The following is a 1,153,433-nucleotide window of genomic DNA, read 5'->3' as shown; positions in this document are numbered from 1 at the left end:
ACAAATAGGACTTTTCTTGATAAAATTTTTACAAATATTTGTACTACTTAAATTTGCTTCTCTTTTCTTAAGCTTTCAGCAGTCTGTAAAAAGAGACCTCTGATTTCTTGGTAAATCTATTTGTACAGTCAATCACACAACACCGCTTTCCCATTTTAAATCAGTTTTTTGTGTGTCTTTTTGCAGCATCAAAGCTGTGTTGTTTAATCAAGGGTGAAGTCACGTGCATTCTCACTATTGTACATTATTGCACCCCCTGCCGTCTAAACAACACAAATACAGCTAGGAATAATAATAATAATAATAATAATAATAATAATAATAATAATAATAATAATAATACATTTTTTAAATTTCATTAATTTGAATCCTTCATAAATTTGTGATTTATCATGGCAAGATATAGCATTATAATATACAGTATAATCAAACTTATTCAAATGACATAGTGGTAGATCTGGGCTGAATTACATTACATGACAGGTATTTAGTAGACACTCTTATCCAGAGTGATGTACAACATACCCAGAGCAGCCTGGGGAGCAGTAGGGGATTAGGTGCCTTGCTCAAGGGCACTTCAGCCATTCCTGCTGGTCCAGGGAATTGAACCAGCAACCGTTTGGTCCCAAAGTTGCTTCTCTAACCTTTAGGGCATGGCTCCCCATGGCTTGAATTATAAATATGTTTGTGAAGAATGTGACAGAGTGTTTGAGTGTAAGTTTGATACGCTGCTTTGTAACATATGTTTGTGCCACAATGTTGATATTTAGCATAGAATTTGCTACCGATAAGTTAAGGTTGTATAAAAAATTTTCACATACACAGATGGGCACACTCACTGAAAGACAAATAGGAGCATTTGTGGTACTGTTGCTCTGGCTTCCACAAAAGTAAAAACAAATCTACTTTAAACCATTTGTTAACATCAAATAAGTTGTGCTCTGAATGAAATAAGTGATGATTTAAGGAGTGCTGAAATATATAATAATACAAGTATTTTATCATTATAGGGAAGAAAAAAATGTTACAGGTGGAAAAAGTCTTCGAGAGCATGTGGTTGCTGGTTAGCAAAAATCACAAGACTAAGAAATAGATTTGCTCTTATTTGGTTACAGATTTTACTGACCAAAAACAGTCAGGCTTGTATTATCCTTGTATTGCCAAAGGTTCACCTAAGAGATTAATTTATTCAAAACACCATTAATTCCATATACTTTAGAGACACATTCCTGATAAGGGTGGCAAGCAGAAACAATCCACATGCTGAATCTAGTATATAACATATTTGTAGATGTTGATTATAATTTATTCTGTAGTCGTCCCTTTCAGGAGTGACAAACATCCTTATAGTGTATATCCTTCCTTAAACAAGGATGAAACTGTAACCAGTACTACAGCCAATAAAATGTCAGTGTGAGAAATGACAGAAAGTAAAAGTCATTCCTCGAGGGTGGGATGACTGCAGGAGCACACAAGCTTGAGGTTGGGACAGTGGGGAGTAGAGGCTACAAGGGGAGATATTAAAATTTACTGTCACATCACAAGCTCGATTCACTCTCAATTTGGCCACCCAGTTTCTGGAGAAAAAAAAAATAACATTACTATGGAGAGAAATTGTCCCTTACCATGATGGCACACATCCATTAAAAAGACACATAGATTTGTCATTCAAATATAGCCAAATGTATCAAATAATTTTTTTGTACACAAATGTATTTTTTTGCAGAATGCACAGTTATCAAATATGACATGATAATTAAACAATATCTCACTAGCAAGAGTACAGTTGTACTGAATATTGCAAAGCTGTGATTAGGCTGTAGACAGGAAGCCACAGGCAGTTACAGACAGGCCAATATTCAGCATAACCATATAACTGACATTTTGGGCACAATGTGGGCAAAAAATTGTTTACTTTTGCTCTGCAAATGGAAATAGAGCCTGAAGAAGCCATACTTACCAATAGACTATTGGATAGCTGGATAGCTAGCTCAAATTGATTCATACATTCCTGTTAAAGTTGCATCCAGTGAAATTGGCATCCTACTGCTTTTTCATCTTGATCTAATAAGCTTTCATATTTTAACTCAGAAATTATATTCATGAAACATGTCTGCTGATGATATTCGTGGCAGCTACAGTATGTTTGTAAGCTGCAATGCATTCTGGAAAGTGGAGTTTCTGGTGAATTCCAGCGTTAGTTATGATGTCTCTAATTTAGCTAAGTTTTACTTAAGAATATAGCCATAGAAAATAAAATATGCGGTCACTTTGTGAAAGCTTGAGCTTCATTCATGTTACTATGATATACTCTCTCTCTCTCTCTCACACACACACACACACACACACACACACACACACACACACACACACACACACAAAACCAGTATTAGAGAAACATTAAAAGAGGTGTATTCTCATGAATGTACCTGGGGATTGTAGTCCATGGCCACGTTTGTTGGCCACAAGGTGTTCTGGGAAGTGGTATTTTGGGTGGATTCCTGTGCTGGTGTGACAAAACTCCGGTCATCCAATTAAATCAGTAACCTGAAACTGTTTGTTTGTTTGTTTGTTTGTTTGTTTGTTTTGTGTGTGTGTGTCCTTAATAGAACCATTTCTTTGGGACATATTGTACATGCTTTACCATTACATCTCTATATCTAGTATCTTCAGATACTAATCCTACTAGTGTCTGCTAGTGTAGAAACTGCATGACAGATTGCCCCCCCCCCACAGACTTACTCAGTCTCACACACACACACACACACACACACACACACACACACACACACACACACACACACACACACAAATTTACATGCACATTTTTTTTGCAGAGCAATAATTATACATTCACTGCAGCCAGTTGAGATGCAGCTAATCACATTAGCAAATCCTAGGTCTACAGGGTTTCAAAAGAAATGTAGCAACTTTACTCCAGGAACACAGGGGAAAGTGGACGTGCAACGATCCACTACTCTGCCTCATCTATTCTCTCTCTCTCTCTCTCTCTCTCTCTCTTTCACAGTGTTGACTCTGATTGTTCTTCATTAAATCTGTGCAATGCTGGCTTGCCTTAGTATTGGTGATGCCTAGTAACACATGTCATCTTTAAAATCATTGTTTCATTTTGATTAATTACAGGAATAAGTCAAACAGCAACTCAGTTGATGACCCATACTAAGACCCAGCAGGCTTCACTCTATGGTGGCGAGCCACGGGGGTCCCAGCCCACCCAATCATGAGAGCCCAACACACTAACCCAGGCCCACCCCACTTTTCGGAGAAAAAAAGTATAACATCATCATATCCAGTGTACCATTGAACTGAGTTTCAAAAATATTTTAAACTATGACTTTTTTTTTCACATCGCAAGTTGGCCTAGTGGTTAGCATGTCCACTTCTCAATTGGGAGATCGCAAGTTCTACTCATGGTCGGGTCATACCAAAGACCATCATAAAAATGGTACCTACTGCCATCTGGCAGGGCACACTGCAATACAGATGTGAGTGGGGAGTCAAACTCTCGTGGTTATGAGAGGACCAGCCCCCCACTGTAACCCTAGCATATGTAAGAGGCCGAGGGCTACAGAAACGGAGATCGGCACCACCTAATGCGCCATATACCGGTAGTGTGGGAAGGACTTTAGACTATGACATTTTTCCATTAAATAATTTTCCCCCACCACCAGCTTAAACAGGAAAGTGGTCACAGATGTTTTCACACTCCATTGTTCTTGCACGTGTGAATGTTCAGCAAAACCTGTTCTACTTTTTCTTGTCTAAACTCATTACAAATCAAATGCCGCTTTTCCACTACAAACGCGGCTGAGTCGGGCTGAGCCGTGCCGTGCTGAGTCGAGCTGAGCGGGGCTGTTGGAGTTGCATTTCGACTACAACCCCGCTGAACCGTGCTGGCTGGAAGTGGGTGGACACATTGGGTGGAGTTAGCGAAAGTGGGTGGACGTCAGGTGATGTCGTTAAGCAGCGCAAACAGTGACATCAGTGAGCTTTTAAGCGGCAGTCTCACGACCCGAATAGTAAACAATAAACATGGAGGACATGGAGTCGTTAGTGTTGCTGGTCTTGGTGCTGTGGCTTGTTGTCACCGACAACGCGGACAGATACTGGCAAGAGCGTATAGATGAGGCGAGGCGCATAAGGCTTCAGAAATTCTCGTAATTCGTAATTCTTCTCCTTCCGGGTTTGCGGTGTTTAAAGATCCCAGCGCGCTCGCGGGGCGTGTGTGGGCATGTGAGGACACTCCTCCTCACCAATCAGTGCACAGGGGAGTGTCTGCTCACGCCCCCAGCCTCACTCGGCTCGCTTTGGCTCGCTTCAGCCCCACTCCAAAACCGTGCGAGTTTTAGGGGCTAAGCAGGGCTGAAGCGAGCTGAGTCGTGCTGGTTTTTGGTAGTCGAAACGCGAGCCGTGTCGGGCTGAAGTGAGCTGAAGCGAGCTGAAGTGAGCTGAAAAAGGGTAGTGGAAAAGGGCCAAAAGACTCTTTTAAGAACCACACATTGAAGAAAAACCCCAGAAAGTTAACGTTGCAAATACAAGGAGTGAGCTATGTTAGAAAAGTCTAACACTGTTAACCCCTGCCTTGAAAAATACACACACACACACACACACACACATACATACATACATACATACATACATACATACATACATACATACACCACCAAAACATTCTGTGGCTCATTCCCAGCCAATCCATGCATCTTAAATCACAGGATTATATATTTGAATAGCTGTAAATGTGTTCATGATGTGTCTAAAATAACTTTAAAGAAGATCACTCAAATTACTCCAGGAGGTCTGAGATGGATTTTCAGCAGATGTTATATGAGTGTAAGTATATTAATCTTCTCAAGCCACATTTAATCAAGACTTTCATACAGTAATTGTGGAACACACACACACAGCTGGTGTATTTTTAAAAAATGCAGTATATGGTCAAAAGTATGTGGGCACCTGGCCATCACACCTAAAGCCTCGGTCACAACCGACCATACGTGCTCCTATGGCCAGTCTATGTGCAAAAAACGCAAGAAACGCATGGAGGGCGCGCGTGTGACGTGCTGATTTTCGAGCCTTAGACTGGCCGCAGACCGGCCGCAGAGGTTCTTTGTCATGTCAAACAAACTCTACGGGTGCTTACATTTTTTTCAGGTTGCAAGACAAACTTACGGCCAACGTGCGTCTTTCTCCACGAACAAAAAAAACGCAGCAATTTGGGAAACGCCAAAAATCGCACGGCCAAAAAATCGTACGTCCGGTTGTGACCTAGGCTTATATGTGGTTCTGCCCCAAACTGTTCCCACAAAGTTGGGAACTCACAATTCTACAGAATGCCTTTATATGCTATAGCACTACAATTTCCCTTCACTGGAACTAAGATGCCCAAAGCCATTCTAGCATGAGAATATATTGAGTGGAAGAACTCAAGTGGTCCTTTGAACACCCCAACATCAGTGCCTCACCTCAATAATACCTTGCAGTTGAATAAACACAAATCCCCACAGCCATACTCCAAAATGTGGTAGAAAGTCTTCCCAGAAGAGTGGAGTTTATTTTAACAGTAAAGAGGGACTAAATTTGGAATGGGATGTTCAACAAGTACGTGTTATGGTCAGTTGTCCACAATCTTTTGGCCCTATAGTGTAAATGGCATATTACTAATTTGGACAAATACAGTACCATTTGCTGCAGTGTTATTGATGTGGTAAACAGTATAAACAAATTGTGTTCTTCTAAAGATTGTTTGCCTTCCTATGAGTTTAAGAAAATTAAAAATGATATGCAAAATTGCTGTTTTTGATGCAACATCTTTTGCCCAGAACAAACAGGAACAAGAAACTACACAGGGGGTTGGCAGTAGAAGCACCAAGCTCACTACAGAAAATGTCAAGTGAAAGCAAGTGAAAACAATCAGAAAGAAAGGAAACGTTATCTAATTATTATTATTATTATTATTATTATTATTATTATGAAACAAGTATAAGACAATTAAGGTTATTTCTAGAACTACTGACTAATTTCAAGCTCATTTTATAATATTGGCAGATTATTTTGCTTCTTTCTAGAAAGAAACACTTAAAATAAGCAAAATTTACAATTAACAGAATTCAAAGCTTGAAATGAGGAAAAAAGATCTAGAAATAGGTTTTAAATCTTATTTGTATAAAAACATTAAAAAGAGACATATTAGTTGAATTTTCTTTTAAAGAGGACATATTAGGGCGGCACGGTGGTGTAGTGGTTAGCGCTGTCGCCTCACAGCAAGAAGGTCCTGGGTTCGAGTCCCGGGGCCGACGAGGGCCTTTCTGTGTGGAGTTTGCATGTTCTCCCCGTGTCCGCGTGGGTTTCCTCCGGGTGCTCCGGTTTCCCCCACAGTCCAAAGACATGCAGGTTAGGTTAACTGGTGACTCTAAATTGACCGTAGGCGTGAATGTGAGTGTGAATGGTTGTCTGTGTCTATGTGTCAGCCCTGTGATGACCTGGCGACTTGTCCAGGGTGTACCCCGCCTTTCACCCGTAGTCAGCTGGGATAGGCTCCAGCTTGCCTGCGACCCTGTAGAAGGATAAAGTGGCTAGAGATAATGAGATGAGATGAGAGGACATATTATTAAAAAAAAACCCTCCCTTTTTCAGTGCTTGTGCACATAAATGTTAGTATCTGGAGTGCCTGCCAACCCACAAACTCTAAAATAAGACAACCCAGTCAGTTTATTTTGGGCTGTTTATATATATATATATATATATATATATATATATATATATATATATATATATATATAATCTCATCTCATTATCTCTAGCCGCTTTATCCTGTTCTACAGGATCACAGGCAAGCTGGAGCCTATCCCAGCTGACTACGGGCGAAAGGCGGGGTACACCCTGGACAAGTCGCCAGGTCAACACAGGGCTGACACATAGACACAGACAACCATTCACACCTACGGTCAATTTAGAGTCACCAGTTAACCTAACCTGCATGTCTTTGGAGGGAAACCGGAGCACCCGGAGGAAACCCACGCGGACACGGGGAGAACATGTAAACTTCACACAGAAAGGCCCTCGCCGGCCACGGGGCTCGAACCCGGACCATATATATATATATATATATATATATATATATATATATATATGTGTGTGTGTGTGTGTGTAAGCTATTCAGATTTGGCTCCCCTTTCTATGTCACTCTTTAGAATTATACCGCCCCTTCATCTGAGTATCTCCACTCATGGCTTGAGAACTGCCTTTGCAAATGAATATGGGAATAGGAAAGTGCTGCCTGATTGGCCAGCAGATGAGGAGGGTGGAGTGAGCAATGGCTCATTATCATTTAAAGGATCAGGCACTCATATCAGTTATTTTGAACAGGGTTGTTTAGACAGGGTGAGAAGGGAGCTGTGGTGCTTTATCCTTGTGCCATTTTGACTAAAGCATGTCACAGACATTACATTAAGACCTCAGGGAACTGTGCCAACTTGTGGAAAATGGGTATAATAGGTCACCTTTAATTAAGGTATTTGCTTGCTAAAATATTTTTTGCAGTGCTGCTCGTTTGGGAGCTTGTTCGAAATTCATATATTTTTTCACCAGCCAGCTGGACTAGTTACCTTCCAAAGTAACTAGCCAAATAGAAAATCAACTCGCCAAAATTTGTTCATGTATGAATTTTACTTTTGTCAAAAATAACACTAAAGAGAGTAGTTACCTACGGAGCCGTAGAGGGGACATGGTGAATAAAAAAATAACAAAGCGTGGGAACGACTTATAAGGCGTGTGCACGAGATATTAATGCGCGCGCACGAGTTATAACCCGTGCGCACGCTTTGCGTTAAGGCGTGCGCGCGGGTAGTTAAAAGTGAGGGGACGAGTTACAAATCGTTCCCTCGCTTTCATTAAGGCGTGTGCACGAGATATTAAATCGTTCCCTCGCTTTCATTAAGGCGTGTGCACGAGATATTAAATCGTTCCCTCGCTTTCATTAAGGCGTGAGCACGAGATATTAATACGTGCGCTCGAGTTATAAAGGCGTGCGCACGGGTTATTAAAAAGTGAGGGAACGTCTTAAAACGCGTTCCCTCGGTTTATATCCAAGGCGTGGGAATGATATCCTATGTCGTTCCCTCGACTTATTAAAATATTCCCACAATGTCCCTGTTTTCGTTGATCTCGTTGCCTACACACACACACACACGTACACACAGGCTGTAGGTCACCATGGTAGCTCCGGAAATACTAGACGCTATTTTATTATATTTTAATACTGGACTCAGATACACAGAAATCCTCGATGCACTTGCATCCCAATATGGCTTTATTATAAGTCTGAGACACCTCAAGAGAGTTCTGAGAGAGAATGGGCTTCGCCGTCGTAGTTTTTCTGACCTAGGAACGACTATAGATAGCCCAGGTCGCCTCCACGGGTACCGCTGGATGCACGCAAAGTGCCTGGAACATGGCATTCAGGAAAAAACAGAGGATGTACGGATTATCCTTCAACTACTGGACCCAGAGAGTGTTGCGCTACGCCGTCGTCGTACACTTCAGCGCAGACAGTACTTTTCCAAAGGACCCAATTTCATTTGGCATGTCGATTCTTATGACAAACTAAAACCGTTCGGAATCTGCATAAACGGATGCATAGACGGGTTTTCCCGTAGGATCGTCTGGCTGAAAGCCGCACACACAAGTAGTAACCCGCGAGTGATTGGCAGTTACTATGTGGATGCAGTGGAGAGGTTAGGTGGATGCCCGAGAATCGTACGAACTGATTTTGGAACTGAGAATGTGACTGTGCGAGACATCCAGAAGTTCTTCAGCTCTCCGAAGAACTCGATCCAGTATTCAGCCCCTTGTCTACGCAACTGGCCCCACCAAGATTCAATACGCTGATTTGCAGTGCTGGCCCCGGAGATGTAGCTTCGGTCCCCTGCCCTGTCGTCTTCTCCGTCACGCCTGAAGAACTTCTGGATGTCTCGCACAGTCACATTCTCAGTTCCAAAATCAGTTCGTACGATTCTCGGGCATCCACCTAACCTCTCCACTGCATCCACATAGTAACTGCCAATCACTCGCGGGTTACTACTTGTGTGTGCGGCTTTCAGCCAGACGATCCTACGGGAAAACCCGTCTATGCATCCGTTTATGCAGATTCCGAACGGTTTTAGTTTGTCATAAGAATCGACATGCCAAATGAAATTGGGTCCTTTGGAAAAGTACTGTCTGCGCTGAAGTGTACGACGACGGCGTAGCGCAACACTCTCTGGGTCCAGTAGTTGAAGGATAATCCGTACATCCTCTGTTTTTTCCTGAATGCCATGTTCCAGGCACTTTGCGTGCATCCAGCGGTACCCGTGGAGGCGACCTGGGCTATCTATAGTCGTTCCTAGGTCAGAAAAACTACGACGGCGAAGCCCATTCTCTCTCAGAACTCTCTTGAGGTGTCTCAGACTTATAATAAAGCCATATTGGGATGCAAGTGCATCGAGGATTTCTGTGTATCTGAGTCCAGTATTAAAATATAATAAAATAGCGTCTAGTATTTCCGGAGCTACCATGGTGACCTACAGCCTGTGTGTACGTGTGTGTGTGTGTGTAGGCAACGAGATCAACGAAAACAGGGACATTGTGGGAATATTTTAATAAGTCGAGGGAACGACATAGGATATCATTCCCACGCCTTGGATATAAACCGAGGGAACGCGTTTTAAGACGTTCCCTCACTTTTTAATAACCCGTGCGCACGCCTTTATAACTCGAGCGCACGTATTAATATCTCGTGCTCACGCCTTAATGAAAGCGAGGGAACGATTTAATATCTCGTGCACACGCCTTAATGAAAGCGAGGGAACGATTTAATATCTCGTGCACACGCCTTAATGAAAGCGAGGGAACGATTTAATATCTCGTGCACACGCCTTAATGAAAGCGAGGGAACGATTTGTAACTCGTCCCCTCACTTTTAACTACCCGCGCGCACGCCTTAACGCAAAGCGTGCGCACGGGTTATAACTCGTGCGCGCGCATTAATATCTCGTGCACACGCCTTATAAGTCGTTCCCACGCTTTGTTATTTTTTTATTCACCATGTCCCCTCTACGGCTCCGTAGTTACCATTGTTCATGACTAATGTACATTTATTTCAAGACCGAAGTATTTTGATACTGTTTTTTTTTTGCACACTTTACAAATTGGCATTTGCTGTTCCACGTCCTCCTCGCGATATCCAAAAAAATGCCAGATGACTGACTCCTTACTAGTTCTTTTAGGAACCAATTCATCCGCTTCCATTTTTAATTTGTCGCTGAAATTGACAGAGCTTACACAGTAGCCTATGCAACACCAGTGATTGCACGAACTAAGTCAGCGCTTAAACCGAAACTAGGAAATCTTCCCGCAAGTTCCTTTCAGCACCTAGATGTCGCCCAGGATTGGTTGGCGAGTGTGTGATGTTATTGTTTTTTTTACCCTTAGGCAGCCTCTCATGTTACTGTCTGAGGGACAGGGAGAAAACCACCGGAAAATGTTTTAAACAAACGCAACAAACACGAAACAAACGCAAGTCGGCAGATGACCATAAAATACTCGATAGTTACGATATAATAATTATATGTATCTCACACAGAATTTTCGGAGATATATGGAGTATATTCGATATATCGCACTGCCCTAGTCTGAATCTTCGCTTCATATATATTTTTTATTTTCAACTAGCCAGCCGGGCTGCCTAGTGACAGGAATTACCCGCCAAATGACAAATTAAGTCGCCTCGGGCGACCAGACCACCGCGAATTTCGAGCCCTGATATATATAAAACACGTTTTGGGGTAATTTAATTAAGGTAGCTGGGTGGTTTATGACTTAATGATCTAGGAATACAACATCTGTCACATTTCCATTGTTTTTTATGTTTTTATGTTTAGCAGGTAGAGTTCCAAGACACATATACATGCACATACATATAATGTATTTATTTGTTTATTTGTTTGGTTGTTGTTATTATTTTTTACTTCAGATTGGTACATATGAAGGGATGAAGATTATCTTGTGTTGGGATAGGCTCCAGCTTGCCTGCGACCCTGTAGAACAGGATAAAGTGGCTAGAGATAATGAGATGAGATGAGAATGGTTTGGAAACATCTATAGAATAGTTTATTGCAACCCAGTCTCACAGGAAAAAATATACAGGGGGCAGCAAAAGTAGGTATACAGTAAGGATTATTCCAGTATTACCAGTATTATAATAGTGGTGCTGGCGGCACGGTGGTGTAGTGGTTAGCGCTGTCGCCTCACAGCAAGAAGGTCCTGGGTTCGAGCCCCGGGGCCGGCGAGGGCCTTTCTGTGCGGAGTTTGCATGTTCTCCCCGTGTCCGCGTGGGTTTCCTCCGGGTGCTCCGGTTTCCCCCACAGTCCAAAGACATGCAGGTTAGGTTAACTGGTGACTCTAAATTGACCGTAGGTGTGAATGTGAGTGTGAATGGTTGTCTGTGTCTATGTGTCAGCCCTGTGATGACCTGGCGACTTGTCCAGGGTGTACCCCGCCTTTCGCCCGTAGTCAGCTGGGATAGGCTCCAGCTTGCCTGCGACCCTGTAGAAGGATAAAGCGGCTAGAGATAATGTGATGTGATGTGATAATAGTGGTGCTAGGTTTCATTTAATACTCACATTTTGTGTGAACATTTTGTTTTTCATTACTGTATACCTACTTTTGCAGCCCCCTGTATTTGCATGCAGCTTATTTCCTACATTCTATCTGCAAGAGTATGCTGCATTATAATATAATATAATATAATATAATATAATATAATATAATATAATATAATATAATATAATATAATATAATATGGGCGGCACGGTGGTGTAGTGGTTAGTGCTGTCGCCTCACAGCAAGAAGGTCCGGGTTCGAGTCCCGTGGCCGGCGAGGGCCTTTCTGTGCGGAGTTTGCATGTTCTCCCCGTGTCCGCGTGGGTTTCCTCCGGGTGCTCCGGTTTTCCCCACAGTCCAAAGACATGCAAGTTAGGTTAACTGGTGACTCTAAATTGACCATAGGTGTGAATGTGAGTGTGAATGGTTGTCTGTGTCTGTGTGTCAGCCCTGTGATGACCTGGTGACTTGTCCAGGGTGTACCCCGCCTTTCGCCCGTAGTCAGCTGGGATAGGCTCCAGCTTGCCTGCGACCCTGTAGAACAGGATAAAGCGGCTAGAGATAATAATATAATATAATATTTCATCTCTCATTATCTCTAGCCGCTTTATCCTGTTCTACAGGGTCGCAGGCAAGCTGGAGCCTATCCCAGCTGACTACGGGCGAAAGGCGGGGTACACCCTGGACAAGTCGCCAGGTCATCACAGGGCTGACACACAGACACAGACAACCATTCACACTCACACCTACGGTCAGTTTTAGAGTCACCAGTTAACCTAACCTGCATGTCTTTGGACTGTGGGGAAAACTGGAGCACCCGGAGGAAACCCACGCGGACACGGGGAGAACATGCAAACTCCGCACAGAAAGGCCCTCGCCAGCCACGGGGCTCGAACCCGGACCTTCTTGCTATGAGGCGACAGCACTAACCACTACACCACCATGCCACCCATAATATAATATAATATAATATAATATAATATAATATAATATAATATAATATAATATAATATAATATAATATAATATAATATAATATGTATTTGGAGCATATAAACAAAGTCTCTATGCTCTTACAAAAAGAAAAATAGAAGGAAATTAAAACATTACCACACCAATAAAAATCATGAAAAAAGTAAATATATGTATTTAAGTAAATATATATGTGATTAAAAACAGTTGCAGTCAATAACTCAAAGCGCAACAAACCGAAAATGTCACGCCCTAGGTCTCTGAATATAACTGCCTCAGACACCTTAAAACTTTAAACCTATAATATGATATAATATAGCCTATATATATATATATATATATATATATATATATATATATATATATATATATATACTAGTGTATATATATAAAACCTTTTTAAATCTATAATAATGTAATGTAATATAATCTATAAATAATGTACTAATATTAAAAGATAATAAAATAACTATAATAAAAATTTCCCATTGTTAGATATATCACTGCCTTTAAACACATTTTTTTAAATCTTTTTTTTAAACACACTAAGCATAGCCCACTTCATGCATAAGGTTTGTCCTTTCTATGGTATAATGGTGAGACTTACTAGGCTCATGAAACGTCTCCTTATCTCTTTGCAAACACTATCAGGCTTGAAAGTCACGCTGTAACATGGTACGGTAAAGTGTGTGTTTTCAAAATATTTTTAGATTGTAAATTCTTTAGGCTACTGAAAAGAAATCAGAGATTGTCCATGTTTTGAAAATACCATTATTAGCATACTGCATTTCCAGGTGACTTGCAAGGCTGATTTTTTGATACATTTAACAACTTTGTAACATTGTAATGAAATACAGTGGCATGCAAAAGTTTGGGCACCCTTGCTTGAAATGTCTGTTACTGTGAATAGTTAAGTGAGCAGAAGATGAACTGATCACCAAAAGGCATAAGGATAAAGATGACACATTTCTTTAATATTTTCCACAAGATTACATTTTTATTTCCATCATTTACAGGCGTAAAATACTAAAAAATGGAAAGAACCTGAAGCAAAAGTTTGGGCACTTGGCATGGTCAGTACTTAGTAATACCCCCTTTGGCAAGTATCACAGCTTGTAAACACTTTTTGTAGCCAGCTAATAATTTTTCAGTTCTTACCTGGGGGATTTTCGTGCATTCGTCCTTGCAAAAGGCTTCCAGTTCTACAAGTTTCTTGGGCTGTCTTGCATGCACTGCTCTTTTGAGATTTATCCATAGATTTTCAATGATGTTTAGGTCAGGGGACTGTGAGGGCCAGGGCAAAACCTTCAGCTTGTGCCTCTTGAGGTATTCCATTGTAGATTTTGAGGTGTGTTTTGGATCATCGTATTATTGTAGGATCCATCCTCGTTTTAACTTCAACTTTTTTTTACAGATGGTGTGATGTTTGCTTCCAGAGTTTGCTGGTATTTATTCGAATCCATGCTTCCCTCGACCAATGAAATGTGCCCTGTGACACTGACTGCAACACAACCCCAAAGCATGATCGATCCACCCCCATGCATAAGAGTTGAAGTGTCCTTTTCCTAAGAGTTGAAGTGTTCTTTTCCTGGAATTTGGCACCCTTTTTTCTCCAAACATACCTTTGCACATTGTGGCCAGAAAGTTCTATTTTGATTTCATCAGTCCACAGGACTTGTTTCCAAAATGCATCAGGCTTGCTTAGATGTTCATTTGCAAACTTCAGACACTGACTTTTGTGGCTCAGACACAGGAAAGGTTTTCTTCTGATGACTCTGTCATGAAGGTCATACCCGTATTTGTTCAGGTGTCGCTTCATAGTAGAACAGTGCACCACCACTCCAGGGTCTGCTAAATCTTTCTGAAGGTCTTTTGCAGTCAAACAAGGGTTTTTATTTGCCTTTCTAGGAATCCAACGAGCAGTTCTTTCAGAAAATTTTCTTAATCTTCCAGACCTCACCTTGATCTCCACTGTTTCTGTTATATGCCATTTCTCAATAACATTACAATCTGAGGAAACAGCTACCTGAAAACACTTTGCTATGTTCTTGTAGCCTTCTTCTGCTTTGTGAGCATCAATTATTTTATTATTCAGAATGCTAGGGAGTTGCTTAGATGGCCCATGGCTGTTGATTTTAGGGACAAATTTGAAGAGTCAGATAATTTATACAGCTTTGAAATCTGCATCATCTGACCTTTCCTAACGAAGAATTTGAACAAGCCACAGCTCAATAAGCTAATTAAGGTCTGGAACCTTGGTAAAAGTGACCTGAGAACTCAAATGTATTAGGGTGCCCAAACTTTTGCATTGTGTTCCTTTTCTTTTTTCACTCTCCAATTGTACAAAACAAAATAATGCACAAATCTTGCATAAAATGCTGAAAAGAAATGTCTCGTCTTTACCTTTATTCCTTTGGGTAATCAGTTCATCTTCTGCTCACTTAACTATTCACAGTAACAGACAATTTCAGCAAGGGTGCCCAAACATTTGCATGCCACTGTATATGCTTTTGCCAGAAAGTGAAAATGCAACACATTGAAGGTCCTGCAGACAAGTTGCATGCAATTTTTTTTTTTTTTTCCTGAGAGACTGGGTTGTTCAGAGATATCCCTGTCACACTGATGATAGATAGGGTTATCATTTCCCAAATATATCTCCTGCTAAATTATTTTGAAGTCATGTAATCTTTTAATAGTGATCATTATTTGTAAAGTGTTAGATTGAGGCAGCATAATTGCGGTTGTAAAGTGTTACATTGAGGCAGCATAATTACAGTTGTGTTTATGTTGCCTTCACATGCTTGTCAGACTTATGGTAAACTTAGCTTGTAATCACAAGTGGGAACTTCAGAAATAATTTTGATAGCTAATTTCCCAAGTTGGGATAACCTTCAACCTTGGTGGAGAAGAGGACATTTCGCTCCAACAACAAAGCACTTCAACATGACATACTCGTAATTCTGACTTCACAGGTGCGAAGTAGGACCTTACAACTAGCTCATAAAGGCAGCCTATATTCAAATTATGCTATGGACAGTGATGTATGGTGTCAAAGGACATCATAGAATGCAATTAACTGCATAATTTTTTGCCATGTTATTTTTTTCTATAATTAATTAATCAAAATTAATGCGCTATTTTGACAACCTTAATTATAATTATCATTATCCTGACAGATATAATCCTGAGTTTCTACCATTCCTTGTGTTTTTAATGGAGTGAAGCTCCATACTTAAGAAAATATGGTAATGCATCGACCTGATTTTTGATGGTTTTTGCAACTGTACAACATTCGTCCGTATGAACGACAAAAGTATACCACCACAGCATACCGGATTGTAAGTGCAAGGCAATGTATCTCATAAACACTTGACCACTGGACAACAAAATTTGTATCTTTATTTACATAAGGTAGATGGGTTTTTATCCAGTGCTTATTTTTAATTTGCATTTTTAAAAATAATGTGGGATTATTTACTAACACATCTTTCAGAAAACGTTGACAATTTTTTTTTTCAGAGCAGGCAATGTATCTTTGCATTGTATGCTTTTTTTTACCTGAACGTTTTCTTACTCTGCACACTCATGTAAACATAATTATTGTATAGTTCTATAGCAATTATGAGCATCTTTCCTTAGTTTTAGATAATCTAAAACTACCACGGATCAATATTGATTAGTTCTTATGTCTGACAACATTAGATCGTAACTATGTAGTAATGATGTAAAGTGAAAGCGCTGGTTCACTGCTGTCCACCAGGCAACCAGCAGAGTTATACCATAATAAATGCTGTGGTGTTGTTTCTGGCACATGGCATGCAGTGTCAAAGAAAGGAATAAACCTATATTCATAAATGCAGTGCGTATCTCATTATTGGTATCACTGTCACAAGATAGTGCAATTTATTGACGTGATATACACTACACTACACAATTTGACAGTTCATATGCTAGAACATTATTATTATTATTATTATTATTATTATTATTATTATTATTATTATATTCACGTTCATTTTGTGCCCTTGCAAATATTTCGCTCATACACGGAGCGCCGCTTTTAGGCAGTGCCTAAATATATCTATATTAGTATGGGAATAATCATTAAAAATAATCAAGTCTGCCAATAAATCATCAAGACTATCAATATTCACTGAAAACACGCTCCAGTCTAATATTTACACCAACCTCAATCTGAGCCAATTCAAACAGCTGCATTAAACTCAGCCAAGCAGATTCATAGGGACACCTACTGTAGCTGTGATATTATCAGTATATTGAGTGGCAGTGCGGCATGTTTCATTCATATGAGTCCATATTCACTGCAAATTGTTTTGACCTCTATTAAACACATCTTGTAATTCTATGGCAACTGAGCTGAAGCAATTATGTCCTGATGTATGAATGATTGTTCTGTTAATTTCCTTATCCTTCAACAAAATTGTATATCATGTGGCATAGCTCTTGAAAATGTGAAACACACAACTTGACACACATAGAATGGTATAAACTGATGTCCTCCAAACTTTTGTGTTGCACTAAGTATTTAAATAGCTGTTTGTAGATTTAATATAACAATGTGTGTGTGTGTGTGTGTGTGTGTGTGTGTGTGTGTGTGTGTGTGTGTGACTAAAGAAAAAACAGCTCAGCTGACTCATTTAACTTCATTGAAGCTGATTGCATGAGAGTGTAGGAGCAGAAAAGTACTTAAATTAGATGTGCCTTATTCCTGCCGCTCTCCCCTCCCCCTCCCAGCATAATGTAGCTGCTACGGTATAAGCATAATTTAAGTGACAGGCCTGATAAGAGCTTTAAATCATGTTCCGACTAGGGGCAAAACCTAAATCATAACATCAGAACTTCTAGATAATTGCAAATTACATCTAGCCTCTGACATGGCATCTGTTTTCCATTCTCTGTCGCCTCACAGAATGAGGCACAGAGCAAACAGCAGCAGTGCTTTAACAAAAAAAACAGTTCCCTTGCAGAAAAATCAAGGAACACGGCAAATCCAGATGTTTTGAGTCTTGACTCATATTAATTTCACTCTTCACATAGTTTTTGTAGTGTCATGTGTAATTTCACTTTGTTTTAATGATTTCAATTGTTATGACATAGATAAGACTAAAGGTCTTTACACACCAGATCTGACGTGAAATTGCAATGCGAAGAAATTGTGTACGAAATTTTCACACACAGAGAATGCCTACCAGTTCCAGTGTAGTTTTTAAAAATATTTTGCATTCTATTTCATGTTTGTTTTACTCTGTTTGTGCTCACCGGTACAGTTGACGCTTTTTTGCCATCTGTTACCTGCACAACGTGATTGGTTGATGTACTTATTCACAGTGCAAAAGCTCAGAAAAACTGACCTCATTGCAGAGAAGAATGTTGCTTTTTCACTGTGTAATCTTCACATTCTGTGTGAAACTATTCATGACAGAAATGACAGTTTAAAAAAAATATTTCGACATGCAAATTAATCACACAAAAATAATGTGCCCCGTGTGTAAAGGCTTTTTATAGTAGAAACAGCCAAATGAAGCCACTTTGTTTCATAATTCCTGACAATGCAGTCCTGAAAGAATTAGAAATGAAACCTGAGAGAAAAAACGAGTATAGATGAACAGAAATTTGCATATAAATGTACATATACTATTCAAAAAGTAATTCCATTATCTGTTCCATTATCTGTGCTTGTTCTCATGTCAAGTCACTGGAGTGGAAAGATTAATCGTCTTTCTAGCAGTTTCTCGCTGCACCTTTGTTAGCATCTTCTAGGAATATAACTTCTATACCTTTTGCAATTGTACTCCAGCAAGAGGAGTCCGGTTATGGAAGGGAAGGAAGGAATAAAGGAAGAGATAGGGTTTTGAAAAATATGTGTGTGTGTGTGTGTGTGTTCTATTTACAGTGTGATCTCTATTTACAAATGAGATAAGCAAGTGTGATCCATGAGAAATGTTTTTACAAAGCTCCCCATAAAACCATAACTGATGTACAGTATATTCACTGCAGGCTCATGGACCCAAGGTCAGGTGAGGGCTGTGTGGTTCCCTGATGCACTGTTTGCCAGTTGTGAGGTGCCTTTACCTGGTTTCCAAATACAGGCTGGCGTGATGCCCACTTTGAATGCCCTCCATCTCTGTAAGCTAAAGTCCCCAGTGCCTGTTTATCAGCCATTGCACAGCATCATGGAGCACCACAGCAGCGTGACATGGGTCGATTAATCCAGCTCCAACTCCATCACTGCCAGCTCACAGCCATATCCCAAAGCACACTAATATATATGATAATAATCATAATACCACACCACAGCCAGATGCAGAAATGTCATTTCCTCTCTCCTACCAAGCAATATTTCCTCCCTAATTCTGTCAGCCAGTGTTTTCTAAGCACGCACACTGTCCCTGTTTCATGAGCTTTCAGGCTTTTTAATGCTATTTACACATTGCACATGTATTCCTAATATCACTTATGTTGAAAATTAGAGATTAACCTACAGTTCTTCTCACTCTGTTTTTGATCACGCAAAATACCAACTGTAATCTATTTGCCTCAGTGGCCCTCGTGCGTTTTACTGCGTTAGTGGCCCAGTGACCAATTTTTTTTTTCATTCAGCACATTTTTCCTCTCTATTTAATGACTGAACCCAAACAAGCCTGTTCTGAAATATTAATGGCTATCTGATAGGAGCTCTAGTAGCCCTGAGCAAATAGAGCATGCTGGGAAAACAGGCTGTAGTTATGTGGCAATGCAAGAAACAAGCAACAAACACATCTGACTGACTTTCTGTGTAACTTCACAGCAATCCCTAAAGCTGTGTTGAACCCTGTAGCTGAAGAAAACAAGAGGAATTTGGGGTGGAGAGAGACAAATTAAATAATACTCCCGGGCCATTCCATACCAGACTCCTATCTATTTACCATTACTAGTTGGATTGTTTTTCTTTTGGGTTTTTGCTGTTGTTGTTCTTTTTTTTTTAATTGCAGTCTCAAATGAGTTAAAATGTTTAGGTAGATGTCAGTTATCCTGTTTTATGGTCTACGTGTACTAAAAATTAATTGTATGAGTTAACATTTAAGAGTTACATATAAATGATCATCTTATACACCAAGTGTTCCAAAACTTTTGAGCAAATGATCACAAATGAACATTATGAATTTTGTGTGAATGACCCTAATCTTTGATAACTCTATGTTGTTTTAAAATTCCAGATTTATAATATAGCACTACGCGGCACGGTGGTGTAGTGGTTAGCACTGTCGCCTCACAGCAAGAAGGTCCTGGGTTCGAGCCCAGAGGCCGGCGAGGCCCTTTCTGTGTGGAGTTTGCATGCTCTCCCCATGTCCACGTGGGTTTCCTCTGGGTGCTCCGGTCTCCCCCACAGTCCAAAGGCATGCAGGTTAGGCTAATTGGTGGCTCTAAATTGACCGTAGGTGTGAATGGTTGTCTGTGTCTATGTGTTAGCCCTGCGATGAGCTGGCAACTTGTCCAGGGTGTACCCCGCCTCTCGCCCATAGTCAGCTGGAATAGGCTCCAGCTTGCCTGCGACCCTGTAGAACAGGATAAGCAGCTACAGATAATGGATGGCTGTATGGGTAATATAGCACTACTGTAACATTTAAATAATTTTATTATCCTAGTAACATGCATCAGTGTGACGTAAGCAACTAAAAACCAAAGGTATATTGCTTGCACTGACTTACCAGTCTAATGGGAAGTGTTGTATTGTTATAGGAATGGGACTCAGAGGAGCCTGGCTTATACTTGATGCATGAATTTGTATGCATGTGCAGAAACATTGTCGACACCATTGAATGTTCATACACTCACTTGCATATCTTATGTACATCTCAAGGATTAAAAGAGGCATTCACCAGATGGCACGTCAGGGCTGGAACATCCCTGTCCATCAGGTTTCTAAGTCAAACTGTAAAATGTTTAACTATTTTATGCACAGTGATACTAAATACACTTACAAGCTCTGTTTCTCTTTAAACTTTCTGCCGTCATCATGACTGTTGCCATCTCAAATATTAAACTCTGACCTCACATTTACTAAGTGTTTACCAATCTAGAAAATACATAACAGTGGTATGCAATAGTACAGTGGTGTATTAGGGCCATTGTAGGCATAAAAAAATTGGAGCCAAGGCGGGGGTAATATTTTGAGAAAAAAAACCTCAGAATTTCCCACATCAAAGTCATAAATTTCTAAAACTAGGAGATTATAAAGTCATATTTGCAAGAAAATACTCAGAAATTCAAAGCTTAAAGGAGATACGCAGAACCATGGCCTCACATTTTGTTTATAAATGCCTTGAGACCTCAAGAATGGCATAGGAATAGTTTTAAGCATTAACAATAAATCTAATATAGTAATTTTTACGATTAAAATGATTCATACAGGTAGAGGTCTGAGTGAATGACCTTGACATCTGTGACGTCACAGCAGGAAGGCTATTGGTCTCATCGCCATTTTTGCTATACTAAAACGCAGAGCTAACTGCAACTTCGATCCTCCATTTTGAGCTAATTTATCGCCATGCCATGTAGATGTGTTGCTGGCGGGTGCAGCAACATGACAGAAGGTGGATTTATGTTGTATTCATGGCCCAAGAATGTTCAAACTGCAAAGATTTGGACATGTTTTGTGAGAAATTCACGGGCACATTTTACTAATGGCTCGTACAAAACCTCTGATCTGTTGAGGAGCATTGGTTATAAGCCCATATTGAAAGAGGGTGCAGTACCAACAATTAAAGGAAAAGAAAACTACAAGAAAAGGAAAGTACAGTTGCACCAGTTCTCCCAGAGTGTGAGCCAAGCAGTAATGGTGGAGTACTCAGGATGGAGAAAAAGGAGAATGAGTGGACTAGTCATCAGATTTCTCCACTGGATATGCTTCCCTCAGCAGCAATATCTTGCCCTTATGTGGAAGAAGCGAATGAACAAAGAACTGAAAGTCAGATTCTTTCAAAACAATCGGCCACAAGATCGGCCTTCAAGAAGCGAGAACACAGATGGGTAAGATCCGACTCTCATTTGGTTACATAACAATAACAACAACACTCGTTGTTTACCTGCATTTAGATTAATACATGTAACTTGTATTGTGTATTTAAGTTACCAGTATAAGATTATTTAATTTGCTTCAGAATGTGGTTGTCTCAGTTCATCTGATTATTTAATTAGCCTTTTACGTTTTATCAGTGAAAATGCATGCATATACAGTGGGGCAAAAAAGTATTTAGTCAGCCACCAATTGTGCAAGTTCTCCCACTTAAAAAGATGAGAGAGGCCTGTAATTTTCATCATAGGTACACTTCAACTATGAGAGACAGAATGGGGGGAAAGAATCCAGGAAATCACATTGTAGGATTTTTAATGAATTAATTGGTAAATTCCTCGGTAAAATAAGTATTTGGTCACCTACAAACAAGCAAGATTTCTGGCTCTCACAGACCTGTAACAACTTCTTTAAGAGGCTCCTCTGTCCTCCACTCGTTACTTGTATTAATGGCACCTGTTTGAACTCATTATCAGTATAAAAGACACCTGTCCACAACCTCAAACAGTCACACTCCAAACTCCACTATGGCCAAGACCAAAGAGCTATCAAAGGACACCAGAAACAAAATTGTAGATCTGCACCAGGCTGGGAAGACTGAATCTGCAATAGGTAAGCAGCTTGGTGTGAAGAAATCAACTGTGGGAGCAATTATTAGAAAATGGAAGACATACAAGACCACTTATAATCTCCCTCAATCTGGGGCTCCACGCAAGATCTCATCCCGTGGGGTCAAAATGATCACAAGAACGGTGAGCAAAAATCCCAGAACCACACGGGGGGACCTAGTGAATGACCTGCAGAGAGCTGGGACCAAAGTAACCAAGGCTACCATCAGTAACACACTACGCCGCCAGGGACTCAAATCCTGCAGTGCCAGACGTGTCCCCCTGCTTAAGCCAGTACATGTCCAGGCCCGTCTGAAGTTTGCTAGAGAGCATTTGGATGATCCAGAAGAGGATTGGGAGAATGTCATATGGTCAGATGAAACCAAAATAGAACTTTTTGGTAAAAACTCAACTTGTCGTGTTTGGAGGAGAAAGAATGCTGAGTTGCATCCAAAGAACGCCATACCTACTGTGAAGCATGGGGGTGGGGGGTGGGAAGATGAAACGTGGCTGGGTCTTTCAGCATGACAATGATCCCAAACACACCGCCCGGGCAATGAAGGAGTGGCTTCGTAAGAAGCATTTCAAGGTCCTGGAGTGGCCTAGCCAGTCTCCAGATCTCAACCCCATAGAAAATCTTTGGAGGGAGTTGAAAGTCCTTGTTGCCCAGTGACAGCCCCAAAACATCACTGCTCTAGAGATCTGCATGGAGGAATGGGCCAAAATACCAGCAACAGTGTGTGAAAACCTTGTGAAGACTTACAGAAAACGTTTGACCTCTGTCATTGCCAACAAAGGGTATATAACAAAGTATTGAGATGAACTTTTGTTATTGACCAAATACTTATTTTCCACCATAATTTGCAAATAAATTCTTTAAAAATCAGACAATGTGATTTTCTGGATTTTTTTCTCATTTTGTCTCTCATAGTTGAAGTACACCTATGATGAAAATTACAGGCCTCTCTCATCTTTTTAAGTGGGAGAAATTGCACAATTGGTGACTGACTAAATACTTTTTTGCCCCACTGTACATGTATGTTGCATAAGTTATAATGCCTATCCTGTTTTAATGAGAGTCACATGAGACTGTCAGTTCAATTCCATCCAATTCTCTAGACGGCTTTGTTCTCTGGGTTTATTTCGTAAGGTGGGGGCCTCCATGGCTGACGTGTTACTATCAGATTCACTTTCCGATGGTTCGAACTGATACGGTTCTACGTGTATAGCAGTAGCATGTACATAGACTCCAATTTCAGGACTATCACAGTCAGATGTATTACTATCTGAGGAATTTGAAGAATCTCCAATAAATCCGAATGAAGAGGCCATTGCAACCACTCTCGCCTGCCGAGTCTGGCTTTGGTCCATAACTGTCAAAGGCCTCACCCTTAAAACCGGTTACCACAGTGATGTCACTCACTCAGGACTGGCTGGCTCAGCGGGGGCAGCTTGAATGGCAACTATGGTTGATTTTAACTCTCAAAAATATATATTTTTTATTCCCATTTATGCAGCATACAAGAGTCAAGGATGGAAATACTATCCACTCAGAAATCTATTTAAAACTAAAGGTTTTGCATATCTCCTTTAAGAATTCAGAAATTTATGAGAAAAAACTCTCATGCATCTCGCTTCCTGGCTGCAGGGCATTCTGGGAAATGTGCAGTCGTGCTTGAAAGTTTGTGAACCCTTTAGAATTTTTTTATATTTCCACATAAATATGACCTAAAACATCATCAGATTTTCACACAAGTCCTAAAAGTAGATAAAGAGAACCCAGTTAAACAAATTAGGCAAAAATATTATACTTGGTCATTTATTTATTGAGGAAAATGATCCAATATTATATATCTGTGAGTGGCAAAAGTATGTGAACCTTTGCTTTCAGTATCTGGTGTGACCCCCCTGTGCAGCAATAACTGCAACTAAATGTTTCCAGTAACTGTTGATCAGTCCTTCACGCTGGCTTGGAGGAATTTTAGCCCATTCTTCCATACAGAACAGCTTCACCTCTGGGATGTTGGTGGGTTTCCTCACATGAACTGCTCACTTCAGGTCCTTCCACAACATTTCGATTGGATTAAAGTCAGGACTTGGCCATTCCAAAACATTATTCTTCTTTAACCATTCTTTGGTAGAATGACTTGTGTGCTTAGGGTCATTGTCTTGCTGCATGACCCACCTTCTCTTGAGATTCAGTTCATGGACAGATGTCCTGACATTTTCCTTTAGAATTTGCTGGTATAATTCAGAATTCATTGTTCCATCAATGATGGCAAGCTGTCCTGGCCCAGATGCAGCAAAATAGGCCCAAATCATGATATTACCACCACCATGTTTCACAGATGGGATAAGGTTCTTATGCTGGAATGCAGTGTTTTCCTTTCTCCAAACATAACGCTTCTCATTTAAACCAAAAAGTTCTATTTTGGTCTCATCTGTCCACAAAACATTTTTCCAATAGCTTCTGGCAGCCACGTGATCTTTAGCAAACTGCAGATGAGCAGCAATGTTCTTTTTGGAGAGCAGTGGCTTCCTCCTTGCAACCCTGCCATGCACACCATTGTTGTTCAGTGGTCTCCTGATGGTGGACTCATGAACATTAACATTAGCCAATGTGAGAGAGGCCTTCAGTTGCTTAGAAGTTACCCTGGGATCCTTTGTGACCTTGCTGACTATTACACGCCTTGCTCTTGGAGTGACCTTTGTTGGTCGACCACTCCTGGGGAGGGTAACAATGGTTTTGAATTTCCTCCATTTGTACACAATTTGTCTGACTGTGGATTGGTGGAACATCAACGATTCTTTTTCTGAGGTCCTCACATGCAACATGGCGCTGTGGGAGATGGCTGCCTCTCCAGTAGCTCTGTAGTTTTTAGCTTTTTAAACCTATTTTTTTAACGAAGACATAGTGTGTTTTTCTTCATATCCCATGGATATTTTTAACTTTAACACGCAACCAGGAGCCAGTTTTCTCGCTTATTCGAGAGAGGAGTTGCTGGCCCTGAAAACAATGGGACGAGCCGAGATACAACATCCCATCCCGGCGGAGCTGAGGAGGAGACCCAGAGGCTGCAAAGCTGGGGCTAAGTTAAAGGCTAGGCTAGCAGACAACCGGTGGCACTGCAAACCATCCATTCCCTCTGTTATCATGGGGAATGTGAACTCACTGCCAAACAAGGTCGATGAGCTATCCACACTGAATAACCACCGGATTTACCGGGAGAGCAGCTTGTTTATCTTTATGGAGACATGGCTAACCCACCTTGTACCGGATGCTAACGTGGACCTGCGGGGATTCACTGCTGTGAGAGCTGACAGAGACACTAAAGCATGTGGGAAAAGCAAAGGTGGGGGACTCATCATCTATGTGAACAACCGCTGGTGTAAGCCGGGACATATCTCCATAAAGACAGTTTTATGTTGCCCGGACTTGGAGCTGCTAGCCGTTAGCCTGTGGCCATATTATCTGCTGAGGGAGTTCAGTCGCGTGATCACCATTTGTGTTTACATCTCTCTGAGGGCAGATGCAGCCTCTGCATGTGAGCGGATTTCTCCCTGTCACAGCAAGGCTGCAGACACAGCACCCTGAGGCATTTATGATAATTTCTGGAGACTTTAATCATGCTACTTTGGACTCTGGCTGATTTTTACCAGGTTGTGGACTGTCCAACAAGGAACAACAGGACAATTGACTTGCTGTGTGCTAATGTGAGGGATGCATACAGAATCACACCCCTCCCCCCACTAGGGAGGTTTGACCATAACCTGGTTTGTCTACAGCCGAAGTACACCCCTCTGGTCCAAAGGCAGCCTACAACAACTAGCTCTATCAGGAGGTGGTCCCCTGAAATGGAAGATGCCCTCAGAGACTGTTATGACACCATGGACTGGGATGTGCTGCTTAGCCCACACTGTGAGGACATAGAGGGGCTGACACACTGTCTGACGGATTATCTCAACTTCTGTGCAGACATGGACTCCCCCACTAAGACTGTACGATGTTACCCTAATAACAAGCCATGGGTAACACAGGAAGTCAAAGCTGTCCTCAACAGGAAGAAGGCTGCCTTCAGGAGCAAGGACAGGGAGGCAATGAAAGCAGCACAGCAGGAGGTGAAACGTTGCCTGAGGGAAGCTAAGGATAGCTACAGGTTGAAAGGTGGAGCAGAAGCTGAAGGAGAGCAGCATGAGGGAGGTCTGGAAAGGTGTGAAAACCATCACAGGCCACAACACAAAGACCAGAGTTGTAGGGGGGACAGTGGAGAGGGCAAACGAGCTGAATGACTTTTTCAACCGGTTCAACCAGTCCACATCCCCCACACTCCCCCTCACTGCAGCCATCTCTCCTTCTTCCCTCAACACCCCCCCAATCATTGCAGCAGCCCCCTCCTCCTCCTCCCCTACCCCGACACAGACTCCTCCATGCATCACTGCAGACCAGGTCAGAGGTCAACTGAGGAAGCTTCACCCCAGGAAAGCAGCAGGCCTGGACAAGGTGTGTCCCTGACTACTGAAGACCTGCACTGCTGAAATGGGTGAACCACTCCAACGTATCTTCAACCTCAGCCTGCAGCTGGGGAGAGTGCCCACCCTCTGGAAGACATCATGCATTGTTCCAGTTCCTAAAAAGAACCAGCCCAGAGAGCTGAACGACTTCCGACCAGTGGCACTCACTTCACATCTGATGAAGACATTGGAGCAGCTGTTCCTCAGCCTCCTCAGACCCCAGGTGCAACACACCCAGGACTGTCTGCAGTGTGTGTACCGGGCAGGTGTTGGTGTGGAAGACGCCATCCTCTACCTGCTACACCGAGCTCACTTGCATCTGGATAAGGGAAATGGTACAGTGAGGATCCTCTTTTTGGACTTCTTGAGTGACTTCAATACCATCTAGCCCCTTATGCTTCAGGACAAACTGAACAGGATGCGAGTGGACCCCTGCCTGGTCACCTGGATCTCCAGCTACCTCACCAACAGGCCACAGTACATCAGGCTGAAGGACATCACGTCTGACACTGTGATTAGCAGCACCGGAGCACCCCAGGTCATGGTGCTGGCCCCTCTTCTTTTCTCCCTGTACACTGCAGACTTCTGCTACAACTCGGAGCTGTGTTACATTCAGAAGTTCGCCAATGACACAGCCATAGTGGGGTGTATCAGGGATGACAGAGAGGAGGAGTATAGGAGCCTGGTGTGGGACTTTGCCGTTTGGTGCAATAGGAATCATCTGCAGCTCAACACTTCAAAGACCAAGGAGCTGGTCATTGACTTTGGGAGGTCCAGACCAAGGTCACAACCAGTTCTGATCGAAGGAGTCAAGGTGGAGGCTGTGGATTCCTACAAGTACCTCGGGCTGTGGCTGGACAGCAAACTGGACTGGACTTGCAATACCAACCACCTGTACAGGAAGGTACAGAGCAGGCTGTACTTCCTGAGGAGGCTGCGGTCCTTTAACATCTTCAGGAAACTCCTGCGGATGTTCTATCAGTCTATGGTCGCCAGTGTCCTGTTTTACACCATGGTGTGCTGGGTGGGCAGCACATCCAAGAAGGACACATCCAGGCTGGACAAACTGATCAGGCAGGCCGGCTCTGTGGTCGGCATGAAGCTGGACTCTATGGTGACGGTGGCAGAGAAAAGGACTATGGACAAACTACTGAACATCATGGATGATGCTAGTCACCCTCTGCACACCATCATCAACAACCAGAGGAGTCTGTTCAATGACGGAATGCTCCTTCCCAAGTGCAGGACGAACAGACTTAAAAACTCCTCTGTCCCTCACGCCATCTGACTGTACAACTCCTCTCTGGGGGGGAGGAGGGGTAACAGGAGAACAGAGGATGGGAAGGAGCAGTAGCCTAGCCTGACAAAAAGCAATACTGGACAATGTGCAATATAAATGTGCAATACCTCTCCTGCTGGACTTTTTTCCTTTTTTTTTGTATATGTTAATACTTAATTTATCTAGAAGTTTTCTCTATTTTCTACTCTTTGTTTATTCTGTAATGATGCTGCTGGAATTTTAATTTCCCTGAGGGAACCCTCCCAAAGGGATCAATAAAGTTCTATCTATCTATCTATCTATCTATCTATCTATCTATCTATCTATCTATCTATCTATCTATCTATCTATCTATCTCAGAAATCTCCTTTGTCCATGCCATAATACACTTCCACAAACGTGTTGTGAAGATCAGACTTTGATGTATACCTGTTCTTTAAATAAAACAGGGTGCCCACTCACACCTGATTGTCATCCCATTGATCGAAAACACCTGACTCTAATTTCACCTTCAAATTAACTGCTAATCCTAGAGGTTCACATACTTTTGCCACTCACAGACTTGGAATACTGGATCATTTTCCTCAATAAATGACCAAGTCTAATTTTTTTTTGTGTCATTTGTTTAACTGGGTTCTCTTTATCTACTTTTAGGACTTGTGTGAAAATCTGATGACGTTTTAGGTCATATTTATGCAGAAATATAGAAAATTCTAAAGGGTTCACAAACTTTCAAGCACCACTGTAAAACACACACACAACACTATAGTTGTCAAAGTCCTTCCCACGCCATGTGGCGCATAGGGCGGCGCCGATCTCTGTTTCCATAGCCCTTGGCCTCTCACCTATTACATAGCTAGGGTTACAGTGGGGGGCTAGTCCTCTGGTAACCGCGAGAGTTTGACTCCCCACTCGCATCTGTATTGCAGCGTGCCTTGCCAGACGGCAGTAGGTACCATTTTTATGATGGTCTTTGGTATGACCCGACCGTGAGTAGAACTCACAATTGAGAGGCGGACATGCTAACCACTCGGCCAACTCGCGGTCAACACTATAGTTTTTGTCTCATAAAATTGTGACTTCTTAGTCTTGGAATCTCTGAATTTTTTAATCGAGGTTTTTTTTTTTCCTTAGAATATTATCCTCTCCCTCACCTTCATAATTTTTTAACCTACAATGACCCAAATATGCCATCATACAAAACAGACCTTCCTGTAGAGTTTTTTTCCCCTTTCTTTCTTCAAATTGCTCAAACTCAGAGATGCTTCCTTGGTAGGATGGGTTCTTCCAAGTCAGGTTCTTCAGAGGCTAGGCAGGTGTGTGTCTTTGACAAGGTCCCATCTTGTACATGTGCATAAGATTGTGGTGCGCTGGCAATACACACATGCATCCCTGAAAAATTCTCTGAACGAAGGACTCAGTCCTTGGTAGAATTCAAAGAATCCTCGACATCAGTAGAGTCCTTTGGTGGGATCTGATGATGTGGCACCCTTGAAATGTAACCGTTAAGGATCAAAGGATTCTTGACATTGACAAATACCCATCAAATATGATAGGAATGCCATAGTGTTAGTACTCAATTACATTTTAAAGTTGTATACAAGTATGCAAATTGAGACAAAACACTAGTTTGTTTAGTGAAGTGAAATGTTTGAAATTTGTCCTTTTTTATTTTTAAATGAAATTAATTTAAGTGTGGCTTGTTATTAGGTAAGTCTTCAACATTTCAAAATATTAGTGTCAAGTACGCAAGGTAGGCAGATGTAAGTGCAGAAGTGATGTTTATTTACAGTGCAGTGTATATATGCAAGCATGGAAAACACACACAAAGGGAAACAATCCAAAACGGCAGGCTAGATCAAAAACGTGAAACAGGCAAAAGGGTTAGGTGAGGCGCAAACAGGATATCAGAGGCAAAGCGAGAACTAGAACAAGAAATAGGCACAGGAATCAAGAAATAGGAAATCAGAAACACGGGTAGTAAAGCTCGGTAATGCATACTGATGTAACGTAATACTTCGCACTGATTGTGCATCAGCACAGTCCTTAAATAGGTGCGCACATAGTTCCTTAATAGAGTTCTGGTGCACATCGTTAATGACACATGTGCTGGAGTCTGCTCAACACGCGCGCAGCCCAAGGTGTGCCTTCAGGTGCATGTGCCACAGCATGCAGGACTGACAGAATCCCCTCCCAAAGAGCTCCCACTGGGAGCGAAAATCCATCATACTTGGCTCTGGTGGGAGTTCGGGCTCAGGCTCAGGACAAGACTTGGATTCTTGACTAGGAGTGGGCTTGAGCTTGGGACTTGGCTTGGGCTCTGGGCTGGAATGATGCTCAGACTCCGGACTTGACTTGGGTCTTGGACTTGGTTTGGATCCAGGACTGAAAGTGGACTCAAGCTATGGGCTGGATTTGAGCTCTGGAGATGAGTTGAGCTTTGGGCTGGACTCTGGCTGCAGCACAGGAGATGACTCAGGCTTGAGCTCTGGATCTGGCTTGGACTCGGGGCTGGGCTCGAGCTCTGGAGATGACTTGAGCTTTGGGCTGGACTCTGGCTCCAGCTCAGGAGATGACTCAGATTAGATTAGATTAGATTAGATTAGATTAGATTAGATTAGATTAGATTAGATAAAACTTTATTGATCCATTTGGGCGGGTTCCCTCAGGGAAATTAAGATTCCAGCAGCATCATTACAGATAAACAGAGAAAATAAATAGAGAAAACTTCTAGATAAAATAACTTATATTAGATTAAATTATAAATTTAATAAATTATATTAAATTAACTCAGGCTGGAGTTCTGGAGCTGGCTTGGACACAGGGCTGGGCTTGGACTCAGGACTTGGCTTTAGTTTGAACTATGGATGTAGCTTGGACTCAGGACTTGGCTCTAGTTCGAACTCAGGACTTGGCTCTGGAGTAGGCACTGACGCAGGCTCTGACACTGGAGCTGACTCTGACACTGGCACTGGCTCTGACGCTGGCTCTGGAGCTTACTCCAACACTGGTGCTGGCATAGGTTCTGGAGTAGACACTGGCACAGGCTCTGATGCTGGCTCTGGCACTGGAGCTGACTTTGACACTGGTGCTGGAACTGGTTCTGGAATAGACACTGGTGCTGACTGACTCCAACTCTGGCACTGGCACTGATACTGGCACTGGTTCTGGAGTAGACACTGGTGCTGACTGACTCCGACTCTGGCACTGTTTCTGGAGCAGACACTGGCACTGACTCTGAATCTAGCAATGGTTCTGGAGCAGGCATTGGCGCTGGCACTGGAACAGATGCTGGTGCTGGCACTGGCACTGGCTCAGGGTCCGGCATGGGTTCTGATACAGACTATGGTTCAGGCATTGATCCAGGTGCTGGTTCTGGCTGAGAAACCAGCTCTGGAGAAACAGCCTCTAAAAGGGGCTCTGGAGCGACGGCCTCCTCCGCTGCATCAGCCACTGGAGGGAGCTCTGGAGCAATGGCCTCCTTCACTGCGTCAGCCACTGGAGGAGCTCTGGAATGACGGCCTCCTCCGCTGCGTCAGCCACTGGAAGGAGCTCTGGAGTGACGGCCTCTTCTGCTGTGTCAGCCACTGGAGGGATCGCCCTCCCCCCAAAAAAAAAAAAACTTTCATGGGGTTCCTCCTTTACCAAAGATTCAAAAATGAACTTGAGCATGGAAAAAAAGTCTGTGAGCTCCGAAGGCATAGGTGCTCGACTCGGATCAGGTAATCCACCCATCTGCATGCTTGTCCAGCAATAAACGTTAGGATAAAGCTTACCCAGATGGGTTCTGGTGGCTTGGGCTCTTGGAGGTCCTCATAGAAGAAGTCACACTGCATGTTGAATCCCATAGGGTGATATATTCTGTAGTAGGGTGCTGGGGGACTCCAGTCAGACTTCAGCTGGAAATACGAGACGAGGGGCTGAGATACGGAGACCCGGAAGTGGCGTGGAATGGCGTACTGAAAAGCTTCTGTTACATCCATTGTAAGGTGAAGTATTCTGTCAAGTACATGAGGTAGGCAGATGTAAGTGCAGAAGTGATGTTTATTTACGGTGCAATGTATATACACAAGCGTGGAAAACACACACAAAGGCAAACAATCCAAAACAGCAGGCTAGATCAAAAACGTGAAACAGGCAAAAGGGTCGGGCAAGGTGCAAACAGGATATCAGAGGCAAAGCGAGAACTAGAACGAGAAACAGGCACAGGAATCAAGAAACAGGAAATCAGAAACACGGGTAGTAAAGCTTGGTAATAAGTACTGACGTAGCATAATACTTCGCACTGATTGTGTATCAGCACAGTCCTTAAAGGAGATACGCAGAGCCTTTATTTTTAAATAAATTTCTGAGTGGATAATATCTCCATCCTTGACTCTTGTATGCTGCATAAATGGGAATAAAAATATATATATTTTTGAGGGTTAAAAATGACCACAAAGTTGGCATTCGAGCTGCCCTGCTGACCCAGCCAGCCCTGAGTGCGTGATGTCACAGCGGGAATCAGTTTTAAGGCCGAGGCCTTTTACAGCTATAGATCAAAGTCATATAAATAAAAATTTATAGTGAAAATAAGAAATACCATTCCCGACTTGCTCAGCTAAGACTGATTTGACTTCACTGATTGTGGGTTGACTCTCATTAAAACAGGATAGGTGTTATAACTTGTGCAACATACCGTACATGTACATGCATGCATTTTCACTGATAAAACATAAAAGGCAAATTAAATAATCAGATGAACTGAGACAATCACATTCTGAAGCAAATTAAATAATCTTATACCGGTAACTTAAATACACAATACAAGTTACATGTATTAATCTAAATGCAGGTAAACAACATGTTTTTTTTAATCCATATGAGAGTCGGAGCTTACCCGTCTGTGTTCTTGCTTCTTGAAGGTCAATTGTTTTTGAAACAATCTGACTTTCAGTTGTTCATTCAGTTATCTGTTCATTCACTTCTTCCACGTAAGGGAGAGATGGCAGCAATATCCAGTTTAGAAATAAGATGGCTGCTCCACTCATTCACTTTTCTTCATACTGTATAGTCCGCCATTACTGCTGGGCTCAGGCAATTACTAAAACCCGGGATGGAACGCGATGTCACTGGTTTTAGTAACAACTGCAAGGAGGTTACTGCCCGAGTGATATGTCCCGTCCTGTTCTGTCCCGGGTTTTAGCAACAACCCTTGGCTCACTCCGGGACGACTGGTGCAACTGAACTTACTTTCCTCATTCTCATTATCTCTAGCCACTTTATCCTGTTCTACAGGGTCGCAGGCAAGCTGGAGCCTATCCCAGCTGACTACGGGCGAAAGGCGGGGTACACCCTGAACAAGTCGCCAGGTCATCACAGGGCTGACACATAGACACAGACAACCATTCACACTCACATTCACACCTACGGTCAATTTTAGAGTCACCAGTTAACCTAACCTGCATGTCTTTGGACTGTGGGGGAAACCGGAGCACCCGGAGGAAACCCACATGGATACGGGGAGAACATGCAAACTCCACACAGAAAGGCCCTCACCGGCCACGGGGCTTGAACCCGGACCTTCTTGCTGTGAGGTGACAGCACTAACACTACACCACCGTGCCACCCACTTACTTTCCTTTTTTAAATAAATAAATAAAATGAATACTTTCCTTTTCTTGTAGTTTTCTTTTTCTTTAATTGTTGGTACTGCACCCTCTTTCAATACGGGCTTATAGCCAACGCTTCTGAACAGATCAGAGATTTCATACAAGTCTTCAGTAAAATGTGCAGAGCAGAGGAGAGATCACTTCATTAGCGCCCAATGTGCCCGTGAACTTCTCACAAAACGCGTCCAAATCTTTGCAGTTTGAACATTCTTGGGCCATGAATGCAACATAAATCCAGCTTCTGTTGTGTTGCTGCACTGGCCAAAAACACATCTACGTGGCATAGTATAGCGGAAATGGCGATGAGACCGACAGACTTCCTGTTATGATGTTACAGACGTCAACATTCATTCACTCAGACCACTACCTATATAAATCACTTTAATCGTAAAAATTACTAAATTAGATCTATTGTTAACGCTTAAAACTATTCCTGTGCCATTCTTGAGGTCTCAAGGCATTTATAAACGAAAGTGAGGCCATGGCTCTGCATATCTGCTTTAAGCAGCTCTGATGGTTCTACTGTCTTCACAAAGCAAGCCTCAGAGGGAGACAGAGAAAGCATCCCTCATTAAACTACTCAGCAGGAGATGAGGGTGTACACAAACAAACAAATCAAACATACTAACCCCTAACATTGAGAGTGTTTAAACTGCCATTAAAAGCTTATTATGCAGCTTGAATGAAACATTTACAGTGGCCTTGTCTTCTGATGCTGTCTTTTTTCACAAAGTTTAAAACTGCTAGATGTAAGATTTTCAAATGTTGCTAGTTACCGGTAGCTGTATAATCTGTGGTTGTCACATTTTAGGTACTAGTAAATGAGTAAAATCTCTAACTTTCAGTAAAATCTTGCCCTTTAGTTATTGTCAGCCCTTAGCTTTCACTGTGATTGTTTGATCCAGCAGCTATGCCCGTGCATTAGCATATAATAAACAGTACATGACCTACAGCATGAAGTAGTCAACTAATGTTAGCTAGCTAGTTCTAGTCGAAGGAGAACAGGTTGCTTCATTGTCTTATAGCACACTATAGGGGTGAATATACGGTAGAGGTTTTCTCTAAAACTTCATTCATCTCCAAGGCCAGTAACAGTAAGTTAGTCCCTAACTTTAGCTCACTAATGTAATACACAGCACGTAGAACAAAACTATCAGGTCTGGTTGCTAAATGATGATGATATAACCATGTTTGAAGTACAAAAATTGTACTAGTTATCCACTCACTATCTATCATTATCACTTACAATACAAATTTCACAAAAATCGGCTGACTATCTTACACTAGATAAATTAATACATGTCTAGCCTGTTCAACGAGAAAAAAGCCTAAAATCCTTCATGCCTGAATCCATGTCCATCATATTTGATTACATTCTCTTTAACCCCCCATACTGATTGGTTGTTGCTCTTGTCTGTCACAATGTAGTCAGACTTCTTTCTTGCCTAATGTTGGGGGATGATGATATTTGATATTTGAACTGGGATGGGATATGATATAAGCATTTCTCACCAAATCCAACACACTGGATGCAGCATTGATTGTGAATTAATATTATGTTATTAAAGATTTTTTTGGTCCCCTGACTCATTTATGTTTTTTATAAGGACAGGATATTTAGGAAATCATAAATTGCCCCATAACATGAAAGCTGCTTTACTTCAAGTTGTAAATGAGACATACACAATTATTGTATAGTTCAGGATTCAGAGGTGTGTAGGGGCAAAGACATATAAACTAATATCAAATAAGTGTGTGAGGGTGCACATGTCACAATGGACATTCTAGATGAATCTTAAGCCTCACTCAGGAGTACAGGCAAAGTACTTGTCAAGTACAGGTTGCACACCTGACTTCCTCGAGGCGTGAGAATAATTGCACCGTTAGCCCGTGGAAAGCGTATATCTGACGTACATGATCAGTGTGTGTTCAGTGAGTGTGGAGTGTCTAAGACTTGCATTTTACCAGTGTCCTGCGCTATGAGTTCAGGCCGCACTTGTGAAGCATGTGTGATGCATGTGATTAGCACGTGACAATCACTCATAAAGCCTCACTCACAACCCACCGTACATGCTGCTATGGGTGGTCTGCAGTAAAAAATTCGACAAAACCGTGCTTGAGACTTGCGCGACACTTGCGTGTGTTCGGCGCCGTAGAAGGTCACAGACTGCCCGTAGAGACTTTTGGTCCTGCACATGCAAATTCTACGAGTCTTGCAACAAATCAAGAATGCATACACTACTTACGGGACCCGTACTCCTTTTGTACGCCTGAACCAAGTCAGCAGCATGGCTAGTAGGGGCTTTTTGCAATGACAGTAAGACACATGAGTGACGCACGGTCATTGTATGAGTGACGTGCCTCAGAAGTACTACACAAGTATTCCACACTTGCTATTTGTGCAGCCCGCAAGACAGAAGTACATCTCACTTTCTACCCCTATGTCTGGTGTGCACGCAGTGCACGCAACCTGCACGTAGCGCACACGACCTGCACGTGACACAAGGGGCAAGACTCTGGGTATATATATTGGGGAGGAACCAAGGAACCGATCATGTAGCATTGTAGAAGAGAAGAAGACCACCTCATTTGCTGTTTTTATTTGAGTATATGTTAATTTACCATTCAAACATGAAATAATAAAACATGAGTATAAGGGAATAATGCATTTTATTACATTGTAAAAAATCCCAACTACACTGGTGCTTGAACTATATTTCTGCATAAATATGACCTAAAACATCATCAGATTTTCACACAAATCCTAAAAGTAGATAAAGAGAACCCAGTTAAACAAATGAGACAAAAATATTATACTTGGTCATTTATTTATTGAGGAAAATCATCCAATATTACATATCTCATCTCATCTCATTATCTCTAGCCGCTTTATCCTTCTACAGGGTCGCAGGCAAGCTGGAGCCTATCCCAGCTGACTACGGGCGAAAGGCGGGGTACACCCTGGACAAGTCGCCAGGTCATCACAGGGCTGACACATAGACACAGACAACCATTCACACTCACATTCACACCTACGGTCAATTTAGAGTCACCAGTTAACCTAACCTGCATGTCTTTGGACTGTGGGGGAAACCGGAGCACCCGGAGGAAACCCACGCGGACACGGGGAGAACATGCAAACTCCGCACAGAAAGGCCCTCGCCGGCCCCGGGGCTCGAACCCAGGACCTTCTTGCTGTGAGGCGACAGCGCTAACCACTACACCACCGTGCCGCCTATTACATATCTGTGAGTGGCAAAAGTATGTGAACCTTTGCTTTCAGTATCTGGTGTGACCCCCCTGCCGTGCAGCAATAACTGCACCTAAACGTTTCCAGTAATTGTTGATCAGTCCTGCACACTAGCTTGGAGGAATTTTAGCCCATTCCTCCATACAGAACAGCTTCAACTCTGGGATGTTGGTGGGTTTTCTCACATGAACTGCTCGCTTCAGGCCTTCCACAACATTTCGATTGGATTAAGGTCAGGACTTTGACTTGGCCATTCCAAAACATTAACTTTATTCTTCTTTAACCATTCTTTGGTAGAACGACTTGTGTGCTTAGGGTTGTTCTCTTGCTGCATGACCCACCTTCTTGAGATTCAGTTTATGGACAGATTTCCTGACATTTTCCTTTAGAATTCGTTGGTGTAATTCAGAATTCATTGTTCCATCAATGATGGCAAGCCATCCTGGCCCAGATGCAGCAAAACAGGCCCAAACCATGAAACTATCACTACCATGTTTCACATTTGGGATAAGGTTCTTATGCCGGAATGCAGTGTTTTCCTTTCTCCAAACATAATGTAGCATTCACTAGGTGTGGGTGGAGCACAGAGGACGGCAGGACAGAGATCGGGTTCAAAAATAGCATTTATTGCTCGACTTTTCAGTCTAACAATCTTCACTGATATAGACGCGCACACACGACTGGCGTCTTGTTTGGGGATGAGCTCTCCACTGCTCTCAGCTCTCCCTCTTTAAATAGGGCGCGGTCACTGGGAAGACATACACAAACACAGGTTAATTGACATCAGGTGTAGTGATTCTGCCACTTACCTTCCCTGACTCCGCCCTCCTGTCACAGACCGGCGCTTGACCACGCCCCCGCTGCCACATACCCCCACCGCCCGACTCAGGCCGGGCAGCCGTCCGGCCCGCAGCCGACTCTCCCCCCCCCCCCCCCTTGACGGGAGAGGAAGTCCGCCACGACCATCTGCGCCCCCGGCCTGTGGACCACCTTAAAGTTGAAGGGTTGTAGTGCTAGATGTCAACGGGTGATCCGCGTGTTGGCATCCTTCATGTGGTGGAGCCACTGGAGGGGCATGTGGTCCGAACAGAGGGTGAAAGGGCGCCCCAGCAGGTAGTAACGGACGGTGAGGACCGCCCACTTGATCACCAGACACTCCTTTTCAATGGTGCTGTAGCGCCCCTCACGCACTGACAGCTTCCTACTGATGTAGAGGATGGGCCGGTCCTCCCCCTCCACCTCCTGGGACAAAACTGCCCCCAGCCCTCTGTCCGACGCATCTGTCTGCAACACAAAGGAGAGAGAAAAGTCAGGGGAGTGTAGAAGTGGCCCCCCACACAGTGCAGCCTTTACCTCTGAAAAAGCCCACTGGCATTGCTCCGTCCACTGGACCGGATCTGGGGCCCCCTTTTTAGTGAGATCAGTCAGCGGGCTGGTGACGTCCAAATAATTAGGTATAAACCTACGGTAATAGCCAGCCAGCCCCAGGAACTGTCTCACCCCCTTTTTGGTCTTGGGCCTCGGGCAGGCCGCAATCGCTGCCGTCTTATTAATTTGGGGACGCACCTGCCCGTTGCCCAAGTGGAAGCCCAGATACCGTACTTCCACCCGCCCAATCGCACACTTCTTTGGGTTGGCTGTGAGCCCCGCTCGCCTCAGCGACCTAAGGACGGCCCTCAGATGTTCAAGGTGCCTCATCCAGTCATTACTATAGATGATAATATCATCTAGATACGCGGCCGCATACGTGGCGTGGGGGCGGAGGACTCTATCCATCAGCCGCTGAAACGTAGCGGGCGCCCCAAACAGCCCAAACGGAAGGGTGACGAATTGGTGTAAACCAAACGGTGTGGAAAAGGCCATTTTTTCTCGGGATAGGGGAGTCAAGGGGATCTGCCAATATCCCTTCGTCAAATCCAGTGTCGAATAAAAGCGAGCAGTGCCGAGTCGATCGAGCAACTCATCAATACGAGGCATTGGGTACGCATCGAATTTAGACACCGCGTTGACTTTCCTGTAGTCCACACAGAACCGGACCGACCCATCGGCCTTGGGTAACAAGACCACTGGGCTGCTCCAGTCACTGTGGGACTCCTCGACGATGCCCATTTCGAGCATGGTCTCAAGTTCCTCCCGAACCACCTTTTTTTTGTGTTCGGGTAGTCTGTAAGGACAGCTACACACTACTACCCCCGGGGGCATCTCTATGTGGTGCTCTATGAGGTTAGTGCGACCGGGCAGGGGTGAGAACACATCCGAAAACTCGGTCTGCAACTGGGCGACCTCCGTGAGTTGGGTCGGGGAGAGGTGGTCTCCACAGGGGACCGGAGAGGTACGTGATGTCAATGCCCCTTTTTGAACCTCCGGCCCCAGCTCCGCCTTCTCCGGAACCACTGACACCAATGCCACGGGGACCTCCTCATTCCAGAGTTTAAGCAGATTGAGGTGGTAAATCTGTAGCGCCCCACCCCTGTCCGTTTGCCTTACCTCATAGTCGACGTCCCCGACTCGCCGTGTGACCTCAAAGGGTCCTTGCCACTTGGCGATCAATTTGGAGCTCGACGTGGGCAACAGTACGAGTACCTTATCTCCCTGTGTGAACTCCCTAAGGCGCGTACCCTTGTTGTACAGGCGGGCTTGCCGTTCCTGGGCCTGCCACAAATTCTCCTGGGTTAGGTGGGTGAGCATGTGGAGTTTTGCGCGCAGGTCCATAATGTATTGAATTTCGTTCTTGCTTTGTGAAGGTCCCTCCTCCCAATTTTCCCGCAGCACGTCTAGGATGCCGCGCGGCTTACGCCCATATAATAACTCGAATGGGGAGAACCCCGTGGAGGCTTGGGGAACCTCTCGGACTGAGAACAACAAGAGCTCGAGCCACTTATCCCAATTACGTGCGTCCTCACTTATGAATTTTTTAATGATATTTTTGAGGGTGCGGTTGAACCGTTCAACTAAACCGTCCGTTTGTGGGTGATACACACTGGTGCGGATCGGCTTAATCCCCAATAACCCATACAGTTTGTGCAGTGTCCGTGACATAAATGTAGTGCCTTGATCAGTCAGAATCTCTTTCAGGATTCTGACTCGGGAGATGACACGGAAGAGTGCCTCAGCAATACTGCATGCTGAGATATTACGCAGAGGCACTGCTTCCGGGTATCGCGTTGCATAGTCCACCAGAACTAATATAAAGCGGTACCCTCGTGCTGACCGATCTAATGGCCCGACGAGATCCATCCCAATTCTCTCAAACGGGGTCTCGATTAATGGAAGAGGGCGCAAAGGTGCTTTTGGAATGGCCGCTGGATTTACTAACTGGCATTCGCGGCACGCCGTACACCACCTACGAACATCGCCGCGAATCCCCGGCCAATAGAATCGGGCCATTATTCAGGCTAGTGTCTTATTCTGCCCTAAGTGTCCAGCCATAGGATTAAAGTGAGTCACCTGAAATACCAATTCCCGGCGGCTCTTTAGAATTAAAAGCTGCGTGACTCGCTCTTTAGTTTGAGCGTCCTGCGTCACTCGGTATAACCTATCCTTCATAATCGCGAAGTAGGGGAAGGACAGGGTGGCGTTCGGCGGGAGCGTTTGACCATCGATTATTCTCACTTGGTCAAACGCATATCGCAGAGTCTCGTCTCGCGATTGTTCTAATGGGAAATCCGCGAGGGATTCCCCAGTAGAGAGAGGAGGAGCCGGCGGCTCCTCACTCTGGCGCGGAGATGACGTAGACGGCTCTGTGACAGCTGCTCCCGCCAAAGCGACACCGGGACCTCCCCCTGTCAAATGGCAGGACCCACTCTTTACTAAGCGTGTCATTAAATCCCAAAATCCTGGCCAATCAGTCCCCAAAATTATAGAGTGGGTAAGGCGAGGATTAACCGCCACCTTCACTATAAATTTTTCCCCTCGGAAAAAAATGTGGACTGACACCAAAGGGTAGCTGTGAACATCCCCGTGCACACACAACACCTTCACCCCCTGTGCTCCCCCCAATGCCTCATTTTGCACCAGGCTTTGGTGAATTGAGGTCTGGTTACAACCAGAATCCACCAACGCCGGATATGTATCCCCTTGGATACTCACCGGTATGCGATACGCTCCGGCCCGATTGAGGGCGGCCTCTGGCGCATCAGGGATCCGAACCACCGCGCCCACTTCCATCACCGTGCACTGCTGTTGAAGGTGGCCCGGCTCCCCGCAGCGCCAGCAAACCGGCCCGGTGTTCTGGGGCTCACTCACCTGAGGTGGGGGAGAGACAGACACAGAAGGGAGAAACGGGAGGGCACCGCGGGTGCGGCGGGCCAGCTGGGGTGGTGCCGGCCCCCGCCTCCGCGGTGGGGGAATGGGGCGAGGACGGGACACAGGAGGAGGGGGAGAGAGAGAGAGAGGAGAGGAGAGAAGAGAAGATGCTGTCTGCTGTCCTGCCTCCGGGACAGCCACCAAATGGTCCTCCGCCAGCTCGACTGCCTGATCCAGCGACGCCGGCCGGTGGCACTGGACCCACTCTGCGGTTCCTGCTGGCAAGCGAGTGATGAACTGTTCCAGCACCACCTGGTCGATGATTCCCTCAGCGTTGTGGTTATCGGCCCTCAACCACCGCCAGCAGGCGTCCCGGAGCTGCTGGCCAAACGCAAACGGCCGGCCGACTTCCTCCAAGTGCAACGTGCGGAAGCGCTGGCGCTGCTGTTCTGGGGTGCACCCCACATGCTGGAGGACGGCCCGGCGGAGGTCCGCGTAGGCCAGCCGGCCATCGACGGGGAGCTGTAGCGCGGCCAGCTGTGCCTCTCCCATTAGCAGGGGGAGGAGGCGCGCCACGCACTGCTCCATCGGCCACCCTGAGGCTTCGGCGACTTGCTCAAAGAGCGTGATGAACGCCTCGGGGTCGTCCTGCGGGCCCATCTTGGTGACGGTGAGGGAAGACGGGCCCGCGGTAGGAGCGCTGGTGGACCCCGCCGACGCGAGGAGGTGCCGGAACGCTTCGTGATCTTCTTGTTGGGCCAGCACCAGGGCCTCGAAGCGCCGCTCTTGCTCCTTCCGGAGGGTGATGAGCGCCTGGTGCTGGCTTTGCTGGGCCGTGGCGAGGGCGTGGACCAGGTCGGCGAACGGAGAGGACTCCATGGGGCTTCTCGGGTGGTGCTCCACTTTCCCGGGTTTCGGCACCACTGTAGCGTTCACTAGGTGTGGGTGGAGCACAGAGGATGGCAGGACAGAGATCAGGTTCAAAAATAGCGTTTATTGCTCTACTTTTCAGTCTAACAATTTTCATTGATATAGACGCGCACACACGACTGGCGTCTTGTTCGGGGATGAGCTCTCCTCTGCTCTCAGCTCTCCCTCTTTAAATCGGGCGCGGTCACTGGGAAGACACACACAAACAGGTTAATTGATGTCAAGTGTAGTGATTCTGCCACTTACCTTCCCTGACTCCGCCCTCCTGTCACAGACCGGCGCTTGGCCACGCCCCAGCTGCCACACATAACACTTATTTAAACCAAAAAGTTCTATTTTGGTCTCATCCATCCACAAAACATTTTTCCAATAGCCTTCTGGCTTGTCCACGTGATCTTTAGCAGACTGCAGACGAGCAGCAATGTTGTTCTTGGAGAGCAGTGACTTTCATCTTGCAACCCTGCCATGCACACTATTGTTGTTCAGTGTTCTCCTGATGGTGGACTCATGAACATTAACATTAGCCAATGTGAGAGAGGCCTTCAGTTGCTTAGAAGTTACCCTGGGATCCTTTGTGACCTCGCCGACTATTACACGCCTTGCCCTTGGAGTGATCTTTGTTAGTCGACCACTCCTGGGGAGGGTAACAATGGCCTTGAATTTCCTCCATTTGTACATAATCTGTCTGACTGCAGATTGGTGGAGTCCAAACTCTTTAGAGATGGTTTTGTGACCTTTTCCAGCCTGATGAGCATCAACAACGCTTTTGCTGAGGTCCTCAGAAATCTCCTTTGTTCATACCATCATACACTTCCACAAACATGTGTTGTGAAGATCAGACTTTGATTGATCCCTGTTCTTTAAATAAAACAGGGTGCCCACTCACACCTGATTGTCATCCCATTGATTGAAAACACCTGACTCTAATTTCACCTTCAAATTAACTGCTTATCCTAGAGGCTCACATACTTTTGCCACTCACAGATATGTAATATTGGATCATTTTCCTCAATAAATAAATGACCAAGTATAATATTTTTGTCTAATTTGTTTAACTGGGTTTTCTTTATCTACTTTTAGGACTTGTGTGAAAATCTATTGATGTTTTAGGCCATATTTATGCAGAAATATAGAAAATTCTAAAGGGTTCACAAACTTTCAAGCACAGCTGTAAATAGCCCAACAGTTTGAGCACTGAAACACACTTTGACTCTGACTCCGAGCTACTGTCCTGCTCCTACTTCTGCTGAGTGGTGGGACGGAGTGTCGGGATGTCCTTGTCTTTATCACTGAGCATGGCACAATGGCCTGACAGCAATGATGGGATTGCAGTGTCCTTACTTCTGGGCATCATTAGCTGAAACATACATGAAAATCAGCCTATATAATATTAATTACATACAGTGGGGCAAAAAAGTATTTAGTCAGTCACCAATTGTGCAATTTCTCCCACTTAAAAAGATGAGAGAGGCCTGTAATTTTCATCATAGGTATACCTCAACTATGAGAGACAAAATGAGAAAAAAAAATCCAGAAAATCACATTGTCTGATTTTTAAAGAATTTATTTGCAAATTATGGTGGAAAATAAGTATTTGGTCAATAACAAAAGTTCATCTCAATACTTTGTTATATACCCTTTGTTGGCAGTGACAGAGGTCAAACGTTTTCTGTAAGTCTTCACAAGGTTTTCACACACTGTTGCTGGTATTTTGGCCCATTCCTCTATGCAGATCTCCTCTAGAGCAGTGATGTTTTAGGGCTGTCACTAGGCAACACGGACTTTCAACTCCCTCCAAAGATTTTCTATGGGGTTGAGATCTGGAGACTGGCTAGGCCACTCCAGGACCTTGAAATGCTTCTTATGAAGCCACTCCTTCGTTGCCCGGGCGGTGTGTTTGGGATCATTGTCGTGCTGAAAGACTCAGCCACGTTTCATCTTCAATGCCCTTGCTGATGGAAGGAGGTTTTCACTCAAAATCTCACGATACATGGCCCCATTCATTCTTTCCTTTACACGGATCAGTCGTCCTGGTCCCTTTGCAGAAAAACAGCCCCAAAGCATGATGTTTCCACCCTCATGCTTCACAGTAGGTATGGTGTTCTTTGGATGCAACTCAGCATTCTTTCTCTTCCAAACACGACAAGTTGAGTTTTTACCAAAAAGTTCTATTTTGGTTTCATCTGACCATATGACATTCTCCCAATCCTCTTCTGGATCATCCAAATGCTCTCTAGCAAACTTCAGACGGGCCTGGACATGTACTGGCTTCAGCAGGGGGACACGTCTGGCACTGCAGGATTTGAGTCCCTGGCGGCGTAGTGTGTTACTGATGGTAGCCTTTGTTACTTTGGTCCCAGCTCTCTGCAGGTCATTCACTAGGTCCCCCCGTGTGGTTCTGGGATTTTTGCTCACCGTTCTTGTGATCATTTTGACCCCACGGGGTGAGATCTTGTGTGGAGCCCCAGATTGAGGGAGATTATCAGTGGTCTTGTATGTCTTTCATTTTCTAATAATTGCTCCCACAGTTGATTTCTTCACACCAAGCTGCTTACCTATTGCAGATTCAGTCTTCCCAGCCTAGTGCAGGTCTACAATTTTGTTTCTGGTGTCCTTTGACAGCTCTTTGGTCTTGGCCATAGTGGAGTTTGGAGTGTGACTGTTTGAGGTTGTGGACAGGTGTCTTTTATACTGATAACGAGTTCAAACAGGTGCCATTAATACAGGTAACGAGTGGAGGACAGAGGAGCCTCTTAAAGGTCCCATGGCATCGTTTTTTCATTAATTGTGCAGTGGTCTCTAGTATGAATGAATGCCCTGTGAGCCGGTTTTGGTGAAAAAAATGCTGTGGTTCTCCGGTTTCAGGCTGTTCTAGTTTGGTGGAGGAGCGGGTGGCAGGAGAGCGACAGGATTTCAGCTCTTATCATTAATATTCATGACATGTAGACGTGTTACCTCTGATTGGCTAACAGCACTGTGACGCTACCTCCGGTGGGTCAGAACAAGCAGATGTGGGTGTCTTACTATGGCAAGAGAGAAGGAACAAACCGCGAAGGGAAAAATACCGCGCGCTGACGTCATTAAGGTGCGACGCGAGGAAATAAAATAAATTCAATAAATGTTTGGGTTTTTACTGAACAAACAAACAAATCAAATGAACGAGTGACTTAAAAAAAAGAATGTGGGTGTCTTTGTAAAAACTGTTTTGATTGGCTATTATAACAGAGCATGCTGCATGCTTTTTGGTTTTGTAGCGCAGAGTACCTGGCTAACTGCAGGAAGCGGTTAGCTGCACAGCTAATGTAGCCATTGCAAGGCTAACGCACCGATTTTAAAACACGGCAAAACGACTTAACAGTTATACACTTACTTGTTCGCTGTTTGTGGCTGATGCGGCAGGGATGCTTGGTACGGACCCAGGCTTCAGTGACAGTTGATGTGCAAAACCTGCCCTGTACTGTCCCAAGTTGTGGAAACATTCATCAGGAAAATGCTTCTGACAAACATACACCGTCTTAGGTAGACTCGACGGCGTATTATTGGAGTAAATAAAATTAAGCCACTGCGTCTTCAGGGGCTCTCCCGTCGGCAGTAAAAACAGACTCCTTTCTGTGTTGTCATTTCCATGTACAGCACAACTTCCATGTTTGGTGGCAACTTTTGAGCTGGGCGGGCAATCCATACAGTGGGTGGGAATCCAGAGGGGGGGGCGTGGGGATCATCTCCCTTGCTGACGTAGTAAAGGGAAGAGCCTATCAATGCGCCATTTTGACGCGCCATTCTCAAATGTTGACAAAGGGTGGGCATAGTTTGGTTTACACATTATGAAATTTCTAACCACTGGGGTGACTTAAGAAGGTCAGAGGAACTCATTTTAACGTTAAAAAACCTCAGAAAGTGAAAATTTCATGCCATGGGACCTTTAAAGAAGAAGTTACAGGTCTGTGAGAGCCAGAAATCTTGCTTGTTTGTAGGTGACCAAATACTTATTTTACTGAGGAATTTACCAATTAATTCATTAAAAATCCTACAATGTGATTTCCTGGATTCTTTCCCCCCCATTCTGTCTCTCATAGTTGAAGTGTACCTATGATGAAAATTACAGGCCTCTCTCATCTTTTTAAGTGGGAGAACTTGCACAATTGGTGGCTGACTAAATACTTTTTTGCCCCACTGTAAGCATATAGATACTGAAATTAATGTTTAAAGCATGTGCATTTACCTGTGAAAATACCTCTGGCGGGGTGCTGTGCCTTCTGCCGGCTTGAAGGCATACTTCTCCCTGTCCGTGCAGGGCTTGCCGGTGCTGCTACCATCATAATCAAATTCTTGCTCCTCCTCCCCCTCTGCTGTTTCAAGCTGGGTTACTTCCACTTTTGCTCACTTCTTCTTGGATTCCATTTTCTAAACTTTAAACTGAAAATTTTTACATTTTTCCCACAAAATATTCAATGTTCTTCAGTCGAAAGACAGATGCAGAATGCTGCAGACATGCTGGTTTTATACCCACTCCTGGTTTGCATCACACGCAAGTTATGAGTGATTGTAACGTGCTAATCACATGTGTCACGCATGCTTCACAAGTGCGGTCCGTACTCGTAGCACAGGAAACTGGTAAAATGCAAGTCACATGCACTCCACACTCACTGAACATGCACTGATCACGTGCGTCAGACATACACTTTCCACGGGCTAACGGCGCAATTTTTCCCATGCCTCGAGGAAGTCAGGCGTGCCATCTGTATTTGACAAGTACTTTGCCTGTACTACTCCCCCAAACTTTCCTCCGGTTTCACCGCGACCCTGTGGTACGGCTGCAAGCTACCAAACCCTGTGACCTGTGCGTGTCCAAAACACTTACGGTGGGTTATGAGCGAGGCTTCAATTTGGAGAGAGAGTCAAAGGTGAAATACAAACCAACCTCAATTTTATAGTATGGTTTGAAAGGAGGAAGGCACTAGAAAGCTTAAGGTTTCCAACTTTCTCTTTGTTTCTGTCACTCTGTCTTTGTCTCCAGTTAGTATGATTTATCATATCTCTCTCTCTCTCTCTCTCTCTCTCTCTCTCGGTCTGGAAACTATTTTGTAGCTTTAGTTCTCATTAAATTAAAGTGCTGATGACATGTTTTTGACATCTTTGGCGATGTTTTATAACATAAAAAGTAATTCCCGATGATCCATATCTTAATTCATGAAGGCGCCTATTTTACAAGTTATGATAAAAAATGCGGCTATTTGGGCAAATTTGACAGGGCTGCAGCACCCAGGAGACGAAGGAGGAGGAGCAGCTATATGACGTCAGCGAAAGAACCTTCCTCCTAACTTACCAGTTTGTTGTTGATGCGACAGGTGTTCAGTTTGTCATTATTAGTATTATTATTATACATTTTATTTATTATGCCTTTGCATTGTGTTGCCGGCTTTTGCTCCAAAACCTACAAGGATGGGGTAAGTTTATTCAAGTTTCCCAGAGATCCTGAGCTGCATGCGAAGTGGGTGAAGCAAGTCAGGCGCACTCGTGACAAGTGGGAGCCCTCATCAACATCCGTCCTGTGCTCTGAACACTTCGATTTGGATTGTTTTGACACCCTTCCCAGCTTAAAAGAATCTCTTGGGTGTTCAGTTCAGCACAAACGTGTGTTACTACCATCAGGAGTGCCTACACAGTGTTGCCAGATTGGGAGGTTTCCCGCCCAGTTGAGCGGTTTCAAGTGCATTTTGGTGGGTTTTGAACATATTTTGGGCTGGAAAACGTCAGCAGTATCTGTTGCCAGATACTGCTGAAGTTTTCCAGCCCAAAATATGTTCAAAACCCACCAAAATGCACTTGAAACCGCCCAACTGGGCGGGATTCCTCCCAATCTGCCAACACTGCCAGTATTCCGGAGGGGATCTACTAGTAGCTATGCCGGATCCAAAGGCAGTCCTCCTGTCAGAACATGTGTTGTGAAACGACATAAGATAAAGGTACGTAGAGCTATAGATTCTACATGATAATCATAAATGTAATCATAAAGTCGGCGTGATATCAGTCATGTATTTGCTTGTGAAAGCTTGCGGCTTTCATGTAACTGCCGCCTAGCAACGAGAGGCAAAGGGTAAAGAGGGTAGGCTACCATAGATTCTATTCGGAAGAGATCAACACAATTCTAGACTCCCAGAAGAGGAAGAGCTAGCACTAGAGAGTTCACCAGCGTTTTCATGCGCCATTTCCATTGAGTAGAACCAGAGTAGAACAGCCAGTGAACCGCAGCGTGTTCTCCCGCTGACGTCACAACATGGCCGCGAGCCACGGACCCAGTTTTCTTGCGCTGTGCAATTAAAAGTTGGATATTTGCGTAACAACAGCTTCTTTTCACGTAATTATAACAGAAATCTAACATGTTTGCCATGTTGTATAGTTTATTTAAGAAATTGCATAGAGTCATGTTCGTGTCATCAGCCCTTTAAATCAAAAGGATTAACATTCTGGATGTTTTTGGGACTTAAGGATTGTTGAATCCCTAGTAAACACCTGTGGAAGTAACTTTAAAGAATTGAAAACAAAGAAAAGTCAATGTCATAACATTTGAATTTGAATTGAAGTGATTTGAGATCAGCCTGACGTACTAAATATATAGTTAAAAAAAGACAAATGTAAAAGAGTAAAAAGCAGTCACCATAATCAACATAGCTAATTTTCTTGAACTGGTTGCATTCAAGATTCCTTGAACCTTGGTTCCAGCTAGTGATCTAGCCCACGTTTTCACTAGTTTTGAGTGGAATCACTATAAATCAAGGAATCATGAACAGAGGATGTTGCCCAGTGCACAACAGAAGTAAACAGTAGTAGCAAAATGGCAGAGTGTACTGATTATCTGCAAGTTTTTGTTCTGTTATTGCAGACATTTGTTTTCATTCCATTTATTCTGGAAAGGTATCTTTTTCCATTGCCTTCTCCATTGCTGTGCTCTGCTTCTCCTCCAAACTAATGACACACTCACTGTTGTTGTCAGTCTTCACACTGGAAAAAGCAGCTACATTTTGGTTCAATTTGGGAACCAAATTTTCAGGTTCTGAACCAATTTATTTTTGGTTGAAATGCTCTGAACAGTTCAAAAGGTACACAAACCAGAACTGAACCTGTAGGTGGAAAAAGGGTGCAGGTGATACAATTCATATGATACTAATGTTGTTGTTGTTTTTAAGCATCAGCTCTGTTGTTTTCAGTTCCTTCATTTGAATTAGCTCATTTTCATTCCTCTCATGCCAGTACTGTCATAAAAAAATTCATATGGAGTGTGTCACCACAAAATGAGTCCAGTTGGTGATTATGGAGCCTCATTTCAGTACAGCTTCTTATTTATCAAGCCTTGGAATGATGCCAAGCCAAATTAATTGCCAAGTAAAAATAAAGTATTGAATCAAATTCATAACACCCTTTTTGAGCACTATGTGTACCTTCTACAACTTTCTCAAAATGTCATGAATGTACTCTTCGTAAAGAGGAAGTTAATAACTTTTTACAAGATATGGAGCACTTTATTGTAAAGACAAACTTGCATAAATCCTCCATTATCACTTTACATGTTTTGACATAAGCCTTTCATAAATTTATATTAAATTGTTTACATTTATATAAATGTATAAATATTATATAAAAATTTATAAAATATTTGCATATGAACAAAGGCCCTATGTAGTTTCAGTACTCTTCAAATAAAGTGTTACCAAAATGTCTCACATTCTGTATATTTAATTGCATTAAATAGCATATTTATAGTCAGTCTCTCTCTCTCTCTCTCTCTCTCTCTCTCGCTCTCTTTTCCCACTTATCTGTTCAGCTTTGGTCTGTTCCAAAGTACAGGCTTACAATTAAAGTGTCCACTTTACATATAAAGCTTAAACTTAAGAAGGCTAAAAGCTGTTAATTTAATAGGAATGTATTTCCTTTTTAGTAGTTAATAGATATGTCCTGAGCTAACAGACATTTTAAGAGGAAAAAAATGACAGAATTATATATTCACCCATTGCTTTGTGGTTATAGTTGGCAACAAATTCTGCCCTGAGTTCCTGACTTTCAAAATGTGTGACCAGAAACAACAGCATGAGCATATGGCTGGATAGTCTATGCTGAACCCTCACTGCAGTGATTAGTCTCTGTGTCCTTGTCTATTTGTTCTGCTCACAAATGATAAAGTATTAGCAACTGGACAGTGACTGGTGGTTGTATTAGTATTAGTGACTGGACAGCAGCCAATCTCCCCACCCTTACCCAGTCTCTCTCTCTCTCTCTCTCTCTCTCTCTCTTTCTCTCTCAATCTTCATTGGCTCACTGGCAAAAAAAAAAAGATTGACGAGTCAGAGAATGGTTATTCTTCAACACTGATGTTTATATACCATTAACAATCAGGCTTAATCTGTGCTTTGTGAACTAATCCAATGTATAGACCCTTTTCAGTCACGTGACCTTCGTAAACGCGACCACCATTTTGGACATGTAGCGGACTTCGGCTCGAATTGGTTTGAATGCGAGGAAGGCGACAAACGGAGAACATACAAGAAAAAGGAGCGAGATGCAGAAAATACCTTCGCTATCCAGCGACGTAGGGCATTTACAGGGCGAGCAGAGGGAGAAATAACAACAGTAACGACACATTAGCAACGCCGTACAGAAATAACGGTTTATGGCACAGACCCTTTCGGTTCTCGCTCATCTAGCTGCTACAATGACTGCTTAGACTGCAACAATAATACCTAACACACATTTAAGTATCCGTCGTAAAGACGTGAAACTCATCGAGTGACGAGTGTGTTCATTGATCAGCTAACACAATCTAAAAGTAGACATACCATCACACTGCCCTGGCGCTGTGTACAGTTTCCCTTCTATGGTTTGTGCACTCACTATTTGCCATTACTTTCTCCAACCCAGTGTTACAGATTACAGGGAACGGCCTGGATTTAAGAGACAAATACATGTTCCTCTTGCTTTGAACACTTATTTGTAGGCAGTGCTTTAATTTGTAAAGTGGGAGGTCCCGGAGCGCAGAGGATGAGCGGCTCCGGAGCGGAAAAAAAGGGGGCGGGGCGCTGCGCTGCGCTTCTGGGCATGTTTTGTAATAACACTGCAAATTAAGTTCATCTGCAGATATTTTGTGGATGTCGTTTCATGAGAGAAATCACCAACAAGGCAGATATCAAAATCAGACATTAACACTAAATAAACTTGCATTTTTTTATTTAATTATTTGGTTTTTTTTTTTTTTTTGTTACATAGTCAAAAGAGGTGTCGGATCACCGGATCCAGTGTAAATAGCTGCCGGGGCCAACGCCCGAGGTTCCGGAGCGCGCTCCGGCTTGCTCCCCCTCAAATTAAGCGCTGTTTGTAGGACACTGCCTCTGATCTGTCCTACAGTCTACCAACAGCAAAGGAACACAATGCTAGCTAATGTCGTTAGCTAATAGCTACTACAGAAGAACAAAGAGGTTACAATGGGTTATTTTAGCCTATTTGGTTACACACTCGCCGCCACAGAATGTTAACAGCAATGTAATGCCTTTTCTGGCTAATTTTATTCGTCTTACCTCCAACAAAGTGGTCACTACACAAGCGCTGGTATGCCGAGGGCTGCCAATCTGTTAATTTTTTTTAATGGCCGCTATCCATCTTCTCCGTCGGGATCCGATAAAATGATAACCTTTGCCTTGTTTGTTGATGGTTACTACATCCAGGTGCACAACAATATAGTGGCATGATGGAAGTCTTGCTGAAAATAAACACTTTTTTTGCTGCCATTCCTCAATGCTGGCTGTGGTAAACTACTGGTAGTACACGTCCAAAATGGCGGCTGCGTTTGTCGTGACGTCACGTGAAAAGGGTCCATAGGAACAAATTTGTGATTACAGTAAGTGTCCAATCTATATCTGTACTCATTCACATTTACATGCTTAATAAATTTTGCAGAAGATGGTGCAGTGTTACAGGGGGGAACATTATCACCTCAAAACTCCAGGGTCCTCAGTTTAATCCTGACCTCAGGTTACTGTCTGTGTGGAATTTCACTTAGTTGCATGTGGGTGCACTCTTTGTTCACACTCTGGGTTCTTCTCACCTCCCGTAATACATGTCACTCGGTGAAGTAATAACTATAAATTGCTTCTAGATGTAAGTGTGTGTGTCCATGGTGACCTGTAAGGGACTGGTATCCCAGCCAGAGTGTAACACTGTCTTACACCCAGTGTTTCCTGTGTGGAAAAAGCATGTACCGTATGAATAAATTAATAGGCTATAATATTTTCCTGATTGGGGTGGACGCTGAAAGTGGGTTTTTACTTAAATCGATTTTCTTAAATCAAAGATCAATTACTTTTCAGCACTTGGGCATGCATGGGGCACACACGCACACTCTCCAGTTGGAGCTCTGCCTCCCCCTCTCCTCTCAGCCCTTCCCTTTTATCAGCTTGGTCATCACTGGGAACAAACACACACACATCACATTAATTACCCGCAGGTGCGATCGTTTTGCCGATCACCTTTCCTGGCTTCGCTCTCCATTCACAAACCGGCACTCGATCACCCCCTCGCTTCCAATTCATTAATTTATTAATTAGGCAATGCAAGTCCACAATGTTTGATGGCATATTAGGGTCATTGCAAGCAAGCAAGCAATAAAGAAAGAATGAATGAATGAATTACGGAGCTGAGGAAGGGGATAATATTCTGAGAAAAAAAAACTCTGAAATTAAAGTCATAAATTTATGAGAAAAAAATAGGATATACTCAGGAATTATAATGTTTTCTTGTTGTCACACTTTTTGGAAGAATGGATGCAATCGTAGAACAACCAGTTTATTGCAAACAGCAGAATAAGCGCAAACAAAGCCAAATCATCAAGCAGGAACGAGGATCAGATAACAGGTACAGTTTTGGTGATTGACAATCAGAAAATCAGAGGCAGGGGTGATTTAATTTTTTTGTCGTTTTGAGAGGCGCAGTGAATGAGTGAAATATTTTTCAACACAAGAAGACAAAATTCACATCTTCGTTCCACAGTGTAATATTATTTGTATTATATGGACACATCCACAAAAAATGCAAGTTAATCAAAAGAATTTTAATTTTGAAACAATCTACCATTTTCACATCGCACGCCAAGTCAGCAAGAAAATATTAGAAGTGACCTCATCGATATCCTCACAAGTGAAGATATTGAAAGTTATTAAACATACAGGACACTTTTTTGATGGAATAAAAACATGTATTCTATTCCCTTCTAGCGGGTTTCATTCATTTGGTTTGATGGCATGCAATATTGTTAGCATATCGCTTATCCTACGTGTACTACATGACTCTACCCAATGGAGAATGAGCCTTGAATATGGTTTACGATATTGCATGGTTGTCAAGACAACATGACGTCACACATTGGAGATGTAAAGCTTCCACACTAGCGAGTGACTGCGACAATTTGTAAACAAACATCCCGCCAGGTGTGCTTCATTAAATATGGAAGATTTTGAGAGAATTTTGAAAGAGAAAGACATGTTGAACACCCGAAAGGAATGTGTATGTATAATAATCATAATATTGGCTGGCTTTTTTTCATGGTATATCAGATATATTCCATTCAGCTAGTATGATATTGAACAAGTCGAAGACGAGTACAACTTGATACTGTGTTCCCCAGTAGAACATTTGGGTATGTATGGGTCAGTCTCAGAAACTGGTCTCTCATTTGGGACATTATGGTCAAAAAATAAATTTTCTAATTTTACTGTTTTTTTTTTTGCATTTACCTAACACTCAATGTTTCTTTTGTCATGTTTAATAAAGATAGTATCTTGCTTTATCTGGCCTCCACTGTGGAACTTTTTTTTTAATTACAATTCAAATGCGGCGGCACGGTGGTGTAGTGGTTAGCGCTGTCGCCTCACAGCAAGAAGGTCCGGGTTCGAGCCCCGTGGCCGGTGAGGGCCTTTCTGTGCGGAGTTTGAATGTTCTCCCCGTGTCCGCGTGGGTTTCCTCCGGGTGCTCCGGTTTCCCCCACAGTCCAAAGACATGCAGGTTAGGTTAACTGGTGACTCTAAATTGAGCGTAGGTGTGAATGTGAGTGTGAATGGTTGTCTGTGTCTATGTGTCAGCCCTGTGATGACCTGGCGACTTGTCCAGGGTGTACCCCGCCTTTCGCCCGTAGTCAGCTGGGATAGGCTCCAGCTTGCCCGTGACCCTGTAGAACAGGATAAAGTGGCTAGAGATAATGAGATGAGATGAGATGAATTCAAATGCTTTTGTAAAATTGATTTACATATAAAATAACTACGTCATGAAGAATTAAAACCCCTCCTTCACAGACGAGTGAAAATATTGAATAAATTTCCTCTTTTTGATTGCTTAGGTTAAAAATGCCAAGTTATGATGACTGAATTGATTATTCACTTAAATATGAATAATATGATACATTTTGGGTATTTGATATAGCAAAATAGGACACAATGGAAAAATCAAGAACACACTGGAAAGATGAGAATAACAGCGGTGGTAAAAGAACAGCAACTGTACCGGCTGAAGGTCGCGCGGGTCTCTGCTGTGATGCGCGAGCAACGTAACATCACTACCACACCGGACGGAGCGCGAGGCGGGGACGGGGCAAAATGACTGGCCATAGATTCTATCAAAAGTTCGATCTAAATTGACCATAGTTGCAAAATATTGGCCAAAAATACGCAAACACTACGAAATATGAAAGTAAGATGAAAAAGAAACATTCTATTGCCTTATACTGCAAGCCTAAAACAAAATAAAACTGTCAAAACTCACCTTTTCAGTGATAACGTCCAAACAGATCACCCGCGTAACAGAAAGACCGCAAATGGAAGCATGATCAACTTCTAACTGTTGGAGTGGAAAATTCCATTCTACACATACAAATTGTTAATGTGTGTCCTTCCCCGCACACAAATAACATGCTACGGTAAAAAATAGACCACAACTCATTTTATAGCTCAGAAATTCATACAAGACCAGCTACCATTGTAATATATTCTGTAAGAAACATATTCTATACCTAACTTTCAGCTTTCATTTTAAAAAACAAAACTGCAGGTTTATAACTAAATTTTTATATGGTGTAGTGATTTTAAGTTACTACTTTTGGTGAGGTAGTGACCTTGACCCTGAGGCTTTCCGTTTAGATCAAAACACACGATCGTATTGGTTTTGGGTATGCGGAAAATGAAGTTACAATGGTGATCAAATATTTTGCATGATGTTTTATTATGGTTATGATTGTTCTATGAGCACACCAATCCTTAGGTGTATAAAGTTACAACTTAAAATATAATTAGTGATAACTGTAGACTTTTCAGTGGACTACAACCTTTTTAAGGGAATGCGATGTAGTCAATCATTTATCATGTCCCAGATCAAGCTGCCATTTTTCTACAAATTTGCAGAATTTTTGCCAAATTCTGAATATTCACATCAAAGATTTAGTTTTATCTGTATTATTTCTTTCATCATTTTATTTCAAATTAAAACCAACATCACCATTCAAAACCATATAGTTTATTGACTGTGAGTATATTTAGTGGGGTACCCCCACAGTACCCAGTTTCTGAGACAGACCCATCTCATCTCATTATCTCTAGCCGCTTTATCCTGTTCCACAGGGTCGCAGGAAAGCTGGAGCCTATCCCAGCTGACTACGGGCGAAAGGCGGGGTACACCCTGGACAAGTCGCCAGGTCATCACAGGGCTGACACATAGACACAGACAACCATTCACACTCACATTCACACCTACGGTCAATTTAGAGTCACCAGTTAACCTAACCTGCATGTCTTTGGACTGTGGGGGAAACCGGAGCACCCGGAGGAAACCCACGCGGACACGGGGAGAACATGCAAACTCCACACAGAAAGGCCCTCGCCGGCCACGGGGCTCGAACCCAGGACCTTCTTGCTGTGAGGTGACAGCGCTAACCACTACACCACCGTGCCGCCTGAGACAGACCCATATATATATATATATATATATATATATATATATATGAAAACACACACACACACACACACACTGGCCACTTTTTTAATAGGGACTTATTCTTGATTCTAAGATTCCTGTTCTTGGCTGCAGGAGTGGAACCCAATGTGGTCTTCTGCTGTTGCATGCTGAGATGCTTTTCTGCTCACAACGGTTGTAAAGACTTGCTGTGAGTTACTATATCCTTCCTGGCAGCTCGAACCAATCTGGCCATTTTTCTCTGACCTCTCTTATCAACAAGGCATTTCTACCCACAGAACTGTCACTCATTCAATTTTTTTTTTTTTTTTGTGTGTGTGTGTGTGTGTGTGTGTGTGAAAACCCCAGGTGATCAGCAGTTTCTGAAATACTCAAACCAGTACATCTGGCACCATCAACACCCATGCCACAGTGAAAGTCACAGAGATCACAATTTTTCCCATTCTGATGTTTGCAGTGAACAATGCATAAAATCTGCATGATTTTATGCATTGTGCTGCTGTCAAGGGATTAGCTGATTAGAGAACTGCATAAAACAGCAGGTGTATGGGTGCACCTAATAAAGTGACCAGTGAGTGTAAAAGTTCAGCATAGTACAAACACAAAGTTCATGGCATGTTTCAGACAAAAGTCATTTGTCATGTACAGGATACTATATACCTTTAAAATATTTTCAGTGTAATATGGACATTTCTCAGTGACACTAATTTAGTCAAACACTTGGCTTCATCTGTCTGAGCAGCCAAGCCAACACTCAGTCCCGCACTAAAGAAACATCACTGATATCCTCATTCTGATTGGATGGATGATGCTCAGGGATGGGATTGTGAGGTAGGAATTGCCCCAAGCTGATCACCCACTCCATCACAAAGCAGCTTTTTAACAGGATTACTCCTCCTCTCTGTGGTGGGGGTGGGGGGTTATTAACACCATGCATGCTAAAACACATTAGCAGCCCTGAGCCACCTCTCTGTGGGATCATACAGTGTCTTCAGCTGACATGACATGCACATCTTTCTCTTTACCCCCACCCCCACCCACCTTCCATTAATGTACACCATATTTTTTTTTAGAAGATTACCCGGAATTATTTTTACAGCCATTAATTAAATGCAGTAAAACCCAGATCACAAAATATAAATAAAAAAGAGAGACTGGAATTTATGTTCTCATCCATCCTGCCTGCCAAGATGGTGAAGGTCATGTTTATTAATGCGACAATACTTTAACAATGCTAGTGTTGGTCCATAGAGAGAAAGAAACCACAGCAGGCTGTCAATCAACAAAGACATACGTCACTCTCAATGCATTCTCTGGGACCATGGACCGTTTGACAAGTATGTAACATATAGTCTGACAGCTTAATGCTGGAAAACCAAGATACCAATTCAAAGCAAGTCAATTACAACAGCTTAAAATAAGACTGGAAAAAAAAAGAGAGCAATGCAATTCTAAAGAGGTTTAGCTTTCCTCCTGGGCTCCATGCTTGAGAGATGAACTCTAACATCAACGTCTTACTGAACTGCCAGCTTTCAGTTTCTGTGCCAAATTGGATGATAAAAATTATGTAAATTAAAGAATTGTAGGGGAGAAAACTGGTTAGTATATGGTGTGTTTAATTGATGCCAGCAGAAAAAGAGCGAATCTGCTTTTGGGGCTGTATAATAATTGAACATGTGCTTTGGGAATGGCTGAAAGCTCACATCAGATGAAGAAAATGGAAAGAGTTACACTGCTGATTTGTATCCTTTTGGCCTTTTGACACATATTTTGATGTCATGAAAACCCTGAGAGTTAGCATGGTATCATCATTAGGGACGGTAATTGTGATATATGTTGTTGTTTCTCCCAAACCATTTTTATTCAGATTTAGGCTTTAGATATCGGTAACACTTCACAATCTACTAATACTGCAGTATTGCCCAATGATATATACTAGGTATAATTATGATCATTAGTTAATCATTAATAGACTTATTACACAACTATTTAGCCATGCTTATGGCTGTATTAAGTAATGGCATTTAATATATTCTTATTTTAAAGGACTATATAAATATATTACATAACACTATTAGTTGGGGGTGGCATGGTGGTGTAGTGGTTTGCGCTGTCGCCTCACAGCAAGAAGGTCCGAGTTCGAGCCCCATGGCCGGCGAGGGCCTTTCTGTACGGAGTTTGCATGTTGTCCACGTGGGTTTCCTCCGGGTGCTCCAGTTTCCCCCACAGTCCAAAGACATGCAGGTTAGGTTAATTGGTGACTCTAAATTGACCGTAGGTGTGAATGTGAGTGTGAATGGTTGTCTGTGTCTATGGTGGGGTTTACATTAGACTGTATCAGCGGATCATCAGATTAACGTTTTTAAAACGATTAGTGTGCACACAGCAACGCCAATACACGATTCGCGTGCACATAGCAACGCCAATACACAGATACGCTCGGCTCTGCAGGCATCCTGCGCTCCAAATCACTCCGCCCTGAACAGCAAGTGCCCTCTGGAGGGTGCGCACTCCGGCCCTGCGCAGCTCACAGAGCGCGCGAGTGGAGCGCACGAGCAGTGATTTGGGACTAAGCCGCTGTGTGTGTGATCTCAGTGCATGTCGGGCATGCGCGTCACTTACCACTTGCAAGTGGAAGGATGGCAAGCCTAAAGACAATCATAACTACACAATGGGCAGTATTTGCATCAGTATTTGCAGTATTTTCATACTTTTATACTCTTTAATGAAAGGTGATACAAGGCGGAAGTCCGCGCCGTTTTTCAGCTGTCGCGTCACATGACCAATGCCAGCGAATCAGGAAGGTGGATGTCACAGTGACGTTGTCCAATGACGACGCCAGCTAGAGCTCAGCACAGCGTATCCGCGTATTCTCAATGTTTACACAGCATCGGACCAGACACGATCTAGATTGAATACGTGGACCCTGGCGGATTCCCGTTTCCCAGTGTTTCCAGGTGTTTTAATGTAAACGGACAGTGCATCCGTGAAGAAAACGAGACAGATACGGTCTAATGTAAACTTGGCCCATGTGTCAGCCCTGTGATGACCTGGCGACTTGTCCAGGGTGTACCCCGCCTTTCGCCCGTAGTCAGCTGGGATGGGCTCCAGCTTGCCTGCGACCCTGTAGAAGGATAAAGCGGCTAGAGATAATGAGATGAGATGAGACACTATTAGTTGGTTAATAAATACTGAATGAACAAATTGCCTGGTTAAAAAAAATACTAAGTCAAAATTGTCTTATAAAAATGTAAGCAACTGAGACAGGATGCAATCCAAGCACAGAACTGAGCAGTCAATTCTTTTACTGGCTCTCTTGATTTTTTTTTTTGTAATTTTCTAATTAGTAACTGAAATCACAAATCACCAAGGTATTATTACCAGCACATAAAAATTAAAACTACACTTATGATTTATTTTCCATTAAAGACAGAAAAAATCAGCAAGAAATTAAAAAAATTAAAAGGTATCACCAAAAACTATTCAAAGGAGATTTATTCAAGAAAAATGTGCTAATTTTCACACATAAAATCTCAGTACAGTAAATTTAAATATGCATATTTATAAGGAAGGTTTACACAGAACCAAGAATTATCCATCCATCCATCCATCCATCCATTATATGTAGCCGCTTATCCTGTGCAGGGTCAAGTTGAAGTCTAACCAAGAATTATTTTTATTAAAAATTTAAGTCAGTTAAGTACTGATTCTTTTTTATTAGTAAATTTCAACACTGTAAAAAGTACACATAATCAAAATGTTATTTATTATTTCCTTTTGAAAATGTCTGATTTTACAAATCATTATCATTACTGCTTATGGCCACTAACACCTTAAATGGGTCCAACCAGAAGTAGAACTCCAGTGAGTACATACACTACATAAGCCTTCATCAAGGCTAAACTGGCAGAAGCCAGTATGTCTGTTTATCAACTTGCATGCACACAGAACAAGCCATGCACCTGACTGAGAAACACAAAGTGTGAGGGTGAACAAAGAAAACTTTTGAATGAATAAAACCAACAAAACAAGTTGAAACACGTGTTTAAACTGCAAAAACATATGTAACTCATGTTCAGAAGCCAAACCCACGCATTAGTCCGCAGCTGGTTCAAATAAACAATACTTCTTTTTTTCTAGTTTTGTGAGCACTTGAAAAAAAAAAGTAAATTTAACCCAGTAAACTTAGTAAAATATGCACTTTAGCTACAGTATATATTAACATGTATTAATTTAGTACATAACTTAAAGCATTTAAGTAATTCTTATTAATTACATTTTTGTGTCAACATCACAGATTAGATTTGTCATATTTACTGAGCCACTGAATCTTTGTGTGTGTATGTACTGTAAACCTACAATATAAGCCAGTACACATCATCTAAATGATGTGTGAGTTTGTGTGAGTACAGTTAATGTCACCTCATAGTAGGGTTGCAATGCAACACCACAGTCTGTGTTTGCTTAGTGCTCAAAAAAATTCACATCTGATTTTGTATTCTGATTTAAACTGGGAGTGGGCATGGTCAACACCAGAATTTTATTTTTTATTTTGTGTGTGTGTGTGTGTGTGTGTGTGTGTGTGTGTGTGTGTGTTGTAAACCTTTCCACTATTCCCTGGGGAAACATTGAAATGAAAATGGATGCTGGAAAATGAAGTCATTTTTAATTGACAGCTTATGACATCAAATAGTAATTTGCAGCACATAACTTTATTCAGAGTGGCACTGTGGTGTAGTGGTTAACACTGCTGCTTCACAGCAAGAAGGTTCTGCGTTTGAACCTTGTGGCTAACTGGGGCCTTGTGTGGAGTTTGGATGTTCTCCCCGAGCTCGTGTGGGTTTCCTCCAGGTGCTCCAGTTTTCTCCTACAGTCCAAAGACATGCAGATTAGGTCAACTGGCTACTCTAAATTGCCCATAGGTGTGAATATGAGTGCAAATTGTTGTTGGTGTCTGTGTTAGCCCTGCAATAGATTAGCGACCTGCCTAGAGTGTACCCCATCTCTCACCTGACGTCAGCTAGGGCTTCAGCTTCCCTGCAGCCCTGACAGATAAGCGGTATAGATGATGGGTATATGGATGGATAACTCTATTCAGCTCCTGAACCAGACATTCTGTGGACATTTCTGGAAAACTTACTATCTTCTATCTAATATGACTATGTAAACAAACTAACTGTTTCCAAACAACTATGTCTGTCCCAAATCACGAAACTGTTATTTATAGTGGACAACAATAGCAATCTAATAATATTTTATCAGATTTACTGTAGTTTATGGGTTTGTTTAATTCCAGAAAGCTCAGAAAAGTACGCTGAAAACACTATGAGAATCTACTACAAAGCTGGAGGAAACCACTGATAAAAACAAACAAACAAACAAAAACTAATAGTGCATCTCCTATTAATATCCATGTTAATTTCCTTGGTTCGGTGAGCAGAAGTTGCCAGGTTCCAAATATAATAACCATGTATGCAGATATGTACTACAAATCATAAATGCACACTGTTAACCTGAAAAGACTGAGGAAAAAAAACATGGCATGCTAGTTTCAAGTCTTTTTCATTATTTTTGAGCTATAGTTGAAAATTTACTGAATTGCCAGGTTTCTAGCAATCTGTTGTTTACAGATCCACATAAATGTGAAAACCATCCGCTCGCATGACTTTGCAATACTTTTGCCCTGCAGGATCCCGATACACACACCTAGTCTGAGGATTTCTGGCAAGCTTTCTTTAAAAAAAAAAAACTCTGAATAATGGGTTCAGATTCAGTTACTTCTGTACCTCATAGTGGTATACAGTAACATGAAGTGGGAAACACAAAAACCTGCTACTCAAATAGGTTGTTGCTGTATATCCCATTTACTGTGCACTCTATTTCAAATAATTTATCATTAAATTTTTTATGCCATTTCAATTGGCTGAGCGAGCTGCAAATAACTACCTACAAATAATGGTCTACTCGTGTATTACAGTGGAAAGGCATTTTGCTGCAAATAATGGTCTGCTCATGCACAGTTGCTTCACACTTTTGTATTTTGAGTTGCATGAGATATAAATAAAACAGTGATTGCATCTGATTTCTTTATCATTTGACTTGTCACGCAACCTTCATAATCAGTATTTTAAAAAATAATAATTTGAATGATAATTATTGAACATGGTTTTCACAAAATATCATGATTTGTTAGTGTCTCGCAACCAATTATTTGCCTTTGGCATCGGCAAATAATTGCCTGCTCACCACTAACAAATCACAATATTTTGTTCAACCTCGTCCAATAATTGCTTAACACTTTTCGTCCGTTGCATATAACATAACCTACAGTGAAAATGTCTTGACTATAATAGTGTGTCCAAATAGGAAGAAGATAAACTATTATTTATTATGGAACAACTCTGTAATATTTTTCCTCCAGACATAACAATTGGACTTCAACGTTTTGCCAAATGTCTTTGCTTAATTTTTTTCTCAAGCTGAAAATATGCATCACCCAATACTGTGGGAAGAAGTTTTGAAAATGTAATTAAGTCTCTGACTAAGAAGGTAACAAATACAACTGGATCTTCATAAATAATAAAAATAACAACAAAACTCATCTCATCTCATCTCATTATCTCTAGCCGCTTTATCCTTCTACAGGGTCGCAGGCAAACTGGAGCCTATCCCAGCTGACTACGGGCGAAAGGCGGGGTACACCCTGGGCAAGTCGCCAGGTCACAACAAAACTCCCCACAGATTTTTTTTAATGTTTTTGTGTAAGCCAGTAGTTGTGCATATAACTATTGTTTGTCATTCCTAAAAAATCTGTAAACCTTGACAATGAACCTCAGGACATACCCTTTTACTGAGGTCATTCATACAATACTATGATGGGAGCTCAGTTCATTCAGTACATCGTTCATTCAGTACATCCTTCAGATCATTCAGTACATCGCCTCTGCAGCAGATTTAACAGATCTGCAGGATGTGGTTTTAATGAGAACAGATGGCATATGGCTAAAAACTGTCATTCAATTAGTTTACTAGCTTAAAGGAAAGCATAAAATGGCATGCAAGAAAGTGAATTGCTATTTAAAATAGCACCATTTTCACATTCACATCACATTATCTCTAGCCGCTTTATCCTTCTACAGGGTCGCAGGCAAGCTGGAGCCTATCCCAGCTGACTATGGGCGAAAGGCGGGGTACACCCTGGACAAGTCGCCAGGTCATCACAGGGCTGACACATAGACACAGACAACCATTCACACTCACATTCACACCTACGGTCAATTTAGAGTCACCAGTTCACCTAACCTGCATGTCTTTGGACTGTGGGGGAAACCGGAGCACCCGGAGGAAACCCACGCGGACACGGGGAGAACATGCAAACTCCACACAGAAAGGCCCTCGCCGGCCCCGGGGCTCGAACCCAGGACCTTCTTGCTGTGAGGCGACAGCGCTAACCACTACACCACCGTGCCGCCTAGCACCATTTTTTGAAGTATATTATCTCCTATGATTAACCCACTGAGCTATCACTTCTTCTTTCAGCTGTTCCCGTTAGGGGCCACCACAGCAGATACTGTCCTTCCATCTCCTCCTGTCCTCCGTATCTTTTTTCTGTCACACCAACTGTTCTCATGTCCTCCTTCACCACATCCATAAATCTCATCTTTGGTGTCCATCTTTCTCCTCTACCTAGCATCTCCATCTCTGGCATTCTTTTCCCAATATACCCTGGATTTCTCCTCTGTATGTGTCCAAACCATCTCAATCTTGCCTCTCCCACTTTGTCTCTAAGCTGTGCTACATGTATTTGATTCTGATTGGTCAAATCCAGCATTCTATGGTCTGTCATTTCTGTATAACAGACCATTACTATGGCCCACAACACTAGCAGAAGCAATAAAACAAGTTTGTAACTCAATAAAATAATTTTTAAATCAATATTTTGTGTCAAATATTTTGTGTAATAAGTGGGATAATGTACAACAAGCCAGTCATTATTGCAAAACAAACCCCTTAAGGGTAATTAAAAGACTCCTCCACTTTGCATTGGGCTCCTGTCTCACCCTGTCAGAGTTTATTTCGAGATAATGACTGGCTCACTGTACATTGTCCCTTACTTATAATATTATGCTCTGAAAATGATAACTCTAAACATTCATTTATGCCTGCTGTCAGTGTTAATATATTACCTCATATAAGTCAGGTTGTTGTGTTGTTTTGTTTGTTTGAAATATTTTTAATTTGTGGACAAGCGCACAAATCTACTGTGAGCATAGCTGAGCATGGATGAAAAGTTAAACATGCGGTTGTAATATATAGATTTAGGCACTGCCTAAAAGCGGAACTCCCATCTGTTTCTGGGTTGTAGAATTTTCTTATATCATAGCCAGTCTCTTGTTTTATTTCTTTACTGGCTAGCACTAGCCACTAGGCGGTGTGTATGACTGCTAATTACTAACACTGACCACTAGGCGGTGTGTATGACTGGTAATTACTAACAGTGGCCACTAGGCGGTGTGTATGACTGGTAATTACTAACACTGACCACTAGGCGGTGTGTATGAGTGGTGGTACACGTACACGGACAAATCACAAAAAATCGACTCAATGGGTTTACCATTTTTTCTTAGGTATGGTGCTCCGCTCGCGTGGGCCTTTGGCCACGCGGGAGCTCCGCTATGATAGCTTTATTGAGGCCTATGGTGCTGGTTTTTGATTTAAGATCAGGGTTTTTCAAGCGACACTGTTTCTAAGGTGCATCTAAGATTTTCTCCAAACAAAAAAGTTGTATTCGTTTTTCCAGAAGAACAGAATTGATGCCAAACATTTTAAAATAGGACTCAGGTTCTATGTTCTTCATTATATGGGAAAAACTTGTCAAAAAGAGACCCATGCTTCCTAACAATATCCTGAACAATATGCAAAACAAACCAATTGCAAATGAAAGCACACATCTAGATGGGTGTAAAGTTAAATGTCTGTATCTGCTGATTGCAGAAATATACTGCAAATCAGAAATGCACACAACTTTTTTCTTGTTTCTTCTGAAAAGACAGAGAAACAGAAGTCTGAAGAAAAATAGCATATAGCTTTTTCTAAGCCTGAACATTTGGAACTAGTTTTAAATCTTTTTGTGCATTTTTTTGAAGTGTGGTTGAGGTGGAAAATTTAAAACCTGGCTCCCTTCCCCACATTCTTTAGAAAGTTGTTCTTTGTGCTCAAAAGTTGGTCATACAACTTTTTGTTGCTGTTTCCTCTGCCAGGATCCCAATCCCTGAAACTGGCAAGCTTTCTAAAAATAATAAATGTAAAAAAAAAGAATGCTCTGCCAATATTTTGTATCTGTATTCATATTTATTTAAGATGCATTATCTGTTCCCTCTGAATAATTTGTTTGTATACAGTTACACCCTTAATACATGGGCTACTCTATAGGCAGGAATCATGAACCTAATGCTGAGCAACTACAGGGTGAGATGAGGGAATTACAAATTTGAGTTGGGCATACATAGTATATGAATATAGTTAAATTTAGATATAGTAAGCTTTATTTCCTATTTTAAGATTACAATAAACCAAATATAAGTTCATTAAATTTATTTTAGACATTTCTTTACCAATTTCAAGCTTGATATAATCTTGTTCTATCTAGTTTTTTAATTCTAATTTAAATTATTTATTCCTATACTCACCAGCCACTTTATTAGGAACACACACTGCTGTTTTATGCAGTTATCAGCCAATCCCTTAACAGCAGCACAATGCATAAAATCATGTAGATACAAATCAAGAGCTTCAGTGAATGTTCACTTCAAACATCAGAATGGGAAAAAATGTGATCTGTGTGACTTTCACTGTGGCATGGGTGTTGGTGCCAGATGGACTAGTTTGAGTATTTCATAAACTACTGATCTCCTGGGGTTTCACAAAAACAAAAAACACTGAGTGAGCGACAGTTCTGTGGGTGGATACACCTTGTTGATGAGAGAGGTCAGAAGAGAATGGCCAGATTGGTTTGAGCTGCCAGGAAGGATATAGTAACTCATATAATCACTCTTTACAACTGTGGGGAGCAGAAAAGCATCTCAGCATGCAACAGCAGAAGACTATATTGGGTTCCACTCCTGCAGCCAAGAACAGGAATTTTAGAATCAAGAACAAGTTCCTATTAAAACTGGTGAGTGTAGAAAGAAGCAAAATTATCTACCAATAGAATAAGAAATTAGTTTTAAAAATGTCTAGAAATAGGTTTTAATAATATTATACAGTATTCGGTTTCCTGTAATCTTTATAAGTAAGGGATAATGTGCATCAAGCTACTCATTATTGTGGAATTAACTGACAGGGTGATGTTGAATCACCCTGAAGGGGTTTATTTCACAATAATGACCAGCTTGCTGTCCAGTATCATGCTTATTACACAGCTACTTACTAAAAAATTCAACAATTTAACAAAAATATTGATTTAAAAATTATTTTATTGATTTAAAAATTATTTTATTGCTTCCGCTAATAACATAGTCCATAGCAATGGTATGTTATACAGAAATAACAGACTGTAGAATGCTGTAATTGACCAATCAGAATCGAGTATTCAAATGAGCTGTGTAATAATAGGAATTATTTTTTTCGCGGTCCAAATCCTGCGCTCTGATTGGCTGGCGAGCGGGTCCATATCCTACGGTACGGACCCCGGTTACGGACCTCTGGCAACTCTCTCGTTCACAACAACAAACATAGTAGCATTTTTTGTTAACATTTATCTTTTTTTAATAAAATTTATTTATAAGATTATCAAAAATCTTATAAATTTTTGCCAGCATTTCTCAGGAGAATAGCATTAATTTTACAGCATGGATAGCGATAATGACAGTCTTCACAGTGAAAGCGAGTTTTACTACCCTGAGGAAGAAGAAATAAAAGAAAACATTTCAGGAGAAAGCTAAAAACCTGTAATTTGCTAACGCTGAGCAAAAACATGGCTGAATCCTGAATGACTCCTCTTTGTATAAATAGGGGACTACATAGGCGGCAAAATGTAGTTTTTTCCTGCCATGGAAGTGCACTTGTATACCGAGGAGGGAGCAATTTACATTACTGTAGAGGCTTGTTCTTAGTGAGACCTTTAGAAAAGTGCTATAGCTTACACTGACGAAGTCTCTGACCCAAAGTAACTGTTTCCACTCTCAATGTCCACGTGCCTGGTAATAAATCCACTTGAAACGTCTTGAAAGTTGAACTTTAATCCTCGGTTTAACAATTACAAAGGTTCTAAGATGCAGAGAGTCAGTGAGTCAGGTAAGAAAAACTGTTCGTTTCCACGGCTTCTCGAGATCTACCCTGAGAAGCGCACTGTTCTTATATAGCTGAATGAATTCTAATTCTAATTCTTGAGAAGCGTGAGACAGTTCTAATTCTTCACATATGAATTCTAATTCTAATGCTTCTAATTCTAATTCTTCTAACCTTGCCACATGTTATTCATCATTTTAATCATGAAATAAATTACTTATATGAAATTACACACTCAAATGAAATTATTTATACCTTTTTGTAATTCACATCTATATGAATTCTACTTTGGCCGCTACATACCCGGCCCCTAATTGCTTTCTATCCTAGAAACAATTACAACATTTAATGTACTTAACAGTCCTTTTCATTCTGCTTCTTGAAGCAGGCAGAGTTTGGTGATCGGCCGCTCAAGTTCGTTTGTCTTCGTCTTGACTCGAACCTTGCGGACGACTCCATGTTCGTCCTCCACAGTCTTCACGATTCTTCCCATCAGCCATGATCCTCTGGGGGCTGATTCGTCGACGAAGTTTTGCCAAATTCAGGTGGCTTAAAGCATCGAGTTACTCCAAAGCCAGTGAGCTGTTGGGGTTCTTCGGTCCACTTGGTCCATTGTTGTGCGAGGTGTTCTGGCACAGTGTCGCCCCAGGCTGTTCTTAGTCTACACAATTCTTGCAGGATGTTTCTAGCAGGTAGTATGACTGGTGACAACATTCCTAGCGGATTATAGACAGAGCTCATTGTAGACAGGATTCCTCTCCTGGTGAGAGGCTTCTGCTCGATGTTCACCTGAAACTTGAACTGATCTGACCGGATGCACCATTGTACTCCCAAGGCTCTCTTGATGGCGAGTGAGTCCTGGTCGAGATCAAGATCTTTGACTTCTGTTGCTCGGTCCTCAAGCGGAATGGTTAACAACACGTTTCGACTGTTGGTCGTCCATTTTGTCAGTCTAAAGCCTCCTGTTTGACAGATGGCCGTCAATTCGTGGAGTAGCTTGATCGCTTCCTGTTCTGAGTTAACTGATTTTAGACAATCGTCGACGTAAAAATTGTTCAACCCTGTCTCCACAGCTGCTGCATCAAAAGTACTCCTGTTGTCCTCGGCACATCTTCTCAGCGCATAGTTCGCGCAGCTGGGTGAGGAGGTGGCTCCGAACAAGTGTACCTCCATTCTGTACTCCTGCAGCTCCTTTGAGATATCCCCATCAGGCCACCATAAAAATCTGAGAAGGTCTGCGTCTTCAGATGGGACCTTGACCTGGTGGAACATGGCCTCCACATCTGCCATGACTGCGATTGGCTCCTGACGAAATCGTGTTAAGACTCCAACCAGACTGCTTGTCATGTCAGGCCCTTGCAGAAGTTGCTCATTGAGTGTGGTTCCCTGATATGAAGCGCCGCAGTCGAATACCACTCGAAGTTTATGCTTCTTGGGGTGGTAGACGGCATGATGTGGAATAAACCACACCTTTCCATCACTCCTGTTAAGCTCTTTGTCTGGGACTTTGACGGCGTATCCCTTGGTTATGACCTGGTTCATGAAGCTGATGTATTCTTCTTGGAACGTCTAGTTTCTCTGAAGCTTCTTTTTCATGTTGAGCGCTCGTTGCTCCGTCATTGCTCTATTGTTAGGCATTTTCACATCTTTGTTCTTCAATGGCAATCCGATAGAGTAGTGACCGTCGACCAGTTTTGTGGATGTGGTGACTCTGTCCATAAACAGTTGATCTTCCTTTGACATCTCAAGCTGCTCTCCTTGAGCATTCTTGGGAAAATCATACTTCGATTGCTGGGTCCACAATTCTTCAAGTCGAGCCACCGATATCCGATTCATTTGGATCTGTGGGTATTCGTCCTTTGACCAGCTTCTGATGTTCTCACGCAGCAGCCCGTTCACTGTCCATCCCAAGACTGTACGTACTGCATACGGCCCATCTTTCACGCTGCAGATTACTTCTTTTGGCTCTAAAGCCTTTGCGACATCAGTCCCAATTAGAAGATCGATATACGCCTTGATCAATGGAATTCGTACACCTCGTAAGTGTGGCCACCTATCCACGTCCTCTTGGGTTGGGATATTCTCCTGACTAGCAGGTATGGCCCTTTGCGTAAACACACCAGTGAGCCCGACAAAGTCATCCCCCTCCAGACTGATGACTTCTAGGTCTGGCAACACCTTGCACAAGGCGGTCTTTTGGTCTCCCATAGTGGTAAGTAGGATGTTCACATTTTTTCCTTGCAGGTTAAGGTCGTTGGCTAGCTTGTTAGTGCAAAAGGAGGCATTGCTCCCTGGATCCAGGAACGCATAACAAGTCAGCACCTTGTTGCCTTTCTTTGCCTTCACTCTCACCGGAACGATGGCGAGGACGGTTCCTGCACCCCCGGCCCCCATCTGAGAGCAAGTTTTCCCCGCATCCACTGACCACAGTTTGTTCTTCCTGTAAAGACTCCTCTTTTGGTTCCTCCCTTGAAGTGTCTTCTTTTGGTATGTCTTTAGGTTTCTGCTTTATGTGTAACAGTGTAGGGTGTTTAGCTGAACACATCTCACAGCTCTTCTTTTCTTTACAGGTACTGCTCATGTGTCCTCCTATAAGACAGCTGAAGCAGAGTCCTTTACTCTTAAGGAATTCCAATTTTTCTTTGTGCAGCTTTTTTTGAAGTTTCTTGCACTGTTCCATGGTATGATCTCCCTGACAGAAGATGCACGGTTTCACGAAAGCCATGTTCATGTTTGGTTTCTTCTCTTTAGCTTTCTTGTTCTTGGCACCAGTATGAAAACAGCTGCGCACTAAGTCATTAGGCTGACCACTTGTGTGCTGTTCCAAATAATAAAGCCGATCTTTGCTGTTTTCAATCTTGCTTTCTATGCGATGCTCGAAAGCTCTCATGAATAGACGGTATTCCATTGGATCTCCTTTAAAAACTGGAATATTTGGCGATGGCAATGTAGATAGCTTTTGTTGCTTTATTAGACTCTCAGTTATCTCGTTTTGGCGTTGCATGACAGAAACCAGGTCATCTGTGTTTGCAGAATTGCCCTTTGAAGTAACAGGCTCTTGTTGCACAACAGGCGCTGCATTGGCAGCTATTCCACCACTATGGCTATGCTGAGATACATTACTAGCCCCACTGCTCCTATTGTGGCTGACATGTTGTCTCTGAGTAGCCGTCAGTGAATCCACTCTACTGCCTTTAGAGCCGCTTGACACATCTGAGCCTTCATATTTTCTTAACACAGCTAATTTTGCATCTGATGCAGCGAGCTCTGCTTGTAATTCCAACTCTTCCTTTTCAGCTTTGAGCTGTAGCTCCTGCTCCTTCAAAGCCCTTTTCTGTTTTTCCTTTTCGGCTTCGAGCTGTAGCTCCTGCTTCTCCAAAGCCCTTTTCTGTTTCGATGCAGCTGCCTTGGTTAACAAATCAACTTTTTTCATTTCAACTTTTAAGCGCTCAGCACGAACTGATGATACCACAGAGGCAGAAGAGACAGACTTGGCTTTTTTACTCTTTCTGGATGTAACTGAAGCGCTATCTTCAGGATTTACCTCATTGTTCACTCTTTCAGACTCTTCTATGGGAAGCATTGCATCCTGTATCCATGATCTAACCTCTCGCACAAAATTGCATTGCTCATCATATCTTGGCTGAAACCAATTACTTTGATCTGCATTCATATTCTCTGTGTATCCAAGTTGACTGTACAGGTCTTTGACATCAGCATTTATCTTACTGAATTCTCCTATCAGCTCTTCATACTTGGTTAACAATTCCTTTGTTATAATTTCCACGTTTGCATCATCATCCATTAAATCAAGCAATTCGTTTATTTTCTCAGTCAGTTTCCTTAGCTTTGCTCTTCTGGAGTCAATTCTTGTCTGCAGATTATTTTCCAATGACACTTGTGTTGGTTTACCCAAACGTTTTTCCTCCAGAGGGCTTACCGTCTTTTCTTTTTCATCCGTCATGATTGCTTTGAACGTCGGTCCGTTTTTTTTCCGATTCCACTTGCGACAGTCACGTTGCAGCCACGTCCACTTGTTGTCAATCACCAGCCACGAGTGTAGCGCGTGATCGTGCTAGTTCAGAAGTCCCTCGGTAAATCCCTCGATGAATCTTCTTTCCAGTTTCAGCGAACCTCTCCAGCGTTTTGTAATCCAATGTCAAGCGAGTTTTTCTTACTATTGTAGAGGCTTGTTCTTAGTGAGACCTTGAGAAAAGTGCTATAGCTTACACTGACGAAGTCTCTGACCCAAAGTAACTGTTTCCACTCTCAATGTCCATGTGCCTGGTAATAAATCCACTTGAAACGTCTTGAAAGTTGAACTTTAATCCTCGGTTTAACAATTACAAAGGTTCTAAGATGCAGAGAGTCAGTGAGTCAGGTAAGAAAAACTGTTCGCTTCCACGGCTTCTCGAGATCTACCCTGAGAAGCGCACCGTTCTTATATAGCTGAATGAATTCTAATTCTAATTCTTGAGAAGCGTGAGACAGTTCTAATTCTTCACATATGAATTCTAATTCTAATGCTTCTAATTCTAATTCTTCTAACCTTGCCACATGTTATTCATCATTTTAATCATGAAATAAATTACTTATATGAAATTACACACTCAAATGAAATTATTTATACCTTTTTGTAATTCACATCTATATGAATTCTACTTTGGCCGCTACAATTACAGCCGTGAATGAGGATTCAAAATAGCATTAATTTTACAGCATGGATAGCAATAACGACAGTGTTCACAGCGAAAGCGAGTTTTACTACCCTGAAGAAGACAAAATAAAATAAAACATTTCAGGAGAAAGCTAGAAACCTCTAACTTGCTAACAGTTTGATCTCATTAGTTAATGAGGCCCATTTTGGACCATGTTATCCTAATACATAATATTACATTAGGTAAAAACTTTAAACCAGTACAATCTCTTCTTCAAAGTTTCACCAAATGGTTTTATTTATGCGATATAAAGGTCATAATACTGTTTAACTCTGGTCGAGCAAAAACATGGCTGAATCCTGAATGACTCAATTTTGTATAAATAGGGGACTACATAGGCGGCAAAATGTAGTTTTTTTTTTCCCTGCCATGGAAGTGCACTTGTATACTGAGAGGAAAGCCATTTGAATTACAGCCATGAATGAGGATTCAAAATGGCGGCTCGGCTCGGTTTTCCCTTTCGGGTGCTCTCGTTTTCTGTTAGAATTTGGTAAAGAAAAAAAAATATATATATATATATATATATATATATATATATATATATATATATATATATATATATATAATTTACCAGCGGGCGGCACGGTGGTGTAGTGGTTAGCGCTGTCACCTCACAGCAAGAAGGTCCTGGGTTCGAGCCCCGTGGCCGGCGAGGGCCTTTCTGTGTGGAGTTTGCATGTTCTCCCCGTGTCCGCGTGGGTTTCCTCCGGGTGCTCCAGTTTCCCCCACAGTCCAAAGACATGCAGGTTAGGTTAACTGGTGACTCTAAATTGACTGTGTGAGTGTGAATGGTTGTCTGTGTCTATGTGTCAGCCCTGTGATGACCTGGCGACTTGTCCAGGGTGTACCCCGCCTTTCGCCCGTAGTCAGCTGGGATAGGCTTCAGCTTGCCTGCGACCCTGTAGAAGGATAAAGCGGCTAGAGATAATGAGATGAGATGAGATAATTTACCAGCTTAAGGTCGGTCCGTATGGTGAAATACCGTGACCTCGGCCTTAAATACTGATCTCGGCTCAGAGGGCATCGGTCAGTACTTTCAAGACCTCGGTCACGGTATTTCACGATACGGACCTCCCAGCTGATAAATATACTACTGTTCTGCCCGGGCCGGCACGGTGGTGTAGTGGTTAGCGCTGTCGCCTCACAGCAAAAAGGTCCAGGTTCGAGCCCCGTGGCCGGCGAGGGCCTTTCTGTGCGGAGTTTGCATGTTCTCCCCGTGTCCGCGTGGGTTTCCTCCGGGTGCTCTGATTTCCCCCACAGTCCAAAGACATGCAGGTTAGGTTAACTGGTGACTCTAAATTGACTGTGTGAGTGTGAATGGTTCTCTGTGTCTATCACTACGTTCAGACTGCAACCTGAAACGACCCATATCCGATTTGTTGTGAAATCCGAATTTTTTTGTTAGGCCGTTCACATTACCAATTATATGAGACTTGTATGCGATCTCCAATATGAACGGAAAACGACCCAAAAGTGTCCCGCATGCGCAAATTGACACGTAATAAGCACATCTACGTAATACGTAAACAAAAAAAAGCGCACTCTTCAAGTTTAATGATTTTTTTTGTTTGTTTAATTATCTGGTTAGTGTTAAAGTGTGAGGTCTCGTGTGTGTTTTTGTTTCTGAACTGAAATGAAAACGTGTAGCCTGGTAACGAGGGTTGACTCCTAAATGTCTCTCTAATTTCTATATACTGTAAGTGCACTACATGTTACTAGGAAGTAATGGATTTTTAAACTCTATATAGTGCACTCGAGCTTCAGTAGGCAGTCATTTGGGATACGGCCGCTGTATTACCAAACTCTTAATTCAGGCTTAATAATTTGCACATATTTATTTCATCATATTAATAAACTTTTTCTACATTTTTATAAATATTTATTTAGATTGTTTATAGCCAGCTGAATTCTGCAACTTCTCTCAGCGCTGGCTCAAGGTGCATAAACACCAGTGCAGTTTGCTATGGAGATGAGGCGAGACCTGGCGATGTGGTTTTTGTGGCGGCGGCGGAACTCACACAATAATCTGATTAACAGCAGACTAATGAGACCGAAGGTGTCAAATTACTGGAAATTTCCAAAACAATCTTATAATCTTGTAATACAGGATGGTTTAAGTTATAAATCAGTTATAGAAACTGTTTTATTTAATCAGGCTAACAGATAAACATCCAGGTCCCTACCAAATCCACCATTAGCTTGATCAATTCTATAAAAGTCTATTTAAATTCTGAAAACTGTACAAATGTTGTTGTTTTCCACCAGAGAGGCAGGATTAGCCAACGCAGAATAATGACGTTTGTCTCTTGTTGATGACGTGTAGGTCGCATGAATGTGACCTGTCCGGTCAGACTGCAGTCGCATGTGAAAATATCGGATATGCATCGGAATTAGGACCACATATCCAAGCGGCCTGGGTCGCATGTGAAAAAATCGGATGTGTCGTTCAGATTGTCAATAACAAATCGGATACAGGTCGCATATGGGCAAAAAAATTGGATATGGGTCGTTTCAGGGTGCAGTCTGAACGTAGTCTATGTGTCAGCCCTGTGATGACCTGGCGACTTGTCCAGGGTGTACCCCGCCTTTCGCCCGTAGTCAGCTGGGATAGGCTCCAGCTTGCCTGTGACCCTGTAGAACAGGATAAAGCGGCTAGAGATAATGAGATGAGATGAGATGTTCTGCCCTTCAGGCGTTTTAAGTTTGATTTTGCACATTTATTTCATGTTTTCTTTCAGTTTCATGCTGACTCTTATTTTGACACGTAGAACCATTGCTGGAAAGGAAGTGGGGCGTTAGGAAGTTGACCTGTAAAGGAAGTTTAGGAAGTTAATCACATGTTGAACATACGCTACGTTCACACTGCAAGGCTTAATGCTCAATTCCGATTTTTTTGTGAAATCCGATTTTTTTGTGAGGTCGTTCACATTAACAAATATATGCGACTTGTATGTGATCCTCAGTATGAACGAAAAGCGACCTAAAAGTGTTCCGCATGCGCATTGCAGGATACGATGAAGTCACACGCAGTGAGCATGGCCAGTGTTTACGGAAGTAAAACCGCCCGGTTGCGGTATGACTCATCCAATCTAGCTTGAATAGCTGCATCCCCCCAAATGGAAATCAGCTCCCTAACCTCTGCGTCCTTCCATTGAGAAGATTCAGAACCTTCACAGCCCGAAGCGTCCCTCGCATTGATGTCATGCGCAGGGGCGGAGATACATTTTTTGAACTGGGGGGGGGGGACAAAGCTGCCAGCAAACCAACCCCAACCCCGATATGCCTGTCAAACTTGTTGTTAGTAACCATAGCAACCAAGCTCGAGCTCGCAACCTGTGCAGTCTGCGCAGCTCAACCAACCGAATATCAGTCTTTGTTTTGTTTTATGTGAGTTGTTGCAACTATATGTATACACTGCCGTGCACCTCAATAAACCGAATGGTAATTAGTCTTTTGATTTTTCCATGAGGTTTGCCTTATGCAAAGAAAGACGGCATAAACGTTTTTTCCTCCCTATAAGTGGGGGGGACCGAACGAGGTGAATTTAAATATGACTCGTCCCCCCCTCTATCTGCGCCCGTGATTATGCGCCATGTTGTTGTAACTTTTTTTGAGAGACCCACCGCCTACTTCAGCGCAGAATAGTGACGTTTGTGGCTTGTTGATGACGTGTAAGTCGGATGAATGCGACCTGGCGGTTCAGACTGAAGTCGCATATGAAAAGAGCGGATAGGAATCGGAATTAGCACCACATATCCAAACGGCCTGGGTCGGATTTGAAAAAATCAGATCTGTGTCGTTCATATTGTCAATAAAAGATCGGATACAGGTCACATATGGGCGAAAAGATCGGATTTGAGTCACTTCAGCCTGCAGTGTGAACGTAGCCATAGTAGGCTGGTGAATTTTGCTGATTCATCAGAATAGTTAATCGTCCTTTTCTCATGTTTGATACTCCAGCAGAAGCATTGTCTGTATGTATCAGTCTTTATTAGCTTGATGTAAATTCATGAATATTTTTGAGTACATGTTGTTAAAAATGGGGAAATATTGAGTTAATGTGTGATGCTAGTCTGTGTTATTCTTTTGCTATGCTAGGCACTTGCCTGCTGTAATGATAATGCAATAACAGCAACCTGGACCTCTAATGTGATTTTGAAGTATGTTTACACAGTGTAATGTTAATAGGAGGTGGAAACTTAGCTAATTGTATTACTCCTTTGTTTTCTATTCTAGTTTCACTCTCTATATCAGGGGTGTCCAAACTGATCCATAAAGGGCCATGTGGCTGCAGGTTTTCATTCCAGCCATGCAGCAGCGCACCTGATTTGGCTTATTCAATCAACTGACACACCCACCCTTTAATCAAGGGTGGGTGTGGCTGCAAGTATTTGACTGTGTGAAGACAGTTCAGTTGATTGAATGAGCCAAGTCAGGTGTGCTGCTGCATGGCTGGGATGAAAACCTGCAGCCACACGGCCCTTTATGGATCAGTTTGGGCACCCCTGCTCTATATGGTCTCAGTACGGGCTAAGATCTTGTCTCAAGCACTGTCTCATTGTCTGAGAAACAGAATAAAATCCCAATCAAGACTGTATGAGAGTTTAGCTCACTGCCTAGTTAGGGTTGCTACACCTTGGTGAGGGCAGTACAGCTACATTAATTTTACTATAATTGTCTAGATGTGTTTTACTATACTCTTGAGTATAAAGATTGTCATGATCCGCCCCGGATTTCCATTCCGGAGATTTACTATCTCCCAGGTCAGCGCAATCCGGATCCAGGATGGGACTTCCATCTTGCTGGCATTCACTTCCTGGTCTGCTCTGCTGTGTATAAATAGCCCGGTCTCAGAAGGGGACTTTGCCAGAATGTCTTGTCTGTTTCTCATGTTGTCTCTGTGCCATTTTTTGCTTCCTGTATTTTTGCTCTCTGTTTTGCCTAGTCTTAGCCACAGTTTTTTGCACTCACGTTTTGTCAGTTTTTCATGTTTTTTGCACCATGTTTTTTGTCTCCAGGTTTTGTCAGAACTATTTTTCATGGGTTTTTTTTTTTTCATGTTAGCACTTTGTCTACCTCGTTGTTGTCTGGATTATTTTTGCTATTTTTGTTTGTTGACTCTTTTTGGACTTTAAATCACTTTTTATTCATTGTATTTTCTGGTTTGTGTTCTGCTATTGGATCCTAACTCGCCACATCTCGCCACCCTTAACAAAAGATATTTTTACTTTCTAAGATGTAATTTTTGCAGTGAATTTATTCTACATAAAGTACTGATATATGCACAGTATTTCTGATTAGAATTTAATGGTGAATTCAAGTCCATTCACTAAACAGCCAAACTAACACTGAACTAGACTCCATTTTGTATTGTCGGCTTAGCATGAGCACCTAAAACAAGTACAGAAAACATAGTAATAAGATTCAACAAGGACACTGAAGGCTGGGACAGTAACGACTGCATTTGAGAAAGAACAAAAGGAAGGTTGAAAACAATGAGGTGGAACGATTCCAAAAAGCAAACGCTTTATCTTTTCCCTGTTCTCGCCTTTTCATCTGTGCTGTTTTCCTTTTCCCCATTTGCTCTATCTGCCACAATCTTAATGAGCACCCCAGCCCTCCATCTAACAGTAACGCCAGGGCAATACATCACGAGCAAGATAGGGAGAAGGGTTAGAAGAGGGGCAATGTGAACATAATGTAGTTCAGCACATCTTGCTCATCATGTATGCACTGTTATACCATAGAGAGAACTTATTGAATACACTTCCTCTGCAAGGGAAAGAAACAGCACTTCTCTTTCATGCCATCTTTTCTCATTGCTCTTTCCCTAGTATGTACTAGACAAAAGAGGGTGACTATTCAGATGTAAACATTTGCCTGTGAAATGGTTTAGCATGTATATCAAGAAAACGAGACTTTGGAATGCTGGATGCAGTTGTTTGGAAGCAATACAAATAAATAAATGATTTTGCCTTCACATTTAAATTTTTATTTTATTTGCAACACAATTCTCACATTCTGATGCCCTTCACTGCAAGAAATAACATCTTAGCAAATAAAAATCTCTGGAATATAGTAAAAATTTGTATTGAAATAGTATTTCCTATTACAGTGAACATATGCAAGTTCCCTTTAAATTATGCTTTAATCATCATGCTGTTTTAATCATTGTGCTAAATTGATACAGTGCTGTGAAAAAGTGTTTGCCCCTTCCTGATTTGTTCTGGTTTTGTATATTTGTCACACTTAAATGTTTCATGTCATCAGACTAATTTTAATATTAGACAAAGATAGCCCAAGTAAACACAAAATGCAGTTTTCAAATGATGATTTCATTTATTGATGGAAAAAAGTTACCCTACCTGGCCCGATTTGAAAAACTAATTACCCCCTCAACCAATCAACCAATTAACCTCAATCAGTCAAACAGTTAAGCAAATTTAATTGATAATTGGGTTCAATTTAAACTTGATGTTTAATTTGATGCTTAATCCACGTGTAAACACTGCTGAACAAAAAAAAACAAAAAGGCTCATCTCACATTTGCCAAAAAAGGCACCTTGATGACCCCCAAGACTTTTGGGATAATATTCTGTGGACTGATGAGTCAAAAATAGAACTTTTTGGAAGACATGGGTCCCAGCACATCTGGCATAAGGCTAGCACAGCATTCCAAAATAAGAACATCATACCAACAGTCAAACACGATGGTGGTAGTGTGATGGTCTGTGGCTGCTTTTCTGCTTTCGGACCTGGATGACTTGCCATAATTGATAGAACCATGAATTCTGCTCTCAACCAGAAAATCCTGAAGAAGAATGTCTGTCTGCTTATCGGTTTGTGACCTAAAGCTCACATACAGCTGGGTTATGCAGCAGGACAATGATCTGAAGCACACAAGCAAGTCCACCTCTGAGTGGCTCAAAAGAAATAAATTGAAGATTTTGGAGTGGCCTATTCAAAGTCCTGACTTGAATCCAATTGAAATGCTGTGGCAAGACCTTAAATGGGCAGTTCATGCTCAAAAACCCTCCACTGTGGCTGAATTGAAACCATTCTACAAAGAAGAGTGGGCAAAAATACATCAACAGCAATGTAAGGCCCTGTCCACACGGCAACGGATTCAGGTGAATCTGATAAAATTGTTTATCGTTTTGGCCTGGCGTCCACACGGCACCGGTGTTTTGGGTGCCCCAAAATGAAATCTTTTGAGAATGGGTTCCAGAGTGAAAAAAATCTGGCAACGGCGCCGTTGCGAAATCGTCTGGATGAGTAGAACGGATTTGTTTACGATGACGTCACAACCACATGACTGTCAGTGCTTCACGCCAGGTAGAAGTGTAATGAACTCGATGCAAGTTGTCAACAAATCCTATAACTTGGTTCATGAAACGCACTTACAAAATATTTTCACTGTGAATATTTATTGTGTAATGGTGCAAAGTGAGAGAGAGAGTGAGAGAATAGCCCTTAGGGCAGAGTCTTTAGTCCAAACACTGCGGAAGCAGTACCAAACCGCGCACCGCCCATACGCTTTCCAAAAACAATCCCGCCAGCAAACATAGGGAAAAAAAAGGAGCGATCTCACCTCTTCAGATGTTGGTTTAAGTCCGACAATACATTCCTCAAAAAGGGCGTAGAAGAACAAAGTAATCCATCAATGTGTAGCATTCAATTTATTCCGGACCACTAAAGAATTCTGGAGGATATCAGAATGTTGGCGTACCGGCTTCCATCTACCCCCATTCATTCCTCTTTCTGCGTCTTTTGTTTTACACTACTGATTAATAATCAAAACTTTATGTGGCTAATGCTACAGAAGAAGGGGTTTATGCGCATGCGTCTACTTCTTCTATTGTTCTGGTGTCTCCAATGGGACCGTCTTACAGCGCACGTAGTGGTGTGGCATGTGTATTGCATCGTTTTCAGCAAGCATTGCGTTGCCATATGTACCTGAAATTTTACTGATCCGTTGCCCATGTGGACGCGATATTTTAAAAAAAAATCTCGTTGCCGTTGTCGAGTGGATGTAGCCTAAGACTCCTTCTATGTTATTGCAAATGTTTAATTGCAGTTGTTTCCACCAAGGGTGGCCCAACCAGTTATTAGGTTTAAGGGGGCAATTACTCTTTCACATGGGTGATGCAGGTTGTGATTAACCCTTTTACTTTTAATAAATGATCATTTAAAAGGGCGGCACGGTGGTGTAGTGGTTAGCGCTGTCGCCTCACAGCAAGAAGGTCCTGGGTTCGAGCCCCGGGGCCGGCGAGGGCCTTTCTGTGCGGAGTTTGCATGTTCTCCCCGTGTCCGCGTGGGTTTCCTCCGGGTGCTCCGGTTTCCCCCACAGTCCAAAGACATGCAGGTTAGGTTAACTGGTGACTCTAAATTGACCGTAGGTGTGAATGTGAGTGTGAATGGTTGTCTGTGTCTATGTGTCAGCCCTGTGATGACCTGGCGACTTGTCCAGGGTGTACCCCGCCTTTCGCCCGTAGTCAGCTGGGATAGGCTCCAGCTTGCCTGCGACCCTGTAGAAGGATAAAGCGGCTAGAGATAATGTGATGTGATGTGATCATTTAAAAGCTGCATTTTGTATTTACTTGTATCGTCTTTATCTTATGACTTAGTTCGATGACCTAAAACATTTAAATGTGACAAATAAGCAAAAATGGAAGAAATCACCGCTGGGGGAATACTTTTTCACAGCCCTGGATTTCTAAACATAAACTGCAGTATATTCAAGATATTTTCGCTTCCAAGGATGTATTTATCTATTTTATTTTGTTTATAGTGTTAAAGACCTCATTAACAGAATCAGGGTGTTAAATTAAGAATTTGCAAATAAAGAAAATTAATGTAAAAGTTTCACTTTAAATCAGCCAAACATGGTACTTATGTATAAAATTGTTGCTTCTATATTTGTTGCTTTCACTGCAAAAAAAACTATATCTCAGAAAATGAAGATATCTTGAGTAAAGATACCTAATATTTCTCATTATAAGATTATATAACAAATATGCTGTATTACCATTAAGCCTATTTCTAGACATGTATGCTAATTTTAATGTGAAATTATCTTATTCTATTGGCAGCTAATTTTTATCAATTATTTGTAGAAATAAACACTTAATAAGCAAAATTATTTGCCACTAGAACAAAACAATTTCATGCTTGAAATGACTTAAAATCAAACAATATTTGATTAATAATGTAATAAAAAGAATTAACCTATATTCAAGGTAATTTTACTCTGAGTTAGGATACTGTATTACCCAAATGTAACTAACTAAACATCAGTATTTTGCGAAACATTTAAGCTCTACATTTTACAAATTCAGTTCTAGTAGCTATCAGATAACAATTGGAGTTGTACAAAAGACTAAGACCCCGTCCACACGTAGCCGGGTATCTGCTAAATCAAAGATATTTTTCTACGTTTTGGCCTGTCATCCACATGAAAACACATCAAAAACGAATATTTAAAAAAACTCCGGGCAAAGTGAAGATTTTTGAAAACTCCGTGTTAGGGATGTCCCGATCAGGTTTTTTTGCCCTCCGATCCGATACCGATCATTTGATTTTGAGTATCTGCCGATACCGAGTCCCAATCCGATACTTCTTATAATCCATAAAAAATAAAGACGAGGAAAGAAACGGATCCAGGATGTTCCTCATTTTTTATTTAACACCTTATTTTAACATCCAACAACTCCGTTAGCAAACAGAGCACTTACGTGAGGCAGTTTGAACAATAAATAACAAATTAAAAAAATAACCTTAAAATACCTGGCAGGAATGTAAACAAATAAAAAAAAAAATAAAGTGCCACAGTGCTGGTAATTTGCTTTTAAGAATAAATCTCACAGTGGTGTACAGTAATTTCAATTAAGGAAATGAACGTTTTTCTTGATGAAAACAAGCATTTCTACCCTTTCAGGTTTGAGCCCGTTTCTTTTGTCATCCAACGAAAAAAAAAAGATCTCATGCTTTGCTTTCCGCTTCGAACTGCTTCCGTGTTCAACTTTGCCGGCAACAGGCAGCCAATAACCAATAGCGTCTCCGCTACAAAGTGATGTCATGCCGCACGCGTTGATGTTGCTGTGTTGAGACAAGAGGTCTGTTCTCACTCTGTGCCAACGCATAGCTATTGATGTGTTAAAAATGAGAATATATTATATAGATATATATCCGATCCCTGATCGGGAGGCAATGCCCGATTCCGATCGAGTCTGAAACCATGTGATCGGGCCCGATTTCTGATCACGTGATCGGATCGGGACATCCCTACTCCGTGTATGCCTTTTCGTGTAGACAGAGATAACCGGAGTTTTGCGTTTTAGAACGTCACAATCTGCGCCAAAAAAATGACAACAAATCTGCCCTGACGTCAAACGTGCGACCTTTGTTTACTGCAGAAGCCAGATTAAGCATGGACAAAGAGTAATGGATCGGAGTAGTGCCTTGAAAGCGTTAATTATTGTGCAGGTGCTATTTACATGTTTAATTTTAGAAGCCCAACTACTGCTGATGTGATTAGGGGGTAGGATTTGGGGAAATAATGCCATCTACAGGTTTGGAATGCTTATGAATGTGATTGAAAACGCAGATGTTCGGTTATGTGTGGAAGGGATTTTTTTCGAAGACGAGGTGGTGTGGATAAAACATTTTTATAAATGGAGGGGGGGAAAATGTTCGGTTTTAAAAATACCCGGCTACGTATGTACATGGCCTAAGTGAGAATCTCCCAACTGTGTTGGTTGAAGGCTGTGGCTCAGAGGGATATAGATGTAGGATAATGACTCCTGCAGCAAATGTCAAACAGACAAACAGTTCCTCAAAACATGATTCTTATTCAACATTGAACCTGACAAGCTCAATGAAATGTTTTGAATAAACAATAGCACAACTTTCTTCCTGCAGTCTGACCTTTTCAAACGTAGTGAAAGAGAAGCTGTTCTGGTGGAGTGGAATATTTATTCTGCCTTCCTGCCTCCAGGATTACCTGTAAATTAGGGCAACTGCTGCTGCTGGCCAGACTTATATAAAATAGAGCATAGATTACGTTGTATTATAGCTTGTGCTCCAAAGGTGTTTATGAACACACACGTAAGCATCCATTATTTTCCTATTGAATACCAGCTGTTGTACTGCCTACACTTGTTCTGCTGTAACAAAAAAATGTCTAAGCATGTGATCACTCTGGATAACATTTGTGTAAATCTATAAAGCAAACGATCTGTTCATCTTTGATAAAAACCCATGCAATTTGCTCATTATGGCCACCTCTGTAAATTACCAGATGGGTGGGTATGTGTTTGTCTGTGGAGCTGTGTGTTTGACTGTTTTGCAGGAGACAAATTTCCCTAATAACAATCTGTTGTGTTATTATAGTTTTCAAATTTTCATTAGTTTTCATTTTTGTTTAGTCTTTTGACGGGTTTTTTTTTCAGTTTCATTTTAGTTAGTTTTACAAGTGCGCAAGTTTATTTTTGTTTTATTTTGAGAAATAGTCCACTTTTACTTTACTTGTTTTTAGTGGTAGTTGTAGTTTTCCAGGTATTGCACAGCAAACATCTTCTTTGGAGTTTTACAGCAGCTGGTATTATTGCCACCTTCTGGAACTAGTTCATTACTGTCTCAAGGAATTCTATAGTAACTCAAATAAGCACAACCTTACATGCTACTTTAGTTATTAAGGGTTTCAGGAACCTTTGTGAATTAAAGAACATTCTTAAGATGAACGTATGTGTAACCATCTCTGACATGCTGAAGCCTCCCTACACACCCAGGTACTCTGCGTTGTGTTTTATTGTTGTGATGGGGTGATGAGTGGGGAGAGAATGAAGCACCGGAGACAGGGGTTCTGGATTGTGGCTGAGACTTGTCGACACTTTATTGGCTGCTGGCTCCGTCACCCTTTCAGATCCATATACGGTACAAAAACATTTTTCCCTTTAGAAATGATATTCATGTACAAAAATAATTAAATGAATAAATCTACTGTGTCAAAATAATACATTATGGCACATGCACATTAACTAAGGCATTCAAAATATGTGACCTGGTGAGAAAATAACTTAAATGACGTAAAACAATTGATTGAAAGAATATTTCACCCCACACTATTCCCACGGAATATGCATTCTACTTGCGGCACAGCAAGTTCCAACTTTTACTTATCGCCACTCACATTTCATAATTCTTCATCTGGACACCCCCCCCCCCCCCCCCACACACACACACACACGCACACATTTAACTTAAAATATTAGATCACCCAGCGCCGTTTCTATTGCTTCTGTTTCTATTGCTTTGTGAAAGAATCCATTCCACTTGATTGATAAGAGAATACACATACCACTGAAAATCCACTCCGGGTTTTCCTGGCGTTACCTACAACAACTCACCGCGCGCAGGTGAAGTGAATCTCAGTGCAAGCAGAGACGTTTTGGTGCAGCTGCTTGAAAGTGGGGGAGGGAACATCAGCCCCATTGCCACCTCACAATGTCTAGCTTTTGCTAAAACCTTATTCTTTTGTTATATGCCCTCAAAATTAACCCTAGGCCACGTTAAATTAATGTTCAACTAAACAATGAAATAAGCTTAGCCTAATGGGGTATTCTTGGTTGATGATGAATTGTTTGCAGTATTTGCTCCCTCTCCAGACACAATGGGCATAAGGAAATTCTTTACAAAGAAGCGGAAAGTGAGTCAAAATTTCCCCACAGGACAGAGGTGTTTTTTTTTTTGTCCCAATGGAAAGTTAGCTGGCTAGTCAATGTTAGATGTATCAGCTAGCTTAATGTTAGCTATCATTTAATTCAAACCCAGTAGGCCTACCTTATTGTAATGCCAAGAATGAGGTCAAGTCTGCTCTGATGCTATTTATTGATTCCCTTTTGTGATTTGAAGAACTTGTTTTGTCTGGTCTTTGCCAGTTTTCTGGAAAGTAACATGGGAAATCAGTGTATGGGGAAGGAATAGTAGAAAGGAAGGCAATGGAGAGAGATGGATGTTATTCCAGGTGGATTGTGAAGGAAAGGGGGATAAAAGTTATGAAGTGGTAGAAATTATGGTGGCACCAATGTAAGAAGGAGTTCTATCTATAAATCTATTTGTTATACTAATCTGTAAATGTTACTGTAGTACCACCATTGCATGTAGGTTGACAAAACTGACACTTGTTCATTGTGTGAAGTAGGGCTGGGAATCGATCCAGATTTCCTGGATCGATTCAATTCCGATTCATAAGGTCACGATCCGATTCGATATCGATTTACTTGGATATTGCTGGATTGTCACTTTAAAGTAAAAACTGTCCCTATTGACAGGAACAGCCCCATGTGTGTTTGTGCATGTAATTTAACACCAAATGCCTTCTCCAGTGCAGTTTGATTCGCCACAGGTTTAGCTGAAACTGTGTCGGCGTGGTGCCTGGATAAGTGGTTGCGGAGATTGGTTGTATTGCCACTATATTTTACCTCTATGTGGCACAGTTTGCACACTGCTTTTGTTCTGTCGACTTTGTCTCTGTCTTCGTAACGTTTGAATCCAAAGTAATGCCATACATCAGCTTTCAGGCCAGGCGGTAATTTTAGCTGTGCAGCTTCAGCCATCTCGCGTTCTTAAGTTTCGGTTTCGTTTTCCGGCACCCGCTTTTTATAGCGGTCCTTGCGCGGTCGAGAAAATAGTGCCTATAGCCACCTGGAAGAGATCGATCCACACATTTTTTAATCGATCTCGTATTTTTTGAACGTGAATCGATATCGGATTGTGAATCGATCTTTTGAACCCAGCCCTAGTGTGAAGTTATTTTTTATGTGTCATTGCTTGACACAGTGTAATTTTGTGTTATGAAGACTGCATGATGCCATGTCATTTTTGTTATGAGTATCACTAAATCAGAAAAAAGTAAAATGCACCCACTAAAGTCACTGTTGGTGGTTAACAAAATTGCACCTGTTCATTGTGTGAAGTTATTTTTTATGTGTCACCGTTGCTTGACACAGTGTGATTTTGTGTTATGAAGTTTGCATGATGCCATGTCATGCCTGTTCATTGTGTGAAATTATGAATATTCTTATTTTTAAACATACAGTTGAGTGTCACTATTGCTTGGCACAGTGGCATGTTGTGTTACATGTAAATCTAAATAAAAAAGGAAACACAAAATAAAAAGTAAAATGCACCCATAAAGTCATTGTGTCACATTCATCTCATTATCTTAGGCATAGCAGTGGGTTTAAAAACAGGCTGATGAATATATGGACTAGTTGAATGAGGACTTATTGTTGAATCTCTAAAATAGTCAAATTTGGTGCGATTTTTGTCAGGTTCAGATTTGCCCCAAAATCTCCCATTGACAGTAATGGTACGTACATTTTTTTCGAAAATCATGCTCCCAATGCATTTTCTATTAGGTTTTATGTGCTCGCACAAGCAGCGTGCTTACGTCATACGCCTGTTGCGCCGCGCAAGTGTTGCCAGATTGGGCGGTTTTAAGTGCATTTTGGCGGGTTTTGAACATAATTTTGGGCTGGAAAACGCAACTTGCGCGGGAAATGTGTGAACATTCTATGAAGAAGATGGCGAGTGTTGAGTGCAACAATACGATAGCGTCTCTGAAAGAAGTTCCCTTTAGTCGTCGTACCAATGAGGAGAAAACGGCAATCAAACAGCTAGGACCTCCTAGACCGAATTTAAACATCAAGCAAGTGTCTACGAAGGGGGAGAAGACCTACTCAAGAGGTTTTAACAAGAACTGGTACCACCGGAAAACTTGGCTAGCTGGCTGTGATGTAGTCAATGCTCTTTTTTGCTACCCTTGTGTTCTCTTCCACCCTGGAAGTAGCACAGCAGACGGTACAGTGATATCTGATATTTGAATTTACTAGGCAAAAGGTTTTTTTGTGTGTATGTGTGTGTGTTACCAATGGCAGTTGTTTTACCAATGGCAGTTTAACATTGCCATGTTTTTGTTTTACCAATGGCAGTTTAACATTGCCATGCTTGGAATATTTCAGTAGCCTCAAGTTCTCTCTGACTTGGTGTAAATTAAGCATATTTTCAGTTTTTATATATTGTACAGTATGTGTTCATTGGAGCCAGCAGCACCTTATCTTTTTTCCAACTTGTTAAGCCAAGTTGCACTGACTACAAAACCTTGTGTAACCTTGTGTGTATATAGCTAAATAACTAAAGCCTTTTGTGTTCATTGACATGCTTGTAATACTTTAAATTTCCTTTTAAGGCATGGCTTTCTGGAGGAATTCTTGGGAAAAAAACTGCAGAATTTATTTAGAATTATTATTTGTTGTTAAAATGGTGCAATTCCATATAAAAAAAAAACATATAATTAAGCTGCACATGTTTGTTTGATGGTTATGCTTTTCTTCATCTTTTTCAAAACTTAAATAAACACTTGTTTTGGATTTATATCCTGCCACTTTAATTGCATTCTTTAGAATGAAGAAATTAGAATATGTTTATAATTAAGAATTTGTGTCTACTTATTATAGAATACTGGAAAAATATGAGAAAATAAATGAGTAATATAATATTAATTGATTGTGATGCCAAATGTTTTGCTTTGAAGGCTTCACAATGAATCTTCCTTAGTTTTAGCCTGGCAAGCCAGACTAAATGTGAATATTTGCCACTCGTAGGCAAAAATATTTTTGGCCACTAGGCGGGTGGGTCTAGTTTACTAGGCTACCTTAGTTTGCCACCTTTAACTTGTTCAGTAGGACGGCACAGTGGTGTAGTGGTTAGCGCTGTCGCCTCACAGCAAGAAGGTCCGGGTTCGAGCCCCATGGCCGGCGAGGGCCTTTCTGTGTGGAGTTTGCATGTTCTCCCCATGTCCGCGTGGGTTTCCTCTGGGTGCTCCGGTTTCCCCCACAGTCCAAAGACATGCCGGTTAGGTTAACTGGTGACTCTAAATTGACCGTAGGTGTGAATGTGAGTGTGAATGGTTGTCTGTGTCTATGTGTCGGCCCTGTGATGACCTGGCAACTTGTCCAGGGTGTACCCCGCCTTTCGCCCGTAGTCAGCTGGGATAGGCTCCAGCTTGCCTGCGACCCTGTAGAACAGGATAAAGTGGCTAGAGATAATGAGATGAGATGAGAACTTGTTCAGTGTTGCCACCTAGTGGAGAGAAGAGATATTGTCTATATTGATATCTGAATTTACCAGGCAAAAACAAGTTCGGCCAATTGATTTGCTACCTAGGTCAATTTACTTCAGTCCTGTGGACATTTATGGTCCATGTAGACATAACGGGGGAAAATTGCCCCCCCTGAAAAAAAATTCAGGAGCCGCCACTGGGAAATGGCATCTAATTAATTAAAAATTTTTGGGGGGAGGACCCCCAGACCCCACTGCCAGTGTGTCCCCCCCACATTAAAAATGCTTCTGATGTCCCTGGTATGATAATTAAGGCACTAATGGTGATCAGAAGTAATAGGGTGAGTGGATGTTAAAATGTGATAGGGAAAATCACGTGGTTGTGTGTGTGTGTAATGCGAATGGAATGCACGAGCCGTGCCAGGCTGTGGAATAACTCTGAAACGCGCTGGCTAAAGGGGCTCTGGTGAAACTGGCCGGGCCAATCCCCCACTCAGTGGTATAATTTTGATTACTGAAACATCGACTAGAAGAAGAAATCGGATCGAAGATTGGATGGAGGAGCCTTCTTTTGGAAGGGCAAGTATGACACAGGGTAGACAAAGCTGAAAGGAATCTACACTGCCGAGTATTCTATCACCAAAGACGATCACCAGGATAGGAACGTGGAATGTAAGAACAATGTATGAAGGAGGTAAAGCAATTACAATCACTAAGGAGAGGAGATGAGAGAGTATAATTTGCAGGTGCTTGGTCTGAATGAAACGCGATGGACTAAAGCGGGACAAATGAGGCTTGCATCGGGGGAGCTAATTCTTTACTCTGGCCATATGAAGGAGAATGCACACCATACAGAGGGGGTAGGATTTATGTTATCTAGAGAGGCACAGAAAGCCCTTACCAGCTGGGAACCAGTCAGTTCCAGAATCATCACAGCTCTGTTCAAGACTAAACATCGTAGGATTAAGTTAAGGGTTGTGCAGTGCTATGCCCCGACAAACGATGCCGAGGATACAGCAAAGGAAGATTTCTATAATAGATTGCAGGACATTTTAGACCAGAAGAGGGAGAGAGAAGTTACAGTACTCATGGGAGACTTTAACGCCAAAATTGGTTCCAACAACATAGGGTATGAGGAGATAATGGATAAGCATGGGCTTGGACAGATTAACGAGAATGGGGAATTGTTTGCAGACCTTTGCATGGATAACGGAATAGTGATTGGTGGGTCCATTTTTCCCCATAAAGATGTCCACAAGGCTACATGGGTGTCCCCCGACCACAGAACAGAAAACCAGATAGATCATATTGGAATCAACAGTAAATTTTGGAGAACAATGCTGGATGTTAGAGTGAAAAGGGGAGCAGATGCAGGATCAGATCATCACCTAGTGGTGGCAAAATTAAGGCTTAAGCTTAAAAGATGCGAACGGACAGCGAACACCAGGACCAAGTACAACGTCCGACTACTGCAGGAGAAAGACTATGCAGATGCCTTCCGAGTAACTTTGCAAAACAGGTTTCAAGCACTACAGGATTTACAGGATGACAAAGAAGACGACGACAGTAACATCATAGAGAGAGACTGGAAAAACATCAAACAGGTATGGACCAAATCTTGTGAAGAGATTGTTGGAAAGAAGAAACGACATGACAAACCTTGGATAACATCAGAAACATTGAAGAAGATTGAGGATAGAAAGATGAAGAAAGACACACTTAATAGAAGTCGCACAAGAGCAGCGAAGTCCCAGGCCCAACAGCAATATTTGGAGTGACATAAAGAAGTTAAAAGTTGTGTCCGACAGGATAAGAGGAGATACATCAAGGATCTTGCCAAGCATGCACAGGAGGCAGCGACACAAAAAACATGAAGGAGCTCTATGACACCACCAAGAAACTAGCTGGAAAATACAAACAGGATAGTGGGCCAGTGTGAGACAAGAACGGAAATATGCTGACAAATAAGGAGGATCAGCTCAAAAGATGGGCCGAACATTTTGAGGAGTTACTAAATAGACCTGCTCCTGAAGACACTGCAGAGATACTGCCTGCAGAAAGCCCACTCCCGGTAAACTGTGATACACCAACCAGACAGGAAGTGCGAAGGGCCACCTTGGCGCTGAAAAATGGGAAGGCAGCTGGTCCAGATGAAATTCCAGGAGAAGCCCTGAAAGCTGCACCAGATACATCATCGCTAATGCTGGGGCATTTAATAGAAAAGATTTGGGAGGAGGAAGAGGTCCCAGATGATTGGAAGGAAGGCTATCTTGTTAAGGTACCCAAGAAGGGCGATCAAAGTGTATGTGGCAATCATAGAAGTATTATGTTACTATCAGTGCCCGGTAAAGTACTAAACAGGATAATGTTGGAACGTTTGAAAGATGCGGTAGATAAGAAGCTCAGAGATCATCAAGCAGGCTTCAGAAAGGAAAGATCATGTATTGACCAAATAGCAACACTCAGAATTATAATCGAGCAGTCAATGGAGTGGAACTCATCCTTGTATGTAGCGTTTATTGACTTCCAGAAGGCTTTTGACAGCCTTGACAGAGAGACTTTGTGGAACTTTTATTGAGGCATTACGGAATTCCAGAAAAATTAATCAGGCTTATTAGGAACACATACAATGGGATGTCCTGTAGGGTTATACATGAGGGTAAATTAACAGATAAGTTTCAAGTAAATACAGGTGTTCGGTAGGGCTGTGCCGATAGACGATGCCATTGTCCATCGACGATGGTGGTCATCCATCACGATGGAGAGCCACCATCGTGATACCACGCCCCCTCCTGTCATAAACATGCATATATCATCTGGGCCTATTTAGCCTAAAAAGTTAGTTTTTTGTTAGTTTAGTTAGTTAGTTTTGTTTAATATATAAATATATTATATAACATATAATTATATATAAATACATAATTATATAAATCATTATAAAGTAATATCCTATTACCGCTTGTTCACGTAGGCTATGGTGCAGGGACGTGCTAGTGAACATAACGTGGTTACACAAATACAGTATGCTACTAATAATAAATTTTGACTTCATTTTTTAGCCTACGCTATACTTTTAATGTAAAATTTGTCATGTTGTTCAAACAAATAGCCACTATTAACAGTCGGGAAATATTTCACCTTATCAAACGGCAGTGAAGTGCAGACTTCGGCAGAAGTCAAATAACTTTAATCTGGTAAATAGGCCTACTTTCAGACACAAAATGGTCCACTCTAAGCCATGATGTCAAACCAAATGGAAGAATGAAGGTGATTCTGTGAACCGGTATTCGTGAAAAGATACAGTAGGCTGAACAACAGATCAAGTCTAACAGGAACGCACAAGCATGCGCTTCGGTAGCCTACACAATTTAATTTAGGCATTAGGCATTAACCAGGCTTAGGCATTAACTTTTTATTGTAAAAATGCTATAAAATAAATAGTCATGAACATGATTTTGTAAACATATATTTATTTAAAGATGAACGATCAAGACGAAGAGAACCGGAACGTGCGCAGCACGAAATGCGCTCACAAAGTTTAACGTAGCCGGGCATTAACTTTTTACAGTGAAATTAAAGCTACCAAATATTCATGAAGTCGACTCAGTTAGCAAAGAACAGCGATAAAAAAAATGAGAGAGCCTGCGTTAATACAAGAACAAGTAAATAAATTACAATGATAGTAATAATCAAAATCAAGAAAACGCAGGCAGTCCGAAGCAATTTAACCTAATGGGTTAACAGTGCAGGCAATGGTCACCATGTTTAAATGTCGAGGTTTCTGGCCAAAAATACTAGCATGTTTATTTTGTCTGGTTTTAATGAGCTGCGGATTGGGGTAACTATACTACCCGCGGTGCTGAACACTCATTCTGATGGAGTACTGGTGGCGCATATGCACAAATATTTACGTGCTAATCTTGCCATTAATGGAAGTCTTTTCTCGTTCCTTTTCCACCACATCAGTGGGTCCTCCCCCCATCAATGACAATTTCCTGCAGGTACATGGTCATTTCTGCCTCAGACTTTTCTTCATCAGTAAGCATGGAAGCTGCTGTTCTCTTCCCAAGAAGGCTGCCCAAAGACCCTCTCTTTTTCTTAGGCACTGCTGCGGCGCAGTCACCTGGTTCTTCCCCTTGCATGTGACGGACCGGGTGTTGTAGCACCTGACAGCGACGGCACGATCTCTGTCACCATCTCTTCCATCAACTCAGATTTTGTGGCGTGAAGATCAAACATAGAAAATTAGGTAGCCTAAATTTAAAGCGATAGTAGGCTATGAGATATAGTATCACAATTCTCAGCACAATGGAATTTTTTTTTCTTTACGTGCCAAAGCCTCGGATGAGTATCTAATACTTAATAATAATAATAAAATATTGTATTATATGGTATTAAAATCCCCCCCCCCACGATATGATCGTCCATCATGATGTTTGCACTGTAAACATCGTCGATGCCAATTAAGGGGACATCGCACAGCCCTAGTGTTCGGCAGGGTTATTTATTATCCCCCTTCTTATTTTTGCTAGCTGTGGATTGGATAATGAGGGAATGCACTGTAGGAAGGAAAAATGGCATACAGTGGACTCTGTGGAATCAGCTCGACGACCTTGACTGTGCTGATGACATTGCCCTACTGTCACACAGTCGTAGTCAGATGCAAGAGAAGATCAGGTGCTTGGAGGAGACAGCAAAAAGACTGGGGTTATATGTCAGTAAGGATAAGACAAAGTTTATGAGGATTAACAACAGCAACAAGGACCCTCTACTGCTGGAGAAAGGAAATATAGAGGAAGTTCCAACTTTTACTTATCTGGGAAGCATAGTTAGTACAAGCGGAGGCACTGAGGATGATGTCAAAGCCAGAATCGGGAAAGCCAGAACAGCTTTTAACATCTTGCACAAGGTATGGAAAGCCAGAGATATTTCGACAACAACAAAGCTATGTATTTTTAACTCCAGTGTCAAGTCAGTACTGCTTTATGGATCAGAAATGTGGCAGACCACCAAAGCCATGCTTGGAAAAGTTCAAGCATTCATCAATAGATGTCTGAGAAGGATTCTTAGGATATGGTGGCCAGAAAAGATCAGCAATGAGGACCTATGGAGGATGACTGACCAGGAACCAGTGGGGAGGCTAATTAGCAGAAGGAAGTGGACATGGATTGGGCACATGCTTAGGAAGCAGAAAGACCACATTACCAGGCAGGCACTAACATGGAACCTGTCTGGTAAGCGCCGGCGTGGTAGACCCAGGAACACATGGAGGAGGAGTGTAGAGACAGAGATGAGGAATGAAGGTCTAAGTTGGGCGAAATTGGAGAAAGCTGCCCTAAATCGAAAAAGATGGAGGCTTGTGGTCGATGGCCTATGCTCCGCCAGTGAGTAACAAGGCGATAATAATGTTAAAATGTGATAGGGAAAATCATGTGGTTGTGTGTGTGTGTAATGCGAATGGAATGCACGAGCCGTGCCAGACTGCGCCTACAAGGAGAGCGCGTGAAAATTAAGACAAAGGAATCTGGAGTTTGAACTAGCCTCGGTTAAAAAGCGAGAAAGAGAGTGCATGCACAATCTAACTAAACAGATAGTAAACAAAGTAAATCAACAACACACGGTCTAAGACTGATTTTCATGTGAATCAAAATGCGTACATTTAAAATCATAAATGAATTCAAATAAACAACACTGTTCACGTTAACTAGCTACAAGTAAAACTAACAACTTTGCCCAGATGCCAGCCTTACTCATTAGCGATTGGAAGTGTGCCTTCTCTGATTCGGGAAAAAGACTGTTTTGCTCCTTACTCGGGGTGATCGCTCTTATTAGCGATTGGAAGTGCCTTCTGTTATCCGGGATAGCGTGGGACGCAGATCCGGGAAGAAGACGGTTTTGTTCCTTCAGCCCATCAGCTGGAGGTCCTCGGTCATCCGATGATCTGGAAGGAATCTTGTTTATAATTCGTCAGCATTGGAAAAGGGATCCGGTCGCCTTTTCTCTTTGAAACACTGCATGGGCTGCAGTAACTAACCAGTTCAGTTATTATTACAACTCTGCGAAGGTCAAATACATTGAACTTTGGCTAAAGTCCAGTATCAATAGCTGGTTCTTTGTTCTCTGTCCTTCTGTAGCGCCAAATGCATCGGCTTCTCTCTTTCACACGTGGAATCCACCAGAGAGCGGATCCATGGCCAGAGAGGACATCCATGGCCAGAGAGATTGGAATTCGTTTCCCTCGCTGATTTAAAGCAATCATGATGTCACTGTACCTGGTATCTGGTATCCTCTGGATCCAGTACCGTTACAAAGAGTCAGAGGAAGGGGAGGAGATAAAGCATGGCATCAAGTACAGAGATGGGTGTGTTTCAAACTGGTTGTGAAAGGGTTACCATGGTTACAGGCATGGCCGCTGTCCCTACAGTGGGTTCCTCTTTGGAATGCTGGGCCCTTGAAGTGAGTTGGTGTCACTGATTGTTGTGTTATCCTCCCCTCCTTAACTCATTTGTCTTACCTCCATCTTCAATTCCTCCACTCCTGCATGTTCATCCAGTCTGTTTGTGGGCCCAGGTTAGCCTGGGAAATCCCATGCTGCTTTGCACAATCGTTCCGATCTGAAAAGACAGCATGGAAACTATGGTCTAAAGGCTCGCCTGAGTTAGGGAGCCAATCAGAGAGTGGAGAGGGGTGGAAAGACGGTGACGCGTACTACTCGACAAACGGAAGCTTGTAGTTTATTTGGGACTGTTTACGGATCACATTTAACATGGCGGCGAGCGATACAAACCAAACTTTCGATCAAGCTTTAGACACTGCTCTGAATAGTTTAGAGCGAAAGTTTGTTTTAAAAAAAGAACAGCGTTTGGCGTTACAGTCTTTCGTTGACACGAAGACAGATGCCTTTGCCTTGCTCCCGACAGGGTTTGGTAAAAGTCTCATTTACCAACTAGCCCCCTTAGTGGCTAAGCAGATGGGGTTTAGCCAAACCCCGGTCGTTGCGGTAGTCTCGCCACTGACTGCCTTGGTGGAAGACTGGGTAAAGGAGGCAGGCGATCTCGGGATTTCTGCGGCACAGTTTGGTCCAGAGCAGGAAAATGCTATCAAGAGTTGCCGGTACCAGCTTCTGTTCAGCAGTCCCGAGGCCTGGCTAAGCGCTAAGTGAGAGGACATGCTAGCCACCGCTGTTTACAGGACCAACCTGGTTGGCATCGTCGTAGACGAAGTGCATCTGACCTATAAATGGTAAGTATTTGCTAATATTACTGCTATTATGACTATTCCTGTGCCTACTGTGGTTGTAACAGTGCCACTGTGTATTACTGTTTAATATCAATCTACTTCTATCTTCTCTTCTTCGCCTCTTTGTCTTCTTCGTCGCTCTAACTACGTCACCGGGTACAACTGCCATGATTGACCATGGGCTACGTATATGCCAAATGATAGACATTCGCAATGTCCAATAAACGTCCGTTGACAATCGTAAACCACACCTCCCCTATGAGAAATTCAATAGGCGGATTCCAGACCATATTTCACTTGTGATATGGTCTGGTGTTAACCAGACTAGGCCCAGGTAAGTCTCCTTCCACAACTTCTTCTGTGTCATCCACCTCCAAGTCCTCCATGTCTGACTCAACTCCCTCAGCTGTCATTGCATCAGAGTGCTCTACTGGAAGAAACATGCACTGTGTAAGAAGGTTGCGGTGGACCACCCTCTCTGTGTCACCATTCTCCATTCTCACCACATACACAGGTATGCTGGGTTGCTTCTTTACCACAATGTATGAGTGTGACTCCCATCTGTCTCCCAGTTTCTGCTGCCCCTCTACATGACATACTTTGACCAAGACTCTGTCCCCTGGGCTGAACACTTGACGCTTTGCTTTTTGGTCATAGTACTTTTTCTGCTGTCCCTTAGCATGCCAGGAAGCCTGATTAGCCGGCGTGTAGGCTTATGACAGACAGTCATGCAGGATCTGGACATACTCACTGTATCCACATGGCTCATTGGTGGTGGAAAGCCCAAAAATCAGGTCAACAGGGAGCCAGGGATGTCTACCAAACATCAGGTAGTATGGTGTGTACCCAATTGAATTATGTCTGGTGCAGTTATAAGCATGTGTCTTTGCATCCACATACTTATGCCATCGGGGTTTCAAATGAGGTTCTAATGTCCCCAGCATGTCCATGAGGGTCCGGTTGAATCTTTCAGTGGTCCCGATGCCCTGGGGGTGGTAGGGGGTTGTGTGTGTCTTACACAGCGCACTTACACAGCTCCTTCACAACAGCACATTCAAAATTATGCCCCTGGTCTGCATGCAATTTTGCTGGGAATCCAAACCGACAGAAGAAGTTCCTCCACAGTACTTTAGCCACTGTACAGGCTTTTTGGTCTTTAGTGGGATAGGCCTGGGCATAGTGGGAAAAGTGGTCAGTGACAATGAGCACATTTTCTATGCCACCCTTTAATTTCTCTAGAGTCAAAAAGTCCACACACACAAGCTCCATTGGGGCACTGCTGTGGATACTGACCAGGGGAGCCCTGAGGCCTGCAGTTGGAGTCTTTCTTAGGCAGCACTTCTCACACTGCTCACACCAAGCCTTGATTTCCTGAAACATCTTCGACCAGTAAAACCTCTCCCTTATCATCTGCAGCATCCTCTCAAACCCCAAGTGCCCTGAGTAATCATGGAAAGCAGTCTTAACTGCTGTATGAAACCTCTCTGGCAGTACCAGCTGTCCCACTACTCCCCTTTGGCAGTCTTAGACACAGTGGTACATGATGCTATCCTTCATCACTAACCTCCTCCATGCTTTTAGGAGAAGGCAAGCCTGCCCACCACCACTTATCCTCTCACTGTGGCTTGGTTTTTGGTTCAGACTTTTAAAGTGCAAGACAAGGCCAGTTACAGGATCCTCCTTTTGCCCTGCACGAATCTCCTGTTTTGTCATGGCAGGCAGTGATGCCATCCCAATGTCCCTGTAGGACTCACTGAGCATATGCAGCTGAGGTTCTCGAGGCTCTGGTTCCTCCAAGGCAGGAGTGTTGGCACCTAGGGAGCTTTCCAGTTGTTGGGTGGGTTGGTTCTCTTCACTACCCTGTTTACTGGCTCTCATATGCTGAGGGCAGGTTTGTAAGACTTGGGTGACATCCTGGTTGGACATGCGGGAGAGGGCATCAGCATTTGCATTGCTCTGTCCCCTGCGATACTGGATATCAAAATCAAATGCAGACAGTCGAGACACCCACTGCTGGCCTGTAGCATCCAACTTCACAGAGGGCATCACATACTTGAGGGGGTTATTGTCTGTCAGGACAGAGAACCTACACCGATAGAGATGGTCATAGAACTTAGTCACTGCTCACTTCAGAGCGAGGAACTCTAGTGTGTGTGCAGGGTACCTCATCTCAGCTGGACACAAGCCCCATAGCATTCTGCAGGCCAGAGGTCATTCTGTTGGTTTCAAACAGCCCCATAGAAATGCTTAATGCGATCATGCAATGCCACCTCCACTTGCTAATACCCAGATGAAAGTTCAAGTGTTGAGAAATACTTCACTTGCCCCAGAGCCTCCAGGGTCTCCTCTATTCTGGGCAGTGGGAATGCATCTCTTGGTCTGCAGGAGTTAAGTTTTATGTAGTCGATGCATAGACTCAGTTATCCATATTTCTTGGTAACAATCACTACTGGTAAGGCATATGGACACTTACTAGGCCTGATGACGCCTGCTGTTTACAACTCCTCCAACAACCTCCTCACAGCCTGCCACTGTGACAGGGGAATCTTGCAATATGGGAGTCTACAACCCCGATTCCAAAAAAGTTATGACAAAGTACAAATTGTAAATAAAAACGGAATGCAATGATGTGGAAGTTTCAAAATTCCATATTTTATTCAGAATAGAACATAGATGGCATATCAAATGTTTAAACTGAGAAAATGTATAATTTAAAGAGAAAAATTAGGTGATTTTAAATTTCATGACCACAACATATCTCAAAAAAGTTGGGACAAGGCCATGTTTACCACTGTGAGACATCCCCTTTTCTCTTTACAACAGTCTGTAAACGTCTGGGGACTGAGGAGACAAGTTGCTCAAGTTTAAGGATAGGAATGTTAGCCCATTCTTTATGTAGGATTCTAGTTGCTCAACTGTCTTAGGTCTTTTTTTTCCATATCTTTCGTTTTATGATGCGCCAAATGTTTTCTATGGGTGAAAGATCTGGACTGCAGGCTGGCCAGTTCAGTACCCGGACCCTTCTTCTACACAGCCATGATGCTGTAATTGATGCAGTATGTGGTTTGGCATTGTCATGTTGAAAAATGCAAGGTCTTGCCTGAAAGAGACGTCGTCTGGATGGGAGCATATGTTGCTCTAAAACCTGAATATACCTTTCAGCATTGATGGTGTCTTTCCAGATGTGTAAGCTGCCCATGCCACATGCACTAATGCAACCCCATACCATCAGAGATGCAGGCTTCTGAACTGAGCACTGATAATAACTTGGGTCATCCTTCTCCTCTTTAGTCCGAATGACACGGCGTCCCTGATTTCCATAAAGAACTTCAAATTTTGATTCGTCTGACCACAGAACAGTTTTCCACTTGGCCACAGTCCATTTTAAATGAGCCTTGGCCCAGAGAAGACGTCTGCACTTCTGGATCATGTTTAGGTACGGCTTCTTTGAACTATAGAGTTTTAGCTGGCAACGGCGGATGGCACGGTGAATTGTGTTCACAGGTAATGTTCTCTGGAAATATTCCTGAGCCCATTTTGTGATTTCCAATACAGAAGCATGCCTGTATGTGATGCAGTGCCATCTAAGGGCCCAAAGATCACGGGCACCCAGTATGGTTTTCCGGCCTTGACCCTTATGCACAGAGATTCTTCCAGATTCTCTGAATCTTTTGATGATGATATGCACTGTAGATGATATGTTCAAACTCTTTGCAATTTTACACTGTCGAACTCCTTTCTGATATTGCTCCACTATTTGTCGGTGCAGAATTAGGGGGATTGGTGATCCTCTTCCCGTCTTTACTTCTGAGAGCCGCTGCCACTCCAAGATGCTCTTTTTATACCCAGTCATGTTAATGACCTATTGCCAATTGACCTAATGAGTTGCAATTTGGTCCTCCAGCTGTTCCTTTTTTGTACCTTTAACTTTTCCAGCCTCTTATTGCCCCTGTCCCAACTTTTTTGAGATGTATTGCTGTCATGAAATTTCAAATGAGCCAATATTTGGCATGAAATTTCAAAATGTCTCACTTTCAACATTTGATATGTTGTCTATGTTCTATTGTGAATACAATATCAGTTTTTGAGATTTGTAAATTATTGCATTCCGTTTTTATTTACAATTTGTACTTTGTCCCAACTTTTTTGGAATCGGGGTTATACAAGGCTTTGAATCAACCAGGAGTATTTTATGCTGCACTGTTTTTGTGTGACCGTAGTCCATGGGATGCTGAGAGAACATACTCCTATTCTTTTCCACAAATTCTTTAAGGAGGGTGTGCTGGAGCTCATTCTCCACTACTGCTTCACTCAAGTCCACACCACCACTTGCCACCACTTGATTCAGACTCAGGCATGTCTCTTTGCTCCTGTCCATGTGATGGTCTCCCTGCTCTGTGACTGAAAGTTCCACCACATTGTCCACCAGGAAGGCGCTGGCCAGCTGTGTTTGTGGCCTGATCATGACAGAATGCTGGGACAGGTTCATCACTCTGACAGGGGCATAATCTCTCTTTACATCAGCAAGAACTTTGGCAACCATGAGGTCCTGGGGGAGCTGGATGGAGGGGTGGCCTACAATCAGGGCTGTATAAGTCTTTCTTTGAAGGCCAGCTTTGATCTTACACCTTAAATCCATCTCTTTTTCCCCCAGGATGCGTATTTTATGGCCAGTGTACACAGCAGGGCCCACCATATCATCTACTCCTCCATGTTCAGTGCTGCCAATCTCCAGTAGAGCTATGTACCACTCTGGATGGCTTTTCTTGACCTGCTGGAGAAACTGCTGGCCATAGGCTGCTTGGAGGTGACTCCTCGTAGCACAGACAACATTAGTTCCCACAAGCAGAGGGATGGAGGAACAATATTCAGAATCAGGGACAACAAAAGCTGGCACAGTCTTGAACTCTTTTCCCAGCACTTTCAACTCAATGTGCAGGACGCTGTAGTAGCACACACAGTCTGACCTGCTGCTCCCTCTATCAGTATTTTAGAGGACCGTAGTTTTTGGAGGTCAGGATGGTTGCACCAGTACATGTGAGTAATACTGGTAACCTGAGAGCCTGAGTCAATGAGAGCCCTGCACTTTATTCCGTTGACTTCCACTTCCCCCTCATTCCTGGGACCCACTATGGGAGTGTCCTCTCCTTCATCATCAGTTTTGTTCACCTGCAGTGGGGGGGTCTTGCTGCTTGCCCATGGTTGCCCCGGCTACCATGGGTTCTAGGGGTTTAAAGGTTGAGCTGAGTGGGGTGTGCTGCCCTCTGCTGGGGCCACCAGCTGGGGTTGGTGAGTCTAGGGCAGATTGGGATCTGGGAGCACTGCTCTGCAGACTCGTGCTATATGCCCCTGCTTCCTGCACTGGTAACATGTAACACTCGAGCCTTGGGTTGTTGTTCCAGGGGGTGGCTGGACCCTTGGTAGGGAGACAGGGGTTGGTGCAGCTAGTCTCGACTCAAGGTGGGACAACTTGACCATCTGTTCCTCTTGGCTAAGAGCTAATTTCTTGACCATCTCTTTTAGCTCTGACCACTCAAGAATATTTTGTCCTTTCTGACCTCATATTTGTGTCACACTCTGATGTAAAATGCAACTGGGTAAAGGTTTTCTTTGTCTTTTGCTGTGACTAGAACTTTTGAGTCTCTCTTGCAAGGTTTCTGAGCTCAGCTTGCAGTTCTCGGAAATTCACAAACCTGGGCTTCATTGGTGCAATTCTTGCGTACACCCCCTTCATCATTAAGACCTCTTAAAAACTGCCGGGTGAGTTTACTGTCGCAATTGGGGAAGGGCCTGCCCCCTCTCTGAATTTCCTCCATGGCTCTCAATATTGCCTCCAGTGCTATAGCATAAGAGCAGGCAGGCTCTCCGGACCTCTGGCTGCATTTATAGAAGTCAGCTAGTGGATCTAAGGAGCCTTATGTGTCACCATATTCTGCCCTCAGTTCCTCAAATGCCTTCTCAGGGGTTTGGTCATGGGGAGGTAGATTTAGAACCAGCTTCCTGGCCTCACCACTTAGGTGTCACATGACAGTCAAAAAGTGGAGGTGTGTGGGGAGCTCCATTGCCTCTAAGAGATACCGCATATCACGGACCCAGTCCTCCACAAGCATTTTGCTGTCTGCACTGCCAGTGAAGACTTGGACATTCTTTACCTGATGAGTTTGCATGAAGCCACCATAGGCAGCTGGTGGGAGGTTGTATTGGGTATGGCTCTGACAGGAGTCTTTAGTGATGGCCCATACAGATGTGAGTGTATGTGTGGGGTGGGTTGTGGGTGTGCATTGACATACATGCTGGCTTGAGGGTCCAAGGCATGCACTGGAGCAGGGCCATGGGCAGGGGTTGTGTAGTCAGAAGCTGCATACTGCATATTCAGAGGGGTGGGCACCATGATGTTGTGGTCAAATGTACCACTGATCATGTCCTGGGAGTAGTGGACAGCAGCCTGTGCCATGTGTGGGGGGTTGGCCCATATTATGAACTTGGGAAGGTTTGCCTAACAGAAGGAGAGTTGTTCATAATACTCATTGTTTTTGGTGGTTGAAGGCTTGGCATGGGGCCTTGGGCCACTGGGGGGCTATATACATAGTTGGTGTAAACCTGGGGGCTAGACTTGACAGCTGGGGTTTGGTAAGGGGTGGTGGGTGGTTGATTCATGGAGAGCTGCTGTGCAGTTTGCATTTCTGAGAAGGTGGGGTATGGGAGGCTTTGAAAGGGCAGAGTGTGTGTGGGTCTGTTCACACTGGCTGGGAATGGAAGAGCAGAGACCACTGTTGTCTGTACATCTGGAGGGGCTGCACCTCGCAGGCTGTAGTCAGATTTGTTAGTCTGGTGGCTTGGTCTCGCAACTGGGCTGGCATCAAAACAGAGCAAGAGTGCCTGTGTTAGAGCTCTAGAGCCTGGCAAGGTGGATGCATGAGCTGGAGTAGAACAGTGGTCCGTGTGAGGTGGCTGTGTTGGGGCTGGTGGGATGAGCTGTGCTCTTGGTCCTGAGTAGGTGGGCTGCCCACCAGTGTGGTGGTCTTGAGTGAGGCTCTGCAGTTGAGTGCTGGTGGGTCTGGAGAGATATTTAAGCTTTGGCCTCACTGGTTGCTGTTGGTTCACTGGATGGGTGTCAGTTGTTGCCCCCTCTCTGAAAGGGTGGGATTGTGCCATGTTTGGAGAGTCATAGCTGTGGCCTGCTGCAGGTGCAGAGTAGGGCTGGATGCCTGGTGTTGCATCAGAGGCACCTTCTGGCTGTAACTGATAATCTGCATAGTCATTCAACATTCTGATTTTTTTTTTCAAATTACATTAACTGGTATAACTGTTAATGAGTGTCAAAGTGGAAGACAGTGTGTATCAGTGATTTAGTATGAGTATGTATTGATGTAATATGTTAGGCTGTGTGTGTAAAACTGTGTTGGTGGGGTTTTTTTCAATAATGTGCAATCAAAAATAGGGATCAACTTGAAACTCACATTAAACTTAAATTATATTCACATTGTCAAAATACAACTCTTAGCCTAACCCCAAATAACATGACTGTGAATGGTCAGTAATGCTAGCTTAATATCAAACACAGTGTTCCAGAATCTCACACAAAATATATTCAACAATTCAGGTAGCAGTTCAGTTTGACAGGGTCTCATGAAAAGTCTTCAAATGAAAGCACAATACAAGTTTCACGCCAGTCTTCAAAGGATATGCTGAAGAAGGTGAGTACCTTGCCAACACAGATATGCAGGTGATGGTAGCTCAGTCCACTCACTGACAGTAACACAGTTCAATACAGCAGCGTAGTTGGGGATGCTGCCCTCACTCTCTTTATCTCTTTGGTCTCAATGCACCACAATCCGGGTCACGGCACCAAAGATGTAACCCTCTCTGACGTGCTGAAGCCTCCCTACACACCCAGGTACTCTGCATTGTGTTTTATTGTTGTGATGGGGTGATGAGTGGGGAGAGGATGAAGCACCAGAGACAGGGGTTCTGGATTGTGGCTGAGACTTGTCGACACTTTATTGGCTGCTGGCTCCGTCACCCTTTCAGGTCTATGTACAAAAACATTTTTCCCTTTAGAAATGATATTCATGTGCAAAAATAAGTAAATAATTAATTAAATGAATAAACCTACTGTGGGGCGGCACGGTGGTGTAGTGGTTAGCGCTGTCGCCTCACAGCAAGAAGATCCGGGTTCGAGCCCCGTGGCCGATGAGGGCCTTTCTGTGTGGAGTTTGCATGTTCTCCCCGTGTCCGCGTGGGTTTCCTCCGGGTGCTCCGGTTTCCCCCACAGTCCAAAGACATGCAGGTTAGGTTAACTGGTGACTCTAAATTGACCGTAGGTGTGAATGTGAGTGTGAATGGTTGTCTATGTGTTAGCCCTGTGATGACCTGGTGACTTGTCCAGGGTGTACCTCGCCTTTCGCCCATAGTCAGCTGAGATAGGCTCCAGCATGCCTGCGACCCTGTAGAACAGGATGAATCGGCTAGAGATAATGAGATGAAACCTACTGTGTCAAAATAATACTCCAAGACTGAAAATGATACATTATGGCACATGCACATTAACTAAGGCATTCAAAATATATGACCTGGTGAGAAAATAACTTAAATGATGTAAAACAATTGATTGAAAGAATATTTCATCCCGCACTATTCCCACGGAATGTGCACTCTACTCATGGCACAGCAAGCTAGCCAACCTTACCGCCAACATATTTTTCATAAAGATATTAACGTGTTTGCTTCTCAAACCCACGCCAAATTGTAGATAACCAGCTTAATTAGCACTTCCGATGAACAAATAGATTAGAGGGCTGATTTTTAGTTAAATTATTTTAAGATTATGCCAGCCGCCACCAACATTGCTTACATTTCAGATCCATATACAAAAACATTTAACCAAGATGGCATCCTGCACAACAGGAATCCCCAAACTACGGTGTCCTGTAATGGACAAACATCAGGCTTACCAAAGGAATAGATGGCGCAACAGTGCTGCCATGCAGGTTAATTAGGCTACTGCCTTACATATGTATTTAGGGTACAATCCTTTGAGGAAAAATACACCCTGAGTTAGCTGTAAGCTTTAGCTTCCACACAAATGCATACAAATTTTGTGTGGGTGTGTCTGCAGATAGGGTATTCCAGGGGTTCTGCTACTGTCTTTTGAGCCCTGCTGAGCGGAAAGAGCATCTCCATCTGTCAGTACTTACGTTTAGAACACAAAACAAAAGAGAGATCAGAGAACAGTGCTGCTCTGAACAGGGAGCAAGTTCTCCTGAGAATTCTGTACTCCATATTCACACCAGCAAGCAACAAGTCATTCATATTGCATGTAATTTGTCTCTCATGGCTACTGTCCTGTGCACTGTCCAACTTTATTTTGAGTCCTCAAGAGAAATGGTAGCAACCAAAATGCACAGCCTTTAGGCCACTATTCAAATTATAGACACCACATTTCTTTAAAATGTATTTGTGTGATTTACATGCAACCTATTAGGCTTCTACTTACTAGCCACAAACACTGTCCAGAGGCATCGATGATCTCTGCTCCTTTCTTCCAAGCTTTAATTTTCTTCATGATGTCTCTATACACATTTAATGACAGGTCACATATGACAGGATAAGAGGAAACCATGATTATATGATTGTCCTCCATCTTTGCACATCAAGCAATAAATGGAATCAAGTTGAAAGTAGGAACTATTGCAGAGAAAGGGAAGTTATTGTAGGGAAACTTGTGATCAACATTCACAATAGGATTGGTCTAAGGAATCGCAATGGTGAATGCAGATTTGAAAAAAACACACACACACAAATGTGTACATGGAAAACAAGGCAGGTTACATACAACAGAACAGAAATATAGGCTGTACATAACTGCAAAACCCAGTGTATGTGTGCAGAGGAAGACTCAGGAGGCTTAAAAAAATCTGTTATTTGTTAGTTCATATGAACTTTTATTTAACTGACAAAAGTACAAAGAAAAGCTTTTCAATAGTTTTACTGACCAACATAATTGTATTTTGTAAATATAAGCAAAGTTAGAATTTGATGCCTGCAACATACTCAAAAAAGTCGGGACAGAAGCATTATTACCACTGTATTACATCACTGTTCCTTTAACATTTTTTAATCATATGGGAACTGAGGATAAGTTGCAGTTTGCATTTGCAGTTTTACAATTGGAATTTTTGTCCATTCTTACCTGATAGAAGATTCAGCTGCTCAACAGTCTGTGGTCACCATTGTCTGATTCTCCTCTTCATGATGCGCCATACATTCTCAACAGGAGACAGATCTGGATTGGCAGCAGGCCAGTCAAGAACATGCACTCTGTGTCTACAAAGCCATGCTGTTGTAACCCATGCACAATGATGCCTGGCATTGGCCTACTCAAATAAGCATGGACTTCCTGGGAAGAGTTGTTGCCTTAATGAATATGTCTCTCTAAAATCCCACTATATGCTCCAATATATCAATGGTACCTTCACACACATCCTACTCACCCATGCCGTGGGCACTGATGTACCCCCATCCCATCACAGATTCTGGCTTTTGTATGTTTCTCTGATAACAAACTAGATCATGTTCACCTTTGGCACTGAGAACCCGACATCTGGTTTTCCTGAAAACAAGTTGAAATATGGACTCATCTGACCACAGCACATATTTTCACTTATTTTTGGTCCATCTGAGATGAGTTTGGGCCCGGAGAAATCGGCGGTGTTCCTGCATAGAATTGATGAATGACTTCTTCCTTGCATAATACAGGTTCAGGTTATATTTCTGGATACAGCAGTAGACTGTGTTAAGTCACAATGGTTTTCTGAAGTACTCCTGAGCGCATGTGGCTATATTTGTCAGATTTGCATGACAGTTTCTAGTTCAGTTTCTAGTTCGACCTTCACTTTCAAAGCCATGCACATTCAACAGTAGTTTCTGACCTTGCCCTTTACACACTGAGATATCTCCAAATTCCCTCAATCTTATCACAATATTATGTACTATAGATTTTGAAAGATGTAAAATCTTGCATTGAGAAATATTCTTTTTGAATTGACAAACAATTCTCTCATGAATTTTGGCACAAAGGAGCAAGCCATGACCCATCCATGCTTGCAAAGACTGAACCTTTGGTGCATGCTTCTTTTATTTTCAATCATGTTCCCAATTAACCTGCATATTGTAGAATTTTCCAAAATTGAGTTACTTGAATATCCTATAAACTTTTCAATCTTATTTTGCCTTTGCCCCAACTTTTTTTGAGTGTGTTGCAGGGATCAAATTCTAACTTTGTTTATATTTACAAAATACAGTTAAGTTGGTCAGTAAAAGTATTGAACTTTTTTTCTTTGTACTTTTGTCAGTTAAATAAAGGATTTTTGTTTTTATTGCATTTTTGAAAATATCCCAACTTTTCTGGAAATTGGGTTAGTAGATAGCAACAACTCTGCAATGGAGAGCACAGGCTGGGATCAGTCTCAGCAAACACAGTCAAAATCCAGAGCAAGAATCCGAGAATAGCAGGCAAGTCTTAATTCAAAAACAGAGTCAAAGTCATTATAATCCAACGTATAATCCAAAAAAATGCCAGGCAAAACTTGCAATCCTAAAACACACTCAAAGTCGGTATAATCCAACATGTAATCTGAAAAATGGGAGGCAAAACTCATAATCCAAAAAAAAAACAGTCTCCAGAGTAAAAAAGAGAGAGAGAGAGAAGAAAAACAGAACAAAACCACAAGCAAGACTTGACATGACAGCGAGTATATTTCCATGTTATGTCATTCTCCACGCCATGTTTATATAGAATAACTAATGCAAAAATGCATAGCAGGTGTGCTTCTGCAGTGCAGGGAAAACAGGGAAACATGAAGTGGAACACAAGTGTACAGGTCAGGACTTGGAAGTTCCGGGCTGGACTGTGACAGTCCTTGCCACTTCACAAATAATTTAGAGCTCAATGCAGGTAGTAAAATGAGTACCTTCTTTTCTGGTGCAAATTCCTGTAGCTGTAGCCAAGTACCCTTGTTGTATAGTTGGGAATGTCATTCTTGGGCCTGATGCAAATTATCCTGTGTTAGGTGAATTAAAGGTGTGTAGTTTTGCTCTCAAATATAGAATGTACTGATTTTTTTATTTTATTTTTTTAGAAGGTCCCTCATCCCAATTTTCCCTAATGACATCTAAGATGCCATGAGACTTGTGCCTGTACAATAATTTGAATGAAGAAAACCCCATGGAGGCTTGTGGGACCTCTTACACTGCAAATAACAGGGGTTCAAGTCACTTATCCCAATTATGAGTGTCATCATGAACAAACTTAAGAATCATATTTTTCAGCATTTGATTAAACCCTTTGACCAGCCCATCCATTGGTGGATGGTAAACACTGTTGTGAATCAATTTAATCCCTCCTCATACAGTTTGTGAAGGGTGAAGTGCATAGAAGATGTGCCCTAGTTAGGTAGGATCACTTTCAGGATCCCAACTCAGGAGATGGAAGAGCATCTCTGTTTCAAAGAGCCACAGTTTTGGGGTATTGTGTTGTGTAGTTCACTAAAACTAACACAAAGCCATGCCTTCATGTAGTCAATTCTAATGGCCCAATAAAGTTCATGGCAATTCTTTCAAAGAGGACCTTGATAAATGGAAGAGGGTGCAATGCTGCATGTGAGGTAGCTAGCTGATTCACCAACTGGCATTCGCAACATGCCATGCACCACCTGTGAACATTGCTACAAATCCTCAACCAATAGAAACCAGCCATAAGATGCTTTAGTGTTTTATCCTGACATAAATGCCCAGCCACGGGATTATGATGAGTAGCAGTTCCCTATGGCTTTTCAGTCCCAAGAACTGGAGGAAAAGCAGAGTAGAAACCAGGTCCAGGGTGTTGGTTTCAGGGAGCTGGAACCATACAGTAGGAGGAGACAGAGAGAGAGAGAGAGAGAGAGATGCCTGGAGCAGGCACCGCCGCTAGGTGATCTTCCGCCAGTTGAAGAGCTTCATCCAGAGACACAGGCCAGTGGGACTGGATCCACTCCTCTGTTCCTGTTCAGAGTCAAGAGAGGAACTGCTCCATTACCACCAGCTTGATGACTTGTTCTGCATCCTGCTTCTACACCATCAGCCACCAGTGACAGGAGTCCTTTAGTTGCTACATGTAAGCAAAGGCCTCAGTGAGCTGCAGCTACCAGAAGCATTGGCAGTGCTCCTCTGGTGTCTGGCTGACCTGCTGCAGGCTTGCCCTGTTGATGCTCAGATACTCAAGCTGCCCATTCCCACAGAGCTGCCACACATTCAAAAAGCTCAAGGGAAGGACTCAGGATCATCAGTGGCCCATGTTTATTTTTGCCATACTTTTCAGCATACTTTCAAAAGCTCATTCAAGCAAGACAAACCACCAGAAGAGGGGCTGTCATGAGCTTGTGGCTCTTGCCCCATTCAAGTTCAAGGTTCAAGTTCACTCCACACATGTGTATGTATTGCAAGTTTTGCCAACTATGTCTCACTCTGTTTACGGGGTTACTGAAACCACAAAGAAACACACATACAGTAAGTAGATTGGCAGTAAGAAGACACAGATGAGAATAATCATGTTTTACCTGCCAGTTCAAACTGCCTCTTCTCAAGTGCTTGATCATAATAACCAAAGTAATCAAGGTGGAAACTGAAAATAAGTGTGCATAATCAGGAGTCAGATGATTAGAACAAGGTAATGGTGGTTGCTGATAGGAAATTGAGTTCAAAGCGGCCGTATCATAAGGCTGTGATGAACCTCAAAAAGCAAGATTCACAGCCAAAGCCAGCGTTGATATGACAACAAAACACATCTGTAAAGGTTCTCAGTCATCCAGCTCATCGTAAACCATAGGTGCTAAAGAAGGCAACTGTACTTGCTTGAAATTCTTGAAGACGTTTCACCTCTCATCCGAAAGGCTTCTTCAGTTCTGTCTGACTAGTGGGGAGTTCCAGGTATTTATCCTCTAGTGGACCAAAAGCAACCCTAAGGAGACTTGTTGAGGTCACATGGGTCATTTACCCTCTCAGTCATCCTGTAGGTGTTAGGGTCACTGGAGGCCAGGTATGAACGGTGTTAGCAGCCTAGAGGGTCATTAGGGTGATCTGTGGGTCATTGGCTCTCTCTGCCAACATGTGAGTCATTGAAGTCAGCTGAGTCTTGGTGTGGATGTGTATTCAGTTTTCTGGGAAGTGTGCCAAGGCACCTACGATGCAGTCCTTGGCACACTTCCCAGAAAACTGAATACACACCCACATGGCCCTAAATTCTCTGCTATTTTTTTCTGCTTCAGCATGACCCAATTCAAGATTCACGTCATGCAACACGTGGTGGGCTTTCCCCATTCGTGCAAGGTATTGTGGATACAAATTTGAAACAGGAGATAAAAATGGAGGACATGAGTGTGCGAATGAGACGTGGAAGACCGACTACAGTAACAGAACGCGAGAAGAATAGACATTATGTTGTGAAGGAAAGGAAATGCAGGACCAAACTAATAAATATCGGCAGTCAGCAAGCACCTCTGTTTGATCAGCTGTTTGTTTAGTGACAAAATGATGTAACCATGTCAGTGCACAGTCAAAGGTAAACCTGTGCATGCGCACACAGACTTCATCTGTCTGCTTGACTGTGTGAAGCGGGCGATTTCATGCACATTATTTGTTAGGGAATCTCCTCAAATTAAATAACTTCCCAGCCACAGAATGGCCTGATATTTTGTGAGATATTACAGAAATAAACATATATCACAATGACCAAATTTCAGAGGGAACTAAATTTCACTGATTTTATGACATTGAAAGGTAGTCTCGCTTTAAACTATGGTCTGATTTTCACCTCAGTTACAATAATAAACAAACAAACACATTGTTTTAACCAATAACACACAAACAATTATAACCTTTCATGTCTTTATTGAACACACCCATTAAACCTTCACAGAGCTGGTGGAAAAAGTAAGTGAAACCTTGGATTTAATAACTGATTGAAACTCTCTTGCAGCAATATCCTCAAACAAATGTTTCCAGTAGCTGCAGATCAGACCTGCACAATGGTCAAGAGGAATTTTGGACCAGTCTTCCTTACAGAACTGCTTAAAGTGCATATCACGGATAAATTCAGGAGCAAGATCAATGTAAACATTGATTCCGGCAAACATTGATTTTCGTGACGTCGCGTGCGGGACGCCTCCTTCTGAATCCTACGTCAGCGCTGGTTTGTTTATGAGAAAATGACCTGGTGGTTTTCTGCAAATTTCTTCAACGTTATCACGTAATTATTAAAATGGTTAACAGATGTATCGTAGGAGGGTGTAGCAACACCAATCTTGATGGGATTAGTACTCATCATTTCCCAAAAGACCGGACAATGAGAGAGAAATGGGAGCGTTTGGTCTACACAGGCTGTGCACTGAAACTGTGCAAGCTCGCGCAACCTGCTGGCGCTTCTGCAGGTAACGTCACGAATCTGGCTCCAGACTCCCTTGGGATTTTTCCAGATGCATTTTGTTATTTTATTTTTTTCTGCTGTAGACAGATGGCCTTGTGCAAAATTACCCTTCTGGATGAGTGTGTAAAGGGATATATTTTCATATAAAAAAACAAAAACAAAATTGGTCCAAAATATGCACTTTAAGCTCAATCAAATTCTTAGGATGTCTAGTGTGAACAGTTCTCTGTTGGTTTAAGGTCTGGGCTCTGACTAAGCCACTCCAAAAGACACATTTTCTGTTATTTAAGCCATTCTGTCATAAATTTACTTTGAGCTTTAGGGTCATTGTCCTGCTTGCATCACCCAACTACTACTGAGCTTCAGCTGGCAGACAGCCATCCTGGCATTATGCTGTAGGATATTTTGATAATTTGGGAATTCCTTTTCCTTTCGATGATGGCAAGCTGTGCAAGCCCTAAGGCAGCAAAGCAACCCCAAATCATGATGCTCCCTTCCCCATACTTCACCATTGGGGTGAAGCTTTCATGTACTCTTTTTACACAATTCATAGTGCTGTATGGTCTTCCCTAATAATTCAACCTTTGTTTCATCAGTCCACAAAACATTTTCCTAATAGCGCTATGGAGCTTCAACTTGCTCTTTGGCAAACTTCAGGTGTGCAGTGCTGTTTTTTTTTTTTGGAGAGCAGCAGCTTCCTCCATGGTGTCTTGCCTTGGACACTAAGCCAGAGTTTTGCATATGATAGACCTGTGAACAGAGATATTAGCCAGTTCCAATGAGTCCTTCAAGCCTTTAGGTCTTGCTCTAGGATTAGAGTGAACCTTTGGAATAATCTTGGCTGGGCACCCACTTCTAGGGAGACTAGCTGCAGTACTAAAATCATCCCATTTGTCTAACTGTGGACTGATGAATATCTAAACTCATTGAGATTGCTTTGTAGCTCTTTCCAGCTTTATGCAAATCAACAATTCTTGATCATAGATCTTCTGAGATCTCTCTTTTGTGAGACATGGCTGATGCCAATGACAGCTGATGCTTCTTGTGAATGGCAAACTCAAAATGATTGAGTGTTAAATTTTCTGTAATCATGTGATTTTTACTCACAACAAAATACACTGAATCAACAGACTTCACTTTTATGAAGTTTAAATCACACTCGGCTATATAATGGATGTGCAGGACTGACACAGATATTAGTAAACAATTCCGTTGCCATAGCAATGTGATTCATGCCATCTAAAAAGATCACTTTTCTCAATGAACAAAAACAAACAAAAGCATGTCACATAAAATAGTCAATGATCGGGCTGATTTTTACACCCAGACGCTTGACACTTGGGCGGTGTAGTGGTTAGCACGGTCGCCTCACAGCAAGAAGGTTCTGGGTTTGAACCCAGCGGCTGGCAAGGGCCTTTCTGTGTGGAGTTTGCATGTTTTCCCCATGTCTGCGTGGGTTTCCTCCAGGTGCTCCGGTTTCCCCCACAATCCAAAGACACGCAGGTTAGGTTAATATGGGATGGCCTTGAGCGAAGCACCTAACTCCCGGCTGCTGTTAGCACGGCTGCCCACTGCTCTGGGTATATGTGTGTGTTCACTGCTTCAGATGGGTTAAATGCAGAGAGGAAATTTCACAAGTGCGTGATGAATAAAGTTGTGCTTTCTTTCTTTTTTCTTAAGGTTTCTTTACAGCAATTTAGAAGTGATGTATCCATGAGCTCCAGTAGCCTCAGCCAGTCATTTAAGGTGTAGGTGACATCATGATTCATATTCATAGCGTGATATTTGAACCTCAGAGAGAGTGAGATGTCAGCACTCAGGGACATTGTTTTTCTTTTAAAATAAAATCTGTACACAGTATACAGGTATAAATATGAACAAGTGAACACTCAAATATGTCTTGTATGGATATTATCTGTCAGTATAAAGTTTATTTTTGGATTTTGTTCATCTTTAAAGTAGCTCTAACCCAAATCTTGACACTCATTTAATTTATTGGACTCCAGGCTTGCTAACTCCTGACTCCATTTAGCTTTTTGTTGATGTCATTAGCCTAGGTGTTCACATATGTTTTCCAACATGCATTGTCAATATTTAAATTATGTATTCAATATGGACAAGAGCAAAGCAATCATTTGTGTCTTATTTGTTAAAACAGATTGTGTTTGTTCATTATTGTAACTTAGATGATCAGACCATATTCTAAGATAAATTTATGCATAAATACAGGAAATTCCAAAGGGTTCACTTACTTTTTCTTGTCACTGTATTTGAGGGTAAATTAGAGTGTGCTATGTGCATATAGTGTGTGTGTGTGTGTGTGTGTGTGTGTGTGTGTGTGTGTGTGTGTGTTTGCCCTCACACTGGAAACTGACAATAGCAGCTGGGAAGATGTCAAATCCTACTGCTTGCTGTCACACAGAATCAGGCTGCTATGCCACAGTGCGCACGCGCACACACACACACACACACACACACACACACACACTCACTCATATAACTGCTTATATAAACTTGTAACTCTCATCAGCTCCTCATTAACCTTCCAGGACAATGCATCTCTGAAACCTGCCTGCTAACACTGACACACACACACACACACACACACACACTTTAATTTATATTATCGACACAGCTGTACACTACAATTGCCTTGAAGTTTTATCCATCACATAATAGGAGGGACAGATCTATCCAAAATGACTTTGCAAGCAAATCATTATTAAACAGTAGATACTGCAGTATGGGTGTCATCTGACATTAGTTCAGTACAATGAATACCATGACGCAGTTTATAGACATCTTGGATGCACAGAAAATTCAAGCCAATCAATCCAACATGATGGATGCCCAAAAATTTACCAACAGATAAACACTCTGTCAGATATATTGCTGACTCTAGTAATGTTGTTCCAGGCAAAGCTCTATCATAGTCTTGCATATCATGTCACATCATATCATATCATATTGTGTCCTCACAATACTTTTATATTGTCTCATGAAAAGATTTATGCAGCTGAATGCTCTGCTCTAAGGCTCAGTGAGATATGAGAAAGGCTGTCCCCTGAATCAGAAATGAAGGATTCCTGCTCTAGCTATTCTTTGTTTCTTCATCATCATCGTTTCCCTTTTGTGCTCGGCTTTGGGGCGCATCTGCTCTGAAAACCACTGCTCAAGCAGATGCCTAAATTCTGTTTTCTTCATCATTGCTTTCCTAGCCTGCTGCCGATCCACCCCCAATAACTCCTCAACCTTGCAGAGCATGCAAACCAGGTCCTCTCTGGTGTGCTTTTGTCAAACAGGACTTGTTTCTGCAGTGCATTATTTTCCATGCAGCAAACATGGCCTATGTACTTAAGGAACTGCACATGGTAAAATTCCCTTATAGAGCTGGATTTTGTAATCTCGCCTACTCTTTGGCTTGATATCTTGTAAGCCCAGTCTAACTGTTCTTCAACTTGACCTGCTGTGTCCACACCCTTTTTACACTCGTTGCAGGATGGAGCATTCTTTCTGGCATAACCACCTGACACCATCTTCCGCAAAAAAACATTTCAAACAGTTTTGATCTTTTGGAGATCTGCAGCTGACAGATCACACGCCTGGATCCCATATAGTAAGTGGGATCTCACGCACGCTGTTAGGATCTTCATACGCATACTCAGGTAGATTTCCCTGTCAGTCAAACATTGAGTTCGTCCCACTTTTTAAAGGCAGATGCAATTCTCAAGTGGACTGCTGAAGACTTTATTGTGTTGGTTATCACGTATCCCAGGTACCGAAAATCCCTGACATTCTTGATATCTACGTTGTTGACAGAGATTATTGATTTCTGAGCTTTGGTTATTTCATCCACATTAAATGCCATGGTCTTGGTCTTAGTGTAGGACATCCATAGTTCGAATCTAGTAAAGGTGTTGTCATATATGGTTACAATCTGGCTTAGCTCTTCTTTACTATTCTTTGTTTCAACCTACTCCACAGTTACTTTTTCTTTTTTTTAACATATACAAATCATCTTATATCAGAGGCCACGAGTGCTGCTCCCATTTTGGCAACACTTCCACTCCTTCACTACTTCAAATGCATTCTGGATTTATTTTCTAATAACGAAACTATATGCAATGTGCAATAAGGCCTTGGCAGTAACACACTCAGTTCCCAGTTGAAATTATTGATTTAAGGACAAAGTGACAATATAAAGGCTACATGTCAAATGCACATGTCAAATGCAGTGTGTGTTTTTATAGGTACATATTTGTCTGCATAAGCATGTATGCTATATAATAAATCTGTGTCTGTGGGTTTGACATTTGAGCATGCAGAACAAGCTGATCAGGGCCAAAGTGATTTTTTTTTTTTATGTTAGAAAACAGAATAACACACACACACACGTTCATGTACACTAGACTTTATAGTCGCTTTATGAGCATATTAGTAAAACAACTGAACTATTCTAGCTACATACACCCAGCAGAGGCACTCAGCGATCTCTGAAGCTGAAATTATGGCTTATTGTCTGTCTAAGCCATAATTTCATTATTCTACATAAAATCTAAGCCAACATGAGATTCTCACCTAGGCTATATTGTCTCCAGCAAATAAATAATGTCCATGTGGCAGAATTACATTGCTCATGCAGAGAATAAGAAAGAATGATGGACAAAGAAATAGTGTAGCTCGAGGAAGTTCGGTCATTGGTGCTTCCCAGGGGGCAGTTGCAATTTTCAGCTCTAGTGAGCCATCTCGAGGTACAGTTAAAGTCCAAAATGCCAACAAAACTGGCTTCTCTGCTGTAAGTCATCCATCCAATCATTCACCATCAACTGGAGCTACAATTTACACACACAATCAGAGAAACTCATTAACACTGACAAAGAAGAATACAAATACAGTACAGGGTTTCAGAATATCTATGAAACAGATGTGTATGAAAAGAATGAGGGTCATTTTCCTCCAGATGCTTGCATGTAAGTGTTTTGAGCTAGGATATGAGCCTAGGGTGAGATCGTAAGGTGAGAATGGCCTCTGTAACTAATGTTGTTATGCATACTCTGCCTAGGGCTTGTGAAAACTGCAACACAATCACACACCGACAGCAAACAGAGTGCACAGCTGGGTGGCTGCATGGTAAATCCATAAACGATGTCTGCTTGTGATATCATCTCACACCACACAAGCCTTCAGGGGAGAAACTACTGAAGTAGAAACTATTCAAAAGTTCCCTATTGGATTCTGAACAAATTAGATTAAAACCCATCATATATAAAATCTTTATGTAGTCGTGCATTCTTTCTTTGATCAATTTTATTTAATATCATAGTTCTGCATTCATGTAGCTCAAATCACTGCTCAGCTCAAAATAACACCACCTTTGCACCAAGGAAACTTCAAGGAACCCCAACAGGACACAGAACATGTGAAAACTCCACACACACACACACACACACACACACACACACACTGCAAGACAGTGTCTTTGAAATTAACTTGCAGAATAATTTATATTTCCTCTAATATATAAACCTCAGTACTTCCACTTGTCTGAAAACATGAGATGACAGCTGCCAAATTGTGGGTTGGTCCCACCTGTAATTCACAGCTGCGACAGTCACAATTAAATTCGATTTAGCAGTCACTATTCACAATTTAATTTATCAACCACAAGTCTCATTAAAACAGTTGTGACAACATTTATTCTAACCCTTCTAGATTTATCTTAGAGATAAATGTTATAATAAGTGTTACAGCGCAGGCACTTACGGAGATATGCGCAGAGGAAGGGAGAGCGCAGACTGTAAACAAAGCCAAAACACTAATCAGAAATTGGAGTCGAGAAGGCAAGCATAGGTCGGGAGATCGGCGAACAACTTAGACAAGGAAAGGCAAAGAGCAAAAACTGGTAACAGGAAGCGAAAGGTCAGAAACACGAGAAACAATCAGGAAAGATACAAGCCTTAGTATGTCTGGATAAGCAGGATGATACTTTGCAGGGAAGTGAGAGTTTGGGGAGTTTAAGTAGGGAGACCGGTGATTGAGGAAATGGGTGACAGCTGGGATTCAGTAAGCCGGAGATAGAGGACGTTGTGTGTCTTGGGAATTGTAGTCCATGTTTGTAGTCTCCTCAACAGGTTTACTGACAGAATCCCCCCCGAGGAGCTACCTCCGGGAGCTACATTCTTTCTTGGACAACCTCTACCTCTGGGTGCTGGTTTGTCAGGGTGTTGGGCGTGGAATTCCTGCTTTAACAGGGAATCCAGAATGTCTTTGTTCTTGACCCAACTTTGTTCTTCCAATCCATATCCCTCCCAATCAATCAGGTACTCGAGATGTCCTTCTCTTCTCCTCGAGTCGAGGATTTTATTGACCTGATATATGGGTTCTCCCTCATGGTCAAGTGTCGTGTGCTCCTGGACTGGTGTGTTGCTGGCAAGAGGCCCAAAAATAACAGGCTTTAGTTGGGATACGTGGAAGGTTGAAACTATTTGGCTGTGAGGAGGAAATTCCAGGCCATACGATACATCATTGATACGGCGTAGCACTTTGAATGGCCCAATGTAGCGGGGTTGGAGCTTTCTGCATGTGTTGAGTGCTCTCAGGTTTTTTGTGGCCACCTATACTCAGTAGCCAGGGGAAAAATTCGGAGTCTCACCTCTATGCTTGTCCACATATTCTTTGTACTTAACGCACACTGATTCAAGGCGCTGGTGAACCTATTCCCAGATGGTTTGGCTGCATGAAAACCAGTCGTTGACTGCTTGCACTTGACAGGGTGTGTCGTCCCAAGGGACCAGGGGTGGCTGGTAGCCAAGTATGCATTGGAAAGGTGTTAACTGGGTAGCTGAGTGTTTTAGCGAGTTTTGTGCATACTTGGCCCAAGGGAGAAAGCACACCCAGTCCCCCTGGTTACGCATGCAGTATATCCTCAGGAAGCAACCGATGTCCTGATTTGCTCTTTCTACTTGGCCATTAGACTGGGGATGATAGCTGGAGGTGAGACTTACTGATACTCCCAATCTTTCCATGAAGTTGGACCAGAAATGTGAGATGAACTGGGGACCCTGGTCACTTACTATGTCCTCAGGGATGCTATAATACCTAAAGACTTGTTGAAATAGCAATTCTGCGGTTTGTGCAGCCATGGGGATGCCTGGCAAGGGGATGAGCTTGAGAGCCTTGGAGAAACAGTCAATGGTCACCATGATGGTTGTATTGCCTTGAGAGGGAGGTAAGTCAGTGATGAAGTCTATGGCTAAGTGTGACCAGGGCCTTTGAGGAATTGGGAGGGGGCATAACTTGCCGACGGAGGGGTGCCTAGGGACCTTCGCTTGAGCACATTCCGAACATGAAGTGATGAACTGGTTAATCTCAGTGAGCATGTCTTCCCACCAATACTTGGAAGGCCATTTCCCATTCATCGCCTTTACGGATCCGGATCAGGTTGTAGGCACTGCGCAGGTCTAGCTTGGAAAAGATTCATGCAGTTCTGAGTTGCCCTAATGCTGACGGGACCAGGGGAAGAGGATAAGGATATTTCACCGTGACTTGATTAAGACCTCTGTAATCAATACAAGGCCTGACTCCACTCCCTTGTTTCTCCACGAAAATGAAACTGGCCGATGCAGGAGACTTAGAAGGGCAGATATACCCTTGCTTCAGGGCCTCCTGAATGTACTCCTCCATGGTGCTCTGTTCGTTCTGAGACAAGGAGTAGATACGTCCACGTGGAGGAGACATACCTGGCAGCAAGTCAATAGCGCAGTCATATGGCCGGTGTGGGGGTAGCCTGCAGGCCTTCCCCTTACTGAAGACCTCGGATAGGTCCCGATAGCATTCAGGCACATTTTCTATGGAGTCTGGTTGAGGACTTTCTACTGACATGGATGACACTAGGACTTGGGGACGAGAAATGCAGCTCTTGAAACATGTGGGGGACCACTGTAGAATCTCCTTACTCTGCCAAGAGATCAGAGGGTTGTGCAGCTGTAGCCAGGGATTGATTGATTGATTGATTGATTGATTGATTGATTGATTCGGTATAAACATGTAAAAATTGTACATAAATAAATATATAAAATATTGACATAATCATACCAGGATAACACAATAAAGCGCACAGCGCTTATTTCCATTGTGGTTTCCATTGTGGATACCCAAGGACTATGTCATGGTTAACAGTGGTGGTAACATATAGGGAGATGTCCTCTTTGTGTAACACTCCCACTTGTAGCTGGACGGGTCGGATGCGTGTTGTGATGAGTCCATTGCCTATAGGTCCTCCATTGATGGCTTTAATGCTGAGCACGCTGTGCAGAGGAGTGGTTGGGTTGAGCTTCTGTACAACGACCTGGTTAATGAAGTTCCTTTCTGCCCCTGAGTCAATGAAAGCAGAGAGAGTATAGGTGGTGGATGCTACCCTTAGCATTACAGGAATCTCAAAGGACTTAGATTTAACTACTCTCACCAGGAACGTAGATTCTGCTGGTGTCTCTGCTAGAGATTCATGGACAGGGCGGATTGGACAATGTTGAATGTTATGTTCGGCACTCCCACAGTAGAAACACAAGCCGTCCCGACACCGCCTAGCCTGCTCAGCCTGGGTTAGCCTGGTGCAGGATACTTCCATAGGCACGTTGTCCACAGAGGGCTGCAATGACTTGGGGCAGTCGTGGAGAGAGGGTCGGCACTGTAGTAGTTGGTCGATGTGGATGGCTAAATCAATGAGGGCATCCAAGGTGAGATTCTCGTCTCTGCATGCTAGTTCACTGACCACTTCAGGCCACAGATCTTGATGGAACACTGCCTTGAGGGCTGGGTCATTCCACCCACTAGCAGCTGCTAATGTCCAGAAGTCCAGAGCATACTCTGCCACACTTCTTGAGCCTTGGGAACTGGTGAGCAGACTTTTGCCGACCTCAATCCCCTCTGGTTCATGATCAAAGACTCACTTGAACAAGGAGAGGAAGTGCTCATATGAAGTGGTCGGCTCACCACCCTTGTTCCAAACCACAATAGCCCAGCGGAGCGCTTTGCCAGAGAGAAAGGTTAGGAATTTAGTGATTTTATGCTCGTCAGAGAAGGTAGGCATAGTGGCGAAATACATTGAACATTGGAGAAGGAAACCTTTACAGGTGATAGTTTCTCCAGTGAATTTCTCTGGAGCCGGGAGTTGTAGCACTGAGCTGGGAGGAGGCTCGAAGCATGCTTGGAGGGCTTGCAACATCACAGTTGTGAGCTGTGTCATCCTGGTGTTGAGATCAGCGAGCATCTGTTGATGTTCTCCAAGCAAACACCCCTGTGCGTTCAAAGCAGTCTGCTTCATATCCTTCACTACCTCCATGTAGGCGAAGTATCCTGTTAGAGCGCAGGCACATACGGAGATATGCGCAGAGGAAGGGAGAGCGCAGACTGTAAACAAAGCCAAAATGCTAATCAGAAATTGGAGTTGAGAAGGCAAGCATAGGTCGGGCGATCGGCAAACAACTTTGACAAGGAAAGGCAAAGAGCAAAAACTGGTAACAGGAAGTGAAAGGTCAGAACCACGAGAAACTCAGGAAAGATACAAGGCTTAGTATGTCTGGATAAGCAGGATGATACTTCGCAGGGAAGTGAATGTTTGGGGAGTTTAAGTAGGGAGACTGGTGATTGAGGAAATGGGTGACAGCTGGGATTCAGTAAGCCGGAGATAGAGGGCGTTGTGTGTCTTGGGAATTGTAGTCCATGTTTGTAGTCTCCTCAGCGGGTTTACTGACAATAAGGAACACACTGGTAATCAAATGATTTTATGCATATAATTATACTAAATTATTTCTTTAAAAAACTTTTATATTATAAAAAATAAAATAAAGTCGATAATGCTAAAATTCCTAAAGTAATAGCTGTATATATGTGTGTAGAATTTCCAGTAATACAGTACAGCTCCATAGTTAACAGATACCTATGCAAGGATTAATCAGGAATGAAAGAATAGTTCTTCATTAACACACCAGCTATTAGCTAGCCACTAATTCTGATTAATTACTCAATAAGTAGTGATTGGAGTAGTTAAATGTTAACTAAGAAATAATGACTGAATCATCCATTTCTCCTGCAGAACTACTAGTTTATTTTATCTCTTTAATAATAACTAATGGTTAATTAGTGATCAAATCAACTTTAATTCCCAATTGCTGAGTCTTGCATTCTTCTTGAAGATCTACTAAATTATGTACCATGGCCAATTCTGACACCACGGTGGTGAAAATGCAAATGTCTTTAAAATTTATTACTGTCAGTAGAAACAGATCTCTTCATAGGGTTGTTGTGTTGTTTTTGTTTAGCTAGTTGATTGAAGGGAAATATGGGCAACAATAACCTAAATTATAAGACTAATTTAATGAGTAAGAAATACTCTCAATTAACTTCATTTTTAAATTATAATTAAAATTTTAATATAATTTTATTTCATTCAGTCTTTCCTGATTCACATTCCCTGCTGATTAACCTTAGACTAATATTGTAAAGTGTTACCAGACTTCCTCAGGCCAGCTTGTAGATGTATATGTCTCATCACATGTCATATATTCTTCCCAGATAGTAGATGACCTGGGTTAGATATGTATGCACATAATTTAGGAGAGGATAACTCAACTGTTATAGGCTAACTTGAACCCAAGGAACAACTTGGGATATGTGCCAAAATCACAGGCCAAAAATTACCAATCCAAGGTGGCTGCTGGTAGCCATATTGAAAATATCAATTTTTGAACCACTCACCACAGAAGTATGTGCAATACCTCATTTTATGAGTTTTTGGGTATGGGGAATCAACTAGTGACATCATTTTCATGATTGAAGGAAAAGGGAACAAGCTATGGTCAAGGACAAGGTAAAAACACCAAAAATTGGCCAAAATTGCAGTTTCACAGAAAACATGAGAAAAACAGAATAATCCTACCTCAAACATGAACTCATGGAATTGGGAGACCTATGCACAATTTAGGAGAGTATACGAAAGGAAGCATTTTATTAATATAAAGAAATTGTATTTTCAATCATACTATTATGACCAGTGAAATGTTAACTTAAAGTGAAAAATATAAAACAAAACTTATTACTTTAGTAGACAGCAATATCTTGAGAGCCTAAATGTTTAACAGCCAACAATACAACTTTTAACATCACATTATTACTGTTTATGTGTCACATAAACCAGGGTCAGGAACATGAAGAGTAACACCAAATAATACCATAATACCGGTGGCCATCTTGGATTGGTAATTTTCAGGCTGTTCACCCCAGATAGTGATTTTGGCACACATCCCAAGTTATTCCTTGGGGTCAAATTAGCCTATAACAGTTGAGTTATCCTCTCCTAAATTATATGCATACATGTCTAAGCCAGGTCCTAGACTAAGATTACAATATTCTCCAGTTTACCTGCTATGCAAAAAGTATCTCAATTACCAAGTATGACCAATTGGTATTTTCATTACAGCAATATGTGTGTAAAAGACTTGTGTGTAGCAGTACAGTTAATTGCATTACTTGTGATGTAGCAACCAACACACAATTTATGTAAGATATTTTTATTTTTATATATATATGGTAGCACGGTGGTGTAGTGGTTAGCGCTGTCGCCTCACAGCAAGAAGGTCCGGGTTTGAGCCCTGTGGCCGACGAGGGCCTTTCTATGCGGAGTTTGCATGTTCTCCCCGTGTCCGTGTGGGTTCCTCCAGGTGCTCCAGTTTCCCCCACAGTCCAAAGACATTCAGGTTAGGTTAACTGGTGACTCTAAATTGACTGTGAGTGTGAATGGTTGTCTGTGTCTATGTGTCAGCCCTGTGATGACCTGGCGACTTGTCCAGGGTGTACCCCGCCTTTTGCCCGTAGTCAGCTGGGATAGGCTCCAGCTTGCCTGCGACCCTGTAGAAGGATAAAGCGGCTAGAGATAATGAGATGATATATATGTATGTATGTATGTATGTATGTATGTATGTATGTATGTATGAGTATTCTTCTGATGAGTATTCTTCTTGTCCTTTCATCAATTTGGGAGGGACGTCCTGATTCATTTGGAAATTCTTTTGTACCTCTCTCCTGGTCGATACCTTTCAACAATGCTTTCTAAGCTCTTTGTGGACCATGGCTTCAGCAGTTGGATGAAATCAAAATTATGTCAACAGAATCCTACAGATACAGCTAATCTTTATTTAGAGTTATTCAGTATCACTTCATTTACCCCATTCCCACTCACACTGAAAACCGTATATTTTCTGCTATTATGTTGTACTAGTGTCATGTAGGAATGGGAGTAAAACAGCAAAGTCGAAACATTAATCTATCCTCTGGTAACCTAGTAACATTTATGGAAATCTTTTGCCATGGCTCCAGTGAGAATCAAAACCATTGGAATAACGTGTTGTGACTGGCAGTGGCGTTGCTGGTGGTGATGTAAATGATAATATTGTGATGTTGCAATGGAATTACTCATACTGGCACAATGTAAGGCAACTGGCAGTGAACTTAAAACAACAAACAAAGAAAACATTAGCAGATATGGCTGGAAATTGGAACGACACTGAAATCAAAGAACTGTTGACTGTTCGTGCCTAAGATGAAATTGACCGTCAGATATCTGGTACTTTCATGGTGCTGTAATGTTTCTAAATAGCTGATGTTTCAACTTGGGTTTTTCACTGCCTCATGAATTATATGTCATATCTGGTATCAGATGTTTTACATGTTTCATGGATGGTTGCGCTCTGTAGCATTCCACTCAATATATTCTTTGCTGTTTTTACCTCATACAATAGCAGATTTTGTATGAGAAGGGAGTATTGATGACTGGTGTATGATAATTACTTTTGAACATGAGTTTGAATGTGATGAGTTAATTCTGAGCACAGTCACATGCCCCATAAAAGGGTGCACATACGTGTGCAACCATGTTCAGTTTTTTTCTTTTTCTCTTCCTCCCCTACATTTCTATTTATTTTTCACTTGTATTTTGTTGATTACTGTCACACATTAAAGGTGGGAAAAGATCTGACATGATTTATCTTGTTTTAATTTTTGTAACAGGTTGTCACGGTGCAGGCACTTACAGATGTATGTGCAGATGAGAGCAAAGTGCAAACGAGAGCAGAGTGCAAACTGTGTCAAAGTCAAAATGTGAGACAGGAATCGGTGTCAAAGAACTAGCGAGGGTCGGGCGATCGGCAAACAACATAGCAGAGGAATGACAGAGCGTAAATGAGAAAAAGAAGAGCAAGAGTCAGAAAACAAGAGTCAGTCCAAAATAACAAGGCTTGGTACGAAGTGGAGAGAGCAGAATGATACTTCACACTGGAGTAGTGAGAGTGAGTGGCTTAAATAGGAAGAGAGGTAATTGGGAAGATGAGTGTCAGCTGTTAATCAATAGTCTGGAGACAGAGGGCACTATGAGTCTTGGGGAGTGTAGTTCATAGTGTCCATGTTTGTAGTCTGAATGTTCTCAGCAGGTTTACTGACAGAACCCAACCCCTCCCGAGGAGCTTCCTCCGGGAGCTACATTCTTCCTAGGGTGCCCCCTACCTCTGGGTGCTGGGTTTGTCGGGATGTAGAGCATAGAATTCTTGCTTGAGGAGCGGATCTAGAATGCCCTTAGTGGAGACCCAGCTTTGTTCTTCAGGTCCGTAACCTTCCCAATCTACCAGGTATTCGATCTGCCCTCTTCTTCGTTTAGAGTTGAGGATCTTGTTTACCTGGTAGATGGGTTCACCTTCTATGTCGAGAGCCAGGTGCTCCTGGACTGGAGTGGTTTTGGCAAGGGGGCCCTGGATAGCAGGTTTTAGATTAGAAACGTGGAATGTGGGAGATAGCCTGCTGTGAGGAGGGAGCGCCAACCGGTCCGAGACTTCGTTGATGCAATGTAGCACCTTGAATGGTCCGATATATCATGGCTGGAGTTTTCTACAGGAGTTGGGTTCTCTGAGGTTTCTCATGGCTACCCATACTCTGTCGCCTGGGTTATAGTTTGGGTTGTCTGCTCTGTGCTTGTCTGCATATTCCTTTTACTTGGCATTGATCGTTTCTATATGCTGGTGTACCTCCTCCCATATTGTCTGGATGCATGTGAACCAATCATCCATGGCTTGTACCTGGCTTGGCATGTCGTCCCAGGGGAAAAGGGGCGGTTGGTAACTGAATATGCACTGAAATGGTGTTAATTGGGTTGCAGAATGCTTGAGGGAATTTTGTGCATACTCAGCCCATGGAAGGAAGCATGCCCAGTCCTCCTGGTTACACATGTATACGATCCTCAGAAAACAGCCAATTTCTTGGTTGGCTCTTTCTTCTTGGCCATTTGACTGAGGATGGTAACCAGACATGTGGCTCACTGACACCCCTAATCTTTCCATGAAGCAAGTCCAAAAGCATGAAATGAACTGAGAACCCTGGTCGCTGACAATATCTTTGGGGAGACTATAGTATCTAAAGAGCTACTGAAATAACAGTTCTGCCATTTGGCATGCTGTGGGGATGCCAGGTAACAGGATGAGTTTGAGAGCTTTGGAGAGGCGGTCGATGATTACCATTATGGTGGTATTGCCTTGCAAAGGAGGGAGGTCAGTGATGAAATTGATGGCCATGTGGGACCAGGATCTTTGAGGAACAGGGAGGGGGCAAAGTTTGCTGGTGGGCAGTGTTCTGGGAACCTTGGCTTGTGTGCAGACAGAGCATGAGGCGATGAACTGGTTAATTTCTGTGAGCATATTCTCCCATCAGTACTTGTTCCTTAGCATCTGATGGGTGCGTTGACTGCCCGAGTGTCCTGTGGCAGGTGATTAATGAGCCCACGTGATGAGTCTGCCTCGAAGATGCTTAGGCACATATAACAGGCCAGGTGGGAGACTGTTGGGAAGATTTTGGGGTTGTGAGTTTCTGATTTCCTTGTCTAGGTCCCAAGTGATGGACTGTATAAAGCACTGGGACAGGAGGATGGGGTGAGTAACGGAATCTTGGTGAGTAGGAGCAAAGACTTGAGATAGGGCATCGGCTTTAGTATTCTTGGAGCCGGGGTGGAATGAAATGGTGAAATTAAAGCATGTAAAGAAGAGAGCCCACCTGGCCTGGCAAGGGTTTAACCACTTGGCTTTCCTAAGATACTCAAGGTTCTTGTAGTCTGTGAGAATTACAAACAGGTGAGTGGCTCCCTCTAGCCAGTGTCACCATTCCTCAAGGGCCAGTTTTATGGTGAGTAGCTCCCAGTTACCAATGTCATAGTTCCTTTCTCCCGAAGAGAGTTTCGTAGAAAAGAAGGCCACTGGATAGAGCTTCTGTTTTTCCCTGAAACGTTGTGATAGAATTGCCCCTACCCTCGTGTCAGATGCATCTACCTCCAGAGTGAAAGGCTTGGATGGATCTGGATGTTGTAAGATGGGAGCAGAGGTGAAGGCATGCTTAAGACGATTAAATGCTTCTTCGGCCGTGGGGTTCCACTGGAGGCGCTTCAGTCCCTTCTTTAGTAGTGCTGTCAAGGGAGCGGCAATAGTGCTGAAACCTCTAATAAAACGGCAATAGAAGTTAGCAAAGCCTAGGAAATGCTGAAGGTCCTTTATAAGCATGGGCATGGGCCAAGATGTGACTGCAGAGACCTTGGATGAGTCCATACTAACTCCTTCGGCACTGATGATACATCCTAGGAAGGATATACATTTCTGATAAAACTCACATTTCTCCACTTTGACGTAGAGGTGATTCTGAAGCAGGCGTTTGAGGACCGTTGTTATGTGTTCTTGGTGACTTTCTTCATCTGGAGAGTAGATTAGGATGTCATCTATATACGTGATGGCATATCTGCCTCGCATGTCCCATAGCATGTCATTGATCAAGCACTGGAACACACTAAGCACCAAAGAAAGGCCATACAGCATTACCCGGTATTCAAAATGGCCGGCGGTAGTGCTGAATGCGGTTTTCCACTCGTTGCCCCTTTTGATCCGGATGAGATTGTATGCACTGTGTAAATCGAGTTTTGAGAAGATCTTAGCTGATCTGAGTTGTTCCAAGGCTGCAGGAACAAGAGGAAGAGGATATGGGTATTTGACTGATACCTGATTTAATCCCCTGTAATTGATACATGGTCGGGGACCACCACCTCATTTCTCCACAAAGAAGAAGACTGCAGAAGCTGGAGATTTGGAAGGACGGATATAACCCTGCTTGAGGGCTTCTTGAATGTACTTTTCCATAGCTGCTTGCTCTTTCTGGGAGAGAGGGTATATATGCCCGCATGGCAGTGACATGCCTGGCAGTAAGTCAATCGCACAGTCATAGGGTCGATGAGGTGGTAGCCCACAAGCCTTTCCTTTGCTGAAAACGTCCTTCAGGTCCAGATAACATTCAGGAACATTGTCCAGAGAATCTGGCTGAGGGCTGTCCACAGAGGTGGAGGAGAGATTGACTTGAGGACGAGAGATACAGCTTTGGAAGCAAGTGGGTGACCATTATAGAATCTCCTTATTCTGCCATGAGATCAAGGGGTTGTGAAGCTGGAGCCAAGGGTAATATCGTGACTTACGGTTGTGGTGATGTAGAGAGAGATGAGCTCTGAATGCAGCGCACCCACTTGGATGTGAATAGGAGCTGTACGGAAGGTGACAAAACCATCTCCTATTGGTCCTCTGTCAATGGTCCTAATGCTGAGTGCACGTTGAAGAGGGATAGTTGGCAGGTTGAACTTCTGAGTGACTGAACTGCTGATAAAGTTCCTCTCTGCCCCGAATCAATAAAAGCAGAGAGGACATGGGTGGAAGATGACAACTGTAATAATACTGGAACCTTGAATGAGTTCCTTACTGGACTTACAGTGTGTGCTGGACCTTCTGTAGAAGCTGCAAGGGGCGGACAAATAGGGCAGTGATTAAGCAGATGTTCAGAGCTCCCGCAGTAGAAGCACAGACCCTCCCTTCTTCACCTTGAATGTTCAGAGCAAGTTAACCAGGTGTGTGACACTTCCATGGGTGAACTGTCCTCAGAAGTTTGAACCAACTTCCTGCTTTCCTGAATGGAGGGTCGATGAGCCAAGAGATGATCCAGATGGATCGCTAGGTCGATGAGAGAATCCAGCATGAGTTGTTCATCTCGGCAGGTGAGCTCGCTCAGAATCTCAGGACGTAGACCTTGGCGAAAAACAGCCTTCAGAGCAGGATCATTCCATCCACTTGCTGCCACTAGTGTCCTGAAATCTAGGGCATACTCAGACATGCTTCTGGAGCCTTGTGAAATGGTGAGTAAACTTTCACCTACTTTGATTCCCTCAGGTTCATGGTCGAACACTCTCTTGAACTGAGCGAGAAACTGCTCATAAGACTTGGTCAGCTCACCACCCTTGTTCCAAATGGCACTGGCCCATCGAATCGCTTTACCCATGAGGAAGGAAAGAAATTTAGCTATCTTGTGCTCATCAGACATGCTAGGCATAGTAGTGAAGTACATGGAACATTGGACTAAAAAACCCTTACAAGCAAGAGGGTTTCTAATGAACTTCTCCAAAGCAGGAAGTTGCAGTGCTGGGCTTGGAGATGACTCGGAATGTGCTAGGAGGGTCTGTGACATCACAGTTGCTAGTTGAGCCATGTGTGTGTTGAAGTCGGCTAGCATCTGCTGAAGTTCTCCCAATAACCGTCCCTGGGTATTAAGAGCAGTCTGCTTCGCCTCTTCCGCTACATCCATGGTGGCGAAGTATCCTGTCATGGTGCAGGCACTTATGGATGCATGTGCAAATGATAGCGGAGTGCAAACTGTGTCAAAGCCAAAACGTAAGACAGGAATCGATGTTGAAGAACTAGCGAGGGTCGGGTGATTGGCAAACAACGTAGCAGAGGAATGACAGAGCATAAATGAGAAAAGGAAGAGCAAGAATCAGAAAATGAGAGTCAGTCTAAAATAACAAGGCTTGGTATGAACTGTAGAGAGCAGAACGATACTTTGCACTGGAGTAGTGAGAGTGAGTGGCTTAAATAGGGAGAGAGGTAATTGGGAAGATGAATATCAGCTGTTAATCAGTAGTCTGGAGACAGAGGGCGTTGTGAGTCTTGGGGAGTGTAGTTCATAGTGTCCATGTTTGTAGTCTGAATGTTCTCAGCAGGTTTACTGACACAGGTGTGTGTAGACTTTTTTATACCTACTGTGTAAGAATGGGATATTTAGGCTTTTATGCCAACAGTTCATAACATCTGTTGAAAAACATTTCTTCTTCCTTGTGTATAAGTTGTATATTACCTTATACAACCTGGCTTTATTTATTTATTCAAGTATGTAAAAAATTTTTTACTAAAACAATATATGCATTTGCTACCTTCACTTATTACATGGTTTATTCTCATTAGGCAGCCAGTTTTTAGCAAATGGTAAGTAATAATTCTGACACTTATATTTATTTATATGCAAGCTTATCCATCATTTAGTCACCATTACTTCTAAATAAGTACAGGTGGATCATTGCAGGTTAGACTTACATACAGAATTGATCTATTTTATCTGAATATCTTTTAACCAATCATCAGAGAAGTAGAAGAAAAAAGAGTGGTAGAGAAAGAAATTGTATTTATAATAGTGTTCAGGCACCTGACCAATTCCTAAGGAACTTACAGTATTAGTTTATTATATGGGTGCTAAGCTACCCATTGAAATGAGCTATGTCAAGCACAGCTCCATGTCAAGCAGCTAGAACAGCATTAAATAATTCTTACTGTCCCTGAGAGAATCCTACATACCAATATGTAGAGAGACCAACAAAGGAATGAGAAATGATAAGAAGGAGAGAAGAAAAAAGAAGGAGAGAGAGGAGAGGAAGACGGTTCATCTCAGGTGATGGATTGGAAAATAAATGAACCTACAGAACATAGCAGAAGTATTAATGCTTTAAGCAACCATGTGAGTGTGTGTAAAAGTTTGTTTGGATACAGAGATAGGCTAGAAGTGTTACGGTGTGTATGACTAGTGTATATTCAAGGTATTTGAATATGTCTGCTCCTTTTTCAGTCCTGACTACAGGGACAGATATTAAGTCTACTCCTTGTCCTGCCTGCATGAAGTCAGAATTATTGCACTATTATCCTTTTTACAAATTGCTGGATCTTAGTGTGTTTTGAAATTAGTTTTGCATAATTGTACAACCCCGATTCCAAAAAAGTTGGGACAAAGTACAAATTGTAAATAAACACGCAATGCAATAATTTACAAATCTCAAAAACTGATATTGTATTCACAATAGAACGTAGACAACATATCAAATGTCGAAAGTGAGACATTTTGAAATTTCATGCCAAATATTGGCTCATTTGAAATTTCATGACAGCAACACATCTCAAAAAAGTTGGGACGGGGGAAAAAGAGGCTGGAAAAGTTAAAGGTACAAAAAAGGAACAGCTGGAAGACTAAATTGCAACTCATTAGGTCAATTGGCAATAGGTCATTAACATGACTGGGTATAAAAAGAGCATCTTGGAGTGGCAGCGGCTCTCAGAAGTAAAGATGGGAAGAGGATCACCAATCCCCCTAATTCTGCGCCGACAAATAGTGGAGCAATATCAGAAAGGAGTTCGACAGTGTAAAATTGCAAAGAGTTTGAACATATCATCATCTACAGTGCATAATATCATCAAAAGATTCAGAGAATCTGGAAGAATCTCTGTGCGTAAGGGTCAAGGCCGGAAAACCATACTGGGTGCCCGTGATCTTCGGGCCCTTAGACGGCACTGCATCACATACAGGCATGCTTCTGTATTGGAAATCACAAAATGGGCTCAGGAATATTTCCAGAGAACATTATCTGTGAACACAATTCACTGTGCCATCCGCCGTTGCCAGCTAAAACTATATAGTTCAAAGAAGAAGCCGTATCTAAACATGATCCAGAAGTGCAGACGTCTTCTCTGGGCCAAGGCTCATTTAAAATGGACTGTGGCAAAGTGGAAAACTGTTCTGTGATCAGACGAATCAAAATTTGAAGTTCTTTATGGAAATCAGGGACACTGTGTCATTTGGACTAAAGAGGAGAAGGATGACCCAAGTTGTTATCAGCACTCAGTTCAGAAGCCTGCATCTCTGATGGTATGGGGTTGCATTAGTGCGTGTGGCATGGGCAGCTTACACATCTGGAAAGACACCATCAATGCTGAAAGGTATATCCAGATTCTAGAGCAACATGTGCTCCCATCCAGACGACGTCTCTTTCAGGGAAGACCTTGCATTTTCCAACATGACAATGCCAAACCACATACTGCATCAATTACAGCATCATGGCTGCGTAGAAGAAGGGTCCGGGTACTGAACTGGCCAGCCTGCAGTCCAGATCTTTCACCCATAGAAAACATTTGGTGCATCATAAAATGGAAGATACGACAAAAAAGACCTAAGACAGTTGAGCAACTAGAATCCTACATTAGACAAGAATGGGTTAACATTCCTATCCCTAAACTTGAGCAACTTGTCTCCTCAGTCCCCAGACATTTACAGACTGTTGTAAAGAGAACAGGGGATGTCTCACATGGCCTTGTCCCAACTTTTTTGAGATGTGTTGTTGTCATGAAATTTAAAGTCACCTAATTTTTCTCTTTAAATTATACATTTTCTCAGTTTAAACATTTGATATGTCATCTATGTTCTATTCTGAATAAAATATGGAATTTTGAAACTTCCACATCATTGCATTCCGTTTTTATTTACAATTTGTACTTTGTCCCAACTTTTTTGGAATCAGGGTTGTATATGTAATGCTGTGATTGAGGATTTCTGGCACTGGAGATAAGTGAATTCTCTCTAGCTATTCAGAGCATGAAGGAGGTACAGATACAGACATGGACAAATTTGTTGGTACCCTTCCATGAAAAAAAATCCTGGAGGACTGGAGACCAGGGGTTTAAGCTGTGATACGTGAAACGTGGGGTGAACACGTCGCATGGTGAGTGGTAAAGCCAGTCTGACGGAACATGGATTGATTACCTTGCTGATGAGGAAAGGTCCTAGGTACCTGGGAGCCAGCTTGTGGGAGACAGTTCTGAGTGGCAGGTGGCATGTGGAGAGCATGACTCGTTGCCCCACCCAGTAGGTGGGCGCCTTACAGCGGCATTTGTCAGCCTGCCTCTTGGATGCTAGGGCGGAGCGAATGAGTCTTCTCCGGGCCATTGCCCACGTCCTCCTGCAGCGGCGTATGAAGATCTGGGCTGAGGGTATGGCGACCTCCTCCTCCTCCTGGCTGGGGAACAGTGGTGGTTGGTACCCTAGTGAGCACTGGAATGGAGAAAGACCTGTGGCAGATGAAGGAAGAGTGTTAAGAGCGTACTCGACCCAAGGTAAGTACTTACTCCAAGAACTGGCATCCCTAGATGCCATGCACCTGAGTGCCACCTCCAAATCTTGATTCACCTGTTCTGCCTGGACGTTGGTTTGAGGGTGGAACCCTGAGGAGAGACTACAGGAGGCCCCAAGGAGTTTGCAAAAGGCCATCCAGAACTGCACAGTGAACTGAGGACCCCGGTTGGAGACGATGTCAGTGGGGAGTCCGTGTATGTGGAAAATATGGAGGATGAGTAATTCGGCAGTTTCTTTAGCTGTGGGAAGCTTAGGCAGAGGGATGAAATGGACTGTCTTGGAGAAATGGTCGATAACTGTGAGGATGCATGTGTTGCCACCTGAGTTGGGGAGTCCTGTGATGAAGTCCAGGGTGATGTGAGACCAGGGTTGATGAGGAATCGGGAGGGGTCTTAGCGAGCCGGCAGGGAGTCGATTGGCTGTCTTGTTACGGGCACATGTGTCGCAGGCTGCCACGAACTCCTGGACGTCTTCCTTGACGGATGGCCACCAGAAGCGCTGTTGGACGAGCACCAGGGTTCGAGCAGCTCCTGGGTGACAAGCCAACTTGGAGCCATGACCCCCTGCAGCACCTGGGTTCGCACAGAACAGGGAACAAACAGATGGTTAGGTGGTATGTTGCTTGAGTTACCTTCACTAAGGTCCTGCTCTAGGGCCTTCTGCATGAGCATTTCAACCTCTAGAATGGCAGCTCCCACCAGGCAGCATGGAGGAAGGATGGTCTCGGGTGGCTTGGACTCCTCTTGGTGGGAAGAGAACATCCTGGACAGGGTGTCGGGTTTGCCGTTCTTGGAGCCTGGGCAGTAGGAGAGCGTGAAGTTGAACCAGGAGAAGAAGAGAGACCAACGGGCTTGATGGAAATTGAGACGTGTGGCAGACTTGAGGTACTCCAGGTTCTTATGGTCGGTCCAGACTAGGAAGGGGAGATCTGACCCCTCGAGCCAGTGCCTCCACTCCTCCAAGGCTAGCATGATGGCCAACAACTCTCTGTCACTGATGTCGTAATTACGTTCAGCAGGGGACAGCCAGCAAGAGAAGAAGGAGCAGGGGTGGACCTTGTTATCACTAGCCCTCTGGGAGAGAATGGCTCCAACCCCAGACTTGGAAGCGTCGACCTCCACGATGAACTGTTTGGTTGGATCGGGTATGGTGAGAATGGGTGCTGTGGTGAACTTGCGCTTGAGCATGGAGAAGGCTTTCTGTGCTTCCTCCCCCCACTTGAACTTGGTCTTAATCGAGGTCAAGGCAGTGAGAGGTCTGGCTACTGTGCTGAAGTCGCAGATGAAGCGCCTGTAAAAATTAGCGAATCCCAGGAAATGCTGGAGCTCTCGTCGCGAGGATGGGGTAGGCCAGTCTGCCACTGCCTCAAGCTTGAGGGGGTCCATCTGGATCCTAGCCGAGGAGATGATGAACCCCAGAAATGAGACAGAGCTCTGGTGGAATTCACTCTTTTCTGCCTTGACAAACAGCTTGTTTTCTAGCAGGCACTGGAGGACCTGCTGGACGTGGCCCCGATGTTCCTCCAGAGAGCGAGAGAAGATCAGGATGTCATCCAGGTACACGAAAACAAAGATGTTAATTAAGTCCCTTAGGACGTCATTGACGAGTGCCTGGAAGACTGCAGGCGCGTTGGTCAGGCCGAAAGGGACCATGAGGTACTCATAGTGGCCAGTGGTGGTGTTAAAGGCCGTCTTCCACTCGTCCCCCTCCCTGATCCTGACGAGATGGTTGGCATTGCATAAGTCCAACTTGGTGAATATCTTGGCTCCCTGGAGTAGTTCAAAGGCCGTAGACATGAGCGGTATGGGATAACGGTTCGTGATGGTGATGGCGTTGAGACCTTGATAGTCAGTGCAGGGGCAGAGTGACTTGTCCTTTTCCACGAAGAAAAATCCTGCCCCTGCTGGGGAGGAGGAAGAGCGAATGATCCCAGCTGCCAGAAACTCAGAGATATACTTCTCCATGGCTTGCCTTTCAACGGGAGAAAGAGAGTAGAGTCGCCCTTTGGGTGGCACCATCCCGGGTAGGAGGTCGATTCCACAGTCATAGGGTCTGTGAGGAGGGAGGGACACCGCTTGGGTCTTGCTGAAAGCAAGTCTTAAGTCCAGGTATTCCAGAGGCACCTGAGAGAGTTTGGGAAACTCGCTGGCTGAAGGCTGCAGTGGTTTGGCGGGAGGCAGAGCGGAGTTCAGGCAGGAAGCTAGGTAGGAATGGCTCCAGCCTAGGATGGTATTATTGGCCCAGTTTAGGTGGGGGTTGTGCTGCATTAACCCTGGTAATCCTAGGATGATGTAGCCTGGCTAACGCAACTTCAAAGCTCTCCGAGCTATTGGTCTGGCCAAGATATTAAGCCCAACTGTTTCCCAGAGCCCGTGGTTGACCCGCCTCCCTGAAATGCCTCAATTTGCTACTGGTCGAAGCCAGAAAAGGCTGTGACGAAGCTTAAACCAATCACATCACTCTTTCCTCTGACGTATGCGACGCGACAGGGCTAACTGGTAGATTAAACTCTTACCGAAGCCAGTCGGGAGCAAGGCGAAAACGTCCTTCCTTTCAATAAATACCTCCAGGGCTGCTCTTTGCTCCGTTTTCAATGAGAACTTCCCGTTGAATGCTTTCAATACAGCATCTATGCGTAATAGATGCGGAAGCGTGAATGAAGCGCTTCCGGCATAGATTCTGTAAACAATCTATGGCTTCCGGTCGCAGTTCTACTACCTTGAACACGCCTCTACCCAGGGCCGTTGGAGATGCTCAAAGTTGATTGGTTCCCGATTTTTTGGGAGCTTGGAAGAGCTGTAGATAGCTTGCCTGGCCAGACTAAGCTCGCAACAGGCCCTTGTGTTGCATCACGCTTAGGATGGGCGGGCCCAGGCTAAGGATGATGGGTACGTGCGGGTTGTTCATGACTTGGAGGTGGATGGTTTCAGAGTGGTTGCCAGAAATCCTCAGGATGAGCGGGGCGGTAAGATGGGTGATGGTGGTCAAGCCAGTGCCATTGAGTGTCAGGACTGTGAGAGGGATGTCGAGGGCAAGTAGCGGAATTCCCAGACACTTGGCGGTGGCAGAGCAGATCAGGTTCCTGTCTGCCCCTGAGTCAACGAGAGCCTGGAGATGGTGATGCTGGTTGTTGTGGATGATGATGACAGGGAGTAATGGTTGATCAGCGGGGGGGGCTGGTTCCGAGTGTTGCCCACCAGGGCCCCTCGATTCACTGGTGGTCTCGTTCCCTTTAGTGGGCAGGCTTGACAGATGTGTCCTCGCTGACCGCAATAGAAACAGGCCCCTTTGCTCTGCCGGTGCTGTCGTTCTTCCGCTGACACCCGACCCCGGTCTACCTGCATGGGTTCAATGGATGCGGCGGGGGGTGGAGAGGAGGTGAAGCTGGGGCGGTTCTTCCCTCTCCTCCATTGCTGGACCCGGGCATTGATGCGGTTCGCGAGGTCCATGAGGCTGGAAAGGTACGACGGCAGTTCCCGTGATACCAATTCGTCCTTAATGGCGTCAGACAGGCCATGCAGGAACGCGTCGATCTGGGCACTCTCGTTCCAACCGCATGATGTCGCCAACGTCTGGAACTCGATGGCGTAGTCCAAGGTAGACCGGGACCCCTGTCGCAGCTCCATGAGCCCTCTAGCCGCCTCCCGGCCGGACAGAGAGCAGTTGAAAGTTCGCCTCATCTCCTCGGAGAAATCCTTGAAACAGGAACAAAAGAGTGCATCGGCATCCCAGACCGCTGTTCCCCACTCTCTGGCCTTGCCAGTGAGGAGTGTGATTGTATATGCTACCTGGGAGCGTTCTGTGGAGATGGCCAGAGGTTGCAGTTCTAAGCTCAAAGAGCATTGAGACAGAAACAATCTGCAAGTACCTGGTTCTCCATCGTAGGGCTGAGGCGCTGGAAGTCTCGGTTTGCGGAGAAGAGCAGTGGCAGGAGCTGAAGTAGGAGACAGCTGGGCAGGGGTAGGCACGGCTTGATAGCGCTGCATCTGTGTGGTGAGGAGGTTGAGTGAGTTGGACAGGGTGGCAAGGTTCTGGGTGATCTGCTGGAGGTCTTGACTCTTAAGAATAACATTCCTCAATGTAAAATTGCAAAGAATTTGTGGATCACATCATCTATGGTACATAATATCATTAAAACATTCTCAGTATCTAGAGAAATCTCTGTATACAAAAGACAAGGTTGAAAACTGACATGGGATACTGGTGATCTTCAGGCCCTCAGGCGACACTGCATTAAAAGCGGACATGTGTATGTAGTGGAAATCGCTGTATGGGCTCAGGAACACTTCAGAAAACCATAATCTTTGAAAACAGTTCATTACTGCATCCACAAATGCAAATTAAAACCATATCAACAATATCCAGAAACACAGCCACCTTCTCTGGGCCTGAGCTCTTTTACGATGGACTGAGGTGAAGTGAAAAATTGTCCCAAGGTCTGATGAATCAAAAGTAGAAATTCTTTTTAGAAATCATGGACACCACATCCTCCAGGCTAAAGAGGAGAGGGACAATCCAGCTTGTTATCAGTGCACAGTTCAAAAGCCAGCATCTGTGATGGTATGAGGGTGCATTAGTACACATGATATGGGTAGCTTGTACATCTGGGAAGGCATCATTAATGCTGAATGATATGTTCACGTTTCAGAGCAATATGCTGTCGTCCAGGCAAAATCTTTTTCAGGGGAGGCCTTCCTTCTTTCAGCAAGACAATGCCAAACTGCTTTCTGCACATATTTAAAACTGCATAGCTCCATAGTAAAAGAGTCTGGGTGTTAAACTAGCCTGCCTGCAGTCCAGATCTGTCTCCCATTTCAAACATTTGGCACATTATGAAGTGCAAAAGACAACAAAGGAGACCCCAAACTGTTGAACAACTGAAACTGTATATCAGGCAAAAATGTGACAATATTTCTCTTTCAAAACTACAGCAATTGGTCTCCTCAGTTCCAAAATGTTTACAGGTTGTTGTTAAAAGTAGAGGTGATGCAACACAGTGGTAAATGGGCCCCTGTCCCAACTTTTTTGAAATGTGTTGCTGACATCAAATTCAGAATGAGCATCTCATCTCATCTCATTATCTCTAGCCGCTTTATCCTGTTCTACAGGGTTGCAGGCAAGCTGGAGCCTATCCCAGCTGACTACGGGCGAAAGGCGGGGTACACCCTAGACAAGTTGCCAGGTCATCACAGGGCTGACACATAGACACAGACAACCATTCACACTCACACCTACAGTCAATTTAGAGTCACCAGTTAACCTAACCTGCATGTCTTTGGACTGTGGGGGAAACCGGAGCACCCAGAGGAAACCCACGCGGACACGGGGAGAACATGCAAACTCCGCACAGAAAGGCCCTCGCCGGCCACTGGGCTCGAACCCGGACCTTCTTGCTGTGAGGCGACAGCGCTAACCACGCCGCCCAAAATGAGCATATAGTTTTTAAAAAGCAATAATATTTCTCAGTTGTATTTGCAACTGTAGTCACAGGAACATCAGACTGTTTGGAAATGGTCTTATAGCTTTTTCCTTTAACATGCTTGTCTATAATTTTCTTTCTGATTTCTTAAAACATCTCTCTCCTTTGCTTTTCCTGGTCCCTGTTCAGTGTGGTGCATAGGACGATATCAAATGGCAGAGTGATAACTTTTCTCCATTTAAATAGACTGAATGACTGATTACAAGATTGAAGACACATGTGATACTAATTAAAGTTAAACAATTAGTTTGAAATATCACTATAATTCAAGTATTTATAATCTTTCCTAGGGGTACCAACAAATCTGTCCAGGCTATTTTAGAATATCTTTGTAAAATAAACAATGTCGTTTCTTTTCACACTTTTTTTCTGCTTTACTCTATGACATACCAAAGACATGCAAGTATACATGAGAAAATTGCTTTTAATTTCATTACTTTTCTGGAGGAATAAAGCATTGTTTCAGTGAGCTGTAAGGTTACCAACAAATTTGTCCACATGTGTAATCGTTTTCAATGGGGAAAATTAGAGTATGTGCATGGTAGCTGCGTTATTGAAACAACTTTTTCCTGGTTATTTCTGAACTTTGAATTCCTAGTCAGAGACCGTTGAAAACATCCCATTATGGCCTACACGCACTCACGCACACACACACACACACACAAACACACACACCATAAACTTATTTGTAATTTGAATAAAATTAGCTAGCTAAATGGGTGTCACAGTAGTACAGTGGTTAGCACTGCGTTCCTGTTATTATATATTATTACACCCTCTGCTGTCTAAACAACACAAATACAGCTAGGAAAAACTAAGAGATTATGCAGTCTGATAGTAATAGTGATACTTTTTTTATTTCATCAATTTGAATCCTTCATAAATTTGTGATTTATCATGGCATTACATGCGTAATATACAGTATAATCAAACTTATTCAAATGACATAGTGGTAGACCTGGGCTGAATTACATTACATGACAGGTATTTAGTATATGCTCTTATCCAGAGCAAAAATTGCAAGACTAAGAAATAGATTTGCTCTTATTTGGTTACAGATTTTACTGAACAAAAACAGTCAGGCTTGTATTGTCCTTGTATTGCCAAAGATTCACCTTAAAGATTAAGTTATTCAAAACACCATCAAGTCCATATACTTTAGAGACACATTCCTGATAAGGGTGGCAAGCAGAAACAATCCACATGCTGAATCTAGTATACAACATATTTGTGGATGTTGATAATAATTTACTCTGTAGTCTTCCCTTTCGGGAGTGATAAACATCCTTATGGTGTATATACTTCCTTAAACGAGGATGAAACTGTAACCAGTACTACAGCCAATAAAATGTCAGCATGAGAAATGACAGAAAGTAAAAATCATTCCTCTAGGGTGGGATGACTGCGGGAGCACACAAGCTTGAGGTTGGGACAGTGGGGAGTAGAGGCTACAAGGGGAGATATTAAAATTTACTGTCACATCATAAGCCAAGATAGTTTGGTTCACTCTCAATTTGGCCAGCTTTTGGAGAGAAAAAAAACCCCTGAACATTGCTATGGAGAGAAATTGTCCCTTACCATGATGGCACACATTCATTAAAAAGGCACATAGATTTGTCATCCAAATATAGCCAAATGTATCAAATAATTTTTCATGCACAAAATCGTGCACAAATGGTTTTGGGTTTTTTGTTTTGTTTTTTGCAGAATGCACAGTTATCAAATGTGACATGATAATTAAGCAATATCTCACCAGTAAGAGTGCAGTTGTACTGAATATTGCAAAGCTGTGATTAGGCTGTAGACAGGAAGCTGCAGGCCATCACAGACAGGCCAATATTCAGCATAACCATATAACTAACATTTTGGACACAATGTGGGCAAAAAATTGTTCATTTTTGCTCTGCAAATGGAAATAGATCCTGAAGAAGCCACACTCATCAATAGACTATTGGATAGCTGGATAGCTAGCTCACATTGATTTATACATTCCTATTAAAGTTGCATCCAGTGAAACTGGCATCCCTACTTCTTTTTCATCTTCATCATAAGCTGCAATGTGTTCTGGGAAGTGGAGTTTCTGGTGAATTCTAGCACTAGTTATGACGTCTCTAATTTAGCTAAGTTTTGTTCAAGAAAATAACCACAGAAAATGAATGTGCAGTCACTTTGCGAAAGCTTGAGCTTCATTCATGTTACTCTGATAGTCTCTCTCTCTCTCACACACACACACACACACACACACACACACACACACACACACACACACACACACACACAACCAGTATGTAGAGAGACATTAAGAGGTGTATTCTCGTGAATTACTTTCATTACATGTTGGATTTGAAAAGCACTCAGAAGAAAAACGAGTGATGAACGTTGGAACAAGAATCCAGACAAACAATTTTCTGTCCACTCATTATTGCCTCCTACAAATGTCACAAACCCTTCCAAGAAGACAGTAAAGGTTTACATTATGCCTGAGCTCTAGTTAGATTGAAACTTGTAGTTCTGAAAGTTAAGTTGCACAACTTAAAGGCAATGTTATTATTATTATTATTATTATTCATCTCATCTCATCTCATTATCTCTAGCCGCTTTATCCTTCTACAGGGTCGCAGGCAAGCTGGAGCCTATCCCAGCTGACTACGGGCGAAAGGCGGGGCACACCCTGGACAAGTCGCCAGGTCATCACAGGGCTGACACATAGACACAGACAACCATTCACACTCACATTCACACCTACGGTCAATTTAGAGTCACCAGTTAACCTAACCTGCATGTCTTTGGACTGTGGGGGAAACCGGAGCACCCGGAGGAAACCCACGCGGACACGGGGAGACCATGCAAACTCCACACAGAAAGGCCCTCGCCGGCCCCGGGGCTCGAACCCAGGACCTTCTTGCTGTGAGGCGACAGCGCTAACCACTACACCACCGTGCCGCCCTATTATTATTATTATTATTATTATTATTATTATTGATTTGTTTTTGCATTTTGGAAAATGTTTTCTATAAAAAGTTAATGCTGGCTAAAACAGAAAGGTGTCAGCATTAACTTTTTTCAGCAGTTTGTGCTACAGTAACTTTTCTGTTGGACCATATGGGATTGGACCATATGGGCTAGCCTTCGTGCCCCATCTGAATCACTGAGCCTTCGATACCCATGACCCTGTCACCAGTTCACCAGTTGCCCTTCAAATGGTTAGCACCATTTGATTTACACGACATGTCTACCACTTTAAAGGTGAAAATTGCTGTTTTATTATGAAACAAACAATAATTAAGATGAAAAAACAGAAATCTGGAGAGAAATCTGCAATCAAAGTGTCACATGATCACTGTACGTCACATGATGCCTGTATAAATCAACCTGTTCTGGAAGGACCCTGACTCTGCAACAGTACTAAGCAAGCTACATGAGAACCAAGGAGCACTCCAAACAGGTCAGAGACAAAGTTGGAGAGAAGTATAGGTCAGGATTGAGTTATAAAAAATATGCAAAACTTTGAATATCCCAGGGAGCACCATTAAATCCATTATAGCAAAATGGAAAGAATATGGCACCACTACAAACCTGACAAGAGAAGGCCACCCACCAAAACTCTCAGACTGGGCAAGAAGGGCATTAATCAGACATGCAACAAAGACACCAAAGAGAACACTGAAGGAGCTGCAAAGATCCACAGCAGAGATGGGAGTATCTATCCATAGGACCACTTTAAGCCGTACATGTCACAGAGTGGGCCTTTATGGAAGAGTAGCCAGAAAAAAAGCCATTGTTTAAAGAAAAGAATAAGAAAACACATTTGGAGTTTGCCCAATAGCATGTGACAGGCTCCCAAACACATGGAAGAAGATTCTTTGGTCAGATGAGACTAAAATTGAACTTTTTGGCCATCATGGGAAACGCCATGTGTGGCGCAAACCCATCACCCTGAGAACATCATCCCTACAGTGAAGCATGGTGGTGGCAACATCATCCTGTGGGGATGCTTTTCATCTCCAGGGACAGGAAAGCTGGTCAGGACTGAAAGAAAGATGGATGGCACTAAACACAGGGCAGTTCTGGAGGAAAATCTGTTTGAGTCAGCCAGAGGTTTGAGACTGGGACAAAGGTTCACATTGCAGCAGAACAATGGCCCTAAACATACTGCTAAAGCTACACTGGAGTGGTTTAAAGGGAAACATTTAAATGTCTTGGAATGGCCTAGTCAAAGCCCAGACCTCAATCCAATTGAGAATCTTTGGCATAACTTGAAGATTGCTGAACACCAACGCAATCCATCTAACTTAAAGGAGCTGGAGCAGTTTTGCCTTGAGGAATGGGTAAAAATCCCAGTGGCTAAATGTGCTAAGCTAATAGAGACATACAGTGGTGCTTGAAAGTTTGTGAACCCTTTAGAATTTTATACATTTCTGCATAAATATGACCTAAAACATCATCAGATTTTCACACAAGTCCTAAAAGTAGATAAAGAGAACCCAATTAAACAAATGAGACAAAAATATTAGACTTGATCATTTTCATTTATTTATTGAGGAAAATGATCCAATATTACATATCTGGGTGTGGCAAAAGTATGTGAACCTCTAGGATTAGCAGTTAATTTGAAGGTGAAATTAGTCAGGTGTTTTCAATCAATGGGATGACAATCAGGTGTGAGTGGGCACCCTGTTTTATTTAAAGAACAGGGATCTATCAAAGTCTGGTCTTCGTAACACATGTTTGTGGAAGTGTATCATGGCATGAACAAAGGAGATTTCTGAGGACCTCAGAAAAAGCGTTGTTGATGCTCATCAGGCTGGAAAAGGTTACAAAACCATCTCTAAAGAGTTTGGACTCCACCAATCCACAGTCAGACAGACTGTATACAAATGAAGGAAATTCAAGACCATTGTTACCCTCCCCAGGAGTGGTCAACCAACAAAGATCACTCCAAGAGCAAGGCATGTAGTAGTCGGCGAAGTAATAAGGGACCCCAGGGTAACTTCTAAGCAACTGAAGGCCTCTGTCACATTGGCTAATGTTAATGTTCATGAGTCCACCATCAAGAGAGCACTGAACAACAATGGTGTGCATGGCAGGGTTGCAAGGAGAAAGCCACTGCTCTCCAAAAAGAACATTGCTGCTCGTCTGCAGTTTGGTAAAGATCATGTGGACAAGCCAGAAGGCTATTGGAAAAATGTTTTGTGGATGGATGAGACCAAAATATAACTTTTTGGTTTAAATGAGAAGTGTTATGCTTGGAGAAAGGAAAACACTGCATTCCAGCATAAGAACTAGGGCTGAACGATTTTAAGAAAAAATTGAATTGCGATTTTTCTGGCAGATATTGCGATTTCGATTTCAACCATGATTTTTTTCTTTAAATCAAGTTTCAGTGCAAAATAATTAATACAATGAATTCCATAAAGCTAATGCAAGAATGAAAACTGAGGTCAACAGATTTCAAATGTAGGCCTGTTTATTAACATTGAGTGCCTGAGGAACAAGTTATAAAAACTTAAAATAATAAAAAGAGAGCCATCTTTCTTAAGTAAACTTTTTCTTCTTTTACTTTTCCCATCTACAACATATCAGACATAAAATAAGTTGATCAATGGCTCAGCAGCATCAAAATATTGCACTTTTGTAAAAGAATGTACATAAGCATTATAAATTATAACTAGAGCCAACAATTCTCCTGTGGGAAATAAGAGTGATGCAGTGGCTGTAGCAGTCGCTATTGCAGGGCCCCTCCCTCCTGTGTGTGTGAGAGTGAGCGAGCAGCCCCTCCCCCACCCGCGCGCTCAGACACAGAGACAGAGAAAGCGCACTTTTTCCTCACAGTGCTCCCTCCAAACAACGGGGATTTATACGAAAACGGAAGGAGATATTCACAAAATTCTTTCACACTGAGTGCCACAAGGCTTTCCTGAATGTAATTTTTTTGTCTGTAGTGTAAAAAATGAGGACAATTTATTGACGAAACAAAACATGGGTCAGTTTAGGAGCACTGAGAAAAACCGCGGTTTGACGATCCCAAAATCGTGTTGTCTGAGATCACGATTTTCGGTCGAAAACGATAGATCGTTCAGCCCTAATAAGAACCTTATCCCATCCATGAAATATGGTGGTGGTAGTATCATGGTTTGGGCCTGTTTTGCTGCATTTTGGCCAGGACGGCTTGCCATTACTGATGGAACAATGAATTCTGAATTATACCAGTGAATTCTAAAGGAAAATGTCAGGACATCTGTCCATGAACAGAATCTCAAGAGAAGGTGGGTCATGCAGAAAGACGATGACCCTAAGCACACAAGTCGTTCTACCAAAGAATGGTTAAAGAAAAATAAAGTTAATGTTTTGGAATGGCCAAGTCAAAGTCCTGACCTTAATGCAATCCAAATGTTGTGGAAGGACCTGAAGCGAGCAGTTCATGTGAGGAAACCCACCAACATCCCAGAGTTGAAGCTGTTCTGTACGGAGGAATGGGGTAAAGTTCCTCCAAGCCGGTGTGCAGGACTGATCAACAATTACCGGAAACGTTTATTTGCAGTTATTGCTGCACAGGGGGGTCACACTAGATACTGAAAGCAAAGGTTCACATACTTTTGCCACTCACAGATATGTAATATTGGATCATTTTCCTCAATCAATAAATGACCAAGTATAATATTTTTGTCTCATTTGTTTAACTGGGTTCTCTTTATCTACTTTTAGGACTTGTGTGAAAATCTGATGTTGTTTTAGGTCATATTTATGCAGAAATATAGAAAATTCTAAAGGGTTCACAAACTTTCAAGCACTACTGTATCCCAAGAGACTTACAGCTGTAATTGCAGCAAAAGGTGGCTCTACAAAGTATGGACTTGGGAGAGGTGTCGAATACCTATGCACACTCCAGATTTCTGTTTTTTTTTTTCATCTTAATTATTGTTTGTGTCACAATAAAACAACAATTTTCACCTTTAAAGTGCTAGGCATGTTGTGTAAATCAAATGGTGCTAACTCCCCAAAAATCCATTTTAATTCCAGCTTGTAATGCGACAAAACAGGACAAACACCAAGGGAGATGAATAATTTTGCAAGACACTAACACTACGTTCACACTGCAAGGCTTAATGCTCAATTCCGATTTTTTTGTGAAATCCGATTTTTTTGTGAGGTCGTTCACATTAACAAATATATGCGACTTGTATGTGATCATCAGTATGAACGAAAAGCGACCTAAAAGTGTTCCGCATGCGCACTGCAGGATACGACGACGTCACACGCAGTGAGCATGGCCAGTGTTTACGGAAGTAAAACCGCCCGGTTGCGGTATGACTCATCCAGTCTAGCTTGAATAGCTGTATCCCCCCAAATGGAAATCAGCTCCCTAACCTCTGCGTCCTTCCATTGAGAAGATTCAGAACCTTCACAGCCCGAAGCGTCCCTCGCATTGATGTCATGCGCAGGGGCGCAGATACGTTTTTTGAACTGGGGGGGGGGGGGACAAAGCTGCCAGCAAACCAACCCCAACATGCCTGTCAAACTTGTTGTTAGTAACCATAGCAACCAAGCTCGAGCTCGCAACCTGTGCAGTCTGCGCAGCTCAACCAACCGAATATCAGTCTTTTTGTTTTATGTGAGTTGTTGCAACTATATGTATACACTGCTGTGCACCTCAATAAACCGAATGGTAATTAGTCTTTTGATTTTTCCGTGAGGTTTGCCTTATGCAAAGAAAGACAGCATAGACGTTTTTTCCTCCCTATAAGTAGGGGGGACCGAACGAGGTGAATTTAAATATGACTCGTCCCACCCTCTATCTGCGCCCGTGATTATGCGCCATGTTGTTGTAACTTTTTTGAGAGACCCGCTGCCTACTTCAGCGCAGAATAGTGACGTTTGTGGCTTGTTGATGACGTGTAAGTCGGATGAATGCGACCTGGCGGTTCAGACTGAAGTCGCATATGAAAAGAGCGGATAGGAATCGGAATTAGCACCACATATCCAAACGGCCTGGGTCGGATTTGAAAAAATCGGATCTGTGTCGTTCATATTGTCAATAAAAGATCGGATACAGGTCACATATGGGCGAAAAGATCGGATTTGAGTCACTTCAGCCTGCAGTGTGAACGTAGCCTAATATATAGGCTGTGTGTGATTGGGAACAGGTGTGCATGATTAAAATTTAGGTGAGCATTGTAGTCCATGGCCACATTTGTAGGACATGAGGTGTTCTGGGAAGTGGTATTTTGGGTGGATTCCTGTGCTAGTCTGACAGAACTCCACTCATCCAATGAAATCAGTAACCTGAAACTGGTTTTTGTGTGTTTGTCTTTAATAGAACCATTTCTTTGGGACATATTGTAAATGCCTTACCATTACATCTCTATATCTAGTATCTTCAGATACTAATACTATTCTTGTCTGCTAGTGTAAAACCTGCATGACAGATTGCCCCTTCTCGCTCTCTCTTACATACACACACACGCACACCATAAACTTATTTGTAATTTTAATAAAATTAGCTAGCTAAATGGGCGTCACAGTAGTGCAGTAGTTAGCACTGGGTTCAAACGTCGCGGCCGACTGGGGTCTTTCTGTGTGTTCTCCCCATGCCTATGTGGGTTTCCTCTGGGTGCCCTGGTTTCTTCCCACAACATCACCTTACCCATTGTGATGAACCATTTTGATCACTTGAGATGATTCTTTTCAGTCTTAGGACTATATCAAGCACAAAAAGTTAAATCTTCTCCAGTGATTTGGACAATTAACTAGCCATCAAAAAATGTATATACTGTTGTTTTGGGATAAAGGGTTGGCAGTGGGAGGGGTATTCAATGAGAAGACTGAAAACCCCTCCCACTGCCAACTCTTAATCCCATCAGGTCAAGTGATCAAAATGATTCGCCACAATGGGTAAGGTAATGTTTTTCACACATTCCAACACAGTTCTAAAACTGCTTTTTACAACATCTTCATTTATGTGTTTTTTTCTCAAAAGTACAATCATGACATACACACTACATAGATTTGTAGCTGAACTTGTGCTGAATACAAAAAAGCCATATGATTGAAAATACTGCTTAGATTTGTTGAAAATTACATCAGAGCATGCCAAAATCATTAGAGTGTCAGAAAAAGACAAAGAAGAAAAGAAAGCAAACAAGCATCACTGAACATTTTGTTTACTCAAGAAGTATGCAAACATTACACAGGAAATTTGGCCTGAGTAAAATTTACTCAAATTGAAGAAAATTTTACTCTACGCCAGATAACATTTGGTCCCTCTCTAAAAATAGTAAAAGTTACTCTTTTGAGAGAGCTGTTTTTCCAGAGTCAATTCTCCTCAATTCACTGTTAATATTTTACTCTTTGTGGTGGTATTTGACTCTATTCAGTGTGTCTTAAAATTAACTCATCCTATTTTACTCAGTTCAGAACCACAACCAACTCTGTTACACAATTACTCTGTAATTTTGCTCCCACTCCAACTTCAAAATTTTCTCTCTGAACTCAAAATAGAGCAAAATTAACTACTTTTGAGGAAAATACTTTTAACGCTAGAAAAATTGTTTCTGTGTCATTTTTCCTGTGTATGCACTACAGCGCACGCATATCAACAGATATGCTCATCAGAAATAGAAGAAATATTTACACTTACGGCGGCATGGTGGTGTAGTGGTTAGCGCTGTCGCCTCACAGCAAGAAAGTCCAGGTTCGAGCCCCGTGGCCGGCGAGGGCCTTTCTGTGCGGAGTTTGCATGTTCTACCTGTGTCCACGTGGGTTTCCTCCGGGTGCTCCGGTTTCCCCCACAGTCCAAAGGTTAGGTTAACTGGTGACTCTAAATTGACCGTAGGCATGAATGTGAGTGTGAATGGTTGTCTGTGTCTATGTGTCAGCCCTGTGATGACCTGGCGACTTGCCCAGGGTGTACCCCGCCTTTCGCCCATAGTCAGCTGGGATAGGCTCCAGCTTGCCTGTGACCCTGCAGAACAGGATAAAGCGGGTAGAGATGATGAGATTTACACTTACTCGAGTTGGTCTTTGGCTGGATTGAGTTGAAGTTAAAAAAAAAAATGGCCCGCTCATCAATGTTGCAGTTCTCAAGATTGAATTGAATTGAATCACTTTTCTGAATCATGAATTGAATCATGAATTGAATTGCTGTCCTGAATCATCCGAAGTGCCTATGAGCATAAAATCCACGTGCCATCTCGCAACAAGTTTTGCTTCCAAACAGGTAGCCTAAACAAGTGTTTCTCAACCACTAGACCATGGCCCATTTGTGGGCCGTGAAGCGCCATCTAGTGGGCCACGAATTTTTTTTTCAAGTTGAAGTTAATTTTTTACTCATAGTAGGGTACAATTGCTGGGTTACATCCGACATCACATCCTCCTCATTAAGCTACGGTCACACTACAGCTCGCGATGCTTTACAATGGGTTATCGATTAAAATGAGGCACTTTGGTGGTGATATACACGTGAGCTAAAAGATGTGGTCACACAGTAAGTGAACACTTGACAGTCATGCCTTTGCGGGCTTGAGCCTGGTGCAGCTCGAGTGGCAGCATACTCACAGAGCGCATTGTGTGTGCGCTTGGGAGCCAGTCATTATGGGAAACACCTGGTACTGATTTGACCACAATCAGCACATACAGATATGGAAGCTGTTTTCACAGAGGCTTTGCGAAGCATTATCATTATCATGGTCACGTTTGCTTCTAGCCATGTTTATCCCCTTCAGTCACGATACAGACATTATATTACTGTAGAAAGCGATGTACACAATTGTGTATGCAGCGACTGAAGGGGTTATAATGCTGTTTAAATATACTGCTTTCTGTTTTGCTTTTGTAAATATCACACCTCCTAATAAACACTCCTCTTCCTGCACTTAGATCCGTCTACCGCCATCTATCTTGTAGTGTCCTGATCCCCAGATCTTTAACCTAGTCACATATAAAAACTTGTACTACTCCATGCTCTTCCAGGTTTTCAACCGTTTGTCCATGTAGAACAATGTCTGCAGCACCAGGTAGTTTGAGGTGCCAGGGAACTCAACAGATGGATAATTTTCCAACTCATAGGAAAAAATCCTTCTTTGTTCATGTGTAAGGATCTATCCCATTGAGTTTCTATATCAACTTCTTTTGAGTGTACTTCTTGGTTTTAATATCTTGCTTGTTTGCTGTACACAAACAAGTTCTTGTGCTAATCGACCAGACTCCACTTTTAGATCATTTAATCCCTTTTAACTGAGAATGCCCTGTACACATGGTTTTATGTTGGCTTCTGCCACATCCATACAGTTTTAAATACAATACGTACAATTAAAAACAGTTTATTTTTATTGTTTTTATTTAATTCCTGGGCTCGCATCTGTAACAGGAAGTGATGTTGCATCCCTTTAATACAGTTTACAATAGATTATTAGATTCTAATAGAATAGATGAGCCAAAATAATTGGGGATCTTTTTTAATGGGCCCCAACTCATTACAAGTATGAATAGGTGGGCCTCAAAGCAGAAAAGGTTGAGAACCCCTGGCCTAAACTCTGGCTGATATATTTTATCCTGTTTATGGTGGGCACTCCCACCGTGAAAGAGAAACCATTTGAAACTGAGGCCCTGTCCACACGGCAACGGATTCAGGTGAATCTGATAAAATTGTTTATCGTCCACACGGCACCGGCGTTTTGGGTACCCCAAAACGAAATCTTTTGAAAACGGGTTCCAGAGTGAAAAAATTTGGCAACGGAGCCGTTGCGAAGTCATCTGGATGAGTAGAACGGATTTGTTTACGATGACGTCACAACCACATGTGCTTCACGCCGGGCAGAAGTGTAACGAACTCGATGCGAGTTGTCAACAAATCCTATAACATGGTTCATGAAATGCGCTTACAAAATATTTTCACTGTGAATATTTATTGTGTAATGGTGCAAAGTGAGAGAGAGAGAGAGAGAGAGAGAGAGTGAGAGAGAGTGAGAGAATAGCCCTTAGGGCAGAGTCAATCCCGCCAGCAAAAATAGGGAAAAAAAAAAAGGAGCGATCTCACCTCTTCAGATGTTGGTTTAAGTCCGACAATACATTCCTCAAAAAGGGCGTAGAAGAATAAAGTAATCCATGAACGTGTAGCATTCAATTTATTCCGGACCATTAAAGAATTCTGGAGGATATCAGAATGTTGGCGTACCGGCTTCCATCTACCCCCATTCATTCCTCTTTCCGCGTCTCCATTCAAAAAACGAGCACGTGATTTAAAGGGACTATATCCATAGGATAGGGAGTGAGAAAGTGTGTGACAGTGACAGGGATAGTCACTGTGCGCATGTGCAGTTATGCGCATGCGTCTACTTCTATTGTTCTGGTGTCTCCGATGGGACCATCTTACAGCGCACGTAGAGGTGTGGCATGTGTATTGCATCGTTTTCAGCAAGCGTTGCGTTGCCATATGAACCTGATATTTTACTGATCAGTTGCCCATGTGGACGCGATATTTAAAAAAAAAATCTCGTTGCCGTTGTCGTGTGGATGTAGCCTGAAAGAGTGAAAGTGATTATCATTCCATTACCATGTGAATAGTCTTTTATGAATGTGTAAGTGGGCACTCAGCGCTCTGACTCAGGTGTGACTGATGCCCCTTTTCCACCAAAGCAGTTCCAGGGCTGGTTCGGGGCCAGTGCTTAGTTTGGAACCGGGTTTTCTGTTTCCACTGACAAAGAACTGGCTCTGGGGCCAGAAAAACCGGTTCCAGGCTAGCACTAACTCTCTGCTGGGTCAGAGGAAAGAACCACTTCCATCAGCGGGGGGGGGGCGGAGTTGTTAAGACCAACAACAATAACAAGACCGCGAAAGATCGCCATTTTTAAGCGACGGGAAGCAGCAGCTGTACAAACGCGAAGTCATTCATTATTATTATTGTTGTTGTTGCTGCTGCTTCTTCCGTGTTGTTTTTGCTTCGATATTCGCGCCAAGGTTTATGCAAAAGTAGCGACGTAACTGACGTATACAGCGACATAATGACGTATACAACGATGTAACTGACGTATACAGCGACGTAATGACGTGGCTCCGCTTAGCACTGCGAGCTATGGAAAAGCAAACTGGTTCTCAGCTGGCTTGCAAGTTGAATGAGTTGTGAACCAGCACCAGCACTGGCCCCGAACCAGCCCTGGAACTGATTTGGTGGAAAAGGGGTATGAGTAAGGTGACATGTTTCATCTAATTTAGGTAATTTAAAAAATATATTATTATTTGCCAGTGGGCACATAGGAAAGTGTAAAGTATAAAGTTTCTGTCAATATTTTTTATCATGCTTGTATGATAAAAACTTGTGAAGATATTTATCTACATACATGACCTACTAATTCTAAACCTGCTGAGCTTCGCCGGCAAAAGCTCTTGACCCCAGCGGGTTAACAGTAGTCCGACTGTCCAGGACAACTAAATGTCTGGTCTGGGCAAGTCAAGTCTGCATTTGATTGTCTGACAGGATAAGCTGAATTATTCCCACCTCTCCGGGAAATTCCGGGAGTCTTCTACATATTGATAGCAGCTCCCTGAGAGAGAGCATGAGCGCATGATGATTGCTTTATCTTGCTAAGTAGACCAGTCAGTTTTCTGTGTAGGCGGGCTTTGTCTTCTCTCCTGGACAGAGAGAGAGAGAGAGAGAGAGATGGTTGTTGACTTCAGAAAGAATCCTGCTGCTTGCTCCCCACTACACATTAATGGCTCTACTGTTGAAACACTCAGCAGTGTGAAGTTCCTGGGAGTGCACATAGAAGACAACCTCTCCTGAACCCTGAACACCACCGCCATCACCAAGAAAGCTCAACAGAGTCTACAGTTTCTGTGAAAGCTCAAGGAGGCCAGCCTCTCTCTTCCCACCCTCACATCCTTCTACCAAGGGACCATTGAGAGTGTTCTCTGCTGTTACATCACTGTCTGGTTTGGGAACTGAAATCACACACATCACATCACATTATCTCTAGCCGCTTTATCCTTCTACAGGGTCGCAGGCAAGCTGGAGCCTATCCCAGCTGACTATGGGCGAAAGGCGGGGTACACCCTGGACAAGTCGCCAGGTCATCACAGGGCTGACACATAGACACAGACAACCATTCACACTCACATTCACACCTACGGTCAATTTAGAGTCACCAGTTAACCTAACCTGCATGTCTTTGGACTGTGGGGGAAACCGGAGCACCCGGAGGAAACCCACGCGGACACGGGGAGAACATGCAAACTCCGCACAGAAAGGCCCTCGCCGGCCCCGGGGCTCGAACCCAGGACCTTCTTGCTGTGAGGCGACAGCGCTAACCACTACACCACCGTGCCGCCCCGGGAACTGAAATGTTATCAAATAAAAATCCCTGCAGCGAATAGTGAGGACAGCAGAGAGGATCATTGGGGCCTTTCTCCCACTCATCTCCCACCTCTATAAGAAGCACATCGTCCACCATGCAAACAGCATAGTGCAGTATAAGTCCCACCCATCCCATGCATTGCTCTCCCTCCTGCTGTCTGGCAGAAGGTACTGAAGCATCTGAACCATCACTACCAAACAATGCAACAGCTTCTTCCCCCAGGCAGTCAGAGTCCTCAACTCACTGTTACCCCCAAAGAATGGACAGTAGTCAAACAGTTCAAACTGAAACCACAGTTTCTCATCATTTCTCATCCATGTGCATGACACTGCTCATTTGTATATACATGTACAATGCTCACTTTGCACCTGTCTTGTCTTGTTGTAATATCCTACTAAAACTTGAACTCTTCAAACTGAACTGCAGCCTCTTGCATTTTTGTACTAAAATGTGCATTTGCACACAAACGCACAATACCACTTTTCACTTGTCTTTGTCGTCATTTGTTGTTCATTGTACTTAGAGAGCTAGGTGTTTAGATAGCTATATGTTTAGATTGCTAAATGTCTACTTAGATATCTATAGGTAGAGTTATTTATATACCTTGTTTTGTCATCTATTTCTCTATAAATGCACCATGGGCAGCCTGAGGAAAATGGTATTTCAATGCACTTTATACTTGTATATGGATGGATTGACAATAAATCTTGAATCTTGAAATTAATTAAATTTTAGCAGACAAAACATGAAATATTTTGGGTTCATACTGTCTGCAATGAAATACAAGTTAAAGTAAATTTAGAAAATCACTGCTTTCTTTTTATTTGCATTTTCAATACCATCCCAACTTTGTTGTATATTTTGTTTGTTGTATATTTTTCCTAGGAAGCAATTGTAAAATTACTGAAAGCTACATTAGTGCTCCTTGCTTTCCAGTTATGTTAAAGATACACTATATGTACCGTTTCAGGTAACAGATGAATATGACATGGAAAAAAGCTACAGTTTATTATCTTTTTTTTTATTTTACATAAAAACAAACAATGAGGGTGGCACGGTGGTGTAGTGGTTAGCACTGTCGCCTCACAGCAAGAAGGTCCGGGTTCGAGCCCCGTGGCCGACGAGGGCCTTTCTGTGCGGAGTTTGCACGTTCTCCCCGTGTCCGCGTGGGTTTCCTCCGGGTGCTCCAGTTTCCCCCACAGTCCAAAGACATGCAGGTTAGGTTAACTGGTGACTCTAAATTGACTGTAGGTGTGAATGTGAGTGTGAATGGTTGTCTGTGTGTCAGCCCTGTGATGACCTGGCGACTTGTCCAGGGTGTACCCCGCCTTTCGTCCGTAGTCAGCTGGGATAGGCTCCAGCTTGCCTGTGACCCTGTAGAACAGGATAAAGCGGCTAGAGATAATCTCATCTCATCTCATTATCTCTAGCTGCTTTATCCTGTTCTACAGGGTTGCAGGCAAGCTGGAGCCTATCCCAGCTGACTACGGGCGAAAGGCGGGGTACACCCTGGACAAGTCGCCAGGTCATCACAGGGCTGACACATAGATACAGACAACCATTCACACTCACACCTACGGTCAATTTAGAGTCGCCAGTTAACCTAACCTGCATGTCTTTGGACTGTGGGGGAAACTGGAGCACCCGCAGGAAACCCACGCAGACACGGGGAGAACATGCAAACTCCACACAGAAAGGCCCTCGCCGGCCACGGGGCTCGAACCCGGACCTTCTTGCTGTGAGGCGACAGCGCTAACCACTACACCACCGTGCCACCCCGGCTAGAGATAATGAGACGATACAGTATATTAGATAGAGGGCAACATGGTGGTGTAGTGGTTAGCACTGTCGCCTCACATCAAGAAGGTTCTGTGTTCAAGCCCAGTGGCCGGCGAGGGCCTTTCTGTGTGGAGTTTGCATGTTTTCCCCGTGTCTGCTTGGGTTTCCACCAGGTGCTCCGGTTTCCCTCATAGTCCAAAGACATGCAGGTTAGGCTTTAAATTGACTGTAGGTGTGTGTGTGAATGGTTGTTTGTCTCTGTGTTAGCCCTGCGATAACCTGATGACTTGTCCAGGGTGTACCCCGTCTCTTGCCCATAGTCAGCTGAGATAGGGTCCAGCTTGCCTGCAACCCTGGAGGACAGGATAAGCAGCTATAGATAATAGATGAATGGATATTAGATAGATAAACACAAAAAGTATAAAAAGTAAAACAGTAAAAAGTGGTTGTTTATAAACTGTACCATGCGCTGGTATGATTCAAGAACTTTCTCTTTTTTTTTTTATTCAACCAGCTGGGCCAAAATTTATGAATAGTCAGCAGTGCTACATTGCCGTAACTGATAAATATTTTAATTACTGGTGTTGAATAAATTATGGAAATGCTAAAAAGTACTAAATTGTGAAAAGACTATGTGCTGACTAGTTTTACAATGTTGCTGTTGAATTCTGAATTCAGAAAACTTTTATGCATTTTCTATTACAGTGCAGTTAATAACTAACTTGCATGGTCTTGTTTGGGATGCTCAGTTTAAAGCAGTGAAAATTATTGTCAAAATATATTTTTTATTTCATATTTATGGTAAAAGACTGAAGTGTCATGGTTTTCAATGCAAGCGAGTACAAATTAAGGACATTTCCAGGGTTCCAGCAGGTATATGGATGAGTTTTGCAATTTTCTTCCAGGAACTTAATAAAATATGCAGTAATCATAGTGCAAGGACTGTAATGATGGGACTAGTGGGAAAGCCTCAGTTCTTTGTTGGTTATAATAATTAACATCCATACATTAGTTTGAAGTGATGTTTTAGATGCTTGGTTTTATTGTCAGAAAAACAAAACAATTTGATTCTGGGTGACTAAAGCTGCCTTTACCCTATGTGATTTTCCACTTGAAATTGCTGTCACAGACAAAAAGTCATGAAATAATTATTTGACTGTGACTTGAGATCTGTGATCTTTGACTGATGTGCTAGTGCCATTGCAATTAGACAGCCAAGAACAACGTCCTGGCAGTGTCAGGCAGTGTTTCTTAAAAATTATTTTAAATGAGTGTGACTACTGCTAAGATTCTCATCTAAAGGCCTCCAACATGAGGATGACTTAGGAGGATGGACAGAAAAAAAAATCCTCATTACCTGAAGCTCACTTTGAAGAATGTTTCTGTTGAATGTCCAGGCTATTTGAACTATTTTTCCATATTGTGGGATTACGTGATTGTAGAGTTTCATCCTGAAATAAATACAGAATTCACTTTTGAACAGTAATTAAATAATGAGAGCTCATGCAATATGTTTCACAGAATAATTGACTTTTCAAAAATGAACATGACAATTATACTTAACAAAGAAAACGCTTGTTTGCAGTTAAATGATCAAAACCAATAGCTATCTCATCCATAAATATAACAAGTAGAGTAGTAATGATGATTATAAAAAATAACATTTTTAAATAACAATCATAATTGCACAGACAGGAATCTTACTTCAGAAAAGTAGGTAGTGTAGTTTGGTGTCAGGATGTAATTTGTAAATGTAAATCAGAGGCAGATACGTGAATCTTTAACAGTTCATTTAGTGCTTCATTGAATTGGTACATTTACATACAAAAGGCAAAATGTTGCTTTGTATTTTGTGTTATGGGTAGTTAAACCACATGTCAAGTCTGTTTGAATAGGCTTTGATATCAAGTCAGCAATAAAGTACATCAGATGCAGTTGTATTTCTTTTAGAGGTCTGTGCCTGCAAGGGGTTAAAGATGGAAACTAATATAATGCCTTAAGTCTAAAAGATTGAGTTCTAATATGAACAAAACCCTAGCTATAAATATTTCACATAATTACGGGAAGGTGAGGTAGAAGAAAATGAAACAATATTCAATTCAGTTCAGTTTTATTTATATAGTGTTTTTAATAATAGACATTGACACAAATCAGTTTTACAGAAATATATAAATTATTGATATAAATTTTAAACACATAATTTTACAGCCCCAATTCCAAAAAAGTTGGGATGCTGTGTAAACTCTCAATAAAAACAGAATGTGATAATTTGCAAATCTTGGAAACCCTATATTTCATTGAAAATAGTACAAAGACAACATACCAAATGTTGAACCTGAGCAGTGTTATTGTTTTTAGAAAAATATATGCTAATTTTGAAATTGATGTCAGCAACACATTTCAAAAAAGTTGGGACAGGGGCATGTTTACCATTGTGTTGCATCACCTCTACTTTTAACAACACTGTAAATGTTTGGGAACTGAAGATGAAACGTTTGAGGGCCTGAAGATCAATTCTCAGCCTTGTCTCTTGCATAAAGAAATTTCTCTAGATTCTCTGAATCTTTTAATGATATTATGTACCATAGATGATGTGATCCCCAAATTCTTTGCAATTTTACATTGAGGAACGTTATTCTTAAATTGTTGCACTGTTTGCCCACACAGTCTTTCACAGAGCAGTGAACCTCTCCCCATCCTTACTTCTGAGAGATTCAGCCTCTCTGGGATGTTCTTTTTATACCCAATCATGTTACTGACCTGTTGCCAATTAACCAAATTAGGTTTTGGGGTTTTTTTTAGCATTACACAACTTTTTCGGTCTTTTGTTGCCCCTGTCCCAACTTTTCTGAAACGTGTTGCTGACATCAAATTCAAAATGAGCATATATTTTTCAAAAAAAAAAAAACCAACAATAAAATTTCTCAGTTTCAACATTTTATACGTTGATATGTTCACTGCTTTGCTGTCTTTTGCTCACATATTAGCTCATTATAATCCACACAGATCTTCTGATAACTGGTTGCCTCCATATGTAGAACTTTTCCAGCTTTTGATTGTGGAAGAGAATGTGTTTGGGGGGAAAAAACATCATGTCGTTAAAAACCCATCGCCATACACAGGTATTGATCTGAAAGCATATAAGAGTTTGGATGCCTACAAATATTTTGTGTCAGGCTGGGTAACATGCCTACATCAGTGGGTCGTCCCTGGAACCGGTGGTCGCCATCTTATTACAGCTAAGGTTTGTTCACATTTTCATTTACTTCTGGGAGCAAGCCGGAGCGCGCTCCGGCAGCTATTTACACCGGATCCAGTGTAAATAGCTGCCGGATCATAATTACAGTAAACTAGTAAATACAGTAAAGGAAAAACTTGAGACTGAAAGGTTTTAACAGTCATCCAAATGACTGAACGTAAACATTGCTACAGTAACATACCAGCTATGATGTTGTTGACATTAGCTAGTGCTAACAGCTAGCTGCTAGTACACTGCTACAACACAGACACCGACCCTAATAATACAGTTCTTGGTCATTGCCTGGTAACAGCAAATTTATAACGGGCCATGTCTCAACAGACTAAGAAGTTATTTCAATGACATTTAATAACATTTTGTTTATCCTGAGGACCGAAAGTAAATTAAAATGTGAACAAACCTTAGCTGTAATAAGATGGCGACCACCGGTTCCAGGGACGACCCACTGATGTAGGCATGTTACCCAGCCTGACACAAAATATTTGTAGGCATCCAAACTCTTATACGCTTTCAGATCAATACCTGTGTATGGCGATGGGTTTTTAACGACATAGGTATACAGATCATGTGGGCCGAAGTCAGGTAAAGACGAGGGCTTCGTGTACTTCCGTACGTCAGTGAACAATCCTGGTGGAAGCAGGTAAACGTCGTTCTCTAAGCCTGCTAACCTCAATTTTTGCAAATACCTCTCCCTCTGCTCGCCCTGTAAATGCCCTACGTCGCTGGATAGTGAAGGTGTTTTCTGCATCTCGCTCCTTTTTCTTTTATGTTTTTCGTTTGTCGCCTTCCTCGCATTCAAACTGATTCGAGCCGTGACGTCCAAAATGGCAGCCTAACGATGCATCACATGACTTGGTCACGTGGGTGAAAAACCTCAGTTGTATGAGTTGTTAACTCTAAATCCTCTGTATGTAAAAGTATTGACACTTTCTATTTTCCTTTCTCCTTCTTTTATGTGTAGGTGTGAAGGTTTATGAGCAGTGCTCCTCGTACAATAAGGGAGCTTTTCCTGAGGCAGGAACAGATGGACGGAATGAACTTCACATTGGGGAATTCCTCTGAGGGAAATGAAACGGAGCCAGAAGTGGAGACAAGCTCGTATAAAACAGTGGAGGTGGTGTTCATTGTGCTCGTAGCAGGATCACTTAGCCTGGTAACTGTGGTCGGGAACATACTGGTAATGCTCTCTATAAAGGTCAACAGAAGCCTACAGACTGTCAACAACTACTTCCTGTTCAGCTTAGCATGCGCCGACTTCATCATCGGGCTTTGCTCCATGAACCTCTATACTGTTTATATTGTCATTGGTGCCTGGCCACTTGGCCCTGTAGTGTGTGACCTGTGGTTGGCTCTGGACTATGTGGTCAGTAATGCATCTGTCATGAACTTACTCATTATCAGTTTTGACCGCTATTTCTGCGTCACAAAGCCACTGAGTTATCCTGTAAAGAGGACCACTAAGATGGCAGGGATGATGATTGCAGCTGCCTGGGTGCTGTCCTTCATTCTCTGGGCTCCTGCTATCCTCTTTTGGCAGTTCATTGTGGGTGGCCGCACTGTCCCAGATCGAGAGTGTTATATCCAGTTCTTTTCAAATGCGGCTGTTACCTTTGGCACTGCTATTGCTGCATTCTACTTGCCTGTCATCATCATGATGGTGCTATATTGGCAAATCTCACGAGCCAGCAAGAGTCGTGTGAAAAAGGACAACCGCAAGCCTTCAGGCACCAACGCTGGAACTGGATCTCCAACTCAGACCCGCAGCAATGCAACCAACAAGCTGGACAACAACAATGTGATGGCTGAGGACCCTGATAGGTGTCAAACCCAGAACACAGATGAAATGACCAACCAGCATGACAGCAAAATGCAGAATGGCAAAGGGCCATCCACAGCCAGTGGAGAGAGAGAAGGGGAAGAGGCCACCAGGGCCAACTGTGTCCCTGTTGAAGAGAAAGAGAGCTCCAATGACTCCACTTCAGGCAGTGGGGCCACAGCTCACCAGAAACCAGAACCCAACAACACTCAGACACCTGCACGGCACCAAGCCAAGACCGGTGCCTCTAAACTTACCTGCATTAAAATTGTCACCAAGTCACCTAAGGGAGACTGTTATGCTCCCTCCAACACCACAGTAGAGATCGTACCAGCAGCTGAGAAGCAAAAACATGTGGCCCACAAGATTGCAAAGATGACTAAGCAGCCCCCCAAAAAGAAGAAAGCAGCCCCTTCCAGAGAGAAGAAGGTGACACGTACTATTATGGCTATCTTGGTGGCATTTGTAGTCACGTGGACACCCTATAATGTGATGGTTCTCATCAATACTTTCTGCTCCAGCTGCATTCCTAACACAGTGTGGACCATTGGCTACTGGCTCTGCTACATCAACAGCACCATCAACCCTGCGTGCTATGCTCTGTGCAATGCCACATTCAAAAAGACCTTCAAACAGCTCCTGCTTTGTCAGTATAAAAACATACGCTCAAGCAGATGAGCTACAATATAAGTATGCATGTGTGCATGTTTATGTTTTTGTGTGTCTGTCTGTGAAAAGGTGTGTGAAAAGGTTTCAAATGGCAGTGTGAAAACTCTGGCAGCTGGGTGGGGCTTTGTTTCTTTGTGTTTTTTTTCTATTGTTTTGTTATTGACATGTTGTAGCACTTTACACACACACACACACACACACACACACACACACACACACACACACACACACACACAAACAAACAAACAAACAACAACAACACAACTCAGATAGGTCAATAGTTGTTTAGGCTTTGTATACAGACCAGAACAGGTTTTAAAATATTAAATCAAATCAAACACAACCCTGATGTGAAAATATAGGAAACAATTTATATACTTTTTTGTAAAATAGAACTGTATAAATCAATATGTTAAATGTAAATCAAATAGCATGAATATATCGTATATTAGTGAGGCAGTGCAGTGGAGCAGAAATTCCATGTTTGATATAATAATATCTACATAGTAGAGTAGCTAAAAACAGATTTAATTTGAGAGAGCAGTATAATATTGAATCTGCACTCTTCAAGGGACAATAGGGCTGACTGAACACTCAAACCTAGTGTTTGGATTTCAGTGTAAAATAATACGTGTAAATACTTGTATATAACATTGCATAGTACTGTATTTGGCAGTGTGTGTGTGTTGCTGTGCTGGCCTAAAGCTGAATGAGCTATTGGAAAACTACTCTGCCAATTCCACATATAAAAGTGGGAGTGTGGGGCAGTATGAAGAGCTCAGGCCTCCAGAGATGCGAATTAAAGGCTTTTAAAATGATGACTGATGAGCAAGGTGAAGAGACTCTTCTATATAGTGCTGTTACTGTGGGCTTTTTTGTTAATAATTCGTTGCGCACCGTTGTTTTGTTGTAATGTCAAATGAAGACTTTTTTTTTAAAAGAAAAAGGTTAGTGACAATGAAATGTCTGTCGTGCACAGCGATAGCACACCTTTACTTATTTAAAACCCATTGCAGAAACCTCTTCATTGCTTTCTCATGAAATATGCAGAGATGCAAATGTATGCTCATGCCTGCAGCAAGGTGTTCATTCATGCAGTCTGCAGGTGTTTATGCCAAACCGACAAGCCCACAGCAAGTGTTCTGGAAGGATCCTGTGTTTTTTGTCAGTGTCACAGCATGTGTAGAGACTTAGAGTTGATTATGAGAGATGACTAAACATTGGGTAGTGTATGCATAATATGTGAGTAGTGATAGCGCTTCCTCTGAGCCTACCTCTCTATGGCTGTGTGTGTGTGTGTGTGTGTGTGTGTGTGTGTGTGTGTACATGCGCGTGTGCATGTGCGTGTGTGTGACCACCCCAGAATTGGGGTTATTCTAAATCACAGGCTTTGGTCTTGTGAATTAAAAGGGCTAGATATATTTGCACATTTCTTCATGTAGCACCACATCAATGTGGAAAAAAAATGGCAGCAGTAAAAATATCTCGAACAGTCATATTTATTTATTATTTCCTCTTCTATAACAAATATAAGATTAAACCTATTTGTAAACTTTTTTTTACTTATTTCAAACTTTGCTTCATTTTAAAAATAAGTGCTTATGATGAGCAAAATTGTCTGTCAATATATTAAGACTATTTTAAGCTTGAAATGAGTAGAACCTCTAGAAATAGATTTCATGATGTTATATTTGGTTTAGCATAATTTTATAATAGTAAACACCAGGTACATTTTATAAAAGAATATAAAATAATATTCTAAATATTTTCACTTGCTAGGTTTTTTTTTCAGCCTAAACAAATGTTTTGCTTTTTGTGAAGAAGGATGTTGTATTTGGAATGGGCATTTGGGTAGCTCTAATTCCTGAGAAAGTCCCCTTTCCTTCTCTCTCTCATTCATATATATATATATATATATATATATATATATATATATATATATATATATATATATATATATAAATAAAACACACACACACACACACACACACACACATATATATATATATATATATATAAAACAAAAAATTTTTATATAAAAAAATAAACATATCTAGGGAAAAATTTATATATATATATATATATATATATATATATATATATATATATATATATATACACATACTGAATTAATGAATATTGTTCATGCAGGATTCATGATGCCATTTTACCTCTTTCCAGACATCCCATGCTGGATAATGCCCACAGGTGTGTTACACTCATTAACGCCCTATCAGAAACAATAGTGGAACCATTAACAGAACCCACCAAATTAACATATTTTACAATAGAGGGATTTGAGGAAGTTAAAAAAAAAAACCCACTTTATTCATATGAAATTATGACATTGCTACATGTGCTTGGAAGAAGAGTCTGGAGACAGAAATCTTAGTTTCTTGGTCGCTAATCTGTGCTACTTACTCTCGATAGCACTGGCTTGAGTGCTTTATTAGCATTCGCTAACACTACTGATGAACGCTACACCGGCTGGAAGGTGACTTCACTGCTGCGCTGACGGCACCGACTTGCACGTAAGCTAGCGTTGGCCTTCGAGAAGGCCTAGTGCGATACATTTTTGGTCCCTCCCACTATAAATCAATATCTGATTGGTTAATTCATCTGTCACTTCCTACACATACATACACTGCCATAGCCTTCTGTCCAGGCAATGAAGTCCTAACAAATGAGTGAGCCAGCTCTAAACCTTTCTTTGCCTAGAGACAATAAACAAAAAAATCCTCACTGGATAACTCTATTTTAATGTTTTCAGGACAGTAACCCTTTCATTTCTGGAGCAAATTTGATAGAAAATAAGAGAAAATTAAAATTAGAAGAGAATAATTATAATGAAATTATGAAAGAATTAAAGAATGAAAGAAATTAAATATAACATTTGAAATGCTGGGGCGGCACGGTGGTGTAGTGGTTAGCGCTGTCGCCTCACAGCAAGAAGGTCCTGGGTTCGAGCCCCATGGCCGGTGAGGGCCTTTCTGTGCGGAGTTTGCATGTTCTCCCTGTGTCCGCGTGGGTTTCCTCCGGGTGCTCCGGTTTCCCCCACAGTCCAAAGACATGCAGGTTAGGTTAACTGGTGACTCTAAATTGACCGTGAGTGTGAATGGTTGTCTGTGTCTATGTGTCAGCCCTGTGATGACCTGGCAACTTGTCCAGGGTGTACCCCGGCTTTCGCCCATAGTCAGCTGGGATAGGCTCCAGCTTGCCTGCGACCCTGTAGAAGGATAAAGCGGCTAGAGATAATGAGATGAGATGAGATTTGAAATGCTGATATGCTTGGGCCTTCTCTGAATGGTGTTGTTTGAGTTAAGAATTTTGGCTGCAGTATTTGACGCCAAAGCAGTTCCTTGCTATAGGCAGTGTGATACAGAGCAATGTAGATGAAAGTAATAACACAATCTCATGGTAAAATGCATCAAATTAGCTGACGAAGCTGAACGTTGTGCAAGACTGAAGATTCAGCAGGCTCAAGTGCTTCCTGCTCCACTTACTGCCCCATGTTTTATAATCTCTTCATCCACAAATCACACTCACAAAAAATAAATGTTTACAAAGACTATGATATTACTGTTCCTTTTAACTTTCTCTCACACACATGCTCACCAATCAATTTGACAAAATAGCTTTTTTATATAGTTTCCTTCATTAAAATGAGAACACTGCTAAAATAACATCTTAGCAAGTGAAAGTATGTTGAAGCTAGTCAAACTGATCTAGTATTTCATATTATTACATTATATCAAGACTCAAGGTTCAAATATTATTGTCATATGTACAAAGTACAATGAAATTCTTACAATGTACTTCTCCACAGAACAGACAATTAGCATTAGAGCAATGCAACATTACAATGAAATAAATACTAAGTACAAAATACTAACTACTATGAGATATCTAACAATGTTAAACAACATATAATGCAATAATTAAGACAATATTTAACATAAGGTATTTCTGGCTATTTTTTACTCATTTTAAGCTTGTTCCATTGCCATTCAATTTTGGTAATTCTAAGGATTTATTTCTAGAAAAAAGCAAAAGGATTGGCTAAAAGAATAAGAAAATTTTTCCATTTTGCCATTAGTGGTCAAAAATGGGAACTGCCACAATTGCTAATAGAGGTTCATAGGGGCAGGATTTTCTCTTTTCACACTTGCTCTATGAACATTTTTAGTGGAGGAAGAGCAGTGGAGAGGTTAATGACCAGGTTGCCAGATTGATCTCGTTTAATAATAGTCTGCAGCCACCAAGAATTTGTTTTAGAGCAAATAATCAGATATACAGAATCATTTCTATTGTAAGATACGCTTCCCTGCCAAAATAAAAAGTCACACTCTAATATTTGGTTGGACCACCTTTAGCTTTGATTACAGCATGCATTCACCATGGCATTGTTTTGATAAACTTATACAATGTCACAACATTTATTTCAGTCCAGAGTTGTATTAATTTTTCACCAAGATCTGGTGTTGAGGATGGGATAATCGAACCACTGTGTAGTGTTCTCCAGCACATCCCAAAGATTCTCAATGGGGTTAAAGTTGAGACTCTGTGGTGGCCAATTCATGTGTGAAAATGATTCATCATGTGTCCTGAGCCACTCTTTCATAGTCTGAGCCCTAATTTTATGCCCGTGCCATCAGGGAAGAAAAAAATCCATTTATGTGAGAACCTGGTGATTTAGTACATTCAGGTCATCAGCTGACTTCATTTGATTGCCCCATTACAATGCTGAGCCTCGACCTGACCAACTGAAGCAACCCCAGATCATAACACTGCCTCCAGAGGCTTGTACAGTGGCTACTATGCATGATGGATGCATCGCTCCATGCACTTCCCTTCTTACCCTGACAAACCATCACTCAGGAATAGGGTAAATTTGGACTTAAACCACATGACGTTTTCCAATGCTTCAGAGTCCAATCTTTATGCTCCCTAGCATTACACACATGCTCACTGTGACAGTTCGTATGGGTGGGTGGAGCACAGAAGGACGGCAGGCCAGAACTGAGTTCACAAAACTCTTTTTATTGTCACACTTTTCAGCATTACACCACTCTCCCAGACACTCAGACACACGCACACACATCAGTCGTCTGGTTGGGAGAGAGCTCCCTCTGCTCTCGCTCTCTCTCCTTAAATAGGGCGCGGTCACTGGGGAAGACACACAAACACATTAATTGACATCAGGTGCAGTGATTCTGCCACTTACCTTCCCTGACTCCGCCCTCCGGTCACAGACCGATGCTTGACCACGCCCCCGCTGCCACACTCACCAATCAACTTGACCAAATAATAGGTAGATAAATACTCTTTTACTTAAAAGAATATTTTCCTTAATTAATTAAAATGAGAACATTGCTAAAATAACATCTTAGCAAGTGGAAGTACACTGGTGCTTGAAAGTTTGTGAACCCTTTAGAATTTTCTATATTTCTGCATAAATATGACCTAAAACAACATCAGATTTTCACACAAGTCCTAAAAGTAGATAAAGAGAACCCAGTTAAACAAATGAGGCAAAAATATGATACTTGGTAATTTATTTATTGAGGAAAATGATCCAATATTACATATCTGCGAGTGGCAAGAGTAGGTGAACCGTTGCTTTCAGTATCTGGTGTGACCCCCTTGTGCAGCAATAACTGCAACTAAATGTTTCTGGTAACTGTTGATCAGTCCTGCACACCGGCTTGGAGGAATTTTAGCCCATTCCTCCGTACAGAACAGCTTCAACTCTGGGATGTTGGTGGGTTTCCTCACATGAACTGCTCGCTTCAGGTCCTTCCACAACATTTCGATTGGATTAAGGTCAGGACTTTGACTTGGCCATTCCAAAACATTAACTTTATTCTTCTTTAACCTTCTTTAAGGAGGATTAAATTGATACTTTTTTTATCCATTTCCGGTTGAGAGTACGTCGTGCGCATTCTGGCTGCCGCTTCTCACTGGAGCTTTTTTTAATTTTATTTTCTCTCCTTTTTTATTTTATTTTATTACTTTTTTCTGTGTTTGATGTTTGTTTGAGTGTTTTTGTCTGCCGGTTGTGGTGTAGCTCCAGACCCCGTTTTGGGCGTCGGTTCCCTCCAGGCCTTGGTTCACTGTGGGTGATGCCTGTGCTCCCAGCTATAGACTGCAGTGAGCTCATTGCTCATTTTAACATCATGGTTGTCCAGCACTCTCTGCTTTAATGCTTGGCATGATGTTCCAAGCGATGTTGCTCGGTGGCGTCGCGGGACATACCAGGGATCTGCATGGTGGTGCTTCTGTGCTCGCTTTCTGGATCCATGGTGTGGTGTTCGAGCCATGTTGCTGGCGGTATCACGGTGGCTGTGCTGGAGATGTGGGACTTGTTTTTGTGCGCCTTTTGATGGGACTGTGGCCGCTACACCACTGGAATGATATCCTGACCTCTATTTGGTGAACTTTTTTTTTCTGCTTATTATTGTAAAGCAACCTTGGGTTTTTAGAAAGGCACTATATAAATTGAACATATTATTATAAATTGAACATATTATTAACCATTCTTTGGTAGAATGACTTATATGCTTAGGGTCGTTGTCTTGCTGCATGACTCACCTTCTCCTGAGATTCAGTTCATGGACAGATGTCCTGACATTTTCCTTTAGAATTCACTGGTATAATTCAGAATTCATTGTTCCATCAATGATGGCAGCCGTCCTGGCCCAGATGCAGCAAAACAAGCCCAAACCATGATACTGCCACCACCATGTTTCACAGATGAAAGAAGGTTCTTATGCTGGAATGCAGTGTTTTCCTTTCCCCAAACATAACGCTTCTCATTTAAGCCAAAAAGTTCTATTTTGGTCTCATCCATCCACAAAACATTTTTCCAATAGCCTTCTGGCTTGTCCACATGATCTTTAGCAAACTGCAGATGAGCAGCAGTGCTCTTTTTGGAGAGCAGTGGCTTTCTCCTTGCAACCCTGCCATGCACACCATTGTTGTTCAGTGCTCTCCTGATGGTGGACTCATGAACATTAACCAATGTGAGAGAGGCCTTCAGTTGCTTAGAAGTTACTCTGGTGTCCTTTGTGACCTCACTGACTATTACACGCCTTGCTCTTGGAGTGATCTTTGTTGGTTGAGCACTCCTGAGGGTAACAATGGTCTTGAATTCCTCCATTTGTACACAATCTGTCTGACTGTGGATTGGAGGAGTCCAAACTCTTTAGAGATGGTTTTATAACCTTTTCCAGCCTGATGAGCATCAACAACACTTTTTCTGAGGTTCTTAGAAATCTCCTTTGTTCATGCCATGATACATTTCCACAAACATGTGTTGTGAAGCTCAGACTTTGATAGATGCCTGTTCTTTAAATAAAACAGGGTGCCCACTCACACCTGATTGTCATCCCATTGATTGAAAACACCTGACTCTAATTTCACCTTCAAACTGACTGCTAATCCTAGAGGTTCACATACTTTTGCCACTCACAGATATGTAATATTGGATCATTTTCCTCAATAAATAAATGACCAAGTATAATATTTTTTGTCTCATTTGTTTAACTGGGTTCTCTTTATCTACTTTTAGGACTTGTGTGAAAATCTGATGATGTTTTAGGTCATATTTATGCAGAAATATAGACAATTCTAAAGGGTTCACAAACTTTCAAGCACCACTGTATGTGGAAGATAGTCAAACTGATCTGTAACATTGCAATGTTCTTGCACAATGTTTAACTTTGTCAGCTAATCTGATACACTTTACTATGAGATTGTGTTATTAATTTCATCCACATTGCTCTGTATCACACTGCCTATAGCAAGAAGCTGCTTTGGTTTCAAACACTGCAGCCAAAATCCTTAACTCAAACAACACCATTCAGCCTATAAATTTATTCTCCTCAAGAGACAGTCTAAAGATTCACTTTACTTCATAACCCTTTGTTCCTGATTAGTCTCACTAACAAGTGGTTTTTTTTGGCCACACAACTATTTAGTACCAATCCTGTGAGTTCTCATCACACTGTGAGTGTAGAAATGCTTAAACATAGCCATGAGTTCTACTGTCAATTTTTTTTTTTTTAATTCGACTTCACCAAGCATTTAAGTGATCTCTGATCATGGTCAGTCAGGATCTTTTTCCAACCACATTTTTTTCCACGAAGTTGATGGTTCACCACTATTCTTCCAGGTTTTTATAATGCGTTTGACAGTTCTTAACCCAGTTCCAGTCATTTCAGCAATCTCCTTAGTTGTTTTCTTTGCTTGATGCAGGCCAATAATTTGATCCTTCTGAAAGACAGTAGCATCTTTTCCATGAGCACGGGATATTTCTTCCGACATGTTTGTTTAAGAAATGAGAAATTACTCACTGCATCAGTTAGGGAAAAATATTTTTTTTTGCCAGCTGAAACACATTTATCACTCCAGTAATTATCCAATCAAAGGCTCTTATGTATTTACTTATTTAAATTAAAATGGCAACTTTTTTTTTGGCTAGGCAGTGTATATTGCAAGTATTAGGAGAGAAAAAGAGTGATTATGGAGTGGATAATGTACATCAGAAAAGCTAGTTGTTTCACCATGGAAAGACTGCATAAAAAAAGAAAAAAGTCTTCTTTTCCAGTTCTTAAATACAGTATTTAGACAAGTTTCAGGGTTTTAATGTGATTTTTGAGATGTAGTTGGGGTGAAGCCCTGTGATGACCTGGCAACTTGTCCAGGGTGTACCCCGCCTTTCGCCCGTAGTCAGCTGGGATAGGCTGCAGCTTGCCTGTGACCCTGTAGAACAGGATAAAGTGGCTAGAGATAATGAGATGAGATGAGATGGGTTGGGGTGAAAATTTTGCTGAAAATGTTGCCACCAACCCTGGTTAATGATATTGCTGTATGTCAAATACTATTGAACAAATGCACATCTAAAACAGCTCAAATCAAGCTGCTAGTCTGTACGGTGGCTGACTATATACGATGACTAAATTTCATCATTGATGTTGTCCCGCTATACCAAAATCTCTAGTCACAAGAGTTGCTGCTGCCTCTATGTCTGAAGTGTCCAATTTACCACTTGAATCTGTAGTGCTAATAAAGGTCGTGACTATCACCATGGTTCTTGTCCATCCCAGTTATGTGGCCTTGCTACTCTGACAGAGTGACAGTATAAGTGTGAAAGCATGTCAGATAGGCAGGTTAGCTGAGGGAGTAGTTCCCCCTACACACACACACATTTTCTGTGCTACTGATTGAGGGATGGCTATGATAACAACTCCAACAGGGCACAGATAGTGAAAGTGATTGTTGATGGTTCAACAGAGCAAGAATTTTTCCACTAGGAGTTCTCTGTCCAACTCGCATTGTATCTCTTGCACCATGACCTGTGATGTGTGAACACATCCTTACATGGCGTCTATCATATTCATTATGACCATTCTGCCTGAGCTAAACTAGAGAGGAGTGTATGATAATGTGGAGTGGTGTATGAGAGTAGACAGCTGTGTGAGAGTGATGAGACATGCACAGGCAGGTGCTTGGCATTTGGCAGTGATCTGTAGACCCCCTGTCAGGTATGGCTTCACTTTGAGTGTGCTGTGGTTGGTTGATAAGACTTTGTTCTGCTCTCAGAGAGAGAGAGAGAGAGAGAGAGAAAGAAAGAAAGAAAGAAAGAAAGAGTCTATCATTCAGGTTCTCTGTGTGACACTTGATTAAAAGCAAGTGAGATCTCAGGGGCCTTGGCAGGAACACTATCCCATACTCTGTGTGTGTGTACAGAAGAGAGTTTATTAGTCACCCTTCACATCAGCATGATATGATACAAATAATCAAAGGGCTTAGAACACTTAGTTTGAAGCAAAAGAATGAAAATATTTTCAACACGAGAAGATAAACTTAATATTTTCGTGCCACGGCAGCACAGTGGTGTAGTGGTTAGCACTGTCGCCCAGTGGCTGACGGGGGGTTTCTGTGTGGAATTTGCATGTTCTTCCCATGTCTGTGTGGGTCCCCTCTGGGTGCTCTGGTTTCCCCCACAGTCCAAAGACATGCAGGTTAGGCTAATTGGTGGCTGTAAATTGACCGTAGGTGTGAATGGTTGTTTGTCTCTATGTGTCAGCCCTGTGATGGTCTGGTGACTTGTCCAGGGTGTACCCCGCCTCTCGCCCATAGTCAACTTGCCTGTGACCCTGTACAGAATAAGCGGTTACAGATAATGGAGGGATGGATGGGTGGATTTTCGTGCCACCATGTAACATTCTTTATATGATATGGATACATTCACAAAAACAAACCAAAAAAATACAAGTTAATCAAAAGAATTTTAATTTTGAACCGGTTTGCCATTTTGATAATGTGCATCTAGTGAGTGGGAAAACATTGGGAGTAATGTCATCTGAGTGAAATATTGGAAATTATTATACATACAGAACACTTTTTCAATGTTATAAAAACATGTATTCTATTCCCTTCTGGCAGATTTCATTAATTTGGTTTGATAGCATGCAATATTATTAGCATATCAGTTATCCTACATGTATTACATCACTCTACCCGATGGAGAATGAGCATTGAATATGGTTTACAATATTGCATGGTTGTCAAGACAACATAACGTCACATGTCGGAGACATAAAACTTCCGCACTAACGAGTGACTGTGACAATTTGTAAACAAACATGGCTGCCAGGTTTGCTTCATTAAATTCGGAAGATTTTGAGAGAATTTTGAAAGAGAAAGACACCTTGAACACCCAAAAGGAGTGTATCCACCCATCCATCCATCCATCCATCCATTATCTGTAACCACTTATCCTCTACAGGGTCATGGACAAGCTGGAGCCTATCCCAGCTGACTATGGGTGAGAGGCAGGGTACACCCTGGACAAGTTGCCGGGTCATCACAGGGCTGAGGAATGCATGTTTTTATTATTATTATTATTATTATTAATCATAATAATAATAATAATGGTTGGCTTTTTTTCATGGTATATCAGATATATTCCATTCAGCTAGCATGATATTGAACTTGTCTTCGATTTGTTCAATATCATGCTAGCTGAATGGAATATATCTATCACTCAATGCCAGCCAATATTATTTAAACATGTCACTCAGATCTGCAATGTATTTCATATGAAAAATGTTTTTCAACACAAGAAGATAAACTTCATATCTTCAAGCCAATCTGTGATGTACTTTTTATTATATCAACACATTCACAATCAAAAAGTACCCAAATTCATCAAAACAGTTCATCGATTTCCTCACGAGTGACATATCAAGAATTATGTCACAGTTTTGGTTCTCCATGTCCCGGATGTAGCTCATATATAAAACATGAGTGTCGTATTTCCCAGTATATGGACACTCATGTCCATATAATATAGGATATTACATGGTGGCACGAAGATATGAAGTTGAAGTTTGAGTGGTGAAAATATTCATAAGTGAGCAACGCGAACAAGTGAAATATTTTTCAAGGTGCGAAGACACATTATATAAACACATTCGCAAACAAAAATTATGCAAAATTATCAAAACAATCGATATCCTTACTAGTGAGGATATTGAAAAATATGTTAAAGCTATATGGCCTTTTGATTTCATGAAATCAGTGAAATTTAGTTCCCTCTGAAATTTGATCATTGTGATGTATGTTTATTTCTGCAATATCTAAAAAAAAAATGAAAAACAACAACAACAACAAAAAAAAAACAGGCCATTCTGTGGCTGGAAAGTTATTTAATTTGTGGGGATTCCCTAGCAAATAATGTGCATGAAATCGCTCGCTTTGCGCAGTCAAGCAGACTGAGGAAGTCTGTGTGTGCATGCGTAGGTTTACCTGCTTCTTCTTTTCCTTCTTCTTTTGAGTTTTACGCCAGCTGGCATCCAGGGTTGCATTACTGCTATCTACAGGTTTACCTTGACAGTGCACTGACAGTTACATTATTCTGTCGCTAAACGAACAGCTGATTACACCGAGGTGCTCACTGACCGCTGATTTTTATTAGTTTGGTCCTGTGTTTCCGTTCCTTCACAACACAACATCTTTTCTCCTCGTTTTCCATTAGTGTAGTTGGTCTTTCACATTTCATTCATGTCCTCCATTTTCCTCTCCTCTTTCAAATTTGCCTTGCACAAACGGGGAATGCCCACCACATGATGCATGATGCAGAATCTTGCATTGGGTCATGGTGAAGCAGGAAAAAATAGCAGAGAATTTAGGGCCACATGGCCCTAAATTCATTAATTGTTTTATTTTAAAAAAATAATAAAATTGGAGGTCTGTGATTCAAATTCAGTAGCTTATGGCCCACTGAACAAAAATAATTGGGTGTCAGGGAAAATTATTTTTATGACTTAAAATTTAAAAATCTGAATGGCAGTATAGCTTTAATCAATGAATCGGATGTATTGCGTATGAAAAATACAAGTGGCTTATTTCCCAGAAAAACACTCGTCTATATCATTTTAGATGCTTTTACTCATTTCCAAGCTTTCTTATTCTACTGGCAGATAATTTTGCTTCTTTCTCAAAACAAATGCTTGCAATAGTTATTTGCCAAAAGATCAGGGCAATTTCAAGTTGGAATTAGTAAAAAAAAAAAGTCGAGAAATAATTTAAATGTGATTATTCTTGTCTTTGATTTAAGGTAATATAATAGTATGAGATACATACATTTGACTCAATTTAAATTATTTTCATTTACTGAGATAGCATTCTTGCAGTATACAATTAAAAAATGTGAAAATTTTAGACAATTGCTTTTGTTTGTGCTATATGAAATTAATCGGAAACTTTCACTCAAGGTAAACTTATTTTAATTTATTTTCAGCACTATTTTGTGGATATATAGGTTAGCACACGGTGTTCCAGCAGCAGTGTTGGAAACCTAAGGTTCTGATGTCATGGTTATAAATTACATTGTCAATCTTCCTTTAGATTGCCTCAACAGTGTTACTGCTACCAACTGACATCAAGTGCCTTAAAGAATTGTCTGATATTCTAATATTTCTTCTGTTATGAGCTATAAACTATTTTAGCCATGACAGTTAGTACGTTTACATGCACACTGATATTTGATTATTATTCAGAATATAACAATATTCAAAATTTGATACAGGTCATGTAAACAGCATATCCAATTTGGCTATTCTGAATTTGGCATTTTCTGATTAAGACATGTGGAACATGTCAATATTACTTGGGATTTAGGCGCATTCTTTGGACATGTATACAGTACATTCGGAATATGCGTCTCAACTGGACAATTTACAGCAGTTTGCGACACACAGCCTCTTGTCTGTTTATGGTCAGCTCTGTGCGTTGCACACAAACCAACTAGACAATATTTTGCAAGCCTGAGGTAAAGATATGGCTGCATATAAAAAGGAATATTAGTGGAATATTCATTTAATTAACCATGTAAACAGATCAATATGATTTTTTTTCAGAAGTGCAAAAACCAGAATGTTTTGTGCATGTAAACATAAGTGATTGTGATTAGTGTGACTTAGGTTTGTGTGTTTGGAGTTAAGTGAATAAAAAACACAGGATCCTATTTAACCCTCATTAATCTCACTTAATTATTACTTTGGTATGATGCTCATGATAGATTTACATAGCAATGTGAATCAAAATATACTGTAGAGGAGAGTAGGGAGATTTGGGACAAGTTCAGTTTTTGTAGATTGTATGAAATTCTTTGCAGCATCACATTCAGATTGCATTAGAGAGTTTTTACTATACCTTCTTATGACAAGATTAGTTTCTCACCTTGTCACATATACTGTCCTTAAGGCTTTACTTTTTCTGTCATGAGTTTTTGTGGTGAGATATGAGACAGTGAGGGGAGATATGGGACATTATGGTGGGAGACAGGGAACCAAAAAAAAAAAATACAGAGGCCTGCATGTTTAATTCTTATTATAAAAACGTGTACCATATGAATTGTATGAACACACACACACACACACACACACACTACAGAAAACTGTCAGCTTACCCAAACCTGACAAGACAAAACAGTTCCATTCTCAAGAAGGAATGAAATAAGCTTTGTCCTCATGCAGGTACACTCCCACATTTTAAACAATTTTGAAACAAACAATTTTAAAAATTTGTAAACCATGAGGAAAAAAAAAAGCCATAACATGAACTGTCAACTCTTCCCATATGTCTCATCTCATTATCTCTAGCCGCTTTATTCCGTTCTACAGGGTCACAGGCAAGCTGGAGCCTATCCCAGCTGACTACAGGCGAAAGGTGGGGTACACCCTGGACAAGTCACCAGGTCATCACAGGGCTGACACATAGACACAGACAACCATTCACACTCATTCACACCTACAGTCAATTTAGAGTCACCAGTTAACCTAACCTGCATGTCTTTGGACTGTGGGGGAAACCGGAGCACCCGGAGGAAACCCACGCGGACACAGGGAGAACATGCAAACTCCGCACAGAAAGGCCCTCGCCGGCCATGGGGCTCGAACCCGGACCTTCTTGCTGTGAGGCGACAGCGCTAACCACTACACCACCGTGCCGCCCTCCCATATGTTAATTTAAAAACTCACACACACACACACAGTAAATAGATTTTAGGCAGCCAGAGAAGTCAGTTCTTGATGTGTTGGAAGCAGGAAAAATGGGCAAGTATAAGGATCTGAGCAACTTTGTCAAAGACCAAATTGTGATGACTACATGACTGGGTCTGAATACCTCTAAAATGGCACATCTTGTGGAGTATTCCTGGTATGCAGTGGTTAGTACCTACCAGAAGTGGTCCAAAGAAGGACAACTGGTGAACCAGCATCAGGGTCATGGGTGTTGAAGGCTCATTGATTTGTATGGGGCATGAAGGCTAGCACATATGGTCCAATCCCACACAAGAGCTACTGTAGCACAAACTGCTGAAAAAGTTAATGCTGACACCTTTCTGTTTTAGCCAGCATTAACTTTTTCAGCTCAGCTTATTAGCTTTTTTTCAGCTCAGATCTAGTCATTTAGTTATCACAATTTGGCCCTTGTGAAAGTCGTCCAGCTCCTTACATTTGCCCATTTTTCTTACTACCAACACATCAAGACCTGGCTGTTCACTTGCCTAATATATCCCACCCCTTGACAGATGCCATGGCAATGAGATAATCAATGTTATTCACTTCACCTGTCAGTGGTTTTAGTGTTATGGCTGATTGGTGTATGTGGTAACTCTAGGTTACATGCTTTAATTACTAACAAATCCTGAATTCACCAGCATACATTACGCCATAGAATGGAGGTGGATTGTGAAGTAGAAAATACAAGTTTTGGTTGACAAAAATATTTAATTACACAAACCTTGCTGCAGTATCCAGCTTTGTAGCTCCAAAGGAAGTAGGTTGCTCTAAACAGCAACATCTACCTTCTGATGTAATCTAAAACCTAATTGGTTGAAATTAATTTATGGGAATACAAACTGTCCAAAGTCTCCCCCGTCCAAAGTCTCCCCCATCCCAAGTCTCCCTGCTCTTCCCTACCCTCTGGTCTTCAAATGTGCAATAGCAAGAGTGTGTTTAAACATATAAATGTATACACAGCTGATCTCTGGAGGTCTGGGTGCTCTTTCTGCACGAGTATAAAAAAGGTGTGTGTGTGTGTGTGAGAGAGAGAGAGAGAGAGACGTGTATATGAGTGAGACTGTGTTAGTGTACTGCTGTGTGTAAGAAATTATATTAACCCCTTCGGACACAAGGAAAAACGCGATGGAACTTCATGCTATGGAACTTTATGTATACCGGTACAACTGTACACATTATGTCTGAAGGGGTTAAGATAAAACTCAAGTGTATGTGAAAATTTCCAAACTTAAAATAACTTTCAGTGCATCTGACAGTGATTAGGACACAATGTGAATGAATCATACACTGATTAGCACAGAGTGGACATATCACACACAGCGGCAATTTCCAATTTCACAGACAAAAATGAATGCCAAAGATGCACTGCCAAAGGCAAGCCAACTAACAAATGAGATGAGCATGCTCAAACATACTGCAATATTTATATGAGGTTTTATTAATGTCCAGCTATTCTATGTAGATGCATTGTATATAAAGCATGTGTTTTTTGCCAAACTGAAGAACTGACTCTGGAGTATTGATTCTGGAGTAGGAGCATCTGGCAGTGGAAACAAGGAATAATTGGACTGTAAATTGAGAAACTGAACACCCTAAACCCCCACAGACAAGCTGAGGTTTTAATTATTGAGACAGGAATAGAGATCATGATGACAGAAAATCATAACCATTATAACTAATTGTTGTGTACAGCCATAACAAATAGAAACACTTGAACTGGTGTGAGTGTATAGCGACTGCTGTTTTTTTGCATGGGGTTGGATACAAAGGAAAATGGTGAGGCTTTTCTATCGACTATTTTTACAAAGTCATGCCAGCTTTGCCAATTTGCAAGCAAGACAGGAAATTAAAAAAAAGTCAAGCCAACAACAACAACAATAATAATAATAATAATAATAATAATAATACAGTATAAATAAGTACATAGATGTCACTCCTTCCTCACTCAGGGAATGGGGAGGAATGAACCAAGTGTGTGTGTGTGTGTATGAGAGAGAGAGAGAGAGGATATTACACAGTGTTGCGAAGATATGAAGTTTATCAAGTGGTGAACATACAACCCCGATTCCAAAAAAGTTGGGACAAAGTACAAATTGTAAATAAAAATGGAATGCAATGATGTGGAAGTTTCAAAATTCCATATTTTATTCAGAATAGAACATAGATGACATATCAAATGTTTAAACTGAGAAAATGTATAATTTAAAGAGAAAAATTAGGTGATTTTAAATTTCATGACAACAACACATCTCAAAAAAGTTGGGACAAGGCCATGTTTACCACTGTGAGACATCCCCTTTTCTCTTTACAACAATTTGTAAACGTCTGGGGACTAAGGAGACAATTTGCTCAAGTTTAGGGATAGGAATGTTAACCCATTCTTGTAGGATTCTAGTTGCTCAACTGTCCTAGGTCTTTTTTGTCGTATCTTCCGTTTTATGATGCGCCAAATGTTTTCTATGGGTGAAAGATCTGGACTGCAGGCTGGCCAGTTCAGTACCCGGACCCTTCTTCTACGCAGCCATTATGCTGTAATTGATGCAGTATGTAGTTTGGCATTGTCATGTTGGAAAATGCAAGGTCTTCCCTGAAAGAGACGTCGTCTGGATGGGAGCATATGTTGCTCTAGAACCTGGATATACCTTTCAGCATTGATGGTATCTTTCCAGATGTGTAAGCTGCCCATGCCACACGCACTAATGCAACCCCCTTACCATCAGAGATGCAGGCTTCTGAACTGAGCGCTGATAACAACTTGGGTCGTCCTTCTCCTCTTTAGTCCGAATGACACGGCGTCCCTGATTTCCATAAAGAACTTCAAATTTTGATTCGTCTGACCACAGAACAGTTTTCCACTTGGCCACAGTGCATTTTAAATGAGCCTTGGCCCAGAGAAGATGTCTGCGCTTCTGGATCATGTTTAGATACGGCTTCTTTGAACTATAGAGTTTTAGCTGGCAACGGCGGATGGCACGGTGAATTGTGTTCACAGATAATGTTCTCTGGAAATATTCCTGAGCCCATTTTGTGATTTCCAATACAGAAGCATGCCTGTATGTGATGCAGTGCCATCTAAGGGCCCGAAGATCACGGGCACCCAGTATGGTTTTCCGGCCTTGACCCTTACGCACAGAGATTCTTCCAGATTCTCTGAATCTTTTGATGATATTATGCACTGTAGATGATGATATGTTCAAACTCTTTGCAGTTTTACACTGTCGAACTCCTTTCTGATATTGCTCCACTATTTGTCGGCGCAGAATTAGGGGGATTGGCGATCCTCTTCCCAGCTTTACTTCTGAGAGCCGCTGCCACTCCAAGATGCTCTTTTTATACCCAGTCATGTTAATGACCTATTGCCAATTGACCTAATGAGTTGCAATTTGGTCCTCCAGCTGTTCCTTTTTTGTACCTTTAACTTTTCCAGCCTCTTATTGCCCCGTCCCAACTTTTTTGAGATGTGTTGCTGTCATGAAATTTCAAATGAGCCAATATTTGGCATGAAATTTCAAAATGTCTCACTTTCGACATTTGATATGTTGTCTATGTTCTATTGTGAATACAATATCAGTTTTTGAGATTTGTAAATTATTGCATTCCGTTTTTATTTACAATTTGTACTTTGTCCCAACTTTTTTGGAATCGGGGTTGTATTTCATGAGTGAGCGAAGCAAACAAACAAACAAGATAAACTTCATATCTTCGCAAAACCGTGTAACATTCTTTTTATTATATAGACACCATTTTGACATTGTGCATCAAGTTAGCAGGAAAACATTGGGAGTGACATCATCGGAGTGAAATGTCGAGAAATATGTCACTCAGGTCCAGGATGCATTTCATATGAAAAATACGAGTTTTTCAACATGAAAAGATAAGCTTCATGTCTTCAAGCGAACATGTGCTTTTCTTTTTATTATATAGACACATTCACAAACAAAAAGTATGCAAATTTATCAAAACAATTCACTGATACTGGAAAATATGTTACTGAATGTCCTGGTAAAACACTCATATATATATATATATATATATATATATATATATATATATATATATATATATATATAATATGAGAAACTATGTATACTCTAAAGAGCACTAGAAAGTAGCATAAGTGCAGAAAAATATCTGGAAATGCACTTCCTATAGCTGATGTGCATAGTAAACTCTTTATGTTCTCTTGCTGAGGTGTGTAGATCCTCATTTGTGCTTCATATTCACTGTGGGTTGTGAATTTCATCTAATAGAAAAGTTGTTTTTTGACCGTTCCAAGCTTTCCACTGTACATATATATAATGAATATACTATGTATTTTGGCACAGTTGATATGTAAATACAGTACATGTTTATTATTTATGATTGTCTCCTTCTCAGCCCCTCAGTCTTCCCTTCCCTCACTGTCCCTCCTGTTTGTACATTGTGTAATGGTACTAATTTCTTTACGGAAACATAAGTTGAAATTTGGATGTTTAGAAATTATAAATCATACTGTAACATGAGATACATTTACCATGTATATTGTGGTCTACTCTTTTGGAGAATAATTCTATCAAATAAAGATATGAGTCTGCTTATGTTGCTTTGATATATTGCATATATCATAATATGAATAATTTTGAATTGCTTTGTATATGGCAAAACAATGGAGGACAAAAGCAACATAGAAAAATGAAATTCGAATCAGTACACACCTCAGAGGTTTTTATTTTTTTATTTTTTTTTTTAGGTAATGCAGCAGTTGAAAAATCAGAGCACACAGGTGAATGGTAGATGACTTTATTTCATGTGGAGATGTGTAAGAAAGAGCAGTAATACCCTGTTAGATAGATAGATAGATAGATAGATAGATAGATAGATAGATAGATAGATAGATAGATAGATAGATAGATAGATAGATAGATACTATTTTTGGATAATAGTTTTTAGAAGTATTTTAAGTGGATTTCACACTGGAAGCTTACTGTATGTTTGAACACACTGCAAAAAAAATTACATCTTGTCAAGTGAAAATGCAGTTGTGGTGAGAAGTTTACATACATGAACATGAATATCATCATGAATATGAATGTCATGGCAGTATAGGTTTTCAGTCATTTCTTTGAACTGTTCTTTTTCTGTGGCAGAATGATTGTACAACATATTGGTGAACAAGTTTTAATGTATTTTGAGTTCTCTGAAATCAATGCACAGTCAGAATTATACATACATTATACATACAGGGTCAAAAAAATATGCATATAGCATGCCTAATATTTGGTTAAATGTCCCTTAGCAAATTTTACCTGGACCAGACGCTTTTGGTAGCCATCAAAAAGCCTCTGGCAGAATTCGAACTAACTATTTGACCACTCTTCTTGGCAGAATTAGTAGAGTTCAAATTAATTTTTTTCTTAATTTTTCTATAGTTTCCTGGCATGGACCCATCTTTTAAGCACAGTCCACATATTTTCAATAGAATTTAAGTCAAAACTTGTTTTAAGCTTAATGTTAGCCTGCTTTATCCATTCCACAACCAGCTTTGTTGTATATTTGAGGTCATTGTCCTGTTGGAACACCCAATTGTGTCTAAGTTTTTGATAGTTTTAATATTATGTTGAAGAATTCTGAGGTAGTCCTCCCTGTTCATTATTCCATCCACTTTGTGTAATGCACCAGTTCCACTGGCAACAAATCAGCCTCAGAGCATGATGCCATCACCACCAGGCTTAACAGGTGGAATAGTGTTACTCTGTACATCTGGTCATTGTTTCCAAACAACTCAATCCTTTTCTCATCTGACCATAAAACTTTTCTACAGATGTTGTAAATTTTGGAGCAGGAGCTTCTTTCTTGGATGGCAGCCTCTCAGTCCAAGGTGATGTAAAACTGGCTTGAGTGTAGGTGGTGTTCCAGCAAGTACCAGTTCATGGTAAGCCTGTGCCTTGGTGGTTCCTGGGTTGTTCCTGATCATCTGAACCAATTTCCTCTCAGCTGAGGGTGACTGTTTGGGTCTTCTTCCAGTAAAGTGGCTTGGCAAAGTGGCTACACTTTCCAATAACTTACACACAGTTGTTTGAACTGATGATCTTGGGATCTGCAGTTGTCTAGAAATGGCTCCAAGGGCCATTTCTGAGTTGTATAATTCTATGATCATCTTTCTCAGATCGACACTGAGCCCCTTGGACTTTCTCATTGTACTGTGTTTTGGTCAATCCAATGAATGCTGTCAAACAAATCTTTTTGTTGTACACAGAGAAGCTACCAGCTATAGTCAATCATGATCATTAACAGGATGTTAAGAGGCCTTGGCCTTGGGAAATTAAAAGACATTTCCGAACTTTCAGCACCACTGAAATAATGTAAGTGGGTATATGTATATATTTGGCCCTATATGTATAATTTTGACCCTGTGTTGATTTCAGAAAACCCAAAATAAAATAAAAAAAAAAACTTGTCCACAAAATTCTTGTTTTTTTTCTATTAAAGATGTACATTGTACAATCATTCTGCCACAGAAAATAAAATTTCAAAGAAATAATTGAAAGCCCAATATTGCCATGATATTCATGTCCCTCTATATAAAGTTCTGACCACAACAGTATTTTGAATATAGTCAGATTGTCTAGAATTCCTATTATAATTATTATAATAATTAAAATAAACCAGATTACAATAAACCAAATATAAGATTATAAAAATATTTCTAGACATTTTCTTTTACTAATTTCAAGTTTGAAATAGTTTTGTTCTATTGGAAGATAATTAAAAACAGACAGAAGCTAAATTATCTGTCAGTAGAATACGACTATTTCAAGCTTGACTTGAAATGAGTAAAAATGTCTAGAAATAGGTTGAATAAACTTATTTATTGCTATTGACAAGTTTATTAAGATGTGATATTTTGCATTGCAGATTCAGTAGGATGTGTTGCTGATACATGTGTGAATGCCTAAGGACAAACACCACAAAAATAATATCTTAGCAAGGAATAATATTTTGAACATGTGCCAATTAAAGCAATATTTCCCTTCATTAAACAGAAATATTTATTAAGCTTATTTTCAGATATTTACTCATTTCAAGCGTGAAATTATCTTGCTCTATTGACAGATTATTTAGTTCATTTACTTCTATAAAACAAAACAGCCTGCCAGTAGAATGAGTATATGATTTAATGTGTTTTGTTCACTGTTATATATTTATATTCAAACCTCTACAAAAGTTCTTGGGGGAGATAGGGAGGGAAATTCTCTCATTTCCATTTTCTCATGTCCTTCCATCCATGTGTTACCACTGCCACCCCTGTCTCTTCCATCGCATATCAGAGAAATAAAGGGGAAGGGTGACTGTTATTTCTTTTTTCACCTCTAGTTCGACGGGGCTTGCTCTTTCTTCTTCCTGCCACGTTTTGGCTTCAATGAGCCTGTAGAGACATACAACACTGCATCAGTCACCGACAACACAAACACAATAAGACTCTGGCATGTCTAGTGTGGCAGGTCGGAAAAAAGCTGGTTGCTGTACCATGGTTTTCCCAGTGCTGGATTGCTTTAATAAATGTAATTTTTCAATGCCTTGGTTCAACAGATGCAGGAAGAGCTTTGATTCCTTTCACTGACAATGGGGGTTAGCCTACTTGTGCGTGTGATGAAAATAGAAGTGAAAGACACAGAGTGAGGTGTGTAGTGATTAAAAATACTTGAGACATATTGAGTTTGTTGGATATGCAATGCCAAAATGTCAGTTATCTAATCAACACCTATTTTCTTCCTTATTCATGTACCTAATCTTCTACAGGTTTATACTTGCCACTGTTCAAAAACCTTATTTATAGCAGATTTAATTTGACTCTAAAACTTTTTAAAACCCTTTATTTGTGTCTAACAACACTTTATGTTTTCCCCAAAATATATGGTACTAGTGCATCTCAAACAATTAGAACAGGGGTGTCCAAACTGATCCATAAAGGGCCGTGTGGCTGCAGGTTTTCATTCCAGCCATGCAGCAGCACACCTGATTTGGCTCATTCAATCAACTGACACACCCACCCTTTAATCAAGGGTGGGTGTGGCTGCAAGTATTTGACTGTGCGAAGACAGTTCATTTGATTGAATGAGCCAAGTCAGGTGTGCTGCTGCATGGCTGGAATGAAAACCTGCAGCCACACGGCCCTTTATGGATCAGTTTGGACACCCCTGCTTTAGAATTTTCTATATTTCTGCATAAATACGACCTAAAACATCATCAGATTTTCACACAAGTCCTAAAAGTAGATAAAGAGAACCCAATTAAACAAATGAGACAAAAATATTATACTTGGTCATTTATTTATTGAGGAAAATGATCCAATATTACATATCTGTGAGTGGCAAAAGTATGTGAACCTCTAGGATTAGCAGTTAATTTGAAGGTGAAATTAGAGTCAGGTGTTTTCAATCAATGGGATGACAATCAGGTGTGAGTGGGCACCCTGTTTTATTTAAAGAATAGAGATCTATCAAGGTCTGATCTTCACAACACATCTTTGTGGAAGTGTATCATGGCACAAACAAAGGAGATTTCTGAGGACCTCAGAAAAAGCGTTGTTGATGCTCATCAGGCTGGAAAAGGTTACAAAACCATCTCTAAAGAGTTTGGACTCCACCAATCCACAGTCAGACAGATTGTGTATAAATGGAGGAAATTCAAGACCAGTGTTACCCTCCCCAGGAGTGGTCGACCAACAAAGATTGCTCCAAGAGCAAGGCGTGTAATAGTTGGCGAGGTCACAAAGGACCCCAGGGTAACTTCTAAGCAACTGAAGGCCTCTCTCACATTAGCTAATGTTCATGTTCATGAGTCCACCATCAGGAGAACACTGAACAACAACAGTGTGCATGGCAGGGTTGCAAGGAGAAAGCCACTGCTCTCCAAAAAGAACATTGCTGCTCATCTGCAGTTTTCTAAAGATCATGTGGACAAGCCAGAAGGCTATTGGAAAAATGTTTTGTGTGCGGACGAGACCAAAATAGAACTTTTTGGTTTAAATGAGAAGCGTTATGTTTGGAGAAAGGAAGACACTGCATTCCAGCATAAGAACCTTATCTCAACTGTGAAACATGGTGGTGGTAGTATCATGGTTCAGGCCTGTTTTGCTGCATCTGGGCCAGGACGACTTGCCATCATTGATGGAACAATGAATTCTGAATTATACCAGTGAATTCTAAAGGAAAATGTCAGGACATCTGTCCATGAACTGAATCTCAAGAGAAGGTGGGTCATACAGCAAGACAACAACCCTAAGCACACAAGTCGTTCTACCAAAGAATGGTTAAAGAAGAATAAAGTTAATGTTTTGGAATGGCCAAGTTAAAGTCCTGACCTTAATCCAATGGAAATGTTGTGGAAGGACCTGAAGCGAGCAGTTCATGTGAGGAAACCCACGAACATCCCAGAGTTGAAGCTGTTCTGTATGGAGGAATGGGCTAAAAGTCCTCCAAGCCGGTGTTCAGGACTGATCAACAGTTAGCGGAAATGTTTAGTTGCAGTTATTGCTGCACAAGGGGGTCACACCAGATACTGAAAGCAAAGGTTCACATACTTTTGCCACTCACAGATATGTAATATTGGATCATTTTCCTCAATAAATAAATGACCAAGTATAATATTTTTGTTTCATTTGTTTAACTGGGTTCTCTTTATCTACTTTTAGGACTTGTGTGAAAATCTGATGATGTTTTAGGTCATTTATGCAGAAATATAGAACATTCTAAATGGTTCACAAACTTTCAAACACCACTGTATGAGCAATTTAGAGTAGCCAGTTAGAGTACAGTAGCTAGTTGACCTAACCTGCATGTCTTTGAACCATGGGAGGAAACTGGAACATCCAGAGAAAACCCACGCAGGCACAAGGAGAACATGCAAACACCACATCGAAAGGCCCCAGTGAGGCCATGAGGTTCAAACCCAGAACCTTCTTGCTGTGAGGTGACAGTGCTATGATATTTATAATGGATAATATTAATGATATTAATAAATATTATATAGAGCTTTTTGCATATAAACAAACTCTTTGGGTATGGTGTAACTCAGAACAGTAAATTTAATTGTTAATCATAGTGTGATCACAATTTGTGATGATATTTAACATAGTTGAAACAAAGAGTGGAATATAACCACCTTTAGCTCCTGATAAAATAATTAAAGGTGGGGTATGAGATTTTTTTCAGGAGTATTTTTTACCATATTGCATGAAAAGCTCCTCACACCCATGTTGCAAGCAGTACAATAGAAGGTTTGACCCAAAAACAAAATATTTTAATCCAGTCTACAGTGTAAAATAAAGGAAAAACGCCATCCAATCATATCGAGGTACCACCTCAAAATGATTGGATACTGACATGTGAATCAGACTGAAGCCCACGATCAGCCTGTCCCTTCTGTGTGTGTGTGAGAGAGAGCGAGCAGAGTGTCACACAGAGCGCAGGATTTTCTCAGTGCGCTCCCTCCAAACAACGGGGATTTACATGAAAACGGAAGGAGATATTCACAAAATTCTTTCACAATGAGTGCTACAAGGATCTCCTGAACACACTGATGTAATTTTTTGTCTGTAGTTTAAAAAATGAGGTCACTAGAGCGAGTTAAAAACGAGTGACTTTTCTGCCAAGTTTATAATGGCAGTCTATGGGGCTGCGCGCCTGTCCTCTCCTCACTTTCAGGCTTCTCATTCAAAAACTGCAAGTCCTATCGTGTAGGTAGACACATTGTGTGAATCAGGACAAGTGTGGCTACTACTTTTGAGAAAATTATGCGTGTGGAGTGAAAATTGGGGCTGAAAACAGTTTAAATGAGAAAGTTTGAGCTATTCTTCCAAGCTCTCTACACTCTGCTCCACTGGTGTGTAACGCAACAGACACTCATTATAAAGGCTGATTTTCTCAGGCTTTATAAGGGGGAGGAGGGGTGGAGATGCGTGGGGTGGGAGCATGGCGAGGGCGGGCGTGTTTCTTTTCAAAATATGGCTTGCGGGAACCGTTATTCCAAAATCTCATACCCCACCTTTAACTCCACACTCAACACACAACAGATTTATGATATTGCTGTTCTGAGAAACAGCAATATTGTAAATCTGTTGTATTGATTTGTATGTGGTCTGCACATGCAAATCAATACCACAAAATTCACAAATCACGTTACACAATAAGAGTGACCATTCTTTTCCTTTATAAAGTTAATTTTAGTGCTTTTTAAATGTAGTGTACTTTTTCAGTGCCCTCTTATTACAATATGTCATTACATGTAAAGAGTATAAGCATCAGATATCCTCAATCACATGTTCTCCCAGTGTTTATCCTCTTCATAGCTTCAGAATGGCTTAAGTATTAATTGTGATTTATAAATAAAATATTTGTGGATTACAAATTAATCTACAAAACATATGCTTGACATTTAAAGACTAAAAGTGACAAAAAACAACAAAATAAACAACAAATCCCACAATGTGAAATTAACAGGATTTTTCTTTGTAGATCACTCACACTGTACACCTGTTTTCAATAGTGTCTATTTTTTTCTTCACATATTCCTAGGAAATGTGATTGCTGCTGAGGAATTTTATTCAGCATTCTCTCTCTCTCGTTTCTCTTCTCTTCTTATTCTGTCAAGCAGCCAGTCTCTTCAGACACCCATCATGGACTCGACAGCTCACAGCAGTTGCCTTCATTGCAATTTTTTTCACAGAAGCCAAATGACGTTCTGATGGTCTGGAGAGATAGGGACTAATGCTGCTTCTCATAATGTTTAATTTCCATATCTCTTTGCTGTGCTAAGCCCTGTACATTTTATTGAAAGTATTATTTGGCCCTTTAGTTGCTCAGTCATGCATCTCATGCATCAGGACCTTCTTTAATGGAAGCTCCCCAGATGAGAGGTGACTTCAGGCCTTCCCTACTAGTGGGGAAGAGACTGCATTGAATTCTTTATGAGGAATGGCAGAGGAATGAGCAAGGTAAGTTGGCCGTGTGTGTGTGTGTGTGTGTGTGTGTGTGTGTGTGTGTGTGTGTGTGTGTGTGAGAGAGAGAGAGAGAGATAGAGATGTATTTTTTTCACCGAGATTGTGAGTACCCCTTTTACACCTAAGATCAAGGGTTCCCAAAATAATGATATTGATTTAGGGGTTTATTTACAAATGAGCATTGGTCCCAAGTTTCCAACTTCCAAATGCTGGTCCATTTCTGAAATGATCACAGAGGCTTAGGCCATGCAGCAACCGATTGACAGTGGCGAAGCTGCCAAGGGGCATGATGCTGGAGGGGGTATGCCCTTCCCACTGGGGTGTCTGGGGGTCTCCCCCAGAATTTTTTTTTTAATGGCATTGAAATATGCAATTTCCAAGCATTTCAGCTTGTTTTGATGACATTTACATTAGTATCAAAACTTGCAAGTGGATCGTGTATCTGCTGACAGTTCATAACAGCACATGTTTAGCGTCTGACAGCACCAAGCAGTGTTTATTTTGATGGGGCAATGACTTTGACACTTGATAAATTACACATTAATCTTAGATATTTCAGACATTAGGCTAGTATAGGCCTACACTCGAGTCTGTCAGATGTAGATCAAGAGTTTAGATTCATTAAAACACTGGAATATTTCCAACACATGGATCTCTTTACAAACCAATAATATAAAGGGAAATTTAAGCATTAGGTCTTGCTCTTGTAAATAAGGTTTTAAAAATAATATATACTCACGGTGCAGAAAGCTTTGCCAGGCTGATCTTTTACAGGCTGTATACACAGAAATGCAAAAGACCACTCTTTATTGAACTTCGTTTTAGAATGTACATGCTTTCTTTTCTTTGGTGTACTTGTAATTGTTCCTTCAAAATCTGACATGATTACACAAATGAGTGATCGAGCATGCGAGATATAAATTGCATACAGTAGAGATCAATAATTATAAAGATTAATGTACACATGCCCATGCATGCAATGACGGCAGCTGTTTTATAGCTGTGGGTCTGTAACCATGCAGACCCCATCAAAGCAATCGGAAAATCACAGCATGTGAAATGCCAAAAAGCAGCTTCGGAAGTGCTCAAGTAGTCAGACTGGTGTGAATGGAAAGACCAGATTTCATTTGTCACTTGTCAGCATGACCGGCAGAGGTACCCAAATCAACCAAGTCTATACATACCAGAAAATGTACAGGCCCTGAACATGTATGTATACATGTACCTGTTTAATAAGCTGTTAACTGGTCCAAAAATAAAACTGGAGTGTAAAATGTGGTAGTAAATAATGTCATGTTATTTTTTTTAAAAAGCAAGTGAAAAATAAGCGCTGGATTAAAAAAACCCAACATCTATCTTCTGTAAATAAAGATACAAATTTTGTTGTCTGGTGGTCAAGTGTTTGAGAGAGGGCTACGTTGCCTTGCACTTACAATTGGGTTGCCTGTGGTCACAAAAGCCATCAAAAATCAGGTCGAGGTCTTACCATATTCTCAGCTTTGCTCCACGCACTTTATGCACAGAGAGCTCTGCTATAAATCCTGACAGATCATTGACATTATTATTCAGATTTTTCTGATGTAGGTTTTTTTCATGTCCTGGCAGGTCAGCTGGTTTGGATATCATTTTGCACATCTAACCCCCCAGATGCAGGTCACTTCGGAGGTCTGAATGGGGTTACTCACAATCTCCTCTTTTGTTTCATATATCTCATTATCTCTAGCCGCTTTATCCTGTTCTACAGGGTCGCAGGCAAGCTGGAGCCTATCCCAGCTGACTACGGGTGAAAGGCGGGGTACACCCTGGACAAGTCGCCAGGTCATCACAGGGCTGACACATATGCCGCTTTTCCACTACAAACGCGGCTGAGTCGGGCTGAGCCGTGCCGTGCTGAGTTGGGCTGAGTCGAGCTGAGCGGGGCTATTGAAGTTGCATTTCGACTACAACCGCGCTGAACCGTGCTGGCTGGAAGTGGGTGGACACATTGGGTGGAGTTAGCGAAAGTGGGTGGACGTCACGTGATGTCGTTAAGCAGCGCAAACAGTGACATCAGTGATCTTTTAAGCGGTAGTCTCACGACCCGAATAGTAAACAATAAACATGGAGGACATGGAGTCGTTAGTGTTGCTGGTCTTGGTGCTGTGGCTTGTTGTCACCGACAATGCCAACAGATACTGGCAAGAGCGTATACATGAGGCGAGGTACATAAGGCTTCAGAAATTCTCGTAATTCGTAATTATTCTTCTTCCAGGTTTACGGCGTTTACAGATCCCAGCGTGCTCGCGGGGCGTGTGTGGGCATGTGAGGACACTCCTCCTCACCAATCAGTGCACAGGGGAGTGTCTGCTCACGCCCCCAGCCTCACTCGGCTCGCTTTGTCTCACTTCAGCCCCACTCCAAAACGGTGCGAGTTTTAGGGGCTAAGGAGGGCTGAAGCGAGCCGAGTCGTGCTGTTCTTTGGTAGTCAAAACGCGAGCCGTGTCGGGCTGAAGTGAGCTGAAGCGAGCTGAAAAAGGGTAGTGGAAAAGGGCCAATAGACACAGACAACCATTCACACTTACACCTACGGTCAATTTAGAGTCACCAGTTAACCTAACCTGCATGTCTTTGGACTGTGGGGGAAACCGGAGCACCTGGAGGAAACCCACGCGGACACGGGGAGAACATGCAAACTCCACACAGAAAGGCCCTCGCTGGCCACGGGGCTCGAACCCGGACCTTCTTGCTGTGAGGTGACACCGCTAACCACTACACCACCGTGCCACCCTGTTTCATATATTTATTTGACAAATTTATATTAGAAACAAAGAAGACAGATTTTGTGTGCTAATATTTTGAAATGTTACTCGGAGTCACATTCAGACAAAGACCCATTTAAATGAATACAGTACATGCTATTTTGGCCTTTTTCATTATCTTGACTACCTCCACTAAACAAATTAGCATTGTGTCACAAATCACATACTTATGTACTTCTCTAGAATATTATTGAACACTAACCAGTTTTCCTATTACAGATAGTGCTTGAATTTTAAAACATCAGACGTCACCTTCAAACTTACTAAAAGTTCTGTTTCGTGTACCAGTCATTTGGATTTTCTAGATCAGTAAATACTTTTGAATAGAAGGTCAGAGTTTTTGATTTAAGATGCAGCCCATGACAACAAACTCACAAAGACTGGAAAATTTAAAGAGAGGTAGAGCTCATCAGTGTGTTGAACATTGCTGTGCATGAAATCATTAAACATTTTATGGTTCAACTTGGAAACCTGACAGACAGAGATGTTTTGGCTCTGATGTGTCATCTAGTGAATGTCATATTTTTTTCAATACATTGCCACTTACATTGCCGCTGCTTCTGCATACACATGCAAAGTCATGTACCATGTATAAACAAGTTTCCTCTGCTTCACATCAAGCTGTATCACACCACCCTGACATGGATTATTTTCCTATAAGAACATAACACTTCCCACTAGACTGGTGAGTCAGTGCAAGGAATACTCCTTTGTTTTTAGTCACTTTATACATACACATGTTACTGACATACAATGTCCAAGCTGGCTCTAAATAAATATAGATATAACATATTTCCATATAAAGCAAAAGATCTGATCACAGTGCACACAGAACACAAACAATTAGATCACAGAAGCATCTGATGTAATAGCGAAGGTGAGGAAATGTTATTTATCCAGATATTGACATCCAGATATAGATTGCAAGGCATAAATGAAGCCTAAGAGAGAGCCTATTTAAGGCTTATTCATGGTGACACTGCCTTACATACTCCTCTATGTTTCAGAAGAAATATCTCCTCCACCATATATTTCCTGACTTGCTCATATTGAATGCTACATTCCCAAAAGACATAAAGCAGTTGTTTGATTTTATTTTCATATAAAACTCAAATTATGAGAAATTGTTCTCTCTATTTCTCTAAGCTTCTTGTTGATGCTATCTAAGACCAGATGCAGCAATGGCTGTTTCTAAATACATGTTTACACACTTGTCCTAGAAACACAAGCAGGACATACGGTGTTACTGTGTGTTGTTCTGAAGTTGTATGTTTATAGCTATAAGTGTTGATCTTCTGAGATTTCCTAATGTCATGTCTGTGTAACCCCACACCCAACACACTCACACAAAAACCTTACAAAAATGTAGTGACCACCTTAAAAGCAAAGCTGCAGAGCTAGATCTACAATCCCAAATCAGAAAAGTTGGGATGGTATGGAAAATGCAAATAAAAAATGAAAGTGATTTCTAAATTTACTTTGACTTGTATTTCATTGCACACAGTATGAACCCAAGATGGTTTATGTTTTGTCTGGTCAGCTTCATTTCATGTGTTAATATACATCCATTCCTGCATTTCAGGCCTGCAACACACACACAAAAAAAAAAAATTGGGGTGGGGTAATTTTGAGCTAGTAATGAGGTAAAACAGTGATATAATGATGTGATCTGAAACAGGTAATGTCAACAGGCAATTGTAATCATTATTTGGTACAAAATCAGTATCCAGGTAAGCATAGTCTTTGAGCAAAAATGGGCCAAGGATCTCCAGTTTGTCAACAAATAGGGGAGAAAATTATTGAAATGTTTAAAAACAAAGTTCTTCAAATAGGGGTTCTTCAAATAAAGAAAGATACAAAGGGATTTGGCTATTTCACCTTCTACGGTGCATAATATCATTAAATGGTTCAAGGAATCTGGGGGAATTTTGATGCATAAAGGGCAAGGGTGCAAGCCTAAGGCTACGTTTACATTACGTCGAATCAGCGGATCATCAGATTAACGTTCTTAAAACGATTCGCGTTGACACTAAAACCGTTAGCCGTGCACACAGCAACACCAATACGCGGATACGCTCGGCTCCGCAGGCATCCTGCGCTCCAAATCACTCCGCCCTGAACAGCGAGTGCCCTCTGGAGGGTGCGCACTCCGGCCCTGCGCAGCTCACAGAGCGCGCGAGTGAAGTGAACAAGCCACGATTCGGGACTGAGCCGCTGTGTGTGTGATCCCAGCGCATATCACTTATTACTTGCAAGTGGAAGGATGGCAAGCCTAAAGACAATCATAACTACACAATGGGCAGTATTTGCATCAGTATTTGCAGTATTTTCATACTTTTATACTCTTTAATGAAAGGTGATACAAGGCGGAAGTCTGCGCCGTTTTTCAGCAGTCGTGTCACATGACCAACGCCAGCGAATCAGGAAGGTGGATGTCACAGTGACATTGTCCAATGAGACGCCAGCTAGAGCTCAGCACAGCGTATTCGCGTATTCTCAATGTTTACACAGCACCGGAGCTGATACGATCTAGATTGAATACGTGGACGCTGGCGGATTCCCGTTTCCCCGCTTTTTCAGGGGGGTTAATGTAAACGGACAGTGCGTCCGCGAAGAAAACGAGACAGATACGGTCTAGTGTAAACGTAGCCTAAGCTGAACACCCATGATCTCCGATTCCACAGACGGCACTGCATCAAGAACTGTCACTCATCTATAAATGATATAACCACATGGGCTTGTGATTACTTTCGCAATCCTTTGTCAAGTACAGCAATACAGAGTTACATCCACACATCAGTTAAAACTTTACTATGCATAAAGGAAGCCTTATGTTAACTGTGTCCAGAAGTGACATTGACTTCTCTGGGCTCAGAGGCATCTGGGATGGACCATCACATAGTGGAAATGAGAATTGTGGTCAGATGAATCAGTATTCCAGGTCTTTTTGGGAAGAAATGGGTGTCAGTGCCCTTAGCAAAGGTAACTTATACTTCTGTGATGGTAGCATTAATGCAGAAAAGTACATTGAGATTTTGGATTAACATATGCTGCCTTCAAGATGACACATTTACCAGGGATATTTCAACAAGACAATGCAAAACCACATTCTGCTTACATTACAAAAACATGGCTGCAGAAGAAGAGGGTGCCTGTCCCCTCTGTAAAAAAAAAATATATATATATAAATGTTGTTTAGCTTTTGGTATCTGATGTAATTTTGATAAGGTCCAAAATCATGAATCCATAAAATACAGTGCCCCCAGAACTATTGGCACCCTTTACACAAATGAACAAAAATGACAAAATGTCCACTCATCCTTTAGAAAAAACTATTATCTTTTCTAATAATATACCCTTCTTTTTAGAAAAAAACTTTTTAAAATAATAGCAATTTCTATCAAAACTATATGACAAAATTGTTGAAGTCTCGAAGGAACATTTTAAATAAATATCGAAAGTATCTTGAAAAGCGTATATTGTGCTCTTTCCTTGGGTTATAAATATGAGGTTGCCCACATAAAATAAAAAAAAATATTCAACACAAATAAGAGGGTTGTTGACCTACACAAACCAGGTAATGGATATAAAATACACAGGGCTTTTTGTTGTTGTTTCTTTTGGTTTTTCCCCCCAAAAAATGCCATTAAGCATGACCAGGACCATAACATAATTTCACATATCTGAAAGAATTGGAAAACATACCAGGAAATGGACTGACATCTACCTACCCCACATCACCCCCTGCCCTCCCCCAACAAAGTCCCAACCTCCACCACCACCACCACCACCACCAGTCTTCAACTGAGGATGAAGGTGAAGGAGGGAAAAGTGCCAAGAACAAATTTTAAAATCCCATTTAAGTACATTCTTATGGTTGTTCGGTTAGCGATGCAAGAAAACAGCACTTCTTGAGAACTTTTCATAACATCCAACACCTGAACTTCTCCAAGCATCATTAGAACTAAAGTAGGTATCATGCATTGTGGTCAGGTGAGACCAGAATTAAAGCATCCATGCACAGCATCAGTATGTTTTTCAATAAAAGGCAACAGCATACCTTGAAAAGCACCTGATACACATTGTAAAATATGGAAGTGGCTCATTGATACTTTGGGGAAGTTTTGTGGCTAGTGATCCCAGGGCTCTTGTGTCAATTGATGGCATCTTGAATTCTATGAAACACTAGGATATTTCATCCCAAAATCAGGTGTGAACGGTGTTAGCAGCCTAGAGGGTCGTTAGGGTGATCTGTGGGTCGTTGGATCTCTCTCTGCCATCATGTGAGTCATTGAAGTCAGCTGACTCTTGGTGTGGATGTGTATTCAGTTTTCTGGGAAGTATGCCAAGGACTGCATTGTAGTGGGCTCACTGGTGTCCCCTATAGACCCTTTTCAGTCATGTGACATTCGTAAACGCGACCACCATTTTGGACATGTAGCGGACTTCGGCTCGAATTGGTTTGAATGCGAGGAAGGCGACAAACGGAGAACATACAAGAAAAAGGAGCGAGATGCAGAAAACACCTTCGCTATCCAGTGACGTAGGGCATTTACAGGGCGAGCAGAGGGAGAAATAACAACAGTAACGACACATTAGCAACGCCGTACAGAAATAACGGTTTATGGCACAGACCCTTTCGGTTCTCGCTCATCTAGCTGCTACAATGACTGCTTAGACTGCAACAATAATACCTAACACACATTTAAGTATCCGTCGTAAAGACGTGAAACTCGTTGAGTGATGAGTGTGTTCATTGATAAGCTGACACAATTTAAAAGTAGACATACCATCACACTGCCCTGGCGCTGTGTACAGTTTACCTTCTACGGTTTGTGCACTCACTATTTGCCATTACTTTCTCCAACCGTTGTGACAGATTACAGGGAACGGCCTGGATTTAAGAGACAAATACATGTTCCTCTTGTTTTGAACACTTATTTGTAGGCAGTGCTTAATTTGTAAAGTGGGAGGTCCCGGAGCGCAGAGGATGAGCGGCTCCGGTGCGGAAAAAAAGAGGGGGGGAGAAGGGCGCGGCGCTGCGCTTCTGGGCATGTTTTGTAATAAAACTGCAAATTAAGTTCATCTGCAGATATTTTGTGGATGTCGTTTCATGAGAGAAATCACCAACAAGACAGATATCAAAATCAGACATTAACACTAAATAAACTTGCATTTTTTTATTTAATTATTTGGGTTTTTTTTGGTTACATAGTCAAAAGAGGTGTCGGATCACCGGATCCAGTGTAAATAGCTGCCGGAGCCAACGCCCGAGGTTCCAGAGCGCGCTCCGGCTTGCTCCCCCTCAAATTAAGCGCTGTTTGTAGGACACTGCCTCTGATCTGTCCTACAGTCTACCAACAGCAAAGGAACACAACGCTAGCTAATGTCATTAGCTAATAGCTACTACAGAAGAACAAAGAGGTTACAATGGGTTATTTTAGCCTATTTGGTTACACACTCGCCGCCACAGAATGTTAACAGCAATGTAATGCCTTTTCTGGCTAATTTTATTCATCTTACCTCCAACAAAGTGGTCACTACACAAGCGCTGGTATGCTGAGGGCTGCCAATCTTTCCTGTTTATGGCCGCTATCCATCTTCTCCGTCGGGATCCGATAAAATGATAAACCTTGCCTTGTTTGTTGATGGTTACTACATCCAGGTGCACAACAATATAGTGGCATGATAGAAGTCTTGCTGAAAATAAACACTTTCTTTGCTGCCATTCCTCAACGCTGGCTGTGGTAAACTACTGGTAGTACATGTCCAAAATGGCGGCCGCGTTTGTTGTGACGTCACGTGAAAAGGGTCTATAGTGGCCAATCTATACATGGAGGAAGTAGAAGACAAAGCCTTGACCATTTTTTCAGGAGTCACTCCCAGCCACTGGTTCAGGTATGTGGATGACACCTGGGTAAAAATCAAAACCCATGAGGTGGAAGCCTTCACAGAGCACATCAATGCAGTGGATTTCAACATCAAGTTCACTCAGGAGGACGTCAGTGGAAACACCCTAGCCTTTTTGGACTGCAACATGCACATCAAACAACACAGAAGCCTTAGCATCAAGGTCTACCAGAAACTCACACACACAAACCAGTACCTTTGTTTGACTCTTACCACCCACTGGAACACAAATTGGGGGTCATTAGGACCTTACATCATAGGGCTCAGAACATTCCTACAACAGTAGAGGGAAAAGAGAAGGAGCAAAAACACATCAAGGAAACACTTTAGAAGTGTCGGTATCCCAACTGGGCTTTTATCAAGACCAGAAAAAGAAACATAATGGACAGGGAAGAAAACAGCAACAAATGCAAGAACATTGTCATTCCTTACATTTCTGGACTATCTGAGAAACTCAGGAGGATCTTCTACAAACACAGCATCCCTGTACACTTCAGACACAGTAACACTCTGAGGCAGAAATTGGTCCACCCTAAGGACAGAATACCCAGACACAAACAGAGCAATGTAGTGTATGTAATTCAGTGTAGTGAGGAATGCACAGACCTGTACATTGGGGAAATGAAACAACCACTTCACAAGCACATGGCTCAACACAGGAGAGCCCATTCCTCAGGCCCAGGCTCTGCAGTCCATCTTCGTCTCAATAACAAAGGACACTTGTTTCAGGACTGCAATGTACGCATTCTAGCCAGAGATGACTGGTGGTTTGAAAGAGGAGTAAAAGAAGCCATCTTTGTCAACCTGGAATGACCATCACTGAACAGAGGAGGTGGTCTGAGAAACCACTTATCAGCCACCTACAATGCAGTCCTTGGCACACTTCCCAGAAAACTGAATACACATCCACACCAAGGTGGGGTTTACATTAGACCATATCAGCGGATCATCAGATTAACGTTTTTAAAACGATTAGCGTGCACACAGCAATGCCAATACACGATTCGCGTGCACACAGCAACGCCAATACACGGATACGCTCGGCTCCGCAGGCATCCTGCGCTCCAAATCACTCCGCCCTGAACAGTGAGTGCCCTCTGGAGGGTGCGCACTCCGGCCCTGCGCAGCTCACAGAGCGCGCGAGTGAAGCGCACGAGCAGTGATTCGGGACTGAGCCGCTGTGTGTGTGATCCCAGTGCATATCGGGCATGCGCGTCACTTACCACTTGCAAGTGGAAGGATGGCAAGCCTAAAGACAATCATAACTACACAATGGGCAGTATTTGCATCAGTATTTTCATACTTTTATACTCTTTAATGAAAGGTGATACAAGGCGGAAGTCCGAGCCGTTTTTCAGCAGTCGCGTCACATGACCAATGCCAGCGAATCAGGAAGGTGGATGTCACAGTGACGTTGTCCAATGACGATGCCAGCTAGAGCTCAGCACAGCGTATCCGCGTATTCTCAATGTTTACACAGCACCGGACCAGACACGATCTGGATTGAATACGTGGACCCTGGCGGATTCCCGTTTCCCGGCGTTTCCAGGCGTTTTAATGTAAACAGACAGTGCATCCGCGAAGAAAACGAGACAGATACGGTCTAATGTAAACTTGGCCCAAGACTCAGCTGTCTTTAATGACTCATATGATGGCAGAGAGAGCTAATGACCCACAGATCACCCTAATGACCCTCTAGGCTGCTAACACCGTTCACACCCGATCTCCAGTGACCTACAGAATGATTGAGAGGGTCAATGACCCCTGTGACCTCAATGACTCTCCTCAGGGTTGTTTTTGGTCCACTAGAGGACAAGTACCTGGAACTCCCCACTAGTCAGACAGAACTGAAGAAGCATTTCAGATGAGAGGTGAAATGTCAAGAATTTCAAGCAAGTCCAGTTGCCTTCTTTAGCACCTATGGTTTACAATGACCTGGATTGACTGAGAACCTTCAGAGACATACTCTTCAGGCAATGTTAAGACTCCACAGCAATGGAGTCAATTGCAAATATTAATATATAACAAAAAGGCAAGTTAGATATTTTAGAGAACTGTGTTCTGAGAAAAGCGTTAGTGTGGTTTCTGTACAGATGTGTTTAAACCCACCTTGTAGCTTGGTCTTGGTCTTGCCACAGGGTTTTGTGGCAGAGACCGTGGAGGGGCAGTCAGCATCTGGGAGAGCACGTTTCAGTGTACCATTACGGGTCTTCATCCCTGTGATTAAATCACACTCACCCCATAACTGGAAATCATACTTGCACTCACCTGCACAACAAAAATGAACACAGAGAGGCATACAGTCAGATACTGGAATGCTTAGTAAAGATGACTAAAAAGGTTATGAGCAATTGTCTTTGTGGCAGAAAATTAAGCATTATAACAGAAGACTCAGTGCTGTTATGTTGTCAAAGAAATGTTTCTTAGAATAAATTTACTTCAATTCCACTTTTTGACAACAAGAATTGTTACAAAGCAACTTCACATAAAGCAGATGTAGCTTTACATCTCCAATGAATAAGACAGGCAACTCCCTGAGATGACATGAGGAAGAAACCTTGAGAGACACTCAAATGGGAATCTATCATCTTCTGGGAACACCAGACAGTGAGATTATAAAATCACTGCAGCATACAACTTTGGAAATGTAAAGCCAGTTTTGGAAGAATCTAAAATCAGTTGAAAAGATGTTCATAATGTGCATATTTTGCATATACAGTTAGGTCCATATATATTTGGACAATGACACAAATTTTGTTTTTTTACCTGTTTACTGAAACATATTCAAGTTATAGTTATATAATGGACATGGAAATAAAGTCCAGACTTTCAGCTTTCATTTGAGTGTATCCACATTAAAATTGGATGAAGGGTTTAGGAGTTTCAGCTCCTTAACATACAGTATGCCACCCTGTTTTTAAAGGGACCAAAAGTAATTGGACAGTTGACTCAAAGGCTATTTCATGGGCAGGTGTGGGCAATTCCTTCGTTATGTCATTCTCAATTAAGCAGATAAAAGGCCTGGAGTTAATTTGAGGTGTGGTGCTTGCATTTGGAAGATTTTGCTGTAAAGAAAACATGCGGTCAAAGGAGCTCTCCATGCAGGTGAAACAAGCCATCCTTAAGCTGCGAAAACGGAAAAAAACCATCTGAGAAATTGCTACAATATTAAGAGTGGCAAAATCTACAGTTTGATACATCCTGAGAAAGAAAGAAATCACTGGTTAACTCATCAGTGCAAAAAGACCTGGACGCCCACAGAAGACAACAGTGGTGGATGATCGCAGAATAATTTCCATGGTGAAGAGAAACCCCTTCACAACAGCCAACCAAGTGAACAACACTCTCCAGGAGGTAGGCGTATCAATATCCAAATCTACCATAAAGAGAAGACTGTATGAAAGTAAATACAGAGGGTTCACTGCATGGTGCAAGCCACTCATAAGCCTCAAGAATAAAAAGGCTAGATTGGACTTTGCTAAAAAACATCTAAAAAAGCCATTGAATGTGGAAAGCTTCCAGTCTCCTTTTCTGATGCCTGTAGGTGGTCTAAGTCTCTGCGCCATATAGTAAGATGGAGCGGGTAATGGCTTTGTATACCTTGACTTTGGTGGTGGTGGACAGGTCTCTGTTTAAAAACACCCTGCCATTCAGACTGCCAAAACTAGAGAAGGCTAGGCGAATACGGTTCTGGAATTCATCTTCCAAGCTGCAGTCAGATGAAAGTATGCCTCCTAGGTACCTCTCTGAAGGAATGCTTTGTAGTTGCCTATTTGGAATGTTGGAAAGAGGTCTGATCCTCTGAGATGGTGTTTATATGGGGCAAGACCACAGTCTTATGGGTGTTGACCATAAGTCCACCTCTGGAATAAGCGGAGCTGATGGTGTTGAGGTTTAGTTGCATTGCTTGAGGAGTGGTGGTGGGGTAGCCTACATAATCTGCATACTGAAGGTCAAATATTGTGTCTGTGGATGTTAGGGTCTGTGCTTTCAGTCTGGAGAGGTTGAAGACGCTACCATCCAAGGGGTAGTGGTAAGTAATTCCTTGGTCAGGGTTTATGTCACGTCTCACAAGGAGAGTAATGGCAGTCATATAGATGTTAAAAATGACAGGTGCCAAAACACAGCCTTGCTTAACACCCACCGTTACTTCAAAGTTCAAGAGGGTGCCACCTACAGATACTCTCACTGACATTCCCTCATGGAAGGCTCGTAGGATGGTCATGAACCTTGGTGGACACCCAAATCTTGTGAGAATGGTCCATAGAATGTCTCTGTTTACTGTATCAAATGCTTTTGCTAAATCAACAAAAGTGATGTACAGGTTCTTGTATTGTTCTCTGCACTTTTCCTGGATTTGTCTTGCTACAAACATCATGTCAGATGTGCTTCGATCTTTCCAGAAACCACACTGGCTTTCTGATAGGACTGACATTATTGGCAAGCTGATAAGGCATGCAAGCATCACCCTTGCCAAGATCTTGCTGGCAATATCTAGGAAGGAGATACCCCTGTAGTTTTCACAGCTGGATTTGCAGCCTTTCCATTTGTAGATCAAGGTTATTATGGGATCTTTAAAGCTTTGGAGTACGAGTCCGGTGGTCCAAAACAATGAGGTGAATTCATGAATTTTGTTGGTTAGGAGATGTCGTGCACTATGCTGTTGGCAAGACAGATGTACTTCTTAGAGATTTAAGAGATGGGTGGGAGAGAGACCCCAATGATCCTCTCTGCTGTCCTCACTACTCGCTGCAGGGACTTTTGTTCAGTGATGTTGCAGTTCCTGAACCAGACAGTGATGTTAGAGTAGAGAACACCCTTAGAGGTCCCTTGGTAAAAGGATGGGAGGAGGGAGGCTGGCCTTCTTCAGCTTTCACAGAAAGTGAAGACACTGTTGAGCTTTCTTGCTGATGGGGGTGGTGTTTAGGGTCCAGGAGAGGTTGTCTTCTATGTGCATTCCCAGGAACTTCACACTGCTAGCTGTTTCAATAGTGGAGCCATTTATGTGCAGTGGGGAATGAGCAGCAGGATTCTTTCTGAAGTCAACAACCATCTCTTTAGTCTTCTTGACATTGTCAGGCTGTTGTCCTGACACCATTCCATCAGGTGTTTGACCTCTGCTCTGTATGCAGACTCATCATTGTTACTGATGAGACCCACTAACGTTGTGTCATCTGCAAACTTAATGATGTAATTTGAACTGTGCTGGGCAGCAGCAGGCTGAGAAAACATCCCTGGGGGTGCCTGTGCTCAGTCTGAGGACCCTGGAGGTGTTGTGTCCTATGGAGACTGACTGGGGTCTATCTGTTAGGAAGTCGAGGATCAAATTACAGAGGGAGGTATTCATGCCAAGCAGGTCCAACTTCTGTATCAGTGTCTGTGGGATGATTGTGTTGATTGCTGAACTGAAGTCAATAAACAGCATTCTTTGAGTCTTTGAAGTCAGCTGAGTCTTGATGTGGATAGGTATTCAGTTTTCTGGGAAGTGTGCCAAGGACTGCATTGTACAGTGGTGCTTGAAAGTTTGTGAACCCTTTAGAATTTTCTATATTTCTGCATAAATAAGACCTAAAACATCATCAGAGTTTCACACAAGTCCTAAAAGTAGATAAAGATAACCCAGTTAAACAAATGAGACAAAAAATATTAGACTTGGTCATTTATTTATTGAGGAAAATGATCCAATATTACATATGTGAGTGGCAAAAATATGTGAATCTCTAGGATTAGCAGTTAATTTGAGGGTGAAATTAGAGTCAGGTGTTTTCAATCAATGGGATAACAATCAGGTGTGTGTGGGCACCCTGTTTTATTTAAAGAACAGGGATCTATCAAAGTCTGAGCTTCACAACATGTTTGTGGAAGTGTATCATGGCATGAACAAAGGAGATTTCTGAGGACCTCAGAAAAAGTGTTGTTGATGCTCATCAGGCTGAAAAGGGTTACAAAACCATCTCTAAAGAGTTTGAACTCCACCAATCCACAGTCAGACAGATTGTGTACAAATGGAAGAAATTCAAGACCATTGTTACCCTCCCCAGGAGTGGTTGACCAACAAAGATCACTTCAAGAGCACAAAGGACCCCAGGGTAACTTCTAAGCAACTGAAGGCCTCTCTCACATTGGCTAATGTTAATGTTCATGAGTCCATCATCAGGAGAACACTGAATAACAATGGTGTGCATGGCAGGGTTACAAGGAGAAAGCCACTGCTCTCCAAAAAGAACATTGTTGTTCGTCTGCAGTTTGCTAAAGATCATGTGGACAAGCCAGAAGGCTATTGGAAAAATGTTTTGTGGACGGATGAGACCAAATAGAACTTTATGGTTTAAATGAGAAGTGTCATGTTTGGAGAAAGGAAAACACTGCATTCCAGCATAAGAACCTTATACCATCTGTGAAACATGTTGGTGGCAGTATCATGGTTTGGGGCTGTTTTGCTGCATCTGGGCCAGGATGGCTTGCCATCATTGATGGAACAATGAATTCTGTATTATACCAGCAAATTCTAAAGGAAAATGTCAGGACATCTGTCCATGAACTGAATCTCAAGAGAAGGTTGGTCATGCAGCAAGACAACAACCCTAAGCACACGTTGTTCTACCAAAGAATGGTTAAAGAAGAATAAAGTTAATGTTTTGGAATGGCCAAGTCAAAGTCCTGACCTTAATCCAATCAAAATGTTGTGAAAGGACCTGAAGCGAGCAGTTCATGTGAGGAAACCCATGAACATCCCAGAGTTGAAGCTGTTCTGTATGGAGGAATGGGCTAAAAGTCCTCCAAGCCGGTGTTCAGGACTGATCAACAGTTAGCGGAAATGTTTAGTTGCAGTTATTGCTGCACAAGGGGGTCACACCAGATACTGAAAGCAAAGGTTCACATACTTTTGCCACTCACAGATATGTAATATTGGATCATTTTCCTCAATAAATAAATGACCAAGTATAATATTTTTGTCTCATTTAACTGGGTTCTCTTTATCTACTTTTAGGACTTGTATGAAAATCTGATGTTTTAGGCCATATTTATGCAGAAATAAGGAAAATTCTAAAGGGTTCACAAACTTTCAAGCACCAATGTAGGTGGCTGATATGTGGTGTCTCAGACTACCTCTGTTCAGTGATGGTCATTCCAGGTTGATAAAGATGGCTTCTTTTACTCCTCTTTTTTTCATGCTGATGGCGGCGAGCAGCAGTGCAGCGGCTTCTCTAGCTCTCAATGGTAGCGTTAAAGTTAGCACTACTACTGCCAGTAAAATGGCAATTAAGTACAGCTTAGCAAAGCTAAAGGAGCTAAACATTGGTCTCCATGTTCCTTTTTCTCCGGAACTCAAAGCAATGCTCGGTAGGCTTCGGATTTTACGAACAACGGCATGTAACGGCCGGCAGAGCTGGCTCGGAGTCAAGAGGAGGTGGTATGCACAGAAGCAGAAGAGGGGCAAGTGGGCCAGCTATTCCATCTCTCTTTTCATCCAACATCCGGGCTTTGGATAATAAAATGGATCTGCTACGACTGAGACTGTGCCAATGGGAGATGCAGAGCTGCAGTGTCTTTGTTCTGACAGAGATGTGGCTTAATAACATGCCAGACTCCATCTTCAAGCTTAATGGGTGGCTATTATTCTGCTCAGACAGGGACTGGAAGCTGTCCGGAAAAATGAGAGGAGGGGGACTCTGCATCTACGTCAGCAAAGGTTAGTGCATAAACTGTTCGGTGGTGGGCAGACACTGCTCTGAGGCTGTGGAACATTTAATAGTGAAATGCCGTCCTCATTATCTGCCGCGGGAATTCACAGCAATGTTCATAGTGGCTGTTTACATACCTCCGCAAGCTACCACTAAAGATGCTCTGCGGGAGCTGCACGACAGTGTCAGTGTGCTTCAAAACAAACATCCAGAAGCATTATATTTGGTGGCAGGGGATTTCAACCACGTGAATCTGTGGGACATTCTCCCCATGTTCCACCAGAAATGTTAACATCGCCACTCGAGGTGAAAACACTTTGGACAAAGTGTTTACCAATGTACGAGGAGCGTACAGAGCAGTGCCCCACCCCCACATCGGTGCCTTAGACCACATCTCCCTCCTGCTGGCTCCTGCATACTGCCCAGTGTCAAGGAGCAGGAACGCAGTAACAAAGACCATCTCTGTGTGGCCTGAAGGTGCTGTGTCCATGCTCCAGGACTGCTTTGAGATCACAGACTGGCAGATGTTCAGGGAGGCTGCGACATCAGGGAGCAGTGTGGACTTGGAGGAGTACACGTTTTCTGTTCTGCACTACATCAGGAAGTATATGGAGGATGTGACCACCTCCAAGACCATCTTCAACCAGCCGAACCAGAAACCTTGGCTGAATGCAGAGGTGTGATCCTTGCTGAGAACCCGCGATGCTGCATTCAGGGATGGTGATGCAGCAGCACTCAGAGCAGCGAGAAGGAACTTGTCGGTGGGCATAAGGAGAGCAAAATCCACATATGCTCTCAAGATCCAGGGCCATTTCAACTCAAGTGACCCACAGAGTATGTGGAAGGGCATCAGGTGCATCACCGACTACAAGAAGAGTGATGCACAGTGCCCTGAGGACCCAGCGCTCCCTGACACCCTGAATGCCTTCTGTGCTCCCTTCGAGGCCTCCAACACCACCACTCCCTCCCAGCTCACCTCCTCCCCGATGAGCCCCCAGCCTTCAGCATAACAGTGGCAGAGGTGAGGAAAACACTGCAGGGGTCAATCCCCGAAAAGCCCCAGGCCCTAATGGGATCCCAGGCAGGGTTTTGAGGGACTGTACTTACCATCTGTTTGAGGTTCTGATGGACATATAACATTTCGCTGACACAGGCCAGAGTCCCATCATGCCTCAAGACCGCTACGATCGTACATTTGCTGAAGACCTCCTTAGCACCATGCCTCAATGACTACCGCCCCGTTGCACTCACCCCGTCACCATGAAATGCTTTGAGAGGCTGGTGATGAGGCATTTGTAGCAGACCATCAATGTGGCAGAGGACTCACACCAGTATGCTTACAGGCAGAACTGGTCCACAGCTGATGCCATCTCTGCTGTGACCCACCAGGACCTCTCTCACCTGGAGTACAAGGACTCCTACGTGAGGCTGCTGTTTCTGGACTTTAGTTCTGTGTTTATTACCATCATCCTGCAGAAACTGGTGACCAAACTGGCAGTGCTGGGAACCTCCTCATCCCTGTGCAATTGGGTCCTGGATTTCCTGACTTGCAGGCCACAGCATGTCAGGATTAACAACAGCGCTTCCTCCACCATCACCTTCAACACTGGCTCCCCCCAGGGCTGTGTGCTCAGCCCTCTGCTGTACACACTGATGACCTTTGACTGCAGGACTCACTATGAGAACAATCTCATGGTGAAGTTTGCTGACAACACAGTAGTGATTGAACTCATCACCAACGGGGATGAGTCATCACACAGGATGGAGGTGGAGGACCTGATCAGGTGATGCAGGGACAACAACCTCATCCTCAACATTCAGAAGACCAAGGAGATGGTTGTGGATTTCCACAGGACTGGCACCCCCCCCCCCCCCCCCATCCTCTCTACATCAATGGAGAAGCTGTGGAGATGGTTCCCTCCATCAGGTACCTCAGAGTATACCTGACCAACATGCTCACCTGGTGCACTAACACCACGGCTGTCATAAAGAAAGCTCACCAGTGCCTCTACTTCCTGAGGAAACTGAAGAGGGCAGGACTGGGGGCTGACATCCTCATGTCCTTTTACAGCTGTGTGGTGGAGAGCATCCTGACCTCCTGCCTCATGGTGTGGTATGCTGGCTGCACTGTGGCTGAGAAGGAAGCACTGCAGAGGGTGGTCAAGTCTGCACAGAGGACCATTGGATGCAGCTTACCACCCATCAGTGACATCTACACTACCAGATGTAGAGAAAGAGCCACCTGCATCCTCCATGACCCCACCCATCCTGCACATGGACTTTTCACTCCCCTGCCCTCTGGAAGGAGGCTGTGCTTATTTTAGGTAAGTTAGAGAGATACAAAGGTGCTAGGTTATGAAGTGCCTTAAAAGTGAGAAGCAGAATCTTGTAGTCAATATGGTATTTAACAGGAAGCCAGTGAAGCTACTGGAAGACAGGCGTAATATGTTCTATTGAAGGAGTTCACAGTGATATGGGCAACTGAATTCTGAACCAGCTGAAGTTTATGAAGAAGTTTGTGAGGAAGACCAGAGAGGATAGAGTTACAATAATCAATGTAAGATGTAACTAAGGCATATATAAGAATAGTAGTGCTATGAGGTGTAAGAGATAGACAAACAATTGATATTGTGTAGATGAAAATATGCAGACCAAGTGATATTAATAATATGTGCTTCAAAGTGTAGACTACTGTCAAGGATGACGCCCAAACTGTTCCAGGTGGCCTGGGTTCAGTGCCACTGTGTGTGTGTGTGTGTGTGTGTGTGTGTGCGCGCACATGTGCTAAAAGCAAAAAAAAAAGAAATAAAGTGACTGAAAAGTGCTAAAGTAAAAATAAAACACACCTTGATTTGTCAAGCCTATCTCCCAGTTCCTCATTCCCTAATCTATGAGACAGAGTGCACTTACGGTATACAAACTGCTACCCATTTCTATTAAAAATCTTTGGAATATTGAGTTTTAATAGGAAAAAGCTAGCTTAATTGTGTTAGTATAATTACACTAGCATGTATGACCACCATCATTGTGATATTATTTCAGTATTAACAACCTCCAGCCAGCAATCAACATTTGCGGAAAAGACTTTGTTCATCAGTGAACACATACACTACCAATAACATTTGGATGGATTTTATAAATAGGTGTCCCAAATAATAAGTTTTTAACTCACCATGCACTGCGACTGCAGTCTAAACCAGCTGCTCTTCCTAAAATCATGGTTAATATGTCGGTGAATGTCCAGTTCATATCCAAGTGATACATGTCCTCATTAGACGTATCCATGACATACGGTATATCTCAAGCTGAAAGTATTTAAGATCTCTGGATAGATGGAAGTTTGCTTGCCAACATGAACACATTCTGCAACATGCTGGAAGGGGGCGGGTCTACCAAAGGATTGAAAGAGGTGTACCTCACTTTGCATCTCTTCTCTACTACAGAAATTTGAGAAGGAGAAAGTCTGTATGTCACGTCCACATGTGCACTTGAGCTTGGCTCGGTACAAGTGGTGGCTCTCGTCCATGTGCATGGAGTACATCGCATGTGCTGTAAGGACCAATCTAAGATTGGAATCACCTGTTGTTGTTTTGAGCACAATCAGCATGCTCATAAGGACTCTGGCAACACCACAAACTTCATGAAGTATTGTCACCATTATCATCACATTGTCACTACGCTATCAAACCATGTTTATGTTATTGTGGGTTTTGACTTTGTTTTTTGTTTCATTTTGTGACTCTGCCTCTGCCTCATATTTTTGTAATAGAATTGCATGCCTGTAAATAAACTACTTCCTGCCACTACATCCATCTTCTACCCATTTCACTGCAAAAAATTGAAAACTGAATTTGAGGAGAAAGTTACTTAATACTAGTGAAATTATCTTTCTGCATGGACAGATATTTACTTGATAAGACATCTTAAAATAAATTGGCTGCAATCTAGAACTAGGTTTAATAATCTCAGAATTTGTGTCTTGTATTCTTCTAATAGGAAATGCTAGATCGTTTCAACTATTTAAGATATTTTCACTTGCTAAGATATCATTTTTTGCAGTATACTGACAAAATATGTCGCCTAAACATGGATGTAGCTGGCAGGAATAGGCAAGCTGCACAGTCCCACACCAGTGTCATGGTGCCTAAGCCAGGATCGGTGTGGTTTCTTCAGCAGATAGGGAGGGACATTCCAGTGCCATATGATGGGGTGGAGGATCTGCCAAATGATTTCTTGTTGCAGTGCAGTTTCTTTTATGAGGACTTGGTGGAGCCCAAACTTGCAGAGAGCTTATGGGTTGGCTGCATGATTTATTGGCTCAGTGGACCAGCAAGCCAGTGGACTGAAGGGCTAGTCAGAGTGCAGCACCCATGCCTCTGGATCTCCAAGCTGTTCAGTAAGAAGCTCAAGTCCTGGTTCAATCTTCTGGGAAGGAGTACCCACCTACCCCCACCCCCCAAAAAAAATTGCACCATACGGACCAAAAAATTGGGGGTGATACCCAGAAGGCCGACAGGGTGGCCTCCACTCCACTGTCTGCTCCAGAGGCTGACAGGGTGGCCTCCACTCCAGATTTCAGTAAGGATGAGACCATCATGCCACCGCCTGGCTTCAGCAGAGATGAGCTTCAGCAAGGACAAGATCGTTGCTCTGCCACCTGGCTTCAGTGGAGATGAGCCCTTCACCCTGCCACCTGGCTTCAGCAAAGATGTCCTCACTCAAACCAAGCTGAAGCCCATGCCAAGATTAAAACCCAAACTAATGTCCCATGGGGGAAGCCATGGCCTAATGGTTAGAGAAGCAGCTTTGAGACCAAAAGGTCACTGGTTCAGTTTCCTGGACCAGCAGGAATCAGGAGTGGCTGAAGTGCCCTTGAGTAAGGCACCTAACCTCAGGCTGCTCTAGGTATGTTGTATGTCGCTCTGGATAAGAGTGTCTTCTATATGCCATCTAATGTAATGTCCAAGTCTATGCCCATGTTAATGCTGGAGCCCATGCCAAGATCCAAGCCAATGTCCAAGTCCATGCTAATGCCAGTGCCCATGCCAAGATTTAAATCTATGTCCATGCCAAGGTCAGAGTTCATGTCCATGTCCAAGTCTACGTCCAGACCCAAGTCCATGTCCATGCCAAGCCCAAAGTCTAAGCCAGAGTACATGCTTGGGTCCATGCCCATGCTCAAGCTCATGTCCATGCCAGAGTCCATGCCCATGCCATTGCCAGGGTCCATGTCCATGCTCAAGCCCATGTCCATGCCTGAGCCCATGCTGATGCCTAAGTCCATGCCCATGTTTGAATCCATGACCATGCCGACACCAGGGTCCATGCCTATGTTCAAGCTTATGTCTATGCCTGAATCCATATCCAGTCTAGAGCCCAAGCCCATGTCCAGTCCAGAGCCAATATCCATGCCCAAGCCTATGTCTGAGCCCACATCCATGCCCAAGTCTATGCCTGAGCCCATATCTGGGTCTATGCCTGAGCCCATGGCCATGTCTGAATCTATTCCAGAGCCCATGCTCAAGCCCGTGTCTATGCCAGAGTTCATGCCTATGTCTGAGTCTATGCCTAAGCCCTTATCTATGCCTGAGCCCCTGACCATCCTCATATCCATGTTTACTCTCAACCCCAAACCAAAGCTTCCACCTGTGTCCATACTCCTGTTTAAGGCCTGACCGAAACCCAAGCCTCCACCTAAGCCCAGCTTCCAGAGCCAGAGTGAAACTCCAAGGGGACATCTTCTATTGCCAGGTCCTTAGCCCCAGGGCTGACCAAGGAGGTTTTTAGCTCCCGGAGGGAGCTCTTAGAGGGGTTCTGGCATGTCTGCATGCACACTCAAGCTTGGTTCAGCACAAACAATGGCTCTTGTCCATATGCATGGAGTGCATTGTGTGCACCATATGGACCAATCTAGGATTGGAATCACCTATTGCTGTTTTGTGCGCAATCAGCATGCTCATAAGGAGTCTAGCAACACCACAAACTTTGCAAAGTATAATCACCATTATCATCATGTTGTCACTATGCTATCAAGCCATGTTTATGTTACTCTGGGTTTTCACTCTGGTTTTTTTTTTTGTTTCTGTTTCATTTTGCTACTCTGCCTATGTCTCATGTTTTTTAATAGAATTGCACACCTGTAAATAAACTCCTTCCTGTGAATACATCCATCTTCCACCTGTTTTACTGACACCCTACTCTGCAGACTATGGTTGCAAGTTTGACTGTGGTCCAGTTCTCTAAAACCTTGATCAATTGAATAAACAAAGTGTATGACCTGGGGATTTGAAATTAATCAGTTGAAACATAATGAGGTCTGTGGCAGTGCCTGAGGTGTCATTTTAGCCATAAATAGAGTGCCAAAACTGGCAAACATGCCCAAATTCCACTGCCTATTTCTCAGGCACTGTAGATGTAGAGGCAGAGAAAGATAATGTGTTAGTCCTTGTGATCTAGAGCTATCAGGATATTGGTCATTTTAAAAATGAAAACAATTCCCATGTTGGTAATGGAAACAGACTCCCTGGAAACTGAAATGGAAAGTGAAATAAATGTAACTGGGGACATGCCGCTAAACCTACTAAAGAGCTGGCAAGATTGGCTTATTATGCATGACATGTTGCTTTCACCTCCAAACTGCTTCTTCCAATTGCAGGGAATCTTGCAACGCTGAGTTTTGACTGCCTGCTTGCAGCCAGTGCCAGTACGGATTCCCTCTCTAGTGCCCAGGCCACAGTCACCCTCATTTGCCACACACACACTCCATTGCCAGTCTCCACATCCTGACTTACGTTCTTTCTTACCTGGGAGAACGCATACATACACAGACACACAAAGAGAGAGAGAGTGAGAGAGAGAGAGAGAGAGAACACACATGTCAGCACCCACAGTTCAGAGCTGCACTGGCTTGATTAGGATGGAACTCTGCATAAGATTTATAATAGCACATTATTTACCTGATTTTTCTGGCTTCCCAACTTCTGCTAGCACATATGTAACAAGCAAGAGAGCCAGAACAGCCACATGCATCCACTGCTTCTGCTGCATGCTAGGAAAGTGCACAGATTGTTTTAGAAAACCATTAATTAACTGCATTGCCATTCCTAGGTTCAATCAAATTTCCTAACAGTCTGTAAAAATATAGACAATGCAATTTCAAAGCTACATTATACTACGCAAAACTGTATGGTAAGAAAAATCACAAACAATAACACAAATTTGGTAACATACATATTTAGCTCATGCTATCATTTAAATGCTTGTTTTTCTCCTATCAGGCCCACCTAGAATTACTCAGTATGTTTTATAATAAGAGAGTTTAGGAGTTATTTTTCTTCAGCATGTCCATGATCCTAATACAATCCCAGCTACCAGTTCACACATAAGACTTGCAATAGCAATTTCAATATAGGATATCATGCGCACTGAGATAACGTGTGACAGAAGTTTCTCATCATGTCTCACACTGTGGAAATTCATCACAGGACTGAGGTTGAGATATGAAAAAAAGGGAAAAAAGGGAAGCCTAAGTGCAGTCAGTGGAGCCACATGATCATTCATCTTTTACTTGCTGTCTGGTACTGACTGACAGGCCCGCCGACAGGGGGGGACAAACGGGTATGTTGTCCCGGGCCCAGGAATGGGGAGGGCCCAGAACTGGGCTCTCATGAAGTTGCGATTATTTGATTTCATTTCAAAATGTGTTGATTTGGGGGAGAAATGTGCTATATTTGCATTCAATAAATGATTTCTAGATCTTTTGCCTTTATTGTCTTTGAAAAAGGCATCAAGAACCCCCTACCACCCCTAATGCAAAAATGGTTTGGTCTGACTCTTTGATTAAGGGGAAAAAAACGACATCGTTCGATCATAGCGCTTCGACAATCAGCGTGCGTGCCATTTGCCAACATGCACAAGTCAGGAGCACAGAAAAGAAAAGAAAAGAAAAGAGAGGAAGAAACCAAGAGACTCAGGGGCTCACTGCATAAATATTTTAAAAAAGATTCGGATGATGCAGCAGGTACTAGCAAAGGCAGTGGGGCAGCTGAGCCAGGTAAGACCAGTGTTGGGCACGTTACTTTCAAAAAGTAATTAGTTAGATTACTCGTTACTAAAAAAAGTAACGCCGTTAGTAACGCCATTTATTTCTAACGCCGTTATTCCCATCACTGGGTAAGACACAGCCAACTTTTTCCAGCCCCGTAAAGTAACCCCAACCGCGGCACGCAATTCATATTACAAACGAGGGGAGAGCAAGTCACACTGAACACCATATCAAACGCACAGGGCATTGAATCATTTCATAACCACAACGGCTTAATAACATTGTGTTTCATATATCTGATTGAAGCTAAGAATATTCACATTAGCCCGCAATCATATCCCGCCGTTTCTCGAGCGGTGTGTTCTTCTCTGCTTTTCACACTGGACAGTACGCATGCACAGTATACTATGTTCGCCCCCAGCCCTGCCCGAAATCCCCAGTCCATCACTGCTCCTTCAAGAGCACCCCAATCGCGTGATTATAGTAGACTATCCACGAGTTTAGGAAGGCATTGCGGGGGCTGTCGCATGCAGGCTTGGGGCATAATGGAATACATTTAATGGCGTTCGGTTAAAGGATACAAAATAACAGTAACCGCTTATTCCGTTACAGTACAGGGGGGAAAGATTCAGTGAAATGGTTTTTGAATACCTGTCATTTAAGGGTTGGAGTGAGTAGAGACTGGGATAAGAGGTGGGTGTGTGTGTGTGGGTTGGCCCGGGGAGGGGCCCATTCAGAGCATTTTGTCCCGGGCCCAGCCAAAGCTGTCAGCGGCCCTGCTGACTGATACTAAAAACACACACTGCCTTTAATCAAAGTTGCCATGGACTTTAACAATACTCAACTTCTTTTTTTCTCTCTCATTACTTCAAAGGTAATCAATCTCTCTCTCTCTCTCTCTCTCTCTCTCTCTCTCTCTCATCATGTAAAAGTAGCAGAAAAGCACTCAAATTTCTCTCAGGAAAAATGGGCATGAGATGTGAGTAATTATTGAGCATCTGAAGCCCAAGTGCTTCACTATTCTTAAATTGCTGTGAAGATGCAGCCTACTGATGGTGGTATCTGCATTCTTTAGTCTCAAATATTTACAAGTCTGCTTTTTAATTTTAGCTTCTGGTTACTGCCAGCATAATTGTTGCTGTTCTCTCAGTCTGTTCATTAATCAGTGAAGAGCAGACTGTGAATTGGAATATCATCCAGTTATTTCAGTTAAGAATCAAGTTCATCAATACAGAAAATAACTATCAGTAATTGTGTTAATTCATCACCAGTCATGACTTTCTCATGCTATATAATATAGTTAGTGACATAGCTATCTGTGCATTGTCTGGGTGCAGGCACTTATGGATGCAAGTGCAGGGGACAGCAGGCGTGTTTCAAACTGTCAACAAATCCAAATCAGTAAGCTAAAGACATAGTCAGTGACAGGCATGGGTCGGTTGATCAACTAACAGGATGTCAAAGGGCAGGCGAGGAAACGGAGTCGGAAAATAAATGTAAACTGCGTCAAAACACAAGTAGTCAGGCAGGAAGTCAGAAGGCTTGGTATGATCAGGTATGAAGACACAGAATGATACTTCACAATGGATGTTTGTGACTGCTGAGCTTATATAGGGAAGTGATTACTGGCAAATAGGAGACAGGTGCACTTGTTAGTACTCCGGAGATGAGGGGCACTGTGGTGCTTGGGAGACGTAGTCTGGCACAGCCATGTTTGGAGGCTGCTCCAAACTCTGGTTTTCAGCACTGTTACTGACAGGAAACACCCCCACCCCCAACCCGAGGTGCAAACTCTTTTCTCAGACGACCTCTCTTTCTTGGCGCTGGCTTGTCTGGATGCTCATTGTGGAATTCATGGGTGAGGAGTGGATCCAAGATGTCTCTGGAGCTAACCCAGCTGCGGTCCTCCGGGTTGTACCCCTCCCAATCAACCAGGTACTCTAGCTACCCTTGTTGGTGCCGAGAGTTGAGGATTTTATGAACCTGGTATATAGGGTCTCCTTCTAGTTCCAAGGAGGGAGGTTCTTGGGTGGGTGTGTTTGTGGCTAGGGGGCCTTGGATGGCAAGCTTTAAGCATGACACATGGAATGTGGAAGCCCTTCTGCATTGAAGTGGAAGTTCCAACTTATATGAAACCTCATTGACTTTGCGAATCACCTTATAAGGACCAATGTATTGGGTTTGGAGCTTCCAGTAGGTATTTGGCTCTCGTAAGTCCTTCGTGAACACTCACACTCAGTCGCCTGGAGCATATTTTGGGGTCTTCCCTCTATGCTTCTCTGTGTGCTGCTTATACTTATTGTTGACTCATTCTAGTCTTTGGTGAACTTCCTCCCATACTTGCTCACTCCTCTTAAACCAAGAGTCCAGGATTTGAGTTGGGGAATTGTCCCAGGGGAAGAGTGGTGGTTGATAGCCAAGGATACACTGAAACAGAGTTAATAGAGTAGCAGAATGTTTCAAAGAGTTCTGTGCATATTACACCCAGGGAAGGAATCATGCCCAGTCTTTCTGGTTCCTCATACAGAAAATACTGACAATATCTTCAGGGATACCAGAGTATCTGAAGATGTGATTAAATATGAGTTCTGTGGTTTTGAATGCCATGGGTAGAATGGATAGAGGGAGGAGTTTGAGAGCTTTGGAGAATTGATCCATGACCACTAGGATGACTGTATTACCTTGGGATCAGGGTAGGTTAGTGATAAAGTCTATGGCTATATGTGACCAGGGTCATTGAGGCACTGGGAGTGGACAGAGCTTTCCAGCAGGTGGAGCTTGTGGTACCTTTGCTTGGGCATAGGCAGAGCACAATGAGACAACATGGTTAATTTCAGAGATCATGGTCTCCCACCAATACTTATTTTTGAGAAGTTGATCGGTTCAGTAACTACTGGGGTGTCCTGTGGCCAGAGAGGAGTGGGCCCAAGTGATGAGTTTACCTCAGAGTCAGGGCAGCACATACATGAGTCCAGGGGGACAGTTCTCAGGTGGATTGGGAGGTTGAGATTGTGCTATTTCTTTATCTATGTCCCAGGACATGGCTTGCACAAAACATTCAGGTGATAAGCTGGGTGTGGGTTCTGGAGTGTGGTTTAAAGTGGTGTGGATTCTGGAGAGGGTGTCTGCTTTAGTGTTTCTAGAACCAGGGCAGTAGGAGATCGTGAATCAGAATAGGGTGAAGAACAAGGCCCAGCTAGCTTGATATGAGTTCAGACATTTAGCTGTCTTCAAGTATTCTAGATTTTTATGGCCTGTGAGGATAGTGAATGGACGTGTGGTGCCTTCTAGCCAGTGTCTCCATTTGTCTAGTGCCAGTTTAATAGATAAGAGTTCTCGATTGCCAGTGTCATAGTTCTGCTTGGCTGGGGTGAGTTTCTTGGAGTAGAAAGTGATGGGGTGTAATTTTAGTTTATCCACTAAGCACTGAGAAAGGACCCCTCCCACTCCAGTCTTTGAAGTGTCGACCTCAACAACAAAAGGATCTGGATGCTGAAGGATGGGGGCTGTTGTAAAGGTGCTCTTGAGATAGTTGAAAGTTTCCTCGGCTGCTGGGTTCCATTGGAGGCATCACGGTCCCTTCTTGAGCAGGGTCATGAGAGGAATGGCAATTGTGTTGAACCCATGGATGAAGTGGCAATAAAAGTTTGCAAACCCCAGGAAGTGTTGTAGTTCTTTCATGGTAGTGGGAGTTGGCCAAGATGTGACCACCGAGACCTTGCTCTGGTCCATGCTTACACTTTCTGCACTGATTATGTACCCAAGGAAGGATATCTGGTGGATGTGAAACTCACATTTCTCTGCTTTAACATACACGTGGTTCTTCAATAGTTGGGCGAGTACTGATATTACATGTTTGTGATGCAAATTTTCATCGTGGGAGTAGATCAGGATGTCATCTATGTAAGCTATTACAAACCTCCCCAGTATGTCTCTGAGTACATCATTTATGAGACACTGGAAGACACTTGGCACACAAGAAAACCCATAAGGCATGACCAAATATTCTAAGTGCCCAGATGTAGTACTAAATGCAGTCTTCCACTCATCGCCTTCTCGAATCCTGAGTAGGTTGTAGGCACTTCAAAAATCCAGCTTTGAGAAGATCTTAGTTGATCTGAGCTGTTCCAAAGCTGATGGCATCAGGGGAAGTGGATTGGGATATTTGACTGTGATTTGGTTCAAGCCTCGATAGTCTATGCAGGAATAAAGACCTCCTCCTTTCTTCTCCACAAAAAAGAAGTTGGCTGAAGCTGGAGATGTCAATGGCCTAATATACCCCTGTTGCAAAGCCTCCTGTACATACTCTTCCATGGCAGCTTGTTCGGTGATGTGCAGCTTGTGTGGTTGTGAGGAGAAGTAATACTTGGGAGGAGGTCAATGGCACAGTCATAGGTTTGATGAGGAGGTAAGCCACTAGCCTTACCCTTACTAAAAACATCCTTGAGGTCAAGGTAACATGAAGGATCATTGTCTAAGGAGTCAGGCAGTGGACTCTTGACCAAGGTGGACAATATCAAGATTTGTAGGAGTTTCAGGCAGTTCTGGAAGCAAGACAGGGACCATTGAAGAATTTCTCTATGTTTCCGTGAGATGAGAGGGTCATGAAGCTGGAGCCATGGGAACCCCAAGACAAGATCATGATAGGCTGTGTGAGTGACCAACAAGGAAATGTGTTCAGCATGAAGTGCTCCCACCTGGATTTTGAGGGGTGACGTGCATGTGGTCACAAGCCCATCACTGATGGGACCCCCATCAATGGTCTTAAGGTTTACTGGTCATTGGAGTTCTTCCATGGGTAAATTGTATTTCTGGACAATCATACAACTGATGAGGTTCCCCTCTGCCCCTGAGTCTATGAAGGCAGAGAGAACATGGGTCAAGTCTGGCAGCTTTAACACTACAGGCATCTTTAGAGAATGTGATATGTGAACCATTTCATGACTCACTGGGCTGGGTTGATTGGTTTCTTGATGGATACGATTCTCCTTCTTAGGGTTTGGTGGGTGAACTGGGCACTTGGCTGGTAGATGGCCGGACTCACCACAGTAGAAACATAATCCCTCACAGCACCTCCTATCCCTCTCTGAATGTTGTAGGCAAGTATGAGAGACCTCCATGGGAGTCAGGGATGCCAGACTAGTAAGAGGGGCTGGAGAAGACTGTAACGTAGGTCAGTTTCTCAGAAGGTGGTCAAGGCAAATAGCCAGATTAATGAGGGAGTCTAGAGTGAGATGTTCATCACAGCTTGCCAGTTCAATGAGCACTTCAGGGAGTAGACCTTGATGAAAGGTGGCCTTAAAAGTGGGCTCATTCCAGACATTACTGGCAGCTAGTGTGCAAAATTCCAATGCATACTCGGCCACTCTCCTATCTCCCTGTCTGATGGTTAGCAGGCTCTTGCCGACATCCACACCTTCAGGTTGGTGATCAAAAACTCATTTGAACAGTTCAATAAATCTATTTTATGAGGTGGTGTGTTCACCCCCATGCTCCCAAACAGCATTAGCCCACTGTAAAGCTTTGCCTGGTAGAAGATTGAGGAATTGGGTGATTTTCTGTTCCTCTGTGGCTCCCATGAGAGTGGTGAAATAGAGGGAGCACTGTAGAAGAAATCCCTTGCAGTCAGAAACTTCCCCTGAATACTTTTCGGGATGCGGAACCATTTTGGATGCACCAGCGGAGGACAAGGGGCATGTCAGGATGGCCTGCAAAACAACAGCAGTGAATTGTGACATTCTGGTGTTAAGATCACTTATCATTTGCTGATGCTCTCCTAACAGTTGCCCCTGAGCATTGAGCACAGTTCGCTTTGCTTTCTCTGCTGCATCCATCGCTGGTGAAGTATCCTGCCAGGGTGCAGGCACTTATGGATGCAAGTGCAGGGGAAAGTGGATGCATTGCAAACTGTCAACAAATCCAAATCAGTAAGCTGAAGATGTAGCCAGGGATGGGCACGGGTTGGTTAATCAACTCACGGGATGTCAAAGGGCAGGCGAGGAAACGGAGTCAGAAAATAAATGTAAACTGAGTCAAAACACGAGAAGTCAGGCAGGAAGTCAGAAGGCTTGGCATGATCAGGTACAGAGACACAGAATGATACTTAGCAATGGGTGTCTGTGACTGCTGAGCTTATATAGGGAAGTGATTACTGGCAATTTTTTTAATTATTTTTATTTTGTTTTATTTTTATTTATTTATTTTTTTCTTTGTCTATAATTGTAAAGCGTCCTTGGGTTTCTTGAAAGGCGCTATATAAGTTTAACTTATTATTATTATTATTATTATTATTATTATTATTATTATTAAATAGGAGACAGGTGCAGTTGTTATTACGCCAGAGATGAGGGGCACTGTGGTGCTTGGGAGATGTAGTCTGGAGCAGCCATGTTTGGTGGCTGCTCCAAACTCCAGTTTTCAGCACTGTTACTGACATGCATCTGAATATAGATAGTTCACCAGACTGCAGTGTTAAATTTGAGGACTAGTGCAACTGGCCTGACCTCAGTAAAATGTCTTTATATGCTGGAGTAAACAAAGACTTGAATAAAATGAGTCGTGTCTTTACATCCTTAAAAGGCATGAACTCCATCTATTTAAGAAAGAGGTAAGTTTCATTACTTTGTTAACTGGTCTCAGTAAACCTGCTGAAACTGTCCAAACTACAAACATGGACACCATGGACTACATGGACTACATTACCCAGAACTCACAGCACTTTCTGTCTCCCAATTATTGAACCCAGCTCATCATTCCAATTAGTCCCCCTGCCTATATAAACCTCTCTCTCACACCATTCCATTACGAAGTATCGTTCTGCCTATATCAGTTCATACCAAGACTTGTTTTCTGACTGACTCTTGTTCTTCTGACTCTTGCTTCTCTATTTCTCATTTTTGCTCTCTGTCTTTCCCCCTTTACACTGTTTGCCGATCACCTGACCCTCGCTAGTTCTACGACTCTGAGTCTCATCTCTTGTTTTGGCTCTGTTACTGTTTGCTCCTCGTCACTCTTCTATGCATACATCCATAAGTGCCTGCACCGTGACAGGATGCTTCGCCTCCATGGATGTAGCAGAAGAGGTGAAGCGAACTGCTCTCAATGCCCAAGGTCACTTATTAGGAGAGTATCAGCAGATGCTAGCCGACCTCAACACCAGAAAGGCCTAACTAGCAACTGTGATGTCACAGGCTCTCCTAACGCATTCTGAGTCATCTCCTAGCCCAGCGCTACAACTTCTGGCTCCAGAAAAATTAGCTGGAGATCCATTTGCCTGTAAAAGCTTCCTTCTCCAATGTTCCATGTACTTCACTGCTATGCCTAACATGTCTGACGAGCATAAGATTGCCTTCTTCTTCCTTTCCTTCCTTACGGGAAAAGGGCTGCAATGGGCCAGCACAGTTTGGAGTAAAGGCAGTAAGCTGACTAAGTCTTATGAGCAATTTCTCACTCTGTTCAAAAGGGTTTTTGAGCACGAACCCAAGGAGATTGAAGTAGGTGAAAGTTTACTCACCATATCACAGGGCTCCAGAAGCATGGCAGAGTATGCTCTGGAATTCAGAACACTGGTGGCCGCTAGTGGATGGAATGATCCCGCACTGAAAGCTGTATTTCGCCAAGGTTTGCGCCCTGAGATTCTGAGCGAACTCACCTGCCATGATGAACAACTCACGCTCAGTTCTCTCATTGACCTCGTGATTCATCTTGGTAATCTCTTGGCTCATCAACCTTCCCTACAGGAGAGTGGTAAACCGGATTCACTTTTGGAGGACAGTTCTGCCATGGAAGTCTCACGCACCCGCCTAACTCGCTCTGAATGTGCCAGGAGGAGGAAGGAGGGTCTGTGTTTCTACTGCGGTAGCCCTGAACATCAGCTCAATTGCTGTCCCATTCTTCCTTCTCACTTGTCTCCTACAGAGGGTCCTCCATGCAATGTAAGTCTGATAAGAAGGTTCAATTCCAAATCGTACAAGGTTCCAGTACTTTTAAAGTTGGCTACTTCTACCCAGATCTTCTCTGTTTTCATAGATTCAGGGGCAGAGGGGAACTTCATCAGCAGCTTAATCGTTCAGAAGTTCAACTTGCATACAACCCCACTTCACAGTGTGCTCAGCATTCAGACCATCAACAGAGGACCAATAGGAGATGGCTTTGTCACCCTTCGCACAGCTCCTCTCTGCATCCAAGTGGGTGCCATACACTCAGAGCTTATCTCACTCTATATCACCACTACCATAAGTCATGAGCTCATCTTTGGCTACCCTTGGATCCAGCTTCACAACCCCCTAATCTCATGGCAAAACAAGGACATTCTACAGTTGTCACTTGCATGTTGTCAGGGCTGCATTGCTCATCCTCAAGTCGCTCTCGCATTCACCTCTGTGGACAGCCCTCAGCCAGACACTCTGGACAACATTCCCGAATGTTATCCGGATCTCAAGGAGGTTTTCAGCAAGGGAAAAGCCTGTGGTTTGCCACCTCACAGACCATATGACTGTGCGACTGACCTCCTGCCAGGTATGTCACCACCTCGGGGGCATATATACTCTCTGTCTCAGAAAGAACAAGCCGCTATGGATGAGTACATTCAGGAGGCTCTCAAGCAGGGTTACATTCCACCCTTCAAGGTCTCCGGCCTCGGCTGGCTTCCTCTTTGTAGAAAAATGAAGCAGGGGTCTTAGCCCATGTATCGACTACAGGGGATTGAACCAGGTATCAGTGAAATACCCTTATCCACTTCCTCTTGTTCCTGCAGCCCTGGAACAACTTAGATCAGCAAAAATCTTCTTCAAGCTTGATTTACGCAGTGCATACAATCTCATCAGGATCAAAAAGGGAGATGAATGGAAAACCACATTCAGCACTACCACCAGTCATTTCAAATACTGGGTAATGCTGTATGACCTTTCTTTGGTGCCTAGCGTGTTCCAGTGCCTTATCAACGATGTGCTATGGGACATGCTGGGCAAATATGCTATTGATGACATCCTGATATACTCCCCAGATGAAGAAAGTCATCAAAACATGTAAGAACAGTTCTTCAACGCCTGCTCCAGGATCATCTCTATGTTAAAGCAGAAAAATGTGAGTTCCGTCAAATGCGTATCTCCTTCCTTGGATAAGTCATCAGTTCTGAGGGAGTTTGTATGGACTTGTCAAAGGTCTCTGCAGTTACATCTTGGCCCATTCCCACTTCCATCAAAGACCTTCAGCATTTTCTAGGTTTTGCAAACTTCTGTCGTTGGTTTATTAGAGGGTTCAACTCAATCACCACCCCCTTGACAGCACTTTTCAAGAAGGGACCCAAGTGCCTTCAGTGGAACCCTGCAGCAGAAGAAGCCTTCTTTCGTCTCAAGAAAGCCTTCACCTCTGCCCCCATCTTACAGCATCCCGATTCTTCCAAGCCTTTCATCCTGGAAGTTGATGCCTCCAACATGGGGGTAGGGGCGGTTCCCTCCCAACATTTTGGGGAGAAACAGAAACTTCATCCAGTGGCCTTCTTTTCAAGGAAACTCTCATCAGCAGAAAGAAATTATGATGTGGGGAATCGGGAGCTACTCACAATCAAGCTAGTCCTCAAAGAATGGTGCCACTGGTTGGAAGGTGCCAATCACCCGTTCATAATCCTAACAGACCATAAGAACCTAGAATATCTCTGGAAGGCCAAGCGGTTAAACCCTCATCAGGCCAGATGGGCCCTCTTCTTCACAAGATTCAATTTCATCATCTCTTTCCGCCCTAGCTCCAAGAATACTAAAGCTGATGCCCTCTCACAAATCTTTGCACCCTCTCATCAGGACTCTGCTGCCCATCCCATCCTCCCTTCTCAATGTTTCATCCAGTCCATCACTTGGGACCTAGACAGAGAAATCAGAAACTCTCAACCCCAACAACTTCCCTTCCCTATGAGAAGATAACAGAAATAATCCTAGATTCCTATTTAATACTGTAGCAAATTTAACCAGGAATAAGTCCACTATAGACACATGCATACCTGTAGTATGTAGTAGCAATGATTCCATGAATTTTTTTAATGACAAAATTGAGAATATCCGACAAAAAATTCAAACTACTAATTTAAGGTCAGACAATGTAAGTGACCCTGTAGTTAACAATATAACTGTATCAGATCATCAATTAGAATGTTTTACTCCCCTAAAAGAAACTGAATTACTTTCATTAATCTCAGCATCAAAAGCCTCAACTTGTGTACTAGATCCCTTACCTACACGTCTATTCAAACAGATAATACCTGAAGTAATTGAACAGCTTCTAAAAATAATAAATTCTTCTCTTACAATTGGCTATGTACCCAAATCCTTTAAACTAGCAGTTATCAAACCCCTGATTAAAAAACCTGACCTTGATCCCTGTCAGCTGTCCAATTATCAGCCAATATCAAACCTCCCCTTTATCTCCAAGATCCTTGAAAAAGCCGTGGCACAGCAGTTATGCTCATATTTACATAGGAATAACATCCATGAAATGTATCAGTCAGGATTTAGACCTCATCATAGCACAGAGACAGCTTTGGTTAAAGTAGTAAATGACCTACTGCTGGCGTCTGATCAGGGCTGTGTCTCGCTGCTTGTGTTGCTTGACCTTAGTGCAGCATTTGATACCATTGATCATTCCATTCTTCTGGATAGAGTAGAAAATGTTGTGGGAGTTAAGGGAACAGCCCTCTCCTGGCCCAGGTCTTATTTAACTGATCGCTATCAGTATGTTGATATAGATGGTGATTTTTCTAGACGTACTGAGGTAAAGTTTGGTGTTCCACAAGGTTCTGTCTTGGGTCCACTGCTTTTTTCTTTATATATGTTACCTCTGGGTGATATTATTCATAAACATTGTATTAGTTTCCACTGTTATGCTGATGACACACAATTGTATGTTTCTGCAAAACCTGATGAGAGACACCAGCTTAATAGAATTGAGGAATGTATAAAGGACATTAGACACTGGATGCTTATTTACTTCCTTCTGCTTAACTCTGACAAGACTGAAGTACTTGTACTAGGACCACATGCAGCTAGAAGTAAGTTTTCTGATTACACAGTAACTCTGGATGGCCTTTCTGTTTCTTCACATGCAGCAGTAAAAGACCTCAGAGTGATTATTGACCCCAGTCTTTCATTCGAAACTCACATTGATAACATTATCCAGATAGCTTTCTTTCATCGCAGAAATATTGCTAAAATAAGACATTTAATGTTACTACATGATACAGAAAATCTAGTTCATGCTTTTGTTACCTCCAGGTTGGATTATTGTAATGCCTTACTGTCTGGATCAGGGCTATTCAAATGGTGGCCCGCAGGCCACATGCGGCCCAGAGGCAACCTCCGAGTGGCCCAGCCCGTGGTCCCACCAGAAAGGCAGAGTGAGAGCCGCATATTAAAAAAAAAAAAACATTTCGGGAGCCTTTAAAAATTCCCACAGTAGTACAGACCATGAATGCAACACTCCGCGTATCCTAGCAACACTCAGCCCATAAGTCAGTGCATTTTTGTTGACAGAAATGGTAGTAGTCGCCGGTAGAAGCAAATAACATGTCTTTCTCAAAGCAGAAACGTACAATTGAAAATGAAAACCATTGGTTTAAACCCGCCTGGACTGATAAATAACTATTGATATTACCACCAAGTTTAAATGCCAAACTGATGTGTTTAATTTGTAATGAGTGTGTCGCGGTTCTGAAAGATTACAATGTGCGGAGGCACCACGTTGAGAAACACCTGACTTTGCATGCAAACTTTCCCGAGGGATCCCAGGAGAGGGCGGCAAAAGTGCAGAGTTTGGTTGCATCGTACAACCGGAGCTGTACTACCATGGTCCGGTCATGCACAGCCCAAGAGAGAGCTACAGCAGCTTCCCTGGATCTTGGCCAAAAAGAAAAGACCATTTACAGACTCATAAACTGTCAAAGACTGCATGCTGGCCATAGTGGATGAAGTAATAAATGACAAAATTAAAACGAGTGTGACATCAGCTATTAAAAATGTACCCATGTCAGACACCTCAAACATTCGAAGGGTGGAAATTCTTGCCACAGATGTGTTTGAAACACTGTTGGAAGACCTGAGGAAAGCTGAGGTAATGTCTATAGCTGTAGATGAGTCCACAGACAAAACAGATACCGCACAGTTGTGCATATTTGTCCGTTTTTTTGATGGGAATTGCTTCTGAGAGGAACTGCTTGGTCTACTGCCGCTAGAAGGGCGCACAACTGGCGAGATACTGTTTGAGAAAATTTCAGCTTTTTTCAAAGACAATGGTCTGGATATGAAGCGTGTGTGTATGCTTGTGACTGATTGGGCACCATCTATGGCAGGAAAAGTGAATGGTTTGGCAGCACGTTGGTCTGCTGTTACACCAAGGATGATATCCTACACTGCATTGTGCATCAGACAGCATTGTGCGCAAAACTAAACGGGGAGCTTAAAACGACAATGGACAGCGTGATGGCAATAATTAATTTTATCCGCTCCACATCAAGCCTCCAACACCGCTTATTCTGCATGCTGCTGTCAGAAATGTCTGCTGAGCACCACAACCTGCTTCTCCACAATGACATCAGGTGGCTGTCCAAAGGCAGAGCACTGGAGCGTTTCTGCAATCTCAGAGAGGAGATCACAACTTTTTTCCACAGCAGCAAGCAGAAAAAGGCAGAAACACACTTAAATCGCATACTGGACGACAACTTCATGGCCCATGTCTGCTTTCTGAGCGACATATTCAAACACCTCAATGACCTAAATCTGGGACTACAAGGCAGAGACAAAACTGTCACTGAACTTGTGGAACAGACGCGCACATTCCAAGTCAAACTGGACCTTTTCGCGACTGACTTGACCACAGGCCAAATGCTGCATTTTCTGACACTCCGCAACTGCATCTCATCCCCGGCACAGATCGTGGATACAATGAAAGAATTTATTGCGAGGTTGAAAGAGAACTTTGTCGGTCGATTTGATGGACTTCCTCTGCCCACAGAGGTGATGGACTTTGACAGAGACCCATTCACCACTGCAACAGGAGGGGACTTATCCACCAGAGCAAAGTAAGTGGTCCCTTCCATTGATGAGGGGAAATTCATTCTTGAGCTAGTTGACATTCAGTCCTCCATAACCATGGCATGGGAGCTTCGCACTCACGGGCCTGCAAAGTTTTGGACTGATGTCAACGTCCATCAGCTCCCTAATGTTAGGAGAGTAGCAGTTATCATGCTCAGTATGTTTGGATCAACATACACCTGTGAATCAAGTTTTTCACACATGAACTCAATAAAAAGCAGCTCTCGCTGCTCTCTGACTGACAGCACTCTTCACCAATGCCTTCGGATTGCATTAACATCATATGAGCCAAAAGTCAATGCTCTTGTTCAGAACAAAAAATGTCACTTCTCCCACTAAGAAGGTAATCAGATAATAGATATAGATTACATATAGAGACAATAGTAATCACCAAATTAATTTAATTTAATTTGGTCATAATGTTATGGCTGATCGGTGTATGTGGGATGTGTAACAAAGCCATGCCTAATCACACGTGTTCCCTCAGTGTGCAGTAGTAGATGTTGTATTCATGTGTTATTTACTGTTAGTTACTGTTATCACTTGTTGTGGTTTATGCACTGATAGCTTTGATAGAATTGATGGTTCCTTTTAATTCTGTTACATGCACTTTGTGATGTGCCTGGGTCATATATGACCAAAATATTTATTTTGTTTAAAAATGGATACTGGTGTTATTTGTAATACTTTGCACTATTTAATTATATGTACCTTGACATGTTCCTGGGTAAAATGTGAGCACATTTTTTATTTTATTCCAAAAGGGAAAGAAACATTACTGTTAATGTGCACTAGTTTGCTTTTATGCACTTTGAGATGTTCCTCGGTCAGGTATGAACAAAATGTTTATTTTTTTTATTTCAAAAGTGGAAAAAAGGGTTGCTACTGCCAAAGATTTGCTTAGTTATAGTTTTTTTTATTTTTGTATGTACTTTTGATGTGCCTGTGTTAGATGTGACCACATTTAAGAAGGAAACAATGAATAAATATTCCTTGGTTTTCAATACATTCATTTGTGTTATTACCTGCTGCTTACTGGCTGCCGAGAATATCTGGCCCAGCTCAATATCTTGGTTTGAAAATTTGGCCCAACTAAATTTGTAATTGAATAGCCCTGGTCTGGATGTTCCAATAAGTGCATAAACAAGCTCCAGTTAGTTCAAAATGCAGCAGCAAGAGTCCTTACTAGAACTAGAAAATATGACCACATCACCCCTGTCTTATCCACATTGCATTGGCTCCCAATCAAACTTCGTATTGATTATAAAGTACTACTATTGACCTTTAAAGCACTGAATGGTCTCACACCACAGTACCTGAGTGAACTTCTGCTCCTCTATGACCCACCATGCCTACTTAGATCAAAAGGTGCAGGCTATCTGCTGGTACCTCGTATAGTGAAGGCTACATCAGGGGGCAGAGCCTTTTCTTACAAAGCCCCACAGTTATGGAACAGCCTTCCAAGTAGTGTTCAGGAATCAGACACAGTCTCAGTGTTTAAGTCTAGGCTGAAAACATATCTGTTTAGTCAAGCCTTTTGTTAATGGTGTTTATGAGGTAAAGGTATAGATCTGGAGCGTCCTCAGACATAGAGTGTTTTGGTAAACTGGGATGTATGGATGCTGTCAGTCCCCACTCGCTTGCTCACTCGAGTTTGTTGACGGTGTAGTGGCTGGCTGCTTTATGTCCCGGGGCTCCCTCATGCCTGTGTTACCTTCTGGCTCTCCCCTTTTAGTTATGCTGTCATAGTTAGTTGCCGGAGACCCTGCTTGTACTCAGTGCAATATGTATACTGTTCCTACTTATTCAGGTGACATTGAGCATACCTAACAACCTGTGTTTTCTCTCTCTTCCCCCCAAATCTGTCCCTCTGAGTTACATGTTGGTCCTGGGATCGAGATGCTGACCTCTTCTGTTCCTCAGACCTGCCTGATCCATCCTGGTGCCCTGTGTCTGGTTGGAGTGTCATCACGTCGCTCCTGTGGAGGGCGGCCCCATATGGACATTTGGGGGTTGGGCCTGGAGGATGCTCTGGACTCTTGCAGTGGTGCTTTTGTGGCTGGGGACTGCAGTTGACTTGCTGACTTTAGGACTGCAGTTGACTTGCTGACTTTAGGACTGCAGTTGACTTGCTGACTTTGGGACTATGGTTGTGAATGGTTTTGCGCTTGGGTTTTCATCAGTGGGGGGTTTATAGCATCAATGAAGCTGACTTTGTTAGGACTGTTAATGTTATAGTCATGTTGTCTGTTGTTGCCTGGATGGGGATAAGTTCCCTTTCAAGTCTGGTTCCTCTTGAGGTTTCTTCCTCGTGTCGTCTGAGGGAGTTTTTCCTTGCCACCATCGCCACAGGTGTGCTCATTGGGGATAGATTAGGGATGAAATTAGCTCATGTTTTAAGTCGTTCAAATTCTGTAAAGCTGCTTTGCGACAATGTTTACTGTTAAAAGCGCTATACAAATAAACTTGATTTGGCTTCCCGATAATCTTCCACCTGGTCTACTATATGTGCCCAAACAACTCAGAAGCAGATGCATCACCTGCCACAGGACACCTGGGCAGCCATCACACCCATCAGATGCTTCGGAACAAATATTGGTGGGAAAACATGCTCACTGAGATCAACCAGTTCATTGCATCATGTTCAGTCTATGCACAAGCCAAAGTACCCAGAACTCCACCCACTGGTAAACTCTGTCCCCTCCCTGTGCCTCAGAGACCCTGGACTCATGTAGCCATAGACTTCATCACTGACCTTCCTCCCTCACAAGATAACACTATAATTATGGTAACCATTGATCACTTCTCCAAAGCCCTCAAACTGATTCCCTTACCCAGCATTCCCACCACAGCCCAAACAGCAGAACTATTGTTCCAACAATTTTTTCGATACTATGGTCTCCCTGAAGACATTGTAAGCAATCAAGGCTCCCAGTTCATCTCGTGCTTCTGGAGGTCCTTCATGGAAAAACTAGGGGCTTCTGTGAGTCTGACATCTGGATACTACCCTCAGTCTAACAGAGAAGTCGTGAGAACCAACCAAGAAATTGGCTGTTTCTTGAAGATCTTCTGCATGCACAACCAGGGGGATTGGTCACGCTTTGTTTCATGGGCTGAGTATGCACAAAACTCCCTCAAGCACTCTGCAACCCAACTAACACCATTCCAGTGCATACTTGGCTACCAGCCGCCTCTGTTCCCCTGAGACGGCACACCCAACCAGGTCCCAGCCATTGAAGAGTGGTTCTCTTGCATCCAGGCAATATGGGAGGAGGTTCACCAGCGGATCGAGACCATCAATGCCAAGTACAAGAAGCATGCTGATAAGCATCATGCAGAAACTCCAACATACAACCCAGGTGACAGAGTTTGGGTAGCTACTAGAAACTTCAGGGAACCCAACTCCTGCAAAAAGCTCCAGCCACATTTTATCAGACCTTTTAAAGTGCTGGAACGCATCAATGAAGTCTCGTACAGACTAGAACTCCCTCCTCACAGCAGGCTGTCACCTACATTCCATGTGTCCTACCTCAAACCTGCCATCCTGGGACCTCTCGCGGAGAACTCACCTAGCCAAGAACACCCAGTTCTCGACTTGCAAGGTGAACCCATCTACCAGGTAAACAAGATCCTCAACTCTAGATGTCAAAGAGGGCAGATTGAATACCTGGTAGACTTGGAGGGTTATGGACCCGAAGAACAGAGCTGGGTTCCAGCCAAAGACATCCTAGATCTGCTACTCAAGTAAGAATTCTATGCTCTATACCCAGACAAATCTGCACTCAGAGGTAGGGGGTGTCCTAGAAAGATGACAGCTCCCAGTGGAAGCTCCCTGGGGGGCTCTGTCAGTAAACCCACTGAAACTGTCCAAACTACAAACATGGACACCGTGGACTACACTCCCCAGAACTCATAGCACCCTCTGTCTCCTGATTATTGAACCAAGCTGTCACTCATCATTCTAATTAGTCCTTCTGCCTATATAAACCTCTCTCTCACACCACTCCATTGCGAAGTATCATTCTACCTATATCAGTTCATACCAAGCCTTGTTGTCTTCTGACTCTTGCTTCTCTATTTCTCGTTTTCACTCTGTCTTTCCCCCTTTATGCTGTTTGCCTGATCCTCGCTAGTTCTATGACTCTGATTCTTGTCTCTTGTTTTGGCTCTGTTACTGTTTGAGCCTCGTCACTCTTCTCCGCATACGTCCGTAAGTGCCTGGACCGTGACAACTGGCTATATTTAACTAAGTTAGCCTGTTTACTTTGCTAATGCTAGGTTAGACTGGTATAAATTCCAGTAGTTAAAATAATTGACTAAGCAGCAAGTCAAATTCTAGCTAATGGTAAATACTGCAGACTTACAGAGAATGAATGACGGTTTCAGACAAAAGAGCATAATGGGCAGTTTTAGATAGAAAATAGAGGGGCAGGACATTAACAACTTCCATCAGTTAATAACATTTAATTAATTCATAAGTACTTTTAAAAGTAGCAACTATTTTGCTTTCACGTGATGAATTTTTGAGTAAGGTCTTGACACAGTATCTGTGCTTTCAAAAACAAATTTAAGGATCCTTGTTGTGAGGACCCTCCCTCCATTGATGTTTTCATTAATTCATGTAATTAATGCTATACATACAGTACATCTCAATATAACCCTAACCTTACAGTGGTGCTTGAAAGTTTGTGAACCCTTAGAATTTTCTATATTTCTGCATAAATGACCTAAAACATCATCAGATTTTCACACAAGTCCTAAAAGTAGATAAAGAGAACCCAGTTAAACAAATGAGACAAAAATATTATACTTGGTCATTTATTTATTGAGGAAAATGATCCAATATTACATATCTGTGAGTGGCAAAAGTATGTGAACCTTTGCTTTCAGTATCTGGTGTGACCCCCCTTGTGCAGCAATAACTGCAAATAAACATTTTCGGTAACTGTTGATCAGTCCTGCACACTGGCTTGGAGGAATTTTAGCCCATTCTGCCATACAGAACAGCTTCAACTCTGGGATGTTGGTGGGTTTCCTCACATGAACTGCTTGCTTCAGGTCCTTCCACAACATTTTGATTGGATTAAGGTCAGGACTTTGACTTGGCCATTCCAAAACATTATTCTTCTTTAACCATTCTTTGGTAGAATGACTTATGTGCTTAGGGTCATTGTCTTGCTGCATGATCCACCTTCTCTTGAGAGTCAGTTCATGGACAGATATCCTGACATTTTCCTTTAGAATTTGCTGGTATAATTCAGAATTCATTGTTCCATCAAGGGCGGTTAGTGCTGTCGCCTCACAGCAAGAAGGTCCTGGGTTCGAGCCCCAGGGCCGGCAAGGGCCTTTCTGTGTGGAGTTTGCATGTTCTCCCCGTGTCCGTGTGGGTTTCCTCCGGGTGCTCCGGTTTCCCCCACAGGCCAAAGACATACAGGTTAGGTTAACTGGTGACTCTAAATTGACCGTAGGTGTGAATGTGAGTGTGAATGGTTGTCTGTGTCTATGTGTCAGCCCTGTGATGACCTGGCGACTTGTCCAGGGTGTACCCCGCCTTTTGCCCGTAGTCAGCTGGGATAGGCTCCAGCTTGCCTGCGACCCTGTAGAAGGATAAAGCGGCTAGAGATAATGAGATGAGATGAGATTGTTCCATCAATGATGGCAGCCATCCTGGCCCAGATGCAGCAAAACAAGCCCAAACCATGTGTGACAGTTCATATGGGTGGGTGGAGCACAGAAGGACGGCAGGCCAGAACTGAGTTCACAAAACTCTTTTTATTTCCACTTTTCAGTGCAAACTTTGACTCTCCCAGCCACACACACACGCACGCATACACACACAAGTCATCTGGTTGGGGAGAGAGCCCCCTCTGCTCTCGCTCTCTCTCCTTAAATAGGGCGTGGTCACTGGGGAAGACACACAAACACATTAATTAACATCAGGTGCAGTGATTCTGCCACTTACCTTCCCTGACTCCGCCCTCCGGTCACAGACCGACGCTTGACCATGCCCCCGCTGCCACATACCCCCACCGCCCGACTCAGGCCGGGCGGCCGCCCGGCCTGCAGCCGACTCCCCCCCCCTTGATGGGAGAGGAAGTCCGCCATGACCATCTGTGCCCCCTGCCTGTGGATCACCTTGAAGTTAAAGGGTTGGAGTGCCATATACCAACGGGTGATCCGCGCGTTGGCATCCTTCATGTGGTGGAGCCACTGGAGGGGTGCGTGGTCCGAACAGAGGGTGAAAGGGCGTCCCAGCAGGTACTAACGGAGGGCAAGGACCGCCCACTTGATCGCCAGGCACTCTTTTTCAATGGTGCTGTAGCGCCCCTCACGCACTGACAGCTTCCTACAGATATACAGTACTGGGCGATCCTCCCCCTCCTCCTCCTGGGACAAAACAGCCCCCAGCCCTCTGTCCAACGCATATGTTTGTAACATAAAGGGGAGAGAAAAGTCAGGGGAGTGTAAAAGTGGCCCCCCACACAGTGCTGCCTTTAGCTCAGAAAAACTCCGCTGGCATTGCTCAATCCACTGGACCGGATCTGGTGCCCCCTTTTTAGTCAGATCAGTCAGCGGGCTGGTGACGTCCGAATAATTAGGTATAAACCTACGATAATAGCCAGCGCCAGGAACTGTCTCACCCCCTTTTTGGTCTTGGGCCTCGGGCAGGCCGCAATTGCTGTTGTCTTGTTAATTTGGGGACGCACCTGCCCGTTGCCCAAGTGGAAGCCCAGATACCGTACTTCCAATCGCACACTTCTTCGGGTTGGCTGTGAGACCCGCTCGCCTCAGCGACCTAAGGATGGCCCTCAGATGTTGGAGGTGCCTCGGCCAGTCATTACTATAGATAATGATGTCGTTGAGGTAGGTGGCCGCATAGGTGGCGTGGGGGTGGAGGACCCTATCCATCAGCCGCTGAAATGTAGTGGGCGCCCCAAACAGCCCAAAAGGAAGTGTGACAAATTGGTGTAAGCCGAACGGTGTGGAAAAGGCCGTTTTTTCTCGGGATAATGGAGTCAAGGGGATCTGCCAATAACCCTTTGTTAAATCCAGTGTCGAGTAAAAGCGAGCCATGCCTAGTCGATCGAGCAACTCATCAATACGAGGCATTGGGTACGCGTCGAATTTAGACACCGCATTGACTTTTCTATAGTCTACGCAGAACCGGACTGACCCATCGGCCTTGGGTACCAAGGCCACCGGGCTGCTCCAGTCACTGTGGGACTCCTCGACGATGCCCATTTCGAGCATGGCCTCGAGTTCTTCCCGAACCACTTTTTTCTTGTGTTCGGGTAACCTGTATGGGCGGCTATGCACTGCCACCCCCGGGGGCGTCTCAATATGGTGCTCTATGAGGTTGGTGCGGCCGGGCAGGGGTGAGAACACATCCGAAAACTCGGTCTGCAACTGGGCAACCTCTGCGAGTTGGGTCGGGGAGAGGTGGTGTCCACAGGGAAATGGAGAGGTACGTGATGCCAATATTCCCTTTTGAACCTCTGGCCCCAGCTCCGCCTTCTCCGGAACCACCGACACCAACGCCATGGGGACCTCCTCGTTCCAGAGTTTGAGCAGATTGAGGTGGTAAATCTGTAGCACCCCACCCCTATCCATTCAGCTCACCTCATAGTCAACGTCCCCGACTCACTGTGTGACCTCAAAGGGTCCTTGCCACTTGCCGACCAATTTGGAGCTCGATGTGGGCAACAGTACGAGTACTTTATCTCCCGATGCAAACTCCCTAAGGTGCGTACCCTTGTCGTACAGGCAGGTTTGTCACTCTTGGGCCTGCCGCAAATTCTCCTGAGTTAGGTGTGTGAGTGTGTGGAGTTTTGCACGCAGGTCAATAACGTATTGGATTTTATTTTTACTTGGTGAAGGTCCCTCCTCCCAATTTTCCTGCAGCACATCTAGAATGCTGTGCGGCTTACGCCCATTTAACAATTCAAACGGGGAGAACCCCGTGGAGGCTTGGGGGACCTCTCGCACTGCAAATAGCAAGGGTTCGAGCCATTTATCCCAATTAAGTGCGTCCTCACTTACGAATTTTTAAATTATATTCTTGAGGGTGCGATTGAACCGTTCAACTAAACCGTCTGTTTGTGGGTGATACACGCTGGTGCGGATTGGCTTAATACCCAACAACCCATACAGTTCATTCAGTGTACGTGACATAAACGAGGTGCCTTGGTCAGTCAGAATCTCTTTCGGGATTCCAACTTGGGAGTTGACGTGGAAGATCACTTCTGCAATACTGCATGCTGAGATATTGCAAAGAGGCACCGCTTCCGGGTATCGCGTTGCATAGTCCACCAGAACTAATATAAAGCGGTACCCTCGTATTGACCGATCTAATGGCCCGATGAGATCCATCCCAATTCTTTCGAATGGAATCTTGATTAATGGGAGAGGGCGCAAAGGCGCTTTTGGAATGGCAGCTGGATTTACTAACTGGCATTCGCGGCACGCCATACACCACTTATGGACATCGCCGCGAATCCCTGGCCAATAGATCGGGCCATTATTCAGGCTAGTGTTTTATCCTGCCCTAAGTGTCCAGCCATGGGATTAAAGTGAGCCGCCTGGAATACCACTTCCCGGCGGCTCTTCGGAATCAAAAGCTGCGTGACTCGCTCTTTAGTTTGAGTGTCCTGTGTCACTCGGTATAATCTATCCTTAATAATTGCGAAGTAGGGGAAGGACGGGGTGGCGTTTGGCTGGAGCGTTTGACCATCGATTACTCTCACTTGGTCAAACACATGCCGCAGAGTCTCATCTCGCAACTGCTCTAATGGAAAATCTGCGAGGGATTCCCCAATAGAGAGAGGAGGAGCCGGTGGCTCCTCACTCTGACGCAGAGATGACGTAGACAGCTCTGTGACAGCTGCTCCCACCAACGCGACACCGGGACCTCCCCCTGTTAAACTATGGCAGGACCCACTCTTCACTAGATGACTCATTACCGAGCACTGCTGTTGGAGGTGGCCCAGCTCCCCGCAGCGCCAGCAAACCGGCCTGGGCTTCCTCTCTGCACTAGTGCTCTGGGGCTCACTCACCTGAGGGGGGGGGAGAGACAGACACAGAAGGGAGAAATGTGAGGGCACCGCAGGTGCGGTGGGCCTGCTGGGGTGGCGCCGGCTCCTGCCTCCGCGGTGGGGGAATGGGGCGAGGAGGAGACACAGAAGGACGGGGGGAGAGAGAGAGAGAGGAGAGGAGAGAAGAGGTTGTCTGCTGTCCTGCCGTTGGGACAGCCACCAAATGGTCCTCCGCCAGCTCGATTGCCTGATCCAGCGACGCCGGGTGGTGGCACTGGACCCACTCTGTGGTTCCTGCTGGTAAGCACGCGATGAACTGCTCCAGTACCACCTGGTCCATGAGTCCCTCGGCATCGCGGTTGTCGGCCCTCAACCACTGCCAGCAGGCGTCCCGGAGTTGCTGGCCAAATGTGAATGGCCAGCCGACTTCCTCCAAGCGCAAAGCGCGGAAGCGCTGACGTTGTTGCTCGGGGGTGCGCCCCACACACTGGTGGACGGCCCGGCGAAGGTCCGTGTAGGCCAGCCGGCGGTCGGCGGGGAGCTGTAGCGCGGCCAGCTGCGCCTCTCCCATTAGCAGGGGGAGGAAGAGCGCCGCGCGCTGTTCCACCGGCCACCCCAAGGTCTCTGCTACCTGCTCAAAGAGCATGAGGAAGGCCTCAGGGTCGTCCTGTGGGCCCATCTTCATTAGGGTGAGGGGGGAAGGGCCCGTGGCAGTGGAGTTGGTGGACCCCGCCGATGTGAGGAGGTGCCAGAACGCCCGACGATCTTCCTGTTGCGCTAGGACCATGGCCTCGAACCATTGTTCTTGCTCCTTTCGGAGGGCGAGCAGCGCCTGGTGCTGGCTCTGTTGGGCCGTGGTGAGGGTGTGGATCAGGTCTGCGAAGGAGGAGGACTCCATGGGGCTGTTCTCTTCTGTGCTCGGTCCCGGGTTTCGGCACCACTGTGACAGCTCGTATGGGTGGGTGGAGCACAGAAGGACGGCAGGCCAGAACTGAGTTCACAAAACTCTTTTTATTTCCACTTTTCAGTGCAAACTTTGACTCTCCCAGCCACACACACACGCACACACACAAGTCGTCTGGTTGGGGAGAGAGCCCCCTCTGCTTTCGCTCTCTCTCCTTAAATAGGGCGCGGTCACTGGGGAAGACACACAAACACATTAACATCAGGTGCAGTGATTCTGCCACTTACCTTCCCTGACTCCACCCTCCGGTCACAGACCGACTCTTGACCACGCCCCCGCTGCCACACCATGATACTACCACTACCATGTTTCACAGATGAAAGAAGGTTCTTATGCTGGAATGCAGTGTTTTCCTTTCTCCAAACATAACACTTCTCATTTAAACCAAAAAGTTCTATTTTGGTCTCATCCGTCCACAAAACATTTTTCCAATAGCCTTCTGGCTTGTCCACATGATCTTTAGCAAACTGCAGATGAGCAGCAATGTTCTTTTTGGAGAGCAGTGGCTTTCTCCTTGCAACCCTGCCATGCACACCATTGTTGTTCAGTGTTCTCCTGATGGTGGACTCATAAACATTAACATTAGCCAATGTGAGAGAGGCCTTCAGTCGCTTAGAAGTTACTCTGGTGTCCTTTGTGACCTCACTGACTATTACACGCCTTGCTCTTGGAGTGATTTTTGTTGGTCAACCATTCCTGGGGAGGGTAACAATGGTCTTGAATTTCCTTCATTTGTACACAATCTGTCTGACTGTGGATTGGTGGAGTCCAAACTCTTTAGAGATGGTTTTATAACCTTTTCCAGCCTGATGAGCATCAACAACTCTTTTTCTGAGGTCCTCAGGAATCTCCTTTCTTCATGCCATGATACCCTTCCACAAACATGTTTTGTGAAGCTCAGACTTTCATAGATCCCTGTTCTTTAAATAAAACAGGGTGCCCACTCACACCTGATGGTCATCCCATTGATTGAAAACACCTGACTCTAATTTCACCTTCAAATTAACTGCTAATCCTAGAGGTTCACATACTTTTGCCACTCACAGATATGTAATATTGGATCATTTTCCTCAATAAATAAATGACCAAGTATAATATTTTTGTCTCATTTGTTTAACTGGGTTCTCTTTATCTACTTTTAGGGCTTGTGTTAAAATCTGATGATGTTTTCGGTCATATTTATGCAGAAATATAAAAAATTCTAAAGGGTTCACAAACTTTCCAGCACCACTGTAACTACCATAAGCAAAAGGCAATGGCAGCTCATACAGATGGGCATCAGACATTCAACAATTGTTAATCTTGATAATGTCCTCATTCACAAATCCATGCATTCCATAGGAATGCTGTAATTTGACAGATAAGATAATGTTCCACTGATTTTGTTACCTTTCTAGATTTAGCTCCACAGAGTTATTATTGCACCTTGTGTTAAATAATAATAATAATAATAATAATAATAATAATAATCCCTGTGATGACCTGGTGACTTGTCCAGGGTGTACCCCACCTTTTGCCCGTAGTCAGCTGGGATAGGCTCCAGCTTGCCTGCGACCCTGTTAAACAGGATAAAGCGGCAAGAGATAATGAGATGAGAGAGTGAGAGATGAGATGAGATAATAATAATAATAATAATAAATTAAAAAAGGGAATTGCAACAATGATATGAGAGGCCCAATTGGGCAGGAATCTCTCTGCCCCATATTCTTTTTCAGTGGAGAGAAAGCAGCAGACAGGAGAGTTAATGATAGGTTTGTAGGGTTGCAGATTTTAAGCCAAACTGGGCTAATTTAAAGATCTGGTTTTCTTGCAAATGATTGGAATTAAATCTTGTGATTTTTTGCAAACAAAGGCAAATTGTAAGTGAATGCAGTGTATATGATATACAGAACCATTTTATTGTGGTAGTTGGGTTGGAAATGTAGCTGAAATTTGGCAAAAGTAGTTGATGATTTTGGCTTTTCTGTGACCGGAAACACACCTGCTGTACTGAATCTAGTTAAACAAAGGTATGTCTAAAAACACTCAAACTGACTTGTATGTTGTTTCCTCTCAACTACCTAATACTGGTTTAGTCTAAAAAAAATCACTAGCTCACGAGATTAAATCACTAGATGGTAGCCCATAAGCAAGGGTGATAGGCTCGTGATTTAGTCTTGTTTGAGGCTATGTTGTTATTAAAGTCACCCTTCAAAAAAATTTATGGAAACTATGGAAATAGCAAAAAGGAAACTTTTTGACTCTTTTAGGGTTTTTCAGTAATTATTTTTTAGTTAATGAATAATTAAAGAAAAACTCAAAAACTTCCTCATGATGGACCACACAGTCAAAACTATCAGATAGTTATCTCTTTGTGGGGACATTTATTTCTACCAGTATATAAAAATCTCACGTGTTGTGCAGCATGATTGTGTAGTATGGGTAGGTGTTTTCTCTGAGACAGGTGGCAGGGTAATTGCTTACACCATGGGAGAAAAAAAAGAAAAGGAATAGAAGTGCTATGAGGGGGTTGCTCCTCTTTCTCTTGTCATTTGCAATGACAAGCATCTGCTTCATGACAGAGCCCATGTGTTTTACCTGTGGGGATTTAGCTTTTGCCATTTTAAGCAAATAACAGACAATGCATACAAATTCAGGAGGAATTTCAATTGGATTTTATAAGATTGAAGTCATAGGAAAGGTTATGACTGTTAATATCACCCCCACACTAACCTTAACCATTCCACTATGTTGAATTTTTTTCCTACAAATTTGCAATATTGAATACAGCTTATATTTGACATATACTTCTTCCACCAGCAAAACAGTGCTAATACAGCATGTGTTGGATTTGATATTAGTTTCCTTCGCATTCTGAACTGCTCACTGCTTGCATTTCTTCTCTTTGTCAATTCAGCAGAGTATACAGACATAGACTTGGAAAAGTTATTGCACACAGGCTGCATTAGTAACAAACAAAATATTAACATACAATAATTTGCAATAGCAAACTGCATACCAAATCAAAACAGTGTGCCACTTTTAAAAAGCAATCCAAGCTCAATCCAAATAGTGCACCTTTAAGCTATACTATGGATGTTAATATCTAGTGTTGGACTTGTTATCTGCAGTATATAGTTGCTAAACCACTTTGATTGTAAACCAACTGAATTTGTATTTCCCATTGTGATGGTGTGGCAGTGGGAGCGTGGCCAAGCGTTGGTTTGTAAATGGAGGGTGGAGTCAGGGAAGGTGAGTGGCCAAATCACTACACCTGTTGTCAATGTGTGTCTGTGTGTCTCTTGTAGTGACAGCGTTGTATAAAAGGAGTAAGAGAGCAGAGGAGTGGTGGATTGGGACCAGAACAGGATGGTGTGTGTGTGTCTGGGTGACTGTCCCAGAAAGTGTTGTGCTGAAAAGCATAATAAAGTGTATCTAAACGCTAACAATCGCCTGCCATACTTCTGTGCTCCACCCACATCCAGGCAGCTTCCACAGTGGTGCCAAAACCTGTTAGTGCAGAAGGGAGCCCGTCCATGGAGTCCTCGCCCTTCAAAGACCTCTTTCATGCCCTCATCACGGCACAACACTTTCCCAACTGGAACAGTCACACGTACACACAGACATACACACACACATATGGTACCATTGTGTTCTGGTCCCAATCCACCACTCCTCTGCTTTTTTACTCCTTTTATACAACACTGTCACTGCAAGAGACACACGGACACACATTAATTGACAACAGGTGTAGCAATTTGGCCACTCACCTTCCCCGACTCTGCCTTCCCTTCACGAACCGATGCTCGACCATGCCCCCGCTGCCACAGATGGGCTTCTCAGTGTGATCCAGTCCAAGCTGACTTTGGGCAAGAGGCAGGGTACACCCTGAACAGGTCACCAATCTATCACAGGTCTAACACAGAAATGAACATTCACACTTATGGGCAATTTAGAATAGCCAGATGACCTAATCTGCATGTCTTTAGACTGTGGGAGGAAACCAGAGCACCTGGAGGAAACCCACACAAGCATGGGGAAAGCATGCAAACTCAACACAAAGGCCCCTGTCAGGCGTGAAGTTCAAATCCAGAACCTTCTTGCTCCGAGGTCACAGTGTTAACCACTGGACCAATGTGTCTCCCTATGGTCTATTTTCCATAAACAATATGATGTAATGAAAAATAAAGAATACTCAAAATTTCTTCATTATGGAGACTTCCAGTGAAGTCATGATAGGGATTGCAGCATAGAAATGGAGCTATGCTGAATTAAATTAAAAATAAGTGACAACTGAAGTTATTAGGCATGTAACTTTGGAAAAAGATACACCAAGATGTGTGGGTAAGAGGCAAAGAATTCTTGGCAGACAAGAACTTTGGAGAGAAAAAGAAGACAAACAGTGACTGTTGAGTCCAGCTAGCTTAACCACCACTGCTAGCAACAAGTGTCTGGCAGAAAATGAAGTGCTAGAGGAGCTGAAAAAACTCCATAAAGAAAACCAGGATAGACAAAACAGCACCAAGGCCAGCATGGACATAAAAGATCAAAACACCCATGCACAAGGAGTGAATTGAACAAATGGAAGAGAGCAATAGCACAGGTAAAGATGCTATGATGCTACATCAAAGAGCACTATGATACCTGATCCACCATGTCATGGACCTTTCATTGAAATGTGATGACCTCCAAAACAGACGGAGATGGAACAACATAAGGATTTTCCAGATCCCAGAGGTAAGTGAAGGAAAGGATATGGCCAGATTTGTGAAAGACCTGCTCCAAAAAGTGCCACCAGAAATCCATCCATTATCCATAACCACTTTATCCTGTGCAATATCGCAGACAAGCTGGAGCCTATCCCAGCTGACTATGGGTGAGAGCCAGGGTATACCCTGGACAAGTTGCCAGATCATCACAGGGTTGACACATATAAACAACCATTCATGCTCACATTCACACCTACGGTCAATTTAGAGCCACCAATTAACCTAACCTGCATGTCTTTGGACTGTGGGGGAAACCATAGCACCCAGAGGAAACCCACACAGACATGGGGAGAACATGCAAACTCCACACAGGAAGGCTCCTGTTGACCACTGGGCTCAAACCCAGAACGTTCTTGCTGTGAGGTGACAGTCCTAACCACTACACCGTGTCACCAACTACCACCAGAAATGGAAGTCAAAATTGAAAGGGCACACCATTCACTAGGTCCCAAATCCAAAGACTCAACAGCCCCACCCAGGTCAATAATAGTGAGATTCCTCGATGCAGCAACAAAAGATGAGATCATACAGCAGGCATGGAGCCAGAGACAGGTCTTCTTTCAAGACAAGCTTGACAATCTTTTTCAATCAGGATTACTCCCCAGAACTACAGAAGAAATGGGTGAAAGTTCATGATGTTATCAAGCAACTTAAAAACAAGGACATACAGGCAAAGTGCCTGTGTCCAGCACAACTGAGAGTGAAGCTGGACACCAGAGAGAAGACCTTTGCGACATTAACAAGTGTCACACTGCTGCTGAAGGAGCTGGGCATCGAACTGCTCTGTGGGGAAAGAGAGCACATTGAGGAGGAGCTGAGGGAAAGATGGAGGAGCAGCATCAAGAGAAAGAGGGACATGGTGCTGTCAACATCTGATCTCTAGGCTCTCTTGCAAGTGGGAACTGGACTCTAAATATTGAGGTACTTTAGAGGTTTTTTGCAACCAAAAATAAATGTGGGGACATTAAGTCTACACACTGAACAATGAATGACATATGTCAAAATGTTAACTATGTGAACATCTTTAGACAGTTTGTTGTCACAGGTTTATACAATTTATTTCCTATATAGTTCATATGGATGCTATTCCTAGGTGTTGCATAGTGGATTATGCTCATTTGGAACTTTTTTACATGTTAGTGTAATATTGGTCATGTTTGCACTGTGTGCATTTTCTCCCACAGAAAGGATAGGCCATGCCTCTCTGACCTAGTACCAATGGAGACCACAGTTAAACAGCTGTGAATGATTGGTAAGGTGGAAGTACTGTTCTATATCCTTATTTAACCATTATTATTCACTGCAAAAAATTGAAAAGTGAATTTGAGGAGAAAATTACTTCATATTAGTGAAATTATCTTTCTGCATGGACAGATATTTTTACTTGGTAAGACATCTTGGAATAAGTTGGTTGTAATCTAGAACTAGGTTTAATAATCTCAGAATTGTTGTCTTGTATTCTTCTAATAGGAAATGCTAAATCGTTTCAACTATATTCAAGATATTTTCACTTGCTAAGACATAATTTTTTGCAGTGTTGTCAATGCTGCTGGTGGATGTGTGTGGTCCTATGTCAGGAAATGTTCTGTTTTGTTCCTTTGAAAAATGAAGGGAATTAAATAAAAAGTTTTTAAAAATGTCTTCATTATTATTGAGCATCTGTTTTGGTGCTAAAATACCTTATGCCCATAAGAGAGATATGCAAGTCAAATACAGATGAGACAGTTACGGGATATTGGGGAAATGTAATGTACAGCTCCTGTAGCAGCAATCCCAGTTACTACCACTGATAGGGCTGATGCATGCAAAATCACATGACATTGGCTTTGCAGGAAGCAAATGGTGAGAAGGTGGTGATCATCAGATCCATCTGTATGAGCAGTAGGTAGTGCTAATGACTGAGCATGTCGATATAGCTCCATTATAATACTGTGTATGTCAGATGTGTGTGTACCTTGTATAGTACTGTATTATATAACCTTGTATAGCACTGTATTTGGCATCGTGTGTGTGTGTGTGTGTGTGTGTGTGTGTGTGTGTGTGTGTGTGTGTGTGAGATAAGCTCAGTGAAGACAGCCTGCATTATACCACTCCATTAACTCACTGATTATAGTCAGATCAGGTATCCTTATTGAGGGACATAGCCATCATTGATCACAATCCCTATACTATATAAACACACACACACACACACACACACACACACACACACACACACACACACACATCACATCACATCACAATGTAAAAACAGCTTGAAATGGAATGCTTTAAATTTCCAAATGATGTGTGCTGACCAAAATGTATATGTAGTATATTTTGGAGACAAAATTAAGACACTGACCCAAAATAACTCATGATTATTCTGTGTTTAGTAAACATATGCCTTCTACTGTCTTGGACTAATACATACTATATGCAACATCCATTACAAATAAAACAAATGGACTGAATTGATTTTAGAATATAAAGAAATTTACCTCAATATGTTGTAAGCAAAATCTTAAAAATAATGTACTTAATATACCTTAAACAAATCAATCAATCTCATAAAATAGACTTGTTGGATACCTGTTTACAAACACATTTCTTAGATATTACAAACTGTAAAAATTCAAAAACTGTATTAATGCAATTGATGCACACTTTAACAAAGTTAAAGGATAAAGCAGTGTTGTTGTCGAGTCACTAAACTTCAAGTCCGAGTCCAGTCTCAAGTCCCCAGTGTTCAAGTCAGAGTTAAGTCTGAGTCATTAAAAAAAATTTCAAGTCTAGTCCACTACTGAGCCGAGTTGAGTCCAAGTCAAGTCCGAGAACAAGACTCAACCGCACCATTTGACGGTGGTTGTTTTAGTGCCATTAACATTAGTTTGTTCCTGAACATGACATATGAACAGGTGACTGTGCTTCTCTTTGTCAGGGAGTGCAAAGTATTCTGTCAGAGATGGTTTGGAAGTGGATGTAAGTGCAGAAGGTGAGTTTATTAATACAAGTGAAGACAGGTAAACAATTCAGAACAGCAGGTAAAATCGTAAAACAGTGAAAGAGGCAGATGTCATGTCCTGAATAGAATGCTATCCCTTTAAGAGGAACCTTATGTTGAGTGTATAATTGGGGAGCATTGCCAGTGTAACACAGACGTACACAAATGATTCCACAAGTAAAGTGCAGTGAGTTGAAACTCGGTGTTCATGATTAAATTCAGCGTCTTAATTAATGGATTAAGGACAACATAAACCCTTATGGATAATAATAGAACAAGGACCATGATGTCGCCCGGTATGGCACAACCAGGGCCCCACCCTGGAGCTAGGCCCGGGGTTGGGGCTCGTATGTGAGCGCCTGGTGGCCGGGCCTTTGCCCACGGGGCCCGGCCGGGCTCAGTCCGAAGCGGTGATGTGGGCCCGACCTCCTGTGGGTTCACCACCCACAGAGGTAGCCGTAGAGGGCCGGTGCAGTGTGGATTTGGCGGCAGTCGAAGGCAGAGGTCTCGACGACCTGATACCCGAACACAGTGGCTAGCTGTTGGGACATGGAATGTCACTTCGCTGGGGGGGAAAGAGCCTGAGCTTGTGCGGGAGGTTGAGAGGTACCGGCTAGAGATAGTCGGGCTCACCTCCATGCACAGCTTGGGCTCTGGAACCCAGCTCCTCGAGAGGGGCTGGACTCTCCACTTCTCTGGAGTCGCCCATGGTGAGCGGTGGCAGGCTGGTGTGGGCTTGCTTATAGCTCCCCAGCTCACCCGCCATGTGTTGGTGTTTACCCCAGTGAATGAGAGGGTCGCCTCTCTGCGCCTTTGGATCGGGGAGAGGGCTGTTGCTGTTGTTTGTGCCTACGGGCCGAATAGCAGTATAGAGTATCCAGCCTTCTTGGAGTCCCTGGGAGAGGTACTGAAAGGTGCTCAGACTGGGGACTTCATTGTTCTACTGGGGGACTTCAACGCTCACATGGGCGACGACAGTGACACCTGGAGGGGCGTGATTGGGAGGAACAGCCTCCCCGATCTGAACCCGAGTGGTGTTTTGTTATTGGACTTCTGTGATAGTCATGGTTTGTCCATAACAAACACCATGTTCGAACATAGGGGTGTCCATAAGTGCACGTGGCACCAGGACACCTTAGGTCGGAGGTCGATGATCGATTTTGTTGTCGTTTCATCTGATCTCCGGCCCTATGTCTTGGACACTCGGGTGAAGAGAGGGGCTGAGCTGTCAACTGATCACCACCTGGTGGTGAGTTGGATCCGCTGGCGGAGGAGGAAGCCGAACAGACCTGGCAGGCCCAAATGTATGGTGAGGGTCTGCTGGGAACGTCTGGCCGAGCACTTGGTTAGGGAGGTCTTTAACTCCCATCTCCGGGAGAGCTTCTCCCAGCTTCCAAGGGAGGCGGGGGACATTGAGTCTGAGTGGACCATGTTCTCTACCTCCATTGTAGACACGGCTGTTCGGAGCTGTGGCCGCAAGGTCTCCAGTGCCTGTTGTGGCGGCAATCCCCGAACCTGGTGGTGGACACTGGAAGTAAGGGATGCCATCAAGCTGAAGGAGTCCTATTTGGCCATGTTGGCCTCCGGGACTCCTGAGGCAGCTGATGGGTATTGGCAGGCCAGGCATGCTGCAGCTCGGGCAGTTGCGGAGGCAAAAACCCGGAACTGGGAGGAGTTCGGTGAGGCCATGGAGAAGGACTATCGGTCGGCTTCAAAGAAATTCTGGCAAACTGTCCGGCGCCTCAGGAGGGGGAAGCAGTACTCTACCAATACTGTTTACAGTGCAGGTGGGGAGCTGTTGACCTCGACTGGGGACATTGTCGGGCAGTGGAAGGAATACTTCGAGGATCTCCTCAATCCCACCATCACGTCTTCCATTGAGGAAGCAGAGGCTGATGACTCAGATGTGGACTCATCCATTACCCAAGCTGAAGTCACTGAGGTGGTTTGCAAGCTCCTCGGTGGCAAGGCACCGGGGATGGATGAGATCCGCCCTGAGTATCTCAAGTCTCTGGATGTTGTGGGGCTGTCTTGGCTGACACGCTTCTGCAACATCGCATGGCAGTCAGGGACAGTGCCTCTGGAGTGGCAGACTGGGGTGGTGGTCCCTCTTTTTAAGAAAGGGGACCAGAGAGTGTGCTCCAATTATAGGGGAATCACACTTCTTAGTCTCCCTGGGAAGGTTTACTCCAGGGTACTGGAGAGGAGAATTCGGCCAATAGCCGAACCTCGGATCCAGGAGGAACAATGCGGTTTTCGTCCTGGTCGCGGAACACTGGACCAGCTCTATACCCTTCATAGGGTGCTCGAGGGTTCATGGGAGTTTGCCCAACCAGTCCACATGTGCTTTTTGGATCTGGAGAAGGCATTCGACCGTGTCCCTTGTGGTATTCTTTGGGGGGGTGCTTCGGGAGTAGAGGGTTCGGGGCTCTTTGCTAAGGGCTGTCTGGTCCCTGTATGAACAGAGCAGGAGTCTGGTTCGCATTGCTGGCAGTAAGTCAGACCTGTTCCCAGTGCATGTCGGACTCCGGCAGGGCTGCCCTTTGTCACCGGTTCTGTTCATAATTTTTATGGACAGAATTTCTAGGCGCAGCCAGGGGCTGGAAGGAATCCTGTTTGGGAACCACAGGATTTCATCTCTGCTTTTTGCGGATGATGTTGTCCTGTTGGCTTCTTCAAACCAGGACCTTCAGCATGCACTGGGGCGGTTTGCAGTCGAGTGTGAAGTGGCTGGGATGAGAATCAGCACCTCCAAGTCCGAGGCCATGGTTCTTGACCAGAAAAGGGTGGCTTGCCCTCTCCAGGTTGGTGGAGAAGTCCTGCCTCAAGTGGAGGAGTTTAAGTATCTTGGGATCTTGCTCATGAGTGAGGGAAGGATAGAGCGTGAGATTGACAGGCAGATCGGTGCAGCCTCCACAGTGATGCAGTCGCTTTACCGGTCCATTGTGGTGAAGAAGGAGCTGAGCCAAAAGGTGAAGCTCTCGATTTACCGGTCGATCTATGTTCCGACTCTCACCTATGGTCATGAGCTTTGGGTAAGGACCGAAAGAACAAGATCGTGGATACAAGCGGCTGAAATGAGTTTCCTTCGCAGGGTGGCTGGGCGCTCCCTTTGAGATAGGGTGAGAAGCACAGTCACTCGGGAGGAGCTCGGAGTAGAGCCGCTGCTCCTCCACATCGAGACGAATCAGCTGAGGTGGCTCGGGCATCTCTTTTGGATGCCTCCTGGACGCCTCCCTGGGGAGGTGTTCCAGGCATGTCCCCCTGGGAGGAGGCCCCAGGGAAGACCCAGGACACACTGGAGAAACTATGTCTTTCAGCTGGCCTGGGAATGCCTCGGTGTTCTTCCTGAAGAGCTGGCTGAGGTGTCTGGGGAAAGGGAAGTTTGGGCTTCCATGCTCAGACTGCTGCCTCCGCGACCCAGCCCCGGATAAGCGGATGAAGACGAGATGAGAGGACAACATGAAACATAACATTGGCGATGAGAAGTGGGCAAGCACATGGATAAAGTGAGTATCCCAATGTTTGAGTGCTTCAAAGACCCAGCGACATTAGGTTGGAAATGGACTAGATGGCTAACTTCATTCAAACTTTTTGCTGATGGGAAAGGACTGATAGTCGACGAAGATACACCTGCTGCAACATTATGATGCAGGAGAGCATTACTGTTACATCATGCAGGGCCAGACGTTCAGGATATATTTGCAACCTTGCCTGAGACTGGTGAAGTGATAGACTATGATGCTGCAGTACAAGCTCTGAATAATTACTTTGTACCACGTGTTAACACAGTTTTTGTGCAGCAATCTTTCCATGCGCTCTCGCAAAAACAAGGGGAGACAGTGCAACAGTTTGCCACCTGGCTCAGACAGGCAGCTAGGGACTGTGCCTTCGGAGCAGACATGGACAATCAAATCCGTGATGCAGTAGTTGCACGTTGCTCATCTACCTCTGTGCATTGCAAGCTTTTGGAGGAGGGTCACGACCTCACTCTAGCTCGCGCACTGGAGGTTGCATTGCGCTGTGAAAGGATTGAGGAACAGATGTCCAGGAAAACAGGGGAAGAGGCCAAAAGTGCCAAAACAGAACATGTGAATCGAATAAGTCAGAAAAATAATAAAGCAAAACTCAGTGGGCTAAAAAACCAACAAAAAAGTAAGTCTGAACAAAGTTGCTATAGGTGTGGGAACACAGACCACTTTGGGAAAGATCCAAAATGTCTTGCCTGTAGCTGGACATGCCACAAATGTTATGGCAAAGACCACTTTTCCAAAGTATGCAGGACTAAAAAACCGAACAAACAGACTATCAGTAATGTGGAAGAACAAACATACTATGCATTCTTGGTGAAGGATGACTCAGTGCAAAATAGACTGAATGTGTGTCTGGGAGGAGTTGATGTAAAGATGCTGATAGACTCCGGAGCAACATGTAACATAGTTTCAAGTGTGAGGCTAAGATAGGGAATGTAACTGAATATGCAGAATTCATTGTCATTAAAGGGAATGGTGAGCCACTAGTAGGAAAAGAGACAGCAGGAAAGCTGGGGGTACTAAAAATTGGCACGGACATTGCCGTAGTAGCAGATTTAAAGCAATCAGTACTGGCACAATACCCTGAACATCTTCAAAGGTGTGGGAAAGCTGAAAACTAAGCAAATCAGTCTCCACATTAATCCAGATGTTCAGCCAGTAGCGCAGCCCTTAAGGCGGATACCGTTCAACTTGAGAGAATCTGTTGAGAGGAAGATAAAAGAACTGCTAGATATGGACATTATTGAGGCAGTGAATGGTCCTACTCCATGGGTCAACCCCGTGGTAATCGTGCCAAAAGCAAACTCTGAAATTAGGTTGTGCCTTGACATGCGCCAGGCTAACCGTACCATTGTCAGAGAATGATACCCCATACCGACAGTTGATGAAATTCTGCAAGGCATGAATGGGTCAACAGTGTACACAGCAAACTGGATCTCAAGTGGGGATATCACCAGCTGGAGCTGACACCAGCCTCACGTCAGATCACAACATTTGCTGTCCACAATGGAGTCTACAGATATAAGTGACTGATTTTTGGAGTGTCTTCAGCCAGTGAGCAGTACCAACACGAAGTTGCATCTGCATTAGCGGTCGTAGAGGGAGTTGAAAACATCTCTGATGACATCATTGTGCATGCTGCAGACCAGAAAACACATGACCAGCATCTATATGCTGTCCTAAAGCACCTTCATGAGTGTGAACTTACACTGAATCCTGAAAAGTGTGAACTTAACATGGATTGCCTAGTCTTCATGGGAATTCTGCTGACAAAGAAAGGAATTGGGCCTACGGAAGAAAGAATAAGAGCAATAGTGGAAGCCAGGGAGCCTGAAAATGCCTCAGAGGTGAGGAGCTTTCTAGGACTTGCCTGCTACAGCAGCCATTTCATTCCAGATTTTGCAACTGTGGCAGAGCCATTATGTTTGTGTTCGGTCCAGAGCAAAGAAGAGCATTCAGTGCGCTCAAAGATGGACTAGCAAAAGCTGGAACTTTAGCATATTTTGATAAGGATGCACCAATAAGAGTGATTGCTGACGCGAGCCCAGTGGGACTCGGCGCCATGCTTGTGCAATGTCAGAAGGGCAAGATGGTTCATATTTGCTATGTGAGCAGAACCCTGAGTGACTGTGAGAGAAGGTACTCTCAAACAGAGAGAGAAGCTTTAGCTCTGGTGTGGGCCTGTGAAAGACTTCATCCCTATGTGTATGGCAGATAGTTTGAGCTTGTCACTGATCACAAACCATTGGAGTCAATCTACAGCCCATGATCAAAACCTTGTGCCCATGTGGAGAGATGAGTGTTACGTTTACAGCCATATGACTTCAAAGTCGTTCATGTGCCAGGGAAGACAAACATCACTGACCCATTGTCACACCTGTTGGGCAAGATAGCCATGAGAGAACAACATGTGCATGCATCAGAAGAATATGTGAGGTTCGTTGCTGTGAATGCCACTCCCAAAGCCTTGCCAACCAGAAAAGCGGAGGAAGCTTTAAAGATTGATTCAGAGCTGATTGAGGTAGGAAATGGTATACAAACGGGAAGGTTTGAAAAATGCATGTCATATGCACCCACAAGTAATGAACTATGTGTAATTGGCTACATTGTGCTGCGGGGTACACGTATAGTGCTACCACAAGCTTTACGTGCAAGAGCACTCATGCTTGCACATGAGGGACATTTAGGAGTTGTAGGAACTAAACAACATCTGAGAAGCAAAGTATGGTGGCCAGGTATAGACAAGGCTGCAGAAAGACACTGCAGAGCATGTCACGGGTGCCAGATCACATCACGACCAGATGCACCTGAACCTCTAAGGCCTACACCACTGCCTGATGGATTGTGGCAAGATTTAGCTGTAGACTTGCTAGGGCCACTGCCATCAAAACATTCGATACTAGTTGTAGTAGATTACCACAGCAGATACTATGATTATGATGTACTTACCTCAACAACAACTGAGAAAGTGATTGACAGTCTTGAGTCAATATTCAGCCGACATGGACTACCTGTGACACTAAAATCTGATAATGGACCACAATTCAAGTCAGATGAGTTCAAAGATTACTGTGCTGAGAACGCAATCGTACATCTCAGGACAACGCCTAAATGGGCTCAAGCGAATAGTGAAGTGGAGCACCAGAACGCTTCAATCATGAAACGCATCCGAATTGCACAGTCAGATGGATTGGACTGGCAGAAAGAGCTCAGGCGATATGTCACTGTGTACAGAGGAATTGTGCACAGCACAATAGGGAAGAGTCCAGCAGAACTTTTGTTCAACAGAAAGATGAGGGGCAAGTTGCCTGAAATCACATCTGCACACATGGACCTGGAAGTGACCGATAAAGATGCTGAACAGAAAGGGAGATACAAGCTATATGCTGATGAGCAGAGAAAAGCAGAATATTCAGACGTGGATGTGGGAGATAAAGTCCTGGTAAGACAAGAGAAAGTGGATAAGTTCACTACACCATTCAACAAAACACCACATACAGTAATCAGTAAGAATGGAAACAAAGTAACGGTGGACTCACCTACCGGAGCCTAGTAGAGCCGGAATACAACCAGTGTGAAGAAGTATATCACAGACCAACAAGGAACAGAGGAAATGGAGACCGGTGATGTTGGATTAAACCTGGAGCCACAAGCAGCTATTGACTCCTGTGCTATTATGCCAACTGAACACAGCAGTCCTCCAACACCTCTTCTTAGACCTCAGCACCAAAGAAAACCACCAGGGAGGCTGAAAGACTTTATTACTACTTAGGTCACATGTTCTGATTGAGATTAGTGACTGCTGTTAGTCAATGTGAATGTTTGCTATACTTAAGCAGATGAGTTACAAATGAGTTGCAGATATGTTACAAGTGTTTGAATACTGAGGATGATTTTCTTACATGAAGACAGACATAAAGTAGGTTACTGAGAATTTTGGTTAAGTTAGTGCAAGTAACTGAGAAAATTCCTTTGAAAATAAATATGTTTATTGGATAAAGTTTATGTCCAAGTAAAGGGGGGGGGGGGGGGGGGGGTGTCATGTCCTGAACAGAATGCTATCCCTTTAAGAGGAACCTTATGTTGAGTGTATAATTGGGGAGCATTACCAGTGTAACACAGATGTACACAAATGATTCCACAAGTAAAATGCAGTGAGTTGAAACTTGGTGTCCGTGATTAAATTCAGAGTCCTAATTAATGGATTAAGGACAACATAAAACATAACAGCAATAGGTTGAGCAAGGCACAAACAGACTATCATAGACTAGACAGAATCAAAGACGAGAAACAGGAAATCAGGGATCACGAAATCAAACAGGGAAATAAGGCTCGGTAATATACCAGCAACACAACCCAATACTTCGCAAAGTAAGTGTGTCTTCACAGTTTTTATATAGGTGTGCTGATTGCGCCTTAATCCTGTGCAGGTGCGAGTTGTTTCCGGTGCGCATGCGAGAGTCCGCTTGGCGGGCGCACTGTCCAGTGTGTGCCTGATAGTCTATCTGATGCACACGCCAAGGCACGCAGGTGTGACACTCTTGCACAAAATGAGTACAAAAATTAATGGAGATATAAATATCTTATGCCAAATTATTATGGCATGTTACAAAAAATAAAGAAAAAATCTGAGTCCTCGTCTCCAATTTACGAGTCCGAATGCAGTTAATGCATGAGTCCGAGTCCAAGTCCGAGTCATCAGTGCTCAAGTCCAAGTCAAGTCACGAGTCCTTAAAATTAGGGCACGAGTCGGACTTGAGTCCAAGTCCTGGACTTGAGTACTACAAGCCTAGAATAAAGTGCTTACTGAAATGAATTTGTGTGTGTGTGTGTGTGTGTGTGTGTGTGTGTGTGTGTGTGTGTGTGATGGCAATTGCATATTTGCAAGCTGAGCTGGTGAAAAATGGAAGTTTATTAACCTTAAAGTAACTTGTATTGCTCATATTCTTGGCTTCTGTTATTGCTACTTTGGTGTAGGAAGTTAGATTTATGTGACGAACTTGACATCATTATTCAGGAAGGCTGTAAATAAATAGGGATCATTTGACATTGAGCTCAACAGCTACAGTACAAATGAATACATTTTCTAAAAATTAGATAAAAATATTCTGTTCATTATAATGTAACAATCACTTCAAATAATGTACAACCCCAATTCCAAAAAAGTTCGGACAAAGTACAAATTGTAAATAAAAACGGAATGCAATAATTTACAAATCTCAAAAACTGATATTGTATTCACAATAGAACATAGACAACATATCAAATGTCGAAAGTGAGACATTTTGAAATTTCATGCCAAATATTGGCTCATTTGAAATTTCATGACAGCAACACATCTCAAAAAAGTTGGGACAGGGGCAATAAGAGGCTGGAAAAGTTAAAGGTACAAAAAAGGAACAGCTGGAGGACCAAATTGCAACTCATTAGGTCAACTGGCAATAGGTCATTAACATGACTGGGTATAAAAAGAGCATCTTGGAGTGGCAGCGGCTCTCAGAAGTAAAGATGGGAAGAGGATCACCAATCCCCCTAATTCTGCGTCGACAAACAGTGGAGCGATATCAGAAAGGAGTCCGACAGTGTAAAACTGCAAAGAGTTTGAACATATCATCATCTACAGTGCATAATATCATCAAAAGATTCAGAGAATCTGGAAGAATCTCTGTGTGTAAGGGTCAAGGCCGGAAAACCATACTGGCTGCCTGTGATCTTTGGGCCCTTAGACGGCACTGCATCACATACAGGCATGCTTCTGTATCGGAAATCACAAAATGGGCTCAGGAATATTTCCAGAGAACATTATCTGTGAACACAATTCACCGTGCCATCCGCCGTTGCCAGCTAAAACTCTATAGTTCAAAGAAGAAGCTGTATCTAAACATGATCCAGAAGCGCAGACGTCTTCTCTGGGCCAAGGCTCATTTAAAATGCACTGTGGCGAAGTGGAAAACTGTTCTGTGGTCAGATGAATCAAAATTTGAAGTTCTTTATGGAAATCAGGGACGCCGTGTCATTCGGATTAAAGAGAAGGACGACCCAAGTTGTTATCAGCGCTCAGTTCAGAAGCCTGCATCTCTGATGGTATGGGGTTGCATTAGTGCGTGTGGCATGGGCAGCTCACACATCTGGAAAGACACCATCAATGCTGAAAGGTATATCCAGGTTCTAGAGCAACATATGCTCCCATCCAGACAACGTCTCTTTCAGGGAAGACCTTGCATTTTCTAACATGACAATGCCAAACCACATACTGCATCAATTACAGCATCATGGCTGCGTAGAAGAAGGGTCCGGGTACTGAACTGGCCAGCCTGCAGTCCAGATCTTTCACCCATAGAAAACATTTGGCGCATCATAAAACGGAAGATACGACAAAAAAGACCTAGGACAGTTGAGCAACTAGAATCCTACATTAGACAAGGATGGGTTAACATTCCTATCTCTAAACTTGAGCAACTTGTCTCCTCAGTCCCCAGACATTTACAGACTGTTGTAAAGAGAAAAGGGGATGTCTCACAGTGGTAAACATGGCCTTGTCCCAACTTTTTTGAGATGTGTTGTTGTCATGAAATTTAAAAATCACCTAATTTTTCTCTTTAAATTATACATTTTCTCAGCTGGGCGGCACGGTGGTGTAGTGGTTTGTGCTGTCGCCTCACAGCAAGAAGGTCCGGGTTCGAGCCCCGTGGCTGGCGAGGGCCTTTCTGTCCGGAGTTTGCATGTTCTCCCCGTGTCCGCATGGGTTTCCTCCGGGTGCTCTGGTTTCCCCCACAGTCCAAAGACATGCAGGTTAGGTTAACTGGTGACTCTAAATTGACCGTAGGTGTGAATGTGAGTGTGAATGGTTGTCTGTGTCTATGTGTCAGCCCTGTGATGACCTGGCGACTTGTCCAGGGTGTACCCCGCCTTTCGCCCGTAGTCAGCTGGGATAGGCTCCAGCTTGCCTGCAACCCTATAGAAGGATAAAGCGGCTAGAGATAATGAGATGAGATAATGAGACAAGATGAGATTTTCTCAGCTTAAACATTTTATATGTCATCTATGTTCTATTCTGAATAAAATGTGGAATTTTGAAACTTCCACATCATTGCATTCCGTTTTTATTTACAATTTGTACTTTGTCCCAACTTTTTTGGAATCGGGGTTGTACACATCATTCATGAAAAGAAATATGTAATGGACTGCCATGGACTGCATGTGTAGATGAACTGAAGAACTGTTATGGACACACAAGTAATAGTGAGACTTCTTGGGTGAATGTTACTAATGGCCCTTTTCCACTACCCTTTTTCAGCTCACTTCAGCTCGCTTCAGCTCACTTCAGCCCGACACGGCTCGCGTTTCGACTACCAAAAACCAGCACGACTCAGCTCGTTTCAGCCCTGCTTAGCCCCTAAAACTCGCACCGTTTTGGAGTGGGGCTGAAGCGAGCCAAGCCGTGCCGAGTGAGGCTGGGGGCGTGAGCAGACACTCCCCTGTGCACTGATTGGTGAGGAGGAGTGTCCTCACATGCCCACACACGCCCCGCGAGCACGCTGGGATCTGTAAACACTGCAAACCCGGAAGGAGAATAATTACGAATTACGAGAATTTCTGAAGCCTTATGCGCCTCGCCTCATCTATACGCTCTTGCCAGTATCTGTTGGCGTTGTCGGTGACAACAAGCCACAGCACCAAGACCAGCAACACTAACGACTCCATGTCCTCCATGTTTATTGTTTACTATCCGGGTCGTGAGACTACCGCTTAAAAGATAACTGAATCAGTGACATACAGAGCATCGTGCACGAGTTCGCGGAGCGCAAGGCTCGTCGTATGCCCTTCAAATAATGCGCGCAGTAGGCTATTGATGTTTTATTATGAGCCATGTACAGTATGTCGCCTAATGTTTTTTTGTTTCTGAGTTACATGTTCGTTTGAAGGACTTAATGTACAAAATAACATAGTTGCACCCCGTAGTGTTGAAATTGGTAAACACAGTGCATTCAGTGAGGTTTGCACCGCCCTCCTTTTATTTCTGACTCTTCCTGTCACTGTTGCAACCTCTGAGCGCTCATTCGTATGCCCTTCAAATAATGTGCGCAGTATAGGCTATTGATGTTTTATTATGAGCCATGTACAGTATCCTAATGTTTTTTGTTTCTGAGTTACATGTTCGTTTGAAGGACTTGATGTACTAAATAACATAGTTGCACCCGGTAGTGTTGAAATTGGTAAACACCGCAGTTGCGGACATTTTGTAGCCTAAAATGATGTTATGATAAGCTTTAATAAAGGGCCCGGTCATTTGCCCCGCCCCCGGCCCGGCTCTGACTTGTTCCGCCACTGTCACTGATGTCACTGTTTGCGCTGCTTAACGACATCACGTGACGTCCACCCACTTTCGCTAACTCCACCCAATGTGTCCACCCACTTCCAGCCAGCACGGTTCAGCGCGGTTGTAGTCGAAATGCAACTCCAACAGCCCCGCTCAGCTCGACTCAGCTCGACTCAGCACGGCACGGCTCAGCCGCGTTTGTAGTGGAAAAGCGGCATAATAGACCAAATTCCTCTATGCAAGCATTTCAAAAGGAGAGTTTGAGGTTTTTTTTTGTTTTTTGAAACCCTTTTAATGACCACAATATTATTGGGTCAGGTCTGAAAATTGATGTGAACACTCCCTTTAGTTGTTAAAAAAACACAAGTAAAACAAATATCATTGAGATTTCATCAGAAAAATAGATGTGATCAATTCTGCCCACTTTCTGTAGAAAATGCTATATGGTATCAGAGCAGTTGGATTCAGTGAAAGTTAAAGTAATTCAGAAAGTTTGTAAATATTAACATTCATTCATTCATTCATTCATTCATTTTTTTTCAGTAAGCGCTTCATCCTAATCAGAGTCATGTTAAATCTGGAGCCAATTCCAGAAACAGTGGGTACAAGGCAGGAAAATACACCTCAAATGGGATACCAGGCCATTGCAGGACACCCTTTGTACACATATTCACACATTCATTCACACCAAGGAAATTTGGCATAGCCTGAATGTTTTTGGACAGTGGCAGAAAGCCAGAAGACCAAGAGGAAACCCATGTGAACATGGGAAGAATATGCACAAAAAGCTCCACACAGACCCAAGCTCAGGATTGAACTAAGAACCCTGAAGCTATGAGGCACCAATGGATAGATCTACAACCCCAAATCAGAAAAAGTTGAGATGGTATGGAAAAATGCAGATAAAAAAAGAAAGCAGTGATTTCTAAATTTACTTTGACTTGTATTTCATTGCACTAGGTATGAACCCAAGAAATTTCAGGTTTTGTCTGGTCAGCTTCATTTCATTTTTAATATACAGTGGTGCTTGAAAGTTTGTGAACCCTTTAGAATTGTCCATATTTCTGCATAAATATGACCTAAAACATCCTCAGATTTTCACACAAGTCCTAAAAGTAGATAAAGAGAACCCAGTTAAACAAATGAGACAAAAATATTGTACTTGCTCATTTATTTATTGAGGAAAATGATCCAATATTACATATCTGTGAGTGGCAAAAGTATGTGAACCTTTGCTTTCAATATCTAGTGTGACCCCCTTGTGCAGCAATAACTGCAACTAAACATTTCCAGTAACTGTTGATCAGTCCTGCACACTGGCTTGGAGGAATTTTAGCCCATTCCTCCATACAGAACAGCTTCAACTCTGGGATGTTGGTGGGTTTCTTCACCTGAACTGCTCGCTTCAGGTCCTTCCACAACATTTCGATTGGATTAAGGTCAGGACTTTGACTTGGCCATTCCAAAACATTAACTTTATTCTTCTTTAACCATTCTTTGGTAGAACGACTTGTGTGCTTAGGGTTGTTGTCTTACTGCATGACCCACCTTCTCTTGAGATTCAGTTCATGGACAGATGTCCTGACATTTTCCTTTAGAATTCACCGATATAAGTCAGAATTCATTGTTCCATCAATGATGGCAAGCTGTCCTGGCCCAGATGCAGCAAAACAGACCCAAATCTTGATACTACCACCACCACGTTTCACAGATGGGATAAGGTTCTTATGCTGGAATGCAGTGTTTTCCTTTCTTCAAACATAATGCTTCTCATTTAAACTGAAAAGTTCTATTTTGGTCTCATCCATCCACAAAACATTTTTCCAATAGCCTTCTGGCTTGTCCACGTGATCTTTCGCAAACTGCAGACGAGCAGCAATGTTCTTTTTGGAGAGCAGTGGTTTTCTCCTTGCAGATCTGCTATGCACACTATTGTTGTTCAGTGTTCTCCTGATGGTGGACTCATGAACATTAACATTAGCCAATGTGAGAGAGGCCTTCAGTTGCTTAAAAGTTATCCTGAGGTCCTTTGTGACCTTGCCGACTATTACACGCCTTGCTCTTGGAGTGATCTTTGTTGGTCGACCACTCCTGGGGAGGGTAACAATGGTCTTGAATTTCCTCCATTTGTACACAATCTGTCTGACTGTGGATTGGTGGAGTCCAAACTCTTTAGAGATGGTTTTGTAAGCTTTTCCAGCCTGATGAGCATCAACAACTCTTTTTCTGAGGTCCTCAGAAATCTCCTTTGTTTGTGCTATGATACACTTCCACAAACGCGTGTTGTGAAGATCAGACTTTGATAGATCCCTGTTCTTTAAATAAAACAGGGTGCCCACTCACACCTGATTTTCATCCCATTGATTGAAAACACCTGATTCTAATTTCACCTTCAAATTAACTGCTAATCCTAGAGGTTCACATACTTTTGCCACTCACAGATATGTAATATTGGATCATTTTCCTCAATAAATAAATGACCAAGTATAATATTTTTGTCTCATTTGTTTAACTGGGTTCTCTTTATCTACTTTTAGGACTTGTGTGAAAATCTGATGATGTTTTAGGTCATATTTATGCAGAAATATAGAAAATTCTAAAGGGTTCACAAACTTTCAAACACCACTGTACATGCATTCCTGCATTTCAGGCTTGCAACACATTCCAAAAATAGTTGGGATGGGAGAAATGTAGGGCTAGTAATGAGGTATAACAAATAAATAATGATGTGATTTGAAACAGGTGATGTCAACAGGTGACTGTAATCATAATTTGGTACAAAATCAGTATCCAAGAAAGGCCTAGTCTTTGAGGAACAAAGATGGGCTGAGGATCTCCAGTTTGTCAACAAATGCATGAGAAAATTATTGAAATGTTGAAAAACAATGTTCTTCAAAGAAAGATGCAAAGGGATTTGGATATTTCACCCTCTACAGTGTGTAATATCATTAAACACTTCAAAGAATCTGAAGAAATTTCAATGTGTAAAGGGCAAGGGCACAAGACTAAGCTGAACACCTGTGCTCTCCAATCCATCAGACAGCACATCATCAAGAACAGTTATTCATCTATAGCTGATATAACCACATGGACTCGGGATTACTTTGGCAATGCTTTGTCAAGCACTACAATATGGAGTTACATCCACAAATGCCAGTTCATACTTCTCTTGGCTTGGAAGTATCTGGGATGGACAATCACACTGTGGAAAAGTGTATTGTGGTCAGATGATTTCTAGGTCTCAGGTGGGTCCTTCCTGGCTTTCCTAAGAACATGTCCCCAAACTTGTCCACCAGCTTGTTGAGTTCCTGTTGCTGGGCTGGAATCAGGTCCTTGCTGCATTGCCCTGGGGATCTGAGGAAGTAGTGGCAAAAGCTGAGAGCATAGGTTGGGGTTCAATCCAGCATTTTAACAGATTGATATGGTATAGCTGAGTATCTCAGCGCTTACTGGGCTGTTGTAGAAAGGGGGCTGTTGATGGCCCCCACTTGCTCCGTGATGGTGAAGGGCCTGTTCCAGGAAGCCAGGAATTTGCTTTTGGTGGAGGGGACCAGGAGCAGGACTCACTTGCCCAGTTGCTGGGCTGGCCAGTTGTAAAGTCTTGACTGGGTGGTCCGAGCCTTCTGCATGTATTGTCTGACAGTGGGGACAACTTGCTCAATCCGCTCTTGTATCTCTTTTATATACTCAATTACCATCCAGAACAGTAAGGGCTGCTTCTTCCAGGCATCTCTGGTGACATTATGTAGGCCCCTGGGCCTTCTCCTGAAGAGGTGCTTGAAAGAGGTGAAATCAGTAGAAACCTGGGGTGGTTTGCTGACAGTGAAGAGGGCATAGAAGGAGGAGGTCCCACTTCCTCCCATCTTCTTCCACCACCCTTCTGAGCATTATTTTGAGGGTCTGGTTAACACTAGAATTCACAAGGGCTCCAAGAATTTTCATCTCAAGCCATAGGGGGTGACACCTCCCCCTTCTCCCTACACAAGCTCACCCCTCCCTTTTCAGTGCAGTTATCACCTATGCAACTTTTATATTGTTATGCAAATATTGAGCGCTTATCAGTTTTAACAAAGCAGCACCTAATAAAGAGGAAAAAAACTTGTATATGCATGATTGACACAAGCACAATACATGCATTAGCACAGAATGTTTACCATTCAAAAGAGACAGTATCAGACAGTGTAAAAATAAGTGTGCTTTTATGAAAGAATAAAACTGAGTAAATAAAAAAATGACTCCAATGACGTTTTAGCATATTTAGTGAAGGGGAAAGTGTGGACAATGGAAAATAAGAATAACAAAAATATATAAAATTCAAGTGTAGACTGTGTGAAATCCAATTGATATTAATCAAAAATGAATGCTAATTTGTGTGTATATATATATATATATATATATATATATATATATATATATATATATATAGTGTGTGTGTGTGTGTGTGTGTGTGTGTGTGTTAATGTTAATTTCAAGAGAGACAGTATCAGACAGTGTAAAAATAAGGAGTGTTGTGCAGGAATGCAGTAAATGAGCACCATTCATTGAACATGCTCATAATTTTAGTGAACTGAACAAATCAGTTTGCAACTAATAAATGACAATGTGAGTGTAGTTCACTGGTGAGAGTGAATGATGTTCACTCAACAGAAGTAGGGATAATAGGCAAAAATTTAAATTTCTTATTGTGATCTGAAATACAATGTGTTACAATGTTTTGGGATTGCACCTTGGAAAACTATTCCATGACCATCTCGATTTTCTTGCATATTCCTTGTCTTGACCAGTGTTGTCTTATGGCAATGCGCTCTGATGCACTGCCTGTGACACTACTGATTTCCTTATATCAAAAAAAAAAAGTAAACACCAAGAATGCTCTAATGGTAGGTGAAAATGTATTTTTTTTAATTGCATGATCAAAAATTTCACGTTGGATTTGGTGTGGCTCTTTAAAAAATGAACGTGAACTAGACTAGTTCATTTTTGGGACTGTGAACTATGAATGTGAACTAGCTCATGTTAATCAGTGCGAACTGAATTTTGAATGAGGGAAACTAAGAATAGATAAAAAAAAACTTTTAATCTGACATGTAGACTGTACAAATTAAGTCTACACTTGAATTTCATAACCTTTTTATTTTTTACCTATTCTTATTTTCTGTTGTCCACACCACACTAAACATGCTAAAGCATGCATATATACATCAGTCTTAAACAAAATTAATGCATTCACAGCAAAATCTGAATAAATTTTATTCAGTTTTATTCTTGCATAAAAACACACTTATTGTATATCATCTGATACTGTCTCCCTTGAAAGTTACACATTCTGCGCATCGCGCTTATGTGAAGCACATGCACACACAGTTTTCCTCTTTGTCAGGTGCTGCTTCACTCATACTGACCTGCTCAACATTTGCATAATAATATAAATAAGTACAGGTGATAACTGTGTTGAAGAAGGAGAGGTTAGCTTGTGTGGAAAGTAAGAGAAGGGTCACTCACTTTGGTTTGGGATGAAAATTTCTGGAATTCTAGTGTTGAACTGCTCAATGAGGCCTTCAGTCTGGGGGTGGTTCTCGAGGTTCGGAGCTGTTTGACCTGCAACAGCCAGCTCATATCAAACATTGTCACTGGTGGTCCATCGGATCTGATGATAACGTCTATGTGCGGGTGTGGACTCGCAGATGGCTCTGGAGTCCGATGCAGGATCTGCATGTACAGTACGTCCGCAGTGAGGGCAGGAAAACTGTTCTGAATCACTGGATGCCTCAGCTGCCGCCTTTCTCCTAGCATGCGCCATGGTGATGTTGTCTCGCTGGTTGTCTTCAAAGTTTTCCTGGGCAAGGCATGTTAGGGCACGCCAGTTGGATCAATCCTGCACACACTCCTCCAGCTGCTTTGGGGCTATGCCAGCATAAGTGATGTTAGCCTTGACACAGTCTTTGAAGCATTTCACTGGCCTTACTTGTTTCCTTTTGCCTTGGCAAAATTCGCCATAGAGGAGCTGTTTTGGGATCCGGTGGTCATCCATGTGAATGATGTGCCCTGTCCATCTCAGTTGCACTTTCAGGATCATGGCCTCAATGCTGGTTATTTCAGCACAGTCCAAGACCTCGAGATTTGTAATCTTGTCCTGCCACTTGATGCCCAGGATTGAACGCAGGCTATACATGTGAAAGCACTCAAGCAGTCGATGCCCAGGATTGAACGCAGGCTATGCATGCGAAAGCACTCAAGCAGTCGAATGTGCTGACTGTACAGGGTCCAGGTCTCACAATCGTAGAGGAGGCTGGTGAGCACAATTGTCTTGTACACCTTGAGCTTGGTGGACTGCTGGATGTTGTGTTGATTCAGCACATGAACTCGCAGCCTGCCCAGGGCCTGGCTGGCTTTGGAGATCCTGGCGTTGATCTCTCTGTCAAGGGAGCCGTCACTGGAGATGATGCTGCTGAGGTAGTTAAACTCCTCCACAGTCTTCAGCTCTGTTCCATTGATAGCAATGGAGGGCTGGTGTCCTGTAGCAAGAGGACTGGGTTGGAACAGCACCTCTGTCTTGCCCAAGCTGACGGTGAGCCCGAAGAGATGGGATGCCTCAGCAAACTTATCAACGATATGCTGTAGGGCAGATTTTGTGTGGGCCATGAGGGCACAGTCATCAGCAAAGAGTGCCTCCAGTATCATCTTTTTGACTGTCTTTGTCTTGGCATTTAGGTGGTGCAAGTCAAAGAGAGACCCATCCATTCTGTATTTCAGATACACCTCATGTTCAAGATCTCTGACAGCATGGCTGAGAATGCAAACTAATGTTTCTTCAAACATTAGTTTGAAGAAAAATGGTATACCTTGGTCTGTTAGCAGGTCTTTCAGGAGGCCCATGCAGGAGAAGAGAAGGTCCAGTTCCCTTGCAATGCTTTTGGAGGTAGATTTGCAGATGGGCTTGTCCTCAGGATATTGGGTGGCATCGTCAATGATGATGAGGATGTATTCATGCTCCCAGGCTGACTTGGGGAGTGGACCCACCAGATCCATCCCCACTCTCTCAAAAGGCACACTAATGATGGGCAGAAGGATGAGTGACACAGAAGCAGGCTTAGCTGGGTCAGTGTGCTGACACTGAGGGCACCGCTGACAGAAATTCTTTACTTCTGACTCCATTCCTGATCAGTGGAAGTGGTCCCTCAGTTTGGCAAGGGTGTTTCAGGCACCCAGGTGGCCCCCAAGGGGATGAGTGCGTGCAAGGTGCGTGAGAATGTCTGTCTTGGATTAGGGAACCACTAGGAGATCACACTGCTGTCCCTGGCAGTTGGTGTGGTAGTAAGGGAGTCCTCTTTGGATGAGGATTTATACTGGTGGCAGGGGGAGTCCAACTTGCTAAGGTTCACCCTCTATGAGGCACACCTGTCCCCAACAGTGTTTAAGACAATCATTGTCCTTCTGTTTCTGGATGAAGTTTCCTTCTCAGGTGACCTGCTGAAACATGAGAGAGGGGGTTGTTGGTCAAGCAGGACTCACCCTCAGCTGCAGCATCCTCCAGCTCTTCTGCAAGGAGGACCCTCCTAGCCATGGAGCAGCACCATCGAGCCCTTTGGTCTGGCCTGGGATGCCTGTTCTTTTCTGGATGTGTCAGCAGCTCAGCAGGGAAACCAGGATAGTCCTTCCCTAGTATCAAAGGGACAGGTAAATCAGGAATTACCTCCACCAGCAGTTCCCACTCACCACAGTGGTCCTCTACTCAGATGCTGGCAGCAGTCACCTCTCATGCATCCCTGTGCATGCAGGTAACCTTAACAGTACAACACGGGGTCATGGGATTGGGTAAGGCTGAGACCCAGGCATGGGTGATGGTGCTCCCAGCGTCTAACAGGGCCTAGCTGGGGTGTCCATTTAGCAAGATTGTAGTACAGGGGCCCTAGGTGCTGTGTGGAGCATACACAGTACAGCCAGCCAACTAGGGGTTCCTGGCAGGTGTAACAGGAGCTGGCTCAGGCCCAGTGGGCATGGGCTCATCTGGCTGAGTGGGACAGGTAGCTCAGAGAGTATGTCTTTGCTGGGGGGTTGTTGGCCCAGGCTGGCTGTGGGGGGTTGGATGTGTTGCATTTGGGTAGCTCCTTCTATGGAGGGGCCAGCAGACTTTCATTTTTGAAAAGACACACTGCAGAGCCTCTACCATCTCTGACAGGGTGGTTGCAGCTTTCATCCCCATGGCTCTGGCCTCTTCTGAGGGAATCCGTCCATTGCCATCCTCTTTGCTACCTGTGTGGCTGAGTGGATTTTGGGTTGGAGCCAGTATTTGGTGGTGTGGGGGAAGGGGAGCCATACTGTAGGACCAGTAATGGAACGCTGTCACCGCCTCACATGGAAACAGACTGCATCAAACTAGGATTACTTCCTTCAGATGCTAGTATTCATTTACCACCTAAGGAGGAAGAGAGAAGTAGGCCTCTGGTCTTTTCCAGAGAGCAGCGGAGCAAGGGCCCATTCATTTTCAGCCCAGTTTTCACTGAGCGCAGTCTGTTCACAGACATAAAGGAAAGATTCCACAATGTCCTCTGGCCTGAGCTTGCTGAGTAGCCTCTGTGCCTCTTGCCAGGCTCTGGGAGGCAAAGGAGGGAGGCACCCCTAGTGGCTCAATGTTGCAGTATTTCTTGGGTGGCCATTTGGACCCCTCAGGCCAGCTCTTGGGTCACCTGCTGCTGTTGTAGGCTGGACTCCAGAAGACGCTTGAGAAGGGGTTCCATGGGAGGGGGCTAGATCAATCCTGTGTTCTTGCCCATCATTTTTTACCACTGTAGCGCGTTGCTGCTGAGGCAGGAAGAACGCAGAGACTGACCCAGGGAAGGTGAGGAAAAAACATGCTCATTTATTTTGTTTTGGTGGAAGGTAAGGTTGAGGGAGAACTGAAAAGAGAGGTGCCCAAGAGCTGCTCTAGGTAATGTGAGAAGAGGAGCTTAGCCAGAGGGTCTCTAGAGTCAGGCGGCAGGGTGCTGGTAGGCTGTGAGGACTCCAGGCAACCAGACTGGAGTCTTGTGCCTTGGCAAGTGAGCAGTCCCAGCTGGGAGGTGTCTCAGGCTTTGCATGGTATTGTTGTCTCCAGAACTGTCTGCGAGAGAGAGCAGAGAGTGTCTTCATTGGTATACCACTGAGTTGAGTGAATTAACCTGTGGGTAGAGAGAGAGCCTTTTATACTCTCTTGGCATCTGTTGGAGTGTAGAGAGTAGCACTGCTTAATGCACTGTAGCTGTGCGAGCCCCACCCCACAGGCAAAAGCTCTTCAACTGTCCAATTCCATTCAGCACCAGGAGAGGGGTAGTGCAAGGAGCAATCTTCTGCTTTTGTGGGGGCTCACAGATGCCTCTACCACATGTCCCAACTTTTTTTTTTATGTGTTGCAAGAATCAAAATTGAAATAAGTGTTTATTAGGGGTAAAAAACAATCACATTCATGAGGTAAAACATCAAATATTGTGCTGTTATGTTGTTTTAAGTGCAATACAGGTCAAAGGTTGTTTACAAATCATTGTTTTCAGTTTTAATTTCAATTTCAACATACCGTCCCAACTTTTTCTGATTTGGGGTTGTACATGATTGGGCTACATAATTCACTTGCAGTAGGAAAAGTAATCCAGAAGCTGAAAAACCAAGGATGAGATGGATATGTGCAATGATTTAGAATATACAATGTTGTAAATGAAAAACAGGACAAGAAACTGTAATTTACAAGCACATGGCAACTTATTTAGCAGCTAGTGATGGCAAGAGAATGAGAGAGACTGTAATGGAGAAATCTATCATTACAGCATATCGGTCAAATCATTCTGCTTGTTTACACTTTCACACATACACAATCATGGTAATTTTTGAGTAGGATTGCAGTGTATTTACAAGTGAAAATATCTGAATGCTTTATTTGTTCAAATCAACATATGTTCTTTCACTAATGAACAAGCACCCTCACTGCTAGAAAACATAAATGCTTACTCGGGGAAGATAATAAAGCTTTGAAGATGCATTATAATGGGTGCCTGTAGCACTCATGTTTGTGCATTTTTTCTAATAAAGGTGACCAGTCAGAATAACTGACCCTTCCCTCTAAAAGGACAAGTGGACTTAAATCATGGCATTAAAATAAAAATAAAATAAATGCCCCCACAGTATAACTTGGATTATTATATAATTGTGGCCTTGACTATTAACTCAAGCCTATTGGGGTTGAAAAAGTCAACTTCAACCTCAATGGATTGGTAAACATTATTTTAACTTGCAAAAACACACTTTCAGAGTCCCTTTTTTGTTGTCATTGTTAAAGAGCAAATACAGTATCATCACATTACAAGGCCCTTGAGTTTGACTGTGATTTAATAATTTAACTCCTGGAATAGCTGCTCTCTTCTTCTTTGAAAATCTGGGAGTATATCTGAGGAGCCTCTTCTGGGAGATCTCTGTGCTTTGAATACTTTATAAGGATTAAATCCTGGGGGGGAAAAAGCACAGTGGGACAGCCGAAAATGAATTACTGGCAGGTATCAAAGGATCTTATTCGTGTCCTTATTCAAACCCTCAACATCCAGAATAGCCCTTCCTGCTGAAACTCCCCCTTGATTACAATATCCCCCACACACTGCCCACATCCACATCTTTCTCTCTCTCACTCTCATATACACACACACACTACCTCAGGAAATCAGTTAAGTCATCCTTACAACTGTTTGCATACCACTACAATTTACGTGAGTTAAGTTTTTCCCAATTTAATGCAAATTACTTTATAATACAATAAAGCAAACATTGACAATATACACTACTAACACAGACTTATAGAAAAAGAATACCTATGTGTTCAGTACCTATGCTGTTCATTGATTACAGCTCAGCATTTAAAGGAAATTTTTTTTTTACTGGGCCCTATTTTCCCATCTTGTTGGGTCCAAATATTTACCTGGGACAAAACCAGTTCAAATCAGTCCAGTATTGAGTTAGAATGCTGTAAGCAGCAACTGCAAAATGGCTATATAATGTAATCCAAATGGAGAAAAGATCTGCCCGAATATTTAGCTGATTACAACAAAATGAATGAGTGTTGGACAACATGGAAAGGATCCTTTTTGTAAACATCAGAAAACAGCCCTCATGCAATAATTGACTACATTCCCTGAATCGGGTGCTGCCTCAGAGACCAGAAGAAGAGAAAGGTAAAACAATGTCTGTAGAAACAGTCCTTTTGTACAGGTTTTTTTTAACAATTATTGAGGTAAACAGACACAGGAGTATCTCCGTAGGGATTCTTTCCATGTTGTCAGACACTTACAACAGCATTATGAGCCTGTCAGTGGCAAAAAAACAAGCAATTTACTTTGATGTGGATGATTGCCCCATAGGATTACATTGTATTCTTGACTTGTAAGTGACGTGAAAGCAAAATAGAAACCCGGATATTGGCCATGTTGGTGGATATACAAATGCGGGGTCAAGCGACATTCCATACAAAACAGTCACGCGTGCGCAACTTTGTTTTTCCACTGCTTTAAGCATTCTTTCAGAGACTCAGATTGTTGGCGCGCCCAAGACGCACTATTTCGAATAATGAACGCATTGTCGAGAGGGGCAGGGGCCAATATGGACGCAAACATTTTATACCCTATTTGGAACGTTTCGTGGCGTATTACAGATCCTCCAGGATTTCGCAATGTTGCGATTTGCAACTTCAACGCAAATTCAACCAATCCCCACGAATTCAGTGTTGCAATTATATCCAATCACCGCAACTTTCCCGCAAATTTGACCAATCGTTGGCGTCATCTTAAGGTGACGTCAACAAACTACCTTCCGCCTTACTTCCAGTGTTGCCAGATTGGGCGGTTTCCCTTCCAGTTGGGGGGTTTCAAGTGCATTTTGGCGGGTTTTGAACATATTTTGGGCTGGAAAACGTCAGCAGTATCTGGCAACACTGCTTACTTCCGTGTATACGTTCAAGAGAAGCAGCATGTGCGAGTCAGTGTTTATATAGGCTTAAATTCTGTTACTGAAAGTGTGTTATGTTTACAGTGAAGGACTGTGTACACTTTACATTATTTTTTTTACTTAATGCAAGAAATTAATGGATGCCAACATTTTTGCCAAAATGGTATTTTATTTTCCATTGTTTAGGCAGCTTCAGCATCATACTGTGAGATTCTGTTAAAATTGTTTTTTTTTTTCTTCTATGAAGCCTGAGCCATTTATTTTATTAGTTTATAATTATTGTTTAATTTAGTCTTCAGGAGAGACTGCCTGCACACAGTACTAGTATTAATAGTTTTTTTTCTTACATGAAAACTGAGGCATTTATATTATATTTTAAGGTAACTTCATATTGTGCCGTGAGGTTCTATGCACTTTAACTTTTGAACCAACAGGAGCATTTGGATAAGTAAAGCCTATTTTTCTGCATTTTTATAGTCCTGGTAATCTTTTATATTGGTAAAGTTGTTTATAGGACCATTTTTCAGTGTCTTTGTTTTTTTAATCAATAGTTTTTCAGTAATAACTTAATATTTAACATATCACTCAATTTTAATCACAAAAAGAGAAAATCGCAACAATTTCTCGCAACTTTCACTTCCTCCCGCAATGTAATCGCAACAAAAACCTAAAAAACACCGCAACTTTCATCACAATTTTTTTGAAAACCCCCGCAACATCAGACATTTTAGCCCACAACAATCGCAAAAAAGGCCCGTGAAATCCTGGGGGGACTGGTATTACTTGACTTCATGGTCTCAATATCGAAAATCTTGCACAAATATGCAACTTCCAACATAATTATCTGGATATTCAACAGATTTCAGCATCGGATGAATTTGTTTTGACCGCCGCCATATTGAATATACGTCGGACCCATTCGTGTATTTCCGCCGCCCCATTTGTAGCATCCCAAGCAAGTAAAACCTGATCCAAGTCTTTCGCTAGGTGGCGTCTTACAGTCTATGTACGAATATTCGAAAGAGACAAGAAAACATGGATAAGAAAAAAAGAAAAATACATCTATTTTGTCATTCTTCGGCAGAGAGAAAGTACATTCACCTGAAAAAACTGATACCCCTGATACCCAAGGTAATTAGTCATACTAGCTTTACAACAACAATAACAACAACTACTGCAACATCAACTACTACAACAGCAACCACTACTACTACTACCACTGCCACTGGTGACTACTACTACTATAGACCCACACCAAAGTGAAAAGTTAATAAAATAAATTATAATTTACAAGGAGGAGATAATATAGATGTGATATATAGTGGCCTGTGGTTGAATTCCAAAATATTGCCACTGATTAAACAATATCTCAATATATTTGATTGAAGCATTGATTTTTGTCATCTACATTGCTTCATATGGCTTCTAATACCAAAAAAAAAACAGAATTGAGAAGAAAAAAACAGCCCCTGGGCTGCCCCAGCTGTTCATTGGGCTCGCTTCGCTCACTAGGTTCGCTTCAACTGAAGGATAATCACTGGGCCCCCCCATTGTAGAAATGGGCCCCTGTTTTTTCCCAGGAGGGGCCCTGTGGGCCCCTTGACCTGCAAAACAATCTGAGTCTCTGTTCTTTTAGCTATGCCATATCTTTGTGCTGTACATGGTTGTGGTCACAACAGTACTCATGGCCGTGGCATGTTCCGAATTTTTAGAATTCCATCCATGATTTGGAAAGAGGGCGAGGAAACTCTAAGGCTTAATATGGAGAGGAGACGAGCATGGCTGAACAACATCAGCAGGGCTGATCTAACAGATGGTAAAACCAAAACAGCTCGTGTTTGCAGTAATCATTTTATCTCAGGTGAGATTCAAAAACCTTCTCAATAATATCATGGAAGAATTTTATTTTGTGTTGTTAGAATTTTGCTATAAAATTCTAAAATAAAATTGTAGTGGTTCACTCAGTCATTGTTATAATTTTAACCTGTGTATTACCATTTTGCTTCTAGGAGCATCAGTAAAATTATACAATAGAAACAATCCAGACTGGGCACCCACTCAGAACATGGGCTATGTTTCGTCCAAGGTTGGATTTGATTCTTTGGCAGCCAAACCAGATAGAACGCAATATCTGGGTACTCGATGGTCGGTAGAAGCGTCTTCAGAAAAGTCTGAATTTTTTAAATAATATGGGTGAAAACCATACATATCTATCTTCTCTTTGTATTGAATCTTCACTTGACCATTTAAATCGTGGTAATACTGAGAAAATTCAGCACTGTTTACAGACATGCTTTCAGCGGCTGCCATCCTAGTTACTTTGTATATCCACCATCATGGCGGACACTCATGACGTAGCCCATTTTGATCACATGGCTGCAAGTCATCTATAGTTATTTTGCTGGTGCTGGTTATATCATTCTAACTCAATACTGGACTGATTTCAATTCCCCCCCCCCCCCCCATAAATATTTGGATTCAAAGAGATGGGAAAATAGGGACCAGGTTACAAAGATCCTGGAGTTTTCCTTCAATACCATTGTTCCTGCCAGTGTCTTCATGAAGCTCCAACATGTGGGACCAAATACAGTTCCAGTGTCATTTTAAAGTTTGCTGATGATACATCCATCCTGGGCCTCATCGCTGAGATTAGATCAGAGCTTAGTCAGAATACTACCATGACAACAACCTGTCTCTTAACATCAGCAAAATGAAGGAAATTATAGTGAACTACAGGAAGTTTCAGAGTGGCATGCATGCAAACATACACATCAATGGAGCTGCTTTGAGGACCTTCAAGTGCCTCAGCGTTTGCATCACTGATGACCTCATCTGATTCCTTCACCAAGATGATCATAAGGTCTGCCCAGGAGAGACAATATTACCCAAGGAAGCTAGAGAAATTCAGACTGTACCCTAACATTATCACTACCTTCGACTACTGTACCATAGAGATCATCCTATCCTGACTGGATGCATCACTGTGTGGTATGGCATTTGCTCTGCCAACAATCGCAAAGCTCTCCAGAGAGTGGTGAGAACAGCAGAACTCAACGCAAGCAACAGACTCACAGCCATACAGGATGTCTACTTGACATGGTGCTTTGGGAAAGCTTACAAAATTAGCTCAGACTTCAGTCATCCACCAGACAGTCAATTCTCTCCAGATCTAGTAAGAGCTTTCAGAGCATCCAATTATGGACAAGCTGGCTAAAAAAAACAACAACAGTTTTTAGCTGCAGGCTATTAGTTTCTTAAACAGTATGTAGGACAGTGCATCTCTATTCAACAATAATTTGGACTGGACACACACCATTGATGCCCTTTACAAGAAAGGACAGAGCAGGCTATTCTTCCTGAGAAGGCTGTGGTCATTCAATGTGTGCAACAAACTCTTGAAGGCATTCTATCAGTCTGTGGTAGCCAGGGCCCTCTTCTTTGCTGTGGTGTGCTGGGATGATGGCATCAGGACTGGAGAGGCCAACAAACTCAATAAGCTGGTGAGCAAAGCCAGCTCTGTGGTGGGTCTAGAGCTAGACAGTCTGGAGTCAGTGGGTGAGAGGAGGATGAGAGAAAAAAAATCGGAGCTATCCTGGACAATCCCTCTCACCCTCTCCATGAGGAACTGTGGCAGTTGGGCAGCTTATTCAGTCATTGGCTGATTCCACCTAAGAGCAAGACTGAGTGCTTCAGATGCTCATTTGTGCCCACTGCCATCAGACTGTATAACAACAGCGGAGAACATAGACTGCCATCATGTTGACACACACACTCTTTCTCCTGCACTGGACTCATGTGGAATATTGCACATACTCTCTCTCTCTCTCTCTCTCTCTCTCTCTCTCTCTCTCTCTCTCCTGCAGTGGACTCATGTGGAACATTGAACATTGCACACAGTGCACATATGTATATATTCTGTATATTTTGTCCCTTTTCTCTATTGCCATAGCACTACCCCCCCCCCCCCCATCCACACTATTATGTACCATTTCACATACGGTAAATATGTTGCACTATTATTGCTACAGTTCCACCATACCTATGGCTACCTCACTTCACTGTGTCACTTTATATGACTCTACACCACTAGTCAATGCACACCACTAGTGGATGTAGTGTCATTACTAAGTCTTGTTGTTTGTTGCTGTCTTTTGTGAGATATTGTCCTTATTTTGCTGTCTTTATTCTATTATATTTTATTATTTTCCATATTCTATTATATATTTTACATTATATCTGTCTTTATTCTCTTTTATTCTATTCTATTTTTAACAGTCTACATTTATCTATATATCTATATTTTACTGTGTACTTGAGCTGCTGCATCAGCTGGATTTCCCCTCATGGGATCAAAAATGGAATATCTTATCTTCACAGTGTCATTGAGTTACTTTATACACTATACTTCTTATATGTCTTCCATTGCCACTTAGTCACTTAACATTTGGAAATTTTACTTTTGGACACTTTACTCTTGGTTACTTCACACTTGGGCACTTTATTTTTGGACACTTTAAATTCAGACATTTCATATTTTCATCACTTTACCCTTCGCCACTTCACACTTACTTCACACTTGGACATTATGGGCAGCACCACTTTGGTTTAACTTTTTGGTTTAAATGCGAAGCGTTATGTTTAGAGAAAGGAAAACACTGCATTCCAGCATAAGAACCTTATCCCATCTGTGAAACATGATGGTGGTAGCATCATGGTTTGGGCCTGTTTTGCTGCATCTGGGCCAGGACGGCTTGCAATCATTGATGGAACAAAGAATTCTAAATTATACCAGCAAATTATAAAAGAAAATGTCAGGACATCTGTCCATGAACTGAGTCTCAAGAGAAGGTGGGTCATGCAGCAAGATAATGACCCTAAGCACACAAGCCGTTCTACCAAAGAATGGTTAAAGAAGAATAAAGTTAATGTTTTGGGATGGCTAAGTCAAAGTCCTGACCTTAATCCAATTGAAATGTTGTGGAAGGACCTGAAGCGAGCAGTTCATGTGAGGAAACCCATCAACATCCCAGAGTTGAAGCTGTTCTGTATGGAGGAATGGGCTAAAATTCCTCCAAGCCGATATGCAGGACTGATCAACAGTTACCGCAAATGTTTACTTGCAGTTATTGCTGCACAAGGGGGTAACACCAGATACTGAAAGCAAAGGTTCACATACTTTTGCCACTCACAGATATGTAATATTGGATCATTTTCCTCAATAAATAAATGACCAAGTCTAATATGTTTGTCTCATTTGTTTAACCTGGTTCTCTTTATCTACTTTTAGGACTTGTGTGAAAATATGATGATGTTTTAGGTCATATTTATGCAGAAATATAGAAAATTATAAAGGGTCCACAAACTTTCAAACACCGCTGTATGTTAAATTCTCACTTTCTTAAATAACTGATGGAAAATATTTAACTTTTTCACAATATTCTAATTGTTTGAAATTGCACTAGTATTTTACACAAAGCTGCAATGAAATCTCAACTATAGTTTCTGTAATTGTATAAACTTTCACTTTAACCATTAATCATTTTAATCAGCAAACCATTAATTCATACAGGTTTTACATTTCAAGCATTATGAATTCAGGTTTTGGTCCTGAGATTACCAGTACAAATTCACCATCCCAGAAAAGAGCATCACAATGTTTATTACAACTGACAGAAAAAAGTGGAGAAATGTTTAAAACAAACAAACAAACAAACAATTTTTACTATGAATTTAAATATTTGGAACATTTGTAATGCCTCCATTCTTCAGCAGAAATCTGACAATTTCATAAACACAATCATAACTTTCATACTACACTAAAAGATGTAAATTAATTTCTTCTATATGAAATAAATGAACATCAAAGGCATTCTGTGTTTATTTTACAACATGTCAGGCTGTTCCTTGAATAAACAGAATGCATAATCCACTTTAACTTAATCTTTAAGCCTCTAAATTTCACAAGCTACTGCTGTGTAATAATAAATTCGTGTTCCAGGATGCTGTCACACATACTACACATCATCAGTGATGTTTTCATAGAAGCTTTACAAACCATCAGAATTTAATTAACACAGTCTCTGTTAAATAAATTGAACTCCGTACGAGTTAGTTGAACACAAGTGATATTTATTTTGTTGCTGTCTCAAAATCCCTGAGCACCTCTGAATGTCACTTTCACTGGAACAAACCTGGCAACTGGAAACTGGGAAAATGTGTGCACGTGCGCACGCACACGCACACACACGGGGCAAAGCCTCCAGCTTTGCACTGTTGTCCACTCCTCTGAAAGCAAATGTTTGCTGGCATAGAAGGTTGTGCTGTTTTTGACCTACATTGTCCTCTGCCACTACTAATTGGTTCAAAGCTCTCTCTCGCTCTCTCTCTCACACACACACACACACACACACACACACTTGCCTTACTTATGAGAACCTTCCATTGACATAATTAATAATGTAGCTAATTAATGGTATGTGGTACACCTAAATCTAACCCTAATATTAACATCAGTAACCAAAAGGAAAGCTTTAGACTCTTAGATTTTAATTTTCCACATGGGGACCAGTCAGATGTCCCCACATGGTCAAATATTTAATGTACCCTCTCAGCATATATCACTGTAGGCAGCTGTCAGTGTCCATTTAAAAAAAAAAGAGTGAAATGTGAATTATCTAAACAAACAAAATACGTGTCATATAGGCATACAGACATCACTGAGTTATTGGCTGCATTTGAAACAGAAGGTTGCTGCCTTGTTGCCTTGTTGCCATAATAGACAGGTGTCTCATAAGGCAGAACTTTTGACTGAAAGTATCTTCGAACTTAGTTGGAAGCACAGGTGTTTGTTACCTGCAGGGCATTTCTGCCTGTCGCACCTCCGCCGGTGCCAGTGGGCCAGCCACAGGGTTGTCAGCTGGGAGCCACCCTTCACAGATGTTTTGCTCCTTTGAACCCAGAACATCTCTAGGTGTTGGGGCAGCGGTAGGGATATCTCCCTATTGTTCCCTGTGGCTGGCCCAAAGATCCTTGGTTACCCCATTTTGGATCTCTTCTTCTGAGCTAGAGCCAGAAGCTCCCTTTCTCTGCCTCCTCAGCCAGTTCCCTGAGGGCCTTCTTCTGCTTGGACCCAGTGACACCAAGGGTCTTCAGTAGCTGCTGAGTGGATTTTCCAACGAAGTCTCTGCATCCGATTTCGACAGGGTAGGTGCATACCTTCCACCCTGCTTCTGTACAAGCTGCAGCAAGCTTGCTGTATTTCTCCTTTTTTCTTTCAAAGGCTGCCTCCATCATTTCTTCCCACGGTACTGTGAGTTCTGCCAAGATTACCATCTTAGCAGAGGTGGACCACAGAACAATGTCTGGCCATAGGGAAGTAATAACTATTTCAGGAGGGAACTTGAGCTGCTGGTCGAGGTCAATCTTCATCTGCCACTCACATCTGGATTTCAAGATGGACCACTCCCTCTAGCTGATATTTCCTGTTTTTGCTCCTTGTTTAACGAAACCTATCCACGGTTTGGAGGATGCCCAGCTGGCTCTGTTGGATTCGAGCCTGCATTTCTCCAACACCTTTGCCAGTTTCCGGAGCACTTGGTCATGGCACCATCTGTATCGGCCCTGGGTCAGAGCTGTTTTGCAGCCAGTGAGGATGTGCTGCAAGCTTGGATTTTGTGCATCACAAAGGCTGCAGCAGGTTTCTGAGCTGTACCAGAGGTGCACATTTTGGGGGCTTGGGAGGGTGTCATAGGTGGATCTGATGAGGAAGCTCAGTCCTGCTTGAGGGTTTCTTCCACATGTCAGTCCACTTTACGACTTTGTTGGTAACTGCCTCCCAGTTTGTCCACCTTCCACGCTGCTTCACAGCTCTGATCCTTAGATCTTCATCCTCCATTCTGGTGACTTCTGAGACCACCAGCTCTTTCATCTCCTTTTTCATGGCTTTGGACCACATTTTGGGGGCTGGTCCCCACCCCAGCCTTGCCTTGCCCTGCTGTAACCACCCAACTATTTCCTAGTGTTGTAGTTGGCTGTTAACCTGGTCCACTGCTTGTTCAGCCCTCCATTTGCACCCTGTTCACACTGATGCCTTGGCTTGTGACAACTGGATCAGGTGAGTCTCTCAGCTCAAAACACGAGCCTCACCTTTTCCAGCTTATAGCCCAGATTGAGTGACTTCAGTGGTAACTGGAGTGTGTTGTTTCCAAACAGGGCAGCACTGGAGAGGCAGCAAGGTAGACCTAGCCACTTGCAGATGTAGTTGTTTGCTTTCAGGTCCATTCTATGTACTGTTGTTGCAGAGATCTCACTCAACTTCAGCAGCCACATCAAGCGATTGTGAAGGGTGAATTGATAACACCAGGTCTTGAATTTTCCTGTCAGATGGCTTTGATCTATCTTCACCAGGCCTTCTGAATGCTGTGACATGATGGAGTGAGCCATGTGCTTGTCTGAGAGCTCAGCAGTGTATAGCCTCCCAAAGCTTCACACTAGCTGCTCTGCCAACAGTGGGATCTTCTCTCCATTGACAGAAGATGTTGTCATTCCTGGACCTTTTCTGAATGGACAGGCTTTGAGACTTAGCTGGTTTGATTTTCATCCTCGCCCAGCTGAGGAGCTCCTCCAGTTTCATCAGCAGTCGAGTTGTACAAGCGGCTGTTTGTAAGAGTGTTGTAACATCATCCATGTAGCTTCTCATGGCTAGAAGATGCTGTCCTGTTTCAGCTCTAACTCCTTGGGCCATCTGTCTTGTGCCAATGAGAATGACTTCAAAGCTGTAAACAGGATGGGTGAGATTGAACAACCCATTTATATGCCTCTCTCAAGCTGCTGCCAATTGGTTGTCATTCCCTGGGTTGCGAAGAAAGCGTAGAAGTTGTTGAAGTAGGCAGAAACCATATATTGGATGCAGATAGGCATGTGGAAAAAAATTCAGTGCATAGGTGATGAGCTGGTGCCGGACAGATCCATACGCATTTGCCAGGTCCAGCCAGACTACGTGGAGGTCTAACTTCTTGCGTTTAGCTGTCTGAATTTGTTCCCAGATCATGGCAGAGTGTTCAACACAGCCAGAGAATCCTGGGATCCCTGCCTTCTGGCAGCTGGTATCGATGTAGTTGTTGGCCAGAAGGTAGTTGGTCATGCGTCTAGCCACCACTGTGAAGAAAATCTTTCCTTCCATGTTAAGCAGGGCAACGCCTCAAAACTGGGTGATGTTATGGGAGTTTCTCTCTTTGAGAACGAAGGTGGTTACAGCTCTACACCATGCCAATGGGATAGATTTAGTTTCCCAGGCAGCTGTCATTAGAACATTAGTTTCAAACAACCTTTTAGGATAGCATTTATTTTAGCATGTGTTGTCAGCACACCATGTATCTAACTGGCTAACATTGACTAACAGATGCCTCACAAATCATATCAAACAAATTTACTTGGTTACAGTGACAGGGTTATAAGACAATACAGTGTTTATTTTCTGGTAACGTTTCAGAAATCTAAGCCCAAATGCTTTTATTTGTATCAGAATTTTAACTTTCCTGTGAATTTTGGTCTGCCATCTGTTTTTATTTATTTATTTTTTCTGTTGCTTGAGGGAGCTATAGACCCTTTTCAGTCACGTGACCTTCGTAAACGCGACCGCCATTCTGGACATGTAGTGGACTTCGGCTCGAATCGGTTTGAATGCGAGGAAGGCGACAAACATAAAAGAAAAAGGAGCGAGATGCAGAAAACTGTATTTACTAGTTTACTGTAATTATGATCTGGCAGCTATTTACACCGGATCCAGTGTAAATAGCTGCCGGAGCCAATGTCCGAGCTTGCCGGAGCGCGCTCCGGCCAGCCGCAAACTAGCGCGCTCCGGCCAGCCGCGAGCTAGCGCGCTCCGGAACCTCGGACGTTGGCTCTGGCAGCTATTTACACTGGATCCGGTGTAAATAGCTGCCAGATCATAATTACAGTAAACTAGAATGGAATGTTAACAGCAATGTAATGCCTTTTCTGGCTAATTTTATTCGTCTTACCTCCAACAAAGTGGTCACTACACAAGCGTTGGTATGCCACTATCCATCTTCTCCGTCGGTCAGCATCTACCGGGATCCGATAAAATGATAACCCTTGCCTTGTTTGTTGATGGTTACTACATCCAGGTGCACAACAATATAGTGGCATGATGAAAGTCTTGCTGAAAATAAACACTTTCTTTGCTGCCGTTCCTCAATGTTGGCTGTAGTAAACTACTGGTAGTACATGTCCAAAATGGTGGCCGCGTTTGTCGTGACGTCACGTGAAAAGGGTCCATAGCACAGATTTTTGGATAACAGGCAGCATGGAAGATACATCAATGGTGTCTTCAACTGGGGGCAGTTTGAAGGCATCATAGAAGACAGGAAATGAGTATTCGATCAGTTTCAAATGGTCCTTGATGACTTGCTGTCATGTTAGACATCCTTCTGAGACAGCATTTTCCCCCATTTCAAATACATCCATTACACAAGAGATATTAGCATATTATTTTATTCCACAGGCTGGTGAAATAAGAATTACTCGTTGTTGTCTGTTTGTTGTCTCTTCCTGTCTGGACTAGACTTGACCATTGCTTTGAAACACAAGGACTTATCTTAAAGCCTGAAAAAGATATGGGATAGAAAATGTGGACTGAGGTGGAAATGGTGTTTTTCCATTAGGTCAAGTGGATCAAATTGGTAGACCATTTTTCAGCTACCTTATTACCCAAGTTAATTGATGAGTAAATGTTTGAGGTTTTGCAATTCCCTTACTGTTGCACTATTTTCTTAAAAACAATTTGTCTGTGATATAGCATTAGTAGCAGTACTTTAGAAACTGTTTCCTTTTTGTAACCCATAGGTGGTCTGCCAGTTTGACCAGCTTGGTCTGGCAGCTTGTAGCCGGTCTGACTAAGGTGGCTTTTTTTTTTTTTTTTTAAACCGGGGCAGTATAATAGTAGCAATGCTGTGCCTAGGGAAAATAAGTTTAGCAAGACAAAGAAAAGGAGTTTGGAGTCAAATCATAGCTGGGTAAAAGGATGACATGGAATACCTACTCCTCAAAGCCCCTTGATTGAAATATGATCTAATGTGTAGTGTTTATATGGACTGTTTGGCAAAAAAAAAGTAAAAAAAAATAAAACACGCTAGGAAATGGGTATATAGAAGTATATTATTGCACTGAGATCCTAAGAGGAGGAAAACCTACAAAACTAAATCAGCTAAAATTTGCTCAGGGTACCATAATATATAAATGGATAATTTCAATTAAAGTAATGTGACACACAAGCATATTTTATATCATTATATACATATGCGGTTACATTATGCATATTTCCAGAAGTGGTGAGTTGCAGAAAGCTGTAGTTTGTTTTACTTCAGATCTGAAGTCTTTTTTTGACCCACTAAGGCATACATTTTCATGTCACATTTGGCCAAATGATAATTTGTTGTAAATATAAAAACCACTATATTACAGAAATCACTGATATTTATGAAATATGGGATTTAATATGCAGATATTATTATGTAATGTAATATTATTATTTTTACAGGTGTTGCTAGTTGGTAGTTGAACCATCCATCATGAAAACCTCATCTGTATAGTTATAACCCAAATGTCACATTTCTTTTTTTTTTTTAATTGTAGCTTTTCAAAATGAAGCAGTAAACTAAAATTTAGCAGCATTTCAGTAAAATGTATGTTTCATTTATATGAGGAAGTGTATTAAAAACGATGGAATGCAAGTTCTCCAGACACAGTGTTCATCTCTTGATGTACGAAAAGTAAATAAATGCAGCAAAACAATATTTCCGTAACATTTATGCCATGTCCATCCACTTTGTTTTCCTTTGTTTTGTTCCTCATTCATCTCATTATCTCTAGCCGCTTTATCCTGTTCTACAGGGTCGCAGGCAAGCTGGAGCCTATCCCAGCTGACTACGGGCGAAAGGCGGGGTACACCCTGGACAAGTCGCCAGGTCATCACAGGGCTGACACATAGACACAGACAACCATTCACACTCACATTCACACCTATGGTCAATTTAGAGTCACCAGTTAACCTAACCTGCATGTCTTTGGACTGTGGGGGAAACTGGAGCACCCGGAGGAAACCCACACAAACATGGGGAGAACATGCAAACTCCGCACAGAAAGGCCCTCGCCGGCCACGGGGCTCGAACCCGGACCTTCTTGCTGTGAGGCGACAGCGCTAACCACTCCACCACCGTGCCACCTTGTTTTGTTCCTGATTTTTTAAATTTTGGATTTACTGCATTAATATTTGGACTTAAGGACGCAACTAAATACAGTAGGTATAAGTTTATTACTAATGTTGTAATGGTGGTGACGTATTTGGCATGTGTAATGGAATAATCATCCATGGTCACGTCCGTCCACCAATTTTTATAATTTCTTTCAATGTCCTTTATAGTTCAGCTGAAGATTTTCAGATAATTAATATTAGTCAAATACAGTGCCTGTTCATAAAAAAATGTCAACAATATTCTCAAACTATGGATTACATGTATTATGCAAATAGAATATTGAATTTGCTTTCTGCCAGTTTGTGGTGTTATTGTAGGTAAAAATTCAATAGAAATTAATACCTAAAGAAAATTGTGTTAATATAAATTATAAATGCTATATCTAGTATCTTATCATCATTTCCATGCATGAAAGAGAGAACATGGGGTACTTTTACCATCTGATGGTTTAGTCGATTAATCTGTCAAGTCCATCCATGTTAGGGGAGGTGGAGGTGTGGAGAGATAAGGATTCACAAGCAGAACACAGACAGTAATCCAATAAAAAATAAATATAAATAAATAAATAAATAAAAGTGATTTAATCCAGGGAAAAAGGGCGTGGCAAAAAGGTGAGCAAACAGGACAAAAACAAATGGCAAAATAGTCCAGGTAAAAAGAGACAAAAAACTTGACAAAAACATAAGGCAGACAAGGACAAAAACACTAGAGCAAAAAAAACAAACAAGAAGAAAACCCGAAGTGCAAAAACCATAAACTAGAAAAATAGCTTGAGCAAAGAACTGGAAACCAGAGGTTTAAGCTGTGACACATGGAAAGTGGGGTGAATATGTCGCATGGTGAGTGGTAATGACAGTCTGACGGAACATGGATTGATTATCATGCTGATGAGGAAAGGTCCTAGGTACCTGGGAGCCAGCTTGCGGGAGACGGTTCTGAGTGGCAGGTGGCGTGTGGAGAGCATGATTCGTTGCCCCACCCGGTAGGTGGGCGCCTTAGAGCGGCGTTTGTCAGCCTGCCTCTTGGATGCTAGGGCGGAGCGAATGAGTCTTCTCCGGGCTGTTGCCCATGTCCTTCTGCAGCGGCGTATGAAGATCTGGGCTGAGGGTACGCCGACCTCCTCCTCTTGGTTGGGGAAGAGTGGTGGTTGTTAACCCAGGGAGCACTGGAAGGGTGAGAGACCTGTGGCAGATGAAGGAAGAGTGTTATGAGCATACTTGACCCAAGGTAAGTACTTACTCCAAGAACCAGCATCCCTGGATGCCATGCACCCGAGTTCCACCTCCAAATCTTGGTTTGCCCGTTCTGCCTGGCCGTTGGTTTGAGGGTGGAGCCCTGAGGAGAGACTACAGGAGGCCCCAATGAGTTTGCAGAAGGCCCTCCAGAACTGTGCAGTGAACTGAGGACCCCAGTCGGAGAGGATGTCAGTGGGGAGTCCGTGTAGGCGGAAAATGTGAAGGATAAGTAATTTGGCGGTTTCTTTCGCTGTGGGAAGCTTGGGCAGAGGGATGAAATGGACTGTCTTGGAGAAACGGTCGATAACTGAGGATCCATGTGTTGCCACCTGAGCTGGGGAGTCCTGTGACGAAGTCCAGGGCGATGTGAGGAATCGGGAGGGGTCTTAGCAAGCCAGTGGGGGGGGGGGGGGTCGAGTGGCTCTCTTGTTCCAGGCGTGTGTCACAGTCTGCCATGAACTCCTGGACGTCTTCCTTGATGGATGGCCACCAGAAGCGCTGTTGGACGAGCGCCAGGGTTCAAGCAGCTCCCGGGTGACAAGCCAACTTGGAGCCATGACCCCACTGCAGCACCTGCGTTCACACAGAACAGGGAACAAACAGACGGTTAGGTGGTATGTTGCTTGAGTTACCTTCACCGGGGTCCTGCTCCAGGGCCATCTGCACAAGCGTCTCAACCTCTAGAATGGCGGCTCCCACCAGGCAGCATGGAGGAAGGATGGTCTCGGGTGGCTTAGACTCCTCTTGGTGGGAAGAGAACATCCTGGACAGGGTGTTGGGTTTGCTGTTCTTGGAGGCTGGGCGGTAGGAGAGCTTGAAGTTGAACCGGGAGGAGAAGAGAGACCAAAGGGCTTGACAGGAATTGAGATGTTTGGCAGACTTGAGGTACTCCAGGTTCTTATGGTCAGTCCAGACTAGGAAGGGGAGCTCTGACCCCTCGAGCCAGTGCCTCCACTCCTCCAAGGCTAGCTCGATGGCCAACAACTCTGTCGTCAATGTCGTAATTATGTTCAGCAGGGGACAGCCAGCGAGAGAAGAAGGAGCAGAGGTTGACCTTGTTATCACTGGCCCTCTGGGAGAGAATGGCTCCGATCCTGGATTCGGAAGCGTCAACCTCCACAATGAATTGCTTGGTCGGATCGGGTATGGTGAGAATGGGTGCTGTGGTGAACTTGCGCTTGAGCATGGAGAAGGTCTGCTTCCTCTCCCCACTTGAACTTGGTCTTAATTGAGGTCAAGGCAGTGAGAGGTCCGGCCACCGTGCTGAAGTTGTGGATGAAGCGCCTGTAGAAATGAACAAATCCCAGGAAACGCTGGAGCTCTCATCGCGAGGGGGTCCATCTGGATCCTAGCCGGGGAGATGATGAACCCCAGAAACAAGGCAGAGCTCTGGTGGAATTTGCTCTTTTCCACCTTGACAAACAGCTTGTTTTCTAGCAGGCACTGGAGGACCTGCCCGACGTGGCCCCGATGTTCCTCCAGGGAGCGGGAGGAGATCAGGATGTCATCCAGGTACACAAAAATGAAGATGTTAAGAAAGTCCCTTAGGATGTCGTTGACGAGTGCCTGGAAGACTGCCTGGCATGTTGGTCAGGCCGAAAGGGACCATGAGGTACTCGTAGTGGCCAGTGGTGGTGTTAAAGGCCATCTTCCACTCGTCCCCCTCTCTGATCCTGATGAAATGGTAGGCATTGCGCAAGTTCAACTTGGTGAATATCTTGGCTCCCTGGAGTAGTTCAAAGGCCGTAGACATGAGCGGTAGAGGGTAATGGTTCTTGATGGTGATGGCGTTGAGTCAATGCAGGGGCGGAGCAACTTGTCCTTTTCCACGAAGAAAAATCCTGCCCCTGCTGGGGAGGAGGAAGGGCGGATGATCCCAGCTGCCAGAGATGTACTTCTCCATGGCTTGCCTTTCAACAGGAGAAAGAGAGTAGAGTCGCCCTTTGGGTGGCACCGTCCCAGGCAAGAGGTCGATTCCACAGTCATAGGGTCTGTGAGGAGGGATGGACACTGCTTGGGTCTTGCTGAGAACAAGTCTTAAGTCCAGGTATTCCAGAGGCACATGAGAGAGGTCAGGAAACTCGCTAGCTGAAGGCTGCAGTGGTTTGGCGGGAGGCAGAGCGGAGTTCAGGCAGGAAGCTAGGCAGGAATGGCTCCAGCCTAGGATGGTATTATCAGGCCAGTTTAGGTGGGGGTTGTGCTGCATTAACCATGGTAATCCTAGGATAATCGGCACGTGCGAGTTGTTCATGACGTGGAGTTGGATGGTTTCAGAGTGGTTGCCGGAAATCCTCAGGATGAGCAGGGCGGTAAGGTGGGTGATGGTGGTCAAGCAAGTGCCATTGAGTGTCAAGACTGTGAGAGGGACGTCGAGGGCGAGTAGCGGAATTCCCAGATGCTTGGCGCTGGTGGAGCAGATCAGGTTCCTGTCCGCCCCTGAGTCAACGACAGCCTGGAGATGGTGATGCTGGTTGTCATGGATGATGATGACAGGGAGTAACGGTCGATCAGTGGGGGGCTGGTTCTGAGTGTTGCCCACCAGGGCCCCTCGATTGACTGGTGGTCTCATTCCCTTTAGTGGGCAGGCTTGACAGATGTGTTCTTGCTGACCGCAATAGAAACAGGCCCCTGTGCTACACCAGCGCTGTTGTTCCTCCGCTGACACCTGACCCCGGTCTACCTGCATGGGTTCAACGGACGCGGCGGGGGGGTGGAGAGGAGGTGAAGCTGGGGCTATTCTTCTCTCTCCTCCATTGCTGGACCCGGGCATTGATGCGGTTTGCGAGGTCTATGAGGCTGGAGAGGTTCGACGGCAGTTCCTGCGATACAAATTCATCCTTAATGGTGTCAGACAGGCCGTGCAGGAATGCGTCAATCTGGGCACTCTCGTTCCAACCGCACGATGTCGCCAACATCTGGAACTCGATGGCGTAGTCCGAGATAGACCGGGACCCCTGCTGCAGCTCCATGAGCCCTCTAGCCACCTCCTGGCCGGACAGAGAGCAGTCAAAAGTTCGCCTCATCTCCTTAGAGAAATCCTTGAAACAGGAACAAAAGGGTGCATCAGTGTCCCAGACCACTGTTCCCCACTCTCTGGCCTTGCCGGTGAGGAGTGTGATTGTATATGCTACCTGGGAGCGTTCTGTGGGGAAGGCCAGAGTTTGCAGTTCTAGGCTCAAAGAGCATTGAGACAGAAACGATCTGCAAGTATTTGGTTCTCCATCATAGGGCTGAGGCGCTGGAAGTCTCGGTTCGTGGAGAAGAGCAGTGGCAGGAGCTGAAGTAGGAGATGGCTGGGCAGGGGTAGGCACGGCTTGATAGTGCTGCATCTGTGTGGTGAGGAGGTTGAATGAGTTGGACAGGGTGGTGAGGTTCTGGGTGATCTGCTGGAGGTCTTGTTGATGGGTCCTGAGGAGAGTCCCTTGCTGCTGGATGGCCATTCTCAGATGGGTGAGTTCTGCTGGATCCATGATGGCCAGAACGTACTGTTAGGGGAGGTGGAGGTGTGGTGAGAAGGATCCACAAGACAGTAATCCAATTTAAAAAAAGTGATTTAATCCAGGGAAAAAGGGCGTGGCAAAAAGGTGAACAAATGGGACAAAAACAAATGGCAAAATAGTCCAGGGAAAAAGAGACAAAAAAAACTTGACAAACACAAGGCACACAAGAACAAAAACACTAGAGCAAAAAAAACATAAACAAGAAGAAAACCCTAAGTGCAAAAACCATAAACTAGAAATAGCTTGCGCAAAAACCATGAAATGCAATAAAGGCACAGAAAGAGCTGGAACAGCAAAACAAGACGTTCTGGCAAAGTCAGGGTCTGAGAACGGCCTTTATATAGGCAGGGCTGAAAACCAGGAAATGACTTGAAAGTGAGCTGGAATTCCCATCCCGGATCCGGATCGGCGCTGGTGTGGGAGATCCGTAATCTGCGGAGTGGATGTCCGGGGTGGAGCATGACAGTCCACCAATTTTAGGCCCATTAAAATATCTCATCTCATTATCTCTAGCTGCTTTATCCTGTTCTACAGGGTCGCAGGCAAGCTGGAGCCTATCCCAGCTGACTACGGGCGAAAGGCGGGGTACACCCTGGACAAGTCGCCAGGTCATCACAGGGCTGACACATAGACACAGACAACCATTCACACTCACACCTACGGTCAATTTAGAGTCACCAGTTAACCTAACCTGCATGTCTTTGGACTGTGGGGGAAACCGGAGCACCCGGAGGAAACCCACGCGGACAACATGCAAACTCCGCACAGAAAGGCCCTCACCGGCCACGGGGCTCGAATCCGGACCTTCTTGCTGTGAGGCGACAGCACTAACCACTACACCACCGTGCCGCCCCATTAAAATATCTGTGTAAGGAAAAATGTCAGTCATCGATAATTAGTAGAACACTGGTATACTATTTCTTATTATCGCTAATAGATATTTTTGTTACAGAATGTGACTAAAGTCTAAATTATGGGAAAAATAGAGGAGAAACGACATAAAGTGGCTGAAAAGAAAGCAAGGTGGAGAATGAAAATATAAACTGCCAACGATGAACAATATCGAAGTATTCAAGAAAAGACAGAGCAAGTAAACAAAAAGAATGTCAAAAGCAACTTACAAACTCACAGTTGGAGCAATGGAGAGAAAAAGACAGAATGCGGCAAAAAAAGCATAGAAACAACTAACTTAATGAATGTGAAAAAATCTTTCAAATAATATTAAAAAAGTCTTCAAACCAATGTAGATTGTCAATGTAGATATAGTTTCTTGTTATTATCCAATGATATCATATAGTACAGAGCTCAATTTCACTTTAAATATACTCTAAGCACCTTAATATAAAATGTACAAAGTGTTTCGTTGCAGTCTTTTTGAACTGTATGTTTGTGTGCTGATTTCTTTGATGAATTTGTTGAAAAAAGTATTTCTACAGATATGATTCTATTCCAGTGTAAATGTTCTAGCTATTTCTCACATTGCTATACATCTTTCACATGCATATTGCAATTTATACTAATTCCATTTAAGTATATCTCTATTTTGTCACATCCATCCACCAACAAACTATAGATCATATGTGCTAAAATCACTGACATATTTTCCGAAATGTCAAGCTCATTCTGTCTTGAAATTTATTGTGTCTGTTTTGGAGAACATTAAATGAGGGTTATGTATATAACCGCGGTTCTATGAGTTTCGGATGACCGCCAGAGGCGGTGCTTTCAGCACATGGATATCCATCACACAAACGTGCAGGTCGAGTAATAGTAACAACAAAGTCACGTGTGACCTGGGTGACGTCACCCCGTGACCCCGGCACAAAAGACCGGTGAACCCAGGAAGTGACCTCTTGGCAAATCTTCTCATGTACACTCCGAGTGACTGCCAAGCTCTGGCGGTCATCCGAAACTCATAGAACCGCGGTTATATACATAACCCTCGTTCTATTTCATTTCTCCTGACCGCCAGAGGCGGTGCTTTCAGCACATGGATGACTAATACCAACCAGGTCATGAGGAGTGCCTACCCGTACTCAGTGCTGCTGCGACGGGCCTGGAATGACGGCCGTCGCCACAGGATTATGTGGGACGACATTAAGACGGTAAAACCTGGTGAAGGTGCAGCTGGACGCCCAGGAGGCTGCGCTGCATAAGTCTGAAAGGGGTACGCCCTTCAGTGATGCCCATGAGGCCGCCACACCCCGTGCAGAGTGCGCCCTGACAGCCGGAGGAATTGGGGAGCCACTGTGCCTGTAGGCATGTAATATGGCCTCGACTATCCAGTTGGATAGCCTCTGTTTAGAGAGCGCCAGACCCCTCCTCGGCCCTGTGTGGCACAGAAACAGGGCGTCACTCCTACGGAAGCCCTCCGTACAGGACACGTACACCCTGAGGGCGCGAACTGGGCACAAAAGTTCCGACCTCTCACCATGGCCCGCCTCGAACGCCGCAAGGCTAAGGGGCTGGTTGATGAAGGTAGCAGAGAGGGTCTTTGGGAGGAAAGAGGGGTTAGGCCACAGAGTGACCCCACTGTCGCCGGAGTGCCACTGCAGGCACTCCCCACTGACTGACAGCGCGTGTAATTCCCCGACGCGCCTCGTCGATGTAATGGCCAGAAGAAAAGCAGTCTTCAGGGAGAGCCATGAAATGTCTGCCGTGAGCAGGGGCTCAAACAGTGCGTCGCAGAGAGCTTGCAGCACCAAGTGAAGATCCCATCTGGGTACCCGGCTCTGTCGGGGGGGTCTCAACCGGAGAGCACCCTTCAAGAAACGTGCCACCAAGGGGTGGGACCCCACGGTCCTTCCCCCAACTCTGGCATGCTGAGCAGAAATGGCAGCTGCATAGACCTTGATGGTGGAAGGAGTAAGACCTTTGTCAAACAGAGACTGGAGGAACAGTAGAATGGTCGGCAGGGAGCAGCATGTAGGCTCCTCCCCCCGAGTCAAGCACCAGTTGGAGAAAAGCCTCCATCTGTTGGTGTAGAGGGCATTGGTGGAGGGTGCCCGAGAGCTTGCAATGGTGTTGACCACTGCCGGCTCACAAAGACCTAGCAGGGGGTCCGGCCCTTCAGCGGCCACACCCAGAGCTGCAGACGGGCTGGATCCGGGTGCCAGATCTGCCCTCCCAGCTGTGACAGCAGGTCCGTCCTCACCGGCAGGCACCAGGGGTCGCCGTTCAGAAGTTGCAGCAACTTCGGAAACCACACTCGGCCCGTCCACCGAGGGGCGACAAGCAGCAGCCCGTGGTGGTCCATCGCAACCCTGTGTAGGGTTGGCACGATCAGCGGCAGAGGGGGGAAGGCATACAGCAGTTGCCTCGGCCAAGCATGCACCAGCGTGTCCTGGCCCAGGGAGCTGGGGCCGTGGAGGCTGAACCACAGAGGGCAGTGTGTCGACTCCTGGCAGGCAAAGAGGTCCACCTCTGCCCTGCCAAAACGTTCCCAGATGGCGAGAACCACCGCTGGGTTGAGTCTCCATTCCCCGGGATCAGGGTCCTGGCGGGACAGCAGATCCGCTGCCCTGTTGGCAGTGCCTGGCAAGTACATGGCACGCAGGCTCAAGAGATGTCGATGGGCCCACCGCAGAAGTTGGCCGGCCACTTCCAAGCACTGGAGGGACTTGGTGCCTCCCTGGTGGTTGATGTAGTACACTACCGTAGCGTTGTCCATCCGCACCAGAACGTGTCTGCCGGCCAGGCCTGGGAGGAAGTGCTGTAGGCTGAGGAACACAGCCCGTAGCTCCAGCACGTTGATGTGCTGCTGTCGCTGCCCTGGACTCCAGCAGCCTCTGACGGTCCGGCATTGCCAGACTGCACCCCAACCTCCCAGGGAAGCATCCGTGGTGATGACCTCCCTCCGGGAGGGGATAGCCACCAGCGGAACACCCTGCAGAAGGTAAGCCCTCCTCCTCCATGGACGGAGGAGCCTGCAAAAAGTATCCATCACCTTCACAAGCCTGTGCCCGTGCCGCGCCGGGTGGAGGTGGAGACCGTTGAGCCACCTCTGAAGCGGACGTAAGTCCAGGAGCCCCAGCGGGACCAGAGAGGAGGCTGCCGTAAGCATGCCCAGCAGGCGCTGAAAGGTCTTCAGGGCGAGTGACCTGCCCCATCCGAAGCGGCCAAGCAGCAGGCGGATGTTGTGGATCCTGGTCTGGGAGGGGGTTGCCATCAACAACCTCGAATCCAGGTGCATGCCCAAGAAAATCGTCTCCTGGCTGGGCACCAGCGAGCTCTTCTTGTAATTCACCCTGAGCCCCAGCTCTGCGACATGTGAGAGCACAGTCGCGATGTCGGTGTGGGCCTGAGCTGCTGACCCTGAACAGACGAGCCAGTCGTCCAGGTAAGGCAGGACACGCAAACCCCGTGCCTGAAGTGGTGCCAATGCCGCTGCCACACACCTGGTGAACACACGGGGTGCCAGCGATATCCCAAAGGGCAGAACATTGAACTCGAAAGCCTGGCCCTCGAAGGCAAACCGCAGGAACTGCCTGTGGTGTGGCGCAATGGGAACATGGAAGTAGGCATCTTTCAGGTCGACGGTGGCAAACCAGTCGCCCGCCTGGATGTGGTGTAAGACATCCACTGTACGCAGCATGCGGAATCTCATGGTCTTCAAGTGGGAGTTGAGGGACCTCAGGTCGAGGATCGGGCAGATACCGCCATCCTTCTTCGGAACCAGAAAATACCTGGAGTAGAACCCACCTTGCTGTCTCTGCCTGTCGATGGGAGAGATTGCTCCTTTCTCCAGGAGGGTGGCGATTTCCTGCCGGAGGACGAGGGACTTCCCCGGATGGCTCACGGTGGTGTGTTTGACCCCATGAAAACGCTGTGGTCGGCGGCAGAACTGGATGCGGTAACCCTTGGTGAGGGTCACCAGCACCCAGGGGTCTGGGGTCAACGCTCTCCAGCGTTGGAGCTGTTCGCTGGAAAAGCGGCCGACCGCTGGCGCGCTGATGTCAGCGCCGCCCAGACTGCCCCTGTCGGTCACCAGGGGGGCAACGAGGAGCGGACTGGGTGTAGGGGGCGGCGCCGCGGGTCCGGGAGGTGGTGGGGCGACGAAAGTCATCAACCCGTCTGGTCTCCTGGCGGGTGCATGGCCGAGACGGAGTCGGTGTGGGCCCCCTGAAGGACTGGGCAGCGTTGCTGTGGTGGTAGACCTGGTGGAGGCCAGCGAACTGCTGTCGTGCCTGGACGACCTGGGCACTCCGGTCCAGGGCTTGTTGAGCGGCCTCGCCAAACAGCTCCCTGGGGACAACAGGGAGAGAGCGCAGCACACGCCGGTCGGGCTCGGCCAGAGGGGACTGCGCCAGCCATACCTGCCGGCGGGCGAGGGTGAGATACGACATCAGCCGGCCCAGTTCCTGCGACGAGTAGGCAAAGACCTGGAGAGCCGTGTCGCACAGCTCCCATGATGCCACGCTCATCCCATCCAGCGTCTGGGCGAGGGCCAGCAGCAGGTGGGACATGGAATTGTTGATACGACCCATTCGTGCCGCCGTGTCGTATCCCCGCACAATGAGGTCGTCGGTCACACGGCATTGAGTGCGGGGGCATCGGGCGTCAGGCCGCAGAGCCTCGTTGGGCGAAAGGACGAGGGCAGCCACGGAGGGCTCAATGTTGGGCATCTGCTGGAGGCCGTAGGTGGGGGCGTCCTGCATTGCTGCCAGGGCCCTGCAGTCACTAGGGAGGTGGGAAAGGCATCTGGGGTCCGCCCAACACCTCTGTAACTCCTCGATGTATGGGGCCGAGGGCGGAACAGACAACGAGGAAGGCTGTGTGGAGCCTCTGAAAAAAGCGCTCTGATGCTGGGCCACTGGGGGCGTGTCTAAACCCAGACGGGCCAATACAGCCCTCAGCGTTGGCTGGATGGATGAGCGTCCGCCTTCCGACGCTGCCACGGTGCCATGGCTGGTGGCCTGGGAACCAGCCGGAGAGGTGGAGTCGTGACCATCAGACCCACCGCAGTTAAAGCTCTCCGATGCCTGGATCAACAGCTCATCCAGGCCGTGTGCATCAACGGCCGGTGGCAGAAGCGGTGGTGATGGCGAACGGTCGGGCTGCCAGGCAGATGGGGTAACTGCGGGAACACTGCTGCCCTGTGGCAGAGGCTGGAGATTCGCCAGCAGGGCCTTCATCTCCTCCAGCTTGGCGGACATCACCTCCACCTTCCGAGCCAAATCACCTGAGCGCTTCTTTTTTGCCTTGGAAGCGGAGACACGTGGGGGAGCCCCACGGCGCTTGCAGGGCCCCGCTGCTGCAGCCGGCACCATGTCCTGTCCCCCCGAGGCCCGGGGGATGTCAGACGGAGAATCCATCGGCTGGCAGAAGAACTTAAAAAATAGGGCGAGAACACCCCAATAATTAGTAAGTAACACAAAATAAACAATCAGGCGGCAACGAAAAACGGCCGGGCGAACACACCCGTGGTCGGAAAAAAATGGTGCGAGGGCCTAAGCGGGAGCACCCGGACCTCGCGAACCACGAGCCTACTGCCGCGGGTTTAAAAGACAGCCGCAACTAAACAGTCACTCACTAGCGTGAGAAGAGATCATACACCACTAAAACACACAAGACAGCCAGCCCGTGAACAGGCCGGAGGCAAGGCTACACAAAACAAGGCGGTCGATAATACTAACAAAAATAGGCGCCGTGCGCCACAGAACTGATAACAAAACAGCGGCGAGAAACACCGCTTTAATTCAAATGAAATGAAAACCACTTACCTGAACGAAAACAAGCCGGCCTCCAGCGGTGAGGACACCGCCTCGGAGGGCTAGTCAGCTAACTCCACTGAGCGAGAGCACTCAGCTAATGGAGTAACAAAACAATACGAATACAACGGCAAGAGAAAAAAGGAATTGATGGACTTAACACAGTTTCTTGGAGGATGCGTAAGCACAGCCCCAACCCCACGGGTAACGAAACTAACACGGCGCTTTGTCCAAAATCCAAATTCCAATCCAACTTGCAACCTGCAAAACGCGAGAAGATGTAAGAGGTCACTTCCTGGGTTCACCGGTCTTTTGTGCCGGGGTCACGGGGTGATGTCACCCAGGTCACACGTGACTTTGTTGTTACTATTACTCGACCTGCACGTTCGTGTGATGGATATCCATGTGCTGAAAGCACCGCCTCTGGCGGTCAGGAGAAATGAAATAGAACAATATTTTAAACATAGTTTGATGCATCTAAGTTGACTTTCATTTTCTTGTAAAACTGGCCACCAAATTGGTATCCAAAGCAAATTTTAGCTAAAATGTAAATATCATGAGTTCTGCTTAGAGAAAGAAACAGATCAAGGAGCTAACATCACTGCAAGGACCCAACTCGAACTCATCACTCTTTAAGCATCTTATCTCATGTCACTGACAAAATAATCAGTGCAGAAATTGAAGGAAACTGAAGAACTTTTTTTATTTCAATTTTGCAATTTCTGCAACATGACCTCTCTCTAATTGCAATTTCTTCTATTTTCCTTCCTGATTGTTCTTTTTCATACAGTGTCTCCTTCTCTAGCTGTATGAGCTAATGGTTTTAACTTCATAAGGCATTTCAGAGGAATGCAGGGATATGTGTCATGTCAGGAGGACAGGAGTGGTCTTGCTGAGTGAGTGGTCTTCTTGTGGAAGTAGGTTCTGAGATTTTAAGTAGCCCACTGCTCTTAAAGCCAACCCTGTCTTTAATTCCATGTGGACAATGGACTCAATCAGACATTACATGGACTTTGGACTCGGGAGTTGCCAAGGTAAAGTCTGTTTAATGTCCAGGCCACAGCTCCTCTAGGTAATGTCAAGATAAGTTCATGGTTACAGTGCATGTCTGAGGTGGGGTTTACATTAGACCGTATCAGCGGATCATCAGATTAACGTTTTTAAAACGATTAGCGTGCACACAGCAACGCCAATACACGATTCGCGTGCACACAGCAACGCCAATACACGGATACGCTCGGCTCCGCAGGCATCCTGTGCTCCAAATCACTCCGCCCTGAACAGCGAGTGACCTCTGGAGGGTGCGCACTCCGGCCCTGCGCAGCTCACAGAGCGCGCGAGTGAAGTGCATGAGCAGTGATTCGGGACTGAGCCGCTGTGTGTGTGATCCTAGTGCATATCGGGCATGCGCGTCACTTACCACTTGCAAGTGAAGTGCATGAGCAGTGATTCGGGACTGAGCCGCTGTGTGTGTGATCCTAGTGCATATCGGGCATGCGCGTCACTTACCACTTGCAAGTGGAAGGATGGCAAGCCTAAAGACAATCATAACTACATAATGGGCAGTATTTTCATCAGTATTTGCAGTATTTTCATACTTTTATACTCTTTAATGAAAGGTGATACAAGGCGGAAGTCCGCGCCGTTTTTCAGCAGTCGCGTCACATGACCAACGCCAGCGAATCAGGAAGGTGGATGTCACAGTGACGTTGTCCAATGACGACGCCAGCTAGAGCTCAGCACAGCGTATCCGCGTATCCTCAATGTTTACACAGCACCGGACCAGACACAATCTGGATTGAATACGTGGACCCTGGCGGATTCCCGTTTCCCGGCGTTTCCAGGCGTTTTAATGTAAACGGACAGTGCATCCGCGAAGAAAACGAGACAGATACGGTCTAATGTAAACTTGGCCTGAATGTGTCAGTAGATTTGAAGCTTAACAGTAACTATTGTAGTGCTGGACTTGCCTCAGAAGTGGAAAGCTAGAGCTCAGAATTAAGTCATTTTCAACTTAAAGCTACATTCAAGCTACAAATTGGAGGGGAGAAATCATGGACACTGCCATGTTCACAACAAGCTGGCTAGCTAACTGTGATGAGTGAAGTATATTTCCAACCTAAAAGCAGTTAACTGTACTGTCAGTTTTATATATTTAACAAGTGAATATGTATGTATGTTGATTGATCTTGAGTAAATACTTGAACATACCAGCCAAAAGTTTGAACACACCTACTCATTCATAGGTTTTTCTGTATTTTGACTATTTTCTACATTGTAGAACAATACAGAAGACTTCAAAAAATATGAAATAACATGAGGAACATATATGGACTTATGTGGTAAACAAAAAAAGTGTTTAAAAAAACTAAATATCTTTCATATTTTAGATTCTTCAAAGTAGCCACTGTTTACCTTGGTGACACTTTGCACACTGTTGGCATTACTGTATCTTAACCATCTTCATGAGATAGTCACCTGGAATGCTTTTCAATTAACAGCTGTGCCTTGTCAAAAGTTAATTAGTGGAATTTCTTGCCTTCTTAATGCATTTGAGATCAAACAGTAAATAGTAATTAATAAAAATACAGTAAATAGCCCGGGCGGCACGGTGGTGTAGTGGTTAGCGCTGTCGCCTCACAGCAAGAAGGTCCGGGTTCGAGCCCCGGGGCCGGCGAGGGCCTTTCTGTATGGAGTTTGCATGTTCTCCCCGTGTCCGCGTGGGTTTCCTCCGGGTGCTCCGTTTTCCCCCACAGTCCAAAGACATGCAGGTTAGGTTAACTGGTGACTCTAAATTGACCGTAGGTGTGAATGTGAGTGTGAATGGTTGTCTGTGTCTATGTGTCAGCCCTGTGATGACCTGGCGACTTGTCCAGGGTGTACTCCGCCTTTCGCCCGTAGTCAGCTGGGATAGGCTCCAGCTTGCCTGCGACCCTGTAGAACAGGATAAAGCAGCTAGAGATAATGAGATGAGATGAGTAAATAGCCCTAGTCAATAACTATAGTAATCCATATTATGTCAAGAGTTGCTCAGCTAAGTAAAGAGAAACAGCATTCATCATTATTTTACGACACAAAGTGATTTTTAATTAATAAAAATAAAGAAAAACAGTGAATTAGAAGGTGTGTCCAAACTTTTGACTGGCACTGTATGTATTTATAAATAGTCCTGTGCAAAGAAGTGCAAACAAAGATGCCTTCAAAAATACTGAAGTTAAATGTTTCCACAGAAAAAATACTGTAAAGTAGGGCTGTAACGATATGCGTATCGAAATCGCGATACGCAGAGCCACGATCCGTATCGCGATACAAGAAGGCAGAATCGCGGTACACCCTTTCAAACTTCTCCTCAGCCCAAAAACAGAGGCGCTTCCAAACTTCAATTTATGAATACTTTACTGTTTATTTAAATTACATTTTAAACTTACTTAAATTACTTTTATTTTTTTATATCTATTAGTAAGTCGTTTTTTCGCCGACCTGCGACAATCTTCTGCGAGTCACGCAACGTCCACACTCGCCACTGGCAGAGCATTCTTTTCTTTTAAGCGGTCGCCATTCTGGTTGCGACGCAGGGAGCGAATCTGTAAACAAGCAGCTCATTGGCTGGCTAGGTGTGCCACAAGCCAATCACAATCACTTGACCGGAAAGGCATGCAGTGTTGCCAGATTGGGCAGGTTTAGGTGCTTTTTGGCTGGTTTTGAACATATTTTGGGGTGGAAAACGTTAGCAATATCTGGCAACACTGAAGGCATGTCTGCTTGGGCGGAAGCCTTTTGTGGCAGTTACATTTTGACACGCGAGCAATGTTTCACCATAAAAATTCCGTAATTTCCATCTGTTTTCCGCGATCACAGAAAATCATTGGCCCTATGAGAGTGAGACAGTGAGAGAGCCACCCCCCCAAAATCTTAACGGATTTACACGATTTGGAAAAATGACTTTTTCAGAACCGAAAAAAACAGAGTTTCCGGCTCAACAGTATTATTTTGAGAAATAAAACAATCTTTGGATATACATTTGTTCATTTTTGCATACATATTACTCATTCTCTGCAGTGGTCTGAATTATTTGTTATTAAATAGTTAATGTAAGTAAGTAAATGTTAATAAGTCAAATTTACTACTTTTAAAAAACATTTTTAAAAAATCGTGGGCGTATCGAATCGTGGGTCAAAAATCGTGATACGAATCGAATCGTGAGTTGGGTGTATCGTTACAGCCCTACTGTAAAGAGCAGTAAACTGTAACAATGTATGAACAATATAACTCATTTAAAGGTCAGAAGTGCTATTCTCTACTTTCACATACCCATAGTGCCTTGCACCTTGGGGGGTAACCAGGTGCCATATTTGTTTACTAAGTCAGATAACCTCAGTCATTTCTTCGAATTCACATGGAGAAAAATGACTTTTGCTGTGCACCAACTTGTCCAAATAACTGTAAAAGGAATCCTGATTTAAAGTTTTATAAAATACCTAAAGAAGCTAAGCATCGAAAAGCATGGTTAGACAGAATTCGACATCAAAATTTTACACCGACAGACAACACGCAACTGTGTTCTGCACATTTTAGTGGTAAAGTCTAATAATCCAAGTCACAAAGCCTACAACCGCTGTCTTTGTGTTTAGTCATAAAATGTGTAAAAACCGAAAAATAAGGATAAGTCAAAGAACTGAAAAGGGCAACTTTATCGAAGGATCAACTCCCAAAACAAAGCACAAATGATGCAGTGTAAGTAAGCTTACATGTACTTCACCTTTTAGTGTTTATGTAGGTAGATTGAATGTAGTATTTGAATGTAGTAGTCCTAACAGGCGCTTGTATTTTTTATATTTTCAGGTATCAGGAGAATGTAAAACCCGTCTGAGAAATGTAGTTGATTCATTAGAAGATCATGAAGTTTGGGGAACCTGTCTACCAGTAGAACATCAACTCAAAGAATATGATTACTCTAAACCCCAGATTGAGAAAGAGTAAAAGTAACCATCTCAGACTTCAAAGGAACTGGGAGATCACAGCTGAAAGAGAAAGAGGGAAAACGCTCCGAGAAAATTGCAGAAGCACAAATTCATGTAGAGAGCTATTCAACGTATCAAAACTTTTCAGATCTTATCGAAACAGATTAAACTGACAATGGCTCATTTGGTGGAACAAATTTTTATTGTATTTGCATATCTTTTAAATTTTCAAGAACCTTTTTTTAAGACAGTGAGTTAAAATGACAGTCATTATAGTTATTATTTATGATTTCAACAATGTGAAATTTCATTTCATAGATTAAGCAAAAACATTCTATGAAATTGTTATTGCATTAACAATGACTATGTACATTTTAATCTTAATTTTGGGCACTGCTAAGTAAGTGCTTTGCTAACTTTTTATACTACACTGTAGCATTTAAATAATCACTCCTGTCTTAGTGAGGACAGAGTAGAATAATCAATTCCTAGTTTACCAATTCTTTCAATTCCATATTTAATGCTGGGATAAGCTAATTCTAACAACAGAAGATCATAATAAAACTTCTTAAGTCTTGGAAAATTGAGGTTCCAGAAATCCTCATTATATTTTCAATTCTTCTCACAAACAAGTGTTTGCCATCTGAAGCTACAAAGTCAGTCCAACTCCTGCTAGTGCAAAACAGTTGTTGTCGCATGTGATAATAATATTTATGATTCTCACTGATAATTAAAGATCCATCTACCTCTTTGATGATATGGAGTCTTTTTAAAGCTCCTTCTAATGTTTCATTATAATGTGGGTGGATTTTCTTCACTTCAATAAATCCATCATCATCTATCAGTCCATTAGGGGAAGCTCCTAGGAAGGGATGAGATTTGGAAACAAAAAAGATACATTCATGTACTTTGTTGTTTATCATTTTTATGTATTGGTGAATAATGTTTTCTTCAGGTTTGATGTCATCTCTCATGTGTTCAGTTTCAATTTTGGTGTTGCACCCTCGTATTTCATTTATTGCTTTGGTGGGACTTGTAGTTTCCTTCATGAGAGCACGCTTACATTGGGATGCAGTTATCCTGGGAGACCTCAATAAACCACTGTTTACTCTGTGACTGATCCCTCATTCCCTCCTCAATTTGTTTGATGTCTTCTTCTTGTACACTGAGTTTGGGAAGAATTGCATCAGCTTTTGAAATAATGTCATGTAGTGATGCTGGACTTGACTTGATTGGATTGACAATTTCTTTAAGGTCATTCACAGGCATGACATTTTTGATATACACATTGAAGCTGTAAGCCAGGTGTGGGTCATCAGCAGGCATGACATCAGGCAATTCTTGTGCAAGTAGTGTATTTACATCTTTCCTTTTTTGTCCTAATAGGTAATATATGGGTGGCATTGGTTTTCCATGGCTGGCATAAAAAATATCTTTCTTTCAGTTAATTTTACATTCATCAATCATGCTTTCATTATTCTCTGTGGTTCCACAAAATTGTTCTGTTATGGAAAGACATGGATGAAATTTCTTTGCAGGTGGTTTTTGACCAGCTTTAGCTTTGTAGAAGTTAATGTCCTCCACAATGACAAGCTCAGCCTTGGCGCCTATATAAAAAGTGCAAAGTAGAAAATACCTTTTATAAGTACAGCTATGTCTCAGTCATTTATATTGTATAAATTGCTTTTACTTTTGGAATCAGACCAAGGTGCAAACAGAGCAGAGCAGATCAGTGCAAGTAAGGTCAGGTGGAAAGTGTTGTTTACCATCTGCAACAATATCACAGAGCACAAACATCAGGGCTCCAGTGTGACTGCAATCACCTCATAATCTAAAAAAAATGCTCTGATTCGATAAAATCACCTGGTAGTTTTTATTATCATCCAAATTAAAATAAAATACATACCCAACAGTGCATGTACAGTAGGAAAGCACTGGTTTCTTTGTAGCTGTTTCAAGTACCAAGTACATGATTTTACTTTCTTCATTGTCAGTTGAGAATGAGGGGTTACAGCTTCCTCTTACAGCCCCAAGATGTTCATAAACTGGTAGCATATGAGCTCTAGGAAAATCAGAGTGAAGGAAATCAAAATCAACTACTTAAAAAAGAAATTTGACAATTTTGCTGTTTTTACAGTACTTACTTGACTGAGTGAATTCCTTGCTTGTGTTTCCATGCATGAAGTGTTTTGTATTTTCTTACAGCTTTCTCATTGTAACCAGCACCCAGCAAAAATAATTTCACTGTGGATTCTTCTATGATCAGTGTCGATTTTTCGAAGCTCTTCTGCCGATCTTTTAACTTCTGCACGTAATTGTTGAAACACCCATGTTGACAGACAAAGAAGGCTGCTGACTGTCACTCGAAGTAGAGCTCTTCAAAGCATTCAATACAATATTTACAAGCGCTTTTTTACCGATTGATTTCTCAAAGTCCACAGAGAAGGCTTTGCAAATTTCTTTAAGCTTTGATTTAGTTAGCTTTGACACTTCTTTGAAGGTTTTAGGGAGATTTAAATTCAAAAGATTACTGTCAGTGTGCAATGCCTTTTTTTTTAGTTTGTTTATGTTGGTTTCCCCCCCGAGGCGCAAAGCATTATGGGTAATTTGAAAGTAGTCAATTTGTTTACTGTCCTTGCTGTGAGCAGCCATGTTAATTTGACATCACTTGATGAATTTGGAGGAACTCAGCTTGAGGAGATGATGCTGAGTTCCCAACTAGGAATTCTGAGTTGACGGCTGGTTGGAGGTCAGGAATTACAAGTTATGACCTCTAGTCAAATGCAGCACTATTGTGACTTGTACAGTCATGATAAAAAGAAAGTATACCCTCCTTCAATTTTAGGGCCTAAAAAAACATTGTGTGATCATCACCAACTTCTGTAAACAAACAAATATCCTCAGGTGACAACAATAAAGCACAAGAGATCTCAATATGTAGTAATTTTTTTAATGTTTGATGCTCAGAGATATAAAGGAAAAATTCAAGAGCTACATCATGTGGCCTACATTACATCGTGTGGCACATTAAATTTTTATGTTCAAGACAGCACATCAGAAAAAGACTGAATGAGCATGGTTTTCATTGAATGGTGCTAGGAAAACACCTCTCCAAAGAGAATATTGTGGCATGACTTAGGTTTGCAAAATTGCATCTAAACATACCAAAAAAGTTCTGAAATGATATCCTTTGGATGGGAACAAAGTGGAGATGTTTGGCCTTCATGCATAGTGCCATTTTTGGCAAAAACAAAACACAGTGCATCACCACACACACCTCATACATAAGTAATGTCAAGCATGGTGGTGGAGGGGTGATAATTTGGGTTTGTTTTGCAGCCACAGTACCTGTGAAACTTGCAGTCATTAATATAATGATGAACTCCATTTTATACCAGAATGTTCTTGAGATAAATGTAAGGCTATCTGTTCAGCAGCTTAAGCTGGGCCATAATTGTCTCATAGAACAGGGAAGTGATCCCAAGCACAACAGAAAATCAACATCTGAATAGTTAAAGAAGAAAAAATCAAGCTGTTAGAAAGTCAAAGTCCAGACTGCAACCCCATTGAGAAGCTGTGGTGAGATCTTAAGAGAACTGTGCATAAATGAATGCCCTCAAACATCAACGAACTTAAAGGGTACCAGTACAACACTTAAACATGATCAATATCATGTTTAAATAAAGGAAAAAAAGTCTGCCCAGTTAATTCAGTTACTTATTATTTACAGGCCCCCAGGGCCATATTCTGAGTTTCTTTCTGAATTTGCAAATTTTATCTCAGACCTGGTTATTTCCTTAGACAAAGTTTTAGTTGTTGGAGATGTTAATATTAATTTTGATAACCCAGAAGACCCTTTGAAAACAGTGTTTGTGTCCATTTTAGATTAGAGGTTAATCAGAATGTCATAGGACCGACCCATAATGGTGGTCACACTCTCGATCAAATACTAACATTCGGGTTAAACATAGAAAATATAGTCACACTTCTACAGTCTGAAGTAATTTCATCTCATTCAAAATATGTCCGAGTAATAATATATGCACCCCACCATGCTACTGTATTAAACATACATTCACGTCAACTACTTCACAGAGTTTTATAAATGATCTCCCAGATTTATCAACTTTGATTGGGTCACTGTGAGCCCCCGCAGAACTTGATCAGGCAACTGAATGCTTAGAGTCAATGTTCCACTATACTTTACATAATGTAGCTCCACTTAAAAGGAAAATGATTAGAGAGAAAAAATTAGCCCCCTGGTATAATGATGACACTCGCACTTTAAAACAGACCACTCAAAAATTGGAACGTAAATGGTGGCAAACAAAATTGGTAGCATTCAAATTAGCTTGGAAGGAGAGCTTCCTGAAGTATAGAAAAGCTCTTAGTGCTGCAAGATCAACATATCTCCCCTCCCTAATAGAAGATAACAAAAATAATCCTATATAATACTGTAGCAAAATTAACCAGGAAAAAGACCACTATAGACACGTGCACACTTGCAGTATGTAGTAGCAACGATTTCATGAATTTTTTCAATGACAAAATAGAAAATATCCGACAAAAATTTCAAACTACTAATTTAAAGTCAGACAACTTAAGTGACAATTTAAGTAACCCTGTAGTTAACAGTATAACTGTATCTGATCATCAATTAGAATGTTTTACTCCACTTAGAGAAACTGAACTACTTTAATTAATCTCTGCATTAAAATCCTCAACTTGTGTACTAGATCCCTTACCTACACATCTATTCAAACAGAATACCTGAAGTAATTGAACTGCTTCTAAAAATAATAAATTCTTCTCTTGGGATTGGCTATGTACCCAGATCCTTTAAACTAGCAGTTATCAAACCCCTGATTAAAAAACCTGACCTTGATCCCTGTCAGCTGTCCAGTTATCGGCCAACCTCAAACCTCCCCTTTATCTCCAAGATCCTAGAAAAAGTTGTCATACAGCAGTTATGCGCATATTTACATAGAAATAACATCCATGAAATGTATCCATCAGGATTTAGACCTCATCATAGCACTGAGACAGCACCGGTTAAAGTAGTAAATGACCTACTGTTGGCATCTGATCAGGACTGTGTCTCGCTGCTTGTGTTGCTTGACCTTAGTGCAGCATTTGATACCATTGATCATTCCATTCTTTTGGATAGACTAGAAAATGTTGTGGGAGTTAAGGGAATGGCCCTCTCCTGGCTCAGCTCTTATTTAACTGATTGCTATCAGTATGTTGATGCAAATGGTGATTTTTCTAGACATACTGAGGTAAAGTTTGGTGTTCCACAAGGTTCTGTCTTAGGCCCACTGCTTTTTTCTTTATATATGTTACCTCTGGGTGATATTATTCATAAGCATGGTATTAGTTTCCACTGTTATGCTGATGACACAGTTGTATGTTTTGCAAAACCGGATGAGAGACACCAGCTTAATAGAATTGAGGAATGTGTAAAGGACATTAAACAATGGATGCTTATTAACTTCCTTCTGCTTAACTCTGACAAGACTGAAGTACTTGTACTAGGACCACATGCAGCTAGAAGTAGGTTTTCTGATTACACAGTAACTCTGGATTGCCTTTCTGTTTCTTCACGTGCAGCAGTAAAAGATCTCAGGGTGATTATTTACCCCAGTCTTTCATTTGAAACTCATATCGATAACATTACCCAGGTAGCTTTCTTTCATCTCAGAAATATTGCTAAAATAAGAAATTTAATGTCACTACATGACACAGAAAAACTAGTTCATGCTTTTGTTACCTCCAGGTTAGTTTATTGTAATGCCTTACTGTTTGGATGTTCCAATAAGTGCATAAACAAGCTCCAGTTAGTTCAAAATGCAGCAGCAAGAGTCCTTACTAGAACTAGAAAATATGACCACATCACCCCTACATTGGCTCCCAATCAAATTTCATACTGTTTATAAAATACTACTATTGACCTTTAAAGCACTGAATGGTCTCGCACCACAGTACCTGAGCAAACTTCTGGTCCTTTATGACCCGCCATGTCTACTTAGATCAAAAGGTGCAGGCTATCTGCTGGTACCTCATATAGTGAAGGCTACATCAGGGGGCAGAGCCTTTTCTTACAAAGCCCTACAGTTATGAAACAGCCTTCCAAGTTGTGTTCAGGAATCAGACACAGTCTCAGGGTTTAAGTCTAGGCTGAAAACATATCTGTTTAGTCAAGCCTTTTGTTAATAGTGTTTATGAGGGAAAGGAGTAGATCTGGAGGGTCCTCAGACATAGAGTGTTTTGGTAAACTGGGACGTATGGATGCTGTCAGTCCCCCACTCACTTGCTCACTCAAGTTTGTTGACGGTGTAGTGGCTGGCTGCTTTATGTCCCAGGGTGCCCTCATGCCTGTGTTACCTTCTGTCTCTCCCCTTTTAGTTATGCTGTCATAGTTAGTTTTGCCAGAGTCCCTGCTTGCACTCAGTGCAAAATGTATACTGTTCCTACTCATCAGGTGACATTGGGCATAGCTAACAACCTGTGTTTTCTCTCTCTTTCTCTTTTTCTCCCCTTCCCCTCCCTGCCCCCGGTCTGTCCCTCTGAGTTACATGTCAATCCTGAGATTGAGATGTTGACCTCTTCTACTCCTCAGACCTGCCTGATCCGTCCTGATGCCCCATGTCTGGCTGGAGTCTCATCACATCGCTCCTGTGGAGGACTGCCCCATATGGACAGTTGAAAGTCACACTTGGAAGATGCTCTGGACACTTAGAGTAATGCTTTTATGGCTGAGGACTACAGTTGACTTGCTAACTTTAGGATTGCAGTTGTCATGAACAGTTTTGCACTAAAGTTTCCATCAATGAAGAGTTATAACATCGATGAAACAGACTTCATGTTAAAACTGTTGAAGATGTTATAATTATGTTGTCTGTTATCACCCAAATGAGGATGGGTTCCCTTTTGAGTCTGGTTTCTCTCAAGGTTTCTTCCTCATGTTGTCTGAGGGAGTTTTTCCTTGCCACAGTCCCCACAGGCTTGCTCACTGGGGATAGATTAGGGATAAAATTAGCTCATGTTTAAAGTCATTAAAATTCTGTAAAGCTGCTTTGCGACAATGTCTGTTGTTAAAAGTACTATAAAAATAAACTTGACTTGATTATCGATAATTCAAGCCCTAATTATAATAATGCACACAAGGGAAGGCACCTGATTAGCTATTATAAGTAGCTATAAATGCTTAAAAGTCCAAAAGCACATCAAGCTTTTTACACATGGGCAACCAATATGGCGTCCAGGATGTGACATCAAGTTGTTGATAGCCAGGAATCAGAAGTTAAGTGTAGCTGGTGTAAACATACATGTTAGCCTGGATTTAGTCAGATGAAAAAGAGTTATCTTCAAGTCAGTATGGACAGTGGAGAAACCAGATATCTGTATGAACTTTGGAAGCAGGACTATCCGCATCTGGTAAATTATTTTGGCAGCAAATCATCAGATGATTCTAATGATGAAATCGGTGGTGCTTTGCAAGTGCAAAGTCAGGAAGGCAGGTCAAAGGGTTCGGCAGCTATCTGGTGCCAATGTGGAAAGAGTGCCAAGCAGAAAACTGACACAGAATATGTTTGTTGTAAAGAGTACAAACTTTTATGCAATATAATACAGGCACAGTCAATGAATTGTTTCACAGATAAACCCGGTTTGGAAACATATGTTGCACATAAGCCTGCATTGGAAATGGCCTATATATAAGCCATGATTGTTAGGCATGTGAGAGGGCCAGCACCAAATGGAGATCTCACAAATCAGTAAGCACCTATTATATATAGAAGCTCAGTGTGTGCATGTGCAAGCACCACAAGCATCAGCGACCAACAGTTTTCTCCACCTACACAGACAGTCTGCACCAGCAACTCGATCCCAGAAAAAAAAAAAACTTGCCTTTCAATGTTCAAGCAATTTATATAGTCTTTGATGCCCATAATTTGCTGCAAATCCAATTATTCTGCCACAAAATTGTCTTCAATTCAGGTCAAGCAAGACTGGAAGCGATGCCATATTTGTTGATCGATTCTCATGCTCTGATTGGTTGAGCCAGACCATGTGACCATGCTGTAACATGCAATTATGTTACAGAGCCAGGCAGCATACTACAGAGGGTAACTGAGAAAGCCAAGCACACATACATCTGGAGGGAAATTTTATACATATTTTGCAAGTATTTTACAGGGAAATGGTTCGTAATTTATTAGCTGAAAATGCAGCAGAAGCCACCAGAAGGCATGTAAATTTAAACATTTTCTGGGGGGGCATGGGAGCATGCCCCCCCCCAGCATTAGTGTGTCTTTGGCATGCCGCAATGGCTTTGCCACTGCCAATTCTAGAGCCGCATTCTACTTTTTTTTTCTCCAGCTTCTTCAGATTTTCTGGAGAACCCTGATGTGTGAATACAGGTGTAGACATGCAATGTGTCACAATAGTTTATATGGTCTAAATATAGGCTAGTGACAGCTTGAAGCAGAGTGTGAATTTATAGCGAAGTGAAGCTCCATACTTAAGACATACAGGGCAGCATGGTGGTGTAATGGTTAGCACTGTTGCCTCACAGCAAGAAGATTCTGGGTTCAAGCCCAGTGGCCCCAGTGGCCGATGGGAGCCTTTTGTGGGGAGTTTGCATATTCTCCCTGTGTACTGTGGGTGGTAAAAGAGAGCAACTGGACTTGCTTGAAGATTCTTGAAGACGTTTCACCTCTCATCCGAAAGGCTTCTTCAGTTCTGTCTGACTGGTAGGGAGCATCAAGTATTTATCCTCTCATGGATGAAAAGCTCATCTAAGGTGTCATTGAGTCATCCTGTTGGTGTGGGTCACTGGGGGCTGGTTGTGAACGGCCTCGAGAGTCGTTAGGATGATCAATGGATTGCCCGTTAGGGTGATCAATGGAATGCTGATTCTCTCTGTCCTCATGTGAGTCACTGAAAACAGCTGGGTTTTGGTGTGCATTCAGTTGTCTGGGAAGTGTGCCAAGGACTGCATTGTAGGTAGCTGTTAAATGATGTCTTAGGTCCCGTCCACACGGCAACAGATTCAGGTGAATCTGATAAAATTGTTTATCATTTCGGCCTGGCGTCCACACGGCACCGGCGTTTTTTGAGAACGGGTTCCAGAGTGAAAAAATCTGGCAAAGGCACCATTGCAAAGTCGTCTGTATGAGTAGAATGGATTTGTTTACGATGACGTCACAACCACATGACTGTCAGTGCTTCACGCCAGGTAGAAGTGTAACGAACTCGATGCGAGTTGTCAACAAATCCTATAACTTGGTTCATGAAACGCGCTTACAAAATATTTTCACTGTGAATATTTATTGTGTAATGGTGCAAAGTGAGAGAGAGAGAGAGAGAGAGAGAGAGAGAGTGAGAGAATAGCCCTTAGGGCAGAGTCTTTAGTCGATACACTGTGGAAGCAGTACCAAACCGCGCACCACCCGTGCGCTTTCCAAAAACAAAAACAATCCCGCCAGCAAACATAGGAAAAAAAAGGAGCGATCTCACCTCTTCAGATATTGGTTTAAGTCCGACAGTACATTCCTCAAAAAGGGCGTAGAAGAACAAAGTAATCCATCAATGTGTAGCATTCAATTTATTCCGGACCATTAAAGAATTCTGGAGGATATCAGAATGTTGGCGTACAGGCTTCCATCTACCCCCATTCATTCCTCTTTCCGCATCTTTCGTTTTACGCTACTGATTAATAATCAAAACTTTGTGTGGCTAATGCTACAGAAGAAGAGGTTTCTGCGCATGCGTCTACTTCTTCTATTGTTCTGGTGTCTCCGATGGGACCGTCTTACAGCACATGTAGTGGTGTGGCATGTGTATTGCATCGTTTTCAGCAAGCGTTGCGTTGCCATATGGACCTGAAATTTTACTGATCCGTTGCCCATGTGGAAGCGATATTTAAAAAAAAAATCTCGTTGCCGTTGTCATGTGGATGTAGCCTTAGACCCCCACCTCTGTTCAGTGATGGCCGTTCCAGGTTGACAAAAATAGCTTCTTTAACTCCTCGCTCATACCAACGATCCTCTCTGGCTAACCGCTTCACAGGCGCATGGCTCAACACAGGAGAGCCAGTTCCTCAGGCCAGGACTCTGCTGTCTCCCTTCATCTTAACAACAAAGGACACTCATTTCAGGATTGCAATATACGCATTTTAGCCAGAGAGGATCGTTGGTATGAGCGAGGAGTTAAAGAAACCATTTTTGTCAACCTGGAATGGCCATCACTGAACAGAGGTGGGGGTCTAAGGCTACGTTTACATTAGACCGTATCTGTCTCGTTTTCTTCGCGGATGCACTGTCCGTTTACATTAAACCACCTGGAAAAGCCGGGAAACGGGAATCCGCCAGCGTCCACGTATTCAATCTAGATCGTATCTGGTCCGGTGCTGTGTAAACATTGAGATACGTGAATATGCTGTGCTGAGCTCTAGCTGGCATCCTCATTGGACAACGTCACTGTGACATCCACCTTCCTGATTCGCTGGCGTTGGTCATGTGACGCGACTGCTGAAAAACGGCGCGGACTTCCGCCTTGTATCACCTTTCATTAAAGAGTATAAAAGTATGAAAATACTGCAAATACTGATGCAAATACTGCCCATTGTGTAGTTATGATTGTCTTTAGGCTTGCCATCCTTCCACTTGCAAGTACTAAGTGATATGCGCTGGGATCTCACACACAGCGGCTCAGTCCCGAATCACAGCTTGTGCACTTCACTCGCGCGCTGTGTGAGCTGCGCAGGGCCGGAGTGCGCACCCTCCAGAGGGCACTCGCTGTTCAGGGCGGAGTGATTTGGAGCGCAGGATGCCCGCGGAGCCGAGCGTATCCGTGTATTGGTGTTGCTGTGTGCACGGCTAACGGTTTTAGTGTCAACGCGAATCGTTTTAAGAACGTTAATCTGATGATCCGCTGATTCGACGTAATGTAAACGTAGCCTAAGACATCATTTATCAGCCACCTACAATGCAGTCCTTGGCACACTTCCCAGACAACTGAATGCACACCAAAACCCAGCTGTTTTCAGTGACTCACATGAGGACAGAGAGAATCAGCATTCCATTGATCACCCTAACGGGCAATCCATTGATCATCCTAACGACTCTCGAGGCCGTTCACAACCAGCCCCCAGTGACCCACACCAACAGGATGACTCAATGACACCTTAGATGAGCTTTTCATCCATGAGAGGATAAATACCTGATGCTCCCTACCAGTCAGACAGAACTGAAGAAGCCTTTCGGATGAGAGGTGAAACGTCTTCAAGAATCTTCAAGCAAGTCCAGTTGCTCTCTTTTACCACCCACAGTTTACTATGACCTGGATGACTGAGAATCTTCACAGACATTCTCCCCGTGTCTGTGTGGGTTTCCTCCAGGTGCTCTGGTTTCTCCCACAGTCCAAAGACATGCGGTTAGGTTAACATGGGGTGGCCTTAAGCTGAAGTTCCCTTGAGCAAGGCACCTAACCCCCAGGCACTGTAGCATAGCTGCCCACTGCTCTGGGTATGTGTGTGTGCTCATTGCTCACGTGTGTGTGTGTGTGTGTGTGTGTGTGTGTGTGTGTGTGTGTGTGTGTGTGTGTGTGTGTGTGTTCACTGCTTCAGATGGGTTAAATGCAGAGGACAAATTTCACTGTGCTTGAGTGTGCATGTGACAAATAAAAGCTTCTTTTCTTCTCTTCTTCTAAAAGAATACCGTAATGCATCAACCTGATTTTTGATGTCTTTTGCAACCACAGCATACCCGATTCTAAGTATAAGGCAACATATCAACACTTGACCACCAGACCACAAAATTGGCTAACAGCTCAATAACATCTGATGATATCAAATGAATAACACTGTGGCAGCGGGGGCGTGGTCAAGCATCGGTCTGTGACAGGAGGGCGGAGTCAGGGAAGGTAAGTGGCAGAATCACTACACCTGTCGTTAATTAATGTGTTTGTGTGTCTTCCCAGTGACCGCGCCCTATTTAAGGAGAGAGAGAGCGAGCAGAGGGAGCTCTCTCCACAACTAGACGACTGATGTGTGTGCGTGTGTGAGAGTGCAGATAGAAGCTGAAAAGCTGAATAAAAGCGAGTTGTGTGAAATCAGTTCTCAACATCTCAAAAAAGTTGGGACAAGGCCATGTTTACCTAGCCTGGGAAATCCCATGCTGCTTTGCACAATCGTTCCGATCTGAAAAGACAGCATGGAAACTATGGTCTAAAGGCTCGCCTGAGTTAGGGAGCCAATCAGAGAGTGGGGAGGGGTGGAAAGACGGTGACGCGTACTACTCGACAAACGGAAGCTTGTAGTTTATTTGGGGCTGTTTACGGATCACATTTAACATGGCGACGAGCGATATGAACCAAACTTTTGATCAAGCTTTAGACACTGTTCTGAATAGTTTAGAGCGAAAGTTTTTTTTTAAAAAAGAACAGCGTTTGGCATTACAGTCTTTCGTTGACACGAAGACAGATGCCTTTGCCTTGCTCCTGACAGGGTTTGGTAAAAGTCTCATTTACCAACTAGCCCCCTTAGTGGCTAAGCAGATAGGGTTTAGCCAAACCCCGGTCGTTGCAGTAGTCTCGCCACTGACTGCCTTGGTGGAAGACCAGGTAAAGGAGGCAGGCGATCTCAGGATTTCTGCGGCACAGCTTGGTCCAGAGCAGGAAAATGCTATCAAGAGTTGCCTCTTCGTCTTCTTCGTCGCTCTAACTACGTCACCAGGTACAACTGCCATGATTGGCCATGGGCTACATATACGCCAAATGATAGACATTCGCAACGTCCAATAAACGGCCGTTGACAATCATAAACCACACCTCCCCTATGAGAAATTCAATAGGCGGATTCCAGACCATATTTCACTTGTGATATGGTCTGGTGTTAACCAGACTAATGTTTACCACTGTGAGACATCCCCTTTTCTCTTTACAACAGTCTGTAAACGTCTGGGGACTGAGGAGACAAGTTGCTCAAGTTTAGGGATAGGAATGTTAACCCATTCTTGTCTAATGTAGGATTCTAGTTGCTCAACTGTCTTACGTCTTTTTTGTTGTATCTTCCGTTTTATGATGTGCCAAATGTTTTCTATGGGTGAAAGATCTGGACTGCAGGCTGGCCAGTTCAGTACCCGGACCCTTCTTCTACGCAGCCATGATGCTGTAATTGATGCAGTATGTGGTTTGGCATTGTCACATTGGAAAATGCAAGGTCTTCCCTGAAAGAGACGTTGTCTGGATGGGAGCATATGTTGCTCTAGAACCTGGATTTCCCTTTCAGCATTGATGGTGTCTTTCCAGATGCGTAAGCTGCCCGTGCCACACACACTAATGCAACCCCATACCATCAGAGATGCAGGCTTCTGAACTGAGCGCTGATAACAACTTGGGTCGTCCTTCTCCTCTTTAGTCCGAATGACACGGCGTCCCTGATTTCCATAAAGAACTTCAAATTTTGATTCGTCTGACCACAGAACAGTTTTCCACTTTGCCACAGTCCATTTTAAATGAGCCTTGGCCCAGAGAAAATGTCTGCGCTTCTAGATCGTGTTTAGATACGGCTTCTTCTTTGAACTATAGAGTTTTAGCTGGTAACGGCGGATGGCACGGTGAATTGTGTTCACAGATTATGTTCTCTGGAAATATTCCTGAGCCCATTTTGTGATTTCCAATACAGAAGCATGCCTGTATGTGATGCAGTGCCGTCTAAGGGCCCAAAGATCACGGGCACCCAGTATGGTTTTCTGGCCTTGACCCTTACGCACAGAGATTCTTCCAGATTCTCTGAATCTTTTGATGATATTATGCACTGTAAATGATGATATGTTCAAACTCTTTGCAGTTTTACACTGTCGAACTCCTTTCTGATATTGCTCCACTATTTGTCGGCGCAGAATTAGGGGGATTGGTGATCCTCTTCCCATCTTTACTTCTGAGAGCCGCTGCCACTCCAAGATGCTCTTTTTATACCCAGTCATGTTAATGACCTATTGCCAATTGACCTAATGAGTTGCAATTTGGTCCTCCAGCTGTTCCTTTTTTGTACCTTTTAACTTTTCCAGCCTCTTATTGCCCCATCCCAACTTTTTTGAAATGTGTTGCTGTCATGAAATTTCAAATGAGCCAATATTTGGCATGAAATTTCAAAATGTCTTACTTTCGACATTTGATATGTTGTCTATGTTCTATTGTGAATACAATATCAGTTTTTAAGATTTGTAAATTATTGCATTCCGTTTTTATTTACAATTTGTACTTTGTCCCAACTTTTTTGGAATCGGGGTTGTATATATATGAGCTTTGAATGTCTACTCTATTCTAGTTAATCAGGTTGCATGGTCTGAATCCCTTTTCGGTGAATGGTATTGGAATATTGTTGGCCCAGCATCGGGTTTGAGTCTAACATGACCTGTATAGCCCAAGAGCTTGGCCTGTAGATTCGTTTCAAAGCAATCAGGCTCAAAATGGTCCTCGCAACCAACAGAATTTCTGCCAAAGGAGAGTGTTTCTAAAGTGTGACCTGGTCCCAAGTTGTGTAGCCACTGTTTAACATGTTACATTATATTACAGGCATTTAGCAGACACTCTTATCCAGAGCAATGTACAATGAGCACACACATACCCAGTGACTGGAAACAGTTGTGGGTTAGGTATCTTGCTCAAGGGCACTTCAGCCATGGATTTTCCTGCCAGTCCTGGGAATCAAACCAGCAACCCTTTGGACCCAAGGCTGCCTCTCTAACCTTTAGGCTATGGCTGCCCATGTTGTTTACTTTGTTCGGTTGTCCACAATGGAACGCAGAAAAAAATGCTTTCCTTTATTATCCCGTTTATTATTTTTGCAACCATAGGCTTTGCACTCCACCATTTTTCAACAATGTTTTGTACATCTGGCTACATCTACATGTCAGGATCAATGAGCCAATCAAGGTACAGGAAACCTATCCGTAATATCATATCATGCTGATCTTTGACACCGCCCGCAAAATGGCAATATGACTGCAACCTTAAGTGGAACTTATTGAGTGGGAATACAAAATAATTTTAAAGCACTGCTTTATGCAACACAGTGTGATCATACAAGGTAGTCAAAATGCATTTGTGCAAAATGTGTAATAATTCTAGCGAATGTTTATTTTTTTATTGCAGGTACCCTTTAAGCAATGTTGTAAAGAAAAGTGGGCTAAAATTTCCTTGTGAGAGACTGATAAACTCCCAACCTGGTTTCTGAATGTTTGTTTGTTTGTTTGTTTGTTTGTTTGTTTGTTGGCATGAGTACACAGAAGTTTGTGAGGACCACAGAATTGCCTTTTTCATCCTTGTTCAATAAAAAGCATAGAATTTCAGGAGGATGTACTTTTCCTATGACTATATTAAGAACAATACAGACATCAATATTTTTTATGGGGAGCTGTTTTAAATTCATTCTTTAGAGGTGTTCGTTTAAGTTTATAATATTTTTATTTCCAATTATTTATCACATTTATTTATCTCTTCCACTTGTTTTGTCATTTCTGCACACATATATAGACCCAGAGTTGAATGTTGAACATTAAATTCTTTTTGTTATCCTCCACAGAAAGGAGAGAGCAAGTTCTCTGAATTTGTCTCTTTACTTTCTCCACTTCTCTCTTATCTTTCTTTAAGATTGTTTTCATCTCTCTCTCAGACACACACACATTCACTGCCTTCATGCAATGCACAGCATACTAATGAAGGAGGTTTAAAAAGAAACTTTAAAATAGTGATTTTGATAAGAATGTAGATAAGAATGTATTTATTATGTGTGTGTGCGCGCGCATGTGTGCATGTGCAGATTTTGGCTGTTATGATACAGTCCCTGACCAGTTCTTTGTTCTTCAGATTGTTCTGCATTTTATATTGCTGAAGATAAACACTGTAGCTCTGTATCACAGCTCTGTGAGTGAAGATGAGATGAGCTGAGTGTGTGTGTGTGTGTGTGTGTGTGTGTGTGTGTGTGTGTGTGTGTGTGTGTGTGTGTGTGTGTGTGTGTCAGTCTCAAATGCCAGGCTTCAATAATTCTGTAACTTTAATCTGACATTAATTAAGTCTCTACTCCTCCCTCCCACTAAGCAAAAGCACCTGCCTGTCTGCTTTGATATCAGCCAAAACTACTCATCAATCCTAAAACACAAATTATAATTTCTTGGGATTATATTAAAATTAGTAGGTTTCAGCTCCCTCCTCCTCATTCTCTTTCTACTTAAAGTGTAGGCGCACATTTTAACAGTCGACATGTTTTTTAATGAAATATTTCATTATATTAAAATGGACTTCATGCATTTTATTGCCTGACATTTTATCAGAGTCATATACAGTAGTTATTATAGTATAATTTTTTAAGAAGTTACACATAAAATGCTTCTCAGTCAGCACCATTGTTCATTATTAAAATTGTTTAGCAGTGCATGCCTAATGCTAACTTTGTTTTCTGCCACCAAACATTCATAAGGCCTCTCTGTGTTTTGTTATTAATGTAATAATAAGCACGTTATACAAACAAATCCAGTGCATATGATCTCTAATTTCCCTTGGGAATGGCCATCTCATTATTCCAAACCATATAAAATCCACTAGTTCTCCTTGATGCTGAAAATCACAAGGCTGTTATTGTCCCCAGTGTTGGAACATTTCAACTGTGTTGTCATCTGTGCGCGGTAGGTGAGAGTTTATGATTCAATGTAAATTAGGCACACATCCAAAGAACTCCAATGCAGGACAGTTAGGTGCTTGACTTTTGCTCCTTATCAGCACAAGTCACCATTAGGCTGTTATTCCAAGCCATTGCCTCCCCCATTAGTGTACAAAAGCCTATTAGACAGAAGCAAGACCACTCACAGATATACATCATGCCTCACTGCTCTCATTCCAATCAGATTTCCATTCAGTCTGTCATGAGTTACACAATGAAGATAAAATCCACTGTTTTGCAGTTTTGCACTGGTGTCACAAACCCACTGGAATTTAAACATTTTGGCCAGGTCCACTGAACATGGCTTCACACAAAACAAAACATGACATTTTATTTGCACAGGCTTGATTATTTTTTTATCTGTATGAGAACCACATCAAAAAAGAAGCATTTATTCAAAATGCTACTTTACTTTTGAATGCAGTTAATCTGTATGATAGAGATGGTGGTTTTACATGTGGTAGTTCTTATGTCACTGTCCTGTGCTTCAGATCAACAAATGTATCTCTTTCAGGCTGTGGACATTTTACTGACTCAGATATTGTTTATGCTTCTGCCTTGAGCTAGACATTAGCATTTAGGACATTATGGCATGCTTTTCTCTAATTAACTTTTTTTTTTCAATTAACTTATATATTAAGTCACTAAGAACCAAGTTCTTATTTGCAGTGTCAGCCTGGCAAAAGGCAAAGACTCTTGAGGAAATGGGGTAAGGGCTAAAAATGACAATAGGTAACATGAGTGCCATGCAATCCAACACACAAACATCAAACAGACAAACAGGTAGTTAACAAACAAAAAGCCAGTGCCACAAACAGTACAGCAATATAAACGTACAGAAGTAATATGCATAACCAGTAAGAGGGGGTAGGGACAGCATAAATAAAACAGCAGTCTTAATACTTTTATAATACAGGCTGAATCAAATGCTTACCTACATGATCGTTTGTATGTGGCACTGGTTCTGGCTCTGATGCAAGCTCTAGCTCTGACACAGGTTCAGGTGCTGGCTCTGGGATTGGCTCTGATGCTGGCTCAGGTGCTAGCTCTGGGACTGGCTGTGGGACAGGCTCAGGAGTGACGGTCTCCTCTGCTGCCACTGCATCTGCCTTTGGGAGGAGCTCAGGAACAATGGCCTCCTCTGCTGCCACAGCATTGACCTCCAACATGGTAGCCCCCCCCCCCCAAAAAAAAAAAGAAATAAAAAATTCATGGGGGTCCTTCTTCTCTAATTTGCCAGCCTCATAGAGGTACCAGAGCATGACATAAAAAGACTGTGCACTGTAGAGGGACGGATGTTCCACTCTTATTAAGTAATTGGCCCATCAGTGTGCTCATCCCATGAGCCAGCTAATCATGCAGCTGACACAGACAGGTTCTGGAGGCTTGAGCCAGGTCAGCATAAAAGAAGGTACATTGCAGGCTGAATCCCTTTGGGTGATATTCCTCTCAAACGTAGGGTGCCGGGGTGTCTCTTCCAAAACGCTGCCGGAAAAACACAGCTAGCAGCTGAGGCATGGAAACCGGGAATGGCATAGGAGGGCATGCTGGTTCACTTCTGCTGCATCAGTGTTTTGGTGAAGTATTCTGTCATGGGTGGTTGGAGATGGATGTACAACCCCGATTCCAAGAAAGTTGGGATAAATTACAAATTGTAAATACAAACGGAATGCAATAATTGACAAATCTCAAACTGATATTGTATTCACAATAGAACATAGACAACATATCAAATGTCGAAAGTGAGACATTTTGAAATTTCATGCCAAATATTGGCTCATTTGAAATTTCATGACAGCAACACATCTCAAAAAAGTTGGGACAGGGACAATAAGGCTACGTTTACACTAGACTGTATCTGTCTCGTTTTCTTCGCGGATGCACTGTCCGTTTACATTAACCCCCCTGAAAAAGCGGGGAAACGGGAATCCGCCAGCGTCCACGTATTCAATCTAGATCGTATCTGGTCCGGTGCTGTGTAAACATTGAGAATACGCGAATACGCTGTGCTGAGCTCTAGCTGGCGTCTCATTGGACAACGTCACTGTGACATCCACCTTCCTGATTCGCTGGTGTTGGTCATGTGACGCGACTGCTGAAAAACGGCGCAGACTTCCGCCTTGTATCACCTTTCATTAAAGAGTATAAAAGTATGAAAATACTGCAAATACTGATGCAAATACTGCCCATTGTGTAGTTATGATTGTCTTTAGGCTTGCCATCCTTCCACTTGCAAGTAATAAGTGATATGCGCTGGGATCTCACACACAGCGGCTCAGTCCCGAATCGTGGCTTGTTCACTTCACTCGCGCGCTCTGTGAGCTGCGCAGGGCCGGAGTGCACACCCTCCAGAGGGCACTTGCTGTTCAGGGCGGAGTGATTTGGAGCGCAGGATGCCTGCGGAGCCGAGCGTATCCGCGTATTGGTGTTGCTGTGTGCACGGCTAACGGTTTTAGTGTAAATGCGAATCATTTTAAGAACATTAATCTGATGATCCGCTGATTCGACGTAATGTAAACGTAGCCTAAGAGGCTGGAAAAGTTAAAGGTACAAAAAAGGAACAGCTGGAGGACCAAATTGCAACTCATTAGGTCAATTGGCAATAGGTCATTAACATGATTGGGTATAAAAAGAGCATCTTGGAGTGGCAGCGGCTCTCAGAAGTAAAGATGGGAAGAGGATCACCAATCCCCCTAATTCTGCACCAACAAATAGTGGAGCAATATCAGAAAGGAGTTTGACAGTGTAAAACTGCAAAGAGTTTGAACATATCATCATCTACAGTGCATAATATCATCAAAAGATTCAGAGAATCTGGAAGAATCTCTGTGCGTAAGGGTCAAGACCGGAAAACCATACTGGGTGCCCGTGATCTTCGGGCCCTTAGACGGCACTGCATCACATACAGGCATGCTTCTGTATTGGAAATCACAAAATGGGCTCAGGAATATCTCATCTCATCTCATTATCTCTAGCCGCTTTATCCTTCTACAGGGTCACAGGCAAGCTGGAGCCTATCCCAGCTGACTACGGGCGAAAGGCGGGGTACACCCTGGACAAGTCGCCAGGTCATCACAGGGCTGACACATAGACACAGACAACCATTCACACTCACATTCACACCTACGGTCAATTTAGAGTCACCAGTTAACCTAACCTGCATGTCTTTGGACTGTGGGGGAAACCGGAGCACCCAGAGGAAACCCACGTGGACACGGGAGAACATGCAAACTCCACACAGAAAGGCCCTCGCCGGCCCCGGGGCTCGAACCCAGGACCTTCTTGCTGTGAGGCGACAGCGCTAACCACTACACCACCGTGCCGCCCGCTCAGGAATATTTCCATAGAAAATGATCTGTGAACACAATTCACCGTGCCATCCGCCGTTGCCAGCTAAAACTCTATAGTTCAAAGAAGAAGCCATATCTAAACATGATCCAGAAGCGCAGACGTCTTCTCTGGGCCAAAGCTCATTTAAAATGGACTGTGGCAAAGTGGAAAACTGTTCTGTGGTCAGACGAATCAAAATTTGCAGTTCTTTATGGAAATCAGGGACGCCGTGTCATTCGGACTAAAGAGGAGAAGGATGACCCAAGTTGTTATCAGTGCTCAGTTCAGAAGCCTGCATCTCTGATGGTATGGGGTTGCATTAGTGCGTGCGGCATGGGCAGCTTACACATCTGGAAAGACACCATCAATGCTGAAAGGTATATCCAGGTTCTAGAGCAACATATGCTCCCATCCAGACGATGTCTCTTTCAGGGAAGACCTTGCATTTTCCAACATGACAATGCCAAACCACATACGGTCCTGCATCAATTACAGCATCATGGCTGAGTAGAAGAAGGATCCGGGTACTGAACTGGCCAGCCTGCAGTCCAGATCTTTCACCCATAGAAAACATTTGGCACATCATAAAACGGAGATATGACAAAAAAAGACCTAAGACAGTTGAGCAACTAGAATCCTACATTAGACAAGAATGGGTTAACATTCCTATCCCTAAACTTGAGCAACTTGTCTCCTCAGTCCCCAGACATTTACAGACTGTTATAAAGAGAAAAGGGGATGTCTCACAGTGGTAAACATGGCCTTGTCCTAACTTTTTTGAGATGTGTTGTTGTCATGAAATTTAAAATCACCTAATTTTTCTCTTTAAATGATACATTTTCTCAGCTTAAACATTTGATATGTCATCTATGTTCTATTCTGAATAAAATATGGAATTTTGAAACTTCCACATCATTGCATTCCGTTTTTATTTACAATTTGTACTTTGTCCCAACTTTTTTGGAATCAGGGTTGTATGTGCAGAAGAAGTTTATTCTTAAGAAAAGTACAATCAGACAAACAATCTAAAATGGTGGGCATATATCAGAAATGGCAAAACAGGCAATCAGTCAAGCAAGGCACAAACAGACTATTGTAGACAAAGCAGGATCAAAAACAAGGAGCAGGAAATCAGGGATCAGGAAACCAGGAGAAACAATCAGGAAACAAGGCTGAGGCTACATCCACACGACAACGGCAACGAGATGTTATTTAAAAATATATCGCGTCCAAATGGGCAACAATCAGTAAAATATCGGGTCCATATGGCAACGCAACGCTTGCTGAAAACGATGCAATACACATGCCACACCTCTAGGGGCGCTGTAAGACGGTCCCTTCGGAGACACCAGAACAACCCATACGAAAAATAACAGTAAAGAACTTATAAGAGTTTACCACTGTCTTAGTAGTAAATCCTTATAAGGATTTATAAATATATATGCCATGTATGATTTACTCCTGAAAGTGGCCCATTTTGCATTTTCCTCATACAAATTTTTTTATGAAAATCTAGTATGTATGAAGTGAACATTGTGCATGGTTTTTACAGATAATGTGTATGATGAATTACACCGTCTTTGTATGCTTCACGTAATGTTTGTAGTTTTAAATTATATTTTACAGTTTAAAATGTATATGCCTTTTATATGTAAATCCAACACAAACATATGTGGATTTACATATAAAAGGCATATACATTTTAAACTGTAAAATATAATTTAAAACTACAAACATTACGTGAAGCATACAAAGACGGTGTAATTCATCATACACATTATCTGTAAAAACCATGCACAATGTTCACTTCATACATACTAGATTTTCATAAAAAATTTGTATGAGGAAAATGCAAAATGGGCCACTTTCAGGAGTAAATCATACATGGCATATATATTTATTTATAAATCCTTATAAGGATTTATCCTTATATTTATAAGGATTTACTACTAAGACAGTGGTAAACTCTTATAAGTTCTTTACTGTTCTTTTTCGTATGGGAATAGAAGAAGTAAGGATGCATGCGCATAAACTATTATGCGCGAGACTTCATATTAGCCACAAAGTCAGGAAAATCTGTTCGGAAAATTACATTATAATGACCAAATACAATGAAAAGTATTTTTCCAGTCTCACCTGTAAGGTAATCCCATGTGATCTCGTTTGGACGGTAAACCTGTTGGTACAGTTAAACGCAGCTAATCTTTATTCTCCGCTTTGACCTTTCCAATATGGCGGCGAGGATGACGTATGCGGAAGCCGGCGTCTTTAATGGTCCGGAATAAATTGAATACTACACGTTGATGGATTAATTTGTTGTTTCTCACCTGTGAAAGGTAATCCCATGTGATCTCGTTTGGACGGTAAACCTGTTGGTATAGTTAAACGCAGCTAATCTTTATTCTCCACTTTGACCTTTCCAATATGGCGGCGAGGATGACGTACGCGGAAGGCGGCGTCTTTAATGGTCCGGAAAAAATTGAATGATATACACGTTGATGGATTAATTTGCTTTTTTGAGGAATGTATTCTAGGACTTAAACCATCATCTGAAGAGGTGAGATCGCTCTTTTTTCCCCCTAGTTTTGCTGGTGGGATTGACTCTGCCCTAAGGGCTATTCTCTCTCTCTCTCTCTCTCTCTCTCTCTCTCTCTCACTTTGCACCATTACACAATAAATATTCACAGTGAAAATATTTTGTAAGCGCGTTTCATGAACCAAGTTATAGGATTTGTTGACAACTCGCATCGCATCGCAATGAGATCATTGGCACTACTGGTGTTAAGAATCAGACCATTTCATAAATGAATATTTTGCTGTAGAGCTGCAGTGTTTGTACAATTGCATGTTTTTGCTTCACTATTACTGTCACTATTCTGCTTCTTGCATTACTACTGTGAACTAACACTGAACATAATAATAATAATAATAATAATAATAATAATAATAATAATATCCAAGCTCGTGTTTCACTCTCACTAGTGCTCTGTAAGGCTTTTTCCTGGTGATATTCGTTACACTTCTACCCGGCGTGAAGCACTCACAGTCATGTGGTTGTGACGTCATCGTAAACAAATCCGTTTTACTCATCCAGACGACTTCACAACGGCAACGTTGCCAGATCTTTCCACTCTGGAACCCGTTCTCAAAAAGATTGCGTTTTGGGCACCCAAAACGCCGGTGCCGTGTGGACGCCAGGCCTAAACGATAAGCAATTGTATCGGAGTCACCTGAATCTGTTGCCGTGTGGACAGGGCCTCAGTAAAGTGTCTAACAATGCTTTGCAAAGTGAGTGTGCATTTAGAGTTCTTATATAGGCACACTGATTGCGCCTTAATCCCATGCAGGTGTGAGTCCTTCACAGTGCGCATGCGTGAGTCAACTCAGAGCGTGTGCTGTCCAGAGCACGCCTGAGAGTCCATATGTTGTGTATGCCAACAGGCACAGGTGTGACTGTGAGGAGTCCCATACACTTTCTGTCTCTGGAGGATCAAAGGTGTTAGAATTCCCATTTCTCTGTAGCAAAAGTTATTGATAGGGAAATACCTTTTGTCTGGTCAAGCTGTGAAATATTCCCTTTGATCCATTGTTAGCTAGTTTAGAAAGACTACTTTCCCATTTCACTATTTTATGGGACACAAAAAAAAAAACCTGTTTTAGCTTGCTACAATTATTTTTGAGATCATGGTGAAATTGTTGTATTATTTAGCATGAGTTTATGATTGTTATAGTTAGCAGGTATTTTAACATTAGCTCCTTTAAAGCTGAGCCTAAGTACACTTTGAGATTAAATGTTTAGAGGACCTTGTGTGTATGTGATCATCTTGTGGTCTCCACTACTGATTATCATTGTAAGGGCATTTCACATGACAAACACAGATGCGTCATTAGATAGTAAAACCCTTAAAATACTATACGATGAATGCAAGTAAGTCTGTTTTCTTTTCAAAGATAGCGGGAAGTATGTTTTAGACAGTGAGAAGCCAAATGTTGGGCAGCCAATCAGAAGTCTGTTTTAAACAAAGCGATTCTTTTTACAATGATTTTAATGGGAGCCGCCGTTTTGTTTTGGGGCAGTCTTAGGGCGGCTCTCCCAAAAAGGGACACAACTTAAAATTAATGGAGGGAACTTAGACTTCAGTGTTTTTCTGGGAATCACTCAACACTTGTATTGGCTCTGTGCAATAAAAGTATTTTAAGGCAGCTTCTTTCATATAAGTATATTTTTGGCTACTTTTGAGGTACAGACTTCCACAACACTGCCTATAATTTGTAAGTTTGACCTTTTTTTAAAGGTGTTTTTTTTTAAGTAGATACGTCAATGAATGATTATTCTACAAAAACTGTGAGATTAGTTTAATACATTAAAATGTGCTTTAGATATAGATAATAAATCTATCTATAAAAGTACTCTATGTGCAGAAAAATTAAAAGCTGGTAAAAGAAAGTGGAAGAAATCACAACTTGATGCTTGAAGTTGGACTTATCTGCATCAACAACATTTTCTCATCCTTTTTCTTTCTTTAACCTCCTTCCTGACTTCTAATGATTTTGCCACCTTCTTTGATAAGAAGGTTAAGCTCTGCCAAACTTTGCCTCCTAACCCATTCCTATACTGCACTCCTACCCTCATACTTTCTTAACATGTTTTTTCTCCTCTATCTACACCTGCCCACTGGATCTCATCCCCTTCCACAATGCTTCAGACCATCTCCCCTACCTACCCTTCATCACTTTGTAAATAACTTGATGTAAATAACCTCGGGTCATGTACCAACTGCCTTCAACACAGCAAGGGTTATTCCCATCCTGAAAAGTCCACACTTGACACCTCAAAAATCAGCAACTACCAACCAGTATCATTTCTCTCTTTTATAAAATCCTTAAAAGCAATGTATGCAATGAGATGTCTCTTTTCCTTACCCAGAATGACTTTCAAGATCCTAATCAGTCTGGTTTCAAAGTGGCATACTTCACAGAAACAGCCTTTGTGGCTGTTACGAAGATGCTTTATACCTCTAGATCAGTCAAACTATCATCAGTCCTCTTCGTCCTTGACCTCTCAAGCCATCGGTGCAGTCAGTAACAAAACTCCTAGCCAATCTCCTGAGCAATGGAAAGTGGCAACACATGGCAGCTGTTTGCTTCTTTTACCTGGAGAGGCAGTCATATCAGGTTACCTGAAAGGAATTCACAATCATGTGGGGCTGATCAAGTCTTGATGATTGGTCCTTTTCTAGTCTCCCTTTCTAATTTCTGTTTCAGTGAGGTCATATCCTCAGATGGTTGTTCTTTCCACTCTGAGAGTCATGGCATGCATCTTTTTCTGCTTTCCTCAGACAATCTGAATGGATTTTAGCATGTGTGGCAGATGTTTACCTGTGTGGATGCCATTTACCTGAAACTAATTTCCAGCAAGACTGAGCTGCTGTATATGGAGATGAATCCTCATATAAAAAAGAAATTGTGACTTCCCTGGACAACTTTTATATCACACCATCTGACAATGCTTGCAATTTGGGGGTAGTCCTAAACAAACAATCTTCTCTCATTCATATTGCTAACCTGGTCATTCAGATTTGTCATTTAAAACATAAGGAGAATATGGGATTTTTTCCCATATGGGTCACTCTGGAGCTTGTTTAGTTTCTTGTCATCCCAAGCTTGGGCAACTGCAACTTGGTCTACCCTGGGTACCATCTGACCCCTGCAACTCTCAGTCAGGGGTCAGTCACTGCAATCACTCCATGGTTACATTCGCTCCACAGGTTTACTGTAGCTCCCTGCATCAAAAAACACTAATGATTGCCTCCAAATCCAAAAAGGATCTGCATGAAGGCATTTATGAAACTTAATTCTACAGCGTATTCCCTTCAGGCTTCTAGCACAGCTCAATTTGACCCACCATCCCTCAAGATAGAAGGAAGACAGCCTTCAAGAGTCTTTTCTGTACTAACACAGGTGTTAGGATAAAATTTCCCTTCAAACTGACATCTGCCAAACACTGTAAATGTATACTGTATATTCTGCCTGTCCCTCAACTGTCCTTTCACTTTCTTAGACTTAGTACCTTTATGCTGAATTGACATGCTCAACAAAATGAAGAATCTGAACATTCATTCATCTTCTAGGTGGAAGAAAGTACATGTTTTTTTGTTTGTTTTTTTTAATGTGAGAATTGCACACACAAGGTGCAGTTTGAAAGTGTCTCAGCTACTGTCAGATGCGCGAGGGAGGCGGATGTAAGTGCAGAAGTGTTTATTAACATACAGTGCAATATATACATGAAGTGCATCAAACACACACAAAAGCAAACAGTCCAAATCGGCAGGCAAGGTCATAAACAAGAAAACAGGCAATGGGTCAGTCGAGGTGCAAACAGGATGTCATAGGCAAAACGAGGATGAGAACTAGAATTGGGAACAGGAGTCAAGAAACCAGGAAAACCACAAACACGGGAAACAAGGCTCGGTAATGCACACTGAACGTGGCATAATACTTTGCAATGTCTTTGCATCAGCACAGTCCTTAAATAGCCCAACACTTCATTCACTAATTGAGAACAGGTGTGCCTTGTTCACGGTGTGCATGCTGGAGCTCACTCAGCGCACGAGCAGCCCGAGGTGCGCCTTTTGGTGCACGTGCCACAGCGTGCAGGACTGACAGCTACACTCAATTGTGACCCTGAACTTTCTTGTCTTGCTTCAAGCAAGGATCAGTATTAAGTCCAGCATCACTGGCAAATAAAAAAAATGGCAATCTTTGGGAAGCCTGGAAAATCACCTTAAGTAGCTATGTAACGTCTCTGAAAATATCAATATTAGTGTAACATTTGGAATACAGGCCTGGGTGGTGAGTGGTTTTCACAGTGATATACCCCTGTACCCACAAGTGAAGTTCATGCTCCGTTTGTCAGCACCACCCAACACATGTGAGTAAATGGGCACAATAGTTTTGGATGAACTGCTCTATTCTTGTGTTACTGTTATTACAGTTACTGTTACCTAATAAATTTATGAAATTGTGACTAATTTATTGCAGCTCTATTTTTCAGCTTGTCCAAGGTTTTGGGTTGCTCCAGATTTACTGAATCAAATCTTAACATTTAAATTGTTTTTGTAAAATTACATTTGTGGCCTTGTTTTATTATATATTGGGGAACCTGCTTGATATACTCGAAGGGTCAGGATGTGAGCATAGCATAGTTCTTTAGGAAAAGTAGACTAGGTTGATCATTTGCTGTTTTGGGCTCTTCCAGCCTCTCCCCATGTCAAAGTTGGCAATAAATATTGTTTCTCAAATGTTATAAGTAATGAGCATCTAAATGTTTATTCCTGTATAATTATTCCCCAGCCCCACTAGCATTAGATTGAATTTCTCACCATTCATTTGCTTTCGTTTTTCCCCTCTGTAATCAATAAAAACTTGTTATAATAACACTATTACTTTTAACAAACTTCCTGTTTTGTGTCATAAGTTCTATCAAGCAGTGTGATGCCTTTCTTATATTATTAGACCAGCATTCTCCACACCCTTATTTATTGATTATACCAATACAATTTATTGATTATACCTAAAATACCCTAAAACAGTTTGAAAGCTTCTTCCTCCAACTGTGTCTTTATCTATTAACTAATCTCAAAATCTAATTTCATTCCCTTGTCAGCTTCATCCTGCCTTAAACCTACTTTATATGAAATGTCTTTCTGACCACTCTGTCATTTTATTAACATGTCTTCAAAATGCTTCACTAGACAATTCACAAGTCATCTCTAACCCCTTTTAGATAGAAAGGTCATTATGTTACAACTATGACTGCCCTTGAATACGCTGAATAAATCTTAATCAATATATCTTGGCACTGCTTTTTATGCAATAAATCGTTTCCCAGCTCTTGAATATCCATATGGATACATTGGTATTGGCCCAATACCTTGCTCATTTATTAGTAAAAGATGCCCCAATACCAACATCTGATGCCACGTGATATGTGATGCAACATAAGCCTAGTCTATGTTGATGCACTGATAAATAGACCATATAAATTGACAATAATCTAGAAGTATTTCATGAATCAAAGCCTACCAGATACTAGGTAAATAATGTATTTGCCCCAGTCAACTGCCCCAAGTAACTAATTGCCCCAGTCAATTCCACTATTAAAAGCATTTAATTTGCTTTTTAGCATAAACCCCATTGAGATCCACTGAAATCACAAATCCTCACTTCCTATCCACTCAGGATCTCATCTCATCTCATTATCTCTAGCCGCTTTATCCTGTTCTACAGGGTCGCAGGCAAGCTGGGGCCTATCCCAACTGACTACGGGCGAAAGGTGGGGTACACCCTGGACAAGTCACCAGGTCATCACAGGGCTGACACATAGACACAGACAACCATTCACACTCACATTCACACCTACGGTCAATTTAGAGTCACCAGTTAACCTAACCTGCATGTCTTTGGACTGTGGGAGAAACTGGAGCACCTGGAGGAAACCCACGCAGATACAGGGAGAACATGCAAACTCCCCACAGAAAGGTCCTCACCGGCCACGGGGCTCGAACCCGGACCTTCTTGTTGTGAGGTGACAGCACTAACCACTACACCACCGTGCCACCCCCCACTCAGGATGTTATTTAAAATAATGATTGACAAAGATCTCATGATTGTGAAATCTGTAGCTGCACAGCTGTTAGAGTTTGCTTGATATGTTGCTTATTTTGCACAAACATGAGGAAACAAAATAAATACAAAGATACTAGTTGTTCACCGTCCCACTGTCTCATGTCAATTTTTAATGTAAACTAAGAAAAACATATATTCCATACAATACATATAGTCCCATTTGAAATTATTGTAATGTTTTTTGTCATACACTGCAGATTTGGGGTTTGAACCTTCTCACTGTGAGGTGACAGTGCTAACTATTGTGTCACGCTACAGCTTTCATTCTCTGATATTTACTGTACAGCTAGATGTGTTAAACAACTTAGAACATGGCACCTTTGGTGACAGACCACTCAATTTGTAGGTGAGCACAAATATTGAAACAGAGTCTTAAAGTAAATAATATTTTGAAACATATCCCTTGTTTACATATTGATTGTGACCATTTGACATCATCAAGCTGTTCCATTCTTTTGTGATGCTCTTCCATGTTTGCACTACAGCTTCCTTCAGTTATTGTTTGTTTTTGGGGTTTCTCCATTTAGTCCCCTCTTCAGAGGGTGGAATGCTGCTCAATTAGGTTAATGTATGGTGACTGACTTGGCCAGTCTAAAACCTTACACTTTTTCCCCTGATGAAGTTCTTTGTCATGTTGGCAGTGTGTTTTGTATCACTGTCATACTGCATGCTGAAGTTCCTCCCAATTAGATTGGATGCATTCCTCTGTACATTGGCAGAAAGAATGTTTCTGTAAACTTCTGAATTCATTCTGCTGCTACCATCATGAGTTACATTATCGATAAAGATCAGCAAATCTGTTCTAGAAGCAGTCATGCACGCCCAAGCCATGATATTACTTCCATCGTGCTTGACCGATGAGCTTGTATGTTTTGGCTCATGAACAGGTTCTTTTTACTTCACACTTTGGCTGTTCCATCAATTTGGTAAAGGTTAATCTTGGTTCCAGAACTTTTGTGGCTCATCTCAAGCAAGAAGAGCACTGCTCTTTAGTGACCACAGTGAATTTGCATGGTGGCGTGTCCTGTCCATGTTTTGTTGTTTTGATGTGTTTATTGTGAGTATTGTTGATCATGATTTATGTTTTAATTGCTGAACTCTGACACTAGATACCTGATACAGCCATGGCTTCGTGTGCATGGATTTTTGGACTTGTTCTGTTGGCTCCAAGCACATTGTTTGCCTGTGGACTTAATCATGGAAACAACATGGGCAATGTTATCCAATGCATCCAGTACATGAGAGAATTTCTGCTACAGTATAACTCCAAGCCCCTGAATTTCAACTTCAGTGCATCCATCCTCACACATAGTATAAATGTAAATGAGGGAAGGGGGGTGTTAGACAGAGACTGAAAAGAATGAAAACCCAACTCCCCCTGCCCATCTGCTTGTTAATCAATGTCCAGTCCCTGAGGAGAAAGACAGATGAACTGGCCGCAAACTTCAGGCACCTGCACAAATACCGGGATGCCTGTATGCTGGCAATCATGGAGACATGGCTGGACAGCAATACCCTGTCTAGTGAGGTGGAGTTGGTTGGTTTTACCGCATACAGAATGGACCACAATCCTAGCATTACAGGGAAATCCCGCAGTGGTGGAGTGAGTCTTCTTGTTCAGGATGACTGGTGCTGGACTGGATCAGTGGTAGTGAAGGAGTGTCTCTGTACTCCTCACATCAAGCTGCTTCCTGTGTCACTCCATCCATTTTACCTCCTTCATGAATTTCCACAGTTGTTTTTTTGTTTTTGTTTTTTACAGTGGTTTATATTCACCCTCAAGCAAATACTGCCAAAGCATCAGAGAAAATATTTCAGCTTTCACAAAAACTTGAATCCATCTCCCCCGATGCCCCAAAATTTTTACTGGGTGATTTTAATAACTGTTCACTGAGAAAAAGTCTGCGCACTTATTATCAATATGTAAACTGTCGCACTAGGAAAAATAAGACTCTGGACTTGTGTTTTGGTAGTGTTAAAGGTGCATACTTTGCTTCTTCCTTGCCTCCTCTGGGAGCATCAGACCACAATGTGGTATATCTCTGGCCTGTATATCAGAGGCTTCTGAAGAGAGAAAAGCCCCAGATCAGGACTGTTAAGATGGGGAATGAAGACAGCATTATGGCTCTCCAGGGGTGTTTTGACTGTACTAACTCATGGGAGGTTTTCAAATGTCCAGACTTGAATGAACAAGTTGCCATGATCTTGGACTACATTAAGTTTTGTGTGGACTCTGTTGTGCCCACTAAGACATTTAAGATGTTTCCCAATAATAAGCCCTGGGTATAAAAAACCCCTAAAATTCCTGTTAAATAAAAAGAACCTGGCCATATTCAAAAAGATGAGGTAGCAAAGACAGACATAAAAAGAGAAATTAAAAGACAGATAAAGATAGACAAAAATGCCTATAAACACAAAGTAGAGCAAAATATGGCTGTGCGTAACTCCAGGCAGGCATGGCAGGGCATCAAAGCCATGACCAGTGCCCCCCACAAGGACAGAGGGAAACCCCACATTTGTCTTGGGGGTGGTGAAGCAGGGTGGGATATGGCTAATCAATTAAATGTTTTTTTTTTCTAGTTTTGAAGGTGAAAATAGAGTGTACACTGAGCAAAGACAGTTTGACCTAAGAGCAACCCAAAATATCATTATTAAACAGACAGAAGTTCTCACACTGTTTAAAAATATTAATACATGTAAGAGCCCCGGCCCAGATAACGTCTCTGGCAATGTGTTGAAATATTGTGCTGCACAATTGTTCCCTATTTTTACTGCGGTTTTTCAGTCCTCTCTGGATCAGCATATTGTGCCACTTTTATGGAAAACATCAACTACAGTATTATCCCCATTCCCAAGACTCCTTCACCAACTGAGCATAACCACTACCATCCCATAGCACTATCTTCATTGGTAATGAAATGCTTTGAAAGGTTAGTTTAAAAAAGCCACATTGTCATGAACACACATCAATTACTAGACCCCCTGCAATTTGCTTATCAGTCCAGTGATGGGGTTGAGGATGCCATTTTAACCTTGTTACATCTTGTCTACTCATCTTGAAGCATCAAAAACATATGTCAAAATCTTATTTTTTGACTTCTCATCTGCATTCAACACAATTCAGCCCAAAATCTTGGTCCAGAGACTGGCTGAGGACTTCGCACTGGATGGAGATTTTAATCCTCTGGCTGCTCGACTTCCTAAGTCAGAGAGTCCAACGGGTGAAGGTGGGCCCTTTTCTTTCTGACAAAATTACTACCAACACAGGCTCTCCCCAAGGTTGTGTTTTGTCTCCCTTGCTGTTTATTCTATATACCAACAACTGCACCAGCTCTCACTCTGGTAGGCACTTAGTTAAGTTTGTTGATGATACAGCATTAGTCAGCCTCCTCCAGGGTGACGAGCAGAAACATGGCCCAGTTTTAGATGAGTTTCTAAACTGGTGTGATAAGTCCCATCCCTTGCTAAACACCTTAAAGACAAAAGAGATGTCTATTGATTTTAGGAGAGACAAAACATCCTATATGACAACCATCAGAGGACAGCCCATACAGTCTGTCACTGAATATAAGTATGTGGGGGTGGTCTTAGATAACAGGTTGAAGTTGGATCAGTGTGCAGAACTCATTCAGAAAAAAGGGCAACAAAGACTAATTTCTTGAAAAGTTGGTTTCATTTGATGTTGACCATACAATGCTTAAAGGGCTGATGACACGAACATGACTCTATGCAATTTCTTAAATAAACTATACAACATGGCAAACATGTTAGATTTCTGTTATAATTACGTGAAAAGAAGCTGCTGTTACGCGAATATCCAACTTTTAATTGCACAGCGCAAGAAAACTGGGTCCGTGGCTCGCGGCCATGCTGTGACGTCAGTGGAAGAACACGCTGCGGTTCACTGGCTGTTCTACTCAATGGAAATGGCGCATGAAAACGCCGGTGAACTCTCTAGTGCTAGCTCTTCCTCTTCTGGGAGTCTAGAATTGTGTTGATCTCTTCCGAATAGAATCTATGATAGCCTACCCTCTTTACCCTTTGCCTCTCATTGCTAGGTGGCAGTTACATGAAAGCCGCAAGCTTTCACAAGCAAATACATGACTGATATCACGCCGACTTTATGATTACATTTATGATTATCATGTAGAATCTATAGCTCTACGTACCTTTATTTTATGTCATTTCACAACACATGTTCTGACAGGAGGACTGTCTTTGGATCCGGCATAGCTACTAGTAGACCCCCTCCAGAATACTGGCAGTGTTGCCAGATTGGGAGGTTTCCCACCCAGTTGGGCGGTTTCAAGTGCATTTTGGTGGGTTTTGAACATATTTTGGGCTGGAAAACTTCAGCAGTATCGTTTTCTAACCCAAAATATGTTCAAAACCCACCAAAATGCACTTGAAACCGCCCAACTGGGCGGGAAACCTCCCAATCTGGCAACACTGTGTAGGCACTGCTGATGGTAGTAACACACGTTTGTGCTGAACTGAACACCCAAGAGATTCTTTTAAGCTGGGAAGGGTGTCAAAACAATCCAAATCAAAGTGTTCAGAGCACAGGACGAATGTTGGTGAGGGCTCCCACTTGTCACGAGTGCGCCTGACTTGCTTCACCCACTTCGCATGCAGCTTGGGATCTCTGGGAAACTTGAATAAACTTACCCCATCCTTGTGGGTTTTGGAGCAGAAGCCGGCAACACAACACGAAGGCATAATAACTATATATATATATATATATATATATATATATATATATATATATATATATATAAAATAATGTATAATAAAAATACTAATAATGATAAACTGAACACCTGTCACATCAACAACAAACTGGTAAGTTAGGAGGAAGGTTCTTTCGCTGACGTCATATAGCCCCTCCTCCTCCTTCGTCTCCTGGGTGCTGCAGCCCCGTCAAATTTGCCCAAATAGCCGTGTTTTTTTATCATAACTTGTAAAATAGGTGCCTTCGTGAATTAATATATGGATCATCGGGAATTACTTTTTATGTTATAAAACATCGCCAAAGATGTCAAAAACGTGTCATCAGCACTTTAAGTTGTTCTATAGTGACTTTGTTGATAGTGTTTTAACATTTTGCATCATATGCTGGTTCGGCAGCACAACAGAAGCACAAAAGCACAAACTAAAAAACATAGTAGCCACTGCCAGTAAACTGCTAGGCATCAAGTTGAATAACCTAGAACATAGCTATAGATCCAAATCCCTTAATAAAGCAGAGGAAATTTTAGCAGACTCAAAGCACCCACTTTCTACTGCCTTTCAACTGTTACCCTCAGGCAGTATGTACCACTACTCAGTCCTTTCAAGAAATAGGACAAAACAGTCATTTATTCCACAAGTAATTAGCTACTTAAATAAACACCTGAAAGGTAATGGTAGGCCTTAATTTCTCTCTGGGTCTCTGTTCAGCGGGTCTGAATAATGACGACCCTTCAATCCCTCTTCTTTTATGTGAACATCTTATATGTATTTATTATCTTAATTTCCCCAATATTCTTAAGGTCTTTTTGCATTACTGGGGTATGGACTGATGCTATGTGTTCATTATGGGAATGTTGATGTTGAAACCTGTCTTTTAATCTACAGTTTTTTTAGTCTTTGGCCATATTTTAACCTTTTCTTGGATTAAGTGCAATATTAACACTGTGATATGACTAGTGCATATGTGTTGAATGGCCAAAGTGTCTTAAGTGTTTTACCCTGCTTGTACGGTCATGCTGGAGACCGACATGTTTTACTTACTGAGAAATAGTTTCTCTATGGGGACAATAAAGTATCTAACTGTAACTAACTGTATTTCTTTGCAAATTCCAGTCTGGCCTTCTGACTCTTCCTGCTGATGAGTGGTTTGCATCTTGTGGTATGGCCTTTATATTTCTATTCCTTAAGTCTTCTTCTAACGGTGGGTTGTGATACCTTCACTCCTGCCCTGTGGAGGTTGTTGGTGATACCACTGACTGTTGGTTTGGGGTTTTTCTTCAGAGCTCTTACAATGCTTCTGTCATCAACTGCATGTCACAGTTTGGCTCAGGCCTTCTAGGTCCTGAACTGGGTTTTGCTCCTGGTGACTATGTACTGTGTGTTGCTCCACTCTGCATTTTACCCAAGATCTGCTCTGTCTGCTCCTGCTGCAGTGACAGTCCCACCTGCTGCTGATTAACTAATCAAGAACAGTACTTTAACTCAGTGTTGGAATTCTGCTTTTGTGGAGTTATCATCTTTCCTACACCAAGCATTTGTTGAATACTTTTTCTGGACTCTTTGTCATACATGTCAACCTATATGGAATGTCCGTATTTTATACGGATTTGATTCAATAAACATAGTATACGGGCGTACAAATAAAGTTATACGGATTCTTTAAAAAAACTTCAATATTTATTTAGAGCTATAATCAATTCCCACGATGATAAAAGAGCGCATAACATTTACAAATGTACTGTACACCACAGAAAGCACAGACAGCCAGTAAAGAGTCTTATGAAATCACGCGTTATCTTGTGGTAGTGAGACTTCGTTCCACTTTTGATCATGCGCACACCGCATTGCGAGAATCCCGCCAACCGGGAAGTAACATTTTGTTTGAAACGTGTATTTCCACCTGAACGACTTTCAATAGCGACTGAAAAGATTCTGAATGGGCACTCTGGCAAAGAAATTCAAAACACAATACAGCGGTAGGTTTCTCCCTGTGTAAAGTCAAACTGGTTTTTAATGGTATTTTTTTACATTTGGGAAACACAGGGGAAAATGTGTTTAGAAAACTGGAAAAAAAAGTGTGTGTTTGAAAGTGAGATCACTGCAACTCAGCTGATTGACTGGAACGAGCATTGCTAGTTAGCTGATTATCAATTGCAGCTGGGCTCGTTGCAGAGGAATGTGAGCTGCAAACTGAAGGCTCATAGGTGTGTTAATCAGCTGATTAGTTGTGGGGTGGTGGGAGACTAGTAAGAGTTACTTTAAAACTGTTGTGCTTCTGACCTACTTGAGCTAACACTGTGCAAATGTGGCATTTGGAAAACTGGAGAGGCAGCCGGTAAGCATTTGTATTTTGTTCTGCTTTATTTCATGTTGAAATTTATTGTGCTGCATCTCTGTGTTTGGTATTTGCTTTGACAATGCATGGCCGTGCAACAGTGTTGGGTGTTGGGCTTTCTATTTGAATACACGCAGTCTAGTGTTTGTACTCCATTGTTGGTGTCTTATTGTTGTGTGGTTAAGTATAAACATGGTCACAGATTCCTTCATTGCAATATTTATCTGCATTATATGATATTGGTAGTTGCAGTGGATTTGTGGGCTACTTAAAGCAGCTGTGAATGGCCAAATTAAACGTACTGCTATGGCTTGTGTGGTTGTATTGGTTCTTCTGGTAGTTTATTTCCTTGTGATTTTAATGTGTATACTAAGTAGTTAAATCTTATTTTTCTACAGTCATATTTAAGTGTTATCTGGTTTGTAGTTTAAAATATTTATTCTCATATGTCTATTTTGCATAAGTATTTAAGGCATATTTGCATAGTGCATTTCTACATGCGTATTTTGCACAGAAGCATTGCATTTTTGCATTTTAACTGTTAATAATTGTTGTTGTGGTTTTTCTATTTTTATATTTTCAAAGGTTTTTCACCTAAAGAGAAAATTAAAGACAAAGCTAAAGGAAAAGTGTTAAGAGCTAAAGAGAGAACTAAAGACTTAAAGAGCTAAAGACCTGTTAACTGTTTCTACCATCTACCTGCCATTGCAATTTTATGGATGTGCCTTGAACTTTAATAAAAAGAGGAAACGGAAACAGTTGTCTTGTCGAATCCTTTGAGTGAAGTCCAGTTACCCTAAACCTCCACCAGATGCCACAATCCTTTATTCAAGTTGGGGAAATTGCACAGAAATAACCAAACAAAACTGACACGACTTGACACCCTGAATGGAAGGACCTTTTCAATGGCATAATCCAACCGGCAGCCTCCAAAAATGAAGAATACGCACACTGCACACTGTGTGTGCGTGACATCAAAGTTGCAGCATCGGGAGTGTATTATGTGAAAGAACATTTCAAATCGAAACTAAACATCAGCGGAATGCAAGCCAAAGGCAAAATCAGCCACTGATAACAGTATTTGCGTGCTCAAAAACTGATATGCCAACAACTGGAAAAGACAGAAAACACAAGGTAGTGGGAGTTTTAGTTCAAGTTAGGCAGTGCTCTGTTTACCCCACAGTAATGCTGACTGTGAGAGAGTTTTCTCTCAAGTCAGGAAGATACACACAGAGAGCAGAAAGAATCTGAATGCAGGCACACTGACCTGGCCGACTGCAGTGTAAGATCAACACAGACACTTGCTGTGACATGCAGCCTAGTGAGGTATTGGTGCAGAGTGCTAAAAAAGCTGTCATGGAGTACAATTCAGAACATTAGAGTGACACACTTTGTGTTTTTGTCAAACATTGGAGCTTTGTATTAATTCTGAAGGTTTATTGTTATTAATATTGAATAAAAAGTAACTGGGATATATCATTGTTAATTATCATTCAAATTTTAGGTAAATTATTTTAATTTGCATCTTATAAGGATTTTATAAGAGAAATAAGGATTTTGGAGGTTGGTTATACAGGTTTGATTGACCAAAGGTTGACATGTATGTTGTGTGAGTTTTTGGACTATAGACTTTTGCTTGATTGGAACTTTGCTTTGAATTCTGTTTTTGCCTGACTGGAATTTTCCACTGGATTCTGTTTTTGCCCTGTGTGGCACTTTGTTCTGCCCTGGACTTTTCCTCTGAACCATGAACACTTAACATGCTGTGCCTCAACTTCTGCTCTGACTGTGCTGTGAGAGTTTGTGCCAGTATCTGCCTTTTCTTTGTTACTACTGAAAACTTATATTTTGTGTGAAGACACATTAAAGCCATCCTAATTTCAGAACTGTTTTTGACTCTGCTTTTGGGTTCTAATCTGCTCATTTGGCCATAGGCCATGATATAATAACTCCACCACCATGTACTCAGCAGACATAGAGGCCATCAAGGCAGCTGTAAAGAGGCAAGGCTCTTTTGTAGGCGCTCACCAACAAGAAATTGCTCAGATGCAGCAGGCTTTTCCCACATTTGAACAAACTATGCTGGCTCTTTCTTTTCAGATCCCCTTCTCTAGCCCTACCTCTCCCTCCAGCAGATCCTACACCTGTACCTTCCTTTCAAGAACCATGACTTCCACAATCTCATCTCTAAATGGGTGAACCAGGTACCTGCCGATCCTTTTTATCATGGTGCACTCTCTGCATGGAACTTCAAGCAACAATGTTTCCCACTGACTGCTCTTGCATAGCTTATGTCATTTTTCTGTTAATGAGGAGAGCATGTGAATGGGGAACAGCTGTGTGAGATGCCCAGGCTCCTTGTTATTCAAGTTTTGAGACATTTTCTGATGAGATGCTCAAAGTTTTTGATCATTCCCCAAAAGGGAGAGAGGTGGTTCATGAGTTGATGGGGCTGAGACAAAGGAACTGGTCTGTCTTTGATTTTGCCATTGAGTTCCACACACTAGCTGCAGCTGTTGATTGGAACCAGAGTTCTTTGTTTGATGTCTTTTTCCACTGATTAAATCATGCTGTAGTTGAAGAAATACCCCCTTTTGAGTTACCAACAGAGGTGGAAAAACCCGGGTGCAGAAAGTAAAAACCCTGCCACATTTTTGCTCCAGCCAATTCAATGAACCAGCTGATCCTAATTACCACATCCCCTAAGCCAGGTTGATGAGCTAATTGGTGAAATCACCTGTGTTGAGAGCACAGGCAGAAGGAAAACCTAAGCAGGACTTTTACTTTGTCAATCCAGTTTTTCCACCTCTGGTTACCAAATGACCTAGATGGCTTGATTGAACTCGCTGGTTGAGTGGATTCTCATCTCCAAAAGAGAGAACCATGACCCAGCAACCAGAATCTATACAGATTGAAAGAACCCAGATCTCATCAGAGGAGCAGAAGTGATGCCAGGAGACTGGTTCATGCTTTTACTGTGGCAAGCCTGGGCATTTTGCTTCCCTCTGTCCTTTAAAAGAAGGAGCCCAGCCTTAAAGGGGATACAGGTGGGTGTTGTCAGTAAGCCTACCCCTCCTGAAAAGGCTATGTTCACTGTTGGATTATTTGTTCATGACAGACTTCATTCTCTCTAAGCACTCAGACTCAGGGGCTGATCAAAGTTTTATTTGGACCTCTGTGACTGAGAAGCTGGGGATCAAGTTGTGCGAGTTAGACTCCCCTCTAGTGTTCAGAGCAGTGGATGGCTCCGGGCTTCCCCCAGTTATCCATGTCACAAAATCCGTCAATTTGAAAGTTTCAAGTGATCATGTTGAGACCATTTCAATTTTTACCTTGGATAATTCTCATGTGTCTTTGGTCTTGGGGCTCCCTTGGCTTTGACTACATAATCTTCATATCTACTGGAGAAATGGCACCATTCTCTCAGAGTAACCACTGTCTCGCCACCTGTCTCTCTTCAGCCCAAGTTCAGGAGGCTGTTCATGGCTCTGATCTCAGTGAGAAGCTGGATTTCTCCAATGTTCCTCTGGAGTATCTGGATCTTTGCCAAGTTTTTAGCAAGGCCAGAGCTAATTCTCTTCCCCCTCACCACCTTTACAATTGTGACATCGACTTATTACCTGGCATTGCTCTTCCTAAAGGGTGTATGTACTCTCTTTCCCCTTGACAGAGAGGCGATGGACACCTACATATGAGTCTTTGGCAGCAGGCATTATTTGACCCGCCTCTTCCCCAGTTGGGATTGGATTTTCCTTTGTTGAAAAGAAGTATAAGAGCCTATGACCAAGCACTGATTATTGTGGTTTAAATTACCTCACAGTTGAGAACCATTACCTGTTACCTTTGAAGTCAACTACTTTTGAACTGCTGCAGGGTGCTAGGTTCTTTACCAAGTTGGACCTCCAGAATGCCTACCACCTGGTACGGATCATAAAGGGAAATGAATGGAAGACCACATTTAATATGCTGACCAGGCACTATGAATATTTAATCTTACCTTTTGGCCTTACCAACGTACCAGCAGTCTTTCAGGTGCTTGTTAATGATGTTCTCTGTGACTTTGTTAATTGCTTTGTTTTTTGTTTATCTTCACAATATTTTGAATTTTTTTCACCTACCTTACAATCTCACCATTGCTGTGTTAGACAGGTTTTATGGTGCCTCCAAGAGAATCAGTTGTATGCAAAGGCTGAGAAATGTGAATTTCACAAGGAAACCTTTCATTTCTGGGCTTTGTTGTTTCCCCCGGTGCCATCCAGATGGACATTGGCAAGGTCAAAGCAGTCTCTGAATGGCCTACTTACTCTTCCCATTGAGAGTTGCAACATTTCCTTGGCATTGCTAATTTCAAGAGAAGATTCATCTGCAACTACAGCTCCATTATGGCTCCCCTCACATCATCCAAGCATCTGTTTTTCTGTACAAACGAAGCTGACAAGATCTTCTCCTTGCTTAAATCTAAGCTCTCCATTGCCCTTATTCTGACTGTTCCTGATCCATCCACTCTGTGCTTGAGGTTGATGCATCTGACACAGGGGTGAGGGTCATCCTTTCCCAGAGGTCAGCCAAGGATAATATCATGCATCCTTGTACCTTTTTCCTACTGACTTGATGCTGACAGAATGAAATTATGGCATTGGGGACCAGGAACTTCTGGCAGTTAAGTTGGCATTCGAAGAATGAAGGCACTAGTGAGAGGGAACTGAGACACCCTTCATTGTATGGACTGACCACAGAAACCTTGAGTATCTTAAGTCTGCCAAGCATCTTAATTTACATCAGGCCAGGTGATCACATTTCTCGTTTTAACTTCAAGCTTTCTTACAGACCTGGTTTGAAGAATGCTATGCCTGATGCCTTTGTCCAGGCAGTTTGCACCACATCTCTCACAGGACCAGTTCGACACCATACTTCCCTCCCATGTTCTGGTGGCAGCTGCTCAGCTAGATATTGAAACTGCTATCCAGGAGGCCCTCTTGTAGGATCCAGGACAGGGTAATGGACCCCCAATTGCCTCTTTGTACCCCTTTGTGTCCATTCCCAGGTCCTAGACTGGAGTCATGGCTCAAGGGTCTGTTGTCATCCTGGAGTGGCTCATACCCTGTCATTCAAGTGATGTAACATATTCACTACAAGTTAAATATTTCAAGTCTTTTTTGTTTTAATTTTTATAATTATGGCTTATGAAAATCAGAAGTCCAGTATCTCACATTATTAGAATATTTCCAAAGATCAGTCTAAAAAGGATTTACAATATAGAAATGTTCATCTTCTGAAAAGAATGCAACACTCAATACTGGATTGGGGCTCCTTTACTGCATCAATGTGATGTGGTAGGGAGGCAATCAGCTTGTGGCAATGCTGAGGTATTATTGAAGCCCAAGTTCCTTTGATATCAGGCTTCAGCTGGTTTGTATTTTTAGGTTGGATGTTTCTCATCTTCCTCTTGACAATACTCCATACATTCTCTATGGGGTTCAGGTCAGGTGAGTTGGCTGGCCAATCAAGCACTGTAATATTATGGTCAGCAAACCATTTGGTAGTAGTTTTGGCTCTGTGGCAGGAGCTAAGTCCTGCTGGAAAAGGAAAGTGGCATCTCCATAAAGCTTGTCAGAAAATGGAAGCATGAAGTGCTGTGAAATCTCCTGGTAGATGGCTATGTTGAATGACTTTAGACTTGATAAAACATAGTCAACCAACACCAGCAGATGACATGGCACGCCAAATCATCACAGACTGCAGAAATTTCACACTGGACTTCAAACACCTTGGATTCTGTACCTCTCCACTCTTAATGTGTGTGTGTGTGTGTGTATATATATATATATATATATATATATATATATAAAATCCCTCTATATACACTACCTCAATATGCACACTCAACTCTGCACTTTATGTTGTTTGTGTCATTTATTGTCCATTTATTGTCTGTCTCCTGCATCATTTATTGTCTGCAGTGCTGCACTCGTTGGAGCAATTCCAGCGTTATGGACGTGACACTTGAACTCAAAATGGCAACAAATGACCCAGTGCATGTTTTATCGTCTCCCAGTATTTAAACAGGTGTTGCATATTTTAAGGCTGTACCATACTGGAGAAGTGATAGAACAAGAACAATTCCCATAGTACATCTAGGGCATGCCAGAAAATGCCAATAAAAGATGCGTTATGGATGTGACAGAAAAAGTATCACTTTTCTTGGGTGACTGTACATTTTTATCAAACTCTGTGAAATTGTAAACCTAATGTCGAAATGGAGATATCCATTTGATAGAGGGGTCCAAGGTGAATATTAAAAAATCTTTGTTTAAAATATTTTGTATTTCATGCAGAGTTTCGGAAGGAAAAGTCAGCGTTATGGATGCGACGAAATTCCGTTATGGATGTGACGCGTCTGAAATAGACATGGCATATGTTTAGAAAATCAGCAATTTAACCACCATAACCCTTTGAAAAACTCTCTAAATATCAGCTAAAACTATCAAAGTTCTTAAATAATATTTAGGATGGCTATTTTTTTGCTGTTTTGTGGATTTTAGCATACATTTCTGTGGCTTGTGGCAATAATACAGAATTGTACATGATCAAAGTTGATTTTAGCTTGGGTTTTACATTATAAGAAAGAAAGACTGACAGTGACATATTAGGTTGGTTACAAATTGGTTCAACTTATTCACATCTGTAAAATACAGGCCTAGGTGATATCTCTGGGAGTGGTTTTGATGTATTACATGCTGCTTTATTTTTGCATGGTGAGGTTGACATTTACATGGAATTGCCCGTTGCACTCTTGCACTTTATGTTGTTATATGTAGATTTGTAGTACTCTGATGTTTAATGTCGCACCATGGTCCTGGAGGAACATTGTTTCATTTTAACTGTGTACTGTTAAAAAGACCTTGACCTTGATTTCAAATGAAATACAAAATTTACTTTCATCTGAAAAGAGGACTTTGGACCACTGAGCAACAGTCCAGTTCTTTCTGTAAGACGCTTCTGATGTTGTCTCTGGTTCAGGAGTGGCTTGATATTAGGAATGCACCAGTTGTAGCCCCTTTCCTGATGATGTCTGTGTATGGTGGCTCTTGATGCACTGACACCAGCCTCAGTCCACTCCTTGTGAAGCTTTCCCAAGTTCTTCAATTGACTTTTGTTGACAATCCTCTCAAGGCTGCAGTCATCCCAGTTGCTTTTGCACCTTTTCCAGCCAGCCTTTTCAGCAATGACCTTCTGTGGCTTACCTTGTGGAGGGTATCGATGATCGTCTTTTGGACCACTATCAAGTCAGCAGTCTTCCCTATGATTGTGTTTACATGTACTGAACTAGACTGAGACATACACGGTATTTACTGTTTGAATAGTATTTAGTCAAACGCTAAATGAAATATTCTAATATTGTGAGGGTTTTTTGCACTGTAGGCCATAATTATCAAAATTTAAATTGAAAAATGCTTGAAGCTTTTTAGTTTCTGTTAAGGGTGGCAAGATGTGTTGAGTTAGGATCCAATAGCAGAACACAAACCAGAAAATCCAATGAGTAAAAAATGATTTAAATAAAGTCCAAAAAGAGTCAACGAACAAAAATAGCAAAAATAATCCAGAAAACAACGAGGTAGACAAAGACAAAGTGCTAATATGAAAAAACATGAAAAATAGTTTTGACAAAAACTGGGGACAAAAAAACGTAGTGCAAAAAACATGAAAAACTGACAAAATGTGAGTGCAAAAAAACTGTGGCTAAGACTAGGCAAAACAGAGAGCAAAAATCCAGGAAGCAAAAAATGGCACAGAGATGACGTGAGAAACAGACAAGATGTTCTGGCCAAGTCCCCTTCTGAGAATGGCCTATTTATACACAGCAGAGCAGACCAGGAAGTGAATGCTGGCAAGATGGAAGTCCCGTCCTGGATCCGGATTGCGCTGAACTGGGAGATAGTAAATCTCCGGAGTGGAAGTCTGGGGTGGATCATGACAGTACCCCCCCCCCCCCCCCCAACAAGCACCTACAGGCACTTTAGGAAGAGCGTCAGGGTGTTGCCGGTGGAACTCCATGATAAGTGTTGGGTCCAGTATGAACCTGGCGGGGACCCAAATTCTCTCCTCTGGACCGTAACCCTCCCAGTCCACCAGGTACTGGAGACCTCTACCTCGCCACCGCACCTTCAGCAGTTTCTTGACTGTGTAGGCAAAGGACTGGAAACCAGAGGTTTAAGCTGTGATACATGAAAGGTGGGGTGAACACGTCGCATGGTGAGTGGTAATGCCAGTCTAATGGAACATGGGTTGATTACCTTCTTGATGAGGAAGGGTCCAAGGAACCTGGGTGCCAACTTGCGAGAGACGGCCCTAAGTGGCAGGTGGCGTGTGGAGAGTATAACTCGTTAACCCACTCAGTAGGTAGGTGCCTTGGAGCGACGTTTATCGGCCTGCTTCTTGGATGCGAGTGCGGATTGAATGAGTCTTCTCCAGACCAATGCCCATGTTCTCCTGTAGCGGTGCATAAAGGCCTGGGCTGATGGTACGGCGACGTCCTCCTCCTGGCTGGGGAACAGTGGTGGTTGGTAGCCTAGTGAGCACTGGAACAAAGAGAGACCTGTGGCAGAGGAAGGGAGTGTTATGAGCGTATTTGATCCAAGGTAGCTACTTGCTCCAAGAACTGGTATCCCTGGATGCCATGCACCTGAATGCAACCTCCAAAGCCTGGTTAGCCTGTTCTGCCTGGCCATTGGTCTGTGGGTGGAAGCCTGAGGAAAGACTACAGGTGGCCCCGATGAGTTTGCAGAAGGCTCTCCAGAACTGTGCAGTGAACAGAAACTATGTTGGTAGGCAGACCATGTAGGCGGAAAACATGGTGGATGAGTAGTTCTGCAGTCTCTTTGGCTGAGGGCAGCTTGGGCAGAGGAATGAAATGGACAGTCTTAGAAAAATGGTCAATGACAGTGAGGATGCATGTATTGCCACCTGAGTTGGGGAGTCCTGTGATGAAGTCCAGGGCGATGTGAGACCAAGGTCGATGCAGAGTAGGAAGGAGTCTTAGTAAACCGGCAGGGGGTCGATTGACTGTCTTGTTCTGGGAGCATGTGTTGCAGGCTGCCACGAACTCCTGGACGTCCTCCTTGATGGATGGCCACCAAAAGTGCTGCTGGATGAGAGCCAGGGTTCGGGCGGCTCCCGGATGACAGGCTAGCTTGGAACCGTGACCCCAGTGCAGCATCTGAGTTCACACATGACAGAACAAACAGATGGTTATGAGGAATATTGTTGGAGTTACCTTCACTGGGGTCCTGCTCCAGGGCCTTCTGCATGAGCGTCTCAACTTCTAGAATAGCGGCTCCCACCAGGCAGCGTGGAGGAAGGATAGTCTCGGGTGGCTTGGACTCCTCTTGGTGAGAAGAGAACAATCTGGACAGGGCGTTGGGTTTGCCGTTCTTGGAGCCTGGGCGGTAGGAGAGCATGAAGTTGAATTGGGAGAAGAAGAGAGACCAATGGGCTTGACGAGAGTTGAGACGTTTGGCAGACTTGAGGTACTCCAGGTTTTTATGGTCGGTCCAGACTAGGAACAGGAGATCAGACCCCTCAAGCCAGTGCCTCCACTCTTCCAAGGCTAGTTTCACGGCCAGTAGTTCTCGGTCGCCGATGTCGTAGTTTCATTCGGCTGAGGATAGCCAGTGGGAGAAGAAGGAGCATGGGTGGACCTTGTTGTCATTGGCCCTCTGGGATAGGATGGCTCTGACCCCTGACTCGGAGGCGTCAACCTCGACAATAAACTGCTTGGTTGAATCGGGTATGGTGAGAATGGGTGCTGTGGTAAACCTGTGCTTGAGACTAGAAAAGGCTTTCTCTGCTTCCTCCCCCCACTTGAACTTGGTCTTGGTTGAGGTCAGGGCTGAGAGAGGTCCAGCCACCGTGCTGAAGTTGTGGATGAAACGCCTGTAAAAGTTGGTGAACTCCAGGAAGTGCTGGAGCTCGCGTCTCGAAGATGGGGTGGGCCAGTCAGTGACTGCCTCCAGCTTGAGGGGGTCCATCTGGATCTTGGCTGGTGAAATGATGAACCCCAGGAATGAGACAGACCCTTGGTGGAACTCGCTCTTCTCTGCCTTAACGAACAGCTTATTCTCCAGCAGGCATTGAAGAACCTGCCGGACGTGACCCCAGTGTTCCTCCAGGGAGCGAGATAAAATCAAGATATTGTCCAGGTAAACAAAGACAAAGGTGTTAAGAATGTCCCTCAAGACATTATTAACCAACACCTGGAATACCGCGGGTGCATTAGTCAAGCCGAAAGGGACTACGAGGTACTCATAGTGGCCTGTGGTGGTGTTGAAGGCCGTCTTCCACTCATCTCCTCCCCTGATCCTAACTAGGTGATAGGCATTGCGCAAGTCCAGTTTAGTGAACACCTTAGATCCCTGGAGTAGTTTGAAGGCTGTAGTCATGAGCAGTAGTGGGTAGCAGTTCTTGACCGTGATGGCGGTGAGACCTTGATAGCCAATGCAGGGGTGGAGCGACTTGTCTTTCTTCTCCACAAAGAAGAATCCCACCCCTACTGGGGAGGAGGAAGGGCGGATGAGCCCAGCTGCCAGAGACTCAGTGATGTATTTCTCCATGGCTTGTCTCTCGGCAGGGGAAAGAGAGTAGATACGTCCCTTGGGTGGCACTGTCCCTGGCAGGAGGTCAATACCGCAGTTATAGGGCCTATGAAGGGGAAGGGACATTGCTCAGGTCTTACTGAAGACAGGCTTGAGGTCCAGATATTCCGGAAGCACATAAGAAAGGTCTGGAAACTCGCTGGCTGAGGTGGTTTGGTGGGAGGCAGAGCAGAGTTCAGGCAGGAGGCCAGGCAGGAAGGACTCCAGCCTAAGATGGTGTGGTCAGTCCAGTTTAAGTGGGGGTTGTGCTGCATCAACCAGGGTAATCCAAGAATAACGGGAACGTGAGGGTTGTTCATGATGTGAAATTGTATAGTTTCGGAGTGATTGCCTGAAATCCTTAGGGTGAGCAGGGTGGTGAGGTGAGTGATGGTGGTCAAGCCAGTGCCATTGAGTGTCAGGACAGTGAGAGGGACCTTGAGGGCAAGTAATGGGATTCCTAGATCCTTGGCGGTGGTGGAGCAGATCAGGTTCCTGTCCGCCCCCAAGTCGGCGAGTGCCTGAAGATGGTAATCCCGATTGTTGAGAGTGATGATGACGGGGAGCAATGGTCGGTCAGCAGGGGACTGGTTCCGAGCATTGCCCTCCAGGGCCCCTCGATTCACTGGTGGGCTTGTCCTTTTAGCAGGCAGGCTTGGCAGATGTGTCCCTGCTGACCGCAGTAGAAATAAGCCCCCGTACTCCGTCAGTGCAGTCGTTCCTCTGCCGACACCCATACCCGATCTACCTGCATGGGTTCGATGGACGAGGCGGGTGGTGGAGAGGGGTTGAAGTTGCGGCGGCTCCTCTCTCTCCTCCGTTGTTGGACCCATGTGTCAATATGATTGGCAAGGTCCATCAGGCTGGAGAGGTCCAACGGCAGTTCCTGCAAGACGAGTTCATCCTTGATGGTGTCGGATAAGCCATGTAGGAATGTGTCAACCAGGGCACTCTTGTTCCAACCGCATGACACTGCCAACGTCCAGAACTCGATGGCATAATTCAAGGTAGATCGGGACCCCTGCTGCAGCTCCATGAGCTCTCTTGCCGCCTCCCGGCCGGACAGAAAGCAGTCGAATGTTCGCCTCATTTCCTCAGAAAATCCCTTGAAGCTGGAACAACAGGGCACATTGGTGTCTCAGACCGCTGTCCCCCATTCCCTGGCCTTGCTGGTGAGGAGCGTGATGGTATAGGCTACCTGGGAGCGTTCTGTGGGGAAGGCCAGAGGTTGAAGCTCCAAGATCAGCAAACACTGTGACAAAAAAGATCTGCAGGTACCTGGTTCTCCACTGTAGGGCTGAGGTGAAGGGAGTCTTGGTTCGTGGAGAGCGGCGGTGGCGGGAGGTGAAGAAAGAGATGGCTGGGCAGGGGTAGGCGTGGCTTGGGAGTGCTGGAGTTGTGTGGCTAGGAGGTTGAGTGAGTTGGACAGGGTGGCCAGGTTCTGAGTGATCTGCCCGAGTTCCTGTTGGTGGGTCCCGAGGAGGGCTCCTTGCTGCAGCATAGCCGTTCTCAAATGGTTAAGTTCCGCTGGATCCATGTTGGCCAGAACGTACTGTTAAGGGTGGTGAGATGTGGTGAGTTAGGATCCAATAGCAGAACACAAACCAGAAAATCCAATGAATAAAAAATTATTTAATTAAAGTCCAAAAAGAGTCAACGAACAAAAATAGCAAAAATAATCCAGACAACAACAAGGTAGACAAAGGCAAAGTGCTAAAATGAAAAAACATGAAAAATAGTTCTGACAAAAAACATAGTGCAAAAAACATGAAAAACTGACAAAACATGAGTGCAAAAAACTGTGGCTAAGACTAGGCAAAACAGAGAGCAAAAATCCAGGAAGCAAAAAATGGCACAGAGATGATGTGAGAAACAGGCAAGACATTCTGGCCAAGTCCCCTTCTGAGAAGAGCCTATTTATATACAGAAGAGCCGATCAGGAAGTGAATGCCGGCAAGATGGAAGTCCCATCCTGGATCTGGATTGCACTGAACTGGGAGATCTCCGGAGTGGAAGTCCGGGTCAGATCATGATAGTTTCCATGCAATCAATCTAGAATATATTAAATTTTCACTTTCTTTAATAACTGATGGAAAATATTGAACTTTTTCACGATATTCAAATTTTGAGATGCACCTTTATAGCAACAGTAAGGATATAGAAGGCCTCTTTCTTTACTCTGTCTACTTCTTTTATATAAGCAGCTACCTATATCTCTTCTGATTGGAATGGCAATCAGAGAAGACCAAATTATTTCTCTCCTTCTTTCTTGTGTGTGTGTGTGTGTGTGTGTGTGTGTGTGTGTGTGTATAGATAGATAGATAGATAGATAGATAGATAGATAGATAGATAGATAGATAGATAGATAGATAGATAGATAGATATCAGCCATAATATTATGACCATTGACAGGTGAAGTGAATAACATTGATTGTCTCATTACAATGGCACCTGTGAAGGGGTGGGATATATTAGGTAGCAAGAAAACAGTCAGTTCTTGAAGTTTATGTGTTGGAAGCAGGAAAAATGGGCAAGCATAAGGATCTGAGCAACTTTGACAGGGACAAACAGTTTGTGCTACAGTAGTAATCATCAATTTGTCCCATGTCAAAGTTGCTCAGATCCTTACGCTTGCCCATTTTTCCTGCTTCCAACACATTGACTTTGAGAACTGACTGTTCTTTTGCTGCCTAATATATCCCATCCCTTGACAGGTGCCACTGTAATGAGATAATCAATGTTTTTCATTTCACCTGTCAGTGGTCATAATGTTTCGGCTGGTAGGTAATGCATGTATTATAGGAATTACATGTGCTACCAGAACTACTTTATATAGAAGCTGTATGTATTAAGCATTGCACTACAGGAGAAGTTTACATCTACTCAAACACATACTGTTCCCTTAAACTAGAATATTTTCTAGAGATAAAACATTTACAAACATTTTAAGCCAAAATTGGATATGGCTGTGATGATGTGGCCAGTGATTACTGATTTTTTTTCTCTATCCCCATCTGACAAGAAACAAATAAACCTATACTTTTTTACTGATACAGAACATTGCCTTTAAAGCAAATGCTTTTTTTTGGGGGGGTTGGAAAAAGTTAAGCACCATTAATGTAGGGGGATGTCACTTCAATACTTGCAAATAAATAAATAAATACAATTTCAGAAAAAAAAGTTGTTCCAATTTCATGGTGCACAACCAAGCTACTTGGTCCTTTGAAAACTCTTCATTTACTTTTTACCATGTGTCAAACTAAAGATAGGTTTTCACTGCCTTTATTAGAAAACATCCTGGCTAACAAGTTAATGTGATAACAGAGAGGAAATAATGCCTCAAACAGAAACCCACTACTGAGTTCTGTGGCTGATAACTTGAGTCTCACATTTGCATTTACAGTACAGACAGATCACAAAAGCTCCTAGTCATGCCATATGATTTGTCATTTAAGCCTCAAAATAAGTCCAGCTTTCCTCTTTGGACATTTTGGTTTAAGCAGAAGCTTGTTCTGTAGGGCTGAGGAACCGACACACTTAGGATACCGACACACTGTTGAGCCTGCCTTCATACAGAGCACAGAGATTCTGTCTGACCACAAATCTCTTCCGAACACCTCTACCTGTCTCCTCTATGCTCACAAATGTCTCAAAGTGATGTATTCAGAGCACACAGCTTCTCTGAGGCTCTGTGATGAATCTGCTACCTCTCTTCCCTCTCTCCTCTCTCTGAATTTTTGTCCCAACACTCCTTCCTTCTACGTTGAGCTCTTGTGCATGGTACTTACTTTCAAATGGAGGTATAGTTTACTAGTTCCTCAATCGAAGCAGTTTTTCCCCTTTCTTTTCATTCACTTTGCTTGGATTTTAGCTCTTTGTTGCTCTGCCCCTCTTACACATTCATTTGCTTCCTCTTGCAAACTCTCTCTTGAAACGACAGAGTTGTACTTATGGTGTGTGTGTGTGTGTGTGTGTGTGTGTGTCTAAGAGAGTGAGTGAGAGAGAGAGAGAGAGAGAGAGAGAGAGAGTGTATGTGTGTAGTGAGGGGTTATTGTATTTGGGTGGTGTCACAGGGGGTGTGCTGAAAGAGCAGCTTTCATGCTCACACCCTCATTAACACAAGGTCACCCTAGGGATGAGACAGAAATAGAAAAAAAAAAGATGGCAGGCAAATTTGAAAACTGACAGACATACAGACAAAAAGGGCATATTGTGTACTCTGTCTGTGAACTCAATATCAATATTTCATTCCAGAGTGTCCTATCGACTACCCACTATAAAAATCTGAAACAACAGAGGAGACCATAATGGAATGTGGTGCACATGCACAAAATAGCATACATCCACAAAACCATATAATAAGAAATGCTACAGTGTTAGACTTCACTTTTTGTCAGAACAGTAAAAAAAAAAATTGTCTTGTGTCTATGCTATATGTCTCATTATGTGTTTAAAAATACCACTGTACTAGCAGATTTTGAATGTCATACACCACCCACATCACCACATGGCTTGTTTATTTCTGTCTGGCCAACAGGGCAAAAACGTGTATCAGGCAAGATGAACAACTGAGGGTTAAAGCAGGATTAAAGTCTGGTTGTCCAGCAGTGATCACTCTTAAATCATCTACACCATTCTGACCTGTAAAAGAATTATTTCTCCTCTTTTGTCTACATGTCCAGTGAGTCAGAAACATTATTCAAATATATGGCAAAAAAAAGGCTAAAATAGAACATTGAGTTTGTTCTGTGTGTGTGTGTGTGCGCGCGCGCGCTGTGTCTGATGAAACCAAATGAAATCTTCCAGTCCAGCAACTGGTGATGTGGCATATATAGCAGTCCCAAAGGAGATCAGAAGTAAAACACACAGAAATGGACCAAAACAGTATGCTGGCCTAGGTGTACAACATATGGGATGGGGACAGAGTTGATAGCCATTTTTTTTTTTTCAAATTTCTTTCCTTCCCTGATTTATTAGATGATGTTTGTGTGTTGTGAAGAAGGTGGGGGATATACGTAAGGCACCAGAAAACTCTTGTACACTTTTATTTGAATAAAAAAAACATTCTTACACACACACACGTGCATTCATTAACAGATACTTGATACATTGTCATATCACAATGATATTAATCTGGTAAGGAATAAACAGAGTACAAGATGTGATAGAATTAATAAAAGGCCAAGAAAAAGAAATTACATCCAATTAGTAAACAATAATTCCAAGCAGGATGGTAAAGTGCATACTTACTGTACATTCATGTCAACAGGTAATAAATGTAATGGACTCAAAAGCAATCAAAAAGAACACTGTTACCCCTTTGTGGATATACTACATCTATTTAAACCGAATCTGGTTTAAGTTCTCCATATACTCATGTAGTCCAAATAATTTACTGAAGTTATCTAATAAAATACAATTACTCATGTGTCTTCACCTGCAGCTGATGTGAAATTTTCACAAGTACTACTACCAGTCAAACCAGAGCCATTTAGCCAAAATTACCAGACTGTTTAGGTGGCTCAGGCAATGAACCAGAGCTAGCAATCAGGCTACAGAAGTCATCAAAGAAACAAAAACAAGAAATGAAAAAAAAAAATCTAAGACTAATAAGTTACTCAGATAGTAAAATACTATAGTGGAATATAACAAAGGCAACCTTGTGCAAAGCGTAGTTTTAGTGGTGTGTGTGTGTGTGTGTGTGTGTGAGAGAGAGAGAGAAAGAGAGAGAGATGTACACTTCCAGTAATTGAAACAAATAAACAGGTGACCATTGGAAAGTCATAGGAAGCCCCATGGAGCCAAAAGAACAAGACAACTGCCATAGGCAGCTTTGGAAGGGAAAGGCAATCTAGATACAGTATGGGCCCACAGCATAAGCGTCAACTTCCAGTAACCTTTTGATAGTTCCAGAACGGAAACAAACCATAACCTTTCTCAGCACTCAAAACATCCAGGGCTCAGAGGCATATCTGTGCTTGTTCAAACTCCATGAGAAATGAACAATGTCGTATGAGAAAAATATGACACCAACTCTGAAATTATTAAACCTAGTTCTAGATTGTAACTACCTTATTCCAAGATGTCTTGTCAAGTAAAATTATCTGTCTATGCACCAAGATAATTTCACTAGTATTAAATAATTTTCTTCTTAAATTCAGTTTTCAATTTTTTGCAGTGTAGTTTCACACAGTTACAATTTTTATTCCAGACCATTACCCACTGCCATACTATTCCATATGATGGTGCCAGAATTCTGTGTTGTATGAGTGGGTTTGATGTTTCTAAACACCACGACCACCACTCTGTGATGATGTAAGGACCTGACACATTTCAAGGAATTTGAAGTATGCATAAAGACCATGGCAGCCTACTGTGAATTCCTGAGGCTGGGCATGTCTGCTGTAGGGATGTGTGTGCTGCACCTCAAGCAGATATTCCCAGACAACAAGTTTTATGTCCTCAAAACAATGACCAATGGTATGACCCCTTCCTGCAAAACAAATATGAATTGTTTCATATAAAATGAGCATTAAAATCCTGAATTCTGAGATCTTTGTCTTCCATTTCCTGTTTTCCATTCTTAACAGTAAAATAAGGGATGTGAAAAATGAAAATCTAAAAAAGGCCCCCTTTTAAAACTTCTTTCATCTTTACATGCAAACCATTCCAACAGGGGAGACATGAGAACATAAACAGGGAAGACACAGGGAAAATAGCTAAAAGATGTCAGAAAGATGGCATCATTTGAGCTGTATATTGATATCATAATTGCTGACAGAATGACATACACCTAGGCTAATCTGTCTCAGATCTGTGTAGATCAGAAGAGTCAAACTCTAATTCTGCCCATATTATTCTTCCTATCAATTAATATCAATAACCTAGGCTCTAAAAGTAGAATAGTATGTTGTGGAGGCAGGCTCAAGGACCAGTCTGTGAATGAAAATTGAAGCCAGATAAGTGGTAGAGGGGTCGCACCTGCGACGGATTTAATTAATGATTGTGCTCTGTCTTGCAGTGAATGGTGGAAGGCATAAGGGGGAAGGTAGAGAGTACCAAGAGCTGAGAGAGAGAGAAAATCATGATCCAGCACAGAGCTGTGTGTGTAAGTTGCTGAGTGTGTCTTGAGTGAGACTGCTGTCTAACCGCTGATAATGTTTATTATATCCCTCATCAAAAAATTCCCATGTAGGGATTGGCCAAGGATGGCTCACATGACATAAAATAGTTCCAGCATTGATTAAGCAATGTATCTTGTGACATCAAAAATAAAAATAAAAAATGGTTATGGTGCGAGTTAGTCATGGTATATCCTGGATATACCATGAACTGATGTCACAATTTCAAGCTTTATGGCCAACTCAAGTCACAGTTGTAGCTCCATGAGCATTTCTGTGTGTGTAGATCTATGCATCATGATCATGCATAAAGAGGCAGAGTTAGACCGCTAATATTTTTTCAGGTTTATTTCTAATTATTTGTAGTTAACACTTTTAGTTTGGAAATATTTGATGAGGGATATAAATCAAATATACCATGCACTGAGAGGCACCAGTAATTATGGATTCTCTTCAGTGACTGGCATAGTACTATTTTCTTCAGGGTTATGCCCCTCAGAGAATAGTACTATGCCAGTCATTGAAAATAATCCATAATTTCAACTGGAGCCTCTCAGTGCATGGTATATTTGATTACTATACTGATAGATAGATAGATAGATAGATAGATAGATAGATAGATAGATAGATAGATAGATAGATAGATAGATCAGTCAAAAGTTTGGACACACCTAATTCAGGGTTTTTTCTTTATTTTTATCAATTAAAAGACACGTCATGTCTTAAAAGCACTGATGGATTGTCATTTCTCTTTACTTACTTCAGTGGTTCTTGACTTAATATGGATTACTACAGAACACCAGGGAGAATTTCTTTACCTCCATCCATTACAGATTCAAGCCCAGAATGAACAATTCCCACCACATGCCGTTGAGCTGTGGAGTTCATCACTTCTGCATCACTGCCACTCTTCCACCACAATGCCTGCTTCACACCAAGAACAGTACAGCTCCCTCACTGCCTCACCTCTACTCACATTAACCCCCACTCCCTTGACCTCAAAATAACATCAAAATTAATTTCTTTCACCTACTCCACATATCAGTATGTTTGTGTTCTGCCTTGCTCTGGCCCTTGATGCCACAGTTGTGGAGAATGCAAGCATGAACAAAAACGTGCACATGGATACTCTCTTCCCACACCATTTCAAATCCAGTCTCCAACAGCAAGAGGTCACACAGGAGTTGGCCCGCAGGCCACAGACCCCCACCAATGAGCTTCTAGCCCTCCATAAGGTGAACTCTGAATCAACCACTCCCTTCTCAGACTCATGTTGTGACACCCACTACCTACTCCCTTAACTTACTGGTGACAACAATGTTGAAGCTTATCTACACACCTTTGAGTGCACTGCCATCCAAGAGGGGTGGGTTCGACAGAACTTGGCCCAGGTGCTGGCACTCTTGCTGTCAGAAGAGGCACAGCTCACATATGTGCTACTGCAGGCTCAAGCAGGGGACTATGAGAAGGTCAAGGCTGAGGCCAGAATGGCCCAGTGCAGACTGTCTCCGCTGTAATGACCTTGATGCTCATTATTTGTTTTTGTCCATCATTTGTTTGATGAATGTCTGTCATTGACTTCAGTTGATTAGTGACTCACCTGAGTACAAGCAGCTGTGTACCTATAAAAGGCGCCTAGGGATATTACTCAAAGTGAGAGCTGGCTGGGGTTTAGTGGTGGGTGCCAGTCTGCTTAGCTTTATTTGTTTTTTGTATTTTCTTTTGTTTTAGTGCCACTACATTTTGCATTTTCATACATGCACATGCATTACACTATTGACTTTATTTATTCTCATGGTTATCCTGTGTTTTATATGTTTTATATGTGTTAAATAAAGCCTAGAGATTTTTCTCTGAAGTGGCATATGCCCTTCTTTTTTTTTTTTTGTTGCATCTCTTGAGCCGGGGCTGTAACACCACCCATTGCTGCTGGTGAATTCTATAAGTGATCCTTTACACCAATACCCACTCATGCCAGAAAATGGACTCAGTAATACACATAGCAAAGTGGTGGATCCAGCCAGAACACCTGACTGCAGCTCAAGTGATATAGAGGATTGCCATAGACAAATTCCTCAGAGTGCTACCTCCTGAGGAGTGTAAGACCATAACTGTATCAGCAAGTCCTGTGTATCAGCAGGCCACTTGGGAGGGTAGCTTTAGCAGAGAGTAGAGGGAGGATGACTGACTAAAACACTGCTGGAGCCAGGTTACTGACATAAAGGGGGGCACATGCATACAGTGGTGCTTGAAAGTTTGTGAACCCTTTAGAATTTTCTATATTTCTGCATAAATATGATCTAAGACGACAGATTTTCACACAAGTCCTAAAAGTAGATAAAGAGAACCCAGTTAAACAAATGAGACAAAAATATTATACTTGATCATTTATTTATTGAGGAAAATGATCTAATATTACATATCTGTGAGTGGCAAAAGTATCTGAAGTTCACATACTTTTGCCACTCACAGATATGTAATATTAGATCATTTTCCTCAATAAATAAATGATCAAGTATAATATTTTTGTCTCATTTGTTTAACTGGGTTCTCTTTATCTTCTTTTAGGACTTGTGTGAAAATCTGATGATGTTTTAGGTTATATTTATACAGAAATATAGAAAATTCTAAAGGGTTCACAAACCTTCAAGCACTACTGTATGGGCCAAGCATTACCAGCCTCCTACTTCCTCATTAAAGGAGGCATCCTCTACTTTCTTAAGGAGCATCAGGGCCAGATGTTCAATCTCCTTGTGGTGTCCCATTCAAAAGTTGATACAATAATGCACCTGGCCCATTCCCACCCACTAGGAGGCCACCTGAAGGTCTGTAGCACACTGGAAAGAATATGGGATAGGTTCCACTAGCCAGGCATGGAGGTGGAGGTTATAAACATCTGTCACTGATGTCAATAAGTGCCAAATAACTGTTCCTGAAAAACCTTCACTCTCCACTCATACTGCTTCCCATCATCAGGTTTTTGTTCGAAAGGGTAGGAATGGACCTTGTAGGGCCACTGCCAAAGTCCACTTCCTGGACTTCTTTTCAGTTGAGTCAGGCTCCCCAAAGGTCTACTGACAGACCAAGGTACGCCCTTTGTGTCTCAACTAATGGCAGATTTGTGTCCGCTGTTGCAGGTACAACAAATTAAGACCTTCGTACATCAGCCCCAAACAGACAGGATAGTGGAGCATTTTAACCAGGCACTGAAACAAATGCTGCACTGAGTGATGGATGAAGAGGGAAGAAACTGGGATGTCTTGCTGCTCTCTTTGTATATCCTCTTTGCAGTCCAGGAAGCCTCAACAGGATTTTCCCCATGTAAGCTGCTCTTTGAAGAGCAGCCCAGAGGACTGTTGGATGTAGATAAGAAGATGTGAGAAAAACAACCCTCACCCTTCCACTCCATGATTAAATATCTATAACAACTACAGAGCCACACTAATTGGCCCAATTGTCAGAGAACACATGGAACAGGCACAGAAGGTCCCGCAGAGGGTCTGTAACCACCCAGTACAGCCTTGTGAGATCCAGACCAGTGGTCAAGTGCTCCTCCTGGTCCCTGGTGCAAACTATAAGTTCCTGGCATGCTGGCAAGGTCCATATATAGTGACAGAAAACAGCCCAGTAAATGCAAAGACACACAAGCATACCACATCTATTAAAAATGGATTGAGACCATTCCTGTTGCCTCAGGGCTTGCCACCTGTCCTGAAAGCCCACCAGGGTGTACCCTGGTCAACAAGGGAGAAGAGTTGTCCCCTACTCAGCAACAAGTGTAATGACCCCCTGTGGTGTCATCTTGAAGTGTGCTTCCCAGGTGGTGTCATCTGGGGGGGATCTGTTCATGACCTGTCTTTTTCATGCAAGTAATTAGTGGCAACTCGGTACACCTGGGTCCTGTGTACTGAGTTTGGTAAAAGCCATCTTCAGATTAATTCTTTCGCTGGCTGGCACTCTGTCTTGACTGCTTCTCTTTCTCTCATTCCCTTCTCTCCTTTGCAGGTGCTCTGTCATTTGTTTGGTGTGGCAGCGGGGGCGTGGCCAAGCAGCAGTCTGTGAATGGAGGGCAGGGGCGGGGAAGGTAAGTGGCTAAGTCATTCCACTTGCTGTCAATTAATGTGTGTGTGTGTGTGTGTGTGTGTGTGTGTGTGTGTGTGTGTGTGTGTTACAGGGACGGAGCATAAAAGGAGGGGGAGAGCAGAGAAAAGAGCCTCCCTCCCGACCACAATGCATGTGTGTGTGTAGAGTGTGTGATAGTGTGAATGAGTGAGTGAGCGAGTGAGTAAAAGCTGAAAAACTAAAATAAGTGAAATAAAGAGTTTATGTGTGACCTCTTCGAGCAAGCAACCAAGGTGTGGGGATGGCTACTGGAGCAGTGCGTGGCGCGCCTCCTCCCGCTCCTGACTGGCGAGGCACAGCTCACAGCGCAGCAGCTCCCTGCTGACAGCCAACTGGTGTATGCTGACCTGAGGAAAGCCATCCTGCAGCGGGTCGGCCGCTCCCCAGAACAACATCGCCAGCGCTTCCGGACGCTGGCATTGGAGGAGGTCGGCTGGCTGTTTGCATTCGGCCAGCAACTCCAGGATGCCTGCCAGCGGTGGCTGAGGGTGGAAGACCACGACACCAATGAGATCATCAATCTGGTGGCACTGGAACAGTTTATCTCTCAACTTCCGGAAGCAACAGCGGAATGGGTCCAGTGTCATCGCCCGGCATCGCTGGAACGAGCCATCGAGCTGGCAGAGGACCATCTGGAGGCAGCTCCGATGGCAGGCAGATGAGGCGTCTCCCCTTGCTTCTCTTCTCTCTCTCTCTTCCCCCTGTCTCTCGTTCCCCTCCCCACCCTGTTCCCCTGCCGCAGAGGCAGCAGCCGGCTCCTCCCCAGCCGACCCGTCGCACCCATGGTGTCCTCCCATCTTCCTCTTCCATTTCTGTGTTGTCTCCTCTTCAGGTGAGTGACACACATAACACCAGTGCAGAGGGAAAGCCTGGGCCAGTGTGCTGGTGCTGCGGGGAGTCGGAGCATCTCCAGAGTCGGAGCTCCGCAAGGGAGGTGGGAGCTGTGATCTGGATCCCCAATGAGCCAGAAACCGCCCCCGATTGAGCCAGAATGTTTTGCATACCAGTAAGTGTTCAAGGAGATACATACGTATAACACTTTGGTGGATTCCGGTTATAATCAGACCTCAATTCACCAACGCCTGGTGCAAGGTGAGGCATCGGGGACAGCACAAGCGGTGAAAGTGTTGTGTGTGCACGGGGATGTTCACAATTATCCCTTGGTGTCTGTCCTTATTCTATTCCGGGGCCAAATGCATAGAGTAAAGGCGGCGGTTAGTCCTCGTCTCACCCACTCGTTGATTTTGGGTACTGATTGGCCAGGATTTAAAAAGCTGATGGAATATTTAACACATAGTGGGTCCTGCACTAGTAGGTCATGGGAAGATCCCGGTGTGGTGATGACTGGAGAAGCTGTCACAGAGCTGTCTACATCAGCACCACATCAGCGTGAGGAGCAGCCTGCTCCTCCTCCCTCTTTTGGGGATTCCCTTGGGGATTTCCCATGAGAGCAGTCGTGAGACGAGACTCTGCGGCATGCGTTTGATCAAGTGAGAGTAATCAATAGTCAAACTCTTCAGCCAAGCGCGGCACCAACCTTCCCTTATTTTGCTATTATTAAAGATAGATTATACCATGTGATGCAGGACACCCAAACTAGTGAATGAATAACCCAATTGTTAATTCCAAAGAGCCGTAGGGAACTCGTATTCCATGTGGCTCACTTTAATCCCATGGCTGGACACTTGGGGCAAGATAAAACACTAGCCCAAATAATGGCCCGGTTTTATTGGCCAGGGATTTGTGGGGATGTCCATCAGTGGTGTGCAGCATGCCATGAATGCCAATTAGTAAATCCCACAGCCACAACAAAAGCGCTGTTGCACCCTCTTCCTCTAATCAAGACCCCGTTTGAGTGAATTGGGGTGGATCTCATCAGGCCATTAGATCGGTCTGCACAAGGGTATCGCTTTATTTTAGTTCTGGTGGACTATGCAACGCGATATCCTGAAGCAGTGCCTCTCCGCAATATCTCAGCACACAGTATTGCGGAAATGCTCTTCTGCTTTATCTCCCGGGTTGGGTTTCCGAAAGAAATCCTGACAGACCAAGGCACTTATGTCACGCACACTGTGCGAGCTGAGTTATTGGGGATTAAGTCTATCTACACCAGTGTCTATCACCCACAAATGGATGGCTTAGTAGAGCGATTTAACCAAACACTCAAGAACATAATCTGGAAATTCGTGAGTGAAGATGCACATAATTGGGATAAGTGGCTCAAGCCCTTGTTATTCGCAGTACGAGAGGTCTCACAAGCCTCCACAGGGTTTTCTCCATTTGAATTAGTATATGGGCATAAGCCGCGTGGAATTCTGGACGTGCTATGAGAAAATCGGGAGGAGAGACCTTTGCCTAGCTAAAACAAAATCCAGTACATTCTTGACCTGCATGCAAAACTCCACACCCTCACGCACCTATCCCAGGAGAATTTGTGGCAGGCACAAGAACGTCAAAGCCGGCTGTATGATAGGGGCTCGCGCCTTAAAGAGTTCACGCAGGGAGACAAAGTGCATGTATTATTGCCCACGTCAAGCTCCAAATTAGTCACCAAGTGGCAAGGGCCCTCCGAGGTCACACGGCGAGTCAGGGACGTTAACTATGAGGTGAGGTGAATGGATGGGGCGGGACATTGCAAATCTCCCACCTCAACCTTTTAAAACACTGGAATGAGGGGGTCCTCATGGTGTTGGTGTCGGTAGTCCCAGTGAAGGCAGAGCTGGGGCCAGAGGTGAAAAAGATAACATCTTGGACCACTCCAGTTCCTTGTGGAGACCACCTCTCACCAGCCGAACTCATGGAGGTGGCCAAGTTGCAAAAGGAATTTTCCGATGTGTTCTCGCCCCTTCTTGGTCGTACCCACCTCATAGAACACCACATCAAAATGCCCCCGGGGGTGGTAGTGCATAGCCACCCTTACTGCTTGCCCGAACACAAGAAAAAGGTGGTTTGGGACGAACTCAAGGCCATGCTCGAAATGGGCATAATCGAGGAGTCCCACAGTGACTGGAGCAGCCCAGTGGTCCTGGTTCCCAAGACCGATGGGTCAGTCAGGTTCTGTGTGGACTATAGAAAGGTCAACATGGTGTCTAAATTTGACACATACCCAGTGCCTCGCATTGATGAGTTGCTTGATCAGTTAGGTGCTGCTTGCTTTTATTCGACACTGGATCTAACAAAGGGATATTGGCAGATCCCTTTGACTCCTCTATCCCGAGAGAAAATGGCCTTTTCCACACCGTTTGGATTACACCAGTTTGTTATGCTCCCTTTTGGGTTATTTGGGGTGCCCGCTATGTTCCAGCGGCTTATGGACAGGGTTCTTCACCCTCACGCTGCCTACACGGCCGCCTATCTGGATGATATAATAATCTATAGCCATGATTGGCCGCGGCACTTGGAACACCTGAGGGCTGTTCTAAAGTCACTGAGGCAAGCGGGCCTCACAACTAATCTGAAAAAGTGTCCAATTGGGCAGGTGGAAGTACGGTACCTGGGATTCCACTTGGGTCATGGGCAGGTGCGTCCCCAAATTAACAAGACTGCAGTGATTGTGGCCTGCCCAAGGCCCAAGACCAAAAAGGAGGTGAGATTGTTCCTGGGACTGGCTGGCTATTATCGTAGGTTTATACCTAATTATTTGGACGTCACCAGCCCACTAACTGATCTCACTAAAAAGGAGGCTCCAGATCCGGTCCAGTGGACGGAGCAGTGCCAACAGGCGTTCTCTGAGGTAAAAGCTGCACTGTGTGGGGGGCCACATTTACACTCCCCTGACTTCTCTCTCCCCTTTATTTTGCAGACTGATGCATCGGACAGAGGACTGGGGGCCATTTTGTCCCAGGAGGTGGAGAGCAAGGAGCGCCCCATGCTGTACATCAGCCGGAAACTCTTGATGCGTGAAAGCAAGTACAGCACCATTAAAAACTAGATAGAACTCGACGCCAACGGCATCGATGGGGATGCCTCTATCTGGTAGACTACACTCCTTATTAAGTTGTGATTTGGGGATGGACATTTGACCTCACAGTAATCTTGACCTGGTGAAATTACGTGTATCAGCCTTGGAGATATTGTGTTCACAAGGTTTTTGGACAGACATTTGACCTCACAGTGACCTTGACCTTAGACCTTTTGATCTCAAAATCTAATCAGTTTGTCTTTTTCCCCAAATGCACAAATGGTGAAAGTTTGGTGAAATTCCTTTCATTAGCCTTTGAGATATCGTGTTCACAAGGTTTCAGGACGGACGTATGCACAGACGCAAGCACGCATGGACGCACGGATGGACGGACAGACGGACCACCCAAAAATATAATGCCTCCTGCACCTTATGGTGGCGGAGGCATAAAGAGTGTCTTGCCATCAAGTGGGCGGTCCTCGCCCTCTGATACTACCTGCTGGGGCGCCCTTTCACTCTCTGTTCGGACCATGCGCCTCTCCAGTGGCTCCACTGCATGAAGGATGCCAATGTGTGGATCACCCATTGGTATCTAGTGCCCTCCAGCCATTTAAGTTTGAGGTGATCCACAGGCCGGGGGCACAGATGGTGGTGGCGGATTTCCTGTCCCGTCAGAGGGGGGAGTCAGCTTCAGGCTGGATGGCTCCCCGGCCTGAGTTGGGCTGTGGGGGTATGTGGCAGTGGGGGCGTGGCCAAGCAGCAGTCTGTGAATGGAGGGCAGGGTCGGGGAAGGTAAGTGGCTCAGTCATTCCACCTGCTGTCAATTAACGTGTGTGTGTGTGTGTGTGTGTGTTTGTTACAGGGACAGAGCATAAAAGGAGGGGGAGAGCAGAGAAAAGAGGCTCTCTCCCGACCACAATGCATGTGTGCATGTAGTGTGTGTGATGGTGTGAGTGAGTGAGTAAAAGCTGAAAAGGTAAAAAAAAGTGAAATAAAGAGTTTGTTTGTGACCATCAACTCTTGCCTGCCGTGCTTCTGTGCTCCACCCACATCAGGAACTGCTACATTTGGTTATATTACTTTAGTTTATTTCTTATATTTTGTTTTGCACCATACAACACTGGCACACACATCTCTCACTCATCCACACCCTGCACCACTGACTTCTCTGATTCCATTTCATGTTTTTTAAAATATAATTTGGCTTCTTGATTTTGCTGAATTTGGATTAATAAAATACTTTTGTTAATTTTTTATGGTGGTGCATCTCCCTTGTTGTGGCCATTGAGCCAGGTCATAACACAAGAACTCACCAAATTGATAGACCAGTTTACAGACATCTTTTCAGTGGATCCAGACTGAATGCAGCTGCTCCAGTGCAACATTAAAACCCTCGCAGGAGTGATCATCTGGCAGTGACCCTACTGTGTCCCTAAGTAGTTAAAATTCTGGGAGATGGGCTCATTGAAGAATCCACTAGCCCTGGTCTAGCCCCATTGTGGTAGTTCCGAATCTAGGTGGCAGTCTGTGGATTTGCAATAACTTACAGAGGCTCAGCCAAATCTCTGAGTTTGTCAGCTACCCCTTCTCCCACATGGAGGACATAGTGAAGCACCTGAGGAAGGTCCATTTCATCTCTAACTTAGACCTGAAAAAAGCTACTAGCAGATAGCCCTGAAGCCCAAAGCCAGACCCAAAATGGCATTCCCCACCTCCAGTGGGCACTGGCAACAATGGGTCCTCTCCTTACATAGAGCACTTGCACTCTTTCAACTGCTCATGGATATTGTCCTGTGGTCTCAGAGGGCCTTTGTGGCAACATACCTGGATGAGATGGTCATTCATTCAGCCACCTGAATAGACTACAGTGCCTTGCAAAAGTATTCATACCCCTTGAACTTTTTCACATTTTTCCACCTTACAACCACGAACTTAAAATATTTTTTATTGAGATTTTATGTGATAGACCAACACAGAGTAGCACATAATTGTGAAGTGAAATGAAAATGATAAATGGTCTTCAAAATTTTAAACAAATAAAAATCTGAAAAATGTGGTGTGCATTAGTATTCAGCCCCCCTGCGTCAATACTTTGTAGAGCCACCTTTTGCTGCAATTACAGCTGCAAGTCTTTTGTGGTATGTCTCTACCAGCTTTGCACATCTAGACACTGACATTTTTGCCCATTCTTCTTTGCAAAATAGCTCAAGCTCAGCCAGATTGGATGGAGAGCGTCTGTGAACAGCAATTTTCAAGTCTTGCCACAGATGCTCAATGGGATTTAGGTCTGGACTTTGACTGGGCCATTCTAACACATGAATATTCTTTGATCTAAACCATTCCATTGTAGCTCTGGCTGTATGTTTAGGGTCATTGTCTTGCTGGAAGGTGAATCTCCTTCCCAGTCTCAAGTCTTTTGCAGCCTCCAACAGGTTTTCTTCCAGGATTGCCCTGTATTTAGCTCCATCCATCTTCCCATCACCTCTGACCAGCTTCCCTGTCCCTGCTGAAGAAAAGCATCCCCATAGCATGATGCTGCCACCACCATGTTTCACAGTGGGGATGGTGTGTGCAGGGTGATGAGCAGTGTTAGTTTTCCGCCACACATAGCGCTTTGCATTTAGGCCAAAAAGTTCAACTTTGGTCTCATCTGACCAAAGCACCTTCTTCCACATGTTTGCTGTGTCCCCTACATGGCTTCTGGCAAACTGCAAACGGGACTTCTTATGCCTGTCTTTCAACAATGACTTTCTTCTTGCCACTCTTCCAAAAAGGCCAGATTTGTGGAGTGTACGACTTGTAGTTGTCCTGTGCACAGATTCTCCCACCTGAGCTGTGGATTTCTGCAGCTCCTCCAGAGTGATCATGGGCCTCTCGGCTGCTTCTCTGACCAGTGCTCTCCTTGCTCGCTCTGTCAGTTTAGGTGGACGGCCATGTCTTGGTAGGTTTGCAGTTGTGCCATACTTTCCCATTTTTGAATGATGGATTGAACAGTGCTTCCTGAGATGTTCAGAGCTTGGGATATTTTTTTATAACCTAACCCTGCTTTAAACTTCTCCAGAACTTTATCCCTGACCTGTCTGGTGAGTTCTTTGGTCTTCATGATGCTGTTTGTTCTTCAGTGTTCTCTAACAAACCACTGAGGCCTTCACAGAACAAGTGTATTTATGCTGAGAGTAAATTACACACAGTAGGACTCTATTAACTAATTAGACGACTTCTGAAGGCAATTGATTGCACTGGATTGTATTTAGAGGTATCAGAGTACAGGGGGCTGAATACTAATGCACACCACATTTTTCAGATTTTTATTTGTTTAAAATTTTGAAGACCATTTATCATTTTCGTTTCACTTCACAATTATGTGCTACTTTGTGTTGGTCTATCACATAAAATCTCAATAAAAAACTTTTAAGTTCGTGGTTGTAAGGTGGAAAAATGTGAAAAAGTTCAAGGGGTATGAATACTTTTGCAAGGCACTGTACTTTTTCCACCTGAGGGAAGTATTGAAATGGTTCCAACAGGCAGACCTGACAGCCAACCCCTGTAAATGCCTTTTGGGACTGACAGGCAGAGTAACTGGGATTCCAGATTGGGTGGGGCCTGCTAAAATCCCAAGAGAAGAAAATTCAAGCAACGAAGGCATATACTTGGTCCTTTTTGGGGCTAGCAGGGTACTACTGTCATGGAAGTCTGAACCTCAAAAGTAGCCAAAAATACACTTACACAAAAGGGGTTACCTTTTAAAGTACCTTTTATGGTAAAAAACAATAGAAGCATTAAGTGTATCTGGACCGTACTGAAGTCTTAAACTTTCACCAGTAATTTTAAACTCTGTCCCACTACAAGGGCCCACCCCTAGAACCAACTCAAAACAAAATGGTAGCTCCTATTAAAATCACTGTCAAAGAACTTTTCTTTGTTTAAACACAGACTTCTGATTGGCTTCCCAATGCAGGCTTCTCATTGGCTAAAGCATAACTTCCACTGAATTTGAAACAAAGCAGATCCGCTTGTAACTCCCACTATATGACATCTTACCATTTTAACTACATGATAGTGAGTCTGTATTGAAAAGAGTTAAGTGCTTCTACATTGATCATCGGTGGTAAAGAAACACAAGATGGTTACAAATAGGATCCTGTAAATATTTGAACTCAAATTGTTCCTAGCCCTGTGATGATCTGGCGACTTGTCCAGGTTGTACCCTGCCTCTCACCCATAGTCAGCTGGGATAGGCTCCAGCCTGCCCATGACCCTGCACAGGATAAGCGGTTATGGATAATGGATGGATGGATAAATTGTTCCTAGGCTCAACTTAATGGAGCCTAGTGACAGAAAACCTTCTAAGTATAGTGTCATAAAACTGTAGGTACAGTGCATCTCTGCAACTGCATTTCCCATAATTCTCTCAGTCCCTGCCCTGGATGATATCTGTTTCATCTCATCTTTCACTGCGCCACGTAGATCGTGATACAAGCTCGCCATAAATGTAAAAAGCCAGTGAGCCCCATTTTTTTTCTCTTTCATGAGATCCCACTTGAGAAGGACTTTTGCAACACAGCGAAGCTGATTTAAACTACATTGAAACTGCTCTGCTCTTCTAGCAGAGTACACCGAACGGAGAATCACCAACGAATTCCTTCACTGCTGCCACATGAGAGTGGTCCCAAATAAGGCTGGTATTTTGGGTAACGTTAGTCTTAGTTGTTAGGACTGGGACTGTTTTGGCCTCTAGAGGCCACTGTTATCTTTGTCATGTTTGTTTTGGCCTCTAGAGGCCGCCACTGTTCCTGTGTTTTGTGTTTGTCTTTATTGCCTGTTTTGTCTTCATTAGTGTCACCTGTGTTAAATTTATTGTGTGCATAAATACCCCTCTGTTTGTTCCCTTGTCACGGAGTCTTTTTCCTATGCTATGCTGTTAGTGCTAGTTCCCTCTGTCCCATGTACCTTGCCTGTGTCTTAGTATTCTTGGTTTTGTTGCTTTCTTTTGGACTTTGTGGATTTTCTTTTAACCTTTGAATCTTCTTAGCGTTTGAGTTTTGCCTCTTCTTTTCTTAGTTGGATTTTGGACATTGAACCTTGGGATATTTTTATTTTTGCATATCTTCTGAGCTTTGGATTATTCTTTTTGTTTTTTCCCTTGGATTGTATATATTTTGTAAATAAAATTTTTGATACTTTTCTACTTCCACCTCATGCCTCTGCACTTGAGTCATCCCCCTGGTGGCCTAGTGGGGGTTTGCTGGATTATCACACCAGCGAACCAGGTTCGAATCCCAGCAAAACCCTAACAGAAAGACTCCGTCATGACCGACTCAGCAGAGGCTGCTTCAACTGTCTACCCGGCCAACCTTCAGGGAATTATGGCAGCTTCGACACGCTTCGGCGCGACCATGGACGCTCATGGACGAACGCTCACAAGCCAACGTGAGGCCCTTGCTCACCATGAGGTACTGCTTCAGCAAATTGGGAAAACCCTGGCACAGCTGACACCTCTGCCTGCATCTCTTCATCCTGATCCAGCTCCTGTTCCTGCTCCAGTGCCTCCCGCCACACTGTCTCCTTCACCTCGCGAACCCAGCCTTCCTGCACCACAGAGGTATGACGGCAAGCACGGTGAGTGCCGGGAGTTCCTTACCCAGTGCCAACTCACCTTTGAGCTCCAGCCTACCACCTACACTACGGATCGCCGCAAGATCGCCTTTGTGATAACCTTGTTAGCTGGTAAGGCACGAGCCTGGGCAACAGCTATCTGGCAGAGACGGGGACCTGAGTGCTCTGATTTTGAACTGTTTACTGAAGAGATGCTTCAGGTCTTCGACCAGGCGGACATCAGTACCGACGCGGCCAGAAAGCTCATGTCCATCCGGCAAGGAGGAAGTGTCGCAGACTACGCCATATCGTTCCGGACGCTCGCAGCAGTCAGTGGATGGAATGAGGCTGCCCTGGTTTCAGCCTTTCACCATGGTTTGTCTGACCCCATCAAAGACGGCCTGGCCTCTATTGGATGCCCAAGTGACCTCGAAACTCTGATCTCACATGCTATTCGTCTGGACAACAGGATGAGAGAACGCCGCCAAGTCCTGAGTCTCCCCGGCCTCACTGCCTCTACATGGAGCCCGTCTACCTCCTCCAGTGACTGTCCAGAGCCCATGCAAGTTGGCCGTACTCGTCTCTCCATAGCCGAGAGGGAGTGCAGAAGGAGGGACAAGTGCTGCATCTACTGTGGCAAGCCTGGTCACTTCCGAGCATCATGTCCCGAGCTTTTGGGAAAAGGACCGCCCCGTCCAGCCGAGGGAGGGTTGTGACGGGGCCTACCCTCTCTCCCAGACTCCCTGGCCAAGGAATCTGCATCCTGGTTTCCATCTCCTGGGGTGAGTCCGTCCACTCTTGTCAAGCCTTGTTAGACTCAGGGGCGGCTGGAAACTTTATGGATATCCACTTCGCCCAAAGCATCAATGTCCCGACTGCGCCTCTTGAAGTCCCACTGTCTGTGTCTGCCCTCGATGGCCAAGCGTTAGGTGATGGAAGAGTCACCCAAGTTACTTCTCCAGTCTTCCTCCAGTCTCAAGGTCACAAGGAAGAAATATCCCTGCACCTGATTCCTTCACCTGAGTTCCCAGTTATTCTAGGTCTTCCTTGGCTTACCTGCCACAACTCTCGTATAGACTGGGTCACTAGCCAGGTTGTGGAATGGGGCCCTGCGTGCCATGCCTCTTGTCTGCTCTCTAGCTCTCCTGTGTCTCTTGCCGAGCCCTCTGATCTCACCGAGCTATCTCAAGTTCCCACAGGATTTGAAGGAGGTATTCAGCAAGAGCAGGGCTGCCGTTCTTCCTCCACACCAGGCCTACGACTGTGCCATCGACTTGCTCCCTGGGACTACCCCTCCTTGTGGCAGACTGTTTTCCCTCTCTCAGCCAGAACGCAAGGCCATGGAGGAATACTTCAAAGACGCCCTAGTCTCTGGGTTCATTCGACCCTCCACCTCACCTGCTGGTGCCGGCTTCTTCTTTGTCGGTAAGAAGGATGGGAGGCTCCGACCATGTATTGACTACAGGGGCCTGAACAAGATCACTGTGCACAACCGATATCCCCTTCCGCTGATGTCCACAGCATTCGACCTGCTCCAAGGCACCACCGTCTTCACCAAGTTGGACCTACGGAACGCATACCACCTCATCCGTATCTGACAGGGAGATGAGTGGAAGACTGCCTTTAACACCCCGTCTGGGCACTACGAATACCAGGTGATGCCCTTCGGACTCACCAACGCACCAGCTGTTTTTCAGGCCCTAATCAACAACGTCTTGAGGGACATGATTAACCTGTACATTTTTGTCTACCTCGACAACATCCTTATCTTTTCCAAGACCATGCAGGAGCACCGCCACCATGTCCGCCAGGTTCTCCAGAGGCTGCTACAGAACAATTTGTTCGCCAAGGCCCAGAAATGTGAATTTCATGTTCCTGAGGTCTCCTTTCTGGGTTTTATTGTATGGACAGGCCAACTCCAAATGGACCCAGCCAAGACCCTGGCCGTCCGGGATTGGCCCACTCCCAAGTCTGTCAAAGAGGTTCAGCGGTTCTTAGGATTTGCTAACTTCTACCGCAAGTTTATCAGGAACTTTAGTTCTGTAGCAGCACCCATGTCAGACCTCACCAAAGGGACAGGTGGATCTTATGTTTGGTCTCCTCAGGCGGAAAAGGCATTCAAAGACCTCAAACACCGCTTCTGCACGGCACCCATTCTGGTCCTCCCGGACACCTCCCAACCATTCATCGTGGAGGTGGACGCCTCGGACAGTGGTGTCAGCGCGGTGCTCTCTCAACGTTCGGAAGGAAAGCTGCACCCCTGCGCTTACTTCTCCCACCGCCTGAGTCCTGCGGAGTCCCGGTACGATGTGGGGGATCGAGAACTGCTAGCGGTCAAACTGGCCCTTGAGGAGTGGAGGCACTGGCTGGAGGGAGCGCAACATCCATTCCTGGTTTGGACGGACCACAAGAACCTGGAGTACCTCCAGCAAGCCAAGAGACTGAACCCATGACAGGCTAGGTGGGCCCTGTTTTTCAGTCAGTTTGACTTCACCCTCTTGTACCGCCCCGGCTCCAAGAACACCAAACCTGACGCACTGTCCAGGCTGTTCTCTGCCACTAACAGGGAGAGTGAAGTCGGGCCTATTATCCTGGTGTCCCGGATTGTGGCCCCTGTCCGCTGGGGTATTGAGGAGGCCGTCCGACGAGCCCAACGCCAGGACCCCGGTCCTGGGACGGGGCCATCGGGCCTCTTGTATGTCCCACATCAAGCCCGGGCCAAGGTTCTCCAGTGGGGTCACTCTTCCCCTCTCACCACCCACCCGGGAGCTCGGAGGACCCTGGACTTCCTGAAAAGACACTTCTGGTGGCCTAACATGGAGAAAGAAGTAAGGTAATTTGTCCTGTCCTGTGAGGTCTGCACCAGAACCAAGAACCCGCGACAGCATCCCCAGGGTCTCCTGCATCCCCTGACCATTCCGCGGCGTCCCTGGTCCCACATGACAGTCGACTTCATCACGGGTCTCCCTGAGTCACAAGGTAACACTGTCATATTGGTCATAGTTGACAGATTCTCCAAGGCCTGCCACTTTTTACCACTGTGCAAGCTCCCTTCTGGTCTTGAAACTGCTAAACTATTATTCACTCATGTCTTCCGAGTCTTTGGTCTCCCACAGGACATCGTGTCAGACCGAGGGCCCCAGTTCTCCTCCAGAGTGTGGCACGGGTTCTGCAAGGTCATCGGAGCCACTGCCAGCCTCTCCTCTGGGTTTCACCCACAGTCCAATGGCCAGACGGAGAGGCTCAACCAGGACCTGGAAACCACCCTGCGAGGCCTGGCTATGGATAACCCGACATCGTGGAGCACCTGGCTGCCATGGGCAGAGTATGCCCACAACACCCTGCAGTCATCAGCCACCAAGCTGTCACCATTCCAGTGCCAATTCGGGTTCCAGCCACCTCTGTTCCCAGACCAGGAGGAGGACGCGGGGGTGCCCTCGGTCAACCAATATCTGAGACGGTGTCGCAAGACCTGGAGCAAGGTCAGGAAGACCCTCATCCAGACCTCCAGAACCAACCAGACTCAGGCCAACCGCCATAGAAGACCTGCCCATGCTTTCCGCCCTGGGCAGCGGGTCTGGCTGTCCACTAAGGACCTTCCGCTGCGGGTGGAGAACCGCAAGCTTGCTCCTCGCTACATTGGCCCCTTCAAGGTGGTGCGCAGGGTGAACCCTGTCGCCTACCAGCTCCAGTTGCCCCGGACTCTGAGGATCAACCCCACATTCCATGTTTCCCTGTTGCGGCCTGTACTGACATCCACGTATGCCCCTAGGAACCCCCCACCCCCACATCTTCCAGGGTCAGACTGTGTTCACCGTGCATCGCCTGCTTGACTCCCGCTGGGTCCGCGGCGGGCTTCAATATCTAGTTGATTGGGAGGGCTATGGCCCTGAGGAACGCTGTTGGGTCCCCGCCCGGGACATTCTAGATAAAGGACTATGCCGGGACTTCCATTCGGCCCATTCGGATCGCCCTGGGAATGTCAGGAGACGCTCCTGGGGGGGGGGGTCCTGTTAGGACTGGGACTGTTTTGGCCTCTAGAGGCCACTGTTATCTTTGTCATGTTTGTTTTGGCCTCTAGAGGCCGCCACTGTTCCTGTGTTTTGTGTTTGTCTTTATTGCCTGTTTTGTCTTCATTAGTGTCACCTGTGTTAAATTTATTGTGTGCATAAATACCCCTCTGTTTGTTCCCTTGTCACGGAGTCTTTTTCCTATGCTATGCTGTTAGTGCTAGTTCCCTCTGTCCCATGTACCTTGCCTGTGTCTTAGTATTCTTGGTTTTGTTGCTTTCTTTTGGACTTTGTGGATTTTCTTTTAACCTTTGAATCTTCTTAGCGTTTGAGTTTTGCCTCTTCTTTTCTTAGTTGGATTTTGGACATTGAACCTTGGGATATTTTTATTTTTGCATATCTTCTGAGCTTTGGATTATTCTTTTTGTTTTTTCCCTTGGATTGTATATATTTTGTAAATAAAATTTTTGATACTTTTCTACTTCCACCTCACGCCTCTGCACTTGAGTCATCCCCCTGGTGGCCTAGTGGGGGTTTGCTGGATTATCACACCAGCGAGCCAGATTCAAAGCCCTAACATTAGTTTGATTAGTTTATGTGAAAAGTGCTCAGGTTGTTTGAAGTGTGCACACAATAATCACATTGCTTTGGTTTGATCATATGTTAATGTATTTCTCTTTTTTAATCTGGTAGATAGATTTTGCATGCTTTATCGCTTCTAATTTATTTTTATTTCTCTCACATTTTCTTACCACACACACTATTATACACATCTATACATTCAGCCTGCATTAAACTAAGGGTTGGTTAGCTCAGTTGGTTAGACTGTGACGTTTCTAGTGCTAAGATCATGGGTTTGAGCCTCATATGGACTAAAGATTATTTATGCACCTTTGTTAGAATCCTTTGTCTAATCAGTCACACAGGGCACCTGCAGCCCCTCCCCCACCTTATGGATAGTGGCTTTTTGGACTGGCGCGATCTTTTTTGCGCGCTTTCACTTATCTACACACCAGTGGCGGCTGGTAGTCTTTCAAACAGGGGAGGCTGGTCGGTTACGATATTTCCAGATTTTAAAAGAAAAAAACACATCAATTTTGCCCATATTCCTGCCTCTGATCTGGCTGATTGTTGGCAGGGTCACAAACTGTGAAATAACAGGTTCTTTTGCCCCATTAGCCTACTGTCCAATATACATGATGGTGGTGTTGGGGGGTATATTTTAACATTTTATATTTTAAAATTGTGGCATGTGGCATGTTGTTTAAAAATTGATCATTATTGAAAGCAGCTCTTTGTCAGGAACTTCAGCAGTAACAGCAGAGTGTTCTGGAATAGGCACAAGCATTGACCTTGGGGAGCCAAACATAGAGCTGGGTGCCACACATTTCATTCAATGACACTTTCCCTATATTTTACTTATTTTGACTGAGAAATGTTTTATTGACAATTTTGATAACCCTTCACTTTTAATCCAGGTCTGTAGTGTGAAATGTTCTCGGCTGTGTTTTTGTTTAAAAATGTTTTCCAAATTGTAGCTGTGTTTAATTCATATCCAGAAAAATATATATTCCAATATAATATACTCAGCATAAACATTTTAAATAGATTCTATATTTTTGGTCCATCCATGACATATTACTAAAGTAGCCTATTTACTGTTGTTGATGTGGGTCACTTGCTGTTAGCCAATTCACTTTCTTGTACCAGGAAAGCTGAAAGGAACGAGTATTATTCCCTACCATTTTCACCGAGTCAATTTGAGGCATTGGTCTACCCTGCTCTTTAATTTTAATTTTTTCCTCAAAAGGAAGACTGGCAAATGGCTTCACCAAAATTAAATCAGCAATGCTTGGCATCCATGTGCAGCTTTCTTGCTAGCTGACTAGCCTCCTCAAGTTCAAGTTCAGTCACTCAAATAAACAAAATTTCTGGAACTAAGATAGCAAACTTGACAACACTATATTTACATTTTATTTACAATGAAAATATGTACAAACTAAAAAAGCTGGTAGAAACCATATGTAATAAATGAAATTGAAATGTAAACTGATGTCTTACAATACACCACAGCACTTGCGAATCCGCATGGGACTGAACTGAGATTCACCGCTGCCTGTCTATAGTTGAAACAAGCTGTCAATCAAAGAAAATATCCGGCCGCTTTCACCAATCACCAGTCTCCTCGTGGAAACTGCCATGTCCCTCCCACTGTGAGGCTCGGAGTCCGTAGGCGGGCATTTTCGCAGTATTTGTCCAATAACCGTCTTGCATTTTGAGATTGAAAAGCGCATAGCTCCCAAATGCCATTGAAGTCCACTGAGGCTGGGCTGCATCGCGCTGTCACGAGGGGGAAAAATTCACGCGCACATTAGGCGAACTGGGGAAAGTTATAACGGAATGATTTCGCACTGTAGCTGGGTTGAGCACATATATTTCTATGATTCTGGATCTGAAATAGCAATGTTATAACTTATAACATTGCTATTTCAGATCCAGAATTTTTAGAGGAGGCTGAGCCTCCCTCTTTGTCTTAGAGCAATCGCCCGTGCTACACACACATACACACACCTAATCTTATTACCTCATATCACCATTTTTCTGCCTTGATTTGTTAAACTGCTGCTAGTATTAGTGAATGTACCTGATCAGTATTATTCTCATTTGATTTTGTCATTTTAATAAATTAAATATTTACAACAAGAAACAAGAAACTGTGGGACAGCACGGTGGCGTAGTGGTTAGCGCTGTCACCTCACAGCAAAAAGGTCCGGGTTTGAGCCCAGTGGCCGGTGAGGGCCTTTCTGTGCGGAGTTTTCATGTTCTCCCCGTGTCCGTGTGGGTTTCCTCCGGGTGCTCCGGTTTCCCCCACAGTCCAAAGACATGCAGGTTAGGTTAACTGGTGACTCTAAATTGGCCGTAGGTGTGAATGTGAGTGTGAATGGTTGTCTGTGTCTATGTGTCAGCCCTGTGATGACCTGGTGACTTATCCAGGGTGCACCCTGTCTTTCACCCGTAGTCAGTTGGGATAGGCTCCAGCTTGCCTGCGACCCTGTAGAACAGGATAAAGCAGCTAGAGATAATGAGATGAGATGAGACAAGAAATTGTGTCTTGTCAGTTGTGCTGCAGTATTACTTGAAGCTATCCTCTGCCATCAAAGAATTCACATTGCCTTCAATGATCTAGTGTATCACTAAAGTAATTAATTCATTAATTTAATAATCAATAGAAATATTGATTAGTAAAATTAATGAACTGATATTTTATGGGACTGATATTTTATGAGACTGATTTAATAACGTAACTGCACCCATATAATTTGGTACCTCATGTGAGGAGTTTAACTGCACCTACATAATTTTGGTGCACCATGTGAGGCATGGTACTATTGTACCTACATAATTTTTGGTGTCTCGTGTGAGGACTGGTATTGTACTCACAAAACTATCAGAGGTTCATACTTAATTTCTCCTCTCGAGCATCCCCTCTTTCAGACCTCATACGGAAGGGATAGCCCAACAAAGCACACTGGATGGATGAAGCTGAGCAGGCTTTCTCCTGTCTTATAAAGTCTCAACTTTGACCTCCCTTTCACAGTGCATACATATGCCTCTGAAAGGGCCTGGGTGCCATGCTGTCCCAGGAATTCGAGGGAGATGAACACTCCAGGTTGTACATCAACAGAAAACCAAACCCCATCAAAAGGCACTATGCTGCAATGGAATGGGAAGCACTTGCCATCAAATGATCCATAGAGAAAATTAAGTATTACCTCACCACAAGACACTTCACTCTGATCGCTGATCATGCTCCACTTCAATGGATGGCTAAGGCAAAAGACACCAATTATCATATCGTCCATTGGTTTCACTCACTGCAAGACTTCTTGTTTCAGGTGCGGCACAGAGCAGGGTTCCACCACAGAGCGGGCTGTCCCAATGCTATGGATTCTGGATCTAGTCTGCCTCAGCATTGGACTTGATGCTAAGGAGGGGAACTGTGATGATGGGCCATTCCAGCCCTATCACAAGCACCAGATTATGCCTTCCCAAATGGGCACAGTGGTGCTGAACAGACAGCACCAACTCAGCACCACTGCTATGGACAGTCAAGGCAAGTGTGGCAGGGGAGGGGAAAACAGTGAAACCATGGTGGATGACAGATGAGTGAAAAAAGACAGCATTCTCAGAGAAAGGTGAGGAGAATCTGGTTGATCTTCTCTTCCTCTAACCATTACAGATTCGAACCTGGATGAGTATTCCCGTTCCTTCAAAATATCATTAAAATTAGGTTCTTTCACCTACTCCACATGTGTCAGTGTGTTTGTGTTCTGCCTCACTCCGGCATCACACCTACACACCCAAGTATACAAAACACTCTTGAAATTACAAGGTTTTGGGATGCAAAAAAGAAAGATTAATCATGTCAGATCTTTTCCTACTTTTAATGAGATATAGCAACCAACAAAATTCAAGTGAAAAATTTTAGGACTCAAGTCAAGATAGAGGGGATCATGGGCAGGGCTGTAGTCAAGACCACCTTGGTCGAGTCCAAGACAAGTCCAACACCAGGACTAGTCGAGACCGAGTCAAGACCGAGTCCAAAGAGAGTCCAAGTCAAGACCAAGTCCAAAAAGATTCGAGTCCGAGTCAAGACCGAGTCCAGGACAGTTAAAACAAGTCGTATGCATTACAGCATCAAGATAATATTGGGTTATTTGTTAGGAAAAGTGTCACAACACCCATGGTTTTACCAAGTTTAACCCTTACCTTTGACATATTATCTAAAGAAAACAAATACATCTGGTGATACCTGGTGTTAGGTGTCAGGTATGAATCCCACCCTTACCTGTAGGAAGAATATTTGTCCCTACACGTTCATTCATGGCCTAAATGTCCTTGAGCAAAGCACCTAACCTCACATTGCTCTGTAACCAATACCCTGTACTTAAATAACTGTAGGCTGTTTTGCATAAAAATGTCAGCTAAGTGTAATGTAATGTGTTAGGAACTGTTACAAACACCAAGCCACTACTATTCACTACATGATACTAGAACTGAATATTTGATGAACTACTGCAAATGGCAATAATGCTTCACTCCAGACAAAGTGTGCACAAGAAATGGCCAGTATTAGAAGTGTGTACCCCCTATGCTTGGTTTATGCCTTCCCTGAAAATATGTTGAATTATATTATTTGGACATGGGCTAATGGGAAAACAAAAAAAAACAGAGTGCAGTTTAACGTTTTTATTTGAGAAGTAAGTGCAATACACAGTCAGTGTTCATTGTTTAAGCAAGTTAGGTCTCTCTCACACACACACACACACACACACTCACTCTCTCACTCTCTGACACACACACACACACGCCAACACACACACACACACACACACACACACACACACACACACACACACACACACACACACGGACCAAAAACCAATTGTATACTCAATAGCTTTTTTGTTTGTTTGTTTTTAACAAAAGGTAAGGCAAGTAAAGCTACTGCCTATAACTGCAACAAGGGTAACAAATCTAGGTGTCTCACACCCACACCCCACTACGCTCAATGAGGTGGAACCAGTCAATAGTATCAGTTGTATTCATCAATAGCCTTTTTCACATAAACGTCAATGAAGAGAGAGTAAATTATAAACTGAGTGTAGCATTCCATCTGCAGGTCAGGTAAGTAAAACATTTAAATAATATGTGACAATCACCAATCTGTGTAAACTATTAACAAACTTTAACATGAATATGTAACAACTACTCAGTTTTACAGATGTGATTTGTTACATTTCAGATATATGAGGGAGGAAAGCATTTCTGCTCCTAGACTGGCTCTATGGGGCCTCATAATGAGCCCTCCGGCACTAAACACTCTTTCAGCTGGAGCTGAAGCAGCAGGTACAGTAAGGACCTTGACAGCTAGGGCATGCAGATGACGGTATTTGTCCTTGTTTTTCAACCAAAATACAAGGGCATCATCCTCTGCTGGGCAGTTCTGAATATCCTCCAGGTATGCATTTACCTCACTGTTGACACTTTGATGGTATCTATGGGTGGAATGGTTCTTTTTGTGAGCTTTATACTTTGCCAGGAGCCGTTGAGCCTTGGCGCTTGGGGGAGAATCCTCCGGGGTTGGTTCTTGGAGTTCCTCACAGATGTCCAGATCCACTTTCTTAGCCTGCGCGATCAAGCAGTCTGGAAAAAAGAAACAAAAAATAAACCTTAGTTCTTTCGCTTTGAAAACCTCCAGTACAGTGTATTTCTGAGGTGAACTTTGAAATATATACCCATTAGTGACTTCTGCAGTTCCTTCTTGCATTGCCACTGGTCCTGACATCCAATTCAACCCAGTTCAACCCAAACTGGGGGGCCAGCATCGCTCCCTGCATGTATACATCATGGCTGAATGGCAAATCAAGGCCCTCATCTTCTGCCTTTCCTAATCCAACAAAGATGCCGGCAAATCTTCTTTTAAGTGAGGCTCTGAGGGCCCTGGTCAGTAACCTACACAGTTTTTTTTCACCATCCATTTCTGTCAAGTGGGAATGTAGTTCAAGGACAGTCGGGACAACCATGCTGATGGTCACAACTTTGTCACCCTGTGTTAATTCAGTGGCCTCAGCAAAGGGTCCAAGAATTTGTGCTAGTTCTTTACACTGGGCCCATTCATGTGAGCTGAGGATAACGTTCTCAAAGTCCACTGAGCACATATGAGTGAGTGCAGTGTGATCTAGTTCGATGACTGCTTGCATCTGTCTGAATTGCGAACTCCACCTTGTGACATTTGCGACAGGAATGCTTTTACCTCTCCCAAAAGCAGCCTCAAATTTATCCTTAAACACAGTGCTGGTATGGAGCAGACTGGCAAGTTTGGTTATTTTAGAGAGTGCTCAAGACATCACTTTCACTTCTTTCATTCCATACGCGACAACCAATTGGAGACTGTGGGCAAAGCAGGACGGTCGTTGACGAGAACCAACAAGAAAGTCTGTATCCAGCTGTTCCCCAACCATGTCCTCCTCATCCGAACTGTCATTCTCACCATCATCTGAGTAGCCTGCCATTTTGACTTTAAAGGCCTTTTTCATGTTCGCTGTATTGTCTGTAATGACAAAATCTACCTTATCACTGATATTGTACTCATCCAAAATGTCATCAAATGCAGCAGAAATATGTTCAGAGCTGTGACGCCCTCTGAATCTCCTGCAGTCAAGGAGGTAGGTATTCAAAGTGTAATCACTGGCTGTGGAGTTGAGAACGTGAGCTGTGACTCCCAGGTAGGATCTCATTGTGCGGTCTGACCATATATCAGCGGTTACAGAAATTGATTTCTGTTCTATCAGACTGGACTTGATGCATTCTTTCACCCTCATTACTAGTTGAGTTATAGATTTTGTGGTGATGGTTGATCTGGAGATTGGGATGTACCTTTCATCCATGACTTGAAGAAAATGCCGAAAATGTTCATTTTCCACCAGTGACAGAGGTAGACAGCAGCCAATGACAAGGTCATGAATGATTGAGTTTTTGATGGCTTGCTGTCTTGAAGAAGACACATTGTAAACTTTAACTTGCTGCTGAAACGCTTCAATTGTTGGTTGTGACTCCCCCCGTTGAAGTCCTTGCCGATACTCCTGCAGCCTGGAGATAGAAATACAAAAGCATCTATAAGTGTTGGGACTGAATAACATGGAGATAACAAGCCTTATTTAAAGAGAGCAGTAAAATATGTACCAATCATTCATTCGTGTCCATACTGTGAAATTTCAGTTTTATCAGAATAAATCACAACTAGTAAAATGGCTGTCTTTGTTTATTAAATGTTATGAAACCGAAATGACATTTAAAGTCCTGCCCAGACACTGGCATAAAGGAAAGGGAGAGCCATACTGTATTTGCAGCAGTAATAGTTACAGAAGAGAAACTTCACAGAGAATATGCCTGTCATAAGTTTTAAATTAGCACATTCAAATGGCAACGGAATGTAGGCTACCTTACTCCAAACATACAGGACATGTTAGGGTAGGAATGATTATTTTGATCTTAAATACAGCAGATAAAGGGGACACAGCAGCCTTCCATTTGAGATTGTAGCCACAATATCATTAGTTAAAAATTCTCTAGAATATCTGACCTAACTTAACTCTCTGCTATTGTGTTCAGATCATATGGTACCAACAACACAATTATATTATTCAGTGATATAAATCAACAAGCAACTCGGCAATAGCACAATATAGCTTTGCTCCATTTAATTTCAGAGACGTGCAGGCAAGCTTGTGCCTGTTAGATAAACGTGAATCTTTCCTAGTGCTACAAGATTTAAGAGTAATGTTTGTACCTGGCTGTCGCTAAACCTCCCCAGTTAAAAACGAAATCACCCATGTCAGATAACACTACCCAAATTAACAACTGCTCTCACAAACATGACAGGCAGCTTCCAAAATACACAAGTGAAGTCAAACGTGTAACTTTAAGGACCGACTTAGCAGCTAGCAGGCTGGTGCAAAGTTGACTGAACTCTAACGTTGAGCATTCCAACACAACCACAAACATGCATAGCCAAAATACAATACACGAAAACTAATCTCTTAAATACTCGTTTGATTTTTTTACATGATGAAATACCAGACGTATGAGAACATTGTATCCAAAGTCATATTTCCATTTGTCCTCTATAGCTTGTTAGCTAGCGTTACTAGTAATTCACATGGTAGTAGATAAAGCTAAGCTAGCACCTCCTACTAGCTGTATGCAGTTAACTTACCGTGATGGATGCTGCCTCTGCAGGTGTCTATTGAAATTCGATGTTGTCCCATAGGTCTCTGAAATGGTCGTTTTGCAGAATTTGCAGTCTGCCTTGTGCTTCTTTTTTAAGTCAGTGCTGAGAAACTCCTGGTGATTTATATACACAAATTTAATGATACTGGAATTGGCGGACATCTTCGCTTTTCGCTTGTCAGTGTGTGTGCCTGTGTGTGTGTGGGGGGGGGTGTTCGATTAGTTAAGAACATTCAGAGAGCACGAAGATACTTGTAAACACGGGATCATGTAAACTACTGTGCGATTAGTTATCAAGCTCCGCTCTAGACATAATAAAGGCGGACTCGGTGTGGACTCAGCCGCGACCAAAGCGAGACCAGTGCCCGAGACCGAGACAAGTCTGAGTCAAACTACTAGGGAGTCCGAGACAAGTCCAAGACCATCAAAAAACGGTCTCGAGTCCGGACTCGAGTCCGAGACCGGACTCGAGTACTACAGCCCTGATCATGGGTAGTGCCAAGAAGCAATCTATTTTGGCACAATGCCTGCAGACCTCTGTTAGACAGCTGAAGATGAAGAAAATTTTCACCTTCCAGCATGAAAATGACCAAAGCACAAATCTAAAGCAACAAAGGAATTGCTTCTTTTGGTGCTTTGGCATCCTTAGCGGCCAATATGAGTATTTGGTCATGCCATTTGGCTTATTCAACAGTCATGCAGTTTTTCCACACCCTATGGAACAGTGTTCTGAGGGACCTGATTAACAGGAATGTTTTTCTATATGTTAACGATATTCTGATTTTTTTTCAAGAATCTCCAGGTGATATGGCATATCTGTACAAGATATCAGGATGACAGATCTAGAAGAATTTTTTTTAATCAAGAAAATAGAAGAAAGCTGTATGGGGCCATTTCATTTTCTGAAGTGTTATAAAGTACAGACATTATATATGAGAATTGGGGAAGTAATCTCTAATTTAACAGAACTGCTTCCCACATTATCCCATTTAATTTGCTGGTAATACTTACAATAAGGTTAAAACTAAGTTAATACTTGATCCCACTGTTCAGGGATCATTGTAGATAGCTTGAAATAATAATATGAATATATTAGTCTCAGTAAAATGAAATACTTGGCAACACAAACTGAATTAATTTCCATGGAAACACAGAGTTGGATGAGATCACCCTTTCATTGCAGAGCTATATCAAAAAGCATAGGTCAATTTTGTTTAATCCTCTACTTGATTAGAAAGAACAAGGATTTATTTTTCCAATTCATTTTCATAATGTGGAACTTTGAATGAATTAATTGCCAGAAAATTGCAATGGGTCACATTGGAAAGTAGAAAAGGAGAGATTTAACAGTATGTAAGTACAGGCCCAGTAAAAAAAAAAAAAAATCACAAACTAAATAAAACTTCCAGGTCAATGATTCTGAATGCAGTATGACTAAGTCTAACTTTATCATCAAATCTATACTCACCAGTTAACTGTATGAACTGAATGGATGCTATATTTCTAATGATTAAAGGAAGAAAGTTTCCTTTAAACAACTACATCTTCAGTAGTGGTTTAGCACTGTTACCTTACAACAAGAAGGCTCTGGGTTTGAGCCCAGTGGCTGACAGGGGCCTTTCTGTGTGGAGTTTGCATGTTCTCCCCGTGTCTGTGTGGGTTTCCTCTGGGTGCTCCGGTTTCCCCCACAGTCCAAAGACATGCAGGTCAGGCTAATTGGTGGCTCTAAATTGACCACAGGTGTGAATGTGAGTGTGAATGGTTGTTTGTCTCCATGTGTCAGCCCTGTGATGATCTGGCAACTTGTCCAGGGTGTACCCCACCTTTCGCCCATAGTCAGTTGGGATAGGTTCCAGCTTGCCCACAACCCTGCACAGGATAAGCGGTTACGGATAATTGATGGATGGAACTACACCTTCAAATTAAAGCACAGATCTGTTTTATTGTGTGTAAGCACTGTCTATGCACTGTTGTTCTCATGTATTTGGCACCAACTTTGGGTGCTAAAATACATTTTCAAAGCCACCAGTAAAACTTTAATCTTTTAATAGTGGACTAAGCCATATTTTACCTTTTATTCATTTAAAATCCAAACTCAGAAGGAAGACACTTGAGTGAATCTGGAAATTAGTTCTGTCTCTTTCTTCAGGTTAAGGAGTGGACAAGATAAATGTGTTTTGTGTGTGATTCAAGGTGATAGAATTTAAGTGATTTATTTCCAAGAATAATATACAGTACTGTGCAAAAGTATCAGGCACATTTAAAGAAATGCTGTAGACCAAAAATGGCTTAAATATAATGAAATGAAATGTCTCAACATTTAAAAAATACTATAACCAGTAGTAAGTCATAATAAATGAAACAAATTCAATAATTTGGTGTGAGACAACCCTTTGCTTTAAAAAAAAAAATAGTAGTCTCAGGTACAGTGAGTGCAGTTTTATAAGGAAATGAGCTGTAGGTTTTACTGAGCATCTTGCAGAACCAGCCACAGTTCTTTTGTACACTTTGACTGTCACACTTGCTTCTTAATTTTGCAGTTTTCTTTTTTAATCTGAAAAGTGGTCTCTTATGTAACATGCTGCTCAGATACAAACTTTTTTTCCTGTAACATTTAATTTTGTGCTGGAAAACAAATGTTTGGAACTCTAAAATGTTTTTCTACTGACTCGATAATGTAGAAGTCATGAAATATAAATCTATAACAAAGTTTGTATGAAAAAAAAATTGGGTGCCTAAGACTTTTTCACAGCCCTGTACATATTTACAAGAAGTTCAGTCAGTTTAAGGCCCACTTTACACGGGGACGATATAAAACAAAAACGCAAAAGTCCGTTTTCGTTCTCACTTTTTTCCGCGTCTACACGATCGTTTTCAAGGAGGAAATCTGCGTCTATACGGTGACGCATAAATGTCTCCGCTATGTCTGCATGCATGCGCAACATCTTCCGTCTTGTCTGATCTGCACATCTGCGCCGCTGTTCCGTCAAGTTATCCTACCAAGCCTACTACACATGCGTGAAAATCCAGGAGGGTAGGAAAATTTAACAGTAGTTTTGTCCCACCGATCAGCTGGGCTGATAGAAAATCGGTGAGAATTTCACGCATTTGCCGATTTTTATGTTTTGTGCGTATTGGTCGAGTCTTTGGCCGAGTCAAATAATTTGTAATGACTTGTTTTAAATAATAAAACGGTCTGTATGAGAACTTGCTAGGATAACTTTACAGAACACCGGTCCGGCTGAGGTACTGTAGTGCTCGAGGGAGGAGCAGGAGCAAACCGAAACTCTTTTAATCTGCCTTTATTAAGTAACACTCACTCTTGTTTCGGTGAAGAAGAGAAAAGGCAGTGTCCATCTCAGCAAAATAAACCCGTTCAGCTGCTAGTTTTGTTTTCAGTCTCGGGTTTATGGTTTCACGAGCGGCTTGAATAGGCGGCGCGCGCGTGCGTGTGTGTGTGTAACTTGGCGACACCAAACTGAGGAGCTCCAGCTGGGCGGGTGAGCAGGAAAACACATCTACTGCATTAAAACACAGAGCAGCTTGAAGGTCCGTTGGATCAATGTAATCAGACATGCTCTTACTTTTTTACTTACTTTCTTACTTCCCGGGTTGGCATGTGCAGTATATGACATATGTATGATGTAAACGTGTACCCGACGTGAGCAGATCCGAGCCGAGTTTCGCGTATTGGGTAGTTTAGACGGATATGCAACGGGGGCCATTTTTAACTTATCCACTTTGGAAGGCGTTTTCAATTTTATCCGTTTTTCAGCCTCGGAAACGCCGTCCCCGTGTAAATGAAAGGCACTTCTGATAAAATATTTAGTTATTTTTACCCGACAGCGTCCTCGTGTAAACGGGCCCTAAGTAATTACCTCAGATGAATGTCTGAATTGCCCATTTAGATTTTTAAAATCCCTGCTTGCAAGATTTACTAAAGGAAAATTTGGTAAGGTATAGGAGATGGTTTTTTCAGTTGTGTCCAGACCAGAGGTGCCCCAATCCTTTCCAGTGAAGGGCCAAAGAATGATTTGGGTGGAGGGCCACAGGCCAAAAATAAATGTTAGGTGAAGTTAGATGTCTTTAAAGTATATTATATTTTATAGAAAATTAACATTCTAAATCTAAAATAATGTTAAAATAATAAAAACATAGTACTCCGTTACCTTCTTAATCATAATTTTATTAGTTTGCCAGGATTGCAACATTTAAGGTACTCACAGACCAGCAGAGGGCAAACTCACAGGTCAGTCATCACACACTAAGATAAACAACTCATGTATTCAACATGTAGAAAGTGTAAAACATCAATGCCAACATAAATACACAGTTTACTACAAGATGGTGGCAAACACATAACAATATCCCCCATATTAAAGGCCTTGTATTATATTCTGCCTTGTACAGTCATTTATTAATTGCAATGTCAATAAGAGACATGAAGCTTGTCTTTCTTTTTTAAAAGTCTTTCAACATTAGGCTCAAGCTGACTTACTGACAGCATGAGGATGTCATGGAGGTGGGAGTCAGAAAGTAAATTTTTCAGCTTACACTTGTTTAAATTCAGCAGACTGAAAGCTTGCTCACATAGGTACTTCCAAAGAGGGACAGCATTATCTGTGCATGTTTGCAGATCTTTGGATACCTGTCTGCTGGAACACTGGACATCTGTAATAGTCCAGTAAGGGCAGAACGCTGAACTTGTTTTGGAGTTGTGAATCAGACTGGAGTTCAATCCTTGATTTGCAAGTGATGTAAAAGCAAAATAGAAACCCAGATATACAAATGCAGGGTCAAGCGACATTCCATACAAAACATAATCACTCGTGCGCAATTATCTTTGTTTTTCCACTGCTTTAAGTGCTCTTTTAGCTATGTCATATCTTTGTGCTGTATATGGTTGTAGTCACAACAGTACTCGTGACCATGGCACGTTCCAATTTTTTAGAATTCCGTCCATGCTTCGGAAAGAGGGCAAGGAAACTCTGAGGCTTAGTACGGAGAGGAGACGAGCACAGCTGAACAGCATTGGCAGGGCTGATCTAAAAGAGGCTAAAACCAAAACAGCTTGTGTTTGCAGTAATCAGTTTATCTCAGGTGATATTCAAAAGCTTTCTCAATTATATCATGGAATAATTTTATTTCGTGTTGCTAGAATCTTGCTATAAAATGAGTGTTCTCTTGTCATGGTTCACTTGGTCGTTGTTATAATTTTACAATTATAAAATTGTAATTTTAGCATCGTTGACCTGAAATAAATTGCAATGTGATTTGTGAGCCATAAAGCTAAAGACTTGTCAAAATTTCACACTTTGTCTGTTGTTTACACATAGAAGTAAACTAAATGCAAAAGAAGCCCTAACTTACCCTTGCAAGTACAACTGCTTTGTCATTGTTGACTGATTTAATTAATAAGGATTTTACCCATCCAGAGACTTCTTTGTTATAGGCTTCCATGGATTATAAGTCTTCATTTGAGATTTGTTGACCCACGAAGTCTGCCAAACCACATAGAACGTGATATCTAGGTACTTGATGGTCAGTAGAAGCATCTTATCCTCAGAAAAATCCAACTTTTTTAAATAACATGGGTCAAAACCACATATATCCATCTTCTCTTTGTATCGAATCTTCTCTCGATCATTCAAATCCTGGTAATACTGAGAAAATTCAGCATTGTTTACAGACATGCTTTCAGCACCTGCCATCCTAGCTGCTTTGTATATCCACCATCATGGCAGACACTCATAACATAGCACATTTTGATCACATGGATGCAAGTCATGTATTAGTTCCATTTGAAGATCCTCACTTACGGTGTCCGCATTCACAGAAAAGGGCTAAGCAAATAGCTCAAAATCTGTTGAATTGTCTCTGAAATCTTCAAAGTGCCTGTCAAACTCCAGCACAAAATTGCTGAGAATGTCAGTGTACTTGGGTACATTCTCTTCTATCAAGCCTACCTCTCCAAGACTGGAGAAATGCACTAAATTCCCTAAGTGTGGAGACAAGAGAAAAAGAAGAACACCATAAGAAGCAGGGTATAAAAACATTAGCATGCAAAAATGGTGGGGAGAAAATTAGCAAAATAAACTATGGTTTTTAAATAGAAATGATGCAATCATTAAAAGCTTGATGAAAATACAAAAGGCCCCACAACTGGATGCATATAAACAATAAAACATTCTTAAGCATAATTGACTTGGCACACAGCTGTTCTTGGTGTAGAATACAATGGTATTTTAAAACTCCCACACACACACACACACACACACACACACACACACACACACACACACACACACTAATGGACTTTCTTCGATACCAGCATAGTGAGGCCTGATTTCTTCCCCAACATTGCTCAGGCTCCATCAGTTGTAATGTCCACTAGATTCTCCTACTTCAAATTGTTCTTTTCCAGAACTTGCCCCACTGTCAAAAAAATCCATTCCTTTTGTTCTACCAAAAAGTGTTTCAACACCAGCCAGTTCCTGTGTGACTTCAAAATCTTCACTGACTCTGCATAAAAACACTAACAACTGTGCAGAATCAGATACGGTATATCAGTGCTCTCATCACAAGCTATGGAAAACGCTGCAAACCTGTGTGCTTTATCCACAATTTGCTCACAGATGTTTTGAGCCATGTCTTTGATGCGACGTGCAACACTGTTCCAGGGCAAGCTGATTTGAAAGAAAGCCTGCACAAGAGCAGGACACTCAAACAGTTTTGGCAGCCATTGTAAGACAATGTTTCACAAAGTCTCCAAATGAAAAAGAGCATCCACTCTTCGCAATGAGTGCAGATACCTCATAATTTGCTTGGGTTGCATTCTCTTGTGCTGATGATGGCTGCAGCAAAGTACGTTGCTGCAAGTTAAATTTAGCTAGCAGGTCATTTGCTTTCTCCTTTTGCTCCTCACTGTCATACTTTGAAAAAACATCGGAATGTTTTGTGCCTTAGAGATGGAAGATATTGTATTCTTTTAAAACCGCCATCCTCTGCCCACAAATCAGACAAACTGCTACTGAATTTATTTCTATAAATGTATTTCTGCTATGTATATAGCAGAAATCTGCTTGTTTGGTGGTTTACCATGATGAGTGCATGTCCTGCTGGGCAAAACCTGCTGTGTTTGTAGAATGGTTTGGTAAGATGATCGGGTGAGTATCCTACGATACTGAACTCTTTGCCTGCAAGTGCAAGCTCTTGCAGTACATGGCTTCTGCTTAACATCACTGATTTTAGCTGAGCCACTTCTGATACCAGGATATCTGTCTCCTCTTCAATGGCTTTGTGGTTCAGCCATAATTCTTTGACAGACACACAGCCCATCCCAACCTTAAGGTATTGCTAATGCATTCTATGAAAGTCAGTTCCAATATCTGTCTGTCTGCATTATGACATCTTTTACTTTCCAGGGCCAGACTGTGTACAGAGGGATCTCTTCGATTCACCACTAGGAGTGATGGTGCAAAGACAGTCCTCTCTTGAATGTCTCATCTCATCTCATTATCTCTAGCCGCTTTATCCTTCTACAGGGTCGCAGGCAAGCTGGAGCCTATCCCAGCTGACTACGGGCGAAAGGCGGGGTACACCCTGGACAAGTCGCCAGGTCATCACAGGGCTGACACATAGACACAGACAACCATTCACACTCACATTCACACCTACGGTCAATTTAGAGTCACCAGTCAACCTAACCTGCATGTCTTTGGACTGTGGGGGAAAACGGAGCACCCGGAGGAAACCCACGCGGACATGGGGAGAACATGCAAACTCCACACAGAAAGGCCCTCGCCGGCCCCGGGGCTCAAACCCAGGACCTTCTTGCTGTGAGGCGACAGCACTAACCACTACACCACTGTGCCGCCCCTCTCTTGAATGTATCTAAGGAAAAAACATAACAGCACATTGTTGTGACTCACCACTAAGAGCAGTAGTCTAAGAATTGGACATTGATTGATTACTTTATTATGAACAATAAAGAAGAAAGATATAAAAACAAAAAAACAAAAATTTAAATAAAAAATGCAATAATCAAAACATCATAAACAAACAGAATAGCGTAGCCACAAGGCAATAACATAACAATGTTCAGAAAGGATTAGGAAGAAGTAATAAGTTATCCAATCCTAACCCTCTATACCACCGCTAATCAAATGTCACTTTCCACCATAATAAACTATATATACAAAAGAAAACAAAAGCAATAAACAAAAAAGAAAACATACCAACATACCAAAACATACCGACATGGTATAATATTGACCAAATCAAATCATATATACAGATACTTATGTTATGCATATAGACACACATACAATACATATATACAGTACATACATATACACATACCTATAGCTATACACTAAATACAAGAAGACCAGTCACAGACTTACTCTCAATTTCATCATCACCTATATAGTCTGCCTGTCCTCATTCTCATATATTTTTATTAACATGTTTTTATATAATTTTTTAAACAGTTTTATGTTGGTGCTATTTTTGAGTTCATTATCCAGACCATTCCACAATTTCACCCCACAGACTGTTATGCACATACTTTTCGTAGTTGTTCTAACATTTACTCTCTTAAAATTCATTTCCCCTCTCAGGTTATACCCACCCTGCCTTTCCATAAACGTATTTTGTACCTCACCCAGAAGAAGGTTATGTCTTGCTTTATACATAATTTGTGCAGTCTTGTGTTTAACCAGATCCATGAATTTCAGAGTGTATGCTTTTACGAATAATGCGTTTGTATGCTCAAGATATCCCGTATTATTGACAATTCTTATTGCTCTTTTTTGTAATGTGCATAATGGCTGCAGGTTAGATTTGTAGGTATTACCCCATATCTCCACACAGTAGCTCAGATATGGAAGTATGAGTGCATTATACAGAGTATGTAGTGATTTATAGTCCAGAATGTGTCTTGATTTCCCCAAAATTGCAGTAATCTTTGCTATTTTTGCTTTAACATGATTAATATGCAGTTTCCAGCAGACTTTATGATCAACAATCACACCCAGAAATTTTATTTCATAAACTCTTTCTATGGTTATGTTGTCAATTTTCAATTCAACTTGAGGGTTCGACTTATATTTTCCAAATAACATAATCTTTGTTTTACTCAAATTCAATGACAATTTGTTTACGTTAAACCACCTTTTTAATTTATTCATTTCGGTTGTGATTGTTTCCATAAGCTGCTGTGCATTGTCCCCGGCGCAAAAGATGTTTGTATCATCGGCAAATAATATGCATTTCATTATACTTGATACATTACATAAATCATTAATGTACAATATAAACAGTTTAGGACCTAAGACAGACCCTTGCGGTACTCCACATGTTATGGGCAAATAATCAGATGTGTGATCTCCAATTTTTACAAATCGTTGCTTGTTACTTAAGTAGCTCCTCACCCAGTCCAAACCAACCCCTCTGATACCATACCTCTCTAATTTTTTGAATAGAATGTCGTGATTTATTGTGTCAAATGCTTTCTTTAGATCTATGAAAATTCCCATAACATGTTTTTATTGTCTATACCATTTGTGATTTTCTCGATAAGTTCCATTAATGCCAGGGTTGTTGATCTGTCTTTCCAGAATCTGTATTGACTGTCAGCTAAAAGTTTATATTTTTCAATGAAGTTGTCTAGTTTTGCTGTGAACAGTTTTTCGAGGATCTTGGAGAACTGAGAGAGTAAAGAAACTGGCCTGTAATTTGTGTAATGGTGTCTATCTCCACATTTATATAAAGGTATAACTTTAGCTATTTTCATGTTGTTTGGAAATTTACCAGATTGAAAAGACATATTACATATGTGAGTAAATGGTTCTGCAATTTCTTCAATAACTTTTTTTATTAAACTCATATCAATATCATTCCAGTCAGTGGAGGTTTTACTTTCACTTCTCCTTACAATGTCTATGACCTCTTTTATGCCAACTGCACCAATGAATATAGACTTAGGATTTCTCTCCCATCGAGCAGCCTCCTCCCCTCCAGATGTGTCTGTATCCTGAATCTTTTCTGCCAAATCTGATCCCACATTTACAAAGAATCTATTAAAACCATTTACCACTTCCTCCATATTATTTATTGATCTGTCATTCTCAATATAATGATCAGGGTAGCTTGTGTTTTTGTTTTTAGCTCTATTCCTAATAATACTATTCAGTACATTCCATAGCCCCTTCATGTTATTTTTATTACTATCTAATAATTTATTATAATATTCCTTCTTACATGTCCTCATAATGCTGGTTAATTTATTCTTGTATTTTTTATATTTAATTTCTGCCTCCAAAGTTCTTTTTTTATGAATTGTCTATACAGCGTGTTCTTTTTTTACAGGCATTTTTTAATCCTTTGGTGATCCATGGACCATTTGCTTGTTTTTGTCCATCATTGTATTTCCTTACAGGACAGGTTTTATCATATAGTGTTTTAAAGATATTTAGGAATCCACTGTATGCTTTGTCAATATCTTCTTCCTCATATTCTTCCTCAGACATTCAGGTCAGTCAATGCTGGAGCAGACAGTGCCATGATAGTAGAGTCGGTAATTTTACCACTCACCATTAGAAACATTATTTGAGGACAATCCACTCATTGATTATTTAATGACACACTGCTAGCAGTGCTAATCCAATTTAGTGAAATTGCTATCTTTGCAACTCAGCATTATGATAGGGGAGCTACAAGGTAAAAGGGCATATGTAGTAAACCCCGGTGTGGGTGGAGCACAGAAGCACGGCAGGCGAGAGTTTGTGTTTACACACGCACTTTATTCAGCTTTTCAGCTTTCTTTCTTTCTTTCTTTCTTTCTTTCTCTCTCTCTCACTCACTCACTCACTCACTCACACAAGTGTTGTGGTCAGGGAGAGCCTCTTCTCTCCTCTCCCCGTCCCTTTATACTCCATCCCTGCAACACACACACACACACACACACACACACACACACAAATTGACATCAGGTGTAATGACCTAGCCACTTACCTTCCCCAACCCCGCCCTCCATTCACAGACTGCTGTTTGGCCACGCCCCCGCTGCCACATACCCCCACCGCCCGACTCCGGCCGGGGAGCCGTCCAGCCTGAAGCTGACTCCCCCCCCGACGGGACAGGAAGTCTGCCACCACCATCTGTGCCCCCGGCCTGTGGATCACCTCGAACTTAAATGGCTGGAGCGTGAGATACCAACGGGTGATCCGCACATTGGCATCCTTCATGCAGTGGAGCCACTGGAGGGGTGCGTGGTCTGAACAGAGAGTGAAAGGGTGCCCCAGCAGGTAGTATCGGAGGGCGAGGACCGCCCACTTGATGGCGAGACACTCCTTTTCAATTGTGCTGTACTTGCTCTCGTGCATCGACAGCTTCCGGCTGATGTACAGCACCGGGCGCTCCTCACCCTCCACCTCCTGGGACAAAACGGCCCCCAGCCCCCTGTCCGATGCATCAGTCTGCAAAATAAAGAGGAGAGAGAAGTCAGGGGAGTGTAAAAGTGGCCCCCCACACAGTGCAGCTTTTACCTCCGAGAAGGCCTGTTGGCATTGCTCCGTCCACTGGACCAGATCTGGAGCCCCCTTTTTAGTGAGGTCGGTTAGTGGGCTGGTGACATCCAAATAGTTAGGTATAAACCTACGATAATAGCCAGCCAGCCCCAAGAACCACCTCACCTCCTTTTTGGTCTTGGGCCTCGGGCAGGCCGCAATCACTGCAGTCTTGTTAATTTGGGGACGCACCTGCCCATGACCCAAGTGGAACCCCAGATACCGTACTTCCACCCGCCCAATCGCACACTTTTTCGAGTTAGCTGTGAGGCCCGCTCGCCTCAGCGTCTTTAGAACAGCCCTCAGGTGTTCCAAGTGCTGCGGTCAATCATGACTGTAGATTATTATGTCGTCTAGATAGGTGGCCACATAGGCAGCATGAGGGCGGAGGACCCTGTCCATAAGCCACTGGAACGTAGCGGGCGCCCCAAATAACCCAAAGGGGAGCGTGACGAATTGGTGTAAACCAAACGGTGTGGAAAAGGCCGTTTTCTCTCGGGATAGAGGAGTCAAGGGGATCTGCCAATATCCCTTGGTTAGATCCAGTGTCGAATAAAAATGAGCAGCACCTAACCGATCAAGCAACTCATCAATGTGAGGCATTGGGTACGCGTCAGATTTAGACACTGCATTGACCTTTCTATAGTCCACACAGAACCGGACCGACCCATCAGTCTTGGGAACCAGGACCACTGGGCTGCTCCAGTCACTGTGGGACTCCTTGATTATGCCCATTTCGAGCATGGCCTTGAGTTCATCCCGAACCACCTTTTTCTTGTGTTCGGGCAAGCGGTAAGGGCGGCTATGCACTACCACCCCTGGGGGTGTTTCAATGTGGTGTTCTATGAGGTGGGTATGACCCGGAAGGGGCGAGAACACATCGGAAAATTCCTTCTGCAACCTGGCTACCTCCGTGAGTTGGGTCAGCAAGAGGTGGTCTCCACAAGGGACCGGAGTGGTCTGCGATGTTATCCTTTTTACCTCCGGCCCCAGCTCCGCCTTCTCTGGGACGACCAACACCAATGCCACGGGGACCCCCTCATTCCAGTGTTTTAAAAGGTTGAGGTACTTGCAGTGCCCTGCCCCTATCCGTTTGCTTTACCTCATAGTCGACGTCCCCGACTCGCTGTGTGACCTCGAAGGGCCCTTGCCACTTGGTGACTAATTTAGAACTCGACGTGGGCAATAATACGAGTACTTTTTCTCCCGGCATGAATTCTCTAAGGCGCGTGCCCCTGTCGTACAGCTGGCTTTGATGTTCTTGTGCCTGCCATAAATTATCCTGTGTTAATTGCGTGAGGGTGTGGAGTTTTGCGCGCAGGTCAAGAATGTACTGGATTTCATTTTTACTCAGTGAAGGTCCCTCCTCCCAATTTTCCACAGTACATCCAGAATGCCATGCGGCTTATGCCCATATAATAATTCGAAGGGAGAAAACCCTGTGGAGGCTTACGGGACCTCTCGTACTGCGAACAACAGGGGTTCGAGCCACTTATCCCAATTACGTGCATCTTCACTAACAAATTTCTGGATTATGTTTTTGAGTGTCTGGTTGAATCGCTCTACTAATCCATCTGTTTGTGGGTGATATACACTGGTGTGGATGGACTTAATCCCCAGTAACCCATACAGCTCACGCAGTGTGCGTGACATAAATGAGGTGCTTTGGTCTGTCAGGATTTCTTTCGGAATCCCGACCCGGGAGATAACGCGGAAGAGCGCTTCTGCAATACTGCGTGCTGAGATATTGCGGAGAGGCACTGCCTCCGGATATCGTATTGCATAGTCCACCAGAACTAAAATAAAGCGATATCCCCGTGCTGACCGATCTAATGGCCCGACGAGATCCATCCCAATTCGCTCAAACGGGGTCTTGATTAGAGGAAGAGGGCGCAACGGCGCTTTTGGAGTGGCCGCGGGATTTACTAATTGGCATTCACGGCACGCCGCACACCACCGACGGACATCCCCGTGAATCCCAGGCCAATAGAACCGGGCCATTATTCGGGCTAGTGTTTTGTCTTGCCCCAAGTGTCCAGCCATGGATACAAGTTCCCTACGGCTCTTTGGGATTAACAACTGGGTTACGCGTTCCTTGGTTTGAGTGTCCTGCGTCACTCGGTACAATCTATCTTTAATAATAGCAAAATAGGGGAAGGTCGGTGCCGCACTTGGCTGAAGAGTTTGACCATCGATTACTCTCACTTGGTCAAACGCATGCCGCAGAGTCTCGTCTCGCGACTGCTCTAATGGGAAATCCCCAAGAGAATCCCCGAGAGAGGGAGGAGGAGCGGAGTGCTCCTCACTCTGATGCGGTGTTGACGCAGACGGCTCTGTGACAGCTTCTCCAGCCAATGCCACACCAGGATCTTCCCGTGACCTACTAGGGCAAGACCCGCTGCGTGTTAAATACTCCATTAATTATTTAAATCCCAGCCAATCAGTACCCAAGATCAACGAGTGGGTAAGACGAGGATTAACCGCCGCCTTCATTTTATGCGTTTGGCCCCGGAATAGAATATGGACAGACACTAGAGGGTAATGGTGAACATCCCTGTGCACACACAACACTTTCACTGTTTGTGCTCCCCCCAATGCCTCATCTTGCACCAGGCATTGGTGAATTGAGGTCTGATTGCAACCGGAATCCACCAAAGCGTGATATGTATCCCCTTGAATACTCACCGGTATGCGATACATTCTGGCCCAATCGGGGGCGGTTTCCGGTGCGTCGGGGATCTGGATGACAGCCCCCACCTCCCTTGTGGGACTCTGATTCAGGAGACGCTCCGATTCCCCGCCACGCCAGCACACCAGCCCAGGCTTTCCATCTGCACTGGTGTTATGGGTGTCACTCACCTGAGGGGGAGACAACACAGACACAGAAGAGGGAGATAGGAGGACACCATGGGTGCGACGGGCCAGCTGGGGAGGAGTCAGCCGCCGCCTTTGTGGCAGGGGAATGGGGTGGGGAGGGGGACAAGAGACAGGAGAGAGAGAGAGAGGGAGAGAGAGAGGGGGAAGAGAAGCAAGGGGAGGCGCCTCGTCTGCCTGCCGTCAGAGCCACCTCCAGATGGTCCTCCGCCAGCTCGATGGCTCGTTCCAGCGATGCCAGGCAGTGATACTGGACCCATTCTGCCATTCCTTCCAGAAGTTGAGAGATAAACTGCTCCAGTGCTATCAGATCGATGATCTCCTCGGCGTCGCGGTCTTCCGCCCTCAGCCACCGCCGGCAGGCGTCCTGGAGTTGCTGGCCGAATCCAAACGGCCGGCCGACCTCCTCCAGTGTCAGCGTCCGGAAGCGCTGACAGTGTTGCTCCGGGGAGCGGCCCAGCCGCTGCAGGATGGCTTTCCTCAGGTCTGCAAAGACCAGCCGGCTGTCAGCAGAGAGCTGCTGTGCTGCGAGCTGAGCCTTGCCAGTTAGGAGCGGGAGGAGGCGCACCGCATGCTGCTCCAGCGGCCACCCCCACGCCTCAGCTGTTTGCTCAAAGAGAGCGAGGAATGCTTCCGGATCATCCTGCGGTCCCATCTTCATGAGGGTGGCGGCAGCAGTGGCCGGCAGCCCTGCCGACGTGAGCCAGTGCCGGAACGCCTGGCGATCTTCCTGCTGGGCCAGCATCAAGGCTTCGAAGCGCTGCTGCTGCTCCTTCCGGAGGGTGATCAGCTCTTGATGCTGGTTCTGTTGGGCGGTAGTGAGGGCAAGGATGAGCTCTTTGAATGGGGAGGACTCCATGGGGCGGTTCCCTTCTGTGCGTCCCGGGTTTCGGCACCACTATAGTAAACCCCGGTGTGGGTGGAGCACAGAAGCATGGCAGGCGAGAGTTTGTGTTTCCACACACGCACTTTATTCGGCTTTTCAGCTTTCTTTCTTTCTCACTCACTCACTCACTCACTCACTCACTCACTCACACAAGTGTTGTGGTCGGGGAGAGCCTCTTCTCTCCTCTCCCCCTCCCTTTATACTCCATCCCTGCAACACACACACACACACACACACACACAAATTGACATCAGGTGTAATGACCTAGCCACTTACTTTCCCTGACCCCGCCCTCCATTCACAGACTGCTGCTTGGCCACACCCCCGCTGCCACAGCATACCAATCAACTATGCTTTGCAATTCAGCATTTTGAGCATGGACTTACACAGGGTACCCCACTCAACCACTATACACAACTCAACCACACTTTGTAAGTCTCTTCACATGATATGCCTGGCCCACCAAGAGACACCACCCCTGGCCATAATTGTGAGGTAAACTTCATGTAGATTAATCCACTACCTTTAGCTGACTGAAAAGCTGTTGGTCTGTAAAACTGAGAAAACAGATATAGCTTGGTTAGAATCATAGTTAATTAAGTTACTGCATGAAGAAGTCAGTTTATGGCTACTTTTATGCTGTTTTAATGCTGTTTTAATCAGTCAATCAGTCATGGGCCTCTGTCAGTCAAATTTTGACTATGGATAACATCCGTTCTCTATCTATCCATGGAACTTTGGCAGCTATGGCTGTGGCTGCAGAGCCCTATGCATGAGTGGCAGTCCCTTCCATAAAAGGTTTCATAGGAAGGTGGTTGCTGTTGGTTTGAAAGCACTGCGCTCTCGACAGTGTGCCTGCCTGGTCGCTGCCTCTTCCAACAACCTAGTCTTGCCTGATTGAAGCTGCTGGTTTAGGGTGTATTTCCACTTTAGGTGATCTACTACAATCATCTCCCAAGACTTGACATCAATGTCCACTGCTTTCATGTCTCTTTTACAAACATCCTTGTATCAGAGGCTGGGCCGACCGACATTTCTCTTGCCACTTGTGAGCTCTCCATCGAGAATGTCTTTAGGGATATGACCATCTTCCATGTGGTGGACATGGCCCAACCAATGCAACCTGTGCTGTCTTAGAAGGGTGTAGATGCTTGGAAGACCAGCGACAGACAGGACTACATTGTTGGAAACTCTGTCTTTCCAAGGTATTCCAAAGATTCGCCTCATGCACCTTAGGTGGAAGGTGTTCAGTCTTCTCTCCTGTCTTGTGTATGTAGTCCATGATTCACTACCATACAACAGAGTGCTGATTACACAGGTATTGTACACTGACATCTTGGTTTTCACTGTTAGTTGAGGGTTTGTCCATACTCGGGTAGTGAGGCAAGCAAAAGTTATGGCTGCCTTGCCGATTCTCTTGTTGATCTCACTATCTAAAAATAGATTATCAGCAATGGTGGAGCCGAGGTATGTGAACTCGTGGATGACTTTGAGCATGTAATTGTTAATAGTGATAAGCAGTGGAGTCACGGTACCTTGTCCCAAGACAGTTGTCTTCTTCAAACTGATGGAGAGTCCAAAGTCTTCACAAGCCAGAGCAAAATGATTGATCAGTGTCTGTAGATCCTGTTGGGTGTGGGCTACTAACGCTGCATTGTCAGCGAACAACATGTCTCTCACAAGAGCTTCGCGTACTTTGGTCTTAGCTCTAAGTCGTGTGAGGTTGAAGAGCCTGCCGTCTGATCTGGTTCTCAGATAGATTCCCTCAGTCATTGTGCGAAAGGCATGTTTGAGAAGCAGGGCAAAAAAGATTCCAAACAGTGTGGGGGCAAGGATGCAACCTTACTTGTTACCATTGTGAATGTCAAAGGGCTCGGAAAGGTTTCCATTGAATAACACTGTCCACATCATGTTGGTGTGAAAGGACTTAATAAGGCATAACAGTTTTGGTGGGCAGCCGATCTTTGGTAGGATCTTGAAAAGGCCCTCTCTGCTTACCAGGTCGAATGCCTTTGTAAGGTCTATGAAAGCAACATAGAGTGGCATCTGTTGCTCTCTGCACTTTTCTTGAAGTTGTTGAAGGGAAAAGATCGTATCTACCATGGACTTGCCAACCCGGAAACCATATTGTGACTCAGGGTAGACGTGGTCAGCTAACATCTGCAAGCACACTAAGACAACTTGGGCAAAAACCTTGCCAATGATTGTGAGGAGGGAAATGCCTCTGTAGTTGTTGCAGTCACCTTTTCCACCTTTATTCTTGTAGAAGGTGATAATGACCACATCCCTCATGTCTTGTGGAACAGCTCCTTCATCCCAACACTGGAAAATTATCTTATTGAGAGAAAGCAAAAGGACAATTTTGCAATGCTTGATCAGATCTGAAGGGATCTCATCTCTCCCCGGGGCCTTGCCCGATGCCAAGTTGTCAATGGCCTTGCTAAGCCTGTCGGCTCTGCGTCAAGCTCTGTCATAGTCAGCAGGCAAGTAATACCGCTAAGGGCTGATGGGGACACTGAGCTCTCTCTAGAGTAGAGGTCAGAGAAATGTTCCACCCATCTTTCCATCTGTTGGGCTTTGTCTGTAATTACCGTCGGGGGCAGGCCAATGTGCCCGCATTGATGCGGCAAGCATGCGGTATCAACGCGGTACGTACCGCATCTGTTTTGAACTGAGCTGCAATGTACCCAAACGACCACCAGGTAGCACTTGGGAGCACTCGCCCCAGATAGCAAAATCCTCCGGCCCCCTCTACTCCCGGGGTAGCCTATTTGCATATGAATAGCAGTGAAACTGCTGCATCAATGGGTAGCCTATTTGCATATGAATAGCAGCGAAACCGCGCGTGGTCCGAGAATTGCCTGGCTTGCCTCGAATTTCCTCACTCAGTATTGGATGAAAACACTACTTTTAAGCCAAAGAAATCACTCGTGATTGGTTGGCAGATGCCACTAGGCCTAGGCTATTGGTTACCCTGGGTCATCATAACCACAACCTATATATATATATATATATATATATATATATATATATATATATATATATATATATATATATCTGTTGTGGTTATGATTAGCTATGATGCTGTATATTCATGTCATTGTTATCCTATCAATGACACACATTTATTGAGGAAGGAAAATTTGCAAGGAATGTTGTATCAAACAAGAGCTTTATTTTCAAAATCAGAGTAAGTACAAGACGTTAAAAAATAAACAAAATGGCAGCATTCAGTCAAAGAGACAAACAGTAGTTGCCTATACATTCTCTAGTGCAAGAGAGATGTGCAGGATACAAAACTAAACAAAAGCAAATAAGCACCGTATTTTAGTCCTACAGCTCCATGAAGTGCATGCTTGCGGTCTCTGAGCTGTGGGGAGCAGGCGGCATCGGACCGACATGCAGTCGTCTGTGGTGGGTTGCCCTGTACTTTGGATCTGCCTCAAGCCTTGATTGCAGCGTACCGGTAGCACATATGGCCCTTTTCCACTACCCTTTTTCAGCTCGCTTCAGCTCACTTCAGCCCGACACGGCTCGCGTTTCGACTACCTTAAAACAGCACGACTCAGCTCGCTTCAGCCCTGCTTAGCCCCCAAAACTCGCACGGTTTTGGAGTGGGGCTGAAGCGAGCCAAACCGAGCTGAGTGAGGCTGGGGACGTGAGCAGACACTCCCCTGTGCACTGATTGGTGAGGAGGAGTGTCCTCACAAGCCCTACGAGCACGCTGAGATCTGTAAACCCGGAAGAAGGAGAATTACGAATTACGAGAATTTCTGAAGCCTTATGCGCCTCGTCTCATCTATACGCTCTTGCCAGTATCTGTTGGCGTTGTCGGTGACAACAAGCCACAGCACCAAGACCAGCAACACTAACGACACCATGTCCTCCATGTTTATTGTTTACTATCCGGGCTGTGAGACTACCGCTTAAAAGATCACTGATGTCACTGTTTGCGCCGCTTAACGACATCACGTGATGTCCACCCACTTTCGCTAACTCCACCCAATGTGTCCACCCACTTCCAGCCAGCACGGTTCAGCGCGGTTGTAGTCGAAATGCAACTCCAACAGCCCCGCTCAGCTCGACTCAGCCCAACTCAGCACGGCATGGCTCAGCCGCGTTTGTAGTGGAAAAGCGGCAATAGTTCGCTGAGCTCCGAGTTACAGGATGGCGGAGGCTTAACGATCCACCCAGACACCCCATCCACCACCCCATTTTCCTCATCCGACATCAGGTCTACGGTAGCACACTGCCATACATCCATCTCGTCCATAGCAAGGACACCTCGTCTCGCGTCAAACAGCTGTAAAAACGATCGATAAAGAGAATAAGTACTGAGCAATGCACTGCGTATGGACACAACACATGAAAAACACTGAAAAAAAAAGTCACATTGACCAAAACTGAAAAATCTTACCCTCTTTCTTCTGGAGCGACTACGAGCCGGCTACTTCATTGCTTCCGCCTGCAACGAAAGATCAGGCTGCTGGTATCTGTAGCTCCTGTGTAAGGTTTCGTAATACGTCTTGCAGGCAGCTAGAAAAACAAATGAGAGTACGATTAACAACGTAGCAGTAGGCTAAGCATAATAAGGGAAAGGAAGAAGGGAAGTGTAGACAGCAGAGAAAGGACAGTATAGGCTACCATAATATTTAGTGAAATAGTTGTTACTTACACACAATGTTGTCTTTGTCAGCATCATGAAGATTTGGATTTGTCGACAAAGCCCGCACTAAATAGCTTGTCACGGCTTCGTTATGAGGCAAAGTTAGTCTGTGAAAACAAGATGGCTACAGTTAGGATCAGGCTAGGATCTGCATCTATTAACGTATCTCATACAGAATGAAAGCATATTCTTTAAATTTTACCCTTGCGCCGGCTCGTATCGCCTAGTGTTTGTCTCCGAGTTGTGAAGACGGCATACTGTTTCCTGTGAAAAGAACAAAACAACATTTTTAAGTCACTTGTCCCTCAGCTAGCTACTGGCTACTTTTAGCTTGGGCTAGCTGCTATGCTTACTTTTAGGCTATTTAGCTTAGCTAGCAGACACCGGACAAATTCTTACCGCAATCATGGGACTCTGCACCCGTCTTTTCTTCCTGGAGTTTGCGTTTTCCCCAAAGTTACGTCCCTCCAAAGCAGTCAATCTGTCTTCCACGGTGTTGAATCTGTCGTCCATAGAGTTGAATCTGTCGGTTACGAACGTAGTCAGCTCTGCAATCTGACGAGACAACCCACTGAGAGCAGACAGCAGTTTTCTCTCATCGGTCTGCGGACTTCCCGACACAGGTCCATCGCGTCCAGACACAGGAGTCGACGGAGAGTAGAATGCGAGGCGCCGTCCAGCCATTGAAGATCACCAAGCAGCAAAAATCCCAGAAACCAAGAGAAAGTTCCGGAGCACATGAAAACTACGGTACCTGGTAAGCTACGGTACACCTGTTTATACTGTATGAGCCACGCCCATGACCGCCTGGTCCTGGTCCAATCACATGCGAGGTTATTGTTATATGGTACATGCTCGCATGTTTGTGATATAAACCATTTTGGATATTTTTGAATATAGAAGTATGAAGTTCCTGCTTACTGACTGAATTAAATAATTCAATTATAAGTAATTTCAAGATTCCCCTGAAATAAACACAGAGGCCACAGATTAGGCTTCTTTTAAAAGCAGTTTGAGATGCATATGATTTTTTTAAACTATAGTTTCACAATCTTTTCATACTCAAATGGTCATGTTAACGATGGCCTATTCACAGTGTTCAAACTATGCCGATATTTTCGGGGGGTCCCTTTTTTTCCCTTGGGGGGGGTGCTTGTGCTTGCGCTTGTCTCAGAGTGCGGATCTCCAAACACATGAGAAGCCTATCTTACGCACATATCACACGGACTCCACACCTCCACACACGCATCGCGTCTGAAGTCATAACTCATCAGGGGAAATCATGTCCGCATTGGCATGTTCAAAAAACAACCTCGCATCAACAATGATATCAACGGGAACATTACCAGTGGTAACAATGGGAAAATTCTGGGGACACAAACTAGTAGAAAGGAAGTGTGTTGGCACTGTTGGCACACTTCCTTTCTACTAGTTTGTGTCCCCAACCTGGCAGCAGCAGTCGTTGTCATATCGGTTTATTTTATCTTTGATGTGAACACAACACTTCGGATATGCAAATGCTTCCCGTTACACACGATTGCTATGTCAATAAACATCATTTTGCCAATATTTTAGAGACCCCCCCCAACATTTCCCAAATCATGTTTTCAAGGGATCTCATGTCTGTTTCAGGGGATCTCGGATCCCCCGAGTACCCCCGTAGTTCGAACGGTGCCTATTCACTCTGCCATGGACATATTCATGCACTGACTGTGGTCATTTGACTGGTCTCATACTAAAATGGCCATGCTAATGATGGCCTATTCACTCTGACATGGACATATTCATGCACTGAGTATGGTCGTTTGAGGTGTCCAATGTGGGCATTTGCATGCATTGTAATTTATTGCATGGATATGAATTTAAATGTGTGTTTTACATTTGCATAGGATGAGTATGTGACTGAAGAGGGGGAAAGCCTTGCTGAGGAGCAGAGTGAAGCCTGTCCAGACATACAAGATGGAGAGGGGCAGGGGTTAAATTGGGCCGGGGCTGTCCGGGGCTGAGCCCCGGCACATAAGCTCGGAGCGGATGGCATATGATCACGCACACATCAAAAGCAACAAACCCTTTTCACGATTTTCAGTTCTGAATAATTAAATATCGTTTTATTAATCAATAAACCCATGACTTTTATGAGATAGATCATAGTTTTCCTGATAACAAGACGACCTGTCAAAGCTATTTAGAACAGAACTTGCGATCAGAGATTCTGGTTTCTGGAACACTGCGTGAGTTGCCAATTCCGCTTTTTATAAGCGACTTTGGGGTTTCTTTTTTTGTGAGCTCGCTTTAAAAAAAAAATCAGAAGTCGTGGTTTGCGGGTTTTTGGGCTTGCGTTTCAGCGTTGTGACTTGTTTATAATTTTCTCCGTACACCGTCTCCCCTTTTACCTGCATACGATCCTTGTTATTATTATGTATTCAATTATTTATTTGGCATGTGGTGCTTTTTGTATTGTCTAGAACATACATAAGATGAGCATATTATAGCAGCAAAATAGAAGCACAATCATTTGAATGCAGCAAAACTGCTGCATTCAAATGATTGTGCTTCTATTTTGCTGCTATAATATGCTCATCTTATGTATGTTCTAGACAATACAAAAAGCACCACATGCCAAATAAATAATTGAATACATAATAATAACAATAATAATAAATGCTTCCAATGTTATAGTGTTGTTTGTATTTGGTTGCATTCACTGCATGAATATATTTGATTGACAATTTGACTGACAGTGTTTTGGCATATTTAACATTTATCCTCCAAAATAAATCAACTGTTTTGGTTTAAGATTGTGCAAGCCTTCAAATTTTCTCACTGAACATTTCTCCTTCACATTTTTCACCTGTAGGCATGTGACAAGAATTAACATGATATTGCTCAACCTACCTCTGTAAAGTCAGCTAACAACTTATTAAAATGCACCAGAATTCAGCAAATAACATGTATGATAATAAAAAACTTCTGGGGGAGGACCCCCAGACCCCCCACTAATCATTTCCTTCAAACCAATGTACAACAACCTGTACAATCTGTTACATTGGCCAACCAATCTACATTCAAACTGCCATAATGTGTAGGGGGGCACTACAAGACACACATAGGCCTACAACACACAGATAAGGTGTATATCTCTGTGCAATATGATATGGTTATCAAATTAGAGGGTTATTTTCCAAAAAGTATATTGGGGCAGGGCGGCGGGGGCAGGGGCGGGTACGAGGCAGAGCCCCCCCACATAACCAATCCCAATTTAACCCCTGGAGAGGGGCATGGAAGTGATCAGTCCAGAAGTGAAAAACCAGAAGACTTGATGAAATTTCTGGCCATGATGCTTTTGTCATGGCAATCAGCCTTCAAGATTTCTGATAACGCCATCACATCGCTTCTTCTGTGCATCAAACAGTTTGTGTGGATACTTGGAAATGTTCTCTGTGTTAATTCCCTCACTGCCTTTTCCATCAATATTCCAGCAATATACAGGTTTTGTACTGTTGCTATTATTGATAGACATATACCCTTGGCTGCTACTTTCACAGTACACTGTTGAAACACATTATTGTTGCATTCATGTCTTTGTTATTTTTAGTACTAGTAAAAGTTTTTCATCTCACTGTGTACTATGTATGGCTTAAATGACAATAAACCTTCTTGACTTGACTTGTGTGCAGCAACTCAGTTTTAAAAAGCTTACAATTCTCAATTCTTACAATTAAGTTAATACCTTTTGGTAAAATGTTACCTGGGAACTCCCCCTGCTATCCTGATTTGCATTTGTATAGCCTTCCCTAGGCTTAGGGGAAGGGGGGTCATGGGGGACAACTGCCAAAGCAAGTTACACGTCCATTTCCGACAATTCACGGCAGTTTTCAGTGTTGCCTGCAAATTGCTGTAAATTGTCATAAACCTGAAATTCCACAGAAATCTACAGTCCTGTTTGCTCCCGTAAATCCCACTTTTCATGCAGTGTCATTTCTGCCGCGCATTAAGCTGGAATGCTGAGAAATTAAATGAAACGTCACTGCATGATAACTAGGCTATGTGTTTAAATTCCACTTGTGCAAAAATGCTCAGCCTTCGTCCCAACAGTTTAATAGCCTATCTTAACTTTTGTCATTAGATGCGTAAAATAGCGTAAATTATAAACCAAGTTTCACTAGTTCGCCCTTGAGTGCTTGGTGTACAGTAAGCATGTTTGGCATGTCAGCTGGCCTCGGTACCTGGATGCTTTCAGCGGAGATCATACGGGATGAGATCCGCTTCACACACCCCCTATTGAGGTATTTCACCTGATGTCACAGGGTCACGTGACGCCCCGGTGTCCACCATTTTGGACGGCAAGCTAGCTAATGTCAACAACAGTAGCTAGTATGTTACTGTAGCAATATTTACGTTCAGTCATTTGGATGACTGTTAAAACCTTTCAGTCTCAAGTTTTTCCTTTACTGGATTTACTAGTTTACTGAGCTAGCGTGCGATGGCTCCCGGCTTGGCCGGCGAGCGCGCGATGGCTCCCGGCTTGGCTGGAGAGCGCGCGATGGCTCCCGGCTTGGCCGGAGAGCGCGCGATGGCTCCTGGCTTGGCCGGAGAGCGCGCGATGGCTCCCGGCTTGGCCGGCGAGCGCGCGATGGCTCCCGGCTTGGCCGGCGAGCGCGCGATGGCTCCCGGCTTGGCCGGCGAGCGCGCGATGGCTCCCGGCTTGGCCGGCGAGCGCGCGATGGCTCCCGGCTTGGCCGGAGAGCGCGCGATGGCTCCTGGCTTGGCCGGAGAGCGCGCGATGGCTCCCGGCTTGGCCGGCGAGCGCGCGATGACTCCCCGCCTGCCCGAGCGCGCTAGCTCAGTAAACTAGTAAATACAGTAAAGGAAAAACTTGAGACTGAAAGGTTTTAACAGTCATCCAAATGACTGAACGTAAATATTGCTACAGTAACATACCAGCTACGTTGTTGTTGACATTAGCTAGTGCTAACAGCTAGTTGCTAATACACTGCTACAACTACACCGACCCTAATAATACAGTTCTTAGTCATTGCCTGGTAACAGCAAATTTATAACGGGCCATGTCTCAACAGACTAAGAAGTTATTTCAATGACATTTAATAACATTTTGTTTATCCTGAGGACCGAAAGTAAATGAAAATGTGAACAAACCTTAGCTGTAATAAGATGGCGACCACCGGCTCCAGGGACGACCCGCTGATGTAGGCATGTTACCCAGCCTGACACAAAATATTTGTAGGCATCCAAACTCTTATACGCTTTCAGATCAATACCTGTGTATGGCGATGGGTTTTTAACGACATAGGTATACAGATCACGTGGGCCGAAGTCAGGTAAAGACAAGGGCTTCGTGTACTTCCGTACGTCAGTGAACAATCCTGGTGGAAGCAGGTAAACGTTGTTCTCTAAGCCTGCTAACCTCAATTTTTGCAAATACCTCTCCCTCTGCTCGCCCTGTAAATGCCCTACGTCGCTGGATAGTGAAGGTGTTTTCTGCATCTCGCTCCTTTTTCTTTTATGTTTTTCGTTTGTCGCCTTCCTCGCATTCAAACTGATTCGAGCCGTGCCGTCCAAAATGGCAGCGTCACATGACTTGGTCACGTGAGTGAAATACCTCAATAGAGGAATTGCAGCTGGGTGCTCTAGTGAAATGGAGGAGAAGGGGGAGGTGGTGGGACAATTCAAGAAGCCTTCGCGCATGACAGGTGAAAGGAGCAGGAGGGATTAAATCTCCGGGAAGGCGGGAGCAGGTAATGACAGCTGTCAATCACTCCGCAGGCTTCCTCCCGAACTACGTTTATACAAACAACATTTATTTTAAATACCGAAATCACGCACAGCCACTTCACCTCTCTAACTTAAATCCTGGAAGTGTGCTAGAGAATACTGTGCAGTTTAATGATCTCGTTATCAGCTGAATCGGCATGCGCTAGAATATTAATGTTATAAATTAAGTTGGGATATTTATTAATAACTAACATAACCAGACGAACTGTCTTCACCTACAAAACAACAGCAGTGTCTGTACAAAAAATTAAGTGACGGGGCATGCCAAACAAACTGTGCAATTGCAATTTTTTTTTTAACAGCTGCATGGAGGAATGGAGGTGAGAGGAGAAATTGGCGCATCTGCTCAAGTTTGTGGCGTGCAATTATCAACTCGTATGCGTTCAATTGTCTCTGTTATTAGTTAGCAATAGAGGTAATTTGCTATCACCAAATCGCCGATTATCAACGAAAGGAGAGGGAGAGATGGCGGGCGCACATGTTTTGGCGGCCACTGACAAAGCCTACTTCAGTGTTATGCTGCCCCCATGGCTGCAAGTTGTAACTGCACCCTTACCGCAGTTTACCGCGAGGGCCCCTACCGTTCTGCGGCAGACAGGCGAGCATTCTGAGTATGTCACTAGCGGTACCTCCCTGAGGATGCTTTGATAGGGGGTGTCTTATTCTGGGCAGGTCCAATTGCTGTCTTTATGCCTTCATACATTCCTCTGATGTTTCTGGTGATTGCAGAAGTCTGAATAGACTCACTAAGCTCAGTCCAGTACTCATTCACACAGTGCCAGGCAGTGTGCTGAACCTTACTTCTTGCGGCCCTTAGGACTTGTAAGTTCCTCTGGCTGGGTGATTGCTTGTACACCACGAGGACAGTACGCTTGGCATCAATGACAGGGGTTAGTTCAGCTGACTTGGCTTTAAACCAGTCATGTGTCTTCTATGTCTTTCTCCCAAAGGTAGATAAGGCTATACAGTGCACTGTATCATGCACAGTCTCCCACATTTCAGAGGCAGAATTTCCAGATGGCCAGTCATCAAGATCTTTTAGAAAGGAATCAGAGAACTGTTCTACGAGGTCAGGTTGGGTCATTTTGTTTATATTGACATGGGGCTTCCCCTGAATCTTGGAACAATAGAACTTCTTCAGAAGTAGTCTTATCCTGCAACACACTAAGGAGTGTGTCACAATCTGCGCTGTGGTAAGAGCAAGCGTGGAGAACATTCTTGATGGTGGCCTGCCTCAGCAGGATCAGGTTGAGTTGATGCCAGTGTTTAGATCAAGGGTGTCTCCATGAAACCTTATGCTGGAGTTTTGTTTGGAAGAAGGATTCGTAATGCAAAGATTGTGAAAGGGGCAGAGCTCCAGGAGCCATTGTCCATTCTCATTCATTTTTCCCATGCCAAAATGGTCTGGACAAGGTGGCCATAAGGAATGGTCAGCACCAACTCTGGTGTTGAAGTCTCCCAGAAGAACAAGCTGCTCCTTGCTAGGGATGCTTGTAATGATGGATGAAAGGTTACCATAGAATCTGTCCTTCACATCAGGCAAGGCAGAGAGCGTTGGGGTGTACATGCTGACAAGGGTAACAGGCTCTTGGTTGCTGTTAAGGCAGAGGGTTAGAAGTTGTTCTGAGCCACTGCTGCCTAGTTCTACCATAGAGACAAGGTTATTCTTTACGGCGAAGCCTACTCCATGCTCTCTTGGCTTGGAAGAGCTCTTACCCTGCCAGAAAAATGTATAGTCCTTCTGCTTTAGTGTACCTGTTTCGGCAAGCCATGTCTCTTGAAGAGTGGCAATGTCCACGTTAAGCTTCTTGAGCACCTTGTTTATGACAGCTGTCTTCCTGGTGTCACTAATATCTTGAAGGTTCTCAGAAAGCCCGGTCATCAGTGTCTGGACATTCCAGGTTCCCAGGTTTAGAGCTGGTCTCTTACGATGAATATCTTTATTTGCTGGTGCAGCAAAATCGGTCCACTGTTCGGGTAAACCCTAATTTCCATGCACCCAATGAAGAAGGTAGACCGTGGCGAGGCAGCGCCTTATTGGCTGGGGGCTGCCCAGCTTAAGGCAGGCAGTAGCTGTGCAATGAGATCCGAAAATCTCTCCCACCATTGAGAGCAACCCCTGGTGCTATTGCTCTATGCCAATCGAGCATATGGCTTATAACTGGTAACTGCTGCTCTCCATGTTGTGCCAACACAGATAGTGAAGCTGGCATGTTCTCTCCAGATAGAGGTAATGATATCATGGTGGATGTAAGCCTGGGCAAAATGATATGGAGAACAAGCTGTAGCCCATGTAGCATGCCCCTCTTCTCCATGACACAAGTGGATCCAACGGAACAACAGAGCTGTTACAGTTTGGCACCAGAGAGGTCGCAGGAGTTGCCAGAATGAAGTTGGAGGTAACAACAAACTGCCTTGGGGACTCCGACTCCCATTTTACATGCTGGCCATTGGCTCACGAGGAGCTCATCTGCCCTTTCACAGGTCTTGTTTTTAATCCTGCTGGGTGACATGCCACCATCCTCACCAGTGAACTGGAGAACACTGGTGGGGGAGCTGGTTTAGACGCCAGCTACCCGTCCATGCAGCAAGTTGTACTGGGTTACATGTTACCAGTAGTAGAGTCAGCTGACCTGACCTGACCTGAGGTTTTAGTCAAAATTAAATAAATTAATATGACTATGATATAAATAAAGGGTGGCACGGTGGTGTAGTGGTTAGCACTGTTGCCTCACAGCAAGAAGGTCCGGGTTTGAGCCCCATGGCCGGTGAGGGCCTTTCTGTGTGGAGTTTGCATGTTCTCCCCGTGTCCATGTGGGTTTCCTCCGGGTGCTCCGGTTTCCCCCAAAGTCCAAAGACATGCAGGTTAGGTTAACTGGTGACTCTAAATTGACCGTAGGTGTGAATGTGAGTGTGAATGGTTGTCTGTGTCTATGTGTCAGCCCTGTGATGACCTGGCAACTTGTCCAGGGTGTACCCCGCCTTTCGCCTGTAGTCAGCTGGGATAGGCTCCAGCTTGCCTGCGACCCTGTAGAACAGGATAAAGCGGCTAGAGATAATGAGATGAGAAGTAAATTAAGTAAAATGCAGCAATACATATATAACATGAGCCAATATATTGTATAATAATTCAATCTATAAATAATGCTAAATGATTATTATAAAATATTATTTCACCAACCTGGTGACTTGTCCAGGGTGTACCCTGCCTTTTGCCCGTAGTCAGCTGGGATAGGCTCCAGCTTGCCTGCGACCCTGTAGAACAGAATAAAGCAGCTAGAGATAATGAGATGAGATGAGATTATTTCACCAACCTGGTGACTTGTCCAGGGTGTACCCTGCCTCTCGCCCATAGTCAGCTGGGATAGGCTCCAGCTTGCCTGAGACCCTGTAGAACAGGATAAAGCGGCTAGAGATAATGAGATGAGATGAATGAAGTTTGGAAGACAGCATTGGGAAACCAAGACAAATAAAACTTGCTACTCAGATTTTTGATATGATGGATGATTCATCCATAAAGCACAATAAAAATTGACAGCACAGTCACCAAACATGAAGCCAAACAGTAAAAATTTAATAATAAAACCTGGGTTTTTTTTACTTCATCTCATAAATTGTGTTCAATTATTATGAAATGTGGATAATGGCATCATTTTTATAATCAGTCATAAAAATAGTTTGGGATTTTTATTATGCATGAAACATTTTGTCCATCACCTGCATACAAATTTGATGACTAAGTCACCAAACAGGAAGTGAAGCATATCTCAGCAATGCTTTTACATGTTGACATCAAACGTCTCACATATATTTACCAACATAATCTAAAGTTGCAAAACAGGATTTAACTTCATTTTCAATTTGTGGGGGGGCTAATGAAAACAGGAAGTGAGGCAATTTCACAGCAACAGCTTAATGTTTTGACTGCAAATTTAGGGCCTGGTCTCACAACACCGACAACTATAACTATACCTATAACTACAACTATGACTATGCCTATGCCTAAATTTAGTTCCGGTCTGGAGCAGTTACACCACAACTATAATCCCAACTATAATATCGGTTGTTCCTGCCATTCAGGTAAATAAATGTGTGCAACTTAGCAATAGTCATGGAAGTTTTTTCCAAGTAGTAGCATGTTATTCCGGGTCACACTGTACAGCTTGGACTTCAAAACAACCCATGTACATACTCCAGTGGTTGACAAAATATGGATAGGTCATGGGCTATGGAAATATAATAAAAGGGGATACAAAATATGGAGTGGTTATGGATTTTAATACAGATGCATCATGGATACTAATAATTTACAGACTGGTCACGGGCGTTTCAGTATATTACAGATTGGCTACCGATTTCATACAGATGATGCATCATGGATAAAAAATTAAGAAGTCTAAAACAATTAAATGCTTAGACTGCTGAAGTTCATAATTAAAATATCTTACCTACATTTATAAGTTTACTTTATTAATTGATGTTTCACAGAAAATCACATATCCATACATAAAAGATCTGTGCTTTGCATTATATATTTTTTTATTTTCTGTGAATCTGTATTCCATGATTTTATGATGCAACAAGGATGTACCAAAACGCCCAGGAAAAATAGCACATGCTCAGACAATGTCACATGTAAACAATTACTTGATTGGTCAGATGTTTTATCGGATCAGGTCAAGGTCTGGAAAAATTGCTCCAGAAACAATCTTACCTATGCCAATAAACCCAGGCCTGGGCTATAGGTATCATTATCGGTCTGGTGTGACCACCAACCATATAAACTGCATGGGGCCAATTTACTTAGTTATCGTTATAGTTATAGTTATCAGTATTGTGGGACTGGGCATTTAGTGTACTGTATCTTCTTGGAAGTGAGTGGCTTCTGGTCTTTCTCTGACAAAGTGCCTGGCCCCCTTAATCACTGCTTACAGCTATACTTCCTTTATTTTATTTTATTTTATTTTTTATAAAGTTTGACATTGCAGCAATATTTTAAATGTGGTTTGGCCTTTCCATATTCACCTAACTGTAGTCTAACCCTGAATTCACACCAGACCAGTTACAGGACTGTCCAGTCAATCCACATGTCTTTCACACATGCTACCCATTACAATATTGATTCTAATTTTATTCAGGAAAACTAATGCCCATATGTACAACCATGCCAGTGAAACATTCGGGATATAGAAGTTAGACCAGTTGTAATTACTGCACAGCTCAATTAAAATGCAGGACAAGAGAGTGTAGGCAGTGATTACATAGTATTTGGCATCTTTTTACTGTTTATGCACAAATATCCTTTCCTGTACTAACAATTTCTAAGTAATGACAAAAAGGAGAAGATTCATAATCTACAGGCAGTTGGGTTGATCAGGGGTTGTTAAATTTTTTGTATCCAGAGACTCCTTTAACTGTAAAATATATTCTACAAATTCCATTGATACATATTGATTTTATAAACATAAACAGAATATTTTAATATTATATTATTATTTAAGTGTATACATGTTACATGTAACCACTATGTTATGCTGGTTATCTACTAGAGCCATAGAGCTTTTTAATTCCTTAAGTGTGGATTAGTGACAAGTCAAATAGACTAATTATTAAGTTGTATAATAAGAACTCAATAATAAGAACATAATAAATTTTATAAAGTTGGGTTGTGATTTCCAGCACTGTAATATATATATATATATATATATATATATAACAATTAAATAAATAAAACCATCATGTACTGCTTTAAAATTAAGTTGAAAGCATATAGAAAGAGGCGGCATGGTGGTGTAGTGGTTAGCGCTGTCGCCTCACAGCAAGAAGGTCTGGGTTCGAGCCCCGTGGCCGGCGAGGGCCTTTCTGTGCAGAGTTTGCATGTTCTCCCCGTGTCCATGTGGGTTTCCTCCGGGTGCTCCGGTTTCCCCCACAGTCCAAAGACATGCAGGTTAGGTTAACTGGCGACTCTAAATTGACCGTAGGTGTGAGTGTGAATGGTTGTCTGTGTCTATGTGTCAGCCCTGTGATGACCTGGCGACTTGTCCAGGGTGTACCCTGCCTTTCGCCTGTAGTCAGCTGGGATAGGCTCCAGCTTGCCTGCGACCCTGTAGAACAGGATAAAGCGGCTAGAGATAATGAGATGAGATATAGAAAGAATGGTTTCAGTGGGTTCATACAAATAGCAGCAATAAGGAAAACATCACAATTTATATTTGCATATGCCGGGGGGGTGGGTGGTTATATCTTCCTGAGAACCAAATGTTCCCAGAAGAATAGGAATATCAGAGTTTTGACCTTGTGTGTGTTCATGCGAGCGAGAGAGAGAGAGACTGAGTGAACTCAGTTAATGTTCCAGCTGTATTGTTATTTGGCCATTTAGGAAAAATCATTAGGTGTGTTGGATCCTCCTAGGCTGGCGAGACATAGTCAGTCAGGGCAAACTTTTATAAATTATGGCCCTATTATCCATAGCAATCTTCTTATGGTGAGCTACTCGTGTCTTACACTCAATTCATGACCTTTCATGAGCCCCAAACCAACTACCCATACCAACAGAGTGATAATGTCTCTCACTGCCCCTTCGATGAACCACATGGCCATTGTTGTTTATTAGAATCAAATGCAGCAACACATCATCTAAGGGAAGCCTTGCCCTCACTGCACCCAATCAGTGACTGATTACAGAGTAGGCATTCACATTACAGAGGTGCATACAGTACATAATCTCTGCACTCAGTGAAGTTAAAAAAAAAACTAAACATACTTTGACCTAACAAACCTATAATACTTGAATGATCACACATTAAAAAAAAAAATATATATATATATATATATATATATATATATATCATACTATACATTATACATTAGTATCATACTTTTATGCTAATATATATATATATATATATATATATATATATATATATATATATATATATATATATTAGCATAAAAGTATGATACTAATGCAAAAAATATGACCCAAATATTGATTTAAATAACTGATTTTAAAATTTGGATGACTTTAAAAGTACATTCAAAATAAATCATAATTTAAACATATTGTGCTTCCACTGAGCAGAAGATATGATCATTTTAAAAAGCTGAAACTGACTAACCATTAAGGAGCACTACAGTTTCCACAACATGGATTTCTGTGTGATATTGAGAAAACAACTTTCTTTATCATGAAATCGAGAGAAAAATAAGTTGTTGTCTCAATTTAAAAAATTGTTATATCAAGGAAACAAGTTTTGTTATGTTGATATCAAGCCCTGTGATGACCTGGCGACTTGTCCATGGTGTACCCCGCCTTTCGCCCGTAGTCAGCTGGGATAGGCTCCAGCTTGCCTGCAACCCTGTAGAACAGGATAAAGCGGCTAGAGATAATGAGATGAGATGTTGATATCACAAGCAAAAAAATAAATAATGCACGGCCTTTCTGGACTTCCATATGGTTTGGCTCAGTATGAGACAATAAATCTGGTGCCAGTATACGTGTTAATTATTTTTAAAAATCTTAAACATTAATATATAACTTATTCAGCCAAGCTGTTCTGTATTGTGTATTATGAGACCTTAACTAATACAGTCCCTAATGAAATTAGCTGTTAAGTTATACAAATTGGATAGCCTTAGGATATTATGGAGTCAGAGGAGTGCCATTAAAAAGAATGTGGTAGTGGTTTGAATTGGGGAGGAAAGGAGAGGATTTGCTTCCTCCATGTGTACACTGGCCATTATCTGGCCTTATTATTTTACAGTTTTAGTCTTTTTTTAAAGGCACTCTTATGACAGTGTTCCATTTCCCCCCACATCATTTTTCCATGTAAAATAACTTGAAAATTACTAATTATTTATTTCTATGTACATGGCTGTGTAGTGTAATGGGTAGTGTCACTGCCTCTGACAGGTAACGTGATTTACATTGATTATGTTGTTACAATGGCACCTATCAAGGGCTGGGTCAGAAGTTTACATACAGTGACATGAATGTCATTTTGGATATGAATGTCATGGCAGTATTTGGGCTTTCAGTAATTTCTTTGAACTGTTCTTTTTCTGTGGCAGAATGATTGTACAGCATACATCTTTAATAAAAAAACACTAGAATTTGATGCATAAGTTTTAATTTTCTTTGGGTTTTCTGAAATCAACACGGTCAAAATTATACATACAGTGTCAACAATTTACATATGCTCACTTAGATGATTAATTCAGAGGTGCTGAAACTTCCAAAATGTCTCTTATCTTGCCAAGGCCGAGGTCTCTTAACTTCCTGTTAGTGATCATGATTGACTACAGCTGGTAGCTTCTATCTGCCTTCATAAAAAGGGTTTGTTTACAGCACTCATTGGATTGACCAATACACAGTAAAATGGGAAAGTCCAAAGAGCTGAGTGCAGATCTGAGAAAGAGGATCACAGATATACACAACTCCAGAATGTCTCTTGGAGCCATTTCTAAACAACTGCAAATTCCAAGATCAGTTCAAACAACTGTATCCAAATTATTGTGAAGTGTAGTCACTTTGCCAAGCCACTTTACTTCAAGAAAACCCAAACTGTCATCCTCAGCTGAAAGGAAATTGGTTTGGATGGTCAGGAACAACCTAGGAACCACCATGGCACAGCCCTGCCATGAACTGGAAGCTGATGGATCACTGTCTACAATTCAGATCACCATGAATTAAGAGGCTGCTATCCAAGAAATAACCCCCTGCTCCAAAATTTACACTTTCAAGCTTAACTAAAGTTTGAAGCTGACCACCAGGACAAAGAAAAAGCCTTCTGAAGGATGGCTGTATGGTCAGGTGAGACAAAGATTAAGTTGTTTGGCCACAATGACCACCATGTACAGAGGGACACTGTACCAGCTGGTGGTGGTGGTAGGATCATCATGCTCTGGGGCTGTTTTGCTGTCAGTGGAACTGGTTCATTGCACAAAGTGGATGGAATAATGAAGAAGAAGGACTAATTATTCAACATAAACCATCAGAAACTTGAACACAACTTGGGACTTACAACAGGACAATGAACCCAAACACGCATCAGAGCTGGTTGTGGAGGATAAAGCAGGCTAACATTAAGCTTAAAACAAGTCCTGACTTCAACCCTATTGAAAATATATGGACCGTGCTTGTAAGTTGAGTCCATGCCAAGAAAAAAAAATTAATTGAACTCTACCAATTCTACCATTAAGAGTCATGAAATGCCCAACCAGATTTCTGTCAAAAGCTTATTCATGGTAAACAAAAATGTGGTCAAGGTGAATCCTGCGAAGAGACATTTTACCCAAATATTAGGTGTGCTGTATGTATATTTTTGACCCTGTATGTATAATTTTGACCCTGTGTTGATTTCAGAAAACCCAAAGAAAATTAAAACTTGTGCACCAGATTCTAGTGCTTTTTTTTAATTAAAGATGTTAGCTGTACATCACTCCCAATGTTTTCCAGCTGACTTGATGTACAGTGGCGCAGAGATATGAAGTTTATCTTCTCATGTTGAAAATATTTTCATTCATTCGTTTCACTCACTTGTGAATATATTCACCAGTCAAAGATAAACTTCATATCTTCACGCAACCATCAAATTTCCTCTATGTACATTTTTCTTATATTACATATGCATATACATATTGTAGTAAGACCCTGATGTGGGTGTAGCACAAAAGCACGGCAGGCGAGAGTTGATGGTTCTGCAAACACTTTTTATTTTAGCTTTTCAGCTTGCTTTTGCTCACTTTCTCTTTCTTTTTACTCATTCATTCACTCACTCACTCACACATGCATTGTGGTCGGGGAGAGAGCCCCTTTTCTCTGCTCTCTCTCTCCTTTTATGCTCCATCCCTGTAACAAACACACACACACACACACACACACACACACACACACACACATTAATTGACAGCAGGTGGAATGACTTAGCCACTTACCTTCCCCGACCCCACCCTCCATTCACAGACTGCTGCTTGGCCATGCCCCACTGCCACATACCCCCACCGCCCGACTCAGGCCAGGGAGCCATCCGGCCTGAAGCTGACTCCCCCCCCCGATGGGACAGGAAGTCCACCACCACCATCTGTGCCCCCGGCCTGTGGATCACCTTGAACATAAATGGCTGGAGGGCGAGATACCAACGGGTGATCCGCGCATTGGCATCTTTCATGCGGTGGAGCCACTGGAGGGGTGCATGGTCCGAACAGAGAGTGAAAGGGCGCCCCAGCAGGTAGTATCGGAGGGCGAGGACCGCCCACTTGATGGCAAGACACTCCTTCTCAATGGTGCTGTACTTGCTTTTGCGCATCGACAGTTTCCAGCTGATGTACAGCACGGGCCACTCCTCACCCTCCACCTCCTGGGACAAAACGGCCCCCAGCCCTCTGTCCGATGCATCAGTCTGCAAAATAAAGGGGAGAGAGAAGTCAGGGGAGTGTAAATGTGGCCCCCCACACAGTGCAGCTTTTACCTCGGAGAAGGCCTGTTGGCACTGCTCCGTCCACTGGACCGGATCTGGAGCCCCCTTTTTAGTGAGATTGGTGAGCGGGCTGGTGACATCCGAATAATTAGGTAGAAATCTACAATAATAGCCAGCCAGCCCCAAGAACCATCTCACCTCCTTTTTGGTCTTGGGCCTTGGGCAGGCCACAATTGCTGCAGTCTTGTTAATTTGGGGATGCACCTGCCCATGGCCCAAGTGGAACCCCAGATACCATACTTCCACCTGCCCAATCACACACTTTTTTGGGTTAGCTGTGAGGCCCGCTCTCCTCAGCGACTTTAGAACAGCCCTCAGGTTTTCCAAGTGCCGCAGTCAATCATGACTGTAAATTATGATGTCATCTAGATAGGCGGCAGCGTGAGGGCGGAGGACCCTGTCCATAAGCCACTGGAATGTAGCGGGCGCCCCAAACAACCCAAAAGGGAGCGTGACAAATTGGTGTAAACCAAACGGTGTGGAAAAGGCCATTTTCTCTTGGGATAGAGGAGTCAAGGGGATCTGCCAATATCCCTTTGTTAGATCCAGTGTTGAATAAAAGTGAGCAGCGCCTAACTGATCAAGTAATTCATCAATGGGTTATGCATCAAATTTAGACACTGCGTTGACCTTTCTATAGTCCACACAGAACCGGACCGACCCATCAGTCTTGGGAACCAGGACCACTGGGCTGCTCCAGTCACCGTGGGACTCCTTGATTATGCCTATTTCGAGCATGGCCTTGAGTTCATCCCGAACCACCTTTTTCTTGTGTTCAGGCAAGCAGTAAGGGTGGCTACGCACTACCACCCCCGGGGGCGTTTCGATGTGGTGTTCTATGAGGTGGGTATGACCAGGAAGGGGCGAGAACACATCGGAAAATTCCTTCTGCAACTTGACTACCTCCATGAGTTGGGCCGGTGAGAGGTGGTCTCCACAGGGGACCAGAGTGGTCTGAGATGTTATCTTTTTCACCTCCGGCCCCAGCTCTGCCTTCTCTGGAACTATTGACACCAAAACCACGGGAACCCTCTCATTCCAGAGTTTTAAAAGGTTGAGGTGGTAGATTTGCAGTGCCCCGCCCATATCCATTCACATCACCTCATAGTCGACGTCCCCGACTCGCCATGTGACCTCGAAGGGCGACTAATTTAGAACTCGACGTGGGCAATAATACGAGCACTTTGTCTCCTGGTGTGACCTCTCTAAGGCGTGTGCCCCTGTCATACAGCCAGCTTTGACGTTCTTGTGCCTGCCGCAAATTCTCCTGGGTTAGGTGCATGAGGGTGTGGAGTTTTGCGTACAGGTCAAGAACATACTGGATTTCATTTTTACTAGATGAAGGTCCCTCCTCCCAATTTTCCCGTAGCACATCCAGAATGCCACGTGGCTTACGCCCATATAATAATTCAAAGGGAGAAAACCCCGTAGAGGCTTGCAGGACCTCTCGTACTGCGAATAACAGGAGCTCGAGCCACTTATCCCAATTACGCACATCTTCACCTACGAATTTCCAGATTATGTTCTTGAGTGTTTGGTTAAATCTCTCTACTAAGCCATCCATTTGTGGGTGATAGGCACTGGTGCGAATAGACTTAATCCCCAGTAACCCATACAGTTCGCGCAGTGTGCGTGACATAAATGAAGTGCCTTGGTCTGTCAGGATTTCTTTTGGAATCCCGACGCGGCAGATAAAGTGGAAGAGTGCTTCCGCAATACTGTGTGCTGAGATATTGTGGAGAGGCACTGCTTCTGGATATCGCATTGCATAGTCCACCAGAACTAAAAGTGATATCCCTGTGCTGACCGATCTACTGGCCTGATGAGATCCATCCCAATTCACTCAATTGGGGTCTCGATTAGAGGGAGAGAGTGCAACGATGCTTTTGGAGTGGCCACGGGATTTACTAATTGGAATTCACAGCATGCCGCACACCACCGACGGACATCCCAGCGAATCCCTGGCCAATAGAACCGGGCCATTATTCGGGAGAGTGTTTTATCTTGCCCTAAGTGTCCAGCCATGGGATTAAAGTGAGCCGCATGGAATATGAGTTCCCTACAGCTCTTTGGGATTAACAAGTGGGTTATTCATTTGTTAGTTTGAGTGTCCTGCGTCACTCGGTACAATCTATCTTTAATAATAGCAAAATAGGGGAAGGTCGGTGCCGCGCTTGGCTGAAGTGTTTGACCATCGATTACTCTCACTTGGTCAAATGCATGCCGCAGAGTCTCGTCTCACAACTGCTCTAATGGGAAATCCCCAAGGGAATCCCCAAGAGAGGGAGGAGGAGCGGGCTGCTCCTCACTCTGACAAGATGTTGACATAGGCAGCTCTGTGACAGCTTCTCCAGTCAATGCCACACTGGGATCTTTCCATGACCTACTAGTGCAGGACCCACTATGTGTTAAATATTCTATCAGCTTTTTAAACCCTGGCCAATCAGTACCCAAAATCAATGAGTGGGTGAGACGAGGACTAACCGCCACCTTTATTCTATGCATTTGGCCACGGAATAGAATATGGACAGACACTAGAGGGTACTGGTGAACATCCCTGTGCACACACAACACTTTCACCACTTGTGCTCCCCCCAATGCCTCACCTTGCACCAGGCATTGGTGAATTGAGGTCTGATTACAACCGGAATCCACCAAAGCGTGATATGTATCCCCTTGAATACTCACTGGTGTGCGATACGTTCTGGCCCAATCGGGGGAAGTTTCTGGCATGTCGGGGATCCGGATTACAGCACCCATCTCCTTTACAGAGCTCTGACCCTGGAGATGCTCCGATTCCCCACCATGCCAGCACACCGGCCCAGGCTTTCCCTCTGCACTGGTGTTATGGGTGTCACTCACCTGAGGGGGAGACAACACAGACACGGAAGAGGGAGAGGGGAGGACACAACGGGTGCAACAGGCTGGCTGGGGAGGAGCCAGCCGCCGCCTCCGTGGCAGGGGAATGGGGTGGAGAGGGGGACAAGAGATGGGGGAAAGAAAGAGAGAAGAGGAAACACGTCTTTCTGCCATTGGAACTGCTGCCATGTGGTCCTCTGCCAGCTCGATAGCTTGATCCAGCGATGCTGGGCGATGACACTGGACCCACTCTGTTGTTCCTTCCAGATGCTGCGCTATGAATTGCTCCAGTGTCACCAGGTCGATAACTCCCTCGGCATCATGGTCGTCTGCCCTCAGCCACCGCCAGCAGGTGTCCCAGAGTTGTTGCCTGTGAGAAGGTAGCTCTGCCCTTCTCATGAGTGTAGTGTTTTATAGATTTTATGGTGTTTATATATGAATTATGGACATTTGTGGACTTTTTCCTTCTTTGATTAACTGTGTGTATCACGGTAGCACCGCAAGACAAGGAAGGGCTACGAGAGACATTGAGCGCCTGCACGCATGCATACACATGCACACTACACACATGCTACCCACATACACACAGCCTTTAAAGTTTGCCTACACTATTTGCAGCATGAAAGTTGTCTCCAGTTGACCTACAGCCCTCAGGTATGTGTTCCCAAACTCATTGTTCATCATGTTGCATTACTCCCGTCATTAAAAACAATTAGCGCTTGTCGCGCTAACAAACAAACCAGCCATAACACAGATATCTCCGTGTCAAGCATTTAGTCTAACATCTCCAGCATTAGGGTGAGGTACCCACTCTCATGCAACACTTTACACCCATATAGCCGTCTAAATCTCCGGTTCATTCATGTGCACAAACGCCATACTCGCCTCATGTTTCCTCCATGCTCTGTCACCATAGCTGTACTGCCAAACGGAAGCGCGCGCCGCGTTGGTAGTATTTCTCCAATCATCGTGACTTTGGGTAAGGGGGGAAATGTTTGTGAAGGGGGTGTGAAAGTGCATGTTGTGTTTGTAGTCTTTTCTGGTGTGTCAAAATATGTATCACGTTTGTAAATAGTGTTTATAATGTGTGTGGTTTATGTTTGGGTTATATGGTATTGTTTTGTATGTGTTAGATTTTGTTTAACTGAGTGTATTTACCTGTCAGTTAGAGTGGTATGGGCCAATCATCCTATTACTCAATGATTGGTCCAATTTTGAGGGAATGGATGGGTGTATTTAAACTCCGCTCATTTTGCAGTTGGGGTGTGTGTAGGGAGGAGCTGTTTACTGGAGAGAGCTGTGTAGTCTTGGTGCCAAGTGATTTTGAAGCCTAGTATTTTGATTTTGTGTTTAGTATTTTTGTATTGTTATTTCAAATATTTCCCAAGCTTTATTATTTTTGGACATTTTGGTTTGCTGGTGGAAAGTGCATTTATAAATAAAAAAACACCTATTTTTGAAACCTATTTTTGCGATTTTGGACACCTTGCTTTAATCCTTGTACCCCTGACTTCCAACCGTATCGGCATCCTGCGTGTGAGGTGGCCATCTGGTCCCTCACATTTGGTGTCAGAAGTGGTTTCAAATGCCAAGAGACACTGGAGTCAGAGGGGAAGCGGTATTTGACAAGGCAAGAGATGGCCTACTGCCGACTGATTAGAGATAACCTGGACAAGGATGCAGATCCAGCAGAGGACCATGAGGACACTGGAGCCATGGATCCAAGTGGGAGTCATATGCAGGAGTCAGAGCTGGCTGCTCTGCAACGGCTCCTGGAGCGGTCATTGCAGAACCAGGAAAGGGAGGCCTTCAAACAAGAGCAGCGCTGGAGGGGCATCCAGGTCCAGTTGAACCAGCTCCACGATGACTTCGAAGCAGAGAAGCGGGCACCATCACCAGCGGCGGCAACAGCACCACCACCACCGGCAGCAGTAGCAGCAGCAGTAGCAGCAGCACCAGTACCACCACCAGCAGCAGCGGTGGCAACACCACCATCAGGGGCAGCAGTGGCGGCAGCACCATCAGCATCAGTGACACTACCACTCCAGTCATCCGGGGGAGTGGCATCGGCGGCAGCAGTACCTGAGTGGTCCAGGCGCGCCATACCTAAACTGGAGGAAGGGGAGGACATTGAGCAATATCTTTACTACATTTGAGCAGCTAGCATGGGTGTACCGTTGGCCAAGAGACACATGGGCGGTGATTCTGGTCCCCCACCTTACAGGGAAAGCCAGGGCGGCATATGTGGCAATGGGCCCTGACTGTGCCATGAATTATGATCGGGTGAGAGAAGCCATCCTGCAAAAATATGAAATTAATGAGGAGACATACCGACGCCTGTTCCAAGAGCCTGACATAAAGCCCGGTGAGACACCTAGAGAGCTCTACAACCGACTGAAAGATCTGTTCCATAAATGGATTAGACCGGCGATTAAGTCGGTTGAAGAAATCTGTGAGGAGATGATACTGGAACAGTATCTGCGCACCTTGGCCCTGGATATCAGAGTGTGGGTCAAGGAACGTCACCCAAAGAGTGGCCAGAGGGCGGCAGAATTGGTTGAGGACTGTGTTGCAGCTCGGCAGAGACACACCAGCTTTCGCCTGAACCATGACAGCAGACCAGCGCCCAGAGGTAGGTCTGATGGTTTTGGTCAGGTTGGTGGTCATCAGCCTAGCGGTCGCCCTAGAGACAGTACTCTCCCCATAAGGCCTAGTTATCCTATAGATCCCAGAGCACCTACCCAGAGTTACCCCATTGGTCCCAGAGCATCCACCTTGATAGTGTGTCATCACTGTAATAAGGGGGGACACATTATGTGTGACTGTCCAGCCCGAAAACCCAAAGGAGCTAGTTATAGCTGTCTTCCGCGTCCAGAGGGGGAAACAGTGAGGGTCCTGGGGAGGTTGCAGACAGTGCAGGTTTTGGTTAATGGGAAGGAGGCCATGGCAGTGTTGGACACGGGGAGCAACCAGACACTAGTACAGCCATACCTGGTAGAGAGGCGAAACCTGTTACCTGGTAGTAAGGTTTCTATTGTTTGTGTTAATGGAGATGCCCATGATTACCCAGCAGCAGAGGTGTACCTTGAAGTTAATGGTCAGCTTTATCAGTTGACAGTTGGGGTGGTAGAAAGGTTGAGTCACCCAGTGTTAATTGGTCAGGATGTGTTAGTGTTGCCAGAGCTCATACAGTCCAGTAGAGTGGTTAACATGGTAATAACCAGGTCCCAGAAAGTTACAGGAAGTGCAGAGCAAGATGGTGCTAACATGTTACATGAGTTACCTTTTGCTAGCAGTGATGTGGAGTGTGCTAGTAGGGGTAGACTCAGAAAGTCCTGGCAACAGAGATGGCAGGACAGGCTAGAGGGCACTGTTAAAAGAATCAAAGAAATGCAGGTCACTCAGCCAGATGAAGACTGGGAGGAATTGATAACTGACATTAAACAGTTGCAGTGGGAGGATGGGTCACTTAAGAAGGCTTTTGAGAAAGTCATTGAGGAAGATGGGGTCAAGACAGGGGTTCCACCTACTTTAGCTGGGGAGGGGTATGTCCTAAGAGGGGGAATACTCTACCATCAGCCAGAGGGGGGCAGAGAAGAGCAGCTGGCAGTACCCACACAGCTATGTAGCAAGGTGTTAGCCATGGGGCACAGCATTCCCTAGACAGGTCACCTTGGTCTCCAGAAAACATATGCTCGCATTGTAGCAAGATTTTTCTGGCCAGGGATGTACAAAGAGGTGCAGGAGTTTTGCCAAGCTTGCTCAGTGTGTCAGGTCACCGGTAAGCACAAAGCTAGCCCTTACCCCCTTCAGCCACTTCCTTGTATTGATGTACCATTTACACGCATAGCCATGGACATTGTAGGCCCACTAGAATGAACACAGACTGGTTTTAAATACATTCTAGTGGTGTGCGACTATGCAACCAGATACCCTGAGGCATTCCCACTTCGCAAGATATCTGCAAGACCCATTGCACAGGCTTTACTGCAGTTATTTTCCTGTGTAGGCATTCCGAAAGAGATAATAACTGATCAGGGCACAGCTTTCCTCTCCAAAAGCTTGAAGCAGGTTTATGGCGTGTTAGACATTAAGGGTATTAAGACCACCCCCTACCACCCTCAGACCGATGGCCTTGTTGAATGTTTTAACCAAACTTTGAAGAACATGTTAAGGAAGTTTGTTGTTGAGACCAGAAAGGACTGGGACCATTGGCTGCCCTACCTCCTTTTCGCATACAGGGAGGTACCCCAGGCGTCTACTGGCAGAAGACCAGGCAGAAGACCTGGTACGACCAGACAGCCAGGCAGAGGACTCTAGTGCCTGGGCAGAAAGTGCTGCTTCTTCTGCCCACGTCAGAGAGCAAGCTGTTGGCCAAGTGGCAAGGCCCGTACAGGGTTGTCCGGCAGATGGGTCCAGCGACATATGAGATTGAGCTACCAGGGAGGAGGAAGCCAAGGCAGACCTTCCATGTGAACCTGCTGAAAGAATGGAAGGAGCCAACAGCTACCCCAGGATTACAGCTCAGGGTGCAGGCGGTGGTGCAGGAAGACGATAGACCAGAGCAGTTCTTCCCTAGCAGCCAACCAGCTACGGCCCTGGACGTGTCACACTTGTCCTTACAGCAGCAAGCAGAGCTGGCTAAGATCATCCCACCAGACCTGTTCCAGGAGGGGCCAGGTTTCACCACAGTGGTGGAGCACTCCGTCACTTTGAATGACACAACCCCGGTGCGACAGCGAATGTATCGTGTGCCAGAGTGTCTGCTGCCTTCCCTCAGGGCTGAGGTGGAGGATATGCTGGCACTGGGGGTGATTGAGAGATCAACCAGTGAGTGGAGTAACCCCGTGGTGCTGGTTCCCAAGAAAGACAGCTCACTGAGCTTCTGCATTGACTTTCGGTGGGTTAACGCCCAGTCGAAATTTGATGCATACCCCATGCCATGTCTGGAGGATTTAATAGAGCAGCTGGGAAAGGCCACTTACATCACAACCCTGGACTTATGTAAGGGCTATTGGCAAGTTCCCTTGACAGAAGAGACAAAGCCCTACACAGCATTTCGTACTCCCCAAGGATTGTTCCATTTCAATGTTATGCCTTTTGGGCTGCAGGGGGCGCCAGTCACTTTCCAGAGGCTTCTGGACATTGTGCTCTCAGGTACAGAGTCATTTGCAGCAGCCTATTTGGACGACATTGTGGTCTATAGTGCCACCTGGAGGGAACACCTGGAACATCTGGAGGATGTACTTCACAGAATTAAGTAGGCAGGCCTCACCATCCATCCCCAGAAGTGCACCATTGCCAAGGAGGAGGTGCGCTACTTGGGGCATGTGTTGGGCCGGGGAGTCATCCGGCCACAACAGGACAAGGTGGAGGCTGTGCAGAACTGCCCAAGACCTCGGACGAAGAAGGTCATCAGGTCATTCTTAGGCCTGGTGGGCTGGTACAGGAAGTTCATTCTGGATTTTGCTAGCCGGGCTGTTCCCCTCACTAACCTGCAGGGCTTTGAACCGGTTCAAGGAACGAAAACGAAAACCGGGAACTTTTTCTATTTCACATGGAACAGAAACGAAACCAGAAACTTTATTATTTTTTATGTTCCGGAACAGAAACGCTTATTAAAAATAATGGTAACCGGTTAATACCGGATTTTATTTCGTTCCTCAAAGTTTCCGTAGCCTACAAATAAAAAAGCCATTCTTCTCCTGCACAAGTTTCTATGACCCGCTGGGGTTCACTTCCTGTGTGACGTTCGCTGACTGAATGGAGAGAGCGGGAAGGTGGACTGCTATCACGTCTCCATGTGATAAAGTGAGTAATTGCATTACTGAGTGTCAGAGCAAAGAAGAGCCTGAACGCTGCAACCTCCCTATTGGCTGTTTGTAAAAATGTATCAATTGTTGCCCTTCCCACGGGAATCATCGCGGGCTCGAGAGACAAGACCTGACGAGTTAGTTCGTTGGTAGCAGAACAAAATGTCTGGACACAAATCGGGTTTTCAGAAAAGGAAAGAAAATAAATGGAGGGTCGAAAATACAAAAAAGGAGGCAGAAAATGCAAAATGAGTTTTAAGGTAGGACAAATGGTTACTTTTCTGAGGCAGCCCGCCGTGGCTGCAGGCTTTCAGTTGTGTCATTGAATGGTTACTTTTCTGAGGCAGCCCGCCGTGGCTGCCTGCAGGCTTATTTATTATAGTCCATTTAGTTAAAATAGTTGATATAAAATGTTTATAGTTATAGTTATGTGATGGTTGTCCTGATTTAGACTGGTGGGGTTTTTTGGGGGGTTTTTTTTGTTTTTTTTTGGGGGGGGGGGGGTGCGCGATGTTGCACCCGGGTCCAGATTAGGGCAGAACCGGCCCTGGCTACATTTCAGGTGTAGTTTGTTTTATGTATGTATGTACTTGCATAGATGTGTACTTGGTCTTCCAATATGGCGCCTAACAAAATCTCGCGGTGCGGTGACATCATGCGGTAGCCCTCTATAGGGCCTGACTAGCCTTTGGTAACACACTAAACGAATTATCTTTTCATTTTTGGCACTTTTTCTGTTTGTGTAGATGGGAAGACATACTGAGAATTCAAATTGCCAACATTTGAAATAATAATTGTTTTTAATTATTTCTTGTCTTATTTAATGAAGGTTGTAATAGAATTAGCCTACATTTGGCTTAAGCTGGATGAGACAGAGACATAATTTTATAGCCATTTGTTAAACAGCTGACAGGGAACGTAATTAACTGTTCTGGGAACGAAATTTTTTTGTTCTAACCGGTTCGGGAACGTCTATTTAATGGTGGAACCCAAAACCGGAAACGTTAAAATTCCGTTTCTGTTCGGAACGAACCAATAGGAAAAAAATTCTGGTTCAAAGCCCTGCTAACCTGACCCGGAAGGGCAGCAACCTTCAAGTGCAGTGGGGGGAGGAGCAGGAGAGGGCCTTTGTGGATTTAAAGGGGGCTCTGTGTAGGGGTCCAGTGCTGCAGAGTCCCGACTTCACCAAGCCTTTCACTGTACATACTGATGCCTCGGGTGTCGGTATTGGTGCAGTCCTTCTCCAGGGTGAGGGGGAGGACCAACGACCAGTGGCTTTTATTAGCCACAAATTGTTTCCAAGAGAAACCAGGTACGCTGCAGTGGAGCTAGAGTGCCTGGCAGTGAAATATGCTCTTGATTCGTTCAGGTATTATCTGCTTGGTGGGCACTTCACGCTTGAGACTGATCATCGCGCCTTGCAATGGCTTGGGCGCATGAAAGACACAAACGCAAGGATTACTCACTGGTTTTTGGCATTGGCGCCATATCGGTTCACAGTGAAGTACCGTGCTGGCAATTACAACACTGTGTCTGATTTCCTGTCCCGTCACCTGTGTGGGTGACTCCAGAGGCGGAGGGCCTGTCTCTCCACCCCTGGTTCCGAGACTGCAGAAGGGGGGGGGGAAATGTGAGAAGGTAGCTCTGCCCTTCTCACGAGTGTAGTGTTTTATAGATTTTATGGTGTTTATATATGAATTATGGACATTTGTGGACTTTTTCCTTCTTTGATTAACTGTGTGTATCACGGTAGCACCGCGAGACAAGGAGGGGCTACAAGAGACATTGAGCGCCTGCACGCATGCATACACATGCACACTACACACATGCTACCCATATACACACAGCCTTTAAAGTTTGCCTACACTATTTGCAGCATGAAAGTTGTCTCCAGTTGACCTACAGCCCTCAGGTATGTGTTCCCAAACTCATTGTTCATCATGTTGCGTTATTCCCGTCATTAAAAACAATTAGCGCTTGTCGCGCTAACAAACAAACCAGCCATAACACAGATATCTCCATGCCAAGCATTTAGTCTAACATCTCCGGCATTAGGGTGAGGTACCCACTCTCATGCAACACTTTACATCCATATAGCCATCTAAATCTCTGGTTCATTCATGTGCACAAATGCCATACTCGCCTCATGTTTCCTCCATGCTCTGTCACCATAGCTGTACTGCCAAATGGAAGCGCGCGCCGTGTTGGTAGTATTTCTCCAATCATTGTGACTTTGGGTAAGGGGGGAAATGTTTGTGAAGGGGGTGTGAAAGTGCATGTTGTGTTTGTAGTCTTTTCTGGTGTGTCAAAATATGTATCACGTTTGTAAATAGTGTTTATAATGTGTGTGGTTTATGTTTGGGTTATATGGTATTGTTTTGTATGTGTTAGATTTTGTTTAACTGAGTGTATTTACCTGTCAGTTAGAGTGGTATGGGCCAATCATCCTATTACTCAATGGTTGGTCCAATTTTGAGGGAATGGATGGGTGTATTTAAACTCCGCTCATTTTGCAGTTGGGGTGTGTGTAGGGAGGAGCTGTTTACTGGAGAGAACTGTGTAGTCTTGGTGCCAAGTGATTTTGAAGCCTAGTATTTTGATTTTGTGTTTAGTATTTTTGTATTGTTATTTTAAATATTTCCCGAGCTTTATTATTTTTGGACATTTTGGTTTGCTGGTGGAAAGTGCATTTATAAATAAAAAACACCTATTTTTGAAACCTATTTTTGCGATTTTGGACACCTTGCTTTACTCCTTGTACCCCTGACTTCCAACCGTATCGGCATCCTGTGAGTGAGGTGGCCATCTGGTCCCTCACATTGCCCAAACGCAAACGGCCGGCCGACCTCCTCCAAGCGCAGCGAGCAGAAGCGCTGCCATTGTTGCTCTGGGGAGTGACCGACACACTGGAGGATGGTTCTTTGGAGGTCCGTGTACATGAGCCGGCTGTCAGTGGGGAGCTGCAGCGCAGCAAGCTGCGCCTCACCCTTCAGCAGGGGGAGGAGGCGTGCTGCACGCTGTTCAACTGGCCAACCCCATGCCTCCGCTGCCTGCTCAAAGAGTGCAAGGAAGGCTTCTGGATCATCATGCAGACCCATCTTTGTTAGGGGGAGGTGGTGAGGGTCCGCTCCGGTGGCAGTCATTGACCCTGCCGACATGAGCAGGTGCCGGAACGCCTGGCGGCCTTCTTGTTGGGCCAGCACCAAGGCTTCAAACTGTTGGTCTTGCTCCTTTCGGAGGGCAATCAGCGCTCAATGCTGGTTCTGCTGTGCTGTGGCGAGGGCATGGATAAGGTCTCTGAAAAGCGAGGACTCCATGGGCTGTTCCCTTCTGCACTACCAGGTTTCAACACCACTGTAGTAAGACCCTGATGTGGATGGAGCACAGAAGCATGGCAGGTGAGAGTTGATGGTTCCACAAACACTTTATTTTAGCTTTTCTGCTTGCTTTTGCTCACTTTCTCTTTCCTTTTACTCATTCACTCGCTCACTCACTCACACATGCATTGTGGTCAGGGAGAGAGCCCCTTTTCTCTGCTCTCTCTCTCCTTTTATGTTTCATCCCTGTAACAAACAAACACACACACACACACACACACACACACATTAATTGACAGCAGGTGGAATGACTTAGCCACTTACCTTCCCCGACCCCGCTCTCCATTCACAGACTGCTGCTTGGCCACACCCCCACTGCCACATATATATTCATTCTTTTTCACATTTTAAAAAATATTTCCCCTTTTCTATATCACTAGAGAGACACCAACTGCCGAAACCAAATTCCTTGTGTCTGTTAATATACTTGGCCAATAAATATGATTCTGATTCTGAGCAGTGAGTTCTTGAAGTTGATGTGTTGGAAACAGGAAAAATGGGCAAGCGTAAGGATCTCAGCAACTTTGACAAGGGCCAAATTGTGACGGCTAGATGGCTGGATCTGAGCATCTCCAAAATGGCACATCTTGTGGGGTGTTCCCAGTATGCAGTGGTTAGTACCTACCAAAAGTGATCCAAGGAAGGAGAAACAGTAAACCGACAACAGAGTCATGAGTGGCCAAGGCTCATTCATTCACATGGGAGACGAAGGCCATATGGACCATATGGTCCAATCCTATAGAAGAGCTACAGTAGTACAAACTGCTGAAAAAATTAATGCTAACACCTTTCTGTTTTAGCCAGCATTAACTTTTTCAGCAGTTTGTGTTACAGTTTGTGAGCCATTGCACCGAATCGGTGCCATTTCCGTCCCTAGAAAATTATATGTATAAATGCATGTAAAAATGTACTTTAAAATACATTTCCTTATTAAGCAGAATGTCCTGCACATTGATCTGATTTCAAATTTAAGATATATAATTCTCATCTCATTATCTCTAGCCGCTTTATCCTGTTCTACAGGGTCGCAGGCAAGCTGGAGCCTATCCCAGCTGACTACGGGCGAAAGGCGGGGTACACCCTGGACAAGTTGCCAGGTCATCGCAGGACTGACACATAGACACAGACAACCATTCATACTCACATTCACACCTACGGTCAATTTAGAGTCACCAGTTAACCTAACCTGCATGTCTTTGGGCTGTGGGGGAAACCGGAGCACCCGGAGGAAACCCACGCGGACACGGGGAGAACATGCAAACTCCGCACAGAAAGGCCCTCACCAGCCACGGGGCTCGAACCCGGACCTTCTTGCTGTGAGGTGACAGCGCTAACCACTACACCACCGTGCCATCCTACTTTTCTGTATATTTGATGATTTTTTAACTTTGACTGATAAGGTCAATGTCAACATACTGTCCTGTTACTTAAATTATTTCTTAGATGATATTTGTTTATTTTAAAAATACAGATTTTTGGTAAATCACTAGAATGTGCTAAGTGTGGTCATGCTATTAGCGATGATGCCATGTGGCTTAATTCCATGTATTAGCTAATCCTAGGCTAAAAACTCAGTCCTGTTACTTTCAGATTTTTGGTAACAGGACTGAAAAAAATGCAGCCATCTTTGACTTCCAAACCTTGTAATGTAGCCTGAGGTTGACCAATACACATTTTGAATAGTTAAATATGTGTGTTATTATAATCAGTGTTGAAAAGATATAACAAATTAAGTTTAATTTGGGAGTGGTACAACAAGCAAATGAGGAAGTATTCTAATAATTTAAGATACTGAATTTCTGATTTTCATGGGCTATAAGCCATAATCATTAAAATTAAAACAAAAAAGTATTGAAATATCTCACTTTACATGTAATGAATATGAAATACATGAAAGTTTACCTTTTTGAATTAAATTACGAAAAAAAACCTTTCATGATGTTCTACTTTTTTGAGATGCACTAGTATGTCCAGTACGAAATTTCCACTTCAGCCCTAAACACAAATGAATGTGTATCTGAATAACAGTAGGCACCTACTTATAGATAATAGGACACAGAATGTAGAAGCTGGTCTTAAAAGGCACTATATGGCCCCTGCATTCAAAGCCAAAGGTGCTGAGGCATAGAGAGTTTTCCATGAAGTGCCAATATGTCCCAAGCATCTTTTACCCCACGTTACGGCCTCTAATTGACAGAGGAAACATTCCAGTCAGGCCTCAGCAGCTCAATTCTGTATGTGCCACAACGTCTATTGAAGGGGACAGCAACCATCCAGTTACCTGAGCAACGACTTTTCACTCTTTTCACTCAAAAGAGGAGAGCAAAGGCAGCTAACGTGTGAAAAACAGGGTGAATGGAGGTGTCCTTGCCACAGCAGAGAGCGTCACAATCTGTTCACCCACACAAACAGTCCCATTCAGTGCTCTCTTTATCCAACCTTCTTCAACACTAGTGCCACTGTTTACCCAGTAATATCTTTGTATCAGTTCCACTGTTTACCTAATAATATCTTTGTATCTCTGAGCACAAATGCACATTCTCCACTGGTTGGTCTTAACTACACTGTGTCAAATTGACATTACCGCTACCAGAGTCCAGGAATTCTGTGCTATTTCCATTGGAACTGCATTGCACATAGAATGGAGCTGTTCCATAACATATAATTGCTCCATAACTTGAGAATTGTAAGATCATTTTTTGGTAAAAATGTGATTTCATAAATATGCCACTAAATATAGTATATGTGACATTTTACAAAAATATTGCATATTCAAATATTGCTAAGTCTAATAATATAAAGTTGCATCTGCTAATACCTTACTGAGGCTCAAAATTCTATGGTTCAATATCTTAAAATGAAAGCTCGGTCAGCCAGAACCTTATAATTCCAAGGTCCTGATATTTGTCTCATTTGTACAGCTCATGGGCACAATTACAAGATTTAGCCTTTTTCAAAAGCAGCAGTCTTTTTCAGGCAAAATGCCTCCAAGATCTAGACACCTCATAGTATATTGTTCAGTATTACTGATTTTTTTTATTGTTTTATTTGTTGTTTAAGAATAAGTGGAATTAACAGATAAAGACTGGTAACTCACATGGGGGGAATAAGTACAATATGCTAAAGTAAACTATACAATTATGCACTAGAGTTGCTATTGACCTGATATCCAGTATAGGCATCTAGACAAAACAAACAGTAAATGCTGGAATGGATAGTGTGAGTGTGTGTGTGTGTGGGGGGGGGGGCTAAAATATCACAGAATTGTTAATAGTAGCTGCCTAAGTTACCATAGACAAATGACTAGGGGCAAGCTTATTATGTGTCAGGGTTAATAGTTTATATATAACAGTGTTTATACTGTTTGTGTAGTTTATTTCAATTATTCTATTTTTATTTATGAGTGTTTAGTCTGGGGCGGCACGGTGGTGTAGTGGTTAGCGCTGTCGCCTCACAGCAAGAAGGTCCTGGGTTCGAGCCCCATGGCTGGCGAGGGCCTGTGCGGAGTTTGCATGTTCTCCCCGTGTCCGCGTGGGTTTCCTCCGGGTGCTCCGGTTTCCCCCACAGTCCAAAGACATGCAGGTTAGGTTAACTGGTGACTCTAAATTGACCATAGTGAATGTGAGCGTGAATGGTTGTCTGTGTCTATGTGTGAGCCCTGTGATGACCTGGCGACTTGTCCAGGGTGTACCCCGCCTTTCGCCCGTAGTCAGCTGGGATAGGCTCCAGCTTGCCTGTGACCCTGTAGAAGGATAAAGCGACTAGAGATAATGAGATGAGATGAGTGTTTAGTCTGTGTCCAGTTCCTATCTAGAGTGTTTATACTGTTTGTATTGTTTATTTCAATTATTCTATTTTTTATTTATTGCATTGCCTGTTTGCACCATGGGTCAGAGAGGACTGTAATTTCATCTGTAATTTCATCTGTGCTGTATGTCAAGCATGTATAGCATATTTGACAATAAAGTTGACTTGACTTGATATGTAGTTGCTAACATAAAAGTAGACTCAGTGGGTTGCTAAAAAAAGTAGTTACCTTCATTCTTTTTTCACTTGTCCAACAGCAAGAGAAAGAAAAATAACTACTTCCTTTTGACTTTTGAAACAAACAGAAAAAAATTGTTTGATCATTCTTTAGGTACTGTAGGGGTGGATGGGATTGGTCAGAATTTCTTCTGTAAACTTACAAACGCATAAGGATTATGGCTACACCAAGTTCATCCCTCCCTGCAGATTCATATACTCATTCATTTCTTATTTTAAATCACTTTAACTATGTAGCTAATTAGCTCACAGTATGTTGATACATTCTGTTTGCTAATATTTTTAGCCTAGTTTATTAGGTTTCCAGGCAATTAAAACATGGGACCATGTAGCACACTGCAGTTTTCACTTGTCTGGTAGACTAGCATTTTTTTTTTTTTAATTTGTGCATCCTATGTAAAGTGCTTGTATTAAAAATCACTCACAAGCATTTTCAAACATTTTCTTTCAAAGACATATGTGGCAAAAACTGACATATTTACAAAATAATTAAATAAATACAAGCAAGAAAACTGATGTCTTAAAGCAGGGGTGCCCACAATATTTTGATTCGCGAGCTACTTTTAAAATGACCATGTTAATATGATCTACTCGGACTAGGTTGTTACCACTACTAGGCCTACTATGACTACTAGTACTGCTACTACTACTACTACTACTACTAATAATAATAATAATAATAATAATGACACTTGTTTTGATTTATAAACATTCATATGCAATTTGTTTAATAATATGCAAACATGCATACAAAAAGGTGACTGAAATTTACATTCAAATTATGTTAAATGCATAAGCTTTGTACTCCTAAACTTATTTTTGTTCAAATCACTGTTAACTTTTATAAACCGCAAACTACTAATAAGTAAACATGAAACAAGCCCAGTGTAAAAAAAAAATGGGCTATGTTTAGAAAAAAAAGTTAAATGCATCCAGACAGGCATTGTAAACCCCAAAACATTTTTGTTCACATCAATTGACTTTTGTATAGCCTGCTAGACAGAGATTTTACATTTACAACAATTTTATATAAAAACATTTTTCCTTCTTTTATATTTTTTTTATTTTTATTTTTTTAACCGTGGAACTTAGCAACAGCACAACATTAATACATAGCATACTGATGTAGGCCCTAAATCAGATCTTAATCCGATGATGATCGGCACTGGAGGGAGTCAGAGAGGGCTGCATAGTCCGGACAGTAGCTGCTGGTAGCGAGCCTCAAGCAGGCCTCGAGATGATCGTCGGACATACTGGAGCGGTATTTGGACTTGATGATCTTCATATGCGAAAAGGCCGACTCGCACAAATAAGTGGAGCCGAACAATGCGGTTAAGGAGGTGGCACATTGCCACATGTTCGGGTACTTCGCCTCCGTGAGTAAATTCCAAAAATCTACATACTGTCCCCACATAAGTAGGCTAAAAAAAGTTACATGCATTATTCTTTTGTATTTATATTATTTGCTCATTTTGTGAAAGGTTACATTAATTATGGACTGTATCTATATACTGTACCATACAGACTTCACTTCCTTGTCCAACACCACTGACCAGTCACTTCATACTATTTACCATACAATCAGCACAGAGCAGGGAGTCGAACTACTGAAACAATCTCTGCTGTCTGCCATATGTATAAATTGACAACAATATCCTCCATTCCTAAAATATCCAACAGACTTCAGTCATGTAGTGTTCAGTGCCCATTTACTCTGTGGAGTTTCTGCACTCCCATAGGAGCCTCCTGTGGGGTAAAGCAGTGACTTGTCTCTAATGGAGCCTGGTTTCACACATCGCTGAGAGAAAATGCTCATCTTCAGACCATAGCATCAGACATGCTTGCAGAAAGCCTCCAGGCCAAATTATATCCTACATATCTACACAAACACATATGCTTCTAGCTATGCAAAGTAGATTTCATGCATCATTGCATTTAGAAATGTCACTGCAATATACTGTAAATACTATAATACAATGTAAGCACAAGCTGCATTCTGAACGCTGCAGCAAGATGGCACTATATTCAGCTAAGGGCAGGGCCAGGATTGTCCTCATCAGCTGTCATGGCAGACCAGCAGTTTATATAAACATACTGTATCTGTTTCATATAAACATACTGCATTCGGTATGTGATACATCATCATCATCTCTGTAGTCCAATGGAACAGCAGCTGAAAATTCCAGGCAAAAAAATGAGTGTCTTATTAGTTCTTTATATAAAAGACCTATATATTAGACCTTTAGATAGATAGATAGATAGATAGATAGATAGATAGATAGATAGATAGATAGATAGATAGATAGATACAGTGGTGCTTGAAAGTTTGTGAACCCTTTAGAATTTTCTATATTTCTGCATAAATATGACCTAAAACATCATCAGATTTTCACACAAGTCCTAAAAGTAGATAAAAAGAACCCAGTTAAACAAATGAGACAAAAATATTATACTTGATCATTTATTTATTGAGGAAAATGATCCAATATTACATATCTGTGAGTGGCAAAAGTATGTGAACCTCTAGGATTAGCAGTTAATTTGAAGGTGAAATTAGAGTCAGGTGTTTTCAATCAATGGGATGACAATCAGGTGTGAGTGGGCACCCTGTTTTATGTAAGGAACAGGGATCTATCAAAGTCTAATCTTCACAACACATGTTTGTGGAAGTGTATCATGGCATGAACAAAGGAGATTTCTGAGGACCTCAGAAAAAGTGTTGTTGATGCTCATCAGGCTGGAAAAGGTTACAAAACCATTTCTAAAGAGTTTGGACTCCACCAATCCACAGTCAGACAGATTGTGTACAAATGGAGAAAATTCAAGACCATTGTTACCCTCCCCAGGAGTGGTCAACCAACAAAGATCACTCCAAGAGCAAGGTGTGTAATCGTCGGCAAGGTCACAAAGGACCCCAGGGTAACTTCTAAGCAACTGAAGGCCTCTCTCACATTGGCTAATGTTAATGTTCATGAGTCCACCATCAGGAGAACACTGAACAACAATGGTGTGCATGGCAGGGTTGCAAGGAGAAAGCCACTGCTCTCCAAAAAGAACATTACTGCACGTTTGCAGTTTGCTAAAGATCACGTGGACAAGCCAGAAGGCTATTGGAAAAATGTTTTGTGGATTGATGAGACCAAAATAGAACTTTTTGGTTTAAATGAGAAGCGTTATGTTTGGAGAAAGGAAAACACTGCATTCCAGCATAAGAACCTTATCCCATCTGTGAAACATGGTGGTGGTAGTATCATGGTTTGGGCCTGTTTTGCTGCATCTGGGCCAGGACGGCTTGCCATCATTGATGGAACAATGAATTCTGAATTATACCAGCGAATTCTAAAGGAAAATGTCAGGACATCTGTCCATGAACTGAGTCTCAAGATAAGCCGGGTCATGCAGCAAGACAACGATCCTAAGCACACAGGTCGTTCTACCAAAGAATGGTTAAAGAAGAATAAAGTAAATGTTTTGGAATGGCCAAGTCAAAGTCCTGACCTTAATCCAATCGAAATGTTGTGGAAGAACCTGAAGCGAGCAGTTCATGTGAGGAAACCCACCAACATCCCAGAGGTGAAGCTGTTCTGTATAGAGGAATGGGCTAAAATTCCTCCAAGCTGGTGTGCAGGACTGATCAACAGTTAGCGGAAACGTTTAGTTGCAGTTATTGCTGCACAAGGGGGTCACACCAGATACTGAAAGCAAAGGTTCACATACTTTTGCCACTCACAGATATGTAATATTGGATCATTTTCCTCAATAAATAAATGACCAAGTATAATATTTTTGTCTCATTTGTTTAACTGGGTTCTCTTTATCTACTTTTAGGACTTGTGTGAAAATCTGATGATGTTTTAGGTCATATTTATGCAGAAATATAGAAAATTCTAAAGGGTTCACAAACTTTCAAGCACCACTGTAGATAGATAGATGTCAAGAAAAAAATGGAAACAACTACAGGACAGATTTTTTTGAACCAGACACAGATGGAAGTTTGTGCAAGTGGCTACATCTATTTTGCCATTCTGGAAATGCTTGAGTGTCTCTTTGCTTTTATAAAGCATAGTACAACCAATTTCAAATGTTATGATTTGATAATAGAAATATTTCAAAATGTTTTAAAGATTCTTTATTGCTTTTTGAGTACTGCACTTTATAACCACCACAGTAATTCACAGTAATTCAGACAGGAATTGTAATTTGCACTCATGCAGATACAACCCCAAATCAGAAAAAGTTGGGATGGTATGTTGAAATTGAATTTAAAACTGAAAACAATGATTTGTAAAGAATATTTGACCTGTATTGCACTCAAAACAATACAACAGCACATTATTTGATGTTTTGTCTCATGAATTTTATTGTTTGTTCAAAATAAACACATTTCAATTTTGATCCTTGCAACACATTTCAGAAATAAAGTTGGAATGGTAAAGCGTTTATCACTTTGTAATGTTGCCATTCCTTCTCACAACACTTCACACACTTAGGGACTGAAGACAACAAGTGTTTTTCTTTTATCCCATTTGTCCTACAAACAAATCTTAAGGTGTGAGACAGTACGGGGTTGTCATTGTCATATTTTTAATTTCAAATTTCATCACACATTCTCTATTGGGGACAGAGAGAACAGACACCTTCTTCTTGTGTGCAGAATATGGTTTTGCATTGTCTTTTTGAAATATTCCTGGAAAAGATGTCCTCTGGAAGGCAGCATATCTCCAAAATCTCAAATGTACTTTTCTGCGTTAATGCTGCCATCACAGAAATGCAAGTTACCTTTGTCAAGGCCACTGACACAACCCGATACCATGACAGACCCTGGCTTTAGGACTTGTTGCTGGTAACAGTCTGGATGGTCCTTTTCATCATTGGTCTGGAGTACACAGTGTCCATTTCTGATAAAATAGACCTGGAGTATTGATTTGTCTGACCACAATACACATTTCCACTGTGTGATGGTCCATCCCAGATGTCTCCGAACCCTGAGAAGTCAACAGCGCTTCTGGACACAGTTAATGTCTCATCTCATCTCATTATCTCTAGCCGCTTTATCCTGTCCTACAGGGTCGCAGGCAAGCTGGAGCCTATCACAGCTGACTACGGGCAAAAGGCAGGGTACACCCTGGACAAGTCGCCAGGTCATCACAGGGCTACAGTTAATGTAAGGCTTCATTTTTAAACAGTAAAGTTTTAACTGCCATTTGTGGATGTAACTCTGTATTGTTGCACTTGACAAAAGTTTGCCAACATAATCCTGAACCCATGTAGTTATATCAACTCTAGATGAATGACAGTTCTCGATGCAGTGCCGTCTGAGGGATCGGAGATCATGGGTGTTCAGCTTAGGCTTGTGCCCTTTTCCTTTTCCTTGAGCGAGGCACCTAACTCCCAACTGCTTCCCGGACGCTGTTAGCATGGCTGCCCACTGCTCTGGGTATGTGTATGTGCTCATTGCTCACGTGTGTGTGCATGTGTGTGTGTTCACTGCTTCAGATGGGTTAAATGCAGAGAGGAATTTCACAAGTGTATGATGAATAAAGTTGTGCTTTCTTTCTTTTCTTTCTTTCTTTTCCACACCAACATTCCTCCAAATTCCTTAAATTATTTACATTACATGGCATTTAGCAGGCACTCTTATCCAGAACGACATACAACATTTAATGATATTATGTACCATAGAGGGTGTAATATTCAACTCCCTTCCTATGTTTCTTTGAGGAATGTTGTTTTTAAACATTTCAATCATTTGTTCATACATTTGTTGACAAGCTGGAGATCCTCGGCCCATCTTTACTCCTCAAAGGCTTTCCTGGATACTGATTTCACATGTTTCAAATTACATCACTATTTAATTGTTTTACCTCATTACTAGCCCTAAACTGCCCCCATCCCAACTTTTTTGGAGTGTGTTGCAGGCCTCAAACGCGTGAATGGATGTATATTAATAAATGAAATGAAGTTGACCAGACAAAACATGAAAAATCTTGAGTTCATACTGTCTGCAATGAAATACAAGCCAGAGTAAATTTAGAAGTCACTACTTTGTTTTTTATTTGCATTTGGGTAGATGACAGATAGACCCCCAAAAAAGTTTTTTTTTGTGAAACATCATTAATAAAGATAAAAATGACATATTTATGTAGTATGAGAACCGATCTTTCAAAAAATACAAGTGGTCACAATCTTAAGACAACTAATTACCTATTTTTTTACATTTGTAATTCAATGCATGGCAAATATGTCCTTTGGTGTGACATGCAAAGAATACAGAAATATATATATTTATTAATACAGAGATGGCTTGAGAAAGTTTTATGTTCATATTCACACCCTTGTTATGCATTTCTAAGTTTTTATTTCACATGAAATCACCATTAAAGACATTTTTCCTACTTATAGATGGGACTGATGAGACTTTTCCTGGAAATGCTCAGATAACTTTCTTGTCAATTGTACAATTTTGTTGGAAACTGTACTAAATTTTCAGAGGTGACTATTTTGTGTCCCCACATACAATATATAATGTTTTATAAAGACATTGATAACATTAAACAAAATTATGCAGGTTTTAAAAATGTCACACCATAGGACATCCAAGTCACACTAAAGGACGGAGAGAAAAACAAATACAAGACTTGGAGAGATAATAGATTTTGAACTTGTTTATTTTAAAATCTGATCAGGTTTTCATTTTAATAAACAATAGGGCTCTTCTGGAGGATGTTATGGTTCCATCCCTGGTTCTTCTGGAGGACGTTCTGGTTCCACCAGTATGCTTTCAGGAGACTGTGGGGTGGTGTCCAGAATAGCATTCAATGCTTCTTCCCTGGCTCTGCATTTTTTTTGGATTCCTTCCATATCTTTCGCAAATGTTCTTGCTTCCTTTTTGGTACTGATTTGATATCAAAGGCACACAGTTTTCCTTCAGCCTTCCTTTGCTGATATCTGTTTTAAAAGAAAGTAGAAAATAGATTTGTAAAATACGTAGATTAATATTAATGTAACAGATAATAATCAGGAACTTGTGTTCAAACATGATATCCCTATTAATATCTCACATATTTGTATTATTGCAAAATGTTTTAGCATTATTTTGGGGAAAAACACGTAATATTACAGTCATTATGAGATATAATTATAAGGCCATGACCTGTATTACCTGCCCGTCCTAACACATTATGATTGGTTTTCATTCAGTATGACCTCAAAAACTCTGTGCTGAAGGAATTCTAAAATGTATGTAAATCATGTGTTGTGCTTCAATAGTTTCCTTTACTTTCTCCATCGCTCTGCAAGGATTGCCTCCCTTCTCTGTGGATCACTGTTGATTTGGTCTCTATACTTTCTCGTCCTTTCTCTCCCACTCATCTCGCCCTCAAATCTTACTGTTCTAAAAAAGGTCACAATTCATCAATATTGTTATGAAATCTCATCAATAAAGCTTTTAATTAAAGAACACTAGACAGTCTCTGTAATCAACAGCAAATATCCATCATATATCCATAAAAACAATGCCTGTATGCCAATGGTCAATAAACAATGAAAAGAATAAATAAGAAACTATAAATACAAAATTCAACTATAAATTAACTAAAATTACTTGTTTTCAAAGCACATTCTCAGAGATGCAGTCCTTTTGTGTGACACATTTGTCCTTTGGTGTGACAGTCCAATCTGTCATGCCATAGGATATTTTCTGTCACACCAAAGGACATTTAGCATTTAGCTTCAGTTGAAACCCCTGTCATTGCTAGCTTAGTTCTCCATTAGCATTTAGTGAAATACATTTGCATATTTCTCCACAACAAGGTTAATAAAAACACAATTTTTTTATCAAAAAATTTAATTTAAGGGTGTCACACCAAAGGACAACAAAACTTAACACTTTCACTGATGTGAAAACATTATTGAATATTTGATCAAGTCTGACAGAAAAACTTACCATGTGAACATGTCATGGGCTTCTTTGGGGTCTTCAGAAACATACATTTCAAGGCGGAGCTTCAACAAGATATAGTTGTCTATGAAATTGCCCATGTAAAAATAGGAATTCGGTGTCACACCATAGGACGTCGTTTTTAGTGACAACATTTCACAAATCCCTACATTTTTTGAAAAGTATGTATAGAAAAATGCATTAACACTTACTAAAATAGACACTTTCACAATTATGCCAGGGTTTTTATAGAAAGGCCTGACCTTCTTATTATTTAATTATTTAAGTTACTACCTGTTAAATTGAGCTTGGGACAGTCACACCATAGGACAATTTCAACGTTTCGCTCAATTTTTTAGTTTTTTATTTTAAGTATGGATTTCTTAAAGTTACTTTGTTTTATTAAATAGATAGAAGTTTAACCATTTACAACATTTTAAATTTTGAAAGAATGAATTAAAATACATTTTAGATCGTTGGACAGCATAATTGCTATGTCACGTCAACAACCCATTTTCCATACTGTCCCAACTTTTTCTGATTTGGGGTTGTACATAGGATATGTTTTGGCCCTTCTAGCCTCATTAAAGGCATTCAGTGCGTTTACATGAACATAGAGAGAATCGAATTTCTGCTGTTGCTCGACTGAAATCAAAGTTCAAAATGCCATGTATACACCTTAATTCGGCTGAAATTGAACCGAACTTGATTTCTCGGAATCGAGCTACACGACCTAGATTATGCGATTTCTGCCGAGCTACTTAGTGCATGTATACCCTATTGAGATACATATTCGAGCTACTTACTTCAGCACTGCCCCTTCCGGAAGTGACAAGTGACGAGACCACAAGGGAAACACAACAGCCTCGGTCGGCATGACAACGAATCATGACAACGGCATGAATCTTTTCTTTTTGTGGCATTGTTTGCACTGTTAAAATTTAGCTCACTTACTGTATCACCAAATACATCTGTACAGCTGTTGCATAGCTGTGAATTGTGTACATAAACAAGTCATTGTATTTGTGTGTGTGTGTGTATATATATATATATATATATATATATATATGTCCAACATCTGAAGAATGTCAATAAAAACAAAACAATTGAACTTTGTGTGTTTATTAAGACATAAGTTAAATTGTAAGAAAAAAAAAATATTTTTTGTAAGCAAAAAATGGACTTTAGAAAAATATTATTGTGCAAAATAAGTTGTCTTACAAAACAGTGGTCTGCGCCGGACAGTTTGTAGCCATACAGTCTGTTAGAGCAAGCCTAACAGCTTGAACACGGAACTGCCAGTGTTGCCAGATTGGGGGGGTTTAAGTGCATTTTAGCGGATTTGAACATGTTTTGGGCTGGAATACGTCAGCAGTATCTGGCAACACTATAGCTCTTCTTCATGACGACAACCGGAAGTGTACCAACACTATGGGGCATGTAGCGCCACGTGTGGCTCGGGTGCACAATGCACCTTGCACAATAGCCCGATTTCACTTGTGCATGTAGGATTGGATTTCTCTGGCACCCCTGCTGGGACCCTTTGCTTGATTACCAACAGCAGCTCGAGTTGGACGTGCATGTAAACGTACTGAGTGTCTCACCCTTCGGAGAAATCAATTTGTTGTTTTTGTATTGAAAGTACGTTACCACTACCTACTAGCTCTCTGTGCAGCAAAATCTTAATAAAATCACTGTTAAAGATCCCTTTGAAACCCATCTTCAACTTTTTCTTCATCTAGGTGTCATGTGTGGAAACTTTGAACAAAATATGCCTTATTTTTTCTTTCTTTCCCAGCGGTGCACGAGAAGGCCGAGGCCAGTTTGGGTCCATTATAACAGAATAGCCATATGAAAAAAGAACGTATCGGTCCAAAGAATTTAAAACATACAGTACCAGTCAAAAGTTTGGACACATCTAATTCAATGGTTTGTCTTTATTTTTATTAATTAAAAGACACTTCATTTCTTAAAGTAATGATGGAATGTACTTTGTCTTTACTTACTTGAGCGGTTCTTGACATAATATGGATTACTACAATTGTTGAATAGAGCTATTTACTGTATTTTTTATTATTTACTATTTGATCTCAAACGCATTAAGAAGGCAAGAAATTCCACTAATTAACTTTTGATGAGGCACACCTGTTAATTGAAAAGCATTCCAGGTGACTACCTCATGAAGCTGGTTAAGATAATGGCAATAGTGTGCAAAGCATCATAAAGATAAACGCTGGCTACTTTGAAGAATCTAAAATATGAACTATATTTTGGTTTTTTAACACATTTTTGTTTCCCACATAATTCCAGATATGTTCCATATGTTATTTCATAGTTTAAATGTCTTCAGTATTGTTCTATAATGTAAAAAATATTCAAAATACAGAAAAGCCTATGAGTGAGTAGGTGTGTCCAAACTTTTGACAGGTACTGTAGATACTTTGACAAAATATCTTCAGTTTCACATTACAATTTAAGGTTGTTTCCATTTCCAGTTGAGAGTATGTTGTGTGCATTCTGTCTGCCGCTTCTCACCAGAGCTTTTTATTTTATTTTCCCTTTTTTTTTTTTTTTTTTTGTGTTTATGTAGTTTGATGTTTGTTTTTTGTTTGAGTGTTTTGTCCACTGGTTGTGGTGTAGCTCCGGACCCAGTTTGGGCGTCAGTTCCCTCCAGGCCTTGGTTTGCCGTTGGTGACGCCTGTGCTCCTGGCTGTGGACTGCAGTGAGCTCATTGCTTTTTTAACATCATGGTTGTCCAGCACTCTGTGCGGCGGTGCTTTTGTGCTTGGCACGGTGCTCTGAGTGATGTTGCTCAGTGGCATTGCGGTGGCTATGCAGGTGGTTTAGGACATACCAGCACTCTGCGTGGTGGTGCTTCTGTGTTCTCTTTGTGGATCCATGGCACGGTGTTCCAAGTGATGTTGCCCGGCAGCTGTGCTGGCAGTGTGGGATTTATCTTTGTGTGCCTTTTGGTGGGACTGTGGCAGCTACACCATTGGAATGATATCCTGACCTTCTTTTGGTGGACTGTTTTGTTGTTGTTGTTTTCTAATTGTAAAACGACCTTGGGTATGAGAAAGGTGCTATATAAATTAAACATTATTATTATTATTATTATTATTATTATTATATATGGCCTCAGATGTTGCAGATTGTTGCAGACTGTTTCTGACATAGAAAATAGCGACTCACTACTTGGCACAGAGGATTCTGGGAAGAGTGAGCTAGGCAATTTAAAACACAAAGAGGCCCCAATGTGAAATGTGTAAAAATTTATTATTTCTATACAAGATTACAATAAATCAAATATGATTACTGAACCTATTTCTAGACCTTTTCTACTAATTTACAGCTTGAAAGACTTGTTCTATAGGCAGATAATTTTTTTTCAAATTTTAAACATGTATTTCTAGAAAGAAGCAAAATTATCTGCCAATAGAATAATAGGAAAGTTTAAAGCTTGAAATGAGTAATAGCATCTCTACAATAGGCTACATAATCTTATATTTGCTTTATAAGTGATAAATATATACATTTGACCATATTCAGGATATTTTCACTTGGTAAGATGGCATTTTTGCAGTGTAGTGAGGAAAGTGAAATTGATGTAGCAGAAAAAAGAAAATTTATGGATAGAACCCACTCACTAGGCAGACATTTCCCACAGAATAAGTGGTCACTATGGGATTGTGGGAAGAGGAGCTGATGGACATAACAACACATAAGAGAGACAGACAAGAAAACTAATGGCTATAAGACCACAGAGGAGAGGCAGGTAGGAAACATAATGATGATATGAAGCATCTCTTTGTACAGATTTATCTTCTGGAAATTGACCTGTGATTGTTTTCTCTCTCTCTCTCTCTCTCTCTCTCTCTGACAGTTTAAAGCAAAGGATGAGAACTGGAAAAGCTGAACTACACCATACTTCCAATCAGTTTTGGCTTATTGAACTGATGTAACACTGTTAAGCTCCATTTGAAGTCTTTTAGATGGAGCAATTGAGAGACTCCCTAAAAGAGAACAGACCCAGTGAGCAAATATGGTAATGAGAGCACTGGAGCAAAGCTACGGGTACTTTTGGGCCTGGCACCTGTATAGCAGAGTAATCACCCTCAGGCTTATCGCTGTCCTGTTGATCATCCCTACACATGCCTCAAAACTTACACCGTTGTATTTGAGTGTGTGTATGTGGCATGTATGTATCTGGTCAAGTAAGTACCCATTCCAGAGCCACAACTTAAAAACAAAAATCATGTACCGTAAGTGTTGCCCTCTGATAACTGCTTTAGAAGAAACTCTGAACTTGTACTTTTCTCATGAGCTATATTTGCCAGATGATTTTAAAACTGGCAGAACACACTGGAATAGAGGTAACTGGTACTTAATAAGCATCAGCACACCTTGTGAAATTGTGCATTTAATTAAATTTGCATGGAGGTCTGAACTTATGTGTGGGAAGCCAAAAATGCAGGTTCTAATCAAATGGAGGTTTATTTCTGTTAAGTGAGTGAGATTGGCCATCACAAATCTGCAAATATGCTATGCTTCAATGTTTCTGGCTAATGAGAGAGTTTTAATTTTGACCATCTGACATTTTAGTGCTCTGTGAACACTGGATAATGACCAAAGGCTAGCTGGATAACTTGTGAATGTGTACACACCTGCTGAGACCTTCAACAAATTCATAAAGTGACCAATGATACTAAGACTGGTATGATGTACTATTTGATATAAATACTGTTGTTTTATGGCTATCATTTCCCTGCAACCACTCCCCTCCCCCCCCAAAAAAAAAAAATATATATCAGTGCTAGTTCAGAATGTCAGGGACCCTGGCAGAGTTCACTTAAAAAAGTAAGTGATATGACTTTGAACAGAAAACTTCAGTTCAAACACAAGCTCAGTCCAGAGTCATCTGGTGCCCATTGCATGCAAGGAGAGTTTATTGCCAAGCCATGCAGTTTTCACACTGTTTTGTTTAAGTGATTGCTTGCAAAAGGGTAGTCTTTGGAGTGACGTCTTTCTGTTTGGCAACCTGCATGGGCTCAGAAAGGGAGGTTTTAAAGACCTATAGTACATACAAGTGTACATGATGGGTGTACTTGATAAAATGGCCAATAAGAACATAATCTATAATAAAGAAACAGCACCTTTAGTATATTCCATCGTTCATAAAATACATGCACTCTTATCTTTTGTGTTTATGCAGCTATTTCAAACTTAAAAGGGTTTACAGAGAGAGAGAGAGAGAGAGAGAGAGAGAGATCTAAAGAACCTAAACTCATGCATGCAACTTTTAGGTTTACAAATTAAAGCTGCAAAGCTCAACATTCTCATTTATTCCCATCTTTACGGGGTTTAAAAGGATTTACACACACACACACACACACACACACACACACACACACACACACACTTCTATCTTTGTGGGGACACTCATTGGCATAATACATTCCCCAACCCCTTACCCTAACCTTAACCATAACAACTAAATGCCTAGCCTCAACCCTTATGCTAACCCAATCCTAATTCTAACCTGAACCCTAAAACTAAATTTTAACCCTGAAACAGCCCTTTGAAGACATGTGGACAAGCTAAAATGGTTTCACTTCCCCAAAATGTTGTAATTCTGTTGGTAAAACATGCATTATGGTCCTCAATATGTAGTAGTAAAGGGCGGCACGGTGGTGTAGTGGTTAGCGCTGTCGCCTCACAGCAAGAAGGTCCTGGGTTCGAGCCCCGGGGCCGGCGAGGGCCTTTCTGTGTGGAGTTTGCATGTTCTCCCCGTGTCCGCGTGGGTTTCCTCCGGGTGCTCCGGTTTCCCCCACAGTCCAAAGACATGCAGGTTAGGTTAACTGGTGACTCTAAATTGACCGTAGGTGTGAATGTGAGTGTGAATGGTTGTCTGTGTCTATGTGTCAGCCCTGTGATGACCTGGCGACTTGTCCAGGGTGTACCCTGCCTTTCGCCCGTAGTCAGCTGGGATAGGCTCCAGCTTGCCTGCGACCCTGTAGAAGGATAAAGCAACTAGAGATAATGAGATGAGATGAGAATATGTAGTAAACACACACACACAACCAGGGACCATTTTTGAATGAACACACTGTCATCTAGTGGTGTTAAAAGGGGTTGGCAATTTTTCCAGAGAAATGAAAGCAATTGTAAGTAGGCGTGATTGTTATTAAGAATTGGGTGTCATTATACCTTCCTGATCAAGAGCATTAGGTCAGACCTGCCATAGAATTCTTACATCAAGTCTGAAACTGTACAACAAATATTGTCCAATAATGACAGACATGCCTACCTGCCTGATTTGTTTTGACGTGTTTAAGGATACTGTGGCACTGAAATTCAGGAAAGGACACTCACCAGAAGAACCAACAAGGAGCCTAGCCTTCACACATCTCTTTGAGAACTTTAAAAACAAAGAACACACTTCTTATATTAATATTGTTTATGAATACGCATCCTGAGTATAAGGAGAAATGTCTAATCTGTGTGTGATCTGTTATACTTCAAGGAGGGATAAGCAACAGCAGTGTGCCCCATGTGGAGACTGTGGAAGACTCGGTGCTGGTTTTTCAAAAGTAATTCGTCAGGATCAGATTAATCAGATCAGCTCAAAGCAGAAAATCTCACAATTTCTGATCCCAATTATTTGGATTTGGATTTTGTGATCCAATCTAACATTGAATCAGGATTAATGCTGCATTTTTTTTTTCCTCCAAAACCCAGAGCTAAAATCTAGATCAATTTAACACCAAAAAAGAGGATTATATTGATCCTACTTAGCAAAGTGGATTCGGGATAGATGAACAACAAATTTCTTGCAGAAATTAGGTAAAAACTAACAGAGTAATAAACAATTTAAAACATGATTGGTATGTGCTATTGTAAAGCTATCAAAACTATGTTAAATTGTGTTTTGATATAAAATAAAATTGCATACTGCCATCATTATTTCCATCCTAAAAACCAATGTACTCAAATAGAGGGGTGGATTTTGGGTAACTCAAGGGTTCAATTTACTGTGGGTGGTAGAAATGGGCAACTGGACTTGCTTGAAGATTCTTGAAAACGTTTCACCTCTCGTCCGAAAGGCTTCCTCAGTTCTGTCTGACTAATAGGGAGTATCAGATATTTATCCTCTCCTGGATCAGAATCAGAATTCTGATGACCAGCTCATCTAAGGTGTCATTGAGGCATCATGTTGGTGTGGGTCACTGGAGGCTGGGTGTGAACAGCGAGTCATTAGGGTGATCAAAGGATTGCCCGTTATGGCCCTTTTCCACTACCCTTTTTCAGCTCACTTCAGCTCGCTTCAGCTCACTTCAGCCCGACACGGCTCGCGTTTCGACTACCAAAAACCAGCACGACTCAGCTCGCTTCAGCCCTGCTTAGCCCCTAAAACTCGCACCGTTTTGGAGTGGGGCTGAAGTGAGCCAAAGCGAGCCGAGTGAGGCTGGGGGCGTGAGCAGACACTCCCCTGTGCACTGATTGGTGAGGAGGAGTGTCCTCACATGCCCCGCGAGCGCGCTGGGATCTGTAAACACCGCAAACCCGGAAGAAGAAGAATTACGAATTACGAGAATTTCTGAAGCCTTATGCGCCTCGCCTCATCTATATGCTCTTGCCAGTATCTGTTGGCGTTGTCACAACAAGCCACAACACCAAGACCAGCAACACTAACGACTCCATGTCCTCCATGTTTATTGTTTACTATTCGGGTCGTGAGACTACCGCTTAAAAGATCACTGATGTCATTGTTTGCGCTGCTTAACGACATCACCACTTTCGCTAACTCCACCCAATGTGTCCACCCACTTCCAGCCAGCACGGTTCAGCGCGGTTGTAGTCGAAATGCAACCCCTACAGCCCCACTCAGCTCGACTCAGTACGGCACGGCTCAGCCCGACTCAGCCACGTTTGTAGTGGAAAAGCGGCATTAGGCACCCTAATGACTTGCCCTAATGATCACCCTAATGACTCACCGTTCACACCCAGCCTCCAGTGACCCACACCAACATGATGCCTCAATGACACCTTAGATGAGCTGGTCATCAGAATTCTGATTCTGATCCATGAGAGGATAAATACCTGATACTCCCTATTAGTCAGACAGAACTGAGGAAGCCTTTTGGATGAGAGGTGAAACGTTTTCAAGAATCTTCACCTGGATGACTGAGAATCTTCACAGACAAGGGTTCAGTTTATAAGTAGGTTCAAATGTAGGTTGTCTGAAATAAGGAACAAGTTATGACCTAATATTATTATGCTTTTCTATTGAAATTATTTGCAAACCATGCATACACATGAAAAGCAAAATAAACCATTATAGAAAAAAATGTCTTCAAAACTTCATCAGAAATAACAACCCCATTGTCAGCCATTTAATCCCCATTTTTGTCTCCTTCTGCTGGAACACAGTTAGTTGGATTTGTATTTCAGCTAGCTGTACATGTTTTTGTGCCTTTACCACTTCCATCACAACCTCCTCATAATCATTACTGCTTTTTTGAGCATGCCCTTTCCTGGGTCGGGATGATGGTGGTTTCGCAGATTTTCAGTTTCTTGAATCTGTTGGGTCCACACTCCACACTCTCAGAAAATAAAGTATATTATTGTACCTTGAGGGGTACAATGGCTTGTCATTGGGGCAGTACCTTCTAAGGCATTTATTTGTACTCTTTATATACCGTTTAGGAACATACTGTATATGTACCTTTTTTGCCCTAAAAAGGTCCACATAGTTACCTTGAGGTCCAATAATGAGCTTTTTGAGTTTCTTGAATCTGTTGGGTCCACAGATTGGGTCCACACTCTCAGAAAATAAAGTATATTATTGTACCTTGAGGGTACAATGGCTTGTCATTGGGGCAGTACCTTCTAAGGCAGGGGTTTTCAAAGTGTGGGAGAGTCAACCCCCCCCCAGAGAGCAAATAAACAACAGCGCCCCCTCACAATTTTTGTTGTTGCTATACTTAATGTTCCATTCATATTTTTTTTTAAAAATGGTTGTTGTACACTTTTTTCTTTTACACATTTTAAACATCTGTGCTTTTTAAAACATCTTTTTTTTTTACACATTTTAAACATCTGTGCTTTTCTTTTTAAAACATCTTTTTTTACACATTTTAAACATCTCATAGCATTGTTAGCTAGCACCTCTTGGCAGACAACACACTGTGGCAGTGGAGCATCTTCAGATCCAGTCCATGAAAATCCAAACTTTAAATAATCGTGGTCATACTTCCTTCTTTTTTCAGTCCCCCCAGGATTCCGCGGGCCTTTTTTGTGATTGTTGCTGGCTAAATGTCTGATGTTGCAGGGGGGTTTCCAAAAAATTGCGATGAAGGTTGCGGTGTTTTTTAGGTTTTTGTTGCAATTACGTTGCAGGAGGAAGTGAAAGTTGCGAGAAACTGCTGTGATTTTCTCTTTGTGATTCAAATTGAGTGATATGTTAAATATTAAGTTATTACTGAAAAACTATTGATTAAAAAAACAGACACTGAGAAATGGTCCTATAAACAACTTTACCAATATAAAAGATTACCAGGACTACAAAAATGCAGAAAAATAGGCTTTACTTATCCAAATGCACCTGTTGGTTCAAAAGTTAAAGTGCAGAGAACCTCACAGCACAACATGAAGTTACCTTAAAATATAATATAAATGCCTCAGCTTTCATGTAAGAAAAAAAACTATTAATACTAGTACTGTGTGCAGGCAGTCTCTCCTGAAGACTAAATTAAACAATTATAAACTAATAAAATAAATGGCTCAGGCTTCATAGAAGAAAAAAAAAACATTTTGAACAGAATCTCACAGTATGATGCTGAAGCTGCCTAAACAATGGAAAATAAAATACCATTTTGGCAAAAATGTTGGCATCCATTAATTTCTTGTATTAAGTAAAAAAATAATGTAAAGTGCACACAGTCCTTCACTGTAAACATAACACACTTTCAGTAACTGAATTTAAGCCTATATAAACACTGACTCGCACATGCAGCGTTGCCAGATACTGCTGACGTTTTCCAGCCCAAAATATGTTCAAAATCCACCAAAATGCACTTAAAACCGCCCAATCTGGCAACACTGCACGCATGCTGCTTCTCTTGAACGTATACATGGAAGTAAGGCGGAAGGTAGTTTGTTGACGTCACCTCAAGACGACGCCAACGATTGGTCAAATTTGCGGGAAGGTTGCGGTGATTGGATATAATTGCAACACCGCCCTGAATTCGCGGGGATTGGTTGAATCGCAACATTGCGAAATCCTGAAGGGTCTGTTTTTTTGCTTGGCCCAGACTCTGTCTCCTCACTCACTGTAGCTTTAGGTACTAAAAATCGATCCATTTTGTCTCTGGCAAAGGCTAGCTGAAGTTCGCTAAATGTCCGCAATAGTAACTTATTCTGGCTTATGTTTCCTCACGTTGCGCCCCCCCCCCGAAGAACTCTGGCACCCCCCAGGGGAGGTGCACCCCACACTTTGAAAAGCCCTGTTCTAAGGTATTTATTTGTACTCTTTATATACGATTTAGGAACATACTGTATATGTACCTTTTTGGCCCTAAAAAGGTACACATAGTTACCTTGAGGTCCAATAATGAGCTTTAAGGGGTACACTAGTGTAGAGTGTACCTTGGGGCACAGAAATGGACTCCTACTGTACCCTTATTTCTGACAGTGCAAGTTCTGCCTCTACAAAGGTAAGACTTATCCATTGGGTCTCTGGAATCAGATTAAGAGGGCTCCTGAGTACTTGGTCCTGACTCATCCTCTGAGGCAGAGCAAATTCCATGCAGAGCTTGGGATTTGGGTCCACTAATAATGCCCAATACCTGGTCAGTGAATTCTCCTTGTCTGTGGGGCTTGTTCCCAATTACTGTGTATCTTGATTCATAGTTGTCTTTACAAGCCTTCTGCTTTAAATTCTTCCACTGAAGTTTAACCTTTTCTATGGTCCTTAACTGTCCAGTAGCAGTGGCATTAACAAGGTCACAGATTGAAGCCCAAACACCCTGCTTTCTTTTTGAGGTAACTGTATTCTTCTGGCCTGTGGTAGTAAATGCACCCTTTAAGGTAGAGTAATGGCAATCTTATAGCAATGCATTTGTTTCTCCTAGTGTGAAATTAGCCTCTTTTTTCTTTAATATCTGCTTGGTCCATTTTGTCTCTGGATTAATATTCTTTTCTTAGTAAGTTTCATGGCAAATTTGTGTTAGACTTGCTTATCACTTTCCTTTTTCATGCTATGGCAGTTCGTAGGAGTGGGAGGAGCACAGAAGATGGCAGGCCAGAACTGAGTTTCATAACTCTTTTTATTTTATACACTTTTCAGTGGTCTCTCATGAACATACACACACACAGCCAGACACGTGCACACACACATCAGGTGTCTGGTTTGGGAGAGCCCTCCTCTGCTCTCGCTCTCTCCTTAAATAGGGCACGGTCACTGGGGAAGACACACAAACACACGTTAATCAACATCAGGTGCAGTGATTCTGCCACTTACCTTCCCTGACTCTGCCCTCCGGTCACAGACTGATGCTTGACCACACCCCCGCTGCCACATACCCCCACCGCCCGACTCAGGCCGGGCGGCCGTCCGGCCTGCAGCCGACTCCCCCCCCCCCCTTGACGGGAGAGGAAGTCCGCAACGACCATCTGCGCCCCCGGCCTGTGGATCACCTTGAAATTAAAGGGTTGGAGTGCCAGATACCAACGGGTGATCCACGCGTTAGCATCCTTCATGCGGTGGAGCCACTGGAGGGGTGCGTGGTCCGAACAGAGGGTGAAAGGGCGTCCCAGCAGGTAGTAACGGAGGGCGAGGACCACCCACTTGATTGCCAGGCACTCTTTCTCAATGGTGCTATAGCGCCTCTCACACACCGACAGCTTCCTACTAATATATAGCACTGGGCGGTCCTCCCCCTCCACCTCCTGGGACAAAACGGCCCCCAGCCGTCTGTCCGACGCATCAGTCTGTAACATAAAGGGGAGAGAAAAGTCAGGGGAGTGTAGCAGTGGCCCCCCACACAGTGCAGCCTTCACCTCAGAGAAAGCCCACTGGCATTGCTTCATCCACTGGACCGGATCTGGTGCCCCCCTTATAGTGAGATCAGTCAGCGGGCTGGTGACGTCTGAATTAGTTAAAAAAAAGTTAAAGTCCTTCCCACGCCTCAGTACCTGGTATTCCTAGGCAGTCTCCCACTCAAGTACTAACCAGGCCCAACTCTGATGGTGGCGTATCGGGCGGCGCCGATCTCCGTTTCCGTAGCCCTCGGCCTCTCGCCTATTACATAGCTAGGGTTACAGTGGGGGGCTAGTCCTCTGGTAACCACGAGAGTTTAACTCCCCATGCACATCTGTATTGCAGCATGCCTTGCCAGATGGTAGTTGGTACCATTTTTATGATGGTCTTTGGTATGACCCGACCGTGAATTGACGTCTGAATAATTAGGTATAAACCTATGATAGTAGCCAGCCAGCCCCAGGAACTGTCTCACCCCCTTTTTGGTCTTGGGCCTCAGGCAGGCCGCAATTGCTGCTGTCTTGTTAATTTGGGGATGCACCTGCCCGTTGCCCAAGTGGAAGCCCAGATACCATACTTCCACCCGCCCAATCGCACACTTCTTCGGGTTGGCTGTGAGACCCGCTCACCTCAGCAACCTAAGGATGGCTCTCAGGTGTTGTAGGTGCCGCGGCTAGTCATTACTATAAATAATTATGTCATCGAGGTATGCGGCCGCATAGGTGGCGTGGGGGCGGAGGACCCTATCCATCAGCCGCTGAAACGTAGCAGGCGCTCCAAACAGCCCAAAAGGAAGTGTGACAAACTGGTGTAAGCTGAACAGTGTGGAAAAGGTCGTTTTTTCTCGAGATAATGGAGTCAAGGGGATCTGCCAATAACCCTTTGTCAAATCCAGTGTCGAGTAAAAGCGAGCCATGCCTAGTCGATCGAGCAACTCATCAATACGAGGCATTGGGTACGCGTCGAATTTAGACACCGCGTTGACTTTTCTATAGTCTACACAGAACCGGACCGACCCGTCGGCCTTGGGTACCAAGCCCACCGGGCTGCTCCAGTCACTGTGGGACTCCTCGACGATGCCCATTTCGAGCATGGCCTCGAGTTCTTCCCGAACCACTTTTTTCTTGTGTTCAGCTAGCCTGTAAGGGCGGCTACGCGCTACCACCCCCGGGGGCATCTCAATGTGGTGCTCTATGAGGTCGGTGCAGCTGGGCAGGGGCGATAACATGTCCGAAAACTCGGTCTGCAACTGGGCAACCTCCGCGAGTTGGGTCGGGGAGAGGTGGTCTCCACAGGGGACCAGAGAGGTACACGATGCCAATGCTCCCTTATGAACCTCCAGCCCCAGCTCCGCCTTCTCCAGAATCACTGACACCAACGCCACGGGGACCTCCTCGTTCCAGAGTTTGAGCAGATTGAGGTAGTAAATCTGTAGTGCCCCACCCCTGTCCGTCTGCCTCACCTCGTAGTCGACGTCCCTGACTCGCCGTGTGACCTCAAAGGGTCCTTGCCACTTGGTGATCAATTTGGAGCTCGACGCAGGCAACAGTACGAGTACTTTATCTCCCGGTGTGAACTCCCTAAGGCACGTACCCCTGTCGTACAGGCGGGTTTGCCGTTCTTGGGTTCTTGGGTTAGGTGTGTGAGTGTGTGGAGTTTTGCGCGCAGGTCAATAACGTATTGAATTTCATTTTTACTTGGTGAAGGTCCCCCCTCCCAATTTTCTCGCAGCACATCTAGAATGCCGCGTGGCTTACACCCATATAATAATTCGAATGGGGAGAACCCCATGGAGGCTTGGAGGACCTCTCACACTGCAAATAACAAGGGTTCGAGCCATTTATCCCAATTACATGCGTCCTCACTTATGAATTTTTAAATTATATTCTTGAGGGTGCGATTGAACCGTCCAACTAAACCGTCCGTTTGTGGGTGATACACGCTGGTGCGGATCGGCTTAATACCTAATAACCCATACAGTTCATTCAGTGTACATGACATAAACAAGGTGCCTTGGTCAGTCAGAATCTCTTTTGGGATTCCAACTCGGGAGATGACGCGGAAGAGCGCTTCCGCAATACTGCGTGCTGAGATATTGTGAAGAGGCACTGCTTCCGGTTATCGCGTTGCATAGTCCACCAGAACTGAAATAAAGCGGTACCCTCGTGTTGACCGATCTAATGGCCCGACGAGATCCATCCCAATTCTTTTGAACGGGGTCTCGATTAATGGGAGAGGGCGCAAAGGCGCTTTTGGAATGGCCGCTGGATTTACTAACTGGCATTCACGGCATGCCGTGCACCACCTATGGACATCGCCGCGAATCCCTGGCCAATGGACCTCTTGCAGTCACGTGACCGGAAAGTAAACAGCCACCATATTGTCGGTAAAAAACACCGCTGAATACTGCTGCACTCATGTGCAGAATGGATCAATTTCAACCGACGGACTACACAGCTCATTTTTCTAATGAACAGATAACTAGATATATGTCTAAAATAAACAACCTACAGATTAGTGACCCTTATCGATTACCGGACGTAGTTTTCACGACCGTGTCAGTGGATTTTGAACTGCCAGAGGTGGAATACCCAGATGTGTATAATTACCTCATTAACTTTCCCTCGCTGTTCAGTGGTGAAACACTGCGTGCTTATAAATCTCTGGACAGTTATCTTTACAGAAATTCAGGATTTGTCAGCCCCCCTCAGATGTGGCATCTTGTAAACAAGAAAATAACAATCCTCATTGGACGGGTAAGTCACTTAAGTATTGAGTACTAGTACTGATACTAGATATATCAGTAGTATCTAGCATAGCACTGACCAGCCGATTTTGGTTGAATATTTTATATTGTCAGTTAGATCAAGTATCAGTAGTCTATCACTATTACTGTATATATGGTATACCTGCTTTATGAAATAAAAACGTATTTGTCCAGTTTAATTTCTTTTGCTTTTACCATAATTAGCAATACTGATAAATCGTAATTCTTAGAATTATAGATGTGCTCGTCTATGTCATAGATATTGGTAATGATACACCTGACACTTCACAGCCAAAACGTGGAAAGGGAAAATGAGAGGGTGACTGACAAATGTCTAAAGGTCACTGTTTTTTATCACTGATTTCTTATAACAGTTATTATTTCTTTTTCTTCAGGTAAACCATTCACAGCGACTCAATGATCCTCCTCTGAAACCATGGGTCATTTTGGCAGACGATGGGGTGGTGTGCGGTGCTCACTGCTGCTGCATGGCTGGACTGGGTGAGGCGTGCTGTCATGTAGGATCACTACTTTTCTACATGCAGGAGAAATACAGTCAAAAAAAGCAAAAACTAGAATCCCAGCCTTCAGTGACATCTTTAAAATGTGGGTGGGCACAGCCAAGCAAGGAGTCTTTGATAAGGGTGGAATATGCTGAAGCACGTAACATTGACTTTAATTCACATTAAGCAAGAAAAAAAAGGAAGCCTAATTCCGCTCCTACCTTCAGTATTCCACCATTGACACAGGATGAAAAAACTGATCTATACAGACAGCTGTCAAAATGTTCTTACAAGGGCAGACCTTTAAAATCAGCTATTCTGTCTGTGGTCCCTGGCCATGCTGAAAGGTATGTTCCCAAAGTTATCACTCTGGACTTACCTCCAACACTAGACCAGCTCTATAAACCTGACCACAGGAAGTTAAGCCCAGATGATCTCCAGATTCTGTATGAAGACACTTTCGACTCTATAGTGGTTTCCCCCCACCAGAGTGACGTGGTCGAAGAGGAGACCCGAAAACAGGCGCAAAGTAAGTTGTGGTACTCTCATAGGGCAGGACGCATTACTGCATCGAAATTTAGGGCAGCGGTCCACTCGAGTCCTGAAAACCCCAGCAAGAGTCTGGTCCAAGCCATCTGTTACCCTGAGAGCACCAAGTTTTCTACAGCAGCCTCCAGATGGGGATGTACACACGAAGAGACAGCGCGTCGACAGTATGAACATATCCAACAGCAGCGGCACCAAAACCTAAAGGTTGATGATGCTGGACTCAGGATAAGTTGTCTCTACCCATTTATCGGTGCGTCACCAGATGGCTATGTGTCTTGTTCATGTTGTGGAGCTGGAATCATTGAAGTGAAATGTCCCCATTGTGCTGCCCATATTGGCATTGAAGAAGTCTGCCAAGATAGAAAGTTTTGTTTGGAAAAACAACAGAATGGTGAATTGAGATTAAAAGAAGATCACACCTTTTACTATCAGGTGAAAATGCAACTGTTTGTAACGGACAAGCCATACTGTGATTTTGTTGTTTGGACAGATACGGAGTCACTCTATGTGCAACGCATTTTTCCAGACATTGACTTTTTCAATCAGGAACTGGAAAAGGCTACTGTATTCTTTAAGAAGGCAGTTCTACCTGAACTTGTTTCAAAAAGTATTTTGGCTCCTATCCCAACTGCGTGTACAAGCACAGGCGAGCTTTGGTGCTGCTGCAAGGAGCAGCAGTGTGGCACGATGTTGGAATGCGAATCAGGTTTCTGTTCAGTGAAGAAGTTCCACCAGACATGCTTAAAGTTGAAAAGGATTCCAAAAAAGTACATATGCCCATCATGTCGCACAACTATGAACAAAAACAAAAGGGATGCAAAAAAACAGGCCAAGTGAGAAAGCCATTTAGGCCGAAATAAGTGGTGTACTCAGCCTGACAGTTACTGTCAGTTTAAACTTTGTTTTATTTACTCTTGATGCATTTGTTTTGTAATGCTGTTAAACTGTTATATCATAATATTGATACTTGTTTTTTTTTTACATTACTATTAGTGGCATGCCTTGATTTGCGAGATCTTGTATAATCATTTTGCTACGTCAACTACTAGTATTATACAAATTTGCATTTGTGTGTTGTGATAGTTGTGTGTAATATTTGAAGTACCTTAAATATTTGCAAGTGTCTTGTGCATATGTTTTCTGTGAAATTAAAGTTGAAAGTTACTAACCGTCATTCATTTATTAATGCCAATAAATGGGTTACAAGTAGATATAATGTGCAATTGACAATCAACAAAGAACAAAGGTTGTAAGATTAAGTCATCACATTTGACTACATATTAACCAGTTGTCAACAATAACAATTCACAAACACATTATGTGATTTGAATTTGTAACCTTACATGTACTATAACCAAAAAGCACTGATCACATGTTTATCATCATTTATGATCACAACATACAATACTGTCATATACATACAAAGCAACCATCATGATACATGTCACTCAAATGGAACCACAGACTCTGAGACATTTGTAAGTGCACAACAAACTTGTACAATTTTATCAAGATTTGTTACATCATAACCTGGTTCAACATCTTGAACTCGTATAGGAAGGGTACTTTGAAGGATTGTAAATTTCTGTCTAACAGTTCCTATCACCCTCTCAACATTTATTCTGACAGCAGCTAGTCCTCTGGTGTTTTCAATGTCAAGAGGGTCTAGCTGTTTTTTGCCTTGTGTAAATGCAGGGATTTTCAATTTAGCTTGATACAATCCAATCGTGTCCCCAACATCAAAGCCCCTGTCAGCTAAGATCAGATCACCTGGCTCAAGTTTGTTTAAGAATCCTGAATTTTCTGTATTATGTTTGTCACTAGTTCTCCCACCCCATCCATTTGATATAAAGGAAATTACACCTTGTGGTGTTATGCCTATTAAATATTTTATAGTTTGATGAGATTTATAAGATGAATATGACTGTGCACTGGCTAGGAGGCTACGAGGTTTTTCTGTGAAAATTTCAAAACAATCTATTTGTGATGGCTCCAGCCACACATGGTAACATCAGCCCTCACTCTTCCAATGCACATTATTAATTTCTTTTGGTACATTATAGATTTGCTGCACATTTTATTGTTTGCAGTCACATGTGCTATCATGCTCAAATAACTCAGTTCACATTTTGTTTTATTTATTTATTTTATTAGTTTACTTTCTTTAGCCTTACATTGTTTTATATGGGTGCACACATTTTAACACTGTAAGGTTATATTATTTGTTTGGCACTAATCATGTGTTTTTTTGTCTTGAGTTACCTGGTTGAGTGTTGGGGGCGGTCCCTTCCTGTTTGGGCAAAGGCGTGGCTGAGGGCTGAGAAGACCTAAGTCTCTGCGCTGACGAATTGGGCCGTACTATATCTCCCGTGTGCCCGAGGGGGGAATTTGGCCTTAGTTGCTTTGTGTTATGATTTAAGCTTATGTATTTAGTTTATCCCCTTTTTGTGTCTTTTGGTTTGGCCAAGCCGATATATCTTCCCTTTTGTCTCATTGTGTCAAGTCAGTCTTTGTTTAGTTAAAGTCACATTAGTTTTGTGTCTTATGTCTTCATACTTTTGTTGATTTATTTTATAGGCCTAATTTTCAGTTTGTGGCTTTTATTTATCTTTGATCATTTTCTGGGTAATAAAAACCCTTTACTTTGAACTAAACCTCCTTGTGTCCTTATGCCTCACTGATCGGTTCCCTCACAACTGGTGTCAGAAGTGGGATCTTCCAGTGACGGACACAGGAGTTTTTTTTCTTTGTTTTTTTTGAAAAAAAAAAAAATTCCCCAACAAAAAGAGAATGATTCGTTCTGGAAGAACAAGAACAAAAGAACAAGAAGCAGCTGCAAGCCAAGCGGCCCAGGAAAAGTCAGCAGATGGCGATGTGGGAAGACCTGGAGAATCAGAACGGGAAGAGGCTGAAGATGGAGGTAGAGAACCAACCCTTGCGGATCTGGCGGGCATTCTCCGTGCACACATGGGGCAGCAGGAGGCTCGAGATGAGAAGCAGAGGGAGATGGTTGCAAGACAAGAACAAAGGTTTAAAGCACTTCAGCACCAGTTTCAGATGCTGCAGCTAGAGGTACAAGCTCGAACATCCCCATTACCAACTGACTCTGATCCAGATCTTGAGGCTCCGTCCAGCAGACCTCACTTGCAAGCTCAGGTTGAGTCCACATTTATTGCTGATGCAACTACGACTGCAACAGGTCAGGTTCGTCCACGTCATGGGCCTAAATTAGAAAAATTAACTGAAAATGACGATATTGAACATTTTCTCATTACATTTGAACGTATTGCTGTAGTTTGCCGATGGCCAAAAGTAGATTGGGTTTTTCACTTGATGCCTTTGTTAACTGGTAAGGCTAGAAGTGCTTATGTGCATATGGACATTGATGACTCTCTTGAATATGACAAAGTTAAAACAGCTATTCTCTCTAAATATGACATTAACCCTGAGACCTATAGACAAAGATTCCGTTCCCTAGAGGTGAATCCTGATGAAAGTCCTAAGGAGCTGTATGTGAGGCTTAAGGAGCTCTATGGAAAGTGGATCCAGCCAAAAGGTAAAACAATTCATGATGTGAGTGAAATGATCATATTGGAGCAGTATTTGAGAATGGTGTCCCCTGGGCTTCAGGTCTGGATTAAAGAGCACGACCCTGCTTCGGCAATGGAGGCTGCTAGGTTGGCTGATGTCTTTGTGGCGGCACGAAAGAAGGGGCAGCCGTGGAGCCACAATTCATGGAAGACAACAAGAGACAGCCGTAAAACCATCCAGCAGTACTACCCGAAGCTAGAGGCCAGTGGGGGTAAGCCACTCATAGGAGAGAGTCAATCCATGCCCAAGCCACAAAAGCCAGCCGGTAAGAAACCCATCTGTTACCTATGTGGAGTTGAGGGCCACACTAAGCCTATGTGTCCTAAAAACACAGCAAGGTCTCACAATATGTGTGTGGTGCCACGGCCTAGTGTCAATTCAGTTCATATTAATGAGCAAGATGCTAAGATGATTGATGTCGAAGTTAACGGGACTGTTCTTAAAGCCTTAATTGATACTGGGAGTGGTCAGACCCTGGTGCACAGGAAATTTGTGCCTCCTTATATTGTCAGTACCAATGATGCTGTGCCGATTTGCTGTGTGCATGGAGACGAGAAGTGCTATTCCACAGCCGAGATGTACATTAGAGTTGAAGATCAAACCTATCTATTGAATGTTGTGGTTGCTGATAATTTGCCTTACCCTGTCGTACTAGGCCGAGATCTCCCAGTGTTGCTTGATTTGTTGGAATCGGACAAGAACCTGAAGTGTTGTGCTGCTGTCACTAGAGGGCAAGTTAAGAAGTCTAATGAGCATCAGGAGATCCTCAGCACCCTGCCATTTTACAATCATGAGTTGGAGACAAAACCCGGGAAGTCTCGTAAGACTCGTAGGCAGAGAAGACGGGAGAAATTTCTTCACACAGTGCTGGAACTTCCAACTAATGTTTTACCTGAATCACCTCTAGGATTTCAGATACCAGTCGAGATCATTGACATGCAGAAAGGTGATAATTCTTTGGCTCCTCTTTTTCAGAAAATCAGTGAGGAGGAACAAGGAGCTGATCCGGATGGGAACAAGGAGGCGTACATTCTCCAGAAGGGTATCCTCTACCGCCAGCAGGGGTCAGTGTTGCAGCTTGTGGTCCCCCAAGCAGCTAGAGACATCATATTGCAGCTTGGGCATGCCGTTCCCTGGGCTGGCCACCTGGGTAAGCATAAAACCACAGCTCGCATTAAACGTTATTTTCACTGGCCCAGTCTATACAGAGATGTTGCCCAGTACTGCAAAAGTTGTCCAGAATGTCAAATAACATCTTCTAATCTCCCGCCCAGAGCTCCACTCCAACCGCTCCCCATTATCAGTACGCCATTTGAACGCCTTGGAATGGATATTGTTGGTCCTGTTGAGAAAAGTAAAGCTGGAAACCGATACATGCTGGTCATAACAGACTATGCGACCAAGTACCCAGAAGTTTTCCCATTGAAGTCTATAAAAGCCAGATCAGTTGCTTTTTGTCTGGTGCAGTTCTTCTCTAGAATGGGTTTTCCACGAGAAATTCTTACTGATCGTGGAACTAACTTTATGTCGACTATCTTAAAACAGGTCTATCATCTGCTGGGAATTAGGAGCCTGAGAACTACGCCATACCACCCGCAAAGTGATGGGCTGACAGAACGCTTCAATAAGACCTTGAAGCAGATGCTGAGGAAGTTTGTCAGCAGCAGTGGTACTGATTGGGACCTCTGGCTGCCATACCTCTTGTTCGCGTACCGTGAAGTTCCCCAAGTCTCAACGGGTTTCTCTCCTTTTGAACTTCTCTATGGGCATGAGGTCCGAGGGCCTCTGTCTTTGTTGAGGGAGATCTGGGAGGGTGACCAGGGGAGAGAGAAGGCTGTTAATGTTGTGTCCTATGTTGTCCAGATGCGGGAGCATTTGCAGAAGATGAGTGAGCTCGCCCAGGTACATATGGCGGAAGCCCAGCAGCAACAGAAGGGCTGGTATGACCAGAAGGCCCGCCAAAGATCCTTCAGCCCTGGCCAGAAGGTGTTGGTGCTCCTCCCAAGCAGTGATAGCAAGCTGCTAGTAAAATGGCAAGGCCCATTTGAGGTGCAGAAGAAACTTGGGCCAACGACATATCAGATCTCCACTCCAGGTCAGTCACGCCATTGTAGGGTGTTACACGTGAACCTCCTGAAGGAGTGGGTACAGAGACCTGAAAAGAGAACAGATGTAATGCTGGTTAGAAGTATACTGGAGGAAGAGGAGGTAGACGATCAGTACTTACCCCCTGCTGGTGATCTGGTGAATTTCGATCTTAGCCACCTCCCAGAGGGTCAACAGCTCCAGGTGAGGGCGATCTGCAGTCCTGAGGTGTTCCAGGAGAGACCAGGGAGAACTGATCTTGTTGTCCATAATATTGTTCTTAAAGAAGGTGCTTCTGCAAAACGTCTCAGTTACAGGATCCCAGAGCGCCTGTTGACCGCATTGAAGGGGGAGGTGAATGTCATGCTCTCCCAGGGTGTCATAGAGCCTTCCAGAAGTGAATGGTGCAACCCAGTAGTCCTTGTGCCGAAAAAGGACGGCCGCATAAGATTCTGCATCGACTTCAGGTATCTCAACTCTGTTTCCCAATTCGATTCTTATCCGACGCCAAGGATTGATGACCTGTTAGAACGTCTGGGCAAAGCAAAATTCTTGACTACCATCGATCTTTGTAAGGGCTACTGGCAGGTTCCTCTGTCTCAGCAGTCACGGGAGCTAACAGCTTTCCGGACTCCGTGGGGGCTGTTTCAGTTCACTGTACTTCCATTTGGGCTCCATGGTGCCGCAGCCAGTTTCCAGAGGCTGATGGACCAGGTGCTCTGTGATTTTTCTGATTTTGCAGCTGCATATTTGGATGACATAGTCCTTTACAGTAACAGCTGGGACCAGCACCTGGAACATCTGAGCCTTGTCTTGGGACGTCTCCGCTCCGCTGGGCTGACGGTCAATCCGGCCAAGTGCGTCTTTGCAGCGTCTGAGACAGAATACCTGGGCCATACGGTGGGGAATGGATCAATAAGACCACAGGTCAGTAAGGTCCAAGCCATTGAGTCATGTCCTCTACCACAGACAAGGAAGCAGCTCCGCTCCTTTCTTGGGATGGCTGGCTTCTACCATCGCTTTATCCCTCAGTTCTCCATCAGGGCAGCGCTTCTCACCGACATGACCGGGACCCGGAACCCAAATCAAGTTCAATGGACGGAGGAAGCGGTGGCAGCGTTTCATGATCTCCGTCAGTCATTGAGTAAGCAGCCAGTGTTGTTTAGTCCTGATTTCAATGATGCCTTCATCTTGCAGACTGATGCTTCCGACAGAGGCTTGGGAGCCGTGCTTCTCCAGGGGCCCCCAGAGGATCGCCATCCAATCGCCTACATTAGTAGGAAGCTGTTTCCCCGGGAGGTCCGGTATTCAACGATAGAAAAGGAGGCGCTGGCTATAAAGTGGGCCCTTGATTCCTTTCGCTATTATCTCCTTGGTAGAGAGTTTACGCTGGAAACAGATCATAAGGCGCTCCAGTGGATGGAGAAGATGAAAGATGCCAATGGAAGAATTACCCGATGGTACCTGGCTCTCCAACCATTCCGCTTCTGTATCCGGCACATCCCAGGCAAAGAAAATCTGACAGCTGACTATCTCTCTCGCAGTACTAGCGAGAGTCCTGAAGGAGGGGAGTGTGTGATGGCTCCAGCCACACATGGTAACATCAGCCCTCACTCTTCCAATGCACATTATTAATTTCTTTTGGTACATTATAGATTTGCTGCACATTTTATTGTTTGCAGTCACATGTGCTATCATGCTCAAATAACTCAGTTCACATTTTGTTTTATTTATTTATTTTATTAGTTTACTTTCTTTAGCCTTACATTGTTTTATATGGGTGCACACATTTTAACACTGTAAGGTTATATTATTTGTTTGGCACTAATCATGTGTTTTTTTTTTGTCTTGAGTTACCTGGTTGAGTGTTGGGGGCGGTCCCTTCCTGTTTGGGCAAAGGCGTGGCTGAGGGCTGAGAAGACCTAAGTCTCGGCGCCGACGAATTGGGCCGTACTATATCTCCCGTGTGCCCGAGGGGGGAATTTGGCCTTAGTTGCTTTGCTTTGTGTTATGATTTAAGCTTATGTATTTAGTTTATCCCCTTTTTGTGTCTTTTGGTTTGGCCAAGCCGATATATCTTCCCTTTTGTCTCATTGTGTCAAGTCAGTCTTTGTTTAGTTAAAGTCACGTTAGTTTTGTGTCTTATGTCTTCATACTTTTGTTGATTTATTTTATAGGCCTAATTTTCAGTTTGTGGCTTTTATTTATCTTTGATCATTTTCTGGGTAATAAAAACCCTTTACTTTGAACTAAACCTCCTTGTGTCCTTATGCCTCACTGATCGGTTCCCTCACACTATTAAACATGTACACTTGTTAAATTTACTTCTCCGAAAAACGTATGGCAATGTTCATCTAAGTTCCTCCCTATCTGGCCAGAAAACTAAAGATGGTACTAATCTTGTGTACATTACATTGATACAGTGGTGAAATATCCGAGACACAGTCGTTACATGTACACCAAAGTAGTAAGCTAAGAATGTAAATGATACGTTTAATCGCAACCATAAAAGAGTCAATATAAATTGCTTAAATGGTGACAGGGCGGAATTTGCCTTTAAATGATCCTGAATAATGTAGAACAAGGTCATCAATGCTGTAAACGACTGAACCCCAGTTAACGTCTTCACCTTGTCATCATCATCCTCGAAGTCGGCTTCAAGTAGAGAGAGAGATTTAATTTTATCTTTGAGGATTGAATTTTCATTTCTAAGTGCCTGACAGTCAGTTTCAAGCATTTCTGAGTGAACTTTGAGTTTATCAAATGATGAAGATAATTGTTCAAACGACTGTTTGAGCTCAGTGCACTCCGTGTTTTGACACTCATCTGCTGTCATTGTTGCAGGATTATCCTGGTCATCCCCTATCACATTCACAGAATCTGGTGCCAGTGTTGTAGAAATAACTAGCTCAGACAACTTAAGAAGAGCACTGGCAGCCAGTGTCTTTGCGCACTGATCACGACGTTGCTTCTTTGATCGCTCACGTCTTGTGTACGTTTCCATTTCTCTCTTTCGTTTTCTCTTCAGTGGAGAGGAAGTGTGAGCAAAAATGGACGGTGCATAATCTGGAGAGGTAGGGTCATTGCTCTTCTTCCCTGAAAGACAGAAATATACTGACTAGTGGCAATTGAGCACGAGGAATTTATGATTTGATACATATTAAGTTATCTATCTCTACATGTGACCCCTAAAAGTATAAAATTATTATACATCTAGAGACTACATAGAATGTCACACCACTAAAGACCCAATCCACCCCCCCGCCCCAACCCTTTTCTCAGGTTCCCACTTCCCGGAAATTTTTATTAGAGCAAGTCATAAACTTATGTTGCAAATAACCACATGGATATACTAGGATAAATACATGGCGAACCTGAGATGAAATGGTCACTGTACAGGCGCCAGTGATCGTTCTTTCCAGTCAGTACCCATGCCTTGTTGCTGTTGTTTGGATCGGCCCAGCTGATAGCAGCAATCCATTTCGCATGCCTGTCAGGGTCCCGTGGCAGCCTATGAAACTTTCTTCCCGATTTCTGACCTCTCCTGTTGTGGCATTTATATGCCATACAACTCTCCGGCATTGTGGCACGGTAATATTTGAAGATTTGGGTGAAAAACAACGAGAGTCAGTGTTGGTTAGACGGCGGAAATATGGTGTTTTACCGACAAGATGGTGTCTGTTTACAATCTGGATCAGATGTGACGTCACGTGCAAGTGCTCCATAGAACCGGGCCATTATTCGGGCTAGTGTCTTATCCTGCCCTAATTGTCCAGCCATGGGATTAAAGTGAGCCACCTGGAATACCAATTCCCGGCAGCTCTTTGGAATCAAAAGCTGTGTGACTTTCTCTTTAGTCTGAGTGTCCTGCATCACTCGGTATAATCTATCCTTCATAATAGAAAAATAGGGGAAGGGCGCGGTGGCGTTTGGCTGGAGCGTTTGACCATTGATTACTCTCACTTGGTCAAATGCATGCCGCAGAGTCTCGTCTCGCGACTGCTCTAATGGAAAATCCACGAGGGATTCCCCAATAGAAGGAGGAGGAGCCAGCGGCTCCTCACTCTGATGCGGAGATGACGTAGACGGCTCTGTGACAGCTGCTCCCGCCAATGCGACACCGGGACCTCCCCGTGCAGAACTACGGCAGGACCCACTCTTCACTAAATGACTCATTAATTCCCCAAATCCCGGCCAATCAGTCCCCAAAATTATCGAGTGGGTAAGGCGAGGATTAACCGCCGCCTTTACTCTAAATTTTTCCCCTTGAAAAAGAATGTGGACCGACACTAAAGGGTAGTTGTGAACATCCCCATGCACACACAACACCTTCACCAATTGTGCTCCCCCCAATGCCTCGTCTTGCACCAGGCTTTGGTGGATTGAGGTCTGATTACAGCCAGAGTCCATCAACGCCTGATATGTATCCCCTTGGACACTCACCGGTATGTGATACGCTCCGGCCCGATCGAGGGCGGCTCCTAGCATGTCGGGGATCCAAACCACTTCGCCCACCTCCATTACCGAGCACTGCTGTTGGAGGTGGCCCAGCTCCCCGCAATGCCAGCAAACCGGCCCGGGCTTCCTCTCTGCACTGGTGCTCTGGGGCTCACTCACCGGGGGGGGGGGAGACAGACACAGAAGAGAGAAACGGGAGGGCACCGCGGGTGCGGCAGGCCGGCTGGGGTGGCGCCGGTCCCCACCTCCGTGGTGGAGGAACGGGGTGAGGATGAGACACAGGAGGGGAGAGAGAGAGAGAGAGGAGAGGGAAGAAGAGGTTGTCTGCTGTCCTGCCGTCGGGACAGCCGCCAAATGGTCCTCTGCCAGCTCGATTGCCTGATCCAGCGACGCAGGGTGGTGGCACTGGACCCACTCTGCGGTTCCTGCTGGTAGGTGAGTGACGAACTGCTCCAGTACCACCTGATCGATGATTCCCTCGGCGTCGTGGTTGTCGGCCCTCAACCACCGCCAGCAGGCGTCCCGGAGTTGCTGGCCAAACGCGAACGGCCAGCTGACTTCCTCCAAGCGCAAAGCATGGAAGTGCTGTTGCTGTTGTTCAGGGGTGCGCCCCACACGCTGGAGGACAGCCCAGCGAAGGTCCGCATAGGCCAGCCAGCGGTCGGCGGGAAGCTGTAGCACGGCCAGCAGCGCCTCGCCCGTTAGCAGGGGGAGGAGGCGCGTCGTGCGCTGTTCCACCGGCCAGCCCGAGGTCTCTGCTACCTGCTCAAAGAGCGTGAGGAAGGCCTCGGGGTCGTCCTGCGGGCCCATCTTCGTTAGGGTGAGGGGAGAAGGGCCCACGGCGGTGGAGATGGTGGACCCTGCCGATGCGAGGAGGTGCCAGAACGCCTGTCGATCTTCCTGCTGCGCCAGCACCAGGGCCTCGAACCATTGCTCTTGCTCCTTCCAGAGGGCGACTAGCGCCTGGTGCTGGCTCTGCTGGGCCGTGGTGAGGGCGTGGACCAGGTCGGCGAAAGGGGAGGACTCCATGGGGCTGTTCTTCTTCTGCACTCCAAATTTCCCGGGTTTCGACACCACTGTGGCAGTTCGTAGGAGTGGGAGGAGCACAGAAGATGGCAGGCCAGAACTGAGTTTCGTAAATCTTTTTGTTTTATACACTTTTCAGTGGTCTCTCATGAACATACACACACACAGCCAGACACGCGCACACACACATCAGGTGTCTGGTTCGGGAGAACCCTCCTCTGCTCTCGCTCTCTCCTTAAATAGGGCACAGTCACTGGGGAAGACACACAAACACACGTTAATCAACATCAGGTGCAGTGATTCTGCCACTTACCTTCCCTGACTCCGCCCTCCAGTCACAGACCGACGCTTGACCACGCCCCCGCTGCCACACATGCATATACTACAAAATAGGATTCAGGTATGCAACAAGGTTGAAGTAATTGAACACTACAAATGTGCTACTCTAACAAGGATTCACGTTTCTTTACAATGGCATCCACTGTGCACCATTTCCAACATCTCATCTCATCTCATTATCTCTAGCCTCTTTATCCTGTTCTACAGGGTCGGAGGCAAGCTGGAGCCTATCCCAGCTGACTACGGGCGAAAGGCGGGGTTCACCCTGGACAAGTCGCCAGGTCATCACAGGGCTGACACATAGACACAATCATTCACACTCACATTCACACCTACGGTCAATTTAGAGTCACCAGTTAACCTAACCTGCATGTCTTTGGACTGTGGGGGAAACCAGAGCACCCGGAGGAAACCCACGCGGACACGGGGAGAACATGCAAACTCCGCACAGAAAGGCCCTCGCCAGCCACGGGTCTCGAACCCGGACCTTCTTGCTGTGAGGTGACAGCGCTAACCACTACACCACCGTGCCGCCCCATTTCCAACATCACATGAGAAAATATAAATCAACAATTCACAGGGCCATAATCTACTGGAACATTACAGAGATGATGCACTTCAAGCATGATTTAGATTTGTCTGGGAAGATATTATGCAATTTATTCAGACCACATTTACAACATTTCGCTCTGAGAAGCCATGCCTTGTGGATGAATGTGTACTAATTGCTTTACAGTTCTATGCTCATGGGACATTATATCAAGTTATTGGGGACAGAACATGTGTGTCACAAAATCCACAGTATGTTTAATCATTCAGAGAGGTCCATCTGCCTTGACACTAAACCAGTTTTATTTCTTTTTCTGAAAATCCAGAGCACCTCAACAAGATGAAGCATGACTTTTTTTCAAAGGGTAAAATGCCAAACACTACTGGTGTGATAGACTGCACCATGTTCACATTCAGACCCCCATGAGAGAGAATGGGAAATGGATGGCATAGTATAAATGTACAACTTGTGGGAGATGCTGGCCTAATCACATTACAATGTTGAAATGCAGCAGATCTGTCATTCAACAAAGTTGACACAGCAACACAAGGAACAATTGAGTGAATGAGGTTCTGAAGAGACACTGCATGCTTGAAGTGCCTGTGTGTGAAGCTAAAGCAAGCATGCAATAACATCTGTGCCTGCATTGTGCTTCATAACATAGCACAAAGTCTCTCTCTACAATGATGACAATCAATGGGTCAGTGAGTCATCTTCAGTCCCAAGAAGGCAACTTTGACCTGCACGCACCACCACTGTAGTATGTTGGTGCTGCTGGATGGGCCATTACACATCCATCCATCCATCCATTTTCTATTGTCAAGTTTGCAGGGGAAACTGGAACCAATCCCAGCTGACTAAAGGCAAGAGGTGGGGTACACTTTGGGCAGGTCACCAATCTGTTGCAGGGCTAACAGAGAGACACACTCCCATTCACATGTATGGATAAGTTTGCGTAGCCAGTTGACTTAATCTGCATGTCTTTGGACATGGGAGGAAACTGGAATTGAGGTTTTTCACCCACGTGACCAAGTCATGTGAGACTGCCATTTTGGACGTCACGGCTCGAATCAGTTTGAATGCGAGGAAGGCGACAAACGAAAAACATAAAAGAAAAAGGAGTGAGATGCAGAAAACACCTTCACTATCCAGCGACGTAGGGCATTTACAGGGCGAGCAGAGGGAGAGGTATTTGCAAAAATTGAGGTTAGCAGGCTTAGAGAACGACATTTACCTGCTTCCACCAGGATTGTTCACTGACGTACGGAAGTACACGAAGCCCTCGTCTTTACCTGACTTCGGCCCACATGATCTGTATACCTATGTCGTTAAAAACCCATCGCCATACACAGGTATTGATCTAAAAGTGTATAAGGGTTTGGATGCCTACAAATATTTTGTGTCAGGCTGGGTAACATGCCTACATCAGTGGGTCGTCCCTGGAGCCGGTGGTCGCCATCTTATTACAGCTAAGGTTTGTTCACATTTTCATTTACTTTCGGTCCTCAGGATAAACAAAATGTTATTAAATGTCATTGAAATAACTTCTTAGTCTGTTGAGTCATGGCCCGTTATAAATTTGCTGTTACCAGGCAATGACCAAGAACTGTATTATTAGGGTCGGTGTCTGTGTTGTAGCAGTGTACTAGCAGCTAGCTGTTAGCACTAGCTAATGTCAACAACATAGTAGCTAGTATGTTACTGTAGCAATGTTTACGTTCAGTCATTTGGATGACTGTTAAAACCTTTCAGTCTCAGGTTTTTCCTTTACTGTATTTACTAGTTTACTGAGCTAGCACGCTTGGGCAGGCTGGGAGCTAGCGCGCTCGGGCAGACTGGGAGCTAGCGTGCTTGGGCAGGCTGGGAGCTAGCGCGCTCGGGCAGGCTGGCGCTAGCTAGCGCGCTCGGGCAGGCTGGCGCTAGCTAGCGCGCTCGGCGTGCGCTAGCTAGCGCCAGCCTGCCCGAGCGCGCTAGCTAGCGCCAGCCTGCCCAAGCACGCTAGCTAGCGCCAGCCTGCCCAAGCGCGCTAGCTAGCGCCAGCCTGCCCGAGCGCGCTAGCTCAGTAAACTAGTAAATACAGTAAAGGAAAAACTTGAGACTGAAAGGTTTTAACAGTCATCCAAATGACTGAACGTAAACATTGCTACAGTAACATACTAGCTACTATGTTGTTGACATTAGCTAGCTTGACGTCCAAAATGGCGGACACCGGGGCATCACGTGACCCTGTGACGTCAGGTGAAAAACCTCAATACCCAGAAGAAATCCATGCAGACATGGGAACATGCAAACTCCACAGGAAAGGCCCCAGTTGGGCCATGAGGTTTAAACCCAGAACCTTCTTGCTGTGAGGAGACTGCACCTCGCATATCAATAATATTTGATTACCAAACAAGGGAAGATATACACTCACTGAACAATTTACTAGGAAGAATTGTACACCCATCAAGTATGCGGCAATTCTGTGGATGGAAACACCTTGCTGATGAGAGCAGTCATTGTAGAATGGACAGACTAGTTTGAGCTGACAGAAAGGCTACAGTAATTCTGATAACCAGTCAGTGCATCTCAGAATGCACAACACATCAAACCTTGAAGCAGATGGGCTACAACAGTAGAAGACCACATTAGGTTCCACTTCTGTCTGCCAAGAACAGAACCTGAGGCTGAAGTGGACACAGGCTCACCAAAAATGGATAGTTGAAGACTGGAAAAATGTAGACTGGTCTGATGAATCTTAATTTCTGATGAGGCACACAGAGGGTAAAGTCAGAATGGTACCAACAGCATGAATCCATGGATCCGACCTGCCTTGTGTCAACAGTCCAGGCTGGTGAAGGTGGTGCAATGGTGTGAGGAATGTTTTCTGAGCACATTTTCTGCCTTTTAATATCAATCAATCATTTGAATTTTAATTAAATAAGGATTTATTTTATTCATTCTTTAAAATCTTATTAAATAAAAATCAGCAGACATATCTCGGTATCTGCAATATGAAAACTATTTTTTGTTTTGGACACCCCCCCACCCACCTTAAATCCACGTCAGGTGAGGGAGCACTAATTAGTAATTAATGATTAGCAGTAATTAACCTATTCGACACTGTAGTATTGTTTATTTTTGATTTGTTAATGTGTTGATCGTATAACTTTGTCTATAGTGCATCAATGTCTCCTTTAAAACCCGGGTTGTCTAATATCCACATGGCCGATGCTTTCACCGTTGATGGTCTGCTCAGTGTGTTTGGATGTAGTTATATATCGCCCCGCCCCCTAGTGGACATTCTGAGGTGTCACAGAACGTTCCAGTAGAAACACAGAATGTTCCAATAGAAAGTTCCATAAAGAGTGCAGAGCCTCAGAGATCCACTGAACTTCCTGACAAGCGAGCTGTTTATCAAACGTGTCGACCTCAAGGTAATATAATGCAGTCTAATAAAAGTTTTGAGAAACAGGCAGTGCATGTGCCTGAAGTTACAGCCAGGGCTTCTGAAGATGAAGATGTTCTGTATAATGGAGATGAGATGGAGTGGAGTACGGGGAGAAGTGAGGACACACCTTTCGCCGAAGGTAGGCTGTTTCCATTAGTGCTACTGTGTCCTCCTCAGTCCTGCACCTGCTACCGTGCAGCATTAAAGCTGCAGTCAGTGGGATAGGACTGAAAAGAGAGAGGACTTAACTTTCCAAAGCCCCTCCCCACAGAGGAGGCTGCCGTGCACGTGAAAATTTGCAACAATGGAAACTGAACTTTTTTTTTTTCTGAAAGAAACCATGAATGGTACTAAATGAACAGGAAGCCACTTATGAGAACATTTATCTGTGAGGGAACAGGCACATCAGCACAAACAGCAAACTGATATGACTGCCTGGGAACTTCAAAGATATTTTCAACAACTTTCACTTAAAACATCACTAATCAGTCGCCTTAGCATTGGAAACAAACTAACATTAGCTCGACTGCACACCACAGGCCAAGTTTACATTAGACCGTATCTGTCTTGTTTTCTTCGCGGATGCACTGTCCGTTTACATTAAAACGCCGGGAAACGGGAATCCGCTAGGGTCCACGTATTCAATCTAGATCGTGTCTGGTCCGGTGCTGTGTAAACATTGAGAATACGCGGATACGCTGTGCTGAGCTCTAGCTGGCGTCGTCATTGGACAACGTCACTGTGACATCCACCTTCCTGATTCGCTGGCGTTGGTCATGTGACGCGACTGCTGAAAAACGGCGCGGACTTCCGCCTTGTATCACCTTTCATTAAAGAGTATAAAAGTATGAAAATACTGCAAATACTGATGCAAATACTGCCCATTGTGTAGTTATGACTGTCTTTAGGCTTGCCATCCTTCCACTTGCAAGTGGTAAGTGATATGCGCTGGGATCACACACACAGCGGCTCAGTCCCGAATCACTGCTCGTGCGCTATACTCGCGCGCTCTGTGAGCTGCGCAGGGCCGGAGTGCGCACCCTCCAGAGGGCACTTGCTGTTCAGGGCGGAGTGATTTGGAGCGCAGGATGCCTGCGGAGCCGAGCGTATCCCTGTATTGGTGTTGCTGTGTGCACGCGAATCATGTATTGGTGTTGCTGTGTGCACGCTAATCATTTTAAAAACAATCTGATGATCCGCTGATACGGTCTAATGTAAACCCCACCACAGTAACTTGAGATATCAGGTGGTTTAGCCCTCAGTGTATTAGCTCCATGTTTAAATGTGAATAAAGTTGATCAGAAATGTGTCTATGATCGAGCATTCTAGGTTTTAATAAGAAGAGGAAGAAGAAGAAGAAGAATCAGTTCAATTTATATAGCGCCTTTCTCACACCCAAGGTCACTTTACAATTAAGGGGAAAAAAAGAGTCCACCAGGAGAGGGTCAGGATGTAATTCCAGTGGCATACAGTGGTGCTTGAAAGGTTGTGAACCCTTTAGAATTTTCTATATTTCTGCATAAATATGACCTAAAACACCATCAGATTTTCACACAAGTCCTAAAAGTAGATCAAGAGAACCCAGTTAAACAAATGAGACAAAAAATATTATACTTGGTCATTTATTGATTGAGGAAAATGATCCAATATTACATATCTGTGAGTGGCAAAAGTATGTGAACCTTTGCTTTCAGTATCTGGCGTGACCCCCTTGTGCAGCAATAACTGCAACTAAACATTTCCAGTAACTGTTGATCAGTCCTGCACACCGGCTTGGAGGAATTTTAGCCCGTTCCTCCATACAGAACAGCTTCAACTCTGGGATGTTGGTGGGTTTCCTCACATGAACTGCTCGCTTCAGGTCCTTCCACAACATTTTGATTGGATTAAGGTCAGGACTTTGACTTGGCCATTCCAAAACATTAACTTTATTCTTCTTTAACCATTCTTTGGTAGAATGGCTTGTGTGCTTAGAGTCATTTTCTTGCTGCATGAGCCACCTTCTCTTGACATTCAGTTCATGAACAGATGTCCTGACATTTTCCTTTAGAATTCACTGGTGTAATTCAGAATTCATTGTTCCATCAATGATGGCAAGCCATCCTGCCCAGATGCAGCAAAACAGGCCCAAACCATGATACTACCACCACCATGTTTCACAGATGGGATAAGGTTCTTATGCTGGAATGCAGTGTTTTCCTTTCTCCAAACATAACGCTTCTAATTTAAACCAAAAAGTTCTATTTTAGTCTCATCTGTCCACAAAACATTTTTCCAATAGACTTCTGGCTTGTCCACATGATCTTTAGCAAACTGCAGATGAGCAGCAATGTTTTTTTTGGGGAGCAGCAGCAATGTTTTTTTTGGGGAGCAGCAGCAATGTTCTTTTTGGAGAGCAGTGCCATGCACACCATTGTTGTTCAGTGTTCTCCTGATGGTGGACCCATGAACATTAGCCAATGTGAAAAAGGCCTTCAGCTGCTTAGAAGTTACCCTGGGGTCCTTTGTGACCTCACCGACTATTACACGCCTTGCTCTTGGAGTGATCTTTGTTGGTCCACCACTCCTGGGGAGGGTAACAATGGTCTTGAATTTCCTCCATTTGTACACAATCTGTCTGACTGTGGATTGGTGGAGTCCAAACTCTTTACAGATGGTTTTGTAACCTTTTCCAGCCTGATGAGCATCAACAACGTTTTTTCTGAGGTCCTTAGAAATCTCCTTTGTCCATGCCATGATGCACTTCCGGGGCGGCACGGTGGTGTAGTGGTTAGCGCTGTCGCCTCACAGCAAGAAGGTCCGGGTTCGAGCCCCGTGGCCGGCGAGGGCCTTTCTGTGCGGAGTTTGCATGTTCTCCCTGTGTCCGCGTGGGTTTCCTCCGGGTGCTCCGGTTTCCCCCACAGTCCAAAGACATGCCGGTTAGGTTAACTGGTGACTCTAAATTGACCGTAGGTGTGAATGTGAGTGTGAATGGTTGTCTGTGTCTATGTGTCAGCCCTGTGATGACCTGGCGACTTGTCCAGGGTGTACCCCGCCTTTCGCCCGTAGTCAGCTGGGATAGGCTCCAGCTTGCCTGTGACCCTGTAGAACAGGATAAAGCGGCTAGAGATAATGAGAATGAGATGAGATGATACACTTCCACAAACATGTGTTGTGAAGATCAGACTTTGATAGATCCCTGTTCTTTAAATAAAACAGGGTGCCACTCACACCTGATTGTCATCCCATTGACTGAAAACACCTGACTCAAATTTCACCTTCAAATTAACTGCTACTCCTAGAGGTTCACATACTTTTGCCACTCACAGATATGTAATATTGGATCATTTTCCTCAATAAATAAATGACCAAGTATAATATTTTTGTCTCATTTGTTTAACTGGGTTCTCTTTATCTACTTTTAGGACTTGTGTGAAAATCTGATGATGTTTTAGGTCATATATATGCAGAAATATAGAAAATTCTAAAGGGTTCACAAATTTTCAAGCACCACTGTAGCTACCACAGTCCCACCAGGCGCACAAAGATAAATCCCATACTGCCTGCACAGCTGCCGCGTAACATCGCTCAGGACACCACGCCATGGATCCACAAAGCGAGCACAGAAGCACCACCACATACAGCACTGGTATGTCCCAAACCATCTGCACAGCCAACGCGATGCCACTGGGCAACATCGCTTGGAACACCACACCAAGCACAAAAGCACCACCACACAGAGCGCTGGACAACCCTGATGTTAAAAAGAGCAACGAGCTCATTGCAGTCCATAGCAAGGAGCACAGGCATCACCCATCAAGGCCTGAAGGAAACGGACACCAAAACTGGGTCCGAAATGCCACAACCGGCGGACAAAGCACTCAAACAAACCTCAAACTACACAAACACAAAAACGGAAAAACAAAAGGAAAAATGAAAAGCTCCGGTGAGAAGCGGCAGCCAAAACATGCACGGCATACTCTCAACCGGAAACCTTTTTTTTTTTTAGGAAAGTTTGAACCTGAAGTTTTTGACTGGATTTTTCATTTAACTTCTGTAAACTAATTTAAAGTAGTTGAAGAAACTCTGACTCATGAGCTGACTCAGATCACAGGTTTGCATGTTTAAATCTCTGCAGCTCAACAGAGCAGTTTCAGAGGACATTCTAAATGTTAGAATGTCCTCTGAAACTGTTCTGTTCAAGAATGTTTCTGAGAATGATGATCAGATCTTTAGACTAAAGATCTCTTCATCATTCTAAGAAACATTCTGATTCACTGGTAATAATTCAGCGCAATGTCAAATTCTCATCTTTAGTACCATTTGGCATGAATAATACCCAGTAAAAATTTGGAGCGATTTTGAATTCCTCTTGTCTTTAGTATGTTCAATCGTGTCACATATCAAATGTTAAAACAATCAATAACCTTTCCTCCAAAGTATGATGAAAAGCTGAACTGAGGTGCTTCATGTCAAGATTTTGTTGCTGACAGTATTAACTTTGACATGAAATCACATTTGGTGTTTTAGCCCCACGCGCAAGATCCCTGAAGATGAGGTTAAACCACCGTAAACCTAACTAGAGATATGTGCTACAGAGTGTTACTACAACCAATACTATCTTATTATAATCTGTTTTAAAAAATCAAAACATAAAACAAGCCGGGGTAATTACCTGTTGAGCAGAAATGGCTAAAAATCTGACATCACTGCAGTGTGTATGTATATTCATCATCTATACCGCTGGGTATGATGCGTATGATGGGTACATCAGGGTCATGGGAACCAATCCCAGCTGACTTCAGGTGAGAGGCAAGGTGTCACCTAGGTGGGTTACCAATCTATGGCAAGGTTAACACCGGGACGAACAACCATTCTCACACACACACACACACACACACACACACACACACACACACACACACACACACATTCACACTTATGGGCAATTTGAATCCACGTGTCTTTGGCCTGTGGGAGGAAACCAGAGCACCTAGAAGAAACCCACACAGGCAAGCAAACTCCATATAGAAAGGCCCCAGTCAGTCGCAGGGCTCGTGCTGCCCCAAAAGCAAGATCTTTGATTGTTAATGAAAAATTTCTGCTGTCACTTCCATACAAAAGCTTTTGCAGCCCTGAAATGATTTTGACTAGTGGGGTTGTAGAAGGGGCGGCACGGTGGTGTAGTGGTTAGCACTGTTACTTCACAGCAAGAAGGTTCTGGGTTTGAGCCCAGTGGTCGACAGGGGCCTTTCTGTGTGGAGTTTGCATGTTCTTCCTGTGTCTGCATGGGTGTGCTTCGGTCCCCCCCCCCCAGTCCAACGACATGCAGGTTGGGCTAATTGGTGGCTCTAAATTGACCGTAGGTGTGAGTGTGAATGGTTGCTTGTCTCTGTGTCAGCCCTGTGATTATCTGGCGACTTGTCTAGGGTGTACCCCGCCTCTTGCCCATAGTCAGCTGGGATAGGCTCCAGCTTGCCTGTGAACTCGCACAGGAAAAGTGGTTACAGATAATGGATGGATGGGTTGTAGAACACCCAAACCCATAATCAGCCCTTGTGGTTAATTTACTCCTATTAATGATAAAATATCAATTCAGGGCAAAGTCACATTTCTTCTTCTTTAGACAAAAAATTAGAAAATGAAAAAGTCATTTTTCTGTTTTTTTTTTGTTGTTTTTTTTAAGTTTCAATTTAATGCAAGAAACAAATGGTTAAATAAACACTGGCCCATTTCTTTTGTCATAATTGAATGATTTGTTTTATTTGTCTTAATTTATGGGTTTGTGTTGTCTCCCTTTGTTTATTTTTCATATTATTTAATTCTGCGAATACTATGGCACTTATGCAGGCAGTATAATGGGTTTGGGTTTCAGGGAACTAGCATGAGGATGTGTTTTGGACAGAGACTCAAACTATTTTATAAGTCACTCTGGATAAGGACATCAGCTGAATGCTGTAAATGTAATTTAAAAAAGCAATTTAATGGCAATTTATAAAAAAAATCTGTTAGTATCTTTATTATTATTATTATTATTATTATTATTAATAATAATATATTTCAATTTCAGATTTTTCAAAATATAAATAGTAAATAAATCTGATGAATACATGCTTACATGATGTTTTTGCTTTTGCATTTAGACCCAGTGCAGAGATTCCCTTCAGGACACTCTCTGCATTCTTCTCACAGATGCATGGTCTCACAGATGGACGGGGCCACCCCTGAGGTACTCACATCAGTCACATTCATTTACCAGCGAGCAATTAGCTCACTATGGCTGGCATTAGATGTTGTACGAGATGAAAGCTAGGTGTAATTTGTAATGATATGGGAGATGCAAAAAGAGACATTATCAATCAAAACATCTAGTTTTTACTGCAAAGTTATAATTTTTTTTAATAGTTAAGTAGTTACCGTCCTGTTTATGACCTGCCAGTTTAAATTAGTAAAGTTTTAAGTAAGACTTCCTGGTTAGTTGTTTTTGTAAAGCTGTGGAGAATAGATAAGTAAGTAGGAAGTAAGTGACATACTCATGCAACTCAAAGAATATCGTGAAAAAGTTAATTTTTTCGTAATTTAATTCAAAAAGGAAAATTTTCATATATTATATATTCATTAAAAATAAATTGAAATATTTCAGGCCTTTTTTATTTTGATGATTATGGTTTATAGCTCATGAAAATCAGAAATCCAGCATCTCAAATTAGAATATTTTCTAAGATCAATCAAAAAAGAATTTACAATACAGAAATGTTCAACTTCTGAAAAGTATGTTCATTTATACACTGAATACTTGGTTGGTGATCCTTTAGCACAAATTATTGCATCAATACAGTGTGGCATGGTGGCGATCAGTCTGTGGCACTGCTGAGGTGTTACTGAAGCCCAGATTGCTTTGATAGCAGCCTTCAGCTCATTTGTATTTTTGGGTTGGGTGTTTCTCATCTTCCTCTTGACAATACTCCATAGATTCTCTATGGGGTTCAGGTCAGGCGAGTTGGCTGGCCAGTCAAGCACAGTAATATCATGGTCAGCAAACCATTTGGTAGTCATTTTGACACTGTGGGCAGGTGTTAAGTCCTGCTGGAAAAGGAAATCAGCATCTGCATAAAGCTCGTCAGCAGATAGAAGCATGAAATGCTCTAAAATCTCCTAGTAGACGACCGAATTGTCTTTGGACTTGACAAAACACAGTGGACCAACACCAGCAGATGACATGGCAACCCAAATCATCACAGACTGTGGAAACTTCACACTGGACTTCAAACACCTTGGATTCTGTGCCTCTCCACTCTTCCTCCAAACTCTAGGACCATGATTTCCAAATGAAATGCGAAATTTACTTTCAACTGAAAAGAGGACTTTGGACCAATGAGCAACAGTCCAGTTCTTTCTCTCCTTAGCCCTGATGTTTTCTCTGGTTCAGGATTGGCTTGATATTTGGAATGTGACAGTTGTAGCCCCTTTCCTGAAGACATCTGTGTGTGGTGGCTCTTGATGCACTGACACCAGCTTCAGTCCACTTTTTGTGAAGCTCACCCAAGTTCTTGAATCAACTTTTCTTGATCATCATCTCAAGGCTGCAGTCATCCCTGGTGCTTGTGCACCTTTTCCAGCCAATCTTTTCAATAATGACCTTCTGTGGCTTACCCTCCTTGTGGAGGGTGTCCATGATCATCTTCTGGACTACTGTCAAGCCATCAGTCTTCCCCATGATTGTGGTTGCGTGTACTGAACTAGACCAAGAGATACACAGTATTTACATTGTTTTACTCAAACTTGAAATGAAATATTCTAATATTAAGAGATGTTTTTTGCGCTGTAGTCTATAATTATCAAAATTAAAATAGAAAAATGCCTGAAACATTTTAGTTGACATGTAATGAGTCTCAAATATATTACATTTTCACTTTCTTAAATAACTGATGGAAAATATTGAACTTTTTCATGATATTCTAATTGTTTCAGATGCACTAGTAGATTTGTTAAAAGTTTTAGCCCATATGTTTCTTATTTAACACTGAATTATGATTTTGTATGTCTTGTCTATTTTTCCATTCATGGGTTTTGACTGACAAGTTGGACCATAAGTGTACAAAAATTTTTTTTTTTAGTCCTGTCCACAGAGAATCTCAGGATATTTGCATGATTGATGAATTTATTTACACAAAGTATTTTGTTTGTGCTCTCAATATGTATGTTTGTTCATTTTTGTTTCACAAAGCTTTGTCCATTGTTCATATCTCTCAAATTTCTGTTGGTACTCAGAAGTGTCTGAATATGTGTATAAAAGTAAATAAAGCTTACAACATTTTGAACGGTGAACTTTGAGGGTTCTCTGTCTGAGCCTGAGGAGAAGAATCAGAAGGATGAGGTGTCCATTGTTCAGCTGAATAGGGATGTGTCCTCCCAGCTGAACCTGGAGAAGAGAGTGATGGAGCTGGAGAAACGACTTTGTGAGGTGTACAAAAAGTTTGAGATGAAAAGCAAGGTGAGTGAGAAAAGCCTGTCACTGAATGGTACTTTTCAAATTAAAATGATGACCAAATTGATCTCATCTCATCTCATTATCTCTAGCCGCTTTATCCTTTTACAGGGTCGTAGGCAAGCTGGAGCCTATCCCAGCTGACTACGGGCGAAAGGCGGGGTACACCCTGGACAAGTCGCCAGGTCATCACAGGGCTGACACATAGACACAGACAACCATTCACACTCACATTCACACCTACAGTCAATTTAGAGCGACCAGTTAACCTAACCTGCATGTCTTTGGACTGTGGGGGAAACCGGAGCACCCGGAGGAAACCCACGCGGACACGGGGAGAACATGCAAACTCCACACAGAAAGGCCCTCGCCGGCCACGGGGCTCGAACCCGGACCTTCTTACTGTGAGGCGGCAGCGCTAACCACTACACCACCGTGCCGCCCGACCAAATTGATATGGCAAATATTGAGAAAAGAAATCACTCTAGAAGTGATTTTTGCTTAAGAATATTCAGAACAAATTCTGTTATTGTTTCACTAGAAACAATACAAACTCTGACCAGGCAGTGTTAAGTGTTGATCAGTTATTTATTGAGCATAAACTCAGTCTCATTAAGAAATCTGACCCATGGTTGTCTTTCAGGAATGTGAGCAAGAGTGTGAGGCTTATAGTGTCCTGAAGGTAAAGTATGATGAGATGAAACAGGAGGTAGAACAAAATGAAGAGTTACAGAAGGTGAGCCATTTTATGAAAAATAAAAAAAAGCTTTACCTCGAGGGATAAAACAAATTTTGATCAGATGCACAGCTGTAAGTATTGGTGGAGCATCAGTGGAAATTAAAAGTTGAGAGTAAAATAATTAAAGTCTGACAAATTATGGCTCCTGAATGATGCAACAGTAAAGTGTTTGCCAGGTTTGAATCCTGTTGAAGTCTGATGCCATAATCATCTGTGGCCAGGAGCTCAAGAGAGCAAAATTTCTTTAGAAATCCTGTGCTCTCAGAGAAGGAGGTGAGGTGGCCTCCTTTCTCTCTCCCTTGTCAATTACAGCAACGCCAGCTGATCATGGGTGTCTGTGAGCTCATGCATACAGAAATGGGTAGATAGCTGTCCCTTAACATTGCATAAGCAGCAGTTTGAAAATATGCAGTTGGCCAGTGTCACCCGCCTTGGAGGAACCATGGACTATTGTACAGTTTGCCTACTTTTCTTTAATGCTGATTTACAAAAGGTTAATCAAAGTGTGCTGCACAGTAGTCCTTTAAATGTAGACAATTTCAGTATATTTTAGTTATTTAGTTGCAGTTTGCCTGATAAAGGCAACTGCATTGTTTCACAAAAGCATCTCTGTCATGTTGTGCTTGAACAGCCTTGATCTGTTCACCCTTTGTGGAGTACTAATAATCTTTATTTTACAATATCTATAAGAAATTATTAGGCCATAGTCTTTACAAACATTACCAGTATAAAACTTTTAGATATTCTGATGAGTGATGATACACAGCAAATTCCTCAGTGTTGAATTAACACTTTCAGAGTTAATTTGTGTCCAACTGGACCTATATAAACACAGTAGGGTGTTAAATCAACACTCTGGGTGTTAATTCAACACTGGGGATTTTGCTGTGTACTGTCCTTGAAAAGTATGTGTGTGTAGTGAAGTAAATAAAGTTAATAGCATTTGCTTGTTGAAATTCCAGGCCTGTCTAGCTGAAGCTGAGGAGAGAGCTCAGAATGCTCTGGAATCCAGGGCTCAGCTGGAAAATGAAAACTCCGACCTGAGGAACCAGGTAGAAACACTACAAGACTCAGTGGAGGAGTTGGAGGAACAACTCACTGAGACTCAGTGGAAGTATTACGAGTTATTGAAGGTAAGTGAGAAAAGCCTACCATTAAGTCAAACATTTCAAAACAGTGCAAGGGCTCTGTGTTGTTGCTTCATGATGAATTGCACCACAGGTTGAATTCTTGATTCCCAATAAAACTAGTGATTTTATTTATTTATTTATTTTTTGTGTGTGTATATGTGTGTGTGTTTTCCCCCTCCTTTTGACACTATAACAAGTTACTGGTTGTACATTTCCAAGAGCTTGGAAATAATAGTCCCCAAAATATGAAGGAAAAAAAACACTACTAGAACCTTTTCTAGATTTTTTTAATCACTTGATACTTTTATCATGCCTGATCCGGATCATGAAGTGTGTATGAACTGTCACTGCATTCTTAAGTGAAATTTATCTAACTGTTTAGCAGCTTACCTTCAGTTAGTGCGACATGACACTAAAACACGATTAAGTTTGTCAACTTGGTTTGAGAAAGGAGTTTTGATAACCTTACTTGGGAGAGACTAAGAATTAAACAGGAAGCCAGACCAACAGATGAAGCAGATACAACACAATTCACAACTAAAAGATACTTGTGTATCCACTACTGTATTTTAAAAACCAGGAGCCACAATTGTGCCTGACCCAGCTCATGAAGAGTTTGAGAGCTAACTGATGTGTACTGAAAAATCCATGGCATAATAATTATACAACTGAACATTTTAGTTTCATTAATATCACAGCATTTGTTTAAAACTACATATTTTCAACCAAAGTTAAAATGACCCATTTTCTTTCAAATGGTTGTCTTTTAGGATCAGGAGCAAGAGTGTCAAGATTGCAATGTCTTTTTGTCCCAGTATGAAGACACTAAGGTACATTTTTCTTCTCATGAATCTTGGACTGCTATTGTGTGGGGAAGAATTTTTTTTGTAGCCCAGATGAGTAAGTACTGTAATGTTGGGGTTTTCATTTTGAAATTCAGAATTAGGCCAACATTTGTTTTTGTTTTGTTTTTTTAATCACTTCAGTACACAATTGATACCAAACAGATGCTTTGTGGATCTCATCTCATTATCTCTAGCCGCTTTATCCTGTTCTACAGGGTCGCAGGCAAGCTGGAGCCTATCCCAGCTGACTACGGGCGAAAGGCAGGGTACACCCTGGACAAGTCGCCAGGTCATCACAGGGCTGACACATAGACACAGACAACCATTCACACTCACATTCACACCTACGGTCAATTTAGAGTCACCAGTTAACCTAACCTGCCTGTCTTTGGACTGTGGGGGGAAACCGGAGCACCCGGAGGAAACCCACGCGGACACGGGGAGAACATGCAAACTCCGCACAGAAAGGCCCTCGCCGGCCACGGGGCTTGAACCCGGACCTTCTTGCTGTGAGGTGACAGCGCTAACCACTACACCACCGTGCCGCCGCTTTGTGGATCGTTCTTGTCAATAAAATAACTTTTGTAGTTGGACTTCCAGGTATCTCTGACTGAAGCTGAGGGAAGAGCTCAGAATTCTTTGGAGTCCAAAGCTCAGCTGGAGAAAGAGAATTCCAACTGGATGGATCCAGTGAAAATACTGGAAGGTTCAGTGGAGAAGGTTGAGGCACAACTTACACAGGCATGCAGGACATGTGACGAGTTCTTGAAGGTAAGTGAGAAAAGCCTTGCATTAAGCTGTACGTTTCAAATAAAGCAAGGAATCTGTGTTTCTCCTATTTTAAAAAGCACCAGAGGTATGGTGGATGGATGGATTAATTAATTGAGTGATTGATTGATTGATGGATCATACAATGATTCACTTATGCATTATTTACGCAGATGTATCACTTATGCAGCTTTACATTATTATGCAAATGTTGAGTATGGGTCAGTTTGTGTTTATGCAGGAATAAAACTAAATAATTAACAATTATTTACTGAAGGCAAAGTGAATATAGGTGAATAATAACTGAGACAGTTTTTTAAACAGATATTTCATAAATTTCCACTTATGCATTTTAAAATCCACCAGCCACCACTGTGCCTGACCCAGCTCATGAAGAGTTTGAGAACTAACTGATGTGTCATGTGAAACCCTTGGCATGATAATTATACCATTTTAGTGTTAATTATATTGCAGCGTTTGTTTACAACTCATCTCATCTCATTCATCTCATTATCTCTAGCCGCTTTATCCTGTTCTACAGGGTCGCAGGCAAGCTGGAGCCTATCCCAGCTGACTACGGGCGAAAGGCGGGGTACACCCTGGACAAGTCGCCAGGTCATCACAGGGCTGTTGTTTACAACTACAGCCCCAAATCAGAAAAAGTTGGGACTGTATGTTGAAATTAAAATGGAAAACAATGATTTGTAAATAATCTTTGATCTGTATTGCATTCAAAACACAGCAGCGCATTATTTTATGTTTTACCTCATACATTTTGTTTGTTTTTGTTTTTCAAAACAAACACATTTCAATTTTGATTCTTGCTACACATTTCAAAAACAGTTGGAACAGTAAAGCAAACATTTACCACTTTATAATTTTGCCATCCCTTCTCAGAACAATTTAGATGTTTAGGGTCTGAAGACACCAAGTGATGAAGTGTTTTAGGTGTTATTTTGTCCCAATCTTCCTGCAAACAGGTCTTAATGCGCAACAGTAAGGGATCACCATCATATTTTTCATTTCCAAATTTGCCACACATTCTCTCTTGGGGACAGAGGGGACAAGCACCCTCTCCTTCCACAGCCATGCATTACGTTACATTACAGGCATTTAGCAGATGTTCTTACCCAGAGCGGCGTACAACAAGCACACACAGTGCCTGGGGATTAGGTGCCTTGCTCAAGGGCACGTCAACCTTGAATTTTCCTGCCAGTCCTGGAAATTGAACCAGCAACCCTTTGGGCCCAAGGCTGCTTCTCTAACCTTTAGGCCATGGTTTCCCATGCCTTTATAATGTGTGCAGAATATGGTTTTGCGTCGTGTTGCTGAAATATCCATGGAAAATATGTCATCTTGAAGGCACCATATGTTGCTCCAAAATCTCAGTGTAATTTTTTGCATAAATGCTGCAATCTCAGAAGTGAAACTTCCCTTTGCCAAGGGCACTGACACAACCCATTTTATTTCAGCACTTCATAATAATGCTTATATGCTATGCGTGGAAGATATTAGTTTAATAACAATTGAGCGCATTAATTTAAGAATGGTGAAAAACATGCACAATTGATGCAGGGGTTTTTTTGTGATCAGAGCAGTTATTTAATGTCCTATGCACAGCATGTGGACTGCCTGATCTGTGGAAGCCTGATCACTTCTTTTGTGATATTTGGGCCAGTGAAATATGATAGAAATTTGGATTTAATTGGAGCTCAGTAAGGCAGTGTTTCAGTCAGCTGACTGGAACAAACCAGTGGTGACTGACAAAAAAAAATGTGCTATTTGAATTTGTTTTCTGTATTCTAGTGTAGAAGTAAATAAAGCAATAACCTTTGTTCATTGCAGGAAAAAACACTGCAAGGCTCAGTAGAAGAGGCGGAGGGACAGACATGCAGGAAGTGTGAGTTATTGACGGTAAGTGAGAAAAGCCTTGCATTAGGCCATACTTTTCAAAATAAGGAAAGGACTTTGTCCTTTTTTTTTTTGCTTATTTAAAAAAAAAAAGTACCAGGTGACACTGGACATGACCCAGCTGACGAAGAGCTAAGAAATGGTTGAATGTGTCATAAAAAAAAACTCATGGCACAATGCAGTTCTTTATAATCAACACTGCAATTTGAATAATATCACAGCATCTGTTTACAACTACACATTTTGTGGATGTGAACATTAAGCACTCAAGTTTGAACAACTTCTGGCCCATGGCTGTCTTTCAGGACTTGAAGCAAAACCAACCGAATCTTGGTGTCATTTGCTCCCAGTACAGAAACATGAAGGTAAACTTTTCTTCTAATAAACCAGGACTGCTGTTGTGTATGGAACTAATACCTTATTGATTTTGTAAACTAGAGGCAGAAAATCTCAGTGTAATTTTCTGCATAAATGCTGCAATCTCAAAAGTGAAACTTCCCTTTGCCAAGGGCACTGACACAACCCACTTTATTTCAGCATTTCATAATAATGCTTGTATGCTATGCGTGGAAGATATTAGTTTAATAACAATGGAGCACATTACTTTAAGAATGGTGAAAAACATGCACGACTTATGCAGATTTTTTTTGTGACCACAGCAGTTATTTAATGTTATTTTAATATTTTGTGTGTTTTTGCTTTACGGTGACCTTTCTCATATTCAACGTCACTGTAAAGCAAAAACACACTAAATGCATAGTCCAATACAGAGAGAGAGGAGGATAAAAAAAATTGTGGTCATCACTCATTTTTTATCACTTAAGGTCATTGTTGACACCCTGTGGAGCTTTGTTGGCAAGCTTTCTATCTAATGTAAACATGTAAGCTAGCTAACTATCTTTCAGAACAATGATGTGGACTTCCTGATCTGTGGATCAGCACCTCATATATATATATATATATTAATCATCTCATCTCATTATCTCTAGCCACTTTATCCTGTTCTACAGGGTCGCAGGCAAGCTGGAGCCTATCCCAGCTGACTACGGGTGAAAGGCGGGGTACACCCTGGACAAGTCGCCATTATCTCTAGCCACTTTATCCTGTTCTACAGGGTCGCAGGCAAGCTGGAGCCTATCCCAGCTGACTACGGGTGAAAAGCGGGGTACACCCTGGACAAGTCGCCAGGTCATCACAGGGCTCACACATAGACACACACAACCATTCACACCTATGGTCAATTTAGAGTCACCAGTTAACCTAACCTGCATGTCTTTGGACTGTGGGGGAAACCGGAGCACCTGGAGGAAACCCACGCGGACACAGGGAGAACATGCAAACTCCGCACAGAAAGGCCCTCGCCGGCCCCGGGGCTCGAACCCAGGACCTTCTTGCTGTGAGGCGACAGCTCATATATATATATATATATATATATATATATATATATATATATAAAATACACAACCCTGATTCCAAAAAAGTTGGGACAAAGTACAAATTGTAAATAAAAACGGAATGCAATGATGTGGAAGTTTCAAAATTCCATATTTTATTCAGAATAGAACATAGATGACATATCAAATGTTTAAACTGAGAAAATGTATCATTTAAAGAGAAAAATTAGATGATTTTAAATTTCATGGCAGCAACACATCTCAAAAAAGTTGGGACAAGGCCATGTTTACCACTGTGAGACATCCCCTTTTCTCTTTACAACAGTCTGTAAACGTCTGGGGACTGAGGAGACAAGTTGCTCAAGTTTAGGGATAGGAATGTTAACCCATTCTTGTCTAATGTAGGATTCTAGTTGCTCAACTGTCTTAGGTCTTTTTTGTCGTATCTTCCGTTTTATGATGCGCCAAATGGTTTCTATGGGTGAAACATCTGGACTGCAGGCTGGCCAGTTCAGTACCCGGACCCTTCTTCTACGCAGCCATAATGCTGTAATTGATGAAGTATGTGGTTTGGCATTGTCATGTTGGAAAATGCAAGGTCTTCCCTGAAAGAGACGTCGTTTAGATGGGAGCATATGTTGCTCTAGAACCTGGATATACCTTTCAGCATTGACGGTGTCTTTCCAGATGTGTAAGCTGCCCATGCCACATGCACTAATGCAACCCCATACCATCAGAGATGCAGGCTTCTGAACTGAGCGCTGATAACAACTTGGGTCGTCCTTCTCCTCTTTAGTCCGAATGACACGGCGTCCCTGATTTCCATAAAGAACTTCAAATTTTGATTCGTCTGACCACAGAACAGTTTTCCACTTTGCCACAGTCCATTTTAAATGAGCCTTGGCCCAGAGAAGATGTCTGCGCTTCTGGATCATGTTTAGATACGGCTTCTTCTTTGAACTATAGAGTTTTAGCTGGCAACGGCGGATGGCACGGTGAATTGTGTTCACAGATAATGTTCTCTGGAAATATTCCTGAGCCCATTTTGTGATTTCCAATACAGAAGCATGCCTGTATGTGATGCAGTGCCGTCTAAGGGCCCAAAGATCACGGGCACCCAGTATGGTTTTCTGGCCTTGACCTTTACGCACAGAGATTCTTCCAGATTCTCTGAATCTTTTGATGATATTATGCACTGTAGATGATGATATGTTCAAACTCTTTGCAATTTTACACTGTCGAACTCCTTTCTGATATTGCTCCACTATTTGTCAGCGCAGAATTAGGGGGATTGGTGATCCTCTTCCCATCTTTACTTCTGAGAGCCGCTGCCACTCCAAGATGCTCTTTTTATATCCAGTCATGTTAATGACCTATTGCCCATTGACCTAATGAGTTGCAATTTGGTCCTCCAGCTGTTCCTTTTTTGTACCTTTAACTTTTCCAGCCTCTTATTGCCCCTGTCCCAACTTTTTTGAGATGTGTTGCTGTCATGAAATTTCAAATGAGCCAATATTTGGCATGAAATTTCAAAATGTCTCACTTTCGACATTTGATATGTTGTCTATGTTCTATTGTGAATATAATATCAGTTTTTGAGATTTGTAAATTATTGCATTCCATTTTTATTTACAATTTGTACTTTGTCCCAACTTTTTTGGAATCGGGGTTGTGTGTGTGTATATATATATATATATATATATATATATATATACACACACACACATATTCGGGCCAGTTCTGATGGAAATATGGTAGAAATATTGCTTTAGTTTGAGGCTCAGTAAGGCACTATTTAGGTCAGGCTACTGGAAAAATCCACTGATGACTGACCAAAAAACATTCTGCACCTCCTGTTCATATCTGTATTTGTATCTGTTTAGAACACGTGTTCAATTTCAATAATGTATTTCCATTCAGTTCCATCTCTAGTGTAAAAGTAAATAAAGCCAATCTCCTTTGCTCATTGAATTTCCAGGTCTCCTTGGCTAAAGCTGGAGAAAACGTTCAGGAAGTTGTGGAATCCAGTTTACAATTAGAGCTTGAGAACTCCAACCTGATGAACGAGGTAAAAACATTGCAAGGTTCAGTGGAGGACTTGATTGACCAACTCTTTGACACCCATGGGACATGTGACAAGACATTTAAGGTAAGCATGAAAAAGCTTGCATTAAGATATACTTTTCAAAACTGTCCAAGGACTCTGTGTTTTTGCTGCGTATGGAATTGTACCACCGGTTGAACTCCTGATTCCCAATGACACTGCTGTTGATATTTTTTTGTATTTTACCTCTTTTTAAACATAATTATAACAAATCAGAGGGTGCACATAAAAAAGCTTTTTACAATCATCCCAAAACAGTAGATTAGTAGATATTTGTACGCTGGAAGTAATGCTCCAAAATATGAAAGTTTAAACACTGCAGCAACACTGCTGCATCCTTCTTTTAGATTTTTGCTGCTTTTACCACAGTGGCTCATGAAGAGCTTGAGGACCATAGATTTCCCATAATAACATGAGATAGGACACAATGTGTATACATCTGGCAAAATTACGCACCATATTGGTAAACTGATTCTTGTCATTGCGCAGCTTTCCGATTTAAACTGTTTTTTTCTCATCTTTATACTTCCTATGTTTCATGGACTGTAACGGATTTGCTTATTTAGTAATTTTAATACAGAATTTACTTTGAAATTATAATCAGACACTCCAATGCCCCCCCTAAAAAAAAAAATCTGATCTGCACAATTCAGCCATGGAAAAGGCGGCATTCGCCAAAAGGCGCGCTGTCTGCATCCCATAGACCTAAAATGTTTTTCAAAAATGACCCTTGCGTGAGTGAAGTGACAAGTGTCAAATAGAAACGTGACAAACGAGCGATATTAAGTGTACATTACAATGTAAACGTGCACTCAGCGGTTCCAGTTAGGCATTCTCCAGAGATTGTTTAGATGATGTTTTGGTTTCCAAAAACAAACTTAAACACAATTGATTGTTTATTTAAACAACTTACCACTTATAAAATGATCGGAGCAGACTTTGCTGTGTTTGGAAGGCTGATAATCCTTGTGGTTGATTCTCGCAATCCATAGATTTCTCCTTTGTATGCTGAGTTTCTTTGTTTGCTCGCCTTTGTGCTCCCGTACAGTGGGAATTCCATAAAAGCTCTGCTTGACGTCATCATCTGACCTATTACGACAGCCGTGAATACAACAGGTGTGCACCATTGCTAGCTTTAAATAGCCTGCTTGGGCTCTTTTGAAGACTTTGTACTCGTGCGTTACAATGTGCTCAGTGACCCATACGGTAAGCTTGACCCACAAGATGGCCGCCACTAGGGAATCCCCGACTCTGACATCATGTGAAAACTATCTATAGCCAAAAATATGTTTTGAACTTGAGTTCTTATTTGTGGAAGGTGATCCCTTTTGATTTCCAATATTTGTTGGCATAATGGGTGTAGTTAATCATGAAGCATTCATGCTTCTTACAAGGAACTTTGTCTGCTCGCTTATCTATTATCTCTAAGGACACTGAAAAATCAACAATCCAAGTTGACATCATGACCGTCCCATGGCTTGTCAATGCATTTGATGCAGGGTATCCGTTCTGGTAATATAATGGGAGTTCTCTGTGTAGAACGAGCTGAAATTTAATGAAAAACTCATGGCGTGATGATCATACAACCCAGCATTGCACTTTTAATTATGTTCCAGCATCAGTTTTTCAGCTACACATTTTCAAAAACATGGAATGGGGAAATAGTGAATACCCCATTGCAAATGTGAAAATTAAGCATTCAAGTTTGAATCTCTTCTGCCCCATGTCTGTCTTTTAGGTGCTGGAGAGAGAGAAGCAGGATCACCATGTCCTGAGATACAAATACAAAAGTGTTAAGGTAAACTTTTCCTCTCATGAAGTCACAACTGCTGTTATATTATTGTTATATAAGAAATATTTTTGTAGCCCTGGGGAGTAAACATAATGATGCTGGGGATTTCGAAAGATATTTTGAATTCTAGAACTGGATCATCACTCATTTCTATCTTTTTGTCCTACAGAAGCTTAGCTACCATCCTCTGAACAACACTGGTCATGCACCCTGTGTGCAATATTAATAAAGTCTTCAGTCAAAGAAAGCTATGAGATATATTAATGCAGTCGACACGGTGGTGTAGTGGTTAGCGCTGTCGCCTCATAGCAAGAAGGTCCAGGTTCAAGCCCCGTGGCCGGCGAGGGCCTTTCTGTGCGGAGTTTGCATGTTCTCCCCGTGTCCGCATGGGTTTCCTCCGGGTGCTCCGGTTTCCCCCACAGTCCAAAGACATGCAGGTTAGGTTAACTGGTGACTCTAAATTGACCGTAGGTGTGAATGTGAGTGTGAATGGTTGTCTGTGTCTATGTGTCAGCCCTGTGATGACCTGGCGACTTGTCCAGGGTGTACCCCACCTTTCGCCCGTAGTCAGCTGGGATAGGCTCCAGCTTGCCTGCGACCCTGCAGAACAGGATAAAGCGGCTAGAGATAATGAGATGAGATATTAATGCATAGTCTTTAGAAATGTATCAGTACTGGAACAAACAACTGATGATAGACCAAAACATAGTATCTTTTAAAAATGTACAGTATCAGAAATATGTATCTAAACACAGTCTGATTGTTCAGCTGGTTTTATATCTGAGCACTGGCTCATGAATGTAAGTAAAAACAACCTGCTCATACAAAGTTATTTTGCATCCTGCTGCCTTGTAAATTTTTTTGGCGGTTTTCCTTAAAAAAATAACAAAAATGTGCAACTCTGTGTATCTGTATTTTCTACCTGTTTAGAACACATCTATTCAATCCCAGTAATGTATTTGTGTTCGGTTCCACCCTTAATGCAGAAGTAAATAAAGTTCTTTGGCCTTTGAACTTTCAGGTCTCTCCGGCTAATGCTGAGGAGAGCATTCAAAATTTTTTGGAGTCCACTGCTCACCTTGAGGATGAAAACTCCAACCTGATGGATCAGATACAAACCCTGCAAGGCTCAGTGAAGAACCTTGCCCAACAGCTCTTTAAATTACAGAGGAAGTATAAAGAGAAGTTGAAGGTATGTGAGGAAAAACCTTTCATTAAGCTGTATTTTTCAAAGTATTATGAGAACTGTTTTGGAGATGTTAACATAAAGCACTCATGGTTGAACCTCTTCTGCCCCATGGCTGTGCTTTAGGAGTGGGAGCAAGAATGGCAGGATTACTGTATCCTGAAGTACGAGTACCAAGTCATAAAGGTAAGCTTTTCTTTTCATGAAGAATTTTTTTTTTAGTCCAGAGAAGGAACAACAGTAATGTTAGGGATATAAAATACACACTTTGAATTCCAGAATTAGGTCATCACTCAGTTTTTATCTGGTTGTCCTGCAAAATCGTCTCTGCCATCGTGTGACTCAACAGCCCTTGTCTGGTCACTCTATGTGCAATGCTAATATGAGGCTTCATTTGAGGAAAAAAAATAGTGGATAGTCTTTACAAATGTATCCGTATTGTACAGTTTCCAAATATCTGCATTCAAATTCAACCCAGAAGTGGTCATGGTATGGATTTATTTATTTTTTTTAAAATGTGAACCCTACCACTATGCCCCCAGAAATACAACCCTGATTCCAAAAAAGTTGGGACAAAGTACAAATTGTAAATAAAAACGGAATGCAATGCTGTGGAAGTTTCAAAATTCCATATTTTATTCAGAATAGAACATAGATGACATATCAAATGTTTAAACTGAGAAAATGTATCATTTAAAGAGAAAAATTAGGTGATTTTAAATTTCATGACAACAACACATCTCAAAAAAGTTGGGACAAGGCCATGTTTACCACTGTGAGACATCCCCTTTTCTCTTTACAACAGTCTGTAAACGTCTGGGGACTGAGGAGACAAGTTGCTCAAGTTTAGGGATAGGAATGTTAACCCATTCTTGTCTAGTGTAGGATTCTAGTTGCTCAACTGTCTTAGGTCTTTTTTGTCGTATCTTCCATTTTATGATGCGCCAAATGTTTTCTATGGGTGAAAGATCTGGACTGCAGGCTGGCCAGTTCAGTACCCGGACCCTTCTTCTACGCAGCCATGATGCTGTAATTGATGCAGTATGTGGTTTGGCATTGTCATGTTGGAAAATGCAAGGTCTTCCCTGAAAGAGACGTCGTCTGGATAGGAGCATATGTTGCTCTAGAACCTGGATATACCTTTCAGCATTGATGGTGTCTTTCCAGATGTGTAAGCTGCCCATGCCACACGCACTAATGCAACCCCATACCATCAGAGATGCAGGCTTCTGAACTGGGCGCTGATAACAACTTGGGTCGTCCTTCTCCTCTTTAGTCCGAATGACACGGCGTCCCTGATGTCCATAAAGAACTTCAAATTTTGATTTGTCTGACCACAGAACAGTTTTCCACTTTGCCACAGTCCATTTTAAATGAGCCTTGGCCCAGAGAAGACATCTGCGCTTCTGGATCATGTTTAGATACGGCTTCTTCTTTGAACTATAGAGTTTTAGCTGGTAACGGCGGATGGCACAGTGAATTGTGTTCACAGATAATGTTCTCTGGAAATATTCCTGAGCCCATTTTGTGATTTCCAATACAGAAGCATGCCTGTATGTGATGCAGTGCCGTCTAAGGGCCCAAAGATCACGGGCACCCAGTATGGTTTTCCGGCCTTGACCCTTACGCACAGACATTCTTCCAGATTCTCTGAATCTTTTGATGATATTATGCACTGTAGATGATATGTTCAAACTCTTTGCAATTTTACACTGTCGAACTCCTTTCTGATATTGCTCCACTATTTATTGGCGCAGAATTAGGGGGATTGGTGATCCTCTTCCCATCTTTACTTCTGAGAGACGCTGCCACTCCAAGATGCTCTTTTTATATCCAGTCATGTTAATGACCTATTGCCAATTGACCTAATGAGTTGCAATTTGGTCCTCCAGCTGTTCCTTTTTTGTACCTTTAACTTTTCCAGCCTCTTATTGCCCCTGTCCCAACTTTTTTGAGATGTGTTGCTGTCATGAAATTTCAAATGAGCCAGTATTTGGAATGAAATTTCAAAATGTCTCACTTTCGACATTTGATATGTTGTCTATGTTCTATTGTGAATACAATATCAGTTTTTGAGATTTGTAAATTATTGCATTCCATTTTTATTTACAATTTGTACTTTGTCCCAACTTTTTTGGAATCGGGGTTGTATGAGAAAACCCCTTTAAAATCCCAGGGCTGATCACTTCACTTCTGCTACTTCACTCAAGTTTGTAATTGATCAGCCAGACACCTTGTAATATGACTGAGTAAACTAGCTAACCATCTTTCAGAACAGTGTCTGTTGTTTTTCATTGTTTTCCAAATCAGGGAACTATTGTTTACAGGAGACAAGAATAGCCACCTCTTAATAGTTTATCTGATTTACTTTAGTTTGGGGGTTTGTTCCTTTCGTTAAGATCAGGACAGAAGGAGTGCTAGACACACTATCAATCTACTACCAAACTAATATACAATACTGCTGCAAGTCAAAACTAGGTTCTTTAATCGGCATTCCAATAATCTGGTGTGTGATTTTCCCAGAAGATATTTTTAATAACAGTGGAGATTATTCAATTTAAGAATAGGCAAAAATATGAACAAATGAATGCAGAATTAATATTTTAAAATAAATTATTAGTTTCTGAAAGCCTCAGCAGTTATACCATGCCCTGCACACAACCTGATCTGTGAAGAGACAGCTTTTTTTTTTCTTAAGCATTTTTTTTTGTGATGTTAAGGTCAGTTTGTATCAGAATATGGGAGCAATATGGCATTATTTTGGAGCTCATTAAGGCAGCATTTAGGTCTGAAACAAACCAGTGACAATGGACAAAAAAAAAAATGTGTACACCTCCCATTTGTCTCTGAACTTGTATCTTGTGTCTGTTCATTCTGAATACTTCATTCATTCATCTTTTGATTCAACCTTTGTTGTTGAACTTGCAGGGCTGTCTGGCTGAAGCTAAGGAGGAAACGCGGAATGCTCTGGACTCCAATGCTCAGCTAAAGAAAGGGATCTCCAGCCTGATGAAACAACTGAACAGCCTGCAAGACTCAGTGGAGGACTTTGTGCTGCAGCACTGTATATCACATAGGACAGGTCACAATGAAAGTAAGTGAGATATAGCTTCGATTTAGCCATGTTTCAAAGTAACATGAAGACTTTGCTTCATAATAACATTCCTGGTGACATTTTTGTGTTTTCCCTCTTTTATACACAAGTATACAGTGAACAAACTCATGATGTGGCCATAATAAGATCACCATCAGAAAACCACCACTGTAAGGGGTGATGGTAAGAAAAAGTATTGCAGGAAATAGTGCAAAAATTAAAAAGAAAGAAAAGACAAGAGTATCATGAAAAAATGTGTTTTGTAGATGTGAACATAATGTACTCAAGTTTGAACAACTTCTGCCCCATGACTGCACTTTAGGAGTGGGAGTGAGAGCGGCAGAATTACTGTATCCTGTAGTCCACGTACAAAGTCATTAAGGTGCGATTGTCTTCTCATGAAGATTATTTTTTTTTTGTAGTCCAAAAAAGAAATCACAGGATTGTGACATTTAAAATGCTTACTTTGAATTCCAGAATTGTCATGTCGAGTTACATGTCGATTCTGACCTCTTCTGCTCTTCGGACCCGCCTGATCCATCCTGATGCCCTGCTTCTGGTTGGAGTGTCATCACATCGCTCCTGTGGTGGATGGCCCCATATGGACAGTCGAAAAACACACTAAGAAGATGGCTCTGGAAACATATAGTTTTGCCAAGATGGCTGAGGGCTACAATTGCTATGATAACTTTAGGACTGCTGTTATCATGAACAGTTTTACACTCAAGTCTCCATCAATAAACAGTTGATAACTTCAACAAAATAGACTTCATGTTAAAAATATAATGAATTTCTTGGTTACACAGTTGTACTTTGTGACCATATTGAACACAGAAGTATGTTATTTATAATCATGTTATCCATTATCACCCAAATGAGGATGGGTTCCCTTTTGAGTCTGGTTCCTTTCAAGGTTTCTTCCTCATGTTGTCTCAGGGAGTTTTTCCTTGCCACCGTCACTGCAGGCTTGATTATATATAGGATATATAATTTAAAATATAATATAGGGCGGCACGGTGGTGTAAGTGGTTAGCACTCGTCGCCTCACAGCAAGAAGGTCCGGGTTTGAGCCCTGTGGCTGGCAAGGGCCTTTCTGTGCAGAGTTTGCATGTTCTCCCCATGTCCGTGTGGGTTTCCTCCGGGTGCTCCGGTTTCCCCCACAGTCCAAAGATAGGCAGGTTAGGTTAACTGGTGACTCTAAATTGACCGTAAAATTGTAAATGTAATTTAAAAAAGCAATTTATATAAAATATGCGTGCACATGAATGTTTTACTGGGAAATACACCATTCTGATTGGTCACGCTACTACTAGGCTATCAGCTCATATACTGTGAGTAGAGAAAAACAAAATGGCGGAGCGTATTGTTGAACCAACCAAGGATGAAATAAAAACTCTACTTGAAAACAAAACCCACAAAAAATACGAAAAAAGCAACAAAATATGGAATAAAAATATCTGATGGTAAGAACATATCTTTTTTTATTTTTTTAAGAATTATCGCATTTTTCATAAATTGCTACTGTCACTTAGCCAGTTTTACATTCTAAGCGGAAATTTTGTCTGACATTTTGTATAAAGTTTTTATCGAATTTGCTAAAAATAAAAACGTTCTGTTTCTCAAAATCCAGTGAATGTAAATACAATAAAACAGTTATTTCACTCAATCTCATCATACATGGCTTCTAGCCAACTCAGCATTACGTGCCTTGTCGGCTATCGGCTCACGTACAACTCTACTTTGTGGAATAACTCTTAAATATGTCACTCATGAGAAAATTGATTAATTGTTTTGATAAATTTGGGTACTTTTTGTTTGCGACTGTATCAATATAATAAGAAAATCACACGGCTTGAAGATATGAAATTTATCTTCTCGTGTTGAAAAACTCACATTTTTCTTAAAAATATATCACAGATCTGAGTGACATATTTTCCGATATTTCAATCCGATGACATCGCTCCCAATGTTTTCCCGTTGACTAGATGCGCATTGCAAAATAGCAAACTGGTTCAAAATTAAAATTCATTTGATTACCTTGTGTTTTTTGTTTGTTTGTTTGTTTGTTTGGTTGGTTGGTTGGTTGGTTTTGTGGCTGTGTCCACATAATATAAAGAACATTACATGGTGGTGCAAAGATATTAAAGTGCATATTCTGGACCAATTTTGTTTTTTTATATGAAAGTATGTCCCTTTACACACTCATCCAGAAGGATAATTTTGCACAAGGCCATCTGTCTACAGCAGAAAAAAATAAAATAACAAAACGTGTCTGGAAAAATCCCAAGGTTGTCTGGAGCCAGATTCGTGACGTCACCTGCGGAAGCACCAGCAGGCTGTGCGAGCTTTGCACGGTTTCAGTGCACAGCCTGTGTAGACCAAGCGCTCCCATTTATCTCTCATTGTCCCATCTTTTGGAAAACGATGAGTACTAATCCCATCAAGATGGGTGTTGCTACACCCTCCTACGATACATCTGTTAACCATTTTAATAATTACGTGATAACGTTGAAGAAATTTGCAGAAAACCACCAGGTCATTTTCTCATAAACAAACCAACACTGACGTAAGATTCAGAAGGAGGCGTCCCGCACGTGACGTCACGAAAATCAATGTTTCCTAGGAAATCCAAATGCCAAGTTTTTTCAGAGGCGGACCAATTCGCCTCAAATGGCTTGATTTCAACTGAATTTTTCTGGTATTGCGCAAGGTAAAAAAAATTGCACAAAATGCAAAATGTGACACATATTTGACCAAAGTTTAATATAAAATAGGAGAATTACATTGATCTTGCTCCTGAATTTACCCGTGATATGTACTTTAAGTTTATCTTCTCATGTTGAAAATATTTCACTCGTTCCCTTTGCTCACTTGTGAATATGTTGACCACACAAAGATAAACTTCATATTGTTGCACCACCGTGTAATATCCTACACACACACACACACACACACACAGTGTTGGAAATTAGCACCCGCTACCCACCAAATGCAGATGAATTTGCTCAACCTACCAGCCACAGTGGCAGGTAAATAAACAAAGAAATAATGCAATTGTAACAGAACTATTTGTAACATTCCATAATGCAGATTCAATTGCAAGTCTGCTTATTCCACTCAGACACTTTAACGAGGACACGATCTCCTCATCAGTGTCCAAGTGAAAAAGACTCAGATTCAATGTGGTAACTTGAGCGGAGAACACTAATTAGCACTAACTACCGACTGACAGTTAAAGAGGATTACCTCAAGTCAAGCAACCTTGGCTAGAGCATTGATTAATTAATTCATTCATTATTAAAATGACATTGTATAAAAATGATACAATAACATAATAATAAATGGATAACATAATAAAGTACAAGCACTTATTTCCATTGTGGTCCAAAAGGAGTTACATGATCAACATGGGAACAAAAGTTAGAGTACATAATAACAATAAATGTTTAATACTGAATAAAAGTTGAAGACTCCTGGGAACAATAACTACTGAATAAAAAAGGTTACATCATAGGGGTTTAGGAGGTCTGCAGAGAAAACCTCCAAGGAGCCACAGGCCATAGAAGCAAAGGTCGAAAAGCATTTTTTAAAATGAGAAGTGGAGAAAAGCCAACAACAGGAGTCCCGTGAATGGATAGTGGTTTTCTAACCTGCCCAACTCATTAAATGTAACCTCCATCAGTTCACAGGTGTGTGTGTGTGTGTGTGTGTGTGTGTGTGTGTGTGTGTGTGTGCACGCACATGAGAGAGAGAGAGAGAGAGAGAGTGTGAGAGAATATACCGTATGTCAGTATTTTCCTCAAGTTTAAATATTTAACTTATGAAATAAATTCATCTGCTTCCCTAGATAATAATGCTTGAATATTGTCGCTCTTACTGTATTATTTTTCACATGCAGTTACACATTTTCAGTTAAAACAAGAAAGTGGTTGAATAAATAAGTAAGTAAGTAAGTGGCTGGTAGATTTTGGAATCCACCAGCCACAGTAGCAAGTGGATAAAAAGTTAATTTCCAACCCTGACACACACCAATCAGCCATAACTTTGTGACCACTGATAGGTGAAGTTTTAACATTGATTATCTCAATACAATGGCACTTGTCAAGGGGTGGGATAAGCAAGAGAACAGTCAGTTCTTGAAGTTGATGTGTTGGAAGCAGGAAAAATGGGCAAGCGTAAGGATGTGAGCGACTTTGACAAGGGCCAAATTGTGAAGGCTAGAACATCTCTAAAATGGCACATTTTGTGGGATGTTCCTGGTATGCAGTGGTTAGTACCAGAGATAGGACCAAGTCACACATGTGCAAGTCTCAAGTAAGTCTCAAGTCTTAACCTTCAAGTCCCAAGTAAGTCCCAAGTCTTTTTTGTCTTGGGCAAGTCAAGTCAAGTCAAGTCAAGTCACAGGCTATGTCAAGTCAAGTCAAGTCCAAGTCAAGTCACCTTAGGCGTATTGGTGTAATTTTAGCAGCAGAATATGAATTTAATACATTGAAAAGGCAATACATAAGTAAATGTCAGTAAACATCCCTGGCACATGTGCCCAACCTGTTAAATATTTGCATTTTAGGGCGTATTCACACCTACGTTGTTTGGTCCGGACCAAACGAACCAAATTTCCCTTGGTCTGGACCTTTTGGGTTGGTCTGAATACAAACCACCGAACTCTGGTCCGGACCAAACAAGCGGACCGAGACCGAGCTGCAAGGTCGGACTCGGTCCGGACCAAAGGAACCCTGGTGCGGACCTTTTGGAGGTGTGAAAGCAGACCGGACCTAATCCGACAGTTTTGCTTTTTTGTACCTTGGGAGCTTCCGTCGTTTGTCGAGCATTATGGGAAACAGAGTCTTGACACTCCACCGCAAAGTGCAAACACTATTTCGGTTGTCAAGGGAACCTTACAACAGTCATTCAGACCAGTGGTAGGCTAGACTACAGAGTACAAAAAATGAGTAGGGGGCAAACGTGGGCTGAGGAAGAAACGCGTACCCTTGTGGATATATGGGCAGATGTCCACATATCTGAGCTTTTGGAGAGAACACACAAAAATGCCGAAGTGTTTGCTGTATTCAGTGAGAAAATGAAGGAGAAGGGGTTCACGCGCTCCCCAGAACAGCTCTTTGTGTGCGTGTCGTCTCTGACCAATAGCTGAACGACCTCAGGGCGCGTGGCTTTGTTGACAGATTTTGGTCTGCTTACTAAAATGTACAGTGTGAAAGCGAACCGCACCAAAATGAAAAATAAAAAAAAATATTTGGTTCGGACCAAAGCAAGTGAACTATCGAACTATCCTGGTCTGAATACACCCTAAAATACTCATGTTCTGTAAAATACATCATGGAATAAAACAAAACAGTAATAATGTCACAAAGTTATTTATTGATGGCAAAATTGATTGCAAGATTGAAAGCCAACTAAGTTTCTCATATTGTCATCAGCCAACAAGAAAAATAAACAGAGAATTGGCATTCTGTTACGTGCGTAGTTAAAAGAGGGTAGGACGACACCTTGGGTTAACAGGGGCATGAGCTCCTCCAATCTCTAATCACGTCAGATGAGATGATTATTATTAATAAGATACACGTGGAGAAACCTGAAGTGACTTCGATGTATGTTTGCGCCAGTAAAAAAAAAAAAACCAAAGGATAGAGAAATGTGTCAGACATAATTTAGGTCTCAAAAAGAAGACCTGTTCGCCCGTGCAAAAGTGACATCATCTTACCCCAAATGACAAGCTACAGAGGTGTGTGCAAAAGCGCTCTCTCGCTCTCTGCCTCTCCGAGGCTGCCTCAGCCTGTGCGGAGCAGGGACATATAGAACGACTTTGGCGCGGGAGTCTTGGTTCCCGCTATAATAGATTGTTACGAAAATAAATGTTAAATGAAATATGCATCCCGCGCATTCCTTTCCACAGGAACTTTGCTCACAAAGTTTCGGTCATGGCTAACGCACTGTCCTCCTTACCACAAGTGCAACGGTTTCGGGAACAATACGGAAAGGACAGTGCGCGGGATTCATCTTTCCTTGAACAATTACCCAGAGACTTTTTAAATTACCTCACTGGGAAATATCCAATGCACCTGAACGTGTACATGTTCACAAGCTGACCATTAGCTTAACCCTGAAACAGAACAACAGGGTAGGAAGCTACTTATGTTATTCAGCATCACGACTGCAAAGTGCACAATCAACTTACTACTACTGATATACAGTATCATTAAACTTGACATAACTGCATTGCTTACCAGCATTCACATAAGAATTTCACAATAATAAGCTGAATCCCTAGCTACATCTGCAACGGCTAAAATCCTCCTACCGCTCATTCTCGTGGCTAACATTGGCTAACGAGGAGTTTAGCTGCTATCACCAAATAACAACACATTAATAAACTTACTGGGTATAATGGATCTTCAAATGCCGGACAAAATTGGAGGTCGTGGTCTGGCTGTCAGAAATCGTCACGTTGCAAATCTTGCACTGCGCCGTTCGTCGTTTACCTTCTAGGCAGTAGCCCTTGAAGCCGAAAGTGATTACTCTTGGGATGGCTGACATGATGATATGATGTGAAATCTGTGAACACATCGTGGCATGGGGCGTGCCGGTATATAGCCCACGCAGAGAGCGTGCCTGATGGACAGGGCGGTGACAACGCAACGGCAGTGCAATCAAAATTACTGAAGTATGTGCATATTACATTTTATTTTCACAATAAAAACACGATGGAAATAACACTCAAGTCACTCAAGTCATCATGTGTCAAGTCAAGTCAAGTCCCGAGTCTTAAACTTCCAAGTCCGAGTCAAGTCTCAAGTATTTTCATGTTTTGTCAAGTCTAGTCACAAGTCATGAAAACAGTGACTCGAGTCCAAGTCCCCAAGTCTCAAGACCCCACCTCTGGTTAGTACCTACCAAAAGTGTTCCAAGGAAGGATATCCAGTGAACCAGCAACAGGGTCATGGGCAGCTTAGGCTAAGAAAAGACAAACATGGAGGCATCTATGGTCATCCCCCTATTTCTCAGCTTGAATGGAGGTTGAAAATGATGCACTGTAATTCCATGTACACCCTGCGATGACCTGGCGACTTGTCCAGGGTATACCCCACCTTTCGCCCATAGTCAGCTGGGATAGGCTCCAGCTTGCCCGCGATCTTGCACAGGATAAGCGGTTACAGATAATGGATGGATGGAATTCCGTGTACAGACTTCTTACTTCTGAGGTAAATTAAATGCAGCAGTTGTTCTGACAAATTTTAATTTATATCACCACGTCACTCCACTCACCCAGACCCGTTGCAACAAGGTAGGCAGACTTGGCAATTGCCTAGGGCCCCAGCCCTCGAAGGGCCCCCGCTGCCGAACGACTGGTTATGTATTCAATAGCAATGACAACTTTTTGAGCGTGGCAGCGCAGCGCCCAATGACACTTGTTGAAATACCCTAGTTCCAAGGGGGGCCCCCAATGCACAACAGTGCCTCCCTACATGCTTTGGCCGAAAAGTGCAATGACAGTCTGTTGTCACCCCTCAATGCCCATCTCCGTCCAGTCAAGTGGTTGCAGAGCTCTGAGGCAAAAAAAACCAAAATCAAATATGAAGCGAAATTACCCCTCAGGGAGCCAGAAGAGAAAGAAGAAAAGGGAAGAGGAAGACAGAAAAAAACAAGACACTGGTAAGTGAGAATATACACACTCATTAATACCAAGCGGGTCGACAAGCAAATTTGGTAGCTAGCTTATGTTAATGGTAGTTATCTTGTAGACAGTGTTTATAACAGTGATGTAAACGTTGTCATGCACAACAGGCTTACAAACTTGCAAGGACTGGCTAAAAATTCTAATATGTGCCACACAAATAGGTGAAAGACTGTCAACTTCTCACAGATTAACTTATTGTGTTTATATATATATATATATATATATATATATATATATATATATATATATATATATATGTGTGTGTGTGTGTGTGTGTGTATATTTTGTCTATTCTTGTGTTTAATTGGGTTTGATAATTATTTATAATAAAGAGTTCATTTATTAAGTAAAAATCGTAGGAATGATTACAATATGTGTGATGTTTATTTATTAAGTCTTCAGTGGGTAGGCGGCCATAAGGCCTTTCGTCGAGGGGGGGATAATTATGGGCCCCAGATCCCCCTTTGCCTAGGGCCCCCAAATAGCTTGAAACGGGCCTGCACTCACCTATACAGGGTGTTTCAAAAAATTTATCATTTCACAATCTAATAACTTTGCCAATTCTCGTTCAAGTGACCTCAAATTTTAACAGCATGTGTGGAAACAGGTCAAAATTATGTTTAATGTTTTGTTTTTATCTTTTTAGGTATAGAAATACCAGAAACACAGAAAAGGCGTTTTGTGTGTTAGAGTATGCTTGAACACAGTCGAACAAGACTGTGCAGCATGCATTTATGAGAGAATTCTCTAAAAATGCACCAACTGCAATGCAGATTTGGACACGGCACAAAAAGTTCAAAGAGGAAGGCTGTCTGTGTGTCAGGTGGCACGCATATTGAACATCGGTGAAATTGTTCATGGACTCCACATACCTTTGAATTTCTCATTCAAATTTTGAGGAATAAATCTTATATTGCTCAACATTACGCTTGTTCAGTTTCATTTGCCTAGACAATGTAGTTTCTGGGATATTTACATCTCAAATAATATCAAATTTTTTGAAATACCCTGTATTATAAAATTTTGGTCAGTTTAATCAGAAATTGTGAAGGGAATTAACAGACCTTTACTATAGTTGCATATAGTAGTCTGTAAATCTGATCCACCATGCATACCCTTTGCAGGTTTTTAGATTTTAGTTTTCATTTTGCTCAGACAAAGAAATATGGATTTATGGTGAACAAGAACACCGTTCTAAATGTGTTAATCTTTATATATTTCCCCCAAAATGTAGAGACAGTTGTTTATCTGACATTTTATTTACAGCCATATGTACAAGTCAGCATATAATACACTTTCTAAAAATTACATGACCTCAAATTGTCAAAAAAAGAGTCCCTCGAACACATTGTAAATAAAATAGTATTTCTGCAAATATTACTCCACTCCAAAATTTAAAATAGAAAATATAGGCTTTGCGGTATTTCCAGGAAACTGTTGGCTGTTTTATCTCACACAGTACATACAGTAAATGCACACAAGCCAGAATTACCAGGGTCTGTTCCAGAACAGAGGGTTGGGTTTTCTTTCTTTCTTTCTAAGTCCCAAACTCCGTCTTGAATCCAGAGTTGAATTGTGCACCTCTGGATTTGTCAGATCAAGCTATAATCATTAAGAGAGTAATTAGCAGCCTGGTGGTGGACTACCTCTATAAAAGTAGAACCTTTGGCAGTTTGGTGTTTGGTTTTTTTTATTTGTTTGTTTCTAGAAGTTACCCTGATAGATAAAAACAGAAATAATGGAGGATGGACTTATATGGATTTTCATGAATAATAATTCTCATCTCATCTCATTATCTCTAGCCGCTTTATCCTGTTCTACAGGGTCGCAGGCAAACTGGAGCCTATCCCAGCTGACTACGGGCGAAAGGCGGGGTACACCCTGGACAAGTCGCCAGGTCATCACAGGGCTGACACACAGACACAGACAACCATTCACACACACATTCACACCTACGGTCAATTTAGAGTCACCAGTTAACCTAACCTGCATGTCTTTGGACTGTGGGGGAAACCGGAGCACCCGGAGGAAACCCACGCAGACACGGGGAGAACATGCAAACTCCACACAGAAAGGCCCTCGCCGGCCACGGGGCTCGAACCCGGACCTTCTTGCTGTGAGGCGACAGCGCTAACCACTACACCACCGTGCCGCCCTGAATAATAATTAATTATTAAAATCTACTTTCTGGAACAGACCCTAGGAGTTCACTAACTGTACAGGGGGTAAAATGTGCTTCACATGTGACATATTAGGACTTGATTCACAAATCACTATTACCAAAGCTGTTTTCTCATTTGTGTTTCCATTTGAAGGGGAGCATCATTTCACAGCATTTACCAATATAAAATAACAAGGCACACAAATGCATGAAATGCAGGAGTATCAAACGTGATCCTGGAGTGTCACAGCCCTGCAGAGATTTGTGTTTCTCCTTCTACACCAAATTCAGTCCATATTGGCTTTAGCAATTAACTGAAGAGTTCTTGTTTTTGTTTGTGGGTTTTTGGTTGTTTTGGGGTTTTTTTGCTCAGCATGCTCTCTTTCACCTTAGAATGACATACAGACATTGGGGCTCATTTATCAAACCGGATACAAACGGTTTTATGAAGGATTTATTTGTAAATCCTTCATCCGAGCCTTTACAGAAGAACTTTAGTATTCATGAAAGTCATGTGATTGTGGGGGAAAAAAAATTGTACACTACTAATGTAAATTTACACATACAAGAAGACTGACTAATGTACTGTATATCTCAAATTCATCAATTTCAAATCATATAATTTGCAATAGGTTTCTGCACCTTTATATCTGGATTACAGGACAGTGGATTCCAATCACTGGAATTAAGAAGCCCTGATTTTAAATGGCCATATTTACATGATTTTCACAAATTCACTCTGCAATGCTCAGCCATCATAACTTAATATATCTGAAAAAATAAATAATTATTGAAGGATGGTGTAGAAAAATAAACACGCTGTTTGAAATGTAAGGTCAAGGAAGGGACCACAGTATTCAAGTTTACCTGATTTTAGTACCTGATTGGTGTACATTTAATGGACATTATGTTCCTCTGTCAGCTCTGTTCACTTCAACATTTAGTGGAAAAAAATGTTTCTAATAAGAAAAAGAAAGATTTCAACATTGCCACATGTTTTAACCCAAACAATAAGCAATATGTGAAAACTCAGTAAAAAATACACTATCACCACAAAACCACATTTCAAAACCTGAATATATTCAAAAATAGATGTAATTTAAGACCTATAGGGGCCTTTCACATGACGTCATCGTAACTGCAGATTTGTTTATGCAGCCATATTGCCAAACAAGCTTTGCGTTTGACAACACCTGGCATATGTAGCGACACAAGTGTATGTGAGTGAGTGTAAGCCCAATTCAGAAAACAGATAGTGTCTTGCAAAAGTATTCATCCCCCTTGGTGTTTGTCCTGTTTTGTTGCATTACAAGCTGGAATTAAAATAGTTTTTTTTTTTTGGGGGGGGGGGGGGGGGGGGTTAGCACCATTTGATTTACACATGCCTACAACTTTAAAGCACTTTAAAGGTGAAAATTGTTTCTTTATTGTGACAAAAAATAATTTAGATGAAAAAACAGAAATCTGGAGTGTGCATAGGTATTCACTCCCCCAAAGTCAATACTTTGTAGAGCCACCTTTTGCTGCAATTACAGCTGCAAGTCTCTTGGGGTATGTCTCTATTAGCTTAGTACATCTAGCCACTGGGATTTTTGCCCATTCCTCAAAGCAAAATTGCTCCAACTCCTTCAAGTTAGATGGGTTGCTTGGCGTACAGCAATCTTCAGAGGTCTGGGCTTTGACTAGGCCATTCCAAGACATTTAAATGTTTCCCTTTAAACCACTCCAGTGTAGCTTTAGCAGTATGTTTAGGGTCATTGTCCTACTGGAACGTGAAACTTCGTCCCAGTCTCAAACCTCTGGCTGACTCAAACAGGTTTTCCTCCAGAATTGGCCTGTATTTAGTGACATCCATCTTTCCTTCAGTCCTGACCAGCTTTCCTGTCCCTACAGATGAAGAATATCCCCACAGCATGATGCTGCCACCACCATACTTCACTGTAGGAATGGTGTTCTCAGGGTGTTGGGTTTGCGCCACACGTGACATTTCCCATGATGGCCCAAAAGATCAATTTTAAGCCTAGGTCACAACCGGACGTACGATTTTTTGGCCATGCGATTTTTGGCGTTTCCCAAAATCACTGCGTTTTTTTTGTTCATGGAGAAAGACGCACGTTGGCCGTAAGTTTATCTTGCAACCTGAAAAAAATGTAAGCGCCCATAGAGTTTGTTTGACATGACAAAGAACCTCTGCGGCCGGTCTGCGGCCAGTCTATGACTCGAAAATCAGCACGTCACACGCGCGCCCTCTGCGCATTTCACGCACGCCCTCCGTGCATTTCTTGCGTTTTTTTGCACGTAGACCGGCCATAGGAGCACGTACGGCCGGTTGTGACCGAGGCTTTTGTCTCATTTGACCAAAGAATCTTCTTCCATGTGTTTGGGGAGTCTGCTACATGCTGCTGGGCAAACTCCAAACGTTTTTTCTTAAGCAATGGCTTTTTTCTGGCCACTCTTCCATAAAGCCCCGCTCTGCAGAATGTACAGCTTAAAGTGGTCCTATGGATAGATACTCCCATCTCCGCTGTGGATCTTTGTAGCTCCTTCAGTGTTATCTTTCGTGTCTTTGTTGTATCTCTGATTAATGCCCTCCTTGCCCGTTCTGTGAGTTTTGGTGGGTGGCCTTCTCTTGTCAGATTTATAGTGGTGCCATATTCTTTCCATTTTGCTATAATGGATTTAATGGTGCTCCCTGGGATATTCAAAGTTTGGAATTTTTTTTATAACCCAACCTTGAACTATACTTCTCTACAACCTCATCTCTGACCTGTTTGGAGGCTCCTTGGTTCTCATATTGCTTGCTTAGTAGTGTTGCAGAGTCAGGGTCCTTCCAGAACAGGTTGATTTATTCAAACATCATGTGACAGATCATGTGACACTTTGATTACACACAAGTGGATCTTAATCAGCTAATGATGTGACTTAAGTGAATTGGTTGGGCCAGCTCTTATTTAGGGGTTTCAGATGAAAGAATACCTATGCACACTCCAGGTTTCTGTTTTTTTTTATCTTAATTATTGTTTGTGTCACAATAAAACAATTTTTCACCTTTAAAGTGGTAGGCATGTTGTGTAAATCATATGGTGCTAACCCCCCAAAAATCCATTTTAATTCCAGCTTGTAATGCAACAAAACAGGACAAACACCAAGGGGGATGAATACTTTTGCAAGACACTGTAAAGTTGTATAAGTTACATCTAAAAGAACAATGCCAGAGAGCTGTAGTGCTTTTAGATGGAATAACAGATGTGGTGGAGATAAGCCTGGTTTAACTTTTCACCGCTTTCTGGCAAACCCAGAAAGACAAGAAAAATGGCAAGTTGCAGTTAAACAGGAAGACTGGATGCCAACAAAGCATTTCTGTGTATGTGGAGAACATTTTATATCAGGTTCATATGAAAGCTCTGTGCACCTGTTATTTCTCCTAACACTTTTTCTAGCTCAAGGCCATTCAGTTATAAAAATCCCATAGATCTAGCCTCGGCTTCCTCAAGTTAACATTCAGCAGGTCCATAAGTTGGCGTAACATGGACAGAACTTTGGACGAGATAGTAAAGTTTTTAACAGGTTGCATGGTCTGGGACTCAGTACAGTCTACTGGTACATACACAAGTGTATCATATTTAGCAGCTCTACTGCACTACAAAAAAAAAAGACAAATGTATGAACATTAAAATGAATATCTGGATTTGGGATTTAGATGCGATATATTTTATTAGGCCTAATGCTTGGCTAGACTAGCAGCATGTTTGTTATGTACTGAATGTAGACTCAGCTAAACACCATAAAATATGCTAGATCTAGGCCCTGGCTTGTTTATTACTGTTAGAAGTCCATGCTTGAGCTTACCTTTGTCATAAGGTATTTTTCTTTATCAGGAACTTCCCAAAACATTCGAACATGCACAAAATCTGCCTGGAAATATTGGTAGGCATCTGTACTTTCGTATGTCTTTCGTGTCTCTCCAGTGTATTTGAAAGTCCCAAATAGTAAATAGTTCAGGATGTCATAGTATCCCAAATCTGGTACCTGGTTTGATGTACATTTTTCAAGTGGAATAAATACATTTGTGGGTAAATTATATGGATCTGTGATGCCTGCATGTTTCAGCTTTTGGATGTAACGCAATCTGCTAGTATGATCGAAATTTTTAATAATTTCAGAGATATTGTACTGACTGCAGTCGTCTCAGTTTTCATTATTAACTGTTACGGCTATAATCCTTTGTTTGCCCGGCAATATGGTGGACGCTGCGTGATAAACAAAAATCTGTGACGTCAGTGAAAGGCCCCTGTATAAGACCAATCAAAGCGTAACAAAAACCAAAGCACTATTCACACTGACAACATGGTGATAAACTGTCCCTTTGCCATTGGTCAATTGTAAACTAAACTGCAGCTTTTATAGCCAAGATGTACTGATACAAAATAGAGCTGACATGACACATGTTAACAGAGTCAGAGCAGCTGGTATACATATGATGGCTTTCCCTTATAAAAAATTTTTTCATTCTCTTCTTTTTTTTTAATATAGTAACACACTGTTGTTTCTTAATTCATACTACATTCTTCTACCTGATTTCAAGGCTCTTGGGTCTAAAGGAAAGAAAAATCTACTGAAACATTTTCTACTTTTCAGGCTGATGATAATTAGGTCTACACAAATGGACAATGTAGTAAATGCACTTGAAGTCACAGTCAGAATATTTTCAACAGGGAACTGTTTTCTTAGGAGTAAGTCAAGCTCCTAGAGCACCATTGAGAGCAGAACTTTACTACAGAACTCTGTCTTATTCTGAATAACTTTGCCATTTACTCAATAAATACTCCAAAGCCTGAGGGAGAGGAATGACACATTCATCCACAACGACATGGTCCACTACAAACATTCCAGGTACACATTATGAAAGGTTAATTAAAGAGGCAAAGAAACAGTACAGGAATAGGTTAGAGAATGATTTTGGCAGCCAAAAGGCCCGTTGCATTTGAAACGGACTACAGGCAATGACTGACAACAGAACTAGAGAACCCTTACCCTAAACTGCCCTGGGACATTTAGAAAAGAAAAATACCTGTGTCAGGATGTTCTTCACTGACTACAGCTCTACCTTCATCACCATTGTACCATCCAAACTGATGTTGAAGCTCGGAGACCTCGGTCTTGTCAAGCTCCATCTGTGGCTGGGTGCTTGATTTTCTAACAGGCCCCAGACAGTAAAAGTCAACAAAAGAAGGTAATCCACACTGATCATCACCATTGGTGTCCTACAAGGTTGCTGCTTCAGCCTACTGCTGTACAATCTGTTCACCCAAAACTGTGTGGCTATGCATGGGGGCAACAGAATCAAGTTTGCAGACCACACCACCATGATTCACCTCATCAGCAATGATGATGAGAGTACCTACTGGAGGGAGGTAAAAGATCTGACTGTACGCTGCAAGAACAATCACTCCCTGAACATTGATAAGACCAAGGAGCTCATCATTGACCTCAGGAAAAGTAGAGGCCATCACACCCCTCTCACCATCCATGGCACACCCAATGAGACAGTCAGCAGCTTCAGGTTCCTGACCATCCAGATCTCTGACATGGAGCCCCAACAAGACCTGCACCCTCAAGAAGGCTCAGCAGAATCTGTGCTTCCTGAGGAAGCTGAAGAGTTTTGGGGTGGGAATTCTGGTGAGTTTCTACCTCTGCAGCATTGACAGCATCCTGACAGGCTGAACCACGCTGTGGCTGGAAAACCTGACCGCCCAGGACCTCAAACTGCAAAGTACCGTTAAGACTGTATCTAAAATCATTGGAACTGAACTCCCTCAACTCCAATCCCTTTACTCCACCCAGCATCAGAGAAGGTCTGAGTCCATCGTTATGGATGCCAACCATCCTGCCATGTAACATCACCACCCAGACCACCGGCTTCAATAACAGCTTCTTCCCACAAGCCATCGGTATGTTTAACAGCCACTGACCTTGTCCTTCCAAATCCACATTTCTGCATATAAATGCACATCGGCACTTTACACACAACCTCATTACAGATAATTGTATTTTACAGTAATATGTTATTATTGTTCCCCTACCCAATTCTTCATTCATTATCCTTGCACTGTTTAAACTCAGCTGTCATTACTACCTTCCTGCTCTGCTTTTACACACACACACACACACACATACACATATATATATACACACACACACACACACACACACAAAACCCCGATTCCAAAGAAGTTGGGACAAAGTCTCATCTCATCTCATTATCTCTAGCCGCTTTATCCTGTTCTACAGGGTCGCAGGCAAGCTGGAGCCTATCCCAGCTGACTACGGGCGAAAGGCGGGGTACACCCTGGACAAGTCGCCAGGTCATCACAGGGCTGACACATAGACACAGACAACCATTCACACTCACATTCACACCTACGGTCAATTTAGAGTCACCAGTTAACCTAACCTGCATGTCTTTGGACTGTGGGGGAAACCGGAGCACCCGGAGGAAACCCACGCGGACACGGGGAGAACATGCAAACTCCGCACAGAAAGGCCCTCGCCGACCCCGGGGCTCGAACCCAGGACCTTCTTGCTGTGAGGCGACAGCGCTAACCACTACACCACCGTGCCGCCCGGGACAAAGTACAAATTGCAAATAAAAACGGAATGCAATAATTTAAAAATCTCAAAAACTGATATTGTATTCACAATAGAACATAGACAACATATCAAATGTCGAAAGTGAGACAATTTGAAATTTCATGCCAAATATTGGCTCATTTGAAATGTCATGACAGCAACACATCTCAAAAAAGTTGGGACGGGGCAATAAGAGGCTGGAAAAGTTAAAGGTACAAAAAAGGAACAGCTGGAGGACCAAATTTCAACTCATTAGGTTAATTGGCAATAGGTCTTTAACATGACTGGGTATAAAAAGAGCATCTTGGAGTGGCAGCGGTTCTCAGAAATAAAGATGGGAAGAGGATCAACAATCCCCCTAATTCTGCGCCGACAAATAGTGGAGCAATATCAGAAAGGAGTTTGACAGTGTAAAATTGCAAACAGTTTGAACATATCATCATCTACAGTGCATAATATCATCAAAAGATTCAGAGAATCTGAAAGAATCTCTGTGCGTAAGGGTCAAGGCCGGAAAACCATATTGGGTGCCTGTGATCTTCGGGCCCTTAGACGGCACTGCATCACATACAGGCATGCTTCTGTATTGGAAATCACAAAATGGGCTCAGGAATATTTCCATAGAACATTATCTGTGAACACAATTCACCATGCCATCCGCCGTTGCCAGCTAAAATTCTATAGTTCAAAGAAGAAGCCATATCTAAACATGATCCAGAAGCGCAGACGTCTTCTCTGGGCCAAGGCTCATTTAAAATGGACTGTGGCAAAGTGGAAAACTGTTCTGTGGTCAGACGAATCAAAATTTGAAGTTCTTTATGGAAATCAGGGACGCCATGTCATTCGGACTAAAGAGGAGAAGGACGACCCAAGTTGTTATCAGCGCCCAGTTCAGAAGCCTGCATCTCTGATGGTATGGGGTTGCATTAGTGCGTGTGGCATGGGCAGCTTACACATCTGGAAAGACACCATCAATGCTGAAAGGTATCCAGGTTCTAGAGCAACATATGCTCCCATCCAGACGACGTCTCTTTCAGGGAAGACCTTGCATTTTCCAACATGACAATGCCAAACCACATACTGCATCAATTACAACATCATGGCTGCGTAGAAGAAGGGTCCGGGTACTGAACTGGCCAGACTGCAGTCCAGATCTTTCACCCATAGAAAACATTTGGCGCATCATAAAACGGAAGATACGACAAAAAAGACCTAGGACAGTTGAGCAACTAGAATCCTACATTAGACAAGAATGGGTTAACATTCCTATCCCTAAACTTGAGCAACTTGTCTCCTCAGTCCCCAGACGTTTACAGACTGTTGTAAAGAGAAAAGGGGATGGCTCACAGTGGTAAACATGGCCTTGTCCCAACTTTTTTGAGATGTGTTATTGTCATGAAATTTAAAATCACCTAATTTTTCTCTTTAAATGATACAGTTTCTCAGTTTAAACATTTGATATGTCATCTATGTTCTATTCTGAATAAAATATGGAATTTTGAAACTTCCACATCATTGCATTCCGTTTTTATTTACAATTTGTACTTTGTCCCAACTGTTTTGGAATCGGGGTTGTATATATATACGCACAATATTTTATGAGGTATCATAATGTCTGTATGTTGTAATGTTATACACTGTTTTTGTTGGTCTTTTTTTTTTTAAATACCTATGCACTACCCACCCACCCCCTACTGCAACTGTGGCACAAGAATTTCACTGTATTTCTGGAATATGTAACAATAAAGGAACTTGAACTTATAATTTCTCTCCTTGATGAAATATTGTTTAGGAGGCAGGAGTTTTTGCAAGATGTGTATCTTCTGTTACTTTAGGTTTCTTCACTATAATCAGAGCTGAAGCATAAAATTATGAATAGATGTGAAGGAGCATAGTAGAGTTTCAGAAAGGAGAGAGCAAAGAAATAGGAGAAAACTATCCCAGCTATGGAATGAATGGACTGAATGACTCAGGGGACCGTGTGCTTGTATGTGTTACAGATAAAGATATTAGGGATAGCATAAATCATTCGCAGGCCAGTTTGCTGTCAAAACTGGACAGGCCGATAGCGAAGGCTTGTAGTGCACACATGGGGTAGTTATAGTCTAATGTGAACACATCCTCAGCAACACGACCAAACTGCATCACGATGTAGTCCGCTGGGAAGACACAAACAGAAGGGAAAATATAAACATAGAAAGAACTATTACAGTGCTGAAGGAAGAGAAAAGGAAAAGCTCATACAGCCAGATGAAGACATTTAAGCAAATGTTACTGTACTCACGATCATTGTCATGGACGATCTGAAAATTTTTGACAGAAGCCTGTGTGACCCTTCCATGGAAGTTGAGCACATAGGACTGTGTATCGTCATTCCACACTGGAGCTTTATTGTGCAACTCAATTAGGTTCTCCAGTGAACGATTTTGCCATTTACTCAATAAAGACTCCTGATCCTGTCCACAATAAATAAATAATAAAGAAATTCTAAGAAATAATGCATGATAATAGCATAATGTTCTATTCACATTATAAAATTATCTAATTATATGTAATTTATATAATTTTATACTGCTATAAACGGTAAAAACAAAATTATTTAAAAAAACAAACAAACAAACATTTGTAGGTCGAACAGGAACACGCTCAAAGTTCATGTTCATGCCAGGGATGATGACAGTCATCTTGCGTGGGCCTTTAAATCCAAGTACATTGGTTTCCTACAGAAAAAATAACAAATGGTCACCCAGCTGCAATTCTGACCTGTCCAAAATAAGACTGTGTGTCAATACTCACATAGCAGATAGCTGCTAGTTCCTGCCGTGTATTGCTCTCTTCCAGCAGAGCTCCAGAGTTCTTGCTGGGGTTTGTGCCGTTATCATACACAGTGAACTTAGTCCCCATCAGATTTGATCTACAGTAAATTTTAAGAGAAGGAGACAAGTAAATAATACAGAAGGCAGGCATAGTTTGCAAAGAGAGAGGCACAGCAGGACAGGGGGCAGATGCACAATGATCAACTTAGATGTACACACACACACACACACACACACACACACACACACACACACACACACACACACAGAGAGAGAGAGAGAGAGAGAGAGAGAGAGGTCCACACACAAATACAGAATGAGACTCAAATATGCAAAGAAAAGGTTGGTTTATATGTCCATGTTGAAGCGCATTTGCGTCACAACACATACAGGGTTATCATAGCATGCAGAGGTGCACTGATAGGCTGACATGCTTACTTCCAAAATCCTAACAGCGTGTCATGTATCTATTATTCTGTGTGTGTGTGTGTGTGTGTGTGTGAGTGGACTAGCCTTCAGGCAAATATTGATGATCTTACACTGCAGAGTTTTTCCTCACTTTTTTCAAATCTTCAGCTATGAGCTACAGGCTGTGATGGCAGCCCAAGAAAACCACTGACCAAGCAGCGCAACACTCCTCACACTAGCACTCCCATGGTGCTGAAGAGACAGCGACACTTCAGCACCACTGTTTTGGACCACCAAAAGCAGCATGGCTACGGGGCAGAGCCTGCTAATCAAACACTGCTGGAGTGGCTTAAGTGGCACCTCAATCTACCCTCCTCGAGCAGCCAGGGGAGTATGAAGAGGCACTGCCACAAACACAGGTTAGTTTTGTTTTCAAAGCATGATGATTGATACCTCCTTCCTTTTCATTCTCGCCCAGAAAATTTTGAAATGTAAGGGTTCATTTCGTGGCTTCTGGTGACATCTAGAGCTGATTTTTACCAGTTCAACATGTTGGGGAAAAGGCTATATTTTACTTATTTTAATGAATTCCCACCCTAAACATCGAGAAAAAAAACAAAGGCAATACAATACCCACTTGCATCTCACAAGCAGTGTACAGTTCCAAAGGAGACTGCAGTTTATTTGACATCAAAGTGAATGGTGAGGCAACATGGCATGAGTTGTTCAAAATACTGATCATTAAACTTTGGCAATCATGCAGATGGTATGTTTGGCAATAGTGCAGAAATGGAGACGATTGCAATCAGTACAATCTCTCTGAAATGATTAAAATTTATTTTATACCAGCAGATTGCGTTACATTCAAAAGCTGAAACATTCAGGCATCACAGATCCATATAATTTATCCACAAATGTATTTATTCTGCATCTCTCTCTCTCTCTCTGTGTGTGTGCAGTCCAGCGTTGTTTTTGTTAACGATGACGAAATGATTTCGTTAATGCACCTTTTTTTCATGACTAAAACAAGACAGTGACGAGCTAAACATAACTCTCTGATCAAGAAAATATGACGAGACGTATCTGTTGTTTTCGTTGACGAGACGAGACGAAAATGTTAGTGGGTTGGCTATAGGACTATCAAAATGCATGGCGTTTCCTCCAACGGCACGTGCAACCTGTCTGCCAAATGCTGAAAATATCAGCAATGCACCTGCATCCGGTCCTTGTTTGGTCCCGCCCACCACCAGGCATGTCCGGGCACAGTGCACACCGGGGCAGCCGCACACAGTTCATGGACCATCGGCAACGCCAGCACAAGGGCTTGGTGGGCAGAAAAGACGCGATGATTTATGGACATACTTTACACATAATCCAGCAGAAAATAAAACGGAATGTCTTGTAGTGGGAGACAGAGGTACACGCTGTGGCTATAAACTACGTGGCAAGAATACGACCAACCTCAAGAGGCATCTAAAGGCTCACCATGCTGCTATTTCTGCGACGGTAAGTTAACGTTACAAGAAGTCCTGTTAACAAATCATGTATACGTTTGCTAGCTTTGGTTAATGTCACTCAACAATCGGTCTGTGATGAATTTCCTATGAAGTTTTCCAAAACACCGTGACCTGGCAAAAATGAATGGGACCGCTAGCTTCATGCTAAAGTTGGCTTGGTTAAGCTAACTTAAATTCAATTAACATGTCATGAGCAAAACTTGTCCTGCAGGGATTATTGGTGGGACAGCAACTGAATGCTTTGTCATATATTGACCCATACTGTATTTGAGTTACTGTGAAACATACGGGGGGAAATGTAGCTTTTCAGACCTGTTGCTGTGCCTTAATATGTCTAAATGAGCAGCAGCACACCTGGCTACTCTAACGTTAGCAGCATGTTTAGCCATCATATTTACATTAACGGACAGCGTGGTCATCTTCTAGTTGTGTGTTCATCATGACATGTTTGTGCTCTATCAGCGCATTGCGAAATGTTAAACAGAGGCAGAAACACGAGTCTGTGAACAATGGAGTATACACACTAGCAGACATCCCAACCTGCAGAAACTCATTTCAGGGAGGTGTCGTGATGCATGACTTTTTTCCCATCAGCAGGGGGGGTCACGACACCTCCCTGAAATGAGTTTGGATGTCTGTAAACCAATCAGGATGCTCTTTGTCTAGCATGCGCTACATGAACAGGCACACACGCAGTCTCTCTCTCACTCTCCCTTGCGCACTCCGTCATATGCGTGATGCAGACATTAATGTTTCGCGTGCACGCTCTTGCTCGCTTGCTCTAGATTCCGGGAGATATTATCCAATTTGCGGGCATCAGGGAGCCACTATCAATATGCGGGAGACTCCCGGAACTTCCGGGAGACTTGGGATGTCTGCACTAGACAGCGTTTATGTAGAGAGCATGCGCACTAGACAGTGTTTATGTAGAGAGCATGCGCACTAGACAGCGTTTATGTAGAGAGTATGTTATGCACAACCTGTCAACCAGATGCTACAGCCTCTGAGCGGAGCCTGTGAGGATGGTAGGCTTAGAGATAAGGGGGGTAGGATGTGACGATGGCCCAAGAAAACCACCACCCAAGCAGGGCACCACTCCTCACACTATTGCTGCCACAGTGTTGAAGAGACAGCAATACTTCAGCACCACTGTTGTGGACCACCAAAAGCAACATGGCCATGGGGTGGAGCCCACTGATCACACAGAGCTGGAGGAGCTTAAGCAGTGCCTCAATCTACCCTCTTCAAGCAGCCAGGAGAGTAAAAAGAGGTGCCACAAACACAGGTTAGTTGGATTTTCTTACAGCATGCTAACTGATACATCCTTCCTCTCCCTGTCCATGTCATCTTGCTGACACCGAAGACGATGCCAAAGAAATCAGCACTCTCTTCAGCAACCATCTTCATGCCTGCCTGCTGCTGTAGAGCAACGACAAGTCCAGATGCACCCAGCATCCATCTGCAACCCAGTGCTAGGCCGGCTCTGGCCCCCCACCGCTGCTTCGCTCCTCTCAATCCCTCTTCCCTTTTACAAATAAAATAACACCTATTTTTTCCACTACACCCTGTGTTAAGTGTCTGGGTTTGCCGCTGCAGTCGCAAGTGCCACAAGGCAGATTTAAAAGTTGCGGAAAATGTGTACTACTTTTATTGATACTTCATGTACACACCCAAGAATCATCACTTCAGTTCAAACTACTTGTCTCTCCTCTGAAATACCAGTGTGAAACTTGGGTCCAAGTACCCAAGGTTGTGTACGGTCTGCAAATATCCTCTACCCTACACCAACACCCTCTACTAGATTCAGAGTATTCAAGAATTTCAAAAATGAATTAAAAGCCATGAGAGGGGGTGAGGTGCTTCTCATTGTGTACCAGGAAACATTGTAACTCTTCTTCCATGGGTTTAATCAAGGATTTTAGAGTAATACTAAATAAAACTGTTAATGTAAGCTGAAGCTGTTAGGTTAGAGTTTGTTTGTAAAAAAAAAAAGAAAAAAAATCCTCTTTAATATGCCATATCCAGACTTTTTCTGTGGAGAAAATCCGCAGAACGATCACAAACTACCCCTGTTTCTTTCTACCTTGACATACAGTGGTGCTTGAAAGTTTGTGAACCCTTTGGAATTTTCTATATTCTGCATAAATATGACCAAAAACATCATCAGATTTTCACACAAGTCCTAAAAGTAGATAAAAAGAACCCAGTTAAACAAATGAGACAAAAAATATTATACTTGGTCATTTATTTATTGAAGAAAATGATCCAGTATTACATATCTGTGCGTGGCAAAAGTATGTGAACCTTTGCTTTCAGTATCTGGTGTGACCCCCTTGTGCAGCAATAACTGCAACTAAACGTTTCTGGTAACTGTTGATCAGTCCTGCACACCGGCTTGGAGGAATTTTAGCCCATTCCTCTGTACAGAACAGCTTCAACTCTGGGATGTTGGTGGGTTTCCTCACATGAACTGCTTGCTTCAGGTCCTTCCACAACATTTCGATTGGATTAAGGTCAGGACTTTGACTTGGCCATTCCAAAACATTAACTTTATTCTTCTTTAACCATTCTTTGGTAGAATGACTTGTGTGCTTAGAGTTGTTGTCTTGCTGCATGGCCCACCTTTTCTTGAGATTCAGTTCATGAACAGATGTCCTGACATTTTCCTTTAGAATTTGCTGGTATAATTCAGAATTAATTGTTCCATCAATGATGGCAAGCCGGGGGCGGCATGGTGGTGTAGTGGTTAGCGCTGTCGCCTCACAGCAAGAAGGTCCGGGTTCGAGCCCCGTGGCCGGTGAGGGCCTTTCTGTGTGGAGTTTGCATGTTCTCCCCGTGTCCGCGTGGGTTTCCTCCGGTTTCCCCCACAGTCCAAAGACATGCATGTTAGGTTAACTGGTGACTCTAAATTGACCGTAGGTGTGAATGTTTGTCTGTGTCTATGTGTCAGCCCTGTGATGACCTGGAGACTTGTCCAGGGTGTACCCCGCCTTTCGCCCGTAGTCAGCTGGGATAGGCTCCAGCTTGCCTGCGACCCTGTAGAACAGGATAAAGCAGCTTGAGATGAGATGAGATGAGATGAGATGAGATGAGATGAGATGAGATGAGATATGAGATGAGATGAGATGATGGCAAGCCATCTTGCCCAAATCATGATGTTACCCCCACCATGTTTCACAGATGAGATAAGGTTCTTATGCTGGAATGCAGTGTTTTCCTTTCTCCAAACATAATGCTTCTCATTTAAACCAAAAAGTTCTATTTTGGTCTCATCTGTCCACAAAACATTTTTCCAATAGCCTTCTGGCTTGTCCACGTGATCTTTAGCAAACTACAGATGAGCAGCAATGTTCTTTTTGGAGAGCAGTGGCTTTCTCCTTGCAACCCTGCCATGCACACCATTGTTGTTCAGTGGTCTCCTGATGGTGGACTCCGAACATTAATATTAGCCAATGTGAGAGAGGCGTTCAGTTGCTTAGAAGTTACCCTGGGGTCTATTGTGACCTCGCCAACTATTCTGTGAAGATTCTCAGTCATCCAGGTCATGGTAAACTGTGGGTGGTAAAAGAGAGCAACTGGACTTGCTTGAAGATTCTTGAAGACGTTTCACCTCTCATCCGAAAGGCTTCTTCAGTTCTGTATCCACTACATTGATGTGCTTAGAGAAGGCTTCCACTTCATGGGTTTTGATTTTAACCCAGGTGTCATCCACATATCTGAACCAGTGGCTGGGAGCAACTCCTGAAAAAGTGGTCAAAGCTTTATGTTCCACTTCCTCCATGTAAAGATTGGCCACAATAGGGGATACCGGTGAGCCCATGGCGCATCCATGCTTCTGTCTGTAGAAACTTTCATTAAACTGGAAATAAGTGGTAGTCAGGCAGAGATCAAGCAGGGTGCAAATCTGGTCCGTGGTGAGGTTCATTTTATTCAATAAGGTGTTGTCTCGAAGGAGTCGTTTTCTAACAGATTCAACTGCTTCTGTGGTGGGAATGCAGGTGAACAGAGAAGTGACGTCGTAGGAAACCATGGTTTCATCTGAGTCTAGTTTGAGGTCTGCAACTTTAGTAGCAAAATCTTGGGAGTTTTTGACGTGATGTGGCTTATTCCCAACAAGAGGAGCCAGGATGGTGGCTAGCTGTTGGCAATGTTGTAAGTAACAGAGTTTATACTGCTGATGATAGGTCTGAGTGGAGCTCCTTCCTTGTGAATCTTGGGGAGTCCGTATATGAGAGGAACGGCTTCCCCAGGGTACAATCTGTAGTACAGAGATCGGTTGATGGCTTGGTCCTTTTCTAGTTGTTGCAGGCAGCTAACAACTTTCTTTTTGTAACAACCGGTGGGGTCCCACCTCAAGGTTTCATAGGTGGCAGTGTCGCTGAGGAGACTGGTCATCCTGGAGTGGTAGTCCACTGTGTTTAGCAACACTGCGCATCTCCCTTTGTCAGCAGGAAGGATGGTGATGTTCTGGTCTCTTTGAAGCAATGTAAGAGCCCTCCTTTCTTGGATGGTGAGGTTGGAGGGGGGTGCTTTTGCACTGGACAGAGCAGCGGATATCTTCAGTCTAAGTTGTTCTGCCTCTGTGTTGGTCAGATTGTTGTTTCTGATGGCTTACTCTGTGGCTGTGATGAGGTCTACCACTGGTATCCGCTCTGGTGAAACTGCAAAGTTAAGTCCCTTGGATAGAACATCTTTCTCTGGTTGGGTGAGTACCCTGTAGGATAAGTTCTTCACCCATATCTCTTCTATGTCCGGTTGTGTAGCCTGGTCAGATTTCTTCCTCCAAGTCAGCACTTCTGTCTTGCTGGAGGAGGTGGTTTTAGACAGCAAAGTTTGAAATTTGCGCATCTGTCGTTCCTTGCCTTTGGTATGTTGTGAAATCTGTGCCTTCTCAGCGAACTCAGAGACTCGTTCCAAAACTTCACTGGGAAGAAGTACTGTCAACTCTTCAAACATCAGTTCAGTCTTGTTCTGGAGAGCATCGATGGTGAAATGTACTTGTCCCACTCTCTCATTGAGAAGCTGCTTCTGGGCTTTCTGGAGGATTATTTCAGCTCTGTGTCCTTTGACCATTGAAAACAGGCGTAGGCTAGTGGGGATAATGTTGGCTTGTCGGCATCTCAGGTTGAAACGCAGGTGGTTTCTGTAGTCTGCCAGTTTTCTGGAAGTCCTCTCATACTCCCGCACCAGTCGAAGGGTTCTCATCCCAAAGTGTGTGGAAACATGTCTGTGAAGATTCTCAGTCATCCAGGTCATGGTAAACTGTGGGTGGTAAAAGAGAGCAACTGGACTTGCTTGAAGATTCTTGAAGACGTTTCACCTCTCATCCGAAAGGCTTCTTCAGAACTGAAGAAGCCTTTCGGATGAGAGGTGAAACGTCTTCAAGAATCTTCAAGCAAGTCCAGTTGCTCTCTTTTACCACCCACAGCTCGCCAACTATTACACACTTTGCTCTTGGAGTGATCTTTGCTGGTCGATCACTCCTGGGGAGGGTAACAATGGTCTTGAATTTCCTCCATTTGTACACAATCTGTCTGACTGTGGATTGGTGGAGTCCAAACTCTTTACAGATGGTTTTGTAACCTTTTCCAGCCTGATGAGCATCAACAACACTTTCTGAGGTCCTCAGAAATCTCCTTTGTTCATGGCATGATACACTTCCACAAACACGTGTTGTGAAGATCAGACTTTGATAGATCCCTGTTCTTTCAATAAAACAGGGTACCCACTCACACCTGATTGTCATCCCATTGATTGAAAACACCGGACTCTAATTTCACCTTCAAGTTAACTGCTAATCCTAGAGGTTCACATACTTTTGCCACTCACAGATATGTAATATTGGATCATTTTCCTCAATAAATAAATGACTAAGTATAATATTTTTGTCTCATTTGTTTAACTGGGTTCTCTTTATCTACTTTTAGGACTTGTGTGAAAATCTGATGATGTTTTAGATCATATTTATGCAGAAATATAGAAAATTCTAAAGGGTTCACAAACTTTCAAGCACCACTGTACCTTCTTCTCTCTTCTTTCTGCAGAACTTCCATTTAGTTTTTTTTTATTTTCTGCCCGCTGTTGAACAAGTTTACGTTATGTGCAAGTATGCTAGTGTGCTGACTTTTTGCAAATACACAGATACAGAAGTATAAACCAGGCCTAAGAGGCAGCTGTGCAGATATGGAGACAGGCATACAGAGAGCAATCTCACTGTTTGCTTAGGCAGAAGTACGCACCTCAATTTTCCCACAAAGCTCTCACCCTCACGAGACAGATCTGTGGCATCTACTGATATCAGATAGTTGGAGGTCTTACTCTTTTTCCTCTTTCTGCCAGCCAAGAGGAACAACTGAGAAAGAGAAAAATGTAGACAAAAGCAAAATAAAACAGAGAGAAACAACACTATTCTCTATATTTAATTCTCTACTTGTTTAAATAATATATTTTATCTCAATCATACTAGTGTGTGCATAGTGTAAATAAATACTGGAGATGAAGGTCATGTAACACTAATAAACTTGCCTTTTGGTTCCATTTTTATACAGACCATTGTGGTTTAAAATGTCTTGAACATGTTCTCCGTACAAAAATAGTTTTATGTTTGTATAGCACAAATAATTTTTTTCCCACTTTTCCAAATGTTTGAGATTTAGCCAAACCTTAGAGTTAAACAGTATAAGCATCCTATGTCTGTGTCTGAGCACTCTGCACCCTCTAACCTTCTTGCCGTCCTCTCTCTCCAGGTGCATAAAGTAGGTTGGGTATAGGCCACGGTCCATTCCCTTCTTATCACGGGTGATACGGCACTTGACTGTAACACCACGTGGGGCCGGTCGCAGTACAAATTCCTCCAGATTGTCCACCTCAATGGAGGGGCCTTCTGCTGTGGATGAGGCCACAGTCACACACTCCTAATGGGAACAGATATAATGTGTCAAAACACATCAGTGGAACAACAAAAACCTGTGTGTGTGTATTTATGTATGTATAGAGTTAAGGGCCTTACTGTGCTGGACTTGGTGCTAGATGCAGAGGCAGGACGTGTGGACTCTGTATTAGGAGAAAGAGAATTGGCTCCGTCTTCATCATCATTGTCATCATCACTAACTTCATCATAGTTCATGCTGTCTGAGAGTCCTGGGGAGAAAATAAATTCATAAGATAAATTAGATTATTGGGTATTAATAATAATAATAATAATAATAATAATAATAATAATAATAATCTAATCAGTTCATAAATAGAGAACCAGGGCTCACCTCTGAATCCAATTTAGTCCATGGACAGTGAAATTGAACTTGGAGCTAATGTGAAAGGTTTTAAACTGTTCGAATGTGGTCTGGTGCAGCTGCCATCAACCAGCTATGTGGATTATCAATTATTATTTGTGATTATTTGCATGTACAATAAATTCCATGCTCAGTTATTGGGTAATTTTCAGAGAATAACTGAATAATGTGGCATGCAATATAGGGGAGAAAGCAATATATAAATAAGATTCGTATGCACCAACTGTTTTTAAATCTTAAAGATCTTAAAGGATATCTTAGTAATATCTTGAAACTGAAAATCCAAACCAAAATCAGAAAAAGTTGAGACGGTATGTTGAAATTGAAATTAAAACTGAAAACAATGATTTGTAAATAATCTTTGACCCGTATTGCACTCAAAACAATACAATAGAACTTTACTTGATGTTTTACCTCATGAATTTTATTGCTTTTTCAAAATAAACACTTAATTCAATTTTGATTCTTTTAACACATTTCTGGTGAAGCATTTACCACTTTATAATATTGCTATTCCTTCTCAGAACACTTACTGACTGAAGACATCAAGTGCTGAGGTGTTACAGGTGTTATTTTGTCCCATTCTTCCTGGAAGTTATAAGTCTTAAAATTTGCAACAATATGGGTTTGTCATTGTCATATATTCATTTCAAAATCTGCCACACATTCTTTATTACGAACAGAGGGGACAGGCACCTTCTCCTTCCACAGCCCTGCCTTTGTAATGTGTGCAGAATGTGGTTTTGCATTGTCCTGTTGAAATCTCCCTGGGAAAGATGTCGTCTTGAAGGCAGCATATGTTGCTCCAAAATCTCAGTGAACTTCTCTGCATTAATGCTACCATCACAGAGGTGTAAGTTACCTTTGCCAAGGACACTGACACAACCCCATACAATGACAGACCCTGGCTTTTGGACTCATTGCTGGGAACAGTCTGAATGATCCTTTTCATCTTTGGTCTGGAGCACACGGAGTTCATTTCTTACAAAAAAAGACTTGGAATATTGATTCATCTGACTACAGTACACATTTCCACTGTGTGATGGTCCATCCCAGATGCCTCTGAGCCCAGAGAAGTCGACGGCACTTCTGGATACAGTTAACATAAGGCTTTTGTTTGCACATTAAAGTTTTAACTGGTATTTGTGTATATAACTTCATAGTGTAGTGCTTGACGAAGGTTTGCTAAAGTAATCCCAAGCCCATGCGGTTATATCAGCTATAGATGAATGATGGTTCTTGATGCAGTGCTGTTTGAGGGAACAGAGATCACAGGTGTTCGGCTTAAGTTACAGTCACACTACAGCTTGCAATGACTTGTGATGGGTTATCAATGAAAATGAGGCGTTTTGGTGGCGATGCATGGCGATATACAGGCAAGCTAAAAGTTGTGGTCACACAGTAGGCGAACACTTGACTGTCACACCTTCGCGGGCTCAAGCATCCACGCTCACTCACAGGACCCAGTAGTTATGGGAAACACCTGATGCTGATTTGAGTGTAATCAGCACGCACATATAAGGACACTGTTTTCACAGAGGCTTTGCAAAGTATTATCAATGTCACCGTCATGCTTGTTTCTAGCCATGTTTAGTCTGGTTAAATACTCTGCTTCATGACTGTTTTCTGTTTTGCTTTCGTTTGTGTTTTCTTTTTGTAAATATCCCACCTGCTAATAAACACTCTTCCTGCACTTATACCTGTCTACCGCCGCATACCTGACAGAATACTTGCAAAGTCTCTGTGAAAACAGCGTCCTTATATGGGTGTGCTGATTGCACTCAAATCAGCATCATGTGTTTCCCATAACGACTGGGTCCCAAGACCGCACACATCATGCTCTGAAGGATCCCCAAAAGTAAATGCACTTTTCAAGTCTCGGCAAAGGTTAGGCTATGCCACGCTGCTGTGTTGATGAGCATCAGGGGGATGGATTCGAGACAGATACATCTCAAGAGGCTCAACGAAGGTTCCCCGAGCTTCGGATAGTATTCCCAAACCCATCTGTGAGTATTTCCCACTTAGTTTGCCAACAAAAAAACATCACCACCAAATGTCAATGCATTGAAATTTTTCATGCTGTTTTTGGCTACTCACAAGGCAGAGACATACCACAAAACCCACGAAGCTCTGAGAACATTTGCCATGCATTGCACGATTGGTGGTGATGCTACCAATTTTTCACTGTCAAGTATTCACAAATCCATTGTGAGCTGTAGTGTGACCAGGGCTTTAGATTTGAGCCCTTTCCCTTTATGCAACAAAATTCCTCCAGAATCCTTGAATTGTTAAATGATATTATGCATTGCAGAGCGTGAAATATCCAAATCCCTTCGTATCTTTCTTTGAGGAACATTGTTTTTAAACATTTCAATAATTTTCTCACACATTTGTTGATCCTTGACCCATCTTTGCTTTTCAAAGATGAGACCTTTCCTGTATACTGATTTTGTACCAAATCATGATTATAATCACCTGTTGACATCACCAGTTTCAAATCACATCATTATTATTTAATTGTTTTACCCATTACTAGCCCTAAATTGCCCCGACCCAAATTTTATTTGGAATGTGTTGCAGGCCTGGAATGCAGGAATGGATGTACAGTGGTGCTTGAAAGTTTGTGAGCCCTTTAGAATTTTCTATATTTCTGCATAAATATGACCAAAAACATCATCAAATTTTCACACAAGTCCTAAAAGTAGATAAAGAGAACCCAGTTAAACAAATGAGACAAAAATATTATACTTGGTCATTTATTTATTGAGGAAAATGATCCAATATTACATATCTGTGAGTGGCAAAAGTATGTCAACCTCTGCTTTCAGTATCTGGTGTGACCCCCTTGTGCAGCAATAACTGCAACTAAACATTTCCGGTAACTGTTGATCAGTCCTGTACACCGGCTTGGAGGAATTTTAGCCTGTTCCTTCGTACAGAACAGCTTCAACTCTGGGATGTTGGTGGGTTTCCTCACATGTACTGCTCGCTTCAGGTCCTTCCACAACATTTCGATTGGATTAAGGTCAGGACGTTGACTTGGCCATTCCAAAACATTATTCTTCTTTAACCATTCTTTGGTAGAACGACTTGTGTGCTTAGGGTCGTTGTCTTGCTGCATGACCCACCTTCTCTTGAGATTCAGTTCATGGACAGATGTCCTGACATTTTCCTTTAGAATTCGCTGGTATAATTCAGAATTCATTGTTCCATCAATGATGGCAACCCATCTTGGCCCAGATGCAGCAAAACAGGCCCAAACTACCACCACCACGTTTCACAGATGGGATAAGGTTCTTATGCTGGAATGCAGTGTTTTCCTTTCTCCAAACATAACACTTCTCATTTAAACCAAAAAGTTCTATTTTGGTCTCATCTGTCCACAAAACATTTTTCCAATAGCCTTCTGGCTTGTCCACGTGATCTTTAGCAAACTGCAGACAAGCAGCAATGTTCTTTTTGGAGAGCAGCAGCAATGTTCTTTTTGGAGAGCAGTGCCATGCACACCATTGTTGTTCAGTGTTCTCCTGATGGTGGACTCATGAACATTAGCCAATGTGAAAGAGGCCTTCAGTTGCTTAGAAGTTACCCTGGGGTCCTTTGTGACCTCGCCGACTATTACACACCTTGCTCTTGGAGTGATCTTTGTTGGTCCACCACTCCTGGGGAGGGTAACAATGGTCTTGAATTTCCTCCATTTGTACACAATCTGTCTGACTGTGGATTGGTGGAGTCCAAACTCTTTACAGATGGTTTTGTAACCTTTTCCAGCCCGATGAGCATCAACAACACTTTTTCTGAGGTCCTCAGAAATCTCCTTTGGTCGTGCCATGATACACTTCCACAAACGTGTTGATAGATCCCTGTTCTTTAAATAAAACAGGATGCCCACTCAAACCTGATTGTCATCCCATTGATTGAAAACATCTGATTCTAATTTCACCTTCAAATTAACTGCTAATCCTAGAGGTTCACATACTTTTGCCACTCACAGATACGTAATATTCTATCATTTTCCTCAATAAATAAATGACCAAGTATAATATTTTTGTCTCATTTGTTTAACTGGGTTCTCTTTATCTACTTTTAGGACTTGTGTGAAAATCTCAGGATGGTTTAGGTCATATTTATGCAGAAATAGAGAACATTTTAAAGGGTTCACAAACTTTCAAGTACCACTGTATATTAACAAATGAAATGAAGTTGACCAGACAATATATGAAATATCTTGGTTTCATATTTTCTGAAATGAAATACAAGTCAAAGAACCTTTAGAAATCACTGCTTTCTTTATTTATTTTGCATTTTCCATACCGTCCCAACTTTTTCTGATTTAGGATTATATAAAGATGATGAGAAATGTCAGAAAAGTGCTCAAACTACACTAAGTACAATATAATAAATGTTGTCATCTAGAGATGAGAATGTCATGAACATCTAAGCTGAAAGTACCTTTACCATGGTATATTATTTTGTCACTATTTTGAAAAAATGTAATATAATTCAACAGATGGAAACAAGCTTCTGCAAACTTTATCACTGCCATTTTGGTCAATAAGTTGTGCATGCAATCACTGTTCCTGCATTGTGAGTGCTACATTTCTCACCATCCATAATTATTGCACACTTTTAGTAAATGACAGCTCAAGTCTTTAATCTCTAATGCATGGGTTTAGACCATAGGAAACTCACATGCATCCTAAGGCAGCTGGGCCATAGAAGGTTCACGCTGCACGCTGCACGCTACACGTTCACGTGAAGAACCAGACCCTGGGCCATTAAACTTCATGCTTGGATGTTCACGTGTTGCGCCTGTTCTACTTTGACCGAGTAACCAACAATATGGACTCTTCGGATGACGACGATTGCCTCATTCTGCTTTTACTGAGACAGAGGAAGAGAAAAAGGAACAGAATTTGGAGCCGAGAACACTTCCTTCTGAGAGAAACCCGTGGTGAATTTCACCGAACATTCTATAATCTGCTTGACAATCCCGATGAAGAACTATTTTTCAATTATACCATTCAATTATATTTTTTCTGAAGTTTTCCCCTGAAAGCATAGCGTTATCTCCCTAGACCCGTTCTGATTGGCTGGCGCGGCGGTGACCGCATGCATTGACTGGAATTTCCGTCTTCACGCCTAGAAAAAAGTGTGCATGTTCATTTCTCGCTTCACGCGTGAAGTGTGCAGCGTGCAACGTGAACGCCGTTCTATGGCCCAGAGCAAGTCATGCTACGTTTGTCCACTTTTCTTTACACGCGTGTAGCGTGCAGCATGCAGCATGCAGCGTGCAGCGTGAACCTTCTATGGCCCAGCTGCCTAAAGGCATTGGTTTCACTTTCATATAATTTTCAGTCTCTAATATATCAATTTGTTGTTATCTCTACACCATGAAGGCTAAACCAGTCAAAATAACATAAGGAGACATTCCAAAACTCTTTAATGTAAACTAAGTCTAAAAGAACAAAGTGAATGACAAAGTAGTCATAGAAAGGAAACTAGATTTTGAGAGAGGAGTTCATATTATGGCCCTTTTCCACTACCCTTTTTCAGCTCACTTCAGCTCGCTTCAGCTCACTTCAGCCCGACACGGCTCGCGTTTCGACTACCAAAAACCAGCACGACTCAGCTCGTTTCAGCCCTGCTTAGCCCCTAAAACTCGCACCGTTTTGGAGTGGGGCTGAAGCGAGCCAAACCGTGCCGACTGAGGCTGGGGGCGTGAGCAGACACTCCCCTGTGCACTGATTGGTGAGGAGGAGTGTCCTCACATGCCCACACACGCCCCGCGAGCGCGCTGGGATCTGTAAACACCGCAAACCCGGAAGAAGAATAATTATGAATTACGAGAATTTCTGAAGCCTTATGCGCCTCGCCTCATCTATACGCTCTTGCCAGTATCTGTTGGCGTTGTAGGTGACAACAAGCCACAGCACCAAGACCAGCAATACTAACGACTCCATGTCCTCCATGTTTATTGTTTACTATTCGGGTCGTGAGACTACCGCTTAAAAGCTCACTGAATCAGTGACATACAGAGCATCGTGGACGAGTTCGCGGAGCGCAAGGCTCGTCGTATGCCCTTCAAATAATGCGCGCAGTAGGCTATTGATGTTTTATTATGAGCCATGTACAGTATGTCGCCGAATGTTTTTTTGTTTGAGTTACATGTTCGTTTGAAGGACTTAATGTACAAAATAACATAGTTGCACCCCGTAGTGTTGAAATTGGTAAACACAGTGCATTCAGTGAGGTTTGCACCGCCCTCCTTTTATTTCTGACTCTTCCTGTCAGCGTTGCAACCTCTGAGCGCTCATTCGTATGCCCTTCAAATAATGTGCGCAGTATAGGCTATTGATGTTTTATTATGAGCCATGTACAGTATCCTAATGTTTTTATGTTTTTTGTTTCTGAGTTACATGTTCGTTTGAAGGACTTGATGTACTAAATAACATAGTTGCACCCGGTAGTGTTGAAATTGGTAAACACCGCAGTTGCGGACATTTTGTAACCTAAAATGATGTTATGATAAGCTTTAATAAAATGCCCGGTCATTTGCCCCGCCCCCGGCCCGGCTCTGACTTGTTCCGCCACTGTCACTGATGTCACTGTTTGTGCTGCTTAACGACATCACGTGACGTCCACCCACTTTCGCTAACTCCACCCAATGTGTCCACCCACTTCCAGCCAGCACGGTTCAGCGCGGTTGTAGTCGAAATGCAACTTCAATAGCCCCGCTCAGCTCGACTCGGCACGGCACGGCTCAGCCGCGTTTGTAGTGGAAAAGCGGCATTAGATACCTCCAGAGTAAAATAGAAAGTTCAGCTAAATAACTTGCTGTTGGATTTTCAAATAGTGTGGGCTAATTTGGGATTCAGTGTCCTCAGAGGAGAGTTTAGTAAATGGCAGAGAGCAGAATTCACTGACTTTCTCAGTACGCTCTTAACTAAACACTGGAGTGCAAACAGTACATGGCTCATATTCAGAAGCAGCCATTGTATGTTTGTTTTGGCTCTGGCGGTCTACTGTGTGTACTTATGTACTCACCCCGTCTTTGTAGCAGTGTGTGTATGTCTGTTTTGGGTTCCAGCAATGTTTCAGTGTCTCCATCTCTCTCAGGCTCCTCAGATGGAGGGGAAGAGGGCTTCTGTGGTGGGCTGACTGACTGCACTGGGATATTTGTACCCGTATCAGAAGCCTCCGAACCCAAAAAAGCTGCAGGTCCATCAATACCTGCTGAAAAACAAGAGTTTTTTAACACCACTGCTTGAGCTTCCAGTGATGATGGAAGAAAAGTGGATTCTGAAAACCTGTCCTTCATTTCAAAACTGATTTAATACACATACACTATATGACCAAAAGTATGTGGACATCTGAACATCACACCCATCATATGTGGTTCTTCTCCAAACTGTTGTCACAAAGTTGGAGGCACATAATTGTAGAAAACTGTAACTAAGGCCCACCAAGCTCTGATCCTAATGTACAATATGGTGACCGTTCATTGTTGAAACTTGCTTGAGGTTATCTCCTGATACCACCCTCCCTCTTCGAGACATTGACACATGCCATATTTTTTTTCTATTTTTGTTTTAATTAAAAAGGTGGAAGGTTAGATTTCCTTTAAAGCCACATTTTCAACCTTTTTTTAATCCAGCATCACAAAGGGTGTTAAATAATTCTGGAGTTAAGTGTACAGATCCTCCCTTTTCTATATGCTATGCCCAATTCCCCCCACCCCCCCACTAGGGTGCATCAGTTGCCCCCTAAAAATGAAAAGTTCCTCCGATCATGATGCATTTTTGTTTTTATGTTCCTTTTGGTAAGAAAACACACTGGGTGAAATATTTTGACAAAATTCAAAAGTTTAATGGTGGCACCAGGAGCTCAAAGTTTTGGAAAAAGCTGCTATTTTATGACTTTTATGACAAAATTTTGATCACTTTTCATGAAACATTATGGCACCTTATAGAGTATACCAAATATCTTAGATACACATTTTTAGTACATATTCTAAATACATTATCAAGCACAGTTTGAGTTTTAGCTGTTCATTGAATCATTGTTCAACTACTTTTAAACAACAAATGTATTATGAATCACATTAATGCTTCTCAGTCCCTTGCAAAGGTTCTTAACATGATCTCTGGGTCACAAGAAATCAATAAATGGAGTCCAACATTGTGATTCAAACCTTACGCGAAAACATAAAATAAGCGTTTTTTGGCAAAAAATGAACCTCATGGTGCCACCATTAGACTTTTGAATATGGTCAAAAAATTTTACAGGATGTCTTTATTGGTGAAAAGGAACACCCAAACAAAAATGCATCAGATTTTATTACAGTGAGGGCAACTGATGCACCCTACCCCCCACTTACCATCAAAGATGACATCATTGGTGATGCTGAGGTGGGAATTGACAAGTAGAGCCTGTTCCTCACTGCGGCGTGGACGAGAACGGCGTGGACGAGCTTCTGGGTTCGGTTGCACCATTAATGGCTCCTGGCGCTTTCGCCGCTGTTTTTGCTCCAAAAGCACTCTCTAAAAATCAACAGAAACACAGATATTTCTCACACACACACACACACACGTACACACACATAACACAGCAGGAAGCATGATCAACTACACATGAGCGGTTTTTTTTTTGCTTTGTATTGTTTTTGCTGACCTCAAAAATGCAACAGCAAATACTTAGTCACATCCTGTAGCTTTAATTGAATCTGCACATAGCAGTTGAAGTCAGAGGGCCGAAGGTCTACTCTCCAATGGTTTGAAGCAAATCACTAAACTTCATACCCACTTCACTTCAAGCTCATCACAATCAAAGGAAATGTCTTCCAGATACACTCCAAGTCTACATAAATGGCCAGTTATTAAAGGTCCAGTCATTCAGACAGCCCCAAACAACATGCATTTTCACATACACAACACAAGCATGAAACAGGGAACCGTCACTGAATCTAAGCAACATACAATCCCCTCCAAAAGTACTAGAACAGCAAGGCAGGTTCTAAAATCTCAAAACACTCAAACGAACCCATCTGGCACCAACAATCATGCTGTAACCAACAACATCTCATACTGTTAATGTAATAATTGTATGGAGGGCACTATCACTTATGCACTGATAATAAAAGAAGAGGCAAAAACGGATTCTGCACTTCCCTTCAGTGCAGAGTTAAAAGGAAGCACATATTCCTATAGAAGCAGGATCTACAGGCTGAACAAAATGTCTCTGTCCTTCAATCACTTTTCTTTCTCTCTCTGTTGACTAAGTGCTTTCTCACATTCCGGCGAGGATGTTTTTGCCACCAAGAGTTTAAATGTAACAATATGTTCCAAACATTGAAATCCAATTCCTCATTTCTTCTTTTGTCTCACAGTGCTTACCTTCTTACCAAATTTGGTATTCAACAAATACATCCTTCATTTCAATGAATGAACATAATTGGTTCGATCTTAATACACATTTTCAAAGTAAAGGTGAGACAATTGTGTTCTCAAACAGAAATTATGCAATTATTCTATATGTCCAAATGTATGTGCACACATGACCATCACATCCATATGACCTCAACCCTACTGAACACCTTTGGGATGAACTGGAACACCGACTGCACCCCAGGCCTCCTCACTAACATCAGTCCCTGACCTCAATAATGCTTTTGTTGCTGAATCAACACAAATCCCCACAGCCACACCCCAAAATCTAGTGGAAAGCCTTCCCAGAAGAGTGGAGGTTATTAAAACAGCAGAGGGGAATAAATCTAAAATGGGATGTTAGACAAGCACATGCAGGTGTGATGATCAGGTGTCTACATACCTTTGACAATACAGTGTATATACAGATGGGTGAAAAAGTTAAAACTGGTGGCTCTGTTATGCTGAGACATTTTTCTGACATGGTTTGTCCCTTAGAGAGAAAGGTCACTGAAAATCAATGCAAAGTTCTTCTGACTGATTACCTTTAAGCGATAATGAAACATTCCTGTCCTGATGGGAGTAGTCTCTTCAAGGCCTCACTGAATCATTCAACGAGTATGAAATTAAGATAAATCATATGCTACAACTTGCTCAGTCATCATATATCAACCCAACTGAACACATATGGGAGATTTTTGACAGACGTGTTCAGCACTCTCCACCACCATCACCATCATCCTCATTATCAAAACCAACTGAAGAAACTTCTTTAGGATGAATGGTGTTCATCCTCTTATCTTCTCATGTTCATCTTTTGACCTCAAACCCAAATGTCTTAAGTCCAACTAAAACTGACTTTTTTAAATAGCTGAACATCATCTGTTTGACATGCTGTTTCTACTCTGCTCGACTCAGCTGCTCAATCTGCTTGGGTCAGCTGATTGTTGTAATTTATGCCATTCCAAACACGTTTTGCCAGTGGTGGGGTTGTGTGTGCCGTCTGGTAGACAAACTATGCAATAACAACACTCATAACACTGGTTAAAGGATCCATCTTCTGTCTCTCCATTTCTTTTATAATCGTCATTCATCAGCAGTTATAAACATTAGGCCACACCAATTCAATTAGTTGGTTCTTGGAATCGCCGCTTGAAGAAAATGCAAAATGAAAAAAATAATAAAATCGAAATCAAACTCCCGCCAACAGAAAAGGTCATGTGACATGAGGTCACGTGACATCGAAAACCAATCAAATCACCCCTTTCACTTCCAATAAAGGCTTGTGGAAGAAACATGCCTGTGGAGGGGAGTCCTGCAAAGCCTGTGTTTGTGATTGTTAGGATATTCAGCGAACAGAAGCGTAAAATCTTTGACAGGTGTGTTGAAATTCTGTTTACTGGTTTCCCTGTATTGTTTGGTCTATTTCCACCGCTAATTTTACCATCAGAGCATTATTTTATTTTTATTTCACCCGCTCACTTCATATGTTTCCTGAAAAAATCCGAGAACCAACTAATTAAATTGGTGTGGCCTTAATACTGATTTATTGGCAATTAACTCATATTGGCCATTAACTCATATTGGCTGATAACATCAGAAATTATTCTGTCCACATTCACTGGATATGAGCAATCGTGTGCTCTGATTGGCTACTCTGCTACTAGGCTATCAACTCATATACGATGAGTAGAGAAAAACAAAATGGCAGAGCATATTGCTGAACCAACTGAGGACAAAATAAAAACTCTACTCAAAAAAAAGCAACAAAATATGGAATAAAAGTATTTAATGGTAAGAACATATTATTATTATTATTATTATTATTATTATTATTATCATTGCATTTTTCACAAATGGATACTGTCATTTCGCTGGTTTGTTTACATTCTTAAGCGGAAATGATTTTGTCAGATGTTTTGTTTAGTTTTTATTTATCGAATTTGCAAAAAAGAAAAATGCTGTTTCTCAAAATCCAGTGAATGTGGATAGAATAAAACAGTTATTCCACTCAATCTTGTCATACATGGCTTATAGCCAACTCAGCGCTACACACCTCATCGGCTATCAGCTCATGTACGACTCGATTTCATGGAACTGTTAAATATCAGCACCTACACAGTAATGACACAACTTTATGAGCACCTATTATGAGTGCATCTTTATTTACTGAACTGCAATAATGCCAATTGCACTAATTGAGTCAATCTCAGATGTTAGTCATTAGATGTCAGTGACCACCCTGATGGGACTATATGCTATCATGTAAAGAGGAATAGAGAAGCACACCTAGTTAAAAAAAAATAAAAGCAAATAAAAGGTGTATGAACATGATATTGAGACCGGTCAAAAGTTTAAATATATTAAATACAAATTTTTCATTGTCTTAAAGATGTCAGCCCTGTGATGACCTGGCGACTTGTCCAGGGTGTACCCCGCCTTTCGCCTGTAGTCAGCTGGGATAGGCTCCAGTTTGCCTGCGATCCTGTAGAACAGGATAAAGCGGCTAGAGATAATGAGATGAGATGAGATTGTCTTAAAGAAAAAAATGTAAGGCTTAAATCTGTTTCTAAGACAAATGTAAATAGTGGCGTTAATGCTTATGTGTAAATGCATTACTGACTCACAATGTATTTTTATGAAGTAGTTTTGTGTGTGTGTGTGTGTGTGTGTGTGAGAGAGAGAGAGAGAAACAAGTAGTTTTTACTTTAAATTTAAACAGAGTTCCCCCAAATGACAGGTCTTCATTTAGGACTTAGAAGCAGCAGCAGCCAATAAGTGCTCAGGGTCATTGAGAAGTTTAAGAAAAGCTTCCTAAATGAATCTCCTTCAATGAAGCTGGTTGAGATGATGCAAAGAGTGTGAAAAATTTAATCAGGACTAATGTCAAGAATTTAAAATATCAAACAGTTTTGATTTGTTTTCACCTTTCTTGGTCATTGTGTGATTCCATATGTACTACTTCATAGTGTTAATGTCTTCTTTTTTATTGTAAACAGGAGAAAATAGTAAAATGAGGGGAAAAAATAAGGAAAACCTTTCTATGTCCAGGTGTGTGATTGACTGGTAGTTTCAAATTCATACCAGGATTTATCAAACATTAAGAAAATAGGTTTCTGTTAGTTTGAAGTTATTTTCAAGCAATTCATAAGATTTGTACTCATTTTGAGTACAAAACAGTTGCTGCTAGATTTGCAATTGATTTGTCTTAATTGGGGCATTTAGGGCAGATTCCATGGCTAACAGCAACAGACTCCTGACACTTGCTCATGAGCTTGATTCACACCTTAACCAATTTGAATCAAAGACCAATAAAAATCACATTAAAGGTAGACTCCCTTTCAGATTTTTTGAGTGTAGGTCATAAAAAGAATTTTCCGACACTCAGTTATTTTTGTTTAGTGGACCGAACGCTACTGAATTCAAATCACAGACTTCCAATTTTATTAGGTTTTTTTAATAGAACAATTAATGAATTTAGGGCCACATGGCCCTAAATTCTCCGCTATTTTTTCCTGCTTCACCATGACCCAATTCAATTTATGCAAATTTGTTAATTTTATCTTTAAATTTGTAGTTTACTTCTTTTTATATATACCTTTTTTGTGTACTTAGTACTTTTTGCACTACTCCATCACTGCCTAATCTTTTTTTCTTTCTATATTTTGCTGCTCTTTTGCTTCTGTAACAATGTAAATTTCCCCTTGTGGGATAATAAAAGGGTATCTTATCTCTTCAAGATACTGAGTCATGAATCACATGGTGGGCTTTCCCCGTTCGTGCAAGGCATTGTGGGATACAAATTTGAAACAGGAGAGGAAAATGGAGGACATGAATGAAACGTGAAAGACCAACTACAGTAACGGAAAGCGAAAAGAAAAAGACGTTATGTTGCGAAGGAAAGGAAACGCAGGACCAAACTAATAAATATCGGCGGTTAGCGAGCACCTCAGTGTGATCAGCTGTTCATTTAGCGACAGAATGATGTAACTGTCAATGCACCGTCAAGGTAAACCTGTAGGTGGCAGTAATGCAACACTGGATGCCAACTGCCGTAAAACCCAAAAGAAGAAGGAAAAGAAGGTAAACCTGCGCATGCGCACACGGACTTCCTCTGTCTGCTTGACTGTGCAAAGCAAGCGATTTCATGCACATTATTTGCTAGGGAATCCCCTCAAATTAAATAACTTCCCAGCCACAGAATGGCCTGGGGTTTTTTGTTTATTTAGTTTTGTTTTAGATATTGCAGAAATAAACATACACTGGGCTTGAACCCAGAACCTTCTTGCTGTGAGGCAACAGTGCTAAACACTACACCACCATGCCGCCCAACACCATACTTGCTAATAACAATTTATGCTCAAGTCTCAATTACTGAACTCTTTAAATTCACTTTGATCGTATCGACTTAAAAGTTAAAACTCTAATGAAACCAGATATGACTCTGATGCTCATACCGTACTCAAGTTCCTATCAATATATTTAGCACTGCTTGACTATATATACAGTTATAGAAGAGAAATTATTTATAATTGCACTATCCTGTGTTACAACAATGAGGACAGGTTTTCCTTTTTAGTCTGGTTCCTCTCAAAGTCTCAGGGTGTTCTTCCTTGCCAACAAAACCTCTGGCTTGCTCATTAGGGATACATATCAAATATATAAGCTGATTTCTGTAATGCTGCTTTGTGACAATGTCCATTGTTAAAAGCTCTAAAGACAGAAAGATGAGAGATGATGATTAGAGAGAGCAGAGGAAGAAGATGAGTGGAAGAGAGACAAATGAACACCTTAGTTCCAAAACAACTCCGAAGGATTTACTGAACACATAAAAGAAGAACTATGGTAATTTCCCACAGAATAAAGTATGTTTCATCATATCTCTTAGATGCAGAAAGCAGATGGCTTTTGACAAAATATTCAGTATGCACTTGCATATGGATAGTCAATCTGCATCTGTCTTGTTTGTTGCATGTATTCTTTGCAAGATCTTGAAACAGATAAAAAAAAAAAAAACCACAAAGTCTAAAGAATGACTGAATGTGGAACAGCATTTGACAGGCTTTCTTTATCAGTGTTTCCAAATGAGTATCTGAATACTTGTTCTCAAAATCACACTTAAAAAGTTATGGTTCATCAATAGTCAGCTTGATTAATTATAGCACATGGAGACCATAGAGCAGCTTAATATATACTAGTCAGGGCTCAAAATTCTTTTTTTTTTTCACCAGCCAGCCGGACTAGTTACCTTCCAAAGTAACTTGCCAAACAGAAAATCAACTAGCCAAAATTTGTTCATGTATGAATTTTACTTCTGTCAAAAATAATGCAAAAGAGAGTAGTTACCATTGTTCATGACTAATGTGCATTTATTTCAAGACCCAAGTATTTTGATACTGTTGTTAAATACATAAATGAGAACAACACAGAGCACCATAATATAATATCAACAAATAATAATATATTGGAAAACTTGGCAACTTGGTGTATGAGTATTGAAAACAAATATACTTACTATCATGACTATAGCACCCAAAATATGTCCAACATGCTTTCTGTATTTAACCATTTACGAGAGAGAAAGCATTCGGAGCTTCATATTGACTAGGAATCAACTTGAAAAAAATTAATTATTCCATAAAAATCGTATCGCAGCCAAGGCCTACCCTGCTCCCACGTTTGCTTATAAGTCCTTTGTCATTCCTCCTTCTCGTACGCTTTATCGGCGGCCTTTTTCTCCTCTTCAGACCGAGGTCACTTTGTCCCCATCTCTGGCGGTTTCTGTACACCTTTCAGAAAATTCCACATCGCAACGTAGCTTTGGCAGATGTAGATGTAAACAACAACAAAAACACGTGTTTAAATGGGCGATAATGTGGCCACATCTATTGAATTTGATAACGTGATGTGGCAGTGGGGGCGTGGCCAAGTGTCGGTCTGTGAATGGAGGGCGGAGTCAGGGAAGGCAAGTGGTGGAATCACTGCACCTGATGGGGATTAACCTGTGTTTGTGTGTCTTCCCCAGTGACCGCGCCCTTTAAAAGGAGAGGAGAGCAGAGAAAGGGAGCTCTCTCTCCCCAACCAGAACACGTGTGTGCGCGCGCGGCTGGGAAGTGATAAAAGGTTGAAAAGCTAGCAATAAATAGTTCATTGAGAACTCGGTTCTGGCCTGCCGTGCTTCTGTGCTCCACCCACCTGGTCCAATACTACACGTGATTACCGCGATATTCAACGAGATGTTATATGCATGCGCAGTAGTGAAAAAACAGACAGCCTGACTCGTACACGATATGATTCGGAATTCTTCGGTATTTTCCGTCCTGCCGATAAACACATCAATTAACACAGACATGGCACGCGCTTAATATGTGGCAGGTTTAGTTGACGGTGTGTCTGAATCTTCGCTTCATATATATTTTTTATTTTCAACTAGCCAGCCGGGCTGGCTAGTGACAGGAATTACCCGCCAAATGACAAATTAAGTCACCTTGGGCGATCGGACCACCGCGAATTTCGAGCCCTGCTAGTTCATCTCAAACGATTAGAATATTGTTAATTTTTTCATAATTTAATTCAAAAAGGTAAACTTTCATATATTCTATATTCGTTACACGTAAAGTGAAATATTACATAGACATGAGTGTTTTACTGGGAAATACACCACTCAGATTTTTCATACAAACTACAACCGTGACATATTTTTCAATATCCTCACTCAAAGATATTGATGAATTGTTTTGATAAATTTGCATACTTTTTGTTTGTGACTATCTACTGTAATAATAATATAATCAATAATTAATATAATATATTATTATACATACGGGCCACTTTTTCCATGAAATAAAAACGTATTCTATTCCCTTCTAGTGGGTTTATTGATAGCATGCAATATTGTTATCATATCACTTATCCTCCATGCACAGTAAAATCCCCAGGGTTGAATTAACACCCAGAGTGTTGATTTAACACCCTACTGTGTTTATACATGTCCAGTTGGACACAAATGAACTCTGAAAGTGTTAATTCAACACTGGGGAATTTGCTGTGTGTATTACACCACCCTCCCCAATGGAGAACGAGCATGCAATATTGTTATATTATTGCACATTGTCAAGACAACACAACGTCACAAGTCAGAGCTCATGCGAATATCCAATGACAAAACTTTTCTGCTGCGCATAATCATTTCTTTGTCCACCGGGAAAGAGAGAAGACAAGGCTAATCCAGTGCTACTGCTAGGATTAGCTATGCTATAATTAAGCACTAAATAAATAAACTAACAAGAGTGCTCCAAGACACAATGTCCCCCACTGACAACTATGCCATAACTCTGGTAAAATGCAACTGAACTGAACGAAATTGCAATATGCATATTATCAACGGGGCGGCACGGTGGTGTAGTGGTTAGCGCTGTCGCCTCACAGCAAGAAGGTCCTGGGTTCGAGCCCCGGGGCCGGCGAGGGCCTTTCTGTGTGGAGTTTGCATGTTCTCCCCGTGTCCGCGTGGGTTTCCTCCGGGTGCTCCGGTTTCCCCCACAGTCCAAAGACATGCAGGTTAGGTTAACTGGTGACTCTAAATTGACCGTAGGTGTGAATGTGAGTGTGAATGGTTGTCTGTGTCTATGTGTCAGCCCTGTGATGACCTGGCGACTTGTCCAGGGTGTACCCCGCCTTTCGCCCGTAGTCAGCTGGGATAGGCTCCAGCTTGCCTGCGACCCTGTAGAAGGATAAAGCGGCTTGAGATAATGAGATGAGATGAGATATTATCAACTTATAACAAAGAATCCTGCCAAGTTTCATGAAATTCCTCCAAAAATTGTGAGAGGAGTTGATTTCAGAATGTGAGTACCCTTCCCGGGATGGACGGACAAACATCGCCACAACATAATCCCCCTTGGGCCTTTCAGGCAGCTGGGGATAATAAACTTTTTGCCAAATTACATGAAATTCCTCCAAAAATTGTGAGGGAAGTTGATTTCAGAAAGCAAGCACACCTTGATGAAACTGCCAAAGTACAAGTTTGTTAATAATCAAGGGCATAACTCTGGTAAAATTTGCCCAAATTAAACTAACTTTCAATATACGTATAACTGTCATATATCAAAGCCTTTTGCCAAGTTTGGTGAAATTCCTCCACAAATTGTGAGAGGAGTTGATTTCAGAAGAATGTACACCCTCATGAAACTGTCAAAGTACAAGTTATTTAATCAAGGGTCAAAACTCTGGGAAAATTTTCACAGACGAAATTAAATTGCAATATGTGTATTACCATCATATAACAAGGACTTTTGCCAAGCTTCGAGAAATTCGTCCAAAAATTATGAGAAGAGCTGATGTCAGAAGGAAAACACACACTCATGAAATTGTCAAAGTATAATTTTGTTAATCAATGGCTGTAACTCTGGTAAAATGTGACCAAATCTAACGAAATTACAACGTGTAGTACCGACATACAAAAATGCTGTGGCAACTGTGTGTGGGAGAAGAGTCTTGGGACAGAAATCTTAGTTTCTCGGTCGTTAACCTGTGCTACTGATGAACCCTACACTGGCTGTAGGTGACTTCACTGCCGTGCTGAGGAACCCTACACCAGGTGACTTCACTGCTGCGCTGATGAACCCTACACCGACTATAGGTGACTTCACTGCCGCGCTAACAGTGTCAACCTGCAGGTAAGCTAGTGCTGGCCTTCGAGAATGCTGATATGAAGAGAGTATGTATAATAATAATAATAATAATAATAATGGCTGGGCGGCACGGTGGTGTAGTGGTTAGCGCTGTCGCCTCACAGCAAGAAGGTCCGGGTTCGAGCCCCGTGGCCGGCGAGGGCCTTTCTGTGTGGAGTTTGCATGTTCTCCCCGTGTCCACGTGGGTTTCCTCCGGGTGCTCCGGTTTCCCCCACAGTCCAAAGACATGCAGGTTAGGTTAACTGGTGGCTCTAAATTGACCGTAGGTGTGAATGTGAGTGTGAATGGTTGTCTGTGTCTATGTGTCAGCCCTGTGATGACCTGGCGACTTGTCCAGGGTGTACCCCGCCTCTCGCCCGTAGTCAGCTGGGATAGGCTCCAGCTTGCCTGCGACCCTGTAGAACAGGATAAAGCAGCTACAGGTAATGAGATGAGATGAGATAATAATGGCTAGATTTTTTCATGGTCTATCAGATATATTCCATTCAGCTAGCATGATCCTGAACTCGTCTGTGACTCATTCAATATTATGCTAGCTGAATGGAATATATCTGATATACCACTCAATGCCAGCCAATATTATTTAATTATTATAATCAAATAATAAAAGGAAAAATCATACATTGGCTTGAAGATATTACGTTTATCTTCTCGTGTTGAAAAACTCACATTTTTCATATGAAATAGATCGCAGATCTGAGTGACATACTGTATTTTCCAAAATTTCTTTCCGATGACGTCACTCCCAGTATTTTCCCGTTGGCTTGATGTGCGTTGTCAAAATGGTGAATCGGTTCAAAATTAAAATTCATTTGATTAACTTGCATATATTTATTTCTGGATGTGTCTAAATAATATAAAGAACATTACATGGTGGTTCGAAGATATAAAGTTTATCTTCTTGTGTTGAAAAATATTTCACTTGTTCACTTCGCTCACATGTGAAATATATGTTCGCCACTCAAAGATAAATGTAATGTCTTCATGCGACCGTGGACTATACTCTAAATATTTCAAGCCTTCTTTTGTTTATATTTTGATGATTATGGCTTATAGCTCATGAAAATCAGAAATCCAGTATCTCAAATTATTAGAATATTTCCAAAGATCAATTAAAAAAGAATTTACAATACAGAAATGTCCAACTTCTGAAAAGTATGTTCATTTATACACTCAGTACTTGGTTGGGGCTCCTTTACCACGAATTATTTGCTTTGATCGCGGAAAATGGGGGCTGTGATAGTGAGGTGAGAAAGAGAGTGCAGGCAGGGTGGAGCAGTTGGAGAAGGATTTCGGGAGTCATTTGTGATAGGAACGTCCCAGCAAAAGTGAAAGGTAAGATGTATAAGACAGTAGTGAGACCAGCTGTGATGTATGGATTGGAGACCGTACCCTTAACGAAGAGACAGGAGGCAAAGTTGGAGGTGGCGGAGTTGAGGATGTTAAGGTTTGCGATGGGAGTGACAAGGTTGGACAGGATAAGGAACGAGCACATCAGAGGGACAGCACATGTGGAGAGCTTGGGAATGAAGCTAAGAGAAATGAGACTGAGATGGTATGGGCACATCCTGAGAAGAGATGCAGAGCATGTGGGAAGGAGAATGTTGAGGATGGAGCTGCCAGGTAAACGAAAATGAGGAAGGCCAAAGAGGAGATACATGGATGTGGTGAGAGAGGATATGAAAGTGGCAGGTGTGGTAGAGAAGGATGCGGAAGACAGGGAGCAATGGAGACGAAAGATCCGCTGTGGCGACCCCTAATCGGGAGCAGCCAAAAGAAGAAGAATTTGCTTTGATAGCAGCCTACAGCTCGTCTGTATTTTTGGGTCAGGTGTTTCTCATCTTCCTCTTGACAATACTCCATAGATTCTCTATGGGGTTCGGGACAGGTCAGTTGGTATCTCACACACACACACACACACACACACACACACACACACACACACACACTTTTTTCCACTTGCTTATTTGCTGTTCTCACCCTCTGCTCAGAGAGAATGGTTGTTATTTCTCCACAGACCTAGATTTCTGGAGAACTGAGACACATTTGTAAGGCTAAAATTACCTGATAGAATGAATAAACATTACAAGCTACAAAGCTAAATAAACAGAATTTTTTGGCCATTACACAAAACATAGTGATAATGATAAAATAATGATAAAATCAAAAGCATACAAAAAATATCAGTCTCTCACCTGTTTCTCCAGCTTCTGCTGTCTCAAGCTACTGCCATCATCGTTTATGGAACTGCAAACAAAAATCGCATACCTTACTCATTTATCCACTTTTACAAATAAAGAACTGGTGAAAAATATTTTTTAAATAATGCCTCAATTACATGAATGTATTCATAGTAATCATAGCCAGGCTTTTAGGGCTGCACGATAAATCGTTAAAAAAAATCGCAATCTCGAGTCACACATACACGTGATCTCATTTTGAAACACAACGATTCTTAAGCATTTTATTTCACGAGTGGCATCACAAACAAATGCTCCCATTTCTTCCTGGATTTTTTCAAGCGCAACCATAAAGGCAGCACTGCCACCGACTCCTCCCTCGACCTGTGGTAAAGCGTCTTTACAACACGTGATTCAGTCAGTGGAGGAAGCCCACCTGCAGTTGAATGTGTGGAAACAGTGAGGGAGAGAAGCAGAAGAAATGGATTGTGAAGAAACCCCAGGTGGTAGTGGCGAGAGTCACCCAAAGACCCGAATCGAGCTCATGCCCAAAAAGGGTTCGCATTCGGCGGTGTGGAAGTATTTCAGGTTTAAGCCAGACGATGACAAACAGTCTGAGGTGCATTGCAAAGTGTGTTCTGCCCTCGCTGCAGCACCGCAAGGCAACACCACTAATCTCTACAATCACCTGAAACATCACCTCAAAGTAGAGTATGATGAAGCCATACAAGGCAAGAAACAAACACAAACACAGACAACAATAACCAGGACCTTGTACAATGCAACGCCATACCCACCAAACTCCAGTAAACACAAGGAGATCACAGCAGCTATCACATATCACCTGGCAAAAGATATGGCACCGATAAACACTGTACAACATGAGGGATTTCGGAAGATGATAAACACTCTCGACAAATGGTACTCTATCCCCTCCCGCAACTTCTTTTCAAACGTTGCACTCCCCGATATGTACAATAAACAGTGGGCAGTGGTCGAGGCAGAATTGCGGGAAATCGATCATTTTTCCGCTACTGAATTATGGTCCAGTCGGACCATGGAACCATATTTGAGCCTGACGGTTCAATTTATAGCGCCTGATTTCACTATCAAAAGCCGGTGCTTACAGACAGCTTTTTTCCCCGAAGACCATACAGGCAAGGCCCTAGCACAGGGATTAAAAGATGCCCTCGCATCTTGGAGTCTGAACGAGGATAAATTGACCTGCATCACAACAGACAATGGTCAAAACATAGTAAAAGCCATCTTCCTCAACGATTGGACCAGGCTCCAATGTTTTGGACATCGACTCCATCTGGCAATAGGCGAGTTCCTTTATAAAGTCACAATAATAATACAACCCCGATTCCGAAAAAGTTGGGACAAAGTACAAATTGTAAATAAAAATGGAATGCAATGATGTGGAAGTTTCAGAATTCCATATTTTATTCAGAATAGAACATAGATGACATATCAAATGTTTAAACTGAGAAAATGTATCATTTAAAGAGAAAAATTATGTGATTTTAAAATTCATGACAACAACACATCTCAAAAAAGTTAGGACAAGGCCATGTTTACCACTGTGAGACATCCCCTTTTCTCTTTACAACAGTCTGTAAACGTCTGAGGACTGAGGAGACAAGTTGCTCAAGTTTAGGGATAGGAATGTTAACCCATTCTTGTCTAATGTAGGATTCTAGTTGCTCAACTGTCTTAGGTCTATTTTGTCGTATCTTCTGTTTCATGATGCGCCAAATGTTTTCTATGGGTGAAAGATCTGGACTGCAGGCTGGCCAGTTCAGTACCCGGACCCTTCTTCTACGCAGCCATGATGCTGTAATTGATGCAGTATGTGGTTTGGCATGGTCATGTTGGAAAACGCAAGGTCTTCCCTGAAAGAGACGTCATCTGGATGGGAGCATATGTTGCTCTAGAACCTGGATATACCTTTCAGCATTGATGGTGTCTTTCCAGATGTATAAGCTGCCCATGCCACACGCACTAATGCAACCCCATACCATCAGAGATGCAGGCTTCTGAACTGAGCGCTGATAACAACTTGGGTCGTCCTTCTCCTCTTTAGTCCGAATGACACGGCGCCCCTGATTTCCATAAAGAACTTCAAATTTTGATTCGTCTGACCACAGAACGGTTTTCCACTTTGCCACAGTCCATTTTAAATGAGCCTTGGCCCAGAGAAGACATCTGCACTTCTGGATCATGTTTAGATATGGTTTCTTCTTTGAACTATAGAGTTTTAGCTGGCAATGGCAGATGGCACGGTGAATTGTGTTCACAGATAATGTTCTCTGGAAATATTCCTGAGCCCATTTTGTGATTTCCAATACAGAAACATGCCTGTATGTGATGCAGTGCCGTCTAAGGGCCCGAAGATCACGGGCACCCAGTATGGTTTTCCAGCCTAGACCCTTATGCACAGAGATTCTTCCAGATTCTCTGAATCTTTTGATGATATTATGCACTGTAGATGATATGTTCAAACTCTTTGCAATTTTACACTGTCGAACTCCTTTCTGATATTGCTCCACTATTTGTCAGTGCAGAATTAGGGGGATTGATGATCCTCTTCCCATCTTTACTTCTGAGAGCCGCTGCCACTTCAAGATGCTCTTTTTATACCCAGTTATGTTAATCACCTATTGCCAATTGACCTAATGAGTTGCAATTTGGTACTCCAGCTATTCCTTTTTTGTACCTTTAACTTTTCCAGCCTCTTATTGCCCCTGTCCCAACTTTTTTGAGATGTGTTGTCATGAAATTTCAAATGAGCCAATATTTGGCATGAAATTTCAAAATGTCTCACTTTCGACATTTGATATGGTTTCGATGTTCTATTGTGAATACAATATCAGTTTTTGAGATTTGTAAATTATTGCATTCTGTTTTTATTTACAATTTGTACTTTGTCCCAACTTTTTTGGAATCGGGGTTGTAATAATAACAGCTTATGATGTACTCAGTCTTTTTTTTTTGTACGTTTTCCCTGTAGAGAATGCAATGAAAGATTCCCGAGTTGAGCGTGCTGTAGGTCTTTGCAAAAAGATTGTGGGCTCCTTCAGTCACAGCTGGAAACGGAGGAGAGACCTTAGTGAGGCCCAGAAGGAACGCAAACTACCTGAGCAAAAACTTAAAACAGAGTGCCCAACAAGATGGGGGTCGAGGCAAGCGATGGTCCAGAGGATACTTCAACAGCTTCCAGCCATTTCACATGTACTGTCCCCTGATCGGAAGGCTAGACACTTGATCCCCACATGGCAAGATATTGAAGTCCTTGAAACAATCATATATTTTGACTAGCAACATTGATAGTGAAGATGACCCCTTAATCTGGTGGGGGCAAAATAAGGGTCAATATCCATGACTGTCTGTTCTAGCGAGGAAATATCTGTGCATTCCCGCTACAAGCTCACCTTCTGAACGGCTGTTCAGTACAGGGGGGAACATTGTGACATGTCACCGTACATTACTGAAGCCTCAACATGTTGACAGACTTGTGTTTTTGGCAAAGAATCTTTAAGCCAATTCTGCAGTGCTGTGTTCAGGACCATATGCTCTACCTCCTAAGGAATTCTCATTGTTTGATGTGCACATGATGATAAGAGGAAGTTGTCATCAGCCACATATCTCAATTTTTTTTGCTACTACTACTGTGCCTCTGCCAAAGCAAAGTTCCTGCAGCTCCTGCTAACAAGCCTATTGTTCAAATGTTTGATACTCTACTTGAATGACCATTTGAATGTTTTTTTTTGTTTTGTGCAATAAACAGTGCAATAAACATTTTGTATAAAAAAAATCATGCCAAAGAATCGTGATCTCAATTCTAAGCAAAAAAAATTGTGATTCACATTTTTTCCAGAATCGTGCAGTCCTACAGGCTTTAATGAATGGCCCCAGTACTGGACCAAAACACAGAACACCAAACAAGGATAGCTATCTCTTCATTCATTAAAATTTCAGACCTGTTCGGTTTCAGACGACTTGCTGGATCAGTAACAAAGATTCTGAGACATTACAGTGCTTATAGTACAGGTTAAGAGTACTTGTGAGATTTGATAAAAAATTGCTGAGTCTTAAAATAATGTCTGGTGTTCTTTTTGTTTATTACAGTATAAGTATTGGGTTTTGAGGTCTGGATCCATGTGACAGCTTTGATTATCTGAAATATATAAAGAAGAGTGACGACTCAACTGACTAACTTTGCTTCTGCTTCCCTTATCTGAAAAATTCCTCACAACTGGCATTCCTGTTTCAGTGGATAATTTCATTTGGATCCTGTAGTTCTGCAAGTCCTACAAATTTGTGTTAAAATCATAAAGACTGTCCTGTGCTCATTCTATGACTCGTATTCACTATATTACATTATATCCTTCATCAAAAAATTCCCATGCAGGGATTGGTCAAGGATGGCTCACGTGACGTAAAATGGTTCCACCATTGATTAAGCAGGGTTCTCCAGAAAATCTGAAAAGAAAAAAAAGCCATAGTAGGTGGTTCTGGAATTTGTGGCAGCGAAGTTGCCGTGGCACACCAAAGGCGCACTAATGCTAGGAGAGTCGGGGGCATGCCCCCCCCCAGAAAATTTTGAAATTTACATGCCTTCTGGTGCATTCTCAGCTAATAAATTACTAACCATTCCCCTGTAAAATACTTACAAAATATGTATGAAATTTCCCTCCAGATGTGTGTGCGCGCGCTTGGCTTTCTCAGTTACCCTCTGTAGTACGCTGCCTGGCTCTGTAACATAACTACATACACTACAGCGTGGTCACATGGTCTGGCTCAGCCAATCAGAGCGCGAGAATCGATCAACAAATATGGCATCGCTTCCAGTCTTGCTCAACCTGAATCGAAAACAATTTCGTAGTGGAATAATTGGATTTGCAGCAAATTATAGGCAGCAGAGACAATATAAATCGCTTGAACATTGAAAGGCAAGTCTGTTTGAGTTTTTTTTTTCTAGGATCGTGTAGCTGGCGTAGACTGTCTGTGTAGGCGGAGAAAACTGCCAGTCGTCGACACTTGTGGATATCTCTTATTAAGCAATGTATCTCATGACATCAAAAATTAAAAAATGGATATGGTGTGAGTCGCTCATGGTATATCGGACTGTATAACAACAGCTGAGAACATAAACTGCCATCCTGCTGACACATACATTCTTTCTCCTACCCTGGACTCATGTGGAACATTGCACATACACACTCACTCACTCACTCTCTCTCTCTCCTGCACTGGACTCATGTGGAATGCTGAACACTGCACAAAGTGCACATATGTATATAATGTCCTTTTTCTCTATTGCCATAGCACTATTTCCCCCATCTGCACTTTTATGTACCATTTCACACGTCGCACTATTGTAACAGTGCCACCATACCTATGGCTACCTCAATTCACTGTGTCACTTTATATGGCTCTACACCACTAGTTTATGCACACCACTAGTGGATGCAGTGTCATGATCAATTCTTGTTGTTTGTTGTTGTCTTTGTGAGCAACTGTCCTTATTTAGCTCTGTCTTTATTCTATTATTTTATTATCTCATCTCATTATCTCTAGCCGCTTTATCCTGTTCTACAGGGTCGCAGGCAAACTGGAGCCTATCCCAGCTGACAGGTCTGGGAGGACTTGAGTACTGGGGAAAGTGGAGTTACCCCTTAATCAGCATTGCTCCCAGGTCTGCTCTGATCTGAAGTGGTAGCACCTGCCTGGGTTCCAGCTATGGGTTAAATAGTACATCACCAATAAGGTGCTGGCAGCAGGGTGCTTTTCAATGCAATGTGGCAGATGAACCCAACAGGGTCAATGGTACACCACCAGATGGCATGCAGAAGAGCCACTCAAATGGCCAATGGATGGCATCACTCAGCAAGTCAGTTGTCACTGTGGGGTAACTTCCATACCTGTCAGGTCTGTGGCACTTTTGTGCACCACTTGGCATCAGGTCTGGAGGTCCAGAGACACAACATGATGGGGGCATGACATTGTTTGTCTTACTTTACTGTGCAAGGCGCTTCATTAGGAGAGGAGAATAAGAAAACCTTGTGATGATGGAGTAAATGCGATGGTTTAGCCACTGCTGCGGAAGACTCTGTCACTCTGAAGCGGGCCTCACGGCCCATCTGCATTTCTGCGCATCCTAATGAAGCAGTCATCATTGCTAGCGATGGACAGCCGACGACAACGATTATATTTTATATCTGATGTCTTTATATATTTTTTATTTATTTTTCTTTGTTTATAAACTTAGTCTACATTTATCTATATTTTATTCTGTACTTGAGCTGCTGCAACATGGAGATGGGGATGAATGGGGATCAATAAAGGAATATCTTATCTTAATATTACTACATCTTTTATGTCACTGCCACCAACGTCACAGCTGGTCAAAACACATTCTTCCAATGGCTCTGATTCCCACTGGAGCAGTGGCAAAGGATTACCATAAACATTACTAGGTCACCAGGGGATAGTGTAATGTTTCAACTTTGCTGTTTTGCTCCTATTCCCACATGACACCATTACAGCATAATAGCAGAATATATATCTGGTTTTCAGTGCAAATGAGGTATTAGTTCTAGTGAAGAACATACAAAGACATTCTATACAATTCTGTGTTTCCAACTTTGTGGAAGTTCAGGGAAGAATTACATATGGGTGTGGTGCTCTGGCATCCACAAAATTTGGCCATATAATGTATATAAAGGGTGTTTGCAAGTAGGTTTAAGCCTTCTTTGAGGACATAGGGGGCTGACACAGTGTCTGACAGATTACCTCAACTTCTTTGCAAATGTGGTCTCCCCCGCTAAGACTGTATGGTGTTACCCTAATAACAAGCCATGGGTAACACAGGAAGTCAAAGCTGTCCTCAACAGGAAGAAGGCCGCCTTCAGGAGCAGAGATAGAGAGGCGATGAAAGCAGCACAGCAGGAGGTGAAACGCTGCATGAGGGAAGCTAAGGACAGCTACAGGAGAAAGGTGGAGCAGAAGCTGAAGGAGAACAGCATGAAGGAGATCTGGGAAGGTGTGAAAACCATCACAGGCCGCAATACAAAGACCAGAGTCATTGAGGGGACAGTGGAGAGGACGAACAAGTTGAATGACTTCTTCAATCGGTTCAACCAACCCACATCCCCCCCACCCTCTCCCTCACTGCAGCCATCTCTCCTTCTTCCCTCAACACACCTCCCCCCAGTCATCGCAGCAGCCCCCTCCTCCCCCTCCTCAACACAGACTCCTCTATGCATTACTGCAGACCAGGTCAGAGGTCAACTGAGGAAGCTTCACCCCAGGAAAGCAGCAGGCCCGGACAAGGTGTGTCCATGACTACTGAAGACCTGCGCTGCTGAACTGGGTGAACCACTCCAACGCATCTTCAACCTCAGCCTGCAGCTAGGAAGAGTGCCAACCCTCTGGAAGACATCATGTATCGTTCCAGTTCCCAAAAAGAATCGGCCCAGCGAGCTGAACGACTTCTGACCAGTGGCACTCACTTCACATCTGATGAAGACGTTGGAGCGGCTCTTCCTCAGCCTCCTCAGACCCCAGGTACAACATGCCCAGGACTGTCTGCAGTTTGCGTACTGGGCAGGTGTTGGTGTGGAAGACGCCATCCTCTGCCTGCTACACCGAGCCCACTCGCATCTGGATAAGGGAAATGGCACAGTGAGGATACTCTTCTTGGACTTCTCGAGTGCCTTCAACACCATCCAGCCCCTATTGCTTCAGGACAAACTGAACAGGATGCGAGTGGACCCCTGCCTGGTCACCTGGATCTCCAGCTACCTTACTGACAGGCCGCAGTACGTCAGGCTGAAGAACATCACGTCTGACACTGTAATTAGCAGCACCGGAGCACCCCAGGGCACGGTGCTGGCCCCTCTTCTCTTCACCCTGTACACTGCGGACTTCTGCTACAACTTGCAGCTGTGTCACATTCAGAAGTTTGCCGATGACACAGCCATCATTGGGTGTATCAATGACGACAGAGAGGAGGAGTATAGGAGCCTGGTGAGGGACTTTGCTGTGTGGTGCAACAGGAACCATCTGCAGCTCAACACCTCGAAGACCAAGGAGCTGGTCATTGACTTTGGGAGGTCCAGACCAAGGTCACAACCAGTTCTGATCGAGGGAGTCGAGGTGGAGGCTGTGGATTCCTACAAGTACCTCGGGCTGTGGCTGGACAGGACTTGCAACAGAGCAATTCCAGCGTTATGGACGTGACACTTGAACTCAAAATGGCAACAAATGACCCAGTGCATGTTTTATTGTCTCCCAGTATTTAAACAGGTGTTGCATATTTTAAGGCTGTACCATACTGGAGAAGTGATAGAACAAGAACAATTCCCATAGTACATCTAGGGCATGCCAGAAAATGCCAATAAAAGATGCGTTATGGATGTGACAGAAAAAGTATCACTTTTCTTGGGTGACTGTACATTTTTATCAAACTCTGTGAAATTGTAAACCTAATGTCGAAATGGAGATATCCATTTGATAGAGGGGTCCAAGGTGAATATTAAAAAATCTTTGTTTAAAATATTTTGTATTTCATGCAGAGTTTCGGAAGGAAAAGTCAGCGTTATGGATGTGACGAAATTCCGTTATGGATGTGACGCGTCTGAAATAGACATGGCATATGTTTAGAAAATCAGCAATTTAACCACCATAACCCTTTGAAAAACTCTCTAAATATCAGCTAAAACTATCAAAGTTCTTAAATAATATTTAGGATGGCTATTGTTTTGCTGTTTTGTGGATTTTAGCATACATTTCTGTGGCTTGTGGCAATAATATAGAATTGTACATGATCAAAGTTGATTTTAGCTTGGGTTTTACATTATAAGAAAGAAAGACTGACAGTGACATATTAGGTTGGTTACAAATTGGTTCAACTTATTCACATCTGTAAAATACAGGCCTAGGTGATATCTCTGGGAGTGGTTTTGATGTATTACATGTTGCTTTATTTTTGCATGGTGAGGTTGACATTTACATGGAATTGCCCAACACCAATCACTTATACAGGAAGGGACAGAGCAGGCTATACTTCCTTAGGAGGCTGTGGTCCTTTAACATCTGCAGGAAACTCCTGTGGATGTTCTATCAGTCTGTGGTCACCAGTGTCCTGTTTTACACCGTGGTGTGCTGGGGGGGCAGCACATCCAAGAAGGACACATCCAGGCTGGGCAAACTGATCAGGCGGGCCGGCTCTGTGGTCGGCATGAAGCTGGACTTTCTGGTGACAGTGGCAGAGAAGAGGTCTATGGACAAACTATTGAACATCATGGACGATGCCAGTCACCCTCTGCACACCGTCATCAGCAATCAGAGGAGCCTGTTCAGTGACAGAATGCTCCTTCCCAAGTGCAGGAAGAACAGACCCAAAAACTCCTTTGTCCCTCACACCATCAGACTGTACAACTCCTCTCTGGGGGGGAGGAGGGGTAGCAGGAGGACAGAGGACGGGAAGGAGCACTAGCCTAGCCTAACAATAAGCAATACTGGACAATGTGCAATATAAAGTGCAATATCTTTCCTGCTTCCCCCCCCACACACACACACACATACACTTACCCTAAACCCACTTCTCCCCCCCTTCCCCTTCCTCTCTTCCCCATATCTTATTCTTTTATATTTGTATATGTAAATACTTAATTTATTTTAATTTGTCTAGAAGTTTTTTCTCTTTCTTTTCTCTGTTTATGCTGCTGGAATCTTAATTTCCCTAAGGGAACCCTCCCAAAGGGATCAATAAAGTTTTATCTAATCTAATCTTTGTGAGTTTAATACAGTGTTTTGGGCCATAATATATGTTTGGCTGTAGTAAGTAAGAAAACTAAAGACACATTTATAGGGCTTCTTACACAAAAACATGCCATAACATGACAAGGAAAAGTGAAGAGAGCAAACAAAATCGGAATAGTGTGAATGCAATCCGAGCAGTACATTAAATGATGGTGCTTTAAATCAGTGTTTCTCAACCTTTTCTACTTTAAGGCCCACCTATTCATACTTGTAATGAGTCAAGGCCCATTAAAAAAGATCCCCAATTATTTTGGTTCATGTATTCTATTAAAATCTAATAATCTATTGTAAAGTGTATCAAAGTGAACGCAACATCACTTCCTGTTACAGACGAGAGCCCAGGAATTAAATAAATGCAATAAAAAAAATTTTAAATGTAGGTATTGTATTTAAAACTGTATGGATGTGCCAGAAGCCAAACCATGCATGCACGGCATTCTCAGTCAAAAGGGATGAAAGATTTTAAAGATGTTTTTTTTAAAGATTGTGCATATTTTTAGTCTTTTGTATTTGTATCCATACATGCATGACCCCACCAGCTCTGCTGATCAACTTCCATCCCTCCATTATCTGTAGCCGCTTATCCTGTTCTACAGGGTCCCAGGCAAGCTGGAGCCTATCCCAGCTGACTATGGACAAGTCACCCGGTTATCGCAGGACTGACACAAAGACAAACAACCATTCACACTCACATTCACACCTATGGTCAATTTAGAGCCACCAGTTAACCTAACCTGCATGTCTTTGGACTGTGGGGGAAACCGGAGCACCCAGAGGAAACCCATGCAGACACGGGGAGAACATGCAAACTCCACACAGAAAGGCCCTCGCCAGCCGCTGGGCTCGAACCCAGGACCTTCTTGCTGTGAGGCGACAGTGCTAACCACTACACCACCGTGCCACCCTGCTGATCAACTTATTGTGTTTAAATAAAGTAATTCATTATGAGTTGGAAAATTATCCATCCATTGAGTTCCCCGACATCTCAAACTACCTGGTGTTGCAGTCATCGTTCTACACGGACAGACAGATGAAAACCTGGGAGAGCATGGAGGAGTACAACTTTTTATAAGTGGCTGGATTAAAGATCTGGGGATCAGGACAACTCAAGATAAATCCTGTACCATTTTTGTCTGGGTAAGGAGGAATTTTTGGGCTTTTTGTCCGCGTGTTTGAAATGGTTGCTAGGACACTACAAGTTTTAGTACCAGGTGTAACAAACCACAGCCGCTAGATTCTCAATCCTTCCTGCTCTCCTCTTCCAGCAGGCATCATACAGGCATCACAGATTCATATAATTTACCCACAAATATATTTATTTATTCTGCCTACTGCTCCATTCTCTCTCTCTCTCTCTCTCTCTCTCTCTCTCTCTCTGTGCGCACATGTGGATTAGATACAGAGGAGGAATGTGACAAAAATAAAGGATCCTTCTTAATTTACCCACAAATGTTCCACTTAAAAAGTGTATGGCAAACCAGCTACTGGATTTGGGACACTACAACATCCTGAACTATTTAGTATTTGGCTTCAAACTTGAAAAAAATTTGTGGCCCACTAGATGGCCCATTAGTGGGCTGGGGCCCAGTGGTTAAGAAACACTGCTTTAAATTACCTTTGTAGTACCAAGTACTGAAATTGAATACATCATCTGAAACCTGCCCAAACAAGCCCTGATAATGTCAAGAGAGACTGAGCTGGAGGATTGTTATTCAAGCCAAACAAAATCCAAAAAATAAACTCTGACAAATAATAGCCATACAATACATGTTTGATTATTAATTTGTTCATATTTGTACCCATATACTGTGTTCAGATTGTTTTTCCTTTAAAATAAAATTTCCCTGGGTGCTGCCATCTTACTCTCTCTGAGGTTCAGATATCATGCCTCGAATAGAAATTATGCAAAAGAATCTTCGATTGTGACGCATCTTACACACCACATGACTTACCTAGGCTTCAATCTAGTGGATACATGGCTTCTAAATGGTTGAAAACAACCCTGAAGATGCCCGACTGTCAAGCGTTTGGATGTAAATATAAGCCCGAACATCATAAAGGGAAATCTTTTTTGCCATCCCCAATCCTATAAAGGATATTACTTTAAAGGAGCAAGCGGTGAGATGGCTGCATTTCATCGCTTCTGGTATCACTAGTATCAGTTTCACTGTTTGTTTCTTCCTTCCCTGGCTCATATTCTGATTCAAACATATATATCGTTGAATCACTTTTTGTTCAGGCACATTTTCCATGTTCGCACAGCAAAACTACAATAAATAAATAAATAAATAAATAAATAACAGAAAAATTCTGAGTCCATGGCTCTGTGTTACTAAGGCAAACAGTGCACTAGTATGCAAGCAAAGTCACAAGCAGATATCTGGTTTTAGTGCAAGTGGCCGTGCACAGGTAAGCCTATTTTAGCAATATCGCAACTTTTAAAATGTATAAATTATTCTTATAAAGTTTGATTTTTAATTAAAACATGCAAGGGGGGCACATCAGGGCACTTGCCGTGATCAGCAAACAGAGTTTATTTTTTGGGTTTTGTTTTGTTTTGTTTTAAAGACGGCACAGTACCATTTATCTTTTCCAACACTGACAATGAAACTTTCAGAATCAGTTGATACAGAGACCCATCCCATATGGTTTTCTACTAACTACTTAGCTTAAAATGTTTTCATCAACTGCAACACTTCAAAGTTAAAGGAGCCAGCTCACGCTTACCAGAATCCTCTGCACCAAGTAGTGAGTCACCATTTTATAAGTAACCGATATTCCAACTAGATAGAACTCGACGCCAACGGCGTCGATGGGGATGCCTCCGCCCAGTAGGCTACACGCCTTATTAAGTTGTGATTTGGGGATGGACATTTGACCTCACAGTAATCTTGACCTGGTGAAATTACTTGTATCAGCCTTGGACATATTGTGTTCACAAGGGTTTCGGTCAGACATTTGACCTCACAGTGACCTTGACCTTAGACCTTTTGATCTCAAAATCTAATCAGTTTATCTTTGTCCCCAAATGCACAAATGGTGAAAGTTTGGTGAAACTCCTTTCATCTGTCTTAGAGATATTGTATTCACAAGATTTTCGGACAGACATTTGACCTCACAGTGACCTTGACCTTAGACCTTTTGATCTCAAAATCTAATCAGTTCATGCTTGTCCCAAAGCGCACAAATGGTGAAAGTTTGGTGAAATTCCTTTCATTAGCCTTTGAGATATCGCGTTCACAAGGTTTCGGGACAGACACACGCACGCACAGACGGACGGATGCACGGACAGACAGACAACCCGAAAACATAATGCCTCCTGCACCTTACGGTGGTGGAGGCATTAAAAACATCTGCAACAATCCAACAACATCCTAGGCCATAAATCTTACATTGTAATGTGAAGTTGAAGATATTTTGTCAAAGTATCTAGATTTTAAATTCTTTCGTCAGAACCATGATATTTTCATATGGTTATTCCGTTGTAATGGACCTGAACTGGCCTCGGCCGTCTCACACATCGCCACAAAGGAAAGGAAAAGACAAGGTATATTTTGTTCATAGCCTCAACATATGACATGCAAATTAAGAAAAGTTGATTTTGAAGGGATCACTAACAGTGAGTTTGCAGAGATTTTGCTGCACAGAGAGCTAGCAGGTAGTGGTCACGTGCTTTCAAAACTAAAACATCAGATTCTATGAACTGGATTCTGGGAAGGAGGGCTGCAAGTATGAATAGGCATGTAATGATATATCATGTGACGATAAATCACGATGCAAATATATCACAGTTTGAATCAATAAATTAATTGCGATTATTATCAGGCTGCAAAATATTAGTTTTTCCTAGCTGTAACTGCATTGTTTAGATAGCAGAGGGCACAACATACAATAGAGGGAATGCACATGACTTCACCATAGGTGAAGTAACACAACTCTGATGCTGCAAAAAACACACACAAAAAACACAGATCTGTAATGGGAAAGAGCTTCTGTGCGGCTGACTGGAAAAAATGATTGAATAAGAAATCAGACCTGTCTTTTTACAGACTGTTGAAAGCTAAAGAAAAGAGAAGAAAAATTGAGGTAGTACAAATGTTCCTAAAAGTTTATTAAGAAAAGGCCTATTTGTTATTAACTTTTTCATTTCGAATAAAAGGAATATTTTAGTAAATGGGCTATTATATTTTACTCCAACCTTTACAAATGTGAGTAAATAATTATTATTGGTTATTTAAAAAAGGAAACAAAAGGGGTTTTACTGAACAAAGGGAATGTTTAAGTTAATAAAAAATAGAAAAATAAATGTTGCAATTTTTGGGAATAAAAATTGCTTCATTTAATTTTTTTTTCAAAAATATTGTGGGAAAATCCATTCATGAACCCAATATCGTGAATTGAATAGAATCATGAAGCCAAGAAGCCTTTATTTGTCACACATACAGTCAAGCACAGACTTAAGCACACATTGAAATTTAACCTCTGCATTTAACCCATCTGAAGCAGTGAACACACACATGCACACACAAGTGAGCAATGAGCACATACGCATACCCAGAGCAGTGGGCAGCTATGCTACAGTGCCCGGGGAGCAGTTGTGAGTTAGGTGCCCTTGCTCAAGGGCACTTCAGCCCAACCTGAGGCCATGGCTGCCCCATGTTACCCTAACCGCATGTCTTTGAATCTTTGAATTGGGTGAATGATTCCATTCCTTAGAATGAAATATAAATAAAATTAAATTAATCCTAACAATAGAAAAAAGTGAAGTCTCTTTATATGCAAACATTTCCAGTTCCAAAAGTGCATTTATTTTCCAAACCCAATTCCAATCTTTATTGTTCATTACAGGATCTGATATCCAATCCACCGTTTTTTCCAAGTATCAACCCAATACAGATACCAGTGGTACCATCTCTAATTATTATACTTGGTTAGCATGGCTTTTATTTCAAATGAATTTAGAGGAACGTTTTTTGTTTTGTTTTTTAATCAGTGTTGCTCCAACACAATTTCATACCGAAACTTCCACCTGAACGTCAATCTTTACTCATACTCAGGATGCATGATAATAAAACTGTTAAGAAAGTTTGAGGGCATTAGTGGGAATGTAGTGGATGTGTGTCTATCTCACCTGGCAGTGGCAGTGGAGGCGAAGCTGCTCGAGCTGGAGGATCTTTGTTCAAGGTCATAAGAGACAGACATAAAAGGAACAAATACAACACATTAAGTTAGTGAGGAAACTGTGAGGCTTCATTCCTGTTCAGTCACTAATGCTGTAGCACACAGATTCTCCTGTACCTCTCTGTCTTTAGCTGTGAACCCAACATGCTGCCTGGATTCTCCTCTAAAACAGTGGTGCTGTGCGTTGACTTAAGGCTTCACTGTATAAATGTTTTATGGTGTGTGTCTGACACAGAGGACACAAGCCTCGTCGTTGTGACACCTACTTGGTAACCATGGATACCTGTGCCAAAAAAAAGCCATAGTATGGAGCTGTCCTTAGCCTTGAGCCACACACCACACACACTACACACGCTCACTGCATAGACAGAACAGTTGTGAGCTGAGCACATCCTCCACCTAATTATACTCACATCCACGCTTGTTTGTACTCAAAGTAAATTGTATTCGGTGAGAACAAAACTAACTCCCCTCCATTTACCATGGGTAATAAGCATAACAATACTATCTGATCCAGATACTGCATTTTTAAGCACGAACATGGACAATAGTGTGAGAAAAAGAGGAATGAATAGGTGTGAAATAAACTAGATGAGCTTCTGCAGCAGCATGTAATGTTGAACTAGAATGAAGAGCTCGTCACACAGCACAGAGAGTGAAAACCAGACATAAAATAACTCATAATAGCAAAGGGCGGGTTTTCATTTGCTCATCAGAAAGAAATGAAAACATATTTTCATTATAATAGTCATAATTATTATACATACAGGACACTTTTCGATGGAATAAAACGTGTTCTATTCCCTTCTAGCGGGTTTCATTCATTTGGTTGATAGCATGCAATACTGTTAGCATATCGCTTATCCTATGTGTATTACATCACTCTACCCAATGGAGAATGAGCGTTGAATATGGTTTACAATATTGTACGTTGTCAAGACAACATGATGTCACACATCAGAACTGATGTAAATATCCAGAGACAAAACTTTTCTGCTGCACGTGCACAGAACCATTTCTTTGTTCACCAGGAAAGAGAAAAACGAGGCTAATCCAGTGCTAGGATTAGCTATGCTATAATTAAGCACTAAATAAACAAACTGAAAACTGAAACTAAAAACGCAATGAACACCCGAAAGGCTACCAAAACTTCATTATATATTTTTCACGCATATTTACAAGCAGTGTTGAACCATTACTGTTAGAGCTGAGATTTCAGACACACCAAAAAAGCAACAGCGCAAAGGATTTTGCAAGGGATTAGCAGCAGGGTGCCAGTTAGCTCTGTTGTGTGTAGCTGTTGATGGTGACTTTAAAAGTAACAAAGTAAATTACACAGGGAAATGAATACTTAAGTCTGAGTGAAAAATACTGTTGTAAGTGTGTGTGGAAGAAGAGTCTGGAGACAGAAATCTCAGGCTACATCCACACGACAACGGCAACGAGATGTTATTTAAAAATATATCGTGTCCAAATGGGCAACGATCAGTAAAATATCAGGTCCATATGGCAACGCAACGCTTGCGGAAAACGATGCAATACACATGCCACACCTCTAGGGGCGCTGTAAGACGGTCCCTTCGGAGACACCAGAACAATAGAAGAAGTAAGGACGCATGTGCATAAACTATTATGCGCAAGACTTCATATTAGCCACAAAGTCAGGAAAATCTGTTCGGAAAATTACATTACAATGACCAAATACAATGAAAAGTATTTTTCCAGTCTCACCTGTGAAAAGTAATCCCATGTGATCTCGTTTGGACGGCAAACCTGTTGGTACAGTTAAACGCAGCTAATCTTTATTCTCCGCTTTGACCTATCCAATATGGCGGCGAGGATGACGTATGATTCTACGCGGAAGGCGGCGTCTTTAATGGTCCGGAATAAATTGAATGCTACACGTTGATGGATTAATTTGTTGTTTCTCACCTGTGAAAGGTAATCCCATGTGATCTCGTTTGGACGGTAAACCTGTTGGTACAGTTAAACGCAGCACATGAATCTTTATTCTCCGCTTTGACCTATCCAATATGGCGGCGAGGATGACGTATGATTCTACGCGGAAGGCGGCATCTTTAATGGTCCGGAATAAATTGAATGCTACACGTTGATGGATTAATTTGCTCTTCTACGCCCTTTTTGAGGAATGTATTGTAGGACTTAAACCATCATCTGAAGAGGTGAGATCGCTCCTTTTTTTCCCTATTTTTGCTGGCGGGATTGACTCTGCCCTAAGGGCAGAGTCTCTCTCTCTCTCTCTCACTTTGCACCATTACACAATAAATATTCACAGTGAAAACATTTTGTAAGCGCGTTTCATGAACCAAGTTATAGGATTTGTTGACAACTCGCATCGAGTTCGTTACACTTCTACCCGGCGTGAAGCACTCACAGTCATGTGGTTGTGACGTCATCGTAAACAAATCCGTTCTACTCATCCAGACAACTTCACAACGGCAACGTTGCCAGATCTTTCCACTCTGGAACCCATTCTCAAAAAGATTGCATTTTGGGCACCCAAAACGCCGGTGCCGTGTGGACGCCAGGCCTAAACGATAAGCAATTGTATCGGAGTCACCTGAATCCGTTGCCGTGTGGACAGGGCCTTAGTTTCTCGGTCGTTAGCCTGTGTTACTTGCTCTCGATAGCAACACATTTTATTACTGATGAATGCTACACCGGCTGGAAGGTGACTTCACTGCTGCGCTGACGGCGCCAACTCACGGTTAAGCTCACACTGGCCTTCAAGAACGGTTAAGGTGATAAATTTTTGGTTCCTCCCACTATAAATCAAAATCTGATTGGTTAAATCATCTGTCACTTCCTACATAAACACACTTCTGAAACTAAAAACGCACTGAACACCCGAAATTACAGAAGGCCCGATTTACACGGACCTTCTGTCCCGGCAATGAAGTCCTAACCAATGAGTGAGCCAGCTCTAAACTCTTCTCAGCCTAAAGACAACAAACAAAAAACATCTCACTGGATAACTTGATTTTAATGTTTTCAGGACAGTAACCCTTTCATTTCTGAAGCAAATTTGATAGAAAATGAGGCCAAATTAGAATTAGAAGAGAATAGTTATTATGAAATTATGAAAGAATGAAAGCAATTAAAGAATGAAAGAAATTAAATATAACACTTGCAATGATGATATTTTGGGGCCTTTTCTGAATGCCTAGAAGGCCCTGATGGCTCCCCTCTGTTTACAAGAGAAAAACATACCAACAGGCATTGAAAAACTGGAAAAGAGTGTATAATAATAATAATAATAATAATAATGGCTTTTTTTCCCCTGGTATATCAAATATATTACATTCAGCTAACATGATAGTGAACTTGGCTTTGACTCATTTAATAACATGCTAGCTGAATGGAATATATCTGATACAGTAGACCACTCAACGCCAGCCAATATTATTTAAATACTATACAGTGGTGCTTGAAAGTTTGTGAACCCTTTAGAATTTTCTATATTTCTGCATAAATATGACCTGAAACATCATCAGATTTTCACACAAGTCCTAAAAGTAGATAAAGAGAACCCAGTTAAACAAATGAGACAAAAATATTATACTTGGTCATTTATTTATTGAGGAAAATGATCCAATATTACATATCTGTGAGTGGCAAAAGTATGTGAACTAGGGGTGTGCAAAAATATCGATACGGCGATATATCGCGATACTTTGTCTTCCGATTCAATATCGATACTCAAAATTTGAATATCGATATTTTTTCAAATAATAAATCATGTTTCAGACGGGTTGTAAATCCAATACGACTTCCGCACCTCCGCTCCGCGAGGTGTCGCTGTGCCACTCCCTCACTGCAAGGCACTCTTCATCTTCTCTTTTTTCCCCGGCGGTTGCAGTGAGGAAAAAAAAAAAAACAAGCAAGCATGGCTGTTAACATAAACCTAGAGACGCCGCCGAACTTTAAGGCAGATGTTTGGAGGCACTTTGGATTCCAAAGGAAAGGAGAAAAAAACAGTGAGCCGGACAAAGGCTACGTTCACACTGCAGGCTGAAGTGACTCAAATCCGATCTTTTCGCCCATATGTGACCTGTATCCGATCTTTTATTGACAATATGAACGACACAGATCCGATTTTTTCAAATCCGACCCAGGCCGTTTGGATATGTGGTGCTAATTCCGATTCCTATCCGCTCTTTTCATATGCGACTTCAGTCTGAACCGCCAGGTCGCATTCATCCGACTTACACGTCATCAACAAGCCACAAACGTCACTATTCTGCGCTGAAGTAGGCGGCGGCGGGTCTCTCAAAAAAGTTACAACAACATGGCGCATAATCACGGGCGCAGATAGAGGGTGGGACGAGTCATATTTAAATTCACCTCGTTCGGTCCCCCCCACTTATAGGGAGGAAAAAACGTCTATGCTGTCTTTCTTTGCATAAGGCAAACCTCACGGAAAAATCAAAAGACTAATTACCATTCGGTTTATTGAGGTGCACAGCAGTGTATACATATAGTTGCAACAACTCACATAAAACAAAACAAAGACTGATATTCGGTTGGTTGCGCTGCGCAGACTGCACAGGTTGCGAGCTCGAGCTTGGTTGCTATGGTTACTAACAACAAGTTTGACAGGCATATCGGGGTTGGGGTTGGTTTGCTGGCAGCTTTGTCCCCCCCGTTTTTTGTCCCCCCCAGTTCAAAAAACGTATCTGCGCCCCTGCGCATGACATCAATGCGAGGGACGCTTCGGGCTGTGAAGGTTCTGAATCTTCTCAATGGAAGGACGCAGAGGTTAGGGAGCTGATTTCCATTTGGGGGGATGCAGCTATTCAAGCTAGACTGGATGAGTCATACCGCAACCGGGCGGTTTTACTTCCGTAAACACTGGTCATGCTCACTGCGTGTGACGTCGGCGTATCCTGCAGTGCGCATGCGGAACACTTTTAGGTCGCTTTTCGTTCATACTGAGGATCACATACAAGTCGCATATATTTGTTAATGTGAACGACCTCAAAGAGTATGCACTCTGCAAAACCTGTTTCGCTCCAATTAGATATTCAGGTAACAGAACAAACTTGCGAACTTACTTAGCACGACACCACCCCGACATATTAGCTCAGCCGGAGCCGCTGAAACCCGACCCGAAGCAAACTACACTGGACAGCGCCAAAGTCCTCCCATCTACTTCAGTGATGTGTGACTTACTGTAACTGTGAACTTAATTTTGTCATTTAAGGCCAAAGGCAAGAAGCTGCACTTTATCTTGCATTTTCAATTTTAGTGTGTGTGAGACACTGCATTTTATTTTGAGTATTTACTCTAAGTTCAGAAGAAACATGATTCACTGAGGTTTCAGTTCAGTTTCAGTGTGTGGACACTGACCCACACAGCACTTTGTTTCATAATTGTGCTCAGGGAGACTAAGATGCCCACTGCACTTTTCAATGTGTTTCAGACAGTGTGTTGTTCCTGCAAAATAAGCACAAGTTAAATGTTCTCAGGTATATGTTCTCAAGTTTACAAAGAACAAATTGATATTAGTGTTAGCACTGAAATGTATGTGCAGTCTGCAGTGCAAGTTTTAAGTTTTCATAAAACAATTTGATTCTGCTTGTTAAGCAGCACTGATGTGTCCATGCTTACAAAAAAGTTGATAATACTAGCACAGAAGTGGGAATTTTCTGTATGTTGTAGTGAAGCAACTCTTGGTTTTGCCAGCAGTGGAATAGAGACAAATATATGTCTGGCAAGAATGTGTAGTTATGTATGTGAAATGTAATTTTACAGTGGTCAATAAATTCTGATTTTCTTCAGTGACGCAGATATCGTGATGTGGTTGAAATTTCTTGCAATATATCGATTATCGCAGAATCGCTGTACCATGATATTATCGTTATCGTGGGCAAAATATCACCATAGTATCGTATCGTGAGGTATCTGGTGATACCCAGCCCTAATGTGAACCTTTGCTTTCAGCATCTCGTGTGACCCCCTTGTGCAGCAATAACTGCAACTAAACATTTCCAGTAACTGTTGATCAGTCCTGCACACCGGCTTGGAGGAATTTTAGCCCATTCCTCCGTACAGAACAGCTTCAGCTCTGGGATGTTGGTGAGTTTCCTCACATGAACTGCTCGCTTCAGGTCCTTCCACAACATTTCGATTGGATTAAGGTCAGGACTTTGACTTGGCCATTCCAAAACATTAACTTTATTCTTCTTTAATGATTCTTTGGTAGAACGACTCGTGTGCTTACGGTTGTTGTCTTGCTGCATGACCCACCTTCTCTTGAGATTCAGTTCATGGACAGATGTCCTGACGTTTTCCTTTAGAGTTCACTGGTATAATTCAGAATTCATTGTTCCATCAATGATGGCAAGCTGTCCTGGCCCAGATGCAGGAAAACAGGCCCAAACCATGATGCTACCACCACCATGTTTCACAGATGGAATAAGGTTCTTATGCTGGAATGCAGTGTTTTCCTTTCTCCAAACATAACGCTTCTCATTTAAACCAAAAAGTTCTATTTTGGTCTCATCCATCCACAAAACATTTTTCCAATAGCCTTCTGGCTTGTCCACGTGATCTTTAGCAAACTGCAGACGAGCAGCAATGTTCTTTTTGGAGAGCAGCGGCTTTCTCCTTGCAACCCTGCCATGCACACTATTGTTGTTCAGTGTTCTCCTGATGGTGAACTCATGAACATTAGCCAATGTGAGAGAGGCCTTCAGTTGCTTAGAAGTTACCCTGGGGTCCTTTGTGACCTCGCCGACTATTACACGCCTTACTCTTGGAGTAATCTTTGTTGGTCGACCACTCCTGGGGAGGGTAACAATGGTCTTGAATTTCCTCCATTTGTACACAATCTGCCTGACTGTGGATTGGTGGAGTCCAAATTCTTTAGAGATGGTTTTGTAACCTTTTCCAGCCTGATGAGCATCAACAACGCTTTTTCTGAGGTCCTCAGAAATCTCCTTTGTTCATGCCATGATACACTTCCACAAACATGTGTTGTGAAGATCAGACTTTGATAGATCCCTGTTCTTTAAATAAAACAGGGCGCCCACTCACACCTGATTGTCATCCCATTGATTGAAAACACCTGACTCTAATTTCACCTTCAAATTAACTGCTAATCCTAGAGGTTCACATACTTTTGCCACTCACAGATATGTAATATTGGATCATTTTCCTCAGTACATAAATGACCAAGTATAATATTTTTGTCTCATTTGTTTAACTGGGTTCTCTTTATCTACTTTTAGGACTTGTGTGAAAATCTGATGATGTTTTAGGTCATATTTATGCAGAAATATAGAAAATTCTAAAAGGTTCACAAACTTTCAAGCACCACTGTATATACAGTCAGAAAACAAAGAGCTTATAAAACCCCCAATCAGAAAAAGTTGGGATGGTATGAAAAATGCAAGTAAAAAAGAAAGCAGTGATTTCTAAATTTACTCTGACTTGTATTTCATTACAGGTAGCGTGAACTGAAGACATTTCATGTTTTGTCTGGCCACCTTCATTTAATTTGTTAATATACATCCATTCCTGCATTTCAGGCCTGCAACAGATTCCAAAAAAAGTAGGGATGGGGCAATTTAGGGCTAGTAATGAGGTAAACAATTAAATGATGATGTGATTTGAAACAATTGAGGTCAGCAGGTGATTGTAATCATGATTTGGTACAAAATCCGTATGCAGGAAAGTTCTAGTCTTTGAGGAGAAAAGATGGGCCAAGGATCTCCAGTTTGTCAACAAATGCATGGGAAAAATATGGAAATGTTTAAAAACAAATGTTCCTCAAAGAAAGATACAAAAAGATTAGGATATTTCACCTTCTACGGTGCATAATATCATTAAATGATTCAAGGAATCTGGAGGAATTTCAGTGTGTAAAGGGCAAAGGCACAAGCCTAATCTGAACACCCCTGATCTCCGATCCTTCAGATGGCACTGTATCAAGAACTGTCATTCATCTATAGCTGATATAACCATATGGGTTTGGGATTACTTTAGCAAACCTTTGTCAAGCACAAAAATACTGAGTTACATCCACAAAAGCCAGTTAAAACTTTACCATGCAAAAAGGAAGCCTTGTGTTAGCTGTGTCCAGAAGCGCCATTGACTTCTCTGAGCTCAGAGCCATCTCAGGCAGACCATCACACAGTGGAAATGTGTATTGTGGTCAGATGAATCAGAATTCCAGGTCTTTTTTGTAAGAAATGGACGCCATGTGCTCCAGACCAAAGTCAAAAAGGACCATCCAGACTGTTACCAGCAACAAGTCCAAAAGCCAGGGTGTGTCATGATATGGGGTTGTTTCAGTGCCCTTGGCGAAGGTACCTTACACTTCTGTGATTGCAGCATTAATGCAGAAAAGTACACTGAGATTTTGGAGCAACATATGCTGCCTTCAAGACGACATCTTTTCCAGGGATATTTCAACAAGACAATGCAAAACCACATTCTGCACACATTACAAAGGTATAGCTGCAGAAGAAGAGGGTGTCTTTCCCTTCTGTCCCCAACAGAGAATGTGTGGTGAATTTTGAAACAAACAAAAAAATTATATAATGTCAATGATGACCCCGTACTGTTGCACACCTTAAGACCTGTTTGCAGGAAGAATGGGACAAAATAACACCTGAAACACTTCATCACTTGGTGTTGTGGTGATTTTATACCCTTAATGTAACCACACACATATGTAACCATGCACACATGCCTTGATGTCATCATCATATAAACAATGATTTGGTTTATGATGATTGCATTTTGATTCATATGTAACCACACACATCTTGATGTAATCACATAAGCAGTAATGTGGTTTATAATGATTATATATTAATTCAAAGCCAAGTATGTTGATTTTCAGTAAAGAATAAATGAAGTTGATTCGATTAAAAGTAATAATAAATTGATTTATGAATGATCAGAATTACAGTAAAATACAGTAAAGGCATTGAGATTGTTTATACTGAAGGTTGTTTCCAGTTAAATCACAGGCCTATTCAAAAAGTGTATTATTCTAACTCCATTGTCTGCAGCATTATCATATGTTGTAATGAGTTAGCCAAGGCCATGTTGAAATAACCAATTGTTCATTCTGGAGTGTTTTGCATGCTAATGTAATACATTTTATCAAGTTATTCTGAATTGGGTATTGTTACAAGCTGCAATGTGCATTTTCTTTTTTTTAATCCTATGGTGTGGCAGACTGACCAAGGCCATGAGTGTTGTGCTCATTTGCACCTGCAGCCTGTATCAATCCTTAACCTGATTTGACTCCAGTCAGTTTGAATCATGTATTGTACGTTCTGAATGCTGTGTTGTTCATGACGTATCACTTCTTATCATATATTTTGATTCTTCCTGAATTGACCATTCATACTCAGTTGATACAAAATATGAGAAGCGTGACATGCACTGCCCAATAGAAAATGTTGAAGTGGTATGACATGACAAGTTAACTAATGAGATTATTTGTATACACTGTGGGGTTTTTTGAGACAGTATAAAATGAGAACTCTGTGATTTTGAGTTGGTTCGCTCTGCAGACCGAACACGGCTTTTATTAATTGATTTAATAAAAAAGTCTAAACTTTTCTATTGTTTTGAGTGCAATACAGGTCAAAGATTATTTACAAATCATTGTTTTCAGTTTTACTATTTCAACATACTGTCCCAACTTTTTCTGATTTGGGGTCGGATGATATATCAAAAATAGCATGTCATATACTGTATCATGATATACAAGTTTGGTGACCAATATATATACCGTATTTTTCGGACTATAAGTCGCACTTTTTTTCATGGTTCGGCTGGCCATGCGACTTATACTCCGGTGCGACGTATATATGGTTTTGTTTTGTTTTTTTTCACCGCGGAATAACTGGAGCATCATGATGCTGAGTCTGACGACAGCCACGCAGAAGAAGAGGAAACGACGCTTCATCTGCCGCTGGAGGCAGAGTTGTTCAGAAGCAACACCGAGGATGAGGAATTCAATGGATTTGCTGATTTGGAGTGAAATCATCAGCTTGATAAACTTGATTGACCTGTGTTTTATTATTAATGATAGGCCTATAGTTATTTAAATAAGTTATGTAGTGATTTTAGGCAGTGCTTAATTTGTGAAGTGGGAGGTCCCAGAACGCAGGAGGTGGGTGGGTCCGGCGACTCAAAAAAAAAAAAAAGGCGGGGGATGGTTTCCTATAACTTTACGCACATGCGCTTATTGTGTGTGTAAAATAATAATAATAATAATAATAATAATATCAGACATTATGATCTTAGAAAACGCTTTAGTGACAAACAGTTACAGACAGTAATATGTCGTGATATTATATTATAAAATATTAATTTTTATTAGTCTATATATTAAATTATATATTACATTTATCTTCTAAAATAACAGGCTGTACTCATCACAGCCGGTTTATTTCACCATTGGAGATCAGATCACACAAGACATGAGTTAAATGACTCATTTTAAGGATTTAAGTAGGGGATTTAAAAGCGGTTGTTGGTTTTTTTTTTCACTAGACGGTTGTTTTTACTACTGTACCTGTCTTTGGAGATGATATACCTATAGCCTACTTGACCTCTGATTTGATGAAATAAAATTCGACAAAAATGAAGAATGACACTCCTCGATGATGACTACAGCTTTAATAACACAGATGAAAGAGCCATGGGGCGATAATAAGCCCTACCAGTAAAAATATTCTAAAAGCAAACTGATTAATGCATCAGTAATAGGCTACTAATATTAGTTATAATAATAATATAGGCTATTAGTAATAACGATAGTGATAGTATTAAAGGTAGTAGTAGATATTTAAAATAATCAGACTAGGCTACTTACAGGGCAGCTGCTCAGCTGTTCGTTTATTAAATAAACAATGCAGTCGCGCAGTAACCACGCGCCACTTATCAGATAGAATCACAGATTCCATGGATAGAATAACCCTTCAAAAAAGTGCGACTTATAGTCCGGTGCGACGTATATATGTTTTTTTCGTCTTCATAATGCATTTTTTGGCTGATGCGACTTAAACTCCGGAGCGACGTATAGTCCGGAAAATACGGTATACTTTTTTTTAAATATATATTTTTATACTTGTGTAGCTTGGTATGTGGATATGTCCTTTTCTGCTGCTATCCACTATGCTGCTGCAAACAGGAAAGTTCCCCATTGTGGGATAATAAAGGTCTTCTTATCTTATCTTATCTCATCTTATCAACCAATGTAACATTGTGGCAGCAGGGGCGAGGCCTAGCAATAGTTTGTGAATGGAGGGCGGGGCCAGGGAAGGTGAGTGGCAAAGTCAATGCACCTGTGGTTAATTAATGTTGTGTGTCTGTGTTGTTGTAGTGACAGAGGATAGAAAAGGAGGGAGAGAGCAGAGAGAAGGACGCTCTCCCGACCAGAACACGTGTGTGTGTTGCATGTGAGACTGTGTGTGAGTAGCAAGTGAGTAAAGCTGAAAAGCAAAGAACAAAGAGTGCATGTGAACATCAACCCCCGCCTGCCGTGCTTCTGTGCTCCACCCACACCAGGGACTTGTTACAGTGGTGCCAAAACCTGGGAGTACAGAAGGGAACCACCACATGGAGTCCTCCCCATTCAAAGAGCTCATCCAAGCCCTCGCTACCGCCCAGCAGAACCAGCAACAAGCGCTGACCGGCCTCTGGAAAGACCAAGAGCAACACTTTGAAGCCTTAATGCTGGCCCAGCAGGAAGATCACTAGGCATTCCAGCATCTGCTCGTGTCAGCAGGGGCTTTGATCATCACCACAGCGGACCCTGCTCACGTCACCCTCACGAAGATGGGCCCACAGGACAATCCAGGAGCTTTCCTCGCTCTCTTTGAGCAAGCGGCCGAAACGTGGCGGTGGCTGCTCGAGCAGCGTGCGGCATGTTTCCTCCTGCTTCTGACTGGCGAGGCGCAGCTCACAGCGCAGCAGCTCCCTACTGACAGCCGGCTCATGTACACTGACCTGAAGAAAGCCATTCTGCAGCATGTCAGCCGCTCCCCAGAAAAACATCGCCAGTGCTTCCGGATGCTGACATTGGAGGAGGTCGGCCGGCCGGCCATTCGCATTCGGCCAGCAACTCCAGGACGCCTGCCGGCGGTGGCTGAGGGCGGAAGACTGCAACGCCGACAGGATCATCGATCTGGTGGCATTGGAACAGTTCATTTCTCAACTTCCAGAAGGAACGGTGGAATGGGTCCAGTGTCATCGCCCAGCGTCACTAGAACGAGCCATCAAGTTGGCAGAGGACCATCTGGAGACGGTTCCGACGGCAGGCGGATGAAGTGCCTCTCCTCGTTTCCTTTCTCTCTCTCCTGTTTCCCCCTCACTCTCTCTCTCTCTCCTTTCCCCACCCCATTCCCCCACCGCAGAAGCGGCAGCTGGCTCCTCCCCAGCTGGCCCATCGCACCCGTGGTGTCCTCTCCCTCTTAGGTGAGTGACGCCCATAACGCTGGTGCAGAGGGAAAGCCTGGGCCGGTGTGCTGGCAAGGTGGGGAGCCGGAGCATCTCCAGAGTCAGGGCTCCGCAATGGAGGTGGGAGCTGTGATCCAGATCCCCGACACACCAGAGACCGCCCCCGATCAGGCCGGAACATATCGCATACCGGTAAGCATTCAAGGGGATACATATCATGCGTTGGTGGATTCCGGTTGTAATCAGACCTCAATTCACCAAAGCCTGGTACAAGGTAAGGCATTGGGGAGAGCACAAGCGGCGAAGGTGTTGTGTGTGCACAGGGATGTTCACAATTATCCTCTAGTGTCTGTCCATATTCTATTCTGGGGCCAAAAGCATAGAATTAAGGTGGCAGTTAAACCTCGTCTGACCCATTTGCTGATTTTAGGAACTGATTGGCCGGGGTTTCAAACCTTAATGGAATACGTAGTAGGGAGTAGGTCCTGCAGTAAAACGTCACAGGGGGATCCCGATGTGGCATTGACTGGAGAAGCTGTCACAGAGCCGTCCGCATCATCACTGTGTCAGGGCGATACAAGGAGTGAGGAGCAGCCCACCCCTCTTCCCTCTCTCGGGGATTCCCTCAAGGATTTCCCTTTAGAGCAGTCATGAGACAAGACTCTGCGGCATGCGTTTGACCAAGTGAGAGTAATCGATGGTCAAACTCTCCAGCCAAATGCGGCACCCGTCTTCCCGTACTTTGTGATTATTAAAGACACACTGTATCGCGTGATGCAGAACACTCAAACTGGTGATCAAATAACCCAGTTGTTAATCCCTAAGAGCCGTAGGGAAATCGTGTTCCATGCAGCTCACTTTAATCCCATGGTTGGACACAGGGCAGGATAAAACACTAGCCTGAATAATGGCCCAGTTCTATTGGCCAGGGATTTGCGGGAACATTCGTCAGTGGTGTGCGGCATGCTGTGATTGCCAATTAGTAAATTCCGCAGCCACTTCAAAAGCGCCTTTGCGCCCTCTCCCTCTAATCGAGACCCCCGTCGAGAGAATTGGTATGGATCTCGTCGGGCCATTAGATTGGTCAGCATGAGGATATCACTTTATTTTAGTTCTAGTGGACTATGCAACGCGATATCCGGAAACAGTGCCTCTCCGCAATATCTCAGCACGCAGTATTGCAGAAGCACTCTTCTGTATTATCTCCCGGGTCGGGATTCCAAAAGAAATCCTGACAGACCAAGGCACTTCATTAATGTCACGCACCCTGCGTGAGCTGTATGTGTTGTTGGGAATTAAATCTATCCGCACCAGCATTTATCACCCACAAATGGATGGTTTGGTAGAGAGGTTTAATCAAACACTTAAAAATTGAATTTGGAAGTTTGTAAGTGAAGACACAAGTCATTGGGACAGATGGCTTGAGCCCCTGTTATTTGCAGTACGAGAGGTCCCACAAGCCTCTACGGGAGTTTCCCCGTTTGAATTATTATATGGGCAAAAGCCGCGTGGCATCTTGGACGTGCTACAGGAAAATCGGGAGGGACCTTCACCTAGTAAGAATGAAATTCAATACATTCTCGACCTGCACGCAAAGCTCCACACCCTCAAGCACTTAACCCAGGAGAATTTGCAGCAGGCATAAGAACGTCAAGCCTGGCTGTATGACAGGGGCACGTGCCTTAGAGAGTTCACTCCAGGAGACAAAGTACTCGTGTTATTGCCCATGTCGAGTTCCAAATGACCAAGTGACAAGGGCCCTTCAAGGCCACACAGCGAGTCGCGGATGTTGGCTATGAGGTGAGGTGAATGGATAGGGGCGGGGCTCTACAAATATACCACCTCCACCTATTAAAGCATTGGAATGAGAGAGTCCCTGTGGTATTGGCGTCGGTAGTTCCAGAGAAGGCGGAGCTGGGGCCGGAGGTAAAAACAACCAAAACCACATCCCAAACCGCTCCAGTCCCTTGTAGAAACCACCTCTCACCGGCCCAACTTGCAGAGGTGGCCAAGTTGCAGGAGGAATTTTCTGACATGTTCTCGCCCCTTCCCGGCCACACCCATGTCATAGAACACCACACTGAAATGCCCCCGGGGTGGTGGTGCGTAGCCGCCCTTACCGCTTACCCAAACACAAAAAAAAGGTGGTTCGGGACGAATTCAAGGCTATGTTCAGCATGGGCATAATCAAGGAGTCACACAGTGACTGGAGCAGCCTGGTGGTCCTGGTTCCCAAGACCGACAGGTTGGTCCGGTTCTGTGTGGACTATAGAAAGGTCAATGCAGTGTCTAAATTCGATGCGTACCCAGTGCTTCGCATTGATGAGTTGCTTGATCAGTTAGGTGCAGCTTGCTTTTATTCGACACTGGATTTGACGAAGGGGGAATACTGACAGATCCCCTTGACTCCTTTATCCCAAGAGAAAACGGCTTTTTCTACACCATTTGGATTACACCAGTTTGTCATGCTTTCTTTGGGGTTGTTTGGGGCTCCCACTATGTTTCAGCGTCTCATGGACAAGATCCTCCGCCCCCACACCACCTATGCGGCAGCCTACTTAGATGACAAACGTATACAGTAGGGACTGGCCGCGGCACATAGAACACCTAAGGACCGTCCTAGAGTCACTGAGGTGGGAGGGTGTCACAGCCAACCTGAAAAAGTGTGTAATTGGGCAGGTGGAAGTATGGTATCTGGGTTTCCACTTGGGTCATGGGCGTGTGCATCCTCAAACTGACAAGACAGCAGCGATTGCGGCCTGCCCAAGGCCTAAGACCAAAAAGGGGGTGAGACACTTCCTGGGGCTGGCTGGCTACTATCGTAGATTAATACCTAATTATTCTGACGTCACCAGCCCACTGACTGATCTCACTAAAAAGGGAACACCAGAGCTGGTTCAGTGGACAGAACAGTGCCAACATGCTTTCACCAGAGTAAAGGCTGCACTGTGTGGGGGGCCACTCTTACACTCCCCTGACTTCTCTCTCCCCTTTATTTTGCAAGCGGACGCGTCGGACAGAGGGGTGGGGGCTGTTTTGTCCCAGACGGTGGAGACCTAGGAACGCCCCGTGTTGTACATCAGCCACAAACTCTTGATGCATGAGAGTAAGTACAGCACCATCAAGAAAGAGTGCTTGGCCCTTTCACCCTCTGTTCAGACCAAGCGCCCCTCCAGTGGCTCCACCGCATGAAAGATGTCAACGCATGGATCAACCGTTGGTATCTAGCCCTCCAGCCATTTAAATTCAAGGTGGTCCACAGGCCGGGGGCGCAGATGGTAGTGGCGGACTTCCTGTCCCGTTGGGGGAGTCCACTGCAAGCCGGACGGCTCCCAAACTTGAGTTGGGCAGGTGGAGGTATGTGGCAGCGGGGGCGAGGCCAAGTGGCAGTTTGTGAATGGAGGGCGGGGCCAGGGAAGGTGAGTGGCAAAGTCAATGCACCTGTGGTTAATTAATGTTGTGTGTCTGTGTTGTTGCAGTGACAGAGGATAGAAAAGGAGGAAGAGAGCAGAGAGAAGGACGCTCCGCCGACCAGAACACGTGTGTGTGTTGCATGTGTGGCTGTGTGTGAGTAGCAAGTGAGTAAAGCTGAAAAGCAAAGAAAATAAGGAAAATAAAGTGTGTGTGAGAACATCAACTCCCGCCTGCCGTGCTTCTGTGCTCCACCCACATCAGGGACTTGTGACAAACATATATACAGCTTGGTGTGCACTCAAGCTAAAGCAGTTAACATGGACAATATCACATATTTGCTTATGTTTAAATAAGGGCCTAAACATAGTGCAGAATCTTGAATATTAAAAATTCAATATCTTAAACATTTACCTTCTTTGGTGTCAGATTCTTCAAAACAGCTTGTTATTGCTATTATTTTTTTCCAATGTTCAACCAATGCCTGCAATATCTCAGACAGGTGTATCATGACATAATTTATCACAATACCGATGTCATAGCATTATATCTCTTATCTCTAGTGCTGTATCAAATGATCACCGTTGCCGTGACGATTGTTTTGTGGTGATCTCACACTTCGAGATTGTAGGGAAGTGATAGCTCATCATCAATGCTCAAGTGAACACATATCAAACATACGCCCCACCCTGAAAATCTCATTGTAATTAAAGCACAGAAACCATCTGACACCCCGTAAAACCTGACAACAATCAGAAATATTTCTCAAGTCGACATGATTAAAGAAAGAGACACAGGAGACAGAGAGGCTTCTTTCCTAACTAAGTAAAAACTAAGTTGCTCTGCGGAGGTTGTACGCGTGTACCTGTATGACCAGCGGCTGTAGACGGGCTGAGAGGATGTTTTCACTGAATCCATGGCACGTGTGACTGAGCTTGTGAGTGAGTATAGTATTGAGGCGACTAGATCAAACAGCCTCACCTGCTCTCAGGTCGTCCCCTCCTCCCTGCTTCATCATCTTCCCCCTCCCCTGAGCCCTGGCGATCACTATAGCAACAACACCTTTGAAACATCCTTTGGACACCCAGGCCTCCAATGAGCAAACAGCACATGGAAACATTACTGCTAGAAAAAAAAACCTCAATCTTCTTGTTCAAGCTAATCTGCTCATGGCAATCGCCATCATCTACATGCATCTGAAGTCTGATAAAATATTAATCCAAACTCTTTGGTATTCTCTAGCAGATTTCCAACACACCATAATAATTAGATTAATGCCATATCCAACACTGAAATAGAATGTTTTACCAAAGTGCCATTGTTATTCTCATTATCAAGATCATCAGCATCTAATAGCATTAATTTCATTCATGCTCTTCTCCAGAGTGCGTCAAGGAGAGATGGTTTCCAAACAAAGAAACCACCTGAGAGAGCATCACAACGTTGCTGGGAGACACCCACCCACCTTTGGGAATGGCTTTCTGCAGACAACTGTGTATATCAGTCGCTCTTCTCTATCAGCTAGACACCTTTGGGTGTAATTAGCAAATATCCGCTGAGCAAAACAAGACAAGAAAAAAAAATGGTTCCAGTAGAAATCCCAACAGAGTACAGGTCCTACACACACACACACATATTTTTTATATACATACACATACATATATATATATATATATATATATATATATATATATATATATATATTATATATATATACACATACACACACACACACACATATATATATATATATATATATATATATATATATATATATATATATATATATATATATATCGCAAAATTCTTTTTTTTTTCCACCAGCCAGCTGGACTAGTTACCTTTCAAAGTAACTAGACAAACAGAAAATCAACTAGCCAAAATTTGTTCATGTATGAATTTTACTTCTGTCAAAAATAACGCAAAAAAGAGTCATTACCATTGTTCATGACTAATGTGCATTTATTTCAAGACCCAAATATTTTGATACTGTTGTCTCATCTCTCATCTCATTATCTTTAGCCGCTTTATCCTTCTACAGGGTCGCAGGCAAGCTGGAGCCTATCCCAGCTGACTACGGGCGAAAGGCGGGGTACACCCTGGACAAGTCGCCAGGTCATCACAGGGCTGACACAAATGGCCCTTTTCCACTACCCTTTTTCAGCTCACTTCAGCTCGCTTCAGCCCGACACGGCTCGCATTTCGACTATCTCAGAGCAGCACGACTCAGCTCGCTTCAGCCCTGCTTAGCCCCCAAAACTCGCACCGTTTTGGAGTGGGGCTGAAGCGAGCCAAACCGAGCTGAGTGAGGCTAGAGGCGTGAGGAGACACTCCCCTGTGCACTGATTGGTGAGGAGGAGTGTCCTCACACGCCCCGCGAGCACGCTGGGATCTATAAACACCGTAAACCCGGAAGAAGAAGAATTACGAGAATTATGAAGCCTTATGCGCCTCGCCTCATATATACGCTCTTGCCAGTATCTGTTGGCGTTGTCGGTGACAACAAGCCACAGCACCAAGACCAGCAACACTAACGACTCCATGTCCTCCATGTTTATTGTTTATTATCCGGGTCGTGAGACTCCCGCTTAAAAGGTCACTGATGTCACTGTTTGCGCCGCCTAACGACATCACGTGACGTCCACCCACTTTCGCTAACTCCACCCTATGTGTCCACCCACTTCCAGCCAGCACGGTTCAGCGCGGTTGTAGTCGAAATGCAACTCCAACAGCCCCGCTCAGGTCGACTCAGCACGGCACGGCTCAGCCCGACTCAGCCGCGTTGGTAGTGGAAAAGCAGCAATAGACACAGACAACCATTCACACTCACATTCACACCTACGGTCAATTTAGAGTCACCAGTTAACCTAACCTGCATGTCTTTGGACTGTGGGGGAAACCGGAGCACCCGGAGGAAACCCACACGGACACGGGGAGAACATGCAAACTCCACACAGAAAGGCCCTCGCTGGCCACGGGGCTCGAACCCGGACCTTCTTGCTGTGAGGCGACAGCGCTAACCACTACACCACCGTGCTGCCCCTTGATACTGTTGTTAAATACATAAATGAGAACAACACAGAGCACCATAATATATCAACAAATAATAATATATTGGAAAACTTGGCAACTTGATGTATGAGTATTGAAAACAAATATACTTACTATCATGACTATAACACCCAAAATATGTCCAACATGCTTTCTGTATTTAACCATTTATGAGAGAGAATGCATTAGGAGCTTCATATTGATTAGGAATCAATTTGAAAAAAATTAATTATTCCATAAAAATCGTATCGCAGCCGAGGCCTACCCTGCTCCCACGTTTGCTTATAAGTCCTTTGTCGTTTCTCCTCTTCAGACCGAGGTCGCTTTGTCCCCGTCTCTGGCGGTTTCTGTACACCTTTCAGAAAATTCCACATCGCAACGTAGCTTTGGCAGATGTAGATGTAAACAACAACGAAAACACGTGTTTAAATGGGCGATAATGTGGCCACATCTACTGAATTTGATAACGTGATGTGGCAGTGGGGGGTGGCCAAGTGTCGGTCTGTGAATGGAGGGCGGAGTCAGGGAAGGTAAGTGGTGGAATCATTGCACCTGATGGGGATTAACCTGTGTTTGTGTCTCCCCCAGTGACCGCGCCCTTTAAAAGGAGAGGAGAGCAGAGAAAGGGAGCTCTCTCTCCCCAACCAGAACACGTGTGTGTAGTGCGGGGGGGGGGGGGGGGGGGGGAGTGATAAAAGGCTGAAAAGCTAGCAATAAATAGTTCATTGAGAACTCAGTTCTGGCCTGCTGTGCTTCTGTGCTCCACCCACCTGGTCCAATAGTACACGTGATTACCACGATATGCAACGAGATGCGTTATATGCATGCGCAGTAGTGAAAAAACCGACAGCCTGACTCGTACACAATATGATTCGGAATTCTTCGGTAGTTTCCGTCCTGCCAATAAACACATCAATTAACACAGACACGGTACATGCTTAATATGTGGCGGCTTTAGTTGAATCTTCGCTTGATATATATTTTTTATTTTCAACTAGCCAGCCAGGCTGGCAAGTGACAGGAATTACCCACCAAATGACAAATTAAGTCGCCTCGGGCGACCAGACCACCGCAAATTTCGAGCCCTGATATACACACACACACCCATATATATATATATATATATATATATATATATATATATATATATATATATATATATAAAAAACATTAGTTCATCAATAGGAAATGAAAGTGATAAAGAGAAACAGAAAAATGTTTCTCTGTATTGCACAGAATCTGAAGGACTCCAAAGCATTAACTGTTTGAGCATTATCTGTTTGGATTACCACAAACAAACACACACACACACACACACACACGCAAGCACAGACATACTGTACACACACTTTCAGTGAGCCTCTAAGGCTGCATTCAAGGACTTTTTGGTATCCAACAAAAACACATCTGTTGCCATTGGCTTCGATGTGAATAATGTGTTGACAGAAAACATGTGCACCAATGCACGTAGAAAATACGTTCCATCTAGAGCAAAGCAATATGATGATATACAGTGTCTTGCAAAAGTACTCATCCTCCTTTGGTTTGTCCTGTTTTGTCGCATTACAAGATGGAACTGAAATGGATTTTTGGAGGGTTAGCACCATTTGATTTATACAACATGCCTACCATTTTAAAGGTGCAAATTGTTGTTTTATTGTGACACAAACAACAATTAAGATGGAAAAAAAAACAGAAATCTGGAGTGTGCATAGGTATTCACCCCCTTTCGTATGAAACCCCTAATTAAGAGCTGGTCCAATCAATTTACTTTATAAGTCACATAATTAGTTGATTAATATCCACCTGTGTGCAATCAAAGTGTCACATGATCTGTCACATGATGTCTGTATAAATCAACCTGTTCTGGAAGGACCCTGACTCTGCAACACTACGAAGCAAGCAACATGAGAACCAAGGAGCCTCCAAACAGGTCAGAGATACAGTTGTGGAGAAGTATAGATCACGGTTGGGTTATAAAAAAAATCCCAAACTTTGAATATCCCAGAGAGCACCATTAAATCCATTCGAGCAAAATGGAAAGAATATGTCACCACGAGTCAAGTCAAGTTTATTTGTATAGCGCTTTTAACAATAAGCATTGTCACAAAGCAGCTTTACAGAAATTGAACGACTTAAAACATGAGCTAATTTTATCCCTAATCTATCCCCAATGAGCAAGCCTGTGGCGACGGTGGCAAGAAAAAAACTCTCTCAGACGACATGAGGAAGAAACCTCGAGAGGAACCAGACTCAAAAGGGAACCCATCCTCATTTGGGCAACAACAGACAATATGACTATAACATTAACAGTTTTAACATGAAGTCAATTTCGTTGATGTTATAAACTCTTCATTGATGGAAACTTGAGTGCAAAACTGTTCATGACAACTGCAGTCCTAAAGTTAGCAAGTCAACTGTAGTCCTCAGCCATAAAAGCATTACTGTAAGAGTCCAGAGCGTCCTCCAGGTGTGACTTTCAACTGTCCACATGGGGCCGTCCTCCACAGGAGCGATGCGATGAGACTCCAACCAGACACAGGGCACCAGGACAGATCAGGCAGGTCCAAGGAGCAGAAGAGGTCAGCATCTCGATCCCAGGACCAACATGTAACTCAGAGGGACAGATTTCGGGGGGAGGGAGCGAGAGAGAGAGAGAAAACACAGGTCGTTAGGTATGCCCAATGTCACCTGAATAAGTAGGAACAGTATACATATTGCACTGAGTACAAGCAGGGACTCCGGCAACTAACTATGACAGCATAACTAAAAGGGGAGAGCCAGAAGGTAACACAGGCATGAGGGAGCCCCAGGACATAAAGCAGCCAGCCACTACACCGTCAACAAACTCGAGTGAGCAAGCAAGTGGGGACTGACAGCATCCATACATCCCAGTTTACCAACACTATGTCTGAGGACCCTCCAGATCTACACCTTTACCTCATAAGCACCATTAACAAAAGGCTTGACTAAACAGATATGTTTTCAGCCTAGACTTAAACGCTGAGACTGTGTCTGATTCCCAAACATTACTTGGAAGGCTGTTCCATAACTGTGGGGCTTTGTAAGAAAAGGCTCTGCCCCCTGATGTAGCCTTCACTATACGAGGTACCAGCAGATAGCCTGCACCTTTTGATCTAAGTAGGCGTGACGGGTCATAGAGGAGCAGAAGTTCACTCAGGTACTGTGGTGTGAGACCATTCAGTGCTTTAAGGGTCAATAGTAGTATTTTATAATCAATACGAAATTTGATTGGGAGCCAATGCAGTGTGGATAAGACAGGGGTGATGTGGTCATATTTTCTAGTTCTAGTAAGGACTCTTGCTGCTGCATTTTGAACTAACTGGAGCTTGTTTATGCACTTATTGGAACATCCAGACAGTAAGGCTGTGGCAGCGGGGGCATGGTCAAGCGTCGGTCTGTGACCGGAGGGCAGAGTCAGGGAAGGTAAGTGGCAGAATCCCTGCACCTGATGTTAATTAATGTGTTTGTGTGTCTTCCCCAGTGACCGCGCCCTATTTAAGGAGAGAGAGCGAGAGCAGAGGGAGCTCTCTCCCCAACCAGACGATTTGAGTGTGTGCATGCATGTGTGGCTGGGAGAGTCAAAGTTTGCACTGAAAAGTGAAAATAAAAAAAGTTTTGTGAATTAAGTTCTGGCCTGCCGTCCTTCTGTGCTCCACCCACCCATACGAACTGTCACAGTGGTGCCGAAACCCGGGACCGAGCACAGAAGAGAACAGCCCCATGGAGTCCTCCGCCTTCGCAGACCTGATCCATGCCCTCACCACGGCCCAACAGAGCCAGCACCAGGCGCTGCTCGCCCTCCGAAAGGAGCAAGAACAACGGTTCGAGGCCCTGGTGCTGGCGCAACAGGAAGATCGTTGGGCGTTCCGGCACCTCCTCGCGTCGGCGGGTCCACCAACTCCACTGCCGCAGGCCCTTCCCCCCCTCACCCTCACGAAGATGGGCCCGCAGGACGACCCCGAGGCCTTCCTCACGCTCTTTGAGCAGGTAGCAGAGACCTCGGGGTGGCTGGTGGAACAGCGCGCGGCGCGCCTCCTCCCCCTGCTAACAGGAGAGGCGCAGCTGGCCGCGCTACAGCTCCCCGCCGACCGCCGGCTGGCCTACGTGGACCTTTGCCGGGCCGTCCTCCAGCGTGTGGGGTGCACCCCCGAGCAACAACGTCAGCGCTTCCGCGCTTTGCACTTGGAGGAAGTCGGCCGGCCGTTCGCATTTGGCCAGCAACTCCGGGACGCCTGCTGGCAGTGGCTGAGGGCCGACAACCACGATGCCGAGGAAATCATCGACCAGGTGGTACTGGAGCAGTTCATCGCGTGTTTACCAGCAGGAGCCGCAGAGTGGGTCCAGTGCCACCGCCCGGCATCGCAGGATCAGGCAATCGAGCTGGCGGAGGACCATTTGGTGGCTGTCCCGATGGCAGGACAGCAGACAACCTCTTCTCTCCTCTCTCTCTCTCCCCCTCCTCCTCGCCCCATTCCCCCACCGCGGAGGAGGGGACCAGCGCCACCCCAGCTGGCCCGCCGCACCCGCGGTGCCCTCCCATTTCTCCCTTCTGTGTCTGTCTCCCCCCCCCCTCAGGTGAGTGAGCCCCAGAGCACTAGTACAGAGAGGAAGCCCGGGCCGATTTGCTGGCGCTGCGGGGAGCCGGGCCACCTCCAACAGCAGTACTCGGTAATGGAGGTGGGCGCAGTGGTTTGGATCCCCGACGCGCCAGGAGCCGCCCTAGATCGGGCCGGAGCATATCGCATACCGGTGCATATCCAAGGGGATACATATCAGGCATTGGTGGATTCTGGTTGTAATCAGACCTCAATCCACCAAAACCTGGTGCAAGACGAGGCATTGGGGGGAGCACAATTGGTGAAGGTGTTGTGTGTGCACGGGGATGTTCACAACTACCCTTTAGTGTCAGTCCACATTTTTTTCGAGGGGAAAAATTTATAGTAAAGGCGGCTGGTAATCCTCGCCTTACCCACTCAATAATTTTGGGGACTGATTGGCCGGGATTTGGGGAATTAATGAGTCATCGAGTGAAGAGTGGGTCCTGCCATAGTTTAGTAGGGGGAGGTCCCGGTGTCGCGTTGGCGGGAGCAGCTGTCACAGAGCCGTCTACGTCAGCTCCACGTCAGAGTGAAGAGCCGCCGGCTCCTCCTCTCTCTATTGGGGAATCCCTCGCGGATTTTCCATTAGAGCAGTCGCGAGGTGAGACTCTGCAGCATGCGTTTGACCAAGTGAGAGTAATCTATGGTCAAACGCTCCAGCCAAACGCCACCCCGTCCTTCCCCTACTTCGCAATTATGAAGGATAGATTATACCGAGTGATGCAGGACACTCAGACTAAAGAGCGAGTCATGCAGCTTTTGATTCCGAAGAGCCGCCGGGAATTGGTATTCCACGGCCACCCGGCCTGAGTCAGGCGGTGGGGGCATGTGGCAACGGGGGCATGTGGCAACGGGGGCGTGGTCAAGCGTCAGTCTGTGACCGGAGGGCGGAGTCAGGGAAGGTATGTGGCAGAATCACTGCACCTGATGTTAATTAATGTGTTTGTGTGTCTTCCCCAGTGACCGCACCCTATTTAAGGAGAGAGAGCGAGAGCAGAGGGAGCTGTCTCCCCAACCAGACGACTTGTGTGTGCGTGTGCGTGTGTGGCTGGGAGAGTCAAAGTTTGCACTGAAAAGTGAAAATAAAAAGTTTTGTGAACTCAGTTCTGGCCTGCCGTCCTTCTGTGCTCCACCCACCCATACGAATTGTCACAAAGGCATTACAATAATCCAACCTGGAGGTAACGAAAGCATGAACGAGTTTTTCCACGTCATGTAGTAACATTAAATTTCTTATCTTAACAATATTTCTGAGATGAAAGAAAGCTATCCAGATGATGTTATCAATGTGAGTTTTGAATGAAAGACTGGGGTCAATAATCATTCCGAGGTCTTTTACTGCTGCACGTGAAGAAACAGAAAGGCAATCCAGAGTTACTGTGTAATCAGAAAACTTACTTCTAGCTGCATGTGGTCCTAGTACAAGAACTTCAGACTTCAGTCACACTACAAACCTGACAAGAGAAGGCCGCCCACCAAAACTCACAGACCGGGCAAGGAGGGCATTAATCAGAGATGCAACAAAGACACCAAAGATAACACTGAAGGAGCTGCAAAGATCCACAGCAGAGATGGGAGTATCTGTCCATAGAGACACTTTAAGTTGTACATTTCACAGAGTGGGGCTTAATGGAAGAGTGGCCAGAAAAAAGCCATTGCTTAAGAAAAAACGCTTGGAGTTTACCCAACAGCATGTAACACACTCCCCAAACACATGGACGAAGATTCTCTCGTCAGATGAGACTAAAATTGATCTTTTTGGCCATAATGGGAAATGCCATGTGTAGCACAAACCCTGAGAACACCATTCCTACAGTGAAGCATGGTGGTGGCAGCATCATGCTGTGGGGATATTTTTCATCTGCAGGGACAGGAAAGCTGGTCAGAACTGAAGGAAAGATGGATGTCACTAAACACAGGGCAATTCTGGAGGAAAACCTGTTTGCGTCAGTCAGAGGTTTGAGACTGGGACGAAGGTTCACGCTCCAGCAGGACAATGACCCTAAACATACTGCTAAAGTTACACTGGAGTGGTTTAAAGGGAAACATTTAAATGTCTTGGAATGGCCTAATAAAAGCCCAGACCTCAATCTAAGTGAGAATCTGTGGCATAACTTGAAGGTTGCTGTACACCAACACAACCCATTTAAATTGAAGGAGTTGGCACAGTTTTGCCTTGAGGAATGGGCAAAAATCCCACATTCCTAGATGTGCTAAGCTAATAGAGACATACCTCAAGAGACTTGCAGCTGTAATTGCAACAAAAGGTGGCTCTACAAAGTATTGACCTATGCACACTCGAGATTTCTATTTTTTTCATCTTAATTATTGTGTGTCACAATAAAAAAACAATTTGCCCATTTAAAGTGGTAGGCATGTTGTGTAAATCAAATGGTGCTAATGCAACAAAATGGGACAAACACCAAGGGGGATGAATGCATTTCCAATACCACATGTAACAATGATACCACAATAAATGATTCATGATATTCCTCACAATATTGTGAGATATCAGGATCTCTGTTTTTTTTTTTTTTAACAGGGCTCGACCTTAACGGTAGTCTGACTGTCTGGGACAACCAAATATTTGTTCCTGACAAGTCAAATCCACATCTACCTAACCGATGGGACAAGTTGAATATTTGTTGAAAATCACCATTTTTATAGTAATTATTCAAGAGTTATCAATAAAGTTCTAACCAGTGTTGTAGTCGAGTCACTAAGGCCCTGTCCACACAGCAACGGATTCAGGTGAATCTGATAAAATTGTTTATCGTTTCGGCCTGGCGTCCACACGGCACCGGCGTTTTGGGTGCCCCAAAACGAAATCTTTTGAGAACGGGTTCCAGAGTGAAAAAATCTGGCAACGGAGCCATTACGAAGTCGTCTGGATGAGTAGAACGGATTTGTTTACGATGACGTCACAACCACATGACTGTGAGTGCTTCACGCCGGGTAGAAGTGTAACAAACTCGATGCGAGTTGTCAACAAATCCTATAACTTGGTTCATGAAACGTGCTTACAAAATATTTTCACTGTGAATATTTATTGTGTAATGGTGCAAAGTGAGAGAGAGAGAGTGAGAGAATAGCCCTTAGGGCAGAGTCAATCCCGCCAGCAAAAATAGGGAAAAAAAAGGAGCGATCTCACCTCTTCAGATGTTGGTTTAAGTCCGACAATACATTCCTCAAAAAGGGCGTAGAAGAACAAAGTAATCCATCAATGTGTAGCATTCAATTTATTCCGGACCATTAAAGAATTCAGGAGGATATCAGAATGTTGGCGTACCAGCTTCCATCTACCCCCATTCATTCCTCTTTCTGCGTCTCCATTCAAAAAACGAGCACGTGATTTAAAAGGACTATATCCATAGGATAGGGAGTGAGAAAGTGTGTGCGTGTGACAGTGACAGGGATAGTCACTGTGCGCATGCGCAGTTATGCGCATGGATCTACTTCTATTGTTCTGGTGTCTCCGATGGGACCGTCTTACAGCGCACGTAGTGGTGTGGCATGTGTATTGCATCATTTTCAGCAAGCATTGCGTTGCCATATGAACCTGATATTTTACCGATCTGTTGCCCATGTGGACGCGATATTTAAAAAAAAAAAATCTCGTTGCCGTTGTCGTGTGGATGTAGCCTAAACCTCAAGTCTCAAGTCCCCAGTGTTCAAGTCCGAGTCAAGTCCAAGTCATTAAAGAAAATTTTGAGTCGAGACCAAGAACAAGACTCCAACCACACCATTTGACGGTGGCTGTTGCTGCCTTTATGTGAAACTGTCTCTGCTACTGTGTTGGACTAACATTACTGCTTAACTGCCCCATTTTAGTTAATAGGCTACAGATAAAAAGCTTGTTCATCGCTCAGCAAGCCCCACCCACTATCAGCAGGGCAAATAACATGAGAAAGGGTTAACACTAGCTAGTTCATCGCTCAGCAAGACTCACTATCAACAGGGCAATGAACATAATATATTCACTTCCTTCTGTGGGTGGAGTCTGACCAAATGACAGTTGAAGTTCGAGGTTGTCCCCATTGTCTCCTCGATAGTTCTTCCACATATGGAACACACAGCAGTACATTTTTTCCCGCTGCACTCAGTATAAGCAAAGCGGACAATCCTGGGGCATTCTCTCCAGGCATTTTAGTGCCAATAACGCTAGTTTGTTCCTGAACATGACATATGAACAGGTGAATGTGCATTCTCTTGCACAAAATTAGTATAAAAATTAATGTAGATATAAATATTTCATGCCAAATTATTATGGCATGTTACAAAAAATAAAGAAAAAATCTGAGTCCTAGTCTCCAATTTACGAGTCTGAATGCAGTTAATGCACGAGTCCAAGTCCAAGTCTGAGTCAAATCACGAGTCCTTAAAATTAGGGCACGAGTCGGACTTGAGTCCGAGTCCTGGACTCAAGTACTGCAAGCCTGGTTCCAACAAAACTAGTTCAATCCCCTCAGTGATCCAGCATGTTATTGTTTATGAAATTCTGGGGAAGCCAAGTACAGTAGGTGTGTGGGTAAAAATAACCATGGCATAATATTTAATTATAGATTATTAGACTTTAAATTCATGAAAATCGGAGAAATGGTGATCAAATACCTCAGTAAAATAAATAACTGTGGTGAATCTTCATTTCATTAGGATTTTTGTTGTATTTTTCTTTTGTATGGTACACATTAATCATCACAAATGTTGTAACAATATTTCGGGGGAATTTGACGACAGTGCCAAACTCACTTACGGTTTGTTTTCATTCTCAGCAAGTTTCTGTCACCTTTATCATGTCCAACTTGTTTTTTTTTTTTGGTTTCATTTCATCGAAAGAAAGTGAAAAAGACGACAATCCCAACTCTTAAAAATGCAGATCAGGTAAATGGGTTATAACAAATGCACCATAATGGGCCACTGGATAGATTTTGCTTATTGTGAAAGTTTGAGTTTTATTGAAAAATTATAAATCATTAAAACATAATGATTATCTTAACTATACCTGCTTTTTGGTAAACTTTATTAATCACTTTAATTTCATTGAAATAGTAAATATATAGTAAAAAAAAGATTCTGGTCAGGACAAGTGAAAAATCTTGCTGCCTGTCTGACTGGACAAGTGGATTAAAAAAGTTCATGTCCAGCCCTGTTTTATGTTTTTAAATAATTATCAACTGACAGAAAGCAGCTGATTTGATATGAATATTTTGTACTTACTCTTTAAAAGTGTAAAATGTGAGATTAAAATTATTTTCTTCTAATATTTGTAGTGTAAGAGACTTCAGTATATAACTTTCCTTCACTTTGTTAGGAGCAATTCCAGTGTCACGGATGTGACATTTGCGCTCACGTCAGCTAACAAAATGTCTCACCACAGAGACCAGCTCAGGAGTCAATTTGCATGTGTTGTCTTTATCCTTTTGAGGGCAATGCAGAACATTCTTTAAAAAAATAAAAACCCTAAATGTATTGATTTACACAGCAATTTAGCAGCATTATGGATGTGATATCAAACTGAAAATCTTTTGTGGGAGACTACACATTTTCTAGAAACTCTTTCGATAAGCAGGAGAGATAAATGAACATGAAAAGTATAGATCTGAAACTATTTCTTGTTCTGAGGTTATGGATGTGCACCAGTTAGAGACGTGAACCAGTACTCTATATATTTGATGTATAAACAATTTAATTTTCCCTATAATTCGACCAAAAGAACTTAAATACAGTGAAATATGAGTGAAAGACATGAAAACTGTCATGCTCCGCCCCGGACATCCACGTCGGAGATTACGGATCTCCCACGCCAGCGCCGATCCAGATCCGGGACGGGAATTCCATCCCACCTGAAGGCCGTTCTCAGACTCTGACTTTGCCAGAACGTCTAGTTTGTTTTCTCTAGACGTTTCTGTGCCATTCATGCTTTTCATGGTTTTTCTGTTAGGGGTGGTGGAGGTATGGTGAGATAAGGATCCACAAGCAAAACACAGACAGTAATCCAATAAATAAGGTGATTTAATCCAGGGAAAAGGGCATGGCAAAAAGGTAAACAAACGGGACAAAAACAAATGGCAAAATAGTCCAGGTAAAAAGAGACAAAAACTTGACAAAAACACAAGGCGGACAAGGACAAACATGCTAGAGCAAAAAAAAAAAACATAAACAAGAAGAAAACCCTAAGTGCAAAAACCATGAACTAGAAAAATAGCTTGAGCAAAAACCATGAAATGCAATAAAGGCACAGAAACGGCTGGAATAGCAAAACGAGACGTTCTGGCAAAGTCAGGGTCTGAGAATGGCCTTTAAATAAGCAGGGGTGAAAACCAGAAAGTGAGTTAAAAGCAGGGCTTTGAACCGGAATTTTTTTCCTATTGGTTCGTTCTGAACAGAAACGGAATTTTAACGTTTCCGGTTTTGGGTTCCACCATTAAATAGATGTACCCGAACCGGTTAGAACAAAAAAATTTCGTTCCCGGAACGGTTCATTACGTTCCCTGTCAGCTGTTTAACAAATGGCTATAAAATTATGTCTCTGTCTCATCCAGCTTAAGCCAAATGTAGGCTAATTCTATTACAACCTTCATTAAATAAGACAAGAAATAATTCAAAACAATTATTTCAAATGTTGGCGATTTGGATTCTCAGTATGTCTTCCCATCTACACAAACAGAAAAAGTGCCAAAAATGAAAGATAATTCGTTTAGTGTGTTACCAAAGGCTAGTCAGGCCCTATAGAGGGCTACCGCATGACGTCACCGCGCCGCGAGATTTTGTTAGGCGCCATATTGGAAGACCAAGTACACATCTATGCAAGTACATACATACATAAAACAAACTACACCTGAAATGTAGCCAGGGCCGGTTCTGCCCTAATCTGGACCCGGGTGCAACATCGCGCAACCCCCCCCCCCAAAAAAAACAGTCTAAATCAGGACAACCATCACATAACTATAACTATAAACATTTTATATCAACTATTTTAACTAAATGGGCTATAATAAATAAGCCTGCAGGCAGCCACGGCGGGCTGCCTCAGAAAAGTAACCATTCAATGACACAACTGAAAGCCTGCAGCACGGCGGGCTGCCTTAAAAACTAACCATTTGTCCTACCTTAAAACTCGTTTTGCATTTTCTGCCTCCTTTTTTGTATTTTCGACCCTCTGTTTATTTTCTTTCCTTTTCTGAAAACCCGATTTGTGTCCAGACATTTTGTTCTGCTACCAACAAACTAACCCGTCAGGTCTCGTCTCTCGAGCCCGCGATAATTCCCGTGGGAGGGGCAACAACTGATACATTTTTACAAACAGCCAATAGGGAGGTTGCATCGTTCAGGCTCTTCTTTGCTCAGAGACACTCAGTAATGCAATTACTCACTAGTAGTCCACCTTCCCGCTCTCTCCATTCAATCAGCAAACGTCACACAGGAAGTGAACCCCAGCGGGTCATAGAAACTTGCGCAGGAGAAGAATGACTATTTGTAGGCTACAGAAACTTTGAGGAACGAAATAAAAACCGGTATTAACCGGTTACCATTATTTTTAATAAGCGTTTCTGTTCCGGAACATAAAAAATAATAAAGTTTCTGGTTTCGTTTCTGTTCCATGTGAAATAGAAAAAGTTCCCGGTTTTCGTTTTCGTTCCTTGAACCGGTTCAAAGCCCTGGTTAAAAGTGAGCTTGAATTCCCGTCCCGGATCCGGATCGGTGCTGGTGTGGGAGATCTGCAGAGTGGATGTCCGGGGTGGAGCATAACATTTCCCCTCTAGCTATTTTTCTAGTTTATGGTTTTTGCACCAAGGGTTTTTTCTTGTTCATGGTTTTTTGCTTTAGTGTTTTTGTCCTTACCTGTCTCATGTTTTTGGCAGGTTTTTGTCTCTTGTTACCCGGACTATTTTTGCCATTTGTGTTTTTGTCCTATTTTGCTACCTTTTTGCCACGCCCTTTTTTCCCCTGGATTAAATCACCTTATTTATTGGATTACTGTCTGTTGTGCGTTTTTCTGCTTCTGGATCCTAACTTCACCTCCACCACCCTTAACAGTATGTTCTGGCCAACATGGATCCAGCGGAACTCGCCCATCTGAGAACGGCCGTCCAGCAACAAGGGATTCTCCTTGGGACCCACCAACAAGACCTACAGCAAATTACCCAGAACCTCGCCATCCTGTCTGACTCACTCAACCTCCTCACCATGCAGATTCAGCACCTTCAAGCCATGCCTACCCCTGCTCAGCCGCCTCCTACTTCAGCTCCTGCCACCGCGAACCGAGACTTCCAGCGCCTCAGCCCTACAATGGAGAACCAGCTACTTGCAGATCATTTCTGTCTCAATGCTCTTTGAACTTAGAGCTGCAACCTCTGGCCTTCCCCACAGAATGCTCCCGGGTAGCATAAGCCATCACGCTCCTCACCGGCAAGGCCAGAGAGTGGGGAACAGCGGTCTGGGACGCCGATGCGTCCTTTTGTTCCAATTTCAAGGATTTCCTCGAGGAGACGAGGCAAACTTTTGACCGTTCTATGTCTGGCCAGGAAGCAGCTAGAGGGCTCATGGAGCTGCGGCAGAGGTCCTGGTCTACCTCGGACTATGCCATCGAGTTCCAGACATTGGCGACATTGTGCGGTTGGAACGAGAGCGCCCAGATCGATGCATTCCTGCACAGCCTGTCTGATGCCATTAAGGATGAATTGGTATCGCGGGAACTGCTGTCGAACCTCTCCAGCCTCATGGACCTCGCCAACCGCATCGACACCCGGGTCCAGCAATGGAGGAGAGAGAAGAACCACCCCAGCTTCACATCCTCTCCACCTCCCACCGTGTCCGTCGAACCCATGCAGGTAGACCGGGGTCGGGTGTCAGTGGAGGAACGACATCGCCGATGGAGTACGGGGGCCTGCTTCTACTGCAGTCAGTTGGGACACATCTGCCGAGCCTGCCTACTAAAAGGACAAGCCCACCAGTTGAATCGAGGGGCCCGGGTGGGCAACGCTCAGAACCAGTTCCCCGCTAATCGTCTGTTACTCCCTGTCATCATTATCCGTGACAACCAGCATCACCACCTTCAGGCCCTCGTTGACTCAGGGGCGGACAGGAACCTGATCTGCTCTGCCACCGCCAAGCGTCTAGGAATCCCGCTACTCGCTCTCGACATCCCTCTCACTGTCCTGACACTCAATGGCACCGGCTTGACCACCATCACCCACCTTACCGCCCTGCTCACCCTGAGGATTTCCGGTAACCATTCAGAAACCATCCAGCTTCATGTCATGAACAACCCCCATGTACCCCTCATCCTAAGATTACCATGGTTAACACAGCACAACCCCCACCTTAACTGGGTTGACAACACCATCCTAGGCTGGAGCCAGTCCTGCCTAGCTTCCTGTCTGAACTCCGCTTTGCCTCCCACCAAACCACCGCAGCCTTCAGCCAGCGAGTTCCCTGACCTCTCTCACGTGCCTCCGGAATATCTGGACCTTAAGCTCGTCTTCAGCAAGACCCAAGCAGTGACCCTCCCTCCTCACAGACCCTATGACTGTGGAATTGATCTCCTACCCGGGACAGTGCCACCCAAGGGACAACTCTACTTTCTCTCTCCTGTCGAAAGGCAAGCCATGGAGAACTACATCTCCAAATCTTTGGCAGCTGGGATCATCCGCACTTCCTCCTCCCCAGTAGGGGCGGGATTCTTCTTTGTGGAAAAGAAGGACAAGTTGCTCCGCCCCTGCATTGACTATCGTGGTCTCAACGCCATCACGGTCAAAAACCGCTACCCACTACTGCTCATGACCACGGCCTTTGAACTACTCCAGGGAGCCAAGGTATTTACTAAGTTAGAGCTACACAATGCATACCATCTCGTCAGGATCAGGGAGGGGGACGAGTGGAAGATGGCCTTTAACACCACCACTGGTCACTACGAGTACCTCGTGGTCCCTTTCAGCCTGACCAACGCGCCTGCAGTCTTCCAGGCACTCATTAATGACGTCTTAAGGGACTTCCTAAACGTCTTCATTTTCGTGTACCTGGATGACACCCTGATCTTCTCCTGCTCCCTGGAGGAACATCGGGGTCAACTGTTCGTCAAGGCGGAGAAGAGCGAATTTCACCAGAACTCTGTCTCGTTTCTGGGATTCATCATCTCCCCAGCGAGGATCCAGATGGACCCCCTCAAGCTCAAGGCAGTCGCTGATTGGCCCACCCCATCCTCACGACAAGGGCTCCAGCATTTCCTGGGGTTCGCCAATTTCTACAGGCGCTTCATCCACGACTTCAGCACGGTGGCCGGACGTCTCATGGCATTGACCTTGATCAAGAGCCCATTCAAGTGGGGGGAGGAAGCAGAGAAAGCCTTCTCCATGCTCAAGCACAAGTTCACCACAGCACCCATTCTTACCATACCCGATCCGGCCAAAGAGTTCATTGTGGAGGTCAACGCTTCCGAGTCAGGGGTCGGAGCCATCCTCTCCCAGAGGGCCAGTGATGACCAGGTCCACCCCTGCTCCTTCTTCTCTCGCCGGCTGTCCCCTGCTGAACAAAACTACAACATTGGCGACGGAAAGCTGTTGGCTGTCAAGCTGTTGGCCTCTCTTAGGGCAGCACGGTGGTCTAGTGGTTAGCACAGTCAACTCACAGCAAGAAGGTTCCGGGTTCGAACCCAGTGGCTGGCGAGGGCCTTTCTGTGTGGAGTTCGCATGTTGTCTGCGTGGGTTTCCTCCGGGTGCTCTGGTTTCCCTCACAATCCAAAGACATGCAGTTACGTTGATGTGGGGCAGCCTTGGGCTGAGGTGCCCTTGAGCAAGGTACCTGACCTCTGATTGCTCCCCGGGTGCTTTGGTGTGGCTGCCCACTGCTCTGAGTGTGTGTGTGTTCACTGTTTCAGATGGGTTAAATGCAGAGGACGAATTTCATTGTGCTTGAAGTGTGCATGTGACGAATAATAAAAAGGTTTCTTTTCTTTTTTTTTTAAAACCTCGCCTTGGAGGAGTGGAGGCACTGGCTCGAGGGGTCGGATCTCCCCTTCCTTGTCTGAACTGACCACAAGAATTTAGAATACCTCAAGTCCGCCAAATGTCATAATTCATGGCAAGCCCAATGGTCTCTTTTCTTCTCCTGTTTCCGTTTCATGCTCTCCTACCACCCAGGCTCCAAGAATGCCCTGTCCAGGATATTCTCTTCCCACCAGGAGGAGTCTAGAACACCCGAAACCATCCTCCCTCCACGTTGTCTGGTGGGAGCCGCCCTACTTGAGGTAGAGACGTTAGTGCAGAAGGCCCTGGAGCAGGACCCAGGTGAAGGTAACTCAAGCAACACACCACTTAACCATCTGTTTGTTCCCTGTTCTGTGTGAACCCAGGTGCTGCAGTGGGGTCATGGCTCCAAGTTGACCTGTCACCCAGGAGCTGCTCGAACCCTGGCATTTATCCAACAATGCTTTTGGTGGCCATCCATCAAGGAAGACATCCAGGAGTTCGTGGCAGCCTGCGACACATGTTCCCAGAAGAAGACAGCCAATTGACCCCCTGCTGGCTTGCTAAGACCTCTCCCGACTCCTCATCGACCCTGGTCTCACATCACCTTGGACTTCGTCACAGGATTCCCCAACTCAGGCGGCAACATGTGCATCCTCACAGTTATCAACCGGTTCTCCAAGTCAGTCCATTTCATCCCTCTGCCCAAGCTTCCCACAGCTAAAGAAACCGCCGAATTACTCATCCTCCATATTTTCCGCATACACGGACTCCCCACTGGCATCGTCTCCGACCAGGGTCCTCAGTTCACTGCGCAGTTCTGGAGGGCCTTCTGCAAACTCACTGGGGCTTCCTGTAGTCTCTCCTCAGGTTTCCATCCCCAAACCAATGGCCAGGCAGAACGGGCGAATCAAGATTTGGAGGTGGCACTCAGGTGTATGGCGTCCAGGGATGCCGGTTCTTGGAGTAAGTACTTACCATGGGTCGAATACGCTCATAACACTCTTCCTTCATCTGCCACAGGTCTCTCACCCTTCCAGTGCTCCCTAGGTTACCAACCACCACGCTTCCCCAACCAAGAGGAGGAGGTCGCCATACCCTCAGCCCAGATCTTCATATGCCGCTGCAGGAGAACGTGGGCATTGGCCCAGAGAAGACTCATTCGCTCCGCCCTAGCATCCAAGAGGCAGGCCGACAAATGCCGCTCTAAGGCGCCCACCTACCGGATGGGGCAATGAGTCATGCTCTCCACACGCCACCTTCCACTCAGAACCGTCTCCCGCAAGCTGGCTCCCAGGTACCTAGGACCCTTCCTCATCAGTAAGGTAAATCAATCCATGTTCCGTCAGACTGACACTACCACTCACCATGCGACGCATCCACCCCACGTTCCACGTGTCACAGTTTAAACCTCTGGTCTCTAGCTCTTTGTTTTTCTGCTTCTGGATCCAAACTTCACCTCCACCACCCTTAACAAAAACATTATAAAAGTAGCTCATATATAGTTCTACAATCCTATAAAAATCAGCTCCTGTAACAGCTACAACTGTAATCTGCCTCAGTTGTAAGTTGCCTTGGATAAAAGCACTGCTTTGAGTTTTTATAGCTCTGTTTACTAGGCATGTAATGATATACCATGCAACAATAAATCACGATACAAATTTATGATAATTCGAATCAATGAAATAAAAAATGGATTGCAATTATTGAAAGGCTGGGTAATCTCTTAGTTTTCCTTGCTGTAATTGTATTGTTTAGACAGCAGAGGACACAATCACGTACAATATTATACATACAGGACACTTTTATGATGGACCATGTATTCTATTCCCTTCTAGCAGGTTCCATTCATTTGGTTGATAGCATGCAATACTGTTAGCATATTGCTTATCCTATATGTATTACATCACACTACCCAGTGGAGAATGAGCGCTGAATGTGGTTTACAATATTGCATGGTTGACAATTTGAAAACAAACACAGCCACCTGGTTTGCTTCATTAAATACGTAAGATTTTGAGAGAATTTTGAAAGAGAAAGACACGTCGAACACCCAAAAAGAATGTATAATAATAATAATAATAATAATAATAATAATAATAAACAATGGCTGGATTCCATTCAGCTAGCATGATACTGAACTCGTCTTTGACTCATTCAATATCATACTGGCTGAATGGAATATATCTGATATACCATGAAAAAAGCCAGCCAATATTATTATTTTCATACATGCACACTCTCTTTTCCAGTTTTTTAATGTCCGTTGGTATGTTTTTCTCTTATAAATATGCATGTTTTGAGGTCTTCTGATGGCATGAATCCTTTTCTTGCAAATAGTTGGACGATTCTGCTGGCTTTACAGTCTCAATTTGCTGTTGGAGGCACAACTGTACATCATAAAAGGAAATCTTTGGTCAAGGGTTAAAATCGATGGTCTTAGTCCTACTGCAACCAAACCAAAGATGTCTGAAGACAAAGTTCTGGCAGTGTCTGAAAATTATGATTAAAATCATGTCTAAAAAGAAGGCATAGGATTACATAAAAGTCACAGACAGATACAAATATAATAATGAATTTAAAAGAAGCATAGTTAGTTGAATTGTGGCAGCAGAAAGAAATGTCTCTAGCCTCATTCGGATTGGATTAGTTTATATCAGGGGGATGTCTGTAATACATTTTTGACACGACTCCTTCAGTAATAAAACTCTCACATCCAGACAGCAATAAAATTACCACAGGAGCAGTGAGTTTCTAGTGTTTTCTACGAACCCAGATGTTTCCATCGCGTGCTTGTATGAATATAAACAATGAAATCATTTGCAGTACTTTAAGCATTTAACATTAAATGTTTAAAGACAGACTGCCCTTCAGATTTTTCAAGTGTAGGTCGTAAAAAGAATTTTCCCTGACACCTAATTACACCAGGTCAGCGAGCACCTCGGTGTGATCAGCTGTTCTTTTAGCGACAGAATGATGTAACTGTCAGTGCACAGTCAAGGTAAACCTGTAGATGTCAGTAATGCAACACTGTGGATGCCAGCTGATGTAAAAACGCAAAAGAAGAAGAAGCAGGTAAGCCTGCGCATGTGCACACTGGACTTCCTCTGTCTGTTTGACTGCGCGACGCGAGCAATTTCATGCACATTATTTGCTCAGGAATCCCCTCAACTTAAATAACTTCCCAGCCATAGAATAGCCTGTTGTTTTATTGCTGTTGTTGTTTTTTGAGATATTGCAGAAATAAACATGCAGGTAGTCATCGACTTACGACCTATGCGACTTACGACCGATCGACTTTACGACCGTCTGGTTATGACTGGCAAGTGTTTCCTAGCTGAGCGTACGACAGTTTCCGCCCCAGCTCCCGGCAGCACCCAGCATCCAGCTAGTGTTGCCAGATACTGCTGACGGTTTCCAGCCCAAAATATGTTCAAAACCCACCAAAATGCACTTAAAACCTCCCAATCTGGCAACACTGCATCCAGCCTCTTCTCTTATGTGTGCAGTGTTTCGCTGGACAAACAACGAGCGAGCTACAGCGCGCGTACAGCTTAACCAGATCTTGTGCTATAACGTGCACAGCTGGTAATCAAAGTAACTTTCACTTTTCTGTTCTGTTACACTGTTCTGTGTCCAATGTCCAAAATGAAAAGCTAGTTTTCAACTGTTCAGCTAAAAAAAATGTAATTAAAACAATTGTGTTGTTGAAATGATGTGTTTGCAATTTATTTACAATCAAAAACTGATACAGGTGGATGAAAGAGTGATAGTGTGATAAAGTACTATACTAGTACTACTGAGTGATAAGAAGTCCTAGTGAATGCTTGATAAGTAGACAATAATAAATAATTAGGTGTATTTTTCGGTGCGCGCTGCGTGCGCGCACTATGACTCAAAATAATATACCAGCAAGAAATAAAAGTTACTTTCACCCCTGAGTATGCAGTGTTTGACTTAAACCAAATAACGAGCCAAGGTAATGAAATAAGAAAATGCTGATAAAATAAGACTTTAAGATGATTACAATATCATTACACATCACAATATACTTACGTTCATTTAACATAGGCCGACTTATGACCAGAACGGTTTACGACCGGTCAGTCGTAACCAAACGCAGTCGTAAGTCGACGACTACCTGTATATCACAATGACCAAATTTCAGAGAGAACTAAATTTCACCGATTTTATGAACTCGAAAGGCCATCTCGCTTTAAGGAACTGTTAGTGATACAGCTAGTCATTATTTATAGAAAGCTAAAAGTTGATGATATATACATAACGTAATGCTTTATACCCATAGCTGTTGTTATAATGGCCCCCTTAATCAGCCTGCAGAATCTTGCTTTTCTGAATGTACTTTCTTTAATACTGTGGCAGCGGGGGTGTGGTCAAGCGTCGGTCTGTAACCGGAGGGCGGCGTCAGTGAAGGTAAGTGGCAGAATCACTACACCTGATGTCAATTAACCTGTGTTTGTGTGTCTTCCCCAGTGACCGCGCCCTATATAAGGAGGGAGAGAGAGAAGGAAGGGAGCTCTCTCCCGAACCAGACGACTAATGTGTGCGCGCGCGTGTCTGGGTGACTGGGAAATTGTGTGTGTGACTGAAAAGTAACACAATAAAAGAGTTTTTGACAACTCAGTTCTGGCCTGCCGTACTTCTGTGCCCCCCTGCTCAAAGTCTTACAAATACTTTCCCAGGTAGTGTGTGCAGTCATCTTTATATGGTATCTGTTTTTCGGTTGCCGATTCGAGAGGTGTTTAATATCTTGGGGAGGGTCACTGATGCATACACTGCTAGAATAAATATGGGAAATAGCAGCAGTCAAACATTCTTTTTGATCCCAACGTGAGGCTGCATATCATGACCATCATGGACATGTGCATCCAGACGGAACTAAAATGACCCGATGTGCACCGAGTTTGGTGGAAAACAAAATGTGATTCTGTCTGTCATTTTGTCAGAGGAGGACAGATAAAAACAGCAACATGGCTGACCTGGACAGAAATTAAATAACATAGTAGCACCTGTAAAATAGGCTCTTACCCCAGGACTCCATGTACATACACACCTATAGAGAGTGAAACAGCCAAACAAGGATCACTAGAGTGCAAAAAGAAAAAAAAGAAAGAAACTTCTCTCTGTAGTCAACAGTTCTTCCAAATGGTGCCTCAATGGTTCTGAGTGCAAAGTGGGATCTCTGGATTCTACCCGAGTTCACTTTAGTTCCTCAGAGTCCTGAAACATGAAGTAAAGCTCCTACCAAATCCATCGAGTCACCGTAACACTGAAGGCTGAAAACAATGGGACAATAAACAACAGCTGGTTTTTTTGACCCGTGCAGCTGCACTTCCTTGAACACAAAGCACTCTTGGAGACAAAGGTGAGGGAGGTTTGGTGAGATGTGAACTCTATAGCACCTGTTCATCTGGAATTATTGTTCTGCTCTGCATCATGATTTTCCCCAGTTCTGTGCGTACTTCCTGTGTCCAATATTTTGCTCATAAATCACTCCACAGCTGCATATAGTTCCATGATCACTGCTCTGGCTGGCTATCATCGCCTCCTCCAATTTACCTTCCAGCACAGGATCTTTAAGCACAAAACAGTCGTTCAGATGCGAGTTCAGTGATAATGGCATTCATAGCCTTGTCCCTCAACCAATTCTCCAAAAACTGTCCAAGAAGTCTAAACCGCAATATCAAACAGCTACCAAAGCGTCCAAAGCTTTTCCACTGGACTTGAACTGATATAAGCAGTGTTTTCTCCAGAGTGCTTTTGCATGTCGGGGCCGACACACTTTAAGTTCATGCTGACATGCTTTAAATTTGCCGACATGCTTTTTTTTTTTGCTCTGACACTCACTGAAAAATCACATCAGATTCCTACCTTGCAATGTTTGGGGCATATTTTGAAGGAAAATCAGTGTTTTGGGCCAGTTTGCTGCCATGATGCACACAGGCAGACTGGAAATACCCCTGGGAAATCCCCAATCACAACAAATGCCCTCAATCACTTTGCTGCTGTACTGGGATCACGACGCACAATCAGTGCATGGCAAGATCGTGGTTTATGGTTTTTGTGTGGTGGGTACACATCTCCACATTTCAATCATGCTGAAAAGACGTGTGACTGGCGCTCAGTGCCCCATAGAGTCATATTTTCGACAGCTAAATGAGAGTAGGACAGAAGAGCCAGAAAGAGAAGAGGAAAGAAGTGACACTGAAACCAAAGTTTAAAGTGCTGATGACACGAACATGACTCTATGCAAATTTCTTAAATAAACTATACAACATGGCAAACATGTTAGATTTCTGTTATAATTACGTGAAAAGAAGCTGTTGTTACGCGAATATCCAACTTTTAATTGCACAGCGCAAGAAAATTGGGTCCGTGGCTCGTGGCCATGCTGTGACGTCAGCGGAAGAACACGCTGCGGTTCACTGGCTGTTCTACTCTGGTTCTACTCAATGGAAATGGCGCATGAAAACGCCGGTGAACTCTCTAGTGCTAGCTCTTCCTCTTCTGGGAGTCTAGAATTGTGTTGATCTCTTCCGAATAGAATCTATGATAGTCTACCCTCTTTACCCTTTGCCTCTCGTTGCTAGGCGGCAGTTACATGAAAGCCGCAAGCTTTCACAAGCAAATACATGACTGATATCACGCCGACTTTATCATTATATTTATGATTATCATGTAGAATCTATAGCTCTACATACCTTTATCTTATGTCGTTTCACAACACATGTTCTGACAGGGGGACTGTCTTTGGATCCGGCATAGCTACTAGTAGACCCCCTCCGGAATACTGGCAGTTGCCAGATTGGGATTTTTCCCTCCCAGTTGGGCGGTTTCAAGTGCATTTTGGTGGGTTTTGAACATATTTTGGGCTGGAAAACTTCAGCAGTATCTGGCAACAGTGTAGGCACTGCTGATGGTAGCAGCACACGTTTGTGCTGAACTGAACACCCAAGAGATTCTTTTAAGCTGGGAAGGGTGTCAAAACAATCCAAATCGAAGTGTTCAGAGCACAGGACGGATGTTGGTGAGGGCTCCCACTTGTCACGAGTGCGCCTGACTTGCTTCACCCACTTCGCATGCAGCTCGGGATCTCTGGGAAACTTGAATAAACTTACCCCATCCTTGTGGGTTTTGGAGCAAAAGCCGGCAACACAACACGAAGGCATAATAACTATATATATAATATAATATATAAAAAATAATGTATAATAATGACAAACTGAACAGCTGTCGCATCAATAACAAACTGGTAAGTTCGGAGGAAGGTTCTTTCGCTGACGTCATATAGCTCCTCCTCCTCTTTCGTCTCCTGGGTGCTGCAGCCCTGTCAAATTTGACCAAATAGCTGCGTTTATCATAACTTGTAAAATAGGCGCCTTCGTGAATTAATATATGGATCATCGGGAATTACTTTTTATGTTATAAAACATCACCAAAGATGTCAAAAACGTGTCATCAGCACTTTAAAGTTGTAAGTAGGCCTAAGTATAAAGATGCGACTCAAGATTGTTGCATTTGTCCAGTGAATGCAGTCTGCAGGGGGTATTATTTATTTATTTTTGAACTGCAACAAAACTCATTTAAACTTTTGGTTAGTGGTGGTCTGGCAGTGGTTCAGATAATAAAACAGCATTATTATACACTACATTGTTGTGACTTTATTTATTACTCATGTGAACCCCATGCTGCAAACCACAGCATCACAGACCTCCACTTGTTGTAGCAACCTTTTCAACTATGTTAACAGTAAAAAGTGACCGTGTCAGTACCACCATAAAATGCTCCTAAAACTCACCAGATGTCACCAAATGGGCTCCCTTTTTTCAAAATTTTCCAGGGAACGCCTCTTCCCATGAGACGGGGGTAACCCTCCTCTCATACGCTCCCCCTCACATGCTTGCGGCCACCCAAAAGTTAGGGCTTTATTTTAATCCTGAGTAGAACACTATGAGAAAAAAGTTCCGATTTCTAATGACGTTCACCGTTCTAAAAATTACATGTATTTATAGCCTCTGGTCATCACAAAATGTTACGTTTAAGCCACAGTGATGCTTAAACAAGGATTAAGGCAAGACATTAAAGGTAGAAATTGCCATTTTGGTCACGTCAAACATTTATTTTAGATTTCTGAAGAAATTACATTTATAACGTGATAAAAATATCCATCCTCAAAAGGAAAAATGTTGATTTCACTGTTCCCCCTACTCATGAACAACAAATTACCTGAAGTTTAGCAACTTTGCCACTTAGGCACAATCATGTCATGTCCTATCTCCCTAAAAAGCCTGTTTCCAGACATATATGCCAATATAAAAGTGTTATATACATATCCACTTCCTTTATAAACCTCTATACATACCACTTACACTTAATTTTAAACTCTTCTTCTTGTCAAAATATTTGTTTTCTATAAACTCAAACAGGAATTTGAGTTGCTAGATGACCTGCTTTAATGAAAGTTGACGATCAAAATGTTTACAGCCTAACTGCTAGATTTCTAGACATTAAATCACTTTTATAACTCCGTCCATCCATTATCTGTAGCTGCTTATCCTGTGCAGGGTTGCAGGCAAGCTGGAGCCTATCCCAGCTGACTACGGGCGAAAGGCGGGGTACACCCTGGACAAGTCGCCAGATCATCGCAGGGCTGACACAGAGACAAACAACCATTCACACTCACATTCACACCTACGGTCAATTTAGAGCCACCAATTAGCCTAACATGCATGTCTTTGGACTGTGGGGGAAACCGGAGCACCCGGAGGAAACCCACGTGGAGAACATGCAAACTCCACACAGAAAGGCCCTCGTCGGCCGCTGGGTTCGAACCCAGAACCTTCTTGATGTGAGGCGACAGTGCAAACCACTACACCACCATGACACCACTTTTATAATTACCCACAATATTCTCCTGATTAAACAATAAAGAAATTACACTCCAACAAACTTTTCTGTGAAAATCTTTCCCTGAAGAGCATCTTTTTACGTTTTAATCCTAACGTCATCCAAAAACTAGATATGTTTTGTTTTATTAATTATGCATTGTCATGCATATTTAATTTAATAAAACCACATTTACAACCCCGATTCCAAAAAAGTTGGGACAAAGTACAAATTGTAAACACAAATGGAATGCAATAATTTACAAATCTCAAAAACTGATATTGTGTTCACAATAGAACATAGACAACATATCAAATGTCGAAAGTGAGACATTTTGAAATTTCATGCCAAATATTGGCTCATTTGAAATTTCATGACGGCAACACATCTCAAAAAAGTTGGGACGGGCAATAAGAGGCTGGAAAAGTTAAAGGTACAAAAAAGGAACAGCTGGAAGACCAAATTGCAACTCATTACTGTAGGTCAATTGGCAATAGGTCATTAACATGACTGGGTATAAAAAGAGCATCTTGGAGTGGCAGCGGCTCTCAGAAGTAAAGATGGGAAGAGGATCACCAATCCCCCTAATTCTGCACCGACAAATAGTGGAGCAATATCAGAAAGGAGTTCGACAATGTTAAATTGCAAAGAGTTTGAACATATCATCATCTACAGTGCATAATATCATCAAAAGATTCAGAGAATCTGGAAGAATCTCTGTGCATAAGGGTCAAGGCCGGAAAACCATACTGGGTGCCCGTGATCTTCGGGCCCTTAGACGGCACTGCATCACATACAGGCAGGGCTCTACAGTGCGTACATTTCATTCGCATTTGCGAGCGAATTTTTTGGCATGCGAACGACGAAAAAAAAGCACGCATTCGTGCGAGGGCTTCTTGCGGCCGACAATTTAGGAAAGCACTGAGCACAGACGCGACGAGTTTAACATTCTAAAATGTATCAAACGTTAAACTGCAAAGTATGTAAATCCAGCGCTGGATACACTACCTAATATCATTTTTTACACTAGAGACAAGAAAATTACATCAGTGTGTTTATCAGAGCCTTGTAGTGCTCAATGTGAAAGAATTTTGTGAATATCTCCTTCCGTTTTCGTGTAAATCCCCGTTGTTTGGAGGGAGCACTCTGAGAAAATCCTTCACTTTCTGTGTGCCTCTCTGTGTCTCTGCGCTCAGCGCGTGGATGAGGGAGGGGCTGCTCGCTCACACACACACACACACACACACACACACACACACACAGGAGGGAGGGGCTGCTCCCTCTCAGAGAGACACAGGCTTGTAGCACCATGGCAGTGTAACGAGTAACGGCCTGTATTGTTGCGTGTGTGTTCAGTGTTGTGTACGTGTTCTGCCTGCGCCTTGCTTCCTGTCTGTAGTTGCGTGCCTTGCCTCTGTCTTGCACTGCGGTGGTTCCCACGGTAGCCGGGGTGAAAAGTTACATTTTTTTGCCGTTCTGCCATGCTAGTGCGTTTTACCGGGACATGAGATTTCAGCATTTTTATTCTTCTCGGTCTGTAGCTTGAATAAGTTTAGGCTACTGAATAACACTTCCAGTTAAAGTTGAGTCTGGTGCTTTTGTGCTGACACTACAATAGCCTACTATCACAATAAATATCCCCCGTAACATTTCCCGTTTTCTACTCATCTTTCTGTGATTGCCCCTCTTTCCCACGGTTGTATGTTGTGGGTGTGGCATTAGGTGGGAAAAGTGCTTTTTAGGGATTCATCAGATCATTCAACTGAGAGATAACTGAGAGCTGGTTCGGACCGAGCTGAGAAATATATTCGCTATGCAGAGAATAACGGCGTTTTTTAAAAGCAATGATGGTGGAAACAAGAATAAAAGAACGGACGAGGAAGAAAGTGTAGTGAAGAAAGCTAGAACGACGGGAGAAGGTGCGGGAAAATTATATAGGCTAATGAGATGGAAAGCACACACCCCAGTGCAAACATTTAGATGGGAACATACAATACAGTAGAAAAACAAATAATATACAGTATATACAAATGGTGCATGTCACAACACAGCAGAAAAACAAAGAATATATATACACACACAACTGGGCATGTTGAGTTGCAGATGTTAATTGCACATTAGTTATAGAAACTCAGTTCAGCTACAAAACTCAGGATATTGCACTGTATTTGGTATTGTATTGGGTATGGATGTAAAAGTGTAGAAATATAAATATAAAATATACGAAAGCTATAAAAACTAAAAAGTTGCTCTGTGAGGTTGCACTGTAATAAGTATTGCACTGTATCAGGTAAGTGTGAGAATATTGTCCTTGTGTTGGTGCATTGTTGCACCTGCCAGAAGTGGCATCAGCCAGTGCATGTAATGAGCCTTTTTCACATTACGTCACTTGCAGAAGAACCTCACATCCGTTTTCAGCCTTTTGAATGGAAGAAGAGGCGGCATGCTAATCTGCTGGCTAACAAGTAGCAACCATAGAAAGTCAGTAAACTTCCTTTCCAAAACAAGGCAGACAGGTGACTGGAATGGTCAGTTTTGTTAACATATGTTGCCACCGTATACCTCTTCTTCCATTCAAAAGGCTGAAAACAAATACGAGTTCCTCTGCAAGTGACGTAATGTGAAAAAGGCTAATTGTTCAAGGTGGTTATGGCCTGTGGGGAAAAAACTCTTTTTGAGTCTGTTGGTCCTTGCTTTGATGCACCTGTAACGCCTGCCTGAGGGCAGCAAGTCAAAGAACTCAGAGCCAGGGTGGGAGCTGTCCTTGATGATGTTGTTAGCTCTGCTGAGCTCTGCTCTCTGTTTAGCTACTGTTTGTTCATTCATTCAGTTGTTTGTTATTCATTTGTTTGTTCATTCATTCATTCGTTCATTCATTCATTCTTAATTTAATTTTGCATTTTATGTGTTGGTGTGTCTAAGGTTTGCGCTGCAATAAACCTTTAAAATGAAAACCTACTTGTGCTTGTGCCCCCATTTTTTTCCCTGTGCTCCTAAAATTTTTAACTTAGGAGCACATGTGCTCCTGAAAAAAAAAAAAAGTTAGTGTAGAGCCCTGCATACAGGCATGCTTCTGTATTGGAAATCACAAAATGGGCTCAGGAATATTTCCAGAGAACATTATCTGTGAACACAATTCATCGTGCCATCCGCCATTGCCAGCTAAAACTCTGTAGTTCAAAGAAGAAGCCATATCTAAACATGATCCAGAAGCGCAGACGTCTTCTCTGGGCCAAGGCTCATTTAAAATGGACTGTGGCAAAGTGGAAAACTGTTCTGCAGTCAGACGAATCAAAATTTGAAGTTCTTTATGGAAATCAGGGACGCCGTGTCATTCGGACTAAAGAGGAGAAGGACGACCCAAGTTGTTATCAGCGCTCAGTTCAGAAGCCTGCATCTCTGATGGTATGGGGTTGCATTAGTGCATGTGGCATGGGCAGCTTATACATCTGGAAAGACACCATCAATGCTGAAAGGTATATCCAGGTTCTAGAGCAACATATGCTCCCATCCAGACGACGTCTCTTTCAGGGAAGACCTTGCATCTTCCAACATGACAATGCCAAACCACATACTGCATCAATTACAGCATCATGGCTGCATAGAAGAAGGGTCCGGGTACTGAACTGGCCAGCCTGCAGTCCAGATCTTTCACCCATAGAAAACATTTGGCGCATCATAAAACGGAAGATACGACAAAAAAGACCTAAGACAGTTGAGCAACTAGAATCCTACATTAGACAAGAATGGGTTAACATTCCTATCCCTAAACTTGAGCAACTTGTCTCCTCAGTCCCCAGATGTTTACAGACTGTTGTAAAGAGAAAAGGGGATGTCTCACAGTGCTAAACATGGCCTTGTCCCAACTTTTTTGAGATGTGGTGTTGTCATGAAATTTAAAATCACCTAATTTTTCTCTTTAAATGATACATTTTCTCAGTTTAAACATTTGATATGTCATCTATGTTCTATTCTGAATAAAATATGGAATTTTGAAACTTCCACATCATTGCATTCCGTTTTTATTTACAATTTGTACTTTGTCCCAACTTTTTTGGAATCGGGGTTGTACATTAAATCAGGAAATGAGATCCAAAAGGGAAAAAAAATACCTGTAATAATATCAGGATCAGCTGGTGAAGATAGTTGATTGTGAGATCTTGGGTTTTTTTTTTTTCAAATGACCCTATTTGAACATGTAGTATCTTGCTTTAACTTTTTTTTCCATACACAGTGTCCATGTTTATAGACTTACAGCATTTAAAGCTTGTTTTAATGTACGTTTCTGAAAAATATAAGATGCAAATCACCTACAAATTACTTGCCAAAATCACTTTATTTAAACATAAATCATTATTCTTGTTTTCGTTGCACTCTAGATCATTTGTCTTTATCACTACAGCATGAATCCAGGATATCTTTACTAACATTCTCGGTTTAAAAGTAAATAAATAAATAAAAACACACACACCGCTAATAAATAACAGTAAAAATATTTTTGGTGCTACTGCAAACAGGAAATTTCCCCACTGTGGGATAACAAAGGTCTTCTTATCTTATCTGAAGACTCCACTGAACACCTTAGATTTTTTTTATGTTTAAAAATATTATTTAATATAGAGCGGCAGCTACAATTATCGACAGTCCATAATTATCAGCACCTTTTCAGATTTACCAATAAAAAACAATTTTACAAAGGTTTTAGTTACAACAGTTATTATTGGTTAATTAATCAACCAGAAGACCCCCTCACCCTTTGATCTTGTCGTCTGATGACGCAGCTCATTACCTGAGATGGAATTTTTTTTCAGCACGATCAGCAATTTGAGGAAAACCCGGACGTTATCATCGCAGGTAAGCATGGTGGAAAGATCATGGACGTGTTTTTACTGATCAAATTCACCGATATTTCATGATCTCCTTGTCGAAACCTACTTTGTTTCTTACTCTTTCATTTGACAGTCGCCATTTCGTATCTATCACTACGTTCAGACTGCAACCTGAAACGACCCATATCCGATTTGTTGTGAAATCCGATTTTTTTGTTAGGCCGTTCACATTACCAATTATTTGAGACTTGTATGCGATCTCCAATATGAACAGAAAACGACCCAAAAGTGTCCCGCATGCGCAAACTGACACGTAATAAGCACATCTACCTAATACGTAAACAAAAAAAAAGCGCACTCTTCAAGTTTAATGATTTTCTTTTTTTGTTTGTTTGTTTAATTATCTGGTTAGTGTTAAAGTGTGAGGTCTCGTGTGTGTTTTTGTTTCTGAACTGAAATGAAAACGTGTAGCCTGATAACGAGGGTTGACTCCTAAATGTCTCTCTAATTTCTATATAAGTGCACTACATGTTACTAGGAAGTAATGGATTTTTAAACTCTATATAGTGCACTCGAGCTTCAGTAGGCAGTCATTTGGAATACGGCCACTGTATTACCAAACTCTTAATTCAGGCTTAATAATTTGCACATATTTATTTCGTCATATTAATAAACTTTTTCTACATTTTTATAAATATTTATAGCCAGCTGAATTCTGCAACTTCTCTCAGCGCTGGCTCAAGGTGCATAAACACCAGTGCAGTTTGCTATGGAGATGAGGCGAGACCTGGCGATGTGGTACAGGATGGTTTAAGTTATAAATCAGTTATAGAAACTGTTTTATTTAATCAGGCTAACAGATCAACATCCAGGTCCCTACCAAATCCACCATTAGCTTGATCAATTCTATAAAAGTCTATTTAAATTCTGAAAACTGTACAAATGTTGTTTTCCACCAAAGAGGCGGGATTAGCCAACGCAGAATAGTGACGTTTGTCTCTTGTTGATGACGTGTAGGTCGCATGAATGCGACCTGTCCGGTCAGACTACAGTCGCATGTGAAAATATCGGATATGCATCGGATTTAGGACCACATATCCAAGCGGCCTGGGTCGCATGTGAAAAAAATCGGATCTGTGTCGTTCAAATTGTCAATAACAAATCGGATATAGGTCGCATATGGGCAAAAAAATCGGATATGGGTCGTTTCAGGGTGCAGTCTGAACGTAGTCTAAATGCGTGTTTGAGAAGTCAAGTGAGGTGTTGATAATAGAGATCCCTTTCACCAGTGTCCACCATTATCGACACCCTGTGGAATTAAGTGACATTTACAACTGTTATGGATCGATCTTTGTGTAACATTGTTGAAGCAGATGAAGTACTTTGAAAAAATTAAAGTGCTGTGATTTATAATATTTTTTTTCCTGATCTAACACAGAATGGAATGTTTATAGAGTATTTGGAATCCGACTGCAATTAATAGAATTTGAGCCGAATTAAATTCCGAGCATATAAAAAATTACATGCTTGAAATATTCGGATTTTTCTATTCCATTCAGATTTTTTTTTTGCACTTTGTTGTAAAATATCTACCACATATTACAAGATCAAGAAACATTTTATATTTTGGTTCGAGGAATGACATGCGACCTTTGACCTGGATTTTCATGTGGTTACAATGTCAATTTCCTGTTGACATTTATTGGTAAACTACAAAACTAGAAATTAATACAAACAACGAATGATTAACAAAATGTGATCTACGAAAATATTTAGAAAGTGGGTAGAAAGCATTTTATATATATTTATATAAAAGATATTTTGTACTAAATACAAGTCTATGTAAAAGAAATTTTAAATAAAAAATATGTTTTGTTAACTAATTACTACAGTCATCTGGATGCCAATAATTGGGGCGGCACGGTGGTGTAGTGGGTTAGCACCGTCGCTTCACAGCAAGAAGGTTCTGGGTTCAAGCCCAGTGGCCGGCAAGGGCCCTTCTGTGTAGACTGTCTGGTTTCCCCCACAGTCCAAAGACATGCAGGTTAGGCTAATTGGTGGCTCTAAGGTGGGGTTTACATTAGACCGTATCAGCGGATCATCAGATTAACGTTTTTAAAACGATTAGCGTGCACACAGCAACACCAATACACGATTCGCGTGCACACAGCAACACCAATACACGGATACGCTCGGCTCCGCAGGCATCCTGCGCTCCAAATCACTCCGCCCTGAACAGCGAGTGGCCTCTGGAGAGTGCGCACTCCGGCCCTGCGCAGCTCACAGAGCGCGCGAGTGAAGTGCACAAGCAGTGATTTGGGACTGAGCCGCTGTGTGTGTGATCCCAGCGCATATCACTTACCACTTGCAAGTGGAAGGATGGCAAGCCTAAAGACAATCATAACTACACAATGGGCAGTATTTGCATCAGTATTTGCAGTATTTTCATACTTTTATACTCTTTAATGAAAGGTGATACAAGGCGGAAGTCCGTGCCGTTTTTCAGCAGTCGCGTCACATGACCAACGCCAGCGAATCAGGAAGGTGGATGTCACAGTGACGTTGTCCAATGACGACGCCAGCTAGAGCTCAGCACAGCGTATCCGCGTATTCTCAATGTTTACACAGCACTGGACCAGACACGATCTGGATTGAATACGTGGACCCTGGCAGATTCCCGTTTCCAGGCGTTTTAATGTAAACGGACAGTGCATCCGCGAAGAAAACGAGACAGATACGGTCTAATGTAAACTTGGCCTAAATTGACCACAGGTGTGAGTGTGAATGGTTGTTTGTCTCTGTGCCAGCCCTGTGATGTTCTGGCGACTTTTCCAGGGTGTACCCTGCCTCTCGCTCATAGTCAGCTGGGATAGGCTCCAGCTTGGCTGTGACCCTGTAGAACAGGATAAGCGGCTACAGATAATGGATGGATGTAGAGGTCTGCGCGGGACAGAATTTTCAGTCCCGCTCCCGCCCGCTCCCGCATTGTGCAGTCCCGCTCCCGGAAAGAATTATGGTTTTCAGTCCCGCCCGCGCCTGCCATATTTTGTCCCGCTCCCGCCTGCAAATCCTGCATGATGCAGACGTTCGCGTTATTTCTCACGAAAGTTCTTGTCATTGGCTTGGGGAATTAAACATGCTGAGCTTAGCTGAGCTCTCCACTGACCGATCCTTCATTTATTGTAAGTTTATTGTTTAGACTCTGACATTCTGCTGACACATTCCAAGTGAGCGCTGCATGCGCTCATGATTGACAGCTCTCGCTTTGATTAACAGCTCTTGCTTTGATTGACAGCTTTCGCTTTGCGCACTCGCACTCTCACTTCCGAGTCTGTGGCGTTATGATTCCAACCGCGATTTCATTCTCCTCTCATATGAAGTGCTGCGCAACCACAACCAGCTCCTCAGATTATACACTGTCTATTTCTAGCTTTAAATTGAACAATCTGTGCGATACACAGTCCTTTTTAATACTAGTTAATACTTTTTAATACTTTTTAATATTTAGGACTAATACTCTTGACTTTTTAGCGGTAAATGTACCTCTTTTTAAAGCAGCACTTACTTCTGAATCACTGTGAGCTTCACTAGAGGAGCTCTGCTCTTCTGCCATGATCGGAGATCTCAAACACGGAAGAGAGGAAAGGAATCGGAAAGGTACGCGAGATTAGACCACATCCGCAAATTTAGGCATCTTAAAATGTTTTTATTAATGCCAAATAAAATATCCAGCACAAATTATATACGATAGACATAAATTAATAATTTATAAATTTTATTTTAAACACGTTTTTAGTTAGCAGGACTGCAGCTTATCACCTCTCCCGCCCGCGCCCGCATTGTGCACTCCCCCTCCCGCCCACGCCCGCAATGAGCTTTCAAAATTTGTCCTGCGCCGCACTGCTTTGCGTCGGGTCCTGCGGGACTCCCGCGGGAGTGCAGGGCTCTAGATGGATGTTGATAACTGTGGAACAGTGTGGACAAAGGTGTCAATAATTGTGGAACAGTGTCACGTGATCTGATACTCAAAGTAATTGGGAATCAACTCATTTTTTTTCCAGTGGAAGTTTGAGTAATTATTCATGCACAATTTATGTACTGAAAGTCTCTTCTACTTTTGCAATGACCAAAAGCTCGTTAAGGGGTTGATAATTGTAGCCACCGCTTTTTTATATTTGTATATGTAAATACTTAATTTAATTTATCTAGAAGTTTTCTCTATTTTCTATTCTCTGTTTATCCTGTAATGATGCTGCTGGAATTTTAATTTCCCTGAGGGAACCCTCCCAAAGGGATCAATAAAGTTATATCTAATCTAATCTAATCTAATATCTACACACACAGAGAGAGAATTTTTGTTTACAAAAACGTTGGAAAAATGTTTTATTGCAGTTAAAATGTTTTAGTTATCTATGGGCTTTCGACACATTGACAATCTGTTTACTTTAATATCTCATTAATATCTCATGTCATTTGATTATTAATAATACTAATAATCATAATAATAATAATAATAATATCTAAAAATGTTGTATATGCTTATAAATAATGTATGCTTGAAAGGGTTAATGTCTAAAGTAAGGTCTGAGTTATAAAACGAACAAATTTTTTTTTCTTTAATCTAGCAAATTAGTGCTATTAAATGACAGTTTGTAAACAGTTTATCCTCCTTAGAAAGAATAAATTCAGGGAAAGCAACTGACTGGGCGCAGTGAGCTAACTGGTGTTCAGTATGAAGCTAAGCACTCAAGCTAACTCTCATTATTACAGATGCGGGTTATTTGTGAGCTGTTTCCCAGGTATTTACACCCAAATCAAATAAACACACACATGCACCACATTTATAAAGATGTGTAACAGATCTCTCTGTGTGTGTCTTAACCGACAAAAATTTAAAAATAAAAATCCCAATCTGTTTGCTGGCTATGTGTCGTTATGGTACTGTAAGCACAGAAGGCTAACGCTAGGCATCAGGACAGGAAAAAAAAAAAGTTACGAAATAAACAACTCAGCCTTAGGAGTTACATTTCATACTGAGCTTAAAAAATAATAATAATAATTCTCTTTTTTTCTCTCAAAGTATTGAAAGTAATTGTTCATCCCAAAATGAATTAGCTTTTTACCTGATATAGTAACTCATGTTTATCTGCGGTTGCTATGGATCCCCAGCTGTTGCCTCTCCCTCCTCGGGCCAACATAATATAACTGTTCTTCATGGCCACAAGAAGCGGCCACTGCTGCAGTAGCTCCAGCTGCACATCCCTACAATCCTTCTTCCTATTGGTCCATTCCAATGGAGTTAGCTGTAAAAACTAGGATAATTGGTTCCTGGGAATATGTTGCCAGATCATCGACAATCCTTCGCTTGAGATAAAAAAATCTTTTGTAATTTTTTGGGTATGAGCATTTTAATTCTCATATTTATATAAATACATCAATGCGCTTGTCCGGTTAAACAACTCATCTCATCTCATTATCTCTAGCCGCTTTATCCTGTTCTACAGGGTCGCAGGCAAGCTGGAGCCTATCCCAGATGACTATGGGCGAAAGGCAGGGTACACCCTGGACAAGTCGCCAGATCATCACAGGGCTGACACATAGACACAGACAACCATTCACACTCACATTCACACCTACGGTCAATTTAGAGTCACCAGTTAACCTAACCTGCATGTCTTTGGACTGTGGGAGAAACCGGAGCACCCGGAGGAAACCCACGCGGACACGGGGAGAACATGCAAACTCCGCACAGAAAGGCCCTCGTCGGCCACGGTGCTCGAACCCAGACCTTCTTGCTGTGAGGCGACAGTGCGAACCACTACACCACCGTGCCACCCCTAGAAACAACTCATCTCATCTCATCTCATTATCTCTAGCCGCTTTATCCTTCTACAGGGTCGCAGGCAAGCTGGAGCCTATCCCAGCTGACTACGGGCGAAAGGCGGGGTACACCCTGGACAAGTCGCCAGGTCATCACAGGGCTGACACATAGACACAGACAACCATTCACACTCACATTCACACCTACGGTCAATTTAGAGTCACCAGTTAACCTAACCTGCATGTCTTTGGACTGTGGGGGAAACCGGAGCACCCGGAGGAAACCCACGCAGACACGGGGAGAACATGCAAACTCCACACAGAAAGGCCCTCGCCGGCCACGGGGCTCGAACCCGGACCTTCTTGCTGTGAGGCGACAGCGCTAACCACTACACCACCGTGCCACCCCCTAGAAACAACTCACTCCACATAATCTAAAACTAATAATTAACTCATTTTTTAAGTGTTGTGGTTTAACAAAGAAAAATGTTATGTCATTGATGTTGTTATTTAAAATTTATAGAAGCACGGTGGTGTAGTGGTTAACACTGTCACCTCAGAGCAAGAAGGTTCTGGGTTCAAGCCCAGTGGCCGACAGGGGCCTTTCTGTGTAGAGTTTGCGTGTTCTACCCGGGTTTCCTCCGGGTGCTCCGGTTTCCCCCACAGTCCAAAGACATGCAGGTTAGGTTAACTGGTGGCTCTAAACTGACCGTAGGTGTGAGCGTGAATGGTTGTTTGTCTCCATGTGTCGACCCTGTGATGATTTGACAACTTGTCCAGGGTGTACCCCACCTCTCACCCAAAGTCAGGTGGAATAGGCTCCAACTTGCCCACAGGACAAGCGGTTACGGATAATGGATGGAGAAGGAGTCTTCAGTGCTTTGTAGCAAGAAGCTTTTGTAAGAGTGATTTGTAAAGTTTCCCAGGAGAGAGGAATTTATGCTTTTTGATTTCTCGATAAAATGACATGTTTTATATATATATATATATATATATATATATATATATATATATATATATATATATATATATATATAAAATGAGAGAGAGAGAGACGGAGAGAGGATATTACATGGGGGCACGCAGATATGAAGTTTATCTTTGAGTGGTGAAATATTTTTCAACACAAGAAGATGAACTTAATATCTTCGCACCATTGTGTAATGTTCTTTATATTATATGGACACATCCACAAAAAATACACAAGGTAATCAAAAGAATTTAATTTTGAACCAGTTCGCCATTTTGACAACGAGTCAGCAGGAAAACATTGGGAGTGACGTCACCAAAGTGAAATATCGGGAATTGTTATACATACAGGACACTTTTTCCATGGAATAAAAACATTTATTTTTTTCGCGGTTCGGTTTCCATCAAATCCTGCGCTCTGATTGGCTGGTGAGCAGGTCCGTATCCTATGGTACGGACTCTGGTTACGGACCTCTGGTGACTCGCTCATTCACAACAACAACAAACATGGTAGCAATTTTTGTCAACATTTATCTTTTTTATAAGATTTATTTATAAGATTTTTATCAAAAATCTTATAAATTTTTGTGAGCATTTCTCAGCATAATAGCATTAATTTTACAGCATGGATAGCGATAACAACAGTCTTCACAGCGAAAGCAAGTTTTACTACCCTGAGGAAGAAGAAATAAAATAAAACATTTCAGGAGAAAGCTAAAAACATGTAACTGTTGCTAACACCAAGCAAAAACATGGCTGAATCCTGAATGACTCAATTTTGTATAAATAGGGGACTACATAGGCAGCAAAATGTAGTTTTTTTCCCCTGCCATGGAAGTGCACTTGTATACCGAGGAGGAAGCAATTTGCATTACAGACATGAATGAGGATTCAAAATGGCGGCTCACCTCAGCTCGGCTCGGTTTTCCCTTTCGGGCGCTCTCATTTTCTGTTAGAATTTGGTAAAGAAAAAAATAAATATATTATTTACCAGCTTAAGGTCGGTCCGTATGGTGAAATACCATGACCAAGGTCTTAAAAGTACTGACCGAGGCCCTCTGGGCCGAGGTCAGTATTCAAGGCCGAGGTCACAGTATTTCACAATACGTACCTCCCAGCTGGTAAATAACATATATGTATTCTATTCCCTTCTAGCAGGTTTCATTCATTTAGTTCGATAGCATGCAGTATTGTTAGCATATTGCTTAACCTACATGTATTACGTCACTCTACCCAATGGAGAATGAGCTTTGAATATGGTTTATGAAATTGCACGGTTGTCAAGACATGTGTGGCAGCGGGGGCGTGGTCTAGCATCGGTCTGTGACAGGAGGGCGGAGTCAGGGAAGGTAAGTGGCAGAATCACTACACCTGTCGTTAATTAATGTATTTGTGTGTCTTCCCAGTGACCGCGCCCTATTTAAGGAGAGAGAGCGAGAGCAGAGGGGGCTCTCTTCACAACCAGATGGCTGATGTGTGTGCGTGTGTCTGAGTGTGTGGGAATAGAGATAAAAGCTGAAAACCTGAATAAAAGAGAGTTTTGTGAAATCAGTTCTGTCCTGCCGTCCTTCTGTGCTCCACCCACCTACACGAACTGCTACAGTGGTGCCGAAACCTGGGACGAGCACAGAAGAGAACAGCCCCATGGAGTCCTCCACCTTCGCCGACCTGATCCACGCCCTTGCCATGGCCCAACAGAGCCAGCACCAGGCGCTGCTCACCCTCCAAAAGGAGCAATAACAACGGTTCGAGGCCCTGGTGCTGGCGCAACAGGAAGATCGTCGGGTGTTCCGGCACCTCCTCGCATCGGCGGGGTCCACCATCTCCACCGCCGTGGGCCCTTCCCCTCTCACCCTCACGAAGATGGGCCCGCAGGACGACCCTGAGGCATTCTTCACGCTCTTTGAGCAGGTAGCAGAGACCTCGGGGTGGCCGGTGGAACAGCGCGCAGAGCGCCTCCTCCCCCTGCTAACGGGAGAGGCACAGCTGGCCGCGCTACAGTTCCCCGCCGACCGCCGGCTGGCCTACGCGGACCTTCGCCGGGCTGTCCTCCAGCGGGTAGGACGCACCCCGGAGCAACAACATCAGCGTTTCCGCACTCTGCGCTTGGAGGAAGTCCGTCGGCCGTTCGCGTTTGGCCAGCAACTCCGGGACGCCTGCTGGCAGTGGTTGAGGGCCGACAGCTGCGACGCCGAGGGACTCATCGACCAGGTGGTACTGGAACAGTTCGTTGCGCGTTTACCAGCGGGAACCGCAGAGTGGGTCCAGTGCCACCGCCCGGCGTCGCTGGATCAGGCAATCGAGCTGGCGGAGGATCATCTGGCTGCTGTCCCGACGGCAGGACAGCAGACGACCCCTTCTCTTCTCTCCTCTCTCTCTCTCTCTCCTCCTACTGTGTCCTCTCCTCGCCCCATTCCGCCACCTCAGCCGGCCCACCGCACCCGCGGTGCCCTTCCGTGTCTCCCTTCTGTGTCTGTCTCTCCCCCCCCTCAGGTGAGTGAGCCCCAGAGCACTAGCGCAGAGAGGAAGCCCGGGCCGGTTTGCTGGCGCTGCGGGGAACCGGGCCACCTCCAACAGCAGTGCTCGGTAATGGAGGTGGTTCGGATCCCCAACGCGCCAGGAGCTGCCCTCGATCGGGCCGGAGCGTATCCCATACCGGTGAGTATCCAAGGGGATACATATCAGGCGTTGGTGGATTCTGGCTGTAATCAGACCTCAATCCACCAAAGCCTGATGCAAGACGAAGCATTGGGGGGAGCACAATTGGTGAAGGTGTTGTGTGTGTACGGGGATGTTCACAACTACCCTTTAGTGTCAGTCCACATTTTTTTCCGAGGAGAAAAATTTATAGTGAAGGCGGCGGTTAATCCTCGCCTTACCCACTCTGTAATTTTGGGGACTGATTGGCTGGGATTTCGGGATTTAATGACACACTTAGTAAAGAGTGGGTCCTGACATTTGACAGGGGGAGGTCCTGGTGTCGCTTTGGCGGGAGCAGCTGTCACAGAGCCGTCTATGTCATCTCCACGTCAGGGTGAGGAGACGCCGGCTCCTCCTCTCTCTATTGGGGAATCCCTCGCAGATTTCCCATTAGAGCAATTGCAAGACGAGACTCTGCAGCATGCATTTGACCAAGTGAGAGTAATCGATGGTCAAACGCTCCAGCCGAACGCCACCCCGTCCTTCCCTTACTTCGCGATTATGAAGGATAGGTTATACCGAGTGACGCAGGACACTCAAACTAAAGAGCGAGTCACACAGCTTTTAATTCCGAAGAGCCGCCGAGAATTGGTATTCCAGGCGGCTAACTTTAATCCCATGGCTGGACACTTAGGGCAGGATAAAACACTAGCCCGAATAATGGCCCGATTCTATTGGCCGGGGATTCGCGGCGATGTCCGTAGGTAGTGTACGGCATGCCGCGAATGCCAGTTCGTAAATCCAGTGGCCATTCCAAAAGCCCCTTTGCGCCCTCTACCATTAATCGAGACCCCGTTCGAAAGAATTGGGATGGATCTCGTCGGGCCATTAGATCGGTCAACACGAGGGTACCGCTTTATATTAGTTCTAGTGGACTATGCAATGCGATACCCGGAAGCAGTGCCTCTTCACAATATCTCAGCACGCAGTATTGCGGAGGCACTCTTCTGCGTCATCTCCTGAGTTGGAATCCTGAAAGAAATTCTGACTGATCAAGGCACCTCGTTTATGTCACGAACACTGAACAAACTGGATGGGTTATTAGGTATTAAGCCGATCTGCACCAGCGTGTATCACCCACAAACGGACGGTTTAGTGGAACGGTTTAATCGCACCCTTAAAAACATAATTTAAAAATTTGTAAGTGAGGACGAGCGTAACTGGGATAAATGGCTCGAACCCTTGCTCTTTGCAGTGCGAGAGGTCCCCCAAGCCTCCACGGGGTTCTCCCCATTTGAATTATTATATGGGTGTAAGCCGCGCGGCATTTTAGGTGTGCTGCGAGAAAATTGGGAGGAGGGACCTTCACCAAGCAAAAATGAAATTCAATACGTTATTGACCTGCACGCAAAACTCCACACACTCACACACCTAACCCAGGAGAATTTGCGGCAGGCCCAAGAACGGCAAACCCGCCTGTACGACAAGGGTACGCACCTTAGAGAGTTCGCACCGGGAGAGAAAGTACTCGTACTGTTGCCCACATCGAGCTCTAAATTAGTCGCCAAGTGGCAAGGACCCTTTGAAGTCACACGGCGAGTCGGGGATGTCGACTATGAGGTGAAGCGAACGGACAGGGGTGGGGCGCTACAGATTTACCACCTCAACCTACTCAAACTCTGGAACGAGGAGGTCCCCGTGGCGTTGGTGTTGGTGGTTCCGGAGAAGGCGGAGCTGGGGCCGGAGGTTCAAAAAGGAACATTAGCATCACGTCCCTCTCCGGTCCCCTGTGGAGACCACCTCTCCCCGACCCAACTCGCGGAGGTTGCCCAGTTGCAGACCGAGTTTTCGGATGTGTTCTCGCCCCTGCCCGGCCGCACTAACCTCATAGAGCGCCACATTGAGATGCCCCCAGGGGTGGTAGTGCGTAGCCGCCCTTACAGGTTACCCGAACACAAGAAAAAGATGGTTCGGGAAGAACTCGAGGCCATGCTCGAAATGGGCATCGTCGAGGAGTCCCACAGTGACTGGAGCAGCCCGGTGTCCTTGGTACCCAAGGCCGACGGGTCGGTCCGGTTCTGTGTAGACTATAGAAAAGTCAACGCGGTGTCTAAATTCGATGCGTACCCAATGCCTCGTATTGATGAGTTGCTCGATCGGCTAGGCACGGCTCGTTTTTACTCGACACTGGATTTAACAAAGGGTTATTGGCAGATCCCCTTGACTCCATTATCCTAGGAAAAAACGTCCTTTTCCACACCGTTCGGCTTACACCAATTCGTCACACTTCCTTTTGGGCTGTTTGGGGCTCCCGCTATGTTTCAGCGGCTGATGGACAGGGTCCTCCGCCCCCACGCCACCTATGCGGCCACGTACCTAGACGATATCATTATTTATAGTAATGACTGGCCGCGGCACCTACAACACCTGAGGGCCGTCCTTAGGTCGCTGAGGCGGGCGGGTCTCACAGCCAACCCAAAGAAGTGTGCGATTGGGCGGGTGGAAGTACAGTATCTGGGCTTCCACTTGGGCAATGGGCAGGTGCGTCCCCAGATTAACAAGACCGCAGCGATTGCGGCCTGCCCGAGGCCCAAGACCAAAAAGGGGGTGAGACAGTTCCTGGGGCTGGCTGGCTATTATCGTAGGTTTATACCTAATTATTCGGACGTCACCAGCCCGCTGACTGATCTGACTAAAAAGGGGGCACCAGATCCGGTCCAGTGGACGGAGCAATGCCAGCGGGCTTTTTCTAAGGTAAAGGCTGCACTGTGTGGGGGGCCACTTTTACACTCCCCTGACTTTTCTCTCCCCTTTATGTTGCAGACGGATGCGTCGGACAGAGGGCTGGGGGCCGTTTTGTCCCAGCGGGTGGAGGGGGAGGATCCCCCAGTCTTATACATTAGTCGGAAGCTGTCGGTGTGTGAGGGGCGCTACAGTACCATCGAGAAGGAGTGCCTGGCGATCAAGTGGGCGGTCCTCGCCCTCCAGTACTACCTGCTGGGACGCCCTTTCACCCTCTGTTCGGACCACGCGCCCCTCCAGTGGCTCCACCGCATGAAGGATGCCAACGCGCGGATCACCCCTTGGTATCTGGCACTCCAACGCTTTAACTTCAAGGTGATCCACAGGCCGGGGGCGCAGATGGTCGTGGCGGACTTCCTCTCCTGTCAAGGGGGGGGGGGAGTCGGCTGCGGTCCGGACAGCTGCCCGGCCTGAGTCGGGCGGTGGGGGTATGTGGCAGCGGGGGCGTGGTCTAGCATCGGTCTGTGACAGGAGGGCAGAGTCAGGGAAGGTAAGTGGCAGAATCACTACACCTGTCATTAATTAATGTGTTTGTGTGTCTTCCCAGTGACTGCGCCCTATTTAAGGAGAGAGAGCGAGAGCAGAGGGGGCTCTCTCCACAACCAGACGGCTGATGTGTGTGCGTGTGTCTGAGTGTGTGGGAATAGAGATAAAAACTGAAAAGCTGAATAAAAGAGAGTTTTGTGAAATCAGTTCTGTCCTGCCGCCCTTCTGTGCTCCACCCACCTACATGAACTGCTACAACATGACATCACACATCGGAGCTGATGTGAATATTCAATGAGAAAGTTTTCTGCTGTGCATGCGCAGCTCTGTGAACAACACCTCTAGCACCTTGACAACTCATACTCGTACCATACAGTTTCAGCAAAGCCCTTTTTGTTTTGAACAACTGCAATGTAACAATTAACTACTACTAAAAGTAACTTTAAAGTTTGTGCCAGTGGAGCCGTGGCCAAGCATCGGTTTGTGAATGGAGGGCGGGGTCAGGGAAGGTGAGTGGCAAAGTTAGTACACCTGTTGTCAATTAACGTGTCTGTGTGTTTTGCAGTGAGGATGGAAAGTAGAAAAGGAGGGAGAGTGTGACGAGAGAGGATCTCTCCCAGCCAGAACGTGTGTGTTTGTAAACAAGTTTAGTGAAGCTGAAAAGCAGGAAAATACAAGAAATAAAGTTGTGTGTGAACATCATCTCCCACCTGCCATGCTTCAGTATTCCACCCACATCAGGGAGGGTCTGCTGTGGTGGTAGTTGAGGACCCCACCAACGCGAGCAGGTGCCGGAATGTCTGGCGATCTTCCTGCTGGGCCAGCAGCAATGCTTTGAAATGTTGTTCCTGCTTCTTTCGGAGGGCGATCAGCACTTGGTGCTGGTTCTGTTGGGCAGTAGCTAGGGCATGGATCAGGTCCTTAAATGGGGAGGAGTCCACGTGTGGTTCCCTTCAGTATCCCGGCTTTCGGCACCACTGTAGTAAGTCCCTGATGGGGCTGGAATACTGAAACATGACAGGCGAGAGATGATGTTCACACACAAATTTATTTCTTGCATTTTGCTGCTTTTCAGTTTCACTAAGCTTGTTAACACACACAGACACACGCGTGTTCTGGTCAGGAGAGATCATCTCTCGTCGCTCTCTCCCTCCTTTTTTACTATCCTTCCTCACTGCAAAACACACAGACACAACGTTAATTGACAACAGGTGTATTGACTTTGCCACTCACTTTCCCTGACCTTCATTTACAAACCTACGCTTGGCCACGCCCCCTGATGCCACAAAGTTGAACTGTCAAGGGGCGGCACAGTGGTGTAGTGGTTAGCATGGTCGCCTCACAGCAAGAAGGTTCCGGGTTTGAACCCAGCGGCCGGCAAGGGCCTTTCTGTGTGGAGTTTGCATGTTCTCCCTGTGTCTGCGTGGGTTTCCTCCAGGTGCTCCGGTTTCCCCCACAATCCAAAGACATGCAGTTAGGTTAACGTAGGGTGGCCTTGGGCTGAGGTGCCCTTGAGCAAGGTACCTGATCCCTGACTGCTCCCCGGGCGCTCTGGTGTGGCTGCCCACTGCTCTGAGTGTGTGCAGGTGTTCACTGCTTCAAATGGGTTAAATGCAGAGGATGAATTTCACTGTGCTTGAAGTGTGCATGTGACGAATAAAGATTTCTTCTTCTTCTCTATCAACCTGTATATTGCATGTAAATAAGTTGGATTGTTGTTCAAGCTTTTTGGACTTGGACTATTTTTTTTGTTAGAACTTTGACTGTGTAAATGTACATTGGATTGACAGAACATTGAATTACATTCAATTAGAATCAGCATTGGATATTAGTAAGTTACCCCCCTGTTCTTAACTTTCTGTAAAATCTATAATTGTTCCATCAAATGTGTATGTATAATAATAATAATAATAATAATAATAATAATAATATTGGCTGGCTTTTTTTCATAGTATATCCGATTAGCTGAATGGAATATATCTGATATACCACTCAACATCAGCCAATATTATTTAAATATATCACTCAGTTCCATGATCTATTTTGTATGAAAAATGCAAGTTTTTCAACACAAGAAAATAAATTTCATATCTTCAAGCCAATGTGTGATTTTCTTTTTACTATATAGACACATTCACAAACAAAAAGTAACCAAATTTATCAAAACAATTCATCGATATCCTCACGAGTGACATAAAGAAATATGTCACGGTTGCCATATGGATGTAGTTCGTTTGAAAAATACGAGTGGAGTATTTCCCAGGAAAATACTCATGTCCATATAATATAACATGAGTCATAACAATAACTAACTTGTCTCATGGAAGAGCCACAACATTAAATCTTAACTATAAACCTTTAAACTGTGTGACTTATCATTTATTAATAAATTACTGTCAAATCACTGACGTATAAGCGAAATAACACACTCCAGAAGTTGCAGGTATACAAAAATAATCCACTTCATGCTGGTAATGACACACTACTTCTGCCACATAACATTACCATGTCTTAGATTACTTTCGTTAATTCTAGTTCACTCATTTGATTGGACAAGCAGCGTACCAAGAGTGCTGATATTTAGTATAATCACACTGGGACATTTAACTGTCTGTATCATTCTGCTCATTTGTGTTCACTACATAATATTTCCAACTCTAGCAATAGTCTTTACACCTAAACTGTTACTACACTTACTATGGGTTGTCAGTCAGACTGTGCGTTACCACAGCAACACACAATGCTCTATACAGCTGTGGCTTCTTCAAGAACTATTTTTATAGACGGAGCAAAAATAAACTAAATATTTGTATATTTTATTTTCTAATCTTCAGTTGTATCAGACTGGCTGCGATTTACCCAATTACCTGCGGCCTTGTGTCTACAGCGAATCACAGCCTTTCTCATATTCAGTACAACAGCACTCTTGCTTGTGTAATATTACTTAGACACTTCTATAAATTTCTACACTCTGCATTGTTCCTAGAATCTTGGTATGGGCCCATATGTTATGGGTCTATGGTTTAAAGAGGAATTTCTAAACATCAACTATTCTCTATTGTAAGTGAACTTTGCTTATGTGTATGTGAAAACACTGAGAATTCTGCAATGCTGCTTTAGGGCAGTGTTGTAGTCGAGTCACTAAACCTCGAGTCCAAGTCCAGTCTCGTGTCCCCAGTGTTCAAGTCCAAGTCATTAAAGAAAATTTCAAGTCGAGTCCACTATTGATCTGAGTCAAGTCCGAGAACAAGACTCCAACCCCACCATTTGATGGTGGCTGTTGCTGCCTTTATGGTTTGTTTGTTTGTTTGTTTGTATATATAGCACTAGAGTGAACATTAGCCAAGTAGTTTCCAAAACTAAAGGACTAATTAGATGCTTAGACAGCCAGAAGAAATCAGTGGGCCTGAGTTTTGAATGATGCCAGGCCTGCCAGGGTGATGTTACCAACCACACTATCTGGCAGAGTGTTCCAGACTTGGACTGCTTGGTGGATAACGCTCCTGTCCAATGTGTGAGTCCTGGCATCTGGAATGGCAAGGGCATGGATTGGAAGGGATGTTGATGTTCAGGTGACACATTGTTTATTTGGTTTGCTTGGAAGCATGGATTGTAGGTCTGTTGGGCAATGTCCAATGTGCATTTTGAATATTACTGATACTGCAGGAACATTGTGCCTATGAGCTAGGCTAGAAATGGAATACTTGGTTCTGGCTGTGACTTTGTCAACTTCTATGATTTTTAATGCTTTTTTTTTGGATGGCATCAAGTTGCTTCAGGATAGTTGGGGCAGCATTTATCCAACATAGACATGCATGTTCCATGATGCTGCGGACTTGTACATTGTACACTGTGGCTCTTCCCTTGGTGTTAAAACATTTTGCAAACTTACTTAATGGTCCTAGTTTTTTGTTCCTGCTCTGGAGGCAATGGTTGTTATATGTTTTGACCAGGTGAGTTTACTGTCAACAGTCACACCCAGAATATTGATATCATCCTTTATGGCTATCACAGAGTCACCTAGGTGCAGATTCAACCTAGATGGTGCTCTGCTACTGTGCTGGACTAACGTTACTGCTTGACCACCCCATTTTAGTTAATAGGCTACAGATAAAAAGCTTGTTCATCACTCAGCAAGCCCCGCTATCAGCAGGGCAAATAACATGAAAGAGGGTTAGACTAGCTAGTTCATCGCTCAGCAAGCAAGCCCCGCTATCAACAGAGCAATGAACATAGCGTGTCACTTACTTTTCTGGGTGGGATTTTGCCAAATGATGATTGAAGTTCGAGGTTGTCCCCATCGTCTCCTTGATAGTTTTTCTACATATGGCACACATAGCAGTGCATTTTTTCCCCATTACACAAGAAGCCTGTATAAGCAAAGCAGACAATCCTAGGGGCATTCTCTCCAGGCATTTTAGCACCTTTAACATTAGTTTGTTCCTGAACATGATGTATGAACAGGTGAATGTGCATTCTTTTGCACAAAATTAGTATAAAGGTTAATGTAGATATAAATATCTCATGCCAAATTAATATGACGTTACAAAAATTAAAGAAAAAAATCTGAGTCCTTGTCTCCAATTTATGAGTCCAAAGGCAGTTAATGTATGAGTCCGAGTCCAAGTTCGAGTCATCAGTGCTCAAGTCCAAGTCAAATCACGAATCCTTAAAATTATTTATTTATTTTTATTTATCCTTTATTTAACCAGGGTAAAATCACATTGAGACAGAAGTCTCTTTTCTAAGTGAGCCCTGGCCAAGAAAGGGCAGCACCTAGCTGTCAGGATGCAGGCACTTATGGATGTATGTGCAGGGGAGAGAGGCAAAAGCAAACTGGAAACAAACCCAAAACACGAGACTAGAATCAAAGTCGTGGGACAGGTGAGGGTCGATCAATCAGTAGATGGGGCAATATGGACAGGGCTAGAGAATAACGAGAAAGATACGAGAGCAAGGGTCGAGAACACAATAAAGCAGGCAGTAGAATAAAGGCTTGGTATGACAGGAATGAACACTGAACAATACTACGTATCAAGTGAGAGTGGGAGAGGTGTATAGCAAAGGCTGATAAACCAGGAAATGAGTGACAGATGCATTTCATAAACAGGTGATAGAGGGTGCTGTGGTTCATGGGTGTTGTAGTTCTGAGCAGCCATGTTTGTAGTTGGGTGCAGACTGGCACTCTTGACAGCATTACTGACAGACCCCCCGAGGAGCTCCCTCCAGGAGCTACATTCTTCCTAGGATACCCTCTCCCTCTGGATGCAGGCTTGTCACGGTGTTGGCTGTGGAACTCCTGAGTCAGGAGAAGGTCCAGAATGTCCCTTGCTTCTACCCAGCTTTGCTCTTCAGGTCCATAGCCCTCCCAATCTACCAGGTACTCAAGCTGACCTCTTCTGCGCCTACAGCCTAGGATTCTGTTTACCTGGTAGATGAGATCCCCTTCTGGACAAGGTGACAGGTGGTCTGGGGTGAGCGTGTTTGTGGACAGAGGACCTAGGATGGCAGGTTTTAGGCAGGAGACATGATACGTGGGTGACAAGTGACTGTGCGGTGGGAGCTCAAGCCTATAGGAGACTTTGTTGATGCGTCGGAGCACCTTGTAAGGTCCGATGTAACATGCCTGTAGCTTCCTACAAGTATTGGGTTCCTTGAAGTCCTTAGTTGACACCCATACCCGCTCACCAGGAGAAAACTCAGGGTTGCCGCTTCTGTGCTTGTCGGCATATTCCTTATACTTTGTATTGACAGACTCGATGCATTGATGAACCTCCTCCCACACTGACTGGCTGCGTGAGAACCACTCCTCCACTGCCTGTACCCGGGTACTTCACTGAGATCTGATTGAGTCCTCGAAAGTCTGTACATGGGCAGAGGCTGCCCCCTCTCTTCTCCACAAAGAAGAATCCTGCCGATGCAGGTGATGTAGACGGGCATATGTACCCCCGCTTGAGGGCTTCTTGTATGTACTCCTCTATTGCCACTTGTTCCATCTGGGACAGAGGGTAGATGTGACTGTGTGGTGGAGAAGTGCCCAGTAGGAGGTCAATGGCACAGTCGTAGAGGTGGTGTGGTGGTAGACCACATGCCTGATGCTTACTGAAGGCCTCTCTTAGGTCCAGGTAACACTCTGGGACCCCTTCTAGGGAGTCAGGCTGGGGACTCTCTACAGAGGTGGAGGAGAGACTTAGCTGAGGACACTGAAGGCAGTTCTGAAAACAGGTTGGGGACCATTGGAGAATCTCCTTATTCTGCCAGGAGATGAGTGGGTCGTGAAGCTGCAGCCAAGGATAACCCAAAATGATGTCATGATGTATGGTAGTGGTACCTAGGAGGGAGATTAGCTCTGAATGGAGGACTCCCACCTGAATGTGATTGGGAGCAGTCTGGGTGGTGACAAGGCCATCCCCTATCGGTCCTCCGTCGATTGTCCTGATGCTGAGTGGGCTCTGCAGAAGGTTTGTGGGTAAACTGAACTTCTGGACAACTGAGCTGTCAATGAAGTTCCCCTCCACCCGAGTCAACAAATGCAGAAAGTACATGGGTTGAGGAAGGCAGTTTCAGCAATACAAGAACCTTGAAAGACTGAGCTCTAAATGATCTCACTGGACTCACCGGGTCAGCCTCAGTCTCCGCAGAGCTGGTGTGTGCTGGGTGGACTAGACACTGAATAATCTGATGGTTGGCACTCCCGCAGTAGAAACATAGGCCCTCTCTCCCCCTCTGATCTCATTTGGAGTGTTTCAAATGAGTTTGTGAAACCTCCATGGGTGTGGGAGCATCGCTGGTTGAAGTGGGCGTGGCCTCCTCCTTGAGTGACAGGTGACTGGATAGTAGATGGTCCAGCCGAATCACAAGATCAATCAGGGCATCTAAGGTGAGATGTTCATCACAGCAAGCCAGCTCACTCAATACAGCAGGGTGAAGCCCCTGGTGGAAAACACCTTTTAGAGTCAGCTCATTCCATCTACTGGCTGCTGCGAATGACTAGGGCATAGTCAGCGACTTTCCTAGAGTCCTGTGTGATGGTCAGTAGGCTCTCACTGACCTCAGTTCCCTCAGGTTCATGATCAAATATATGCTTGAATAGTGTGAGGAAATGATCAAACGAGGTTGTGTGCTTCCCTCCACACCTCCACAACATGCTGGCCCACTGCATTGCCTTGCCGGTCAAAAACGAAAGAAACCCTGCGATCTTACTATTTCGATTACGTTCATTATGTCTTATATTAAATATAGTTAGTATTTTTTTTTTTCTTTTTTAACAGACATCTAATTTTTAGGTTTGTTTACCTGACATGTTTCGACGTATAACTTCCGTCTTCCTCAGAGTGTCTCCGGATGTTGTTGGTGACGCATCTTTTATCAGCTGATGTTTCTGAAGGCGTGGCCTTCCTGTCTGGATTGACAGGTCGGTCACGCCTTATACTGTCTGTTCGTCCCCTGCAAGATGGCACTCCAGGTATGGGAGAGCATGTATGCTCCCTCATCCCGGTTGATGGTCCTCGGGCTTCGCTTACGGATCTCCATGGCCTCCCTGATCCAGCGCTGATGTTTGTTATCTTCTGTGCGGATGACTCTGGCATTCCCCCAGTCCATAATGTGATTTTCCCTTTTGCAATGATCTGTTATAGCTGACTTATAATTTTCCTGTTGTGCCTTTTCTTTTATTGTTCGGGTTTGTCTTGTAGCTGTCTCCTTTTCGCACTCTTTCTTATGTTCATTTTTTCTTGTATTGAAACTCCTTCCTGTTTCCCCAATGTAAGTTTTATTGCATAATTGGCATGGAATCTCATATATGGTGTTGCATCTGTTGTCCGGATGTATTCTGTCTTTGGGATGAACCAGGATCTGACGGAGTGTTGTGTGTGGTTTGACAGGTGTGTTAATGTTGTGTTTCCTCATTACTCTTTGAATGCGTTCAGTTATTCCCCTGATGTATGGTAATGTAACTACTCCCCTGTGTTCTTGTTTGTTAGTTTGTTTTTTCCCTTTCTTCTGTGTTTTGTTGTTCTTAACCTGTTCCGCCCCTTTGGATATTGCCCATTGTGGATATTGACATGCCTTCAGTGCGTGTTGTATATGTTGTTCCTCCTGTTCTTTGTCCTGTGAATCTGTAATTATTGCTGTGCGTTCATGTAATGTTCTAACTACTGATATTTTGTGCATTATGGGGTGTTCGGAAGTCCAGTTTAAATATTGGTCGGTGTGTGTGGGTTTCCTGTGTACTTTTATTTTGATGTCCCCATCTTCCGTGTGTTGTATTTTCAAATCCAAAAATGCTATTGACTGCTCTGTCTCTTCTTCATGTGTGAATTTTATATTGCCGGTATTGTCTATGGTGTTGAGATGGTCGGTGAGCTGTTGAGTGTGTCCCCTCTTCACTTTTTCCAATATGTCGTCCACATACCGTTTCCAGAGTGTTGGTCTGTATTCCGATGGTATTGTAGTGAGTGCTTTCTGCTCCAGATCTTCCATGAAAAAGCCGCACATGATGGCTGATAGTGGGTCTCCCATGGCAAAACCTTCCTTCTGTCTGTAAATTGTATTCCTGAACTGAAAGTATGTGGATGTGGCGATGAATTGAAGGAGCTGAGTGATGTCTTGTACAGTGAGGTTTGTGCGTTTCTTGAGCGTCCTGTCTGTTTTTAATTTGTCTTGTACTACCTGTATGGTGGCTTCCGTGGGTGTTCTGGTGAAAAGAGATATGACGTCGTGTGATATGAAAACTTCATCTTGCTGCATTTTGATGTTTTTTAGTTCTTCTGCCAGTTGTTTTGAGTTTTTGCAATGTTGGTCTGTGAGTCCTAGTAATGGTTTAATTATTTCGGTGAGTGCTTTTGATAAGTTGTATGTGACTGAACCAATGCTGTCTACTATGGGGCGTAATGGTGTTCCTGGTTTGTGTATTTTTGGTGTGCCGTAAATCCTGGGGATGACGTTGGCTGTGGGTACTAAATGATTGTAAGCCTGCTTGTCTATTTTGTTTTCTTCGAGTAGTGGTTTGAGTAGTGCTTTAAGTTTCTTTTTCTTGTCTTCTGTTGGGTCTTTTTTTAATATTTCAAATGCGTTGTCACTGAGTAATTCATTCATTTTTTCGTTCATATTCATCCGTGTCCATAATGACTGTTGTCCTGCAATATCCAAAGGGGCGGAACAGGTTAAGAACAACAAAACACAGAAGAAAGGGAAAAAACAAACTAACAAACAAGAACACAGGGGAGTAGTTACATTACCATACATCAGGGGAATAACTGAACGCATTCAAAGAGTAATGAGGAAACACAACATTAACACACCTGTCAAACCACACACAACACTCCGTCAGATCCTGGTTCATCCCAAAGACAGAATACATCCGGACAACAGATGCAACACCATATATGAGATTCCATGCCAATTATGCAATAAAACTTACATTGGGGAAACAGGAAGGAGTTTCAATACAAGAAAAAATGAACATAAGAAAGAGTGCGAAAAGGAGACAGCTACAAGACAAACCCGAACAATAAAAGAAAAGGCACAACAGGAAAATTATAAGTCAGCTATAACAGATCATTGCAAAAGGGAAAATCACATTATGGACTGGGGGAATGCCAGAGTCATCCGCACAGAAGATAACAAACAGCAGCGCTGGATCAGGGAGGCCATGGAGATCCGTAAGCGAAGCCCGAGGACCATCAACCGGGATGAGGGAGCATACATGCTCTCCCATACCTGGAGTGCCATCTTGCAGGGGACGAACAGACAGTATAAGGCGTGACCGACCTGTCAATCCAGACAGGAAGGCCACGCCTTCAGAAACATCAGCTGATAAAAGATGCGTCACCAACAACATCCGGAGACACTCTGAGGAAGACGGAAGTTATACGTCGAAACATGTCAGGTAAACAAACCTAAAAATTAGATGTCTGTTAAAAAAGAAAAAAAAAAAAAAAATACTAACCTGCGATCTTACGTTCGTTGGAGATGTATTGGATCGTAGAGAAGAACATGGAGCACTGAAGCAAAAATCCCTTACAGCTGTGCGCATCCCCAGCGTATTTCTCCGGGCATGGAAACGAAAGTGCGGAACTTGGGAGGATTTCCGGGTGCGTTGGGAAGGCCTGCAAAGAACTAGAGACCAGAGGTTTAAGCTGAGATACATGAAAGGTAGTGTAAACATGTCGCATGGTGAGTGGTAATGCCAGTCTAACAGAAGATGGGTTGATTACCTTCTTGATGAGGAAGGGTCCAAGGAACCTGGGTGCTAGCTTGCAAGAGATGGTCCTAAGTGGCAGGTGGCGCGTGGAGACCATAACTCGTTGACCTACTCGGTAGGTGGGTGCCTTGGAGCAAAGTTTGTCGGCCTGCCTCTTGGATGCGAGTGCGGAGTGAATGAGTCTTCTCCGGGCCAATGCCCACGTCCTCCTGCAGTGGCATATAAAGAGCTGGGCTGAGGGTATGGTGACCTCATCCTCTTGGCTGGGGAACAGTGGTGGTTGGGAGCCTAGTGAGCACTGGAACAGAGAGAGACCTGTGGCAGAGGAAGGGAGAGTGTTAGGTGCATATTCAATCCAGGGTAGGTACTTCCCCCAAGAACTGGCATCCCTGGATGCCATGCACCTGAGTGCAACCTCCAAAGCCTGGTTCGCCCATTCTGCCTGGCCATTGGTCTGTGGGTGGAAGCCTGAGAAGAGACTACAGGTGGCTCCGATGAGTTTGCAGAAGGCTCTCTAGAACTGTGCAGTGAACTGAGGACCCCGGTCAGAAACCATGTCGGTAGGCAGACCATGTAGGCAGAAAACGTGGTGGACGAGTAGTTCTGCGGTCTCTTTGGCTAAGGGGAGCTTGGGCAGAGGAATGATATGGACGGTCTTAGAAAAATGGTCAATAACAGTGAGGATGCATGTGTTGCCACCTGAGTTGGGGAGTCCTGTGATGAAGTCCAGGGCGACGTGAGACCAAGGTCGATGCGGAGTTGGAAGGGGTCTTAGTAAGCCAGCAGGGGGTCGATTGCTGTCTTGTTCTGGGAGCATGTGTCGCAGGCTGCTACGAACTCCTGGACGTCCTCCTTGATGGATGGCCGCCAAAAGCGCTGCTGGATGAGGGCCAGGGTTCGGGCGGCTCCCGGATGACAGGCCAGCTTGGAGCCATGACCCCACTGCAGCACCTGAGTTCGCACAGGACAGGGAACAAACAGATGATTATGAGGAATGTTGTTGGAGTTACCTTCACCGGGGTCCTACTCCAGGGCCTTCTGCATGAGCGTTTCAACCTCTAGAATAGCGGCTCCCATCAGGCAGCATGGAGGAAGGATGGTCGTGGGGGGCTTGGACTCCTCTTGGTGGGAAGAGAACATCCTGGACAGGGTGTCGGGTTTGCCGTTCTTGGAGCCTGGGCAGTAGGAGAGCGTGAAGTTGAACCAGGAGAAAAAGAGAGACCAACGGGCTTGACGGGAATTGAGATGTTTGGCGGACTTGAGGTACTCCAGGTTTTTATGGTCGGTCCAGACTAGGAAAGGGAGATCAGACCCCTCGAGCCAGTGCCTCCACTCCTCCAAGGCTAGTTTCATGGCCAGTAGTTCTCATGGAACTATGATGTTGGTGAATGAGAACTACTGGCCATGAAACTAGCCTTGGAGGAGTGGAGGCACTGGCTCGAGGGGTCTAGCTTGGTGAATACCTTGGCTCCCTGGAGTAGTTCAAAGGCTGTGGTCATGAGCGGTAGTGGGTAGCGGTTCTTGACCATGATGACATTGAGACCCCAATAGTCAATGCAGGGGTGGAGCAACTTATCCTTTTCCACGAAGCAGAATCCCGCCCCTGCTGGGGAGGAGGAAGGGTGGATGATCCCAGCTGCCAAAGATTCAGAGATGTACTTCTCCATGGCTTGCCTTTCGACAGGAGAGCAAGAGTAGAGTTGTCCTTTGGGTGGCGTTGTCCTGGGTAGGAGGTCGATTCCACAGTCATAGGGTCTGTGAGGAGGGAGGGACACTGCTCGGATCTTAATGAAAAGGGAGTTTGAGATCCAGATATTCCAAAGGCACGTGACAGAGGTTGGGGAACTCACTGGCTGAAGGCTGCAGTGGTTTGGCAGGATGCAGAGCGGAGTTCAGATAGGAAGCTAGGCAGGACTGGCTCCAGCCTAGGATGGTGTTGTCAGCCCAGTTAAGGTGCAGGTTGTGCTGCATTAACCATGGTAATCCTAGGATGATGGGTAGATGGGGGTTGTTCAGGACATGAAGCTGGATGGTTTCTGAGTGGTTACTGGAAATCCTTAGGGTGAGTGGGGCGGTAAGGTGGGTGATGGTGGTCAAGCCAGTGCCACTGAGCGTCAGGACCACGAGAGGGACGTTGAGAGCAAGTAGTGGGATTCCCAGATGCTTGGCAGTGGAGCAGATCAGGTTCCTGTCCACCCCTGAGTAAATGAGGGCCTGGAGGTGGTGATGCTGGTTGTCACGGATAATGATAACAGGAAGTAACGGATGATTAGCGGGGGACTGGTTCAGAGCATTGCCCACCAGGGCCCCTTGATTCACTGGTGGACTCGTCTTTTTAGCAGGCAGGCTCGGCAGATGTGTCCCAGCTGACCGCAGTAGAAGCAGGCCCCCATGCTCCACCAGCAATGTCGTTCCTCCGCTGACACCTGAACCCGGTCTACCTGCATGGGTTCGACAGACGCGGCGGGAGGTGGAGAGGAGGGGAAGCTGGGGCGTTTTTTCTCTCTCCTCCGTTGCTGGATCCGAGTGTCGATGTGGCAAGGTCCACGAGGCTGGAGAGGTCTGACAGCAGTTCCCATGATATCAATTCATCCTTGATGGTGTCGGACAAGCCGTGCAGGAGCGTGTCGATCTGGGCATTCTCGTTCCAACTGCACGAAGCCACCAACTTCCGGAACTCGATGGCGTAATCTGAGGTAGACTGGGACCCCTGCCACAGCTCCATGAGCTCTCTAGCTGTCTCCCGGCCGGAAAGAGAGCGGTTGAAAGTTCGCCTCATCTCCTCGGAGAAATCCTTGAAACTGGAACAAAAGGGTGCATTGGCATCCCAGACCGCTATTCCCCACTCTCTGGCCTTGCCGGTGAGGAGCATTATTGTATATGCTACCCGGGAGTGTTCTGTGGGGAAGGCCAGAGGTTGCAGCTCTAGGATCAATGAACATTGAGACAGAAACAAACTGCAAGTACCTGGTTCTCCCTTGTAGGGCTGAGGTACTGGAAGTCTCGGTTCGTGGAGAAAGGCAGTGGCAGGAGCTGAAGTAGGAGACGGCTGAGCAGGGGTAGGCAAAGCTTGACAGCGCTGCATCTGCGTGGTGAGAAGTTTGAGTGCATTGGACAGGGTGGTGAGATTCTGGGCAATTTGTTATAAGTCTTGTTGGTGGGTCCCGAGGAGAGTCCCTTGCTGCTGAATGGCCGTTCTCAGATGGGCGAGTTCCGCTGGATCCATGTTGGCCAGAATGTAATGTTAGAGTGGGTGGAGGTATGGTGAAGTTCAGATCCAAAAGCAGAACACAGACAGTAATCCAATAAATAAGATGATTTAATACAGGGAAGAAAGGGTGTGGCAAAAGGTAAACAAACAGGACAAAAAACAAATGGCAAAAATAGTCCGGCAAAACAAGAACAAACAACTTGACAAAAACATGAGACAGGCAAAGACAAAAACACTAGTGCAAAAAATCCTGAACAAGAAAAGATCCTTAGTGCAAAAAAACATAAACCAGAAATAACCCTTAGTTCAAAAAACCATGAACCAGAAAAACACTCGTGCAAAAACCATGAACAAGAGAAAATCGCTAGAGAGAAAAACCATGAGAAGTAAGAGAGACACAGAAACAGCTAGAGTAGCAAAACAAGACATTCTGGCCAAGTATGAGCCTGAGAACGGTGTATTTATAAGCAGCGGTGAAAACCAGGAAGTGAATGCAGGTGAGAAGGACTTCCTGTCCTGGATCCCGATCGGCTCTGGCGTGAGAGAGACGTAATCTCCGGAGTGGATGTCTGGGGCGGAGCATGACAAGAATAAGGAAAATATAACAACAACAACAATCTAAAAGTATTCACGGTGATAATTTAGAGTGTTTGTAACACAAAGTTTAAAATGAGTATGTCAAGTTTTAACTGTTTCTGAAGTGTATTCCAAGATGAAGGGGCATTGTACCGAAAAGCTATTTTACCAAATTCAGATTTCACAGTTGGTACATTGAAAAGGATGATATTATTAGACCTGAGGTTATATCTAGTGTTAGTTGTCTGTGAAAAAAAAATTAATAAGTAAGATGGCAACAAACCAATAACTGCTTTATAAATGGAAATGAGCCAATGAAGCTGTCTACATATTGACAGTGAAGGCCAACCAAATAAACTGTATAAATTGCAGTGGTGAGTGGAATACCCAGCCTTAGTTATAAAGCATAATGCGGAATGATAAACAGAGTCCAGTGAATGCAACACAGATTATGGAGAATGTCACCATAATCTAAAACAGATTTTAAAAAAGTGGCTGCAACAAGTTCTTTTCTGGCTTTTAAATTAAAACAAGCCTCGTTTCTAAAATAGAAACCTAGCTTTACTTTAAGCTGCTTTATCAAATTAGCAACATGGGAATTAAAAGAAAGATTTTCATCCAATAAAAAACCCAAATATTTATAGGATGACACCGTCTCTATTTCTTGTCCCTGTAAAGTGGCAACTTGAGGCAAAGCTTGAATGTGGGAATTAGTAAATAACATATATTTGGGGTTTTTTTGGAATTTAACACCAATTTAATTTAAGTAAATTTTCTTACAGTACTATGAATTCCGGCAGCACGGTGGTGTAGTGGTTAGCGCTGTCACCTCACAGCAAGAAGGTCCGGGTTCGAGCCTCGTGACCGACGAGGGCCTTTCTGTGCGGAGTTTGCATGTTCTCCCCGTGTCTGCGTGGGTTTCCTCCAGGTGCTCCGGTTTCCCCCACAGTCCAAAGACATGCAGGTTAGGTTAACTGGTGACTCTAAATTGACCATAGGTGTGAATGTGAGTGTGAATGGTTGTCTGTGTCTATGTGTCAGCCCTGTGATGACCTGGCAACTTGTCCAGGGTGTACCCCGCCTTTCACCCGTAGTCAGCTGGGATAGGCTCCAGCTTGCCTGCGACCCTGTAGAACAGGATAAAGCAGCTAGATATAATGAGATGAGAGACTATGAATGCTTCCTGAAGTTTCACCAGTGCCTCCAAAGGAGAAGGGGCAGAGCAATAGATAATCCACCTGCATGCATCTGCATACTTGCATTACTGATATGTGTACAAATGTCATTTATGTAAATGGTAAACAGCAATGGCCTTGTGGAACTTCAATCTTAATAGCAACCTCATCTCATTCATCTCATTATCTCTAGCCGCTTTATCCTTCTACAGGGTCGCAGGGTTACCATCACATAAAACACACTGATATCTGTTTGTAAGATAGTTTTTAAACCACCCCAAGGCTTTTGCAGACACACCAAGACACACCAAGTTACGATGTTTGGGATGTTGGATCCCAAACATTGTAACAAAATGTCATGGTCTACTGTATCAAAGGCCTTAGAAATATCAACAAACAGCACTGCACATGAGTTTTTACAAACTGTGATGGTGCTGTGCTTCTTCCTGAAACCTGGTTGGAAAGGGCTAAGAATATTGTTGTAAGTTAAAAACTCTTTCAATTGATCACTGACTAGAGACTCAAAGATTTTAGCCAACACCGAAAGTTTAGAAATAGGCCGATAATTATTCAATATCGTTGGATCCCCAGCTTTTAAAAGGGGTGTTACATGTGCTGTTTTCCAAGAGTCAGGAATAATATTTTGCCCTAAGGACAAATAAAACATATAAGTTAATGGCTCAGCAATAATATCTTTCTACAGTTTATGTTTTTCTAGCCTGACAGAACCATTTCTCTTTTGAATGGCACAAAAGAAAAAGTGTCAGTTGTTCCATTATCTGAAACATGTACATCTGCCGGCATTTGATTAGGCACTGATTTGAAAAGGAACCCAACAGAAGCAAAATGCTGATTACAGGCGTCTACTATCTCTTTTTTTTATCAGTAATTTGTACAGAGTCAACTCTAATCTGCTTTGGTAGAATCAAAGGTGAGGAATCATATTCAGAGACTTGATAGTTTAACAAAATTTAGCCGGATTTTGTAAATTTCTGGCTGTCTCATCTAAAGCCTCACTCACAACCCACCGTATGTGCTGCTACAGGTGGTCTATGGTAAAAAATTTGGCAAAACCGTGCTTGAGACTTGCACGACACTTGCGTGTGTTCAGCGCCGTAGAAGGTTGCAGACTGCCCGTGGAGACTTTTGTTCCTGCACATGCAAATTCTACAGGTCTTGTGACAAATCAAGGATGCATACACTACATACAGGACCCGTACTTAGGGTTGCCACCTGTGTCTGACAAAAATCCTGGACATTTCGACCATCCAATCGACCTTTTTGCTTGTAAGCAACGGCGCCCTTCACACATCTAACCCAAGACAAAACTTGCCCTTCTACGCTGAAATTGTATTGCTCTAATTAGTAAAAATGACGCTTTTGCTAGTTATTTGTTTAGTTAATTGCTTTACATAATATAGCAGGTCTTCATTATTTTGGTTTATTTCCAACAGTTTTTGGTTGTGGACACCTGGGGGCAGTAGTGGGCACAGGTAAAAGGGGAATACATAATTAAGTTGTTTGTTTGCTTATGTGGAATAAAAATAAATAATCTAATTTTTCATTGTATCTAAGAATACCTGAATGTAACAATGTAAGGTGTAGTGTCAAACAGCTTACCTGATTGCTTAGAGTGTGGTGTGTGCTTTGCTTGTGCTTGCCTGTGCCTCTGCTGCTCTTGGCTAAACAAATATATAGGAGGACATGTAACTGATATAACTGGGCACATACAGTACATACAGGAGTAGGCAGATAAGACTATTTGGATTTCATTTAATTCACCAAAACCTTACCTAATCTTCCATTTATATTTGGTGTTTTTCTTTGCTGCTGCTATGAGTCCTGGCTGATTTTCAATGAATGTCTTGAACTCAGTACAGGACAACTGAAAGTTTAGCCTGACTTGAAGCTCAGCCTTCACCATTGCAACAGAGAGTCTGTTTCTTTTATCAGTCCAAGCATCCTCCATTGCCCCATTTCCACCAAAGTAGTTCCAGGGCTGGTTCGGGGCCAGTGCTTAGTTTGGAACTGGGTTTTCTGTTTCCACTGACAAAGAACTGGCTCTAGGGCCAGAAAAACCGGTTCCAGGCTAGCACCAACTCTCTGCTGGGCCAGAGGAAAGAACCGCTTAAGTCAGCGGGGGGGGGGGGGGGGGGGGCAGAGTTGTTAAGACCGACAACAATAACAAGACCGCGAAAGATCGCCATTTTTAAGCGACGAGAAGCAGCAGCTGTACAAACGCAAAGTCAGCCATCATCATTATTATTGTTGTTGTTGTTGCTGCTGCTTCTTCCGTGTTTTTGCTTTGATATTCACGCCAAGGTTTATGCAAACGTAGCGCCGTAACTGACGTATACAGCGACGTAAGTGACGTATACAGCGACGTAATGACGTATTCAGCGATGTAATGACGTGGCTCCGCTTAGCACGGCGAGCTCGGAAAAGCAAACTGGTTCTCAGCTGGCTCGCAAGTTGAAATACACATTTTGCCCATTATGTACATGCCCATTTTGCACATTCAGTGTCCCGAATTTTTATTTTTTTTTCCGGGACAGACCATGAAAATCCGGGACAATCAGGAAAAACCGGGACAGGTGGCAACACTACGTACTCCTTTTGTACACCTGAACCAAGTCAGCAGCATGGCTAGTAGGGGCTTTTTGCGATGACAGTAAGACACATGAGTGACGCACGGTCTTTGTACGAGTGACGTGCCTCAGAAGTACTACACAAGTATTCCACACTTGCTATTTGTGCGGCCCACAAGACAGAAGTGCTTCTCATTTTCTACCCCTATATGTGGCATGCTCGCAGCGCATGCAACCTGCACACAGCACACGCGACCTGCACACAGCGCACGCGACCTGCATGCAGCGCATGCGACCTACACACGACACGAGGGGCAAGACTCTGGGTATGTATATTGGGAAGGAACCAATCATGTAGTGTATAGCATTGTAGAAAGGAAGAAGACCACCTCATTTGCTGTTTTTATTTGAGTATATGTTTAATTTACCATGCAAACGTCAAATAAAAAAACATGAGTATAAGGGAATAACGCATTTTATTACATTGTAAAAAATCCCAACTCAATAGCCCAACATTTTGAGCACTGAAACACACTTTGACTTCGCGCTACTGTCCTGCTCCTACTCCTGCTGAGTGGTGGGACAGGGTGTCGGGATGTTCTTGTCCTCATCACTGAGTATGGCACAATGGCCTGACAGCGATGATGGGATTGCAATGTCCTCACTTCTGGGCGTCGTTAGCTGAAATATACATGAAAATCAGCATATATAAAATAATTACATAAGCATATAGATACTGAAATGAATGTTTAAAGCATATGTATTTACCTGTGGAAATCCCTGTGGCGGGGTGCTGTGCCTTCTGCCGGCTTGAAGGCACACTTCTCCCTGTCCATGCAGGGCTCGCCAGTGCTGCTACCATCATCATCAAATTCTTCCTCCTCCTCCCCCTCTGCTCTTTCAGGCTGGGTTACTTCACTTTTGCTTGCTTCTTCTTGGCTCTCATTTTCTAACCTTTAAACTGAAAATTTTTAAATTTTTCCCACAAAATATCCAATGTTCTTCAGTCGAAAGACAGATGCAGAATGCTGCAGACACGCTGGTTTTATACCCACTCCTGGCTTGCATCACACACAAATTATGAGTGATTGTAACGTGCTAATCACATGCATCACACATGCTTCACAAGTGCGGCCCGAACTTGTAGCCCAGGAAACTGGTAAAATGCAAGTCACATGCACTCCATACTCACTGAACACACACTGATCATGTGCGTCAGACATACGCTTTCCACGGGCTAATGGAGCAATTTGTCCCACGCAGATTTCCTTGCTTTTGCCCAGGCTAGGTCCCTTTCATGTATCAATGAGGATAACGTATCAGAAAACCAGGGGTTATCCCTCCCCCTAACCTTGAACTCTCTTAGGGGGGCATGTCTACTTAAAACTCCCAGGAATAGATCCTTAAAATAAGTCCATGCTAAATCAACATCAGGAATTAAGGAGACCCTATGCCAGTCACAATGAAAGAGCTCATGAAGAAATCCTTGTTGGTCAAATGTCTTAAAATACCATTTCTTTACTATCCGTGGAGCTGTCTTTCTAAGTTTACAATTACAAAATTAGGGCACGAGTCGGACTCGAGTACTACAAGCCTGCTTTAAATAAAACAACAAAGGCTGTCTATCATGGCAAACATCCCAGATAGTAAACTAACACTGATGTAGAGTAGGAAACATCCCAGGTAGCACACCTAATGTCTATTTTGAATGGCGTTGTTGGCCTCCTTACACAGCATAAGGCACAATTTTCATAACAACTCTGCAAATGTTGGCCTTATGGGCTTACAGGTAGCTGAAAGTCTGTGAGCCCTAGTGACATAACATTGGCCCAATGGACAAAATTTAAATGGGCCAAACATAGTACTCAACAGTCATGTCCATAATTAAAAAAGAAAGCTTAAAAATGCTCAAGCAATTGAATATTTCCCAGTTCTTGAACACTGCATATTGAGTCCAATGATCACTATTTCAGAATTGCATATATCACAGCACCTCTACAACAGTAAGCTGTTTGAAAAGGTTAGGCAAAAAAATGTCCCTCTGAGTGCAACCCACAAAATGTAGTGCCTAAATGTCACAAACAACCATTGAAAATATGATTGAACTGTGATCAGATCCAAGAGGCCAAAATTAAACTTTGTGACCATTTACACTATTGGCATGATTGGTAAAATAGGGGACTGTTTATCAGGAAAAGCACCCCCTGTAAATGATTGTGGATCACTGATGCTTTAGGGGACAGCACGGTGGTGTAGTGGTTAGCACTGTCACATCACAGCAAGAAAGTTCTGGATTCAAGCCCAATGGCTGACGGGGGCCTTTCTGTGTGGAGTTTGCATGTTCTCCTTGTGTCTGCGTGGGTTTCCTCTGGGTACTCTGGCTTCCCCCATAGTCCAAAGACATGCAAGTTAGGCTAATTGGTGGCTCCAAATTGACCGTAGGTGTGAATGTCAATGGTTGTTTGTGTCTATGTGTCAGCCCTGCAATGGCCTGGCATGCCCACGACCCTGCACAGGATAAGCAGTTACAGATAATGGATGGATGAATGAATGATGTTTTAAGGCTCAAGAAAAAAAATGTTCTGCATGAAGAACTGGCCCAAAATCTTCGTACTCCAAGAGAGTCTTCATCCAATAATAATTGTAACAGTGCAATCATTTTGAAATCTGTGTTCTCTCCAAAATGTTATTATGAAAGAAAACTTATACATTGTCACATAAGTTTAAGCTCCAAATATTGCATATTGCATTTTAGTTCATTTTATTATATTAACATTTGCTTATTTTTAATGAAGATTATGATTTTAGAATCGTAGACTGTAAACTAAAGCCAGGTGAATGTTTATTTGTGTTGAGCATACAGAGTTCATACTCACAGTACACAAAGTTTATACTCGATTATAGGAGAGCTTTACCTTACCTAACTTGGGTTCAGCCCTCATGTATGAATATCTCATTACACAGCATATGTATTTCCTCTCAAGCTGCAATGATGCCTCAATGTACTGTTTATAGATTGACAGGACTGAACAGATGCAAAAAGATGATTTCTTTTACCTCCAGCAGGGAGCAGGATTGAGCACCTTGCTTTACAGATGGAGCTCTGAGAAGCAATGGACTGAAAATATTTAGCAAGGCCATGCATGTGATTATATTCTACAGGCCCTGTATTAGATCCATGTCGAAAAATAATAGCTTTTAACTGAGATATTTCCTCTGATCATAAAATGGTGACGAGCCTACAATAAAAATGAACAGTAGCCTAGAATTTGCCACAACAATAATAAGCCTATTGAACATACTAATAAACTACATAACTGCAATTGTAAAATTGTTTCTGTTGCATTACTGTGTGATTTAATTGATTCATATGAAATGATCATTTTCATCACTATTCATTGCTTTCTCAGTTGAAAACAAAATCATTTTGTGTCTGTTTATTTATAAGTAATATATAATTTTTACCATGGGCGGCATGGTGGTGTAGCAGTTAGCACTGTCGCCTCACAGCAAGAAGGTCCGGGTTCGAGCCCCGTGGCCGGCGAGGGCCTTTCTGTGCGGAGTTTGCATGTTCTCCCCGTGTCCGCGTGGGTTTCCTCCGGGTGCTCCGGTTTCCCCCACAGTCCAAAGACATGCAGGTTAGGTTAACTGGTGACTCTAAATTGACCGTAGGTGTGAATGTGAGTGTGAATGGTTGTCTGTGTCTATGTGTCAGCCCTGTGATGACCTGGCGACTTGTCCAGGGTGTACCCCGCCTTTCACCCGTAGTCAGCTGGGATAGGCTCCAGCTTGCCTGTGACCCTGTAGAACAGGATAAAGCGGCTAGAGATAATGAGATGAGATGAGATATAATTTTTACCTCCACCAAGGAGGTAAGCTAAAGAAAAGTGAAGTAAATAGAAGTAGTTATTTTATGTTTAAGCCTGATTATAGCCTTCACAAAGGTTCATAATTAGGAAAAGGGCTATTTGTTATTAACTTCTTTTCCATTTTTAATAAAAGGAATATTTTAGTTAATTGGCTATTACATTTTGCTCCAAACTTTACAGATGTTTGTAAATAATTATTGTTGGAAGAAAAGTATTTTTTATTCAATAAAAGGAGTATTTAAGTTGATAAAGAATAGGAAAATAAACATTGCGGTTTTGGTAATAAAGTTTTCTTCATTTAAAGCGAGATGGCCTTTCGATTTCATAAAATTGGTGAAATTTAGCTCCCTCTGAAATTTAGTCATTGTGATATATGTTTATTTCTGTAATACTTCAAAAAATATCAGGCCATTCTGTGGCTGGGAAGTTATTTAATTTGAGGGGATTCCCGAGCAAATAATGTGCATGAAATCACTCTGTTCGCGCAGTCAAGCAGACAGAGGAAGTCCGTGTGTGCATGCGCAGGTTTACCTTGACCGTGCACTGACAGTTACATCATTCTGTCAGTAAACGAACAGCTGATCACACCGAGGTGCTCGTTGACCGCCGATATTTATTAGTTTGGTCCTGCATTTCCTTTCCTTCGCAACATAACGTCTTTTCTTCTCGCTTTCCGTTACTGTAGTCAGTCTTTCACATTTCATTCGCACACTCACATTGTCCAGTTTCCTCTCCTGTTTCAAATTTGTATCCCACAATGCCTTGTGTGAACAGGGAAAGCCCACCATGATGCATGATGTAGTATCTTGAATTGGGTCATGGTGAAGCAGGAAAAAATAGTGGAGAATTTAGGGCCATGTTGCCCTAAATTCATTAATCGTTCTATTTTAAAAATAATAAAAATAATAATAAAATTGAAAGTCTGTGATTCAAATTCAGTACCTTTCGGTCCACTAAACAAAAATAATTGGGTGTCAGGGAAAATTCTTTCTATGACCTACACTTGAAAAATCTGAAAGGCTGCCTTTCAAATATAATTTGAAAATTGTATTGTGAACCCAATATTGTGAATCAAATTAAACTATTAATTGGATGAATTCATTATAAGCCTTTTTATAACAGTGAAAACATTTTTTACAAGCTTACATGTATCAATATATACAAGGCTAAAACTGTATGCTAATTCACTTTTTGAACCTTCTAATATACTCCGGTAAGAGCTGTCATTATTACCCAATTACAATGATGCTTCAATCACATGATTTCATCTGTGCATGTTATGAGCACAGGCGGGCAGCCACTGGCCCTGGAAGCTAAAGTAATATAGTCTGGGCTAGGGGTGGTGTAGTGGTTAGCACTGTTCCCTCACAGCAAGAAGGTTCTGGGTTCGAGCCTAGTGGCTGACGGGGGCCTTTCTGTGTGGAGTTTGCATGTTGTCCCCGTGTCTGTGTGGGGTTCCTCCGGGTGCTCCGGTTTCCCCCACAGTCCAAAGACATGCAGGTTAGGCTAATTGGTGGCTCTAAATTGACTGTAGATGTGAATGCGAGTGTGAATGGTTGTTTGTCTCTGTGTGTCAGCCCTGCGATGATCTGGCAACTTGTCCAGGGTGTATCCTGCCTCTCACCTATAGTCAACTGGGATACGCTCCAACTTGCCTGTGACCCTGAACAGGATAAGCGGTTACAGGTAATGGATGGATGGTAATTATTAGGCATTATCTCATATTGTTGTATTTATACAACTGTTAGATCATCCCAGGATGAAGCGGCTTTACCTGTGCTGTAATAACCTTTCACATTGCAGCTGCATGCCCAGTCCTGAAAACAACTTTTTGAAGAATGTTTTCAAAAACAGTACCAGAACAGCTCCAGAATGTAACAGCACTTTGTGTACCCTGTGTGTGCACTCAGTGTACACGCTATTATTGTGTATTGCATAAGGTGTACTATTGTGTATCACAAACAGTGGCGCTCCAGGGATCTCCTCCCATGGTCTACTTGAAGCTGACATTCCTTTCCAATATTCTGTCTGAACAATGTGAGGGTTGTAAGGTTGAGTGCATATTTAGAGCAATGATGGGAAATGGGGGAAATTAGGTGTGTTCTCTTTCAAACAGATAAACACAGAGACTACATTTGCCCCTAAGACTTAGTATAACACTGTGGTATTTATTTATGCAGGGCATTTTTTTCCTTTTTTTTTACATTTAAACACTGGCTGTGTCAGAAACACAGTGCTTACATGTTTGTGTGTCTCCCATGGATTTCCCATAGACAGTATTCAGGAAGCAATGCTGTGAATGTAAGTAATTTTGGTGGATTTAATGCAAATGCAGTAAAGATCTGAACTCCCAAACCTACCTGCAGCTCTTACCCGTATCATACATAACTCTAAAGTGTCTCTTTCCATAGAAATCAAGCTAATTTTAGTATGACTGCCGAGCTGATCTTACTAAGTAGATGCAATTTTACTATGCAGAAAGAAAAGCTATCATCACCAGGATCGCACTTAATCAGTCACTGAAACTTTTCATAAGAATCGATTTGTTCAAAACAACATGCCATCCATTATAGCTGACATTTAACTCATTGACTGTGTACATCAACTTTAACAAATTTTCCATGTGTTAATTTTTAACAGTTCTGGACCTAAACTATGAAGGAACCCACAGACCATGTGTCGCCGTTTCCACTATTATAACGCTGCCAAAGGGAAATGCAGTGGTCTGTTTCTGTAGATGATCTGTTTGGAATGATGCCCAAGTGCTGGCCACTGTGCTTGATGGAAAAGTACAGCTAGAACACTCTGCACTATTTACAGCGGGCACACCAGTTTTGTTTGTGAAAATTCAATTAGGCAAAATACCAGGCATATGGCAGCCACAAACAAAGTACTAGTGTGTTTCTGCCACTCATGAAGGAGCAAGAATATGGCTTTCTAAAATAGTTATTTAAAAAAAAAGGAATAGAAATATATATAACATTAAGTGGCTTGGTAAGGTTTTGGGCCACCATGAGCTGCCAATCCAACTGTATTTCTGGAACTGTAGTGGAGGATGAACGCCATTTTTTTTCTAAAAGATATTTCCTCAGGTGGTGTTTTGATAATGGTGCTGGGCAGTATGTTGGTCCAAAATCTCCCATTGGTGTTCAATTGGATTGCTTGTGGACATTGTGATCCTGAAGGAAAACTACACTCGTCAGGATAGATATATTGTATTTCACTGTTAAGGAAATAAATAATTACTCTTGGGCAGCACAGTGGTGTAGTGGTTAGCACTGTCACCTCACAGCAAGAAGGTCCTGGGTTTGAGCCCAGTGGCCAACGGGGGCCTTTCTGTGTGGAGTTTACATGTTCTCCCTGTGTCTGCGTGGGTTTCCTCTGGGTGCTCTGGTTTCCCCCACAGTCCAAAGACATGCAGGTTAGACTAATTGGCAGCTCTAAATTGCTGGGTTTCAGTCACGTGATTTTCTTAGCGGTTTTACTGGAAGTGAAATCGCTGGTGGTCTAAATGGCTGCCTAGTGCAAACAACTAGTGATAACTTACCAGAGTATGCTCATAATCTAGAAGCCACTGCTCGCTTTTGATATATTCAGAAGATTGCTATGTGCAATGGAATCGACCCCTACAGTCTGGGAAAGAAAGATTTGTCATATGATCTCAAAAACTACCCTTCAGTTGAGTTCACCAACATCTCGAACTATCTGGTGTTGCAGACATCCTTCTACACCGCAAAACAGATGAAAGCGTGGAAGAGTATGGAGGCTTACAACTTTTTTGTATGTGGCTGGGTAAAGGACCTCAGTATCAAGTCGCTGCCGAATGAATTTTGTATTGTTTTTGCCCATGTAAGTATGTTTTTTTTAAGCTTTTCGTTCAAATATTTACAACAAAGCGCTGCAAGCTGAAGTGTAAACAAACAACAGTTCGCTTTATTCTCACTTGTGTTGGCTCTTATCTCTCAGGTAAATCATTCACAAAGATCATCAGAAACCCCTTTAAAGACCTGGATAAACAAGATGGAAAAGTGATCACGGCGCATTGTAACTGTATGGCTGGGGAAGAATTTTGTTGCGACCTTCATGCATATGGACTTTGTGAGGAGTAAACAAAGAAACAGCTGGGGACTTTAGCTTGTCGTGACTAAAAAAAGTACTGTAAAATAATGACACATAAAAAGAAAAGCACTTGGAAAACACTGACAACCTTTCATGAAGTGATCACTGCAAACTCAAGCAGGCTTCGACTCGGCTCCCTTCGATTTCAGTGAGAGGTCCAAAAGCCACCTTTCTCGATGTCTTTTTGTGAAATCCTGTGTTTGTTCACCCTTTTTTATTAGTTCACAGGGAACCCTGAAGAAACTTTTATCAGTTTCACGGTTTGATCGATTCAAACAACCTAAAACAGCGCAAGCATAAGGCATTTTTCATTTGAGCAATGTACCTTCTCCGTACAAACGCTTTGTCAACTGGGCTTTGGTAGACCACCAGCTAAAGTTTTGAATAACTAATGAGGCGGATGTGATGTCACGTGAAACCCAGCAATTAACCGTAGGTGTGAATGCGAGTGTGAATGATTGTTTGTCTATGTGTCAGCCCTGCGATGATCTGGCGACTTGTCCAGGGTGTACCCTGCCTCTCGCCCATAGTCAGCTGGGATAGGCTCCAGCTTGCCTGTGATCCTGCACAGAATAAGCAGTTACAGATAATGGACAGATGGATGGATGGATAATTTCTCTTGTGAAGATAACAATATAATTATAGTTGTTCTGAAATTAAGGAAAGTAACTGACAAAAGCAACAAAAACAGTATGAGTAACTAGTCGGTCGAAGGCTACATTTAAGGCTAGATTTAGAAACGTACACAAACTCTCCACAGTCAGAAGAATAATTTTGATTTTATTCAATATTCCTGCACGTCATATTACATGTCTTGAAATGTCTTGATCCAATTCAGACTCTGATTAAATATGCAATAATTCTGAAGATTTCAACATGGAACTGGAACTAAAATAACTGGAAACATTCATTGAAAGCACTGCTTTCTTGCAAGTAAAGACAGATTGAAAATGTGCATCATTATCATTGCCTGAGCAGTCCGGTGTCACAAAAGCTGGTTATGTGATGATTCATTTACCTTGTCAAGTCAGAAAAAAATAAGGTGTGTAATAATCAGTGAACTCTCACAGGCAGATAAACAGAGGGACTTTGGTTGTTTATTAACAAAATCTTACAAAATATGTGTAGAACTGGTTTAAGGTGGGTGGAGCACAGAAGCACGGCAGGCCAGAACGGAGTTCTCATAAACTCTTATTTTAGCTTTTCAGCTTCTACTTTACACTCTCCCAGTCTCACTCACTCACACACACACACACACACACACACAAGAGTTCTGGTTGGGGGAGAGCTCCCTTCCTCTGCTCTCCTTCTCCTCTTATAGGGCACGGTCACTGGGGAAGACACACAAACACAGGTTAATTCCCATCAGGTGCAGTGATTCTGCCACTTACCTTCCCTGACTCTGCCCTCCATTCACAGACTGCCGCTTGACCATGCCCCCGTTGCCACAATATGGTAATCAGATATATAACTTTCAGTGACAAAATTTTGCAAGCACTTGTATGTGACTCTATAATAGAGTATGTGCTTCATGTTTCAGTATATTAGATTTACTAATAACACTCCACCATTGAGAAGACTCTCAGCCCCTACTTGTCCACCATATTTTTCTTCTCCAGATACCTCAACAGGCAGTCAATATCAATTCCTGGTACAGAAAGAGGACAAAGTTACAATCTCACCATTTTTCCTGAATTTTACACTTGCAAACAAGCATTAATATTAGCATATTCCTTTAACAACAAGCTCTATCTGTACAAACAGGAAGGGTATTTCACTAAACCATCAAAAACAAGAGAACAATTAGATCACAATGACCACAAAACACTAATAACCTATAGCCTATCAATAACAGTGAGTGCACTACTTGATATACATACTTAGATTGAAAAATATGTTTCGTTTTTATTCATTTGGTATTTTAATTAGTTGACTGGCTGAAGCATATTTTTTGTAAAATACTTACAGTACAAACACCTTGTCTGGAACTTACAACTCACTACTGTGCAGTTCTGTGACATGCAACAGGAGCAAACAATTACAAATGGAAAATGCTAGAAATAATTATCATAGCTGAACATAAAATTGGATTATGTTGATATAGAGTAGCACAGTCTACTTTATTCATGCATCTTCAGTAATTTAACAATGTTCTATCCTGCTCAGGAAGGATCTGAAGTCTATCCAAGGAACACTGGGCACAAGATAGGAATACACACCGAGTGGAACACCAGGCCATCACAAAGCACCATGCACACTTGAATTCACACACTCCTTCATCCAGCTATCCATTATCTATCGCCACATATCCTAGAGGGTCACAAGCAAGCTAGAGCCTATCCCAGCTGACTATGGGCGAGAGGCGGGGTACACCCTGGACAAGTTGCCAGATCGTTGCAGGGCTGACACATATGCCGCTTTTCCACTACAAACGCGGCTGAGTCGGGCTGAGCCATGCTGTGCTGAGTCGGGCTGAGTCGAGCTGAGCGGGGCTGTTGGAGTTGCATTTCGACTACAACCGCGCTGAACCGTGCTGGCTGGAAGTGGGTGGACACATTGGGTGGAGTTAGCGAAAGTGGGTGGATGTCACGTGATGTCATTAAGCAGCGCAAACAGTGACATCAGTGATCTTTTAAGCGGTAGTCTCATGACCCGGATAGTAAACAATAAACATGGAGGACATGGAGTCGTTAGTGTTGCTGGTCTTGGTGCTGTGGCTTGTTGTCACCGACAACGCCAACAGATACTGGCAAGAGCGTATAGATGAGGCGAGGCGCATAAGGCTTCAGAAATTCTTGTAATTCGTAATTCTTCTTCTTCCGGGTTTACGGTGTTTACAGATCCCAGCGTGCTCGCGGGGCGTGTGTGGGCATGTGAGGACACTCCTCCTCACCAATCAGTGCACAGGGGAGTGTCTGCTCATGCCCCCAGCCTCACTCGGCTCGGTTTGGCTCGCTTCAGCCCCACTCCAAAACCGTGCGAGTTTTGGGGGCTAAGCAGGGCTGAAGCGAGCTGAGTCATGCTGTTCTTTGGTAGTCGAAACGCGAGCTGTGTCGGGCTGAAGCGAGCTGAAGTGAGCTGAAAAAGGGTAGTGGAAAAGGGCCAATAGAGACAAACAAACATTCACACTCACATCTACGGTCAATTTAGAGCCACCGATTAGCCTAACCTGCATATCATTAGACTGTGGGGGAAACCAGAGCACCTGGAGGAAACCCACACACAAGGACAACATGCAAACTCCACACAGAAAGGCCCCCATCAGCCACTGGGCTCAAACCCAGAACCTTCTTGTTGTGAGACAACAGTGCTAACCACTACACCACCGTGCTGCCCACACTCATTCATACCTAAGGCAATTTCCATCCATCCATTTTCTACAACCCCAAATGCAAAAAAGTTGGGACGGCATGTTGAAATTGAAATTAAAACAGAAAACAGTGATTTGTAAATAATCTTTGACCTGTATTCCACTCAGAACAATCCAACAGCACATTATTTGGTGTTTTATAGTTTTTTCAAAATTAACACTTATTTAAGTTATTTAATTTGAGGGGATTCCCTAGCAAATAATGTGCATGAAATCGCTTGCTTCGCACAGTCAAGCAGACGGAGGAAGTCCGTGTGTACATGTGCACGCTTATATGAGTCATCGTCTTCTTCATCTTTCGGGTTTTACGGCAGCTGGCATCCAGTGTTGCATTACGTTTCCTTTCCTTCGCAACATAACGTCTTTTCTTCTCACTTTCTGTTACTGTAGTCGGTCTTTCACATTTCATTCACACACTCATGTCCACCATTATTCTCTCCTGTTTCAAATTTGTATCCCACAATGTCTTGCGTGAGCGGGAAAAGCCCACCACGTCATGCATGACATAGTATCTTGAATGAGGTCACAGTGAAGCAAGAAAAAAATTGCGGAGAATTTAGGACCACATGGCTCTAAATTCATTAATTGTTCTTTTAGGGGGAAAAAGTCATAAAATCGGAAGTCTGTGATTTGAATTCAGTAGCTTTCGGTCCACTAAACAAAAATAATTGGGTGTCAGGGAAAATTATTTTTATGCCTTAAACGTGAAAAATCTGAAAGGTAGTCTACCTTTTAAAGCTATCTATGGACTGAAGACACCAAGTGTTGAAGTGTTTCAGGTATTATTTTGTCCCATTCTACAAGCAAACAAGTCTTAAGGTGTGCAACACTACGCAGTCATCAGTGGCATATTTTTTTATTTCAAAATTGACCGCAAATTCTCTATTGGGGACAGAGGGGACAGGCACCCTCTTCTTCCACAGCCACGCTTTTATAATGTGTGCAGAACGTGGTTTTGCATTGTCTTGTTGAAATATCCCTGGAAAAGATGTCATCTTGAAGGCAGCATAAGTTGATGTGCAGTGGGGAGCGAGCAGCAGGATTCTTTCTGACATCAACAACCATCTATTTAAGTCTTCTTGACATTGTCAGGTTGTTGTCCTGACACCATTTCACCAGGTGTTTGACTTCTGCTCTGTATACAGACTCATCATTGTTACTGATCAGACCCACTACTGTTGTGTCATCTGCAAACTTGATAATGTAATTTGAGATGTGCTGGGCAGCACAGTCGTGCGTCAGCAGAGTAAACAGCAGGAGGCTGAGCACACAGCCCTGGTTGTGCCTGTGCTCAGTCTGAGAACCCTGGAGGTGTTGTGTCCTATGGAGATTGACTGGGGCCTATCAGTCAGGAAGTCCAGGATCCAATTACGTAGAGGTGTTCATGCCCAGCAGGTCCAACTTCTGTGGGATGATTGTGTTGAATACTGAACTGACGTCAGTAAACAGCATTCTAATGAAACTGTCCTTTTTGTTCAGGTGAGAGAGGGTCAGGTGGAGGGCAGTTGAAATGGCATCATCTGTGGTGTGATTTTGGCAGGAAGCAAACTGTTGGGGAGCTACAAGCCAGTAGCTGTTGAGACTATGTAGCAATTTGTTTAGATAGCTAGATGCTTAGATAGCTAAATGTTTACTTAAATAGCTACATATAGTTATTTATATACCTTGTTTTGTAATCTGTAAATGCACCATGGGGTACCTGAGGGAAATAGTGTTTCAATGGATGTACTGACAATAAAGATCTGTTGAATCTTGATATATTGCTCCAAAATCTCAATGTACTTTTCTGAATTAATGCTGCTATCACAGAAGTGTAAGTTACCTTTGTGGTTATATCAGCTATAGATGAAATGATGGTTCTTGATGCCGTGCCATATGAGGGATTGGAGATCACGAGTGTTCAGCTTAGGCTTGTGCCCTTGCCCTTTACGTACCAAAATTCCTCCAGATACCTTGAATCATTTAATGATAATATGCACCGTAGAGGGTTAAATATCCAAATCCCTTTGTATCTTTCTTTGAGGAACATTGCTTTTAAACATTTCAATAATTTTCTCACATATTTGTTGACAAAATGGAGAGCCTCAGCCCATCTTTGCTTCTCAAAGACTAGGCCTTTCCTGGATACTGCTTTTGTACCCAATCATGAATACAATCACCTGTTGACATCATCCACTTCAAATCACATCATTATGTAATTGCTTTACCTCATTACTAGCCCTAAATGGCCCCCAGTCCCAACTCTTTTTTTTTTAATGTGTTACAGGGCTGAAACGCAGGATTGGATGTACATTAACAAATGAAATGAAGTTGACCAGACAAAACATGAAATATCTTGTGTTCATACTTTCTGTAATGAAACACAAGTCAAAGTAAATTTAGAAATCACTGCTTTCTTTTTTCAAATTTGTATTTTCCACACCATGCCAACTTTTTCTGTTTTTCTGTTGTACAGCAGGGAAGCTGGAGCCAGTTCTAATTTACATTCGACAAGAGGTGGGTACATTCTGGACAGGTCACCAGTCAATCACAGGGTTAACACAGAGAGACAAACAGTCATTCACACTCGCATTCACATCTTTGGGAAGTTTAGAGTAGCCAATTGGCCTAATCCACATGTCTTTAGACTGTGGTAGAAAGCAGAGCAGGTACGTAGAGAACATGTAAACTCTATACAGAGAGGCAGGCAGGTTTGAATTCAGAATCTTCTTGCTGTGAGGCAACAGTGCTAACCATTGCATTACCATGCCACTAGCTAATTTAGTGTAACTAAACCCCCTTGTACCACACAGAAAGTAACCCAATCAGTAATCCAAGCATACAAAAATCTTTGCATGCTTCATCCACCCCTGACAAACTTCTGCTGATGAGTGCAGGACTCCATCACCCAGAAGGGAACTGATCATGTAATGATCATAAAATTTTGACCTTTTCTATTAGGCTAAAGAGTACTGAATATATTGGGAAGAAAACTAAACCTTGGAAATGGACTGCACATTAGTTTACCTCATGCCTTTTATTGTTTTTTTTCCCAAAATAAACACTTATTTCAATTTTGATTCTTGCAACGCATTTCAAAAAAAGTTGAAACAGTGCAGCATCTACCACTTTGCAATGTTTCCATTCCTTCCGACAACACTGAAAATATGTTTAGGGACTGAAGACACCAAGTGATGAAGCGTTTCAGGTGTTATTTTGTCCCATTCTTCCTGCAAACAGGTCTTAGAGTGTCAAACAGTACAAATAGTACAAAGACAACATATCAAATGTTGAAAATGAAAAATGTTATTGTTTATTGAAAAATATATCGTCTGTTCATTTTGAATTTGTTGCTATCCACACATTTCAAAAAAGTTTGAACAGGGGCATATTTACCACTGTGTTGTTTCCAGGGGTGTCAGAAGCATGTTTAATGTGTGGGGGGGGACACATTGGTGGGGGGGTCTGGGGGTCCTCCCCCATAAAATTTTTAATTAATTAGATGCCATTTCCTGCATTCTGGTGTATTTTTAACAGGTTGTTAAACACGTAATTTTACCTACAAAAGTCACTTAATTCAATCACTATTTTAGAGACTCAACAATAAGTCCTCATTCAAGTAGTCCATATATTCATCAGGCTGTTTTTAAACCCACTGCTATGCCTAAGATAATGAGATGAATGTGACACAATTTATCACCAACAATGACTTTATGGGTGCATTTTACTTTTTATTTTGTATTTCCTTTTTTATTTAGTTTTAGATGTAACACAACATGCCACTGTGCCAAGCAATAGTGACACTCAACTGTATGTTTAAAAATAAGAATATTCATAATTTCACACAATGAACAGGCATGACATGGCATCATGCAAACTTCATAACACAAAATCACACTGTGTCAAGCAAAGGTGACACATAAAAAATAACTTCACACAATGAACAGGTGCAATTTTGTTAACCACCAACAGTGACTTTAGTGGGTCCATTTTACTTTTTTTCTGATTTAGTGATACTCATAACAAAAATGACATGGCATCATGCAGTCTTCATAACACAAAATTACACTGTGTCAAGCAATGACACATAAAAGAGAACTTCACACAATGAACAAGTGCAGTTTTGTCAACCTACATGCAATGGTGGTACTACAGTAACATTTACAGATTAGTATAACAAATAGATTTATAGATATCACTCCTTCTTACATTGGTCCCACCACAATTTCTACCACTTCATAACTTTTATCCCCCTTTCCTTCACAATCCACCTGGAATAACATCCATCTCTCTCCATTGCTTTCCTTTCTACTCTTCCTTCCCCATACACTGATTTCCCATATTACTTTCCAGAAAACTGGCAAAGACCAGACAAAACAAGTTCTGCAAATCACAACAGGGAATCAATAAATATCATCAGAGCAGGCTTGACCTCATTCTTGGCATTACAGTAAGGCAGGCCTACTAGGTTTGAGTTAAATGATAGCTAACATTAAGCTAGCTGATACATCTCCTAACATTGACTAGCCAGCTAACTGCACTAACATTTCCATTGGGACAAAAAAAAAAACCCTGTCCTGTGGGGAAATTTTGACTGACTTTCCACTTCTTTGTAAAGAATTTCCTGATGTCCATTGTGTCTGGGGAGGGAGCAAATATTGCAAACAATTCATCATCAACCAAGAATACCCCATTAGGCTAAGCTTATTTCATTGTTTATTTGAACATTATTTAACGTGGCCTAGGGTTAATTTTGAGGGCATATAACAAAAGAATAAGGTTTTAGCAAAAGCTAGACATTGTGAGGTGGCAATGGGGCTGACGTCACCTCCTCCACTTTCGAGCAGCTGCACCTTGCACCAACATTTCTCTGCTTGCACTGAGATTCACTTCACTTGCGTGTGGTGAGTTGTTATAGGTAACGCCTGGAAAACCCGGAGTGGATTTTCAGTGGTATGTGTATTCTCTTATCAATCAAGTGGAATGGATTCTTTCACGAAGCAATAGAAACTGCGCTGGGTGAACTAATATTTTATGTTAAATGTGGGGGGGTCCAAATGAAGAATTATGAAATGTGAAGGGGACATGTCCCCTTCACATTCAATGGTGGCGACACCCGTGGTTGTGTCACCTCTACTTTTAACAACACTCTGTAAATGTTTGGGGACTGAGGAGACCACTGACTATAGTTTTGAAAGTGAAATGTTGTCCCATTGTTGCCTGATATACAATTTCAGTTGCTCAACAGTTCAGTGTCTCCTTTGTTGTGTTTTGTGTTTCACAATGCACCAAATGTTTTAAATGGGAGACAGGTCTAGACTGCAGGCAGGCCAGTTTAGCACCCAGACTCTTTTACTATGGAGCCATGCAGTCATAATATGTGCAGAATGTGAATTGGCATTATCTTGCTGAATTAAGTAAGGCCTTCCCTGAAAAAGATTTTTGTCTGGATTTGCAGCATGCGGCTCCAAAACCTGTATATATCATTCAGCATTAATGCTGCCTTTCCAGATTGCAAGCTACCCATGCCATGTGCACAAATGCCACCCATACCATCATGCAGACTTTTCGTTCCTTCTCCTCTTTAGCCCAGAGAACACAGTGTTCATGATTTCCAAAAAGAATTTCAAATTTGGATTTATCAGACCACAGAACAGTTTTCCACTTTGCCTCAGTCCATCATAAAATAGCTCGGGCCCAGAGAAGGCAGTGATGTTTATGGATATTGCTTATAAATGGTTTTAACTTGCATTTCTGGATGCAGTGACGAACTGTGTTCACAGACGATGGTTTTCAGAAGTGTTCTTGAACCCATGCAATGAGTTCCATGACAGAATTGTGTCTGTTTTTAATGTGGTGTCACCTGAGGGCCCGAAGATCGCAGGCATCCAGTGTTGGTTTTCAGTCTTGTCCCTTGTGTCCAAAGATTTCTCTGGATTATCTGAATCTTTTTATGTTATGTACCTATGCAGGGCTAGAATTTTGGCGCGAATCTGCAAATCGATTCGCGTGAGTATTCGCGTAAATTGTTCCCCAGGCGAATCTCAACGGATTTGCGCAAAACATTCAAGAAATATAAAAATTTTATTGTAAAATATCACTTCAACACAAAAATTCCACAAACGGTTTCGGTTTCAATAAACAAACGTTCTGCGCATGTGCAAAGTGTGTTTCACTCGCTTGGTGTCGCTTGCATCTAGTCCGCCGAGTACTCGCCAGGTGGCTTTTGTTGTCAAGAATAACAAGATGGCGTACTCCAGCTCAAGTGATAGTCAGCCAAACACCTCGAAATCCGTAGAAAAACGAAAAGAATATCGTGGCGCGGTTTACAGGCGTGGGGCGATGACCTACTAGACAATTATGACTTTGACTTTGAAGACGGTTTTGCGGTCAAGGCGAGGTGTAAGACATGCAGCCTGCACTATGACAAAATCAAAGCACGGTGGGCATTCTGTTTCACAGTTGATGATCATCACACATATAATGATATATAGCCCATACAGGAGTCTGACACACACACACACACACACACACACACACACACTAGTGCAGTCATTCGGAATCAGAAAGACAAGACCAATGAAATGAATAAATATATGATAAACACACAAAAATACAGGTTACTGACATGAGAAATTTGATAATTTTTTTACATGTTAATAAAATTACACTCAAAATGAACACCATCGGAATTTGAAATAAATAAATCATCAAGACATGCAATTACAGAGAATATTGAATTTACTTTTTCAGATATAGAGGCAAGGTTGTGAATGATGTTATGAGTTATGGGGAAAATGGGACGACATATATACTGAAACCGAACTTGGTGCGACATCTCGCCAGTGAGGCACATAACAAATGTTTGGAAATATCGACTGGACAGCCAGTAAGCAAGAAGCAGAAAACATTACCAGCGTCCATTGACAGTGCCAGAGATATGGCGGAGAGAGCACTGAGACCACTTCTTGTTGCCAGTGTCTACATAGGGAGAACCGAAAAGCCTTACTCACAATTCCCAGGTCTACTTGAAACTTACATTGAGATGGGTGCTCCACTTACCTCAGCCTTCAACAACGATAAATCTGCAAAAGTGTTCAACCACATAGTTGCTGATCAGATGAGGGATGATGTACGTGAAAGTGTCACCAAAGCAAATTTCTTCAGCTGGTTGATCGACGGCAGTGCAGCTAAACGAGGACTGACATATGAAGCAGAACTTCTATACATAAGAACAGTTCCAGAGCTAATTCCGAAGACTGAATTTTTTGCTTTCATAAGCATGGCTCCTTATGCCTCTGTAACATCAGACAATCTGTTGCATGCAGTTCTGAAGAGGCTACTCGTCTTGAAAGACAGCAACATGCAAGGAAATGAACTATACACCAAACCTGTTGATGATGTCCAAACAGCTTCTCTGGTTGAGGTTTTGTGCGATGGGTTCCAGAACAAGATAGTTGGAACTGGTGCTGATGGGGCCGCTGTGAACTTTGGCAAAAAGAAAGGACTCATGGAACTCTACAAGAAAAACATGAAATCGCAGTGGCTACTGTCCATGCATTGCTTTGCACACAGGCTTGAGCTGGCAGCACAAGACGCACTAGAAAAACAGTTCAGTGATGTGGATGATATTCTGAAGGATTTGTTCTACCACTTCAAGAACAGTCAGAAACAGTGGTGTCTGGTACTCAAGCTCGCGAACGAACTGAAACTTGGTGTGTTGGTGCAGCCAAAGTCGACCGGGATGAGATTTGTCGGACACAGACAGAGAGCCCTCAGTGCTCTGCACTACAACTGGGTAGTATATGTGTTACATTTCAGCAATGCCAAACAACAGAAGGGTGAGAAAGACGTTGCCAGCAAAGCTGCTGCCTGGCTGACAAAGGTACTGGACTTCAAGTTCCTTGCCAAGTGCCGTATCTATGAGGACATCATTCAGCTGCTGACCACAACATCAAAAATCTTCCAGGCAGATGATGCACGCTCCATTGCTGATGCAAGTCGCTCTTTGCAGACTCTCAAAGTGCAGAAGGTGATTTTTTTTAATTATCACTGATTCACTTAGTGACTGACACATGAATAGTAAATAATGCAAATATCTTCACAAATAAATAAGTATGAGATAATATACAGAATGAGATAGAATGCATGTTGTACATAATTATTGAATTAATTATACATGATGTTGACTCGGTGTTTTCATATATTATTTACAGGAACTTCTAGCTGAGGAGCCTGGCGTGTCTGAGGCAGACCTTTGGACCAGACATGCCAAAAGCCAAGTTGTGAGGCCTGATGAAGTGGTTCACGTGCAAGCCAACACTCACAGCTCGGGGTCTGTTGCTCCGTCAGTGAACACCACCAAGAAAATTCTGTTGGCAGTGAAGGTTCCTCGTCAAGACGTCCCTGAAGCACAAAGTACTGGCAAATTTGGCATTCAAGACTTCCAAGAGCCTATCGTCATGAACAACGTCACAGAAAACATCAAGGATGATGTGCAACAAATACGTCACGCAGCAGTGACAAGCATTGGTGAAGCCTTGGATGAGAGATTTGCAGAATTTGAGGCAAATATTGCTGGGTTGTCAAAGGTGAAGTTCCTCGACATCACTACTTGGCCGAAGGACTTGAAGGAACTCGCTAAGTTCTGTTCCAAAGATGTAACTGCTCTCGTTGACCACTTCATGGCCCCACTCCAACATGCAGGCCTGAAGAGTAAAATCATTGTCTTAGAGGAATTCAAATCACTGAAGCTGTACTACGGTCCCAAGGTACAAGCAGGGGAAATGGGATGTACACCAGCAGAGTTCTGGCACAAGGTGTACACACTAGACCAACACAAGTATAGGAACATTCTACGGCTGGTAGAACTACTGTTCTGTGTACCATTCTCCACCACCACAGTGGAGAGAGGATTCTCTGCTGTCCGACGTATCATCACTAACTGGCATGCCAGTTTGGGGGTTGACCTGATTGCCGACTGTCTACACTACAGCACGAGGAAGAAGGAACTTGCAGATCCAGCATACAGGGCATCACTGGTTGACAGGGCATGTAGCTCTTTCCTTGCAGGATCTGAGCAAGCAAACTCCACTGACAACCTCGGCACACTCACTAAACGGCGGATAAACAAGATCCTCCATGGCTTGACCCCAGAATGTCACTCAGACAGTGCAAGCTCTACTTCTGCCAGTACTGACTTATATGCTGTTGGGCATCCTGACCCTGACTCTAGTGTGGTTGCTAGTAGCGATGATTCAGACTCAGCTGTCAGTGATGAGGCAGAGTAAACTAAATGATAGTTTGGCATGACCCTGACACATTGGTGCAGTTAGGTTTCTGACATTCAGATGTTCTCTGTTGTTCAGTTTTTGATGATTAAGGATTGAAATAGAGTGATGAGTTTGTTACTGTGAATAACTCTGTGTATTGTAATGTTTACTGTAACAGTTACTGTATTTGCGGCAGGCTTTTGAAGTTGTTGTCCTCGGCTCCATTCTTCAGTTGTTGACTTGATTAAGGAGTGAAATAAAGTGATAATGAGTTTGATAGTGTGTATAAATATGTGTATTTTAATTACTGTAACTGGTACTGTATTTCTGGTTTGAGGGCTGAGTTGGAGGCCAACTGACTGCCTGTGAAAAGAATTCAAACTCGTACACACAGTCACAACAAACACAAAGTTGTTGAAATTATTTTATTGGATTCTCAGGATTCTCGCAAAACGGTTTTGTGAGAATCCAAACAGATTCCTGCAAATTTTCACGAAATTCTAACCCTGCTATGGCAGTGGGGGCATGCTCGAGCGTCAGCTGTGGGCAGTGAGAAGTCAGGTAGAACCAGCAGGCAGCATGTGATGAGTTTCACCTGTGTCTGATTACTGCCATTTTATTTATGTGTGTCTCTTGTGTTCTTGCAAAAAGAAGCCAGTAACTAGAGAAAGAGAGAGTTGAGCAATCCAGCGGCGTGTGTGTGTGTGTGTGTGTGTGTGTGTGTGTGTGTGAGAGAGAGAGAGAGAGAGAGAGAGAAGCAAAATACAGTCACTGAAAAGTGAAGTTGAGCAAAAAATAATTTGCACCTTGAGTTGTCAAGCCTGTCTCCCACTTCCTCATTTCCCAAGAGCCTCGAGAGTGTTACCCTAGGCTGACACTTGCACAACTTTTGGCCACGATTTTGTCGTGGCAAGTCGTGCCATTTTGGGGCACGAACTGGGAGGCTCCCGCACTGTTCACGACTAGTTCACGCATAGTTCACGATGAGTTCACGAATGCGTGCCCGTCCGCATTCACGAACTGGCACGACGAGTTCACGCATAGTTTGCGCATAGTTTACACACTTCCCGCATTGGCACGACGAGTTTGCGCAATTCGGACGGTGTCGTGCCGACTTGGGCACGCCTGTGTCATGCACAACCTCATCCTCATCAGATACCCACACGCAATTTCAGAAGTGGACCGCGAAGATCCGGACACACATGATCTGATCCCTGGTGGATGGAGGACTGACCGACACCTGCAGGGGCTGCTGCCTCTAACCAGCCATCATACCCAGAAGGATGCAAAGGATCAGCGAGACTACCTGTCACATTACTACATGTCCCCTGCTGGTGCTGTCCCTTGGCAAGAAAGAATGGTAGTAGCTTCATGAGCTGCATCCACAGTTGTTCCATTTTTGAAATAAAAGAAACGAAACTCCCCCCCCAAAAAAAAGTCATGAAGGAATAGAAAATAAAAGACATTAAAGAAAAAAAATTGCGAATGGCGAGAAGTGTCCGGGAAGCCCTATATATACCCCCGCACAGACGCGAGCGCCACTGTCACGCAGTAGTCATGAACTGCTCGTGAACTGCTCGTGAACTCGTCGTGAACTGCTCGTGCCATGCGCAAACTGTTTGTGAAGTGCGTAAACTAGTCGTGAACTGCTTGTGCCATCAATGCGTGACCGTGTCAGTGGGAAGGCACGGCCATGCTGCGATGCGCACCAATTCGTGAACATGTCGTGAACTACTCGTGAACTCGACGTGAGCTGTTCGTGAACTGTTCGTGGCAGTTCGTGACAGTCGTGGCATGGCGCGCACTTCCACGCACTGGCACGCATCCTCCCGCATCATCCCGACGAGTTCACGACGAGATCACGAACAGTTTGCGCATAGTTCACGACCCGGTCGCGAAATTTTGTCGTGACCAAAATTTTGAACATTTCAAAATTCTCGTCCCGACATGGCATGCAGTCATGACGGGTTTACGCACACTTCACGCCAGTTTACGACTAGTTTGCGCACTGGCACGACTCGAGTCGTGCCAGTGCGTGCCACGGAATCGTGCAAGTGTCAGCCTAGCCTTACAGTGCCATAGATTTTTAACTAGTTTTTAAATTTATTTATTTATTTATTTATTTATTTATTTATAACATTATGCTGGGCTGCCAACTCTCACGCAATGAGCGTGAGACACACGCATTTGATTGTCTTCACACGCTCACACGCCATACCTCCGATTTCTCACGCTAGAAAAAAAATCTAGTTTATCTATCTAATCTAGGCTACCCATTGCATCGCGCCAACCACTTGCGATTGATCAATTACGCCTTACGCATGGCTAAACAGGCAGAGAGGTGTTCCCTTCTGTACACACTCCCCTATGGTAGGTGGCGCATCTAATAATGCTGCACTCGCCGGAAGTTGGATAATTGCCTACCGTCAATTTAGAGGAAGAGGAGAGAGAAGAAGGTATCCGAGTTGAAGACGGGTGTCTCAGACAGGTTTGTACATATGTACGCCAACATGTGGTGTTACTGGCGTAATTATGAACTTATATAAAGTTTCTTATTCGTTTTAGCCTATAAGTGTTGTGAGAATATTTAATGCCATATCGAGAGCTGTGTACTAGGCATGCTAAATCATTATAGGCCTACTGCCATGCCACAGCCTCTATCTTCCCCAACAAGCAGCACGGGAGAGCACCTCCTTAGCACACGTTTATTAAGGCGCATTTTTAGTTTGTTTACTGTATGTTATCATACTTTATGACTTCATTTGAAGCCATACTGGAAATGTTGTAAAATAAAGCAAATAAGAGATAATATTACAAATGCAAGAAGAGCCATTAGCCACCATACCTATTGTTTATTTACAGGGTATTTATTTTTAATTATTTATGATGTATGTAATTGCTCAGTTAAAGTAAATAAAGCATGGTCACCTGTAATATCAAAGAACTTGAACTTGTGAATAATTAAAAAAAAAGACAGAACAATATACTGAGGAGACAGGGTTTCAAAGAGGGCAAGACAGGTAGAGAATATTTGTCAGATAACAGGCCCTGACGAATGCTCTATTACTAATAAGAAACATAGATAAGAAAAAAATTAATAAGAAATATATTAATATAGCTTATTTAAGTATGACCAAAATTTTTAAGCCCAACTTTGTGTGCACAGTCCCACCTATGGCCAAGGTTCAGCTTTTTGTGTTTCAATACTGTTCAAACTTAATCATTTTAATGTTTCTTGTAGCACATGCACATTTTGCTTACTGTTTAAGCATTTTATTTGTTCTCTTGCTGTTGATATTTTTCCCCATGCCAATCTTCTGCTGAACCCAGTGGTGGGGAAAGCCCTTAAATGCAAAATGAATAGTCAGTAAGGGACAATCTTATTTTTTGCAACAGTTATTAAAAACTTAACATTTAGTTTCAATTCAGAAGGTGTTTAGGCTTAGCTGATGAAATATTTTCAAACATGAACTTGCCTTTAAATATGAAACACAGGTCTATAGGGCTACAGGAACATTGGCAGTCATCTGTAGTTTTCTAGTGTGGGGGCTTTTAAACCAAAACTTTGTGCTTTTGTTGGCCACAAGCTGAAGGCCTGGCAAGTCAGGGTGTGTAAGAATGTAGGTATGGCACAGCAGACCACTCCAAAAATCCACCAGAATGCAGGAACATCTACTAAATCCAAAATCTCAACCCCCCCCCCCCCCCCCCCCCAGCTGGATGGTCCACAAACAAAACACCAGAATGCAGGGGGACAAGTGAATATCAAACTGAATACAAAATTCCCACTTACTGCATGGTGTGCGGAAAAATTTTGCCGTCGACCCCCCCCCCCCCAAAAAAAAATCTCACTCCAAGGAATTTCAAAAAGTTGGCAGCCCTGATCATTATGCAACTTTTCCAATCTGTTGTTGCCCCTGTCCCAACTTTTTTGAAACATGTTGCTGGTACTAAATTCAAAATGAGCATATATTTTTCAAAAAATAAAATAAAATTTCTCAGTTTCAGTGCTTGATTTTGGGTGGCACAGTGGCATAGTGGTTAGCATGGTTGCCTCACAGCAAAAAGGTTCCTCGAACCCAGCGGCCGGCGAGGGCCTTTCTGTGTGGAGTTTGCATGTTCTCCCCGTGCCAGTGTGGGTTTTCTCCAGGTGCTCCGGTTTCCCCCACAGTCCAAAGATATGCAGTTAGGTTGATGTGGGGTGGCCTTGGGCTGAGGTGCCCTTGAGCAAGGTACCTGACCCCTGACTGCTCCCTGTGTGCTGTATGTGGCTGTGCACTGCTCTGGGCGTGTGTTCACTGCTTCAGATGGGTTAAATGCAGAGGATGAATTTCACTGTGCTTGAAGTGTGCATGTGACAAATAAAGGTTTCTTTTTTTATATATTTTCCATGAAATATAGGGTTTCCATGATTTAGAAATCACAGCATTCTATTTTTGTTTACATTTTACCAAATGTCCCAACTTCTCACGGAAGGGAATTGTACATATTTCTCATCTCATCTCATTATCTCTAGCCGCTTTATCCTTCTACAGGGTCGCAGGCAAGCTGGAGCCTATCCCAGCTGACTACGGGCGAAAGGCGGGGTACACCCTGGACAAGTCGCCAGGTCATCACAGGGCTGACATATAGACACAGACAACCATTCACACTCACATTCACACCTACGGTCAATTTAGAGTCACCAGTTAACCTAACCTGCATGTCTTTGGACTGTGGGGGAAACCGGAGCACCCAGAGGAAACCCACGTGGACATGGGGAGAACATGCAAACTCCGCACAGAAAGGCCCTCGCTGGCCACGGGGCTCAAACCCGGACCTTCTTGCTGTGAGGCGACAGCGCTAACTACTACACCACTGTGCCGCCTTGTACATATTTTTCAATGGCTAAATTAAGTTATGAACAGGCGTACCAGTATGCTACAGTTTAAATTTTTTGCCCATTCAAGCAAGTGACTTGAGTGCAATTTCCAGACCACAGTAACCGCATGTGAAACATTTACATCCACTTTGAAGCTGATAGATACAACTGAAGAGCAGATAAAGACAATGAGTGCGTTTACATGCACATAGAGAAAATTGAATTTCTGCCGTAGCTCGACTGAAATCGAAGTTCTAAATGCCATGGATACACCTTAGCTCGGCTGAAATCGAAACGAACTGGATTTCTCGTAATCGAGCTACGCGACCTAGATTATGCGATTGTAGCCGAGCTACTTAGTGCACGTAAACCCTATCGAGCTACGTAGTCGAGCTACTTACTTCCCTTCCGGAAGTGACGAGTGACGAGACCACAAGCGGGAAACACAACAGCCTCGGTCGGCATGACAACAGTAGTAGTAGCGAGCAGCAGAAGAGGTCAGGAGGAACAAGGAGACAAAAAACAAAAACAATTGAACTTTTTGTGTGTTTATTAAGACATAAGTTAAATTGTAAGCAAAAAATGGACTTTAGAAAAATATACAATTGTGCAAAATAAGTTGTCTTACAAAACAGTGGTCTGCACAGGACAGTTTGTAGCCAACAGGTGGCAATAACATGTGGTGTGAATGTAAAGTGGAAATCACTCCTCTTCTTCATGATGACAACTGGAAGTGTACCAACACGATGGGGCGTGTAGCGCCACCTGTGGCTCGGGTGCACAATGTACCTCACACAATAGCTCGATTTCCTTGTGTGCATGTAGGATTGGATTTCTCTGGCACCCCTGCTGGGACCCTTAGCTCGATTACCGACAGTAGCTCGATTTGGATGTGCATGTAAACGCACTGAATGTGGCAGGCACTGACAAGAAAATGCAACAAGGATCTCACAGCAGAATTTGAAAACGAAATGTTGTATCTGAGCACAATATACTGTATAGTGCCACATTTCCACACACTGTGTTCTCTCTTGAGCTCCTTAATGCCATCAATTCTTTGTTTGCAACCACGTGACCAAAACTGCTTGCGTCATTGACTGCTGCCATGTTGGAGGATATACAATACATACACACAGTGGTAAGAGTACAGACAGGAAGGTGAAGAGGAGTTACATTTGGAAGCTTGTAGTCATTTCTCAAATCTATTTTAAAAACAATCATTTTGACTGCTTCAAAAGATCGGTATCTAACACACTATATAACACATTTAGTTATAAAAGAGCCCTCAGCGGGCGAGGAGGCTGCAGTATTTGAGGTAGTGGATTGACATGAATCTTGTTCAGTTGACTCTGTGATCATTTGAGAAGATTCTTCAACAAATTTGCGTTTCTTTCTGCACTCTGTAAGCCCGGCATTTTGAGCTACTGCTTTAATACCATCTTTGATTTTGTTGCGGCCCATATTTTGTGTTGGAGCCCAGTCTGGATCCGTAAAATTGTAGAGATCAGCTGGTTTCCCTCATGGAAAGAAAAGCAAAATAAAAGCAGCGTCGTCAAAAATTATATACAGCGCTTTTTAAAATGAAATAATTGTAGAAGCCTTTGATTGTCGGCTCACAGACTCAATGATCACAGCTTTGTCATGTTTGACAGCGGTGAGTTTCTGCCCGACCAGGCTATTAAACAAGCCGATATTTCTTATATATTGTGATTTTTCATTAAAAACTAGTTCGCAGCACTTGCCATTTATAAAATGTTCACTGCAGACTCATGTGGTTTTTGTTTTCTCATCACTTAGATCAGCCCAGTTTATGTTGGACAGCCATTAACATCTCCGCTCCGTGGACAACTCTCTTGGTTTTTTCTTCTTGATTATTTATAATTGCTGGAATTGTAAAGAACTTAATTCCTCTTGTCTTGAATAGAGTTGTGCCTGCATCCAGTTACAGCACAAAGAGTCGTATAGCGAAGAAACAAAATGAATTCTTGAATATGACAACCTCTGGACCGTATCTTCTTCAGTAAATGTAGAATGAGTGTGAGTTTGTGTAGATCCTCCAATATGGCCCACTTCTGGTTCAAAGCCTCATGCATAATTAGCTATGACATCACGCGCAAACAAAGAATAAGATGCAGCTACAGGGCACTTTTGGACATTTGTGGAGGATTTTCTGTATACTGCCTATGACTGTTGCTAGGGGTGAACAGGTTTCCAGCAAGTTGAAACTGATGAAAAACTACCTGAGATCAACAATGTCCCAGGAAATATTGAACATCCTACCACTTCTCTCTATTAAAAACCAATTAGCAAAAGAATTGGACTTTAAGGATCTTATCAGTGATTTTGCGAACAAGAAGACCTGTGAGTGGTCGGACAAGTCCATTCCATACAGGTGCCAGATCTGTTGGTGCCAGATACCACAGCACACCTTCAGAGGTCTTGCGGAGTCCATGTCTCAAAAGGTCAGAGTGGTTTTGGCGCACAAGGGGGACGTACACAATATTAGGCAGGTGTACATTGCTTTATAGCTTGTAGACTATACCAAAATTAACATTTATGCAACTAACAGAAAAAAAATAAACATGAATTAAATGTTGAACAAATTTTGCGATAGAAAAAAGTGAAGGTTTGTAAATACATTTGGCTAGAAATGCTATTCAGTGGACTGTGTAACATTAAACACTCCTCATATGCCTTATTGCAGGCTAGTTTTTATATCTAACCACATATTAAAGGAATCATAACCATTAAATTACTAGTAAATGAATAATAGGGTGGAATTGGTTTGCTAAATAACTTGTGTAACGCTGCACATTCTACAAGACAGTGGGCTTTTTAAAATGTATTTATTATAGCTTACTGTACACCTGTAAATTACTGTACAACAGTTTGACATTATGATCAAGGGTACATTATTTGCTAGATGTGTTTGCTAACAACATGGCAAGAAATGCAGTATGAGCTGTTTTTGTCTAAAGCTAAACAGCCAACAGGAGAAAGATTTTGACAAGGTAATTACCCAGTGATTCTACATTTTTGGTTTTGCACATGCTTTGGACAATTGTACAAAAATGACTGCTAAACCGGTCATTCTACCTGCTATTACAGAATTCATTTTTGTGGACAGACACATGCAGCATTTATTGACATATATTCCCTGGTGAAAAATAAATGTGCTAAGTGTACTAAAATTTAGCATACTTTTGTGTACTTGAAGCCACACTAATCATCAGTATACTTCAAGTGTGTTTATGATTAGTTAATTTGAGGCATGCTATTTTGGAACAACTAATTTTGTACAACCCCGATTCCAAAAAAGTTGGGACAAAGTACAAATTGTAAATAAAAACGGAATGCAATAATTTACAAATCTCAAAAACTGATATTGTATTCACAATAGAACGTAGACAACATATCAAATGTCGAAAGTGAGACATTTTGAAATTTCATGCCAAATATTGGCTTATTTGAAATTTCATGACAGCAACACATCTCAAAAAAGTTGGGACAGGGGCAATAAGAGGCTGGAAAAGTTAAAGGTACAAAAAAGGAACAGCTGGAGGACCAAATCGCAACTCATTAGGTCAACTGGCAATAGGTCATTAACATGACTGGGTATAAAAAGAGCATCTTGGAGTGGCAGCGGCTCTCAGAAGTAAAGATGGGAAGAGGATCACCAATCCCCCTAATTCTGCGCCGACAAATAGTGGAGCAATATCAGAAAGGAGTTCGACAGTGTAAAATTGCAAAGAGTTTGAACATATCATCATCTACAGTGCATAATATCATCAAAAGATTCAGAGAATCTGGAAGAATCTCTGTGCATAGGGGTCAAGGCCGGAAAACCATACTGGGTGCCTGTGATCTTCGGGCCCTTAGACAGCACTGCATCACAGGCATGCTTCTGTATTGGAAATCACAAAATGGGCTCAGGAATATTTCCAGAGAACATTATCTGTGAACACAATTCACCGTGCCATCTGCCGTTGCCAGCTAAAACTCTATAGTTCAAAGAAGAAGCCATATCTTAACATGATCCAGAAGCACAGATGTCTTCTCTGGGCCAAGGCTCATTTAAAATGGACTGTGGCAAAGTGGAAAACTGTTCTGTGGTCAGACGAATCAAAATTTGAAGTTCTTTATGGAAATCAGGGACGCTGTGTCATTCGGACTAAAGAGGAGAAGGACGACCCTGTTAGGACTGGGACTGTTTTGGCCTCTAGAGGCCGCTGTTATTTCCTTATCTTGTCATGTTTGTTTTGGCCTCTAGAGGCTGCCACTGTTTCTGTGTTTTGTGTTTTTGTTTTGACAGCCATGTGCCTTTGTTTTTCCATGTGCCTTGTGCCCCGCCTAGTCCTCATTATTGTCACCTGTGTCCTATTTAGTTTGTGTATATATACTTCCTCAGTTTAGCCTCTTGTCACAGAGTCTTTGTGCTGTTATGTTTAGCTCCAGTAACCTCTGTTCCGTGTTCCTTGCCTATGTCTTTGTGGTTTTTGTACTTTGCTTTCTTTTGGACTTTTTGGGACTTTGTATTTACCATTTTTGGATCTTCTGAGTGTTTGAATTTTTGCCTCTTCTTTTCTGGTTTTTTGACTCTTTGTTTTGACTTTGAACTTTTTGGGTTTTTTTCCCGGTTATCTTCTGAGCGTTTGGATTATACTTTTGTTTTTTGCCTTGGATTTTTAATATTGTAAATAAACTGTCTTTTCTACTCTACTTTCGCCTCACTCCTCTGCACTTGAGTCATTCCCCTGGTGGCCTAGTGGGGGTTTGCTGGATCACTACACCAGCGACCAGCGGGTTCGATTCCCAGCAAAACCCTAACAGAAAGACTCTGTCATGACCGACTCAGCAGAGGTGTCTTCAACGGTCTACCCGGCTAACCTTCAGGGAATTATGGCTGCTTTAACACGCTTCGGAGCTACCATGGACACCCATGGATGAACACTTGCAAGCCAACATGAGGCCCTTGCTCGCCACGAGGTACTGCTTCAGCAAATTGGGAAAACCCTGGCACAGCTGACTCCTCTGCCTGCATCTCCTGATCCGGCTCCTGCTCCACCATCTGCTCCCGCTCCAGTGCCTCCCGCCACGCTGCCTCCTTCACCTCGCGAACCCAGCCTTCCTGCACCACAGAGGTATGACGGCAAGCACAGTGAGTGCCGGGAGTTCCTTACCCAGTGCCAACTCACCTTTGAGCTCCAGCCTACCACCTACACTACGGATCACCACAAGATTGCCTTTGTGATAACCTTGTTAGCTGGTAAGGCACGAGCTTGGGCAACGGCCATCTGGCAGAGACAAGGACCCGAGTGCTCTGATTTCAAGCTGTTTACGGAGGAGATGCTTCGTGTCTTCGATCAGGCGGACATCAGTAAAGACGCAGCCAGAAAGCTCATGTCCATCCGGCAAGGAGGAAGCGTTGCAGACTATGCCATCTTGTTCTGGACGCTCGCAGCAGTCAGTGGGTGGAATGAGATGGCCCTAGTTTCAGCCTTCCACCATGGTCTGTCTGACCCCATCAAAGATGGCCTGGCCTCTATCGGATGCCCAAGTGACCTCAAAACTCTGATCTCGCATGCCATTCGTCTCGATAACCGGATTAGAGAGCGCCACCAAGTCCTGAGTTCCCCTTGCCTCACTGCCTCAACCTGGAGTCCGTCCACCTCCTCCAGTGACTGACCAGAGCCCATGCAAGTTGGCCGTACTCGTCTCTCCGCAGCTGAAAGGGAACGCAGGAGGAGGGACAAGTGCTGCATCTACTGTGGCAAGCCTGGCCACTTCCGAGCATCATGTCCCGAGCTCTCGGGAAAAGGACCGCCCCGTCCAGCCGCAGGAGGGTTGTGACGGGGCCTACCCTCTCTCCCGAACTTCCCGGCCAAGGAGTCTACATCCCTGTCTCCATCTCCTGGGGTGAGTCCGTCCACTCCTGTCAGGCCTTGCTAGACTCCGGGGCGGCTGGAAACTTTATGGATGTCCACTTTGCCCGAAGAATCAATGTCCCTACTGCTCCTCTTGAAGTCCCACTGTCTGTGTCTGCCCTGGATGGCCAAGCGTTAGGTGATGGAAGAGTCACCCAAGTAACTTCTCCAGTCTTTCTCCAGTCCCAAGGTCACCAAGAAGAAATATCCCTGCACCTGATTCATTCACCAGAGTTCCCGGTGATTCTAGGCCTTCCTTGGCTTACCCGCCACAACCCTCGTATAGACTGGGTAACAAGCCAGGTTGTGGAATGGGGTCCTGCATGCTATGCCTCTTGTCTGCTCTCCAGCTCTCCTGTGTCTCCTGCCGAGCCTCCTGATCTCACTGAGTTATCTCAAGTTCCCACAGAGTACTGGGATCTGAAAGAAGTTTTTAGCAAGAGCAGGGCCGTCGTTCTTCCTCTGCATCGTGCCTACGACTATGCCATCGACTTGCTCCCTGGGGCTACCCCTCCTCGTGGCAGACTGTTTTCCCTCTCTCAGCCAGAACGCAAGGCCATGGAGGAGTACATCAAGGACGCCTTGGCCTCTGGGTTCATTCGACCCTCCACCTCACCCGCTGGTGCCGGCTTCTTCTTTGTCGGCAAGAAGGATGGGGGGCTCCGGCCATGTATTGATTACAGGGGCCTGAACAAGATCACTGTGTGCAACTGCTATCCCCTTCCACTGATGTCCACAGCGTTCGATCTGCTCCAAGGCGCCACTGTCTTCACCAAGTTGGACTTACGGAATGCATACCACCTCATCTGCATCCGACAGGGAGATGAGTGGAAGACTGCCTTTAACACCCCGTCAGGGCACTACGAGTACCAAGTTATGCCTTTTGGACTCACCAATGCGCCAGCAGTGTTTCAGGCCCTTATCAACGACGTCTTGAGGGATATGATCAATCAGTATGTTTTCGTCTACCTTGACGACATCCTAATATTCTCCAAGACCGTTCAGGAGCACCGCCACCATGTCCGCCAGGTTCTCAAGAGGCTGCTACAGAACAATCTGTTTGCCAAAGCCCAGAAATGTGAGTTTCATGTCCCCGAGGTCTCCTTTCTGGGTTTTATTGTACGAACAGGACAACTCCAGATGGATCCAGCCAAGACCCTGGCCATTCGGAACTGGCCCATTCCCAAGTCCATTAAAGAAGTTCAGCGGTTCTTAGGGTTTGCTAACTTCTACCGCAAGTTTGTCAGGAACTTCAGTTCTGTAGCAGCGCCCATATCGGACCTCACCAAGAAGACAGGTGGATCTTTTGTCTGGTCTCCTCAGGCGGAAAAGGCGTTCAGGGACCTCAAGCACCGCTTCTGCACGGCACCCATCTTGGTCCTCCCAGACACATCGCAACCATTCGTCGTCAAGGTGGACGCCTTGGACAGTGTAGTCGGCGTGGTCCTCTCTCAACATTCGGAGGGAAAGTTGCACCCCTGCGCATACTTCTCCCACCGCCTGAGCCCTGCGGAGTCCTGGTATGATGTGGGGGATTGGGAACTGCTCGCAGTCAAACTGGCCCTTGAGGAGTGGAGGCACTGGTTGGAAGGAGCACAACGTCCATTCCTGGTTTGGACGGACCACAAGAACCTGGAGTACCTCCAGCAAGCCAAGAGACTGAATCCACGACAGGCTAGGTGGGCCTTGTTCTTTAGCCGGTTCAACTTCACCCTATTGTACCGCCCTGGCTCTAAGAACACCAAACCGGACACGCTCTCCAGGCTATTCTCGCCCAACAACAGGGAGAGTGAAGTTGGGCCTATTATCCCTCTGTCTCGGATTGTGGCCCCTGTCCGCTGGGGTGTTGAGGAGGCCATCCGACAAGCTCAATGCCAGGACCCCAGCCCTGGGACAGGGCCACCGGGCCTCCTGTACATCCCTCATCAAGCCCGGGCCAAGGTTCTTCAGTGGGGTCATTCGTCCCCTCTCACCGCCCACCCGGGAGCTCGGAGGACCCTGGACTTCTTGAAAAGATGCTTCTGGTGGCCAAGCATGGAGAAGGAAGTGAGGTCATTCGTCCTGTCCTGTGAGGTGTGCACCAGAAGCAAGAACCCACGACAGCATCCCCAGGGCCTCCTGCATCCTCTGCCCATTCCCCGGCGTCCCTGGTCCCATGTGGCAGTCGACTTCATCACGGGTCTTCCCGACTCACAAGGTAACACTGTCATTTTGGTCATTGTCGACAGATTCTCCAAAGCCTGCCGCTTCATACCACTGTGCAAACTTCCTTCTGCTCTTGAAACAGCCAAAAGTATATTTACTCATGTCTTCTGAGTCTTTGGTCTCCCGCAGGACATCGTCTCAGACCGGGGGCCCCAGTTCTCCTCCCGAGTGTGGCAGGGGTTCTGCAAACTCATCGGGGCCACTGCCAGCCTCTCTTCTGGGTTCCACCCCCAGTCCAACGGCCAGACCGAGAGGCTCAACCAGGACCTGGAAACCACCCTGCGAGGCCTGGCGATGGATAACCCGACATCTTGGAGCACCTGGCTGCCATGGGCAGAGTACGCCCACAACACCCTGCAGTCATCTGCCACCAGGTTGTCGCTGTTCCAGTGCCAGTTCGGGTTCCAGCCACCTCTGTTTCTGGACCAGGAGGAGGACGCTGGGGTGCCCTCGGTCAACCAGTACATGAGATGGTGTCGCAAGACCTGGAACAAGGTCAGGAGGACCCTCATCCAGACTTCCAGGTCCAACCAGACTCAGGCCAACCGCCATAGAAGGCCTGCCCACGTTTTCCGCCCTGGGCAGCGGGTTTGGCTGTCCACCAAGGACCTTCCGCTGCGGGTGGAGAACCACAAGCTTGCTCCTCGCTACATTGGCCCCTTCAAGGTTGTGCGCAGGGTGAACCCTGTTGCCTACCGGCTCCAGTTGCCCCGGACTCTAAGGATCAACCCCACATTCCATGTTTCCCTGTTGCAGCCCGTAATGTCGTCCATGTATGCCCCTGCCCCTAGGAATCCCCCACCCCCCGCATCTTCCAGGGTCAGACCGTGTTCACTGTGTGCCGTCTGCTGGACTCCCGCCGGGTCCATGGCGGGCTCCAATATCTAATGGACTGGGAGGGCTATGGCCCTGAGGAGTGCTGCTGGGTTCCCGCTCGGGACGTATTAGACAAGGATCTGTGTCGGGACTTTCATTCGGCCCATCCGGATCGCCCTGGGAACGTCAGGAGACGCTCCTTGGGGGGGGGTCCTGTTAGGACTGGGACTGTTTTGGCCTCTATAGGCCGCTGTTATTTCCTTATCTTGTCATGTTTGTTTTGGCCTCTAGAGGCCGCCACTGTTTCTGTGTTTTGTGTTTTTGTTTTGACAGCCATGTGCCTTTGTTTTTCCATGTGCCTTGTGCCCTGTCTCGTCCTCATTATTGTCACCTGTGTCCTATTTAGTTTGTGTATATATACTTCCTCAGTTTAGCCTCTTGTCACGGAGTCTTTGTGCTGTTATGTTTAGCTCCAGTAACCTCTGTTCCGTGTTCATTGCCTATGTCTTTGTGGTTTTTGTACTTTGCTTTCTTTTGGACTTTTTGGGACTTTGTATTTACCATTTTTGGATCTTCTGAGCGTTTTAATTTTTGCCTCTTCTTTTCTGTTTTTTTGACTCTTTGTTTTGACTTTGAACTTTTTGGGTTTTTTTTCCCGGTTATCTTCTGAGTGTTTGGATTATACTTTTGTTTTTTGCCTTGGATTTTTAATATTGTAAATAAACTGTTTTTTCTACTCTACTTTCGCCTCACTCCTCTGCACTTGAGTCATTCCCCTGGTGGCCTAGTGGGGGTTTGCTGGATCACTACACCAGCGACCCGGGGTCGATTCCCAACAAAACCCTAACAGACCCAAGTTGTTATCAGCGCTCAGTTCAGAAGCCTGCATCTCTGATGGTATGGGGTTGCATTAGTGTGTGTGGCATGGGCAGCTGGAAAGACACCATCAATGCTGAAAGGTATATCCAGGTTCTAGAGCAATATATGCTCCCATCCAGACAGCGTCTCTTTCAGGGAAGACCTTGCATTTTCCAACATGACAATGCCAAACCACATACTGCATCAATTACAGCATCATGGCTGCGTAGAAGAAGGGTCTGAGTACTGAACTGGCCAGCCTGCAGTCCAGATCTTTCACCCATAGAAAACATTTGGCGCATCATAAAATGGAAGACACGACAAAAAAGACCTAAGACAGTTGAGCAACTAGAATCCTACATTAGACAAGAATGGGTTAACATTCCTATCCCTAAACTCGAGCAACTTGTCTCCTCAGTCCCCAGATGTTTACAGACTGTTGTAAAGAGAAAAGGGGATGTCTCACAGTGGTAAACATGGCCTTGTCCCAACTTTTTTGAGATGTGTTGTTGTCATGAAATTTAAAATCACCTAATTTTTCTCTTTAAATGATACATTTTCTCAGTTTAAACATTTGATATGTCATCTATGTTCTATTCTGAATAAAATATGGAATTTTGAAACTTCCACATCATTGCATTCCATTTTTATTTACAATTTGTACTTTGTCCCAACTTTTTTGGAATCGGGGTTGTACTAAATATATTTTAATTGTAATTAAATTGTAGAAAAGTGCAACTTGAAGTGTATTTAGTGTAATTTTATGTGCTAAATTACACATAACTTTCACTTAAAGTATATTTTAGTATAATATATTTCTATAAAGTGTAATATAGTATAATTATTTTAAAGTGTGTTAAAAGTGTTAGCGTGAAAGCGTGATGTTAGTATACTTTTTATATATTTACAAAAAGTGCAATTTGTGTAAGTACATTTTCAATATACTATTGAAAATATGAATATACTTTAAATACAATAAAGTACATTTATTTTTCACCAGGGTTGCCATGTCTTCATATCTTACTTTGTACTTTGGGCCTCTTAGTTCCAGTGAGGGGAAATTGTAATGTTACAGCATACAAAAACATTCTATACAATTATATGTTTTCAGCTTTGTGGCAACAGTTTGGGGAACAAACACAAATAGATGTCATGGTCACATGTTCACAAGCGTTTGGCTATTGTAGTGTATTTATCAGCAGGGACGTACACAGGATTACAGAGGGGCAGGGGCTCAAAGTCAGAAAAAGGGCAGCAAGTGCATGATTTTTTTTTCCCGGTCCTTTCCAAAATATGGAAATGTAGAATTAAAATTAACGTACTAATAGAAAGGTAAGTACTTAGCTATGTGTCCTGTGTTGGTGAAAGTGATATGCAATTGCCATTTCTTTTGTGTCAGCAAAATTGTCACTCACATTATCATAGGCTTGGAAGATATGCAAAGCAATAAAACACTGGTGCATTATTAGGCTTTTTTATTGTTAAAGATTTACCATTGAACAGTGAAACCTGAACTTTGAACAAATAAGTAAATAGCCTAATGGACAAAATGATAAAAATCAGTCCTTCCTCTCATAAGGTAGAAGCCTAACATTCCAGGGGCCTTAAAGCAGTAACCTTCTGGGGGCCATGTCCCTGTAGATATTAATGACCTCATTGTGATTTATGGGTATGTCTTTTTCAATCGAGAGGAGAAGGAGATCAGAGAGCCTCTCTTCTTTGCATAGGCTTCTGAGTACATTTTTCACAAGCTTTTGTTTTTGTTTTTTTCTGAAACATAACCCACATTTGATTTGAGCATGCTGTGGAAGAGGTCGACAACTAGTTATATATACAAGAGGAGAATGTAAGCTTCCCGACGATATATTATACTTGCATGTACACCGAAGCACGGCCGAGGCAATCAATTGTGAACAGTAACAGGTCAGGTCACGTCAGTTAACAAGCAGATTATTAAACTACAGAGACTTAAATTACTCGCACAAATGTCAGTAGCCCTACAAACGCCCAAATGTCATGTACATACAGTTTGAAAGGGCTAACTGTTAGACCATAACTCACATGTTCAAGCTGCCTCACTGTCACGTCTCCTCTGTTATCATTGTGGCAGCGCAGCGGCTTCTTCCCTCTCACTCACGTCCGCGCGCCCCCTCTCTCTGGCCGCACTCGAGCGGAGCAGCAATGGACAGAGAAGCGGCAGGCTCAACGCACACAACGACCCCGTATTACAAGAAAATTGGTAGATTGCCGTGGAGTTTTTGTACCGCCGTTGTTTTAAACTTCTAACAGGACTGTATTATTTATTATTAGGATTATTATTATTATTATTTTAAAAGGGCAACATTTAATTCGAAGCAAAAAGGGCAGGGGCTCAAGCACCCCAAAGCCCTATGTGTGCATGTGCCTGTTTATCAGCCCTATACACATAGGCAAAATCAGCATACGCCCAGAGGCCAGCTTGTTAACTATATCTATAAACATACTTCATATCTACACTCACTGACCATTTGATTATGTAACCCTACCATACCATATACAGTGCTGCTTGAAAGTTTGTGAACCCTTTAGAATTTTCTATATTTCTGCATAAATATGACCTAAAACAACATCAGATTTTCACACAAGTCCTAAAAGTAGATAAAGAGAACCCAGTTAAACAAATGAGACAAAAAATATTATACTTGGTCATTTATTTATTGAAGAAAATGATCCAATATTACATATCTGTGAGTGGCAAAAGTATGTGAACCTTTGCTTTCAGTATCTGGTGTGACCCCCTTGTGCAGCAATAACTGCAACTAAACGTTTCCAGTAACTGTTGATCAGTCCTGCACACCGGCTTGGAGGAATTTTAGCCCATTCCTCCATACAGAACAGCTTCAACTCTGGGATGTTGGTGGGTTTCCTCACATGAACTGCTTGCTTCAGGTCCTTCCACATTTCGATTGGATTAAGGTCAGGACTTTGACTTGGCCATTCCAAAACATTAACTTTATTCTTCTTTAACCATTCTTTGGTAGAACGACTTGTGTGCTTAGGGTCATTGTCTTGCTGCATGAGACACCTTCTGTTGAGATTCAGTTCATGGACAGATGTCCTGACATTTTCCTTCAGAATTTGCTGGTATAATTCAGAATTCATTGTTCCATCAATGATGGCAAGCCATCCTGGCCCAGATGCAGCAAAACAGGCCCAAACCATGATACTACCACCACCATGTTTCACAGATGGGATAAGGTTCTTATGCTGGAATGCAGTGTTTTCCTTTCTCCAAACATAATGCTTCTCAGTGAAACCAAAAAGTTCTATTTTGTTCTCATCCATCCACAAAAGATTTTTCCAATAGCCTTCTGGCTTGTCCACGTGATCTTTAGCAAACTGCAGATGAGCAGCAATGTTCTTTTTGGAGAGCAGTGGCTTTCTCCTTGCAACCCTGCCATGCACACCATTGTTGTTCAGTATTCTCCTGATGGTGGACTCATGAACATTAACATTAGCCAATGTGAGAGAGGCCTTCAGTTGCTTAGAAGTTACCCTGGGGTCCTTTGTGACCTCACCAACTACTACACGCTTTGCTCTTGGAGTGATCTTTGTTGGTCGACCACTCCTGGGGAGGGTAATAATGGTCTTGAATTTCCTCCATTTGTACACAATCTGTCTGACTGTGGATTGGTGGAGTCCAAACCTTTTAGAGATGGTTTTGTAACCTTTTCCAGCCTGATGAGCATCAACAACGCTTTTTCTGAGGTCCTCAGAAATCTCCTTTCTTTGTGCCATGATACACTTCCACAAACATGTGTTGTGAAGATCAGACTTTGATAGATCCCTTTTCTTTAAATAAAACAGGGTGCCCACTCACACCTGATTGTCATCCCATTGATTGAAAACACCTGACTCTAATTTCAACTTCAAATTAACTGCTAATCCTAAAGATTCACATACTTTTGCCACTCACAAATATGTAATATTGGATCATTTTCCTCAATAAATAAATGACCAAGAATAATATCTTTGTCTTATTTGTTTAACTTGGTTATCTTTATCTACTTTTAGGACTTGTGTGAAAATCTGATGATGTTTTAGGTTATATTTATGCAGAAATATAGAAAATTCTAAAGGGTTCACAAACTTTCAAGCACCACTGTAACAACCTCTACATCAATGCCAGGAAGACAAGGGAGCTGGTGATCAATTTTCACAGGAGAGCACCACAGATTACACCAGTTAACATCCTGGGTATGGACATTGAGATCGTGAGGGAATACAAATACCTGGGTGTTCACCTTAACAACAAACTGGACTGGACTACCAACACAGATGCTTCGTACAAGAAGGGCCAAAGTCGTCTCCACCTGCTGAGGAGACTGAGGTACTTTGGAGTGTGCAAGACACTATTGAGGACATTCTGCATCTGTGGTAGCATCTACCATCTTCTTTGCTGTGGTGTGTTGGGGATGTGGAAGCTGTGAAAGAGACAGGAAGAGACTGAACTGGTGAAAAGGGCCAGTTCTGTCCTGGACTGCCATATGAACTCCATTGAGGACGTGTGTGAGAGGAGGACGTTAACTAAGCTAATGCTAATCAGACTGTTGATGTTCTGACCAGCTTCTTCAGCAGCAGACTGCTGCACACATGGTGCAAGAAGGAACGCTACCACAGGTCTTTCATCCCAACTGCTGCCAGATTTTTCAGTGACAGCCTGGCATAATGTAGCACTGTTTCTCAGTGTCACTATCACTTTCTGTCACTTTATTCCTCATCTCATTGCCATTTTCTACTTATGCTGTGCAATAATATTACTATTTGGGACAATATCCTTTTCATTTGCAAGTATTTTCTTTTCTTATTCATGTCTCACTCTCATAATTGATATGTACAATTATGTTCATAGCCTGTGTTTTTTGTCATTTATTGGTTACGTTACTCACATATTCCATCCTCGTTAGTTATACAGGGTGTTTCAAAAAATTTGATATAATTTCACAATCTAATAACTTTGCCAGTTCTCGTTCAATTGACCTCGAATTTTAACAGCATGTATGGAAACAGGTCAAATTTTTATTTTAAATGTTATTTGTTTTTATCTTTTTAGATATAGAAATGCCAGAAACACAGAAAAGGCATTTTGTGTGTTAGAGTATGCTTGAACACAGTCGAACAAGACTGTGCAGCATGCATTTATGAGAGAATTCTCTAATAATGCACCAAATGCAATGCAGATTTGGACATGGCACAAAAAGTTCAAAGAGGAAGGCTGTCTGTGCAGGGCAAAAAGATCTGGACGACCACCAGCATCAGAAGAGATGGTCGAGCGGGTTTGCCAATATTGAAAATTTGTGAAATCGTTCATGGAATCCACATACCTTTGAATTTCTCATTCAAATTTTGAGGAAGAAAGCTTATATTGCTCAACATTAAGCCTGTTCAGTTTCATTTGCCTAGACTAAATAGTTTCTGGGATATTTGCATCTCAAATAATATCAAATTTTTTGAAACACCATGTACGGTATTATTCTGTGCAATAACATTCACTACCTTGTGCAATATTTCTATTTCTATTTCAGTTGCCAGTATTTTATTACAACAGTATTGCCACTTCAGGTGAAGTAATACTCTTATTTAAGTTCTGAAGTTTCTTATTTTGTTGTGTACACTCCATACATGGCCTGTGTTTTCCCTCCATCCCATCCATTATCTGTAGCCGCTTATCCTTTACAGAGTCGCAGGCAAGCTGGAGCCTATCCCAGCTGACTATGGGCGAGAGGCGGGGTACACCCTGGACAAGTCGCCAGATCATCGCAGGGCTGACACACAGACACAAACATTCATTCATCCACACTCATATTCAATTTAGAGCCACCAATTAGCCTAACATGCATGTCTTTGGACTGTGGGGGAAACCGGAGCACCTGGAGGAAACCCACATAGCCAACATGCAAACTCCACACAGAAAGGCCCTCATCGGCTGCTGGGCTCAAACCCAGGACCTTCTTGCTGTGAGGTGACAGTGCTAACCACTACACCACTGTGCCCTGTATTTTTTCCTTTTTTATTTATTTTAATTACTTTTTTATACTTTTATTGCACTCTATTTTTTTTGTTACTGTCCATTCCTGACTCTTTTCTATCTGTGAGCTGCTGGAACATGTAAATTTCCCCACCAAGGGATGAATAAAGTTTATCTTATCTTAATAATAATAATAATAATGGGCGGCACGGTGGTGTAGTGGTTAGCACTGTTGCCTCACAGCAAGAAAATCTGGGTTCGAGCCCCGTGACCGACGAGGGCCTTTCTGTGCGGAGTTTGCATGTTCTCCCCGTGTCTGCGTGGGTTTCCTCCGGGTGCTCCGGTTTCCCCCACAGTCCAAAGACATGCAGGTTAGGTTAACTGGTGACTCTAAGGCCAAGTTTACATTAGACCGTATCTGTCTCGTTTTCTTCGCGGATGCACTGTCCGTTTACATTAAACCGCCTGGAAACGCCGGGAAACGGGAATCCGCCAGGGTCCACGTATTCAATCCAGATCGTGTCAGCTCCGGTGTTGTGTAAACATTGAGATACGCGGATACGCTGTGCTGAGCTCTAGCTGGCGTCATCATTGGACAACGTCACTGTGACATCCACCTTCCTGATTCGCTGGCGTTGGTCATGTGACGCGACTGCTGAAAAACGGCGCGGACTTCCGCCTTGTATCACCTTTCATTAAAGAGTATAAAAGCATGAAAATGCTGATGCAAATACTGCCCATTGTGTAGTTATGATTGTCTTTAGGCTTGCCATCCTTCCACTTGCAAGTGGTAAGTGATATGCACTGGGATCACACACACAGCGGCTCAGTCCCGAATCACAGCTTGTGCACTTCACTCGCGTGCTCTGTGAGCTGCGCAAGGCCGGAGTGCGCACCCTCCAGAGGGCACTCGCTGTTCAGGGCGGAGTGATTTGGAGCGCAGGATGCCTGCGGAGCCGAGCGTATCCGTGTATTGGTGTTGCTGTGTGCACGCAAATCGTGTATTGGTGTTGCTGTGTGCACACTAATCGTTTTAAAAACGTTAATCTGATGATCCGCTGATACGGTCTAATGTAAACATGGGCTGAATTGACCATAGGTGTGAATGTGAGCATGAATGGTTGTCTGTGTCTATGTGTCAGCCCTGTGATGACCTGGCGACTTGTCCAGGGTGTACCCCGCCTTTCGCCCGTAGTCAGCTGGGATAGGCTCCAGCTTGCCTGCAACCCTGTAGAACAGGATAAAGCGGCTAGAGATAATGAGATAATAATAATAATAATAATAATAATAATAATAATAATAAATGGATGGATGGCACTGTCACCTCACAGCAAGAAGGTCCTGATTTCGAGCCCAGCAGCCAGTGAGGGCCTTTCTGTGTGGAGTTTGCATGTTCTCCCCATGTCTGCATGGTTTTCCTCCGGGTGCTCCGGTTTCCCCCACAGTCCAAAGACATGCAGGTTAGGTTAACTGGTGACTCTAAATTGACCGTAGGTGTGAATGTGAGTATGAATGGTTGTCTGTGTCTATGTGTCAGCCCTGTGATGACCTGGCGACTTGTCCAGGGTGTACCCCGCCTTTCGGCCGTAGTCAGCTGGGATAGGCTCCAGCTTGCCTGCAACCCTGTAGGACAGGATAAGTGGCTACAGATAATGGATGGATGGATGGATGGATGGATGGATGGATGGATGGGGGCTATCATGGATTGATGATGGATTAGGCAAAACTGTGAGTAGTTGAAACCAGTTTAATTGGTTTTAATGAGTTCTGATATGGGCGGCACGGTGGTGTAGTGGTTAGCGCTGTCGCCTCACAGCAAGAAGGTCCTGGGTTCGAGCCCCGGGGCCGGCGAGGGCCTTTCTGTGTGGAGTTTGCATGTTCTCCCCATGTCTGCATGGTTTTCCTCCGGGTGCTCCGGTTTCCCCCACAGTCCAAAGACATGCAGGTTAGGTTAACTGGTGACTCTAAATTGACCGTAGGTGTGAATGTGAGTATGAATGGTTGTCTGTGTCTATGTGTCAGCCCTGTGATGACCTGGCGACTTGTCCAGGGTGTACCCCGCCTTTCGGCCGTAGTCAGCTGGGATAGGCTCCAGCTTGCCTGCAACCCTGTAGGACAGGATAAGTGGCTACAGATAATGGATGGATGGATGGATGGATGGATGGGGGCTATCATGGATTGATGATGGATTAGGCAAAACTGTGAGTAGTTGAAACCAGTTTAATTGGTTTTAATGAGTTCTGATATGGGCGGCACGGTGGTGTAGTGGTTAGCGCTGTCGCCTCACAGCAAGAAGGTCCTGGGTTCGAGCCCCGGGGCCGGCGAGGGCCTTTCTGTGTGGAGTTTGCATGGTCTCCTCGTGTCCGCGTGGGTTTCCTCCGGGTGCTCCGGTTTCCCCCACAGTCCAAAGACATGCAGGTTAGGTTAACTGGTGACTCTAATGCCGCTTTTCCACTACAAACGCGGCTGAGTCGGGCTGAGCCGTGCCGTGCTGAGTCGAGCTGAGCGGGGCTGTTGGAGTTGCATTTCGACTACAACCGCGCTGAACCGTGCTGGCTGGAAGTGGGTGGACACATTGGGTGGAGTTAGCGAAAGTGGGTGGACGTCACGTGATGCCGTTAAGCAACGCAAACAGTGACATCAGTGAGCTTTTAAGCGGTAGTCTCATGACCCGAATAGTAAACAATAAACATGGACATGGATTCGTTAGTGTTGCTGGTCTTGGTGCTGTGGCTTGTTGTCACCGACAACGCCAACAGATACTGGCAAGAGCGTATAGATGAGGCGAGGCGCATAAGGCTTCATAATTCTCGTAATTCATAATTCTTCTTCTTCCGAGTTTACGGTGTTTACAGATCCCAGCGTGCTCGCGGGGCGTGTGTGGGCATGTGAGGACACTCCTCCTCACCAATCAGTGCACAGGGGAGTGTCTGCTCACGCCCCCAGCCTCACTCGGCTCGCTTTGGCTCGCTTCAGCCCCACTCCAAAACCGTGCGAGTTTTAGGGGCTAAGTAGGGCTGAAGCGAGCTGAGTCGTGCTGTTTTTTGGTCGTCGAAACGCGAGCCGTGTCGGGCTGAAGTGAGCTGAAGCGAGCTGAAAAAGGGTAGTGGAAAAGGGCCATAAATTGACCGTAGGTGTGGGTGTGAGTGTGAATGGTTGTCTGTGTCTATGTGTCAGCCCTGTGATGACCTGGCGACTTGTCCATGGTGTACCCCGCCTTTCGCCCGTAGTCAGCTGGGATAGGCTCCAGCTTGCCTGCGACCCTGTAGAACAGGATAAAGCAGCTAGAGATAATGAGATGAGATGAGATGAGATGAGTTCTGATATTATTGCAATCAATGTTGCCTAGTGCAATGTCTCAAAAGCGTAACAAGCACACTTCTTTTGAACTATTACCACTAGCTTGTTATCGAATTATAAAGTCACGGAAAGCACATTTCCAAAGACAATGTGGCGGGAATTTTGAGAACAAAAGGCAAGGGAAAGTCTTGAGCAAAGATATGAGTCCTCAGTGACAGGACAGGCTGGGTACTATAGGGCAGGCGACCACCATCGGAGTGTGTCGCTGTAATTTGATGCAGCAGGAGGGCTCTACCATCATCACATGGTGGAAATTTCCATGCTCTTCTCTCGCTTTCAAAGGGGTCTGGACAAGAAGGGCAGGAAGATCTCTCGCCCATCCTCAGCTCAGAGATCTGAAGTGTGTGTGCGCGTGTGAGCGTTTGAGCACGCGCATGTGTTTTTCCTGACCAAATCAGGTAAGTTCTGTTTGTTTGTTTGTTTGTTTGTTTGTTTATTTATTTAGATGTTGATCTATAGTTGCCTCTTTTTTTCCTCCTTTAACAAGCAGAATTTGCGACATGATATGGCAGCTGGTCATATTCATAAATAGCCTGTGTAGGTGATTTTATCCAAAGTGGTTCAGTGTTTTGACTTTGGATATATATATATATATATATATATATATATATATATATATATATATATATATATATATATGCGATTAAAGGCACAATTATTAATATACCTATAAGTTGATAGAAATAAGCTAAGAGTATTTGCAGAAGTAATCAGGAACGTGTAAGTATTCAAGCAAGCTCTATGAAAACAAATAAATTTCAGCAGGTCCGTGCATCATCGCATTGCTCCTAATTGCTGTGAATGTGACGGGTTTGTTATTATTATTATTATTATTATTATTTAATTGGCGCATGCTCATTTCAGTGCATTGTGTCTGACTGCATGGGCGCGTGCACGGTTCGTCTAACCTTGATCACACCGCGTGAACCCTCTATTGAGAAAATAGCGCGTGCATCAATCATATAAAACAGCGCGTGCGCAACCTGTGGACTCAGACAGGTGGCTGCATGAGTAATGAGGAGGAGAGATTTGTTTGGAAGAAGAAGAAGAAGAAAGTGTAAAGCTGAGTGTTTAGCGAGACAAGGCTGCATGCACGGGCTGTGTGCGGACCTGGAGGATATAGGAGACTACTGCAAATGACTCCTGTTGTATTATTAATATTAATGTTAATATTAATACTGCATGCATTAGGAGGATTGACACAAGCTTGTAATATACAGTATGTTCCTTGATTTTTATGCATTTTTTTAGACGGGGGAGGGGTGTCTGTTCTTTTGGAGATAAAAGACCGTGTGTGTGTGTGTGTACATAAAGCTTGGTTTTCTTGCTTCGGATCATAGGCTGTTTAAACTTTGTTTGAGGTACAGATCCAACACTCATCCTAGCTGACTAATAATGTAAGCATTTAGCTAATTACTGAGGCCAGCATGAGCTTGGTCTGATTTACAAGAAGAATAAAAACACGCTTCTGGTCATGAGAGGCGAGTCCGAATCTAGAGCAATGAAAAGCAGCGAGTAAGCTAAACCCCGCCCACTTTTCCTTTTAATACGGTATAATAGAGCGCCGGCTACAATTATCGACACCTTTCTCCACAGTTATCGACACCGTTCCACAATTATCGACACCTTTGTCCACAGTTATCGACACCATTCCACAATTATCAGCACCTTTGTCAACAGTTATCGTAACAGTTCTACAATTATCGACAACTTTGTCCACAGTTATCGAATACCATTCCACAATTATCGACACCTTTGTCCACAGTTATCGAAACCATTCCACAGTTATCGACACCTTTGTCCACAGTTATCGACACAGAATGGCCTGATTTTTTTTGTTGAGATATTACAGAAATAAACATGTATCACAATGACCAAATTTCAGAGGGAACTAAATTTCACTGATTTTATGAAATCGAAAGGGCGTCTAGCTGGTTTATTTTGAGGATTTTGAACTCTTTCTTATCCCCCGCTGGCCAAAAGGCCAGAAGGGGGATTATGTCGTGGCAATGTCCGTCCATCTGTCCGTCCGTCCCGGGAAGGGTGCTCATCTTCTGAAATCAACTTCTCTCACAGTTTTTGGAGGAATTTCACAAAACTTGACAGGATTCGTTGTTCTATGACGGTAATACGCATATTGCACTTTCGTTCAGTTCATTCACATTTTACCAGAGTTATGGCCCTTATTACCAAACTTGTACTATGACAATTTCATGAGAGTGGATTAAGCACTTATAGTATAGATATAGTTGGCAGCAGGGGATACTGTGCTCTCTGAGCACTCTTGTAACACTTGTATTTATCAAAACATTGTAAAAATGTCTTTAATTATTAGATGGTTTTTATTGTCATTGCATATAAAATATATTTGCATATGCATATACTACCTAGTAGGTTTGGTTAAAAAAAAAAGTAGGCTGCCTTTTTTTTTTTTTAAATCAGACTTTAAGAGACATGCTTCATATGGAAATATGTTTTTGACTTTGATAGCATTTCAGATTTACTTAACCCATTATACTGCCATTTCAGTAACATGCTCTGTGACTATGGATAAGCAGTTTGTGAGTGATATATATGCAACAGATGCATCTCGCCTTTGTTACAATGCATCTGCATCTGTTGGCTCATGAAATTATGATTGTCATGACATAAGGTAAATTAATTAGATTTTATTCAGTTCCATGTGTTGTTAAAATTGCTATGGCATTGTCTAAGCCTGCATGTACAGTGGTGCTTGAAAGTTTGTGAACCCTTTAGAATTTTCTATATTTCTGCATAAATATGACCTAAAACAATATCAGATTTTCACACAAGTCCTAAAAGTAGATAAAGAGAACCCAGTTAAACAAACGAGACAAAAATATTATACTTGGTCATTTATTTATTGAGGAAAATGATCCATTATTACATATCTGTGAGTGGCAAAAGTATGTGAACCTCTAGGATTAGCAGTTAATTTGAAGGTGAAATTAGAGTCAGGTGTTTTCAGTCAATGGGATGACAATCAGGTGTGAGTGGGCACCCTGTTTTATTTAAAGAACAGGGGTCTATCAAAGTCTGATCTTCACAACACATGTTTGTGGAAGTGTATCATGGCACGAACAAAGGAGATTTCTGAGGACCTCAGAAAAAGCGCTGTTGATGCTCATCAGGCTGGAAAAGGTTACAAAACCATCTCTAAAGAGTTTGGACTTCACCAATCCACAGTCAGACAGATTGTGTACAAATGGAGGAAATTCAAGACCATTGTTACCCTCCCCAGGAGTGGTCAACCAACAAAGATCACTCCCAAGAGCAAGGCGTGTAATAGTTGGCGAGGTCACAAAGGACCCCAGGGTAACTTCTAAGCAACTGAAGGCCTCTCTCACATTGGCTAATGTTAATGTTCATGAGTCCACCATCAGGAGAACATTGAACAACAATGGTGTGCATGGCAGGGTTGCAAGGAGAAAGCCGCTGCTCTCCAAAAAGAACATTGCTGCTCATCTGCAGTTTGCTAAAGTACATGTGGACAAGCCAAAAGGCTATTGGAAAGATGTTTTGTGGATGGATGAGAACAAAATAGAACTTTTTGGTTTAAACGAGAAGCGTTATGTTTGGAGAAAGGAAAACACTGCATTCCAGCATAAGAACTTTTTCCCATCTGTGAAACATGGTGGTGGTAGTATCATGGTTTGGGCCTGTTTTGCTGCATCTGGGCCAGGAGGGCTTGCCATCATTGATGGAACAATGAATTGTGAATTATACCAGAGAATTCTAAAGGAAAATGTCAGGACATCTGTCCATGAACTGAATCTCAAGAGAAGGTGAGTCATGCAGCAAGACAACGACCCTAAGCACACAAGTCGTTCTACCAAAGAATGGTTAAAGAAGAATAAAGTTAATGTTTTGGAATGGCCAAGTCAACGTCCTGACCTTAATCCAATCGAAATGTTGTGGAAGGACCTGAAGCGAGCAGTTCATGTGAGGAAACCCACCAACATCCCAGAGTTGAAGCTGTTCTGTACGGAGGAATGGGCTAAAATTCCTCCAAGCCGGTGTGCAGGACTGATCAACAGTTACCGGAAACTTTTAGTTGCAGTTATTGCTGCACAAGGGGGTCACACCAGATACTGAAAGCAAAGGTTCACATACTTTTGCCACTCACAGATATGTAATATTGGATCATTTTCTTCAGTAAATAAATGACCAAGTATAATATTTTTGTCTCATTTATTTAACTGGGTTCTCTTTATCTACTTTTAGGACTTGTGTGAAAATCTGATGATGTTTTGGGTCATATTTATGCAGAAATATAGAAAATTCTAAAGGGTTCACAAACTTTCAAGCAGCACTGTATATGGTATGGTAGAGTTACATAATCAAATGGCCAATGAGTGTAGATATGAAGTATGTTTATAGATACCTAGCTAACAAGCTGGCCTCTGGGCGTATGCTGATTTTGCCTATGTGTATAGGGCTGATAAATACACTATGTAGCCAAACGCCTGTGAACATGTGACCATGACATCTATTTGTGCTTGTTCCTCAAACTGTTGCCACAAAGCTGAAAACATATAATTGTATAGAATGTTTTTGTATGCTGTAACATTACAATTTCCCCTCACTGGAACTAAGAGGCCCAAAGTACAAAGTAAGATATGAAGACATGGCAACCCTGGTGTAAAATAAATGTACTTTATTGTATTTAAAGTATATTCATATTTTCAATAGTATATTGACAATGTACTTACACAAATTGTACTTTTTGTAAATATATAAAAAGTATACTAACATCACGCTTTTACGCTAACACTTTTAACACACTTTAAAATAATTATACTATATTACACTTTATAGAAATATATCATACTAAAATATACTTTAAGTGAAAGCTATGTGTCATTTAGCACATAAAAATTTAGCACATAAAAATTTTGTGTGAAAATCTGATGATGTTTTGGGTCATATTTATGCAGAAATATAGAAAATTCTAAAGGGTTCACAAACTTTCAAGCACCACTGTAATTAATCAGTGATGTTATGGTAATTACTCAACCCAATATTATATTTTTTACCAACCCCATTTCCAGAAAAGTTGGGATATGTTTTTCAAAATGCAATAAAAGTAAAAATCTGTGATTTGTCAATTCACGAGAACCTTTATTTAACTAACAAAAGTACAAAGAAAATATTTTTTTTACCAACTTAATTGTATTTTGTAAATATAAACAAAGTTAGCATTTGATGCCTGCAACACACTCAAAAAAAGTTGGGACAGAGGCATTATTCCCATTGTGTCACATCACCGTTCCTTTTAAAGGTCCCATGGCATGAAATTTTCACTTTCTGAGGTTTTTTAACATTAAAATGAGTTCCTCTGACCTTCTTAAGTCACCCCAGTGGCTAGAAATTTCATAATGTGTAAACCAAACTATGCCCAACATTTGAGAATGGCGCGTCAAAACGGCGTGTTGATAAACTCTTCCCTTTACTACGTCAGCAAGGGAGATGATCCCCACGCCCCCCCCTCTGGATTCCCACCCACTGTATGGATTGCCCCGCCCAGTTGTAGTGAGGAGACCATAGAGGACACAACAACATGGCATCACCTAAGCGAGCGAAACATGGAAATTGCGCTGTACATGGATGTGACAACAGAAAAGAGTCTGTTTTTACTGCCGACGGGAGAGCCCCTGAAGACGCAGTGGTTTAATTTTATTTACTTCAATAATACGCCGTCGAGTCTACCTAAGACGGTGTATGTTTGTCGGAAGCATTTTCCTGAGGAATGTTTCCACAACTTGGGACAGTACAGGGCAGGTTTTGCACATCAACTGTCACTGAAGCCTGGGTCCGTACCAAGCATCCCTGCCACATCAGCATCAAACACCGAACAAGTAAGTGTATAACTGGTCGTTTTGCCGTGTTTTAAAATCGGTGCGTTAGCCTAGCAATGGCTACATTAGCTGTGCAGCTAACCACTTCCTGCAGTTAGCCAGGTAATCTGCGCTACAAAACTAAAGAGCATGCAGCATGCTCTGTTAAACTGAGTTTAGTCTGGAAATTGACTAACTTATGAGCTTATGTTTGACTATTGCTCCGCAATGCATGTCTTCTGTTGGATAAGCGCTATGTTGCTGTAGTTGCTGCTTCTATCCTCTTTGGTTATGGAGTGCGTGTTCAAGCCTAGGGTATTATACGTTCGTAAACTACCACTCTGAACACTCTCGCTCTCTGTTCTCTGTGTTACGTTGAGTTTACGAAAGGAGTCTGAGGGAGAACGGGGTTTTGTCTTAGCAGCGTGGCTACAGGCGCTGATAGCAGCGAGTATGTGTGTGCTCAGCTTGGTCAAGCCCCTCCCCCTCCCCCATGGCCCGCCCCCACCCTCTACCCTTCCCCGCCTCCTGCTTCTCATTAGCAAAACGACGCACTGGGAAAAGCGCTGAAATGGGGCTTTCTCTCAGGAGGCTATATTTACGTGCCGAGGGTTCATTTCGAGAAAGGCTGCGGATATAACATCCGGAAGCCTCCACGAGCCCATTTAAAGCATCAACAAACCACCATGCCATGGGACCTTTAATAACACCTTTTAATCGTATAGGATCTGAGGAGGTAGCATGGTGGTATAGTGGTTAGCACTGTCCCCTCACAGCAAGAAGGTTCTGGGTTTGAGCCCAGTGGCTGACGAGGGCCTTTCTGTGTGGAGTTTGCATGTTTTCCCTGTGTCTGTGTGGGTTTCCTCCAGGTGCTCCGGTTTCCCCCACAGTCCAAAGACATGCAGGTTACGCTAATTGGTGGCTCTAAATTAAGTGCGAGTGTGAATGGTTGTTTGTCTCTGTGTGTCAGCCCTGTAATGACCTGGCGACTTGTCCAGGGTGTACCCTGCCTCTTGCCCATAGTCAGCTGGAATAAGCTCTAGCTTGGCCGTGACCCTGCACAGGATAAGCGGTTATGGATAATGGATGGATGGATCTGAGGACACTTAATTGTAGTAGTTTTGTAATTGAAATGTTTGCCCATTCTTACTTGATACAAGACTTCAGTTGCTCAACAGTCTGTGGTTGCTGTTGTCTAGATCCTGTAACAAATGGCAGATTTGAAAATAATTTTATTTTTGGGACTTGAAATCCGGGGCGGCACGGTGGTGTAGTGGTTAGCGCTGTCGCCTCACAGCAAGAAGGTCCAGGTTCGAGCCCCGTGGCCAGCGAGGGCCTTTCTGTGTGGAGTTTGCATGTTCTCCCCGTGTCCGCGTGGGTTTCCTCCGGGTGCTCCGGTTTCCCCCACAGTCCAAAGACATGCAGGTTAGGTTAACTGGTGACTCTAAATTGACCGTAGGCGTGAATGTGAGTGTGAATGGTTAGTGGTGTCAACAATAATCGATTCGGCAATGCATCGCAATGCGGGGCATGGACGATTCAGCATCGATTCGGCAACATGCCAGATCGATTCAGTGTATTAAAAAAAAAAACCTTCCGTGGGCATTTCCGGAGCAACATCACAGACATGCGCAGTCTGTAGCTGCACACCAGTCGAGAGAGCACTAGCTTAGCAAGATGGCTGAGGCGGAGGAAGAGGACTGCGAGAGACAGGTTATTATTAACGCATCCAAAGGTTGGAAAGCTGACATCTGGGCACATTTTGGATTCTACGAGGTTGATGGGAAAGTAGACAAGACTTGTGTGTAAAAAATCTGGTCTCATTCAAAGCACTAAAAAGCTGTAATTTGTTTTCTTTTTCATATTTGAAACTCTATAACATTCAATTTTATTTTGTTTAAAACAGGAGTGATACACACAACAGCCAATAAAATGTTGTTCAGTATCTGACTGCTTGTACTGCCTCATGACTACTGAAAAATTTGCCTTGCTTTCAGTAAAATTTTAACGCATCACAATGCATCGTAGAATCGGATTGAATCGAATCGTTACCCTCCGAATCGTAATCGAATTGAATCGTGAGGGCTGTGCCAATGCACACCCCTATGAATGGTTGTCTGTGTCTATGTGTCGGCCCTATGATGACCTGGCGACTTGTCCAGGGTGTACCCCGCCTTTCGCCCGTAGTCAGCTGGGATAGGCTCCAGCTTGCCTGTGACCCTGTAGAACAGGATAAAGCGGCTAGAGATGATGAGATGAGATGAGACTTGAAATCCCTGGAAATGATTGTTATAACATAGTGGTGTACACTGATAACCATTCAGAAAAAAAAAAGTCACTGTCAAAACAGAAGAAATGGTGTAAAAGTGTAGATGCAAGTTCTGTAGTAAAGTTAAGATGAGCTAATTTTGACTATTGGACTCTCTAATGTATTTAATCTCATTAATTTTTTTTCCTGACCACAAATTGTTTTGCAGTAGTCTTACATACAGTATATTAGGTGGCAGAAATCAAGTGCTGAACCTCTTTATTATTGAAATGTTCAGGGTGTATTGCATTTGGGTTATATCATCCTGTTATTGTCTGACCTAATGTATTTCCACTTACATTTCTTTGATACAAATTCTCAGAGGTGGACAAAGTACCCAATTTCATTACTCAAGTCAAAGTTTACTTAAGTTAAAGTACTGAAGTATTTGCTTTTAAAAATACCTAAGTATTAAAAGTACATTTTCTGTCAACGCATTGTTGTATTATTGTATTATTGCCACAGTGCTTACAAAACCAAATGCCTCTGAAGCAACCGACTGGATTCACTGACTAACTTGTAGAACCTGTAGAATAACTTGCTTGCATAAAAAGGAATTGAAAAGCTTAGCTGAAAACTACCGTGGTATCTCAGTCATCATCTGCTAGGGATGAGCGAGTACAGCATTATCTGTATCTGTTAACCATATGAATTATCTGTATCCGTATCCGTACTCTGAGTGGGCGGGTCCTAACCCAGAAGTGGGCGGGATTTAACCTGGAAGTGGGTCTGGTTGTCTTGAAACGGGTGGGGCTTTAACCAGTATGTTATTTTAAGCATGCAATTGATATGGGTTGATCAGAAATTGTTATATTTATTGCTGATTAGAAAACTATTTACAGGACAGCATCAGCATTGAGCTTCAGATCAATGGTTTTGATCACGATAGCAAACGAACTATTTACAGAAGAGCAATTCCAGCGTTATGGACGTGACACTTGAACTCAAAATGGCAACAAATGACCCAGTGCATGTTTTATTGTCTCCCAGTATTTAAACAGGTTGTAGCGCGGACAATGCGTGGGTGGAGCACAGAGGACGGCAGGACAACGTTTGGAGGTAGTAACAGCGTATTTTATTAATAAACTTTTCAGTCTAAAAAGAACTCGCAGCACACAGACACACTCTCAGCCTCCACTCCCGGGTCGCGCTCCCTCTGCTCTCTCTCAGCCTCTTAAAATAGGGAGCGGTTTACTGGGAAAACACACACAAAACACAGGTTAATTACCGTCAGGTGTAGCGAATCTGCCACTCACCTTCCCCGGCTCCACCCTCCTGTCACAGACCGATGCTTGACCACGCCCCCGCTGCCACATACCCCCACCGCCCGACTCAGGCCGGGCGCCCGTCCGGCCCGCAGCCGACTCCCCCCCCCCCTTGACGGGAGAGGAAGTCCGCCACGACCATCTGCGCCCCCGGCCTGTGGACCACCTTGAAGTTGAAGGGTTGGAGTGCCAGATACCAACGGGTGATCCGCGCGTTGGCATCCTTCATGCGGTGGAGCCACTGGAGGGGCGCGTGGTCCGAACAGAGGGTGAAAGAGCGCCCCAGCAGGTAGTAACGGAGGGCGAGGACCGCCCACTTGATCGCCAGGCACTCCTTCTCAATGGTGCTGTAGCGCCCCTCACGCACTGACAGCTTGCGGCTGATGTATAGGACTGGGCGGTCCTCCCCCTCCACCTGCTGGGACAAAACGGCCCCCAGCCCTCTGTCCGACGCATCCGTCTGCAACAAAAAAGGGAGAGAGAAGTCAGGGGAGTGTAAGAGTGGCCCCCCACACAGTGCAGCCTTTACCTCAGAGAAAGCCCGCTGGCACTGCTCCGTCCACTGGACCGGATCTGGTGCCCCCTTTTTAGTGAGGTCAGTCAGCGGGCTGGTGACGTCCGAATAATTAGGTATAAACCTACGATAGTAGCCAGCCAGCCCCAGGAACTGTCTCACCCCCTTTTTGGTCTTGGGCCTCGGGCAGGCCGCAATCGCTGCAGTCTTATTAATTTGGGGACGCACCTGCCCGTTGCCCAAGTGGAAGCCCAGATACCGTACTTCCACCCGCCCAATCGCACACTTCTTCGGGTTGGCAGTGAGTCCCGCCCGCCTCAGCGACCTAAGGACGGCCCTCAGGTGTTGCAGGTGCCGCTGCCAGTCATTGCTATAAATGATGATGTCGTCTAGGTACGCGGCCGCATAGGTGGCGTGCGGCCGGAGGACCCGGTCCATCAGCCGCTGAAACGTAGCGGGCGCCCCAAACAGCCCAAACGGAAGTGTGACGAACTGGTGTAAGCCGAACGGTGTGGAAAAGGCCGTTTTCTCTCGGGATAATGGAGTCAAGGGGATCTGCCAATATCCCTTCGTCAAATCCAGTGTCGAGTAAAAGCGAGCCGTGCCTAGTCGATCGAGCAGCTCATCAATACGAGGCATTGGGTATGCGTCGAATTTAGACACCGCGTTGACTTTTCTATAGTCCACACAGAACCGGACCGACCCATCGGCCTTGGGAACCAAGACCACTGGGCTGCTCCAGTCACTGTGGGACTCCTCGACGATGCCCATTTCGAGCATGGCCTGAAGTTCTTCCCGAACCACCTTTTTTTTGTGTTCGGGTAGTCTATAAGGGCGGCTACGCACTACCACCCCCGGGGGCGTCTCTATGTGGTGTTCTATGAGGTTCGTGCGACCGGGCAGGGGCGAGAACACATCCGAAAACTCGGCCTGCAACTGGGCGACCTCCGCGAGTTGGGTCGGGGAGAGGTGGTCTCCACAGGGGACCGGAGAGGTACGTGATGCCAATGACCCTTTGGGGACCTCCGGCCCCAGCTCCGCCTTCTCCGGAACTACCGACACCAACGCCACGGGGACCTCCTCATTCCAGAGTTTCAGCAGATTGAGGTGGTAGATCTGTAGCGCCCCCTCCCTGTCCGTTCGCCTAACCTCGTAGTCGACGTCCCCGACTCGCCGTGTGACCTCAAAGGGTCCTTGCCACTTGGCGATTAATTTGGAGCTCGACGTGGGCAACAGGACGAGTACCTTCTCTCCCGGAGTGAACTCTCTAAGGCGCGTGCCCTTGTTGTACAGGCGGACTTGCCGTTCCTGGGCCTGCCGCAAATTCTCCTGAGTTAGGTGGGTGAGCGTGTGGAGTTTTGCGCGCAGATCCATAACGTACTGAATTTCGTTTTTGCTCTGTGAAGGTCCCTCCTCCCAATTTTCCCGCAGTACATCTAAGATGCCGCGCGGCTTACGCCCGTATAATAATTCAAACGGGGAAAACCCCGTGGAGGCTTGGGGGACCTCTCGCACTGCAAACAACAAGGGTTCGAGCCACTTATCCCAGTTACGTGCGTCCTCACTTACGAATTTTTTAATAATATTCTTGAGGGTGCGATTGAACCGTTCAACTAAACCGTCCGTCTGTGGGTGATACACGCTGGTGCGGATCGGCTTAATACCTAGTAGCCCATACAGTTCGCTCAGTGTTCGTGACATAAACGAGGTGCCTTGGTCAGTCAGAATCTCTTTCGGGATTCCAACCCGGGAGATGACGTGGAAGAGGGCCTCTGCAATACTGCGTGCTGAGATATTGCGAAGAGGCACCGCTTCCGGGTATCGCGTTGCATAGTCCACCAGGACTAATATAAAGCGGTACCCTCGTGTTGACCGATCTAATGGCCCAACGAGATCCATCCCAATTCTTTCGAACGGGGTCTCGATTAATGGTAGGGGGCGCAAGGGCGCTTTTGGAATGGCCGCTGGATTTACTAACTGGCATTCGCGGCACGCCGTACACCACTTACGGACGTCGCCGCGAATCCCCGGCCAATAGAATCGGGCCATTATCCGGGCGAGTGTCTTATCCTGCCCGAGGTGTCCAGCCATGGGATTAAAGTGGGCCGCCTGGAATACCAATTCCCGGCGGCTCTTTGGAATTAATAACTGGGTGACTCGCTCTTTCGTCTGAGTGTCCTGCGTCACTCGATATAATCTATCCTTCAAAATGGAAAAATAGGGGAAGGACGGGGTGGCGTTCGGCTGGAGCGTTTGACCATCGATTACTCTCACTTGGTCAAACGCGTGTCGCAGAGTCTCGTCTCGCGATTGTTCCAGTGGGAAATCCACGAGGGATTCCCCAATAGAAAGAGGAGGGGCCGGCGGCTCCTCCCCCTGTCGCGGAGGTGACGTAGACGGCTCTGCGACCGCCGCTCCAGCCAAAGCGACACCGGGACCCTCCCCCGTCAACCGGCAGGACCCACTCTTTACTAGGCGTGCCATTAAACCCCGAAATCCCGGCCAATCGGTCCCCAAGATCAAAGAGTGGGTAAGGCGAGGATTAACCGCCGCCTTCACTATAGATTTTTCCCCTCTAAAATATATGTGGACTGACACCAACGGGTAGCTGTGAATATCCCCGTGCACACACAACACCTTCACCCCTTGTGCTCCCCCCAATGCCTCGTCTTGCACCAGGCTTTGGCGGATCGAGGTCTGATTGCAGCCTGAATCCACCAACGCCTGATATGTAGCCCCTTGTACACTTACCGGTATGCGATACGCTCCGGCCCGATCGAGGGCAGCCTCTGGCGCGTCGGGGATCCGCACCACCGCCCCCACCTCCATCGCTGCACATTGTTGCTGCAGGTGGCCCGGTTCCCCGCAGCGCCAGCAAACCGGCCCGGGCCTCCCCTCTGCAACTATGTTCTGGGGCTCACTCACCTGAGGGGGGGGAGAGACAGACACAGAAGGGAGAAACGGGAGGGCACCACGGGTGCGGCGGGCCGGCTGGGGTGGGGCCGGCCCCCGCCTCCGTGGTGGGGGAATGGGGCGAGGACGGGACACGGGAGGAGGGGGGGAAGACAGAGAGAGAGAAGAGGAGACAGAAGACGATGTCATCCGTTGTCCTGCCGCCGGTACAGCCGCCAGATGATCCTCCGCCAGTCCTACGGCCTGATCCAGCGACGCCGGGCGGTGGCACTGGACCCACTCCGCGGTTCCGGCTGGTAAGCGGGCAACGAACTGTTCCAGCGCCACCTGGTCGATGATTCCCTCGGCGTCGCGATCTTCGGCCCTCAGCCACCGCCAGCAGGCGTCCCGGAGCTGCTGGCCAAACGCGAACGGGCTGCCGGCTTCCTCCATCCGCAGCGCGCGGAAGCGCTGGCGCTGCTGCTCCGGCGTGCGCCCCACGTGCTGGAGGACGGCCCGGCGAAGGTCAGCGTAGGCCAGCCGGCGGTCGGCGGGGAGCTGTAATGCGGCCAGCTGCGCCTCTCCAGTCAGGAGGGGGAGGAGGCGCGCCGCGCGCTGCTCCATCGGCCACCCCGAGGCTTCGGCGACCTGCTCGAACAAGGTGATGAAAGCCTCGGGGTCGTCCTGCGGGCCCATCTTGGTCACAGTGAGGGGAGACGGGCCCGCGGCCGGGGCGCTGGTGGACCCCGCCGACGCGAGGAGCCGCCGGAACGCCTCTCGATCTTCCTGTTGAGCCAGCACCAGGGCTTCGAAGCGGCGCTCCTGCTCCGTTCGGAGCGTGACGAGTGCCTGGTGCTGGCTCTGCTGAGCCGTGGCGAGGGCGTGGACCAAGTCCGCGAACGGGGAGGATTCCATGGAGCTGTAGCACTGGTGCTCCACCTTTTCCCGGGTTTCAGCACCACTGTAGCGCGGACAATGCGTGGGTGGAGCACAGAGGACGGCAGGACAACGTTTGGAGGTAGTAACAGCGTATTTTATTAATAAACTTTTCAGTCTAAAAAGAACTCGCAGCACACAGACACACTCTCAGCCTCCACTCCCGGGTCGCGCTCCCTCTGCTCTCTCTCAGCCTCTTAAAATAGGGAGCGGTTTACTGGGAAAACACACACAAAACACAGGTTAATTACCGTCAGGTGTAGCGAATCTGCCACTCACCTTCCCCGGCTCCACCCTCCTGTCACAGACCGATGCTTGACCACGCCCCCGCTGCCACACAGGTGTTGCATATTTTAAGGCTGTACCATACTGGAGAAGTGATTGAACAAGAACAATTCCCATAGTACATCTAGGGCATGCCAGAAAATGCCAATAAAAGATGTGTTATGGATGTGACAGAAAAAGTATCACTTTTCTTGGGTGACTGTACATTTTTATCAAACTCTGTGAAATTGTAAACCTAATGTCAAAATGGAGATATCCATTTGATAGAGGGGTCCAAGGTGAATATTAAAAAATCTTTGTTTAAAATATTTTGTATTTCATGCAGAGTTTCGGAAGGAAAAATCAGCGTTATGGATGTGACGAAATTCCGTTATGGATGTGACGCGTCTGAAATAGACATGGCATATGTTTAGAAAATCAGCAATTTAACCACCATAACCCTTTGAAAAACTCTCTAAATATCAGCTAAAACTATCAAAGTTCTTAAATAATATTTAGGATGGCTATTGTTTTGCTGTTTTGTGGATTTTAGCATACATTTCTGTGGCTTGTGGCAATAATATAGAATTGTACATGATCAAAGTTGATTTTAGCTTGGGTTTTACATTATAAGAAAGAAAGACTGACAGTGACATATTAGGTTGGTTACAAATTGGTTCAACTTATTCACATCTGTAAAATACAGGCCTAGGTGATATCTCTGGGAGTGGTTTTGATGTATTACATGTTGCTTTATTTTTGCATGGTGAGGTTGACATTTACATGGAATTGCCCTCAACAAGTTTTGCAACAATGACTACAACACATGCGGTTGCAATTATGAAATGAAATGTAATGAACAAGAGTTTTCATACTCAACTTTCTTTTTTTAACTTTTTTTTTATGATCAGTGTGATTTTTTTTTTTTGGCTCTTTTTTTATTTTTTATTTTTAATTTCCACACCAGGGGTGGGTGGGTGGGTGTGTGTAGCTTAATTTGTAATATTATTTATACCACTACTACCTAGAAAGTGTCAGACACTCAGTGCATGAAGTAAAATAAAACTGGTTAGAGCCAACTGACAGTTAAAAAAAAAAAAAACTCCGATGACCGGCAGAGAGAGAGAGTGTGTGTGTGTGTGTGTGTGTGTGTAGCTTAATTTGTAATACTTATACCACTACTACCTTTATTTTTACATGAATTACAGCAAGAAAGTGTCAGACACTCAATGCGTGAAGTCAAAAAACTGTTTTTAACCGACGGTTAAAAAAAGAAAAAGAAAATCTCCGACAGGCAGAGACGCAACGCGAGTCGCTTTCTACCAAGCACCACGTCTGAACGAACCCACATTTACCAGAACTCTACTGGTTATAAGTAAGTACAAACTGAAATAAAAACAAACTTGAAGCTGAAGAAACCCAAAATGTTAACGGAAAAGAGCCGCGAACCTGAGTGACTGAGGGAGAGACAGAGAGCTGTTCTCTGTGTGAGTGAGCAGAGCGGTGTGTGTAGGGGAGGGGCGCTGTGACGCTGTGTGAGGATTTTCATTCAGTCCGAGCACAGACATTGACTCATATTACTCGTATAATACTCGTACTCGGCAAAAGTGCTTTATCCGTACCGGATATTCGTTTCAGCTGAGTATCCGGCTCAACTCTATCATCTGCTTTATCGATCTTCAAGCAGTTTATGACTGGGTCCCCCGCGAAGCATTGTTTGATGTTCTGGAGATTCGTCTTAGATGTCCTCGGCTCATTGCAATCATTAGAGCTCTCTACAGTGGAACTAAAGCTTGTATAAGGGGTGCTAGCCAATACTTTGAAACCATGGTAGGATGCCGTCATGGTGCCCTTGAAAACCCATCAATTTTTAACATCTATATGGACTTTATGAAATGTGCTAGGCACGAAATCCTGAGACATTTTCCTGAAACGGGTGTTACAGTCGAGTTTATAATGCCACCCGAAGTATCTCCACATGAGCTTCGCAGCAGATTCCCTGCAAGTGGTAAAAACCATTTAAATGAGCTTCTTTATGCTGATGATGTTGCAATTTTCTTAAAGAATATCACAGAGCTTAAACAGATTTTGGAGATCTATGACAACACGTTTAGTAGGTTTGGTCTACAAATGTCGTATAGCAAGACTGAAACTATGGCTTTCAATGTAGATGAAACGATCAAGGAAAAAAATTCCTAATAACTGTGAACAACCATGATATCAAGAACCTAAGGAGTTTTTGCTACCTGGGATATGAAATTACCAACACAGAACAGTCATCTGCTTTCTTACATCTTAGAGTCTCATCTGCGTTCCAGAAGTGGAATAAGCTGAAATGAGTTCTAACAGATCGTGAAATCCACCTCAATACATGAGTGAAGATTCTAAATTCATGCATTCGCTCTCGGTTACTTTATAGGACCCAAGCATGGGATCTTTCTACCAAAGAAATACAAAAGCTAGAGACTATATGGAATCGTAAGAATGCACCCCCTCGTAAGGATAGGAAGAAAGGAATAGATCCAGCAACTCAAGTTGAAGGTCAACTCAACTGGGCATTCAAGATATCAAATCAATAGCTATATGAAATTACAAGTTCACAGCCAATTCAAGAGTTTTGTCATCTACAGTTCCGCAAATATTTGGCCCATGTCTGCCGTATGGAAAATGACGCAATACAAAAGCAAGTTCTGTTTGACAGACGCACTTCAAATAGACCTTGGAGAAAAGTTGAAGACCTTCTGGGAGTGGACCAGCAACAAGCAAGGAAAGCGATGATGAACAAAATGAACTTCAAGTGTCTATTGGAACAACGGTTCCAATGATGCGCCCCAAGGCCGATCTCGTGCCATGTAGGAAAATATGATGATGATGAAACACCTTGTAGAATGTTACAAAATTGAAACCCAACTGAACTGAAAAAGAGCCGCTGTTTTTTTGTTTTTTTTTAATTGTCACACTCCTCCCCACCCCCACAAAGCAGCATGGTAGTGTTCTGACCCAGCTCTGGCAGTGTGTGCACACATGTATGTTAATCAGGAAGACAGTGGAATAGCTGTAAATGCAGCTTGCTCAGAAAATAAAAATGACAATCCAACCTGCTTAAAACCCAGGTCCACACCTCGAGCTTAATAACTGCCCAACAGCAGCACTACTTTAAAGTGCATATCACGGGTAAATTCAGGAGCAAGATCAATGTAATTCTCCTATTTTATATTAAACTTTGGTCAAATATCTGTCACATTTTGCATTTTGTGCAATTTTTACCTTGCGCAATACCAGAAAAATTCAGTTGAAATCAAGCCATTTGAGGTGAATTGGTCCGCCTCTGAAAAAACTTGCCATTTGGATTTCCCGGCAAACATTGATTTTTGTGATGTCGCGTGTGGGACGCCTCCTTCTGAATCCTACGTTAGCGCTGGTTTGTTTATGAGAAAATGACCTGGTGGTTTTCTGCAAATTTCTTCAACGTTATCACGTAATTATTAAAATCGTTAACAGATGTATCGTAGGTGGGTGTAGCAACACCAATCTTGATGGGATTAGTACTCATCGTTTTCCAAAAGACCGGACAATGAGAGAGAGAAATAGGAGTGCTTTTCACAAGTTGACTGTTGCCAGGGTAAGAAATAATTCTGACATCTCATTATATTCTTCATCCAAAGGTGAAGTAGCATTGCGCTCAGGTGACTATTCCATATTTCAATGCAAAATCGCTAGCTGCTAAACTTGGTCTACACAGGCTGTGCACTGAAACCGTGCAAGCTCTCGCAGCCTGCTGGCGGTTCCGCAGGTAACGTCACAAATCTGGCTCCAGACTCCCTTGGGATTTTTCCAGACGCATTTTGTTGTTGTTTTTTTCTGCTGTAGACCGACGGCCTTGTGCAAAATTACCCTTCTGGATAAGTGTGTAAAGGGACATGCTTTCATATTTTAAAAAAACAAAATTGGTCCAGGATATGCACTTTAAGCAAGATTTAAAAAAAAATGCAAGACCATCATCTAACATCAAAACAAAAAATTCCAACAATTGTTGTGACTGACTAGTACAATACTGTCCATCTCACAGGTCTCGTGCGTGCGTGCGTGCATATGTGCGTGTACACGTAATTGTATGTATTCATGCACACATGAATCTGCCTGTGGAATCATCATGGTTTAATGTTAAGCTAGCTAGTCAGTGAAACTCCACCTGACATGCTAGCAAACTCTTTTCAAACTTGAAATCGTATTGGGTAGCTAATGTTACTAGAAAATAAAGATTTCTACATTTTGTTTTTGTGGCAAGATTATCCTAAAACATATTTCTGAAAGGACTTCAGATAAGTTAACGTTATTCATGTTAGTGTAACTTAGGGTGACCAGATTTCCCTAGTCTGAAACCAGGACACTTTTGCGTGCGATCATGCTCGTGCACGCACACCTTTTTTTTACGTAAACGTGACACTCAGAGAGGTGCTCTTATCATTTTGTTGAAGCTCACATTTATCAACATCTCACATGAAATAAAACAAACAGGCATTTTGTTATCTAATAGCATAATGGTATACAGATCAGTTAAATTATGGTCAGACAACAGATTTTGTAATGGCTGAGAATAGGCCAGGCTATGTCCATAGGCCAAATTTTTTTTAAAAGATATTTTTTTGGGCTTTTTGCACCTTTATTGGATAGGACAGTGTAGAGACAGGAAATGAGCGGGAGAGAGAGACGGGGAGGGATCGGGAAATGACCTCGGGACGGAATCGAACTCGGGTCCCCGGATTTATGGTATGGCGCCTTATCCACCTGAGCCACGACGCCCCCCAATAAAGCAAGATGTGTACAAAAGTGAACAGTTTAATGGAAGGTGCAACAGGCTGTTCAACACAGCAATATGGCCAAACTGTCAGAATGGTATGTTAAACAGAAACAAAAAAGAGACAAGTGATTTGAGAATATATACTACGGAAGCCGAGAGAGGCCCTTCATATAATCCTTTCTTTTATTCACCTTGTTATCCCGAGATAACGACATAATTAATTCAGGATCTCGAGAAAACAACACAACTAATTCGAGATCTCGAGAAAACAAAACCGTTATTCCGAGATAACAACATAATTAATTCAGGATCTCGAGAAAACAACACAACTAATTCAAGATCTCGAGAAAACAAAACCGTTATTCCGAGATAACGACATAATTAATTCAGGATCTCGAGAAAACAACACAACTAATTCGAGATCTTGAGAAAACAAAACCGTTATTCCGAGATCTCGAGAAAACAAAACAATTATTCCGAGATCTCGAGTAAACAGCTGAGAAATGGTTCATTCAGGTGCGCCAAGAGACTTGTGATATGCTGACTTTGGGGCTATTTCTCATTCTGTATAGACGCAACTTTGGTCATTAGAATGTCTGGAATAATCGATCACCTAATAAGGCAATATTTTGATCAGGGGTTGACACAGGGAGAGATTGCATTAAGTCTTTTAATAAGGGATAATTTCAAAATTAGTCCACGGTACCTCCACAGAAGACTGGCCCGGCTTCGTCTCTACCGACGGAGATACAGTGATCCAGCTGAGATCATGAAATAACGGTTTTGTTTTCTCGAGATCTTGAATTAGTTGTGTTGTTTTCTCGAGATCCTGAATTATGTCGTTATCTCGGGATAACAAGGTGAATAAAAAAAGATTATATGAAGGGCCTCTCTCGGCTTCCGTAAATATACACTCAAACAAAACGGCAATAAAGGAGGAGAGGGGCGACAGCCCAAGTAAAGCCCCCACAGGAGCACACAGCATTTGCAGCATAGGCTACCCAACTCAGTACAAGAACAAAACACTTACAGTGTGTGCAGTAGGCTTCGTGCGCATTGTTCTGCACCTCTCGGAGGAAGGGGTAGGTGCCCTGTAAATCTTTGGAAAAGGTACATTTTCTTTTCGGCATAATTGCTGCAGCATTACTGCTGCTAGCTGCTAGACAAAGAACATTCGCGCCAGTTAATGTTTATTTTATTGTTGCATGGCAACACATTCTGTTGTCTGGAATAATGTGGCTAAATAAACACCCATGCCACAGGGCCAGGGGGCAGTAACCAGGAAAGTTTGTGATTCCTGTCAATTCATCAAAATAGTAAATGCAGACATTTCTCCGCTAATGATTCCCACGCTGCTCAGTCGCAAACGTCGCGAGTGGCAAAAACCGGGACATATTCGTGTCCCAACAGACTTTTGTCGGGACTCGGGACACACAACCCCAAATTGGGACTGTCCCGGTAAAACCGGGAGGTCTGGTCACCCTAGTGTAACTCCATGTTTACATGCTAACTAACAGTGTCCAAGTTAAAGGAGATACGCAGAATCTTTATTTTTAAATACATTTCTGAGTGGATAACATCTTCATCCTTGACTCTTGTATGCTGCATAAATGGAATAAAAAATATATTTTTGAGAGTTAAAATCGACTACAAAGTTGGCATTCGAGCTGCCCTGCTGAGCCAGCCAGCCCTGAGTGCGTGACATCACAGCGGTAATCGGTTTTAAGGCCGAGGCCTTTTACAGCTATAGACCAAAGTCATATAAATAAAAATTTATGGTGAAAGTAAGAAATACCGTTACCGACTTGCTCAACTAAGACAGATTTGAATTCATTGATTGTGGGTTGACTCTCATTAAAACAGGATAGGTGTTATAACTTATGCAATAAACATGTACATGCATGCATTTTCACTGATAAAACGTAAAAGGCTAATTAAATAATCAGATGAACTGAGACAATCACATTCTGAAGAAAATTAAATAATCTTATACCAGTAACTTAAATACACAATACAAGTTACATGTTTACCTGCATTTAGCTTAATACAACATGTTGTTTTTGTTGTTTTGTATCCAAATGAGAGTCAGAGCTTACCCATCTGTATTCTCGCTTTTTGAAGGCTGATCTTGTAGCCACTTGTTTTGAAACAATCTGACTTTCAGTTGTTCGTTCAGTTCTCCGTTCATTCGCTTCTCCCACGTAAGGGCGAGATGGCAGCAATATCCAGTGGAGAAATTAGACACCTGGTCCACTCATTCTCCATTTTCTCCATACTGAGTACGCTGCCATTACTGCTCGGCTCAGGCAATTACTAAAACCCGGGACGGGACGTCACCGGTTTTAGCAGCAACCGCGGGGAGGTCACTGCCCGAGCGATAATATGTCATGTCCCATTCCGTCCTGGGTTTTAGCAACAACCCTCAGCTCACACTCCGGGAGAACTGGTGCAACAGAACTTGCTTTCCTTTTTAATAAATAAATAAATGCATACATACATACTTTCCTTTTCTTCTAATTTTCTTTTCCTTTAATTGTTGGTACTGCACCCTCTTTCAATATGGGCTTATAGCCAACACTCCTCAACAGATCAGAGGTCTCGTACGAGTCTTCAGTAAAACGTGCAGAGCAGAGGAGAGACCACTTCATAGCCGCCCAATGTGCCCGTGAACTTCTCACAAAACGTGTCCAAATCTTTGCAGTTTGAACGTTCTTGGGCCATGAATGCAACATAAATCCACCTTCTGTCATGTTGCTGCACCGGCCAGCACCACATTTACATGGCATGGTGATACTCACTCATGCCCATTACGCCAGGTGGCGTGTAGGGCAATAACGTGATCCCTTCACTTCTGCTGGTCTTTCGTCATGACTGAAATGCTGCTCCAGGTCTTTCCCAACTGCTGCATTTCTTTCTCCACTGTCCGCCGCCATGTGATCTTCAGACAGCCCCTCCTTCGCTTTCCCTCTGGTGTCCAGTGCAAGGCAATCTTGATGATGGAGGCTTCTTGGCGGATGGCATGGCCAATCCACCTCCAGCGTCTCCTCATTAGGATGGTAGCCAAAGATTTGTCTCCACACCTTTCAAGCAGGTCCTTGTTTGAAATGGTTTTGGGCCAGAAAATGCATAGAATTCGGCGGAGGCTCTTGGTCTGAAATGTGGAAAGCTTTGTTAAATCGTTCCGTCAGCCTCCAACATTCCGAACCATATAGGAGAGTTGTGAGGACACAGCTGTGGTAGAGTTTCAGCTTGGTGTAAGTGCTGTAGGTGGAGGAGCGCCATACCTTGCTCATCATGTTAAGAGAGTTTCTGGCCTTGTTGAGATGGCTCTGGATGTCCAAGTCTGCCCCCCCTTCAATACTGATGCTGCTGCCAAGATAGGTGAACCTGTCCGTATACGGGAGGTCTCCATTCTCAACCTGGACTGGGCTTCTGTTGGTGGTGTTCAGTGCCATAATTTCAGTCTTCTTACTGCTAATGTTGAGACCGACTTGCTTTGCAAAGATGTTAAGTCGCCGGGTCTTCTCTTGAATGTGAGAATGGGTGTGTGATAATGGCGCTAAATCATCAGCATAGTCTAGATCTTCCAAGTAGGATAAGGGGGTCCATCTGATGCCCCTGTTCCTATCCTCTGTAGTGCGCCACATGATCCAGTCTACGACAAGATTGAAAAGCACTGTGGACATAACACATCCCTGTCTGACACCAGTCTTGACTTCGAACAGGATATCACCGTTACCAACAGAACAGGTAAAGTTACAGTAGAAACTTCTAATGATCTCGATGAGGTGGGAGGGGATTCCATGCGCTCGTAGAATCCGCCAAAGGCTGTCCCAGTGAATGCTGTCGAACCCTTGGTGAAATCTACAAAGTTCACATACAGAGATCGCTGCCACTCGGTACATTATTGAACAATGTTTCTAAGCATGAAAATGTGGTCAATACAGCCTCTTCCTCTCCTGAAACCTGCCTGTTCTTCTTGCAGTTTAAGGTCCACAGCCAATGACAGGCGCTTCATGATGACTTTCGCTAGGATCTTGCTGGGGGCGGATAACAATGTAATGCCGCACCAGTTACTGCATTCTGACAGAGCCCCTTTCTTTGGTATCCTGATGATGATGCCTTGACTCCAGTCATCAGGAATGTTCTTTCTGTCCTATATGATGTTAAATAGTGATTGCAGGATGCTTGCAGTGGTCGCAGCATCAGTCTTAAACAGTTCGGCACTGAAGCCGTCTTTGCCGGGTGCCTTGTGGTTCTTCAAGGACTTTATGGCAACAATGATCTCTTCTTGCCTCGGTGGTCCAGTTTCAACACTCAGGTCCTCTTCAGCTTCTGATATCTCGGGCTCCTCTTCTGGTGCTGGTCTGTTAAGGGCTTCCTTGAAATGTTCGACCCATCTTGCTTCTTGGTCTTTCTCAGAAGTGAGAAGCTGCCCCTGCTTATCTTGTATGGGGATATTCCTGCTGCCGTTGTATTTCCCACAGACCAGTCTGGTGATTTTATAGACATTCCCCTGTTCTCCCTTTCGTGCTGCTTCCTCAGCTTGCTTTGCCAGTTCTTCAACATAAGCCCTCCTATCGGTTCAGATCTTCCTCTTGATGCGCCTGTTGGTCTCAGCGTACTCCGCCCTACACCTCTCTTATAGCCTGGCTGATCTACTATCATTTATCATCTTCAGTTGGCGCCTTTCCTCAATATCTTTCCATGTATCTGATGTTATCCATTCTTTCCTCTTCCTTGTCTTCTGCATCCCCAGGCAGTTCTTACTTCAGTGAAGATACTCCTCACTTGCTTCCACTGTCGATTCACAAGATCCTCTTCCTCCGCTTCTGGCTCATCCATGAGGCTCAAGGCTTGAAATCTGTTCCTCTGTTGTAGTACAAAGGCACTCTTAATCCTGGGATCTTGCAGTCCACTGGTGTCATATCTGGGGTTGAACTGCTTCTTGGGCCCTGCTGCCCTTAGCTTCAGTCTCACGCGTACAGTCACCAAATGATGGTCGCTGTCCACGTCAGCTCCTCTTCTCACTTTGATGTCAAGCAGAGAGCGACGCCACACGCTGTTCAATCTGGTTCTGATCCTGTCCATTCGGAGAAGTCTAAGTTAGTTTGTGGATGTTGCAGTGTGGGAATATCGTTCCTCCAGTGATCATGTTGAATGCACACCACTCTGTCAGCCTCTCCCCATTGTCATTCTGTACTCCACACCCTTCCTTTCCCATCACTCTCTCATAGTTTACATTTTCAGAGCCAACTTTAGCATTCAGATCGCCCATCACTAGCAGTACGTCCCTACGGTGGGCGCCCTCAAAGGTTGCTTGAAGCTGCTCATAGAAGGCTTCTTTGTTCATGTTATCACTGTCATTGGTAGGTGCGTAGCACTATATGGTGGTCATATTAGTCTGACTGCCCTTCAAACGTGCTAGAATGATCCTGCTGTCTACTGGTTTCCACTCCATCAAGTACTTCTCCATCCCCTTCTTCAAGATGATCGTGACCCCCTCATGATGCATCATCTTCTCTCCCTGAGTAGAGAATTGTCTCTCCTGTACCTGTCTTCATTCTCCCAGATCTTGTCCATCTACTCTCACTTACACCCAAGATGTCCAGCTTGTAACGCTTCACTTCAGCGATAACTTGCGCTATCTTGCCTTGCTCATACATTGGCTTTTGGAATGTAAGAACAATCAGTGTAGTTGTTTTGACGCTGACGGCTCCCATAATCATGGCAGTGGCTTCCTCCTGGCTTTGACCACTGCCAGTCATGCAAATCCTCCTGTTGGCAGAGTTTCTGGTGGCTTCACAGTCAGCATTCATTCTTGTCCTTGGCGAGGATTCTGAAAGCCCATCCTGCGCAGATGTCAAGTTTCACGTTACTGTTTCCTTAACGTATAGGTTTTTACATGACAGGGTTGTTGGCCCTGTGCAAAACCCCCAACCTGGAGGACCAGTAGATTGCTCTTGGTCTGGCCCTTAACCTTCGACCTGTCTGGCATGGGTGTCCCTACCAGAACATCAAAAGGTCCAGCCAGCATAGCTCTTGGGCTCCTTGGGGCACACAAGCCTCCCCACCACAACAAGGTGGTAATCTAATCGAGGAGGGGCATGGTGATAAATTGGCTCAAAATGGAGGATCGGCGTTGCAGTCAGCTCTGTGTTTTAGTATAGCAGAAATGGCAAGGAGACTGATAGACTTCCTGCTGTGATGTTATGGACGTCGAGGTCATTCATTCAGACCGCTACCTATATGAATCATTTTAATCATAAAAATTACGATATTAGATTTATTGCTAACACTTAAAACTATTCCTGTGCCATTCTTGAGGTCTCAAGGCATTTATAAATGAAAGTGAGGCCATGGTTCTGCGTATCTCCTTTAACTAGCTATGTGTTAACGTTAGCTGTGGACAAGGCTATGGCAACTTGGTGGGCAAATCCATAGAAAGTCATTTGACTAACCAGACTGCATAGCTATTGCAACGTTATCACTAGCTCTAAAAGCACAGACAACTTCATTGCGAGCTTTCTCTTGGAATAAAACGTTTATATACCTCAGTATGCTTCTGCAGGTTGGACGGCGAGTTTTTGTACAGCGTGATGTGGTTCATTTTCGGCAAACAAAGCAAACATTTAAAATGAAACAAATCTTAATCCTTTCAGAAAACTGAAACATGGGTTCTAGGTATGGCCACGGGTGTGTGCATTCCCCAGAAGAACCGCCTCCTTCCATCTGCCATCAACTGATTGTGTTCAAATAATACTGCTGAGAAATCATTGAACTTGATTTTATACAGTCTATGGACATGAAGTGACCCTAGTGATTACTGATAGACTGTCTCAGCGTCACCTGCAGAAAAAAACAATCATGTTTTAGAAAAGAAAAGAAAAAAACATCCATTTTCAAAGCTGCTTTATAGTAACGAGTAATGAGGACCTTGATAGAAATGTAGTGGAGTAAAAAGTACGATATTTGTCTTTCAAATGTAGTGAAGTTAAAGTCATAAGTTGCCAAAAAAAATACTCAAGTAAAGTACAGATACTCAGTGTATTTAAGTACAGTACTCAAGTAAATGTACTTCGTTACTGTCCACCTCTGCAAATTCTTAGTTGTAAAGAAGCATGTCAACAGTTCTGTTTGTGATCAGTCACAAAAAAGCAAATTCACAAACGAGAAGCAAAGTTGAAATCGATATGTGAACTTTACACTGAGGCCTCTCGGTACAGTGATCTGAACACATATCACTATCTTTCAGCAGAGATTCACTCATTTGCACTCATTTGTATGCATAACTGACCAAAATGTCAAACTAAATTTCAGCTTTTTACATTCCTAGATTCTCCTACAACTTTCCTTTAGCTTTACACTCCCAATATGGCCCTAAATGGTGCCAGCCAGTTCTCAGGCACTTCACTGGCATGTCAAGCAGGGATTTGAACTTACTGTTGTGAGGTTGATAAAGGTACAATGACCTGCAGTTCACTAATTACACTCACCTCCTGCTTTATTAATATCACCTAACATCTGCACATCACATTCATCCACTTAGCCAATTATATGGCCGCAGCGCATGCACTCATACAGATGCAGGTTAAGAGCTTCAGATGACATGCACAAAATGTGACCTCACTGATTTTGACCGTGGCATGGTTGTGGGTGCCAGACGAGGCTGGTTTCAGTATTTCAGGACATGCTGACCACCTAGGATTTTCACACACAACAGTCTCAAGAGTTTACACAGATATCAGTATCATGCTAGCTGAATGGAATATCAAGTCAAGTCAACTTTGTCAAATATGCTATACATGCTCGACATACAGCACAGATGAAATTTCAGTCCTCTCTGATCCACGGTGCAAACAGGCAATGCAATAAATAAAAATAGAATAATTGAAAAAACAAACAATATAAACAGTATAAACACTCTAGATAAGAACTAGACATAGACTAAACACTCAAACAATATAAACAGTATAAATATAAACAGTATAAATATAAACAGTATAAACACTAGATAAGAACTAGACATAGACTAAACACTCAGACAATATAAACAGTGTAAACACTAGATAAGAACTAGACAAAGACTAAACACTCAAATAATATAAACAGTATAAACACTAGATAAGAACTAGACGTAGACTAAACACTCATATATACATACATATACACACACACACACACACGTAAATTGGTGCAAATAAACAAACAGTCAAGGGCACTTGAGGTATAGCAGGTAAACATGAAATAAGCAGTATAAACAAACTAGCATCTGTTAAGGTGAGGTAGTGCGGAATAGTGCAAATGAGCGAGGTAAAGTGAGATGTGCGGTCCCTGAGTTCAGTGTGTTAATGAACGATGAGATGTATGTATGTATGTGTGTGTGTGTGTGTGTTTGGGGGGGGGGGGGACTGTGAGGATGACATGTCAGATGCTGAAGGGGGGGCAGGGGGGTGCGCAAGCAGAATCTGTGGCAAGGGGCAGGAGGGGCAGAATAGGGAGGGAGTTGAGCCTCCTGACCTCCTGGTGAAAGAAACTGTTCTTGAGCCTGCTGGTTTTGGTCCGGAGACTCCACAGTCTCCTCCCCGACAGCAGCAGACTGAAGAGGCTGTGAGATGGGTAGGTGGGGTCACCTGCAATCCTGATGACTTTGCGGGTGAGGCGGGAGTTATAAATATCCATTAGAGAAGGGAAAGAGACACTCTCAGCTGCTCTCACGATGCGCTGCAGAGACTTGAAGCAGGACACGGTGCAGGCGCCGTACCACAGGGTGATGCAGCTGGTCAGGATGTTCTCGATGGTGCCTCTGTAGAAAGTGTGCATGATGGGGGCCAGGGCTCTTGCTCTCCTCAGTTTGCGGAGGAAGTACAGACGCTGTTGGGCTTTTTTGGCCAGTGATGCAGTGTTGTTGCTCCAGGACAGGTCTTCAGAGATGTGTACACCCAGAAACTTGGTGCTGCTCACCCTCTACACTGCAGCACCGTCGATAGATAGTGGAGCATGCTGGGTGTGCTCTCTCCTGAAGTCCACAACAATCTCCTTCGTCTTCTCCACGTTCAGACGGAGATTGTTGTCCTTGAACCACATGGCCAAGTGGCTCACCTCACTCCTGTAGATTGTCTCATCGCCATTGTTGATGAGACCCACCACAGTCGTGTCATCCGCAAACTTAATGAAGAGATTAGAGTTGGATGTTGGTGTGCAGTCACGGGTCAGCAGAGTGAAGAGGAGGGGGCTTAGCACACATCCTTGGGGGGCCCCCGTGTTCAACGTGATGGTGCTGGAGGAGTTGCTGCCGACCCGTACAGTCTGTGGTCTCCCCGAATATATCTGATAGACCACAAAAAAAGCCAGTCATTTATTATTATTATTATTATTATTATTATTATTATACATACACTCTTCATATCAGCATACTTGAAGGCCAACACTAGCTTACCAGCAACTCGGTGCTGTTAACGCGTTAATCCAGTTAGTTTCTAGCTCGTGTAGTATTAGCGAAGGCCAGTGCTAGCGCAGTCAAGCCGAATATATTTTTTATTATTATTATTATTATTATTTCCCCTGTATAATTTACTTAGTTACTTTTAAAATCAACATCGACAGCTACACACAGCAGAACAACCTGGCAGCCAAAATTCTCTCAAAATCTTCCACTTTTAATGAAGCAAACCTCATGGCCATGTTTGTTTACAAACTGTCAGTCACTCGCTAGCGTGGAAGTTTTACATCTCCAACGTGTCTCTTTCCCAGTTTTTCGATGTCCATTGGTATGTTTTTCTTTTGTAAATATGTGTGAAGAATATATAATGAAGTTTTGGTAGCTTTTTGGGTGTTCAGCACGTCTTCAGTTTCAATTTTCAGTTTATTTATTTAGTGCTTAAATCTAGCACTGGATTAGCCTCATCCTCTCTCTTTCACAGCTGACAAAGAAATGATTGTGCGCATGTGCAGCAGGAAAGTTTTGTCATTGGATCTTCACATGAGCTCCAATGTGTGACGTTGTGTTGTCTTGACAACGTGCAATATATAACAATATTACATGTTCATTCTCCATTGGGGAGAATAGCGTAATACATGGAGGATAAGTGATATGATAACAATATTGCATGCCATCAATAAACCCACTAGAAAGGAAAAAAATACACGTTTTCATTCCATGGAAAAAGTGGCCCATATGTATAATAATTGTATTTATTGAACATGGCTCCTTCTTCTACTTCCGGCTGCTACCGTTCAGAATCGCCACAGTGGATCTTTTCCACATATTTGTTTGGCATAGGTTTTACACCGGATGCCCTTCCCGACACAACCCTCCCCAGTCTATCCTGACTTGCTTCCGGCACTAAAGTACACACTGGCTTGCGCAACCCCAGTCGCTGGGTATTTTACCTAATCTGCATGTCTTTGAACTGTGGGGGAAACCAGAGCACCCAGAGGAAACCTGTACAGATATGGGTAGAACATGCAAACTCCATTTACTGAACATGGCTTTAATTACAAAATCGACAGAGATGCGACGGAGTGGTCGAAAAGAGAAATTTACCAGTGTAAACGTAAACAAACATTAACTGTCTCATTCAAAACATTTTCTTTACTACTTTGATTTACAGTCATGTGTGTGTTTGCAGATTGCAAGTTGAACTAATGTAACAGCATATGTAGCCTAACTAATGTTAGGTAGCTGCATAATATGGGGGGAAAAACTCAATACTTAGTAAAGTTAACATAGATATTGGTTACTTTTCTGTCATCTTAAAGAGATAGAGCCAACATTCAATGTGGGTTATACAGTTAGGTCCATAAATATTTGGACAGACAACATTTTTCTAATTTTGGTTCTGTACATAACCACAATGAATTTTGAACAAAACAATTCAGATGCAGTTGAAGTTCAGACTTTCAGCTTTAATTCAGTGGGTTGAACAAAATGATTGCATAAAAATGTGAGGAACTAAAGCATTTTTTAAACACAATCCCTTCATTTCAGGGGCTCAAAAGTAATTGGACAAATTAAATAATTGTAAATAAAATGTTCATTTCTAATACTTGGTTGAAAACCCTTTGTTGGCAATGACTGCCTGAAGTCTTGAACTCATGGACATCACCAGATGTCCATGAGTTTCCTCCTTTTTAATGCTGTGCCAGGCCTTTACTGCAGCGGTTTTCAGTTGCTGTTTGTTTGTGGACCTTTCTGTCTGAAGTTTAGTCTTTCACAAATGAAATGCATGCTCAATTGGGTTGAGATCAGGTGACTAACTTGGCCATTCAAGAATATTCCACTTCTTTGCTTTTATAAACTCCTGGGTTGCTTTGGCTTTATGTTTTGGGTCATTGTCCATCTGTATTATGAAACGCCAGCCAATCAGTTTAGCTGCATTTGGCTGGATTTGAGCACACAGTATGTCTCTGAATACCTCAGAATTCATCCGGCTGCTTCTGTCCTGTGTCACATCATCAATAAACACTAGTGACCCAGTGCCACTGGCAGCCATGCATGCCCAAGCCATCACACTGCCTCCGCCGTGTTTTACAGATGATGTGGTATGCTTTGGATCATGAGCTGTACCACGCCTTCACCATACTTTTTACTTTCCATCATTCTGGTAGAGGTTGATCTTGGTTTGATCTGTCCAAAGAATGTTCTTCCAGAACTGTGCTGGCTTTTTGAGATGTTTTTTTAGCAAAGTCCAATCTAGCCTTTTTATTCTTGAGGCTTATGAGTGGCTTGCACCGTGCAGTGAACCCTCTGTATTTACTTTCATGCAGTCTTCTCTTTATGGTAGATTTGGATATTGATAGGCTTACCACCTGGAGAGTGTTGTTCACTTGGTTGGCTGTTGTGAAGGGGTTTCTCTTCACCATGGAAATTATTCTGCGATCATCCACCACTGTTGTCTTCTGTGGGCGTCCAGGTCTTTTTGCATTGATGAGTTCGCCAGTGCTTTCTTTCTTTCTCAGGATGTACCAAACTGTAGATTTTGACACTCCTAATATTGTAGCAATTTCTTGGATGGATTTTTTCTGTTTTCGCAGCTTAAGGATGGCTTGTTTCACCTGCATGGAGAGCTCCTTTGACCGCATGTTTTCTTCACAGCAAAATCTTCCAAATGCAAGCACCACACCTCAAATCAACTCCAGGCCTTTTATCTGCTTAATTGAGAATGACATAATGAAGGAATTGCCCACACCTGCCCATGAAATAGCCTTTGAATCAATTGTCCAATTACTTTTGGTCCCTTTAAAAACAGGGTGGCACATGTTAAGGAGCTGAAACTCCTAAACCCTTCATCCAATTTTAATGTGGATACCCTCAAATGAAAGCTGAAAGTCTGGACTTTATGTCCATGTCCATTATATAACTATAACCTGAATATGTTTCAGTAAACAGGTAAAAAAAACAATTTGTGTCAGTGTCCAAATATATATGTACCTAACTGTAAGTGTAACCCTTTAACATGTTCTTTTATGTTGTTTGGATAAAAAACAAATCTCTTCCAAGTTGTTAATCAGTTTTCATTTGTGCTGAACAAATGAATCAGACACCGAAACCTTTGCGATGTAAACATGGGAGGTGAGGCAGTGTCCGTCTAACGTCTATTCACGTTTCTTTTGGACACGCCCCTCTTTATGCTTGGAGCAGTTTAATTACACTTGGACCTGTTGAAGCGATGTGTTGTGCAACATGCAACTTTACATCTTCCAAAGTAAACTACACTCGATGACTGTCACCTGATTGCACCACTTGCAACCTTGAGCCTTCTCCAGTGACTGGAAATACACAATTTTAGCAACCCAGACTGGAAACATCTGCTGAAATTCATGAACTATACATTTGCATAAATCCAGAGTAATACTGTAATGAGAAAAAAAACGTGGTTACCAGTGACCGAAGAGATGGTGCATGAATAGATTTATGTACATTAACACAGAAGGCCACACTTGGAATTTTTATTTTAACCATACGGTTAATGGTAGGAAAGCTACTTTGCGATTGTAACTTGTCAAGCTAAAAGTTATTCATGGTTTAAAGTGGCTAAGCTACAGTGGTATGCAAAGTTTGGGCACCCCTGGTCAAAATTGCTGTTACTGTGAACAGTTAAGCAAGTTGAAGATGAAATGATCTCCAAAAGGCATAAAGTTAAAGATGACTCATTCCCTTTATATTTTAAGCAAAAAAAAAATTATTTTCATCTTTTACGTTTTCAAAAATGACAAAAAAGGAAAAGGGCCCGAAGCAAAAGTTTGGGCACCCTGCATGGTTAGTACCTAGTAACACCCCCTTTGGCAAGTATCACAGCTTGTAAACACTTTTTGATCTTTTGAGATCTATCCACAGATTTTCAATGATGTTTGGGTCAAGGGACTGTGAGGGCCAGGGCAAAACCTTCAGCTTGTGCCTCTTGAGGTATTCCATTGTGGATTTTGAGGTGTGTTTTGGATCATCGTCTTATTGTAGGACCCATCCTCTTTTTAACTTCAACTTTTTTACAGATGGTGTGATGTTTGCTCCCAGAATTTGCTGGTATTTATTCGAATCCATGCTTCCCTCGACCAATGAAATGTGCCCTGTGCCACTGGCTGCAACACAACCCCAAAGCATGATCGATCCACACCCATGCTTCAGAGTTGGAGAGGTGTTCTTTTCCTGGAATTTGGCACCCTTTTTTCTCCAAACATACCTTTGCACATTGTGGCCAAAAAGTTCTATTTTGATTTCATCAGTCCACAGGACTTGTTTCCAAAATGCATCAGGCTTATTTAGATGTTCATTTGCAAACTTCAGACGCTGAATTTTGTGGCTAGGATGCAGGAAAGGTTTTCTTCTGATGACTCGTCCATGAAGGTCATATTTGTTCAGGTGTCGCTGCATAGTAGAACAGTGCGCCACCACTCCAGGGTCTGCTAAATCTTTCTGAAAGTCTTTTGCAGTCAAACAGGGGTTTTTATTTGCCTTTCTAGCAATCCAACAAGCAGTTCTTTCAGAAAGTTTTCTTCATCTTCCAGACCTCACCTTGATCTCCACTGTTTCTGTTCACTGCCATTTCTTAATAACATTACAATTTGAGGAAACAGCTACCTGAAAACACTTTGCTATGTTCTTGTAGCCTTCTCCTGCTTTGTGAGCATCAATTATTTTATTATTCAGAATGCGAGGGAGTTGCTTAGAGGAGCCCATGGCTGTTGATTTTAGGGACAAGTTTGAGGAGTCAGAGAATTTATGCAGATTTCAAAGCTGTATCATCTGACCTTTCCTAATGAAGAATTTGAACAAGCCACAGCTCAATAAGCTAATTAAGGTCTGGAACCTTGGTAAAAGTTACCTGAGAACTCAAATGTATTGGGGCGCCCAAACTTTTGCATGGTGTTCCTTTTCTTTTTTCACTCTCCAATTGTACAAAACAAAAATAATACACAAATCTTGCAGAAAACGCTTGAAAAGAAATGTGTCATCTTTACCTTTATGCCTTTTGGTGATCAGTTCAACTTCTGCTCACTTAACTATTCACAGTAACACATTTTCAGTAAGGGCGCCCAAACTTTTGCATGCCACTGTAGCTAGCTATATTAAGAAAAAGTAGCTAACTACACTGTAGTTACTTTTTCCCACTCAAGGGACTTTTTCAAACTGAAAGGAAAGCAACTCACATTTTCATTTGAGCAGCTAATTTATTAGACAAAACAAAGTTTACATGCTCTGTGCATAAGAGATTTTTACGATGACATATTAGGGCCATTGTAGGATAAAAAAAATGGAGCAGGGTTGGGGGGGGGGTTAATATTCTGAGGGAAAAAACACAGAAATTCCTGGGATTAAAAAGTCAGAAATCCCAAGATTAAAGCTGTACTGCCTTTCAGATTTTTCAAGTGTAGGTCATAAAAAGAATTTTCCCCAACACCGAATTATTTTTGTTCAGTGGACCAAAAGCTACTGAATTCGAATCACAGACTTCCAATTTTATTAGATTTTTTTTTTAAACAGAACAATTAATGAATTTAGGGCCATGTGGCCCTAAATTCTCCGCTATTTTTTCCTGCTTCACCATGACCCAATTCAAGATACTACATCATGCATAACGTGGTGGGATTTCCCCGTTCATGCAAGGCATTGTGGGATACAAATTTGAAACAGGAGAGAAAAATGGAGGACGTGAATGTGTGAATGAAACGTGAAAGACAGACTACAGTAACAGAAAGCGAGAAGAAAAGACGTTATGTTGTGAAGGAAAGGAAACGCAGGACCAAACTAATAAATATCGGCGGTCAGCGAGCACCTCGGTGTGATCAGCTGTTCGTTTAGCGACAGAATGATGTAACCGTCAGTGCACAGTCAAAGATAAACCTGCGCATGTGCACACGGACTTCCTCTGTCTGCTTGACTGTAAGAAGTGAGCGATTTCATGCACATTATTTGCTCTGGAATCCCTTCGAATTAAATAACTTCCCAGCCACAGAATGGCCTGATATTTTGTGAGATATTACAGAAATAAACATCACAATGACCAAATTTCAGAGGGAACTAAATTTCACCGTTTTTATGAAATCAAAAGGCTGTCTAGCTTTAAGAAGCCACAGATTTATGAGGAAAACAAACCTCAGAAAATCCAGATTAAAAAGTTATGAATTTATGAGAAAAATCTTTTTGTTGTTGTTATTGTTGTCAAAGAACCAGATTGTTTCACTGTGCAAGGTTCGATCAACGTCATCACACCACAGATGCCACGGCTGAGCTGAACGTTATAGGTAATGGAGTCTTTCCTCCTCAATCATACAAGATAAAAGAATAAAGAGCTAAGAAATTTTCTCCTACATTTCCCAGAATGCACTGCAGCCAGGAAGTCGGGAAGCATGACAGGTTTTTTCATGTAAATTTATGACTTTATAATCTCAGAGAATATCCAATAATTTTTCTTGTAAATATGACTTTAATCTGTGAAATTCTGAGGTTTTTTTCTCTGAATAATACCCTCCCTCAGCTACATTTTTTTTTTTTTTTTTGCTTACAATGGCCCTAATATGCTGTCGTCACAAAATTGTAAAAAACTCTCAGCTCAGTTAGTTTCTATACATATCTAGCTAATTAACATTAATGTAGTTAACTGTAAAGGTAAAACTTTAATAATGCTCATACTCAAGTTCCTCTTAACACAATTAGCACATTTTTAACTCTAGTATACAGTTACCAAAGAGAAATTATTTACAATTGCACTATCCGGTGTCATGCAGATGAGGATGGGGTCCGTTCTGAGTCTGGTTCCTCTTAAGGTTCTTTGTCGTGTTGTTTTAACAAGCTTGGCTTTGCCACTTTCACCTGTGATTTGCTAATTAGGGAAAAAATTTATAACATTTAAATGTTAAGACAGAACTGGAACAGAAATCTGCATCTTTCTTCTCAGGGAAAGGCCACAGTACATTCTTTGTTGAGCAGTGAAACAGGTTAATTTTAAAAGATTCAATATTTTAGAATCTCATCTCATTATCTCTAGTCGCTTTATCCTGTTCTACAGGGTCACAGGCAAGCTGGAGCCTATCCCAGCTGACTACGGGCGAAAGGCGGGGTACACCCTGGACAAGTCGCCAGGTCATCACAGGGCTGACACATAGACACAGACAGCCATTCACATTCACACCTACGGTCAATTTAGAGTCACCAGTTAACCTAACCTGCATGTCTTTGGACTGTGGGGGAAACCCACGTGGACACGGGGAGAACATGCAAACTCCACACAGAAAGGCCCTCGTTGGCCATGGGGCTCGAACCCGGACCTTCTTGCTGTGAGGCGACAGCGCTAACCACTACACCACCGTGCCACCCAATATTTTAGAATTTTACTTTTAAATTCTAAACAAAGCTGGTTCAGAATCGGGCTGGCACAGTGGTGCAGTGGCAAACAATGTCACCTTACAGCAAGAAGATTCTGGGTTTGAATTTCATGCCCAGCTGGGGTCTTTCTGGGTGGAGTTTGCATGTTCTCTTTGTACCTGCATGGGTTTCCCCTGGGTACTCCGGTTTCCCCCACAGTCCAAAGACATGTGGATTTGGTCAACTGGCTACTCGAAACTGCCCATGGGTGTGTGTGTGAATGGTTGTTCATCTCTCAATTTGGGATTGGCTCCAGCTTCCCCATGACCCTGACAGATGAGCGGTATAGACCCTTTTCACGTGACGTCACGACAAACGCGGCCGCCATTTTGGACATGTACTACCAGTAGTTTACCACAGCCAACATTGAGGAACGGCAGCAAAGAAAGTTTTTACTTTCAGCAAGACTTTCATCATGCCACTATATTGTTGTGCACCTGGATGTAGTAACCATCAACAAACAAGGCAAGGTTTATCATTTTATCGGATCCCGACAGATGCTGACCGATGGAGAAGATGGATAGCGGCCATTAACAGGAAAGATTGGCAGCCCTCGGCATACCAACACTTGTGTAGTGACCATTTTGTTGGAGGTAAGACGAATAAAATTAGCCAGAAAAGGCATTACATTGCTGTTAACATTCTGTGGCAGCGAGTGTGTAACCAAATAGGTTAAAATAACCCATTGTAACCTCTTTGTTCTTCTGTAGTAGCTATTAGCTAACGACATTAGCTAACGTTGTGTTCCTTTGCTGTTGGTAGACTGTAGGACAGATCAGAGGTAATGTCCTACAAACAGGGCTTAATTTGAGGGGGAGCAAGCCGGAGCGCGCTCCGGAACCTCGGACGTTGGCTCCGGCAGCTATTTACACTGGATCCGGTGTAAATAGCTGCCGGATCATAATTACAGTAAACTACTAAATACAGTAAAGGAAAAACTTGAGACTGAAAGGTTTTAACAGTCATCCAAATGACTGAACGTAAACATTGCTACAGTAACATACTAGCTACTATGTTGTTGACATTAGCTAGTGCTAACAGCTAGCTGCTAGTACACTGCTACAACACAGACACCGACCCTAATAATACAGTTCTTGGTCATTGCCTGGTAACAGCAAATTTATAACAGGCCATGTCTCAACAGACTAAGAAGTTATTTCAATGACATTTAATAACATTTTGTTTATCCTGAGGACCGAAAGTAAATGAAAATGTGAACAAACCTTAGCTGTAATAAGATGGCGACCACCGGCTCCAGGGACGACCCACTGATGTAGGCATGTGACCCAGCCTGACACAAAATGTTTGTAGGCATCCAAACTCTTACACGCTTTCAGATCAATACCTGTGTATGGCGATGGGTTTTTAACGGCATAGGTATACAGATCATGTGGGCCGAAGTCAGGTAAAGACGAGGGCTTTGTGTACTTCCGTACGTCAGTGAACAATCCTGGTGGAAGCAGGTAAACGTCGTTCTCTAAGCCTGCTAACCTCAATTTTTGCAAATACCTCTCCCTCTGCTCGCCCTGTAAATGCCCTACGTCGCTGGATAGTGAAGGTGTTTTCTGCATCTCGCTCCTTTTTCTTTTATGTTTTTCGTTTGTCGCCTTCCTCGCATTCAAACCGATTCGAGCCAAAGTCCACTACATGTCCAAAATGGCGGTCGCGTTTACGAAGATCACGTGACTGAAAAGGGTCTATAGATAATGGATAGATGGATGGTAGAGAATTGTGCTCTGTGAATACATAAAAATACATTTAGATATTTCATAGCTGTTTAAATTAATTGAATTTCCACACCATTTTTTCATACTTTTAATTTGATGTGATGCCAAACACTACTATTTTGTCATCTCTTAACAACTTGACACCTGATATTAAAGCAAAAAAACCCCCAACTCTTTTACACTGACAGATGGGGGTACAGTGGTGAAGTGGTTAGCACTGTCACCTCAGAGCAAGAAGGTTCTGGGTTGGAGCCAGTGCTGTAGTTGAGTCACTAAACCTCAAGTCCAAGTCCAGTCTCAAGTCCCCAGTGTTCAAGTCTGAGCCAAGTCCAAGTCATTAAAGAAAATTTCGAGTCGAGTCCGCAACTGATCCGAGTCGAGTCCGCAACTGATCCGAGTCGAGTCTGACACGAGCCCCGCTATCAGCAGGGCAAATAACATGAGAGATGGTTAACACTCGCTAGTTCATCAGTCAGCAAGCCCCGCTATCAACAGAGCAATGAGCATAGCGTGTCACTTCCTTCTCTGGGTGGAGTCTTACCAAATGACGATTGAAGTTCAATGTTGTCCCCGTCGTCTCCTCGATAGTTCTTCTACATGTGAAACACATAGCAGTGCATTTTTTTCCCACTGCACGAGAAGTCTGTATAAGCAAAGTGGACAATCCTAGTGACGTTCTCTCCAGGCATTTTAGCCCCATTAACGTTAGTTTGTTCCTGAACATGACGTATGAACAGGTGAATGTGCATTCTCTTGCACAAAATTAGTACAAAATTATTGTAGATATAAATATCTTGTGCCAAATTATTATGGCATGTTATAAAAAATAAAGAAAAAAATGAGTACTTGTCTCCAATTTATGAGTCCGAATCCAAGTCCGAGTCATGTGTCCTTAAAATTAGGGCACGAGTCCAAGTCCTGGACTCAAAGCCTGGTTCAAGCCCAGTGGCTGACAGGGGCCTTTCTGTGCGGATGTCTGCATGTTGTCTGCACGGGTTACCCCACAGTCCAAAGACATGCAGTTAGGCTAACTGGATACTTTAAATTGCCCATAGGTGTGAATATATGTGAGTGCGCAGAAAGGAACTAACCACCCTACTGCTGTAATTCTGGCCAAGCCTGAATTCTGCTTTAATTCACCTCAAGCCTGATCAGGTTCGGTGGTGACGATGACAATACTGATCAATAATATCCATACAAGACATGTTTAAGTGTTCACTTGTTCATATTTGTACCTGTGTACAGATTTTATTTTAAAAGAAAAACAATGCCCCTGGGCGCTGACATCTTACTCTTGCCGAGGTTCAAATAAAGTTCTCTGAGGACAAATCGTGGTGTCACCTACACACTGCATGACTTACCGAGGCTATTGGAACTTGTGGACACATCGCTTCTAAATTGCTGTAAACAACCCTCAAGAGGCCCAAGCGTCAAGCATTTGAGTGTAAAAATAATCCCGATCATTGATCATTTTATGTGACATGCTTTTTTTTATGTTTTCGCCACCGTAAGGTGCAGGAGGCATTATGTTTTCGGGTTGCTCGTCTGTCCGTGCGTGCGTCCGTCCCAAAACCTTGTGAACGCGATATCTCAAAGGCTAATGAAAGGAATTTCACCAAACTTTCACCATTTGTGCGCTTTGGGACAAACATGAACTGATTAGATTTTGAGATCAAAAGGTCTAAGATCAAGGTCACTGTGAGGTCAAATGTCTGTCCGAAAACCTTGTGAACACAATGGCCCAATCCCAATTCTAATTTCTACCCCTCCCCCTCCCCCTTCCCCTTGGCCCTTCCCCTTGAAACTGAGCTACAAGGGATAGGGCTTGAAATTCAACCCCTACGTATTGGGATAGCCCTTCAACGATCGCATACATCATCGCGTACCTCCGTCAGCGTTTACGTTAGCAAAACGCGACCAAATGCATCATTGGCTGCGACCAGCCGCTACAGTCAGAGCCAGAGGCAGAACCAGAAATCTCTGCTGAAATGCCGTCTGCTGCTGTTGTGATCACTGTGTCCTGGGCTATAGGCCTCTTTTTATGGTTGTCTGCAGCTAAACGGAGAAATGCCAGTAGACGAAGTAAACACTGTGAAGAGCAAGCTAATGTAGGGTGTGATTTGTTAACTAACACCACTGAATGGGATATCTTTGGCGCTTCGTGCACCACATCCGACAGAATGAGGTGTCAGAACACTCATGTAAACAATAAAAGCGAGAATAACAGAACAAAACGTACGCAGTCAAGCAACCGAAAACAATACTCACTCCCAAAGCTTTTTAGCAGCAGCTTTGGATTTCAGAAATCGCTGCTCATTCTCAGCTCGAAAGCGAATCAAGCGGCGTGTTTCCTCTGGATTCCCTAGTTCAAGTACATAGGGATGGGAAGCTGGTTAACGTAACGACACAACAGAAAAGCAGATCCTCTGTTGTTTGTAATTACTTGAGCTAACTGCTAAATAACAACTTTGTTCACAATTTTCATTGCATCAACCGATCACACAACGTTAATGTTATAGTACGTTAACGTTAATAGGCTAGTTAACACTATTGACGTAGTAATAGAACGGTTATAACAACTTACATAAATAATGGAGAAAATACTTACATTTATGACAATCTTTCGCCGCGGGAACCGCCATCTTTCTGAAATCCGCATGAAATCTCGCTGAAATCCGCATGGCATTGTGGGAAATCACTCAAACCCCTCCATTCGGAGTCAGCTCCAGGAAAATCTCCATTTGGAGGGGTACAGAAGCCCTACCCCTTCCCCTACCCCTCCGCATTAACTGGGATTGGGATACCCCTACCCCTTCACGTGAATGCGCAAAATGGAGGGGAAGGGCCAAGGGGTAGGTCCAAGGGGTGAAATGGGATTCGGCCAATATCTCCAAGGCAGATGAAAGGAACTTCACCAAACTTTCACCATTTGTGCATTTGGGGACAAAGATAAACTAATTAGATTTTGAGATCAAAAGGTCAAGGTCACTGTGAGGTCAAGTGTCTGTCTGAAAACCTTGTGAACACAATATCTCCAAGGCTAATACAGTACAAGTAATTTCACCAGGTCAAGATTACTGTGAGGTCAAATGTCCATCCCCAAATCACAACTTAAGACGTGTAGTCTACCGGGCGGAGGCATCCCCATCGACGCCGTTGGCATCGAGTTCTATCTAGTTTGTTTTTATTCACTGAGGAAAGCAGTCTTTTTAGATGGCAAGAATTGCGTTGCTATGATAACAACCGTTGTTTACTAGTATCTGTGTCAGTACGGCATACGTGTTATCTAGCCGAGTGAGATTTAAACTTCATAAACGTGAAGTCTGTTGATTCGCATGTTTTTTGTTGCCAGTAAAAATCACATGGTTACAGAAAATTTCTGATTTAGATTTTAAGAATTAGAAGCCTTTATTTCTCACACATATATAATATTACAGCACAGTGAAGTTATTTCTCTGCATTCAACCCATCCAACATAGAGAGAGAGAGCGCAGTGGCACCTGGCAGTTTTTGATTTATTTATTTTTATTAGAAGCCTTTATTTGATGGTTCTGTCTAACGAAGGTAAACGGTGTTCTAGGGTGCCATTAATGACACAGGTGGATATCTGGTTTCAGTGCGAATGGCTGCATCCAAGTAAACCTATTTTTAGCAATATCATAACTTTTAAAATGGGCAAATTTTTGTTATAAAGTTTTAGGGTGGCATGGTGGTGGAGTGGTTAGCACTGTTACCTCACAGCAAGAAGGTTGCGGGTTTGAACTTCACGGCTGACGAGGGCTTTTCTGTGTGGAGTTTGCATGTTCTCCCTGTGTCTATATGGGTTTCCTCCGGGTGCTCTGGTTTCCCCCAGCATCCAAAGACAGGTGTTTAGGGTAACTGGCTGCTCAAAATTACCCATAAGTGTGAATGTATATGAATGGTTAGAAGAGAAAACCTCTATAATAATCCAGTAGAAGGCGATGAGAAACCACTACTATAACTTCCCTAGAAACTTTGATGGCTGGAAGAAAAGCCATCAGAGCAGCAGAGTGATATGATAATAAAGAGAGATAATAGAGCCCTGCACTCCCGCGGGAGTCCCGCGGGACCCGACGCAAAGTAGTGCGGCACGGGACAAATTTTGAAAGCTCATTGCGGGCGCGGGCGGGAGGGGGAGTGCACAATGCGGGAGCGGGCGGGAGAGGTGATAAGCTGCAATCCCGCTAACTAAAAACGTGTTTAAAATAAAATTTATAAATTATTAATTTATGTCTATCGTATATAATTTGTGCTGGATATTTTATTTGGCATTAATAAAAACATTTTAAGATGCCTAAATTTGCGGATGTGGTCTAATCTCGCGTATGTTTCCGATTCCTTTCCACTCTTCCGTGTTTGAGATCTCCGATCATGGCAGAAGAGCAGAGCTCCTCTAGTGAAGCTCACAGTGCTTCAGAAGTAAGTGCTGCTTTAAAAAGAGGTACATTTACCGTTAAAAAGTCAAGAGTATTAGTCCTAAGTATTAAAAAGTATTTAAAAAAGTATTAAAAAGTATTAACTAGTATTAAAAAGGACTGTGTATCGCACAGATTGTTCAATTTAAAGCTAGAAATAGACAGTGTATAATCTGAGGAGCTGGTTGTGGTTGCGCAACACTTCATATGAGAGGAGAATGAAATCGCGGTTGGAATCATAACGCCATAGACTGGGAAGTGAGAGTGCGAGTGCGCAAAGCGAGAGCTGTCAATCAAAGCGAGAGCTGTCAATCATGAGCGCATGCAGCGCTCAACTTGGAATGTGTCAGCAGAATGTCAGAGTCTAAACAATAAACTTACAATAAATGAAGGATTGGTCAGTGGAGAGCTCAGCTAAGCTCAGCATGTTTAATTCCCCAAGCCAATGACAAGAACTTTCGTGAGAAATAACGCGAACGTCTGCACCATGCGGGATTTGCGGGCGGGAGCAGGACAAAATATGGCAGGCGTGGGCGGGAGCGGGACTGAAAATCATAATTCTTTGCGGGAGCGGGCGGGAGCGGGACTGCACAATGCAGGAGCGGGCGGGAGCGGGACTGAAAATTCTGTCCCGCGCAGACCTCTAAGAGATAACATTTAATTTTTAATTTAAACATGTGGAAGGCACATCAGGGCACTTGCCGTGATCGGCAAACATCATTTATTTAGGGGTTTTGTTTGACTTTAAATCAGTTTAGTCCTACCTGTCTCATATTTACTTCAGGTTTTTTATTAACACTGAATGGTGAAGGATGAAAACTGATGAAATTACACATTTCCTGATAGTGAATGTTTTTGACCCTGCCATATGGACACACTAAAATCCATCTGATTTCATTCCTCTAGTTTGTACCTTGTGACTTGTGACTGGTTATAGCTACAGTGTCTTGCAAAAGTATTCATCCCTCTTGGTGTTTGTCCTGTTTTGTTGCATAACAAGCTGGAATTAAAATGGATTTTTTGGAGGGTTAGCACCATTTGATTTACACAACATGCCTACAACTTTAAAAGGTGAAAACTGTTGTTTTATTGTGACACAAACAATAATTGAGGAGATGAAAAAACAGAAATCTGGAGTGTGCATAAGTATTCGCCCCCTTTCGTATGAAACCCCTAAATAAGAGCTGGTCCAACCAATTCACTTCATAAGTCACATAATTAGTTAAGATCCACCTGTGTGCAGTCAAAGTGTCACATGATCTGTCACATGATGTCTGTATAAATCAACCTGTTCTGGAAGGACCCTGACTCTGCAACACTACTAAACAAGCAACATGAAAACCAAGGAGCCTCCAAACAGGTCAGAGACAAAGTTGTGGAGAAGTATAGATCAGGGTTGGGGTATAAAAGATATCCCAAACTTTGAATATCCTCCGGAGCACCATTAAATCCATTATAGCAAAATGGAAAGAATATCAGAATCAGAATCACTTTTATTGCCAGGTATGTGAACACACACGAAGAATTTGACTCCGGTTTCACTTAGCTCTCTTAGTACAAACAGATAAAAAAAAGCGTAGACAAAAACAAAACAAAAAGCTGTGTACATGGTGCATAGTGCAAGGATGACTTAGTAAATATAAATATACAGTGTGCACAGAATGACGGTATGAGTGTGCAGATATTTCACAGTTGACGTTACTGATATTTGAGTCCGGTTTTAGCTGTTCATCACAGAGACAGCCTGAGGGGGGAAAAAACTGTTCTTGTGTCTGGTTGTTTTTGCATACAGTGTTGTGTAGCGTCTCCCAGAGAGGAGAAGTTTAAACAATTTGTGACCAGGGTGTGATGGGTCTGCAGAGATGTTACCTGCCCATTTCCTGACTCTGGACAGGTACAGGTCGTGGATGGAGGGCAGGCTGACACCAATAATTTTCTCTGCAGACCTTATTGTCCGTTGCAGTCTGTTCTTGTCCTGCTTGGTGACCGATCCAAACCAAACAGTGATGGAAGAGCAAAGAACAGACTGAATGATGGCAGAGTAGAATTGTGTCAGCAGCTCCTTAGACAGGTTGAGCTTCCTGAGCTGGCGCAGAAAGTACAACCTCTGCTGGTCCTTTTTAATGATAGTGACTGTGTTGGTCTCCCACTTCAGGTCCTGGGAGATTGTGGAGCCCAGAAACCTGAAGGTTTCAACAGCAGTCACAGTGTTGTTGGTGATTGTGATGAGCGGCAGGGTGGGGGGGCTCCTCCTAAAGTCCACTGTCATCTCCACAGTTTTGAGCGTGTTCAGCTCCAGATTGTTCTGACCTCACCAACAGGCCAGCCATTCAACCTCCCATCTGTATGCAGACTCGTCACCATCTTGGATGAGGCCGATGACTGTTGTGTCGTCTGCAAATTTCAGGAGTTTAACAGACGGGTCTCTTGAGGTGCAGTCATTGGTGTAAAGGGAGAATAGCAGTGGGGAGAGCACACACCCCTGGGGGGCGCCAGTGCTGATAGTCCGGGTGCTGGATGTGATGCTCCCTAGTCTGGTTAACACCAGACCATATCACAAGTGAAATATGGTCTGGAATCCGCCTATTGAATTTCTCGTGGGGAGGTGTGGTTTACGATTGTCAACGGCCGTTTATTGGACGTTGCGAATGTCTATCATTTGGCGTATACGTAGCCCATGGCCAATCATGGCAGTTGTACCCGGTGACGTAGTTAGAGCGACGAAGAAGACGAAGAGGCGAAGAAGAGAAGGAGAGAAGGAAAGACACACACACACACACAGCTTAAGCATGTTCAATTTGTCATGTGCATTGAAAATTGTTTACCCTTTAACTCGTTTAGTAACAATACAGACCAGAGCTTCTAAAATGTTATGGGGTCTAAGCTCCACAACTGAAATCTATGCCACTTAAAACTTAAGCTGTAGATTGATATTAAACAGTAATACACAGTGGCACTGTTACAACCACAGTAGGCACAGGAATAGGCATAATAGCAGTAATATTTGCAAATACTTACCATTTATAGGTCAGATGCACTTTGTCTATGACGATGCCAACCAGGTTGGTCCTGTAAACAGCAGTGGCTAGCATGTCCTCCCACTTAGCGCTTAGCCAGGCCTCGGGACTGCCGAACAGAAGCTGGTACCAGCAACTCTTGATAGCATTTTCCTGCTCTGGACCAAGCTGTGCCGCAGAAATCCCGAGATCGCCTGCCTCCTTTACCTGGTCTTCCACCAAGGCAGTCAGTGGCGAGACTACCGCAACGACCGGGGTTTGGCTAAACCCCATCTGCTTAGCCACTAAGGGGGCTAGTTGGTAAATGAGACTTTTACCAAACCCTGTCGGGAGCAAGGCAAAGGCATCTGTCTTCGTGTCAACGAAAGACTGTAATGCCAAATGCAGTTCTTTTTTTAAAACAAACTTTCGCTCTAAACTATTCAGAACAGTGTCTAAAGCTTGATCGAAAGTTTGGTTCGTATCGCTCGCCGCCATGTTAAATGTGATCCGTAAACAGTCCCAAATAAACTACAAGCTTCCGTTTGTTGAGTAGTACGTGTCACCGTCTTTCCACCCCTCCCCACTCTCTGATTGGCTCCCTAACTCGGGCGAGCCTTTAGACCATAGTTTACATGCTGTCTTTTCAGATCGGAACGATTGTGCAAAGCAGCATGGGATTTCCCAGGCTAGATGCTCCCCAGCCTCACCTGCTGCTTCCTATCAGTCAGGAAGTTTATAATCCACTGACAGGTGGAGGAGGGCACAGTGAGCTGGCTGAGCTTGGTGTGGAGAATGTCTGGAACGCTGGTGTTGAACGCCGAACTGAAGTCCACGAACAGGATCCTGGCGTATGTCCCTGCAGAGTCAAGGTGTTGCAGGATGTAGTGCAGTCCCATATTGATTGCATCATCCGCTGACCTGTTTGCCTGGTAGGCAAACTGCAGGGAGTCCAGCAGGGGGTCTGTGATGTCCTTCAGGTGTGACAACACCAGTCTCTCGAAGGACTTCATGACTACAAATGTGAGGGCTACAGGCCTGTAGTCATTCAGTCCTGTGATGGTGGTTTTCTTGGGAACCGGGATTATTGTGGAGCGTTTGAAGCATGAGGGGACTTTACACAGCTCCAGGGATCTACTGAAGATCTGGGTGAAGATGGGGGCCAGCTGATCAGTACAGACCTTCAGACAGGAGGGTGAGACACCGTCTAGGCTGGGTGCCTTCCTGATCTTCTGTCTGCGAAAAAGCTGACAAACATCCTCTTCACAGATCTTGAGTGCTGGTGTGGGGTCAGAGGTGAGAGGAGGCAGACTAGCAGGGAGTGTAAATGGGTCTTTAATGTCGGGGGGGAGAGGTTTGAATGCGTCAAATCTGCACTAGAACACATTCAACTCGTCAGCCAGTTGATGGTTCATTGCAGTGTTAGGGGATGGTCTCCTGTAGTTGATGTTCTTCAGGCCTCTCTACACTGCCGCCAGATCGTTGGCTGAAAGGCTGTTTTTGATCCTTTCAGCGTAGCTCCTCTTATAGAGGATGTGCAGTCACGTGACCCGCACGTGTGTACTCCACCCACTCCACCACATTGAACGGCATCAGGATAGTTTACCTTGCGCAAGCGTAATGGATCCAGGCAGTAATCCCCAAGAAAATTCAGAAAATACCCCATCTACATCGCGCGATTACTTGTCTAAGTTTGTTCAGCATCTTGAAGGTGACGTGAGGCAGCGTTACGTGAAAAAGTGTTCCAGGTTGGGGATTGCAGATCCGTACAACTTGTCGCAATCCTTGTTCAGGGAAATTCGGAGCTGCGGTGCCGGCGATTTTCCCGATCTGGCCTACCACGACATTTACAATTTTCTCATTAATCGTGTTATACTGGCAAAGCCCTCAAAGCTTACAAGAGCCTGGAAGCTTATAAATATTTTGTTGCGGGATGGATATCTCAACTATACCTCTGGAAGGTTCCGAAGAAGGAAGTCTACTTGATAACCTCACAGGTAAGTGGCATTAAGACGTTTATCATAAAGAGACTATGCAGGACGTTTTATCTTAAGAACGTTCGTAATCTAAACTCAGTTCCAGATAATGACAGGGTTGTAAATATGTATGTTTTTGTCTGAAAAACAGCCGCGCACGCCTGCGCGGAAGCTGCGCAAATGTGCGCAGCTTTCTAACCAACTGCCTTCTTCTCATACTAATACTTCCTATGTTTCATGGACTGTAACAGCATTTGCTCATTTAGTAATTTTAATACATAATTTACTTTGATGAAATTATTCAGACACTCCAACGCCCCCCCCCCCCCCCCAAAAAAAAAAAGATCTGCACGATTCAGCTGTGAAAAAGGCGCATCCGCCGTTTGCATCCCTGTTTAAACTTATAGGTTAACTGACTTTAACCGGCTAATGAGGCTCGGTGGTCGGTCAAAATTTTTTTTTAGTTTTCGCCACCCCTACTATGGATTGGCCTTTCAAATGAGCCAAAAAGATAAAACATTGTCATAGACTAGGCCAGGGTAGTAGGGCTAGGCATAGCCATTTTAAACGTTAGAGACTGTCTAGTTTCTAAGTATGCAGCTATCATTCAATCCGAAAATCAACTTAACAGATGTACTAGGAGTATTGAATTAGAAGATTACACCTACCTGATATGAAGTGTTCACTACAAATTCGGCTGGTAGAACTGGGGTACCAGTTTTCTCTTCGCACAGCGGACACCCATTTTGCGCGTCTCTCCTCGTCTGCGGGGAATCTATAAAATGACAGGCCCTCCTTTTGGCCCTGTCTATTGGTACAACCAAATGCTGAACAAGATATAACCATTCTCGAAAGATCTACTCCCACACACTTGATAATTAGAACGGGTTCGTCTAAGTTCTAGGCGCGACCTTGCCGTCCAAAATGGCGGATAAACAAATATCACGTGACCTCGTGACGTCACGTGCACGCGCTCTATACCCCTTTTCCACCAAATCAGTTCCAGGGCTGGTTCGGGTCCAGTGCTGGTGCTGGTTCACAACTTGTACAACTTGCGAGCCAGCTGAGAACCAGTTTGCTTTTCCATAGCTCGCGATGCTAAGGGAAGCCACATCATTACGTCGCTGTATACGTCAGTTACGTCGTTGTATACGTCAGTTACGTCGCTACATTTGCATAAACCTTGGCGCGAATATCGAAGCAAAAATAACACGGAAGAAGCAGCAGCAGCAACAACAACAACAATAATAATAATAATAATAATGGATGACTTCGTGTTTGTACAGCTGCGGCTTCTCATCGCTTAAAAACGGCGATCTTTCGCAGTCTTGTTATTGTTGTTGGCCCAGCAAAGAATTGGTGCTAGCCTGGAACCGGTTTTTCTAGCCCCAGAGCCAGTTCTTTGTCAGTGAAAACAGAAAACCCGGTTCCAAACTAAGCACTGGCCCCGAACCAGCCCTGGAACTGCTTTGGTGGAAAAGGGGCATAAGCTGCTTTCACCTCTTTCGTCAGTGTGTTTCTGGCCTGTTTGTACAGGACTCTGTCCCAACTTCTGTAGGCCTCCTCCTTGGCCTGGCAAAGCTGCCTGAGTTTTGCAGTGAACCAGGGTTTGTTGTTGTATGTGCAGAAGGTCTTGGTGGGCACACACACATCCTCACAAAAACTGATGTAAGATGTCACAGTATCAGTCAGTTCATGCAGGTCTGAAGCTGCAGCCTCAAAAACGCTCCAATCAGTGCAGTCAAAGCAGGCTTGTAGTTCCACTTTGGCCTCATTGGACCAACTCCTCACCGTCTTGACTACAGGCTTAGCAGACTTCAGCTTCTGCTTGTAGGTCCGGATAAGATGAACAATGCAGTGATCAGATAGTCCCAAGGCTGCATGGGGGACAGAGTGGTATGAGTCCTTTAAAACAGTGTAACAATGGTCCAGAGTGTTAGTGTCCCTGGTGGGACACTTAATGTGCTGTTTATATTTTGGCAGTTCGTGGCTGAGATTTGCTCTGTTAAAGTCCCCCAAAACAATGAGCAAAGAGTCCAGGTGTTTTTTTCTCCACGTTGTTTATCTGGTCAGACAGGTATTGTAATGCCTCAGTAACACAAGCCTGAGGAGGGATGTAGACTCCAACCAGAATAAACGAGGAAAACTCTCGTGGAGCATAAAATGGTTTGCAGTTTATGAATAACGTCTCCAGATGAGGACTGTATGATTTGTTTAGAACCATGACATCAGTACACCAACCTTTTGTTAATGTAAAAGCAGACTCCACCTCCCCTCGTTTTCCCCATGAGCTCTGTTTCGCAGTCTGCTCGGTGCAGGTGAAACCCAAGCAGGTGGAGAGAAGTGTCCAGGATGTGCTCACCGAGCCAGGTTTCGGTGAAGCACAAGGCAGCAGATCTGTTAAAATCCGTGTTGATTGTGTTGAGGAGCAGCAGTTCGTCCATCTTGTTGGCCAGAGAGCGGACGTTAGCCAGGTGAATAGACGGGAGCGCAGTGCGAAACCCCCACTGCCTCAGCCTGACGAGCGTGCTGGCTTGCTTCCCCCGTCTCCGGCGTCCTAGGCGGAGACCAAAGAGAATTGCTGCTCCTCCAACAAGTAGCTCTGGCAAACTTTCTGGATCAATGAAAACTGATGAAAAAACTTTAAGGGTGGTTATTCCAATGTTTAGGAGTTCTTCTCTGGAGTATGTGACCAGAGAAGAAGCGCAAGAAACACAGCAAATACACAAAAACGTAGAGAGTACAAGAGAGCGAAGTACCGAGGCAACCATCCGCAGCGCCATCTTGGAACAAATTTTATTTGCTTTTTGGGTCATTCTTCTAGACAATAAAGTTGATATTCTACATTTCACACACTACATTGTCACCACTACAAACCTGACGAGAAGGCCGCCCACCACAACTCACAGACTGGACAAGGAGGGCATTATTCAGAGATAACACTGAAGGAGCTGCAAAGATCCACAATGAAGATGGGAGTATCTATCCATAAGACCACTTTAAAGGTCATAGGCAACGGTCGGAGGTGAAATATAGAATATTAACTTTATAGTCTAGAAAAGCAACCCAAAAAGCAAATAAAATGTTCCTGGTGTCTAATTTGCACCCTAAAATTGAATAAAATGCTTAAAATATACTGTTTTGCCCAATTCCTGAAGGTTTGTTTACATCTCACTTATGCGCACTTTCACCGCCAGGGGTTCTGTCATCATGACGTCATTTAAGCCAAACAGACTGGGAGCAGTTATGTGTTTACCTGCGAACCAAGCACACGGTCAGGAGGTTCATTTATTTAACCACTTTCTAAATATATATATATATTTTTTTTTTTTCTGCTGGAGAGAAACATACATGGCTAATTTTCAACAATTCAATAATAACCTATACCAGGACATTTAATGGGGTTACTCACTGATGCGCACAGGGGCACACACAGAATCTCTATAATAGAACGTGGATTCGTTTATATTGCTAATATAATTTATTGTGGGCGGCACGGTGGTGTAGTGGTTAGCGCTGTCGCCTCACAGCAAGAAGGTCCTGGGTTCGAGCCCCGGGGCCGGCGAGGGCCTTTCTGTGTGGAGTTTGCATGTTCTCCCCGTGTCCGCGTGGGTTTCCTCCGGGTGCTCCGGTTTCCCCCACAGTCCAAAGACATGCAGGTTAGGTTAACTGGTGACTCTAAATTGAGCGTAGGTGTGAATGTGAGTGTGAATGGTTGTCTGTGTCTATGTGTCAGCCCTGTGATGACCTGGCGACTTGTCCAGGGTGTACCCCGCCTTTCGCCCGTAGTCAGCTGGGATAGGCTCCAGCTTGCCTGCGACCCTGTAGAAGGATAAAGCGGCTAGAGATAATGAGATGAGATGAGATAATTTATTGTTAATATTAATACAAGCATTATACTATTTATAGCCTACTCTAAACCTGGGCTCACGCTAGCCGCTCGCACGTCCGCAAATTGCGAAGTTTTATTCCAATTTGCGAAAAGAAAATCATCTGTATTCACATTTTATGCGAAAGTCATTTAAAGATTAAGCAAAATCCATCAAACAATTGCGATTTCTCAAGATAAACAGTACCTTTCAGGGCCTGAATTTGGGCGCGGGATTGCGGGTATCGCGCACATTTTTTTTTTTTTTTAATTCCCACACCTTTAACGATTCTAATGCGAGAGATTCCCGCACACATTACTGCATTGCCTGACAACGTCAATCTAATAATGGATCAGTGTGAATGTGCGACTACCTTCTGTTCTCAAGGTTACTTGAATTGAACCCTCCTTTTACTGACTGACCCCCCTCTCCCCCCGTAGCCTACTCAGAAAAAAAAAAAAAACAGCAGACACAGACAGTTCACACACACACAGATACAGCGCGCGCACTCTTCCTCTCTCGGACTTTCGCTGTAAAACAAACCTGGACCGCTGGCTAAAACGTACAAGTGCAGTGGCAGAAGTTTCCCCTGCTAAGAGGAAAACTCCTGAATCCGATGGTGGTAATAGCAGTGTGAGTGATACCGTTGAGAATACTGTTGAGAATACACAGGACGAGACGGCTAACGTTAACGTCGACGTTGCAAAGGGGATTAGATCAGAGCAAGGCTATAAGAAAAAAGTATTTACAAGGAAAAGCAAAGGACTCTGATGCTGACAAAAGGGATGACCACTAGGAGAAAGAGTAGGAAAGACTACATACTATGTACAAGAATCCTGCACTCAGCAAAGATGAATTGTTCAGTGTTGAAAACAATTTGATTTTTTTTTAATTAAAGATGGCATATGACACAGGAGACAGGGCTATATGGTATAAGAGAATCCTGAAACGTCAACAAAGACTGTTGTCCTGTTCTATATGTGGACTGAAACAAAGTTTGTAAATTCATTCAGTGTTAAGAACAGTTTGATAGTGTTTTCTTATTTTAATTGTAGACATTAAACAGAGGACAGGGATGATCAGATCAGACATGAGAATAGAAAAATGATATAAAAGTTGATAAAAAAAGATGATATAAAAATGTTATAAAAGGAAAAAGCAAAGGTCACTGATTAAAGAGATGGTCACTAAAAGAAGAGACAAATAACACAAACATTGTTAAGAGAATCCTGAAAAGTCAGCAGACTGGTTTAAGTTAGATTTTAAGTTAGACTTGTTGTGTCAATAAATTCATTGAGTGCTATTAAGAACAGACTGATTTTTTTTCTTTTTTTATAATTAAACAAAGCAGTGACACTTAAAGAATAGTGCATGAAGATGAGGAAGAAGCAGCTGTGTAAAGCAACACTAAGCCCATGTTTACATTAGACCGTATCAGCGGATCATCAGATTAACGTTTTTAAAACGATTAGTGTCCACACAGCAACACCAATACACGATTTGCGTGCACAGAGCAACGCCAATACACGGATACGCTCGGCTCTGCAGGCATCCTGCGCTCCAAATCACTCCGCCCTGAACAGCGAGTGCCCTCTGGAGGGTGCGCACTCCGGCCCTGCGCAGCTCACAGAGCGCGCGAGTGAAGTGCACAAGCAGTGATTCGGGACTGAGCCGCTGTGTGTGTGATCCCAGCGCATATCACTTACTACTTGCAAGTGGAAGGATGGCAAGCCTAAAGACAATCATAACTACACAATGGGCAGTATTTGCATCAGTATTTGCAGTATTTTCATACTTTTATACTCTTTAATGAAAGGTGATACAAGGCAGAAGTCCGCGCCGTTTTTCAGCAGTCGCGTCACATGACCAACGCCAGCGAATCAGGAAGGTGGATGTCACAGTGACGTTGTCCAATGAGACGCCAGCTAGAGCTCAGCACAGCGTATCCGCGTATTCTGAATGTTTACACAGCACCGGAGCTGACACGATCTGGATTGAATACGTGGACGCTGGCGGATTCCCGTTTCCCGGCATTTCCAGGCGGTTTAATGTAAACGGACAGTGCATCCACGAAGAAAACGAGACAGATACGGTCTAATGTAAACGTAGCCTAAGGAGGTTGTAAAATTAGCTTAACTAAAAGGCACACAACCTTCCAAACTCTCCCTAGAGCCTTACTCGCACTGCTAGAAAAAGGCTATTGGTGTTTGATGGCATAACAGTCAGTCAGCAATGTCATGCTGTAAAGGATCTCTTTCATTTTGTGGTGGTTTTCTACCCTCCACCCGAAACTGAACAGTCCATATCTTAGACGGCTGGTGGGAATAATACTTGCATTTATCCACCCGGCCTTTGTCTGACAATGCTATCCAAATTTGGAGATATCAAAATGAAAAGCCTACTAAAAAGGATACCTCAAATGGTGACAAAAGGTTGCATACTGTAGAGATCTTCAATCTGAGTCGTGGCAGAAGGTAAAGACCTAAGCTATTTAAGCCCACAAGTAGCGTTCCCCACAAACTGTATAAATCCCCCCCAAACTGTGTAAATCCCCCCCATTTGAGTCACTGAGGGGGGGAATTCCCCCCCATTCTGAAAAATGAAATTCAGGCCCTGCCTTTTGTGTCCATCTTTGATGTTTTGATTTATAACCAACGCCCCCAAGTTTCGAAGCTTCTTATTGGTTGACCGCAAATTACTTCTTCCAATAGCATCGGACCTTACATATAAAATGATCAATTTCCGAGTTGCGCTGATAATGTCGGCAATTCTCGCTCATTAGTGAACAAGATTATAGCGAGGTTTGTTTAAAATAAATTATCCGACTTTACGTATGACAAAAACTTACCTAAAAAGTGAGATAACATTAGAATATTCTGTTAGCTTTCTCAGTTAGGAATAAAAACACGATATAACCATTCTAAAGACGTATTTTCTACATAATATCAACCCTGACAGAACTTTGGAAGAACTAACAGATGAACCAGGATATATCGACCAAGTGTACCTTGTTTTCAGAGCGTTTTGACGCACATGGTTCAAAGTTTTGACTGCAAGTGTTTCATTTGAGAAATTCATGGTGAATATCATTATATTTGGGTTATGAGATTAATTTATAAGAAACAACCATTGATTTTAACTCCCTGAGCTCCCTTCATCCTACCCATAAAGACACCCCCCTCCCCCTAAACACACACACACACACACACACACACGGATCCCAATTATACACACACACGCATACCCACACAGGCCAGTCAGCATACTATAGAGGGTGACTAAGGGCTAAAAGGTGCATAGATAGCAAAGAATGCAAAGCACATCACACCAGATGTTAGATATAATTATAATGAAAAATATGGACTCCGTAAACCAGATTAAGCGGGTTAAATTAAACACACAATTTCATTACATATATACAGTTGATGAAATGATCAAAATAAGAGGATTCAAGAATAAAATAAGCATGCTGTGAACATAAATCAAGAACATGGAAAGACAAAGGCAGGAAACAAGCTTGCAAACACTATTGAAACACCAACAAACTACAATAACAATTCATTTTTCAATATTATGTCAGTGCAAGAAATATTTAGAAGTATAACATATCTTGCTAAAAAATTACTTTGCTAAAAAGAAAATTGTTCTTTTAGCATTTCTTGCTAAGCAAAATTGCAAATTGCTAAAGAAAAATTTGAGTCTTTAGCACTTTTCGCTAAAACAATTTGGGTCCTAGAGTGAGCACAGTAAACATACTGTACACACAATCATGTTCGTCAATAGCATGTTAGCATGCTAGCAGGTAGCCATTGCAAATCAACTTCAACTTAGGCTACATCCACATGACAACGGCAACGAGATTTTTTTTTTTTTAAATATCGCGTCCACATGGGCAACGGATCAGTAAAATATCAGGTTCATATGGCAACGCAACGCTTGCTGAAAACAATGCAATGGACCCTTTTCACGTGACGTCACGACAAACGCAGCCGCCATTTTGGACATGTACTACCAGTAGTTTACCACAGCCAGCATTGAGGAACGGCAGCAAAGAAAGTGTTTATTTTCAGCAAGACTTCCATCATGCCACTATATTGTTGTGCACCTGGATGTAGTAACCATCAACAAACAAGGCAAGGGTTATCATTTTATCGGATCCCAAAGGAGAAGATGGATAGCGGCCATTAACAGATTGGCAGCCCTCGGCATACCAGCGCTTGTGTAGTGACCACTTTGTTGGAGGTAAGACGAATAAAATTAGCCAGAAAAGGCATTACATTGCTGTTAACATTCTGTGGCGGCGAGTGTGTAACCAAATAGGCTAAAATAACCCATCGTAACCTCTTTGTTCTTCTGTAGTAGCTATTAGCTAACGATATTAGCTAGCGTTGTGTTCCTTTGCTGTTGGTAGACTGTAGGACAGATCAGAGGCAGTGTCCTACAAACAGCGCTTAATTTGAGGGGGAGTAAGCCGGAGCGCGCTCCGGAACCTCGGGCGTTGGCTCCGGCAGCTATTTACACTGGATCCAGTGATCCGACACCTCTCTTGACTATGTAACCAAAAAAAAAAAAAACGATTGTCTTTAGGCTTGCCATCCTTCCACTTACGAGTGGTAAGTGATCTGCGCTGGGATCACACACACAGCGGCTCAGTCCTGAATCGTGGCTCGTGCACTTCACTCGCGCGCTGTGTGAGCTGCGCAGGGCCGGAGTGCGCACCCTCCAGAGGGCACTCACTGTTCAGGGCGGAGTGATTTGGAGCGCAGGATGCCTGCGGAGCCGAGCGTATCCGTGTATTGGTGTTGCTGTGTGCAGACGAATCGTGTATTGGTGTTGCTGTGTGCACACTAATCGCTTTTAAAAACGTTAATCTGATGATCCGCTGATACGGTCTAATGTAAACATGGGTTAAGTGTTCAAAACAAGAGGAACATGTATTTGTTTCTTAAATCCAGGCCGTTCCCTGTAATCTCTAACAACGGTTGGAGAAAGTAATGGCAAATAGCGAGTGCACAAACCATAGAAGGGAAACTGTACACAGCGCCAGGGCAGTGTGATGGTATGTCTACTTTTAGATTGTGTTAGCTTATCGATGAACACACTCATCACTCGACGAGTTTCACGTCTTTACGACGGATACTTAAATGTGTGTTAGGTATTATTGTTGCAGTCTAAGCAGTCATTGTAGCAGCTAGATGAGCGAGAACCGAAAGGGTCTGTGCCATAAACCGTTATTTCTGTACGGCGTTGCTAATGTGTCGTTACTGTTGTTATTTCTCCCTCTGCTCGCCCTGTAAATGCCCTACGTCGCTGGATAGCGAAGGTGTTTTCTGCATCTCGCTCCTTTTTCTTGTATGTTCTCCGTTTGTCGCCTTCCTCGCATTCAAACCAATTCGAGCCGAAGTCTGCTACATGTCCAAAATGGTGGTCGCGTTTACGAAGGTCACGTGACTGAAAAGGGTCTATACACATGCCACACCTCTACGTGTGCTGTAAGACGGTCCCATCGGAGACACCAGAACAATAGAAGAAGTAGACGCATGTGCATAAACCCCTTCTTCTGTAGCATCAGCCACAAAGTTTTGATTATTAATCAGTAGCGTAAAACGAAAGACGCGGAAAGAGGAATGAATGGGGGTAGATGGAAGCCGGTACGCCAACATTCTGATATCCTCCAGAATTCTTTAATGGTCCGGAATAAATTGAATGCTACACGTTGATGGATTACTTTGTTCTTCTACGCCCTTTTTGAGGAATGTATTGTCAGACTTAAACCAACATCTGAAGAGGTGAGATCGCTCCTTTTTTTTTTTCCTATTTTTGCTGGCGGGATTGTTTTTGTTTTTGGAAAGCGCACGGGCGGTGCGCGGTTTGGTTATACTCAGTACTTCCGCAGTGTTTGGACTAAAGACTCTGCCCTAAGGGCTATTATCTCACTCTCTCTCTCTTTGCACCATTACACAATAAATATTCACAGTGAAAATATTTTGTAAGCACGTTTCATGAACCAAGTTATAGGATTTGTTGACAACTCGCATCGAGTTCGTTACGCTTCTACCCGGAAGCACTGACAGTCATGTGGTTGTGACGTCATCGTAAACAAATCCGTTCTACTCATCCAGACGACTTCACAACGGGGCCATTGCCAGATTTTTCCACTCTGGAACCCGTTCTCAAAAGATTTCGTTTTGGGGCACCCAAAATGCCGGTGCCGTGTGGACGCCAGGCCAAAACGATAAACAATTTTATCAGATTCACCTGAATCCGTTGCCGTGTGGACAGGGCCTAAGAGTCAGTTCGGCTGTTCAGCATCTCCTGTGATTGATAGCCCAGCTTGGCTTTGGTGTGTGAGTTTAGCATGTCACCAGGGGTGTAGTGGGAAATCTCTGCTTTGTTTGGACCGTTGAGCCAAAGCTTGTGATTGGTCTGGGGGGGTTAAGCCATGGACTTTAGATAGCAGAGTCCATATAAGGAATGAGCATCAGCAAAGGGTTCTTTCTCCTTGAGAAAAGAAAATCCATCTCGATCAACACAATAAAGCCAGTCTTACTATTTTATCAGCATGGCACTTTTTGGTTTAGAGAGCTTTTAAAACATTTCTCATATTGGATAATATACTGCAACATTTGCTGCATGGATTGATATGGTCTGTGTTTTTGTGCAGATTTTACGTGGCAGTAGGTGTTTTTTTGTTTTTTTTTCTTTAAACTTGCCTAAATTGCCTAAACCTGATCCGGGGTGAGATTAATTAATTGAGATTGGTTTCAGTTCTAATGATAAGATATTAAAACTCTTATCTTAAGATACCAATTATCATATCTTTTACAATACAAAGCTCAAAGATAGATTTTATGCATGCTGGTTGTTGTTTGTTTAAACATCTTTTAATAAGTCTTTTAATCGTGTCATTTTTATGTAAGGTTTTTCATCACTGTGTGGGTGGACAAGTGCCTTGTAGTGTGAATGTGTATTAGACAGACGCTTTATGCTGATTGGTAATTAATGTCACAGCCCCACACACCCCAACAGCTGCCCGTGTGTGATCAGGTTTGTGCATGCTTGTGCGCTCCTGAATAAAATGTGGATGAATATCCACAAAAAAGTCACGCGTCCTTAGTGTCGCAAAAGGACAGAGCAAAGAGCAGCTGATGCAATGTGCCGTTATCTTGTCCACAGTTTTAGGCTCCTGCGTCATCACACAGAGCGCGCGCAGGTTTTGGGGAGGTAGGGTGTGGGTGTGTATTGGGACAAGAGCTCATAGTAAAAAAAAATGTGATTGGTTGAGAAGGGCCCTCCCTCTGCTCTTTATAGCTGCCACTCACCTCCAGGTGTAAACGTCTCCGTTGAGCTCAGAGCCCTGCCTTGCCCTGCCTGTGAGTACCCAAATTCAGCCAAACATGTTTTTTTGTTTGTTTGTTTTTTACTGAAATCAGCAATATGTAAGCAGATTCAAGTTGTTTGCATGTCTGATTTGTATGTGCAGTAGTATTTTTTAGTACTTCTGACTTGAGTATCATTGTCTTTATATCCCAATGGGATCATGTGGTTCGTGAAAGGAGCATGTAATTTGTGAACTTCGGTAAACAAGTCCTAGCTTGAGTGCACCATCAAGAGTTAGTGCTTTTACTGTTGTAAAAGTTTGCACAATTTCCAGCTGGCCTGCGTTCTTCACAGACCTGCTGTGTGTATCTTCCAAGAGTTATGTCATCTCTGCGGGAAGAAACTACAAAAAATGAAATTTATCAACTACGGATGATGTGACACCGATGCTCTATTACGATAACGATGACTTCTAAGTTACAGTAATAACAGTAACATCCAGAACTGCAATATTTGTTTGCTTGGTCATGAGGATTTTTTTTTTTTTAAAGGAGGAGATTTATTTTTTTTTGGCATGACAAAAAAAAAAAAAATAATAATAATAATAATAATCGTAACAATGAGCTTTATAAATGTTCGAACATTTGTGTTGAAAATTACAAGATTTTCAACTAGAGCCTAGGGAGCACCACTGCGTGGCCTGAACCCATAAAATATGAAGCAAACAGAGCAGAAAAGTAAAAAAAAAAAAAAACAGGGTTAAAGTTGGATGGCTTGCTTTATTCAGTCACAGAACAAAGCATTGAGATTTATGATTTAACTTTCAGTGGCATGAAGAGTGGCAAGTAAAATCAGACTCCATTTTTCAGCCAAACATTTACAAAGTGAAACTTAAACAGCTGAATCCTCAAGGTGTGTGTGTGTGTGTGTATACTGGAATTTTTTTTTTTTTCTATAAAGAAGTTTGTGGTTTTTACAGCAGGGTTAATGTTTATTTTTAACAGATAATGTGCTCTTTTTTTTCACACTGCAAAAATTATAGCAGTGAAATATCTTGAATGGAGTCACATTTATCTGGGATTTCTTGTTAGAAGATAACAATAATAAACAAGATAATTAAACCTATTAATGTTTAAAAATAGGTTTAATAATAGGTGGCACGGTGGTGTAGTGGTTGGCGCTGTCACCTCACAGCAAAAAGGTCCGGGTTTGAGCCCCGTGGCCGGCGAGGGCCTTTCTATGCGGAGTTTGCATGTTCTCCCCGTGTCCGCGTGGGTTTCCTCCGGGTGCTCCGGTTTCCCCCACAGTCCAAAGACATGCAGGTTAGGTTAACTGGTGACTCTAAATTGACCATAGGTGTGAGTGTGAATGGTTGTCCGTGTCTGTGTCAGCCCTGTGATGATCTGGCAACTTGTCCAGGGTGTACCCCGCCTTTTGCCCGTAGTCAGCTGGGATAGGCTCCAGCTTGCCTGCAACCCTGTAGAACAGGATAAAACGGCTACAGATAACGAGATGAGATTTTCTGAAAATAAAAGGGACTTGCACGCCAACTAACACCATGGCATGCAAGAGTGTTGGTGACTTGAATGATGCTGTCAGACGGGTGGTATTCCAAGACGAGAGATGTTGTATATGATGCAAAGCAGTCATTTTGCTGATTTTTTTTTTTTCAACAAGGCAAAAAAAAACAAGAAAAACCAAAAAGTCTACCCAGTCTCCCTAATGACACTGGGTTAATCAAATTTTTTTTTATTATTTTATGATTTTAACTATTTAAATTCTCATCTCATTATCTCTAGCCGCTTTATCCTTCTACAGGGTCGCAGGCAAGCTGGAGCCTATCCCAGCTGACTACGGGCGAAAGGCGGGGTACACCCTGGACAAGTCGCCAGGTCATCACAGGGCTGACACTTATGGCCCTTTTCCACTACCCTTTTTCAGCTCACTTCAGCCCGACACGGCTCGCGTTTCGATCAATCGTTCACACTCACATTCACTATGGTCAATTTAGAGTCACCAGTTAACCTAACCTGCATGTCTTTGGACTGTGGGGGAAACCGGAGCACCCGGAGGAAACCCACGCGGACACGGGGAGAACATGCAAACTCCGCACAGAAAGGCCCTCGCCGGCCACGGGGCTCGAACCCGGACCTTCTTGCTGTGAGGCGACAGCGCTAACCACTACACCACCGTGCCGCCCCACTATTTAAATTGTTTTAAAAAAAGTATTTTTATTAAAATGTAACATACCGGTTGACGTGTCTGTTTGCTTTGCAGCCCTTTTAAATAAAGTTTGCAAGACGAAGTATTCTGAACGACCTTGCAGATTCCTATTTTTTCTCCGTCACAGACCATCCAGGAACTTACCAGCGTCATTGGCAGGCCAGCGAGAGCGAAATTTTATGCTCTCGCCACATTTGGTGTGAACGTAGGGTTACTCCTTCTCGGCATCCATGAATGCTAAATGAAAAGTTAGCATTTTTAGATGCTATGCAGAAGAAGAAGAAACTTTTACTCATCACATGCACACTTCAAGCACAGTGAAATTCATCCTCTTCATTTAACCCATCTGAAGCAGTGAACACACGTACACACTCAGAGCAGTGGGCAGCCACACCAGAGCACCTGGGGAGCAGTCAGGGGTCAGGTACCTTGCTCAAGGGCACCTCAGCCCAAGGCTGCCCCATGTTAACCTAACTACATGTCTTTGGATTGTGGGGGAAACTGGAGCACCCGGAGGAAACCCACGCGGACACGGGGAGAACATGCAAACTCCGCACAGAAAGGCCCTTGCCGGCCGCTGGGTTCGAACCCGGAGCCTTCTTGCTGTGAGGCGACCGTGGTAACCACTACACCATCGTGCCACCCACGGTGTTAGATGTAAATACCATTTACAAATTATTTCATATATGTTACAAAACTGTATAGATAGTGGATTTTATTCAGTTACACAGTATTCCTTTTGTGCTTGAATAGAAAATCCAAAAACACACAAGAAAAAGCTTCCATAAAATGGCTCAAAATTGTTCCATATAGTAAAACAAATTATTACCTAGATCTGGCTAGATTTCCTCATGAGCAAACAAACCACTCATTCAGTGATCTTACTGCTCCGAACTTTCTCCCTCTGCCGCTGCTGACGCATCACACGCCCGCCTCTTGTAGTGGCACTGCATCTGGAAATTTTTTTAGCTTTCCATCAACTAAATCCTTGAGCCTGAGAGAATTCTGACCGCAATGCGTCACGTTCTATCAAGGGAGCATTGTGTGAGGAAGAGGAGAATTGAGGAATGAACAGTTTTGCTGTCCAGACTTACTTGCAGCCTTGTGAAGTGTTGCATAACTGTCGTGTTTGTTGGCTCTGAGGAGCAGTGTGTACTCAACATGCTGCAATCATTATGCCAACAGTCTGGTCAAAAAAAAAAATAATTGAACTGTGGCTTGAATTCTACTGAGAGCTGTACCGAGAACTTGTGTATTATTTGATGGGATGAGACATTGTCCTGTTTAAACCTGCTACACTGGGCTCTGTGTATTCATGTAAAACTTCCTGATGTGGGTGGAGCACAGAAGCACGGCAGGCAAAAGTTGATATTTGTACGAATACTTTTATTCGGGCTTTTCAGCTTGCTTGCTTCCTTTCATTGCTCACTCACTCACTCACTCACATGCATTGTGGTTGGGGAGAGAGCTCCCTTTCTCTGCTCTCTCTCTCCTTTTATGCTCCGTCCCTGTAACAAACAGAGACAGACAGACAGACACACACACACACACATTAATTGGCAGCAGGTGGAATGACTTAGCCACTTACCTTCCCCGACCCTGCCCTCCATTCACAGACTGCTGCTTGGCCATGCCCCTGCTGCCACAATTCAGTTTGCAGTTTACTTTAATATGAAGTGCAGTAAACGCAAATTAATAGACATTGTACAGCGTCTCCTATTGCTCAATCATAGCAACCAGCATAGGAAGGACAGGAAGATGAGGAAAATGTGTTCCTAGCATAAACAACGAAATAGATCATGTTAATGCCTTGCTATCAGGTCAGATTTAACAGTACCATCTCATCTCATCTCATTATCTCTAGCCGCTTTATCCTGTTCTACAGGGTTGCAGGCAAGCTGGAGCCTATGCCAGCTGACTACGGGCGAAAGGCGGGGTACACCCTGGACAAGTCGCCAGGTCATCACAGGGCTGACACATAGACACAAACAACCATTCACACTCACATACAGTACCATTTGGAGCAATTTATATTTTTTAGATATTAGATTAGTGCATAGATTGAGTCATTATCTCTGTAACAACCAGCTCTGTTTTATGTACTGCACAGTATTGGTTTTTTTTGTTGTTGTTTGTTTTTTTGCTGTTGTTACCATAGAAACAGCAAGCCTCACTTAGCAACAACACAATTTTGGCCTTTGACATGTGATGCATTTTAATCCATTTACTCTTTATCTATATAAGCATCTTATCCAGCTTGTTTAGTTTTGCCCATGCACTAGCTGTGCTGTAATAAGGTCAAACAAAATATGTGTTTCCTGGGTTTTCAAAATAGGGTAGGTAGGTAGGGAAAAAATTAGTTTATCCCAAAAGTTTACGACAAATTTTCTAGGGTAGGTAGGAAAAAGTGAGAAGTTTCCTTTGAAAACTTTTTTTGCAAAATACTCGTTAAACATTTGCAACTGATCCCAGAATGTCAGAACTGTGTGATTTGTTGTAGGAAACAATGTTGTAGTTACTTTATAGTTCTTCATTTGGAAATATTTTTAATTGTTGTGAATATCTTTTGCATTGCAATAGGCTGATTTGACAAGCAAACATTTCTGTCCACTGTGTCGCTTTTTGTTCTGAGGCAAACCTCCATTTTATAGGCACCTGAAGAATCGATGAAATATACTGCACATGTGCAAGCAGTCATTTACATCCGACCCTTCGAGGCATGAACACAAGGGTGGCCAGTTTTTCTACTTAAAAATCTAAGATAATCATCATCGTAACACTAGAAAGAATACGCAGCATTGTTCAGCTATGTATTCGATTGCATCTAACGGTGACCCCTGTCTAGAAATACCTACAAAATTTGGCTTTGCTGCGACCTTCGGTGTCCGAGTTACAAACGTTTAAAGGTGGGCTGGAGCCATGGATCAAATCAAAACTTAAGTCGCTGAGCAGCGCTTGCACGGTGGCGAATGACTGGCCGAGGCACCGTCCTACGCTGGGATGTAAACGGCGCGCCTTTTGGCGGATGCCGCCTTTTTCACGGCTGAATCGCGCAGATCCGATTTTTTTTTTTTTTAGGGGGGGGCGTTGGAGTGTCTGATTATAATTTCAAAGTAAATTCTGTATTAAAATTACTAAATAAGCAAATGCCGTTACAGTCCATGAAACATAGGAAGTATAAGTATGAGAAGAAAACAGTAAATCAGAAAGCTGCGCACGTTTGCGCGAACGCTGCGCAAAAGTGCGCAGCTTTCTGATTTACTGTTTTCTTCTCATACTTATACTTCCTATGTTTCATGGACTGTAATGGCATTTGCTTATATACAGAATTTACTTTGATGAAATTATAATCAGACACTCCAACGCCCCCCCTAAAAAAAAAAAAATCGGATCTGCGCGATTCAGCCGTGAAAAAGGTGGCATCCGCCAAAAGGCACGCCTTTTGCATCCGGGTGAGGGAGGTGCGTGTTGGTTGTCAATTTACTCCTGACGGGCCTCGTGTCTTTCGGCAAATACTGAGTGGTTTATGACACGCCCTAGCAGTTCTCATTTGACTCGCCAGGTGGCTGCCAAGCAGGTAGGGTCGGGCGCGAGAAATAGTTTGTTTATCGTGGTCATAAACAGTTGAAGGGTTGCAGTGTTTTTACAGGGTCGGTCGGGTAACTGGAAACACATTATTTTGTTTGGCCTAATTTTCCATGTCCTTGTTCCTGACCCATTTCCTCATGTTCTTGTTTTTCAGGCAGTGTTTTACTCCCCAGGATTAAGAGAACTCATCGTTTTACCTACAATCTACTCTCTGCTTACATGCCATGGAGCGGATGGAGCTGAAGAAAGTGATTACTGAGGCCGATGATGACAGCAACGACAGCCTGGACGAGTGCTACTCCGGGCCCATCAGCTCAGAGAAGAGCCCCATGAACAGGTCAGCAGCCTGAGACCCTGCCACATCCAGCTTCCTGCTTCCCAGTCTTCTTCACGTCTGCATTTCTGCTAATCACCCACTTGCTCTATTGCTCTTAACCCTCTCGGGTCTGAGGGTATTTTCTGGCACTAATGATTTTGGCATGCTCTGATTTTTCAATTTTAACAAATCTAAGCAGTATTTTCAAAGTCATATGACTTTTTTTGTATTCAGCACAAGTTCAGCTACAATAATATCTATGTACTGTGTATGTCGTTATTGTACTTTTTAAAAAATGACAGATAAATGAAGATGTAAAAGGCAGTTTTAGAACTGTGTTGGAATGTGTGAAAAAAAAACATGACCTTACTCGCTGTGATGAACCATTTTGGTCACTTGAGGTGATTCTGTTCAGTCTCAGGAATATATCAAGCACAAAAACTTAAATCTGCTCCATTGATTTGGACAATTAACTGGCCATCAAAAAAATGTATGTCCTATTGTTTTGGGATAAAGGGTTGGCAGTGGGAGGGGTATTCGAGGAGTAAAAATTTCCATTCCTTTCAATGAGAAGAGTGAAAACCCCTCCCACTGCCAACTCTTAATCCTATCAGGTCAGGTGATCAAAACGGTTTGTCACAATGGGTAAGGTCATGTTTTTACACACAGTCCAACACAGTTCTTGGACAGCCTTGGACTGAGGTGCCCTTGAGCGAGGCACCTAACTCCCAACTGCTCCCCGGGCGCTGTTAGCATGGCTGCCTACTGCTCTGGGTATGTGTGTGTGCTCATTGCTCGTGTGTGTGCATGTATGTTTTCACTGCTTCAGATGGGTTAAATGCAGAGAGGAATTTCACAAGTGTGTGATGAATAAAGTTGTGCGTTCTTTCTTTCTTTCTTTCTTTCTTTTCTAAAACTGCTTTTTACAACATCATTTATCTGGTATTTGACTTTTAGTATTTGACTCTATTCATTGTGCCTTGAAATTAACTCTTGTACTATTTTACTCAGTTCAGAGCCACAACCTGTAACTGTTACTCTGTTACACAATTACTCTGCAAGTTTGCTCCCACTCCAACTCCAAAATTGACTCTCTAAACTCACAATAGAGCAAAATTAACTATTTTTGAGGAAAATACTTTTAATTCTGGAAAAATTGCTCAGTCATTTTTCCTGTGTACGCACTACAGCGCATGCATATCAAATGATCTGTTCATAATAAATAGAAGAAATATTTACACTTACTCGAGTTGATCTTCAGCTGGATCGAGTTGAAGATCAAAATGACACCACTCATCATCAGTGTTGCAGCTCTCAAGATTGAATTGAATCACTGTCCTGAATCATTAATTGAATTGCTGTCCTGAATCATGCAAAGCACATAAAATCCGCGTGCCATCTCGCAACATGTTTTACCTCCAAATAGGCTAAACTATGGCTGACAGATTTTACCCTGTTTACGGTGGGCGTTCCCACGGCGAATGAGAAACCAATTGAAACTGAAAGTGATTATCGTGCCGTTACCATGTGAATAGTTTTTTATGAATGTGTAAGTGCGCTCTCAGCACTCCCAACTCCGGTCAGACTGAGTAAGGTGACAAGTTTTATGTTTCATCTAATTTTGGTAATTTAAAAACTATAATATTATTTGGTAGTGGGTACATAGGAAAGTGTAACATATAAAGTTTCTGTCAATATGTTTATCATGATTGTATGATAAAAACTCGCAAAGATATTTTTCTAAATACATGACCTACTCATTCTAAGCCTGTCGAGCTTTGCCGGCGAAGCTCTCAGCCCCAGAGGGTTAATTTCATGATGCAAACTCAAATATTCTGGTCTTGTCAGTACCACTATGACCAAACGCATGCACCACCATAATCCAAGCACACACAAATCCATTAATTCACTTGCACCACTACACAGAGTACAATCATGTCCATAAATATTTGGACATTGTCAAGTTAATGTCGAGTCTGAGAACAAGACTCCAACTGCACCATTTGACGGTGGCTGTTGCTGCCTTTATTTGAAAGCGTCCCTGCTACTGTGTTGGACTAACGTTACTGCTCGACTGCCCCATTTTAGTTAATAGGCTACAGATAAAAAGCTTGTTCATCACTCAATAAGCCCCGCCCACTATCAACAGCGCAATGAACATAGCGTGTCACTTCCTTCTCTGGGTGGAGTCTTGCCAAATGATGATTGAAGTTCGAGGTTGTCCCCGTCGTCTCCTCGATAGTTCTTCTACATATGGAACACATAGCAGTGCATTTTTTCCCACTGCACGAGAAGTCTGTATTGAGGTATTTCACCTGACGTCACAGGGTCACGTGACGCCCCGGTGTCCGCCATTTTGAACGTCAAGCTACATACTAATGCTGCAGACAGAGAGGGAGAGCCGGCTTGAAAAAAAATGTGTTACAGACACCTAGAATAGATTAATTTGTCAGTAAGCACTCTATAAATAACCATGGTGTTTGCTTGTTGTGCTGTGGGCTGCCACAGCAGACAGGGACAGCGTGCAGGACGCTCCTTTTACCGGTTTCTAGTGATGGGAATTTCGGCTCTTTTTCGGGAGCCGGCTCTTTTGGCTCTTCTTACTATAAGGAGCCGGCTCTTTCGGATCCCAAACGGCTCCTGAGATTTTATTTTTGATTTAATTGCTGCAATTAACTAGTTAATTAATTACGTTATTTATATTTTATCAATAGGATGTTTTCCATTTTATTTTTTAGTTTTTGTAGCCATTGTAAAGCTTTGTAAAGTATAGCAGTGTAACAATGTTCTAGCTATAGAAATAAAACTTACCAATTAATAAATTATTTTCTCACAAACATAATGCAAAACTGTTATATTACCAATATAAAATACACAGCTGATTTTCCCCTCCTCAGGTGCCTCACAGACTCCTCTCCCCTGCGCTCCACAGCTTTAAGCATTACACCAATTTTCGTATTTTCGCAGCTGTGAATGACATCAACCAAAAAAAGTAGGCGTACACCATGCTACTTTTTTTCCTTTGAATGGTAATAGACAACACAAAGACGCAATCAGACAGCAACTTTTTTGTGAAAGTCTCTCTCTCTCTCTGAGGCACCTAAGGACAAAAAAATAATTCGGCTCCCCAACTTGGCTCCCACCGAAGAGCCGGCTCCCGTCGTTCACTTCAAAGAGCCGGCTCTTTGAACCGGATCGTTCGCGACCGACACATCACTACCGGTTTCCTGCTGACCCAGACAAGAGGGATTACAGCTGTGAAAAGACAGGATTGGGAGCCAACAGAGTACTCCAGACTTTGCAGTGATCATTTCATTTCAGGTTAGTTTATCAGTTAACGCAATTTTGATAAAATATATAGCAAAAAGTAAATGGGTCAGTGTTTGTTAACCCATCTGAGCAGTGAAACAAGGCAGTGTTAATTTGTCTAGGGTTGCATGTAGCAGACATCAGACGTAAAACGCAATAACAGAGGCTAGAAAGAAATGGGACACGGAAATAAACAGGGAAATTAAGTAAAAAGAAAGAGAAAGAAAGAAAAAAAAAAAGAGCGCGGCTCTCCAAACACATGAGAAGCCTATCTTACGCACATATCACGCGGACTCCACACATGCATCGCGTCTGAAGTCATAACTCATCAGGGGAAATCGTGTCCGCATTGGCATGTTCAAAAAACAACCTCGCGTCAACAATGATACCACACGCAAGGAAAAAAAAAACAGTCAGGCTACTCAACAACCAACCTGGCAGCAGCAGTCATTGTCATGTAAACACAACACTTCGGATATGCAAATGCTTCCCGTTACACACGATTGCTATGTCAATAAACATCATTTTGCCAATATTTTAGAGACCCCCCAACATTTCCCAAATCATGTTTTCAAAGGATCTCATGTCTGTTTCAGGGGATCTCGGATCCCCCGAGTAACAAGACAGTGTTGTGAACATAGCCTACCTTGTACCGTTTCAAACTGCTGGGGTCATCCTTCATCAAACTGTTGACTTCTGTCGACAACCTTGGCTCCATACCAAGGCTGGGTACAGTGTTTGTGATAAAAGACAGATCCAATTTAACACGAATCACAGCTTACTTTCTTGTTAAAATATGCAAAGGTCTCCACCATCTCATACTGCGTTGCACTGAAGGACTTAAGCGTGCCGTCCAAAATGGCTGCATCACGTGACTTGGTCACGTGGGTGAAATACCTCAATAAGCAAAGCAGACAATCCTAGGGACGTTCTCTCCAGGCATTTTAGCACCATTAGCGTTAGTTTGTTCTTGAACATGATGTATGAACAGGTGAATGTGCATTCTCTTGCACGAAATTAGTATAAAAATTAATGTTAATATAAGTATCTTATGCCAAATTATTATGGCATGTTACAAAAAAAGAAAAAAATCAGAGTCCTCGTCTCCAATTTATGAGTCTGAATGCAGTTAATGCACGAGTCCAAGTCCGAATAATCAGTGCTCAAGTCAAGTCACGAGTCCTTAAAATTAGGGCACGAGTCGGACTTGAGTCCGAGTCCTGGACTCGAGTACTACAAGCCTGTCCAATAAACAGATGAGTTTGAGGAGCTAAAATAAAAATTTGTCAGTGTCTAAATATTTATGGACATTTATAACAACTGGCTCTCAATGTCATCTTTGCAGCCAGTATCTTGAAGAGGATGCCGAGAGTCAGAAGTTTCTCACAAATGGAATAATGAAGAAGTTTGAGGAGTATCATGAAGAATATGTGAGATGATATTATACATATATTAGAGCTCATTGGAGCTTATTTTGTTAATCTGTCAATATAAACACTGCCATATTTCTATCCATGTTTTTTGTTGTTGTTGTTATTATTTCAAGTAACTTATTAAGCCATTTATTATTAGTGTAGCAATTGCCCCAGAGCTGCAGCATTTACTATAGCAAGTCTTTCTATTCCATTTAACTTTAATAAAAATTCTAGCACATCAAGATACTCCTGTATGCTGTTACATAAACATGGTCAGAAGTACAGATGACTTTTAATTAGATTACATTCTCTCTCCTGCTTCTTTCTCTGTCACAGCACCCAGGTCACGCCTCTGTTGGGATGTCTGTGTTTAACCTCAGTAATGCCATCATGGGAAGTGGGATCCTGGGCCTTTCCTTTGCCATGGCCAACACTGGAATCATCCTCTTTTCGTAAGTGTACAAAGTTTTGGGCTTCTATCAGGACTCGATTGTAAGTGAAATCCGGATGCTGTTTATATATGAGAACTGAAGAACATCTGATTTCTAGTTTATTGTCAGACACCTGAGCAGTGTTTGACTATAGCATTCTGGATGTACTGTAAGATCCGGTAGGTTTCTTATTCTAGGGCAGAAATGTTCAAATGAACTGGTTTTGCATTACAAGGATTAGGGATGGTCCTAAAATGATGCTAATCCCATCAGAGGTTGAGTTTATCACCAGAATCAGACACAGAGGATGCCTCATCTTTTACCGTATTAAGGAAATATGTGGTATTTAACAGTTATTCCACAAAATTGAGTCATACATAGAGCTGATAGCTATAATCCATGTATGAGATTGAGTGGAATAACTGCTTTATTCTATCCATGTTCACTGGATTTTGAGAAACGGAGCATTTTTATTTTTTGCAAATTCGATAAATAAAAACGCTATACTAAACGTCCGACAAAATAATTTCCCCTTAGAATGTAAACAAACCAGCGAAATGACAGTAGCAATTTGTGAAAAATGTGATAATAATAATTCTTGAAAAATAAAAAAGGTATGTTCTTACAATCAAATACTTTTACTCCATATTTTGTTGCTTTTTTTTTGTATTTTGCCGGTATACTTAGTCAAGTCAAGTTTATTTGTATAGCGCTTTTAACAATAAACATTGTCGCAAAGCAGCTTTACAGAATTTGAACGACTTAAAATATGGGCTAATTTTATCCCTAATCTATCCCCAATGAGCAAGCCTGTGGCGAAGGTGGCATGGAAAAACTCCCTCAGACGACATGAGGAAGAAACCTCGAGAGGAACCAGACTCAAAAGGGAACCCATCCTCATTTGGGCAACAACAGACAACATGACTATAACATTAACAATCCTAACATAAAGTCAGCTTCGTTGATGCTATAAACCCCCCGCCGACGGAAACCCAAGCGCAAAACCGTTCACGACAACCACGGTCCCAAAGTCAGCAAGTCAACTGCAGTCCCCAGCCACAAAAGCACCACTGCAAGAGTCCAGAGCGTCCTCCAGGCGCGACCCCCAACTGTCCACATGGGGCCGCCCTCCACAGGAGCGATGCGATGAGACTCCAACCAGACACCGGGCACCAGGATGGACCAGGCAGGTCCGAGGAGCAGAAGAGGTCAGCATCTCGATCCCAGGACCGACATGTAACTCAGAGGGACAGATTTTGGGGGGGAGAGAAGAGAGAGAAAACACAGGTTGTTGGGTATGCCCAATGTCACCTGAATAAGTAGGAACAGTATACATATTGCACTGAGTCCAAGCAGGGACTCCGGCAACTAACTATGACAGCATAACTAAAAGGGCAGAGCCATAAGGTAACACAGGCATGAGGGAGCCCCGGGACATAAAGCAGCCAGCTGCTACACTGTCAACAAACTTGAGTGAGCAAGCAAGTGGGGGACTGACAGCATCCATACATCCCAGTTTACCGAAGCACTCTATGTCTGAGGACCCTCCAGATCTACTCCTTTACCTCATAAGCACCATTAACAAAAGGCTTGACTAAACAGATATGTTTTCACCCTAGGCTTAAACGCTGAGACTGTGTCTGATTCGCAAACATTACTTGGAAGGCTGTTCCATAACTGTGGGGCTTTGTAAGAAAAGGCTCTGCCCCTTGATGTAGCCTTCACTATACGAGGTACCAGCAGATAGCCTGCACCTTTTGATCTAAGTAGGCGTGGTGGGTCATAGAGGAGCAGAAGTTCACTCAGGTACTGTGGTGCGAGACCATTCAGTGCTTTAAAGGTCAATAGTAGTATTTTTATTATCAATACGAAATTTGATTGGGAGCCAATGCAGTGCGGATAAGACAGGGGTGATGTGGTCATATTTTCTAGTTCTAGTAAGGACTCTTGCTGCTGCATTTTGAACTAACTGGAGCTTGTTTATGCACTTATTGGAACATCCAGACAGTAAGGCGTTACAATAATCGAACCTGGAGGCAGGGCTCTACAGTGCGCACATTTCACTCGCATTTGCGAGCGAATTTTTCGGCATGCGAACGACGAAAAAAAAACACGCGCATTCGTGCGAGGGCTTCTTGCGGCCGACAATTTAGGAAAGCACTGAGCACAGACGCGACGAGTTTAACATTCTAAAATGTATCAAATGTTAAACTGCAAAGTATGTAAATCCAGCGCTGGATAGCCTACCTAATATAGCGTAACAAGTAACGGCCTGTATTGTTGTGTGTGTGTTCAGTGTTGTGTACGTGCGTGTGTGTTCTGCCTGCGCCTTGCTCCCTGTCTGTAGTTGGGTGCATTGCCCCTGTCTTGCACCTGCGGTGGTTCCCATAGCAGCCGGGGGGGAGTGAAAAAGTTACTTTTTTTTTGCCGTTCTGCCACATCTTTCTGCGATTGCCCCTCTTTCCCACGGTTGTATGTTGTGGGTGTGGCATTAGGTGGGAAAAGTGCTTTTTAGGGATTCATCAGATCATTCAACGGAGAGATAACTGAGAGCTGGTTCGGACCGAGCTGAGAAATATACTCGCTATGCAGAGAATAACGGCGTTTTTTAAAAGCAATGATGGTGGAAACAAGAATAAAAGAACGGACGAGGAAGAAAGTGTAGTGAAGAAAGCTAGAACGACGGGAGAAGGTGCGGGAAAATTATATAATGAGATGGAAAGCACACACCCCAGTGCAAACATTTAGATGGGAACATACAACACAGCAGAAAAAGAAATAATATACAGTATATACAAATGGTGCATGTCACAACACAGCAGAAAAACAAAGAATATATATACAACTGGGCGTGTTGAGTTGCAGATGTTAATTGCACATTAGTTATAGAAACTCAGTTCAGCTACAAAACTCAGGATATTGCACTGTATTTGGTATTGCATTGTATTGGGTATGGATGTAAAAGTGTAGAAATATAAAATATACGAAAGCTATAAAAACTAAAAAGTTGCTCTGTGAGGTTGCACTGTAATAAGTATTGCACTGTATCAGGTAAGTGTGAGAATATTGTCCTTTTAGGTCCTTGTTGGTGCATTGTTGCACCTGCCAGAAGTGGCATCAGTCAGTGCATGTACCGTAATTAGCCTTTTTCACATTACGTCACTTGCAGAAGAACCTCACATCCGTTTTCAGCCTTTTGAATGGAAGAAGAGGCGGCATGCTAATCTGCTGGCTAACAAGTAGCAACCATAGAAAGTCAGTAAACTTCCTTTCCAAAACAAGGCAGATAGGTGACTGGAATGGTCGCTAACAATACGTAATGATAAACAACAATGCGCAATATTATTATCAATCTTATCTGTGAATGACACAGTTTTGTTAACATATGTTGCCGCCGTATACCTCTTCTTCCATTCAAAAGGCTGAAAACGGATATGAGTTCCCCTGCAAGTGACGTAATGTGAAAAAGGCTAATTGTTCAAGGTGGTTATGGCCTGTGGGGAAAAAACTCTTTTTGAGTCTGTTGGTCCTTGCTTTGATGCACCTGTAACGCCTGCCTGAGGGCAGCAAGTCAAAGAACTCAGAGCCAGGGTGGGAGCTGTCCTTGATGATGTCGTTAGCTCTGCTGAGCTCTGCTCTCTGTTTAGCTACTGTTTGTTCATTCATTCAGTTGTTTGTTATTCATTTGTTTGTTCATTCATTCGTTCATTCATTCATTCATTCTCAATTGAATTTTGCGTTTTATGTGTTGGTGTGTCTAAGGTTTGCGCTGCAATAAACCTTTAAAATGAAAACCTGCTTGTGCTTGTGCCCCCATTTTATTCCCTGTGCTCCTAAAATTTTTAGCTTAGGAGCACGTGTGCTCCTGAAAAAAAAAGTTAGTGTAGAGCCGTGCCTGGAGGTACCGAAAGCATGAACTAGTTTTTCCGCGTCATGTAGTAACATTAAATTTCTTATCTTAGCAATATTTCTGAGATATTAAATGTATTAAATATCTCTACTATTAAATGTACTATTAAAGTACATTGCTACCACCGACTGGGCTGGAGTGTGGAAAAGGAGATCTTTGGGGGTAGTGCTCTTTTAGCTATTTTTAATTTCTTTTAAACACTTGATAATTTTGGGGGTTTTGTTTTCAAGTAGAGTTTTTATTTCATCCTCGGTTGGTTCAGCAACACGCTCCGCCATTTTCTTTTTCTCTACTCACAGTATATTAGCTGATATCCTAGTAGTAGTGTAGCCAATCAGAGCATGCGATTGCTCATATCCAGTGAATGTGGATAGAATTAAATATATATCCATCTATTTTGGCACATCACTAGAGTGACGTGGCCGCTCTGACGGCTTCAGCCATCAAAGTGTCTAGGGAACATTACAGTAGTGGTTTCCCGTTGTTTTCTCCTCTTAACCATTTCACACTCACACCTATGGACAATTTAGAGCCACCAATTAGTCTAACCTGCATGTCTTTGAACTGTGGGGGAAACCGGAGTACCCAGAGGAAACCCACACAGACACGGGGAGAATATGCAAACTCCACACAGAAAGGCCCCTGTCGGCCACTGGGCTTGAACCCAGAACCTTCCTGCCGTGAGGAGACAGTGCTAACCACTACACCACCATATATACCGTAGATAGCATGTACGCTGTTTTATGGGTGGAATTATTTCAAGAAAAGTGCTTAAAGCATTTTAAAAACATAAGCTAATGTAATGGTAGCAATTAGCGAAACCTGTTGTTGTTTTTCTTTACAGAAGGGTTAACAACACAGTTTTGTTTTTGCTTACTTTGTGGTCTCTGTGTTCTGTAAATGTCATTAGCTGTAAATGTACTATCAAGCTGAATGTGGTCTTGTTAATGTAACACACACCAGTACTATTTTTGGTTAAGGAACTTCCCCTTACTGGCCTTGTTTTTGAAAGTCCTACAGATCAGAATACACACCAGGGTGCACACTGAACAAGACAGAAACATAGAGACAGAGATGAATATGACAGAAAGAGGTAGATGTGAAGAGAAGGCTGCGTTTATGTGTCTGTCTGGACATTGTTGCCTTGCACGTGCCCTGAATGACTGGCAGATGGCAGCCAGCTAGACTGCTCACATCCACTGACCTCCTATTCCCCTCATAGCATGCAGATGAAGTGGACACCTTCGTCAGTGCTAGATCTAGTTCTCCTCTGATTTGTGGGTCAGTGTTTTGGCCTTGCCTCCATCACTCTTCTACTCTTGTCTACACCAGGTGGCCATTTCTGTACTGTGTATGGGCTCCTGGTGCCTGGTAATTCTATCAGCAACACTGACGCTTCCCTTCACCTCATCTTTTTTTCTTTTCATGTACTTTGTCAGCTTCTCTTAAACAACATGACAGCCTCCAATATTGGAGGGTGACAAGAATACGCAGGTGGACGTTAGAATGTAAAGGGAGATTGATTGCCTCTACTGAATGTGTACTGTATTTGAAAATAATCTCTATAGCACAGTTCATTACCTCATGATGTGTTGCTTCATACAGATTGTCATAAAGTGCATGGCAATATAAGCATTTTTTTTTACTTTACCCTTTTTAGTTTTTCGACACATTGATGATATTTCTTGAGGGGCAAAAAGTTCATGTTAATGTCTGATTTTGTCCTGCAGTGTTCTCCTCTTTGGTGTTGCCATTCTGTCACTCTACTCCATTCACCTGCTGCTTGTAACAGCTAAAGAAGGAGGTAATCATTAACGCACACACACAAGAATATAATTGATATCGTAGGCGTCTTCTTTTCCATTGCTAAATAAATATAGAAATGGTATCGTCGGGGTGATCTGTGCTATTTTGTAAAGCATATCATGTTTTAAACTTTATTTTCAGGCTCCCTTATCTATGAAAAGCTGGGTGAAAGGGCTTTCGGCTGGCCAGGGAAAATTGCAGCGTTTGGGTCTATAATCATGCAGAATTTTGGAGGTGAAGAGAAACGCTACAGATGTGACTTCCCTTTAGTCTCATTAAGTCTCACTTTCATTTAGTCACCATTGCAGTGTTAAAAATCATGTTGCAGTCTTTACTATGCTTTAATGACTGATCTGTTTGGACTTGATACTTGTTTGACTGTCAAATGTGATTAAATTATCTTTGCCCAGCCATGTCCAGCTACCTGTTCATCGTGAAATACGAGCTGCCGGAGGTTATCCGAGCCTTTCTGGGACTAGAGGAGAGCTCTGGGTGAGTGATGGCAACATGCTGTAATTCTTAGTCGTCCATAACGAGAGCGAATACAGTGTACAAGTGCAGAGAAGAATTCATTTTCCAGGGAAAGAGCAATGATTTTAAATTACAAATCTCTAAAAATAGTGATCTGAATGGTGATCCGACTCCGGGGTGGGGGGGGTGTCTCATTAACCACACACTGTCAGAAATAGGGGCACAGTAGAAGTCTATTTCTGTCTCCCAAGGTACAGTCTACACTAATGTAACCCCTTGGGCTCATTATTGGACCTCAAGGTAACTGTGTACCGTTTTAGGACCAAAAAGGTCCATATATCTTCCCAAGCAGTATATAAAGAGGACAAACAAGTACCTTAGAGGGTACTGCCCCAGTGACAAGCCATTGTACCCCTAAAAGGACAATAATGTACTTTTATTTTCTGAGAGTGCAAGTGATGAACAATAAACAAAGCAACATTTTTTACCTTTAAGTGATTGTGTATGCTGTATATTTGCTGTAGATTACTCAAAATACAGATATAGTTGCTTATTAAATCTATAACATTGGCCATACAGGTCACTGGTTTGAAGAGAAAAAATATGCGTCACTCATTACAGCTAGTTAGCTGGCGAGCTTGATGCTAACAAAAGTAACATGGATGCATCCATGTTTTGTTTTGTGGTTTTCCCCCCACACTGTAGCTCACATGCACTGAGATTGGAAAATTATATAACTCCAATCTCTGACTTCACAGAGAACTAAAACATTACTGGTTGTAGACATAGATGTTACAGGTCAGAATTGTAGGTCAGGTGGAATTTTTCAACCTAGTTTACAATTTTTAACCCAGTTCATAATTTGCTACTTGTATTAGGGAGATTTACTATATCTAAGGTTAGGATTTGCGAAGAGTTTGTATTTTAAACTACTTGATGACGTAATAAGACTGTATTCATTATCTCATCTCATCTCATTATCTCTAGCCGCTTTATCCTGTTCTACAGGGTCGCAGGCAAGCTGGAGCCTATCCCAGCTGACTACGGGCGAAAGGCGGGATACACCCTGGACAAGTCGCCAGGTCATCACAGGGCTGACACATAGACACAGACAACCATTCATGCTCACATTCACACCTACGCTCAATTTAGAGTCACCAGTTAACCTAACCTGCATGTCTTTGGACTGTGGGGGAAACCGGAGCACCCGGAGGAAACCCACGCGGACTAGGGCTGGGCGATATGGAGAAAAAAAAATATCTCAATATATTTTTGCTATATCTCGATATACGATATATATCTCGATATCTATGCAGGAAAAACAACCCCCAAAAAACAGACACACCAAATTCAGCAAGGTGTTTTTTTTTTTTTTTTATTGAAGTGCAAACAGGTAGGCAGCCAAGTGCCTAGAGGTAGACAGGTAGTAGTAACAAAGTGCTTGTGCACCATTTTTAACATGAATTATCAAACCAAGGAAGTAGTATATTGCCTTATTTTAATTACAAACATAAAACCTGAGGGTAGGCAGTTCTTATAAAGTGCGTCTTAAACATTTAAGTAACAAAAAAAAAAAAAACCCTCATTTCATAAATATTAATTTGACTTATAGAAATAATACATATTGCCTTCCTTTTCCTTAAAAACAAAACTCAAACTCATCTCACCGCATTAACTCTCAGCCTGGCACACTCCTCGTACAAAAGTTTGTGGCGTACCTGTAAATGGTTGAACAGGTTCGTGGTGCTCGACGCTTTGGTTGCCACCAATTTCTTGCATTCCCGGCAGTAGACCTCTTTCTGTTGTTTGTCCGACGGTTTAAAACCAAAATATCTCCATATAATGGAGCCATTTGTCCTTTTTTTTGGTACGAGTTCTGCCGCCTCCGGGCTTTCTGTGGGCGTCGCCATGTTGAATGAGTTAACACGCCGCCTACACGCGAGGGGAGGGGGTACAAACACAAGAAGGAGGCGGGGCGGGCAGCACCATAGCACAGTGAAGGAAATTAAGCACAGTGGCGAAATCATATTAATTTAGAGCATTATCTCGATATATACGATATGCCAAAATCTTTTTCGTGTTCATAAAACATATCGATATATCGCAAATCTCGATATATCGCCCACCCCTAACGCGGACACGGGGAGAACATGCAAACTCCGCACAGAAGGGCCCTCGCCGGCCACAGGGCTCGAACCCAGACCTTCTTGCTGTGAGGCGACAGCGCTAACCACTACACCACCGTGCCGCCCCTGTATTCATTAATAAATTCAAAATCTATATCACTCTTTCCATTGTAATTGTTGCTGGTCTAGTGGTTAAGGTCTTGGGTTAAGAATCTGAAGGTTCGGAGTTTGAATCCCGGTTAAAAGCAGATGGCCTTTTGATTTCATAAAATCAGTGAAATTTATTTCCCTCTGAAATTTGGTCATGATGATATGTTTCTTTCTGTAATATCTTTAAAAAAAAAAAACCCTGGCCATTCCGTGGCCTGTTTTAATTTGAAGGGATTCCCGAGCATATAATGTGTATGAAATCACTCGCTTCGCGCAGTCAAGCAGACAGAGCAAGTCCATGTGCGCATGTGCAGGTTTATCTTCATTTTCTTCTTCTTTTGGGTTTTACGGCAGCAGACATCCAGTGTTGCATTACTGCCATCTACAGGTTGACCTTGACCGTGCACTGACAGTTGCATCATTTTGTCGCTAAACAAACAGCTGATCACACCGAGGTGCTCGCTGACCGCCGATATTTATTAGTTTGGTCCTGAGTTTCCTTTCCTTCACAACATAACGTCTCTTCTTCTCGCTTTCCGTTCCTGTAGTCGGTCTTTCACGTTTCATTCGCACACTCATGTCTGCCATTTTTCTCTCCTGTTTCAAATTTGTATCCCACAATGCCTTGCACAAACAGGGAAATCCCACCACGTCATGCATGATGTAGTATCTTGAATTGTGTCATGGAGAAGCGGGAAAAAATAGCGGAGAATTTGGGGCCATGTGGCTCTAAATTCATTAATTGTTCTACAAGTCTGTAATTCGAATTCAGTAGCTTTCGGGCCACTAAACAAAATACTTGGGTGTCAGGGAAAATTCATTTTATGATCTACACTTGAAAAATCTGAAAGGCAGTCTTACTTTTAAGTATGAAAAGGATGTTTTTTTTTAAAAATGCTAATTAGGTAGATAGGAATACAGACAGACGAGGACATACTAGATAGTTGTAGACAGAAAGGAAGTGATGGAAAATCCTTTTTAAGAATCTTAGATAATTCAAAATTTTACCTAGGTTGGAAATGATGAACTAGGTTAAAAATTTTAATCCAAGGCAAAAAAAAAAAATCTTTTAGGTTGAAATTTTTTGACCTGTAACATATACATATAATGTTACAGCAAAATGCACCCTTCTGGAAATGCATTTAGATGGAACTACAAGGAAGCTTTCATCTCCTCAACTGCTTAACTGAAGATTCTGTAGATTTCATCCCGAAGTATTCAGTGTTTATAGTTTTTAGTGCAACTGTTTGCACCCATCACCTGTCCAGCCTGTGTGTAGTGGCCCTAATCATGCACTGTGGCTTTAATAATGTTCTTACGATAATAATTGTGTGACATTGCTGTTGTGAGAGTGTAACCTCTGAGCTTGTGTGCTTTCTCCTCTGCTGTAGCGAGTGGTACCTGAACGGGAATTACCTGGTTGTATTTGTGTCTGTTGGAATCATCCTACCCCTGGCTCTGCTCAAGAACCTGGGTAAGCCCTGTTCTTCACTCTGTTTTGCAGGGTGTATGCCTGGTGTACAGTACTGTGCAAAAGTCTTCGACACCCTGTTACTTTTAATACAAACTTTATTATACAACTTAGATTTTTACTTTATAACTTCTACATTATCGAGTAATACCAAGAGCTGGCCTAGTGATTAGTGTGTCCACGTCTCGACAGGAAGATTGCAAGTTCTACTCGTGGTCAGGTCGTACCAAAGACCATCTTAAAAATGGTACCTACTGTCATCTGGCGAGGCATGCCGCAATACACGAGTAGTCAAACTCTCGCGGTTACCAGAGGACCAGCCACCCACTGTAGCCCTAGCTATATAATAGTCGAGAGGCTGAAGGCTATAGAAAAGATCAACGCCACTCGATGTGCCTTAAGGGCCTGGTTAGTACTTTGGTAAGAGACTGCTTGGGAAGACCAGGTCCTAACATGGGAGGGACTTTGACATTATCGAGTCAGTACAAAAACATTTTAGATTTCCAAATATTAGTTTTCCAGCATATGATTAAATGTTACAAAAAAGTGTTCGTCTATCAGTAAAATAAAAAAAAACCAGCATATTACATAAGAGATCACTTTTCAGCCAAAAGAACATAATGAAGGTGACTGGGTTTTGCTGCGAAATTAAGAAACAAATGTGACAGTCAAAGTCTCCTGAAGAACTGTGTCTGGTTCTGCAAGATGCTCAGGAAAACCCTTATAAAACTGCACAGTTGTACCCGGGGCTATGTTTTTTTTTTTTATCCCCGCTGGCCGAAAGGCCCGTAGGGGGATTACGTCATGGTGATTTCCGTCCATCCGTCCCGGGAAGGTTACTCACCTTCTGAAATCAACTCCTCTCACAATTTTTGGAGGAATTTCATCAAACTTGGCAAAAGGCTTTGTTATATGTCGGTAGTATGCATATTGTTATTTTGTTCAATTCAGTCGCATTTTACCAGAGTTATGGCCCTTGATTAACAAAATTATACTTTGACAATTTCATGAGTGTGTTTTCCTTCTGACGTCAACTCCTCTCAATTTTTGGACGAATTTCTCGAAGCTTGGCAAAAAGCCTTGTTATATGACGGTAATATGCATATTACGATTTAATTTCGTTTGTGAAAATTTTACAGAGTTTTGACCCCTGATTAAATAACGTACTTTGACAATTTCATGAGGGTGTACGTTCTTCTGAAATCAACTCCCCTCACAATTTGTGGAGGAATTTCACAAAACTTGGCAAAATGTTTTGTTATATGACAGTTATATTGAAATTTCTTTTAATTTGGGCACATTTTCCCAGAATTGTGCCCTTGATTATTAACAAACTTGTACTTTGCCAATTTCATCAAGGTGTGCTTGCTTTCTGAAATCAACTTCCCTCACAATTTGTGGAGGAATTTCACAAAACTTGGCAAAAAGTTTTGTTATATGACAGTTATATTGAAATTTCTTTTAATTTGGGCACATTTTCCCAGAATTATGCCCTTGATTATTAACAAACTTGCACTTTGCCAATTTCATCAAGGTGTGCTTGCTTTCTGAAATCAACTTCCCTCACAATTTTTATCCCCCGCTGGCCAAAAGGCCCGAAGGGGGGTTATGTCGTGGCGATGTCTGTCCGTCCAGCCGTCCTACGAAGGGTGTTCACCTTCTGAAATCAACTCCTCTCTCAGTTTTTGGAGGAATTTCACGAAACTTGACAGGATTATTTGTTATATGTCGGTAATACGCAAATTGCAATTTCGTTCAATTCAGCCGCATTTTACCAGAGTTATGGCATTGTTGTCAGCGGGGGATATTGTGCTCTCAGAGCACTCTTGTAAAGTGCATGTAATGCCTTTTTGTAATGATTTAAAGTGAATATATATCATTAGTAACGACCAAAATTAATTAATAAAGCAGGGGGGAAAATAATATTAATTATTATTTGTTGTTTTATCATCAAGCACAAAACTATCAATAAATCGTGGCTTCCGGATCCCGGAAAAAGGCAGCCCTCCCTCAGGGCTAATCTCACATGATGTCACACATGGAACCCTGGTTATCTGGGTCATTTCGGTACTCCGTACTTGTTTACTCACCGGGATTGGATATTGTTGTAGGAATCTTACAAAAATAACAATGTGAAAGCGCTGCGTTGTGTTTGGATTTTCAAATTCATATACAACAGGACATTTGGTTCACGAATTTCCAAGAAAAAAACACTAAAGCGACAGTGGGTGAGGTTTGTGCAAACGAAGCGTGCAGATTTTGTCACCTACTAATACAAAATCTGATTCATCAAGTGTTCATCACCACCAGAATGACCACATGGGAATGACTGGAGCAAAAAGAAACCCATTTATTTAATAAATGACATTTGATCTGACATTTGGACAGTTCATCGATTCCCCCATTATCACACACACACACACACACACACACACACACACACACACAGTGCACCAGATGCAGGATTATGAGCAACATTTACACGCTCGCGACATCCGATCTTATCATATCCGATGCAATTTAACAAGAAGAAAAATGCGTGCGCACAATCATCGTTAATTATTAACTGAAACGTGTTAAATGCTCTCAGATTGCAATATTGCAAGACTCGATTTGTTTTTAGTTTTGTTCAGGAAAACATGAAAGCTAACCACCATGTTCTGCACACCTCTCTCTATCTCTCTGTCTGTCCATCTCACACACGCTACAGAGGAAGACTGTCATGAACTGAGTGAACTGATAACCGAAAAGATAACCATTTACTCCGGAATATCCTTGATAATCATCTGCCCCTTCATCGGACAAATAAGAATCCCAATCACTATCAGAATTCTCTCCAAAACATGATTCCGTATCGAGATTGAGCTAATCACTGCTGCGCACATGAACAAAATTGATACCTGGATTGTTACACGTGTGACGTCACGCACCCCTTTGGGATCTTCCGGTTCAGTCTTGGCAGATTCTGTGAAAATCGGCTGATCTTATTGATTTTCCATTCATTTATGGCCTTTTGGATCAGCTATGGTTCGAAAACACATGGTCAGTCAACATAATGTTGTTTTGTACAAGGAAAAAAGTGGGGTTTAGAGGCATTACATTCACTTTAAAAAAAATTGACCCTGTTGCTATTATTTATTCCTGTTTACTGCTCTTTATAGTATTTTTTTTACAACGTAGAAACCTTTAATTTCTTTATTTTTGAAGGCATCTTTGCTCTAAAGCATTTCTTTGCATGTTGCCGAAGACTTTTGCACTGTACTGTATCTTTCCATCTGTGAGTCTTATGTATATTCCACTCTTGTGCAGGCTACCTGGGCTACACCAGTGGCTTCTCTCTCTCATGTATGGTCTTCTTTCTGGGCGTGGTAAGTGGTTTTGTTCTTTCTTTTTTTTATTCCAACACTGTTCAAAGTAGGAAGCAAATCAAGATGGGGGGGGGTCAGTGTTTGAGCATTGCAATTTTAAATGGATAAACAATGTACTGTATTGTGTGTGTGTGTGTGTGTGTGTGTGTGTGCTTCTTGATTTGTAAGACTTTCTGTTTGAATCTCTCCAAACAATGATTTTTTTAATAATTTGTGTGTGTCAGTTGATTTATAAGAAGACCCAGCTCCCCTGTCCTTTGCCATTCTTCTTCCACCACTCGGCTAATATGAGTCTAAACGGCTCGGAGCTGATGAATCCGAATGTGTTGCATAACCACTCAGCTCTGATGGAGTTCTCTCGAGCAGACATGAACAGCGGTCACCTGGAGCCCCATTCTTCTGCTTCACCCATCTCTGGCGTCCACTACACCCCTCACCCAGACGACTATGAGGACATGTGCACACCTAAATACTTTGTGTTCAACTCCCAGGTGAGGGCTCACAATGCATCTTACAGCTCAATTATTTTAACAGCAATATCTCATCTCATCTCATTATCTCTAGCCGCTTTATCCTTCTACAGGGTCGCAGGCAAGCTGGAGCCTATCCCAGCTGACTACGGGCGAAAGGCGGGGTACACCCTGGACAAGTCGCCAGGTCATCACAGGGCTGACACATAGACACAGACAACCATTCACACTCACATTCACACCTACACTCAATTTAGAGTCACCAGTTAACCTAACCTGCATGTCTTTGGACTGTGGGGGAAACCGGAGCACCCGGAGGAAACCCACGCGGACACGGGGAGAACATGCAAACTCCACACAGAAAGGCCCTCGCCGGCCACGGGGCTCGAACCCAGGACCTTCTTGCTGTGAGGCGACAGCGCTAACCACTACACCACCGTACCGCCCCTAACAGCAATATATTTAAAAAATATATATATATATTTTTTTTTATCTTCATCTTAATTACTATCAGTATAAATATTTATAGAAAAAACATAAGCTCTTCACGTTCTTTGTGATCTTTTTAAAAACGTAGCTTTTTAACCCATATTTACAAAGACCGGGTATTTCACCTTTGTCAGAATGCAGGCACTTACGGATGCAAGGGAGAGAGGGTGCGGTGCAAACTGCAGGTGTAGCCAAATCGTGAGGTAGAAATCGTAGTCAGGAAACAGGCATAGGTCGATCGATTGGTAAACAGGGCAGTGCAGGAGAGACGAGAAAACGAGGTCTGAAAGTAACAAAAACCGTGGTCTTTATCAGGAAGTTAGTCAGGAAAACAAACGGCTCGGTATAGTCAGGTACGGGACACAGAACAATACTTTGCGAGGTGTGTTTGTGACTACTGAGCTTATTTTGGGGGGGTTGTGTATCATAGGAAGTGTAGTCCGGAGTTACATCATTCTGTTGCTAAACGAACAGCTGATCATGCCAATATTTATTAGTTTGGTCCTGCATTTCCTTTCCTTCGCAACATAACGTCTTTTCTTCTTGCTTTCCGTTACTGTAGTCAATCGTTCATGTTTCATTTGCACACTCATGTCCTCCATTTCCCTCTCCTGTTTCAAATTTGTATCCCACAATGCCTTGCGCGAACGGGGAAAGCCCACTACGTGATGCATGACGTAGTATCTTGAATTGGGTCATGGTGAAGCAGGAAAAAATAGCAGAGAATTTAGGGCCACGTGGTTGTACGGTAAATTCATTCATTGTTCTATTAAAAAAACTAATAAAATTGGAAGTCTGTGATTCAAATTCAGTAGCTTTCGGTCCACTAAACAAAAATAATTGGGTGTCAGGGAAAATTATTTGTATGACCTACACTTGAAAAATCTGAAAGGCAGTCTAGCTTTAATTTATTTATTTATTTTAATCATAGCGTTGTTGAATTCTCAAATCCGATTGGTTAGAAGGTATTAATTTAACGTCACAGCTTTAATACAGATCACAAGATTATATTCATGCGCTCATTCTATTAAGTAACAGCTCCAACACAACTTGTGTAGTGGATGATCTGTATAATCTAAAATTAATAATAAATAGGTTTAAACAAAACATGCTCTTTGAGAAAGGCATGGGGAGAGTGGGGAGACTTGGGACATGTTTTCAGCTTTTGTCGTGTAACACGGCTGTGACAAACCAGACGCTCGCGGATTAAAAATAAACTCAATGCTTTAATGAGCACAGTGAGAGAAGACAATGTACAAAAGCCAGGCCAGGTCAATACCGAGAAATCTAACACAGTAATGAGGGCTAGACAACTCGTGGTCGGGAAACAGGCAATAGTCCAAGAACCAGGAATCAGAAAAGCGCAGGCAGGATAAACACAAGGGCTAGGCAAATCAGAGTCGAAAAACAGGCGGGGATCAAGAAACCGGGAAGCGAGAGAGACGAGCAAACAAACACAAGGGCTAGGCAAAACAGGAAGAAACCGGAAGGCAAAAAGGGTCATACACAGGAATGCAATCAGAAATAGAAACGCTCAGTAGGCTCACGAAAATGTGGAGGCAATACTGTGCAAAGGGTAAAACAAACAGAGGGGTATAAATACAGATATAAGCAAAGAGGTACAGGTGATGATGATTAGAACTCGGGGGAGCCACTCCTAGGAAGTGGCTCCAGGTTGGCTGATGGAGTGCACGTGGTAGTGACAGGCGTGTGAGGGGGATTGTGGGAAGTGGAGTCCTGAGTGTTAGGTGAGCCCGGGAGGGTGACATGTAGATTGTGTGAAATTCTTTGCAGGTAGCTTCATATTGCATTAGAGAGGATTAATGCCGCTTTTCCACTACAAACGCGGCTGAGCCGTGCCGTGCTGAGTTGGGCTGAGTCGGGCTGAGCGGGGCTGTTGGAGTTGCATTTCGACTACAACTGTGCTGAACCGTGCTGGCTGGAAGTGGGTGGACACATTGGGTGGAGTTAGCAAAAGTGGGTGGACGTCAGGTGATGTCGTTAAGCAGCGCAAACAGTGACATCAGTGAGCTTTTAAGCGGCAGTCTCACGACCCGGATAGTAAACAATAAACATGGAGGACATGGAGTCGTTAGTGTTGCTGGTCTTGGTGCTGTGGCTTGTTGTCACCAACAACGCGGACAAATACTGGCAAGAGCGTATAGATGAGGCGAGGCGCATAAGGCTTCAGAAATTCTCGTAATTCTTCTCCTTCCGGGTTTGCGGTGTTTACAGATCCCAGCGCGCTCGCGGGGCGTGTGTGGGCATGTGAGGACACTCCTCCTCACCAATCAGTGCACAGGGGAGTGTCTGCTCACGCCCCCAGCCTCACTTGGCTCGCTTTGGCTCGCTTCATCCCCACTCCAAAACCGTGCGAGTTTTAGGGGCTAAGCAGGGCTGAAACGAGCTGAGTCGTGCTGGTTTTTGGTAGTCGAAACGCGAGCCGTGTCGGGCTGAAGTGAGCTGAAGCGAGCTGAAGTGAGCTGAAAAAGGGTAGTGGAAAAGGGCCATTACTGTCCCCTCTTACCATGACATTAGTTTCTCAGCTTGTCACATATACTGGCCTTTTTTTTCTTTTTTCTTTTTTTGCAGGGAGACTTGGGACATAGTGGGGAGACATGGGACAAAAATAAAATACCCAGGCCTACATGTTTAATTTTTAATTTTTATCAATACTTGTAACATATGAACTGTATGAACACACAATGCTGGTACATCGATAGAAAAACGTCAGTTTACACAAAACCTGATCAGAAAAACCAGATCCTTTCTCAAGAAGGAATGAAATTTAATTAAGTTTAATCCTCATGCAGGTACTCGCCTACATTTTGAACAAACATTTTTTTAACAGTTTTATTTTTGTAAACCACAAGAAAAAACCTGTAACATGATGAACTGTCCCAACTCTCCCCATCTGGATATTTTGAAAAAAAAAATCTTTAATGTTTTTCCCCAGAATTTAAGTTTAATAAATAATAATGTATGTGGTAACTCTAGGCTACATACTTTAATTTCTAAAATATCCCGAATTCATATGGTGTACATTACACCATAGAATGGAGGTGGATTGTGAAGTAGAAAATACAAGTTTTGGTTGACAGAAATATTGAACTGCACAAACCTTACTGCAGTGTCCAGGTTCATGGCTCCAAAGGAAGTCGGTTACTCTAAGGGGCAACATCGAACTTCTGATGTCATCTAAAACCTGATTTGGTTGAACTTAATTTATGGGAATACAAACTGTCCCAAGTCTCCCTGCTCTCCCCTACAGGTATAATGGTTGTTGTTAGGAGACATTTTTTAACATTTACTGAAGGAGTCTCAGGTATCAGCGATTTATAAGAGTCAGTAAGGTGGTGTTTACATTAGACCGTATCCGTCTCGTTTTCGTCGCGGATGCACTGTCCGTGCACATTAAAACGCCGGGAAACGACTCCACAGGCGGAACAACTTGAATCCGCCAGGGCCCGCGTATTCAATCCATTACGTATCTGATTCGGTGCTGTGTAAACATTGAGGAACGAGGATATGTTGTGCTGAGCTCTAGCTGACGTCGTCATTGGACAACGTCACTGTGACATCCACCTTCCTGATTCGCTGGCGTTGGTCATGCCACGTTGGTCCTGTGACGCGACTGCTGAAAAACGGCGCGGACTTTCACTTCCTGCTATTTGTCCCGAATCACTGCTCGTGCGCTTCACTCGCGCGCTGTGTGAGCTGCGCAGGGCCGGAGTGCGCACCCTCCAGAGGGCACTCGCTGTTCAGGGCGGAGTGATTTGGAGCGCAGGATGCCTGCGGAGCCGAGCGTATCCGTGTATTGGCGTTGCTGTGTGCACGCGAATCATGTATTAGCGTTGCTGTGTGCACGCGAATCGTTTTAAAAACGTTAATCTGATGATCCGCTGATACGGTCTAATGTAAACCCCACCTAAGTTTCCACCACAAGAGACTCTTCAGGACAGAGAAGTTTTCTTATTAACTTCAAGTGAAAGAAAAAGAGAGATGTGGTTGAGGGAACAACTGTTTAGCTGCTATAACATAAGCAGGAGAGAAACTGAAGTTGTCTCACAGATGTTCCATAACATTAAATGTTTAAAAGTGTGACATTGTTCTTTCAGCAATTAAAAACTGTAATAGTTGTCAAATTGCTGTGATATAAGAGGAATAAAACTTTACAGGTCATGGTGTTATTGGAAAAATTGGTGACAGTCACTCCACTTCTCATCATGACTCCTCACACCGGCCCAACACTTATTTTTCTGTAACAGAGCATCTGTGAAAACCTTGCGTTCCTTTCACACGACACTCTGGCCTTGATAGATCTTCATTTTCTGTGTTTCCTCCTCCAGACTGCATATACTATTCCTATTCTAGCTTTTGCCTTTGTGTGTCACCCAGAAGTCCTTCCCATTTACAGTGAACTCAAAGAGTGAGTACCTTTTTATACCTCACTACAGTAGAAAAAAACACAAAGTTCACTTAATGTTCACCCTTTTTTGCATTTTGTTTTACAGTCGCTCTCGGAGGAAAATGCAGAATGTATCTAACTTGTCAATACTGGCAATGCTGACCATGTACATGCTCTCATCCCTGTTTGGCTACCTCACGTTCTACGGTATGTCGTCCTCCTCGCAAACACACACAACGACAGGCAGCGTTTGGTAACGATAGTTATGTTCGGTAAAGACTTTCATGTGTATGAGAGTATCAGATGTGCTAATTATCGTTCTCAGTTTAATTCTGTTTTCTCCCTGCTATTCTTTTTCTTGCGCGCGCACATGCATTTTGACCCACAGACAACGTGGAGGCAGAGTTGCTGCACACCTTTACCAAGGTTTATAAGTTTGACACTATGCTTCTGTGTGTGCGTCTTGCCGTGCTGACAGCAGTAACGCTCACAGTTCCCATCGTCCTCTTCCCTGTGAGTATCCAAGCACCACACACGCGCGCGCACACACGCATGCACGCACAGGATATAGACTCACATGGTGCCATGGGTAAACCATTTTGTAAAATAAAGGCTTTCATACAAAATTGTCTGATTATAAGCGATCGCTTTGTTTTTATCTAACTGATGTATACTTTTTTCAATTATGCAACTGAATCGATTTAGAAAGCACACCGAGTCAGCTAATAACCCAAGATAGAAACAGCTACAGCTTTAGATAAAAGGGTTATCTTAAGAATTTTTTAAATAAATAAGGGTGATTTCATATATGCTGCATTTACTTGGATTGAAATGAACCTTAGTGAAGTTCCCCCTTGATGCAGTTTTTTTTTTTATGACCTTCATTATACTGTTGCATAGCCCCAGTCTCAAAGGGGGAAAAAAGTCTTCGCATGCAACTTATTTGCCTCCCACCTCGACCATTATGTTGTTTGAATAAGCCCAATATGTACTGTAATAAAGAATTTTAAGTCTTTTTTTTTTACATATTGAGCACAGCCCACTTCATGTGTCAAGTTTGTGGCATATGCTCATGAATCATCTGCTCTCCTCTGCAAATTCAGTCAATTTACCTGGAGCAGTGAAAATATCTTATACAGTAAACCAGATATAAGACTATTAATAAGCAGTGTTGTAGTCGAGTCACTAAACCTCGAGTCTGAGTCCAGTCTCAAGTCCCCAGTGTTCAAGTCTGAGTCAAGTCCAAGTCATTAAAAAAATTTCGAGTCAAGTCCATTATTGATCCAAGTCAAGTCCAGGAACAAGACTCCAGCCACACCATTTGAATGTGTTGGACTAACGTTACTGCTCGACTGCCCCATTTTAGTTAGACTATAGATAAAAAGCTTGTTCATCGCTCAGCAAGCCCCGCCCACTATCAACAGGGCAAATAACATGAGAGAGGGTTAACACTAGCGAGTTCATCGCTCAGCAAGCCCCGCTATCAACAGAGCAATGAACATAGCGTGTCACTTCCTTCTCTGGGTGGAGTCTCGCCAAATGGCGATTGAAGTTCGAGGTCGTCCCCGTCGTCTCCTCGATAGTTCTTCTACATATGGAACACATACAGTGGTGCTTGAAAGTTTGTGAACCCTTTAGAATTTTCTATTTTTCTGCATAAATATGACCTAAAACATCATCAGATTTTCACACAAGTCCTAAAAGTAGATAAAGAGAACCCAGTTAAACAAATGAGACAAAAATATTATACTTGGTCGTTTATGTATTGAGGAAAGTGATCCAATATTACATATCTGTGAGTGGCAAAAGTATGTGAACCTTTGCTTTCAGTATCTGGTGTGACCCCCTTGTGCAGCAATAACTGCAACTAAATGTTTCTGGTAACTGTTGATCAGTTCTGCACACTGGCTTGGAGGAATTTTAGCCCATTCCTCCGTACAGAACAGCTTCGACTCTGGGATGTTGGTGGGTTTCCTCACATGAACTGCTCGCTTCAGGTCCTTCTACAACATTTAGATTGGATTAAGGTCAGGACTTTGACTTGGCCATTCCAAAACATTAACTTTATTCTTCTTTAATCATTCTTTGGGAGAACGACTTGTGTGCTTAGGGTCGTTGTCTTGCTGCATGACCCACCTTCTCTTGAGATTCAGTTCATGGACAGATGTCCTGACATTTTCCTTTAGAATTCGCTGGTATAATTCAGAATTCATTGTTCCATCAATGATGGCAAGCCGTCCTGGCCCAGATGCAGCAAAACAGGCCCAAACCATGATACTACCACCACCATGTTTCACAGATGGGATAAGGTTCTTATGCTGGAATGCAGTGTTTTCCTTTCTCTAAACATAACGCTTCTCATTTAAACCAAAAAGTTCTATTTTGGTCTCATCCATCCACAAAACATTTTTCCAGTAGCCTTCTGGCTTGTCCACATGATCTTTAGCAAACTGCAGATGAGCAGCAATGTTCTTTTTGGAGAGCAGTGGCTTTCTCCTTGCAACCCTGCCATGCACATCATTGTTGTTCAGTGTTCTCCTGATGGTGGACTCATGAACATTAACATTAGCCAATGTGAGAGAGGCCTTCAGGTGCTTAGAAGTTACCCCGGGGTCCTTTGTGACCTTGCCGACTATTACACACCTTGATCTTGGAGTGATCTTTGTTGGTCGACCACTCCTGGGGAGGGTAACAATGGTCTTGAATTTCCTCCATTTGTACACAATCTGTCTGACTGTGGATTGGTGGAGTCCAAACTCTTTAGAGATGGTTTTGTAACCTTTTCCAGCCTGATGAGCATCAACAATGCTTTTTCTGAGGTCCTCAGAAATCTCCTTTGTTCGTGCCATGACACACTTCCACAAACATGTGTTGTGAAGATCAGACTTTGATAGATCCCTGTTCTTTAAATAAAACAGGGTGCCCACTCACACCTGATTGTCATCCCATTGATTGAAAACATCTGACTCTAATTTCACCTTCAAATTAACTGCTAATCCTAGAGGTTCACATACTTTTGCCACTCACAGAGATGTAATATTGGATCATTTTCCTCAATAAATAAATGACCAAGTATAATATTTTTGTCTCACTTGTTTAACTGGGTTCTCTTTATCTACTTTTAGGACTTGTGTGAAAATCTGATGATGTTTTAGGTCATATTTATGCAGAAATATAGAAAATTCTAAAGGGTTCACAAACTTTCAAGCACCACTGTAGCAGTGCATTTCTTCCCCCACTGCACGAGAAGTCTGTATAAGCAAAGCAGACAATCCTAGGGGCGTTCTCTCCAGGCATTTTAGCGCCATTAAATGTTAGTTTGTTCCTGAACATGATGTATGAACAGGTGAATGTGCGTTCTCTTGCACACAATTAGTATAAAAATTTATGTAAATATAAATATCTTATGCCAAATTATTATGGCATGTTGCAAAAAATAAAGAAAAAATCTGAGTCCGAGTCTACAATTTACGAGTCCGAATGCAGTTAATGCACGAGTCCGAGTCCAAGTCATCGGTGCTCGAGTCTGTTGCATAGTGAATAAGTGTGTGCATATTAAGAGGGCTGTTTTCCCTAGGAACCTTATTTGTGTGTATTGTTTCCTCCTGGTTTTAAGTGTGTGACATCGTGATTCTTGACGTGTGCTGTGTTGGCTGAAGTTAAGTGAAGTTCAGTAAAAGTGCCTAAATGGTTTCCCCCATCTGTGTGTGAGTTTAGTAAAAGTTACACCATTCGGTTACTACACTGGCGACGAGGATTAAAACCAAGGACAACGGCAGTGGAGTTGGCATGTGTATTTGAAATAGAAGTTACTGTGCAGTTAGTTAAGCTAGTCAGTTAACATGACTACTGTTGGTTCGCTCAGTGAATACATGGAGATGGACGGCGACTGGGTGGAATATGTTGAGAGACCGGAGCACTTTTTCGTGGCAAACGACATTACAGATCAGTCAAAACGGTGGTCAATCCTCCTCAGTGTGTGCGGGACCAAGATGTACAAGCTGATACGCAGCCTGGCTACACCACGGAAACCAGGGGAATTGAGCTTCCAGGACCTGGTAACGTTAGTGAAAAATCACCACAACCCCAAGCCATCCGTGATTGTTCAACGCTTCAAATTCCATACTCATTCACGCAAGCAGGGATTGACAGTGGTGAAGTGTCACAACACTTCCAGTCACTAAAAGAGGTCATTGTTGAAGAATGGAAAAAGATTGACGTTGCAAAATGTCGCCAACTTGTTCATTCCATGCCTAGAAGACTTGGTGCTGTCATTAAAAATCATGGAGGCCATACAAAGTACTAGATATAGTAGTTTTTGTTGTGGGGTGTACTCATTTTTGCACCACCCTAATTTGAGTAAAACTGAAAAAATGTGTAATCTAAGGCCCCGGTCACACCGCCCGAACTTTGCTGGAGCGTTCCTTGAACGGTAGGGAGGGGGGGCCGAATTTCGACAACGCTCGTCACCGCGCACAAAATGGGAAAAAAATCGAAAACACGGGCGTTGGCTTAGCGGTGCACCGCTGAAGCCGGCGTTGCTTTAGCGTTGGTTTAGCGGTAGCGAGCGTTGGTTTAGCGGTGACGCGAGCGTTGGTATAGCGGCGTTCTGCGCATGCGGGCTTTGGCTCGGCGGGGGTATAAAGTTGGTTTAGCACCAATCATAGCAAGTCTCTCAGCATCCATGGTGATACAGTTTTACTGTAACTTTGAGCAAATTCGATATAGATGAGGTCTGAACTCAACGGCAGCTCGATTCCAAATGAGCTCCTGGTCCATTTCTCCCCGTATTTATAGCCAAATTCTGGTCCCGCTCCGACACCTCTATACCAACGCCAAACCAAAGTTCATCGCCGCCATGGATAGCTGCTTCAACGCCCGACACCGTTCCAGCAACCCCGTGTCCGCTCGTAAAACGCTTACAACCGCTCCACCGAAGTTTGTGCAATGTTTAATCGCCGCCCGGGCAACGCTGGCGAAGCAGCGGTGGTCCAGCGTTCAAGATTTCTGCGTTGGCCTAGCGGACCCAAGCGTCCATGAACTTGCGTCTAGCGGTGCCAAACTTTGACTGGGCGTTGGTGGAGCGGGGGTGAACTTTGCCGGGGCGGAAAATTGCCCCCTCCTCACCGCTCGCAATATTTTGTGCAGCTCAAAACTTTCAGAGCGGTAGGAGGCCCCTCGAGAAACATCAGCGGTGGCCGAATGTATACGGCGTTGCTTTAACGGGGGCCAACTTTTGTTAAACGGTGGTGAACGGTTACGAGCGGTGATGAATTTTTTTCACCGCTCCAGGAACGCTCCAGCAAAGTTCGGGCGGTGTGACCGGGGCCTAAGTTATATTATTAGCCTTACTTTCACGTTGTAAGTTAAACAGATGTTGTATTAAACTTGTCAACATTTTGGAAATTGTTTGTGTTCATTGAGATATTGTTTAAAATGCTACTTTTCAAGGGGGTGCACTCATTTACACTCAGCACTGTACATGTGAGTTATTTTCAGGAGAGTTTCTATGTTTAGAATAGCCCTAACTGCAGATCTGGTATTTAGTTACATTTGCAGTGACATTTAACTATTTATGCAAGTACTGAACATCTAAAATATTGTAATATAGGAAAATGTTGCTTACTGGGTGTCAGGATGACATAAGCAACACTTCTGAATAGCTCTACAGTATTCAGCATGTTGTTACTGTTTTGTCTTGCCTAAAAGCACACTTTGTTCCCTCTTGACGTCACTGTAAGGCAGTCGTAGAATGTGTGTGTGTGTGTGTGTGTGTGTGTGTGTGTGTGTGTGTGTGTGTGTGTGTGTGTATGTGTGTGTGTGTGCGCACGCGCCTTTTCGCACCAGACGTGTTGCTGTACTCATGTTTTATGTAGTCAAGGTGGCCAAGGGCCCTATATAGCTGCAGCTACAGTATATTCAAGCACTGAGAACACCAGGAGTGTGATGTTTTTGGGGCCCTGTTAGGGTCTCTCTCTCTCACTCTCTCTCTCCCTCACACACACACACACACAGCTTTTCTTTACTGTCCTTATGAGGACCTTCCACTGACATGATTATTAATGCAGCCAATCAATGACATGCATCTAAAAGAAAAAAGGGAGCAGGTGAATATCCTCAGAAGATCAAAACTGTCTGATCTTCATATCCTTGTAGAAGAAAGAAGAAACCTTTAATTTGTCACGTGCACACAGTAAGATTCATCCTCTACATTTAACCCATCTGAAGCGGTGAACACGCGCGCGCGCGCACACCCAGATCAGTGGGCAGCCATACTACAGCGCCCAGGGAGCAGTCAGGGGTTAGGTACCTTGCTCAAGGCCGCCCCCTGTTAACCTAACTGCATGTCTTTGGACTGTGGGGGAAACCAGAGCACCTGGAGGAAACCCACGCAGACACGGGGAGAACATGCAAACTCCACACAGAAAGGCCCACCATCGACCACTGGGCTCGAACCCAGAACCTTGCTGTGAGGCGACCGTGCTAACCACTACACCACCGTGCTGCCCACCGAACATTTGGTGCCCACCGAGATATAAAAATATGCCCACGCACTCTTGCGTGTAAGAAATTCAGATTATAGCACATAATATACCTGAATGATTTTAAGATATTTTTAAGGCAGACCTAGTTTTATTTAAAAAAAGGAGGGAAAAAAAAGTTAAATGTAACATCCACTACAAGGTACAATTGTGCAATTATGGGAATGTCCACTGGATGGTGTGTGTGTGTTGGGTAGGTTTACTCACTTGTCACCGATTAACCCAGGATTACACTCCGAACGGGACACCAATTCATACCAGGGCACCATTTACACATGTCAGAGGTGTGGACATAAGCAGATGTCCTTTGCATCATATTGAATAAAACAGCCTTTGGCATTTAAAACTGCACATGTAGCAATACAGCACTGAAACTAGCTTCAGAACAAAGACTTAATGATTTAATCAAGCAGCATTGTGCATCTGGAAACCCAAAAAATCATCAATGTAGTGTGTATATACGTTTCTCATATCAAGCTTCTGCCTCGATTCTATGGTAGAAGGTGTGACTCAACTCCAGGCATGAGGACCTGTTAATGGGCCCATCATGGCTGCAGCCATGCGTCTAGTAGCTCTGTTAGAAGGGGGAAGTGCAGACGAGTGGAATATTCCACTGTAGTGATAAGGTACTGTGTGACTGAGTGAGTGACCTTGCCAAGCATCAAATAACACGATAGTACTCAGCTGCCACTTGGAGTGCTACAAGCACATTAAATCAGCATTAGTTCTTTTACAGGGTAACTTCAGGTTGCAGTTTGTCTGCTGAAACTTGCAGAAATGGGCTTTTACGTAGATGGAGTCGCAGAATTTAAAAAAAAAAAAAACAACTAATGCTTTTTATAACCATATATTTCAAAATAGATGTAATAGCCATTAAACGTGGAGGCCGAAATTTCCGTTATGTCTAGTTGTAGCAACTCAAGGCGACAGGATTTAATCTTGACGTTCTTCCACATATCATTGCGTATAGGATAAGTAACAAAACATCATTGACTAGAAGTCAAATTGTCCTCTGTTACTACGACTAAACTTCTACTGTCTGCTGCCATCCTCATGGTTGAGGGTCAGCAATCCAGGAAGCTATCAACTAGCTTCCATGAATTCTCTTGGGTGATTATAGCACACCAGAGGGACCCAAACCCTCATCTGGTGGCAGGTACACATACACACACATGGGCAGTTTAGAGCAGCCAATCAACCTTATCCGCATGTCTTTGGACTGTGGGAGAAAACCCACACAGGTACAGGAAGAACATACAAACTCTACACAGATAGGCCACTGGGCTCAAACCCAGAACGGTCTTGCTGTGAGGTAACAGTGCTAATCATTACACCACCCAAACTACTACAACTATTGCTGGAATATTACTTGATGACTGAACTTTGAATTCATACACGTCATCCTCTGAAGTTTACACTGATTCAGAAGCAAGTGACCGTGTCACAGTATTACATTACATTACATTACAGGCATTTAACAGACACTTGTATCCGGAGCGACGTACAACGTACCCAGAGCAGCCTGGGGAGCAGTTGGGGGTTAGGTACCTTGCTCAAGGGCACTTCAGCCATGATACAGAGGGAGGGGAAAGTGTTGTTCATTCACTCAACTCAATTATATACGTATTATAGTTGAGTTTGTACACTTTGCATCAAAATGACTGTACTTTGGATCCTGCATGCTAGAAAGTTGGATGTTTTTTAGAGAAGAGGGTAAAAGAAGGCATTTTGATATTACAAGCTAGATACAGTTATGGAGATGTATAGTATACAGTACCAGTCAAAAGTTTGTACACCCCTACTCTGTTCATTCATAGATTTTTCTGTATTTTGACTATTTTCTCCATTGTAGAACAATACTGAAGACATAACGTATATGGAATTAGTATAAATACGGAGGTGATTGTAGGAAATCGCACGCTGATTAGTCGAGGAATTCAGACTATTTCTCGATAATCACCTCGAGCGACTCGGCAAAATGGCAGCCAATCGCTTCATCACCGTAAGTGAGGAAGAATTTCAAATTATGAAAGAAAATGCTGTTCCTCAAAGCACTAAAGATGCTATAAAGTTTGGTCTAAAACTATTCAAAGGTCAGGTGGAATTGTGATTTATTTTATCCATTTCAAAACAAAGTATTTTATGTGACTCAGCATAGATAAGTGACACGAGTCTGCGCGCATTACATTTGCATGCCGCTTTTGAAGAATGAAATGTATGGTATGTTCCTTTTTGAATAAGATTTTTTTTTTAATAATCACCGGTGTATCTATAGTAAAACAATTATCCACCTCAGGCTCAGTGAATACCAGTGAATAATAACTTTGACTTCGTCTTGCTTATTCTTCACGGATATTCACTGAGGCGGATAATTGTTAATTATGTGGTAAACAAAAAAGTGTTAAAAAAAATGTTTCATATTTTAGATTCTTCAAAGTAGCCACCGTTTTCCTTGATGAAAGATTGGTACACTACTGGCATTGTCTTAACCAGCTTCATGAGCTAGTCACCTAGAATGCTTTTTAATTAGCAGGTGTGCTTCATGAAAAGTTAATCAGTGTGATTTCTTGCCTTCTTAATGTGCTTGAGATCATCAGACTGTAAATAGTAAATAATAAAAATACAGTGAATAGCCCGATTCAACAACTAGTAATCCATATTATGTCAAGAACCGCTCAACTAAGTAAAAAGAAACGACATCCATCATTACTTTAAGACATGACGTGTCTTTTAATTAATAAAAATAAAGAAAAAACATTGAATGTTTCTAAACAAAGGTGTGTCCAAACTTTTGACTGGGCCTATATATGAGACGCATGTTTTCTTGGCAGTCCGTGTCCTTTGAGTTTCTGAAAGGTCAGAGAGAGGCAAAGAAATTACATTTGCTGTGTCTCCAGGCTGCAGAGTCCTTGGGCTTAGTAACAGTGATAAAGAATGATACAAAAAAAAAGTTTCTCATGGACAGGATGACACGTTCTTAGTTACTGGGCTTTTTTCGGTTGTAAAATGTGACCTGAGAACTGATATTTAGGGCCCGAGCACCGTTCAGTGCGAAGACCCTATTGTTTTTCAAAGGATTATTATTATTATTATTATTATTCTGTCGCGCTTGGCTTTTTTTGAGGCATTTCCCATGCACGAAAACTCATGAAATTTGATACACACATCAGTCATTGTAACCGCTTCTCAGCCACAGACGTTTGGCCCCAGGCGTGGCCCAGGGACTTCATAGCGCCCCCTAATGTCATGGGAGTCCTTGGATTGGCATATAGTTTCAGCTACGCATACCAAATTCGGTACGTGCGTAGTTCATCCCAAGACGAACAACTTTCGTATATACATTGCATTAGCCACGCCCAACAGGAAGTGAGGTAATTGGGCTTATATGCGTTTGGACACATGGTCATTTTTAACATACTCCTCCTATACGGTTCATCAGATTCATGTCAAACTTGGCAAACACAATGCCAAGATATTGCTGATGTTGAATTGCGAAGAGATTTTTGATATGTTGTAATATGTTGAAATGGCCTTATGATTTTAATATCTTGCCACATAAACAGGAAATGTGTCAGAAAGCCACAGTGCATTGACTGTATGGTCGAACACTTCTTACTTCAATAGATATTATGATTATTATGATAACCTGACGCCCAATGGGCCTGCCTGTTATAGCACCACCACCTGGCCAAGCAGGAAATGTGCCAGAAATTGGCAATGCCTTAACTGATTGATCTGACACTTTACAAAATATTGTGTATTATGATTGTGATGATGTTCACATGTGTAATTCAGATGCCTAGCCAAGCGCCACCATCTGGCCAAGCAGGAAATGGGCAAAAATTTTTCAATTCATTGATGGATTGATCTGAAACTTTACAAAATATTGGATATCGTGATTCTGATGATATTGACACGTCTAATTCACATGCCTAGCACAGTATCACCATCTGGCCAAGCAGGAAATGTGCCAAAAATTTTCAATGCTTTGACGGATTGATCTATGACATGCCTGACATAGCGCCACCAACACTGTCACACTCGTATACATGTAGCGTGCACACGCACACTCATACACTCACACGCACACTCATACACACACTTTTTTATTTCTAAGATTAAAATATAGTCGTTGTAATGAGGCGCGACACTGCTTTCAGTTATGTTGTATTTGTAACGTAGTTGAGTCACGCATGCAGAATAAACGGCTAACGGTTTCAAAACTGAATTTCTGTAAGCAGTTAGCGGTTTCTGAACGCTCTTCGTTGCTCATTTCTCGAATAACTCGGTGACTCTTGTTTGTCTTTTGTGTTTCGGCCATTTTTGATTCCGTTTGGATTTCCAGTTCATCTTTTGTCGTTTTGTTTTTGTCTGTTTTTTGCAACATTGAAAGCCAGCACCTTGGAAAGAAAGTCTGTAATCACCCACGAGCATTACAGGAAAATTTTGCCCACCAAGGACCCAATCAGAGCGCATGATTTTACCGGATGTAGCCCATGCCATATAATAAGTATTATTGTCTAAGAACCAAAAATGTTTTTAGTGGTGTGTAGTGCTTCTCAAGCTATAATGTACACCATTACATGTCTGTTAGTTGATTGTTTGTTTGTTAGTTGATAGTAATGTGCTAACATCCAATCCTGAAACTATGAATCAGGCCCCTTTTTTTTTTTATCCCCCCGGCATATAATACGGGGGGATATAGCTATGGCTCTGTCCATCTGTCTGTCCATCTGTAAACATTTTAGTTTCCGGAGCATAACTCAAAAACTATTAGGAATTTTTTTTTCATGAAACCTGACAGTTATATTAAATGACTAGAGGGGTTGTGTCTTTTGACATTTTGGGATTTCTGTGATTTTTTTTTTTCCCCGTATTTCCATGGCAACCCATTCAAGTCGGGTTTCATGTGGGGACCAGGGGAATATGTCATCTCCTGATGAATCTTGTTTTAATAGTGAAAGATTACGTTGCATGTTTAAAAATAGCTTCATTACCTCTAAAAGCAATAAGGGAAGCCTTGTCCAACTGGAACTCATCACTATTCATGATATTACTGCACTGCATCAATGAGAGCCTGGGGAGAACCTTTTTTCCCCCCTCCCCAAGCAATGAGAAACACAGAAGTTGTCCTAAATGTGACTTCAGCTGGTTCTTTTTTGGATATGATGCAGAACAGTGCTGACAGATGAAGATGTCATTTATGTGATGCTGAATAAATCTGCCTTTGGAATTTGAAATGTTAGCCTTGCTATTGGAACAGATGGATTAACTTTATGACTAAGCAGAGTAGAGCACTAAAACCGGCTTTAGTTTAGGATTAGCACACACTAATTCCAACAATGCAGTGCTGATTATTACAAATTGAAGTGTAGCCTAGTTTTAGTCGTTTCCATTCATTCCTGCATCTATCGGAGATCTGTGGCTTAATTCGCATGCTATAATAAAGTCCAATATGTTCCCACTGGTGTCCCAGGATATATTGCGGTGGCCTGTTGCCAAATGCTTCAGCTCCTTGGTAACTAGAGAGAGAGAGAGAGAGACTAGACGAAGATCACACACAACTTCTAAGGTCCCTTCACTGGCTTCCAGTAAGCTACAGAATTGACTTTAAAGTATTGCTGCTGGTATACAAATCTCTAAATGGTACAGGGCCCAATTACCTCTCTGATATGTTGCAGCGGCCTAACCCAATCAGATCTACCAGATCAAAACAGAAAAATTTATTATTAAAACCTGTTGTTAAAACAAAGTATGGTGAAGCAGCTTTTAGCTACTATGCAGTACAGCTATGGAACCAACTGCCAGAGGACATTAAAAATGCTCCTGCTGTTGGCAGCTTCAAATCTAGACTAAAGACCAAGCTGTTCTCAGATGCTTTCTGTTAAATAATTAATATTGTCTTCTTTACATTTTTTATAATCTTTACTTTCTCTGCATGTTTTAAATTTACTTTAATTTTAACTTTATTCTATTTTATTCTTTATTCTATTCTGCTGGTTTCTTTTTTTTTCTCCTCCTATTTGAACTTCTACTTCATTTTATTATTTTATTTCTACTATTGTTTAATTCTTATTATTTTCTTTTAATTCTTTTAATTCTTTTAATTAATTGTTTTAGAATAAAAATAAAATTATTTTATGTAATTTTATTTCTCTATTGTTTACTGTTTTTGTTTTTACTTCTGTAAAGCACATTGAACTGCCATTGTGTATGAAATGTGCTATATAAATAAACTTGCCTTGCCTTGCCTAAAGGCTCTTTGCCATTCACCAGTGGAAGCCAAATTTTTCAGTCCAGGATGTTGGGGCAACTGAAATGTCACACCCAGGTGGTAACAAGTAACTGTGTTCTTTGATGTAAAAGGCCCATGCAAAAGAGTGGAACACTGGCATCAGGCTGCTAAAAATACAACCAAGACACCCAGCTGAGAAAGCATGTGAGATATAAAAATACACTTCAAAGTTGATTACCATAATTATCGCCTGTAGAATGTATTTTACTCAAGTCTCAATTTCTTTTTATTTTTGTACTGTTAATTAGTAAAGAGCTGGAGAAGGACAACCAAAGAACCTGAGGAACAACCAAAGAAATATAAGGGTTTTATATTTTCAAAGAGAGCATCATTTTTTGCATATTTAACCACCAGATTTATAACTTCACTACAGCTAGTCGTACCGTAAGCTGGCTTAGTGGTTAGCGTGTCTGCCTCTTGACTGGGAGATCGTGAGTTCTACTTGCAGTTGGGTCATACCAATGAAAATTATCAAAGTGATATCTACTGCCATCTAGCGAGGCACGCACCAGAATGGCCCCCTACTGTAACCGCAGCTATGTAATAGGCAAGAGACTGAGGGTTACTGAAACGGAGATCGGCGCCACCCAGTGTGTCTCAAGGGCTTGATTTGTACTTGGGCAGGAGACTGCCTGGGAAGATCAGGTCCTGGCATGGGAAAAGCCTTTGAACAGCTACTATTTAGTTCCTAAATAACATACTTTGCACAATAAGATGGGAGTAGAAAGGATTACTTTAATCTTATTTAATTTCAGGATTTTTGTCAGTGTGAACCTTGGCCGAGTTACTTTTATCTGTAGTAACTCTTTCATATGTAACTGTACAGTTAGCAAAAATAAAGCCTTGACAATAAGGCAAAAAGAAAAGAAATAATTTAGAGCCATTTTATATTCCGGTGATTCTACAGAATAAATATTTAAATACGTCAGGGAATTTGGCAAAGCTACTGTGTAATTTTCTTAATTACACCCTTCCGTCTCCGATTTATTCACTTTATATCATGTTATAGGTAACACAACCTTTGTTCAGATCAGTGTCCTGTCCTGAAGGAGTTCAAACTGTCTGTCTTGGACAGTAAACTGACAACACACATTAAAAGCCATGCCACTCCTCCTGTGAACTGAGCTGGTTGATGCAACACTCTCAAGAAATTTCACAGCTTCAGCACAGTAGGCATGTATGTATGTGCGAGGTTCCTTCACACCGCCTGCTGGTGAACTTTCCCCCAGTGTATTAACTTTCCCAGGCCTGTGTGTTGAGCTGCTCAGTGCTGGTCCTGTGACCTGGCTTTGGTTCATTAACTGCACTGTGTTAGCCACCTGCAGCTACTGTTCTCAGACGCAATGAATTTCCACTGAAATCTAGTTATGCGTGTATATATAAAATTCATGTCACAAAAATTCTTAACGTTTTATCATAGTTATGATCTCATCTCATTTCATTTCATTATCTCTAGCCGCTTATCCTGTTCTACAGGGTCGCAGGCAAGCTGGAGCCTATCCCAGCTGACTACGGGCGAAAGGCGGGGTACACCCTGGACAAGTCGCCAGGTCATCACAGGGCTGACACATAGACACAGACAACCATTCACACTCACATTCACACCTACGGTCAATTTAGAGTCACCAGTTAACCTAACCTGCATGTCTTTGGACTGTGGGGGAAACCGGAGCACCCGGAGGAAACCCACGCGGACACGGGGAGAACATGCAAACTCCGCACAGAAAGGCCCTCGTCGGCCACGGGGCTCGAACCCGGACCTTCTTGCTGTGAGGCGACAGCGCTAACCACTACACCACCGTGCCGCCCATAGTTATGATATGATACTGTATTTTAATATATATCCTACCTCTACCTGTTGTGTTGTTTCGCCTTTTTAACTAAAAGTGGACCTTGGTAAGCACTCTATTCCAGACAGCAGCATCATACAAAACAACTCTTACCTCACGCTGAACGTTTGTTTAATAGCTTCTTAGCTAGGTAAAAAGACAACCTGGTATTTTAAACAGGGGTTAGTCCTTGCATCAAGAGCAAGTTGCCGTAGCTAGCTTAGTAAACAACTAGCTAGCAAGTTACATACACAAGACAACGGTTTGCTCATTAGGGATACATTTATTGATTCGTAGGTTTAAAATGTATATCCAGAATGTATCTTTCTGTAAAGCTGCTTTGTGACAGTGTCCATTGTTAAAAGGGCCATACAAATAAAATTGGATTGAATTATGATGCCTGCAGACTGTGAGATTTCAGCAATCGTATAAGTTTATTGCAAGACACACTGTGTGACATGGATCTAATAAACTTGGGTATGACATCAAGTTTGATGTTTTGTATACTTTACGATGAAAACACCTACTAAAACGTAAGCTATGACACAAGTCAATATACAAGAGTAAAATGTTCTCCATCTGCAGCGTTATAGTGGTAAACAGTGACCTTTGGTTTTGGTGCCAGTGTCGCTGTGATCAGTGCATCATGTCATGCTGCATTCCTATTGGTTGGTTAGTAGCTGTAGGATTTTTGTCAGAATTTTGTCCCAGGCTATCTCTGGTTGCAAGGCCGTAACAACGGCCATCTGTGAACCTCTCTGACGTAGGACCACTGTTTTGGAGCCACAAACAAAGATACCACCTCATTTCTTTCACATTGGTCATCTTTAATCTGTCCAGCTTGCTTTTCAAGCTCGTTGTATTGTCCAATAAACAGTTATGGAAGGCATACAACACTGCCTTAAAATTTGGCCCCAGTGCAACTATCTAAAAAGTTGTTGCATAGTATAATAATGAAAAACGCACAACATTCCTTTTGAATTATAGTTCCCACAGCTGATGGCTACTACCATGAAAGTAGGCTGAAGACAGTTTTATTTTCCCTAGAATTAGGGAGTATCATTGTCTTTGGTACAATGAAAAGGATTATATTTTTAAAATGAAAAAGTTAATCAAATGCATTGTACGGATTACATGAAAATTCTTTTGCTTTATCCTCCCAAAAGATTTTATCAACACTGAAACTCTGTGTCTGCTTTCCTTAATTTAACTGTTTGCTTTTCATTTGTTTTCAGTTAACCATAAAACCACAATATCCTGCCTTCATAAGGGATAAATGCTTAACTTACATAACTTCTAATAAGTCTGTGAACTGTTTTTTTTTTTAATTAACAGTGAACCATTTCTTAGGTCAATGACCTAAACTTTTTATTAATATTTGCCTTTATGTTAATCTTTTTAGATTCGCTCATCTATCATTACGCTGCTCTTTGCTGGGCGAGAATTCAGCTGGATCCGACATATCCTCATTGCCGCCGCCATCTTGTTTTTCAATAATCTTCTCGTCATCTTCGTCCCGACAATCAGAGATATTTTCGGCTTTATAGGTAAGTTATGTCTTGATCAGAGGTGGAAAGTAATGAATTACATTTACTCAAGTTACTGTAATTAAGTAGATTTTTTGTGTAACTTGTAATTTTTTAAGTAGTTTTTGAAATGGGTAATTTTACTTTTACTCCAGTACATTTTGAACCAAGTATTTTACTTCGCTACATTCGAAAACCGCCCGTTACTGAGTAAAAAAATTAAATGCGGGGGGAAAAAAAAAACAATTGGCCTGAACTGAAAGGAAACTGGCGCAGGCGCGGAATATCCATATTAGCCTACATGTATCGTTGGATGATGGCTGGTGCCGAGGTAGCCGAGCAAGAGATAGAGGAGGTCATGGAGGAGGTTGAGGATTGCCAAGAAGAGAATTCCCGTGGAACAGATGCGCCGGACAGCGAGGGAAATCCTTGGCCGTATCTCAGCCAGTACTTTGCATTCAAATGCAAACGAGGCAATAACATAATAATGCAATGCAAAATGTGCCTGCTCCGCCGTACACAGCTATCAGTCTACAAAACTTCCACATCAAATCTGCGGAAACATGTGGTGGTGCATTTACCGGTGTATCCCAAACGTTATATTTATTGTTTGGTTAAAACCTTCCACTGTTGAGTAAAATGTGCCTTCATTATCAGTTCTTTTGGCCGCCTAGCATCCATACTGATCACTGACGTTTCAAGTGAAGTAGCCTAAATGAAATGAATCACCTCACGTTTACAAATTTGTTTTATCAAAACGACAGTCAGAAATAATACGAGTTGCAATTGGTCTCTTATGAAAGACAGCATGGACCTTCTTAACTCCTTTCCAAAAATAAAAAAACTTTCCCTGAAACTCAACACAGGCCTTCCGGCCTCAGCTGCCTGTGAGCACCTTTTCAGCTCGGCTGGTTTATTGTTTACCGCAAAGAAAGCACGGATTAGTGCAACAAACTTTGAGATTCAGCTCAACAAGAGCTTTTCGGTTTAATGTTTTAGTATTCAGTGGGCAGGGCACTTTATTTCATTTCTTTTATCAGCAGTCAGTGTGTTCATTTTTCAATTAAGACAATTGATATAATTTATGTTTGCTATAGAAAGAAAAAGAGAAAAAGTACTTTTTTACTTTTACTCGAGTAGATTTTTAGATGGGTACTTTTACTTGAGTAGAATTTAAGCAAAGTAAAGATACTTTTATTTAATTACAATTTTTCAGTACTTTTTCCACCTCTGGTCTTGATGCGTGCTCAATGTCTCTTAAGCTAACTTTCTATGAGTTAACTTGTCATTCATGGTCTGTAGCTTGTGGCGATCTAGCCAGGTAGTTAACAAAAGCTTTGTTTTCCTTTTACTGCATTTTTCATCACGAAAAACATAAGTAATGATAAAAGGATGTTTACGGACGCCAAAGCTTTGGCTTGTTGGTATAATATAGCTAGCTAGCAGGATAGCCACACAGTTGCCTATCTGTCCCAGCCTCAGTCTTTGTATCGCATACATTCTGCTTGCATTTATATTTACTCATTTGGTTATCCAATATGACTTTAAATTGAGTCAAGTGTCTTGCTGAAGGATCCAACAGTGGCAGCTTCTGATCAGTAGCAAGTTTCCAAAAATTATGCCACACTACATCTGGATGTTTTTGGATCTCTCCTCTGGTTGATGATGTTGATGATTAGACTTTTATTATTATTATTATTATTATTATTATTATTATTATGTATTCAGTTTACAGAGAGCATAAATTTAAGTCTGGAAATAGCAGTAAAACTCTTATGTTGCCTAAGAAACTTGCTTTTCATAATTTCTAACTGTACATTTATTGACACTTTTTATAGCAGTTTCCAGAAATAAAACTCAAGTGTGTAGGCCTAAATATTTGTATTTAAAGCTAAATGGCCTTTCTATTTCATAAAATTGGTGAAATTTAGTTCCCTCTGAAATTTGGTCATTGTGATGTATGTTTATCTCTGTAATATCTCACAAAATATCAGGCCATTCTGTGGCTGGAAAGTTACTTAATTTGAGGGGATTCCAGAGCAAATAATGTGCATGAAAGCGTTCGCTTTGTGCAGTCAAGCAGACAGAGGAAGTCCTTGTGCGCATGCGCAGGTTTACCTTGACAGTGCACTGACGATTACATCATTCTGTTGCTAAACGAACAGCTGATCACACTGAGGTGCTCACTGACCGCCGATATTTATTAGTTTGGTCCTGCGTTTCCTTTCCTTCGTATATAACATGTCTTTTCTCGCTTTCCGTTACTGTAGTCGGTCTTTCACGTTTCATTCGCACACTCACGTCCTCCATTACCCTCTCTTGTTTCAAATTTGTATCCCACAATGCCTTGCGTGAACGGGGGAAAGCCCACCACGTCATGCATGACATAGTATCTTGAATTGGGTCATGGTGAAGCAGGAAAAAATAGCAGAGAATTTAGAGCCACATGGTCCTAAATTCATTCATTGTTCTAATTTTTAAAAAAACTAATAAAATTGGAAGTCTGTGATTCAAATTCAGTAGCTTTCGGTTCACTAAACAAAAATAATTGGGTGTCAGGGAAAATTCTTTTTATGACCTACACTTGAAAAATCTGAAGAGCAGTCTAGCTTTAAATAAAGTATGCTGCAGAAACGTGACCGCTGTAAGCAATCGAATTTTGTGTTAATTCCTTACATAAACATAACATGACACAAGTTACAGACATTTTGTTCAGGGTAGTCCCTCATTACTCCATAGACATGCAACATTTGTTTGAATCTGACTCGTTGCGAAATATGGCGGATATGTTGAAGTACTGCAGAAGTAAGAAAACAAAGCTGACCTGACGTTTGGTGTTTTTCCTATACCTATAGTCCTATGATCTCAGATTTCGAACTTTATGTACTTATTATAGCTGTTTGTAGAAATATTTGATGACAATTAAGATGAGCTGGTGATACAGTATATGTATGCTATATTATAATACTGAAGTAAAGACACACGTCTGCACTTTTCTTCCTGCTCCAGGCGCCTCTGCTGCCACCATGCTTATCTTCGTCCTACCTGCTGCCTTCTACCTGCGCCTAGTGAAGAGCGTACCATTCAGATCCACCCAGAAGATATCAGTAAGTTTGCCTTAAAAATGAAACGCACTAACTTAGGCAGTCACTTATTGTAATGTACCATTTCATCTCTATCATTCTAACTTGATATACAGCACTACACAGACATGCATTCAAGTGCATTTCATTTTAGAACAGGGGTCTTCAAATCTTATCCTTAAAGATCGGTGTGGCTGCAGGCTTTCATTCCAGCCAAACAGGAGGCACACTTGATTCCTGCGTGGTCAGAATGAAAGCCTGAAGCCAAGCCAGCAATCTTTGCAGATAAGATTGAAAACCCCTGTTTTAGACTTTTAGTATGTTATGGTCTCTTGGATGTGCTGTTGGACATATGCTGGTTGGCTAAGATCATTGATCTGAATATCACCTTATGTCCACAGGCAACCATTTTCTTGATAGTGGGCATTATCTTCATGATTGGCAGCTTGACTCTCATCATTCTTGACTGGATCCACAATCCTCCTGGATCTGGAGGCAGCCATTAAACTCCTGTGCCTGACATCCTCAAAAATGCAGACTGAGGGCTATTATAAGCATATGATGTGACGGACACACTGCCAATCAGCCAATGAGATCTCCTTTTCTCTCTACGTTTTTACATTCTCCCGATGTCGTCACAGGTCGTCTTTTAATACTGAGCATACCGTAATCTTAGCAGATGTAGTCACGAAACTCAAGCCATGCCGAGAGCATCAGTGTTTGGCACTAAGATTTAGAAGAAAAAGAGAAGCAAAAAAAAAAAGTATGAATTGGCTGCCTGAAAAGGCTGCCATGGTGTTTCAGGAGGTCATTCTCATGATGGATAAAGAGCACATCTAGATCGCGTTTTAAAAAATTTTTATGTATGTTCACAGACAGGCACAATCGGCACAAACAAGCATGCTAAACAGCACTAGTTTATCTCACTGGCACTAATAGATGATTGTAAGCATCCGAGAGCATTTTGTTTTTCAGTGTGGGATTTCTCTTTAAAAAAAAAAAATTGCATTTTATTTGTTTTATTTATATATATATATATATATATATATATATATATATATATATATATAAAGAAGAAGAATAGCCATCTGATCAAATAGCATTGATTTTCAGGGTTTTAAGATGTTATTGTTTCCAACTCCGGACAAAAAGTTTCACAAGTGGACAAGCTGACGATAATATGACATTAGTCATGATGCACGTACAGTTTCAGGATTCTGTCGAGTGTCCTGCAATTTCCTTTTATTGCGTTTACTGTTGTTGCATAACGCATGAACAACACTTCTTCTGCAAATGACCTCGATGCAAGATGATGTGAAGTTATTCGATTAAGTCACACCGAATGTAGGTCCTTGGGAATCTTATCCCTAAATGCTGAGTGTGAATCCTAAACATCTGGATTCATTCCAGCTCTGATACCGTTATACCGCATCAGCGACGCATGAAAATAGGACAGGTGGATCCGACCATTTTTGGCTTTCAGTGAAATCTGAGAGTTTGATGCCAGATCAGGCTTCATGGTATTAGTCATCAGCGACTACACAGGTCAGCAGTACACTTCAGTAACGCTATTGCTCCGATCAGGAAACCCCACAATGAGAGAGTAAATACTGTTACAGCAGGCTAGATGAATGCTGTTGCATTAGCTGTACAGTGCAGTACAGTGCAAAATGCTGAAGTAAACATGAATCGCCCGTACGCTTATGCTGGAGTAATTTGCTGAATTGGTGGTACTGCTGGTAGTGGCGTGCTGTGAATCAGGGCAGCTTTCACATCTTGATGCTGAATCTTTATTCTTATATTCCCAGATATTGAAAATGTTGTAAATGGCTTAAGTGTCTTCTTACTTCGTCTTGATTCAATAATCATATCTTTAGTTTTATGATGTCCTGTAAAAATGTGGTTTTTCCACAGTTTTGCATGATAGAACAATATCTGTTTGTCCCACCCATATTTCTTCATCACGCCATGCCGCTGTAAAGGTGTATTAGTCATGTCTGAATAGAGTTGCGTCCTTGTTGAGAGGAATCCAGAGACCATTAGACAAACCGAACACTGCTAATTTCACTATTTTGTAGATATTGTTTTTGTTATTGTTCCTATCCAGCCAAAGTGGACAGTATTTATAGATCGTTTGTTGATCTTCATACACATGGACAGATATTTCAAATGAAATGGTATATTTTGTGCATGTTTTGGATCATGGTCTTTTTTGACAATTGTATATTCTTTGTAAATAATCTGCTATAAGGTACACTTAGTTTATTCAGGGCAAGGAGGGATATCATCTCAAGCATTTACTGATCTACTTAAGTTCTATTTGTTACTTGACTTTCTTTCTTTCTTTCTTTCTTTCTGAGCTTGCTTTGTAAATTTTGTGAGAAGAAATAATATTGTATTTCTATTTTTTAGTGTCCTGCTTGGCTGTTTTTATGAATGAACAAAAAACTAAAGTATTTTTAATGCTACTTGTTTCAGTTCATAATGATACATAACAGAAGCGTGGATGGCTATATTGCGTATGGCTGAGGATCATCTACTGCGCTTCCTTCAGTCCTTTTTGTACACTTTTTTTGTACATCCTATAATACCTTGATGTATCATGGGGCAGGGTCCAGTCCACCTGTAAAATGGTGGATAAACACTGATTCTTTTTGCTCTCTGTAAGTCAGGGCTGTAGTCAGTCATGTTTTACACACTTTTGTGTGTGCTCAGTATCTGATGTCACTATCATGCTGGATGGGCTTTAGCTCTGTGCCTTGACTGTTCCTCAGGTATTTTAAAGGAAATCAAGCTTAATTTGTGGAGGGGTCCCATACTGTAGCACAGAAAGCTTAAACCTAGAAGCCCCTCTACAAGTGAAGCTCAACCCCACAGCTAGAGCTCTACTTGTCTTGCCAACTGTTCTACCTGAGTGCCATCTGATCCACAAGGAGCAGTTGCATGCTATTAGCCAAGCTGGCTCTGCTTGCTGTGGATCAACCATACATGATTTGCATATTTACTGTCAAAGGGTGTTTTTGTATCATTGAAAGTGTTTCAATAATGTGTAATATAAAAATAAAAAAGAGGAACAAATTTCTTCCTTGTGCTGTCTTGCCATTAAATTGATGTCCTGTGCCAAAAATGGAATGCTGTATAAAAATGAGAAGTGTTTCTTATTTACATTTGTTTGTTTAATCCATGAAGATGCCTTATTTGCCTACTGCATGTATGAGCAGAGGCATAATAGTTCCTTGCTTCCATTTACGGTGTATTCTAGTCTCACTAATAAATGGTGGTGGTTGCAAGCAATGACTAAAAAACATAGGTGGCGTGGCTGCATGCCCTACTGGTATGAGGAATGAAACTGCAGAACTCAGAACAAACCGACAGAAAGAATGTAAGAAAGTTCAAGCTTGAGCTGGATGCCCTGGAGCTGGGAGGATGCAATGTGCTACCATGCTGTCCCATACTATTATCTTATCTCATCTCATTATCTGTAGCCGCTTTATCCTGTTCTACAGGGTCGCAGGCAAGCTGGAGCCTATCCCAGCTGACTACAGGCGAAAGGCAGGGTACACCCTGGACAAGTCACCAGGTCATCACAGGGCCCATACTATTATTATTTAGTTAAATTATTTATAATAGAATTTCACTTAACTGAACCAGCACCTATAATTTTGTAAGTTCAAATCTCAGGAGTGCCAGAGAGCCTCTGTTGTGCCCTTAAGCTAGTCTGTCTATGCTTGAATTATATTTTGTTTCATGTGTACTGTATGGGGCGGCACGGTGGTGTAGTGGTTAGCGCTGTCATCTCACAGCAAGAAGGTCCTGGGTTCGAGCCCCGTGGCCGGCGAGGGCCTTTCTGTGCGGAGTTTGCATGTTCTCCCCGTGTCCGCGTGGGTTTCCTCCGGGTGCTCCGGTTTCCCCCACAGTCCAAAGACATGCAGGTTAGGTTAACTGGTGACTCTAAATTGACCGTAGGTGTGAATGTGAGTGTGAATGGTTGTCTGTGTCTATGTGTCAGCCCTGTGATGACCTGGCGACTTGTCCAGGGTGTACCCCGCCTTTCGCCCGTAGTCAGCTGGGATAGGCTCCAGCTTGCCTGCGACCCTGTAGAACAGGATAAAGCGGCTAGAGATAATGAGATGAGATGAGATGAGATAATTAGAGAGAAAAAAATAGCACCCTGGTATAATGATCACACACACCTTAAAACAGACCAGCTGAAAATTAGAACGTAAATGGCATCAAACTGAATTGGTAGTATTCCAAACAACATGGAAGGAGAGCCTCCTGAACTATAGAAAATCTCTTAGTGCTGCTAGATCAACACATCTTTCCATCTTAATACATTTTTAAAAATTATCCTAGATTCTTATTTAATAATGTAGTAAAATTAACTTGGAATAAGACCACAGAAGCATGCATACCATAAATATGTAGTAGTGATGACTTCATACGTTTTTTTAATGGCAAATTAGATAATTTGGTAACGATCCCTGTAGATAACAATATAATCAAATCAGATCAATGTTTACAATGTTTTACTCTATTTCAAGAGACCAACTAATCTTGCTAATTTCCTTACTTGTCTCCTAAATCCCTTCCCTACACATTTAATCAAACAGATAATACCAGAAACAATCAAACCTCATCTAATAATAATAAATTCTTCCCTTAATGCTGGTTATGTACTTCAATCCTTGAAGCTAGCAGTTATCAAAACCCATATTCAAAAATCTGACTTCAACTCGTGTCAGCTGTCCAAATATAGGCCAATATCAAACCTCTCCTTTATCTCCAAGATCCTAGAAAAGGTTATAGCACAGCAGTTCATACCAACAAAGGAATAACATTTATGAAATGTATCAGTCAGGATTTAGGCCTCATTATAGCACAGAGACAGTGCTAGTTAAAGTGGTAAATAACCTACTGCTGGCCTCTGATCAAGGTTGTGCCTCCTTGCTTGTGTCGCTTGACCTTAGTGCACCTTTTGGCACCATTTATCATACTGTTCTCCTTGATGAACTAGAAAACATTGTTGGAGTTAAGGGAACAGCCCTCTCCTGGCTCAGGTCTTATTTGACTGACCATTATCAGTTTGTAGATGTACATGGTAACTTCTCTACACATACTCAGGTAGTTTGGAATTCCACAAGGTTCTGTTTTAGGCCCACTGTTTTTCTTTATATATGCTATCTCTGGGTAAAATTATTTGTACACATGGTACAGTATTAATGGCACATGGCCATGAATCAGCTAATCAACCAGCCCCAGCTGGAGCAGTTTAAGTGGTCCTCCTCAAGACTTCAGGGAAGTATAAGAAGGCACCGCCAGTCAAGTTTAGGCACAGCTACCCTTCTGATGCATTTCTCTCATCCACTCACAGGCCAACTTGCAGACTTGCAGAAAAGGTTATAGCACAGCAGTTCATACCAACAAAGGAATAACATTTATGAAATGTATCAGTCAGGATTTAGGCCTCATTATAGCACAGAGACAGTGCTAGTTAAAGTGGTAAATAACCTACTGCTGGCCTCTGATCAGGGTTGTACCTCCTTGCTTGTGTCGCTTGACCTTAGTGCACCTTTTGGCACCATTTATCATACTGTTCTCCTGATGAACTAGAAAACATTGTTGGAGTTAAGGGAACAGCCCTCTCCTGGCTCAGGTCTTATTTGACTGACCGTTATCAGTTTGTAGATGTACATGGTAACTTCTCTACACATACTCAGGTAGTTTGGAATTCCACAAGGTTCTGTTTTAGGCCCACTGTTTTTCTTTATATATGCTATCTCTGGGTAAAATTATTTGTACACATGGTACAGTATTAATGGCACATGGCCATGAATCAGCTAATCAACCAGCCCCAGCTGGAGCAGTTTAAGTGGTCCTCCTCAAGACTTCAGGGAAGTATAAGAAGGCACCGCCAGTCAAGTTTAGGCACAGCTACCCTTCTGATGCATTTCTCTCATCCGCTCACAGGCCAACTTGCAGACAGCGAGGATGACGGAAACATTGTTCCAGCTCAGCCGAAAGCTTACCAGGTCCACTGCTCCAGCCTATCTCTGAAGAGCTTCTCAAACAGCTCTGCATCTGCCAATTTTCCGCATAATCTTTACTAAATAAAAGAGCACTGTTTCTTCCACCTCATCTTCTGGGTCTGGGTCTGGTGACAAGCATCCCACTAGAGCACTTGAAGCAGGAGGGGACTTGGCACAGTTTGAGGGAACTGTTAAAGATTGGAGCCAGTTTGTCAGCACAGGCTTTAAGACAGGAGGGGGAGACTCCATCTGGGTGCTTTCCTGAATTTCTGTCTCTGAAAGAGCCATCTCATGTCCTCTACACACACCCTGAGTGCAGTCTTAACATCAGGGGAAGGGAGTAGGGAGGTTACCAAGGGTGTGATGTGGACTGTTGTCGATGGGCTGGACCGGGTGAGAGGTGTGAATGTGTTCATCTCAAACCTGCAGTAGAAGGCATTCAGGTCATCAGCCAGAGTTGCCTTAGTTGGTTGTAAACCATGGTTTGTTATTACAGTATTGTATGTGCAGTACATCTTGGTTGGCACACACGTCTTCACAAAAGCTGATATAGGATATCACAGTGTCTGTCAGTTCATCCAGGTTACCAGCTGCAGCCTCAAAAACACTCCAATCAGTACAATCAAAACAGTCTTGCAGTTTGTGTTTTGCCTTGCTGGTCCATTTCTTCACAGTTTTCACCACGTTTTGCAGATTGTAATTTCTGCCTGTAGGTTGGGATCAGATGGACCAAGCAGTGATCAGAGAACCCCAAGGCTGCACAGGGAACAGAGCAATATGCATTCTTTATAGTTGTGTAACAGTGGTCCAGGATGCTATTATCCCTGGTGGGGCAATAAATATGCTGTTTATACTTTGTACTGTTAAAGTCCCCAAAGGATAATGAAAAGTGCATCTCTGTATTTTCATTCCTAGCTGGCTTACTGATCAGCCAGGGTTTGCAGCGCATCATTCACGCTGGCCTGGGATGAGATATAAACACCAACCAGGATGAAGGAGGAAAACTAATAAGAATAAAATGGCTTGCAATTTAGGAACAGTAACTCCAAATTCAGGCTGCAGTATTTACTTAGCACTGTGACATCTGTACACCAACCTTCATTTATGTAGAAATAAATTCCATTACCTCTCTTTTTTCCCCTAATAGCTCCGTTACACAATCTACTCAATATAAGTGGAAACCTGGCAGAAGTAGGCCACTGTCGGGGATGGAATCATTAAGCCAGGTTCACCTGACACCAATTGTCATCTGAGTGTATGAGGATGCATGAGAGGTGGCCTCTGCCAGGGTTTATGTAGGAGGAAACAAAGGTGAGTGGGACCTACTGGTAGGGATTGTGCCTGATCTAGCTGTGCCTTTCCTGACAGGTCAAGACTGGCCTGGATTCCAGGCCGAGCTGCCACCTCACCACAGGGAAAAACACACCAGGTAGCCAGGAAGGAGCCAATGCCCCCCAGAACCCCTCACATACTCTGCATGAGCAGAGGTGAACCCAAAATCCCTACTAACCCTCTCTCTCTCATGTATAAGCAGGCCACCCAGGAGGGGCACTTCAGCCGGGAGAAAAAAGAGGATGACAAGTTAAAGCACTGCTGGGGTCAGGTGCCAATGGTTGAGGGTGAAGATCAGCAGTCAGGGCAAGCCCTCCATGACAACTAATTGACTGACTCGGGAGGGCTCACTTCATTGCCACGTTGGACCTGACAAAAAAGTACTGGCAGGTGGCCCTAACCACCTGAAGCCAGGCCTAAAACAGCATTCAGCATAATATCAGGTCACTGGCAGTACAGAGTCCTCCCCTTCGGCCTCCATGGAGCTCCAGTCATGTTCCAGAGGTTGATATCCATTATTACCTTGCGCCCGCACCATACTTTCGTCAAGAGAGAAGCCCTGCCACTAAAATGGGAAATAGAGGAACTGAGATACTAGCTTTCTGCCTCTTTGACAAGGCAGAGCCTCATGTATTGTGCAATGTTTCAGCCTAGCCAACTGTGCTGACGGCAAGAAAAAGATAGTAAGGAAAAGTTCTTTGTTTTTTAGTGTCAGGATAGGACATAATAATGAAAATGATAAAAGAACAGTCTGTGAGTGTCTGCATGGGCAAGTATACACATGCCTTTTCTAGAGAATGTAAAAATACATATACAGTACCAGTCAAAGGTTTGGACACATCTTCTAATTCAATGGGTTTTCTTTATTAATTAAAAGTTACTTCATGTCTTAAAGTAATGATGGATGTTATTTCTCTTTACTTAGTTGAGCGGTTCTTGACATAATATGGATTATTACAGTTGTGAAATAGGGCTGTTTATTGTATATTTATTATTTACTGTATTTACTGTTTGATCTTAAACGCATTAAGAGGGCAAGAAATTGCAGTAAGTAACTTTTGATGAGGCACCTGTTAATTGAAAAGCATTCCAGGTGACTACCTCATGAAGCTGGTTAAGATAATGCTAATAGTGCACAAAGCATCATAAAGGTAAACACTGGCTACTTTGAAGAATCTAAAATATGAAACATTTTGTTTTTTAACACTTTTTTGTTTACCACATAATTCAAGATATGTTCCATATTTTACTTCATAGATTTAATGTCTTCAGTATTGTTCTACAATTTAGAAAATAGTCAAAATATAGAAAAAGCTATGAATGAGTAGGGGTGTCCAAACTTTTGACTGGTACTGTAAATATGAAAATGAGAACTTTTGTGTTGTTTAGTTGGTTTTAATATGGACCAGTAAACTATATCCCAAGCATCTCTTTAGATTACCTCCTTTACATGTTCTTCACAGCAGCCACAAAGATGAAGGAGTTAGTGACAATGTGCTAAAAGCAGCAGCCCAGTGTTAACGTTGGAAGAGGCCTTTATGATCCTGACCTCCGACTGTGCCGTGTGATAGACTGACCCCATCACTCACTGCCTGCTGCTCAGGGACATGTGGAGAGCAGTGAGGGTGTTCAGTGTTCTTGTTCTTCCATAAACAGACAACGGAAACCTAACCACTCAGAACACACAATTCTGATGATCAAATATCGACCCTAACTGTGCATTTTGTAGTTCTTCAGTTCTTTATATAAATTAAACCTGTGACTTTTCCTCTACATACTGTAGGCTACATAATTCCCAGATTTGGGATGGCTAAGCTATCTTCTATGATGGAGAACGACTCCCGCCCCGTACAGGACTTACTCACTGGACTGCAGAGCTCTTTCAGCGGGAGGTTGCTCCACCTTAAATGTGTGAAGGAGCGTTACTGCAGATCATTCCTTCCTGCAGCTGTTAGACTGTACAACCAGCACTGCTCACAGTAGACTCACATCTGTATTTCTGTCAATAGTTGTTGCATTGTTTTTTTTTCTGTTTTATCTTTTGCAATTACGACCACCTGATATGTGCAATAAGTGTGTTTCATCTACTTCATAATTCATCTAATTTAGTATTTATCTTGGGTATATTTGTTTTCTTTTTAGTGTGTGTATATATATATATATATATACACAGTGGTATGCAAAAGTTTGAGCACTCCTGGTCAAAATTGCTGTTACTGTGAACAGTTAAGCAAGTTGAAGATGAAATGATCTCCAAAAGGCATAAAGTTAAAGATGACTCATTCCCTTTATATCTTAAGCAAAAACAATTTTTTATTTTTATCTTTTACATTTTCAAAATGACAAAAAAGTCAAAGGGCCCGAAGCAAAAGTTTGGGCACCCTGCATGGTTAGTACCTAGTAACACCCCCTTTGGCAAGTATCACAGCTTGTAAACACTTTTTGTAGCCAGCTAATAATCTTTCAGTTCTTACCTGGGGGATTTTCACACATTCGTCCTTGCAAAAGGCTTCCAGTTCTACAAGTTTCTTGGGCTGCCTTGCATGCACTGCTCTTTTGAGATCTATCCACAGATTTTCAATGACGTTTAGGTCAGGGGACTGTGAGGGCCCGGGCAAAACCTTCAGCTTGGGCCTCTTGAGGTATTCCATTGTAGGTTTTGAGGTGTGTTTTGGATCATCGTCTTATTGTAGGACCCATCCTCTTTTTAACTTCTTCAGCTTTTTTTACAGATGGTGTGACGTTTGCTTCCAGAATTTGCTGGTATTTATTCGAATCCATGCTTCCCTCGACCAATGAAATGTGCCCTGTGCCACTGGCTGCAACACAACCCCAAAGCATGATCGATCCACACCCATGCTTCAGAGTTGGAGAGGTGTTCTTTTCCTGGAATTTGGCACCCTTTTTTCTCCAAACATACCTTTGCACATTATGGCCAAAAATTTCTATTTTGATTTCATCAGTCCACAGGACTTGTTTCCAAAATGCATCAGGCTTATTTAGATGTTCATTTGTAAGCTTCAGATGCTGAATTTTGTGGCTAGGACACAGGAAAGGTTTTCTTCTGATGACTCTTCCATGAAGGTCATATTTGTTCAGGTGTCGCTGCATAGTAGAACAGTGCACCACCACTCCAGGGTCTGCTAAATCTTTCTGAAGGTCTTTTGCAGTCAAACAGGGGTTTTTATTTGCCTTTCTAGCAATCCAACAAGCAGTTCTTTCAGAAAGTTTTCTTCATCTTCCAGACCTCACCTTGATCTCCACTGTTTCTGTTAACTGCCATTTCTTGATAACATTACAATTTGAGGAAACAGCTACTTGAAAACACTTTGCTATGTTCTTGTAGCCTTCTCCTGCTTTGTGAGCATCAATTATTTTATTATTCAGAATGCAAGGGAGTTGCTTAGAGGAGCCCATGGCTGTTGATTTTAGGGACAAGTTTGAGGAGTCAGAGAATTTATGCAGATTTCAAAGCTGTATCATCTGATCTTTCCTAACAAAGAATTTGAACAAGCCACAGCTCAATAAGCTAATTAAGGTCTGGAACCTTGGTAAAAGTTACCTGAGAACTCAAATGTATTGGGGCGCCCAAACTTTCGCATGGTGTTCCTTTTCTTTTTTCACTCTCCAATTGTACAAAACAAAAATAATACACAAATCTTGCAGAAAACGCTGAAAAGAAATGTGTCATCTTTACCTTTATGCCTTTTGGTGATCAGTTCATCTTCTGCTCAATTATTCACAGTAACACATTTTCAGTAAGAGTGCCCAAAGTTTTGCATGCCACTGTATATATACAGTGCCTTGCAAAAGTATTCATCCCCCTTGGTGTTTGTCCTATTTTGTTGCATTACAAGCTGGAGTTAAAATGGATTTTTTTTGGGGGGGGGGGGGGGGGGGGGTAGCACCATTTGATTTGCACAACATGCCTACCACTTTAAAGGTGCACATTGTTTTTGTTATTGTGACAGAAACAATAATTAAGATGACAAAACAGAAATCTGGAGTGTGCATAAGTATCCCCCCCCCCAAAAAAAAGTCAATACTTTATCGAGCCACCTTTTGCTACAATTACAGCTGCAAGTCTCTTGAGGTATGTCTCTATTAGCTTAGCACATCTAGCCACTGGGATTTTTGGCCATTCCTCAAGGCAAAACTGCTCCAACTCCTTCAAGTTAGATGGGTTGCATTGGTATACAGCAATCTTCAAGTTATGCCACAGATTCTCAATTGGATTGAGGTCTGGGCTTTGATTAGGCCATTCCAAGACATTTAAATGTTTCCCTTTAAACCACTCCAGTGTAGCTTTAGCAGTATGTTTAGGGTCATTGTCCTGCTAGACTGTGAACCTTCATCCCAGGCTCAAACCTCTGACCAATTCAAACAGGTTTTCCTCCAGAATTGCCCTGTATTGAGTGCCATCCATTTTTCCTTCAGTCCTATGGACAGATACTCCCATCTCCACTGTGGATCTTTGTGGCTCCCTCAGCATTATTGTTGGTGTCTTTGTTGTATCTCTGGTTAATGCCCTCCTTGCCCGGTCTTTGAGTTTTGGTGGGCAGCCTTCTCTTGTCAGGTTTGCAGTGGTGCCATATTCTTTCCATTTTGCTATACTGGATTTAATGGTGCTCCGGGGGATTTTCAAAGTTTGGGATATTTTTTATAACCCAACCCTGATCTATACTTCTCCACAACTTTGTCTCTGACCTGTTTGGAGGCTCCTTGGTTTTCATGTTGCTTGCTTAGTAGTGTTGCAGAGTCAGGGTCCTTCCAGAACAGGTTGATTTATACAGACATCATGTGACAGATCATGTGACCCTTTGATTGCACACAGGTGGATCTTAATCAACTAATTATGTGACTTATGAAGTGAATTGGTTGGACCAGCTCTTACTTAGGGGTTTCATACGAAAGGGGGTGAATACTTGTGCACACTCCAGATTTCTGTTTTTTCATCTTAATTATTGTTTGTGTCACAATAAAAAAACAATGTGCACCTTTAAAGTTGTAGGCATGTTGTGTAAATCAAATGGTGCTAACCCTCTAAAAATCCATTTTAATTCCAGCTTGTAATGCGACAAAACAGGACTGTGGCAGCGGGGGCGTGGTCAAGCGCCAGTCTGTGACAGGAGGGCGGAGTCAGGGAAGGTAAGTGGCAGAATCGCTACACCTGATGGCAATTAACCTGTGTTTGTGTGTGTCTTCCCAGTGACCGCACCCTATTTAGGGAGGGAGAGCAGAGAGCAGAGGAGCTCATCCCCCGGACGAGACGCTAGTGTGTGTGTGTGTCTCTCTGTTTGGGAGTAAATATTGTTAGACTGAAAAGTGTGGCAATAAAGCCTCTGTTTCAACCTGATCTCTGTCCTGCCGTCCTCTGTGCTCCACTCACTCATATCGAACTGCTACAGTGGTGCCGAAACCCGGGAGTCATAGTGGAGCACCAGACGATCAGCCCCATGGAGTCCTCCCCCTTCGCCGACCTGGTCCACGCCCTCGCCACGGCCCAGCAAAGCCAGCACCAGGAGCTTGTCACCTAGTCTGACTAATGCGACTGCAAAGCTCTACGAGCTATTGGTCTGGCCAAGATATTAAGCCCAACCGTTTCCCAGAGCCCGTGGTTGACCCGCCTCCCTGAAATGCCTCAGTTTGCTACTGGTCGAAGCCAGAAAAGGCTGTGACGAAGCTTAAACCAATCACATCACTCTTTCCTCTGACGTATGCGACGCGACGGGGCTAACTGGTAGATTAAAGTCTTACCGAAGCCGGTCGGGAGCAAGGCGAAAACGTCCTTCCTTTCAATAAATACCTCCAGGGCTGCTCTTTGCTCCGTTTTCAATGAGAACTTCCCGTTGAATGCTTTCAATACAGCATCTATGCGTAATAGATGCGGAAGCGTGAATGAAGCGCTTCCGGCATAGATTCTGTAAACAATCTATGGCTTCCGGTCGCAGTTCTACTACGTCAGTGCCTTGAACACGCCTCTACCCAGGGCCGTTGGAGATGCTCAAAGTTGATTGGTTCCCGATTTTTCGGGAGCTTGGAAGAGCTGTAGATAGCTTGCCTGGCCAGACTAAGCTCGCAACAGGCCCTCATGTTGCGTCACGCCTAGGATGGGCGGGCCCAGGCTACTCGTCACCCTCCGAAAGGAACAAGAACGACACTTCAAGGCCCTGGTGCTGGCCCAGCAAGAAGACCGAGAGGCGTTCCGGCACCTCCTCGCATCGGCGGGGTCCACCAGCGCTCCCACCGCGGGCCCGTCTCCCCTCACCGTCACCAAGATGGGCCCGCAGGACGACCCCAAGGCTTTCATCATGCTCTTTGAGCAAGTCGCAGAGGCCTCAGGGTGGCCGATGGAGCAGCGCGCGGCGCGCCTCCTCCCCCTGCTAACGGGAGAGGCACGGCTGGCCGCGCTACAGCTCCCCGCCAACTGCCGGCTGGCCTACGCGGACCTCCGCCGGGCCGTCCTCCAGCGCATGGGGCGCACCCCAGAGCAGCAGCTTCTGCGCGTTGCGCTGGGAGGAAGTCGGCTGGCCGTTCGCATTTGGCCAGCAGCTCCGGGACGCCTGCTGGTGGTGGTTGAGGGCCGACAACCGCGATGCCGAGGGGATCATCGACCAGGTGGTGCTGGAGCAATTCATCGCTCGCTTGCCAGCAAGAACCGCGGAGCGGGTCCAGTGCCACCGCCCGGCGTCGCTGGATCAGGCAGTCGAGCTGGCGGAGGACCATTTGGCGGCTGTTCCGGCGGCAGGACAGCAGACAGCAGTCTCTTCTTTCCTCTTCTCTCTCTCTCTCTCTCTCTCTCCCCCTCCTCCTGTGTCCCGTCCTCGCCCCATTCCCCCACCACGGAGGCGGGGGCCGGCGTCACCCCAGCTGGCCCGCCGCACCCGCGGTGCCCTCCCATTTCTCCCCTCTGTGTCTGTCTCTCCCCCCCCCTCAGGTGAGTGAGCCCCAGAACACCGGTGCAGAGGGAAAGCCCGGGCCGGTTTGCTAGCACTGCGGGGAGCCAGGCCACCTACAACAGCAGTGCACGGCGATGGAAGTGGGCGCAGTGGTTTGGATCCCCGACACGCCAGAGGCCACCCTCGATCGGGCCAGAGCATATCGCATACCGGTGAGTATCCAAGGGGATACATATCAGGCGTTGGTGGATTCTGGCTGTAATCAGACCTCCATTCACCAAAGCCTGGTGCAAAACGAGGCATTGGGGGGAGCACAGTGGGTGAAGGTGTTGTGTGTGCACGGGGACGTTCACAGCTACCCTTTGGTGTCGGTCCACATTTTTTTCAGAGGGGAAAAAGTTATAGTGAAGGCAGCAGCTAATCCTCGCCTTACCCACTCTTTAATTTTGGGGACTGATTGGCCGGGATTTCGGGATTTAATGACACACCTAGTCAAGAGTGGGTCCTGCCATTTAACGGGGGGAGGTCCCGGTGTCGCTTTGGCGGGAGCAGCTGTCACAGAGCCGTCTACGTCATCTCCGTGTCAGAGTGAGGAGCCGCCGGCCCCTCCTCTCTCTCTTGGGGAATCCCTCGCAGATTTCCCATTAGAGCAATCGCGAGACAAGACTCTGCGACATGCGTTTGACCAAGTGAGAGTAATCGATGGTCAAACGCTCCAGCCGAACGCCACCCCGTCCTTCCCCTACTTCGTGATTATGAAGGATAGGTTATACCAAGTGACGCAGGACACTCAAACTAAAGAGCAAGTCACGCAGCTTTTAATTCCGAAGAGCCGCCGGGAATTGGTATTCCAGGCGGCTCACTTTAATCCCATGGCTGGACACTTAGGGCAGGATAAGACACTAGTCCGAATAATGGCCCGATTCTATTGGCCAGGGATTCGTGGCGATGTTCGTAGGTGGTGTCCGGCATGCCGCGAATGCCAGTTAGTAAATCCAGCGGCCATTCCAAAAGCGCCTTTGCGCCCTCTTCCATTGATCGAGACCCCGTTTGAGAGAATTGGGATGGATCTCATCGGGCCATTAGATCGGTCAGCACAGGGGTACCGCTTTATATTAGTTCTGGTGGACTATGCAAACGCGATACCCGGAAGCAGTGCCTCTGCGCAATATCACAGCACGCAGTATTGCAGAGGCACTCTTCCGCGTCATCTCCCGAGTCGGAATCCCGAAAGAGATTCTGACTGATCAAGGCACTACATTTATGTCACGGACACTGCGCGAACTGTATAGGTTATTGGGCATTAAGCCGATCCGCACCAGCGTGTATCACCCACAAACGGACGGTTTAGTGGAACGGTTCAATTGCACCCTCAAGAATATCATTAAAAAATTCGTAAGTGAGGACGCACGTAATTGGGATAAGTGGCTCGAGCCCTTGTTGTTCTCAGTGCGAGAGGTCCCCCAAGCCTCCACGGGGTTCTCCCCGTTCGAATTATTATATGGGCGTAAGCCGCGCGGCATCCTAGACGTGCTGCGGGAAAATTGGGAGGAGGGACCTTCACAGAGTAAGAACGAAATTCAATACGTTATGGACCTGCGCGCAAAACTCCACACGCTCACCCACCTAACCCAGGAGAATTTGCGGCAGGCCCAAGAACGGCAAGCCCGTCTGTACAACAAGGGTACGCGCCTTAGGGAGTTCACACTGGGAGATAAAGTACTCGTACTGTTGCCCACATCGAGCTCCAAATTGATGGCCAAGTGGCAAGGACCCTTTGAGGTCACACGGCGAGTCAGGGACATCGACTACGAGGTGAGCCGAACGGACAGTGGTGGGGCGCTACAAATTTACCACCTCAATCTGCTTAAACCCTGGAATGAGGAGGTCCCCGTGGCGTTGGTGTTGGTGGTTCCGGAGAAGGCGGAGCTGGGGCCGGAGGTTCAAAAAGGGGCATTGACATCACGTACCCCTCCGGTCCCCTGTGGAGACCACCTCTCCCTGACCCAACTCACGGAGGTCGCCCAGTTGCAGAGTGAGTTTTCGGATGTGTTCTCGCCCCTGCCCGGTCGCACTAACCTCATAGAGCACCACATAGAGATGCCCCCAGGGGTAGTAGTGCGTAGCCGCCCTTACAGACTACCCGAACACAAAAAAAAGGTGGTTCGGGAAGAACTTGAGACCATGCTCGAAATGGGCATCGTCGAGGAGTCCCACAGTGACTGGAGCAGCCTGGTGGTCTTGGTACCCAAGGCCGACGGGTCGGTCCGGTTCTGTGTGGACTATAGAAAAGTCAACGCGGTGTCTAAATTCGATGCGTACCCAATGCCTCGTATTGATGAGTTGCTCGATCGACTCGGCACTGCTCGCTTTTATTCGACACTGGATTTGATGAAGGAATATTGGCAGATCCCCTTGACTCCCCATCCCGAGAAAAAACGGCCTTTTCCACACCATTTGGTTTACACCAATTCGTCACACTTCCGTTTGGGCTGTTTGGGGCGCCCGCTACGTTTCAGTGGCTGATGGACAGAGTCCTCCGCCCCCACGCCACTTATGCGGCCGCTTATCTAGATGATATCATCATCTATAGTAACGACTGGCCGAGGCACCTTGAACATCTGAGGGCCGTCCTTAGGTCGCTGAGGCGAGCGGGGCTCACAGCCAACCCAAAGAAGTGTGCGATTGGGCAGGTGGAAGTACAGTATCTGGGCTTCCACTTGGGCAACGGGCAGGTGCGTCCCCAAATTAATAAGACGGCAGCGATTGCGGCCTGCCCGAGGCCCAAGACCAAAAAGGGGGTGAGACAGTTCCTGGGGCTGGCTGGCTATTACCGTAGGTTTATACCTAATTATTCGGATGTCACCAGCCCGCTGACTGATCTCACTAAAAAGGGGGCACCAGATCCGGTCCAGTAGACGGAGCAATGCCAGCGGGCTTTTTCTGAGGTAAAGGCTGCACTGTGTGGGGGGCCACTTTTACACTCCCCTGACTTTTCTCTCCCCTTTGTGTTGCAGACCAATGCGTCGGACAGAGGGCTGGGGGCGGTTTTGTCCCAGGAGGTGGAGGGGGAGGACCGCCCCGTCCTATACATCAGTAGGAAGCTGTCAGTGCGTGAGGGGCGCTACAGCACCATTGAAAAAGATTGTCTGGCGATCAAGTGGGCGGTCCTCGCCCTCCGTTACTACCTGCTGGGGCGCCCTTTCACCCTCTGTTCGGATCACACGCCCCTCCAGTGGCTCCACCGCATGAAAGATGCCAACGCGCGGATCACCCGTTGGTATCTGGCACTCCAACCCTTCAATTTTAAGGTGGTCCACAGGCCGGGGGCGCAGATGGTCGTGACGGACTTCCTCTCCCGTCAAGGGGGGGGGAGTCGGCTGCAGGCCGGACGGCCGCCCGGCCTGAGTTGGGCGGTGGGGGTATGTGGCAGCGGGGGAGTGGTCAAGCGCCGGTCTGTGACAGGAGGGTGGAGTCAGGGAAGGTAAGTGGCAGAATCACTACACCTGATGGCAATTAACCTGTGTTTGTGTGTGTCTTCCCAGTGACCGCGCCCTATTTAGGGAGGGAGAGCAGAGATCAGAGGAGCTCATCCCCCGGACGAGACGCTAGTGTGTGTGTGTGTCTCTCTGTTTGGGAGTAAATATTGTTAGACTGAAAAGTGTGGCAATAAAGCCTCTGTTTCAACCTGATCTCTGTCCTGCCGTCCTCTGTGCTTCACTCACTCATATCGAACTGCTACAAGGACAAACATCAAGGGGGATAAATACTTTTGCAAGGCACTGTACATATATAATGGTGCTTGAAAGTTTGCGAACCCTTTAGAATTTTCTATATTTATGCATAAATATGACCTAAAACATCATCAGATTTTCACACAAGTCCTAAAAGTAGACAAAGAGAACCCAGTTAAACAAATGAGACAAAAATATTATACTTGGTCATTTATTTATTAAGGAAAATGATCCAATATTACATATCTGTAATATTCCTCAATAAATGAATGACCAAGTATAATATTTTTGTCTCATCTGTTTAACTGGGTTCTCTTTATCTACTTTTAGGACTTGTGTGAAAATCTGATGATGTTTTAGATCATATTTATGCAGAAATATAGAAAATTCTAAAGGGTCCGCAAACTTTCAAGCACTACTCTATATATATATATATATATATATATATATATATATATATATATATATAATTTTTCATATATATTTTTTACTTGTGTGGTTTGATATGTCCTCTTCTGCTGCTATTCACTATGCTGCTGCAAACAGGAAATTTCCCCATTGTGGAAATTTAAAGGTCTTCTTAGTTTATTTTATCTTGTAACAGTGATATTAGTGCTTGCTTGCCTTTCATGTAATAACTATACATTTTTCATAGAGATGTGAGGAAACATATGGAGGCATAGTGTTATTTGTTCCTTTACAGAATTTCTCAAAGAATCAATCAATATAATCAATTAGGTTACATTCATAGAAAGATTGTAATAAGTATGTGTTTACACAAAAGGAGCCTATACTTTACAATTTTTTAATACCATTTGATAAACCAAAAGGTTGTTCCTTGCCATTCAGAAATAATGCCCTTATGAACAGGGATTTTCTTAATGATAAACTAAATTTTAAAAAATCCTGGCAGTTTAGAGTTCTCGTGGTGTACTTCATCCATAAGCCAAGAATTATATTATAGTGGGCCTGTTAAGCATAACAATTGTGCACAAAATGAAAAAAGCATGAAACTTTCAGGGTTTGTTCTTGAAGGCATAAGCTTTAATTTGAGACGTGGAGGCATTCTCAGTTTGACCTCTGGGGTAAGCTAGAGGTCATTGACCTCCATGATATCACATTTCTATGCATGAAATTAGAAAAGGCTGTATCTTAACATCTAAATGTGATGTAAAATAAATGTGTTTTTCCATGTGCCTGGACATGAAAAAATCACATATAATACTGATATTCCTCTTAGGTGTAACTTCAGGGGTCAGGTAGAGGTCATTGACCTTTGAAATTTGAAGTTTCTATGCATGAAATTCTAGACGGGTGTATCTTAGGATCTAAATGTGATAGAAATGTGAAGTCAATGTGTATTTCCTTGTTTCTGACCATGAGAAACCCATTTTTGATACTGATATTACTCTTACAGGTCATCTCTGGGGTCAGCTAGAGGTCACTGACCTCCAGCATAATGCATTTCTATGCATAAAATTAGAAACGGGTGTACCTCAGGTTCTAAATGTGATAGAAATGTAAACTAAATTTGTATTTCTATGATTCTGTACATGAGAAACCCATTTTTGATACTGATATCATTCTGAGAGGTCAACATCATGGAGAACAGGCAAGGTTGGGAAACATCCCACATTTTGATAAATCTATATAAAAATCTCATGTGTTTTGGATTGTAAGAAACAATTCCATATGAATATGAACATGACAGAAATATACTTCAACTTGTCAGAAATTATAAACTTTAACTAATCAAAAACTTGAACTACAATCAAAACTCTAAATGCAGTGTAAACAGTTGAACAGGTTCCATAAAGAGAGTGAGAGAGAGCAGCACACAGGTTTTGAAGGTTCCAAGCGCGGGAAAACCACACCACTTGCCCCACTCTGAACCGCGGGAAAATAATGGGCTACACACAAAACATGAACATGAAAATTCCGTTGAATCTCTACCTCTGCTAGACTGACATATAGTTATTCCTGTGAATTTAGAATTGCCCTATCAATGTCCAACATTAAAATGACTGAAAATTAAACTACAATATACTGTATTCTTCAACTCTAGTGCAAATGAGAGCAAATGCTCCAAAACATTACTCACTTTGAAATTATCAATGGAAATGGGGCAACTGTGTTCAGCTTCTGACATAGTTTGTGACCACTGGAGATGTTTTATTTATCAGAAATGAGTTATGTCATGTCCAGAAACATGGAATCATATATTTACTTTACATTTACAGTATTTCACATTTTAATCCAAAGATAGATTGTTTCTAATTTCATGCTTAGAAATGCATTATCGTGGAGGTCAGTGACCTCTAGCTGACCTCAGAGGTGACTTATAAAAATGATATCAGTATTAGAAATTAGTTTATCATGGCCAGAAACATGGAAGTACACATTTAGTTTACATTTCTATCACATTTAGAATCTAAGATACACCCGTTTCTAATTTCGTGCATAGATATGCATTATGCTGGAGGTCAGTGACCTCTAGCTGACCCCAGAGATGACCTGTAAGAGTAATACCAGTATTAAAAATGGGTTTCTCATGGTCAGAAACAAGGAAATACACAATTTCACATTTCTATCACATTTAGATCCTAAGATACACCCGTCTAGAATGTCATGCATAGAAACTTCAAATTTCAAAGGTCAATGACCTCTACCTGACCCCGAAGTTACCCCTAAGAGGAATATTAGTATTATATATGATTTTTTCATGCCCAGTAACATGGAAAAACACATTTATTTTATATTTACATCACATTTAGGTGTTAAAATGCAGCCTTTTCTAATTTCATGGATAGAAATGTGCCATCATGGAGGTCAATGACCTCTAGCTGACCCCAGAGGTCAAACTGAGAATGCCTCCAAGTCTCAAATTAAAGCTTATGCCTTCAAGAACAAACTCTGAAAGTTTCATGCTTTTTTTCATTTTGTGCACAATTCTTCTGATAATAAGAGCTTAACAGCCCCACTATTACAACTGTGCCAGTTAAAAAGGCACTTTTAATTCTGGAGGACTGCATGACTTCGTGCCTGTGTTCTACGATAACAGTGAAAAGGCAGGGGGAGGGGGGAATGAGGGTGGGGGTAGCTGAGGGTGGAGGTCGTCGGGGATGGGGGATGGGATAGGGTCTAATGTTGCAAAGTTTACACTCAGTACTGACTTCATAATTACACTCACCGGCCACTTTACTTGTTCTTGAGTCTAATGGCCCTTTTCCACTACCCTTTTTCAGTTCACTTCAGCTCGCTTCAGCTCACTTCAGCCCGACACAGCTCGCGTTTCGACTACCTCAGAACAGCATGACTCAGCTCACTTCAGCTCTACTCAGCACCCAAAACTCGCCCGGTTTTGGAGTGGGGCTGAAGCGAGCCAAACCGAGCCGAGTGGGGCTAGGGGCGTGAGCAGACACTCCCCTGTGCACTGATTGGTGAGGAGGAGTGTTCTCACACGCCCACACACACCCCGCGAGCACGCTGGGATCTGTAAACACCATAAACCCGGAAGAAGAAGAATTACGAATTACGAGAATTTCTGAAGCCTTATGCGCCTCGCCTCATCTATACGCTCTTGCCAGTATCTGTCCGCGTTGTCGGTGACAACAAGCCACAGCACCAAGACCAGCAATACTAACGACTCCATGTCCTCCATGTTTATTGTTTACTATCCGGGTCGTGAGACTACCGCTTAAAAGATCACTGATGTCACCGTTTGTGCCGCCTAATGACGTCACGTGACGTCCACCCACTTTTGCTAACTCCACCCAATGTGTCCAGCCACTTCCAGCCAGCACGGTTCAGCGCGGTTGTAGTCGGAATGCAACTCCAACAGCCCCACTCAGCTCGACTCAGCCCAACTCAGCAAGGCACGGCTCAGCCCAACTCAGCCGCGTTGGTAGTGGAAAAGCGGCATAAGATCTCTGTTTTTGGCTGGCAGGAGTGGAACCCAATGTGGTCTTCTGCTGTTGCATGCTGAGATGCTTTTCTGTTCACCACGGTTGAGTTGCTATGAGTTGCTATATCCTTCCTGGCAGCTCAAACCAATCTGGCCATTTTCCTCTGAACTCTCTTATCAACAAGGTGCTTGTTTCCACCCATAGAACTGTCACTCACTCAATGTGTGGCAGCGGGGGCGTGGTCAAGCGCCGGTCTGTGACAGGAGGGTGGAGCCGGGGAAGGTGAGTGGCAGAATCGCGACACCTGAGGATAATTAACCTGTGTTTGTGTGTGTGTTTTCCCAGTAACCGCTCCCTATTTAAGGAGGCAGAGAGAGAGGAGAGGGAGCGCAACCCGGGACCAGACAAGTGTGTGCGTGTGAATGAATGAATGCGATTATACTGAAAAGTTGTAAAAATAAATCGCCTGTCTGCCTCCAAACGCTGTCCTGCCGTCCTCTGTGCTCCACCCACACTCGATACGCGCTACAGTGGTGCCGAAACCTGGGACTGAGGTGGAGCACCAACCCAGCAGCCCCATGGAATCCTCCCCGTTCACGGACTTGGTCCACGCCCTCGCCACGGCTCAGCAGAGCCAGCACCAGGCACTCGTCACGCTCCGAAAGGAGCAGGAGCGCCGCTTTGAAGCCCTGGTGCTGGCCCAGCAGGAAGATCGAGAGGCGTTCCGGCGTCTCCTCGCGTCGGCGGGGTCCACCAGCGCCCCGGCCGCGGGCCCGTCTCCCCTCACCATGACCAAGATGGGCCCGCAGGACGACCCCGAGGCCTTCATCACATTGTTCGAGCAGGTCGCCGAAGCCTCGGGGTGGCCGATGGAGCGGCGCGCCTCCTCCCCCTCCTGACGGGAGAGGCGCAGCTGGCCGCACTACAGCTCCCCGCCGACCGCAGGCTGGCCTACGCCGACCTTCGCCGGGCTGTCCTCCAGCGCGTGGGGCGCACGCCGGAGCAGCAGCGCCAGCGCTTCCGCGCGCTGCGGATGGAGGAAGTCGGCAGCCCGTTCGCGTTCGGCCAGCAGCTCCGGGACGCCTGCTGGCGGTGGCTGAGGGCCGAAGATCGCGACGCCGAGGGAATCATCGACCAGGTGGTGCTGGAACAGTTCATCGCCCGCTTACCAGCTGGAACCGCGGAGTGGGTCCAGTGCCACCGCCCGGCGTCGCTGGATCAGGCCGTGGGACTGGCGGAGGATCATCTGGCGGCTGTTCCGGCAGCAGGACAGCGGACGGCAGCATCTTCTTTCTCCTCTCCTCTCTCTCTTTCTCCCCCCCTCCTCCCGTGTCCCGTCCTCGCCCCATTCCCCCACCGCGGAGGCGGGGGCCGGCTCCACCCCAGCCGGCCCGCCGCACCCGTGGTGCCCTCCCGTTTCTCCCTTCTGTGTCTGTCTCTCCCCCCCCTCAGGTGAGTGAGCCCCAGAGCACAGCTGCAGAGGGAAGGCCCGGGCCGGTTTGCTGGCGCTGCGGGGAACCGGGCCACCTGCAGCAACAGTGTGTAGCGATGGAAGTGGGGGCGGTGGTGCGGATCCCTGACGCGCCAGAGGCTGCCCTCAATCGGGCCGGAGCGTATCGCATACCGGTGAGTATCCAAGGGGCTACATATCAGGCGTTGGTGGATTCTGGTTGTAATCAGACCTCAATTCGCCAAAGCCTGGTTCAAAACGAGGCATTGGGGGGAGCACAAGGGGTGAAGGTGTTATGTGTGCACGGGGATGTTCACAGCTACCCTTTGGTGTCGGTCCACATTATTTTCAGAGGGGAAAAATTTATAGTGAAGGCGGCGGTTAATCCTCGCCTTACCCACTCGTTAATTTTGGGGACTGATTGGCCGGGATTTCGGGGTTTAATGACACACCTAGTAGAGAGTGGGTCCTGCCATTTGACAGGGGGAGGTCCCGGTGTCGCTTTGGCGGGAGCAGCTGTCACAGAGCCGTCTACGTCATCTCCGCGTCAGAGTGAGGAGCCGCCGGCTCCTCCTCTCTCTATTGGGGAATCCCTCGCGGATTTCCCATTAGAGCAGTCGCGAGACGAGACTCTGCGGCATGCGTTTGACCAAGTGAGAGTAATCGATGGTCAAACGCTCCCGCCGAACGCCACCCCGTCCTTCCCCTACTTCGCGATTATGAAGGATAGATTATACCGAGTGACGCAGGACACTCAAACTAAAGAGCGAGTCACGCAGCTTTTAATTCCGAAAAGCCACCGGGAATTGGTATTCCAGGCGGCTCACTTTAATCCCATGGCTGGACACTTGGGGCAGGATAAGACACTAGCCCGAATAATGGCCCGATTCTATTGGCCGGGGATTCGCGGCGATGTCCGTAGGTGGTGTACGGCATGCCGCGAATGCCAGTTAGTAAACCCAGCGGCCATTCCAAAAGCGCCTTTGCACCCTCTACCGTTAATCGAGACCCCGTTTGAGAGAATTGGGATGGATCTCGTCGGGCCATTAGATCGGTTAGCACGAGGGTACCGCTTTATATTAGTTCTGGTGGACTATGCAACACGATACCCGGAAGCCGTGCCTCTGCACAATATCTCAGCACGCAGTATTGCAGAGGCACTCTTCCGCATCATCTCCCGAGTTGGAATCCCGAAAGAGATTCTGACTGATCAAGGCACTACGTTTATGTCACGAACACTGCGCGAACTGTATGGGTTATTGGGGATTAAGCCGATCCACACCAGCGTGTATCACCCACAAACGGACGGTTTGGTAGAACGATTCAACCGCACCCTCAAAAATATTATTAAAAAATTCGTAAGTGAGGACGCACGTAATTGGGATAAGTGGCTCGAACCCTTGCTGTTCTCAGTGCGAGAGGTCCCCCAAGCCTCCACGGGGTTCTCCCCGTTCGAATTATTATATGGGCGTAAGCCGTGCGGCATCCTGGACGTGCTGTGGGAAAATTGGGAGGAGGGACCTTCACAAAGTAAGAATGAAATTCAATACGTTATGGACCTGCGCGCAAAACTCCACACGCTCACCCACCTAACTCAGGAGAATTTGCGGCAGGCCCAGGAACGGCAAGCCCGCCTGTACAACAAGGGTACGCGCCTTAGAGAGTTCACTCCGGGAGATAAGGTACTCGTACTGTTGCCCACGTCGAGCTCCAAATTGATCGCCAAGTGGCAAGGACCCTTTGAGGTCACACGGCGAGTCGGGGATGTCGACTATGAGGTGAGGCAAACGGACAGGGGTGGGGCGCTACAGATTTACCACCTCAATCTGCTTAAACTCTGGAACGAGGAGGTCTCCGTGGCGTTGGTGTCGGTAGTTCCGGAGAAGGCGGAGCTGGGGCCGGAGGTTCAAAAAGGAACATTGGCATCACGTACCTCTCCGGTCCCCTGTGGAGACCACCTCTCCCCGACCCAACTCACGGAGGTCGCCCAGTTGCAGACCGAGTTTTCGGATGTGTTCTCGCCCCTGCCCGGTCGCACTAACCTCATAGAGCACCACATAGAGACACCCCCAGGGGTGGTAGTGCGTAGCCGCCCTTACAGGCTACCTGAACACAAAAAAAAGGTGGTTCGGGAAGAACTTCAGGCTATGCTCGAAATGGGCATCGTCGAGGAGTCCCACAGTGACTGGAGCAGCCCGGTGGTCTTGGTTCCCAAGGCCGACGGCTCGGTCCGGTTCTGTGTGGACTATAGAAAAGTCAACGCGGTGTCTAAATTTGATGCGTACCCAATGCCTCATATTGATGAGCTGCTCGATCGACTAGGCACTGCTCGCTTTTACTCGACACTGGATTTGACGAAGGGATATTGGCAGATCCCCTTGACTCCATTATCCCGGGAAAAAACGGCCTTTTCCACACCGTTCGGCTTACACCAGTTCGTCACACTTCCTTTTGGGCTGTTTGGGGCGCCCGCTACGTTTCAGCGGCTGATGGACAGGGTCCTCCGGCCCCACGCCACCTATGCCGCCGCTTACCTAGATGATATCATCATTTATAGTAATGATTGGCCGCGGCACCTACAACACCTGAGGGCCGTCCTTAGGTCGCTGAGGCGGGCGGGACTCACTGCCAACCCGAAGAAGTGTGCGATTGGGCGGGTGGAAGTACGGTATCTGGGCTTCCACTTGGGCAACGGGCAGGTGCGTCCCCAAATTAATAAGACGGCAGCGATTGCGGCCTGCCCGAGGCCCAAGACCAAAAAGGGGGTGAGGCAGTTCCTGGGGCTGGCTGGCTACTATCGTAGGTTTATACCTAATTATTCAGACGTCACCAGCCCGCTGACTGACCTCACTAAAAAGGGGGCGCCAGATCCGGTCCAGTGGACGGAGCAGTGCCAGCGGGCTTTCTCTGAGGTAAAGGCTGCACTGTGTGGGGGGCCACTTTTACACTCCCCTGACTTCTCTCTCCCTTTTGTGTTGCAGACCGATGCGTCAGACAGAGGGCTGGGGGCCGTTTTGTCCCAGCAGGTGGAGGGGGAGGACCGCCCGGTCCTGTATATCAGCCGGAAGCTGTCGGTGCGTGAGGGGCGCTACAGCACCATTGAAAAAGAGTGCCTGGCGATTAAGTGGGCGGTCCTTGCCCTCCGTTACTACCTGCTGGGGCGCTCTTTCACTCTCTGTTTGGACCACGCGCCCCTCCAGTGGCTCCACCGCATGAAGGATGCCAACGCGCGGATCACCCGTTGGTATCTGGCACTCCAACCCTTCAACTTCAAGGTGGTCCACAGGCCGGGGGCGCAGATGGTTGTGGCGGACTTCCTCTCCCGTCAAGGGGGGGGGGAGTCGGCTGCGGGCCGGACGAGCGCCCGGCCTGAGTCGGGCAGTGGGGGTATGTGGCAGCGGGGGCGTGGTCCAGTGCCGGTCTGTGACAGGAGGGTGGAGCCGGGGAAGGTGAGTGGCAGAATCGCGACACCTGAGGATAATTAACCTGTGTTTGTGTGTGTGTTTTCCCAGTAACCGCTCCCTATTTAAGGAGGCAGAGAGAGAGGAGAGGGAGCGCAACCCGGGACCAGACAAGTGTGTGCGTGTGAATGAATGAATGCGATTATACTGAAAAGTTGTAAAAATAAATCGCCTGTCTGCCTCCAAACGCTGTCCTGCCGTCCTCTGTGCTCCACCCACACTCGATACGTGCTACACAATGTTTTTTGTTTATCGCACCATTATGTGTAAACTCTAGAGACTGTCGTGTGTGAAAACCCCAGGAGATCAGCAGTTTCTGAAATACTCAAACCAGTCCAGCTGGCACAATGAAAGTCACACTTTCAATTTTCCCCATTCTGATGTTTGAAGTGAACATTAACTGAAGCTCTTGATTTGTATCTGCATGATTTTATGCATTGTGCTGCTGTCAAGGGATTGGCTGATTAGAGAACTGCATAAAACAGCAGGTGTATGGGCATTCCTAATAAAGTGGCCAGTGAGTGTATGATGGTATATTTTCCTCAGTTTGTGGTATTGTACTTCAATTTATCAATTTATAATGTAAAGAAAATCAGAGAATCTAATTCTCAAAAAGCCAGGACCACAGCTATAGGTTTGTTCATACTGAACAGAGACTGAAAAAAGGAGTCAGATTTGGTACAAACCTTGGTAAAGTAAAGAAATGCTGTCTAATACCAAATACCACACCAATTTGGATCAGCCTTATCTACAGTACCTTGCAGAAGTATTTACTCCACTTGAACTTTTCTACATTTTATAGTGTTGCAACTTGGAACTGAAATTGATTTATATGTCATTAATGTACAACAAAATAGGCCATAATATTAAACTGGGGGGACAATAAACCATTTTTGAAAAATTATTTGTCAAATTTAGGAAAACATAAAGATTGTTTGTTTGGCACGTTGTAGGTCAGTATTTACCCCACTGCTAACATTATCAGTTGAATGAAGTCATCTCATCTCATTATCTCTAGCCGCTTTATCCTGTTCTACAGGGTCGCAAGCGAGCTGGAGCCTATCCCAGCTGACTACGGGCGAAAGGCGGGGTACACCCTGGACAAGTCGCCAGGTCATCACAGGGCTGAAGCATAGACACAGACAACCATTCACACTCACACCTACGGTCAATTTAGAGTCACCAGTTAACCTAACCTGCATGTCTTTGGACTGTGGGGGAAACCGGAGCACCCGGAGGAAACCCACGCGGAGAACATGCAAACTCCACACAGAAAGGCCCTTGCCGGCCACGGGGCTCGAACCCGGACCTTCTTGCTGTGAGGCGACAGCGCTAACCACTACACCACCATGCCGCCCTCACAGCAATTATCTAAAATGTAAATCGCTTCATAAAATAATTTAAATAGCTGTACATAGTCTTCCTTTCTTTCAACCTTTTTTCTTTTGCAAAAAATTAAAATAAAGAACAAACAAAAAGCTTTCTTTAAACTCTTATCATCTTGTAAATTTCACTTGACTTTTCATTCTTTATCAAATTAGCAAATTGTAAATAATAAATATGATATAATTTAAGCTTTATAAAGACAAAACAAACCTGGAAGTTGGCTGTAGCAATGTACTGTGTCAGGGTACGTGCCGTGTTAAATAATTTGGAAGGAGGATTGATGACTAACATATGGGCTACATCAAACATGGCGGTTTCAAGATGGCGGCGCAGGGAAATACAATCACTTGTTTTCAATCAGAATCTCAGCAACCTTCATAAAAAAATCCATCAAACATCTTTAAACATGATCAGTAAGTATTCATAATGAAGATTAAGTGTTCTTGGATATTGTGCTAAAGAACTTAGAGTTGTACTAAGAGACTTTAGCTTTGTGCTAAAAGACTTGTGCTAAATAACTGTAAACCGTCCAACTGATTCCATAGTGTCCACTGAATTGTATTTCTTCTTCCTTTTGTACTTTCTCTCATGATCCAGTCCACAGCTAGTAGAAACAAGAAGGGGGACAGCAAACAGCCTTGTCTCACTCCTGTTTTTACTTCACACCTGTCTGTTAGACTGCCCTTATGCAATACTTTGCAAGAGATTCCATCATATGTATTCTTAATAATTGTGATCAATTTCTCAGGTATTCCATAATGCCATATTAATTTCCATAAGGATTCCTGATCGAGGCTATCAAATGCCTTTTCAAAGTCGACAAAGGTTATATATAAAGACGAATTACACTCTAGCAATTTGCTCAGTAATAACACACCTAACAAGTCTGGGACAAAGCTCTGGAAAATTTTCAATCAGGATTTGGTTGTTTAAAAAAGTGCAGACTTTGAATATCCCACAGAGCAACTTTTTCTATGAATGGTTTGGATACTGAAGCAAGTGCAGAGTCTTTTATTAATTGTGAAACACATAAGCACAAGGGATGGCACGGTGGTGTAGTGGTTAGCACTGCCGCCTCACAGCAAGAAGATTCTGGGTTCGAGCCCAGTGGCCGATGGGGGCCTTTCTGCGTGGAGTTTGCATGTTCTTCCCGTGTCCGTGTGGGTTTCCTCCGGGTGCTCTAGTTTCCCCCACAGTCCAAAGACATGCAGGTTAGGCTAATTGGTGGCTCTAAATTGGCCGTAGGTGTGAATGTGAGTGTGAATGGTTGTTTGTCTCTGTGTGTCAGTCCTGCGATGATCTAGTGACTTGTCCAGGGTGTACCCCGCCTCTCGCCCATAGTCAGCTGGGTAGGCTCCAGCTTGCCTGTGACCCTGCACAGGATAAGCGGCTACGGACAGTGGCGTAGCCAGGATTTTTTACATGGGGTGGCCAAAAGGGGGCCAAGGATATACAAGGGGTGGTCATGCTGTGACTAAATAAAGGGGGGGTTCCGGGGGTCCTCCCCTGGGAAATTTTGAATTAGCTAGATTTGATTTCCTGTATTCTGATGTATCTGGTGGCATATCTGGTGCCTAACTCATGAACAAAACCCATGTGAGCCAAGAGGTCAGAAATTAATGTATTAATTCATTTATGTAACATAAAGCATCTGCAAAACAAAGAAACCATCCAACTTGTTTACTCGAGTTAAGCATCAGGATTTTAACGATCACTACTAAAATGCAAAAGTAAAAACTAAAAGAACACCTGTCCCAGGCACCTGGGAAGTAGTAAGGCTATTAGTCAGGCTTGAATAATGAGTGCTTTGCTCAGGAAAAGGAAAATACTTGTATACCTAACTCATACATACAACATATGTAAACACAACATGTTGTGATACTGTCCATTGTAAGTACTGTACAAACTAATGCCATGTACACACGTAGCCGGGTATTTTTAAAACCGAACATTTCCCCCCCCCCTCCGTTTATAAAAATGTTTTATCCACACCACCTCGTCTTCGAAAAAAATCCCTTCCACACATAACCGAACATCTGCGTTTTCAATCACATTCATAAGCATTCCAAACCTGTAGATGGCATTATTTCCCCAAATCTTACCCCCTAATCACATCGCCTGTGCTCTTGGAGCAGTAGTTGGGCTTCTAAAATTAAACATGTAAATAGCACCTGCACAATAATTAACGCTTTCAAGGCACTCCTCCGATCCATTACTCTTTAGCTAGCCGCATACTACGCCGATTTTCAGCGTACCGAGCCAACTGAAGTCGCGAGTCAGGCGTAAAGACTAGTTTTCGATGGTACCGACTCATCTCACAGCCGATTCGAAAAACTAATCGGGAGCCAGACTGATCGGCGAGAGTCGCTAGCAATAGCCAATCATATCTTTCGCATATAACACGTGACATCATTAAACACAATTTCTAGCGCGAGAAATACGTGTTGGTAGCACCTAATGCAGGTATATACTGTAATTCCATAGGCTGAAGCTTTATCCATAGACACAGTGGGCTGGAAAGCCACTCTGCTCAAGTTGTGTGGCTGAATTCCAAATCGCTTTAACTCCCCTATATAAGTGCACTATTTAAGGTTGGGAATAATAGCTCATGCAGCCTAGATAGTGCGCTACATATTCCGTGTTGTGTCATTTGTAATTCAGCCTGTAGCATCTTCAAGTGTTGGATTTAACAGTAACTACATCCAATAGCCAATCACAAAGCTATTAAGATGTCACGTGTCGCTTCAATCGCGACTGCACTCGTCAACAGTCGGGGGATATGTGCGTGCCCTGTCGGGAGTCGGCTCTGAAATGGGTCGGTTCGGTACCGCGTGGATCGCCGTGGTGTGCGGCTAGCTTAAGTCCATGCTTAATCTGGCTTCTGCAGTAAACAAAAGGTCGCACGTTTGACGTCAGGGCAGATTTGTTGTCATTTTTTTGGCGCAGATTGTGACGTTCTAAAACGCAAAACTCCGGTTATCTCTGTCCACACGAAAAGGCATACACGGAGTTTTCAAAAATCTTCACTTTGCCCGGAGTTTTTTTAAATATTCGTTTTTGATGTGTTTTCATGTGGATGACAGGCCAAAACGTAGAAAAATATCTTCGATTTAGCAGATACCCGGCTACGTGTGGACGGGGTCTAAATGTGTTGAGTTACAAAATGTGTGTGTGTGTGTGTGTGAGTTAAAGTGTTACACTGATGTAACACATGACATAGATGAGGTGTAGTGCATGAGTGGTGTGTGTGTGTGTGTGTGTGTGTGAAGATATGTTACATGTAAATACAAAAATGAAGTGCATAAGTTGTGTGTGTGTGTGTGAGAGAGTGTATGTTCAGAGTGCATGAGTGTTGTGTGTGTTATATGTGAATATAGAAATGTAGTGCATGGGTGGTGTGTGGGTGAGTGTGTGTTCAGAGTGCATGAGTGTTGTGTGTGTTGAGAGTGCACAAGTGTTGTGTATACCAGTGAGTGTGTTACATGTAAATATAGAAATGTAGTGCATCATGCATGAGTGGTGTGTGTGTGTGTGTGTGTGTGTGTGTAAGAGAGGGTGTGTGTTGAGTGCATGAGTTGTATCTTATAGTGAGTGAGAGAAAGACATAGTGTGTGTTAAGAGAGTGAAGTATGTGTTCATATATGAGTGAGTGAGAGAGAGTTAAGACACTGCATGAGTGTTACATTTAAATATAAAAATTTAGTGCATGAGTTGTGTGTCTGTGTTGAGAGTGTATGAATGTTACATGTAAATATAGAAATGTAGTGCACAAATTGTGAGTGTGAGAGTGAGATAGACAGTGTGTTAAGAGAGTGCATAAGTGTTGTGTATGAGTGAGTGTGTTACATGTAAATATAGAAATGTGGTGCATGAGAGGGGTAGGGGGAGAGTGTGTGTTGAGAGAATGCATGAGTGTTGTGTATGTATGAGTGTGACAGTTATTAATCAATGTGTACTCCCACCAGTAACACACAACATCTCTATATTTTCATGTAACAGACAAACATTAACTTTAAAAGTTGTATTCTGCGGTTAGAGTGAGCAAAGTGATTCACAGACAGCTAACTTGCCGACGTAATTTTCTCTTTTGAGTCGTACAATCGAAAACCACCGACGTTTTGCTTTCTATCTATCTAGTATCTATCTATGTGTGCACACAGCACAAATCCCACTGTAGCCGGATTTCTATAAAGACACATATTTATCTATACAGTTGCATTTACATGTAAATGAAGGTTTCAGTCACTGAAAACGGATACTTTCAAAAACCCCGGGCAAAGTGGAGATTTCTGGAAACTCGGGAGATTTCTGGAAACTCTAAATTGTCTGAGGACAGAATTGTAACTGTATGTCTACAAAGTGAGAAAACTTGAAGAGAGTATAAGAGATGAATAACTTACATCCCAAATTAATCTCACGTTCACGTAGTTCGTAGGTTGTTGTGTTGTCGGACTAGAGCATGACTGTCTGATACCACCTGCTGCTTGAATGTGTGAAATGTTTATGTGCTACGGTAATATGCATCCCCGCAGAAACCAAATAGGCGAAACAGAAATCCAGCGGGCGGAACTAACATTTCGTGGGACATAGCGGTTTTATAAATTTTACTGTCAGGCCTTGGGGTGGCCAGGGCGGGGCCAAGGCTTGCCCTGGGGTGGCCACGGCCCCCCTGGCCACCCCTTAGCTCCACCCTGGCGGATGATGGATGGATGGATAAGAACAAGGACTAGGACTATGTAACATAAACACAAACAAGCAAGGAATCCACATAAACATGGCATGGATGGGACAATAATATGGGATATGTAAAGTGGGATGTCCGAAGAAAAGAATTTCACTGTGCTGTAATGTATATGTGCCATATAAAGGCTTTTTCTTGTGTGCCTTATTTGCACCGTCAAATATCAAATTTCAGGCATACTGTGTAAATGAAATGGTAAAAAAAAAATCCCAATTTATTCCACCTCAATTCCAGGTTGTAATGCTACAAAATGTGGAACAATTAAGGGGAGTGAATACTTCTGCAAGGCACTGTTCTCATGCAATGTATTTCTCTGTCGTGCAAAAAGGAGTGGTGTTAAACACTCAAAAAAACCACACAAAATATAATCTTGAACCTCTGAATGCATGTGTACAAGTCCTTCCGCTAGAAAGAACGGTGATAAATAATTATAAATAATTCCTTCCCATATTGTAAAGACTAAACTTCATCATTATCTTTTACACTCAGAAACACAGTATTGTCAGTGTTAATCCACTGGCCCTATATCCTGTTAACACTGATAAAGTGATCAAGGTCAGAGATTAGTCATCGTGAGGCCGTGCCCAACACCGTGAAGGTGTGTATATGCCAAACCACACATCCAGAAGAACAGGCTTCTTCTCAGCATGTCCCAAAAGTCACCGTGCATGGGAGAAAGTAACACTTTTGAGTAAAATTTCATCCAAAATTTTTCATACTTAGTTTATAATTATCTATGTATTTATTTCTTTTTCACATAGTCTTTAAGAATGCCTTTGTCAAAAGAAGAACTTTTTTAAATCATTCTCATGGCTGTAACACAAAGACTGTTTAAAAGAACGCATTCAAAGTGCAATTACATGCACAACACTAGGCACGTTAACATAAGTTCATCGTGAGCAGGAGAGACAACTCTGTGTGTGTTTACAAAGAAATGGCAGTCATGTTTTCGAAATTAAAAAAAGTGTCAATTTCCCTTATGTTAATTTTCCTTTTGTGACACCCTGTACATTTCAGTGTGTGCTGCTGTGTTTATAGAGTATTACAGCATATGTTCTGCTGTGAGGCAATCACTGATTCACCAGCACTCATCAGAGTTTATTTATGAATATATCCAAATCAGAACAATGTCACTGACACTACTTCAGAGTATCCACCCTTTCCTGAGAAGAACAGAACAAAAAAAACTGCAAATAATTTTTTTTTAAGAAGCTTCAGGTTGCACTATGCTGGAGTTCATTGTTCTAAGGAACAATTTTTCATGTCATGGTGAGCATGGTGAATGTTCCGCCTGTAACTGTAAAGAAATACGTTATAATGTCTCACTCAAAAGCACAGTTTTGTAACACCTTTTAAACATAGCATATCTTTATAAGAAGCTCACAGTCTTCTGTTTCTTTAATGTGCTTGTGAATGCTTTTAAAACATGGATATGATTATTCTGCATTTTAAATACTAACTTTGGCATACAGTGGATATAAAAAGTGTACACACCCCGTTAAAATGATGGGTTTTTCTGATGTAAAAATAACGAGACCATGATAAATAATTTCAAAACTTTTCCCACCTTTAATGTGACCTATAACCTGTACAATTCAACTGAAAAACAAACAAATCTGTTAGGGGGGAAAACATAAATAATAAAAAAAAAGTACAATAAGCTGGTTGCATAAGTGTATACACCCTTAAACTAATACTTTGTTGAAGCACCTTTTGATTTAATTACAGCATTCAGTCTTTTTGGGTTCGAACCCGCCATCAATTAAAATGACTCTGATTAACCTCAAATAAAGTTCAGACTCAGTTGCATCCTTCAGCAAAAGACAGGGTTCACAGAGAGCTTACAAAGCATCACAGGGATCTCATTGTTGAAAGGTACCAGTCATGACAAGGATACAAAAAATTTCCATGGCATTTGATATACCATGGAGCACAGTGAAGACAGTCATCAAAAAGTGGAGAAAATATGAGACAACAGTTACATTACCAAGAACTGGGCATCCCTCCAAAATTGATGAAAAGACAAGACAAGAACTGGTCAGGGAGGCTGCCGAGAAGCCTACAGCAACACTGAAGGAGCTGCAGGGATTTCTGGCAAGTACTGGTTGTGTACTACATGTGACAACAATCTCCCGCATTCTCTATATGTCTGGACTATGAGGCAGGGTCAAAGAAAAACATCCAGGCCCCGCTAAATTTTGCAAAAAAAAAATGCATCAACTCTCACAAAAGCATGTGGGAAAATGTGTTATGGTCTGATGAAGCCAAGGTTGAACTTTTTGGCCACAATTCCAAAATGTATGTTTGGTACAAAAACAGCACTGCGTATCACCAAAAGAACACCATACCCACGGTGAAGCATGGTGGTGGCAGCATTGTGTTTTGGGGTTGTTTTTCTTCAGCTGGAACAGGGGCTTTAGTCAAGGTGGAGTGAACTATGAACAATTTTAAATGCCAGCCAATTTTGGCCCAAAACCTTCAGGTGTCTACTAGAAAACTGAAGATGAAGAGGAATTTCATCTTTCAGCATGACAATGACCCCAAAAAAGTTTTGGAACGGCCCAGCCAGAGCCCAGACCTAAATCCAATTGAAAATCAGTGGGGTGACCTGAAGAGGGCTGTGCACAAGAGATGTTCTCGCAATCTGACAGAGCTGGAGCACTTTTGCAAGGAAGAGTGGGCAAATATTGCCAAGTCTAGATGTGGCAGGCTGATAGACTCCGACCCAAAAGACTGAATCTTGTAATTAAATCAAAAGGTACTTCAACAAAGTATTAGTTTAAGGGCGTGCACACTTATGCAACCAGCTTATTGTACATTTTTTATGTTTTCCCCCTCACAGATTTGTTTGTTTTTTAATTGAATTGTACAGGTTATAGGTCACATTAAAGGTGGGAAAAGTTTTGAAATTATTTATCATGGTCCCATTTTTTTTACATCAGAAAAACCTATCATTTTAATGGGGTGCGTACACTTTTTATACCCACTGTAGTTCTTCAGATTAAAAACAAAAAAAAATTTCATCCACATCTTTTCCAACAAATTGTTGCCTTATTAAACATAATCATTACAGGAGACTTTTCCATTCCTTTATTCTTTTAGGTATGCTGGAGGAAAGGATGACTCATTATTGTTCGGCATATGATCCGGATTGAATCACAATTTCCTGGCTTTGTTTAAGCTTTCAGTAAAACATTTTCACTGTTTTTCCAAAAGTTGTTACAACCCCGATTCCAAAAAAGTTGGGACAAAGTACAAATTGTAAATAAAAACGGAATGCAATGATGTGGAAATTTTAAAATTCCATATTTTATTCAGAATAGAACATAGATGACATATCAAATGTTTAAACTGAGAAAATGTATCATTTAAAGAGAAAAATTAGGTGATTTTAAATTTCATGACAACAACACATCTCAAAAAAGTTGGGACAAGGCCATGTTTACCACTGTGAGACATCCCCTTTTCTCTTTACAACAGTCTGTAAACGTCTGGGGACTGAGGAGACAAGTTGCTCAAGTTTAGGGATAGGAATGTTAACCCATTCTTGTCTAATGTAGGATTCTAGTTGCTCAACTGTCTTAGGTCTTTTTTGTCGTATCTTCCATTTTATGATGCGCCAAATGTTTTCTATGGGTGAAAGATCTGGACTGCAGGCTGGCCAGTTCAGTACTCGGACCCTTCTTCTACGCAGCCATGATGCTGTAATTGATGCAGTATGTGGTTTGGCATTGTCATGTTGGAAAATGCAAGGTCTTCCCTGAAAGAGACGTCGTCTGGATGGGAGCATATGTTGCTCTAGAACCTGGATACCTTTCAGCATTGATGGTGTCTTTCCAGATGTGTAAGCTGCCCATGCCACATGCACTAATGCAACCCCATACCATCAGAGATGCAGGCTTCTGAACTGAGCACTGATAACAACTTGGGTCGTCCTTCTCCTCTTTAGTCCAAATGACACGGCGTCCCTGATTTCCATAAAGAACTTCAAATTTTGATTCGTCTGACCACAGAGCAGTTTTCCACTTTGCCACAGTCCATTTTAAATGATCCTTGGCCCAGAGAAGACGTCTGTGCTTCTGGATCATGTTTAGATACGGCTTCTTCTTTAAACTATAGAGTTTTAGCTGGCAACGGCGGATGGCACAGTGAATTGTGTTCACAGATAATGTTCTCTGGAAATATTCCTGAGCCCATTTTGTGATTTCCAATACAGAAGCATGCCTGTATGTGATGCAGTGCCATCTAAGGGCCCGAAGATCACGGGCACCCAGTATGGTTTTCCGGCCTTGACCCTTACGCACAGAGATTCTTCCAGATTCTCTGAATCTTTTGATGATATTATGCACTGTAGATGATGATATGTTCAAACTCTTTGCAATTTTACACTGTTGAACTCCTTTCTGATATTGCTCCACTATTTGTCGGCGCAGAATTAGGGGGATTGGTGATCCTCTTCCCATCTTTACTTCTGAGAGCCGCTGCCACTCCAAGATGCTCTTTTTATACCCAGTCATGTTAATGACCTATTGCCAATTGACCTAATGAGTTGCAATTTGGTCCTCCAGCCGTTCCTTTTTTGTACCTTTAACTTTTCCAGCCTCTTATTTCCCCTGTCCCAACTTTTTTGAGATGTGTTGCTGTCATGAAATTTCAAATGAGCCAATATTTGGCATGAAATTTCAAAATGTCTCACTTTCGACATTTGATATGTTGTCTATGTTCTATAGTGAATACAATATCAGTTTTTGAGATTTGTAAATTATTGCATTCCGTTTTTATTTACAATTTGTACTTTGTCCCAACTTTTTTGGAATCGGGGTTGTACTTGTCACAGGTCAAGGATGTTTTATACATTTAAAATGGCTGCCTAATTCTAAAAATCCTGCTCCAATTTTAATTGGAATTGTAAAAGAGACAAGCGAGACAAATGCATGAAAGAACAGGCAAACTCAAAACACAGAAACCAACCACGAAGCAAGATTATGATTCAAAGAATCAGTAATGCAAGACTTCAATAAGGACCAGAACCAAACAGGGGAGTTCTGATGAGAACACAAACTGTAAACAGGTGAAGATAATAATAATCAGGTGGATTTAACTACTAACGTCAGAGACTCCCTTACAGTTTTGCTTATTCATGTACACATGGCAGAATATAAATGAGTAATAGATTTGTTCCTGTTCAAACATCAACCTGATATTCACTATTCACAGCAGCAGTCATGTGATGTTCCACTTCACATACTACAATAACAAACTGTCAGGCCTCGAATGTTTACAGCATGCTGACTCACCCTGAGTAATAGTACTTCAAACAGCTTGCATTATGCTAGTCAAACATACACATTAAAGAGGAACTGAAGTCATTTTCAAACTTGCTTTATTTCTTAATTAACGTGTTATTCAGTTACGTTTTCGGTTTTATTAACCTTGTATCGTGGCTCGTATTGGCATATTATATTATGCTTATCGGCCTTTTCGGTTTTTAGCCATGTTGAATGTAGTTTGTTTGGTCCATGGCAGGCGTTGCTTATCCGCGCGATCCTCACGAGACTTGTGCGAGACTTCAAACGTGAAGTGTCAGCGCCGCCATTTTGAAAACTGTTTACACAGCGGCCAGATCGCCATATCATTCCAATTTAGATTAATGTTGAGATTTGCCAGCTTCATCAGTGATGGAGATTATTCCATATGACTTCAAACCAACGTGGAGTAGAGGAGAGTTGGAAAGACGACAGGATAAAGACTAGTCCATTGCGCTGGTATTTACACCATTATTGTCACACAATTAAAACGTGCCAGATCAGGCAGCTGGTGGGTTTTCAAAATAATAAATACGTGCATGTATTTTTGTGATAAATACATATTATACTGAGCGCATTTCCCACATAATCCTCACTAAGGTTTCAGACAGCACTACAAAATGGCGTCCCCACTATATAGTGAGTAGGGAGCAATTTCGGACACGGAAAACGTCCGGCTTGATTACATCAGCATTTGAAGGAGGGCGCGCACGTCTTTTGACAAGGTTGGCAGATGTTGGTCACTTTGATTTCCGCTGTACATTTTACTTCCGTCCTACGATGTCTCGCACAGGTCTCAGTGAATCACGTTTACGGCCATTGCTTTGACATATGGACTGATATATTACAGAGCATATTTCAAACACTCATAACTTGCTATAGCAGTGACAAAATAGCTGTCAGAAACGCATTCCTATATTTAATAAAATGAGATAAATAGAATTTTGATAATAAAAACTTTGCCTTCAGTTCCCCTTTAATAGTATATTGTTCTTAATTCTAAGATTCCTGTTCTTGGCTGGCAGGAGTGGAACCCATTGTGGTCTTCTGCTGCTGCATGCTGAGATGCTTTTCTGCTCACCATGGCTGTAAAGAGTGATTATATGAGTTACTATGTCCTTCCCAGCAGCTAGAACCAATCTGGCCATTTTCTTCCAAAGTCTCTTAGGCAGCTGGGCCATAGAAGGTTCACGCTGCACGCTGCATGCTGCACGCTACACGCTACACGTTCACGTGAAGAACCGGACCCTGGGCCATTAAACTTCATGCTTGGATGTTCACGTGTTGCGTCTGTTCTACTTTGACCGAGTAACCAACAATATGGACTCTTCGGATGACGACGATTGCCTCATTCTGCTTTTACTGAGACAGAGGAAGAGAAAAAGGAACAGAATTTGGAGCCGAGAACACTTCCTTCTGAGAGAAACCCGTGGTGAATTTCACCGAACATTCTATAATCTGCTTGACAATCCCGATGAAGAACTATTTTTCAATTATACCATTCAATTATATTTTTTCTGAAGTTTTCCCCTGAAAGCATAGCGTTATCTCCCTAGACCCGTTCTGATTGGCTGGCGCGGCGGTGACCACATGCATTGACTGGAATTTCCATCTTCACGCCTAGAAAAAAGTGTGCATGTTCATTTCACGCTTCACGCGTGAAGTGTGCAGCGTGCAACGTGAATGCCGTTCTATGGCCCAGAGCAAGTCATGCTACGTTTGTCCACTTTTCTTTACACGCGTGTAGCGTGTAGTGTGCAGCATGCAGCGTGCAGCGTGAACCTTCTATGGCCCAGCTGCCTTATCAACAAGGCGCTTGTTTCCACCCAGAGAACTGTCGCTCACTCAATGTTTTTTTGTTTTTTGCACCATTCTGTGTAAACTCTAGAGACTGTTGTGTGTGAAAATCCCAGGAGATCAGCAGTTTCTGAAATACTCAAACCAGTCCATCTGGCACCGACACCCTTGCCCCAGTGAAAGTCACACTTTAAGATCACAATTTTTTCCTTTCTGATGTTTGAAGTGAACATTAATGAACTGAAGCTCTTGATTTGTATCTGCATGATTTTGTGGATTGTGGTGCTGTCAAGGGATCGACTGATTACATAACTGCATAAAACAGCAGGTGGATGGGTGTTCCTAAAAAAGTGGCTGGTGAGTGTAGGGGACTTTAATGACATGAACATGCCGACCACTTGAATTAAATTGTTAGTTATTAAAATACATTTAAAAAAATTACAAATCAGGCGGGGCGGCACAGTGGTGTAGTGGTTAGCGCTGTCACCTCACAGCAAGAAGGTCCAGGTTCGAGCCCCGTGGCTGGCGAGGGCCTTTCTGTGTGGAGTTTGCATGTTCTCCCCGTGTCCGCGTGGGTTTCCTCCGGGTGCTCCAGTTTCCCCCACAGTCCAAAGACATGCAGGTTAGGTTAACTGGTGACTCTAAATTGACCGTAGGTGTGAATGTGAGTGTGAATGGTTGTCTGTGTCTATGTGTCAGCCCTGTGATGACCTGGCGACTTGTCCAGGGTGTACCCCGCCTTTCACCCGTAGTCAGCTGGGATAGGCTCCAGCTTGCCTACGACCCTGTAGAAGGATAAAGCGGCTAGAGGTAATGAGATGAGATGAGAAATCAGGCAGCACAGTGGTGTAGTGGTTAGCACTGTCGCCTCACAGCAAGAAGGTTCTGGGTTCGAGCCCAGCGGCTGGCGAGGGCCTTTCTGTGTGGAGTTTGCATGTTCTCCCCATGTCTGCGTGGGTTTCCTCCAGGTGCTCCGGTTTCCCACACAGTCCAATAACATGCAGGTTAGGCTAATTAGTGGCTCTAAATTGACCATAGGTGTGAATCTGTCTCCATCTGGGTAGGATGGAGTGCTGGTAGATCCAGGCCTTAAATCTGCCTGGCAGGCCTGACTTCTTGACCTTGGTGAGCCAACTTTCCAGCTCTTTATTGGACCTCTGAATGGTGGCGGTGTCTTTCAGAGACGCGTCAAACAGCTTCCCCAGACTCTTCACTGGCTGCTCACTAATGGAGGGGATAACAGCTCCAGCCAAGGAAAAGCGGAATTTATCAACCACTTTCCCCTTTTTTAGCACCATGGATCTTGACTTGGTAGGCTTGAAGCTCATCCTGGCCCAGGTGACAAGTTTATCAAGGCCTTGCAAGATCCACCTCCCTCCTGGGACTGATGTTGTTGTCACAGTGATGTCATCCATAAATGCTCTTATGGGGGGCTGCCGTACGCAAGACCTGGTTAGAGGGCCTGTGCATTCCACCTCAGCTGACTTGGTCACCATGTTCATTGTCAGGGCAAAGAGGATGACTGAGATGGTACGTACACCCATTCATTATCCCTTTCTCCAGCCGATGCCAGTCTGACCCTCAACCTGAAGTTGTTGTAATAATCCAGGATCAGGTCCCTAATCGCACTGGGGACGTGATGGCGATGTAGTGCAAGATCAACCAATTTATGTGGAATGGATCCATACGCGTTGGCCAAATCCAGCCACAGCACACATAAGTCGCCTCTGTTCTCATGGGCTTCTCTGATGAGCTGTGTGATTACCCCAGTGTGCTCTAAGCAACCAGGAACTCCGGGGATGCCCCCCTTTTGCACTGAGGGATCGATGCATTATAAATAAATGAATTTGAGAAGAGATGCAGAGCATGTGGGAAGGAGAATGTTGAGGATGGAGCTGCCAGGCACACGAAAATGAGGAAGGCCAAAGAGGAGATACATGGATGTTGTGAGAAAGGACGTGAAAGTGGCAGGTGTGGTAGAGAAGGATGCGGAAGACAGGGAGCAATGGAGACGAAAGATCCGCTGTGGCGACCCCTAATCGGGAGCAGCCAAAAGAAGAAGAAGAAGATAAATAAATGAATTTGAACAACAAATAGTCAGAATCGCAAATGTTCCATGTCTTGAAATAACAAGAACAACAACAAATTTATAAAGTATGATCGATGTAAAAATGTTGAGGTTTCAGAAATGATAGTCATAAAAAAATCATTATGATTGCTTTAAATCTGAGATTTTCATGTCATTACCTCTGCCAGCTTTGTTGTGTTTTGGAGGTTATGTTTTCTTCTCTGTTTGTTAGTTTCTTTGTTTGTTTGCTTGTTTGTTTTTCTGTTCCCAACGTCACTCAAAAAGTAGTGAATGGATTTTGATGAAAGGTGGGCCATAGGCAAATTAATTTGGTTTTGATGCAAATCCAGATATGTGGCTTGGTGGAGGTATGCGCTCTACTAAGTTTCCTTCTAGTTTAATATAATTTGCATTACATTACAGGCATTTAGCAGACACTCGTATCCAGAGCAATGTACAGCAAGGGCAGTTCAGCCATTCCTGCTGGTCCAGGGAACTGCACCGGTAACCTTGTCATGCCAAAGCTGTTTCTCTAACCATTAGGACATGGCTTCCCCCAAGTTAGTTTAACATATCATGTTGACATGACTGGCTTAACTAAAACCATCATACAACTGTTTTGGAGTACATGTTACTAGGATTTCAGCTACATGAAATGTCTGTTTGGAGTAAATGAACAACTTTCCAATTAGTCTGTAGCATTATCAGTCCTTAGTCTTGTGTGTGAGGGATTGTGTGGGATGAGACAGTGGTTCAGTCCAACATTTAATTAGTTACAACTGTCATAGTCCGACACTGAAGTAAACTATTATCTAACTGTCTGGCTAAACTTTGGACTTTCAGTCTGCAAAATTCTAATTTTGTTATTGGGTGGGGTTAATACACAGAAATAGACAACACCAATTTCAACATCGAGAAAGTTACATTTATTTTTGCCCTGCACCTCGAGCAGCCAGTCCCCTCTAAACTATTTAGACTTCAGAGATGGAGATAACACCAACATTGTTTAATGGAATTGAACGGGAATTGTTGACTGTGTTAGGACTAGGACTGTTTTGGCCTCTAGAGGCCGCTGTTATTTCCTTTTCATGTCGTGTTTATTTTGGCCTCTAGAGGCCGCCACTGTTCCTGTGTCTTGTGTTTGTGTTAATTGCCTTATTATCTTCACCTGTGTCCTTAATTAGTTTGTCTATTTATACCCCTGAGTTCAGTCCTCTTGTCACGGAGTCTTTGTGCTGTTATGTTTATCTCCAGTTTCCTTTGTACTGTGTTTTTTGATCTTAGCTTTTGTATTTTTGCACTTTGCTTTTCTTTTGGATTATACTCTTTGGTTTTTTTTTTTTTGTCTTTTGTTTTGCCCTGTATATAGTGTATATAGTTTAAATAAACCTTTTGATTCTTTTTCTACTTCCGCCTCACGCCTCTGCATTTGAGTCATCCCCCTGGTGGCCTAGTGGGGGTTTGCTGGATTATCACACCAACGAACCAGGTTCGAATCCCAGCAAAACCCTAACAGAAAGACTCCGTCATGACCGACTCAGCAGAGGCTGCTTCAACTGTCTACCCGGCCAACCTTCAGGGAATTATGGCAGCTTTGACACGCTTCGGAGCGACCATGGACGCTCATGGACGTACGCTCACCAGCCAACGTGAGGCCCTCGCTCGCCACGAGGAACTGCTTCAGCAAATTGGGAAAACCCTGGCACAGCTGACATCTCTGCCTGCATCTCCTGCTCCTGATCCAGTTCCTGCTCCTGATCCAGCTCCCACTCCTGCTCCAGTGCCTCCTGCAATGCTGCCTTCTTCACCTCGCGAACCCAGCCTTCCTGCACCACAGAGGTATGACGGCAAGCACAGTGAGTGCCGAGAGTTCCTTACCCAGTGTCAACTCACCTTTGAGCTTCAGCCTACCACCTACACTACGGATCGCCGCAAGATTGCCTTTGTGATCACCTTATTAGCTGGTAAGGCGCGAGCCTGGGCTACTGCTATCTGGCAAAGACAGGGACCTGAGTGCTTTGATTTCCAGCTGTTTTCTGAAGAGATGCTTCGGGTCTTCGATCAGGCAGACATCAGTACCGACGCAGCCCGAAAGCTCATGTCCATCCGGCAAGGAGGAAGCGTCGCAGATTACGCCATCTCGTTCCGAACACTCGCAGCAGTAAGTGGATGGAACGAGACTGCCCTGGTGTCAGCCTTCCACCATGGTCTGTCTGACCCCATCAAGGACGGTCTGGCCTCTATTGGATGCCCAAGTGACCTCGAAACCCTCATCTCACATGCTATTCGTCTGGACAACAGGATGAGAGAACGCCACCAAGCCTTGAGCCCCCCCAGCCTCCCTACCTCTACCTGGAGACCGTCTACCTCCTTCAGTGACTGTCCAGAACCCATGCAAGTGGGTCGTACTCGCCTCTCCGCATCTGAGAGGGAGCGCAGAAGGAGGGACAAGTGCTGCATCTACTGTGGCAAGCCTGGTCACTTCCGAGCATCATGTCCCGAACTCTTGGGAAAAGGACCGCCCCGTCCAGCCGAGGGAGGGTTGTGACGGGGCCTACCCTCTCTCCCGGACTCCCTGGCCAAGGAATCTACATCCCGGTCTCCATCTCCTGGGGTGAGTCTGTCCACTCTTGTCAAGCTTTGATAGACTCAGGGGCGGCTGGGAACTTTATGGATATTCACTTCGCCCAAAGCATCAATATTCCGACTGCACCTCTTGAAGTCCCACTGTCTGTGTCTGCCCTCGATGGCCAAGCGTTAGGTGATGGAAGAGTCACCCAAGTTACTTCTCCAGTTTTCCTCCAGTCTCAAGGTCACAAGGAAGAAATATCCCTGCACCTGATTCCTTCACCTGAGTTCCCAGTTATTCTAGGCCTTCCTTGGCTTACTCGCCACAACCCTCGCATAGACTGGGTAACAAGCCAGGTTGTGGAATGGGGCCCTGCATGCCATGCCTCTTGTCTGCTCTCTAGCTCTCCTGTGTCTCCTGCCGAGCCCCCTGATCTCACCGAGTTATCTCAAGTTCCCACAGAGTACTGGGATCTCAAGGAGGTATTCAGCAAGAGCAGGGCCGCCGTTCTTCCTCCGCACCGGGCCTACGACTGTGCCATCGACTTGCTCCCTGGGACTACCCCTCCTCGTGGCAGACTGTTTTCACTCTCTCAGCCAGAACGCAAGGCCATGGAGGAATACCTCAAAGATGCCCTGGTCTCTGGGTTTATTCGACCCTCCACTTCACCTGCTGGAGCCGGCTTCTTCTTTGTCGGCAAGAAGGATGGGGGGCTCCGACCATGTATTGATTACAGGGGCCTGAATAAGATCACTGTGCGCAACCGATATCCCCTTCCGCTGATGTCCACAGCTTTCGACCTGCTCCAAGGCGCCACCGTCTTCACCAAGTTGGACCTACGGAACGCATACCACCTCATCCGTATCCGACAGGGAGACGAGTGGAAGACTGCCTTTAACACCCCGTCTGGGCACTACGAATACCAGGTGATGCCCTTCGGACTCACCAACGCACCAGCTGTTTTTCAGGCCCTAATCAACGACGTCTTAAGGGACATGATTAACCTATACGTTTTTGTCTACCTCGACGACATCCTTATCTTTTCCAAGACCGTGCAGGAGCACCGCCACCATGTCCGCCAGGTTCTCCAGAGGCTGCTACAGAACAATCTGTTCGCCAAGGCCCAGAAATGCGAATTTCATGTTCCCGAGGTCTCCTTTCTGGGATTTATTGTACGGACAGGCCAACTCCAAATGGACCCTGCCAAGACCCTGGCCGTCCGGGATTGGCCTACTCCCAAGTCCGTTAAGGAGGTTCAGCGGTTCTTAGGATTCGCTAACTTCTACCGCAAGTTCATCAGGAACTTCAGTTCTGTGGCAGCACCCATGTCAGACCTCACCAAAGGGACAGGTGGATCTTATGGCTGGTCTCCTCAGGCAGAAAAGGCGTTCAAAGACCTCAAGGACCGCTTCTGCACGGCACCCATTCTGGTTCTCCCGGACACCTCCCAACCATTCATCGTGGAGGTGGACGCCTCGGACAGTGGTGTCGGCACGGTGCTCTCTCAACGTTCGGAAGGAAAGCTGCACCCCTGCGCTTACTTCTCCCACCGCCTGAGTCCTGCTGAGTCCCGGTACGATGTGGGGGATCGAGAACTGCTAGCGGTCAAACTGGCCCTTGAGGAGTGGAGGCACTGGCTGGAGGGAGCACAACATCCATTCCTGGTTTGGACTGACCACAAGAACCTGGAGTACCTCCAGCAAGCCAAGAGACTGAACCCTCGACAGGCTAGGTGGGCCCTGTTTTTCAGTCGGTTTGACTTCACCCTCTCATACCGCCCCGGCTCCAAGAACACCAAACCTGACGCACTGTCCAGACTGTTCTCTGCCACTAACAGGGAGAATGAAGTCGGGCCTATTATCCCTGTGTCCCGGATTGTGGCCCCTGTCCGCTGGGGTATTGAGGAGGCTGTCCGACGAGCCCAACGCCAGGACCCCGGTCCTGGGACGGGGCCACCAGGCCTCTTGTACGTCCCACATCAAGCCCGGGCCAAGGTTCTCCAGTGGGGTCACTCTTCCCCTCTCACCGCCCACCCGGGAGCTCGGAGGACCCTGGACTTCCTGAAAAGACGCTTCTGGTGGCCTAACATGGAGAAGGAAGTAAGGTCATTTGTCCTGTCCTGTGAGGTTTGCACCAGAACCAAGAACCCACGACAGCGTCCCCAGGGTCTCCTGCATCCTCTGACCATTCCCCGGCGTCCCTGGTCCCACGTGGCAGTCGACTTTATCACGGGTCTCCCTGAGTCACAAGGTAACACGGTCATTTTGGTCTTAGTTGACAGATTCTCCAAGGCCTGCCGCTTCATACCACTGTGCAAACTCCCCTCTGCTCTTGAAACTGCGAAACTTTTGTTTAATCATGTCTTCCGAGTCTTTGGTCTTCCACAGGACATCGTCTCAGACCGAGGGCCCCAGTTCTCCTCCCGAGTGTGGCACGGGTTCTGCAAGGTCATCGGAGCCACTGCCAGCCTCTCCTCTGGGTTTCACCCACAGTCCAATGGTCAGACGGAGAGGCTCAACCAGGACCTGGAAACCACCCTGCGAGGCCTGGCTATGGATAACCCGACATCGTGGAGCACCTGGCTGCCATGGGCAGAGTACGCCCACAACACCCTGCAGTCATCGGCCACCAAGCTGTCGCCATTCCAGTGCCAATTCGGGTTCCAGCCACCTCTGTTCCCGGACCAGGAGGAGGACGCGGGGGTGCCCTCGGTCAACCAATATGTGAGACGGTGTCGCAAGACCTGGAGCAAGGTCAGGAAGACCCTCATACAGACCTCCAGAACCAACCAGACTCAGGCCAACCGCCATAGAAGACCTGCACACGCTTTCCGCCCTGGGCAGCGTGTTTGGCTGTCCACTAAGGACCTTCCACTGCGGGTGGAGAACCGCAAGCTTGCTCCTCGCTACATTGGCCCCTTCAAGGTGGTGCGCAGGGTGAACCCTGTCTCCTACCGGCTCCAGTTGCCCCGGACTCTGAGGATCAACCCCACTTTCCATGTTTCCCTGTTACGGCCCGTACTGACGTCTACGTATGCCCCTGCCCCTAGGAACCCCCCACCCCCCCGCATCTTCCAGGGGCAGACTGTGTTCACTGTGAATCGCCTGCTTGACTCCCGCCGGGTCCGCGGCGGGTTGCAATACCTGGTGGAGTGGGAGGGCTATGGTCCTGAGGAGCGCTGCTGGGTTCCTGCTCGGGATGTCCTTGATAAAGAACTATGTCGGGACTTCCATTCGGCCCATCCGGATCGCCCTGGGAACGTCAGGAGACGCTCCTAGAGGGGGGGGTCCTGTTAGGACTAGGACTGTTTTGGCCTCTAGAGGCCGCTGTTATTTCCTTTTCATGTCGTGTTTATTTTGGCCTCTAGAGGCCGCCACTGTTCCTGTGTCTTGTGTTTGTGTTAATTGCCTTATTATCTTCACCTGTGTCCTTAATTAGTTTGTCTATTTATACCCCTGAGTTCAGTCCTCTTGTCACAGAGTCTTTGTGCTGTTATGTTTATCTCCAGTTTCCTTTGTACTGTGTTTTTTGATCTTCTTAGCTTTTGTATTTTTGCACTTTGCTTTTCTTTTGGATTATACTCTTTGGTTTTTTTTTTTTTTTGTCTTTTGTTTTGCCCTGTATATAGTGTATATAGTTTAAATAAACCTTTTGATTCTTTTTCTACTTCCGCCTCACGCCTCTGCATTTGAGTCATCCCCCTGGTGGCCTAGTGGGGGTTTGCTGGATTATCACACCAACGAACCAGGTTCGAATCCCAGCAAAACCCTAACAGACTGGAATCCTCAACAACTTTAAAACTGTAAAATCGTCAACATGGACTTCATATCCTCTGTGCCTCTACGCTATAAAGTTTCATCACACCCGTATGTGCTTGTTGAACATCCCATTCCAGAGTTATTCCATCTTTGCTGTTAATAATTGCCACTCTTCTGGGAAGGCTTTCCACTAGATTTTGGAGCTTGGATGTGGGGATTTGTGTTCACTGAGCTACTAGAGCGTTAGTGAGATCAGGTATTGATGTTGGGGTGCAGTCAGTGTTCCAGTTCATCCTAAAGGTATTCAGTGGGGTTGAGGTTGAGGTCAGGGCTCTGTGCAGGACACTCGAGTTTTTCCACTTCAACCTTAACACACCATGACTTCATGGAGCCCGCTTTGTGCACAGGGGTATGGTCATGCTGGAACAAGTTTGGGCCGCTTAGTTCCAGTGAAGGGAACTTGTAATTCTGCAGCACACAAAGACATTCTACACAGCTGTATGCTTCCGACTTTGTGGCAACAGTTTAGGGAAGAACCACATTTGGGTGTGATGGTCAGATGTCCACAAGCTTTTAGTCATATAATCAAAAATAATGTTCATGAAATGTAGCTGTACTGTACTCACGAGGTGTATGTAATTTATCCCAGCTCCTAACAAGAGCACACACTTGCAGCAATCTGATCACAGATCACCAAATGTTATTTATCCAGTCAGCTCAATTGGCTTTTTCTCATTCAAAGTTGTGAAATTCTGCACTGTCTGTATTTGTTCTTATGTTTCACCTTGTAATATAAATACATTCTAACCTGTGGCTTTCATTTCCTGTCCAACAGGAAAATAGAGCAGCCTTAATGGACTTAACCTTCTTTTTGCTGCTGTAGTCACTGCCAGGGGAATTTGGATCATTAAATCTGTTCCTTGTCCCTTTTTGATGCATTCTGAGTTACCAGTCACCTCTGTTTGTGTGCAGCTCTACAGCTTCTACAATTGATAAAACTGATATTTTTCATAAGCTGACCAAGGTCTCAGGGGTGATTTCTCAGAGACAACAAGGGAAGCCAAGCTTCCCCTAAAATTCTCTCCCCAAACTGCGGCGTCTACGACGTTGAATTCTCATTAAAACAATAACTTGCATAACATAATATATGCCCAAGATTGTATTTATGTTCATAACTATCCTGTAACTTATTTGAGTGATGTCTGACGAACTTGCAGTTCGCTACGAGAATCACCTTTGCTGCCAGGCTGTAACCTTTCTTATTTCAATGGGCTCTATGGACTGGCAGCAGTGTTGCCAGATTGGGCGGTTTTAAGTGCATTTTGGCGGGTTTTGAACATATTTTGGGATGGAAAACGTCAGCAGTATCTGGCAACACTGACTGGCAGCCGGGTATCCGTTGCAGTCTACGAGACGGCTCTGAACAGCCAATTTCGGCTAGTTGTTATTGGTTAAAATCAACAAAATCGTCACTTCCAGGGAAGCCGGGCTTCTCTGGGACTAAACGAGACAGTGGGAGGGACAAGAAACCAGGCTGATAAAGGATTATTGGAGGTAGTGTTTGAAAGACATGAGGAGGGCGGTACTTCGGCGAGGAACACGGAAGTATGATCAGTCAGTCCCTAGCAGATGTCGAGAAAGTGCAGTCATGTGCCAAAGTGCTGTCCGAATTTCTTTTCATATAAACGTTTCTTCTCATTGATGTCTCTGTACATTACTCTGTAAATAAATGTAAATATTACTCGTTGTGCTCTGTTAACTTTCATCCATTCTATCAGTTTGATCATTCGTGAATTCACTCGTTTATTTCATTTGTAGTTCAATCTGGTTGTAGGCTAGCTTGAGCCTTATTGGGATCTGCAGTGCTAGCTGCTAACAGAAATTGGTGAAGTCTCTGGAAAGCACAACCAGCTGGTATGACAGGGTCACAGACCATTTTCTGGAAAAGGAGCGGAGGGCAGAATTTGTGTATAAATAGTGTTCATGTTCATGAATCTGAAGTGTGTATATTGTTCAGTAATGTTAAGAGAATGGTGGGCTCTGTGTTATAGGTTATACCTGGGTATAATATTCAAGGTGCTGTGTGTTGCATAGCCTACCTGGTTATGAATTTCCAGACTGTGTTGCAGAAGATGTTCAAGGATGTGTTGCACAGCTGGGTGTTGTGTTAAAGACTCTGTGTTGCATATCAGGGTATAATGTTCAAGGCTCTTCATTGAATAGCCAGTGATTTTTGGATGTTTGATATTTTTGATTAAGGATATGAGGCACTAGCCTGGCAAGCCAGGCTATAACATGAAATGTACAAGCAAAAATACTTTCTGCCACTAGGTAGGGTTGTCTAGTTCACTATGCTAATGGGGCACACTTTTCTATGCTTTGATATCCGGCCTACAGGTTTTACGATGAATGCGTAAAATGGGCTTCCCCTGTTTTAAAAACCAGCAGCCGCCACTGCAAGGTCTGTATAAATCTTCAGCAAGCCATTAACCTCCAGAAGGGACTAAAAAAAATGACAAAAAAAACCCACAGACTGGCTGTTTACAAAGGATTTCAGCTTGCATCTTCTATGCAGAAACCTTTTTCCAGTTTATGTACACTGGGCCTGACAGGGTGGTCGAGAGAATCAGATAACGTTGAAAGTGTAACTGACTTTGCATTATCACCGAGCTTCTCTGCCTCCATCTTCAGGGCAATATCTCCATTCCTATATATGGTTACAGGAAGTGACACATCACCACTGCAGAATGTGTGCGCTGTAGAAATGGTTTCACAAGGCTCAAATATGTCAGGAAAGAACACTCTGTCCTACTGCAAAAAAAGAAAAAAAAGACATCTTAGCAAGCAAAAAATATCTTGAATATGGACGCATTTTCAAGATGTTCATCTCATCTCATCTCATTATCTCTAGCCGCTTTATCCTGTTCTACAGGGTTGCAGGCAAGCTGGAGCCTATCCCAGCTGACTACGGGCGAAAGGCAGGGTACACCCTGGACAAGTCGCCAGGCCATCACAGGGCTCAAGATGTTCATACTGTTTTGAAATTATTTGCTTATTTTTAGAAATAAATACCTCAGCCTGCAGCTGGGGAGAGTGCCAACCCTCTGGAAGACATCATGTATCGTTCCAGTTCCCAAAAAGAATTGGTCCAGCGAGGTAAATGACTTCCAACCGGTGGCACTCACTTCACATCTGATGAAGACGTTGGAGCGGCTTTTCCTCAGCCTCCTCAGACCCCAGGTACAACATGCCCAGGACTGTCTGCAGTTTGCGTACCGGGCAGGTGTTGGTGTGGAAGACGCCATCCTCTACCTGCTACACCGAGCCCACTCGCATCTGGATAAGGGAAATGGCACAGTGAGGATCCTCTTCTTGGACTTCTCGAGTGCCTTCAACATCATCCAGCCTCTACTGCTTCAGGACAAACTGAACAGGATGCGAGTGGACCCCTGCCTGGTCACCTGGATCTCCAGCTACCTCACTGACAGGCCGCAGTACGTCAGGCTGAAGGACATCACGTCTGACACTGTAATTAGCAGCACTGGAGCACCCCAGGGCATGGTGTTGGCCCCTCTTCTCTTCACCCTGTACACCGCGGACTTCTGCTACAACTCGGAGCTGTGTCACATTCAGAAGTTTGCCGATGACAGCCATCATTGGGTGTATCAGTGACGACAGAGAGGAGGAGTATAGGAGCCTGATGAGGGACTTTGCTGTGTGGTGCAACAGGAACCATCTGCAGCTCAACACCTCGAAGACCAAGGAGCTGGTCATTGACTTTGGGAGGTCCAGACCAAGGTCACGACCAGTTCTGATCGAGGGAGTCGAGGTGGAGGCTGTGGATTCCTACAAGTACTTCGGGCTGTGGCTGGACAGCAAGCTGGACTGGACTGGACTTGCAACACCAATCACTTATACAGGAAGGGACAGAGCAGGCTATACTTCCTTAGGAGGCTGCAGTCCTTTAACATATGAAGGAAACTCTTGTGGATGTTCTATCAGTCTGTGGTCACCAGTGTCCTGTTTTACACCGTGGTGTGCTGGGGGGGCAGCACGTCCAAGAAGGACACATCCAGGCTGGACAAACTGATCAGGCGGGCCGGCTCTGTGGTCGGCATGAAGCTGGACTCTCTGGTGACGGTGGCAGAGAAGAGGTCTATGGACAAACTATTGAACATCATGGACGATGCCAGTCACCCTCTGCACACCGTCATCAGCAACCAGAGGAGCCTGTTCAGTGACAGAATGCTCCTTCCCAAGTGCAGGACGAACAGACTCAAAAACTCCTTTGTTCCTCACGCCATCAGACTGTACAACTCCTCTCCTGGGGGGAGGAGGGGTAACAGGAGGACGGGAAGGAGCAGTAGCCTAGCCTAACAATAAGCAATACCAGACAATGTGCAATATAATGTGCAATATAAAGTGCAAAATCTTTCCTGCTCCCCCACACACACTTACCCTAACCCCACTTCCCCCCACTTCTCCCTCCCCCTTCATCTCTTCCCCATATCTTATTCTTTTATATTTGTATATGTAAATACTTAATTTATTTTAATTTATCTAGAAGTTTTCTCTATTTCTTTTCTCTGTTTATCTGTAATGATGCTGCTGGAATCTTAATTTCCCTGAGGGAACCCTCCCAAAGGGATCAATAAAGTTTTATCTAATCTAATCTACTTAAAATTACAGATCTTTTCTGCCAGTAGAACATGACAGCTTGAAATAAGTGAAAAAAATCTAGAACTAGGTTTAAAAACCTATATTTTGATTTATTTGCAGAAGTGGTGGCACAGAGGTTAAGGCTCTGGGTTACTCATCAGAAAATCAGGGGTCTAGCCCCAGCACATAAATATGATAATGGATATTTTCACTTGTTGAGATGTCATTTCCTGCTGCATATATACATCAACTTCAATCCGATTCAGTACAAATGTATAATCATTTCTCCCAGCTGCCTCTTTTTAAGGTTTTCCATTCTCTATTTTTACATGTCCCTTGAGCGTTGTTCATTTGAATATAGTTTCCTGTTCATCATTCTTTTGTTTACTTCCTCAGTTCTCAACTCAACTAAACCCTTTCAGCTCATCAGGCAATCGTGGCTGAATCGGGTATGTTTGATGTTAGGAAAAAGATGAAGCGATGAGTACAGAGCAGTGGTAAACCTGTGTTGTGTTATGCTATCGAAGTTGTTTTAAAAAATTACCTCACTATGTATTTATTGTGTGCCTACACCAAGGACAACAAGCCAGTTATAAATATGTTTTACTTCTATCATTTAAATGAAACGTATGCTGCCCCCCTGGAGTATTAAAAAATGTTCACAATGTAATGACATTCCCAGAAACAGACCTACGAATGTAAAAGAATGTTATTATTTCCTCCCTGCTTTCTGAGTCTGGCAGCATCTAGGCAACAGTGACGTCATTTCCTTTGACAGGAAATTCAGCACCTATTAGTGTGATACCTTGCAAAAGTATTCATACCCCCTTGAACTTTTTCACATTTTTCCACCTTACAACCACAAACTTAAAAGTTTTTTATTGAGATTTTATGTGATAGACCAACACAGAGTAGCACATAATTGTGAAGTGAAACGAAAATGATAAATGGTCTTCAAAATTTTAAACAAATAAAAATCTGAAAAATGTGGTGTGCATTAGTATTCAGCCCCCTGTACTCTGATACCTCTAAATACAATCCAGTGCAATCAATTGCCTTCAGAAGTCATCGAATTAGTTAATAGAGTCCTACTGTGTGTAATTTACTCTCGGCATAAATACACTTGTTCTGTGAAGGCCTCAGTGGTTTGTTAGAGGACACTGAAGAACAAACAGCATCATGAAGACCAAAGAACTCATCAGACAGGTCAGGGATAAAGTTCTGGAGAAGTTTAAAGCAGAGTTAGGTTATAAAAAAATATCCCAAGCTCTGAACATCTCAAGAAGCACTGTTCAATCCATCATTCAAAAATGGAAAAAGTATGGCACAACTGCAAACCTACCAAGACATGGCCATCCACCTAAACTGACAGAGCGAGCAAGGAGAGCACTGGTCAGAGAAGCAGCCAAGAGGCCCATGATCACTCTGGAGGAGCTGCAGAAATCCACAGCTCAGGTGGGAGAATCTGTGCACAGGACAACTATAAGTCGTACACTCCACAAATCTGGCCTTTTTGGAAGAGTGGCAAGAAGAAAGCCATTGTTGAAAGACAGGCATAAGAAGCCATGTAGGGGACACAGCAAACATGTGGAAGAAGGTGCTTTGGTCAGATGAGACCAAAGTTGAACTTTTTGGCCTAAATGCAAAGCGCTATGTGTGGTGGAAAACTAACACTGCTCATCACCCTGCACACGCCATCCCCACTGTGAAACATGGTGGTGGCAGCATCATGCTATGGGGATGCTTTTCTTCAGCAGGGAAAGGGAAGCTGGTCAGAGTTGATGGGAAGATGGATGGAGCTAAATACAGGGCAATCCTGGAAGAAAACCTGTTGGAGGCTGCAAAAGACTTGAGACTGGGAAGGAGATTCACCTTCCAGCAAGACAATGACCCTAAACATACAGCCAGAGCTACAATGGAATGGTTTAGATCAAAGAATATTCATGTGTTAGAATGGCCCAGTCAAAGTCCAGACCTAAATCCCATTGAACATCTGTGGCAAGACTTGAAAATTGCTGTTCACAGACGCTCTACATCCAATCTAGCTGAGCTTGAGCTATTTTGCAAAGAAGAATGGGGGAAAAATTTCAGTGTCTAGATGTGCAAAGCTGGTAGAGACATACCACAAAAGACTTGCAGCTGTAATTGCAGCAAAAGGTGGCTCTACAAAGTATTGACGCAGGGGGGCTGAATACTAATGCACACCACATTTTTCAGATTTTTATTTGTATAAAATTTTGAAGACCATTTATCATTTTCGTTTCACTTTACAATTATGTGCTACTCTGTGTTGGTCTATCGCATAAAATCTCAATAAAAAACTTTTAAGTTCGTGGCTGTAAGGTGGAAAAATGTGAAAAAGTTCAAGGGGTATGAATACTTTTGCAAGGCACTGTAACCCTGGTGAAAAATAAATGTGCTAAGTGTACTAAAATTTAGCATACTTTTGTGTACTTGAAGCCACACTAATCATCAATATACTTCAAGTGTGTTTATGATTAGTTAACTTGAGGCATGCTATTTTGGAACAACTAATTTTGTACTAAATATATGAATTGTAATTAAATTTTAGAAAAGTGCAACTTGAAGTGTATTTAGTGTACTTTTATGTGCTAAATTACACATAACTTTCACTTAAAGTATATTTTAATATAATATATTTCTATAAAGTGTAATATAGTAGAATTATTTTAAAGTGTGTTAAAAGTGTTAGCGTGAAAGCGTGATGTTAGTATACTTTTTATACATTTACAAAAAGTACAATTTGTGTAAGTACATTTTCAATAATATGAATATACTTTAAATACAATAAAGTACATTTATTTTTCACCAGGGAAGGCTTAGAGCAAATCTGGATGAACTTTGTATTGATCAACAATCTATACTTTCAAGTTGAGCACAGTATTTTTACATTTACGTCGATGCAAAGTTAACTAAAAACGAACAGAATTCATGAAAATGACAGAATTTTGGTTCCACTGACATCCATTTAAAGTGTCACTTTACATTATCCAGGATTTTGGAGGAAAAAAAAAAACCTGACTTAAAATTTAGGACTATACAGAGATGTGTATTATACATATTTGACCAGTGTGCATGAGTGTACAGTGTGTCCTTCTCGCTCTGGGAGGCCTGATTATGGGGTATTTGTCTATCTTTATCCGATCCCTAATCCTCCTGCTCTCTACCAGCTCAGTGTAGTATCTCCACACTCCCATGGCACTCTGTCCTGTCTGTCATGAAGCCGGCAGTCAGTGGGTTCATGCGCTCTGGATACAAGACATCCATCTCTCTAAAGATCTTGTTAGAAAGTTTTGAAGAAGATCTGAGGGTGTGGCCTCAACTCCCTCACCCTGATCTCTTCATGTATCCACGGTTCCTGGAATGTGGCACTAAAACTACTTTCCCACCAGTAAGTGGATTAAACGTTAAAGCTTCATATTAAAATGTGACCGTGCAGTTTCTTGTTCCCACCAGCTAAGTTTAGCCCTTTAGATGGAGCGTTTATGACGGATAACCAGCTATTATGGCTCTTTGCTGCTTGTAGACTGGCTTATGCTTCCACTATAATATGCAAAACTTTTAGTTACTTGTATTAGGCACTATTTTTGCTGACGCCAAGCCTCCTGGGATGCACAGTGACACAGTTTATTTTTATAACTGAAATTGCAGTACTGATCACTGATTTGGTTCAAACTGCTCTGAACATTATTGATCCACTCGTAGACATATAACAAACTGATATACATTGTAGATGTACTCTGTGTGAATTCACAATGTGAATAAGTCATAACATCTTCTCATGTGGCACATGGGTCACATCAGCCTGCTGGTGTTGCAGCTCAAGTGAGCCTTCGAAGCACAGCAGCCACTGCAAGATACAGCATGTTATGCATTGCAGTACAACTGCAATGGTTGCCAGATTAATTGTACAATTTCTTTGATACGGTATGGCTCCTGTATTCTAAGTAATTTTGTTGTAGCAGTTTGTCCTTTTACATGCATCATTGAAATGTCTGAATGTGTCAATGATATAGACTAGTTTCCAGAATCATAGGTCTAACTTCACATGCAAGAATCCAAAATAAAATGTATTTATTCGTTCATTTTTAAAAGCCTTATTCTTTATGGCTTTTATGCTTTCACTTCATATGACCAGCCTTTTTTTTTCTCCATATTATATGACAGGTTAGAGATGAATTATGTTAAAATACACAAATGTGTACTCAGAATGATCTTACGTGGCGTATATTTAATTAAGTATATTAATATGAGCTTCCTATGGCCTGGGGCATAGCGTCACAGTGCACAGTTCTCTGGCACCATATTTGTTTAAGGTGGGGTGAAATTTAAAAAAAAAAAGGGAAAAAAAGAAAGAACCTGAAAAAAAAAAAACCTTATAGGAGACCAGGCATAGGGCCAGGGGAAGATGAGCTGTCCTCAGTCCAGCACAGTGGGAGCTGGGGTGGAGATTCACACTCTCACCGACCTCTGGACTGGATGCATGATTAAGTATACAGAGTTGCTTCATTTTATTTTCTTTTTCATTTTCAATACTACCTAATCAGGTTTCACTTTTGTGCGTCTTTAAAATTCTAAACCATTAGCCATTCTTCCCTTACTTACACTTCATGCCCTTGCCATGTTAGAGCTTGACAAAAAGGTTTCTTTAAATATTATTCAGCCCAGTGTACAAAGTTTATGCCATTTGAGGTATATCTAAATTCTGATTTATCAGAATCTGACAGATTAACAAAATCTGGGTAATTTTTGATGGTAGTTTTCCTTTACGTTTTCCAACATGTTAAACTCTTCAGGATCGAGGAGTTTGTACTTTGGGATCCTCAGTAAAATGTCAGGCTGCTTTTTTGTATTATTAACTTTAAGAGAAAGCTGAAGAGAGGCTGGTGAGGAAAGAAGTATTTATTATAATACAGTTAGGTCCATATATATTTGGACACTGACACAAATTTTGTTTTTTTTACCTGTTTACTGAAACATATTCAGGTTATTAAAATTGGATGAAGGGTTTAGGAGTTTCAGCTCCTCAACATGTGCCACCCTGTTTTTAAAGGGACCAAAAGTAATTGGACAATTGACTCAAAGGCTATTTCATGGGCAGGTGTGGGCAATTCCTTCGTTATGTCATTCTCAATTAAGCAGATAAAAGGCCTGGAGTTGATTTGAGGTGTGGTGCTTGCATTTGGAAGATTTTGCTGTGAAGAAAACATGCGGTCAAAGGAGCGCTCCATGCAGGTGAAACAAGCCATCCTTAAGCTGCGAAAACAGAAAAAAAAACATCCGAGAAATTGCTACAATATTAGGAGTGGCAAAATCTACAGTTTGGTACATCCTGAGAAAGAAAGAAAGCACTGGCGAACTCATCAATGCAAAAAGACCTGGACGCCCACAGAAGACAACAGTGGTGGATGATCGCAGAATAATTTCCATGGTGAAGAGAAACCCCTTCACAACAGCCAACCAAGTGAACAACACTCTCCAGGAGGTAGGCGTATCAATATTCAAATCTACCATAAAGAGAAGAATGTGTGAAAGTAAATACAGAGGGTTCACTGCACGGTGCAAGCCATTCATAAGCCTCAAGAATAAAAAGGCTAGATTGGACTTTGCTAAAAAACATCTAAAAAAGCCAGCACAGTTCTGGAAGAACATTCTTTGGACAGATGAAACCAAGATCAACCTCTACCAGAATGATGGAAAGAAAAAAGTATGGCGAAGGTGTGGTACAGCTCATGATCCAAAGCATACCACATCATCTGTAAAACACGGCGGAGGCAGTGTGATGGCTTGGGCATGCATGGCTGCCAGTGGCACTGGGTCACTAGTGTTTATTGATGATGTGACACAGGACAGAAGCAGCCGGATGAATTCTGAGGTATTCAGAGACATACTGTGTGCTCAAATGCAGCCAAACTGATTGGTCGGCGTTTCATAATACAGATGGACAATGACCCAAAACATAAAGCCAAAGCAACCCAGGAGTTTATTAAAGCAAAGAAGTGGAATATTCTTGAATGGCTAAGTCAGTCACCTGATCTCAACCCAATTGAGCATGCATTTCACTTGTTAAAGACTAAACTTCAGATAGACAGGCCCACAAACAAACAGCAACTGAAAACCGCTGCAGTAAAGGCCTGGCAGAGCATTAAAAAGGAGGAAACACAGTGTCTGGTGATGTCCATGAGTTCATGAGTTCAAGACTTCAGGCAGTCATTGCCAACAAAGGGTTTTCAATCAAGTATTAGAAATGAACATTTTATTTACAATTATTTAATTTGTCCAATTACTTTTGAGCCCCTGAAATGAAGGGATTGTGTTTAAAAAATGCTTTAGTTCCTCACATTTTTAAGCAATCATTTTGTTCAACCCACTGAATTAAAGCTGAAAGTCTGAACTTCAACTGCATCTGAATTGTTTTGTTCAAAATTAATTGTGGTAATGTACAGAACCAAAATTAGAAAAATGTTGTCTCTGTCCAAATATTTATGGACCTAACTGTATATATTCCTACGGCGGCATGGTGGTGTAGTGGTTAGCGCTGTCGCCTCATGGCAAGAAGGTCTGGGTTCGAGCCCCGTGGCCGGTGAGGGCCTTTCTGTGTGGAGTTTGCATGTTCTCCCCGTGTCCACGTGGGTTTCCTCCGGGTGCTCCGGTTTTCCCCACAGTCTAAAGACATGCAGGTTAGGTTAACTGGTGACTCTAAATTGACCGTAGGTGTGAATGTGAGTGTGAATGGTTGTCTGTGTCTATGTGTCAGCCCTGTGATGACCCGGCGACTTGTCCAGGATGTACCCCGCCTTTCGCCCGTAGTCAGCTGGGATAGGCTCCAGCTTGCCTGCGACCCTGTAGAACAGGATAAAGCGGCTAGAGATAATGAGATGAGATGAGTGTTGATTTAACACCCTATTGTGTTTATATGTGTTCATTTGGACACTAATTCTGAAAGTGTTAATTCAACACTGAGGAATTTGCTGTGTAAGTGGACTTGTTTCACAGATTACACGAATTTAAACTTTGTTCTGGAAAACCTGTATTTTAAAGCTCTTACACTGAGAATTTGTACCATACATGCAGAGACAGTGTGAAAGAAACAGAACAAACTGTTCAACAGCTTGTTCTGTTTCTTTCACACACAGGGCCAGAAAAATGTGTGTGTTGATCTAGGTCTACCTATGGAATCAGTGTGTATCCTGGGGCCCCAGGCCTGGTTCAATAGGTCAGACATTCCCTTGCTGATTTTTCTATTGTCCTCTGAGCCATGCGGCCATGGCTGGCTAAAGAACAGAGGCAGTGCATGAAAGCCAGTGGTAGCCCTTAAGCCGGGGTTAATGCGAGACAGAGCAGATTCACCCTCTGTTCCCCAGAACTTTCAGCAGAATGGATTTGGGCTGCTCGATAAGTAACGATGAGCCTCTGTCTGGAGCCACTCATGCAAACAGTATGTCTGAGGAAAGGAAAAACAGACTAAACTTGATCTGCTGCAATGAGGCCACAGCTAACCCTCAGTGTGTTAGCAATTACATGGAAGCGTGTAGGTAGAGAACCTGTTGCATCATACCAGGAAATAAATATAGATACAGAAAGTATTTACTGTACATGTTATGAATTCCATCCATCTGTTATCCAGTAGCCGCTTACCCTGTTCTACAGGGTCACAGGCAAGCTGGAGCCTATCCCAGCTGACTATGGGCGAGAGGTGGGGTACACCCTGGACAAGTTACCAAGTTATGACAGGGGTGACACAGAGACAAACAACCATTTACACTCACACCTATGGTCAATTTAGAGCCACTAATTAGCCTAACCTGCATGTCTTTGGACTGTGGGGGAAACTGGAGTACTCAGAGGAAACCCATGCAGACATGGGGAGAACATGCAAACTCCACACAGAAAGGCCCTCGCCGGCCACTGGGCTTGATCCCAGGACCTTCTTGCTGTGAGGCAACAGTGCTAACCACTACACCACCGTGCCGCCCCATCTTAACAATTGTACAACTTTATTCATCACATGTAGATTAGAGCACAATCAAAGTCTTTCTCTGTATTTAACCCATCTGGGTATGTAAACACACCAGGTATGTAGGGGGAGAGGAAAGTGCTGTTTATTCACTTCCCCACCTCCACACATTCCTGCTGGTCCAGGGAATCAAACATCAAACCGGTGACCTTTTGGGCATTTTGGCTGCTTCTCTAACCTTTTGGCCATAACTTCCCCAAAGTGAAGATACACTATATGGCCAACAGTACAGTATATGGAGACGTGACCATCACATCACATCACCAACAGATGTGCTTGCTGAAGATCTTCCAAAACCGTGGGCGTTAATATGGATTTGGTTTCCTTTTCGCCACTCTTCTGAGGAGCCTTTCCACTAGATTTTAGAGCGTGGATGTGATGATTTGTCCATTCAGCCACAAGAGCATTAGTGACACTGATAACTGATGTTGTACAATTATACAAAATAGTCTACCACAATCACATGACCAAACGGATTACATACAGTATGTGCAATTATCAAGCAAACAAATAAACAAACAGCAGACGTTTAAAAAAAATGTATTAATTTGAGATGATTGATCCATGAGTTTCATTGTCCTGTCCTTCTGGGTGTGGATGACAGCTTGATGAGAACAAACAAACGTCTTGTGGAAAAAACTAATACATGTGGTTTTGTTTACTTTAATCCTTATGCACAAGGGCAGTGTCATGCTGGAACAGGTAAAAGGAAATCTTCTCACTGTTATAGCATACACAGACATCCTATTATAAAATTTTCCATTATATTATCATTATCGGGCGGCACGGTGGTGTAGTGGTTAGCGCTGTCGCCTCACAGCAAGAAGGTCCTGGGTTCGAGCCCCGGGGCCGGCGAGGGCCTTTCTGTGTGGAGTTTGCATGTTCTCCCCGTGTCCGCGTGGGTTTCCTCCGGGTGCTCCGGTTTCCCCCACAGTCCAAAGACATGCAGGTTAGGTTAACCGGTGACTCTAAATTGACCGTAGGTGTGAATGTGAGTGTGAATGGTTGTCTGTGTCTATGTGTCAGCCCTGTGATGACCTGGCGACTTGTCCAGGGTGTACCCCGCCTTTCGCCCGTAGTCAGCTGGGATAGGCTCCAGCTTGCCTGCGACCCTGTAGAAGGATAAAGCGGCTAGAGATAATGAGATGAGATGAGATTATCATTATCTTTTCATAATAAAGTTCCTGGTTACACAGTTATACTTTGTGACCATATAGGACACAGCTATAGGAGCAAGTTATTTATAATCACGCTATCTGTTGTCACCCAAAGGATGGGTTCCTTTAGAGTCTGGTTCCTCTTGAGGTTTCTTCCTCGTGTCGTCGCCCCAGGCTTGCTCATTGGAGATAAATTAGGGATAAAATTAGCTCATGTTCAAAGCTTTTAATTTTCTGTAAAGCTGCTTTGTGACAATGTCTGCTGTTAAATAAACTTGACTTGACATCCTACACAATTATGTAAGTGTTTGGAGAACAACCACGTATAGGTGTGATGGTCAGGCGTCCACATACATTTGGCCATACAGTGTATCTTGAGTAAAGGAAAATATATTTCTCATTATGAGATTATTCTATAAGAAACATAAGACCAATGTTGCAAATGATTAATTACTGAAAAGCTTAAAATTGTCTTATTTTGTTGGCAGATGTTTTTGTTTGCTTCTTTCGAGGGATAGACACCTGGAATAAGCAAAACCATCTGCTACTAGATTAGATTAGATTAGATTAGATTAGATTAGATTAGATTAGATTAGATTAGATTAGATTAGATTAGATTAGATTAGATTAGATAAAACTTTATTGATCCCTTTGGGAGGGTTCCCTCAGGGAAATTAAGATTCCAGCAGCATCATTACAGATAAACAGAGAAAAGAAATAGAGAAAACTTCTAGATAAATTAAGATAAATTAAGTATTTACATATACAAATATAAAAGAATAAGATATGGGGAAGAGAGGGAGGGGGGGAGGGGGAGAAGTCGGGTTAGGGTAAGTGTGTGGGGGGGAAGCAGGAAAGATATCGCACTTTATATTGCACTTTATATTGCACATTGTTTGATATTGCTTATTGTTAGGCTAGGCTACTGCTCCTTCCTGTCCTCTGTCCTCCTGTTACCCCTCCTCCCCCCCAGAGAGGAGTTGTACAGTCTGATGGTGTGAGGGACAAAGGAGTTTTTGAGTCTGTTCGTCCTGCACTTGGGAAGGAGCATTCTGTCACTGAACAGGCTCCTCTGGTTGCTGATGATGGTGTGCAGAGGGTGACTGGCATCGTCCATGATGTTCAATAGTTTGTCCATAGACCTCTTCTCTGCCACTGTCACCAGAGTCCAGCTTCATGCCGACCACAGAGCTGGCCCGCCTGATCAGTTTGTCCAGCCTGGATGTGTCCTTCTTGGATGTACTGCCCCCCCAGCACACCACGGTGTAAAACAGGACACTGGCGACCACAGACTGATAGAACATCCACAGGAGTTTCCTGCAGATGTTAAAGGACCGCAGCCTCCTAAGGAAGTATAGGCTGCTCTGTCCCTTCCTGTATAAGTGATTGGTGTTGCAAGTCCAGTCCAGCTTGCTGTCCAGCCACAGCCCAAGGTACTTGTAGGAATCCACAGCCTCCACCTCGACTCCCTCAATAGAACTGGTCGTGACCTTGGTCTGGACCTCCCAAAGTCAATGACCAGCTCCTTGGTCTTCGAGGTGTTGAGCTGCAGATGGTTCCTGTTGCACCACACAGCAAAGTCCCTCACCAGGCTCCTATACTCCTCCTCTCTGTTGTCACTGATACAACCAACGATGGCTGTGTCATCGGCAAACTTCTGAATGTGACACAGCTCCGAGTTGTAGCAGAAGTCCGCGGTGTACAGGGTGAAGAGAAGAGGGGCCAGCACCATGCCCTGTCTTAACTGATTAAGACAATTTCAAGCTTGAAAAAAAAGAGTAACAATGCCTCAGCTTAATAATCTTATACAACCCTGATTCCAAAAAAGTTGGGACAAAGTACAAATTGTCAATAAAAACAGAATGCAATAACTTACAAATCTCAAAAACTGATATTGTATTCACAATAGAACCTAGACAACATATCAAATGTCAAAAGTGAGACATTTTGAAATTTCATGCCAAATATTGGCTCATTTGAAATTTCATGACAGCAACACATCTCAGAAAAGTTGGGACAGGGGCAATAAGAGGCTGGAAAAGTTAAAGGTACAAAAAAGGAACAGCTGGAGGACCAAATTGCAACTCATTAGGTCAATTGGCAATAGGTCATTAACATGACTGGGTATAAAAAGAGCATCTTGGAGTGGCAGCGGCTCTCAGAACTAAAGATGGGAAGAGGATCACCAATCCCCCTAATTCTGCGCCAACAAATAATGGAGCAATAGCAGAAAGGAGTTCGACAGTGTAAAATTGCAAAGAGTTTGAACATATCATCATCTACAGTGCATAATATCATCAAAAGATTCAAAGAATCTGGAAGAATCTCTGTGCGTAAGGGTCAAGGCCGGAAAACCATACTGGGTGCCCGTGATCTTCGGGCCCTTAGGCTTCTGGGCCATAGAAGGTTCACGCTGCACGCTGCATGCTGCACGCTGCACGCTACACGCGTGTAAAGAAAAGTGGACAAACGTAGCATGACTTGCTCTGGGCCATAGAACGGCGTTCACGTTGCACGCTGCACGCTGCACACTTCACGCGTGAAGCGTGAAATGAACATGCACACTTTTTTCTAGGCGTGAAGACGGAAATTCCAGTCAATGCATGCGGTCACCGCCGCGCCAGCCAATCAGAACGGGTCTAGGGAGATAACGCTATGCTTTCAGGGGAAAACTTCAGAAAAAATATAATTGAATGGTATAATTGAAAAATAGTTCTTCATCGGGATTGTCAAGCAGATTATAGAATGTTCGGTGAAATTCACCACGGGTTTCTCTCAGAAGGAAGTGTTCTCGGCTCCAAATTCTGTTCCTTTTTCTCTTCCTCTGTCTCAGTAAAAGCAGAATGAGGCAATCGTCGTCATCCGAAGAGTCCATATTGTTGGTTACTCGGTCAAAGTAGAACAGACGCAACACGTGAACATCCAAGCATGAAGTTTAATGGCCCAGGGTCCGGTTCTTCACGTGAACGTGTAGCATGTAGCGTGCAGCATGCAGTGTGCAGCATGAACCTTCTATGGCCCAGCGGCCTTAGACGGCACTGCATCACATACAGGCATGCTTCTGTATTGGAAATCACAAAATGGGCTCAGGAATATTTCCAGAGAACATTATCTGTGAACACAATTCACCGTGCCATCCGCCGTTGCCAGCTAAAACTCTACAGTATAGTTCAAAGAAGAAGCCGTATCTAAACGTGATCCAGAAGCGCAGACGTCTTCTCTGGGCCAAGGCTCATTTAAAATGGACTGTGGCAAAGTGGAAAATTGTTCTGTGGTCAGACAAATCAAAATTTGAAGTTCTTTATGGAAATCAGGGACGCCGTGTCATTCGGACTAAAGAGGAGAAGGACGACCCGAGTTGTTATCAGCGCTCAGTTCAGAAGCCTGCATCTCTGATGGTATGGGGTTGCATTAGTGCGTGTAGCATGGGCAGCTTACACATCTGGAAAGACACCATCAATGCTGAAAGGTATATCCAGGTTCTAGAGCAACATATGCTCCCATCCAGACGACGTCTCTTTCAGGGAAGACCTTGCATTTTCCAACATAACAATGCCAAACCACATACTGCATCAATTACAGCATCATGGCTGCGTAGAAGAAGGGTCCGGGTACTGAACTGGCCAGCCTGCAGTCCAGATCTTTCACCCATAGAAAACATTTGGCGCATCATAAAATGGAAGATATGACAAAAAAGACGTAAGACAGTTGAGCAACTAGAATCCTACATTAGACAAGAATGGGTTAACATTCCTATCCCTAAACTTGAGCAACTTGTCTCCTCAGTCCCCAGACGTTTACAGACTGTTGTAAAGAGAAAAGGGGATGTCTCACAGTGGTAAACATGGCCTTGTCCCAACTTTTTTGAGATGTGTTGTTGTCATGAAATTTAAAATCACCTAATTTTTCTCTTTAAATGATACATTTTCTCATATACAACTTGTATTTGCTTGGCTTTAAGCTTATAATAGGAAATATGAGATCAATTTGACCTATATTCATGAAATTTCACTTGCTAAGGTGACACATTTTTGATGATGAAACCTCTCTCGCTTTATTTGGCATGTCACTGCAGCGACGTGGCCACTCTGACGGCTTTTCTCCCAGCCATCAGAGTTTCTAGGGAGGAATCACGGTAGTGGTTTTACTGGCTTATTATCAAGGTTTTCTCACCTAACCCTTCACACACGGGCAATTAAGAGTAGCCAAGTTAACCTAACTGCATGTCTTTGAACTGTGGAGGAAACCAGAGCACCCAGAGGAAACCCACACAGACCCGGGGAGAACACGCGCATAACGCCACACAGAAAGGCCCCCATCGGCCATGAGGTTCGAACCTGGAACCTTCTTGCTGTGAGGCGACAGTGATAAATAACCACCCTGATGAAACCTGTCCTTGTTTAATGTGGATCGAGCTGCTGAGTTTGGATGAGTAAATGATCAGATGGTCTCTGTGGTTATTGTCTGTGACACACCATTTTCAGCCTAGTTAAAATGTATCTTAGTGTTTGTATACAAACCACATCATTAGGCCGCGCCCCTCTGATTCTTCCTTCCCCCCCCCCTCTCTCTCTCTCTCTCTCTCTCTCTCTGTGTGTGTGCGTATGTGTGAGTAAAAGCTGATGCAATTCCGATCTTATAAACCCCACACCATCCTGTGAGCTCTCAGTCGAGAAGCTGCAGATTTGGGAAATATATCTCCGTTAAAGCGTTTTAATATTATTGTACTACTATAATATTTATTATCTATTCTACTATTTATCCCGAGCTGTTTTATTGTTGTGGTATTCGGTTTTATTTTGTTTTGTTTAATTCTTGTCGTGTTTTGAATTTTTGGGTTTAAGAAAAAAAAAAGGAAGTGGTTTAAAACCCGCGCAAATCAATAAACCGAAGAAAGGGAATTTTTTTTTCTCCTTATTTTCTTGTAAACTCAGTTTCAGAGGTAAGATTATGTCTTTATTTCTTAAATAATATCATGTATTACCTTTTTTCATCACAGATAGCTGGTTCTACGTACAATGAAATGTATTTACTGGGTGGGAAAAAAAAAAGGAAGAATGTCCTTCAGATATAAAGCTGAGGAGGAGATGAAGCTACAATTATATAAAACAAAATACCGCAGTCACATGACCTAACGCGTTTATATATATATATATATATATATATATATATATATATATGCATAGATAGATAGGTGTATATATATATAGAGAGAGAGATGTGTGTGTATAAATATATAATGCACAAATCATATATATATATATATATATATATATATAGAGAGAGAGAGAGAGAGAGAGAGAGAGATAATAAACAGCAGGACTGGAGGAAATGAGGCTGTATGGATTAATTGTAGTAGTAGTATTCATTATAAGATGTCTGACTGAGGAGGTTTCATCATCCTGTGTTGGGTGGGGATGAGGAGGGCCACTGATGGGAAACGACGTCCTGCGCAAAAAAAAAAAAAAAACCCGGATGCACGTGGCTTTGTTTCCTTTAATTCTTATACTTTATACACAAGCTTATGTCTGTAATCATGAAAATAATTTTTATTATTAGTCGTAGTGTTTTCATGGTGTACGCTGAATCGAATGTGTTCAATCATTGTGATTGAAATTCAGTCCTATCTCTCTTTATTTATATATATATATATATATATATATTAGTGTTTTTTGTGTAATTTTTCTAGCAGAAATATGTGGTGGTCGTGGTGGTGGCGCATTGCCGCAGGGTGTTGTATTGTTTGGGGAACATGCCGGTCTTTATTTCCAGACAGACTGTAGATCCTGTTTGGAAATTTCCATTGCCGGTGCTTGTGCGCTTGAGTCAGTCAGGGCCCCTCCCTCTCAGCCCCCCAAACCCCTCCTTCTCAGCCCCCCAAACCCCTCCCTCCTTGTCCGTTTGTGGTCACGTGATTAGGTTCTCTGAAATGGAACCGACAGACACTCGGCTCTGCGTAGGTCACACACTGGGGTGGATTATATGTTCATTCAAAAGAACTCTGTGTGTGTGTGTTATGCAGAATGAACTTAACGCCTGGAAAATCAGAGATGAGCCGTTTCAACATTTCCCCAGATGAAGAAAGCAGCTCCAGTTCCACCAGCATCGACTACACGAATTGTACCAGCAAGAAAATGCCACTGAGCAATTGCAGGTACGGCCTGTAACCAACTTCCTGCTGTTACTCATTACAATTCACATATATTATTATCATCCGATATCAAACTGCATATAGATTTATATGTACGTAATATTTCTCTGAACTGCAGTCAATACGGTGATGTGGACCCGGAAAGTCAGAAGTTCCTCCAAAGTTACGACCAAGGAAAAAAGAAATATGAAATTGAATATGTAAGTGATGTTATTAAATACACTATATAGCCAGACATTTTTGCACACCTGACCATCACGCCCAAATGGGATTCTTCCCGGAATCGTTTCATAAAGTCGGATGCATACAGTTATATAATATGCCTTTGAACGCTGTAGCTTTATAATTTCCCTTTACTGGAACTAAGAAGCCTGAAGCTGTGCATAAAGCGAGCTCCATGAAAGGTGAAAGTACGTCCTGTTTAGAGAACACCTTTGAGATGACCTGCAATGCCGGCTGCACTCCAGGCCTTGTCACCCAACATCACATTACCTCACTAATGCTCTTGCAGCTGAATTAACACGAATTCCCACAGCCACACCCCAAAACCTAGTGCAGAACAGTGGCGCTTATTATAATGGGAAATGGGGAATAAATCTAGAATGGGATGTTCGGTAAGGACAAGGGTGTCCACATAGTTTTGGCCACATGGTGTAAGAGTAGCAATATCATATTTTGGATTTTCTAACCCCAGCTTATTGTTCACTGGTTTCTATTAAAGTATATTATACCAGTGAGTCATTAACCATGAATGATGTGGTGCAACCAGTAAGGAAAGGCGTGTTGCTGCTGATGCATCCTGGAAACGTCGGATTTAATCATTGCCTTTTTCTATTCTTCTTCTAGCACCCTGGTACAGCTTCATTTGGGATGTCCGTGTTCAACCTGGGCAATGCCATCATGGGCAGCGGGATACTCGGCTTATCGTATGCCATGGCCAACACAGGCATTGCACTGTTTGTGTGAGTATCAAGCGTTATTGATGATGGTGAACGTATTAGATTATAGTCCTCAAGCATGCATTAGATCAAATAGACGCTCATGAACCATCACTGATCAAATCAGCCTGTTATTAGGACAAGCTTTAGCAATCATTTTAATTGGAACAAAACTTTTGGCAAAATGAAAAAAAATTAGTAAATCAAGTTCCTGGGAGAACATCCAACATATTTTAGGTAGACTTTAGAATAAATAGTTGTCTTCTCGCTACAGTATCTCACGTCAATTCGGGCTGAAGGTTGCCCTCGGTTCAGGGCTAATCAGCACTCCAGATTCCTTTGTACTTTAATACGTGTTTACAAACAGAAATGATTTGTGCAAGTTGGCATTTGAGGGCAGGAGAGTTATGTGAATACTATGGTATTGCACCATGAGTTAATCACACACAGACAGGCCAACCCTCTTAACAAGCACCTCTGCAGGCAGGCTGACATTTATATAGAGTGGGGTTTTTTAAATATACTTTTTTAACTAAGTCCAGAGGTTACATGACTGGAAACTATATAGTTTCCCAATTATAAGATCAGATCTGTATCTGTTTTAAATATAAGTGCGGGATAGTCCGCTGGGATAGGCTCCAGCTTGCCTGCGACCCTGTAGAACAGGATAAGCGGCTACAGATAAGGGATGGATCATAACCTTGTGAAGGTCATGTAGACGTATAAAACCACAGTAAATGTATCTAAAGCGAGTGTCGATGTCATATTCGATGTAGTACATATTTAAATCATGGGAATGATGTGATTAGACCACTTGTATGGCTGGTTTGTCAGGATGGAGCTCTTCCTCTTTCCCAAATGCATTGCTGCATAAACACAGAGTGCCAACACCCTTGTGTTTGCTCATCAACCTTCCAGGAAATGTTCTGAAGCCCTTTCACATCCAAAATGCATTAATGTACGAAATAAAAGCAATACAGAATGGATAATAAAGTTTCATTCCCATTCAGTTTTCCATAACCGAAAAGTAACGGAGATCGTGTATCCTCACCTGACTGTATTTAATGGAATGCGTGAACCACGAGAGACTGGATCTGACGTATAATTCACAAGACGCCAAGTCTGTTGTTGTGAAAAGCCCAAGCTGAGACATTAGCTAGTTAGAAACATGGCACGAGTCGAGCTGCGTTACGTCTCCGTTTAAGCAAAGCTGATTTAGAATGTTTATACAGTGAGACCGTCGTATCCGCTGACTCGCTGGAGCATACTAGCATTACCCGTCAAACGACCAGTAACATCATGACCAGTCACAAAACTTACGTAACAAAAGATCTCTGTATGAAATGGGGTATGCAATTTAGCTGATATAACCTAAATAAGTGCTTTACAGTAGAACCCAGCTTCCCTTGACAAACCATGATCGCGGTCATGTGAGTACGCCGACTAATTTATCTTTTTCCTCCGATCTCTGTTTGGTAGCATCCTGCTGGTAGCCGTGCTCATATTTTCCCTCTACTCTGTACATCTGCTGCTCAAGACCGCTAATGAAGGAGGTGCTATGGTCTACGAGCAATTGGGCTACAAGGCTTTCGGCTTGCCAGGCAAGCTTGCAGCATCGATCTCCATCAGCATGCAGAACATTGGAGGTAAGGTGACAATTCATGCAGGATTCGTCACTTGAACAGCTTTTGTAATGTGAGGCAAATTATATTGCATGTTTCGAGACATTTTTCAATTTTGTTTTTTTTTTTTTAAAGCAATTTCCAGTATTAGGATCAGTGTCTTAGAATTTAGTGAGCTTGTACTTGGTGTGTTAATGGAAAGAATTTGCTTAAGCAGGCAAATATGTTCTAACGTCTCTCTTTCACAATCTCCAGCCATATCCAGCTACCTCTACATTGTGAAGTACGAATTACCAATAGTCATCAAAGAATTTGTCGGAGGCGAAGGGTAAGATCCTCTGTCGTTATTTTCTTATGATTTCATCCGTATTCTTCAGAAGTTTCTTCATACGTGCATGTTTAGTTGAGTATATGGTAGACGCTCACTTGCAGTGTCTGCTTGTCTAAGTGCCTTTTGAGTGGTGAAGTGGCTCATTGTAGCGTCGGCGAGAACAAGATGTATTTCAAGTGCCGATCAAAGGGGTCTTTTTAGACAGCCTCGTACCACACAGAGCTGTAGCTTGCAATGACCTAATGCATGAACATTATCTCGTGAAAAATAATGCTCAGCTTGCAGAGTAGGAGCCATTTTAGATAATCATTATAATTAATAATAATAATGAATGTATTTCATGATGTAATTTGTATTGATGGCTGAATCTTACATTTAATCATAAATCTTGTTCTTTCTTTTTTTAAAGGGAATGGTACACTAACGGAGCTTACTTGATGTTGCTTGTTACAGGCTTCATTATTTTGCCACTTTCACTGTTTAAAACCCTGGGTGAGTGCTTTTCCAACAAAGAAAGAAAACAGAATAAAAAGGAAGTCCAGAGCTTGAGTTAAGCCAGACAGAAAGAAACTAATTTTGCGTTTCATCTTTACCACAGGCTATCTTGGCTATACAAGCGGGTTCTCGTTGTTGTGCATGGTCTTCTTCCTGATTGTGGTAAGCAAATGCGATTTTATTCTTACAGTTATGGTTCCCACTCATGAGAACAAGATAAACACCTGGTTTTTGCTCTTCAGGTGATCTATAAAAAGTTCCAGATCCCCTGCCCTCTACCCAACGACCTCCTCAACATGACATTAAACACCACGTTTGCACATCCCAACACCACGGCCACCACCTATAACGAGGATTCTTGCAGACCCAAATACTTCATCTTTAACTCACAGGTACAGATAGAAATGATCACAGAAAATTAACTCAGGGGCTCTGTGAGTGCGTGCAGTGTGATTTTTTTGATGTGTGGCTATAATTTTGTCCCTTCTCTCTTCAGACTGTGTATGCCGTGCCTATTCTGACCTTTGCCTTCGTGTGCCACCCGGCCATCTTGCCCATGTACGAGGAGCTCAAAGAGTAAGTTTGAAGTTGGAAGATACGCTGAGATAACTTGAAATGGTTAAAGCTGTAGCATAATCTAAATCATCACGTCTCATTATTTTTCCACAGTCGTTCTCGGAGAAAGATGCAGGGTGTTGCTAATGTGTCTTTCCTGCTGATGTTCGTCATGTATCTGCTCGCTGCTCTATTTGGCTACCTGACCTTCCACGGTAAGCACAAGCCAACACATTCTCTCATCTGAGAATACAAATACTGTAAATGAATCCCAGCCCCGAGCTCAGTTTTGATAGTGCAATGTTTGAGAATGACGCAGAATCAGGCCTCTGTACTGTTTGTCATGGCAGGAAAGTAACCTCATGTGTTTACTGATGTTCTTGAACTCTTTGAAAGGTTGGAAATGTTACATCAGCAAGCACTTTTTTTCCCCCCCTTTAAAATGGAGAACAGCAAAGCCCGAATAGGTGCAGATCATCTCATTATAAAACTTGTTTATATTTTCTAGATATGGTCGAGCCTGAACTTTTACACACGTACTCAAAGGTCTACAGAGTCGACGTGGTGTTGCTGATTGTACGTCTGGCTGTGCTGACTGCCGTCACGCTTACTGTCCCTGTTGTCCTCTTTCCTGTGAGTATAATACCGTTGTTTACTGTTTTGTGATCACATACTATGATGCAGCTATTATTAAGATATAAATCTTCAGAGCGTGTTCTTAGAAAAGCAAAATCTGTTCTTAGACTAGACTCTGAAAATTAAGGAATCTTTTCTCTCCGCTATTTCAGATCCGTGCCTCGGTGAATCAGCTGTTATGTCCCTCAAAAGATTTCAGCTGGATCCGCCACATTGCCATTACAGTGGTTTTGTTGGTTGGGGTCAGCATGCTCGTCATCTTCGTCCCCACTATTAGGGATATCTTTGGGTTCATCGGTAGGTCAATATTCACAACACAACTGCATAGCAAATACTAGTGACAGTTTAACTGGAAAAAAAAGACACATTCTTTCATTTTATAAGACAAAAGAGAATTTAGTCAACAAGTGTGTCATGGTTAAGATATTTTTTTTTTTGCCTTTTAAGGTGCTTCTGCTGCTGCTATGCTGATCTTCATCCTGCCGTCTGCCTTCTACATCAAGCTGGTGAAGAAGGAGCCCATCAACTCTGTGCAGAAGATAGGGGTAAGAAAGTCTTGTCATATGGTTGAACTGGGATTAAGTTCTATTCGAAATGGTTTCAAATATCCTACAAGTGTGAGGGTCGGGTGTTTGAAAATTAAGCATCGTATATGTAGCTTATTTAACAGTCATGTGCTTTTGTGTGTCCTGTAGGCCATCCTGTTCCTGGCCTGTGGATTCATGGTCATGTTTGGTTCCATGAGTCTTATCATCCTGGATTGGGTCCACAATGCTGGTGCTACTCAGGGCCAGGGCGACGGTCACTAAGAGGCAGCATGAGTGACAGGCGGGCTAGATACGTGTCTAGCTGGGCTGGGCTGAGCTGCTGTCCAGTATTTTGCAGTCCTTCGGCCATAAACAAAACTGACAAACTCTGCTCTCCTTCCAAGACCAGAGCAAAGAACTTGATACCGTTCTGAGAGAATGTGCTGAATTCTGTGCAGTATGCTGTTAGGCCACAAAGATGGTGCTTTATCTTCAATTAATTTTTTTTTTTTTGCCATGAACATTTTGTATATTAATTTCTGCTTCTGCGATCCTGGTATTTCAGATTCTGAAGTATTCCAGAAATTGGGAATGCAAACGCAAATCAAGAGGCTGATCTGAATGCACAGTACTCCGTATTTATTAGCAACTCAAACTCGCAACCAAAACACAACTAGCTCCGTGTTGCAACTCGCCCTAGTCAAGACCTAATATTTAACTTCTCTTTTCATCTTTGCCAAAAAAACAACAACAACAAACTTTTCAACTGGACTGTATATTGAAAAGCACTTAATAATCAAAATATATGTGAACGTCGTCAATTCAAACTTTACTACTCAGCTTTGATCGTATTAGTTACAATGTCATTTCGACTGTATTATATTAGTCAACTTGTAAAAAAAAAAAAACAACTTAGATTTACTAATGAACAAAGTTCTTGTCTTTAGTCTTTCACCTGAGGGTTTGGTAGTCGAACAAGACACTGTCAGGAAAAAAAGGTACTGTACAGGTACATTTCCGTTCCTTTAGGTATAATACGTTAACGTTATAAAGGTACACTACATTCACGTTCCCAGGTAAATAAAAAAAGGAACAAAAATATCCACCGGTTTAGTACCTTTTTTTTTTTTAATGCTGTATGAATTCACATAACACACTGAAAACCTGTTTGAGAAGATATTTTACAGCAATAATAGAAGGCAAGACGAAAAGATAGATTGCTGTCCTTCTGACCGTTAGAAGGCACCAAAGTATTTCTTTTCAAGAAGAATTTACTTTTAACCACATGCAGTGGTTGAGAACATGTTGGATCTCACATGACTAAACAAACAGTACATTAACATTTTTAATTTAATTGAAATTGTCACGTCCACTGGTCTGTCATGAGCCGCTGAGTGACTTTAGGCTGCTGCTGTGCAGCCTTTTTTCTCTCTGTCTCTCTCTCTCTCACACACACACACAGAGGGTACAACTTCACTCTGCTTTTAGGTCACTAACCTCATGTCATTGTCCAAATCTTATTTATAGAAGATGATCAATGTAATTTAATCTATTTTACTATATTTATATATTGTAAATATGTGTATATATATTAGGCAAAGGAAGTGTACATACAGTATATGCAGTTTTTATTGCAGTCACATGTATTTTTATTCCTTTTGTTTTTTGTTTTGTTTGTCAGTTTTGCTCAGTGTTTCAAATATAAATATCTGCCATTGATGGATCTTATTACCCACAGGTTTGGGGAAATGACTGTCTAATGTTAGATCAGTGTTAGGCTCTTCTCTGCACCATGGCTGTATATTGAATTTGAAAAAGTTCCTTATGAATTGAAGAGCCCGCTTTCAAACTGCACATTAAAACTACTGTGGTTAAAGAATAGAAGACAAGGCGAGCAACTCTTGAATATGAATGGCCAGTCATACCAGTGCTCTTGTTTCAATGAAACACTATGTATATCATGTAATTACTGTTCAATAAACTATAAAGATGACCTTTGTGTTGTTTCTAGTATATCTAGTCCCCTTTCTCTCAGTATATTGAGAACTAATTCCTCTTTCTATGCCTTCTCTTGGTAAAGTATTAATTCATATAACTTATTAACTATCCTCATTGTTAATTATTGATGGTCACAGCATGCCTTTGTCTTTTATTTTCTTGCTCTGTTCCTCATCTGAAGTTGTTACTGTCTTTTTCTTTCTGTGTTGTACCATCTCTCGCTCTCTCTCTCTCCCCATCTTTAACGTCTTGCTCAATAAAAACACAAGTATGGACCGACCGGTTACTGAAAAGTGCAATATAAATATTATTAATATTATGTTATGTTAAGCTTCCCAATGATTGAGTAAATATGACGCAGAAGGCAGCCTGGGATTGGGGGGGGCATGTTGCTGAAGCTAAATTCTAGAAAACAACCAAGAATAATTAAAAAATCTGATTTTAATCAGTTTTTATGGAGTTTTCAAACTGAGTTTTTCTGCCAATAATAGAATTTGACATCTCTAACATCTCAGCTCATCTCATTATCTCTAGCCGCTTTATCCTGTTCTACAGGGTCGCAGGCAAGCTGGAGCCTATCCCAGCTGACTACGGGCGAAAGGCGGGGTACACCCTGGACAAGTCGCCAGGTCATCACAGGGCTGACACATAGACACAGACAACCATTCACACTCACATTCACACCTACGCTCAATTTAGAGTCACCAGTTTACCTAACCTGCATGTCTTTGGACTGTGGGGGAAACCGGAGCACCCGGAGGAAACCCATGCAGACACGGGGAGAACATGCAAACTCCGCACAGAAAGACCCTCGCCGGCCATGGGGCTCGAACCCAGGACCTTCTTGCTGTGAGGCGACAGCGCTAACCACTACACCACTGTGCTGCCCCCATCTCTAACATAAGAAACATAAATGTATTTTAGTTAGGCTATTTTCTCACCCTTGGTGCTGGCTTTCTTGCCTGCAAATGCAGTCCATTTTCCAAAGGATGTGTAAAACCTTGTTGTGTGCTTTTCCCATGATTTGCTGAAGTTGTTCAACAGTTGCAGGTGATAATGAAATGCGCCTAAAGCTAATCAAGTCAGATTGTGGTCAGATATCGGCTGTCGAAATATCATCGAAACAGAGGAGAGCATTGAAACATGCTGTACAGATAACAGCAGACAGACATTTGGGAAGTAATAGCAAGACATAAATAACAAGAAATGCAATCAACAGGACAGAAGTGAGGGAATTAATCAACTATTATTTCCCCACCAATGTTAGCAGGAACCGAGATCAGTCAAGTGAAGAGATGACGATGAGGCTCATGATTAAACATTGTGAGTGAATTTCCATCCATTCATTCATTATTGATGCTGTTGATCCGTCAGCGTTGCTGGTGAGCTGGAGCCAATCCCAGCTGACTTTGGGCGAGAGGCGGGGTTCACCCTGGACAAGTCGCCAATCTAATCTATCACAGGGTTAACACAGAAAGGAAAAAACATTCACACTCACATTCACATCTCTGGGCAATTTAGAGTAGCCAGTTGACTGGATCTGCATGTCTTTGCATTGTGGGAGGAAACCCACGAATTCCACCAGTGAATTTTTTCTCTGATAATCAGAAAGAGAACTTGTTTGCCATTGTAAACTTGGAATTTTGTGAACTTTGGCTATACTTGTAAACTTTAGGTTATAAATGTACAAGCAAGAGGGGTATCTTTGTGAAGCTCGTGGAGAAACTTCTCATTCAATACTTCAAAATGTTCAAATTTTAAAATTATACAAAATGTCAGAATTTGATTATTTGAACAAATTTCCCAGGCCACCACACATCCATTGTCTTAAGTAAAACATATCTTGCATATAGGCAAATTCAACTAATATTTCTCTTTACTGGATTGTTCTTAAACAAATATATGATTAGTTTAAAGCCTGAAAAGCCTCATTCGAGATATTTTTACTCATTTCAAGCTTGAAATAGCCTATTATGGCAAATAATTAAATGACATGCATCTACTTTTCAATTCAAAATGTTATCAGTAAAACCATTGCCTTTATTAATTGCATGCCGTTACAATTTGTTCACTGCAAAAAAAAAATCACAGCACGTGAAAATATATTCAATGAAGGAAAAGTTATTTAATATTTATTATACATACGGGCCACTTTTTCCATGGAATAAAAACATGTTCTATTCCCTTCTAGTGGGTTTATTGATGGCATGCAGTATTGTTATCATATCGCTTATCCTACGTGTATTGCAACACACTACCCAATGGGGAATGAGTGTGCAATATTGTTACGATATTGCATGTTGTCAAGACAACATGACATCAAACGTCGGAAATGTAAAACTTCCACGTTAGCGAGAGACTGTGACTGTTTGTAAACAAATATGTCCGCCAGGTTTGCTTCATTAAAAGTGGAAGATTTTGAGAGAATTTTGGCTGCCAGGTCACTCTGTTGTATGGAGTTGTCGATGTTGATTTTAAAAGTAACTAAGTAAATTACAGAGGGAAAATAATAATAATAATAATAATAATAATAATAATAATAATAATAATAATTGGCTTGACTGCACTAGCTTTGGCCTTCGCTAACACTACACCGGCTGGAAGGTAATTAGACTGCCGCACTAACAGCACCAACTTGCAGGTAAGCTAGCACTGGCCTTCAAGAATGCTGATATGAAAAGTGTGTATGTATAATAATAATAATAATAATAATAATAATAGTTGGCTTTTTTCATGATGTGTCAGATATATTTAATTCAGCTAGCATGATTTTGAACTCATCTTTGACTCGTTCGTTATCATGCTAGCTGAATGGAATATATCCGATACACCACTCAAAGCCAGCTAATATTATTTAACTAGACTGCATTTCCACAGAGAAAATGCAAAGTGTGCTTGCTAAGCTATAGCAGAACAGAAGAAAAAAAGAAGGAAAAAAGGAAAAGACGAGTGTAGGTCAAACCCGATTGCATGTATGTGTGTATGAGTTGGCCTGAAGTATCACATGAAGTTTCGTGCATCTCCGATGGAGCGTGTCTGAGTAGGATGATTCAATTTGTGAGCCCTATTCATTCTCTATGGGGAAAAAAAAACAACAGAAAAATGACAAGAACGACAGAACGGGTGCGTCGATCCAAAAGCTGTAGACAAGCACGCTACACTGGTGGATATGTGGTGAAGTGTTACTGAGCAAAACTCCATTCATTTGAATGGGGCCAAAAATCAATGGAAGCCTGTGGAGGGAAAAAAGAATGCGTGAAAACCAAGGAAAAGACGCATGTGGGTTTCAGATGAGGGGATGGATATGTGTGGGGACTTGCCCTGAGGCATCATGTGAAGTTTCTTGAAGTTTGGTCACTCGGTTCAAAAATTTGACGGAGAGTGAAAGCTTTTTTCCCAAAACTCCATTCATTTTCAATGGGGCCAAAAATGAGTGGAAGTGAATGGATGAAAAAGTGGGGCACAAAAAGAAAGGAAAAAAAACTAGTGTGGGTCAGAACTGAATGCATATATCTGTCTGGGGAGTTGGCCTGAGGTATCACATGAAGTTTTGTGCGTCTGCGATGGAGCATGTCTGAACAGGACGATTCGATTTGTGAGCCCTATTCATTCTCTATGGGGGAAAAAAACGAAAGAAAAATGACAAGAATGAGAGAATGGGTGTGTCGATCCAAAAGCTGAACAAAAGCACACTACACTGCTTCAGGACAGACGTTTCAGAGTTGGAATGGTGTCAGTATCTCAATAGCTGTAGGAGGAGTAGTGGCTCCAAAAAAAACAGGTGTACAGGAATAAATAAACTAGACTGCATTTCCGCAGAGAAAATGCAAAGTGTGCTTGCTGAGCTGTAGCAGAACAGCTATCATGCTAAAAGCTAGCATGCCAACATGCCAATGCCAACATGCTAATGCCAACATGCTAACAACTAGTATGCTAACTGTTAGCATACTAACATGCTAACAGTTAGCATACTAACATGCTAAATGCTAGCATGTTAACATGTTAATGCTAGCATGCTAATAGATAACATGCTAATAGATAATATGCAAATAGCTAGCATTCTAACATGCTAATGATTAACATGCTATTTGTTAAAATTCTACCACTTTAAGGCTAATATGCTGACAGCTATCATGCTAACAGCTAACAGGCTAACATGCTGATGGCTAGTATGTTAACTTTTAGCATGCTAACACGCTGAGGGTGACATGCTAGCAGCTAACGTGCTAACTCTTCATGCTACCATGCTAATCCTACCATGTTAACAGCTCTCATGATAACATGCTAATGGTGAACATGCTAACAACTCGCGAGCTAACAGCAGGCATGATATCGTAATGGGTAACATGCTAACAGCTAGCATGGTAACACGTGAATGCTTATATGCTAATTGCTATCGTGTGTGCATGTAAGTATTCCTAATAAAGTGGCTATTGAGTTGAAGTTGATTAGCTGTGAAAGTCTCAAATGGGGGGCGGCACGGTGGTGTAGTGGTTAGCGCTGTCGCCTCACAGCAAGAAGGTCCGGGTTCGAGCCCTGTGGATGGCGAGGGCCTTTCTGTGCGGAGTTTGCATGTTCTCCCCGTGTCCGCGTGGGTTTCCTCCGGGTGCTCCGGTTTCCCCCACAGTCCAAAGACATGCAGGTTAGGTTAACTGGTGACTCTAAATTGAACGTAGGTGTGAATGTGAATGGTTGTCTGTGTCTATGTGTCAGCACTGTGATGACCTGGCGACTTGTCCAGAGTGTACCCCGCCTTTCGCCCGTAGTCAGCTGGGATAGGCTCCAGCTTGCCTGCGACCCTGTAGAACAGGATAAAGCGGCTACAGATAATGAGATGAGATGAGATGAGTCTTAAATGAGCAGATCCTTGCCAAATGCATCATCACCTATGGGGGAAGGGAGGAATGACTCCGTCAAGCTTCCATTGATTAGCGGCAAAATGGAGAAAAAATGGACGGATGAAAGGCAAGACAAAGACGAGTGTGGGTCAGAACCGATATCGTGTGTGATGGTGATTTGGCCTGAGGTGCCGTATGAAGTTTGGTGGATGTGTGGTGAAGTGTTACTGAGCAAAACTCCATTCATTTGAATGGGGCCAAAAATCAATGGAAGCCTATGGAGGTAAAAAGAGATGCGTGAAAACCAAGGAAAAGACAAATGCAGGTCTCAGATGAGGGGATGGATCTGTGCGGGGACTTGGCCTGAGGCATCAAGTGAAGTTTCTTGAAGTTTGGTCACTTGGTTAAAAACATTTGATGGAGAGTGAAAGTTTTTCTCCTGAAACACCATTCATTTTCAATGGGGCCAAAAATCAATGCAAGCCTATGGAGGAAAAAGGGATGAGCAAAAAGAAAGGAAAAATATGAGTGCGGGTCAGAACCGATTGCATGTATGTGTTGGGGGAGTTGGCCTGAAGTATCACATGAGGTTTGGTGCATCTGCGATGGAGCGAGTCCGAATAGGACGATTTGATTCATGAGCCCATTCTCTATGGGAAAAAAACAAAAGAAAAACGACAAGAACAAGAGAACGGGCGCGTTGATCCAAAAGCTGTATACAAGCACACTACACCACTTCGAGCCAGACGTCTCAGAGTTGGAACGGTGTAGCTACCTCGAACGCCCTGGGAGTAGTGGATCCAAAAAACGTGTCGGAATAAGGCAGAATAAGTAAACTTAAGAAGAACAATAGTGTGCTTGCCTTTGGCTGCTGTGTGCTTGAGCAAGCACACTAATTATTATGAGATAATAGATTAAACCATTAAGACATTTATTCATTTCAAGCTTATTCTACTGGAAGATAATTTTGCTTCTTTCTGGAAATAAATTGCTTGAAATAAACAAAATGATCTGCCAATAGAATAAGAAAAACTCATGCTTGGAAAAAAAATGAGCACAAATATCTAGCAAAAGGCTTAAAATCTTGTATTTGTTTAAAAAAAAACAAGCTAATAAAAAAATTTTAGTTGAATATACAGTGCTGTGCAAAAGTCTTAGGTACCTTGTTTTTTTCATACAAACTTCATTATAGATTTCTATTTTATGATTTCTACATTAGCCCTGCGATGACCTGGTGACTTGTCCAGGGTGTACCCTGCCTTTCGCCCGTAGTCAGCTGGGATAGGCTCCAGCTTGCCTGCGACCCTGTAGAACAGGATAAAGTGGCTACAGATAATGAGATGAGATGAGATGAGAGATAATGAGATGAGATGAGATGAGACTTCTACATTATCGAGTCAGTACAAAAATATTTTAGAGTTCCAAATGTTCGTTTTCCAGCACAAAATTAAATGCTACAGAAAAAAAAATTAGTATCTGAGCAGCATATGACATAAGAGAGCACTTTTCAGATTAAAAAAAGAAAACATAATGAAGGCTGCTGGGTTTTGGTGCAAAATGAAGAAGCGAGTGTGACAGTCAAAGTGTCCAGAAGAACTGTGGCTGGTTCTGTAAGATGCTCAGTAAAACCTACAGCTCATTTCCTTATCAAACTGCACTCACTGTACCTGAGACTATGATACATCCATCCAACCATTATCTGTAGCCGCTTATCCTGTTCTACAAGGTCACAGGCAAGCTGGAGCCTATCCCAGCTGACTATGGGCGAGAGGCGGGGTACACCATGGACAAGTCGCCAGGTCATCGCAGACCTGACACTACTAATTTTTTTTAAAGCAAAGGGTCGTCTCACACCAAATACTGCCTTTGTTTCATTTCATTATTTTTGAAGTAATTTTTGTATTTCTTCTACAGTATTTCTTTACATGCACCTAAGACTTTTGCACAGCACTCTACTGTATTCAAGATATTCTTGCTTGCTAAGATATAGTATTTTGTAGTGTGCAGTCTTGCAAAAAAATGTGGGTGTAGTGTTGATATACTTAGGTGTGGTTTGATTGTCAAAGTATAAACTATTGGAATGTTCACTATCTTGATATTGACGTTCTTTTCCAGTTGACGTTACAAGAATTGTCACAATAAACAAACCAGAATACAAAGAAGCTACATTACACCAACAGCTTTATGCAAAGCTTTGGAAAAGTACAGGATTGGGTTTCAGTGAGGACTGGTAGACATATCTGCTCACAGAAATCTAGACATAAACCAGATTAACAAGAATTCTCAGAAATGTGAAGCAAGATAGTAATCTTCACATCCACGGTTCAGTGTGGTTGGGTTTTATTGCTATACCATGATGTGAGACATTCTAGCTTTCTCATATATACCTTGTATCTTTAAATGTCTTTAATTAGACCCATGAGAGTAGTACATTCTGTAAATGTTAATATTTACCCTTTTAGATGGACAGAAAGTTGACTCTCACATGGTGCTCACATCTATGTTTCGCAATACCTCTTTCTCTGGAAATCTGGAAAACAAATCCAATTATACAGGGTGTCAACACAAAGGATTGTGGTTATGATCCCTGCCTCTGGAGTCAACTGAAAAGTATCTGGGAAGAAAGAAGGCTTATGATACTCCATTGTAATAGAAACATTAATCAAAGATTTGTCAAGTAGATGTGTCTGTGTTTGCAATAGTGGTCTGAGGTTTTCCTTACAAGACAATTCTCCGAAAGCCTTTTCAACGTAAAAGCCACAAAACCAGGACAGAAAGTCAAAACTCTTTTCAGTGTTTCTAGACACTGTATAGATGTTTTTCCTGCATGTGACACTTGAATTGGTCCTTAAAATGAAGTATCTGGAAGAAAAAAACTGCCTGTTTTTGTTTGTATTGCCCAATTGTCCATATTAAACTTTTCTCTTTTGCTGTGCAAGGGTTTGTCTATGATTATAGTACTTTTACTGATTCCTAAACAGAAAAATTTTAAATGTTAACTTCAAAACAGGCGGCATGGTGGTGTAGTGGTTAGCGCTGTCGCCTCACAGCAAGAAGGTCCGGGTTTGAGCCCCGTGGCCGGCGAGGGCCTTTCTGTGTGGAGTTTGCATGTTCTCCCCGTGTCCGCGTGGGTTTCCTCCGGGTGCTCCGGTTTCCCCCACAGTCCAAAGACATGCAGGTTAGGTTAACTGGTGACTCTAAATTGAGCGTAGGTGTGGGTGTGAGTGTGAATGGTTGTCTGTGTCTATGTGTCAGCCCTGTGATGACCTGGCGACTTGTCCAGGGTGTACCCCGCCTTTCGCCCGTAGTCAGCTGGGATAGGCTCCAGCTTGCCTGCGACCCTGTAGAACAGGATAAAGCAGCTAGAGATAATGAGATGAGATGGGAACTTCAAAACATCAAATCTATATAAAATATAACTGTACACAGTACAATAGTATAATATTATAGCATTGTGTAAATAGGCTATTTAATTTCAGACTTGGTGATGGCTTTTTTTTTTGTGTGTGTGTGTGTGTGTGTGTGTGTGTGTGTGTGTGTGTGTGTTTCGAAGCACAATGCAAGACAGGTAAGAAAAGGATTTTATGTAAAAAATTATTTGTATAAGTTCCACGAGACACTGAGGTAAACCTGGACTTCATTAGACTGGACAAAAGCGCCCCCTGCTGGTGAGTACAATGCTACTTGGACAACCTCAGGCAACTGTGAAATGAAAACGTTTAAAGTGCACATCACAGGTAAATTCAGGAGCAAGATCAATGTAATTCTCCTATTTTATATTAAACTTTGGTCAAATATCTGTCACATTTTGCATTTTGTGCAATTTTTTTTACCTTGCGCAATACCAGAAAAATTCAGTTGAAATCAAGCCATTTGAGGCGAATTGGTCCGCCTCTGAAAAAACTTGGCATTTGGATTTCCCAGCAAACATTGATTTTCGTGACATCGCGTGCGGGACGCCTCCTTCTGAATCCTACATCAGCGCTGGTTTGTTTATGAGAAAACGACCTGGTGGTTTTCTGCAAATTTCTTCAACGTTATTGCGTAATTATTAAAATGGTTAACAGATGTATCGTAGGAGGCTGTAGCAATATTACATTCTTCATCCAAAGGTGAAGTAACATTGCGCTCAGGTGACAATTCCATATTTCAGTGCAAAATCGCTCGCTGCTAAATTTGGTCTACACAGGCTGTGCACTGAAACCGTGCAAAGCTCTCGCAGCCTGCTGGCGGATTCGCAGGTGACGTCACGAATCTGGCTCCAGACTCCCTTGGGATTTTTCCAGACGCGTTTTGTTATTTTATTTTTTTCTGCTGTAGACAGATGGCCTTGTGCAAAATTATCCTTCTGGATGAGTGTGTAACAGGACATACTTTCAAATAAAATGAAATTGGTCCAGGATATGCACTTTAAAGTGGCTTTACCAAACGGTCTACATTTCTTAGAAAAAGTGTGATTTGCCTGTAATCAAAGTCCTCCAAAGGTTAAATAGTGAAGGCAGCGATAATGTACCTACTAATTATTATAATCTTCAAGAAACTAATCATATACAGTATGTATTATGACCATTTTCCAATAGAATAAAGTAACAAATGTATTTGGAAAGTTCTAAACAGACCAAAATATACTATATTTAAACAAGTGTTGCCAGGCAAAACAAACCTCTCCCGGTAGCACTTACGATGAATATGAAGGAAGATATCGTGAAAAAACAATTTTGACCTTTTTGGTGACCTTGACCTTGAGTTTGACCTTGTGTGTGAACATACTTGGCCAATAAACATGATTTGGATTCTGATTCTTGTTTGCACACCGTACTGCTCTCAGCCAGTCAGAACACATCTGAATTAATAAGAAGGAAGACATCGCGAAAAAAACTGATTTTGACCTTTTTGGCGACTTTGACTGGATGACCCTCAAAATGTCAGAGGTTCTATTTAAGAAGAAACCTTTATCTGTCACACGCACACTTCAAGCACAGTGAAATTCATCCTCTGCATTTAACCCATCTGAAGCAGTGAACACACACATAGCCAGAGCAGTGAGCAGCCACACCAGAGCGTCCGGGGAGCAGTCAGGGGTTCGGTACCTTGCTCAAGAGCACCTCAGCCCAAGGCTGCCCCACGTCAACCTAACTGCATGTCTTTGGATTGTGGGGGAAACCGGAGCACCCGGAGGAAACCCATGCAGAACATGCAAATTCCACACAGAAAGGCCCTGGCTAGCCGCTGGGTTCGAACTCGGAACCTTCTTGCTGTGAGGCGACCGTGCTAACCACTACACCACCATGCCGCCCATACTTGAGATGCCCATCTATCCTGAAAGTTTCATGAAGATTGGTCCAGCCGTTTTCCCGTAACATCATTAACAAAAAAACAAACAAACAAAAACAAACAAAGAAACCCCACTGAAAACAATACCTCGCCCCCTGGTGGACTCCGTCCTGGGCAAGGTAATAATATTGGCTGGCTTTGAGTGGTATATCAGACATATTCCATTCAGCCAGCATGATATTGAATGAGTTGAAGACGAGTTCAATATCATGCTAGCTGAATGGAATATGTCTGATATACCATGAAAAAAAGCCAGCCAATATTATTATTATTATTATTATTATTATTATACACACACACTCTCTTCATATCAGCATTCTCAAAGGCCAACACTAGCTTACTCACGACTTGGTGCTGTTAGTGTGGCAGTCCAGTTGCCTTCCAGCCGGTGTAGTGTTAGTGAAGGCCAGTGCTAGTGCAGTCAAGCTGAATATTATTATTATTATTATTATTATTATTATTATTATTATTATTATTATTATTATTTTCCCTTGTGTAATTTACTAAAATCAACATCGATAACTCCACACAACGGAGCAACCTGTCAGCCAAAATTCTCTCAAAATCTTCCGCTTTTAACGAAGCCATGTTTGTTTACAAACTGTCACATTCATTTTTGCTAGCACAAAAGTTTTACATCACCGATGTGTCTCTTTTCCAGTTTTTCAATATCTGTTGGTACGTTTTTCTCTTGTAAATATGCGTGAAGAATATCTAATGAAGTTTTGGTAGCCTTACGGTTGTTCAGTGCATCTTTATTTTCAGTTTTCAGTTTATTTATTTAGTGCTTAAACCTAGCACTGGATTAGTCTCATCTTCTCTTTCCCGGCCAACAAAGAAATGATTGCGTGCATGTGCAGCAAAAAAGTTTTGCCATTGAATCTTCGCATGAGCTCCGATGTGTGACGTTGTGTTGTCTTGGCAATGTGCAATATTCGAACAATATTGCACGCTCATTCTCCATTGGGGAGAGTGGCGTAATACATGGAGGATAAGTGATATGATAACAATATTGCACGCCATCAATTAACCCACTAGAAGGGAATAGAATACGTGTTTTTATTCCATGGAAAAACTGGCCCATATGTATAATAATTATTTATATCGGCTGGCGTTGAGTGGTATATCAGATATATTCCATTCAGCTAACATGATATTGAACTTGTCTTCAACTCGTTTATGTCAGGGTGCAGACACTTATGGATGCAAGCACAGCGAGTGTGTCGCAAACTGTCAACAAATCCAAATCAGGAAGCCAATGTCGTAGTCAGGGTCAGGCAAGGATCAGTAGATCAGCGAACGGGATATCAGAGGGCAGGTGAGGAAACAGAGTCAGGAAATAAATGTAAACAGAGTCTAAACACGAGTAGTCAGGCAGAAAGTCAGAAGTCTCGGTAAGGTCAGGTACTGGAACACAGAATGATACTTCACAATGTGTGTTTGTGACTCGTCTCGTCTCATCTTCATCCGCTTTATCTGGGGCCGAGTCGCGGAGGCAGCAGTCTGAGCATGGAAGCCCAAACTTCCCTTTCCCCAGACTCGCCCTTGCCCCTCCTAGAACTGCCACCTTATTGTGGTGGAGGGGTTTGTGTGCTTGAATGATCCTAGGAGCTATGTTGTCGGGGGCATTACGCCCCTGTTAGGGTTTCCCAAGGCAGACAGGTCCTAGGTGACAGGCCAGACCAAGAGCAGTTCACCAAAACCCTTATGGATAAAAAAAAAAATCAAGGACCATGACGTCGCCCGGTAGGGCACAGCCGGGGCCCCACCCTGGAGCCAGGCCCGGGGTTGGGGCTCGTATGCGAGCGCTTGGTGGCCGGGCCTTTGCCCACGGGGCCCGGCCGGGCTCAGCCCGAAGCGGTGACATGGGCCCAACCTCCTGTGGGTTCACCACCCACAGAGGTAGCCGTAGGGGACTGGTGCAGTGTGGATTAGGTGTTTGTGACTGTTGCGCTTATATATTGAAGTGATTGCAAACTAATGAGAGACAGGTGCACTTGTTAATCTTCTGGAGATGGGGGCGTCGTGGCTCAGGTGGATAAGGCGCCATACCATAAATCCGGGGACCCGGGTTCGATTCCGGCCTGAGGTCATTTCCTGATCCCTCCCCGTCTCTCTCTCCTGCTCATTTCCTGTCTCTACACTGTCCTATCCAATAATAAAGGTGAAAGAAGCCCAAAAAATACTCTGGAGATGAGGGGCGTTGTGGCGTTTGGGGATTGTAGTCTAGAGCGGCCATGTTTGGAGGCTGCTCCGAACTCAGATTTTCATTGCTGTTACTGACAGTTCAATATCATGCTAGCTGATATACCATGAAAAAAAGCCAGCCAATATTATTATTATACATACACATTCCTTTTTGGTGTTCAACGTATCTTTCTCTTTCAAAATTCTCTCAAAATCTTACGTATTTAACAAAGCAAACCTGGTGGCCATTTTTGTTTACAAATTGTCACAGTCGCTCGCTAGCATGGAAGTTTATGTCAACCATGCAATATCGTAAACCATATTCAACGCTCATTCTCTATTGGGTAGAGTGACGTAATACACATAAGATAAGCGATATGCTAACACTATTGCATGCTATCAAACCAAATGAATGAAACCCGCTAGAAGATTCAAAGATTTTTTATTGTCAATTCACTATATATCCAGGACATATACTGTAGGAGAATCGAAATGCTGTTTCTCTCTCACCTTACTTGTAAAAACAGATAAATATTACAAAAAAATAAAATTAAGAAAAACAATATATATAAATATTTATAAATATAGATAATATAGATAAAAATACACTCTAAAATCAAACAATGTACAAAATAGCAGTAGTGCAAATACAGTATAATATCTAATGGAGAAGGTGCTTAGAAGAGTAGCTTATGAGGTGTATATGAACAGTAGTTCAAATGAGCAATAGCAGCAGATACAGCAGTAATGCAAATGTTTGTAGTGTGATGTGCAAACGGATGAGATAGTTTCTTGTGTGAATGAATGTGTTACAGACCAGGGGTAGGGGGTAGGTAGTGGACAGAGTTCAGCATCCTGACAGCCTGGTGGATGAAGCTGTTCAGCAGTCTTGTGGAGCAGGCCCGGAGGCTCCGGTACCTTTTCCCTGAGGGCAGGAGGTTGAAGAGTGAGTGTGAAGGGTGGGAGGTGTCACCAGCGATGCTGATGACTCTGCGGGTGAGACGGGAGTGATAGATGTCCGTAAGGGAGGGCTGAGGGGTACCAATGATCTTGCTGGCCGTGTTCACTATGCGTTGCAGAGTCTTCCGGCAAGAGGTACTGCAGCCTCCGTACCACGCAGTGATGCAGCCAGTGAGGGCACTCTCAGTGGTGCCCCTGTAGAATGAGCACATGATGGGGGGTGGGACTCGTGCACTCCTCAGTTTGCGGAGGAAGTAGAGGCGAGTTTGAGTCTTCTTGGCCAGTGATGAGGTGTTTTTGGACCAGGAAAGGTCCTCAGCGATGTGCACCCCTAGGAATTTGGTGCTGCTCACCCTCTCCACTGCAGCACCATCGATGGTCAGAGGGGGATGCTGTGAGTGACTGCTCCTGAAGTTGACTACAATCTCTTTGGTCTTCTCCACGTTCAGGAAGAGATTGTTGTCTTTACTCCACTGGACCAGTTGGCTCACCTCATTCCTGTAGTTGGCTTCATAGTTGTTAGTGATGAGGCCCACAACAGTCGTGTCATCCGCAAACTTGACAATGTGGTTGGTGCTATAGATTGGTACACAGTCATGGGTCAGCAGGGTGAAGAGCAGCGGGCTGAGCACACACCCTTGTGGGGCCCCTGTGCTCAACATGATGGTCCTGGAGGTGTTACTACCGACCCGAAGGGAATAGAACACGTTTTTATTCCATTGAAAAAGTGTCCTGTATGCATAATAATATATCATAATTAATGTAACATTTTGTCTTAGTTGGACTTTGTACTTAGTTTTATTTATACAAATAATATTTTCTACATGCACATCTGTGCTTAATAAAGGAATTAATTAAGAAAAATTGGAGAAAAGGGGATTTGTTAGGAAAAAAAAAATCATGCCTCCCGAGAGTCCTGGAAGCTTGTGGCCCATTCAGTGAGATGAAAATGCATCTCTGTCTGTGATATTTGGTTTTTGTCACAGGTTAAACTCACTCTACAGGAACTTATGTGGGTGCCTCGCCAATCATCCAGGTTTGAGGACGTATGAGGGTACCATCTGGCCGATCCATCTGGTTGTTCCGGTTTCTGATTCTGAAACCGATGTTCTTCTCTTCATGGCTTCTTTGGTTGCACACTTGGCAGGGTTGATTACACCTTTCCAGCAGCGTGCCAACTACATCTGGCACCATCCATAAACCAAACTGGTGAAGATCTGTCTTGTGTCCTATCCCAGGCGTCCCATTGCCACGGGTGAGGCTTCAATCAGCTCAACAGTTTAACAGCTGCGAATTGGTGTGATTGTGCCAATATGAGCGACAAAACTCTTTAAGAACACACAAGACCTCACCAGAATGTCACCAGTGCAGTGTGGCTCCAGATACTTGAGTGCATCTCAGACAATTAGAATATTGTGAAAAAGTTCAATATTTTCCATAAGTTATTTAAGAAAGTGAAAATTTAATGCAGTCTAGACTCTTTACATGTACTGTAAACTAAAATGTTTTGAGCATTTTTCCATTTTAATTTTGATAATTATGATTTACAGCAAAAAAATAAAAATAAAAACATTTCAAAATATGAGCGTATTTCATTTTGAGTTTGAGTAAAACAGTATAAATACTGTGTATCTCTTGGTCTAGTTCAGTACACGCAACCGCAATCACAGGGAAGACTGCGGACCTGAGAGTTGTCCAGAAAATGATCATTGACTCCGTCCACAAGGAGGGTAAGCCACAGAAGGCCATTGCTGAAAAGGCTGGCTGGAAAAGGTGCACAAGCAACAGGGATTTTCTTGACACTGATTGTCAAGTCAATTCAGGAACTTGGGAGAGTTTCACAAGGAGTGGACTAAGGCTAATGTCAGTGCATCAAGAGCCACCTCGCACAGACGTCTTCAGGAAAGGGGTTACAACTGTCACATTCCTAATATCAAGCCTCTCCTGGACCAGAGACAATGCCAGAAGCATCTTATCTGGGCTAAGGAGAGAAAGAACTGAACTGTTGCTTACTGGTCCAAAGTCCTCTTTTCAGATGAAAGTAAAATTTTACGTTTCATTTAGGACTCAAGGTCCTAGAGTCTGGAGGAAGAGTGGAGAGGCACAGAATCCAAGGTGTGTGAAGTCCAGTGTGAAGTTTCCACAATCTGTGATGATTTGGTGTGCCATGTCATCTGCTGGTATTGGCCCACTGTGTTTTATCAAGTCCAAAGTCAACACAGCCATCTACCAAGAGATTTTAGAGCACTTCATGCTTCCATCTGCTGACAAGCTTTATGGAGATGCCGATTTCCTTTTCCAGCAGGACTTAGCACCTGCCCACAGTGCCAAAACTACTACCAAGTGGTTTGCTGACCATGATATTACTGTGATTGATTCGCCAGCCAACTTGCCTGACCTGAATCCCACAGAGAATCTATGGGGTATTGTCAAGAGGAAGATGAGAAACATCCGACCCAAAAATACAGATGAGCTGAAGGCCGCTATCAAAGCAACCTGGGCTTCAGTAACACCTCAGCAGTGCCACAGACTGATCTCCTTCATGCCACACTGCGTTGATGCAGTAATTCGTGGTAAAGGAGCCCCAACCAAGTATTGAGTGTATAAATGAACATACTTTTCTGTATTGTAAATCTTTTTTTGATTGATCTTAGGAAATATTCTAATCATTTGAGATGCTGGATTTCTGATTTTCATGAGCTATAAACCATAATCATCAATATTAAAACAAAAAAGGCTTGAAATATTTCACTTTACATGTAATGAATATAGAATATATGAAAGTTTACCTTTTTGAAATAAATTGTGAAAAAAAATTGAATTTTTTCACAATATTCTAATTGTTTGAGATGTACTAGTAGTGTGCTTCGAGACACACTTTGATCATTTTCTTGGCTCAGAATGAAGATCTAATTATGCCAGCTGGTGTGTTATGTTGCCTTGGCATTGCTGTGTAATTAGTACAGGGGACATCTGAACTGAAGACTATTTCTCTGATATGGTCAGTGCTAAAGCAGCACATACACTGTTTCCAGAGAGCTTTCAGACAACACAGACACAAGCATGAATAATGTAGAATCACTGCAAAAAATGCCATTTTAAGAAGCGCCAATATACAGTAATTAGAAAATTAAGAGACCAGCTTGGGTTCCTGAATAGGAATTCCAAGTTGAAGAGGTGTTATCTTTTTTATCGAAGTCAGTGGTTGGAAAGTACAAGTTATGACCTTTAGTAGAATGCAGCATGTAGCATATGTTCCTTCACGTCCTGTCAGAAATACCATAATTATGAGGTGGAAGCACTTGAACGCCACCACAATATCTTAAATACTCCTCAGTAAGGTGACCAGATTTCTGAGAAGAAAACCGGGGACATTTTCGGTTCGATGATGAAAATATCATTAAAACATCTAGTGTTTTCATCTTTGTAATAAAAATGGGGGACATTTCTGTTTTTCGTGTATTTTGATCGTGCGTTGCATAAAAAGTGGGATTTTCCTCACTGGGTGCACTGTAGGCCGATTCTGCAACTGCTTTAGGTGACCATTAATTAAAGACAATGTGAAAATCTCTGGTATGGGTTCATAGTTTAGATTTATAGACTCTTAAATTGTAGGCTAGCTGAAATAGATGTTTTAGACCCATGAAAGTAAATATCTCATCTCATCTCATTATCTCTAGCCGCTTTATCCTTCTACAGGGTTGCAGGCAAGCTGGAGCCTATCCCAGCTGACTACGGGCGAAAGGCGGGGTACACCCTGGACAAGTCGCCAGGTCATCACAGGGCTGAAAGTAAATATATTAAATTAATTACCATATATGCCACTAGTAATGGACAACGTATTTAAAAATATACAAAACGCACAACACAATTTAAATAAACAGTTTACTTCAATCCAAGCAATTTCAAAGTATGGTAACTTATTATTTGTATCCTCAATAATGATAATAATAATATTATTATCATTATTGAGGCTACAAATGATTCCCGATCTCCCATAGCCTAAATTGTAGCCATAGCTGAATTGACGCTCGAATGAGTAGCCTTAATCAAAATGTGTAGTCCGCTACACATCACAACAAATTATACAAATTACTGACAATTTGGTAATATTACCATAAGCCTACAGCTTTACATACCCAGCTACTCTGTGGGATAACACACCAATTTGTGTGTAAGTTAGCTTATGTCGTTGAACTGTTACAATTTTACCTCTGCTGGATTTCTGTTACAGCAACGCTACATCTAGCAACAACTTCAGCTGACTGATTGGTGCTGCACTGAGCTTTCTCCTGCTAACATGGGCTGCAGTAGGCTACGGTTTGTTAGGTCAACCTCTAAATCTCAATACAGTGTGACAAGCAATGTTAGGTTATATAAAACATCGCAAAATATAGCTTACACATTTAAAGGCTAAATAACAGATGACAAACAATGTCACTTAGGCCTACAAGAAAAGATTATGGTTCATGTGTCCAGGAGTGGATAAAGTGATCTGTCAAAGCTGAACAAGCGACTTTAGTTTAGGCAAAGATTCTAGCGCTCCACTAAAAAGTTGTTCCTCAGCTCCACCAATCAAAATACTGGAAAGGCTATCGCCAGAGGTGTTCCGGGGTGGATCCAGGAAAATGGGAAAGGTGTGTGAACCCCGTAAGGCTGGGGGTCCTCTGCAGGTTTTAAATGCCCGGAGATGCGTTTTGAGTTGTCAGAGACGTGTTGTAAATGAAATCTCTTCAAGAAAATTACCATATCAAAATATGTTTTAAAACCAGGAACTTTCAAAACCATTTTATTAGTCACTGAAAATGATATTGTCAGAGTTGCAGGTATTTGCATAGAACATAATTACAACTGATATATGGTAATATTTATGAAAGTTGCATTGTCATATAATGCATTACCACATGACACACTACAGTGTAGTACACTGACCACAAAACACCTTATAGCAATAAATTATTACTATTTTAACAGCTGTGGTGGCATGGTGGTGTAGTGATTAGCGCTGTCGCCTCACAGCAAGAAGGTCCGGGTTCGAGCCCAGCGGCCGGCGAGGGCCTTTCTGTGTGGAGTTTGCATGTTCTCCCCGTGTCCGCGTGGGTTTCCTCCGGGTGCTCCGGTTTCCCCCACAGTCCAAAGACATGCAGGTTAGGTTAACTGGTGACTCTAAATTGAGCGTAGGTGTGAATGTGAGTGTGAATGGTTGTCTGTGTCTATGTGTCAGCCCTGTGATGACCTGGCGACTTGTCCAGGGTGTACCCCGCCTTTCGCCCGTAGTCAGCTGGGATAGGCTCCAGCTTGCCTGCGACCCTGTAGAACAGGATAAAGCGGCTAGAGATAATGAGATGAGATTTTAACTGCTGCAATCTGAGCTCCTGCTCAGGACAATGTACATCTAAGACAGTGAATATACCCAGGGAAACTGAGGGAATGTAAGTGGCCACTTAAGACAGAGCTTAATACCCAAATAACTATAAACAAAGATTGCAAGAGTTGCATGTCTATAATACAAAGTCAGTAACTGCAGTCTGAGCTCCTGAGTCTAATAGACTGAGATAACGATACAGTGATTGTGTGAGTTGCATGTGAACAAGTCCTATAATAAGTCTTTGTCCCCAAGATTTAGGGGATTTCAATGGGGAACAAGACGAAATGATTTACCAAGTGAAATCAGGTCCTTTATGGATAACATTGAAGACTCCTGATTCAAGTAATAATTTTGCATGTTTACTGTTCAGTTCTTTATTTTCTTTCAGTAAGGAAAAATGAACTTTTTGTCACTGATGATGTATTAAAAAAATAAATAAAAACTAAATAAATTTTCTCAGGCCATCTAGCCTATTATTTTTCGACCAAAACCACTTGAACACACACCACACCGGAACTCGTACCCTCGAACTTCCGATGAGGACTTGAAGGCAGCATAATACCGCGTTCACGACCAAATCGGAACTGGGACTTCCCAGTAACCGTTGCTGTATTAGGTTAGTAAAAGGACAGGGAATTTCCGACTTCCCGGTAGGAAATATCCGTTTGAACGGCTCTCCAACTCAAAATTCCTACTTGAAGAATCGTGAGCTCCGACTTCTCGTGGTTGCGATTCCGTGACGTCACATTAACATGGCGCTCATACGAGTAGAACAAGAATTTAATTGATTTAGTGGGATTTTTAAAAAATATATATATTAATTAGTTTTTTGTGAGTTTTTTTTCCAATAAGACTGATCTTCCATGTACATTTCGGCGCCGTTCACAGTGAATTATCACATCCATTTAAAAAAGAAAGTTGGAAAATTCCGACTTCCGAGTTGTCGTGACCGCAGCATAATGAACGTAAACGGAATGTAAGATGTATGTTAGCTATTATTTTTCTTTCTTGTCATTGATTATACAAAAACAAATTTAAAAAGAACACACACTACTTCTGGAATCATATACACGAACGTGATTTCATGTCGAGCACTTTTGAATACAGCATAAATAATGGAACAACGTCTGGCGTGATGACGCACTTGTTCTCTGGGCCGCCATTGCCGGCCTGTGCAGCAGCGCCACCATGCGGTCAGGAGTGACTGCTACAAGTATCCGAGCCTGCTACATGTGGCCGGGACACTTCTAAAGCCGTCGCCTGTGCACTTTGTACCCGTTCACGTTGGACACAGAAGTTGCTGCAGGGGCTCGCATGCTGGTTGTAGCGGAGAAGCGCCACCACGGTGTAACACGCGTCCTAGCTGGCTGGCTAAGCCTCTTGGCTAAGGTAAGTGAGTGAATGTATTGTGCTTACGGATAGCGGTGCTCTGTGCTAACTCGCATGCTAAGTAACAACACGGCGTCAGTGAGTGATTGGATTTTAAAAAAAAAAGTCAGTCTTAGTGGCTAACCAGTTAACAACTTAAAAAAAAAAGTTAGCACAATGTGGCTAACCATTCCCTAATAACTATCCGTGAGTGTGTTAGGGTCGTTAGCTTCCTGGCTAAGAGCAAAACAAGTTTCCAGCTTACACAACTTTGCTAACACTTAGTGTTGCTAAGCTAGCTAGTTAGCTAGCTAGCACGTTTTCGATACAAAACACCTTTACTTTTGTCCGACTTCCGGTTAGACCAGGATAAAATTAATATTCGTTTGTAACACTCTGTGTGTGTGGGTGATTATTTTTTTTATATATATATTTTTAATCTCCAGCACGCTGTCCTAACTGTGAAAGCTTTAACATCACAGGATTTGGGCCTAAGTTTACTGCTGGAGGTCAAAGGTCATGTTGGCTTGTGGCAGTCTGAATACAAGTTTCCATGGAAACGCAGGCGACGTGTGTTGTGGCGATGTAAATAACACGAAGAAGACGTCTATGTTCGGCCGAGGCGATATAACCGTACAACACCGATATCGCGATAAATTACTAAACAATACGCTTTAATTCTTCGTTTGTAACCACGTGACCAAAAGTGCTTGCGTCATTGACCGCCGACATGTTGGAAGATATAAATCCATTTTGATTGTTTTCAGAAAAATGACATTTATTTACCCAGATCCATAAATTTAGCAAATATTTAATTTATCCTGTTATAATAGTTGGTTCAGTCTGAACATTTTCAACAGTAATTGACAAATCTAACGACAATGTTATTGATTGATTGATTTGATTTATAAATCCAAAGTTTATTATATAAGGGTTGTTTTACAATCAGGGTACAAAGTTCAAATTGATTCAAACTGGTTCTTGTACCAGTTTTTAAGTGAAGGACAAGTTAAAGAACAGATTTCAGGTAATTTTTTGACGTGTGTGTATGGTAGTTTTGTGTAATCTGCTATAAGATGGGAGAAACTAATGAAGTGATTCTCGGAGAGGACATTTTTTTTTTTGACAATTCAGAATCCGCTACTTCCATAGTGCTTTTAAATATAAGGCTGTAAGCTTTGTGTTAGTTGTCTCTAATATTTATGTCCCAATATCTTGACCACATTTTAGGATGAAAATAATCATTTTAGATATGTTATTTTATATTGAAAAATTAGCCGTCTCGGAGAGGACTTTTTTTTGACACAATTCCATACTAATTTGATCAAAATAGTCTGAAAACTTACTGGCATTCAACATTAAAACTTAACTATGTTTCCAATGATATGGAACCAAATATGTGTTTTATGGTATAAAGAATGATGTAAGTGCATCCCTTTTGGAGCTGCCTGTGGTCAAAAAAGCACTTTTTCTAAATGACACGAGTAATTCTGCTAAATATGACACATATTGCCATACATTCACCAAAAATAACGCTATCACCAAATTTGTTTTTGCATGGTAAATAGAGCTCTCACAGGGCTACAATAAACAACCAAGTTTATTTAGTCGAGCCTTTTGATATTGAAGATAAGTGTTAAATGTGATTTTTAGCTTGCGTACCCTGATTTGTAAAACAACCCATATTTCTTTCAAAACGCTATAAATCCACTCATTCTTTTTTCGAAATGCTATAAATCCATTCATTTTTTCTGTCTTTCTGTTTTTAAAAACAAGAGAACATGCTGTAGATGTATAATATCAGGAACTTTCATCATACAATTTATAATAAAATCAAATAAATTATATAAACACTTAAATAACATTCATTCATTTGTTTAATCTTGCGTTTTAAGACTGTCCACCACAGAAAGCAACTAAATAACAAGTGGCCAGTTAGTTCAATTTTTTAAATGCAATCCATTCAAAGTGCCACCTTAAATAGCATGACAAAACCACTAATTAAATAACAATAATCAGCCCGCCACCAGAATGGCGAATTTTCTTAGTTTGCGCACGTTCATGGTTATCTTTTTGTTTAAACGACATCTTCTACCACCTGGTGTAGGTCTCACAGGTTCTTCAGAACCATCGAAAGTATTCACAACTACCATTTGCAGAATTATTTGTGCTCAAGAAGCTACACAAGCAAACAAAACTCCTCGCTTCAGGGCGCCGCCATGTGGGATAGCGTAGAACGCTGACCGAACTCTGATTGGTCTAGAGGAAATGTCACACTCAGCCAAAGAAAAAACAGGTGTAGCGCCTATCGCGTTTTGGACAGAAGCTACAATTTGCAGCACATATGAACAAGGAAATATAGCGATTTGGCATGAAACATTAATGGAGCAGTGAATAGGCTCAGTACACAGCAGAATAGCACGACAAACTCGTGTGGTTTTTTTTTTTTTTAATTTGGCGTTTATCGCGTTTTGGAAAAGAGCTTTTTATATACACACACACACACACACACACACGGAATGTAAAAAGGAGTTAAATTTAGAAGCTTGGAGTCATTTCCCAAATCTGTTTTAAAAACAATCATTTTGACTGCTTCAAAAGACACACTATATAACACATTTGGTTATAAAAGAGCCCTCAGCGGGCGAGGAGGCTGCAGTATTTGAGGTAGTGGATTGACATGAGCCTTGTTCGATTGACTCTGTGATCGTTTGGGAAGATTCTTCAATAATTTTACGTTTCTTTCTGCGCTCTGTAAGCCCGGTATTTCGAACTACTGCTTTAGTACCACCTTTGATTTTGTTGCAGCCCATGTTTTGCGTCGGAGCCCAGTCTGGATCCGTGAAATCGTAGAGATCAGCTGGTTTCCCTCATGGAAAGAAAAAGCAAAATAAAAGCAGCGTCATTTTAAAAAAATATACATATATCCAGCTCTTTTTAAAATGAAATAATCGTAGAAGCCTTTGATTATCAGATCACACGCTCGATGATCACAGCTTTGTTACATTTGACAGTGACGAGTTTCTGCCCGACCAGGCTATTAAACAATCCAATATCTCATCTCATTATCTGTAGCCGCTTTACCCTGTTCTACAGGGTCGCAGGCAAGCTGGAGCCTATCCCAGCTGACTACGGGCGAAAGGCGGGGTACACCCTGGACAAGTCGCCAGGTCATCACAGGGCTGACACATAGACACAGACAACCATTCACACTCACATTCACACCTACGGTCAATTTAGAGTCACCAGTTAACCTAACCTGCATGTCTTTGGACTGTGGGGGAAACTGGAGCACCCGGAGGGAACCCACGCGGACACGGGGAGAACATGCAAACTCCACACAGAAAGGCCCTCGCCGGCCACGGGGCTCGAACCCGGACCTTCTTGCTGTGAGTCGACAGCGCTAACCACTACACCACCGTGCCGCCCCCAAGCCAATATTTCTTATATATTGCAATCTTTCGTTAATAACTAGTTCGTAGCACTTACCACTGATAAAATGTTCATTGCAGACTCGTGTGGTATTTGTTTTCTCATTGCTTAGATGTTGGACAGCCAGTGACGTCTCCACTCCGTGGACAACTCTTTGTTTTTGTTTTTTTTCCTTGATTATTTATAATTGCTGGAATTATAAAGAACTTAAGTCCCCTTGTCTTGAATAGAGTTGTGTCACATCCAGTTACAGCACAAAGAGTCGTATAGCGAAGAAACAAAATGAATTCTTGAGCGTAACAACCTCTGGAGCGTATCTTCTACAGTAAATGTGCACCGTGTGAGTTTGTGTAGATGCTGCAACATGGCCCACTTCCGGTTCAAAGCCTCATGCATAGTTAGCTGTGACATCACGTGCAAACGAAGAATAAGGCATTGTGGGTTTTTAAAAATTATTATTATTATTATTGATTATGAAGCCATGGCCTAATGGTCGGAGAAGCAGCTTTGGGATCAAAAGGTTGTTGGTTCGAATCCTTAGACCAGCAGGAATGGCTGAAGTGCCCTTGAGAAAGGCACCTTACCCCCAACTGCTCCCCAGGCTGATCTTTGTTTGTTGTATGTTGCTCTGGATAAAAGCATCTGCTAAATGCCATTAATATGATGTAGTAGTAATAATCAGTTCAATTTATATAGTGCCTTTCTCACACCCAAGGTCGCTTTACAGTTGGATACAATACAGTTAACTACAAGCACACTGAAAGCAGATGTGGTGTTAAGTTTGCACAGGTAGTCGTCGACTTACGACTGCGTTTGGTTACGACTGACAGGTCGTAAACCGATCTGGTCGTAAGTCGGCCTATGTTAAATGAACGCAAGTATATTGTGATGTGTAATGATATTGTAATCATCTTAAAGTCTTATTTTATCAGCATTTTCTTATTTCATTACCTTGGCTCATTATTTGGTTTAAGTCAAACACTGCGTACAGTGCAATTCGTTTAATATGTGCAAAACAAAAAATACAAAATACAGGTGTAAAAAATAGAAAACATTTTAGTTTGAAACATAGCAAAATACAAAACTTGGTGACCGCTGGCATCACTGGTGCTTGGCTGTGGGTCGTCTACGTCATCAGCTGTTGCAGCGCTCGGGCTGGCGGGAGCATTTGCTCGTTTCATAAACCAGGAGCTGGGGCGCAAACTGTATGACGGAGTGCGCGAGAGAGACTGCGCATGTGCCTGGAGCTGGGGTGGAAACTGTCGTAAGCTTAGCTGGGAAACACTTGCCAGTCATAACCAGATGGTCGTAACGTCGATCAGTCGTAAGTCGCATAGGTCGTAAGTCGACGACTACCTGTATATGTTTTTTTTTTTTTTTTAAGTTGTGAAATGTTAAGATTTTTATGGGTTTAATTTTTTTCTGTTTTATTTTATATAAAAATATATTTGTAGGTGTCATCGGAGTTTTTTTTTTTTTTTAATGCAAAGTGTTTGCATTTATAACAAATGTACACCCAGAGTCAGGTCCATAAATATTTGGACAGCGACCCAATTTTTGTGATCTTGCCTCTGTACTTGACCACAGTGGATTTGAATTGAGGTCATAAAGTGTAGACTTTCAGCTTTAATTCAAGGTAGTTAACAAAAATGTTGCATTAACCATTCAGGAATTACAGCTTTTTAATAAATAAATATAGTCCCTCCCTTTTCACAGGCTCAAAAGTAATTTGGCCAGTTTCCTTGTTATGAAATAACAAATTAAGGACATTAACGGTCTGGAGTTGATGCTTCATGTTGGATTTGCATTTGGCGGCTGTTCATGGGAACTCGGTATGCAGTCCAAAGAGGTGTCGATTTAAAGAGGAACTGAAGTAATTTTTAAACTTACTTTATTTCTTAATTAACGTGTTATTCAATTACGTTTTCGGTTTTATTAACCTTATATCGTGGCTCGTATTGGCATATTATATTGCACTTATCAGCCTTATTGGTTTTTAGCCATGTTGAATGTAGTTCATATGGTCCACGGCAGGCGTCGCTTATCCACGCGATCTTCACGAGACTTCAAACGTGACGTGTCAGTGCCGCAATTTTGAAAACTGTTTACACAGCGGCCAGATCGCCATATCATTCCAATTTGAATTAGTTTCGAGATTTGCCAGCTTCATCAGTGATGGAAATTATTCCATATGACTTCAAACCAACGTGGAGTAGAGAAGAGTTGGAAAGACGACAGGATAAGGACGAGTCCGTCATGCTGGTATTTACGTCATTACTGTCGCACAATTAAAACATGCCGGATCAGGCGGCTGGTGGGTTTACAAAATAAATACATGCATGTATTTTTGTGATAAATACATATTATACTGAGCGCATTTCCCACATAATCCTCACTAAGGTTTTGGACAGCACTACAAAATGGTGTCACTACTATATAGTGAGTAGGGACCGATTTCGGACACAGAGAACTTCCGGCTTGATTATAGACCCTTTTCAGTCACGTGACTTTCGTAAACGCGACCGTCATTTTGGACATGTAGTGGACTTCGGCTCGAATCGGTTTGAATGCGAGGAAGGCGACAAACAAAAGAAAAAGGAGCGAGATGCAGAAAACTGTATTTACTAGTTTACTGTAATTATGATCTGGCAGCTATTTACACCGGATCCAGTGTAAATAGCTGCCGGAGCCAACGTCTGAGCTTGCCGGCGTGCGCTCCGGAACCTCGGACGTTGGCTCCGGCAGCTATTTACACTGGATCCGGTGTAAATAGCTGCCAGATCATAATTACAGTAAACTAGAATGGAATGTTAACAGCAATGTAATGCCTTTTCTGGCTAATTTTATTCGTCTTACCTCCAACAAAGTGGTCACTACACAAGCGTTGGTATGCCGCTATCCATCTTCTCCGTCGGTCAGCATCTACCGGGATCCGATAAAATGATAACCCTTGCCTTGTTTGTTGATGGTTACTACATCCAGGTGCACAACAATATAGTGGCATGATGGAAGTCTTGCTGAAAATAAACACTTTCTTTGCTGCCGTTCCTCAATGTTGGCTGTGGTAAACTACTGGTAGTACATGTCCAAAATGGCGGCCGCGTTTGTTGTGACGTCACGTGAAAAGGGTCCATAGGGGTGTTCACACGGCACCAATGCTGCACTAGGGATGGCGAAAACTAAAAAAAAAATCTTGACCGACCACCGAGCCTCATTAGCCACCTATGAGTTTAAACAGGGATGCAAACGGCATGCCTTTTAGCAGATGCCGCCTTTTTCACGGCTGAATCGTGCAGATCCGATTTTTTTATTTTTTTTTATTATTATTTTTTTTTAGGGGGGTTGTTGGAGTGTCTGAATAATTTCATCAGAGTAAATTCTGTATGCTCAAAGGAAAGCAATCAAATCTGCACGATTCAGCCGTGAAAAAATCGGCATCTGCGCCTTTAGTTTGTGTGGAGAGATCTGATCTGCAATAACATGCATTGTTGGCTACAGACCGAAACATACTTTCAGAATGCACTGGCCAAGGCAGGACTAAACTCCATGTGCCTCCTAATAATAACTTAAAAAAAAAAAACAGAATAGTAATTTGTAAGCTAAAAAGCCTGTCTACACTTTTTTTCTTTCGCCGAGTGGCAGCTGTGTTCAACTGGGGCGGGACATGACTGAATGGGTGTTTCTGATTTGTTAGCTGTCTTTAACTGGGGCGGGAGGGCGGGACATGACTGAATGGGTGTTTCTGATTTGTCAGCTGTCGTCCTTACACCGTATGGCATGGCCCAAGCGTTTACAACACAGAATTCCAGGTTCTCCGCTCCAAAATCGGCAGCTTCAAAACGATTTTTTTTTTTTTTTAACCGACAACCAAAAAAAAAATTAACCGGTTGACGTTGATTCGGTCAAACGGTCATCGGTTAACATCTATGCTGCACTGATGTATTTTGTTGCGATATATCTTACACCGGTGTAAATTTTGTGGAGTGTTCACACGTCACAACCCTGCTTACTAGAGAGAAGCGTGTTAGCACCGGTGCAGCCCCACTTGCGTTCACACGGCAGTTTTTGCGACCGTGCTATACGATAGTAATAATGCGGAAATGAAATATGCGCATGCGTGAAAATGTACTTCCTTTTCCCGGTTGTCATGGCATCACCAAGCGCTGGGAAAACAATGTGGATGAAGACACCAGTGTTGCCAGATACTGCGGACGTTTTCCAGCCCAAAATATGTTCATATCCGCCAAAATGCACTTAAAACCGCCCAATCTGGCAACGCTGGAAGACGCGCAGTTCTGTTGTTGTTGATATTCGCCATTTTGGAAGCGCAAAATACCAGGATGCAAATTATGCAATGCCCGTATGTAATCAACTCTCCTCACACGTAGCGAGTCTACCCCTGTAGCGTTCAGACGGCCCATTTTATATCGGTGCTGCCCTGCAAACTAGCATTTACTCCAGAGTAAATTTCTTAAACCGCCTCCCGAGCAGGGTTAGATTTGCACCGGGTTAAGCAGCTTTCAGGGGCTACACCGGTATAACTTTGTACCGTGTGAACGCTCTACCGGGGCAGCCCCGGTGCTACACCGGAGTAAAAGTTGCCGTGTGAACACCCCTTATGTCAGCATTCAAAGGAGGGCACGCATCTTTTCAAGATGTTTGTCATATACACAATAACAGACACATCGGTTTATTATTGGGTAATGAAATTCTTATTTTGCAACTGCCCGACCAAACTATGCTTACCAATATAAAAAGAAATATATAAGTGCATATGGAATGCAAAATATAAAAGTAGAATGAAAAAAGAAGAGTTTTTTTTTTTTTTTTTTAAAAAGAGGCAAACAATGTGCAAACATAGAGGTTTGACAACGTTGGCAGATGTTGATCACTTTGATTTCCACTGTACGTTTTACTTCCGTCCTACGATGTCTCGCACAGGTCTTAGCGAATCATGTTTACAGCCATCGCTTTGACATACGGACTGATATTAGAGCATATTTCAAACCCTCATAACTTGCTATAGCAGTGACAAAATAGCTGTCAGAAATGCATTCCGATATTTAATAAAATGAGAAATAGAATTTTGATAAATTTGCCTTCAGTTCCCCTTTAAGTGAACGAGGCCATCGTTAAGGTGAAAAAAAAAAATTACCACAAAAGCAACCCAAGAGCTTATTAAGGCAAAGAAATGGAATGTTCTTAAATGGTTGAGTCATTCGACACAATTCAGCTGCTTTTCAGTGACTGAATGCAGAAAACCCCACCAATGAGCAGCAGCTGGGGTAAAGCTCTGGCAAAGCGTCTCAAGGGAGGAAATTCAGCATTTGGTGATGTCCATGGGTTCCAGATTTCAGATGGTCATTGGCTGCAAAGGATTTGCATCGAAGTATTAAAACCGATGCTTATTTTTGGCTCGGCCTTTAGCTGAAGCCTATGGAGCACTTGCATGTGACGTCACAGCCGATCCAGATTGTGACAGACACCATCTTGTAGGTCAAACGCCATATTTCCGCCTTCTACTTCTGCTTTTACTTCTACCTTTTCTTCTGGAAAACCCTACTATATACAATTCTACTACAACGGCTACGGCTACAAGCTCTCCCTACCTGTGCACGGTTTTTGTTTTTTGTGTGTATTTTTGCGTGGTGTTCGTCTGTACCGGACTTCAATATCCACTACAACCATATGGACTTGCTGGACATGGGTTTCTAGCAGAAAATGACGGTTTGTAGCGATTTCCATCTCATGCACAACATTCCGGACGAGATGGCGAGACCAGCGGGGTCTCCGTGGATTGTTATCGGAAGCAAAGCGAAGGAGGCGGCGCCGGGAGAGGAAGCAAAAGCGAGGCTGCAGGCAGAGCCGGCCTGTTGACTAAGCTCAGAAAACAGCCACTCAAACCTCCACTGCTAAGCCTCTACCTCTCCAACGCTAGATCCATGTAAACAAGACGGATGATTTGGAATTACAGCTGGAATTACCTTATTCTATTCTATAATCGGCTGGTCAGTGCTATACTCAATACTTAAGTGACTTACCCATCCAATGAGGATTATTTTCTTGTTTACAAGATGCCACATCTGAGTCGCTGACAAATCCTGAATTTCTGTAAAGATAACTGTCCAGAGATTTATAAGCACGCAGTGCTTCACCACTGAACAGCGAGGGAAAGTTAATGAGGTAATTATACACGTCTGGGTATTCTGCTGGCAGTTCAAAATCCGGTTGTGAAAACTCCGTCCGGTAAGCCATAAGGGTCACTAATCTGTAGATTGTTTATTTTAGACATATATCTAGGTATCTGTTCATTAGAAAAATGAGCCGTGTAGTCCGTCGGTTGAAATTGATCCATTCTGTACACGAGTGCAGCAGTATTCAGCGGTGTTTTTGACCGACAAGATGGCGGCTGTGTACTTTCCGGTCACGTGACTGCAAGATCTCTATAGAGGCACCTGTCTGTATGTGTATGTCGAACTGAGTTCGAGCGTGTTTGAGAATGTAATTGGCGTGCCAGCCTTTTTTTTAGCGATTCCAGAGTCACGGTGTGGCACCACTGTGTACTGACTATTTGCGTGCCATGTTGCATAACCTCAGTTCTCGATGCAATCCTCTGTGGCCGAGCGGTTTGGAGCGCTGTCCGGGAAAGGAACAGATTTTGCAATGTCTGTTCGAATCCTGGTATCGACATAAAAGGCTGAGCTCAGTCCTGCACAGTTCTCTATTTTATACAATTGCTAGTTTGTCAGGGTGGCACAGTAATGCAGTAGTTAACTCTTGTCGCTTCACAGCAAGAAGGTTCTGGGTTCGAACTTCAGAACGGGAGTGAGGGGGGATGGTGGTCCGTACTCCATGCCAGTTGGTAACAGTTCTTTGCCAGCTGCCGATAAACCTCAAAGAAGAAAGAATAGAGGGTCATTGGCCAGGTCAGGGAGCATCGTAAGTGCTGGGTGTGTGAGAGAGTGGAAAAAACAAACCACGGCCGGCTCTTCTATCCATCCTGCTTTCCGGTGGCTGCTCCCTGGACAGTAAACTGGACTACATCAGACATGCTGCTTAGCAGGAGTTTATTCAGCGAGACGGGCTTGCCTCGATTCATTTCGTGCCAACAGAGATGCATCTCTCTGCAGTAAGGCTCAGTAGTTGCTTGTGGTTTTTACATTCATGCAGAATGATGCAAGATCTGTGCTAGTTTCTTTGTACTGCTGACTGCTTTATTCGCAGTAGAACTGCGTATTGGTCGGGGTTTTTTTTTATAAACCCTTTACTATTGCCCAGTTTTAGAAATTATTGTACTGTCTGTTTGTCCATGTGTACTTTTATTTACTCCTGATTAGTTCTGTGTAGTCTCGGGTAATTGGTGTTGTATGTAGCACCATGGTTCTGGAGGAACGTTGTTTTTATTTCACTGTGTACTGACTGTACCAGCTGTATATGGTTGAAATGGCCTATAAAACCAGTTGAGTTGATGGTGGTAATTTTTCGTACAACATTTGCGAATGGGTTTTTATAGCCACAGAGACCTAAAAACACAAGTTTGCTACTATTGTGTGATTATTTGCATTGATGCATAATTCCGAGCGCTCTGCTAAGGCCATCCTTTAAAAAAAAATCCGTTTCCTGTCCACCGGGTGAGCAAAAAAATTTTCAGTCGGGAGGGAGGGATTTTTTTTTTTTTATGGATGGATAAGAAATCGCAGTGCTGTTTGCTTTTTCTTTCAGTACTTTTTTTATTACAAAAGCAGACACATTTTAATAAAATATGACAGTTTAATCAACTGAAACTTGTACAAAACTTTAAGCTAGCATTTTAAATGCTGACTGCAACATTTGCAAAACTTTTACAAAGGTACTTAAAATGTCCGACACACGGACTTTTTGTAGCTCTAAATCGAGCGTTAGGCCGAGTTCGGATAAAATTACACTATTAAAATGATCCCTGAATAATTTGTTTTTCTGAATCTTTACTATTTTGTTGTTCGCTAGAATACCATTTTGCGATTTCACACTTAAGCAAATGTTTGAAAACTCCGGATCTCCTTCCTTCATGGTGGCTGCCATTTTTTTGTGCCGCACAGCGCATGCGCAGAGCTGATTCGACAGGGCTTTCCACAAGCGCCGGCTGCCGGCCATACAGCCGACTACACAGTTAAGTCCAGCCGGCTACTTTTAATGACTATTTTTGTAGCCCACAGGCTCTAAATATTAATTTTCGATTTTAATAAAATTAAATGTTTATCTAACGGACTGACAATAATGTCAAACTGAAGCGCACTCATTTAAGTTGTGATTCGCGCTGTTTGTACCGATAATGACCACAAATTCCCCGCCGACTTCGTTGATCAAGGGAGAGGAACTCATCTGCGGCCCCGACATGTGGTGTGCGCGCGCACTCGGCGGAGGCAGTAGTGTGTCGGGGCCGTCAGAGGGAACAGAAGCAGAGAGAACGCTTATTTTGTCTCCGGTAAACCAGTCTTCTCTCGTTCAATTACGTGCTGGCATCAAAAGACACCGTTGGTTGTAAATGAAGCCAAACTGAGTGGTTGGAGTGTATTTTCATACACAAATGGAGAAATGTTGGCTGAGTGTGTAATTGTGTCGCCCCACTGCAGACCGTTGTTGTTAATTCATAGCCTGCTCAGCTGCGTGAATGTGTCATGCACCGAAAATAAGAGATTTACAAGCCAGGAACGCCTCATGATGCAATATGCAAGAAAAGAAGATTTACTGACGTTTTACTTTGTATTTGAGTAAAGTGAATAAATAAATGGTCTGTGGAAAATACATTTAATCCTGGGAACTGCGTGCACAGGAGTTTATTTTGTGTTTCCCCCCCCCGGCTGGCTACTTATTTGTCATGGCTGGCTAGTATGAGCCTTAGTGGAAAGCCCTGGGAATGCGCAAATGTCAAGTTCGATTTTAGATTTACAAACCTGAAAAAAATGACGAAAAACCGGCATTAAAAAAAAAAATTTCAACCGCACAAACGGCGCTCACCCGGCCAGTGGACCGGAAACAGAACACTTTTTTAATAATGGCCTAAGTAGCATTTGTATCCTTGTTAGCTGGAAACCTCCAGTCCTCTGGTCACTGGTTTCACAAAACCACAATCTAAACAACTAACTTGCGATAGTTTGTACTTTCATTAGTTTGCAGGGTTTTTTCTAGAAAAATTTAGTATGAGGGCACTCACCATGGCGAGGGAGCGAAGCTACCGGGGGCGCGCAGGGGGGGCGGGGTTGTCCCCCCCGCCGTGTGAAGCCTTTGAAAAATTGAGGCTCCAATGGCACATTCTGAGGCTATCTGAGAGGGAAATTGTAACAAATTGTCTGTCAACATTGAAAAAGAAAGTAATCTTCTTCTGCCCCGGACATTCTTTGGCTTTCTTCCGTTTCGTGCCGCGGGATGATATCTTTAAATGCCCAAGTGTCAACAAAAACAACTCGCGAGCTACTTCTGTCAAAAGCTCCCGCGCCGGTGGGTGAAAGGTCATTCAGTCTCGAGAAATCTCGCTCGACACGTCAGCTGACCTTGTATGTAACCCGTGTCAAATCTTGCGAGAGCAGCTGCGACAAGTAAACAACTAAACAACATGGCGCCTCGGTCTGGAAAACGCCAATTTGGATTGTTTTTGCACCGTCTGGCGGTGTATCTACGATGATTGGAATAGTTTGAGTAATTATAACGTATTTGATGATCAGACACATTATCACGTGGTGTTGCTGGGATGTTTTCACAGAGAAAAGATCGTTTTGAGAAAGATTGCATGTTGTGCAGTAGCATATAAGTGCGTGGCCTAATGTCCCTTTTCCACTACCCTTTTTCAGCTCGCTTCAGCCCGACACGGCTCGCGTTTCGACTACCTCAGAGCAGCACGACTCGGCTCGCTTCAGCCCTGCTCAGCACCCAAAACTCGCACGGTTTTGGAGTGGGGCTGAAGTGAGCCAAACCAAGCCGAGTGGGGCTAGGGGCGTGAGGAGACACTCCCCTGTGCACTGATTGGTGAGGAGGAGTGTCCTCACACGCCCCGCGAGCACGCTGGGATCTGTAAACACCGTAAACCCGGAAGAAGAATTATGAATTACGAGAATTTCTGAAGCCTTATGCGCCTCGCCTCATCTATACGCTCTTGCCAGTATCTGTTGGCGTTGTCGGTGACAACAAGCCACAGCACCAAGACCAGCAACACTAACGACTCCATGTCCTCCATGTTTATTGTTTACTCTCCGGGTCGTGAGACTACCACTTAAAAGGTCACTGATGTCACTGTTTGCGCCGCCTAACGACATCACGTGACGTCCACCCACTTTCGCTAACTCCACCCAATGTGTCCACCCACTTCCAGCCAGCACGGTTCAGCACGGTTGTAGTCGAAATGCAACTCCAACAGCCCCGCTCAGCTCGACTCAGCCCGACTCAGCACAGCACGGCTCAGCCCGACTCAGCCGCGTTGGTAGTGGAAAAGCGGCATAAGTGTGACTTGGGGTTCAATCAGCATTTTGGTAAGGGGGTGCACGCCAAGAGTAAGAGGGCGCAGCGCCCCTGTTCCCTGGTTTAGACGAAAGCCTGGTTTGGATGGTGTTTGTGTGCTTGCATGTCATTTGTGTGATGGGTTCCATTGTAATGGAAAGTCAGGTATTAGTGTCATTGCCTTGGCAATGTGCATTCATGATTTTTTTTCTTCTTTTTTTTTTTTTTAAACTTGACTGTGTGTGTATTGTGATGCATTATATATGTATCATCGAAATGCCTTCCAGAATTGTGATGTACGTTTTCACCATATAGTCCACCTCTGTTAATGATTGTTAAAAAATAGGCTTATTTATACACATCATGATGAGTCTGTAGAGGTTGTTCATCTTTGGTTTGTATCAGCAAAGTAATTTTTTTTTATTAATCACTGCTTTAAAGTGGAACTGAAGGCAATTTTTAAAAAAATCAAAATTCTATTTCTCATTTTATTAAATATCGGAATGCGTTTCTGACAGCTATTTTGTCGCTGCTATAGCAAGTTATGAGTGTTTGAAATGCGCTCTGTAATATATCAGTCCGTGTGTCAAAGCAATGGCCGTAAACGAGATTCGCTGAGACCTGTGCGAGACATCGTAGGACAGAAGTAAAACGTACACCAGAAATCAAAGTGACCGACATCTGCCAATGTTGTCAAAAGATGCGCGCGCCCTCCTTTGGATGCCGACGTAATCAAGCCAGAAGTTTTCCGTGTCCGAAATCGCTCCCTACTCACTATATAGTGGGGACGCCATTTTGTAGTGCTGTCCGAAACCTTAGTGAGGATTATGTAGGAAATGCGCTCAGTATATGTATTTATTATTTTGTAAACCCATCAGCCGCCTGATCTGGCACGCTTTAATTGTGCAACAGTAATGATGTAAATACCAGTGTGACGGACTCGTCCTTATCCTGTCGTCTTTCCAACTCTTCTCTACTCCACAGTGATTCGAAGTCGTATGGAATAATCTCCATGTACGCAAGGGAGGTGGATGTAGGTGCAGAAGTGTACAGTTTATTAAAGTGCAGAATATATAATATATAAAATACACACAGGCAAAACGGCAGGCTAGATCAAAAACGAGAATACAGGCAAACGGGTCGGTCGAGGCGCAAACAGTACATCAAAGGCTAAGCGAGGACAAGAATGAGAAACAGGCACAAGGATCGTGAAACAGGAAATCAAGACAACGGGTGGAACGGCTCGGTAACGCGTCCATGCATATCGTAATACTTTGTGGTGCAAGTGCATCAGCACAGTCCTTAAATAGGCAAACACACAGTTCCTTAATTGAGCTCAGGTGCGCCTTGTTCACGGAGCGTGTGCTGAAGTCCCGAGGTGCGCCTTCAGGTGCACGCACCACAGCATGCAGGACTGACACTCCATCACTGATGAAGCTGGCAAATCTCGAAATTAACCTAAATTGGAATGATATGGCGATCTGGCCGCTGTGTAAACAGTTTTCAAAATGGCGGCGCTGACACTTCACGTTTGAAGTCTCGCACAAGTCTCGTGAAGATCGCGCGGATAAGCGACGCCTGCCGTGGACCAAACGAACTACATTCAACATGGCTAAAAACCGAAAAGGCTGATAAGTGTAATATAATATGCCCATACGAGCCACGATATAAGGTTAATAAAACCGAAAACGTAATTGAATAACACATTAAGAAATAAAGCAAGTTATAAAATGACTTCAGTTCCCCTTTAAAGCTAGACGGCCTTTTGATTTCATAAAATCGGTTAAGTTTAGTCCCCTGTGAAATTTGGTCATTGTGATGTATGTTTATTTCTGTAATATCTCACAAAAACCAGGCCTTTCTATGGCTGGGAAGTTATTTAATTTGAAGGGATTAAAGCAAATAATGTGCATGAAATCGCTCGCTTTGCGCAGTCAAGCAGACAGAGGAAGTCCGTGTGTGCATGCGCAGGTTTTCCTTCTTCTTTTGGGTTTTACGGCAGCTGGCATCCAGTGTTGCATTACTGCTATCTACAGGTTTACCTTGACGGTGCACTGACAGTTACATCATTCTGTCGCTAAATGAACAGCTGATCACACCGAGGTGCCCGCTGACCGCCGATGTTTGTTTATTAGTTTGATCCTACGTTTCCTTTCCTTCACAACATAACGTCTTTTCGTTCTCGCTTTCTGTTACTGTAGTCAGTCTTTCACATTTGATTCGTGTCCTCCATTTTTCTCTCCTGTTTCAAATTTGTATCCCACAATGCCTTGGGCGAACGGGGAAAGCCCATCACGTCATGCATGACATAGTATCTTGAATTGGGTCACGGTGAAGCAGGAAAATATAGTGGAGAATTTAGGGCCACGTGGCTCTAAATTCATTAATTGTTCTGTTAAAAAAAAAAAACTAATAAAATTGGAAGTCTGTGATTCAAATTGAGTAGCTTTCAGTCCACTGAACGAAAATGATTTGATGTCAGGGAAAATTATTTTTATGACCTCCACGTAAAATCTGAAAGGCAGTCTAGCTTTAAACATTTATGGTTTCTGAAATACCAGAATACGTCCAGAAATAGGTAATCCACACACAATATAAAGAATAGTTTATACTTGCTCTTAACTATGCACGGTCCAACACAAAATGGCTGCCACACATCCTACATTCATTGCATTCGTTTGGTGCGTCACTTGTATACATCCTCAGAAATGAACTCGTTAGCATGATGCGATGCCAATATAAATGGTGGAGGCAGTATAATGCCATATGACACTGTCAGTTACTGGATAAACAAACTAACCCCGTGTCTACTTTTAAGTTTTATATTCTAGACCGTTACTGAGTACTAACACCGATAATGACGACAGAGTTTTAAGGGAGCTGGACCTTGTCAGTGACTACGTTTACATGCACATCCAAATCGAGCTGCTGTTGGTAATTGAGCTGAAGGTCCCAGCAGGGGTGCCAGAGAAATCCAATCCTACATGCACACGATGAAATCGAGCTATTGTGTGAGGTGCATTGTGCACCCGAGCCACAGGTGGCGCTACACGCCCCATCGTGTTGGTACACTTCTGGTTGTCGTCATGAAGAAGAGCTATTCAAGAGTATAAACAAAGTTATCAGCAGTGTTGCCAGATACTGCTGACGTTTTCCAGCCCAAAACGTGTTCAAATCCGCCAAAATGCACTTAAAACCGCCCAATCTGGCAACACTGGCAGTTCCGTGTTCACAAGTTCTGTGCTCAAGATGTTAGGCTTGCTCTGACAGACTGTATGGCTACAAACTGTCCTGCGCAGACCACTGTTTTGTAAGACAACTTATTTTGCACAATTGTATATTTTTCTAAAGTCAATTTTTTGCTTACAATTTAACTTTGTCTTAATAAACACACCAAAAGTTCAATTGTTTTGCTTTTATTGACATTCTTCAGATGTTGGACATTATATTAGTGCTGTCAAAAATGTCGCGTTATTAACGTGTTAACTTGACTCAATTTTAACGGCGATAATTTTTTTTTTATCGCGAGATTAACGCTCTGTGACATGATGCCACGCCCCACACAACCAGAGTCCTCTGCCCTCCCCCGAAGAGCCACGGTGCTCGGCTTAGGTTTCGTTTTCCCATCGGCGGCTCCAGCCCCACTTTGCAGTGGCTGTGACGAGACGTGTTATGCTCTGCAATAAAAAAAAAAACATTGGTACAACCAGTGTTTCAGTGCACAGCGTGTGTAGACCAAGTTTAGCAGCGAGCGATTTTGCACTGAAATATGGAATTGTCACCTGAGCGCAATGTTACTTCACCTTTGGATGAAGAATGTAATATTGCTACAGCCTCCTACGATACATCTGTTAACCATTTTAATAATTACGCGATCACGTTGAAGAAATTTGCAGAAAACCACCAGGTCGTTTTCTCATAAACAAACCAGCGCTGACGTAGGATTCAGAAGGAGGCGTCCCGCATGCGACGTCACGAAAATCAGTGTTTGCCAGGAAATCCAAATGCCAAGTTTTTTCAGAGGCGGACCAATTCGCCTCCAATGGCTCGATTTCAACTGAATTTTTCTGGTATTGTGCAAGGTACAAAAATTGCAGAGAATGCAGAATGTGACAGATATTTGATCAAAGTTTAATATAAAATAGAAGAATTACATTGATCTTGCTCCTGAATTTACCCGTGATATGCCCTTTAACTTTTTAATCCGCTTTTCCAGTCAGACAAGCAGAAAGATTTTTCACTTGTCCTGACCAGAACCTTTTTATTACTATGTATTTACTATTTCAATGAAAGGAAAGTGATTCCCAGAGTTTATTAAAAAAAAAAAGCAGGTATAGTTATGATCATGGTTTTAATGATTTAGAATTCAATACAACTCTAACTGTAACAGCAAACAAACATCCAATACTCCATTACGGTGCATGTGGTGTTCGAACCCATTACCTGATCTGCAGTTTTAAGCGTCAGACTCACCCAAACTCAAAGCTTCTGGAGGAAATAAAGTTAAATCTTGATTAATCCAGTAAAACTTGAAGTATAAATTAATTTAAATAAATAAAACTGAAAGAAAACAAGTTGGACATAAGGGTGACAATCGCGTTGTGAATGGAAACAAACTGTAAGCGAGTTCAGCGCTGTCATAAAATTCCCGCAAAATATTTTACGACGGGGCGGCACGGTGGTGTAGTGGTTAGCGCTGTCGCCTCACAGCAAGAAGGTCCTGGGTTCGAGCCCCGTGGCCGACGAGGGCCTTTCTGTGTGGAGTTTGCATGTTCTCCCCGTGTCCGCGTGGGTTTCCTCCGGGTGCTCTGGTTTCCCCCACAGTCCAAAGACATGCAGGTTAGGTTAACTGGTGACTCTAAATTGACCGTAGGTGTGAATGTGAGTGTGAATGGTTGTCTGTGTCTATTGGCCCTTTTCCACTACCCTTTTTCAGCTCACTTCAGCCCGACACGGCTCGCGTTTCGACTACCCCAGAGCAGCACGACTCCGCTCGCTTCAGCCCTGCTTAGCACCCAAAACTTGCACGGTTTTGGAGTGGGGCTGAAGCGAGCCGAAGCGAGCCGAGTGGGGCTAGGGGCGTGAGCAGACACTCCCCTGTGCACTGATTGGTGAGGAGGAGTGTCCTCACACGCCCACACGCCCCGCGAGCACGCTGGGATCTGTAAACACCGTAAACCCGGAAGAAGAAGAATTACGAATTACGAGAATTTCTGAAGCCTTATGCGCCTCGCCTCATCTATACGCTCTTGCCAGTATCTGTTGCCGTTGTTGGTGACAACAAGCCACAGCACCAAGACCAGCAACACTAACGACTCCATGTCCTCCATGTTTATTGTTTACTATCCGGGTCGTGAGACTACCGCTTAAAAGCTCACTGATGTCACTGTTTGCGCCGCCTAACGACATCACGTGACGTCCACCCACTTTCGCTAACTCCACCCAATGTGTCCACCCACTTCCAGCCAGCACGGTTCAGCGCGGTTGTAGTCGAAATGCAACTCCAACAGCCCCGCTCAGCTCGACTCAGCTCGACTCAGCACGGCACGGCTCAGCCCGACTCAGCCGCGTTGGTAGTGGAAAAGCGGCATATGTGTCAGCCCTGTGATGACCTGGTGACTTGTCCAGGGTGTACCCCGCCTTTCGCCCGTAGTCAGCTGGGATAGGCTCCAGCTTGCCTGTGACCCTGTAGAACAGGATAAAGCGGCTAGAGATAATGAGATTTTATGACATTTGTGATAGTTAGTGTGTCCCATACAAAAGAAAAACACAATGAATGCCTGAGTGAAATGAAGATTCACCACAGATATTTATTTTGTTGAGGTATTTGATCACCATTTCTCTGATTTTGATGAATTCTAAGTCTCTAATAATCTATAACTAGATATTACGACACAGGTTTGGTTTTTTTTGTTTTTTTAAACGCACACCACCTGTACTCTGCTTCCCCGGAATTTCATAAACAATAACACTGCTGGAGAAGGGTGTTTGAACTAGTTTTGTTGGAACTTTATTGGTGTAAACACCCCCCACCCCCCGCGGTTTCAAAAGTAGCCGGTCACCGGCGACAAATCGCCGTCTGTGGCTTGTTATGCCGCCGGCTATTGTCAGTCGAGTCACAAAATTTAATATTAAATATTTCTGACGGCAAAAAAAGTTGTGAACGTAAATTACATCCACTATGTCATGTATGTCCGTTGCCGCGTCAACTTTGTTTACATCCTCGACATGAGTGCAGCCATTACTGCCCCTTGTGCCATATGTAAGCCGTACTCTGATTGGCTTAGAGTGTTCCATGGACTGTGAATGGTTCATACCATCATGTGACTCTCAAATGGCGACGAAGAGAGTTGCAAGCAGCTCCATGCTGGATGCGTGGCTAAAAAGGTCTAGAGGGAAAGGTAAGTACATTTTGAACGCAAATTTATTGTCATTGTGTTGATATAGAAAAATAAATACGTCTTAGTCCGCCGTTTCTCAGCCTTGCTTAAGACATAATATAATCGCAGATCATAAAGTTGACTCTGCGTTTGACAGCTGCTCGAAAAAACAAACTGCGTGCGTAACAACGCTAATCAAGCTTAAGCTAGACGACCCGCTTCAAATACCCGTCCGGGTAAATGTTATCCCAATTTTAGATGACCTGTTCCAAACCATCCCGCCCCATGAAAAATTCGTACTTGCATCTCTGTCTCATATATATATATATATATATATATATATATATATATATATATATATATATATATATATATATATATATATATATAATATACTCACTCATAATATTTGTTGTGCCTAACCTGCACTAAATAACTAGATTTATATAATTTCTATTCAGTAGGCCCCTACATGATTAGGTTGATGAGATTTGGATAAAAGTTATTTTCAATAGAAATGCTGAGACTGTCAATGAGTGCTGCTAGCTGCTGTTTTTTAATAACGATGAAGTCAGCTGATGAAGTACATGTAGCTGCATTTTATGTAACAGTTTATTGACTGCCAAAAAATAAACATTTTGATTATAATTGAAGTTGTTTTGTTCATCTGTATTCAAGATTTCACCATATTCTTCAATATTCTATTCAATTCTTCAATTCCTAGTATTAGAGAATCTGGAGAAACTTGTCACCTTAGCTTAGTCAAAGTGCACATCAGACTTAAAATTATTATATCATCCATATGTGGATTTCAATCGGACTACTTTTTATGTGTTTGTTTGCAAATATTTCTGAAATTTGATAAAATGACTGAGGTATGGTTTCATATTTCAAGTTTCCAAATAGTATTGATTTACCCTTTATTTTCACTGTTAAAAGTTACCAGAGGCCACCATTTCTCAGTGCATTTCATAAAATTTTTCGTGCCCAAAGGCCCCCCCCCCCCCCGCCCGCCCGCACGCTCTGCGTGCATTATGTCTGCCACTGGCAGACATTTTACCATTTTGCACCCTGCTGTAAAGTATTTGTACCCTGCTATTCTCCCAAACTTTGAAGGCCCCCCCTCCAAATACTCAGGTTGTCCAGATATGAATTTGACTTCCGGAACAAACGTTTGGTTGCCCTTGACTCTGGTATGCTGCATAAATGGGAATAAAAAAAAAAAAAAATTATTTATTTATTTATTTATTTGAGAGTTAAAATCGACCGCAAAGTTGGCATTCGAGCTGCCTCACTGAGCCAGCCAGCCCTGAGCACGTGATGTGACGTCACAGCGGTAATCGGTTTTAAGGCCGAGGCCTTTTACAGCTATAGACCAAAGTCATATAAATAAATTTATGGTGAAAGTAAGAAATAGCGTTACCGACTTGCTCAACTAAGACTGATTTGACTTCACTGATTGTGGGTTGAGTCTCATTAAAACAGGCTAGGTGTTATAACTTATGCAATGTACATGCATGCATTTTCACTGATAAAACGTAAAAGGCTAATTAAATAATCAGATGAACTGAGACGATCGCATTCTGAAGCAAATTAAATAATCTAATACCGGTAACTTAAACACACAATACAAGTTACATGTGTTAATCTAAATGCAGGTAAACAAGTGTTTTTTTTTTTTTTTTTTTTTTTTGTATCCAAATGAGAAGCGGCGCTTACCCGTCTGTGTTCTCGCTTCTTGAAGGCTGATCTTGTGGCCGATTTGTTTTTGAAACAATCTGACTTTCAGTTCTCCTTTCATTCCCTTCTTCCATGTAAGGGTGAGATGGCAGCAATATCCAGTTTAGAAATCAGACGGCTGCTCCACTCATTGACTTTTCTTCATACCGTGTATTCCACCATTACTGCTGGGCTCAGGCAATTACTAAAACCTGGGATGGAACGGGACATCACCGGTTTTAGCAACAACTGCAGGGAGGTCATTGCCTGAGTGAGATGTTCGGTCCCGGGTTTTAGCAACAACCCTCGGCTCACTCCGGGAGCACTGGTGCAACTGAACTCTTTCCTTTTAAAAAATAAAATAAATACTTTCCTTTTCTTGTAATTTTCTTTTCCTTTAATTGTTGGTACTGCGCCCTCTTTCAGTACGGGCTTATAGCCAACGCTCCTCAACAGATCAGAGGTCTCGTACGAGTCTTCAGTAAAATGTGCAGAGCAGAGGAGAGACCACTTCATAGCTGCCCAGTGTGCCCGTGAACTTCTCACAAAACGCATCCAAATCTTTGCAGTTTGAACATTCTTGGGCCGTGAATGCAACATAAATCCACCTTCTGTCATATTGCTGCACCTGTCAGCAACACATCTACGTGGCATGGCGATAAATTAGCCCAAAATGGAGGATCGGAGTTGCAGACCTCCTGTTATGACGTTATGGACGTCAAGGTCATTCACTCAGGCTACATCCACACGACAACGGCAACGAGATGTTATTAAAAAAAAACACGTCCACATGGGCAACGGATCAGTAAAATATCAGGTACATATGGCAACGCAACGCTTGCTGAAAACGATGCAATACACATGCCACACCTGTAGGTGCGCTGTAAGACGGTCCCATCGGAGACACCAGAACAATAGAAGTAAGGACGCATGCGCATAAACTATTATGCGCGAGACTTCATATTAGCCACAAAGTCAGAAAAATCTGTTCGTAAAATTACATTATAATGACCAAATACAATGAAAAGTATTTTTCCAGTCTCACCTGTGAAAGGTAATCCCATGTGATCTCGTTTGGACGGCAAACCTGTTGGTACAGTTAAACGCAGCACATGAATGAGGCATCTTTATTCTCCGCTTTGCCCCATCCAATATGGCGGCGAGGATGACGTATGATTCTATGCGGAAGGCGGCGTCTTTAATGGTCCGGAATAAATTGAATGATACACGTTGATGGATTAATTTGTTCTTCTACGCCCTTTTTGAGGAATGTATTGTAGGACTTAAACCAACATCTGAAGAGGTGAGATCGCTCCTTTTTTTTTTTTTTTTTCCCCCCCCATTTTTGCTGGCGGGATTGACTCTGCCCTAAGGGCAGAGTCTCTCACTTTGCACCATTACACAATAAATATTCACAGTGAAAATATTTTGTAAGCGCGTTTCATGAACCAAGTTATAGGATTTGTTGACAACTTGCATCGAGTTCGTTACACTTCTACCCGGCGTGAAGCACTCACAGTCATGTGCTTGTGACGTCATCGTAAACAAATCCGTTCTTCTCATCCAGACGACTTCGCAACGGCGCCGTTGCCAGATCTTTCCACTCTGGAACCCGTTCTCAAAAGATTTCGTTTTGGGGCACTCACCCAAAACGCCGGTGCCGTGTGGACGCCAGGCCGAAACGATAAACAATTTTATCGGATTCACCTGAATCCGTTGCCGTGTGGACAGGGCCTCAGACTGCTACCTATATGAATCATTTTAATTGCAAAAATGACTATATTAGATTTATTGTTAACAATAAAAACTATTCCTGTGCCATTCTTGAGGTCTCAAGGCATTTATAAATGAAAGTGAGGCCATGGTTCTGCGTACCTGCTTTAAGGTCTAGCCCTGCACTGCGTATGAAATAATTGTTACAGTTCGACTTGGAAACCTGATGAACAGGGGTGTTTTGGCTCTGATGTGCTGTCTACTGGTGCATTTTAATTCTCCAGATGTACATGAGCAAGTGTGTGAACAGTGCTGCTTGTTGCAGCTGTGTGCACATGTGGTTGGGGGGGGGGGAGTGAAGTATATTTACACATTAAAACAATACCGATGAGTAAACATGCTGAACGGTGCAATGTTTTCTGAGAGCTTGAGTATATATGTATTTTATTTAACTTTTTAAACTCCTATATGGGTCCGTCTCAGAAACTGTTCTCTCATTTGGGACGTTATGGTCAAAAAAATTTTTTTTTTAATTTTTCCTTTTTTTTTTTTTTGCATTTACCTAACACTTAATGTTTCTTTTGTCATGTTTAATAAGAAAATAAAGATAGTATCTTGCTTTATCTGGCCTCCACTGTGGAAAATTTTTTTTGATTACAATTCAAATGCTTTTGTAAAATTTATTGACATATAAAATAACTCCATCATGAAGACTTAAAGCCCCTCCTTCACAGAGGAGTGAAAATATTGAATAAATTTCCTCTTTTTGATTGCTTGGGTTAAAAATGGCAAGTTATGGTGACTGACTTGATTATTCACTTAAATATGAATAATATGATACATTTTGGGTATTTGATATGGCGAAGTAGGACACAATGGAAAAATCAAGAACACACCGGAAAGATGAGAATAACGGCGGTGGTAAAAGAACAGCGACTGTACCGGCTGAAGGTCGCGCGGGTCTCTGCTGCGGTGTGCGAGCAACAGGACATCACTACCGCACCGGACGAAGTGCGAGGCGGGGCCGGGGCAAAATGACTGGCTGTAGATTCTATCAAAAGTTTGATCTAAATTGATCATTAGGGTGCATCAGTTGCCCCCTAAAAATGAGAAGTTCCTCCGATCATGATGCATTTTTGTTTTTATGTTCCTTTTGGTAAGAAAACACACTGGGTGAAATATTTTGACAAAATTCAAAAGTTTAATGGTGGCACCAGGAGCTCAAAGTTATGGAAAAAGCTGCTATTTTATGACAAAATTTCGATCACTTTTCATGAAACATTATGGCACCTTATAGAGCAGTGGTTCTCAAACTTTTTTCACCAAGTACCACCTCAGAAAATACTTGGCTCTCCAAGTACCACCATAATGACCAACATTAAAATACAGTAGCGTAGTAGGCCTAAGTATTCATTAAAAACAAGGCGGAGGTTTTATTTAACTGTTAAATTAAAAAACCTCAGGTGGCACCTCTCGGGTGCGAGCTGCTACCCCGCTGTTGTGACCCCGTCATGGCCCTCGCTCCGTCAGTACATGAACCCACACACTTTTCCCAGTCCAAGCCATGCTCCTGGATGAACTTGTTCAGTAACTGGAATATTTGCTCTGATGTAGTTCTGGTCTCCAGTGATTTACAGAACATAAAGTCCTCCTGCGCCACACCATCCTATTCATATCTCACATAAACCAATAAATTGGCCAAATCTGCAACATCTGTAGTCTCATCAAGCTGTATGGTAAAATATCTACTGTTCTTAATGCGCTCAATCAGTGTCTTTTTAACATCGTCAGCCATGTCGTTTATTCTCCTTGACACGGTGTCATTTGAAAGCGGCACCAAGTTTAACTCTCTGGCAGCTTTTTCTCCACACGATGCGTGTCATCTCTTTGGCTAATGGCAAACACAGCAGTTCCCCAATTGTGTGCGGCTTACCGGCTCTGGCGATCAGGAGGCTGGCACGATATGAAGCTTCCTGTGCTTTGGCTGCGGGTGTACCATAGGACAGAATGGTGGACTTGGACTGCTTCAGTTCATCACGTTTTCGTAAAAAAAATCCATTGGTTTGTCCTTTAGTGCTGTGTGTTTGGTTGTAAGATGCCATTTGAGATGCGACGGTTTTATGGACTCATTGCTCAGAACGTCGCCGCATACAGCACACTGCGGCCTGGGCAGCTCCTCTGTCCCGCTCCAAATGAATCCCAGTTTTGTGTATTTTTCGTCATACTTCCTCCTCACTGGTTTCTGCCGTTTGCTAGCAGTTCTGGGGCTGGTTTTGCCACTGTCGTTAGCATCTGCGCTCAGCTCACACACGTCCTCTTCAGTTCTCCCTCTCTCCTGATCCACGCTCCCATTTGCGGATTTAAGCCACGACAGTAGTTTTGTCATACTCGTCATAATTAGCAAAGCCACCTCCACCTTTTCCCATCACAGCCTAGTCTACCAATGGCGGATAACCGTCTGTCAGCGGAACCGGCGGAAATGCGTACGTACGCTATGTATGGCTACCCAGAAGCACTTGCAAACTTCTTAAAATTATTAACTTAATTTGTATCTCCTTTCATTTTCTTGTCATCGGTTGATAAGATATTTTCATCCATTCGGATATTATGGATAGTATTTCACGTTTTATTTTTTAATTTTATTTATATTTAAGTGATTCTTTGGCGTACCACTAGAATGGAGCCCGCGTACCACTTTGAGAATCACTGTTATAGAGTATACCAAATATCTTAGATCCACATTTTTAGTACATATTCTAAATATATTATCAAGCACAGTTTGAGTTTTAGCTGTTCATTGAATCATTGTTCAACTACTTTTAAACAATACAAATGTATTATGAATCACATTAATGCTTCTCAATCCCTTGCAAAGGTTCTTAACATGATCTCTGGGTCACAAGAAATCAATAAATGGAGTCCGACATTGTGATTCAAACCTTACGCGAAAACATAAACTAAACGTTTTTTGGCAAAAAATGAACCCCATGGTGCCGCCATTAGACTTTTGAATAAGGTCAAAAAATTTTACAGGTTGTCTTTATTGGTGAAAAGGAACACCCAAACAAAAATGCATCAGATTATATGAACGTGAGGGCAACTGATGTCTTGCCCTATTGACCATGGTTGCAAAATATTGGCCAAAAATACACACTATGAAATATGAAAGTAAGATGAAAAAGAAACCTTCTATTGCCTTGTACTGCAAGACTAAAACAAAATAAAACTGTCAAAACTCTCCTTTTCAGTGATAACATCTGCACAGATCACCCGCGTAACAGAGAGGCCGCAAATGGAAGCGCGATCAACTTCTAACTGTTGGAGTGGAAAATTCCATTCTACACATGCAAATTGTTAATGTGTGTCCTTCCCCGCACACAAATAACACGCTACGGTAAAAAATAGACCACAACTCATTTTATAGCTCAGAAATTCATACAAGACCAGCTACCATCGTAACATATTCTGTAAGAAACATATTCTATACCGAACTTTCAGCTTTCGTTTTAAAAAACAAAATCGCAGATTTATAATTAAACTTTTATATGGCGTATTGATTAAGTTACTACTTTTGGGGGCATCGTGGCTCAGGTGGCTAAGGCGCCATACCATAAATCCGGGGACCCGGGTTCGATTCCGACCCGAGGTCATTTCCCGATCCCTCCCCGTCTCTCTCTCCTGCTCATTTCCTGTCCTGTCTCTACACTGTCCTATCCAATAAAGGTGAAAAAAGCCCCCCAAAAAATCTTTAAAAAAAAAGTTACTACTTTTGGTGAGGTAGCGACCTCGATCCTGAGGCTTTCCGTTTAGATCAAAACATACGATCGTATTGGTTTTGGGTATGCGGAAAATGGAGTTACAACGGTGATCAAATATTTTGCATGAAGTTTTATTACGGTTATGATTATTCTGTGAGCTCACCAATCCTTAGGTGTATAAAGTTACAACTTAAAATACAATTAGTGATAACTGTGGACTTTTTCAGTGGACTACAACCTTTTTAAGGGAATGCGATGTCAACTCTTTCTCATGTCCCAGATCAAGCTGCCATTTTTCTACAAATTTGCAGAATTTTTGCCAAATTCTGAATATTCACATCGAAGATTTAGTTTTATCTGTATTTCTTTCATCATTTTATTTCAAATTAAAACCGACATCACCTTTCAAAACCATATAGTTTATTGACTGTGAGTATATTTAGTGGGATACCCCCACAGTACCCAGTTTCTGAGACAGACCCATAACAAGCATTCCTGATGCTTGGAGTGGGTGTGTGGGACCAACAGCCAGTGCCCATTAACCATCAAGGTTAGACTGGATGAGTGTCTCTGACTCATTAAAAATACCAACACGCATGTTTGGGATTCCCCCCATATGAAGGGTTTTACATGTGCAAATAACACCATAAACGACAGAACTTGAGGATGCACACTACACCAGGAGTGCTTTTGTGAACAGAGTAAAACAGATGGAATAATGTTTAAGCAAATAGCAAATGGTAGCCAGAGCTTCTAATTAATAAAACAAAAACACCCCTTGAATCCTCCAGTGCTGAGAGCACTGCAATGAAAACCTTTTCCTTTGATCATAATTAATGATCCAAAACAGCCAACAGGTTAATAAAACAGAAACCTGTAGTTGCTTTTTTCAGACTTCAAAATAAAATCAACAGGCCAGACCTACCTCAGTCCTCAGCATGGTGAACAGATTGTCTACTGGTATTTATTCGCAAATAGCAACATGGTACCGGTGTCCAAGGAATGCAGAAAGAGTGCTTTGCTAGAGTGGCCGGTCTCGAGAATTGCATCTGGTTAGCTATTTACCAGTCAGGAAGATTAGTACCAGGTACCGTACTGAACCATTTCTAATACCCCTTTTCCACCAAATCAGTTCCAGGGCTGGTGCTGGTTCACAACTCGTTCAACTTGCGAGCCAGCTGAGAACCAGTTTGCTTTTCCATAGCTCGGGGTGCTAAGGGGAGCCACGTCATTACGTCACTATATACGTCAGTAACATCGGTGCGTTTGCATAAACCTTGGCGCGAACATTGAAGCAACAACACTGAGAAGAAGCAGCAACAACGATAATGGATGACTTCGCGTTTGTACAGCTGCTGCTTCTGGCTTTACGGTGCTTCGTTGGGGTCAGAAAATGGCAGATCCAATATGTTTGTGCTGATCGACAGGTTTTGAGTGGACGGCGATTACGTTCTAGGAGACGGGTAATAACCTAATAACGGTTTGACTCTCTTACTTACACTGAATGTGAGATGGTTATGTTAGCCTTTGTTATGAGCTAATGTTAGCCAGTGTTATGTCGGCTTTGGCGGTCTTGCTATTGTTGTTGGTCTTAACAACTCCGCCCCCCCCCGCTGACGTAAGCGGTTCTTTCCTCTGGCCCAGCAGAGAGTTGGTGCTAGCCTGGAACCGGTTTTTCTGGCCCCAGAGCCAGTTCTTTGTCAGTGGAAACAGAAAACCCGGCTCCAAGCTAAGCACTGGCCCCGAACCAGCCCTGGAACTGCTTTGGTGGAAAAGGGGCATAACAGTGTGTGTGAGAAAATCAGTATATACAGTACTAGTCAAAAGTTTGGACCCCCCCCCCCCCTTTTTTTCCCCCCTACATTGTAGAATGATACTGAAGACCTCAACTATGAAATAACACGCATGGAATTATGTAGTATGCATAAGTGTAAACAAAGCAAAAATGTGGGTGTTTACCTTCAAAGTAGCCACCTTTTGCGTTAATGACAACTTTGCACACTCTTGGCATTCTCTCAGCCAGCTTCATGATGTAGTCACCTGGAATGCTTTCCCAGCAGTTTTGAAAGAGTTCCCCTATAGGTTCAACAGTTGTTGGCTGCTTTTCTTTCACTCCTTTGATTCAGTTCATCCCAATCCATCTCCGTTGGGTTTAGTTCAGGTGATTGTGGAGGCCAGTTCCTCTGATGCAGCCAGCACTCCTTCACTGTCGTCCTTGGTTAAATAGCACTTGCATAACCTGCAGGTGTGTTTTTGGGTTATTGTCCTGTTGAAAAACAAATGGTGGTCGCACGAAGGGACTGCTCGATCACTCTGTTGTAGCTTCTTTGCAGCAATTTAACATGAAGGCCTGATTTCATACAGTCTCCTCTGAACTGTTGATGCATCTGCTACTTGAACTCTGAAGTGTTCACTTAGGCTCTAATCTGAGGTGCTGTTAATTGGTGGTTTCTGAGGCTGGTAACTCCAATAGATAGTTTTCACATGACATCACAGAGTCGGGGATTCCCTGGTGGCGGCCATCTTGGTGGGCTAGCTTACCGTACGGGTCACTGAGCACACATCGTAACGCGCGAGTACAAAGTCTTCAAAAGAACCCAAGCAGGCTATTTAAAGCTAGCAATGGTGCACACCTGTTGTATTCACGGCTGTCGTAATAGGTCAGATGATGAAGTCAAGCAGAGCTTTTATGGAATTCCCACTGTGTGGGAGCACGAAGGCGAGCAAACAAACAAACTCAGCATACAAAGGAGAAATCTATGGCTTGCGAGAATCAGCCTGAGCGGTGTGCAGCTTTCCGATTTAAACTGTTTTTTTTTCTCATCCTTATTTCCTGTTTCATGGACTGTAACGGATTTGCTTATTTAGTAATTTTAATACAGAATTTACTTTGAAATTATAATCAGACACTCCAACGCCCCCCCCTTTAAAAAAAAAAAAAAAAAATCGGATCTGCGCGATTCAGGCGGCATCCGCCAAAAGGCGCGCTGTGAATATATAAAGTTGTATATATCAGACAGCCTTTAAAGTTTGATGAAGTCAGTTTCAGGCTTTGGAGCAGGCTTTGGCAGTTTCAGGCTTTGGCAGCCCTGCATAGTCACTTGAAAATGCATCTTTGTCCACTTCGTAGGGGTCAATTCCCCCAATCAAGGCCAGTTTGGCTGCATACCGTTGTCGTGAGATGTCGTCTAATGTATCTATATACTTCTGTTTGCTTGATTTTGCCGTTGATCTTTATTTTAGAAAACTGACTATATAACTTCATAAATTCGTCAGAGATAACGTAGCCGGTAGTGGCGATGGTCCGTTTTGTTTGCCCACCAAGATGGCGGCTGGGGGGCGTTCCCCGGAATGCCGTGACGTCAGTGAAAACTATCTATACACGCATCCTCTGCAGGAGAGGCAAGTCTTGGTTTTCCTTTCCTGGGGTGGTCCTTATTACATTTACACGCATTTAGCAGATGCTCCTATCCAGAGCGATGTACCATCAAGGGCAAATACAGCCCCAATTACATACCGTATAACGGCACCCAAATTACGGGCTTGTCAAAAGGCCCAAAATGGAACATACAAAAATCGCCCAAATTAGAAGAAAAAATCCTGTTTCATAAGGGTGGAGAACCCAAAATATTTTTAAATTATTGTTAAATGTCATTTTTTTGGCATATATATTTCAATTTGTTGTTCAGTCGCTTCATAACATGAAATGCGTCTAGCGATTACCGTAAACCGTGTCTGAGTCTCTGACGTCTGAATGTCGTAAAATATACTTCCTTTTGTTTATGTTGTGAAATTCACAATGATTCATGATAACACGTGGCTGTCGGTTTGTGATACTGTTGATGGTATTGACCCATCCCACGTGACGTCACGACAAATGCGGCTGCCATTTTGGACATGAACTACCAGTAGTCTACCACAGCCAACAACGAGGAACGACGGCGAAGCATCGAAAGGAATATAGCCATCAAAGAAAGTTTTTACTTTCAGCAAGACTTCCATCATGCCATTATATTGTTGTGCACCTGGATGTAGTAGCCATCAACACAAGGCAAGATTTATCATTTTATCGGATCCCGACAGATGCTGACCGACGGAGAAGATGGATGGTCTCTAAAATATTGGCAAAATGATGTTTATTGACATAGCAATCGTGTGTAATGGGAAGCATTTTGTATATCCGAAGTGTTGTTTACATCAAAGATAAAATAAACCGATATGACAACGACTGCTGCTGCCAGGTTGGGGACACAAACTAGTAGAAAGAAAGTGTGCCAACACGCTTCCTTTGTGGTCGATTCTGCTTTAAGGTAAGATGCATTTAATTATTTGTCTGCTGTGGGTTTGGAATCAGTAGCCTGACCGATTCGTTCATGTTTGTGGTGCCATTTGTTTGTTGACGCGTGTTGAAATGGAAGATTAATTGTTGACATGATTTCCAGTGATGCTTTGGTGCTGCTGTGGATCAGATGTGTTGAGTAGCCTGACTTTTTTTTTTTTTTCTCTTGCGTGTGGTATCATCGTTGACGCGAGGTTGTTTTTTGAACATGCCAATGCGGACACGATTTCCCCTGATGAGTTATGACTTCAGACGCGATGCGTGTGTGGAGTCCGCATGATATGTGCGTAAGAGAGGCTTCTCGTGTGTTTGGAGATCCGCGCTCTGAGACAAGCGCAAGCACCCCCCCCAAGGGGAAAAAAGGGACCCCCCGAAAATATCGGCATAGTTCGAACACTGGGTTGGAGAAAGTAATGGCAAATAGTGAGTGCACAAACCATAGAAGGTAAACTGTACACAGCGCCAGGGCAGTGTGATGGTATGTCTACTTTTAGATTGTGTTAGCTTATCAATGAACACACTCGTCACTCGACGAGTTTCACGTCTTTACGACGGATACTTAAATGTGTGTTAGGTATTACTGTTGCAGTCTAAGCAGTCATTGTAGCAGCTAGATGAGCGAGAACCGAAAGGGTCTGTGCCATAAACCGTTATTTCTTCATGTCCAAAATGGCGGTCGCGTTTACGAAGGTCACGTGAGTGGGAAGGGTCAATAGATTGACAAGTGGTCGTCATGCCGGGTCGTGGTAGACCTAAGACAACTGGTAAATCACATAATAACAGCAGTTCATATATTCATGGAAAACGCACAATCGATGGCATTATTAAGTCTACAGGCGGGGGAATGGGGAGGTTTATAAATAAGTTTTACAGTACGTATTTGTTGCTAGAAAATATCTTGCGCACACATTTCTCTGTAGAAAATGATTTAATTCTAAGAGTAATAACTTTGTGTTGTTGAATGACTGTTATACTAATTATACTACTGGACCTATTATTATATGTAAAGACATACTACAAACTATTTTATGTGGTTATATTATATATTGATATCTTGTTTTATTTTAATTCATATATTGCTGAATTGACATTCTAGCTTTTTCGATATGTATCAATAGCTTAATTTAGACAGATACATGTCATATTTTTGATATTTTGATTGTTCTAGATCATTGTTTCACTGTTTGAGATTTTAAAGTTCTCTGCTGCCCAAACTCTTGTGCAAATAGATTATTACATATTGTTTCCCATTTTTCATGCATATAAAAAATTCATGAACTATTTTTCTTTATTTATTCAGAATGTTGGAGAAAACTTTTAACTTTTTAGATACAGCACTACTTTATACTTGCACATGATTATGTAATTTCTATTTTTATTGCTCGATATATTTATAATTGGTTAAAAAAAATTACTAAAAATCGATACGTCAAAAATTTTCGGCACGCTATGCGCGAAAATGGTAAAAAAAAAAAATTTTTGGCTCGCCATGGTGCCCAAATTAAAAACCTGTTTTTGCCCCTGACCATGAGCACACACACCCGTACATACCCAGTGTCTGGGGAGCAGTTGGGGGTTGGATGCCTTGTAGTCGGCCAGCCAACGGCAGCAAAAGTGCTTAAAAAAAAAAAAAAACTTTTGATGGCAAAGTCTTGTTAAAAGTTGGCAACCATGCTAGAAGTTAGCAGCATGGACTAAGGTTTCAGAATCACCCGGTTGCCAACATGGAACTTGACCTTTAAGGTCAAATTTGAAGGTCAAAAGGTCAAAAACAACGCATTTTATGGTTAGTCTTTTTTGGGGGCCTTATATTCATGGAATTCTTTTTCAGATGTTGGCAACCATGCTAGAAGTTATCAATAAAGTCTAAGGTTCCAGAATCTAGTGGTTGCCAAAATCATATTTCAAATTTAAGGTGAAATTTGAAGGTAAAAAAGTAAAATAAATAAATTAAATGGGTGGTTTGTCCGTTTTTGGGGGATCTATTTACATGCTATTCTTTTTTTAAAAGTTGGAAACTATATGCTAGAAGTCATCAGTAGGGTCTGAAGTTCCAGACTTCAGTGGTTGCCAAAGTCATATTTGTACTTTAATGTCAAATTTGTATTAGTATTCTTTGATCAGCCACTCTATGCCAAAGCAAAGGAAATCATGTGGGCTGCAGAAGAGTATGGCCAAGTCATCATCTTGCTCGGTGGGCTTCATATCACTTTCAACTTCCTTCGTGCAATAGGTCAGCACATGGAAAATGCCGGGCTAGAAGACGTGTGGGTGGAAGCAGACTTGTTTGGGCAAAATGCTGTGAAGTCAATGATGGAGGGAAAACACTATTACAGGGCTATTCAAGGACATATCTGGGCCTATGAAGCACTATGCCATATCAAGTTTGAGGCCTACTTGGACTGGCTACTTCAACAAAATCCAGAACTGCATCATGAAGTCACCATACACCGATCAGCAGTCTCAGTCATTTAGGCAACATGGGGCGAGAAGCCGGGATGAAAGCGTTGTAAATACTGTGACGGCATTCAGTGAGCTCCTTGATCGTCCTCAGTATGTGGAAAAAGCTGATGAGTTCCATGATAAGCTTAAGAAGGATCCCAACCATGCCTTCTAGTTGCAGTATCTACAGTTAGTGGAGATTCTTTTGTCCTTCATCCGGGCAAATCGTGATGGTGACTTGGCTACTTCATCTTGCTTCGTTTGAAGCAATGCTACCATGGCTGACCATCTATGACCATCTCAATTATGCACGGTGGGGTCCTGTCTACCTTGCTGACATGAAGGGGTTCCCAAAGACCGCACCAGATGTGTATGAAGAGTTCTTGGCTGGGAATTTTGTTGTTAAGTGGCACATTCAACCAAATTCTTGTAGATCAGGCTACCGAATGGGTGAAATAAGGTGTGCAAGTTGTCCAGTGGGATAATACGAATCACTAAGAATGACACGGCAAGAGATGGGTTTTGCACAACCTGGTCTGAGAGATCCCGGATTTCAGAGGACACAATGCAACTATTTGGTTTATACAATGAAGACAAAGAGGACAACTTCTCAACTAGGAAGGATGGTCTTCCATCTAAAAGGAAACGGGACTGGGATGCTGTAACAAAAAGGTCAGTTTCAGCGGTTTAGGGTGTTTTCAGAATGTATACATGAAGCCACAGACACTGTTACAAAGCTAAGGTCACTGACAACCAATGACATCGCCACAGATGAAGTAACCACAGACCTCCTGACTGCTGAAAGAAAAGGGATGGAGCTTGTGAAACAGAATGTAAAGGAGAGATTAATTGAGAAGACTGTGCCTTTCTTTGCTAGCCAGAAACGGCAGATGTCTAAGACTTTTGCAACACTATATGAAGTTCCTGTTCAGGACCAGAAGCAGAAAGCCAGCAATACAATCAAAGCAGACAGACAACTGATGCAGAGACTGTTCAATGCGGCACAAGCTGGGCATGCGGTCAATCTCCACAAAGTATTGGAGCATGAACTATCAGTTGTTCCACTTACTCTGGCAAACACAGGAAAAAAAAATGAACAGCACCCAAAAGTCTGCAATGCTTCCTCTGTTGACCAAGGATGTTGGTGTAGAGACAGTTAAAGGAAGACCAGAGACCACAGGAAAAACCTGCATTATCATAGATGGTCATGCATTGATTCAGTCACTGGGAAACCCATCCAAATGCAAGACATTTGGCAACTATGCAAACAACTTTGAAAAGAATGTGATGAAAGAGTTCAGTAGCAAAGTGTCCAGGATCGATGTTGTTTGACCAGTACAAACCCTTGTCTATCAAATCGGCTACAAGGAACAAAAGAGCTGGTCAAAAGAGATTGATTCGTAAGGTGATAGAGATGATCTTCAACTTCCCCATGTCTGGAAGAACTTCATTGCACTTGATGAGAACAAGGAGGACCTTGCAATGTTCCTTAGTGGCAGACTCACTAAAACAAGTGAGACAAGCAAAGAGATTGTTGTTGGTGGAAGCACCCCCAGTGGGTTTTCCACGACACGTGGAATTATTCCTGGTCTACAGGCAAACCATGAGGAGGCTGATACACGTATTATCCTGCATATGCTGGAAGCAATTAATGCTGGTTACAAGAACATCATTGTGAAGAACCGTGATACTGATGTCCTCCTTCTGCTTCTTCACTTCACTAGGGACCAAGTCTGCAAGGTGTGGATGATGAGTGGGACTTCCAAGGAACATGAGAGCTACCCAGTACACCTTATCAATGAGAGTCTACCTCAACAGATTGTGGAAAATGTACTTGGTTTCCATGCCCTAACTCGTTGTGATACTGTCTCCTCCTTTGCTGGACATGGGAAAAAGTCATGTTGGACTGTGTATCTGCAACACCCAGAACTTTTACATGGTGTTGGTCGGGATGGGCCTCAAGGAGACGTGGAGTTTTTGTGTCGTCTGTACAAAGCACCATGCTCATCTTCGGGTATTGACGGGGCTAGACATGACTTGTTTCAGAAAGGCAAAAAGGCAGTTGACGTTACCGCCAACGAGTGATGCATTGGCATTGCATCTTGCACGTGCAAATCATCAGGCAAAGGTATGGCTGCAGTCTGACAAGGTACATGTTAATGAAAGCCCTGAGGAGACAGGTGGTTGGAAAGTGGTAGACCAACACTTGATGGCTGTGTGTGGCAAAGGAAGCCTCCAGTTCCACATAGTTGCTTAGAACTGATAACATGTGGTTGTAGAACCAAGTGTCGTACACATGCCTGCAGTTGCCTGAAGAATGGACAGCCCTGTATACCTGCATGTGGTTGTGATGCAGATAGATGTTTAAACACTGCAGGGATGGAACACGATAAGGATGAGACAACCTTTTTGTAATAACAGCAACAATAAGTGCAACGTTACACAACTACTACAAATACATAAAATTGAAAATACTACAAAAATATTCAGTCTGTAATCACATTTGAATTCTTGCCTTGAAACAAAAACAGTCTGTTGACATGGTCTTGTTATTCAGTCACTGTAGAAAACGTTTTGTTATTCATACCACAATAATAATGGCCATATAAATTCTAAATATACATATTAATCCATATAATTCATCAATATATTTGAACTTCCTATCCCCCAGGTACTAATTATCCAATATCTATGGCAAACAATTTGTATTTTATGAAAGCACATCACAAAATTTAAAAAAAAAAAAACTATTTGACCTCGGTTGACCTTTTGACCTCTATATTACACCTTAAAGGTCAAGTTCCATGTTGGCAACTGGGTGATTCTGAAACCTTAGTCCATGCTGATAACTTCTGGCATGGTTGCCAACTTTTAACAAAAAATGCCATCTCAAGTTTTTTTTTTTTTTTTTTTTTTTTTAGGGTCTTGGCAGGCCGACTATAGACCCCTTTCACTGACGTCACCCGAAACCGGAAGTAAACAGACCCTGCGCCATTTTGGAAGACCAACAAACTCGTGATAAGGGGATAATAACGGCAGCGGTATGTGAACCCACGAGAATAAAGTGGAGTGGCAAACGACTTAAACAAATCTGAGCTGTTTTATTTATGATTTATTGGCCCAACAGTAGACTTGAAAGAAACCTGTGTGAGACTTGGCAAAAAACTGTGGATATAATGGATAAGTCTGTGCATGATCTGCGGACACTTTGAGGTAAGCAAACGCAAGAAATTCAGATTTAAAACATGCTAAAGTGGCCCCAAGTTGATAACTGTATGAGGAGCAAGCCTCCCAGACTTCTACAATTTAATAATAATAATAATTTAGGATGGTTTGGGGCTTGCTCGCTGCTGCCAGGTTGGTTGTTGAGTAGCCTGACTTTTTTTTTTTTTTTTTTTCCTTGTGTGTGGTATCATTGACGCGAGGTTGTTTTTTGAACATGCCAATGCGGACACGATTTCCCCTGATGAGTTATGACTTCAGACGCGATGCGTGTGTGGAGGTGTGGAGTCCACGTGATATGTGCGTAAGAGAGGCTTCTCATGTGTTTGGAGATCCGCGCTCTGAGACAAGCGCAAGCACACACACTCCCAAGGGAAAAAAGGGGCCCCCCGAAAATATCGGCATAGTTCGAACACTGAGTGTAGGCACTGGGTGTAAACAACAAATAGTTTACAATGTCTGGGTAGCAAACAGATGGCAGAATTGGTGTCCGGTCCTCCTTATGTTTCCATTCTCCCTTGCCGCGAGTCTTATCATATGGGTCAAACCCATCAATCACAGCCAGTTTCTGCACATACCGTGCCCTTTCTGCAGCTGGTTATGTACTCACATAACCCGAATTATCATCCATCGTGTCACTTTTCTCTCGCTCGTACTTTGTTTTATATTGTGAGTGCATATACTTGGTCTTCCAATATGGCGCCTAACAAAATCTCGCGGCGCGGTGACGTCATGTGAAAGGGGTCTATTGCTCAGGGCCACTTCAGCCATGGATTTTTCCTGCTGGCCCAAGAAATCGAACCGACGACCCTATGGGGCCAAGGCTGCTTCGCTAACCTTTAGACCGTGCCCGTTTCATCAGTGTTTGATGGTTTGATAGCAACGGCACTTGAAGGTGCATTGAGGTTCTCCGGGTGACTACCTCGTATGTCGAGCATGTATAGCATATTTGACAAAGTTGACTTGACTCATGAAGCTGGTTAAGATAATGCTAATAGTGTGTGAAGCGTCATCAAGGTAAACGCTGGCTACTTTGAAGAATCTAAAATACGAAACAATTTGGGTTGTTTTAACACATTTTTGTCTTCAGTATTCTTCACGTGTGGTGTGTGTGTAAATAATATGAACTGTTTAACTGATGGCATTAATCAGTTAATTTTTTTTTTGTCAACAGTTAATTATGAACATCCCTGTAGTGCATATCTTTTTAATTAAAGATCCCTAACTTCATGTTGTGAAATTATTCTCAATTTACTGACTTCTACATTCATTCAGATGAAAGACCTATAATGATGAGGTAGATTTCTCGCCCTTACAGACTTACCCAAGACCGGCAGTGGTGGACACACTGAACCAAAGATGCCTACATGTCCCAGAAATGGTGAGTGTGTCTTATCTGCAAGTGTGGAGTGCATCCCCCCCCCCCCCCCCCCCCGTAACAGATTGGAGTCCCATGGCGTTCCCAAGATAAGTCTCCAGGCCCACTGTGACCCTGACCATGATAAAGCCAGTTCCTAAACATAAGTAAAGGAATGCTTTCTCTCTCTCCCCCCCCCCCCCCCTTTTTTTTTTTTAATTCTGAAGTAAGAAGCATGATGCCAAAATAAGAATATTTGAGCATGTAATGTTGATTTAAAAGACCGAGTGTTCAAAATAAAGTAAGAATGAATCTACTTATGATCTATGAAACTGTTGTAAGACATGTCATCAAGTAGTAATTTGAGTGCAGGTGATGGAAACAAGCTCCTGTCCGTTAATTCCTTTTTATCATGTGCCTAAATCATCCCAAATGAACTTCCTATACAGTCAGGTCCACAAATATTTGGATTTCAGTTATTGTTGAGATGGAGTGAAGTAATGAATATGAGCTCAAAGGACAGACCTTCAGCTTTGGCTTGGTTTGTTGCTGGGTTTCACGTGCCGTCACATCCGCCTCATTAGTTATTCAAAACTTTAGCTGGTGGTCTACCAAAGCTCAGTTGACAAAGCATTTGTACAGAGAAGATGCCTTGCTTGCATGAAAAATGCCTTACGCTTGCGCTGTTTTAGGTTGTTCGAATCGATCAAACCGTGAAACTGATGCGTTTCTTCAGGGTTTGCGGTGAACTAATAAAAAAGGGTGAACAAACACAGGATTTCACAAAGAGACATCGAGAAAGGTGGCTTTTGAACCTCTCACTGAAATCGAAGGGAGCCGATTCAAAGCATGCTCGAGTTTGCAGTGATCACTTGGTGAAAGGTTTGTATCTCCCTCTCAGCTATGGCCTTAGTGTTTTCCAAGTGCTTTCTTGCTATGTGTCGTTACTTATTTATTTTTAAAATATATAGTCACAAAGCGCTAAAGTCCCCAGCTGTTTGTTCGTTTACTCCTCACTCCTCGCAAAGTCCATATGCATGAAGGTCGCAACCAAATTCTTCCCCAGCCGTACAGTTACAATGCACCGGGATCACTTCTCCGTCTTGTTTAACGAAGATCCAGGTCTTTAAAGGGGTTTCTGATTATCTTTGTGAATGATTTACCTGAGAGATAAGAGCCAACACAAGTGAGAATCAAGCGAGCTGTTTGTTTACACTTCAACTTGCAGTGCTTTGTTGTAAAGATGCAAACGAAAAGCTTTAAAAAAAAAAAAAGACCTTACACGGGCAAAAACAATCCAGGATTAATTCGGCAGCGACTTGTTACCGAGGTCCTTTACCCAGCCACATATATATATATATATATATATTTAAAGAAAAAAAGTTGTAAGCCTCCATACTCTTCCACACTTTCATCTGTTTTGCGGTGTAGAAAGACGTCTGCAACACCAGATAGTTCGAGATGTCGGGGAACTCGACTGAAGGGTAGTTTTTGAAATTGTATGACATCCTTCTTTCCCAGACCGTGGAGTTCGATTCCATTGCACATAGCAACCTTCTGAATGCATCTAAAGTGAGCAGTGGCTTCTAGATTACGAGCATACTCTAAGTTATCACTCGTTGTTTGCACTACGGCAGCCGTTTAGACCACCAGCTATTTCACTTCCGGTAAAACTGCTAAGAAAAGTCACGTGACTGACTGAAACCCAGCAATTAACATCCAACTCTGGTGAATGGTGTAGGGATTGCAGTACTTTTTTTTAATACATGGTTGTCCCCCCCCCCGTAAGAGACCAAAAGTAATTGTACAGTTAGCTGCTCAGCTGTTCTGTGGCCAGGTATGTGAGATCTCCCTTGTTTCACTTACAGGTAAACAGACAAAAGGTTTAGCCTTGATTTAAATGTGGCACTTGAATTTGGAATCTGCTGCTGTTAACCCTCCTCTACAACATCTAAAGGATCCGTCCTTTTCTTACCACCTACTCCGCTCCTGGTCCAAGCACCAATCCTCTCCCACTTGGACTACTGCAGATCTCTTTGCTGGGTTTCCAGCTTCTGCCATCAGATCCCTGCAGCTCGCCTGGTCTACAACCTCCCTTGCACTGGCTACCTGTTGCAGCTCGTATCAAATTTAAGACTTTGGTGCTAGCTTACCAGGCAGTCAAGGGGCTAGGTCCAGCATACCTCCAGAGTCTGACCTGCCCCTACACGCCAGCCAGATCCCTACACTTCACTACTACTGGTTGTCTGGCCCCTCCTCCTCTCCACTCGTGCCCACTGTCCTGGTTCCCTGTTGGTGGAATGACCTTCCTATCGAGGTCAGAACTGCTGACTCCCTGACCACCTTCAAGCGCAGACTGAAGACTCCCCTCTTCAGACCGCACCTCTCCCCTTCTTCCTTGCCTGTGGTGTAACTGAGTTTCAGTCTTGCCCAACCCAGGCTGTGTACAGTCACACCTGGGGTTAGCCATTTGAGCTCTCTCTTTAGCTGTACATCATATGGTTGGTTTGTTTCCTTGGCTGTTTGAGTATTGATGCACAGAGTATTATTGATCAACAGAATATTACACGAAGTATTGTCACTTGTTCAGTTGGCACTTGGACTTTTTTTGTCTAGAAGTTCAGCATTTCTGTACCTGACTTTTGCACTTGTTGGCTGTCACTCTGGATAAGCGTGTCTGCTAAATGTAATATGAAGTCCAAAGAGCTGCCAGTGAAGCAAACCATCATTAGACTGAAAACGCAAAACGAATCCATCAAGGAGAGCAAAACCATGAGTTGTGACTAAATCTGCTATTTAGTACATTCTTAAAAAGGAGCACCAAAAGCCCTGAAAGGATTCATTCCCTAGTGAAGGAAGTAAAAAGCTCTTCCCAATGGTCATCCAGATGAACACTCTCGAGGAGGCAAGTGTCTTTGTGTCCAGTCAGAAATCAAGAGAAGACTTGACCAGAGGAAATAACTGGTGCCTGTACAGTTCTGGAACAGTATCCTATGGACAGAAGAGACAAAGACCAACTTTTGTGACCGAATGATGGGAAGAGAAGTGTATGAAGAGGGAAAGAAGCTGCTTCTGATCTGAAGTGTACCACCTCATGTTATGGCATGTACAGTTGCCAACAAAACTGATTCTCTTCTGTTTACTGGTGATGAGACTGCTGCCACAAGCAGCACGAGGAATTCTGAATTGTTTAGAGCTGTAGTATATCTGCTCCCATTCAGCCAAATACTTCAAAGATGGCACTTCCCAGTGCAGATGGACAATAACCTGAACCAGATTTTGAAAGCAACCTAAAACTTTAAGGCACAGAAGTGGAATGTTCAAGTCCTTCACCTAAACTGTGTCCAGCTCGGGCTTGTAGTACTCAAGTCCAACATGTGCCCTAATTTTAAGGACTCGTGACCTTGACTTGGACTTGAGCACCGATGACTCAGACTTGTAAATTGGAGACAAGGGGACTTGTTGTGGGTTTTTTTTTTTTTTATATATGCCATAATAATTTGGCATAAGATATTTATATCTACATTAATTTTTATACTAATTTTGTGCAAGAGAATGCACAGTCACCTGTTCATATGTCATGTTCAGGAACAAACTACCGTATTTTCTGGACTATAAGCCGCTACTTTTTTCCTAGGTTTTGAACCATGCAGCTTATACAAAGGTGCGGCTATTCTGTGGATTTTTCTTCCACCGCTAGGGGCGCTCTAACCGGAAGTAGAATCAAAAATAAGATAGATGAAAAATCAATGCAAAGAAGAATTAGCAGATCTTTAGCAGATAGAACACGCACGACAAATTACTAACTGGTAATTATTTTCAAATCCAGCGAAGATGATTAAAGTGACTTGTGGTTTCAAACACAGGAGAAATGAAGGTAAATAAATACCGGTTATTTTCTCTTGGTTCTGTTCCGTTTTAATCAGCAAAGTTGCTGCCGTGTTAAAAGGCACTGTTCGGAAAGAATCTGTTCAGGTACATACATGTACATTTACAGTACAAAATCGTTCTGTACATGCAGTAAATATCTAAATTTTCAACATAGATATCTGTGGCTTATAGCCCGGTGCGGCTTGTATATCTTTTTTTTTTTAATTTAAAAAAAAAAAAAAAAAGAGCGGATGCGGCTTATATACAGGTGCGCTCTATAGTCCAGAAAATACGGTAACGTTAATGGTGCTAAAATGCCTGGAGAGAACATCCCTAGGATTGTCCGCTTTGCTTGTACAGACTTCTCGTGCAGTGGGGGAAAAAATGCACTGCTATGTGTTCCATATGCAGAAGAACTATCGAGGAGACGACGGGGACAACCTCAAACTTCAATCGTCATTTGGTAAGACTCCACGCAGAGAAGGAAGTGACGCGCTATGTTCATTGCTCTGTTGATAGCGGGGCTTGCTGAGCGATTAACTAGCTGGTGTTAACCTCTCATGTTATTTGCCCTGTTGATAGTGGGTGGGGCTTGCTGAGCGATGAACAAGCTTTTTATCTGTAGCCTATTAACTAAAACGAGGCAGTAACATTAGTCCAACACAGTAGCAGAAACGCTTTCAAATAAAGACAGCAACAGCTACCGTCTTGTTCTCTGACCCGACTGGCGAGTTTCTTTAATGACTCGGACTTGAACACTGGGGACTCGAAACTGGACTCGGACTCAAGCAGTGCGTTTACATGCACATAGAGAAAATCGAATTTCTGCCGTTGCTCGTCTGAAATCGAAGTTCTAAATGGCATGTAAACACCTTAGCTAGGCTGAAATTGAACCGAACTTGATTTCTCGTAATTGAGCTACACGACCTAGATTATGCGATTTTTGCCGAGCTACTTTGTGCATGTAAACCCTATCGAGCTACGGAGTTGAGCTACTTACTTCAGCACTGCCCCTTCCGGAAGTGACGAGTGACGAGACCACAAGCGGGAAACACAACAGCCTCGGTCGGAAAAAAAAAAACAGCCTCGGTCGGCATGACACTTCACCTTAGCCGCCCACTTTATTAGGAACACTTCTGTTCGTACATACAAACTACAAACACTCGTAGAGTTTATTTTATTTTTAAAAGGGACGGTGTACAAATTAAACATTATCCTTGTGGTAAGGACAGATGTCTGTACCAGGTTATAGCAGTACATGCTAATTTCCGCCTGTAGTCCCTTTGTTTATACTCTTGAATAACTCTTCTTCATGACGACAACTGGAAGTGTACCAACACGATGGGGCGTGTAGCGCCACCTGTGGCTCGGGTGCACAATGCACCTCACTCAATGGCTCGATTTCACAGTATGCATGTAGGATTGGATTTCTCTGGCACCCCTGCTGGGACCCTTTGCTCGATTACCGACAGCAGCTCGATTTGGATGTGCATGTAAACGCACTGAAGGTTTAGTGACTCGACTGCAGCACTGGTCCAACTGAGCTGAGCATTTCACTTGCTTAAGACAAAACACCTCAAGAACAAGCAGGAAGTGACGACAGCTGCAGTAAAGGCCTGGGAAGAACTTCTTTTTTTTTTCCTCCCTCCCCCTCCTTTTCTTTTTAAGGCCATTGAATTAACTGTTTTTCAATGTCACCTGCATGTAGTAATGGGAGCTATATTTATAGTCGTTATTTATGAATATAGGTGACTTTCTGTGCTGAATGAATCCATGTTTTAATATGAAGGTGTTGAAAATAATTAATTTGCAAAATACTGAAAATAAAGACTACCAAATGAATTTGGTATGCTTTTAAGAATTGTTGTAATGGACGTGTGTATCAGTTACCAAACTAGATATGAATGAATGTGTTTGTAAATTTGTTACACCAGAGCATTTACCGTATTTTCCGGACTATACGTCGCTCCGGAGTTTAAGTCGCATCAGCCAAAAAATGCATTACGAAGATGAATAAAACATATATACGTTGCACCGGACTACAAGTTGCACTTTTATGAAGGGTTATTCTATTCATAGAATCTGTGATTCTATCTGATAAGCGGCGCGTGGTTACTGCGCGACTGCATTGTTTTTTAATAAACGAACAGCTGAGCAGTGGTAACGCGCCCTTTGCCCTGTAAGTAGCCTAGTCTGATTTATTTTAAATATCTACTCCTATCTTTAATACTATCACTATCGTTATTACTAATAGCCTATATTATTATTATTATTATTATTATTATAACTAATATTAGTAGCCTATTACTGATGCATTAATCAGTTTGCTTTTAGAATATTTTTACCGGTAGGGCTTATTATCGCCCCATGGCTCTTTCATCTGTGTTATTAAAGCTGTAGTCATCATCGAGGAGTGTCATTCTTCATTTTTGTCGAATTTTATTTCATCAAATCAGAGGCCAAGTAGGCTATAGGTGTATCATCTCCAAAGACAGGTACGGTAGTAAAAACAACTGTCTAGTGAAAAAACAAAACAACAACCGCTGCTCAGAGAAAAAAACAGGCAGAAAGCTACATAGCGCCTTCTCGCGGTGAAAAACAAAACATATATACGTTGCACCAGAGTATAAGTCGCATGGCCAGCCAAACCATGAAAAAAAAGTGCGACTTATAGTCCGAAAAATACGGTACTCAAGAAATTTGGATCACATTTATGAAAATCTTTTTGTTGAGAGAATGGCTGTATGCTGTGAGCACTCAGGAATGTGTGCAGGAGACTCGCTAATGTAAACCTCGACTGATCGGCTTCAAATAATATATAGTTTTTTTTTGTTTGTTTGTTTTTTTTAAAAGCTAATTTTATCTATGCTTCAGATTATGCGGTCATGTTTAAGTAGTTTTGTATCAAGTACACACTGCTCTGTGAGAGTCACATTGTTTTGTGGGGGTCACTAAATGTACATGAGCTGTGGGATGAATGTTAAAGCTGTCATCAAATACATGATTATTTAAAAAAAAAATCCTCAACGAAAATTTCACCCAAGAGTGAGCAAAAACAGGTAAAATGGTCCCCCCCAGAGTTACTGTTGCGAGCTGCTTTAAGGTTTTTTAACAGAATACAGTTCTAGAAAACAGTTTAAGCACGAGTTAGTCTGTACTTGACTTCATTGGTGGATGATTTGTTAAAGGAAGTCAGTTTTTATGTTCTGATAAGAATAATAACGACTTTTGTGTGCGTGAACAGGACTAACATTTTGTGCTGTGTGGTTTTAGGTGTGGAGGATGTGTCGGAGGATGAGGAGAGCCAGCTCTGCCCCATCTGTCTGAACCCCCCGAGGCCTGTAGAGCGCGCTGTACCAGACACCTGCAACCACGTCTACTGTCTCGGCTGCATCCTGCGCTGGGCTCAGGTCTGCTGTTCTCCTCTACAGTCACAAAACGCACTGCTTCAACAACTGCAGTCAAATATTCACACCCTCTGAGCCACATCATCACTACGTTCACACTGCAAGGCTTAATGCTCATTTCCGATTTTTTTGTGAGGTCGTTCACATTAACAAATATATGCGACTTGTATGTGATCCTCAGTATGAACGAAAAGCGACCTAAAAGTGTTCCGCATGCGCATTGCAGGATACGACGACGTCACATGCAGTGAGCATGGCCAGTGTTTACGGAAGTAACCTAAAGTTTCCTGTGTATGACAGTAGCCAGCATGGAGTACCTGGCGATGATGCAGTTGTTGTTGCGATGGAGCCAGAACATGCACAATAGCCTGATGTTAAGGAGGAGGTTGAGAAGGAAGAGGGCAAGGGTTTTGGCTCAGGCGTTCTGCGGGGTAGTGACTGCAACCTCCGTTCAAAGGAACGTGTGGGTGCGGAGTCGCATTGATGTCATGCACCATGTTGTTGTAACTTTTTTTGAGAGACCCGCCGCCTACTTCAGCGCAGAATAGTGACGTTTGTGGCTTGTTGATGACGTGTAAGTCGGATGAATGCGACCTGGCGGTTCAGACTGAAGTCGCATATGAAAAGAGCGGATAGGAATCGGAATTAGGACCACATATCCAAACGGCCTGGGTCGGATTTGAAAAACTCGGATCCGTGTCGTTCATATTGTCAATAAAAGATCGGATACAGGTCACATATGGGCGAAAAAATCGGATTTGAGTCACTTCAGCCTGCAGTGTGAACATAGTGCATGTCTTTGTGATATGAATTCGACTCAGGACTCACTTCTGTGAGTTTGTGGAGAATGCCAGCCTGAACGCCTCAGGGTCTGGAGCATTGGTTTGACTTCTGTGCTTTTGTTGCACTGGTTTAGTGAATTATACTGTTCACATGCCCAAGATGATTAGTGATTTGCCTTGAGTCTTTTTTTTTTTTTTTTTTTAATACAACAATTTTCATTACAAATTATATTGCTGAGACAAACGAGTGAAAAGTTGAATCTTTGGAATATTAACGTGACTTTCAGAGTTTCTTACTATCTGCTAAGTCCTCTTTCTACTTTAATGACACTGTGCACTCGAGCTGCATGGACTCCGCAGGGTTGTGGAAAACCTGGTGATCCATTTTAGATCAAATCCATCGGTGGTGTTCGATCATGCGCTTCAGTATTAGACAGGAGGAAATTGTGACCAGCTGTACAAAGCAGTTAGCATGCACAAAGTCTCATCCTGCTTACATTTAAGTAGAGACCTAGAAATAGTGCAGAGTCTTGAGTATTAAATATGCAACATATAAAATATATATATATATATTTTTTTGCTTTGTTTTCAAGATTTCAAAATTCTAAAACCGGTTTGTTTTTCATTTTAAATAAAAGGAAAACCCTGCAGATTTTCAGTGCGGTCTCAGACTTTTGGATCCCACTGTGTATCTAATGAAGGTCACACATTTATTTATTTAAAAACCCGTGCTGCCTCTGTACATCACAGTACATTTTGGTCCGAAAATTTCAGACTAAATGGTCATTTTCTGGCACTGAACACTTTAAACAAACATGTGGCTAGGTTAACATGTTAGACAGTAAAGATGCTGACCTGTTCATTTTGTTGTAAATAATGTCAAGCTTCATTGTGGCTCAGCTTTTTTATATAAATTTTTTTTTTTTAAATTATTATTAGTAGTAGTGTGGTGGCCGGTGAGGGCCTTTCTGTGTGGAGTTTGCATGTTCTCCCCGTGGGTTTCCTCCGGGTGCTCCGGTTTCCCCCACAGTCCAAAGACATGCAGGTTAGGTTAACTGGTGACTCTAAATTGAGCGTAGGTGTGAATGTGAGTGTGAATGGTTGGTTGTCTGTGTGTCAGCCCTGTGATGACCTGGCGACTTGTCCAGGGTGTACCCCGCCTTTCGCCCGTAGTCAGCTGGGATAGGGTCGCAGGCAAGCTGGAGCCTGTAGAACAGGATAAAGCGGCTACAGATAATGAGATGAATGAGTAGTAGTAGTAATGATGCCAGTACTATGAATAATGCCACCAATATTAATAACTTTTTTTAAATTACTTCTTGGTGTAATATATTGCCTACTTTCAAGCCATTTTTAAACTTGCTTATGCTGACTTCCTGCCCCCCATTGTTTTTTTTAGTATCTATCTTTATGCCATGTTTGCTAGGCAGCCTGAAACTGATAGAAATTTAGTGTTTGGCTTTAGCTTTGATGAATACTTAACCCTTTCATTCCCAGTGTTCCCACTTATGGCCAGTCAATTTAAGGATGTTACGAAAATGTACATTAAAAAAAAAAAGTTATCAAATCACTTGAGGCCAGATTAATGAAATTTAATTATGCATGAGGAAATCAATTAATTGTGATAAATCTGAGTACTTTGTGTCTATATAATAAGAAAATCCCACGTTAGCTTGAAGATATGAAGTTTCTTCTCATATTGGGAAAAACTCACATTTTTCATGCGAAATACATCACGGATCTGAGTGATTTTGTATTTAAAATAATATCGGCTGGCTTTGAGTGGTGTATCAGATGTATTCCATTCAGCTAGCATGATCCTGAACAAGTTGAAGACGAGTTCAATATCATGCTAGCTGAATGGAATATATCTGGACCATGAAAAAAGAGGATTATTATTATTATTATTATTATACACGTCAAGTCAAATTTATTTGTATAGCACTTTTAACAATAAACATTGTCGCAAAGCAGCTTTACAGAATTTGAACGACTTAAAACATGAGCTAATTTTATCCCTAATCTATCCCCAATGAGCAAGCCTGTGGCGACGGTGGCAAGGAAAAACTCCCTCAGACGACACGAGGAAGAAACCTCGAGAGGAACCAGACTCAAAAGGGAACCCATCCTCATTTGGGCAACAACAGACATGACTATAACATTAACAGTTTTAACATGAAGTCAGTTTCGTTGATGTTATAAACTCTTCACTGATGGAAACTTGAGTGTAAAACTGTTCATGACAACTGCAGTCCTAAAGTTAGCAAGTCAACTGTAGTCCTCAGCCACAAAAGCATTACTGTAGGAGTCCAGAGTGTCCTCCAAGTGTGACTTTCAACTGTCCACATGGGGACATCCTCGACAGGAGCGATGCGATGAGACTCCAGCCAGACACAGGGCACCAGGATGGCTCAAGCAGGTCTGAGGAGCAGAAGAGGTCAGCATCTCGATCCCAGGACCAACATGTAACTCAGAGGGACAGATTTTGGGGGGGGGAGAAAACACAGGTTGTTAGGTGTGCCCTAAAAATGACACCAGTATTAAGTCTGTGTGGTAGGCTCACAGAGACGAGAGTCTTGACATCAGGCGTAATACACAACAATGGCATGTTAATATGGTAAAATATATCATGACCTGCTCTGGCTGGATGCTTGATTGGGTGATGGGAGCATACTCCTCAGCAATGATGGGATGCAGATGGGACCCTTAGGGCTGGCCAAGACAATTCAGTTACATTTCACCGGGTCTGGGACATGCAACAGAATGTCTGATGGCCGATTCCCTGCAGGCTACAAGAGCCAGTCGAAGTCTCCACCCTCTTCACCAAAAGATTTCCTGTTGACTCCATGTAACTCAGAGGGACAGATTTGGGGGGAGGGAGAGAAAACACAGGTTGTTGGGTATGCCCGATTTCACCTGAATAAGTAGGAACAGTATACATATTGCACCGAGTCCAAGCAGGGACTCCGGCAACTAACTATGACAGCATAACTAAAAGGGGAGAGCCATAAGGTAACACAGGCATGAGGGAGCCCCGGGACATAAAGCAGCCAGCCACTACACCGTCAACAAACTCGAGTGAGCAAGCGAGTGGGGACTGACAGCATCCATACATCCCAGTTTACCGAAGCACTCTATGTCTGAGGACCCTCCAGATCTACTCCTTTACCTCATAAACACCATTAACAAAAGGCTTGACTAAGCAGATATGTTTTCAGCCTAGACTTAAACGCTGAGACTGTGTCTGATTCCCAAACATTACTTGGAAGGCTGTTCCATAACTGTGGGGCTTTGTAAGAAAAGGCTCTGCCCCCTGATGTAGCCTTCACTATACGAGGTACCAGCAGATAGCCTGCACCTTTTGATCTAAGTAGGCGTGGCGGGTCATAGAGGAGCAGAAGTTCACTCAGGTACTGTGGTGCGAGACCATTCAGTGCTTTAAAGGTCAATAGTAGTATTTTATAATCAATACGAAATCTGATTGGGAGCCAATGCAGTGCGGATAAGACAGGGGTGATGTGGTCATATTTTCTAGTTCTAGTAAGGACTCTTGCTGCTGCATTTTGAACTAACTGGAGCTTGTTTATGCACTTATTGGAACATCCAGACAGTAAGGCATTACAATAATCCAACCTGGAGGTAACGAAAGCATGGACTAATTTTTCCATGTCATGTAGTGACATTAAATTTCTTATCTTAGCAATATTTCTGAGATGAAAGAAAGCTATCCGGGTGATGTTATCAATGTGAGTTTCGAATGAAAGACTGGGGTCAATAATCACTCCGAGGTCTTTTACTGCTGCATGTGAAGAAACAGAAAGGCCATCCAGAGTCACTGTGTGATCAGAAAACTTACTTCTAGCTGCATGTGGTCCTAGTACAAGTACTTCAGTCTTGTCAGAGTTAAGCAGAAGGAAATTAAGCATCCAGTGTCTAATGTCCTTAACACGTTCCTCAATTCTATTAAGCTGGTGTCTCTCATCTGGTTTTGCAGAAACATACAACTGTGTGTCATCAGCATGACAGTGGAAACTAATACAATGTTTACGAATTACACTACCGTTCAAAAGTTTGGGGTCACTTTGAAATGTCCTTATTTTTGAAAGAAAAGCACTGTTCTTTTCAATGATCACTTTAAACTAATCAGAAATGCACTCTATACATTGCTAATGTGGTAAATGACTATTCTAGCTGCAAATGTGTGGTTTTTGGTGCAATATCTCCATAGGTGTATAGAGGCCCATTTCCAGCAACTCTCACTCCAGTGTTCTAATGGTACAATGTGTTTGCTCATTGCCTCAGAAGGCTAATGGATGATTAGAAAACCCTTGTACAATCATGTTAGCACAGCTGAAAACAGTTGAGCTCTTTAGAGAAGCTATAAAACTGACCTTCCTTTGAGCAGATTGAGTTTCTGGAGCATCACATTTGTGGGGTCGATTAAATGCTCAAAATGGCCAGAAAACTGTCTCGACTATATTTTCTATTCATTTTACAACTTATGGTGGTAAATAAAAGTGTGACTTTTCATGGAAAACACACAATTGTCTGGGTGACCCCAAACTTTTGAACGGTAGTGTAATATCACCCAGATATATATATATATATATATATATATATATATATATATATATATATATATATATATATAAAATGAGAGAGAGAGAAAAAAGCAGTGGACCCAAGACAGAACCTTGTGGAACACCAAACTTTACCTCAGTACGTCTTGAAATATCACCATTTATATCAACATACTGATAACAATCAGTTAAATAAGAGCTGAGCCAGGAGAGGGCCGTTCCCTTAACTCCCACAACATTTTCTAGTCTCTCCAGAAGAATGGAATGATCATTGGTATCAAATCCTGCACTAAGGTCAAGCAACACAAGCAGCGAGACACAGCCCTGATCAGACGCCAACAGTAGATTGTTTACTACTTTAACCAAAGCTGTCTCTGTGCTATGATGAGGTCTAAATCCTGACTGATACATTTCATGGATGTTATTCCTATGTAAATATGAGCATAACTGCTGTGCCATAGCTTTTTCAAGGATCTTGGAGATAAAGGGGAGGTTTGATATTGGCCTATAATTGGACAGCTGACAAGGATCAAGGTCAGGTTTTTTAATCAGGGGTTTGACAACTGCTAGTTTAAAGGATTTGGGTACATAGCCAATTGTGAGAGAAGAATTTTATTATTTTTAGAAGCGGTTCAGTTACTTCAGGTATTATCTGTTTTAAATAGACGTGTAGGTAAAGGATATCAGCATATCCCTTCATATCAGCATTCTTGGCCAACACGCGCTAACCTGCAACTCGGTGCTGTTAGCGTGGCAGTCCAGTTGCCTTCTAGTCAGTGTAATGCTAGCGCATGTATAGCTGTGTAATTTACTTGGTTACTTTTAAAAGCTACATCGACAGCTACATGCAGTAGAGCGACCTGGCAGCCAAAATTCTCTCAATCTTCCGCTTTTAATGAAGCAAACCTTACAGCCATGTTTGTTTACAAACAGTCACTCACTAGCATGGAAGTTTTATGTCTCCAATGTGTCTCTCTTCCAGTTTTTCGATGTCCATTGGTATGTTGTTTTTTTTTTCTCCCCTTTTTTTTTTTTTTTTCCTCTTGTAAATATACGTGAAGAATATCTAATGAAGTTTTGGTAGCTTCAGTTTCCAGTTTTATTTAGTGCTTAAACCTAGCACTGGATTAGCCTTGTCTTCTGTCATCGGGCTGACAAAGAAATGATTGTGCGCATGTGCAGCAGAAAAGTTGTCATTGTATCTTTGCATGAGCTCTGATGTGACGTTGTGTTGTCTTGACACCGTACAATATTATAACAATATTGCACGCTCCTTCTCCATTGGTGAGAGTGGTGTAATATATGGAGGGTAAGCAATATGATAATATTGTATGCCATCAATAAACTCACTAGAAGGGAATAGAATACATGTTTTTATTTCATGGAAAAAGTGGCCTGTATGTACAACCCCGATTCCAGAAAAGTTGGGACAAAGTACAAATTGCAAATAAACGGAATGCAATAATTTACAAATCTCAAAAACTGATATTGTATTCACAATAGAACATAGACAACATATCAAATGTCGAAAGTGAGACATTTTGAAATTTCATGCCAAATATTGGCTCATTTGAAATTTCATGACAGCAACACATCTCAAAGTTGGGACAGGGTTTAATAAGAGGCTGGAAAAGTTAAAGGTACAAAAAAGGAACAGCTGGAGGACCAAATTGCAACTCATTAGGTCAATTGGCAATAGGTCATTAACATGACTGGGTATAAAAAGAGCATCTTGGAGTGGCAGCGGCTCTCAGAAGTAAAGATGGGAAGAGGATCACCAATCCCCCTAATTCTGCGCCCACAAATAGTGGAGCAATATCAGAAAGGAGTTCGACAGGGTCAAATTGCAAAGAGTTTGAACATATCATCATCTACAGTGCATAATATCATCAAAAGATTCAGACAATCTGGAAGAATCTCTGTGCGTAAGGGTCAAGGCCGGAAAACCATACTGGGCGCCCGTGATCTTCGGGCCCTTAGACGGCACTGCATCACATACAGGCATGCTTCTGTATTGGAAATCACAAAATGGGCTCAGGAATATTTCCAGAGAACATTATCTGTGAACACAATTCACCGTGCCATCCGCCGTTGCCAGCTAAAACTCTATAGTTCAAAGAAGAAGCCGTATCTAAACATGATCCAGAAGCGCAGACGTCTTCTCTGGGCCAAGGCTCATTTAAAATGGACTGTGGCAAAGTGGAAAACTGTTCTGTGGTCAGACGAATCAAAATTTGAAGTTCTTTATGGAAATCAGGGACGCCGTGTCATTCGGACTAAAGAGGGAGGACTACCCGAGTTGTTATCAGTGCTCAGTTCAGAAGCCTGCATCTCTGATGGTATGGGGTTGCATTAGTGCGTGTGGCATGGGCAGCTTACACATCTGGAAAGACACCATCAATGCTGAAAGGTATATCCAGGTTCTAGAGCAACATATGCTCCCATCTAGACGACGTCTCTTTCAGGGAAGACCTTGCATTTTCCAACATGACAATGCCAAACCACATACTGCATCAATTACAGCATCATGGCTGCATAGAAGAAGGGTCCGGGTACTGAACTGGCCAGCCTGCAGTCCAGATCTTTCACCCATAGAAAACATTTGGCGCATCATAAAACGCAAGATACGACAAAAAAGACCTGAGACAGTTGAGCAACTAGAATCCTACATTAGTCAAGAATGGGTTAACATTCCTATCCCTAAACTTGAGCAACTTGTCTCCTCAGTCCCCAGACGTTTACAGATTGTTGTAAAGAGAAAAGGGGATGTCTCACAGTGGTAAACATGGCCTTGTCCCAACTTTTTTGAGATGTGTTGTTGTCATGAAATTTAAAATCACCTAATTTTTCTCTTTAAATGATACATTTTCTCAGTTTAAACATTTGATATGTCATCTATGTTCTATTCTGAATAAAATATGGAATTTTGAAAATTCCACATCATTGCATTCCGTTTTTATTTACAATTTGTACTTTGTCCCAACTTTTTTGGAATCTGGGTTGTATAATATTGGCTGGTGTTGAGTGCTAGATCAGATATATTCCATTCAGCAATATGCCATGGAAAAAAAAGCCATTCTTATTATCATGCACACTGTCTGCATATCGGCATTCATGTAGGCCAACGCGGGCTTGCGTGCGAGTTGGCGCTGTCAGTGCAGCAGTGAAGTCCCCTTCCAGCCAGTGTAGCGTTCAGCAGTAGTGTTAGCGAATGCTAATAAAGTGGTCAAGACGACAGTGCTATCGAGAGCAAGTAGCACAGGCTAAGATTTCTGTCTCCAGAATCTTTTTTTTTTTCCCTCAGACTTAAGTATTCATTTCCTGATGCAATTTACTTTTCTTTTATAAAAATCAACATTGACAACTACACACAACAGAGCAACCTGGCAGCCAAAATTCTCTCAATCTTCCATGTTTAATGACGCAAGCCTCGCAGCCATGTTTGCTCACAAATTGTCAGTCACTCGCTAACGTGGAAGCTTTACATCTCCGACGTGTGTCTTCCAGTTTTTCGATGTCTTATGTTTTTCTCTTGTAAATGTGTGTGAAGAATATCTAATTAAGTTTTGGTAGCCTTTCCGGTGTTCAACGCGTCTTTCCCTTTCCCAAAGAACACAGAAATGGTTCTGCACAGCAGAAAAGTTTCTCATTAGATATTTGCATGAGCTCCGACGTGTGACCTTGTGTTGCCTTGATAATGTGCAATATCAGAACGATATTGCACGCTCATTCTCCATTGGGTAGAATGAGGTAATGCATACAAGATAAGCGATATGCTAACGGTATTGCGTACTATAGAAGCAAATAAATGAAGCCCTCTAAAAGGGAATAGAACACCGTTTTTATTCCATCAAAAAAGTGTCCTGTATGTATAATAATTCCTGATATTTCACTCTGATGTCATTCCCAGTGTTTTTCCGCTGACTAGACACATGTTGTCAAAATGGCAAACCGGTTCAAAATTAAAATTCTTTTGATTTAACACTTGTGTGAATGTGTCCATATAATGTAAAGAACGTTACACAGTGGCACAAAGATATGACGTTTATCTACTCGTTGAAAAATGCTACTCGTTTGCTTCGTTCAGTCGTGATGTATCCATTCAAAGGTAAACTTCAGATCTTCGCACCACCATGTAATGTACTCTATTTATGCCATGGTTTTGGATCTCCATGTCCCGGATGTAGCGCATATGAAAAATACGAGTGGCGTATTTCCCAGTAAAACATATTTCATTGTCCATTATAAAATTTTATATACATGAATTTTTAAAGCGCTTTAATCCGAAGTGGGCTGCCCACCTCCCCAGGTCCCGTTCTTTAGTGGGAGACTGTTTTAACGGTGCTCGTTTTCAAATATATGTTGAATGAGACGCATCATTCACAGGAATTTATGGCCCCCTCAGCTCCTTGGCCAGTTTTCAGGATTTTTCAAAATTATGCAGTGGGTGGAGTTTGGCTCGGAGTTTGGGGGGGGGTTGAAGTTTATACTTTGTTTCTTCATGCAGCTATGCAGTCTTTTTTTTGGGGGGGGGTTGTCTGCTTTAATTTATTTGCTTCTTGCTCCTGGTGTGAATATACTCCTTAATGCTGGCGTGGCACTAAACTTAAGCCCACCTAACATTTATTGATGATAGTTTTTGCCACGCCGAGCGTTATCTGATAATGCAGTCGAACCAGTGCTGATTGTTTCCTGTGTTTTGTGTAGGGTTCTCCCTCCCCCCAATTGAACATTACAATGCTAATAACATCCGTTACTTATCTTAATGCTCCTGCTGTGTGTTTGTTGTGACGCAGATGCTGCAGATCTGTCCGGTGGACCGCAGGCCTTTCAGCTCAGTCTGTACACAGGACCCTCTTCTGGGATATATCGAGGTCAAGACATGTTTCTTTCTCTTTCTTGCTCTCTTCTGTCTCTCTATCTATCGATCTATCTCTTGTCAATCCAAGCATTTTGAAATCTTGCTCTCTTACTGCTTATGACCTAATGGACACACACTGTGTCTACAGATTCCTCTAAAAGCATCCAGCACATCGGACACTTCTGTATGTAACTCTAAAGACAATGAAGCACTGGAAAGCTTTTCAATGTAGGTGTTAATATTTTTATTATTTTTCCCTCCATTCATTGACTTTTTTTTATTTTTATTTTTTTCCGTTAAGCCTGTAAACTGTATGCTTTTAGCTGAATAACTGTTTTGATTATAGAGCGGGGAAAACCAAAAAGGAGGAGAAAAGAGCCAGTGCTGAACTGACCTGTAAAATATGTACGTAAACATTCCTAAAATTTTAATGCAGTTCATTTTGATTTAAAAAACCAAGTCAGAACTCTGAAGTAGCTTTACTTTACCATAATGGGTCGCGCTTGCATTTGAAGGTTTATATGGGACTAACGTGCAGTTTATACGTGTTCATTCTTAACAGGTGATACTGGTTCCTCTGCACTAAAAAAGGTTTGTTGTCCTTCGTTACATTTTCAGTTTTGTATTGAACAAAAAGTTTTTGAATAAAACGACTCCAAATGGATGTTGTGAATTTTCTGTGACCTTGACCGTGCTGCACCTGTTTTTAATGCTGAACTCCTAAATTAACTGTGGCTTGACTCCCAGTACTTATGGGAGGAAATCAGAGTCAGTAAGGGGAAATAACATGTAAATTTGTAATGCTTGGGGGGGGGGGAGTAAAAATGTGTTGGGTCTGGAAAATTTGGGTAAGAAGGATTCACGTTCAGGTTTTAGAAAATATCAGAGAAAAATTCACTTTAAATAATTTCTGGTAGAACAAAACTTGGGTTTAAGAATGTAGGGAGAACAAAAAAAATCAGACTACAAAATTTACGCAAGTTAAAAATTCAGGTAAAACAAATGCAGTTTACAAAAAAACAGGTTAAAAATATTCAGGTTACAAAAAATTAAGGTAGAACAAATGTGGGCTTGTTTTTTTTTTTTTTTTTTTTTTTTTTTTTTAAATCCAGTAGAACAAAATACAGGTTACCAAAAAAAAAAATCAGGTAGGTCAACAGAAATTTCAGGTTAAAAAGTTTCAGGTAGAATAGTAAATTCAGATAATGAGAAATTCAGCATCAGACAACTTTCTGGTTTTTCACAGAAAAATGAGGTGAAAATTTTGGTTCAAGCCTTTCAGAGAGAACCTAATTTAACCCAAGTTTTTCAAAAACATTTGATAAACCTTACCGTTTTTGTGTTTTTTCCTCCAAATCGTTATAAATAAAGACCGGGTTCTGACTTTGATTTAATTCCATATGTACCATTTCAAAATGGTTCCTCTCATAAGTCCATTTTGTAAATCAAGTGAACCGACATGGGGTTGCAGCCCCCAGTTTTTGAACCCCTTGTATTGATCCATATCAGCTTCTAACAAAATGCTTCAGTTTAAAATTTCTGCTGTAAAGATAATTTCATCTGTAAAATACTGTGTATTTAATTCCCTGTATAGGTTGAAGGGGAGACGTGCCGCTCACAGCTGCTCACTCAGCACAGCGAGCATGGACTTTCAGCCCAGCCTGGGGAGACACTCGGCATACTCTCCCAAGTCAAGTAAATATTCTACAGGCAGTGGGCAAATTAAGGGGGGTGTTTTATAGATGTTTTAGATACAGAGACGGACAGATTTACGGGCTTTCAAAGCAACATCAAGCAGCCAACAAGATCGGATCATTTGTTCCTGTATTGCGTGAGCATTGAGCACCAAAAACTAATAAGTGTTTTCATGCGTTAAGGAGAACTGATCAAATATCAACTGCAGAGTGTTTTAAGTCCTCTCTACTCAGCAGTGTGAGCGCTTCTCGCAGTGTAACTAGTGTTTAAATCCACAATTCTATAAATCACTGAATGATGCATTAGTTTTTATTTTTGAATCACACTGTGTTTACTGGAGGTCTGTTTAAAGAGAGTAAAATATGCGATCCCACAGGATTAAATTGGTCGTATTAATGAACTACATCGGTTTATGAAGCCTTGCACTTTAACATTTTATATCAACACTATCCTGATTGTAGTTTTCTGTCAATAAATCCATTCTACAATAATGTATTCGTGTGGCCGTGTGTAAAGCAAACAAACGCAGAAGGGAAAACTTGGTTATGGGAGTTTAATCGCAGAGGAGGAATTAGTTGTAGGTGGGTCGTCTCTTCCCCCCCAAAGTTTGTTCTTTTTATTTATCTATCCATCCATTATCTGTAGCCGCTTATCCTGTCCTACAGGGTCGCAGGCAAGCTGGAGCCTATCCCAGCTGACTATGGGCAAGAGGCAGGGTACACCCTGGACAAGTCGCCAGGTCATCGCAGGGCTAACAGACAACCATTCACACACTCATTCACACCTACGCTCAATTTAGAGTCACCAGTTAACCTAACCTGCATGCCTTTGGACTGTAGGGGAAACCGAAGCACCCGGAGGAAACCCACGCAGACACGGGGAGAACATGCAAACTCCACACAGAAAGGCCCTTGTCAGCTGCTGGGCTTGAACCCAGGACCTTCTTGCTGTGAGGCGACAGCGCTAACAACTACACCACCATGCCGCCCTTTTTTATTTATTTATATAAATTCTGAAAACACTGGTCTGAGAAACTAAGCTAATGAATATGGAGGTTTTTTTTCCCCTCTCTCATTCATTTCTTTCACAAGCTGTTTTCAGACTTAAAAAAAAAAAAAAAAACTACATGAAGCAGTTTGGGAAACATGAGTTTGTCTGTAGAAGACAAAGTTCTGGGGTTTATGAAGGAGCACTTTATTGTTTACACTTGGTACACAATAAAAATAGTAAAAAAAAAATGTTGGGAGGCTGTACGAAATGTAACTAAAAATGTGGTGATTTGCAAATCATGGAAACCCTATTTCATTGAAGGTAATACAAAAGCAACATATCAAATGTTGAAAATGAAAAATTTTGTTGGGGGGGGGTTAAATATATGTTCATTTTTAATTTGATGTCAGCAGCACGTTTCAAAAAAGTTGGGACAGGGGAATGTTTACCAGTGTTGCATCACCTCTTCTTTTAACAACACACTAATGTTCGGAACTGAGGAGACAAACTGCTGTAGTTTTGAAAGTGAAATGATGTCCCATTCTTGCCTGATTTTTTTTTTTTTTTTTAATGCAACAAATGTTTTCCAAGGGAGACAGGGCTGGACTGCAGGCAGACCAGTTTAGCACCTGGACTCTCTTAATACAGAGCCATGCAGTTTTAATATGTGCAGAATGCAGATTGACATAGTCTTGCTGAAAGAAGACAATCCCTGGAAAAGATTTTGTCTGGATAGCAGCATATTGCTCTGAAACGTGTATATATCATTCAGCATTAATGATGCCTTCCCAGATGTACAAGCTACCCATGTCATGTGCACTAATGCACCTACGTACCATCACAGATGCTGGCTTTTGAACTGTGCATTGATGATAAGCCGGATGGTCCCGCTCCTCTTTAGCCTGGAGGACGTGGTGTCTGATTTTTCAAAACTCAATTCGTCAGACCTCAGGACAGTTTTCCACTTCACCTCAGTCCATCATAAAAGAGCTCGGGCCCAGAGAAGGTGGCAGTGTTTCTGGATATTGTTTATATCTGGTTTTAACTTGCATTTTTGAATGCAGTAATCAACTGCTTTCACAGACAATGGTTTTCTGAAGTGTTCCTGAGCCCATACAGTGATTTCCACTACAGACACCTGTCTACTTTTAATGTGGTGTCACTTGGGGACTTGAAGATCACAGACATCCAGTGTCTGTTTTCAGCCTTGTCTCTTGCATACAGAGATTTCTCCAGATTCTCTGACTTGCTGATGTGTTCCGTAGATGATGTGATCCCCAAATTCTTTGCAATTTTACACTGAGGAACGTTATTCTTAAAATGTTACACTGTTTGCCCATGCAGTCTTTTACAGAGCGTTGAACCCCTCCCTGTCTTTTTACTTCTGAGAGACTCCACCTCTCTGGGATGCTCTTTTTATACCAAAATCATGTTACTGACCTATTGCTAATTAACCAAATTAGTGGATGTTTGTGGCTTCCCCCCCTTGCCACTTCTCCTTTCCTTCTTAAGCATTACATGAGTTTGTTTGTTTTTTCCCCCTTGTCCCAACTTTTTTTGAAATGTTGCTGGCATTTATTTAATTTAATGAGCATATATTGTTCAAAAAAGAAGAAAATGTCTGTTTCAACTTTTTTTTTTTTTTTTGTCTATGTTGTCTGCGCAATATTTTTTTCAATGAAATGTAGAGTTTCCTTTGATATGAATGTCATCACATTGTTTTTACTTAGTTTACACTGTCCCAACTATTTTGGAAATTGGGGTGTACTGAACAGTATTACTCTGAAATTAAACAACATGAAGCTAAATCTGATTAAACCTGCAGAAGAAATATAACATTTTTCCCAGATAGTTTCCATGGAGTCAATCGGACTCGCTCTGAAACCAACAAATCGGCGTTCACCTGACAGTATAGTACAGCAGGTACGCTGAACATGTAGTTGGCTCATACGAGGACTGCGTGCTACACATCTCTGTATTCCACATTTACCCATGATCCCCCTCTCTGCATCACGATACAAAGATGCAGAAGTATAAACTAGGCTTAATAGTAAGTCATGCCAAAATGTATGCTTGAAAAAGGAGTCGTGTCCAACAATGCAGCTAACATTGTCAGCTTTTTAAAGCAGACTTGAACTGTATCATATGGTAATATTTACCTCCGCCAAGGAGGTAATGTTTTCGGTAGCGTTGGTTTGTTTGTTTGGTATGTCTGTTAGCAACATTACGGAAAATGTTATGAACGGATTGCTCTGAAATTTTTCCCAGAGGTGCGACTGGGCCCAAGTAACAATCCATTAAATTTTGTTGGTGATCCGGATCACCTTCTGGATCCCGGAATTTTTTTTAAAGGATTCTTGGTGGAGGTCTGCGCTCTCAGAGTGCTTTTCTAGTTTTATTTCTAAAATCTTGATTATTTTTTTTTTAGACTGTTTTTGTTTTCTCATCTACCCAAACAATCATCTTCAAATCAGTGGAAAATCCAGTCACTATCCACTCCTCGTAAATAATTTTTTTAAATGTTAACACTTCCCGTGGCCTTCGGCTCTTGACTTCTGGCAACTTATGAAGCCTTTTCTTTATGAAAAATGATGATCCAATTGTTTTAAGGCTCTTTTTTTTATTTTTTTATTTTTTTTAAAGTAGTACAAGTACAAAAGTAAAAGTAACGGTTGCTGTGCAGCACAGAGACAGCAGTGATTCCTGAGGATGAGATGATGAATGACGACTGGAGAGTGTACTGGAGAAATACAATAGAACACCAGTGGCTGCCTGTTTCTATACCACGTCCCTCTACGTGTATCCCAAGGTGATTTTTATTTTATGCTCTTGTCTCCACTTTGTTTATGGCATTCTGTCATGGACTGAGCCGCTGCCTTTTTGTTTTTTAAATTGAGCTGTCCTTTCTCATATCAGCCTTCTGTCTAGGCAATGTCCCCGTGCTGTTCTCCAACAGCCCATAATGCGTTCCTCTCCATGTTTACTAGGATCTGGTTTTCCTGGTGAGTACCCCCAGAGTCTGTCATTTATGTAATGCTAATCTGTGTATGTGATCAGTTCATTGTTGTAGAGTACAGTAGAAGGTTGTATTGTGTGGTTGAAATTTGATTTTCATTCAGCAAAGTTCTTCATCCAGTTTGCATTTCTCAGTTATTTATGGAAAGGTTTGTGCAGTCACGTGTCCCAAGGGCGAGGGGAGAAACAGTAAAAGGGGATCCGGATCGAAGAGCTCTGTCAACCAGGTCGAGAATCATACAACGCTCTCATCCCAAAAAAGCAAAAGTGGGAATGAGGATACTTTATCTGGGCAGTCTCCCCAGTCTGACTTTGGCTCCTCCTCTCCTGCTGACAGTGCTTCAAATGACATGCCTGCTTCTACAAGTAAGCAAAAACTTGCTAGCAAACAAAAGTCTACTACAAGGAGGAAAGGAAGCAGGAAGAAAGCGGTCACTCGACAAGCAGTGGTTGAAAATGAGGAATGCAGCGAAGAGGATAAGCAGACGAGTCAAGAGGAACCTGATGTTGATATGGAGGAGTTAACGTCGGGGACAACACGGGAGAGCAAAGAAGACCAAGGTTCCTGTCAAGGGGATGTCGATGAAGCTTCAGATTCTGTTGATCAGGGTGAAGAGGAACAAACAATGACCACTAAGTGTCAAGTGGAGAGTGAAAACACTTCACCTCTCACCATAAACCAAGGTGATGAGGAAGGAGAGAATGCAGGCCAGCCAAAGGATAATCAGACCTCATCTCAGGAGGATTGTTCTGCACAGGACACACCAGAGAGTCAATCAGTAGTGTGTCTCGAAAATGATTACCATCAGTCCTCTGCTCCATCTGCTGAGCAGATGATGCTAGAGGGACCTAGCAACACATCCGAGTCCTTAGTGAGCAATGATAATTTGACTACTGCACCCGTGAGCTCTTCAGAGGTAACTGAGCATAACCCTGAAGCTGAAGTAGAGTCAGGTGAGTGTGGAAATATAACCAGTGAAGCATGTCAACTTCCTGTGCCGGACAGCATCTCCACTCTCAATACAGTTGGAGACTGTTTGCAAGTTCAAGGCACTTCAGAAACTGCAGATATGAAACAAGAGGAGTCTTTCAATGTCAGTAGTCAGCAGGACAACACAGAGTCTATACCTATGGACTGTGACTCTCCTGCTTCAGAGAACACTTCCCTTGCTGCTGAAATGGTGCTGGAGATCAACAGTGCTGTTGCTGAACCCCAGATCTTATCTGCTGACCAAATCATTATTCAGGACAGAGAGCAGAAGATTGAGGTACCTGATAAGTGTGAACCAGCCAAGAGCCAGACCTCTTCGGACAGGAGAGATGGTCGGCAACGCAAGTCTCGATTCCACTCCCCTACAACCACCTGGTCCCCTAAAAGTGAGTCCAGAAATGAAGGATCACGGAGGTCACGGTCCAGGGAGCGTAGTCGCAATGCTGGTTCACCACACAGAAGTCGAGGTCGTGAGCACGAAGAGGAACGAGGTGGCTTCAGACGGAATCGCAGCAGAGAGAGACGGAGCAGGAGACGCTCTCGAAGCTGGTCCAGGTCTCGCTCCAGATCACGATCCAGATCACGCTCAAGATCCAGAAACAGGCCAAATCAGAGAGGCATGTCTTCAGAACGCAGCGATCAAAGGGCACAGTCACCACGAAAGAGAGACTCTTGGGGAGGGGAAAGCTGGAGATCTGGGCGTCCCTTTCTCAACTCCAACAGAAGAAGCAATCCAGAACCGTTTCCAGCAAGAGAGTTCAACTCTTCAGGTAACGGCAGCCTCTATCCGCCGGAGAGATCACCAGACAGAGGTCAGTCAGAAAACTCACAGCGGATAAAGGAAAGGTCATGGGTTAATACTGATTGCAGGGAACGGGATCAGTACTTGGAGGAGAAATCTGGTGATGTACCCACAGACTATTGGCCTCGAGGGGGCTGGGGCTCTGAACAAGGACGTCCTGCAGGACGGGGTCGGGCCAGTCAGTGGTCCTATGGCCAGTATGTTGAGTCGGCAGATAACTGGCAGCAGCAGCGCAGCTCTTTCTCAGGGACAACGAACAATACAGGAAGTGAGTCTTACGGTCAGTTCAATGATAACAGAGCAGGAGGGAAAAGAAGAGAGCACGAGACCTATGATTCACTTCTGGACCGGTCAGGATGGTCTGCTGCTTCCAGCTGGGCAGTGCGCCGAACCCTCCCTGCTGATGTACAGAACTACTACTCGCGAAGAGAAAGAGGACCTGGGCCAGGTGGCAGCATCTGGAACAAACAAGAGGATGAGCAGCCTGCAGCTGGAGTTTCCAAACAAACTGGTATGTATTTAAGATGAGATGAAAAACTTTTTTTTTTTAATTGTTCTCATGAAGGTTAATTTTAGTGTTGCAGCAGCAGCAAATTATAAACAAGAATCCGACAATATACCATCAAAAGAACACAATATAAAGGAACATGAATATCTGTATAAACAACATACTGTGTGCAGAGCAAGTAAATAGGAGCCAAAGGTGTCAGACTTTAGATTTTTAGCACATTGAGTTTGAGTACTTGCTGGCCTTGTATAAAGTTTCCACCTAGAGGGGAGGGTCACTGCAAATCCATACAAAATCCTTTTCACATGTCGATTGAACATTTCTATCCTGATGTAATTCTTCCAGAATGATGTCTCCATCCACAGGGTACATCAACTGAGTGAATGCCTTTTGTTAGAACAGTGTACGCTTCCAGCGATGTGTAGAATTTGTGCCAAGGTGGCCAGGCACCATAAGACACTGTTGTCTCTTCCATTTTTAATTGAAATGGACAAGTTGGGAACAAAAGTCAAAGTCCCTCCTATGCCAAGAGCTGGTCTTCCCAGGCAGTCTCCTGTCCCAGTACTAACCAGGCCCTTAAGACACATTGGGCGGCGCCGATCTCTGTTTCTATAGACCCTTTTCAGTCACGTGACCTTCGTAAACGCGACCACCATTTTGGACATGTAGCGGACTTCGGCTCGAATTGGTTTGAATGCGAGGAAGGCGACAAACGGAGAACATACAAGAAAAAGGAGCGAGATGCAGAAAACACCTTCGCTATCCAGCGACGTAGGGCATTTACAGGGCGAGCAGAGGGAGAAATAACAGTAACGACACATTAGCAACGCCATACAGAAATAACGGTTTATGGCACAGACCCTTTTGGTTCTCGCTCATCTAGCTGCTACAATGACTGCTTAGACTGCAACAATAATACCTAACACACATTTAAGTATCCGTCGTAAAGACGTGAAACTCGTCGAGTGACGAGTGTGTTCATTGATAAGCTAACACAGTCTAAAAGTAGGCATACCATCACACTGCCCTGGCGCTGTGTACAGTTTCCCTTCTATGGTTTGTGCACTCACTATTTGCCATTACTTTCTCCAACCCAGTGTTACAGATTACAGGGAACGGCCTGGATTTAAGAGACAAATACATGCTCCTATTGTTTTGAACACTTATTTGTAGGCAGTGCTTTAATTTGTAAAGTGGGAGGTCCCGGAGCGCAGAGGATGAGCGGCTCCGGTGCGGGAAAAAAGGGGGCGGGGCGGGGCGCTGCGCTGCGCTTCTGGGCATGTTTTGTAATAACACTGCAAATTAAGTTCATCTGCAGATATTTTGTGGATGTCATTTCATGAGAGAAATCACCAACAAGGCAGATATCAAAATCAGACATTAACACTAAATAAACTTGCATTTTTTTTAATTTAATTATTATTATTATTTTTTTTTGTTACATAGTCAAAAGAGGTGTCGGATCACCGGATCCAGTGTAAATAGCTGCCGGGGCCAACGCCCGAGGTTCCGGAGCGCGCTCCGGCTTGCTCCCCCTCAAATTAAGCGCTGTTTGTAGGACACTGCCTCTGATCTGTCCTACAGTCTACCAACAGCAAAGGAACACAACGCTAGCTAATGTCGTTAGCTAATAGCTACTACAGAAGAACAAAGAGGTTACAATGGGTTATTTTAGCCTATTTGGTTACACACTCGCCGCCACAGAATGTTAACAGCAATGTAATGCCTTTTCTGGCTAATTTTATTCGTCTTACCTCCAACAAAGTGGTCACTACACAAGCGCTGGTATGCCGAGGGCTGCTAATCTGTTAATTTTTTTTAATGGCCGCTATCCATCTTCTCCTTTGGGATCCGATAAAATGATAACCCTTGCCTTGTTTGTTGATGGTTACTACATCCAGGTGCACAACAATATAGTGGCATGATGGAAGTCTTGCTGAAAATAAACACTTTCTTTGCTGCCGTTCCTCAATGCTGGCTGTGGTAAACTACTGGTAGTACATGTCCAAAATGGCGGCTGCGTTTGTCGTGACGTCACGTGAAAAGGGTCCATAGCCCTTGGCCTCTCGCCTATACAGCTAGCGTTACAGTGGGGGGTAGTCCTCTGGTAACTGCGAGAGTTTGTCTCCCCACTCGTATCTGTATTGCAGCGTGCCTTGCTAGACAGTAGTAGGTACCGTTTTTATGATGGTCTTTGGTATGACCTGACTGCGAGTAGAATTCGCAATCTCCTGATTGAGAGGCAGACATGCTAACCACTAGGCCAACTCACGGTACATTTAGGACCACCACTGACCCAATGTTATTTGGTTGGATGATTCTCAGCACCGCCGTGATGCAACAATGACCTTGCAGTGCTATACCGGTGTCCCTTATGGTCACTTATTTGATGCATCTTACCTTTGTTAGTCCATCTTGTAGGTGTACAGTTTGAAAGTACTTGCGAAGGAATGGTTCTTTAGCCCTTCAACAATAGTCAGTTTGTGACCACAGGACTGCTATTGGCTGGAGATATATTGGTTGGGGGCGTTGAGGTCCGTGAAAATTGGGGAAACATGACGTTTCCACCACCCAAGTAGAGTATCGTCTCTACAAAAGTTTGTGGACACCTCACCATCATACCCGTATGTGCTTTTTGAACACCCCATTCCAGATTTAATCCTCCTTTGCTGTTCTGGGAAGGCTTTTTACTAGATTTGAGTGCGACTATGGAGATTTGTCCATTCAGCCACAAGAGCTTTAGTGAGGTCCGGCACTGATGTTAGGCGAGGAAGCCTAGAGTGCAGTCTAGCGTTGTAGTGGAGTCACTAAACCTGGAGTCCGAGTCCAGTCTTGAGTCCCCAGTGTTCAAGTCTGAGTCAAGTCCAAGTCATTTTAAAGAAAATTTCGAGTTGAGTCCACTACTGAGCCGAGTCAGAGAACAAGGTTCCAACCACACCATTTGACGGTGGCTGTTGCTGCCTTTGTGAAAGTGTCTTTTCTACTGTGTTGGACTAAAGTTATTGCTCGACTGCCCCATTTTAGTTAGTAGGCTACAGGATAAAAAGCTTGTTCATCGCTCAGCAAGCCTCGCTATCAACAGAGCAATGAACAGAGCATGTCACTTCCTTCTTTAGGTGGAGTCTCGCCAAATGACAAAGTTGGAGGTTGTCCCCGTCGTCTCCTCAATAGTTCTTCTACATATGGAACATGTAGCAGTGCAATATTTTATTTAAAAATTTTTTTTTTGAGCAAAGCAGGCAGTCCTAGGGACGTTCTCTCAAGGCATTTTAGCATCATTAACGTTAGTTTGTTCCTGAATATAACGTATGAACAGATGGATGTGGATTCTCTTGCACAAAATTAGTATAAAAATTAATGTAGATATAAATACCTTATGCTAAATTATTATGCCGTGTTACAAAAAATAAAGAGAAAATCCAAGTCCTCGTCTCCAGTTTACGAGTCCAAATGCAGTTAATGCACGAGTCTGAGTCATCCATGCTCAACCATGGATCACCTTCTCCGAGGATGCCCATTGGGCCCAAGCTGCTCTGACCAAGACCTTTTGGATGCTAACAAAACTGCCGTAGTGTGGATACAGTGGTGGCGTGATAAGATATGATGATCAGTGCTCAAGTCAAGTCATGAGTCCTTAAAATTGGTGCACGAGTCGGACTTGAGTACTACAAGCCTGGTGCAGTCTGTGTTTCAGTTCATCCCAAAGGTGTTCGTTGGGGTTGAGGTCAGGGCTTTGAGGTTGAGGTGCAGGACGCTTAAGTTCTTCCACTCCAACCCCTGGCAAACCATATCTTCATGGAGTTTGCTTTGTTCACAGGGGCATTGTCATCCTGGAATAGGTTTGGGCCTCTTGGTTCCAGCGAAGGGAAATTGTAATGCTACAGCACACGGACCTTCTATACTGTTGTGTTTCCTACTTCATGAGAACAGTTTGGGGAAGAACCCACATATGGGTGTGATGGTCAGGTGTCCTCATCCTTTAGAATGTAGAGTGTGTATACCTGTGCATTTCAGTAGATCTTGATGGTAGTATTCAATACTCCTTACTGTTTATGCAGATCTTTTTAATGTTACTTGAAATTGTGTGTTGAAGGATTGGTTGAGGCCAAAGAAAATTCTGAGTCCTGTGGGTTGCCATTTGTTGATCCCAAGTCTCTGCCGACTCTGCTGGTTTGTGATCGTTATGGTTTGCATTAATTGGCCTAATCAAATTATGTCATGACTAGAGGTCCTTAACCAAATTACTGGTGTTATTGATGCCAGTTGTAGCCAAGTGTTTGGGTGCTTGTTAAGACACAAAGATCAATAGGTGTACTGCCAACACTATAATTACCATATAGTTAATCATTAAACTTGGCTAAACCCCTGATGTACTACCCCCTGATATACTGTCATTTAAAACATGTTCTTAAATGCCTTTCAGTACCTACCTCTGATCTTGCTGGTATTAATTATGATGCTGCTTATATTTTTATTTCAGATCTCCCACAGAGTGAGCCAAACATCCACATACCCAACGAAGCAGTACCTCCCCCTCCCAGTGTGCTTCCTCACCCGATTAATGTGCTCGGAGTGCTGCGCTACCCATTGGGTTCTATGGGACCTCGAGGCCCTTCTGTGGCTGTACAGCCAGCCCCGTTTGCCATTCCCACCCAGATACCGGTCCACCTGCATCCACCTGGCCCCCCTCTTCAGATACACACAATGGCTGTGCAGGGGCTCCCACCACCACCTCCACCACCTCCTCCTGTACAGCAGGGCAGCCTCACCGTCTTGCCCACTGATCCACTGCCTCAGGTTAGGGATCTGTGGTGTTCTGTATAATTTATTACTTTTTTAAAATATGTTCTGGCTTTGTATTACAGTGATATTGGCATGATTTTGTTCATTTGTTTAAAAAGGTGATTACAAGTGTGCCAGGAAAAGGTCCTGTGAAGGCGTCGCCAAGCAAGGCTGCAGTGTCACAGGCTCATCTTACCAACACACCCAATGTAGCACAGCCATCTTCAACCACACAGCCCTCATCTCACAGCAGAGCTCATGCAGACAGTTCCAAGAAGGAGAAGGTAAGTATACAGCACTGATGGAATGGTGCATCAATATGGCAGTATGGGTAGCATTAAAAAAAAAACTGATTTTATATTTCATCACTGTTTTATAACAGAAATTACAAATTCAGGAAAAAGCCATCACTGAAGTGAAAGCAGCCATCAAGCCATATTACCAAAAGAAGGATATCACCAAGGAGGAGTACAAAGAGATTGTACGCAAAGCTGTAGAAAAAGTAAGCTAGCATGTTGTCCGTTTTTTTTTTTTCCTTTTATTATTTGCACACTTTCATGTTAGTTTTTTAAAAGTAAAAAAAAAAATCCCACCACAAACACATTAACCAGTGATTTATGATGACAAAATAACTAGATAATTTTCAGGATTAAAGTAACTGATTAGCATTAATGGTCATCAGAAGCGTTTTCATTAATGTAACTTTTCTAGTAACCGGCTCCTTTTTCACCAAGTAACATTTTTGCACGCTACACCACTAGGTCAGAGACAAACCACATACAGGATCCTGTATAGAAATCGATGGGAAAGTAACGTTAAGACAGTGGTGTATGCAATATTCGCCCTCTCTCCCCAAAAAAGCCAGTTATCTGCTGAACTGTGACGCGTATTTAACCCAATCGTGGTGTTGCAGTGATGCAAGCACACGTGTAGTAGAAGTATAGTGTCGTCATAGCAACCTTGTGCATGCGTAGTAGAAATATAACCTGTGTGGTGGGGGGGACTATTGAAACTTTACTTTGGGGCACTCGCCAAACCTTTTTAAGCAATTTTTTTTTTCTCTCTCCTAAATAAATCAGATTTGACTGCTGATTCTGTGCATGCAGTTTTTGTCCTGGTGGCCATTGGAAGTGCCGTTATGCCTCTCACCCCATTCATTTAGATAGGGGCCTGATCGTGCTAGTTCAAAATAACTCCCCGGGTGAGTTACCAAGATGGCTGCCAAGTGGCGAGACCTGCATACAAGGACTTGGGTTACGTGTTTCCCTTTGAGATATCCGTTTGCCCACAGTATGCAAATATTTCACTGATTGTGTGTCTTTGTGTTTTATACTCCTGTATTTTAGATAGTGTTAACTAATTATCTGGCTTTTGCCTAATGGTTTTTAAAAGGTAGAAGAACAAATTACACAGATTAGAAAATACACAGAAAATGTTGGGGGGGTGCATCAGGGGTGGCCGGGGTAAATGGGGTGGTTGTTGTGTGTGTTTTTTCTTTTTTTTTTTTTTTTTTCTTTTTTAAATGTACTAGCTAGGTTATTTTGCTTGTAAGTGGAGATGTGCAGAACCCTTAAGGCCAGCTATGCCTGTGCGCAAAAAAAAAAATCACTTTTGTGTGAACTCTGTCTACAATTAATTGGTTTAAACGTGACGCAAGAGCAGCTGTAATGCATCTTGGTAACTTTTTGTTGATATATTTTAGTAACGTAAAGCTAAATTTTAGTTGAATTGGCCTTGAATTCTCTCAATGTATACTGCCTTGACGCTGGGCCATTATTATTATCAGGAAATGCACCATGTTATGAGTGGGTGTGCCATGCCACCCCCCCAAAAAAACACACACGCACAGACACACACAAAATGTGCTTTTGCAAGCTACTTTTAACCAAAGTAAGAATTCCAAAATTGTAAGTATAATAAAAATGCATGTGTTGTGTAAAGTCACTTTCCACTTTTTTTTTTTTAATTACGAGATTCAAAACTATTAAATTGCGTTAACAATCTGAAATGAAAGGGGGGGGGGAACAAACTTTGTAAACAGTAACCTGGTTGCATGTGTACACACCCCTGAGTGAACACTGAGTGCTGTATATCAAGCAAAAGGGTTTTGTGTGCGTGTGTGTATAATATAAAAAAAATCTGTATGTATGTGCTAGCCCAACTTGGCATGTCTTGATTTGGCAACTTTATTTGCCTCTTCCATCCAGATCTATTAAATTGTACGCCACCCTCTTCAAGTCCTTCCACAGGTTTTTGATGAGATTTAGATCTGGTCTCCGTTGATCCTCTTCATGAGGCCGTTCCTTTATTGACTTGTGTTATCATACTGGAAGTGAAATGCTTCTTCGTTGTTTGCTGATAAGAGGGCTGCAGGTTTTCTGCTAAAATAGAGGGGATCATGGATGGCTCCTATCAGAATCACTTCACTGATGATTGGTGTACGATGATTACTTTTGAACAGGAGTCTGAATGTGATCTTGGTTAATTCTGAGCACAGTCACACACGCATTGTTTGGGGTGGGGTTTCCCCAAGAATGTTGTTTTTCAGTTGCATTGTATTGGTTGTGCTCTCGCATTAAAGGTGAAAAAATCTCTAGTAGTTTATCTTTTTTGTGTGGGGTTTTTTTTTTTTGGTTTTTTAAAAACGTCACAAAAAGCCAGCATTTGAACTGCACTCGCTTCTTGTAGCCGCTGTGCCTGTTTTCCTTAATGGGGATCTTGTTTCCTGAGGTGAAGTATTTGCTAGCAGTCTGGTCTTAATCCTTCTGGTCTTGAAAACCTGTAAACACACATTTTTATTATATCCAAAGCCGCATGCCTTCAGAAATCCAGGGCGAAAGATCAAGGAAAAATGTGCAAAATGCAAACACACTCCATTTTTTTTTTTTCTTCCAGGTCTGCCACAGCAAGAGCGGAGAAGTCGACGCCAGTAAAGTGGCCAACCTCGTCAAAGCATACGTTGACAAGTACAAACACATTCGCAAGAACAAAACAGATAAGAACTGAGGGAGACGCCACTCTGCTGCCCGCACAAGTGCAATTCCTCCACAGGAGCCTGTGTTCCACCGGCCGTTACAACTGGAGCTTCTTTTCATATCTGAGAACAGTAATGATTTTTCTATAGATTACATTATTTTTGTTTAATTTGGATTTCATATAGTGCAAACTGCCCTTTAATTGCTTTTTGTTCTGCTGGGGCTGCTGTAAACATTCGCTGAGGGGTGGATCTCACAGTCCACACTTTACTCTTAAAATAAAATAAAGTCGTCCTTTTTTTTGGGGGATAATTTCTGGCTGTTTTCCAGTCTGTGGCATTGCTGTAAGTGACTCATCAAATGAAGAGTGGTACTTCTCCATCTTGCTTGTCCTCCTTCCATCTGTTTTGTTCACACAGTGTCAAGGACTTTTAATGATGTAATAATTCATTCATTCTTTAGTTTTTCTACTCGGCGTAATCAAGAAATGTCCATTGACGGTGGGTTGTTTTTTTTTTTTTGGTGCCATCAGTGCAGCTGGAGATTTGTTTTTATGTGAATCTTGGACATTAGGTGCAGGGAGCCTGTGCACAGATTTTTTCAATTAAAATATGAACAGAGCTGTTTTAAGTGGGTTAATGCCCCTCATAGTGCTTTCTGTATCACACAAATGTATTTATTTACCTCCCAGAGTAAAAAAAAAAAAATTCAATAAAAACAAGCTCTCGGTTCCCATTTGTATTCTTTGTCATAGCACAGATCAGTGTTTTAGATCGGTCTCTGATCAAATATTAGATTACGGGGACAGGCCTGTAATGTATAGCTTTTTAGTAGATTTTATTTCTCAACAATCAACAGGCGCAAAAAAGAAAAAAGAAATTAGCTGTGCAGTGAGGAAAAGGGCAGACGGCACACAAAATACAAAAAGTTACAAAAAAGAAACCCTCGTGTCAAACAATAGCAAAAATGTTCAGTCTTTTATTTAAAAACTATAAACAGTCACCCAGTAAAGTAAGCCAACCTAGAACAGACTGTTAGGTATATGTATATATAATCACACACCCTACTGACACGGCAGAAATGGTGAAGGGGGAAACACCCCACTCGGATGCTAACACAACAGGCAGTTTATAAATGTTACACAACACACTCGAGGGGAGGACAGTCTGGGAAGCAGGGAGCCGGAATGTGGCATGGTATTAAGAATGAAAAAATAGTACAATAAAATTCCACACTATATTAAGATAGAAAAAAGGGAGGGGGAGGAAAAATATATGCACAGAAAGCAAATAACACAGGAGGTAACCTGTATAAAACGCCATGTATTTAAACCAATTTACAAATACAAAAAGAATCCGGTACGGGCAGAGAGGGCCTGTACAGTGACGCTTAGAGTGGATACGTGGAAGAGGGAAATACCTTCAATGTGTGTGTGTTGGGTTTTTTTTTTTTTCCTGTTCGTCTACAAAATAACAAGATATATTATTCCGTACTCTTTCAGCCAGCAAAATGAGTTCTACAAGTTATAATAGTACAAAAATGGGGGGGAAAAAAAGAAATCACAGTTCCACAAAAAAAACCTGTTCCCCATCCCCCTCCCTAAACTTTACAGCATCAGTACCTTTGTAGAATATTTACAAGTTCTTAAGTACATTCATCCACTGCTGAGTATAGAATCACATCTCGTACAAGTCACCAGGGAACCAAAAAAAAAAAAACCAAAACCTACCAAGATAACGCTTCCGACACTCCAGAGTGAACTCTCCAGTGGCTGCAGCGGCATGAAAGGAGTTTTTTTTTTTTTAACTTTATATTTATTCACAAATATTTACAAGGGTTTTTTTTTCTCATTTAATATTGGTATTTATTTCAATAATAAATAAGTGAAAATATAATCGGCTCAAGTAAGAAAACCAAAGCTATCAACTTCTAAAGAACAGAAGAAAAAAAAAATCATCCATCTAGCCACACCTCTGCTGCCCCTGCTCCGCCCCTGCATCAACTGAGCCCGCCCACTTCCTTCCACCTCATCCAAAACAAAAATGATCAACAAACAAACAAAAACCCCACCCACCCCACTGATTCGCTCAGGACCGAGGAACATGTGCTCGTTTGGTTGAGAGTGGAGAGGCAGCTTTGTTCAGGCGAGAAGAGAAGGTGGCTTGTTTGGAAAAGTGTTGGATGTGCGCTGGTTTCTGTGTGGCTGGTGGAAGACCCGTGGCAGTTTTTTTTTTTCCTTTTTTTTTTTTAATAAGGTGAAGTGATGATGCACAAATCCCAACGCACAGAGAACGGAATGGAGGGAGAAAAACGATGAACGGGGAGGAGAGAGGCATTGCCGACGCCAGCATCTCACGCGCCAGTACAAGTACAAAAGATCCGTTTCCTGTTCAAATGGTTTTTTGGGTTCAGCTGGGCTCAAGCCTGCAGTGTGTGCGTGAGTTCGTAAAGGCATTTCGCAAGCGTGGTGGAAACCTCCATATTGCTGAGCGCCAGCACCGAGAGGTGATTCTCATGCCGTTTCACCAATCTATACACACAAAAACACACAAAAATTAAGCGTTCTGATTCACATCATCAATCAGTACATAGGGGCCTGTTTTATAGCTGAAATTCATAATCCACAATTTCATATCTAATCAAAGAGGTACATCTCAATGTAGAAATTAGCTCTTAAAAATTTCTTCATCTTTAGTTTTCGGATGATTCGTCCTAAATTTAGGAGTCCACCAGCCAGCTCTCCCTGATCACATGAAGGGTAAAGGCAAACGTGTGCTTCCTCCGAGACACATGAAGCCAGCCAACCGCATCTTTCTGAACTCGCAGGGCAGCGCGTCACACTGGTAGAGAAGCGCTATCCGCCCTCTTCCGCATACATGAGCTCGCAGGCTCCTGTGACTGGCTGGAAGGTATGAAGTCATCATTCCATACCACCCCCCGTTTACTGAAATGAGGATTTTCACTTACTTTTTTCCACAGTCTGAATACTTGGCAATGTTCTTTAACGTTAAGGCAGCAGTTAGTCTCATGTGTTTGGTCAGTGGTCCCTCTTTATCGTCCTGAGAAAGAGAACATGGCAATGGATCAGCGTCTAATCCTTCATACATATTTGACCAGAAACTGAATTAGCACGGAGTATAAAGTGCATCTACAGGAAAGAGATGCTCGGTGTTGTGTAACTCACAGTGAAGTCCCTGAACACCAGGTTGCGGGAGCCCCGGCGCAGGGCCATGAGGGCCGCACTCGGGTGATTCACTATCGCTTTCTGTGGCCTGGTTGTAGCCGGGCTGCTGCCTGCCGGTGGGGGAGACCTAACACACACACATGAAATTGCAATTAACACACAAACTAAATCACATTCAAACTAGCCATACTTTACAAAAACTGCAATTTGTGAATTAAAAGGTAGATGAAGATGGTGTCACACCTATTCAGCTTTAAAGGGGAACTGAAGGCAAATTTTTTAATTATCAAAATTCTATTTCTCATTTTATTAAATATCGGGGGCGGCCCGGTGGTGTAGTGGTTAGCGCTGTCGCCTCACAGCAAGAAGGTCCAGGTTCGAGCCCCGTGGCCGGCGAGGGCTTTTCTGTGTGGAGTTTGCATGTTCTCCCCGTGTCCGCGTGGGTTTCCTCCGGTTTCCCCCACAGTCCAAAGACATGCAGGTTAGGTTAACTGGTGACTCTAAATTGAGCGTAGGTGTGAATGTGAGCGTGAATGGTTGTCTGTGTCTATGTGTCAGCCCTGTGATGACCTGGCGACTTGTCCAGGGTGTACCCCGCCTTTCGCCCGTAGTCAGCTGGGATAGGCTCCAGCTTGCCTGCGACCCTGTAGAACAGGATAAAGCAGCTACAGATAATGAGATGAGATTAAATATCGGAATGTGTTTCTCATATCATCTGTAGCCGCTTTATCCTGTTCTACAGGGTCGCAGGCAAGCTGGAGCCTATCCCAGCTGACTACGGGCGAAAGGCGGGGTACACCCTGGACAAGTCGCCAGGTCATCACAGGGCTGACACATAGACACAGACAACCATTCACACTCACATTCACACCTACGGTCAATTTAGAGTCACCAGTTAACCTAACCTGCATGTCTTTGGACTGTGGGGGAAACCGGAGCACCCGGAGGAAACCCACGCGGACACGGGGAGAACATGCAAACTCCGCACAGAAAGGCCCTCGCCGGCCACGGGGCTCGAACCCGGACCTTCTTGCTGTGAGGCGACAGCGCTAACCACTACACCACCGTGCCGCCCCAGAATGCATTTCTGACAGCTATTTTGTCGCTGCTATAGCAAGTTATGAGTGTTTGAAATATGCTCTGTAATATATCAGTCCATATGTCAAAGCAATGGCCGTAAACGAGATTCGCTGAGACCTGTGCGAGACATCGTAGGACAGAAGTAAAACATACAGCAGAAATCAAAGTGACCGACATCCGCCAACGTTGTCAAAAGACGCGCGCGGCCTCTTTCGAATGCTGATGTAATCAAGCCAGAAGTTTTCCCTGTGTCCGAAATCGCTCCCTACTCACTATATAGCGGGGACGCCGTTTTGTAGTGCTGTCTGAAACCTTAGTGAGGATTATGTGGGAAATGCGCTCAGTAGAATATGTATTTATTATTTTGAAAACCCACCAGCCGCCTGATCTGGCACGCTTTAATTGTGCGACAGTAATGATGTAAATACCAGCGTGATGGTCGAGTCCTTATCCTGTCGTCTTTCCAACTCTACTCCACGTTGGTTCGAAGTCGTATAGAATAATCTCCATCACTGATGAAGCTGGCAAATCTCGAAATTAATCGAGATGTTAATTAAGAAATAAAGCAAGTTTAAAAATAACTTCAGTTCCTCTTTAAGATGGCTGTTTATTACCACACACAAACTTAAAGAGGAAAAAAAAAACTACAACACTCATTCATGTGTAGCTTTACTTAGAACAATATACAGCTGGCTAAAGCGAAGAACTCACTGTAACACACATGATGCACAGATTAACCATTCAAGCCATCAGCTAGTTATTCACTGATTCTAGTGTTTTCATGCAGAGAAAAACTTAGTGGGGCAAAAAAGTATTTAGTCAGCCACCAATTGTGCAAGTTCTCCCACTTAAAAAGATGAGCGAGGCCTGTAAATTTTCATCATAGGTACACTTCAACTATGAGAGACAGAATGGGGGGAAAGAATCCAGGAAATCACATTGTAGGATTTTTAATGAATTAATTGGTAAATTCCTCGGTAAAATAAGTATTTGGTCACCGACAAACAAGCAAGATTTCTGGCTCTCACAGACCTGTAACAACTTCTTTAAGAGGCTCCTCTGTCCTCCACTCGTTACCTGTATTAATGGCACCTGTTTGAACTCGTTATCAGCATAAAAGACACCTGTCCACAACCTCAAACAGTCACACTCCAAACTCCACTATGGCCAAGACCAAAGAGCTGTCAAAGGACACCAGAAACAAAATTGTAGCCCTGCACCAGGCTGGGAAGACGAATCTGCAATAGGTAAGCAGCTTGGTGTGAAGAAATCAACTGTGGGAGCAATTATTAGAAAATGGAAGACATACAAGACATACGGGGCTCCACGCAAGATCTCACCCCGTGGGGTCAAAATGATCACAAGAACGGTGAGCAAAAATCCCAGAACCACACGGGGGGACCTAGTGAATGACCTGCAGAGAGCTGGGACCAAAGTAACAAAGGCTACCATCAGTAACACACTACGCCGCCAGGGACTCAAATCCTGCAGTGCCAGACGTGTCCCCCTGCTTAAGCCAGTACATGTCCAGGCCCGTCTGAAGTTTGCTAGAGAGCATTTGGATGATCCAGAAGAGGATTGGGAGAATGTCATATGGTCAGATGAAACCAAAATAGAACTTTGTGGTAAAAACTCAACTTGTCGTGTTTGGAGGAGAAAGAATGCTGAGTTGCATCCAGAGAACACCATACCTACTGTGAAGCATGGGGGTGGAAACATCATGCTTTGGGGCTGTTTTTCTGCAAAGGGACCAGGACGACTGATCCGTGTAAAGGAAAGAATGAATGGGGCCATGTATCGTGAGATTTTGAGTGAAAACCTCCTTCCATCAGCAAGGGCATTGAAGATGAAACGTGGCTGGGTCTTTCAGCATGACAATGATCCCAAACACACCACCCGGGCAACGAAGGAGTGGCTCCGTAAGAAGCATTTCAAGGTCCTGGAGTGGCCTAGCCAGTCTCCAGATCTCAACCCCATAGAAAATCTTTGGAGGGAGTTGAAAGTCCGTGTTGCCCAGCGACAGCCCCAAAACATCACTGCTCTAGAGGAGATCTGCATGGAGGAATGGGCCAAAATACCAGCAACAGTGTGTGAAAACCTTGTGAAGACTTACAGAAAACGTTTGACCTCTGTCATTGCCAACAAAGGGTATATAACAAAGTATTGAGATGAACTTTTGTTATTGACCAAATACTTATTTTCCACCATAATTTGCAAATAAATTCATTAAAAATCCTACAATGTGATTTCCTGGATTCTTTCCCCCCATTCTGTCTCTCATAGTTGAAGTGTACCTATGATGAAAATTACAGGCCTCGCTCATCTTTTTAAGTGGGAGAACTTGCACAATTGGTGGCTGACTAAATACTTTTTTGCCCCACTGTAACTGCAAAAATTACTGGAGGTCGAAAAAAGTAGGCGGTGAAACAAACCCACTGCATTCAAAAAACAACTGCTGTGAGCAATATTAAACTATTCAATAAACGCCAATAAACTAATGTCGCACGTCTGAGTTTTTGGGCCACTGGTGCTCTGAGAGCACAATATCCCCCGCTGGCAATGATGCCACAACTCTGGTAAAATGCGACTGAATTGAACGAAATTGCAATATGCGTATTACTGACATGTAACAAAGAATCCTGTCAAGTTTCATGAAATTCCTCCAAAAATTGTGAGAGGAGTTGATTTCAGAAGGTGAGCCCTTCCTGGGATGGACGGACAGATGGAAATCACCACGACATAATCCCTCTTCGGGCCTTTTGGCCGGCAGGGGATAAAAATAGATTCGAAAATAAAGTCGTAACATCTAGTGGAAAAAGTTGCAGCATTTTGAAAATAATAAAAAAAAGTCACCATATATTGAAACAAAAGTTGTAGTATGGTACAGTATGATGAAAAAAGTATCAATATTTAAAGAAAATTGTAATATTATGAGGAAAAAAAACCAGTCATAATAATTAGAGAGAAACATAATATACGGGGGGGGGGAAGAGTCATAACATCTCATTTTATGAGAAAGGAAGAAGTCGTCGCAGTACAGTACTGTGCCAGGATGGTCAGAGCAACGCTCACTGTATAAAAACGAGGGATGTTGAGGATTTGGTGCGGTTATACTTTAGGATTGGTTTTACAAATGAAGAAATATGGTATGGAAGGGAAAACACTCCACCTTAAGAGAGCCATAACTTTGCTGTGAAACGGAATATAAAATGTGGGGGGATTTTTATCCTAGTTTTGCATAACAATGAGAAAGAGGAGTATAAGCCAAACCTGAACATTGTCCAGAAATCACATGCACTTTTTAACAAATTTTTTTAAACAAGAACATAGACTTATACACAGGCCAGCCTGACAAAGCAATTGGCTTCATACATTAATCAGGCTTTCGTCTAAACGGGGGAACAGGGGCGCTGTGCCCTCTTACTCTCGGCATGCGCCCCCTTACCGACTCCGTGAAAACATCCCAGCAACACTACGTGACAATGTGTCTGATCATCAAATACGTTATAATTACTCCAAAAATATTCCAATCATCGTAGATACACCGCCAGACGGTGCAAAAACAATCCGAATTGGCGTTTTCCAGACTGAGGCGCCATGTTGTTTACTTGTCGCGGCTGCTCTCGCGAGATTTGATATGGGTTACATACAAGGTCAGCTGACTTGTAGAGCGAGATTTCTCGAGACTGAATGACCTTTCACCCACCGGCGCGGGAGCTTTTGACAGAAGTAGTTCGCGAGTTGTTTTTGTTGACACTTGGGCATTTAAAGATGTCATCCCGCGGCACAAAATGGAAGAAAGCCAAAGACTGTCCGGGGCAGAAGAAGATTAGGCCAAATAATAAAAAAAAGTGTGTTTCCGGTAACCCGACCGATCGAGAATTTCCGCATCGAAATTCTCATACTAAATTTTTCTAGAAAAAACCCTGCATTAATAGCAAACTCGCAAGATAAGCGGTTTTATTATTTAGTTATAATTATAGGCTACTATACAGTGGTAGTTGAAAGTTTGTGAACCCTTTAAAATTTTCTATATTTCTGCATAAATATGACCCAAAACATCATCAGATGTCTGTGAAGATTCTCAATCATCCAGGTCATAGTAAACTGTGGGTGGTAGAAATGGGCAACTGGACTTACTTGAAGATTCTTGAAAACGTTTCACCTCTCGTCCAAAAGGCTTCCTTAATTGTCTGACTAACAGGGAGTATCAGATATTTATCCTCTCCTGGCTCAGAATCAGAATTCTGATGACCAGCTCATCTAAGGTGTCATTGAGGCATCATGTTGGTGTGGGTCGCTGGAGGCTGGGTGTGAACGGCGAGTCATTAGGGTGATCAATGGCAATCTGACTCTCTCTGTCCTCCTGTGAGTCCCCGAAAACAGCTGGGTCCTGGCGTACACCCAGCCGTCTGGGAAGAGTGTCCAAGACCACCTTGTAGATGGTTGACAAATGATGTCTTAGACCCCCACCTCTGTTCAGTGATGGCCATTCCAGGTTGACAAAATTGGCTTCTTTGACTCCACGCTCATACCAATGATCCTCTCTGGCTAAAATGCGTACGTCACAATCCCGAAATGAGTGTCCTTCATTGTTAAGATGAATGTAGACAGCCGAGTCCTGGCCTGAGGAGCTGACTCTCCTGTGTTGGGCCAAGCGCCTGTATAGCGGTTGTTTCGTCTCCCCAATATACGAATTTGTGCAATTCTCACTGCACTGAATTGCATACACTACGTTGTCCTGTTTGTGTCTGGGTATTCTGTCCTTAGGGTGGACCAGTTTCTGCTTCAGGGTGTTATTGGGTCTGAAATGTACCGGAATGTTGTGTTTGTAGAAGATCCTCCTGAGTTTCTCAGATAGACCAGAAATGTAGGGAATGACAATGTTCTTGCGTTTGTTCCTGTTATCATCCTTGTCAGTTATGTTCCTTTTTATGCTCTTTAGGAAAGCCCAGTTGGGATAACCGCAATTCTGAAGTGCTTTCTTGATGTGATTCTGCTCCTTCTCTTTTCCCTCTAATGTTGTAGGAATGTTCTGAGCCCTGTGTTGCAAGGTCCTAATGACCCCCAATTTATGTTCCAGTGGGTGGTGAGAGTCGAAAAGTAGGTACTGGTCTTTGTGTGTGGGTTTCCGGTAGACCTCGATACTAAGGCTTCTGTCTTGTCTAATGTGTACATCACAATCCAAGAAGGCCAGATTATTCCCACTGACATCTTCCCGAGTGAAGTTGATGTTGCTATCCACTGCATTGATGTGTTTCGAGAAAGCTTCCACCTCCTGGATTTTGATTTTAACCCAAGTATCATCCACGTATCTAAACTAAGTGGTTACAAAAAGAAAGTTGTTAGCTGCTTGCAACAACTAGAAAAGGACCAAGCCATCAACCAAATCTCTTTACTACAGATTGTACCCTGGGGAAGCCGTGCCTTTCATATACGGACTCCCCAAGATTCACAAAGAAGGAGCTCCTCTCAGACCTATTATCAGCAGTATAAACTCGGTCACATATAACATTGCTAAACACCTAGCCACCATCTTGGCTCCTCTGGTTGGGAATACACCATATGTCAAAAATTCCCAAGATTTTGCTTCTAAAGTTGCAGACCTCAAACTAGATTCAGATGAAACCATGGTTTCCTACGATGTCACTTCTCTGTTCACCTGCATTCCCACCACAGAAGCAGTCGAATCTGTAAGAAAACAACTCCTTCAGGATAGCTCCTTACTGGATAGAACGAAACTCACCACAGATCAGATTTGCACCCTGCTTGAACTCTGCCTGACTACCACTTATTTCCAGTTTAATGAAAGTTTCTACAGACAGAAGCATGGATGTGCCATGGGATCACCAGTGTCCCCTATTGTGGCCAATTTATACATGGAGGAAATGGAACATATAGCTTTGACCACTTTTGCAGGAGTTGCTCCCAGCCATTGGTTTAGATACGTGGGATGATACTTGGGTTAAAAATCAAAATCCAGGAGGTGGAAGCTTTCTCGAAACACATCAATGCAGTGGATAGCAACATCAACTTCACTCGGGAAGATGTCAGTGAGAGTAATCTAGCCTTCTTGGATTGTGATGTACACATTAGACAAGACAGAAGCCTTAGTATCGAGGTCTACCGGAAACCCACACACACAGACCAGTACCTACTTTTCGACTCTCACCACCCACTGGAACATAAATTGGGGGTCATTAGGACCTTGCAACACAGGGCTCATAACATTCCTACAACATTAGAGGGAAAAGAGAAGGAGCAGAATCACATCAAGAAAGCACTTCAGAATTGCGGTTATCCCAACTGGGCTTTCCTAAAGAGCATAAAAAGGAACATAACTGACAAGGATGATAACAGGAACAAATGCAAGAACATTGTCATTCCCTACATTTCTGGTCTATCTGAGAAACTCAGGAGGATCTTCTACAAACACAACATTCCGGTACATTTCAGACCCAATAACACCCTGAAGCAGAAACTGGTCCACCCTAAGGACAGAATACCCAGACACAAACAGGACAACGTAGTGTATGCAATTCAGTGCAGTGAGAATTGCACAAATTCGTATATTGGGGAGACGAAACAACCGCTATAGACCCTTTTCACGTGACGTCACGACAAACGCGGCCGCCATTTTGGACATGTACTACCAGTAGTTTACCACAGCCAACACTGAGGAACGGCAGCAAAGAAAGTTTTTACTTTCAGCAAGACTTCCATCATGCCACTATATTGTTGTGCACCATCAACAAACAAGGCAAGGTTTATCATTTTATTGGATCCCGACGGAGAAGATGGATAGCGGCCATTAACAGGAAAGATTGGCAGCCCTCGGCATACCAACGCTTGTGTAGTGACCACTTTGTTGGAGGTAAGACGAATAAAATTAGCCAGAAAAGGCATTACATTGCTGTTAACATTCTGTGGCGGCGAGTGTGTAACCAAATAGGTTAAAATAACCCATTGTAACCTCTTTGTTCTTCTGTAGTAGCTATTGTTGACTAGCTAATGTCAACAACATGGTAGCTAGTATGTTACTGTAGCAATGTTTACGTTCAGTCATTTGGATGACTGTTAAAACCTTTCAGTCTCAAGTGCACTGCTACAACACAGACACCGACCCTAATAATACAGTTCTTGGTCATTGTCTGGTAACAGCAAATTTATAACGGGCCATGTCTCAACAGACTAATGGCCCTTTTCCACTACCCTTTTTCAGCTCACTTCAGCCCGACACGGCTCGCGTTTCGACTACCAAAAAACAGCACGACTCGGCTCGCTTCAGCCCTGCTTAGCCCCTAAAACTCGCACCATTTTGGAGTGGGGCTGAAGCGAGCCAAACCGAGCCGAGTGAGGCTGGGGGCGTGAGCAGACACTCCCCTGTGCACTGATTGGTGAGGAGGAGTGTCCTCACATGCCTACACACGCCCCGCGAGCACGCTGGGATCTGTAAACACCGCAAACCCGGAAGAAGAAGAATTACGAATTACGAGAATTTCTGAAGCCTTATGCGCCTCGCCTCATCTATACGCTCTTGCCAGTATCTGTTGGCGTTGTCGGTGACAACAAGCCACAGCACCAAGACCAGCAACACTAACGACTCCATGTCCTCCATGTTTATTGTTTACTATTCGGGTTGTGAGACTACCGCTTAAAAGCTCACTGATGTCACTGTTTGCGCTGCTTAACGACATCACGTGACGTCCACCCACTTTTGCTAACTCCACCCAATGTGTCCACCCACTTCCAGCCAGCACGGTTCAGCGCGGTTGTAGTCGAAATGCAACTCCAACAGCCCCACTCAGCCCGACTCAGCCCGACTCAGCACGGCACGGCTCAGCCGCGTTTGTAGTGGAAAAGCGGCATAAGTTGTTATTTCAATGACATTTAATAACATTTTGTTTATCCTGAGGACCGAAAGTAAATGAAAATGTGAACAAACCTTAGCTGTAATAAGATGGCGACCACCGGCTCCAGGGACGACCCGCTGATGTAGGCATGTTACCCAGCCTGACACAAAATATTTGTAGGCATCCAAACTCTTATACGCTTTCAGATCAATACCTGTGTATGGCGATGGGTTTTTAACGACATCGGTATACAGATCATGTGGGCCGAAGTCAGGTAAAGACGAGGGCTTCGTGTACTTCCGTACGTCAGTGAACAATCCTGGTGGAAGCAGGTAAACGTCGTTCTCTAAGCCTGCTAACCTCAATTTTTGCAAATACCTCTCCCTCTGCTCGCCCTGTAAATGCCCTACGTCGCTGGATAGTGAAGGTGTTTTCTCCATCTCGCTCCTTTTTCTTTTATGTTTTTCGTTTGTCGCCTTCCTCGCATTCAAACTGATTCGAGCCGAAGTCCACTACATGTCCAAAATGGCGGTCGTGTTTACGAAGGTCACGTGACTGAAAAGGGTCTATACAGGCGCTTGGCCCAACACAGGAGAGCCAGCTCCTCAGGCCAGGACTCGGCTGTCTACATTCATCTTAACAATGAAGGACACTCATTTCGGGATTGTGACGTACGCATTTTAGCCAGAGAGGATCGTTGGTATGAGCGAGGAGTCAAAGAAGCCATTTTTGTCAACCTGGAACGGCCATCACTGAACAGAGGTGGGGGTCTAAGGCCCTGTCCACACGGCAACGGATTCAGGTGACTCCGATACAATTGCTTATCGTTTAGGCCTGGCGTCCACACGGCACCGGCGTTTTGGGTGCCCAAAACGCAATCTTTTTGAGAACGGGTTCCAGAGTGGAAAGATCTGGCAACGTTGCCGTTGTGAAGTCGTCTGGATGAGTAGAACGGATTTGTTTACGATGACGTCACAACCACATGACTGTGAGTGCTTCACGCCGGGTAGAAGTGTAACGAACTCGATGCGAGTTGTCAACAAATCCTATAACTTGGTTCATGAAACGCGCTTACAAAATATTTTCACTGTGAATATTTATTGTGTAATGGTGCAAAGTGAGAGAGAGAGAGAGACTCTGCCCTTAGGGCAGAGTCAATCCCGCCAGCAAAAATAGGGGAAAAAAAAGGAGCGATCTCACCTCTTCAGATGTGGGTTTAAGTCCTACAATACATTCCTCAAAAAGGGCGTAGAAGAAATTAATCCATCAACGTGTATCATTCAATTTATTCCGGACCATTAAAGATGCCGCCTTCCGCGTAGAATCATACGTCATCCTCGTCGCCATATTGGATAGGTCAAAGCGGAGAATAAAGATTCATGTGCTGCGTTTAACTGTACCAACAGGTTTACCGTCCAAACGAGATCATATGGGATTACCTTTCACAGGTGAGAAACAACAAATTAATCCATCAACGTGTATCATTCAATTTATTCCGGACCATTAAAGACGCCGCCTTCCGCGTAGAATCATACGTCATCCTCGCCGCCATTTTGGAGAGGTCAAAGCGGAGAATACAGATTAGCTGCGTTTAACTGTACAAACAGGTTTGCCATCCAAACGAGATCACATGGGATTACCTTTCACAGGTGAGACTGGAAAAATACTTTTCATTGTATTTGGTCATTATAATGTAATTTTACAAACAGATTTTTCTGACTTTGTGGCTAATATGAAGTCTCGCGCATAATAGTTTATGCACATGCATCCTTACTACTTCTATTGTTCTGGTGTCTCCGAAGGGACCATCTTACAGCGCCCCTAGAGGTGTGGCATGTGTATTGCATCGTTTTCAGCAAGCGTTGCGTTGCCATATGGACCTGATATTTTACTGATTGTTGCCCATTTGGACGCGATATATTTTTAAATAACATCTTGTTGCCGTTGTCGTGTGGATGTAGCCTAAGACATCATTTGTCAACCATCTACAAGGTGGTCTTGGACACTCTTCCCAGACGGCTGGGTGTACGCCAGGACCCAGCTGTTTTCGGGGACTCACAGGAGGACAGAGAGAGTCAGATTGCCATTGATCACCGTAACGGGCAATCCTTTGATCACCCTAATGACTCGCCGTTCACACCCAGCCTCCAGCGACCCACACCAACATGATGCCTCAATGACACCTTAGATGAGCTGGTCATCAGAATTCTGATTCTGAGCCAGGAGAGGATAAATATCTGATACTCCCTGTTAGTCAGACAGAACTGAGGAAGCCTTTTGGACAAGAGGTGAAACGTTTTCAAGAATCTTCAAGCAAGTCCAGTTGCCCATTTCTACCACCCACAACATCATCAGATATTCACACAAGTCGTAAAAGTAGATAAAGAGAACCCAGTTAAACAAAGGAGACAAAAATATTATACTTGGTCATTTATTTATTGAGGAAAATGATCCAATATTACATATCTGTGAGTGGCAAAAGTATGTGAACCTTTGCTTTCAGTATCTGGTGTGACCCCCTTGTGCAGCAATAACTGCAACTAAACGTTTCCGGTAACTGTTGATCAGTCCTGCACACCGGCTTGGAGGAACTTTAGCCCATTCCTCCGTACAGAACAGCTTCAACTCTGGGATGTTGGTGGGTTTCCTCACATGAACTGCTCGCTTCAGGTCCTTCCACAACATTTTGATTGGATTAAGGTCAGGACTTTGACTTGGCCATTCCAAAACATTAAGTTTATTCTTCTTTAACCATTCTTTGGTAGAACGACTTGTGTGCTTAGGGTCGTTGTCTTGCTGCATGACCCACCTTCTCTTGAGATTCAGTTCATGGACAGATGTCCTGACATTTTCCTTTAGAATTTGCTGGTATAATTCAGAATTCATTGTTCCATCAATGATGGCAAGCCGTCCTGGCCCAGATGCAGCAAAACAGGCCCAAACCATGATACTACCACCACCATGTTTCACAGATGGGATAAGGTTCTTATGCTGGAATGCAGTGTTTTCCTTTCTCCAAACATAACGCTTCTCATTTCAACCAAAAAGTCCTATTTTGGTCTCATCCGTCCACAAAACATTTTTCCAATAGCCTTCTGGCTTGTCCACGTGATCTTTAGCAAACTGCAGACGAGCAGCAATGTTCTTTTTGGAGAGCAGTGGCTTTCTCCTTGCAACCTTGCCATGCACACCACTGTTCAGTGTTCTCCTGATGGTGGACTCATGAACATTAGCCAATGTGAGAGAGGCCTTCAGTTGCTTAGAAGTTACCCTGGGGTCCTTTATGACCTCGCCGACTATTACACGCTTTGCTCTTGGAGTGATCTTTGTTGGTCGACCACTCCTGGGGAGGGTAACAATGGTCTTGAATTTCCTCCATTTGTACACAATCTGTCTGACTGTGGATTGGTGAAGTCCAAACTCTTTAGAGATGGTTTTGTAACCTTTTCCAGCCTGATGAGCATCAACAACACTTTTTCTGAGGTCCTCAGAAATCTCCTTTGTTCGTGCCATGATACACTTCCACAAACATGTGTTGTGAAGATCAGACTTTGATAGATCCCTGTTCTTTAAATAAAACAGGGTGCCCACTCACACCTGATTGTCATCCCATTGATTGAAAACACCTGACTCTAATTTCACCTTCAAATTAACTGCTAATCCTAGAGGTTCACATACTTTTGCCACTCACAGATATGTAATATTGGATCATTTTCCTCAATAAATAAATGATCAAGTATAATATTTTTGTCTCATTTGTTTAACTGGGTTCTCTTTATCTACTTTTAGGACTTGTGTGAAAATCTGATGATGTTTTATGCAGAAATATAGAAAATTCTTAAGGGTTCACAAACATTCAAGCACCACTGTAGCTATTAGATCAACAGATTACTGGTAGCCAACTTTCCTGACTAGCCAGTGTAAGCTAACTAGCGAACATTAGCTAGCTGATGCTAACAAGGTCATTTTTAATGTTACGTTCAACTATTTTGACTCAAATCACAGAGTCAGTGTGCATTTAGTGAAACGATGGATTTGATGGTCAGAACGAAGGTTCTAATGTTAAATACAGTAATTATATGTTAATTTCTGACAACGTGCTCAGAGGACACGTCAAAAGAGCAGTGGGAACACGTAGTAGCCATGATGTGTACGCGGAAGCGTTCTGAGTGTCAAGTATATTCCGGCACCAAGACTCAAAGGAAACCCGGCCTCGTCTGAAAGGAACCAGAAACAAAATGGTACCTGTCCTCCAATACCCCTTTTCAACCAGCAGGGAATGGGTTCCGTTCTGATTCGTGCACCAAATTCTGAAGCGTTCAGGGGTGGGTTTCCCAAAAGCCTCTTAGCGCTAAGAGCATCTTAACTAGGAGAGAGAGCGTTCATTTAGCTGCTCATTCTACTATTTAACGATGATCTTTATGCTGCGGTGCTTTTGGGAAACTCAGGCCAGAGCATTTTGACCAAAAATAAATTGGTTCGGAACCTCAAAAGTTGGCTCGCCGCTGGAACCAAAATATAGCTGGTTTTTCCAGTGTGAACCCTGATGACATCAGTGGGCGTGTCATTAGGTTGAAGAGGAAGCTTAGTACAGCAACAGAGTGTGCAGTGGAAAAGGTAGATTTCCAGAAAAATGTGGACCAAAGACAAATATCTGCAAGAAGAGAACAAAAGCTCAGAGGTAAATCGATGCGCACCGCCATCTTACTACTACTGTTTACTCCTGTTGTGAACTGTGCAACACCCTCAGTTCATGACGCATCCTTGATTGCAGCGGTTCTGCTCAAAACGTGGGCCGGCTCACTAGCTGATACCAAGATTCAAAGAATCCTGAACAGAACTGGCTCAAGAACCCATTTCCTGTTGGTCAACAAGGGGTATGAGTGAAACCAGGGTCCACGGAAACCCGTCCTTTTCCGAGAGGAACCAGAATCAACGGGGGCTCGTCCTCTTCTGCACCACACACCAGTTGCTCCTTGCCTTCAGTATGTATTTAGATGTTTTCCACAATATCAAACGATACACAAATTCGTCCTCAGCTCAACACCAGAGCAATGACGAAAGGGACGAGTTACTCACTTGGAAGTGTTGGAACCGCTGCCTTGCGTTTCCTCCAGCTTGAGTGCAGCTAGAAGTGCTTCCCTAGAGCAGTGCTTGTCCTGGGGAAGACACACTGGTTATAGCACTTCCTTCACTGCCAGGTCAATGTGTTAACCAGAAAATTAAAAGTTATGAATATTTTGTGAACTATAATAAGACAACAAGATTCAGCGATCTCCAATATCTGACCTGTAGATGTGTAATGAAAGAGAGTCTCTGGCGTGAAAAGGGTTCACAGCCTTCCCACAGGCACTGGCCGGGGTAAACCTCTTTATTGCCGTGTTGCGTAGCCGCATGGTAGTACACCTGCGCCGGCGTCTCGAACCACCTGAAAGATTACACGAGATGGAAAAGGTGATGTGTAGTTCACTGTTGATTTACACACATATACAACGAACGTAAAATCCATTCAGTGAGATGTGAAGTGCACAGAACCTAAATGATGACGAGTCCGTTTTACTGATTTAACGAGATCAACTGTGAGCTACTGCTCACTTGCGTATCCCCACGCTCTCGCTTCTATCAGAATGCAAGCAATCGAAGGAACAGGACACTTATTATGAATGTTGACTTCAACAAATAATTAACCCTGAAACAAGTAGGTAAAGCGCAGTGTTCTCCCCAGGGGTTTCACATAGCATCCTGGGAAACTGTCATTTTAAAATAACGTCAAAATCCGCTCTATATGTTTCGTAAATACCAGAGGTGGACAGTAATGAAGTACATTTACCTGAGTACTGTACTTAAGTATACTTTTTGAGTATCTGTACTTTACTTGAGTAGTATTTTTTTTTGAAAACTTATGACTTTAACTTCACTACATTTGAAAGACAAATATCATCCTTTTTAGTCCACGACATTTCTGTCAGGGTCCTCGTTACTCTGAAGTAGCTTTGAAAGTGGATTTTCTTTTCTTATCTAAAACATGATTGGGTTTTTTTGCAGGTGAAACTGAGAAAGCCTATCAGTCATCACTAGGGTCACGTCATGTCCATTGATCTTGATTTTATCCAGTCTATGATTTCTCAGCAGTATTATTTGAACTCAATCAATTGATGGCAGAATGGAAGGAGGCGGTTCTTCTGGGGGAATGCACACGCAGCCATCGCTATACCTAGAACCCATGCTTCAGTTTTCTGAAAGGAATAAAGATTTGTTTTAAATGTTTGCTTTGTTTGCCGAAAACGAACCACACTACGGCCTACAAAAACTCGTCATCCAACCTGCGGAAGCATATTGAGGGATATAAACACTTTATTCCAAGAGAAAGCTTGCAATGAAGTTGTCTGTGCTTGTAGAGCTAGCGATAACGCTGTAATAGCTTTGCAGTCTGGTTAGTCAAATGACTTTCTATGAATTTGCCCACCAAGTTGCCGTCGCCTTGTCCGCGGCTAACGTTTACACATAGCTAGTTAACTTGGACACTGTTAGTTAGCATGTAAAAACGGAGTTATGCTAACATGAATAATGTTAACTTATCTGAAGTCCTTTCAGAAATATGTTTTAGCATAATCTTGTCAAATAAACAGAATGTAGAAATCTTTCTTTTCTAGTAACGTTAGCTATCCAATATGACTGAGCTTGAAAAGAGTTTGCTATCATGTCAGGTGGCGTTTCACTGACTAGCTAGCTTAACGTTAAACCACCATGATGGCACAGCATGTGTTCATTTTGTGAATTCACATTTGTCTTTGGTAACGGCATTAGGTTTTGTAAGCGCTGTGGCAATAATACAACAATGCATTAACACAAAATGTACTTTTAATACTTGAGCATTTTTAAAAGCGAATATTTCAGTACTTTAACTTAAGTAATAATTTGACTGGACAACTTTCACTGTACTTTGACTTAAGTAATAAACTTGGGTACTTTGTCCATCTCTGGTAATTACATTCAGTTGGTAAATGGGAAGTCGATGTGCGACAGACCTGAAAATGGCATACACTGTATAGAACCCTAAGGTACCAAGTGGCTATGATTTGTGGTTGCTGAGAAAAAGGGTATTTCGGACGGACGGACGGACAGAAGTAACCCAGTGCAACACCCCCTTCGGAGCAGGGGTATAAATAATAATAATAAATTAGTAAAAGATTAAAGTCTACATTTGCTCTATGTCCATTCCATAATGAGTTAATGAGCAACACACACAGCTGCTGTTAAAGGCTGCCACAATTTGTCTGGCAGCAGACCTCGAGATTGCTCAGAGTGAGCAGGTACTTTAGTGAGTCTACCATGCATTAACATCCTTCATGAGATGGAAGCGCTGTAATGATGTATTCATGGTAGTCACAAGCTGTGCTTGAATACACACATGCATTACATACACACACAGTGGTGCTTGAAAGTTTGTGAACCCTTTAGAATTTTCTATATTTCTGCATAAATATGACCGAAAAAAGATTTTCACACAAGTCCTAAAAGTAGATAAAGAGAACCCAGTTAAACAAATAAGACAAAAGTATTATACTTGGTCATTTATTTATTGAGGAAAATGATCCAATATTACATATCTGTGAGTGGCAAAAGTATGTGAACCTTTGCTTTCAGTATCTGGTGTGACCCCCTTGTGCAGCAATAACTGCAACTAAACGTTTGCGGTAACTGCTGATCAGTCCTGCACACCGGCTTGGAGGAATTTTAGCCCATTCCTCCGTACAGAACAGCTTCAACTCTGGGATGTTGGTGGGTTTCCTCACATGAACTGCTCGCTTCAGGTCCTTCCACAACATTTGGATTGGATTAAGGTCAGGACTTTGACTTGGCCATTCCAAAACATTAAGTTGATTCTTCTTTAACCATTCTTTGGTAGAACGACTTGTGTGCTTAGGGTCGTTGTCTTGCTGCATGACCCACATTCTCTTGAGATTCAGTTTATGGACAGATGTCCTGACATTTTCCTTTAGAATTCACTGGTATAATTCAGAGCTCATTGTTCCATCAATGATGGCAAGCCATCCTGGCCCAGATGCAGCAAAACAGGCCCAAACCATGATACTACCACCACCACCACCATGTTTCACAGATGGGATAAGGTTCTTATGCTGGAATGCAGTGTTTCTCCAAACATAACGCTTCTCATTTCAACCAAAAAGTTCTATTTTGGTCTCATCCGTCCACAAAACATTTTTCCAATAGCCTTCTGGCTTGTCCACATGATCTTTAGCAAACTGCAGATGAGCAGCAATGTTCTTTTTGGAAAGCAGTGGCTTTCTCCTTGAAACCCTGCCATGCACACCACTGTTGTTCAGTGTTCTCCTGATGGTGGACTCATGAACATTAACATTAGCCAATGTGAGAGAGGCCTTCAGTTGCTTAGAAGTTACCCTGGGGTCCTTTGTGACCTCGCCGACTATTACACGCCTTGCTCTTGGAGTGATCTTTGTCGGTTGACCACTCCTGGGGAGGGTAACAATGGTCTTGACTTTCCTCCATTTGTACACAATCTGTCTGACTGTGGATTGGTGGAGTCCAAACTCTTTACAGATGGTTTTGTAACCTTTTCCAGCCTGATGAGCATCAACAACGATTTTTCTGAGGTCCTCATAAATCTCCTTCGTTCGTGCCATGATGCACTTCCACAAACATGTGTTGTGAAGATCAGACTTTGATAGATCCCTGTTCTTTAAATAAAACAGGGTGCCCACTCACACCTGATTGTCATCCCATTGATTGAAAACACCTGACTCTAATTTCACCTTCAAATTAACTGCTAATCCTAGAGGTTCACATACTTTTGCCACTCATGGATATATAATAATGGATCATTTTCCTCAATAAATAAATGACCAAGTATAATATTTGTGTCTCGTTTGTTTAACTGGGTTCTCTTTATCTACTTTTAGGACTTGTGGGAAAATCTGATGTTGTTTTCGGTCATATTTATGCAGAAATACAGAAAATTCTCAAGGGTTCACAAACTGTCAAGCACCACTGTGTGTGTGTGTGTGTGTGTGTGTGTGTGGTGTGTATATATATAAAACCTTGTAGAACTTGATATCTAAATCACCTAGAAGCATTTCTCTGACATGGCCCTTGAAACACTGTCTGTATTTAATTGCTTTGCATATTAACATTGGGTCAGCATGTCTTGGTCTACAGCTTCCTCGAGCGTCTTTATCGTAAAGAACAAGTGAAAAACCTTCAAAATCTTCAGCAAGGATATAATGGAATCTTTATCAATTTTTACAGGGTGTAAACATGGAATTATTTCTACTGGTCATTTTATTAAAGGAAAAAGGTATAACAACAATAACAATGACAACTCAATGACCATCATGAATCCATTCAGTGAGCTCTCATACCCTGGGACACTGCCGTCCTGAAAGAAACCACAGTAATGCTCTACAGGTGATGAATGAACCAAAAACCCTGCTCGAGAGCTCAGCAGTACCTTTTACAGCCCTGCCAAAGACATTTGAAGTTCTGTCCAGGTTTGCGTGTCTGTTCCAGAGGCAGCGCTGCAGCCTGAGGACCATCGCCTGGAGGGACCGAACTCTGACTGACTCCTTGCGCAGTCTGAACTACTGGGGGTGGAGACTGTGCCGACACAGGCTGCTGCTACAGAAAGAAAACGATGGAGGGTTCTGATTAAAATTAATGTTACTGTTGACAGTTCAAACACGTTACAGTACTGCATTTATCTTCCACCTTTTTCAAAGCCCAGTGGGGGGAAAAAAAAAAAAAACACACTGACTCAAAACCCAACCACTATTCTAATGGGTTCCAGTTAATTAATAATACGCAGAGCTGCAGGTTAATAATGACTACATCTGGAAAAATGAAATGGATTATTTATTACAGACACTGGGTCTTATTAATGTGTTTTTTTTATTGTACAAGCGTTTACACAAGAAATTTGGTACTCATGAAAATCCTGCAACTTCACAAACCAGAAGCACAGCAAAGTCTCGCCTGCTCAGAAGCAAGCACACATAATTTCAGATTGCATTAAGACAAAAGATCAAATTTCACATTTAAAAAAAAAAACCTGGGGGAGAAGGCCTCTTTAGGGTGGATGTTAAAATGTGGTCTTCATTACATGCAGTTCATTACTTTGGGAGATATTTGAAAATGTCGAAGTCTTTACAGACAGACAGACGTCTGGAAGACGGACCGCTGCATCCTGCAAAACTGCTATGCAGGTGAGATAAAATATATGTTTGTATGCCACTTGTTAACTCATGAGCGTGCGCATAAGTTTACACACAAGATGACTGACGTAAACCTCGTCTTGATCGACTTCAAAATCATATATGCATGGACTGCTGCATTTTAAAATATATGGAATAGACTGTCGAGTTCAACTCAATTTTCTTTTATTTATTACATTTACAGCACCGTTTCTCAAAGTGTGGGCCGCGAGTTGATGCTGTAAAATATCACGTTTTATCGGTGTTTCTCAAATCGCCGATGTGACTCCAAAAGCAAAGTTCTGAGTAGCACAGATGAGTTTGTTTTCTAGATTGAATAAAGCCCTATGTAAATTCAAATAGTAGCCTATTATTTGAATTCGTCTGACATGAAGCAAGCCAACAGTTTTGCGACACTGTCTGTAGCTACGTCGGTTTAGGGTACACTTTCATATCAACGTCACCTCTGAATGTAGAACGCGGAGAAACTATGAGTAACCAAATTAGACTTAAAGGGCATATTCTAGACCAATTTCGTTTTTTTTTTTTAATATGAAAGTATGTCCCCTTACAACACACTCATCCACAAGGGTAATTTTGCACAAGGCCATCTGTCTACAACAGAAAAAAATAAAATAAAACGCGTCTGGAAAAATCCCAGGGGAGTCTGGAGCCAGATTCGTGACGTCACCTGCGGAAGCGCCAGCAGGCTGCGCGAGCTTTGCACGGTTTCAGTGCACAGCCTGTGTAGACCAAGCGCTCCCATTTCTCTCTCATTGTCTGGTCTTTTGGGAAACGATGAGTGCTAATCCCATCAAGATTGGTGTTGCTACACCCTCCTACGATACATCTGTTAACCATTTTAATAATTATGCGATAACGTTGAAGAAATTTGCAGAAAACCACCAGGTCGCTTTCTCATAAACAAACCAGCGCTGACGTAGGATTCAGAAGGAGGCGTCCCGCACGCGACGTCACGAAAATCAATGTTTGCCAGGAAATCCAAATGCCAAGTTTTTTCAGAGGCGGACGAAATCAAGCCATTTGAGGCGAATTCAACTGAATTTTTCTGGTATTGCGCAAGGTAAAAAAACTGCAGAGAATGCAGAATGTGACAGATATTTGACCAAAGTTTAATATAAAATAGGAGAATTACATTGATCTTGCTCCTGAATTTACCCGTGATATGCACTTTAACATCAAACTGTCAAAAAGATAACGGATCGGTGGCTGAAGCACGGCTCGAAATTCGCAGTGGTCCGGTCGCCCGAGGCGACTTAATGTGTCATTTGGCGGGTAATTCCTGTCACTAGCCAGCCTGGCTGGCTAGTTGAAAATAAAAAAAATATATATATGAAGCGAAGATTCAGACACACCATCGACTAAAGCCGCCACATATTAAGCGTGTGCCGTGTCTGTGTTCATCGATGTGTTTATCGGCAGGACGGAAAATACTGAAGAATTCCGAATCATATCGTGTACGAGTCAGGCTGTCGGTTTTTTCACTACTGCGCATGCATGTAACACATCTCGTTGAATATCGCGGTAATCACGTTATCAAATTCAATAGATGTGGCCACATTATCGCCCATTTAAACACGCGTTTTTGTTGTTTACATCTACATCTGCCAAAGCTGCGTTGCGATGTGGAATTTTCTGAAAGGTGTACAGAAACCGCCAGAGACGGGGACAAAGCGACCTCGGTCTGAAGAGGAGAAAAAGGCAGCTGATAAAGCGTACGAGAAGGAGGAATGACAAAGGACTTATAAGCAAATGTGGGAGCAGGGTAGGCCTTGGCTGCGATACGATTTTTATGGAATAATAAATTTTTTTCAAGTTGATTCCTAGTCAATATGAAGCTCCGAATGCTTTCTCTCTCATAAATGGTTAAGTACAGAAAGCATGTTGGACATATTTTGGGTGCTATAGTCATGATAGTAAGTAAACTACCGTTCAAAAGTTTGGGGTCACCCAGACAATTTTGTGTTTTCCATGAAAAGTCACACTTTTATTTACCACCATAAGTTGTAAAATGAATAGAAAATATAGTCGAGCCATTTTTCTGGCCATTTTGAGCATTTAATCGACCCCACAAATGTGATGCTCCAGAAACTCAATCTGCTCAAAGGAAGGTCAGTTTTATAGCTTCTCTAAAGAGCTCAACTGTTTTCAGCTGTGCTAACATGATTGTACAAGGGTTTTCTAATCATCCATTAGCCTTCTGAGGCAATGAGCAAACACATTGTACCATTAGAACACTGGAGTGAGAGTTGCTGGAAATGGGCCTCTATACACCTATGGAGATATTGCACCAAAAACCACACATTTGCAGCTAGAATAGTCATTTACCACATTAGCAATGTATAGAGTGGATTTCTGATTAGTTTAAAGTGATCTTCATTGAAAAGAACAGTGCTTTTCTTTCAAAAAGAAGGACATTTCAAAGTGACCCCAAACTTTTCAACGGTAGTGTATATTTGTTTTCAATACTCATACACCAAGTTGCCAAGTTTTCCAATATATTATTATTTGTTGATATTATATTATGGTGCTCTGTGTTGTTCTCATTTATGTATTTAACAACAGTATCAAAATACTCGGGTCTTGAAATAAATGCACATTAGTCATGAACAATGGTAACTACTCTCTTTTGTGTTATTTTTGACAGAAGTAAAATTCATAGATGAACAAATTTTGGCGAGTTGATTTTCTGTTTGGCGAGTTACTTTGGAAGTTAACTAGTCCGGCTGGCTGGTGAAAAAAATATATGAATTTCTAGGCCTGTGAAGACCGGGTCAGTCAAAAGAAAAGCATGAGAAACATCCGACACGAGCAAGAACAAAGTGTAAGGACGTGAAGGTTCTTTGTTTGAGAAAATAAAGCAGCCCAATGGGATCAATGTGGCCCCCAGTACGAGATTAAAATGGTCCAGTTTGGAGCCAGACATTGCTTCAGTGATGTATCAGAATAAGCAGCACCGTTCTTCCCATTAAGAGAAGGAGAACAATGAGTGAGTTGGTGATACTATTTTTAAAACTGTCATTTTATTGGTGTGTAATTTGTAATGTACTGTTGAAGTAGGCTCATTGTTTTTTTTGTTTGGGATATTTAAGCGCTGAGGTGGTCTGCGAATTTTTTTTTTGTATGAATAAAGTGGTCCTTGGTCTGAAAAGGTTTGAGAAACACTGGTTTACAGCATTTAGCAGACTAGGGGTCGACCGATAATCGGCCTGACCGATATATTGGGCTGATATTCTGCATTTTTAGGGTTATCCGTATCGGCCATAATTTCCACCGATATGCCGATAACGTGCCTTTTTGCAGCCATTTCGTTCCTAACGCGACTGTCACTGCACGTCCTTTCCTGCACTTGCCTCTCTGAGTTCAAGAACACGGTCCCGCCCACCACAACATCTGATTTGTTTGGCACAAGAGATATAGCCAATCAACACGCGTAGCTAAACGCTGTGAACTGTTTCAAGGCGGCCGTACGGGCACTCTGGCAGAAACAGATCCCACTTCAAGGTAAGGACACACTGCTTTTGCTGCAATAAGTCACAAACACACAAGTTGCAAAAGCACAACATCATTATATGTTTACATTCTTCATCTACTACTCATTAAAATTGTCCATTTGCATCTGTGTAGCCAGGCAAACTTAGCTTACGGAAGGAAGCACTTGAATTAAGGCCAATTTATGCTGACAACGCAGTCCTCGCAGATGGCGTTGCAGATAGCGTCTGCGTAGCCCCCCCACCTTCGCAGACGCTCTGTGCGCACCTCCCAAAAATTGTGACCACCACAGAAGCCTTGCAGACAGCGTCGCAGACAAGAGGGCTCTGATTGGTCCACTCTACATCCGCTTCCCTACTTTCCCGGTTTGGTTTGTTTTCACGACCACCATTTTTAAAAACACGAGCGAAGATGGAGCAGCACGAAGAGCGGTTGATCGAGGAAGTGAGGAAGTACGTACATCTATACGACTCCAGTTCTAGTCATTATAAGTAACCGGAGGATAAACACTCCACTAACCACACCCACCAACTACTCCTAGCGATTTCGCGCTCCCTTGCGTTGTGGCGGTGAATAACATCGCGCACGCCTATTACTCCCCGCTCAACGATAAATTACAACTGTCTGCGAAAAGCTGTCTGCGAAAGCCTTGTCACAAGAGCATGCAGAGGCCTTTAGCCTACAACCAACTAGTCTCGCTGAAACTACATGTAATGCTTCCTTCACTACAATATAATCCTCCTAAATTGGGAATATTAGGCTTGGGCATTAAAAGCATTAGAATGTAGATGGTTACTTGTTAAGTTGTTACATAATAGGGAGTGATCGCCTACTTTATGTTTGATTTTACTTTTTAAAAAATGCTGCAGGCAGCTCCCTACACTTGATTTGTTATTTAAAAACTACTTGAAGTTGGTAAGTCTTACTTAGTTCTTAGTGTAAAAGAATCCAGAGTGTATTTTCATTTATTTTCCACTGAAAATGGTGAGCTGTAATATAGTAGGGAGTGATTTATTTTTTTAATTGGTGAATATTTATTTTATTATTATTTTATTTCTCATTTTATTCTCACTAATGTTTGACTTTATTGTACAAATGCTGCTGGCATCTCCCTGCACAAAATTTCATGTTCAATTTTACAATTAAACATACATTTCATGGATATGAAGGTCTGTCTCAGTGTGTGCTATGTTTAATTTCATGAGAATTATAATGTTTACATTTATCGGTTGCACATATCGGTTATCGGCATCCCAATTCCATAATAATCGGTATCGGCCCTGAAAAAAAACATATCGGTCGATCCCTATAGCAGACACCCTTATCCAGAGTGATCCATAGAAGTGCTTTTAGCGTTTTCTGTCAAAAACACACACCAGTGCTAGTTCACTAGGTCAGGGATCAAGAATACCAAAGATAAAACTACCATTCAGTTCATTTTACTGGGTTAAAATCTCAGCACTCCTTCTGGATTTTAAAAAGTCTGAAAGAACTCAAAAAGTTACTCTGCTCACGCTCAGGAATAAAGGATCCTAACTGTACTTTTCCTCGTCACTAGTGTGCCTTTGTAGATCTTTACCTAAGAAGGTGAATGTGGTGTACCTCTGAAATAGTGTGGTCCATAAAGCTAGACAGCCTTTTAGATTTTAAGTTTAGATCATAAAAAGAATTTTCCCTGACACTCAATTATTTTTGTTTAGTGGACCAAAAGCTACGGAATTCGATGCACAGACTTCCAGTTTTATTAAATTTTTTTAAACAGAACAATTAATGAATTTAGAGCCGCGTGGCCCTAAATCCTCTGCTATTTTTTTCCTGCTTCACCATGACGCAATACAAGATACTACGTTATGCATCACGTGGTGGGCTTTCCCCGTTCACGCAAGGCATTGTGGGGTACAAATTTGAAAAACAGGAGAGAAAAATGGAGGGCACAAATGAAATGTGAAAGACCGACTACAGTAATGGAAAGCAAGGAGGGGAAAAAAAAAAGACGTTATATGTTGCGAAGGAAAGGAAACGCAGGCTCAAACGAATAAACCTCGGCGTGATCAGCTGTTCGTTTAGCGACAGAATGATGGAACTGTCAGCGCACGGTCAAAGGTAAACCTGTAGATAGCAGTAATGTGACGACGTGGATGCCAGCTGCTGTAAAACCCAAAACAAGAAGAAGGAAAAGAAAATAAACCTGCGCATGCGCACATGGACTTCCTCTGTCTGCTTGACTGCGCGAAGCGAGCGATTTCATGCACATTATTTGTTCAGGAATCCCCTCAAATTAAATAACTTCCCAGCCACAGAACGGCCTGAGTTTTTTTTTTTCTTGGAGATATTACAGAAATAAACATATCACAATGACCAAATTTCAGACGGAACTAAACTTCACCGATTTTATGAACTCGAACGGCCGTCTAGATTTAAAGTATTTTCAAAGGCTTACTATATTTACATTTCCAGGTTAAAGACACACACTAAAGGCACAAAAGTTACATCATTGCTGATTCCGCCTCAGTGAGTAGTACAGTACAGTCTGGTGCCTTTATTTATGACAGTGGTGGCTGGGGCCAGCCTCTATCTTATCATCGGTCTGCTCTAATGCTGATTAATGTATCTGCCAGCCATGGCTACAAGGTTTATAACTTTACAGCTATTTATGGTTCTCGCGTAGCCTGTACCAGTTAATGTACCGGCACCCTGGCATTCAGATGTAAAACCCCAGTAATGGCTTCATCAATGCACAAGATGGCTCATCTTCACCGCTACGCAGATTTAAATGATCATGGCATGTTTTTCACTTTTGAAACTTTTCACTTCGCAGGAGATTTCTAACAGTGATACAGGTATATGTATATAAACTTGGTTTAATTCCTCCGGCGAGAAGGTGAAACATGGGTAAAAGCCCGGGCCACAAAACCAGTACCCAGACCCACAGTCACAATCCCAAAACAGATGGATAGACGCAGTCCAATGTAAGGTGCAAAGCCACCTTAGCCGAACACCGCTCATAAACGTAGCCAAAACACCAGCGGTACCACACCCAGAGTACAGTGCAGGGAAGCAATTTGACTAACCAGCACATAAAACAAGGCAACAGCGTAGTAAATGGTGGAAACTCACTCACCACTGCTGAAGTCAAGCGGGTGGAAAGAAAGAGGGGGCTCGCAGGCGGGTTAGCTACAGGTGATTGCAAAAAGCCGGTGTCAAAACCAAGCAAGAGTCCGAAATTAACCAAAAAGAAACAGAATGGATTTGCAACACGTTGCCAAAAATCAGAAGCACAGTTAAAGAAAAAAAAAAAAAAAAGAAAGAAAACGCCGGGGAGAAGAGGCAGCAAACTCGCACACTACATGCTCCCAACCGGAAACGGAAATTTACCGTATTTTCCGGACTATACGTCGCTCCCGAGTTTAAGTCACATCAGCCAAAAAATGCATTATGAAGACGAAATAAACATATATACAGTGGGGCAAAAAAGTATTTAGTCAGCCACCAATTGTGCAAGTTCTCCCACTTAAAAAGATGAGAGAGGCCTGTAATTTTCATCATAGGTACACTTCAACTATGAGAGACAGAATGGGGGGAAAGAATCCAGGAAATCACATTGTAGGATTTTTAATGAATTAATTGGTAAATTCCTCGGTAAAATAAGTATTTGGTCACCGACAAACAAGCAAGATTTCTGGCTCTCACAGACCTGTAACAACTTCTTTAAGAGGCTCCTCTGTCCTCCACTCGTTACCTGTATTAATGGCACCTGTTTGAACTCGTTATCAGTATAAAAGACACCTGTCCACAACCTCAAACAGTTACACTCCAAACTCCACTATGGCCAAGACCAAAGAGCTGTCAAAGGACACCAGAAACAAAATTGTAGACCTGCACCAGGCTGGGAAGACTGAATCTGCAATAGGTAAGCAGCTTGGTGTGAAGAAATCAACTGTGGGAGCAATTATTAGAAAATGGAAGACATACAAGACCACTGATAATCTCCCTCGATCTGGGGCTCCACGCAAGATCTCACCCCATGGGGTCAAAATGATCACAAGAACGGTGAGCAAAAATCCCAGAACCACACGGGGGGACCTAGTGAATGACCTGCAGAGAGCTGGGACCAAAGTAACAAAGGCTACCATCAGTAACACACTACGCCGCCAGGGACTCAAATCCTGCAGTGCCAGACGTGTCCCCCTGCTTAAGCCAGTACATGTCCAGGCCCGTCTGAAGTTTGCTAGAGAGCATTTGGATGATCCAGAAGAGGATTGGGAGAATGTCATATGGTCAGATGAAACCAAAATAGAACTTTCTGGTAAAAACTCAACTTGTGTTTGGAGGAGAAAGAATGCTGAGTTGCATCCAAAGAACACCATACCTACTGTGAAGCATGGGGGTGGAAACATCATGCTTTGGGGCTGTTTTTCTGCAAAGGGACCAGGACGACTGATCCGTGTAAAGGAAAGAATGAATGGGGCCATGTATCGTGAGATTTTGAGTGAAAACCTCCTTCCATCAGCAAGGGCATTGAAGATGAAACGTGGCTGGGTCTTTCAGCATGACAATGATCCCAAACACACCGCCCGGGCAACGAAGGAGTGGCTTCGTAAGAAGCATTTCAAGGTCCTGGAGTGGCCTAGCCAGTCTCCAGATCTCAACCCCATAGAAAATCTTTGGAGGGAGTTGAAAGTCCGTGTTGCCCAGCGACAGCCCCAAAACATCACTGCTCTAGAGGAGATCTGCATGGAGGAATGGGCCAAAATACCAGCAACAGTGTGTGAAAACCTTGTGAAGGCTTACAGAAAACGTTTGACCTCTGTCATTGCCAACAAAGGGTATATAACAAAGTATTGAGATGAACTTTTGTTATTGACCAAATACTTATTTCCCACCATAATTTGCAAATAAATTCATTAAAAATCAGACAAATGTGATTTCCTGGATTCTTTCCCCCCATTCTGTCTCTCATAGTTGAAGTGTACCTATGATGAAAATTACAGACCTCTCTCAGTGTTTCCCCCAGCACTTTCCAGGCAAGGCGGCCGCCCTGGGTAACTCGACCGCCCGCCCTAGCAAGGTTCCAAAAAAAAAAAAAATGCGTCCAAAAAAAAAAAAACCGAAGTGGTAATGCATTTCAGCGCAGGGACTGACAGCTAGACTAAACTGCGGCACCTAGTGGTTGGATATATTACTACGCCATATGTCCTCGAGGCCATATTTACAAACATTTTAATTTTAAATTCAACGGTTCAGCGGGAAAGTCGAGACGTTGCCATTATCGTTGGTGGAATAAGAAGGTAAGTTGTATTTGTAACTGCTCATCTAAACGGTGCATTTGCACTGTTACAGTGAAATTTAATTTTCATGTACTAATATAAGTAAGATAATATAATAATATAATTATATAGCCTAATGCTATATAATGTTCATGTGCTAATATAAGTAGGCCTAATATAAATGTATTAAGGTAGGCAATATAAATTATGGCTGTAGGCTACATTCGTGGGACCCTTCCGTTATTTTTGTTGGTCCACCCAGCGAGATTACTCTCGTTGGGTCCACCGGAGGAAAACAGGGAATGGTCACGCAACTTTTTTTGTGGAAGGAAGGGGCAGCTATTTAGTCTGGATGTTATGAGAGAGGGTCATGCATTTTCCTCCTCAACAAAAGGGGAGGGTAATCATAGGCTAGATGGCAAAGCCATACATTTTTCGCCATTGCACACCAACATTCCTCTGATGGGCCGTAAATAAATTATAATAGTTAAAAAAAAACAACGATCTGTCCCAATGATTGCATGATTGACGGCCCGACAACCCCCCCCGACCACTATCCGTGCCGCGCGTGATGCCCACCGAAGACTCACCACCTTGACTAAGCAATTTTCTGCGGGAAACACTGTCTCTCATCTTTTTAAGTGGGAGAACTTGCACAATTGGTGGCTGACTAAATACTTTTTTGCCCCACTGTACATCGCACCGGACTACAAGTCACACTTTTTGAAGGGTTATTCTATCCATAGAATCTGTGATTCTATCTGATAAGCGGCGCGTGGTTACTGCGCAACTGCATTGTTTATTTAATAAACCAACAGCTGAGCAGTGATAACGCGCCCTTTGCCCTGTAAGTAGCCTAGTCTGATTATTTTAAATATCTACTACTATCTTTAATACTATCACTATCGTTATTACTAATAGCCTATATTATTATTATAACTAATATTAGTAGCCTATTACTAATCATTACTATCGTTATTACTCGCGGTGAAAAAAAAACAAACAAACATATATACGTCGCACCGGAGTACAAGTCGCATGGCCAGCCAAACCATGAAAAAAAGTGCGACTTAGGCCAAGTTTACATTAGACCGTATCTGTCTCGTTTTCTTCGCGGATGCACTGTCCGTTTACATTAAAACGCCGGGAAACGGGAATCCGCCAGGGTCCACGTATTCAATCCAGATCGTGTCAGCTCCGGTGCTGTGTAAACATTGAGAATACGCGGATACGCTGTGCTGAGCTCTAGCTGGCGTCGTCATTGGACAACGTCACTGTGACATCCACCTTCCTGATTCGCTGGCATTGGTCATGTGACGTGACTGCTGAAAAACGGCGCGGACTTCCGCCTTGTATCACCTTTCATTAAAGAGTATAAAAGTATGAAAATACTGCAAATACTGATGCAAATACTGCCCATTGTGTAGTTATGATTGTCTTTAGGCTTGCCATCCTTCCACTTGCAAGTGGTAAGTGATATGCGCTGAGATCACACACACAGCGGCTCAGTCCCGAATCACAGCTTGTGCACTTCACTCACGCGCTCTGTGAGCTGCGCAGGGCCGGAGTGCGCACCCTCCAGAGGGCACTCGCTGTTCAGGGCGGAGTGATTTGGAGCGCAGGATGCCTGCGGAGCCGAGTGTATGCGTGTATTGGTATTGCTGTGTGCACGCAAATCGTGTATTGGTGTTGCTGTGTGCACGATAATCGTTTTAAAAACGTTAATCTGATGATCCGCTGATACGGTCTAATGCAAACCCCACCTTATAGTCCGAAAAATACGGTAATAATGCAAACTGTCCGATTACTCTGAAAGTTTCTTTACCCTTCACCGAGTCTAAACAACCCAATTTTGAACAGATCTCAGCATATGACATTAAACATGAGGTCAATTTAATATCCGATGTAAAGGCCATTTGCAAAGGCAACACACAGGGTGAATATTTGAAAATAAGCATATTTTTGTGTAAACCCAGTCCTGTCATTAGCCGCAGTGAGTGTCGAGTGCGCCTGCTCTAACTGCTTACACACACACACTCCTCTAAAGTTCACACAGAATGATGCAAAAAACAAAAATTATCCAGTTATCAGCAAGTCTGCGAACGGAAACACCTTGTTCAATGCTCGAAAAACCTCATGTCCGATCGTCCCAGACGACTAAAGTCCGTGCAAGGACGAGTAAAACTTTAATGGTAAATTAAAGTGGTAAAGTAAATACCACCACTGTGGCACGGGAGCCTGTGACCGGTGGACAGCCGACAAAGGGCGTCTCCCGTTGGTTGTAAATCGTGACATAAAAATCGTAAACACATACAGGACCCGCTGATTGGCTGTTCACATACTGAAGCCAAGCAAAGATGTCTGGCGTCTGGTGCTGTTGTCTGAAGAAAACCACAGCTAAAAAAGTTCTACTACCGGATTACTTGGACAATCTTGGTCAGAAAGAAGCGCGGGATAGATATACACGGAAATGAGAGTTTATTAGCGGTTCTGATCCGTACAAAATTCCTCGAAATGACTGGAGTGACGGTGCAGATTTGTGGCCCAGCATTAGCTACATGTTGGAATGTACCTTTTCCCCCCCGAAAAGTCCCGACACGGAAGAACAGTTTTAAAAAAAAACGACAGAAGCAAGAAAACCTTCTTTATGTAAAGACTTTTTCCTCGACATCAGCTTTTGGGAACAGAATGTTATGAAAGCCAAAGCATTTACTCTCAAAGAGCTTTGACTTGAACTGTGGGCTAGATCTTATTCCCACTCGTCCATGTCTCAGCAACCCCAAGGACATTTAGTTACACAGCTATCTGCACTCTGTCATTTACACAGTGATGCTTATTATTGTTTAAACAATATCTGAAGCGTTATTATTTGTAAAAGAACAAAATATCTTGCTCTAGACTTTCAAACAATATTCCAAGATTTTATTTTAATTTTATCTAACAGTGGATGATACAATCATTACAAACGCTAACAGAATCAGCACATTCCCGTTGTAGCTGCAGTTATATAGTAACTATAATCACCCTTCAAAGAATAATTTCAATAAACGGTTAATGTTCAGTTCCCTTTTCATTTATTCCCGATTCAAAGGCACAGCTGAGTTGCACAGATTGATCAGTGTAAAGGACAATAACCATTTTATCCAAAATAGTTTTTCCTGCTTTAGTCGATTTATTTCCATTTCACATGCGTGCAGCAGTTGTAAAGTTTTAGTGCGTTTGTGTAGAACTCTCTTGAACTGTAGGTTCATCTCTACACTCTGGTTCTACGGTGACATTTTGCACAGGACTGTGTTCCTTTGATAACAGAAACAAAGCTCTAACATTATTATTATGCTCTTTCAAAATTCCACAGCTTAATATACCCTAAATTATTAATTCCTCTGCTATTAGAAATTTTCTTTCTGAATGTCTCTGCAAGGGCGGCACGGTGGTGTAGTGGTTAGCGCTGTCGCCTCACAGCAAGAAGGTCCGGGTTCGAGCCCCGTGGCCGGCGAGGGCCTTTCTGTGCGGAGTTTGCATGTTCTCCCCGTGTCCGCGTGGGTTTCCCCCACAGTCCAAAGACATGCAGGTTAGGTTAACTGGTGACTCTAAATTGAGCGTAGGTGTGAATGTGAGTGTGAATGGTTGTCTGTGTCTATGTGTCAGCCCTGTGATGACCTGGCGACTTGTCCAGGGTGTACCCCGCCTTTCGCCCGTAGTCAGCTGGGATAGGCTCCAGCTTGCCTGCGACCCTGTAGAACAGGATAAAGCGGCTAGAGATAATGAGATGAGATGAATATGTCTGCATATATTGGTGTTATGGTTTTGTGGATTTATGATAATTACACTGCTTCACCTATTTAAAAAAACAAAACAAAAACAAACTAGACAGAGAAAATGCAAAGTGTGCTTGCTGAGCTGTAGCAGAACAGCTAGCATGCTAGCATGCTAAAAGCTAGCATGCCAACATGCTAATGCTAACAGCTAGCATACTAGAGTGGAAGAGCTCCTTATGACATCATCACTCCAAAGTTCTACACGTTCATTTCAATGGCACGGAATTGTGCCGAAAAACGGGAATACCGAACGAACGACAAGGGGTAGTGCAACCATTTTAACAAGCATGCCATTCCAGATTGGGCCCTACGTTTCAGCGTTGGAACGGTGTCTCTCTCTCGAAAGCCCTAGGAGGAGTAGTGGATCCAAAAAACGAGTGAAACGGAATAATAGTAACAACTAGCCTGCATTTCCTCTGCAGAAACTGCTGGAGTGTGCTTGCTCAAATGTTGCCAGCAACAGTAAAGGGTTAAGATATGACAATGTGTTTTCGCGCTCTGAAATCCTTGTTTTAAATGGCTTTGGTCAACAGCTCTCACTCCTCCTCTGGCTCAAAGTCTCTTTGTGGCAGGATAGCCCCAGCAGCGGAGAAGACGGAGGAGACCAAATAGTTTTCAACGAAAAGGCTTCGTTTATTTTTTTCCTTTTTCACCAATGTGCAAATATTTACAGTGACAAGCGTGCATGAAAAAATATACAAAAACTGTACAAAACAAAAATAAACAAGCATAAATAGCCAGGCTAAGTCCTCAGACCCTGAACTACCATCAACAGCAACTTCAATTAACAAGACACGTTCACTTCACCGCCAGCCCTCACCTACTGAGGCTCTTGGGCCCAATATAGAGCATTGCTAACTGTAGCCCCACCCACTGGATAGCCCCACTGTCAAAAATAATCAATTAACTAAACATAATTATTACCAAATAATAAATCAAATAAGAAAACATAACACAAAAATACATACAATAACTGACATGCACAAAAATACTAGCCTGGGCCCGCCCATCCTAAGTGTGACGCAACACGAGGGCCTGTTGCGAGCTTAGTCTGGCAAGGCAAGCTATCTCCAGCTCTTCCAAGCTCCCGAAAAATCGGGAACCAATCAACTTTGAGCATCTCCAACGGTCCTGGGTAGAAGCATGTTCAAGGCAGTGACGTAGTAGAACTGTGACCGGAAGCCATAGATTGTTTACAGAATCTATGCCGGAAGCGCTTCATTCACTAGAAACATTACGAACATGGAGCAGCAGCAAGCCTTTGACACAGCGGTAGATGCTGTATTGAAAGCATTCAACGGGAAGTTCTCATTGAAAACGGAGCAAAGAGCAGCCCTGGAGGTATTTATCTTCTTCCTGTTACTCAAGCAGTTTCCGTCGCGTCACATACGTCAGAGGAAAGAGTGATGTGATTGGTTTAAGCTTCGTCACAGCCTTTTCTGGCTTCGACCAGTAGCAAACTGAGGCATTTCAGGGAGACGGGTCAACCACGCCTTTGGGAAACCGTTGGGCTTAATATCTTTGCCAGACCAAATGCTCGCAGAGCTTTGAAGTCGCATTAGCCAGACTACAAAAATACCTTATTGAACCCTCCAAATGGCTTTTAAGTCATTACCCCTAAAACACCCCCATCACAATGGGCTGCCCCACAAAGAACCTGGGACACCCCTCTATTTCCCCCCTAGTGGAACAGTCCATCTGTTTCCACAAACGAGACCCGGAAGAGCGTTTTGAATGCCTGGTGAGTGAATTGCTACCGGAGTTGTAATAACAAAAGTTTTAACCAATAAATGAAGTTTTTAACAGCCAGTGTGAATTATTTTCATCTCATCTCATTATCTCTAGCCGCTTTATCCTGTTCTACAGGGTCGCAGGCAAGCTGGAGCCTATCCCAGCTGACTACGGGTGAAAGGCGGGGTACACCCTGGACAAGTCGCCAGGTCATCACAGGGCTGACACATAGACACAGACAACCATTCACACTCACATTCACACCTACGCTCAATTTAGAGTCACCAGTTAACCTAACCTGCATGTTTTTGGACTGTGGGGGAAACCGGAGCACCCGGAGGAAACCCACGCGGACACGGGGAGAACATGCAAACTCCGCACAGAAAGGCCCTCGCCGGCCCCGGGGCTCGAACCCAGGACCTTCTTGCTGTGAGGTGACAGCGCTAACCACTACACCACCGTGCCGCCCGTGAATTATTTTACTTTTTGATATTAGACAACGATTATACAGATGAAGAATGAAAATGACAATATGTTTCAAGCGAATATTTTGAATGAGTCAGATGCACAAACAACAGCCATCTAGAAGTGCCGGTAGGCCTTTCCCTGCACTCTAAACACCAAGTTTGGCCCTGCGTAATTAATCTATGGTAAATGGTGATTAATGACAATATGAAAGAGATCTTAAACAGTACATACGGTGGTGGCAATGAGAATACCGACAGGACAGGACAGCAGTGATTTAAAAATGCCGACAAATGGCTGCCTGCACGCTGCGTTAGCGTCACGGCTCAGCCCGTCACACTCTTTCACATCATTTTGAAGGGAGATTTTACTGCGCGAAGCGGTGAAATCTCCTCTCCACCCTTTTATATGTTTTTCAATTTAATTCAGAGGTTTTACAGGGTTTAAAACATGGATTTTGGCTGTAAAATCGCAGTTTTAATTTTTTTCTGCTGCTCCCACTCTAACGTCTAGAGTGGAGGAGCTCCTTATGACATCACTCCAAAGTTCTACCCATTCATTTCAATGGCATGGAATTTTGCCGAAAAACGGGAATACCGGACGAACGACAAGGGGTAGCGCAACCATTTGAACAAGCACACCATTCTAGACCGGGCCCTACGTTTCAGCGTTGGAATCTATCTCGAAAGCCCTAGGAGGAGTAGTGGATCCAAAAAACAAGTGAAAACGAGTAATCTCATCTCATCTCATTATCTGTAGCCGCTTTATCCTGTTCTACAGGGTCGCAGGCAAGCTGGAGCCTATCCCAGCTGACTACGGGCGAAAGGCGGGGTACACCCTGGACAAGTCGCCAGGTCATCACAGGGCTGACACATAGACACAGACAACCATTCACACTCACATTCACACCTACGGTCAATTTAGAGTCACCAGTTAACCTAACCTGCATGTCTTTGGACTGTGGGGGAAACCGGAGCACCCGGAGGAAACCCACGCGGACACGGGGAGAACATGCAAACTCCGCACAGAAAGGCCCTCGCCGGCCACGGGGCTCGAACCCGGACCTTCTTGCTGTGAGGCGACAGTGCTAACCGCTACACCACCAATGCCGCTTTTCCACTACAAACGCGGCTGAGCCGTGCCGTGCCGAGTCGAGCTGAGTCGGGCTGAGCGGGGCTGTTGGAGTTGCATTTCGACTACAACCGCGCTGAACCGTGCTGGCTGGAAGTGGGTGGACACATTGGGTGGAGTTAGCGAAAGTGGGTGGACGTCACGTGATGTCGTTAAGCAGCGCAAACAGTGACATCAGTGACAGTGGCGGAACAAGTCAGAGCCGGGCCGGGGGCGGGGCAAATGACCGGGCACTTTATTAAAGCTTATCATAACATCATTTTAGGCTACAAAATGTCCGCAACTGCGGTGTTTACCAATTTCAACACTACCGGGTGCAACTATGTTATTTAGTACATCAAGTCCTTCAAACGAACATGTAACTCAGAAACAAAAAACATTAGGATACTGTACATGGCTCATAATAAAACATCAATAGCCTATACTGCGCATATTATTTGAAGGGCATACGAATGAGCGCTCAGAGGTTGCAACGGTGACAGGAAGAGTCAGAAATAAAAGGAGGGCGGTGCAAACCTCACTGAATGCACTGTGTTTACCAATTTCAACACTCCGGGGTGCAACTATGTTATTTAGTACATCAAGTCCTTCAAACGAACATGTAACTCAGAAACAAAAAACATTAGGATACTGTACATGGCTCATAATAAAACATCAATAGCCTATACTGCGCATATTATTTGAAGGGCATACGAATGAGCGCTCAGAGGTTGCAACGGTGACAGGAAGAGTCAGAAATAAAAGGAGGGCGGTGCAAACCTCACTGAATGCACTGTGTTTACCAATTTCAACACTACGGGGTGCAACTATGTTATTTTGTACATTAAGTCCTTCAAACGAACATGTAACTCAGAAACAAAAAAACATTAGGCGACATACTGTACATGGCTCATAATAAAACATCAATAGCCTACTGCGCGCATTATTTGAAGGGCATACGACGAGCCTTGCGCTCCGCGAACTCGTCCACGATACTCTGTATGTCACTGATTCAGTGAGCTTTTAAGCGGTAGTCTCACGACCCGAATAGTAAACAATAAACATGGAGGACATGGAGTCGTTAGTGTTGCTGGTCTTGGCGCTGTGGCTTGTTGTCACCGACAACGCGGACAGATACTGGCAAGAGCGTATAGATGAGGCGAGGCGCATAAGGCTTCAGAAATTCTCCTAATTCGTAATTCTTCTCCTTCTTCCGGGTTTGCGGTGTTTACAGATCCCAGCGCGCTCGCGGGGCGTGTGTGGGCATGTGAGGACACGCCTCCTCACCAATCAGTGCACAGGGGAGTGTCTGCTCACGCCCCCAACCTCAGTCGGCACGGTTTGGCTCGCTTCAGCCCCACTCCAAAACGGTGCGAGTTTTAGGGGCTAAGCAGGGCTGAAACGAGCTGAGTCGTGCTGGTTTTTGGTAGTCGAAACGCGAGCCGTGTCGGGCTGAAGTGAGCTGAAGTGAGCTGAAAAAGGGTAGTGGAAAAGGGCCAAAAGTGTGCTTGCTGAGCTGTAGCAGAACAGCTCTCATGCTAGCATGCTAAAAGCTAGCATGCCAACACGCTAACAGCTACCATGCCAACAGCTAGCATACTAGAGTGGAGGAGCTCCTTATGACATCACTCCAAAGTTCTACCCATTCATTTCAATGGCATGGAATTTTGCCGAAAAACGGGAATACCGAACGAACGACAGGGGGTAGCGCAACCATTTTAACAAGCACACCATTCCAGACCGGGCCCTACGTTTCAGCGTTGGAATGGTGTCTACATCTCAAAAGCCCTAGGAGGAGAAGTGGATCCAAAAAACGGGTGAAACGGAATAATAATAAAAATAAAACTTAAGAAGAACAATCGTGTGCTTTTGCAAGCACACTAAAAACTGCATTCTGTCCTTTTGGGCAAGTATGTTTTGGGTGCTGCCTGCCCATTGGGCAAGTAAGGCTGGGAGATTTTTTCGAGGACTGCTGCTGATGTGAGAGGGCAAAGGGGAATGTCCAGATTTGTTTGAGCTGACAGGAAGCCTATGTTAACTCCAATAATCACTCTTTACAACCATGATCAGCAGAAAAAGCATCTCAACATGTTGAAACTCAAGATAGATTTACTACAACAGCATAAGACCACATCTGATTTTAATCTGGTCAGCCAAGAACATGAGGTTACAGTGTGCACAGGATTAATGAAACTTAACAGATAAAGATTGGAAAGACGTTTCCTTGTCCCTCCCACCCGGGGATCTGTACGATTCTATGCACTGCCCTGCTGACGCAGGCTGATTGGACAGCTACATGAATGAGCAGGGGGTACAAATGTTCCTAATGTGGCTGGTGACTATGTGTTTGCTTTAATGTGTTTTATAAACTGATATTGATACAAATCTTAACAAAAGCACTTTAAACAGAAGAGTTATCTATGATATGGCAAAGATTTTTTTTTAATAGGAGGCCTTTCATTTCCACTACTTGCCACTATAAAAACATTTTTAGGAGCAGTCTTGCAGATTGCCAGAATTTTGGCCAAAAATGGTTGAAAGCCCCTGGAGGAAGCCATGGCCTAATGGTTAGAGAAACCGCTTCGGGACCAAAAGGTCGCTGGTTTGATTCCCTGGACCAGCAGGAATGGATGAAGAAGTACCCTTGAGCAAGGCACATAACCCCCACTGGGTATGCTGCACGTTGCTCTGGATAAGAGCATCTGCTAAACGCCATTAACGTAATGTAATGTTATGAATTAAACTGACTAGGAGATATTTTTAAATGTCATTCACTGTTGGCCAAGTCAGAATACAGGATCAATTCATTTGTTCAGTCATGTTTATCTTAATGATGACATCATAAACTTATTGATTAATTTGCATTATAATTTATACATTTTTCCTGTAGATACGTACTTAATTGACCGAGTGGCAGAAATAGGCCACTGACAAAAAGTTGTAAGAAAACAGTCCTGTAGATGGTGCTCTAATGAAGTTAGCAAAGAAGGTGATGTGCTTTAGGTCGTTTCCTATTTTTCCGGACATATCTGTTATAACGCAATTGATTTTTTTCAATAATGCAGGCAGGCAAAAAACAAAAAAAAAGTTCAAATGGAAATGAGGACTACATCACTATCTACCCCAGGCAAACATATTTTATTCTAGAAGTATAGAAGTCATCTTACCCGAGTGGTAGTTTCAGGAAGCGTAGCAGGCACACTGGGTCTCTGCTGCGCTACATTTTCTATTGCTACTTTTGCTACTGTGCTTGGGTCAACACCTGCCGGGACTGCCACCATTGTAGCACTGTTGCCAGCATTGTTGGGGTCACTTATGGTGACTATCCGCACTCCCACTTTGTTAGGAATTCCTGAAGCACCCCGCTCCCCATCTTCTGCTGGTCTCTTTAGGGGCCTGCTCTCAGATGTGCCATTAGTGGCCAGGTCTGCTCCTGGGGGATTCTGGGTGGTAAGTGCGGTTGCAGGTAGCGAAGAGATGTGGTTTTGAGGTGGGTGCTGTTGCCTCAAGCCTGTTGGGTCCAAGCTCTGGGCTGAGGGGCCATTGGAAATCTCAGCACTGTGACTGGAGCTTTTTGGCCCATTGGCCAGGCGTTCCAGCTGCTCTGCTTTGGCAGTGCCCTGCTGGGGTGAGAGAGAATCAGTAAAAGTCTCATGTATTTTCTGAGGAAGCAGCACCTCCCCATTGCCCATGTGTTTGGAAGCTTTGTGATTTGGAATGTTTTTGCTTGGATGGGTACCAGTTGTGACGTCTCCTCTTTCAAAGTCACATACCCCGTTTACTAGGGGCTTTCTAGACTCGGAGGGTGGGCCTCCTGATATCTGTTTGGCCGTGCCAGCATTGCCCTGTACAGTGGGGCCATTGAGTGCCTGTGTGCCCTGCAGAGCCTCTGGCTGGCTGTTCCCTGAGTGGTATGGAGGTAAACTTGAGTCAAACTTCCTACCGTTGAGCAGCTTGGCCCCAGGTCCATCAACCTCCATAGGCTGCCCGTTGCTGGCTTTGGTGGAGACTTCAGTTACCAAGGAGTTTTCCATCACCTCAATCTTTCTTTCATGGATGTGAAGTCCTGTAGCATCCTTGGCCTCCTCCTCCTTTTGGCAGATGATTTTGTCACCTCGAAAAGGTGGCATAGGTGTTGTGCAGGTAGATACTGGTGGTGGTATGGATGGGGTCAGTTGGAAACCAAGCGTGGTGGGTGATGTGTTGATGGTCAGACCAGTCTGTGAAACCAGTGGAGACGGTGTTCCCTGGCTGCTAGCAGCAGCACTGGGGAAACTAGAGTTTGGCACTACCGTGAAGGTGACCTGGTTACTCTGTGTGGCCTGTAAGATAGTGGCAGGGTTGGAGGTGGAAAGGATCTGCCCAGGTAGGATAGAGATGGGCACAGTCTGTACAGCACCTGCACCTTGCAGTGAGCTTTGCATCAGCTGTACATTCAGCTGTGGTGTTTGTGGAGTTCCCTGGCTACTACTGGTTACCTGGTAAACTACCTGTGGGCTAGGTGCCCTGGTGCTGGCAGGAGGAGGGACTTGAGGTGCTGGGAGAATAAGCTTACCTCCTGGTGTTGTAGGACCACGCTTTGGAAGCAGCAATTGTTTGATCAAGCTAGATTCTGTGGAGGTAGTCTGGGCAGGGGCCATGGGTGGGGCCATGGGAGGGGTTGGCGGAGGGGGTGGTGGAGGTGGCGGCGGTGGAGGAGGTGGTGATGTGTGCATCTGTATCTGCTGCTGCCGCTTTACAGACAACATCTGGCTGACAGTGGGAGGAGGGCCCTGGCCAAGATTTGAGGATGGAGACAGCACCTGTGGACTGTGGCAAGAGCTGAGCTGGCCAGGTGAAGAGGCAGTTTGAGGAGAAGTGGCAGGCTGCCCTGAAAGTTGGATAGTCTGGGCATTTTGCATGGTTGAGGGGTTGGCCAACACAATGTGGTGGATGGCTGGGGCAAAGGCAGGACTGGGTTGTGGATTAGGGCTGACAATAACTAAGCTCTGTTGTTGTGGCGGTTGGTGGTGTGGCTGGTGGTGTAGTGGATGCTGGAGGGGTGATGGTGCCTGCAGGGCAGGTTTTGGGGCAATGTTCTGGAAAGTCACACGCGGTCCTTGGGCACCTTGTACACCTGCTACAGTGAACACCTGCCCTTCTGCCACCAATGGCGCACAAGGAGTGCTCGAGTACTGAGGAGGGTTGGCCAATACCACAGGATCCTGTGAAGAGGCAGCTTGCTGGCTCTGTGGGGCTGGAAGCCGCTGTTGTTCCAAGGGAGGACATGCTGCCTGTACTCTTCCTGTGAGTATATGTCCCTGTGGTAGTGCCTTCTGTATCAGTGTTACTGGGGCATGTGGAAGGAGAGTCTGGGGCAGAGAGACTGCAGGGGTAATATTATGGTTGGAGGCAGTGGAGTGGGTAGAGGCAGGGGAAGCAGTGGGCGCTGTGGGGATAGAGCTCTGGATCATTGCGGTCTTTAGGATGTCGTTAGGCCGTGGAAGCATTGGTGGAGCTGCTGGGGAGGAAGGTGATGGAGCTTGTACCGGTGGGTTTGCTGGGAGTCGTGGAGCAGCGTGAGCTGGCGCTGGAGCATTGGGAGCATGAGGATGTGGTGCTCCATGCAAGTTGAAGGCAACCGGTGATGCTGCCTGGTTGGCAGTAAGGCTTGGTGCTGGTGCCCGGACAAACTGCCCACCCACACCAGGTGGCAACGCTAGCAAACAACAGCAGAGATAGACTTTAGTAAAAGAAAACAAAACAACGTAGCCTAAAAGGTAACGAGCAGACCAGTGGCTTACCTGATTGGGTGTGATGTGGAGGCTCTAAGGATGCTTCGTGTTTGGGCCCTGGTACAGGGCAGGACTGCTGCTGCTGCTGGTAATACAGTTGAATGGGGAGAGGAATTGCCCTCTTCCTCACACCAACTACATGGATCTGAGCTTGAGAGTTTACCTTAGACTCTTCCATGCGTTTTATCGTATGATTAGGGTATATTGTCCTGTTAAAGGAATTCGAGACCATGTGCATGAAGCATCATAATTATTTCACCACATATACATCAGAATATACTCACTATTCAGATTCAGAACCAATCAAAAGTTTGGACACACCTATTCATTCAAAGGTTTTTCTGTATTTTGGCCATTTTCTACATTGTAGAACAATACTGAAGACATCAAAACTATCAAGTTACACATGGAACATGTATGACATTATGTGGCAAACAAAAACCTGATAAACAAAACATGTCTTATATTTTAGATTCTTCAAAGTAGCCAGCGTTTACCTTTATGACGCTTTGCACACTACTGGCGTTATCTTAACCAGCTTCATGAGGTAGTCACCTGGAATGCTTTTCAGTTAACAGGCGTGTCTCATCAAAAGTTACTTACTGCAATTTCTTGCCTTCTTAATGCGTTTGAGATCAAACAGTAAATGATAAAAAAAAAACACAACACAGTAAATAGCCCTATTCCACAACTGTAGTAATCAAGAGGTATGAAGTATCATAATTAATAAAAATAAACAAAAACCATTGAATTGTGTCCAAACTTTTGACTGGTACTGTATAAAAGACGAAGAGAGACATGTACACACCTTAAGCATTTGTAAAAACCACTGGATGTTAGAACACCACCACGCGACAGCTTGCTGCAGGTTGCCAGGTAGTCAGAGTACATCTCAGAACGAGAAACAGAGCCTTCTGTGTGCACCTCATAATGAGCATTCAGCCTGGCATGAGAGCAGAGAAAGTTAGAGATGTAAAAACACAAGCAGTGGTAGCTCAGTGGTAATTTTTAAAGTGTGATCTAACTCCGTGTTTCTCAACCACTGGGCCGCGGCCCATTAGTGGGCCATGAAGCGCCATCTAGTGGGCCGCAAATTTTTTCTTCAAGTTGAAGCTAATTTTTACTCGTAGTAGGGTACAATTGCTGGGTTGCATCCGACGTCACATCCGTCTCATTAAGCTACGGTCACACTACAGCTCGCAATGCTTTGCGACGGGTTATCGATGAAAATGAGGCATTTTGGTGGTGATGCATGGCGATATACACGTGAGCTAAAAGTTATGGTCTCACAGCACGCGAACGCTTGACTGTTACGCCTTCGCATGCTTGAGTCTAGTGCAGCTTGAGCGGCTACGTGTGCTCACGGAGTGCTCTGTGTGCACTCTTGGGACCCGGTCGTTACGGGAAACACCTGATACTGCTTTGAGCACAATCAGCACGCACAGATACAGACACTTCACAGAGGCTTTGCGAAGTATTATCATGGTCACGTTTGTTTCTAGCCATGTTTATAATGCTGTTTAAATACTCTGCTTTAGGATTCTGCTTTCTGTTTTGCTTTCGTTTTTGTAAATAATCACGCCTCCTAGTAAACACACTTCCTGCTCTTAGATCCATCTACCGCCGTTTATCTTGTAGCGTCTGGCTTCCTAGATCTTTAACCCAGCCACATACAAAAAGTTGCACTCCTCCATGCTCTTCCAGGTTTCCATCTGTGTGTCCGTGTAAAATGATGTCTGCAGCATCAGGTAGTTTGAGATGTTGGGGAACTCAACGGATGGATAATTTTTCAACTCGTAGGAAAAATCCTTCTTTGTTAGTGTGTAAGGATCTAATCCCATTGAGTGGTTTCTATATCCACTTCTTCGGAGTGTACTTCTTGGTTTTAATAACTTGCTCGTTTTCTGTACACAAACATGGCAATAAGTTCTTGTGTTAATGGACCAGACTCCATTTTTGGATCATTAATCCCTCTTGACTGAGAATGCCCTGCATGCATGGTTTTATGTTGGCTTCTGGTACATCCATACAGTTTTAAATCTCTCATCTCCGCTCATTATCTGTTGCCGCTTTATCCTGTTCTACAGGGTCGCAGGCAAGCTGGAGCCTATCCCAGCTGACTACGGGCGAAAGGCGGGGTACACCCTGGACAAGTCACCAGGTCATCACAGGGCCGACACATAGACACAGACAACCATTCACACTCACATTCACACCTACGGTCAATTTAGAGTCACCAGTTAACCTAACCTGCATGTCTTTGGACTGTGGGGGAAACCGAAGCACCCGGAGGAAACCCACGCGGACACGGGGAGAACATGCAAACTCCACACAGAAAGGCCCTCGCCGGCCACGGGGCTCGAACCCGGACCTTCTTGCTGTGAGGCGACAGCACTAACCACTACACCACCGTGCCGCCCAGTTTTAAATATAATACCTACAATTCCTGGGCTCCCATCTGTAACGGGGAGTGATGTTGCATCCCATTAGAAGAAGAAGAAACCTTTTTTTGTCACATGCACACTTCAAGCACAGTGAAATTCATCCTCTGCATTTAACCCAACTGAAGCAGTGAACACACGCACACACTCAGAGCAGTGGGCAGCCACACACAGCGCCCGGGGAGCAGTCAGGGGTTAGGTACCTTGCTCAAGGGCATCTCAGCCCAAGGCCACCCCACATTAACCTAACTGCATGTCTTTGGGGGAAACCGGAGCACCCGGAGGAAACCCACGCAGACACGGAGAGAACATGCAAACTCCACACAGAAAGGCCCTCGCCGGCTGCTGGGTTTGAACCCGGAACCTTCTTGCTGTGAGGCGACCGTGCTAACCACTACACCATCAATAGAATAGATGAGCCAAAATAATTGGGGAGCTTTTTTAATGGGCCCTGACTCGTTACAAGTATGAATAGGTGGGCCTTAAAGCAGAAAAGGTTGAGAATCCATGATCTAACTGAACACTCTTGATTGACTCCTTGTGTCTAATTCCATATACATGTCCAGTTTTCACATTAAAGGGTACCCACAGCAAAAAATAAACATAGGCTAGAAATCTCATCTCATCTCATTATCTCTAGCCGCTTTATCCCGTTCTACAGGGTCGCAGGCAAGCTGGAGCCTATCCCAGCTGACTACGGGCGAAAGGCGGGGTACACCCTGGACAAGTCACCAGGCCATCGCAGGGCTGACACATAGACACAGACAACCATTCACACTCACATTCACACCTACGCTCAATTTAGAGTCACCAGTTAACCTAACCTGCATGTCTTTGGACTGTGGGGGAAACCGGAGCACCCGGAGGAAACCCACGCGGACACGGGGAGAACATGCAAACTCCGCACAGAAAGGCCCTCGCCGGCCACGGGGCTCGAACCCGGACCTTCTTGCTGTGAGGCGACAGCGCTAACCACTACACTACCGTGCCGCCCTAGGCTAGAAATATTACACATTTTGCACAAATGCATTTTAACTACTCTGTATCGTCACTCTGTGTTGCATAAAGCAGTGCTTTAAAATGCCTTTGTATTCCTGGTCATTTAAGGATGCAGTCATATTGCCATTTTGTGAGTGGTGTCAAAGGTCAGCACGATGTAGTATTTGTTGATAGGTTTCCTGCATCTTGACTGGCTCCTGACACCGCGATGTAGCCGGATGTACGAAACGCTGTTGAAAAATGGTGGCGTGCAAAGCCTAGAACTTGCAAAACTAAATAAACGTGATGATAAAGGAAGGCACTTTTTTCTGCGTTCCACTGCTGACAACCAAGCAACGTAAGCGACTTGCTAAATAGTGGCTACGCAACTTGGAAACGGGTCACGCTTTAGAAACACTTTCCTTTGGTCAGGGTTTCTGCAGGCTTGAACAAGTTCAATTTAAGACTTTTTAAGACCTTTTTAAGACCATAACAGGTTAAATTTAAGACTTATGCCGCACAAAAAATAAAGAAAATTGGGAGAGCCTGAATTACTTTCGAAATAACAAAATTTATTATCATTCACCAATGAACTCATTACATCCCTAGGGTGCACGCTTGCATTAATGAGGAACTAAGTTGCAGTGGAGCCAAAGACATCCCGCAAATCACTTGAGGATGAGGCATTCGATTCTGTACGGTTTGTGTGTTGTAGCGTTACAGTTCGCACGGAGTTAGCTGATACACCGTCTCGAGATGTGCTTGGACCTGACAATGGTGAACAAAATTGAGTGATGGCATGCGATTGTTGCAGACTTTTATGGGCAGCCTGGTGCTTCTCCGCTTTCGCGTGCAATTCCAGTGCCTTTACACTCAGGGTGCCGAGTTTGAGTGTTCTTTTGCACAATGTGCAGTACGCCTCAAACGGATTGTTTGGTACACGTTTTAACCAGTCTACGAAATCATTGCGTTCAAGCCAGCAGTCGTTAAACTTGCATTTGCCCATTTTGCTACAAACCGTGACAATCTCCCTCGCTTCTTTTAGGCTCTACTGTCTAAATGCGGGCGTACCATGCCCTGTGCATCACCATCCCAACCGGGCTAGACGCCGGATTCCACTGTGTCTCATTTGTAGTTTGCAGCGTAGCCTACTGATACTAAGTAGGCCGAGCCTATAGCCTAGGTCACAACCGGATGTACGATTTTTTGGCCGTGCGATTTTTGGCGTTTCCCAAATCGCTGCGTTGTTTTTTTGTTCATGGAGAAAGACGGACGTTGGCCGTAAGTTTGTCTTGCAACCAGAAAAAAACGTAAGCGCCCGTAGAGTTTGTTTGACATGACGAAGAACCTCTGCGGCCGGTCTGCGGCCAGTCTGCGGCTCGAAAATCAACACGTCACACACGCGCCCTCCGTGCGTTTCTTGCACGTAGACCGGCCGTAGGAGCACGTACGGCTCGTTGTGACCGAGGCATATATGACTAATTATGAATATCACCAACGCATTTAACAAAAAAAAGCGAATGGGGTAAATGGACGTAAGGATTTAAGACTTCACAAAATTACATTTAAGACCTACAATGCAAAATATGCTCGTATTTTAGACTTTTTAAGGCCTTAAATTAGGATTATCAAATTTGAGACTTTTTAAGACTCCGCGGAAACCCTGTTTGGTAGAAATTCTGTTGCTTGCGGGGACCATTTTGAGCCTGATTGCTGTGAAAGGCAGCGGTCTCAAAAGTAGCCGGTCACTGGCGGCAAATCGCCGGCTATGGCTTGTTATGCCGCCGGCTATTGTCAGTCGAGTCACAAAATTTAATATTAAATATTTCTGACAGCAAAAAAAGTTGTGAACGTAAATTACATCCACTATGTCATGTATGTCCGTTGCCGCGTCAACTGTGTTTACATCCTCAACACGAGTGCAGCCATTACTGCCGCCCGTGTTGCCAGATTGCGCGTTTTCCCGCCCAATTTGGGCGGTTTTAAGTGCATTTTGGCAGGTTTTGAACATATTTTGGGCTGTAAAACGTCAGCAGAATCTGGCAACATATTTTTTTACTTAATACAAGAAATTAATGGATGCCAACATTTTTGCCAAAATGGTATTTTATTTTCCATTGTTTAGGCAGCTTCAGCATCATACTGTGAGATTCTGTTCAAATTGTTTTTTTCTTCTATGAAGCCTGAGCCATTTATTTTATTAGTTTATAATTATTGTTTAATTTGGTCTTCAGGAGAGACTGCCTGCACACAGTACTAGTATTAATAGTTTTTTTTCTTACATGAAAGCTGAGGCATTTATATTATATTTGAAGGTAACTTCATGTTGTGCTGTGAGGTTCTCTGCACTTTAACTTTTGAACCAACAGGAGCATTTGGATAAGTAAAGCCTATTTTTCTGCATTTTTGTAGTCCTGGTAATCTTTTATATTGGTAAAGTTGTTTATAGGACCATTTCTCAGAGTCTGTTTTTTTAATCAATAGCTTTTCAGTAATAACTTAATATTTAACATATCACTCAATTTTAAACAACCCCCGCGCCTCCCCCATAGTCTCCAAAATTTCTGTGGGAAACACTGGCGTGTGTAACAACGCTAATCAAGCTTAAGCTAGACGACCCGCCTCAAATACCCGTCCCGGGTAAATGTTATCCCAATTTTAGACGGCCTGTTCCAAACCATCCCGCCCCATGAAAAATTCGTACTTGCATATCTCTCTCTCTCTCTGTGTGTGTGTGTGTATATATATATATATATATATATATATATATATATATATATATATATATATATATATCCCTGCACGCTTTGCGTGCATTATGTCTGCCGCTGGCAGACATTTTACCATTTTGCACCCTGCTGTAAATTATTTGTACCCTGCTATTCTCCCAAACTTTGAAGCCCCTGGAAAGGAATCGACAGGCTACGCAGGTCACATTAGACTCAAACCTGATGCTGTGCCAACAATATTCCAACACCGTCCACCGAAAAGGGATTCAGGCCATGCAAGTTGATTAACTAGAATAGTATAGACATTCATTCAACCCGAACATATATTTAGGCACTGCCTAAACGCGGAGCTCCCGATGAGTGCGCGAGATGTTAGAAAATAACCCCATGTTACGTTTTAAAAAGCAAATTAAAAAGTACTGGATAAAAATGCATAAATAAAAAGATACAAATTTTGCTGTCCAGTGCTGCACGCTTCACTCTGCTATAAGTTCACACTCAGTTTTGAGCTGTTACTAGCCTACATTTACACCATATAAACTATTGTGGCACATTGCTTGTCTATACTTGTATTCACACACACACAATAAATAAATAAATAGGCTTTATAGCTAGTATGGACACACACATATAGACAAACACATGCACACACTGAGTTTCTATATAGAATAGGCTGCTTACTGATTTTGGGGTTCTCCATCTGGTGCTCTCCCCCTCACATCCGGCTACCATGCTATCATGTTCTGCATATAGTCCATTTCCAACGCAGGCTTGTGCGCGACATACGTTTCCAACCCGGGTTTATCCGTGAAACAGTTATATCATATAAAAAAGTATGTGCTCTTTACAACAAAAGCATGCAAAATCAGTTTTCTGTTTGGCATGCTTTCCACATCGGCACCGGAGAGCCGCGAAACCCTTTTTCCTGCCTTCTCGAGTTTAAACTTGTAAAGCATCACTGATTTCATCATTAGAATCATCTGATGATTTGCTGCTTTAGCCCTCTGTCTGAGGTTCATACAGATAGTCGGTTTCTCCGCTGGCCGTGGCACGGTGGTGTAGTGGTTAGCACTGTCGCCTCACAGCAAGAAGGTTCTGGGTTCGAGCTCAGCGGCTGACGGGGGCCTTTCTGTGTGGAGTTTGCATGTTCTCCCTGTGTCTGCGTGGGTTTCCTCCATGGTTCAAAGACATGCGGTTAGGTTAACATTGGGCTGAAGTGCCCCAACTGCTCCCTGGGCGCTGTAGCGTAGCTACCCACTGCTCTGGGTATGCGTGTGTGCCACGGGCGATTGCTCCAAGACAGCGAGGGAGGCTCAGCCTCCTCTAAAAATGACGAACATATAACATTGCTATTTCAGATCCAGAATCATAGAAATATATGTGCTCAACCCAACTACAGTGCGAAATCATTCCGTTATAACTTTCCCCAGTTCGCCTAATGTGCGCGTGAGTTTCTCCCCCTCGTGACAGCGCGATGCAGCCCAGCCTCAGTGGACTTCAATGGCATTTGGGAGCTCTGCGCTTTTCAATCTCAAAATGCAAGACGATTATTGGACAAATACTGCGAAAATGCCCGCCCACGGAGTCTCACGGACTCCCAGCCTCAGTGGACTTCAATGGCATTTGGGAGCTATGTGCTTGTCAGTCTCAAAATGCAAGACGATTATTGGACAAATACTGCGAAAATGCCCACCCACCGGACTCCGAGCCTCACATGGGAGGGACATGGCAGTTTCCGCGAGGAGACTGGTGATTGGTGAAAGCGGCCGGATATTTTCTTTGATTGACAGCTCGTTTCAAATATAGACAGGCAGCGGTGAATTTCAGTTCAGTCCCATGCGGATTCGCAAGTGCTGTGGTGTATTGTAAGAGATCAGCTTACATTTCGATTTCATTCATTACATACGGCTTCTACCAGCTTTTTTAGTTTGTATATATTTTCATTGTAAATAAAGTGTAAATATAGTGTTGTCAAGTTTGCTATCTTAGTTCCAGAAATTTTGTTTATTTGAGTGAGTGACTGAACTTGAACTTGAGGGGGCTAGTCAGCTAGCAAGAAAGCTGCGCACGGATGCCAAGCATTGCTGATTTAATTTTGGCGAAGCCATTTGCCAGTCTTCCTTTCGAGGAAAAAATTAAAATTAAAGCGCAGGGTAGACCAACGCCTCAAACTGACTTGGTGAAAAAGGTAGGGAATAATACTCGTTCCTTTCAGCTCTCCTGGTATGAGAAAGTGAATTGGCTAACAGCAAGTGACCCACATCAACAACAGTAAATAGGCTACTTTAGTAATATGTCATGGATGGACCAAAAATATAGAATCTATTTAAAATGTTTATGCTGAGTATATTATATTGGAATATATATTTTTCTGGATATGAAACACAACTACAATTTGGAAAACATTTTTAAACAAAAACACAGCCGAGAACATTTCACACTACAGACCTGGATTAAAAGTGAAGGGTTATCAAAATTGTCAATAAAACATTTCTCAGTCAAAATAAGTAAAATATAGGGAAAGTGTCACTGAATGAAATGTGTGGCACCCAATAATGATCAAATTTTAAACAACATGCCACAATTTTAAAATATAAAATGTTAAAATATACCCCCTCCCCCCAACACCACCATCATGTATATTGGACAGTAGGCTAATGGGCCAAAAGAACCTGTTATTTCACAGTTTGTGACGCTGCCAACAATCAGCCAGATCAGAGGCAAGAGTATGGGCAAAATTGATGTTTTTTCTTTTAAAATCTGGAAATATCGTAACCGACCAGCCTCCCCTGTTTGAAAGACTACCAGCCGCCACTGGTGTGTGCGCTCATTGCTCACTTATGTATGTGTATTCACTGCTTCTGATGGGTTAAATGCAGAGGATGAATTTCAGTGTGCATGTGACAAAGGCATCTCCTCTTCTCCATACTGACTTGAAGAGAACGCTTTCAACTGACTAAATCCAGACTAACAAGTATGTTTACATCGGCTACACGTAACTTCCGCTTCCTGGCTATCAACGACTTGATGTCACATACCGGTTGCCCATGTGCAAAAAGCTTGACGTGCTTTCGGACTCAAAGCTACTTACCGTGGTGCTTGAAAGTTTGTGAACCCTTTAGAATTTTCTATATTTCTGCATAAATATGACCTAAAACATCATCAGATTTTCACACAAGTCCTAAAAGTAGATAAAGAGAACCCAGTTAAACAAATGAGACAAAAATATTATACTTGGTCATTTATTTATTGAGGAAAATGATCCAATATTACATATGTGTGAGTGGCAAAAGTATGTGAACCTCTAGGATTAGCAGTTAATTTGAAGGTGAAATTAGAGTCAGGTGTTTTCAATCAATGGGATGACAATCAGGTGTGAGTGGGCACCCTGTTTTATTTAAAGAACAGGGATCTATCAAAGTCTGAGCTTCACAACACATTTCTGGAAGTGTATCATGGCACGAACAAAGGAGATTTCTGAGGACCTCAGAAAAAGCGTTGTTGATGCTCATCAGGCTGGAAAAGGTTACAAAACCATCTCTAAAGAGTTTGGACTCCACCAATCCACAGTCAGACAGATTGTGTACAAATGGAGGAAATTCAAGACCATTGTTACCCTCCCCAGGAGTGGTCGACCGACAAAGATTACTCCAAGAGCAAAGCGTGTAATAGTCGGCGAGGTCACAAAGGACCCCAGGGTAACTTCTAAGCAACTGAAGGCCTCTCTCACATTGGCTAATGTTAATGTTCATGAGTCCACCATCAGGAGAACACTGAACAACAATGGTGTGCATGGCAGGGTTGCAAGGAGAAAGCCACTGCTTTCCAAAAAGAACACTGCTGCTCATCTGCAGTTTGCTAAAGATCACGTGGACAAGCCAGAAGGCTACTGGAAAAATGTTTTGTGGACGGATGAGACCAAAATAGAACTTTTGGGTTTAAACAAGAAGCGTTATGCTTGGAGAAAGGAAAACACTGCATTCCAGCATAAGAACCTTATCCCATCTGTGAAACATGGTGGTGGTAGTATCATGGTTTGGCCCTGTTTTGCTGCATCTGGGCCAGGACGGCTTGCCATCATTGATGGAACAATGAATTCTGAATTATACCAGTGAATTCTAAAGGAAAATGTCAGGACATCTGTCCATGAACTAAATCTCAAGAGAAGGTGGGTAATGCAGCAAGACAACGACCCTAAGCACACAAGTCATTCTACCAAAGAATGGTTAAAGAAGAATAAAGTTAATGTTTTGGAATGGCCAAGTCAAAGTCCCGACCTTAATCCAATCGAAATGTTGTGGAAGGACCTGAAGCGAGCAGTTCATGTGAGGAAACCCACCAACATCCCAGAGTTGAAGCTGTTCTGTACGGAGGAATGGGCTAAAATTCCTCCAAGCCGGTGTGCAGGACTGATCAACAGTTACCGCAAACGTTTAGTTGCAGTTATTGCTGCACAAGGGGGTCACACCAGATACTGAAAGCAAAGGTTCACATACTTTTGCCACTCGCAGATATGTAATATTGGATCATTTTCCTCAATAAATAAATGACCAAGTATAATATTTTTGTCTCATTTGTTTAACTGGGTTCTCTTTATCTACTTTTAGGACTTGTGTGAAAATCTGATGATGTTTTAGGTCATATTTATGCAGAAATATAGAAAATTCTAAAGGGTTCACAAACTTTCAAGCACCACTGTATGATCGCTCATCAGGTAGCTTCGCTTGTGTGCGTTATAATTAGGGCCTGTACTATCGATATCTCGATATCGATCATGTTTAAATGCTGTACCGGTACCGTTTAATCCATGACCTAATTGTGCAAAAACACACACAAAACAAACCTGACAACGGACTACGACGTTAAGATTAGGATGGATTAAAATACCACTTACACGGATAACCAGACCAGTATAATAATCGCATCCAATTGCACTCGTGTGTCAAAACTAGCCCAGTGCACATTTTGTCCTATCCCTGTGTTGCACGAGTTGGTCTAGAGTTGTGAGCCAGGAGGATTGGTTTGATAAAACACTCGACTTCAGTGGCTTTGTTATTCATCTGATACTAAGGAACATAGAGCGCATGTGAAAATGATTTTTACTTGCATGTTTCCATCTTCATTTCAAACAACTGAATGTAACGTAATATATTCTTAAGATGGCACTTTTGTAGGGGCTAGTTTTTTTAATCGCCATGAACTTAAACAAGCTTAGGAAAGAAAAACAAAGGGGGGGGGATTTACCACTGAGCAGCGAACTTTTCTCCATCTATCTCTACAATTCCAGGTGGAGGGTTAGTCTGGACAGGAACTCTTGTCACTATGAAAACAGAGGTGATGAAAGGTCCAATTTAGCACAAGAACATCAGCAGGATAAAGTCACTGTTCAGCTTTACATCTTAGCAAGGTTTGCATCATTCATCTTGTTATAATCCAAACGCACAGTCTAAAGCAGGGAAGAGTAATGTTTGTTCTGAACATTAGAGGGCAGTGCCGAACCTTGAGAGAGAGATATATATATATATATTAAAAAAAACACACACACACAGGCTTATGCCTACCCACTGAGCTCTGTAAAATCTGGAGAGCTCATAGGCTTGTGAGAGTGAAGCCAGCTGGCCACCATCTTACCACTCCCATCGCAGAGCTGAACGGTCATTTAGACCAGCGGCCCCCAACCCCCGGGCCGCGGACCGGTACCGGTCTGTGGGTCATTTGGTACCGGCAGCGCTCGAAACTAACGGTGTCCCGATGTCCCGGGGACCATAAAAAATGTCATCGGGACACAAAATTATCATATCTGGGACAATCCCGGGACAATGGAAAAAAAATAGATCTAGAAAAAAAGTTCTACATTAAAGGTGCAGTACAAGATTTTGGAATAACGGTTCCCGCAAGCCATATTTTGAAAAGAAACACTCCCACCCCCCGCGTCTCCACCCCTCCTCCCCCTTATAAAGCCTGAGAAATTCCGGCTTTATAATGGGTGTCTATTGCGTTACACACTAGTGGAGCTCGTTAGGTTAGAGTGTAAAGAGCTTGGAAAAATAGCTCAAACTTTCTCATTTAAACTGTGTTTTCAGCCCCAATTTTCACTCCACACACATAATTTTCTCAAAAGTAGTAGCCACACTTGTCCTGATTCACACAATGTGTCTACCTGAGCGATAGGATTTACTGTTTTTGAATGAGAAGCCTGAAAGTAACGAGAGCACAGCCGCGCAGCCTCATAGACTCCCATTATAAACGTGGCAGAAAAGTCACTCGTTTTTAACTCGCTCTAGTGACCTCATTTTTTACACTACAGACAAAAAAAATTACATCCGTGTGTTCAGGAGAGCCTTGTGGCGCTCACTGTGAAAGAATTTTGTGAATATCTCCTTCCGTTTTCGTGTAAATCCCCGTTGTTTGGAAGGAGCGCACTGAGAGAATCCTGCGCTCTGTGTGACACTCTGCTCGCTCTCACACACACACAGAAGGGCCGGGCTAGTCGCGGGCTTCAGTCTGATTGACGTGTCAGTATCCAATCATTTTGAGGTGGTACCTCGATATGATTGGATGGCGTTTTTCCTTTATTTTACACTTTTAAAATATTTCGTTTTTTGGGTCAAACCTTCTATTGTACTACTTGCAACATGGGTGTGCATTTCATCCATTGATGTTATGGCTGATGGCTTTCAAAACATCTCTGAATGGGGCAACAGGTATATTACATAAAAATGGATAACGGTAATGGTGAAAATGCTAAGTTGGCCTTATATATGCCAACAGATATTCAAGGTATAAGTAGATGAAATGAACATAAAAGGGGTCTTATTTTCAGCTAAAGTGTACTGCAGATGTAGGGAGTTGAAAAATTTTCTGAATGAGCTCGTTGGCCCCTTTAAATAAATGGGTATCTATTCATACAGTGAGATCGCCAAAGTTTAATAAACTGAAAATGCAATAACTGTAATTTTGAAGTAGATGATGTATTGGACATGTGTCACTTGTGTTTTGTGACTTATTGTAAAAATGATATAGAGGGTTCAAAATCGTATAGTTACAAATATAATAGAAACTTCATATGATAATATTAACCACTGGTTATTTCAGAGAGGAAAAAAATGGGGACACTATTGCTTCCATTCGGGACAATACAACACAGAATTCGGGACCACTGGGGGACACAAAGAAAAAAAGTTAATTTCGAGCCCTGGGTACCGGGCCACACAGAAAGAATAAATAACCTGCACTATTTCCGTTTCATTCATTATCTGAGTCTGAACGATGTTTGATTTTGAAAAATGACCGGATTCTCTCCGTTACATCTCTGCCCTCTGTCCCCTGCACTTTTTACAGCCATTACAACCACTTAATTAATTTTTAACACGTGGAAACGCGTTTTTCCGAGCCGCCTCTAAACGCATCATGAGCAGGCGGAGCGCAGGTGGCAAACAAACACCGCTGTCGTTCATTCTGAGCCACTTTGGGCATGCTTCAAACTCGTGACGTGAGCGGTAACGGGGCGAAACTGGAGCGGGCCATTGCCTTGCTCCATCCTTCAAAAAAAAAAATCCCGCTCCGCGCTCTTTTCAAAATTCGTCCGCTCCGCTCACATGCTCTGCTCTTGACGCATGTCAAGACGCTTATCTCAGCGACCAAGAATGTTGGAGAGAGGACATTACTCATGTTATGTTGCTGACGCGATGTTACGAGGATGCTGCTAATAAAGTTGCATACGAGTACACAGTGGATTCATGTTTATTACTATATTTAGAAAATACCACAGTTTATCCACCACACCTTAAAGGCTGGTCCGTGAAAATATTGTCTGACATCAAACCGGTCCGTGCCGCAAAAAAGGTTGGGGACCGCTGATTTAGACTACTGGAAGCTGCACAAAATTGGACAAGTTATTTATGTAATTGGTGAGAAAAATTAGAAGAAAAATGCCTACATGTGCAGCAATGAACTGTACAAATCGTCAGCTCAAAGGTTGTGGACAGACATGAAAGAGAAATGTACGGTACACTGTATAAGAGAAAAACTGAAATAGTCTTTGTAAAAATAATTATAGTAGTACAAAAGAGCCATTCAAAAATAGATCAGAGACTGAACTGGAAAAGGAAAAAACAGTGAAGGGGAGCGCTCTAAAGATATGTAAGGAATGTCGGTAAAGTTGAGAAAATAAGAGGAGGTAATGAAAGGGGGAAAAAACAAGTCAGGAGATACTTTTCTTGGGGGCAAATTTGATCGGATACAATGGTTTAACACGCAAACCAAATACACACGAAGGGAGTGGTAAGATGGCGGCCAGATGGCTTCACCTCCAGGTTTCATACAGAGCTCAGTGCAATTACCCTGTCTGAGAAGAGAGAAAGATGCCCATGTTCGGAAACACTAATCAGACAGGGCACGATGTGCGACCCTCTTGCTTAATCTTAAAAGTGCATATCCTGGACCAATTTTGGTTTTTTTTTATATGAAAGTATGTCCCTTTACACACTCATCCAGAAGGGTAATTTTGCACAAGGCCATCCATCTGTCTACAGCAGGAAAAAAAAAAAAAAACGCGTCTGGAAAAGTCCCAAGGGAGTCTGGAGCCAGATTCGTGACGTCACCTGCGGAAGCGCCAGCAGGCTGCGCAAGCTTTGCACGGTTTCAGTGCACAGCCTGTGTAGACCAAGCGTTCCCATTTCTCTCTCGTTGTCCGGTCTTTTGGGAAACAATGAGTGCTAATCCCATCAAGATTGGTGTTGCTACACCCTCCTACGATACATCTGTTAACCATTTTAATAATTACGCGATAACGTTGAAGACATTTGCAGAAAACCACCAGGTCGTTTTCTCATAAACAAACCAGCGCTGACGTAGGATTCAGAAGGAGGCGTCCCGCACGCGACGTCACGAAAATCAATGTTTGCCGGGAAATCCAAATGGCAAGTTTTTTCAGAGGCGGACCAATTCGCCTCAAATGGCTCGATTTCAACTGAATTTTTCTGGTATTGCGCAAGGTAAAAAAAATTGCACAAAATGTGACCAATATTTGACCAAAGTTTAATACAACCCTGATTCCAAAAAAGTTGGGACAAAGTACAAATTGTAAATAAAAACGGAATGCAATAATTTACAAAATCTCAGACAACATATCAAATGTTGAAAGTGAGACATTTTGAAATTTCATGCCAAATATTGGCTCATTTGAAATTTCATGACGGCAACACATCTCAAAAAAGTTGGGACAGGGGCAATAAGAGGCTGGAAAAGTTAAAGGTACAAAAAAGGAACAGCTGGAGGACCAAACTGCAACTCATTAGGTCAATTGGCAATAGGTCATTAACATGACTGGGTATAAAAAGAGCATCTTGGAGTGGCAGCGGCTCTCAGAAGTAAAGATGGGAAGAGGATCACCAATCCCCCTAATTCTGCGCCAATAAATAGTGGAGCAATATCAGAAAGGAGTTCGACAGTGTAAAATTGCAAAGGGTTTGAACATATCATCATCTACAGTGCATAATATCATCAAAAGATTCAGAGAATCTGGAAGAATCTCTGTGCGTAAGGGTCAAGGCCGGAAAACCATACTGGGTGCCCGTGATCTTCGGGCCCTTAGACGGCACTGCATCACATACAGGCATGCTTCTGTATTGGAAATCACAAAATGGGCTCAGGAATATTTCCAGAGAACATTATCTGTGAACACAATTCACTGTGCCAGCCGCCGTTGCCAGCTAAAACTCTATAGTTTAAAGAAGAAGCCGTATCTAAACACGATCCAGAAGCGCAGACGTCTTCTCTGGGCCAAGGCTCATTTAAAATGGACTGTGGCAAAGTGGAAAACTGTTCTGTGGTCAGACGAATCAAAATTTGAAGTTCTTTATGGAAATCAGGGACGCCGTGTCATTCGGACTGAAGAGGAGAAGGACGACCCGAGTTGTTATCAGCGCTCGGTTCAGAAGCCTGCATCTCTGATGGTATGGGGTTGCATTAGTGCATGTGGCATGGGCAGCTTACACATCTGGAAAGACACCATCAATGCTGAAAGGTATATCCAGGTTCTAGAGCAACATATGCTCCCATCCAGACGACGTCTCTTTCAGGGAAGACCTTGCATTTTCCAACATGACAATGCCAAACCACATACTGCATCAATTACAGCATCATGGCTGCGTAGAAGAAGGGTCCGGGTACTGAACTGGCCAGCCTGCAGTCCAGATCTTTCACTCATAGAAAACATTTGGCGCATCATAAAACTTTAGATACGACAAAAAAAGACCTAAGACAGTTGAGCAACTCGAATCCTACATTAGACAAGAATGGGTTAACATTCCTATCCCTAAACTTGAGCAACTTGTCTCCTCAGTCCCCAGACGTTTACAGACTGTTGTAAAGAGAAAAAGGGATGTCTCACAGTGGCAAACATGGCCTTGTCCCAACTTTTTTGAGATGTGATGTTGTCATGAAATTTAAAATCACCTAATTTTTCTCTTTAAACGATACATTTTCTCAGTTTAAACATTTGATGTCATCTATGTTCTGTTCTGAATAAAATATGGAATTTTGAAACTTCCACATCGTTGCATTCCGTTTTTATTTACAATTTGTACTTTGTCCCAACTTTTTTGGAATCGGGGTTGTATAAATTAGGAGAATTACATCGATCTTGCTCCTGAATTCACCCGTGATATGCACTTTCAAGTTCGTATGTGGTTTTTGAAAGCTTGGTTTGCATTTGATTAAATAAATCCTCAGAACATGTGAGGAAACAGAAGCTCTTACCTGTCACAGGTGCGCCTTGCGCTGGAGGAGGTACGTTCTCCACGAGCTGCGGCCGTACCTCTGCCACCTGACTGTTTGTGCTCTGGTGCTCGACCAGTTTAATAGCTATCAGAGCTTCAGGTCCGAATGTGTGCAAATCGACTGACACTAGACGCACCAGCAGATCTTTTAAAAAAAAAACAAAAAAAAAAAACACCACACACACACACACACACACACACACACACACACACACCCCAAGGCTTTAGAAGACTGTAGTTTGGACGTGATCATCACAGGTTGTAAAGCTAGACACATGATATTTCACTGATCTCTGATTTCTAGCTGCATTAGAACAGAGGCAGGACTGCTAACAATACTTCTTATTGCATTCTCTATGACTTCTGTAGTAAAGCATGTCCCTTAAGAAGGCATGCGACTACTTTAACGCACAGCAGTCTTTTAGTGCTAAAAGAGAATACATAAACGCGTCTGTACAGGATGGGCTTTTTAGATGCATACCTATGCTCCTGTCCACAGAGGCAATTTTCGAGCATGTGATCTCTCCGAGTTCTGTCAACTGATAAAGCACCTCCAAGGCAGAGATAACAAGCATGATGTCTGGCAGGGTAAGCAGGGTGATCACCTCCCGGTATGACTCCTGGTCCACATACTCACAGATCAGAACGCCGTTATCCTCCGCCTTGCTTAGGTTGCCCATGATCTCCATGGCTAAAAACAAACAAACAAACAAATCACACACGTGGCACATGATGGCTCTACATACACCAACGACAGCAAGAATAACAAAAATGTCATGGATATCAGTAGTTAAAAAATGATTTAAAAGCTATAGCAGTCTTGTAGTAGTCCAGGACTCGGATTCGAGTCCGACTCGTGCCCTAATTTTAAGGGCTCGTGACTTGACTTGGACTCTGACTCATGCATTAACTGCATTCAGACTCGTAAACTGGAGACGACGACTCGGATTTTTTTTTTGGTAACATGCCATAATAATTTGGCATATCTACATTTAATTTTTATACTGATTTTGCGGGGCGGCATGGTGGTGTAGCGGTTAGCGCTGTCGCCTCACAGCAAGAAGGTCCGGGTTCGAGCCCAGTGGCCGGCGAGGGCCTTTCTGTGTGGAGTTTGCATGTTCTCCCCGTGTCCGCGTGGGTTTCCTCCGGGTGCTCCGGTTTCCCCCACAGTCCAAAGACATGCAGGTTAGGTTAACTGGTGACTCTAAATTGAGCGTAGGTGTGAATGTGAGTGTGAATGGTTGTCTGTGTCTATGTGTCAGCCCTGTGATGACCTGGCGACTTGTCCAGGGTGTACCCCGCCTTTCACCCGTAGTCAGCTGGGATAGGCTCCAGCTTGCCTGCGACCCTGTAGAAGGATAAAGCGGCTAGAGATAATGAGATGAGATGAGACTAATTTTGCACAAGAGTGTCGCGCCTTGGCGCGTGCATCAGACAGACTCTTGGACGCGATCCGGACAGCGTGCACCATAAATGACTAGCACCTGCACAGGATTAAGGCACAATCAATGTGCCGATATAAAAACGCACCTACTTTGCGAAGTATTGAGTTGCGTTGCTGACACGTTACCAAGCCTTATTTCCTTGTTTGGTTTCCTGATCCCCGATTTCCTGTTTCTTTGATTCTGCCGAGCCTCTGATAGTCTGTTTGTGCCTCGCTCGACTTATTGCCCGTTTCACGATTTTGCCTGCCGTTCTGGATTGTTTACCGTCTTCATTTGTATTAATAAACACACCTTCTGCACTTGCATCCGTCTCCCAGCCATCTCTGACAGAATACTTCCCTGATAAAGAGAAGCACATTCACCTGTTCATACGTCATGTTCAGGAACAAACTAATGTTAATGACGCTGAAACAGCCACCATCAAATGGTGCGGTTGGAACAGAGAGGACTCGAGACTGGACTCGGACTCGAGGTTTCGTGACTCGACCAGAACACTGAGCTATAGTAAGAACGCGTGTATGGAATATAATATCATAGAAAGGATGTTTGCAGTACGGTGCGATTATTCTCCCCTCTCTCAATTCCAGCTCATAGCGAACAGATGGTTTGGATTTTTTCTTTCTGCACTTTATTCATCTTAAACTCTGTTAAAGTGACGATGGGGGCTTCTGTTCGCCTTCGGCGTGTGCATTTCAGCTACAGATCTGGGTCTTTTATCATCTGCTCCATTTTAGCCAGCATACTAATGTCGGATTTTGAAACAAAATACTTTTATTTTTTTAAATATAAAGTTACTTCTCATAACGCTTATGTAATGTGCATGCAATAATTCTATCGTCATAGTTTTGTGATGCACTTCATTGACATTCAAACATTTTCTCATACTGAGAAAACTATTTCAGCGAGTAGCCAGCAACAGCGTTTCTTCCTAACGGAGAAATTCAAATGTCAAGCAAATATCTTAGATTTAAAAACTGCAGCCACATACATTTGTACCTCGTCCATCTATTTTTTTTTTTGGTAATGGGGAAAAAAAAAAAAAAAAAAATACTCTTAGCTTTTTTGTTTTGAGTCAAAGGCAATTTCCTTTACTTTGGTCTTACCTCTCATTTTTAAAAACCGGTCCCTTGACATCAGACATTTGGTAATTGTGTGGAACATTAGGTGTGTTGTTCGAAAGTCCACTGGATCCAGCTGAAGCTGTAAAAGAGGAAAGCATTTTCAGCTCAAGTATCGAGCTTGCCACAAAGACACTACAAATATGGCTAGGTCTAAAAAACACTTCAATGATTTCTGATTAAAAGGATGCCTGAAAAGGTGGCGTCTGACCTCGCCTGCCACGTTGGCCAGCGTGTCGAGGCCCAGCTGCCGCAGAGAGATGAACGTGCAGTGTGCACAGAGGAGGAGGAAGCGCAGACATGTGCGGTTCGCTGCCAGCTGTTTGACATTGGTCTCCTCAAAGGACAGGTTCCTCAGGATGATGGCTACTTGCAGTACACGCTGACCCTCCACGTCAGAGATGCCCATATTCCGCTGAGGGTGAAACAGCACAGCCTGAACAGCGCACTGCTCCGTGCCATCTGGAGGGAATTGTAAAAAAATTGGAACGACCCTTTTCGGTTTAAACGCAGCTGCCTCAGACTTGGATAAAACCAACCCGGGTTTCTGACTCTACTCATGAAACATGCATGATCTCTATCAAAACTCAATCGTTTAGTAAAGTTGTGTGTAAATGTTTGCACGAGGCACACCAAAGTAAAAGCTTCTCATCTTAAATTTGCACCCAAAAAGTGCAAAGTGCCTTCCTGACACAGCTCGTTCGCGTGTAGCGATGCCCGCGTAACCCCATCGAAGGTAAAGCATACAGAGGGCTGGGAGCTCGAAATCAACACACAGGATAAACAGAAATGGAAATTATTTTGACTCACCTCCATGATGATGATAATAAAAAAAACAAGTGTTAAATCTTCCATCAGCTGAGGCGTTTGTTTACGGCTTGGTGAAGTCAGACTGACCCGTCCTCCTTTTACAATCCGGCTATTTTTTTTCTTTTTGGAAATCATTAGTTTCATTCGTCTTCATTTACTGCTTTGTGTTGGCTATCATAAGCCTAGGTCACAACCGGAAGTACGATTTTTTGGCGTTTCCCAAATCGCTGCGTTTTTTTTGTTCGCGGAGAAAGACGCACGTTGGCCGTAAGTTTGTCTTGCAACCTGGAAAAAACGTAAGCGCCCGTAGAGTTTGTTTGACATGACAAAGAACCTCTGCGGCCGGTCTGCGGCTTGAAAATCAGCACGTCACACGCGCGCCCTCCGTGCGTTTCTTGCACGTAGACCGGCCGTAGGAGCACGTACGGCCGGTTGTGACCGAGGCTTTAGTTTAATTAATACCAATAAAATAAAACAACTGATTTTCACAAAACGTTCCGGATGTTCCTCTCAGTCCCTGACCGAGTGAACGAGCGTGAGCGTGTGTTTTCGATAAAGGCTCCAAAGCACTTCTATAAGGCGCTCTGGATAAGGGTATCCACGGTATATGCTAGTATGGAAGCTCAGAAACCTATGCAAATTAAATCATTTGCATGAATTTACACATTAAGCAGCATGAGTAGGATACAAAGGTTTTTGTGAATGCTTACTGCCGACTTTTTTCAAACTTTCCTGATTGCTATCAAAACAAACAAAACTCCCAGCTTGATTACGTCAGCATTCGAAAGAAGGCGCGTACGTCTTTTGACAACCCGTGTCCGAAATCGCTCCCTGCTCACTATATAGTGCGGACGCCATTTTGTAGTGCTGTCCGAAACCTTAGTGAGGATTATTTACCCCCTATATAGTGCACTCAAAGTATCCCGTAGTGTACAACGATGGTCACGAACTAAAGCAATACATCCCATCATGCATTGCGGTCGCACTGAAAGAAATCAAATTAAAAGTCTCAAATCTGATTGAATAAAAGACAGCAGCAAAGAAGAAAGCATTCAGCCTTGATTTAAAACAAAGCTGAAAGATGCACCTACTTTGTATTGATTAATGTGGGAAATGCGCTCAGTATAATATGGATTTATCACAAAAATACACACACGCATGTTTTTATTATTTTGAAAACATCAGCCGACTGATCTGGCGCATTTTAATTGTTCAACAGTAACGACATAAATACCAGCGCGACGGACTGGTGTCCGAAAGCTTTTTTTTTTTTTCTTTTTACCAATGAGCTCACTGTACAGTCCTCTATACAGTAATTCCCTATATAGGTAGGAGTGAACGAGTGAGCGATTTCGGACACAGGAAACGTTGGCAGATGTTGGTCACTTTGATTACAGAGCATATTTCAAACACTCATAACTTGCTATAGCAGCGACAAAATAGCTGTCAGAAATTCATTCCTATATTTAATAAAATGAGAGAAATAGAATTTTGATTTAAAAAAAAAAATAAAAATTTGCCTTCAGTTCCCCTTTAACCCATAACGATTATCCAATTCACAATACTAGGTTCACAATTTGATTTTCCCACAATATCTTTGAAAAAAATATATTTTTTTTCTTTCCGTTTCCGGTTGAGAGTACGTCGTGCGCGTTCTGGCTGCCGCTTCTCACCAGAGCTTTTTTTTTTCTATTTTCATTTTATTTATTTATTTATTTATTTTCTGTATGTTTGTGTAGTTTGATGTTTGTTTGAGTGTTTTGTCCGCCGGTTGTGGTGTAGCTCCGGACCTAGTTTTGGGTGTCGGTTCCCTCCAGGCCTTGGTTAGCTGTGGGTGATGTCTGCGCTCCCAGCTATGGACTGCAGTGAGCTCGTTGCTCATTTTACATCGTGGTTGTCCAGCGCTCTGCGCTTTAACGCTTGGCGTGATGTTCCGAGCGATGTTGCTCGGTGGTGTCGCGGCGGCTGTGCAGGCGGTTTGGACACACCAGCGCTCTGCGTGGCGGAGCTTCTCTGCTCGCTTTGTGGATCCATGGCGTGGTGTTCGAGCGATGTTGCTCATGGCGTCACGGCGGCGGTGCTGGAGATGTGGGACTCGTTTTCGTGCGCCTTTTGGTGGGACTGTGGCCACTACACCATGGGAATTACATCCTGACCCCTACTTGGTGGACTTTACTTTTTTTTTTTTTAAATGTATTTATTTATTTTATTTTTTATTATTATATTTATTTTTTATTTAGTTTTTTTCTTTGTCTATAATTGTAAAGCGTCCTTGGGTTTCTTGAAAGGCGCTATATAAATTTAACTTATTATTATTATTATTATTATTAAAAAAGCAACATTTTTACTATTCGTTATCAATTTAAATATTAATTTTGTTAAATTAATAAAAAAAATAAAAATAAAAATAAAAAAACACGCACAGCAACTTTTTTCCTTTTCAGGCAGCCATGGCCTTTAGGCTAGAGAAGCATCCTTGGGCCCAAAGGGTTGCCGGTTCGATTCCCAGGACGGGCAGGAAAAACGTGAGGGGAGCTCAGCACTCTCCCCTCTCCCTGTATCATGGCTGAAGTGCCCTTGAGCAGGGCACCTAACCCCTAACTGCTCCCTGGGTGCTGTCGCATAGCTGCCCACTGCTCTGCGTATGTGTGTGTGCTCATTGCTCACTTGTGTGTGTTCGCTGCTTCGAATGGGTTAAAAATGCAGAGGAGGAATTTCTCTGTGCTTGAGTGCGCATGCAACAAATCAAGGCTTCTTCTTTCTTCTGCTTCTAATCACCAACGATAATTATTTACCCACATTAGTAAAACGCTGGAGTAAAATATAACAGCCTACTTAAATATACCTTTTATTAAAAATGAAAAGGTAATAACAAATAGGCTTTTTTAATAAACTTATCTGAACATTTGTACTACCTTCATTTTTCTTCTCTTCAGCTTTCAGCAGTCTAAAAACAGAGCTCCGATTTCTTGTTCAATCTATTTGTACGGGCCAATTAAAGACGCCTCGTTCCCATTTTAGATCTGCGTTTTCACGGCATTAGAGCTGCATTACTTCCTCCTACGGTGAAGTCATGCGTAGTCCAACTACTGTACTGTACATTTGGACGCCATCTGCTATCTGAACAGCACGATTACAGCTCGGAAAAACCATTCAAATCGTATTTGTATCCCGGTATATCGTTACATGCCTTCCAGTAACACTAAAATGATCCGTCAAAGGACTTGGTGGTTATGGTTGCTCGCTGTGGATTAAGTTAGTAAGCTGAAGCGAAAAGCGATCTGTGCCTGTATTTGCACCATCGCCACAACAAAGAAACTGAAAAGCGTCATGAAATGAATGAGCGAGCGCGCGTGTCCACCCACCTTGTGGTGTGCAGCTCTTGTCTGAGATGAGATCTTTTACTTCATTGTCTTCAACAATATCTTTCCAAAACTATAAACACAGCACAAATCCAGTTTATTTGCTCAGGGTAAATAAATCAAACACAGGCTCCATATTTACAGCTCGGGTCATTTCGTATATTCATTTGGTTCTTACCTTGGCAAAGTCTCGGGATGTTTTCTCCCTCCAGTCCATGCCAAATACAGCAGAAAAGCTACCTAATGCTGAGACACACCAAAAGAAGATATTTTTAATTTTTTCCTGCCACGCTCTGAGCCGTATATAATGCGAAAAAAAAAAACCACGGCCTGAATTCAAAGTAAACAACTGATAGAGAAACACGGCTGGAAAAGCAAGTGCAGCGCACAAAGCGACAGTAATGCAGAGAGATCGTACAGTCGTCGAAGACTCCTGCGTGTGCCAGCAGCAGCGTGACAAGTTTGGGCTCCTTCTCCAGCTGCATGGTGCGCTTGCTCTCGTTGGACATCAGCGTACACACGTTGATGGCAAAGTCCACCTCGTTAGGAAGCCCTGATAGCAGGGACAGCACCAATTTGTTGTAGTCACATGGAGGGACAAATTCCGTCGACAGCCCGTAGCTTTGGCGGAGATAGTCTGTCAAATGAAATCGCACAAACACGCTTGAGCAAAAAGAAGTCAAGAAATAAAATCATCAGTGTAAAGAAATAATCTTCACCATTTTTAATGAACCCATTACTTAGATTAGATTCAACCAAATAGAGTACTATAATAATACCGACATTTATCAGCTCGTGCTTATTTATTTCAAGCTCATGAAACACCCAATACAATGCAAAGTTACTATAGCCTGTCTGTCTTTTTTTTTAATGCGTCTTCTCTGTATTTCCATTTCTGATTCGTTCAATTCCAACAAGAGAAATTCAAAATAAATATCCTTGCTATGCGCACGCTCACGAGGCGACTCATTTACAGTTCGGTTTCCCCACCTCAATGGTTTATTTCCGGCTTTCCAAATACAATTTTGGCTCTTCATCCAGACAGACAGACAGACTATATATTAAAAAAAAAAAAATACTATGTAGACACTGTATTAATCTCATCTCATTATCTCTAGCCGCTTTATCCTGTTCTACAGGGTCGCAGGCAAGCTGGAGCCTATCCCAGCTGACTACGGGTGAAAGGCGGGGTACACCCTGGACAAGTCGCCAGGTCATCACAGGGCTGACACATAGACACAGACAACCATTCACACTCACATTCACACCTACGCTCAATTTAGAGTCACCAGTTAACCTAACCTGCATGTCTTTGGACTGTGGGGGAAACCGGAGCACCCGGAGGAAACCCACGCGGACACGGGGAGAACATGCAAACTCCGCACAGAAAGGCCCTCGCCGGCCACGGGGCTCGAACCCGGACCTTCTTGCTGTGAGGCGACAGCGCTAACCACTACACCACCATGCCGCCCCCACTGTATTAATACAATATAAAATACTATAAAAATAATAATAATAGAAAATAACACAACCCCCCCCCCCCCCCCCCCCATAAAACTACAGAAAATAGGAAAAGGCGTTACTGCCTATTCGAGGAAGCGTCAAGAAAGTACGCCTTGGTTTTCCTAAGGAAAGTTCCCCTCTCTACAGTGTTTCTCGTTTCGCTTGGTAAGGCATTAAAAACTTTGGCACAAGAATGCTGGAAAGTTCATTCAGCCTTAGGAGCAATCAGGCGCAGAGTGTGTGAATCGACTCGAAAGCATAGTTCGTGGAATCGATTCGAACGCTTTTAGGTTGAATCAGTGACTTGACTAGACACACAAAACATTTATTAAATAAATAAATAAACATAAGGGCTTAGCCAGAGACCCGTCAACGCGTCATTGTGACGGGTGTTAAAAACCTGACATGACGGGAATCTTTTTCATCCTGCCCGTCACTACTTTGTTAAGCATTTACTCTCTGATCCATCGTATATTTTCGTTTCCATGGGAACGTTATGGAGATCTGATAACTCTGTTTCGTTTTGGATGACGGGTCGTTACGGAAAAGGCCGACTGCCAAAATGCATCATTGGTTGACTGTATCATGTGACCACCGCCGAGCGCGTTAGTCAGCCGTTCTCTGGCGCGAGTCGGTTTCGCTACAAGCAGACGATGGCGAAAATCATGAATTTTTTCGCCTCGTTGAAAGAAACTGCTTCTGTTTCACGTGAGGATCCTGTACGATCACCAGGGCTGTGTTGAAAAAAAATCGATTTTCCGATTCTGAATCGATTTGCATATTATTTCCTGAAGATCGATTTGTACATCCAAAGATCGATTTTTTTAAATTACATTTTTCCCGGTGAACTTTAACCCCACTCGTCGCGTCATTGAATTCGCGCAGGCGGTCTGGATGCAAACGGCGCACCTTTTGGCGGATGCCGCCTTTTTCACGGCTGAATCGTGCAGATCCGATTTTTTTTTTTTGGAGGGGGGGGGGGGGGGGGGGGGGGGGGGCGTTGGAGTGTCAGAAGAAAACAGTAAAGCTCCTTTTTCTGCAGAAGAATCTTTTTGTACCCAAGTGATGGCAGTTGATGGACAGTTTACCCAGTCTGTCTCAGGTCAAGTTTAAGGTCCAGTCAGAATTTATTTTTGTGTGCACTTTAACAGGAAACAGCGTTTTTATTTACAATCTGAAGTTGAAATTTAAGGTTTATTATATATTTAAGTTTAAAATTTAAGGTAAATTTAAAGTTTAAATGTGCTGTTTACATGTTCGCACTTTAAAGGCAATTGAATGTTTTATACTTTTTATATTTTGAAGATTTTACACAAAACTGAGAGACACTTATGTTTCCTAAGGTGCTGTATCTTTGGTTCTTATTTACAAACGGTATAATGACCGTTAGGCTACTTTGAAGCCAGTAACCAGCAATCTGTTTACATTTACACTGGCTAAGAATCTCTTTTTTCACATTATAAAATAAAAATGCATTTGTGTGCAACAGCAACAGCTTTTGGGTGAATTCTTAATCTTAATAATGCACCAGGTTAGTGTCCCATTTGGACACTATTGTTGCAGGTATAGAGACCTCTGGCGTCCTCGGTTTGCTGTCTTGATTCGCCTTTCTGTGAGGGGGTTTGATCATTATCATTTTCACCAGTCTTACAGCCATCATTAACTACCAATACTTGATTAATTGGCTGTTGAATGTAAATATAATACAAGTATTAATATGTTGCTTAAAGGAATACGCCACCCCCAAGTGAAATTGAGTCAGTCCCTAGAGTTGGATGAGTGAGCCAAAGCGCTTTGTAGCCGACCCAGCCATTGTCCTGATCTGGAAACGTCCCGGTTAGCTTTAGCTTAGCGTAGTCGTTGTAATCCGGCGTGTCCAGCTAGCATTGTCGTTGCAAAATTGAATCAAATAACTCAAGATTTTTTATAATTATTTCTCATGACCTGTACATTCACATCGAGTACACATATCAATGCAAATTAACACGAAGGGATTTACTAGACCAATTTATATCTGGAACTATTTTCAGCCACAGCACAGGCAAAACACCGCTGCAGGCGCAAAGACACCACGCAGCACTACAACTTCCGTCAATACACCAGTGTTAGCAGGGAAACCAGGGTTTTCAGGTGCTGCGTAGTGTCTTTGCGCCTGCAGCGGTGCTTTGCCTGTGCTGTGGCCGAAAATAGGATAAATCGTTTGGGCGCGAGTCTTGTTGAGGTCCGGGGTCACCGCGATCAGAGTCGGCTGAGTCGCTGTCCGATCCCGAGGCCGCACGGTCAAACCAGTGAGCCACATTCACCGATTGCTTCGCAACGGCCATGGGTTCATACATATATGGTTTCACCTCTCGATATTCAATTTGGAGACTTCCTACTTCAAAATCGCTATCAGACATTTTACACAACCTCTCACGACCAGAGTCCGTACACGTGTGCTCGGTTCGCAGGTAAACACAGAGCTGCTCCCGGTCTGTTTGGCTTAAATGACGTCACGACGACGGTCCCCTGGCGGTGAAAGTGCGCGTAAGTGAGATGTAAACAAACCTTCGGAAATTGGGCAAAACAGTATATTTTAACCGTTTTATTCAATTTTAGGGTGCAAATTAGACATCAGGAAGATTGAATTTGCTTTTTGGGTCGTTCTTCTAGACAATACAGTTGATATTCTACGTTTCACCTCCGACCCTTGCCTATGACCTTTATAAGTTTACAAACGACTTAGAAATGAATGCTTGCATTAAGTCACCGTTTCAACACCACCTCAAGTTCAACACTAAAATCTATTCTGAGAGTAAGGTCAAGGCGATAAACACATTTTCCCAAGGTGATCAACGGATTAGCTATACCAACTGGTGTAGCTCGCTCATTCAGAAGGTAGCGTTACAAGTTATTTTATCAGACCAGAACAAGCACAAATCAGTATGAAGTAGGACTCTTGAGATATGTAAGGAATAACACACTCCAGATCATGCGATTGCAGTAAAATAATCCACAACACGGTGGTGTGAGGCCATCCTTAAAAAAAATCCGTTTCCTGTCCACCGGGTGAGCAAAAAAATTCTCAGTTGGGAGGGAGGGATTTTTTTTTTTTTATGGATGGATGGATAAGAAATCGCAATGCTGTGTTTGCTTTTTCTTTCAGTACTTTTTTATTACAAAAGCAGACACATTTAATAAAATGACAGTTTAATCAACTGAAACTTGTACAAAAACTTTAAGTTAGCATTTTAAATGCTGACTGCAACATTTGCAAAACTTTTACAAAGGTACTTAAAATGTCCGACACACGGACTTTTTGTAGTTCTAAATCGAGCGTTAGGCCGAGTTCGGATGAAATTACACTATTAAAATGATCACTGAATGATGTTTTTCTGAATCTTTACTATTTTGTTGTTCGCTAGAATACCATTTTGCGATTTCACGCTTAAGCAAATGTTTGAAAACTCCGGATCTCCTTCCTTCATGGTGGCTGCCATTTTTTTGTGCCGCACGGCGCATGCGCAGAGCTGATTCAGTTCAGAGTGCGCGCGCACTCGGCGGAGGCAGTAGTGTGTCGGAGGGAACAGAAGCAGAGATGACGTTTATTTTGTCTCCGGTAAACCAGTCTTCTCTCGTTCAATTACGTGCTGGCAGCAAAAGACACCGTTGGTTGTAAATGAAGCCAAACTGAGTGGTTGGAGTGTATTTTCATACACAAATGGAGAAATGTTGGCTGAGTGTGTAATTGTGTCGCCCCACTGCAGACCGTTGTCGTTGTTAATTCATAGCATGCTCAGCTGTGTGAATGTGTCATGCACCGAAAATAAGAGATTTACAAGCCAGGAACGCCTCATGATGCAATACGCAAGAAAAGAAAGAAGATTTACTGCCATTTTACTTTGTATTTGAGTAAAGTGAATAAATAAATGGTCTGTGGAAAATGCATTTAATCCTGGGAACTGCGTGCACAGGAGTTTATTTTGTGTTTACTCCCCCCGGCTGGCTACTTATTTGTCATGGCTGGCTAGTATGAGCCTTAGTGGAAAGCCCTGGGAATGCGGAAATGTCAAGTTCGAGTTTAGATTTACGAACCCGAAAAAAATGTCGAAAAACCGGCGTTAAAAAAAAAAAAAATTTCAACCGCACAAACGGCGCTCACCCGGCCGGTGGACCGGAAACAGAACATTTTTTAATAATGGCCTGATGCAGCAGGAAGTGAAGCGGAGTTGCTGTTACCACCAGGAAGCAGATTATTTCTGTAGAACTACATGGTCTGGGGTGTGTTATTGCACCTACTGTATAGCACCGCGAGTTTACAGCAATGGTCAAGTTTGCATATGATACTGTGGCAGCGGGGGCGTGGTCAAGTGTCAGTCAGTGAAGGGAGGGCAGAGTCAGGGAAGGTAAGTGGCAGAATCACTGCACCTGACGTGAATTAACCTGTGTTTGTGCGTCTCCCCCAGTGACCACGCCCTTTAAAAGGAGAGAGAGAGCAGAGAAAGGGAGCTCTCCCCAACCTGGACACTTGTGTGCATGCGTGTTGGATTGGGAGAGTGTGAAAGGGAAAGCTGAAAAGCTAAAATAAAAAGTGTGTTTGTAACACTCAGTTCTGGCCTGCTGTGCTTCTGTGCTCCACCCACCTTCAACAATCCTTACAGATACGTTGCACCTTTTAATGGTTTATAGTTAAGATTTAGGCGGCACGGTGGTGTAGTGGTTAGCGCTGTCGCGGTTAGCGCTGTCGCCTCACAGTAAGAAGGTCCGGGTTCGAGCCCCGTGGCCGGCGAGGGCCTTTCTGTGCGGAGTTTGCATGTTCTCCCCGTGTCCGCGTGGGTTTCCTCCGGGTGCTCCGGTTTCCCCCACAGTCCAAAGACATGCAGGTTAGGTTAACTGGTGACTCTAAATTGAGCGTAGGTGTGAATGTGAGTGTGAATGGTTGTCTGTGTCTATGTGTCAGCCCTGTGATGACCTGGCGACTTGTCCAGGGTGTACCCCGCCTTTCGCCCGTAGTCAGCTGGGATAGACTCCAGCTTGCCTGCGACCCTGTAGAACAGGATAAAGCGGCTAGAGAGAATGAGATGAGATAGTTAAGATGTCTCTCTCGCACAAAAGTGCAGCTTGCCAGTTTACCAAAAATCTGGAACGAGTAAACATCTCCCAACTAACAAGAGTGCTCCGAGAGCACAATATCCCCCGCTGGCAACAATGCCATAACTCTGATAAAATGCGACTGAATTGAACAAAACTGCAATATGCGTATTACTGACATATAACAAAGAATCTTGTCAAGTTTCGTGAAATTCCTCCAAAAATTGTGAGGGGAGTTGATTTCAGAAGAACGTACACCCTCATGAAACTGTCAAAGTACAAGTTATTTAATCAAGGGCCGAAACTCTGGGAAAATTTTCACAAACGAAATTAAATCGCAACGTGCATATTACCGTCATATAACAAGGCCTTTTGCCAAGCTTCGAGAAATTCGTCCAAAAATTGTGAGGGAAGTTGATTTCAGAAAGCAAGCACACCTTGATGAAATTGCCAAAGTACAAGTTTGTTAATAATCAAGGGCATAACTCCGGGAAAATGTGCCCAAATTAAACGAAATTTCAATATGCGTATAACTGTCATATAACAAAGCCTTTTGCCAAGTTTGGTGAAATTCCTCCACAAATTGTGAGGGAAGTTGATTTCAGAAGAACGTACACCCTCATGAAATTGTCAAAGTACAAGTTATTTAATCAAGGGCCGAAACTCTGGGAAAATTTTCACAAACGAAATTAAATCGCAACGTGCATATTACCGTCATATAACAAGGCCTTTTGCCGAGCTTCGAGAAATTCGTCCAAAAACTGTGAGAGGAGTTGACGTCAGAAGGCAAACACACCTTCATGAAATTGTCAAAGTACAAGATTGCTAATCAAGGGCTGGAACTCTGGTAAAATACGACCGAATTTAACAAAATTACAACACGCGTATAATAATATAAGATCTTTGGTGTAATTGTTGCTGTGGGGAAGTTTTTTTTATCCCTTGCTGGCCAAAAGGCCCGAAAGTGGATTATGTTATGGCGATGTCCATCTGTCCGTCCGTCCCAGGAAGGGTGCTCACCCTTCACGAAACTTGGCAAAAGGCCTTGTTATACGAACGACATACAACGCGGCCTTTTGCCAAATTTCATGAAATTCCTTCAAAAATTGTAAGAGGAGTTGATGTCAGAAGGAAAACACACTCGTGAAATCGTCAAAGTATAATTTTGTTAATCAAGGGCTGTAACTCTGGTAAAATGTGACCCAATTTAACGTACAGTAATTGCAATATGCATAGTACCGACATATAACAAAGAATCCTGCCAAGTTTCATGAAATTTCTCCAAAAACTGTGAGAAGAGTTGATTTCAGAAGGCAAGCACACCTTCATGAAATTGTCAAAGTACAAGTTTGTTAATCAAGGGCTGAAACTCTGGTAAAATGTGACCGAATTGAACAAAATTACAACGTGCGTATTACCAACGTATAACAAGGCCTTTTACCAAGTTTGGTGAAATTCTTCCAAAACCTGAGAGAGGAATTGATTTCAGAAGGTGAGCACCCTTCCCGGAATGGACGGACAACGCCATGACATAATCCACTTTCAGGCCTTTCGGCCAGTGGGGGATAAAAAACTTCCCCACAACAACAATGACACCAAAGATCTTATAATATACCTCAACAGAGCAACACAGGCTTTCGTCTAAAGCGGGGAACAGGGGCGCTGCGCCCTCTTACTCTCGGCGTGCGCCCCCTTACCGAAATGCCGATTGAATCCCAAGTCACACTTAGGCCATGCACTTATATGCTCCTACACAACATGCAATCTTTCTCAAAACGATCTTTTCTCCGTCAAAACATCCCAGCAACACCACGTGACAATGTGTCTGATCATCAAATACGTTATAATTACTCCAAAAATATTCCAATCATCGTAGATACACCGCCAGACGGTGCAAAAACAATCCGAATTGGTGTTTTCCAGACCGAGGCGCCATGTTGTTTAGTTGTTTACTTGTCGCGGCTGCTCTCGCGAGATTTGATATGGGTTACATACAAGGTCAGCTGACTTGTTGAGTGAGATTTCTCGAGACTGAATGACCTTTCACCCACCGGCGCGGGAGCTTTTGACAGAAGTAGTTCGCAAGTTGTTTTTGTTGACACTTGGGCATTTAAAGATGTCATCCCGCGGCACGAAACGGAAGAAAGCCAAAGACTGTCCGGGGCAGAAGAAGATTACTTCTTTCTTTTTCAATGTTGACAATTTGTTACAATTTCCCTCTCAGATAGCCTCAGAATGTCCCATTGGAGCCTCAATTTTTCAAAGGCTTCGCACGGCAGAGGAGGGGGACGGACAACCGGCACCATCCCCCCCCCCGCTCCCTCGCCATGGTGAGCGCCCTCATACTAAATTTTTCTAGAAAAAACCCTGCAACATAAGTCAGCCCTATGGGAGGAAAGAAGTGGGCGTGTCACCTTGCATTACAAACGGACCTCCTCGTTGACTTGAGTCGTTCTGGTCTGCGTAAAGGGGGATCAGTCCCTCCTCCTCCTCCCCATTCCAACAGTTGAACTCGCACTGCCTCAATCATCTTTGATTACCCTTTACACTCTTAATTTTTCGTTAGATCAGTGTTTATTAGTGTTCGTAGAGTAATTATATAACCTCGGGGAACCCGAACCCATAAACTGTTCATGTTACAGCTAGAGCGACTAGACACCAAGTTGGATGATTGTACAAAATAATTCACGCCTCCTGACCAATCAGACTCGATTGATCATCTCTACACGGCCACAATATCCAGTTTAATCTGATTACATTATATCACCTGACCTGCCAACCTTTACGGATTTTGTGCAAGACCGGAGCACGCTATTACGAACGACTTGCCACTCAAAAACACGGCGAAAGTGCAGTCCTTTTCTCCAAAACGTATCTGAAATGACCTGCGTTTTGGCCGATATTAAATGAAAGCGGCGTCGGAGAAGCGAGGGCTATCGGGTGCTTCCTGTTGAGACGCGTGAAGCCGTCGAACCGCGTCGTTTCAGGCTGCTGCATCTGAGGGCAGAGTAACACGCACTGAGGAAAGCGCCATCTACCCTCTTCTACATACATGAGCTCACAGGTACCCGTGAATGGCTAGTATTGAGGTGATTGACAGGGGAGGGAGCGCATATACCCCTCCCACTCAACTTCTGCATCGATTCAAGGTCTCCTTGGAACCCGACTGAGACGACTACGCTCAGGTGATGGCTTTTTTACTCAACTTTTGCAAACCAAACTACATTCATATGAAACGTGTTTACAATTATAAGTTTCGGGGGTGGGGGGGAAAAAAAAAGTTCAAAGCAAAAACATGACACACTGTGAAAACCGAGAATGACTAGTAACAAAGCAGATCAGCTCCTAACGGTACACAGGAACAGGAGTGTGGAAGATCTGAACTCGGTACATGGATGATTATGATTTCAGTGGACAGCTATTTCCTGTAGGACATGAGAAGAAAAAAGGCATTCAGATAGATACCTGATACAGTGTGTTGCTGATAGTTGTAGGAGCAAGGTATTGCACCGATTGGAAGTGACGGTTTGGGGTTTCCAGGTTGCACCTCGTCGTCATCTTCTCCAAAGTGATGGACCTTCTCGTACTTTTCTAAATAGCTGAAAGGAAGAGAAAACATGTCAAGGGAAAAAAAAAGTGCAATGGTTACACTTGTGCATTAAAGGGGAACTGAAGGCAAAATTTTTTTATCATCAAAATTCTATTTCTCATTTTATTAAATATCAGAATGCATTTCTGACAGCTATTTTGTCGCTGCTATAGCAAGTTATGAGTGTTTGAAATGCGCTCTGTAATATATCAGTCTGTATGTCAAAGCGATGGCCGTAAACGAGATTCGCTGAGACCTGTGCGAGACTTCGTAGGACGGAAGTAAAACGTACAGCGGAAATCAAATGCCCCTTTTCCACCAAAGCAGTTCCAGGGCTGGTTGGGGGCCAGTGCTTAGTTTGGAACCGGGTTTTCTGTTTCCACTGACAAAGAACTGGCTCTGGGGCCAGAAAACCCGGTTCCAGGCTAGCACCAACTCTCTGCTGGGCCAGAGGAAAGAACCGCTTACGTCAGCGGGGGGGGGGCGGAGTTGTTAAGACCAACAACAATAACAAGACCGCGAAAGATCGCCATTTTTAAGCGACGAGAAGCAGCAGCTGTACAAACGCGAAGTCATCCATTATTATTATTATTATTATTGTTGTTGCTGTTGCTTCTTCCGTGTTGTTTTTGCTTCGATATTCGCACCAAGGTTTATGCAAACGTAGCGACGTAACTGACGTATACAGCGACGTAATGACGTGGCTTCCCTTCGCACCGCGAGCTATGGAAAAGCAAACTGGTTCTCAGCTGGCTCGCAAGTTGAACGAGTTGTGAACCAGCACCAGCCCTCGAACTGATTTGGTGGAAAAGGGGTAACAGTGACCAACCCTGTGTCCGAAATCGCTCACTCATTCCAGGGGTCGAAATTAAGCATGTACCGACGGACATGGGCAAGTCATTCTCATACTCGGGCAACAATAAGATTATCGCTAGTTGTCGGTCGGACGACTGTGTTTGAATGTCTATTTTACCAAGAAAAATTAAGTTGTTGTGATTCCTAACAGAAACGGAACGAAAACTTTATTTTTCCCGTCTTCTCTTTTGTTTGTCCTTGACTTTGGTTCGTTGCGGTAGTTGACGCTTCCATTCGCGAGATGGCGCTACATGATGATATGATTATTCACACGAGCCGCCACTGTCACGTAGGCTAGAACGAACGAAGCGTCTTTTTGGACTGATTTTTAATTCTGATTTGATCAGTTACACTTGACCATGATGACATGATGTTTTCTGACTGTTTAACGTGTTTAATAGAAGATACTAGTAGTTATACCTAGTTGTTTTACTGTTCTTCATGATGAAATAAACACCAAACACATGTGAGGGTTATAACTTTATTTCTATCAATCAGTGGCAAAACAAGTTGAAATATTTTATTGCATACTCTATAATATACATCCAGATTGCTTTTTATGCAAATTACTTACCCAGTCAACCTGCAAAAAAGTAGGGCAACTGATACATGCATGCGGGCAAGTAAATTTTGGGGGTTGGTTGCCCTGAGGGCAAGTACATTCAAAAGTTAATTTCGACCCCTGCATTCCCTACTCCCTATACAGGGAATTACTATATAGAGGACTATATAGTGAGTTCATTGGTAAAAAAAAAAAAACACATTTTCTGAAGGCCAATTTATGCTGACAACCCAGTCCTCGCAGATGGCCTCGCAGATGGCGTCTGCGAAGCCCCCCCCCTTCGCAGACACTCTGCGCGCACCTCCCAAAAATTGTGACCACCGCAGAAGCCTCGCAGACAGCGTCGCAGACAAGAGGGCTCTGATTGGTCCACTCTACATCCGCTGTACACGCACTTCCGCTTCCCGACTTTCCCGGTTTGGTTTGTTTTCACGACCACCATTTTTAAAAACACGAGCGAAGATGGAGCAGCACGAAGAGCGGTTGATCGAGGAAGTGAGGAAGTACGGACATCTATACGACTCCAGTTCTAGTCATTATAAGTAACCGGAGGATAAACACTCCACTAACCACACCCACCAACTACTCCTAGCGACTTCGCACCCCCTTGCGTTGTGGCGGTGAATAACATCGCGCACGCCTACAACTCCCCGCTCAACGATAAATTACAACTGTCTGCGAAAAGCCATCTGCGAAAGCCTTGTCGCAAGAGCATGCAGAGGCCTTGACACCACTCCGTCATGCTGGTATTTACGTCATTACTGTCACACAATTAAAACATGCCAGATCAGTCGGCTGGTGAGTTTTCAAAATAATAAATACATGCATGTACTGAGCGCATTTCCTACATTAATCAATACAAAGTAGCTGCATCTTTCAGTTTTTTTTTTTAAATCAAGGCTGAATGCTTTCTTCTTTGCTGCTGCCTTTTATTCAATCAAATTTGAGACTTTTAATTTGATTTCTTTCAGCACGACCGCAATGCATGATGGGATATATTGCTTTGGTTAGTGACCATCGTTGTACACTACGGGATACTTTGAGTGCACTATATAGGGGGTAAATAATCCTGACTAAAGCTGGGCGTACACTGTGCGATTTTTGGCCCGATTTTCACTCGTGCGACTATTTTGGAGATCGGGCCGAGTTTTGGCTCAATCGTGCGTCTCGGATCGTGTAGTATACATGGGGTAACGACAAGCGATTAACACCTCACGACCTCCTCCCGATCGATCGGATGAAAATCAAACCTGTTTGAAATCCTGAGCATCGCATCCGAGCATCGGCTCGTATAGTGTGAGAACAGGAATCGCTAGCTGCGTGCCGTTTACCCCTGCGATTCACTCGTACAGTGTGAGCAGCAGCTGAATACCGCGATAAAAAAAAAATATATATCACACAGTGTATGCCCAGCTTAAGGTTTCGGACAGCGCTATAAAAACGGCGTCCGCACTATATAGTGAGTAGGGAGCGATTTCGGACACAGGGGTTGTCAAAAGACGTGCGCGCCTTCATTCGAATGCTGACGTAATCGAGCCGGAAGTTGTGTTTGTTTTGATAGCACTCAGGAGAGTTTGAAAAAAGTCGGCAGTAATCGTCATTTAAACTCGTTTTTGTGCAAGATTTCGTTTGGAAAACAGTTTTCAAAACGGCGGCGCTGATGCTTCACGTTTTGAAGTCTCGCACAAGTCTCGTGAAGATCGCGCGGATAAGTGACACCTGCCGTGGACCGAACGAACTAAATTCAACATGGCTAAAAAGCGAATATTTAATTACAATTAGCTGCCAATACGAGTCACGATATAAGGTTACTAAAACTGAAAACAATTGAATAAACACGTTAATTAAGAAATAAAACGAGTTTAAAATTCTCCTTTAAGTGAACACGCTTCTTTACTGTGTACTGTGACAATTACCATGAACCATAATAGTGTTTCTCAGACGCACAAGCGTAGCCAGAGCGTGTGAGTGAGAGAAAGAGAACAGGAACCGAGCATTCCTGCCTGTCTGTCATTCAGAACAGGCCCGGAGCCTGCGGCTGTTAAGGCAGACCAATACGCTCTTCAAGCCTCGTGTTTGAAAACACGTCCCTGCGTGAATGGGAATGGACGAGGCTTTCCTTTAGGTGCTGAATGGGAAGCGAGGCTCGCACATTTGCATTAAGCACTTTCACATGATCAGCAGATGGTGCAAACGTGTGGTTTATTTGGAGTGCACTTCTCAGCAGCACCTGCCAGCACTGCTAGATTGCTCAGGGAGATTCGTACAAGCTATCAATCATTCGAAAAACGTCGCCGCCCGCGTTCGCGTGCCATCCCTCCCCTTTCAAACGCACTTCATCTCTGCAGCTCTTTGGAGTACCTCCTTATGCACATGTGCCATTTCAACTCCAACACAGCTTTCTTTCATAAGAAGAAAAACATTTTTTAGTCACATGAGGTTTAGGGTTAAGGCTCCACCTGATCTGAATTCTTTACCTCATTTGACTTTGGCAGTAGTGCTCTGTGTTGAGAGCAACCAAAGGAATTCATGACGAGTAGGAGAAATGTACATCATCATCACAACTAGGGTTGGGCGGTATTACGGTAAGAAGGTATCCCGAGGTATCCAAAAGTACCAACGGTATCGGTCTCATTACCGTCATTTTAAAAAAATATATAATATCTAAATAAATATGGAGTACATGAGGTCATAATATAAAATAATAAATTGAAGATCATCCCGAATAACTGTGTGATCGTATTTTCACTAATTCTATCAATTTCCTAAAGAAGTTCTCATCGCGTGCAGGGTTGTTTATGTCATTACCATGGCAACCCTGCGTGACATTTGGAGTCTGACAGAAAGCTTCGCAAGAGACTGAGACCGGGGGTGTCATGGCTCAGATGGCTAAGGCACCGTACCATAAATCCGGGGACCCGGGTTCGATTCCGACCCGAGGTTATTTCCCGATCCCGTCTCTCTCTCCCCCGCTCATTTCCTGTCTCTCTATACTGTCCTATCTAAAAAAAAAAAAAAAAGAGAGACTGAGACCGCGGTTGAAAGATGGCAAGTCAAGATAACGAGTTAGTGGCAAAAATAAATACAACATCGGCAGTGTGGCAGTATTTTGGTTTCAAACCAAACGAAAAATCTAATATGTCCCCTAAGGCACACCATAGCCTGGGGTACTCCACTTCCACGAGATCTCTCCAATGAGTTGTGTTTTGAGTAGGTTACATGAGTAACAACAAGGTAAAATAATATAACGTATGGCATTTGGGATGCGGGTAATAAACGTTTGAAATGTCATCTACTGAAGAAACGGAAGAAAACATCGTAGCGTAAACTGTTAGGTTTCTGGTGGGAATTAGCAATGCGCTTGCTATCTTTGTTGGGTGTGTTAAACCGTATGGATTTAAGTGGAATAATTGTAAGGAGTTATGTGATCAAGACAACGTTTTAAGCAAGGTAAGGCCATTTGGTTATTAATTTCCCCGCCATGGCATGACGTGGGCCCATATGATTTTGCCTTGTGCAGCTATCACGCATTTGAATTAGGTTCGCCTCATTTGCGCTGAAGAATATGGTTTATCGCGCAGTCTAAACGGACTTGGGTGTTGGTTGATTCTTTTTCTTTTTTTTATTTCCCATGCTTGAAAGGGTATGATCCTGCTCATCGTGTACTTTTTTTTGATGGAGTAGGTGAAATAGTGCTGCAAATGGCGTTTCAACGCAGACATGTGTAAACGACAGTTGAATGCTATTTTCAAGATGAAGGAAGAGTTGCGTGATGCTTTGAAATATCTCTTAATCCATTCATCAATGCACAAAATTCGCTTTGCTGCTTAATCCATACCACAATGCACATAATTCGCTATGCTGCTTTTAAATAGTACATTTGAGGCATAGGCGCACGTTACACAGTAGGCCGAAACAAAATATTATTTTTTTTCTCGGTAATACCGTATACCCCGGGAAAACACAGACAGTTTAAAGGTATCAAAATTTGGATACCGCCCAACCCTAATCACAACCGAATTCATTCTTGGGTCACGCAACTCTGACTACTAATGAACACTTCACACTTGGACCCTTCACATTAACAGCACGCGCGACGCTTCTTTACAGCCTTCAAACAGCACGCGGTCTCGGGACGCCGTTTTAGGCCCTGTCCACATGGCAACGGATTCAGGTGAATCTGATAAAATTAGGGCTGTCCCCGACCAAGGATTTTCTTGGTCGACCAGTGGTCGTGCATTCACTCTGACTAATCGACTAATCCCCCCCCCAAAAAAAAAAACCTGCCCATTTTTACCGGGATACACATCTGTGAGGCTTTACCTGTAATGCCGGGCTGCCGTATCTATGCGCATTTACCACTAACGCCGGGGGTAACCTTCATGCAATTTTCAGCCATGCAGGCATTTTAAAATGGTTATGTTGTCCGATTGCCTGAAATAGGGGACGTACAGGGATGTGTAACTAACAAAATGTTTGAATGTGTCACAAAAATAATCAGAAAGACTGACGGACTCCGAACATTCTGATGAATATTTATTTAAAACACGTGTCACACACACATTGTTCATGAAAGACGATTGTAACAAAATAAAACAAAATACAGACTTAAACTAATAAAAAAATATATATATTTTCGTTTCTTCTGAAAATGAAGATATTAACATTAAAATTATTAAAATAAAGTGGATGCGCCTGTAGAGAGATTGTAAAACCGTGAGCTGGATAATTTAGCTTTGCCAGTAGCCAGTAGGCCTACGTATTGCAATCAAACTTCAGGTTGCAAGGGGTAGGCTAGCTAGGCTAGTAGGCTACTTACATGGTTGAGGTGGTAAAGCATGTTCGTCGTGGAAGAATGAAAGGCGAATGTTTTTTTTGCAAATTCTGCACGTAACCCTCTTTGGGTCATCTTTGTTCTTTTCGAAATGATCCCATATTTTAGAGCTCCTTCCAGACATGCTGTCTGCCCGTGTTAAAAAAATCACCAACAGTAAATTAGTCACACGACTTCCTTTATCATGCCCGTCAAATTAAAAGCCCTTCAGCCTTTTAACAAGACGCGGCTTTTTTCCCTGCGACCAATCGAATTTTGGTCGGCTAATAATTTTTTGGTCGACCAACGACTAATCGATTGTTTGCCGTCAGCCCTAGATAAAATTGTTTATCGTTTCGGCCTGGCGTGCACACGGCACCGGCGTTTTGGGTGCCCCAAAACGATATTTTTTGACAACGGGTTCCAGAGTGGAAAAATCTGGCAACGGCGCCGTTGCGAAGTCATCTGGATGAGTAGAACGGATTTGTTTACGATGACGTCACAACCGCATGACTAGAACAAGCAGCTCTCTCGCTGTTTTGTATGAACCACTGCATTGCATTCACTTTTGTATACAGCTTTTCTTTTAAAGGGGTACCAAATATAATATATACAGTTGCTGATGTGACAAAGTAACGTATTCTTAAGTATTCTATCAAATTTATATACTAGAAAACAACGAAATATCTTGGTAATTGTAAATATAATAGTCGGTACGCTAAACGGCACAAGAGTCGCCATTTTTAAAAGACCGTGACGTCAGCCCTACCCACTGCACTAGGAGAGAAGCGTGTAATCATGGCGTCGGGCGCATCAAGTGAAAGCGACAGCTCTGTCGAATCATACGAAGAGATCCCGCAAAAGACACGTCTGGAGGATCGTTATGCTTTCCATCGGTCCTGTTATTACACCCGAAAGCAACACACTGTGGCGTTGTGTAGCCGATCACTTACAATTCATCCTACTTTCCGATTCACACGTGCTATTCCCAACCTCAATGAGCCGACACAACTGGGCACGTACATACGTCATGAGTGTTACGCAGAGAAAATGAACGTGCATTCTGATTGGATAAAATTAATATCACGGCGGGCTGTTCAAACTGCGGAAATAGTTTGCTCGAGCTACTTTCAAAACACTATAACTTTCCAACCTTAGAACAAAAAGCTTTTGTAAGTCTTGAATAAGGTTCGTTAATGTGTGTTTTATTGTTATATTTACTCTATATATTGCCCTCTGTTCCCCTTTAAATAAACAAGTAACTGATAGCCTGGCAAGCCAGACTAAATGTGAATATTTAGTCTGGCCTCGCTCGTAGACATTTCCGACGGGGGTGTGTGGGAGGAACAACCCGCTGTCTTTCAAACTGTCTCTGTGCGTATAGGCCAACGCTCTGACCAATCGGCGCAACAGTGACTGTGACGTAGTCAGAGCGACAGAAAGCAGTGGGGGAGGCCTTGAAATAAATAATTTTTCAAAATGCGTATTAATTAATAAACAGGTTCTAGATATTAAGAAGTTTGGAGATAATGGCCACAAGTTTGGAGTCTGTACCACATACTTAACATACACTCTTATTTTTTTCAAGTGTTTGCTTAAACTGTTTTTGAGAGTTTTTATTTAGTGGTGTTTGGTGAAATCATTTCCCTTAAATTTAAAATAACGGGAAAATAAGAAACAATCAAAAAGTAATGTTTCAAAGCTGTTTATTAATTCTTCGTACTGCACAAACTAGCCCCATCCTTTTGGCTACGAGCGGAGCCAGCTGGCAGATCAGACTTTTGCCATAGCCGGTCGGCAAAACAGCGAAAACATCCTTCTTGAAAAGGAATGAGCGGAGAGCCTCTTCCTGCTCATGTTTCAACGAAAACTCCAAGTCTAATTCTTCTAAAACTGATTCCAAAGCGGAGTCAAACGTGCACGGTTCACTAGCCGTAGCCATCTTTCCTGCTGCGCTTTCTCCAGAGTTGCGCAGCCTTGTCGTCACTCCTGCAAAAGCCCGTCCAAAGAATCCAAACAAAAACCTTGCGTTGTGATTGGCGGGCACGATTTGATGCCCGGGGTGTTTTTGTTGATATGGTGCGAGGCTAGACCCACTCGCAGGCAAAAAATATTTTTGGTCGCTAGGCGGATGGGTCTAGTTTACTAGGCTAAGTAACTCAACCATTTCTTGAATTTTTTTTTTTTATTGGATAAGACTGCTTTTCAAAACGTTCACACACAATAAGAAAATTAAGTTATATAAAACTATGCACACTAATGAAACTAATTTGTACACACAGAAGGCACGATTTCCTCGCGTAGTCGCAGCCATCTTCTTCTTGTTGTTGTGTGCTTGTTCCTGTGAGTGCTTCACGCCGGGTAGAAGAAGGGGTTTATGCGCATGCGTCTACTACTTCTATTGTTCTGGTGTCTCCGATGGGACCGTCTTACAGCGCACGTAGAGGTGTGGCATGTGTATTGCATCGTTTTCAGCAAGCGTTGCGTTGCCATATGTACCTGATATTTTACTGATCCGTTGCCCATGTGGACGCGATATTTTTTTTAAATAAAATCTCGTTGCCGTTGTCGTGTGGATGTAGCCTTAAACAACGCCGAAGGTTTTGTTTAATGTCTGGTCCATCAATGAGACGGTCATGCAAATGTGAAGAAGTAGTCCGTGTTATGGGAATAGTACACCCACTAACGTACAACACTGTGTGTGTGTGTGTGTGTGTGTGTGTGTGTGTGTGTGTGTGTGAGTGAGACTCACCAAGTCTCCTGAATGAGGTTTCCCCTTTATACGTGTAGCTATGGTAATCCCTCATACACTGACTAAACCCTGCACCTCACACACACACACACACACACACACACACACACACACACACACAACACTAACAAGAGATCAGGTTTACATCTCTCTCTCTCTCTCTCTCTCTCTCACACACACACTCGGAGATGAGACACTTTCCCGAAACACTTTCTCCAAAACTCCTCTCACCGGTGTCTCCTCCTCCTCACCAATACGCGAGCGTGTCACGCACCCAAGGCCGAGTGAAAGCAGCCTATGCAAATCGTATAACTCCTGGAACACTCCGTTTGTTTTGTTAAGCAACGAACGTACCTGACAGAATTTCAGCTCTACGCTGATATTTTCGTTCCCTCCTCCACCAAGCCTGATCCATCTCTGGGCTGAAATGACTGGACTGATCCAATTTCCTCTCAGAACATAATGCCATTACTAGACGTGCCCCGTCTTTCAAAATCAACTTACAAAACCACCTTAAAATCAACAAAAAAGGGACACATACCACCCCCTGCTGGAATCAGACGGCGGGACTACGGTGTGGAGGTTTATCCTTTACCAAAGCGTGCGATTCTGATGAATGCGAACTGATTAAAATTCTCATCTGATAGAAAATGTTCTGGCGATCGATAAACAGCTGAAAAACAGCTGCACAAACATCATCATCTTACTAATTAAGCTCTTCTTAAAAAAAAAAAAGTCAGAAAACAAATTTCACCTCACGTAGTTTTTGAAAGACGCACGTTCGTTCAACACGGGCAATCCCAAAGACGCCTGGGTGAGGTCAGCTTTTGAATGAGGCGGATACAAAGCCCCATCATCTAATTAACATCCAGTAGCGTGTGTATCCTCTATAGCGACCTACCTCCACCTACACACCCACAATTACAGCGTTATAACCTTGGTCTTGACCCAAGCCGACTCCAAGAACCCCACAGAAACAAAAATACACACACACACAAAAAAACACAAAAAAAACCAAGCAGAATGGTTTCTTAAAACCGCATCTCTGGAAACTTCTAGGCTACGTTCACACTGCAGGCTGAAGTGACTCAAATCCGATCTTTTCGCCCATATGTGACCTGTATCCGATCTTTTATTGACAATATGAACGACACAGATCCGAGTTTTTCAAATCCGACCCAGGCCGTTTGGATATGTGGTCCTAATTCCGATCCCTATCCGCTCTTTTCATATGCGACTTCAGTCTGAACCGCCAGGTCGCATTCATCCGACTTACACGTCATCAACAAGCCACAAACGTCACTATTCTGCGCTGAAGTAGGCGGCGGGTCTCTCAAAAAAAGTTACAACAACATGGCGCATAATCACGGGCGCAGATAGAGGGTGGGATTCGTCCCACCCAGATTTAAATTCACCTCGCTCGGTCCCCCCCACTTATAGGGAGGAAAAAACGTCTATGCTGTCTTTCTTTGCATAAGGCAAACCTCACGGAAAAATCAAAAGACTAATTGCCATTCGGTTTATTGAGATGCACAGCAGTACAGACATAGTTGCAACAATTCACATAAAACAAAACAAAGACTGATATTCGGTTGGTTGAGCTGTGCAGACTGCACAGGTTGCGAGCTCGAGCTTGGCTGCTATGGTAACCCACAACAAGTTTGACAGGCATATCGGGGTTGGGGTTGGTTTGCTGGCAGCTTTGTCCCCCCCCCCAGTTTTTTGTCCCCCCCAGTTCAAAAAACGTATCTGCGCCCCTGCGCATGACATCAATGCGAGGGACGCTTCGGGCTGTGAAGGTTCTGAATCTTCTCAATGGAAGAACGCAGAGGTTAGGGAGCTGATTTCCATTTGGGGGGATGCAGCTATTCAAGCTAGATTGGATGGGTCATACCGCAACCGGGCGGTTTTACTTCCGTAAACACTGGCCATGCTCACTGCGTGTGACGTCGTCGTATCCTGCAATGCGCATGCGGAACACTTTTAGGTCGCTTTTCGTTCATACTGAGGATCACATACAAGTCGCATATATTTGTTAATGTGAACGACCTCACAAAAAAATCGGATTTCACAAAAAAATCGGAATTGAGCATTAAGCCTTGCAGTGTGAACGTAGCGCTAGATGCTGAAAGAAAGCTACACGAGAAGAACGGAGTCAGGAAAAAAAATAAAGCTCCAAAAGTAGTACGTTTCTCTTATTAAACATATCCATGCGTCAAGTGTAACCTGCTTGAAACTTTGCGCCTCGATCTGTTTTTAGCTAGCGTTACACGAGTACAAGCTGAAAAACAAACCGTGTTCATATCTTTTTTTTTTTTTTTTGTACAGACATGTGCTGGTCAAAGATAAACGCAACACTCTTGACACTCGGGTTGGTTCGGTACGGTACCTGGCATGGTAGAATGCTAACGGTACCAATGCGATAAACAAAAATATTCATACAAACTGCTGAAATTAATAAACAATACAACTTCTGATGTTTAAAAACACTGCATTAAACGAGTGAAACCACAACTTCCTATTTCTGCGGCTTCGGTCTGTGAGCAAAAGGTGTAGAAAGGATTTGTAAGTACGTTACACATACAAACATCTCACTAAAAAGAAAAAAAAAAGTTATTTCCATAACCTCGTTATTCCTTCATTCATAAATTCATTAAGGAGTCGACTGCTAAGTAGGCTAGTTTTAAAATAGTTTTAAAATGAAAATCACAGTCCAGACAAGCATTTTGGCTCTGTATCAGAAATTATCTCCGTCCATACTAACATCCATCCGTTATCTGTAGCCGCTTATCCAGTACAGGGTCGCAGGCAAGCTGGAGCCTATCCCAGCTGACTACGAGCGAAAGGCGGGGTACACCCTGGACAAGTCGCCGGGTCATCACAGGGCTGACACACAGACACAGACAACCATTCACACTCACATTCACACCTACGCTCAATTTAGAGTCACCAGTTAACCTAACCTGCATGTCTTTGGACTGTGGGGGAAACCGGAGCACCCGGAGGAAACCCACGCGGACACGGGGAGAACATGCAAACTCCGCACAGAAAGGCCTTCGTTGGCCGCTGGACTTGAACCCAGAACCTGCTTGCTGTGAGGCGACCGTGCGAACCATTCACATGCACTTGGCGTGTCCGTGCCGGTATAAACAGCCGATTTACATGCAACTTGTTTTCTTCCAGGAAAGGGTCACATGATAGGAGTGTGACGAATCGGCGAAGGATTTCCAGTTGAGAGTACGTCGTGCGCGTTCTGGCTGCCGCTTCTCACCAGAGCTTTTTTATTTTATTTTATTTCTTTTTCTATTTATTTTCTGTGTGTTTGTGTAGTTTGATGTTTGAGTGTTTTGTCCGCCGGTTGTTGTGTAGCTCCGGACCTAGTTTTGGGCGTCGGTTCCCTCCAGGCCTTGGTTCGCTGTGGGTGATGCCTGTGCTCCCAGCTATGGACTGCAGTGAGCTCGTTGCTCATTTTACATCGTGGTTGTCCAGCGCTCTGCGCTTTAACGCTTGGCGTGATGTTCCGAGCGATGTTGCTCAGTGGTGTCGTGGCGGCTGTGCAGGCGGCTTGGACACACCAGCGCTCTGCATGGCGGAGCTTCTCTGCTCGCTGTGTGGCGTGGTGTTTGAGTGATGTTGCTGACGGCATCATGGCGGCTGTGCTGGAGATGTGGGACTCGTTTTCGTGCGCCTTTTGGTGGGACTGTGGCTGCTACACCACGGGAATTACATCCTGACCCCTACTTGGTGGACTTTTTACTTTATTTATTATCTTTTTATTTATTTTTCTTTCCTTGTCTATATTGTACTATAGCGTCCTTGGGTTTTTTGAAAGGCGCTATATAAATTTAACTTATTATTATTATATTTATTATTATTATTATTATTATTATTATACATCGCGACTGATCAGCCCCGAACAGGAAGTGAACGTGGGTGTCGAACACTCTGGAGTTTAAGAAGTGATGCATTTAATTGAAAACTAAACCATATTAACGTGGACAAGGCATAAGAAGACAAACTGCAGCCTTAGCGCCTTCACCACAGCGAATGGCTGCCAGTAAGCGCCGTGTGACGCGAGCTCGGCTAAACCTGCGTTACAAACGGGCGCGCGCGTTAGCTAGATTCAGGACGAGAAATATTGTGAATAAGCTAAATCATACAGCCGTCATTTAGACCATCTTATTGATCATCATGCACACCTTCTGCTCCTGACACAAAAGCTCATCTAATATTTCATCAGGTTAGGGGGAGGGGCCTCGTCCCACCACACGTGACCTGAGGGATTGTTTGCACACAGGTGTCGAAGAGGACTCCACCTCTCCACTATCGCTTGCCCTAAAAGCAATATAAGCATCACCATATCTATCTCGCTCAGAGAGCCAGCCTCGTTTCTCTCCAGGTTTCAGCAAGCTGATGTCACTGATTCGTTCAGCCATTCCCAAACGTCACTGTATAACTGGAAGCAGCAGTGTGGCAGCTCACTGGCCAGAGCTCTTCACTGTTATGGCCCTTTTCCACTACCCTTTTTCAGCTCACTTCACCCCGACACGGCTCGCGTTTCGACTACCTCAGAGCGGTGCGACTCATCTCGCTTCAGCCCTGCTCAGCACCCAAAACTCGCCCGGTTTTGGAGTGGGGCTGAAGCGAGCCAAACCAAGCCAAGTGGGGCTAGGGGCGTGAGCAGACACTCCCCTGTGCACTGATTGGTGAGGAGGAGTGTCCTCACACGCCCCGCGAGCAGGCTGGGATCTGTAAACACCGTAAACCCGGAAGAAGAAGAATTACAAGTTACGAGAATTATGAAGCCTTATGCGCCTCGCCTCATCTATACACTCTTGCCAGTATCTGTTGACGTTGTCGGTGACAACAAGCCACAGCACCAAGACCAGCAACACTAACGACTCCATGTTTATTGTTTACTATCCGGGTCGTGAGACTACCGCTTAAAAGGTCACTGATGTCGCTGTTTGCGCCGCCTAACGACATCACGTGACGTCCACCCACTTTCGCTAACTCCACCCAATGTGTCCACCCACTTCCAGCCAGCACGGTTCAGCGCGGTTGTAGTCGAAATGCAACTCCAACAGCCCCACTCAGCTCGACTCAGCCCGACTCAGCACAGCACGGCTCAGCCGCGTTTGTAGTGGAAAAGGGGCATTAGTGTTAAGACTCACGCCACGCCCACAAGCTGCCGGGGAAGTTTTAAAGGACGGGCGAGTTCTAAAAAGGCGCATTTCAAAGTATAGTGGGAAATAAAAGCAGAAAAAAAAAATTCCAAAATTTGTGAAATGATACCATAGCCGGGTGGCACGGTGGTGTAGTGGTTAGCGCTGTCGCCTCACAGCAAGAAGGTCCTGGGTTCGAGCCCCGTGGCCGGCGAGGGCCTTTCTGTGTGGAGTTTGCATGTTCTCCCCGTGTCCGCGTGGGTTTCCTCCGGGTGCTCCGGTTTCCCCCACAGTCCAAAGACATGCAGGTTAGGTTAACTGGTGACTCTAAATTGAGCGTAGGTGTGAATGTGAGTGTGAATGGTTGTCTGTGTCTATGTGTCAGCCCTGTGATGACCTGGCGACTTGTCCAGGGTGTACCCCGCCTTTCACCCGTAGTCAGCTGGGATAGGCTCCAGCTTGCCTGCGACCCTGTAGAACAGGATAAAGCAGCTAGAGATAATGAGATGAGATGAGATACCATAGCCAGGACTGAAATAGAAATGACAAAATCCGAGGAAACAATTTTAGCGGGGGCCTGGGGGCCGCAGGGCCCCAGAAGCTGAACAGATTTTGTGTATATTGGTAGATTTGAAGCATCTCCTGAAAGCAAATATTTTCTCAACCATGCCATTTAATTTGAACTGTTATTATTATGTTGAAATAATACAATATGAACTGATTTACCTTTTAACTGATAAGGATTCACTTGAAGAATGAAAATATCTCAATAACATACCTCATATTGTAAATTCACTCATATTCTTGTGTCGATTCGTATCAATTCATCGGGTCCCATAATGTCTTTTCCAGGGGGGAAATTCTAGACTGACTATTAAATAATAGTCACTAATGTCCTTGTTTTTGAACTGATTCAATACCAAAATGTCTTTCTTGTTCATGTTAGACAGATTCTAGTCAAAAACTATATACAAGTCAATATTTATATTTATTTCCTTTTCTTTGTTAGCAGTTTCTTCAGCTTAGATAGCCTACTCTTTTCTTTCTGACTTTCTATAGAGGATGTGCAGTCACGTGACCCGCACGCGTGTACTCCGGCATATTGGACGGCATCAGGATAGTTTACCTTGCGCGAGCGTAATGGATCCAGGCAGTAATCCCCAAGAAAATTCGGAAAATACCCCATCTACATCGCGCGATTACTTGTCTAAGTTTGTTCAGCATCTTGAAGGTGACGTGAGGCAGCGTTACGTGGAAAAGTGTTCCAGGTTGGGGATTGCAGTTCCGTACAACTTGCCGCAATCCTTGTTCAGAGAAATTCGGAGCTGCGGTGCCGGCGATTTGCCCAATCTGGCCTACCACGACATTTACAATTTTCTCATTAATCGTGAATCGTGTTACACTGGCAAAGCCCTCAAAGCTTACAAGAGCCTGGAAGCTTATACATATTTTGTTGCGGGATGGGTATCCCAACTATACCTCTGGAAGGTTCCGAAGAAGAATGTCTACTTGATAACCTCACGGGTAAGTGGCATTAAGACGTTTATCATAAACAGACTATGCAGGACGTTTTATCGTAAGAATGTTCGAAATTTAAACTCAGTTCCAGATAATGACAGGGTTGTAAATATGTATGTTTTTGTCTGAAAAACAGGAAATCAGAAAGCTGCGCACGTTTGTGCAGCTTCCGCGAAAACGTGGGCAGCTTTCTGATTTACTGTTTTCTTCTCATACTTCCTATGTTTCATGGACTGTAAGGCATTTGCTTATTTAGTAATTTTAATACAGAATTTACTCTGATGAAATTATTCAGACACTCCAACGCCCCCCCAAAGAAAAAATCGGATCTGCACGATTCAGCCGTGAAAAAGGCGCATCCGCCGTTTGCATCCCTGTTTAAACTCGTAGGTTAACCAACTTTAACCGGCTAATGAGGCTCGGTGGTCGGTCAAGATTTTTTTTTAGTTTTCGCCATCCCTACTATGGATTGGCCTTTCAAAGGCATATCTCATCTCATTATCTCTAGCCGCTTTATCCTTCTACAGGGTCGCAGGCAAGCTGGAGCCTATCCCAGCTGACTACGGGTGAAAGGCGGGGTACACCCTGGACAAGTCGCCAGGTCATCACAGGGCTGACACATAGACACACAACCATTCACACTCACATTCACACCTACGCTCAATTTAGAGTCACCAGTTAACCTAACCTGCATGTCTTTGGACTGTGGGGGAAACCGGAGCACCCGGAGGAAACCCACGCGGACACGGGGAGAACATGCAAACTCCGCACAGAAAGGCCCTCGCCGGCCACGGGGCTCGAACCCGGACCTTCTTGCTGTGAGGCGACAGTGCTAACCCCTACACCACCGTGCCGCCCTCAAAGGCATATATGAGCCAAAAAGATAAAACATTGTCATAGACTAGGCCAGGGTAGTAGGGCTCGGCATAGCCATTTTAAACGTTAGAGACGGTCTAGTTTCTAAGTATGCAGCTATCATTCAATCCGAAAATCAACTTAACAGATGTACTCGGAGTATTGAATTAGAAGATTACACCAAATGCTGAACAAGATATAACCATTCTCGAAAGATCTACTCCCACACACTTGATAATTAGAACGGGTTCGTCCAAGTTCTATGCGCGGCCTTGCCGTCCAAAATGGCGGATAATGAATATCACGTGACCTCGTGGCATCACGTGCACGCTCTCTATATGGCTTTTCCTTGCTCTTTTGGTCTCTCTTTCATTACATATTCATGATAGCAATGAACATTATGAACAATAAGTTAAAACTACATAAATAATAAATGTGAACAAGATGGTCTACCTGGTAATCTATAGTTCAACAGCTTCAATTTCACCAATTCCGCATGTTTTTTTCCTTTAACATGGTCAACCAAACGTGTTCTTCCACCAGAACCGTACTTCACATCCTGATGGCACAAGATGCAGTACGCTTTCCCCGGTTCTTTTATCTTCCGTATGTGCTCATGGAGATATTCACTACCGGCTTTAAACTCCAGCCATCGCCAATTCCATGGATTTTTGATGCCGTTTTCCTTGTCTATGTTTTTGACATCGTCGGTCTCACCGTTCTCCCTCTGAACGATGTCCCTCCGTGACGCGGACATACCGCGAAATTCTCCTTTTCAAAACCGTTGATATCAAAAGCGTGTTTAAAGAGCACAACGGTAAAACGAAAAGAACACAAGATTGGCGCCGTGGTTTGTAAGCATGGCACAAATGCCGTAAACTGGTCTGTCATTGTCGCAAAAAAAAAAAAATACCAAAAAAATTACAATGTCGTTACAGAAAGAGCAATTTGCGGTAGGCTCTTTCCCAGACTCGCCGGCTCGGTGACACTCGCTGTATGAGACTACTAGCGGTCGGTAGACAACAACCCCTACCCCCCCAAATTGTTATTGCAAAATTAGATGATTTACTAAAATTATATTTTTGGCGGCCAAATTCGCGGAATTCCGCGGATCTTTCACAGCCCTGCATAGCGTTTCAAACAGGGCTGTGCAATTAATCGAATCTTGGTCACGATTTTGATTTTTGTGTCAAACGATCTCAAAATTCATATAATCGAGTTGAAACGATTATTTTGCCATTTGTCGGGGACGCGCACACGCAATACATTTCCTTCCCGCGGGCCCGTGCGCAGACTTGCCGACAACACTCACGCGGCGGAAGCAGTGTGTGTGTCTCTATGGCTCCCCACTCACGCAGCTGAAAGGAGGAGAGATTGTGAATTGTTTGGCGCGAGGTAGGCTCGCAAGATGACAGAAGGAGGGCGGAATCGGTTGGTCGACAAAAAGGGACGAAAAACGTCTGTAATATGGGATCGCTTTGGATTCGAAGAATCCGACGTGGAACAGAAGCGCATCGTGTGTAAGAGTTGCAATAAGGTAGTATCTGCGCCTCTTGGCAACACTACAAACCTCTTCAACCACCTGAAACTGAGCCATAAAGTTATTCACGACGAAACAATAAAAAACAAACAAAAAGATAAAGCCGATGCCGCCACAACCAGCAAGACAATGCAGCCACCCATTTCAGCCACTCTCTACAATGCCACGAGTTCGGAGAGGCACAACGCACTTGCAGCATCCATCGCATACTATTTAGCCAAAGACATGCAGCCATGTACATTTGTTTTTCTCTGTCTTATGTCAAAAGAATATTTTTATTTTGTTTTATACATCGCAAACTTAAGTTTTTCTAGACTATTTTCAGTTTGAAAGAAAGGTGAACTTAAATGACCAATAACAAAGAGGTTTTTTTTGTTTTAAAGAGAAATGCTGAATAAATGCATTGCTTCAAAAAATCGTTTGAATAATCGTGATTTCAATATTGACTGAAATAATCATGATTATTATTTTTTCCATAATCGAGCAGCCCTAGTTTCAAATGTCAAATTTACCGGTAACTGGAGCAACGCTAGTCCACACAGACTAAAGGCCTCTGCATGCTCTTGCGACAAGGCTTTCGCAGATAGCTTTTCGCAGACAGTTGTAATTTATCGTTGAGCGGGGAGTAATAGGCGTGCGCGATGTTATTCACCGCCACAACGCAAGGGGGCGCGAAATCGCTAGGAGTAGTTGGTGGGTGTGCTTAGTGGAGTGTTTATCCTCCGGTTACTTATAATGACTAGAACTGGAGTCGTATAGATGTACGTACTTCCTCACTTCCTCGATCAACCGCTCTTCGTGCTGCTCCATCTTCGCTCGTGTTTTTAAAAATGGCGGTCGTGAAAACAAACCAAACCGGGAAAGTAGGGAAGCGGAAGTGCGTGTACAGCGGATGTAGAGTGGACCAATCAGAGCCCTCTTGTCTGCGAGGCTGTCTGCGGTGGTCACAATTTTTGGGAGGTGCGCGCAGAGCGTCTGCGAAGGCGGGGGGGGGCTTCGCAGACGCCATCTGCGAGGACTGGGTTGTCAGCATAAATTGGCCTTAATGAAGACAGTACCTCATTTCTTACAATTACTTCATAAAAAAAAAAAGCAAAAAAACACTATAACAACAACATGGCATAAAGAGCCTGCCGTCTTCTTCCACTCAGCACCCTCTATCTTCATAACAGGTCTAGAACTTAAAATATCCTCAGATTGAAATACGACTTTTTTTTTTTTTTTTGGGGGGGGGGGACTGGCACGATCCACTAACAGGTTTGAAATATTACCGCATGGATGACCTGCACTTGTTTCATTATGGCATCCTAGAGTTTATCCACAGGTCTTATTTCAACTTCCAGGATGCGCAAAATCAGATTCGATTTCCTCAGAGTCTGTATTTTCACCATTTTCTGCTCCTATTCTGAACCATGTTCAGAATAATCCTCGGGTTGAAAGTCAAAACATGGTAACAGTGCACCGGCGTTCTCTGGTTTAGGTCTGACCTGATTAAACCATAAACACACGCTGATAGCAATCGCTGCAGTACTTTACAACAAGTAGTGGATAAGATGGAACATCCGTCGCTTTTGTATGTTTATTTTATGGAAGCGATCGAGTTCCCTTCCCCTCGCTTTTAGTGACGCGTCCATGAAGGAGACGCACAAGTGGAACACGAGTGCAGGGCAGAGACGCACAGCCGGTTGTGTACTGAAGGGTAATTATTCTATACGCCAAACTACCACGTGGCAGGTGCACCCAAAACACCCTGCGCTGCCGGCACGCTTTGAGCCCGGCGAGCACTCCCTCACCTCGTCGATAACACACTCGACTGGAGTGCGTTATGCCATGGATTAAAGCAAAAAAATATATATTTGACTGAAAATTTACGGGGGGAGTTATGGGTGGATTTCGATGAAATTTTGAGAATGATTAACTTAGAACTGATAACTTTATCATCAATTAATTAATGGATTAATATATTCCATTTATTGCACTTTCTTTCCATTGCTTCCGTATATTATTTTTTGTGGCAAACCACACAAATGCAAGCGCCTGGAATGTTTAGTTTTTTGCACCATGAACTAAATATCTTTCCGTTTTCACCTATTTCGTACAGCCAAGCCCACCTCCACTTGTTTTTTACACCTTTATCGATGGCAGACACATCAGTGCCTTCTTTCATGTAAAGCGCATCCATGCTGCCGAAACCGAAAGCAGAATGACATGCTCCTCTGTGCTCGACGTCAATATAGAAAAAAAGTTTGGATCTTCGCTTACATTAAAATTAAAATTTGACCTTACTTTGTGTTGAATACGACTTCAAATACAATTCAAGATTTTATTAAGAGAAATATTGTGGCCAACACGAGTGTTAAGTTACCTAAAAGATTGCGTGAAGTTGGCTGCTATCTACTTTGCGTTCGTTCTCATTTTCCTCCATCATTTCAGAGGCCAGAAACAGATGTTTTGACGTAATTTAACTTAGTAGGCTATGATTATTATTTAACCGTAGTCTTCTAGACATTTTGACTGTTTGGGGCATTGAACGCTGGTGTAGGATTTTCAGGGAATAAAGTTTGGCGCATGTCGGAACATCATTGCGCTCGCAGCCTCCAACTCCTCAAACGTCCTTTAAATTGTGATATAACGTAGGCTATAAGGCACGGTTCTAACATACCTTACACACTGGCCTAACGAAAATAATAATTGTTGGGGCGTCTGCGGATTTGTTAGCTAGAAATTTAGGTCTAATTACTTCTGACAGTCTGCAAGCATTGCACCGTCGGGTCTTCAAGTCTGGCTGAAGCAGAGGAGCGGGCTTTCCGGGGTTTATTCTTTCGTTTTTTTTTTACATGCTCTATTTCTATATGTCCAAGTTTGAACTAAGTCATTTTAGCAAGATTTAATTTAATACAAAACAGAAATGGTCAGACACAAGCACGCCAAGCACATGGGAATGTATTTTGCCGATTTTGACAGCGCATGTTTTTTTAATGCCGCACCGTAGACAGCGAACGTTTAAACATGATCAAACATAGGAAATGAACGACACAAAGCATGGCTCAAAAACAAAAAAGTTAAATAAACCCTGCTGATAGTTGACGGTGTTGCAACACATCAGTGTTATAACCCAATCTCTACCCAACCACCGGTCATTTTAATTCTCCTTGGATCAGCACCGACCTCACATTTGGCCTTGGGAGAGTTCAGTTGACGGAAATCCGTCACACGACGGAAAACTTTAATCCATGCGTTATGCAGCAAGAACTACCTGACAACGGCAAAAAGCCAGTCGTGCACGTTTGTCTTATTTTTTTTTCACGCTATACGCTACATGGCACAAAACGAGTCCACAAACTTGTCTGCAAAACATGCAAAATGAAACACGAGTAGTAGAGTGCATCGAATCAACAGGTGACGCTGTAGCACCACAGTCTGAGCATCACTCCTAGTGTTTTATCCAAAGATCTTTGGTTAAATATGCATTTTACAACCAAAAAAAGTGATCCTTTACCATACAATATCACTCTACATGATTTAAATTAATCTCTTGGTGTCAAATCCCTATGCTCAGCATTTCATGCACATGTGCACAAGAGATTAGAGCTGTATTGCATACCGTATTGTAACACAAACAAACATGTAGTGTAGGAGTAGTGCAACTGGTGTGCTGCGTAAGGTAAGTGTACTGTAAATGTGTAGTGTTGTGTAAGGAGTGATGTCAGTGTAGTATAAATGTGTCATAATAGTAGTGTAAGATTAATGTGAGTGGTGTGTAATAGTTGTGTGCATGTTGCGTAAGGACAGCATAATTGTGTAGTGCCATAGTAATGCAAGTGTAGTGTAATGTAGAAGTAATGCAAGCGTAGTACAGGTGTAAGACTAGTGTAAGTGTTTTATAATGTAATGTAAGCGGAATGTTAAGTATTAAGAGTTGTGTAAGTGTAATTATGGTGTAACTACTCTAAGTGTAGTGTAAATAGTGGAAGTGTAACGTAAGCGTTGTGCACTGTAACTCATGCAACAGTAGTGTAGTCTAAGAGTAATGTAAGTGTAGTGATGTGTAGCGAAGGGGTGTGTTGTGCAATGTAAGAGTAACATAAGGGCCATGTAGCGCAAGTGGCGTGCTGTGTAATGTAGGTGTTGTGTAGTCTAAGTGTCGAGTAAATGCAGTCCAAGTATTGTGCAAGTGTAGTGTGGCTCCGCAAGCAGAGAGTATGTGCAATGCAAGTGTAGTGCAAGTGTTGCATAGTGTAAAGTGTCGTGCAGTGCTGTGTAGTGCAAGTGCTGCGTAGTGCTATGTACACATCATGCAGTGCTGTATAGTACAAGTACAGTGCTGTGTAGTGTAAGTGCTGTGCAGTGCAAGTGCTGTGCAGTGCTATGTACACATCATGCAGTGCTGTGTAGTATAAGTGCTGTGCAGTGCTGTGCAGTGTAAGTGCTGTGCAGTGCTGTATAGTCCAGTGCTGTATAGTGCTGTGTAGTGTAAGTGCTGTGTAGTGTGCATGTCGTGCAGTGCTGTGTAGTGTAAGTGCTGTGTAGTGTGCATGTCGTGCAGTGCTTGTGTAGTGTAAGTGCTGTGTAGTGTGCATGTCGTGCAGTGCTTGTGTAGTATGCATGTCGTGCAGTGCTGTGTAGTGTAAGTGCTGTGTAGTGTGCATGTCATGCAGTGCTGTGTAGTGTGCATGTCATGCAGTGCTGTGTAGTGTAAGTGCTGTGTAGTGTGCATGTCGTGCAGTGCTGTGTAGTGTAAGTGCTGTGTAGTGTGCATGTCGTGCAGTGCTGTGTAGTGTGCGTGCTGTGTAGTGTGCATGTCATGCAGTGCTGTGTAGTGTGCATGTCGTGCAGTGCTGTGTAGTGTAAGTGCTGTGTAGTGTGCATGTCATGCAGTGCTGTGCAGTGTGCATGTCGTGCAGTGCTGTGTAGTGTAAGTGCTGTGTAGTGTGCATGTCGTGCAGTGCTGTGTAGTGTAAGTGCTGTGTAGTGTGCATGTCGTGCAGTGCTGTGCAGTGTAAGTGCTGTGCAGTGCTGTATAGTCCAGTGCTGTATAGTGCTGTGTAGTGTAAGTGCTGTGTAGTGTGCATGTCGTGCAGTGCTGTGTAGTGTAAGTGCTGTGTAGTGTGCATGTCGTGCAGTGCTTGTGTAGTGTAAGTGCTGTGTAGTGTGCATGTCGTGCAGTGCTTGTGTAGTATGCATGTCGTGCAGTGCTGTGTAGTGTAAGTGCTGTGTAGTGTGCATGTCATGCAGTGCTGTGTAGTGTGCATGTCATGCAGTGCTGTGTAGTGTAAGTGCTGTGTAGTGTGCATGTCGTGCAGTGCTGTGTAGTGTAAGTGCTGTGTAGTGTGCATGTCGTGCAGTGCTGTGTAGTGTGCGTGCTGTGTAGTGTGCATGTCATGCAGTGCTGTGTAGTGTGCATGTCGTGCAGTGCTGTGTAGTGTAAGTGCTGTGTAGTGTGCATGTCATGCAGTGCTGTGCAGTGTGCATGTCGTGCAGTGCTGTGTAGTGTAAGTGCTGTGTAGTGTGCATGTCGTGCAGTGCTGTGTAGTGTAAGTGCTGTGTAGTGTGCATGTCGTGCAGTGCTGTGTAGTGTAAGTGCTGTGTAGTGTGCATGTCGTGCAGTGCTGTGTAGTGTGCATGTCGTGCAGTGCTTGTGTAGTGTAAGTGCTGTGTAGTGTGCATGTCGTGCAGTGCTTGTGTAGTGTAAGTGCTGTGTAGTGTGCATGTCGTGCAGTGTGCATGTCGTGCAGTGCTTGTGTAGTGTAAGTGCTGTGTAGTGTGCATGTCGTGCAGTGCTTGTGTAGTGTAAGTGCTGTGTAGTGTGCATGTCGTGCAGTGCTGTGTAGTGTAATTGCTGTGTAGTGTGCATGTCGTGCAGTGCTTGGGTAGTGTAAGTGCTGTGTAGTGTGCATGTCGTGCAGTGCTGTGTAGTGTAAGTGCTGTGTAGTGTGCATGTCGTGCAGTGCTGTGTAGTGTAAGTGCTGTGTAGTGTGCATGTCGTGCAGTGCTGTGTAGTGTAAGTGCTGTGTAGTGTAAGTGCTGTGTAGTGTGCATGTCGTGCAGTGCTGTGTAGTGTAAGTGCTGTGTAGTGTGCATGTCGTGCAGTGCTGTGTAGTGTAGGTGCTGTGTAGTGTGCATGTCGTGCAGTGCTGTGTCGTGTAGGTGCTGTGTAGTGTGCATGTCGTGCAGTGCTTGGGTAGTGTAGGTGCTGTGTAGTGTGCATGTCGTGCAGTGCTGTGTAGTGTAGGTGCTGTGTAGTGTGCATGTCGTGCAGTGCTGTGTAGTGTAAGTGCTGTGTAGTGTGCATGTCGTGCAGTGCTTGTGTAGTGTAAGTGCTGTGTAGTGTGCATGTCGTGCAGTGCTTGTGTAGTATGCATGTCGTGCAGTGCTGTGTAGTGTAAGTGCTGTGTAGTGTGCATGTCGTGCAGTGCTTGGGTAGTGTAGGTGCTGTGTAGTGTGCATGTCGTGTAGTGCTTGGGTAGTGTAAGTGCTGTGTAGTGTGCATGTCGTGCAGTGCTGTGTAGTGTAAGTGCTGTGTAGTGTGCATGTCGTGCAGTGCTTGTGTAGTGTAAGTGCTGTGTAGTGTGCATGTCGTGCAGTGCTTGTGTAGTGTAAGTGCTGTGTAGTGTGCATGTCGTGCAGTGTGCATGTCGTGCAGTGCTTGTGTAGTGTAAGTGCTGTGTAGTGTAAGTGCTGTGTAGTGTGCATGTCGTGCAGTGCTGTGTAGTGTAAGTGCTGTGTAGTGTGCATGTCGTGCAGTGCTGTGTAGTGTAGGTGCTGTGTAGTGTGCATGTCGTGCAGTGCTGTGTAGTGTAGGTGCTGTGTAGTGTGCATGTCGTGCAGTGCTTGGGTAGTGTAGGTGCTGTGTAGTGTGCATGTCGTGCAGTGCTGTGTAGTGTAGGTGCTGTGTAGTGTGCATGTCGTGCAGTGCTTGGGTAGTGTAAGTGCTGTGTAGTGTGCATGTCGTGCAGTGCTGTGTAGTGTAAGTGCTGTGTAGTGTAAGTGCTGTGTAGTGTGCATGTCGTGCAGTGCTGTGTAGTGTAAGTGCTGTGTAGTGTGCATGTCGTGCAGTGCTTGGGTAGTGTAGGTGCTGTGTAGTGTGCATGTCGTGCAGTGCTTGGGTAGTGTAGGTGCTGTGTAGTGTGCATGTCGTGCAGTGCTTGGGTAGTGTAGGTGCTGTGTAGTGTGCATGTCGTGCAGTGCTTGGGTAGTGTAGGTGCTGTGTAGTGTGCATGTCGTGCAGTGCTTGGGTAGTGTAGGTGCTGTGTAGTGTGCATGTCGTGCAGTGCTTGGGTAGTGTAGGTGCTGTGTAGTGTGCATGTCGTGCAGTGCTTGGGTAGTGTAGGTGCTGTGTAGTGTGCATGTCGTGCAGTGCTTGTGTAGTGTAAGTGCTGTGTAGTGTGCATGTCGTGCAGTGCTGTGTAGTGTAAGTGCTGTGTAGTGTGCATGTCGTGCAGTGCTGTGTAGTGTAAGTGCTGTGTAGTGTGCATGTCGTGCAGTGCTGTGTAGTGTAAGTGCTGTGTAGTGTAGTATAAACGTTTTGTACAATCATGTTCATAGTCTGTGGGGTTTTTTGGTCATTTTATTGGTAACCTTACAAACATATTCCATCCTCGGTTTTTATGTTATGCTGTGCAATAACATTCAGTGCCTGGTGCAATATTTCTATTCCAGTTGCCAGTATTTCACTAGTGCAATATTTTCTACTTCAGGTGAAGTTCCATTCTTCTTCTTCTTCTTCTTTAAGTTCTATTCTTAATAAAGTTCCATTCTTATTTTGTTGTGTACATTACATGCATGGCCTGTGTTTTTAACTTTTTTTTATTACTTTAATTATATATACACACTTTTTTCCTGTTGGTTTTTAATACTTTTATTGCACTCTATTTTTTGTTACTGTCTGTTCCTGACTCTTTTCTATCTGTGAGCTGCTGCATCATGTAAATTTGCCCACTGAGGGATGAATAAAGTTTATCTTCTCTTAAATGTGCAGTGTGGAGTGTTAGTGTTGTGTTGTGTAGTGCAGTGTAAATGTTGTGTAGTGCAGTGTAAAACGTGTTAGTGTTGTGTAGTGTAAATGCTGTTTTGCAGTGTTGTGTAGTGTTGTGTAAATGTAGTGTTGTGTAAATGTAGTGTGTTAGTGTTGTGTAAGTGTTGTTAGTGTTAGTGTTGTGCAAGTGTTGTGTAAGTGCACTGTTGTGTAGTGTAAATGTAGTGCTAGTGTGTAGTTAGTTCAGTGATAGTGTAGTGTAAGTGTAGTGCAGTGTAGTGTTAGTGCAGTGTGTGTAGTTAGTGCAGTGTAGTGTTAGTGTGTAGTTAGTGCAGTGTAGTGTAAGTGCAATGTAGTGTTAGTGCAGTGTGTGTAGTTAGTGCAGTGTAGTGTTAGTGCAGTGTGTGTAGTTAGTGCAGTGTTAGTGCGTAGTTAGTGCAGTGTAGTGTAAGTGCAGTGTAGTGTTAGTGCAGTGTAGTGTTAGTGCGTAGTTAGTGCAGTGTAGTGTAAGTGCGTAGTTAGTGCAGTGTAGTGTTAGTGCGTAGTTAGTGCAGTGTAGTGTTAGTGCGTAGTTAGTGCAGTGTAGTGTAAGTGCGTAGTTAGTGCAGTGTAGTGTTAGTGCGTAGTTAGTGCAGTGTAGTGTTAGTGCAGTGTAGTGTTAGTGCGTAGTTAGTGCAGTGTAGTGTTAGTGCAGTGTAGTGTTAGTGCGTAGTTAGTGCAGTGTAGTGTTAGTGCGTAGTTAGTGCAGTGTAGTGTTAGTGCGTAGTTAGTGCAGTGTAGTGTTAGTGCAGTGTAGTGTTAGTGCGTAGTTAGTGCAGTGTAGTGTTAGTGCGTAGTTAGTGCAGTGTAGTGTAAGTGCGTAGTTAGTGCAGTGTAGTGTAAGTGCGTAGTTAGTGCAGTGTAGTGTAAGTGCGTAGTTAGTGCAGTGTAGTGTAAGTGCGTAGTTAGTGCAGTGTAGTGTAAGTGCGTAGTTAGTGCAGTGTAGTGTAAGTGCAGTGTAGTGTTAGTGCAGTGTAGTTAGTGCAGTGCAAGTGTAGTGCAGTGTAGTGCAGTGTAAGTGTGTAGTTAGTGCAGTGTTAGTGCAGTGTTAGTGCAGTGCAAGTGCAGTGTAAGTGTAGTGTAGTGTTAGTGCAGTGCAAGTGCAGTGTAAGTGTAGTGCAGTGTAGTGCAAGTGCAGTCTAGTGTAGTGTAAGTGCAGTGCAGGTGTGTTAGTGTGTTAATGTAGTGTAAGTGTGTAGTGCAAGTGTGTGTAGTGTGTGGTGTTAGTGTGTGTAGTGTGTGTGTAGTGTAAGTGTGTAGTGCAAGTGTGTGTAGTGCAAGTGTAGTGCAAGTGTGTGTAGTGTAAGTGTGTGTAGTGTAAGTGTGTGTAGTGTAAGTGTGTGGTGTGTGTGTAGTGTAAGTGTGTGTAGTGTAGTGTAAGTGTGTGTAGTGCAAGTGTGTGGTGTGTGTGTAGTGCAAGTGTGTGGTGTGTGTGTAGTGCAAGTGTAGTGCAAGTGTGTGTAGTGTAAGTGTAGTGCAAGTGTGTGTAGTGTAAGTGTGTGTAGTGTAAGTGTGTGGTGTGTGTGTGTGTAGTGTAGTGTAAGTGTGTATAGTGTAAGTGTGTGTAGTGCAAGTGTGGGGTGTGTGTGTAGTGCAAGTGTGTGGTGTGTGTGTAGTGCAAGTGTAGTGCAAGTGTGTGTAGTGTAAGTGTAGTGCAAGTGTGTGTAGTGTAAGTGTGTGTAGTGTAGTGTAAGTGTGTGTAGTGTAAGTGTGTGTAGTGTAGTGTAAGTGTGTATAGTGTAAGTGTGTGTAGTGTAGTGTAAGTGTGTGGTGTGTGTGTAGTGTAGTGTAAGTGTGTGTAGTGTAAGTGTGTGTAGTGTAAGTGTGTATAGTGTAGTGTAAGTGTGTGGTGTGTGTGTAGTGTAGTGTAAGTGTGTGTAGTGTAAGTGTGTGGTGTGTGTGTAGTGTAAGTGTGTGTAGTGTAAGTGTGTGTAGTGTAAGTGTGTATAGTGTAGTGTAAGTGTGTGGTGTGTGTGTAGTGTAGTGTAAGTGTGTGTAGTGTAAGTGTGTATAGTGTAAGTGTGTATAGTGTAGTGTAAGTGTGTGGTGTGTATAGTGTAGTGTAAGTGTGTGTAGTGTAAGTGTGTATAGTGTAGTGTAAGTGTGTGGTGTGTGTGTAGTGTAGTGTAAGTGTGTGTAGTGTAAGTGTGTGTAGTGTAAGTGTGTGTAGTGTAAGTGTGTGTAGTGTAAGTGTGTGTAGTGTAGTGTAAGTGTGTGGTGTGTGTGTAGTGTAGTGTAAGTGTGTGTAGTGTAAGTGTGTGTAGTGTAAGTGTGTATAGTGTAGTGTAAGTGTGTGGTGTGTGTGTAGTGTAGTGTAAGTGTGTGTAGTGTAGTGTAAGTGTGTGGTGTGTGTGTAGTGTAGTGTAAGTGTGTGTAGTGTAAGTGTGTGTGTGTAGTGTAAGTGTGTGTAGTGTAAGTGTGTGTAGTGTAGTGTAAGTGTGTGTAGTGTAGTGTAAGTGTGTGTAGTGTAAGTGTGTGTAGTGTAGTGTAAGTGTGTGTAGTGTAGTGTAAGTGTGTGTAGTGTAGTGTAAGTGTGTGTAGTGTGTGTGTAGTGTAGTGTAAGTGTGTGTAGTGTAGTGTAAGTGTGTGTAGTGTAAGTGTGTGTAGTGTAGTGTAAGTGTGTGTAGTGTAAGTGTGTGTAGTGTAGTGTAAGTGTGTGTAGTGTAGTGTAAGTGTGTGTAGTGTGTAGCTGGTGCGGCTCCAGGAGGCCAGTGAGCGCGTCCCCGGCGCTGAAGGATGTAAACAGAGCGCGCGTGGTGCTGGCGGAGGGGAAACTTACCGCAGGTAGTACTGCTTCAGAACAAAAGCAGCGTTCGAGCAACTCCGGGGGAAATTAAACTCTTCTGCAAGTTCCGACCACTGGTTTTTATCCGAGACCTGAGAATTAAACACACACACACACACACACCTCTTTAAGTGAAGCCTTCAGCAGAGCCATCCTGTTAAAGTAAAGTTGCTGCTCTATAAATTCGCCAGACTTTGTTGGTGTTTGTCCTGCAGCCGGTTACCACAATCCCAGCCAGGTAGCTCTGCTAACCAACCCCGGCGCTAGCACTGCTGCCCGCCCGCCTAGCGCCCTTTACTTTCATTTCAGCGTGTAAAACCGGCCCCGCCGCCGCTCCTCAGCGTCCCGGAGACTCCCGGCTCCCGAGCCCAGAGAGCCGCGGTTCTATTTTGCGAGTTCTTTAGAGCGCTGAGCGAGCGGCAGCAGGCCTGTGTGTGACTGAGGCCTACATTTCAGCCGTTAGCCACGAAGCCCCAGCCTGCTGATGGCGAATTTCCCCAACTTCCTCGACAGCAGAGCGGCGCCGCCGGAGAGCCCGCGGCTCGGGGATGGATCCGACTCGGGGCTAAAACCGTGCCGCTCAATTCCAGCCGCACTCACACACTCCGCTAGCGTCCGGCTGCTCTTTTCTCTCTCACACACACATTAGTATTAGCGCACTGCCGGCCGACAGCGAGGCCATGATTCCTTAAACTACACACACACACACTCATACACACACACTCATACACACACACACACACAAAGTGCCTGGTTCGAGCAGCCCGGAGCCTCGACACACACACACGGGGAGTTTTTGTTGAATCCCGGAGCCGCCGCTCACCTTCGCGAAGCCGCCTAAAGAGACGACTCTGACATACAGCGCGCTCAGGTCCAGCTCCTTCCCACCGACCACCGGGACCTTTTTAAACGGCGATCTGCGGAGGAAAAAAAAAAAAAAACAAAACAGTTGGGTGATCACAGAACAGCCCTGTTTCCCGAGAGCCGCGCGCGGAGCGCGGTTTAAAGTTGTATCGGTATATATTTGTATTTGTGAGGAGGAATCGCGCTCACCCTCTGGCTTGGTGAAATTGCCGCAGCTCATCCAGGAAAGCTAGTCCAGCTTTCCTCCGCTGCTCGGGTACATTTTTCCCCGTCGAATTTGCCATCGTGTCGATCCGCAGAACCGGCCCAAACCTCGCGCTCTGCCTGCCTAAGACACCGGGGAGCCCATACTCCGGCGGCGCGCGAGCCCTCGGCACGCTGAGTGGTTTAAAAAAGTTAAAGAAATGGCAGATGGGGAGAAGAGCGCCAGCTCGCTAATAAGGTCTGTAACACACACACACACACGCGCGTGCGCGTGTGCGCGCGCACACACTCTCTCTCTCTCTCTCTCTCTCTCACACACTCTCACACACACACACGGCTACCAAACAGGCAGAAAAAAAAATCCCAAGTTCACCCAAACAATCCGATATATCTAACCGCGCACTAAAACCGTCATGATCGATTAAAATCGGTCGAGTTTGGAGTGTGAGAGAGAGAATCGCTCGCGCGCACGCACGCGCACACTCAGCGGCTGCCGCTTTACACACACTCTCTTAGACAAAAAAGAAAAGCGTTGATCGCGCTGCAGCGCCTTCTACAGGCAACACGTGGAACTGCAGCTCCATCACCCGCGCTGCTTGATCTGAACAATAGAGTGTGGGGTTGGTTTTTTTTTTTTTTTTCCTCTCTCGCTTCTCTGATTCAAGGGCTCATCTGTAAACTACACACGCACACGTTAAAACGTAAAGAAGTGGTGGTGGTTGACAAAATAGACCTGCGTACCTAAACGTAACATCAGGTACAGGTCCAGGTCCGGACCTGGACCTGAACAATTTGACAAATTCTTCTGAACTTCTTCAATAATGACAGAAACATTAATAAACTGTTGACAACTTGTCACTCCATGCGTAATCGAGCTAAGGGTCCCAGCAGGGGTCTCATCTCATCTCATTATCTCTAGCCGCTTTATCCTTCTACAGGGTCGCAGGCAAGCTGGAGCCTATCCCAGCTGACTACGGGCGAAAGGCGGGGTACACCCTGGACAAGTCGCCAGGTCATCACAGGACTGACACATAGACACAGACAACCATTCACACTCACATTCACACCTACGCTCAATTTAGAGTCACCAGTTAACCTAACCTGCATGTCTTTGGACTGTGGGGGAAACCGGAGCACCCGGAGGAAACCCACGCGGACACGGGGAGAACATGCAAACTCCGCACAGAAAGGCCCTCGCCGGCCCCGGGGCTCGAACCCAGGACCTTCTTGCTGTGAGGCGACAGCGCTAACCACTACACCACCGTGCCGCCCCAATCCTACATGCACACAAGGAAATCGAGCTATTGTGTGAGGTACATTGTGCACCCGAGCCACAGGTGGCGCTACACGCCCCATCGTGTTGGTACACTTCCGGTTGTCGTCATGAAGAAGAGCTATTCAAGAGTATAAACAACGTTATCAGTTCCGTGTTCACAAGAAGAGAGTTTGGATGTATGAACAGAAGTGTTCCTAATAAAGTGGGCGGCTAAGGTGAAGTGTCATGCCGACCAAGGCTGTTGTGTTTCCCGCTTGTGGTCTCGTCACTCGTCACTTCCGGAAGCGGCAGTGCTGAAGTAAGTAGCTCGACTCCGTAGCTCGATAGGGTTTACATGCACCAAGTAGCTCGGCTACAATCGCATAATCTAGGTCGCGTAGCTCGATTACGAGAAATCCAGTTCGGTTCGATTTCAGCCGAGCTAAGGTGTTTCCATGCCATTTAGAACTTCGATTTCAGTCGAGCAACGGCAGAAATTCGATTTTCTCTATGTGCATGTAAACGCACTGAGTATCTTTATTCAAAGAAAACTGAACATAACTAGGTTTCCTACCTCACTTCTCAGTCACCCTCTCAGTCTCACACTTAGTTAACTTGGGACAAAAAGTCATAAGTTGTCTCACAGCGAGAAGTGACTACACTAGAGTACTACAGACTACGCGCAGCCCGCGGCCTTTAACTTACGCGGCAAAATTACACAAAGCAGCAAAGGCCGCCAATGCCAGCAAAGGAAAAATGGCTGACCTGCTTTTGAGTCTTTTTGACCAATCAGAACGCTGGATCAGCCAAGCTCTCGCAATGTCTCGTGAGACTGTGGCGAGAGGACCTCAAATCAAAGATGGCTCTGATTTCAAGTTTCAGCGCGGCATTTTACGTCTTTTCCAGTGCTAAATTTTCGTCTTTGTGGTAGGATTTACGCATCTTCAGTCACAAAATAAGCAGATACTTGGTGTAAATTGATATCGGTACAGTACCGGTACTTCATGATCTGGTATTTTGGACCTGTACCGAATCAATTTTCACGGTACAGTACCGGTACACAGTACCGGTACGCAGCCCTACCTTAAAGTGCATACAGTATACGGTATATCCTGGACACAGCTATGAGGCCGACCTCGGTCATTTTTAAGGGCTGAAAATACATTTGCACGCTAAATATTCAACTGGACAATATTGTTTTTTTTTCGCGGTCCAAATCCTGCGCTCTGATTGGCTGGCGAGCGGTCGACATTTATTTTCGCGTTTCTCAGGAGAATAGCGTTAATTTTACAGCATGGAAGGCGATAACGACAGTGTTCACGGTGAAAGCGAGTTTTACTACCCTGAGGAAGATGAAATAAAAGAAAACATTTCAGGAGAAAGCTAAAAACCTGTAACTTGCTAACGCCGAGCAAAAACATGGCTGAATCCTGAATGACTCATCTCATCTCATCTCATTATCTCTAGCTGCTTTATCCTGTTCTACAGGGTCGCAGGCAAGCTGGAGCCTATTCCAGCTGACTACGGGCGAAAGGTGGGGTACAACCTGGACAAGTCGCCAGGTCATCACAGGTCTGCCACATAGACACAGACAACCATTCACACTCACATTCACACCTATGGTCAATTTAGAGTCACCAATTAGCCTAACCTGCATGTCTTTGGACTGTGGGGGAAACCGGAGCACCCGGAGGAAACCCACGCAGACATGGAGGAAACCCATGCGGACACGGGGAGAACATGCAAACTCCGCACAGAAAGACCCTCGCCGGCCATGGGGCTCGAACCCGGACCTTCTTGCTGTGAGGCAACAGCGCTAACCACTACACCACTGTGCCGCCCCGAATGACTCCTATTTGTATAAATAGGGGACTACATAGGCGGCAAAATGTAGTTTTTTTCCTGCCATGGAAGTGCACTTGTATACCGAGGAGGAAGCCATTTGCATTACAGCTGTGAATGAGGATTCAAAATGGCGGCTTGGCTCAGTTTTCCTTTTCGAGCGCTCTTGTTTTCTGTTAGAATTTGGTAAAGAAAAAAATATATATATTATTTACCAGCTTAAGGTCAGTCCGTATGGTGAAATACCGTGACCTCGGTCTTGAATACGGTCCTCGGCCCAGAGGGCCTCGCTCAGTACTTTCAAGACCTCGGTCACGGTATTTCACGATACGGACCTCCCAGCTGGGAAATAACTTATATACATTAAAACGTCTCCATAAAAAGTGCATTGTTAATTATGGTAAACGCTGATTCTGTCTTCTGTGTCTGTTTCGTGCGCACGGCTCTGAGACCAAGAACACAAAAGCAAATGAGCGCGCGACTTGGGGGAGGAACGCAGTGCAGGAGACATGGGATTTCCATGGTAACCATCAGCGCACTTTCATGAAGCTGTTAAATTTACATTTTCGAAGCAGCGCAGTTGTAGCCTGCCTTGTTTGTGATTTTAAAAATAAATCATTCAATAAGCCAAAGCAATAGAGTGGAAAGTTTCAACTTGTGTTTCCCTTAGATAACTTTGCCTTGTGATATTAGAGAGGGTAAAAGGATCTTGGTGGGATCTTTTGTCCTCATTGCTTGGGCCAGATCAAACCATTAAACAAGCTTAAATTATTCTTACTCTTGCCACATACATGATTTTTTTTTCAAAACTGATTATATTCAGTTCAAACACCATTAAAAGTAATTTCAGGAATAGATCTCTTGTGTGACGTGTAATTCACCCCTCTCATTTAAATATGTCGAAAATTTCGGTGATTTTAAAATGCTGGTTACGGCCCTGGGACCAATTTAGTGTTTTTGTTTTTTTATATGAAAGTATGTCCCTTTATACACTCATCCAGAAGGGTAATTTTGCACAAGGCCATCCATCTGTCTACAGCAGAAAAATAAAATAAAATGCGTCTGGAAAAATTCCAACGGAGTCTGGAGCCAGATTCATGACGTTACCTGCTGAAGCATCATCAGGTTTCTGTGAAGAATTTCAGTCATCCAGGTAACTAGTAATCTGTGGTTGCTTGAAGAGAGCAACTGGACTTGCTTGAAGATTCTTGAAAACGTTGCTCTCTTCAACAAACCACAGATTACTATGTTCCTGGATGACTGAGATTCTTCACAGATATGTTTCTACGCACTTTGGGATGAGATCCCTCTGACTGGTGCGGGAGTATGAGAGGACTTCCAGAAAACTGGCAGACGTCTTAGCCAGAGAGGATCGTTCATTTTTGTCAACCTGGAACGGCCATCACTGAACAGAGGTGGGGGTCTATGACATCTTTTATCAGCTACCTACAATGCAGCCATCAGCATTCTGATTCTATGATGATCCATGAGAGGATAAATACCTGATACTCCCTATTAGTCAGACAGAACTGAGGAAGCCTTTCGGATGAGAGGCGAAACGTTTTCAAGAATCTTCAAGCAAGTCCATTTGCTCTTTTCAACCAACCACAGATCATCATCAGGTTGCACGAGCTTTGCATGGTTTCAGTGCACAGCCTGTGTAGACCAAGTTTAGCAGCTAGCGATTTTGCGTTGAAATATGGAATTGTCACCTGAGCGCAATGTGGGAAACGATGAGTGCTAATCCCATCAAGATTGGTGTTGCTACACCCTCCTACGATACATCTGTTAACCATTTTAATAATTACGTGATAATGTTGAAGAAATTTGCAGAAAACCACCAGGTCGTTTTCTCATAAACAAACCAGCGCTGACGTAGGATTCAGAAGGAGGCGTCCCGCACGCGACGTCACGAAAATCAATGTTTGCCGGGAAATCCAAATGCCAACTTTTTTCAGAGGCGGACCAATTCAACTCAAATGGCTTGATTTCAACTGAATTTTTCTGGTATTGCGCAAGGTAAAAAAATTGCACAAAATGCAAAATGTTACAGATATTTGACCAAAGTTTAATATAAAATAGGGGAATTACATTGATCTTGCTCCTAAATATACCCAAGATGTGCCCTTTAACGATCTTTTGGCTGTTACGAAAGTAGAAAAAAGACTTTCAATACGTAGATTGCGCATGACTCAAACTTTCACTGGAAAAACAACAACAACAACGTGATTCCTGATTACTTAGTGTATCAGATCACGTGACACCTTTGTCCACGGTTATCAACATCCAGATGATTATTTATATATAAAAAAAATTGGTATGTGGTTTTTATTTAAAATTTGTTTTACATAGCCTTATATTTAGGACAAAATATCTTTTATATAAATATATGGATGTCGGTGTTTATGTAAATGAGGAAGTAATTCTAATGTTTGTAAACAAATGAACTGATAATGTTTAACCTGTCAGAAAATCTTTTTGTTCCACTTTCTAAGTGTTTTCGTAGATCACATTTTGTTAATTCCAGTTGATTAATTAACTGATAATAACTGTTGTAACTGAAACTCACCTTTGTAAAATTGCTTTTTATTGGTAAATCTGAAAAGGTGTCGATAATTATGGACTGTTGATAATTGTAGCCGCCGCTCTAATAATTTACGGATTGGTCACAGACATTTCAGTATATTACAGATTGGTTACGGATTTCATACAGATGATGTAGCACAGATAAAACAGATTAAGAACAATTATGTTTGGACTCCCAAAGTTCACAATCAAAATATATTTCCTGCATTTATTAGATGGCATGAGTTACTTCTGTAAAAAATCGTGCGCTCTGATTGGTTCCTTAGCGGGCAGTATTTTCCTGTAAGGCCCGTGGGCGATTATGGACTTTCTTTCCAAGGCACCGGCTTTCAATATTGCAAACAAAAGCAAAACGACAAAAAAAGATTAATTGGAAATCAAAACGGAATCAAAAGCAGCCAAAAGACAAACAAGAGTTACAGAGTTAGTCGAGAAATGAGCAATGAAGAGCGTTCAGAAACTGAATTTTATTACCCCAAAGAGGCTGCACAGGGAAGCGAACAAGGAAGCCATGACAAAGACTATAATTTTGCTGACAACGAAAACAGGGCCGATGAAGACTGACCGTCTATTTTAATCTTAAAAATAAAAAAGCCATATAATAAACTCCTTATTAACCTCACTTGCTCGGTCTTTACGGGAAAATGTCAGACCTCAGTCTTTCTGTACACGGCTCGGTCCGTACTGTCAAGACCTTGGTCTGATATTTTCCCATAAAGACCTCATACCCAGTTAATAAGTAGTTATTATATGTTTACTTTTAATTTACTATTGATATTTCATGGAAAGTATCACATATCCGTGAATAAAAGATGCGCGTTTTTTTTTTTTTTTTTTTTTTATTTCCCGTGAATCCGTATTCCATGACTTGTCAGTACGTTGTAAACAGTGGAACAAAGTGATAAGGGGTTGGGGGAACACACACACACACACACACACACACACACAGGAATATTATGCCCTTAAGGTGATGATACACAGGGCGACTTTATGGGCAGTGTTGCCAGGCAATTGCACTTCGACGCTTTCCCATTGAGATTGGGCCACATCATTTCTATCTGAACGATTTTGATCATTTTGGGTGACTTTTTAAGATCATCCAATTAGAGTGCTAGCAGCAAATGACATGACCACCTGAGAGCTTCTGAAATTTTCAACAAAGATGGCGACATCTCCATCAGTGGAACGAAGAGAAAGATAGATGACTTATATCTTTTTATGTCAGTAAGTTATGTGTACAGTGGTGCTTGAAAGTTTGTAAACCCTTTAGAATTTTCTATATTTCTGCATAAATATGACCTAAAACATCATCAGATTTTTACACAAGTCCTAAAAGTAGATCAAGAGAACCCAGTTAAACAAATGAGACAAAAATATTATACTTGGTCATTTATTTATTGAAGAAAATGATCCAATATTACATATCTGTGAGTGGCAAAAGTATGTGAACCTTTGCTTTCAGTATCTGGTGTGACCCCCTTGTGCAGCAATAACTGCAACTAAACGTTTGCGGTAACTGTTGATCAGTCCTGCACACCGGCTTGGAGGAATTTTAGCCCATTCCTCCGTACAGAACAGCTTCAACTCTGGGATGTTGGTAGGTTTCCTCACATGAACTGCTCACTTCAGGTCCTTCCACAACATTTGGATTGGATTAAGGTCAGGACTTTGACTTGGCCATTCCAGAACATTAACTTTATTCTTCTTTAACCATTCTTTGGTAGAACGACTTGTGTGCTTAGGGTCGTTGTCTTGCTGCATGACCCGCCTTCTCTTGAGATTCAGTTCATGGACAGATGTCCTGACATTTTCCTTTAGAATTCGCTGCTGTCAGAAATGGCAAGCTGAGGTGAAGTGAGGACCCAAGAACAGACTCAGAACAGGCAGGCAGTGTTCAGAGAAAAACTTCTTTAATGAAGTAGAGGGCAGAGGTACAATAGGGCTCAGGCAAAAATCAGTGGTCAAAGAACAGGCCAAGAGGTCAAAAACACAGTGGAGCAGGCAGGCACGGTCAGGGACAAAAACAGGACAGAAAAATCTTCACAAAAAAAAACGAAGTACACAGGGACAAGGGGAATCCAGGCAGAGGAAGTGAAAACACAATCCAAAAGAACAGGCAGGTACAACAGGGGCAAAAAACTGGACAGAAAACTAGACAAGAAAAAACAAAGAACAATTCAGGCAGGGGGACTCAAGAAGGCACAATATCAAAAGGCTGTAGCAAGGTGAGGAAAGTCAACAGGAGACAGTCTGGCAACTGGAGTGGCTCCAAACAGTTCTTTAAAAGGCCCACCTGGCTGATGGGAGAGGAGTGGTAGCAGGTGTGGGGAAAATGGCCTTCAGCAAGGCAGGACTGAATTCCTGGCCCGGATCCGGCCTGGAGCTGGCATGGGAGTCCCACAAACCCAGACATGGATGGACCGGACCGAACTGTGACAGCTGGTATAATTCAGAATTCATTGTTCCATCAATGATGGCAAGCCATCCTGGCCCAGATGCAGCAAAACAAGCCCAAACATAATGCTTCTCATTTAAACCAGAAAGTTCTATTTTGGTCTCATCCGTCCACAAAACATTTTTCCAATAACCTTCTGGCTTGTCCACGTGATCTTTAGCAAACTTCAGACAAGCAGCAATGTTCTTTTTGGAGAGCAGTGGCTTTCTCCTTGCAACCCTGCCATGCACACTATTGTTGTTCAGTATTCTCCTGATGGTGGACTCATGAACATTAACATTAGCCAATGTGAGAGAGGCCTTCAGTTGCTTAGAAGTTACCCTGGGGTCCTTTGTGACCTCGCCAACTCTTGGAGCGATCTTTGTTGGTCGACCACTCCTGGGGAGGGTAACAATGGTCTTGAATTTCCTCCATTTGTACACAATTTGTCTGACTGTGGATTGGTGGAGTCCAAACTCTTTAGAGATGGTTTTGTAACCTTTTCCAGCCTGATGAGCATCAACAACGCATTTTCTGAGGTCCTCAGAAATTTCCTTTGTTTGTGCCATGATACACTTCCACAAACATGTGTTGTCAAATCAAATCAAATCAAATCAAGTTTATTTGTACAGCGCTTTTAACAATAAACATTGTCGCAAAGCAGCTTTACAGAATTTGAACGACTTAAAACATGAGCTAATTTTATCCCTAATCTATCCCCAATGAGCAAGCCTGTGGCGACGGTGGCAAGGAAAAACTCCCTCAGACGACATGAGGAAGAAACCTCGAGAGGAACCAGACTCAAAAGGGAACCCATCCTCATTTGGGCAACAACAGACAGCCTGACTATAATATTAACAGTTTTAACAGGTATAACCCTCAACTGTCCTCATGGGGCCGTCTGAAGCTCAGACTTTGATAGATCCCTGTTCTTTAAATAAAACAGGGTGCCCACTCACTACTGATTGTCATCCCATTGACTGAAAACACCTGACTCTAATTTCACCTTCGAATTAACTGCTAATCCTAGAGGTCCACATACTTTTGCCACTCACAGATATGTAATATTGGATCATTTTCCTCAATAAATAAATGACCAAGTATAATATTTTTGTCTCATTTGTTTAACTGGGTTCTCTTTATCTACTTTTAGGACTTGTGTGAAAATCTGATGATGTTTTAGGTCATATTTATGCAGAAATATAGAAAATTCTAAAGGGTTCACAAACTTTCAAGCACCACTGTAAACCCAAAGTGGTGAATTTACCTCATCAAATGCTTAGAAAACCAGCAGACATCTATTTTTATGTGCTCAGGTTGTAATTAAAACATAGCTGAAAAAAATCAAAGTGTAAACTCTGTTAGCTAACCACCGCTCCATCAAGATTGAATGGGATTTAGATAACTAGCGGTGGTTTTTGCTAGCATAGTTAGCTGAAACTTATTGCTAGCTACATAGGGATAATGTTAACTCTCTTGGATCAAGTTAAAAGTGATGGACAGCTCATGATTTTTTTTTTGAGAGTTGTAATAGAGATTGTCTAACTTATTGTCTGATCTAATTCACTCACAGAGCACGACTACTTGTTGAACCTGAGGGTGAAACAGTACAAACTTCGGGATCTATAAAAGAAAGAGCCTTTCAGGAGCTCCGTCACCCCTTTTTCCTCCTCAGCAGCCATCTCCTGGTCCATGTCCTTTTTTCTTTTTTGCCAAGATGAGAATTAAACGATTGTTTTTGTGATGTGTATGTCAGTTATTAGTTATAACATATGTGATTGAGGCTAGTCGCAATTTTTAAAGAGATTTAAAAAGTGCTTATTATTAACAGAGTAATGTGGTTATTTTGACTTATAAATGTTAAAATAATGGCAAATTTATTTTTTGACCAGAGTATCTATTCTTCGTTTGCAACCACGTGACCAAAACTGCTTGCGTCATTGACCGCCGCCATGTTGGAGGATATACAATATACATTTATAGTGGTAAGAGTACAGAGTGGAATGTAAAGAGGAGTTACATTTAGAAGCTTGTAGTCATTTCTCAAATCTATTTTAAAAACAATCATTTTGACTGTTTCAAAAGATCGGTATCTAACACAGTATATAACACATTTGGTTATAAAAGAGCCCTCAGCGGGCGAGGAGGCTGCAGTATTTGAGGTAGTGGATTGACATGAATCTTGTTCGATTGACTGTGTGATCATTTGGGAAGATTCTTCAATAATTTTGCGTTTCTTTCTGCGTTCTGTAAGCCCGGCATTTTGAGCTACCGCTTTAGTACCACCTTTGATTTTGTTGTGGCCCATATTTTGTGTCGGAGCCCAGTCTGGATCCGTGAAATCATAGAGATCAGCTGGTTTCCCTCATAGAAAGAAAAAGCAAAATAAAAGCAACGTCGTCAAAAATGATACACAGCGCTTTTTAAAATAAAATAATCGTCGAAGCCTTTGATTGTTGGCTCACAGACTCGATGATCACGGCTTTGTTACGTTTGACAGCAGCGAGTTTCTGCCTGACCAGGCTATTAAACAATCCAATATTTCTTATATATTGCAATCTGGGCGGCACGGTGGTGTAGTGGTTAGCGCTGTCGCCTCACAGCAAGAAGGTCCGGGTTCGAGTCCCGTAGCCGGTGAGGGCCTTTCTGTGCGGAGTTTGCATGTTCTCCCCGTGTCCGCGTGGGTTTCCTCCGGGTGCTCCGGTTTCCCCCACAGTCCAAAGACATGCAGGTTAGGTTAACTGGTGACTCTAAATTGACCGTAGGTGTGAATGGTTGTCTGTATCTATGTGTCAGGCCTGTGATGACCTGGCGACTTGTCCAGGGTGTACCCCGCCTTTCGCCCGTAGTCAGCTGGGATAGGCTCCAGCTTGCCTGCGACCCTGTAGAAGGATAAAGCGGCTAGAGATAATGAGATGAGATGAGATATTGCAATCATTCGTTAATAACTAGTTTGTAGCACTTACCACTGATAAAATGTTCACTGCAGACTCATGTGGTTTTTGTTTTTTCATCGCTTAGATCAGCCCGGTTTATGTTGGACACCCAGTGATGTCTCCACTCCGTGGACAACTCTCTCTTGTTTTTTTTTCCTTGATTATTTATAATTGCTGGAATTGTAAAGAACTTAAGTCCCCTTGTCTTGAATAGAGTTGTGCCACATCCAGTTACAGCACAAAGAGTTGTATAGCGAAGAAACAAAATGAATTCTTGAGCGTAACAACCTCTGGAGCGCATCTTCTACAGTAAATGTGCACCGTGTGAGTTTGTGTAGATGCTGCAACATGGCCCACTTCCGGTTCAAAGCCTCATGCATAGTTAGCTGTGACATCACGTGCAAACGAAGAATTGAGTTTTGTTCCAGAAGTGATACTTACTTGAATGAAATAAAGGCTAAAGCCAAGACAAAAGTGGAATGTGTTGATAACAGTGGACAAAAATGTCGATAATTGTGGAACGTGTCGATAATAGTGGACAAAAGTGTTGATAATTGTGGAATGTGTCGATAACAGTGGACAAAAGTGTCGATAATTGTGGAATGTGTCGATAACAGTGGACAAAAATGTAGATAATTTTGGACCGGTGTCGATAACAGTGGACAAAAGTGTCGATAACAATGGACAAAAGTGCCGATAATTGTGGAACGGTGTTGAGAACAGTGGACAAAAGTGTCGATAACAGTGGACAAACGTGTCGATAATTGTGGAACGTGTCAATAACAGTGGACAAAAGTGTCTAATTGTGGAACGTGTCGATAACAGTGGACAAAAGTGTCTAATTCAGTGTTCCCGAAATATCGTCGGACACCGGTCATGACAGACAAAAAATTCAGTTGTCCTACATAATTAACATAAACGTCAGTCAACCTGACCGATAGCTATTGTAATTACTAATATAAACATCCAAATCTAAAACATGCCTGAATTTAACATGAGAAAAAAAACACTCACAAATATCGTATTTATCGCAACTTAATAAACAAAGTTCTAATACTCCATGCATCGATGTCTCTACGCGGTTTTGCATACCTTAACTACACGTCAATGGTGCACAGAGTTTTCTCGCAGCGACCTACTTAGTTCATTGAGAAGATACGTTATCGATCGATATGCTGTCCGAATGCATTCGCACCATATTTGTTTACCTTATCACTGTATGGATGGCTCTGATTGGTCTGTCTATTGAGGCCTCTCCCTTTATCCAATCAAAAGTCACCTTACTACCTCTTTTGGTTGCTCGCTGTCAAAAGCGTGCATTGGTTTTTGGAAAAAATACAAAATTGGACACCGTCAAACCGCAAGTTGCTTTCAAAAGGAAAACATGTGTCAATTCTGAAGGGGGGAAGCAGCCATGTCATCGTTTTCAAGAGGCATGGCGAGTTGGGAGGCAAAACTCATGTTTTGTGACTACTGATCGTGCTGTCAAGACTAGCAGGAACCAGCAGCAAAGATGTTCAGATGTGTGATATTGTTGATGTTGAAAGTGAAGCTGTGGCTGGTTCTGATGGAGATGTTGAAGAACCTGTTCCTCAGATGGATGAGTGTTATGAGCAGGATTCTGATTCTGATTCTGATCTTGATGCAGGCTATGAGAGCTTTGATGAGCAGGATGAGGAAACTAACAACCGTCTGCCTGAGAAATTCAGAAATGAGCTTTGATGTGTTCACTGATAAACTGATACAAAAAATATCATCAGTAACTGACCGTTTCAATGTGCTGGAAAGGACATTGTCGAATAAATAATAGTCCTTGATTTTCTTGTTTGTTTTCATTCATTTTACACAAAGCTAAAATTGTCTGACAAGGTCTGAAAATGTCTGACATAGATCTGCCCAACGTCAGACAACATGACTGATGTTAAAGAAAGTTTTTCGGGAACACTGCTAATTGTGGAACGTGTCGATAACTGGACAAAAGTGTCTAATTGTGGAATGATGCCGATAACAGTGGACAAAAATGTCGATAATTGTGGAACGGTGTCGATAACCGGACAAAAGTGTCTAATTGTGGAACGGTGTCGATAACAGTGGACAAAAGTGCTGATAATTCTGGAACGTGTCGATAACAGTGGACAAAAGTGTCTAATTGTGGAACGTGTCGATAACAGTGGACAAAAGTGTCTAATTGTGGAACGTGTCGATAACAGTGGACAAAAGTGCCTAATTGTAGAACGTGTCGATAACAGTGGACAAAAGTGTTGATAATTGTGGAATGGTGTCTAACAGTGGACAAAAAAGTGTAGATAATTGTGGAACGTGTCTAACAGTGGACAAAAGTGTTGATAATTGTGGAATGTGTCGATAATTGTGGAACGTGTCGATAACAGTGGACAAAAGTGTTGATAATTGTGGAACGTGTTGATAACAGTGGACAAAAGTGTTTAATTGTGGAACGTGTTGATAACAGTGGACAAAAGTGTTTAATTGTGGAACGTGTTGATAACAGTGGACAAAAGTGTTTAATTGTGGAACGTGTCGATAACAGTGGACAAAAGTGTCGATAATTGTGGAATGTGTCTAACAGTGGACAAAAGTGTCTAATTGTGGAACGTGTCGATAACAGTGGACAAAAGTGTCTAATTGTGGAACGTGTCGATAACAGTGGACAAAAGTGTCTAATTGTGGAACGTGTCGATAACAGTGGACAAAAGTGTCTAATTGTGGAACGTGTCGATAACGGTGGACAAAAGTGTCTAATTGTGGAACGTGTCGATAACGGTGGACAAAAGTGCCTAATTGTGGAACATGTCGATAACAGTGGACAAAAGTGCCTAATTGTGGAATGTGTCGATAACAGTGGACAAAAGTGTCTAATTGTGGAACGTGTCGATAACAGTGGACAAAAGTGTCTAATTGTGGAACGTGTCGATAACGGTGGACAAAAGTGTCTAATTGTGGAACGTGTCGATAACAGTGGACAAAAGTGCCTAATTGTGGAACATGTCGATAACAGTGGACAAAAGTGCCTAATTGTGGAACATGTCGATAACAGTGGACAAAAGTGCCTAATTGTGGAACGTGTCGATAGCAGTGGACAAAAGTGTCGATAATTGTGGAACGTGTCGATAACAGTGGACAAAAAAGTGTAGATAATTGTAGAACGGTGTCGATAACAGTGGACTAAAGTGTTGATAATTGTGGAACGTGTCAATAACAGTGGACAAAAGTGTCGATAATTGTGGAACGGTGTCGATAACAGTGGACTAAAGTGTCGATAATTGTGGACCGATGTCACGTGATCTGATACACCAAATAATCCGGCATCAAGTCGTTTTTTTCCAGTGGAAGTTTGAGTAATTATTCATGCACAGTTTACATATTGAAAGTCTTTTCTACTTTTGCAACGGCCAAAAGATCGTTAAGGTGTCGGTAACTGTATCTGCGGCTCTATTCAATGCTGTAAAGTTGTCTCTTGTCTGTTTTTAAGTCTCCAAAGCCTCACGGTCATGAGGACTAATCTTTTATCATTATTTAGGAATAATAAGGAAGGCGCAAACAGAAAGGCGAGAGGTGATGAGTGAGACAGACAGACAGTTGTGCGCTGGGATTAAACGGGTAATTTGTCGCTGATCCCTAAACCCCGGCGGATGGATCTGCTGAGTGTGATCCACTCGCCGGGGTTACTGCCGCTTCAACCATTACGCGGCTGCGCCCCTGTGAGCGCTCTCACAAAATGGCGGAGAGCAACATCAAAAGACCCCATTTTGTCCCACTGGCGTTACCCGCTGCTCACTTGGAAACAACTTTCTCCGGCGGAGTTGCGACGAGGCGCCGCTGGTTGAGGGTTCGGCTGCTGAAGGCGGTGTTGACTCGGGTGTTGATCCGCGGCGGCGGCGGCAATATGGCGAACTCGGTTGAGCCGGAGCGCGCGCTGGTTCGTTAACTAGCACCCAGCTCGCGCGACCGGAGTTTAAAAGGAAAGCAGCCGCGAGCTGCGCCGGTAAACCGGACAGTGAGGAAACAGCGCATCCTCAACTCTGTCTGTGCGCCGCATGTGTGTGCAGCCCTGCAGGAAGCGAAACCGGGGCTTTGGGATGTAAACACAAGCCCTGTGGGGCCTCTAGTTTGGGAGCAGTGTGCTAAACCAAGCTAAGCTAAGCTAGCTGATAATTTCAGCTAAAATAACACAGACGCTTTTTGAGCAGAGCGGATAAATATAAAGAGTTGAACGCCTTGCTATATTTTTAGTAAAACTTGCCATGTTTCAGTTCCTCTAGCGCTGCGTTATCAGATGTTTAATGAGCTAATTGTCTGCTAACCTGTCCTGGAATCAGGGAGGACCATCAGCCTGCATTCACACCATTCATTCATTCATTCATTCATTCCAGTGTATAACCTGAAGTTTTCCCGTTAATCCGCTGTATTTAGAATATTAACGTGCTTAACAGAATCAGTGATTGTTTAAAGCTCAGTCCTGTTCTGACACATGAACACTGACTTGGAAACAACAAGAAAAGCTGATTATAATTGTCTGATTCTGTATATGCAAATTATTATTACTTCCTCCAGAGGTCGCCAGAGAGTCAGTGATCCAGTACAAGACAACTACATGTACAGCTTATGGGGCTTTTCCACTCCCAACGCGGCTGAGTGGGGCTGTTGGAGTTGCATTTCGACTACAACCGTGCTGAACCGTGCTGGCTGGAAGTGGGTGGACACATTGGGTGGAGTTAGCGAAAGTGGGTGGACGTCACATAATGTCGTTAGGCGGCGCAAACAGTGACATCAGTGAGCTTTTAAGCGGTAGTCTCACAACCCGGATAGTAAACAATAAACATGGAGTCGTTAGTGTTGCTGGTCTTGGTGCTGTGGCTTGTTGTCACCGACAACACCAACAGATACTGGCAAGAGCGTATAGATGAGGCGAGGCGCATAAAGCTTGAGAAAAAGACTTCCGGGTTTACGGTGTTTACAGATCCCGGCGTGCTCGCGGGGCGTGTGTGGGCATGTGAGGACACTCCTCCTCACCAATCAGTGCACAGGGGAGTGTCTCCTCACGCTCCTAGCCCCACTCGGCTCGGTTTGGCTCGCTTCAGCCCCACTCCAAAACCGTGCGAGTTTTGGGTGCTGAGTAAGGGCCTCTGCATGCTCTTGCGACAAGGCTTTCGCAGATGGCTTTTCGCAGACAGTTGTAATTTATCGTTGAGCGGGGAGTAATAGGCGTGCGCGATGTTATTCACCGCCACAACGCAAGGCGGCGCGAAGTCGCGAAATCGCTAGGAGTAGTTGGTGGGTGTGGTTAGTGGAATGTTTATCCTCCGGTTACTTATAATGACTAGAACTGGAGTCGTATAGATGTACGTACTTCCTCGATCAACCGCTCTTCGTGCTGCTCCAGCTTCGCTCGTGTTTTTAAAAATGGCGGCCGTGAAAACAAACCAAACCGGGAAAGTAGGGAAGCGGAAGTGCGTGTACAGCGGATGTAGAGTGGACCAATCAGAGCCCTCTTGTCTGTGAGGCTTCTGCGGTGGTCACAATTTTTGGGAGGTGCGCGCAGAGCGTCTGCGAAGGTGGGGGGGCTACGGAGATGCTATCTGCGACGCCATCTGCGAGGACTGCGTTGTCAGCATAAATTGGCCTTAAGGCTGAAGTGAGCTCAGTCGTGCTGCTCTGAGGTAGTCGAAACACGAGCCGTGTTGGGCTGAAGTGAGCTGAAAAAGGGTAGTGGAAAAGGGCCAATAAAGTAGGGCTGCGTACCGTGAAAATCGATTCGGTACAGGTCCAAAATACCGGATCATGAAGTACCGGTACTGTACCGATATCAATTTACACCAAGTATCTGCTTATTTTGTGACTGAAGATGCGTAAATCCTACCACAAAGACGAAAATTTAGCACTGGAAAAGACGTAAAATGCCGCGCTGAAACTTGAAATCAGAGCCATCTTTGATTTGAGGTCCTCTCGCCACAGTCTCACGAGACATTGCGAGAGCTTGGCTGATCCAGCGTTCTGACTGGTCAAAAAGACTCAAAAGCAGGTCAGCCATTTTTCCTTTGCTGGCATTGGCGGCCTTCGCTGCTTTGTGTAATTTTGCCGCGTAAGTTAAAGGCCGCGGGCTGCGCGTAGTCTGTAGTACTCTAGTGTAGTCACTTCTCGCTGTGAGACAACTTATGACTTTTTGTCCCAAGTTAACCAAGTGTGAGACTGAGAGGGTGACTGAGAAGTGAGGTAGGAAACCTAGTTATGTTCAGTTTTCTTTGAATAAAGATGCTGACAAGTTGTCAACAGTTTATTAATGTTTCTGTCATTATTGAAGAAGTTCAGAAGAATTTGTCAAATTGTTCAGGTTTGACAAATTCTTCTGAACTTCTTCAATAATGACAGAAACATTAATAAACTGTTGACAACTTGTCAGCATCTTTATTCAAAGAAAACCGAACATAACTAGGTTTCCTACCTCACTTCTCAGTCACCCTCTCAGTCTCACACTTGGTTAACTTGGGACAAAAAGTCATAAGTTGTCTCACAGCGAGAAGTGACTACACTAGAGTACTACAGACTACGCGCAGCCCGCGGCCTTTAACTTCTCATCTCATTATCTCTAGCCGCTTTATCCTTCTACAGGGTCGCAGGCAAGCTGGAGCCTATCCCAGCTGACTACGGGCGAAAGGCGGGGTACACCCTGGACAAGTCGCCAGGTCATCGCAGGGCTGACACATAGACACAGACAACCATTCACACTCACATTCACACCTACGCTCAATTTAGAGTCACCAGTTAACCTAACCTGCATGCCTTTGGACTGTGGGGGAAACCGGAGCACCCGGAGGAAACCCACGCGGACACGGGGAGAACATGCAAACTCCACACAGAAAGGCCCTCGCCGGCCCCGGGGCTCGAACCCAGGACCTTCTTGCTGTGAGGCGACAGCGCTAACCACTACACCACCGTGCCGCCGGCCTTTAACTTACGCGGCAAAATTACACAAAGCAGCGAAGGCCGCCAATGCCAGCAAAGGAAAAATGGCTGACCTGCTTTTGAGTCTTTTTGACCAGTCAGAACGCTGGATCAGCCAAGCTCTTGCAATGTCTCGTGAGACTGTGGCGAGAGGACCTCAAATCAAAGATGGCTCTGATTTCAAGTTTCAGCGCGGCATTTTATGTCTTTTCCAGTGCTAAATTTTCGTCTTTGTGGTAGGATTTACGCATCTTCAGTCACAAAATAAGCAGGTACTTGGTGTAAATTGATATCGGTACAGTACCGGTACTTCATGATCTGGTATTTTGGACCTGTACCGAATCAATTTTCACGGTACAGTACCGGTACGCAGCCCTAGCATAAATTATTCTGGACCCATTTCATGTTTTTTTATGAAAGTTTGTCCCTTTACACACTCATCCAGAAGGGTAATTTTGCACAAGGCCATCTGTCTACAGCAGAAAAAAATAAAATAAAATGCATCTGGAGCCAGATTCGTGACATTATCTGCGGAAGCGCCAGCAGGCCGCGCAGGTTTCAGTGCACAGCCTGTGTAGACCAAGCGCTCCCATTTCTCTCTCGCTGTCCCGTCTTTTGGAAAACGATGAGTACTAATCCCATCAAGATTGGCGTTGCTACACCCTCCTACGATACATCTGTTAAGGGTTGTTTTACAATCAGGGTACGCAAGCTAAAAATCACATTTAACACTTCTTATCTTCAATATCAAAAGGCTCGACTAAATAAACTTGGTTGTTTATTGTAGCCCTGTGAGAGCTCTATTTACCATGCAAAAAAAAAATTGGTGATAGCGTTATTTTTGGTGAATGTATGGCAATATGTGTCATATTTAGCAAAATTACTCGTGTCATTTAGAAAAAGTGCTTTTTTGCCCACAGGTAGCTCCAAAAGGGATGCACTTACATCATTCTTTATACCATAAAACACATATTTGGTTCCATATCATTGGAAACATAGTTAAGTTTTAATGTTGAATGCCAGTAAGTTTTCAGACTATTTTGATCAAATTAGTATGGAATTGTGTCAAAAAAATGTCCTCTCCGAGACAGCTAATTTTTCAATATAAAATAACATATCTAAAATGATTATTTTCATCTGAAAATGTGGTCAAGATATTGGGACATAAATATTAAAGACAACCAACACAAAGCTTACAGCCTTATATTTAAAAGCACTATGGAAGTAGCGGATTCTGAATTGTCAAAAAAAAAAGTCCTCTCCAAGAATCACTTCATTAGTTTCTCCCATCTTATAGCAGATTACACAAAACTACCATACACACACGTCAAAAAATGACCTGAAATCTGTTCTTTAACTTGTCCTTCACTTAAAAACTGGTACAAGAACCAGTTTGAATCAATTTGAATTTTGGACCCCTGTGACACAAACTTTGTACCCTGATTGTAAAACAACCCCTAACCATTTTAATAATTACGCGATAACGTTGAAGAAATTTGCAGAAAACCACCAGGTCCTTTCCTCATAAACAAACCAGCGCTGGCGTAGGATTCAGAAGGAGGCGTCCCGCACGCGACATCACGAAAATCAGTGTTTGCCAGGAAATCCAAATGCCAAGTTTTTTCAGAGGCGGACCAATTCACCTCCAATGGCTCGATTTCAACTGAATTTTTCTGGTATTGCGCAAGGTAAAAAAATTGCAGAGAATGCAGAATGTTACAGATATTTGACCAAATTTAATATAAAATAGGAGAATTTCATTGATCTCGCTCCTGAATTTACCCATGATATGCACTTTAAAACTGCAACTTGAAAAAAAAAATTTCTTTCTGGTACAAATAACATGGTAAAAGTATGTAGAAATGAGCAGCATAGTGGTTAGCACTGTCGCCTCACAGCAAGAATGTAATGCGTTTGAGCCCAGTGGAGGTTGCATGTTCTCCATGTGTCTGCGTGGCAGGCAGCACGGTGGTGTAGTGGTTCGCACGGTCGCCTCGCAGCAAGAAGGTTCTGGGTTTGAACCCAGTGGCCGGCGAGGGCCTTTCTGTGTGGAGTTTGCATGTTCTCCCCGTGTCTGCGTGGGTTTCCCCCACAGTCCAAAGACATGCAGTTAGGTTAACATGGGGTGGCCTTGGGCTGAAGTGCCCTTGAGCAAGGTACCTGACCCCTGACTGCTCCCCGGGCACTCTAGTGTGGCTGCCCACTGCTCTGGGTGCGTGCGTATGTTCACTGCTTCAGATGGGTTAAATGCAGAGGATGAATTTCACTGTGCTTGAAGTGTGCATGTGACAAATAAAGGTTTCTTCTTTTTCTGTCTGCGTGGGTTTCCTCCGGGTGCTCCGGTTTCCCCCACAGTCCAAAGACATGCAGGTTAGGTTAACTGGTGACTCTAAATTGACCGTAGGTGTGAATGTGAGTGTGAATGGTTGTCTGCGTCTATGTGTCAGCCCTGTGATGACCTGGCGACTTGTCCAGGGTGTACCCCACCTTTCGCCCGTAGTCAGCTGGGATAGGCTCCAGCTTGCCCGAGACCCTGCACAGGATAAGCGGTTATGGATGGATGTAGAAATTGTTAAAATAATGGTTTAAGCCAAGGCATCAGGACAATTATTACATGGTTGAGGAAACCCACTTGGAAAACAGTCTTAGACAACCTTTATTGTCATTCAGTATGCAACAGGTGTACACAATGAAATTTCGTTGCAATTTGGCTCAGTACAGAATTAAGTATGAAAGTGCATTCAATTATGCAGCAGCAAAAATATTATAAAGTGACCTGTGGAATAAGGAATTGTTCAAGTATAAATAGAAGTTTGGATTTGGAGTTCAGGAGTCTAGTGACCTGGGGGAAAAAGCTGTTACAGAACCTGGTGGTCCTGCACCGAATGCTGCGGAACCTCTTTCCAGAGGCCACATGGGAGAACGACCCATAGTGAGGGGTCACTGATGATGTTTCTTGATTCCTGGTCCGGAATGCTCGGCTCTGGTCAAATAGTCTTTTGCTTAGGAACTCCTAACTGAGTGAAATGACCCAGAAGCATCTAAGTTGCAGTCATGATAATAGCTGTTTCAATTCTCTAAATTCTAAGGAAAAGTGCTTTAACGCTCCCTTTTTTTTAAATCTCCTTTGGTACAAGATAAAGATATCCTTTTACGAAAGGGAAGGAGATCATGCCATCCCCAAAATTCCTTGCATCAGCAATATTTAAAAATCCAAGTTGATAACATCCGCTGTTGCATAATTGCGTAGCCTGGTGTAAGGGCAGTTGGATTCTGTTGGCACAACAGGTGTCTTTTCCTAAATCCTCATTAACCCTCCTTCGCATCTTTCCTTGACCTCATTGTTTTCCATCAAGTGGTTAGGCAGGGTTTTTTTGTTTGTTTGTTTTGAGTATTTGAACACAGCCCTTGTGTGCCCATTATCTTATAGACACACCCCATAGCATTTTCACACTTCTCTTCCCCTTATTGTTGTTCTACCACAACTTGGAGCTCATCAGAGCTTATTACAAGGGAAAAAACGTACAACGACTGCACGTCATCATTCTCATAAATCATTATGAGCTGAATTTTCCATGTTTATAATCCTATATAGTGCAGTTGAAAGTGATGTTCTGACAATTCCACCTACTTAATTGTTAGAGACCTAAACTTGCCAAATTTTGACAAATTGTATCTAGTAACACTTGTCCATCCGTGATTAGGATGTGCTCTAACACACTAGTACGATATTAACTGCACACTAATATTTATACTTTCATATAGTCTGTATTCATTACATGTAAAGTGAAATATTTCAAGGCACTTTTTATTTTTATGATTATGGCTTATCGCGGGCGGCACAGTGGTGTAGTGGTTAGCGCTGTCGCCTCACAGCAAGAAGGTCCGGGTTCGAGCCCCGTGGCCGGCGAGGGCCTTTCTGTGTGGAGTTTGCATGTTCTCCCCGTGTCCGCGTGGGTTTCCTCTGGGTGCTCCGGTTTCCCCCACAGTCCAAAGACATGCAGGTTAGGTTAACTGGTGACTCTAAATTGAGCGTAGGTGTGAATGTGAGTGTGAATGGTTGTCTGTGTCTGTGTGTCAGCCCTGTGATGACCTGGCGACTTGTCCAGGGTGTACCCCGCCTTTCGCCCGTAGTCAGCTGGGATAGGCTCCAGCTTGCCTGCGACCCTGTAGAACAGGATAAAGCGGCTAGAGATAATGAGATGAGATGGCTTATCGCTCATGAAAGTCAGAAATCCAGTATCTCAAAATATTAGAATATTTAATTTAGAGTTTAAGTAAAACAGTATAAATAGCGTGTATCTCTTGGTCTAGTTCAGTACACGTAGCCACAATCATGGGGAAGACTGCCGTCTTGACAGTTGGCCAGAAGACAATCATCAACACCCTCCACAAGGAGGATAAGCCACAGGAGGTCATTGCTGAAAAGGCTGGCTGGAAAAGGTGCACAAGCAGCAGGGATGACCGCAGCCTTTAGAGGATTGTCAAGAAAAATTGATTAAGAAAAATCGATTCAAGAACTTGGGAGAGCTTCACACGGAGTGGACTGAGGCTGGTGTCGGTGCATCGAGAGCCACCACACACATACGTCTTCAGGAAAGGGGCTACAACTGTGGCATTCCTAATATCAAACCACTGCTGAACCAGAGAAACATCAGAAGTGTCTTACCTGGGCTCAGGAGAGGAAGAACTGGACTGTTGCTCAGTGGTCCAAAGTCCTCTTTTCAGATGAAAGTAAACTTTGCATTTCATTTGGAAATCAAGGTCCTCGAGTTTGGAGGAAGAGTGGAGAGGCACAGAATCCAAGGTGTTTGAAGCCCAGTGTGAAGTTTCCACAGTCTGTGATGATTTGGGTTACCATGTCATCTGCTGGTGTTGGTCCACTGTATTTTATCAAGTCCAAAGACAACACAGCGTCTACCAGGAGATTTTAGAGCACTTCATGCTTCCATCTGCTGGCAAGCTTTATGGAGACGCTGATTTCCTTTTCTAGCAGGACTTGGCACCTGCCCACAGTGCCAAAACTACTACCAAATGGTTTGCTGACCATGACATTACTGTGTTTGATTGGCCAGCCAACTCACCTGACCTGAATCCTATAGAGAATCTATGAAATATTGTCAAGAGGAAGATGAGAAACACCCAACCCAAAAGTACAGATGAGCTGAAGGCCGCGATCAAAGCAACCTGGGCTTCAGTAACACCTCAGCAGTGCCACAGACTGATCACCATCATGCCACGCCGCACTGATGCAGTAATTTGTGGTAAAGGAGCCCCAACAAAGTATTGAGTGTATAAATTAATATACTTTTCAGAAGTTGGACAGTTATGGACTGTAAATCCTTTATTAAATTGATCTTGGGAAAGATTCTTATAATTTGAGACTGGATTTCTGATTTTCATGAGCTACAAGCCATAATCAAAATTAAAAAAAAAAAAGGCTTGAAATATTTAACTTTGTGTAATGATCATAGAAAATATGAAAGTTAACCTTTGTGAATTAAGGTATGAAAAAAATGAGCTTGATCATGATATTTTAAATTTTTGAGATGCATTGGTAAATGTCGTAGTGTTTCCGGCGCATGGCATGTGGTGTCAAAGAAAGGGATAAATATGTATGTATAACTGCGATGTGTATCTAATTATTGTATCACTGTAACAAGACAGTGCATCAATTTATTGACATTAAATTCAATGGTTTACAAGCTGTATTATTCTTCTATTCAGGTTAATTTTGTGCCCTTGAAAATATTTTGCTCATATACTCATCAGGAGCGCCGGCTTTAGGCAGTGCCTATATATTATATAATTTTTTTTAAACGTTTATTAATGTATACTAAGGTATTATACAGCTCTGGAAAAAAAATTAAGAGACCACTGCAAAATTATCAGTTTCTCTGATTTTACTATTTAGAGGTATATGCTTGAGGAACATGAACGTTTTTGTTTTATTCCATTAACTACTGCCATTTCCCCCCTCACACTCCACAGAAAAATATTATCGGAGCATTTAATTGCAGAAAATGACAACTGGTCAAAATAACAAAAAAAGATGTGTTTTCAGACCTCGAATAATGCACAGAAAATCAAGATCATATTCAATTTTAAACACCACAGTACTAATGTTTGAACTTAGGATGAGTTCAGAAATCAGTATTTAGTGGAATAACCCTGCCATTTAAAATCACAGCTTTAATGCGTCTCGGCATGCTCTCCAACAGTCTTTCACGTTGCTTTTGGGTGACTTTATGCTGCTCCTGGTGTAAAAATTCAATCAGCTCAGCTTTGTTTGATGGCTTGTGTCTATCCATCTTCCTCTTGATCACATTCCAGAGGTTTTCACCAGAGTTCAGGTCAGGAGATTGGTCTGGCCATGACAGGGTCTTGATCTTATGGTCCTCCATCCACATCTTGATTGACCTGGCTGTGTGGCATGGAGCATTGTTCCGCTGGAAAACCCAATCCTCAGAGTTAGGGAACATTGTCAGAGTAGAAGGAAGCAAGTTTTCTTCCAGGATAACCTTGTACATGGCTTGATTCATGTGTCCTTCACAAACAAAAATCTGCCCCATTCCAGCCTTGCTGAAGCACCTCCAGATCATCACTGATCCTCCATCAAATTCCACAATGGGTGCGAGACACTGTGGCTTGTCGGCCTCTCCAGGTCTCCGTCTAACCATTAGATGATCAGGTGATGGGAAAAGCTGAAAATGGGACTCGTCAGAGAAGATGACCTTACTTCAGTCCTCTATGGTCCAATCCTGATGGTCTTTAGCAAACCTCAGCCTGCCTCTTCTTTGCTTCTCATTAATGAAGGGCTATTTCTAGCTGACTTCAACCCTGCCTGGAGGAGCCTGTCTTGAATCATCTTTGCTGTGCACTTAACCCCAGGTGACATTTGCCATTCTTTTTATAGGTCTCTTGAGGTCATCCTGCGGTTGTTGAGTGACGTTCGAAGGAGTTGACTATCATCACGGTCAGTGGAGAGTCGTTTTCGCCTTCTGCAACTTCGTTGTCCCCGGTGTCTGCTGCTTGACCTTGTTCTTATGAACTGCCATCTTTGAAATTTTGAGGATGGAAGCAGCCTGACACTCACTGTACCCTTCTTTTTCTCACTCAGAACTTCTTTTTAACTCTTTTGGCATGATAAATATATATTTTTGTATTCCAATTAAATGTAAGGCACTACAAGCACTGTTTTTGCCATCCAAACTGGTCCTATTGCAAAAGGATAACGATGACCACAGCAGTGGTTTTTGTACTTTTCCTAGTTAAATAAGATTTGGTTCAGTTGATCACCTAATCAGTACATCATTAAGTAAAATGGAATTCCAACACAATCACTGGAATGAAAATTGAAGTGGTCTCTTAATTTTTTCCCCAGAGCTGTATAAAGCTGGAAGCCTTATTCGTATTTCAGTTGTATATGGTGGAATACATGCAAGCATCCTCAGTCAAATATATATTTTTCGGTTATTGTACAAGTCAGACACTGAACAAAACAGTTAAACACTTGGTCACTAGATGGCAGAAGAGTTTCAAAAACGCATGGGGGGGGGGGGGGGGGGGGAAGGAAGAGAAGGCATTTAATAACCAAGAACTATAATGAATATACAGTACAAAAACTGATGAAAAGTGATCACAATTCATCAAATAGCATTTAAGGCAGTGACATTTATCTGCACGCTGAGTGTATAAAGTAGCTAATGGTTAGTTGTATGGACTATTTCAAGCACATGACCTTGTGATGAATTAAAACAAAACTATCCACGTGTAAACCATCACACACACATCACATTATCTCTAGCCGCTTTATCCTTCTACAGGGTCGCAGGCAAGCTGGAGCCTATCCCAGCTGACTACGGGCGAAAGGCGGGGTACACCCTGGACAAGTCGCCAGGTCATCACAGGGCCGACACATAGACACAGACAACCATTCACACTCACATTCACACCTACGGTCAATTTAGGGTCACCAGTTAACCTAACCTGCATGTCTTTGGACTGTGGGGGAAACCGGAGCACCCGGAGGAAACCCACGCGGACACGGGGAGAACATGCAAACTCCACACAGAAAGGCCCTCGCCGGCCCCGGGGCTCGAACCCAGGACCTTCTTGCTGTGAGGCGACAGCGCTAACCACTACACCACCGTGCCGCCCGCCGTGTAAACCATAAGTATAGGAATTTGCTTCTCAGTCCCATCTCATCTCATTATCTGTAGCCGCTTTATCCTGTTCTACAGGGTCGCAGGCAAGCTGGAGCCTATCCCAGCTAACTACGGGCGAAAGGCGGGGTACACCCTGGACAAGTCGCCAGGTCATCACAGGGCTGACACAGACAACCATTCACACCTACGGTCAATTTAGAGTCACCAATTAACCTAACCTGCATGTCTTTGGACTGTGGGGGAAACCGGAGCACCCGGAGGAAACCCACGGGGAGAACATGCAAACTCCGCACAGAAAGGCCCTCGCCGGCCACGGGGCTCGAACCCGGACCTTCTTGCTGTGAGGTGACAGCGCTAACCACTACACCACCATGCCGCCCTTGCTTCTCAGTGCCACAGCTGAAGTGCAGACTTTCTAGTAATTCCTATCCATATATTCAGTTGTTTGTCTTTTCCACTGTCCCCTCGGGCTTGTTTATTAACGACCGAGATCCAAATCCTAAAGCGCTTTTGTGACATTATGGATTGTTAAATGATATATAAATAAATCTGAACTGCATTACTACTGAACTTTTGTCTATTTGTTCAACTATTAGACGCAATGTCATGGGATTACTTGCTGTTTTGTAAAGTGCATCTTCACTAATATACAGGACAAAGACATGTAATTGGAGTTACTGTAAAACAGAGGTGCACACGTCCTCAGTGTTCAATTTGACCTTTGTGCTCTAAATATGGTTTACAAAGCTCTGCTTGGAGAACATGGGTAGAACTGAAACACTTGAAATCGTATCACTTGTTTGGCAGGAAGTGTGCAGCAACTCGAGCACTCTACAACCGTGGTCAACAGGAAAGCATCTCAGAATGCACAATCTGTCAAACGTTGAGACAGATGGTGTACAACAACAACAAAAGGCCACATCCGGTTCCACTACTGTCAGCCAAGAACAGGATTGAGGCCACAGTGGGCACAAATTCACCCAAACTGGACTGCTGAAGATTGGGAGAAGACCAGATGATTGGTTTGACTCCAACATAATTCCCTGTTCTTGGTTTAGCCAAATGATAACAAGACTCCTGCAGGAGCAGCCAGGGTTCGAATCCTCTGCCAAGGCAGTGAACATCTTCCAATCACCAACATCAAGGATGCAACCCTGGCAGTGCCACCTCCTTCCAGTCATGCTCCTCTAGGAAATCCATGCTGCTGCTGTCTGGGCGTCGTCATGCACTTTGATTCATAGAACCACAGTTACATTACAAAACTAGTGTCTTCATCCACTTCTGAAGATGTTTCAAACCTTGAACCATGCACGTTACTTTGTCAGGATAAATCGACTCAATTGTTACCCAAGGATACCTTTATTAAACAAAATTTACAGGACATTAAAAAGGAGTCTACATTTAAAATCATTTTTAAAGTGCTGTAAAAAAAAAACAAAAAAAAACAGGCAAATCAAAAGAATCAAACGTTCACAACGGACACAGAACACCATGTATAAAGACAAGTTTGAAAAACAGTCAGGTTTGGCTTGTGCTGTAAATAACTAAAATAAAACAGTAATAATGACTAATATTGATCAGTATGAGCTTAACTAATCAGCAGTACACATTGTAATTTGTATCCAGTTCTAGAGGTAGTTCCTATATTTAAAATAGATAGGCAACGGGCTGATCACGATACCTGCAAGAGTATCGTGATTAGACTGACCATGATTAGATTATATTACGTGTTAAAAAGCAATTAGCATGGAATTACTACTTATGAGAGAATACTTGGACAAATAGTTAACTGTTAAATCTTTAACTGTTATTGTTCTTAATATATATAATAATACGTAGATGTATTCCTGAATATCAGAATGAAAAATTGCAAGATGATATTCCTAAAAACGACTATATAAATCTAAAACCTGCGTAATGCCAAACTCAGTCAACTCTAGCTTGATCAGTGTATTGCTCGGTTTCAGTTAATGCCTTGTTTACGGAGATGCACAAGTTATTTAGGTTAAAGTTAGACAGTTACACACACAGGCGTCTCTGTGCTGTTAAAGGATTAGTTTAAAGGATATTTAGATATTCTTAAAATAGACCAGAGACATCATCTCTTGACCTTTTTCAATGAATGACCTTTATAGCGCAAATAAAAATAAACCAAATAAATTAGAACATGTAAAATTTTAACACACATTTGAGAACAGAAATATCGTTATTAAACTGTTCATAGCATGAAGCGGATGCCTTGGGCCTGTACCTTAAAGTGCTACACCAAGGGGAAAAGTCCACCAAGACCCACCACCACAACAAGCTTCCTAACCTTCCCAAGTTCTAGCTCTCATTATGTTCACCTCGTCTTCTTACTGGTCAACTCAAAGTAGGGCTCCTCCGCTTTTTTAGAGGCCACAGTTCGGCTCGTTTGTTTCTTCGGAGCGGCACTGCTGGTTGGTTTAACTGCTCGGACCTGAGCAGAGTTCGTTTTGAGCGGCCTACTATTGCTGCTTTGGGCTTTTCTATTTGTAGTGTGTGTGGATTTTGTGCTGGGTGTCTTTGCAATCTGTGGAGCGCCGTTCCCCAAGGGAGATGGTCCTCCTGGGGTTTTGGTCCTGGAGGGGTGAGAAAATTTGGACACTTGGGTAGGGGGAGTGGAGATTTGAACTCTGGACTTGGCATTTGCTGATGAGGGTTTGACCTCTCGTTGAGATTTTGCTACTGGAGCTTTGCGATCTTCGGAAACTTTTGCTACCAAGGGCTTGGTCTCTTTGGGAGTCCTTGCCAAGCCTGGTGGTCGAGGGGAAATGGGACGCGCCTTTCTTGTGTCCGTTTGCAAGCGTGTGGCAGCAGGGGAGGAGGGTTGTCTTGTAACGAGGCGAGGGCGAAGAGGCGCTCGAGGTGGCCGGCCATCTCGCTGAGAAGCATTTCCTACCGGGGTGGCAGATGGCTTGGCTTGTTTGCAGCTGGGCTCTGGGCACACAGGACTACGCGGCTGAGAGGGAGCACCACGTGGGCGCTGCTTCCGGTCACAGAGGACAAGAGGTGATTTCTGGGAAACGAAAACTGGTTGTGAAGGTTGGAGCGAAGGAGTCTTTTTTGTAGAAGAGTGCACAGTGGTCTTGGAAGAGATACTGGGCACCTGAAGTTTCTTTTTAGGAGCGGCTGCTTTCCTTGGAAGGGAGGGGGTGGAGGCTGGGGATCGGGCAGCGCCTCGTGGTGTAACTGCACCAGAGGCAGGCGTACTAGGTTTCCCAGGTGGAACAGAAGTTGAGGAGGAAGAGGTGGAGGAGGATGGGAGAAGGTTGACAGCAGTGAGAGGGTTCATGGTGGGCGGCTGGACAGTCTGTGTGCTAAGGACAGAGTCTGGGACAGACGAGCCTTTCTGAAATGCCAGAATCTTCTGCTCAAGAGTGGTGAACTGCAGCACGCGATCAGGGTCATACTTCATCAGGAAACCCTTTAGCGTGTCCCATCCCCCACCAACACGCACCATCACATGCTTCCCATGGAGCATCTGGAGGAGGGGAGGGAGCGAGAGAAAGCGAGAGAGAATTAGAAAGCAAAATAAGCACAAAGTTCAAGCAGCTTAACTTGTACATCATCTAAATATGGCCTTCAGTGAGCCAATAAATCCCCAAAACAATTGGAATTATTTACAAAAAACAAAACCATCCTAACTTCTTTCCAAAAGTTTGGCAGTCAAGCTAGAAACTAGTTAAGTCTTGAGGGGATAAGTCTGTATTTTAAGCATTTAGATACACAAAGTATTTTAGACCACTGGCTTCAACAGAACAAAACTGGCCTAGAAACTGAGCTCATGTTGATCATCCTTCAGATGTTTCTGCTTCACTTGGGGGAAATGCAGTCAATTGGGCATGATTTGGAAAGCCACAGCTCTGTCTATATAAAGCTTCACAGCTGACAGCACGTCAGAGAGAAAGACGGTAAAAGGAATTGTCCATAGTGCTCAGGCATAGATCGGGTGAAAGGTTTCTGCAGCTCCTGAAGACGACGGTGACTTGCATCGTTTTAAAACGGAAGTAGTTTAGAACCACCAAGACTCCTAGAACTGGAATCGGACCAACCCAAGCAAATGGGGTCCTGTGTGGAGATGGAAAAGCCTGCCGGAAGGACAACCACCAGAAGCCCCTGCTGTATACACCAGGCTTGGAGTACTCTAGTCCGGCTCGTGCCATAATCTTAAGGACTCGTGACTTGACTTGAGCACTGATGACTCGGACTCAGACTCACGCATTAACCGCATTCAGACTCGTAAATTGGAGACGAGGACTCAGCTTTTTTCTTTATTTTTTTGTAACATGCCATAATAATTTGCCATAAGGTATGCACTGTTCCATATGTAGAAGAACTATCGAGAAGACGATGGAGACAACCTCGAACTTCAATCATTTGGCAAGACTCCACCCAGAGAAGGAAGTGTCACTATGTTCATTGCCCTGTTGATAGCGGGGCTTGCTGAGCGATGAACTAGCTAGTGTTAACCCTCGCTCATGTTATTTGCCCTGTTGATAGTGGGCGGGGTTTGCTGAGCAACGAACAAGCTTTTTATCTGTAGCCTATTAACTAAAATGGGACAGTTGAGCAGTAACATTAGTCCAACACAGTAACAGGGACGCTTTCACACGAAGGCAGCAACAGCCACAATCAAATGGTGCGGTTGGAGTCTTGTTCTCAGACTCGACTCGAAATTTTCTTTAATGACTTGGACTTGAACACTGGGGACTCGAGACTGGAGGTTTAGTGACTTGACTACAACACCGCTATACACATGATGGCGAGCTTGGAGTTTAACAAAAGTGCCTGAAAGAACTTTCAAAGATTAAAAACAAGATTCTGTGGTCTGATGAAACCAAAAATGAAATGTTTGACCTGAATGCCAAGTGCTACATCTGGAAGAAAACAGATCAACAGCCTGAGAATGAAGCAAGGTGGTGGCAGCATCATGCTGTATGGATGTTTTTCAGCAGCAGGGACCAAAAGACTTGTCTGGATGGAGGCTCAATGTACATATATCCTTGAGGAAAACCTCAGAAAACTTCAGATTTGGGCAAAAGTTCATTTTCCAAAACATCATTAAACTGAAACCCAGGAAAGAACCAAGACAATGAGGAGTAGCTTTGGGGTTGGTCCATGAAAGCCTCCGCGTGGTCCAAGCCAGAACCCGGACTTAAATCGTATTGAACGTGTTTGAACGGACCCTTCCCATCAAACGTGACTGAGCCAGATAGGTTCATGGTCTGAATGTGTTATACAAAGCTGTTTTACTCAAAGTTGTAGCCTGTCAAGAGTATTTTAAGTACAGTATATATGTATGTGTGATATCCCTTGTCCTGAAGTCAGTAGTGGGTGGCACAGAGGTGCAGTGTTGCTGTCTTGCAGCTGCAGGCTCTCTGGGTCGATCCTGGGCTCAGGTTACAATCTTTCTGGGTTTTCTCCAGGTTCTCAAACATGCCTTAGATAAACTAAAATTGCTCCTAGCTATGGAGGAGTGCAAGTGTGCATGGTGCATTCCCATCTTGGGCTCAGTGTTCCTGGGATGAGCTCTGGATTCCATGCTATCTGAGCACACACCAAAGACGAATGAATGAATGAAGCTAGTCGTGGCTGCGACACTGGGATTTAAACCAAGTTCGCTAACTAACCTAGCCTAGTAAACCAGACCCACCTGCCTAGTGGCCAAAAATATTTTTGCCTACGAGTGGGTCTAGCCTCGGACCATATCAACACCACACCCCGGGCATCAAATCGTGCCCGCCAATCACAACGCAAGGTTTTTGTTTGGATTTTTTGGGCGGGCTTTTGCAGGAGTGACGACAAGGCTGCACGACGCTGGAGAAAGCACAACAGGAAAGATGGCTACGGCTATTGAACAGCGCTCGTTTGACTCCGCTTTGGAATCAGTTTTAGAAGAATTAGACTTGGAGTTTTCGTTGAAACATGAGCAGGAAGAGGCTCTCCGCTCATTCCTTTTCAAGAAGGACGTTTTCACTGTTTTGCCGACCCCCACTGCTTTCTGTCGCTCTGGCTATTATGTCACAGTCACTGTTGCGCTGATTGGTCAGAGCGTTGGCCTATACGCACAGAGACCGTTTGAAAGACAATGGGTTGTTCCTCCCACACCCTTCGGAAATGTCTACGACCGAGACCAGAGTAAATATTCACATTTAGTCTGGCTTGCCAGGCTATAACTAACCCATGAACAGTCAAATAGCTATGGCTGGGTACGAGATCTCCAACATACACTTGCATCAAGCAGGCAGGTCTGGAACCCGTTTAATTATTAAAATTTATATGATTAATATTGAGGTCTTAACAGAGAATTCAAACATAACCTACAATGCAAGTCAAAAGTTTGGACACCCCTACTTATTCATAGGTTTTTTTGTATTATATTTTGACTCTTTTCTACATTGTAGAACAATACTGAAGACATCACAGCTATGAAATAACATGTATGGAATTATGTGGTAAACAAAAAGTGTTTAAAACCCCCCAAAATGTTTCATATTTTAGATTCTTCATAGTTGCCAGTGTTTACCTTGATGACACTTTGCACACTACTGGCGTTATCTTAACCAGCTTCATGAGGTAGTCACCTGGAATGCTTTTCAATTAACAAGTATGCCTCGTCAAAAGTTAGTGTAATTTCTTGCCTTCTTAATGTGTTTGAGATCCCAGAAACACCCCAAGTCACAGTAAATAGCCCTATTCGGCAAAAGTAGTAATCCATATTAGCGAAGCTCCATAATTAAGAGAATATGGTAATGCACCCATCTGATTTTTGATGGCTTTTGCGACGTCCGTGTACCACCACAGGGAACCTGATCGTAATTGCGAGGTAAAGTATCTCAAACGCTTGACCACCGGACAACGAAATTTGTATCTTCATTTACGCAAGACAGACGGGGTTTTAATCCAGCGCTTATTTTTATTTTGCTTTTTTTTTTTTTAAAAGTGGGATTATTTACCAACACTATTGTTTACAACCATGTTACGCTAATTATTTTTGTTTTCACGGTGCTTGGCATTAACAGCAGCAGCTAAGAGTCTGATTGGTGCATGCGTTATTCCTCTTGAACATGGCTATAGCATCAAACACCAAACAAGAAATACCATACATCGTACACAGAGCACCGTGAAAGTTATTTTTGTTTTCTTTAGTTAACGTAGCAAAATTTCACAGAGTAATATTTACAGACCTTGCTCTGCTCAACCAAGACTGCAAACAGCTACGAGGTAGCCAAACATGCCCGTTAGCCTCTGTGCTCAAAGTCTCGTGCTAAACCACAGTTCAACCAATGCACCGAACACAAAACAGCGCATACTCGCTTTCCAGTGTCATTCATGCACGTATCAGGATGACACACAGCAAAGTTTTATAGCATACTGTGCTAAACCTCTGACGGAGGCACATGGTGAATATAAACACACCAGCGAACATCTGTAGCATACAGCTTCCTGGGCTGACGGCTCCACCCGGAACATGAATAATGAGCGATCCACTTGCACACACTCATCTCATTCTCAATATCTGTAGCCGCTTTATCCTTCTACAGGGTCGCAGGCAAGCTGGAGCCTATCCCAGCTGACTACGGGCGAAAGGCGGGGTACACCCTGGACAAGTCGCCAGGTCATCACAGGGCTGACACATAGACACAGACAACCATTCACACTCACATTCACACCTACGCTCAATTTAGAGTCACCAGTTAACCTAACCTGCATGTCTTTGGACTGTGGGGGAAACCGGAGCACCCGGAGGAAACCCACGCGGACACGGGGAGAACATGCAAACTCCACACAGAAAGGCCCTCGCCGGCCACGGGGCTCGAACCCGGACCTTCTTGCTGTGAGGCGACAGCGCTAACCACTACACCACCGTGCCGCCCTTACACACACTTGTATATAAAAAGTCAAGAACCACTGAGTTAAGTAAAGAGAAATGACAATCCATCATTACTTTAGAACATGAAGTGTCTTCATAAAAATAAAGGAAAACCAGTGAACTGAACCAGTACTGTAGTTCCTTGGAAACAAACAACTATAGTTTAAACCTTCTAAAATTTAGACACCACGTTCTAACACTCCCAAGTTCCCCTTTCAATCATTGCCGTGACTCATTTATGCAATTTCAGTATAGTTAGAGGCTGCCCTTAAATGGGCACAAATCGTCTTCAGTCTGTCTACGACATACCATCACCCAGTTTAAAGCTGTTCACTGGTTACATTGGTCAAAAACAAAAGTTGGCTATAATACACCTAATAATTGACCCAGTATTGCCCCTTTTCCACCAAAGCAGTTCCAGGGCTGGTTCGGGGCCAGTGCTTAGTTTGGAACCGGGTTTTCTGTTTCCACTGACGAAGAACTGGCTCTGGGGCCAGAAAAACCGGTTCCAGGCTAGCACCAACTCTCTGCTGGGCCAGAGGAAAGAACCGCTTACGTCAGCGGGGGGGTGGAGTTGTTAAGACCAACAACAAATCGCAAGACCGCGAAAGGTTGCCATTTTTAAGCGACGAGAAGCAGCAGCTGTACAAACGCGAAGTCATCCATTATTGTTGTTGCTTCTTCTTCTTCTTCTCCGTGTTGTTGTTGCTTTGATATTCGCACCAAGGTTTATGCAAACGCAGCGACGTAACTGACGTATACAGCGACGTAACTGACGTGGCTCCCCTTAGCACCACGAGCTATGGAAAAGCAAACTGGTTCTCAGCTGGCTCGCAAGTTGAACGAGTTGTGAACCAGCACTGGCCCCGAACCAGCCCTGGAACTGATTTGGTGGAAAAGGGGTATCTGTGACCAATGCAATACAGAGCCAGCTACTCTGTCGCATGTGTTTTGAAGCTGCCCTGAGTTGTTTGAATTTTGGGGGTTAGTTTTTGCCTTTCTCTCTAAAGCAGGGGTTAAACATTTGCAATCTGGGCCCCCCGACTGTAGCAAGTGTACTTTGAGCCCCCCCAAAAAAAAAGATAGACAAGCTATTACTTATTATTATTGGGTTGTTTTTATTGTTGTGTGTTAGACAACTCAGTCCGAGACTGAAAATGTTAAATTTTGTCCTATATCCTTGTAAAAATTTCTGGATCCAGACGCAGTTCCAGAAAATTTCTGGATCCGGACGCAGTTCCCGATCACCTCCAAAATTTAAGTTCGTCATTGGGCCAAGACGCGCATCTAGTAAAATTCATAAAAATCTGTCTGTACATTTTTTTCCTGCAAAGTTGCTAACAAACAAACAAACAAACAAACAAACAAACGTGAACGAACAAAAACTACCGGAGTACCCGAGGTAGTGTTAAAGAATGTCACCCTGAGACACATGAGCCTGCTTTGTTTGGCAGAGTTCTCGAATTCTCGGCTCAATTTTAGTTAAACACAGCCTCAGGTTATCCTCAATCTGTGCGCGATTGCGGTACTTAGTTTTGAGTGCGGTCAGTTCTGAAAAGCCTACCTCACACAAGCATGTTGACGCGAAAGGTAGGAGAATTTTTAAGGCAGCGTCACAGAGCCGGGGGTCCTCCTGCATCAGTGTTACCCGGAAGGATGTAAGAGAGCAGGTGCTAAAAAGATGCTTCAGCCTGCTGTCACTCTTCAGCTCAATAAGCTGCTCTTGCATTTGCAGTGACAAATTGTTTGCGGTGCAAACAAATGGGTCCCGAACCCATGAAAATGCCCAGTAGGCCTCCTTGAAATAAGAAACTAACTGCTGCTTAAGCCCAGACAGGTGATCTGCAGCTGATTGATGAATAGAGGAGAAATCACTGCCGCGTGCCTGAGTGATGGAAGCCTGCGAGGCTGTGGAACATGTCGCAATTTCCGACAATTATGCGGTCACGCCAGAGGACAAGTTTTTGGATGAAAGCATCCACTCTGTCAGCAAGGACCGACGCAATGGAATCTCGGCCTTGCAAAGACAGATTCAAACTATTCAGTCTGTCAAATATGTCGACTGAATATGACAACGAAGCTAGCCACAGGGAATCATGGAGGTGCTTGGCCAGTTGCAAATTGCTTTTGGTCAAAAACAACTTCACTTCTTCTCGCAGCTCATACAAGCGCTGGAACACACTCCCTCTGGAAAGCCAGCGAACCCCTGTGTGCAAGAGCAGCTGTTCATGCCCAGAACCCATTTCCTGACAGAGGACCCCGAATAACCGCGAGTTCAATGGACGCGACTTAATGCAATTTATCATCTGAACTGCCTGTTGAAGCACAGACTGGAAGAGCGTTGGCTTTTTTTTTTTTTAGCTGCAAGTGCCTCGCGATGGATATGAAAGCTGTAATGGTACGAGCTCGACTCGATTGCACAGTGGTGTGTTTCCGATGTCTGATCTCTTATGTACTTGAAGTGTGTCTATAAAAGTTCCTTGCTGAGATTTCAAATAATAACTCTCCGTTTTCACCAGCTGGACTGAAGATGAAGACATTTGTTATTTGTTGGTGCAGCCCCTTGCATTTGCCATGGAGTGGTCTGCGCTCCCCCAGTTTGAGAACCACTGCTGTAAAGCTTTAGATATCCATACTGAGCAATACCACAAGAACTACGGATAGGCAACAGGGGTAAAACAGTGATCGCATTTACAACTCTCCTAGCCGGATGTATTATTCTAATGAAATGGAAAGACAACTCTCCACCTACACTACCGTTCAAAAGTTTGGGGTCACCCAGACAATTTTGTGTTTGCCATGAAAAGTCACACTTTTATTTCCCACCATAAGTTGTAAAATGAATAGAAAATATAGTCAAGCCATTTTTCTGGCCATTTTGAGCATTTAATCGACCCCACAAATGTGATGCTCCAGAAACTCAATCTGCTCAAAGGAAGGTCAGTTTTATAGCTTCTCTAAAGAGCTCAACTGTTTTCAGCTGTGCTAACATGATTGTACAAGGGTTTTCTAATCATCCATTAGCCTTCTGAGGCAATGAGCAAACACATTGTACCATTAGAACACTGGAGTGAGAGTTGCTGGAAATGGGCCTCTATACACCTATGGAGATATTGCACCAAAAACCACACATTTGCAGCTAGAATAGTCATTTACCACATTAGCAATGTATAGAGTGGATTTCTGATTAGTTTAAAGTGATCTTCATTGAAAAGAACAGTGCTTTTCTTTCAAAAAGAAGGACATTTCAAAGTGACCCCAAACTTTTGAACGGTAGTGTATATTTAAACATAGTGCAAAACATCAAATTTTTTTTTTTAAAGATTTTTTTTGGGGCTTTTTCACCTTTATTGGATAGGACAGTGTAGAGACAGGACAGGAAACGAGCGGCAGAGAGAGACGGGGAGGGATCGGGAAATGACCTCGGGTCAGAATCGAACCCGGGTCCCCGGATTTATGGTATGGCGCCTTATCCACCTGAGCCACGACGCCCCCAGTGCAAAACATCATTAAGCCAATCTAACACTTGAAGAAATTCGGTATTCTATACAGGGCAATAATCAAAAACATTCTGCTATATCCGGCAACCTGTTCTTACGTTAGTTCAAAAGATGGACTCTAATGACATTGTAATGATGAGTCTTACTGTCCTTTTGCTTCCCTTCTTGTCTTCAGTTACTTGTCTAGCCATTTTCTATTATCTGTACGATGTAAACCTTTTGTTTATGTTATGTGATTTTTATTTAGGTGGCACGGTGGTGTAGTGGTTAGCGCTGTCGCCTCACAGCAAGAAGGTCTGGGTTCGAGCCCAGTGGCCGGCGAGGGCTTTTCTGTGTGGAGTTTGCATGTTCTCCCCGTGTCCGCGTGGGTTTCCTCCGGGTGCTCCGGTTTCCCCCACAGTCCAAAGACATGCAGGTTAGGTTAACTGGTGACTCTAAATTGAGCGTAGGTGTGAATGTGAGTGTGAATGGTTGTCTGTGTCTATGTGTCAGCCCTGTGATGACCTGGCGACTTGTCCAGGGTGTACCCCGCCTTTCGCCCGTAGTCAGCTGGGATAGGCTCCAGCTTGCCTGCGACCCTGTAGAACAGGATAAAGCGGCTAGAGATAATGAGATGAGATTTTTATTTATAATAATGGTGCAATGTGGGTGGGAGGGATATGGGTTGTGTTTTTGTTCCATGTGAAAATACAAATTCAGGAGCAAGATCAATGTAATTCTTCTATTTTATATTAAACTTTGGTCAAATATCTGTAACATTCTGCATTCTCTGCAATTTTTTTACCTTGCGCAATGCCAGAAAAATTCAGTTGAAATCGAGCCACTGGAGGCGAATTGGTCCGCCTCTGAAAAAACTTGCCGTTTGGATTTCCTGGCAAACATTGATTTTCGTGACGTTGCGTGCGGGACGCCTCCCTCTGAATCCTACGTCAGCGCTGGTTTGTTTATGAGAAAACGACCTGGTGGTTTTCTGCAAATTTCTTCAACGTTATCGCGTAATTATTAAAATGGTTAACAGATGTATCGTAGGAGGCTGTAGCAACACCAATCTTGATGGGATTAGTACTCATCGTTTCCCAAAAGACCGGACGATGAGAGAGAAATGGGAGCGCTTGGTCTACACAGGCTGTGCACTGAAACCGTGCGAAGCTCGCGCAGCCTGCTGGCGCTTCCGTAAATAGCGTCACGAATCTAGCTCCAGACTCCCTTGGGATTTTTCCAGACGAGTTTTGTTCAGGGCTTTGAACTGGAATTTTTTTCCTATTGGTTCGTTCCGAACAGAAACGGAATTTTAACGTTTCCGGTTTTGGGTTCCACCATTAAATAGACGTTCCCGAACCGGTTAGAACAAAAAAATTTCGTTCCCGGAACGGTTAATTACGTTCCCTGTCAGCTGTTTAACAAATGGCTATAAAATTATGTCTCTGTCTCATCCAGCTTAAGCCAAATGTCGGCTAATTCTATTACAACCTTCATTAAATAAGACAAGAAATAATTCAAAACAATTATTATTTCAAATGTTGGCGATTTGGATTCTCAGTATGTCTTCCCATCTACACAAACAGAAAAAGTGCCAAAAATGAAAGAGAATTCGTTTAGTGTGTTACCAAAGGCTAGTCAGGCCCTATAGAGGGCTACCGCATGACGTCACCGCGCCGCGAGATTTTGTTAGGCGCCATATTGGAAGTACACATCTATGCAAGTACATACATACATAAAACAAACTACAGCTGAAATGTAGCCAGGGCCGGTTCTGCCCTAATCTGGACCCGGGTGCAACATCGCGCACCCCCCCAAAAAAAAAACACCAGTCTAAATCAGGACAACCATCACATAACTATAAACATTTTATATCAACTATTTTAACTAAATGGGCTATAATAAATAAGCCTGCAGGCAGCCACGGCGGGCTGCCTTAAAAAGTAACCATTTGTCCTACCTTAAAACTCGTTTTGCATTTTCTGCCTCCTTTTTTGTATTTTCGACCCTCCGTTTATTTTCTTTCCTTTTCTGAAAACCCGATTTGTGTCCAGGCATTTTGTTCTGCTACCAACGAACTAACTCGTCAGGTCTCGTCTCTCGAGCCCGCGATGATTCCCGTGGGAAGGGCAACAACTGATACATTTTTACAAACAGCCAATAGGGAGGTTGCAACGTTCAGGCTCTTCTTTGCTCAGACACTCAGTAATGCACCTAGTATTCACTAGTAGTCCACCTTCCCGCTCTCTCCATTCAATCAGCGAACGTCACACAGGAAGTGAACCCCAGCGGGTCATAGAAACTTCCGCAGGAGAAGAATGACTATTTGTAGGCTACAGAAACTTTGAGGAACGAAATAAAAACCGGTATTAACCGGTTACCATTATTTTTAATAAGCGTTTCTGTTCCGGAACATAAAAAATAATAAAGTTTCTGGTTTCGTTTCTGTTCCATGTGAAATAGAAAAAGTTCCCGGTTTTCGTTTTCGTTCCTTGAACCGGTTCAAAGCCCTGGTTTTATTTTTTTCTGCTGTAGACAGATGGCCTTGTGCAAAATTACCCTTCTGGAGGAGTGTGTAAAGGGACATGCTTTCATATAAAAAAAACAAAACCGAAATTGGTCCAGAATAGAGCTGTGCAATATATCGTATTTTTATCGCGATATCGATATTGGTGTCAAACGATATCAAAATTCATAATATCGATATGAAACGATTTTTTGTCATTTGTCGAAAGGGACGTGCACAATATTTCTACAATGGCAATAAAACAACAATAACATTGACGTGACAGTAAGGTAAAACGAACCCTTCTGTCCCCTAAGGCACACCGTAGCCTTGCATACGTCATCCATTCTACTCCCGCGATATCTCCGCAACAGTAAAAAATCAATTCTTCTGTTTTCATACGTGTCGGGTGATTTGATATATTGATTTGTTAATATGTTGTTTGATTTGCTTGCTAATAGTTATAATAATACAATTAACATATTTACGTCATATTTTTGGATGTGGGACTGGGTAATGTAAAAATGGCATCTACGGAAGAAAACAAGCACAACAATATTAGCGCACATCCAGCTTGCTAGCTGTGTTAGATGTGTTAAACCGTGTGGATTTAAGTGGAATAATTGCGAGTCGTCCTGTGGTCAAGGCAGCGTTTTAAGGTAAGGCAATTTGGTTATTAATGTTGCCCGCCGCGGCATGTTTACTTGGGTTCATTTGATTTTGACTTGTGCATCTGCAGCTAGCATCATGCTTTGAAGTAGGTTCTGCTAAGGACGGGTTTATTGCGCGATGTAGACGGACTCAGATGTAATTACATTGTTTTTAAAATTCCGTGCGCTTAAAACGGTGTCCCCCTGCTAATCATGTAGCCCTAATCATGTGTTGCTTTTACTTTTCGAGTGAAATCTCTCTGCAAATGGTATTTCAATGCTGACATGCCAAAAAGATAGCGGAGTCCACATTTGGAAGATGAAGGAAGAGAAGCCTGATGCTTGAAAATAGATCGCTTAATCCACAACGCATATCTGTATTTGAGACATAACCTGCAACTAGTGGGGATGTTTTGGATTGACTGTGCATGGGGTGTTTTTGGCCACAGAACACTAACCCACAGTAGTAGGAGGACTACTGGGTTCGTGGATTTTGTCTGTTGACTGAGCGAAGCATGGTGTTTGCCTCGTGCCATTTCACGTAGCATCTAGCCGCAGTGCCACCTACACTTTCAGGGAATGTTTACATGCCGCTGAGCTATTTTCATGTATGTTAATTCTTAAGGACTTGTCTCTATATTGTGCGTGTTCACACACGGACTGGCCATCGGGAGTAGCGGGAGTTTTCCCGGTGGTTCAGTGTGGGCCGGCGGAGAAAAAAACAAAACAGTTGCACGCTGGCCTTTAATATGATAAGCAATGTTAACAGTTTCTTTAAGAAACTGTTAACATTGTTTATTACAGTTGCGCGCTGGCCTTTAATATAAGCAATGTTAACAGTTTCTTAAAGAAACTGTTAACATTGCTTATCATATTAAAGGCCAGCGCGCAACTTTTTTTTTTTTTTTTTTCTCCGCCGGCCCACAAACTCCCGCTACTCCCAATGGCCAGTCCGTGTGTGTGCGTGTTTAATGTTGGTGTCTTAACAACACACAAGCTTACGTTGTAGTGTGTGTGTGTGAGAGAGAGAGATTTTATCCTTGGCTGGCTACGAGCCAGTGTGGACGTTACGCAGTAATCACTGGTAATACCAGCGCTGGCTCCATCCTCTGTGATCGGAAATGTTGAGTGAGGAGAACGTGAGCCTTGTGCAGGCTATAGGACCTATGCAAAGTACGCGCTTGCACAGTAAATAGTTTAAGTAAAAGGCGTTTCAGGGTACAACGGGAAGGGTTGACAGGTAGCCTATGAGGCCTGTACTATAAAAATGTGGCCCGGTGCCTCAGGTGTTGATGATCAGGGCTTTAAAAAAAGGTGTATAAATATCGTTTTAAAAATCGCGATATCGATATTTACTGAAAAAATCGTGATATTGATTTTTTCCAATATCGAGCAGCCCTAGTCCAGAATATGTGCTTTAAGACCAAAAGAGAGAGGGAAAAAAAAAAAAGACACAAAAATCAATCCACTGAGCAAGTCTCACCCGAATGAAGAGGATCTTGTCCCCCAGCCTGTAACGTCCCTCTGCCAGATACTCAATAGAAAACCTCTGTGAGCAATTACAGGGAGGGTCATCTGAGTCAGAGTCCTGTGGAAAGAAAGTGTCAAGAGTCACGATATACTGTGAGAAATGTTCACACACACAGGCTTTGCATTGTTCATATGTATGCGTGCGTATGGAAAGGTCGAGCTGCTTACAGTATATTAATCCAAATCAAATGTAGAGAGATGATTTTGAATCACCGTCAGTCATTTCATAAATGTTCGATTTCGCTCCCTTTCTGAAACTCAGAATGTAGCTTGTATCCGAGTTACATTATGAACTTTTTGTATACAACAGGAAATTGATCTTGAAGCTGTTCTGTGACTCAGGCCTTACTCTCAAAAGCAGGCTTAAAATACCTGCTCCATCCCCGTGGTGACTACTCACATGGTGGAGACCTCCATGTTGGCAGCACACGGTAAAGGTTTTGATCGGAGGGGCAGGACTGCCTGCCATTAGCAGAGATTCTTCCAACTCGATCTCCTTCTCCAGTTTTACCAATGCAGGCGGTTCAACTCCGTATCTAACAAAACAGCAATAAAAAATAAAACATTTAAGAAACTCAAATTTCCATTCAAAAAAACACAACAACTTGGCTGTGCGTATTCGACTATATGCCCAACACTGACTGAACAATTAACTATTTTGAGGAGTAAAACACACACACGCGGTTAGCTGCTAGCTTTGTAGCCCAAATGAACAATGTAGGTCCAGAAGGACATGATTCCAAGTTCAGACCCCAATCTTTACCTTCACATACCAGTATTTTTGAACACCTCCAGCCACTCAAATCAACATTTATAGCTTTTGAATTTGAAACGAATTTAACAACCGACTGATGACAAATTAAAGGGAAAAAAAACCGGTGGCCCGGTTACGCTGTTCAAGGTGTTTTGCTGCCATACTTCGAGTTCACATCGGTGGGTTCACTGCAAATCAATAAAACTTCTTTGAGCTGATCGCCTTTATCCTGTGGTGAAATATTTCTATCCTGATGAAGAGAGAAAGAGCGCTGTTCCAGAATTACACTGGATGTTTAAGTTCGCTACCTTTTCTTGGTAATGGAATATCTGGTTTGGCTGCTGTTCTAGAAATCTCAAACCGTGACTAATGCGAGAGGCAGTGGGCGCGTTTCCATTGCAGGTCTGTCAAGCGATTGTCATTCTATCTAAACATGGTGACTGATCTCCAAGACCTGATGAGCGTTGGCACGGTGATTTTTCATGGTTTTATCTCATGTCATGTGACTAAAAATGCGACAACTGTTTCCATTTCAATACCGTGTTGCCAAACTGTCTGAAAAACCACCTCATTCAGGCATATAAGCTTATTTGCTACATTTGAGGGGGGGTTTGCAGTTCACATGTATCCATGACTCGGTTTTTTCAAATTGCGCACGGAAACCCATCTAGTGTATCCAACATAGCTAGCTAACTTACGCCCCTTTTCCACCAAAGCAGTTCCAGGGCTGGTTCGGGGCCAGTGCTTAGTTTGGAACCGGGTTTTCTGTTTCCACTGACAAAGAACTGGCTCTGGGGCCAGAAAAAAACGGTTCCAGGCTAGCACCAACTCTCTGCTGGGCCAGAGGAAAGAACCGCTTACGTCAGCGGGGGGGCGGAGTTGTTAAGACCAACAACAAGACTGCGAAAGATCGCTATTTTTAAGTGACGAGAAGCAGCAGCTGTACAAACGCAAAGTCAACCATTATTATTATTATTGTTGCTGCTGCTTCTGTGTTGTTTTTGCTTCGATATTCGCGCCAAGGTTTATGCAAACGTAGCGACGTAACTGACATATATAGCGACGTAATGACGTATACAACGACATAACTGACGTATACAGCGACGTAATGACGTGGCTTCTCTTAGCACCGCGAGCATGGAAAAGCAAACTGGTTCTCAGCTGGCTCGCAAGTTGAACGAGTTGTGCACCAGCACTGGCCCCGAACCAGCCCTGGAACTGATTTGGTGGAAAAGGGGTATTAGTGATAGTAAGCTATTTGAGAAGCTATGAGGCATTTAAAAACTGCACATTCATGTACGGGTGGCACGGTGGTGTAGTGTTTAGCGCTGTCGCCTCACAGCAAGAAGGTCCGGGTTCGAGCCCCGTGGCCGGCGAGGGCCTTTCTGTGTGAAGTTTGCATGTTCTCCCCGTGTCCGCGTGGGTTTCCTCCGGGTGCTCCGGTTTCCCCCACAGTCCAAAGACATGCAGGTTAGGTTAACTGGTGACTCTAAATTGAGCGTAGGTGTGAATGTGAGTGTGAATGGTTGTCTGTGTCTATGTGTCAGCCCTGTGATGACCTGGCGACTTGTCCAGGGTGTACCCCGCCTTTCACCCGTAGTCAGCTGGGATAGGCTCCAGCTTGCCTGCGACCCTGTAGAAGGATAAAGTGGCTACAGATAATGAGAGGAGATGAGATGAGACATTCGTGTACATGCATTTTTTTTTTTAAAGTAAATGTGTAAAAAGCAGTTTTTAGTAGTCCTTAAACGATTTACTCACTTGGAGATAATGCGGCCAAGCTCCAACAAACACAGACACACTTGCCGAGGGTTCTTGTGTAGAACTAAATGGAGAGAAAAACAAACAAGACAAGATTTTCTTAAAATGGCCCAGTCAATCACCAAATGAACGCCTCGACAAAAAACAGTTTAGCTGACGGGTAACCTGAGATTTACGGGTTGTTTTACAATCAGGGTCCGCAAGCTAAAAATCACATTTAACACTTCTTATCTTCAATATCAAAAGGCTTGACTAAATAAACTTGGTTGTTTATTGTAGCCCTGTGAGAGCTCTATTTACCATGCAAAAAAAAAAAAATTGGTGATGGCGTTATTTTTGGTGAATGTATAGCAATATGTGTCATATTTAGCAAAATTACTCGTGTCATTTAGAAAAAGTGCTTTTTTGCCCACAGGTAGCTCCAAAAGGGATGCACTTAAATCATTCTTTATACCATAAAACACATTTGGTTCCATATCATTGGAAACATAGTTAAGTTTTAATGTTGAATGCCAGTAAGTTTTCAGACTATTTTGATCAAATTAGTATGGAATTGTGTCAAAAAAAAAGTCCTCTCCGAGACGGCTAATTTTTCAATATAAAATAACATATCTAAAATGATTATTTTCATCCTAAAATGTGGTCAAGATATTGGGACATAAATATTAAAGACAACCAACACAAAGCTTACAGCCTTCTATTTAAAAGCACTATGGAAGTAGCGGATTCTGAATTGTCAAAAAAAAAAAAGTCACTTCATTTGTTTCTCCCATCTTATAGCAGATTACACAAAACTACCATACACACGTCAAAAAATGACCTGAAATCTGTTCTTTAACTTGTCCTTCACTTAAAAACTGGTACAAGAACCAGTTTGAATCAATTTGAATTTTGGACCCCTGTGACACAAACTTTGTACCCTGATTGTAAAACAACCCTTACACGATACTATAACGGATCCAGTTACATTGTCAGATTAGAAAAACACCATACTTTAGGACTCTGCGCTTCATTTCTACATAAGAACTAATCAGCACTGGATGCATTAGTCTTTAGAATAATTAACACCATGGTAGCTGCTCCAATGGAGCACATCAAGCACTTGGTCCAATTCTGCATCTATAGGTCAGGACCGGTTAGCTAGAGGTCTACTTCCTATGAAAGCTAGTTACGATCTCATTTAAAAGTTGCCTCGAACTGCACAACCATCCACAAACAATATAGTATAGCAAGTTCGTTAGATCTGTTAGTAAACTATGCTGAAATCATCCAAAGACCTCATTTTGCTACTCTAAAATAAGAGCTAAACATTACACATTATCTAATTTCAAAAGACCATGAATTTAAATAGTTCGTTTTCTGATTATTTTTAAAAATAAAACAAAGTGCATCATTATTTGATAAGCATTTTGTCTTATCTGTACACTAAACATTAAATGCTACATATTTAGCATCATTTATCAATCTTTTAGAAGTGTTTCTCAACCACTGGGCCATGGCCCATCTAGTGGGCCATGAATTCTCCCCAGTTGAAGTTAATTTTTTACTCGTAGTAGAGTACAAATGTTGTGTTGCATCCGACGTCACATCCACCTCATTAAGCCACGGTCACACTGCAGCTCGCGATGGGTTATTGATGAAAATGAGGCATGTTGGTGGCGATGCTTGGCGATATACACGTGAGCTAAAAGTTGTGGTCACGCAGCACACGAACACTCGACTCAAGCGCCTTCATGTGCTCGAGTCTGGTGCAGCTAGAGCAGCCGCACGCGCTCACGTTATGGGAAACACCCGATACCGATTTGAGCGCAATCAGCACGCACAGATACGGACGCCGTTTTCACAGAGGCTTTACGAAGCATCATCATGGTCACATTTGCTTCTAGCCATGTTTAGAACGCTGTTTAAATACTCTGCTTTATGATTCTGTTTTCTTTTTATAAACATCACACCTGCTAATAAAAACACTCTTCCTGCACTTAGATCCGTCTACCGCCGTCTATCTTGTAGTGTCCTGATCCCCAGATCTTTAACCCAGCCACGTATAAAAAGTTGTAGCCTGCATGCTCTTCCAGGTTTCCATCCGTGTGTCCGTGTAGAATGATCTCTGCAGCACCAGGTAGTTTGAGATTAGAGCCCTGCACTCCCGCGGGAGTCCCATGGGACCCGACGCAAAGCAGTGCGGCGCGGGACAAATTTTGAAAGCTCATTGCGGGCGGGAGGCGGAGTGCACAATGCTGGAGCGGGCAGGAGAGGTGATAAGCTGCAGTCCCGCTAACTAAAAACGTGTTTAAAATAAATTAATAATTTATAAATTTTATGTCTATCATATATAATTTGTGCTGGATATTTTATTTGGCATTAATAAAAACATTTTAAGATGCCTAAATTTGCGGCTGTGGTCTAATCTCGCGTACGTTTCCAATTCCTTTCCGCTCTTCCGTGTTTGAGATCTCCGATCATAACAGAAGAGCAGACTATCTCTGTAAAGCCTCAGCTGCGCATGCCGCCTGGCAACGCGCACCCTTGCTACGTGCGCTAGGTGAAGGATCGGTCAGTGGAGAGCTCAGCTAAGCTCAGCATGTTTAATTCCCCAAGCCAATGACAAGAACTTTCGTGAGAAATAACGCCAACGTCTGCATCATGCGGGATTTGCGAGCGGGACAAAATATGGCAGGCGCGGGTGGGACTGAAAATTCTGTCCCGCGCAGACCTCTATTTGAGATGCCGGGGAACTCAACAGATAGATCATTTTCCAACTCATAGGAAAAATCCTTCTTTGTTAGCATGTAAGGATCTAATCCCATTGAGTGGTTTCTATAGCCACTTCTTGGTTTTAATAACTTGCTCGTTTGCTGAACACAAACGTGGCAATAAGTTCTTGTGTTAATGGACCAGACTCCACTTTTGGATCATTAATCCCTTTTGAGTGAGAATGCCCTGCATGCAGGGTTTGGCTTCTGGCACATCCACACAGTTTTAAAATACAATACCTACAATTAAATTTTTTTTTTATTGTATTTATCTAATTCCATGTAAAGGCTCCTATCTGTAACAGGGAGTGATGCCGCATCCCTTTAATACATTTGACAGTAGATTAATAGACTAATAGAATAGATGAGCCAAAATAATTAGGGATCTTTTTTTTTTTAATGGACCCCGACTTGTTACAAGTATGAATAGGCGGGCCTTAAAGTAGAAAAGGTTGAGAATTCCTGCTTTACAAAACGTGCGTAAATGTTTGCGGAAGCCAAACTGAACCATAAAATGTCTACTAGGTTTACAAGACTTAAGGAACCACTGATTTTTACGTACTCGTGTACGTATGAGGACGAACGCCAATCACCTTTAAATTACCAGGTGTGCGCACGGCCCAGCTGAGCTGCATTTAGCGACGCCCACAAAACTCCATAAAAGGTAAAGCTGACCAAGCTGAAATGAGGAGGAAACAGCAAAAAAACTCAGTGGATGTTATTTTGACTTGTGTCTACAACCCCTGGCGCCAAAAAAAAAAAAAAGGGATTCGCTGCTTTTTACGGAAGCCGAGAGAGGCCCTTCATATAATCCTTTTTTTATTCACCTTGTTATCCCGAGATAACGACATAATTAATTCAGGATCTCGAGAAAACAACACAACTAATTCGAGATCTCGAGAAAACAAAACCGTTATTCCGTGATCTCGAGAAAACAAAACGATTATTTCATGATCTCAAGTAAACAGCTGATAAATGGTTCATTCAGGTGCGCCAAGAGACTTGTGATATGCTGACTTTGGGGCTATTTCTCATTCTGTATAGACGCAACTTTGGTCATTAGAATGTCTGGAATAATCGATCACCTAATAAGGCGATATTTTGATCAGGGGTTGACACAGGGAGAGATTGCATCAAGTCTTTTAATAAGGGATAATTTCAAAATTAGTCCGCGGCACCTCTGCAGAAGACTGGCCCGGCTTCGTCTCAGCTCTGCTAGAAATCTCAGCTGTTTTCTCGAGATCATGAAATAATTGTTTTGTTTTCTCGAGATCTCGAATTAGTTGTGTTGTTTTTTCGAGATCCTGAATTAATTATGTCGTTATCTCGGGATAACAAGGTGAATAAAAAAAAAAAGATTATATGAAGGGCCTCTCACGGCTTCTGTAGCTTTTGGAGGATGTTCATTCTGTTTTAGGGCGTATTCACACCTACGTTGCTTGGTCCGGACCAAACGACCCAAATTTCCCTTGGTCCGGACCTTTTGGGTTGGTCTGAATACAAACCACCGAACTCTGGTCCGGACCAAACAAGCGGACCGAGACCGAGCTGCAAGGTCGGACTCGGTCCGGACCAAAGGAACCCTGGTGCGGATCTTTTGGAGGTGTGAAAGCAGACCGGACCTAATCCGACAGTTTTGCTTTTTTGTACCTCGGGAGCTTCCGTCGTTTGTCGAGCATTATGGGAAACAGAGTCTTGACACTCCACCGCAAAGTGCAAACACTGTTTCGGTTGTCAAGGGACCCTTACAACAGTCGTTCAGTCATTCAGACCAGTGGTAGGCTAGACTACAGAGTACAAAAAATGAGTAGGGGGCAAACGTGGGCCGAGGAAGAAACGCGTACCCTTGTGGATATATGGGCAGATGTCCACAGGTCTGAGCTTTTGGAGAGAACACACAAAAATGCCGACGTGTTTGCTGTATTCAGTGAGAAAATGAAGGAGAAGGGGTTCACGCGCTCCCCAGAACAATGTCGGCTAGAAACTCCGTCAGACCTACATTAAAATCAGGGACATTCTTTCAAAAAGTGGCAGTACTAGTGACGCAAAAAGGAAATTCATCTATTGCGTGAAGAGCCAGAACTGTCACAACATGATGTGCGCTCATCAGCGCTATCCTCCGTAGCCGCCTTGCCCTTTGTCGTCGTCGTTGATAAATTACTTGTACAACAGCATAGTAATCGCACAATTGTGAAAACAGTAAAAACTGGAAAAAACATATAGCTTTGATGACATTAAAAAGAATAACAGCACGGAAAGCCTCCATGACTACTTTTGAACTTAACGCTTTGTGCGCGTGTCGTCTCTGACCAATAGCTGAACGGCCTCAGGGCGCGTGGCTTTGTTGAGAGATTTTGGTCCGCTTACTAAAATGTACGGTGTGAAAGCGAACCGCACCAAAATGGGAAAAAAAAAAAAAAAAACACATTTGGTTCGGACCAAAGCAAGTGAACTATCGAACTATCCTGGTCTGAATACACCCTTAATTTGTAGCTTTTAAATAAATAAATAAATAAAAGAAGGGGGGTGGGGGGGACCTCAGATATATCACAAGACTATTTTTGATGAACAGCTAAACATTCTGGCTTTGTTAAAATAAAAAAAATAAAACACACCTCAAACAAATTAAATTGTAATTAAGGTCATTTTTTTTCCCCCCTGATCAAGTCGAGGAAAAATTATGGAATCAAATCAATCCCCCACAAAATCACAATTAGTACTTCATTGCACGTCCTCAAGATTTCATGACGGTTTGAATTCTTTCAGGCCTGGACTTCACTAATGAAAAACAATATTCTCCATCACTCAGGCTCCAGCTTTCTCGCATCGCGGTCGCTGGATCAGCTTTGCATGATGGAGCCTCATCAGGGAGCATTTTTAAAAAAATATTTTTCAATTTCCACCATAAATTTTCAACCTTTCCTGAAGAAGAAAAAAAAAAAGTTTTAACGCTGTTTGCTCTGTGGCAAAATTCATCATCCTGAAAAATAACTACATCACCAACCCTACTTTCAGTGTACCCCTGTAGCGCTAACGACTGCCATCTCCCCTGCTCCTTTACCTGACATCTCGAGGTTTCTTCCTCGTGTTCTCTGAGGGAGTTTTTCCTTGCCACCGTCGCCACAGGCTCGCTCATTGGGGATAGATTAGGGATAAAATTAGCTCAAGTCTTTAATTCTCTGTAAAGCTGCTTTGCGACAATGTCTGTTGTTAAAAGCGCTACACAAATAAACCGACTTGCAACTCCACGTCAATGATTACACAAATGTGCTTATTTTCTTCAGACGGTCATCTTTATAGGTTTCGTTGGAACACGACCAGACGAAAGCTCCAGCACCGTCTCCTCAACCAGTGCAGATTCGCGATTCATCACCTTCATCCCCAGTCCATGACGGCTTCTCTTCAGCCCACTGGAACCTTCTTTTCTTCTGTTTAGGCGGTGATGGTTTCCGTTTGGTGTTTCTGGATGTAAATCCCATTTCCTTCAGCCGATTTCTTACAGTTTCTGCCTGTCTGTTTTTCCGTTTGTTTTGTTGTGCCTTGAAAATAGAAAATGCACATCACTTTGAATTTTCTGTCCTGACGCTCTGATGTCTTCTTCGGTTGACCCGTACGCCTGCCTGTTACAAACCTTCCCGTTTTGTTCGTACTTGCTCCAAATTTTAGACACAACTGACTGGGAACGACCAACATCTTTTGCCACACTCTGTACTGAATGACATTCTTTAAGGAGTTTTATCATCCTCTCCATTGTTTCAACTGACCACTCTGTTGTTGGGGCCATGTTTCCTTTCAATCAGCCAGCTAGAGCAGCTCGATAAGGTCTGCAACAAGCCCTCCGTCCTAGCTGCAGAATAATTTGCATATTTAGACTTGGGCAGGTATTTGTTTCAGAAATGCAAATTACAAGGTGATTCCATCATTTTCCTCGACTTCATTGGGGGGACAAAACCAGTAATTACAACAATTTAATCAAATTTGTCTGGAGGTACGTTTTACAAAGCCAGAATGCACAGCTATTAAACAAACAGTTTTGTGTCATATCTGTACATTTTTTTTTTTTTTTTTGTGCTACAAACTAAGAAAGCTGAATGAACATCCTCCAAGAGCAGCAATTCCATATTTTTTTTGCCAGGGGTTGTATGCCAATTAAGAAGTCTATTAATAATAATACATCGGTTTTGTATAGCGCTTTTCATGGTACTCAAAGATGCTTTACAGGAGGTTCTCTCACACACACACACACGACAGTAGTAGACAAAGAAAGACAAAAATAAATAAAAAATAAATAAATGAAAAGTTAAAAAGTCCACCAAGTAGGGATCAGGATGTAATTCCCGTGGTGTAGCAGCCACAGTCCCACCAAAACGAGTCCCACATCTCCAGCACCGCCACCATCAGCAACATCGCTCGAACACCACGCCATGGATCCACAAAGCGAGAGCAGAGAAGCTTCGCCACGCAGAGCGCTGGCGTGTCCCAAACCGCCTGCACAGCCACCGCGACACCATCAAGCAACATCGCTCGGAACATCACGCCAAGCGTTAAAGCGCTGGACAACCACGATGTAAAATGAGCAACGAGCTCACTGCAGTCCATAGCTGGGAGCACAGGCATCACCCACAGCGAACCAAGGCCTGGAGGGAACCGACACCCAAAACTAGGTCCGGAGCTACACCACAACCGGTGGAAAAAACACTCAAACATCAAACTACACAAAAATAAATAAATAAATAAATAAATATTATATATAAAGAAATAAAATAAAACAAAAAAGCTCCGGTGAGAAGCGGCAGCCAGAAGGCGCACGATGTACTCTCAACTGTAAAAAGTGTAACAATCCCATGAAAAACCCAAGAACCTGTAGCCAAATTTTGAAAAATTTAAAGCAAATGTGTCTTGGTGACTTGATCAGAAATTTCTCGCACACCAGTGCATCCTTCCTAAAAATGGTAATAAATCTGACTTGACACTTCTTGCCATTTATTGGTTACTGTGGTGGTATGGAATTAAATTCAAAACAAAAATGGTCTAGTATATTTTCAGTGCAATCTAGAAAAGAAAAGAAAAACCCTCAAATAATGAATGTCAAGTCGATACACCAAGTCATATGAAATGGCTGTTTTGGTAAGACAGGAACCTATACATTTGCACAAATTCTCTCTTTTTTGTGCGTGTTTTTTTTTTTTAATTTAAATAAACAGATGATCTCGTCACTCGCAAAACAATCATTTTCTCCATTTAATTTGTAAGCCGAGGTGGAACCACATGGAACAGGCAAAAACGTGGATCTCATTAGCTCTGAAACATCTGCAGTCAACACACGTCTCGATACGAATAGGTTTTTTGTTTTCGCCTTACCCAAGCCCTCAGACTCGAACAAATATGTCTCGTCGACTCCGATTTGACGGCACCATGACAGGAAGTTTGCCGTGTTGTCCCGGGCGAAAAACGAACCTGGAGAAGCAGTTTTCTTGACTGCCACTTTCTTCAAAGGAAACTGCTGATAGAATAAACAGTAGTCAAATTAGAGACACACACACGCACAAAAAAAAAAAAAAAAAACCCACACCCACAAAGGCAAATGTCACCCACTGCATCTGACTGACCAGATTCTTGTCCGGGAGACAGTCCTTGGGAATTTTGCTTTGCAGAATTTCAGCAAGTCGACACAGCTTAATCCCGTTATTCAACTCCTCCATGAAGTGCTCAGCGCTCATCTCCTCACCTTGTGGAGACAGGGGAAAAAAAAAAAAAAAAAAAAAAATCACATTTCTGAACCCAAGTAAATACTGATGTACACTTTTATACACATTTACAGTGCAAATCAGGTCATGTTTTCCATCTCACTATCTCTAGCCGCTTTATCCTGTTCTGCAGGGTCGCAGGCAAGCTGGAGCCTATCCCAGCTGACTACGGGCGAAAGGCGGGGTACACCCTGGACAAGTCGCCAGGTCATCACAGGGCTGACACATAGACACAGACAACCATTCACACTCACATTCACACCTACGGTCAATTTAGAGTCACCAGTTAACCTAACCTGCATGTCTTTGGACTGTGGGGGAAACCGGAGCATCCGGAGGAAACCCACGCGGACACGGGGAGAACATGCAAACTCCACACAGAAAGGCCCTCGCCGGCCACGGCGCTCGAACCCAGGACCTTCTTGCTGTGAGGCGACAGCGCTAACCACCACAACACCGTTTTCCAGTTTCTACACAATTTAAATAGAGTTCTGGGTACTAACTAATACTTGATACCAACATCCTAGTCATAAACAAGATGACTCTGCAAGTATTTTTACTCCAATTTGGTCACGTGCCAATTCCCATCCAGCGGTTTCCCTGAGGATTTCTTGGAAACACAAAGCCAGACACTACAACGCTCATACACTCCACATTTCAGGGCAACGAAATTTGTCAAACAAACTTGTGCGATGCCGTGATTTTATCATCCCTACAAAATGTTGCTATGATATCAAGTGACATTTATCAACTATTATTATAATATATTACCAGACCTGGGCGGCACGGTGGTGTAGTGGTTAGCGCTGTCGCCTCACAGCAAGAAGGTCCGGGTTCGAGCCCCGGGGCCGGCGAGGGCCTTTCTGTGCGGAGTTTGCATGTTCTCCCCGTGTCTGCGTGGGTTTCCTCCGGGTGCTCCGGTTTCCCCCACAGTCCAAAGACATGCAGGTTAGGTTAACTGGTGACTCTAAATTGAGCGTAGGTGTGAATGTGAGTGTGAATGGTTGTCTGTGTCTATGTGTCAGCCCTGTGATGACCTGGCGACTTGTCCAGGGTGTACCCCGCCTTTCGCCCGTAGTCAGCTGGGATAGGCTCCAGCTTGCCTGCGACCCTGTAGAACAGGATAAAGCGGCTACAGATAATGAGATGAGATTACCAGACCTGCGACTGTTCATTTGTGTAAGAGCTCTACAGAAACTTCGATGTAGGTACGTACGAGCTCTTACTCGAAAATACACCAAAAAGAACTTCTTTTCCTCCACGATAACATGAGATGAGCCGATGGACATGCACGTCTGGACTGATCTGTGCAGGCGTTTTGAACTCTCCGATATTAACAGATGCTTGCTGGAAGCTCCGCCTCCTTCTCCCTAATCTCATGTGCCCCCACTGTCATAGTAAATGCAGTCTCCTTGCAGACCACAAGATACACCCACCGACAGCGCCGTTAACAGGCAGAAGTACTGCTGAAAGATCCGAGCCCTAACCCCAACCGGAGGTCTAATAACGCTGGTGTAGTGTGCAAGAAGGCAGCTCTGCAAAAAAAGGGCTTGGCATGTAGTAGGTGTATTGTAAGTACTGTGCGTCCAGAGTTCATTTCATCTAGAGAAATCTCAGTGTATTTTTGACTTGGCTAATATTACACTAGTAACAATAGTATTACAGTGTCTTACAAAAGTATTCATCCCCCTTGGTGTTTGTCCTGTTTTGCTGCATTACAAGCTGGAATTAAAATGGATTTTTAGAGAGAGCACCATTTGATTTACACAACATGCCTACCACTTTAAAGGTGAAAATTGTTTTATTGTGACACAAACAATAATTAAGATGAAAAAAAAAAACCCAGAAATCTGGAGTGTGCATAAGTATTCATCCCCTTTCGTATGAAACCCCTAAATAAGAGCTGCTCTAACCAATTCACTTCATAAGTCACATAATTAGTTGATTACGATCCACCTGTGTGCAATCAAAGTGTCACATAATCTGTCACATGATGTCTGTATAAATCAACCTGTTCTGGAAGGACCCTGACTCTGCTACACTACTAAGCAAGCAACATGAGAACCAAGGAGCCTCCAAACAGGTCAGAGACAAAGTTGTGGAGAAGTATAGATCAGGGTTGGCTTCTAAAAAATATCCCACACTTTGAATATCCCAGGGAGCGCCATTAAATCCATTATAGCAAAATGGAAAGAACATGGCACCACTACAAACCTGACAAGAGAAGGCCGCCCACCAAAACTCTCAGACCGGGCAAGGAGGGCATTAATCAGAGATGCAACAAAGACACCAAAGAGAACACTGAAGGAGCTGCAGAGATCCACAGCGGAGATGGGAGTATCTGTCCATAGGACCACTTTAAGCCGTACACGCCACAGAGTGGGGCTTTATGGAAGAGTGGCTTGGGGAAAAAAAAAAAAAGTCACTGCTTAAGAAAACACGTTTGGAGTTTGCCCAACAGCATGTGGCAGACTCGCCAAACATATGGAAGAAGATTCTCTGGTCAAATGAGACTAAAATTGATCTTTTTGCCCATCATGGGGAACATCATGTGTGGCACAAACCCAACACCCTGAGAACAACATTCCTAAAGTGAAGCATGGTGGTGGCAGCATCATGCTGTGGGGATATTTTTCATCTGCAGGGACAGGAAAGCTGGTCAGGACTGAAGGAAAGATGGATGGCACTAAATACAGGACAATCTCATCTCATTACCTCTAGCCGCTTTATCCTATTCTACAGGGTCGCAGGCAAGCTGGAGCCTATCCCAGCTGACTACGGGCGAAAGGCGGGGTACACCCTGGACAAGTCGCCAGGTCATCACAGGGCTATACAGGACAATTCTGGAGGAAAACCTGTTTGAGTCGGCCAGAGGTTTGAGACTGGGATGAAGGTTCACGTTCCAGCAGGACAATGACCCTGAACATACTGCTAAAGCTACACAGGAGTGGTTTAAAGGGAAACATTTAAATGTCTTGGAATGGCCTAATCAAAGCCCTGACCTCAATCCAGTTGAGAATCTCTGGCATAACTTGAAGATTGCTGTACACCAACACAACCCATCTAACTTGAAGGAGTTGGGGCAGTTTTGTCTTGAGGAATGGGCAAAAATCCCAGTGGCTAGATGTGCTAAGCTAATAGAGACATACCCCAAGAGACTTACAGCTGTAAAGCAAAAGGTGGCTCTACAAAGTATTAACTTTGGAGAGGGTGAACACATATGCACACACCAGATTTGTTTTTTTTTATCTTAATCGTTTGTGTCACAATAAAGTTGTAGGCATGTTGTGTAAATCAAATGGTGCCAACTCTCCAAAAATCCATTTTAATTCCAGCTTGTAATGAGACAAAACACCAAGGGGGATGAATACTTTTGCAAGACACTGTATATTAAGGGCGTCACCAAAGCATTTCTGTTGAAGGATTAAAAATGGACAAATTTTTGATCCAAAAAGACTACACAGGCTGACAAGACTTGCACTTTACAAATTAACGTTAATGGTGATAATTAAGAAGTAATTAATGCTGGGTGGGTTGGTTTGTTGCCCGGCACGCTCCTGTTTAACACTCGGCGTCAACAGAGAACATGAACATTAGATACCTGATTTATAAAAGGATTACATCAAAATGCAAAAATTTTACTTTTTTTTTTAATACTGTTTACGGTGTATTACTGCAGAATCAGTTAAAAATCCACCATCCAGCTGAGAATTCCTGATGGTTGCAGCTCCTGACTACACAGCTGATAATATTTCACACTCTCCTTAAGCCTGAACTGGTGGAAATACTTTTTTCCTCCTGTCTTCTGGATGATTAAACTGGTTTATTGCCATACTTTAAAACGGAAATATGATTAAAATCAGTATTGACCAAGCCTAGCATCAAGCTGTTAAACATAATACGAGTGGTGAGATCTTGCTAAGGATTTTTTGGTTGCTTCTTACCTTCAGCAAATAAAATTTCACCATGTGAATGAGCAGGACATGGAAGAACATTCTAGCCTTGTTAGGTGGATAAGGCGCCATACCATAAATCCGGGGACCCGGGTTCGATTCCGACCCGAGGTCATTTCCCGATCCCTCCCCGTCTCTCTCTCCCGCTCATTTCCTGTCTCTACGCTGTCCTATCCAATAAAAAAAAAGGTGAAAAAAGCCCCAAAAAAATCTTTAAAAAAAAAAAAGTAAGAGCGCTTGCTTTAATGGCATGTTTGAAGCCTGTGATTTTCAGCTCTGGAAAAAATTAAGAGATCACTGCAAAATCACTGCCTACCACACAGATTTAATACTTGTCATTTTTAGGGCATACCTAACATGTGTTTTCTTTCTCTCTCTTCCCCCCCCAATCTGTCCCTCTGAGTTACATGTTGGTCCTGGGATTGAGATGCTGGCCTCTTCTGCCCCTCGGACCTGCTTGATCCATCATGGTGCCCTGTGTCTGGTCGGAGTTTTATCGCATTGCTCCTGTGAAGGACGGCCCCATGAGGATAGTTGAGGGTTATACCTGGAGGACACTCTGGACTCTTAAGGTGATGATACACGGGGCAACTTTTTGGGCAATGTTGCCGAGCAATGTTGCTGGTAACGGGCAACTAGGTGAGACAGGGCAACTTTTCAGGGCAACTAACAATGGGCAACAACAGTTAGCAACGGCAGTTTACAGTTAGCTTAAAAAAAAAAAAAAAACACGATGTCTTAATTTTTGCTGTGACCATTTAATCAAGCTGTCTGTTGTTTTTTAGAGCTTTGGTGAGGTAAATTCCTCCATATAGAATATTAAAATAACAACTTACCGGCGTAAAAACAGATGAGGAGTCTCTCCATCTCTTCACTCCACTGACACTGAGCGGCCGCCATATTTGTTTGAAATTTCTGATCCGAACCTCACCGGAGGTCACATGACTTGATACTCGCGTTCTGATTGGCTTATCTCAAAAAGTTGCCAGAGATTATCAAAACCATTCAGAAAGAAACAATGTTGCCCAATCTCAATAGAAAAAGAGTCAAAACGCAATTGCCCAGCAACATTGCTCGGCAACATTGCCCAAAAAGTTGCCCCGTGTATCATCACCTTTACAGTAATGCTTTTATGGCTGAGAACTACAGTTGTCTTGCTAACTTTAGGACTTCAGTTATCATGAATCAGTTTTGCACTCAAGTTTCCATCAATGAAGAGTTTATAACATCAACGAAACTGTCCTCATGTTAAAACTGTTAATGTTAGTCATGTTGTCTGTTGTTGCCCAAATGAGGATGGGTTCCCTTTTGAGTCTGGTTCCTCTCGAGGTTTCTTCCTCATGTCGTCTGAGGGAGTTTTCCCTTGCCACCGTTGCCACAGGCTTGCTCATTGGGGATCGATTAGGGATAAAATTAGCTCATGTTTTAAGTTGTTCAAATTCTGTAAAGCTGCTTTGCGACAATGTTTATTGTTAAAAGCGCTATACAAATAAACTTGACTTGACTGCAAAATCATCAGTTTCTCTAGTTTTACTATTTAGAGGTACGCGTTTGAGGAACATGAACGTTTTTGTTTTATTCTATTAACTACTAAACATTTCCCCCCCTCACACGTCACAGAAAAATATTGTCGGAGCATTTAATTGCAGAAAATGACAACTGGTCAAAATAACAAAAAAAAAAAAAAAAAAAAAAAGACAACGACGTGTTTTCAGACCTCAAATAATGCACAGAAAATCAAGATCATATTCAAACACCACAGTACTAATGTTTGAACTTAGGATGAGTTCAGAAATCAGTATTTAGTGGAATAACCCTGCCATTTAAAATCACAGCTTTAATGCGTCTCGGCATGCTCTCCAACAGTCTTTCACGTTGCTTTTGGGTGACTTTATGCTGCTCCTGGTGTAAAAATTCAATCAGCTCAGCTGTGTTTGATGGCTTGTGTCTATCCATCTTCCTCTTGATCACATTCCAGAGGTTTTCAACAGAGTTCAGGTCAGGAGATTGGTCTGGCCATGACAGGGTCTTGATCTTATGGTCCTCCATCCACATCTTGATTGACCTGGCTGTGTGGCATGGAGCATTGTTCCGCTGGAAAACCCAATCCTCAGAGTTAGGGAACATTGTCAGAGTAGGAGGAAGCAAGTTTTCTTCCAGGATAACCTTGTACATGACTTGATTCATGTGTCCTTCACAAACAAAAATCTGCCCCATTCCAGCCTTGCTGAAGCACCTCCAGATCATCACTGATCCTCCATCAAATTCCACAATGGGTGCGAGACACTGTGGCTTGTCGGCCTCTCCAGGTCTCCGTCTAACCATTAGATGATCAGGTGATGGGAAAAGCTGAAAATGGGACTCGTCAGAAAAGATGACCTTACTTCAGTCCTCTATAGTCCAATCCTGATGGTCTTTAGCAAACCTCAGCCTGCCTCTTCTTTGCTTCTCATTGATGGAGGACTTTTTTCTAGCTTTACATGACTTCAAGCCCACCCAGAGGAGCCCGTTTCAAACCTTCCTTGCCATGCACTTAACCCCAGCGGACATTCGCCATTCTTTTTGTAGGTCTCTTGAGGTCATCCTGCGGTTGTTGAGTGACATTCGAAGGAGTTGACGATCATCCCGGTCAGTGGAGAGTCGTTTTCGCCTTCTGCCAATCTGTAACTTCGTTGTCCCTGGTGTCTGCTGCTTGACCTTGTTCTTATGAACTGCAATCTTTGAAATTTTGAGGATGGAAGCAGCCTGACACTCACTGTACCCTTCTTTTTAACTCTTTTGGCATGATAAATATATATTTTTGTATTCCAATTAAGTGTAAGGCACTACAAGCACTGTTTTTGCCATCCAAACTGGTCCTACTGCAAAAGGATAGTGATGACCACAGCAGTGGTTTTTGTACTTTTTCCTCATTAAATAAGCTCTGGTTCAGGTGAAGACCTGATCAGTACATCATTAAGTAAAATGAGGTGTGTTTGTGTTGGAATTCCAGCACAGACACTGGAATGAAATGGCTGCCATACATAGAGATGCTGATTTAAAAAAAAAAAAAAAATTGAAATGGTCTCTTAACTTTTTTCCAGAGCTGTACATCTATGTATCTGCAGCCTTAAACTTAAGTAGATGGCCTGCACTGTTTAAACTCAGATCCACAAGTGTTGGTTTAAAAAAAAAAATTAAATTATATATATTTGTAAACAAAGATGCCGTCACTGGATGAACAAATACTAAACAGAATGCACTTTAAACTTTTCATTACTAAACCTGAACAATTTCAACACCCTGAACAAATAGCTGTTGGACAACACAAAGTAGTAATGACTGCTAAACTGCGAGACCAAATCCTGAACAGGCTCCCTGCAAGACTACCGGCATCATGTCATTTCATCTACAGCGTGATCGCAGTGGAACGGCTTCTCTTTCAGCGTGTTAAAGTATGGCGTTTCAGCTGATTATCCTGAACGGGAACTCCCTCCATTATGTTCAACTATGGAGAGATAGATCAGCTTGCTTATTGTTCGAAATGCAAGCTGTTCCCACGCTATATCTTAAGCGATGCAGACATGCATGTCGAGTACATTCTTCTCAAAAACGGCATACGCATTTAGAATCTTATCTACCAGGCCCCAGACTCGATATTAAAATGTTTATCTTCACTAGACTGCCAACCAAACATCACATCTGCTTTTGTACTTGCCTAGAATGTCAGTGAGCCAGATGGCAAGGTCTTCCTGCATGGGAAAAAGTGTAGCTTCATGTCGGACAGCAAGCCACTGGTCGTACTGGAAAACGTCTGCGAGGCCAGGGCCATGACGTGGGATGAGGGGAGAACGTCGGCTTTGCAGCGGGGACTCAAACTTTTCTCCAAACCAAGCCTTGAAAAAACAAAACAAAAGATAAATTGAGAGAGAGAGAGAGAGAGAGAGAGAGAGAGAGAGAGAGAGAGAGAGAGAGCGCGAGAGAGAAGGGCCACAGTCTGTGCTGATTATTATTATTATTTTTAATATGCAGGGCTCTTCCTAGCAACCATTTTGAACTTGCCAAAAATAAAAAACCATCAGCTGCATGAGTCACTGCAAAAACATGATGATTCATGAATTGTAAGAAATCCGACTCTAATCAGGGATTCCCAGAAACGTTAAGTTGGAAACTGGTGCTGGAGCTGAGGAGCGCGGGACAGCTCTTCCTCTCTGAACCGTCAAAGCTCATTTGGTCCCAGCTTTTGAAAAGAGGAAGTGGAATGGGGGGGAGCACTCTTATTCACTCACACACACTGGTTGCGCACTAGAAACTATTATGTAAGTGAACCAAGTACATCAGATGCAGCAGTTATTACTGCATGACTAACTTTTTTTTTTTTTTTTGGGGGGGGGTGGGGGTGGGGGGGTTTCAAGGCTAAAAAAAAATGCAATTGAAGCCACAGTTAGCACAGCTTTTCACTATATTTAACTGGGCTTATTGTTCACCTACCTTCTTAATTCATGTTGCATCCATAACGCTAGACTGTCCACAGTAAATGCATCCCACACGTGTGTTTATTTACACATTTCTCATATTTAAAAGGGGCGGCTCACCCTCCCCAGAATCCAAGTCATTGTTTTTGTTCCAAATCACATGCTTTACTAGCTCTGTGTCGCAAAACCTCCACGAGTTCACCGTTAGTGATACCTTCAAAACCATCTGGGACTATTTCTTCATCTACATGTCATACATGGCAGCTTTTGAAGAGAAGAAAAGAAAAAGCCTTACAATTTTCTTTCCTCATCTTTGTGGCCACAAGCGAAATGGATGAAGCCAGTTCAGGTCCGTTACAACAGAATGGATCACTCGAAAGTAGTTGTTAAACTCTAGATGCTTTGATAAAATAGCTTCAATTTCCCACTACAATTTAAGACTTATGGTCTAGGCTGTCACTGGACTGTTGCGGGTCGCTTATGTAGAAAATGGTGACTCGATACGTGGTGCGGAGGATTCTGGGAAGGGTGAGCCGGCCCCTTTCATTTCTCTGCAAATGGCTTCACGGTTTGTTGAAACGGTCACATTCATAATATTAACACACCAGGATACATTAGAAATGGCACTATATCACTATTTCCTGATAAAAATACTGAAACCTGGAGCATTAACCAATACCCATCCCATGTCCTATCCCATTTCAACAACTATAAGGGCACTTGGTAGAATGCATCACTTGACCTTAGGATAATACTAAAGCTGTAAACCAAGTTTCATCAAAATCTGCTTTGAGTTACATTGGAAAACAGACAAACAAAACAAATGGAGGTGAAAAGATAACCTCCTCCAACAATGTTGGCGGAGGTAAAAACCACCACGCTTTAAAGTCTGTTTCATTTATAGGCACAAAAAATAAAAAAAAAACCGAAGCACTTCAGTGATGCCTCAAACTCAAAAGAACTAACAAAATTAAAGTAAAACATTTCCTCTTCCAAAACTAAATTTCTCTTCCAAATCCAATTCTTGGTTTCAGGATCTGATATCCAGCATGTTTTCTCTGATATCTGATTCTACCTTTATGCTGGTATTGGCCTGATAGTGGTGCTGGGTATCAGATTGGTGTTCTCCCAGAAATCTAATATGACCAGATTATGTGCATAATGTGGCTCACTGAGGCCAAGCTTGTGCAGGTTAACCCTTTCACAGTTATAGAGAGGCAATTTAAGGCTTTTTAAAAAATATTTTACTAAAATATAAATAGAGATGAAAGTGGAGCAAAGAAAAAAAAAAAAATCCTGAACTTTTGAAAGTCAAACTGTGATGGGCAGGGCAACGTCCCAAGAAAATATTTTAATAACACGCAAAACCCTGCATTCTAGTCCATTTTAGTACTTTTCACTAAAACAAGTTATAACTTTTAAGCCTTTTTCTTTCATGTACAGTGGTGCTTGAAAGTTTGTGAACCCTTTAGAATTTTCTATAGTTCTGCATAAATATGACCAAAAACATCATCAGATTTTCACACAAGTCCTAAAAGTAGATAAAGAGAACCCAGTTAAACAAATGAGACAAAAATATTATACTTGTTCATTTATTTATTGAGGAACATGATCCAATATTACATATCTGTGAGTGGCAAAAGTATGTGAACCTTTGCTTTGAGTATCTGATGTGATCCTCCTGTGCAGCAATAACTGCAACTAAACGTTTGCGGTAACTGTTGATCAGTCCTGCACACCGGCTTGGAGGAATTTTAGCCCATTCCTCCATACAGAACAGCTTCATCTCTGGGATGTTGGTGGGTTTCCTCACATGAACTGCTCGCTTCAGGTCCTTCCACAACATTTCGATTGGATTAAGGTCAGGACTTTGACTTGGCCATTCCAAAACATTAACTTTATTCTTCTTTAACCATTCTTTGGTAGAATGACTTGTGTGCTTAGGGTCGTTGTCTTGCTGCATGACCCACCTTCTCTTGAGATTCAGTTCATGGACAGATGTCCTGACATTTTCCTTTAGAATTCGCTGGTATCATTCAGAATTCATTGTTCCATCAATGATGGCAAGTCGTTCTGGCCCAGATGCAGCAAAACAGGCCCAAACCATGATACTACCACCACCGTGTTTCACAGATGGGATAAGTTTCTTATGCTGGAATGCAGTGTTTTCCTTTCTCCAAACATAATGCTTCTCATTTAAACCAAAATTTCCATGTTGGTCTCATCCATCCACAAAACATTTTTCCAATAGCCTTCTGGCTTGTCCACGTGATCTTTAGCAAACTGCAGACGAGCAGCAATGTTCTTTTTGGAGAGCAGTGGCTTTCTCCTTGCAACCCTGCCATGCACACCATTGTTGTTCAGTGTTCTTCTGATGGTGGACTCATGAACATTAACATTAGCCAATGGGAGAAAGGCCTTCAGTTGCTTAGAAGTTACCCTGGGGTCCTTTGTGACCTAACTGACTATTACATGCCTTGCTCTTGGAGTAATCTTTGCTGGTCGACCACTCCTGGGGAGGGTAACAATGGTCTTGAATTTCCTCCATTTGTACACAATCTGTCTGACTGTGGATTGGTGGAGTCCAAACTCTTTAGAGATGGTTTTGTAACCTTTTCCAGCCTAATGAGCATCAACAACGCTTTTTCTGAGGTCCTCAGAAATCTCCTTTGTTCGTGCCATGATACACTTCCACAAACATGTGTTGTGAAGATCAGACTTTGATAGACCCCTGTTCTTTAAATAAAACAGGGTGCCCACTCACACCTGATTGTCATCCCATTGATTGAAAACACCTGACTCTAATTTCACCTTCAAATTAACTGCTAATCCTAGAGGTTCACATACTTTTGCCACTCACAGATATGTAATATTGGATCATTTTCCTCAATAAATAAATGAACAAGTATAATATTTTTGTCTCATCTGTTTAACTGGATTCTCTTTATCTACTTTTAGGACTTGTGTGAAAATCTGATGATGTTTTAGGTCATATTTATGCAGAAATATAGAAAATTCTAAAGGGTTCACAAACTTTCAAGCACCACTGTACATTAATGATTAACATGTCAAAAATATCAAATTTAATTCCCCTAGTCACGGTGGTGTAGTGGTTAGCACTGTCGCCTCACAGCAAGAAGGTCCGGGTTCGAGCCCCGTGGCCGGCGAGGGCCTTTCTGTGCGTAGTTTGCATGTTCTCCCCGTGTCCGCGTGGGTTTCCTCCGGGTGCTCCGGTTTCCCCCACAGTCCAAAGACATGCAGGTTAGGTTAACTGGTGACTCTAAATTGACCGTAGGTGTGAATGTGAGTGTGAATGGTTGTCTGTGTCTATGTGTCAGCCCTGTGATAACCTGGCGACTTGTCCAGGGTGTACCCCGCCTTTCGCCCGTAGTCAGCTGGGATAGGCTCCAGCTTGCCTCCGACCCTGTAGAACAGGATAAAGCAGCTAGAGATAACGAGATGAGATTCCCCTAGTTAATGGGTAATTTTCAGGAGTCCATTTAGAAAATGTGGTGATTTTCCTGCTACACAGTTCATTACTTTGAAAAAAAAAAAATCAGACGGTTGAAGGTAAACTCAGCAAAATCCCAAAACAGTACTGTTAAAAAGTAAAGGTCTGTTAGAGTTTCTAAAGCTTTCAGGTTTCAATGTTGGGGACATTGAGCCTCGTTTATCAATCTTTTAGTAGAGTTGTGCGTTTGCAGAAGCTAAAGTGAACTAAACATTTCCAATTCATATTTATGCGAGTTGAAGCCAATTGTTTGCATTAGTTCGGATTGTCTGTAAATTTAAACACACTAATGAATACCAAATTTCTCATGTAAATCAGGGGCGTAGCTAGGATTTTTCGAAGGGGGGGGGGAGGGGGGCACATACTGACTGGCAGTCTGAGTACATTATGTAACAAAAAATACCATTGCTAGTTTTAGGCAGCTTAGAAACCAGCTCTTCCATTATTGCTGTTTCTTCCACGTGTTCTAGAAACGGCACTAAAACTTAGCTTCGAAACCACAAAATGCAACTTTGATAGAAAAAATATATATATAATAAATTGCTTACCTGTCTTCACGTCAAAAGGAGGAGGAAAGTTTTGCTTGTTTTGACATGGCGAATTAACAACACAAGACAAAATACTCGTAATTCGCAACTAAAAAGACTGCAGCTACACCGGCAGCTTGAACATGCTTTCTAGTGCGATTGTGTTGCGCTCACCTGAAGGCGCGCCTTGGGCGCATGTGCCTAACGAGCTCCGGCAAGCGCGCCGTTAACAAAGAACACCTGCCTTTAATCAATGAACTATGTTTGGGCTATTTAAGGACCGCGCCCATGCAAGGACGATGTGAAGTATTACGCTGCGTCTAGGAACGCGAAAAATCCAAAAAATTTAATTTCTCCATTCGGAAAACCAGAGATTTTCGTCAAATATCCGGATTTCCGGGTAAATCCAGAAGACTTATCCCTGTATAAATCACTCCCTGTAAATTAAACTTCAGTAGGTCTCGACTATTTGTTCTCAATCTTTGACAGTCTAAATAAAAGTATTATTAAAAAAAAAAAGTGTTTTTTTTTAAATGTATTTTAAACTGGTTTGAGGAAGATTTTTTAAAATATATTTTTGCATTATGAAACAGCCCTAAACTGTAAAATGTTGCATGTTCAGAAATGAGATTTTCTCAAAGGTTTGGACAACATTTTATACCTGAACGTTACAAATTTTGGACATTTAATAAATAAATAAATAAATAAATAAATAAAAATATTTTTCGAACTTTCAGGCATTTAAACACTTTTTTTTTTTTTTTTTTAACTCATGGACAAAAATGTTTGGATTGAATCAAAATTCACACATCATGCAATTTTAAGAAAATTAAAGAACCTGGATGTGTATGAATTTGTGCATGAAAGGGATATGAGGGATGAGTCTAAATTCAGTCTGTAATTCTTTGTTTACACAGGACTTACACACAACTCCGTCCATCGTAAGGAATTAAAAACTAGAAAACCATTTTACCCCTTAACTAGTGTGATGGTGTTGGAAATTGTGCAGGTGTTATATACAAAATGTGTGTTATATATTACACACACACACACACACACACACACACACACACACACACACACGAAGAGAACGAGTGAAAATATTTTCAATACGAGAAGATAAACTTCATATCTTCACACTACCATGTAATTTTCTTTATATTATATGGACACATCCACACACAAAAAAAAAACAAAAAAAAACAAAAAAAAACACCCCACACAAGTTAATCACAAGAATTTTAATTTTGAACCGGTTTGCGATTTTGACAACACACGTCTAATCAGTGGTAAAACACTGGGAGTGACGTCATCGAAGTAAAATATCGAATTATTATACATACAGGCCAATTGTTCCACGGAATAAAAACATTTTTTTCACGGTCCGGTTTCCATCAAATCCTGCGCTCTGATTGGCTGGCGAGCAGGTCCGTATCCTACGGTACGGACCCTGGTTACGGACTTTTGGCGACTCGCTCGTTCACAACAACATAGTAGTATTTTTTGTCAACATTTATCCTTTTTTTTTAATAAGATTATCAAAAAATCTTGTAAATTTTTGCCAGCATTTCTCAGGAGAATAGCATTAATTTTACAGCATGGATAGCGATAACGACAGTGTTCACAGCAAAAGCGAGTTTTACTACCCTGAGGAAGAAGAAATAAAAAAAAACATTTCAGGAGAAAGCCAAAACCTGTAACTGTTGCTAACGCCGAGCAAAAACATGGCTGAATCCTGAATGACTCCTATTTGTATAAATAGGGGACTACATAGGCGGCAAAATGTGTTTTTTTTCCTGCCACGGAAGTGCACTTGTATACCGAGGAGGAAGCCATTTGCATTACAGCCGTGAATGAGGATTCAAACCGGCGGCTCGGCTCGGTTTTCCCTTTCGGGCGTTCTCCTTTTCTGTTAGAATTTGGCAAAGAAAAAACATATATATATTATTTACCAGCTTAAGGTCGGTCCGTATGGTGAAATACCGTGACCTCGGCCTTAAATACGAGCCTCGTTCAGCACTTTCAAGACCTCGGTCACTGTATTTCACCATACGGACCTCCCAGCTGATAAATAACATGTATTCTGTTCCCTTCTAGTGGGTTTACTGATAGCATGCAATATTATCATATTGCTTATCCTCCATGTATTACACCACTCTCCCCAATGGAGAATGAGTGTGCAATATTGTTATAATATTGCATGTTGTCAAGACAACACGAAGTCATACGCGAAGAACCAATGACAACTTTTCTGCTGCACATGCACACAATTGTTTCTTTGTCGGCCGGGAAAGAGAGAAGACGGCGTTAATTCAGTGCTTGGATGAAGCACTAAATAAATAAACTGAAACTAAAAAGACGCACTGAACACCCAAAAGGCTACCAAAACTTCATGATGTATCCTTCACGCATATTTACAAGAGAAAAACACACCAACGGACATAAAAAAACTGGAAAAGAGACACATCGGAGATGTAAAACTTCCACACTAGTGAGAGACTGACACTCTGTTCACAAACACGGCCGCGAGGTTTGCTTCATTAAAAGCAGAAGATTTAAAGAGAAATACGCGCTGAACACCAGAAAGGCTACCGAAACTTCCCTAGATATTCTTCATGTGTTTAATCTTCCACATTAAATATATGGAAAAACCGGAAAAGACATATGTCGGAGATGTAAAACTTCTGCACTCGCGAGTGACTGTGGCAGTTTATAAACAAAAACGACCGCGAGGTTTACTTCATTCAAAGCGGAAGATTTAAAGAGCAGGACGCGCTGAACACCCGAAAGGCTACCAAAACTTCACTGGATATTCTTCACACATATTTACAAGAGAAAAGCATACCAATGGACATCGAAACACTGTAAAAGAGAGCAATAGCGGGAATATTGTTAAAGTTCTACTTGGAGGTGAGGAAAAGTGAGGGAGACTTTTACAAGAGGACTTCACGCAGCTTTTGTTTTGAACAACTGCAATGTAACAATTAACAACCAGAAGTAACTTTGAACTTGAACTGTAAACCTCGATATCGCTTGTATAGGAGAGCGTGCACGTGACGTCACGAGGCCACATGATATTCATTATCCGCCATTTTGGACAGCAAGGCCGCACGTAGAACTTGGACGAACCCGTTCTAATTATCAAGTGTGTGGGAGTAGATCTTTCGAGAATGGTTATATCTTGTTCAGCATTTGGTGTAATCTTCTAATTCAATACTCCGAGTACATCTGTTAAGTTGATTTTCGGATTGAATGATAGCTGCATACTTAGAAACTAGACAGTCTCTAACGTTTAAAATGGCTATGCCGAGCCCTACTACCCTGGCCTAGTCTATGACAATGTTTTATCTTTTTGGCTCATATATGCCTTTGAAAGGCCAATCCATAGTAGGGATGGCGAAAACTAAAAAAAAAAAATCTTGACCGACCACCGAGCCTCATTAGCCGGTTAAAGTCGGTTAACCTATGAGTTTAAACAGGGATGCAAACGGCGGATGCGCCTTTTTCACGGCTGAATCGTGCAGATCCGATTTTTTTTTTTTTTTTAGGGGGGGCCTTGGAGTGTCTGAATAATTTCATCAAAGTAAATTCTGTATTAAAATTACTAAATAAGCAAATGCCTTACAGTCCATGAAAAATAGGAAGTATGAGAAGAAAACAGTAAATCAGAAAGCTGCCCACGTTTTCGTGGAAGCTGCGCAAACGTGCGCAGCTTTCTGATTTCCTGTTTTTCAGACAAAATATACATATTTACAACCCTGTCATTATCTGGAACTGAGTTTAAATTTCAAACATTTTTACGATAAAACGTCCTGCATAGTCTCTATGATAAACGTCTTAATGCCACTTGCCCGTGAGGTTATCAAGTAGACATTCTTCTTCAGAACCTTCCAGAGGTATAGTTGGGATACCCATCCCGCAACAAAATATTTATAAGCTTCCAGGCTCTTGTAAGCTTTGAGGGCTTTGCCAGTGTAACACGATTCACGATTAACGAGAAAATTGTAAAATGTCGTGGTAGGCCAGATCGGGCAAATCGCCGGCACCGCAGCTCCGAATTTTCCTGAACAAGGATTGCGGCAAGTTGTACGGATCTGCAATCCCCAACCTGGAACACTTTTCCACGTAACGCTGCCTCACGTCACCTTCAAGATGCTGAACAAACTTAAACAAGTAATCGCGCGATGTAGATGGGGTATTTTCCGAATTTTCTTGGGGATTACTCCCTGGATAAACTATCCTGATGCAGTCCAATATGCCAGAGTACACACGTGCGGGTCACGTGACTGCACATCCTCTATACAAGTTGGGTGGTTGTTCAGCCTTTTTGGACTTGGACCATTTTTATTGTTAGAACTTTGACTTTGTACAGTACATTGGATTGACAGAACACTGAATTACATTTGATCAGAATCAGCATTCAATATTGTTAAGTTACACCCCCCCCCGTTCTTAACTTTTTGTGAAATCTATAATTGTTCCATCAAATGTGCATGTATAATAATAATGGCTGGTTTTTCTCATGGTATATCAGATATATCGCATTCAGCTATTCGTCTTCGACTCGTTCAGCATCATGTGAGCTGAATGTTATATATCTGATATACCGCTCAAAACCAGGCAAAATTATTTAATTGTCACTCAGATCCACGATGCATTTCATATGAAAAATACGAGTTTTTCAACACGAGAAGATAAACTTCATATCTTCAAACTAGTGGTCTGCGCGGGACAGAATTTTCAGTCCCGCTCCCGCCCGCTCCTGCAAAGAATTATGATTTTCAGTCCCGCTCCCGCCCGCAAATCCCGCATGATTCAGACGTTCGCGTTATTTCTCACGAAAGTTCTCGTCATTGTTCATGTCAACAACAGCTCTTCTAAATTTGAGTGCCCTATCATCTACATGACGTGACAGTTGTTGGATGGGGCAGAATATCTCGCACATCGAATTTGCCTATTGTGGCTGCCGGGTCAACTAAGTGTTGGGCTAACTGAACTAATCCCCGACCAGCGATGCTGTCATACGGGCGGAGGTCCGCAGCAACAAAATCAACGCATTTCTCCACGGTCTTTGCCTTCAACGCATCGGTCACTTTTGCGTTGTTCCCTCTGAACTCCAACAATTGTTGTCCTTTTAAGACAGTACATACATGGCGATTCAGGCCTGATGTACCTGATTTATGACCGTTGTATGTCAGAACCTTTTGGCACTTATCACAACAAGCAAAGGGCAGCTGATTTCCCTCTGCGTCGTACACGAGTGAGAACGACTTCCAAATGTCTGATTTCAGGACTCTTGACTTAACGGTAAATGTACCTCTTTTTAAAGCAGCACTTCTGAAGCACTGTGAGCTTCACTAGAGGAGCTCTGCTCTTCTGCCATGATCGGAGATCTCAAACACGGAAGAGCGGAAAGGAATCGGAAACGTACGCGAGATTAGACCACAGCCGCAAATTTAGGCATCTTAAAATGTTTTTATTAATGCCAAATAAAATATCCAGCACAAATAATATATGATAGACATAAATAATTTATAAATTTTATTTTAAACACGTTTTTAGTTAGCGGGACTGCAGCTTATCACCTCTCCCGCCCGCAACGAGCTTTCAAAATTTGTCCCGCGCTGCACTGCTTTGCGTCGGGTCCCGCGGGACTCCCGCGGGAGTGCAGGGCTCTACTTCAAACCAACGTGTGATTTTCTTTTTATTATATAGACACCTTCACAAACAAAGTACCCAAATTTAATCAAAACATTTCATTGATTTCCTCATGACTGACAGAGATGTGTGTCATGGTTTTGGTTCTCCATGTCCCGGATGATGCTCGTATGAAAAACACAAGTGGCGTATTTCCCAGCAAAACGCTCGTTTTCACAGAACTGATGATGAAATATTAAACACGCAAGATGACGTCATTTTCTACATTTGTTTTTAAAATGGAATATTGCAAACATACCATAAACTATGGTTTTTCTTTGTAGTGTAATGTTGTATTACTAGGGTTGGGGTTAGTTCAAAGATCACTGATCATTATCTAATGGGAGGAGGTCCAGTCAATCATTTTATCGAATTTAGCCGATATAAAAAAGGTACAGCGTATTTCCATGACTCACAGTTAGCAACAGCTTGGCCTGGCTGACTTGGGCCCATTCATCCTCCTTCAGCATTTTATTTTAATAATAAACCCCATTACGATAAAAGCCTATTCTATTATTTACTCTGACATATACACTACACTTTTTTAATAGACATAAATACACACACACACACACACACACTTCCCATGTTTGCATCACATTTATGACTCTGAGTCACATTTATGACTTTAAGGCACAACACGGGGCAGAATTACACATCCAGGCAAAGACTCACTCACCCACCCACAAAATCCTCAACTACTCTCTCTCTAACAAGCCCAAGTCTGAACAGAGAACCCTGAACTGCTTTAAGAGAAAGCACCAGAACACAAGCGGCCCTCGCAGCAGGCGCTGTATGGAAGGTGCTGCACCTGTACACTCGATCCGAGGTCATTTAACCGCGCAGGATTACAGGCAGGAGGATCAGAACACACTGGGCCCATTCTGAAAGTTTCACTCGTAACTTGAAGCTGTAATTCTCACTCAGTTGTAAAGGAGAGTGAAACTATTCTCACATTCCTTCCAAACCAAGTACATTTAGTAGGACAGTTTTTGAAACAAGAACCAGCGAGGGGGGGAAAAAAAATCCAATCTAGACTTAAACATTACTTGTAAATGTGTACGTGTAATGTGTAATACATTAACCTGCCCAAACAAGATCAACTGTGAGCTACTGCTCAGTTACATATCCCCACGCTCTCGCTTCTATCAGAATGCAAGCCATCAAAGGAACAGGACACTTATTATGAATGTTGACTTCAAGAAATAATTAACCCTGAAACAAGTAAGTAAAGAGCAGTGTTCTCCCCAGGGGTTTCACATAGCATCCTGGGAAACTGTCATTTTGAAATAGCGTCAAAATCCGCTCTGTGTTTCATAAACACGTTCAGTCGGTAAACAGGAAGTCGACGTACGACAGACCTGAAAACGGCATACATGGTATAGAACCCCAAGCTGAAGTTTGGTACCAAATATCAAGCAGTTGTGATTTGTAGTTGCTGAGAAAAGGGTTAGGAAAATTTTGTAAATCCACCCTGTGTGTTTCGTAAATGCATTCAGTCGGTAAACAGGAAGTCGATGTGGGACAGACCTGAAAATGGTCTACACCAGGGGTGTCAAACTCAAATACACAGTGGGCCAAAGTTTAAAACTTGAACAAAGTCGCGGGCCAACATTGAACAAATGGGGGGGCGTCGTGGCTCAGGTGGATAAGGCGCCGTACCATAAATCCGGGGACCCGGGTTCGATTCCGGCCCGAGGTCATTTCCCGATCCCTCCCCGTCTCTCTCTCCCGCTCGCTTCCTGTCTCTACACTGTCCTATCCAATAAAGGTGCAAAAAGCCCCCAAAAAATCTTTTTTTTTTTTTTAAATTGAACAAATGAACCTTTTAATATGGACCCAAACAAGTTTTGCTTTAACATTGAATATGGAACAAGCAACGCTTATTACTATACAATATATAACAATAGTGCAGACATGCTAAATCGAATTTCAAATTAAAAACCACACAATGGCATTAACTTATTAAATGAAATTTAAATAAAAATCGTATGCCTCTTTTCTATTTGCAGCCTTCTGATTTAAATATCAAAATAAAACTTTTTCCACAGGCTAATAATTTTAAAAATAAAACAATAATAAATCAACCAACCATTCAAGCCCATGCCTTGGAGTAGCAAGAAAAAGTGCATAAAGAAAAGGCTAATTATTGCTCAGTTTGCTACACACTGATCTAATCTGATGTGCCCAAGCCAGATACCTGGCATCTCTTCTTGGATGCTAGTTCATCAATGTCTGGGCTCAGGCTCTGAGCTGAGGAAATCCTCAGTATCGAGCGAAGGTGTTCATCACTCAGACGTCTCCTGTGAGATGTTTTGGTCATCTTCATTGAGGAGAAAAGTTGCTCACATAGATAAGTGCTGCCGAACATGGAGAGCATCTGAGCAGCTTGGGTGCGGAGCTGAGGCATTGTGTCAGGGATGAACTGTGGAAACTGTGCGGCGCCCACAGCATCGTACTTTGACTTCAGCGTGTCATTACACTGGAGTTCAATCAGCTCCATTTGGAGGTTGGTTGGTGCGTTTTGCACATCAATTGCGAAGGGATTACTGAGCAGTTCAAACCTACATTTCTGGACATCAAAGTCGGCAAATAGTGTGAAGTCGCTATGGCAACTGTCCGTTTGTTGTTGAACGTTTGGACGTCCTACTGCGTTTCTGGGTCCTGTCCTGATTGACGCGCCAAAACAACAGCAGAGCATTATGGGATTTGTAGTATTAGCGGTGAATGCGCTGTATACACAAATCCGACGAGTAATCATTTGGGATTGCCTCGCGGGCCAAATATAATTACACTGCGGGCCAAATTTGGCCCGCGGGCCAGAGTTTGACACCCATGGTCTACACCAGGGGTCTTCAATCCTATCCGCAAAGGGCCGGTGTAGCTGCAGGCTTTCATTACAGCCAAATTGGAGGCTCACTTGATTGTTGACTGGAGACGAGGGTGAAATGATTAAACAAGTGAAATCAGGTGTAGCTCCTGCTTGGTTGGAATGAAAGCCTGCAGCCACACTGGCCCTTTGTGGATAGGATTGAAGACCCCTGGTCTACACGGTCTCAAACCCCAAGCGGAAGTTTGGTACCAATGGGCCTTTTCCACTACCCTTTTTCAGCTCACTTCAGCCCAACATGGCTCGCGTTTCGACTACCTCAGAGCAGCACGACTGAGCTCACTTCAGCCTTACTCAGCACCCAAAACTCGCACGGTTTTGGAGTGGGGCTGAAGTGAGCCCAACTGAGCCGAGTGGGGCTAGGGGCGTGAGGAGACACTCCCCTGTGCACTGATTGGTGAGGAGGAGTGTCCTCACATGCCCACACACGCCCCGCGAGCACGCTGGGATCTGTAAACCCGGAAGAAGAAGAATTACGAAGCCTTATGCGCCTCGCCTCATTGGCATTGTCGGTGACAACAAGCCACAGCACCAAGACCAGCAACACTAACGACTCCATGTCCTCCATGTTTATTGTTTACTATCCGGGTCGTGAGACTACCGCTTAAAAGATCACTGATGTCACTGTTTGCGCCGCCTAACGACATCACGTGACGTCCACCCACTTTCGCTAACTCCACCCAATGTGTCCACCCACTTCCAGCCAGCACGGTTCAGCGCGGTTGTAGTCGAAATGCAACTCCAACAGCCCCACTCAGCTCGACTCAGCCCAACTCAGCACGGCACGGCTCAGCCCAACTCAGCCGCGTTGGTAGTGGAAAAGCCCCACAAGTGGCTATGATTTGTGGTTGCTGAGAAAAATGGTGTTTCAGACAGACAGAGGTAAACCAGAGTTAAAGCTAGACTGCCTTTCAGATTTTTCAAGTGTAGGTCATAAAAAGAATTTTCCCCGACACTCAATTACTTTTGTTTAGTGGACCGAAAGCTACTGAACGCAAAATCACAGACTTCCAATTTTATTAGTTTTTTTTTTTTTTTTTTTTAAATAGAACAATTAATGAATTTCGGGTCACATGGCCCTAAATTCTCCACTATTTTTTCCTGCTTCACCTTGACCCAATTCAAGATACTACTACGTCAGGCATCACGATGTGGGCTTTCCCTGTTCGTGCAAGACATTGTGAGATACAAATTTGAAACAGGAGAGAAAATGGAGGCCGTGACTGTGCGAATGAAACATGAAAGACTGACTACAGTAACAAAAAGCCAGAAGAAAAGATGTTATGTTGCGAAGGAAAGGAAACACAGGACCAAACTAATAAATATCGGCGGTCAGCGAGCACCTCGGTGTGATCAGCTGTTCGTTTAGCGACAGTGTAATCAATCACAGTGACATTAATTCTCGCCTGAAGACTGGAAACACTATGAGTTTGATCTCAACCAATCATCGCTGACATCCTTGTGTTTTTTCAGGGAGGAGGGTCAGGAACTTGTCAATCACGCCTATTAAAGAACACGTCGTAGGAGTTGGAAAAAAATAGGTGAGAATTTTTTTTTTTTTTTTAATTCTGACATGCTAGACTTTGTCAGGGTGGTGTGGGGCGTCCCAGCTGCCACATCGCTGTTCTTCGATTACATCATGCTGCAAGGACTGTCCGTCATTCCTGACGTTCACATTCAGGCCAGACGCAGGAAATTTGTCGGCCGTGACAAAACGTCAGTCAAGCTGAACCCGGCGCAAGAATGAACAATGAAGGATATTATCCGGAGTAAATTAAATATTTAATGAATGCAAGTTTCAGTATAAACCTCCTTATCCTAGGCCATTTGACTAACTGAAATAATACCAGTTACATTCGTTTCAGTCCGTCAAGTGTCGTCTTCCCCCCACAAAAGCAAGCTATTGTTAATGATTATATTCCCATTCACTGGATATGAGCAATCATGCTCTGATTGGCTACTCTATTACTTGGCTATCAGCTCATATACCGTGAGCAGAGGAAAAACAAAATGGTGGCGCACATCAAGTCAGATCTATCCCTTTGTTATCAAGTATTTAAACGAAACAGAAATAGCTCAAATAAATCTAGTCCCCCCCCAAATCTCCTGTTCCACACTTCAGCCCAGTTGGTGGTGGTGCACCTTTAAGTTGGTTTGCCAACTGCCACAAAACCCTAAAATGGTGGCGTGTGTTGCTGAACCAACCAAGGACGAAATAAAAACTCTACTTGAAAACAAAACCCCCAAAAAATAGAAAAACAAGAGCACAATATCCCCCGCTGGCAACGATGCCATAACTCTGGTAAAATGCGACTGAATTGAACGAAATTGCAATATGCGTATTACCGACATCCAACAAAGAATCCTGCCAAGTTTCGTGAAATTCCTCTAAAAATTGTAAGAGGAGTTGATTTCAGAAGGTGAGCCCTTCCTGGGATGGACAGACAGATGGACGGACATCGCCACGATATAATCCCCCTTCGGGCCTTTCGGCCAGCAGGGGACTTAAAAATTTTTTTTTTAAAAAGGAAACAAAATATGGAATAAAAAAGTATTTGATGGTAAGAACTCATCTCGTCTCATCTCATTATCTCTAGCCGCTTTATCCTGTTCTACAGGGTCGCAGGCGAGCTGGAGCCTATCCCAGCCGACTACGGGCGAAAGGCGGGGTACACCCTGGACAAGTCACCAGGTCATCACAGGGCCGACACATAGACACAGACAACCATTCACACTCACATTCACACCTACGGTCAATTTAGAGTCACCAGTTAACCTAACCTGCATGTCTTTGGACTGTGGGGGAAACCGGAGCACCCGGAGGAAACCCACGTGGACACGGGGAGAACATGCAAACTCCGCACAGAAAGGCCCTCGCCGGCCCCGGGGCTCGAACCCAGACCTTCTTGCTGTGAGGCGACAGCGCTAACCACTACACCACCGTGCCGCCCTTGATGGTAAGAACTTTTTTTTTTTTTCAAGAATTATTACAGCATTTTTCACAAATTACTACTGTCATTTCGCCGGTTTGTTTATATTCTAAGTAGAAATGATTGTCAGACATTTTGTATAAAGTTTTTATTTATCAAATTGGCAAAAAAAAGAATAAATAAAAAATAATTTAAAAAAATGTTCCGTTTCTCAAAATCCAGTGAACGTGGATTGAAAAAAAGTATTCCACTCAATCTCGTTGTACATGGCTTATAGCCGACTCAGCGCTATGCACCTCATCGGCTATCAGCTCATGGACGACTTGATTTTGTAGAATAACTTTAACCCTCCATCACAAAACTTCCACTAGGTCTGTGTTTAATGGCCCCTCAAGAACGTAATATTCCAGTATAAATTGGTAGAAATAAAGTTGTGGTTCTTACCTGCAGGCTAGCTTGTACGGCCATCGCTGCGATCAGGACTGCTTCACTGCTTCATTCTGAAACACACAACAGTCGAATGGGTGCGAGTGCGCTGGACAGACATAAAAGAGACCCACCCACCAAATCCCCCTCATATGTACATCTGTTCACATCCGTACACATTTCAGTCATGACACACAGTCCAGTTTCCAACATGACTTCATTAACCACAGAATGACTCAAAAATAACTGTTACTTCATTAACTATCCTCATCATGGACCGAGTGTCTGAATAATTTCTTCAGCCGAGGTAAAGTCCTCCCCCAGTTCCTCGAGCAGGTCAATGAAGCTTGTTACAAGACATTCCGGAGGAAGAGTAACAACCAAAACTTCATCTTCCCTGTGGATTTTGACAGTTCAGTCAACATCAGCACAGCTGAGGAAACAAAGCAGGACATGTGCACACACACACACACACACACACCCTACAAGACAAGGGTGAACTAGACAAAATGTAATTTATCTCCTGCTACAATCCTGACACGAATCAGCAAGTTAACACAATATTCACACACGTTTAAATCCTGATGCATACTCAAGTTTTTCCCGCATTGATGAAACAAAAAAAAAGGGAAAAATAAACACGTTACAAAGCAGAACAACAGTGCAGAGCAGAGCAGAGCAGCGCAGCGCAGGATCACCTGAGTGGAACAAACAAAAGATTCCTCTCTACAGTCAGTGAGACAAGTAAAGACAAGTCAATACTCACCGGCTCCTTTAATGCTCTGTAGATCAATTACTATCAGGGCTGTAACCCAAACAGATGATAACCAAAGAGTCACGGTGAGATACGGCGACAGAGCAGAGACAGTGTTGGAGAGAGAGAGAGAGAGAGAGAGAGAGAGAAGGAGGGGTAAAGTGTGGGGACTGGCTAATAAAGTGCCTCAGCTGAAACACAGCTCGAACCCATAGATACTGGCCAGGCGTTTACAAGAATCCTATTGTTACACCCCTCTCTCTCACACACACGAGGAAGGGGCTTACTCTCCATTAGACTACAGTTCGTAATGCAACTCAGATTAGGGCAAGAGGAAAAAAGAAAAACAACAACAAGATCAACTGTGAGCTACTGCTTACTTACGTATCCCCGCGCTCTCGCTTCTATCAGAATGCAAGCAATCGAAGGAATAGGACACTTATTATGAATGTTGACTTCAAGAAAGGTGGCACGGTGGTGTAGTGGTTAGCGCTGTCGCCTCACAGCAAGAAGGTCCGGGTTCGAGCCCCGTGGCCGGCGAGGGCCTTTCTGTGCGGAGTTTGCATGTTCTCCCCGTGTCCGTGTGGGTTTCCTCCGGGTGCTCCGGTTTCCCCCACAGTCCAAAGACATGCAGGTTAGGTTAACTGGTGGCTCTAAATTGACCGTAGGTGTGAATGTGAGTGTGAATGGTTGTCTGTGTCTATGTGTCAGCCCTGCGATGACCTGGCGACTTGTCCAGGGTGTACCCCGCCTTTCGCCCGTAGTCAGCTGGGATAGGCTCCAGCTCGCCTGCGACCCTGTAGAACAGGATAAAGCGGCTAGAGATAATGAGATGAGATGAGACTTCAAGAAATAATTAACCCTGAAACTAGTAAGTAAAGAGCAGTGTTCTCCCCAGGGGTTTCACATAGCATCCTGGGAAACTGTCGTTTTGAAATTGCGTCAAAATCCACTCTGTGTGTTTCGTAAATACATTCGGTCGGTAAACAGGAAGTCGACATACGACAGACCTGAAAAAGGCATACACGGTATAGAACCCCAAGCGGAAGTTTGGTACCAAATATCAAGCAGTTGTGATTTGTAGTAGCTGAGGAAAGGGTTACGAAAGTTTTGTAAATCCACCCTGTGCATTTCGTAAATGCATTCGGTCGGTAAACAGGAAGTCGATGTGCGACAGACCTGAAAACGGTGGACACTGTATAGAACCCCAAGCAGAAGTTTAGTACCAAGTGGCTATGATTTGTTGTTACTGGAAAAAAAAAAAAAGGTGTTTCGGATGGACGGAGATATGGACAGTGGTAAACCAGTATACCTCCCTCCTTGGGAATGGGGGTATAACAACAACCCACCTGAACTCTGAATTCCTACTTGGGAAATCAGGATGGTCTTTGCAACCCCGAGTTCAGCAAGTGACTTTCAAATCAAAATGGCTGCTCACAGCATGAATAGTAAACACAGCAGCACTTTTAGAAGAAGCAGCAGCAGCAGCCTTTGCCACATGTACACTCAAGCACACCCCAGAGCACTGGGTAGCTATGCAAGGTTAGCTATGGGGTTCGGTGCCTTGCTCAAGGGCACTTCAGCCATGATACAAAGGGAGAGAAAAGTGCTGTTCATTCATTCATTCATTCATTCACTCAGCTCCCCTCACATTTTTCTTGCTGGCCCTGGGAATCGGACCAGCAACCTTCTGGGCCCAAGGCTGCTTCTCTAACCTACAGGCCATGGCTGCCCCCGTGACCTACGACTACAACTTTAAACGGAGTTACATGAGTCGGAAAACAGAATTACTCATCAGTTAGCTGGCTAGCTTGTTGCTAAGAAACGATGAACATGGAGGCATCCGTGGTTCTCGTTAACACACACACACACACCCTCCATTTCATACCACTTCCTACTTCTGAGGTAATCTGAATGCAGTAGCCCATGAATACAACTCAAGTCCCATCATTCTGACGTTGTCGCAATGGAAGGATAAAAACAAATCCTTAAAAAAATAATAATAAAAAAAGAGGTAGTGAGTGAGAATTAATGAGAAGGAAAGAGAAGAGAGTGTACGAAAGAATCAACTGAAGGAGGGGGAGAAAAAAGAAAAAAAAAAAAAAGGACAAAAGAGCAACTTTTCAAGTGTCCGAGTTGGCGTTGAGCTTCAAGCCCACTAAATGTCAAACAGCCACAGAATGGATGGAAAGAAAGTAAGAGGGGGGGGGACTAAAAAGTGGGGAAAAAAAAAACAAAACGCGTTTTATGTTCCAGTTGAAGAAGGGAGGCCTTACAACACAAAGGCCAGGCCATGACCCAAGTGCTTTGGGCAGGGCACTGCCACATTCTCGAGAGGGCTCGGACACATTCCTCGCCCTCAGCACCACGCCAAGACTTGTGCACGGAGTAGTGCCAAGCTACAGCCTGGAGCTAACGGTCACGGCAAGCGGAAAGTCTCCGTCACTAACAGACGCAGTTTAGCTGCATTCCGACAGAAAGCACGCCTCTGTTCTCAGATCGTTTTATTAAAACCAGTTTCCCTGTTAAAGAAAATCCAATTTGGGCTCCGAAACGCATAATGGGGGGGGGGGGGGGAAGAGCCTCCCAAAACTGCAACTAATTAAACTACTCTAGTTTCATTCCCAGATTCAAAAGCCCTCAACTTTTACTGAATAAAATGTTCCCAAGCACACGGGTGTTAACGTCCTGATCCGACAATAACGAAGGCTAAACAAGTTACTGTCCAGATTTTGGATTTTAATTAAATGTGCAGACACCGGGGGAAGAGTAAACACGGAGGGGGAGCGAGCGAGCACGCTCCTCATGCAGGTCATCTCCATAATCACGTAAGAGGATCAGTGCTGCAGACGCGGCCCGGCGGCGCCTTGACGTCACCCATTCAGTATGTGGTACAAGCGCATACACGGGTCCAAACCACCACCCCACCCCCCTTCAATTATCCACAGATGGGACACCTCCTCCTTCCTCATTGTAGTCTTTTGTTGATAGATGTGCCTGTGCGCGCGCGTCGCTTAATTGATCTGTCCGTTATTTTCCTTCGAGTCTCCAAACAGCCATAATTGGTGTGTATGAGATCAGTGAATAGTGTCCTTCAGGAGCCCACCCTCCAGCCCATTTCCTCGAGGAAAACCCCTCTCTCTACAGTCCAATTAAACAGGGACCCCAGCTGCTGCCGCCGCCCAGAGGACCTCAAGCGCAGTAATGATGATCCATCCTGAACAGCTGAGCCACTCGGCTCATCACGCTGACTATCAGACATGTTGGGTAGAAACCTCCACTTCTATTGTTTAAAATGAGCACTCTGAACAAAAATGTCATACACGTCAGCATTCAAGTTTAACGCACAACCTTAAAACATGGTACAAACTCTCAAATCTGATTGGTCAATAAGTCGCCTGGTTTTTTTTTGGATACAACAGCACGGTTCGGACAGTCGTTCCGGTCGTAACATGAACGATAGGTTTATCTCAGTGCGTTTATATTAAAGCTAGCCTGCCCTTCAGATTTTTCAAGTGGAGGTCATGAAAAGAATTTTCCCTGACATCCAATTATTTTTGTTCAGTGGACCGAAAGCTACAGAATTTGAATCACAGACTTCCAATTTTATCATTATTATTTTTTAAATAGAACCACTAACGAATTTAGAACCACGTGGCCCTAAATTCTCCGTTATTTTTTCCTGCTTCACCATGATCCAATTCAAGATACTATACGTCATGCGTGACGTGGTGGGCTTTCCCTGTTCACGCAAGGCATTGTGGGATACAAATTTGAAACAGGAGAGAAAAATGGAGGACGCGAATGAAACATGAAAGACCGACTACAGTAATGGAAAGCGAGAAGAAAAAGACGCATGTTGTGAAGGAAAGGAAACGCAGGACCAAACTAATAAATAATCGGCGAGCACCTCGGTGTGATCAGCTGTTTGTTTAGCGACAGAATGATGTAACGGTCAGTGCACGGTCAAGGTAAACCTGTGCATGCGCACACGGACTTCCTCTGTCCACTTGATTGTGCGAAGCGAGTGATTTCATGCACGTTATTTGCTCAGGAATCCCCTCAAATTAAATAACTTCCCAGCCACAGAATGGCCTGATATTTTGCAAGATATTACAGAAATAAAGATCTCATCTCATTATCTGTAGCCGCTTTATCCTGTTCTACAGGGTCGCAGGCAAGCTGGAGCCTATCCCAGCTGACTACGGGCGAAAGGCGGGGTACACCCTGGACAAGTCGCCAGGTCATCACAGGGCTGACACATAGGCTACGTTTACATTAGACCGTATCTGTCTCGTTTTCTTCGCGGATGCACTGTCCGTTTACATTAAACCGCCTGGAAACGCCGGGAAACGGGAATCCGCTAGCGTCCACGTATTCAATCCAGATCGTGTCAGCTCCGGTGCTGTGTAAACATTCAGAATACGCGGATACGCTGTGCTGAGCTCTAGCTGGCGTCTCATTGGACAACGTCACTGTGACATCCACCTTCCTGATTCGCTGGCGTTGGTCATGTGACGCGACTGCTGAAAAACGGCGCGGACTTCCGCCTTGTATCACCTTTCATTAAAAAGAGTATAAAAGTATGAAAATACTGCAAATACTGATGCAAATACTGCCCATTGTGTAGTTATGATTGTCTTTAGGCTTGCCATCCTTCCACTTGCAAGTGGTAAGTGATATGCGCTGGGATCACACACACAGCAGCTCAGTCCCGAATCGCGGCTTGTGCACTTCACTCGCGCGCTCTGTGAGCTGCGCAAGGCCGGAGTGTGCACCCTCCAGAGGGCACTCGCTGTTCAGGGCGGAGTGATTTGGAGCGCAGGATGCCTGCGGAGCCGAGCGTATCCGTGTATTGGCGTTGCTGTGTGCACGCGAATCGTGTATTGGTGTTGCTGTGTGCACACTAATCGTTTTAAAAACGTTAATCTGATGATCCGCTGATACGGTCTAATGTAAACATGGGCATAGACACAGACAACCATTCACACTCACATTCGCACCTACGGTCAATTTAGAGTCACCAGTTAACCTAACCTGCATGTCTTTGGACTGTGGGGGAAACCGGAGCACCCGGAGGAAACCCACGCGGACACGGGGAGAACATGCAAACTCCACACAGAAAGGCCCTCACCGGCCACGGGGCTCGAACCCGGACCTTCTTGCTGTGAGGCGACAGCGCTAACCACTACACTACCGTGCCGCCCTTGAAGTATACCCGATTTTTTTTTCTTGTAAACGTGCAGCTACAACCTCAAACACTGAGGGCTTTCCCCCCCCCCCCCCCAGAACATTACACCCAACCTACAATGACCTCAAGACACAGATGTACATTCCAGACCACATGGTTAGACAAAAATAATTCGCACTTCAGGGTGGATTGTTTTCATATTTTGTCTCACCCCACAGTGTTATGTGCTATTCCTCGCGTCAGATGAATTAGTCTCGGCCTAATGCTTCGATCGCACGATGATCCAACAGCAGAGCTGAACTCTAGCACTCACGGGATTAAAGACAAGTTTACACCAACCAGCAAGAGACAGAAACAAGGACGAGGTTAAATAGTTCAGGTTCACCAGGGTTGGGATGTTTAGTCCCGTGTCTCAGGAAAATCCCACAGACAGAGCCAGAGGGGAGGAGATGAAGGCTAGGTGTCACCTGGGGAAAGGACTCGGTGGGAAAAAGCAACAAAACTGTCATTTTATTTTTCCTCTGCCACAAACATAAGTAGAACGATCTGCTAAACTATGCGCGCCCCTCCCTGTGTCAGCTGGTGCGTCATTAATAAATCAGACATAATCCAAGATTGATAACGTTCACCCGAGCGGCACATATGGCCAGGACAGGAAAGCTTTAAGCTTTCCTTTGCTTCACAATGGGGTTTTTTCTTCATTTCACGCACTCCCAAACTCATTATTTGTGACAGCGCATCACAAATGTGGGTCATGACTTAAAGAGAAGTGATTAAAGTGCATCCAGTGCACTTACGCAGCAAAGTCCAATGTGGAAAAAGTTCCACATGGCTGAAATAAACAGGTCCAGGTCCTACGATGGCACTGTAAAGGGAAACACCTGCTCTTCGCTCCTCTCGTGGGAAAGGAAGTAGAAACCAAACAACCTTGAACTTTCACATTAAAATAATGAGAACTGGAGTTGAGAAGAGATTCCAGGTTTAGTCCACTCCTGCTGGGATGGGGTCTTTTTTTTTTTTTCCAGCTGGGGAGAAGATCTACAGTTTCTCACTCCTGCTCGAACGACCTGACTGAACTCCTCAGTGGTACACAAGAGCATGTTAATCACACTAATTCCAATCAGGAGTGTTTGGAGCAAGGGAAACACGTATTGTTTCACTACTAGGTCAATCCATGTGAACTCACTGGAGGCCTCACCACTGACCATCTCAGACTTGCTTCATATTTTCTGGAAATATTGTCAGTGTGCCCAATAAATAGTGTACAACATTTTAGGTTTGTACCTTCATTAGTTTCTGAGATATAGGGGCTTTAAAAAAGGGGCGTGGCCCCGATTTCACCGTTGAAACGCGTGCTACGGAAAACGGACCTAACTTCCAAAAGTCGTTACTTTTAAACTATTCATGCAAGACACACGAAATTTTCAAGGATTGCTCTTCAATCCCAGACGCCTTTAAATACTAAAAGAGAAAGTTCACAGTTCAATATTTGCCAAGTTATGGCTTGCTGAATATCATAAAAAATGTGCTTTGGAGCAAATTTGACGCCCCATATCTCCACATTAAAGCACATCAGAGCTTTCAAATTTTCTTATTTATTACTCATGTTATAGCACTCTTTAGGCAACTAGGTATGTGTTCAAAAGAAATCAAAATTTCTGATTTATTAGGCTTTAAAAATGTAAAAAAATAAAAATAAAAAAAATTTTGCGCCTATAATTCAAGTGCATATTACAAATGTATGACGAGGTCTACCATAAAAACAATTATACCACTGGAAAGAGCTTGTTTTGATTAGCAAATGCACAAAACATGAAGTTGGTACCCTAAACCAAACTATAAAGATTAAGGTATCAAGTACGGCATGTTTTACGATAGAAGGAAATACTGTTTTAAGCCATATAATCTACTAGCAGACAAACTAGCAAAACATTTCATTGCCAAACAACAGAGTGGATATTTGAAGAATTTGAAGGAAAATCTGTCAGCGGATGAATGTATTATGCTTTTGAATTTTGCCAAAAACTATTCATTCATTCTGTGTACAGGATTCTGCCCAGGCATACCACTGGGACAACAGCCAACGCAATTAGAGCAAAGAATGAAGATGGCACAAAAACGAAAATGCATCTCTATCTGCATAATAAGTGACTGCCTTAAGCATGATACAGTGGCCGTGCATGCATTCTTAAAAAAGGTTTTACCATATGTACGCCATTTACATCCCCAGCTGAAAAAGGTCATTTACTTCAGTGACGGATCAGCAGCTCAATACAAAAACTATAAAAATTTCACAAATCTACTAAAGCATGCAGACGATTTTGGACTTTTGGTAGAATGGCATTTCTTTGCCACGTCTCATGGTAAAATCACCCTGTGATGGTATTGGAGGCACTGTAAAGCGGTCAGCAGCTTGAGCTAGCTTACAGGCAGTCACGAGTGATCGCATCCTAACCCCATCTGATCTGTTTTTGTGGGCAGAAAAACATATCGAGAACATCCATTTCATCTGGGTTGGTACAGGGGAAGTTTTGGAGATTGGAAAAGCATTGGAGACAAGATTTTCAAGGTCCGCTACTATTCCTGGAACAGGAGACAACCACTCATTCGTTCCAATCATGTCCAACCAGCTGCAGGTCAGCAGGGTGTCAGGTGGTCCTCGCTTCATTGTGGATATGAATGGGAATCGGCCACAAGTAATGCATAAAACCCCTGATAAATCCGCAGTCTCTCTGGCAGATACAATTCAATACACTGTTTTAGCTCTTCAAATAAAGTATTTTTAAGGTTGTTATTTTTCCTACACTGTAGGTTTGTAATTGTATTGTAGTATGACTTAAAACAGTATTTCCTTCTATCGTAAAACATGCCGTACTTGATACCTTAATATTTATAGTTTGGTTTAGGGTACCAACTAGATATTTTGTGCATTTGCTAATCAAAACAAGCTCTTTCCAGTGGTATAATTGTTTTTATGGTAGACCTTGTCATACATTTGTAATAAGCACTTGAATTATAGGCGCAAATTTTTGTTAAATTTTTAAAGCCTAATGAACCAGAAATTTTGATTTCTTTTGAACACATACCTAGTTGCCTAAAGAGTGCTATAACATGAATAATAAATAAGAAAATTTGAAAGCTCTGGTGTGCTTTAATGTGGAGATATGGGGCGTCAAATTTGCTCCAAAGCACATTTTTTTATTATAGATATTCAGCAAGCCATAACTTGGCAAATATTGAACTGTGAGCTTTCTATTTTGGTATTTAAAGGCGTCTGGCATTGAAGAACAATCCTTGAAAATTTCATGTATCTTGCATGAATAGTTTAAAAGTAATGACTTATGGAAGTTGGGTCCGTTTTCTGTAGCATGCTTTTCAAGAGTGAAATTGGGGCCACACCCCTTTTTTTTAAAGCCCCTATATCTCAGAAACTAATGAAGGTACAAACCTAAAATTTTGTACACTATTTATTGGGCACACTGACAATATTTCCAGAAAGCATTAAGCAAATCTGAGATGGTCAGTGGCGAGCATTTTTCTAAATCTGGTGATTTGGAGCGGAATTACCCTACTGTGATCTGAAATACAGATTTCCTGGACATGCAACAAGATGGATTTACATCCTTAAAAAACACACAATGCATGTCACTGCATCACTATAACAATCGCATTTTACACAATTAAAAATCAAGTTTATTAAAGAGGAACTGAAGTCATTATTAAACTTGCTTTATTTCTTAAATGTGTTATTCAGTTACGTTTTTGGTTTTATTAACCTTATATCGTGACTCGTATTGGCATATTATATTACGCTTATCAGCCATGTTGAATGTAGTTCGTTTGGTCCACGGCAGGCGTCGCATATGGCCCTTTTCCACTACCCTTTTTCAGCTCACTTCAGCTCGCTTCAGCTCACTTCGGCCCGACACGGCTCGCGTTTCGACTACCAAAAACCAGCACGACTCAGCTCGTTTCAGCCCTGCTTAGCCCCTAAAACTCGCACCGTTTTGGAGTGGGGCTGAAGCGAGCCAAACCATGCTGACTGAGGCTGGGGGCGTGAGCAGACACTCCCCTGTGCACTGATTGGTGAGGAGGAGTGTCCTCACATGCCCACACATGCCCCGCGAGCGCGCTGGGATCTGTAAACACCGCAAACCCGGAAGAAGAAGAATTACGAGAATTTCTGAAGCCTTATGCGCCTCGCCTCATCTACACGCTCTTGCCAGTATCTGTTGGCGTTGTCAAGCCACAGCACCAAGACCAGCAACACTAACGACTCCATGTCCTCCATGTTTATTGTTTACTCTTCGGGTCGTGAGACTACCGCTTAAAAGCTCACTGAATCAGTGACATACAGAGCATCGTGGACGAGTTCGCGGAGCGCAAGGCTCGCCGTATGCCCTTCAAATAATGCGCGCAGTAGGCTATTGATGTTTTATTATGAGCCATGTACAGTATGTCGCCTAATGTTTTTTTGTTTCTGAGTTACATGTTCGTTTGAAGGACTTAATGTACAAAATAACATAGTTGCACCCCGTAGTGTTGAAATTGGTAAACACAGTGCACTCAGTGAGGGTTGCACCGCCCTCCTTTTATTTCTGACTCTTCCTGTCACCGTTGCAACCTCTGAGCGCTCATTCGTATGCCCTTCAAATAATGTGTGCAGTATAGGCTATTGATGTTTTATTATGAGCCATGTACAGTATCCTAATGTTTTTTGTTTCTGAGTTACATGTTCGTTTGAAGGACTTGATGTACTAAATAACATAGTTGCACCCGGTAGTGTTGAAATTGGTAAACACCGCAGTTGCGGACATTTTGTAGCCTAAAATGATGTTATGATAAGCTTTAATAAAGGGCCCGGTCATTTGCCCCGCCCCCGGCCCGGCTCTGACTTGTTCCGCCACTGTCACTGATGTCACTGTTTGCGCTGCTTAACGACATCACATGACGTCCACCCACTTTCGCTAACTCCACCCAATGTGTCCACCCACTTCCAGCCAGCACGGTTCAGCGCGGTTGTAGTCGAAATGCAACTCCAACAGCCCCGCTCAGCCCGACTCAGCTCGACTCGGCACGGCACGGCTCAGCCGCGTTTGTAGTGGAAAAGCGGCATTATCCGCGCGATCTTCACGAGACTTCTGCGAGACTTCAAATGTGAAGTGTCAGCGCCGCCATTTTGAAAACTGTTTACACAGCGGCCAGATCGCCATCTCATTTCGATTTAGATTAATTTCGAGATTTGTCAGCTTCATCAGTGATGGAGATTATTCCATACGACTTCGAACCATTGGTTAAATGAGGGAGGGAAGCACTTTCGGACACTACTCCGTCACGCTGGTATTTACGTCATTACTGTCGCACAATTAAAACGTGCCAGATCAGTCAGCTGGTGAGTTTTCAAAATAAATACATGCATGCATGAATTTTTGTGATAAATCCATATTATACCGAGCACATTTCCCACATTAATCAATACAAAGTAGCTGCATCTTTCAGCTTTTTTTTTTTAAATCAAGGTTGAATACTTTCTTCTTTGCCGCTGTCTTTTATTAAATCAAATTTGAGACTTTTAATTTGATTTCTTTCAGCGCGACCACAATGCATGATGGGATATATTGCTTTGGTTAGTGACCATCATTGTACACTACTTTTCATGATGCATTGTGGGATATTTTGAGTGCACTATATCTTCTTCTCTCGGCTGCTCCCGATTAGGGGTCGCCACAGCGGATCTTTTGTCTCCATTGCTCCCTGTCTTCCGCATCCTTCTCTACCACACCTGCCATTTTCATGTCCTCCCTCACCACATCCATGTATCTCCTCTTTGGCCTTCCTCGTTTTCGTGTGCCTGGCAGCTCCATCCTCAACATTCTCCTTCCCACATGCTCTGCATCTCTTCTCAGGATGTGCCCATACCATCCCAGTCTCATCTCTCTTAGCTTCATTCCCAAGCTCTCCACATGTGCTGTCCCTCATCCTGTCCAACCTCCCATCGCAAACCTTAACATCCTCAACTCCAACTTTGCCTCCTGTCTCTTCGTTAAGGGTACGGTCTCCAATCCATACATCACAGCTGCTCTCACTACTGTCTTACGGACTTTCCTATCACAAATGACTCCCGAAATCCTTCTCCAACTGCTCCACCCTGCCTGCACGCTCTCTCTCACCTCACTATCGCAGCCCCCATTTTCCTGCACAGTTGACCCCAGGTACTTGAATTCACCAACTTTCTTTACGTCTACTCCTTGCATCTTCACTCCACTCTCATCATGCACATGTATTCTGTTTTGTTACGGCTCACCTTCATTCCTCAAAGCAGATCTAATGGTGTCTAAATGTACATTAGATAATAACAGGGTGTGTGAGATGGTTTAGTTAACTTTGTTCTTCGACCTACACTACCGTTGAAAAGTTTGGGGTCATTCTGAAATGTCCTTATTTTTGAAAGAAAAGCACTGTTCTTTTCAATGAAGATCACTTTAAACTAATCAGAAATCCACTCTATACATTGCTAATGTGGTAAATGACTATTCTAGCTGCAAATGTCTGGACTTGAAACAGATGCGAGACCTATTTTGCAGCAGAGCTTCACATGTGGTTGAAATGTGAATCTGTCAAAAAGTGTCCTCTCCAGAAAACCACAAGGATCGTCACCACTTCAGTTGTGATTACAATTACCAACATGTATAAACATCGCTGCACAGTACTCAAAAATTTGTACTTATCACATACATGAAGTTTTTCACTTTTGTATACCTTCCTCTTGTGGACTATAAGAAACGTGGTCAGTTTTAGAAATGCGCTGTATCCTGTCTTCTAACTACAAGTGACATGCCTAGTATATGACCTGTAGCACTGAAACTCTGCACAGTGAATTTCCATCTCAAAAGGTCATTTTTGGCAGCAGAAAAACACAAAAACCTGAGGTCTGATACTGTGGCCCTGAAAAGTAAAGTATCCCCTGATTGTGAAACAGCCCTGTTGATTTGATGTCACTTGCTGAACTCGGGGTTTGAACAGTGAGTGTTTTCTTTGGTTTTCTTTTAAACCATAGCCTGGCTTGAGTGTTCGAGCTAATCGGGAATTAGAGTTGAATTGAATGAATAATTCACTGTGTTAATCTGTTAAAGCTATACTGCCTTTCAGATTTTAAGTGTAGGTCATAAAAATTATTTTCCCCAACACCCAATTATTTTTGTTTAGTGGACCAAAAGCTACTGAATTCGAATCACAGACTCACAATTTTATTAGTTTTTTTTTTAAATAGAACAATTAATGAATTTAGGGCCACATGGCCCTAAATTCTCTGCTATTTTTTCCTGCTTCACCATGACCCAGTACAAGATACTACACTACCGTTCAAAAGTTTGGGGTCACTTTGAAATGTCCTTATTTTTGAAAGAAAAGCACTGTTCTTTTCAATGAAGATCACTTTAAACTAATCAGAAATCCACTCTATACATTGCTAATGTGGTAAATGACTATTGGGCAATTCCATGTAAATGCCAACCTCACCATGCAAAAATAAAGCAACATGTAATACATCAAAACCACTCCCAGAGATATCACCTAGGCCTGTATTATATGCCGTTTTTCCACTACAAACGTGGCTGAGCCGTGCCGTGCCGAGTCGAGCTGAGCGGGGCTGTTGGAGTTGCATTTCGACTACAACCGCGCTGAACCGTGCTGGCTGGAAGTGGGTGGACACATTGGGTGGAGTTAGCGAAAGTGGGTGGACGTCACGTGATGTCGTTAAGCAGCGCAAACAGTGACATCAGTGACAGTGGCGGAACAAGTCAGAGCCGGGCCGGGGGCGGGGCAAATGACCGGGCCCTTTATTAAAGCTTATCATAACATCATTTTAGGCTACAAAATGTCCGCAACTGCGGTGTTTACCAATTTCAACACTACCGGGTGCAACTATATGTTATTTAGTACATCAAGTCCTTCAAACGAACATGTAACTCAGAAACAAAAAACATTAGGATACTGTACATGGCTCATAATAAAACATCAATAGCCTATACTGCGCACATTATTTGAAGGGCATACGAATGAGCGCTCAGAGGTTGCAACGGTGACAGGAAGAGTCAGAAATAAAAGGAGGGCGGTGCAAACCTCACTGAATGCACTGTGTTTACCAATTTCAACACTACGGGGTGCAACTATGTTATTTTGTACATTAAGTCCTTCAAACGAACATGTAACTCAGAAACAAAAAAACATTCGGCGACATACTGTACATGGCTCATAATAAAACATCAATAGCCTACTGCGCGCATTATTTGAAGGGCATACGACGAGCCTTGCGCTCCGCGAACTCGTCCACGATGCTCTGTATGTCACTGATTCAGTGAGCTTTTCAGCGGTAGTCTCACGACCCGAATAGTAAACAATAAACATGGAGGACATGGAGTCGTTAGTGTTGCTGGTCTTGGTGCTGTGGCTTGTTGTCACCGACAACGTGGACAGATACTGGCAAGAGCGTATAGATGAGGCGAGGCGCATAAGGCTTCAGAAATTCTCGTAATTCGTAATTCTTCTTCTTCCGGGTTTGCGGTGTTTACAGATCCCAGCCTGCTCGCGGGGCGTGTGTGGGCATGTGAGGACACTCCTCCTCACCAATCAGTGCACAGGGGAGTGTCTGCTCACGCCCCCAGCCCCACTCGGCACGGTTTGGCTCACTTCAGCCCCACTCCAAAACGGTGCGAGTTTTAGGGGCTAAGCAGGGCTGAAGCGAGCTGAGTCGTGCTGGTTTTTGGTAGTCGAAACGCGAGCCGTGTCGGGCTGAAGTGAGCTGAAAAAGGGTAGTGGAAAAGGGCCATTACAGATGTGAATAAGTTGAACCAATTTGTCACAAGAATAGTTCCCTTCGCCTTAATATGTCAGTCTTTCTTTCTTATAATGTAAAACCCAAGCTAAAATCAACTTTGATCATGTACAATTCTAGATTATTGCCATAAGCCACAGAAATGTATGCTAAAATCCACAAAACAGCAAAACAATAGCCATCCTAAATATTATTTAAGAACTTTGATAGTTTTAGCTGATATTTAAAGAGTTTTTCAAAGGGTTATGGTGGTTAAATTGCTGATTTTCTAAACATATGCCATGTCCATTTCAGACGCGTCACATCCATAACGGAATTTCGTCACATCCATAACGCTGACTTTTCCTTCCGAAACTCTGCATGAAATACAAAATATTTTAAACCAAGATTTTTTTAATATTCACCTTGGACCCCTCTATCAAATGGATATCTCCATTTCGACATTAGGTTTATAATTTCACAGAGTTTGATAAAAATGTACAGTCACCCAAGAAAAGTGATACTTTTTCTGTCACATCCATAACGCATCTTTTATTGGCATTTTCTGGCATGCCCTAGATGTACTATGGGAATTGTTCTTGTTCTATCACTTCTCCAGCCTTAAAATATGCAACACCTGTTTAAATACTGGGAGACAATAAAACATGCACTGGGTCATTTGTTGCCATTTTGAGTTCAAGTGTCACGTCCATAACGCTGGAATTGCTCTATTCTAGCTGCAAATGTGTGGTTTTTGGTGCAATATCTCCATAGGTGTATAGAGGCCCATTTCCAGCAACTCTCACTCCAGTGTTCTAATGGTACAATGTGTTTGCTCATTGCCTCAGAAGGCTAATGGATGATTAGAAAACCCTTGTACAATCATGTTAGCACAGCTGAAAACAGTTGAGCTCTTTAGAGAAGCTATAAAACTGACCTTCCTTTGAGCAGATTGAGTTTCTGGAGCATCACATTTGTGGGGTCGATTAAATGCTCAAAATGGCCAGAAAACTGTCTCGACTATATTTTCTATTCATTTTACAACTTATGGTGGGAAATAAAAGTGTGACTTTTCATGGCAAACACAAGATTGTCTGGGTGACCCCAAACTTTTGAACGGTAGTGTAAACAGCCTGAAAACCTTTTTTTTAATCCAGCTGGAAAACAAAACCATAAGCCCTTCTGTTTTGAATAACTTTAGAAAGCAGCTGGATATCAGCATTATTCCAGTTTTGCTCTGCTGTTCAGCAGGAAAGGTTTTCTGCTCGCAGAACATGACTCAGCCTGAAAGGAGAAACAAACACACACTTACCAGCTCTTCAACACCAGGAATTTCAGAATAAAGACTGTAAATATGTGTGAAGCACACACTGTCCCTGCACTCTATACAAGCTCAAGGTGAATGAATGAATGAACACACACTCTCTCTCTCTCTCTCTCTCTCTCTCTTCAGGAAAACGTTTGCACTCCGCGTGCCTGGAATGTTCAGTTGACTAGGAGGAATTGCTGTTCGAAACGTCCAATCACAGCACAGAATTGGAAAATGGGGCGTGGAAATGACACATGTGGACAAGGGTGGACCTGAGCGCGTGCAGGGATTTGAGGGTGACGTCACAACACTACAGTTAAAGAGATATTCCACACTAAATGTGCAATGATCGAATACCCTGTGTGCACGCCGGGACGTGACGTAATTTCCGCTAAAATGTCAGGATGGTTGTAAACATCCGGTAATAATAATAATAGTCTGTCAAGTCCCTTCTGTCTTGTCAATATATGTCTGTGTGTGTATGTATGTACAGTGGTGCTTGAAAGTTTGTGAACCCTTTAGAATTTTCTATATTTCTGCTTAAATATGACCTAAAACATCATCAGATTTTCACACAAGTCCTAAAAGTAGACAAAGAGAACCCAGTTAAACAAATGAGACAATAAATATTATACTTGGTCATTTATTTATTGAGGAAAATGATCCAATATTACATATCTGTGAGTGGCAAAAGTATGTGAACCTTTGCTTTCAGTATCTGGTGTGACCCCCTTGTGCAGCAATAACTGCAACTAAACGTTTGCGGTAACTGTTGATCAGTCCTGCACACCG

General features: G+C 43.1%; 8 protein-coding genes and 1 long non-coding RNA gene across 32 annotated transcripts; 4 read left to right on the top strand and 5 right to left on the bottom strand.

The window, feature by feature from the left end:
* Positions 1-158,185: 158,185 nt before the first annotated feature.
* On the top strand, positions 158,186-159,706 carry chrm2a (cholinergic receptor, muscarinic 2a). The gene has a single exon (XM_060907951.1). The coding sequence runs from the start codon at positions 158,186-158,188 to the stop codon at positions 159,704-159,706; it is 1,521 nt and encodes a 506-aa protein (XP_060763934.1).
* A 21,759-nt stretch (positions 159,707-181,465) lies between these two features.
* Positions 181,466-344,359, bottom strand: ptn (pleiotrophin). Of its 2 annotated transcripts, none has more exons than XM_060914354.1 (5): positions 344,227-344,359; positions 209,618-209,709; positions 209,291-209,464; positions 197,086-197,244; positions 181,466-181,693 (listed from the first exon to the last, which is right to left on the bottom strand). In XM_060914354.1, exons 2-5 carry the CDS (start codon positions 209,706-209,708, stop codon positions 181,638-181,640), a joined length of 480 nt encoding a protein of 159 aa, XP_060770337.1. In that variant the 5' UTR covers position 209,709; positions 344,227-344,359; the 3' UTR covers positions 181,466-181,637. The 2 variants fall into 2 exon arrangements, with proteins under 2 accessions (XP_060770337.1, XP_060770336.1); XM_060914353.1 differs by lacking the exon at positions 344,227-344,359 and adding an exon at positions 316,190-316,229.
* On the top strand, positions 247,469-786,546 carry slc38a4 (solute carrier family 38 member 4). 3 transcript variants are annotated; one of them, XM_060914349.1, is made up of 16 exons: positions 676,522-676,614; positions 740,208-740,390; positions 745,024-745,108; positions 745,430-745,545; positions 751,165-751,238; positions 751,382-751,474; positions 751,651-751,732; positions 755,379-755,461; positions 758,768-758,826; positions 759,051-759,317; positions 764,135-764,214; positions 764,300-764,400; positions 764,582-764,706; positions 780,262-780,406; positions 783,395-783,492; positions 783,870-786,546. In XM_060914349.1, the coding sequence occupies exons 2-16, from the start codon at positions 740,278-740,280 to the stop codon at positions 783,972-783,974; spliced, it is 1,626 nt and encodes a 541-aa protein (XP_060770332.1). In that variant the 5' UTR covers positions 676,522-676,614; positions 740,208-740,277; the 3' UTR covers positions 783,975-786,546. The 3 variants fall into 3 exon arrangements, with proteins under 3 accessions (XP_060770335.1, XP_060770332.1, XP_060770333.1); XM_060914350.1 differs by lacking the exon at positions 676,522-676,614 and adding an exon at positions 734,239-734,295; XM_060914352.1 differs by lacking the exons at positions 676,522-676,614; positions 740,208-740,390; positions 745,024-745,108 and adding an exon at positions 247,469-247,472.
* Positions 393,810-394,212, bottom strand: LOC132872844 (uncharacterized). The gene is made up of 3 exons (XR_009651496.1): positions 394,179-394,212; positions 393,986-394,083; positions 393,810-393,846 (listed from the first exon to the last, which is right to left on the bottom strand). It is a non-coding gene; the product is annotated as an uncharacterized LOC132872844 (long non-coding RNA).
* tulp3 (TUB like protein 3) lies at positions 505,380-623,127 on the bottom strand. Of its 5 annotated transcripts, none has more exons than XM_060914344.1 (12): positions 621,119-623,127; positions 552,822-552,863; positions 537,875-537,926; positions 525,945-526,107; positions 524,612-524,800; positions 517,282-517,412; positions 516,995-517,186; positions 516,512-516,624; positions 508,328-508,445; positions 508,153-508,251; positions 507,816-507,987; positions 505,380-507,690 (listed from the first exon to the last, which is right to left on the bottom strand). In XM_060914344.1, exons 1-12 carry the CDS (start codon positions 621,409-621,411, stop codon positions 507,557-507,559), a joined length of 1,698 nt encoding a protein of 565 aa, XP_060770327.1. In that variant the 5' UTR covers positions 621,412-623,127; the 3' UTR covers positions 505,380-507,556. The 5 variants fall into 5 exon arrangements, with proteins under 5 accessions (XP_060770327.1, XP_060770328.1, XP_060770330.1 ...); XM_060914345.1 differs by having other exon boundaries at positions 524,612-524,797; XM_060914347.1 differs by lacking the exon at positions 621,119-623,127 and adding an exon at positions 606,229-606,332.
* A 63,867-nt stretch (positions 786,547-850,413) lies between the features above and the next one.
* slc38a2 (solute carrier family 38 member 2) lies at positions 850,414-859,005 on the top strand. Its single transcript, XM_060914343.1, has 15 exons — positions 850,414-850,699; positions 851,780-851,911; positions 852,027-852,108; positions 852,755-852,870; positions 854,326-854,492; positions 854,724-854,796; positions 855,209-855,291; positions 855,398-855,456; positions 855,537-855,686; positions 855,791-855,870; positions 855,964-856,064; positions 856,358-856,482; positions 856,638-856,782; positions 856,933-857,030; positions 857,181-859,005. The coding sequence occupies exons 2-15, from the start codon at positions 851,781-851,783 to the stop codon at positions 857,292-857,294; spliced, it is 1,524 nt and encodes a 507-aa protein (XP_060770326.1). The 5' UTR covers positions 850,414-850,699; position 851,780; the 3' UTR covers positions 857,295-859,005.
* Positions 859,006-878,866: 19,861 nt separating this feature from the next.
* On the top strand, positions 878,867-951,886 carry scaf11 (SR-related CTD-associated factor 11). 9 transcript variants are annotated; one of them, XM_060914337.1, is made up of 15 exons: positions 878,996-879,086; positions 917,859-917,921; positions 925,041-925,177; positions 935,333-935,410; positions 935,546-935,625; positions 935,744-935,802; positions 935,960-935,988; positions 936,992-937,092; positions 940,766-940,891; positions 940,999-941,084; positions 941,233-943,401; positions 947,879-948,195; positions 948,300-948,464; positions 948,563-948,682; positions 951,076-951,886. In XM_060914337.1, the coding sequence occupies exons 2-15, from the start codon at positions 917,900-917,902 to the stop codon at positions 951,184-951,186; spliced, it is 3,600 nt and encodes a 1,199-aa protein (XP_060770320.1). In that variant the 5' UTR covers positions 878,996-879,086; positions 917,859-917,899; the 3' UTR covers positions 951,187-951,886. The 9 variants fall into 9 exon arrangements, with proteins under 9 accessions (XP_060770324.1, XP_060770320.1, XP_060770322.1 ...); XM_060914339.1 differs by having other exon boundaries at positions 879,002-879,086; positions 917,842-917,921; XM_060914340.1 differs by lacking the exon at positions 878,996-879,086 and adding an exon at positions 889,264-889,626.
* Positions 951,887-952,115: 229 nt separating this feature from the next.
* On the bottom strand, positions 952,116-1,059,438 carry arid2 (AT-rich interactive domain 2). Its single transcript, XM_060914332.1, has 21 exons — positions 1,058,918-1,059,438; positions 1,058,688-1,058,781; positions 1,057,859-1,057,956; positions 1,028,882-1,029,015; positions 1,019,262-1,019,480; positions 1,019,022-1,019,089; positions 1,018,847-1,018,916; positions 1,014,883-1,015,133; positions 1,014,657-1,014,753; positions 1,012,590-1,012,799; positions 1,012,089-1,012,253; positions 1,006,572-1,006,647; positions 995,988-996,122; positions 995,189-995,388; positions 992,573-995,103; positions 972,763-972,929; positions 968,562-968,700; positions 968,352-968,431; positions 954,340-954,466; positions 954,123-954,214; positions 952,116-953,685 (listed from the first exon to the last, which is right to left on the bottom strand). Exons 1-21 carry the CDS (start codon positions 1,059,010-1,059,012, stop codon positions 953,574-953,576), a joined length of 5,160 nt encoding a protein of 1,719 aa, XP_060770315.1. The 5' UTR covers positions 1,059,013-1,059,438; the 3' UTR covers positions 952,116-953,573.
* Positions 1,059,439-1,086,489: 27,051 nt separating this feature from the next.
* gas2l3 (growth arrest-specific 2 like 3) lies at positions 1,086,490-1,152,798 on the bottom strand. Of its 9 annotated transcripts, none has more exons than XM_060914324.1 (10): positions 1,152,645-1,152,798; positions 1,136,829-1,136,972; positions 1,136,594-1,136,649; positions 1,119,838-1,120,015; positions 1,112,050-1,112,168; positions 1,111,802-1,111,943; positions 1,103,688-1,103,751; positions 1,101,573-1,101,708; positions 1,101,126-1,101,230; positions 1,086,490-1,088,615 (listed from the first exon to the last, which is right to left on the bottom strand). In XM_060914324.1, the coding sequence occupies exons 3-10, from the start codon at positions 1,136,615-1,136,617 to the stop codon at positions 1,087,455-1,087,457; spliced, it is 1,929 nt and encodes a 642-aa protein (XP_060770307.1). In that variant the 5' UTR covers positions 1,136,618-1,136,649; positions 1,136,829-1,136,972; positions 1,152,645-1,152,798; the 3' UTR covers positions 1,086,490-1,087,454. The 9 variants fall into 9 exon arrangements, with proteins under 9 accessions (XP_060770307.1, XP_060770308.1, XP_060770309.1 ...); XM_060914325.1 differs by lacking the exon at positions 1,152,645-1,152,798 and adding an exon at positions 1,137,148-1,137,835; XM_060914326.1 differs by lacking the exon at positions 1,152,645-1,152,798 and adding an exon at positions 1,137,168-1,137,835.
* Between the last annotated feature and the right edge of the window lie 635 nt (positions 1,152,799-1,153,433).

Source organism: Neoarius graeffei, chromosome 2 (assembly GCF_027579695.1).
Source record: "Neoarius graeffei isolate fNeoGra1 chromosome 2, fNeoGra1.pri, whole genome shotgun sequence".
NCBI classification, from domain to species: domain Eukaryota; kingdom Metazoa; phylum Chordata; class Actinopteri; order Siluriformes; family Ariidae; genus Neoarius; species Neoarius graeffei.
The sequence above is the reverse complement of the archived record's forward strand: the minus strand, read 5'-3'. Positions and strand labels throughout refer to the sequence as shown.

What these genes read in the sequence shown, in the direction of transcription:
- chrm2a (XM_060907951.1), top strand. Translation starts at nt 158,186, where the DNA reads ATGAGCAGTGCTCCTCGTACAATAAGGGAGCTTTTCCTGAGGCAGGAA.
- scaf11 (XM_060914333.1), top strand. Translation starts at nt 922,152, where the DNA reads ATGCACTGCTATGTGTTCCATATGCAGAAGAACTATCGAGGAGACGAC. An exon ending in ACAGTTCCAAGAAGGAGAAG is followed by an intron (nt 948,465 to 948,562) that starts GTAAGTATACAG and finishes GTTTTATAACAG; the next exon opens with AAATTACAAATTCAGGAAAA. An exon ending in TACGCAAAGCTGTAGAAAAA is followed by an intron (nt 948,683 to 951,075) that starts GTAAGCTAGCAT and finishes TTTTTCTTCCAG; the next exon opens with GTCTGCCACAGCAAGAGCGG.
- tulp3 (XM_060914344.1), bottom strand. Translation starts at nt 621,411, where the DNA reads ATGCCAGAGTCATCCGCACAGAAGATAACAAACATCAGCGCTGGATCA. An exon ending in TATACGTCGAAACATGTCAG is followed by an intron (nt 552,864 to 621,118) that starts GTAAACAAACCT and finishes CCTTGAACAAAG; the next exon opens with ATCCTCCAGCTCGAGCAGCT. An exon ending in GCCTCCACTGCCACTGCCAG is followed by an intron (nt 537,927 to 552,821) that starts GTGAGATAGACA and finishes TTTTGTTTGCAG; the next exon opens with TTCCATAAACGATGATGGCA.
- slc38a2 (XM_060914343.1), top strand. Translation starts at nt 851,781, where the DNA reads ATGAACTTAACGCCTGGAAAATCAGAGATGAGCCGTTTCAACATTTCC. An exon ending in AGAAATATGAAATTGAATAT is followed by an intron (nt 852,109 to 852,754) that starts GTAAGTGATGTT and finishes TTCTTCTTCTAG; the next exon opens with CACCCTGGTACAGCTTCATT. An exon ending in TGGCTACCTGACCTTCCACG is followed by an intron (nt 856,065 to 856,357) that starts GTAAGCACAAGC and finishes TATATTTTCTAG; the next exon opens with ATATGGTCGAGCCTGAACTT.
- ptn (XM_060914353.1), bottom strand. An exon ending in TTGGAAGAAGCAGTTTGGAG is followed by an intron (nt 197,245 to 209,290) that starts GTGAAAGCAACA and finishes TTTGTTGTGCAG; the next exon opens with GTGAGTGCAAGTATGATTTC. An exon ending in GACCAAGACCAAGCTACAAG is followed by an intron (nt 181,694 to 197,085) that starts GTGGGTTTAAAC and finishes ATGTCTCTACAG; the next exon opens with GCTCATTGAAGCCAAAACGT.
- slc38a4 (XM_060914349.1), top strand. Translation starts at nt 740,278, where the DNA reads ATGGAGCGGATGGAGCTGAAGAAAGTGATTACTGAGGCCGATGATGAC. An exon ending in GGCTCTGCTCAAGAACCTGG is followed by an intron (nt 755,462 to 758,767) that starts GTAAGCCCTGTT and finishes ACTCTTGTGCAG; the next exon opens with GCTACCTGGGCTACACCAGT. An exon ending in GATCCACCCAGAAGATATCA is followed by an intron (nt 783,493 to 783,869) that starts GTAAGTTTGCCT and finishes TTATGTCCACAG; the next exon opens with GCAACCATTTTCTTGATAGT.
- arid2 (XM_060914332.1), bottom strand. Translation starts at nt 1,059,012, where the DNA reads ATGGCAAATTCGACGGGGAAAAATGTACCCGAGCAGCGGAGGAAAGCT. An exon ending in CATCCCGAGACTTTGCCAAG is followed by an intron (nt 1,018,917 to 1,019,021) that starts GTAAGAACCAAA and finishes CTGTGTTTATAG; the next exon opens with TTTTGGAAAGATATTGTTGA. An exon ending in CCGGTTTTTAAAAATGAGAG is followed by an intron (nt 1,012,800 to 1,014,656) that starts GTAAGACCAAAG and finishes GTTTGTTTTTAG; the next exon opens with CCATGGAGATCATGGGCAAC.
- gas2l3 (XM_060914324.1), bottom strand. Translation starts at nt 1,136,617, where the DNA reads ATGGCCGTACAAGCTAGCCTGCAG. An exon ending in CCGTACAAGCTAGCCTGCAG is followed by an intron (nt 1,120,016 to 1,136,593) that starts GTAAGAACCACA and finishes TGTTTTTTCAAG; the next exon opens with GCTTGGTTTGGAGAAAAGTT. An exon ending in GTTCGAGTCTGAGGGCTTGG is followed by an intron (nt 1,103,752 to 1,111,801) that starts GTAAGGCGAAAA and finishes CTCTCCATTTAG; the next exon opens with TTCTACACAAGAACCCTCGG.